Consider the following 914,507-nt stretch of genomic DNA (forward strand, 5'->3'; position numbering starts at 1 on the left):
ATATATATACACACATATATAAAATATATATAACATATACATATTTTCTTTTTGCTAAGGAAGATTTGTCCTGAGCTAACATCTGTCACCATCTTCCTCTTTTTGCTTGAGGAAGATTTGCCCTGAGCTAACATCTGTGCCAATTTTCCTCTATTTTGTATGTAGGTTTCCACCACAGCATGGCCACCCATGAGCAGTGTAGGTCTGCACCTGGGAATCATATCTGGGCCACTGAAGTGGAGCACACTGAACTCAACCACTAGGCCATGGGGCAGGCCCCCTGCAACATATGTTCCTTTAAGTAGAAAGGATAAAGAATTATTGAGCATTCAAGGAGAAGATAGAAAGACTCTCTGTTTAAAACAGAAATACATCCTCTTCCCCCTTCCTCATCCTTCACACTGCTGACTCTCTTAAATCTGCCCTAAATTTTTCACCTTTTCAATATATTTACCATCTTCTAGTATTGTAATTTACTCATTAATTTGTTTTGAGATTATTTTCTGTGTCTTCCCAAGTCACTGTAATGTAGTCTCAGATGGGCAGGAAATTTTTATCTGTTTTGTTTTTTCATCAAGACCCAACACCTACAGCAGTGCTTGGAACATAGCAGCTTTGTGGAATCTGTGGAAGACACATTATATCACTTTCGGCTGCAGTGATTGACTTGTTTCCTGGCTCTTAAATTTCCCAAAACTTCAAACTTGACAAGAACAGTGCTCAAAGATTTGGATGTCAGGTCACTATGTTCATTTAAAATACTTTTTTGGAAATTGAACTGAATCCAGCTCTTGCAACACCGATAAAAGAATCTCTCATTACTGAAGCAGGGGAAAAGAAAAATAACACTCAAGGAAGATTCTGGTCAAAGATCACCATGACAACTGCCAGCTGTTTCTGTTCTAGGAAGAAACACGCCCTGACTGGGTAAGAAGCTCCAGTTAGCCTAATTTTGCTATAAATTGGATGGTTGACTTCTACACTGCATGCTTTCAACACTCATTTTACAGCCTTATATGTTACAGCTGAGCCAGAAATCTCAATGAAACGAAGACAATGTTTCAGACCCCTCAGACATCCCAACTTTTCTTGCAAAGGAGAACGACTATGAATTTCAATAAAAAAGACTAAATACTACTGATATTTTTACTTTTAACAATTAAAAATGTTTACCCTAGATAAATACCTAAGTTACAATGGTGTTAGTTTAGGCACACTATATTCAAAACCCTGACGGAAAAGAATGTTTAATACAATGTGGTGTTTTCTGCTCTTATTTTCATATATCTTGAATTGTTCATGTTTTCACCACTAGTTCACTACTACAATTGAGACAAGTGTAATAAACATTATCAATAAAAAACTATTTTTGGGCTTTCTATAATCTGAAACACATGGATTTCTAATAACCTCTAAATTCCCTACTACATAACACAGAAGAAAAAGTTCACCAGATTTTATTAAGAACTGTCTTAGTTCAGTAGGGAATGATTTGAAAGTCTTCACTCTCTCGATAGACTCTAAAGATGCTTATCTTTAGGTTCTTAAAATGAATAGAATTATAGTTAGTTGAAGGTCCAAAACATGGGTCATCATGATTCCATTTGTAAAAACATTTTAATACATAATATTTTCAGAGCCATCCCATTTTAGTTGTTTTTTTAATTGAGAATATCTCCAAATGCACTTATGGGCTTAAAAGTGAATTTTTGTCTAACAGGAATGATTTGGCAATCCTTTGATCCTGGATTTCCCCACATTTCTGTTTGTTACACTATAATCAGAAATTATATTATGAAACTCATGAAACTTAATAAGACATTCATTTGAAACACAACATAATTAAGAAAAACAAAACTGGAGCCAAAGTACCATATTTTAAAATTAGGTAAAAGCAGCATCTGCTCTTGGGAGGCAGGAGGAAGTACCAGGGGAGTGTGTGGGTGGATGGTGATGTCCGTCTCTTCATCCACTGCTGTTCAGTTTGTGACTATTCACCAAACTGAACCCTCAAGATATGTGCCCTTTTCCGTACGTAAATAATACAATTAAAATTTTAAAAATTAAGTAAAACCGGATATCTATGAAAGTATAGTTAAAGAAGTCAATGAATATGGCATTTTCTCTATGACTTTTCAGTGAGCCCAAATTGTGCCTTTACCAGGTGCACTAAGAGAGTTTGAGGCAAGGGTTCCCAAACTCTTCCCCCAGACTCTAGCCTCACAATCAGGCTCATTCTTTGGTTAACCGGTTGTTTTAAATGTCAAGTTAAAAAATGTCACAAGATGTCCTCTGATAAAAACCTGACAAATGAAGAAATACGGAAAAATCCCCCTCCAAATGATGCCAAATCATTTCCAAATCATTCTACTTTACTTGTTATTGAGCCCCAAATTGATCAACAAATATTCAAAGAATACCTACTGTGTGCGGGTGTCATGTGGAAGAAATAGGACCCAGACCACAGACGTCTCTACCATTTGGTTGGACAGACAGAACATACACAGACGAAAAGACAACAAACTTCTTAGGTGACACGCAGTAGGTACCAAATACGGATGCAACTCTAGGCTTGCTGTGGGCTGCAGAAGTCAGGCTTTCGAGACCAACACACTAGAATTTAGCTACACATTGATAAACACAATAAAATTAACACACAATAAAATTAAAGTGCCTGAGGAAATTTGGGCTGGGTTTATAGGAAAATAATTTGGGTAACATTCTTGTGTGTTATTTAGCAATATTTAGCTACGAACTTTTTTGACCTAGTTATAAAATGATGGTACACTGACGTTGAAGAGCATATGTAGAAAGGAGAGTATTCTACAAAAAATCTAAAATAATACAAGTCTGTTAAGTACACATCCACTAAGTGTGTTCATGTGGTTTAAAAGCAAGCATGGGATCAAATGCTATATTATTTATTGAAAGCTTGGTATATTTTTAACAGTTTAACAGGCTACTTGAAAATGCTTAGACTCCAAAAAGGCAACAAAACATTTTTAAATTAATTACAAAGTAATAGTGAAACCTTATATTTTTAAACTAATTATGAAAGAATAGTAAATTCATATAAGGAAAATTATGTCTTATTGGGAAATTTAAAATTTGATATTTAATAGAGAGATATTAAACATTCTTGAATATACAAACTAAACAGTGGGAAAATTCATTTTCTTCTTCAGAGTTACAGTTTTTATAAAATTCCAACAAACATGTTAATGGTTATAAAATGTATATAGAAAATTAATAAATAAGAACATAAATGAACACGTTGAAAGTAAAAGGGGCGACCTAAGGTTTTTGAGTCTTACTTAAAATAAACGAGACCAACTAGAATGGAAAGAAAAACAAAGAAACCTGCATAGATTCAAACTGCATAAAACTTTCTCAGTTCCAAAAAATGACGCTATCCAACAGAGAAAAAAATCCTAGAGTTCCAAACAACCTGGTATATATGTCCACTAATTTTGTAGCAGTGCTAAACAAAATACCTTTTCCCTGCACGAAAGGATAGTGTCTAAAACAACATTCCAGCCAATTTCATTGACAACGAATAGGATCTTGTCTTCAAACCTTCCTCTTAGATCTATGAATGCTATGAGCACACATGGAGAGAGATGTAGAGATATGTATGTACTATGTTATATATATGTTATATATCTATATACTATATACCTGCATACATATATACTATATATACAGTCATGTGTTGCTTAATGGCGGGGATATGTTCTGAGAAATGGGTCCTTGAGCAATTTACTCATTGTGTAAACATCATAGAATCTACTTACACAAAAAAAGATGGTATAGCCTACTATACACCTTGGCTATATGCTACTAATCTTATGGGGTCACCGTCATATTTGCAGTCTGTCACTGACTGAAATGTCATTATGCAGTTCCTAACTGTATATTATATTAAATCTTTATAAAATCTGAGGCAAACCATGATAATGACAACAGTGATGATGTCTAGGTTGTGGACACTGGGTAAATTTTGATTCACTTGGTTAGATGTTTTTGTTATTCTCCAAACTCTCTAAATATTGAAAGTTATTCGGGGAAAATGTTTTATTACTATTCAATTTTTGGATGCCACAAAAATACAAATTTGTAAAAATATGCACATGGAAGGGAATTTAAAAATATTAATAGAAGATATTTTGGGGAAGTGGGACTTAGAAAGTTATTGATTTCTTGCTCAATTCTTTTCTTCTTAAACATGCTGTAATAAGCCTATATCCTCTTTGGAATAGTAAAGTTAAGATTTATTATTAAAACTAATATTTAGTGGGAGGGGAATACGAGCAAAGAAGGTTCCAGAAGATTGGGGCATCCTGACCACACTAGACCTAGAAGCTCATTATCCTACAGAAAGGCTCGTAACAGACTCAACTACCTATGAGGAACTGAGGACAGCAAAGTTCCAACACAAACGAGGGGAAAATAACCATCTAAGAAGCTTGGTTGAGATATTTAGCAGCATTTTGCAAGGAAAAAATAGAAGAAGAAAGGGGAAGCTGAAGCTGGTATGACAGGAGCTGCCAAAGAAAACGTCAGAAGGATGAATGGGTTAAATACTAAACTAAAACACTCAATTATAAAAAAAGTCAAAGCAGAAAATAGAATTGACTATTTAAGAGATTATGAACAAACAGGTTTTTAGCTTTGATGTATTAGGGAAAGTCTAAAGGAAAAGCTTATCACATCAAAATACACAGATGCAAAATCTCTGTACAAGTATTAAAAACAGCAAAATATTGTGAAAATATTTACATCAAAATTCTGATAAACATTAATATGTCATATAGAGTTTATTCAAAATTATAAAAACTTAGGACAGGCAAATAAGGGAAGTTATAAATAAAAATTAGCAGAAGATAAAATTAGGAGTATCAAAATATGCAGAAAGAAGTAAATTCTTATTTGTAAACAAGCAATAAATTTAATTTGAGATACTGCTTTACAACTACAAAAGCAGCCAAAATAAATTTTAAGAGATAAAATGCTGCAGGAATGTGGAGAACTTGTACACTCCATTTCTAACCGCACACGTTTAGAACTCATTTTGAAAGCAATACGGCAACAGGTAGCAAGAGGGACAAGGCTATTCATCCCCTTCAGCTCAGACGTTGCGTCTATGGAATTTATGTTGAACATATCATTCCTGAGAAATAAGAGAGCTGCACAAAAATTTTGATACGTTCCATTATAACAAAAAAAAGGAAATGATCATGTTAAATAAACATATGAAAATTAATACAGATGTGTGAGAATTACTTAGAAATAGGGAAAATGCTTATTGTATAATAATAAGTGAACACAAAAATATGCCATAGTATATATGATGTATTTTTCAATTATGTAGAAAATAGAGATGATAAAATGCAAAATATGAAAATAATTGATGTGTTAAAGTATAGTAAAAACATGAATGTTTCCTAGTTTAAAAATGTTCGAACCCAACTGTGTCCGATAGTTGGCATAAGGATGTAAAAAAATAGGTTAAAAATCTATGGTTTTATAAAATAAGGAACAATTTTTTTCATGAATAAAGCAGTTAGTGAAAAATAAGCTTACAGTCGGAGTATCTACTGCGTGTGTGGAATGGAAGAACCCCTGGCTCTGGCTCTCCCGGCTTCTCTTCAGAAGTACAGATATACGCGATCACACGCGTTCTGCTTTCCTCATGCTCATCGTGAAGTCAAGGAAACAGCAGGTGTGACAACACCTATCCTAGTACACGCCTGCCTGGCACATTCTAGGTGCTCAGACATGTTCTTTCAATGCAAAAGGGAAATGATACCAAGGATTCGTTAAATTGTGATATTAGTAAGTGCAGTGCAAATGCTCTTTCTCATCTGTGAAATGAGGGGACTAGAACTGAGCATTTGGGGAGGCCCCACCAAATCTGAGGTTTCAGGAATCTGTAAGATTCTGCGGGACAAGTGGAACAAGAAGAAAGGCAGAAATCACTAAAGAAGTATTACGAGAAGATTATAATTGTGCAGATCTCCTCAAAAAGAATATATTAAAGAAAAGCTTTAAAATTAACATGTGTGTGTATATAATAAGCTGTATTTAAACAAAATAAAGCACAAACACACCTGCTCCTGCTACAGTCTTGGTTTCACAGCATACACAGAAGGAAATGATAGTCTCGGACCCAGGTAGACAAAATCCAGTTCTACACTTGACATGTCGTGCTGTTTATCTGGAGTGATGGACAATGCTTCTGACATAGGGGTGAGCTATCTATTTGAGAAAAAAATATTTGCCCCCTTTTTCCTCCTCTATGCTTAACACATAGCACAGACAAAAATTCCCACCCACAAAATCTGCTTGTTGGAGGACAAAACTGCTGTGCAGCCTGTTAAATCTGTCAGGGTGCGGGCTTTGCCATAAAGCCACGTCTGGCTGAGCTGGCAAATTCCAGAGTCTCTAGGTTACGAGCAGCTCCCGCGCTCCCATACCAGATGCCATCCTCCACACCTGGGAACGCTGGGATCCCTGAGTCCTAAATGCTTCTCTGCCCCGAAACGTACCTGCTTCTTCTGAGTCCTGAGCGGCACGCTTATTCCTGCTTCTTTGACTGGAGTTGCCTTCTCCTACAGCTGGTGGTGCAAAGATCCCCTAAGAAAAGAAAAACCCCAAGTTATGGCAAAGACATCTGAGGTGGGGGAGCCAGCAGTGCGGGAAGGCTCGTGCCTGAGCTTCAGCTGCGCGAACTCACTTTCAGCGCGGAGGTGGCAGCTGGCGCCCGCCACACAGCTGGCCCCCGGGCCGCCGCTCCCGCCTGGCGAGGGCCCTGCAGCTGCTCAGCTTGGTGCTCCTGCAGTTCCGCCCGGAGGCTCCCCAGCTCCGCTTGCAGGGTGGCCACCCGGCAGAAAGACACCACCGTGAGGCAGCAGGACAGCAGGGCAAGCAGCAGGGTCACGGCCAGCAGCTTTCCATCTTTGGAGAGTCGGACAGAGGGGCTTTCCTTCTGGGGGAGGATGGAGACAGTCTCCTTCAGTTTCATTTCTTCTCTTCTCTTAAGGCAAGAAGAAAGGCGTGACTGCTCCCCTTGTGTGGAGTCATCCATTTCACTCCTTGAACTTTGAAGGTTCGGGCCTTTAGAATAAGTGACCACAGGGAATGGATCATTTCCTGTTATCTGTGTTTGTTGATGTCCTACATTGACTACATCGCCCAGCTTGGCTGTCGCCCTCAGGAGAGTTCTCCTGAATTTTCTTCTCTCTGCCCCACTGCATCTCTGCCCTACTGTATGCTAGGTCTTCCTGGCATTCGCCCTTCTATTCGATTGCTCAATCAGCCTTCCTCATTTCACTTTCAGTTTTTGTAAGAATTTTAATGACATCTCAAAACACTCATACACAGACGGGCCCCTTAAACCTACTGATCTGATGGAAACTTGGGTTGGATTAGCACTCTTGAGAACACTTTCCAGCCAGGCGGCGTTTACAGAGCTCCCCCTTAGGCACTCTGAGAAAACTGGGTCTGCTTGGGGCCATGTGGCTTCGCGGGGAAGAGAAGAACAGTGAAGTTCCCGCTGGTGTAATAAAAATAATGAACGTGAAGGTCAGATAAGCTAAGTGCTTCAGCGTTGAACTGTACTCAGTTGGAAAGTGATTTATTACCAGCCTTTTAAGTAGGAAATAAAATCAAGTGTCCTCATAGGAGGCATGGACGTCCGCCGGGGAGTCTTCTCTTTATTATCTTAGCAATGTAATTAAAAGCATGCGGCTCAATTTTGGAGACCTATTTAGGTTAGATACGGAGAGCCTCTTCTCTGTGAGGGAATGCATTTTCAAAGGAAATTTCCTAGTCATTTCCTTCTAAGACTCACTGCTGGGCAGTCGTCACCCACAGGACACCCCGCCCTGAGGAGCTGTCCCACCTCTGCTGTTCCCACTTCTGGACCTTCAAGTGCCCGCTCAGTCTGCCGCTGCTTTAAGGCAGATCGGCCTTATCTCCAGCTCCAAATGTCTCAGTCCCACCACTTACTGCTCTTCCCTAAAGTGGCTTATCTACTAGTCCACAGTAGGTTGACTCTGCCCCACTCGAACAGTATGCAGAAACACCTGACTCAACCCGGAGTCACTAATTTTCAAATCTCTATTGTTGGACTTGGTGTTGCTGCATGGACACCAGTCTGCCTTGTCTTGATGGCTGGCTCCTGGAAATTTCCCAGTTTCTGGTTGCTTGGCCCCCAGCACCTGCATATTTTGTGAGGAGCTCACACTTCAATGTTACTGAGGACTTGCCAAATTCTAGCTAAGCACGACTCCCCTGCGGGCTAAGACTGCAGAGCATTAGCTCCACCTGCCCCGCATTTCTATGCCATCTTCAAAAGAAAGTTACAGAAATAATCTAAGTAAGGGTAAGGGCTCCGGGGAGCGAATCCTGGCTCCCCCACTTACTCTCCTTGGGCAAAGTACTCTAACTCTCTGTGACTCAGTTTCCTCATCTGTTAAATGAGATGATAACTGTCCCTGAGAGTTGTAAAGAGGCATACAGGAAAGTAGAACAAACTGCATTTAAGATGCTTCCATTTTTCATTCATTATGTGAAATATATTTCATTCATTACTTATATGAGTGAGATGTTTCATTCATTCATTACATGAAGTATTTTTCATTATTAAAAACAGTGCCACAATAGACATCTTTGTACATGCTTGTTGTAACATCTGCAAGGGTTTTCCCAGCAGACAGTTGCTGGAGAGCAGGCAGGTGGCCACCTCTACCAGGTGTCACCGAGTCACCCTCCAATGAGTACCCATTTCCTCATTGTCTCACTAAGCATGATGTCATCAGACTTATTCATTTTTACCTATTTGGATTGTTATGTTTTTCCTTTGTGTCTGCAAGTTCCAAGACCTTTTTAAATGACTTTTAAAAAACTTGAAAAAACTTTAAAAAAATTTTAATGATTACCTTGGTCCCCCAAATTAACTGTTCTCTAATCTCTCAGTTGGAAATCTTCTGTGAGTGAGTGTGCAAACTGTTTTGAGTCAGACATCACCTGCTACAAGTGTTTTGTCACAGCCCTTCTTTCCAGGTCAATCAGGGTGACATATACCCAATAACATTTCAATAAAAAAAAAGAATTAGTTTGGGGATTGTATTAAACCCTTCTGATTCAAAATAAATGAAACGCACTCAGACTGAGTGTATATTAATATTATCTAAGTACACATGGAAATAAACATTCAGTGCTAAAAACCAATTACTCTCTTCTTTCACCTGTGACCTGCAACCACTGCTTCTTTCTGTAAGTCAACATCCTGCTACTTCCGATGGGCCGCTCATCTCTGTGTACCGCTGTAAAGGCTCTGGAGAGAGAGGGAATCATTTCATTGTTTTAGTGAATTGACTCTGTCTTGGTTGCTCTATTGGGCAGAGACTTCATGCCCAACCAACTCAAGAGAGGGCCACTGCCCATCCTACATGCAGAGCACTTTAAAACAAGTACCCATTCTGGATCAAGCAGTGGGCAACCCTGAGCATAGAGGGCTGGGGCTTCCTCCACATAAGGCAGCAGGGCAGCTTTGGCCCGACCCAGACCTGGGGCAGCCACTCATTGCCTTTCATTCGTCCTCCACAGCCATCACACAGTTAAATTTCTCTGAAGACAGGTAGAAAACTAAGCGGCATTCACGAGCTCTTGGATTTCTCATTAGAGGAACACAAGGAAGTTATTACTCCATAAATCAAAGATCTGTTTCCTGCAGAGGAAATGGTTTGACAATAATTTAACTGAAATTCTGTTAAACAAACAGCATGTTCATATTCATGGAATAGCACACCACTCAAGTTTATTCGGGGAGAAGCTAGCAGACCACAGAGGGTTTTCTGTCAGTATGTAGCTGCTTTTTACCCACTTCTTTTTCTCAACTGGAGTGTCAAACCCTCTCCTGTAACACAGCTATACTAAATTTAATAAACACATTGAGGTGTCATGTTCCTGCCCCTTCCGCTCAGGACTGGGCAGATAGGAACATGTGAGGGTATATTGGAAAAGCAATGAAGTGATGCGTTTATTCAAAGGGACTGAACCACAGCATCAAGCAAACATCCTCTCTGTGACCATTTGCTTCTTATGTTGACAACCTCAAAAATATTCAAAAAGCTTACGTATAAACTTCTGGCTTAACAGTACTATGACGAATTAGCCAGTTTGGGGAATCTCTCCTATACCCCTTTCTTTGAGGAAAAAGGAATCTTTTGTAGGGATTTAGACCACTCGGGAATGGAGACAACAGCTCTTCCGTATATGCAGATGTGCTGAAAAATAAATCTAGGTACAACTGGCTTCCTAACGTGCTCAGAATATGGAAAATAGTTGGATACAAATAATTATTAAATTTCAGAAATAATTCGTGCTGTTTTCTGGCAGAAATAGAAATGCAGTCAGTTGCTATTATAGTTATAGTGAAATTTTATTTGGAAGGTTAAGTGCTAATTATGGTGGAATTAACTGTGAAATAATATGTGTTTAAAATTAGACAACTCTGGTCATTCCTTATACAAAAAATAATGTCAGTGTCTGGCAATGCTGACTTCTCTTTCTTAATAGTTATATTAAAAAGAAGAGTGTGGGAGCCGTCCCGTGGCCGAGTGGTTAAACTTCTGTGTGCTCTGCTTCAGCAGCCTGGGTTCCTGGGTTCGGATCCTGGACCTGGACCTGCTCCACTCATCAGCCATGCTGTGGAGGCATCTCACATACAAAGTAGAGGAAGATTGGCACAGATGTTAGCTCAGGACTAATCTTCCTCAAGCAAAAAAAAGAAAAGAAGAAGATTGGCAATGGATGTCAGCTCAGGGTGAATCTTCCTCACAAAAGAAAGAGTGTGTGTGCATTTACCGGAGCTTGATTTTTGTCACTGTTGGAAAAAAGATCCACTTTTTTAAGAACGCAGTTGCATTTGTGAATATGTCCTCAATTGGTTGTGCAACTCGTTTCAGATTTAATGCTCTTGAATAAAGAAATTTCTGTTTACTTCAATACTATTTTCAATGAGTGCAATTTAGTTTGTCATTCCTTTATAATCCCTACATGATAATATTTTCATTGGTATTAAGATGGATGTGTGTCAGTCAATGCAATCGTCTACATATTTCATGTACGTGAATGAATTTTTCTATTTTAGATACACAGACACACAGAACATACATTGACACACAGGGACACTCAAATAGCACCTGGTCAGATTCGACCACCTCAGAAACGTTGGGAGCACTGATAATGTAATTCTACCCATGCAGGAAATATTACTTATGAAACTCTCTGCCTTTAATGAAGCAGAGTTTGAAAACATTTTTAATGACTTATTTGAATTTTTGTCTACTAAACGTGAGAGGTAAAATGATGGAAGTTAGGAATAGAGGCTCTGAAGTCAGACATACCTATATGCCCAATTTTGCTTCACCATCTTAGCAGAGTCTTTGCTGCCCCAAATCTAGAAACTGGTTTTGTTGAGCTATCCCTCTTTATGGGATGCTGACCAAATGCACGTTAAAGTCCTCAGCTCGCAGTTCCGTCCTGGTGACTCCATCCACAACGCTGCTGATTGCTGAGAGTGGACCGATTAGCGAGGTTTCGAACAGTCACATGTGAAAGGTGGTCTCTTGGGGGGCCCATGAGAAAGAGTTCGTCAGCTTTAAAGAGAAACAATAAGACCCTTTTCTTCTTGCTCTGTCACATGTCTACAGATGACAACCTAGAACTGTGCCAACTGCTGTGATACCCAGGCTGAGAGGCTGAGGGTCGGAGAGGAACATGGAAGATACCTGGGTCTCTCGTGTCTCTATTGTGCTGCTGGATTAATCAGCTCTTCGTGTTCCCTATCTGGGGACTTCTTCTGTTGAGTAATACTTCTTCCCTGTTCTTTAGGCCAATTCGAGACAAGATTAGATGTTAATGCACGCAAAGACATCCTAACTAATTCTGCTAGCTTCAGGATATTTATATTCCCACAACCAAAGAATTTATACAGAACAGTTTCGAATGTCTTTTCAGAATTTGTCCAAATGTCCACATTTTTAAAACTACAGTGTAAAGAAAACAGGTCAGCATCTATTGCTAGAAAAAAGAATTCTTTTATTAAGAAGAATATTACTTTCAGTTCTACGATAAACTTATTTATTTTATTTTATATTTTTGCTGAGGAAGATTAGCCCTGAGCTAACATCTGTGCCAATCTTCCTGTATTTTGTATGTCGGTCGCCTCCTCAGCATGGCTGACAGTGGTGTGTAGGTCCGCACCTCATCCAAACCTGCAAACCCGGCCGTGGAAGTGGAGCCCGATGAACGTAACCACTATATCATGGGCCAGCCCTGAAAGTTATTTTTTGATAACTTCAGTTACTTAGTAGTGTTAGCAAACTTAAGAAAACAACGTCTTTAAAAGTGCTATTGTGTGGATATGTAATTAACGGATCTGTCTTTTCTGTGTGGAACCAGAATAAATTGTCACCTCTTCCAGAAAAGAAAATATGAAATCATAATTGTGGGTCTCCCTGTAAGGAGAAAATCACCTCAAATGAAAGAAAAACCAAGGCGGGAGCCCAGGGCATTCTAAGAAAGGTGCAGTGTGAATGCATCTTTCCTCTCTTTCCTACCAGCTCTGAGTTACCCACTTTTCTGACCCAAACTGTAGCGGAGCTGGAGACAGCTGCCTGTTAGGGAGATCTTGGGCTCTACCTGGCCCAAGACAGAGAAAAGCGAGGTGAAGCTTTTTCCTCCAAAGTGAGGATGTACAGTATTGTACCTGAGACCCGAGTCTCGGTGGACCTTGGAATGAATGGGAGAACAGAAATCGGGGGACCCGGGCGGCGGTTACCAGGAGCCCCACGTGAGGTGCGGTGTCTCCTCGGCGTCTGAGAGCGCGCAGGGCACCAGATGGGTAGAGCTGGTCCTCCGTCTCTGAGGCTGGGAGAATAGAGGGGATGAGGGGAAACGGAAGCCTCCGGGATGCCTCCTCAGTACACGGCAAGTTCTCCCCCGGGTACAAAGCATGCTTATCGCTTAGAGAGGACCTGAGGCCAGCTGGGATCAAGCAGCACACGCCAAGCCCTTAAAGAAAACTGCCGAGGGCGGGGCCGGTGGCGCAGTGGTTAAGTTCCCGCGCTCCGCTCTGGCGGCCTGGGGTTAGCAGGTTCGGATCCTGGGCACAGACATACACACTGCTCATCAAACCATGCTGTGGCAGGTGTCCCACATATAACAGAAGAAGATTGGCACAAATGTTAGCTCAGGGCCAATCTTCCTTACCAAAACAAAAAAACAAAAAGGAAACTGCTGAGAGAGACGTTTAGGGGAGGTAAGGAGTCACAGAAAGACAGGGAACACGGAAAGCCCCCTGCACATACACGAAACAGAGGTGACAGACAACTTGACATTTAAAAATTAATAGAGGACTTAAGAAGATTCAGTGATGGGAAACTCTGGGGGAACTAAAAAAGATTCCCATAATTTTCCAATCTAACAGTTTAATAGATGAACTGAAGGAAAGGATGGTCACTTTTGAGCTCTGAATGACTCGCCTGCAAGCTCAAGTGGAAGTAAAACCTCAAAACACAAGAGTGGAGCCCTAACATGCCAGAGGTAGAAGACATGGGGGGGGGGCAAGATTTAAAGAGAGAGTGATTTTAAAGCATGTAGGAAAATAGAAAACACCCACCTTTCTTAATCTATGAAAGATCTGAAACTACAGTTGGAAAGTGCTTGACTAGTCTCAGGTGGAAACTCTGAGAAAAGCAGAGCCAAGCAAGGCCCGAAGAAATTCCTGAACATAGCAAAATTTGTGAGATATGTGGAAAATAAAGCATATCGAAACTTGTGAGATGGAGCTAAGGCTATTTTTACAAGGACAATGACAACTTCAATTGCATATTTTAGAAAAGAAGAATGGAAAGCAATGAGCTGAGCATATGGTTCACAATGTCCTAAAAAATTAAAGGAGCAAACGCAAACTAAGCTTAAAGATAAAATGAATATAAAAAGAGGAGAATAAATTAATAAAGTAGATGGCGAGCAACCGCACAATAGAAAGGATAAAATATTTGGTTATTTGAAATGGCAGATAAAATAACTTGTAGAAAAACAAAAGAAAAAATGAAAGTACAAATTTACAGTAACAGAAACGAAAAATGGGACATTTTTAGAGCTATTACAGATCCTAAAATAATACTAAGAGAGTGTTAGGAACAAATTTTTGCAGTAATAATAAGGGGAAATGGGAGTATACATACATTTCTTTTTTGTATAAGAAAAATGAAATAATGAAGCAGGGAAAAAATTGTCAGATGAAAGATATTCACCATTCATTCCTTCAATAACATTCTAGGTGCTAGGGATACAAAAGAAAAAAGGAGAGAAAAACTGAAAACTCCTGCTTAATGTGTTGATTCTATTGTGTAAGATCATCCATTTCAAGCAATTTCAGTTTTTCTTTTCTTTCTTTCTTTCTTTCTTCTTCTTCTTTTTTTTTTTTTTGCTGAGGAAGATTAGCCCTAAGCTAACATCTTCCTCTACTTTATGTGTGGGTTGTCACCACAGCATGGCTGACAAGTGGTGCAGGTCTGCACCCAGGATCTAAATCTGCAAACTCAGGCCACTGAAGTGGAACGCACTGACCTTAACCACTGTGCCATGGGCGGCCCTATGAAGCAATTTCAAATTTTATTTGATAGATTTATGCAAAATAATTTCTTGTCTAGTTTTCTATTTCTTTTGTATCTGTGGCTGTCTTTGCTTTCTAATTGTCTACCTGTGATTCTTTTCTTTATTTCACAAAAGAATAGCTAAAATTTATCTGTTTTGTTATTGCTGTCCAAGTAGTCAGCAGATGGTTTCACTTATTCTCTTTATGATTTGCTTTATTCGAACTGTTTGTTTTGTTGTTGTTTATTCTAACTTCGTCAGTTGAATGTTTAAGCACTCATATCCTTTCTATTTTATATAAAAATATAGGTTATCAAATTTCCTATGAGATTCTTTGTGAAATTCAATCATATTCGATATATAATGTATTTATTATTAATAGCTTTTTAAAAATCTGACAGATTAATTTGGATTTCTATTTTGACTTGAAAGTTATTTTAAGAGATAGTGGTTACTTTGTTTTAATGTTTGGGCATTTTTTCCATTTTTCTTACTCTTTCTACTTTATTGTATTGCTTTATAATTTTCTCTTACTGTTTGTATTTATAAAATTTAATTTGAGTTTTTTTGTGGATTTGTAATATTGTATTTTGTGTAAATGTAACACAGGTACTTAAAAAGAGGTACATTCTTACTAATTTTATTATTTGTCTGCAATATCCTTATTTTTTCTTTATATAACCTGTCACAGACTAACGGATTAAAGTCTCTATCGTTGTTTCTGTGTATTTCCAGTTGTTTTTCCTGTGGTTTTAGCTTTATGATTACTGATGTTATATTATTTAGCATTATATTATCTGGTGGAAAGCTATTCAAAAACGAGAGGAAGATAATGACATGTCTATCAAAAAGAGATTTTTTTCCAAAGGTACAAGGAATGCTTACAAACTTTAATCAACATTAACAACTCAAAAAAATAGTTTTTACAGGCTCCTGTGATGCATAGTTTGTGAAGATGTGAGAACGAACCCTCTGGTGGAAGCCCATTTGCAATGTGACTTTGTAGCTCTTCCTATCAAAAGCTTTCTCTATTTTCTTCCCCTTGAATCTGAGCTGACCTCGTGACTTGCTTTGGCCAGTAGAATGTGTCAGAGATGACCCAGTTTCAGCTTTTCCCTTTTGGACTGCTTCCCTGAGCCCACCGTGTAAGAAAGTCAGTCTAACCTGCTGGAGGATGGGAAGACATGGAGAAGCACCAGAGTGTCCGAGCTGAGAGCCAGCAGCCACTGACGAACGTGGCAGTGAGGCCACCTTGAGCTGTCCAGTCCCACATGGCTGCCAGAGGCACGCAGCCACAAGAGAGAACTGGGGTGGGACCAGCAGAAGAACCTCCCGGAAAACCCACAGAATCACAAAATAATAAATCACCACAGCCATAAGCCACTAAATTAGTAGTGTGTTACTCAGCAATAGATAACTGAAACGTCACATTCACTGTTTAAAATTTAGCAGAAGTAGAAATCATTACGAATAGATGATCAAAGAGTTGTTTACTTGAAAATGTAAAAATAGATTCACAGATAAAGTTTGAATTAAAGAGGGAGGCAAAACTGAAGTTAGAAATTTCCTAGAGAGCAAGAGAAGGAGAACACTTCATACTAAAACATGTGGGCCGCAGCAAAGGCAATACTCACCAAGGGAATTCCAGCGTTGAAAACAAAGCTTTAGACAAAACACAGTGATATTCACAAGAATTAAATGCTCATCTGAAGAAATTAGAAAAGCAATAAAATAAGCCAAAATAATCCAGAAAATGAAAATTAATAAAGATACTAGACATTGATGATTAATTGTTAATTATGTATTGCTAGATATGATGGGAGCAAAGCATACTGTTTTAAAAATGTAAAATAGTAAAGTTGTTTTTGAAATCAATCTGATAATACCTAGTAACATTGAAAACACATACACAATTCAAGTCAATAATCTTACTACAGAGAATCTATCCATGGGAACAGAATAAAGTAGAAAAAGACATATATATGGTCTCAAGTGAAGTTAAATTTTATTATGTTTAGTCCTCTATCGGGAATCTGTGACCTCTTGTGTTTTCTTGCTAGTTGAAATATAAAGCTAGAGATTCTCCAGCTCTCAAATTGTTTCATTACCAAGTCTGAATGCCCAAGAGAAATGCAAATTTTATATGAAAATTTGTAAATCTGTGATAACTGTGGACAGTTATAAAACATGTCTAACATGTAAGAATTCATAAATTGTACTTAATTGCTTCTGATTGAAATTAACTCACTCATTTTTTGTCTATTCCTCTTAAATATAAGCCTCTTTGTTCTACCACTGGTATTAAAAAAAATAGAGAGGGCGATTTCCAGAATTCTAACCAAAAGCACAATCTGTTATCTCATGGCTACAGCTGTTTACATAGTTTAAACTGAATAATGAGCCTCTAATAGTTTCAGAAATTAAACACAATCCAGACCCACACTCAGGAGAAGCAATCAGCATGCAGGGCAAAAAGCATGTGAAATTTTCATTATTGCTTATCAACCAGCAATAATTAACCAAGGGTAACAAGTTTAACCAAATAAATGAAGTACTGTAAACTGTAGTCTGCTAGCGACTGTGAAAACCTTTCACCATTTCGGGATACTAATCTTAAATCATTAACTGTAGACATTTTTGGACTTTTTGAAAAATTGCATTAAAATATTCATAATATAAAATTTGCCACTTTACCCTTTTTTAAGTCACTCTTCCATTTCTCTTTAATATGGTTGACTTTTGAATTTATAATGCTCACTCCATCCCAGACAAGGAAACCTATTTGATTTTGGGAGCCCTCCGCGTGTCCCGGGTTTTGCAGCGTATGGAGGATGTGCACACCATCGCAGGCCTCAGAAGGCAGCAGGGCGTGTGGAACAAAATTGCAGCCAGCACTCAGAAAACCCCCGTGCTGGGTACAGTTGAGTGACTAGTTTGGTCACTCCCCTCTTGGGTTTCATCTTATTTTCTGTAGAAATTTAAGGTCTCCTCTACTCTAATCAGTGCAGAGCAAGGCATTTTAATTCCCAGGACCGTCCTTTGCCTGCAATGCCTCCTCTGGCCCTAGATTTGTTTTTTTTAATTGTGGTAAAAAACACATAACATAAAATTTACCGCTTTCAAGTGCACAATTCAGTGAGGTTAAGTACATTTACATGGTTGTTGAACCATTACTTACTACCATCCATCTCCAGAACTTTTTCATCTTGCAAAACTGAACCTCTCTCTCATTGAACTAACAATTCCCCTTCCTTGACCCTATTCCCTGGTCACACCATTCTACTTTCTGTCTCTATGATTTTGACTACTCTAGAGACTCATATAAGTGGAATCACACAGGACCTGTTCTTGTGACTGGCTTCTTCTACTTAGCATAATGTCCTCAAAGTTCATCCATATTGTGACACGTGTCAGAACTTCCTTCCTTTTCAAAGCTGAATAATATTCCATGTTTTGTATGGGTGCCTGCAATTAATGTAGGTTCCCTGAGTCCCAATCCACTGAAGGGCTGAATAAAACAAAGAGGCTGACGTTCCCCTGAGTAAGAGGGAAATCCTCCTGCCCGACTGTTGAGCTGAGACATAGGTGATCCTGCCTTCAGACTTGAACTGAAATATTGGCCCTTCTGGGGTTTTGAGCCTGCCAACTTTCAGACTGGAACTTACACCATCAGCTCTCCTGGTTCTCAGGCCTTCAGACCTGTATTGGAATATGTACTTGTGTGTGTGTGCGCGCGTGTGTGTGTGTGTGTCCTGTTGGCTCTGTTTCTCTGGAGAATCCTGACTAATACAATACCACATTTTGTTTATTCATTCATCTGTCAATCATAGATGATGATCAACTTAGGTTGCTCAATGAAGAACTTAGGTTGCTGCCATGTTTCAGCCATTGTGAATAATGCTGCTATGAGTATAAGGGTGCAAACATCTCTTTGAGATTCTGCTTTCAATTCTTTTGGATACATACGTACAAGTGGAATTACTGAATCATATAGTAATTCTATTTTTAATTTTTTGAGGAACCTCCATACTGTTTTCCATAGTGGCTGTACCATTTTACCATCACACCAACAGTGTTCAAGAGTTCCAATTTCTCCACATCCCTGCCAACACTTGTTATTATCTAGGTTTTGACAGCAGCCATCCTAATGGATATAAGTGATATGTCATTGTGGGTTTGATTTCTGTTTCCTCCATTAGTGATGAGTAATGAACATTTTTTTAAACCTCTTTAAAAAATTACTTAAAAAAATAACACTAGAGCCAGTCTTGATGGCCTAGCAATTAAAATTTGGCACACTCCACTTTGGCAGCCCGGGATTGGTTCCCGGGTGCAGAACGACACTACTCATCCATCAGTAGCCATGCTGTGGCAGCGGCTCACATAGAAGAAGTAGAAGAATTTACAACTATATGTGACTATGTACTAGGGCTTAGGGGGGAAAAGGGAAGAAAAAGTAGGAAGATTGGCAACAGATGTTAGCTTAGGGTGAATCTTCCCCTGCAAAATAACATTAATAATAATAACACTAATGCTAACTTATTTACAATGTGAAATAAAGCTACAGATAGACAGATAGTTCTTGTTCATTGATTGGCAAATTTTCACAAATAACCTCAGTCTTTCTCCTATGTATCTCTTTTACTCTCACACTCACAACACTTCTGACAACAGAAATGTGAGAGTTTTCCCCGATCAGCAATTCTCTGTGAAACCAGGTGAGTGTGCTGTAATTCAATTCAATTCTGACATGATATACCTGGAGACAGTGTCAGATTCCACAGGTTAAGGACTCAGTCCCACGACACTGCCCCTACCCCACTTCAGATAACAATCACAAGTCCAGCTTGCCTCCTGTGCTTCTGAGGGATTGACTATAAATCAGAGGTCCTCACAACCACCTCCTAGGGTTCAATTAATTTGCTAGAGCAGCTCCCAGAACTCAGGAAAACACTGTTTACCAGTACTGTTCACAGTTTGTTATAGAAGGATATGATAAAACATACATAGGAGCATCCAGATGGAAGAGATGCATAGGGCAATGTACATGGGAAGGCACGCAGAGTTTCCACGCCCTCTCCAGGAACACCACTCTCTCTGTATCTCCATGCATTCACCAACCAAGAAGCTCTCCATACCCTATAATTTTTATGAAAACTTCATTAGGCATGATCAATCATTAACTCCATTTCCCAGCCCCTCTCCCCTCTCTGGAGAATGGGAGGTGGAGCTGAAATTTCCAACTTTTAATCGTGGTTTGGCCTTCTTGGTGACCAGCCCCCATCCAGAAGCCCACCAAGGGTCACTTCATTAGAACAAAAGACACTGCTAGCACCTAGAATATTCCAAGGAATTTAGGAACTGTGTGTCAGGAACCAGGGTCAAAACCCAACATATATATTTTCTGAATAAGTTTTTAAAAAATAACACACACACTAACATTAACAAGGTGAAATAAAACTGTAGATAGACATTTCTTGTTCATTGATCAGCAAGTTTTCTCAAATCTGGTGATTCATGTGCAAATACACTAGTGAAGAAAAATTAGAAGCACAAGGTTGCTGAGTTCATCAGGGGATTTAGTTGCATTAATTTCGTAGTTACTGTTACCAACACATGTTAGTACAATAAACCTACATTCTCTGCAAGGACATGTCTGCTTTGACACCCACACTCTCTAGGTCACTGTCTCCTTGCTCACATTTGAGACTTACTGCCAACGTGACTTCCATTTTCTAAGCCCCCATTCCTGATCACTCCTCTCTCTAACAGATCATAGCTTTTCCTTTGGGTTTGTTAGTCTTGTCTCACGGACCATTCTCCTTCTTAAGGTGATTTAGAATATGTTTAATCAATTACAATTTGTTCTATAATATAAAACATAAAAATCAAGTACCATGTACAACCAGATGAAGATCCAGGTTAAAAAAAAATAGGTTTAAACATATTTGGGGATAAATTGAGGAGAGTTGAATATGGATTGGCTACTTTGGTGTTAAGGGTCTTAGGCATAATATGATATTGTGCTTGTGTAGGAGAATGTCCTTCTTCTTAGGTGATGCAAACTGAAGTATTTAGGGGTAAAATGTCATCATACCTGCAACTTACTTTGAAATAATTTAACATAAAATAATAGATTCATGATGGATATAACAGATTGACAGTTAAGTGGAGCAAATATGGAGGAAAACATAAGCAAACTCTGAATCTAAGTGACAAAAGAACGGTTACTCATTTTGCTGTTACTTCAACATCTCCGTATGCACAGCATTTTGTAATTCCCCAAAATGGAACAGAAGGTCAATCACCTTTTCTATTTATAAGTTCTGTGGAAAGCAAATGTTGGAGGTGGCATCTCAGTGTTTCGTCCATGTACATAACAATCCTTTTTCTAAAAATTAAAATAATGACACAAAGTTGGGGTAAAAAGTAGCTTTTTGATTTAGCCACCGTTTCTTGTTTATAGCACTGCATTTGAAATTGCGTTTTTGGTGTGAAAATAGTCCAGCTAAACAACTGTGCCAGCTTTAATGACATTCTCTTGCTTCTGCCCTTTTTTCCAGAAGGCAAGTCAGCTTGCTTTTACTCTTATCCTTCAGAGTCTGTGCCCACCGCATGCAGTGTTGATTCTGGATTTTTTGAATCATACAGCATCTCTGTCAGATTCCAACAGAAAGGCACCGAGGACAAAGACTGGAAAGACAAAAGGCATGTCTTCTGCCAAGGAGGGGAACCCGTATCTGCTATCATGTAGGACCTCTGATGGGGGTGTCTGTGTGGGTACTAAAGACAAATGGTGTCCTTAAAAGCCAAGGAAAATGAACTCATGGCTGAGTCTGGTATGGAAGAAATGATATTTCCTTAAAACTAACTCTGGATTAGAATGGCCCAATACAGGCTTAAAGAGCAAGCATTTCAACAGTCGTCATAAAATATTGAAAATCAGAATCACTGCTCCCACTGAAGTCAAGTGGCTCTTGAACCATTCCAAGGAAGAGATTAGGGTACCCTGACTTCAGAACCATCCTCCACTTCATCACAATGATTGACAATCCAGCCAGAAAGGTCAGTGGGGGCTGAATAAGATTTAATCTGATTTAGAAAAACAAGGAAACTTGATGCTTCCTGTTCCCAAGTGTAAGGGAGTCATTCTCTTTCAGAGAAATCTATTCTTTCCAAGTATAACACTATTGTCTATTTGTTTTGCATGTGCATACATTTATTTGCCTGTTAATTGTTTATCTCCCCAAACTCCATGAAGGTAGAAGCTGTGAACCAAAATATAGCACAGTGACAGATGTACTGTAGATGCTCCATTCACTGAAAGAATTAATGCAATAAATAGTATCCAATGCATAGGCTACATGTGCTTATATATTGCCATATTTATATAATAAACAATTTAGGTTAGTTTATCCAAATGTGCACTTGTCTATTTATGAAGATGATATATACATATATACAATATTTCCACTACTTTGTCATATTGCTCATTATTTCAACATTCTTCCATATCAAAATCTTATTAGTAGGTCTTAGACTGATAGCATGTTAGATTTCTGGTAATTTAATTTGTTATACTTCAGGATGGCAAATATGATGTATGTGAATTAATTGGAATTAATTAAGATTGGTTAATTATTTTATAGAGTTACCTTGTCTGTATTACATCGTAGGTTTTGTAAGAACCAAAAAGATTGTCAGAAATGATCTTTAATTGGCAAAATCAGTGAACTTCAAGATATCTGTTAGTGAGGAGTGATGTGAAAGGACCCACTGCCTCTGCACATGCAAGGACAAGAAGCTGGTAAGCCCAACCATCCGTGATGCCCTGAAAGGATGGATCCTGTTAACTCTATGTCTCTTATTTCAAGGGAGATCCTGCTATCCTAGCAGCTAATTCATGAAGCATGCAGATCCCTTCTCAAAAACATTATCGAATAACATTGGATTGAGCCATTGATACAAGTGCTAGATGTACCAGTGGGCAGAGAAAGGCACCTCTCCCCTCTGTCCACTGTAGCCACCCTTGCTTGCTAATTAGAGTCTGTACACTTGGAGGCATTAGATTGAAGACTTGTTCTCATTGTAACATCCCATCTGGTTGCTAGGTGGTGGGGGTGGGTCTCACACATTTCTGCCTCTAACATCTAGAAAATATAGATATTCACAAATGTAAGCAGATACTTGCTACAGCTGACGATCTAGCAAATAAACTTTACAGATCTGTTAAAAGGACTTGAAATTTGAAGTTCAATATGAGCTTTCGGGTTTTTCAATTAAGTTTAGATACTTAAAATCTCAACAATGGATTATTTTATAGATATATATGTACGTGTATACATAATGACTGCTGTTTAAATGGCAATTTACAACTGAACTATTTTAAATAACTTTTCTTTATTAGGCAAATTTACAAGCTGATCCACAACACCCCCACTTCTAATATCATATCATTAGAAGAGATTTCTTCTATGAGCTAGGGGAGGCGAAAATTATTAAAGCAATCACACAGAAAAAGCCGCCCTCAACTTGACCTTTTCAATGTTAAGTACAACAAAACCCACATTGTTTCCCAAAGCTCCTTTTGATCGAAAATTATGTCACTTATATTTTGGGTCAAGATAATATATACTAATTATAATAAGCAAATAATTTTGAGTTTTTTACTGACTAATGATCTCTTCCTTCTTTCTCCTCCCTACAGAAGTCTCTTTCCCTGATATGTAACCAATATCAACAGATTGATGTATGCACTGTGTATATTATGTATACAGTCAGATAACATGTACAGACAAATTTTATGCCAACACCTCTCTTTCCTCTTTCTCTCCCTCTCTCTCTATGTGTGTGTATATAAATATATATACCATATATACATATGTTTTTATATTTTTATATTTTCTCTCTAATGGACTAATATTATTAACATTGCACTGTAACAGATTTTCTTCAATATAATATATCAGGATGTTTATCATGGATATTTTTTTGAGATCAAAAAATATACATTTAATTCCCTCTATAATTTATTCTATTATTTCCCACTTATGGAGCTTCAAGCTGTTTTACAAGTGTTTTGTTTGTTTGTTTTGGCTACTACAAAAAAATGCTACATCAAACTATAATTTTACCGGTGTCCTCATCTAATTATATTTCTAGGATAGACTCCCCAAAGTGAAAACACTGGATTAAAAGTGATAAAACAAATCTTAAATTTTCATAGATATATGCAATTTGGTCTCCAAATGTTGTAACAATTCACAAACCTGCTGGCAACACTTCCTTGTACCCTTGGCAGCATAGGATCTTATCAACCATTTAAATTTTGTTTCTGTTGATCTTGAAAAACAAAACAAAGTCTTGTTCATACACTGACACCAAATTAAGTTGTTATTCCAGCTATCTCTGGAGTGAAATGTCCTACCTACTTCTATACTAATTTTGCTAAAAATTAAATTCTTATGGTTTTAAAATATAATCACCAACAAATCTTCCTAGAACTCATATATTCCAAAAGAAATATACTTGCACTAAAAATGTTCATTGTGTCCTCCTCCCTTTCTCACATCCCCTTTTTGGACCATCTGCCCCACGAATAGCCCAGTATCTGAGTAACAGAGCTGAGGGCATTTTTGGTGGCACCAATTTTGGGCTAAACCCAAGGAGAGCAGAAGTCGTTCTGCTAAGAGAGAGCAGAAGAGGTGTGAGACCATGTGACTCATGACTCCAGAGCAAGACAGACAGAAGCCTCATTCATCGGCTCTTTGGTCAAATGGTCATGGTAGGTCCTGCTTCCGTTGGCATTTTACAAAATTCAACACTCTTTCATGATAACAACACTCAATAAACTAGGAATAAAAAGAAATTACCTCAACGTAATAAAAGCATGCATTATAAGCCCACAGATAATGTCATACTCGATGAAAAACTGAAAGCTTTCCCTCTACGATTGGTAACAAGGCTGGAATGCCCATTCTTGACACTTGTATTCAAAATAGTACTGAAAGACTTAGCCAGAGCAATTAGGCAAGACGAAGAAATAAAAGGCATCCAAACTGGAAAGAAAAAAGTAAAATTGTCTCTGTTTACAGATGATACAATCTTATATATAGAAAACCCGAAGATTCCGCCAAAAAACCTATTAGAAATAATAAATAATTTCAGGAAATTTGCAAGATACAAATCAACACACAAATATCAGTTATGTTTCTGTAGAATAACAATGAACAATCTGAAAAGGAAATTAAGGCTACAATCTCATCTACAATAGCATTAAAAAGAATAAAATAATTAGGAATAAATTTAACCAAGTAGGCAAAAGACTTGCACACTGAAAACTCTGAAACATTGCTGAAAGTAACAAAACAAGACAAAGGCAAATAAAAAGATATTCCAAGTTTGTGGATTGGAGGACTTAACATTGTTAAAACGCCCGTAATGCCCGGAGTACAGACTCAATGCGACCCCTGCCAAAACATCAATGGCATTGTTTGCAGAAAATAGAAATAATCATCCTAAAATTCATATGGAATCTCAAAGGATTCTGGATCGCTAAAACAGTCTTAAGATAAAATAAAAACAAAACTAGAGTCTTCAGACTTCCTGATTTTAAAACATGGTACAACATTACAATAATCAAAACTATACGGTGCTGGCATTCAAACAGACATATAGACCAATGGAACAGTATAGAGAGACCAGAAATAAACTCTCATGTATAAGGCCAAATGATCTTTGACAAAGTTGCCAGGGCTACACAATGGGGAAAGGACAGTCTCTTCAACAAATGTTGCTGGAAAAACCAGACATCCAATACCAAAAAGTGAAGTGGGACCCTTATATTACAACATATACAAAAATTAACTCAAAATAGATTAAAGGTGCTAGCTTCATGGCCTAGTGGTTAAGTTTGGTGTGCTCCACTTAGGTGGCCTGGGTTTAGTTCCAGGGCATGGACCTATGCCGCTCATCAGCGGCCATGCTGTAGCAGTGACCCACATACAAAATAGAGGAAGACTGGAACAGATGTTAGCTCAGGGCAAATCTTCCTCAGCAAAAAAATAAAAATAATAAAGTAATAAAATATATTAAAGACCTAAATGTAAGACCTGAAACAGTAAACTCCTAGAATAAAGCATACAAGAAAAACTCCATGACATTCGGCTTGACAATTATTTCTTAGATCTGACAACAAAAGAATAGGTATAGAAAGCAAAAATAGACAAACGGGACTATATTATACTTAAAAACTTTTGCACAGCAAAGGAAACAATCAGCAAAATGAAAAGACAACCTATAGAATGGGAGAAAATATTACAAACCATGTATCTGATAAGGAATTAATATCCAGGATATATAAAGAACTACAACTCAACAACAACAACAAAACCCTAAATAACTATTTTTTTTAAGTGGGCAAAGGACTTGAATAGACATTTCTCCAAAGAAGATATACAAATTACCAAGATACACATGAAACACACATGAAAAAGATGCTCCACATTACTAGTTATCAGGGAAATGGAAATCAAAACCACAATAAGATATCACCTCACACGTTTTGGGATGGTCACTATAAAAAACAAAAAAACAGAAAATAAAGTGTTGGCAAGGATGCGGAGCGAGTGCTAACCTTGTGCTCTGTAGGTGGGAATGTAAAAATGGCTCAGCTGCTATGAAAAACAGTATAAAATTCCTCAAAAAATTAAAAATAGAAGTACCATATGCTCCAGCAAATCTCACTTCCTAGTATTTCTCCAAAAGAATTAAAAACAGGATCTCAAAGAAATCTTTGCCTACCTATGTTCATTGAAGCATTATTCACAATAGCCAAGAGGTGGAAGCAACCTAAATGCCCACTGACTGATGATCAGCTAAAGAAAATGTGGTGTACAAATACAGAGGAATACTATTCAGCCTTAAAACAGAAGATAAGCACGTCATATGCTGCACCATGGATGAACCTTGAGGACACTACACTAAGTGAAATGTCAGTCACAAAAAGACAAATACTGCATGATTCCACTTATATGAGGTATTAAAAGTAGTCAAATTCATAGAAACAGAAAGTAGAATGATAGTTGCCAAAGGAAGGAGGAGGGGGAAAAGAGGAGTAGTTAACAGGTGGAGAGTTTCAGTTCTGTGAGGTGAAAAAGTTCAAGGGTTTTTTTGCACAAAAAGATGCATAGAGCTAACGCTAACGTACTGTACACTTACACGTGATTCAGACGGTAAATTTTATGTTATGTGATTTTCACCACAATTGAAAGAGAAGATAACTGACTGATGACAAAATAATGACAACAGTGAAATTTATAACATACATAGAAGCAAAATATGAGACCTAAATAGCACAAAGGCAAGAAGGGGAAAAACATAAGTACATCATTTAAAGGTTCTTAAATTGTATGTGAAGAGGTATAATATTATTTGAATATAAACTGAAAATTAAAAAAGGATTGTGTGAGAACTTAAAGAAAGCCTCAAGATGAATATTTTTAAGATATTAATTCGACTGAAATTAATAAATAGTTCATCAGTTTGTAGGGTTTTTTTAAGAAAGTAACTTGCTGATTTGAATATTTGTATGAAAATGCAAATGACTTAGAATACTCAAAAATCATTAAAAAAGAATAAATGTTGAGTATACTAAGTGATTTCAAAATTTTCTCTGAAGCTTCAATAAGCAAGAATGATACTGAAATGGAGAAGTCAATGGAACAGAATAAAAAGGCCAGAAACAGTCTCTCTTTCTCAATCTCTGTCTGTCTGTCTGTCTGTCTGTCTCTGTCTCTCTCTCTTGGCTGGTATAATGGCAGGAGAGGCTACTACAAAGGCTGTAGTAACTGCCTTGATCTTCTGCTCTTGGTTGGTGAGTGCCTATAATTCCAACTCTAAAAATTTTAAAGTAACAGAAAGTCTAAATGTAAATGCCATCATCTCTCTCTTCTACTCTTTATCATACATTCACTTCTGCCACCGCTATGTATTGAGCAAAGGAAGAAAAGAAAACATAAGAACTAACTTTGTCACCATTCTTATTGTCAGCCTAGAGAGTTGACATTATTAAGCAAATAAAGGTGTGATAATCCAATAGTAATGAAGGTTGTTGATAATGACCCAAATTCATGAATAAATCTCATTTAACAGAGAAGCAATAAATTGAATTAAAGTGTATGTCGGGAACATGATTGTAGGTTAAGATTGTTAACAAAAGTGTTTCAGAAAATGGCACTTGGTTATTGTTACACGCAGAGTAAACATTACTGGGTTGAGCCTCCTTACCCCATTAATTCCTATGGACTCTGCACTGTAATAAAAGGAGCTGTTCTTAAAAGGAACCATTTTTTGCCATGACATCAATTTTCTAATCTTTTTCATCATGATACTATATACCAAATTTTATAACCCATGTGTATTTACATAAGCAACTAACCCTCAGCAAGCTCAGGAGCTCTCTAGTTGAAGATTAAGCTCATGCATTCACTCAAATTTTGAACAAGCCTGCAAGTGTCTCATTCTCTTTCTCCCTAGGGTCACCTTCTCTCATTCTCCTACCCTTTAAATGTTCAAATTTCTCAGGCTAGGTCCTAGGTTCTCCTTTCCTTTTAGACTCTTGCCTTAGACATTCTCATTTTTTTTATTGTGGTAAAATATGCATAACATAAAGTTTTCCATTTTATCCATTTTTAATATATAGTTCAGTGCATTAAGTACATTCACGTTGTTGTGCACATTCTTGTGGTATCACTGATGGCTACTCAAATGCCTATCTTTAGCCCAGATCACTTTCCCAAAACCTGATGGCCTTTCAGCATCTCCCATTGGATATTATATCATCCAGGTTTCTCTTAGGCACAAGCAACATAAACCATCTCCAGCTAATTAACTAAAAATGGATTTTATTGAAAGGATTGAGAGTAACTCCCAGAATCTTTGGAAAGAATTAGAGAATTATGCTCATAGAATATATATATCTCCTCTCCCAATCACAATGCAGTATCCGGGCCATAAAAATACCACTGCTGTTACCACTGGGAACAAATCCTTAGTTCGTACCACCATTTGCATTTATGCATCCGGGAACCTACTGCTAGAACCATAGGTGCTGGAGGCTCTGAACTCTGCCTCTGGCTTCTGCCGCTGCTCACTGCTACGCCCCACATTAGCATGGATTTTATATGGCCTTCCTATTCCATGTCACCAGCCTCCAAGTCTGGAGCTAGTGTGTCCTTCTGATTGACAAAGTCTGGGTCATTTATAGACCTTGCATCTCAGCTGTGAGAGGAGCATCCCGTACAGAGAGACTGGCTCTGACTGATCAGATGAGGAACTGCCAAAGCAAAGGGCAGGTGTTGGACAGCCGAAAAGAATGAAAAATGTTCATTACTTTGTTTTATAGGCACTTAAAACTCATTATGAACTAATTTGAACTCCTGGCATTTCTCCCCAAAACTTTTTGTGTCCTCCCAAGGTATTAAAGGCAGAGAGAGAGAGGTATTCATTCTATATTCTCCTGCACTCCTCTTCATCAGTTACATCCTGAGTATATCTTGAATCTATCCACTTCTCTCCAGATCCACTACCATCATTTGAATCCAAGAGTTTTTTCTTAGACTATTCCTGAATTCTCACCCATTATAACAGCTTTATTGAGATATAATTTACATGCAATACTATTCATTCACCCATTTAAAGGTACAATTCAATGATTTTCAGTATTTTCGCAAAGTCATGATATAGATTGGTCACGACAATCTATCCTGGGAAATTTTCATGACCCCCAAAAGAAAACCTGTATCCATTAGCAATCACTTTTGATTTCCCCGCAATGCTCCTAAATTTAGGCAACTACTCATTTACTTTCTTATTTTTGGACATTTGGAGTTGCTTATTTTGGACATTGCAAATGAATGGAAACATACAGGAAATAGTCTTTCGTGACTGGCTTCTTTCACTTTGCACTATGTTTTCAAGGTTCATCCATGTTGTAGCATTTATCACTATTTCATTTCTTTCATTGCTGAGTAACATTATTCTATGGATGCTTCACACTTTATTTATTCAATCATCACTTAATGGACATTTGGATTGTTTTCACTTTTTTGCTATTATGAATAATTCTTCTATGAACAATCATGTACAAGTTTTTGTGTAAACGTGGTTTTCAATTCTCTTGGATATATACTTAGGAGTGGAAATCCTGGATCATATGCTAACTCCATTTTTAACATTTTAAGGACTGGTAGACTGTTTTCCAAAGTGGCTACTCCATTTCATATCCCCACCAGCAATCTGAGTGTTCAAAACTTCTCCACATCCTTGCTGGCACTTGTTGATGTCTGTCTTTTTGATTATATCCATCCTAGTGGATGTGAAGTACTCTCTCATTGTGGTTTTGATTTGCATTCCCTTTACTACTGTCATTGAGCATCTTCTTATGTGCTTATTGGCCACCTGTATATCTCCTTTGGAGAATGTCTATTCAAATCCTTTGCTCATTTTTATTTTATTTATTTGTTTATTTTTAATTGCAGTAACATTGGATTATAACATTAGATAGCTTTCAGATGTACATTGTAATATATTTCGAATTCTGTGTAGATTACATCATGTTCACCTCCCAAAAACTAATTATAGCCCATCCCCTCACATGTGAGCCTAATCACCCCTTTTGCCCTCCCCCCCTTCCCCTGTGGTAACCACCAATCCAATCTCTGCTGCTATGTGTTTGCTTGTCGTTGTTTTTATCTTCTACTTATGAGTGAGATCATACAGTATTTGACTTTCTCCCTCTGACTAATTTCACTCAGCATAATACCCTCAAGGACCTTCCATGTTGTCACAAATGGCTGGATTTCACCATTTCTTACGGCTGAGTAGTACTCCATCGTGTATAAATACCACATCTTCTTTATCCATTCGTCCCTTGATGGGCACCTAGGTTGCTTCCAAGTCTTGGCTATTGTGTATAACACTGCAATGAACATAGGGGTGAAGGTATCTTTATGCCTTTGCGTTTTCAAGTTCTTTGGATAAATACCAAGCAGTGGGATAGCTGGGTCATATGGTAGATCTATCCTTAATTTTCTGAGGATACTCCAAACTGCTTTCCATAGTGGCTGCACCAGTTTGCACTCCCACCAGCAGTGTACAAGGGTTCCCTTCTCTCCACATTCTCTCCAACATTTGTTGTTTCCTGTCTTGTTAATTATAGCCATTCTGACCAGAGTGAGGTGATACCTCACTGTAGTTTTGATTTGAATTTCCCTGATAGCTAATGATGTTGAGCATCTTTTCATATGTCTGTTGGCCACCTGTATATCTTCTTTGGAGAAATCTCTGTTCAGATCTTTTGCCCATTTTTAAAGTGGGTTGTTTGTCTTTATATTGTTGAATTGTAAGTGTTCTTTATATATTCTAGAAACAAGTCCCTTATCAGACGTGTGATTTACAAACATTTTCTATCATTCTATAGGTTTTTTTCACTTTCTTGACAGTGTTCTTTGAGGAACAATCCAAAAAATTTTTATCAAGCCAAATTTATCTATTTTTTCTTTTGTCACTTGTACTTTTGGTGTCATACCTAAGAAATCATTGACTAATCCAAGGTCACAAAGATTGTGACTACATTTTCGTCTAGGTTGTTGCCCCATTTTGAGTTAAGTTTTTATATGGTGTGATGTAGGAGTCCAAATTCATTCATTTGTATGTGTATATCCAGTTGATGCATCACCATTTGTTGAAAAGACTATCCTTTCAATAATGAACTATCTTGGCACTTTTGTCAAAAACCAATTGACTGTAAATATATATGTGTCATAAATAAGTAATATGTAAACTTATATATATACATACACGTTTATTTATGGACTCTCAATTCTAGGCCATTGATTTATATGTCTATCCTTATGCCTGTAGGTCTTGATTACAGTAGCTTTGCAGTAAGTTTTGAAATCAGGGTATATGACAGCTCTGACTTTGTTGTTCTTTTTAAAAATTGTTCTGGCTATTCTGGATCCCTTGCATTTACATATGAATTTTAGGACAGCTTGTCAATTTCTGCAAAAAAATCAAAAAACAAAACATTTGCTAGAAAGTGTTTGATGTGTTGATCAATTTGGAGAGTACTGCCACCTTCACAATATTGTCCTCCGATCCATAAACATGTGACGTATTTCCATTTATTTAGGTATCCTTTTATTTCTCTCAAATATGTTACGTAGGTTTTCAGAGAGCACATTTTGCCTTTTTTGCTAAATATATGCCTAAGTATTTCATTATTTTGGGTACTAGTGTAAATGGAATTGTTTTTACTGTATTAGGGCTGCCATAACAAAGAGCCATAAACTAGGTGACTTAACCAAAAAAAAATCATTCTCTCACAGTTCCGAATGAGAGAACCTGAAGTCAATGTGTCAGCAGGACGAGGCTCTCTCCTCACTTCTGACAGCTGATAGAAATCCTTGGCATTCCTTGGCTTGCAGCTGCATAACTCCAACCTCTGCCTCCCATTGTCACATGATGATCTTCCCTCTGCGTGTCTGTGTCTTTACTCACTAGTCTACGTGTCTGTCCCTATGTCTTTTCTCTTCTTATTATAAGGACACCAGCCTGTTGCATTAAAGGCCAACTCTATCCCAGTAACCTCATGTGAATATACATATTAATTATATATGCCAAGACCCTATTTGCAAGTAAGCTTACATTAACAGGTACCAGGGGTTAGGACTTCAATAGTTATTTTTGGGGCACTCATTCCTATCCTCAACACTTACTATCATGTTTGGATGGCTTATTGATAGTGTATAGATATAAAATTGAATTTTGTATATTGATCTTGAATCCTGAAACCTTGCCAAATCCGTGTATTAGTTCTGATATTTTTTAGCCGATTCCTTAGGATTTTCTACATACAAGATCATGTCATCTGTTAACAGAGTTTTACTTCTTCCTTTCCAATCTGGATGCTTTTTATTTTCTTGCCTAATTGTCCCGAACAGAACCACTGGTGCAATGTTGAACAGAAGTGGGAAGAGTAGGCATTCTTGTCTTGTTCCATGTCCACACCCAGGATCCAAACCGGGCCACCAAAGCGGAACATGCGCACTTAACTACCGCACCACCTGGCCAGCCCCCCAATTAAGTAAATTTTTAATCTCCACTTGCAGGAGGCCATTTCAAGTCTGTCATACACTTCCTATCATCCAGTGGACACTTACCAAGCACTGAAAGTTTCATGTCAGGGAAAGCAAGCTACCGACCCCCACAGGCTGAATGAACATCAGGCCATTTTTAATCATTCTGAACCATTAATTCAACGCTAATGGGAGGGGGAAAAAACCCAGAATTTTGTGAAAAGGCACTTTATGAAATCTGAAGACACCGTAACTATGAACAGTTAACATACATTCTTTTCTACATTCATTCGCTTTGGGGCCTCGTTCACCAGCGGATATATAGAAAATATTTAATATAGCCTAAATTAAACGTATGTGGGAGGATAATGTGAGGGAATGGAATATAAACTTCTGCTTTTTATCCACACCATTACTATGATAAAAATTAATTTCAGTACAAATTCAGGAATTTTATTTAACCATTAAGGAAATTTTAATATCCTACCATATAATTTAGCTTAATAGAAAATTTAAAAAAAAAGACTGAATACAAACTATCTTAAGACATTAATCAAACTTTTAATGTATCAATTTATTGCATATGTCAGTACAGAAAAATAGAAAGTATATTTTAAAAGAAATTTATTGTAAAAAAACAAACGTAAATGTTTGCTTTCCATGTTAGCACATAATGCACTGTAACATTCAAACTGGAGTTATAAAATTTTATTACTGCTTCAAATAAAATATGGCAAATAACAAAAATATGATTTACATTATGAAACTGGATTAACTTATTTTATCCTGGAATGTACTTAAATATGTTAAAAACAACTTGAATTTTCAGTATATGCTGTACTGACAGAAATTGCCATAAATTATGTTAAACAACACACACTCATCCCTGTTACATATGTATATATGGCACTTTTTGTAAAAAAGTGTCTCTTACACATAGTCCTATCTTTAAACTACATTTTTAAGATACAAAATATAAATGGAGGTATATTTGCGCCATTTGGCAAAAATGTGTTGACTACTATTCGGATGAATGCATTTATTTCACCATTCAAATGAATATATTATTTCTGATTAGCTAAGATGATGTGCATATATGGTCATATAAATAAACAGAAGTGCTTTCATTTTCTATACTATTGATTTAAAAAATAGATGTCTGTGCTCTGCCATTTCCAACTTTACCTGAGTGATACGAAAATACATAAAATTAAGTGGATAATCCAAAAGCATTATGACTAATTTTTTTCATTTTTTTGCCTCCATAATTGTTGTCAAATATAATAGGAAAAACGAGAGGGGAGAGGTCAGTGGAAGATTTCAATATATTTCAATCATGACCTAATTTAAAAAGTGACTTCTGTGACATCCTTTTTGGAAGTTTACCTTATTTACTCCTAACCTCAAGAAAGGGACGCAATAATGAAAGCTACAGTTCAGCTGAGCTTGCAAGATAATTTATATAAAAGTGAATATGGCCTTCATTCTTTAATTCCACCAAACAAATCTAGTCCCACTTCAAATCAAATCTTACAAAAATAAAAGATGAATATGAAAGCATCAGGTGGTACGAATTCTCAACAAGAAGTGTTACAATACAATCAGTCCGGTGACTCATTAATAAAGCCGGCAGGTGGGGGATTATCAAGTGTCTACAGCTCATCACGAAAAAGTAAATTTAAGCTGCCCTGTCACAAAATTAAGAATACCATTTTAATGAAAATATTAATTTTACAAAGTATTTGCAAAGACTTTGGGTACCTGCAAGGTCAGGTGCTCCAGTCACATTCTTGGTTAGAAATGCCTTCAAGTGTTTCCTTCTGCACTGGGGCTTCCTTTACACCAACCTCATCAGTTAATTATTTCCTAGATCTACATTTAAGAACTATGTCACATTTCCCTTTCCAGTTGTTTCCATCCACTTAGTAGTCTTTATTCTGTTACAAAGTTTCTTCCCATCTTTTGCAATATCTTATTCTTTTTGCCATTTTCCCATAATCCCTTTTAAAATAATGGATTTTGACCTAAATGAATTCTATCTTGCCATACATCTAGGATTTCCAAATTTCAGTAGCTTAATAACTTAAAATTCATTCATAAATTCCTATAGCTGCTCTTGCATAAATGAGCCAGAAATTAATACACAAGGCAGACACATTTCTACTCCCACTAAGAGATGGGTCCAAATGAAGGAGGGACTCATGAAGAAATGATGTTTTATTAGGACCAATCACTTTGGCAACAAAATAAGACATATTTTAAAAAAATGATGCCATGGGCTCCAGGGACCCTTGATAATAAAGAGCTTGTTTTCTACCCTCTTCTCATCTAAGGAAACGGTCTCACACACCGAAACTAGGAAAGTACTACGACTTGATATGCAGCCTCTTCCCTGTGCTGCAGGACAAAAGGTTCCTTACCCCCAAGAAGAGAATGAAGGTAGGGATGGGCACAAGTACTCTACAACTTCTGAAGTCTTGGCTTAAAAAAAAGAAGATTGTTTATAAACCTGGAGTATAGAAAAAAAGCAGCCTAAGGACAAAAACCGATGAAGAAAAAGCTTCTACACTTCATCAGCGTAATATTTACAACTGAAGTTGACAAATTCCTCTGCAGCGTAGTAGACAAAATGATTACACGAAACCTAAGAAGGTACTTTGTAAACTTTAAAGAATGGTACAAGTCTAAGGTGTGCCACGTAAGCTCATTTCTAAATACATTACATTTTGTTGTATTAACTTTTTGCTTTTTAATACATCACTATCTAGGATAGTCATTCTACATAGCAATGATTGACAAGATGAAAAGTGTCCTTTAACTGTGGTGAATTTATACATACAAAATACACCTTCCATAATACCCATTACCAACTTTAAAAAAAAAAAATGATTTTTTACAATAATTTATAAAAAAAATCCTTTAGAAATCATACTTGCTATAATTTATTCTTTTCTAAATACTGACACAAAGTGAATGACAAGAAGGTTATTTGGCAAAAGTATTTCTAGCCCTATCTCCATGGAAAGAGTTTTAAATTAAGGTCAAGATTACTGACCCATTATTTCTCTGCTCTAGTTGCTTGCACAAAGCCAATAAATACAGCTAAAATATCCAAACGATTTTATGTTAAAGCTGACATAACGTACAGAGCTCAATTACATCTAATTTTTGAGGACTGCTTAAAACAACTTAGCACAATTATGCCTCATAGTTTTGTTTTTTTTTTTTAAGGTAAATCCTGCAAGTTTTAAGGGACTCTTTTTTTTCAAGATTTTTCTCACTCTTCTATATGTCTAAATACTACTTTCCACTTACAGCCATTTAATTGTTAAATGTGGTAATAGGTTCTGTTGAGAAAAAGCTCTAGAGTGCCTTCATTCCACATTCCTAACGTGTAGAAAATAAATAAATAAGACTCCATAAAACTGTCTCTTGATGTAGGAATTCTTCTATTTCATAGCAACTGAAACATTAAACCAAAAAGAACATAGTTTTTTTACTTTTGTTTTTGTAATTTTTATTTTCAGAAAGTCCAATAGATAATATCCTGGCTTTAGTTGGGTGAGATATACCTAGATACTGGGACTTAAAAATCAGAGGTGGGAATTTTTCTAACACAGTATATACAATCATGTAATGGTAAGACTTCCTAATCTAATTCTTAAACAAGTTCTAACCTTTATTATGACGGCTATTAGTGGTTCAGCTGTAGACTTACAAAATTGACAGAAGCTAAAATTCTCTTTGCCACCAAAATTACAAATGTTAAAAAGTTCAAATATGCACATCAAAGCTGCAGTAAAATTCTAAATTTCTATTTTTACATGCCATGATCCAGACTGTACCTAACAAAACAGGGTACGTTAATATTGGAAAATGGGGTCCCATTTATTTGTAAGAAAAAGCTGGATCTCAGCATTCACCAGAGCAAAATTTAATGGCAACCTGCACACAGGCCTCAATTTCACCTCTTGCCAAAAACAAAATAGAGTTTACATAAAAATAGATATAACCCAAGTTACCATATACATCGGTATTTACATTAAAAACATTGCATTGCATAATTTAAGGAATAAAATACTATCATGCATTTCATTTCAACTTTTAAGGTGAAAAATGCACTTACAGAACTAAATTTGTTTACCATGATTGTCCCAACATTTACTAAAGAAATAATACTCAAAGGTTTCTTGTTCACATGTCTCCTTCTATATCCCACCATTAATCTAAGTGTCACAGAGATTACACCACTTTTGCAACAAGAAACTTTTGAATGTGCTATGGTACTGGCACATTAAACTAAAGATATGGATACATAACCACAGTGAAAGACTTGACGAAAACGTATGAAATAATCTCAAGAATTACAGTTCTTCAAATGTAAAAAACTATTTGGATTATATCTTAAAAGAGCACTGAAGTCCTTTCAAAGTTTAATGTCACTCTTCAGACAAGTACAGACATAACACACTTCTAGCAAGGAACATTCTTTATCATTCTGCACACATTAAAATACAGTGCATTAATCAAAAAGAAAAACATTATATAATCGTTACATTGGATGAAGTTTTTGCCATTTCTTCAGGAGAATGACTCTTTATTACTTCCTTGATGAACTGTTCAAGAGCAGTGAAGTAACCCTGGCACTGCCATGTATCATTATGAGTTCCATCAGGAAAAATGGCTAATCTTTTAGTCCGAGATGGAGAGAGTTCATAAAGTTGCTTCATCATTACTGGTGGAATTAACTGGTCAGAGAGTCCAGAGATGAAAAGAGAAGGCATTCTGCACTGGGAGATTTTTCTGTAGGACAAAAATTTATTTTTGTAGCACCATAAAGGAAGGTAACGCATTGGGAAAAACGAAAATAAAGTGCTGGCCATGTGTGGTATGCTTAAAAATGTGTTCTCCACCATAATGGCTGAAATCCTATGTGAATTTTCAGAAGCCAAATGAATAGCCACTGCTCCTCCCAAGGAACGACCAAAAAGAAAAATTTTTGTTTTGTCAAGGTCAGGCCTAGTCATTACGTAGTCTAACACAGCTTCAGAATCTAAGTAGAGTCCTTCTTCACTTGCTTCTCCTTCACTTTTTCCATATCCTCGATAATCAACAAGCAAAAGATTAACTTTGAGGTTAACCAACATAAGCAATGCATTTGGTAACCTGTGACCTATGTTGCCTGCATTCCCGTGAAAATAAATTATAGTTGGGGAATAGGGCGAATTGTCTCCAGTGTATCTTATCAAAATCAGATTTAGACGCACTCCATCTTTGGTTCTGATGAAAATGTTCTCATGTGGAATACCAGTGGGCATGGGAACATAAAGGCGTGAAGAAGATGGCTGTTCTGGAAAATAAAGCAACACATCCTGGAATTTATACAGAATACCTGCTATTGATATAAAGATTAACAAAAGTAAGATAATGCCTCCATAGAGATGAAAAGTCACTATTAAAGGTAAAAGAGAAATACGGCAGAGAGCCCAAGACCACGAAGCCAAGGCTATTAGCCATCTTTCAACAAAGTTCCACAGCATCCAGGACTTTTCCATTGTAGCTCTCTGTAAGTATCCTAAAAAGAAAGAGAGAGAATCCGTAATTCAACATATATCTATTATTTTAAAAGTTAGATCCATGACATCATAAATTATGGTACTAGCTGAATCCTTGGAAGCCTACATCCATCCATCCACAAACCACCTGCTCATTTTTTTAAAAAGTGCTTATTTATTGCCAGGTACTTCATTCACGTATTCTCCTTGATGTGACGGAAAAATAAGTTGATGCCATGTTCCCAATACTTTATATGAGGGAGCAGAGGCTCAGGGGCATAAGTGGACTGGCTGTGGTCTCAGTTCTGTAGGGAGAAGAGCCCAGAGGCCAATAAGCATGATTCCAAAGATCCTGGTGTGCCCACTGGTAAGCTAGGTAGGTTGAGGGCAATGTTTTTTTTATTGAGGTATAACTGGCACATAATATTATATTATTTTCAGGTGTACAATATAATCTGATATTTGTATATACTGCAAAATGATCACCACAATAAGTCTAGTTAATGGCTGTCACCATACATACTTAACAAAATTTTTTTCCTGTGATGAGAACTTTTAAGATCAACACTCTTAGCAACATTTTTTTTTTTTTTTGAGGAAGATTAGCTCTGAGCTAACATCTGCTGCCAATCCTCCTCTTTTTGCTGAGAAAGACTGGCCCTGAGCTAACATCCTTGCCCATCTTCCTCTATTTTATATGTAGGACGCCTACCACAGCATGGCTTGCCAAGCGGTGCCACGTCTACACCCGGGATCCAAACTGGCGAACCCCAGACCACTGAAGTGGAACATATGAACTTAACTGCTGTGCCACTGGGCCAGCCCCTTAGCAGCTTTTAAATATGCAATATAGTATTAGTAACTATAGTCACCAGATTGTACATTACATCTTCATGACTTATTTATTTTACAACTAGAAGTTTGCACTTTTTGATCCCTTTCACCCATTTCGCCCACTCTGCCCCCCTCTTCTGCCAACCAGGAATCTGTTCTCTGCATCTTTAATCTTGGGTTTTTGTGTGTGTGTGTTTTTTAAAGATTCCACATACAAGCGAGATCACATAGTGTCTTTTTCTGTAAGACTTACTTCATTTAGCATAACTAGCATTTTAACAATATTAATTATTCTAATCCATAAGCATAGAATATCTTTCCATTTATTTGTGTCATTTTCAATTTCTTTCATTAACGTCTTATAGTTTTCAGTGTACAGGTCATTCACCTCCTTGGTTAAATTTATTTCTAGATATTTTATTCTTTTTTTTTTGGTGAGGAACATTGTCCCAGAGCTAACATCTGTTGCCAATCTTCCCCTTTTTGCTTGAGGAAGACTGTCCCTGAGCTAACACCTATGCCAATCTTTCTCTATTTTGTATGTGGGATGCCACCACAGCATGGCTTGATGAGGGGTGTGTAAGTCTGTGCCCAGGATCTGAACCCGAGAACCCTGGCCTGCCAAAGCCGAGCATGTGAACTTAACCACTATGCCACCAGACTGGTCCCTATTTTACTCTTTTTGGTGGAATTGTAAATGGGATTGTTTTAATAATTTCTCTTTCTGATAATTCATTACTAATGTATAGAAACAGAACAGATTTTTGTGTATCAATTTTGTATCCTGTGACTTTCTGAGCTAGGCAGACTGAGGGCAAATTTTATTAACGAGGTGGTTACCAAAGTCTAACCTATCAAGACCAACCCGATATAATTTGCCAATTTTCTCCTTCAGATGATAGAAAAAAATTATAATTAAACTAGGACAAGAAAGAATAAAATGTTTTCCCTTCTACCTGGAGGTTTTCATAGCTAAACTTAAAAAAATAATTTATTTAAATTAACCACTGAGGGGCCGGCCTGGTGATGCAGCAGTGAAGTGCGCACGTTCCGCTTCGCTGGCCCGGGGTTCGCCGGTTCAGATCCCGGGTGTGGACATGGCACCGCTTGGCACCCCATGCTGTGGCAGGAGTCCCATATATAAAGTAGAGGAAGATGGGCACAGATGTTAGCTCAGGGCCAGACTTCCTCAGCAAAAAGACGAGGATTGGCAGATGTTAGCTCAGGGCTAATGTTCCTAAAAAAAATCAAATTAACCACTGAATTCTAATATTGTATTATTTTAAGAAAAAGTTTAATCACTTTCTTTCACATGTGATAAAAAGAAATTTCAGATTGCTAGCACCATGAAATATGCAAAATCTTTTATACAGTCCTTATTGCAATTTCATACGAGTGAGTCCACACAGATTGCTGCGCTATACTGATAAGGCCATAAACACTTGGAGGATAAGTGTGATACAAAGATACAGAAATTGTATTTGAGAACCAGAGACAAATGAAGAAAACGACTTGTTGGAGAAAAAAGTTTTTAAAATGTTGCTCAAAAATATAACTGAAATAAAGAAAATACAGAAGAAAAGCTATCAAAAATCAATTTTTTGTTACCAAATAAAAAAGTTTATGCATGTTGTCTTAAAAAGGCAAAAGAGGTGAGATATGTTACAAGTTTTCTTATGTAGTAATCTACTTATATATTTACCAAGTCTTAAAAAATATTAAGCTCTCTTTTACCCACTAACAAAACTACTAAACTAATAAAGAAGTTATTCTTAAATTTAACAAATAATTTTTAATGACTGATTTTTAAAATTTTACGGTGTCATAAGCCAACAAAGGTGACATTTCAGTTCATCAATTAGAATTAAACACTGAAAAAAATCATAGAATCAAGTTAAGATTGGTAATAAAGACAACGCGTTATTAATACATTTGATTTTTCACTGTTATTTCAAGAAACACTATATTTCGCTGAACACTTTCATATTTGAATTCTTGTTCAAATGACTCTCTTTGAACATAAACCAACAGCATAGCATTTTTCTGAAGTTTCTCAGAAATCAACACTGCCACCCAGTTGTAGCAACTTTCATTACAATGAGCACTATGTTAAACTAGAGAAAAGCAAGTATGCACAGTAAAACAAAAGCCCAAACTTAAAAACTACAGAAGCAGTTCCTGAGCACTAGGTGTGAGACCCGGTTAAAAACAGGACTGAAGGAGGCTGAGCTACAGCAGCCAAAGGCGGCAACCGCGCTCAACGCTGAACAGCTGCCCCAGGGTGAGCACCACCCTTTCCTACCGGGGACTGCCCTTCATCAATAGCTTAAACTAGACAGCGCTGCTCTGCGTTCCTTTGTTGTGGTGGGTACATCTCAACAACACATCTGGTCACCTAGACTTTTCCTCTAACGTTTACTTAACTTTATTTTTATTTATTTTTTTAAATATAAGTGTATCTGAATGATTTTCATTTGTATTCAGAGGCTGTATCAGGAAATTTAAAAACACACTGGCATCAACCTTATATATCAAAATAAAATAATTTTTGTGTAATGATTAGGATTAACAAGGTTTGGGATATAAAATGCAAATATACTAAAGCACTGCATTTTCTGGAAAAGAAGATACCATTTAAGATACTTCCTTAGCGAAAATTTTAATTTTTTTCCATAGTCAAGCCAATTATTTACGACAGAGGAAACAGAGAGATAAGGAATTCAAACATCATTTATTTGGCTATGTAGTAGAAAAAACACTAAAATTCCATCACCCTTCAAGTCTGCTCTACCATACATTTGCTGAATAATCTTGGGTTTATCACTTATTTCCAGCCTGAATTTCCTTTTCAGTAGAATAAGAATTTAAAAAAATGCCTACATATAACACTAGTCAGTAATATTAAATGAAATTAATTAAAAAAGCATTTACAAATTGCTATAGATATACTAACTTTATTTGCCTTTGTGACTAGTATTTCTGGCTGTAATGGTACATTCTTAACCGTGTTCTGCTCAAATTAACACCAACATCAGAACTTAGCAAGCACCTATAAGACAAAAAAAAAAAAAATCTAGAAATTTGATAGGCATATGGCAAAGCACTCCTATAACCTAGATAATTAGGAGAGAACTGACTCAACTTTCAAATCAAACAAAGCTCTTATAAAAAACGACTACAACACTAGATAAAATATGAAGCTCCTAATACACGCACGAGGCATATTTTGAAATTCAAACCATACATATATATATATACACACACGCACACACACCTGTATAGATCAAATCTACAGAATTAAAAGTTTCAATTATTCAAACTTTGAAAAACTATCTTTTTTTTAAAAGTAGCCTCTTTAATTTCTAATTTCGACACACAATACTGAATTTACATCTATAAGGCCAGGTACTGTGTTTCTCTTTTTCACTACTGAATCTCTACCGGACAGTATACCACTTTACATACAGTCAGGACTAAAATGTTTTTAAAGTAACAATCCAGCAAGATATCTGGATTATTAGACTTCTAAGAAAGCATAAGCACTGGGCACACATGTTTAAGACTGGACATCAGAAAATGGCATATTTAAGTCTACTATCAGTGAGGAATAATAGGGATTAAACTTACAGTTTTCCACAAAGCATTCCTGAAAATTCACCGTAACGAAATGACTTTGTGATAAACAAACATAATCTTATAACAGATTGTTAAACTGTAGAAGTCACAATAAAAGTCAATTTCTTTTGCGGAATATCAAATACGTCAATTTTAAGACCAGGTTAACAGAAGCTGCCCTGGAGTGTGTGTGCATGACTTCTCTTTAATACTTCCTAAAATATCTGTGGTTTAGAATGAGACCTCCACTCACCAACTGCCTTATTTTTACCTAACCCAATTTGCCAATAATTTCTGCTCCCTAGTCTGTATCCTACGACCACACTCTTAAAAGAACTGGAACAAGCAAACTTACCACAGGAAGAATTTTTTATGTACTAAATTTGCTGAAACTATCAGCAAAGTAAAATTACTAGAGCCATCTGCTGACATGCAAAAACAACTTCACATAGACCCAGATGTTGAGAGTCAATGAGAATGAACACTCCCTCTAAAACATTCCACTGCATAGATCTTACAGCTAGCAGTCTAACAGTTTTTCAATTATTTTGTCAATAAATTAATGTGAGCAAAAGGTTAACAAAACCTAAACCTTTTCTCCTCCATGAAAAAAAAATGACCTCTGGTTAACCTTCTAGCACTGTTTCCCTGGAAACCTCCTAAAGGTGGGTTATCAGATGTTTCTAAGCAACATTTTGTTGTAAACTTGACCCCCACTGGTGAGCTAAATCTGGATTAAGCAGACAGTGAGCAGGGCTACACAGCCCGTGGGAAGTATAAAGAGGGGCTTCTCTGAGTGGGATATGACTTATAACTGGTGTGTCGTTTGCTGAGTCCTGGAGGCCATGCCCACGGACTGTTAGAAAAGATCCTGTTTCCTGTGGAGCATGAAGCAGCTGAGTGGCGCCTGCTCCCACTCACGCGTCATCTTTCACTTAGGAACAATACACCTGATGCTGGCATGCTGGGTTTTCTATCCCATCTCTTTCAAGAAAGTGGAGAGAGGGTGGTGCCAGGGTTGGTCTATGGGGTCTTGTGAGTGTGAATGCCTAGCTGAACTCAAGACCACTGCTGCTGGGCGTGCAGACTAAGGGCGGCCATTAGTTATTCCTTAAAGTATGTTCAAGGGCCAAAGATTTTATGAAATGTGTTGCCAGAAGAGATGGGCTATTTGCTGGGTTCTTCTGCATGCTGAAATGTGTTTGCTGATAACATCTGAGCATGGTAAACAATCACGAGAACTGGTGAGTTTAACATACTCAAAGTTAAATCAAAGTTTACAATAGCAGAAGGGCTGTTAGAGGGAAAGAACATTAGACCTGTAGAGCACAGAAACTTAGTCACCCAGTATCTTCTCATCTTCCATGCTTCTTATACCTTAGTATGTTTTAAACCTGATGCCTACAACTTAAATATCTGACATTTGCTTTTCTCAGTTCTGCCTTTGCTATGCTATCACACCAGCTCTCACATGCCAAATGTCTCTAAAACCTGTATATCTGTGGCTTGAACCAACTCTCAGTAACTCCTTAGCTACTATCTGAGAATCTGATGCATGAGCTCTCATAATGATCTCTCTTAAAAAGCAAACCTCACTTGCTAATAAACTCAATGCATTTTTTTTCAATCCACACTGCAACACATATCCCCGAGTGGTTCTAAAAGATGCCTCTTCCTCAGCTTCAAGTATACTCAAATCCCTGTGTTTCTCCCTCTGACCAACCCCTAAATGGAGGCATCGTCCAAGTTCCTGTCCACTTAGCTGCTTTCTCAGTGACTTCATTCTTTCTCATGCCTTCAACTATCACACCTGTGTACAAATTATTTCCATCATCTGTCTACTCCATCTACAATCTCAATTTATCTGTTCCTTGAGTACCCGATGCTTTATTAACATTTCAAACTTATCCAAAATTAAACACACTCTCCTCCTCACCTAACGTTTTGCATGCTTCGTATTAATTATGGACAAAAAAGCATGACTTGTAAACAAATACAATTTTTAAAAACACAGGTTTGATTCCGGGGCTCAATGTGTAACAATACACAAACTGAAATTTAATTATGCGTTACTGTATCAAAATAGACACATTAGTATAACATGCACAGGTCTTGTATTTAAAATAGTCAACCTTAAAAATAATTTTTGCGGGCACCGGCCTGGTGGTGTAGTGGTTAAGACTGCACACTCTCCTTCAGCAGCCTGGGGTTCAAAGGTTTGGATCCAGGCTGCGGACCTAGCACTGCTCCTCAAGCCACACTGTGGCAGCACCCCACACAAAACAGAGGAAGATCGGCAACAGATGTTAGCTCAGGGACAAGGTTCCTCACACACACAAAATTGTGTGCTTTTTAAAAATGAAGTGGTTAGAGGTGTCACACTGATATTAGTAAGCACTTCTCATAAAATAATCTATTGAAAGCATGATTAATTTTTATTATAATGTATAGACAAAGTAAATGATAGTTTTCCTCTGAATAGAATAGTTTTGAACTATTAGCAACATCTTGATATACTACATAAGGACTTTGATCATATAAACGCAATCTGATCTTCACAGGTCTGGTGACGAACATCTTGCAAATTTTATGGTCCTTGTTAACAATTATATTGTTCACCTTTACTGCTCCATTTGCGTCTTGTCTTTTTTTTTTTCCCCTCCTGAGCAAGATTAGCCCTGAGCTAACTACTGCCAGTCCTCCTCTTTTTGCTGAGGAAGCCTGGCCCTGAGCTAACATCCGCGCCCATCTTCCTCTACTTTATATGTGGGATGCCTACCACAGCATGGCGTGCCAAGCGGTGCCATGATGTCTGCACCCGGGATCTGAACCGGCGAACCACGGGCCGCTGAGAAGCGGAACGTGCGCACTTAACCGCTGTGCCGGCCCCTGGTTCTTGTCTTTAAATATTAACCCATTATGATAATAACCAATTTAAGACTAAAAATAAAAACAATTTAAATCTGTGAAGCTGTCAGAACCACCCATGCTGGCTACAGTGTTGGCTGACTGCTAAGATAACTGAGTGAGAGATGGACACACACTGATCTCCACTACTCACCGCGTGGGCTCCCTCATACATGTAGGACTTGAAGGATCACAAACGGTTCCATTTCTAAGGACAAATATTTAAATAACTATTCTATAAGCTGAAGGTTAAAAGAAATAGAGATCAATACTGAAGTTATGCCTCCCCTCAATGATATGACTCCTCAGACTACAACCACAAGGCCCCAGTGGAGCTCTCAAACCCAGCGTGGACCACTGACCAAAACAGTCCCACGGTTGGTTTCCCAGCCTCCTCAGCTCTCACTGCATTCTGCCATGCTATTTAAACATTAAAGACAATGCTACACATATGTGCAAACACCTACTATGTGAATCATAGTGCTCAGGCACTATAGACCATTTAAAAACTATAAATATATGGTCCTTGTTCTCAAGAAGCTCAAGACCTACTCAGAAAACAGATGTGGACATAGATAACTTGACATGTTTAACATAAGTTCATTTAATTTTAGAAGAGACAAAGAAAATCAAAGAAAGATCACAACTGTCCTTAAACATAGCAAACGGAAAACAAAACCTTAACTATATGTCCTTCACAACATAATTTTAGTAATCTCTGGATTTTATCATGCTTGATTACTTATAGAAAACAAGTGGAATTTTAGGCAAACTTTTTAAAAACAGGAAAAAGCACAACTTTAGGGTTAAGAATTTCTCCTATTTTCCATCAAACAGCTGTCTATGCCACTTATTTTTATTCATTTAGCACAATTATTCACAGGAACTGGAAGTATTCAAGCATAATCTAAATAAACACTTGGCAAGGATCACGTAGAGGAAATTGGAGCAGTTGAACCGGATGAACTTGAAGGTCCCTATTAAACCTGAGATCTTTCCATGTCAGTGGTTCTCAAAAGGTGTCTGCAGACTCCTGAGGGTCCCCAGAACTCTTTCAAGGGGTCTTCAAGATCAGTAATCTAGTTACACTAAAACACATTTGCACTAATGGTACAAAACCAATTACGGGTAAAATTGCTGGTGCCTTACCAAGAATCAAGGCAGTGGCAGCAAAATGTAGGAGAGGTCGTATTCTTTATTACCATCAACACCAGGAAAAGGGGGAAAGGTCGGTTTTACTTAAGAATGTCATTGAAGAAGCAGTAAAATTTACTAATTTAATTATATCTTAACCAATGAGTACATAACTTTTTAACATTTTGTGTGACAAAATGGGGAGGGCATATAAAGCACTGGTGCTGTGTACTGAAATACATTTGAGCTGTGAGCTGAACTAGCTGCTGTTTCTAGGTGGCACCATTTTTACTTAAAAAGACAACTGACAAACCACAGTTATTCAGACTTAGGTGTCTGACAGACATTTCCGGAAAATGAATGAAGTTGCCAATAATTTCCCATGACTTAAGAGACTTTTCTGATGGCATCAGGGTGGTGATGATATTAACAAATGTAATTTTTGATAACCTGTTAAATGTGTCACCATTTGGAAGAATCTGCCAAACACAAACACAGCAAACCAGTGTCTTCCAAATGACCAATGAACGATATCACAAAAATCAAGCATGAGTAAAAAATTCACTATTAGATAAATCAATGGAGTTTAATGTAACAGAGATGAAAAGTTCTTTGATTTGTGTTTCATATTCCATGTTGTAACTGACCTTTAAGAAACCACTACCAGTATTGGAAAAGTATCAAAGAATAATCACAATTATCTGAAAAGACTATTAAAATACTCCTCCAGTATTTACAACCACGTTTGCGTGGGCCTGATTTTCTCCATATGTTTCACCTAAAACAACCTACTGTATGAGAAGGAATGCAGAAACATGATAATCTGCCTGTCTTCTATTAAGCAGACATCAAAGATATTTACAAAAGTGTAAAACAATGTCATAGTCCTCGTTAATTCTTTTTGCAAAGACAGTTGTTTTGCATAAAAATGTTATTAATGTGTAATGGATTTTTTATTCTTACTTTTAGATGATAAAGTTATACACAGATCTTCCTGAACTTACGATGGGGTTGTGTCCCAATAAACCCATTAGAAGTTGAAAATATCATAAGCTGAAATGTATTTAATATTCTTAACCTACCAAACATCACGTTAGCCTGGCCTACCTTAAACACGCTCAGAACACTTACATTAGCCTACTGTTAGACACAATCATCTAACACAGAGCCTATTTTATAATAAACAGTTGAATATCTCCTGAAATTTACTGCATACTGTGCTGAAAGTCAAAAACAGAACGGCTGTACGGGTAAAAACGGTTCTAAGTGTATGGGTCGTTTACCTTCGTGATCACACGGCTGACTGGGAGCTGCAGCTCCCTGCTGCTGCCCAGCATCACGAGGGTATCACAGTGCATACTGCCAGCCTGGGAAACATCAAAACTCAAAATTTGAAGCATAGTTTCTGGTGAATGTGTATCGCTTTTACACCATCATACAGTCGAAAAATCCTAAATTGAATCAATTTCAGTTGGGGACCATACGCATTTTATAAACTCTCAGTTTTAATTTCTAACACAATAAATATCTCTATATAGTCCACATATACAACAACTCTTTGGAATCCTCAATAATTTTTAAAAATGTAGGGGCCATCCTCTTGGTCGTTAAGTTCACGTGCTTGGCTTCGGTGCCCCAGGGTTTCAGTGGTTCGGATCCTGGACGCGGACATGGTGTGGCTCATCAGGCCAGGCTGAGGTGGCGTCCCACATGGCACAACCAGAGGCACTGACAATCAGAATATACAACTACGTACTGGGGGTGTTTGGGGAGAAGAATTAAAAAAAAAAAAGACTGGCAACAGTTTAGCTCAGGTGCCAATCTTTGGGGGAAAAAAAAGTAAAGGGATTCTGAGACCAAAAAGTTGAGAACCACTGTGGTACACCGCCTGACTATATAAATTCATTCCTTTCTTTCCCCAGAGATTTGTCTCCTTCAAATGAAGAATGATGTACTACATTGAAATCTTTGTACATTATAATATATACAGGGTACTAAAGCTTGCCAGATGCTGGAAGAGAATTATCTTTAATAAAAACACCTGACATTCTTCAGGTTCCCAAGGATCATAAACATACAACAAGCTTTGGAGAGATGACCTTTCAGCCCGGGCTGGGGCCCAGGATCACCTTGAGTCGGGATTTCACCCTGTGGGTGCTGCTTTGCACACCCTCAGATCACTAGACAAGTCCACAGTTCAATGTGGGGACCCCTTTTCTTATCACCTTTTTACTTTGCATCTGAGTTTCCTCATTTGTAAAAGGTAGCAGTTACCTGAATAATCCCTAAGGTCTCACAAATTCTGTTTTACAAGAGAAAAATTTTTACAGAGAAAAATGAAAAGCAGAGTTGGAAAACAGGCAGTAGATTATAAATAATACTGTCTTGACTAACTTCTATTATACTAGAAGGTTGGAGACCCTGATTATTTGACTTCTGACAGTAACTGAAGTTAGTAAGAGAGGTAAGCATGCACCCAAGATTAGAAATAGGTCTCTAGAAATCTCAGATGTGCAGCTGTAGTGATTTTCTATTTCAACTGAGGTCTGTAAAATGTGTTACTCATACATTTTCAGTCTCCTTCCCAGAACACCATAGTCAAAGTAACCTATTTTTAAAGACCACACAGGTAAAGTTGTAGAAAATAACTCTGGCCAAACAATCTTTACATAGAACAACAGACACAATATATTTCAGGAATGTGTAATTAATGGGAGGGGAGAAAGAAAAGCTAGAAATAAATATACAAGGAAACGTCATGAGCTTCCATAAACTCTAGTGCTTTTTCTTTGTGTTGTTAATGGAACTCAGGTTATTTTCTCCAACAAAAACTAATGTAAATGATGGCAAGCAGTACATTAAAGATTCATCCCAAGTCCAGAGGAACAACCACCTCAACCTCCTCCTCACCAAAGAATATTACTGCTCTCCCTCTGAAGTTGGTAATCTATTTAAATGAGGTCTTTACCCAGCAGGATTTATTGAAAAATTAAAAATAAATAAAAAGTTACTATTTAAATATATCAAGAACTAAAACTCAAACTATGGGAATGGATACATTTGAATTATTATCAGCCCAATAACTAGCAGAGTAAATTGGACAAATATGTTATTTTTCAATCACAGATAAAATTATATGTCAATGAAGGTAAGAACGGTCTCACAGGAAAATATTAAATGATAATATTCTAAAGCTTTTTAACTGCAGAAGCCGATGCTGTATTGCAGTGTATACTGATTTACTAATTCTGTGAATAGTAAAATGCTTTTGAAAACTATAAGAGATGTTCTACCTATACGTGAATTAAACATGAATTCTCCAAAAACAATGTAACTAAAGGTTAACCAATTATAAATTTAAAAAGTCGTAAGTCATAAATGTACCATTATTTTTAAAGGCCCCAAGTCCATCTCAAACTGATAATTTTAGGAAAAGCTTGCTTAAAAATAAAAGCTGCTCATACATTAAAAAATATACCTACAAGTGACAGAACAATGTGTCAGTTCAAGAGAAAACTGTAAGAAGTGGAAAAATTCACGTGTCCTTGCTAACATCTACATCACAGGGGAAGAATGAGGATCCCTTGGTGCTCATTAAGCACTCTGGGAGAATTCATAGCTTCCAATTACATTTCAAGTAATACAGAACTCAGATTCAGCCTTCCTGCAATATATCTCCTTTTCTGCGGGACATTGGGAAGTTAAGAAACCATGCCAGCTGCACAGCTGAAATGGAAACACAAATAGCTGCTATCAGTGTGTTGGAGACACCACAGAATGAATTATCTATTTCCCTAATGGTTACCCACATGTCATCAATAATGAAAAAGCGTGTATTAATAGTCCTATGGGACAAATGAACAGTAACTGCCTATGGAGATGGTGGATAGCAACTGAATAGCTCAGACAGCATTTTAAACGGAGCTTTAAATCTGCTTGAGCAGTGATCTCAAACATTATACTAAGCAGCAACATGGTAGCATTTTTGTGCTTTCCCCTTCATTTGAAGCTTGGAAGACTTGGCAAATAGTCAACTCTGACAGAACAAAGATGACAGATTATTGTCACTATGGAAGCCAATCAGAATTTGTTCTGAGATTACAAATATCTGTGAGAAAGAAAATGGTTAAAAGAAAAAGAAGAAAAAAGGGATCTACAAGGCTAAAAATGCAAATAATAATGTCAGACTTAAGACTGATGATAAAATCCAGGGAGTTTCCACTTCTGAGGGAGTAATGTTCTAAATACTTCACTATAAATTAGATGGATGAAACTGAGAATTTATTTTCTTATAAAATCAATGTTACAATGTTCTCAGGCTAGCTCATAAATGCATACAGTTCATGTGCTGGAAATACTGCACCCTTGCAATTCCAGTAGAACATACTGCTGTTGGAATTTAGACCTATAAGAGACGGTAACACAAACGTAGTAATTTATCATGAAGTCTATCATTTGAGGGCAAAAAGTCTTAATTAGAAGAACTAGAACCTTTTTAGGTCTATTCTTAAAAGGGTATATAACAGCCTCAGATATTCCTGAGGTGAGTAAAACAGAAAGATTTTAGAATCTGAGTAGTAACTGAGTTCCAAATTAATGAAAAACAGAACAACAGAAATAGATTCCCCTGAGATAGGTGACAAGAGAGGGGAGATCATAGAAAAATGTTAGGTTGGACAGTTTCCCTTACCCATCACTAAGTCATATTGTTAACCCAGGACAATCTCGTTAGTGAATTCTCTCATTTGGATGACAAGGAGATTGAGGCAGGCCTGAGAAGGAAGGTGATGTGCCAAGATCTGTCCCTACAGATATTCCTAAACTGGCTCACCTTCCTCACTCCAAATTAACCATCCATGGGAGGCAGTGTGGTGCAGGGGAAAGGAGTGTTTTCAGGCTTGGTCTGTTAATAGCTGGGTAGCTTTTGCCAACTCGTAGCCTCCCTAAATATATGTTTCCTCATATGTAAAACGGGCAGCAAACACATAATTGAAAAACTGCTGAGATCAAACATCATACACAGTGTTAATAAATGCAGCTCCTTCTATGAGCCAAAATTGAAAGCATTTTATCATCTACTAGAGCAGAGTAAGTGAAAGGAAGTACAACTAGAAGTTCTGCTAGACTTGGATTAAATGGATAAGACTCACTGGAGAACACCTGAGTACTTGCAAACAGGAAATAATTAGGGCAATGCCTTAACTTCTGTCAAAACCCAGCTCAGGTAGCAACTCCTTCAGACCGTCCTTGGACCTCTGCTTCCTACTGCCAACCATGCCATATTCTGTAGTCTGTACAAATTTATGCGGTGGTACTTACTATTATAGTGTAATTCACGTGCTGTACACACACTGTGAGGTCCCTGATGACAGTGACTTCGTCTTACTCAACTCTGTATTTTCAGTAGACTGGCACACAGTAAGTCTCTTAGCAATGACTGAACTGAGGAGCAGTCTACGTCTTAGGTAGGATAATTATGACATCACACTAGACGAACAATCACCAATTCTTATTTACTGGAATAAAATTTAACCTTTTAGCGAAACATGCGTGATGAATCCAAGCATGCACAAAAATAAGTACTAATCCACGCTAAAAGAAACCAGGAGGGGATCAACGAAGCTCAAACGTCACAACTTAAAAGCCGATATCCTCTTGCGTCTTTCTATTCGGCTACTATGACACAGTAAACATGCAAAAGAGCTGCTGAAGAAAGACCTCTTGGCTGTGATACCTGGAGTACGAACACCAGCTCGTGCATTTTGCAGAAAATAAATGTTCATGAGAAACTACAGTAACACCGACTTCGAGTGTATGGAGCGCTCTGCGTTGCTTCTGCAACACCCCAAACTTCCTGCCACGGAATTCGCAGGTCTTGACCTGTCAGGGACGTGAAGGGATCAGGACCGCCCCACGCGTCCCTAGGACCCGGAGCCGAGATTGTTGTTGCACTTTTCCCCCGTGCGTGGGAGGGCGGGGGCGGGGAGGCGGATTTCTAAGCATCGGCTCGCACGCTTTACTGGAAATACCCCCGACTGAGCATTCTGAGATCTGGTCCAGGTCCCTGTCCGGGCACGGCACCAGGGGGCCTACGGCGAGCCGCGCGCCTCAGTTTCCCCGTTGTGGGCGAGGCTGCGGACGGGGCTTCGTCCGGGCGCCGCCGGCGGGCGCGCAGCCCCCCACGCCCGGTGCGGCGGTCCGGGGAGGCCCCGCCGGCCGCCCCCGCGAACCCCGGAGGGAGCGGACCCGGCGGCGCCCCCCCGCACTTACTTAGACCTGCTCGCAGGCTGCGCAGTCGGCCGCGGACACGGAACCCGGCGCCGCGCAGCAGCTTCCCCCCGCGCCGCTTCCGTCGTTCCTCATCGTCCTCCTCCAGCCCAGGGGCCGCCGCCGTCGCCACGGTCTGACCCGGAGCTCCTGCGGCGCCGCTGTCTGCTCCTCCACTTCCGGCCCACGCTTGGTGTCGCCGGCAAATACCCCCGCCGACTCCCACATCACCTGCTCTCCGCCTTCCTCCCGGGAGTGGGAACCCTGCCCGCCCTTCTGGGCATGCGCAGAAACCGAGGCCCGGGGAGTCCCCCACGCGACGGTGGCCCGCACGGACAAGATACCTTGGCGCTGGGCCGCTGGCTCGCGTGTACTCGCCGAGCGCCCAACCAGCTGAGTCGAGGTGGGCTGCCCCGCGGTTTCTCCGCCCACGGAGCATCGGGAGGCCTCCCGCCCCGCAGCCGAGGCCCGGGAGTGAGAGCTCGGAGGCCACCAGATCTGTGGATCGCAGTTCTTACAGAAGAAAGTGCGTCTGCTTGATAGGGTTGTTAACGGTATAGGAGTGAGTTCCAGTACTTAAAGCGCTTCCGTAACTATTTTTCTCTTTTGGTCTTCTCCGGACCTAGCCCTCTCCTACCTCTTATCAGAGTGGGCCCTCACGGGCGGATGCAGGTCTTGTGAGGCCCGAACCTTAGAGGATTTAGAGGGCCCTTTTAAAGAAAAAGAATGCAAATTTGTCTTATTTTTGCAAGTTTTTCCAAAGCACAAGACCACGGGAACGTCATTAGGATCTCCCCTTCGTCCCCCGCAACCAGGGCCTTGGAAGTGGCCATGCAAATGGGCCTCTGAAGTTTGAGCTTCGTTAGCTTCACTGTCATCTCCCCTGGGCACTAAGTTGTATTGAATTGTTTATATTCAGATGTCTGTTCCCCTCCCTTGGTCATTCCCTATTCCCTGTATCCTATTTTATATATACAGAGAACATTTCATAATTTTTTAAAAAAAATCGTATCCTGCTATAAGATGGAGAACTCCAGGTCAAAGCAGGGCACTTGATAATTGCTCCCCGTTCTTGATCACCTAATAAGTGCCATGGAGTAAGATAAACCACTTACACAAATAAACTAATACAGCAACTCTAGCAGATACTTAATGAAAAGCTCTTGGTTCTTTTTGAACCAGGCGTTAGAATGGCTAAAATAACATGGTAAATTGGAGACTGGGATTGGAATCAACTTGGAGTTTGTCTAGTTTCATAATTCATGGTTCTTCTCTTATGTCACTAATACAAAATGTAGTATCTGATATTTTAGGAGCTCGGATGTTGAACAAGGTACAAATGTGCACAGGCAAGTGCCCTCTCATAAGATGGGCGTGTGGTGGGGGGGAGGTTCCTCTAACTTAACCTTGTTGGGTGCGCCTCCAAAGTAAATTCATAATTAAGTTGAATAGGAGGTAGAGAAATTACTCACAATACAGTATCATGTCACTTCACAGCTGCATAAGTGATTTCAGAGAAATATGTAGAAAACTTAGGTGAGCTCGACATAGAAAGAAATTAATTGAATGTCGTTGGGCTAGAGGGAACCCTAAGTCTAGCTCTACTGCAAACTTGTGCTGTGAATTAAATGTATCAGTTTATAAAATGACGTTTTTGATTAGACAACCCCTAAGGACACTTAACAGCTCTAAAGTGTTTTCTCAGCCTGTGGCAGCAAAATTTCACTTTCATTTTAAGGCAACAATATTTTATGGCAAAGGAAATAATTCTAAAAGTTGTGCCCCTCCCCCCCTTTATGAATAATTCCTCAATTCTCCTTGGAGGAAGTGGAAAAACTGTAACAAAATACTGGTAGAAATCAACAGCTCCTAGAACATAGGGACTGGGCTTGTTGTTTCTCAGTCCTGCATACCTAGCACAGTTACTGTATCATAGTAGTTGGTCAAGAAATGTTTGTTGAGTAGCTTCTTTTGGATCCTTGAATAGATCCTAGAAGAGTTCATAGTTGATTTCTGGGCATGCAACTGTTTCTTTATGTATTGTGAATTACAAATTATATATTATGTATTATTATGAGTTATGTATTATTTTTGCATTGAGACAAAAACTCACATCAAAGTTGCACCATCATGAAAACAAGTAGGAAAGGACAGCCTTAGACAATTTTGCAAAATCTTATATTCCCATTTAAATGAAATAGCAGGCGTTTGGGGAGAGATGTCCTCATCTCCCCTGGGCGCTTTCATAACTAATTGGCAAGATGAGTGTGGGTACCCCTGTTTACATACTGGGAACACCACTGTGAGAGGCTGTCACTTGCTAAGGAGCGGGCCAAGCAGAAAGGGCTCAGGCTCGTGGTCCCCATAAGGAGCCAGTGCACAAAGTGTTCTTGCGTCTCAGCGACGAAATACACTCTTGTGGGTCAGATGCTTGCAATGAGCACCTGCTGCTGAGGCTAACGGGAATAATGCTAGTAGTCACACTGTAACCAGGGCAACCTCGGGTCCTCTGCAGCCGCGCAAAGTGGGCACTCCTCGCAGGGCCCATCCCGCCCGCCACTGCGCGTGCGCACATTATCACCGTGCCGTCACGGCCTCGCCCGCCCGCAGGTGGCGCCTGCGCCTGCGCCAGGAGCAGCTAGCGGAACCGGCTCCTCGGGTTCGGGCTTCCGGTTTGGTGCGGGAGCCCGGGGCTTCGCGTCAGCTGGCAGGTGTGTGCCGAGGCTCCGCCGAGGAGGGGCCTGATGGTCCCCGGAGCGAGCGGAGGTGAGGTATGGGCCGGCGGGCGCTGGGCAGGGTGAGCAAAGCAGGAGGGGGCCGCCTCGCGTCTTCTCGGTCCCGCAAACTCCTGTGGTGTGAAAAGTTGGTTTTCTTCTTACTCCTGGACTGAAAGTGCTGCAGCTCCCCGCCCCCGGCTTCGCAGGTCGGGGCGCGGACTCCTCGGCGACCGCGCTGCCTCGGACCCCGGGTGCTTGTTCGGGGCTCTTGATGTAGACCCCCAGCCCTGGGACGTGGGGCGAGGGGACTGTAGTTTCTGCCGCGTTTGACTCTCGAGAACGGTGGGGGCTGCCTTCATTGCATACGTTGTGGTTGTGACGACCACCCGGCCGCTGGGGACGAGAGGTAAGGCCGCGTGTCCAAGGCTCGGGATTCAGCTGGCCTCTGTTGAGGGTTTGGGGGCAGAGGAGTGGTGAGGACCCCTCCAGTGACTTTACAGGAGTGAACGGGTGGAGTTGGAGGGAATTACTTTATTTCTGTTCTACCCTTTGTCTTTCATTAACTTCCCGGATCCCACAGCCTTCTGGCAGTTTTTCACCGCTAATTTCTTTCTGCCGGGATTCTCCCAAAACGTCACCAAGTGTGGTGAAAGGTAGGCTGCTGTGAACCCTACGTCTTGTCAAGGGTTGCACGAAGGAAGCTTCGATAGTACCAGTCACTTTCTCTCCAATGAAATAGCAGTGAATCATCTCCCGTATTCACTTAATGCAACCTTGCTAGTGTGTTTGGTTGTGCAGGCGGCAGCCGAATGGCTGATGAGTCATTATTGTGTACTGATTACTTGTATTCATTCTCTTGAAAGCTTTGCTTATCATTATCAAAAAGCGAAGCGTCCCCCCCCTTCCTATTTGCTTAGTATTTTGTAATATTTATATTTTAAATGTTGCTTAGGTCAACAAGCATTATAGTATTAAAATTGATCAAGGGCTCCCTAAATGCCAGGGAATGTCTTAAGCACCTTCTGTAAATTATCAGATGTCATTCTAATTTCTGCCTGGTTATTAACTCCATTTTACACTTGAAGAAACTGAAGCTTAATCGTTGCCCCATATCACAGAGCTGTTAAACGTTAGAGTCCACAGTTGAACTCAGATTTATTGGACTCCAAAGCCTGGGCCCTAACCACTGACTTCTCTGTTTTGTTTTTTTGCAAATTGAAAACATCAGAATCCAGAAAATAAAAATAGAGAGCATATACAAAGCAGTGGAAATCCTAAAATTTGACTTTTTATGCAATTTTAATAAGTAAAAATATTTAAGCCTATTCATTTTATACTAATTTTAGAATCCTTGTTATCTATATAACAGTTTTATGATGCATGTATATCCACGTTGTTACCTGGATTTCAACATGATTATAAAGTGATCTGAGTCTTTGCCTGGGACCTGTTGAGGGAAACTTTGACTTTGGGACCGTACAGAATCTACAGATAGATCAGAAACTATACTAATCTTGAACATTCAAAGAAGTATTTCTTAACATACTTCACTTTATATGCGTTATGTATAAATTGTAAATATAATGTTATATGCTATAATGTACTGGCTTGAGGGAGCATGTTTTGAGAGGTAGGACGTTGAACATAGTTAACCAGGTGGTGTAGTCAGTTATGCAGAGGAGACACAGTGAGGGGAAGCGGGTACCATATTCAGAGATAAAAGTCTCAGGAACGGGGTCTGTCATGGGTTTATCTTTTGGTCTAACCAACTCAGCAGAAGTTGGGTTTCCTTTGTCAGGAGTCAGACTGAGAAGTGCAGCTTTATTCCCTGTAGGCCACCAAAATGGTTGTGGTGAAACTTGCCCAGTGCAGTTGTAGCTGCTGAGTTGTTTGTAATCAAACTGAATCCCACCAGGCGTTTGGGGAGCGTGTTTGTGAAACCAGCTCCTAGCTTTCCTTAGTGTGATTTTCCAGGAACTCAGCTCCAGGAATTCATGCAGCAAGCAAACCTCCTACGTGCCAGGTGCTGTTGGCACATTATGAGACAGTTTCTGACCTCCGGAGACTCGCGGTTTAGTAAACCCAGTAACTGTAATTAGCCCTTCGAGTTCTTGTGCTGCATGTTAGATAATGTAGCCTTGTGCGGATGGTGTGTGTGATTGTCTTTTGTTTGCTGGAGTAGGGGCATCTCCTGCTCTCTACGCTATGTGGTGCCCACTCCCTGTGAAGCTGCTCTGGGCATGTGTCGGGAGGTGTCTGACACCACAAGATAAGACATGGTTTATATTACTGGAGCACACATTTTTGCTTGAAGTCTTTTTTGGAAAAGTTAGTTCATTTTAGTGTTACATAGTTTAAACCATATTAAAATAGCTCTGATATCTAATAGATTCTAATAGAACCTGCATGAATATTTAAAACTGCAAAGAAATTTCCTACTCGTGGTGACCACTTTAGGAAGTACTCTAGGCCGTAGCCCAGCTAGGTACCCATTGTTTCCTCTCTGAGTTTGGAAGATGCTTCAGTGAAAAGCTCCATCTCATGACGTTTTACTTTTGTTTTATTTTTGTTAAAGCCCTTAACATTTTATAACTAGTCCCCATGACGTCCCTTTGTCTTTACGGAGTGTCTGCTTTCTCAAGGCAGAAACAGACAGCCTGTGCCCATAGCCTGGTGCCTTGCTCATGTGTAGACAGCGAATGGTTGGGGCATAACCGGCCTGGGAGTATGAACAAAAAAAGTGTGCGAATGAGTTTCAGTTTATAAAACTGTAAGTAACTGCGATAAAATAGAGTTAAAAGAGAGAGATCAGGTGCGGACTTCATGGGGTGGGTGTTTTGGGTTGGGTTTTGGATGCTGGAGTCATTTGGCACAGCGAGTGATGGTGAAGTGCCAGTAAGCATAGTTGTCGGCTTGTTTGACTGGAAGAAGAGGACACCAGGTTTTTTTGTGAAGGGCCCTGTCTATGTAGGAGTTGAAGCTTCCTAGAAAGCCAGATTTCAATTCAGTGGGCTAGAGATTTGTTAAAAGCATCTGTGTCAAAAAGTTTTGTTTCTGGTGCTGTGTGGTAGTGTGACAGAAAAAGAGGAGATCTGTAAGGAGAGGCCTTACCTCAGAAGCCCAGAAATGGAGGGAATTGAGCCTGATTTGTTTTTCTGTTAGCACAGCAATATCCTTTTGCATTATGTGCTAAATAATTAAGGAATGGAATAATTACTTCAGTGAAAGTTGGAATTTAAGGAGAAAGGTAATTAAAATGATTAATTTCAGTATTGTAAATAAAGGGAATGGGGCTGGTGATACTTTTGATAATAAACACTAAATAGGATCGGAGTAAAATAGGTGATTTTCATTAAATGTAGAGGTTGCAAAGAGACACCATTTATAGCATTGATCTGTTTTCATTTAGCAAACATTAATAACCATTTATCTTGAACCAAGCACTCTCCGTAAGGTCTTTACAGATTTAGTTGAATTTTACCTTTTACTTAAAGTTATTCTCTTTTTGCTTTATTAGTTAAACCGGAAGATTCCCCGTCGCTTCCATGGCTGCCTCACAAACTTCGCAAACTGTTGCATCCCACGTTCCTTTTGCAGATTTGTGTTCAACTTTAGAACGAATACAGAAAAGTAAAGGACGTGCAGAAAAAATCAGACACTTTAAAGAATTTTTAGATTCTTGGAGAAAATTTCATGATGCTCTTCATAAGAACCAAAAAGATGTCACAGACTCTTTTTATCCAGCAATGAGACTGATTCTTCCTCAGCTAGAAAGAGAGAGAATGGCCTATGGAATCAAAGAAACGATGCTTGCTAAGCTTTATATTGAATTGCTTAATTTACCTAGAGATGGAAAAGATGCCCTTAAACTTTTAAATTACAGAACACCTACTGGAACTCGTGGAGATACTGGAGACTTTGCAACGATTGCATACTTTGTGTTGAAACCAAGATCTTTACCGAAAGGAAGTTTAACCATACAGCAAGTAAACGACATTTTAGACTCAGTTGCCAGCAATAATTCTGCCAAAAGAAAGGACCTAATAAAGAAGAGTCTTCTTCAGCTTATCACTCAGAGTTCAGCACTTGAACAAAAGTGGCTCATACGGATGATTGTAAAGGACCTAAAGCTTGGTGTTAGTGAGCAAACTGTATTTTCTGCTTTTCACAATGATGCTGCTGAGTTGCATAATGTCACCACAGATCTGGAGAAAGTTTGTAGGCAACTGCATGATCCTTTGATAGGACTCAGTGATATTTCTATCACTTTATTCTCGGCTTTTAAACCAATGCTAGCTGCTATCGCAAATATTGAGCGAATTGAGAAGGACATGAAACACCAGAGTTTCTACATTGAAACCAAGCTAGATGGCGAGCGTATGCAAATGCACAAGCATGGGGATGTATACCAGTACTTCTCCCGAAATGGCTATGACTATACGGATCAGTTTGGTGATTCTCCACAGGAAGGTTCTCTTACACCATTCATTCATAATGCATTCCAACCAGATATACAAATCTGTATTCTTGATGGTGAGATGATGGCCTACAACCCTAATACACAAACTTTTATGCAAAAGGGGAATAAGTTTGATATTAAAAGAATGGTAGAAGATTCTGATCTGCAGACTTGTTATTGTGTCTTTGATGTGTTGATGGTTAATAATAAAAAGCTAGGACGTGAGACCCTAAGAAAGAGGTATGAAATTCTTAGTAGTATTTTTATGCCGATACCAGGTAGAATAGAAATAATACAAAAAATGCAAGCTCATACAAAGCAAGAAGTAATTGATGCTTTGAATGAAGCAATAGATAAAAGAGAAGAGGGAATCATGATAAAACATCCTCTATCCATTTATAAGCCAGACAAAAGAGGTGAAGGATGGTTGAAAATTAAACCAGAGTATGTAAATGGACTGACAGATGAACTGGACATCCTAATTGTCGGAGGCTATTGGGGTAAAGGCTCTCGGGGTGGAATGATGTCTCATTTTTTGTGTGCTGTAGCAGAGAAACCCCCTGCTGGTGAAAAACCATCAGTGTTTCATACCCTGTGTCGTGTTGGCTCAGGTTACACCATGAAAGAACTGTATGATCTGGGTTTGAAATTGGCCCAACATTGGAAGCCTTTTCATAAAAAAGCTCCACCAAGTAGCATTTTATGTGGGATAGAGAAGCCTGAAGTGTACATTGAGCCTTGTAATTCTGTCATTGTTCAGATTAAGGCAACAGAGATTGTTTCCAGTGATATGTATAAAACTGGCTGCACGTTGCGTTTTCCACGAATTGAGAAGATAAGAGAAGACAAAGAGTGGCATGAATGCCTGACTCTGGATGACTTGGAACAGCTTCGAGGGAAGGCATCTGGAAAGCTGGCGTCCAAACACCTTTATGTAGGTGGTGATGAAGAACCACAAGAAAAGAAGCGGAAATCTGCCCCAAAGATTAAGAAAGTTATTGGAATTATCGAGCACTTAAAAGCACCTAACCTTTCTAACATAAACAAAGTTTCTAATGTGTTTGAAGATGTGGAGTTTTGTGTTATGAGTGGAATAGACAACCATCCAAAGCCTGATCTGGAGAATAGAATTGCAGAATTTGGTGGTTATATAGTACAAAATCCTGGCCCTGACACATACTGTGTGATCGCAGGATCTGAGAACATCAGAGTGAAAAACATCATTTCTTCAAATAAGCATGATGTTGTCAAGCCTGAGTGGCTGTTAGAGTGTTTTAAGACCAAAAGCTGTGTGCCATGGCAGCCTCGCTTTATGATTCATATGTGCCCATCAACAAAAGAACATTTTGCCCGTGAATATGATTGCTATGGTGATAGTTACTTTGTTGATACAGACGTGAACCAACTGAAGGAAGTGTTCTCGGGAATCAAAAATTGTAGTGAACAGACTCCTAACGAGATGGCTTCTGTGATTGCTGATTTAGAATATCGATATTCCTGGGACCACTCTCCTCTCAGTATGTTTCGACACCACACCATTTATTTGGACTTGTATACTGTTATTAGTGACTTGAGTACCAAAATCGAAGGAACAAGATTAGCTGTTACAGCCTTGGAGCTTCGATTTCATGGAGCAAAAGTAGTTTCTCGTTTAGCTGAGGGTGTGTCTCATGTAATCATTGGGGAGGATCATAGTCGTGTTGCAGCTTTTAAAGCTTTTCGAAGGACTCTTAAGAGAAAGTTTAAAATCCTGCAAGAAGGTTGGGTAACTGATTCAATAGACAAGTGTGAGTTACAGGAGGAATATCAATATTTGGTTTAAAGCCAGCTGTTCTAGTGAGGAAAGCCTCTGATCTGGCCAGCTCATTGCAACAGGTGGTAATGATAAAATATTAAACTACATTTTATTCTCTCTTAAAATTTATGCTTAAACAGTATTATTAGATATAGGAACATGATAATTTTAACTTTAGAGATAGAAAAGACAATGGCTCAAAGCCAAGAAAGAAAAAATTCTTTTAGCAGCGTAGTATTTGATGATTTTTATAACCAAGATCAAATAAACAGTTTAAAGAAGAGGTATTTATATAATATCTCTATAGAAATCTAGAATTTTGACTGAAATATTAATAAGATATATTTAGAAGCTTTTAAAGTCATTAAAAGTATTGACCTAAACAGGATTTTCTGAGGTCAAATAGAAAATTTAATAATAGTTTTTATCTAATAAAAGCATTGCAAGAAAAAGCAGAGTTGTTAGAACTGGACTTGCAAAAATGTGTCTTTTAGATTGAATACTAAAAATTTTTCTTTTAAGTGTGAAATGTTGTAAACAAATTTACTTTTTAAGGTGCAGTTCAAGTTCATGAGTAAGACTTTATTAATGATGTCATTAGCTAAATTGGGGAAGTTGGATGGAACTTAATGATCTAAAAACTTGAAAGTAGTTTGATTTTAAAAAAACCTTGCAATTTTAAATTATTTTTCTAAAATAGAGCATGTTTTAAAGAAAGTATTTTTATGTGAATTCATACTCCAGTATAAATAGAATTCATAAGGTGTGAATTTCCTAGATATGATCCATTGAGTAGGTGTCAAAATGGCAAGTGTATTATAACTTTCATTATAGAGAAGTAAATTGCTTTGCCTATTTAAAATGATTTTATCCTTAGGTCATTTAAAGTCAGTATATAGAGTATATATTGCATCTGGACTTATATGCCAAATTTTGGAATACAGCCTATGCATTTTGAAAACTATGTTTACATGACACCACTGAAATACTTGAAATTTGATACCTGAGGAACTGTGTGTAGATTATTTGTAAGTAATTTGAAATTTTATCCAAACAGTGGAAAAAATGTATGTAATTTTGTTTTATTCCTTAATTTAAATAAAATATTTAATATACTATTACAATAATTTCTTATAGTGTATTTAATTTAAAACAATTCCTAGTAGTTATTTCAGTCAGATAGATGTTAGGGTATCAATATAATTTTTGACTGATTCAAATCAGGTTCCTATTTAAGGTTCTTTGTATGTCATATTACTGAATGAATTTTATTAAAAATTTTAAACTTGTATATTTTTATAGTGTTTATTGAGAAAAGTTACAAAATAAGTGTAGTGGGGGGAAGGATACATAATTTTGCCACCAAAGATAATATTTACTATTTTAAGTTATTGATAGTAAGGAAAGTGCAAAATACATATTTACAGTGTTAACAAATAAGTATAAACCAAACTATAATGCTTTATTTGATTAGCTTTTCTCAATACGTTGTGAAAATATTTACAGGTCACTAAAATATACCTACATCATTTGTCATTGCTGCCCAATGTTCTGTTGAATGTGCTGTCGTGTATCCACCTAGCCCATTACTGTTCAACTTTTAGGTTATTTCACCACCACCCCTGTTTTCTTTTCCTATGGGGCATTATAGTACATCTTTTACATAGTCTGTGTACACTAGTCCTATTTGTTTCAGATAAATTCCTGGAAATGGAATTGCTGATTCAACGTTACGTATTTTTTAGTGACTTGCTATGCATTGGAAAATCCTGGCAAAAATACCTTTTAGATTCCTGTCATCTTTCTCATCTCTAAATGTTGGAGAGTTCAGTTTCTTAGTACTGGAGACTGTTCTCTCTTTTCACTCACTCCACATATGGTCTCATCCTGTCTCATGACTTAAAATATGCTGATAACTTCCACATATTTTTAGCTCTGATTTCTTTGCTAACCTCTAGTTCACATATCTAACTAGCTACATAACATCTCCACATGAAGTCTAATGGGCCTCTCTTACATAATGTGTCTAACTATAACTATTTTTAAAATTTGTATCATAGAAAAAATTTAAAATGCAAAAAAGAGAATAGTGTAATGAACCGGCGTGGACACATCACCCAATCTCAACAATTATCAGTGGTCAATCTTTTTTCATATCTACAGACCTCTGGATTATTTTGAAGTAATCTTAGATCACATAAGTTCATCTACAAATATTCCATGTGGAACTCTTGATTTCTTAAACACACTTATGATCTCTCCCAGTGTTCCGGTCCTCACTAAATGGTGCATGAATTCACCCAGCTGCTCAAGCCAAAAACCATAGAGTCGTCTTGGACCCATCTATTCTCATGCCTCCAATACAAAGCAATCTTGTTGGCTAGAACTTCCAAGTATGTTCGGAATATGACCTCTCACCACTCTTACCAGTGACCACAGTCTGCGTCCCTATTACTGGACTTCAGTGACCTCCTCCTTGGCCTTCCTCCCTGTACTCTTGCTTAACTACTGCCTGTTCTCCAGAACAAAGTTTTTACTTTTGAAGGTGCAAGCCAGATCATGTTATTCCCCTGGTCACTGCCACTGAACCCCCATCACTCGTAACTCCCGAAGTCTTTAACGTGGTCTGTTGGACATGGTCCTGCATTGCTGGCTTCAGTTAGCTCACTGTCTTCATTTCGTGCCAGTTACCTCCCTTGCCCGCCATATTCTGATCTTTTTGCTTTTCCTTTGAACCTCATTCAGCTCTCATGTTTCCCCCATCCACGCCCCCAACACTCTATTTTTTTCCAAGGCACTGTATTTCCACCTCTTTATTTCCTACCACTAGTCTATAACTCCAAGAATGAAGACACGGGTTTTGTTTTGTGCACTGTTGTAATCAGTCATTCGATAAATAGTGGAATAAATCCTCTGAAGCTGACTGAAAAACCTACTTTGTTCCTATTCTCCAAGGCCATGGTTTCTTGTCAGAAGGCAGGACAAGATAATTACTGTTCAAGAACTCCTCCACCTTTTTCTGCAGCCCTGATGACTTAGAAATGTCCTGAAAAAGTTCATTCGTACTTTCTCTGAAAGTCAGATGGCTGGACCAGCTACCGCGTAGCCATGTGCTTTGCCTGGAATCGGCTCCTACAAGCCTGCTTTGGCCCCTTGGAATTTTCACTGTTGGGGAAATAGGTTGAGTGTAGCTTTAAAGCGTCTAATATGGAATTCTTTCAGCATGAAGGCTATTCTGAAAACAACTGCTACCATTCACTTTCAACCAAGATATGGTAAGTTCTTACTCTCTTTGGTAGTCATTTGGGTGAAAAGAATAAGGCAGTCTCTGCCCTCTAGGAGTTCACAGTGTACCAGAAGATAAAGATAACTGGAATCCAAAAGACAAGTGTTTTCCTGGTTAAAGGCTTGATGGGTTGCCCTGGTAAGCCATATACTGTAGTGAAAAGAATACAGACTAGAATCTAGTCATCTGGGTCTCAATTCCAGTTCTGCCACCAATTATCTGTATTATTTTGAGCAAAAAACAAAAAAATCTGTGTTATTTTGAGCAAATCACAACCTCTTTGAACCTTAGTTTCTGAACTTTCCAATGGAAGCAGCACCTATCTCACCCAGAATGTTTGAGGATAGAATTATAGCACCCAGCATGTAGGAGGGACTTTCCAGCTTTTATCTGTTGCACTTACCCAGGACTCCCCAGTGGAGGTCAACTAATCCTATGGGGATTAATAAGTGAGTGGATTCCGGAAAGATAAGAATTTCATCAAGCACAGTGGTCTAGGAGGTTTTCCTGGCAGAGGGAAAATTCTAAGTAAAGCCCTGGGGAGTACAAAAGTGTGGGGGATATTTGTAAAATGGTCAGATTTAGGTGTGAGGGGGGGATTAGGTAAATAGGATAGCTTTTGAAGGATCTTAAATGCCACACTACAGAATATGGATTGTACCTGGTGCTCAAGATAAGTGAAGAATTTTAAACGATGTTTTAGGCTCCTGGCTAAGGCTAATTTCTTGATTCCCCCTGGGTTAGTTTGAGCTGAAATTATGAAAATACCATCCACCGGGAAGCTTCCATCCCAGACAAACATACCATCCCACAACAAAAATTTATTTCTCAAGGTTCTAGAAGTTGGCAGTCCAAGATCACGGTGCCAGCAAGGTTGGGCTCCTGGTTTACAGATGGCTGCCTGGCTGTATCTTCACGTGGTGGAGGAAAGATGGAGCTCTAGTCTCTTTATCTTCCAATAAGGGCTCATCTAAGCCTAATCACCTCCCGAAGACCCCACCTGCAACATCGTCACATTAAGCATGAGGGCTTCAACATACGGATTCTGGGAGGGCACAGACGTTCAATCCATGGCACCCCCTTGCCTCTTTTATTTGTTCACAAATATGTCTTCTAAGCTGCCAGGACTGTTCCAGTTCCTGGGCAAATAGCAATAAACAAAATGAGCAGAAACTCCTGTCTTCATTTAATTTAGATTTTAGTGGGGAAGCGGAGAAGGAGAATAATCAGCGATTCCTTCTTTCTCTGGTTTCCTGGTTCTCTAGAGACTGTTTCCCTCAGCCTTGAAACAACCCTGTATTCTCTCACTGATTGTCCGTTTCACACACGGGCAGTTTTAAAGAATTGTCTAAACTGCTAGTTTCATTTCCTGGCTTTTCACTCTTAAAATTACATATATAATTTTCTTATAAAGTCTTTGACCTCTCTCTTGCTACATCCCATCAATTTTAAGAGCTTGTTGGAGATTCTGTTAAGGGAGCACAGACACACAGCTTCCATCCAGAAGAAAAGATAATCATTTTGTGGGGAGATGTACTTGGAGCATTGAAGAAAGAAAGGAACACCCACCTCGTGAGCCAGCTTAACCAAATAAACCCTGGTGATTCCTGAGTGACATGTCCTGGGGGATTGCCTTTAAAAGAACAGATAATTCCTTTGATACTTGAAACGTTTTGGACCACAGAAAAAAACGTGGAAGTTTACCCAAATCATTTCTTAGGGTTTCATAACCTTGATACTGACACCTAACAACAAAAGCACAGAATTTGGAGCAAACAGAATTTTCATAAATTCTTAGTGGGAGCATAAAATGGTGCCACTTTGAAAAAATGGTGATTTTAAAATAAAGTTATATACCTACTCTGTGACTCAGAAAATCCACCCTAAGATATCTACATGAGGGAAAGGAAAATACTATGTTTACAAAATGAGTTGTGTTAGAATGTTCAAAACTTTATTCATAATAGCGAAACTGGAGACAACCCATGTGTCTATCAGCAGAAGAATGGATAAATAAATTATGGTATATTCATACAGTGGAACTCTACTCCTCATCAACAACAAAAAAGAACAACCACTGTGCACACAATTGCATGTATGGATCCCCATTATTGAGTGAAAGAAGCCAGATATCAGTGAGTACACATTGTATGACTCCATTTATCTGAAGTTCAGGAACGGACAAAACTCATCTATGGTAACAGAAATCAGAACAGAGTTGCCTCTGGGGAAGGTGTTGATCACACAGATATATATATTTGTTAAAAATCTTGAACTTATGATTTGCACATTTTACTCTGTGTAAATTCTATTTAGATAAAATTGCTTAAATATTAAAAACTATTGACGACATAGTTAGAGGCAAACCATCCCGATAACATTTTTTAAATGTTAAATATTGCAAAGAGAAGAGCAATAAAATATTTCCAAGTGGTCTTCAATTTTCACAAAGTGAGGATGATCTTATATTAAAAAATATATTAGATCATGCAACTATATTAATAGACTAAAAAATTGATATATGAAATTCAACAGCATTCTGCCTTAAAGAGATAAAACTAAGTAAAATAAAAATAAGAGACTGCTTAAATGTGATAAGAGACTGCTTCAGAAAAGCCAGTAGCTTTTGGAATGTGGGGATGATGGTGGCAGTGGCACCATAGTGTTTCAGTCTCTGCAAATTCCCACATAAAAATCAGACAGAGCAACTAGACAGTAACTCAAAACCCACGGACAGCATTTACAACAGAACCAGTGGTGATGTACCCCCATGAGTCCAGGCCTGCAAGAGGTGAGCATGAACACGTGAGCTACAAGACTTGCGTGGGACCAGTGTTTGTGTGAGGAAAACAGAGGGATTATATGGGCCTCGGAGGGGCCTGAGGAAACCAGAAACTACGTAACTAGGTGGCAGGTACTTGCTGGAAAGCACAGTGGGCCAGGCAGAACCCCCACTGAAACTGGGAGAGATTTTGTCCAACCCATTCGCAGGTGAGAGAAAGGAGCCCTAACTGAATGAGAAGGGCCTGGCACAGTCTAGACCCTATGAATTCTCAAAACTGAGCCACCATCACCTGTTCTTCCCAGGACAGAAGATAAACTACTGGGAGTGGAATAAAAAGTGGGCAACACAGATACAATAGATCATCCAGATAAAGGTGTGGGGCGGGGGGAGAAAGAGAAACAACATTTTCAGAAGCAAAACCACCATATTTTGGAAAAGTAACAGTTCTGTGAAGTTAGAAAAGTTACTGTTAACTATATTTTCCTCTAAATGTTCAGGAAATTAATCTCACCTAAAAATGAGCAACCAGAAAGTATTGAGGCTAAATGTACAAAGATATGATGTGAATAAAAGAGAATAATTTGGAGAACATTTCCACAGAGAATTAAAGTATGCAACAAAGAAATGGCCCTAAGACAGATCAACATTGTAACCTGCTATTTCAAAAAAACCTAGATGTTAAGAAAATGATACGAGATATGAAAGAACAACAGATATCAGAGTTAGAAGAACTCAGAAATAAGGTAACAGATCTCAGGAATTAGATATAAAAGAAAAAAAACGATGTGACTGGAAACCTAAACTCAGGGGAGAAGTTGTTAGGTTTAACTTCATATAATATTAAACTTTTATCAGCAAAGACACCACAACCAGGGGAAAAAGGGATGTTCAAGACAATTGCCTCCCTCACTTCTTTATCATCTTTACATCTTTATCATCTTTGTCATAGGGTTTTCTTTTTACTCTTGTTCCTTTTTAATTTTTTTAAACATTATTTTATCTATATCTGAAATGTTGTTCTGTTTTGTCTTCTTCTTTTCATGCTATGTTCTCTTGCCTGAGTGATCCATCCACTCTTAGAGCTTCATATCTTCTATATTACGAACTCTTCGCATGAGACCCATAGACTTCCAGAGATCCAGGGTGTCCCTGGAGATTCTACTTACATCCTGATATTTGATAGCAGGATCTCTGAAGCAAGACGGCCTGGGTTGGAATCTCTCCTCTAGGTGGGCAAGGTCCTGCATTCCTTCATTTGTAAAATGGAGAGACCCTCCCCACAGAGTCCTTGGGAGGACTAAATGAGTTAAAATACCTAAAGCATTTAGAATAGAGACTGGCACATGGCAGGCCCTATAAAAGTGTTAGCCCTTTTTACTTAATGAGGAGTATATCTTTACTTTTATCTCCATCATTGTGACTGTCATCGCTACTACCTAATTCAGATTCTAATAACCTAAAATACTGCTGTAGCTTTCTATCTGTTCTTCCTGAGTCTAATTTTCCTCACTGGTAAGGTTAATGAAGTTCAACAGAGCTGTGTGGAAGAACCAGTTAACTCCTCAATAGCTAAAAAGGACAACACAGACACAGGAGATGAGAGGGGCAGAAAAGAGAAAGGACCCATGCAAGAGATGATTTGTTGAGAAAGTAAGAGAAACAAAGCAGAGAGAAGAAAAACTGAATAGATGTGGAAAAACTGAAGAGAGAAAAAATGAAGCAGCGTGGTGCAGTGGAAATTGTGTTGATTCAGCAATAAGAGTTGCATTCTAGCCCCAGATCTGACCCTTTGAAAGGCCACATAACCTCCTGCACCTTTGTTGTTCAGGAGAACATAAACATGATGATCTCTGAGATCCCTTCCAGCTCTAACATTCTGGTATGTCCAAGAGCCGTTTCCTGCTAACCTAGGCCTCATGCATTAGTGTGCCTCTTATTCTCATGATGGGAAGTTGAGCCAGGATGATGATTTGGTTGGTAGATGGAATGGGTGGGCAGCTGGTGGGGACATCCACGGGACAATCATGACATTTGATCTAGCAGTGACTTTTCCAAGGAATTGCTTCTCATTTCCAAAAACATTTTGATTTAGGCATATGAGAGTTCTCTATTTTATGTAAATAAAATGATCTTTCATAGACTTGACATTTTTCTTAATCTCTAACGTCAATGAAAGTATGAACAAACTAATGCTAAAGAAATGCACTTCAAGAGAAATCATCTTGTGGTTCTTGCAACAATACAAACATGCTTCCTGTCAGATTGCCTTCTCTGAGGCCCCTCTTATAGAGAAAGTTCTGTGTAGAAATTCAGGAGCAGCCACTTCAATTCCAGCAACTCCTATCAAAGGCAGCACAGCATAGTGATTAAAAGCCAAACCTTAATATAACCCTGGAAGAGGGTTGTTGCTCAAATAATAGTAGATTTTTTTTTTAATGTCAGTGTTAGTATACTTTTTATTATGGGATAAGACCAATAACCGAGCCCAAACTCATGAATTCTTGAGACTTTCAGTTAGTTGAAATTTTGTTATTCACGTTTTCTGTTGTTGTTTTCGGTTTTATCTCATGATTATAAAATTGCCAAAGGTCCTGATAGTCGTAATGGATAGCACTACTGTTTCTTAGATTTTTCTACTTGCTGATTAAGGAATCTGGCAGCTACTCCTAAATTTAAGGGATACCCTTTCAAAGAATAAAAGTAAATTGAATTCAGCAAATAATATAGGCCTTCAAATTCTACAAAATATGTATCATAATATTTCAGGGCAAAAATACCATTCAGCACTATGCGTTCCCTATATGTCGTGCTTTCTATAGTTTAAGTGGGTGAGATACGTCCTTTTCCTTGGGCTACTGATAATGGCTGTTCCAATTATTGGAACTAGAGTTTGGGGAGGTTACAGTCCCAAAAGAAAAGCGGGAGTAATTGTGCTAATTTTTTCTCTCCTTTTCCTTCTGTAAATTACTTCCTTTTTCCCCGAAATTTGGTATTCTTAATAGCTGTGGATGGTGCTGTGAGCCACGTGATTCAGTCTGAAGTGAGGACCGGCGATCTGCAATGTGCTTGGCGTTAGGGTAGACCATCAGTTTTCAATTGATAGTTTGGGGAACTCAACGGTTTACAAAGATGTTTCCGTCTAAAGTTAGTAATTGTTTTAATATCTTTGGCTTTTTATGTGCACGGATAAATAACATAATTAATTGTCCTTTGAAAATGGAGAAATCTGAAATTCTCTGAGTGGAAATTAACCAATCACTTAAGCTGAATGCTCCTTGCTGATGTGGAGGTTAGGGTCATTATTCAGTTTCAAATTTTTTGTATTCTTAGTCACGTATAACTTCATTTTTCTCACAATGTATCTTTAGATAAAGGAGGAAAAATAAGGCACATTAACTAAAATAAAACAAATTAATGAAAAGCATTAGAAGTAATATTACATGTCATATCAAGATGATTATCATCAGATTAATAAATTGGATTTATCAGATCAAAATTTTTGTATATCAAGTTCCAAAATTCTAGCCGTTCCCAAACAATGTTAAAGGAAAGATAAGCTGTATTGACAATCATTTCCGATTTGCCCTTTATTTATCATTACTAGAGCACTATTCATAACCCCAGTGTATTTATTTGTAGAGTAGTGCTTGCAAATAACATTTGCAAATAACTTCCAGTCATTCTTTCTCTAACTACTAGGAGAAAAAAAACCCACAACCATTTAAAAGAAATAATCCACTTGATTTAGCTGAAGTACAATTTACAAAAATTAAAAATCAGAAAATGGAAGTGTTTTTATGTGTTCTTGGTGCTGCAACAGTTAATTTTTAGCATATATTTTAAATTACAATAGGTTCCCAAATGTGTTATGGTATGCTATTTTAAAATTTCTGCCAATTACTTTCATAATTTATTTAAAGAAAATTGAAATGAATTTACTTATTAAAAAAACAAAAATTTGACTTATATATTATGAATATTGTTCCAGTTACTATTGCCTCAGAGCGATCTTAGCAGGAGGCCAAAGTAGAGAAAGTCTTATCTTGCGAAGATCTGTTGTGTGGCTTTTGTCCAGTGGAATGAACCCCATTGAAATCCTCAGGAGACCCACAAGGTTCTTGAGAAAATTATTTCAGCAGAAACACTGCCAGCTTGGACTGAAAGGAACAGAGAGTATACACTGAAAAGAGACTGAGGGAAAACCACCAAAATTCTACTGGCAGGAAGCAGTCTCAAGACTATTCAGCTGCAAACATATGCCTTCTTTCGTTAAAAAAGGATGACTCAGAGGGCAGAACTATGAGTCCAGAGAGTGGAGCCAAAAGGCACAGAGAATTATTCCCAAACTTTGGAAGATAATCCAGGAACTCCCAACATGCACTTGGCTGGATTTCAGAGCTTCTATGGATGGAGGCTCCTTTCTCCCTTCTGTTGCCCTCCCTTTTGAAGGGGAGTGTCCACAGCTGTCATCTACTGTCTCTCCCACCGTTGCATGTTGGGTGTGTTGGGGGCAGATGATTTGCATTTTCAGTTATGCACGTCCATAAATGGAGAGCTGTACTTAACAGTTTACACCAGGACCCTCATCTGCACCTGAACCTAATTTAGATGATGAGTTTTGTGCTTTGCTGATACCATAATGGGACGAGACTCAAGAACCTTGGGATGGGACAAATGTATTTTGCATATGGGAGGGAAGTGAATCATTGAGAGTCAGAGGATGGACTATGGTGTACAGACTTTAAGCTTGTCCCCATGATCCCTGCCTCCTGGTGTTCATATCCTTGTAGAATCTCTTTCATTTGATTGTGTGCAGGACCTGTGGTTTGCTTCTTATCAATAGAATATGACAAAGCTGATGGATGGCACTCCGTGATTACATTACACTGTAAAAGTCTTCATCTTACTAGCAGACTTGCCCAACTTCTCTCTCTCTCTGTTTCCTCTCTGACTTTCATAGAAGTAAGCTGTCATGGATCCCATAGCTGCAAGAAACTGAGTGTTGCCAAAACCATGAGAACAGGGAAACAGATGCTTTCCCAATTTAGCCTCCAGATAAGAACACAGCAATTAATACCTAACACACATTTCATCATGCTCTCCTCTCTCTGAAACCCTTCAATGATTAAATAAGGTAATGTATGTCAGAGTGCTCAGCAGTGTTCAGTCCTTCTTCATTTTCTCTATAAGCCCTGCTGGAAAAAATCCAAATTGATTGTAATACATTTATAACCTGACCTCAAACTAATTTTTCAATCTTATCTCTCTCTGCTTAGCCGATTCAAGCCAAACTGACTTACTATGCTTGTCCCTTTCGACTGCAATGAATATCCTGCCTCCTCTTCTGAAATGCCCTCTCTGGGGTCATCTGCTATGACGATCCTCAAATTTTTAATCCTATTCGTCTCTAAAGTCGCAGCTCATGCGCTATTTTTATCATATGATCTGCCCCAGTTCCCTAGTCATGGTGGATCTTCTTCTCCCTACCACCCAGGAATTTAGAAATTTTGTGTTGCTTATAATTTTCTGCCTCATAATCTACTTATCTGACATTATCTTTTGGATTAGCTCTTTGAGGATATGAGTAATGCTGTGTAACTCATTACTGCTTCACTGTGTCTTGTGTTTGTTGAAAGACTCATAAATGTGTTTGGACTATAGCCTCACCTCTTTCTTTTTTGAGCCGTTCTTCTTTCTTTATCCATAGTGTCACTGCTGTTTTTAGAGATTTTGTACTGGCACATATGAAATTAACAGTGTCAGCTGCTAAAACACTTTCTGCTGGAAAAAACATACCTATAGGTATAGCTCAGTAGTTAAGAGCATTGACCCTGGAACCAAAGTGCCCAAGTTTGAATCCAGACTTCTCTACTTGGGCAAGTTAAGTAACTATTCTGTGCCTTAGTTTCCTCTTGAATAAAATAGAGTAATAATGGTACCTACTTTATCAGGTTGTTTTGAGGACTATATGTGTGTGTGTGAGCGCATGCACGTGTGGGTGCATATTAGAACACTCTATCCTATAAGTTATTATTTTTGTACGTGATGTGAGGAGGGAAAATCATAGGTGCAGAGGTTCTGTGATACACAGTCATCACAGAATATGAATTGGAGAAAAGAGCTGCATTTGTAAGGAAAAAACCTTGTGACAGGCATTGGCAATCTTTTTTGCCCTTTCTTCCACACAATGGTTCACACCTTGGGATGATTTTTGCCCCCCAGTGGGGTTTGGCAACATCTGGAGACTTTTTGGTTCCCAAGACTGGGGTGGTATGACTGGTATCCAGTGGGTAGAGGCCGGGGATGCTGTTAAATATCCTACAATGAACAGAAAAGCTGCCCAGAACAAGTGATTATCCAGACCAAAATGTCATTAGTGCTGAGGTTGAGAAAATTTGTTCTAAAATCATCTGAAATGTAATGAGAAAAGACATTGCACTACTTGTGAGTAACTCCTTTAGACCATGCATAATCACAGCTTTATTGCAAGTCAGTTTTTCATTGATAAAACGAATGCTAATTCCTGCTTACTTCCTTTAAAAGGGTTAGTATGTGGGTTAATTAGTGTTTGCAAGGTCCTTTGAAGATGCAAAGTCCTATGTAAATACTATTTATTATTAATTACCATTCTGGAAGGCCTATGCTGTTAGCCTACGGTTCACTAGTAAAGCCAAGCCTCAAAGACCTGAGCAATACTGAATTATTTTTGATAAGTTGGAACGTTTATAATGAGAAAGATAGGCATCAGGGACCTAAGCCAATTTTAGATAGCTGGGATATGACTGTATATAAATTAGCTCATTAAGATCAAGAAAACTATAGGTTTTGCTTTGGGATATGTTTGCCAAATTAGAGTAAATTTCTTCCAATTTTGCAACACTATGTATAGCAAGAGAGAGTGGTGGCAAGAATCCATAATGTGACTTTAATGATAATGAAGAATCAGAAATAATTCATAGAAATAAATTTGTAATATTTATATTTATATAGCGATTTTCTTTGGCCAATGAGTCATCGTGTGATTTGGACTGTGTATAATAAAATTAAGACAATAAAATGATTTTTAAAAACCTAAAGAAACCAAGATACTGAGTATAACATATGATGCTTTTTTCTCTAGGTATGAAGTGTAAATCATGTCCCATAAACATAATTTTATACTTTGTCAGTATAAATGTCTCTATGTTTCAGCTCTGGAGCTTCCCTAATGTGCCATTTTCCCATTAAGGCACAGAGTCTAACATCTAGACTTATATAACAATGTTATCTTTAACTCAGCATCAATCTAGATAAAGTATTTGTTGGTGACACGCTGGGGTAAATCTGGATTGGCTACCTTTTTTGAGACATAAATTCAAGCTGTGGGATTTGGCTTTGTCAAATTCTGATGGAATGCATCTGCAGGAATGAATCTGCTTCGCATCCATTGACAACATCCATTCCTGGGTACCTCATTTGGGGAATGAAACTTAGAAACAGGGAACAATGAGAGAAGAATTACCAGGGAAGCTTGGAGTTTGACCAGGAAAATATTCAGCGTGTTTGACCACTGTTTTCAAATCCAGAAGAACTGACATGAGAAGTGGGAATGTTTTCTCTCCTGATGTCTTCAGGGGGAGAATAGGAAGACTGAAATTGGAAGCAGAAAGGAAGAGCAGACCGAACATGGAATGAGCTACCTCTGGAGCTGAGTTTTTTGTTGTACTGGAAGCCTAGCCGAGGTGGCTGTTTCCACTGAGTTCTGTGGAGCATGCCAAAAATCAGTGGGAGGATGGAACGCATGTCCTTCAAGGTCTTGTCTGTCTATGAGAACTTTACTATAATCTGGTTGCATTGTGCTTTTCTTTACTCACTTTCAGCATCTCCCTAATTAGACCAGGCTCTCTTGACAAGTCAAAGAGTCTTACTGTGGAAACTTTTGATTTTCTAAACTCCATGGTCAGTTTCTGACAGGTTCTTGATCTGTTATATCTCCTTGGCTTCTTTGCACTGCTTATAGTGTTATGATGTGATCCCCCTTTCATTCATGAATTAATTCGGCACAGGTTTGTTTTTTGTTTTTTCTGCTTTATTTCCCAAACCCCCCTGATACATAGTTGTATATCTTAGTTGCAGGTCCTTCTAGTTGTGGGATGTGGGACGCTGCCTCGATGTGGCCTGACGAGTGGTGCCATGTGCGCGCCCAGGATCCGAACCCTGGGCCACCTCAGCGGAGCGCGCAAACTTCACCACTCAGCCATGGAGCCAGCCCCTCGGCACAGGTTTACTATAACCTATGTGTAAAAGCATGATACTTGGTACAGGTTCAAATACTGTAAAATTCCTACCCGTAGGAGGTTATAATGTAGAAGGGGAGATGTGATGACTGTAGTAGGTAGTGTATTAAAGTAATCAGACTAATAGAAAATGTGACAAATGTTCGTATTTGAAAGAGATCTTTCCTAATTGAGATGACCTGGGGAAGAAAGTAGCATTTAAGTTGGTAGCTTAAGGATGGAGAGGAATTGGTTAAAAAGGATCAGAAAGGGGCCTCTTGCTGCAGCATTGGGTCATTTCAATATTTTCATCAGAGGTGGTATAAGTATTATAGAGAGATTCATATTGTTATTGCATATTCTCACTTTCTCTGGAAAAATACTCTTTTTGGTAATTGGTAAAATGTGTTTTGGTTCTAATGGGTTAACTTTATTCAACTGAACATGATATCCTTAATCCTTTCTCTTTTTCTGTTGTTAAATATATAATCTCTATTTAGTTCTCTATTAGAGCTATATTGAAATAGACAACGCCTTACTTTTTTTAATCTCCCTAGCTTTTATTTTGATGTAATAGTTTTTTTTTTTTTAAGATTTTATTTTTTCCTTTTTCTCCCCAAAGCCCCCCCGGTACATAGTTGTATATTCTTTGTTGTGGGTCCTTCTAGTTGTGGCATGTGGGACGCTGCCCCAGCGTGGTTTGATGAGCAGTGCCATGTCCGCGCCCAGGATTCGAACCGACGAAACACTGGGCCGCCTGCAGCGGAGCGCACGAGCTTAACCACTCCGCCACGGGGCCAGCCCCTTGATGTAATAGTTCTTACTCTCAGTTAACACCTAAAAGGCAACATGAAGCATAATATCCTTTCCATATATCCTCCCCCATCTCCTCCCATTCTTTACGGTTGTAGTGCATCTATCATTATGTACTTTTCTATCATTCTTATCTCTGTATTTTAAAATGTTTCAACAGTCATTATTTTGTCAAAGCTTCTACAATCATTTTTTTCAATTATTTTATTCAGGTTATGTTGGTTTATAACTGTGTGATTTCAGGTATATGTTATTATTTATCAGTTTCTGTAATGACTGCATCATACTCACCACCAATAGTCTAATTTTTATCCGTCACCATATGTATGTGCCCCTTTACCTCTTTCTCCTGCCCCACCACCCCCTTCCCCTCTGGTAACCACTAATCTGTTCTCTTTATCCATGTGTTTGCTTATCTTCCACACATGAGTGATGTCGTACGGTGTTGCTCTCTCTCTGTCTGCTTATTTTGCTTAACATAATACCCTCAAGGTCCATCCATGTTGTTGCAAATGGGAAGATTTTGTCTTTTTTTATAGCTGAGTAGTATTCCATTGTATATATATACCACATCTTCTTTATCCATTCATCAGTTGATGGGCACTTGGGTTGCTTGCATGTCTTGGCTATTGTGAATAATGCTGCAGTGAACGTAGGGGTGCATAAATCTCTTACAATCATTTCTTGATGGTTTGAAACTTGTTCTCTATAGACTCATCAGGTAGAGTTTATGGAAACGATATTCCTAAATTCTTGCATTTCTGTAATAGCTTGCCTGTGATCATTATATTTACAGTTTAGGTAAGTGGAAATAAAATTGCAGGCTCACATTTTCTTTCCCTAAGTATCTTAATATATTATTCCATTGTATTCTGGCCTAAAACATTGATGTCAAAAAGTCTAATACTGAGCCAGCCCTGATGGCCTAGTGGTTAGAGTTCGGCATTCACTACTTGGGCTGTCCAGGTTTGCATCTGGGTCGTGGAACCACACTACCCATCTGTCAGTTGCCATACTGTGATGGTGGCTCACATAGAAGAACTAGAACGACTTACAACTAAGATATACAACCATGCACTGGGGCCTTGGGGGAGGGGAAAAAAAAGAGGAAGATTGGCAACAGACGTTAGTTCAGGGTGAATTTTTCCCTGCCAAAAAAAGAGTCTGATGTCTTTCAGATTATCTTTCTTTTTAGGAGGCTTTGTCTGGATGCCAAAAGAAATTATTTTAAAAATGTTCCAGATGTTTTCCTACAATATTTCTTGCAGTTGAGAATTCAGTTAGTTCTTCCAGATGTGCAGTATGCCCTTCCAAAATGTAAGTTCAAGTCTTTTGTTATTTAAAGTATTTTCTTGTATTATGGTCTTGCCTGCTAAGTTATTCTGCTGTTAAATACTGCTGTGTTGCTTTCGTTTTCCCCCTGAGACTCCTATTCTACATATGTTGGTTATTTTTATCTTCTATTTCTCTAGTTTTTACGGAAACCTTTCTCTTTCTTCATTTTTGCATTATATATTTGTTCAAAATGTTCTTTTCTATTCCCTATTTTCTTTACAATAATTTCTGTGATTTCTATTCTCTCTTAAGTTCCTCTCAGTTTAGACTCAATTTCTGAAACAACGTTCTCTTTCATTTCGAATTCTTTTCTGAGCAAGCTCAGCTCTCCATGTTTTTCTGTTGTTTAGACATCCCAGTACTGGTGTTTTCTAATTTTGATGTACATTGCTTTTCCTCCATAGATTCTATTGTTTTATTAATTTACTATAGCATGCTTTGAAATATTAGATTACATCTTTTTCTCTCTTTTGTGGCTATCTTCTTTAGTGTTTGCACTTTCTGCAGAATGCTATTCAGATTTTCTTTTTTACTCCACGTTTCTTAGAACATCTTGGTATGGGCTTTGGCTCTAGACCTTTTATGTTGCTAGCATTTAAATAAATTTGTTTTCCTATACTTTTAGGACAAAGTTTCTATTTAGGAGATGGATTTGGGCCAAGATAACTTTTCTAATTTTACGTATGTGAGATTCCATCTTTGTTGTTTCTACAAAGTACTATAAATATGATCTTTTCATATAGCCATCTCTCTAATATGTTATGCTGTCTGCTCCCTCTTTCCCCCTCCATCACCAACATTTGAGATTTCTTTACTGCCAGTATTCCTGGCCAAATCAATGTAGATTGTATTCTCCCACAGATCTTCCTCAGTATGCGGCTCTGTCCTTTACTCACTTCAGAGATCCCTAATGCCTAGGCTTCTTCAACCCAGCCCCTTCGACTCCACAGAAACTCAAGCTTTCTAATCCTTCTAATGTCAAACATTGTTTTCAGATGCTGCACCCCAAGTGGGAACTCCTTTTTGGAGGTTGGTGATTTCTGGATTTCTCAGCTATGAGAACCATCAGAAGTCCCCTTGTCATCTCTCTTCTTTGTCTGGCACAGCTGCTATTGCCGCACGGCTCTTGCTGATGTGATTGGTTTAATCCTGTCCCTTTATATTCTGGGGTGAGCAGGGATACCTTCCTCCTAGTTTTACTGTTTGTTTTATTTGTTTTGTTGGCTATTCTAGTAGCTCTATCTGTTTTTGTGAAAGATGCAAATAAGATTTCAAAGCTACGCCTCTTCTGTTGTTGTGTCTATCTTGTATTTCCAGGAGAGACCTCTGGATTCTTGCCTTCGACAGATTTGTTCTCTAATATTTCTGAACCAAAGGACATTTTCTATTGAATTGGAAATTCACCCTTTCCTGAAAAAAGTTATTGGCTGTAAGTTTCCAAAGAGTTTTAAGAAGGAAACTATTTCTCTTCCTTTTTAAACATTTACAAAGCAGTAAGTTTAAATTGTTCTTAGAGGCCCTTTACAATACTGTAGGAGATCAATTTACAGTATGAGGATATTTTATTATAATTAGGGCAATCATGATGAGATGCTATCTACTTTACAATATCTTGCTTTCAGGAGTACTGCAACATTCAAGAATGTCCACTGTGTATGAGCTCTGTGTTTCAGCATTTCTAGAGGCAGTGAGGCAGGGAAGCAGAGGCATAATCTGGATTTCTGCGTTTTCTCCCTGTTCCTGTCAAAGTTCTAATATCTGGCACTCACAAATAGTAGTGAATTGTTTGGCATCAAACACACATGTGATTTTAGGTACAATTATGTTCCCTATTTTGAGGAGTAACCTAAGATTTATAACCTAAGCTAATAAACTGCCAAATTCCTAACTGATCTTCTTTCCTTCCAAATCATTTTTCAATTGCCATCAGATTTTTCCTTTTAAAATACAAATATCTGTATTGTCTATAAAATTTTGTCCAAAATCTTTAACATGGCATAACAATCCACATAAAGAGCCACTGTTCATTGACTGATTATTGTATAAGTGCTGTCCTAAATGCTTTACGCATGTTACTATTTCACCTAATCCTCACAACAAAGTGGAAGGAAGGGGAAATAGAGGCACAGATGAGTTAAATAACTTGCTCAGTTTCAGACAGCTGGTAATGTGTGGGTCCAGGATTTTAACTCAGACATGTGCTTCTCCATTTCAATATTCACCACTGTGTAAACACACTCAATATTTCCATCAGTTTATGCTCTGTCCTGATCCTAGATTCCAGTATTTTTCATGCAAAATGTCGTAGCCTGAGTTTCTCTAATAAAACTGTCCCTTAAATATTTTAGTTAAATTGTATCTCTTTTTTTATTGTTTTTGTAAATTTTCTGAACTGAAAATTAAATATGTGTCACTAACCTTGGTCCTTGCTAAATACTACCAGTGTTCATCCCATCAAAACCTGTTGTCTTAGCTCAACTGCTATAATAAAATATCACAAACTTGGTGGCTTAAACGACATAAATTTGTTGCTCGTAGTTCTGGAGGCTGGAATTCTGAGATCAGGGTGCCAGCATGGTCCTGTTCTGGTGAGGACTCTCATTCTGGTTTGCAGTTGGCTGCGTTCTTGCTGTGTCTTCACATGGCACAGAGAGAGGGAGCAATCTCTCTCCTGTCTCCTCTTAGAAGGGCACCACTCTCATCATTTGGTCCCCACCCCCATGGCCTCATCTAAATCTAATTACTTCCCAAAGGCCCCACCTCCAAATACCATCACAGTGGGGATAAGGCCTTCCACATATGAGTTTGGGGAGGACAGAAACATTCAGTCCATAGCACCTGTTACCTAAAAATGTTATTTTTATGTTCACCCATGGTAACATGGTAAAGGGCTTGAGAGTTATAAAGAACTCTGCCTCCTGAACATTTACATTCAATGAGATACAAAAATATGAGCTGAAATTAAAGGAAAAGAAATGCATATTAGATGAAAGCAGCAATAATTTCCTTACCTAAGAGTTGCCTCCAGTCTTTAAAGAGGAAGAACTGGAAGTTAATTTTCAGAATTTTTTTTTTTTTTTTTTGGTGAGGAAGATTGGCCCTGAGCTAACATCTGTTGCCAAACTCCTTTTTTTTCTCAAAAAGATTGTCCCTGAGCTAACATTCATGGCAATCTTCCTCCATTTTGTATGTGAGACTCTGCCACAGCATGGTTTGACAAGTGGTGTGTAAATCCGCAACCGGAATCAGAACCCACAAACCCCAGGCTGCTGAAGCAGAGCATGCAAACTTAGCCACTACACCACTTGGCCAGCCCTATCATGTGATATCCTTAGAATTGTTCTCTCTGTATGTTTTATGGTTTCTACATAGTGAAGTGTGGGCCTAGATCATATTCCAGGTTGCTTCTGTTCTCTTCATAAAGCTTCAACTGAAATCAATTAACTATTGTTATATACATACATCTCCTCTGGCTCAGTCCTTACTTGACCACCAAAGTCTAGATTATGTTGTCCCAGTAAGTAAATCCAGATAAGCAGCATACTTTATTGCCTGACTGCATGCTACTTTACTATGATATAGTTCTCTGGATATGCTGTGTATCATTTATACTAATTATTATCGCATCCTCCAAATGATGTCTATGTTGGTATCTGTTTATTTCATTAGACTGTAAGCCCCTGGATGGCAGAGATGCATCCTGCTATAACCATATTCCTCCCCAACCGTAACAAATAGTATAATGTCAGAAAAAAGAGACATAAAAATAATGCTAGATTTTTTTTAATCTAGAAAATAGGATTCAAAATATTCCTTGGAAAATATTGAGAAATAACATTAAAAAATAGTATGAAAGGCAAGATTATACACAGAATATAAAAACTGAGTATCACTAATAACAGTACATGATAGTAAAAAGTCCTATAAAGCTGTAGTAATGAAATGGTGTGGTCTTGGTACATGACTAAACAGGCAGATCAAGGACCTAGAAAGTCCAGACACAAACTCAATTACATGTGACTTCAGTATATAATAAAGGTGATGTTTCACGTCAATGGAGGGAAACCTGGATTATTTAATAATAGTTTGGTGACAACTGTGTAATCATCTAGAAAATACAGGGTCAATTTAGAACTCTCTCTCATTGCTTAAAACAAAAATATTTCAGACAAACCAAATATTTAAAAGTAGGAAAACAAAGCCATACAAATAATAGAAGCCATACAAATCATATAAATTTAGGGGAAGGCTATTTTAAGCATTGAAAACAAAAGCAGAAGCCAGAGAGGAAAAGACTGCTAAATTTTATTTATAAAACTATATTTATATTTAAATTTTGTTTATAAAAGTTTTAAAAATATTTTGCAGTAAACACCATAAATAAGTCAAAGGAGGTGACATGGTAGGAAAAATATTCATAATGAAATAGCGGAAAAATGACTTTTTTCTTTATTATATAAAGAGCTCCTGTAAGAAAGGCTATCAACTAGATAATAAATATCAAATACAACTATACATAAACATATTCAAAAACATAAAAAGATAGGTTAAAGAAAACAGCTATTAAACTTGTAAAAATACATGTTCTTCAACCTAGTAAAAACAAAACTACATTTGTATTTTTCTTTTTGCTATATTTCTTTTTTGTATTTTATTTTTAAAGTTGTACTTATCAAATTTGAAAAACAAAACTTTTATCATGTTTTGTGTTGATAAGAATATAAGAAAATAGATAGTTTTGTGCTTTATTGATGCAAATATTTATATTATGTATGTATTGATTTTCTGTGGGGCAAATGGCAATACCTATCAAAATGTAAAATGCGTTTATACTCTGGCCAACTTATTTAATTGCCAGAGATTTATCCTACAGATGTTATTACACATACACAAAAAGATATATTTATGAGGATAATTACTGTAAAATTACACTATGATGAAGGAGAAGTAAATGTTAACAGAAGTTTGGCTGGATAAACGACGGTGTATTGGCCCATGATAACATGAAACTATTAGAAAGAACAAGGCATTTCTATGTATACCAGGAGGGAAGTATCTTTGAGATACATTAAGTGGGGGACAGAAAGGAAGCTGGAGGACACTGTGTAGAGTGCTCTACCATCTATATTGTTTTGAAGGGAAATCTGTGCTAGTGTGCTTGTTGTGCTATCACGTGCCTCAGGACTGCACAGGCGCTGTCGAAGGTCTCCTTCAGAGAAGGAAACTGAGGGCTAAGGACACAGGGGTGAGAAAGGGAAGTTCTCTTTCTTTGCACTCATTTGTACTTTCTAAATTCTGTAGTATGTTTATGTATTATCTATTGACAACAAGGAAGGACCAACAATGAAATATCTATTCACATAATATCGATAATCGACATTGTCCTTAGCATTTTTCAATATTTATGCCCTGTCACCTCTCAAGGTTGTAAGAAATGTTATTGCCTTGCCTATGTGACTGTGCAGATCCATCTTTCTTGTAGACAAACTTAAACATGATTTTTGTATTGGTTTTGGTATTGAAAACCTGTATCATATTTGGTTATTCAGTACATAGAAAAAAAATATTTTAAAATAAAAATGTTTTTGTTTATTGAAAGAGATGCAAATGAGCAATGCCACTTTAATCACATACAAATTTTGTTGGAATTAAGGGATGTTGTCTCATTGAAACAGCCTGGATTAAAAAGCCTTAATTATCTTCTTCATACATTTTTGTAATGATTAAATTTACCTGCTGTTCATGTCTGGCAGGAGAGCCAAGCTAAATTCAAACTATGTTTTGTGTTTTTCAAGAATAAGTACTAATTTTAACAACTTCTCTAATCCCAACAGACGCCCATCGCTCTCTTTCCTTGTTGTTCTTGTGCTGACAGTGAACACACTTGGATCTTGGTCCTTTTGTGTAAATACAGATAAAAAGATAAGATTGGAATGTCCGAAATGGATACTCTAATAGATTAAGCATGAGATGGAAGATTAAAGAGCAAGGTACTTGCCAAATGAATTCAGTCTCCACTCAGCAGTCCTGTCTTTCTCTGACCAACACCACCAGAGGAAAACCCTAGGGAAGAAAGTTTCCTCCTCCATAGAGCATCTCACAGTGGCTGTTCTCCAGAGCATCCTGGGTCTTTAAGGTAACTTTATTAATTGAAGGAATTTCCTCTTTTATATAGGAAATCTCAATGTAAAAATCAGCTGAAATTTTTCAGTGGAGAAATTTGGTGATATATTTCTTAAAATATTTTCTCCAATAAGTAAGTTCATTAGAAGGTAATAAGCAAAATACTTTTTCAGACAATCTGTTAATAGCCAGGCACAAATGCCTGCCTTGGTAGTCGCAGCTGCCAGACTCATGATTCACTGAACAGGACAATAAATTTCAACCTTATTTGATTTTGTTAATTAGTGTAAATGAGATCACTGTAGGAGCAGTTGCTAATTATCAGTTACCCATCAAATACCTGATGGGAGAGGTGGAGATGATATGCATAATTTTAATCTTATTCATTTATTTGAACATAGTAAGAATGAGGGAGTTACATTTTTCATGATCTAGTTCATGGTTAGCATCACTCTTTAAAATGAAATTCCATACATATATGGAAAGACGTATGTGCAAGGATGCTCATCACAGTATTATTTGCAATAGAAAAAATTGGGAACAATCTAAATGGCTAAGTAAAATAGAGTACCTCATACAATGTTATGATAGACAGCCATTAAATTATTGAGGAAGGAAATTTAATAATATGCAATGCATGAAAAATGATATATACAGCATGCAATTTTTAAAAAGCATACTTTAAATGCGTAGAAAAAAACAGCCTTATAGATCGTATATCAAAATATGAACACCAATTACATGTTACGTGCAGTAATTATGAGTGTCTTTTTTTCGTTGTGTTTTTCTGAGTTTTTCTGTACTGAGGGAAAAGTTCCAGTAAAATGAAATTAGTGTGAACTTAATGAGACACTGGACACTGAAATCAGAAAACTTATTTTTCTCTCCTAGTAGAATTCATAAGATATGTCCATTTTTTTTCTTGGCTAATTTAGTTTTTCAGATATCTATTCCTTTCTAAGGATGCACTCATTTATTTCACAATGTTTTACTAATGGGAAAACAGGAGTTATGTTTTATTCTAATTGTTAAGTTGTTAGATATCATCTAATTCTAATTCATTGATGGTCTTATTGACACCAAATATGGACAGGAGTATCATAGCCCCTGTGCTCCAGTCCTTCTTGTCCTTGCTGCTGTGAAGTCTAACGTGAAATGACGACTGAGCCAGGCTACTGAATAGAATACTAGGAGAATGAGCCTCACTTACCCATTTTTTCCTACTTTCTTGAAATGAGGAACTGATTTTGTAGTACTAGATATCAGAATAAACTATGATAAGAAGTAAAAATTCACCAGGCGTCCTTTGTATAAGTGATAGGAACTATAAATTATGAAGCTACCAACATATATCCAATGCATTGTAACTGCATCATATGATCCTTGGTTTCTTCAATCCTCTCTCAGGGACTTTTAGAATGAGTTTAATGACAAGGTGCAGTTTAGCATTCCTGTGTAAATATAGCTGGCAGATTATGCCTATTAAGGACAACAAATAAAAATTAGAAGAGAGAGAAATTAGGAAAAATAATGGCTTGGAACTGAGAAACCATACAATGTCATTTCCTGGTCATGGAAGATACCCCTCTGTTCATCAATAATCTCCATCACCCATTCACCATTGCCTCCTCTCCGACACTCAAATTCTTCTTCCATTTCTCAACATGAAACCTTTGTTCTAATCAACAGGCTTACCACTAGCCCATTACTCTATCATAAACTATTTCTGGAAGAAAGACAGGAAATATATATATATATATATATATATATATATAGTTATTATTTATCCCCTTGCCTATATTCACAGATTTTGGAGTACCCTTGACCCATCTCTCTGCCTATAAATGACCATCATGTTTTACGTGGCTCATCCCAGTTCTTACCTGCTCCACACACCTTCCTCTCACCTTCCCTTTCTCTGAACTCTTACTGTGTTTTTAGCCTATACCAAATAATTTGGTACTTAATCATTCTCTTTTTTATCTATGATTATAGTACTCTTAATGGTTCTTTCAGGAAAATTCAATCTCTTACCTACATTTTTAGGGGATTTATCCCAATTCAATTATAATTTATAGGGGTATATAGTAAGTGCCTATTGGTTAATTGATTAAATATTACAGTAAAAATTTTATATTTATACCTGTATTTTTATCCGAGTAGTGTTTCAATAAAAAACAATAATAGTGCCCAAAACTTGGTAAGTAAATATTGTTCCGTAAGATTGGTGATAAACAATTTATGGAACTGATCATTTGTAATGGATATTTAGAAAAAATAGAAACTCTAGGGTAGAGCAATGATGTCTAATTTCAAGGGAAAAAAAAATCTGGGCTAACAAGGAATTGGCAGAAGGAGAAACTAAAGTTAATATCCAAAAACGAGCTGCAGAAATGAGATGGTTTAGCACATGTTTGGGGTGGAGCCTGGAGATCGTTAATAGCAGGAAGCACCTGCTATCAATTTTAAGTTGTGTTAGTGTCGTGGTTGCATGCTTGGATCCTGGAGCCTGGATGCCTGGGTCTAATATCGCCGGCTGGATGACTTTGTGCTGTTAGTTTACTAAAAAAGTTGTATGACTTGGGCTGTTAACTGGGTAGCTCTGAGCTTAAGTACACTTCTAGGTAAAATTGTGATAATATAGGGCCAGCCTCACAGGATTGTGGTGAAGATTAAATGGGTTAATATCTGTAAAGGACTTAAAATAATTGCTTGGCCCCAGGGACAGATAAAGTCTTGTGAGGCCTGAAGCTTGTAAAATTTTCTGGCTCTTGTATAAGAAAATCAGAAAACAAATTAAGAATATAAAATTAGATACGAGATCAAGTGATGTCATTGGGAAAGGCAGAGAAAAGACCTCAAAAATCCTCCCTCCATAAAAGCAACAAGAATACCAGCAAACTTGTCAAAATCAACTTTTTATTAGCATTCTAGTAATTAACTAAAGGCTTGCAAAAATTCAAGGGATGTTTATTAAAGAAAAACAGACAAATTTTGGAAAGAGTGGCTAGCTTTGTGGTATTTTGACCTGCCCTGTCCACATTACCTCTCCCTAATTCCATGGAACCCTTGAAAACCAGAGTCCTTCAGTGACAGTGAAAACCCACATCTCAAAGTGACAGTGAACACCAACATCCCACAGCCACGGGCAGGGTCAGAAAGGGTTGGAACTCTTTAAAGCTCCTTTCTCAGCTTGTCATTATTTGACCTACCTGGCAGTTCCCTGAAAACCCAACTGTAAGGCTGTTTTAATTTTATTAGGCTCAGAGATGGTCCTGGCGAAGCAGCTTTTTCCCTGGGGGCATTGATGGGGACAATCAGGGGCAATCGTTTGACATCATACCTGCCTGAGCTGAGATAACTTTGGAACACACTGTCAGCTAACTAGAAAACTTAAAAGGAATAGCAGGGAAAGAAAATGTCCATAAAGGCTCTTGAAAAGCTCCTACGTGTTCCTGGGAGTCTGGAAGGACGTGTCCATACTCAGGACTGTGCACATGCACAGGAAGAACCTGAGAAGGTCTCAAGTTCCCACCTGCAGCTGACCGTGAGGTTCGGAACAGGCAGGAAGTGAAGGCTAAGGCAGACTTGTCAATGCCTGGCTGAGTGTTGAAGGCGTGTTCCAACACACACACACACACACACACACACACACACACAAAGCCCCAACTCATAAGAGACCTCTCAAAATAAAACGCTCTCAATTCCAGCTTCATCCTCGACCCTCTTGGTTTCTTTGAAAGCATTTCTTCCCTTTGGTTTATCAACAGAAACTTGACTCACACAGATATGTCGGACAAAGGTAATACTGAGGAAGATGAGAGAACTCCATGTATTGGGCATTCCCCTATATTCCAGGCATGCTACATTTCATACAAGTAAAATAGGAAAATAAAGTATGATGAAAAATTATTTGTTACTTATTGTTTTCCAGTGTTTTAAATAGAAGTGACCATAAGATTTACCAGGGAGAGTATAGGAGACTTTTGTACCCTTGAAGACTGTCGTAAGTGATTGGTGTTATGATTCAAAATTTCCTCAGCTAAGAAGATGAGGAGAGATATTGAAGGGGATGGAGTCTGAAATTGGAGGCTGCAGGCTCATGGGGAATGGAATAGAGGAGAGAATCTTAGAAGACACACGTTGGCTTTGGAACTGGAGAGTGAAATACATGGGAATATGCAACTTCCTTGTCCTGCTCAAGGTGGCTGTAGATGAGAGTAGATACTGCCCCAGGCCCATCAGTAGAATGAAAACATCATTTTGTAGAATTGCTTCCAAAACTATTTGAGGTAGTTTTGTCCATATTCTACAACAGAAAGACACTGAAGTTCAGAGTGGTTGAAATCTTGCCTTACTGTATGGAAAGGGGGCAAAAAGTAATGTTATGGTGGAGAAACCCAATAGGCACTACCTCAGCCAGGCAATCAAGGTCAATATCCCCAGTGATGAGCCTTGTTGATAGCACGTACCCTTGAGATGTGATGAGAATAGCACTTTCTTCTATGTTCTTTCTCCCCAAAACCCATAACCCAAGTCTTACCCTGAGAAAAACATAAGCAAATCCCAGTAGAGGGACATTCTACAGAATACCTGGCCAATCCTCCTCAAAGCTTTCAAGTTCATCAAAAACAACGAAAGTCTGAGAAACTGTCACAGCCAAGAGGAGCCTAAGGAGACCTGATGACTAAATGTCATGTGGAGTCCTGGATGGGACCCTGGAACAGAAAAAGCATTTTAGGTAAAAACCAAGGAAATTCAAATAAAGTATGGACTTCAGTTAATAGTAATGTATCAACAGTTGTTCATTAATTGTGACAAATGGGCCATACAAACATAAGATGTTAATAGGAGGGGAAACTGGTTTTTGGGTTTATAGGAACTCTGTACTGCCTTTGCATCTTTTCTGTAAATCCAGAACTATCCTAAAACAAAAAAGTTTATTTAAAAAACATGCCTTAGAGAACATTGTTAGTCTGTGGTGGAATTGGGATTAAACCTCACAATCTTTGCATTATACAAAGGTTCTATATGAGTTTTCTCAGGCTGCCATAACAAATACCACAGACTGAGTGTTTTAAACATCAGAAATTTATTCTCTCACAGTTCCGGGAGCTGGGAGCCCAATATCAAGGCGTCGGCAGGTTTGGTTTCCCTTGAGGCCTCTCTCTTTGGCTTGTAGATGCCCGCCTTCTCCCTGTGTCCTCACATGGTCTCCCCTCTGTGCATGTAGCCCTGGTGTCTCTCTGTGTGTCCAGATTTCCTCTAAATCTGGCCACATCCTGAGGTACAGGAAGTTAGGTTTCAGCATAGGAATTTGGGGGGGCCTCAATTCAGGTCGTAACAAACACTTTCCAAATTTTGGGATAAAACCATGTGTATTTAAGAACTATCTTAAGTATGTTTCCATTTTACATTGAAAAAAGGATGCACGATACCTTCGGCAGATGCGCTGTGTGAAAATCTTGGTTGGCACCGCAAGTCCCTACGTTCCAGGAGCCTTTGCGTTTCCCGTAAACACCTGCAGCCACTGGCTGGCATTGGCTGCTCAGCCCCAAATCTTCAGACCCCATATTTTCTCCTTTCCTTCTTCACATGGGCTTTTCTCGCCCTGCCATGCCCTCTCTCATTTTGTCTTTCATTCTCATCTGGTGTGTCCTGTGCTGCACCTAGTGCATCTGAAGGTGTTCATTTCTCCTAATTCCAGCCCTCTTTTTTTTTTACAGCCTAAGTAACAACTTTTTTTTTACTCCCTTTAAAAGTCAGTATGTACCGGTAGTTTTACAGAACCATCTAGAAATTTCCATGACATTTTTATGATAATATAAACCCTTTTTTCCCCTCTCTATTCTATGTCTGAATGCCAATCTAAAGATTCCCTATCACTCATTTTTAGTGTGGGCTAGAGGTAGTAGTAAATGGGTGCGATATTTTTATGCTCTAAATTTTTAGAAATTATAGCTGCAAAAGAATGTTTTATAGGAAACATAAAAAGGTCAAAAGATTTAAAATAGTCAATAATAATTTGAACTGAGGAATGTTTTTGTTAAGCTTGAAAATTATGTTATATAAATAAATTATATGGGCTTGAATGAGCTGTAAGCTTTCCCTAAACATCTAAAGGATTTTCAAAGAGGGAGGATGTCTATAATTAAAGTGGTAAATCTTTAAATAAGCAGTAGTTAAATTATGCAGAAGCTCTTGAAGAACTTGCTGGAAATCAAGATGAGGCAGAGAGGGTATAAATAGGTAATTATATATATATTTAATTATATATATATGAAAGTTCATATATATATACTTTTTTGTTTCAATTGGCATACTTTTGAGACATTAAATATATTAAATATTTTTAAAAACTACAAATATATTACACATATGATTACAAAATAGATTAAATATCTTAGAATCACAGAGTTCTAAGGGGGCTTAGCAATCAGTAAGTTTTTACTCTTAATTTAACAATAAAAAGACTGAGACCTAGAGAGATTGTATAAATTTCTAAATACTAACAAACATATTTGCAAACCTAAGTGTGTTCTATCTTATGAGTACAATTGTCAAGTGAAGTGACGAGAGATGCAAATAAATTCAAATTGAACTTACGACTAATTTTATAGAGGAAAAATTCAGTATAAATATTTCAGTCCTTCCTACCCCTCCACACAGATACACAGCTGTGCACTGATTCCATGATGTTGATTTGCTCTTTGATGTTACCTGACTGTGGGAAATTCAAGATGGTTGCTTATTCCTTGATACTCCTCCTGTCCGCAGCAAGAGTCTGTTTCTCCTTCCCTGGAAACTTGGCTGCCCTGTGATGGCTTTGACTAATAGAGTATGGTGGAAGTGATGCCATGACAGGTTGTGTGTCTAGCTTTTAAGCAGGCTGGCAGCTTCTGCCTTGATCTTGAAACCTGAAACATCATGTAAGATGACCAGTTGCCCTGCTGAATGGGCCATCCAGAGAGGCCCTGAAACCATGGAATGGGAGAGGGGTCCAGAGGAGCTCAGCCTTCTAGCCACTGCTCTGTAGGCACCAGACATAACTGAAGGCACGTGGACGCTCAAGACCAGACTAGCTGCCAGATGAATACTGCTAGTGACTTCAGGCAATGGCTGCTTCAATTCCTGGTCCACAAGATTGTGAGATGGAATGAAATTGCTCTTGTTTGAAGTCAGTAGAATTTTGGGACAGTTTGTTATGCAACAATAGAAAACTAGAATATTATACTTTGGATTAATTTAGAAAGACATGAAACATTTTTCAGGAAATGACTGTTTTTACAAAATATAATCAACATAACTCAGCTAAGTATATTAAGATAAGTCAAAATACAATTAAGAAATACTCAAACCCTTAAGATTCAACCAGAGGCCATCAGATACCTATTAATGGGCACAGGTTATTCTTGTCCTTAAAGTCCTGGAAATAATTGTGCTCTAGATCCTTGCTGCAAAAATTGTGCTCCATGGTCCAGCACCAGGAGATTTGCCTGGGAGCTTGTTAGAAATGCAGGGTCTCTAGCGCCACCGCCCGCCCCCCCGCCAAACCCCTCACCAACCCCCCACTCCCACTGAGTCGGAAACTGCATTTTAACAAGATTTCCTGCAGTTAGCAAGAGTGATTCATATGCACTGTAAACATTGTAAGCACTAGTCCAAATAGTTTTATTAGAAGGGATGGAAGCTTGTATAAATAAACGTGGGGGGAACATTCTTTCCTAATTTTATTGCACAGTGTTCCCTCTTCTAGAATGTTTGGACTGTGGTACATTCGTTTCCCTCTTCGTTGTTCAAGAGTGATGGTTTCCAGTTTTGGATAACATTATTTTCCTCCAATATTGGGTGGTTGTTATAGGCAAAATTTCTTCAAACCACAACTATTCAGGAACAGGAAGGCATACTTTCAAATTGGGGCATGTATCATATATGTATTTAAGTTATAGCTTAATTAGATAAGTAAAACGTATAAACTCTTTTATCAGTTCCTTGAAAATAAATATTTTACAAATTAGGCTGGTGGGAGAACAGATCCAGCAGAAATATTACAATTTGAATAATTAAACCAGTTTAGGTTTCTGGTGCTAGAAAAAGGTGCAGCAAATCTGGAAGGCATCTAGAGCCAAATAACTAAATTTACTAATGTAATAAGGTGAATTCCTCTGGCAAAGCTGGTAGCCCAATTGCATGCCCCACACCAAAGCTGTCCAGGTCAGGTCCCAGGGTCATTCTTTTGACATCTTGATGCTGTATTTTCTTCTGTTGTTCTTGCTGTTTTAATATTCATTGATTTGTAAGTTTGTCTTTCAATAATTCAGCAAATATGAATTAAGGGTGTGTTATACACGGGCACTAGTGATACAACAATAAGATATTGTGCTCACCTCAAGGAGTTCATAGTTGTGTTGAATAAAAAGTCAAAACCAGGCCTTGACATCCAAGGGAGATACACAGCCTGAAAAGGAGTGCACAGGAGAGACATCTAGTCCAGCCTTGGAGATCGGGGAAGAATTTTCGAAAAGAGTACAAAGAAATGCTTCAAATTTGGGGTCCTGGAGTGAAAAGGCCTGGCATGGAAGTCCCACTGGTCACTTTGGGGAAAATGCTTAGCCTCTCTCGGACTCAACTTCCTGATCCATAGAATAGGGATACTAGGAACACCCACCTCCAAGGGCTGTTGGGAGGAAGAAGAAAGAAAATGCAAGTAAAGGTCTTAGAAATGTTCCTAGTCAGTAGGAAGTGATCAAAAAATGTCAAATGTTAGCCTTGTTCAATAATATCCTTCCAGGCTCAGGGCATAAAATGTCAGCAGTTTAAAAGTATACACACTAGTTTTGCCACACCGTGAAGGAATGCGTGAGCAGACACGGTTTGCCCGAGATAATCCCCGTAACGGGAGTTGAAGAGTTTGTTCATCTGGCCAGCATGCCCTGCTTTACCGCTGTCGGACTGGCTGATTCCTTTTCTAGAGCAGGCTTTTGGTTTTTGTTTTGTTTTTCACCATTTTTTCCTTGCCTTTGTGCACAGACTAAATATTTCTCTCTGTTTTCTTTCTTCCTGAAGCAGACGTTCTGAACTCACTCTGATTTCACCTCATGTTATCTGGATTCTGGATATCTCATTGCCTGGATGCTGTCCTGAGTAACTGACATTAAAAACATATATATATATATATTTACATTATATATATGTATACATGCTGCCTGTTATAGACCTTCTGGTTCAGAAAAAGCTTTATCGTTCTTTATTCCACTTCCTAACTTGTGCGTTCTCTAAATTGCTTCCAGTCTCTTTCGGTATTTCATATTCCCTCATCACACTGCAGTTCCCCAACTCTGTGTAGCTGTAGAATGCAATTTATCTAGTACTTGTTACCTGTTTAAAACACCAGTTTATCTTTGTTGCTTGGACTCCGCCTTGTGTTTTACTGGGTTACAGTAAATTCCTGGGTGAACTACTGGGCGTAGGAGGGACCCTTCTCTGTTTCCTTGATTCTTTTCCAATAACCAGAAGGTAACTGGAGTATGAATGAATATTCCTGTTTGCCAAATGTTGTTTCTTTCATTTGTAAAGAAGTTTATTGCAACTTTGAGGGTTTCTGCTTATTCAATTTCAGACTTAGAGGGTGAGGTCAGAATTGCCAGGTGGAGAATTATTAGAAGCTCTGCCTTAGTTTTCTCTGTGGAGGTAATGTGCCCATCTTTAAATACTGATAGAGCGTTTGAAGTCTTACTCATGAAGCTACTAGAATAGCTTCATCTTCATACCTAGGTAGCAACTTGCATTTTAGTGGAGACCTTCCTCATCTTCTTTTTTGTGAGCGCTTGATGTGCTCACATGGGAACAGATGAGACCCGTAAGAAATAACAGCTGGACTCCATAGTTAACTCTCTTCGACTGGAGGATAAAAAGCAGCCCAGAGTCTCATACAGTTTCTTGGTGGGCAGTAAACTCCCCTGAGGGAGGGAGGAGGGTGTTGGATGGACCCTGGGATACAGGTTGGTCTTCTGCTATGGGGAGATGCTTCCGGAAGGCCCACTGGGAGGTCATCCAGCCCCAGGCCACTCAAGGTTCTTTACGAGAAGGGACCATAGAGAAGAGCAGAACCAAGGCCACCCTGAGTGGATCTGCAAAGCTCTCCCTACCCCAGTGAGAACAGCAAGTTCTCACTGCTCTATCCCAGGTTCTACGGGAACAGGGAGCAGGCTTACTTTGCTCATGCTGCTTTCCCAGCAGCCAGCCTGGTGACTGACACAGAGCTCAACAAATGTTTGGTGACTGACTGAATAGCAGGAGGAATGGGACTCACCACATAATAAGGACATGGAAACCAGGAGCAAGATGGCAGACTAGTGGTGGAGTCAAGCCAACAGGAGCAGCAGCAACAGCACCAGTGGCAACACTGGGACAGGGAAGGCTGTCCTCGACCAAGGAGGGGCTGGCACCCACGGAGAGAACAAGAGACTTTCAGTTCTTGAGATCAGATTCCGCTGGCCTGGCCGCCTCTGCTTGTTTTCCAAGGATTGGGAGGGTCTTCCAGGGTGAGGAAGCAGTGTTTGCCTTGCCGTCTTTTGTTGTTCTCTTGGGATTGGTGTGGCCTGGGGAAACCCAAGTTACGATTTAACTGAATTTCTACCATGTCACGTGATACATTATTATTTCCAGCAACACCTGTAATCACCCAAAATGAAATTTATGTTTGATCCCTTTTTCTAAGCCCAACTGAAGTGCCGTTTCACTCTATGAATACACAGTAATTATAAGGAGTAGATTTTACTCTTTGTTACATTTCCATGTGTTGATGACTGATATAATCAGTTCTTATTTGTGTGTAAAAAGAAACTCACAGAGGAAAAAATAACTGAAATCTGTAAAAGCATGGGTAATATAACTTGTATAAATTGAGGTGTAAATCTGTTGATCAAGCCATATTATGGTTTGTAGACAACACTCCAAGGAGGTTCCAGTGTGAATCACAGAAAGGATTTTTAAAAAGAGGTTTTCTTCTTAATTAAAGGTGAGTGATACATATTGTTCAACAAATATTTATTAAACACCAACTGTCTACCAGGCACTGTGTAGCTGCTGGGGATTAAACAGTGATCAAGATGAGAATGCTAGCCTTCGTTGCTCTTACAGACTTACAGGAGAACACAGGAAAATAAGCAGAGAAGCTGCAATAAAGTCTGAAAGTGTTTGGACTGGGAAAACAGAGTTGGGAAAAGGCTTCTCAGAGGAAGTGGTACCTGAGGAGGGGAATGGTGATTCATGTGAGTGGGACTTGAGGGGGAGACGGAGGGCCTTGGGCGAAGGGAACAGCATCAGCTGATATTGTGGAAGATCTTACTTTTATCCTAAGGGCAATGGGAAGTCAATGAGAGATTTTAAAATGGAAATGATACAGTCAGTCTGGCTTGCAAACAATTCTCTCTGACGCCAGTGTGGAGAATACATTGGAAAGGAGTGAGGATGGAGACAGGGTTCCCTCTTTGAAGGCTGTTTGTTGTTTGTCTGTCAGGATTAAAATGGGCATGCCCCAGGAGCCTGAAGCCTCGGTATATGGCATCACCTGTCTGTAATTACTGTCTGTTTTCCCTACACATTAACACACAGTTTTCTTTCCATTATATTCCAATAATTGAACATTTTTCCTTTTTTCTAACCTTCATTGGCCTTTAATGAAAACAACCATATCTAACATTGGTTAAGCCTCAAGATGTGCAAAGTACTGTGTGTTCTTATTTGATATTCACAACAATCCTTGGGAGCCGGTGATTTGCATGCACAATGAAGTTTGAGAAGCACTGTTCTAAATCTTTCAAAATCCTTAGCAATGATCCGCAATCCTATGACCCAACTGCATCACAGTCGTCTGGTGTGCTAGTTAAATAAAATGCAAATCCCCAGCCTCCACAAAAACCATACTGAATGAGAAACTCTGAACATAGGACCTAGATTCTGTCCTTTTAGAAATTTGCCACATAATTCTGATGCACAGCCAGATTTTGACCCCGTCATATAGGGAAAGGGGAAATTCCAGTGTCTGCTTTAGTTTCTGTGTTATTGTTTGCGTACCAACAAAACTGTCCTTCTCACAGAATATTTGGAGTGAAAATATTGCATAATTAGGTCCCATTTTATGTCTGAATATATTTGACGTGCCATTCAAATATGATATTAAGAATATTTTGCAAGTATTTAAGAACATTCTAAAATTTCTCCAGTAAGGTACATCGCATAGGATGTTTTGTGTAATAAATATCTGTCTTTAGACTATTCACTTGGCCTTCAGAACTTGTAGCTATTCATATACAAATGGGGGAAAGCTCTGGGGCCCATTCAAATTCACAGTGTGCCTGACTTTTTATGGTAGTATTTAATTGTGGAGTTTCACAACGTGCAGATACTCAATTCAATTTGTGGAAATTCAGTTTTTAAAAAAATTCCGTTTCTATTAAACCATCATATCTGAGGTTTTTTACATCAACAAATGAAAATAAGTAAAAAATGCACAAAGGCAAACAAAATGTGCTCCTGTTTGTTACTAGTGTCAGAGCTGGATATTTCAGTACGAGACCATTATTCTGCCGCCTTTTGTAGGATAGGGGCCATGATACTTTGGTTCCCTGCACTGGGGTGTTTGCACACGGGCCTGGGTGCTAGCGTTCTCAGAGGCCACATTTGTTTCCCATTCAGGGCTCACAATGCTACTTGCCTCCCACTCTCATCACAGGGAATTACATACTCATTAGAATTGAGCCATATTTGTAATAAAAGGGGTATTTTCTTTGGCATCTAAAGTGTCTGTGTTAATATTCAAATCTTTAGTATTACATTGTGGGTACACCAGTTGCTCCTGTAAGAAACTAAGGTGATTCTATTGTAGGGAGTTATTTAGATGGAGACGATGTTAGCTTTTATTAGCCTGTTCACTCTTATGCTCAAACTGCATAGCATGGATATCAATTTGGAATGCTTCATACACAGTTTTGAGGATCTGCTATTTCAAGCAACATGATTTGATACACAACTGGACGTCAGTCTTGCAGAATTTCAGAGGATTTCTGACATTCCCATCACCACTCCTTCCTACCTGCTTAGTAATAAATCTAATTGCCCTTTGGGGTCCATGTTCTGATTTTGGATAAGCGTGAGACCTCCACTAGGTAGGAAAGGCAGTGAGCGTTAGGAGTCATTTGTAGCTTGCTGGGAACGAAGTGTCCAGGGGTAAGTTTTCCTCAATGGTAAGCGCGTGTAGTGTGGCAGGATAGCTGGCTGTACCGCAGTTCATGTTCTCCAACCACAGGGCACTGTCCTAGCTGGGAGGCAGGTGCCCACCCACGGTCTGCACTTCCCAGCCCCTTGGGATGAAGGTGTGGTCACGTCACTAGTTCTCCAGTAGAGCGTGAGTGCAAGTGATGTGCACCATTTCAGAACCAAGGCTTCTAGAAGTACACCCTCCCCCTTCACTTGCTCTTCCCTCCTGTTCGCTAGAGCAGCCACAGATGGAAGGAACCCAGATCCTGAATGAACACAAGGAGGAAAGACGCCTGGTGACTGGGAACGGTCATCTTGGACTGTTTTTGTGATTGAGAAATAAACTTCTATTGTGCTGAGCGATTGTCCTTTGGGGACTAGTAGTTATCACAGTTTAGTGTCTCTTTATTAAAATGGAGAGAGTGAATTGGAGAGAAATGAAAGCACTGCAGGCGAGTGACTCTGCTTGGAGGGAAAATGTGAGAGTGGAGATACCAAAGGTAGACTCCCCCTCAGTCCACACATTTATCTGAGGCTAGTCCTCACTTTCAGGAGGTGCTATCATGTTTTGTTTAGATATTATGTCATTTTGGTCCAAAGTGTAAATAGTAAACTAATTTGCTTACTTATCCATTTATTCAGTAATAAAATATTTACTGAGTCCTATGTGCCAGATCAACATATTCAGAGGGATAGGGGAGAAGGCAGACAAGAAAAGCCCAGCCTCTAGCCCACAAGACCCGTATGACCTAGGCTTGGGCCAAAGGAGTTGATGAAAGGAAGAGAGGTGGGCAAAACACGTGATCACACTAGAACATCGTACGAATTCTAACCGAGATGTGACCAGAACACTGTGAAAGCCTGAGGATGCGTGGTTCTACCTGAAGGTAATGGGATGATTCACCCACTGCCGAGTTTCAGTGCTTAGGATGAATAAACCAGGTAGTTTCAGGACTCGGGATGTTTTTACCAAGCAGTAAAATTAAAAATAATTGCAACAAGTGGATAAAATTAAAATACTTGGAAATATTTTATAAATTGAACATCAGAAAGTACACAGTACAGAAGGAGGCAATCAGCTGTGTAGAGATTAAATGATTAGACTTAAATAGGACACTGGAGAAGGACATGCCCATGTGGTGGGTTTCTTTCCGCTACTGACCAATAGAAGTTATACAAGTAAATAACAGAAATGCACAGAAATGAAATTCTTTTTCTTTGGTGTCATGGGTTTTTATTAGCTTGCTTCTTCTGTTATCTTCCTAACTATACTGTCTAAACATCTGTTTGTCACGTTTCATACTAGATTTTGAGGCTCTACCAAGATGTCATGCATGGGGAGAAGTCAGCTGCCTAACTTGCATAATTTCTGAAAGCTCACTGATATTCCAATTACTATCTAAAAAAAGTATTATCTAACAAAAATTCTACCTAAATATTTATTTAATAGGATATTCAGTGATAAATTTTTAAAAATTGAACTTTCCCAAGTAAAATTCTGTGATGCTATTACATAAAATTGGATGTCTCATCACCAAATTATATGTATCCAATATTAATAAAATGAAGGTACTGATAAAACAGTCAAGATTTTATAGAAATATTATCTGTTAACTCAATTTCTTGTGTACTCTTTTTGCTGATCGACATGTACAAGAGAATGTAAACCGTTAACTAATGCTTACAAAAAAGGAAGAAAGGAGAGAAAAATACAAAGGGATATAAAGTAGTTACACATGTGCATGTGAAAGCTTTATTATATGTTAGTAATTCTGAATTTAGAAGTTTTATTAAAAAGTCAATGCAATACTGACACTTTATGAGTAAACCCAGGCTAGATATGATGAAACAGATAATAAAGACCTGAAATTTCAAACTAAGGACACTTTCATTTTAGTCCCATTTAAGGGTCACTTCTCTGGAAATTCTGATTTTGTCATCTCAACTCTAATAAACACAAATATACAGACTAAAGGGCAAGAAGGGAGTGCATTGTTAGGGACATCTTGAGTATGGAGCCCAAGAATGTGCAAGGAAGATTGCCACCCCATAGCCCGGTAAGCCAGAGAAAGGAATCCCCCTGTAGAGGGCAGGTAATTTGGAGAGGAATGAAATATTTTTGTTGAGTTCCTACGCCATGTTGCATGGTACCCAAGAGATTCTCCCACACTGTATCATTTAATTCTCTTGTGGCTCTGCAGGGCACACTGCATTACCCACTCCAACTCAAACCCCTGTTCTCCGACTCCAAAGGACATGCTCTTTCTGCTGTAGTGCATGCACTGCAGGGGGGCGACTCCCAGAAGGCAGAGAATTAATGGTACATATTGCAACACCCACATCCTCTAGGACTAGTGACATTCATGGCATTTTAAGGCTGAAGGACAATTTAGAGATTTTTTAATTCAATACTGTCACCTTACATTTATCCATCCATTAGAAAATCGTGGCAGCAATACCTTAGAAATATATACCAAATCCCCTCCAATCTCCACTGAGACCACAATTTTGAGCAGCCATTATTTCTGCTTGGACTACTGAAATAGCATCTAATTGTTTTCCCTCTTACACTCTTGGCTCTTTAATGTCAATTCTTCACACACCATCCATAATGATGTTTGCCAAAGGTAAGTCTGATTGTTCTCCTCTGATCAAAATTGTCCAGTGGTTTTCCATCATACGCAGGGTAAAACAGAAGATAAAATACAAATTCTTGCTGTGACCTCTAAGACTCTCCATAGGAAGCGTCAGGGCACCCCTGTGATCTCGTTCCTTACTTTCCCTGCACTCACTGCTCCAGCCTTTTTACTGTTACACAGACATGAAAAGCATTGTTCCCAACTTAGAGCCTTTGCAGATGTGAGACAGATGAGAAAAAAAGATAAGCCAAAGATCATTCTCAGATTTTTTTTCACAGTGACTGAGTTAGCGGTTGTGCCCTTTATTCAGATGGTGAAGAGGTAGTTTCCTTTTAAAATTTCATTAGGGAAAAATGTAAACATAACCAAAATTAGAAAGGGTAGTAATGCAAAAACCCAGACACTCATTACCCAGCTGTAGCAACCATCAACTCACCAAGATCCTTGTTTCATCTGTACCTTAATTCCGCCATCTCCTACACCACCACGACCACTGGCCTATTTAAGTAAACCCGAGACTTTACATCACTTATTCTTGTTATTTATTTCATATCATTTATTATTCATACCCTAAGAAATCTTTTTTGAACAACCACAATACTATTATCATCCCTAAGAAATGGAAAATAATTTCCTAATATTATCAAATATTCATCCAATGTTCAAATTCAGAAAGGTAGTTTTGATAAGTCATGAGAATTAAAAATTTTGCCTTAGATATATTGAGTTTTAAATGATTATTGGAAACTGAAAAAGAGATGTTGAGTAAGGAGGTGATCATATGAATTTGGAGTTTGGGAAGAGATTGCAGTAAAAGATATGAATTTTTGGAGTCAGCAACATGTATATGCAAGGCAGTATTTAAAATTATGATTTTGGAGGAGATTCCAAGGGGAATGAGTGTTCAGGGGTTGGGTCTGGAGGCATGCCAACACTTAGGGGATGCGAAGAGAAAAGAAAAATAAATTTTCAAATGAAAAAGTGAAGCCCAGAAAAGACATGTTTTGGACAAGGCCACACAGCTGTGTTCACCGAGGCTAGAAGTTGAATGCAGAGCTTTTATTCTTCTTTGAGTCATTTCTCCAATTTTATGATAGAAATTAAGGAACATATATTTCATTTTTCAAGTATCTGCTTGACTTTAAAGTGGATTATTCGAAATATCAATCTATTTCCGTATTGTTATTAATTTTATTACATACCTTGTTTGTCATGGACGAGAACACTTGTGTAGTCACAGAAAATGTGTCCCTGTCTAGAGTCTGCTTGCAAAGGGATCAGTTTCCTTTTAGGTGGGAAGTCAGGTAAGATTATAAGGCTATCATTGCCCAGAACTGTGAGTCTCCAGATAGGAAGCAGTGACTTCCAGATGGTGTTAGAGGGTGGCTCAGCTCAAAAGAGCACAACCCTTGCTGAACCTCTTGAGAGATCATAATGTCTCCCAAACACCCCGTAAGTTAGGACCGATGTAGAAAACCATCAATTCCTCTGCTTCTTGTCTTCCGTCTTGGGAAAGTGACACTGTTAATGCTCATGCAATCAATTCAAAGCAAGGTTTTGTTAACAAGTAGAAACTCGTTATTTATAACCAAAACCTGAAGGCAAGAGGGACTCAGAATAATTCAATGTCGGTTGTGCTAGCATGGATGCCTTTGGGATCTCACAATATTTGTTTTTTACTAATTTGAATTTTAAGGTCGTGTCATCTCACGAATTGTGTCTTTTGAGGCAGAAAAGATAGATGTATAAACTTCCGGTTCTGTTTGGATTTGTAGCCGTGAAGGCAAAGGACAGAAGACTGGCCAGTATGACCCTTACATGGGCCCTTAAGTCTGCGGAGCGGGAAGCTGGCAGACATAGAGAGAAGGCTCACACGGAAATGACAAGCTTCACTAGTATCAGAGACCTATTTCAATGAAGTCATTGAAAGCATAAGTTATTCAGACATTACAAACCTGGAAATGAGTTACGATATTGTAGTAGCTAAGAACATTCATGATTAGCATGAACGAGTTAAAAAAGAAATTAAGTCATTTGGTGGTTTAGCACATGTTTTTCTGAAAATATGTACTAAAAAATGGGAAGTAAGCCCAAGGATAGTGTCTGACAGAAAAACAAATCCAGCAAATTTATTGGAAGAAATCAACCTATTTGATATTTATGTAACATCTTCCTTCTGACAAATTCGGGTTAGTTGGCTAATAATGTTAGATCTATTCTTCAGTTAAGTTAAAATGTTGATGGATTAAAAAAAGAGTAGAGCTTCATACTATCCTCAGGGTTTCAGCTATGTGGCCATGAGCATGGACATAATATAGGCGGCTATTGGTGCCAGACATACCCAGACGACTGGCTGGCCCTTGAGGAGGATATTAAACCCTCTGAGGCCTGTTTCCTCCCTGCGATGCTGCCCTTGCAGGGTTGTTGTCGGACTTACAGTTAAAATGTATGCAAATCTACATACATACATATCTCACATAAGAGTCTGACATATTGAAGGTGATTCAGTAATGAATAAGTTTGGTCACATTTTGCACTCATTTGTCAGCTATGCCTCCTGAATGCTCGGGGTATGTACCTGCCGGGAAGAGCAGCCCCTGCCTGTCCTGGTTCTCCTTGACTCTCGGTGCACGCTTCTTCATGATGAGCCAAATTACCTGAGAAAGGATGTGGCTCCGGACTTGAGGACCCAAATACAAGGAAAGAAAAACACTTTCATATGGTAGAATTTGACAGTCAGGCTCTCACTCTGTAGCCTGGAAATAAACCAAAAAAGGACATAAACACACAAATGCATTGTGGATTCACAGAGACCACTAACAGGAAGTTAACAGTAAATCAGGGCCACTTCTTGTAGGATGAGGCTGTGAAGGATAAGAAGCACAAAGCATTACTTAGTGGTTCAGACAAAATAGAAACGTGAGTGGGACAGGCCTACTTCTGATCAGCGTGTGCCCTCTGTGTTTCAATCCCACCATTGTGCAGAGGCACAGGTGCCACCTGCTATGTGTTGGGTGGAAGGGCTGAAGCTTCCTGATGGTACAAAGCACAGTCTTTCAGTGTGGGTGCCTGCATCGCAAGCCAGCATCTGGAGAGCAAAGAACAGGGAAATACACACAACCATTTAAAGTTACTTTGCTCTTCCAGCTTCCTAATTCCAGGAAATTGTAGATTCTCCTTTTACATACTGGTATTACTCAGGGTTCTCCAGAATACAGATGTATATAGATATATACTATATATAAAAGAGCTTTGTTATCATGATTATATACATGATTGTGGAGGCTAACAACTCCTAGGTTCTGATGTCAGCAAGCTGGAGACCCACCAGAGCCACCGGCGTAAGTTCCAGTCCAAGTCTGAGTCCAAAGGCAGTTGAAGACCAATGTCCTAGCTCAAAGACAGTCAGGCAGAGCGAAATTACCTCTGGCCCAGGCTTTCTGTTCTATTCAGGCCTCCAATGGATTGGATGGGGCTCACCCACATGAGAGAGGGCAATGTGCCTTACTCAGTCTACTGATTCAAATGTTAGTCTTATCCAAGAACACCCTCACAGACACACCCAGACATGTGTGACCAAATGTCTGGGCATCCTGTGGTCCAGTCAGGTTGACACATAAAATTAGCCATCACAATGCCCCACTCCTTGCTGTGACACATTAGACTAAATTTACTACTTAGACTTTAGTATTCGAAAGTTCCTTACATGTGATACAGTTGTGGAGTCTTTACCCTTATGGGGTCCAAGAAAGAGATTCAGGGGTCTGGCAATGTGTGTGTGTGTGTGAGAGAGAGAGAGAGAGAGATGGATTTGAAAACTTTCTTAGCTTTCATATGACTTTTACTCGTGTTCTTGACATCCAACCTGTTAACCACGAGGTGGTACAATACCACAGGATACAAAGTAGGATCCTGGGTCGGGCAGAGGTGTGCCCAGATGCACAGACCTCTTCAGCAGGAAACCTGGGAAAGGAGCTGTCACATTTTCTCACCTGGTGTTCTTGATCCTGACCCCTCTCCTAGACAGAGAATCCAGTATTTAATGAGTTAGTGATTATTACGGGATATGGGATAATTCACTAATATAACTCTTAGAAACGTGCCCCAACACTCTACTACTTGGCATTTATTCATTACCTTTAAATGCTCTTGTTATGAGTGATCTCACATGTTCTAAGATTCTGTGTGGGGTTAAGTAATTTTAAATCATGAGGAGTTATATTTTCTAAGCTTTACTTACGAAATTCTCCCATATTCTTTTCTGGGCTTTCACATGGATTTATCTCTCACTTTGGCTCAAAACTTAACAGTAGCATATAACAAAAATATGGTTCCCATTACAGAACCCTAGACTCTGTGACAAAAATCTGGTAACTAGTGGGAACTAACGGAAGGATTTTAAAAATATATTTTATATTTTCCTTAGTATTCTGACTAGAGATTATTGATTTTTTATATCAGTGTCTCCTATTTGTTTAATCATTTTCTTCATTTTATACTAAAGTATTTCTAAATAACGAGGAAAACTGTTTCATGATGTCAATAATTTAAATTCCTTTTAATTTAAAAATACAATCTTTCAAATGTCACATTTATCTCGCATTCTGCTTTTCATTACAATATTCCCTGAAGTGTGGATTTTATAAGTAAGAGAACCTTTGTAGTCATTATCATAAATGTGAGGATGCTCATAATCACATTGACGTGGTCTTTTTACAGATTACACAGCTTTTCAGAGCGTTTTAAGATCACGTTTAGTTATTCATAAAACCTCCCAGTGAGAGCAATTGCTCAGATGAATATTAGTTGAGTGCATGTTTTGAGTAATATATTTTACTTTCTTTATTTTGTGTAAGTGTGAAAGGACATCAAACAACATAGCAAGGTTCATCACGACCTCGCGCGACAGGAACAATTCCTAATAGTTCCAGCAGGTGGCAGCATATAATATCGCAAAAGCACGGAATAGCCTCTGACAAAATCTAAGTCCCAACATACCCTTCTCTCTCTTTTTAATGTGAAAACAACATGTATGAAAATGCTAACAATGAAAATAACTCTCCAGTATGGAGATATATCATGCTAAGGACAATAACAATAAAAATAGCTAAAATTTATGGAGGGCTGAATCTGTGCTTCCCACTGTTCTAAGCACTTCATTACGTATCAATTGTTTAGTACTCACAACAACATTCCTATTAGCATTATTATCATGTCTGTGTTACAGACCACAGAACTGAGGCAGGGACTTTGCCCAAGTTCTCATGGCTCCTTTGTGGAGGAGGCAAGATTTTGAACCAGGCAGAGTGGCCCCAGTGACCAGTTGTTTTCACCACTATATCATGTTGCTTAATTGTGGAAAATGTAATAACTGATTAAAATTAAAGGTATTAGGAAAAATATGATGGGTTTTCATAAAAGAAACCTGAATATTTAAGATAATTTTTAAACAATGGAGAAATTACTAGATCCTTAAGGAGCTATCCAGTAAGAAATAAAGAAATTGATGAATAAAACTAGAAGTCATTCAAGTAGGAAAGAAAGTGGCATTTCAAGAGTCCACGAGTTAAATGGTATGAATCAGAGCAGCCTGATATAGGGCAAGAAAGGTGGCATGCAAGGGCAGAAGCAACAAGAGAACTTCGTGTGGGCTCACCAAGTCTCACAGAGGTGTGCAGGGCTGCTGGGAAGGCGCTGGATCTGGAGCATTATTGAGGGAATCAGTCTTTATTGTGTCCCTGTGCTTCACCAACTCCATCTAATTCCAAGGAGATTTCTTCGTCCTAGCTTGATCTGTGCTGTAACTAGATCACATAATCCCACAATATGGGAACAGGACTCAGCTTGCAGGATATTTGTACTTAGACTTTTTTTCTTGTGTAAACATTAGGAAGAGTACACAATTTACAGACAACCTTTGATTTATTGTTTTCATGTAATTATTTACTGACATATCTCCTACTGTCTTCTCTCCCTGACACCTTGTTCTTAACCTGGAGTCCTGGCTATTCTCTGAAGACATCCTTCACTTTTGTTTCTCTGTGTATTTACCTTGTTTTCTAAAACCTAGAGGGAGCCGCTCTCTACCAGGCCCCTTCCAATAATTGTTATTGAACTAATGTCAATATTGACCAAAGGAGAGGCAGAATGTATGAGTTGGAGAAATAGGGCAGGAGGATGTCAGAGAGGCTAGAGTAAATAGCAGCTCACATTTTAAAGGCAGAGCCACAAAAAGCCTTCTCTTGGCCTTGCCAACTCTGATTTAACAGTTATTTCCACAGCATGATTGTAAATTCCTTTGAGAGATGAGGCCGTGTTTTATTTAACTTTGAGTCCCTCCCAACCTTACCCACTAATACCTCACGCAGTACTTTGCGCCCAGTAGGAATTCAGTGACTGGCTGTACAGGGTGAGTGGCGCAAAGTCCAGCACGTATGGCGCCTGATTTATCTTGGCTGGACCTGAGCACCACTTACCCAGGTTTCTTAGCAGCTGTGGGCCAACACGGAGGCTGGCCAAGCTGAAATCAAGCAGAGATCCTTTTTCTAATCTTGGGGAGAGAGTAAACTGCTACAAGATATGGCTGCAAAGAGAACAGACAGGTGGTGTAAGTCACAGAATAAAGAATATGGTCAGGAAGGTCCTGCCGACCCCTGTCAAAACCAGGAGGTATACACTTTCACTCACAGACTGAAAAGAAGAAAAAAAAATTAAAGACCCCCCAGGCGTGAGAGATCGGTCCACATGGAGCACAGCCTCTGTCTGGGGCTGGAATGGGAGACTGAGGTAGGAACATCAGCCTCTTGGAGAAAGGCTGGCGAAGCTGAGCAGGACTCAGGAGAACCCAGCTGTGGACTAATACCATCACACTGGGGGCCAGGATCTCAACATATGAATTTGGGGAAGACACGAACATTCAGTCCATAACACTCACAGAGGGTAGCACCACCCTTAGAGAGCCACTGCTCAACTGTGTGATGCCAGGGTCAGATGATTTGTGGACATTCATTTACTAACCCTGTTAAATGTGTCTTATTCTTTTCTTTCTACTCATGTATTCTTCCATGGCAGATACTGTTTCTCTAACAGCACTTGAATATTCTGAGGTGAATTTATTTGTCCTTTAAAACTGAATAAAAATGCATTATGAACAAAAGTAAAATACACTAAGAAAAATGAAGAAGATAGAAATCACCAGTGATATCACCTAAAGATAGCCACGGTGATTGTATGTGAGTTACAAATTGACCATATAGCATGTCTTTGACAATGTCTTTTTCACTTACAATTGTTTTGTGCTGACAACACCTGGGCCTACTGATCAATATAAAACATCATTAAGAGTAGGATAATAAAAACCTATCTGAATACTCTGAAGGATTTTTGTCAAAAACTTGAGTATCATCAAACCTCTCTAACTTTCGATTTACGGGACACAGGAGTGTTAGAGGAACAAGTTAAATGACTAGAATGCAATCAGAAAAATTGAGAATATAGGAAATTCTACATGAAAAAATACTTTTTTATTATAAATGAAAATGATGTAAAATAGAGAGGAGATTGTTATAGATGAAAAGACACATCAACAAAATGCAGTGTCTGGACCGCATTTGCGTCCAAATTCAGGAGATCTTTTTTTTAGACATTTGGGAAGATTTGAACATAGACTTGATCTTATGTTATACTAAGTAATTACTGTTTTTTTTGATAACAGACATGTTAGATTAATGAAACATATATAATATCTGCTAGTAATACATATACAGACAAAAAACTACAGTAACTGAGGTTTGCTTTAAAATGTTCCAGCAGATACTTCAGTTTCCAGCTATGATAGACTATATTGCAGCAAAGCAAAACTTCTGTATCCTCCAAAATTAGCAAAGCAACATGTAAAACAACCCTTCTCACCTAACTCCCCAAACCCCCCCCCCCCCCCCAAGAATCTGTTCAGAGACATAAGAAAGCAGCTGGGCTGGGCTGTCAAAATTTGAGAGTCCCAGATCACTGAGAGAAGAGAAAGTCACCGAGTTGAGCCTGACATTCTGTGCTGCATTTCCCCTGAGGCATTTGGTGATATGGAAAATGAGCTGGACGAGGGGCTGAGAAACCAAGGAGACATCTGAGCAGAGAGCAGTGATTGCACTGCTATCAACAACACAGAGAGACTGAAATCGAAATTCAGGCTACCAGACCAGCAGGATGTGGGAGACCAAGTCCAAAAGAGAGGGAAAGCAGAGAAAAGTGAGTTTGGCGGTCGGAGTCATTTTCCACTTGAGGGATTTACTGACTACTAAGAGGCTGAGAGAAGGAAGATAAAACATGGAAGCTAGGAGGCTGAGGAGTAAACTGGGCTTTTGTAAATTTCATCAGCCTGGAGAAATGAACTCGAGTGTCGGGGCTGCCTAGGAGGAGGCGCCCCATTAGCCATCCCAAACTCTTCGCTGGGATGCTGCAATGCCTGAAGGACTGCATCCTAAGAAAACGTAAACCAGAATTTGACCATGACTTTTAAAGTCTGAAACTCAAAACCGGCCTCAAAACCGGAAGGTAGATACTCTTGCAGCTGCACATTGGAGAGAAAACGAAATCATAGCCAGGTAGGAGACATAGATGCCTCTGCTGCTGCCTGAATTTGGAGGATCTTTCTCTGTTCCGACTACTTGTCGAAAGCTAAGTGTTCACATAGATCCTCCACAATTATTTATACTAAATATCCAACATTTAATCAATAATCACCATGTGTATCAAGAAGCAGAGAAAAGAAAGAACCAACAATAGATGCGGAACTACAGGTGATCCAGATCCTGGACTTATTAGACACAGCTCTTAGGATAGCTGTGATTCTTAGAATCAAGAAAATAGATGACCACATGGAGAATTTCACCAGAGTATTGAGTACATTACAGAATTTAAGGGAAATCTTCAATTGAAAAATATGGTACCTGGTTTGAACTGCAGATCATAGTCAGCTTAAGGAAGATCTGCCAGTAGAACTACCCAAAGAAAAATGATGTAAAACACAGAAAAGTGCATGAGAGACATAAGATATGATGAAAAGTCCTCATATGTAATTGAAGTCAGGAAGGGACGGAAAGAGAATAGAGCAGAAATAATATTTGAAGAGATAAAGGAGAAACAATATTTGAAGAGATAATGTAAGATAAACCTTAAAAACGAATGTAAGACAGTATATGACAGATTAAAATATACCCCAAATCTAAGCAGAATAAATTCAAAGAGTACCACGCCTAGGCAGGTGGTAGTGAAACTGCTGAAGTAAAGTAAAAAGCCAAAGAGAAAAATCTTACAGGTAGCAGAAGCTAAGACATGTTACCTTCATACAGACAATAGCACTTCTCGTTGCTCTCTCCACAGAAATTGCAGAATTTAGAAGATAATCGGGTGACATCTTTGAAGTGTGGAGGGAAAATCGCTGCTGTTAAGAATTCTATACTCCGTGAAATGATCATTCAAAAAATGATGATAAAACAAAGACATTTCCAGAAAAACCAATATTGAGATCATTTATTACCTGTGGAACTTTACTAAAGGAAATGCTAAGATGGGTTCATCAGGTACAAGGACAATGATCACATGCATAAGGAAATTATCCCATACAGAAGAATACATGTCCAGGAAAAAAGGAAAAACAACAAATTGAGTAAATATATGAATAAGTTGAAATGAATATTGATTGTACCAAATAATAATAGTAACATCCATGGAATTTAAAATATGTGTAAAATTAAAACACAGACAACAATTACACAAATGGCCAAAAAAAGGGACTATGTGAGGAGTTACAGTGCTCTGAGTTCTGGGAATTGGTGAAAGTCCTCATTTTTACTAGCCATTTTATAGCCATTAGACTCATTTTAATAAGTCAAGTGTGTATATTGTAATTTCTAGAATGATCACTAATAAAGGGCAATAGAAGGTATATTGGAGAAAGAAAAGAAAGGCAGATATGAAATGGTAAAAATGTTTGATTAATTGCCCCCCCCCCAAAAAAAGAATAGGACAGGTGGGATAAATACAAAACCAACAGTAGTACAGTATATTTAAACCCAAATAAGTCATAAATTAAAGACAATATTGTTAAGATGGCAATATGCCCCAAATTGATAGACAGATTCAACCTAATTCCTATCAGAACTCCAGCTGCCATTTTTGCAGAAATTGACAAACCGATCCTAAAATTGTTATGAAAAAGCAAGAGACCCAGAAGAGCTAAATAAATTGTATTCTTTATTTTTCAAAAATAGTTTAGTATATTTATTATATAGGTCTTATATCTTTCTTGTTAAGTTTATTCCTGAGACTTTATAATTTTGTCCAAATTGTCAGTGATATTTTTTCTTGCTGTGCCCATTTATAGATGCTTGTTGATCAAATATACAAAAGCAATTGATTTTTCTTGCTTTATTGTAAATAGCCTTCTTCTCAAGTTCTTATTAATTCTAGTTGTTTCATACTAAAGTCTTGGATTTTTTAACTATGCAATCATGTCACCACTGAAAGAATATAGTTTAATCAATTAATATAAACTATCACATCAACAAGCTAAGGAAGAAAAATACTATGATCCTATCAATTGAGGCAGAAAAAAGCACTTGAAAAACTCCCAGACTGATTCATGATAAATACTCTCAGTAAATTAGAAATAGAGGGGAACTTCCTACACTTGATAAAGAACATTTACAAAAAACCCACAGCTTAAATAATATTCAATGAAAAGCAATGAGACCTCCCTACACACCTATTAGAATGGTTAATATCCAAAAAACTGACCACACCAGAGATGAGGAGCCTCTTCGTGGCTTAGAAAGCTTCCTTCTTTCTGTGGGCTCACAGGGCCTTTCCTCGGCTCCTGTGCTGGAGAGAGGAAAAGCGCTGGTGCTTCTTCCTATTCTCATAAGGGCACTAATCCCATTGTGGGGATGCCACCCTCAAGGCCTCATCTAAACCTAATTGCCTTCCAAAGGCCCTGCCTCCAAATACCATCACACTGGGGATTAGGACTTCAACATATGGATTTTAAGGATGCACAAATATTCAGTCTGTAACAGTGCATTTGCAAAATGAGAAGTAGCTCATAATTATTATTGCATAAATTGTAGATGGAGAAGAGAGAAAGTAGATGAAGATTAAAAATTGGGCAATACTGTACCTTAAAAGCTTTTACTAAGGAACTTAGATTCTATTATATAAGTTGTGGGAAGCTATTGAAGACTTACACGGAATAGTATCACAATTGGAACAATGTTTTAGGTTTATTCAGGTAGTAGTATTGTAGATGGATGTTAGAAAAGGAATAGTGTCAAGGAGACCTTTGAAAACTATACAATGGGAGCCCAAACCAAGGCAGTGTTTGGCAGTGGGGATGGAGGGGGAGAAAACAGTTGTGAGATGCACAAAGCAAAATCTGCGGGACTTGGAGAAAACTTAGATACAGGAGAGAAAAGAGATGGAGGATGGACAGTGACGCCAATCTTGGACAGCGGTACGACCGACTCAACCTGGAAAGAGAAATAAGAGCAAGAGAAGAAAATTTGCTCATACGGGAGATTGAGCTGATTGAGCGGCAGACATTTGGATTTGTTGAGTAGGCATTTAAATGTATATATTTGGATTTGGAAGATGGCATTTTTAAGAAGAACATCAGATTGTGTCAAATTCCAGAGGAGAGTTGGATAATATAGGGACAAAACATTAACCATTCAATTTAGTAACTGCATAGTGCAATAAACTGGGATGCACAAGGTCCTTGCCAAAGTTAATATTATTTTAAAACACATTCTAATTCACAGCCATGGAAAAAGTTCAATATATTTATCCAGGAGTGTATTATCTAGGGAATAATTGACTGAAAAGTAAACTGACTTCTCTCTACTCAGAAAGAGTAATGACTTAGGTAACACGAAAGAGGCTAGTTAAGTGATCTTAGACTCACTAGTGTATGCCTCAAGTAAAAAATTTTAAGGACTTGGATGTAGTTCAGTTTATCTTTCCATTATTTTAGCTTTCAACTCCTTAGCTAGTCTCATCCCAGAATAGAAGGAACCAATGTACCTTCTAAAGGTCATGGCTAATATCTATGTGAAATCTTTAAACTAGTATAAAATTAATGTATTTCCCATCTAAGCTGCTTTTCTGTCTCCTTTGAAAAAAATAAAAGTAATAAAATTGAAGTTAATTTAAGTATTTTCTTGTTGAGCCTTTCTGAGTGTTTTTATTAAAACTCCAAATGAATATCTTTGATTTTTCTTGGAAAATACTTTTCAATTGCCAATTCCCCTACTGGCTCACTGTGCATTAACAAACAGTGACCAATGGGACCTCTGAGTAATTTAATATCAAGGTGCCAAGCAATTTGAGATGCCAGAGCCCCCTACAGGAATGCAATTACTTCCTCTGAGGATTTCATCATTCTCAAACTGGGATGAAATCTGGACAAGTAGAATTGCCCTTTCCTTAGGAAAATATAACTTTTTTTGCTGTTAATATTCTAGGTACTTAGATTCAATTGGAGGGGAAAAAATTCTGTTTTGTCTGATCTGAAAACATTTTTGCTAAAAATTACTCGTGGTTTGTATGGAAAAATAACATTCATCCATATTCACTTTATTCAGCTTTTTGTGTGTGTGTGTGTGAGGAAGATTGTCGCTGAGCTAATGTCTGTGCCAATGTTCCTCTATTTTATGTGGGACACTGCCACAGCATGGCTTGATGAGCAGTGCTAGATTCATGCCTGGGATCCAAACCCATGAAACCTAGGCCACCAAAGTGGAGTGTGCAAACTTAACCACTATGCCACCCGTCCATCCCCTACTTTATTCAGTTTTGAGAGATTTCAGGGCACAAGGGAGTGAAGTGAAGTGCTGGTAGCTTTGGCTTGCTTTATGCACACTCTGCTTTCGTTTTTCTTTAAGCATCTATGTTCCTCAGGGTAGGTGTGGTCAGCAGTCTAAGATGAGAAGGAGTTTTACGCAATCCTCCCCTCAAAATCTTAGGTTGCGTGTGGGCAAAATCAGTGATTATTATCTATAAAGCTCATTACAATATGTAAGTGCACATCCAAGTGGTGTTTAACAGTATCATTTGGATTACAATCTTGGAATTTATCCCTAAGTGAACATATTGCTCCTTTACGATTTAGCGGCCAGGATCACAGACTCAGGTGTCAGGATACCTACGTGTGAATCTGGGCTGTGTGCTCACTAGCTGAGTGAATCTGGACAGGTTACCTAGCCTCTCTGTGCCTGTCTCTTCAGTGTCAATATACGAACCTCATGGCCATATTGCAATTGCTTAGAACAGTTCCTAGAAAATTATACTCGCCCAATGTTTGGTATTCTTCTTTCTTCTCTCTTTGTCCTCCTTTTTACTCTTCATATTGTTTCTATGATTATTATGTTTTAACATCTGCTTTATTAATGTTTAAAATATACTTAGGAAAAGTGTTGCAATCTTAACGTATATAGAAATACCAGAGATATTTCCATTTTACTTGGAAGGGACTGCGCTTTTGAAGGTTGAAAAGTAACTGCCTTTGTTTTTGCCACCACTTTTCTCCTACAAGGTAGTTTATTTCCTGGAAGAAAAGAACGTATGGTTTTAGTTTTCTCATCATCTTTGCTGAGCAGCAACACTGGTATTTTGTTCCTGGTTTATTTATGTTTGTTATTTATTTATGTATGTATGTTTTTTCTTCTCACCTCCAACTTCCTTTTTGGCTCTAATTTCCTTGTTCAGGCTCAATAACATAAGAGGCTTAAAAGCCTGTTTGTCGAGATGAGAGGCTGTTTATCCAGCTGGATAGATACCAAGCATTTGTTGAGGGTACACTGAGCGCATGATACTGGTTAACCTCTAAGAACAAAAATTTGAATAAAATGGTTTGTCTTCAAGAAGCTCCTGGTCCAAGTGGGCAGAGGGTTGAAATAAGCACAATTAACCACATGGTAAATCCTTTGAGGTAGGAATGCATAAAGAACTGTGGGTAAGACAGAGAAAGTCGTTCCAAGTTGAGAGAGCGTGGGCTGAGGTAGGCATGAACATGTCACAGCTCCCTTTGGGTGTTGTCAAAGCAAAAATTGCATCATAAAAAGTAGATAGGCAAGGAAGACTTTATTCAAGGCTATGGCAATAAGGGAGAAAGCCTAGGACCCAGTCTCAGCTCAACTTGACTGGAAGGAAGAGCAGGGGGTTTTTTAAGCACTGAATGAGAGGGAGAACACAGGCCATCCATGTTTGCTGATCGGCTTCACCCACAGGAGAAGTAAGCCTTCTTGTCTCCTCATGACAGGAGGTAGTTTCACAACTTGGAGCAAAGTGTCCACCAAAGTTGGGCTTCTACCCTCCAACAGAAACTGGGCGAGGGAAGCAGATCCCCCTGAAGGTTTCCACTTTAAAGAGACTGCTCCCAGGTCCTTGAGAAAGATAGTCCTGGGTTGTAAAACTTGCAAGAGGCTTTCAAAAGATTTGCATACCTCACAAAGAGGCAGAGAACGAATTCACAAGTTTTCTAAAGTAAATGCTCTAAAAGGGAGGTCAGAGTCTAGAGCAGGAAGAAGCCTGACTAAAGTTTAGTTATGCAAAGGGAACATTCAGGTCACCTAGGACAGGATCCACAACCTGGAGCACATGACAAGAAAGGATGGCCAAGCAACAGGAGGAGAAAATGTGGTCCAGGGCCAGATCATGGATATTCATGAGAGTCCTGATGTGGAGTTCGGGCTTCATTCTTTAGGAACAAATAATCATAGGAAGATTGTAAGCTTGGAAATGAAATGATCAAACTTATAAATTTAAAATGTGCATATTTTTGTGAAAGAAGAATTGAAGAGGGAAGACAGGAAGAATAAAAGAACTTAAAAGGAATTATCTTGCTTAGCGCTCAAAACTCTGTGATGTGGGTGTTTATTATTCCCACTTTCACATGATAAATTGGAGCCCAAAGTGTTTAAGCAACTTTTCCAAATGTTATATATTTAGTAAACGTGGGTAGTTTTAAACCCGGTGTGTTTCCCAACGAGCCCAAGAGCTTCCTACTTGGCAGTGGGACCGCTGAACCAGAGACCATCAAATAGAAAATGTGGTGAGTTTGCTTTGTGAGATATGGGGTGATATGTGAATGGTGGGGTACAGTAGTTCTGGGTTTATGGCACTTGCATGTTTATGGAGGACCGCAAAGTGAATCAATATCAAAGTCTGATGAATTGAGATGGAAGTCAACTCTTTCAAAAGCATACTCCTGGGATCTTGGCCATCATAAGCTTCTTTTGGTTCCCTAGATTGAATAAGATAATACACATAAAACAGCTTTACAAACTGTGAAATCCTCAGAGATGAAGGCTTTTACTTTCATGTTCAAAGAATATAAATTGTATTTAAGTCAGTTTCTGTCTTAAGTGCGCTGGGGTGGATTACATTCAGCAGAGTCCCATCATGAATTATTTATGAAGGAAGGAATTACTTCCCGTTGCATTACTGTGGATTTTCACTTTTTTTAGGCTGTCTGTGGATGACTTTAAAATCCTCCTTGTAATCCAAAAAATTGCCTTGATAAAATATCTATTTAAATTTGCATTGTTTGGAATGTCTTGTGTTGCAAGTTTTGGAGAACTCAACTCAAGCTATTCTAAACAACAAAGTTAATTTACTGGGGCTGAGACTGAAAATCTGGCATCAGGAGGGCCTCTATGTAACGACTCAGGCAACGGCCCCAGGGCCGTGTTTCTTTCCGAATTCCCTGTGTTTCACTCAATGTTGGTTTCGTACTCGCCCCACAGGGGCTACACAGCCTCCCACCTCTCTCCCTTCCAGTTAGTAGTCATGTAACGCAAAACAGCTTCAACAATTCTGGACTTTAATTCTCACATCACATAGTTCAGAAGAGGAGAAAGTGTCTCTCCCAGTATCTTCTGTGGAAAGAAGAGGAAACTTCTCTTTCTCAGAAGACCTCAGCAAATATCCCCTCACATCTCCTTGCTCTCCTTTGGCTACTGGATCTTCCCTGAACCCACCACTGTGACCAGGGAATCAACTTTGTTGGCTGACATAAGGCAATCAGACCCCCGCCCCTTACCCTAACAGCTGGGGTTGGCTCAGTCCTGCCCCAACCACATGGGCACGGTGGTTCCTGAAGGATGGCTAACTGTGCTAGGAAGCTGACAATGGACATTTCCTGGAAATCCCATTGTAAACTGCCTTTGTGGTCGGCTTGCTGTGTTCTATTGGAAATAGCCAAACTTAAATTCAGCCAGTTTCACCAAACAGATCAATTTCCTTTGGGATTTTAAAAAATTTACTTTGAAGTTCATTGGATCCTCCCCCAATAGGTTTGTTAAAGATTCACTTAAATTTTCTTCAAATTATTCTATGATTTAATCAATTGATTAGTGTTTTGTTTAGTTGAATCTGGATTTTTTTCTGGGATCTGTTTTGGTATAATGTGAAGTGAGGATCCAAGAAGACTTTTTCTTAGCCAAATTGTTCAAAGTTGTTATTATCCTCTACGGAAAAGATTTCCCTTTCTGTTGCGCTCTCTCTTCATTGTGTCTTCTTGGGTATCTATGTCCTTTTATTTATTTACTGACAATTCTCTTGCCATAACTAAAATTTTGCTTACCTTTTAATCAATTTTTAAAGATTTTTAACTTGCTGTTCTTTGAAATATACATCAAGATATTTTCATGGTGATTTTTCAATCAAGGGTATATAAGATAAAATCTTCCTTCTGTACCTGAAAACCCCTCAACTCATTCCCCAAAGATGACAATTTATTTCCTCTAGAAACATTCAATGTCTCCATTCATACATATGTGTAAAAATACACCAAGAAGAATTTACCCTGCATACTTTTCTAAGCCATGATCTTTATAGTAAGCAATATCTGCAAACTATTTCCATATTATGAAGTGCAAATCAACTTTATTCTTTATAATAGCTACAGGGTGTATGAATTTACAGAGATGCCATTGATTATTTAACTGGCGCTCTTTAAATGCACATTTAGTTTATTTATTTATTGCTCATGCCTTTTATGTATTTTCACTCATGTGCAAGTAAATTAATAGGAAGGATCCTACAAGTGGATATCTGGGGCTAAGGATATGAATAGTTTAAATTTTGGAGAGCTAAATTGCCTTCAGAAGAGATCGCACTACCACACTCTTTCAATGAGAAGGCATGGCAGTGCGGTGCCTTACACTCTCCCCAACATCTCAAGTCAAGAGTTTTAACCTTGTGAACATGAGGGTAAAATATAGTAACTTACCTTTTAAAATTTGCATCTGTGTAATTATATGTTTATAATAATATGATATTTTCGTATGTTTCATATGTTTATAGGCCATTTGTCTTCCTTCTACAAATTTTCCATTTGTATTTTTCCCTTTAAAAAGAATGGGATGTTGGTTTTTTCCCACAGATTTGTAAGTACTGTATACATTTTGATATTATCCTTTGGCCTGGTCTATGTGTTGAAAATAAATATGTTTCCCTAATTTGTGTTTCCCTTTTGAACTTGTTTATAGTAGGGTTTGCCTTTTGATAGTTTTTTAATTTTTATGAGCTCAAGTTCTTTAGTATTTTCCTTCATGCCTTCTGTATCAGTGTCTGTTTTCTTGAGCTGCTCTAACTATGTCGCTCTCCTGATGGTTGCTGCATTATAATATGTTTGAAAATCTTGCCTCTCATTATTATTTATTTTTCAAAGTTCTTGTAGCTATTTTGGCCAGTTTACTTTTCCCTGCATACTTTGGAATCAGAATGCTTATCTCCCTCCCAAATTTAGTTGTTATTTTTGTTGAGAATTTTTAAAAGCGTAAACCTATAAAAGAGAAAGAGAGAGAACAGAAGAAAGTAAAATATTGGCAAAATTTTGGCAGCTGGAAAGCAGACGTATAGTTGTAACTAATGTTGCATGGGTGAGAAACATTAATCCTAAACTAGAAATAAGAAAAGCCAAGAAGCAACCTGAGTCACACAGCTAACCTGCCAAAGGCTCGGGATTGGAGGAGCAAGATAGTCTCAAAGTGGGAGATCGGAGGTTACAACAGGGAGAACTGGTACTCACTTCTGTAAGATGCCATAGTCCCTTCTCTATCCTGTTTGAAAATACCCTCAGAATAAGGTGAAACAGAGATTTGCTTGATGGGTCAAACCAGGCACAACTGAGTCTCAGAAGGAGCCAAAGCTAATATTTTAAAAAATACCTTGATAACTGTCTGCCACCACCCCCCCCCCCCCCCCCACACACTCGTTTTAAAAACCTTTTCAACAAAGCCCTCACCCAGCTCTATCATAGCGGATTGTTGGAGAGATGCAGGCTTTCTGGGGCCTGAAGCTTATAAAATTTGGAGACCCCTACTATACACTGAATGTTGTGTCTACCCAAAATTCATGCTGTAGCCCTAATTCCCAATGTGACAGCATTTGGAGGTGGGACTTTTGGGAGCTAATTGGGGTTTTGGGAAATCATGAGGCTGGTGCCCTCGTGATGGAATTAACGCTCTTACAGAAAGAGGCAGCGATAGGAGAACTCTATCGGGAACTGCAAGAAAAAACATTCTTTGTTTAAGCCCCCAGTCTACAGTGTTTGCTGTAGCAGCCTGCTCTAAGACGTCTCTCTTCACAACAGTGAATACAAGATTGACACATTTTCAAAATCAGAGAGCCATGTGAACACATTGCTAGGGCGCCACCCAGGGCCTGGAAGGGCCCTGCACTCCAGGAGAGGAGCTGTGTTAGCTTCCATGGGTCCCTGTCTGCACAACAGATCCTGCCATATCTTCTTCAGGTTTACTAAATTATTTTCACTGTACTCACTAATTTAAGCCCAATTGAATCTAGTTTTAAAAGGCCAGGGCTTATTTTCATAACCGAATTTTGTTATTTGTATTCTTTTATTCCCACACCATTGGAAAAAATCAAATACAACTCTGACCAGCAAGCTCTCTACACTATTCAAGATGGAATCTGTGACAGTTATTTTTAATTTCTTATCTAACTCTGGGCATTGAAGTGTCGGTGTTGCAATCCAATGTACTCATCAGGATAGATGCAGAGAGGGCTGATGGCCATTCTGAGTTTATTATAACCAGCATTTCAATATATACATAGCTTACAGCTGTTAAACATACACAGGTGTTCTGGATGAAGTAATTAGCGAATGACAAGAATTCTTAGTGATTTCTCAAGGAGCCCTCCCTTGGCCTCTGTTTTGATATTATCATGTTATTGCTGTGCTCCTATATTTTTATCTCAGAGCAGGCAAGGTCTCTTAGGCAACGGTCCCTCCTGCTCCCGATATCGATATCGTTTCTCCATCTGTGCCCTCGGGCGGCCGCCGCCTGGCTTAGGTTGCCCCCCCAGGGGGTCTTACCCGTCATTGGCTAACCGGCCTTCTCACCTCCGGGTCACAGTTTGTTGGCAAGCTTTTTCCAGTGATTATTAACCCTTCCTGTGTCAGGGGCGGCTACAGGAAGGAAAGTTTTTCAGGTAAAATTATATTAATGTCTTCAGAATAAAAAGAGATTTAGGAAAATATGTACAAGGTAAGATTGTTCTAAAAGAAAAGAAAGAACCATAATCCTTTTTTGGGTAACAATCAGCTCTTCTTAAAAGTGTTATTAGCTCAGAATTGCTTTTTAACAACCAGAGTTCTTTTCCCATAATATACTTTGCTTTCCAAAAAATGTCAGGATGACAATTTGAATACTGTTTAGTTCTTTGTGATTTCATTTTAAAGAAGCTTGCAAACCTCTGATCTAATTGCCTATTGATATCTTTGGATAAATTGATAAATTTTGAGGAAAAGGGAATTTATAAATCATTCCTTTACTTAAAAACGTCATGCGCCTCTCATTTTAATGAAAGATTTGTGTATACATATCGTATATATGCATTGTATGTAGACTCTTGGTATGAATACACACCTATCACCTTTAATAAGTATGTATAGAACCCATAATGATTTTCTGCTCATGAAGCAATTCTTGATTCTTTTATATTACTTAAAATTATTCTTCTATTACTTCTCTTTTGTTGAACTTTCATTTTGACTTTCTCTCTGCTTATCCACTTTTTCCTGTTTTAGGATCATATCTGGAAGTACTGAGTTAGTAGGATGAGAAAGTTCATTGTAGGTTCAGAAAAAGGGGAAGCCCCAGCTGAGTGGGTGAGGAAGAAGCAAGCAGTACAGCGGGACGGGACTGGCTGCTGGCGGTGGACAGGCAGGGCTGCCGTCGCCTGGAAGGAAACAGCCAGGGACACCACGGTGGGAGTAGCGTGATCACTGCCCTTCTAATTTTGTTTGATTATGGACAGTGTAATCATTCTTTTCTCTTTTTTTTCTTAGGAATTAGACTAAAGTATTCAGAGTCTCTTCCAGGTATAAAACTAACAATAAAATTGCCTTCTATTTTAACAGTTGGATTTTTTAAATGATCTATAGTAACAATAGCAATTTCTGTCCTGAGAAGTTTTACATGTGTAATTTCATCTAATCTTTTCAAAAATCCTATAAATACTATTATTAGGTCCATTTAATAGATGAGGAAAAGAGGCTCAGAGAGTTTGAATATGTATTCCAAGATTCACACAGCAGCAGAGCGTGTACTCTGACCGAGGTCTTCTGATTCCAAATCACTTTCTCTTAATAACTCTGCTCTGTTGCAAACATTCTGTTTAACAGCAAAACTTTATAAATTACTAAGAAATCAAGCAATGTCCATTTGAATTAGCATAATACTTCAATAATAGAATATTTTAAAAAGAATGGAATCAAGTTGTGAAAGCTGGTCAACAAAGCATCATCAGGTAGTTATTTTTAGGGTACTTGCTTTATTGAAATGTTAGAGTGAAATTAAATTAGCAACAATGTGTCTGAAATATTTATATAAATACTACTCCCTTATTTTCATTTTATTGTTTAATTCACTATACATATATGAATTGGTTATTTATATGTTAATATTGCAATTAGCTTAATGGGTTTTCTTTTTTCATATATATGTGTATTCTATATCTTCCACAAGGGGTTCTATCTTGACCTAATTTGGCTATTTTACTGCTGATTCTCTATAACCTGAAGTTATATAAAGGAATTTATCTTGGAAGACAGATATATAGCACTTGGTTCAGGGCCACACACAGAGGCGCCTTTGAGGCATAATGATAGTCTTTTACTAAATTAACAATTTATAGCCAGCATACTGGGCACTACACCTTGCTCTTGATTGTGGGAATATTTCAAACCAACCTACCATAATGTGTGTAAGTATCAAAAACTGGACCCAACTTGATAAAGTATTGTAGGAATTTGAGAATGTTTGCTTTCTTGAGCTAGAAGTCACAGATACTAATTGTGTAATGAACTTCTATAGGCTACTGTTCAAGAATGCTCTGTATTATGTAAAGATTCCACTGAAAGCTTGGAGTCACAGGTAAAATCGTTTCTGAGGACCAAGATATGAACAAACTGCTTCCCCAAACACCACATATTTTTGGCCTTGAAACTTAATAAATGCCTTTGTATTTGGGATATCAAACTGATGAGGGATTTTAATAAAATTAAATCATCAACAATAGTTTTCCTTTGAGCAGTAAGCATTCTCCTTGACAAGCTCATGTGAGACCTAATCTGAAGTGTGCTTTTGAGGGTGGGGTCTGCCAATTGGCAGCTTCCAGGAAATATGTCCTTGAAGAGCAAAGTGAGTAAAAATTATACAATGAGAGATACCAAGAGTGAAAGCAATCTTGTGTCTGATTAATAACCTAATTATCACTTTATTATTGAGAAAAGTATATTTTCATCATAGTGGATTCTCTGCAAACGAATTTGGAGTTCTATAAATTCCATTTTATTCACTTACAAGAAAGCAGATAGGATCCTGTAGTGTTAAATAAGAGACAACACATGAATAACCTGTGTTGTCAATGGGTCATCTGCTTTCGTGACTTAGTTCCAACCTTTTCTAACATCTTTTCTCTTTATGATCTCACTCATCATTTCACTTGATTATCATTATTTTAAATATTTCTTTTTAAGGGACATTTTTTCCCCTGACTGTGTGACCATTTCTGTTAAATAGACTTTGTGTCATTCCTTAGCTCAGGTGTCTTCCCTCAAGTACATACACATTTGATTTGATTTACAGATGCTCTGTAGTTTATCCTTGCTCTTTCTCCACGAGATTATACTATTTTAGAGATGGGACCATGTGTTCCCAAAGCTCCAAATTTGCTGTTATTTATATCCAATAGGCATCCAACAAATAAACTCTAATAAGTGGGAAACTGAATTTCATATGGCTAACATATTAAGTCCTAAAGTGACATGGCATTAAAAATAGGAGGAATAATAGATAAATGTCAATGATCACACTTTTCCTAAAATATTAACAGGCCTTTAATCTTGTCATTATCGAGGACTTTTTGCCCTTTCTAGGGTGAATTAAGCTTGTTCTTTATCACAAGATTTAACTAAAACTTTAATTATTGATATAATACAACCTTATTATAACATAGCTCATTACTCAAGTCAGCTCTGCTAATATATATTAAACACCCATTTTCCATTGGAATTATGCAAGGTGCTTTGGGGACACAAATTAGAAACAAAAGACAAAATGTCACAATCTTTGGGTTTTTTATTGTATCCAGATATATAGCAGCCCAAAGATTACCCCTTGAAATATTATCATCACACATTGAAAAAGTCGGAAATGACATGGAGAGCTTATAACCTAATGCAGGAGATAGATGCACAGATATTTTAATATTGTATAGTTTTTTCTCAGTTGGTGACCTGCTCAGGTGATATGGAATGGCACTCAACTAGGGTTTAGGAAGACATCCCTGACCAAGTGATGCCGTATCTGCATCTTGAGAGAGTTTGTATAAGCAGTGAAAGTTTGGAAGACTTTCAGGGAAAAAGGCCACGTGAGCAAGAGGGATGTGTGGATGCAGAACTGCAATTGTGTGATATAGGAGGAGGGTGAAATGGCTGTAGATGAGGCTGGAAAGCTGAGGATTACCTTACGTGTATTCACTGACTTCAATTAGGCTTTGTTGTGGTCAAAACTTCTAAATATTGGTCACTTAACCCGCTACAAGTTGATTTCTTGGTCAGGTGAAGTTGGCTAGATACTGAGGCAGATCACCGGCATTGTTACAGAATGCCAACATCACGCTGTGATCTAGATCCATAAGCAAAGGCTAGACACCAGGACACAGCACCTTGAGAAGGAGAGAGATGTTCTCACTGAAACTCACCCTCACGCGAGAGCACCCGTCCAGGACACACAGGTTGAACCTCATGCTGGACCGAAAGAGAGGCCGGTTCCCAAGCCTGTCACAAGGGATCGCTGTGAGAAGGCTTAGAAAGCGCGAATCCCTCCTCTCCTCCACACTCCACCCCCAATTCCCAGTGAGATCGAAGGCAGTCGGCCTTAGAGATTTGAGGCGGATTTTAAGTCAAGTTAACTTGAATTTCAAAGGACATCTGCTTACCATTAACACAACACAGACTTGACGGATGGTCTTCATGAGCGTTAGTTTCCCCTTACCCCTACCCAACTATGGTTGGAGAAGAGAACACTCAGTAGCTGGCAAACTAAAATGACAGTGACTTTAAGGCACAAGCAAGCTGTGCATCTGATAGTCTAGGTTTTAGGGAATGGTGTAGCGTTGAATGCATTACGTATCAGCCTGAAGTGATATTTTTCCTTTTAGAGAGGACTGCAACAATTTTTATTCTTAAAATTCATTGAGCAACTAATCATATGTATACTATTAACATCAACTGTTTATATACTTCATACTTAGGGCTCATATTTTACTGTGTCGTTTCTAACCTTAGTTATAACTTTCTCAAATCCAAGAGCCATATTTTATATTCATATCTTTGCCGTAACGTAAAGATGCTAATAATACTCTGTAAAGCTTTGAGTATGGTGATGATGACATGTCAACAAGAGTCTTGTTTTGCCTTATTTACCATTTTAGGTGCTATAATTGTTTTCCTGTTCATCTTAGACACAGTTTTGGATTATCTTTAGAACTCTCCTTGAAATTAAGACTGTCTGGGAAGGTATGTGAGTTTAGCTTCTGGTCTGAGCTATAAGAGAGTGGGACACAGTTCAGCTGTATTTTAATATCATCGTGTGCTAAAAAGATACTTAGCAAAAAAAACAAGCAGGAAATTTTTAGCCTAATCATAAATGGCCCTTAATCAGAACCCTACCCTGGCAGGATGTTAACAGGTAGATGGAACAGACAATGCAAATACAGACCTCGACCTCATTAGAGAATAAAAGCAAAGGAAATGATGTCAGTAGCAAACTGTGGGGTGTAGGATGAGAAAGCTCATGAAAATGAAGCTGGATGAGGGAATATTGAGAAAAAGGGCACATAAGCGAGGCCTCTCAGCAGGACAAGATCTAACAGAATGAAGAAAGTGCCTTGATTTCAGCTGCCTCCCCAGATGCGCTGATTGATTTAGGAGGCTTCCGGTTTCACGAAATGGAAGTCAATGCAAATTAAAGAACGTTTAACCAGGGATAATTAAGGGTTTAATAATAATGTTAAATGGGTTAAGAATTTGGTTCTTTTCCAGATGCACAGACTGAACATTTGTAACCATCTCGTATCTTTCAGCTTGGGAATATAATGAACATTTAACTTCTTAATGTTTTAGGCATAGCTTGATAGTGAAGTGAAGTACTCATTAGTTTCCCTAAACGCATGATAAACTTTCACATTTCTGCTCTCACGCAGGTTGTTCTTCCTGCCTGCTGTGTCTTCCCTCTAAGTCTCAGTTCAAATGTCACAGCTCGTCTGCATCTTTCTTTGATCCGCCCAGAGAGCATGAGGAACCCATTCTTTTTATTCATAGGTCTATGCATGTCTGTACTATGGTCCTTATAAAGCAAGCCTGGAGTTAGTAATGTATGCTTCCTTTTCCTGTGAGGCCCACTAGGGTGGGAATGATGTTTTGTGGTGGTTTTGACTCCGCAGTGGTTAGTATGGTTAGTAAACGAAGAGCGTAGGAAAACATAAGGTGAGAAACACACAAGTGAGAAAGCCAAGGTCTTGAACATCAGAGGCCTTCAAGTCAGAGCCACAGTGGATCAGTGTTATTTTACTGACTCTTGGTTGTCTGCTGATTGGACTGATGGATCCCAGGTGTGATTTAACCCTTTCAGCCCCCTTTCCCAGATTGGAAAGGAGGGTAACCTAAGTGTGGGCTCAGAAACTCAGGTCTTGTGATGAGGGCAGTGAATAGAGAGATTTGGGTTGTCCATAGAGGTGGAGGGGAAGAGGTTTAGGCACAGAGAAAACCTACTCTTTATTTGAATCTATTCCCTCTTCGTCCCTTTTCTGACAATCCCTTCTGGTTTCTCTGTCTGAATGGTTATGATCACAGCCCAAGGCACTGTGGCATAAAATAGATGTTGGTTCCATTATGAATAAAGAATAAGAACCACAAATAAAACACAGACAGCAAATAAAACCAAACAATTGGCAAAATAAGGAAATATTTTAAACAATAACTGATAACATTTCAGTATGTCAGAGAATTGGGACAGCCTTATTATATATATTTATGTAATATGCTTTTCCTATGATTGCTCCAACAGGAGCAAAATACTTTTATTATTCGTCCACATCAGCCACTGTCTGCTTCCTCGGCGTTAACACGTATAATGAATGTTTGTGATCTTTCAAGGCTTAAATGAGACTTTGCTAAAACCAACAATGTGCTCTAGTCACAGTTAACTTTCCTTCATGTCACAAACTTCTGGGGCTGCAGGAAAATTCCTTTTTGAAGCCAGGTTATATTTCACATAAAATATTGAAAATGTAAACACAGAAAAGATACAATTGCCAGGTGGACTTCTTCGTGGTGCTGGTAAGGTTATCTGTTCTGTTGAATTTGCACTTATCTACATCCTAAATTTAATAAATATCTGAATGCCATTGATTGATCAGATGCAAGACTACTCACTTTATGATTCCATTTATATGTCATTCTAGAAAAGGCAAAACTCTAGTGACAGAAATCAGAACAATAGTTCCCAAAAGCCAGAATTGGCTACAAAGGGGCTCGAAGGAACTTCTGGATGTGATGGAAATGTTCAATATCTCATGGTGGCCATAGTTAAGTGACTATACACATTTGGAAAATTCATCCAAATTGTACATTTAAAATTGGTCACTTTCAATTGTAGGTCAATTATACTTTAATAAAGCTGGTAACATTTATTGACCAAGGTGTGTGCAATATAACCTATGATTTTTCTAAGTCATCTCTGCAATTATCTTACATTTCGGCATTATGTTCTGAAGAAATTTAGAAAATTCACTTTCTCCCTCTGTTACAGACCATCTTATGGGCTACAATTGGGCTAAAATAAAATCAGTTTATAGATTAAGTAATTGAAGATGGGAAAGCATAGAGGAAATGAAGGGAGTGAGAATGAGTACAATCCTGGCCTCATCTTCTGGGTACCAGTTGATGGTATCATTAGTGCATTACCCTCTGGCGGTTACTGACTTCCAAAGCTTTGCTTGTTACATTGATTGATTCATTCTTATTCAGTCATGGGCTCTGTGTGTGTGTATGTACATGTGCACACACTCAAGCATTGTGGTGTAGCAGAAAAAACATCAAAACTAGAGTTCCAGTTCCATTACTTACTAGCTGTGCAACCTTGGGCAAATCATTTACTATTTCTGAGTCTCTTCTGAAAATGAGCATAAAGGAATTAAAAATAAAATCCTAACACCCAATATTGTAAGAGGTTCAAACGATATTGTTACTTTTACTATCAAAAGTAATAATGCAATGGGGGCTGGTCTAGTGGCGTAGTGGTTAAGTTCACGTGCTCTGCTTCGGTGCCTGGGGTTTGCCAGTTCGGGTTCTGGGCATGGACCTTTGCACCGCTTATCAAACCATGCTGTGGCAGGTGTCCCACATATAAAATAGAGGAAGATGGGCATGGATATTAGCTCAAGGCCAATCTTCCTCAGCAAAAAGAGGAGGATTGCCAGCAGATGTTAGCTCAGGGCTAATCAAAAAAAAAGAAAGTTGTAATGAAATGAACCAAATCCTATGAGGGTTTATGACCTTGACATAGAGGTAGCTGTTGAAGGGTTTGCATGTTCATTGTCTCCGACCCTCATTAGAACAGGCGGGAGTTACACCCATGTGGTGACATCGATATTGTCTGTCTTACTGTTTTCACAGCTTGTGACACATTTTAATAATCTGTTCAATGACTTCATGTGTCGATCTCTGTAAATTTATACCTCTGTCACTCTAGTTCTCTTCAAATAAACAATAAGCGTTATGAAGGATTATTAAAGAATGTGCCAGTTTTGAACTCACATGGACAGAATCACCAACACAAAAATCTTTATTTCTCAGAGGTTAGTACTTCAGTTTGCAGAGTAAACACAGATATAAGAATGACTATAAATATAAAATGTATATACTTTTCTATTTCTCAATCTAATACCACAATACATTTTGATGTCTTGCTCTGTCCTCCTTCCATTTGAAATGGCTGATGTTTCGGATAACTTACTGAAATTACTATTTCTCATCCTTGTCCTTGTTTTTTGGCCTAGAAATTTCCTTCATCACATGAATTTCTAGTGGACAAAAGCTTACACAACCTCAAGCCCAACACTCGCTAAACTTCTGGTTTGGGTAATCGTAATAAATTGATTTGACTCTTTACTCCTATGCGCTTATTTATACCTCTATTTATAGCCTTTTCATTGCTTTCTTGTGTCTTATGTTTACTTGTGAACATTGCCTCTAATCCGGAGGTAAAATTTGTTACACCTTACTTTTTGCTAGGCACTTTACACGGATTACTCCATGAGTCCTCTGTATGAATAACTCCATGAGGTAGATAGCATTGTTACCCTAATTTTATACATAAGGAAATTGAAAGAAACAGATATTGTGTTTTTTCAATGTCTCACAGTTAGTAAATGAAGAAAAGATTCGAAGGATCAAACTGATATCCTTTTAGTACACGTATTTGTTGAAATATCTGTGCCCTTAGGCAGACTCTGATCCCTCAAAAGGCAAAAGATGCTTCTTCCTTATGTCACAAATGCTTAGCATAAGACTTTGCACATAATAAGCTCTTGATAAGTATTTGTTGAATGACTGAACGGAGATATATATTTACAAATTTTGGCAGCCAAAATTTATTACTTTTAATAAAATAAGTAGAGAGTATATTTGTACAGCAAATCAACAATGGATGATTAACAGGAAAAGGAAATTTAGAGATTTTCAAAAGAAGTGCCTTGAAAAGTAAGTGTAAAAAATCTTCATCATAAATTAAAAATGAAAACATCAATTTTCAAATTTTACTTATAAATTACAAATAAGATCATGCTGGTAGACTATCCTCTCACAAATGCCTGGCTTTGTAAACCAAAGTATCGTACCTGAGCGGTTGAGAACACAGACTCTGAAGCCAGGCTGACAAGTGTTAAGACCCAGCTCTGTAACTTGCTGTTCACATCTCTGGGCCTCAAGGTCCTCATCTGTAAAATGGGGTGTGATTGTGCTTTCTTCATAGGGTAGTTGAGAGAATTAAGTGAGTTGATATTTATGAAGCTTTCATAACATTGACTGGCACAAAGTATGTTATATTAATGCTTGTTAAACAAGCAATTTTTTCAGGAAAGACAACACGGACTCTCATGATTGTTGACTGCCAAGAATGTTCTGGGTACACCACATATGTTTACTTTATGTCATCTTCACAGCTCTGAGGCAGGTACTGTAAGCCCCTTTTTACAGATGATGAAACCACCAAACAAGAGGCCAATGATTCACCTGGGACCCCAAGTTCAGAGAACGAAGTAATGTGACTCATAACCTCACACACTAACATGGCACTCTCCTTCAATTGGCTGTAAGCTTCCTAAAATTAGAAACCTGAAAATTTACTTTAGATTCCATCCTACACATCATATAGTAATTCATCAATGGTAATTTCTAGTAATCATTGAAGGAACACATATGGATTAAGTACCTAAAATAAACTTCTGATTTTAAGAAACTTACAATGTACTTGGATAAATGTGATAGTTCAGCATAAAGCTAATGGTATAAATAAATTTGGCATAGGTGCCAGTTAAATGAGAAGTGCTTTTAGGATTTCAGAGACTGTCCCTTGCATGCTTATTTAATACTTAATAGATTTCTATAAAAGGTAACTTACTTCAATATCTATTTTCTTCTTTCCATCTCTGAGATACTGCAATTTGCTGTATGGACTTCCTTTTGTTATGCTTTTCCAGGATGCTTTTCAGTGGCTTACAACATTTTCAGTGTTTCTTTCTCTGCGTAGGTGAAAATAATGTTGATAATATGGCCTTAAAAACATCCACTTTTTTTTACTTCTTTAAAAAATATCTCATGATATTAGACTCCAGCAGGATATGTGACACATGAGGTAAGACAAAACTCCCTTTTGTCTTCTAAGTGTTAGAAGATATGGTCACTACTAAGCAGTCTGTTATCAATTAGGAGGAGACAACAAGGAGGTAGATGAGATTCTGGTCACCACTTACTCTCAAAGTTGATGCGGCTCAATTTGAAAAACTGTAGTGATGGAAAAGCTGAACACAGGACAAAGACAGTGACAGCACCAACAGGTCATGTCTCCCTGATTACGAATAGAGAGAGCACATTTGTAACATCCAAACTGCGGGCTGGGAGGAGACCCAAGGACCCTGCAGCTTGCTCAGGGTGATTCTCTGTTAGGGGATCATCCTTGGCATTGAGGTCAGGGAGGAATGCATAGTTTATTCTTCGCAAAAGTGTTCCAAACGCAGCACAAGCTCAGGATTTTAGAACCGAAGGGAATTATAGATCCTCATTTTTCAGAAGAAAACTGGAGACCCCAAGAAGTAAACAGATGTTCTTAAAGTCTATAGTTAGGTAATGCCAGATCTGGAGCTGAGATATAAAACAGGACAATAATGATTAAAATCGTATTTTTATTCTGGATTCTGCACTGTCCCTACCAAACATTATGCTAGGCATAGGGTTGTTTTAATGATTTTTTTCCCCTCCTCTTATCCTCCATTCACTTGGTCTGCTGCTCCTCCCCTCCTCCTCCCCTCCCCTTCCTCATTTCCTCTTCTTGTATTGCCATTGGCTGAAGATGGTTGATGAGATAATCCTGGAATTTAATGTGGGGCTTTAGAGACTGAAAACTCTCCTGTACGCAACGACTGGAGCTATGATTTGAAGTGACAAGGTGTGGGCTTGTTATTTTAGAGACGCAAAGGGCAGCACTGTCACCTGCAGGTCTGTGAAAGGTGGACAGAATACCTAATTTACTGGGTACCTTAGTTGAGCAGATTTCCGACCAGGGTGTTGCAAGTGTTACCTGGTTGCTCCTGCTGCTTATTAAAAAATGCGAGAGGACAGGAATACATAAAGGAAGGGCTGTTCAACAAAAATAAATCATGGCTTGCTTGGTTTGGAAGGCTCCCAGCTCTCCAGATGCCAAACAACACTAAAATTAAAAGTGGTTTCAGAGCAAATATCTAATCCAGAGCACCAGCAGGAAAGCTAGGGTAGAGATGAAGATGAGAATGTCACTGAGAAATGCTTAGTTACCCCCTGGAAAGATTAACTTTCCATCAGACCAAGGGCCCTCTAAGGCAACGAGGAGTGTGCCTCGCCAACCTCAAAATCAAACATTGAATTTCTAGGAAATTTAGGGAGGTTTTCCCTCAGACCACTCAGCAGAAGCCCAAGGACTTATTTTTTATGCAATCTGGGTGAAGTGTTGCAGGATTCAGTGATTTGGTTCCTAGCAAGGGTGTTAGTCAAGGTGTTAAATTGCGCAGACTCCTCAGCAGCACTGGAATGGATTTCTCTCTCTTCTAGAGACTGAGCAGAGAGAAGACAGAGCCTGAAGGAAGTTAGTCCCCTGGCTCATTCTGTAAATGTTCTCCCTACGTTTTTCTTTTTTTCCTCCCAGCAGACTCAGGGGAACTCAGCCACTTCATCCCCCTCCAGAAGCCAGTACCTTCTATTTCTTCTTCTTTTTTGTTGTTTAATCTCCTCCATGCTTGGTGTAGGATGGATCCCTACCTTCCCAGTTCTCATTTATGACCTAGAAAAGAAGCCCAGGGAGCTCTTTACTTGTCAAGATTTTACTGCCAACTGTCTGGAGAAAGAGGCAGAGAAAACAAACAAACAAAAGAAACATGGGACAGTTACAAAAGCTACTAAATTTTACACATTTGTGTCTACAGATAGACTCCTCTCAGCGTCTGATAACCAGAAGGCCCTAAGCAGCACGTCTTAAGGAGTATTCTAGGACTTATGAAAACTCTGGGTTAAAGTTGATTTCTAGTAACATGTCAGAGATTTTATAGGCAAAAGTTCATAGTGTGTTTACTTTTAAAAAGTTAAAACAGCATGTTAGTTTGAAAGAATACATATACATAAATTCTTCTTAAGAATACCATAAGCATTTATAAAAATTGTGGTTAAATCCCAAGACAAGTATTAACAAACAAATACCAAATAAAGTAACCGGTACCATACATTCTCCGACCCAATGCAATTTTATTGGAAATAAATGAAAGATAAACAAAGGAAGACCTCGTAAGTTTCTAAGTTTAAATATAGCCCTCAGCAATATGGACTTACACTCCACAAAGCTGAACTGATGACAACACGGCTGAGGGCCCACTCTACCAAAGCATGGACTGACTCTGAGCCCCTGAGATGGCACCGTTCCCTTGGAGACACAAGCTCCTTGATGGCAAGTTAACCCCACTGGCCCATTTCCCTTACAGTGGGGCCCCAATCCTTACTTTGAATATGGATTTGACTTCCATGCTTGCTATATCTCTTCCAGGACTACCACTGTAAACTTATTGAACACCTTATTCTCTTTCATAGTATTCCATATAACATTATTTCTGATCGAGTATCTCTCTCCTTTTTCTTTTTTAATGGCAAAATACAGAAGGCAATAGACTCATATCATGGCATTCATTCATGTTATGCACCCAATTATCAGATGCAGCCGATTTACTAACAATCGAGATGCAGCATCAGCTCGGAGACAATACCTTGTGAGTGTGGGATATTGTCCTATAGGATGTAGTGAATGCATTGACAGATCAGTGAAGAAATAATGCTGTCTCCTTCACATCAGGAACATTGGATTGGGGAACCCAAGGGTGAAAGAAGCAATAGGACCTGTCGCTCTTACACCTAAGGGCCCATATGTATATTATATGTTACCACTATGAATTTGGGCTCTGCTCTGTCCGAAGTCTAGGACCTAAGGGAGAGGATTCACCACATGACGTAACAGTGTTTCCACTGAGACTGTGGACTTGCCATTTTGGGTTCCTCATGCCATCAATCAAATAGGCCTCAAAATCTTCTGTCACCTCGGCTTGTTAATCCTGACCAGCATGGATAAATTGGGTTGCTGCTGCCAATGTGGGAGAGAATGAATGTGTTAGAATCCTAGTGAATCTTTTGGGATACATCATTTCATTGTCATGTCCAGTGGCAAAAGTTCCTGGAAAACTTCAGCAAGTCCATACAGGAAAGACCATTAGGGCTCAGACCCTGTGGAAATAGATTTAGGTCTCCCACCCCAAACCTCCCCCCAGATAAAGAACTCATACCACTAAGATGCCTACTGTGGCAATGGAAACATGAAATGGGTGGACAGAGAACACGTTTTAAGTGTCAATCATGGTCTCTTGATAAATTGCAGAAACTAAGACTCCAGTAACCACTGCTATTTTCATCTTTCCTTTGCTAAGCATATATTTGTAAAAATTAAACAATTTCCTTTTCCCTTTTATACAGCATAATTAAAAGGACTGTTGATGGAGGTTGGCTGTTTAGTTAAGACCTTAGGTTACAGCATAGTAAGATGGGATTGCGACTGACCTGGAAGAGGGAAGGATGCCATCCAGAGATGTGTACAGCGGTTGATGGGACTAGATTTCGCTTTGAAGGAGTGAGGGAGTGTAAACGAGGAAGACACTGTTTGAAAGGGCAAATGTCCGTGGAAGAGCATGTATGGATGTGGAGGAGCTGGAGGACTGGCCCTCAGCACACCTTCTTCTAGTGAGTTTTTGCAGAGGCTTGAAAGCTAAAATCTGCATTTCCCAGCCTCTCTCACAGATAGGGTTCTGAAAGTGAATTAAGTTCTTCCAGTTGGATAAACTTATATGAGATCTGGAAGACGCAAGTTAGGTGGAAGCTGCACTCCTGGAGGTTTTGGAAAGCCATGTCAAGATATGTATATATTTTCCTGGATGAATGGTCAAGAGTCCACTACTGCAACATTCTCAAATACTTTATCAGTACTCAACACTCTGTATTAACTAATTTTATACTTAAAATAGTTGGAGTGGTTCCATTTCCTGTAGGTGAACCCTTACAGGCACAATTTTTAATGAAGAAATGTTAGAAGCATTCCCGTTAAAATAAGAAAGGAGACAAAAATGGCTGTTCTTAGCGGAGCAAGACAAGAAAAAGAAATAAGATTTATAAGAATTGGAAAAGAAGAAATAAAACTCATATACTGCTGATAGGAGAGAAAATTGGAAATACATATTATTGACCATGAGAATGTCTTTTCCTAGGGCTATCCCCGATAAATTCTCATTCATGGATCCTGATGTCCCTGACGTTTTTGTTTGCAATAACACAGAATTGATTTTTAAAGTCATAGATATCACTGAGTTGAGAATTCTAATTTCTTTTTTACCCATTAATATATTGAATAATATATTTCACCAATGGCCATGTTTTATCACAGTGTACATTTTGCACATGACATACCATTTTATTTTTGTAGGGGCAGCTCCATGTCTAGAGAAAAGGGAATGGTCCTTGTATTCAGACAGAGTATGAACTCCTTCCGATTTCACGTTATTGGCACCAGTTCCAACCTCACAGATTCTAGATTCAGTCCCTCTTCTACATTTAAAAAGTGCCATAATGATTCATGTTTTTCTCTTTTCTGGCTAATAATAGCCCTGCATTTATATAGCATAGTTTGAAGTTATCTTGAATTCTGGCTATTAATCTCCATCTAATAGATCATGTGTCTTTTTTCACCTTAATGTTTATGCTGAGAACTTAACACGATATTTTTGGTGTGCACCTGGCAGTTCAAAAATAGTGTATTGATCACATATTTTATTCTAGATAATACGTTTCTATTAATTTACCTTATTAATGCTGATTAGGGTTGAATAGCCTATAGTAGCCATGTTGCCTTGTGACCCTATATTCCACTTTTATCTTCTCTAACCTCACTCTGATAGAGGACCTTGCTAAAACAGCCAATAAAATTAGAATCACCACTTTGATCTGTGAGAAGAGATTTAATCTTGCTGTTTAAGGTTGGCATCACTTGTTCTTAGTGGGGATTTTCCCTCGTTCTCCACTACCCTATATCCGTATACACCCACTGACCACCTATTCTCAATATCTCATGCTATAATTTCCCAGCCCAGTAACTGACTTCCCCAGACCCTGATTTGCACTCTTGTACCTGACTGGAGATGGGACTCCCGCTAACTTATTTGGTTGTGGCTCTAATAACCTGTCCATCCTTTGCTAATCTCTTTCTCCATGTGGCCTGGAGTATGACAGGATTGCAGACCCTGTCAGGATCCTAGTTAATACCCCTGGGAGTACATGAAACTAGGAAATTTTACCTGTCTGACTGATACACCTTAACACCTCAATCAGCCTCCTTGTATAGTGACACTGTTTGAGGACACATCTTCTGTGGTCTGGTGGACACTGCAATTTTTCTTCTTCATCTTGCTTCCCATGGAGGAATCCTGCTTCCCAGCGGAAGAATAGAGCTCCATGGATAGTTACTGCTCCCAAATGAATCACCTTACTCCTGAGTTCCCATCCTTTTTCTGTTCCTAGTCATTTTTCCTTTGCATATACATACCTGTTTATATCTTCACTCATTAGAGAACAGCCTGTGCAACTACATAAGCCTCTTCAAATAGATAATACTCTTTTCCTTAGTCAGCTCATGCGTTAGTGTATCTTCACAATTCCATTGTGACAGCCTCCCGTCATTCTGGAGTCATTTCCCTTCTTAAAGTCTCCTGCTGTTGGAACAGAACTACATTTACTCTTTGAAGTTCAGAGAGACCCTGAATCTTTCAATCCATTTGTTCCCACAAAATTGATGTTAATACATAAATGAATAAAACACTGTGCCTTTGAAGACTCATGCCTAGTTAGGATAACAGGCAAAGTAAGACAGTGCCTCACAATGTGAACTGGTAAGGGCTCGATAGACGGTCTTAGCAAGTATGTGAGAGCACAGAGGAAAGAAAAGGGCAGTCTGAGGGGGTAGGAATTTGCCAGCTACAAGAAAACAATGGAGCATTTATGACAAACAGGGCAGCATACGTAAAAGCTCTGCTATGTGAAAGGGCCTATGTGTCAGGAGAGCAGGGAAGAAAGACACAGTTACGGCTGAAAGATGGTGAATGACAGGGGGAGGATTAGGATGGCAGTAGGAGCAAGATTATGAAGAATTTCAGTTTTCCTGCTAGAGTATGAATCTCATCAGGTAGTAAGAAGGATCCACATAAGATTTTTCAACAAGGAAATGCTAAAATATGTGTTCTTGAAAAACAAACCCTCTAAGATATTATAATAAGTTTGGCGGGAGTTTAATATTTCACTTTTATAGGATAGGTAGATTGAAACAACTCCTTTTTGGAAAGCACCTAAATTCACTGCAGTGGTGGGTGGGCAATACTCACACCTGTTGCGAGTCCCAGTTCATATGGTTCACGAGTGTCCTACCCCTCCTTTAGCATTTCCCGTGACCATATTCACATCCAACTTCAGTCACAGGTAGCAGTTTGATGCACAGCAGCTGAAACTGCATTTTAAAACTTATTTTGGATCCAGGGGAGAGATTGGGTTGAACATTTTCTTAACTTTGTAAGAAGTCTCTAGATGATCCCAGCTTATCCTCCTATGTTCCTTAGATCCTACACAAACACAAGACGTGTTGTTGGTAAGTAAGGTTTGAACGTAGGAGCTACTTGTTCACTGTTGAATCACAAAGAGCTGTCACAGGGCCTAGAAACTAGTAAGCATTCAATAACACTTCTTACATGAATGAAAGAAACGAACAAAACAGTCTCATTGAACCATACCACATCCTTGGCAAGCAGCTGGTGAGAAGTCAAATATGGAACTGTGGAAGTGATATAAGATTCTAACAGGCTTGTGTCAGGGTGGTATGTGGTAGAGCCCTGAGTCATCCCCAAAACCTGATCTTGAAATACACATCTCTTCCTTCTTGCACGTACTGTCAGAGACGAGGGGGACTAGCATTTAAGAGAGAGAAATGGTCTAAATCCGTGAACTAATTTAAAGTCCAAACACAAGTCTAAAGATTCCAAAAGGTTTTAGGAAAAAGTGACTTTCTATTATTTATGCTTTTCATTCTTTCCTTCTTGGTTACATTTTGCTTTGTGTATATACATATATTCTCTATATCTCCTAACTTACGGAATGCATAAATACTTACAATGACTGAGGCTATAAAATAAAAGAATAGCCTGTCTATAAACAATACGCAGTACAGGATGTAAGGACAACAAGTATTTACTTGTCGCTGGATGTCTCCTTGCTTTCTGAGTCTGATCCACCTCTGGAATAGTTAGCATTCAATCCCTTTTTCTTTTATTTATATACTCAGCATGAATTTAGCATCTGATATTTGCCATAAACTATGCTTGGGGTCGAATGAAGTTAGTCTTCTTCTTATGTGTATATTTATCTTTCAAAATTTTGGTCTCCCAGCGCACCCAATACCTTGCCTCATCTTAATTGTCATATGATAATTTTTTTACTGATTGTTTCTGTTACAGGGCAATAGAAAATGTACAGGGAATGACAAAGGCAAGATTCAGTCATTTTTCCACTGGTGGCTATAGTATTGTGTCAACTCAAGAGCAATGCCTTCACCTACCTTGTATAAAAGGCATGAGCACTCTACATATCCTTCAGAGACTAGGAACTCAGACAAAACTAGATAATGATATAATTTTACATCTAGAAGGGCACTTAAAGAATGTGTAGGCTTATTCTATGTTTTAATTATGAGAAACAAAGATAGAGAGAAATTATAGTGATGTACCCCAAATCACAGATAGAGTTGATATCAAAGTCAAGACAAGAATGCATGTTATCTTGTTAATTCAGTGTTCTTTTTGCAATAGTTTGTGATGGGTAATGTTATATTGGATAATAATGTGCAGAACATATGTTTTCTATGGCATATGCCATCATGGAATAGTAATTAATCATGTTATTTCAAGCATTAATAACTATAGCTGCCATTTATTAGTTACTTTTCATTTGTAGTGTACTTTATACTCATATCTGGCCTAATCTTCATGGCAACGTCATATGATAGATATTATCATTTTTATTTTATAGATAAGAATAATGAGGCTTAGGAAGGTTAATATCTTACCCCTGGCCATGCTACAGTTAATCATGAAACTAACACCTTACCCTAAGTTTCGTGTAACAAAACTTCCTATGCTCCTAATGACTAAGCTAAGCCTGAGTGAGGCTCAGTTCTGAAGATTAGCCCATGTCTAAGGTTCCTTCCTACTTCAATAATCAATGATTTCATTCCAGATACCACTATGGTAGTTTGTGTGTTAAAAACCAATCATTAACTATAAATTAAAAATATTAGGAATTCAGTGTTCTTAAAAGGTTTACTTACTTCCCCCCACTCCACAAACTACGGTGAACGGATCTCAAAGCTCCTAGGCATCAAATACATCTTTCTAGTCATCACTTAGAGAAGAGAGAACTGCTCTAATGAGAACGGCCTACAAGTTGAACCCTGCTCATTTGTCCATTAACATTTTTCCCTGGTTTTAATTGAAAGGATGGTACACCTACAATTTTCCTTTTAAATCATACAAGTATCATACTGACAAACATTGATCTTTTCCAAAACACCAGAAATGTATAACTTTAAAAAGTATTCTTCCTTCTTCTTGTTTTAGACGGACAGCCAGATCTCTTTGCAGGCGAGCAGGTCATCTGCTTGGTTTGCTTTCCACGCCCTGGTGTTTCTCTGTCTCCGTCTTCTTCTGTTCTCTTTGAAAATGTTGTGTTCATTAGCATCACCACTGCACACCAAGGGAAGGCAGAACGGGGAGAGATTATTTTCTCCTGCCTGCTTCAAAGCAGCTGAGTAGATAAATAAGATAACTAAAACGAGGATCTGAGAGAGTGTCTGATGTTCCCACATATTTATACCACTTCTCATCTACATCAGTTTTAGAAATCTCTAGTTGAATATTTAGCTTTATTTCTGCAGATTATATTTTCTGGAAGAAAATCAGAGCATAGCAGTATATAACAGGATTATTTAAAACCTTGATGAAGTATTTAGCTTCTTCCATTAGTTTCCTAGTTTTAAATTTCCCAATAAAAGAAATATGTTCTGAGTATTCACTTACAAAACAATCCTGATATTTTTGTTAGCTATTATGCTCAGAATCCATATTTCTCCAAGTGTGATGCAAAATCCCCTACTAACCAGGAAACTTTCTTAGAGGCCTTCAGTTTGTCTGTATTTTCACATTAAGTGTTTTGACTGTATCTTTAATTAAACATTCAATATAAGTATAATCTGGATCATCTGCATGACTGCTTAGCTCAAGTAGTCAAGCTTTAAAGTTATTAATATTTTATAAAATATACCAATGCAAATAAGCATTTCCTATATTAGTATATTTTATTTAACTTGGGAAAAAATGTCAAAATAGAAATAGACAGGGCAAAATCTTTCTTATTATTAAATCATATTCTTTAATATTAAAATCAGCATTTAATTTAATTTCAACAAAATAATTTAGTTGAATATTATTGATTTGAAATAAATTTCTTTTTCTAGTTTTGTTTTCATTTATTTTATAATTTCTTTTAATTTTATAGGTGCATTGGACTGTTAGAAGTAAGGAATTATTGCCAGGTCATTCAGATTTAAGTCACTATATGATCAAAGGACCAGGAGACTTTTACTTGAATAGAGACTGTACATGATAAAAGTCTGAGAATATTCTGTTATATGCTTTATAAATGGTAACCACTGGTAGAAAACTCTCAATATATTGAAATCCCAGAACTGGAAGAGAGCCTAGAATCATCTACTCTAATTCCCTTGTTTAGGCAAAATGTGGACTCAGGTAGTTAGAACACTTGCCCAAGATCATATAGCAAGTTAATCACTCAATCAAGTAATATTTCTGAGCACTTAACTCCTAGGTGCTAAGAATATAATGTACACACATAGTTAACGGCAGAGCCCCATCTAGAACCTACACCTTTTATGATCAAGTACAGTCTGTTTTTATTTCCCCATGGGGTCTGTCTAAGCCTGCATACCAGCCAAGATGAAGCCCAATGTCTTATGCAGGAATCAAAGGAATCATAGCTGCCTCTTCCATTATGGGTTCTACATCCATTAATATCACAATTTATTTTGAAGTTAATTGAGGAGGCTGAGATTTTAGTCTTAATTATAGAGAAGGAGAAGCAAGGGAATAAGTTAAAAAAATATTGACCTCAGGCTAGCCATGCAAAATGAACTGTGGCTCTTTCTTAATTAAAGACCACATTTTATTATTTTGACATGGGGGGTCAAGGCTTCATTATCCTCTATTGGTCTCTGCAACTATGATGACAAATGACTAATTAGTATGGAAATTTTGCAAATTATTGAAGGTATCCACGTTGTTTATGTGCTCAGTCACTGGGACAACAATTACAAGGTGAACTTGTTGTGTCATAGGGAGTGGGGTATAAATGTCAAACTGCATTTACTATCGGTTCTCCATGCTCTATTCTCACTCGTGCATCTCCAGTATAATCCTAAGTCCCTAGGACTTGGGCCCAAGAGGCCTTGAACATGTTGGGTATTTCCTTTCCCCCATTTCACAGTTAATTGGATAAATGGAAAGTTCAAAGTCCCTGTGTGTAATATTATGATGGTTTTTCTGAAGAAGATTCAGGCTCATTTTCATTCAAGGACCTCTGAGTCAGCGTGAGAGTCAGGTAAGAAGTTATGACTTCCAGCTGGTCCAGTGAGGAAGGTCGTTTGTAGTTGATACTAATACTCTTCACCAAATATTTCCAATTCTTCTTCCTCCAAGCGTGGGGTAGGATGGCTCTCTGTGATCCCTCGAGGGTCTGAACCCGCAGTCGACTCTCTCATGCTAAATTTCATAGTAGTTTTCTTCAATTAAAATCTAGAGAACCAACTCTGATTAACTTAAGGAAGAAAGGCACTTACTGGAAGGATGGTGAGTAGCTCAAAGAATTAAAAGAAGGCTGGATGAGCAGCCTTGGGGAGGACGAGAACACAACCTCTCAGACGTCAGCAGCAAAACCCGTGAGTATTAGCCAGCTAGCTGGTTTTGAACCGGGAATGAACCCTGGCTGCACAGTAGACTCATCTGCAGAACTTTCAAAAGGCACTAATGCAAAAGCTATGGAGAAAAACCTTGGGGTGTCAGGTTAAGGACCCCATGGATGAAATCACTTGACAGATAGCAATACAAAGAAAGTATTCTCAAGTACGAATCTGGAAACTAATATCCAAATGTGCAATGAATTCCTTGAATTAACAATGAATCAAACGCAACACTGATATAAAAATAAGTGCATGCTATGAAAGGATGATCTTGCTAAAAAAAAAATCCTAAAGCTAACAGACTCCTGAAGAGATACTCAGAATCACTGATAAATACCGGAATGAAAAATAGAACAATAACATCTTCTTTGAAGTTTTGGATTGAAAAAAATTAACAAGTCGGATGTTGCCAAGGGTTAGTGAGGATGTGAGAATATATATAAAACATTATGCCTTGCTATTGGGAGTGTGGACTGGTGCAGCCATTTATAAGAGCAATCTGTCATTTAACCAAATTATGCATATAGCACAGTAATTCCATTCTTAGCTATACACCCTAAAGAAATTCTCTCATAGGTTCCTAAGGGAGCATGTTCAAGAATATTTATTGCAGTGTTATCTGTGTTACAGTGAGTTGGTTTCAAGTTGGCTTTCCATCACTGGGAGATAGGAAAGTTAAACTTGATAGATATACACCAAGGAGTCTTATACAGCAGTTACAAGAGGCAGTTAGAGGTGATGGATTTGATGTATACACAGCAACACGGATGGATCTTAAAAGCATTTGCTTAGTGAAGAAAGAAACAATATAACATATTTAGCACAATACCATTAAGAGAACTTAAAATGCATGCATACCAAATAAAAAATACTTACTTTTTCAAGAATAAATTAAACATCTACCATAGAGTAAGAAAAAATAATTAGAATGTATTATGAAAATAAAAATATGGAAAATAAAAATGGAAAATAAAACCTACTGGCTGTGCTTCCCCCCAGAGAAATTATATTAGAATTTCACTACTGACTCTTCTGTCTCTTGCTAATCTCTAATATCTATCTCTCTCTCTTTTTCTACTTATTTTTGGATAACTTCATTAGAGGTGATTACAATGTACAGTAAGAACCACTTACTGAACAGAATGTAAAATTTTTAAAAAGAATAAAGTCTCCAATGGCCTTTACCTCTTATGAATGTCTTTGCCCAAGATTCCAATTCCCGTGTGAGATAACTGATCACCCTAGTATAGGTAATGTCTGAGCCCTTGGGTTCCTCAGCTCAGAGCTCCACCTGACTGCCTGTAGATTGAGAGGAGCTTTTTCCCAGAAAGAAGGGTGCTGGGCAGTCCAAAACTCTAGTTGGCCCTACAGAACCCAATACTAATTTGAATAGATGTTTGGAAGTTTCTGACTGCCAAAAGATGTTTAAGACAAGACCTTTGATTCCAGGATGATAAAGATGAATTAATGTATTGACAATTAATCCCCATAAATTCAGGATTCAATTTATTTCACCTAAAGAAATAACTGAGTATAATCGAGTGCTTAATTTTTACTATACTAAGTGCAGGGGATAAGAAATAAATATATTTTAGATCTTGCCATAAGAAATTCCAGGTTAGATGAATTTCCCTCTGTCACTAGTGCTACATAATGTCTTAGAATGAGAAATTTATCAGATTTTTATAAATCATTAGGAAAAACTGCCTAAGGGAACGTTTTTTATGGGGATTTTAGGCAAAACCCCCAACATTTGTACTAAACTTTCTTGGTAATCATCTTGAATTTCCAACGCTGGATGGGACTCAGTTTCCTATGTCCTCCTCTGGTACTTATGCAGGCAACATTTATTAATCATGACTTTGTGCAAAGCTCCATTTTAATTACTGTGCATGTGTTCAAGCAATAGAAATATCTTTAGATCTGGAGTGATCTTTGATTCTTATTATCTACATTTTTAGTTTTATATAAAAAACAAAACTAAAGTCCAAAGAAATGTAGTCACCGTAGCCAGAAGGTGGGGGAGCCAGGGTCTCATTTCAAGCTTTCACTCTGATGTCAGGACAGTTTCATGGTTCTCCCCAGACTTGTCTTATCCAGTGAATGATGTCTTTCTGGTGCATCCATAGTAGGTGATATCTAATGGTCCAGAGTCTTGATATCTGCACAACTGATACTAAAATGCTCTGTCACTTTCTTTTCACAGCTTATTTGTTTAAAACTTGATGTACTAGTGATCTAATGTTTTCAATCCTAAGTAACAACATTAAATGCATTTGTTCCAATTTGCTTCGTTTTATGTATGTGTGTATATATCTACGTGTATATTGCCACAAATACATGTAAATATGTTTTACATGTATGTATGTATGTGTGTGGATATCTATGTATATATATATATATGTAAGCTTCCATGTCCAAGGCACCATTCTAGACATAGAGAATACCATGATGGAAAAAACATATACAATTCATGCCCTCAAAGAGTTTTGGTTCAGGGGAGATAATTTCTATCAAAACAAGCAAACAAAGCAGACCCTAATTCAGAACTTGACGTGGCCTAGGTGTTGCAGTGTTTCAGGCTCATACTCATGTGCGTGTGTGTGTGTGTGTGATTGAAGGAGGTAATGTGGAGTGGGAAGTGGGATAAAAGAAGTTATGTATTTCTTTTAAAATGGCCTTAGAAATCTGAAGTAAATTATATTTGGGTGGATTTCCATGAATATTTTTATATGGATACCTCTCACCTGCTGAAAATTGTGCTCCTGCTTGGGCTGACTATGCAGGGGCTGTCTTTTTCTTTTCCTTTCCAACATTTCTCACTCTACTCTAGAGCATGATTTACCTACAGTTTCTACTCACTTTGTCTTTTATGAGCTTCTACTCTTTCAGTTTTCATATGAAAATATTTTCCCAATCTTTTCTAAAGGTGTGAGTGCTTTATGTGTAAGCACAGGGAGTTTGGGTAAAACACAGCTTTCTGATTATAATATATTCTTTAGTGCACCTTAAACTCTACAAACAGGAACCTGATTGCCTAGTTGATTTCCTCTCTGGACTTCTCCCCAAGTTGTCCTCAAATCTGTTCTCCATTGTTCCCTGAAATGACACATCCCCATGACTCCAAACAGCCCTTTATGCAAATTATTCCAACTTCCAAATCCTAAACCTTGGACCATTTTCTGAGCGTGAGTCTCATTTTTCAGGGAGGCTAACAAACATTTCCAGCAGGCTATCGCGTAGCAATATACTAATTTTCCCGAGAGATAAACTGCCCTGACTTCTTTACTTATATTGATGAGATAGCATTCTTTTAGTCATTTAGGCTTAAGAACTTAAAATCATCTGAACTCATCTTGCACTTTTACTTCTCATATCCACTCAGCCACCAAATACTTATTCTTTCTTTGCAATCCTTCCTCTCGATGTGGAAAAAGAATCGGGAAGTAAATTTATAGTGGTACACTAGGAAGGGGCTGGTAAGTTGGGAGATGTGGATGGGAACTAGCTCTGGGAAAGATTTTGGTTGGGAGCACCTGCACATGAGAAGATTTCACATGTTTTGCTTTTGTTATGATTTAGCGGCCTAGGATGGCAACTTCACTTGCTTTTATTTGATCTTCTGAAAAATATTTTTGAAATTCCAAACATATACATGTGTTTTGGGGATACTTTGCTATGAATTAGCTATTACTTGTAGCAAATCTCTAGAAACCATTTATTTGAACTTCCTCTCAGCAGGCAGAGGTCAGCTCTCTCCCTCCATTGGTGTGATTGACGCCACTGTTGCAGGCAAGGGTACCCACCTTGATGATCTGCTCCCACATACGAGCCTGGAATGCTGCTCGTACCTGTGGCCAGGCTGTGATGCTCAGGAGCCTTGTAACGCTGGTGCAAATTCCCTGTTCACTTAATAAGTTTGCAGAGACAAGAGACGAGAGAAATCTATTTCATTACTCTCATCCCTCAGCTCAGAGAGCATTTCCTTTATTAGTCCAGCTGCTGCCTGATTCGATGAGCTCACAATGCCACTCTATCTCCCTCATCCGCAGCGCTGGCAAAGTAATGCCTGCCGCAAAAATGCTCTAAAATCTGCTTTACTGTCTCCTCTTTGGGCACATAGAGGCTTATTATTCGAAGACTGCAGATTTGAACATCACATATACTAGCTCTCTTTGCCCTCACTTACGCTTTCAGCCTTGAGTTGCATATTGTTTGATGTGAACATGGCATCTGGGGCTTTCTTTTCATTTTCATTTCCATTTGCTCAGTGTGCCCTTGAAATGCACGTGCTTTAAACTTTTTCTGTCACTTTGTTTTGTGGGGCTTTTGTAAATAATAGAGAGCTATTGTTTCTAACAGAGTTTGATACTCCTTGTGTGTGATATGACATTTTAACCCATTGACATTTAAGTGGTAATGTTATTCTAAATCTTTATGTTGCACGTATACTTAATAATATTTTATAGTTTTAGTTTCTCTTCTTTTGCCCTTTCTTTATTTTCATGACTGGGATCATTTTCTTTTTTTCCTGTGAAGTTGGAGTTTCCAGTATGCTTTCTAAAACTTCTTCATATTTCATAAAAACATATCAATACTAAATAATTTTTGCATGCCCCCCACATTTACTTGCCATCGCCTCCCTGCTCCAAGATGAAATCTTAAGAACACTTTGAATTCCCCATCTCCTCTTTTCTCTGAAAGTCTAAAATTATTTGTCTCCAGAATGTTATTAAACTCACTCTTATCATACGTCTCTTTTGCTTTAAGAAGCATTACATATCAATAATTTTTCAAATTCTCATTTTCATTATCATCATCCGATTAATGTTTAATAATCTTTTGCAAGATTCATCATTCCCCTAGTCCTTCTTTCTCTTAGTGTTCCCTGAACTATCTGCTCTGATTTGATGGTCATTTCCTAGAACACTCAGGATACTGATAGATGGCATACACGGACAATGTATCAGGGTCTTACCAGTGAAGTAGCATCCATGTGAGGCAGTTCAGTAGTTGAGGGACCAATCACAGGAAACTAGTGACAAAGGTGCAGGAAGACACGAGGCAGCCTACTGATCAGCAATAACAAGAAGCAGCTATTTCCCCTAGGGCTGGAGGGATCAGAGGACCAGGTGGTATTGCTAGGACCATGGTGGGAGCTGGAACCATAGAAGAGACAGTCAGTGGTAGTCCGGGATGCAACCTGACGCAGAGTGGTGGAAGAAAGATGCCAGTTTCTCCTTTCCTCCCAGTTGCCTGCCTCCTATCAGGACCTCCTATTACTGGAAGCTTTTGAGAAGCCAGCTGGCAAGGGGGCCTGGGAAGCTTGGTTTGAGGACAGAGACCCTGGGAAAGGACAACAAATGGGCTTAGAGCCAACAAGCCAAGACCAGCCCAGGGAGAATACTTCCAGAACTTTGCAATTCCAAGACTATCTTTATTTTCACAAGCAGATGGTTGCTACCTTGGCTTGCCACAGTATTGTTGGTTCCAGGCCTGGTCTTTCCAAGCTTACAATACTGTTCCAACTGCCATCTAGCTACCAGGCTTTTCCATAAAGAATTGGATTTCATTTTTATTCTTTCATTTTATTTTCCCATCACAAAGTATGTGCTATATTTTCTTTCTTCTTGGAATTCAGGAATTACACCAGATAGGCCCCAAAATTATCCTGGGATTTTTGGATGCCTTCCACATTACAGAGTCAAGCTGTTTTTTCTATATTATTTGGTCTTTTCCTCCCATGTAGGATTCTCAGTACTCATGAGTTATCTCTCCAGTATCTTTCATCCAAGTCTCTTTCATCCTTTCCCTCACAATTGCCATTACATTTTTGCATTAGAAATGTTTTCCACTTGTTTCTCAAAACAAGTAATAGACTTTCTAGCCTAGGCTTTCTCTGAGGTCATGGTGTCTTTATATATCCAAACACAGTGTTCAGCTGATAGCAGGTGCTTAGTAAATATTTGTGGATAAAAGAGTGTATAAATTAGTCAATCATATAATTATTTTCTGTTTAGAGATTACAGAATATGTGGATATAGATACAGAGGTATAGAGATGTGGGTATATATGTGGATGACTGTTCAAATATCAAAACAACGCTGTTCACATAAACATTTGGATTTCTAAGAGTTACCACAGAATATACAAACTAAATAGGACTCTTTTGCATAAAGGAAATCAAGAAATAATGCACAAGCAAATACAGGCTTTTCAGTGGACTTTACTTCTAATTTCTGACTTTTTAAAATTCAAAACAAGAAGTAATGGTACGTACAAATTTCTTGAACATTGTACTTGTAAAAATATATGTGCTTCATCCCTCAAGTAACAGTAGAACTAGACCTTTTGAGTTCTATTTTTTTATTAAATCATTTAAAGGGTAGCTCACTTTGTTTCTCAACTGGGAATGAATATAATAATGCTATTCTAAGGAACAATTTTTTAAATTACATGCTGGAGACTAGAATTTTAAAAGAGGTCTATATAATATTTTAACTATATTAATATTAAAGTCACTTTTATAAAGGATTAGCCACAATATACCGACTTACAATCAATAAAGAAAATGGAAGAAATTGCCTACATATTGCAGACACATTATTTGATTTATAAATGCATGTGGTATGGGATTCTTAATCTTTTATCTATTAACTTGAATTTAGAAATAAAAAATATCAAAAGAAACTACTGTGTGTCTCTTCCTCCTGAATTTTCTCTTTCATTTTATTGAATGCTAGAATGTGATATAGAACACTTGAAAGACTGATTATAAATTACATCTTACTATTGCAGACAGTTTAATTGAGTCACTGAGGTATTTCTATGAAGTGGTTTATTTGTTTAACTATTTATGTATTTATTTACTTAAGATTTATATGTACTATAAAGTGCAGACCTTAAGCATTCATATTGGTGAGGTTTTTTTGTTTTCTGGGATTTTTTGAGGAAGGTTAGCCCTGAGCTAACATCAGCTATCAATCCTCCTCTTTTTGCTGAGGAAGACTGGCCCTGAGCTAACATCTGTGCCAATCTTCCTCTACTTTATATGTGGGACACCTGCCACAGCATGGCTTGACAAATGGTGTGTAGGTCTGCACCAGGGATCCAAGCCAGCAAACCCCAGGATGCTGAAGCAGAACATACAAACTTAACCGCTGCGCCACTGGGCCAGCCCCAGTTTGGTGAGTTTTGACCTGAGTAACCATTACCTAAAACAAGATGTAGGACAGTTCCATCACCCCGTGAAGATTTCTTAGAGAATCCCCAAATGCTGTGCTTTAGTTATTCTTGGGGACGGCAGTGCCCTTCTGGGTTTTGGTCTGTCCAGCATCCCTTTATTTGGCAAACAATCCTCCCACCCCAGTCTGTGGAACTCTGACCTCAGTGTGGAGACGTTGCCCACACTAATGTAAAAAGATTCTCTCACATGGGAGTCTGAGTCCTGTGCCAAGACCCAGAAGGAGTTAAGGCTGTGGGGGATTTTCACTCTGATCACCATGCCAGAAAATGGTAGTTCTTCACTCTGGCTTCACATTAGAATGACCTGGGAGCTCTCAAAAAGACCTTTCTCCCCAGACAGCCTTCAGACCTCAGGCTCTTTGATGTTTCAGTTTATGAGCAATTCCCCCAAGAGAGAAAATAATCAGGCCCCAACTTGCTGGAATCGGAAGGGAAAGGGAAGCAATAATAGCACCATAAATACCATTTATCAAAACTTTTAAAATGCTCCTTGCACCGTGCCAAGGAGTTTAAGGGCATTATTCCATTCACAAGCACCTTTCAAGGTAAATATTATTGTTATCATCCCTATTTGACATAAAAGAAAATTGAATCTTAAAGATGTTAAGTAACGTGCTGAGACATTATTTACCAACTAGTGGGAAATAAGATTGAACTCGGTTCTGTTTGAAACAAAATTTCATGTTCTCAACTACTCTACTGTACTGCCACTCATAACGTTACAATGGATTTACACAATAATGCCATATTTATTCTAACAGTTCTCACTTCATCTTGACAGAGAGAAAATTGAACTTGAAATATGTTTTTCTCTTATAAAAAGACTAGATTACACATTTAATTTTATGCAAAATAAAAGTGTAATTAAAAACACAAATATTTTGGAACTGGCCCGGCGGCACAAAGGTTAAGTTCCCACGTTCCACTTTGGCAGCTGGGGGTCCGATGGTTCAGATCCCGGGTGTGGACATGGCACCGCTTGACAAGCCGTGCTGAGGCAGGCATCCCACATATATAGTTGAGGAAGATGGGCACGGATGTTAGCTCAGGGTTAATCTTCCTAAAAAGAAAGCAAAAACAAAAAAAACAAAAAAACTCAAACATTTTGTTGATGTATTTGAAACCTTGGATTGTATAATTTCTCTTTAAACGCATTAGATTTCTAAATATAGCCTCCATAAAATAGGCTGGCTTCCAACAACAACATTTGTATTAATACAAATTAATTTTAAAATTTAATACAAATTGTATTAAACAAATGTTGTTGTTTAATATGAATATGGATCATTATGTTTAATTTCCAAGTTTGAATTTCTCTCATTGGCCGCATTATCCCTAATGTCAATAGTAACATTCACAGCAAACAACAGCAAACAAGCATTGGTTTTATGTCAGGCATTGTTCTGAGCAAGCCACACTGAAATCTCAGTCTCTGTGTATTATTCACAAGCCCCAGATAATAAACAGCAGTGTGTGTGTGCGTATTACTGTTTGAGTTCAAGCTTATGAAGGTTAGGAAATGAGCTTCAGAAGCACACCTGGAAAGCCAGCGTTGGAGCAGGCAGTGAAATCCATGGAACTCCCCACGTTACTGTCTCTAGATTTTCCTCCTCAGAAGGGATGAGGAACTAAAGCACATGGGAGGTCTCCAGGGGACGATGCAGCCTTGATTTGTTTCCTCTTGGAGGCCTTCCAGAAGCCCAGTAACAGGCAGGTGCCTGCGGAAGGCGGAAGCGCACTGGCCCAACGCGCACCTTTTACTGACCCCTGGGCCTCAGTCCCTGCCCCGTGCCCGCCGGCTCCCCAACTCCCAGACAGTCCTCCCTTCCCTTTGGGGGAACAAGATTGTCAAAATTGTACAATCATTGCCTCTTTATCAATTTTGCATTATTGCCACATCCAAAAATTGTATTAACCAGGATATATTCTCCTTAAAAGACTCACTCATTTTGTCTACTTCTATTGATTCATATAATTTCTCCTAACAAATCTCAATAAATAAAATATTTCCTAATATGCATTAACACATACAGAATTTTTTAAAACAGGATTTCCCACATGTAAATTTAACCTTTTAACATTTATGATAAGACAACAATTGTCCTCCTGATTAGAATTTTCCATCAAAATCTACGCTTTATTCTGGGCAAATGCTATTCACATCAAGTCTTATAGGAGATATTTTACTTTTCCATAATGATTTGTATTTTGGTCTCTAAATGTTGATCCAGTTCTCACTTTTTGTCCAACCTGACAATCTCTATGCTCCTTTCTGCATCTTCAAACAAGAAACACTCAATGTGTTGCCTTCACTAAATTATTCCAGTAGAGTGGTGGCAAAATCATTCCTGCTTAAAGTCCACATAACTGATGACATATGTGTGGCATGAAGAAACCAAAAAAACCTGTCTTTTGAGAGCAATCTAACTCATAATGACTGACATTTATTCTAAGCAGCTCTAGAACTCATTTCCTGAGTCACAATTCCCAGGCCATCCATGCCCTCAAAGACATCCATTAAACTGATTAATAAGAGCCATGAGTGGGCGATCCATTTGCTCAGTCTATAAAAACATAAAAAGCATCCTTTAAATTTTTAAAAAGTACTGTTCCTGATTAAACAGGCCTACAACTGGCAGCATGAGAATCAGACAGATATTTGGAAAATGTAATAATGATTGGAAAATGACATGACAGCTAATGAATGGCACAGAAGAACCCATTTACACTGAACTTTTGTCATGCTTTTTAACTAATTCTAGATTTTCTTCTGGTGACTGAATTATTAAAGTCTAAGAATGTCACCAAATCTCATAGAACTCTGAAAACAAACATCACTATGATAGTTAATGAGGAATTGATTATAGTCTTAATTTTCAACTTATATCTCCTCATTTTCAGGCAGTAAATCAGAATGAGCCTGTCACTTGTGGTGAGCTGTGAGACTAGAACAGTCTGACATAAGCCAGGAAAAATGAGGCCTACTTGGGGGCTTTCCCCAAGATTAAAATAAAATGATACATTTGAACTTTGATTATATTATAGATTCATTTTTTATAATTGAAATTTATTAAAAATAGTTTACTTGGGGTCGTTTTTCTGTGTTGGAATGAATTCCTGTGAACAAAGAACAGATTAATTTGTTATCATTGGTGATCTCTGCAGTTTATCTGCAGAAAAATACTGATCTATGAAAACTTCCTGGGTTAGTCGAAGATCTTTGGCGCATGAAAATCTAATCACATCATAAACTGGAATATTTTAATTTAAAAGCACAGGTGGACATTAGAAATGTAATAATGTTTGGGGCCAGCCCCATGGGCGAGTGGTTACAGTTTCATGCACTCTGCTTTGGCAGCCAGGGGTCCGTGGGTTCAGATCCCGGGCACAGACCTACTCCACTCATCAAGCCATGCTGTGGAGGCTTCCCACATATAAAATGGAGGAAGACTGGCACTGATGTTAGCTCAGGGCTAATCTTTCTCATGTAAAAAAAGAGGAGGATTGGCAGCAGAGGTTAGCTCAGGGTGAATCTTCCTCACACACACACACAAAAGTAATAATATTTACTCTTTTAAATATTCTTTTGTAAGTGACTTTGCCATGTGTAATGCCAATAAAAAGAGAACGAGATAAGGCCAGTCTATACTGAGGCTATTCAGAAACCAACTCTTCTGAGGATCATGGATCTAAATGAGTGAATATCAAATAGGAGCTACCACTCTGAAGGGTCTTCGAATTACTTACGGAAAATTTTAAATGGGCGTAAGTTTACATAAAAAGCAGAAAATAGGAAATAAGGGCATAAAAAATAAATTTTCTCTGGCTTTACCTTTTATATGTCCAAATCCTTATGACCTGTGAAAACTGGATTAGAGGCTTTCAAATTCTTCTTGTTTAAAACACTGAAAACAGCATTCTGCATAGAGGTTCCTAGCAAGCAAGATCTTTGTGTGGTTCTGGGGCTGCTCAGAGCATTGCCACTGAGGGACCCATTTGTGGATGGAAGGCCAGGCCAAAGGGAGAAATGAGACTTGCAGCCAAGAAACAGAGATGGAGTTTAAGACGTGGAAAAGTTGCCTGTTAGTAGAGTTGACTAGATACACAAAGTGGAGCTAAGGACATGATTTACTGAGACCCACAGCAAGCAACCCAAGCTTGGAGTAAAGTTCAGTTAGGGATAAAGAGATGGGACAGGAAGCTACTGGGGTTAGATTGACCAGGCAGCTACAAGATCTCGCTTTTCAGGCACAGTCCAACTTTCCTTCACTGGAAAGGAAATGTATATTAATTTGGGCAATTGATTGCCCAATAGATTGACAACTACTATAGGCTTTTATACTTAAGAAATATATGCTTAATCTCCAAAGTAGATATCAGCTGTGAGAAGAAATAGCAGCAACAGTCCATGTAAAACCAAGCTTTCCCATTCCATGGAAACATTGACTTCAGTCAATTTCCTCAACACGTAGTAAAACATTCTGTTAGGCACACCGATTTGCTTTAAAATACAAAAGAGTTTGGGAGAATATTTACTAACATGTTGCTCATAAAAATAGACCTCCAAATTTTGTATATATATTCCCAGTGGGAATCTAATAGGGCTGCTCAAATATTGTGTCGGAAATAATGTGAGATCTCTAAAGCACTATATAATATAAATTACTATTTCTATAATTACAGTAGAGAAAAGTCACTTGTTTTTCAGGTTTTATTTTAATGTGCACTTTTAAAGTAGTGTCATCTTCCTATTGACCCATTCTTCTCTATTCCTTTTTATTTTTTTCAAGAAAATCTCAATGTCAGCATCCTCCAAAAAGCACTCCCTGATTTCTCTAGCCCCAACTAGTTTCTTCCTATGCCTAGTTCTTTTTCACTATGTCCAGTATTACATAGTGTGGTATGTAATCGCTGAGGCATCGTTCATATACATCTTCTTTTAGACTAGAAGTTTTTGAGGACTGTGAGCGTGATGGTTAATTTTATATGTCAACTTTACTGGCCACAAGGTGCCCAGATTAAACATTATTTCTGTGTGTGTCAGTGAGGGTGTTTCCAGACAATATTAGCATTTCAATCAGTGACTCAGGAAGGCAGTTGGCCTTCTACAATGTAGGTGGGTATCATCCAATCCCTGGAGGGCCAGATTAGAACAAAAGGCAGAAAAAGGGATTCACCCCTTTTGCTTCCTGCCTGACTGCTTGAGTTGGACCATCTCTTCTTATCTTCTCTGTCCCTGAGACTGGGATTTATCCCATAGGCTCCCTGGTTTTCAGGCCTTCAGGCTCAGACTGAATAACACCACCAGCTTTCCTGGCTTTCCAGCTTGCAGATGGCAGATCACGGGACTTCTCAACCTCCATAATCACATGAACCGATTCCTCACAAGAAATCTCCGATATCCTGCTGATTCTGTTTCTCTGCGAACCCTGACTAGTAGAGACTGAGAGCAGGCTTTTAATAATCAGCAAATCTCTCAGAGAATGGCCATAGAAGATTCACTACAAATATGGAACTTGAAATTGACGTTTGGGAAAAGGTGACTTCTGGAAGAAACGTGGCGACATAGGTCACATTTTGCCCTTTCTCCTGAGAACAATACAAAAGCAAAAAGGAAAAGGAAAGAAAAACAGATTTCCATTTCTGTTAAAAACACAGATTCCAAAAGAAGAGCTTGTTGAAGAGCTGCTAAAAGCAGCTAAGATTGGGTAGAAGCCACGTGGAAACGGATTAAAAGAGAAAGAGCAGAGAAGGGAAAGAGAGTACAGTAATATTGATATCTGATCTCGGAAAGTTTGACCAAAACATTTCCTGAAGCCTAAGGCCTCTCCTGAAGTCAAAATACTATGCTGCTTCTTTACAATACTGAGAATCAAACCTGAAATGAGCAGTACTATGAGAAAAGCTTCTCCTAAACCGAGTTTAATTCAGGGATGCTGGGGAAATGGACTACACTAAGACTCACCCAGATAAACCATGGTTGCTAGAAGCAACTGTTTTGAAAGAGCTATTTCAGCACCATGACTCCCAGTGATAGCCCTTCCCCAGTGATCTACAGGAGCGCCCAAGAGTAAGGCGGGGCCAAGGGTGTTTTTTAGGGAGTCACTACCACTTGAACAAGGAACAATGACTGTCTCCCACCAATCAAATAACTCACTCAAACTCCTTGAAAAGGAGGGCAGTGGGACAAGAGGTCTGGAAGTCTTAGGGGAAATACTTTCACTTGGAAACCAAAGCAGAGGGAAATTATCAACCTTTATAACAATAATCATCATTATTCTTACTTTACCATGTTGTTTTATTGGCATTAAAACGGACTGTTTAAGAAGTGAATTTTTTCTTAAATGATGGAATAAAGGCAATTACTATGTTTTGAATACCTACTAAAATAAAAATACTTTCGTTTAATTTTCATCCTGACCCATCTATATTATGAAAAACTTAGTTTTAGACAAGTTTTATCTACAAAAATTATAGAGTAATCAACAGCTAATGACAAGAATTGAACCTATGATGTCTGCCTTTGTAATATTCTATTCATCATATTTTTCTGTTTCCTTCTACATTGTGGGAATTAATGGGGGACTTCCCTTATTTCAGAGAAACTGAGATGCCCTCAGTTAAAAATTACACTATTGTGCACTAGGAAAGAAAATGCACTGCCAAGTAAACTATGATATGCATCAATGATAGGATGTATCTGATTATTAGAGATGTTAAAATATGAAAAAATGTATTAGAATTGATGAATATCTGATATATTTAAGCTAAGGGAAACTTCAAACTTGAAAAATAAATCTCACAACTTTATACGTGAGAGAAATGATTGAATTTGGATTAAATTTGATTTGTAAAAATATTGTGAATCAGTCTAGCCTTTTGATGATAATCACCCAAGGAACGGTTGATTGCTGATTGCTAATATACAGTGTGACTCAATTTCAGGAACGCTGGAAAATAGTTGAGTCATTTTTATTTGTGTATAACAGGAATGAAATAAAAGTTAAACATATAAATAAAATCCTCCTCTCCTATCAATTACACACTTCTGGGTATAGAATGGTTCTTGTTGCTGGATCTTCACTTTCAATCAACATATTTTGAGAATTTTCCATATTGACACTTTACTTAGTCAACTACTTTTAAGTTTCTTTCTGACGACTAAATTAATTTCACAGGGTTTTCTTAAAAAGCTTAAGACATTGCATTGGCTGGAGAAGTTGTGTCATGTTAACTATGTTAAATATATGTTAAATGCAACTTCAGAGAGTCAGTTTCCTGCAGAGAATACTATGAGAGAATAAGATGATAGGAGTGTAGATAGATGCTGAAGTCAAATTCTTTCTAGCCATTGTGATCTCTATCTAGTATAAGGAATTTTGTTGAATGCAGTCCTGGAGGTATGTGTGGGTCATCATAATGACACCTCCTCTCCATCATTTCTCAGCAGAGTGAAGTCAGCCTTAAACTGTAATGCATCTTTTCTAGAGCTGAAACAATTACGGAAGAATATGTAAATCCTCAAGTTATTGTCATAGTCAGTAAGACATTGTACATTTACGATTTAAAACCACTTTAAGTGAATTTAATGCTTGTGAAAGTTGCTGACGTAGTAAAGACTGTGTGTTTTTCTTTATTTGCAGATCAGTAAAGAGAGCATCAGACTCTGTCTTCTAACAATTTACTTCGTCCATAAAGGAGCTGACTCCTTTAGCTCCAAGAAAATTATTCCTTATTTGTGCCAACAAAATAATTTATATAATTCTTCTCACACAGAGCTCAAAATGCTCTTAACTAATTCACTAATATGACATAGCCATAGAAAATGTGTACTGTCTCATGGACAGAACTTTTTAGGCTCGGAGAGTTGATTCAAATGCATTATCATCATATTTTAAGGAAGTAACCAAGTGGACATTCTCCCTAGAGTGAGTTCTCTTCTCAAGTCATCTTAGTACATGTTCCCTCTATTTCAGTTGCCCTTAAGTGGCTTTCAAGTATACAGATTTTTAAAAAAATATATATCCCTATTAATAAAAATGACTGAGGCCTTTCTTCAGTCATGCTATATCATGCAAATTACTGAATTTAAAACTTCTTTACTAATTTTTTAAAAATATACATTGGTTCAGTCTATGTTCCTTACAGAATGGGATTTTATATCCAGAGCATATCCTAGAGACCATCTGGCTCCAGTTCAGGACCCTGAGTGATCAGCCAGACCTTCTGCTAGGTTTAGACATTCTGCTCACCATACTACATGGGCTCTGAACCAGACTATGCCCAGAAGTAAAGACAAATTTCCAAGATGCTGTCTCACTGAGAAGACTCTAGAAAACATCAACAGTATTTTGCAATAGCATTAGGAGTCAGAAAAGCTATAAAACATTAAACCGCCACTGTTGGTTACCTTTTTGTAGGGGAGGAAGACATTTCCTCTACCCACTCTGGGTCCTTTTGGCAGGACAGCAAATTAAATTCACACGAGACAATAACAGGAGAAAATCAAACAAGGCTTTATAACATGTATACATAGGACAGAGTCAGCCGAACTGAGCAACTCGCCAAAATGGTGGAAGCCCTCATCTTAAACACCATCGTGGGCTAAAGACAAAGGAGGATGTTGGGGTTTGGGGGAGTCAGTTATGGGAGATTACCAGAAAAGCACAGTAAACAAGAGTAAGACTATTAAGCAGATTTAAGTCCTTGCCTTCTGCACTGATAAGAGTTTCTAGAGATAATGTCATCCCCCTTCTTCCTTGTACAGAGAAGGAGACACCTTTACAGATGGAGATTTCCTTTACAAATGTAATTGTCTCTTAACAAAGGGTAACTTCTACTTCTGAGAATTCCTCCCTTGTCTACAGTTTTTTTTTTAAAGGTAGCTAGCCCAAAATAATCCTCATGCCAAAGAGAAGTATCTTGGGGTGGTCAGTTCCAGTCCCCTGCATTGTCCTTCCAAGAAAAACAGAAATGCTGTTGAGAGGATTTTTGAGTATCCTCTGAGGGCACCTGATATCTGGAACCAGCCTATGGAAGCCCTTGCCTGAAACCCTTCTGCCGGAGTGCCAGCCAGGCCCAGAGTTAGCATCCAGAAAGATAAACTCTAAGGATATTGTTCTCTCCAAACCCAGGAGGATGTTAAATGCCGTAGGGCAGACTCAAACCATTCAGCAGAAAGGCTTTTTTATACAAATTCTGAACAGTAGGAGTCCAGGATAGAATAATCCATTAAGGTGTTGAAAATCAGAGAAAAATATCTGGACCTTGACTACTGAGTAGACTTTGTCTATTAGGGGGACTAAGCAGGAAGCACTCTGCTACTTCAGTTAAAAGCTGTCATGTCTGTTTTGCAGACAAGAACACTGAACCGTACAGTGGTTCAGGATGCTCCAGGGGATAGTCCAGGGGAGTCAAGCTAATACAAGATAGTACACTTGTCTATAAGACCCTTAAACGGCAATATTAACAGATGAGAATATTAAAAACTACAAAAATGGTAGAATTTGTCAAAACATGTACATACAAGTATTTCTGGCTATTCTTGCTGAGACCCTAGAACAGAGATAATTAAGATCACATTGTAAGGCTGGCATCAGAATGACAGAGATTGTTAAAAAGAAACAGAGCTGATATAAATTGAAGATGGGAGTAGAGGAGATTAGGATCGAGTGGCTGAGATAAAGGGCTTGAACACTCAACATATGTGCCCCGCTCTTGATCGTCACTGTTCTTTTCCAGGGCCTATGCTGAAGGCAGCGTGCTCCAGCAGGCTCCTCAGAGATTAGGTTGTAGCAGCCAGTGGTGGCTACAGATCAGGGAGGCCACAGGTTCTATCTTCCTCCAACCTCATACCCCTTTGGGTAACAAATCAATCACTTCTTGTGTAGAACTCAAGCCACGTGGCTTAGATAGCTCCGACTCTTCTCCCAGTCTTGTGCCGGAGTTGGACATAACTGGGAACTGTTCACAAAAGTCCTGTATCCAGTTGGTGTACAGTCATTATCAAATGGTTTAGCATTTGACCCAAGCCAGGCTGATCAGAATCCTCCAAGGTCATCTGCTGGCACAATCAGGAGTGATGTGATTTTGATTTCCCTGCGCTTGTTAGCCAGGAGGATGAGGTAAGCAGGAACTTCCTGTCTCCATCTTGGCCACCACATCATGGCAGCCTGCCAGAGAATGAGATTATTTTAACCTCTGGGTACAACAGAGCTCTAGGACTGGCCTGTTGCATGCCAATCAATTCTTTTCACTTTTTTAAGGCTAATTTCTCTTGGGTTTATGTCGCCTGAAACTAAAGGAGCCCTAACACAGAAAATAAGAACAAACACAATGACTCCATAACCTTGATATTCACTTTTGCGTCCTAAATTTTGTGCAAATTTCTCTTCTTAAACTGGTTTATTATAGATTTTGATGATGGATTTCTACTTTGCTCCTATTATCTTGCTGTGTTGTAAACATTGACCCTGTCCTATATTTTATATCTAAATCTGTATATCAAGTGTCTTGAGTTTTCTTAATGAAAGGAAATGGACTAATACTTTATGATGCCAATTAATTAACATACTAAAGAGAAATCTATATGATCACTCTCACTCTTCAAAGTGGTTATCCCTACATATCATGACTACACAGCATACACATGGCATTTACACTTGTTAACTCCCTTTATGAAAGAATGTATAAGTGTGTTGTAAGTAACATTAACAAGAAGGGAAATCAAGGGAGTACCCTAACATTATTTTATAAAAGCACAATGAATTGCAGGAATGCTATCTAAGCAGAAAACAACAACTTTCCTCAGTTTCAATCTAATGGAAACATGTTTTAAAACAAAGGAATACAATAAGTATGAGGACACAGAAAAAACAGACTTTTGTATTTTCAGCACATTTAAAATTAGGGGAAAAGGCAGGAATATCTTCAAACATGACTATAATAATCAAAATGTAATATAATGAGAATACAAGCTTATTTTTCACTCAGGAGTGGTTGTCTTCTCATTTTAGAAACATTAAATAACAGATGATGACACAACCTTGTTAGAGATATGAGATAATGTAGAATGAAGCCACCCAACTTCAAAAATAACCTCTTGGGAGAACTAGACACCAGGAAACTGAATTAACCCAAGCCAACTGATGAAGCCTGGCTCATGAGCTACATGGCAGCAATTTCCTCTGGCTTATTCTACCATAGGTTTGCAACAAATCATTTGTAAATCATGATGCCTTTACCATAATTATTCCTAGTCACTATATCTAGTCTCTATCCTGGAACCTCATTGGGCATAATTTATAGCTCATTATTTTGAGTAATATTTATGGTGAATCTGTGTGGGACCTTCAGAGCTTCGTTAAGACTGCCACGATTAGAGATTTTAGAGTAAGGGAAAAAGTGCATAATGGTATTTTTTTGGATGTTTCTTTTTGTCTTCGGCAAACTCAAGTCTACAAACACAAACATATTTGTCACTTTGCAAAGACATTGCATTAGCTGCATCTTACAGACGTTAACAATAGATAGCTTTTATTTACAAGAAGTCTGTGATTTAATTGAGAGGGAGACATACATTCTAAAGCAGACCGTTATCAAATATTTTATATCTATCTCACCCATTGTTTAAAGAACACCCCGGACCAATATTTCAATATTGTGAGTTTCTGTATAAATCTGAGTTTGCCAGTTCTCTTGATTCCCATTACAAAGGATGCTCAGCATCAACTCAGAAATCCTGAGTATTCAGGACGCATAGCCCCTCACTCACAGAGTCTTACAGGCCCCAGAGTGAATACTACTGGGCTTTGCTGCATTTCTATGACAAGAATGAGGAGCCGATAATAATCATTTAAGGGATTTGAATGAGTTTATGTAATTCAAGGTAATGGGACAAAAGCATATCAAACCTCTTATTGATCCTTTGATTTATTTCCACTTGTTTTCTGTGTTAGACACACAGAGTAAATCTCAAAATATAGGAGTTCAAAATATTACCCTGGAATTATTAAGGGGGTAAATTTATGATTTTTCCCACAATTAAATATGTGCGTGTGTGTGTGTGTACCAATCGCCTTGGATATAGGTGATCACCCATGATAATTGTAAAAGTATTAGGTTAAAGTAGTTGGGCGGTCTCCATTGATAACTGTAACATAGAAAGAAATGGCTAAGATTAAAACAACATACTATTATTTTGTCCAAGTGACACTACTGCTCAAGTTAGCGAGCAGGAATATATATCATTACATAGTTGTGACCTTATTTCCAGGTTCAATAAAATAACAACATTAATTGGAGGTACTAAACTGTCACATCCTTTTAAGTTTTCAAGAACCACCCCTAGCATTCTCCATCGCAACGGAAGCCATGCTACTTAACTAGCTTTACCAAGCCTCTTTGACTTAACTCATTTTGCCAAGCGCCTTGGACTAGAACGGCAATTTGTTCATGACATCTGGATATCGGTCTTTTCCATCTTTGGTACCTACCTCTTAACACAACACTCTGATATAAGCATTTGCAAATGATTAACTATTTTGAAATTAATTTTCACTAAGGAAATTAATGGACCAATTAAAAAGCCCCTTTCATTGAATCTTGTCTTTTTGTCTACTAATCAGCCCTATGAAAAATGCTCTATGTCTTGAAAAATGCAATATATACGGTGTTAATTTGGCAACTCACTGTCCTGGGGTCTTTTGAAATTCAGGTAACAATTAACTGAAAGTAGTCCTGCCACGCATAAATTGCCACTGTAAATTAAGAATATTTCAATCTACTTTCAAATGACTTATCATTGAAGTTCTTCTCCGGCATGATTTACAGTCATGAGCCACACAACGACCGATTTTTCGGTCAACAAAACCACAGAGACTACCTCATGAGCACTGGTTTTAAATAATTCTTGCAAATATCTCTTTCGAACACACTCACAATATGTACAAACACAAACCCACAGATACACACACACACACACCACATTTTCCTCATAGATATAGATGCTGTTGTAATTATAGCAAAAATACTTATTTAAAATAGTATTGAATTAGTAGTACAGCTTTATCGTTGCATGTCTTTTCAACTAACAACTTGCATCACTGACACCTGCTAACATTTTGGTCACATTTGGAATGTTTTAACAAAAAAAAGTTTCCATTTGAACTGAAAAGTCAGAAGAGAACTCTCTATCCACAGACAATTGAGCTTATCCTCAATCCTGCAGGAGATTCTTGACTACGTTTCCACAGGGGTGTTTGCAGGTCCTTAGGTAAGGACACCAGGAGCCTGCATGGCCCAGGGGAGAGTTAAGTCAGTATTTTCTTCCTCTGTGCTCTCAGAATAGCCGGTTCACATCTTTATGCTAATATTTACCACATTAGATTGTACATTTATTGTTATTACTTGTGGATTGTGAGTTCCCCAGGGTAGGGACTAGTTTCTATTTGCTTCTGGATCCCCAGTGCCTAGAACAAATTAGATAAGCCCGTATTTTCATTTTGAGCTAGTTCAGAACATAAGAGAATTGCTGTAACCATAATGTATCTAAACCACACCAAAAATTTGACAAGATTTTTCACTAGATCCCTGTGGCATAATGGGAAATATACTCCTTATAATAGCTTGTGCGTGTACACACACACACACACAGACACACATATACACACAGTGTTAAATCCTGTATGAAATCCCTCAACCAGCATTTTCAAGGATTAAGATAAAGCGAGCTTCTTGCATAACAGGGGCTGTTTGATTCCTCCTCCCTGGCCACCACAGGGTGTCTGGCATTTGGAAGACAGGACTGGCCTTCCCTGCCTCTCTAGCCTGCATCCCACTGGGGTTCCTCAGGCCATTCTGTACTACTTGCACTCACCATTGAACCTTTTCTGCTTTTGCATGCACCATCTCCTCTGCCCTTCTCCCCCATTCCTGGTAGCTCCCTCCCATTCATTCTTCCAAATTCAGATTAAGCATCCCTTCTCTGTGAAGACTTCCCTCTCTCTCCTGTCCTCTTGCCTAATGCTCCTTGTTTGTCCTGTCATTGCACTTTGCACACTGTGCTTTAAATCTTGATTTACTTGTCTCTCTCACTAGATACAATTATCTTTGAAAGCAGAGGCTGTGTTTTATTTGACTCTGTGTCACCAGCACTTATTTTAGTTCCTAGCAGCAATATTTGTAGAATTAATGAATTATTTATGAGTGAATAAAGGCAAGTAAGAAATACATTTGACTTAGAAATCTCTTGCTCCAGTGTCTGGGAGGATAATAATAAGATTAAGATAGGATAAGTGGGTGTAGAAACAGGCTTTGAGAAGAAAAACTGAATTCAGTTCAGGCTGTGTTGAACAGGAGTAAACTGTGGAACACCTAGGCAGATAGGTAATGACATTCAACAAATATTTATTCAGAACCTACTAATTGCCAGGCACAACACTATCCGTTAAAAGAGGAGTCACCTTGCTCAGGGGTTATGCCCTCAAACCCTCTCTCAGGCAACCAGTTGGTCAACAACCAGAAGACGAGGGGTTCAGATGGAGGGGTTCTGAAGGCTAGACAGCCTGTAGGATAACTCCCGGAGCAAGTCCTGCTCCAGAGCTCCCCTGGGATCAAACCCAGGCCAGTTTGCAGGTAAGGATGGATTCTTGCTTAGCTCTTTTTAACAGCAAAGAGAGCTCTTTCCAGCTCTTCCCTATAATCCTGAGCACAGCTGCAACTGCTATTGGGTTTTTTCTTTTGATTTACATATTTTTCTGCATCCAAATTTTATACACACAACTATTTTAAGAACCATTGTAAAAAGTTTGCAAAAAGGAAAGCAAAATGCCTACTATCCTTCAGAAGTTTATATTCTAAACACACACACACACCATAAAATACATGGATCATAAAACTCCATAAACATATTTGTCCAGAATGAGCTGAGCACAAATTCTGTTTAATGTTGAAAGACAAGGGACATTCTTGTATATTTCAACGTTCTTTGAAGAATGTCGTTTAGGATTATGATGGCAATTCATCATATGTAATATGCTTCATATTTTCACATTTATTATTATCTGCTGATAAATGCAAATGTGATTATTAAACAACTCTGTTACTTGTTCTATATTACCTAAACAAATAAACAATTGCACTTTGTTTATTGAGATACATGAAGGGAATTATAAGACTCATTACATTCTCCTCTAAGTGACCCTTACTCCTTTGTCACCAACCTGATTTTCCATTTACCACAACATGAATTTCCTACTCAAATTTGTGGATTTTCCCCTTTTTTTCACATTTCATGTACTATTATCCTTCTCTCTTGGAAGAACATTCTTTTCACCCATTATAGAATAAATTTAAGAATTATCTCAGGAGACAATATTCGTGATATTCTCTTAAATATTCATATGAGAAAGAAGGAATATTTCTATAGATATCTTTGTCACCTACTCTTTTGTTAGATTTATGAGCCAATTAATGGAAAGGAAATGTATTATTTTGATATGTAATATTCTTTAACATTTAAGAGTTTAGTAATACACCAAATAATATATTTTCATCTTGAACATTCTATATTATTTAAATAGTAAAATCTTTAACGTAGCTTGGAAATACAAGCAAAACTTTTGCTAGTCTTGAACGGTATAAATACTTATGAATGAACATAGAATAAACTGTATCAACAGTTTTGATGATATATATTTTTTAGAGAATATGAAGACACTCCACTGGAGACATTTAAAAATGTGATAACCTAATAAATCAGTATTCTTTCCTCTGTCCCTCCCTTCTCTCTCCCTCTGCTGTATCGAGCTCATGGAGTAGACATTAGCAGAATGCATGTACTACTAGAGAGATCAGTGAAGTGAATTTCTACTTTTTTAAAAGCAAAGACTTAGGTGGTTTATTTTAACTCTGCATTTATTTAGCACATTTACAAAAATAAGTTCACATGGAAACATTAGGAATAAAATTCACAAGTTTACAGGAAGAGAAGGAAGATTCTTCCTTTTTTTCTCTAAAGGTCTCAGTAATTAGATTGTTTTTCTCATTTTATCTAGTTCCATTGCTGAATAGTTTTATTTAAAGTAGTATTAAATAGTGATGATTTGTGGTAATATAATGACTCACGTATATCTCTGTTTTGACTCATAAATGTATTGATGACAGCTAATTTTGTTTTGCTCATATATAATTTTTATTATGATTTTAATATAATTTTGATATGAGACAAAATAGAAAAAAGACATAATTTTATCACCCTTACACAAACATTGTTAACATGTTTTTAATTATAGGAACAAATACACTCTTTTTTATTGATTTGGTCTTATGTAAATATTTTACCTATGGTTATATCATGATTATATCTTCTTAACTATCTTAACTATCATTTTAAATCATTTTAAATAAAATCCTAATTAACAGAGATAATCTCCTTTACTATTTCATATTATTGAACAATCTTTTTGTTTCTGATTGTTAATTATGTTAAAAATGGTATTAAACCTTTCTGCATTTGTGCATTTTTCATATTTAATAATGTTTCTTTTGAATAGATTACAGGATATGGCGTACTAAACAGCACAAAAATTGTAATGTCTTTAAGTATGTATAGTTTTAGCATTTTAAATGATCGATATGATTTTATAACATTTTTTAGCAAACTCTGAGACAACCAGAGTCGCTACCATTCTGTAGACATTAGGCATTTAAACTTTCACAGATGCTTTGTCAATATGTCAAAAGTTTTCAATTCAATTATAATTTACGTGTCTCTTATTAATGAAGTTAAGTATTTTTCCATATATATGTTTAGTTATTGTTTTTCCATTTATGTAAGTCATATCCTCATGAATTTTATGAATTAATTTTCTGAAGTTATATTAGAATTTCTTCTCAATTTAGAAAATCTTCCTTTGGATTTAAATTTCTAGTTTTTTTCATAGTGGTTTCCTATTTTCTATTTCCTATAATTTTAAAAATCTATGGGCCAAATTTATATCCTTTCTTCCATTGTGGTCTCTTCTATAGATTCTAAATTTTAGAGTCTTTTCTAGTGAACAGGCAGGAACATAGTATGCATTCCTTTTGTCAATTCCCTATTTAATGTTTTCAGTTTTATTTTTTCTAATTGTTTAATGGTGATACTTTCATATTGACTCAAAAAATAAGACATTCTAATTTTGAATTCATGAATATAGAAATATTTTAAATTAATTTAAGAATGTTTGGTCATTTCATTTGTAATCATTGTATCATCTTTATCTAAAGGTACACCAGCAGTCTTTAAATAAAAATCCATGAACATTTCAATATATATGTGTGTGTGTGTGTGTTAATTCCGTTAGGAAATATTTTTAGTCCTTGACATGAGTAAACAAAAATTGAAACAAAGATGTCTCAAGGAAAACAAAATGTTCCATAAATATATGGATAATTTAACTTAAAAGTTTGTATTCTTAATATAAGTCTAAGATTCACATGGCCAACTCAGTCTCTGCACTGCAACACGGATTTTATGAGGCACGGGTTTCCCCAACTGGATAGTCTACTTAAAGGTTTTCCCTCCACTCAGAGTTTGTTGTTGTTTATTACGGAATATTAAAGTGAAAGTAAAAACAGAGAGAGAAACTTAGAAAAATTTTATATGAAGAGATAGCCGGCCAAATGTCAACTTACATGTTAAAAGAACTAGGGGATATGGTGGTATATCCCAGCAAGAGGAGAGCTCTCCTAGGAGATACAGTGTAGTGAACATTATTAAAAATATCTTCACCTGAGGAGGAAGATCCAAGATGGCGCTGTGAGTAGTCCTCTTTGTCTCTCCCCCTTCGAGTCTACAATTATTTGGACACTTATCGCTTGACAAAGGATATCCAGACAGCATCTCAGGACGTCTGAGATACCCACGCGACTATACATCGGAAGGCAGACGGACTTTCCTCCAGGAGGATGTGGAAATAGGTGGAAACTCTCCGACCCCGACCGAGCAGCCTAGTACCCGCAAGCGGCTTTCTTCCAACGGATGCCCCCAGAGGATCTACACACATCTAGGGCAGGAGCGAGCACACAACAGAGGAGCGACGGTGGAAACAGGTGACCAGAACCCTACCTAAACCCCCTGCAATTACTCCTAAACGCAGAGGGAATCTTTGGAGTTGCACACCTGAGCCCGTGGGGAGAGTCTCTCCCCGCCATTGGCGGGGAGACCCCGCCTGGTGTTCGCGGCACCCGGAGGGTCCCAGAGAGAGTTGCTGAGGGTGAGGAGGTCTCCCAGCTGCCGTTGCCCGCCCCGTGGGAGTAGGGATTGCCGGAGATCTCGGAGAGGACCGGGGCTGGGGGAAGTTTCAAAGGCCGGCTCTGCAACCCGGAGGGGAAGCTCCAGAGTTCCGCCCAGGCAGCAGACAAAACTTTCTGTCTGCCATTAGCAGAGGGGCCACGCCCAGCATTCACGGCTCCGGGAGAGGCCCGGAGAGAATCCCAGAGGGCGGGGCGACACCCAGCTGCCGTTGCCCGCCCTGTGGGAGTAGGGATTGCCAGAGATCTCGGAGAGGACTGGGGCTGGGGGAAGTTCCATAGGCCTGCTCTGCGCCCCGGAGGGGACGTTACAGAATTCTGCCCGGGCAGCAGACAAAACTGTCTGTCTGCCATTAGCAAAGGGGCCACGCCCAGCACTCAACTCCGGGAAAGCCCTGGAGAGAATCCCAGAGGGCAGGGCGACCCCTAGCTGCCATTGCCCGCCCCGTGGGACTAGGGATAGCCGGAGATCTCGGAGAGGACTGGGGCTGGGGGGAGTTCCAGAGACCCAGCTCCATAGCCTAGGGGGAAACCCTACAGGCTCACAGCAGCCTTAGGGAAAGCCTTTGCACAGCACCAGTAGAAGGCACCCAGCCAGCAGCCACAAGGCTGGAAGACCCCAGGGCAAAAGCAGCATAGCTAGGTGAACTAACCACAGACTGTAGAAGATGCCAATAGCTCTCCTGTGACCCATAGAGGACAAGTGAGATTTTGTGGGTGCCGACAGGAACGGAGGGACAAATATAAGTGATCCCACCCCTGGCCGCTGGAAAAGCCCATAACACCATTGCAGACCCCAAGGAGGGAGCACATCTAGGTGGGCTGCAACAGTAGGCACCAGCAGCCTGAAGCCCCCCTGTGACGGCCCCCACGGCAGAGGAGGGAATCCAAAGGACCACTGTGGCTATGAGGAGGGGCCCAGGCCCAGTTAGCAACTGCGGACAGGGTTCCTGGTTGGTGCAGTATAAACAGCTGCTCCCCCACCGCAGCAGCTGAAACAAGTGAAAGGAGCAACTAAACTCTGTCTCCATGCGGAGGCACAAATCAACAACATCAAGCAATATGAAAAAATACATTAAATCTCCAGAACAGAAAGAAAGTAACAAATACACAGAAAACAATCCCAAAGAAAATGAGATATATAACCTAAATGATGATGACTTCAAAACAGCCATCATTAAAATACTCAATGAGTTAAGAGAAAATTCTGACCGACAACTCAACGAGTTCAGGAGCTATGTCACAAAAGAGTTTGATACGATAAAGAAGAACCAAACAGAAATATTGGAAATGAAGAACACAATAGAGGAGATTAAGAAAAATCTAGATGCTCTGAACAGTAGGGCCGATAATATGGAGGAAAGAATTAGCAATTTGGAAGATGGCAATATAGAATTGCTGCAGGCAGAGGAGGAGAGAGAAGCAAGACTAAAAAGAAATGAAGAAACTCTCCGAGAATTATCAGACACAATTAGGAGATGCAACGTAAGGATTATAGGTATACCAGAGGGAGAAGAGAAGGAGAAAGGGGCAGAAAGCCTATTCAAAGAAATAATGGCTGAGAACTTCCCAAATCTGGTGAGAGAGATGGACCTTCAGGTGACAGAAGCCAATAGATCTCCAAACTTTATCAATGCAAGAAGACCAACTCCACGGCATATAGTAGTGAAGCTAGCAAAAGTCAATGACAAGGAGAAAATATTAAGGACAGCCAGGCAAAAGAAACTAAGCTACAAAGGAACCCCCATCAGGCTATCAGCAGATTTCTCAGCAGAAACTTTACAGGCTAGAAGAGAGTGGAATGATATATTCAAAAATCTGAAGTACAAAAATCTACAGCCGAGAATTCTCTACCCAGCGAAAATATCCTTCAAATACGATGGAGAAATAAAAACTTTCCAAGATAAACAAAAATTAAGGGAGTTCATTGCCACAAAACCTCCTCTACAGGAAATCCTCAGGAAAACCCTCATTCCTGAAAAATCCAAAAAAGGAAAGGGGCTACAAAACAAAGAGCAGAGGAGATAAGTAGAAGGACAACAACAGAGAGTAGAAGCTCTACATCAGAACAGATTAAACCATGGGACGAGAAACAAAGGAAATTGAAGAAAACCGGAAAACAAGACACAAAATGGTAGTGGTAGGCCCCCACATCTCAATAATCACTCTAAATGTAAATGGATTGAACTCCCCAATCAAAAGACACAGAGTGGCAGGATGGATCAAAGAACAAGATCCAACAATATGCTGCCTCCAGGAAACACACCTCAGCCCCAAAGACAAACACAGACTCAGAGTGAAGGGATGGAGAACAATACTCCAAGCTAATAATGAACAAAAGAAAGCAGGTGTTACTATACTAATACCAGACAAGGTAGATTTCAAAGCAAAACAGATAAAGAAAGATAAAGAGGGACAGTATATAATGATAAAAGGGACTCTCCACCAAGAAGACATAACACTTATAAATATATACGCACCCAACACAGGAGCACCAAAATTTGTAAAGCAACTCTTAATAGAACTAAAAGAAGACATCAACAACAATACAATAATAGTAGGGGACCTCAACACACCATTAACACCAATGGACAGAACATCCAGACAGAAAATCAACAAGGAAATAATAGAATTAAATGAAAAATTAGACCAGATGGACTTAATAGATATATATAGAACACTTCATCCAAAAACAGCAGGTTACACATTCTTCTCAAGTGCACATGGAACATTCTCAAGGATTGACCATATTTTGGGAACCAAAGCAAACATCAATAAATACAAGAGAGTTGAAATAATATCAAGCATCTTTTCTGATCATAATGCTATTAAACTAGAAATCAACTACAAGAAAAAAGCAGAGAAAGGTGCAAAAATGTGGAGACTAAACAACACACTTCTCAACAAACAATGGATCATTGAAGAAATTAAAGAAGAAATCAAATTTTATCTGGAGACTAATGAAAATGAGAACACAACATACCAAATCATTTGGGATGCAGCAAAAGCAGTCCTAAGAGGGAAATTCATCGCAATACAGGCTCACCTCACTAAACAAGAAAAAGCTCACATAAGCAACCTCAAACGACACCTAACAGAACTAGAAAAAGAAGAACAAACAAAGCCCAGAGTCAGTAGAAGGAGGGAAATAATAAAAATAAGAGCAGAAATAAACGATATTGAAACAAAAAAGACAATAGAAAGGATCAATGAAACAAAGAGTTGGTTCTTCGAAAGAATTAACAAAATTGACAAACCCCTAGCCAGACTCACCAAGAAAAGAAGAGAGAAATCGCAAATTAATAAAATTAGGAATGACAGAGGAGAAATCACAACAGATACCAATGAAATACAAGAGATCATAAGAGAATACTATGAAAAACTATATGCCAACAAATTGAACAACCTGGAAGAAATGGACAAATTCCTAGACTCCTACAATCTCCCCAAACTGAATCAGGAAGAAATGGAGAATCTGAATAGGCCAATCACAAGTAAGGAAATAGAAACGGTAATCAAAAACCTCCCCAAAAATAAGAGTCCAGGACCAGACGGCTTCTCTGGAGAATTCTACCAAACATTCAAAGAAGACTTAATACCTATTCTCCTCAAACTGTTCCAGAAAATTGAGAAAGATGGAGAACTCCCTAACACATTCTATGAAGCCAACATCACTCTGATCCCCAAACCTGACAAGGACAACACAAAGAAGGAGAACTACAGGCCGATATCACTGATGAACATAGATGCAAAAATCCTCAACAAAATTTTGGCAAACCAAATACAGCAATACATCAAAAAGATTATACACCATGATCAAGTGGGATTTATACCTGGGACACAGGGATGGTTCAACATCCACAAGTCAATCAACATGATACACTTCATCAACAAAATGAAAAACAAAAACCACATGATCATCTCAATAGACGCAGAGAAAGCATTCGACAAGATCCAACACCCATTTATGATAAAAACCCTCAGTAAAATGGGTATAGAAGGAAAGTACCTCAACATAATAAAGGCCATATATGATAGACCCACAGCCAACATCATACTCAATGGACAAAAACTGAAAGCCATCCCTCTGAGGACAGGAACAAGACAAGGGTGCCCACTTTCACCACTCCTATTCAACATAGTACTGGAGGTGCTGGCCAGAGCAATTTGGCAGGAAAAAGAAATAAAAGGAATCCAAATAGGTAACGAAGAATTAAAACTCTCGCTGTTTGCAGACAACATGATCTTATATATAGAAAACCCCAAAGAATCCATAGAAAAACTATTAGAAATAATCAACAACTACAGCAAAGTAGCAGGGTATAAAATTAACGTGCATAAATCAGTAGCATTTCTATACACTAACAATGAACTAACAGAAAAAGAACTCAAGAACTCAATCCCATTCACAATCGCGACGAAAAGAATAAAATACCTTGGGATAAACTTAACCAAGGAAGTGAAGGATCTATACAATGAAAACTACAAGACTTTCTTGAAAGAAATTGACGATGACATAAAGAGATGGAAAGACATTCCTTGCACATGGATTGGAAGAATAAACATAGTTAAAATGTCCATACTACCTAAAGCAATATACAGATTCAATGCTATCCCAATCAGAATCCCAAGAACATTCTTCACAGAAATTGAACAAACAATCCTAAAATTCATATGGGGCAACAAAAGACCGCGAATTGCTAAAGCAATCCTGAGCAAAAACAAAGCCAGCGGAATCACAATCCCCGATTTCAAAACATACTACAAAGCTACAGTGATCAAAACAGCATGGTACTGGTACAAAAACAGGTCCACAGATCAATGGAACAGAATTGAAAGCCCAGAGATAAAACCACACATCTACGGACAGCTAATCTTCGACAAAGGAGCAGAGGGCCTACAGTGGAGAAAAGAAAGTCTCTTCAACAAATGGTGCTGGGAAAACTGGACAGCCACATGCAAAAGATTGAAAATTGACCATTCTTTTTCACCACACACCAAAATAAACTCAAAATGGATCAAAGACCTAAAGATTAGGCCTGAGACAATAAGTCTTTTGGAAGAGAATATAGGCAGTACACTCTTTGACATCAGTTTCAAAAGAATCTTTTCGGACACTGTAACTCCTCAGTTGAGGGAAACAATAGAAAGAATAAACAAATGGGATTTCATCAGACTAAAGAGCTTCTTCAAGGCAAGGGAAAACAGGATTGAAACAAAAAAACAGCTCACTAATTGGGAAAAAATATTTACAAGCCACTTATCTGACAAAGGGTTAATCTCCATAATATACAAAGAACTCACACTGCTTAGCAACAAAAAAACAAACAACCCGATCAAAAAATGGGCAGAGGACATGAACAGACATTTCTCAAAAGACGATATGAATATGGCCAATAGACACATGAAAAGATGTTCATCATCGCTAATCATCAGGGAAATGCAAATCAAAACTACACTAAGATATCACCTTACACCCGTTAGATTGGCAAAAACATCCAAAACCAAGAGTGACAAATGTTGGAGAGGATGTGGAGAAAAAGGAACCCTCATACACTGTTGGTGGGAATGCAAACTGGTACAGCCACTATGGAAAACAGTATGGAGATTTCTCAAAAAGTTAAAAATAGAAATACCCTATGACCCAGCCATCCCACTACTGGGTATCTATCCTAAGAACCTGATATCAGAAATCTCAAGAGTCCATTGCACCCCTGTGTTCATCGCAGCATTATTTACAATAGCCAAGACGTGGAACCAGCCTACATGCCCAGAAACTGATGATTGGATAAAGAAGATGTGGTATATATACACAATGGAACACTACTCAGCCATAAAAAAGACAAAATTGGCCCATTCACAACAACGTGGATGGACCTCGAGGGTATTATGTTAAACGAAATAAGCCAGTCAGAGAAAGACGAACTCTATATGACTCCACTCATAGGTGGAAGTTAGTATATTGATAAGGAGATCTGATCGGTGGTTACCAGGGAAAAGGGGGGGTGGGGGGAGGGCACAGAGGGGGAAGTGGTGTACCCACAACATGACTAACAAAAATGTACAACTGAAATCTCACAAAGTTGTAATCTATCATAACATTAATAAAAAAAAAAAAAGAGGAAATGAAAAGAAAAAAAAAAAAATATCTTCACCTGAGGAGGATTGAACCTGGAAAACCCTAAAAGCAGTAGAATCTCTATTCAAGTGTAGTCAAATATTTAAATATAAAAAAAATGGGAAATTAATTTCAGAAATAATTTTTTAAAAAATATTTAACCCACTTCATTTCTAGAGTAACTTCAATTTCACACTAGGAGAAATGTTAGTAAAATAAGCATTACTAAAGACATTTATATATTACATATTTTATATATATATTTTTTATATACAATAAAATGCAAAGCTTTTAACTATACAATTTGATGAGTTTTGATCAAAATATACACCTACATCACTATTACCCAACTCAAATGCTCCCATTCCCATTTTTCAGTTGGGTTATTTGTCTTTTTATTATTGAGTTATAGGACTTTTAAAAATATGTTCTGGACACAAGTCTTTTGTCACATATATGTACACAGTAAGTCTTTTCTCCTTATGCGTGGCTTGCCCTTTAATTTTCCTAACTGTCTTTTGATGAAAATTTTCAATTTTGAAGTCTAATTTATCATTTTTTTTCTTTTATGGTTGGTGTTATTTGAATCTTAAGAAATCTTTGCCTACCACAAAGCCACATTCTTTCAAGATTGTTTTTCGGTCTACTATGTGTTTAGAAATTTTTTTGTTTGATATTTGAGTTTCTTTCTTTTTCCCTTTCTCCCTTCCTTCCTTTTTTTGTGTGTATGGATATCAGTTCTTACTATTTGTTGAGGTTTCCTCATTGAAGTACTTTGGAATCTTTGTCAAAAAAATGGGCCATATAATTGTGGGTATATTCCTAGACTTTCAATTCTTTTCTTCTTTTCCATTGGCATCCACCCTTTTTTAAAAAAGATTGGCCCTGAGCTAACATCTGTTGCAATCTTCCTCTTTTTTTTCCTTTCCTTTCTCCCCAAAGCCCCCCAGTACATAGTTGTATGTGATAGTTGTAGGTCCTTCTAGTTCTTCTATGTGGGACGCTGCCTCAGCACGGCCTGATGAGCAGTGCTAGGTCCATGCCCAGAATCCATCCTGGTGAACCCTGGGCCACTGAAGCAGAGCATGTGAAGTGAAACCACTCAGCCACGAGGCCAGCCCTGACATCTGTCCTTATACTAATATCATAAATCCTGGTTACTGCATCTTTACAGTAAATTGTGAAATCAGATATTCTTTTCTACATTTTCATGATTTTTTGACTATTCTAGTCCTTTGCAGTTCCATATATATTTTAGAATCACCTTCAATTTCTACAAAAAAAAAAAAAACCCAAATGATATTAGATTGGGATTGCTTTGAATCTATAAATTAATTTAGTGAGATTTATTTTTATTGCCTATGTATGTATATATGTAGGTATGTATTTTTGGTGCCTTATCACCTTGGCTAGGACCTAATGTATGATGTGGAATGGAAGTGGTTAGAGTGGACAGTCTTGCCTTGTTCCTGACCTTATGGGAAATTATTGAATATTTCATGGGTAATTATGACTTCAGTTGTAGGTTTTCATAAATATCCTTTAACAGATTTAGGACATTCCATTTAATTTGTAGTTTCCTTAGGGTATTCTAAAAAATATTTTATCAGAAAAGGTTGTTTCATTTTGTCCAATACTTTTTCTGCATCTTTAGGTGATTATTTTCATTGTTCTCTTAATTTGATCAGTTACATTGATTAATATTTGAATGTTAAAGCATTATTTCAGGATTTGTTTCAGCTCTACGTGCAAAGATCTTGAAATACTGTCCATACAACAAGAAAAACAGTTAAAGAAAAAAAAACCAATGTCTTCTCTTGGCCCATCAGAGAACTGAGGTCACAGTGAGAATAGCCACCTCAAAATCTGGAGAGATAGGCAAATACAGGGAATCAGAGCTGAGATCAGCTTTCCTGGAGCAGAGCCTGTTGGAGCCATCAACTGGTAAGAACACTTAAAAGGTAACTTTGACCAAATGCTGGCAGTGAAGAATAGGCTAGCGTGAATGAGAGAGACCTTGGAGGCTACATTCCTGGAGGACCCCCACACTTTCCCGGGTTTTACGTCCAGAAATTCCACCAGTGGTATATCATATATATGGTAGATTATCAGTCCAAGTATATCAATATTCACTTTAAGTGTAAACAGTCTAAATACACGAGTTAAAAGGCAAAGATTGTCAAAGTGGATTTAAAAAAAACCAGAATAAACGTGACCCAACAATATGTTGTCTACAAGAAACCCACTTAAAATTTAAAGACAAAAATCAGTTAAAAGCAAAGGGATGGAGAAAGACACTATGCTAAGACTAATAAAAGAAGGCTGATATAGCTATTGTAACTGCAGACAAACACTTCAGAACAGAGAAAATTGTCAGGGATAAAGAAGGGGGCATTCCATAATGACAAAGGGGTAGATTCTCCAAGAAGACATAACAGTCCTTAATGTGGATGCACCTAGTAAAAGAACGTCAAAATGTGTGTCCAAAATGTGAAAACTTTGCTATCTCAGCAAGTATTTTGAGACCCACAAAAATGGTTTATTTTCTTTTTCAAAAATGTGATCATCTCATGTGACAACGTCTCCTTTTCCTTTGGATTCCCTAATTCTGTTTTCCACAAATCAACTCAACATGGCTACTTAAAAGGAGAACAATGACAGCAAAATCCAAGGGCCTCACTTTTGGGGGTGGGGTAATTTTAGAAATATTTTCACTTCAACCTCTGAGATATAATAACTTTAAATTATATTTTAATTAAGGACATATTAATTATAAAAAATAAGAAATTTGCAATATAAGATTAAAATCATTGCAAATATGTAAGACACCAAGAGAAGTTTGTAAGCTCGTGATGCCATCAAAGCTTTTGTTTCTGCTGAGGGACATTTAAAGAATCACAACCTATGCCAGAGACCCTTGATTTTGTAGTAAAAATAACAGTCAGTGTAGAATGTGTCAATTTTATTTTCATGAAAATGTAAACGTGACTTAACATCATAAACCACTCAAAAGTATACAAATTTTGAAGGAAAATTACCAGAATTGTTTTCAAATAATAAGAAAGAAATTTTTAAATTAAGAACAAAATTCAAGCAAGATGTTTTTGAAAACTCCTTAAAGGTTATTTTCAGAATAACCTTAGAAAATGAATCTCAAATATCAGGGGAACTTTTGGGAGGGCCAGTGCTCTTGATATGTCCCAATTTATTTGATAAGGACACAGGATAAGTCAATTGAAATGGGATCTGAGCTTCAACTGCATCAAAGGACGCATTTTAATGGCTCAAAAGAAAACAAATGGTTAACCAACCTGGAATTTAAAATTACAGTTAAATCTAAGTACTGGCCTCAATAATTACACCATTATATTGGATTTTGTTACTATATTTCTAGCTGGGTCTCTGAAGACCTTAGTTTTACACAATTTTTAATAACATGGTTTAATTTAACGGCCTGTTCTAATATGTGGATATAAGCTATTCCAAGAAATTTCCTTGTCTATTGCATTATGATTGAGAGCATTTGAAAACTGGGAAGCATTGCAAATATGGAGAGGTATGATACAATGAAGATTATCTACATTCCATGATATTTTACATGCAACTGAAAATTTATTATCATGACATTTTATTATCAAAAGTTTAAAACTGATTTTTGGAGCAGATCTGAGTTTTAGAAATGTTTGTAGAAATGTATACAGTTCAACTTCAGACTACCTCATAAGGAAAATACACACTCCTGTTTTTGTGTCTTAGTTTCTGTGCAACATAAATTCTTGGTATCATTCTGGTCGTTGCACACAAGGAATAGTGTGAGGGAGCTGTGAGTCATGCCTATTAAAGAGTTCGTGGCAATGTTACCTGGAATTTTGGCAGGCATGATAATGGTTAAAAGGCATTTGGGGCTTAAACATTTTAGCAAAATCTTCTAATGTAACTCCTTTTGATATGTTGAAGCTAGAATTCATGGTTGTATGCTTCCTTTTCAAAAAACTAAGTACCAAAAATGAAATCAAGCTCTGGAAATGGGCTTCATGTTTAGTGGTCTTGAGGTAGTATATAAAATCAATGTGCTTTTCGCTTAACATCTATTCCAAATCCTCCTCATTCTTTAGAAAATGGAAACATGAAGTACAAAACTTCCACTGTAATTACTACAGATAATAGAAAAGGCTCTTCCGACCTGTTTTTTTGTGAGTGGGCTGCTAAAAAAAGCTTGTCTCTAAACCCAGTGTGGGGAAAGACCCACCAAGAGCTATCCCACTGGATACAATACAGATAGTTTCCTTTATCCTCCCAATTATCCGGTGATGGGCAGGGTGGGCTCAGTCACTTACTCTGTAGAATCTAGTGTTTCAGGATGATTCTCTGTTAAATTTGGTGTATGAAAAATAAGGGAAAGTAACTTATTTCTGTAGTTATTCCTGTTTTATTGGGACTTTTTGATATAACAAGTCATTGCAACTCTAATTTCTAGCATACACTCACAAAATTTGTCGTTAATAATAACTGTGTGAGGATAGGACAAAACATAATTGCGTGGAAATATCACCCTATTCACAATTAATGAGTTATTAACTCTACTATTTTTCTCCCTCCAAATAATGACACTATGACGAGAAAAAAGATGTATCCAGGCCCTAATGTGCTAAGAAAGTACCAAGAAATTTTAAGTAGCTTATCCCTAAAGTCAAAGTTCAACCCATTATCACCCTACTTTTTCACTGGACACATTTGCTTTAAGTTATAGACAAGATGCTGGGTCTCAGAGTGAAGAACCATTTAAGGGAAGAAGTCAAATAAATGAGGTTAAATTGGTCTCCTATTTATTCTAAACCACATTATTACAGAACAATAAATCTAGGGAAAATGTGGCATTGCTCTGTGCCCGTATGTCCAAACACGTGGAAATTCACAAAGACTTGGAAATTTGACTGAGTGCTTTCTAGGTACCAGGCACTATTTCCCAAACACTATCTTCTCCCAAAAGGTTTACGAAGTAAATTTCATCATGCTGAACCTGAATAATGAGGAAACAGGCACAGAATGGTTAATTGTCCAAGGCCTTGAACACTACCTTTCTACCCCTGAGCACAAACGGCTAACCACCATGCTATGTTACCTCCCCATGACGAAGATGATTAGAATTTAAGACATTATGAGAGAACAAAGTAAATTCTTTACAAGTTTTGGTATCTTAAGAAGGAAAATGCCAAATATTCTCACCAGGAGGAGGGAGCTAGGGAGAAGTGAAATAAAAGCCAGAATTACTTTTTCTAAAACAGCAAAATGGCTGGGCAGTTATTTGTTAGTTAAAGTCCTATTGAAGCTTTTATTTAATTGAACTTGTCCTGAGCACACAAAATTGCCTGCATAAATTCAAGCCAAAGAACCATCTGTTTCCTTCCTGTTTAATGACTTTGCCAGCGTGTGTTCTTCCAACATTTGTGCAGAATTCCTGAGAGCCTTGAAGAGACATGCTAAGGAATGCCATGGATTACATTTGGAACACCAGGTAATATTTCATGTTCTGATTACTGTGAAGAAAGCAAGAGGGTTTTTAATGGTGTTAGAAGAAAGGAAGATAAATATAAAAAATCAGCATAAGTTTTTGGAGTCTCATGTAAATTCAAGTTTATTTGACCTGACACGCTCTAAAATTCGGTGGAAACATAAAGTCTTGCAATCTTTGGTTTTAACTACCAGAAAAACATCACACAAAAGGACTTGGTATTTTCATAAAATTTTCCTTGGGAAATTCATAATACTCTGTCAGATAAGCTGGTTTCTGTGATTTAGTCTGTCTTTGACCTACTTCTTATGGCATTCATCAAACTCTCCTTATTCTCAGAAATGTGCATTAGAAATATGGCAGGACTTTCAAAGTTTATTATAAGGAAGGGTTCTCGGTTATTTGGATTAAACCTGATTATATATTCATGGAAATTTATACACAGATACATAAAAATAAATTATACTTGGAGTCATGTTTTACTTTACTATCTTTATATTTTGGTGTTTGTGTGTCTACACAGCACTATGAAGCAAACAAATGTAAGAAGAGTTTGGCTTGAGGTAAGAAAATAGAATCACGTAACAATGGAAGACAATCTGGGACTTATGCCTGTGCTTGAGGCCATCAGGAGTACGTTCAGCCCTCAGTTAGGGCCACCTGCCCTCTTGTTGGCTCTGATAGAAATTACATAAGCAAGCCCAACTTTTACAGTGTGTATGCATGGATACATTTGCCTTGGTGTTTATAAATATACTTCACATAAACCCAGCCATTTATATATAAATGGGTGAGCAATCATTTCTACTGTATCCCCTATGATATAATCAACTTCCATGGCTGTGAGTAAATGCATTTATACACAATGTAGGCAATGTGTTAAGTTTAACATTGTCTACATGCTATTTAATATTTTAGAATATAAAGATGGTGCCACAGTGTCAGAAAAAATGGATTGAAAGAATTCAGTCTGCATGGAATCAGGCGTAAAATGCATATTATAGAGCTATCTGTCATGAGGATGCTTTTCCTGGCTTGAGAAAAGCTACCCTCCAAAGAAAGTGACGGCCAGGGTTGAATCAGACTTTGTCCTCTCACACTTGGAGAGGTAAGGGTTAAGAGTGTGGGTGCTGGAGCTGGACTACTGGGTTCCAATCCAGCCTCTGCGTCTTTTAGGGCAAGCTACGAATGTCTCTGTGCATCAATTCCTTCTTGCAGAAAATGGGTTAATAATAGTCACCTACAGCCTTCTGGCTTACTGCTTCTCATTAAATAAATATTTTAGCACTTCACTCATTGTATTCTCTCCTGTATTAATTTTGATGTTTTCAATATCCATGTAGATAAATCCCTGTAGCATCCCAGTCTCTTATTTTCTTGTCCTTCCTATTTCAATTAAGCACTTGCATGTTTGGAAATATAAATACATGTTATGCTTTGTTTGTAAAAATAGAATACACTAAGCCACTAGAAGTGTACGAAAAGACTCATTCAGCAAGATACTGTTAGACACAAGAATGATACAATAATGATAGAAAAGAATGTATTATACAGTTTTTATATTTCTGCAACCACAAGAGAGGAAAGAATTGAGGCGCAGTTTGGGAAGATTTACACGTAGGAAAATCCTGAAATAATCAGGAAATCGTTGGTATGGCAGATGAACAGGAATGTATTGAACTTGAAGATTACTCAAGATCATCTTGGGCACTGCTCATGCTGGTTATTCCTCTTGCTACATGATCTCAGTAGAGAGATCAGTGCAAAAAACCCAAATATCTGTGCATTACATTGGCTCTGTTTTTCTCTCTATTGCATGCTGCTGTTGCCTGGAAAGATGCTCTAGGGAGTAGGGTAGGAGACTCAACCATCAAAATAGATTTCTTTTTGTATTGTTGACTAAGCAGAGAAAAATCCATTTGAGATGTATGGAAAAATATTGCCACAAAAGGAAATGAAAGTATTTGCCAAGAACACAGGAGAAATGCAGATTTCTGAAACAGATTTTTTGAAAACCCAAAATTACAATTTAGCTTCTTCATGTTCTCAATAAGAGAAATTATATATGATAAAAGTACAGGTCATTACAGAGACAGTAAAAGCAAACTTGAGAATAGCTGGAATGGAAAATGTTAGCAAAGCTTAAAAAAAGCAAAAAACCAAATGAGATGCTTTAAAGAACAGATTTTATATAACAGAAATTGAATTAGTGATTTAAAGAACACATTTGTGGACCAATCACAGAGATGAGAGAAGGGTAAGTAGATGAAAGTTATAAGATAAGATACAAGATAGTTGATACATGATCTATCCTTATACAATATACAGTCATGTACCACATAATGATGTTTTGTTAACAATGGACCACCAATATGGTGTTGGTTCCATAAGATTAGTACCATATAGCCCAGGTCTGTAGTAGGCTATAGCGTTTAGGTTTGTGTAATTACTGTAAGGGAGAAAGAAATTTTACTCTACCATTCTAGGTTATTCTGGCTGGTCTAAGAATTAAGTTGACATGAGACAGATTAACAGGAGAAAAACAAACAAAAGTTTAATAACATGTATACATGGAAGAAACCAGAAAAACAGAGTAACTTGCCAAAAAGGCTGAAGCCCTTGCCTTAAATACCATCCTCAGCTAAAGACAAAAGAAGATGTTGGAGTGGGAGAATCAAGGACTTCAGAGGAAAGGAAGGCAATTCACAGATAGGTGAAAAGGAGCAAATGTTTGGAAAACAAGTGTTTGGCCACACAGAAACAGAAGAAAACAGAGGGTAGCCCAACAAACAGGCTTTTCTTGCTTCTTCCCTGTCTACCACCAAGCTCATGTTATGCCAAGCTGATAGCTCACTGTCTGAGACAGGCTTTTTTATATGAATTCTTTTAGGCAGTTAAGGGGGCAGTAACAAGAAAAGCTTTCTGAGTCTTTTATTTCTTAAAAGTAATCAGCCTAGGGGCTGGCCCAGTGGCACAGTGGTTAAGTTCTCATGCTCTACTTTGGCAGCCTGGGGTTCATGGGTTCAGATCCTGGGTGCAGACATATGCACCACTCATCAAGCCATGCTGTGACAGTGTCCCACATACAAAATAGAGGGAGACTGGTGCAGATGTTAGCTCAGGGCCGATCTTCCTCACCAAGAAAAAAAAAAAAAATCAGCCTAATAGCCAAGACATGGAAGCAACTCAAGTGCCCATTAACTGATGATTGGATAAAGAAGATGTGGTATATACATACAAGGGAATACTATTCAGCCATAAAAAAGACAAAATCATCCCATTTGCAACAACATGGGTGGACCTTGAGGGTATTATGTAAGCGAAACAACCCAGACAAAGACAAACACCATATGATCTCACTCACATGTGGAAGATAAACAAACACATGGACAAAGAGAACAGATTAGCCCTTAAAGAAGGGGAAGGGGGTTGGGGGTGGCAAAAGGAGTAAAGGGGCACATATATATGGTGATGGATAAAAACTACACTATTGGTGGTGAGCACAATGCAGTCTATACAGAAACTGATAAATAATAATGTGCACCTGAAATTTCACAGTTATAAGCCATTATGACCACAATAAAATAATAAAATAAGTAAATAAATAAAAATCAAAGAAAAATAATTAGTCTAATATCATCCTCACGTTAAAAGTCACATTTCGCGGTGACAAATTTTGTTCCCACTTAGTACACTCTGTGATGTTTGCACAATGATGAAATCTCCTAACGACGCATTTCTCAGAATGGACCCCCATCATTAAGTAACGCTTGACTGTATAGGGAAAAAAAAGAACAACTGAAGGAAAAGATGCGATCAAATATAGAGAGGAATAAAAGATTGTATGGTGAGAAAAACATTATTATCTGATTTTGTAGAAGACAACTTACCAAGATTGAAGATCAAAGAAAGAAAAGATTCACACCTGGTCATAATCGGGTGACCACTCTCCTGGCATTCACATTTTTAAAAATCAAATTACGGTTATTTACAAAATAGCGCAAACAAAGTGACAGCATGTTTCTTCATAGTTATTTAACAAACCGGAAAAATAATGACATGATATCTATACACGCTGAGTGGAAACATTTTTGAACCAATACTTTCATGCCCATCACAGGTATCTAACTCATTAAACTTAGCTTCTATTTGCAGTTCCTGAAAATATCATTTGAAGTCTGAGTCACTGAGAAATAAATCAAAATTACTAAAATAATAGTAGAAAACAGACCTGGAAATCACATAAAAATCAAAGTTTTACTTGCCAGTATGATGGAAAAATTGAATGCTAAAGAGTAACACTCTTTAAAAGAATCATTCATGTTGTTATCAAAGTGATACAGTTTACAATTCTAGACAAAACCAATAAATGCCATTTTAGGTGAAGGTTTAAGAAATAGAAGTGGAACAAGAATGTGTTTATTTTTACTCTCCTCCCTGTAATTCACTTGGCTTCTTGAATCTGTGGATTTCTTTCAAAATTCTGGAAAGTTCTCACTTTTGCTTTCAAATATTTCCACTTAACCATTTGTCTTTTTTTCCCCTTCCTTCTGAAATTCTGGTTTGATATTTTTTTGATGTTCTCACTCCTTCCTCCACATCTCTAACCTTTTTTTTAAGAGTGATCAAAATATTTATTCAGCCTTCTCTATTTTAAATGAGTCTTTTAGCCTAATCTCTCTTTTATATTTTCCATCTCTTTATCTGTTCTGTATTGTAGATCATTTATTCAGATCCATTCTCCAATACATTAACTTTCTCTGTTTAATTTGTTTTGTTTTGATTCCTGTTATTGTTGAACATTGTTCCATTCAAGCAAACAAAACCCAGCACTTTGTAAAAATAAGCTTTTACTTTTGTTTATTTAATCATCTTTAAAATGAACTGTGTCATTCACGCTACTAGAAATACCTCCTCACTCCCACTCCCTCCCTTGCTAAAATATTGAAATAGTTGGAATATGATTTTATTTGTTTTTGTAATTTTTGGTTTTTACTTTACAAGGATACTCTCCATCCCTGTACACAATAAAGTCAGAATAGGACAAAAGAACATTTCAAAACTTTGGGTTTCTGAGATCACTTAAAAATTACTGACCTTCTAATAATAGGTAAAATAAAATTTAAAAATATATGGAGTTTTCCATTTAAAATATTGTTAAGGAGAAAAACACAGAAACTCAGTATTATGGGTTGATTGTGTCCCCCTAAAAATATATGTGGAAGTCCCAACCCCCAGTATCTCAGAAGGTGACCTTATTGGGAAATAGGGTATGTACATAGGTCATCAAGTTAAAATGAGGTCATTAGGGTAGGACCTAATCCAGTATGACTGGTATCCTTACAAAAAGAGAAATTTCAAACAGTGACAGACACGTGGAGAGGGAAGATGACGTGAAGACATGCAGGCAAAGAAGATAGTCATGTTACTGGAGTGACACATCTGCAAGCCAACGATTGCCATCCAACAGAAAGCAGAAGAAGCGAGGGAAGAATCCTCTGCTGGAGCCCTCAGAGAGAGCATGGCCCTGTCAATACCTTGATTCCAGACATCTGGCCTCCAGAACTGTGAGACACTAAATTCCCACTGTTTTAAGCCACCTGGCTTTTGGTACATTGTGACAGCAGTCGTAATTAGAGGACGAATACACTTAGAAATTTAGATTCTTTCCCTCTCCACCACTGGAAATTCTCTGCATGGTGTTTTGACTATGGACAATTTTGTGTGTCATACCATCTTCAGGAGTGGTGTTACCTTGATGGGCAGAATTTTCTATTCAAAATGACCATGTTTAGAATATGAGAAAGGAACCCAAGAGAGATAGTATTTACTTTTACTTCTTTACGTAATTCACTTTTTCCTTCTGGCAGTGTGCTCATCTTCACTCGTTTTGTTTTTCTTTTCTAGGTCATTATCCACGTCATCTTCACGTGCGCATGTCTCCTCTCTTCCTTCTCTTCATTGTCAGCTTCCCGCCTTCTCCTTTCTTCCCTGGAGTTCCTATCAGCCTGGGTGGTAGAGGAGGTGTGTGTGGTGTGACTGAAGCAGAGAGAGAGAGAGTGAGGGACAACAGGACAGGCAGTGGGGCCTGATTCTCCCTTCAGTGTATCCAACCCGCCACTAAATCCATCACTTTAGTCTTTAATTTTACTTATTCTATTTTAAGTTTCTACGAAAAGTTCTATGTTAATATTTTTCACATCTGCCAGTTAATTCTTTATAGTTGCTTTGTCCATGTGTTTTCAAGGTTCGTTTTAGTTCATTAAGTACAGAGAACATAGCTATTTTATACTCTACCTCTGATAAATCAAACATCTTGTTATTTAATTTTCTCTCTATTTAATCACAAGGCTTTGCTTATGGAGTCTCTTTTCTTTGTGTTTAGTAATTTTTGTGTCTGGGTTGCGTGTTTTCCTTGATGTTTTGTTTGTGGGAGTATTTGGGGACCAGGAAGGAGAATGCAATTTTCAGGGAGGGTCTTCATTTGCATCTGTCAGGCAACTGGGTGACAGGGAAGGCCAGGACCACTCCAGATAGTGTTCTAGGCTTCATTCAGCATGGCCCTGGACTGCAAACCCACAGGAAGGCGCCTTGTTGTTATATATTCTTAGAAGCAAGTTTTCACCTCTGCGTAGTGCAGACAGGTCATTTCTCTGCACTCCTGGGCGTGAGGGGGGGTTTGTGATGAACGGTAATTTATGTTTATATTTACTCTGAGGACGTAGCCCTTCAGGGTCCCAATTAATGGGAGAAAAATCTCCTATTAGATCCCTCACCTGGTGGGCCCTGGGTTAATCTGAACCCAGCACACTGTGAATCTGAAAAACCTTTACCACAAGTTTCTCGAGTGGGCAAATGCTTTCAGGGGAAAATCAGTTCCTGAGCTCAGGCTACCTCTCTGGGGTCCCACGTTCACCTAGTTTGTTGAATTGACCAATCCCACTTTCCATTCAGGATGAGGACTGATTGGAGCACCCAGCCCACCACGTTATTTGTATCAGAAACACTGTCTTCTTTTGGACAACCGAGTACTTTCGCGGGTGCAGTATTTTCTCTGGAAGAAAGAGGTCCAGTGGGTCAGTGTTACCAGGTAAAATGAGTACCATCAAATCAGATGATCAGAACAGAGTTTAACTGTCATTCATCTGTAAACAGACACTTAGATTGTTTCCATATCTTGGTATTGTAAATAAAGCTTCAATGAACATGAGAGTGCAGATATCTACTCAAGATACTATTTTTACTCTTTTTAGCAACTTGAACGAGATAAGGATGTAGCGCCTCAAGGAGAGCTCCCATACAGCATGAGCAACAAGTAATATTAATTGAACCAGGTTGGAGGTGAGGTGTAAATCCCTTTACATAGCTTCCTCAAACACTTCCCCACCCCGCATGGTAGCCAGTTGTATCCTTCCTCTCTATCCTCTCAGATCCTCCTCCTGCTGTACATTCTTAAAGGGATATCTGAAATTCCAGCCCTCTCAATGTTTTCTCTTCTGGGCTCTCTGATTGTGTAAGGTTATGTTTATTCCTGCTCAAGCGCAAAGTAAAGAACCACATGCCTTCTCCAGTCCCTCCAGTCCTGTGGTAGAATGTTCCAAAGAATGAAATGTTCAGTGTTCTAACCCAGTGTTTCTTCAAGGAACCTGACCGACATTTGGATGCAATGATTCTTTGCATCCATGGCACCACTAGATGCCAACCGTGTTCTGGGGCCATTGTTACAATTAAAAACTAAAAAACAGACATAAAGATTTCCAAGTGCCCTTTGGGCCAATACCATCCCCAGTTGAGAATGGCTGTGGTAAAAGGTATCAAAATCAGTTTAATTAGGGAGTGTCATTTCCTAATTCAAGGAGTGGTTATTATGTGTGTTTGTATACCAGTCTGGTGATCTGAAGAGTGGGTAAGTCATTTGGGGGAGAAAAGAGGAACTATGAAGAAGCAATTTATGCTTGTATGACATGCGGTCAAAGTTATTGTGTTCCTACTGTAGGAAACACACAGATAAGATACAAAGCCTTCTCATATCCCTTCCGCATCTCAAGCTTGTAAGGGGTAAGAGCTCTACGTAGACGTGGAGGAACGGGGCGGGAGGCTAGAGACAGGACATACAAGAGAAGGTAGAACACCTAACGTGAGGTTCAGGAAGTGGTTATAGCAAGTAGAAGAGTTTTGGAGATTCGAGAGGTGAGTGTGGAAGAGTGTCAGGAACACCTGCTGTCCCTGGGAAGATGGTGAGCTGGGCAGCAAAAGAAGAGAAGATTTAAATATTTCCCAGCAGCAAGCATGTACCCCTCCCTCCTCCACTGCCTTTTATAGAGAAATTAAATAAAAGATTGAAATGCTTTTAATTTCCTTTTGAGTGATGTGTGTGATTTGATGTATGTATTTAGAGGTGACGGGAAAAAAACTGCACCAAGACTCAGCTGCAAGGATATTTGTTAAGCAAGCCATTGTTATTAAGAACACTAATGCTACTTTCATCAGCATTAATTATATTTTTGAAGACATGTCTTTGAAATTTAGGAAACCTCATATTAAGGCCATGACTTTTTTTTTACTGGATGTCCATTCAGACAAAGATGTAACAGGAAAAATTTCATTTGAGCATTTTCTATACAGACAATGTAATGTATCCTTTTGGCAGGATAATTATTATTATTATTGAAACCTATGAAAATGACTTTGAAGCTGACTTGACCGTTTCAGAAAAATGACTATTTGAATTTCCTGAAATAAAAGCAGGTGCTAGCACTTTAATTATATGCTTTATTTCTACATAATATACCATGAAGAAATATTTCACTTATCTGGTATAAAATTAAATATTTAAAATTATGATGTGGTATTTAGTAAGATATAAGTAGGCATTGTATTAACATAAAATATTCAGAAATATTGCTTGGCACATGCCTTGGTATTTTATGAATATTAAAATATTCATTTTATTTTGCATATTAAAGTTCTAGCTTTTGTCTCTCACTATATGCATTGTTGTGATTGATTTAGTAATATGCATAGAAATAGCACTAATAAGTCCCTTAGTATAATACAAGGTAGTTTTAGAACGATGATCAGAATATGTTGTATTGTGTGGCATTTAGAATGAGAATGGTTTAGCTGGATTATATTGAAAATTAACCTATTAGTTTACAAACTGGTTGATATTAAGAAGCCCTATCTGTATTTTGGTTACATTATTGAAATTAGTTCAAAATGTATACACTCCAAGGCTGAGCTTCATCATCCTTTACCCAAATACACTGAAGGGGGCCTGTGATAACACATGCACCACTTCTCAAACATTGAGCCTTTAGATATTATGCTCAGTAGTAAGGTGGTTCATGTTTGCTTATAAATATAAATATAGCAACAAATATATTGAGCTCTAAGGAAGAAAGTGTTCGTCTTTTAATTTGTCTAACACTTCTGGGCTCTGTCTAGGAGAAAATCAACAGCTCTTTGGAGGGCAACGGCCTCCCTGGTCAGGCTCACACCCTGTCAGAGCGGGTCTGTTAAATCACTGGACAGCACTGCTCAGGAGGAGGAAGTGGCAGCAGCATGCTGTGTTTTCACAACATTGAAATTCCATCTTTTCTCTACATTTTCATGACAGATTCTGGCAGGGGTGATACAGAACGAAGCACAGTATTTGCCTACAGCCAGTGAAAAGAGCTTAAGAGAAAAAACGGGAAACAACTTTAAAACAGTATCAATTCCAGAAAACAGAAAGAGGACTTTGGGGCCATGCACGTCCATTGTCTGCTCACGCGTGGGCAACCAGGGACAACCTGCAAAAGGAGACACAGTCAGGGAAGGAACAGTGGCAGGCGGGACCTCCTTAGACAGCAAGGAAGATGCGAAATGAACAAGCTGCCCACAGCGCTGTTTGTAGTCACCTATTCAGGCAATCAAGACTTAGGATAACCCTGTGCTTTGGCAGGTATACACTTACCGTCAGGGTAAAAGTGAATTCTAAAAGACTGCCTCTGGAAGAACGAAAATAAATTAGATAGTCTGGAAAGCACTTTCAAATCTGGTGAATATATTCTCCTTCAACTTACTTAGCTTTTCTCCTAACCTAAATAAATGACTCCCAAATTTCGACTTTATTGATACAACCCATCCTAAAAGGTACATGTCATATACCAAGACACTAATTAAAGACTACCCACAGTTGTATTTTGAGAAGTAAAATTAATGATACATTTTCTGGGGTCAAAATTGCACACTGAATTTAGGCTAAATGACATAGTTATGATGACTCTTAAGCTCCAGGACTTTTTGTGTAGTAAAATATATACAAATATTTTCCTAAGGTTTATTTCCGTAAAGTTTAAATCCAGTCTTAAAGATAATTGTAAAACAAACTCCTATTGAATGATTTGCTATTGACAAAGGCATGAAATTCATAGCATTTTACCCAGCTTCTATTTTACAGATGAAGAAATGGAGATTTATTGCTACAGAGGAGAAAAAAGGAGTGAAGGAGGAAGCTGAAGGACATCGTGGGGAGAAAATAATTAAAATCGGAATAAAAGGTAAAAAGGGAAATTGATCAGATTGGAATAGGTGATCTAAGAAGAGCTCTGGCACAAGATTTAGGAATAAAACGCCATCAAAAACCAGCTTCAGGACTTACCCAAAGTTCAGGGTAGCCTTCACATATTGATGTTGAAAAAAATTAGATTTCCAGAGCCTGGAAAGGGGATTGGAAATATATCAACAGGGAAGAAAAATGATTTAATGCAGTGTGAAAAGATAGGTAGTTTATCCTTTTAAGTGGAGTAATTTTTTTTTTTGCCAAAAGCATGATTTTACCACTTATCCCAGTTCTCATGAGGCAATCGTTGCCAAGGACACCACCTTCAGTACCAATCTGCTCCATTTGTGGTGGGTCTGATAGTTACCCACTCCGAGGGATCCTTTCCTCACTGGGCTGACGGTCCTGCACGGAAGAGCTGCTGAGATAAATACACTGTCAGAGCCGACTTTGACCTGACACCCTGTGTGCCCCAGCCCTCTCCATATCCAGGTCATATGGTGTTGCTTTAGACAACTTGCGCAAAATCTAGGGCAGAAAGTGTTCTAAATGTGGAGAATGGATTCATTGACTTGTTGGTTTTACTTCTACTCACTCACAGCACTAGAGACCTGTGTCTCTAGCTAAAGTCCCAGAGAATTAGAGACGGTCTTTTCTTAATGCTGTCGTGGGCTACGGAGTCTTTAGAATTGCATGAATCGCTTGTGGATTTCTCAGTCATTGTTTTTGTAATGAACTGTTACACGAGTCATGATTTAAAAATCAAGCCTCTAAAGATGCCTGAGGGAAATCAGTTGGTGGGTTTCAAGAATGCCAATACTATATGATCATAAACGCTGTAAAACCTAAGTTTCAGTTGACAAAGAATGGGGATTATTTGGTTAAAATGTTGTGCATTGTCAAGTGAGACATCTTAAACTAACACCGTTTTTTCTTCATTTCAATATTAGGAACAACTATGGGATTTTTCTTCCTTTATACACTTTCTTTATACACTTTTCTCTGTTATAAATGCTTCAAAATTAAATAACATTAAATAGGAAACTCTTAATTATTAAAATTAAAATAAAGCAATGGTGACAAATACTATAATAAAACAAATGCAATCTCAGGCCCTGAAATCTCATGTGGTTCTCAGAAACACGTTAGAAACCCAGATGAGTACTTTTTAATGATCATTGAAATGACAGTAAAAAGTAAATAAATTTTCATAAACCATTGATGTTGTTGAAGGAATGTAGTCAGGGAAACATTTACCTAAAGGTGTCGCAAACTTCTCATATCAGAGATTTCTTTTTCAATGTTTGTTTCAGGATAATACATACAACTGAAGAACATGATAGATGATGGAGTTAAATAATTTTTACTGGCTTTTATAATTCCAATAATCTAGGATATAGAGAATGGATACACTTTTGATGACTTATATACAAACAACAGAATTTTGAGGATTGCCTGCACAAAAAGTGAAGGCATTCTACCAGGCCAGGGAGGGGACAGGAGAGATGGTTCTGCATGCCCTGAGAGCCTGGAAGCAGCTGCCTGAGCCTCACAGACACGGAGAGGAAACGGGTCACCAGGAAGAAATGCCTGTGTGTATGTCCAGGGACCCTCCCACGGTGCCTCACCAGAAGTCTCTTGTGGCCCCAAAACACAGAGAGCTGGCCTGGCTGCCTGATCAGACCTTACCGCCAGCTCTTGGCTCAACTGAGAACTACATGGTCTCACTGTCCTATGTTGGCATGACATAAGACCTTTGGACTGTGCCCCAATCCTGTGGGGCAGGGACCAGGAACAATTGAAGCTGGAATCAGATATTAACTTGAATTATAGAAAACAAAGTCATGTAAGTCATAGACATGATGTTAATTAACATAATGCTATCTAAGTATTCTCCTTAGAATAGAAAGGAGTTTGGATGAATGGGCGGCCCACTGGGGTAACACAGACTCACTTCCGTGAATTAGTAAATTAGAATATACTCATTTATTTCTGGGAAAATAAACGTGCGTCATCTCATAATCCTCTTCCTCTGGATCCCCAAGTTCAGAGTCCTAGCTTTCACTATTCCTTAAGGTAAACGTATTGTCCAGATGGTATCCATTTCAGGTAACATTTCATTGTTGTTTCCTTTTTTAAAACCCAATATAATATCAGGATTATATTATTGTGAGAAATGTATTTTGTGTAAGAAAAAAAGTTGATTATCCATCTGCTGTCCACAGTCTGAGAAAAAGTCTATCTGCTGATCTTTATAACATCTACTAACATAACTGCCCAAGGAATAGGGAGTGTCATTGGAACCAGTTTGTTTTGAAAGAGATTACTGGAAAAAATTATGTCTTTTTAGTGTCAATAAGGAAAACTGAATATAACTGTGATATGTTTATGTTTAAAGGTTGTTTTAACTGATAAGCTTTCAGCTTAGGGGCCTTGACGTCTGTATTATTAAGGATAAAGTCAAGAAAACAGGAACCCCAACAGTTTTTTTTTATGAGAGATAATTTCATACAGGATATCAGATAAACAGGCTTTGAAGGCCTGGAAGACAAAGAGGAACTGGCAAGGTGCCACAGTCAGGGGCACCCTAACGGCTGGTGATAAGAGGCTGAAGTTTGGAGTTATCAGAGTCTGGAACATCGGTTGAGAAGCCCAGTGAACAGAGACCTGGATGTCTGAGCTGAGCAGGGGAATTGCCTAATTGGTGCTGGCACTTCATGAGCTTGAGCAAGGCTTTGCTGAGCTGGGACCCAGAATTCTAAGGAAAGGGTGCTGGCAGACAGCTGTTGGAACCTCAAAATCCCAGACAGGAGCTCAGAGAACTGGGACCCAGGAGAGGGAGGTACCTCTAGGCTGGTGCTAGCATTTCTGGAAGGCATGATGAAGCTGTTTCGGCAGTGAGGGAAATATCTGGGAATATTTGGAACCCACAAATGCTGCCAAAGGGAAGAGCCATGATTGGGAGAAAACTGGCAAGACAAATAAAACCTAGGAAGTAGCAGGTCCCTCTACCTCCTCCTGCCTTCCCTTCTTCCTCTAGCAGCCCCTGTCGACATAAGCTAACAGAAAAGTAGCTGGCAAAGCAGTGCAGTTTGCAGTTTATCTCAGGTGTCCTAGAGCAGAGAGTGAGAGATGGTTTGCAGAAGGATAAAGCATAGCTCCCTGCACAATCCACCATGTTGGATACTCAGCATCCATGCACAACCGTCCACATGCATTTGCAATTCCACACAGTAATGATAATTGTATTACTGTTGGTCTAATAAGCTGAAAGTTTCCTTTATACAAATGAAGACCTCTTGGCCTCTCTCAAAAACGTGGAGAGACAAAACAAAGCAGGAGTCTATGAAATCTGTATCCCTTGAACAATTACGTTAAAAGAAATCATGAGGTATTGATTGCTGCTATACAATGTGGGCAGAGAGGAATCTGTCTAGGATCCAGGGATTCTCTGGGGCATCTCTTAAGCCACTGAGTCATGTAGTAAAAGTTAATGGAAAACTACAGCAACCAAAGCAAGTCAGGGCCTCAGAGGTTCAGGCCCTTCAAGAATGAAGGTTCCAGTCAATCCATTAGTGAAAGAAACCCACTAGCTAAGGTTCCAGGAGAGGGTAAGGGGCACATGAGATGGGAAATGGAAGGACAGTAGAAGCACCCAGTTACAGAAACCAGGACAGTGGCAGCTACTCTGAATCATTTCTCTCTTGTTTGTTTGATACAAATGTGTTTATGTGTCTACCATGATCTTGATTGTTATCTCTTTATGTATATGTGTGGGTATATATGGGTGCTTATCATCCGTCTATGTATCTATTACTAACCTGTCATCTATATACTAATATTTTCTTCTCTTCTTCCCTCATATTAATTTGCATAAGGGTTGCAGGTGGTAGGTAACTTTACAATTTAGTCTTTAAATTATAGAATATTCAGTTGGGACCATGACTGAATTTAAGACATAATTAACATTACCCCACTGACAGATACACTGGATATTAATATAATGAACCAATTAATATATGTGTATTGAGAGATGAAACCCTAAATCCCCATGAATTCGACTATTAGTTAGGAATAAAAATGACAACACAGATGAATATTTATTGGTGTTAAAAGTTATTTGTGATATATTGTTGAGTGATTTTTTTTTTTTTAGTACACAAAACCTCATGTAAGATTTCCATTTCATTCCATGATGGTGGCAGATTTGCTTTTTCACTGTAAACTGGAAAAACTGGGCATGATGTGAAACAACCAACTTTTCAGACACTGGAAAACAGGCAGAAAGGAGAGAGAGGATGGGAGTCCCACAGTTGCCCTGATTTTTGTCTGGAGGAACATTCTGAACTCAGTGCAGGAGTGGAAAGCAAGCAGAGCACAGTGGGCTCCCTGGGCTGGTGAGGCAGGGATGACCCAGAAGGATAAGCAGCTGGAGTTATTGAGAGCGAGTACCAGACAGGAGGGGGACACAGGGAGAAAGAACACCAGAAATTTACATACGGTTTCTTTTAAGACTTTGAAAATTCAGCTGTTCCTGTATTGTTGAAACTCTATGAGGTTGGGAGAGCAACAATTACTGTCGTTCAGCTGTAGCTGGACAATTCCCAGAGCTCTGAAGAGGCAGACTGAAGAAACCTTGCTGATCACTGGGGTATTCAGCATTCCCACGTAAGGGCTGCTCTTGGCCCAGGCTTGTAAGCTCACAGCAAGGCTCACCTCCTTTCTTCTGAAGACATCGTGATGTCGGGGCATTTACCATCGCTTGACACTTACTCTGGGCATTAAAGTGGTTTAAGCCCCTCACATATATTAACCATCCTACCCTCAAAACAGCTCAATGAGTTAGCCACTATTATAATCTCATTTCCCCAACAGGGAAACGAAGGCACAAATAAGGAGTCACAAATGGAGCCAGAATTTGTAGGCTGATACCAACGTCCTCCCTCCCAGAATCTGTTTCTCCCCTGCCTGGAAGTAGCCAGACCAGGATATTAGCAATGATCATTTCATTGTGATGGGATGATGGCTATTTTAAAATTTTCTGTATTTTCCTTCTATGTACTTTTAAATGGTTTAAAAATGAAACATGCTCTGATTTTGCAACAAAAACATTTATTTTTAGCTAAGAATATAACAATAGTTGTCAAGAATGTATATAGGTGCAATCTTTTTAGACAGCAATTTAGCAGTACGAATCTGTTACATGTTATTTACATGTAAATAACAGAAATAAAATAAGTTTTAAATCTTATACCTTACTAATAGGGTAACAAAAATAAGACTGTTCCTATCTTAGGTAAAGTGGGGTACCAGTTTTTAAAAAATGCATGGTGTATATCAATTTAAAAACTGAGATGAGGATAGGATAATGAATAATTTTCATTATTTTAATTTTACTTTCCGAGCATTTAACAGATATTTTGTAAGGAAAATATATTTATATTAATATTAATTTTAACCAGGGAAAATGGTATCTTTTAAGTTCCCATTATTTAGCTAGTGAGCTCACTTGTAGAAATTTTTAGTAACAGATTTTTAGGACACTATTGTTTGTGATAACAAAACCTCATAAGTAATTGAGATTAATTAACTAAACAATAACATGTTATGCAATAGAATATTATGAAGAAATTAAATAATTTAAATATTTAATTAAATAGAATATTATGAAGAAATTAAATAATCATATTTTTGAAGGATGTTTAACTATTTGGAAAATAATTCAGCTCTTCCCTCATTTTATTTCAGACAAAACCAGTCACTGATTGCTTTCTCCAGAGCTAGAAACACTTGATTGGCAGAAATACCTATTACTTGAACACAAGATAAGACAGTAAAATTCCTAAGCGATAAAAGCACGTTTTATTTAGAATGATAGAAACTGAAATCTTGAAAATCTGAAAATGCCTTGTGTTTGAATTATCTGAGAAATGAAACAATCATGACTTTTGTGATTTTGATAGACTATCAGAAGTTTCTAAGATAATCCCAGGCCAACATTTTTAATAAATACGTGTGATTAGTCGAGTTCTCGTCTGCATTGTTAGCTAAGGTAGAGTGTGTAGCAATGTAACATTCTCGAGATTGCTGTCACACTGGTGCAAACTAGCAAATGCTTCACCAGCGAAAGTGTGCAAATAGGCTCTGTAGATAGTTTCTAAGTAGCACGAAACATCTACTCAATTCCAATGTTTTTTTTTTCTTTTAAATAATAAAAAAGTGAATTCTGTGGGAGTAAGAATCAACACTGTTGTATCCCCAGCACGCAGTAGGATCTCTGACGGCTGGTGGGCTCCCAGTGGTAGACAGTGAATAGAAATGAATGCGGCACCACTTTAAAGAAACACAATTTAGGCTGTGTCTACATGATGCCACTGTTTCTCAGGAAATTGATTTTTCCTGTTTTTATCAAAGCTCTTAGATTTAAGAAAAGACTACCTAAGTACGTTTCCCTGGAATTTTTGAATTTTGGTAAATTGAGCTTCCATATTCTATTTTTACATGTAAATAACAGAAATAAAATAAGTTTTAAATCTTATACCTTACTAATAGGGTAAATGAACATACAAACATATGACACCTATGGATAAGGTGTCTATAGTTTTTCAAACCAAGATTTAGATTATCTGATCTCACATTTGTATGTTCTTTATGGGGAAACAAAGTATTTGAAATAATGGTTACCTCTGAAAAGCAAGGTTTCTTCTGTCATACTTATAAGTGGTTTCTCTTTTGCATTTGCATTAATTTTTACCTCATGCAAATTTGATATTGTAGCAGAAAAGGTAAGAAAATCTTGTTAAGTAATGCTGTATGTAACATGCAGTATAGACACCCTCAGCAGGCTGAGACAATTCAGTACTCAGCAGCTGCAAAACGGGAATGTCAAAACAGAAAAACTCCAAAGAATTTCAGGGACTAAAAATTTTTTTTGTTTAGTTTAGTTTTTTTATTGTAGTAACATTGTATTATAACATTATATAGCTTTCAGATGTACATAGTAATATATTTCGAATTCTATGTAGATTACATCATGTTCACCACCCAAAAACTGATTATAGTCCATCACCTCTCATGTGAGCCTAATCACCCCTTTTGCCCTCTCCCCTACCCCCTTCCCCTATAGTAACCACCAATCCAATCTCCATTGCTATGTGCTTGTTTGTCCTTGTTTTTATCTTCTACTTATGAGTGAGACCATACGGTATTTGACTTTCCCTTGTGGTTTGGTGGCTTTCTTTAGTGATATGTTTGATTTATTTTGTCTTACATATTTGCTTACTTATTATAGGTTTCTGGTTTGTGATTACTATGAGGATCCTATATAATATTCTATGTATATAACAGTCTATATTGAGTTGATAGACTCTTCAGCTTGATCTCTTTCTAAAAGCTCTACTTTTTCATTCCCCTCCTCCCACATTTTATGTTTTTAAAATCATATCAAATCTCTTGTTTTGTGTGTGTCTGTCCATTATCCTCTTATCACTGAAATATGTAATTTTAGTACTTTTGTCTTTCAACCTTCATATTATCTTCAAAGATGGTTCATCTGCTACTCTTACTATATTTTTACCTTTACCAGTGATTTTATTGCCTGGTTTTGGGAGTTTTTTTTTTTTTGATAATTTGTTTATCCCTATTTGTGGTCACTGCTTTCCCACTTAAATAAGTCCCTTCAGCAATTCTTATAGAACTGGTTTCTTGGTGATAAACTCCTTTAATTTTTGCTTGTCTGGGAAGCTCTTTATGTCTCCTTCCATTCTGAATGACAACCTTGATGGATAGAGTATTCTTGGCTGTAGGTTTTTCCTTTCAGCACTTTAAACATGTCATGTCATTCTCTTCTTGCCTGCAGGGTTTGGGCTAAGAAGTCCGCTGATAGCCTTATGGGCTTTCCTTTGTATGTCACTTGTTGCCTTTCTCTTGCTGCTTTTAGGATTCTTTCTCTTTAATTTTGGACATTTTAATTATAATCTGTCTTGGTGTGGGCTTCTTTGGGCTTATCTTGTTTGGACCTGTCTGTGCTTCCTGTACGTGGATGTCTGTTTCCTTCCTTAGGCTAGGAAAATTTTCAGCTATTATTTCTTCGAATAAATATTCTGTCCCTTTGTCTCTCTCTTTTCCTTCTGGGACGCCTATAATACAAATGGTAGTGCACTTGATATTGTCCTAGAGTTCCCTTAGACTGTTCTCATTCTGTCTAATTCTTTTTCCTTTCTCCTGTTCAGCTTGGGTGATTTCCTCTAGTCTTTCATCTAGCTCACTGATCCATTCTTCTGCATCCTCTACTCTGCTGTTGAGTCCCTCTAAAGAATTTTTCATTTCCAGCATTGTATTCTTCATTTCTGATTGGTTCTTTTTTATATTTTCCGCTTCTTTGGCAATGAGCTCACTGTGTTCATCCAGTCTTCTGCCAATATCCGTGAGCATCCTTATGAGATTTTGTTTGAACTCTTTGTCAAGTAGATCGCTTATTTCTGTTTCATTTAGTCCTTTTTCTGGGGTTTTGTCCTGTTCCCTTGCTTGGAATCTATTCCTTTGTCTCCTCATTACGCCTCTTTCTCAGTGCTTGTATCTATGTGTTAGGTGAGTCGGCTATGTCTCCTGATCTTGGAGAAGTGGCCTTATGAGATGCCTTATGAGGCCCAGCAGTGTGCTTCCCTCTCGTCACCAGTCCAAATGATCCAGGAGTGACCCCTTTGTGGGCTACTTGCGTCCGTCTGCTGTGTCAGGGTTGCTCTTAATGCAGGTACCCAGGGAGTCTAGTCTTTCCCTCCCTGGCCAGCTGTTCGTAAATCAGGTTTGAGGAGCCTCAGCATCATTGGATACAAAGTCTATCAGCACACTCCTGTTGCCATTTTCCTGTTAATTGGGTAGGTACCCAGTGTAGCTGGTTCCTAGGCTCAGGGGCTTACAGTTGCTATAGGCCTCAGGCCTACAGGGCTGTTGTCAGTTCTCTTAGGAGTGCAGCTGAGTGAGGCTGGCCCTAGGCATGGGAGCACTCAATTGTTTCAGGCTTTGGAAGCTGGGGCTGATCCTTTTTATGGCTATTTGTGAAGCACAGGTCTTCTGCTGCTGATGAGCCTCACCCCCCCACAGGACCACACACACCATCAACACAGGTCTGGTCCATGCACACTTCCCAACCCCCTGGAGCATACCCCGACGCCCCACTGCCAAGGCCCCCACCTCTCCACCAATGCCCTCCACAGTTCACCTGGTCCTCACACAGGCCCTGCCCCAGAGAGGCAGACATACTCCTCTGCCTGTAGAGGAATCAAGGCACCCAGTCAATGCAGGCCAACAAGTAGCCGGAGGGCTTGCTTTTGGGCGGGACCAGCCCTAGGGGAGGCTGCCTTCCCTGGCTGAACTGGATTAAATCTGTGCGCTAGTGGGTGTGGAAGACCCCTGGGCTAACAGGCCAGGAGAAGAACCTCAATGGTGTCTGCTGGAGTCTGTGTCAGCACGCCTGGACCAGGGCACAACAACGCCCACCACCAATGTCTCAGTCTCCAGAGAGGTCTCTCCTCTCACGGAGACACACCCAGAGCCCACCAGGTGAGTCTCTTTTCACCAAAGGACTGTCAACCTTCTCTCCGGCGATTTTAGTTTGCTGAGATGGGTGAGTTTGTGCGTGGGCCCTTTAAGACCTGGGTCTTTTCGGCTTTCCTCCAATAGGTTTTCTGGCTGTATCCCTGCTGCAGTTGACAGCTAGTAAAGCCAGATAGTAAGACCCTCGTGTCAGTTGTGCTGAGTCTGAAGGATGCTTATAGCAGTATCAGCCCCCACATACCTTAGGGTAACTCTCACCTGGCCGGCTGCAAAACTTCGCTGCTCCTGAAGGTGGCTTTTTTTCTCTCCAGAAGGAATGTCTACCTCTTCTGCCTGACAAATAAAAATGGCAAGTAATAGGATATATTGGAATATATGAGGAAGCCATTTGGTGTAAACCTAATTCGGCCTGACCTTGTCTTTCCAAAAGGGCCTGACCGAGGCTATTGAGCATGTCTGCTTTAGAGATTCCCTATGACAAGAGCAAAGGCCCTTGAGATAAAGGTGCAACTTCCGTGCCCCTCCCAACATTGGCATCTCCTTAAGGATTAAGTATCTTTCCTTAGGCTAGAAGCTGATTGCTGTGCTCACCTGTGACCGCCCAGGTGGAGACAATAGACTTGCATCTTATCCCACCAAGATAGCAGACCCACTACCTGCTGTGTCCATCAAGTGCTGTGCCGACAGGGCAATCTTGTGACTATTGTGGGAGGGACATTTCAATCATATGTGAAACACCCTCTTTGAGGGTATACAACCACCCTTATACCCCCACTTCTTTGGAGCGCTCTGTTCCTTTGTGGAAAGACTCTCCCGGGTTATAATCCTCAGATTTAAGCTCAGAATAAACTCACCCAAATTTTCATTTATAGATTGGTTATGGACTATTTTCGTCAACATGCCTTAGTCAGGACTGTCCCTTGCTGTGGGGGTTCTTTTTTTCCAGTTTGCAGTTTTCTATCCAGGGTAATTTTTCCAAAAATAGTTGTAACCTGGTTGTGTTTGTGGGAGGAGATGAGTTCAGAGTCTGCCTACACCACCATGTTGACGAGATCTCCCACTGGGACTACACATTTTTAAGGAGGCAATCAGGTAAAGAAGGGATTCTGCTTAGGTGGTAGCAATGATGAGAAATCTGATCTCATGGACTCATCATTTGGTGATCTCTATTGGATAGATTTTGGATAGCCATTCTCTGTTGAGTGAGAGAAGGCAATGAATTCAGTTTGTCAATTTTTTGGGTTTTGTCTACTTGTGAGTTTTCTTAATCAATTAAGATTTTTGTGTCCACTGGGAAGGGGGATAACTCTTTTCGATCTGATGAAATTGTCTTTCTGTAGCTTTCTTTTCACTGCTAGCTGAGGTTGTTGAACTGAAGTTAAACTCTCTACATGTCTGTAGGTCTGCATGTCCGTATTTCAGAACTAGCTCTCATATGATTGTCAAGTATTTTCCTAATTTCAGAGAACATGAAAAAATCTGATGCAATATCTCTTGAATTAAAGATGTTTTCTTTGGTTGGTTTACACAATTTTTTTTTGAAGATTTTTATTTTTTTCATTTTTCTCTCCAAAGCCCCCCAGTACACAGTTGCACATTCTTAGTTGTGGGTCCTTCTAGCTTTGGCATGTGGGATACCACCCCAGCATGGTTTGATGAGCAGTGCCATGTCCATGCCCAGGATTTGAACCGATGAAACACTGGGCTGCCTGCAGCAGAGCACATGAACCTAACCACTCACCCACGGGGCCAGCCCCGGGTTACACAATTTTTAAGTGCATTTATAAATCTAACTGTCCCCAAATTCACAGAAAATAAAAAAACTGATACCTTACATGTGCTAGACTTTTAAGAAAAGCAAAATTCTGCTAGCTCAGAAATATTTGAAGAATACAAGGCAAATAATTAAGGTGAATCTTTAAGTAAATAAGACCAGCTTAATAATTTTTGTTTAAGGAAAACATCTTCTCTTTGATTTATTCCTAAGTATAATGCAGATATACATTTGATTTTAAACATAAGTTCTGGGTTTATTTTCTCATTAAAAAAACTAATAATCTGGGCTTCTTAAACTTTTCTTATTTGTTCACTGATCAAATAAATTAACATCACCACTACATAATATTTAAGATTACAAAAATACATTTTTCAGTTCAACTACATTGAATCATTACTTTGGCAGTTTTTGATATCAGTAGTAATTATGATGTGTAGTATGTCAGCTTGAACATAGTTTGAAAGATTCTTGGATAACTTATAAACTTGGCTTTATAATAAATTGAGTAGATTAACGAATAATCCTTGGATACTTAATTTCTGAGTAAGTTTGAGTACTAAAACATTGATTATTAAGCATTATTTGGTATTTGTATACTTTTGCTTTTTAAATTTTCATGTGCTATACAGTGGCTCTATCTTTGGGTCATAGACTAAACATGGTGTAAATGTAATATCCATGGGTGTAAAAAGTTGTGCAACGTGTCATAAACTTTGCTAATCTGTACAATGATAGTATATTACAGAGAGTTCTCAATGCTATAACTCCCAGTTTTATTTTGTGAAATATAAGTGAGTTGCTTTGGCTAAAAGTTATAATTAATACAGATGATTGAGACTACACTGGGAATTAGAGGGACACACATGCCGCTCTGTATGCAAGATATTAACATGAGGTTTTGTTGTTCAGGAAAGAAAAAGAGTACTTTTGTTATAAAGTGTGGTTTTCCCAGAATAAAAGAGGATAGTGACAGACAAAAACTGATGGACAGAGAAAGTTGTAGAAGATATGCAGAAAGAAAACTTTTTTCTTTAATTTATAATAACTGCAAATGATTCTGAAAAGATGAAATGAAATGTGTTAAAATTTTGCCAAAATTGGCTATTATTCATAAGAAATAAAATATTTCTCAAATTTTACAAGTATTTGGTAATGTAAAACCACATTTTAGCTTTCTCTCTGTTAAAACTATAAGCTGGGCTTAGAGTTATTAACAATGTGTAATAAAGATTATTAATTACCTTCTATGTAATCTTCCTAGGTAGCAGAGATTCCATATCTCACTAGAATAATTTATCCTTTAGTATTGATTTACCGTATCATTGATTATTAAAAAGAAAAAAATATATAACTCCCTCACTTTTGAATGGCTCGACGAGTGGTGCCAGGTCCACACCTGGGATGTGAATCTGCAAACGCCAGGCTGCTGAAGCAGAGTGTGTGAACTTAACCACTAGGCCACCAGGCCAGCCCCAAAGACTATTAGTTTTTCAAATTTCACCTTAGATAAAGAGAGATGCCAGAAATAGTTGGGTTCATTTGGATATGGATATGGATACTGAATTGTTCCCATATCATTTATTGCAAAGACATCAAAAGACAACAAGAACTGTTGATTAGGATGTGGAAAAATTCTAAAACTTGTGCATTGCTAGTGGGAATGTAAAATGGCACAGTCACTGTGGAAAACAGTATGAGAGTTCTCAAAAATATTAAACATAGAATCACCATATGATCCTGCAATTCCACTTTTGGCATATGCTTAAAAGAATTGAAAGGAAGTACCAGAACAGATATTTGCACACCCATGAAGGTGGATGAATCTTGAAGACACTAGACTAAATGAGATAAGCCTGACAAACAAGGCCAAATATTGCATGATTATACTTATACGAGGTACTTAGAATAGTCAAATTCACAGAGACGGAAAGGTAGAATGGTGGTTGCCAAGGGCTGGCTGGAGGAGGAAATGGAGAGTTATTATTTAATGGGTGCAGTTTCAGTTTTGGATAATGAAAAAGTTATAGAGCTAGATGGTGGTGATGGCTGCACAAGGTGAATAACGTCACTGAACGGTACACTTAAAAATGGTTAAAAGGTTAAAAAAAAAAACACCTCTTTTCTCTTTGTGCTTCATTTTAGATAGTTTCAATTGCTACCTATTATGTTCTCTAATTCATTTGTTTACTATGTCTAATTTGCCTTTAATATGATGTGATTTGTATCTCACACGTTGTAGTTTGCCGAACTACAATGCAGAACATTGTAGTTTGACTTAGTTCTCTTATTTTTTCTGTCTCTACTTAACTTTTATAACATAGGAAATACAGTTATGATAGCTGCTTTAATGTCTGTTAATTTTCACATCTGTCAATTGACAGACTTTCTTCCCATTTGGGCCCCATTTTCCTGCTTCTTTGCATCTCCAGTAATTTTTTACTGGTTCCCAGACAGTACGCATTTTACGTTATTCAGTGCTGAATAGTTTTATATCCCTGCAGGTACTATTGATCTGTGTTCCAGGACATAGTTAAGTTACTCGAAAAATCCTTTCAGGTATTGGTTTTAAGCTGTTAGGCAGGACCAGAGCAGTGACGAGTCTAGGACCAAATCTTGCCCAGTACGGAGGCAGGAACCTCTGCACACTCTGCCCATTGCCTCATGAATCCTGGGGATATGCAGTCTGGCTGGTGCCAACAGGCCCCATTCATGGCCCTGTGGAAGATCAGGACACTATGACCCCTACACTCTTTTGGTGGTTTTTCCCTTGACCACGTGTCTTTTCTCATACGCATTTGCTGGTCAGCTGGCTGCTGAAGGGGGACCCTCTACAGGTCTCAAGTGTTCTCTCTCACTGTTGAGCTCTTTCTTCTTTATCATCCTTTTCTCTGAACCCCAGACCCAGCCTGGAAGCTTCTCTCTTGGGGAATCACAGTACTCCTTTTGTTTGTGTCCTGTCTCTCAGGGTTAATGTCCTTTTTTGCCTGCTGTCCAATGTGTAGAAAATTGTTACTCTATCTTGACCTGAAGTGGGATTCTTGTTAAGTTCTTCCTTTAAGCTCTTGAAAAGCAGCAGAAGAACCAGCAGATCTCTAGCCACTGTTTTTCAAAGTTTATTTATTCATTCTCCTTCCCTCCCTTCCTTCTTTTCTTTCTTTAGTTACTATCACCCAATGTTCGACTTGCCAAATATTTCTAAACAATTTAAGATTCTGCAAATATCACAAAATAATTGAACATAACTCCCTGGAAAATACAAATGCTGTGAAGCTAACAGTAACAGGAAATTGCAATGTCAAGTTTTCTGCTTGCCACATCAATATACCTTTTTTTTTTTTGAGGAAGATTAGACCTGAGCTAACATCTGCCACCAATCCTCCTCTTTTTGCTGAGGAAGACTGGTCCTGACCTAACATCCATGCCCATCTTCCTGTACTTTATATGTGGGATGCCTACCACAGCATGGCTTGCCAAGCGGTGCCATGTCCTCACCCGGGATCTGAACCTGTGAACCCCAGGCTGCCGAAGTGAAACGTGGGAACTTAACCACTGCACCACCGGGTCAGCCCCTCTATATAACTTTTCAAGTATGGTATATTTTAACATTTCCGGTTAATCTCTGAAAATCCTTTAGAATAATAACAAAGTTGAATTTATTACTTATTTTGTCAACATGGGAAAATAAATAATAATCAAACAACAATTTTCAGAAGTGAAAAGGAAACCAGCTACCTGGATTCATTTTCCATGGTAACACCCAAAGTTGTGGGCAACTATTTTATTTTCATGTTTCTCTAACGCACACAACTCTGAAAATACATTTTAAAATATTTAGGATCTTTTAGTTTATTAAATCAGGAAAAAAGTCCATCATCAACAGAAGTCAATTAGAGGCTCTAAAGTGAATGGCATTTTACCAAATTTATAATTCATCTGCTCCCCGGGATTTGATCTTGTTAAAGTGCAATGTATGAAACATGGCAGAACACTTTAGCACAGTTTATCTTTCCTGAAAAGATCAGTTATGTTTAATTCACAAATCTAAAACTCTAGTGATTTTAGGAGACGAGGAAAGTAAATGAATGTTTTCTGGAAGGACTCACAATAAAACTAGAAATACTTCAAGGGCAGAGTGCCTGGGGTCCCGGTTGGTAGCAGGCATCTGATGTTTCACATATTATTTGGGAGGCTCAGTTTTTACCTGAGGAATATTTCTTTCAACTGCCATTCATACTTCAAAGCCCCTATATTTTAATGCATGTGAAAAAAGTAGGTGTAGACTTATATAAATAAAATACGCAAGGGGATTTTCTTTTTTTTTTAATATATGAGAAATAAAATACAAATAGTTGCCTACTGAGTTTTAAAAGGGACCCCTGCTGAGCATGTCAGCAATCTGTAATTTGGATTTGAATATCAACTTAAATTTGTAGCAGCTCTTACATGTTAGGGGAGTTAAGCCTGGATTCAATTATGGAAAACTGTTAGTTTGGGTACTATCTAGTACACAACTTACAAGCTTTGAATTTGAAATAAATAATTCTCAATTAAATGTAATGTCACCTTTTCCTTGAAAAATAAAAGTTAAAAAATACTATTTAAAAATCCTTTCATTTTAGAATTGTTTTAGATTTACAGAAAGGTTGCAAAGATAGTAGCAAGAGCTCCCATGTACGCTCTCTCAGTTTCACCCATTATTAACATCTTTCGTTAGTATGATACATTTGTCACAATTAATAAATCAATATTGATGCATTATTATAATTATCAGTTACTAATTATTATTATTATTTTAATCAGGCATTAAGATAGTTATTTTTGAAACACATTTTACACAGTACATTAAATACTTACTTAACTCTTCTTTAGAATATGGGGTCATATTCTTGTTTAACAAACTGAACCTAGAAATGTTAGCCATCTTTCTGGTGTCATATTCTGAAGGCTGGCTTGCAGCAGGCAGCATGGTGAGGTTTATTACATCACATCAAATCTCCAGTGTCATGACTCTCCTTGGAATTTATCTCTACTCCTTGGTCCTTTTAGCATTCACTCAAATAAAGCATCAGTTTCTTTTCCTGGAGGAAAGTTTGAAACAGGAAAAAGCAAGAAAAAGTGTCCATCCATAACTTTGAGAGAATATTGCAAATTTTCCTCACCATCCCATCCCAACTCATTTAATGATTCCCTGGGCTGATGGAAGAGAGAGAATCAGAGGCCTATGGGAAGTGTGTAGTCTTGGTGAAGCTGGGAGGAAGGGAGCCTTGAAATGGGGGGACAGGGGAAACTAAAACGGACAGAAAGGTTTGTGGAATCCGAGAGTGGAGGGCATGCATATCCAATGTCCCAGGCGGGGCCCTGGGAGGCAGCAAGCACACAGAGGAATACCTTTGGGTGTGTCTGGAAAGATGTATCTAAAGCAGCCCTACAACATTCCTCCTCACTCCAGTGGTTCAAGGGAAACACAATAACTTTCATGGATCTAAAGTAGAACTGAGTAAGTTAAGGGTCATAGGGAGGTTGACAGAATTCCCTGGGGTTGCAGTGTGGCATGGAAAATCATCCCTCTCTCCTCAAAAACAGAAAGAGTCATAGGTCCTCTAGCGACCCTAGAGGCAAATCTCAAGTGATAAACGACCAAAGACTAAAAGAGGCCAGTGGATAGCTCAACAGAAGCCAACTGGGACATATGACATCGAGGACAAGAAACTGCTTCCATGTTTACCTGTACCTTGTACTTGCATTGGCTACCACCCACCACCAGCTTATATTCAATCCTTTGGGGGAATAAAACGTTAATTTCCACTGACAAAGATTTCATTTAGAAATTTAGTTGTAGAACTGTGGGCTGAGTTTTATTTTATTTTATATGCTTAAGACTTCACTGAGTATTTTATTTACAAATAGAAATTAAGGATTTTGTGTGTGTGCATCCTTGTGATTGTCTATATTCAGACACCATGTTCTTTTTTTTTTTTTTTTTTTAAAGATTTTATTTTTTTCTTTTTCTCCCCAAAGCCCCCCGGTACATAGTTGTGTATTCTTCGTTGTGGGTTCCTCTAGTTGTGGCATGTGGGACGCTGCCTCAGCGTGGTCTGACGAGCAGTGCCATGTCCGCGCCCAGGATTCGAACCGACGAAACACTGGGCCGCCTGCAGCAGAGCGCGCGAACTTAACCGCTCGGCCACGGGGCCAGCCCCCACCATGTTCTTTTTATTCTTCTTTTGTTTATCTTTTATCACTTTCAAAGGCGTGGAGTATTTAAAGAAGTGTTTAAATTTATCTTGGAACCATTTTTAGATGTAAAAATGTTCTGATTGCTAATGTGATTTCTCGCTCTGCTTAAACAACAGCTGTGCACTTAATGTCTCATATTTTCCTTTTGTATTTTACTAGTTTGAGCTACATCCTGAGAAAATGACAGTACTCTTATTGCTGTGTTATGTTATTGATGAAAACAACTGTAAATGAAGGTTTGAAATTAGGTTAATTTGGTATCAATTTTCCCATATGTATAAAGAATGAAATTGGCAATTAAATGACCCATGCTACAGCTCACAGAGAAGTGGCCAGACTTGTAAAAACAAGTGTATAGAGACAACTCTCTAGATCAATGAAACAGAGACTTTTTTCTATGAGTCCTCATGAGTGCTTTGTTCTGGAATTATATAAAGTGTGTAGACAACTTTTAATAACCCCATCGTTTTCTCTATTTCCTAAGGATATAGGTGATGCAGTGCCTGGAAAATTGCCTTTCACTCACAGGAGCTTAAAAGCAGCGGGTTATAATGTAGCTAACAATAACTGAGGAGTTACGATGTGCCAGATGCCATGATAAGCATTTTCATGTATCAAAATATTTAATATTTGCAATAAACTGTTGTTTTTAATATTCTTCTTTGTTAATTCTGTCCTAAACACACTCACAAGGGTTTTGGATCAGAGGGAGACTTCCTATGTCTCACCTCATAGCAAACCACATGTGACCTAGTCTTATTTCTGGGCCATTGTGATGAGAACCAGGGCAAATGTCTCACACAAACGAGGTGTATTGTAGGTAAGGAACAGAGTGGAACGAGTGTTCCTGCTTAGAATGTGGAAGGAGACCACTGTCTCCCTCTCTCCACTGTCTAATCCTCGGGGATGTAAATAAATCTCCCCAGAGAAGTAACAAGCCGGTGTTTCCAGTTTACGACATAAGGATGTCACCGTGGTCCTGGAATTTCAATGTGGGACTCAAGAGCTAGGTAAATCTCTGGAGTTCCAACGGTTTATAAGAATAGAAAATTACTTCTGAAGCTTGCTTTCAGCTCAGGCCCAAGTTTGAGTAAAATTTGCTTAGAAAGCCCTAACTGTGCAGAAACATAAAGATCTTTACTCACAAGGCCACACACACCCTGTGTTATTTTTAAGACGAGGCAATTTAACTTAGAGAAGTTAACCTGCGCTCAGTCATATTTTAAGTTCCCAATAAAGCCAGGATTTTGACCCCATGTAACTCTAAAGCCCAAACTCTTAAACATTACAGTGTCTTGTTTATCTACTGGTTGGATAAATGAACGAATGCACAAAATGGCCATTCCTAATTGCAACAAATCAACTTTCACTTGACTCTTTTTCAAACTTGTCCCATAATAACGTAGAAAAGTGCTTGTAGAAAAGTGCAATTTACAATCTAGTTTAATATCATTTATCAATTTATGAGAATAAATTCTGGACTAGAGAGAAAAAATGAGTGAGGGCATATAGGGATCATTAAATAGAGGAAAGAATCAAGTACAAAGTTCAGTAAATCTATATAGGTGCAATATAGGTGGAAAAGTGATATTTTCTGATCCCTCAATGGGATACAGAATCTAATAAATAAACTGACAAGCATTGTACATCAAACAGCATAGACGCCTGTAATTAATAAATGAATGAAAAATTAATACAAGAATGACATTTGTTTATAACATCTAGGCACACATGATCATCATAAAATGAGTAAATAAACTTTTATAGGAGAACTTTTGTTATATAAAATCAATTATTCATTTAAATGTAATATTTGGTTTTGTCATCTAACTTTACTCCTTTTTGCTTAAAATTTATCTTGAGTAAAAGATATTTAAAAATGAAATATTTAAGGTGTTTACATTTATTATGCAATTTCTAGGCATCAGTACATTTCTCTTAGAATAACTGACATTTAGAGTGAAGAGTTACCTTAACATCGGGCCATTGGTGATAGGCTGGGATAATTTTTACCTTTTTTTCACTTTGGTTGGTTTCTGTAGAGGTTAAAACACACTGTGGGAGGAGGGTAGGAGATGGAGAGACTCACCTCAGAGCCTCTCAGTGGTTCACATTGAACCACCATTCCCACATCTTGCCAGAACTACAATAATTTCTGGAGAGGAAAGAGAATTTGTGATTTCAGTGCAATCCTAAAACCATATCACCGTTTGCTCTTCAAATTTGGACATAATATGTGGGTTTTAATGCAACTAATATGAGGAAATACCTACTAAAAGAATAACAAATATTGATAGCATAATATTACTATTGTTATTATTATGGACAATTTAATTAATGCCAGGCACTTAGCAAGGTTCCCAAAAATATGTCTTCGGGAATATTTTGGTTAATCAAGGAGAGTAATTATACAGGTCAGAGAAGGGTAAGGGTTCCATGGGGAAGAAGGAATATCTGTAGGAGACAGTAATTTGGGGGGTGGTCCACTAAAATTAAAATCATAACACCTTGAAGATAGAGCAATATATCCAAGGAGATGATTTATCATCTAGATAGAGACAATACTGTAACTTCCCACCTGGTGTCCAAGGAGGGAAGGAAGGCAAAGGGGCCAATGAAGTTGAAATTATTCCTATTTTATAAATGAGAAATTAAAATCATTGAAGTTAAGTACCTTGTTCAGGATTAAGTAAATAGCAGAGCAAGGATTTAATATATTTACAATGTATATTTTTCCTATCACACCAAACTAACTCCAAGAAATAATTCTGCACTTATTATTTGGCTAATCAGTCCTATTTTAAGTCCTCATGGTTATGGAAACAATAACTCAATGTTACTAATAGATATCCTATTGCCATTCTCTCCTAAATGTAACTGTATGTAAGAATTTATAATTTATATTACATCTGACAAAACAGATGTATCAGTGAAAGTCTCAAGAATCAGGACTACTGAAACCATCAATACTGCACTAGAGAATTAGAGATGGCCCTAAAGATAAAAATCAGTAAATGGAGAAATGTGGTTAGAAAATGTTGATTGTTCACAAGGAAGAAAATGAAATATCTGGTTTCCAGAAGAATGGAGCATAATATATGGGAATTTACTGAAACTTCCTCCAAGATTCTTTAAATTGCAGTTAGAGAAGAACAAAGCTGTATATAGCATTCCGGGCTATTCATTCCTCAGGAAACTTTCCACCATTGCGTACAATCGCACGTGTTTAGATTAGTGCGCGAGGAAACAGCCTCAGCACCCCAAACTTTTATCGTAGGAAGGTTTAATGCATCCCCTTGACTGCAACTAAAGTGTTAGGAAACAATTGTATGAAATCAGAGAACTATACTAACATACTGTTTATTCTAACTAATGCAGGATTTTCTTTCCATTTTCTTTGCTAAATCCTTTGCCTGCTACCTGAATCTGTCACATGCCGACATAAAAACCATGGAACACTAAATCTATTAAGACCAAAAATACGCAAAGGGGCCATGAAGTCAGATGCCTGAGATGATTTCTTTGTTATTTATCGATAGAGCATTGAAGGGGAAAAAAGGAGGCTAGAGGAGAGAAGCAAATGAAGTATAATTCCAAGAATGGTATAAATTAACAACTTGACGTGCTTTATATAGCTTGCATCAGGGAAGGTTAATATCTTCATAATTTGCAATACACTTTTGATTGATAACATTGTTTTCGAAGGACAGAAAGTTGGATAAAAACGTATTTAACTGATACTAGAGATAGATCCAAGTTTTACAGGGCCTGAAGCCTGTATAATCCGGACAGACAAGTTTAAGAAAACATGCAGAGCCAGAAATAAAAACACAAGTATAGGGACTTAGAGGAAACCTGTGTAAGTGTGGGAGCTTGAAGCTTGAATACATTCACCTCGGACTGAGACACACATAAAATTTTTTGAGATTATGTTTTACCCTAAAAGGAACCTTTAAAAAAATTTTAATAGGGAATTTAGTAGTAAAGGTCCTAGAAGCAACTAGATTCTCTCGGTCAAGGGCAATTTACCTAATTTTGTCTGCAATCTATGTTGCTCTAGGATATCACTCAGGTTTAACGAACTGGAGTAATCACTGCTCTGACGTCATGAGTAAAATCTCCAATTTGTCACCTGTGGATGATGGCACCTATTGAATGATAATTTGACATTTCTGGTTTGACATGGAATGAAATGCCATGTATCAAAACAAAACTATGATGCTAAGGATATGTTACACATAATAATTTATTAATCATCTTCAGAATGGTTGACATAATATAATTTCAATAAATAAAAAATGTACCTAACTTGAAATGTTAGTGGCGTTTTAATTCATTTTTTACATTTTTATGCATTTTTCATTTTTACTTTTAATTCTAACTTCATTAATTTTTCATATTTTCTAAATTTTCTCCAAAAAGCAGGTAATTATTATTTTATAACATATTATTATTATTTATTTTATAAATAAAATATTCTTTAACATTTAAACCACAGTGAAATGTGAGATAAATGTTAATCCATTAACTAAAAATCAGTGAATAATAATTATTCTAGTGAAATGGTGTAAGTGGAAAGTCTGTTGAATCAACAGTGCATTGCACTTTCAAAGAAAATTTGTAATATTGTGTCTTCTGAACAAGTAAAATGTGTGGTAAGATATGTTAAAGCATTCACAATTTTCTTGGTGTGAAAAAAACTTCCAATTTGCCCTATTTTTATTGCTTTTTCTATGCAATAAAAATACAACTTTTTGGGGCCAGCCCAGTGGTGTAGTGGTTAAGTTTGTGCACTCTGCTTTGGCAGCCTGGAGTTCGCAGGTTCAGATCCGGGGTGTGGACCTACACACCACTCATCAAGCCATGCTGTGGTAGCCTCCCACATACAAAATACAGGAAGACTGCTACACATGTTAGCTCAGAGGCAATCTTTCTCACACACACACACACATACACACATATATATATATAATATAATATTATATTATATATAACTTTTCCTTAACTGGCATACATACATAAATTTACTCTATGTTAGAAAAGAGAGATTAAATCAGAATCCATTCTGCTTTCATCTTATATAGTTTCAGTCAGCTGTCATGCTCCCACAGAAAAAGACTTCTAATCACTTTGTAAGTTTGAAATTACCCTTCTTTTTAACACAATATAACCTGAATTTAGCACTCAGCAATCTGGTACACACGAGTTTCTAGCTTACACAGTGGTTTAATTGTAGAACAGTAAAGCCATGTGTTGTTTTTGATATCCAATATATTCCAATGAGTAAATAATTGTCAAGAAGACATTATAGGGAGTTAATAAACATTAGATATCCATATCATAGTTTTATTGTTGCATCTAAAACTCTAACAGGTTATTAATAGATTTGGTAAAAGGCCACAGGTGCAAATAATGTTAAAGTGAATAAATGAAGTCCATTTTTCTAATAATAAAAAGAAAAAGAAGTCATCTGAAAAGTATGGCATCTATTAAATATTAAATATTAAAATATGGAAAAACTAAGTTTTAGAATATATATGGTTAGGGAAAAATAGGGAAGTACTATTCAAGATATTCTCTCTCTCACTCTACTTGTTAAATTTATTATGAAAGCATGAACGCTTATCAAAGTTTATTGAGAAAATTCTAAAAAGAAGACATATCTATGCATAAAATTTGTCAATATCACTCCAACTTCTTTCAAAAGATGAAATAGAATAGATGACCAAAAACTAAATGTAAATAAGTACAATTTAGACGATAAACTGTTAATTTCTATAATATGGAAAGTGCTCTCTCATAATTACAAGAAAAACAATAGATAGAAAATTAGATAAAGATCTAAATCTGCAAGGTCCACTATGATAACCAGTGGACATGTGCGCTCATTTAAATTTAAATTAATTAAAATTAAACAAATTAAAAAATTCAGTTTCTCAGTCACATTGCTACATTTCAAGAGACTACTTCTACTTTATCAGAAAATTCTTTTGAAGGGTGCTGCTTTAAATTGTCAGTATACAGAAGAGCAAATACAAATGCCAACTTGCAAACAAAAAGTCCCAAATTCACTAGCATAAGGGGACAGTGATTAATGTAGCAGAGTATCACTTTACACTCACCACCCAAGCAAAACTTCAAAAGAAGAATATTCTCTTCACCTGGGATTAATTTATTTTCACCATAACAATAGAACTATGACTCAGCATACTATTTTTAAAAGTGAAACAGTGTTTATTTAACAACATATTTTATAACATATATATGTATGTATATGTATAACATATATGTACGTATAAGCTACGCATAAATCCCTTGACGGTAGTATCATTCCTGACAATCTCTCCCATAGAAATAAAAGTCCAAGTACAAATGACATATGTATGAGAGTGTTTATGGAAGTCTTGCTTGTAATGGCCAAACACAAACAAAAATAAAACCTAAAAAGAAAGAATTGCTCATCAATTAAAAAACAGCTTTATATATTACGTTATACTCACATCTTGGAATACTCTGCAGACATTGAAAACAATAAGTTAAAACATTGCAAGTTGACTTGGAGTGATGCCCACAAAGAGCTATGAGTGAAAAATGAAAGATTTAGGAAAACGTGCATGATATGAACGCAATTTTTGCAAAGCAAAAATGACAAATACATACATTCATGCACATATATGCATATACATATATGACAACATATGCATATACACATATGATTATCTGAGTATGGAAAAATATGAAGAATATACATTAGACTTCACTTTGCTAATACGTTGTAGAGATCAGGAAGGAGAATCTGATGTGGGAAAAAGGACAGTAAAGCATAAGAGCACTTAAAAAGATATGATTAGATTATTCATGCAATCATGTACAATTATATATGCTTATATATATGTAAAGACATTAAAACAATTTAAAAGAAAATTCATGCTTTCTAAATCCAGGGAAAATTTGAATTATTCAGATTGAATTTTAATGTACATTTCTTTTCCAAAACACCCAGATAAGATTTTTCTTGCAGCATATTGCTTAATTGCTTTATTTAGGTGTCAGTTATGGTTTTTCTTGTTTACATAAAGATGTATCTAACACATCTCAGGAAAAGCATAATTTTATTTAAGTAACCATGATTAGAAGGATTAAAATACTAGTGTAATACTGTCCAATAGAAATACAAGGCAAGTTGTAAGTGAAAGCCAATGTGGAATTTAAAATTTTCTGATTGCCAAATTAAAAAAGTAAAAGGAAACAGGTGAAGTTAATTTTAGTAATATGGTTTTTTAAAATTTTTTTTAAAGATTTCATTTTTTTTCTTTTTCTTCCCAAAGCCCCCTGGCACATAGTTGCATATTCTTCGTTGTGGGTCCTTCTAGTTGTGGCATGTGGGACGTCGCCTCAGCGTGGCCCGATGAGCAGCGCCACGTCGGTGCCCAGGACTCAAACCAACAAAACACTGTGCCGCCTGCAGCCAAGCGCGCGAAGCTAACCACTCGGCCACGAGGCCAGCCCTAGTAATATGTTTTATTTAACTCCAGAAATCCAAAACATTATCCTGTCAACAGGTAGTTAATGTAAAAATTATTGAAACATTCCGTATTACTTTTTCACATTACGCCTTTGAAACTGCGTGTCTTTGACATTTTCAGCACTTCTCAGTTTGCTTGGCCACATTCTAGTGCTCACAGCTGACGTATTGGACAGAACAGTACGAGACAACCGGAAAACAGAGGGGACTGATTCAGAAAGGCTGCAATAGTAAGAAATTCGCTCATGAAACAGAGTCATTGAGAACTATCTGGTCTTTTTTCTGTTCATTGACAAAACACATATAAGTCCTATACAGCATCTCCAGAATAAAAATGGTGCCCAATGCTTCACAAATGTTTTCCTGTCTTCTCCCAGCTTTAATGAGATGTTACTGACATACAGCACTGAATAAAGTTAAGGTGTACAGGATAATGATTTGACTTACATATATTGTGAAATGACTACTGCAATAAGCTAACATCCATCATCGCATATAGTTTAAAAAAAAAAAAAGAAAATGTTTCTTTCCTTGTGATGAGAACTCTTGGGATCCACTCCCTCCACTTTCAAATATATCATAGAGCAGTGTTAACTACAGTCATCATGTAAAACTGTTTCTAAGGATCCATGAGGCCATTTTTCCTTGGTATCTGCGAAAGCTGCGCTTCTCTCAAACAAATGGTAATTTTAGAAGTTGGAGTGTCATGGAGAAATGTGTGTGTGTGTCAATGTGTGTGAGTGTGTGTGCACGTGTGTATGTGCTTCTTGTAGACTGTGAACTTTCTCCTTTAACTAAGCAATTCATTACATTCATCTGCAGAATTTCTCTTAAAGTGCAGAATCTTGTGCCCATTCAAACTCACAGAATGAGAATTCCCAGTGGGGAGGTGAGTCCCTATGGTCTGATTTAATAAAAATACTTACCTCCGGATTCTGAGGCAATAATCTAAAGACTGGTTTTTGATAAACCCTGTTTTAGAGGTTCTGCTTCCATTTTTGGCCTGCAGACATCTCAGCACCCAGATTATAAAGACATTTCTCCTGTGTTTCAGTTTATCCCACTGTCATTTCCCTTCACCTTGAACATGAACTTTCCTAACCTGATGCTGACCCACAGCAAATTTTCAATATAAGTTATTCAACAGAGAAAAAAAATGATAATATGCATTAATGTGTCTTTGTGAAATGTCTTTACCAAAGTTCGAATTTAGGCCTTCTCGCCTCAGGCAGTTCATTTGCCTGCAGAGAAAATTATTAAGGTTACAGAAGGAATACAAATAAAAGGTTTCTGCTGTGAAAAATAGAATTGTGCAGCAAAACAATTTGCTGTGCAAGTACATTTACTGTGTGGCTAAAGACTGCCATTTTTCTTTCCCTTTTCATTAGCTTTATTCTCAACAACTAAACCTAGTGCTCTATGCCCTTAGAATTCTCCCACAGTGTAGAAAGCATGAGTGTGCTTCTGCCTGTGATGTACAGAAGTAGGGGGTGTGACACGGATGGAATAAAAGAAAAGTTGAGGGGCCTTGGAAAGGAATCAGAGAGGAAGGAGGTGGAGGCACTTGGTTTCCTGATGCCCAGAGGGGAGGATATGTTCAATAATTGAGGGCAACACTGAGATCTCCCTCTTAGGATTCTGGACAGCAGCTTCTTCTGAGGCCACCACATACCAACCTAGGGAACAATGTTTACAAGGAACATGAGGCCCTGCAATGTGGGCAAGTAGCAGGAGACTTGGGGTATGTGTTTCCATACTGCCCCTAGTTCCATGTGATATGTACTGTGTCTGGCCAGGTGGACTAGAGAGGATGCTTAGAGAGAGAGCAAGGTGACCATAGGGAGGGACAGAGCCTGTGCTGCTTGGACAGGGAGAGAGTGGGAATCAGAGCCAGAACTCAGAGAACTGTACAGTGCCTGTGCAAGGTGAGACGTGGGCCATGGCAGCCAATGGGCAGCTCCTGGAGTGTCCTCAAAGCTGAGAGGAGCCAGGTGATGACCTGCAGCAAGCATAAATGTTGATCACCGCTGAGTGAGCAACAATGGGAGACAGGCGGGGAAGGGTGCAAGAACTGTGCTCAGTGACCAAAGCTTAACAACATAACACTGTCTTAAGGGAGACAATCAGAGGACTAAAGATGTTCATCCAACAGAGACTGAGAACTGCCTAAATGTCAGATTAGAATATACTTTAAACCAGATGTGACATATAATTATTTGCCTGCTCAGAAGAAAGGCCAGATTACTTAAATAAAAATTTAAATTAGTCTTTCTGCCTTTCCATTTTGTACCGAGAGTTAATTTTTGACTTCAACAAATAGTTAAAGGAATGAATAATTTAATGAAATCATCATCATCATATGGATATTTGAACTGTGATGAAGGAATCACAGGCACCGCAAAGCAAGAATTTTTAAGGCAAAATGCCCTTTTCTGCAAATTTAAATGAAACAAAAAAAACCCACTTAGTAAATACAAGGTATGAAATAAAATATAATTATGGGAAATCAAGTGTGACAGTTTCCACAGAATACTGTTACTAGTCAAAATATACCCAGGAAAAATAAAATACAGAACCACTCACTGGGCTTTATTAAGATACACTTCACTGTGTCTCTTAGCAGCTCAACCCAGGTCCAGAGAGACTCCTTACCTGCCTACTTAAAACAGGACTTCCTCTGCATAACATTCAAAATAGCGTTTGGTAATGTACTTCTCATTCTCCTCTTCTACTAAGTTTAAGGATACTTATTGCCCCAGGAGAAAAGATGATTTTAGTCTTTTTTCTAAGTTGTACAAATGGTATTTCCATTAAAAACGTATATCTAATTGATAATGACATCATTGTCTTGTAATTCTTTGAGTATGAAACCACAGATCTATTTTTCAGAGATTAATCTTGGATAATTACAATTCATTTTCTTTTGCTATATGTTTTATATTCAGGACTTTTCTAATTTGTATATAAAAGTTCATTTTCGTTCAGCGTTTTTAGCTGCTCAAAATGTTCTTTATCTTCATCAATAAACATTTACTAAGGACTCTGCCAGGTACCATGCTAGTCAACGAACAGCCTGAAAAGTGATTCACACTAAAATAAACTCAAAAAGAATTCAATTTCGCATATTCCAAAGCATGGACTTGTAGTATTTCAGAAAAATTATTTTATCTGTAACAAAATTTTATGGAAAATTTCAAATTTATTTCAAAAATAAGAAAGACTAGCACAAGAAAACCCTACGTACTCATCAACAATTATTTCACGGCCACTCTGCTTTCATTCTCACTCCACCACTTCTCCCACTCCCAGATAATTTTGAAGCAAATCCCAGACTTCATATTATTTCATCTAGTAAAGATTTTTGTTCTGGGAGGTGCATTAAAAGCAGAAGATTTAGCATCCACAATTATGATTATTAACCTTCATGACTGGAGGAGAAAGGCTTTAAAGGAATTTATTCTGGAACTATAGTGGGCTAAATTCCAGAAAACCCACATACTGCATCATTCCATTTATATAACATTCTTGCAATGATAAAATTACAGAAATTGAGAAAAGATTAGTGGTTGTCATGGCTTAATGATGGGTTGGGGGCAAGCAGGAATTGGATGTGGCTATAAAAGAGCAAAATGAAGAAGTAATCTGTTGATGGAAACGTTCTGTGTCATGACTGCATCAATGCCAAGACTTCGTTGTGACATTGTACTATAGTTTTACAAGATGTCACCATTAGGGAAAATTAAGTAAAGGATACGTAGGATCTTTCTGTATTATTTCTTACAAGTGAATGTGAATCTACAATGAGTTCAGATTTAAACAATCAAGAAAACAAAAAAAACCACTAACCACACTTGAGAAAAGAAATCTGCTGTACATGGAACTGTACAAAGTTTAATATCTTTGATTACTACAATCATTAAAGAAAAAAATAAACAAGCTAGTAGAAAAATGTGAAAAGATATAAATAACCATTTGGCCATCTCAAGAGTAAAATCACATGACCATTTTTTAAATATTTAATTTCAATAATACAAAATATGCAAAATAGATACATAATTTCATATCCACCAAATTAGTATATTAAAAGAAATGTTTTGAAACTTATTGTTTGTGGGCATATGGAATAAATGGAACTCTGTTTCTGAGATTGTATATTGGTTCTTCCACTTTGTAATTTATTTGGCATTTATGTGTGATTAAAGTTGTGCATATTCTATGACCCAGCAATTCCAATCATATGCATATTCACCTAAGAACTGCTACAGATATGTACAAGACAACATATACTACTAGAATGTTCTCAGCAGCATGGTTTATAGTAAAAAAATAAAAAGGAAACCACTTAAATGTTCATAGATGGAGAATGAATAAATTACATCTTCAGATAGAACAATATGGCAATGAAAATAGATACAGCATTTCCATCACTTAAAAACAGATCAAAGTGGACAATATAAACTTTAGGGATTAAATATTCAGTGAAATACAACAGAAAACAAAGAAATGACTAAAACGAAACTGAGTGTTGGTTACATCTGAGTGAAGGAAGTGTGATACAGCTTCAGAGAAGAATTCAGGAGGCTTCAGAATTACTGCTGATTTTTAATTTCTTAACTGAGTGGTAGGCACAAATATATTAAATATTATTTTTAACTGTGTGTATGTATGTGAGTATATACATTATACATGTATACATTATATACATGCCAAATACATACGGCATATATATGTATGACATTTTATAAATATATATATTTTAAAAGTATGGCATTTTAAAAAATAAATTAAAAAATTAAGATTATAAGCTTTGCATTATTACAAGTCTGAGTTTGAATTTCAACTCAGCCACATTCCAGATATGTGATCTTGAGCACTTGTTAACCATCATAACCACTTTTTCCAAATTTCTAAAATGGGAAAGATCCTTAATTTAAATGGAAATAGTCAAGCAAAACATTTTTTGTTTCTAATATTCCCATTTGCTTAAAAATCTTTTTAACATGAAAAAAGTGAGGCTCGGCAGTACACTGATAAAAGTCCTGCAGGTTGGGTTCACTTCCTCCCTGCATGGTAGATTCATGAACAGCACTGAACAGCTGAATCGGGGGTGGGCTCTGCTGTCAAATATTGGCTCTACTTCTAAAATAGCTCTCCCAAAGACTTTGTAATCAACTGTTGTCCCCTTTGCAGTAATTTAAGCTTTGTTGTTATTGGTCTTGTGAAGGGGATTCAATTTAGATGGAAATTTAGTCTTTGGAGCAGTTTGCCTTAGATTGGCAGCTAAATTAAGGTCTAAAGACCTTAGAAGTCTTTTTAAGTCTAAACTGAACTCCTTAATATTTCCACCACACGTCTCAGCAATCTGTTCTTTAAATGCTTGAAATAAAATTAAATAGTTAGATGCACAGCCTCTCCAAAGTGAAACTTTAAACATTAGATTCTGTTCACTTACAAAATCTACATAGAATATTGCTTCAAAGATTAGCATGTAAGTGGGACAAACACAAGTCTGTGTGATTCACTAGATATTAAATTGCTCTTCTTTCACAAGAAAATGGATTTATTCTTAATTTCTGTGATTTTCACTTTCTTCTTTTCCTCTTCTACAGTTCCTCATGTGGGACGTTTTATGATGTGGCCATAACTCTTGCATCTCTCAGTCCACACTAAGTGAATATGCAGCTAGAATTCCGCCCACTGGGGAGGTTTCAGGGACATTCCAGAGAGGGCCGTACCCATGCAGCAGTCCACTTCCCATTGGGTGCTCACGATTCACATTTTCACTCCTCAGTCAACTCTTCTTAGGGAATTCCCCATGAGGCACTGGCCTTCATTCAAGCCACCAGTTCATGCAAACTTATTTGGACCTTCCAGACCTACTTAAGCCTGATCTCTTAAACATCATTTTTACATCGTTATGGATTGCTGTTGAGCACAACCAGCCTTACCGTGTCGGGGTCTGAGAGCATCAGTTTATGATGGGCCAAGGTTATGTAACGTTTGATGACAGATGCATTGAATCTCTACCAGATCTCAGAAGTTAACTAGAAAGTTTCCTTAAAGGAGCATAAGGTGTATGTGCAATAGGAGATAACTTTTCCCCAAACATTTAGAGGTCTGCGCTGGTACCATCCCATTGAAGCTTGCGAGAGGCAAGTTCATTTGCCATAAACACTTCAATTATCTTTGGATATTCTGGGTTTTAAGGCTTAAATATCAGAGCTTTCACCAGCCTGGGCCTGATGCAGAGCCTTCTCTTGTTCTATGCCTCACAGAAAATAGCAGTGGAATGGGATATATGGCAAATAGGTCAGACGAGCCCCATAAATGTGCTATACGTTGACTACAAAGATAAAGACATACATATATAAAATGCCACATTTTAGTAACAGGAGGTGCAATGTGCAGCATCTTATCTACCACTGTGGAGGGGTAGATAAACATTCTCCATATCCTGGACACTTAGAAATTTCCATGAGCTGGTGGGCTTCTGAATTTTCATGGGGTTTATCCCACACAACTCTGGCATTCACCTTTGCTACTAAGGCATTTTAGTCTTTGCTACTCCCTGATCATTATGTTCAATTAACATGACATCACCAGTGAAGTGGAGCAGTGAGATGTCCCATCGAGAAAATTTATACAGACTAAATTACGGTTGTGTCAGTGGGTCCCTGCAAAGTAGGAGAAAGAAAAGAGTATTTTTCACATCAAAGTCAGGGTTAAAGGACTTATGTTCATTTGCTATGTTGATTAGAGAATGAGCAGTAAAATTAAGCAAAGGAGATCAGAATAAAAGAATGCATAAAGACAAAATGTAATGAGTTAGAAAAGAGAGACCAAGGAGAGTAATAAATAAACCCAAAAGCTTGGTTTTTGAAAATTAATACACAAAATACGTAACTTTTTATCTAAGAGAAGAAAAAATTAAAAAGCTCAGATTTTGAAAAAGAATGAAGTAAAAAAAGTAAGGATGGCAAGAAATAAAATAACTTAAAAGAATCATAAAGAAACAACTTTCTTAATATGTTACTAATATATGTTTTAATCTGGGTGGAATAAATGCTTTATTGGAAAAATAAAATTTTCTAAAATGACTCTAGAAATAATAGGAAACATAAGGAGCACAATTTTTATAAGGTAAGTAGGAGAAAATTTCAATGTTTTACTTAAATACAAAGCATCAGATTGCATGCGTAGTGGCCAAACAATGTTAAATAGTACATATTTAGCCTTTTCTTCATGTGTTCAGTGTTCCCAATTAAATTTGATACTGTTTCTTTTGTTTTCATTGTATTAAAAGTATACCAGTCTATTGCTATTTTATCATTATACATTTTTATCAAAACAGATTTTGAATCTTTTGTTTGTTTTTAAAAGATTTTATTTTTTTCCTTTTTCTCCCCAAAGCCCCCCAGTACATAGCTGTATACTCTTCGTTGTGGGTCCTTCTAGTTGTGGCATGCGGGACGCTGCCTCAGCGTGGTTTGATGAGCAGTGCCATGTCTGCGCCCAGGATTCGAACCAATGAAACACTGGGCTGCCTGTAGTAGAGCGCACAAACTTAACCACTCAGCCATGGGGCCAGCCCCCAGATTTTGAATCTTAAAATACTATTCCAGTATTAACGGAGATCTTTTACTTTTCACTTTAGATCTATGAACACGATAAATTATATTAACACATTTCTTAATTCTAAAAAAATCTTGCATTCTTGGATTCACCCCAATTTAGTCAAGTTCTATCATTCTTTTAAGGTGTTGTTGGATTCTATATATTAACATTTAGGATTTTTGTTTATTATTTATAAACGAATTAGTCTGAAAATACCTTTTTGGACAAATGTTTTTCATTTTTATTTTACTATTTTTTTTTTCAAATAAGTTAGCAGCTTTTGTTCCCTTATATAATCTGGAATAGTGCTGCCTACCTCTTTTAAGCCATGCTTCAGTAAAATCCTTGGTTGCATTAGGTACACTCTCATCTTATTCACGAAAAATGTTAATGTGATTTCTTTAAATCACATAGTCATAGAATTTGACCTCAATCTTTCAACAAAAATAGTACATTCAGGATTGGCTACAAAATTTGTAAGACCCAGTGCAAAATAAAAAAGTGGGGCCCCTTGGTTAAAAATTATTAGAAATTTTAAGATGACAACAGTAGAGCACTACACTAAGCACAGGGCCCTGTAGGATTGCCCACGTCACACACCCATGAAGCCGGCCCTGGCGACCCTACACATCTCTTTCCGAAAACCACAAGATTCAGAGCCAGAAGGGACCTGGAAATTGTGTCTTAATTTCACAGAAACCTGAAATAAGCAGGTTATCTTAAGTTATACTTTCAGAAAGTCTTGCTTTGTTACATTAGTGGGGGTGGGAGGTAAGGGTGGGGCATGGTGGACAGCAGTCCTAAGCCTTCTAGACCCAATTTCTGAGCTTTACTCCATGTCTAATTTTGGTTTTGCCAGGTATATCCTCGTTCTCAGTTTGCAAGAGATCGCTGATTGAATCACTTACATATTGGGGAAGATTGTTCAACAGCCACTCTGTTCTCGATGCTATGCTAACTTAGGAGATATTTATATTCTCTTCTCCACTGGCATCGTTTATACCATCGATCACTAAGTTGTTTTCACATCACACGGATCTCAGTTTTGGTACTAGCGATCTCTTTAAAAATGACGACCACATAGATTTCTGAAGAAACAGAGTAACAATACCAATTCTGCCCTCTGAATTTTTGTCGGGAACGTCAACAGTTAAAGCCAGCTCATGTAAAAAGGCAGGTGTGAGGGTTTTAAGGGCAAGCTTAATAACAGTTCTTAACTCATGATCTACAGAATGGAAGCCACTCCAAAAATAGCAAAATGAGGTTGTTAGTTTCAGCAAAGATGGCTGGTCCTGATAGGCCTTTTATAAAGAATATGGTGGTTTATTACAAGCAAGCAAGATTTTTGTTAACTAAGTTGTGCTTTCTGATTATTATGCAGAATTAAGGCATTGAACTGCAAGTCAAGATTTGTGTCAATGAAGAATATTTACTTTAAACCCCTCCATCTAACAATTCTAAGCCCTCTGAAGGAACTAAGCCCTCACTTTTACTTTAAGTGGTGTTAGGACATTTTGTCCTTGATGAGTTATTGTCATTTGGATTCTAAAATGATTTTAAATTACTAAACATATGAAACTGTCCATAAGAAATAACTAGCAATTACTCTTCCATTGAGAAAGATGAGAAATTATGGTATAAATCCCTTAAACCCTCCACCGAATTTCAAACCAAGCACTAACATTCTAAAGTACCACACAGGTCTTTTAATCTGCAAGAGAAGTTATCTATGATATTTTAAAGATTTGCATCAGTTTAGTTTTTAACTTTTTTTTTTTCGCTGACAAAGATAGGACCTGAGCTAATATGTGTTGGAATCTTCTTCTTTTTGCTTGAGGAAGTTTGTCCTGGAGCTAACATGTGGGCCAATCTTCCTCTGCTTTGTATGTGGGATGCTGCCACAGCATCACCTGACCAGTGGCATGCAGGCCTGCACCCAGGATCCAAACCGGCGAACCCCAGTATGCCAAACGGAGCACTTGAACTTAACCACTACACCACTTGGGCCGGCCCTTGAGTTAACTTTTAAAACTACATTGTCTAAACTTTTTTGCATATATAAGGATCACAAAATATTATCATAAAATTATCTTTCTTCATGGTTACAGAACTCAATTTGGACTAAATAATCGAGAGAAATATATATACTTTTCAAAATGGAGACAAGATTTTCAGCTTAGGTTTGTACGATATTAGTACAAGTACACACATTTCTTGTATCTATAGGTTACTGGACTGGTGAACCTAAGAAACTAACTAGAGCAACCTCCTCATTTTACAGTTAGGGAAACTGAGGCCCTAAAAATAAAGGGACTTCCTCAAGAGATGCAATGGTGCCTGGAGAAGCACTAAGACTTCTGACTTTAACTCAGTGCTGTCTATGACTTAGTCTGCCTTGATAAAATGCAAAGAAAAATAAATCAACCTAACATTTTTTGGTGTGTGTAAAGAAACTTGTTCAAATTCTTCCCTGATTGATCAGGAGTCACATTAATGAGATTTAACTCCCTGGTTGCTTTAACCATAATACAGATAGAGTCTCAAATATCAGACAGACTAGGTTATAGCTGAAAATTAAAAAAAAAAAAACATGAAAAGAAAAGTGCTCACAACATTCTAATAATGGTGTTGAATTCTGGAGACAGAAATAGGTATGTTTTTCTTTTCTGACTTTCTGAAGCATCTTGCTATCATTTTTTACAATTTCTTAGGGGCTGGGAAGGCAAAAGCACCTGGCAGAGCTTCTTGCCACAGGTGAGTTGCAGGGAAGAGGAACAGGGGTCCCTTTCTGCACTGGTGATGTGGAAATATGGGCTGTCATAGCTGAATGACGATTAGAGAGGAGGCAGCAAAACTCCAGATGGCCAGGTGATCCATCTCTATCTCCCCAAGTCTTCACGGAAGTTATTAAATTCATGAAAGCATGAGTGTGACAGAACTTTCAGCATGGTAAAATAGTAAAGGAACCCAGATCTGCATATCAATCAGCATAAAGCTGAATTAAAACAGCGCACACAGAGGCAGAAGTGGAGACGAAGACCGAGAAACTAGAAGAAATGTGAGGGGAGGATGCTGAAGTCACAAATGCCAGGAAATTGAGCATTTACCTATCACTCCAGAGCAGGCTGCCTCAAATTGAACCTGGGTTATAATTTGGGGTCAAGAGAGAGGAAAACTTGGAGGTATGTTGGAGGGGCTAGTGAGTGACTCTGAGGAGGCAGGACTGGTCCTTGGAATGCTATCCCCAAATCACAGGTAGGATGTGGAAACCATGAGGTTGGCATCACTGGTTCTGAGAAGACGTGCTGTTCAGGCACGGTTATCTCAGGCAAAGGGCCTCATACGGACTTACTAGAGAGAGGGAATCTACTAGGAAGGAAAGAGAGACGGGAGAAACGTAAGAAGGAATGTAAGGGTTCTTATCATGCTCATTTGCAAGTAAGGGAATGGGAATACTCAGAGGGTGAGCCACCTCCTCAAGGTCTCACTACTGGTGTGTGGTGAAGTAGAAGTGGAATCCAGAGCCCATGTGCTTCGGCATTAAGCTCTTCCGGATGGCAAGAAGGGAATGTGGAAGTCAGAGAGTGTCACAGCTTGGCTGACAGGCACGTGTACCTAGAGAGAGATGGGATGGGGGAACTATGGTCCAGGCCAATGCGACTCAACCCCCGAGAATGCAGAGACTGCAGTTTCCAGTGATTCCTGTAGCAAAACCACATTTTCTACACTGAGTATTTATTGCTCAAAAAAGAAAGAAATGAGAAATACAGCGTGTTTATTTTTTAAAAACATACATGTATGGCACATTAATTCATGTGGACATTAACTTGTGAATTTTCTCTTTGAGTTTTTTCCTCCCTTCTGCCACATATGCAGCCAGGACCTTTCGTTCCCTCTTGTCTCAGGTATATTAGAAAAGTAATATGTGCTTATAAGCACTGAGCAATCCAAAAATGAAATTAAGAATAAATTTCCATTCGCAACAGCATTAGAAAAAGAACATTTATGAATCATTTTAATTAAAAAAAGTGAAGACATAAACTAAAAAACATATAACTTTGCTGAGAGAAATTAAAGAAGATATAAACAAACAGAGATCTATTTCATGCTCGTGAGTTGAAAGACTCAATCTTGTTAAAAGAGCAATTCTCCTCAAATTGATCTGTAGTTTCAATTTAATAACTATCAAAAATTCCAGCAGGTTTTTTAAATTGTAGAAATTAACAAGCAAATTCAAAAATTTATATGAAGGGGCTGGCCTGGTGGTGTAGTGGTTAAGTTCACACACTCCACTTCAGCAGCCCAGGGTTCAACAGTTCAGATCCTGGGTGCAGACCTACACACTGCTCATCAAGTCACGCTGTGGTGGCGTCCCACATAGAACAAGAAGGACTTCCAACTAGGATATATGACTATGTACTGGGGCTTTGGGGAGAGAAAAAAAAAGAGGAAGATTGGCAAGAGATTTTAGCTCAGGGCCAATCTTCCTCACCCAAAAAAAGTATACCTTTAAAAGAAAAAGAGGGGCTGGTCCTGTGGCTGAGTGGTTAAGTTTGCACGCTCTGCTTCGGTGGCCCAGGGTTTCACTGGTTCAGATCCTGGGCACAGATATGGCACTGCTCATCAGGCCATGCTGAGGCGGTATCCCACATACCACAACCAGAGGCACTCACAAGTAGAACATATAACTATATACTGGGGGGCTTTGGGGAGAGGAAGGAGGAAAAAAAAGAAGATTAGCAACAGTTGTTAGATCAGGTGCTAATCTTTAATTAAAACAAAAAGAAGTTAACAAGCTTAAAAAAAAATTTATACGGAGGGGCCAGCCCAGGGGTGTAGTGGTTAAATTTGTGCACTCCACTTCAGTGGCCCAGGGTTCATGGGTTCAGACCCTAGGCGTGGACCTACACACTGCTCATCAAGCCATGCTGTGGTGGTGCTGCACACATAAAATAGAGGAAGATTGGCACAGATATTAGCTCAGGGACAATCTTCCTCAAGCAAAAAGAGGAAGATTGGAAACAGATGTTAGCTCAGGGCCAATATTCCTCATCAAAAAAAAAATCATCTTAAAAGTTTATATGGAGAGGCAAAACACATGAAATTGTCAAAACAATTTAGAAAAAGATAAAGTCGGAGAACATTCACTTACCGATTTCAAAAGTTAGTATAAACCCCCAGTTATCAAGATAGTAAAGATAGACATATGGACAAATTGAACAGAACTGAGAATCTAGAAATAAATATTTATATTTATAGTCAATTTATTTTTGATAGTGCCAAGAATATTCCTTGGGCAAAGGAGAGTCTGTTCAACAAATGGTGCTCGGATAACTTGATATCCATATGCAAAAAGATGAACTTAGAGCTGTACCTCACACCACCCACAAAATTGACTCAAAATGGATCACAGACCTAAATTAAATAAGTAAAACAATGAAACTCACAAAGGAAAATGTAGAGAAAATCATACAGACCTTGGGTTAGGCAAAGATTTCTTAGCTTTGACATTAAAAACACAGTCCATAGGAAAAAAATGATAAACTGAACCTCACCAAAATTCAAAATTCAAAAGTTTCATTTCGAGTCACCAATAATACACATCTATTAGAATGGCCAAAATTTAAAACACTGATAATATTAAATGCTAGAGAGGATGTGGAGCAGCAGAAATTCTCATACACTGCTGATCAGAATGCAAAATGGTACAGATGCTTTGGAAGACATTTTCGTTGTGTTTTACAAAACTAAACATACTCTTGCCATACAATCCAGCATTGGCATGCTCCTTGGCACTTACCCAAAGGATCTGAAAACTTACATCTATTCAAAAACCTGCACACAGATGTTTACAGCAGCTTTGTTCATAATCGTCAAAATCTGGAAGCAACCAAGATGTCCTTCAGTAGGTGAATGGACAAATAAACAAACAGTGGTACATCCAGACACTGGAATATTACTCAGCACTAAAAAGAAATGAGTTATCAAGCCATGAAAAGACATGGAAGAACCTTAAGTGAATAAATACTAAGTGAAAGAAGCCAATCTGAAAAGGCCACATATTGTATGATTCCAACTATATGCCATTCTGGAAAAGGAAAACTATGGAGGCAGTAAAAAGCTCAGTGGTTGCGAAGGGGTTAGAGAGAAGGGAGGGATGGATAGGTGGAGCACAGAGGACTTTTAGGACAGTGAAAACACTGTATGATAACTATGATGGTGGATGTATGTCATTATACATTTGTCCAAACCCGTAGAATGTAAAACACTAAGAGTGGTCTCTGCTGTAAACTATAGACTTTGGGTGACTATGATGTGTCAGTGTATGTGCAGCAATTGTCCCAAATGTACCACTGTGGTCAGGATGTCAATAATGGGGGAGGCTGTGCATATGTAGGGACAGGGAGTATATGGACTATCTCTGTACCTTCCCCTCGATTTTGCTGTGAACTTAAAACTGCTCTGAAAAAATAAAGACATTAAAGAAAATCACCATTAAAAAAATGAGAAGTCAAGCAACAAATTGGGAGAAAATATTTGTAAAACATTTATCTGATAAAGGACTGATAGCCAGAATGTGCAAAGAACTTACAACTCAATAAGAAGATAAATAAACCAATCAAGAAATGGACAAAGATATGAACAGATATACAGAAGAAGGTATATGAATAGCTAGTAAGCATATGAAAAGATGTTCAACACCATTAATCATTAGGAAAACGCAAACTAAAACCACAATGAGATACTATTTCACATCTAGAAGAAGGGCTATATTAAATAAGAGAGCCAAAAACAAAAGTTGGCAGGGATGTAAAGAAATGAACACCCTCATGCATTTATCGTGGAAATGTAAAATGGTGCACCCACTTTGGAAAATACTGTAGCAATTCCTCAGAAAGATAAATATAAAACTACCATATGACCCAGCAATTCCACTGCTAGGTATTTACCAAAGAGAAATAAAAATATATGTCCACGTTAAGGCTTGCATGTAAATGCACATAGCAGCATTATTTATAATAGCCCCAAACTGGAAATAACCTAAATGCTCACCAACTGGGAATGGAGAGAGAAAATATAGTACATTTATACAGTGGAATATTATTCAGCAATAAGAAAACAACAAACTAGTGACATATGCTACATCATGGATAAACCTCGAAAACATTATGCTAAGTAAAAAAAGCCATATGCAAGAGAACGCAAGTTGTATGATTCCATTTATATGAAATGTGCAGAAGAGATAAATTTATAGAGATGAAAAATAGATTAGCCATTGCCAGGGCTCAGGGTGGTACTGGGGATTTACTGTAAACGGGTATGAGGGATGTTATCAGGGTGATGAAAACATTCTAAAACTGATTTTTGATGATGGTTGCACCACTTGCTAAAGTTACTAAAAATCATTGGATTGTATACCTCAAGTGAGTGAATTTTATGATATACAAAATACACCTCAAAAAAGTTGCCAAGAAAAGTAAGATAATCATGGCAGATGAATTAATTTGGATATTGTTCTGTCTCTCGATAGACAGACAGATAGATAGAAAGAAACAGAAGTCAACAGGTTCTGCATGCAACAAATTATGAGTGTGATTGGATGTTTAGCAGAAAATAGTAAAGGAACACAGATTTGCATATCAATCAGCACAAAGCTCATATATTGGAACACACTTCATTTGTAAAATTTCACATCCTTTGTATTTAATATTTTTAATAACGAGATTATTCCTTTACTCAGTAATACTGATATCAAAATGCTAAACCAATGAAAAATTACGCCATTTAAGATCATTTCTGAATTATTGTTTAATATATTATTACTATATATTAAATATACCTAAAAATAATGATAGTTAATTTTCAAGTCATTTATGTCCGCTTTTTTCTTTTACCTCATGGAATTCTGAATTTATTTTAGTTATCCTTTCTGCCTAGGAAGAATTTAATAATTTGTCAATAGTAAATAAATTAAAAACTGTATTTAATATTTATCTCTCACTTTCAAGTAAGACTATGAATAAAGGGAAGAGTTTGTCCATCATAAAGTAAAAAAGAGAAGGGATTATCGGTAAGTGAAAATGCTAGATCCAACAGTGATGAAATAAAGAATATGGTGAATCAAACTATGATGGTACAGCTGGCTTCATGGGCACAGAACCGTGTGGTCACACAGGCCCCTACTCAAAAGGGCCCACACTTGGTTTAATGCTCTGCTGTTGCCATCTTGGTATTCTTTATCCTTTGTGAGCAAGGGGCCCCACATTTTTATTTTGCACTGGGCTCAGCAAATCAAGCAGCCAGTTCTGCATGAAAAAAACAGGAATGTGAAGGAAGGTGGCACTTTACCATATTAGCTCTGCTTTAATTGTCCTCATATGTTGAAATGTTTCCTCTCTGTAGGCTTAGAGTTAAATAGAAATAAAAATGTGTGCCTTTCTTCAGCTGCACTCAAAGAGCTGAAAGAATTCATGCAACCTTCTAACTCAGAATCATCACCTTGTTCACTTTATTTCTTTGCAGACATTACAGTATAGTAATCAATTTCTTATTAAAAGACTTAGAGAAGGTCAGACTGTGGTACCCACCCAGCACTACATCTGTTTTCCCAGCAAGCTCACGGGAGCGACACACCACCAGTGTCTTTGCTGAGTGGGAGAGGAAGAACAGCTGTCCAGAGGTCTCATTGCTGGAGGCTACTCCACTCACAGTTGACACTGTGACAGAGAAGTAGGAGGAGGAAGAGGTGCCAGACAGGATAAATAGGACTTATTTTGAAACTAAAATCCATAAATTCTTCTCTATTAAACACACTTGTGAAAGCAAGCTGGTGTCATCTGCTAATGATGGCTTAGCTGCTGAGAATTACATGAAGGCTATCAAAAGCTCTTTGTAAATGAGAAGACATTCTGGAGAGCATATATTTTCTAGGAAGCAAAAACTTATTTTCTCTCATCTTCTTATGAAACGATGCTCTTTTTCCCATCTTTTCTCATTCTTGAAATCCTTACTCATTCCATCTTTTTCAGTCCTTCGGAAGGACACTACCATTGTGAGACCTCCACAGTCCCTTTTTACTAACACACGCACACATGCACACACTCATGTCACCCCTGATTAACTGATAGTGGCTGCCTCAGTGCTAAGATGAGGACTCTTAGCTGCATCCTCGTTGACAGGAAAGTGAGTTGTGATTGAATAGTGATGTCTCAGGAGAGGGAGTGATGCTGAGATGATGGGCCTGGGGACACAGGGAAGGGAGGTTAAGGGAACGTGTGTGTTTATGTACTTGCTGATCTTAAAGGAGGATCTGTTCTACTGCTACCAACCAGTCAAGTCCTTAATGCTTGCAATTCCTTTACATTTTTTGCAGAAGCTTGCATTTGAGAAACACCGATTTGATTAAGATGTCGATATTTTATATTCACTTGCAGCTTGTCTGATGTTACAGAGGATGAGAGGTGGAAATGAAACCGGAACCTAGACTGCAAGCTTGAGTGGCGCAGAGAGTGTGCCCGAAGCATAAGGTCACCTGGATGAATATTGAGGACTCTGTATTATTTTTCATGATTTTTTTCCTCTAGAATGCCCTTATTCATGGAATAATTGCATTCATTCTTAAAATGTAGCTCAGAAGTCATCTTCTCCAGAAAGTTATCCCGCCTTTTCCAACTCAGGTCACTGCACTCTTATCTTGTTTTTATTTTTGCTCTTTGCATTGTCAATAATAATGTCCTATTTTCAAGACTGGCTTCTATTCTAAACAGTGAGCCTCACTGAGAGGAACTAAACAAAGTTCAAGAAAACTTACTTCTCAAAAGACCTGTTAGAGAATGACCTGGAATCTGGCCTCTCAATGTGAACCCCAAAGGCCTTTTATACTGAGTTATCGGTATGATTTTATTTTACTTAACAGGGTATTAACAAGAACTGTTCACAAGGTGTCAGCAGGGCCATGCTCCCTCTGAAACCTGTGGGGGACAATCCTTTCTTGTCTCTTCCTAGCTTCTGGTGGTTTATGAGCCACCTTTGACATTCCTTGGCTTGCAGATACATCACTCCAATCTTCGGTCTTCACATGACTGACATTTTACAAGGATACAGTCATATTGGATTAGGGACCCACTCTACTCCAGTATGACCTCACCTTAATGCCATAAATTATATCTGCAAGATCCTATTTCCAAGTAAGGTCACATTCAGAGGTAGCGAAGGTTAGGATTTCACCATATATTTGGTGGGACACAATTTAACCCATAATGGACTTATTTATTCTTCAGTGATTTTATTAATATTAATCTATACATATAATATTTCTAAAATACTTCCTACTTACAGCAAGAATACCCTAAATTCCAAATTTAAGATTTTTTAACACTGATTAAAAACTCTAACTTGATTGCATGAGTTAACTATAGAAAATTATTGGGTTTTTTTCCCTGATTTTAAAACATAGCTGGACTTTACTAAGATTTAATAAATGTTAACATGCATGTTTACAAATAAGAATAATTTAGTGTACATTTCCAATAATTAAACATTGTTTTCAATTTTTTCTGACAGAGTAAATCAAGGTTTGCTGATGTCACTAGCAGATGTAGTTTGGGCAACATTCAAGCATCATGTAATGAACAAATCATGAAACATTCCATAGGATGTTAATAAAATAAAAATGAACGTTTTGAATAATTTAGAATCTACTCATGAGTAGTATTTCAATCATTTTGATACAGCATCACTTTGCCTTTATTACCTAAATAATTACTTCAGTTTTCTACTTTATATTTTGCATAGTTTTAGCACATTTTTCTCCAAAAAAATGCTAGTAGAAAACAATACCTTTTAGCATTCCTTTCTCCATTTTTGCAAGACTTTTAAGCATATGAAATGCTAAAAGTCAGAGCAGTCTTCAGCAAAACAGCTGTATCATATTAACTTGAATGACGCTGTGATTAATAGCCATGTTGGCAATCACTGAAGCCTAGATACTCAGATAAAAATCAATGGAAGGGCTCATGATAACGTGCCATTCATTCTGTGACCAAGACATAAATGAAAAATGTGACAGCCAAACTGTCCCATACAGTATAGCATCTATGCAATTCTGCTAGGTTCATTAGGAAAAATGTGTGAGTTGTAATTTAAGACTAGAGAAACTGACTCTAACAACGGAAGCAGGTGTGACCACTGACAACTTGAGTCTTAGACCTGGGCACAGCCTCTGTGCTAGCACATTCATTAGTAAGGAAGAACAAAGTGCAAATCAAGGCCCCAGTGTAAGCATGAATCAAGAGGAGTTACCATCCATTTCACAAACAGTACTTCAATTCAGTGTATAAAGTTTGCTTAAAGTGTGTTTTAAGTAGTAATATGTTGTTATGCCTTTTTCTTCAAGATTTGAATTGAAAAGGCCTGCAGTAGTCATCATCATTAAATTTTAATCATGGTGACAATGATGATAGCTAACACTTGGTGGGTTCCAGTGTTAGTTATATTAGACCAGAAGCTGAAAGTTTCATCACTTCTATTTCAAATGCTACAGAATGCAAACAAACCCTCTTTCTAAATGCTACTATGTTTTGTTTCACATGAATCTGGCCAAAAATGGTTGGACAAAGATAACCACCTACCCAAACAAAAGAGCTACAAGATAATCATTGCTCCACAAGCTACCCCAGAAAACACATACCTAATAAGGTACTCAGTACTTGATGGAGACTGGCTGATCCAATCAAAGGCTCATCCCAAAAAGAGTTTCAATCTGGAGGAAATGGAAACACTTGGTAGTGGCCAGAAGACCAGAGCTAATAAAAAACAAATACAGAGAGTAACAGATTTGACATTCGGCAGGGCACTAGGGTGGAAGCAGGAGACAACTTCTTTGCCCCATCATGGCCATGCATGCATTGTGTCTGAAGCAATTCTGTTTCATTGAGGCTTGTCTGTGCCACTATCAATGTGGTTTCCTATCCTCTATTTATTCTTCATGTGGCCTTAAAATAGATTCCAAAAACTGAAGTCACTTCAGTGTGCTGCTGGTCTTTAAAACTGATACCTGATGGTACAGTTTACAGAAGTTGCATCATCTCACCATCATCACTAACACTGGCATAGCACACTCCATTTGAGTATGGAGGAAGTGAATTTCAAGAAACCTGCCAGAAAGTATTCTCCTACTTTTGGTGTTTGTATTTATCTTTGCCACTACAGCATTGGTCTTTAAAAGTTCTAATACATGTGGTAGTAAGAAAGAAAAATTACTGAAAAAAATTCTGAAAAGATCATGTCCATTTCTAAATAAAGATTTGACTACAAATGCATAACTGAGTAATTACAGGGAAAATAAGTTCAGAATCTATTTGGCAAAATTTTATTTCTATTTAAAAAAACTTTATCAAAATTTTATTTGTTTTTAAAAAATACACATTGTCTTTATGTATTGAGTCTTTGGCTATATATTTTCTATATAAGATTATCTCAAGTATGTCATCACTAGCATAGGGATTATTTTCCCAAACACTTTATAATGTAAAATGACACCATTTGACTTACCTAATTCTTAGGCCCCAAACAATTAATAGATCACCCAATATTTAGGGCTTACTATATAGTGGTTGAAAATGTACTGAATAGCTCATAAGAGATGGATTCTAATTTTTGCTTACCAAAATTTGTTGTAGGGTTTTGGTTAAGTTACTAAACGAAAAATGAAGAACCTGAAGTCTCAGGGTTGTTAAACAACTTTGATTAGATTACCACTAAAATTCCTAACAGTATTTAAAGCCTCTGATTCTATGATATAAACTGGTCTACTATAACATCAAATAGTACTCTCACTTTTATTAGTTTATTGTTTGACTAGGATTTACTGCTTCATCATCCAAGCAAAACATAATTAATCTACAAAAATGCAAGGCAATGGATTCTGAAATGTAATCACAGACTACAAGGTGAAGCCTCATCATCGTTCTTTGATACAAGCATGATTTTAATGAGCCTCATAAGATTTTAGAGTCATCTGCTGTGCTGTGTGCTATGGCTGCCATAGATGTATTACGGTATTGTTCTTCATGTCTATCCCTTTTAAATACAATAATAGGTACGGTACAGTCTCTGGAGACTGTGAAGTACCTATGGCAGGTGTGTTACTAGGGTGTACCTGTTCAGAACATCCTGGTAACGTCTTAGTATTCATTCCATTTTAAGTGAAAATAATAACTTGCTCACATGCAATTTAAAATCTGGATCTCATTAGTAACATTAACACCTCACGTAGCACCACCTTTGTCTTTATGTACCATACACCCCCTTATGGTGTATAACTGCTCATCTCCCATTGCTTATACACTTTCTCATCTGAAGTGTTTTATAAATGATTCAGGTAATTACAGCTTGTTTAGTGATTTGGTGAAGTCACTAGCAATGAGAAGAACTGAAATTGTTTTATGTTTAAATAAATTTGGTATGATTTTAAAATAAACTCACCAAAAATTCCATCCTTTACCATTCAAACTGAGCAATGCTGCTTTGTTTTCTATAACTGCAGTTCCCTGAAGAGGTCTGGGGACTAGAAGGTGTTCGGGAGACACCATCCGGCCCTGAGAGGAAAATGTGCCTTACAGAATAAGGATCCTGGGCTGGAATCCCTTAACATGCTGTGAGGTTTGAAGGATTTATTCTCTCATTCTCAGCTATAAAATAAGGACAAAAAAAATACAGAAAACAATTTATTAGATTCAAGCAACTTTGAAAAATATGGGAATGAGATGCACGTTCAAAGATCAAGGACAGACATACAGAGTAAAGATCAGATGCCAATATGATTTTCAGAGGTACATTCAGAAATAAAAATACTTTATTGAGGATGAGATTGAGCAAACATTCCAAAATAAAGTGAATACTTAAAACATTGGCTTATATTACTGTTTGTATCATTAATATTACTGGTTATATTTGGAGATCTTGAAAGTAAGTTCAATGATTTTCAGAAACTCATGTGATCAAGATTGATAGAGTTCTTGGTACCAGGCCACATTGTTTATGACATAATCATAATTCAATGACTCATACAGGAGTAAATTTGGTGTGTAGGATGCTGTTTCTGCTTTTCATGTATCAGCATTCAACCATAACATGTGCTTAAAGATTAAATTTTAGGTTAAGACCTACAAGGGAAAATTATATCATCTTTCAATATTGAATATATATATTTTCCCAATCATAGAAAGGGGATTAATTACACCCAGTCCGTCTTTTAGACAAAGTAATATTGCTGTCAGATCCTCACTGCTCCACTGCCAAGAGTATGTTGTGCATATATCATGAGGCCCACCTGATACTTGCAATGATCCCTGCATCCATGCTGATAGAGGGTCTACATCCAAGGAGTAGGGAGGGGAATATTATGGATTCAGTACCTGCAGTAATGTTCCAAGTGTGAGGGCAGTACTATGATCACAGATGATGTAAACTTGTACAGATCGGGGTGGGAGAGTAAAAACAGGAGCAATCCTTGGAACTAGCCAAAGAACTTTTTTGTTGGGATCTTATATTTGGTCCAACCATACCATGACTAGACCTCTTGACATTCTGTCATCTTCTCCCTTCAATTTTAATATGAATTACGCTTTATAATTGGGTCTTGTCAGAACTGTTTCCTAATATACTGCACTAAAGTCCAAAAAGTACAAAAGTACACACCTCAGAGCTGTTAATTAAAAGGGCCTGCTGGTATAAATAAACACATATGCTGCTGATTAGCCACCCTTTAGGGGTCAACAGTGGGGAACTCCTGCTGGGCTTCTGTTAATTGTTGTCCAAAATCTTAACAGGAGCTGTCTAATGATCTCGTATGGCTTTGGCCATCTGGCCATCTGAGTTCACTTGCCAGTGAATAGCCAGACTTTAGAGAAAGAGAGAAATATCTCTTACAGAGGAATATCTTATAAGCTACAAGCTAGCCATCCACTTGTGTGCATAAGGATTGATTTACCTTAATTCACTAATTAAGTCCTATACACCTAATTTAAATTGGCCTTTAGATTTATTCTGATATCATCTGCTTTAATACTAGCTAAAAGCTGCGTGTTTTTGCTTCTCTTACATAAGCAGCATTAGATGTAATCAGGAGTTGTTAGTATTGCATATTATATTTATGGTCATAAACAATGAAAAAATGCTCCTAATAATAAATACTTCTGAATCGTACCTGACAGTGTTAAGTGGCGGTGCATCTATTCCTTCCAGTGAGGTACTGTGGAAGTGATGACCAGGTGCAAAACCTAGTTTCATTTATTCTAAAATCGACTTAGGATTTTGGTTGGTATTAGTTCATTAAACATTACAAAGCTACACTATTAGCTGGTTTTTCACTATATCATCCCTCCTGTTTTTAGTTGAATGTTACATAACAGAATTAACCGATTTAAAGAAGCTAAAAAGAAAAGAGTGTTCATTCATAGTAAGATATTGTTTTGGAAAATCTGTTTTGGTTGTCTCATTTTGAACAGATGAAAAGTCTGGATATAGGGGAAGAGATCCTTCCTCTCAAGGTGCATATTATTTTTGAGATAATCATGTGTGGAAGAGAAGAATATAACTGGCCACATTTACTCTCATATGTTTAACCTACTAATTCACTTTGAAAAGACATCTGGCAGTACTCTAAAATTTATCTAAGCAATGCAGATGGAAGTTATTAGGGTAATGTTTTTCGTTTGTATTTTACCTTACTGGTGTCTTGCCTTGTCAAATAGATCGTTTTCTTTCCAAATTTTCAAACTACTCTTCTTCCCAAATGATCCATTTTTCACCTAGAGCTTTGCTTGATTGGTAAGTATTATTTAAAAGAAACTAAGCACAGACAGGCAATATTCATGGAAATGTTCATGTTGACATATGACTGGTCAGTGAAACAGCATGGATGGTGAAACCCAGTCAGCCCGAGACTGTCAACTGTAAGAGATATCATGATTGCTTCTTAGCTATGTTGCCCTGATTCTGAAAAAAAAAAAACCTGAAAACAATTTCTTTTGCAAGTTTTACAGACAAAGTTCACATAAGGAACAGAATGTCAACCTCTTTCAGGTTTTGCGTTTTATTCTACCATTCTTTCTTCCATGACACCTGCTACCAGAGCTGACAGTTGGACAGGAAATGAAGAATCAACTAAACTAACCACCAAATTTTCCTAGAACTCCCTTCATCCAAAAAATTTCCTTCAGAACACTTTCTAATTGTAAAGTCAAGCATTTGTTTCTAGATATGATTAAAAATCAAAGAGAGGCCGGCTCGGTGGCATAGTGGATAAGTTTGCACACTTCACTTCAGCAGTCTGGGTTTCATGGGTTCGGATCCTGGGCGCTGACCTACACACCACTCATCAAGCCATGCTGTGGAGTCCCACATACAAAATAGAGGAAGACTGGCACAGATGATAGCTCAGCGACAATCTTCCTCAAGCAAAAAGAGGAAGATTAACAACAGATGTGAACTCAAGGTCTATCTTCCTCACACACACACACACACATAAAAATCAATCAATCAATCAATCAATCAATCAATCAAAGAAACAAACCGAAGAACTCTTGGATGATTAGGAACCTCTAACTTCTGCATCCCTCCAGAACCTAGAATCCAGGTTGCCTGCTATCCTACCTGTTTTGCTGTCCTACCAAATCCTGGTTGCATTACTCGTAATCTCCTTGGAAAATCAATGAATCTTGTCATATTCTTTTTTTCCACACATTTCTGAGACTCATTGTGTCCAGGGTCTCTCTTCAGTGTCACTTAAATACTTACTGTTTTTTTGATTTATCTTTTCTCCTAGAAATTTTGCCCTCGTCAACAGCATAGAAAAAAAAAATTCACTTTTTAGGGTGTAGATCTCTTATCACGTTTAATCTTTTTTAAAAAAATGTCGCTTAGGGGTTTCTATGAAAAAAACGATCAACTAAACTCACAAAAAGTTACTTATTACTGAAGTTAGAGTTTAATAAATGTATTCAAAAAACATGAAAACTGAAGTTATTTGTCAATAATAGAATGATTGTTCACTTCAATAGGCTAAAAAAGATATGGTAATTACTTATATTAATATTAATTAATATTGCATTTCCATTGATGTCCAAAAATAAGTAAATTGTACTGAGTAGAAAGAAATAGAGATTTAGATGATATAGGAAATCACTTCAAGTTAGTATTAATAGAGAAATCATTAACATGATTTGTGAGGACCTCCATTGAACCTTGAATTTTTTTTTTAAATTGAGATAAAAGTCACATAACGTAAAATTCACCATTTAAACCATTTTGAAGCGTACAACTGAGTGGCTTTTGGTATAGTCACAATGCTGTGCAACAACTGCCACTGATTTCATAACATTTCCATCACTTCACAAAGAAACCTTTTATCCATTAAGCAGCCACAACCCATTAACTGCCCTACCTTCAGCTCCTGGCAATTGGTAACTTATTTTCTCTCTCTATGGATTTCCTTATTCCAGACATCTCATACAAATGGAATCACACAATATATATGTTTCTTCTTTCATTGAGCACATTGTTTCCAAGATTCATCCATGTTGGAGCATGCATCAGAGCATGCATTCACTCTTCTTTATAGTCAAATCACATTCAGTTGTATGAATATACCACTTTTTGTATATCCATTCATCACATGATGGACATGGGAGTTGCCCCCACTTTTTAGATACTATAAATAATACTGCTATGAACATTCAAGTACAAGTTTTTATAATTGTTTTCAATTCTTTTGGGTATATAACTAAAAGTAGAATTGCTGGGTCACATAGTTAACATTTTGAGGAAGCACAAAACTATTTTCCATAGTGGGTTCACTGTTTTACATTTCTACCAGCAATATATGGTGGTTCTACTTTCTCCACATCTTTGCCAACACTTGTTATTTTTTTTTTCTTTATTATAGACATCCTAGTGGGAGTGAAGTGTTATCTCACTGTGCTTTTGATTTCATTTTCCATAATGACTAATGATGTTGAGATATTTTTACGTGCTTATTGGCCACATGTATATCTTCTTTGGGAAAGTATTTATTCAAGTTATTTGCTCACTTTTCAATTGGGTTATTTGTCTTTTGTTGTTGAGTTGTAAAATTCTTTATATATTCTAGATATTTCACTTCTAGCACATGTATGATCTGCAAATATTTTCTCCTATTCTGTGAGTTGTCTTTTGACTTTCCTAATAGTAACTTTTGAAGCACAAAAAATTTATAATTTTGATGATATCCAATGTATCTGTTTTTCTAATTTTTGCTTGTGCTTTTGGTGTCATATTTAAGAAATTTTTGCTTACTGAAAGGTCACAAAGATTTAAACCTATGTTTTCTTCTAAGGGTTTGATAGTTTTAGCTCTTACATTTAGATCTTTGATCCATTTTGAATTACCTTTTTATATGGTGTGAGGTAGGGTTCCAAATTCATTATTTCCCATTTGGTTATCAAGTTGTCCTAGCACCATTTATAGAAAAAGACTATTCTTTCTCCATTGAATGGTCTTAGCATTTCAACTGTTTTTTCAATTCTTTTTATTTCTGCGTAGTCAGTAGTAACATCCAGTTTAAGTTCTGATTTTAGTCATTTGAGCCTTCTCTCTTTTTTTGTGGGTCTATCTACTTAAAGATTTGTCAATATTGACCTTTCCAAAGAAGAAACTTTTCATAATGTTGACTCTATTGTTCTTCTATTCTCTATTTTGGTATCTCCACTCTAATCTCTATATCGGCCCTGAGCTAACATCTGTTGCAAATCTTTTTGTTTTCTTTTTCCTTCCTAAAGCCCCAGTACATAGTTGTATATCCTAGCTGTAAGCCATTCTAGATCTTCTATGTGGGATGCTGCCACAGTATGGCTTGATGAGTGATGTGTAGGTCGGTGCCCAGGTTCTGAACCAGTGAACCCTGGGCCACTAAAGCAGGGCACATGAACTTAACCACTCGACCATAGGGCTGGCCCTGAATTCATTCTACTTTTTAATGTAGGTGTTTACTGCTCTAAATTTCTCTCTCAGCACTCATTTTGTTGTTTCTCATTTATTTCATTATGTTGTATTTTATTTTCATTCATTTTACAGTATTTTCTAATTTGTTTAATTTCCTCATATTTGTGAAATTCCATACTTTCTTATGTTAAGGATTTCTAATTTCATTCCATTGTGATTGGAAAAGATACTTTCTGTGATTTCAATGTTTTTACATTTATTGAGATTTGTTTCGTGACCTAAGATAGGACTTATCTTGGAGAATGTTCCATGTGAACTTGAGGAAAATGTGTACCTTGCTGTTGTTAGTTGGATCGTTCTGTATGTATCCGTTAGGTCTAGTTGATTCATAGTGTAGTCAAGGCCTCCAGTTCCTTGTTAATCTTCTGTCTAGTTGTTCTATTTTTACTGAAAAAGAGATAATTCATTATCGTAAGATGATAATAGTTGGATACTTCAATGTTGAAGGTATCCAAGTGTCCCAACTATTATTGTCAAATTATCTATTTGTCCCTTCAATTCCATCAATATCTACTTCATATATTTTGGATCTCTGTTGTTTGGTACACATATGTCTACAATTGTTATATTTTATTGATGAACTGACTTTTATCAATGTATAATATCCTTCTTTGTCTCTTGTAACAATTTTTGACTTAAAAGCTTTTTATATAATATTAATATAGCCACCCTAGCTCTCTACTGGTTACTATTTGCATGGTATCTCTTTTTCCATCCTTCCATTTTCAGTTGATTTGTGTTTCTAGATTAAAGTGAGTTTCTTGTAGAGAGCATATATTTGGACCATTTTTTTCATTCATTTTGACAATCTCTGCCTTTTAATTGGAGAGTTTAATCCATTTACACTGAATGTAACTTCTGATAATGAAGGACTTACTTATGTCATTTCAATGTTTCTTTTCTATATTTCTTTTATCTTTTGTTCCTCATTTTCTACATTACTGCCTTCTTTTGTACACAATTGATTTTTTTAGTGTAACATTTCCATTCCTTTCTCATTTCTTTTTCTGTTTTGTTTTTTAGTTATTTTTCTTAGTGGCTACCCTGGGGGTTACAACTGATATCTCAACCTTACAACAAACTAGTTTGAATAATAACCTAGCTTCAATAATATACAAAATTTCTGCCCCTATACAGCTCCATCCCTCCCCCTTTATGTTGTTAGTGTCACATACTGCATCTTCATACACTGTATGCATATTAACACAGATTTCTAATTATTGTTGTATGCATTTAAGAAAATAATTGTTATTATCCCAAGAATTGTGTCTCCTATCAAAGATACTTGTGATGTGGCTTTATTTGGAAATAGGGTTTTCACACATGTAATCAAGTTAAGATGAAGTCATTAGGGTGGGTCCTTATCCAATATGACTGGTGACCTTATAAGAGAGGAAGATGGCCATATGAAGACACAGACACACAGAGGAAATGCCATGTGACAACTGAGGAAGAGATTAAAATGCTGCAGCTACAAGCCAAGGAATGTCAAAATTCTCGAGAATAACACCAGGAGTTAGGAAGAAGTTTGAAAGGATTCTCTCCTACAGGTTTCAGAGGAAGCAAGCCCTGCAGACACATTGATTTCAGATTTCCAGCCTCAAAAATTGAGAGACAATAAATCTCTTTATCTGGTATATATATAAAACCTACAAAGTACCAGACACTGTCAAGATTTGTCTTAACATTTACAGATTTTACCCTCAACTTGAGTAGGAATTACTATGAAAACATCCAGGCAAAATGACATTTTTATTGGACATAAATTATGTCATGTGTGCAGGAGGAGAAGAGGAGAAGGATGAACCAAACTGCTGATCGAGTCAGAAAAATCTTGACAGTGGAGAAAACATTTTGGTTAGGACTGAAATGGTGACAAGTGGTTAACCAGGCTGAGAAACAAGGGGAAAGAGTTCTAGATGAGAGGACTTGCATCAAACCATGGAAGTGCGAGACGACATGAGTTGTTTTGGAAAGCATAAGAAGTTCAATATTGAAAGATATTAATGTTTGAGATGCAGATGGGAGGATGCATTAATAATGATCAACAGTTAAAAAGATGAAAAAACTCGCCTCAACTGAATTTAGGGGGAAATGGAGGAGTACTTGTATTCATATACCTTCAAAGAATGTGGTTCCTGGCATACTGATATCCAGGGATTCAAATCACATCATCTGGACTCTCCTTTTGTTTCCATCCCTTGTCTTTCTTCTGTGTTGGGTCCATTCTCAGTGAACTGACAAACACAGTAGCCAAAGCTGGTGATTCCCACCCATCAGCTTAGCTACCCTAGAGGATAAGAATTTTTGTTGCTGTTGTTATTGTCATTCAGGTTTTCCCAATTCTATAGTAAAAGTTCTACGTAGGAGGCAGAATGGATTGGCTCATTTGGGGTCATTTTCTGTTTCCTGAATTAATTACACTTGCCAAAAGTATGGTATGCTCTGAGTTACTGAGTTTGATCCCCTATGCCTACCTATGGAGCAGGACAGAGGGTAGGTAGCACCCACATCCTACTAACATATAATATGAAGAGAATTATTGCAAAATAATATAGGGGGATAACATCCAAAATGGATTATGAGCAGAGGAAGAAAATATGGAAACATAATTTTAAAAGCCCCAAAACCAAACAAACAAATACCAACTCCTGAGGAAATAGAAAATGAGTATTATACATGGGCAGAACCAGACACGATATTATGAAAAGGAAATATGCCTTATTCTGTAGGAAAGGAAGAGACATTGAAAAAAATCGGAAAGTGCAGTGACACAATAGCATCTTCATGTTAGAAAAAGAACTCTTAGAACTGCATGGAAGACATGTTGGAGATGGGTGTGACTGAGGCACTCTGGCCCCTGCCAAATAATGCACTTCAAGTACAGACTTACTTTCTTATCTGGTTGCATTTTCCTAATATTTTTCATATTCTTCAGAGGCCTTGATACATGCCACAAAAATACTGGGCCATATTTAGGCCAGCTATTCAAATATGATTCAACTGTGAAATATAAATGATATATAAAATATACATATAATATTATATAATATTGGTTTTGTTCTTTAGAGACTGCATTTTAGAAAAATGCTAATGCTTTCCTTCTGAATTGAGTATTTCTGTCTCTAAAAAATTTCCTGTACACATTCATGTGTTTATGCATATATAATGAAAACTGTACTATTTTGGTATACACACTTTTTATGTAAGCATTGTATATTCTAAAGAAGATATTTTGAATAGTCAAAGCAATAGCCTTCTGAAATGATATGGTTTAGACAGGGTAAAATCAACCAGAATAACAGTGAATATTCATTACAATTCAACATTTGTTAATATCATATATCACTTTTTAAATCTAATTTCTTGGTTATTTTTCCTTCCTTTAGTGTGTATCAAATACTAGCGGACAGTGCTAGCTGCTACTCTTTACATAATGAAAGATTTCCTAAATTCCAGCAGGGTCTCACAAATATTTATATTTATTTCAGATCAGTAATCACATGCGAGTTTTGTGTAAAAATACATCACAGCATAAAACTAAAATAGCTTCCAACCCAGACATCTTGTAGCAGAGTACAAACATGAAGACCAACACTTCGAAATTCCTTTGTAAACAGAAAGACTTGTATTCTCTGAACCACAAAATATGTCAAGAGAGTGTGTTTGCTTATTTACTTTTCTGATGCATATTAGATTGGGCCTTTTTCCTAAGTTTGTATTTGCACAGTGTTAGGCATGCAGACAAAGGAGTGTGTCTATTTGCATTTTTAACATTCAATATCCTTGGCACAAATTCCTCATATTCCCTCAATACATTTCTTGTCATGAAAATATCTCTCCAGTGACTCACCAGCGTGGTGTGTAGAAGAAGCCAGAATATTACTGAGACATTCTTCATATATCAGTTAAAAGTTTAGGCACTTGGTTAAATCTACATCTCAAATGTAATTTTGAAAACGTGATGAGCCTTAGTCCAGCACTCCTTCCCTAGAGACCACTATCCACCACTTCCAACCATTTCATGTGTTTGTTGATAGAAACCTCTCCCTGACTCAAATATCTGTTTCTAACCATGAGAAATGATGTCACTTGGAATCTTACAGTAGGTCAATAATACACTGATTCATTTAAACTAATCTCCTAAGGCACAGAGCACTCGGAATGCCAACAGGAGAAACAAACAAATAACAGTGGTACGTTCTGAAAATAGAAGCCAGAACTGAATGTGAAGGTACAATTCATATATGCATTACATAAAGACAGCAAGATATAAAGGCTTCACATACAGAACAGTGGGCTTACATCTCAGCTTTGATGCTAATTCATCAGATGAATTTTTGTCAATTTCTAATTTATTTTTTCATTTTCCAGCCACAAATCATTTATTCAATAACTATTTAAAACAGCCTATACTGAAGCAGGAATTTACCTACTCGAATCTCATGTTATTACACCTATCCCATATCTTTGTTTTTAATATTGTATTAAAAGTAATATATGTGAAGTAATTCGCAAAACGCATGGGACACTGTGGGAGATTCAATACATATTTGTTGAATGAGTGAATGGATTAAATAGCATTAACTAAACATGAAAATTATTCTAAAATAAAAGAACAACTTTCTTAGTTTATGAAACAATCTTTTTAGCTAAGAACACATTAGATTGCTTAGAGCTATTTAGAAGTTCAAAGAGAAACCAAACAAGTAATGTTTGCCATTTTTCCACCACTCCCAATAGTTTAATTGTGTATACTCTGGTTTCCAAAATAATTGTGTGCCTCAGGTTTACAAGCACTATCGTATTATCACTACTTTGACAACTTTATATAATTTTTTGTTAGTGTATTTAAAATATCAAAAACCAGGGCACAAACTCATCAAATCCATCATAGGTTAAAAAACTGCATGTTGTCTCAGGATAGAATAACAAAGCATGTCCTCTCATGTAATTTTTTGGTTATTGGCAATGATGAAAATTTTTCTCTAGCATGTACTTTGGTATTTATGAAAATATGTATGTTGACATCCATTAACCAGAGAAATTTCAACAACTGTAAAAATTATTTGGTTTTAAAAATGTTGGGAAATATATTGTGCATAAAAATGTGTATGACAAATATGTAAATTAAAGAAAAATAATAAAATGAACCCCACCAATCAATGCTTCACTAAAGTAAACATGTTAGTACTTTGGAGCATCTTGTGAGCCACTCCTGAATTTTGCTCCCATCATTCTCTTACAACACTATCACTCTATTGAATTTGGTGGTAACCATTTCCTCATATTTCTTTGTAGATTTATCACAATAGCAGATATCCCTGCAAAATACATACACGTTTTCATTTTGCTTGTTTGTCTGCTTTATTCAAATGGACTGGTACTCTATTTATTCTTCTTTGACTATGCTTTTTATCTCTCAGCATTGTTTTTAGATTCACCCAGGATGATTTGTGTAGCCCTATTTCAATCATCATTGAAACTTTTGGTCTCAGGACTCGTTTTTCTTCTCTCCTTAACAGATAGTAAAATTATTTTCCCTGCCAATTTCAGTGTAGCATTGTTCATATCATCCCCCCAACAAAATGAGCATGCTTTCCAGTTCTCATACTCATGGTCTCTTTCTCCATTCTTGCATGCTCCACCCCTCCTCAGCTGATGTATGATAAACACATCTAGAACTTTGGATCTAAATTGCTAAGTATATATGTCTGTTGTTTGCTTTTTTGTTTTATTCTGTTCCTTGCTTTGTGAGGAAACATTAAATTTTACTAAGTTACGTGAAACCATTACTCCCATTGGCTCTTACTGTCCTCCATGATGCTGCTTTCTTCTTACTCAAGTACTTTCTTCCCCCAGACTCTCTATGAATAGATCTTGGTAGGTAAACCATCTGATGCCTTGAAAGGATAAAAATTTCTATAATTATTAATCCAGTGATAATTGAGCTGAATATAAAACTACAGTTTTAAAATCATTTACTTAAAATACTTGAAAATACTACTCACTTTCCTTTTCCATCAAAATCACTGTAGATAATTTGAGGTTGATCTGATGTAATTTGTTTTCTGTCCAGGGAAGATTTCTTTCCTATCTGGAGGTTTTGAAATACATTTCTTTGTCTTTCATTTGCTTAAATTTCACAAAAACGTTTCTAGGTGTGATGCTTTGAGGACTCTCAAGCTTTTCAATCAGCTAGCAATGTTTTTCCTCTTATCCTTGGAAATTCTAAGATAACATCCTTTTCTTAATTTTTTTCCAGTCCTTGAGTACTGCTTTTGTTGATGTTGATGCATTTTTTTCTGTCTTCAATATTTCTAAACTTCTTTTTGCATTATCCACTTTATCTCTTCCTGACACCTTCCAAGAACCTAACACAATCTGAACTTGGAGTTCACTGATTTGTCTTTAAATTTATTCTACACTTCCCCAATCTTAGTTACTTAATCCTCAGTGTTAATTAAGTAACTACTTAATAATAAAAATAAAATAATACAATACTGACCCTTGGTTATCCTTTTAACATCATGTTCCCTTATCTCCTTGAGAAAACTTAATGGGACAACTTTAAATTCTTCGATGATGTGTTCCATTAATTTTACTTTGCCTGGTATAAGTGATTCTGTTTTTTTGTTTTTGTTTTTTTTTGGGGGGGGGGGCAGTGAGGAAGTTTGGTCTGAGCTAACAGCCGTTGCCAATCCTCCTCTTTTTGCTTGAGGAAGATTGTCCCTGAGCTAACATCTGTGCCCACCTTCCTCTATTTTATATGTGGGACGCCTGCCACAGCATGGCTTGATAAGCTGTGCGTAGGTCCACACGCAGGATCTGAACCTGCAAACACCAGGCTGCTGAAGTAGAGCGCACAAACTTAACCACTACACCACCTGGATGGCCCTAATTTCCTCTTTTTTCCATTTTTTTCTCAGTGCTAATTTAAGTTTTCTTGACGGTGTACAGCTTATGTGATTTTATAATTATTAGTATCTCATTTGATCCCCTGCCCCCATCATTCCTCCCCTTAGTCAAAGAAAGAAAGTTAGGTTCAGGGTCTTACCCAAATTCATATAGGTCATATTAGTGGAATCTCTCAGTTTTGAAGGCATAATGTGTGCCCTTCTACTGAGCAATGTCAAAATTTTAAACTCAGAAGAACACTGCATATAATTATACACTTTTACAAATGTGCCATCAAAGTTTACAAATAGGACACGTAGGGCAACATGGTGTTCCATGTATTTGACATTCTGGAAAAGGCAAAGGAATAGGAACCTAAAACACATGTTAGGAGAAACAAACTCTCTTGAACCTTGATTTTTACGTGTGCAAAACTTCCTTCCACCACCTTAGGATCCTTTTTAGTAAGAACTGGGGAAGAAGCACACGGGCCACGACAGGTCTTCCTTGGAATTCAGTGTGAAGTCAGAAAACGCCCTCCAGGGCTACACCTGCCCTCATGCCATTCACATAACCCGTGAGAAAGTGATAGGGTCCCGAAGCGCATCTTTGAGTTGACACAGAGCTTGGGGTAGCTGTGGTCTGCAACAGAAGGCTGCATCTAAAGATCTCTTAAGTGGGATTTATCCCAATCCCTGGGCATCAAGCATGTCCTTCCGGAGCCAGTCTGGAGGCCATTTCCAGCTCTTAAATTTCCCATCTCCGTTGCGCCTGCTCGCTGGGAAACAAGTTTAAAATGTAATGCCTGTCCCACTCTGGAATTTTCTCTGATGCGACCCCAAGTGATTGAGGTGAAGCATTGAGAGAACCCAGAACTCATGTCATGAGCACAGGCCCCTGGGACACAATAATCTCCGATGTCGCCTAAAGCGCTCTGCATCAACAAGCACAGTTTCACGATAGTCTCTAAACCACCAATAGTGTCAAAGAGCGACTCCGCACTTGTCCCAGCCTCAGGAGTCCCTCAGGCGCCCACTGTCCCGCCATCACCCTCCCTGCCTTCTCAGCACATTACCCCCAGGTCTCAGCAGCACATGCGCTCACCACGCCCGGCTCCCCCACCTCAGAGCCTGGTCCAGAGCAGTTTGGAGACGGTCGCCTACCCTATTCTGGAACAGGACCCACCCTGCATACCTCCACTCCGTACATAGTCTGTGGAAAACGGCGAGCTTGGTCAGGCCCTCCGCAGCACCACGGTGCCCTCCTTCACGTGACTCCCAGAATGCAACGCGCACCGCCTCCAAAGGAAGTGGCGGGAAACTGAGAAGTCCCACCTTCCCTGCAGTGCGCAGGCGCAGGAGGTGGACCCGCCTCTTCGGCCCGAGGCCCCGCCCACTGCTTCTGGAGGGAAGAGGCAGAAATGAGTAGCCGCGCTCACGACCTAAAGCAGCTTCCAGTGCTTTCCTGGGTGGCTGGGTGGTCTCTGTGTGGCTGGAACCGTGGGGCGTGAGGTCCCGAGGCCTCCGTCCTCCCCGTCCGGGGATGTTGAGAGCAGCAGCCCTTCAGGCCCTGAGGACGACCCCGCCGGGCAGAACGGCGCGGAGTCTGGCCTCGGTGAGACCTCAGGGTTCTGGGGTCCGACCTAGGGCACCGCCGCCGAGGACCTGGCGGCTGGGTGAGGACGACAAACCTGGGTGCCCTCTCTGTGAGCAGCTGCGCTCTGAAAACGCCTCCCCGCTGTCCGCGTTGGCCCCTGGGCCCTCGGCTGCGCTGCGCTGCGAGGGTCGCGCCCCTGCCGGGCTCAGGCTCCGGGGAGGGACTGAGCACCCGGGGGCGTGTTGCAAGACAGGAGTTCTCTGGCTTTGCACCACTGCATCACCGTCTTGCGCTGCTGCTTTTCAAAGGTGGTCCTCAGTTGTCATCGTCTTGCCCCTGAGGCGTGGAAAGAGATTTAGGATGGAGTTGATGCCCAAAGGTCTGCCAGGTAATTTGTGCCTGTTGATTACTTCTCTCCACGCCAAGCGCCACGCTCATGTGATGCGGCCAGCGGCCTGCCAGCAGCAGGAAAGAGCGCGCCAGAAACTCTGTCCCCCGGGTACTCCCCTCCCTGGTCCTAGCCTTCCTGCACTGTGGTCTGCAGCCTCCTCCGCATGCCATCAACGGAGCTGTTTCTCTGCCTCCTACACTGCTCACGGGCCTCTTGTTAGTTGGCAAATCCATCACTCTCCCTCCAGCTCTTGGCATGGGTGTGGGAGTCCCTGCTGCTTCACCATTCTCAGAAACATCAAGCCCACTGCTTGATGAACTTGAGATAAGTGACTTTGTGCCTTTGACATCCCGGTCTCAGTGACTGATGGATGAAGAGGGGAAGTTAGGTTGGTAATGCTCCCACGCTCTTTTCTTTGGTAACTATTTTTATTTTACGACAGTGGTAATAAGATGTCTGCATGCCATTCATCCAGCGTGTTAGATGATCAGACAACTGAGGCAGGAGATGATCCCATCTCCAGTAGCAAAGTGGTACTAGATAAAACCCTCCAGACACAGGGAAATCATTTAGGGACACTGCACAGCATTGTGCCATCCAGCAAGAGACCTGAGAGGATTTGGCCAGAAATCAGATTGATACACAGCCACAGGCATGCATTTGGTAAAGGAAGGTTTTTATTTACGAGGATAATCAATAGATAACTCCAACAAGAGATTTATAAAAGTATATATATATTTTTTTTTCTTCTGGTGAGGAAGATTGGCCCTGAGCTAACTTCTGTTGCCAATCTTCCTCTTTTTCCTTGAGGAAGATTGTCGCTGAGCTAACAACTGTGCCAGTCTTCCTCTATTTTGTATGTGGGATGCCGCCACAGCATGGCTTGATGAATGGTGTGTAAGGTCTGCACGCTGGATCTGAACCTGCAAACCTGGGCTGCCAAAGCAGACTGCACGAATTTAACCTCTATGCCACTGGGCTGGCCCTAAGATTATATTTTTTTTTTTAAGAAGAGAAAAATAACATTGCCCTGAAAGCTCAGATAAGTAGTTCAAAATTTGTTCCTTTAGGAATTGAAAAATGTAATTAAGAATGAGTGTAGGAACCAATTGAAGAGATCCTAGAGCTGAGGTAAGTTCCCAGGTGACCAAGCTTGGCTCAAAGGATGTTCCGTTTCTGGAGAAACTGTCTACCCTCAAACGGGTTTCACACTCTTGGATCAGAGGCCCAATGATAAGGAGACCAGCACAATAGCCAGAGGCCAAAGACCTTCCAGACCTTCTGGAATGATAGAAATTTGAGGTACCTCTGATAAAGAGACTTGATAGGTAACCCTGAAAACTACACTTCTGTACAACGTTGAGGAGAGGGCTCTTAAGGCAGAGTTGATTTGATTGCATAAGTTAAAAAGTGGCATTTCTTATTCTTTAAGTGCTGTAGAGAAATCTAGACCTGACACACATGCACACTTTTAAAAGATCATAAGACAAAAGTATCAAAAATACCAAATGTTCAAAACAATGCTTCTCTCTTATTAGTGAGAATAAGGGAAGCAATTATTTTCTTCTTACTTTTATGCGTTTTCTACAATGAGCAATTATTACATTTGTTATTGGAAAAATACTGTTTTTAACAGGAAGCATGGAAACTAGCCTATAATCATTCTTTCTACTTTCCTGCAAAGCTGTTGGAAAAAGCCTGCCATGATTTCTGCTGAATGTAATATTCTTTCTTTTATTAAGGCTAATGTTCAAAATGAACTATATTGGTAGTATGGATGTTAATTTGCAATAAAGGAAAGAAGAACAGAGAGAGGATGTACCACAGTGTAAGGGCCATGTGTTTGGTAGAACACGGCACTGGGCCATTTCTGGTACACAGTAAACCTAGCCCAATCTTTGATCTGTTCTTTTGCCAGTGCTCCAATCCAATGATCCAGTAGATTTTGACGTCCTTGGCGTTCAGTTTAGCAGCTTCTCCTGCAGACATGACCCTGAATTTTACGTATTTGCCATTCCAGCAGTAATCATGTAACAGAAATATCTCAGGGCAATGTGCTGCCCAATTTGTTTAAACTGTGAACAGACAGCCATGAAGAATGAACACAAAACAATAAAGTTTGGGTATACATATTTCGCTCTTATTCAAACCATCATATGAAAAACAATGTAGTAATTCATCCAACAATTGTTAACAGTTAATTGTTAATAATTTTATGTGACACAAACTCTTCCAGGTACTGGACCATCGGAAAATGTCCCTGACCTTGCAGAGCTAACATCCTAGGGGCAGAGGCAGATAGCAAGCAAGCGTACAAATAGGCATCCTCAATCATGATTACATGAATGACACCTAAGGACATGTCCTCTAGCACCTAAACACATCATGAGGACTGCAAGGTAAGTCCAACAGTTGACAACCCCAGAATGTTATGTAGAAATGGAAATCTTATCACTTTGACAGAATCAAGCCTCATTTTGTTTTTAACCTTTTTTCCGTTTAAACTTTGAGCCAAAACTGTTTAATCCCCAGACACATACACATTCAAGGATAAACACTCAAGATATTTAGCTTTTTATTCTGTCCTTCTCTTTGCTTCCACAGGTTTTGGTCCCAGGGGCATAACTTAAACATCATTTATGCTAAACTGTCACAGACTATGCTTCTCAGGAAACTCAAACGGCAACACACAAGAAATTAGGTTCTGGAAACAGACTGGTCCTTCATAGTTGTCTTGAGTTGGAGAAGATGGCCAGGGCTTTGTAGTCTCACGTCAAACTGTCTTTGGATATGGGTCTCCTAGGAAGGGGCATTGGCCTCGGGCAGCTCCCTTCTGGATGCAGCCTACTAACTCAGGCATCCTTACCCTTGGCTGATGTCCCTTTCCTCTTCCTCCTCCCAAGGAGATAGTGCCCATAGGGTTGAAACTTTAGTCTGTGGGGTTGCTGCAGGAGGGAAAGAGGTGAATCCACAGGAAGATGGGCAAGACTTTTGGTGAGAGAACACTCCCTGAATGTCTCTTGAACTGTGAAACCCTCTGGGTTATGTTCATGGAGGAAAAGAAGGATGTAAAGGAAGAGTACAACCACGCCCATAGCCCATCCTGACCCCATCACAAAATGATTTACAAACGTGTTCACTAGTATGACCTCGGAGAAGAAGGGACTTTTAGTCCTCCCAAAATGATCATGTCCATCTTCATGTAGTGAACTTCTTTCTTTTATTATAAAGTTAAAGATTAAGATACAATCATTAAAGTGGATATTTCACATGCAAGTAAAAATGAGTTTAAGTAAACATTGCCAATTTATCAAATTCTTCCCTGTTTTGAAATAGGCAGGGTTTCTGAGGATGGCATTGATGACTAGAAGAAAAGATAAAATGTAAGAGAAAAGCAAGTACTATTAAAAACATGGTTGTTTTTTTAGCCGATCTTCATTTTTAAGGGACTGCTTTAAAAAAAAAGCTGAAATAAAGTTAACATGCATTTCCTGAATCTATACTTCTAATAAGATACTGTTTAAGAATACAAAGACGTGATGTTGTAAGGGAGAGAGACTACCTACCCTCATGACTTCAGACCTGGATAAATCAAGAGTCTATTCTTAATTATTTTACCTTTTAAGATTGTTACTTATGGGCATCTTTGAAGGAAACCTTAACTTTTTTGGGGTACAAAGTGGTGTATAAATTTAAAAACACAAAGAATGAACAAATATTCATAATATAACTTGGAATTAAAAGTGCCATAAGAGTTCAGTGCACCATGACAGGTGATCCAATAAGCTACAGTGATAGGATGTTTGTGATGAAGTTTAAGGAATGAAATAACCCTGACACTTGTGGAGAGTAGGAGAGTTTTACCTTCCAGAGCCAATGCATTGGAAGGCAAGAAAGACTGGAATATGTCCAGGGTTAAGAGTTTGATTTGATTGGAAAATGCAGCATATGTTCTAATAGAGTGGCAGGTAAGTCTGCAAGGCTAGTTTGAGGACCATATTTCAGAAAGCTTAGAAGGCAATATGGTATGCATGCTGACTTTGAGCCAGGGGCTAGTATTCTCAGAACTATGCTTTATCAACATTAATGTAGGATCAAAGTTTGGGGTGAATTTAGGTGGTTAGAAGATAGGAGGTTGACTGAATTGTGAGGATAAGTAAAATGAGCATTGGAATGGGCATGGAACTACACGGTGGCTCCCTGATTTGTACCTTATGTGACTCTGGCCAAGTTTCTTAGCTAGTCTCATTCTTAATTCTCTAATGTCTATAAAGGGAAACAGACAATCTGCTTCACAAAAGTTCATTTAAGCAAACAATATGACAAGATTTGTAAAATATCTGAGTGTATGTTCCCAATAATTTCTAGTTCTGTCTGTTCATATCAATCAACCATCTAGGATTCTGTCCCGTATAGTGTCCTGTGAGTAAAGATATTCTGGAGAGCGTTAGTGGTGAGGATGACCAGGGGAAAAAGAACACTTAAATAGCCTGCATCTGTGATAGTGCCCCCAATGGAAAATGATTCTTTAAAATAAACGGCAATTGTCAAATTGTGGCAAATCATCCCAGAACTTCTTTTTCACTGAAAGTTATTAGTAGAATAGAGAAGCCATGATGCTTTCATAAATGAGTGATTAAAAACCTTTACTATCTCATGCGTTTCACCTTGTCATTTTGTCATCATGGAAAATTTGTGGCCAAAGCAATTGTATATATGGAGTTTGATGATCTGAATTGATGCCAAACTTAGGGCTCAAAATGAGTTCCGAGAATCGTGGGTAAATTTGGTGATTCTGAAGACATTTTGGCCATGCATCAAATGGATAATCAGAATTCAAGGAGTCATTACCAGGGGAATTCTGTCCTTTCTTTGTAAACAGCATTGGTCGTTGGTTATGAAATGTACCAAGTTTAAACTATTGCAAGAAAGGAGATTGTTTTTAAGCTGTCTTATTTCATTTGTCAGTGTTTTCACACATAAGAAACAAATTACCTCCTCCACTTCTTCCTTGCGATGTACCCAAGGGCTTACAAAAAGAGAGAGAAGAAAGCAGTAAAAAGAGCAAAGTAACTTCAAAACCACATGGTAGAATTATGTAAGAGAATAAAAAATAATGTAAATGTTTATTCATATTTATTTATATAGATCCATAAGGTCATAGTATATTATCTTATTATACATAAATATCAAACAATAAATGTATATAGCTCTCAAAATTTTGAAGTATTGTTACACAGCCATGTAGAAACACACACACACATACATACATATATGTGTGTATGTACATGGTCGTGTAAGAATATTGCAAAAATGTTATTTGATATATATACATACATATATACACATACATATATATGTGTATGCATGTGTCTGTGTAAGAATATTGCACAAATATTATTTGAGTCCATACTTAGGACAGAGGACCAACAGGCCTAGCAGTACCAAAGGCATAAAAGGATAATAAATAACAACTTCCTAGAATTATGTGGGCCAAACAACTTTTTATTTTACTTTAAAAATAATGTATTTTAAAAAATTAAAAATATGAACTAAAACAAGGACAATATACTGTTACTCAATGATAATCACTTAAGTATTGTGATGTGTCTGTTTTCTTTGAATATATATGTAGATTCTTAAGATAGTAGTATATTAATTATATGTATATAAAATTTTACCTTTATGATTTAACATTATATCACCAAAAAAGCCATATTTTAGTATCTGTTTTAGAGAAAATGTTTTGTAGTTTCTTCATAATACTCTGTTTAGAGACTATATCAACAATTTCTCCGTACTTAGATATTATGATTGCTTCCAAATTGTGACTGTTATAAACAATACTTCACATAATCATATTTGTTCCAAAAATAATTAATGGAACTTTTAAATGAATGTGCTAAGCTACCAAAAGTGGCACTTTTTTAATAACAGAAAACTAGAGAGATCAAGCTCCTTTATGTGGGCCTCAGTTTGCAAAGGGAAGCAGAGTGTGTGGCTGCTGCTTATACTCAGAGCAGTTAGTGGGTAAAGGAAATCTGTGCATAAAGAAGAATGAGTTAGCCTGGGTTACTGCAAAAAGGCTTTGCAGTGGTGTTTCACATAATATTATTACTTAGCATTAATTGAGTAGTTAACATGTGCCAGGCAGTATTCTAAGCTCTTTATATGTAAAAACTTATTTAATCTTCACGTTAACTCTCTGGGAGGTACTATCATGTACCCTCATTTTATAGGCTTGGAAAATGAGGCACAAAAATATTACATAACTTACCTAAGAACACTCGGCTGCCAAGCAGAAGTGTCAGATATAGATCAGTTTGCCTGAGAGCTTTATTCAAGACCAGGTTCCTATCCTGCAGTGGTGTCAGGCTATTTAGTACTGACTGTGCTTCAACAGATTGATCATGAATTACATCATCAGAATTCTTATTTGTTATCTTGAAAGCTAGAAGGCAGTGGAACAATGTTTACAGATAATTCAGTTACAGAACTGCCATCCAAGATTATACACCCAAGACAGCAATCATGTGTAAGGGCAAAAGAAGGATGTAATCTCAGGGTGCAGATGCTTAGTAGGAGTACCGTCCAGGGTAGATTCTGAAGGGACTGACCAAGTCAGTTCTTTAACCAAAAGGAAATGGCATCAAAGCAAGATTGAAAGGTAAAAACAGACAGCATGTGTAAGAAAAAGATGTGTCCAAGGATTTTTATGTTCTTAGCTAAATTTAAATGGATAGAAATTTGCTCCTAGCCATGTTGGAGTGACAAGGACTGGACTTAACCTACTGTCATAACTAATTAGAAAAGTGGGAAAAATACATGAAACAACTGTTTCCAGACACTGGATAACAAGGAGCCACTTGCTGATCTTTGAAAGAAAGCAAACAAATGACGTGTGTCCTATGATTGTTATCCACCGTTTTGCCTGGAGGCAATTTTTGGACCAGGAGCAATAAGGAGGGGGCATGGAGACAGAGTCCAGCATTCTCACTGGGTTGAGGAGAAGGACATAGGAAATTAGAGAGGCTGTGGAAGCTGGAAGTTGTGGGACAGAGCAGTAGAGGAAGGAGTCTCAAGGTGAAAGAGCACCAGAGATTGGTACAGGAGCATCTTCTTGATCACAGCGTTGCTGAGTGCTAGGCCACACCTGGGAAAGGTGGACCTCGAAAAGGCTGGGTAAAACATGACCGAGGGATGGTAAACTGAACACTTCCCAGAGCTGGTAAAAGGTAAGAACACATTCAAATTACAGCCAGACCAGTCAGGATTCTCAATGATTCATTGAAGCATTTAGCAGAAACCCCAGAACAGTCACTATTTGTAGAAGAGCAGAACTTTGTCTGGAGTGAAGGCTACTCCATACCATACTAGCAAAGCATGAGAGTAGACTGCAAATGAAACAATTTTTTCAGCAGGAATTTTTTACGGCAAATGAATTTTTAAAAAATGTTCCATCCAGTTCTTTACACAATTTTGGAAAAAATAAGTGAAATTACCTTCATACGTTAAAAACAGGTATATGAAGTAGTATATAATTTATAAAGAAATATTTACGTATTGGGTTCATGCTTAAAATTTTACTGGAAACACTGTGCAATCTGAAAAGTTGTAGACTAATTGTTCATAATGTCAAAGAGTAGGATTTAATCTAAGGGTCCAAAAATGGGCCATTTAAAGAAATTAGGTGTATCTATTTAATAGATTACTATAAAGCCATTAAATTAACCATTTAATTACATGGAAAAAGAATTGTATTTCACAGTAAGTGAAGAAAACTTAAGAAAGCCTATATAAATATAATACAAATGTTCAATGTATATTTATATTTTCATATGAGTTACAAAATGGAAGGTTATATAATACAAGGAATACAATTTTAATTCTGTGTATGTATGTATATACTTTATTTTTTACCTTTTTCTATGTCATTTTTCTACAGTACCTGTAAGTACATGAAATACTTTTGTAGTTAAAAAAGATAGAAGCATTTAAAAGGCCATGTCATATTCAGATTTATGACCTGCACATTCTCTAGAATACTGTTAGCATTTAGTTAATATTTAATGAATCCATATATGGATAAATGAATTAATAAAATTTTTATTATTCTAAAAAGTTATTTCTCAGAGATAAATACATTATTTGTTTTTCTAATTAAGCAACAATATATTAAGTATTCAAAAGTTATAATTTAAAATTCTGAGTAGTCATCTTTTGTTCTTTGCTTAGATATTTTAAAAGATATTGATTGTGGGGGCCCATCCAATGGTGCAGCAGTTAAGTTTGCACACTCCACTTTGGCACCCTGGGCTTCTCCAGTTTGGATCCCAGGCGCAGAGCTAAGCACTGCTCATCACGCCATGCCATGGCAGGCGTCCTACATATAAAATAGAGGAAGATGGGCACAGATGTTACCTCAGGGCCAGTCTTCCTCAGCAAAAAGAGGAGGATTGGCCGCAGATGTTAGCTCAGGGCTAATCTTCCTCAAAAAAAAAAAAAAAAATATTGATCTTGTGCTCAGCTCTTTCTCCTTGCACAAAATTTTAAAAGAATCTGATGATCCTCCCTTGGTTCATTAGAATTGAAGGCCTCAGCAGTGTTAATTGATTGTTTGAGGACCAAAATTTGATCCTGAGCATGGACTGAGTATTGATGATGCTTTAGTTTCTCTTCTGTTACTACAATTTTCATGACATTATCTTTATAAAATGGAATTGGTAAGTGTGATGGACTTCATGACTCAATAAGTTACTGGTGAGTGTAGGGGAGGAGAGGCAAGAAGACAAGGGACAACAGACTGTATAAACCCTAGATTCATCTCGGATCAACAATGTGAAGGAAGGGGCTGGCCCCGTGGCCGAGTGGTTAAGTTCGCGCGCTCCGCTGCAGGCGGCCCAGTGTTTCGTTGGTTCGAATCCTGGGCGCGGACATGGCACCGCTCATCAAACCACGCTGAGGCAGCGTCCCACAACGAAGAATATACAACTATGTACTGGCAGGCTTTGGAGAGAAAAAGGAAAAAAATAAAATCTTAAAAAAAAAAAGAATGTGAAGGAAAAGAAAGTAAGGAATGAGGAGTGGAAGGAAAAATGGGTATAGGGAGAACACTACAGTCAGAAAAAACAAATTATGTTAATCAGAGTTGTAAGCTATTTTCATTCAGACCCGCCATGTTTCATGGTATCAAAATTCAGTGAAGCCTCACTCATGACTTCCAGCCCACTTCATCTAATACAGTTTATCAAACCTGAGAACTGATTACAGAACCATCCAGAAAAATACACAGTTGTGCAGGGATACCAGCAAGATTTGCAATATAGAAAGAATACTTTGTGGGAAGAAATCTTTATAACTAAAATAGGTTAATATTTCTACATAATTACTATTAATTAATAAACTCTATATTTATTTTTAAGATATTTCTGGTATTCATTTTTGGGCTTATATAATTAATATGTCAGAGAAGTGTAAACTAGAGAATGTACATAACATAAAGTTTTAGTTGTAAAGTTGACCACCACAACAAAATTACAAAAATTCCAAATAATAAGAAAAACGTACACGCTAACACACAAACACAGGCAATCTGTTAAAAAATAATAAGAAAAATGAAAACAGCATTACATAAAATATTAATGCAAAACCAAGAACAGCCACATTTATATCAAGAAACTTTGATTTGTTTCAACTCATCTATTAAAATAAAAACACTCCCAAATGTAATTACAGAATAAAATGCAGTGACTCAAAAATACTGAGAATAGTCAGATGTTTAAAGCATGCCAGGTACAAATTGAAAGCAGTAGTGGTGATATCAGTCAGTGTTAAATTTAGAGTTATTAAACACTATAGGACACAAAGAAGGGCAAATTGTATTCATTGTGTGAAATCTACAACAAAAAATCTAACAGTTATTATGCATGTAATAAAATGTCAAACATTCATGAAATAATAACAAGAGGCAACTCAAGGAGAAATAGAAACAATGCAGTAGGCATTTTGACGCATACCTTTCTTGTGGCACAGGGCGTGTACAAAATATTGATAAAGGTGACCTAGATAATTTGATGAACAAAAAGTTCTACTTGCTATAATGTATTCTGTATCTTGAAAACAGAGAATATGCCTTTTTGTCAAGTGACCATATGCTCATCCACAAGCCCAAGGAAACTATAGGTCATCTGAGGCATTTTAAACATGACTCTTGTAGCTGTCTGGAAAATTGTCCCTTGTCCTAGTTTTCAGACACTAAATTCATGAATTGACTCTGGCCAGATTGTACAGCCTGAGTCAGTGAGTGATGGATGAGAGCTTCTTTAGATCTGAGGGCACTATTACCATGAAGTGATGAATTGCACAGGATACCTCAGAGACTGATGAAGCACACCTAGCCCAGGTAAGATGTTCTCTGGCATGGGATTCAGATTTGACTGTTAGTAGGATTTCTAAAGCCTAATATACCAAGTTGGAACCAGGAGAAACTCTGAAGCTCTGAGGAGTTCTAGAGTGCAATAAGGATGAATGAATAAAAATGAGAAAATAAAATACCCTACTACCTAGAATTTGAATACTCTTTTCAACGACTTTTGGCTAAGGCTGGAGTGGGTAGAGGTGATGGCAGGGAGAAAAAAACATTATTGCAGAATATCTCCAAAATAATTATACTAAAATATTACAGTTTGATCTTTGAAGGAAAAAAAATGCACAATAAATTATACAAATAGTTCTCTCTTTCCAGGAAAAAGGGAGGAGAGGCATAGCACAACTATTGAAAACTACATACCATAAGGAGAACTAACCAGACAGGAAATTTAGATTCATGCAACTTTTTCATTCACTGCTAAGCAAATGATTTTGAAAATGTGGGTGAGATGCATTATTTCTTAGAAAACTAGAAATAACCAAAACTGGTCGTTGAAGATATAGAAATTGTAAACAGATCTATTGTCTTCGAAGAATTAGGGAAAGTTGTCAAACAGCAAAAACCTGAAAGGGGTTAGTCCCAGGTGCTTTTGCTAGCAGAGAGCTGTGAAGTCAACGCAAGTAAAATACCTTGATTATTAATATTTTCCGGTGTAGAAATGAAAAGGACTTTGATGAAAAAGCCTTTTTTTCTGACATCTAATTCTGGGTATTCTAAGTCTTGCATTCAAAACCTTATAAAAAATACCAATTAAATAAATGAGTTGCTGGTGAGAAGCAGGAAGTCTGCTGTGAATTCTCTAAAAGAATAGGATTCCTGGGCTTGGAACAAATGAGTTGCAGCCCAGTAAATGTTTTTAATGAATGAGGTGACACATTTAAATGGAAATCGCATCACAGTAGGCATCTGGAGAGTTGGGCTATGCACTAGTTCCATTACCCAATGAGCATTTGACCTCAAACAAGTCATTTAACTTTTTTTTGTGAATTTCATTTTCTTCATTTGTACAAATGGAAGATATTTGGGTTTTTTTTAAGGGGCATTTTTGGTATATTAATTGGTTTCCCACCAGTGTTTGAAGGATACTTAAACAGTAATAAGTTGAAGTATTAAAATAATAGAGAAAATTTAATGTCTTGCACACATAACTGGAGGGACTAAGATTGGTACCACTCCTGTGTGGGAACCTTGCCTTGGATTGCTAAAAATATATTATGGCAAGGTCATGGCTTTATCAATACCATACTTAAATGTGCAAAGTAAACTTAACTTCTTTCCTTATTTCTTATTTGAAGTAGATTCCTTTCCCTTATAGCTCCTTTCCTTCTGGGAAGTGGGAAAATAGAATTTAACCCCAATGTATTAAACTCAGTCCCATGGGATAATTCAAACAGTCCTTTGAGGAATCACTCAGTGCACTTAGGAAAACATATTCAGTCTCTAGTATTACCGCATCCTCATTCCTCTGCCCAAGATGATGCCCAGGCGTACGAGAAGGCTTGCTCTTTCACATGGCAGGAGAAGAGTAAGTGTCTTCCATTCACCATTGTGTTCTGTGGTTTCTTACTGATCTTCTCTATGAAGTAATCAGTTAAGGCCACTCCCTGGGCATTCTGCTGGAATTTCTGCTAAAGACATGTAGCCCATTTCCTTTTAGATTGACGAAAGCTGGTCACTTTCCAACACTGACTTTTCACAGCTGGATACTCTCGCAGTTACCTCCACTTCCACTTTCCATCTCCTGGCCAGGCTATCAATGGGACAAAATTGACTGTGAAGTCATTCTTACCTTCAAGAGTTCACACCCCACAAGCAGACCTTAACCTTACTACCGACCTTGTAAGGAGATCCAAGAACTTCTGGGATAGTCACCATCATTCAGGAAAAACAGGATGACTTGGGAAAGCTAAAATCTAGCCCAAGGGAAGAAACAATTACATGTATAGCCAAGTTTGCTTTATTTTGTGAATCTCCTAAATTGGTGTGGGGTGAAGAAAAGCAAATCCAAAATGCCCTAGAGGCTCATTTCTTCCTCCTTTTCAGGAGTCCATCAGAATCTGGCTCAATGTGTACAAGTTGATTCAATGGAAGAATAACTCCAGAAACTTTTATTTTCAAACAAGGTTATTTCCTCACCAGGAGGCTCCCATTGTTATGTAGTAGATTTCATGTCCTCGGTGCTCCTTTCTCTATGTTACACGGAATGATGGGGAGGATCATATCTTTTCATTAGTACACTTCTTTGGTATGGTCAGCTCTGCCCAACACAAGCTGCCTCTACAGAATGGCAAGAGAATATGGAAACATTGCACTTTGCTACTTCTCTGCCTCTACTTTTTCTCAAAAAACCCTAGTTTTACAGATAAAAGACACAGCAAGCGTGTTGCTATGTGTCTGTGCTATGGTCGTACAATGAGAGGAAGACTGCACACCTCCTTACTCAGGCCGAGAGGAGCCATTTTAGAGAACCTGGCAACATATCCCTGGCTCACTGTAATCTAAGGCAAAACTACAGCTCCAGTATACACTGGTGTGCTGGAGCTGACTCCTGCCTTCATAACAGATGATTGTTAAAGTTTTAATGCAGCCTTTATTGCAAATTAAATTATATAAACTTGAATTATATTGAAACAAAAATAATAAATACTCAAGACTCATAACTTATTGCCTATTTTACTACTATCTGTGCTCTTGAGATTATTTACATCTATTTTATCTCTATCTTGGAACTACTACATCTCAGTGTGTGACTGCACATTTCTTCCCAACTCTGCATTCAGTGACATTGTGCTGTCAGCTTGAAATTGGTCATGGTAGGAGTATTTACACAGTGGAAAGTGGCAAACACTAAAAACACGGGCTTTATTTTTTTTCTCTTGGAAAGTCGATTGTTAAATATTTGACAGCACACTACTGATATACCTTTCCCCAAATGGAGACCATTGTTTGTTGATGAGGAGGAACCAAGAACAGAGAACGCTTAACATGGCTGCCAGATTCTGACAATTAAGCTTCCAGCAAACTCTTTCTCCTGAGCAGGAAACATAGAAGACTGTTGCAATACAGAATTGCAATTTAGCCTTTCTTCAAGATATGTAATCAAAGCTCAGTTATATACACAAACAAGAACTAACCATAAGAAAAAAATATGTAATCATTTCAATGTGATTTTGTAATCCATTACTTAACTTATTTGGCAAAGTATTTACCTTTTCACATGTGTTTAGTTTAACTCAATCGAGTATTAACCATCAGAGCAAATACCCTTTGATTGAAGGGCTCTGCAACCTTTCCTGGGAAAAAGGAAAATAGCCTGATTAACATGTTTTGCCACAAGTAATACATTCAAGATTTATAAAGTTGTTTGAAGTTAACTATTCTTTAGTTTCTATGCTTTTTTATTCTTTTATAAAAATCTTAATTTCTCCTTTTATCCAAAAGACACTTGAAAAGAATGATGGGGGTTCAAGGATGAATAAGGAGTGGTCTCTGCTCTCAAGGATATCATAGTCTAGTTGGAGTAGACAGCCAGACAAACAGGAAGTATCCAACAACAAATTTAATGCAGTGATATAAATGAAGGCTGGTTCGTGGGAGCACATGTGTGGATAAATGTCTTTTCAAGTATGTAAACATAGTATGGCCTCCTTCCCTCCCTTCTTTCTTTCTTTTTCTTCCTCTCTTTCTCTCTTCCTCTTTCGCTCTTTCTTTCTTTCTTACCTCTCTTCCCTTTCTGGTGTACCCTCAATGTTCCTGCTGGGTAAACCCGTCTGAAATGTATGGTGATATCCCTCATCCCCAGTTGCTGCGTGTGGTACTGTGAAAACAAAACCAATTTTAGCATCAAAAGATATTTTCAAGTATTTTTCTTCACTAGGCAAGCTGTAAAAATCTTCAGCTGTTTTGTTGCCATGGTGAGTGGAGTTGAAGCGATATTTCTAGTCAGAGAGGAAAATCTAGAAAATGAACGCTAATATAAAATAAACTAACAGCCATTATCCTTTAATGCAGTAAAGTTTAAACACAAGAGTCAACACCTCCTCTCAGACCTGCAGAGAAGTGTGTATGGTACATGAAGCCTGGGGGTAAGAGCTGCCAATTTTCTCCTCTTTTCAAATTCAGTTTTGAATATATCTAAAGTTGTAAATTGTACTTTGTTTCAAGTAATGGACTTAAAATTTGATTGTATGAGATGATAATTTTTTATGGGGACGGAAGAACTAGGTTTCAGTCAGTCTTCCAGAAATGACCTCATATTTTACCCGGGGAAATTCATAATCACAGGAATTCAGTTTCTTCACCTACAAAAGGGAGAAAAAAAAAAAAGAAAGGAAAGAAAAAGGAAAACTTATAATCTTTGTCTTCAGAGAATTATTTTAGTGGTAAATAATATAATGTATCCTAAAAGACTTGTAAACTTAGGCACCAGACATTTAATTTTAGTGTTCTCATGTGGCAGTATAACACACAAAAAGTGTATTATTGGTCACAATACCTGATGCAGTAAATACAGAGTTCTAGCTGGTCCATGGAATTCCCTCACCATTTCAGATAACCTATTCTGTGCCTTTCTTTACACAGTTTGTGACATAGGTGGTTATTTTTTGGACTTCAGTAGGTAAAACTATATTCAGGAGACCAGACAGGTTTTTTGCCCATTGTTCTTGTGAAGGTTTTATCTTCTTCTTATTTAGTTGTAAGAGTTGGTTATATCTTCTGGATGTAAGTCCTGTCCTGTTTGAACACTATACAAAAAAGACATAGAGGTGGCCAATAAGCTCAAGAACAGGTGCTCAAATGCATTAGTGGTTAGAGAAATGCAGATTAAAGCCATAAAGACATACTATTTCACAACCACTAGAGTGAATACAATTAAAAAGAGTATTGGCCAGAATATGAAACAACTAGAAATCTCATATTTTGCTAATAGTCAAGAAAAATGATACTTTGGTGAATGTTATTGCATTTTCTTTAAAGTTAACTATGCACTTATCATACAAACCAAAAATTTCATTCCTGGATATTTTTCCAAAGGAAATAAAAATATAAGTCCAAAACTACTTATATAGACTTATAATACTTTGTTTATAATAGACCCAAATGGAAATAATCCAGATATCCTTCCACAAGTGAATGAATACATAATCTATAGTTTATCTTAAAAGGGAATACTACTCATCAGTAAAAAGTAATGAAATGCTGATTTACACAACATTGATGAATCTCAAGAACATCATGCTATGTGAAAGAAGCTAGACACAAAAGAGCACATACTTGATGATTCCATTTATGTGAACTTCCAGCACGGGGAAAATAATATATAGTGATATAAATCAGACGAATTGTTTTGGTGAAAAGTAGGCTAGGATTTAATTTGAGGGAGTGCAAAGAACTTTCTGGAATGATGGAAATATTTCTTACCTTGAATGATGTGTTAGTTACGTAGGTGTATACATTCGTCAGTATTGATCTGATTATATACTTAGAATTTGTCCACTTTATGTAAAGTATAATTTATAAAGTTAACCTTAGATAATGAAGGTAAAATAAAAAATTTTCAGATAAATAAATACTGAGAAAATTTGTTGACACTGATCTCACCATAAAAAATGCTAAAGGAAATCCTTCAGGCTGAAAAGAAACACTGCCAGACAAAAACTCAGGTCTCCCTGAAAACTTTTATATTTAGTCTTCATCTTTTAAAGCTGTTTTACTGATAATGGAATTTTGTGTTAGTTTCATCACTTTAAAGATGTCATCATTAACTTTGTGTTTCCAATGTTTCTGATGAGATGGCAGCTGTCATTCTTATTGCACTTCCATGAATGTGAAAAGTTCTTTTTCCTTGTTGCTTGTATAATTGTCTCCTCCATTTTCAGTATTTAGAATTTGACTATGATAGACATAGATATGATTCTAAATGTTTTTATCCTTCTTGTGGTTTGCAGAACTTCTTAGATTTGTGGGTTGATATATTTTAGCAGTTTTAATAAACCTTGCCCAATATCTTTTCTGGATTTTTCCTCTTCATTCTCTTTCTCCCCTCCTTCTAGAAATCCAGTTTCATGTCTGGTAAGTGTATTTGATTTCCTAAGGCCTCTGACACTATATTTTATTTCTTTTTATTTTCTTTATTTTGATGTTTTATGATTTGAATGTTTCCCATTTACCTTACTCAAGTTCACTGATCATTTCTTCTGCTATGTCAAATGTGTTGTTAGTCATCCAATAAATATTTTACTTCACATTTTTTATCTTTTATTCTACAATGTCTATTTAGTTTTAGTTTAGAGCCTTCATTTTTCTGCTGATGTCTTCATCTATTCACACATTCTAACCATTTTTCCCTTGAAATTAATAATCCATGTCTCTATTAGTCCTTTTATGTAGTTATTTAGTCTTTAATGATTTTTATTTTAGTCTTCAATTCTTGCTTCTTAATTCCTCTATCTAGGATAGTCTTTGTTCTGATTCTATGAACTATTTTGTTTTCCTGGTTGCGAATGACAATTCCCTGTGTATTTACGTCTCCTGTCATTATAGTATGCTAGACATTTTGTGTAAAGACTCAGCAGAGACTAAGATAGATCATTTTATTTTGTTTCTGTCCACTGGAAAAACATAATTTCCCTTGTCAGGAGCCTAAGTGGTGTGGCCAACACCATGAGTCAAACTGAACTTGGGTTGGACAGCTGCAAATTTAGTTAGTTTTACTTTACCTCAGGTTTCAGATAAGATAACAGGAAGTGTCTTTGCCTTTTTTTCCCAATCCTCAACTTATCACCTTGATAGAGGGACTGTTCTCTTTGATCTTTCGTATGTTACCTAGGACCGAGTTGGTTTGCAGCTTAAGTTATGTTCAGCTTAGCTTTGAATTCAACTCCACTGGTGCTCTGTTTTCCAGCTCTGCTCAGCCTCAGGTAATAGTAGAATTCTGGTAGAGGAGAACTATCAAGCCAAGATACTCATTTTTTGTGTTTGAGACTCTTCCAATTACCAACCAGCGTTTCCAAGCAACAATGTTAATAAAAGCTTGACTGCTTTCTCCTTTTCCTGGAAAAGTCTCTCCAGTTTCAGCAGTCATGTCCTTTTACTTAGCCATACCTAGTTTAGGTGACTGGCCCATGCATAACAGCAGCCGTCTCTCTTTGCTCACCAGTGAAGGGCTCATCCTATCTAGAATGTATTTAATTTAGACTTGTTTGCATACATTGCTCTTTGATGGCATTAAAGAGAAGTATACTTTTATTTTATCCAGTGTTTTCTCATTTCAGTGGGAGCAAGGGACTTGCACATACTCAGTGAAACTCAATTACTGTGTTTATTTTGCAGTTTGCCTTTTTTCTTTAACAGTATGCATTTTCCACTTATCTTCCTGAAGGGGACAGCTCTCTGAATTAGTCCATGTAACTCTGCTTCATTATTTCCAATGGCTGAATGATATATTGTGACAATACTAAAATGTATCCAAATAATCTATTAATGGCTATTACAGTTTCAAATAATCATGGGATGAATAGCCTTGCATATGTGAGACATATGCTTATCTCATACCTTTGTGTGCTTGTTTCCTTTTGGTAAATTCCTAAGATTGGAGTTGTTAACTCAAAAGGAACATTTATTTTAACTGGTCACAAATATTATTAGATTATATTTACGAATAAGTATTAGCAATAAATGCTTCAAAATTTTGTAAATACTACTTGCTGAAACCCCTACCCTTTTCACCACTGTTTATCTCTTTCTTTCAAATTTCTGCCAAATTGATGGGAGCAAATTTCTTCCACCACTCTTTTCTTTTGATATTTTGTTTTCTTGTTTGCTAGTGAATTTCCTCTTTACTAGTAACTATTAAAGCTTGATCTTTGAAGACCATTTATATTTGCCCATAGGCTTTGCCATTGCGACCTTCTTCTATCCCTATTGATTTTGAAGAACTCTTTGAATATTGTGGATTTATAAACATACTTATTATTAGCTATTTCTGTGTCTGTAACCTTACTAGGGCGGGAGTTCCTTGACATTAAGTACAAAGTCATATTAACCTTTCTATATCCAGGAAAATTACAGTTGTGAATTGAGCACATTTTCCTTACTAGAATGAAAATTCCTAAGTGAATCCTACGTAATGTCTACCAAGCAAAATTTCTTGCATATTCAGTGCTCAACAAGGGTCAATGAGCAATATTTTCTTCAAAAAAAATTCTAGAAAGATGGTGAACAAGGTGGGGCAGTCACCTGAAATAGCAAGGCCAACAGACCTACTCACTTCTCACGATTTTTACCCCAGCACAGAGGGTAGGTGGAAGCTTTAGTAATGGAGGTGTAGCAGGAGGAAAGAGCCTGGGAGTTGGAGGAAGGCTGTGCGCTGCTTCCTGGAATCCAGGAAACTTTTACTTATTCGTGAACGTACAATATCCAAAGTATGGTTGTGGAAAGGACACGTTGATTGAGACCTGCATAGATGGAGCAGAAATGTAACCATGGCACAGACATAGAAACAGAGTAGATACGAAAATAAGATTGTTTTCTTACTACAATAAAGGAAAAAAGATTGAGGGCTTCAGAGAAACTCTAGAGACAGCTTGGATTTTTAAACTTATGGAAGAGGTGCTATGAGCTAAATTTTTCCCGATGTTTAAGTGTCTAGGAGCCTTCAGTGACATGTATTTTTTCACGTCAGATTTTTGTACTAGTATGAAATATTTAGATGTGTTTTAGACGAAACCATCCCTTAGAATTGAATCAGGAATGAACTCTCACCATGCCTGTTAAGTCCTTGGATGTGAGATGATCAGAAGTTGAGACAGATCCAGCAGGACCTGTGGTGATCCTTGACATACCACCTCAAAGTCAGTGACATTATGAAAATGTCTCTGAGATCTTAATCAGAACTTGTGTGAGTGGTATATTTCAGGACTCACTGTTACAGGTGGCGAACGAGGCCCTGGAGCCGTGTGTGAGTTTATAAGAAAGGCTAAAAACAAAAAACCACGTGATGAGACGAACTGTGGAAATTGAAGTGTAATCCACTTTGTGAATGAAAACTTTTCAAGAAATTGGAGTTGTCCAGCCACGGGAAAGGATGTCAGCAGAGGCCGCATGTGGTGTGATGAAAGCCCTTTTTCCTCACTCAGGAGCCCCTTTAAGCTGGTTAGCTGCTGTGAGATTGGCTCTCAAGCACAATTCTGAACTCCCGATGTTACCAGAATCCGGAAACATTTGTAGGGATTACAGTGCCAGAAACAAGAGTGGAGAATTTTGAGTTGGCGTTACAATATGTCACTGAAATTTTTGAGAAATGACAAGTCTCAGACAGGAGAAGTGACAGATATAAATGGAAAGTTTGCAGGGCCTGGCATTAAGAATTATATCTGCTCTCACACCCTCAAATTCATCCATGTCTAAACTGATGCACAATACACTTGAACTGGTATGAAGTGATGTCGAGAGTTCCCAGAATTTTGGTGTCAATCTTCTTTCGTAGCAAAAACTGCAGAAAATACCTCTGCTTATAATGCAGAGTTTAGAAAACCAGCCCTGGTTAGATAGAACTGCTGTGGAAGCAAAGTCTCTATATATTGAATGATGTATTTGAAAAAATAAAAGAGACTTCCATGAGAGATTAAGGAATACCTCTAAATCTCCTGTAATTGTTGAAGCTAATTCAGGAGAAAGAAGAGTGGAAGGCAGCATGGAAAGTAGAAAACAAGATTCGACAGTGATGTTGGCATCAGCAGCATCAGCTTTGGGATGCAGAAGCAGGGGTTGATGCAGGTGGGACTCAGCCCCAGTGGAAATCCTGGAGGTAATGGAAGGCTTTCTGCGGCTGCTTGCCCTGCACAGGACTGGTTGGAGACTAGCTATTTGTTTCTGATGTAGGGAGCTGGTCCCAAAAAGGCAGACTTCAGCCCATTTGAACCTACCATCTGACTCCTAAAAAAATGTCAGTAACAGTGGGATAAATCCTAGAAATAAAGAACTCCCTATGGGGTCTTTTGAAGAAGATCCTTGTCCTATACTGTATCTAATTTTTGTCTTTTAAATCCTGTGTAACGACCCAAAGCTCTGCTCAACTTTTTAGCCTCTCAGCTGTCATTTTTGAGTTAACTAAGTCTCTCAGCTGCACATTTTAAATTAGCAATATTCTGGTGGAAAAAATGACACCACATATCAATCTTACTTTCCTGGATTTTCCTTTTTTTAAAAGAAAATATTTTGGGATATATCCAACAGGAGGACGTTTTTAAAACAACCTAGCACATTAATTCAGGAAGCCAGCTTTCTGGGTTGTGTTATTTTATGGGTGCATTTCTACTTCACTTGAGTATTTAGGTCTTGTTTCATATTTTTCCCATTTCACTATTTTCATGTGGATTTTTAAAAATTGTTAAATTTAATGAGTTTTGATGTATAATATACCTTTCTATCTCCATTCAAGATATAAATCATACTAGGAAGTTCCATTTTCTCCCATTTAATTACTCTTACCCTCCATATATAACCACTGTTCTTATTTCTATCTCCATAGATTAGTTGTTTTTTGTTGTTGTTTTTCTTGAACTTTATATAAATGGAATGATTTAATGTGTACCCTTTTGTGTATGGGTCATTACAATTTTTGTTGCATTCATCTATGTTGATGCATAATCAGTAGTTTCATCTTATTGGCAGGAAGCATTTTGTTGGATAAATATGACATAATTTGTTTATTCATTCTCCTATCTATCCTTTCTCCACTCTGTTGTTTTAGTGCCATCTGTTGAAAATTGTTTCTTTTCCACTTGGAAAGCTCTGTTCTGTTCTGCCAATCTACTACTTTATCCTTTTCTCCATTCCACAATATCTTTGATTACTAATAGCTTTATAGTAAGTTTTAAAATCAGGTATGTAAATTCTTCAAATAGATTTACAATCTGCTTTTGGCTATTCTAGATCCTCTTCATTTCCTTTTTCATTTTAGAATTAAATAGTCGATACCTTTTAAAAAGCTTATGGGGATTTTCGTTGGGGTTGCATCGAATCTATAGATAGATTTGAAGGCATTTGACATCTTAACAATTTTGAGTCTTCCAATCCATGAACATGTTACATTTCTCCATTTATTTAGATCTTCTTTAATCTCTCTCAACCATGTTTCTTGGATTTTTTCAGTGTACAAAAGTTGCACACTCTTTGTTAAATTTATTCCTGAATAGTTTATGTCTTTATGCTACTGTAACTGGAATTTTTGAACTTTATTTTCCAATTGTTTGCTGCTAGTATATAGAAATACAATTGAGTACTTTATAATGACTTTTATCCTGTAAGCTTGCTAAATTTCCTTTTTAGTTTTAGAAACTTTTTTATGTATTATGGAGTTTTCTACATAGATAATCATGTTGTATGCAAGTAAAAATAGTTTTAATTCATCCTTTTTGTGCCTTTTATTTTCTTGCATTATTGTACTGTTTCCAACCTCCAGTTAAATTGCTGAGTAGCAGCGGGGATTTCAGGTAACTTTTCATTGTTCTTTATCTTAGGGGGAAAGTGTCCAATAGTTTTTCATTAAGTATGCTGCTAGCTGTAGGATTTTCAGAAATGATCGGTACTAGTATCTTATGGCTGCCTTAACGTATTATCAGAAACCGGGTGGCCTAAACAACAGGAATTTATTATCTCACAATTAGGATGCCGAAAGTCTGAAATCAAAGTTTCTGCAGGGCCATGCTCCATCTGGAGACTCAAGGGTAGATTCTGTTCCTTGCCTCTTCCTGCTTCTGGTCGCTCCAGGCGTTACTTGGCTTGTGGCTGCATCACTCCAATCTCTGTCTCCGTGATTGTACTGCCTCCTTCTCTTCCTTGTATTATGTGTTTCTCTTCTTTGTGTCTTTTAAAATGACACGTCTTGGATTTTGGGGCCCACTTCTTACATCCCAACTGTAAGAGAAATTTAATCCAGCATGATCTTATATTAACTTAATTATATCTGTAAAAATTCATTTTCCATATAAGGTGACATTCCCAGGTTCTGGGGGTTAAAAAGCGCAAATATTTTTTTTGGGGGGGGTCCCAATTCGATCTACTACATACCCTTAATCAGGTTGAGGAGGTCCCCTTATGTCCTAGTTTGCTGAGAGTCTCTATTATGAATGGGTATCAAATTTTGTCAAATGCTTTTTCTGAATTTGTTGAGATATTTCTATGCTTTTTATCCTTCATTCTGTTAACGTGTTGGATTACATTTATTGATTTTCAGTTGTTAAATGAACCTTGCACTTCAGGGATAAATCTGCTTAGTCATCATGGATTATGCTTTTGATGTATTGCATGATTAGATTTTCTAATATTTTGTTATTTTCATGAGGGGTCTTGGTCTGCAGTTTGATTTTGTTTTACTTGTAATATCATTGTCAGGTTTTTGTAACCGTTACGCCTGGCTTATAAGATAAGGACGTAGTGTTCCTTCTCTATATTGCTAAAAACATTTTGTAATATTGTTATTATTCTTTCCGTACATGTTTGGTAGAATTCAATGCTGAAACCATCTGGGACCAGAATTTTCTTTTCGGAAAATTTTCTGATGGTGAATTAAATGTCTTTAACAGATATGAGGCTTTTCAGACTTTCTATTTCTTACTCTGTTAGTTTGGGTAAGTTTTGTGTTCCAAGGAATTTGTCAATTTTACCTAACTTGTCACGTTTATTGTCATAACATTTTTCATAAGTTGTCATGTTATTCTCTAACGAGTGTAGAATTAGTAATGATATCCAATCTTTCCTTGTTGATATTAGTAGTGTTTAGTAGTAATAGTTAACATTTATTTTGTGCCAAGACCTTTCCAAAGTATTATTCTCTAACAGTAAAAGTAAATAATTATTGGACGATTATTAAGTGTAAAGCACTGTTCTAAGCACTCTTATCATCAGCAGTACTCTGAGTTTGTTGCTATCATTATCCCAACTTTACAGATGAGAACATCGAAGCACCAATATGCTCAAGGCCTCACGGCTGGTAGACACACAGCTAGGATCTGAACTCGCGCTGATTGGCCCAGAACAGGCGCTTTTAAGCACTTCCCTACAAGCTTCTGCGTGTCCTTATTTAGTCTTCACAACAACTTTAGGATCAAACACTGTTTGCATCGGTTTTACAGATGAGGGTATTGTCTTTCAATTAACTTGGGTTGAATAACTTGCAATGAGTCAAAATGTAGTGATCTCTGAAGACAGACTTAACCCTAAGTGTGACATCCAAACCTCTGCTACGTGCGGTTTGTGTCCACTATGCAGCAAGGTGGTAAAGGAAGGGAAGGTAATGGTGGCATACTATGCCATGATCTCTAAAGACACAGTCCCACATCTGACACTTCTCAGCTCTACTTTACTCTCGCTGGGTCTCCTGTCACACAGTTTTTCTTCTTGCTGTGGCAATACGGCCACCAGCGGATCAATGCTTAAGGACTGTTTTTCCCTTCCCAGAAGTTCTAAAGATCCTAAGGTCAAACCTTGTTGGTTCTTTTGGGTTCAGGTCTATCTATTAAACAATCACTCTCTTAAACAAATGTGATATTGATTGAGAAGGCCTGGGCTCTAAGCTCACTCCTGGAGGATGTGAGAAAGTTTATGTCGGATTGAGAATGAAGGGTGAGCAGCCCGCTACCTCCTTTCCTACTGGAGGTAACCATTCTCTAGTTGTCATATTTCTGCATAGATACACCTATCTGCATCCCTGAACAATATGCTGGGCCTTTGCGTGGTTTTGAATTTTATATAAATGGAATCAAATAGCAGACAATATTTTAACTGACTTCTTTAGCTCAATGTTATACTTGTGAGATTCATGCAGTCTTGATTGAGTTGTGGTTTATTCACTGTCGTTGATGTATTATATTCCAAATAGCCCGCACTTTATTTATCCACTATGGTGTAGGTGGGACTTTTTTTTGTAGTTTCCAGTCTGAGGCAACTTTAAAAAACAAAAGTGTGGTGATCACATTCCTATATCCTATATGAAAAACATTCTCTAGAACGTATACTTAGAACTGTGTTTCTGGGTCATAGATATGCATGTTTTTACGTTTAGAAGATAAGGCCAGACTGTTGTCTAAAGTATTTGTATCATTGTAACTTCCTACTAGAAATGTCTAAGAATTCCTGTTGCTTTACAGTTTCACTCAATATTGTCAGATCTTTTAAAAAGTTTTTGTCAATCTGTTGACATATAATTGTATCCATTTATCATTGTCCTTGATATTTCTCAGATTAATGAAGTTAAGCACCTTATCACATGTTTATTAACCGTGTGAATTTTTTCTGAAGTACCTCTTTACTCTTTTGCACATTTTTGTTGGGTTTTATGTCTTTCTCATCTACATACTGCCCCTTTCCTCTCTCTTTACAGATTTAAGTAATTTTTATATATTATGATACTAATTCATTGATGCTTAAATAATATAAATTATAGGTAGTATTTCTTGGATCTTGCTTAAATAATTATTTTCTATCTTTAAGTAAGGAAATTATTTTTCTATGTTCTTAGTTTTATAATTTTTCCTTTTTACAGTTGATTTTAATCAACCTGAAGTTGACTTTTTGTAAGGTTAGAGTCAACCTTCACTTTTACCATATGTTAATACAATTATCCCATGACTATTTATTGATATCAATTATTGAAATGTTTATTGAAAGAGTTTCCACTGCCTTGCATGGTTATGTCTCTCATAAACCAAGCATCCATAAAAGAAGGATCTCTTTCTGCTTCTGCACTTTCCATTCTGTCCATTGGTCTTTATGAATATCATCCAGTACTACACCATATTACTTACCATAGCTTAATAATTAAGGTAATCATATAATTTATTTTCCAAACTGGGGCAGTTATGAGAGTGAAAGAAGTCACCCAAAAATAAAATTACATGAATTTTAGAAACAATTATTTATTCATGTGTAACTTAATTTTGTTATATTGGTGAACCTATGGAAAGTTCTATTCAAAATGTTTTTTAAAAATAAAATCACTTCTGAAAACTAAGATGACATGTTTATATAATGTATACATTCTCTTAACCTGTTCCAGCTCCTATAAAAAAAATACATAGACTGAGTGGCTTATAAACAACAAAAATTTATTTCTCACGGTTCTAGAGTCTAGGAAGTCCAAGCTCAGGGCACCAGCAGATTCAGAGTCTGGTGAGGGCCCACTTCCTGGCTCATAGATGGTGCCTTCTCACTGTGCCCTCACATAGTGGAAGATATGAGAGAGCCCTCTGGGTCTCTTTTATAAGGGCATTAATCCCATCATGAGGACTGCACCCACTTTGCTTAAGCACCACTCAAAGGCCCCACCTTCTAATACCATGGCATTGGAGATTAGGTTTCAGCATGTGAATGTTAGGGGAAGCACAAACCTTCAGGGTATAGCAACATTATACATGTTAAAGTAGATATTTAAAATCTTTCATGGACTCAGCATTAAAAGATAACAAAAACAGAATAATTAATCTGGGTAATATCCGCAAAATCATTTCTTATCTACATCTATTTGTAATAGCCTGTCACTGGTACTTTTCAGAAATAAAGTTATTTTTTTCAATCTGATTTTATCACTTATAATTGGTTATAAAATTTACTGTAATCTTCAAAATTTTAATTTATCATTAATAATTTTATATTTGTTGAGAGCTTTATTGATTTTTCTCTGTATACCCTAATATTTTTGAGAGAATGCTCCTTTCATGTATATATTTTTTTTGATATTTATGAAATATTAAATGTGTAATTATTTTACCAAAATATTTTCCAGGTACTGTCTTTTAGCCTCTATTCAGATCATTATTCTTTGAAAAAAACTTTTCACAAGAAAAAATTTCTTTAAATCAGTCAATTCTATTCATGATTCTTTTGAGTGTTTTACCAAATTTATATGCTGGAAAATCATAGGCCTTCTCTGTTTCATTCTGTCCCAGTCAGAGCATAAATTTATCCAATTAAAATAGGAACTTCATCAAAAATTCTTCTCACAATCCAAGATATTCCAAATCACACTTATAGAAGTTCGAAATTAAATTCTGTACACCATCTGAGCTCTCACTCTTTGATTTGTTCACTTCCTCCCTTGCTTTTGTCAGGATAATGTTCAGTGTCTTCTTGCTTGCAAGGTCTATTTTCAATAATTACAGTTCACCCAGTTATTCAAAAGCTGAAGTTTCTATTCACTGAATACTTGGATGAAAGATTTCCAACCAATTTTGAACAAATTGGGACCAATTTTTTAAGAACTCATTTACAAAATAATTCAGTAATACGTTATAGGTTTGATTTCGCCACATCATTTCTGAACTTTGATAGTTTTGATTTGTTGTTTCAAAGCTTTGATTGTTTCCTTCATCTTCTAGATCAATATGAAATATTAAACTACAATTCTATCCACTTTGTGGCCACATTTTTCTGATGTGTTTCCACTATCTGTCAAAATGTTAATAAGATTATTTTTATCTTTCTCCTTGTAATTCTCCTAGTAACACTTATATGGATCAAAATATATTTTCTTTTTGTCATCCCATTGCATGAGATGATGGGATGGGGTTGGATTAGGGAGCTTTTCTCTGTTTCCAGGCTGGCTTGTGGGCTCCTCACTCTGTTATTTTCCTGAGGGATTCAAAATATGGCCTCACCTCTCTGAGGTAGCTGTTCCTCGGTCTCTCGAAATGAGATCTCTCTCAGGGTGATTTCCTTTCTTCTGCCTCATCGCTGGGCTCTTGCATCATGCTTTCTCTTGCTTCCCAGTACTTCTTGCACCTGCTTCTGGGTGTCTCCCCTTCCGGCCATCTCAACCTTCTCTCACTCTCACCTCCAGTGTTCCTTCTCTGCTCGATTTGGATCTTGTCTCTCAAGGATGAGCCTCTAGTCTTCTGGAGGAGAGTATTTGTAGATATTTCGGAGGCTCTCAGGAGCTCCTTCTGCCATGGCAGTGTTTGAAGCCCTGCCTCCTGGCTTCTTGTGCTTGCCAGCAACTTGGAGGCCGTGAGGGTTTCCAGTCGTGCCTGTGACTCTTAGCCCTCCCAGGCTTCCAAACTCAAGAATGGCTCTCCTCTTTGGAGGCAAGTAGAGGTTGACAGTACATTGGTGTCTGCAGGGTTTATAGGTTGTGGATTAGTCCTTTTCACATACGGCCATTCCCACCCCACCAATACTGATTTGTACTGGTTTGACCTCATCCAAACATTTCCTAGGGTCTTTGGAGACTTTTTGTCGTCTAGTTTGGTGGAATATGCCATCATCATTTTTCCTTTCACTATCCTAATTTATTTATTTGTTTTTTCAGCAAGAATAGTTTGGATATTAAAGAATTATGCCGCCAAAATGATCACATCACTTTACTTACCAGTGAATTTTAATTAAATGACATAAAGTAAAAGTTCCACTTTGCCTTTCAATCCCATCCCCCAGAGATAACAACTATTAAGCTTTGACTGGATTTTTTCATATTTTTTATAAACTTAAACAGATTCATACTAGTTCCTATGGGCTGAATTGTGTCACTTCAAACCACATGTTGAAGACATAACTAACAAAGTGATGGTTGTAGGAGGTGGGGCTTTTGGGAATTAAATAGGGTTAGGATGAGGTCCTGATGGGGGGCGTCCTCAGGATGACGTTAATGACCTTCTAACAAGAAACTCCGGAGAACTTGCTTCTTCTCTTTTTCTCTACCATGTGAGGACAGAGAGGGAAGGCCATCGTCTGCAAGCCAGGAAGAGAACTCTCGATGGAAAACTGAATCAACATGTTGATCTTGGACGTTCGAACCTCCAGAACTGTGAGAAATAAATTCCTGTTGTTTAAGTCACCCAGTCTATGATGTTTTGTTGTGGCAGCCCGAGCTGACTAATACATCAGTGCACTCATGTTCTTATTCTGTTCAATCACAGACATGCCCTTTTTTTACAAAAAAAATCTATTTTTTTAAATGTAGATTTTTGGAGATTACTAATGGATATGAGAATTTTTAATTTTAATTAATACTGTTAACTTACTTTGCAAAACAATTGTATCAACTGACTTTCGAATTAATAGTGAGTTTACTAGGAATGACTTCACTTCATACATTGCCTCTAGTGCTGAATTCAATTAATCAGAGATATACAATGCCAATAATTGTGTATTTAGATGCAGCCTGAAGGTATTATTTGAACTAGAATAGTAATATTGTGTCAAATATATAGTGTCATGTGTTCTGAACTTTTCTTCAACTTGTGTTGGTTCATCAGCTGTTATGTTTCTGACCCTTAGTAACTACTTCTAGTCCAGGAAGAAACGTGGGCAAAGGAAAAAAACCAAACCTCAGAATTCCAGTTAACTGGAAAAATAGATAAAATGTGTAAAATAGGTAGTAAAGCACATCTTGTGAATATTGAGACTTAGGACATATACCTTGGAGGGCAAGCATTGAAAATTTAGTAGGAAAAAATCAGGATGTTATGGTGTACAGGAAGGAAGAAGTGCCAAGATGAGGTTGACAGTAGCCTGTCTGACAACAGTGACAACTCTACTTTCAGGCTGTGATTGGAAAGTTGTAGACATATAATAGTTGGGACCTTGCATGGTTAGAAAAGCCAAATCGCCAGTCCTAAGCTAATTTAGAGAAAACACAGTCAAGGAGGGTAAACGTTTAGATGTATCCTAGAACCTGAGAGAATCCTGATTCTCAAGGCCGATCCTCAGCACCTCCTGTTGTTCATTTCTGCCAGACAAGGGGCCCTTTACCCTCATTGTCAAGATGGTGCTGGAATGTAGCTCAGGGTTGAGAGGAAGATCTATGCCCTTACCTCATTCCATCCATTCAAATTACCTTGAGGCTTAAGCTAAATTAGAGTTCTCTAATTCAAGGGCCTGAATGTAGATGCTTAATGAATAAAGACATGAACATTCAAAGTCCAGATTCTAAATTCAGAGATAATATAACTGAGAAACATTTCCGGCTTTGGTCAGTATCCCATGGTCAGAAGCCCCTCATTCCCATAATGACCAGAAAAACACAAGCCTGTTTTTAATGTATATATTTGCTATTATGTAGTAGTTACTCTATATATTACAATGTGCATCTATTACTTCTACTTTTACAATTTTGGTCACAGAATTTCTGTTTGATTCAATTTTGGAGTTTCTGGTTCTCTGATAAAATTTTTCGTCATGTTATCTAATGTCTTTAACATGTCGATTAAACATTGTTTTAAATTCCATACCTTACACTCCACTTTTGGGATCTCTTGTAGATCTGTTTCTAATATTTGATTTTTCTCCTGAAATTCTGTCATAATATTTTCTGATATCCTTTGTCATTTTTTATTACATTTCAAATATTGGTATGAACCATTGTAGACATGATTTGAGACTCTGGCTGATGTTAGATTTCTCACAATGGGTTTGCTTTTGCACCAGGTAGGCAGTCAACGTAGGCACAGGGCCCCTCAATCTAATCAAAGATTGAGCTGCTTCAAATTTGGGCTTCAGACCCTATGAGGGCTTGCTTTTTTCTGGTCCTCTTTCTTATTTACAGTGTGTAAATGATTGAGGCTCCTATCTGTCTTGGGTAGATATCCCAAGATATCTACCAGGGTCTCTCTTTAGTAGATGCTGAATGACCTGCCCTACCTTCACTCCCAGTGATAAGAGAGCTGAAATCTTGCTCAGTCACTCAACCACTCAGTTGCTCCTTTCACTTTAGTTTTCAAGGCTCTCCCTTATTGCTTTTGAATTGACAAATTCCTGAAGATCAACTTGGAATGTTGGACTTACTGTATTTCATCATCACCGCCACACAAGTATATTTCATATTTTATTCTGCTTTCCTAGCTGTAAAAAAGCTTATCCTGCAAAAATAGAAGTGGAAATCTTTCCTCATTTATTAAAAGAAATGCTAGTTCACTTCCCACAGTGCTGTTCTGGGCGTGTTTGGGAGTGATTAGGCACATTGTTTGTATGAGCAGTCAGGCCTATTTACTTGTATATCCACACTTGCCAGGCCTTCAGAAGCCACATCTATTTCTGACATTATAACATATTGGTCAGAGATCTCAGACTTGGAGTCAGATGTGGGAAATAAATGGGAGAGTAGGTTATATTTTTTGAATAATTATTGTTTTTTCTGCTCGGTATCCACTTTCTTCTTGAAGTCATAGTACTTTGACTTTATTTGGGGAATCTCTCCTCAGCCCACATGGTTTTACCCCTGGATCCTTAAATATGAGACATTCTCCAGACTAAGTCCTTCAGCATGCTCCATCCTCTTGGCCATAGTAGTTGGTTCAAGGATGGTCTCCAAGATTGAGACATGTAGAGCAGGAGCAAGAAATCTCAAAAATTTAAGGGGACTTTCATTTAACCTTTTGAACTCCCAGAGGCCACAGTGTTGACTCTCAGAATGAAGCCAGCACAGTGGAAGGAAGAGCCCCAAAAACAGAGAGGCCAAGTCTTACTTACATTGGTTGACTGAATACAGATGCGTATGAAGCCAGCTCTGTTCTTAGACATTTGGTAATGAAAACCAATATATTCCTTTTTCTTTTCTTAAGTTAGTTTTAGGTGGATTTTCTATGACTTGCAAATAAAACAGACCACACTGATGGAGGTGGTCTCTGTTTAGAGAGGGGGGAGAGCAGCTTATGTAGATGTGTATTTTGAAGGTATATGGATGGGAAGGAAGATATGTGGGTGTTTGGGAACAACAGTACACACTCTGATTTTCCTGGAGTGTTCGGCATTCATTCACCCTAGTCCCAAGGAAAAGCCTCAGATTTTCATTTGCAGATCAACTAGTCTTACTTTCAGTGCAGGTGGCTGGGTTGAGGATCAACCCCACCTCCAGATGTGGATCATGTGAGGCCATAGTGATTGTGTCAGGAGTGAGCACATGACTTATGTCTCTCCAATCACAACAAATCTCAGGACTTTTATGAGAGCTACTGGAAGAGATCAGTCATTTTTGGTGGTTTTGGACTTTGAAGCACATGAGATGGTGGCTGCTGACACAATCCTCCCCTGTGAGTGAAGCACCTGCTTGTGGGCAGAGCCAACAAATTAGAAGTCAGAGCAAAGACTTGGACAGTAAAATTGTCCAGGAAGTCAGTGTTCAACCCCAAGGATCCATCTATGCCTGAAAAAAGGCTTACCCTTGGACTGTTCAATTACATAAGCCAATAAAGTGATTTTTATTTAAGCTTATTTTTGATTTTTGTTTTCCCTGTCACTTTCAACAGAAGGAATCCTAAATGATGCTGCGTGTGATTAGTTGTCTCTGGTATAATTGCATTTTATAGGCATAAACATCTTCCATGGAGTATGTATTAGAGGAAAAGATATTGAGATCCTGCTGAATTATTCTTTACACATATCCACTTTCACTCAATAAATATTAATATGTGCTGTTACTCTCTTAGCTGTGCTAAGTGTTAAAAGACATTTTGACTAAGAGGAGGTTACAGGTCTTTTGGTTTTTGGTTGTTTTAAATGGCAAATGTATAAACAAACACAGGCAATACTTATGGGCTCACGCCAGGATAGGAAGGTCTACAGCAGGTGGTGTTGACCTGATACGAATGACCTGTGATGGAATTTCAGGAAGTCTGTGAACTGTGCCAAATTTTAGGCAAAATATTGAGTGTATGAGCATATAAACCTATTTTGGGGAGAATGTGCAGAGCTTTCATCAGAGTATCAAAGAGCTACTTCACCCCAAAACTAGTTGAGTCACTGCTGTGTGGATTACTGTGGAAACTCCAAAAAGAGAAGTAGTCAATAGCAAAATTGCAACTACATTCAGAACATGTTGAGGACATAATCACATTTATATTCCTAGAAAAGCAAATAGTAGATACTCAATATATATTGGTTAAATGGATTAATGGATGAGTAATTAGCTCTGTTGGGAATAGTCAAGGAAGGCAGCAGGATAAAGTCATGGGTGAGCTAAGACTTAATGAATAAATAGGAATTCAGAAAGTAGACAGGATTGGTGACACACTTACTCTTTTGTGATGAATTTACATAAATGAAAAGCCCTTAAAAGTAAAGTATAAAAATACCTACCTATAATTCTATGCTGTAAGCACCATGAATTCAAAGAAATATGTCTACAATATTGACCCTTGAGTCAAGGAGACTAAGAACTTTACCTCAAGTTTAGTGATTGTCCAGTAAATAATGCTTCATAACTGAATGGATGAGTGAATACACATCACACAGTTTTTTAAGAACTCAAACCCTTTATGTGTGTAAGCTTGTGGAGAAAGTGTGTCTCAGTATCAGGGAATGGATCAGTAATATTCATACAACATCCTTGAATAGACGAAAGTTTATTTTCCTTTTAGTTATAGCTATAAATTTTCGACAAATAAAACTTGATTTCATGAAGTTAAATCTCATACTTTCTCATGTGATTTTTCCATTGGTTTCAAGCCTTCCTCCATACATTTTTTTTCACTTTTTAAGTTTATTATTTTCATATTTAATTACTTAACATGTCTGGAAATTATGATAGAGAAGTAAATATCTAAGTGAACCCATATCCAAATATCTAACCCATTGTCCCCAAACCACTTATTGTGTAATATTTTCCCTAGTCCTTTATCATATGCATTCTTTATAGATCTTGTCTCTGTGTTTCTATTTTCCCACACGCTTTGCCTATTCTTGGGCCACTTACACATTAATTTAATTATTAGGTCTTTAAAATACGTTTTAGCACCTGGTGGGTTTATCACCCTCTCTACTTTTATTTATTTATTCACTTTAAAATTTACCTGCATTAGAATGCTCCCAAACTGGGTGGACACTCCCTTTGTGCACAGATCTCTCAGATGTATTCTACCTCCTCTCCTTTTACAGCTAATTTTCCCCTGACCTCTGTCACCACCACCCCTGTTGATTTTAAAGTCTGAGAAGTAGTGAGAGAAATGCATCACAATCTGCTCTTTTATGGATATCTCTGATCTCACTTTATGAAGAAATCTGTAGCTAGTGTCACAACTGTATTCTCTGTATGATATAATGGGAACAAAGGCCAGCATTGTACTATCTGGAAATAACCAGCCTGGGGCGAGGTGTGGCACTCTGGTGTCTGTCCCTCTGTTCTCATCCATGCTCTGGCTGGAGATCCTCTGAACACTGGAGAGAGATGAGGGCGCCGAGGCTGGATCCTGCCTCAAACGTTCATGGAAGGAAAAGTCACCATTGAAATCCCCTGCCTTGTGTGCTTTACTTAAGAGCCTATTGAGTCCTGTGATGGAGAGCCACGAAGGCCAGCTGAAGGTGGAGGCAGACGTTCCAATGACGGCTGCAAGATGTCACAGGAACACGCTCAAGGAGGCTCTATTCTAATGTCTACTCTTGATTCCATATAATCTTTATAACTTGTTAGGTCCTACAAGAAATTCCTGTTTTAAGTGAAATTATATTAAACAAACCATATTTGAGCCTGAATATAAGGCAAACCCAAATATAATATGTCTAAAGCCCATTCCTTTTGATGAATCACAAGCTTACCCAGAAAGGCTCCTATAAGTTTGTACTTATCAAATTTAAGGATGAAAATGAAATTTAAATAGTAAATGTCTACTCATTACATTTATGTATTGATTTGAATATACTTTTACTTAAAGTAACACATAAAGTAATATATTCATTTTGAAACACCTTTTTTCTATTCTTACATGCCATGGAAACAATACTACTCAAACTCTCCACTTGCATATTTGATATTAGAACCTGCATCACCACTAAAGACACTAACTGTCACCATCAACTTCACTCTGTCTCTGCTTGACCAGCAGCAATTGAATGGTTCTATGGGAATGGCAGTGGGAGATTTTGCACCAAACCGGAGAATCCAATGGTATAGTGGTGAGACTGTTCTTTTCTCTTTAAAAAAAAAAAAAAAAACCTGAAAATGTATTCTTAACCACTGAACATTTATTATATTGTTTTCCACTGTGATCTTTAAAATCCTTATTTAAAATGACATCTAATACTTGCTATTGTGGAATCATTACTACATTTACCTCCTTTAAAAAAATTTCCTTTGTTACCTTAACAACTCCATCAGGTAACCTCTATAAGCATTTAAAACTAACACTGGTAGATATTGTTTTAGAGGAATATGTCTTCCCCAAAACAAGTCTGAAATAAAATAGAGAGAGGCTCCTATAATGTGAGAGATTTTGTAAGGATTCAAACATAAGGTGGCTCCCTCTTTTATGATGGATAATTTCTTTCCAAAAAAGTAATCTGACCTTGTTTTCAGGCATATTTAAATGAATTTGGGGAGGTTTTCCATCTTTATTATAATCCTCTTCCTGTTTAGACAGAGGCAGATTTTCCCTACTGTTCAGATCTTCTCTTATATCTCTCAGTAACTTCTGTTCATGTCTCCATATGGACCTTGCTCTGTGTATCTTGAAGGAAGTGTTTTCCCTTTGTCACTTTTTTACTTGCAAAACTGTGTGTGAGTGTTTACACACATGCAAAGAACAGTATTTGGCAAATAATAAGTAATTCCTTTGAGGAGGAGGAGGACGTAGATTTCTAATGTGTGTGGTGCACTATATTTGCATTCCATGGAAAGTATTCATGAACTAACTCTATATGTGCTCTCTCTTAATCACGAATAATATTATTTAACACTACATACTCCAACAGATGAATCTTACTATTGGTTTAGAATTTAGAGCGCATAGCCTAATCTGACTAACACTGGCCACTGTCTCCAGCGGGGCCATCACCATGGATAGAAGAGTTCATTGGTTATACAAAGTTACCAAGAGGGATTTGTTAAAAGTGCAGTTTCCCTGGACCTCATTTTAGTCCTACTGAAACAGGTCCTCTGGGGAGGGGCCCAAGTTTGCTAAATCACTTGATTCTCTGCCCAGCAGGATTTGAAAACCACTGAACTAGAGCACGCTGGAAGTGTACAGATAGAGAGCAAGTTCCAGTTCTGTCCAATTAGCCATTCAAGTCAAGGACAAACAAGGTTACAGAGAGACTCCGGCACGTTTGCCATCATAGGTAATTATCCAGAGCACTCAGGTGCCTGATGGTGCTAGAACCTGCTTCTACCTATAAAGAGAGGTTATATTAGCAAACTATAGTGGGTTTAAAAGCTAAAGGTTTAATCTTATTTTCTTTATAAATAATCTTAGGATGCTCTTATTAGCTCTTTATGCTTAATTTGTTTATAAAAATATAGATATGCTGGCCAAGAATTTACACATTATCTGTGAATTCTGAAAGTACAAAATTCCTTTTCTATATTAATAGTTATATAAGAACATAATCTATTTTCACTTTTATGTGGGATGTGACCAGTATATAATAACAAAGAGGGTGTGCCTGTTTTGTGCATCCAGAAGACATTTAAACTGAAAAAAGAAAATATCTCAGGATTATTATATATTTGATTTATGGAGTGAATGTATTAAAGTAATGGTTTTCACTAGAAAATCACTTCTTCTTGATTTGAGTTTTCTATGGTAAAATTATTTTGGAGATGTTAACTCTAAGGGATAAGAGAAAATGTTTGAGAAAACAACAAACATATTATTATTTTTATAAAATAACAGCAAAGTAAGAAAACCATCTCCCTTCTAATGCATAATGAATTTAGCCATTTAAATAGGAAAAAAAGTACACATTTCTATGAAAATAAGTATAATCAGATAAGAACTTTAAGAACTTTGGATTCTTTGAAGGATATAAGCAAAAATGACACCTCGAACAGTAAACAGGGAGCTATGATATACATGTACATCATTTCTGCAATGTTCTCTTGTAAAAAGCACATCCCATTGCCAGATCTCTCAATATAATGTATTTGCAACTATGTACTATTCAGCAGCCTTCTGAAATGTGCCTGTGCTATTAAACTATTCTATGACATTAGTCACACTCTTAGGTAAAACCTACGTGGGAGTTTCTAGACTCCACAGCCTGCTTTTTCTGATAAATGAAACCTACATTCCAGCCAAGCTCTTTGCTCTTCTTTTCCATTGTGCTACATTTGACTTGATAAGCGAACAAGAATCAGCATTTACTAATCTTGTTAACACCTTCTCCAAGCATATTTCTCATTTTGGTTTTGGTGAACAGTGATGTTAATGAAAACGAACTTTCAAACCACTGTCTAAATTTCCTCAATGAATGCCATCCACTTTCAGGAGAAGAACCAATTCAATTATCATATATGATGGAGCCCCAGCCTTTCTCTCTAGTCTCTTTCTTGCCAGTTTTCCACGTGTGCCCACACTCCAGCACAGCCCACTCACTCATAGATCCTCCAGTGCTCTGGGCTTCTTTAAGCACCGGCATCCTTGAACATTGAGAGTCTTCTTCAAGAATTTTTCCTAATGTCAATTAATGCCCCCAATACCTTTCTATCCTGGCCCTCTCAAAATTAGATTGGCGTTCCCCTCTCCTTTGAGGTCTACCAAATCACTAAACCTCGAGCCTTCCCCATTGTATTGAGTTTGCTGGCTCAGTTGCTTTCTTTACCCCTTCACTAAGCTTCAAGAGGCCAGACACGGTCTTTTATCTTGGTCTCCCCAGGGTTCACTCTGGAACCAAGATAGAGCAAGCAAAGGTGGGATTGGTTGTTGACAGTTTACTTTCAGAGGGCCTGTACCCTTAAAGCGGTCTTATTTTAAAACATTCTAATTCATCGGAACTATTAGAGGAAGGCAAGGCCCACATTACTTAAAAACAAAGAATTAACTATAGTAAATTGTAGAAAGTGTTATTATGCCAATTATTAAAAAACCAGATAAAGCTCTGTTATTTCAATGCAGTATATCAGATTTTTACTTAGCATCATTGAAATGTTTTGTGAGACATAATTTGACTAGATATGAATAATAATAAGATAAAAATAATGGAGCCCGGCTTTCCTTCTTCCCCTTGTTTGAGAGTAATGGACCTTTAATGTTGTATATTGTTCATTTCTTTTATTTTCCCCCTTCCTAGTCCTCTTCCTGATTTAATCACACACTCGGAGAAAGAGAGAGATGGTAATGTTCTGAGACACCACTAGAATTTGTGTGTCTCTGATTAAAATTAACAATGCAATACTGAAGGGAAAATTGCATTATTATCTAACAAATGTGGATATATATGCTATCATACTTTCTACTTCAATCCTTAAAAAAATTTGGTTTAGTGAATGTCATAAAACAGGGCATTTATAATATAAAATAAATGTTAGAGAGATACTACCAAATGAAATGGTGACTACATCTAGGTGTTCAGATTACTTATGACTTTTTAAATTGCTAATTTGTTTTTTATAATTTTTCTACAATGTTCATACCTTACTTGCCTAGTAATAATTATATATGTGTATATATGTATATACTCACACACACATGTATTTCGTTTAATTTATGGTATATTGTGGCTGAAGGTCCATGTATAAAGTACAAACCGACAGTTGCCTGATTAATGAACAATCTGGTTAATAAGTATATTTTCATCTGAATTATGGAGAAAAATTCTGACATTAATCAGATTTAAATGATAATTGTCAATTATGCCCTTAACTCTGTATTGGGTAGAGAAGTTAAGGGAGTTTCAATATTTTTAGTCTTTTAAAAATAAAATATTCTGTAGCAAGAGATGTATGATGAGGTGGTGATTCTAGGTGAAGAGTTCTTAGAACATAAGCTCCCTGAATATAAAGAAAAAGTTATAGCTTCACCTCTGATGCCAGAATGTCTCCCATGAAGATATGAATTAATTAATTGCTACTTTGATATGTTTCTAGAGCAGTGGTTCTTGACGGGGTCCGATTTTGCTCCAAGGAGACCTTTGACAGTGCTTGGAGACATTTTTGTTGCCAGAACTGGGGAGAGGTGGGTGTGCTCCTGGTGTCTTGTGAGTAGAGGCTGGGGAGGCTGCTGAACCTGGTATGAAGTATAAGACAGCCCCTTACAGCAAAGAATTATATGACCCAGAATGTCAGCAGAGGACATGCTGAGAAATACTCTCAAAAGTAATTGTAAGTAGTTTGATCTCAATAGCCCTGTTGTTTCTTAGCTTTAAAAATCCATTCCCTAGGAGTCATAATGAGTCTATCTGTCAATACCAGGGACACTCAACGAAGAGTGCAGTCTGGGCTAGTGGACATGAAAATTGAAGCTGAAAATAAACATGGAATGGTGGGGTTGGGGAAGAGAGTTAGTAAAAAGTTATAGTATACTGCACCTGGGAAAAGAAAGATAGAATATATATTTTAAGAACAAATATGGTCATTCATTTCAGCAGAATGTCTGCCACTTTTTTCTCGGAAGAGGAACTCAAGGTCTTCTTTATATTCAACCTAGGTGCCATTAATCACTTCTTTATATTCAGCCGAGGTGAGCAAGAGCAAGGCTGACCTCAGCTGAAAGTCCAAACTGCCAGGTTTGGAGGTGAGCAAAGGAAGCTGGGTTGGATAGTGGTGGGGGGGGGGGGGGGGGCAGGGGGGGGGGGTCCTCTGTTTAGGTATTTAGCCTTGGGACCCTTAGACCAGTTGCTTTGCTCGCCTTTGGGGTAGCAGAAGGACTTGGTGGTTATTCCCTTTTCATGTTAAGAAGCTGGTCTCTCTCAGATGATCCTTGTGTTGTGAAACTTGGTCTAGTCTGCCTGTGAGCTTTCTGTGTGAGCTTCCCAGCTCAGACACATCCTGTGGGCCTTTCTGGTCATGGATTTTCTAAACTTTCTCTCTTGCAAGGGAGAAATGAAGAAAAACATAAACCTGCCCAGGGAGCATCTTCAAGTTAGGAAGAAACAGAGTAAAGAAGAGTAAAGGGGTGGATCAAAGAAAGAAGAAATTTTAAATTAAATCTTGTAACCCAGGTATTAACTAAATGAGAGAGAGAGAACAGAGATAAGCAAGAAAAAAATTCTTTTAAAAATTAAAGAAAAATTCTCACCCTGAGTTTATAAAAAGAAAGGCCTTGGATTATTGCATTTCATCTGTATTTTATCATAAAGGACCAATAGGTTCAAAACAAAAGGGAGAGAGAATAATTTCAGGATTTAGAATATATGTTTACTTTCATGTCCTACAAAGTCTTTTATCAAGAAATAGAAATGCAGACTTCTGGTGTTATCTTCCACATGTATATATGTATACAATAGAAAATGCCAGACCCTATATTGAGTTATGTCTACAAGCAGACTTCATATTGATTAAATGTGATTTGGCTTAAGAGGGCTGAAGTTTTAAATTTAAGAAGAATAATTATGATAAGAGGATGGAAGACAAAATTAAATGCTTTCAAAAAATTTAAGGAATTTTTCCGAAGGATATCTTTATCCACATCACTAGTTGAGAAAAGAATATTTTATTCAATGTTAAAATAATTTAAACAATCAAAAGAGAGAAAAATTGGAAGGCTGTCTCAGCTTAAGCTGGGTTCAGATACAAAATTTCGGAAAAAATGTTTTTATTTCACGTTTAATTTTCAACAGAACCTCAGTTTTTTTGCTTATTTAAAGATGCTTTAAGGTAAGGATAAACTTGCCATAGAAAGTATATGTTAGTTTCTAGGATTTTTATGTATTTAAAAAATGTAACACATTGCAATCCAAAGTGTCAGAATGGTATACTTACAGAAATGGTCTTAAAAGATTACGTGACACTTACAGATAATGAGCAGTCAAACTAAACCAAGCTTTGATGGTCACTACATATAGTTTTTAGAAACTTACAATTTACCTGGGTAAAATTTAGCATATACTTCATTATGCGGCGGAAAAGAAAGCATTGGTTGGTCGAATCCTGCCCATTATGTTTTGCAACCTGCTATTTTAAAAATACCTGCTTCTCTCGAATCCTAACACCCACAGCGCCTCTAAAAGGAAAATGAATACGGATGACCTATCCCTTTGGTTTCTCAAGATATTTACTTAGAAGGATGGCATCCTAATAGTGCCCACGTGAATATGCACCCGATAGAGTATGAGAGTCATTCGAAGGCAAGGGAAGAAGGTTATCACAGTGAGTGCCATATGGAGCAAATTGCTGTCCTAGGCGACCGCCAGAGAGAGCTCAGGACAGCGCAGCGCTCTGGGTGCGCGCAAAAGAGGCGCCTGGCACTAGCGCAGCCTCCTGCTCCGGCCGTTCAGGTGGGAATGAGGGGCGGAGTGGGCAGGGTCCTTAGACAAAACGAAACTGATGTTTGCCCACAGCGTCGACCGGAGCTGGGATCCAGGGAACCCCGGATTTTCCCAGCGCGTCTGTGGTTTTCTCGGAACTCTGAGAGCCAACGCTAAGGGGCACCAGAGGCTCGGACTGCAGCGCTTCCACCCGGGCAGCCCGATGGCTCGCTGCTGCGGAAGTCCTGGGAGACAGCAAAGCCCAACTCGGTGGGGGCTGGGGCGCAGGCTGTCGAAGTGGGTTTCACCGGAGCTTGGGATACTCCAGGTTGGAGGAAGAATCCTCCGAAATCAAGACTTTGAATGCGCAGCGGAGGGCTAGGCGGTGACCCCTGGTAGGCGAGGTCTTACTGTTTTGTTCCTAAGACTCTATGAGGCCGCTTCTAATCTGCTTTTACTTCCGAATACGAATTACGTCGCTGTAATGTATACAGCTACATATATAGATATGGATGCACACACACGATCCCTTCCGTATACTAAGATCATTTGACAAAATAATTTAATGCACTGGTAGCTGCTGATCTCTAGTTGTCTAGAGATCCCGAGGCACATGCAAAGAGACCAAATGTCACCTCCTCTCTCCTCTAGCCAATTCGTGTTTACTTCCCTGTCCCCCAACCTTTCAATTAAAGTCGATCATTGCTTAGTAAAGAAGGCGATCCCCAGACCCCCGCCCCACTGGAAAGAAACCTCTAACTGCCTGCCTGCAACTCGGACTTTTTCCGGAGGCAGAGGGGAGCGGGAGATGCTGAAGAAATTAGCCAGCATCCTCAGCCATGCAGTCCGCCTTCTGACTTTTATCAATCATAATAGAAGGAAAAAAACGAAACATGGGGAGAGGGAATGGAGAGGAAGGAGCGAGCTCCAGAGCCCAGAAACCCAGGCGGTGCGGGCGGGCACAGCCGGCCCCCACCCCCGCCAGCCCCCGCGCGTCCTCGCCCTCCTCCTCCGCCCGGGCCGAGGCCGGTGCCAATGCGCCAGGATGGAGAGCTCTCGGCGCGGGAGGAGATGACGCAAAAGCCAGCGCTCCCCCCAAAAAAGTGTTTCTCCAGGATGAAGATGGCGGCAACTTAGCCGTGGAATGAAGATGACTGTGGCTCTCGGGAGGCCCAGCCCAGGCGATTCGGCCCCGAGGTCCGGGGGAGGCGGCGTCAGCAGTCAGAGCCCGGCGACGGCGGCGCCCGCGGGCAGACCTGCGGCAGCGGCGGCGGCGGCGGCAGTTAGAGCGCGGGGTGGGGGGTGGGGGGGAGGGAGAGCCCTGCCGGCGGCGGCTGCCCAGGCTCCGGACTCGGGGAGAGAGAGCGAGAACTAGGAGCAGGAGGAGGAGGAGAAAAAAGAGAAGGAAAGGAAGGAGGAGGAAGAGGAGGAGGAGGAGGAGGAGAGGAGCTGGGGAGGCGCTCTGGTCGCCGTCAGCGGGCAGCGGAGACGCGGCATGCCCCTGGCAGGGGAGAGCGGGCTGTCCTCAACAGAGCCATGGGGACCCGTGCTCTGACAATGCCTGGGTGAGAGGAGCAGCGCCAGCCACCCCGCCACCTCCACCATCACCTCCTGCACTCAGCTCACCACCGGCCACCAGCCCCAGACTCCTCCGACTGCCTCCCTCTCTCTCTCTCTCTCTTCCTCTCTCTCTCTCTCTCTCTCTCTCTCTCTCTCTGCATTGTTGTTTCCCACTCTACAGAGGATGGGGTCGGCTGATGATTAGGTCGGAAGCAAGTCAGATCTTCCTCCAAAGCCTGGTAATATTTATGTAGGCAAAAAGAGAGAGAGAGCAAAGAGAGGGAGAGAGAGGGAGAGAGGGAGAGAGAGAGAGAAGAAACGGGAGGAGGGGATAAGGAAATTAAACCCTTTAAGTCAATGCATATTGTGGTGACACCGGCACAGGAGCCCTCACGGTGGAGTCGGCCAGGGCTGTGCGTTCCCAAAATATGACCAGGGGTGCTTGGATGTGTCGGCAGTATGACGACGGCTTAAAAATCTGGTTGGCAGCACCCCGGGAGAACGAGAAACCGTTCATCGATTCAGAGAGGGCTCAGAAATGGCGACTGTCTCTGGCATCTCTCTTGTTTTTCACAGTCCTGCTCTCTGATCACTTGTGGTTCTGCGCCGAGGCCAAGCTGACCCGGACCCGGGACAAGGAGCAGCAGCAGCAGCAGCAGCAGCAGCAGCAGCGGCAACAGCAGCAGCGACAGCGGCAGCAGCAGCAGCAGCAGCAGCGGCAGCGGCAGCAGGAGCCCTCCTGGCCCGCGCTCCTGGCGAGCATGGGGGAGTCCTCGCCCGCCGCCCAGGCACACAGACTCCTCTCCGCCTCCTCGTCCCCCACCCTGCCCCCCTCCCCGGGAGACGGCGGTGGCGGCAAAGGCAACCGAGGCAAAAACAACCGGAGCAAGTCTCTTTTTCTAGGAAACTCTGCCAAACCCGTGTGGCGCCTGGAGACTTGTTACCCCCAGGGCGCCTCCTCGGGCCAGTGCTTCACGGTGGAGAGCGCGGACGCCGTGTGCGCCAGGAACTGGAGTCGGGGGGCGGCGGCCGGGGGGGAGGAGCAGCCGGTGAGGGGGACGCACCCAACTCCCCTCTGGAACTTGTCGGATTTTTACCTTTCGTTTTGTAATTCCTACACACTTTGGGAGTTGTTCTCGGGGTTGTCCAGTCCCAACACTTTGAACTGTAGTCTGGATGTGGTGCTCAAGGAGGGCGGCGAGATGACCACTTGCAGGCAGTGCGTCGAGGCTTACCAAGACTACGACCACCACGCTCAGGAGAAATACGAAGAGTTTGAAAGTGTGCTCCATAAGTATTTACAATCGGAGGAGTACTCGGTGAAATCGTGTCCTGAGGACTGTAAGGTAGGAACAGTGGATTCCCCCACGCCTTCTTGTGCTTTTTTATCTGTTTGTTTGGTTGGGGTGACTTCTAGAGTTTTGAAATAATGTTTTGACTCTGATTTTGTTACCTCAATCATTGTTTTTGTGGTAATAAGAGCTTGACTTGCTGCTTGAGTTGGAAATACCTTGTGGATTGCTGGTGGACTGGTGTCTTCATCTGGGAATCCTTGGAAGATCAGGGAAGACCCTGGTCTTCTGCGATAATAAAGCTGGTACTTAAACTAGCTCTCACAGCTGTGTGATTGGTTCGAATTCTGTTACCTTAAAAAAAAAAATGGAATTTGAATGCAGCTTGTTAGGAAGACAGCTATGGGACTGCATACTGATGACCCCAGCTAAAATCAGGAGTCAAAGACAGGCGTGTATTGTTTGGCTTATGGACCTGCACACATGAGCTCTGATAGTTACATCATTAAGTTGGTTGACCAGAGGACAAGAGAAAATGTTTCCAGTTGTTTATGTAGGAAGAACAAAAAAGCATTTTACTGGTTTAACAGGAGTGGTTCTGGTTATTTGGAAAGTCTGGAGGCCTACATAAGCATATTTATTTACCATAAGTTTCTTGTTTTCTCTTAGACATTTGTACTATTGTTGATCTGAGACTCACTATGAGTGGAAAGGTTTAATTAAGTATCTGGTGATCGATGATCAATGTTAGGTTATTTATCAGACACCTTATGTAATTAGCTTGAATTTTCAGGATGCTATCCAGAAGTACTAAATGACAAATGCTTGATGCTATGATGGAAATACACTGAACTCTTTAATAATGTGTATTATATTCTAGCTCTTATTGTTTAATATACTAGTGGATATAACCTTTGTTGATTGACAAGGGAAAAGTGTCTGCAAGTTTCTTAAGAAATGGCCCGGGCAACCTTGGGTGAGCATCGAAGTAGAAGTGTCACTGTCCGTGGTGCTGAAATAAGATTTGCCCAAGAGCTTTGTTAAAGATGAAGATACTGCAGTGACCTTTTAGTAGGCAAGAAACGATGACAGAATCTCAGTAAGCCTTAGTGTTTTGTTCCGAGAGTAATTTCTTAAACAACACAATAGAATAGTATTTCTTTTCAAAAGAAATAATACACTACATTCTCTCTCTTCCTTTCTCTTCACTACTCCCCCGGTCCCTTCAGGAATAGAACGATTGTCCATCTTTTCCTCACTTGCTTTGTATTGGGGAAATGTGATCAAAGGCACTATGGATCAAAAGGTTTTGTGACGCTTTGACTAGAGAACTGGGGTAAGGGATACCTATTTAAATCGAACGTTGTTCAAGGGCTATATTTTACTTTGGATTGATTAGTTGTGCTTTTGACAGTTTAGCTAAACTTAGAGTAACTTGCTTTGTCAACTTCTTTAAGACTAGAAACAGAATTTTGCAAATGGTAATATTGAGTTTACAAAATTAATTTAGAATGATACTTCTCTACATAAATGGATCTTAAACTTTCCTACATATTTTTCTTAACAATACCACTATATTCATGACTGGAGATTAAACTTATTCTTAATGTGAGAAGTTAATAATGAATGGCTAGGGTATTTATTACATAGTTCTTTATTTTGACAAAATATGTTGCATCAAAATTGTAAAGATAAGGAAACTCATGAGTCTGCTAATTCTACTACTAATAAAAAGGTTGCAAATATTTCAGTATATTTTTGTTTAAAAGTGGTACCTTGTAATAATTTGAATTTGCCTGCTTCTCTGGATGTAAACTCATATAGAAATTTCTAGTAATTACAATTTGCATAGGTTTCAGTAAAAGACAGTCTGCATTGACAATAGATTTCAGCATATTTTCAAATAACTGCATCAAATGTATCTTTATTCAAATATCCAAATTTTAAATATATGTAAATATTTATTTTCCTCTTGACCTGAAATAATTCTCAACTTTATATTTATGTCATCATAGCTGTAGGATAGTGTAGGTTGAACTAATTTGTAATGTTATGGACTACTTCTGGATTGTGTTTTTGTATAAAGTAGTAGTTGTTAACTGTATACAGAAAAGCACATTATAAAATTCTTAACTTCTTTTTAGAAACATTTCTTCTTCACATTGAAAAGTAAACACAGGCATTTGAGTTTCTCACCACCACAACACAGAATTTGTTACTTGTGATGTTTTGTAGTTATTTCTCGGTTGTGTGATTCTTGTTTGTCAATTTGAAACATTTGTTCTGGAATAACTGTTTTCAAAAATTACAGTTTCAAATTTAAAGTGCTGGTGTTCTTGATTGATAACTCACAAACCAATTGGTTAGTTCTTCAGTTTAATATGTAATTTCCTAATGATTCTGAAAAAGCCACAAACACATCCATATACAAATTTTATTGCATGGCTTAAAATGGTACTTGTAGTCTTTAAAGAATGTGTCTGAGTTTCTTTCTAAACACTTTTACTTATTTCAAACATACTTATATTTATGAAATGATGACTATGGTTAGGGGATTTGTTCAAGATATACATTCTATGCAAAATTTTCCATATTTTAAGGTAACCACAAAGCCCTAGCCTACATTAAAAGTAAATGCATTATATTTCTGGAATTGGTAATACATTCATTAAAAAATTCAATTTTAATATTTTATTAATATATTTATAAAATTATAGACAGGAGAACACATGTAATCATATTAGTTATAAAAATTATTAGAATTTATATTTTACGAGAAATATATTAGCTTTACTGTGCTAATATATAATTAAATGATTAATGCATTAGATTTCTAACTTTTAAAAGTTAGGACATATTATTACCTTTGACCCATTATGCTGAAAAAAGAAAACAACTCTTAATATTGATCTAATACAATCAGAGTGTTTTGAGTCCATAGTAATTGGAGATCAAATTCAGCTTGGCTTTACTTTAGTAAACCTTTGTATTGCAACATATAGTAGAAATCATTTGCACCCAAAAATATTTTTTAATATTCTGAGAAAGAGCTCATTTAACTATTTTTTAAAAGTAAATATAAATATTAATCTGGGAAGTAATTTATGAAAAAATAAAGAGCAAGGACTATTGCATATACCATTTATACTTTAGCATTCAAGCTGCTACATTATGTAAATCAAGTAGCAAAAATTACGACAGTAACTCTTCGTTGTAGTTTGCAGTGTTATTCAAAATGATGTTTTTGATATATAATAACTATCTGACAAATTTGTAAAAATCTTAAAGTTGGCTAGTCATATTAAAAAATACAATATTCTGCACTTCAAAATTACATATGTATATTATTAACATGCTTGATTTTTTATCTAAAAAAAGATTTTCTCTTAAATATGCCATTCTTTAGCTTCTGTGCACTCTTGAATTATATATTACAAAACTGGGATAGTTAGGGAATATAAACTTCTATGTTACAGGTAAACTCTTGTTACTGATACCTTTATTTACTTACTATACCTTAAACTAGATGGTGTGTGAAAGTGGGCTTGAGATTAGATTCTAACACAAATCACTGCATCATCTGTCTTTTATAGTTCTTTCAGAATAAATTCTAACCTCTATACTCTCAAGATGTATGCCTTCTCATATTTTTATTTTATAATCTCATATGCAAGCAGACTCTGTTGCTTATTTTTATTTAACAGACCCTGACCAAAAGGATACTCTGCCAGTGTTAGGCATACATAACAATTGTGATATCTGAGGCTTTCTGTATTGCTTGCGGGAACCACTCACAAACATTAACCAATTTGAGAACATAGAATTTGGGTTACATAATGTACAATTTGGAAAAAAAGGCATTTCTTCAGTTCTTATTATTTGTGTCATGCACTATAGAGTCTTGAAAAAGTTTAAGAAAATCACATCTCTAACAATGCTTTCCACTTAAATATTGAATCTAAAATACTATTTTGCTGTTGATTAAGTGCTATGGTATATATTATGACAGTCTAGAAGTGTGGAATACATCTGCAAATAGGTCTTTTATATTCTACCACTTTATTATTTTCAAATCTATTATTTTCAAACTATTTTTATAGTTGAATTGCTTCTCTGCAGAATCAAACAGTCTAGCCTTGCAGATGATCACCTTAACCATTAATAAAGCCATTTATAAGGTCAAAGCCACTATCAGAACCATTTTTATGACCCATATTTTTGTTTTTCATATTTTTGCTCATATACAACTACTGATTTATGATCTGTTTTATATTTATAGAAAAAATACCCAAATTTTATCTTAATATTAGATGCCTGTTGTTTTATACACTAAAGAATGAATATTTTTACTTTGGACTTGTAACTGGGTCAAATTAGTAGTTATATAGGGCATAATCACAAAGTTTTAATAATTGCTGTTATCCATTGACTTTAATAACTTTAATTAGATGAGGTTGGTGTCTGCATATGCAAGGTGAATTAAAATATGAAGGAAAGAAATCAAATAATGCTGTCAGTCTCATGCTTCCCCACATATTAAGATATTTTTTCTTGCTAGATTGAATATACAAGAACAAATATACACGTAACTATTTTAAACAAAATAATATTTTGGTTTGAGTTGTCTGACCTATTGCTTTAACTTTAATTCCCAATTTCCTTTTTAATATTCATCTTCTGTGTTGACCTCACATTGACCAGGCACCAAACATTTTGTTGTATACTTTATATTTATTTATGCTGCAAAGATGTTTCTTCAATATCAATAAACATTTACTCTAGATCAGTTGTCCTTGGGGGTCACATTGGAATATCCTAGGGATATTCGAAAATGCCCTAGCCTGAAGAGATTTTGATTTCCTTGGTCTGACTTGTGTCATGAGCTTGGGATCTTCCAGTTTCCCTGGTACTGTGTGGCCAAGGTTGGGAACCACTCTTCTAGTTGACAGTGACAACTAAAGTGTAAGACTTTTTACCTCCTATGCCTCAGTAGTACATTATAATCTCATTTGCTCAACTGATGAGAGTAGAACTCAGGGAGATATTTTTAAAAAGTGATAAAAGCAATAGGGCATGGCCAGAGGGCAGGGTATCAGAAATGTAGGGGCTGGGCTGAGGAAGTCCATGAGAAGTGAAACAACTGGGTGAAAGGGTTAGAGGATGTGCCAGAAGAGAACACAGACAGAAAGAGGAGGGTGCGTAGAGGACCAGAGTATTGAATGCATAAAGATGGGCCTATTGGCTTTGGATTTTCTGTCTTTTAGCTGAAACTGAGTCATTTTACTCGTGTTCAATAATAGGCTGAGCACGTGAGTGCAGAAATTGAATGACTGTCTTTGTGAGACTGATCACCTATTTGATTAGAGGAGCCCCGGCCTCATTATTTTTGTCTCTAATTTTAGCCTATACAAATGGGTAAAATTTAGACTTTTTCAAAAGTATATAGTTGGTTTTGAAAGAAAAACCTGTTGAGTTTCATAATATTTCTCATGGTTCAAGTCTATTCTTTCTTCATCTATTCACTTTATTAAACCTAAGGAATTACAAATGCTTTTTCACTTTTTTTCAGTGTAATGACAAGCCATGTTTTCCTATTTACTTATATAGATAATACTGGCATAACTAGTTGACATTCATATAGTTTTTTGAAGGTACAAACTGCTAAGTAAGTCACAGATTACTACCAAGCTTAATGTAGGAATTAGTTTTAAGAGGATCTTATCATTGTTCCATTTTGAAGTGATTGTAATATCAGTCATATTTTAGATTACAAGATGCTTTTAAACACAAAATCTAAGTTTTGTCTAATAAGAAATTAAGTATTGGGGCCAGCCCTGTAGCGTAATTGTTAAAGTCCAGCACACTACACTTCGGCAGCCTGGGTTTGTGGATTCAGATCCTGGGCACAGAGCTACACCACTCATCAAGCCATGCTGTGGTGGTGACCCACATGCAAAATAGAAGAAGATTGGCACAGATGTTAGCTCAGGGCTAATCTTCCTCAAGCAAAAAAAGAGGAAGATGGGCAACAGATATTAGCAAAGAGCAAATCCTCCTCACCAAAACAAACAAAATTAAATATTATTGCAATCCAAATAATGGGATGTCTTTAATGAAATGTTCTAATTTACTCTAATTCTTTAAAACTGCAAACAAGAAATCGTTAGCATTTGCCTTTCTTTGGTAATAATTAGTGAATGATTTATGCTACATATTGTACTGAAATATATGAAAATATTTAATTTTTGAATATTTAAAGTGTTAAAAGGTAATGGTTGACTTTTTTTTCCTCCTTGGTAGTCCAGTCTGTTTCTACATTCACTCATTTATAAACAAAACATTGTAGAAGCTACCACAGGTGGTAAGAAACAGCCTGCAAAAAGTGGGAAGTTTAATATCTGTTTAACTACTGTTATTGATCTTAGCAGTAGCAGTGGTATATTCACGCGTACGTATGATGGGTGAATGCAGTAATCACGTCTGTGGAAATACAAGCGGATTTTTTTGTCAGCTGCTCCACCCTGCACAAGAGGGAAGAAGGGAGCTCGTCAAAACTGTCTTCACCCCTCAGTTTCCTCTCCTTCCTGTCAGCGTGCCTTCTGGCTACCACCTGGCTGAGTCCTCTTTTGGCACCTGGAAGCTGCGTTTCCAGGGCCTGCGTCCCATGGGAAACTCAAAGTTCAGGAGTCTTTCTTCTCTGTATCTCCACTGCCATCAAAAATGATCAGTCTTTTTCTTACTGAACTATCACTGACTTAGTTTATTGAAAAGAAATTGAACTAAGATGTAAATGGATGATCATGTCAATGTATTAGCTCTCTCAGAGAATGATTTGAATCATTCAGAAATTTAAGCGCTGGAACAAGCTTCAATACTTGCTAACAAGCTTTAGAGCTTATTAGAAGTCAGAAACTAGTCTAATTCATTTAACCTGCACGTCATCTCTATGAGGTAAGTATTATCACAGATTTTACAGATGAGTGAAGTGAGGACATGGAGTTAACTATTCCAAGATCAAACTTGTGTTAAAAATCAACACACTCTCTCGATCACTTTAGTGTATTTTCTTTTTCCCTTTCACTATAAGCTCTTATAAACATATCAAAGAATGAAGGGATTAGTTTAATAAGTCCCTATATGCTTGGCACATAGATTTAACACCTGGTAAAAATCTTATCATATTTACTTCCTTTTTTTGTTTTTGATTTATCATTAAAAACATTTTGCAGATAATATGGCAAGCTAAGATGACAGAAATTTGGGAGTTGTGGACAGCTGGGATGGATGGCCAGGAATCTAGTTTCCTCATTTCAAAGGCTTAGGAGGAGATATGAATATGACTAAATGGTATGATGATCAGCAGAACACCTAAGTTTCAGATTTCTGTTTTAGAGCTGAGCAGAGAAAGGATGTGTGTAAGGTTTTGGTGGGAGGGAAGTAAAGGTCTGTCATAGTTCTTACACTGAACTTATAAGTTAAATAAAATACAACTACTTCCTGTTTGTGATCTTTAATCAACAGTCCCATTTTAACCTTATTGTTTTAAAAGATGTTTGAGTTTATTAGTTGAGAATTGTCTGTATATTGCCTGACATCTGTAACACTTAGAAATCTTAATTTTAGTCTAACCTTTATTAGTTCCTTATAGGCCTTGTCTCCAAACACCGTCACATTGGGGCTCAAGCTTCAACATACAAATTTGGGGGGAAACAATTCCATTCATCACACTAAGATATGCATTAAGAGCTGTAGGAAATGCCTCTGGGGAGGTGTCAATGCTCGGTTGTGAAGGACCATGTATCCCCTGCTAAGGCTTTTGAATTTCATTCTCTGTATGAGAAAATATCAGAGAGGAATTTTAATCAAGGTATTCAGTTGGGATCATTTGTTTTCTCAAAAATTAGCTCTGACAGCAATGTGATAATAGGTTGAAACAGGGTGAAGTGATGTCAGAGACACCAATTCAGAATCTGCTGTCTTCCTTAGGAGTAATATGATGGCTCTAAGTCAGCACTCTTCAACAAAACTTTCTGTGATAATGGAAATGTTTTATACTTCACTCTGTCCATTAAGGTAGCCACTAGCCATGTGTAACTATCGGGTACTTGAAATGTGGCTAGGGTAAGGAAGAACTAAATTTTAAATTTTATTTAATTTCAATTTGTTTAAATCTAAATAACCATGGGCCGGCCCTGTGGCACAGTGGGTAAGTGCACACGTTCTGCTTCTCGGTGGCCTGGGGTTCGCCGGTTCTGATCCTGGGTGCGGACATGGCACCGCTTAGCAAAAGCCATGCTGTGGTAGGCATCCCATGTATAAAGTAGAGGAAGATGGGCATGGATGTTAGCTCAGAGCCAGTCTTCCTTATCAAAAAGAGGAGAATTGGCAGTAGCTAGCTTGGAGCTAATCTTCCTCAAAAAAAAAAAAAGACGCATGTGGCTGGCAACTACCATGTTGGACAGAAAATTTTATGTGACCAAAGTGGCTGTGGAAGTGGAGAAGAAAGGCAAGATTCAGGAGACTTTCCTGAGTTCAAATTTACCAATTGCTATGTAGAGGAAGGATACAATTCACGCTTTATAAAAGATAAGACTCTGGATGTTGATACCATTTAATGAGATATGAAATATAGGAGGAAGAACGAGTTGGAATTAAAATTGGTGAAAGAAACAAGGGGTTAATTTTTGGAGATAATGATACCAGGAGATGTCCAGTAGGTAGCATACCATGTTAGTAAGGAGTTTGGGTGTGAAGTTCACTCTCTCCATGTAGATTTGACTTGGGAAGCTGTGGGCAGAGATTAGATGACTTAATGGAAACAGATTATGTGGAGAGGATGCCAAAGATGAATCCCAAGGATAAACAACATTTAAGGATTTGGGCAGAAAAGGAACCAGGGAAAGAGACTGAGAAGAAACAAGCAATGAGAGTGAAAATGAGAGCTAAAAGGAGAACAGGAGAGAGAGATCAAGAGAGGAGGGGAGAGGGAGAGGCAGAGGCAGAGGTAAAGGAGAGAAAGAATCATGAGAATGTGAGCATCTAAAAGGTGTTGGGAAGGATTTTAAGAAAGATTCAGAATTAGTCAAGGGCATCTTGTGTTGTGGAAATGACATGTGTAAAATAAAGCCTAGAAATAGGTCACTGAATTTGGTAATTAAGTCTTGTTGACCTTACAAGAATAGGTTCAATAAATTGGGAGGAAGAGATGTCAAATTGTGATGGATTAAGGAATGAGCTGGAGTGAAGGAAATGAAGACCAGTCCAAACTACTCTTCATTAAGTTCGGCAGTGAAAAGAAAAACAGAACGGAATAGGTGGGAAGATATGAATATAAGGAAATAAAGATTTTATGATGAAAAACACTTTGGAATATTTGTAGCCTTTGATCTAAGACCTAGTTTGGAGTATGAGATTGAATGTTTCAGATTCAGAAATAATTAGTGACGGCACCAGCTTCCTAAGAAGAAGTGATGGGCTCCTGTCTCTTGCTAGCCTTGGGGAGGAGGAGAGGTTGCACCTGTACATTCTGCTGTACATCTAAGATCCTTTGTTTTCTTGTTCATATTTTAAATGGGAGCAATGCATTCATTTCAGGATTTCAGAAAATAAACACAATTATTAACTCGAATATGCTTAAATGAAGTATAAAACTCATTTTCATATAATATAAAATAACCAACATAGTACTCATTACTATAAATTACTTTCTTGAGGAATGTGTTGCCCTGGGATTCAATGGTATATTTAGAGAATACACTGAATTAAATATGTCTATCTCTTTATAGATTTTCTTAAAAAATATTTTATACGTTTGATAGAAAGTTCTAAATAGAAATTAATTTTAACCCTAATAGAGATGTATAGTAAAATGGTTAAAAGACCAATTGAGCATAGACTGAGTTCAACTCTCAGTTTCACCCTTTATTAGTTATATGATGTCATACAAGTTCCTTAAAATGGGAATTCTAGTATCTCTTTCATAGGATGGTTATGGGGGAGAAATTAAGAGACTTGTCATGCACATGAAAGTGCTTAACCAAGGGCTTGATGATACCCAATAAATGGTAGCAATTCAATAAAACCCACGGGGCAATAGCCATGGGAAACATCAGTAAAATTAATTTAGTCTTCACTTGAGATCTCATATAAATTTTCTGATAGACAACACTCATTTACAAGAATTTTATATGCAGACGTTGCATTTTGCATGGTAAAATTCTCTGCTTTATTACATTTACATTCATTCTACTTCTCTAAATTATTGAACAATGCTAGAATAAAACAAAAAACAAAAGTTCAGCTGGACTGAAGATGTTCTGTTAATGAAGCTTGAATTTTTTCTCTGTTATTTCAGATTAAAATTAAAATGTGCTGGGTTTTAGACTGAGTGGATCCTCTTAGATTACTCCAAAGGGACTTGAGCACTTTTGTTCACAAACCTCCCTGGGAGGACAAGTGGAAAAACCATTGTAATGGTCTTCCATGTTCTGGTAACTGATGGGTAAAATAACCTCGGGGAAGGTTCTGTGTTATATAGTTTGTCAGGCATGGCAAAGTCACGTGCCTCCAAATTCCATTTTAAAAGATGGAGCCCTTTGCCCTGTACTCTAGCTACTTGGCTTTGTGTTTGTTTTTGTCATCCTTGTTATTTTCTGCTCTGCCCCACATTTGCCCACGCTGCCATACTTAGTATTATTATGATTGGGGAGGAAGAGGAAGTAGGATATTGCCTTGGCATTGAGCTAGAGCTAGCAAACAAGGCAAATGTAGCAGGTGCCAAGATACAGAAGACAGAACATGGTAGAATCAAAGACTTTAGGCTGTGCTCCATGAATCGGAAGATGATTGCCCCGAGAAAGAGAAGACACAGGGAGACACAGCCAGGTTCCTTAACTTGATAAAAATTGTCAGGTGGAAGTGGAATCTTAGTATCCAGTACTATGTATGACTCTAGGGGTGAGAAAGAGGCTCTGTGTATAGATGTTTTAGGACTATCTCTACTCCATATAGGAAAGAGTGTTCTGTTAAAGGATGCAATGGAAAAGGTTTCCTGAAGAAATCAGAGCATGTTGCTATGGAAGATGTACAAATGGGACAGGAGCTATCTGCCATGACCCTAGAGGGCATCTTGCCTATGTGTTGAGGTTGACCAGATGATTTTGAATATTCCGTTTGGCATCTTTAGGCATAAAATGAGGCACCCAGAAGTGATAACTTTGCATAGTGAGATTTTACTTATTGCCCGTTCCTGTCAAAGAAAACAATTCCTTACACATAAAACATAACTATTAGCTTAACATCTTGCTCTTAGTAATTAGTATTTTGCTTTTAAAAAGGTAAGTCTTGACAACTCCAACTTTAAATTATTTCTCTGGTTCCTATTCATGCTGTTATCAGTCTGAATAATTTTTAAAAAGAATGGATCAACTAGATGTGTTTATCCTGAAGATAGGAACTGAGTTAGACTAATCTATAAGTAAACTTTTTTTAATTGCTGATATGAAGAATAAGCAGTCATTCTTCTCTTCTGAACACAAACACTTCAATCACTATTATAAACTCTCAAATAACCCTCTTGAACAAAGCAGGACTCAACAAACATGGTCACCCTAGGAAAGAAAAGGTGGGTATGACCTTCCTCCATGGTTTTGCAGCACTTCTTTTCACATATTAATTCATCCCCACATCCATTTCTTTGGGGATATTATCACTAGGAACAAAGTCACTGTATAAAATTCCTCCCTTTTGCGGAGTTTTACCCTTTATTAAGTTTTTACAATAAACAGGTCCTATACTGATAACTTTAGCATCCTTATTTATTTCCCACAACAATCCAATATCATGGGCAGAATTTGCTTTCTTCAGCAAATGGGGTGACTGAGGCTTAGAGAAGTTAAGAAATGTGCTGGAGTTCTCCCACGTAAACATGACATAGCCAGAATTCAAACCCAGTCATATCTGCTCTTAATCTCATGGGCTGGACAACTGTTATTTTGTACTGTCCACTCTATCACAAATCATTGCTCATGTCTACATTGTTTTTAGGGAGGAGAACGTGGGTGGATGACAGTAGGCGTGGATGACAGTAGGCGTGGATAGAATATAAAGTTCTTTGGCGCATGAAAGAAAATATCACTTACTTCATCTGAATTTTTTTGTTGTTGCAGCGGCTTGGAGTAGGGTATGAGCATGGTCCTAAAGTCAGAAAGGCGTAGATTCAAATGGCTGTTCCAACAAGTCCTATAAAATGGGGGTACTCATATCCAGTTTGAGGAGTCACTGAGAGAAGGAACAGAGCAGATGTATAATATGTAGCTGGTGAGTTGTGGTCTCTCAGTGGAAGCTACTAAGAAGAGACAATCGCTTCACACCACACGGCAACAACATTCTGCTCTCTCTACTCTTAGACACTGAGCTGGTGGGAAACACTGGCAAGTTTGATCCTCTAATCCAGGAACTGGTTTCTAATTAAAGCGCTCCTTGTAGTCTAGACCAACTGCGCGGCAGAGATCTTGAACTTAGTTTCCATGGAGGCATTTTTAAAAGGCACTGGTGATGTATTTAACCTTGGGAATCACAATGACCCTTGATAAGCTGTGAGAGTCTGTCTAAAGAGAAACAACTGTTTTCAAAAAGGTCAGTCTGAATCTTAAACCATTTGAAAGGAGAAGTTCTCCTTCCCTCTAGTGAAAATTAGACTTGTTGCTATGGGTTGTTAGGCAGGACCTTGTGGGACACCTGTGCTTTCTGAGGCCATGGCTTCGTGCCAAAGTCTAAGAGAAGTAATGGAAAAAAAGAAAGACCACATGCAAAGGCAAATGATCTTGCTGTCCATGGAACCGTGAGTCTTTACCTCTGATCTGCCTTGTGGTTGGTTGGCAAATTATGACAAGTTTCAGGTACATTCTGTTTACTTCATGAAGTTTCTAAATATACATTGAAATTTTAGAAGTCATTTATGAAAAAAAAGAATCCTTTCATATAATTTCAGTTTAGACTTTTGAAACTAAATGTTCATTTTTATTCAATGTATCTGCAAATTCCAGTCCAGAGGAGGGAGTTCAAGTCTGAGTGAACAAAAGCCTTGTCAGCGTAGTTTGGCTTGATTGATGAATATAGATTATTTGGTTTTTCAGCTGTCACGATTGTCAACCATTCAACCATGGACTTGATTTCTCCAATTAATTGGCTCTTTAAGATTGTTAAAATAATTGATCCAATCTTTAGGTATTTTGGTATTTTTTTGTTCTTAGGACTTAATGGATAAAACAGGCTAATCATCTATACGCTATTTCACGTACAAGGAGTCAAAGATGCTATTTAACTATTATTTGGCAAAAGCAGTCATACTAAAAGAGTACCTACACTCTTTTTTTATTTGTTTATTTACTCTTTGACAAATTTCTCTTTTCCAAATAACTTCAAAATCTGGGGGAAGTTAACAAACTCCTTGATATTTATAAGTCTGAAATTTTTAGTTTTACACTTTATATATGATGTTAAGAACTTGATCTTTTCCATAATGAAAGTCTAAAATGTTTCCTTAAAGCTATAGGGATTAATTTTTGTATTCCTCAGTTATTTCATAAAGTTAGAGACTTTTTAAAAGGCCCTAGTTGCAGGGGAAATTCTTAACATCAACAAAGGGGTCAGGCTTTGCCCTAGTCACACAGTCCAGACCAGCAGCCCCATCAGTGTGTTTGCCGAAGAGCTCACGGTCATTCCGTTCCACTGCTCTTGAGTATTAGTGCTTTTCCTAACTCCCATTTTGGCCATTTCGCATGGGAAAAGAAAGGTAAGACCAATAAACAACTACAATTGAGGCAAATATAAATTTACAAAGAATTGAAACACTTTTGTTAATCAACTTTTTTGGCTAATAGTCTTGGTCAGAAATATGATGCATCACTGTTGAGGAAGTGATGTTCACTTTTCCAACATTGCACTTGAATTGGATGGATGTCTAGTTTTCTCACAGTAGTCACTTTAAACAGATAAATGCAAAAGCTAAGCGGTGTAAATTTGCATTTCTTTAACAGTTTGATGATAATCATAATAATACTAAAATAGTATAGTGAAAGACATGCTGCAGCACTCAATAATTTCCTTTTTTTTCAAGTCAAGACTAGAGTTGGTGGATTGTAGAAAAGTTAACTCGTGATAGATACAGGTTAGGGGGAAAATCATGTCTCATCTAAATATATTAATTTATCTTAGTGGCCTGACATTTGAAATACGTGAAACAAGATGAAGTAGCTGAATGGTTGCTGCAAATGGACCAAAAAAACGCAAAATGGTGTTTGAGAGTTCCCATTTCCTATCTTTGACTGATTATCACAGTTTACTCTTGTCCATGTAATGCTGTCTCCATTCTGGGCTATTTTGTATGGCCCTGAGCCTATTCCTTTTCTACTTTAAAAAAAAATTACCATAACAATATTTGATGCATTTAATGTGGTAAATTATTAAAGAGAATTTCCCGAGTGACTATTCAACCACTTTTCTCTGACTTCTCCAGTTAATGGTGAAGGGCTGTCCTTCAGGGCTGCTCATGCTTGTGGGGGAATGAGCAAGTGAATCAGAGACCAAATAAGTGTCAGCACTGAAGAGAATGAATACATTTTCTCAGAATGACCACAGTGATTATTTGCAAATGATGTGATAATTGTCGCCCAGAAGCCTTAAAGGATGCTGCTTGTAAAGAACATTTGAATAACTTAATTTATAATCATTGCCTCAGGCAATGCATTTCATCATACAGCTTTTGTGCACTGTATAGGATAAAACATGATATAGGGACAAGTGAATATTGCTTTTTAAAAATAAGTCTTCGGTGGAAACTGTTCTTGGATAATTTGAGCACTATTATTATATGACAGTAGTAATTTAGTCACTCAGAAGATATCCCACAGTGCACCTAGTTAAAAAAATAATAAATAGTCAGACATTTTAGCATATGTGACTCATACATGGCCATGAAAGAAATGTATATATAAATAGAGTGGTTATTAAAGTGAGGGAAGGAAGGAATATGAGGGAAAATGGGAGAATACTTGCTTTTCTTTTTCTAGGTACATGTTAATGAGAACAAGATTAAAAGACTTGTAAATCTCTTAATCCAAAACTTGTTGTGTTCATAATCTGTTACTGAAAAAAAATCTCAATAACAAATTTTCCTTTTCAAATGGTCCCACTCTCAACCTAAGTGAAAATTAGATTTTACTCAGAGCTTTGAAATCAGGACAGGGCTGCAATTTCAACCTGAAGTTGTTCCTTCTAACTTGCTTATGAAAAGTTCATTGTTTCCTTCTTAAAATACAGTAGGCTTTAAGTCAGATAATTACAAAATACCAATTTTATAAAATATGGTGTTTGATATCTCTGTTGCTGAACAACAGAGCTTTTTATATTGGAAATATAAACGTAGTATTTTATTTGTACATGCTTCTTTATGGGTAATTATGGGTTTGAAAAGTAATAAACAACAGTATAATTACTCCATGGCTTGCAGTAGGGATATGTGTTTCCTTAATCCAGCCACTTAAAGAAAGAAATAACTATTCATCTCTGAACTTTTCCAGAGAAGTATTTTTTTAATTCAATATTGTTTTCCAAATTTAGAAGACTTTATCACTGGTTCTGCTGATTAGTTTGTGAATTTTAAGAAACTGGAAAGATACTATAACTTTATCGTGTTGTGGACCAAAATCAGAAAGAGACTGAAAGAGAGAAATATCCACTTAGAAAAAAACAACAGAGACTATTTGACAGTATAATAGAAACTTTTTGACTAATCCAACCATTGGGATAAAAGCTATAGGTATTTTTTTTCTTTACTGCAAGATCCTATTCAGGGGCGGGCCCCGTGGCCGAGTGGTTAAGTTCTTGCGCTCCGCTTTGGCGGCCCAGGGTTTCACCGGTTGGGATCCTCGGCGAGGACATGGCACCACTCATCAGGCCATGCTGAGACGGCATCCCACATGCCACAACTAGAAGGACCCACAACTAAAAATATACAACTATGTGCTGGAGGAATTTGGGGAGAAAAAGCAAAAAAAAAAAAAGTAGATTGGCAACAATTGTTAGCTCAGGTGCCAATCTTTGAAAAACAAAAAGATCCTATTCAAATAACTAACTATGATGTCCAGAGCAGCAAAATTACTATATCATCTGAGAACCCAACTGGACAGGTCAAATAGTTCCAAAAGTTCAAATTACTCACAGGGAAATGTTTTAAAACATCACTTTCCAAATATTGTTCCTTATTATTTCACATTATGGAATAAGCTAGAGTGTTGGCAATAAAACAAGAGAGAAACTGAATCCCTAATGGCCATTCAGAGGATTTTTGTGGAAAGTCTGTTACTTATATAGAAACAAATATAAATAAATACTGTGACTGCTTTGGTCTTCTGATTTAAAGTAAGTTTTTTATCGTCAACAGCCCAAGTATATGGAAAATAATTGATATACATCTATTTCTCTGTCTTTGTAAATATAAATTTTACTTTTTTATTTTAACTTGATTCATGAATAAGCTGCAAAGTTATGAGCAAAGGTGGAAGGCAGTTTTCTTCCTTATTAAGATAGTAATAGTTAATAATTAGCACCTACTAGTGGTGCTGGACCAATTTTTTTAATTCTATGAAGCAGGTCTGATAATTATCCCCATTTTGCAGCTGAATAAACAAAGACCCAGGGTATAGGACTCTTAACTAAAGCTTTTAACAAGTATTTTATGTTTGTTTTCTATCACATTGCTATGGTATAGAAGCAGTCCTGTATTCAAGGATTACAGATTATTGAAAAGGAAGAAAATAAGAAATCACTGAAAACAATAGCTTGAAGACAGTTTCTAGCAACATGTCAATGATTTACATGATAAGTCTATAAAATGAATTCCCTACATAGGTACTAATCCATTTGTTTCTCCTATTAGATTTTAAGAATATTATTAAAGCTAGGAGTTATGTCTTATTCATTTTTTCTCTAATCACTTGTAAAGAGGAAAATAAAAAACAGGAACTTGTGATAGTTATAAAACATTGGGCAGATTCTTTGACACTCCTCCAACCCAAGGGGTGTAAGCATGACCTCTCTCTGAATCTGGGCGTGCCTGTGACTGCTTCATCCAAAAGCCTAGGGCAGAAGTGATGCTCTCTGACTTCCAAGGAAGATGATAAAAGGACATGCAGTTTCAGCCCTGTTTTCTGGGACATGCATTCTTGAAGCTTTGAACTGTCATGTAAGACATTCAATTAACCCAAGACCACCACACTGTAAGGAAGCCCAAATCCCATAGAGAGGCCATGAATGGGCTTTCTTGTAGATAGTCTCAGTTGAGCCCAGCCTTTGAGTCAACTCAGAACAGGTGCCGCATATGTGAGTGAAACCTCTGATGAGCCCTATGTCCAGCCAGTAAGTCACCCTGAGCCCTTCAAATCTTCTCAAAGCACCAGATATTTTAGAAGAGAGAAAAACTGGCCCCATTATGCGATGTCTGATTTCCTGATCCACAGAATCCTAGACTGTAATAAAATGGTCTTTGTTTTAAACTACATTTTGGTGATTTGTTATGCAGCAATAGATAACTAGGGTGATGTCCAATAATAGTTTGTTGAATGATTCTCCTTTATGTGAGAGGTTCCCTTAAGTAAAACTAATGAAAATTGAAATTAAAGAAACCTATGTGGCCTCATATATTTTATTGAATTCTTTTCTTCTCTGATTAGTAATGTTGGTAAGTAGTTTCTTGACACTGTTATTACGATGTTTTCTCTTGCCTGTTCATTAATTCATTTAATAGCAAATATTCATGCATTGACTCTTGTGCACAATTCATTATCTGAGGAAGTATGTCATATTTGATGTTAAGATACAATGCCTACGAGCAGGTTGTGTATAATATAACTGAAAAGATACAGTTTGCAGCTGCATATGAATAGTGCCATCCTCTGGGAATTTAGGACAGACAACCTTCTTACTTCTTTTACTAGATTATACCAATATGTTTCACTGTGTCTCTGTGTGTGGCAAGTAAAATGGAAGTTAATGTAACTGTCTAAATAATTAAAGTATCAAAATACATCCGCTGATATTTTTGAGGGAAGAGTAATTTTAAGGCTGCATTATCTGGAATATTCGATTGAAATACCCATATTTTGATTTTTTTAAAAATTAAGGAACCATAGTAAACTAGTCCACTTGAAATTGAATCATTTACTGTGCATGTATAACAAGCATTTTCAAGTGGGTGATTATTATCATATTCTCTCTTAGTCGTAGAGTTTTTACTCTTCTTGAGGAGAAAGTAGTTACAATTTCATGCATATGTTAAAATAATCATCTCTTTGATGGTGCACCTACTAGCTATGTCTTTGGAATATTACAAACAGCATTTTCACATTCAATTTATCTGAAATATTTTGGGAAGAATTATTGGCTGCTATTCATAGAAATCAAGAAAGAAAACTGGGTATGGTATAATCAGGAGCAAGCAGCGTTATCTGACCATTGGGTAGAATATGGAGAGGCAAACAGTTGTGATGAAAGAAAGCACCAGTCAGTTTTCTGAGTGACTTACTAGACTTTTAATCCAACAGAATGGTCACCAATTTTCATGGATAATTCCAAAGATGAGATAATATTACATTTGACTTCTTTTTAAAGTTTAGGTTGAAGTTAAGCAGCTTGAGTTAATTTTTCTTGCTTTGCAAAAAAGAAGAAAAAGTAGTGAATTCCATTGTATAAGTTATCTATTGCTCTGTAACAAATAACAGGAAACTCAGAGATCTAAAACAATGCGTGTTTACTGTTTCACAATATCTGTGGGTCAGAAGTCTTGGCACAGTTTAGATGCATTCTCAGCAAGGCTACAGTCAAGGTGTGGGCCAGGGCTGCGGTCTCATCTGAGACTCTACCAGGGAAGGGATCAGATGGTTGTTGGCAGAATTCACGCTTTGCAGACCATGGCACTGAGGACCTCAGATACTTGCTGCCTATTGGCTGGGTGCTGCCCTTGGTTCTTTGCCATGTGGTCCTTCCTAGGGTAGCTCAGAACCTGGTAGCTTGTTTCTTTAAAGCCAGCAGGGGGGAGGGTTTCTCAGCAAGACAGACGTTACAGTCTTCTGTCATATCATGATAATAACTTGTCTCATCTTTGCTCTATGCTGCTCTTTGGAAGCAAGTCCTGCCCACACTCAAGGGGAGGAGGCTACCCAAGGACATGAGGACCAGGAAGGGGAATCTTAGAGACTATTTGCACATCCATTACTTTTAAAGGTCCCTCAAAGACATTATTTTTAGATAAGCAGAGACAACTTCACGTATTTTTAAATCATCTCAGGTGAAATAACTGTTTATTTTTTTTTGTCACTGAGTGAAGAAATATTTGATATTTAACTATAAATGTAGGATACCATCAGCATCATTAAGTGCAAATGTGTTTTATTGCAGGTACGCAGGTAAGTAAAAATTTACGAGGCATGATTCTGCACAGGGAAAATGGAATTTTAATTAAAGAAATTGAAAATGGTTATTTTCAAGCCTTCTTATTTCTTCCAAAATTGTTTCTGTGTAAAGTTCTGAAGTTTACCTTGAAATCTTTTTAAAATTTAAGAAATTTGCTATAATTATAGAATAGTAAATGTCACATAAGTGCTTTAGAAGAATACAATCTGTTTCCTACGATGTATTTTAGGCTAAATTAATGAATTTTTGGAATCTGTGGTTTCCAAGTGGTGACCTATAATTCTCATAATAAGATTGACTTATTTAGGCCAATAGAGTAACCACACATATACCTTTTTAGTCATTCATATAGATCTCATTTGTCTGGAATGCTGCTCATAATTCTAAATTGAGATTAAAGTTTTCAGCAATGGGATTTGAAATAAACATGAAGGTACTGTAGGGCAACTGCCCGTATGAATATAGGTCTGGAAATCATCTCTCTTCAACTATTTTGACCCAACCAGAAGAATTATTTCTTTTCACCAATTCTGGAATGCCAGATATTCTTCTAGGAGCTGCATCCTGTGTCTTTAGTCCTTGATCCTCATTAAAGTACAAATTCTACATAGCTAATACTATTATACATTTACTCGAGTAAAATGATTTCCCAATTTATTGCTTACTGCATGGTTTTGTTAGGGAGAGGAAAAATACCCCTGGGGTAGGAATGAAGGTATTGGGGGCAGGCTTGTGGAGGGAGGGGGACGGCCAGAAGGCTCTATCGACCAGGGTGCATCAGGTGGTTGTAAATCAATTAACATCCTCAAATCTCAGTTGCGTAAAACAATGACACCTGCAAAAGGTTTCTTACTAAAATTATATGCCTTTTGTTGATTGGCAGTGCGTCTGTTATACATTTTCTCTCCAGAATCCAGTCTGACAGAACATTCTCTGTCTAAAAACAATCTACCAGAGAAGACATATCTTTATATTTCAGGGTCTTGTTTATGATTGGTGCTGGGTTTTTTCCTAGAAGAAAAATGTTTATCTATCTACCTTTCTATCTCTCTCTCTCTCTCTATATATATATATTTTTTTTTAAATTTTGGATTAAATCCAACTCTACCATTATCTTCCAAATTTAAAGGTAAGTTCTCTTAGGAAAGTGTTCCAAACAAGACTTTATTATTGGCATTCTTTTGGATAGTATGATAATTGAGCTAAAATTGATATAACTGATAGATGAGACTTTTCCATATGTAATACTAAAATGTCATTAGTTTGAAAGCAAATTCTAACTTTCTGGGGAGGGGAGAAGCGAGTGGGCATATGTATATAGTAACATTTTGCAGTCCTCCCCCACAAGCACAGAGGTTAAAGAATCCCACTGTTTAAAAGGGTATTCTCAATCCCTTCTACCCCTATATATTACTGTGGTTTTATGAATTTAAATTATCCGAATAGGTGGGAAGTAACAGAATGCTTAGTATTGAAAATGGGAAGTAAGGTTTGGGGATAACATTCTAATTTTCAGATTGGTATGTTGGGCAAACAGGGTAAGGCTAGCATCGACACTTTCCTGCCCACCTCAGCTTCCATTTATTCTTTGTCACCAGGTAGCTCTATTCCATACCACAGGCTGGACCATATGGTTGTTTAAGGAAGTTGAGATGGATTACTGCAAATACATCATTACTATTTGAAAATGATTCCAAGCGCATGCCGCCCAATAGCATCATCTTGGTATTCAAAGGAGAAAACGGAATTAGCAATCTTTCATCTGGATTTGGGTCATGCTAAAGTGTTAAAAGAAACTCGTGCAAAATTTTAAGATTTTAAAAATATTTCTGGATTTTCCTTTTTGCCATAAATAGAATTGTCTTCCTGGACATTCTGAACTGATTATTAAGCTGTGTGTATGTTGTTCTTTTTTTCCTATGCATAATTACGGGTTTAGAATTAATGTGCTACATAAAACTAGCTCCAGGACTCTATTATTTATCCTTGCACTATATTTGGTACATAATTGTTCCCTAAATATTTGTTGAATAGATATTATTCATTTGGAGAAAATCTTGTTTTAATTTCATAAACATAAAAAAAAATGTCGGGTAGCAAAACCTTCTGTGACTCTCAGAAACACTTGTCCTTAAGCAATACTCTTGAGGAAATCAGGCACAATTCAGCTATGGTCTTTTTCCGCATAGTTTTTAGGTAAAGTCATGCTGGATCACAATGTCAAAATCTTGTTTGAATTAGGGAAAAAGACGTTAAACAAACCCATCTCTTCATTTGAAAATATATTCATTCCATTGTCAAACTATCAGCAATTGTTGGATTTCTTCAAATCAAAGCATGATTCATATAATTACTGTATTATGATTAGCTTTATTAAAGGACTGAAGGTATTTTAATGGTTTGTGACAAATGAAAAGAAGATGAAGTATGAAGAACTTGTCTGCAGTGAGAACTGCTCAATATTGAATTCAGTTATAGTTATGGTTGGATATTCTTTTAATAAGATTGAATCCAGAGGCAAGACATTTTGTTCCTTAAAACCTCATTGAAGTATATTTTAAGAATGACCTACATAATAATGAATTTTCAAATTCTTATTAACATCTTGCAAAAGAAAAAAGAGAACTCTGGCATAATGACTTGGCTTTTCAGTTTAAATTCATAGTTACTATTATCAGTTTTCTTTTGGTCATTTCATAAGAGTCTCTTGCATAGTTATTGATTTTCTAGATTTTCTTTAAATCTATATTTTATTTATGGCTGCTTACAACTTTCTACTCTGCAGACTGTACTTATATCTAGTCATAAATATTAGAGGAGGGAAATTTAAGTTATTTTAATTAACTAGTTTTAGAACCCTTCAAAAAGGAGATTCCCTTAGAAATTTGATAAGAGGAGAGTATTGATGTCCATTATTTACTGATCCACATCAGATTTAATCATGCAGAAAGGAAAGACCAGGCAAGTTTTGATGCTTCAGTAGTTGTGTGGAAAATAAAAAACATACTTTTACAACACTTTGTCTTTTTAGAAGCAAAAGCCTTTGATGTTAGAGGCAATGTCTGTTTTATAAAATAGGATTTTTGATCATAAGTTAACATGTATTTTCTCTCCAAACATCTTTAAAGTGCTGTTAAGTTTATTCTCTATTTTTTGGCTTGATTCCATTCGCAGATGGCTTTTGTGTCCTCTCCTGGCTCTCCTTGGCGGGTTTTTGGTCAATCTGGCCCTATCCCAGGGAAGGCAGCACAGGGGTCTTGTGTCTGCACTTTTGAAGTTTTAGAATGTATTTGATGGAAAACAAAGATGAAACAAGGAATTGGAGTGATTAGGTTCATTCACTTGTGCATGGAATTTACCTTTACCAGATAACCGCTTTGGGATCTTATTAAAATGAAAAGCCTGATTGGTAGGTGTGGGGTGGAGCGTGAACTTCTGTTTTTCCAACAAGTTTCCAGGTCATAGCCATGGTACGGGTACGCGGAATGGACATGTTTTGTGTTGCAGTTGTGTGGGGTTTGAGATAGTTATACCAATGAGACTTGCTTACACCCCGCTTGCCTTTGTTCTAGCAGACTCTCAGTATTTATGATTTAACATCTACAGTTTGAAAGTCCATTGCCTGTAGGCTTAATTTGTAGTATTACTGAGGTACAGTTTTGAATTGTACACTATGAGAATGTCATTCATCAATTAAACAAATATGTGCTGATATCCTGCTATGTGCTAGGCATTCTCTTAGGTGCTGAGTGACAAAGGCAAACAAGTAAATGGATAATTGCAATACAGTGTAGTTATTGCTACACTAAGGGATATCTTGGTACTGTGCGAAGCTTTGGGGAGCCTTCTCAGAGGACCTGATGTCTCAGCTGAAACCTGAAACCAGCAGTGGTATGTGTGGGAAAGGGCAGAGAGAAGCCTCCTGGATTCCCTGATGCTCAGTGTGTTCCATAGATCAACATCGTGGATGTGACTGGAAAGCTTGTTAGAAATAGTCTTGGGACCCACCCCAGACCTCCTGCATCCCTAAATCAGAATCTGCATTTTAACAAGATCCCCACATGATTCATGTGCACATTAACAAGATCCCCAGGTAACTCAGTCAAGGAAACACTGTAGGTAAGAGAGAGCAGGTGCATTCAGTAGACTCCAAGAAATTTATTTCAGTGGAGGAGACAGCTGGGCAAACATCAGAGAGCTGGTACCTTGAGGGCCAGTGGGTGAAAGAGGTTATTCTTGAGTTTGTCAGTTCATCACAGAGTATGCATTTTTTGTATTATTTTTAATTAACTGATACAAACATCTGGAAATGCTGGGTACAAAGCCCATTATTTGCTTGGAGCTCTACCACCTTCAGAGCTGGGGCTTATAATGACCAGGGTTGGTCCTTTCTGGCTTCAAGTGATTAACTACAGTCCCTGTACTAGATCATCAGGGAACAATCTCTGCTTGAAAAACTAAAGGGTTATGCCAGCCATAAAGAATATTGCTTTGGCCAGTCTACTCTAAACGAATGTTTTTCTTAAAGACCTTCACTCGTTTTCAACATGCTACACTTCATGTGGGGCTTCATTTCCAGTGAGGCAGCTCTCACTGTGGCGCTCCCTGACAGATGCTCCTGTTTCTTAAGCTGTCCAACAGAAGAGCCTGGGATCTCAGGAATATAAGGGTCCACATGTAAAAGCACAAAACAGACATGGTCTTCCTAAAATCGGCCATGTTTATTGGCTGCCTACTGCAAAGATACTTATTTGCTTGAAGTTATACTTACCTTTCATAAATCTGTCCAGTTTACCTTTGATAAAAATTTACTTTTCATAAATCTTATTTACTTTTCATAAATCTATCCAATGCCTTTTAATTATAATTGTTATGTTCAAGGATACTGTTCTTCATCAGACTCGTTGGATAGTTTATATTTAATGCATGATCTATCAAAAGCAAATAAAATGAAGTGGATAGAAACTTGAACATAAGAAGAAAGTAAATTTGATATACTGTGAGATCCATAGTTAAAAATGTATTTTAAAAGTTACTGAGTTTTTTTTTATAGAGATTTTTATTTTTTTCCTTTTTCTCCCCAAAGCCCCCCAGTACATAGTTGTATATTCGTTGTGGGTCCTTCTAGTTGTGGCATGTGGGACGCTGCCTCAGCGTGGTTTGATGAGCAGTGCCATGTCCGCGCCCAGGATTCAAACCAACGAAACACTGGGCCGCCTGCAGCGGAGCGCGCGAACTTAATCACTCGGCCACGGGGCCAGCCCATAAGTTACTGAGTTTTTACTTTCAATGTTAACCTCCTGGGCATTTTGTTTTTAATTAATTCATTTAAAAATATTCTTTACATTTAGCCTGGGGAATAGTAAACTATTGTTTTTTTTTTACCTGATGCTATTTAAGAAATATATCTTATCCCACTTAGATGTATAACTTTTTTTTTCTGTGACCTGGCATGTCAGTTATTACCGTAATTTTGGAATATTTCAATGTCAGAAGCCTCATTTGTTTAAAGAATTATCCATAATTTATAAAATTTTTCAAGCTCTGTTGATTTGTTTGGATAAATGTCCATATTTTAGATGGGGGCTCTCCTAAAAATAGTCAGATTTAGACTTAGAGATTGTTCATTTGTCATCACAATAATGTGAAAGACCATAATGTGCCTGACATTTTGCATTTTAACCTAGGGCTTCCTACAATGGTTTGGAGTATTTTAGGTTCATTGAACACAGTGTGCTTGATTTCCAACGTGGAAATCTGAAAGATGTGAATCGTGGCTCTGATATGGTAGTGGGCCAGACTGGGATGTCTGGAGAGAATTTTGGACTTGGACTTGGGTCAAGGTAGCTTTTGCTCTTCAGTATCAGAGAACAAGCAGTGAGAAGATATATATAAGGTGGAAGCACAGGAGGATTGTCAAGAGAGCGGATTTTTCGTGTGCCCTTGTAGATACAAGAAACGTGTTTGGAGACACAGCCACTTACCTGTGGTCTTGCTACCTCTTCTACCTCCAGTCACATCAGCACGGATAATTTCTACTCTCATATACTATCATATAAGTAGGATATTCTGGGCCTTAAAGTGTGACTAGTGCAAGCACAATAGCCACCTCTCCTTACCTGCCCTATGCTTTCGCCTAGGAGATTTCTATTTCCATCCACTTGGGACTTTCCATGAGCAGGCCTGGCCACAGCCTACTGCTAGTATAGTATTAATTTATGGATCAAGGAGATTACTGATACAACTCAGAGCTATTGTAAGAGAAAAAGAGAGTGAAATCAGTCAAATGAGGCTCAGAATAACAGTTACAAAATTAGAAAACTACATGCATGTGGGCAATTATTCAGGCATTTTCAAAAAACAGCAAGTAGAAGTTGAAAACAATATCAACACTTTCATTTTTAAACCGAGTTTCAGAATTTAAATAGTTTCCCAAAATTGCCACTTTTATAATCTTCAGGTATTATTATATTTTTATCTTAAATGTAAAATAGTCCCTCAAAAGTTATATGAAAGAGACCAAGAATTGTTTAATCACAGTGAGGTTATCCTGTCCTTTATTTTGCAGAGGAAGTTACAGGTGCTTAGCTATGTTTTACCTGAGGTCATTCAAGAGCAGTGCTGCTCAACAGATGCTTCCAGGGTAACAGAAATCTTTGATATCTGTGCTGTCCACTACAGTAGGCACTAGACACATGTCGCTATGGAGCACTAGGAAAACTGAGGAGCTGAATCTTTAGTTTTATCTAAATTTAATTAGATTAAAATTTAATTTAAGTAGCCACATGTGGCTGGTGGCTACCATATTGAACAGCACAATTTTGGAGAATAAGAGCAATTTCATAAATATCTGTTGACTGAATGGCTTTTTATATCTCCATGGCAGTATCAAGATAACTTGTATGTGACCTGTACTCAGCTAATGATTAATAAGCTGAGGTGTAATTAAAATTCACTGTGTACCAGCCCTTACTAAAAAGTCATTTTTATCCACATGAAAGTCAGAATCTATAACCTTCAATGAGATGCTCTCAGGTGATTGTCACTTCCTTGATACAGCCAAATGAGTTTGCTCCAATATTTATAAGATCAATATTATAAGATCCACTATTACGTGGTGCTATACACCACAAATAGAAAGACTTGACCATTGATAAACTGAGTTTTGAGGAGCTCCTGGCACATAACAACATCTTTGGTAGGGCAAAGATCCGAGGGCTGATTCTCCAAGTGGTGCCTAAGCTCTGAAGACAGACTATCTATATTCAAATTTTGTCTCTGCGGTTTATAAGTGGTGTGGCTCAGAGCCATTTGCTTAACTTTTCTGACTCTTACTTTCTTCATCTGTAATAAGAGGATGATAACTCTGGGGTTATTATAAAGATTAAATAAATCTAGATTACCAAAGCATTTAGAATAGTGTCTGGCACGTTGTCAGTGCTGGAGAAGTATTTGTTAGATAAATAAAATATACTTGGCCTGTAAAACATAGCAGTCAGCCATCAGTCACCATTGATGTTATGCTAAATGTGGTTATTAAATGTTACATGTATTTCTACCACCTAGGAAAGTATCAGTGGCCTGGATAACATGCACATGGCCTTTGGAGCCTGAGCTCTTCCATGGCTTGTCCAAGAATATCTAGGTGATGTTTGTATTGAAGAGAACACGTAGAAGCTGATTGGGGTGTGGAGGGAGGGTCCTAGTGATACCTAAATAAAAAGCTGGGCATAAATATCATACTGGCAGATGTCTTCTTCCCAGAGACTTGCCGAAACTGGATTAAATCACTGTCAAGTTTCCCCAAAGAGTGTATTGGGGAATGGCTAATTGCACACGAGGTTAAGAGAGGTTGAAGATAAAGGATTTTGTGCTCAAGTATGTGTGAGAATTCATAGCTTAAAAATTGTTAGTTGTATTTTTTTATGGCAGGTCTGCTCAGAATCTTTCCTATATCACTGTGTCTTAAGAATCTCCAAACTCATTTCACCATGAAGAACTCTTTTTTAAGAGGCATCATGAGGGACTTGCCTCTAGTACGGTTTGAGACACATAAGATAAATCGAACAACACTAAAGGGAATTTAAACGAGTGCTATTATTTACTGGTAAATTTACAAACTTCTACCTTTAGCCTTTATATGTAACGTACTTTGAATCTACATATTTGATTTTCAAAGCAATTCTAATTTTATGCGTCATAATTATTACCACCACTTAATGAATTTTAAAAGGCAGTGTACCAAATATCTGGTGTAGATACATTGTTTCTTTGTGACCTTGCACAAGTAGTTTAATCTATCTCCATTTCGATTTTCTTATCTATAAATGAGGCTCTCCTGATTTGCGTAGAATTAAATGATGGACTAGGTCAGTTTTTATGTTTCTTTCAATTCTCATATCTATGAGTATATGAATTTTGGATCATGTTTACTTTAATGATATATTGGGTGTTTTAAAGAAAACAGTTATCTATTATTTGTCTTACCTTAGTAACTTAGAAGTCAACTTGGCTTAAATGTTTCAAAATGAAATCAAAATTTTAAAAAATATCACATATGTATGAAAAGAATATGATATTTCACCAAGTTTTCAATAAGAAAGATTTCATAAATATAAGCAGAAAGAAATGTATTTTCATTCTTAATATATAACTATTGATTAATATTTGTGTGTACTTCTAAAATGACAAAAATTTAAATACAGATGCGAATTTCTACATATGGTTTGTGAAAAGCATTCTTTTGCAAGAATATTTGAGATTTCAGTGATGCTTCAAGCACGCAGGAAATATTTTAAAAAGTGAAGCAGGCGTACAATCGACTTCTTTCCCAGAACTTATTCAAACAACAAGCTTCCCCCGTGGCAGTGTAAAAACAGTCTTTGTGAAATGTGGTGTGTAAAAAACAACACAAAACAAAAAAATGAAAACATTTTTATTTTTTCTAGTTTGGGGCTTTTAAAAAATGTTAACAGAGATTCCAGGTTTTCTTTCTATTTCTGTTTTGTACGGGCAATAAAAGCTCTGAGTCATTTTCATAGAGAAGAACCAAGAACTAAAAAGAGAGAATGTCTGTGACCTGTAATACTTATGAAGACCATTTTGGTGCCAGGGATTTCCCAGGTTTTCCCTCAAGCATGTTACTATTATTTTTCTATTTAAATGAAAATACTCCTGAACAGCACGTCTTAATGTCATCAACTGTGTTCAATGGTAGTCTTCTCTTTGACCAGCTCTCTCCCCTTTAGGATAGTACCCTGAGGGCATTCATAAGCATTGTTTTCCTCCATGGCTAGGTCCTTGGGCAGTATTTTTGGCAGTGACAGATGGTAGCACAGGCATTCCCAGATTGCCTCGACCCCTCATTGGATTGTAAAACCTCCAGTGCTGTTAACATTTTATTATTTGAAATCTACTTAAGTGTAATGGCACAGTTTAACAAATATTTATTGAATATCTTCCATATGCAAAACATGGGAGGGAGATGCCCATAATAATCACTCCATTCATGTTTGTTGAATGCATGCATGAATAAATACACTGATAACCCCAGTCCCCCAAACCATATAATTTAATGGGAGAAATAGAGTTGCTAAAAACTATTTGTATTCCAAGCCAGGATGCTGTGTCACTAGGAAAAGGTCAAGTTCAACAGGGAAGGATTAGGAAAGACTTTATTTAGGAAGTAGTATTTAAATTGAACCATAGGGATGAGTAAGATCATGAATTACAGAGAAATAGTCATTCTCTCTTTACTGTTTTCTTATAGAACCCCAGAATCCTGAACTCAGCCGCAGTTATGTGGGGCCATGTGACAAAGTACTAGCAAATAAAATGTATGCAGAAACTCAGCGCAGTCCTTCAGTGGGGTCATCTTACAGGGAAAGGGCGTTTCTTTACCTTTTCTCTCTCCGTTTCCCACCTGGAATGCAGGTGTGATGTTCTTGAGCTCCAGCAGGCATCATGGACCTTGATGAAGGACGTCTGTTGTTTAAGGATAGTGCAGTGTGGCCAGGCAACCTGATGAGCATTTGGAGTCACTAAACCAATGTGGACCACCCAGTGCCAAACTTCTTCCTTTTTAAAGTAAGAAATAAACTACCTGCTTGAAACTACTATTTGAGATTTTACTTTATAGGTAGCTTGCATGAGTAAATGACCAAAAAAAAATATATATAGCAGTGACATGGCTAAAGAGCCACTAACTGTGCTCATTTCTTTTAGTTTCTTTATACTTAGATCTTAGGATATTTATAGGATCGATTTGTAGTTCTCATTTTATCTGTGCAAGAACATAGGAAGTCCCTAGTATATATGTATTTGCAGAGTCTTTGTGCTTTTGTCTTTGTCTTTGCATGTTAATGGGAGGGGGATAATATACTGCATCATTTTACCGCTTTAAATTGTGCACAGAATAGTCTTAAAGTTACACCACAAGGCATTCAAAATAATGGGCTTTCACCATCTTTATTTATTTTCTCCATTTATTCCTTGTCTTCAAAATTGATTCCTTGTCCTCCAAATTTTTTATGGGTCATGAAGATCCCTTATCTAAAATGTCAGTAATATTTAAGAGATATTTTTGTCTTAAACATGTACACCTTTTTCCTCTATGGGCCCAGAGTTGGAAATCCAACTCTGCCGCTTTCTAGCTGTGTGACCTTGGGTGAGTTTCTTAATCTTTCTCTCTTTTAGTTTCCTCACGGGTAAAATGGGCAATAATAGAACTTACCTCAGAGACTGAACTGAGTTAAATGTGGAAAGTGCTTGTGCGGAGCTTGGCGCCAATAAACACTATCAAGTGAAGAACAGTTATTGTAGTGGGGAGCCTTTCACGATAAGTTATAGAGTTTAGACTTCATCCATGTACAAAATTGCAAACAATTTAAATTGGAAGTAGAAGCAAATTAGATGAGGAAACTGGGATTTTATGTACCTTAAGGGCTTGGAGTCTGGAAGATGGATTGACACAAGGATAAAACAGAGGATACAATGGATAGAATATCATTTAAGTACCAGCTAAGCTCTCACACAAGGTGACCAGGGGAAGAGTAGGAAAATTGCTTTCATCTGCATGGCATAAGGATTGGTCTAAGCACTAAACTAGCTAGGCCAAGTAATGTTTTATTACAAAGCAGGTATATTTCTCTCATGAGGATGGCAGTTAGGAATTCATTTTGGGGTAGTGGAGGTCGTCATGAAGCCTCGCTCTCTGAGAGGGCGAGACCCAGAATCCAACACAGAACCAGAATCTGAATTTTGCAGACGAAGATAAGGCACCTGCAGATTCGTGTGGGGGAAGCATCTGGTGTGATCTCTTTCTGCAAGGCAGTACTGTTAATTCTTCACTTGCAAGAACATAATAATTACTCACCAATAAAATGTAACAGCAGAGGATTTGTTTTCGTGTAATGACTTTCGTACTCAAAACATCCCCAAACTCCTTGCAGATGAGTGATTGAGGAGCTCTGCGTCACCCTCCCACCTGCTCAGGAATAACTGGAACTTCTAACTGCATGTATTTTTTTTTAAGCCAAGTGAGCTCACAAGGGGGGAAGACTAGAGTGGAGGTGTGTTTGGCATGAGTTTAAATGATAGCTTGAATAAAACACGTCTCTAAAGCACTTTTTACTCTCTTGCTGTCTTCCTTGTTTCTGCTAAGAACTTTTTAATCAATGATATAGCCTGGATTATATTCACGCACGCGTGCTTCCCACAAGTTAGTTGTTACGTGCAAGGCAATTTGAAATGCCTTTAATAAATGTGTTCCCAGACCCCCTTTGAATAGGAACAATAAAATGATTTCCAAATGTTGGATAATCTGTACAGTGTAAGTAATTACTGAAAAAAAATACTGGAGGTGAAAAGGAAAAATAAAAGCATTCAATGTCATTTTGCTTTATTGCTTACGGCAAAAGTACTCCGTGGTGGTGCTTCTCAAACTGTATTGTGTATGTGAATTACCTGGGGATCCTGTTAAAATGCAGATTCCAATTTGGTAGATGGGGTAGGGTCTGACAGGGCATTTCTATGACAAGCTCCCAGGTGACAGTGATGGACGCTGGGGTTTTGGCTACACTCAGAGTAGCAAGGATCTATGGCATGGCGGCAGGACTTGTTAGTTGATGTGAGAAAGGGTCAAAGACAAGCTCTTCAGAACCATATTCTTTCATGAATGGTTCTTATGCTTGGTTTACTGAGCTTTAGCATTTGGAAGTTCAACCTAAACAGAAGTCGCAGCTGCTTCTACTCACATTCTGAGCACCTAATATAAAAATCAATCACAGCACATTTGTAAAGCATCATAGATTTAGCATGAGTTTTTGGACCTATGTTTTTAAAAATCTGGATAATCTAATGATGGAGACTTCTTTTTCAATTACTTATGACTGCTTTCTCACAGAGAAGCTTCCATGAGATGATCTTTGAGGTTTTCAGGCCATCTTTTTTGCAGAAAGAACTGGTAAAGTATCAGTTCCATCCATCATCCTCATCAAATGTCTCTTTCTGAAACCAAGTGGGCACTGTGAAGCTACAAAGTGCTATATCCAGGAAGTGAAAGACCTATCATGCTGATTCCTGAGAGAGTCTGTGTAGCTGGTGGGGCATTCAGGGTCCTGAGCCCCTCCCCTAGATTGTTTCAGGTCATCTGTATCACTCAAGCTTTGATATCTCTCTGCATTCTCAGCATCTATTTCTAGGACCCATTCTATGCAACATCCTCTGTGCTTACAGAACTCACCCCAAATCCCTCTAAAAATGAGATGCCTGAGGAAACTTGTGGAGGTGCATTGATGGTTATTGTTACGAAGGCTTACCACTATATCCATGTATTTTTTCATTCAGTAAATCAGAACTTGGAGCTTTGAGAATGTGTCTGCTGCGCTCTGTCTTACCCTCTCTCGGCACCAACCCCTTAGTGTTTCCACATGGTAGATGCTCTTTGAGATTGAGATGAGGTTATAAAAAGGGTTGTGAATAACATCTCTTAGTGTTAGTAACATCTATAGGGTGCTTTACCATTTATGAAGCTTTTCACATAAATTATCTCAACAATGAATGTAGGGCAACTCAACTGAGGTCACTTGGCTAGTGGGGATTTTAAAGGAGTTCTGAAGCCAGGTCAGGATTTTCATTGCTAGAAAAATGAAGTTAAGTACCCTTCAAATATACAGTAATATTTAACACAGAATATTATGGAATCCTGATTTTCTTCTTTCTATGTTTTGATATGTTTCTATTATTTTCTTAATGAAGACTCTAATATTTTGAAATTTAAAAGAATTCCAATTCGTGAGCACATGAGCTAATCCATTTTTCAGAGAGAAACTTCTTATTCTTGATGATGTCCTTATTGGCATATTTAACAAGAAAATAACACTATATAAATGTTAATCTTCACCTACCTTTATTTCAAGGTATATTATACTCTTTTAAGTGCATCTTGTATCAAACACAAAAAATTTAAGACAGTTTTGCAAGCAAAATGTTTCCTAAAATTTACATAAAATTGCTTCTGTATTGTGCTTAAAGTCAGGCTGACTCTCTGTGCCACTGCCTGCGTTGAAATTGTTGCAATGATTAAAATAAGAATGTAAAGCACGCAGCCTGGTAGAGAGTAAGCATGGGTGAATGCTGGCTCTTTTAATCAATATCGTCATTTCACGTGTTTTATGTCGCGTAATTTATGTACTTCAAAAATGTTATTAATAACGAGTCACTGGTTTGCACGTGATCTTGTGCCTGCTCTTAAGTTTGCTTCTACGGGCTAACTAGACAGTTTTATGCTGTCCATTGCCTCAAAATTGGTGTCACGAAAGACTCAGCAACAAATGTCCCTGGTTCCTTCATTCTCAGGGCAGAATCAGCTGAGTGGGGCAGTCCCAAAGTCAGGGTTTATTCCTTCTGTTTTCAGGGGGAGTGAGTGGGTGAAGAAAATGGCCGTTTTATTAATTAATGTAAATCATGCTCATTTGTAAGAGCTTTCACAGTGCAGAAAGTTAGGAGGGGAAATGTGAGGTCAGTCTATCAGCTGTCAAGGGGGAAAAGGGCTGATGACGTGTGTATACAGATTCTAAGGCTTTTAATTCTCTTTGTATCTAGGAATAGAAGAATGTTTCTAGGAGCCATTTTACCTGTGAACTTGTGCTCATGTGTGCTTCCATGACCTCCATTTTTAACCTGACAATATATCTTGATAACCATCTTTAAATAAATACTGTGCTACATCAAAAGGAAAAATTAGTAATTAACTGGTAATTAACCCTGTAACAAACATCGTGGATGATGTATGATCACTGATTTCCACGAAAGAAAGAAACAGAAGAAAAAGGAAAGTACTGTATATGACTGCTGTGTTGTTCCAAAATCAGTCCTTAAACACTATCATTTATAGCATTTCTCCTATAAATTATCTTCCCTTTCTTCTTCCGTGTTATTTGCTGTCATATTAAACCTGGAATTAGTTTGGTGTTCTTGTCCTGTTTCCTTAGGAACCTTTCTGAGTGATTTCTTATATAGGAAATTATCATCCCACAGTTAAGAAAGTAACATTGCAGATGAATAATGTTTTGACAGAATTTTCAGAATTAAATTACATACCATACCTTAGCAGAGTTGAAATGTCTTAATGTATATGTTCCTGAGAGAGGTATCTTTATCATCCAAATAGGGCACATGAGAATGAAAAATTATTCCATTTTTCTTATCAAAAATTGGAGAGTAGAGCTTTTCTCCAGGCAAATGATCCAGCTGTCTTGGGTAACATTTAGACATGAGATTCAGAATCTTTTTAATTACACTCATTAATTGTTTACCCAGTTATTGCATCATTAATTGCCACTCTTGTTGGGCCGGTACCCTGATGACTACCATCTCACAGCTTGGCTGATAAGTAGGGGATGATTCATTGCATTTCTCTCTACTCTCTTGACATCAATGGTAAGAGCTTTACTGTTATTAAAAACAAGTATGGAAAAAATTCAGTCTCATGTTGTCTGACTCAAATATAAAACAAAAATGGTCTAATGTAATATTATGCTTAAAGTTCTTCCTCAAAATTGCCAGAGTTAACATATATATTAGTGAAAGGCACTGTTAAAAGTAGCTTATCCTAATTATATAAAGTACTGAACATGTAAATATTATAATGAGAAGAAAGTAAAATGGAGTCATAGAACAATATTTTTTTATGGGAAGCCTTATGATGGTATTGGATAATAATAGGGGTCAGAAAACTTGGTTTTCTTTTTTCTCATTTTTTTGTGGTAAGAACACTTAACATGAGATCTACCCTCTTAACAAAATTTTAAGTGCACGATGTAGTATTATTAATTATAAGCACTATGTTCACAGTACAGCAGCTCTCCAGAACTTATTCATCTGTGTAACTGAAGCTTTCCATCTGTTGAACAGAAGCTGTCCATTTCTTCCTTTCTCTAGCCCCTGGTAGCCACCCTTCTACTCTGTTTGTGCGACTTTGACTCCTTCAGATACCTCGTTCGGTGGAGTCGTGCAGTGTTTGTTCTTCTGCGTCTGGCTTATTTCACTTCACATAATGTCCTCCAGGTTCATCCATATTGTTGCATATGGCAGGATTTGCTTCTGTTTTAAGGCTGAATAATATTCCATTGTGTGTATATATCACAGTTTCTTTATCCATTCATTCATCAGTGAACATTTAGGTTACAGAAATCTTGGCTTTCATTTCAGCACTTTCACTAATTGGCTGAGAAATTTTTGATGCATTACTTAACGTTATGATCCTCCATTGCTTTCCTATGAAAAGTATCTTATTTTTAACGTCTTTCTGCCTGAGATGATTGTGAAGGTGAGTGGTGACTATTGAACATGGGGAAAAACTAAAGTTAAACATGGCACACAAAAAAGCTAAATACATTGAATTGTTCATTATGGTTGGGAGATTGGAATATAGAGGACTAGTTTAACAAAAGTAACCAATGTAATAAGAGAACTAGCAAGGATAGTTTTACAAAAAAAATTCTTTAAGTGGGGAAAAAAGAGGCAGGAGGTGACTCTTCATCCAACTAACACGCAGTGTACAGCAGAGAGCTTATTTTCAACCTGATATAAAATGATACCAATAACATTCATATTTGTATTCAAAAAAAGTATCTGTGTTCTATAGCCAAAAATATCAAATTCATAGAGACAGAAAGTAGAATGATGGTTGCCAGGGCCTGGAGGGAGGGGGAAATGAGGACTTTTTGTTTAATGGGTATGGAGTTTCAGTTTGGGAAGACAGATATTTTGGTCTGCACATTGTAAACTATCCATTTTACCAATTTGCAGACCACACGCTGAGTCAGACTGCTTTGCACATACTATAAGAAGTGGTAGAAAGGCGAATGGGCCCTAGGCAGGTGGATCAAAGTGGTGTCAATGTAGTTTTCCTACTTATTTGATGAGGGTTCCCAAGGGTAGTGATGGTGTTCTTGGGATCACGTAATGAAGTCATCTGTGGGTTAGGATTGGCATACGTTGTCAAGCTATCATGTTACTCCTTCATGCTAAGCCTCACTGTGACTTCATGTCCTTCTGAGCATGGTGACATTCTGAATGGATTGAAAACTATGCATCATCTCTGTTATAGATAATGATTGCATAAGGAGAAATGGCTTATATTTGTAATCCAATATACCTTCTGTTACAACACAAATCTTACATAATATAGTGAATTAGTGATTTCAAAACGTATATCCTTGTAAATTTCACTGATGAAGAAAAACACGTAAATCTATTAGAATTTATCTTACTAGAACGTGTTCAGACATGAGTAAGCTCATGATCTTTTTTATATAATTTATTCTGATAGATGGACAATGCTTTGGTTCACAATTAATATAGTTTCCTTACATTTTATTATAATTATTATAATATCAAAATGCAAAAAGGAGATTCTGTTGATAACATGACCCCTTAAGTGTCAATGCTTTTGTCTGAAAGTACTTGAAGACTTGGTTTTATGCAACCACTGTTAAGAAAACAAATGACTTGGCTTATAAAAGTTATTTCCTTTCTATTATTGGCACATATTATGTCAATATTGAAATGTAACGTTCACCATTGTATTTTTGGTCTAGCAAATTTCTGAAGTATGCATGTGGTTTTGATGGCAAATGTGGATTACTTTATCAGAGCCACAGATTTTGTCTAACTAACTGATGCTATTACAAGGAGATAAGTCATTACTCAATATTGTGTTTTCTAGCTGAGTGTGGAGCAAATATTTAAGCAAGATGTAGGGGTAGGTATTTTTCTTTCACCTCCATGTCATTCTGACATCCACCAGAGACCTCTTCCCTTTGCTTGGAATAAGCAATGATGGAAAATCTCTATGGCATATAGGCCTTACATCCTTAGATTTGCCTTATCACTTTTGTTCATTTGGCCAGCTACAGTCTCACCTGCAGCAAAAGAGTGGGCATCTTCATGCTCCAGCCATCTCTGAAAACTCTCCCAAGTTGAAACAATGGGTATGGGTTGTATTGAACCTTGGGCCAGAAAAAACCAGCGCACATAATCTAACTGCTTAGAGAAATGTCTTTGTTCAGGTAATGATACACCTGTAACCAAAATGGTGAAACTGGGACTGTCCCTCCAAGATGATCTGAAACCACGTCCCTGTTCATTTAGATTGAGTTGCTCGTTATCAAGTGAAAATATGAAATCACATCTGTCTTGTATGGATTCTGAATAGGCGACCAATTGTTAAGCCATTACTCTTTTATCTGCTTCTCCAAGCAGAAATAAACCTTCTCTGAAAAGACATATTGGATTGGAATACACCAGAAATGGAAATCACATTTGTTGTCAAGGGAGATTATGTCCATGTGTGTGAGTGTGTGTGTTCTGATTAATTTAATATGATCACTACATATTCTGAATTTCCTCATACTATTCTTCGGTTTGGGAATAAAAGATCTCTGTGGTCCAACTCTCAAAGAAACACTTTACTTGCTGAGTGATTTGATTCAATCAAGTTAAGATGGGTTATAGAAAAGTGTGCAGCTCACACTGATGCGGGCAGGTGCCTGAATTGAGGCCTTTTCACTTCCTGTGCTCGCTGCAGTGACTGCAGAATAGAGCCACACACAATGACATGAATAGGAGCCATGTAATAATAACAAAATTGGGAATGCAGACCGGTACTAAGGGAAGCCTTAATTCTAATTACTCATAAAAACCTTTTCAAAAAGAAAGATAAGATTTCACAGTTTAATAAAAGTGCTATCAGCATTTTAAGACTAAGCTGAAAATTACCCAAATGAGAAATAACGTGAAATCTAATTCCCAGATCCCTTCTGTTTGCTTGGACACGCTAAGGTCTCTATCATCTGCTGAGCACCTAGCACTGTGAATACATGCTGGCGTGGCGAGCTAAATGGCAGCAAGGAGGTTCTCACTGAGGACGGAATGCTTCCTCATGCCGTCGGCGGCAGTTTTTCTCAAATAAATACATGAGCATCCATATTCCCAGAAGAGTTTATCTTTTCTGTGCTCAAAGACACATTTTTCTTTCTGAAATTTACCCAGTTCAGTTTTCTTAAAACTGTAATCAGTAATTATATTTTTTTAAATTTACTACTGACTAAGAAAAAAAATTTTGATTTGTCCCATTTTTATGTGTCTGTGGAAAATAAAGCAGAGTGTTTACAAATAGAACGTTTTTTAAAACATGTTTGTTGAGTAAAATTAGACTATTGATTTGCAGGGCGCCATAGACTGCATGTTTCTGTTTCCCCAAAATCCATATGTTGAAACCTAACCCCAAAGGTGATGGCCTGAGGAGGTGGGGCCTTGGGAGGTGATTGGGTCATGAGGGCAGAACCCCCATGAATGGGATTAGTGCTCTTATAAAAAAGGCCCCAGGGAGCTCCCTCTCTCCTTTTGTCATGTGAGGACACAGAGAGAGATGGGCATCTATGAACCAGGAAGTGGGCTCCTGCCAGACTCCAGATCTAAGGGCACCTTCATCTTGGACTTCCCAGGCTCTAGAACTGTGAGAAATAAATTTCTGTTTTTTATAAGACACTCAGTCTATGGTAGTTTATTACAGCAGGCTGAATGGACTACGAGACAGGGCAAAGATTCAGCAAATAAATACAGAAGTAAACAAAAATGTGGACAGGAGTTAATTAAAAGCAAATGGATTGAATTGGCCTAGAGGTGGCATAACATTTGCTGGCCTGAGAAGGTGGAATTCTAATGCTTCCTAATACCAGGGATCCTTGTGGGAAGACACTGGGTTTGGTTCCTAGGAATAGGTCTGTTCTCAATGATGCTGCAGCAAACTGACTCGGACAAAGATTATTCCGGGGTGCCTGGGTGGAACCATTCTAAAGGAAAGGTATAGCTCATTAACAAGGAATCATGAATGCTCCCTCAGCTCAGACAGACTCAGCTAGCTGAAATGCAAAGAGAACAGAAGAAAAATAATGCAAAGTAAGTCTACAAATGCAGTTAAGACTACTAGGAATGGCCCTTTATTCGTTAGGAAAATACCTTAATTCTTGAATAGATACTCCACAAATATTTACTTTTGTATCTCTGAGTCAAATAATATTTGACTTGATTGGTTAAAACAGGTATATTGCTATATTTGTAGTTTGAGGAGCCCATATTAATAAATCCTAGGGGGCAATGTCAGAGATTCTCCTCAGTGTCAGGCTTAGCTCCAGAATGTGTTACGTACTAAATCTTGTAAATAAATGGATTTACGTGGATAAGTAGTCTGAGGCATTCTGATGTAATTTGATATGCTAACTTGCTTTCTCTCCCTTATAATTTTCTACCACGTGTAAGGTCTTGCTTTTCTCGAAGACTTAAGAAGATGGAGCACCCACTGTGTGTCAGGCAAGGTGCAAAGCCCACTACACTTTTTTAACAACGTTTTGAGACCTCTGATGCCAGTTATTCCAATGAGAAAACCGAGGCTGGGAGGGTTGTATGTTTTCCCAAAGTCACATAACTAATGAGGTGGAGCAGAATTTTAACTGAAATTTTTCTGAATCCGAAGGCCAGCTCCTGTCCACAGGGAAATGTCCTTTTCTCTGTGAGCTGACTATGGTCATCTCCACTAGTCTCGTATACCTTTTATGCAGGCAGTTGCTCTGACACTACCAGTTGTCATGCTAAAAGGACTTTCCTACCTTTGCTGAAAAGTGTTTATAAGCTGCCTTCTCTTTTTATGAAAGATTCTTTTTCTGCTTCGCGCTTTCAGCCTGGAGCCCCCTTGGCGTCTCCTTGTTCACACTGGGCCATTACAGATGATGCTTCTTTTCTGCTTTTTCTAGGGCATGTTCGTCTGTTTTAAGCATGCAAATATTATTCCTGCCTTCTCTGTTGTGCGTGGTCTTCATACTGTGTTTGACACCTTTTCCAATGCTGGCGTTCCCTGAGGCACCATGCTCTCAGGTTGTGTTGTTGGCTGAGTGACTTTCCATTATGGTAGGGGCTACATACACATCTACACACACACACACACACACGCGCACACACACACGCACACGCAGAATAAATTTGGCACCTGCAGAGAAATGGACTAGTGCAGAAAGGCTGTGTTTAAGGACCTCAGGGGAGCCTTCTCTCTCTCCCTCCCTCTCTAGTCTGCTCAGTCTAAAACATTCTACTCCAGTCTCCAGCAAAGTGGCTATACTTAAAAGACAACGAGCTGGATGCTTTTATTATTTAACAGGTTATACTAGACGTAGACAGAATACAGATACATTATTGGACTTTGCTGGAATGTTAAATGCTCATTTAAAAAGTTTATGAAGTTTCTCTTCTTTTCATAGTTTTGCATGGGTGAAGAGCTGCTTATATAAGTGATAGGGGTAGTCAATTATTTTCTACAAGTATGTGAATTTATTTACTATTAATTATCCCCTTAGTTTTGAATATTAAATAATATTTTCAGGTATACTAAATTAATTCTCTCTTTTAATTGTGTTTTTAACATGGGACATAAGGAGTGAGATCTAACTATGGATCAAGCTGGGAGTTCAGATGAAGGAAAATATTCTGATGAAAGATCATATATCTAAAATTTTTTTAGAATTTAAGGAGCATCAACTTTTTTTTGATGTCATAATGCATTTAATGTTGAAAAATAGCATTTCACAGTTAAATAGCATGCTTTTTTTAGGTTAGGTTAGAGACAATAAATTATATAGAGAGACAGAGACAAGAAATTATATTTATAAAGCCTTTTAATAATCACTGGTCATCATTCAAGTAGACCAATGCCCTCAGTTTACAGCTGAGGGGAGGTCTAGAAGGTAGTTTTTAGGTGACTTATCACAAAACAGCAAAGCTAGTTAGTAACATAAGCCAGAGATCCTAACTCTCCCAGGATGTCCCTGTTACTCCCTAGGAACCGAAAGCTGTGTTTTACTTGTGAGAATGATAAGTTTACTATTCTCAGTATTACCCTTCCTTTCGAAACATCCGAAATACTTCTGGAATCTAAACGAACAAGAAAATAAATAACAAGAGCAACTTAACTACTAGATCTGGGGGTTTTGATTATGCCCTAGTATTCAGGAGAAGTGGAAAAGCAATTTATTACTTTATCTTCTACTTTCACATTTCTGACATTGGCCACTGAAGTGGGAAACAGAAATTCATAAGAGCAATGGTGCAAAGCAAGCATGGTTCATGACTACAGAAGGATGGAAATGCTGGATACATATGCTGCAAAACACGTGCCCTCACACACGTATCAGCCTCTCATCAGAAGTGAACTGCAGTTATGGTTGTGCCTTCTCTTCCCAGAGCCCTCTGAGTCCCTATATTTATGTATGAAGAATGGAGGAATCTACACATGCAGGATGGGGTTGAGAGACAAGCAATTTCTGTTTGAATCAGTTATTTTAATCCTTTAATCTGGATTAGTTTAGCCCAGAATTTCCTGTCCAGAACATCAGACTCTGGCTTCTAGTCTTGCCTTTATCTTACTTGTGTTCTCAGATCTGAAGAATGTTTCCCCAGGCTTTGTATTAGTGAAGAATGAATTCCTTTACAGACTTTTCAGTCCAATGAAGCGTCACCCAAAAGGCAAGTAGTTAAGAAAATTATGGGAAAAAATGGCTTAAAGACAATCAATTCACGCTTTGTTTTCATTTATTTCCTAATTTGGTCACTCATTCAATAAATATTTACTCTGTGTCTGGCTCTGTTAGGACTGGAGTCAAAGCAGATGACTTTGATACAGTCCCTACTATTAGCAGTCAGACAATCTAGTGGAAAAACAGAATTATGTACTTATAATAATTACCTTAATAGGTGCTAAATATAACAATAGAAATGGTCATTTGTTTATTCAACAAATATTTATTGAAAGCCAGCCATGTACCATTAACGTGTTACACAAGGCAAGAAAACAGAAACTATTCTTGCTTTTGAGGAGTGTTTATGGGGTATAATAAAAAGAGCAATAATCACAATAATAATACTGAGCATTTTCTAGATGACAGCACTACAAGAAACACATTATGTTATTAACTCATTGATTCCTCACAATCCTTATGAAATAAGTATTGCTATTATTCCTATTTTATAGAAGACAGAACTGAGAACAGGGAGGTTAAATAACTTGCCCAGCATCACTCCGCTAGTAAGCTAGTACACTAGTAAGCATAACCAATATTCAAACCCTGGTTTTCCAGCTCCAAAATCTACATACTAATCATACAAACTTATGAAAATTGCACTGAAGGAAGAGCACAGAAGGTCTCTGGAAGGTCATGGAAGGCATCTCTGAAGACTTAACTTTTGAAGGACATGTAGGACGTGACTTGGGGAAGAAAGGAGAAAGAGCATCCCAGGCAGATGTACAGATGCCCTCTGGAGAGGGTGCATAGGCCGTAGGAAATGCCACAAAGCCGGCAGGTCTAAAACACAGTGGAGGACGAGACAGGAGGTGCGGGCCTCTTGGCTATGGTGAGGAGGTATGTTTTCAACCTCAGAACAGTGGAAAACCAAGGAGTTTCCATGACTATGTATCAGGAACCATTGGAGCTGGACATAGGGGCTCCTGGAAGAGAATTTAGGTGATTATTGCACTAATCCAGGTGTGAGATGATGGTAGTGTGGACAAGAGTGATGGGAGTGAAGTCAAAAGTTTGCCAACTGCCTAGGAAGGAGTTTTTAATTGTAGTTGAGTCTCTGTTAAAGAAAGCCCCAACAGAGAAATAACAGCCATACTGGGCCTGAAGGTCCAAGGATTTCCCAGACAGACAAAGAGAGTAACTGGCCATTCTAAAGAGAGGAAAGAGATAGATATTGATAGAGGAAATTTGGGTAATTGAACTGTCACAGTAAAACCAAACAAATGCTCTTGACAACAGCATTTCCCTTGGTCAGCTGTGTCCAGTACATTACACAGATTCTCGTTCCCAGCCGACTGCAAGAGTGCTCGATTATTTGTTATGCCCACTGGCAAACACTTTATTAAAACCCAATTTGAAGAGAGAACAGACTTCCTCAGAAAGATGAACGCACACAATAAATTTTGGGCTTAACTATAGCAGTTTAACTGACTATTTCAATCTTTGGGTTAATCTTTTTAAGCCAGAATTTTTCCTTGTTCTTTTTATATTTAACAGTTTCCCTAAGTCTTAATATCTTTCCAGAATGTTAATGCTATCTCTCTCTTTCACTATAGTACCAAAACTTAGGACATATTCAATCACCTTAGTGCTAAAATATAAAGGAAAAAGTGAATCAGATTATAAAAAGAAGGAGCTCAGGGCTTTAACAATATTCATGACTTGCCAGCTGCAATGGCAAGACTGCATTGCTGACTACTGTGATGCCGCAAAAGCGTTTTCACATTAAATTGCTTTTAATGGTGAAGCAGTGGCTTTCATATTTGGGCATGTTGTGGAACCACCTGTAAGATTAGTTAGAACACCGATTGCTGTGTTTAACCTGGAGAATTTTTGATTCAGTATGTCTTATGTTTGCATTTTGAAAGAGTTCTTAGGTGATGCTGATGCTGCTAGTATAGAGACCACACTTTGAGAACCACCGGTTGAAAGAAAAGGTGATCTTAAAACACTTTTGAATGACACTGAGCAACTGCATAGGCTGAGGGGGAGCAGAGATCCACAACACACATGCATTTCCATGGAAATGAATAGAAGGCAAAGGGGGCTTTGTTGTTGTTGTTGCAGAAGGTGAGCTGATGGCCCCGATTCCTAGGTGCCCTGGCACTTTTATAGCAAGGGGCTTTGCTAACAGTAAAAAGTTGGCCAGCCTTCTAGTATGCACAAATGACATCGTTGCATACTTTCTAAAAACGATACACATTTGCAATTAATTTTTGTGTGCTTGAGGTAGCATAAATGGTATGACAAAATAAAATGTGTTCATGAATCACCGTTGTCCACATCTACTGTGATATTAGAGTTCTTTTGAAGATTATATTGTGCTATGGCCAACTGATTCATATAGTCCTTTTAGAGTATTCTCAAATATAAAGATGCATCATGAGATGATAGAGAGATGTTGTATAAAGGTTTAAGGAAGGATAAGGAGAATGATGGAATATTTTCACAAATAAATTAAATCCAGTGGTTGATTTAAACTCTTATTTCCTTTTTTTGCTAATGTGGGTAATGATATCACTTTATTTGGATTTAACCAGTTACTACGGTAATGGCCGTTTTCTGTTCAAGGATCAAATCCAATCCAAGCTACCATGTGGCATTTAGTTATCGCATCTCCCTAGTCCTCGCTGCTCTGTGGCATTTTCTCCATACTTCTTTGCTTTTCATGAAAGGGACTGTTTGCAGAGCATTGGTTAGGCATCCTGTAGAATGTCCCCAAGCTGGATTTTTCTGTATTTTTCTTAAGATTAGACTGGGGTTGTGATGTTTTGGAAAGAATGTCACAGAGAAGAAATGCCCTCATCACATCATATCAGAGGGCGCCTGATATCAACACGACATCACAGCATCATCTATTTTTAGATTTATGCCTGTGTTTACAGAACTACAGGTTTAATTACTGATGCTAAGTGGTAATAAATGCATAATAGTAAATGATTGAGCAAATTCATTTCAGTAGTTGGAGGATATCAAGTTGTAAGCCATCAGCAAATCAGGTAGGAAATTCTCTTTCTTGTAAATATCACCATAAATTGATAAACTGTCAGTAAAACTACAAATAAACAAGTTAAAAAGTCACAGTTAAGCACAGAAATAATTTTAGTCCTTAAAGAAATGTTTGTTTTCAGCTGCAGGGACGTATTTTACATTAGAGAACAGAGACAGTGATGCACATGTGCGTATAGTGACTGTGGTTTGTGCTTACATTCCATTTTTTGTGAGATACTAAGGGGAAGGAGTATGCAAAATAAATAGCTATGCTACCCAGGTTCATGAGAGTGCAGGTGACACAGGAGGATTCTTTCCAATTCTGGGAGTAAATATATGGCAGGAACAGTTTGCTGCCAGGTTTCTAACGTTGATTATGGACTACATCATGAAATAATATCATATTTTGCCAAGTCAGTATCTCCTGTGTTTATTAGGCTACAGACTAGAACTGGAAGATCTCTGTTAGCAGCAGGCACTGTGACGGAAATACCAATGTCATGAGGGCTGGGAAATATTATTTTCCATTAAAATGTGAAGCCCTTGGGTGGGAAGGGAAAGATTTGTATGGTAGATAAGGGGAAATGAACTCTCCCAATATTTGTTTGGAAATTGTCATTTAGGCTTTTGGACTCCCTACACACCATAAGCTTCTGCCTGGCAGGTTTCAAAAACATAAGTTTGTATGTCAGCACCTTGACAAGGTAGATAGGGAGCTGTGGGTAACAAGGCTGAGGGCAATTTTAGGCTGCTTGTGTGATGCACTAGGAAGAGTCTGGAATAACCCATTCAAAGTAAATGTCAGATCTGTATGTGCATTCAATTTTAAAAATATAAGTGTGATTCAGGCAATTGGAATCAGTCATACTCATGAAAATATATGGTTAGAAATGAGTCCAATTGACTATAAAATTTCTTTGGGAGAATAGGAAATTCTTACATTCACAAAGCATCACACAGTGCATAATTCACAAAACATGTATTAATTGAGCTCTTACCTTGTGTAGAACACTGTGTGTGGCACTGTAGATGATACCAATGATATATGAGACAAAGAATCTGCTCCCAAGAAATATATGAGTTAGAACTTAGGTGCCTCAATGTCTTTCTGAACGAGAAAGGGTACATAGGGGTCTACGAAGCTGGGTTCCATGAAACAGGCCTGAGTAATGGAATAGGAAGTGCTGAATTCCAGATCTGGGAAAGAAGTCTGTAATCTGCATTTCAAAGATTTAGCTACTAGATTCCCTGTGAATGAGTCTATTCCTGGAGAAGAAACTGGTAATAAGCTAGAACTAGGATAGACAACTATATAAACAAATGGCTGCAAATCAGGAACTCTACAAAATAGAAAGTGGCTGGGGCCCCAAGGAGGTATAGATTATGAAATACATTTGAGAGAGGGAAGAGAAGGAAGGATGAAAAGGAGGAAAAAAGAAAGTGAGAGAGAGAATTTCCAGATGGCTACTGTGGCTCATCTGGTGGGAATGTGATGTCAGAGAACAGGTAATGAACTCCTAAAGTCATTTAAATCTAGACCTTACTCGCTCGTCAGTGGGACGTGATTAATATTTGTAAGCAGTAGAGGAACATAAACAGAATTGTGCTTTAGGAAGGTCGATTCAGCCAAGTTCATAAAATAGATTTTAGGTGGGTAGAGCACTGGGCATACTATCTAAGTAGCATGTGCAAAAGATGATGATGTCCTAAGCTCAGAAAATGCAGGAAACACTGTTGAGGTGGAATCTGACAAATGATAACTATTTGTAGAATCATTCACTTATTTAGAGGTATTTATTGAGTACCTATTCTTTTTTTGTTGTTGAGATAAATCGACATGCAACATTATAGCAGTTTCAGGTGCACAACATAATGATTTGATATTTCTATATATTGCAAAATGATCACCACAATAAGGCTAGTTAACATCCGTCACCGTGCATAGTTACAGAATTTTTTTTCTTGTGATGAGAACTTTTGAGATCAACTCTCTTAGCAACTTTCAAACATGTAATAAAGTATTATTAACTATAGTCACCATGCTGGACATCACATCCTCGTGACTTATGTATTTGACAACTGGAAGTTTGTACCTTTGATTGAGTGCCTATTTCTTTATGTGCTAGTCATTTGTTAACATTGGAACTTCAGAGTAAACAAGGTAAATATGGTCCCTGACCTCATATTACCTACAGTCTAATGGGAAAAAGAGACATTCACTTAAGTGATTACAGATCATTCATTCATCTATTCAGAAGATACTTGTTGAGAACTTACTATCTACAAGACACCATACTGAGTTCAGGAGATAGAGCAATCAACCACACAATTACAGTCAATGTTACAAAAGTAACAGCGTGTAATGGGAGTATGCATCAATGAGAGTATACCTAGTCCAAGGGAAACAGAAGGAAAATAATTGAGTGTGACTTTCAGGAGGTAAGCCTTCATTTTCATAATTTCTCAGCATTCTCTTCCTGTAAGAACATCACTGGGTGTTTTCACCCTTAACATTGGAAGTCTCAAACTTGCTCAGTTGGATTTCTAGGACCAAGCCTGACCTCAGGTGGAAAACATTGGCACCTCTAACTCTACAATCTCCAACTCAGCACCAAGTAATCCATGTTGCCTGATTAGACGCTTTCTGGGAACGGGACTCATCCTTCACACACCTCCTTCCAGCAGGAGGAGCTACGCCTGGATTCTGCTTCTTCCATTGTCTCCAGGACCCTCATTCAAATAGACAAAATTTACTGAGTACTTGCTGTTCCTAGCAACCCCCGTGAACAGGTGGCCTTGAGCTAGGTTTACCTGACACACAGGCTCAGAGTGTTTTGCTGTCTCTCCCCACTTCCATGCCCCCCACCCCTTAAGAAGAGAGAGCAACAGGTGGGCTGAGTCCTTCTTCTGGATTACTACCCCTCAATGTGTCCACGTGAATAAGAATGAGCTTACCTCCTCCAAGATGCCCCCAGGAGATTAATGCACCCCTGACTCTGGCCAGGGAATGCGTGTTGATGTTCCTCAGAGGCCATGATGTACTAGAGAAGATAGCTTTACCAGAAAGGCAGCACTGATCACCATACGACTTACAGAGAGAATTCAAAAAGGATAGGAATTGATCTTTTGTTGCGTGTCTGTCTCTAACCCCAAACAGCTCCTTGAGAGGAGTTTCCTTTATACATCTCTATATTTACACCACTTAGAGCACCTGACAATTAACAAATATTTGTCTTATGGATGGATATAGGAAGCAAGAGCCTTTGGGTGTATACTACAGTTCAAAAGATGTAAATGGAAGCTAGATTACAAGGGATGCTGTGTTGAGGAAGTGTAAGACTCACAAATACAGTGCCCTTTTAAGAAGTTTGTCAGTGATGTGGAGAGGGACGGAGTACAATAGAAGCACTGTGGAGTCAAAGGGGTGAGAGAAGCCATTTAGAATTAGGAGACTTGAGAATGACTGCAGACTCCTGGGATGTCCTCTATGATTGGCAAGAGATTGAAAACACATTTAAAAATGAGGAGAAATGGCAAAGATGATGAATTATCTTAAAAAGGAAGAGAGCTTTCTTTAAGAGGAGGGAATTAGGGAGAGAAGATAGAAGAGATTTACAGGGATAAATATTCCCATACTCTTCAGTGAAGTTTTTAAAGATAAGAACATTTCTGAAGATACCACAGTATGTTTCTTTATATAGCTCTTGTGGTGTGTCATTAACCTGTTTGTACTTCTGATATCACAGATCTTTGTTTTTAAGTCTAGAAATCGTTTTAGAAACATCATTCTAAATAACATTTACAAAGATACCAGGGCTATAATGTGTCATTTTGCACCATCACAATTTCAAATGCATTGCATTTCATGACAATCTATTAAATGATAATGTTTTCCATTTTTAGTTGTGAGATATGTTTTAGATGATCTTATATGAAGAACGTAGTATTTATTTACCTATTTAGTTACATTTTAGTCATATATTTACTTCATTTATTGATATTGATATTCGTGTTTCATATAAAGCTCTCTCTTTCTCTCTTCAACCCGAGAATAAAGTACTGAAGAAATTAAAAAATTAGAAAAACATTTGTATTACATTCCCTGAAGAGAAGTCCATATGCATAACAGAATATGGAAAGGTGCAAACCTAAAATGAGATTGGAAATGCCGCTCGTGATTGTATTTGCTTGACTAGCTGACCCACATTTTCTGCTTTTCAATGGCCCTGGCTACTTTACACTGGGGAGACAGAAAACTAATTGTATGTATGAGGTGGGCACACCCCATTCTTCATAAAGAAAAAATTCAATGTTTTCTATTGTACATTGAATTTAAGTGGTTTTTATTTTATTTAACACTAAATAGGTCAACAAGACTTATCATACAATCATATATGCCTTGCTGTCAATAAAAATATATTTTATAAGAACTTTATTGTTATAGAATTCTTATATTATCCAATTCAAAAATAAGAACTTTATTGTTATAGAATTCTTATATTATCCAATTCACCCTTTTAAAGTGTACATTCCAATGGTGAAAACTATATTCACAAAGTTGTGCTACCCTCACCACAATCAATTTTAGTATATTCTTCACTCTCAAAAGAAGCCGTAGCTCTATTAGCAGACACTCTCTTTCCCCTCAATGCCGCCAGCACTAGGCAACTACTAATCTACTCTCTGTCTCTATAGACTGACTTATTTTAAATTTTTATGTAAATGAAATCATACAACCCATGGTCCTTTGTGACTGGATTCTTTCACTTAGCATTTGTTGTCAAGGTCCATCATGTTGTAGTTTGTATCAGTGTTACATTCATTTTTATTGCCAAATAATATTCCATAGTGTGGATAATGTTTTTATCCATTCACCACTTGATGGACATTTGGATTGTTTACACAAACAGTACATATGTATATTTATTATGTATAATTATTATAATAAACAAATATATTATATAATAAATATATTATATATATGTTATATGCAATATGCATTACATGTAATAAAAAGCACCTAATATAAATCCAGTCTTATGAAAAAATGTCAAACCACGTAAATAAAAAAAATTACTACAAGTTTAAGTTTCCCAAGATTTATTTTATGAGCTTTCCAAAATGAAATTGTTACAGGAGGAGTTAAATGCTTTGGTTTTCTCTGGGTAGGTTCATATGCTTCATGTGCTGTTTATTTGTGCAATAAGCTTGTGTTTCTAAATCAGCCAACTTTAAGACCTATAGTGCTGTTGCAGAATATAATAGTCATTTTTTATCAACTTAATTATAGCTTTGGTTTCTTTGTTCATTGTGATAATTTGCTGTGGGCAAATGATACATACAAACAAGCAAATTTATTCAAAGCTCACAATTCACAATTTATGAAAAATTTGACCAAGCCTGTGCCACAAAGATTGTTCATTAAGAAATTTACTAATAGTATCCCCTTAGGGCCAAGGCAGAATAAGCTTTCTAAAATCTCATGATATCATGGCTAGAAATAATGTAACATTATTTAGAAATTTCTATGACATTTTACTCCTTGAAAACAGAAGATCCGGCTTGGGAAAAATAAAAATAAATTATAACTACTTAGAATCATGAGAAGTTTTACATGCCATATTAAATAATTGTATAAAGCTCTAGATGGATCCATGGGTGCTAAATATACATCAATAAGTAGAAGTTTCAATATTAGTATTATAACACAAACTTTGTAGCCATTATCAGAAATGGTTTTTCACTGACCTGACTAAAAACTCACGTTGCTCAGTAGACCGAGGATGAGATAGCCAGTGTTGCATATTCTCTGTGACTTAATGAAGTGAACCCGTTTCAGGTGATTTTTTTCACTAATCGAAATGAGCAGTCTCCAAGCACCTTAGTGGTGTTCACTTGACTAGTCAACAAATACTATTATAATAGGAACATTTAATTCATTAAAACAGGTCAACAGTGTTTATGCTCGCAAAATATGGTTGGTAGTTATATTTACTTAATGAAAATAAAACTGCATTTATACTGGGTATTATAACATCTATTTTACATATAGACTTTTCATTAATTTAGTATATATCTAGCTGAAGTGAGTGCAATTTTATTCTTTCATTCAACTTAAGTTTTTATCAAGTTTTTAAATCCTGCTATTAATAATTCTGTATAAATATTAAATACTATATAGTATCCAACATTAATATATTTTATATCTCTCAGGCCTTATGAAAATATTGAATAGAGAAAATTTTCAACAGCTATGGATTAATTTTCTTAGATGTCAGTGAAAATGATGTAAGGTGTAAATATGCAAAAATGGAAAGGGATTTAAATTTTGCCTGAGCAAAATGTATGTTTTAGATATTAGGGGGCTATAAAGATTAATAAAATGCTTTTCCTGTCCTCTGTGAACTCATAATTTAGTAGAGGGGATATATATGCCTTATGTATAAGATGTCAATCAACATGAAATATAAAATTGTAACATAAGGACTAAAAGGTGTATAATTAGAGTGAAAGGAACAATTATTTCTGATTCAAGAATCAGGGACAGTTACAGACCATGGCATTTAAGTTGGTGTTTGATGGGTTGGTAGAATTTCTTAAATGGACAAAAAAGAAATAGCATTCCTTGAGGAAATAGCATGAGTAAGAGCAAGTATGAAATTGCACACCATGTTTCAGTAGCAATTAATTTTCCAGTGACCCTGAAGCTTAGGTGATATTCTCTAGGGGGATGGATGTTGATTTAAGAAAATGAACAGTCTGAAAAGCTCATCTAACAGAAGGCCTGAATTTCATAAGGAGGATTTTGTATTCTACTCTATAGGTGAATATTTATAAGTAAAGGTGGAATGTGTCACTACATATCACAGGCTACATTTGCTCATTGGTTTATATGTTAGATTATATATGGATAATACATGATTACACATCAACAATATATATGGAGGACTGTGCAAAAGTTAATCTGGCTGTAGAGTGGATAGAATGGAGAGGCAGAAGGTTGAAGGACAATTGGTCACAATGCTAATGCGACATCCCTATCCAGAGACACTGAAGATATAGATCACAGAATGACATTCAGATGCAAAAGGAAAAAGAGGATGGGAGAGATGTTGTACTAGGAATTGATAGGAATTGTTGACTGACTAAATGCAGTGAATGTGGGAAGAAAAGCAATCTTAGACAACGTAAAGGCTTGGCTCAAATTAGGGAAAGAATGATGGTGGCAATGACCAAGATAATGATGGAAGAACTTGTGGTTATTGTTGGAAAATGATAAATTTGTTTAATCTCTATGCAGTTTGAGATGTTATCAGGATATCCAAGCATACATGCACAAGAAGCTATTGGAAAAATGGATATAGAATTCAGTAAAGAGATCAGGGCCAAGATATAGATATGGCGATCATCTGCACAGTTGTGATTAAATTAAGCTGTGAAAGTGAATATAAAAAGCATAAGAGAAGAGGAATCACGTCAGAAGTCTAGGAGAGATTCTCTTTAATTTGGCTGAGCATAGAGTGAGGAATAAAGTGACTCTGAGATGAATGGTTAGTGACGTAGAAAGAAAAGCAGTTCTGAATCATCATAAATGGGCAAGGAAGGACACAATTCCATGATTGGTCAAAAGTGTCAAAAGCTGTGGAGATGTTGAGTAACATGCAGACTATGGATTTGCCATTGGGAAGTGGTTGATGACCTTGGAGAAAACAATTTCTGCAGAAATGGAGAAATGGAGAATAAAACAGTTTGATCATATTCAGGAAAGAGGAAATGGTACGGAAGCGGAGGTAGTAAATGTAAATGACTTTCTAGAAAACTTTGTCAGTGAAGGCAGTGCGCTGGAATAATAGTATGATGTGGACCTCAGACGGAGCAACAAGGACAGGCCTAAGCAAGGAGAAGGTGTGGTAAGAGGAAATGATGGACAGAAGGTCAAAAGTATGACGGAGTGATTTGCCTTGAAGAGGAGTAGAGTGATTTCCTCTTTGAGACAGAATGAAAATGATGAATGAGGATAAATGAAAAATTTGAGGTGTAACTGAGAAATACGGAGACACTTACATGAATATGAATTCATGTAAAAGAAAGCAATGATTGCACAGGAAGAGAGGTTATGCGGATTGGGAAGAAAAATTGTTTACATGGCCTTGTCCATGCCTAGTTAAAAACATCATTTTATGTTCTGTTAGGAAATTCATAGTCTGATTTACAGCAGTGTTAAGAGTGAATTTGGGATTGGGGTTCTGTTTCTTTGCAAACTACGCGATTAAGAGAAATGCTGAATGTTGAATCCAAAAGTCCCAGTCTGAAGTTCTGCACCTTGTTTTGCCGCTGAGGCTGATTCCCGTTGGCCAGGCTCAGACTCCCAGAGTCAATTGTTTCTTTCTCACTGGTGGGATTTTTCACCGCAAATGTTGCATGGTCTATGATTTCACAAGTCAAGCTTTCTTAGCCCTGTTCTTGACGTTAATCAGTAAAAGCAGGCTTACACATCCACAGACCTGTTAGTCACCCACTTCCAGCTCTGGGAGTGGGTCCTGAACAGGACAATCTGGTCACAAAGATCTTTGATTTGGACCTGGCTTACGAGATTTCTTGACCTTTCTCCCAATTATGTCTAATATTGTGAGCAGAAGCAGGGAGATAAATTTTGAGATCTCAGGAAGTTACCTTCCAAATGCCTTTCCTTTTACTACATAGTTTTCTACATTGTTCTCCTAATCTATCCAAGGAGTACTTTTTATCCGTATAGTGGAAATTCTGTCACAACTAGAAGTGAGAATGGAAATAGGAAAGACCACGCCTTCTATCTGCTAAGCTTTTTTTCTCATGAATCATGTGTATTTCTCTAAGAGCCTCTATTCATGGTTGACCTTCGTACCAAGGATATCTGTTGAAGCCAAAACAGCTCTCTTGTTTAGGAAGCCAGGAGAAAGAGAAAGACAGACTTAAACAAGCCCAAAGCAAAACAGTTTTAGAAGAAATTTTCAAAAACCTAAGTGAAATTTATATTATCCAGGAAAAAAAAAATCATTGGGAGGGATTCCTTTAGTATGGAAAAATCTAAATAAATATCATAAACATTTCATCATAAATATTGTTTGGTGCAATCATTTACGTGGTAGTCCCTACAAGGTAGTCCCCACGGGTATAGATCTAGGCTGCAAAATCCCTTAGATCCCCAAGCACCCTTGCAGATTAGGGATCATTGTGATCCCCTTTGATAAGTAAACTAAATGAGGCCTGACGGGGGAAAATGTCGTTTTCCTAAACCAGACAGCCTGTTAGTGAGAGAGAGGCCTAGAACTCACTAGATAAAATTGGCTTCCTGCATAAATTGTTGTTTGTAGAAGGAAGCACATTGAAATCTCTGTGTTTATTTGTCACTGATACATTTACTATTTGATCACAATATGCAAACACTGCAGTGTGGAAGGAAGAATATAAAGCCTACAAGTGCTGCTTTAGTGGGAACCATCTGCTGGCTCTTAGCAATTTTTCTTTTCGATGAAAATTGATGCTCCTCAGTTTTGAAAATGTTCATACCTCTGTGTGGCATTTTAGATGTTTGTGGATCATTTATGTGAGGTGTTAAACCTTTTGTTTTTACTTATTTGATATTTGATTTTAGGCAGAATCAGCCAGGAGGGGTAATATTATTCAGTAACTTATCATAGTGCATACTTATGGATGGTGATAAGTTGTATTCTGGATGCACATAGTATACACTAGATGTTGAGAATAAAATTTTTTAGTAATCCAAAGTGTTTTGTGAAGCTGGATAAGCAAACTGTCATATTAATGAAATCATACTTATCTATTGAATATTTTATAACTGAATTTATAAAGAAGAAGTTATGAAGGGATTAATGGTAGAAGAAGCTAAATACACTATAATGTTCTTTTACAAGTACATGTTGGTATTAGGTATTTCCATAAGTGTCCACTGGCTCGGCTTGATATTTAGAGTTTTAAACACATATTAGAATTCACTGAAATAAGAAATAAAAGGATCCTGCCAAAAATTGTTTTAACTTTGAAAAGGAATTATAGAATGTCGACTAGCAAAGTAATATAATTTGTAAGAATGATTTTGAAAGGAAAGAAAGACATAGTACCTCTGAGTCAGGAGTTTTTAAGCGTGTGTTATTGGTTTCTTGCATTTAAACTCTTAGGATTGAAAAAAAGAGGCTCTTTAAAAAAATCTTTGTTTTCAATGACTTGTAGTTGGTTGGAGACATATATAGAAAGAAAATGCAGACATTTCAGCATCATTGGAAACTATCATAATGGTAGGCTGGAGATTAAGAAATGACTTTTGTAACAAATATTCTCCAAGTGAATTTCACATTTTCTCATCTTCTTGTTATACTGAATCAACCCCACATAAAGACCTTATTGCTGTTCTGACAAATGTTGTATTTTTATACCATATTTAATGATAAATGAACAGTCCATTGCTTTATAAAACTTGTAAAATTATATAGTCTTATCATTTAAAAGTTTTATGAAATGATATTGAGATGGACACCTACATAACTACTTACAAAAAAAACTGGTGTGCCTCAAGATTTATTCCCTTGTTTTGATTTTCTTCTGAGATAATTTCTTTAATTTGATCTAGAATGTTTTAACATTTCAGTGTCTTAACATTATCACAGGTGGTGAAACACGATATATTCCATTTCATTTTCGCACAAGTAAAAAGGTCATTATGAAGGCACATTCTCGGTGACTGCATTGAGGAAACACCTAAAGGCATGGAGAACGTTAAAGCTGTCAGTAACAGAACCTGGAGCACAGCGGAATATTTAGTATTAGAAACTAGGTCATGCCTGTACAAATGCATGTACCCTCCTTTTCTGTCTAGGTCACTTTGAGGTTTATATGCTTAGTTCAAAATACTTGCCATCTGAAACAGTTACAAAACGGGGGAGCTTTCTGAATGTTTCTCCATGTTTCTTTCTATATAATTCTACACAATCTATTTAGAAGATTGAATAACAGTAAAGATGTATTTTAAGTCAATCAATCTGTTTTCACTTTATTATTTTAAATCTACAGGTATTTGGATGGCCTTTTAATTTGGTGCATGAAACTTTTACTATGGTTTTATGATCAGCAGCCCTATCTGCATCAAGAATCTGGGCCAGAAGAAGCCACAGGCAGTTAAACTGAAAGTTCGCACTGACAGGAGTTAGAACTGTTACCAATCCATTAAGAAGATACTTGCAAAATGTTTATCCAAGACCTCCAAGACTATAAAAAAATATTTTGTGTGTAAATTTGCTCCTGTGATCACCAGTCTTGAAGCTTGATTGCACATAGGATGAAATAAATTATACCATTTCTCAACTAAATGTGTATTTTACTCAAGGAGTATAATTTAGAAATTTGCAACCATGCATTTTTTCTTTCCTGCGGGGAAGTAAAGAAAGGGTCAGAAGAAGGTAGATAGACTCTGCGGCCTATTAGAGCTTCTCCCACCTGCATTTCCTTGGTTAGTATAAAATCCCCCCATGAGGGTGGAGAATAAAGGTATTTATTTTATAATTATCAAGGAGTAAAGGTATCTTGGATAGCCTAAAATATATCTAAGCCTATGGCATAAAGCATACAAGTGAAACAATGTAGTGAGAAATGTGCTTGAAACTTCAGGGGCTAATAACACTGATGGGTTTGACTCACTTGAGGGGGAGGTCGATGGTGATATGTGTACGTTTAAGAAGACTGCATATAATATATAGAGTAAGCTCTTAGAAATCTTTAGAAAGTGGTGCAGTGACCTATGGAATTTGCTTACAGTCTCATGCAGTTAATGCCGTCTCAAATGTTACAAAATTGGACCCACAAACTAAGCATAATTAGAATTCACTAAACGTATTTCAATTACTGCTTTTGGCTGCCTGACTCCAGGGTGATTATTTGATGTCAGTTGTCGAGGGTTACCCAACAAGTCAGTGATACATTCAATGATTTAAATTATACTGTATTTATGTTACATACATTATGGTGTAAATTTTGTTCTTCCATGTAATTGTACTTAATTCCTTAAGTCCTTAAAATGTAATTTAAAGCAAAAGAATTATGATTGAATATATAAGGCACAATATCATATGTATTTGTTTATGTTGCCAGGTAAATATTTTAATTTCTATTTATTTCTTGTTCAAGGCAATAAATCCTGCATGCACATACTTTTTAGACAACTAACTGAACACATGTGAGAGACAATGAGACAGTTCGTTACACCTTAATTTTTCATTGTAAGTTAAATGCTTGGACTTATAATATATGTACTTTATTATCTTTAAAAATGACCGGTGTGTATAGATATTCAAAGTGCTGTCTCACTGAGAACAGCACAATAGTGCAGCAATAGTCTTCCGTGGTGAGAAAATCGATTCAGTTCAACACATACATACTGAGTGCCCCCTGCATGGGGGGCTTTGTGAGGGGATGAGATGGGTAGTCTTTTTCTTCGAGGAGCTCTCCTGCTCACTGGGGACATTCCACTGCAGATGATGAAGGCCGTGCGTGAGGAGGATATGAAATGGGTTTGTACTGGGGCAAGGAATGGAGAAGACTTCTCAGAGAAAGGAAATGTCCTTTAAGCTCCACCTGAAGGACAGGGAAGTGGGAAGGAATGAGAATAGAACCTGCCATTCTTTTTAGTCCTGCCTCCCAGTGCTAGTGTGTTGGCTTACTTGATGCTGAAGACATTTATAAATGAATGACTAAAGGAGCATGCCAGACAGAAGATGGGTATGTGCCAAGTCTTGAAGACAAAGAGTGCTCTGAGTATTTCTGGAGGAGCACTTGCTCACACCAAGATGGGAAGGCAAGAGAAAATCCATGACATAGGGGACAGGAACTCGAGGGCTGTATTGTAATCTGTGCTATGTTTAGCTTCAGAGCAGGGCCTTATAAGAGGGGATTTGCATGATTGCATTTCTTTTCTAAGAAACATAATCCTGGGAAAGTAGAGGAAAGATCACAATTGTGATATATTGGGGTGGGCAATGGACAGAACTTGGAGATTCCTTGTGATGCTGGCATTGAGATGAGGGAAAAGTCAATGAAATCATCAGTTTTCTGGCTTAGGCAATTCACTAAGACTGGAACCAGGCCAAATGAGCCAGCTCACTTTGAAAATAATGGAAAAGGAGGAAAATATTGGATTTTACCCCATATCTGAATCAATGATTTCAGGAGGAAAATGTTCACCATGGAGGGTATGCGAAGTTTTTTCTGCAGAAAAGTAAGTGTGCAAACCAAAGCAGATCCCATTACTTGGTATAGGCAACTTGCCTATCTGCCTTTGCTTGTGTCAGTGGCTCCTGAATTCTTAGTTTGAGGAGTCTGTGGTCCTAGATCTGCACCACGTGTAACTTCTCTCTATATAAGGGTAAAGGATATCAAAAGACTATGGCCTGGGTAACAAAACACAATCAACTTAGGAAGGTTTAGTGCTATTCTTGGTCTAGAAAAGCCAAACCACCTCTAAAGAGAGCTCCCAAAGCCAAGAAAGACCATTACTCATTATTAGTAAGATCTGGTGCCTAGTCTTCAGTAGAGTGAGATAACAGGCAGGTGAACCCCTCCTTAAAGGAAAGCAAATGAACTTCATGCCCAAATGCTTCCATCTATATGTTGTCCATGTGTTTCCATTCTTATTCAGCAAACAGAAACCAAGTTACTAGACCTATCTAGCTGATCTTTGTGGCAATGCATTCCTGAGCTGTGTAGTGACAGCATGCACAAGGAGAGAAGCAAAAAATGATTGTTCTTTTGGAGGGCTCACAGAACAAATGACAGAGGAAAAGAAACATTTACAGTTGGTGAGAAAAAAACTAAGCAAACGTTAGCCATACTACAACTCTGTAGTCTAAATTATTTGCAGAAACCATCACATTCAAGGTACCTCTGTCTAGTCCCCTTGGATCCCTTTCCCTCTGCTAGGACCTAAGACATAACACTTTGAGACACATTCTGAGCTTGCGGTATGGCCATGATGTATTTGAAATGTTTTTCCTCTGGCAAAGTTTTACATTCATTTGAAACAGAGCTGAGCCATCCTTTACCAATGTTTCTGAGGCAACAAGTTTTGAAACGTCATGCTCTTTCACTCCTTCTCCCTGGCCATTTCTGTCAAATTCTCTTCCTCTGTATTCCAAATTCCCTCACCTCAGTTCAAATCCTTATTATACCACATGCCACACAAATCTAAAATGATCAGTCCCGAGCCTAAATTATTCCCAACACTGTTGCTTTGGGAAACATACAAGAAATACCAAAACACTCCTCACTCAACCAGGTATTAGAAAACCTCAGCTGTTAGGACCAAAACCATAAACTTCTAGAAGGGCCTCTATGATGACAAAGACCATAGTGGATGAAAGTGCCTAGTATATAGTGGTGCTCATTAAAAGCTTGCTAAATGTATTGTTTTGAGGTGATTTTATTTCTAGTTAGTTTAACAAATCAAAACCATAAACACAAATAAAGGCCCCATAACTTTTCTAAGGGAACTTTTAGTTCAAAGGGCTCAGCAATTGTCGGGAGAATGTATCGCTCCATGCTGGAAAGCATTATAAGTGGAGGAGTCAGAGCGCACTGATTTGGGGGTGAGCACTTTGTGCGTTAGATTTAGGAAGTTTGGTTGTGTGTCCCAGGAACCATTACTTGAGTTTAATTATAGAATCAGCCCCATGGGGCATGGAAAGAGCCCTGACTGACATTGGGGCCAGTATTTGCATCTGGTTCTGCCATTTTTACCTGTGTGTACTTGGGCAACGTGCTGCCCCCTTGAGTCCATCATGTGTCATTATGAGCATTAAATTAATGCAGATAAAAGTGCGCAGTATATAATGGTGCTCGTGAAAGGCTTGGTAAATTTGTGGTTTTGAGGTATTTTTTAGTTTAACAAATCAAAACCCTAAACACAAATAAAACTTTCATAACTTTTCTAATGGAGCTTGGTTCAAAGAGCTCAGCAATTGTCTGGAGAATGTATCACTCCATGCTGGAAATCATTATAAAAATGCATGCAGAAAAAGGACAGCAAAGTTCAAATGTCATATTTTCAAAATAAATATTCAGATAATGCAAAGTTTTCATCAAATATTTCTTAATGGTTTTTATCCTGAATAATACTAAGCTATTTTTAGAGGTCTTAATTTAGATTAGACCATAAAATAATAGTTTGACTTCATAAAGTTGTCACCTACTTTTGAACAAGTTGCCAGTTAGTTCTCATTGTCATTTCCTGGAAACCAACTAGGATTTTAAGAGAAATACTGACCAAAGTTGTGTTAATTTTGGAAATGTTAAATGTAGAAATTTGATGTCATTAAATTATTGCCATTTCCCCTTGAATTCATACCAACATAATTTACAAATTGAATGCAGTCTCCTCTGGTTTTCTGGGCTGTTCATTTGCTTATTTTGAATAACAGGCACAATCCACGTACCTTTTTCTAATCTGAGAGGGCAAGGCCAATTTCTTTCACGTCTGTGAGGGTTTTCCCATAGTACAGCACAATGCCTGCACTTAGGAAGGGCTTAGTAAATATTTTTGAATAACGGTATGCATGATTGAATTACCCCAAATTAGAGATTTTCCAGGCAGTTTTCCTCTTACTCCGTGTGAGAAATCTTTCCATTTCTACAAGAAGGGTGCTGACGGAGGCTTGAGTGTCTAGTGCAACTAAGTTTACTGGTCTTTGAATAACTGTTCATTTGAACCCAACTTTCTACTAAGGTTTTTCCTTTTGCTCTATCTGGCAAATGATCATCCCCAATCATAAAGCCAAGCATCTGAACTAATGAAATTTCTAGTAGTGGGGATGGTAGAAAAATGGCTTTTCCCTTTTTATTCTATCTAGCACATTCAGCAACCTTCCTTTTATTCATTCATGCATGCACACCCTAAAATTTATTGAATATATGCTCTCTGCTAAGCGTTGTGTTAGGTACTGCAATTGATATACAAAAATCATGGTCCCTTTCCTCAAGAAACCTGTGTTTTGTGCATCTCTTTTCCATTCTGGGAAAAGGATGTCTATAATGTTATGTACTTGAGTAAATTTTAGATGATTGTAGAAAAAAGAAAGCAGCAAAAGGGTTAGTGTAAAAAAATAAAATATTTTATATTTTACTTGCTCTAAGATTTATAGAATCATCCACAAATTATGATTAGAAAATCTGCATACAATATATTCATGAGGATATATTTTGTGTATTGTAAGATTATGGTATTGTTTGTGAAAATTTATTGATCAGGTTGAAAATTTGAAACAGACCCTTCAATGTTGGTTTCAAATCCTCTGCAAAACGCATATGGTGGATGGCCGGAAGGGCCTCTCAGAAATGCTGATTGTGCATTGCATGAGAACTCTAAGGGTCAGAGGCCTGCCACTACGCACTGGGTGGATGGACCCTAGCACTCTCCAAACCCACATCTGAGACGGAATTTTCCACCGCTGAGAGACAGAGCCTGAGAAGGCACTGTCAGAGGCTTCTGTGATAGGAGATGAGAAGCCATCTGCGGGGTGATTTCTGCAGCCTGGAAAGAATAAAAAACTAATAAAATAAAGACAAAGAAGCAAACAAAAAAATCTGTATTTATTTTTAACAATCTGTAGTAGATAGGGATAAATTATGTATATATACACGCACAGATAAATTAGATGTAGACTGTAAAAGAAAAAATGATAGTACCCCAAAGACATGTTTTGGGAAGACTGATTTTTGTCATTTCTCTTTGTGGTAATAAAATATTTTTCTTGCAATATCTAGAAAGCACACATTTATAATATGCTAAGTGAATAATAAATTTACTCAAGTGCCAAAAGAAAGATAGAGCCTTACAAATTGGAACAAAACAATTATAAAACTTATGACATAAAAAACTGGTGACCTATATTGATCTTTGATAAAAATATCTTTTGTTTATCTGTGAGAGGAGACACCTAGCATCTCCCTTCTTGATAAGAGAGCTAAAGATATTTCCAGTGAAGAGTTTTTCGTCTTGAGGTGTTTACATAAAACAGGTTTCATGCAAATTTCCATTTTTTAAAAGTTTCTAAACAGTATTCCCACCTAAAAACATGGCCAAACAAGAGGGCTCCCCAAACTGCTGATATGCAAGTAGTCACAGACTTCAGCCAATGTAATGTGCAAAAGGCTGGGGGTAATTCACAGTTGGTTCGTTCAGCCAGTGCGGTGAAGGGTGTGGGATGAGGAAAGACACAAAAAAGCAGGCAGCTAAGAGGGCTGAATGTGTGTATATATTCACAGCTTGTTTTAGAGCTCTGACTGACCAGATTTGGTTCATCCTGGTGAAACATTTTTGAAATTGCTCTCTATCAGTGTTAATTAGGATATGAAATTAAAATCTGTTCACATCCAACTGAATATTATGTCAACAATATAGGGCACATATTTAGTTGGCCCCTGACAGGATTTTAATTTTCTGCAGTCAGTTTCTAGAAAAATCTTGTAAGGAATGCAATGTACTGATCTATATTTTCTATTGACAGCTGCCAAGGTCCTGCCCAAACCATCTGTCTTATTCTTATTACTTGTACTGGATTTCCTTGGAATTCCTTATACATATGAGAAGAACCGTGCCCAAGCGTTATCCATGATGGCATTATAATTGTACCCCCCCCCTTAGTAATTGCTTATCTATCCAAACCTTTCTTGCCAATATTTTAAATCGACATCCTCCTAGTGTACCAATTAATCTACTCTTCTGAAATGCCTGGGAGATGTCTTATTGCTATGCTTTGTGTGCATGGATACCTAGGAAAGAAAATTCGCTAAGGAGGCAGTGGAGAATATTTTAGTGAAATAGTAATCACCCAGAATCTCTGGATTTCTGTGACAGCAAACAACACTATTATAGTTCTAAGTGCTTTTCCAACAAATATATTAATATTATGCTACATAGCGTAACTTTAATATTTGTATTAATGTGTGGAAAAGATTGCAGGATTAGTCAAGCCAAATGAGAGCAAGTGTTATTTAAGGATGTTTAAATAGTTTAACTGACAAAATGTGGAGAATCTGCAGCAAGATAAATTACGCAAACCAATTTTCTTAAAATGTGATTGAGGAACTGGAGTTAGTATAAGATAGCTTGTTGATAACCCTAATGTTCTTCTGTGGGATAAAAGGTGATTCCAGGTGCTGGTCTGTGGCCAAGTGATTAAGTTCCTGTGCTCTGCTTCAGTGGCTCGGGGTTCATTGATTCGGATCCTGGGCGTGGACCTACACATTGCTCGTTGGGCCATGCCGTGGTGTCATCCCACGTAGACGAACTACAATTACCTGCAACTAGCACATACAACTATGTACTAGGGCTTTGGGGAGGAAAAAAAAGAGAAAGATTGGCAACAGATGTTAGCTCAGGGCCAATCTTCCTTACTAAGGAAAAAAAAGATAATTCTAGAGCAACCATTAGTGCTTTGCTCCAAATATTTATAGTTTATTATTTTAGGAAAGAAACATAATCTTATAACTCAATCCAAGTGACGCTAAGAGGAAGAGTTGAATGTTATTTCATTTGTAATTTTGAAATTTCTTTGACTAATTTTTAACTCATATTATTTAATTGCATGAATGGAAGTCATGAGAGAACCTCTGGAAAATAATATGAAGAATACTAATAACACAATAAGCTAACTCAAAAGTATTTTTTAGTAAAATATCAAATTTGAAAGTGAAGGGTCTTGAACATTCTACTTCCCTCAGGCGTTAATTTCCTCACCCACAAAGGTTAGGCAACGGATAACTCTAAATGACAGCCAAGAGAAAATTTCAGGCTGCAATCTACTGCCTCTTTCTTTTTATCTTTCTCTTATTCTCTCTTTCCTAGTTCTACACTTCACTCAACCAGCAAATGTTAACAATAGGCTCTTTAAGTGTGGGGATGGCCAAAGGAGTGTTGGGCATGGTTTGGTTCTTCAACACAATTGTCTCCCTTCCTTCCTTTCTTTACTGTCTCTCTCCCTTTTTTTCCTTTCTTCCCTTCTTACTCTTTCCTTCTGTCTCCCTATAATTTTCTTTTTCTGACTGTCTTCAATTTACATTGCTTTCTCCTGTCTCTAATAATTAGGCAAAAACGATGTAACTAAAATTCCAGAGATCCTTTACCTATTGATGTTTTTCCTTCTTTCATAAAGTAAAGGGAATCTGAACAGTATTTGGACTCTCAGCCTTATTATATTGCTTTCATACACTGATCTAATCATAATTCAGTTTTCAAATTTTCAGCATTATTTTGACACCATTTTAATGCGTGTTAATTCTTCTTCTTCTTCTTCTTCTTTTATCGCAAGGGAGATTGGTCCTGAGCTAATGTCTATTGCCAATCTTCCTCTTTTTGCTTGAGGAAGAGTGGTCCTGAGCTAACATCTGTGGCAATCTTCCTCTATTTTGTATGTGGGACACTGCCACATCATGGCTTGATGAGCAGTGCATACATCTGCACCTGAGATCTGAACTCACGGACCCCAGGAACCTAAGCAGAGCATGCAAACTTAACCACTATGCCACCAGAGGCCAGCCTCCATTAATTCCACTTTTAAAAGCACCTAAGAATTAGTCCATAGATCCTTCTACTCTAAGATTTAAAATTATAAGCAAAACAAGCCCTGTTAATTATAAGAGTCACTTGTAAAAATAAATAAAGAGTCCAAACTTTCTAACCATAATGGTCGTTGGGATTGTAGCAAATCTGATAAAAATAAAACTCCTTCCATTGCTTTCATCATTCGCATGTTTGCATATGTAAGTGAAAGGAAGATTAAAAGGGGGTTCAGGAAAACTAGTGTTTACAGAGCCTATACCATAGCCCTGGCACTGTGGTGAGCATTGCACACACATTGCGTTACTCTGAGGCATGCGCCATTCACATCAGCACCAACTAGGACCCTCTCCAGAGCCAGACTCACAGAAGAGTCTGTAAATAGGGCATAATGAGAGGAGGCTGGTGGCAGCACCAAGATAATTTGCTCATGATCTTGCAGTGCATGCTTTCCTATCCCAAAGAGAGGTGTTTCAGTTACTGCAGCAAATGGCTAATGCCGCGGTCATTTTTGCAAGGTTTCCCAATGGGTCTGCAGGGATTATGCAGCAAGCAGCAGGCGTGGGGACCCTGGGGAGGGGCACAGGCTTCACAGAGAAATGAGACCAGTGAACCACAGTCTGCTCTTTTCTGGTTGAGGGAGCTTGAACACCTTAGGCTCTCCGAGGCTGGCTTTCTCTGTAGAATGAGGCTACTTATAAGAGACTTGTTGTGAGTTTAGAGGAGAAAATGTAAAGTTCTTGGCATATGTAAGTGCTCAAAAAGCTGTAATTTATGTTTTTATTATTATTACTAATTTGACAAACACTGCATTTTATTTTACGATATTTTGGGGCAGATTGTTTGTCTTTATTGTCAGGACTTTATAGACTATGGACTGCATTCAAAGTCGACCAGCCAGAAAGACATAGTTTGGAAAAGACATGTTTTATCTCAAAATAGCAAACTCTATTTAGAAATGCTTAAAATGAAGCTATAAAACCACTCCAAACTGAAAGAATTTCCACTCTGAATACATGGTTTCTAATAATTTAAATTACACAATCACTTGGCTCATCTCTTTCTTGAGTGTATTTCAAAATTCAAAAGAAAAGACAAGAGTAACACAAATGAAAGAAATAAGGAATAAATATGATGATGAGAGAAGGAAGAGACTAATAGTCATGGTGCTCTCTCAAACGACCATTATAGTATAGAATTTTGCAACTTCACTTTCAGGAATTTTTGTTCATATATCAGGAAAATTGTGTTATTAATTTTAATAAAAGTAGTGTCTCAATTCTGAATAAAAAATATCTTAACCTCTTGAGAGAAGATGTTAGCATACTCAGTTGTAAGCCTATATTTCATGTGTATTTTATTTTATTAATTGTCCCCTCCAAAAAGTAATTTTGTACACAAAGGACAAGAAAATACATAAAACTAAAATTGATTACCATCCACTAATTGTTCGTGAATGGACAGATGCCAAAGTGTCCCATATTCATCAGGGTAAAAGCAGGGAAGCATAAATCATGGGAAAAACTGAGTATCATTTCCTACAGATCCACATGTCTCTGTGGCCAAGAATATTGTTCTCCAAAGCATAGTGATATGCCTTGCTTTTGAAAGATTTCCACAGAATCTACTGTAACCCCAGCTGGGAAAGAATGAGTATGCTATTTAAATTGCTGAAAATTGCTTTCAAATTTTTTAAATATGAAAAAAATAGCCATTTGCAGCCATTTCTATTAAAATGTATTTCATTTGGTCTGTCGAAAATACTTTTTTGTTGTTGTTTTAAAGATTGGCACCGAAGCTAACATCTGTTGCCAATCTTCTCTGTTTTTCTTCTTCTTCTCCCCAAAGCCCCCCAGTACATAGTTGTATGTTCTACTTGTAGGTCCTTCTGGGTGTGCTATGTGGGATGCCATCTCAGCATGGCGTGATGGGCGGTGCTATGTCTGCGCTCAGGATCCAACCCAGCAAACCCTGGGCCACTGAAGCAGAGCACACGAACCTACCACTCAGCCAGGGGGCCAGCCCCCTGAAAATACTTTTGAGTGCAGAACAGGAAAAGAACATAGGAAATGTGGTGCACTACCAAGCTGGAAGAGTATGCATGTGTCAGAGGTTTGCATTTGCTGCTAAGGAACTTCTCTTCATTCTATAATTAGAGAGGGGTCATTGAAAAATAACAGTCAAGTAAATGGTAAGTCAGAATGGTATTTTAGAATGATAGAATGGTTTTTATAGCATCTTGGAGAATAAATTCAGATTGGGACCATTGGGAAGACACAGAGGATATTTTATGATTGATGCTCGGGGAGAGACTGCACTAGGAGCATAGAGAAGTAACACCAGCACTTAGAGAAGCTCAAAGAACAACAAAGATCAATTAAAAAAGAGTAGAGATTAACACATTCAGAAATTATTAATAATTATTGGAAGAAATACAAGTTTCACAGGAAATTTAGATGGAGTTGGAAAAGCAACATATCTTGACCTGTGAAAACTAAGGTTAAACACATCTCAGGCGTTTGTTCATATCAAATAGAAAGAGAAGATTTGGAAAATGGTCATGTCAAAGACACTCCCTTAAATACAAGCAAGATACTAAAAAAACATTATATTAGGCTAGAAAAAAATTCAATTTAAGAGATATAACTGCAATCCCAGAACAGGGAAAAATGACTGTTGACAAATTGGTGCTATTTGATGTGACCACAAACGACACTGAATTTATTACAGTGCTCAAAAAGTTAAAAGAAACAAAGGACATAAATAAAAGGAAATCCAATAATTATGACTTTAAATTTTAAGAGGGAAATATATTCAAGGAAAATTCTTAGTCTATACATTTGCCACATACAAAGATTACCTTACATTAAAACATATTTTGAAGTAAAAAATGATTTAACTATCAATATTTGATGTTTTTTAAAAATGGTGGCTTACAAATAGAATAAGACACCAATATCTACATTTATATACTTTTAATCCAGCAAAATCCATCTGGTATGAAATTTAACAGGTAAGAAACAAGACGGCTTTTAAGACTACAGAAGAAGAGGAAAGAGGAAGAGGCAGGGGGAAGGAGGAGGAAAGAAAGGGGAAATATTTCTACAATGTAGGAGAATCACATTTGGAGAATTTTTCCTCACTTGTATTAACACAGCACAAGACTACTGACATAAGAGTCACGGAGGAAAAACGCCTATTTTATTCCAGGATGCTATAGTCAGTGGAATACTGCAAATGCATGTTAAATTCTTCTTGTTAACCTGTGATAATTTGGATTTACAAATTGCAAAATGTAAAGTTCTGTATGAACTATAGTATTATTAGGAATAATAAACATGGTAATCATTGTGTGTCCAGCATTATGCTAAGATAAAGGGATATATTGAAATCATAAAAGAACAGAGCCTTCTACCTTCTGAACGTGGAGTTCGAGGAGAACAGCTTTCTACAGAAAGCCCTAAGGGCCCTTCCAGTATTTTAAACTTCAGCTTGTTAAAAAGCTAGAGAAACATGGCCCTAGAGGGGAACTTTAGGCTAGAGAGGGATGGGCTAGTCTCCAGTAGACTTTCCATCTGTTTGTGGATTGTCAGTGGTGTCTATGGGAGGATGGATGCCTCGCTGTGTAAGTGGCATGTGAATGACTAGTCTTATTAAAGCTTTTCTCTCCTTCTCTAGATCAGTGGCTTTTTGCCCCTCTTCCACAAGTTGTGTACTGATTTTTTTGGCCTGAGAATGAGGAAATTAGATTGACCTAAATATTACTTGACTGTAGTTTATTTTATCCAGAAACACAGGCATGGTTTCTAATTACCCTTGTGTTCCGAATAAAAATTGCAAATGCATGGTTCTAACATTACCTTAGCTAATTGTTGCCTGTTTTGCTTACTGTGCACTCTTTTTTCCCCAATTATTTGTATATGCAAAGAAACGCCTTGTGGAATTAGTGTGCACGTTCACTTTGCCTCTATTACTTTGTTTTTTTGTCTTGTTCTCCTTGTTGCACTCTCAATCAATAAGGTGACTGGGAATAAATGAATCCAAAGATTTTCTTGTCTCCTCAATGCTAGAAGTTATTTGGACAGATTTTTTTCCTATTGTTTAGGAAATTAAACCAATTATTTGGTTCAATTTAACCATAGCTTTAGGCATGAATATATTGTACAAGCACTCAAAATAAAACACAGAGCATAAGTAAAAGTAATTATTCAGTGCTTCCTTTGTGGCAGAAATTTGCCTTAGAGTATCTTAAATTCTTATAATGATCCTGTAATGGAGTCACCATTATTCTTAATGTCTCATAGGTAGAAAGTAGGAATAGTGAGAATTTTTTTTACCCAATTATGCAGATTCCAAAAATACTTGGGGAATCTGGCAATCCATGTCAGATTTTAGATGGCATTTTTTTTTTATTGGTGGATAAGGGAAGTTTTAAAAAAATGTTCTTACAATATATTGACATAGTTTGTGTTAAGCATTTAACATTGGCAAAAAAAAAAACCCACAAAAAAAACAAAAAACAAACTTCATGCTACTCTGAATAGAGAACAAAGGACTTTTCCCATCATAATCAGCATTATCAGATCCGGTGTGTCCCTGTCCAGTTCAGGAGTCTAACCATTAAAATAGTACTGGGAAAAGAAGGACAGGGCAATCGTTCAAGACAGGAGAGGTCGAAAGCTCACAGGAAGACAACCAAGGTTTAGACTGGGAAAAAAAAATCCAAACAAGTGACGTAACCAAGAGCTTTCAATTGAATGAAAGAGTAAACAGCGGCTGCTCTCTGTTTCCAAGGGCTGAGACCAAGAGACAGGGGTTAGCTGTACCGTGGTCGGTTTAGGGTGAAGATAAACTGGCTGTAGGTTAACTATAAAACGGCTGTGAGGATAATTTACCTGAGGAAGACATTAACTCTTTTTCCTGGATATTCTCTTACCTGTTTGGCATGATTTAGGTATTAGTTACCATACTTAAAAATAGCAGTGAAGAGGATGAGTTAATGAAATTCATATTCAAGCTCATCTTTTCTTTTCAGACAATTTCAAGCAACTTTTAAAGACTGAAATTTAAAAAAGAAAAAACCTAGAATGATTTTTTTTCAATTTAGAGGTTAAAGAAAGTAGTTAAGCTGAAGTGGGTTTATTTGTGTCTGGATACCAGAATTTATAATAGGCTAGGTAGGTGGGAGAGACTTTGTAACCTGAAACTGCAGTAGAAATTGATTCAGAATAACTAAGTCTGATTCAAACTTATGGTTAATTAGTGGCAGAAACTTTGAAGGTGAGATTAAAAAAATACTAATACTAAAATTTTGACCTAAAATTACATCTTAATAGAAGCACAATCAAGTTTTACTTGCTTTGTGCTTGATGTCAATTAATGTAGTCTGGGAAAATTATAAAAATGGATTAAGTAAAACATTAAGGATAGCATTCTGCATTGTATTAGGTGGAACCATTTTATTTGCTAGATACCTTAAGATAGTGTTGACTAAGCCTAAATTCACACCCTAACTCATATGTTAGAACAGTTCTTAGATAACAATCACTTCTAGTGTTGATGGTGCCAAGTTTCCATTGATATTGTAAAGAGTGCTTATACACACACAAACACACGCACCATTTCTTCCTTTTATTTCACTGTGTTTCCTAACTGTTATTTCTAACTTGGGTCCAGTTCAGATGAGATTTCGATTCACTCCATTGACAACCCAAGGGAGCAATTAACTTGGACCATGAGCTCCCTCTGCCACCCTGAGTTTCCTCATTCCAGTCAGAATACTATTTGTGGCAGACGCTTAGGATTCTTTTCAATCTAATGAAGGTTCCATTAACTTAACTAGGCTATTCATGTTTTCTTTCCATTTTAATCAAACTTCAGACCAGCGCTTTCAATAATTATCATATATTTCTGAATTTTCTTCACAAAGTTTCCAATTGCCCTCTCTTTCAAAAACTTGACAAAACGCTCCTCTTAGAAAAAAACATCAAAAATGCCTGTAATCAAATTGCTTTCATTGATTGGCAAATACGTCTCAGTCACTCAATTAGATGCTCAGGTCCCCAAGATAAGCCCCTGCTTTCTGGAGCTCGCCTTGTCATGTAGATCAAAGTTGAGTAATGTGTTACCATGTAGAACTGTACTCCAAGTACTGTGGAATCTCATAAGAGGGACAACTGACACAACCTGTGCAATTGTGGAAGACTCACTGGAAGAGGGGAGGACTACAGTGAATGTGGAAGTTCAAGGAGGGATTGCCATGTAAAGAAAGAGTAGGGGGCTATTTCAGGAAGGAAGGTAGTGATTATAATACATTCAGAGAAGTGCATTCTTTCTAAAGACTCACCCTGTGGTTATTAACAGAGGAAGAACAGAGAGAGATGGGGCAAGATCACAAATTGTCCCAGGGGAAGGATTGAAAACGGAAAAGATCATGATCAAGTTGGCATTTAAGAACTAGCATTCAGACCGAAATATGGATAATAGATTGGTGAGGGACGAATTAGCAGCCAAGATAATAATGAGGAGACTGTTGCAGTGATCCAGTTGAGAAACAATGAGGATTCGCTAAGACAATGATGATGGAATGGAGGAGAACTGAAACTAAAAACAAGGAGGTAGAATTCACAGGATTCAGATGTGGAGGGTGGAGAAGATTTAAATGCTAAAGATGACACCCAAAATTCAGATTTACCCAAAAGTTTAATGGTGGTTCCCCAGGGCGAGCTATACCAGTAGGGAAGTAGACTCATGGACATATTGGCTTTGAAATGGCCATGGGATAATTAGTGATCACAGTTGGTTAGCAGATGCACACCTAATCTGGAGATAAGGATATAAATATGAGTTAAAGTTTCATGCATCACAGGGCTGGATGAAACCACTAGGGTCTAAAACAATGAATTATATCACCTAGGAAGATTTGATTAGCAGATACACATTAATAACTTAAGCACATATAATATGGTGTTCAGAGAAGAGCAGTTTTGTTACTTAATCTACGAGCTATATATATTACTTTGCAAGAGGATTCAGACTGGTGGTAATTTTTTTCCTAAAGAAACAACTTTGGAAATACTTTATTTTACTTAGCAACTTACTGAAATTAATAATACACTACTTATAGGAATGTCGCCAGATCAGGTAGCTCTCAATCCCATTCCCTAAAATTCATGAGAAGAGATACAAACATTGGCAAGAGCTTTTAATTCCTTTACCATGACCCATTGCATAGGTCTGGTATCATTTTTTTTAAATAAAATTAAAGATATATAAACGGTGAATCACAAAGAGAACAAGGGCATAATCAGGACTCTACTCATGTGAATTTGCAATGTCTTTGAGCTTCTAATGAAGTTTGTGTCTTTGAATAAGCCCACTTACATAGACATTCTCATCCACATATTTGTGATGGTAATATTTTCTGCCATATGCAGCTATTATTGGAAAAATTAAGGCTAAAGCTTAAGATTGATCAAAATAATTGGTGTGTATACATATGTATGGATTTCTTATCAGTATAAGAATATTTTCTCTTATGGCTATGCAGCAGAATTGCTTAAAAGAATTTTTAAAATCCTCAGTAATAAATAGTAATGACAATTTAATATAGTAATAAAGAAGTAATATTAGATGTATGTAATAGTTTAAGGTCTGGTAGATTTTCAGTGTATGTCAATAGCAAGCATAGAATGGGAGACAGAATAATTGTGTGAAATGATTATATTAAGGTTCTAGGGTATCTCTCTACTAAATAGGCTTATTAACCTCTCTGGAGTTCAGTGTTCCTGTCTCTGAAATGAAGATGTCAGATATACAGACGTCTGTTTGTCCCCCCAGATCCTCTCTCCACCATTGTCCACTATGCCCTGGGATTTGGAGACATCTACTTGAAGGTTTATTTGAATGAAGTCCTTAACCACTTGGGTCAGGCAAATGGTGGCCTCAGGAGAAGATGAGAGTGAGGGAGGATCTGTGGTTAGGATCATTCCTTGCTTCCCTTCCTGTGGTGTTGCCTTGTCCTGGCTGGGTCCTCAACAGACCTTTGACCTTTCATAGGAGATCCTTCTGGAAATTTCTCTCCTTGTCACCCTCTCCTTCCTCTTGTCTTTTTGGGTGTGGGTTGTGGGACAAGCTAAGATCCTGCTAGCCCCTGGTTTTTACACTACCCCTTATGGTATCCCTACGTCTTGCCCACAACTGTCACTTTGTAAATAAAGCCTCCTCACACTATGTCCTGTCAGTTCATGATTGATATAGTAGTCTCTAGAATTCTTTCCAGGAAAATTAGTCTTTGTCTTCTTAGGTTTTGAGAACCACTATCATCAGAGTAAAGCCATTAGCAATTTTTTTCAGGAGAACAGTTAATACAGGCACTTCTTTGCATCTCAATGGAGCAACACCTCTTAATTAATTTCATTTTAAATATTGATCAGAGCAGGCTTTAAATGGTTCATCTGTGTCACTTTTATACAGTCTGAGAAGTTTTCCATTCTAGATGAAGAAAAAAAGAGTCAATGATTTACAAGGGAAGAATCTTCATGAACTGACACCTGGGGACTCCTGTTGTTTGTGCTGCTTTTGTATAACAGCACAGGGCAATCGCTGTTTCAGTGGTTACTAGCATTATGCAATGTCCATATCTCTACCCTCTGTTTTGGTTGCTCAAAATCACAATTTCTATCTGAGATACCTCACTCAAATTAAGCACGGCAATAGTTATGTTGGCCTTGTCTTCATGGGAAGCTACTTTTCTAAAACAAACAAATATGTGTAGAGCCTAATGTGTACAAGTTTTCCTGATATCCCTTGTAGCTTGTCATCTCATACACAATCTGCAGCTGTCACCTGTGTATGACTTTTGCGAAGCTGCTGATCCTAACTGAGGGGAGCAGTAGCACAGAATTGGTTCTCTGTAACCCAAGCAGGACCTGCTGGCCTCCTAGAAGTTCAGCTCTGTCAATGCGCTGTGTAGAAGAAGGAGTGAGTTCATCTCTAACAATTAAATGGTTTGCATAAGATTTTCTTGTAAAATTGGTCCACAGAAACGTAAGTTGGCCATCTTTACAATTTTCATTGTCTGCTAGGGAGGAAAAAACAAACAAGCAAAACTCAATGTTTGGTTCATAGTAAGTCACTTTTGTGCAGAAAAATAATCACAAATATGACCACAGATTAGTCAATTTGTTCACTTATTAATTCAATAAATTTTACTGAGCTAGGCAGTGAGTATATTATAATGATCAAAACATACATACTGGGGCCCGCCCCATGGCGTGGCAGTTAAGCTCGCGTGCTCTGCTTCGGCGGCCCCGGGGTTCGCCGGTTCAGATCCAAGCAGAGAGCTACGCACCGCTTAGCAAGCCGTGCTATGGCGGGCGCCCACGTAGACAGTAGAGGACGATGGACACAGATGTTAGCTCACTGCTAATCTGCCACAAAACAAAACAAAACATCCATACTTATTGTCCACATAATGACTACAGTAACTATAGGCAATATTCAATTAAATAAATAATTAAAATCAAAGAATAGAGCTTTCAGAGGCATCTAAGAGAGTCATGACTCAAAATTAGGTTCCCAAATAAAGTGCCACAAAGAAGAGCTGAAGGATGTGTAATGCTTCTGACATGATGTTGTCAACGGGAAACTTTGTGCCCCTGTCAATTAGTGGGAGCTGCTGATAAATTTTAAGTGATCAGACCGAACATCACACTCTTAAAACACAGTGCAAACATGTAATATTATCAGTGCGGGAGGAACAGATGTGGCTACACTCAAGCGGCTCCTGGAGTCAGAAAAAGAACAGAGTTTACAAGCGGAGGTTAGGGCGAGCTGAATGAAAGATTCGTACAGCTCCAAAATGTTGATCAGATTAAGGAGAACATGAATAAAGTCCCCAGGCTGTTCCTTCACCTGGATGTTGGTTTTTAAGTCTCTTAAGGCTAATGCTGCCTCTGCTCCAGCTGGATATCCTCTCATGTGGCATCCTGTTTTGCCTTAGAATGATTAATGTGGGAAAGATTCATTGAATTAAAAATGAACTTTCTTTTTTGTAGAGACATCTCTGGTTCCAAAAATAAACAAGTGAAATTAGATCTTTTGCATAATAATATTAGCATAGACAATATTGGTTGTTTTTCCTCTTGCATTAGAAGAAATTTGCAGTTGTATCACAAGTAAAAAATGAGCTGCAAATCCACTGTAAATTTAATAAATATGTGACATTTCTGCTATGTTCTAGTTTATGCAACTGATAAAATATTTAGCAGATATTGATTAACTAACTCAATAAATGAGCATGTAAATTGTTACGGGAAATATGCCAAATGCTAGGAATATAAAGATGAATAAAATCCTGGTCTCCATCCTCCAAGAGCTCACATCCTATCATAGAAGGCATTACAAAAGAGATATTCTTTTTCTAGCTTTATTGAGATATAACTGAATATAACATTGTGTAAGTTTAAGGTGTACAATGTAATGATTTGACATACCCATATACTGCAAAATGATTACACAATAAGGCTAGTTAAAGTTCTTCACCTTATATAATTACCATTTTTTTTGTCCTTATGGTAAGAACATTTAAGATCTACTCACTTCACAATTTTCAAGTATACAGTAAAATGCAGTTAAACTATAGTCACTATGCTGTACGTTAGATCTCCAGAGCTTATTTGTCTTGTAACTGGAAGTTTGTATCCTTTGACCAACATCTCATTTCTCTGACCCACCAGCCCCTGCAACCACCAATCTACTCTCTGTTTCTGTGAGTTTGACTTTTTTAGATCCCACATATAAGTGAGGTTATATCATATTTGCCTTTCATTTTCTGACATATTTCATTTAGCACAATGCATCAATGTTGCTGCAAATGGCAGGATTTCTTACAGCTGAATAACATTCCATTGTGTGTATAAACCACATGTTCTTTATCTAATTATCTGTCGATGGACACCGGTTGTTTCCATGTCTTGCTTATTGTGAATAAGGCTGCAATGAACATGGGGGTGTGGCTATCTCTACAAAATAGTGATTTCATTTCCTTCAGGTAAATATGCAGAAGTAGAATTGCTGGATCATCTGGTGGTTCTATTTTTAATTTTTTGAGGAATATTTATACTGTTTTCCATAGCGGCTGTACTCATTTACATTCCCACCAACAGTGCACAAATGTTCTCTTTTCTCCGCATCTTCACCAGTATTTGATATCTCTTGTCTTTTTGATAATAGCCGTCATAACAAGTGTATTTGTATGTCTGTTCAGGTCCTTTGCCCATTTTTTTAATTGGATTATTTGGTTCTTTGCTATTGAGTTGTATGAGTTCTTTGCAAGTTTTGGATATTAACCCCTTATCAGATATATGGTTTGCAAATAATTTCTCTCATTCCCTAGGTTGCCTTTTCAATCTGTTGGTTGTTTCTTTTGCTGTGCAGGAGCTTTTTATTTGACATAGCCCCACTTGTTGATTTTTGCTTTTGGTGTCATAACCAAGAAATCATTACCAAGACCAATGTCAAGGAACTTTTCCCAATACTTTCTTCTAGGAGTTTTACGGTTTCAGATCTTATGTTTAAGTCTTTAATCCATGTTCAGGTAATTTTGTGATTGGTATAAGATAGGGGTCCAATTTCATTTTTCTGCATGTGAGTATCTGGTTTTCTCAACACCATTTATCAAAGAGACTATCCCTTCTTCATTGAGTATTCTTGATTCCCTTGTCAAATATTAATTGGTTGTATTTACATGGGTTTATTTCTGAGCTCTCAATTCTATTCCATTAATCTATGTATCTGTTTCCATCTCAGTGCCGTACTGTTTTGATTAATGTAGCTTTGTAAAACAGTCTGAAATGAGGAAGTGTGTTGCCGCCAGCTTGTACTTTCTCCAATTGTGCTTTGGCTATTTGATCTTTTGTGGTTCCAAACAAATTTAAGATTGTTATATTTCTGTGAGAAATACCATTGGAATTTTGACAGGGATTGTAGCATTTAATCTATGGATGCCTTGAGAAAGTATGGCCAGTTTAAGAATATTAACTCTTTCAATCCACAAACACAGAATATCTTTCTGCAGGAGGGTTTTAATGCCCGTTTGGGGCCCATGTAAAATGGTTACATAGTAATAGACTTCATTGCCTAGCACAGAACAGAAATTAAAACTCTTTTCAAATACATTAGCTCATTTGATACTTTCCACACCTCTGAGAAATGACTATCCTTTTTTATCACTCTCATATTATAGATCAGGAAGCTGAAATTGAAAGGAGACAGGACATTCCTCTAAAGCAGAGAAAAATTGTGCTAGATGTTAGTGTTGGATGTAAGCAAAAACTTTGAATAAGAGGAGAAACTTGAAGAAAAGTTAAAATATGTATATAGGTGGGGAGTAAGAGATATGGAAATTAAGAGGAAAAATGAAGAAAGAAAGCAAAATACAAATAGTTAAAAGATTATTGTTATAAGTAGTAAGCAAAGTTTGAGACTGGCTAACTGGCAGGAATTTTCAAATTTAAGAGCAATTTGTGTAGAGGATTGACAAGGACAAAATGCTGCTCCAATGACAACAGCAACAACAAAACAACAAAGCTGTAAATTCAGGGGAAAAAATATGTTTTGGATATAGAGAACAAATTAATAATAGCACATTTTGCAGGAAAATAAAAAATAATTCTGCATTAACTTCAATAAGTACAACTTTGTTTTCCAAAGGGCTTAAGACCATGAATCATGCTTTAAATTTTACAGCAGAAGGTGTCAAGATTCAAGGTCCCAGCATGAAATGGAAAAAAAGTATTGAAAGTATTGAATTGTTAATATCTGCTTCCTAAATAAAAGGAAGTTGCTTGAGGTTTTAGGGGAAGGTGGAAAGAGCAGAGAAGTAATTCAAAATGCAGCTTGAAAGGATTAATGCAATCGTTCAAATATGGAGAGATCTCAGCTTCATGTATGAAACTGTCAACATGAAACCTGTTGTAAAAGTCAGAATGGGAAAGAAGTGGGTTTTGACTTACTGGGAATCAGTGTTCTTTTATCAGCCGTGAATGGTTTGGTTAAGAGGGACTGTGAGAAGGGAAGAACATCTCAAGGGAAGACATAGGGTAAGTCTTCTTCACTCTTTTCATTATAAGCAGAAAGGCACTGGAAACATATCAATCTTGGAAAGCCACTGGATATGATTTTGAAACAATATTATCATGTGCATGAATCAGACAATATGAAGTATCTAATCTGTAACTGTATTTTCCCTCAATGAAATATGGAAATAAAAACTACTTAAAGACATACGCTTCCACATATAGTAATAAAGGTGGTATTAAAGATGGACTTTTCTGGTTCAGAGCAAACTTTGGCAAGGTTGTAATAGCCTGAGAATAACTCATAAACTCAAATATTTGAATTAATTCTATAACAATGCAGGTGTGAAGATGTTCATCCTTGTTTAGATCAATATGATAAGATGATGGAATATACAGCAAAAAAATGAAAGAAGGCCAGTGAGATTTATATATGAAAAAGCATAGAGGTGTGAAAATATTGCATCTCTCTGCAATAATTCAGCCAAAATATTCCAAATATGAAATAATGCAGTTCATATAAATCTTACTGACCTAAAAAAGAAAGAAGCAGCAGATATACATACTGTCCATAAAGACTGTAACATTAAGGACAGCTAAATAGTAATACTTTTTTCTTTTTCTTTTCAGTAAAATAATTGGTACTGGAAAAATGCACAGTTTGTGGCTAAAAATATAGATTTAGGAGGTGACAGTTGGATAGTGAGAGCTGAAGCTCTTGAGAGCCATTGACTGTTTAAAAAGAATCCCCGAGAACAGGATGCTGGGCAGAGCCCTTCTTGATCCTAAAGAATGAGTTGAGAGAAGGAAGAGGATTCAGCAAGAGCCCGGAGGGATTTTAGAGTTTATAGCCTCAATCTCTCGTCTGTACGGAAAACTTGTGCTTGACCCTAGTAGAAATAGAGAGTTCACTCCTCCACTAAAATATTCCATTCCTGTCTTAACCCTGGCCTGAAATCTGCCTTCATCAAAGTGCAGTTGTTGATTCTGGTCTGCTGTCAAGTGTCATACCAGTTCCAATTCCTCTTCTACATTCGTGTCTTTACAATGTAAATTCAGCAGTCATATTCCTTGTTGAGTATTCAGTCCAACAAGTCCAACATTCCACGTTCCTTTAACCACTCCTCACATAATATCACTTTAACGTTCCACTCTCCTGATTATCCTCCTCTGGGCACACTCTAATTAAGATCCTTCTTAAAATGTGATGCCCAGATTTAAGCATGATGCTCCAAATACGTTCCGCACACCAAGGAATAGAAAGAGACAAGTGCTTCCTTTGTTCTGAATCCTGTGTTTCTGCTCATGCTGCCTAAGTTTGCAGGAGAGTTTTGGCAGCCAGGTCTCTCTGTTCCCTCCCGTTAAATAGGTGGTCACTCTAAAAGCCCTGAGTGTCTTTAACAAGTTCTTTTATTTATCCAGGTCTCCTTCATCTTGGGATTGGAGTCAATGATTTGAGACTTAAAATGTGCAATTTAAGTCTATTTTATTAAACTTTATTTTTAATTCCTCAGCAGATAAATTAGCATAGAATTTGAACAAGACGAAAAGTATGTGCAGTGTCATATCACAGAGCCGTAGGAAGAAAGTATCTCGGAACATGTTGGGAAAATAGGTTTACCAATATTTTAACCATATACATTATTTAAAATCTATATACGATGTTAAGAGCCTTTTAAAGTTTATTTTCCCCAATTTATTTAATATCTCTCTTTTGCTTCCTTTCCTATAACTTACCTAAAATTAAATCTCTGGCCTTGAAGGTATTGGTGGGTGCATCTCTCTTTCTTTGCAGCTCTTCCCCATAGAGCGACAGAGCTCAACAACCAAACTTGTAGCTATACCGCTTACTAGCTGTGTGTCTAGTGAAAATTTTAAATTTTCTCCTAACCTTAGTTCCCTTACCTTTAAAATGGAGACAATAATAATATCTTCCTCATAAGGATACTGTGACAATCGTACAAGATACCTTATGTAATGTATCAGACAAATTGCCAGATACAGAAAAGCATCAGTAAATATTAGCTATTTTTATTGGACCACCACTGAATCTGGAAACATTTTATATTTCAGCGCTTAAATCAAAGCACATTTCAAGTAAATGTTTACATTTTTGTCTGTCCACAAAATCTATCGTGTCCTTAAGCAAACTGTTTCCTGGTAAGTTTGTATCCTTAAGATCTTGTCATGGTTTCTGGCACACAGTAGGTGGTCAATAAATGCTTGTGAAATTAATGTAGTAGATGAGTTGATAAATGAAGGTATGGTACAGTCTAAGAGCTCGTGAGTCAAGCCTGACAATTGTTTGGTGGTAGTGCTCATCATGATATAATGCTGGTATAAGCCATGAACTGTGTTAATGACTATATTGCTGAAAGCTTACTATGTGCCAAAACTGTTTATGTACAATTTCTCATTTAATCCTCATCACACCCTATGAGATAGGTTCAATCACTAGCCTCTTTTTACAGATGAGGAAACTGAGGAACAGTGAGGGTAAGACTCTTACCCAAGGTCACTCAGCTGGTGAGTGATGGCGATGGGATTAGGACCCATGCTATCTGACTCCAGAGCTGAGACAATCCATCACTGCCCTCTGTTGCCTACCATTCGGCTGAGTTGCTCAAGTTTAATGTTTCTAATGATAACAATGATTAAAAAAAATAAAAGACTTTGCCCAAGATTTAGGTCAATTTGTACATTTGCTGTGTTCTCTCCTGACTGCTTTCAGGAGCTGTAGCTGTTGGGCTATGGCATTTCCCTCTTCCTTCTGGCTGCCAAGGCCAGCAAGTCATACAGCTGACATGTGAGAAAAACAAGATCAACCACCACTTTAGGACAATTTTATTGTGTCACTGTCACTAAGATATCACCATTGAGCCGTTATAGGCCAAGTGTGCAAGAGCCAACCTGCTATGGCAGCCTAGCTCAGTCATTTCCTAACTAACCTCAGAGATATTATTCATCCTCTACAAACCTCAGTGTCCTTATCTTTGAAATGGTGAATATACTTCTCATACTGTTGTAAGGAATAAATGAAATAACATGTGAGAGCATCTAAAATGTTGTCTAGAGTAGAACTTTGCATTTTTCACCCAAATTGACAAGCCGATAGGAGACATAGGAATTCACATCAATGACTGTAGTATGATGCAGTCTCTGAGATAGATTGTGCTAGACATAAACATAATGTAATATATATGTAATATGTATTAATATGTATAGAGATATGAGGGAGGAAAGAGCCCTCTTGACTCTGAAATGAGGGAGAAAGGTCCATAAAAGTTGTGATTTCTGGCTTGTCCTTGAAGAAAATTCCCAGCTGAGGTCTGTTCCCGTAGATGCCATGAGGGCAAAGATAAGCATGGTTTTGCGAACGCTCTGTCCTCAGTGCCCAGCAGCAACTCCTCACATACAATAGGAATTCAATAAATATCTGCTGAATGAATTAGTAAACAGCAGGGATGTAATAACTGAAGTGATAGACTGCGTGTTAGGTCAGAATATCTTCAACTGCATTTCACTCACAAAAAATTTAGGCTCAGAAAGGTTGTAATTTGACCAAAATAGGTCATCTAGTCAGGAAAAGAGAAAGGCGTGTAGAGTTTCTTACTGTAAAATCTGTGACGATAGTTTCTTAGAGGTTTTGTCCTTTTAGTTGGGAGAGAAATGCCAGAATAAAATAAAGTATTCATATTGCTTTTGGAATGCAGTGGTGATTGCATGTGGACTTCATTTTCCTCTCTGACTTAAAAGTCTATTGACTCTGTTGAGAGTCTCTTAAAAGGACAGGAGCTGGCACTAATATTTGCAAACCATTCAGCAAAATGTATGACGTGACATACAAAATTAGCGCATTGTAACACATGTATGCGCATAAACATAAATACACGCATTTAACTTGACTCAGAATTACTGCCACATAATGAGCCTTCTTAAATACACTGGAAATGTCAAGAGAAATGATTGAAGTGACTGCTCTTCTCGCACTCATTAAGGGGTAAATATTCCAGTTCAGTGTCTGTAGCATAGTAGACAATTAATGGTAGATGAATAGAAGTGTAACAGGCTGACTTAATTAAGTAATTAATTTAATAAGGAACTGTTTAAAATATGTGAAATGGATCATTTAAGGGGAAAAAACTGTCTTTAGTAGGGTTGAAAACATAAAATGACCTTTACAGCCTAGTTGATCTTAATCTCATACAAAATAGTGACACATTGTTATTATTAAATGATAAGGAGGTCAAAACTTAAAACACAAACATGTTTCTATTAACTACAAGAGAAATGTCTTGAAGGATAATTTTTGTTTTGTTTTGCTTTAGAAAATGTATTGAGAAATGGAGGGTATAAATATGACAAGAACAAAAAGTCACTCCCTTGAGATTATTCTATAAAATTTTTAGTTTGCTCACCTCATGGCAAAGTAATCACAAGAGTATTTTATTAAAAACTGCAAGGTATAGCCATATAGTAGCTTTAAATAAAGATATTTGTCTGTAGTCAGCATTATTTTTAAGCTAGCTTATTGTATGAGTGTGAGTTATAATCTTGAGCTATGATTTATCATGTATGTCAAGATAGTTTCACGTTTTCTAGTGCTATCTTTGTTTCACCTCATGTTTCTGATGAGAATATTGAAAATAATCCATCAAGGTGGAATATGAACAAGCTGGAATATGTCAAAGCCTGAGAATAAAATACAGATCATAAGTCAAATAGTTTCTGCAGACTCATGGCCAATATACTATTTGCTTTAATTAAGAACTAGTACTTTCATTTTATCCCTTGATGAAATCGTGCTCTTTAAAAGTAAGAACTGTGAATTATTCATATCGAATTACTTGTGCTTAGCAAAGTACATTCTAGATACTCAGATACTCATTTAACGTTCATTAAATAAAGCAAATATAAGACATAAGAAAGCTTTTTTTTAAGATTTTATTTTTTTCTTTTTTTCTCCCCAAAGCCCCCCGGTACATAGTTTTATATTCTTTGTTGTGGGTCCTTCTAGTTGTGGCATGTGGGACGCTGCCTCAGCGTGGTTTGATGAGCAGTGCCATGTCCGCGCCCAGGATTTGAACCAAGGAAACACTGGGCTGCCTGCTGCGGAGCGTGCGAACTTAACCACTCGGCCATGGGGCCAGCCCCTGTAAGAAAGCTTTTTTTTTAATGTAATAGGTAAAAAAGATCAATCCTGAAATTTTCCATTCCATAAAATGTAAACATTAAATTTTAACTGGGAACAATCTCAAATAGTAGAGATTTTGTATATAATTTTTATATATCACATTTTAAAAAAAATGTGTTCCATGGAATACTGCTTTCAGAGGTGGTTAACAGGTGTTTCTCTCACATGGGAACCCTAGCTCTCAGAACTTTTGTTAAAATAGGCTAATATGCAAGGCCATGACCCAAGAGGAGATACAATTACCGTGTTCCCCACAATTATTTCACCACAGGTTTCTTATTTTAGGAAAGGCTGCTGTAAATGATGCTGCAAATTTCAGATTATTTATGCTTTGCTTACATATTTCCTACATTGTTAATAAGGCATTTTTTTCACATAACATTTCGTATAACTCCTCAAAGCCCTCACTGAATTTGTTTCAGATTGAAGTTATCTCAGAAAATGGAGGTATACTGGCTGCATTCTTTGTGTCAGGACAGGACTTTTTTCCACATAACGTATGGACACTCTCCAGAATGTGTAACTGGATCAGCCAAACGGTCCACCCACCTCAATATTCTTCTACATTCAGTACTAACATATAGAAATATATTTTATATATATATATATATGCCTTTAAAGAAAACAGCTATTACATATTTATGTGTATGTATATATTTATATATATAATAGCCTCCAATTTACTTGATAGCCATTAAATATGTTATATATTAAGATTATAATCATAGAACTTCTAAAATCTGTTTATATGCTCAATTGCAGAACATTTTAAAAATAAAAATCCAAGTTCTTATCATAAACTAACAAAAACTTTATATTAGCAGATAATCTCAAACCAATCTAGAAATTTGGCATTTGGAACATACAGAAAGTCAAATGAAAAGTTGTGTTAATTTTATGTTTCGGTTAGATTTTTTTTAACTTTAATAACTAAATGCAAACCTAAACTGCAAGATAAAACATTACATATCTTATAAGTACATTTTCAAATGAAATCATTTTATGCGCCTTTGAAAAAAACATACACATCAAGTGATTTTATTTAGGGTGCAAAATGCCAACTCTCTCGTTCCTCAAAAGGAAGATGACAAATGACTACAAGTACTGCTAAAGGTCAGAGAGAATTTAGGCCAAAACCAAGAATGCAACAAAAGAATTGCTGGAAGCAAGGAAGACAGGGGAAAAAGCAAGTCAGCAAGTTCTTTAAAAGGGGGAAGAGAAAAATGAAAGTTTAGGTCATTAAAGATTTAATTGACTAGCCAAAGTCAGAGAGAACAAAGCCATCAAGTGAACTTTTACAATGATCCCTTGAGATTTCACCCTGGCCATTAACATGTCTTGCTAATTACACTGGCAACTCTCAGGCAGGCTGTTGATAAACCCTGCACTTCTGAGAAACATAATTGGATGATGGCTTGAAAGTTATTAGAAGGATCATTGGATAAGAGTCTGTATTTTTACTTGTGAAACCACGGTACTTTGAAATCTCTTGCAGAATTTAAAGCCCAGTTATAGATGCTTATGAAAAATGTCTTTCCTTAAGATACAGAACTCTTCTTGAATAGCGAACCTGAGTTACTGTTCTATGTATCTATGATCATTTACAACGCATAAATAATATTAAACAGCTTTCACATTTAAAACTTCAGGCATAAGAAAACCTCTGTCACATATAGAGTTGACTTCGACCCCACATCAATTCTTACAATGCAAGACTAAATGGATTATGAGACATAAACAACTTCCCCTGAATTTTAGTTAGCTCCAAACAGAAATACTGCAACGAATGTCTTAGATAACAGTGCCTATCATAGCTTATCAGAGCCATAATTTTATAAATAAACTATATCCATTACTGAGTGCTTACTATAGGCTAGATACTGTTCAAAGAAATGTAGATGTAATGTCTAATTTCTCTCTGAGACTGTGAGGAATGCATCATTGGCTCAATTTTCAGTTATGGAAACTGAGACTCAAATAAGTGAAATAACTTGTTCAAAGACCCAGCACTCTTTAGTGACGGACGAAGCTGAGACGCTTTCAGATTGGTCTGTCTCCCTCCTCACTGCTTTTGCCCTCTCTGTGGATTAAGTCCCTTGGAGTGTTCTCTCCAACGACTGCCCAGCACGGTGATTCCTGGGGGCCCTTGCTTTCTCTATGTCTCTGTCCTTTATACATGACTACCACTCTTTAAACACATCTCTTACATAAAAACATGAAAATAAATAAAGCACTCTGTAAAGATTTAGTAATGCCTTAAAGTATATACTAGAGCAAGGTATGCTATCGTATGTACACAGAGGAAAATTCTGTTATAACCAGGGCGTGATGGGGTTCTTATATATATAAATACACATGCACACACACACATACACACATAATATGCTGTACAGGAAATGACCTTTAGCAGCACCAGTACAACTCTTACATGAAAGCACATGATACAGTAGGTAACATTCTCCCTACCTTTAATGTGATTCCAGGATACTTCTCAGAAGAATGTAATTGTCCCCTAGTTTATATATAGATATATGACCTTGTAGGATATTCTGATATGGACCATGAAACTAAATCCTTGTAAGCCTTTATAGAGCATTTTAGGACACTGGAATAGCATTTATTAACCAGCTGTTGTTACAGAACACTAATGCAGGGCTAGAATCCACCTCTGCTGCCTAATTATACTTGAATGTACAACAGAAAGAGGGAATCCTGGGCCCCAGACTTCATTTCATCTGGCCCTGGAGGCAAGTAACAGGAAGTTACAAGCCATTTATGCATCCAGTCACAAAGCACAATGTAACTTTAACTTTAGAGAAACTGCTATAGAAGCTCAAGTGGTGTGGATTTCCATCTTGTTAATTTGTTTCTGTGCACATGACATTCATTTTGTTTCTATGTGAGAGAAACACATTGTGGGGTATTTCTGCTTTATTTTCTGCAGGTGAATCTCTGTATCTATCATTTCTTTCTCTTCTGCTGCATTTTCACTCTGACTCTCTTACTGCCACCCCACCCCCCACGACCCATTTCTAATTCTTTGTTGTCAGTTGCCTGCTTCCTTAAAATAAAATCATAAAAAATAACTCTGAGTTGCTTTTGGGATGTTTCTGTAATATGAAAATAAAAATTAATTTGCTTTTATTTCTGTAGCTATCAGTTGATTCTTTTTATGGATCAAGCGCCATTCAAAGTTCAGTCTGTGCCTTTACACGAACTGTTTTGAATCAGATGCATGAAATAAACATATGATAATCTGCAATTCAGAAGTTCTGTTACATTCAATTTATTTTAATAGAATTTGTCTTGTATTTTACATTGAATCAGCACTCTTTGAATGTTGCTTTAACGCAAAAATATCAATATATTTATAATCTGAGAGGAGATTTTCCTCATATTTTACATATACAGATATAAATCCTCTCATAGACTGATAACAATTCTAAAATATCCTGTCTGACACTTAACCCACCTGCTTAAATCTGTATTGATTATACATATCATTAACCCAGCCAGTATTTGAGACAGCAAATTCACTACAGATTTCACTAGCTATTTCTCTTGTCATTATTAATGCTAATAGATGTGCATGTCAATTTGTTTTGTAATAAAATTTCACCTGAAAGAAAATTAATTTTGGTGACCTAATCATACATTTTCTCTGTCTGATTTTCACTTGGCTTGGAAAGGCAATGTTTTGGTGAGCACATTGTTATCTACGACTTACCCTTTTGCAAAGCAGCCTTTCTAACACATCTGTTCAGCCATTGTTTGCTTTAGTTTGGTGTCTGATATAAAAGCTGTGTATTTTATTTACTTGATCACTAGGGATGATTCAGATTCATCCGGCTAACCCTGCCCTCAGTGAGATTTGCTAAGGTTCTCAGGTGGCCATTAGCCACAGTCCCCCTGTGGTGTGAGGGGAATCTGCAATTACACCCACCTCCCAACTCAACATGAAGGATAATCATCCAATGTAAACAGTGGTGGCCTCTGATGGAGCTGTTATGGATGATCCTTCTCTTCTTTGTGGTTTTTATTTTTAAAATGAGCAAAAAAAAAAATACCATCTAAAACATAGCTATTTTTAAAAAAGAGAGCAATGTGACCTAGATAAAGAGGAATGTAAAACAGCTAGTTGATTAGACTCTGAAGGATGTGATTTGTCATAGACATCATATGTTCCTCAAATATTTATAAAGGTTGAATATTAGGTACTCCCTAAATATTTCACTCCTTTTCAAAACCTCAAAATCTAGGTAATATTTATCAGTTTAAATATTTGTTAATTTAATAGGCTTAAATAAGCTAAGATAATATATCAGGACTATTCAGTGAGACCAGGTTTATAAATGAGGCAAGCAAGGTATCTATTTTTATTTGTTATGAATATAGAATGAATGGGCAGGAACTCTATTTACTATATGGTCTTATGAAAGACCATTCAATTTCATTTTTAAATCTATCCTCATGTTAAAATCTGTTCTTGAATACACACATATATACATTTATATACATACACACATAATTGGAACTAAATAAGTAGGTATTATGTAAGCGGGCTTGCAAGTTTCTGTGCTAAGCTCTAATAACTAATCAAGATAAGATGGCACTTCAGTATTCCATTACTTCAATAACCAAACTATACTGTCCCAGCCACATTCACCTGATACTGAGCCTTTGAGTTTTGTTGTTGCATAAGCAAATATTTTAAGGAAAAAATTAGCAAACCCATTGGATTGGATTCATTCAGAACAGATTCTGACGATACCCAACTCTTTGGAAATGGGTATTTATGGCTTGTTGAACATTTCTGGTACAATGAAAATCTGTAAATTGTAATTAATGCCACAAAGCTGAAAAAATGAAGAAGGTGTAAGATTTCAGCATCTCTTCTTCTGAGTTGTTTGTGTGTGTGGTTGTGGGGATTTCCGTGGTATTCTAATCCTGGCAACATATTTTCTTTCCATTCAGTTGTAACTCTCACTTAGAGAAGTAGCAAATGTATCTACCAGTGGCTAAGGAACAGCTCTTGTTTTAAAGAGCTCTTATTATGGATGCAGTAATTTATACTGACTTGAAAAGAAAAGACTGGATGTCCTCCGTGCGCAAGCTACTCCTGAGTTGTAAGATAAATCACTTTATAATCTGTATCGGTTCTTTCCGGTCAATGGCTGGAAAATTACTAATCAAACATAGCTCTCTAAAGGGCCTGACTTGAGATCGTATTATTGATCTCAGCACAGAGGATATTTTGATGGAGAAATTGTAAACTCCACTAAAGTAAGTCCCAGTCCCTCACTGGGTAGTGTGCACTGTTTTCACTGATTTTACGGATCTGGGTCATCTGATGCATATTTTTGTGATAGAAGAGGCTTCTCAGTATTAACTATTATGCTTTACACGTGTGACAACACAGTACGACCATTTTGACATAGTCGCAGTAACTTTTAGGTGCTAGTTTTAAGAAGTCAAATGTACTTGGTTTCCCTTTTCTTGATTTTTCTTATATTACTGTTTCCTAGGTGAGACAGTCTCTTTATTAGAACGCTTTACCAGATATTGATGTCAAGGTCTCTCAGTCTCTGAGTCTCTTTCTGTCTCTGTCTGTCCATCTCTCTTTAGACAGAGAGATTGATACAGATATAGACATAGACAGAAATATGTAGATATATTTATATCTATTCTTAATATATTATATATAATATGGTATATATTATGTCAATTACAGAATAGATGTCAATGACAGAAATCATGAGCTATTTCTAAGTTTTTTAGTAATATCTATTTTCTGCTTTTATGTTAATGTTGTTTGTTTCAGACAAGCAGAAACAGGCCCCAGAGCTTAAGAAATATTTTTAAAGGAAACTTAAAATGGAAACAATCCTATCTACTATTTTTCTCCCCAGAGAACTGGGAAGGCCTGCTTTTTTTTTTTTAGTATGAAAAACTTCGTATAGATCCCAGATGTTCTGAAAGTACATAATTTGTGAACCAGTGATTTAATCTGAAGAAAATAATAACAAGACAACTAAATAACTATTTTAAGTCTATAAGTGGACAGTATATGGATGATGGCATTTGTGATACTTAATTTTCTGGAGTTGCTATTTTTACCCATTGGGGTCTGATTGGTGACTAATTCTTAGAGGAGGGGAAGGTTTAAGAGCAGTTTAGCTGGTTCTCTCTTATTTGTGTAGAAACTGATTTTCTCACTGTTATCATTTCTTTTGTATTATGTCTAGATTTTACAAATTATATGAAATGGTTTTAATGATTTGTTAGATGCCAGAAAAAAAGATGAATTCATTTTCTTTCTTTAAGCTAAAATTTAAGAACTATTAGAAAAAGAAGTATCAAAATGAATGTGCTCATTGTTATTCCTTGCAGCATCCACTAAAGCTGACATCCAGAGGTTGGGAAATCTGCAATGATTTTGCTTGTGTCATTTCTCTCTGTGAAAATTTCATGACAGTTTCTCCTTCCCCCTTAGGTAAAATCAAAACTCCTTAAGAAAATTTTTGACTTTATTTTTTTAAATAATTATTTGATTTTTAATTGTGGTGAAAAACACACTTAAAATTTACCTTCTTTGCCATCTTCAAGTGTACAGTTCAGCAGTGGGAAGTGTATCCACATTGTTGTGCAACAGATCTCCAGAACTTTTTCAAAATTTCCTTGCAAAATTGAAACTCTGTACCCTTTAGACAACAACTCCCCACACCCCCTCTCCCCCAGCCCCTGACAACCACATTCTACAAGGCTTTCTTGATCTGGCTTCCGCCCATGCTGTTTGATTTTCCTCTGACCCATCTCAAAACCTGCTCTATAGACATACACAAAGTCTTCCATCTTCCCATTCCCCATTCAGGCTCGTGTTTCATGGCCTTCGTCCACATTCTTCCCATTGATTGAAAGTTAAGCGTATGGTTAACTTCTAACTCAACTTTCAGATATAGACTTAACTAGGCTCTCCTAGAGTGGGAGGTGTACACCTACTATGTGCCCTTATAGGTACCTTATATTTCCAACTATCACAATAATTAGCTTTTAATTTTTTTCTGATAGAATGTGAGTCCTTTGAAACTAAAACCAATAGCTTACATAAATAAGAACATCCAATCTCACCCATCATTGTATTTCTGGCACTAGAACATACACTAAATAAATACTTGTTGACTGAATAAATGGGTCTGTGCTCAAAATACCTAAATTCAAATCTTGTTACCTACTGGTTGCATGCCCTTGGGTACATAAAGTTGATGATAACAATAATAATAATGATGATCAAACAGTTACGACAGTGGTAGCAAGCAGCTATCACTGCATTTACAGAGAACTTATTATGTACTAGGCATTTTTAACCCTTACTTATATTAACTCATTTAATCTTCATAATAACTCTATGCAGTAGGTATTGATTATGCCTATTGTCAGATGAGTAAAGAGGATAGGGATGTTAGGTGATTTGTCCAAGCTCAAAAGAATGGAACTGTCCTTGGAATCAGGCACTTTGAATCTAAAGTCATGTTCAGAAATATTATTGCTTGACGTGTTGGGCCCCGTTTCCTTATTTGTAATAAGGGTCATTATAACCATTTTAAATATAAGTGATGAGCATTAAATGTTCTAATCTATGCAAGCTCCTTAGCACAGTGGCTGGTATGTTGTGAAAACTCAGCAAATGACAGCCATTACTGTCATAATATATGTCAAGTGCCTTGCTCAGTGCTTACAATGATGTAGGCTTTCAATAAACATTAGCTCCTTTTTTCCTCTCTCTTCCTCTTAATTAGAGCAAGTCAGAGGCAACTACTAGTGCAAAAGAATTAGGTCAGGAGTATGTTGCAATGGCCACCAAGAAAATGAGTTATAATTGCTACAAGCTGCAGAAGAATAACACATATTTAAGAAGAAAACAGCATCCTATAACTGAGTGCTAATACATTACACTCAGAAAGAAGAAACGTGATAGAAACGTCTGGCATTTGAATAGTACTTATAACTTCGAAGTCATGTTCACATTTCTAATGTGACTTTTTATTTCAAAGAGCAGTTTGGGTACAAAGAGGAACTAGAAATTGTATTTCTAAATTAGTTGTTCTGTAAAACTATAATTCATCATCCAACCAGGATGTTTTTGAGAGTGAAAGGAGAGATTTAACAATTAAGTTAGTATAAAAGGCATAAACTGGAACTCCCCAGGGCCAAACAGGAGGTATGGTGCCCCTTCCTTCTGCTTGTATTCTTCCTCATCTTGTTCACCGTTTCTTTCCTCTTGCCCAAGAAACACGACGCTGATTTAAAATATTCCTCTTCCTTGATCTTCAGAGGATGAGTTAGTCCTCCTTTTCAGAGCTTCCATAGTTCCATTTGCTATGTACATGTAAATGTGTGAAAATCAAATGTATCTAATTGAAAAAAATGAGGTTTGCTTTGATGCAATGACTATGTATACATAGATGTATATGCATACATTTATATGCATATATATTTGAGATAGAGGCTGAAAGGCTGGCGTTCTTGATATGGTTTGCTTCTATAACCGAACTATCCTTTGCTCTATTGAACCACCCTTTATCAACTGTTTAAAATTATGTATTAATCTTCTCATGATGCTGTAAGAAAGTGCCACAGACTAGACGGCTAAAAACAACCGAAATGTATTGTCTCACAGCCCTAAAGCCTAGAAGTCCAAAATCAAGTTGTTTGCAGGGTTGATTCTGTCTGAGGCTCTGCGGGAGAAGCTGTTCAGTCTCTCTCCCAGCTCCTGCTAGCCCACGTATTCCTGGGCTGCAGATGCATCACTCAGTCTTCACACGGCATTCTCCCTGTGGATCTGTGTCTTTATACGGCTAGCTTCTACAGTCATATTGGAGTAGGGACCCATCCTACTCCAGTATGACCTCATCTTGACAGTACATTTACAATGACCCTATTTCCAAATAAGGTCAAATTCTGAGGGATTGGCAGTGAAGATTTCAACATGTCTTTTTGTGGAGGGGGATAATTCAACCCATAACAAATAGTAACACCAGTCAAATCCAATTATGCTATAGAAGGATTTGCAGATGTTGCACGGTCAGTATAGATCTGTCTTTCGTGTTAATTTGTGTTTTAGTAAAGCAAGAAAATATAAGAATTAATTGTGTCTGCTGAAGATATAACCTCATAATGACTCTCCCTTTTTGTGGATGGAAAATGGTGATGGGATTCAATTTTATAGACAGGAATTATAAACAGAGTTAGTATAAAGTGAATATTTTGCTTAAATTATTTTCTCCACTTGCTCTGTTTAAAAAAATATGAAAATTATGTCCCTTTTAAGTTTATAAAATTATATCAGTATTTTACTGATAATTTTATGTTGATTGTATTCATTTTATATTTCTATCTTAATCATGAATAGTTGTGGTTGGAATGGGAAGTAATTTGGCATTTTAGTAGAATTATAGTTTATTACTAAATAGACACTTCACACTCTAGAATGTTGAATATGACAAAGAAGTTATTATTGTAACCTGCTCTGGTTTCACATAAACTAAGTCGTGTAGTGGTATCTGGATGGAATCTTAATTCCCAGCAGAACACAGCTGGAGGAAAGCGACAATAGGACTGAGCAAAAACATTCTGATAAGAATGATAGATCTTCGGAGAAGAGATCAGCAATTGCAAACAATTAAGTCCCAAAGAGAGGGGCAAAGTAAATGCCATGTGAAGGTAGCTAATTGAGGCTCCAGAGAGGATGGATAGAGACGCTGAGCAGGTAGGGCAGAGAAAACACAGGTAGAATGCTGGCTAACGGATTCTGTAAAACTTCAAGTCCTGGGATTAGCAGCTAATCTGGACGTGCACTGGGTAGATCATGCAGTTCCCTTGGACTAGTCAGAATATGGGTCTGCACTCATGAGAACCAGATTCATGTGCAAGAGATCTGAGGCACACATAGACCCATTTCCTCTACCCATTTCCACCAAGGTAAAGAGATATCCTTTAAAGACTGCTGCAGCTAATGTTCCTGACCTTGCATTTTGCCATTTCTTCTTAAGCCACTGACTCCTCGACGTAAGAGGACAGTCTATTATGAAACCCACAAGCACTTTTCATACCACTGCTCTGAGATCTCAATGGTCCCCACCAGGCCACTGACATCATTGGTATAGGTCATTGTCATCCTCTCTTAGGCTAGATAATCTAGCATGGCTTCATAGATTCTCACAATTTGCATGTGGGGTTTTGGGTTTTGTTGGTTCTTTTGAAATCTGTTTTGAGATCCTGAATAAAACAATTCCATACCTAAACTTTTTTCTCTTATGCGTAAGAAGTTATTTTGAACATCGTTTTCGGGGAAAACCAAAAGTAAGGCAAGTATAGCATGCTTTTTATTGACTCAGCTAATGAGTTGCAATAAGATAACGAATGTGCTTTTATATAAAACTTAAAACTGAATTGTTTGATACATTTGATGGTTTTAGATTTATGAATAGGATAATGTTAACACATCAATGGAAAAATATTTATTCTGGAGATTTTCAGTTTTTTCAGCATAAACCACACATTTAATCATAGTAGCGGAGGGAGGAATAACATAGATAAGCAGGTGCGCTTGAAAGAGAAATCCAATCTGAATTCTTTTGATCCTTTTTTGTTTGTTTGTTTCTTCTTCTTCCCAAAGCGCCCCCAGTATATAGTTGTATATTGTAGTCGTAGGTGCTTCTGGTTGTGCTATGTGGGACGCCTCCTCAACATGACCTGATGGGTGGTGCCATGTCCGCGCCCAGGATCCGAACAGGCGAAACCCTGGGCCGCCAAAGCAGAGAGCGCGAACTTAACCACTCGGCCACGGGGCCGGCCCCTTTTGATCTTTTTAACCCATTTCTCAATCAGATATTTTGCTTGCATTGCCTAAATAACATAAGAGAGTGACTGCATCTTGATGTTACTTCTTGTCATTTTTGCAAGGTGGTCATGGGGACTATCAGTTGGATATATAAATAAAATAACCAAACGAAGAGATAAGTTATCTATCTCCTTAATCAGCCTCAGAACAGTTGATAGTGGAAAATAATTTAATACCATTTGTAATCTTCACAATTCGGAGGTTATTCATGAGCTGTTATCATTAAGGATGACATATCACAAACTCAAGATGATTTTAAATAATTTTTCAAATTGTTTAAATCATTTAAGCATCCAATTTGGAAAAAAATTCAAAATAGTCAAGTGATTCATTTGATAGATGCTTTATTTTACTGATTGGCAAATAAAACTCCTAAAAGTTCATCTTAAGGTCTTAGAACAGTTCCATCCGTCAGTGACAAATCAAGGATTTAATCAATTACCTAAGGGGAAAATCTGTGTGTGTGTGTGTGTGTGTGTGTGTGTGTGTGCATAAACATATTTTTACCCAGGTTTTCAAAATAATTGAAAAAGGTCCTTTGGGAATAATGATAATGATATACACAGTTCTTTATATCTACAATGACTCCTTACCATCCATTAGACAAAATTAAAAGTTTTTCACAGTGCAGACAGAGCCTGTATTTTTACAGATCTCTAGCTCCTTACTGTTCAAATAGACTTTAAATAGTATTCATTGAATGAACAAAAACCAAGGCCAATGCTGTTAGCCGGAATGTGAGGCTATCTACAATGTTCCTCTTCATCTCCCCCAAATTGCTATTTCTCCCAAATGAAGCCTCTCTTACAGTTATGTCCATCTTCTCGGCAAATCTCGCCCTTCCTCCCACTGCAATAACATTCATGGCATGTCTTCCTTCCTTGCTGCTCATACAGAGGTGATCTCACATATCAGCTGGATCATGTGGATTTCAAACCCTCCTGCGTTTATCTCTAATTGCTCTATACTGACACATATTGCCTCATCCTGGCTTTGTTCCTTGTTTAAAGGCTCAGACCATGTCTGAATCACTTCAAAGCTTATATAGGGCAAGCCCTCTGTCTTAACATAAATCTTTACTCTGGAGTCACATCTGCATATAATTTTTCCTCTACAAAGTATCTTTGAATATTTATAATGAGGGACAACTGGAAATTAAGACATACATGTCTTCTTGTAGCCTTTAATATGAACTTATTAACTGAAATTTATGACAATAATGCATCAAAGAATTCATGAGACTAATTGTGAGGATTTGTGTGACGAGTATATCTGTCACTACAACAAAATCACATCCCTAAACCTCTTTATGTGACTGAACAATTAATTTCACAACACAGTGAGTCCTCTGTCCTTGTTTATTGTGTGAAAGAGAAAGTGCAGATCTTCTTTCTGAGGCTAATTGTGACTTTCGCTACTCACACACCCCCTTTTCTTGCACCCTTTTAGGATTGCCTCTGACCCATGACGTACTTGGGAAAATTGATATTCACGGTCTATGGGCCACAAGGAATAGTTTAAATGGTGACAACTCCCTGGAGATGTTCAATATAGCTAAGCATGCATGTTGAATAAACAATAAACATTTTAAAATGACAGTTTGAGGATGCAAAAGCTGTGTCAAGCCTTCCTGCACTAACATTTATTTTATTTTATGTTAAAATGTGGGGCTTCCGTTATGATTATGTATTTATGTTTTATATGCATTTCTGTATTAATGCTATATGCATTAACATTGAACTAATTTAATATTTGGTTATGATGAGCTCAAATGTGAGTCTACAATCTACATTTTTCCTCCTCAAAGCGTAGTTCATGGACCGGCAACATTGGCATCACCTGAGAGAGCTTGTTGAAAAGTACAGTGTTCAGGTGCCACCCTAAACTGCTAAGTCAACACTGACTTTTAACGAGGACTCCCTTCCCAATGTTTCTTATGCACATCGAACTTTGAGCTCTGTTCTACAATCTCTAGGAAATGTAATCTTGGTAGGCATGAATTAGTATTTGGTTTCAAAACATTGCCATTGTTTTTTGGAATTTAGAGCCCCTAGGAAAAATAATTTAATATTTTTCATGAAAAAGTGTTCTCTTCTGCCTCCTACCTAGCAGATGATTTTAGTCAGGAGTCACACAAGTGAAACATTACGAAGAAACATTGGACACTATGTCTTTAGTAAAGTAAAGACTAAGATTTCATTAGACATTCTGTGTATAACAGGCCAAAATAACATTGAAAGTGATATTTCTCATTAGTGACCCATTTGTCCTTAGTTGTCCCATATATATAGATTTATATAGAAATCTATAGGACTGTAATAGAATTGTATATAAATAAAAATTTTGGCCAACTGAATTTGCTGGATCTGATTTCCATTGCCCCTTATGGAAGAGCGCTCCTGGTGTTACTGCTCAAGATTTTACGTTCTGAGACAAATGCTACCAGCTGAAACTCTGCGTCAATTGTAAGTCTGCAGTAGATTGTAACTTTCCCCTACATGTGTATACATATGGGTGCAAACATGCACACTCAAGCGTATTTGGAATTAATTTTGAGCAGCTCTAATAGTTTTGTCTATCAACCTAAGTTCATTATAGGATCTGTGGCAGTGACAGAGATAAGCAGAGAACAATGCCTGCCTCCTGGGCATGTATAATCTAGTATGCAAAATAAATTGAACAGAAATCGCTTGGTATGAAATGCAACAAAAGAGTTCCAGATTACTTTTGGATGGAGTAATCAAAAAGACATTTTTTGATAAACTGGTATTTAATTGAACCTTAAAAGATACATGGCACTTCAGCAGGTAGAAAAAAGTAAGCGTATTTTAACTGGAAGGGAGAGTGTGGACAAAGACAAGGAAACCAAAAATGGTGAGGCATGGAGAGAAAATGAAAAGAACCACAGAAACAAAATTTTAAAAGTTAAAAGAATACCAAAAATTGAAGAAAGAGAACTCTGCTTGCTACTACTCCACATTATGTACAACTTCTCACCTTTCTACTAGCTTAGGTTTATTAAGGCGTTATTCTTGTTAATATTGGTAGATGAAAATACTCAAGTGAATTTAGAAGACAAATGTGAAAAGATACTTCTCAAAATAGTGAACTACAAAATCATGTGATCTCAGAATGAAAACATCTTTGAGAGCTGTGTTCTCCAACTTTCATATAGAGGAACGTAAATACTTTCTATCTTCTTTCTGGTTTTTATTCAGGTTTTGTTTAAATTCACTTATTGACAGATTTCTTCACTGAAATTTTCAAGACAGCTTTTGGAAAGCTCTTTTTTCTTGAGATGGTGTTCAGAGGAAAACCATCCAGTGATCTACTTGTTTGTCCATCCCCGACCCCAAGTTAGGAAACTGGGAACACATTCTTTCCTTCTGCTTACACCTTTGGAATTTTTCTGAGTTAAACACACTCAGATTCTTCAAATGTTCCATATGCAATTATATATATATATACAGACATACATGTGTCTGTGTGTTTTTGTCTGTGTGTGTGTGAGTATAAAATTTCTAAGCACCCTGGTTCCTTTTTTGGGGCTTGTTTCCAGGCTTTTGATTTTAATGGACCAGTAAATTCAAACCAGATCAAAGGTTTGTCAAATAATTGCATTTAAAAAAATCACTATCATGTATCTAATTTTACCTTTATTGAGCAGATAAAAATAGGAATTGCACTTAAAAGGTAGGAAGAAAATAATCCCAGAATAAAACAGCCCCTAACAACAACTTAGTTTTATCATACGTAGCAAAACTATGAACAATACAGTCCTTATTTTTCTCACTTTTTCCCATAGACTAGAGAAAAATCTCTCCATGGTCAGCAGACCAACAGTTTGAAGGTTATCTTCTATGTAAACTCTATTTTGTCAATATCTCTTTTTAAAATGTATCAGAATCAAACACAGTGCTCTCAGATGTACTCTTCTCCTGTGTACACGTGCTCCCTGTGTTAGGTGCAGCCAAATACTGCACCAGGTATTTTTATCAGCCTTATCATTCTGTCTGCTCCTCTTGCACTCAAAGGAAACTCTTAGACATGGCACTCCACGTCTTTATTTGTGCAATTAACTTTTTGAGCCTAAAGACAACACTTGGTGCTTATCCTTGTTCAACTATATCTTGTTGCTTTTGGTCCAGTATTGCATCCTGCTGAGAACTTTAAAAATAATGGTGATGTGTAACTATAAAGTTTACTTCCAATGTCTTCAGGCTGTCAAAATAAAAGAACAAGAAAATTATATAAAACTCCTCACAGGATATATTCTGTGTATCAATAGTATTTCATATTTCTTTTGCCTTGACATAAATAAAAATTCTATCAGTTTTATGTACTTTTAAAATTCCACCAGGTTGAAGTTTTGACAAATACAGCTTTGTATTTTTTCCTCTTCTCAACATTTTTTTATAATGAGTTTGTAAAAATAAAAATGTATATATTTAATATGTACAATGTGATGATTTGAGTACCTATACATAGTGAAATGCTTACTACAGTCAAGCTAATTAACATATCATATCCTCACAGTTACCATTTTTTTGGTGTGTGATGAGTGCACCTGAAATCTACTCTCTTAGCTGGTTTCCAGCGTTCCGTACAGTATTTAGTCATCTTGCCTGTACGTTAGATCTCTAGACTTATTCATCCTACACAACTGAGAATTTGTACTCTTTGACCAACATCTCCCATTCCTCCCCCTCATCCAGTCCTTGGTAACCACTTCTCCTATGGGTTCTTCTATGACTTTGACTTTTTAAAAAAAAATTTCACGTTAAGTGAGATCATACAGTATTTGTCTTTCTCTATCTGACTTATTACACTCAGCAGAATGTCCCCCAGCTTCATCCATGTTGTTGAACATGGAAGTGCAGATGTCTCTTTGAGATACTGATTTCTTTCCCTTTGGATATATACTCAAAGTGGGATTGCTGGATCATATGCTAGTTCTTTTTAAAATTTTTTGAGGATTTTCCATACCGTTTTCCATAAGGGCTGTATCAATTTATGTTACCCACGATAGTCTACCAGGTTTTCTTTTCTTTGAATCATCACCAACGTTTGTTATCTTTTGTCTTTTTTATAATAGCCATCCTAACAGATATGAGGTGATATCTCATTGTGGTTTTGATTTACAATTCTCTGATAAATATTGATGTTGAGCACCTTTTCAAATATCTGGTGACCTTTTGTATATATTCTTTTGAGAAATGTCTATGCAGGTCCTTTCCCCATTTGTTAATCAGGTTGTTTGTTTTCTTGCTTTTAATTTGTTTGAGTTCCTTTTATCTTTTAGATATTAATCCCTTATCAGATGTATGATTTGCAAATATTTTCTCCCATTCTGTAGGTTGTCTCTTCACTCTGTTGACTGTTACTTTTGCTGTGCAGAAGCTTGATGCAACACCATTTGTCTAATTTTGTTTTGTTGCCCATGCTATTGGTGTTATATCCAAAAAGTCATTGCCCAAACCAATGTCAAGAAGATTTTCCCTGTGTTTCCTTCTAATAGTTTTAGGTTCTACATTAAAGTCTTTAATCCATTTTGCGTTGACTTTTGTATGTAGAGTGAGATAAGGGTCCAATTTCATTCTTCTGCATGTGAAAAACCAATTTCCCCAACGTTATTTATTGAAGAGACTGTCTGTCCCCTGTTGTGAGTACTTGGCCCCCTTTGTTGAAGATCAGTTGGCCATAAATACATGAATTTTTGAAGTAGTGGCAAATACAGCTTTGTATTTCTTCATGATCTGCTCACCATTTTCAAGAAATGGGTGCATTATTTTTGTCATGATCAAACACATCGTTTAAATTAAAACCACAACATGAAAGAAGATTTCTTATTCTGCTGCCAAGAAATTCAACAACTAATCTGGGGTCAGGAAGAACCAGGGGCGAAGGTTCATTGGTAATCTCAGAAAATCTGAATGGATTGAAGCTCTACTGCAAAACGAATCAAAGAACCTCTAAGAGCAAGCACGTTGACAACAAGAACAATGGCTGTAAACGCTTGGAAAAGTAAGCACTTGAAGAAGTTCAAAATATGTCAAGATCCTAGGACAGACCTTGGATAAGAGGACAAGTATCCAAAGCAAAGGGCAAATGGCCAGACAGAGACCCAGGGCTACAGGGAGCATTAGGGAAGAAAGCAATTTTGTTCTTGTTTTGACTGTTTACTTAAAAGGCGATGAGTTGTCCTTGGACAAATGGTGAACAGTCTGAAATCTCTTTGGAAAGATTTAGAACATAAACTAATTGACTTCAAGAAAGCAACTATGAATCTCCTAAAAATCTATTTTTATCTTATTAACCATAATACCTATGTTATGGACAAAGTCTAAATGTTGGCTAATATAATGGTGAAAGACAATTCAAAAATTAACGGACTGGCAATCTGTTGTAGAAGAAAGGAAAAAGATAGTGTTGTGTAATTTGCGTAATAGATATAGCATTGGGCAGGTAGTCAAAACATCTGATGCACTGTTAATTACTAAATTTAACTCATAAATATTATTTTTCTTTTTATGCCAGACAACGATTGAATCTTTCCCACATATATTAGTGTTTTTAAAAAATCTGGCCATTTGGTAAAATAGAATAAAGTGGATATACTTTGCAAAATTTATATTTTTATTGTAATATGTAAAAATTCCAAGTGCCTTGATTATACAAATTCCATTTGATGTTATTTTACATTACAAATGTAATATATATAAATATAGGTATATAATATGTAAATATATGCAATATAGATGTATAATGTGCTTGTAGTCAATAATAAAGCATTGATTAAGTTTGTGTTTGTTTTAAGTGTAGTTTTGGGCTGGGAAGCCACTTATAGAGTATAATATCTGTGAATTTCTGCAGTATATTCCTCATCGTGATTTAACATTTGAGACATAACTATATTACAGAGTAATGTCTTAATAGAACTTACATTTGTATGTATTCAGTACCATTCAGCAGGAGATATATGCAGTCAAAAATTCTGTTAAAATTAATTGTCTGTCTTAAAGAATAATTATTTATTTTAGTTCAATACACTATGCATGTATGAGATGAATGGATCTAACCTTGTAATTGACAAATAAATAGATGTTTTAAAAGCAAAATATTCAAGCCAGTTAGTTCTTTGTGTTTAATCCAAAGATCAGTTATTTGGCACCATATAGCTATTATTTTTTAATCTAAATAATGTTCTCCAATTCCGTACAAAACAGAGATATTCTTCAAGGTCAGTCTCCCATGATCTTTGACCTGAAAGAAGGCCTCCGTAGCATACAAATGCAGCTTCTCTCTTACCTCTACCTTGGGCAAGGCAACGTGAAATGTTATTGGAACCTACTCTGCTGTTTTGCTACGAGTCTTACAGTAATTTACCCACTCCAGAAAGGTTGAGGCATGTCATCCAGCTGAAACGGCCTAAGCCTACAAAAGAGATTATTTTCTGGTAAAGCAGCTTTCCTTTCTAAGTATGCTTTGCCCTGGAGGAAATGATGTTGCCACTTTAGAATGCTTAATGGCATATTCCACTCAGCGTTGTAGCTCACAGAGATTAATCAGTTTCTGATGTGTTTTATCACTCAGTCCAGAAGCTTCCAAGTTAAGGTTGCCACCTGTCAGACTTTCACCTGTGCACTCTAGGATGTAGTCTTTTTTTTTTTTTTTTAAAGATTTTACTTTTCCTTTTTCTCCCCAAAGCCCCCTGGTACATAGTTGTGTATTGTTAGTTATGGGTCCTTCTAGTTGTGGCATGTGGGACGCCTCCTCAGCCTGGCTTGATGAGCAGTGCCATGTCCGTGCCCAGGATTCGAGCTGGTGAAACCCTGGGCCGTCGAAGCAGAGTGTGTGAACTTAACCACTGGGCCATGGGGCCAGCCCCTAGGGTGTAGTCTTTAAAGAAGCCTTCTATGTTGCATTTTTTTTTTGGTTGTCCTGCATTATAGAACAGATTAAAAAAATAGTTCAAATTTAACACTTCTTAGCTTTCCAAATAAAAAAATTCTTTAAAGAAGTTTACGTTCTAAGTTTTAATATTTTATTTTATGACATTTTAGTGTAAAGGACTTCCATGGTCACATTTCAGAAAGCATCATTTGGGATCTGTGATTCCCTACTAGAACTGTCAAATAGGTGAGGATAGTATAGTTATTATTTTAGTGGAAAGCTAATATCTACTTAACAGTGTTGTTACCTGTTACTGTAACATTGGTATTTGTGGGTTGTTTTATTTTTTTCTTTTCTTTCCCTTTCTTTTTTTTTTTCTTCTTTCATGTTAAAGAGATCCAAAATAATATTATACTGGCTAGGAATTTGCCCCAAGGAATAATTTTTATTTCTTTCTTTTCCCCCTTTTTCTTTCCTTTCCTTTTCCATAAAGGTAGGAATTGATATTACCAGTTTCATTCTAAAACACATCCAGATATAAAAAGTAAATAGATTAAATTTATAATGAGACTTTTAAAAATGTGGTGTAACTCAATTTAGTATGAGTTAAATATTGGCTCAATAATTTCCTACATCCTTTTCTTGAGAAATTTGGTTCCCATGGTTACTTTATGGAAGACCAGCGTAGACCCTCCTGTTGGACAGCATGAAATTCTTCTTATATTTCTAGTCTAGATGCTGTCGTTGTCATGAGCTGGCTGCATCTTCACGCAGATGATGAACTGAGCCTGCAGGCTATGCTCTTCAGTATGGCAGCCACTGGCCACATGTGGGTGTGAAACACTTGGAATGGGGTCAACGAGACTGAGGGAGTGCTTTTTTATAATTTTATTTAATTTCAATCAATTTAAATTTAAAAACTGATGCAGTGTAAATAAATTTACATTAAGCATATCTTTATTGTTTTGCTGACTATATTTGACCTTTGAAATTTTAGCATCTGATTAAGATGTGCTGCAAAGGTAAATACTCACAGGATTTTGAAGATATACTATGAAAAAAGGAAGTAGAATATCTCAGAAATAATTTTTATTTCGATTACATGTTGAAATGGTAAGATTTTGGATATGTTATGTTAAATAAAATCTCTTGTTAAAACTAATTTTACTTTTTTTCTTTTTACTTTTTTTGATGTGGCTACAAGGGTAGTTAAAATTGATTGCATCATTTGCATTACATTTCTGTTATGCGGTGCGGCTCTGGCAGTTCAGAGAGAGAGAGAGAGGTAGCTGTCTACGTAGGGGTGAATGTGGCAGTCAGTTCCCACACAACATTTTCTCCATCATTCCCAATTCTTTTCTTCTTAATTTATTAAGGGAAAATCATCTTAAAACACAGATTTCTCAAAACATGTTATTGACGATGTTAAAAAGCTTTCTTAGGGTTTTAATATGCCATGTGCTGTATATGCCATGTGCCACATATAAATATTATACCCTAAGGCATTTCCCAAATTAATGTCCAAGGAGTATCTCTCAAGAACAGCATTTTATGGATCAGAGGATCAGATCTTGGGAAGTATAATAATGATTATGTGACTAACTGTGTTGGCCATCTTTTATTCAGTGTCACAAATGGCAGTACCTCACATAGCATCCCACATGTATATACATATATATTTTATGTTATTTGACTCTCTCCCAGTGGCTAAATGGCCTTTTCCATGTGGTTGACTTTAGATCCCCCACATTCTTTCTCTCATTCTTTCCCTCATTCTCAGATTCATCCTTTGTGGGTATAAGAACAAATAACATATGTAAATCAGATAATGTGTGTGAAATCCCTACCCCAGTGTTAGCGCATTAATGTTCATACCCTAAACATTTCTAATTCTTATCACTAGCTTCAATTAAACATTCAAAACCTTAAGTTAAATACCAGAGGGCATTCAATGCTACTGATTCAAAAATTATTCATAACTAATGAGTATTAATTAGTTCTCAGGTCAGTTAACAAATATTTATTGAGTTTATATTGTGCAGGGAAGTGTGGTGTAGACAGTGAGATTCAGCAGTAATAGACACGCATGGAATTTAATAATCGGACTTCATGGAGAATAATTGTATCAGCAAATAAATGTCATATATTTAGCAAAAACATCCAAAGCTGGTTAGAATAAAGAGTTGTTCATTTATTATTTTGAGATTTCCTTTTTGCTCCCTATGTTAAACAAGATGTGGAACTTGTTAAACAAGTTATGTGGAACTGCGAAGCAACCATTTGCACGTAATAAATGTAAAATAAAAGTGAGTTTTTGGTGTTATAAATCACAAACTGCATTTGAGATATTTTTATATGCTTCAAATTAATAAAGAATATAAAATTACTTACTGGGAAAGCAGATGGACCATTACTTTCCCTGCTTTTCATTTTCTTGTGTTTTTCCTCTTTTTAGAGTCATTTAACATGAAATATCCCTTTGACCCCCCAGAAGGAAGTAGGGGATCTGGGGTTGTCTGTCACTGGGCCGTGAAAGATCAGTTAAGTTACTGTAGTTGGAATTCAACTTTGTCATTTTGTTACAATTGAAACCATTACTCAGAGAAATAACATGAGCTTTTTCAATTGATAACTGATTCACTTAAGATGTTCTTCATCAGTGATTAGAACAGGAAAGGTATTTGGTGAGACATATACTGCTGGTGTGAATATATTGCTGATTGTGTGCAATGATAATCAGTAATAATTAAATTTAGAATTAAATATTTTGCCTTAAATATTTTTTTTAATTTTAATTTTTAATAATCCCAGTAGGGAGTCATATACACATTTTAACAGTGAGTCATTAGATGAAAAAAAAAAAGTCCAAAACTCTTCTTGAAGAAGCACAACTCTCTCCTGAAGAGTTATTTTCCAGACGAAGGGACTATTACATGACAGAATTTTAGTTATCTATGTCTAAGAGAAGTGAAAGACATAACAAGTGTGGATTATAGAATATGGGCATAGAAGGCTCTCCACTAGTTCCCAAGACTGCCTTTCAAATAGTAGATTTACGCCAGAATTTGGCCATCTTGCAAACTTATGAACCCATCAGAAAAACATTTATTGAGGTAGGTGTTTAAGGCAATAGTGGAATAAGAGTGGATAGAATTTGGGGATGTATTGCTTTGGATAAGCCAGCCCTGGTGGTCTAGTGGTTAAGGTTCTGCACTCGCACCCAAGGTCCAGGTTCGTTTCTCAGTCAGGGAACGACACTACCTGTGTGTCGGTTGTCACGCTGTGGCAGCTGCATGTTGCTGTGATGCTGAAAGCTATGCCACCCATATTTCAAATACCAGCATGGTCACCCATGGTGGACAGGTTTCAGTGGAACTTCCGGACTAAGACACACTAGAAAGACAGACCTGGCCACCTACTTCCAGAAAACCTGGACATGAAAACCCTGTGAATTGCAGCAGAGCATTGTCTGGTAGAGCCACGGAAGGTGAGAGGATGGCACAAATGTTGTACGTTTGGGTTTGGATCTTGGTATAGATGTTTTCAAACGTTTTGATAGAAAGTAAAAGCCACAGTAGTCTTTCAGCTACATTTACTGGAATAGCACTTCGTTTTCTCTCAGAATGATAGCCAAATGCCTGCGTGAAGAACAGAACATTTAATCTTCATTCAGTTTGATTTTTGGAAAATGTGTGAATGCTTGCATGAAAGGCCCTATGTTTAAAGAGTTATTACACCAAATATTGAGAAGAAGCTTCAAAATTTTAGTGCATCTGCAGCAAAGATGTAGAAAATAACTACTTAAGAATCAGATTTTTGATAGTAAAATTCCTGGGCAAGCGGAGAATAGGTCTGCTAATGTGCAGTCACGGATGAATCGAAGAGCAATCCATCCCCAAAAAGTCCATGTTAAACAAAGTGCTAAACAGAGAAAAATCAAGTTGTATAAAAGAACGTTTCCTGTAAAGTCCTGAAAGGAAACCTGATCCGACCACCCTACCCCCGCGCCTCCCCGCCCCCTCCCCGCCCCCCCCCCCCAACAGAATATCTATTTCCTTTAGGCGCAGATTGAGTCATCAATGTTTATTAAGCGCCTGCGGGGGAGCCCGGGGTCTGAGTTGTTGCTCTGCCTTGCTGGCTATAATAAATAATAAATATTGGTTCTGTGTTTGAGAACAGGAATTCTGTGGTTCTTTTCAATAAGAAAAATAGACATAGGTATGCACCTGTCAGCCTTTTGCCCTCCTTTCTTTAATAATTAATTCCAGGCTGATAAACCACACCCCTCTTCTGATTGCTAAATTCTTTATTTTGGCATTAGTATCTTTGGTTACGTTTTGGTCTTGGGGATATCATTTTTTTAAAGACTTTGCTGACTTTATGCTTTGACAACAGCGACAATTACTGCCATCAATTAATCGCAGGCCTAATATTCTTCAGGCACTCTGTTAGACTTTAAATGCATTATCTGCTTCAAGCCTCACAATCCTATGGGGTATGTCTTCTTTCTGTTTTTGCAAATGAATATGTTCACATCTCAGAGCCTGCAAGATCTCACACTGGATTAAACCCAAGTCTGTCTGACTCAAGCCTTCTCTGTGCTTCATTTTTATAGTCATGTCCTTGCCTTAGGCTGCACCTAATATATACCTCTGTCTTTTCTTTTCCATTTCCTTTATTGTAACCTTAATTCTGGGCATCATTATCTGCTACATAGAATACTGGACAAGCCTTCTACAAGGATTTCACAACTCCCTTTTCCAATTCTAATCTATTTGACACAGTTAAAAGATCGTTTTTCCTGGGGCTGGCCCCGTGGCCGAGTGGTTGGGTTCGCGCGCTCCGCTGCAGGCGCCCCAGTGTTTCGTTGGTTCGAATCCTGGGCGCGGACATGGCACTGCTCATCGGACCACGCTGAGGCAGCGTCCCACATGCCACAACTAGAAGAACCCACAACGAAGAATACACAACTATGTACCGGGGGGCTTTGGGGAGAAAAAGGAAAAAATAAAATCTTTAAAAAAAAAATAAAATAAAATAAAAGATCGTTTTTCCTAAGGCACATTCTGATTGTCACTTACCCTTTAAAAAAATCATTGAGGTTCCCCATTGTCTGTAGGAAATACTCACAATTCTTGGTCAGACATTCAGTGCACTCCATGTCTGGCCTCTGAGTCTCTTTCCAACCCATCCTCATACTCACCCCTTTCACCCAGCTGATGGTCTAGTCAAAGGGAAACACATGCTCTGCTCTCCATACAAATCTGCTGTGTGACTTCTATGTTTCTCATTCCTTTCACTCTATTAGGAAAATCTTCAATTTCTTCATGTCTATATCCTTACCATCACTCCTGACTTAACTCAAGTGAGGTTTAACCTACAGCAATTGGACTTGGTATATAATCCATGGTTCTTTTCTTCTTTAAATGTCATCTCAACTGATTCTTCTAGATACGGTCCCTCCCGTGACTTTCCATAGCACTTGATCTTAACTTACATTATGACCTCTATTACCTTTAATATTATGCTAGAGTGATTTTAGTGTGCCTTTTCCTACCAGAATGCAAGTGTCTTGTCCCAGAAGTCAAGATTGAAACAAGGATTTGAGTGCAAGTAATTCATTTTGGAGTTGATTTTAAGAAGCTCTTATAGGAGAATAGGAGAGGGGAGACAGGGAAGGGAAGGATGTGTATTAATGAGCATCTTAAGGCTCTGGGAAACTGAGACTCAGTCCTCTGGGAATCTGTAAGATCTTGTAGTGTGTCCTGGCTGGCTGCGGAGGAAGAAGCTGGGGTATTTATATGCTAAGATCCCTCTGGCATAGGCTGAGGGCCACTCCCAGGTAAAGTTAGCCCCCCAGGTCTCCCAGCCTTGCCAGGGCAGACTGAACCAGTCAAGCAACCAGGGAAAGCACTCAGAGAGAGAACTGCATAGTGTGCCTGGGAAAAGTGTATGCTGAGGGAAATCTGTGGGCAGGACGCACAGTGTCTGCCCTACGCCTGCACGGCAAAACCTTGTGGATTTATCTCTACATTCTCCTTGGTGTCCATAACTCTTAACATGATGCCGTTCATTCATTTAAAACTGTGTCTAGTGTCTATTAGATGCCAGGCCTTGTGCCAGGGGCTGTGGATGTCTCCACGAACAAGATAGGTATGAGTGCCGCTCACATAGAGTTTACACACTATGTGAGAAAGGGGCAGTAAACAAGTAAGGGAATAAACAGAGGGATGTCCTCTGTACATGCTGCTTCAGGGTCACCTGTAAGCAAAATTTTGTTTGCCCACGGCTAAGTTAAAGAAGAAAAAACTACATCAAGGGCATTGTTTTAAATCCAGGTAGTATGGCTAACGGATTGAGAAATGTGCCAGTGGGCATGATGTAATATGGCAGTCTTCTTATATTTAAAAAAAAATTGTCCCAGGTTATTTACTTAAGGCATTTTTTTCAATTAAATAATGTTGTAGGTAATATGAAATCAATAAGATTGCCTCTCAAGAAGACTGTATAAAAGCAGTTAAGATAGGTGCTCAATAGCTGTTTCTTATTAATGATGAAAGCATTTATCTTTTCTCTTATCTTCACTTTATCCACAAAACAATACTTAAATTAATAATAAATTGATCATTTCCTTGATCAGTTTGCTTTTGCAAATATTTTTCTTAGGAGGAATTAAATTATTTCCCATTGTATAATTACTATTTAGTAAGGTTTCCCTGTAAAATGGGTACAAAGTATTCTTTGCTATATTTGCTATTTAGGAAACTAACACTCAGAGAAAGACACAATAGTTAGTGGAAATCCAACATACAATTAGCACCATAATCTAATGTAAATAATAGATCTTGGAACTGTATGTCAAATACAGTATTAATGAGTGCATAGCTATTGTCAAGAATTAATTTTCTTAATATTGATTTGATTTTGTTGTATTATAACTAAGAAAGTGCTACTCAGACAGGAGAGTCAATGTTATGCCTGTCATATAGTGGCAGCGCATTAATGTGTATTGAATGAATGAATGAGCATCATGATCGTTGCCACTCTAGCTCTTGAATTTAATGATATCTGAAGATGTGCTCCACTGCCTTCATGTCCACCCCCACCCCCCTGCTTTCACCTTTTAACTCACAGAAATAGTTTACCTTCTCTTCTTTACCTTCCAAAGCATATACTTTATCCCTCACTGTGAAGGGTCCAATGTGATTTTGTTTTCTGATTCCCAGGAAAATTGGCAGGAATTGGAAGAGTATTCCATCTGTTTGGCAAACCATTCTTGGACCAGTGTTGCATGCAAAATATTGGCTATTTATAAAATGATCGTGTGGACGAAGTGTGTACATTCACTAGTATCCGGGAGTCCCCTAGGTTATTAATAATTTCATTTATGGAAGAATAAGTGACACTAATATGCAAACCTTTTTTAGCTTTATAATTATATGTGTTAATTTTACACTTTGGGCATGAATCTGAACAGTCAATCGATTCATAATCCAATGATAGATGCTATGCAATTTCAAGAAAGTCAATGTAAATTACATTTAATTGATTTTTACACAGTTCTACACTAAGTCCTCCAAACCGAAAATAATAATTTGAAATGTCCATCCTTTAACCTCCGAAGATGAAGAGAGTGGACATAGTATTAACAACAGATACCTCATGGATTGTATCTATGCTGATTCTGTCCTGTGGTTTAGTTCCTATTCTTAATGGGATGTTCTCATTCTGTATGTATCATTTCCAATGGGAAAATGCATAGTTTTTTTATATTCATGGATGATTATTTTCTACCTGAGATTTGTAAAAATATTATTTCTGGAATATAAATTGCGCAAAACATGTATGAAGTCATACTGATTTGAATGCACTGTCGAATTTAGTTCCTCTGGGCCTTATGAATAACACGGTTAACAGGACATTGTACGATCAGGAAGGCATTAGTCCAATGATACATTAGAGATATATTTGTCACCATATGTTCTTGATGATTCCATGAGGTTAGTATCAGCAGGTGAGACAGTTTGTCCGATGTACGACCAGAAAACCCCTGCAGCCAGATTTTTGAGCAAACACATTCTTTGATGACAAAATTTTACTTCAGTTTTCTCTTTACAAAGTATACAAGCTCTTTTAAAAAATGATTGACATCATTTCTAACTGCCTTTTTATTTACCCATTCTCAAGTTGTAGAGGAAAATCTCAATCTATTGTTATTGAGCAAAGCAGTATTGTTACTTCCTTGTGTATTCTCAAGTTAGTATGTATTTGACCCAAGTCGACTGCTAGAAGGATGAGAAAGAGTTTCGGGACAGGGAAGGGGAAGAAGAAGGGAGATTGGGCAAAGAGCAGGCCTATGATTAGAACCATGTAAGACTCATATAGTTACTGGGCAATTGGTCAGATGGAGGCCACCCAACAAGGTAATGAGTCTATAGAACTTAGTAAAGCCAATCAGAACAGAAAATGGTGACCTCTTATCCAGAGCAAACTTTTCATATGTAGAAATAAATATAAACTGGAGAATAGTCTGGAAAGTGTTACAGTATTGTTTTCTGTGGCTGGACATAAATGAGATGTATATGCTGTTAACAATTTTAATGAGAATTTTCAAAAATATCACCAAGTTACTCCTGGCAACCAACACTTGAATAAGATGGATGATAAGTAAGTGGTGGTGACTTACATTCTCATTTTGTTGCCTTTCCACAGTAAAACGGTGCTGAATGCAGAGACCTATATTTTTAAAGGTTTTGTTGTTGTGCCTTAGTATCAAACTGACTGCATTAGACCCATTTTTACTGCTTCTTGTATGTCTGTATTTATGACTGCAGAAATTTTATATTATCCAAATGACTTCACATGTTTCAATACCCCTCTGCCCAAATTGTACGTGGATGCATTTTGTTTTCTTCAGAAAGAATATTCTGACGTCTACATTAGAAGAGAAGGAAATTGCTGCCATTAGGCATACAGACTCCCAGACAGCAGTGTATTCCACAGTACGATAGTTCATTTTGCAATAGTTTTATGGGTAATTGGTATCTTCACACAAAATATAAAAAGAAATCTACAAATAATTAGGAAATTAGTTTCTACTCTAGTTCCTTCATTTCCTCTAGAATTTATTTATGCAAGAGTATACAGTAAAACTAAATAAAATGTAGCACTCTATTTTGGCTCCTTTTTCCAGAAACCAGCAAATATTTTTAGGGTTAAGAAAAAATAATGATTTCTTATGGCTGAGTAGTATTCCATAGTGTATAAATACCACATCTTCTTTGTCCATTCGTCCCTTGATGGACACCTAGGTTGCTTCCAAGTCTTGGCTATTGAGTATAATGCTGCAATGAACATAGGGGTGCAGGTATCTTTATGCCTTTGCGTTATCAAGTTCTTTGTATAAATACCCAGCAGAGGAATAGCTGGATCATATGGTAGATCTATTCTTAATTTTCTGAGGAAACGCCATACTGCTTTTTCATAGTGGCTGCACCAGTTTGCACTCCCACCAGCAGTGTACGAGGGTTCCCTTCTCTCCACATCCTCTCCAACATTTGTTGTTTCCTGTCTTGTTAATTATAGCCCTTCTGACCGGAGTGAGGTGATATCTCATTGTAGTTTTGATTTGCATTTCCCTGATAGCTAATGATGTTGAGCATCTTTTCATATGTCTGTTGGCCATCTGTATATCTTCTTTGGAGAAATCTCTGTTCAGATATTTTGCCCATTTTTTAATTCCATTTGTGACAACATGGATGGACCTTGAGGGTATTATGCTGAGCGAAATAAGTCAGAGGGAGAAAGTCTAATACTGTATGATCTCACTCATAAGTAGAAGATAAAAACAATGACAATCAAACACATAGCAACGGAGAATGGATTGGTGGTTACTACGTGGGGGGAGGGCAAAAGGGGTGATTAGGTTCACATGTGAGGGGATGGAGTATAATTAGTTTTTGGGTAGTGATCATGGTGTAATCTACACAGAATTCAGAATATATTATGATGTACATCCGAAAGCTATATAATGTTATAATCCAATGTTACTACAATTAAAAAAATTTAAAAAAAAGAAAAAAATTATTATAATGTAGAATATATAAATGGCTAATAAACATGGAAAATGTTCACCTATCATTATCAAAGTTATGCAAATTTTAATAATAATGATCTTCTAATTTTCCCCATCAATAGTTTAAAAAATCAATTAGTTTTAAAATGAGAATATCTGGTGCTATTTAGTATTCAGTGAATGGGAATTCTGCATCACACTGGAGCGCTGATAAAACCTATTTCAAAAATAATTTGGCTCAATAAGCTTAAAAATATTTACCACTTTTGACCTAGGAATTTCATTTATTGGTAGCTATACTATAAAAGCAACAAAAATAAACTGCTGAGAAATGGTCTCATGAAATCATTAATAATAATCATGAAACTGGAAATTATGTCATGGCTAATAGAGAGGTTACTGGTGCTTTTGTATGATATACTCTTATGCAGCTATTAACAGTGTTATTTACAAAGACTTAATAATAATGTTTCAATATTCAGAATAAAGGAAGATCATGGAAAAGTTGATGTGGTTCTCAGCTGGCTTCCAAACTGGTTGAACAGAGAAAACACGAAGTTATAATTTATGGAAATATGTGTAATTAGAGGTGCAGACCTGCTCTGATGGTTGGCAGGCCATTAGGATTTCCTCACTGCCTGGGAATACCCTGCCAAATTAGTCTAGGAAAAATGACGTTAATATGGTGGAGTGACCTTCATTCTGTTTTGTTTGAAATTTTGGAGAAGGGTGTTGCTGGCCTCTACTCTGGCATTTCTTTCTTAGCCTGTTATTAGCTGTTAGTCAAAATCAGCGAGTCCTTGATTCACTCTGGCTTTTTTCATAACCTGTTAACTAAAAGCAGTGACTTCAATGACTGGAATTTATAGGCAGCAGGAATGAGCTGAAAAAAAAAAAAAAAATGAGAGAGACCACTTAAAACTCCTAACATTTGAATGTTCATTTAACACCCAAATGGAACAGTGGGTGTGTCAAATGCAACCTGGGCTGTGCTCTGTACTTTGGAGTTCTTTTTTTTTTTTCCTGCTTTATCTCCCCAAATCCCCCCTGGTATATAGTTGTATATCCTAGCTGCAGGTCCTTCTAGTTGTGGGATGTGGGACGCCACCTCAATGTGGCCTGATGAGCGGTGCCATCTCCGCGCCCAGGATCTGAACCCTGGGCCGCCGCAGCAGAGCGCGCAAACTTAACCACTCGGCCAGGGGGCCAGCCCCCTGTACTTTGGAGTTCTTTAGAGAACTAAGAGTAGGCACATTTTAAAAATATTCATAACGAAGCACAAAGAAATGGGTAGGTTTGCTGCTTATTTGTGTGATTTTATTCCCACCTGTGAATTGCAGCATCTTATTTTCAGGGAAACCTAGTAGCAGCAGCAGTAGCAGGGGTGTGATCAACCTGCGTGAACAATTTGATAAGCGAACTCCAGCAAGGAAATATTACAAGACCTCAGAAACGTGCCGCTGCTGCACTCTGAGGCATGTGTCCAAATTTCTTACAAACACAGTACAACTGGTTAGACACAGCCAGTTAGATGTGTGAGTGTGTGCATGTCTTGGTGCGATTGTCAGAGAAGGCATAAAATACCATCTTTGTTCTTTTACATTCCATTGGGCTGAAAGGCACGTCGTATAACCAGTGGGCACACAGTTATTGTCAATATGGCAGGATCGTCCCTGCTCCCAGGGACTTTATAGTCTAGTTGGGAACATAAGATTAACATAAAAATTACTTCAATACAAGAAAAAATGAGATAAATGCCATGAGAGGGGCATAAAAGTCAGAGTACAGAACAGCACTCAACAGTCTTAGGAATTCGAGAATGTACATTTCTCATTCATAGACGAGGCCACATTAAATACTTTATCTATTAGCTGCGATGATGCACTTCTCAGAGTCCAGGGCCTGTTGCATTCCAGCATTATCCACATCCCACACACTGTTTGTGGGTAAGAGGATGCTGGAAGAGAAGCCTGTCTTCTCTGCACAATAATCTGTTAATGATGTGAATTCAGACCTAGAAGGCTACAGCTATTTGTCCAATATCTACTGTTTCTACTGATATTGTAAGATATTTTAGTCAAAAAAAAAATGATTTTATGATCACAGCTTCTCTAGGGTTCTGTTTGAGCCAGTGCAGGTAATCCATGTTTTCTTTCCTCCTCTGCCACTCACCCCTCTCCCAGCTTAATCTAAGAGTAAAGAAAAATTAAATATATGTACGTTCAGATGGGGACTTTGGAGAGGCAAGCTGTTCCTGGATACAGCAGGCTAGTCAGCATTCTAAAGCCAGGAGAGAAAGGCAAGCTGCCAAGACTCAAATATTGGCTGAAAACATTTGGCCATTCTTTACAAATTAATTATTTTATTCATCCAACCGTGTTATATTCCTGATCACTTGGAATCTAGAAATGCCCATTATTTAGTCTGCCACAAAGCATATTGGCTCAGTATGCCTTTATTGCATAGGTCTAGTTGTCATATGTGAAGCTAAAACTTAATAAGACCGAAATGTATTATTACAATCCTCTTTCTCTGGGACTGTGATGAGAATATGAGGTCTGGGTTACTATTTCTCATCAGGGGCCAATGCCACTAGATCAAGTCTTTATCAATGTTTCTGAGCTCTCAACCCACCAGGTTTGCTGGTGGATAATTGTTTTCATGATGGGCAGGCAGCCTCTCCTGCCTGCATCTGTAATTTTTTCCCCCAAGACTGGTACCCTTTGATCCCATAGACACCCAGATGGGCTTTAGTTCACCAGTCAGCTACTGTCTTACTTCCTCATATAGAGGGGAATTCGCAGCACTGTCTAAACTTTGGCCTGTAATGGTGCCTGGAGTGTAGTCGGGCAGGGGAAGCAGAAGGAAACTATCATTTGGAGGATCTAATGTAAAAGTATTTATAACAATTGCTGGCAGGCAGTGAGAGTATTATCAATAGTAGGTCTCATCATCATTATTAGTAATGTGAGCACATTATATCTTACTTTATTTCATCCTAATCATATTCTTACGAGAGAAAAATTGTTTTCCATGTTATATGAATGAGAAAACTGAGGCTCAAAGAGATCAGCATCTTATCCACGTCACCCATCTATTGGCAGGAAGAGCCAGAACTGTGTCTTTCTGGATCCAAGGCTTGTTTCCATTAGGCCACAGATTTTACTATGTACCACAGCTTTAAAAAAATTATAAGGATCTTTTTAAGACCACTGGTATTGCAGCAGAAAAGTAAATAAAATTTCACTCTCCTGCAGCTAGCTCTTGACTCTTTCCTTAATTCCATTGTGAATGCTTTTTAGGCACAAAAAGATACATGTGTTTTCTCTTGCCTCATCGTGCAACAGCATAGATGCTCCCTCGGGATGACCTTCCCCAAAGTTAAATGGTAGGAGTCATCAGTGGCTGATACTGCTCTATATACTAGCATAATTAAGGGATGCGGTAGCAAGACTAAGTTCCTCTTCATATATCTTCTGTTCTTTTGCCTCCTTCTTCTAGGAGGTAAGTATGAATTATACCTAGGAATAACTTTGATGTAACATGCTATCTAAAGGTAACTATATAAATAAAGCTTCACTGATGACTCTAGTGGCTTTTAACGTCATGATATTTGTACTAGTTTTTCTCATGTCATTGATTTTTTTTCAGTAGGTAGATGGGGAATTAGTAGAACTTCTTTCCTTAGTTTTAAGTTAACACAAATATGTCCCTATTTAGGCTAATACTAATATATGCCTTTGCTTTTTAAAAAAGCAGTAGATGTAAGATGTATTACTGCTTATTTACGTAATTTTGCTTTTTAAAGACACATATGGGTAAACTAAAATATATAATCTTCCATGAGACTGAAATTCTGTCACTGCCTGTAGAAATTCAATAAGATGACAAAACAACTAAGATTTAAGCCATTCTGAATAAACAAAGTCCTTCAAAGTTGTTATAGTCTGAATGTACTCACTTAAATACGGTGATCCAGGAGTATCTGCAGTAAACCATAGATGCGTTCTGGGAGGCAGATGACGGGAAAGTGGTTTTCAATGTGCTGCTGTAACTTCTGCAACACACCCTGAGTCACTTGGCTAGATAGAGATTAGACATCTGTCTAATTTAAGAAATTGCCATAAGGCATGAATGACTAATGGATTAGTGCTCCAGGCCTTTTTGTATTCTAATTGAAGAGCTTATTAACCCAAAGAAATGCCCAATATTTCTAGAGGATTTGAGTGAAGGTGCTTTTGATCCAGGAGTACCTTCTCTTCTCCAGGGGCCTGCCTTGCTTCATGAATTTCCATGTTAACCCATTAAATTAGCACAATGTATTTTCAAGCAATGGTGCCCTCATTCCCCACTCCTTACATTTCTCTGATCTCTAAAAATAACTTGGGTAAAACCAAGTTTCTACTGAATGGGTGAGCTATATACGAATTTGCACACACATATTTTTATGGAGGAAGGGAGAAAGATGAAGTGAAGATTCAGTGGTTAGGACCTGTTGCATATGTTATCCTATGTGTTTACATGTTTTCTGTTATAGATTTATATTACTTTGCTTACCTACTTATCCTGACAATGAAAGTAGGCAAAAGATGAGGGAAAGCCTCAATTCTCACTATTGAGAAAAGTAGGTTAGAATACACAAATACCAGGAGGCACAGATTCGCCTCTCTTCTCTAGTCCTATAAAAGACTTAAGAGAAGCCGCTTGCACTTTTGTGAAGGATATGCCCCAGATATGTGGTGAATAGTCAGGTGGCAATCTTCTGAGGAAACGAGCGGAGAGTAGACCTATTCAGTAGCAGTTGGAGCACCGGCCTCGCTCTCGCACAGAAGAGAAGGAGACAGGAATGCCAATTCTAAATCCTGGCAGAAGGACTTCCTGTGGGGCTGCCCCAGCTGCTGGATGGTTTGCCTTTTAGGTAGCCAATACATCTTTTCAAGTGCCCACAGTGTTCAAAGCACTGCCAGCAAATGAAAAACTCTGTGTGTACCGCACACAATATAGACATAAAATCAAATGGAATTGATAGTGCAAACCATCTATGTGTATGCATATATATTATACATAGATACCATGTGTATACTGTTATATATGTGTATTCAGATTTATAGTGTATATAGTATAATACATATAGTACAGTGTTTAAAATCAAGTGAAAAGAATCCAGAAAAACTTCATGAAGAGGGATGAGTGAAGTTGCTCCCCAGGGAGCTAGGAAAGAGTTAAGAGCTGCTAGAAATATGAGAGGGCACTTGTGAGGAGTTAACCGAGAAGGAATCAGTCAGTTTACAGCAGCAGTAAATTTCTAATTCTTATTTTTCCTTGTTTGTTTGTTTTTCCTTATCATCCAGATTTTTACAGTTTCAAATCTAGATAGCTCTATGGAGAATTCTTTAGGACAAAGGAAGCAGGAGAATGGGATTTTTAGGAACTTTAAAATTTTCAACTTTAGCGTAAATTAAAATGTGGACCTTCGAGTACACTTTTCTCAACTATTACCCCCAAGGCATAGCATTTTATTGAGAATTCACATAGAATATCAAGGCTGCTAATGAGGATGAATCATGATATTGTTGTATTAACTTAGGAATAAAAAATCATTATGGTGCACAGGGGTTTAATTAAAATCATCTCCTTGTGAAGATACAGGATGCCTTCTACACCTTTGTTCAAAGACTCCTCCCACAGTTTGTTTTCTGGAAAGCTAGTCAGCATATTAACTTCCTAAGAAAGACAACAGTAAAAATAATATTATGTAATGATCTATTGATTCTCGTGCCTGTAGTTTATACTATAGGAATAGCTCTCAGGATCTCCCAACATTTTGGGCATGCAAGTCCTTTTCTCAGCTTGGCATTCTATTAGCATACAGGTGCTGTGTGATGCTGGGCACTTCATCACAGGTCTGAGGTCGAAAATCCAGAGGTAATTTACCGTGTTTGTACGCTGCAGTGTCCGTAATTGTGCACAGACTCTGAAACCAGGCATTTCAGTGCAAGTTAGCCTACAGAGAGGAATGCTGCTTGGTTCCTGCAGTATCACGAGCACCTATTTTAGACTATAGTACTCATTTAACGACTTGAATAAAAGTTAAATAAACAGTAGTGTCGTTCTGTCAGAGTCATTCTGAGATGGTTACCTGATTTTATGGAATAACATCAGGTACCCCAAAACATTAAAGAAACATGACATTTTTATTGAAAAACACATTGAAAATGATTTTCATATGACATTTTTTAAATTGTTTCTGAGATATCATACATTAGTACAAGGTAAAACTGAATGCTTTTAAGGAAAGCAAGTACTAGATTGAAACACTAGGAATTATTAGAGACTTGCTTTCAACTCCAGCCAATGGATTAAATCCATGAAAACAGAAATACTGGGAAAATGAAATCAAAGTCCCAAGTTGAATTTACGTGGTGGCTAAAGGTGAAAAACAAAACTCAGCAGCTAATGTCAGTCACAACAAACACAAAAGCAAATTCAGGAACCAGAGTCCTGATTAATTTTCATGTTCTAGAGGATATGGCTCAGGCATTAGGTAGAAGAGTGTTGATTGAGCCTGAATCCCTCTGTGGTATGCAAAATGTGTGAAAAGCATTCCTGTATCAGAAACATTTTCAGTAACTCATTTGTGCTGACTTATGGGAAAAGAAATCACTTTACTTAAAGTAAAATAATAATGAGAAGGAGAAGATTCTTGACAGCAAGTCTGTTTGTGGAAACTTACTTTATGAATGAGCTTTCTCAATTTCCTGGAATAAACAGGTCTTCGATCTCTCCTGATCTTTTCACAAATTTACTAGTAGACTTACAAAATAGATGCTGTAGAGATTATGTTATTAATAGTCACCTGAAATGGCTTGTGCTATATTGACCAAGAGTTTTATAGATCCAGGAAGTTTAATATATTTTGACCACATCGCATAGAATAGACACTCAATAAACACTTGTGGTACACTGAATCCGTTCTTCCAGACAGGCTCCCAAAGTCCGTCCAGTATACAACTATACGTAGCCAAAGGGAGCTGCACAATTTCAGTTAGTTTGATCCATTTTAAACTAATTTGTAAAATTAAAAATGCATTAATACCTAACACGTTAAGAGCATCTTCATACATTACATTTCCATATCATATTTATTTTTTCTCAGTAGCAATAGGATTTGTTACAAATAGTAGCATCTCAATAGGATGAGGCAGAAAAAGAGATTTATGATTGGCCAAATAAAGGGCTTAGGTTAAGGACTGGCAGGCTCTTTTGTAAAGGGCAAGATAGTAAAGGTTTTAGGAGTTAGGCTTCACAGTCAATGTGTAGTCTCCGTCACACATGCTTCTTTGTGTTATTTTTTAAAAAACCATTTAAAAATGTAAAAGTATTCTTAGATCATCACAGTACAAACAGATGCATTTGGATATGGGGCTGTAGTTTGTCAGCTCAGTCAAATTCAGTATGTAGTTGCTGACCCAAAGAGTAAATGCCTTCTTTTCAACGGCTATTTAGTACCCCTAAAGAGGAGTCATTTAAATTAGTATTCTCTGCCGTGTTGAACAAATATATCTTATATACGTCATTTTTAATCTTGAGAAATTATGCAGAATATCTTCCAACCATTGCATGTCCATATGTTTTTCTCTTATTGTAGCCTGTTCAATGGATGTCTTTGATCCATTAGTCATAATCCTTTCCCTTGACCTTGGACCTGACATCTCTGCTATGCCTCCTTCTGAAGAAGAGACTGGTTTCCCATTTTCAAGCCAGGTTGTGCAGTTCAAAGAGGAAAAACTCTTCTGTCGTTTCCTCACAGCTGGATTCTTCTTCCTCTCCAGGTTCAGAAGCTGAAGAAATTGCAGGAACTAGTGCTGGAAGCAAGGACTGTAATAGATGCCTACTGCTGGACTCATGGAAGCTTTTGTCTCTCCCTGTTATCAGGGATGCTCCTAGGACCACAGAGTACTGGAGTGTGATGTCATGCAGGTCCTAAAGGATAGAAATTCCCAAGTTCTGAAAACTCTCAGCCTATGGAACTCTCATGAGAAGTGCCACAAGACTCAGAATTCTCTTCATGGAGAGTTTTTGGAACAACTCATAGGAAGTCAAATAGAGATAGGGAAATAATGCATCTACTCATTTTAATCTTTTCAGATGAGGTTTTTACAAGATTATTTTAATTTTTTTCTTTATTCATATTTTCACTTTTTTTTTTCGTGCAAAGCTGTGCCTCTGTCCTCCTTTTTAGCAAAAGACACACTGGTCTCAAGTCTGTGGCTCAAAACATGCCATTTCCTTTGCTATCATAGGCAGTCTCTTGTATCATTTCTGATCTTTTTTTCCCCTTTTCGTCAGTTTTCTGCTCTGTCATGCTTTACAGAATGCCAGAGAATCTGAGGAAGAAGTAGGGGTATTCCTTATATTCCTGGGCCTCTGTTTTTACTAAAGTCTAAAATCTGTCTCTCTCTATTCTTTAGGGAGTTATAACTGCACAGAATGCATTCAGAATAAGTTGCCTTTCCTTAATATGGGATCCAGATAAATATGAAAGGCACTGCTTCCTCAAAACTTTAAAATCTTCTCTACCTACTTGAAGGCAACTGTATTTCTTTACAAAATATGGCTTCATGTTGAAATTGAGCACTTTAATATCATCTGGTATGAACTGGTTTATTTAAATATCAGGATGTTTTATGTTTGGTTTTGTGAGACAGCTTAACATACTTTTCTTGGCTTCAAGGACACAAAAAATCTTAGATTAAGAAAGAAGGGAAGAGACACTGAAACACAAATGCTTTGCTACATATTTGGCTGGCATATTGGGTGAATATGAAAGATCCCATTTCTGTAGTCACTCTTGGTAAAATAGAAATCATGAGCGAGCTGCATTTTTGTACATCAAGGCCATAAAGATGAAAGAAAAGATAAATAGAATGAAATGAAAAATGTCAATCTTTTTGTCTTCATGCTTTATGTATTTAGTAACACTAATATTGAATAAGAAGCAATAAAATGTAGATGGATGATAGATTGGTAGATGACAGATAGATGGGTAGATATAGACGGATATAGATATAGATATGTGTAAATATACACTTGCGTCCATCCTGATATGTGAGTGTACCAAATGGCACATGGAAAGTGCTAAATGCCTGGTTTATTGTCACTGCTGTCTCTTTAACATCAAAATCTTTATGATCAAAGAACAGCTTAGCTGAATGGGTTTCCCAAGTGACACCCAGCAATATGAAAAAACAGTTACAAAATCAAGTGTTCAATTTACCCCCAATCTGGAATTTTATAATCACTATTATCAGGTTAAACAAAAAGTGTACCAATTGCTTTCTTTTTACTTAATAATTCTGCTGAATAAGGATTGCAGTTCTGGGGGCCCTGGCTGCAATACACTAATGGGCGGTTGTGAGTTGAGATGAGGGTGTTTGCTTCACTTTTTCTACTCTTAACAAATATCCTCTTGGCAAGAGTAAAAATATTGACGTTTCTCTCATAATTCAAAGCATATCATAGCCACTTCTAATTTTTAGGCAATTAGAAACTAAAACAACAGAAAAACCATCTGTGGGTTATAATGCAGTCCACAAAACATGAATGTGTTTAGGGAATGGATCCTGAAAGTAAAAATTTCTCTAAAGAGAGAAATATACAAGCAGCAGTTTGGAGGATGTATGTATTGCATTATTGACTGAATTGTACTGTGTACAAAAATAAAGCTGACTGTTGTGAGGCCAAGGAAACAATTATTTTAAAAGTGAAATATTTTTAAAATTTTATTTTTACTTGTTTTCATCCAAATACAAAAATTTACAAAACTATCACCAATAAATTATCTAGGGGCCAGCCCGGTGGCGCAGTGGTTAAGTGCACACGTTCCACTTCAGCGGCCTGGTGTTCACCGGTTCAGATCCAGGGTGCGGACGTGGCACCCCTTGGCACGCCATGCTGTGGTAGGCGTCCCACATATAAAGTAGAGGAAGATGGGCACGGACATTAGCTCAGGGCCAGTCTTCCTCAGCAGAAAGTGGAGGATTGGCAGCAGATGTTAGCTCAGGGCTAATCTTCTTCAAAATAAATAAATAAATAAAAATAAATAATCTATTACCTTCCATTTCTGGATGCTTTCTTAAGAGTGAACAGTTTAAACCTAGAATGAGAAGGGTCAACAAAATAAACTTCTGAATTATATTGTAAATAGAGTTGGAAAAGACCTTCCTAGAAAATACAAGTTTTGTGTGAATGTTTTTTCTTTTTGATCACAGTCTTGAAGCTGGAAAACTGAGAAGCTAATACCCCTTCACAAATGAAAAATACTCAGTTTTATCAAGATACTGGCTACAGAAAAAAGAAATAAAAATCAAGATTGTGTATTTTCCTTTTGGAAGATGACTTCATTTTTTGTATTAAGGGAAATTTCAGGAATGTGTAGTTTATACCATGAAACAGGCATGAATCCCAAACTTGGAAAAATAAAAATGAAGAATTGATAAAAGCACAAAATGCCAAACCTCAATAGTAACAGCTTTTGGAGAAGAAAAGCAACTGAGGCAGAAATCTTTGGAAATTGGGGATACAAAATAGTCTTAAGTTCCTCCTTAAAAAAAAGAATACATGAGGCAGACCTCACATATTCATCTTCAATTTTCTGTGAGCATTTTCTTTGTAAGCAATAGTGTGTCTTTGCAAATTAATTTGCAACCATCTGTTCTCCTATGAAAAAAGAACCCCTTATTTTTCAACTTAAAATATTCTGCTTAAAAATTTAGCTTTGAATATCTTTATCAATATAAAATTCAAATGGACCAGTAAGGAGTATTGATAAATACGACAACATGTAAGAGCATTTGACTCTTTATACAGTCTTTCATATTAACGTTAGATAATACAGTAAAAATTGTGACTAGGGAACATGTATCAAAGATAAAATATGAAAAAAGACAGGAGGAATTTCTGGTCGAGGTAACATATATATATATATATATGTATATGCCTTTCTGAAGCCCAGTGAACATGGCAGTCTACTGAGGGAAACAAAAGAAAAATCACGGCCCAGATGAGGTTCCGCTACATTTGAAAGAATCTTCTGTGCAGGCAGGTTGGATATTTGGAATTGTTTTATGGGTAATTCAATAAATCAAGCCACTAAACTAATTCCACTTAGTGCCTGATTGCTTCAGGTGGAATTTTCTATCTTGAAATTACACGATTGACATTCTTTACAGTTTCACTCCGCTTTCTTAACCAACCTTCTTATACCTGTGTTGGGCAACTTTTTTGTTTCTTCTCCTCACCTCTACTCTATCTTTATGTGAGCCTCAAGGGTCCATTTAAAAAAAAAATTTCATTGGGCCCTATTGATTTTAAGTTTGAATGTATTTACCCTCCCTGCCTTTGTGGCTAATGTGTAATTAAAAATGCATTTCTGTTAGGTAGTGAAAGCTTCAACCTTTGGATAATCTATAAGAAATTAGCAAGACACATTATTATATTGTATGTATTTTATATGATAAATAATAATACAGTAAATTATATAGCTTATATTTACATATAATATGTATTCATATGGTATATTATTTAATGTATATAAACTGCAGCCATGTGTCATATGTAGATATATTATATATTTATACATTATTTTCACATATACTATATGTAATACATATTTAACTGTACTAATTTAAATTAGTAAAAAATTGTTAGGTACTAATTATTTAGTTTAATTTTAAAAATGATGCACTCAACTCCAGTGGCACAGTGTGTCTCTGCAGGTTTCACAGATGATAAGTACAAAATTCGATTTGCAAAACTTCCTAGATTTTCTGAAGAAAATCCTATAAAGTAGACATTGTATATCTCTGTTGCCATTCTGTTCTTGCTTCCCCACTCTCTCACCCATCTCTTTTTTTCCTGAAGAAGATTCACCTTGCCCTAACATCTGTTGCCAATCTTCCTCTTTTTGCTTGAGGAAGATTTGCCCTGAGCTAACATCTGTGCCAATCTTCTTCTATTTTGTATGTGGGTCGCTGCCACAGCATGGCCACCAATGAGTGGTGTAGGTCTGCACCTGGGAACTGAACCCAGGCTGCTGAAGCAGAGCGCGCGGAACTTAACTACTAGGCCACGGGGCCAGTCCCTCATCCATCTCTTTTTTGACTGTCCACTGAGTGTCATTTTTCAAGATTTGGCTGAAAAGGGTTAACACTAGGGTGTTTCTATTCCAGTGGAGAACTCTTGCCATGCATACAAATTAAACAGATAGTGGTGAGACTGTGGCAGTTCTGAGCAGATGGGCCCATGCAGTTCTCCAACAGATCTTAAATTAATGTGGCTTTTGACTCCACCTCATATACATATCCTCACAGTCAGAGATAGGGGACATCAAAGGCAAGGCATTTCAGTCTTACCTGTAGAGAACAGTAAGAATCCAATTAATTGGTAACTTCATACTTCCCAAACAACAGAGGAACTTTTTAACATAAGCTGATTTTATGGAAGAGAGCTTAATTTGATACAAATGCAAATTAAATATAATTTTTGGCCATGGTTTTAAACAAAACCAATATAAAGATATATTATCTTATGTATGTTGTTCTATTTTCTCTAATTTAACCACACCAAATTGGGACTTGTTTAAGAAAAGTAAATTAAGACCAAGCCCCCCCCCAAAATTCACACAGGATGCTTGTAGTATATAACTATGAGAATTGAACCAACACATTAAATGTAAGTTAACTGCAACTTGACTATGTACATAATGGTATAGCCATCATGTAAGAGAGATTTTGCTCTGCTTTGAATGCCTAACATCAAATTTTAATGTATGTGCGTGTTAAAAATCCTTAATTAATTGCTGCTTTCCTAATAACCAAGAAACACATTATATTAGGAATATATTGACATTACACAATTTAAAATGAATTTTTGGAATGTGGGGGTAAGTATGGCGGGAAGAGAAACACAATGTAACTTTGGCATCATTGCCTGTATCTTCTATATTTAATGGACATTATCATTCAATTATAACACTGATTAATTGAGAGTTTTTTTGGTTTGAGATCTAATGAGCCAATGGTGTGGAGCTGAGAATTTTAAGTCCCCACTTTAGAGCCCTAAGATAAGACATCAGAAGAATGATGCAGGCCAACATTCTACGGCTTTAGGTGGTAGATACATCAGTAGAATATCTGGTGGTGGTGGATACCGCTAGAAGTTTCACTCTCTATTGGAAATCATATTTTGTAAACCTATGGCTTCTAAACCTGATCAGCTCCAGCTCTAACCTACAGATAGAACATAATTCTGTAATTCTCCGGTATTCAGGGCAGCTAGTGGTTACTCAGCTCTCTACCGATTAGAAATATCCACTACAAGAATTTGGGGATAGAGCACATTGGTAAGGACAGTTAGGATAAGAAAGATGATCCTAAATTTCAATTCTAAAATAGATGACATTTATTACTTTTTAATTAGTTAATCAAGTAATTAATTAGCTATTTCTGATATGTGCATGAGCTTCAGGGAAGAGAAAGTTGGGGAGGCATTTCATGACAGGAACCAATGAAATGATGAAAGATGGATACTTGAATTCAGAAATGCACTTCAGAGTTCAGACCTCAAGCTTGATAGCTGAAAGTCTCTTTTTCGGAAGTAAGAGAGTTGAAATGCTTTGCGAATTTAAAAGGGCAGCAGGTGCCCTGTTGAATAAATAGCAGTAGGAATCTTTACCTTTCAGATGTGATCTCCTTCTATGCTTTCAATAGGGCTATCTCCCTTTCAAGTCGCAATCCAGTCTACAATGCTGACTGTCATATGTAATCCCTAGAGAAAATTCTAGAGTTTTCCATTTGGTAAACAAAGAAAATGTGCTTTTTGTTTCAACTGTTGATTCAATAACTCAAGGAAATGCATTTCCTGCCTCATATATTTGCATGTTTGGCTTGTGTTTTATTGTGCAATTAAGATCCAGCAAGCTCAAAGTTTGCCCAGCCCAGTCCAACTCATATTCTTATATTTTTCTCATGTAACCATTTATTCTTATCACAAAATTTTTGTGTATATTGATATGTGTGTGTGTGTATGTACACAGAGTTCAGAGACTGTGTCTCTTCTACTTGTTACATATTAGGTATTCATTAATTATTTGCTGAATGAATGAAAGGTCTTGATATTTAAAGACTGTTTTAAACCAAGTGTAGGGGGTTACCATACTGAACTTGGGGACTAAAGAGGAAGGAAAAGAAGGTGAGAAAGAAACTCACTAAGAGAAAACACCAAGGTCAAAAGCTGCTGTGCCACATAGAAGACCAAGAAGAAGTGGTACTCACTTCACAGTTCAAAATTGGTTTTTTGGTAGGCTTAAGTTCATCTTAACTCTTATCCTGCCACCAGGTCACATATTATTTGTTTTGATTTATACATGATCTCCATTCGGAAAGGTTTCCAAGCAGGTCATTGAAGGTTGGTTTCGTCGAGCAGGGAGCATATTCCAGTGGCCTGTATCCCCACAGCTGCCAACAGAACACCTTGCACATAGGAGCTGTACAGGATCCCTTAAGTTTTGTGGTTCCATCTTTCACAGCTACATTCTTTCCAGCTTTGAGGTCATGTCTAAGGAATGTAATGTTTAATATATTTTAAGAGCTTACAGAACAATGGATTTTTTGAGATACTATACTAAACTGAGTTTTCAGGGTCTGGAGGATACCTACACATTGAGCAATGGGAATTGCAGGACAAAACATGTCCGGAATAGTCAGGGACCACAAAAGCAACCAGGCATTCTGGTACCGGGACATCCATAAAGGGGTAACTGGGGAGTCAAATGCCTAATTTCACATTTTTCGTCTTCTTGGGCACCCCAAAAATTGAGTCAATATTGTGAATGAGTGCAAAAATTGATCAGGGTTATTGCACAAGGAATTCCAGCTTTGAGTGTGAATTCTAACTAGATGGTTTGTAAGATTTCTTTCTTTTTTTTTCAATTTTGAAAAAAAAAAACACTATGATGCACGCATGCGCAGAAAATCCTAAATCGCGTGATTGTCGTAATAGCCACTCTCTAGGGTGGGCCCCAGGCGCATGCTCAGAGAAAACATGTCTAGCGATGCGGTTTTCCATGGGAGAAAGTACAGGCTGAAATCTATCCTAAATTGCTACAATCTGACCTGACTAGGCTGAATGCTTTAAATGCGATATTTGAATTTGTTATAGCAAACCTGGAAGTGGCATTTTCTTAACTTCCGTTTTACAGATGAAAATACGGATTAGTGAGATTTAGCGACCTGCTGGGGAGATGTGGCTACATATACCCGGCGTTTCTCAGGACCGTCTGGATGCAGAGCCTTTCTTTCACGCTCTGCTGCTACAGCTATAGGCAGACATGTTAAGGGAAATAGCCGTGTTGTAAGGGAACTGCAGGAACGATCCACAGGAAAAGGCTCCATCGAGGAGCAGACTCGCGCTTCAGTCCTGAGTCAGGCGGCGCCACTTCCACCCCTCCGGTTCTGGAATACTGAAGTCAAGCAGCCAGAGCAAGAAAGGATGCGGCTGAGTTTACTCCTAAATTTCTGTTACACGAACCATCAAATCATCCGGTTTCAGAGACTGTTTCTCCTTGTTTCCCTCAGTTTGGGACCCAGAAAGGATCTGGGTACCACACTTGGCTTTATGACAGGACCGTGTAATGAGTTCTTTAATGTTCTCTCTCTCTTCCTCCTCGCCCTCCTTTCCTCTCTCTGTCTCCCTCTGTTTCTGTCTCTCTCTAAGTCATAGTCTACATGTAATTCCACCAGGAAGTCTTTCTTTCTTAACCTACTGAAAGCTTCCTTTTGAGTTTATAATGGCCTTAAATCTCAAAGGCTTAAAAAATCCCTTGATGATGACTTCTTTAATTTATCATTCCCCAGAGGGTGTGCATAAACAGAGCATGCCAAGATCCTTGTGAACGCATATGTGGTTGAGAAAGCTTAAAAATATTCCGGAGACAATGATAGGGTTGTGTATGAGAGCTCGGCGGTTACCAGAACGCCTCGCCCACTGCGGTTCCCCTCTCTTACGGGAGAGAACAGGGAGCATTTTATATATTCTGCTTGCCAGCGCGAGGCAGTAAGATTGCTATAATGAGAAGCAAAAATGCAGATTGAGGCTATCCCAGGCATCCATCACTCCCCGGGAGTTAGGTATTTGGATTCTGCCAGAGAAACAGGCAGCGGACAGAGCCCAGAAGTGGGAAATCCCTTCCCAGGGGATGGATGAGCCGGCCTGCAATTTCCTGCAGCATGGGGCCATGTGGGGACCTGCTGGTGATTTCTTCTGTATGTGTGGAGAGAGAAAAAGGCGAATTTGCACCACCCTAGAAAGAGCTATATTCTGCACATTTTTTCAAGAACACTAGAACTTGAAATATTAAACCTGCTCTATTTGAAATGCAGTCTAGCATTGAAAATTAGGAAGTCTGTAAGTGTGGACTCGGCCCGTCTGCACTGCTTATTTCTCTAAATGTGAAACAGTTTGTGTTTTCACTGCATCCCCGGAGCCCTGTCAGGGCCTCTGGACTAGATTGTGGAGGGTTGTATTTTTCTTTAGTCCTGGGTGCTGGTGGAAGATCATGAGGGTCCAGCTCATTTGTTGAGGTGGCACGAGAAACAAAAGTGTCAGCAAAGCCGTCTTCACAGTATACAGCATCCTCCGAGAAGCTATCATTTTCACGTGTGTTAACTTTATTTCACACAATTTGGTGCATGATATTCAGAGCATTTATTATCCTGCCCTTGATATCTATTCCCCAAAGGAAAATTATGATTATTTTATTATATGTTCTTTTATATATATTGAGATCCAATGACAAACCAGTCTTAAATTAACAGGGTTTCAGAGTAAATAATGTAATTCTCAAATTCCAACATAACATCCACATTATATACGTGAAAAGTCCACAAGGAGCACTAACATTCGTATGAATACAAATGGATTTAGAAAGAATTGTCGCCTGTTATCTCAGTGTTCATTTCAGATTTGACTGTAAACAAATAGAATTTTGCTGGGTTATTCTCCCAGTATGAAAAAAAAGCATATAGGCAACCTTTGGTGGAAACAGATGTGTTTTCAACCTGTGTCCCAACAGAAGGTGGAGGGACTCGCTACCCCCGACTCAGCGTGACTTTGCTCTGAAGTGATCAGTCGTTAAAAGGACATGGATTAGAAATGCAGTGCAGGCAGATGGGTAATGCTTTGGAAAATAAACTCTCTCCGGTTCCCCAGCCAGATTTCTTCCACCATTTGATTTGGCTAATTTCCTGTGGCAATCTTTTAGGTGGTCAAATGCAGAGCTTAAAAATTCTATTCCACAGGCATCACTGGATCATAATACTCATAGGCATTATGCTTGGAGCTGTGGTTGTTATAGGATCGAGCAGAGCACATGATTGTCTTCAAGGAGATGTAATAAGGCAGATAAGCTATGCACAGGCCTAACAAGTGGCAAGTTCACAGCGGGGAGGTGATCAGAGTGCTACAGGATAAACATGATGTCTTCCTGGAGGTGAGCAGGAGCAACTCCATGTACATAGTGACAAATGAGAGAAGCCACAAAGGTGGGATGAGCTTGGGGCCAGGACATAGTGGGTGGGGATAGGGAAGGCCTTCCAAACAAGGTGACAGACGTGAGCACAGGGAGTGGGTAGAAGGCGATTACTGTGGGGGAGCAGGAGAGCAACGATGCCACTGTGTTCAGGGAAATCAGTCGTGCAGCCATATTTGCAGTAACTTTGAGCAAAGGAAGCCCAGGAACGTCCCCATAGAGAGTGTTTGTAGTAGAGGCTGGGTTAGGGGTGATGAAGGGCTGAGTAGGGCAGAAGTACACAAACAACTGTTAGGAAAAGGAGGAAAAAAAGTACAGGCCCACCTCGTTTTATTGCACTTTGCTTTATTACACTTCTCAGAGATTGCGATTTCTATAAATTGAAGGTTTGTGGCAACCCTGCGTCAAACAAGTCTGTTGGCACCATTATTCCAACAGCATTTGTTCATTTGTGTCTCTATGGCACATTTTGGTAATTCTCACAATACTTCAAACTTCTTCATTATTGTTATATCTATTATGGTGATCTGTGATCAGAGGTCTTTGATGTTACTGTTGTCATTGTTTTGGGACACCACAAACAGCACCCTTATAAGGTGGTGAACTTAACTGATGAGTGTTGTGTATGTTCTGACTGCTCCACCGGCTGGCTGTTCCCCATTTCTCTCCCTCTCCTCAGGTCTCCCTATTCCCTGAGATACAGCAATATTGAAATTAGGCCAATTAATGATCCTACAACAGCCTCTAAGTGTTTGAGCAAAAGAAAGAGTCGCACGTCTCTCATTTTAAATCCAAAGCTAGTGAGGAAGATACGCTGAAAGCTAGGCTTCTTGCACCGGTTAGCCATTGCGAATGCAAAGGAAAAGTTCTTGAAGGAAATTAAAAGTGCTACTCCAGTGAACACAGGAGTGATAAGAAAGTGAAACAGCCTCATTGCTGATGTGGAGACAGTTGTAGTGGTCTGGACAGAAGATCAAACCAGCCACAACACCCCCTCAAGGCAGAGCCTAGTCTAGAGCAAGGACCTAACTCTTTTCAATTCTGTGAAGGCTGAGAGACAGGAGGAGGCTGCAGAAGAAAAGTTTGAAGCTAGCAGAGGCTGCTTCATGAGGTTTAAGGAAAGAAGCTGTCTCCGTAACATAAATGTAAGGTGAAGCAGCAAGTGCTGATTGAGAAGCTGCAGTAAGATATCCGGAAGATCTCGCTAAGAGAATCAATGAAGGTGGCTACACTAAAGAACAGATTTTCCGTGTAGATGAAACAGCTGTATACTGGAAGAAGATGCCATCTAGGACTTTCGTAGCTAGAGAGGAGAAGTCAATGCCTGGCTTCAAAGCTTCAAAGGATGGGCTGGCTCTCTTGTTGGGGCTAATGCAGGTGAAGCCAATACTCATTTACCATTTTTGAAAATCCTAAGGCTCTTATGAATTATGCTAAATATACTCTGCCTGTGCTCCATAAATGAAATAACAAAGCCTGGATGATAGTACATCTGTTTACAACATGGCAAATTGATTATTTTAAACCCACTGTTGAGACCTACTGCTCAGAAGAAAAGATTCCTTTGAAAGTATTGCTGCTCACTGACAGTGCACCTGGTCACCCAAGAGCTCTGATGGAGATGCACAATGACATTAATGTTGTTTTCATGCCTGCTAACACACCATCCATTCTGCACCCATGGATCAAGGACTAACTTCAACTTTCAAGTCTTATTATTTAAGAAATACATTTTGTATGGCTGTAGCTTCCATACGTAGTGATTCCTCTGCTGTATCTGGGCAGTCAACTGCAGACCTTCTGGAAAGGATTCACCATTCCAGATACCTTTAAGAACATTTTTGATTCACGGGAAGAAGTCAAAATATGAACATTAACAGTTTGGTGGAAGCTGATTCCACCTCTTACGTACGACTTTGAGGGCTTCAAGACTTCAGTGGAGGAAGTAACTGCAGATGTGGGGGAACAGCAAGAGAGCTAGGATTAGAAGTGGAGCCTGAAGATGTGACTGAATTGCTTCAATCTTATGATAAAATTTTAATGGATGAAGAGTTGCTTCCTATGGATGTGCAAAGAAAGTGGTTTCTTGAGATGGAATCCACTCCTAGTGAAGATGCTGTGAAGACTGTTGAAATGATAACAAAGGATTTAGAATATTACATAAACTTAGTTGATAAAACAGTAGCAGAGTTTGAGAAGATTGACTCCAATTTTGAAAGAAGTTCTACTGTGGGTAAAATGCTATCCAACAGCATCACATGCTACAGAGAAATCGTTCATGAAAGGAAGAGCCAATGCAGCAAACTTCATTGTCGTCTTATTTTAAGATATTCCCACAGCCAACCCAGCCAACCCAGCCTTCAGCAACCACCACTCTGATCAGTGAGCAGCCATCAACATCGAGGCAAGACCCTCTACTAGCAGAAATATTATGACTGACTGCAGGCTCAGATAATGGTTAGCATTTTTTAGCAATATTTTTTAATTAAGATATATACATTGTTCTTTTAGATATGATACCATTGCACACTCGATAGACTACAGTATAGTGTAAATATAGCTTTTACATGCACTGCGAAACCAAAAACTTCATGTGACTCACTTGATTGTGATATTCACTTTATTGTGAAGGTCTGGAACCGAACCTGCAATATCTCCAAGTTATGCTTGTAAAATAGATCTACGGCCTTTGAATTCTGGATCTCCAGAAAACATTCCATTACCAGTGATGGAATATTCAGAAGAAGGGAATTTAGATGGAGGTGAGAGGAGAAGGTTAGGAGCTGGATTTTAATTATGTTAGTTTGCATTTGCTGGAACATCTAATACAAATGTCTAGTAGGCAGGTGACAATGTGGAATTGGAGCTGAGAAAAAGATCAGGATATGATAAATAGACTTTGGAAATTTTTTTAAAAAGTGATTGTCAAAGTGGTAAGCATGGTCATCACTGAAAAAGAGGATAACTGTAAAAGGAAGCGTGGTGAATATTTACCTACATGGGGAAATAAAAAAAAAAGAGACTTTAGACGTACTGTACAGGTGCAATTATGGGAGCAGTGGGAAAACAAGACAAGATCTTGTTGAAACAGCTAAGAGAATATTTTGCAGAGATGAAAGGGCTCAGAAGATCAAAATTAGAAAATTCAAGGAACTCCGCTAAGTTGAAAACTGAGGTTATTGATAACATCTCTAGACAGTCACTAGATTTCAAGTAATTACAGAGAGTAGATAGGAGAAAATAGAAATAGTGCTTTCAAAATGTTTTTGTTGGAAAAATAAGGAAAATTGGTAACCTTAAGAGTGATTACGATAACACCATTTACTGAGCATCTACTAGGGACTGGGCACTATATGTAACTTACCTCATTTAATTCAAATGCCAGCAGTCATGACTGGTGATTTTGGGTGGAGAAGAGGAGATGAAGGCATGGAGGGTATCACTTCATCCTCCCCCTGCTCTCAGCAATTTGAAACATGATAAAAGCAGAAGATAGAACTTTGTTTTCTTCTTGAGAATCAGTCTTTTTCTGTCTGGATTCGGCCCCACCCATCCTTGTCACTTCTTGCTTATAACTGCAGTGGCCTGGACGCGGGACATAGCTTCCTATTCAATGTCTCCCAGCGACCTCAATGAACACATTGTGCTGCCTCTTGCTTCTACATCCCATAGGTTTCCCAGTTTCTCCTCTCCTTCCTTTTAAGAATGTTCTAGCTCAGTTGTTCTCAAATCCTAGTGTGCATCAGAATCACCTGGAGAGCTTTTTAAACATGTGCTTGCCGGGCTCCAGCTCCAGCATTTCTGACTCAGTGGGTTTATGGTAAGAGCTGAGATTTTGCATTTCTAGTGAGTTGCAAGGTGATGCTTATACTGCTGGTCAGGGCACAGCACTTGGGGAATTTTGGAGGTTAGGAATCTATTGGATTAACTCTGGAGAGCATGGTAGACTGCTTTGAATATCTATCTGCTTGTCAGGTAGAAGAGGGATTTTGTTGATGTTTGGTCCCAGTGGGTACAACTAGAATTAATGAGCAGAGGGTACAGGAAAATCTTACTGGCATAACATAAGGAAGAAGTGAGCTTGAAGAGAGGGTGCATCGACGTGGTAGACGTGGGCGATGTGGATGAGCTTTGAGGACTGCAGCAGTTTCCAACATGGATATGCAGTTGGAGTAGATGATCTTTAAGCTTCCTCCTGACTCTGAGATTCAATGGTTTTTATTCTATGAAGGTCAACATTTTTATTGAGACTTGCCTGGGCCCTCTTGCCTTTCCAGAATCCCCTCCCCTTCCCCCATTAAAGCAAACAATCAAAAAAGGCATAAAAATGAGGTTCATTTTTTATAACTCCACTCTTCCACCCACCGCTGTCAGTAATAGAGTTGATATCTGAACTGTCTCCCTACCAAACTCAACATTCACCCACTCTGTGATGGGGCGTGTGACCCGTGTAATGTATTATCAACCATTCAAGAAATTTCATCTGAAAACAAATCTGTGTTTAAATATAGTCACATCTCCTGTCTCCAGCTAAGCTGTCCACTGCATATCCACTTTTGGGAAGGAGGCATTTTCAGTATAATGTCCTGTAAAGGCTTTAAAATGTGTCACCTGTGTGTACTGGAAGTGAAGAGAAAGTGGGTTGCCCAAACAACTTGTCTGTAATTAAATGCAGAGTTTCTCACCACACTGTGACCCTGGGTGTACTGAGAGTGAGATCAGCAGGGGAAACTCATCAAGCTGTCCTCTCTCCTTGTGCTCAGCACTGAAAATTGATAATGCTTTTACAGTGAGGGCAAAGGAGGAAACTATGTTGCAGCGAAATAGAATATGCTGTGGCCCTTGCCCTGCGGGAATTTTACACCTGGCTAAAATCAGGGAGCCCTGTTCTGGAGTGATTGCAAGTTCTCTTTTCCGAATGCAAAGACTCCAGCAAATTTTGAACCTTTCAGCACTCTCTTATCCTTGGTAATAACTCCAGCTAAGAAGTGCAAATGAGTCTGATGCCTTTGAGAACATCTGAATGGTCTTGATGGAAGTGAACTGGGATATTAATGTTGCCTTGAAGGGTGACACAAATGGGTTTGAATTACTGCCTGAGATGAACAACCTAATTTTTACAGGTATCTTCAGTCTTTTAGTTCCTCAAAGTTAACTGTATTCCATGCATTGAACTTGGCAAACTTTGATAAAGAAAAGTCAGAAAAAACAGCTAGCACGCCATATCCTTTATACATGCATTTAATTCCTTTTCTTTGGAGCAGTCCTTTCGCTACAGGAAAAAAAATCTGTCCCTTTACAGGAAGCCCTGCATCCTAGGGCTTTTGAGCTTTTGTTTTCGTTTAAAAAGTTCAAAGAAGATCACTCACTGCTAATCTAGCCAACTGTGGAGAAACACAGGGGCCAGCAAAAGATACAAGAGGGCTCCATGGCAGAAATGCATGCTATAGAGCTGGGCTTTGCAAACTCTCTGCTGAAGGACTCGCTTTTTAATTTGTATCATAAGCCGTAGTGGTCTCCTGCATGAGAGCTTCGTACAAAGCTCACGCCACATGAGGCCTATCACTGAGTTCCAAGACACCCCAACTAGGCAATACCCTGTTCAACAAGGTGACTCCCCTCATCGTGCACAGAAATGCCATGGCATTATCAAATTGTCATAAAACTGATTCAAAATACTCTCACTTTCTGTACTTACCTTGCTGTGGCCCATAATTAATTGTTGATGGCCATGCTTGGAGTAGCACTGATGTTTATCAAAGAACCTGGTTAATTTTGAGACATTTCCTAATATGAAACATTCAGGCACAAAAACCATGGATGAAGAATGTTGCCATGAACACCATCTCTGGATTCTTGGAATTTAAAGCAGGAAATGATATTGGTACAGACACGTCTATATCAAACTCACAGGAGGTAAACTCAGAATATCGAAGCAGAACACGACTACACAAAGAGAGAAATGTTCTGTTCAGATTACGGAGCTGCCCAAATTTGTGAGGAAGGAATAACTGAGGGCAATTTCAGGGTGTCTGCTCTCATCAGGGGAAGAAGCTGGAAGAAGGAGCCAGCTAGAAGGTCCTGAAGGACAGTCTTGGACTTTGTTGATTCCAAGCTTTACACAGATTTACTCATCATCCTATCTCATCATCAATGATAAATGGAAAGTTGGCCATGAAATGGATTCTTTACATTAAAATTTGTAATCACTGAATTAAAAGCTACAAGAGACTTTAGCGGTTATCTAGTTTTGTATGGCAAAGTCAACTTAAATCCGTAGAGTTGAAGTAACTTGTATCAGGCCCCACTGGGAGCAAAAGCTAAAAGCAGAACCCTTGTCTCAGGCGTCAGACTCCAAATAGGAGATCTTTTTCCGTATCGTGTTCTGTCTCTCTCTCCATCTTGATTTTTATTCTTTTCACTTAATTGTTTAAAAATACTTCTCTCCTTTAGTCTATACAGAATCCTGCTCATTATGCAATCGTTGTTTTCAGTTTCAACAATCTTGTTTCTTGCTCTGCAGGAAGGATTAGGTTCTTGGGTCATGCTGTTATTTACCCTTTCTTTCAAAACACAGGTACATAAAAATTACCAATAAATACATAATACCTATGTTGTATATTCTGGTTGATTTAAACTCTCCATTTTATCATGCCCTTGCCTCCATGCTGTATTGTTTATTAAGTAACTAGGGACTAAGCTGACCAATTGAGGTAATATTATGGTAGCACAAAGATAAGAACACCAGCTTATATGGCCATTCTTAAATCTAGTGGTGTGACCTCAGATGACATATTTAATCTCTTCAACCCTCCCTTGCCTCATCTATAGAATGGAGATAATAATAATTTCCACTGTACAATGCCATTGTGAGCATTATACAGGGTCATTCATTAAGGTACTTGTCACAGTGCCTAACATACAGTACACAAGCAATCAACATCACCTATGTCATTACAAATTCATATCAATATATTCAATAGAAAAAATATCAGAGTCCTTAAAAGGGACTAGAGAGGGAAAATATCATATAATGAATTAAGAAAGGAACAATGCCCAGTTATACTGTTGTGCTCTCATAGAGTAAAAACCATTTGTTTGCATTCATTTCCTTCAAAGGGTAATCAATATTTGAAATGCTCTGCTCACTGAAGGAACAGGAAAATTAGAAGAATACAATCAAATTAAAAATATATTTGAGTGCCATTTCGAGGGAACATTAGATGCTGCCTTGCAGTGGCTGTCCCTTTTGTGTCCACGGCCTGACCAGCAGATTTGGGTCAAGAAGGTGTTCCTACAGCTGCAGGGGTGCTGCAGCTCTGAGTGCCCTGCTCCTGCTCGGGGCAGAGGGCAAGGACTCACGCCTCAGCGCAGGTCAACGCATCAGAGACGGCCCATCTCCAGATGGAAGCGACGCCTGGCAGACCTTGAGACTCCGAGTCTGTTTGGTTTGTGGGTTAGCAAGTCAGCTTCCGTCTTTGATAGCATACAAGAGAAAGTCTTTTGAATTTAAGGAATCAAACCACTGCAGCTGTTATGAGACAACAATTTGAAAAGCTTTTGTAGACTGTCTGCTGAAAGACAGCTCTGTACCTTTTCATACAAGCCTTTCACACTGCGTGACATTTTCAGTGCTTTCATTTTTTTTTTTATCCTTCTAGCACATGCCACAGTAAAATTACAAGTGTAACAGTCCACCATCTGGCAAGACTCATTCTCCCTGAAACGAAGCCGGGGCTGTGGAAGGCGCTCCGTATTTTATGTTTCTGCTTTCCTACATCTGTATCACTCTGTGTTGTCTCTTCTACTTGTTAATCAAATCTTGAGAAAGAACCTTCAAAATTAATTTCTATGGCTCTCAAGGCCTCAGTGCGTCATCCTGGATCTCAGCTTAATTCAGGATCTCAGAACTTAGTTTATGTTTATGCCTCATGTCTGAAATATTTTTAGGCTGTGTGTTGCTCTGGCCTCTGTTTTTATTGCTGTTATTGCCATCTGTTTGTTTGTTTAGGGTTCATTCCTTCTGGTTTTTGAATCCTTTTTGGGAATGTCACTGCTTATAACTATCTCTTCTAGGGGAGAGCAGAAAAAGGAAGAATACAGGCATCGATAATTCTATAAATTCAAATGTAAGTGACTTTAATGAAGCCACCAGTTCATTTGAACATTTTTTTTTAGATCCTTATTACCAAATTTAGGCAGAATTTATAGCATGTGTGTTTGTTGTGGGATTAGAAGACAATTTAATCAAGACATGTATGGATTAAGGTAATTTAATTAAGGTGAAAATTCAAAGGGCTTTTTCTTTTTGGTACGGAAGGGATTGATATAATTAGGGTCTTCTACGTGTGTTCTGGCTGCAGACTTTTTTATGTGACTTTAGGCAATCCATATAAAAACCTGGTTCTCTTACTCTGAAAACAATCTAAATTTACCTCATGTCAATACATTTTTATTTCAAGGAGCAGACGTAAAGTATTGTTTTCATTAGAACTATTCTGTTGTTACCAAGCACATGTTTCCTATTAACTGGGATAAAGAAACAAGATCACTAGTTGGAGCAAAAACACGATCTGTTAGCCTGTCTCCCTGTCTCTTTCTTAGGAGGCAGTATTTAGAGGGACGCTTGAGGATGCTGTTTGAAATTCCTGCTGAACACACTGGAGTTTCTCATAGATTAATAAGATCTCTCTTCTTTTTATAAAAGACACTATACAAACCCTTATGGAACAGAGATATCCCCAAGATGATAAAGAAAATATTTGTGACATATTCGTGGATATTTTCCTGTTAACTTATACGGCTGACTGCTTTTTCCTTCGTGAATGCATATACTTCACACCAGGTTAGAGGGAACCTGATAAAAGAAGGATTATGAGTTTGGGATAGTATCACAATATATACACAATATGTAATTCAATTTCATAAACATTTCTGGAATATCTACTGAGAGAAGGGCACGCTTTAGTCCTTGGAGGTAACACAATGATGTGCAAGATACAGCCTTTTCTCTCAAGTTGCTTATAATGTAGTCTGGAAATAGGGTAAATATATAACTATCATGACATATGTCTGGGAATGGTAAGTTACTAAGCATTTCAGAAGAAAGAGAAATCACATTATTTGGAGAGATAAAGAAAGGATAGAATAAATAACTGTTATTTGAGGTGGTCTTTCATAAAATATTTACTAGTATCTAGATTTAATCATTCCCGAGCAAATAAGACCCACAAAGATATAAGAACTATTCCACATGAGATAGATGCCAGAGGGAAGTATCTCTGCTGATTTTTATAGAAGCATATTGATGCCGTAAAGTTTAATTTTATGTCAAAAAAAATCAAATGTAGGCTGTCTGCAGAGCATCTTGGGATAACTGATATCCTACCCTTCTCCTTTCCATTGGATGCCTGTGACTTCCAAATTTGAGCAAATTATCAAATCCCAATGAAGCTGTCATCACAGGAATAGGTGTCACATTAATGATGAAGACTTCATATGCATTTATAAATGTCTCTTCCATATTTTTATATAAAACCAAATGGAATTAATTCATAGGGAAAAAACTCATTACTTGTTCATTTTCTGATGGTAATATTACAATTGTTTCATCATGAAAAGAAATTTATAAAATAAGTGTATTGTTTTTATCCTAAACAGCATTATGTTGAAAGAGAGGAAAATAGTATAATGAGAAATATTTTGGGACCCACTCTTCTTAACAATAGTCCACTAAATCTGCATTGTCCAATACAGCAGCCATTAGCTGTGTTTGGCTATTTATATTTCAACTTAAATTAGAATTAAATAAATTAAAATTTCATTTTCTAAGTTGCACTAGCCACATTTCAAGTGCTCTAAAGCCACGTGTGGGTAGCGGCGTCCATACTGGACAGTACAAATACAGAACATTTCCAACATTGCAGGAAGTTCTATTGGGCAGCACTGCACGTAAGTTCATTTGAGGGCAGAGCTATCGTTTTTCACTACTTATACAAATAAATAAATATTTTTTGAATAAGTAGTTGAAAGAGGACCTTAATCCAGAACTTTTGGTCTCCTGGGGTACAATTTGGGCTTTGAAAATCTCTATCTTTAGTTAAATATAAACAGTAAGCTATGATGACTATGGGTGGGAGTGATCTTGGTGGTGATAATGATCAAAAGATAATGATGATGGGGTTTTTGATGATGATAATCAAAGAAGACTTTCTTACCATGAGTGAGCCAATCTGGGGGTTTTGAATTTTTATTTGTTATCTAATGGACAGTTGTTGCCAACTCTTCGAGACGGGAGCAGAGACTTAGACGTTTGGTACGTCTGTGACCTGGATACAGATGCTTCTACTTACATTGAGTCTTTTTCAATCATACTCTGAGGTGTGGTGAAATCTTTTGCTAGAAATGTTCTATATTTGTGTTGATACAAATAATCAATAATCAATGTATTACATAATAGAGCTATTTAATGAGCTAATGTGAGCACTAGCCCAGGAGCATTGCCTTATGCAGGGAATAAAGCAGCCTGGGGAAGTGTGGTTTACAGCACGGTTATATACCACTTCAGAACAAAGAACATACAGCAAGTGTGACAGGAATGCAATTTTTTCCCCAAAATCACAGAGATGTTTTGCCATAGTTTAGCACATACATAGCAGGTCAACTTGACCTTGGTTGTCTGGGAAGAGAACCTTATTTTCAAAGACGTCTTGGCATCAGAGAAAGGGACACATTCATCCTTATCTTTAAAGAGTGCATTTTTTGCTTTGGGAAAATGTTTGAGGCAGATGGACCATAAGTCAGGCTGCTCTTGGAAAAACGTGCTTTAGGTTGAATCAGATTTAAACCAGAGTGGCCTCAATTTAAAACTCAATATGTGAAAACATTATTATTATTATTATTTTCATCATTTGCGACCGAGCCGTATGACGCAGACATTGAATGTGTCGAAATGTGCCATGGTATACTGCGATACATAGTTGGGTATTCGTATGCTGTAATTATTTTGAATAGCGGAGGGAAAGTGTTGTTGGATGTTTAGTCCAAGCTTCTTAAAAGGTGAAATGGCTTAGAAGAGTTTCTAAAATCCACATGCCTGTAACACTTCTATCCAGTTCTAGTTGCTGACTAATGGAAACCAATTTCGAAAGAGACTGATGGATAAACCAGGATTTTCAAAAGGATTTTACACTAAAGGAGATATCTTCTCAGTGGCTACAGTGACATATTTGCAGTCTGGACTGTCTCCTTCCCGGAGTGTTACCTTGGGAAGCGCACTTGTAGTCAGACTGCCGCTTGGTTAGCACACAGTCCGAGTTGAAGGCTTTCAGACTCATTTGATCTAGAGGCCTGACCGAGAATGTCATGAATTATCTCCATTCTCACTGCAGAGCACACCTTGCCTGGTAACCAGACAGCCTGCCCAGCTCCCACAGTGCTGGATGCACATGAATGAATTCCTGTGCCTCATCTCTCCTTCTGCCATGTAAACGTCACTCATACCAACCTGTTTTATGTCATGATATACGCAAGTGTATGTCTTGATGGAATTTAGTTGACATGCTACTCCAAATATAAATGACACTGAGTCTCTGGAAGTGGTATTTGTAGACTCTACACTACTTTATTTTTCATATTTCATAAAGCAAAAGAGAGACTTCTCTTTCGGTAAAGCTGAAACAGATCATCTAAAGTGTTACAGGGCTTTTTGAGTTTTGGTTTAGTTATTTTTTTCACTTTAAAGTGTCATTGATATATTCTTATTCCTGTTATGTGGTTTTTGTGCACATTTTATTTTTATGTTGCCTCCAAAATTCTGTTTGTTATACACTTCTGGTAAATATAAATGAAAAAAAGCGTTCGTTGTTGATAAATTTATTTTATTTTTAAAATGAAAAATTTTCTAAAATGAGGAACAAGAGAAAGGGGTATAAACTAATTGATCGATGGTAAAATTGTTGAATTGGATTGGTGTCTGGAACTGTTTCAATGACAGCACATTTCTAAACCAACTCTTTATCTATAGTCGTATCCTTCTGTGAGTCCCCCAAACAGTGAGAACTTCTGTTGTTAAACCACAATGACACTGGGCATATATGTCTCTTAAGATAACTAAAGCTTTTCTTTTATTCCAATTATTTAGTATTAATCTTACCCTCGAGATTATACTGTCAGGTTCTTGAAGATGAAGACCATGACTTAGTTGCCTTTCCTCCCCTTCAAGAGCTTATATGGTGTCTATTATAGCCAATGTTCTTGACTGTGCGTATGTTAGGGACAGAAACTATTTCAGGAGATCGTAGAAGTAACTGAGGGAATATCCATAAAAGAGATTTTCAGCCAAAAAGAAAGACAGTGACTTCAAGGGGTAGTTGTGGTCTCAAAGAAGACTCGCTCTTTTTCCTTAGCAAGCATATCCTGATTCCAGATCTAATGGAGAAAAATGAGAGCAATATATTTTTACCTGAGGGTAGACTATTCACCAGAAGCAAATTTTATCATGACTTTCAAAGGTCCCCATTATAATCTTAATATAAAAACGTTATATGTGCATTTTCTGGATGGCAGCAAATTGACTCTATTCATCCTTTCTTTGCTGCTATCCAGAAAACACATACACCTATCCATGCAAACAATTTGGGAACAATTACAATTATTTGTGTGATAATAACATGCATTTCCCAAATCAGAGATCATTGCTTGTCTCCTTGGTCTAGAAGTCCCAAAACTGAAAATTTAGAGCAAATAGAAAACAGAGAGTGTCCATCAGAGTTCTTATTTGTAAGCAACTGACACTGGCCAGTTGTGTGGCCAATTTAAGCATAAAAGTACATTGCATTTAAGGATACTAGGTAGCTAACAGAAACTCCAAGAAAACCAGTTAACCAGCTTGAAAGCTATACAGCTATGAACAATGCAACCTATCTTCCAAATATTAACCAGATAAAGATGGCATCATAACCATCTCAGGGACTCTGGACCCTGCTGTTGCTGCAGACTGTCATCTGAACTAGTTCTGTGCATTGCCTCCCGCTTTGCATCATTAACTTCCTGTTCAAAGTAGGAAGTGAGTGCTTGTGGTTGGCAGCCGATAAGTCCCATGCCTGCACCCTAACCGTAGGGCAGGAGGGGAAAGTGAGTATCTAGAATTTTCAATTCAGTGGTGAGAGTGAGCTCTGGCACAAGAGCTAGGGGATTTCCTGAACATGGAAAGGGGGTTCCAAAATGAAGCAACCACGAATAACAAATAAGTCCTATTATACGTAAAATCTGGTTAAATCTCTGTATCACTGACGTCAGATGCATCATTTCTATGACTCAAGAAAGCAAGGAAATTAAATTTTGCCTGATTATTAGATTTACTTCAGCCTACCTGAATGGCCAAGTGACAGAATATTCATATGAATACACAATCTAAAAACGGGCCAGCAGAGCCAGCCCTGATGGCCTAGTGGTTAAAGCTTGGTGCTCACTGCTTCGGCAACCCGGGTTCATTTTCTGGGTCCCAGAACCACACCACCTGTCTGTCAGTTGCCATGCTGTGGCAGTGGCTCACATAGAAGAACTAGAAGGATCTACAACTAAGATATCCAGCCACACACTGAAGCTTTGGGATGGGGCGGGGGAAGAGGAAGATTGGCAACAGATGTTAGCTCAGGGCGAATCTTTCCACACACAAAAATCCCCTAAAAACTGCCTGACAAAATTATCTCCCTGCATATGATAAACAGTTAAGCAGTTGCATTCAACTACTAATGAGCTTAAAACTATTGAGAAAGAAAGATTTTCTTGCTGTTGTCTTAGGGTGGAATACAGGAAGTTTAAGGGTAAAGAGCTGAAGACCATCATCATATCCAGTCACGGAACCAGCCTGAGGACACACACTCGTTCTAGTACAACCTGCTCCGTGGGAGTGGGAGTAGGGGTTATATTCTCTCCGTTTCAAATATATATAATTTTTTTTTTTGGTCAGATAACACTGTTTTGCTCAGGACTAATCCTGCTTTCCAGTTACCAAATACAATAGGCCGCATTAAATGCTAAATTTAAATTTGCATTGAGAAAAGCTCTTGGGGGGCAGGGAGCAGAATAGGCTGAAAGAAATAGACGTGACAATGAAATCTTTTCAATATAAAACTCATCCACTTCAAAGGAATGCACTTGAGAATTCTAAGTACAATGTGAACATGTATTCGACTTAATGAAGTAACTGCCAATATAATCAGTCTTGCAAACCTGCTGTCCTTGTGCTCTACACACCATGTATTCCTAGCAAAAGAAGTATAGGATGAAGGAAGAAATTTATGATGTCTGGAATGGGGAAGCATTCTGGCTACATTTCTGCCTAATAATTTGACTTTCTATCCCGTGTAGAGAGTCGAGAGAAAACATTTTTCAAGCATTTTATTGCCACTGAAGATTGAATCCTATTGTTCTAGAATACTGCAGGCATCCAGCTTTCTCTTTCTCTGCAGTTTAGCAGGATATTGAAAATGTGTCCTTAAACTGAATAACTTGTCATGTATCCAGATGTCTATGTTATAGTCATTGGTGTTGCTGGAGTTAAAACTCAGACTCCCTGTTGAGTCGAGCTTTTTGACAGCTCCTCCAGTGTTTCAGCCACTGCAGCGCTAAACAGCTGCCCCCCTTCCCATGCATATGTGCAGAGTGTATCTGCTGGAACAGCAACCGGCCAACTCCTTTCTTACTGCTACAAGTCCAATACCAAATATTGGCTCTCAATGGAAAAATAATAAAACAAAGCCTTGCAAGTTTTGCACAAACGTTTTCACTAAAGCGTCTGTTTGTTTTCTTATGCTGAAAGGCGTCTTTGTTTCTGTTTGCCCTCAGCAGAGGTTGGTAGCTAATTTGTTTTTTATGTTAGAGCCTTGGCTTTGAAATTAATCATAAGGACAATTATATTACTTTCTCGCTTTGTTTCTTTCTAAGCCAGCATTTTGCTTATGTTTGATAATGCTCTTATTATGATCAATGCCAAATTCTGCATTGTTTCATAATTATGCATCCCTGTGTAAATACAGTCCAATTTGGATTACAAATATACACATACAGACGTGCACACACACACATGTATAGTTATGAGCTGCATAACGACGTTTCAGTGATGAACTGCGTACGTAACGGTGGTCCTATAAGATTAGTACCATATAGCCTAGGTGTGTAGTAGGCTATACCATCTAGGTTTGTGTAAGTATACTCTACAATGTTCGCACGACAACGAAATCGCCTAACAACACAGTTCTCAGAAAATGTATCCCTGTCATTAAGCAATGCATGACTGAATATACACACACTACTATCTTCTTGTAGACTTGACATATGAACTCTCTGCAACTCACTGCCTTAGGCCACCTAATCTGCCAACATTGCGAAAGTGAGTGCATTCTCCTATGTCGCATGCCCAGCTCACAGGTACTTTCCTGAGGCTGACTGCGGTAAATGGTTTGAATTTATTTAAATTCAGATTTCTTTAAAAAAAAAAAAAACAGCAGCAATGACTGCAACAAGTCCTGGGAGCCTGCAACGGCAAGGCACAAGTGCTCTACATCCTTGTGAGGGAGGTGGTACTGCATAGAGGTCAGTAGCATGAACTTCCTAGTTGGGTAAAGCTGGGTTTGAGTCTCACCACCACCATGGTATAGTGTCTTGACCTTGGGAATACCTCTTTCCTTGCTTATAAAAGGGAGTAACATGTGTACATCTCTCAAATGGCTGGTATAAAGTTTAAATGAGAGAATGTCTTTAAAGCCAGGCACATGACATAGACATGGAGATCAGAACACGGCAGAACTAATTTCTGTGTGTTATATAGGCCAAGTGTGAGGCTGATAATAGGAAGACTGGTTGAAAGTCTGTTTGCCCATGAGTTAGACCCACAAGTAGGGACCTAAACATTCAGCGAACATTCTACCTCCTCTTCTTAGGTTTATTCTGTGGGGTAAGTGAGCCAGAGAAACTGGGACTCAGGGCATCTCAATTCTAGGGTGAAGTTTAGAAATAAAAACTCAATGAGTGTATCACATTCTACACACTGAAAGGTGGGGTTCCCTGACCTCTTATCATTTTACCTGAGAATGCCTGTGGGCATGCAAATTTTCCCGAGAGCTAGAGATTATAAAATTCTTCTTTGGATAAACCTAATAATCCCAAACAAAAGAGCTAATGATGTTAAAATCTGGGAGCCCACAACAAATACAAGTGGCTCAAGATAAATGCTGCTGTATTATGAGATAAGAACAGGAAAGTATCTAAAGTAAATGTCAGAGAACTGAAAAAGAACTCTTGGAAATTAGGAATATAATCGCTGAAAAACATTACAGAAGAATTCTACTCTAGATTTGAGAGAATTTCCCAAAAAATAGAATGAAAGAACATAGATAGACAGTAGCACAGAAAAGATTAGTAAATGAGACAAAATAATCCAGGAAGTCTTAGATCTAACTATTTGGAATTTCAGAAAAGGGAAAACAAAGGGAAATAACCGAAAAATTATCAAAAAGGAAATAATTCAATAATATATTCCAGTATTGGAAAACACCAATCTTCAGATTAAAAAGACTACCATGCAATCAGGACAATGGATGGGGGAAAGACTCTCATTAAGGTACACAGCCATGCAGTTTCAGACTATCAAACATAATATTGAGAACCAACAATGCCTGAAAAAGAAAAAAGTTTTGTGCAAGTGCATCCAATTAAATAAAGCATTTTAAGAGCAACGCTGGAAGCTAGAAGACAGAGAACAATGTTTTTCAATTTCTAAAGGAAAAATATTTTTTACTGGAATTACACAGCCAGCCAAAGTATTAATAAGAGTGAGAAAAAAAATAAAGACATTTTTGGACATATAAAATTCTCATTTTGGACATATAAAATTTTACCTCCCTTTCAATGTTCATCATGAAGCTACAGAGGCTGTACTTTACCAAAACAATGGAGTCAATTGTGAAAGAAAAAGCGTGAGATCTAGCAAACAGGAGATTTAATAGAGAAGAAAGGAAAGAAAGATTCCCTATGGGAGGGGACTAGAAAAGTTCCCAGGTAAAGGACTCCAGGGAAAAAAAAGGAAAAGGAAAGAAAATAGAATTTATAGGTCATCTGATGCATTTGAAAATAAGTAGTAGATTCATAGCGCTTTTACAGGTGTCTTTGTGAAGTTTTCACAATGGATATGTAAAAAAAATAGGCAAATGAAGAGAGAGAAGCCATTTGTTAACTGTAGGAAAAACAAAATTTGTGCAGAGAATAAGTACATATTACAATCTTTGGGTCCAGCAGGCAAGAATATTTAAATAGTCATAAAATATAAGCTAATTATTAATTTAACTAAGACACTGCTTGAGAAGGCAGAATATCCATCCACCATAATGCAAAATGAGTAGAAAATTTCTAAAATGTGTAATTCAAGAATTAATGTTTTAAGAGCTCTTTTTTAAAGAAATATAATTTTAAATATTTAAAGAAACAACTAAAATGGGTGATAGTGATTGCTTCCGAGAAGCAAGACTGGTGAGTCAGAGGAGTGGTTAGGAGACACAATAAGCTTTGTAACAGAAGTTGGTATTTTAAACTTTCCGTTGCCTGTATTAATTACAGTAGTTGCTATTCACATCATTACCTCTACAGAATGGAACTAAAAGTCAAGAAAATTTAGTAAGTGTGCTGTTGTCATTCAGATAGGGAGTGAAAGAATCATAATTTAAATCAAATCTGTCTGACTCCCAAATCCCGTACTCGCAATATTAACACAGTGTCGTCTCCAATTCCATGCATGTATGGCTACACTTCCTCCCTCCCTGCTTTAGTAAATGATGCAGCGTGATTTGCTTTCAAACAAACACACTTATTCAGTAGAGTTGGTCAATATGTGCCTTTATTATAGTTTATGGCCAGTTGTGATTTTCTTATCTGTTTGCTCCAGATGGCTGCATGGTTTTAGGAGCCCTCTCCTTGTCAGTCAGCGCAGGTCTATTGAAAAGAGCACATTTTAACACCTGTTTTAATTGGATATAAGAAAACAATGACTTTCCTAATGTGCCTTCACCCTGTTTTCCCTCCCCTTGTACTCGGATAAGATATTTACGTGGTCCGTGGGAGTCCTTGCTTAGCATGAGTATGGCGGGAGAGGATCATGACCTTTCGGTTGCTTGCTTTAGTGAAGGTGTCTGTGAACAGAAAAATATCCAAGGTAATCCAGAATAATTGAGTATTATACTATGGAATACCCATCTTCTAATAAAGGTTCAGCCTCTTGTAATGTTTTTTCCCTTCTCCATCAAAACAGAATCCAATTCTCAGTAATGCACCTTCTCCAAGCAGCTCCTCTTTCTTTTTGACACTGAGTGTAATAGCAGATTTATTTAAAGATGTTTCCATTATTATTGGCTTAGAAAGACAAAAACCAGTCATACCTCAAACCAAAAAGGTCACATTAACATTGCCTCCATAAAATATTTACCATAATTCTTGACTTCCTAATTGAATGAAAAATTTGTTGCCTCTGTGTATGCTTAGGAAGGCATAGTCACTATAATGTAGGTTCAGCTGTGAATGGCGGAAACATGAAATGACAAACACTTTAAAAAGATAGAATTATTTTTTATCTCTTGTCAAAGTCCAAGCTCTTAAGGCAACTCCGCCCCATGAGGTCACGAAGGTCCTGGACTCCTGTCTTGTTGCTCTGCCGTCTCAATGGCTTATGGTCCCAGATGTTCACCACCGCTGTGTCAGCATTGCGGTTGGCAGGAAGGAGGAGGATACCCTCCCTTTGCAGGCAAGACCCAGAAGCTGGCCACAGTTGGGTCATAACTCGTTAGACTCAGGGCCACTCTGAGCTATAAAGAGAGCTAGGGAATGTAGTCCTTATTCTCTGTGCTCCTGGGCCCGCCTAACATTCCTAATCACTCTGGATGAGGGGAGACAACTTGCGGCCCCGAGCTCAGAGAACGATATTTTGTATTTTTGAAAAGATTTTAATCATGAAGCAAATAAGTAAACAATTAGTGGGGAGTATGGGCTGGCTTTTAAAATATATTTCCTTTAGATACCGTAATGGTTTCTATGAGAGCAGGTAGGAGAAAGTTGTGGGTAGAAGAAACAACCTTTGAAAACAGAAAAATGACACTGGTTAGTACTATGGTGAGCAGCTAGAGAATTTTCCCCGGCTGAGCCAGGAAGCACAAGATGAGGGTAGAGGAATGAAGGGCAGGTTGTAATTGCTGTTGGATGTATAAACCCCTTTGGAAGGTAATTTGGCAGTATCTCCTGAATTTATATGATATATATACCTGACCAACAATTTGGACATACCAGCACGTTTGAGAAATTATCTATGTCTAAGGATATTTATTACATTACCCTTTTTTGGGTAATAAGGAGAGATAGGAAACAACCTAAATTTCTATCATCAGAAGACTGGTTAAATAAATTATGATATATCTTTATAATGGAATGGTAGCTGCTATAAATAAAAAGAATGAGGATGGTCTTTATGAATCGATTTGAAGAGATTTCCAAAAGAAATTATTAAGAAAAACAAACAAATAAACAAAACCGAGAAATAAAATTCAGAACAGTGTGTGTGTGGTGTTGGTACTATTTGCATAAAAAGGATGGAGATTGTATATATAATTGGCTTGCATGTGTATTAGACACTGGAAACTGGCAAATAGGTGGATGGGTTCAGAATGGTGAGGATTTTCCTCTGTATGTTTTACATTTTGAGATTTTGAATGTGCTATTATGCAAAAGACAGTTTAGAGAAGAGTGGAGTTGTTTGCTAAGGGAAAGTTCAAATAGTGTAAGTCACTAAGTGTTAGAGTGAAGAATAAAGTGCAACCAAAGGAAAACAAGATTTCAGTTCAAATTCTTCTTCAATTTGTAACAATTTGTAGCTAACGATTCTTTTTACTTTGTATTTATATACAGATATTGTGAAAAAATTGAAACCCCCTCATTCCTCCTCAATAAACATTTTGCTGAGAGTTTACTTGATAAATTAAAGGCATTTAAAACCAATAAAATGTTCAGGACAAGGCAGAAGCAGCCAATTTTTAATTAAAAATATTTTACTAAAGCCTGAAAAATGGATATACTCAAGGTAGGAAGGTAATTATAGGGGAAAACCATGGCCCAATATTGAACAATAGGAATAAACTTTCACTGCGTTAGTGTTTAAAGTTCAAAATCAAATTATCGGTCTTAAGCTATGAATGCAAGATTAAAAATTAATATTTCTGGTTAAAGTTCATTACGAGTCATTAATGCCAGTTCTTGGAGTTCTTTTTTATTCCATTTAAATGAGATACTTGGTAGATCAGTATCTTCACATAAGATATTCTTCATAAATTTAGTGCTATTAAGAATTATTTAATAGCCTCAAATAAAATATTCCAGAAGCCTTTTATAAATATTGTCCTGGGGATAGTCATCCCATTGAAGTGTTAGATACTAATATGAGTTCTTACTTTTCCAATTTTAGTTTCCATAGCCTTGATATGTGGCTTTGGACAAGTAACTTACATTATATGTAATCATCATTTAGAAATACTGTAAAACTCACCAAAATTGCCTCGGTATACCAAATTCTTTGTCCCTTCTTTCTCTTTGTTATTGATCATTAATCAATAATGATCATACTAGCTTCATACTAGCTTCTTGTCCGTAAAAATAGAGAAAATAAAAAAGTAATCGTAGAGGAAAGAAACATAATAGAGGAGGCAAAGGATAAGGAAGAGAGAGCAACATGGAGGAAGCAAGTAGAGATAGGACACAGGCAGGGACACAATATATAAAGTATAAAAACCAGGCCAATTAGAAAAATACAAAAATAATTTCAAATATAAACACTATGTAACTTAGAAAAATTAAATAATAGCTGCTATTTATTGAGGATTTTTGTATAATACTATGGGCTATTTTATATATATAGCATCTAATTTAAATTCCAAAACATTGCTATGAAATATTATTAATTCTGATATTTCAGTTGTATATATGTGTATATATATTCACACACATATATATATAGACATATACACACATATATATATAACATTATATATATGTGTGTGTATATATATATACACGTATATTTTAGAGACACACATATATACATATACACATACAACGACACACACACACACACAAGCTTGAAGACCTGGAGATGTGAGGTACTTTGCCTACATACCCTTACTACTAAGTAGGCAGTAGAGCTGGTATTTAAATTGAGTGTTTCTGACTCCTAAGTCCTTTATACTGCCTTCTTTTGTCTGTGTTCATTCTGCTTTCCATTTGTGTGAGGTTCTCAGTTGTAAAATGGAAATCACATTGTGAATCACCCGTTATCAAATGGATGTCCACCATGATTAACATTTGCAAGGTGCTGAACATTTTGAAATGTAAATTATACAGAGCATAGCTTTCACCAGAGCCACTCTTGTGCTTCCTACTGTTTTAAATCTCACAGACTCAAAGATGACTAATAAAGGCTTGTACTAAGAAGAATTCATGGATAAGCAAATGTATCTCATATTTTCCCCCATAAAATTGCACTAATTCATACAACAAGAATTTATTGAACCAAGCAGTGTGTTGAAAATTGCATCTTATTTATGCTTTTGATAAAGGCATGCCTAATTGGATAGGCTTCCTTAATAAAACAATATATCAGGAGGGTGCTGGAATAATAAACCGACGATATGTGGTGTAATAGAAAGCTAACTCAACCAGAAACTAGGAGAACTCCATTATTTGCTCATTGTCTACCTGTGTTATTTTTAGTCTCCAAGAACCCCAGTTCTTTCATCTATAAAATGAGATAAATTAAAATCTCTGTATTTAAAGTAAGAGTTTATTCTGGGCTTTGAGTAAGCACAAACAAATTAAATTAGACAGGAATGTTAGTAGGAAGGAATAAGCAAAATTATTTGGGTATAGAACCATGAATCAACCGCTGAAGTGATATTTTAACTTGTTGAGAAAATATGTGAGAGGAGAATCACTGAGTGTTTTCTTGTGCCAAGGTGACCCTCACCTGCTAGGTTGGTTTGTTTTAATGCCTGTGGTTTCTACAAAGCTAAAGCAATGGTATAAAAAGTGTCCTGACCTTACTTACACATCCAGATTCATGGTGACTCTTTCTTGCCAACAATCTAGGACATGCTTGTTTTTCTCTGACTTTAAGACTTGGTAGGTGCTTTCGTGTTTTCATTTCTCTGCATCTTAAAGGTAGTTATTATTCGTCCTGTGTCATATGTGAGAAAAATTGAGACTTGTGGGGTAAGGAACTTCAGTTCAAGTCAGTTGGGGAGCCGTGATCTATTACCAGAACCAACTCCTAAATAATCTCATAGAAGCAGGGAATTTGCAGAAGAAAGAAAATAACTCTACTTTAAACTAATGTTTCATTATATGGCATTTGGGTTTTTTGGTTTTTTTTTTTTGCTGAAGAAATCAAGAATGACTTGATGTAATTAAAATAGAGTCTGAAAGAAAATTCCAAAAATTAACCAAATGTGTCACAAACATGAATAAATCATTAGTAATTTGGTTTGTTGGTGGGTCTCAGTCTCTGTTACATCAGATCTTCCCCCATGCCCAAAAGAAAATAAAATGTATCAGAATTCTCAGGAATTCATTCCCATGCAAACCAATCATTGCTTTCACAATTGGTTTTGACTTTTCAGTGAGACAGATGACTACTAAATAGATAGATAGATAGATAGATAGATAGATAGAGAGATGGAGAGATAGACAGACAGATAGACAGATGGAAGGATAGAGAGAGAGAGAAAGAGAGAGAGAAATAAATGAGATTGGAAGTAAATGCAATCTGCCTTTCCTTAATTTATCAAGTCATCAAGTTAAAAATAAAATAGAGAGCCAGAAAAGAGTGAATTCATAAAGTAGGTAGAAGAGTAGGGAGCATGTGGAGAAAGCAGAAAGTGAAGGACAACTTGACAATCGATTTTAAAAGGAGGATTGAGACCGAGAAGTTCAATTCCTGAGCTCATAGGATTTAAGATGGTATCTCCTGCTTCTCCTAATCCTTCCCAGCTTCAACATCTGTTTGAAAAAGCCCCTATCTGTGTTTTTTAACAAGCACTGCTCCCTGCTGCAGGTTATTACATAGAGTAATTCTTTGTTGTTAGTGCCATGGAGTGGATTGTGACTCCTGGTGACCCTGTGTACAGCAGAGCAGAACTCTGCCTGGTCTTTTTTGCGCCAACCTTTCACCTTTCAGCTCTGTCAGATGATGCTCCACGGTCCTTCTTCCTAGCCTGTTGTTGTCTTAAAACCTATCCACCGTGGGTGACCCTGCTGGTATTTGAAATACTGTTGGCACAGCTTTCAGCATCACAGCAATATGCAGCCACCACAGTATGACAACTGCCAGACAGATGGTGTGGTTCCCTGACTGGGAAACAAACCCAAGCTACAGCGGTGAGAGCAAGAATCTTAACCACTAGATCACCAGAGTTGGCAGCGTAATTCTCCCCACAGCATAAAGTTTTTCTCCATCTGGTTCCGTCTTTTAATGAGGAAGTACAATGAAGTCAGACAGTGTGATAAAGTGGTGGCTTGCAACATCACCACTACTTCTGTGACCTTATGTATGTGATTTAATCATTCTGCTCTTCAGTTTCCTCATGTGTAAAGGGGAAAATTTTTACCTAATGAGATCTTGCAAGCACCCGTGAGGCAAATGTGTGTGATAGCTAGTCCAGTACTTAGAAAAGACCATGGCTCTTGAATCTGACAGTAACGTTTTAGCATTTCTGAAATTGAATTGTCATATATTTCATGTGTACATTTATGCAATCTTTTCTTGGGGGAAATGTATATTATCTTCATATGGTCAAAGTCGGTGGCAATTAGAAAGACAACGTGGCATAAAATATTCAGAAAGCAATAATTATTTATCCATGAACTAGGTACAACTAATATTTCCTTTACCACCATTATAAGGAAAAAGAAGAAAAATGATTTTCTAAAGGAACTTAGCCTCACATTATAAAATAATGGTGATTCCAATGGAACTCTTGCTGAAAAATCTCTCCCGTTTTATTTATTCTAGATATGTATCATTCTTTTCTATATAAACTTGGAAATGTTGTTCAAGTTCATTTAAGAACTGCTACTGTTTTTTTAGTTATTTAAGCACATAGTTATTTAGGCACATACCTGTAGAATGGGTAGATTTCTAGTCATCCATCTATACTAAATAGACCTTGTTAGTTTGGAATAGCCATAAATATATGTCAAATTAAGAAGACTATTTTCAAATATGTCAGCTGCACAGTTCTTTCTTGAGGTCTGTGAAAAAATTTATACTTCTAATGGATAATTTGGCTTTAGACTTACCACATTTTTATTTGATTTTGATTGAGACTTCAGAAGAAACTATTAAGAATCACGTAATCTGAGTTTCTTTAGCAGCAAGTGGCCATATAGCCAGAATTAAAGTGATTTCTAGATTACTTGAGACTGAGCCAGATTTGTAAAATACAAAACCAATCTAGATTTGATTTCTCAAGAAAATTGAGATTTCAAATGAAAAACAGTTTGTGTTTCGCTACATCGTTCATTTGTATCAAAATGTAATACTCAATATATTATTTTAACAAATTCGTTTTTTACACAATACCAATATTTGGAAAAAATTATTATTACATTTTATATGTAATAAATTCAAGTATCCCATATGGATGTGAGTCAAAGGGAGGAAATGGAAAATTGGCATTGACTGCAACCCATTCTCACTAGAGTCTACTTTAAGGAGGAAAAATTAAGCTTTTTATCTACTTTTGAACTTTCCATAGATCAAAATCATCAGGAGAATGATTTTAAGTAAAGTGATTATGTATAAATTTCAATATATCTCCACTCTTCTTTTTTATGTAATCATCTTTTAATGTTGTTATATGATGATTTATCTGTAAGATTTTATTTTGCTTCATTTGTTTATTTACAGACATGGGAAACATTTATTGAACATGTACAATGTGCTAAAAACTATGCTTGTAAGTGAAGATAAAAAAGAGAGATATGACATAGGCCTGTTCTCAATTTGTCCACAAAATAATGGGGGGACGTTAGAGTATTGTGGTTTCAATTTTTTTAAGAAACATAGGTAAATATGAAATCTTGTTCAAACTCTCTTTGTCTATGTTCGTTTATTCATAGCATGGTTTTTGTTATTTTCATATTTGTGGAATATATCACAAAACATCCAACAAAGCATGACATGCACACGCAATATTTGAGAATATATTGTGCGGTATAAATAGATTTCAGATGTTTGTGTTTTTCAATATTCAATTGTTAACTTGTTGCTGAATATTTTTTTACTTTGAAAAAATTGTTATTAAGAAAAACAAGTCCTTTCCACATGAGACAGAAGGTGAGCTCTTCATTTTACTTTGATTCTAACCTCAAATGGAGAGTGTGTGTGGGTCACACTTTTATGATCTGATGCAGTCCATGTGTAAAACCAGATGAGAAATGCATCCTTGGATACTTTATGGGTCTGCTAGGGCAGCCGTAACAAAGTACGCCAAACTGGGTGGTGTAAATAACAGAAACTATGTCACAGTTCTGGAGCTTAGAAGTCCAAGATCATGGTGTCAGCATGGTTGGTTTCTTCTGAGCCAAGAGGGAGAATCTGTTCCAGGCCTCTGCCTCAGCTTCTGATGGTTGCTGGCAATCTGTGGCATTCCTTGGCTTCTCCAGCACCACCTCCAATCTCTGCCTTCATCTTCCCATGGCATTCTCCCTATGTACATGTGTCCAAATTTCCCCTTTTTATAAGGACACCAGTAATATTGAATTAGGGGCCAATCTTAATGATCTCATCTTAACTTGACTAATTGCATTAGCAAGGATTGTATTTCCACATAAGGGCACATTTCTGAGGTACTTGGTGTTAGGACTTCAACATATGAATTATGGGAGAATATAATTCAACCCTCATGAGACAGTGAATTCTTGGCTAGATTTACATAAAACTAAATGGAGTTTCCAAATCTCTGCAAGGATGCGTGTGACCTACATTCTTACCGCCATCTTGTTGGTGTACCTTCTTCGTGATTGTTTGAAATTCTCCACAAGTGTTTATAGCATGAATAATTAAATTTCTACCTCTAGTGTTTCTTCAACCTTCCATCTGCAGCGTTCGATCCTTTGGTTGAAATGCCATTTTGAGCAGCTTCAATCACCCATCCTCCTGTATTTCTGCAGTGTTGGTTCTGACTATATTTGATAGACTAGACCAAAAGATTTTTTTTCCCCACTACCACTCTACTCTAGTCTGAGGCAGTCAATGCCAATTTTCCATTTCCTCCCTTTGACCCACAGCCATATGGGATACCTGAATTTATTACATATAAAATGTAACGATAATTTTTTCCAAACATTGGTGTTATGCAAATTATTCTCTATTTAGTTTTTATTTCCTAAATTTTAAGATGAGTATTCTCAGTGTAAACAGTTGGTCTGTTCTACTTAATCAAAATGTCTTTAATTTTGAATGCTTTCTTTAGTTCAAATCACTCACTAATTCCCCAGGAGACAATGCAAAAACCACTTAGCTTCTCAGAACAAATGCACTTAAAAGCTATCATTCTGAATGTCCTACATTGAATTCTCCAAGGAAAAGTCAAGTCCTGGAAACTTGTAGATGCTGTTGAACCTGTGAACTGCATGTTAAGAATATGATGCTCCCTAATTTACATCCTTTCCCTCTTGATGAAGCACTGTATTTCTTTTTCTCGCATTGCAAGCATTCTCATTTGAAACTTTGATTTCATTAATCCTTAAAGCATAATAGAATGGGCCGAGTATAGACTTTGGACTGTAGTGAACTGAATCTGGATATCAGTTCAGTTTCTTCTTATTCTTACCCCTGAAACAGTTCCTTAAACTCCCCTATGCTCACATTCTTCATCTGTAAAATCGGGACAGTAAGACTTAACTTTTAAGGTTTACCAGGAGTACTAAATCAGCTAGCACTTAACAGCAAAAGGCAATTAATATATGTTTAGTTCTTTTCTTAAACTTTCCTTTGCACAATTTTTTCACTTACTTTTACTACTCAAATGCTAAATTTAAATAATAATTGCTTCAAAAAGAATTCAAGTAGGGCTGGCCTGGTGGCGTAGTGGTTAAGTTTGTGTGCTCTACTTCGGTGGCCCTGAGTTCACAAGTTGGATCCACGGGCATGGACCTATGGACTGCTGATCAAGCCATGCTGTGGCAGGTGTCCCACATACAAAATAGAGGAACATAGGCACAGATGTTAGCTCAGGGCCAATCTTCCTCAGCAAAAAGAGGAGGATTGGCAAAGGATGTTAGCTCAGGGCTAATCTTCCTCACTAGAAAAAACAAATGAATTCAAGTTAAGATTTACTTATAAGTTTTATGTTGTTTATTTACTTAAATGATAAAATGTATACCATTTGAGATGTGACCTTTGATAGTGTCTTCAATTTGCAAAAGGGAATGGAGGCAAATAAATAAAACCAAGTTAAGGGGCAGGTCTGGAGTGTTTTCAGAGTTGCCATAAGTTATTTGATCAAACATATCAAGAACCTGAGGACTTTTTCTAGAAGAAACGATATGTTTCTTTCCACTACTATTGCATTCCTAGATTTGCATGGAGAATTCAAAAATCCCCAAAATAAATCCATTTTCAAAATTATCTATTATGACTCTTCAATGTCTGATTTTTTAAATTGAATCTTTCAATATTATTATTTTTAGAGTTCCGATTTAGGCTCAAATCACCATCCCTTGAAACTCTATTTTGGCAAAAGTCCATAGGACTAAGGTATGTTCCTTTTATTCGCCAACCTATCACCAAAATAGTTTTAATTTCATTTATCAGAAAGATACTGCAAAAATTCAACCCTAGTGTGATTTTTATTTACTGAGATCCTAAAACAAAGAATAGTCAAAGATTATGGATTATATTATGTCAGTTATAAAACATTGTCATCATAGAAAGAAAGCAGCAGGAAGGAGTAAGACAGAGGAGAGTAGAGAAAGGAGAAAGAGGAGAAGGCAAGATAGCTGGAAGGGGGAGGGCAGACCAGAGGCAGAAGACGAGGTGAGACAGAGCTGGCTGGGGTGGGGGCAGGGGGTGTGAATTGAAAACCTGACTCCTGGAGAGCACAGGCAGATGTCCCGCATTGCTGTGAATCTTGGCAGGGTGACTTCTCTCTGGATGTTTTCAAGGGGACTACAGAGAAAGTATCCCCAGGGAGGCAAGCTGTCTGATCAACCTTCCTGCTCAGTCCAATGACAACAAAATTCTAGGCTTTTCGGGCTGAGTCCTTTTGTTCTGTGTCACTTTGTCCTTCTATTCCATTCAAAATGTGACTCCCTGTTTCTCATTACCATCTCCTCGCCGACGACCTCCATCGAGACTCTTGTCTGCCTCACCTTGGTGACATTTTCATTAGATAATGCAGTTATGTGACCAGACCCAGGAGGCACATTCTGCCAGCCTCTGCCTCTGCCCTCTGCACCCTCAAAGTAGATTCCCCCCAGGCGGCAGGTCCATGGCCTTGGGAGCTGGGCTTGCTTGGTCAGGAGCTGTAGAATGACCCAGAGAAATGCCGCCTTTGATGCTGCCCCTGGTTTTTCCCTGGAAAATCTTTTTTATGTAGAAAAAAGAGGTCTGGTTTCGTTTTATTTGAATAGCAACCTTAGAATTGTCATCCTTCATCGTTTTTTTTTTCCTTTACGTTCTAAAAGCGGTTGATGAACGCTTTGCCATGCATGTCTAAGGCATTTTATCCTGTTCAAGACATAGTCATACCCTTTCCATCACTGGTATTTCTATGATTATTTACCACTCACATAAGTTAATAGAAATAGCATAGAATTTAAATTTGCTAATGTTAAGCTTGTCAGGACGTGCAGTAAAATCCTACCTTATGCTTGCGTGAAAGGGTTCCAAACTCTCAGCAACGCTGGCTGGGAACAGTGGGAACAGAACTGACGCCTGGCCTGTGACGCTTGGTGCCCCTGCTTCATATCCCACCAGCCTTGGGGGTGAATGAACTGCCTGAGCCTCAGTTTTCACAGCCATAAGTTGCACTGTTATCAGAGCCTGTATCTTTAGATTTTAATGAAAATGATATGAGAATGTGGTTAAGACATTTAGCACAGAATTTTCCCCGTAGAAAGCCATCCAAAATTGTCAGCCGTTATTATTATTGTTGTCGTTAGTAGGAGTGTTTAGAATTGTCATATTAGTATACTATATTATATTTTATTTTTAATATATTAAAATGCTACACCAGAGGTCTTCAGAGGAAGATTATTTTTTAAATTGTATTTCTTTCTTGCTTAACTTCTGGCCTGGTTATGTCAGGTGTTCTTCCCAGTGGTATCCAATAGCCCTCACTGCAACAATGGAACTGCCCTCGATCCACATGCTACGTGTGGCTACTGAGCACTTGACATGTGACTAGTGCAGTCAACAATCTAATTTCTAATTATATCTAATGTTACAGTTTTAATTTTGATAGCCTAGAGTGGCTAGATGTGGCAAATAAAAATACAGGACTTCCAGTTCCATTTTAACTTCAGACCTTTTTAGTATAAGTATGTCCCAATATTGCACGGGACATACTTCTACTAAGTATTTTACCTGCAAATATAAAATAGCTACATGTCACTAGGGCTTACCGTATTGGACAGTGTGGTTCTAGGCAGCACATTTTTTTTTAAGTAGATAAAATTACCATCCTCATCTAACAAGAACATATAGGACATATCACTATAACTAATTTCCTCACCTCATTTTGTGACTCATTATCTAGAATCAAAATACATAGTTTCCTGATGATATTATGGGAAGATTCAGAGACTTTAAACAATGTTAAATTGAACCTTATTGCTTTATAGTTTATTGTAAAAGAGAAACCAAATGAATGAAATAGTGGTTAACTTCAGGAAATTACTTTCTTTAGGGGCTGGCCCAGTGGCGCAGTGGTTAAGTGCGCACGTTCCGCTTTGGTGGCCCGGGGTCCGCCGGTTCAGATGCCGGGTGCGGACATGGCACCATGTGGCAAGCCATGCTGTGGTAGTGGTAGGCATCCCACATATAAAGTAGAGGAAGATGGGCACGGATGTTAGCTCAGGGCCAGTCTTCCTCAGAAAAAAGAGGAAGATTGGCGGATGTTAGCTCAGGGCTAATCTTCCTCGAAAAAAAGAATAAAAATAAAGAAATTACTTTCTTTCTTTGAAGCAGGTAGAATAACGTATGGGACTTAAATAGCACATAGTGATGTGGACCACAGAGTGATAGCAAGAGCAGGGCTGTGAGATAGAGACTGAAGAAGCAGGGGTTACATGTTTAAATAAAGTAATATTAGTTTCTTAAATGTCTTCATGTATAAGTTCCAAGCATAGGAAATTTGAAATGCCTAGAAACATTTGCCCTCAACCGAAAGTGCAGTAGTGCCTTGAAACAAAAGTAAAGGGAAGAAGAGATGGTGTATTTTTCCCACTCTTTTCTCTAAAATATCTTTTGTAATTTCTCAGTTTTTAGAGAAAAATCATTGAATGTCCATAATATCATGAACAAATTCATAACTATTTGAGGTCTAATACATTCTATGTTCTGAGACTACAAAATTATTTAAAATCCTTTTTCTTGCTAAATTATTAAAACTATTACTAAGACAAGGGAAGTTTGCATTATCATGGAACAGGCAAACTGCAGGGGATGACCGAGAAATGGGAATAATAAAACTGCCTCATAGGACGATCATGAAGACTAAAGAGTAAATGCATTTTGTAAATGTCCACCCTGACACAGATGTGAGATGTATTTATGATATCCATATATTCATGATTCTAGTACACATCCTTCATACCTCGTGTTTCCTTGTCCCTCACTCTAAGTCAAGCAGCCGTCCTCTCAAAGCTCCTTGCCTTCTTGCTGCCTCCACATCTGTCCAAACCATGGCCATATCCCCTCTGGGTTCCCGTAAGGCTGCTGTGTTTGCCCTGCTTTCGTCATTATGATCTTAGAGAATCTCTTACACACGACAGTCAGAGCGAACTTTGTAAACGCATCGCTGCTTTCATCCCCACTCATATGGCCCCATTGTGGTTAAATGAAAATCCTCCCCTGGCCTCCAGGGAGGTGACCTTCTCCTCTCCACTCCACCCGGTATCACTCTCCACTTTCCCCACTCCTACCCAGTCCCACTGGCCCTCTTGCAGTGTCTCGTACACACCAAGTGTGCTTTTACCATGCAACCTCCCACAGTCTGTTCTGGAATGTTCTATACACACATTCCCGCAGCTTTTCATGCAATTCTCAGATCAAATCTCACTATTTTAAGAGGCCTTCCCTCACCGCCCCACCTCATCATGGCCCAGCTTCTTCACTCTGCCTTGTCATTATTTCACACATCGGCCTCTTCTATGTTCTTGGTGCTCAATGGTTACTGATATTTGTGATTTATTTGTTTGTTATCTCTAACCCGCCGCATCAACTAGGATGTAAGTCTATGAAAGAGGATCCTTGTTGAATATTCACTATTGAATAACGAGAACTCAGAATAGGGCTGGCAGAAACTAGGTGCTCCACATATCCTGACTAAATGAATCCATAGACTGACTTCATCATTCACTTTTTTGTACTTTGCTTCCACATATCATCCTTTTTCCTCCTATGCTCTTGTCCTTTATTTGCTGTGAATGTGGTATATATAGAGAAATCCATTGACCTGTTAAAGATTTAGGGGGATGTTGTTCAAACGAAATTTAGCTTCAGTTAAGACTAAATTTTTCCCTTAAAAATATAATATATTTCATGTCATACAAGAATAGAACATGGTTAAAGTAATTTGTACAATTTTTTATTAACCTCCACTTATGATAAGAATGTGCTTTTGGAAAATAATATAGTGTCATGTCTTTTCCCTCTTTCTCCCTTCAAACTTCACATCTAAACACATTAATCCATTATTTATTGCAAGTTGCTGTCATTCTATGCTTAAATTCTAGCATTTATTTTTCTATGTAGTTAATTTTGATCAATTTTTAAAAATAATTTAAGGTACAACAAACTTCATCATCCTCTTTCCCTACCATTGGTAATTTTGGGGAAACCAAAGTGCTAAAGTGAGGTTTGTGTTTTTGAGGAGTTTTTTGACCTGGGGAAAGATGAGTTGTGCCACAAATAACCACAGTAGACAGCATGCTCCCCAGACTCCCATGAACCTGGGGATTGAAGGCCTGGTTGGCAATGGGAAGGAAAGAGAGCGCGGTGGCAACAAAGGAATCATGGGCCTTTGGGGACATTCAAGATTAAGGTCCACTATCACCAGCGAGCCAAAGAGAGGTATAATGTTATTTTATTTATAGACTTTGTACCAAATTGAAGATACCTGCCATATCTGTGCTCATTGATACGTGCTCAATGATCTGTGCTCATCAGTACTGAGTATCCCTCATCCTTGGCAGCTAAATAATTCACTAGAGATAAATAAACTGAAATTACACAGCTTTTCCTACCTTGCCAATTAAAAGAGTTGCACCAGTCAGAGGAGCTGTTGACTATATTCTGTTTTAGGAAACTGTGTCTGACAGTTAAAGCTGGGATGGAAGGAACACCAGGCAGACAGATGTCCACTTCTCTGGCCCCACACGCCCCCAGAAGTCCTCCAGACTTCTTTCTTCCCTGAATCCCCTCTGACACCACTTGGGACTCATCCATCCTTGACGAATACTGTGTACCTGGAATTGTTGAGAACTACAATGTAGTGTCATATCTTGCCTTCAAAGCATTGTAACAAAATATTAGACTGGGAGTCTTCCACCTTCAGATCGCTAAGGCGTCAAGATCAGGTACCAAGCACTAAGGTGAGGTTGATGTAAGCACATGCACGTTCTGCGAGTTGACACAGGAAATGACCTCAAAAACGCTTCCAAGACTCAGACCTTAGCTAGGTCAAGGATAAGAAAAAAGATTCAGAGAGGTGTAAGGTGCCCCTCACCAAGTGAATTCACGCATAGGGGCTACTAATTCCTACCACAAACATAATGGGGTGGGGGGAGGGTATGGTAAAACACACAGAGACCTGTGCCGTGTGCTCCCTGAACTTGGGAGGCTCAGAGAGCAGGTGGCTCCGTCTTCCCCAAGAAAGTTGAGGAGGCTGTGGCCTGGGGCCTGAGTCCCCTGGTCCACCCAGGCGGGGGCCAGATGGTTGGCAGGATTCTTTGGAGGTGGCTCCAGGATTGACCTGTTTGGAGGAAGGACATATCAGTGCTTTTCGAGCGAGTAATGTGGCCACAGAGGCGAGGGCCAGTGTTGAGTTGACGTGGGGCCTATCATCCAGATGTCCAGGAGACCCCCATAGGATGCCTTCAGCTGGGAACCCAGACGCTGAGGAAGAATCACAAGTGAGCACCCAGAGCAGAAACGTGCCTGTGCAGAACGAGAGGCAAGGAGAGAGGGCCAGCAGGAAACCCCTGAAGAGGCCTTGCCGGTGTTCCCAGTAAAGACAGGCAGCTTCCATCATGCTCAGGTCTCTCTGGGAATCCAGCATTCTCTCTCCACCAGCTGCAAGAGCACAAGACCACGCAGCCACGTGGAGCGAAAGGACTGCGGTCTGCTTCCCCACTGCAGGCTTCCTGCCAGAGCTGTGGACAAAGGGAAGACCTAGTGCTGGTTAATGCTGGACTTCCAATAACACCTGTAACTATAGATTCTAATCACAGAATTAAGATTGTTTTGCAACATAAAATAACGCTAAGCCTGTCTCTTGACTTTGCATGAAATGGCACAGAGACTCAGCTAGAGATCTCATCAGTGGGAAGAAAAGATTACTCCACCAAGTATATTTTAAAGACATAGTAGAAAGTCAAAATAAAATCGTGCTTTTTTACATTAATGGATATGTTTATTCACCTTGCTGTTTACATATGGTAGCAATTTCAAAAATTTGAATAGAAAGAAGAATATTTGTTACCAAAATTAACTTGAAATATAATTTAATTTTGAACTTATAATTTGAAGAAAAATTATGCTTTTGAAATAGTTTGGGGCCGTGCACGCTGCAGTGGTGTACTGGAAAGCACACTGGGCTGGAAGAAGACCATCTTCCTCCTGAGCCTCAGACTTTCTTATCCATGTGCTGTTGCAGCACATACTCACGGGGACCTCCACTAAACAGTTGTGCCGAAGGGACAAGGCAAACAGGGTCAGACCCTTTCAGAGCTCATAGTCCAGTGTGAGTGGCAGATAGTAAATAAATAAATGTATCATGACTCAAAAGATTACAAGGTTTTTACAAAACTGTTGAAAAAGAGAATCACAAGGAGCCTCTAGAAAGAGTGCAGCCTGTTTGGGCCAGGAGGTCCTGGGGCCTCGGTAGGGCCGCAGTATTGGAGCTGAGCACCCCTGGGGCACAGGTAGGCACGGCATGTTGGTCAGAGCTCAGTCCTCGCAGACGGAGCAGCATGTGTGAGGCGCTGAGGCAGGAGGGGAAAGACGTGGCCTGTCCTGGGAACAGAGGAAGGGCAGCAGGACAAGGGCAGGGAGGGCAGGGCCCTGGGACCCCAGATGGGCCAGGGAGGCAGATGGGAGATCCCACCCTGACGAGGATGTCAAAATCACACTTGATAGCTGTTGTTTGGCTTCTTAAAGCGCATTTTACTATTGGCCTTTCCTTTCATCTTCAAAATAAGAGGCAAGAATACCTTGTCTCCATCAGGGAATTGTTGGCAGGTTAAGGAATAAATGCACGCATATAGAGGGGTTTGCACAAAGCTGGGATGTGACAGAGACTCCTTGGATATCAGTTGAATCTGAGTCCCTGTGGAGTTTTTGAAAATTTGAGAGGAACATTTACAAACCCTATAACATATCCTGAAGTTGTCTTTTTCAATGTGTTTCAGGTGCATTATTAATTTATGTCTGTCAGTGAAACGGCCAGGGGATGCTCTGTGGTTGTAGGGTTTCAACAAGAGTCCAGGATATGCAAACTCCAGGACAAACAATGATGGAAACAGACTTGAGTGTTTATTTGGGGGTCCCAGAGAGGAGGAGTGAATCACTCAGGCCACTCCTTTCTTCTGCTGCTTCTGAGGTCCCTAGATCTATAAATAGTCCAAGCTTCTTGGATAAGTAGCATCAGGGTTGACAACAGAAGAAACAGGGGAGATTTGCAGCATTTTGGGCTCCCTGGAGGAGATGGCCTCCCGTAGGCGCCATGGTGGACAGGGTGGCGCAGGAGTCAGGAGGCAACATTCAGTGTCACAAGATTGGATCATGCATTCCCGCATTTCCTCTGGCTCAGCCTACCTTACTCGGCCCAGGGGCCGTCCTGGCTCTCCCTCATGTCTTCAGGATGGTATTTGATCATAGTCTTAGAGCTTAGCAGGGCATTGAGGTTGTGTAATATAGTGATTTTTCCTCCCAACTTTTCTCCCTGAAACCATAGCGTTCCTGAATGAACCCCAGGGCCTTTTAGGAAGCAAAGGGTTAGATCTGGCAGCCTGTCCTCCAAACCCAGGCTCAACCAAATCAGGGTCCCGCTGATCTCATTCATATATTAGACGTTGCCCATGTATTTCATTTGAAGTCAGTATGGCCAATCTTATAAATATATACATACATACTTGGATAAGTAGGATGAATGAATGAGTGAACGAATAAACAAACAAATAAATGTGGTTTTGGACCCCTGACCTAGACAACTGCTTTATTTTACTAGTAAAGAAACATGACTTGAAAGACACATTTCCGGTGTTAGAGTGACAGGTCTCTTGGGCACTGTGTGTGTACTTCCAATTATTTTGCTAAGTAACATAGGATCAAGCACTGATACAGGAAAAGATACATTAAAAGGTAATAATGTTATTGATAGTGACAGTTTAAAAATAATCCTGTAAACATTTATTCATCTGTAATTAAATTTAGAGTATGTGTTTCCAAGAAACATATGATAAACTGAAAATTGAACCAACACTGTATACATGCGCATGTATATGCACACATGCACACACATGCACACGAGTTAGCATCAGAGAAAGAACACTGAAGTCCTCCCGGGACCCAGGAAACTGTTGTCCTGTGCGCCCTACAGTGCTGAAGCTTCCTCAGGACTAACTCCTCATCTGCTTCTCATCATAGTCATCGCAGACATTCGTACAGAGAGAACATTTCCTCTCTGTGAAAGGACAACAGCAAATTCTTGGAAGAGCTTGGCTTAACAACAGCGGTCCCTCTTGGCCGTGCTGCTGAACCCCAAAGGGAGGACCAGGCTGGCACCCGGTAGCCTCGGAGAGCCCCTGGGAGCACCGAGCCTTGGAAGGCTCTCCCACCATCTCCGATGGCCGCTGGGGAAATGCAGCATTCAGATTACTGTGTCCCCCCAAGTGAGAGAAGTAAGCCTCCTCCTCAAAGAAAGGCAGCAAAAGCAGAGGAGTGAACAACGTGCCCTTGCTTCGCAGAGACGGAACTGCGTGTAGTCATGATATTCAAACACATCCCAGCGCAGAGCATTGAGGCTTTGCTTAAGAAATCTAGTTCTTAGTTACACTGAGGTACCTTGTGAGTTCTGCTAACAGTGAGCTGGGTGTAGCTTCATTGTGAAAATCCGTCTTTGCACTTGGAGGATCTTCAGTGCTATAAAAACTAACAGACACCAGGTAGAACCAGGATACCTGAGGGGTACAAAACCACGTGGTTGCTGCGGGCTGTGGAGCTCTGGTGTAAGCAGGGAAGAGCCTGCCAGAGGCTTTGACGAGGTTCTAAGGGGCAGGGACACACATTCTATTCGCCCACTCGAGGGGGTCATCTGCTCTCAAGAGTTGCACCCTATAAAGTTTATCCTATTTCTAACCAGCTCTCACTGCATAACAGGTTAAGGTAAGGGTGAAAGTCGCTGGTGCGGTGAGCTCTGGCTCTGTAACTTAACTTGCTTCCACCCGTCCCATGTTCTGCTGTCCCTCAGCAGGGCACAGACATTCATTCCTTCAACGAATATTCATTGAGCGACTATTATACACTAAGCCTTAGGTACACCTAAGGGGGATTAATAAAGGAAAAAACACCTTGGGTCCTCTCCTAGGATCCTTTATGAACTCCAAATAAAACTTAAGAGAGCACAGTCTGACAAAGGCCTATTTTTCTGGTATAAATTTATTTATGTGAAAAGACTAACATGCTTGAGAAAAAATCAAATATAAAATTCTTCATCTAATAAATTAACATTTCTGAACATATTTAAAACTATAGGAAACTGAGACTATCCCAGAATATATAAAATGTACGGACCCAGAGGAAAAAGTCACATAAATGGAGTAGGAGTGAAAGCCACAGCTCACACCATCATTTCTGCAGCCAGAAAGACCTTCCCAGAAAGGGGAACAAATATGTATCAAACACCAATTATTTGCCATATACTTTGCTAATTGCCTCATGAGGTGCGACAGATGAAACCAATGTTCAAAGAGGTTGGTGACTTGCTTGAAGTCACAGAATTTGGCTTTTCCCCAGGACAGTGTAGGACAGGGCACTATTTTAGGAAACGTCCCTGCCTACTTCTCGGGAACTGTGGAAACATTTATATAAAGTGAATGGATCATTCTAGAATGTTTTGTGCAGTTGAAACCTGGAGATTTCCTGCCCACATTCCCGCCCTCTCCCCTGCAGTCGCCATGCCTCCCCACATCCCCAGCAGCTGAATGCTGGGCCCACAGTTATCTCTGGCATTCAGAATGTCCTCTAGTGTGTCAAGTTCCCTGTGAGGAAGAGAAAGCTGTTTAACGTGCACACTGAACGGGTAAACCCTATGGCTCTGTTAGTGCTTCAAGGCAGGTCACTGTTTTCAAAAATAGTCTAGCCAGGATTATTTTTCATTTTGACACACACAAAAAACTCAACATTGTGGTTTCTGTAATTGTTTATGGCCTGGTTATTAAGAAATCCGAAAATTCAGGATTCCACTGAAAAAATAGCCAGGCAATTGATGAGCATAGATATTTTTCACAATTTACTGTGGCAGAAACATACATAAAGTTTACAAAATAAGAAAAGAAGTGGTCCCTATAAACCCACACAGGTAAAGTGTTCTAGAAAGTTCAGTTCAAACTTCCTTAAGATATCTGAGTCAAGGTCTCTACTATTTGTTTTTTTGCTTGATTGCTTTTGCTTCCACCGTCTCATATTCCACATTTTAATTCTTTACCATTAAAATCAGAGACTTGAACATGTTGATGAATAACATGATTAAAAGTAGTAGGTGGATAACTTTATTAAAAAAGGCTTTTAAGCAATATTTTCATAATTTATATTGTTTTGTGCCTTGCATTTTTCACTTGACAGTTTATTATCATATCTTTACATATTCTTCTAAGAACTAGTTTTAATATCTATGCAATATTCCATTATGTGAATTTATCACGAAGTATTTACTGTTCCCCTGTTGTTGAACATTAAATTTGGTTTTGATTTTTAAATACTATAAATAATACTATTGCTAACATAGTTGATTATGCATCTTTGTACTTGTCTGGTTATTTTCTATGACACAATTTTAAGAAGAGAGTTACAAAATAAAGTGTTTAACCTTTTAAAGGATCTTGATAAATATCGCTACATTTCCCTTGATTATGTTTATATCAATTTACACATCCCTGGGCTCAGAAGTTCAATTTACTGCATCCAGTCATATGGGATTCTGACCCCAAGTTAGACGCAGGCTCTCGTCATCTGTAGGGTGTTTCAACAGGTAAATATTTTATATCCTGTAGGAATTTTTTTCATTTTACTATTTTATTATTCCCCCTTTTTGCTTTATTAATTTACATGATTTTAAAAGTCAAATAATTTTGTAACCTTATAAACAAAAATGAAAATAAGTACTGTTTCATACGCTTTTAAAAAATTTATGTGTATATATGTATACATTTGAATGTGAGGTATATATTTGACATGTACATGTGTATGTACATATATATATTTGACATATTTGTCAGAATGGTATACATATTTATTTATATAATTTACGTTTGGAATATGTGTATACCGAATGTAAATTTTTGCCTTTAGTTCTTTCTTTAAACTGTAGCTAGAATTGCATGCTTGAAAGATAGATAATCTTTTAACTCCTCTCCTTTAAAAATGCTGTAGTGACAACACCTTGTCGACACAACCAAGGGCAGGGTCTCTAAAGCGGCCTGATGGCCTTTCTAAGCAAACCCCAGCCCATCTAGTCCGCCTGGACAGATCTTTTTCCGTTTTCCAAATATCCAACATATTTTTATATTGTCTACTATGCCTAAAGTAAGCATGCCCTGGATCTTTTCTTCCCACTGTTCTGGAGTTGAATATGTGAGACTATCTAAAGGTTGACTCTTGAAGAAAGAATTCCCAGATGCTGTCTGCCCATCTCCATCTTCAGACACTGGATCCTGTTCAGTCTCTATGACTCTGTGGGTTGAATAATACTATTTTTAATCCACATCTACTGGGCAGATTGTAAATGCTGGAGTGGTCGTTTAATCTTAGTGTATTTGTTTAATGTGATTACACGCTTTCAAGAGAGGGAAGGAATAGATAATATAGACCACTGAGCAGTCTGAGTGTTCCTCCAGGGCTCCTGTGTTAGGACGTGAAATTCCAGGAAGGCCTTGGTGACTTTGGGGACAGAAGGGTCACTGGATGCGGGTGGCCCACTTGGAGCTCTACAGGCTCTGAAATTCTACTGCAGCTGGCAGTTTCTAATTAGATCTTTTAGAAATCTGATAGTGGGAGGCTGCTCATTCTGGGAAGGAAAGTCCTGACTTCCTCCTATGCCAGACCACCTGCAATTAGTGGCAGGAAGAGGGTGGAGGAAGTGAGCTAGTTTCTAAATCTCTGTATATGAGTGACATTCCTGGCTTCATTTGGAATTGGTTCTTTAATAGTGACCTTGGGTATTACTAGTTTCCTTGTAATAGTAACATGAATCTGTGCCAGTACGAGGGTTGACATGAGTTACTGTGCCCATTTTAGGTCCAACATTGGCAACAGCTTAAATTAAATAAGTCCTGTCTTTGTCATGATCACATTGGCTGGTATATTCATCTGATTGAACTATTTTGACATTAAATGTACAGCAACAAATATACTTTCAGAGTATATTCAGCACAATTACCCAACTCTTGACAACCAAAGACAAGGGCTGCATATTTTGTGGTATGTGATTAGGTGCATGAGGAGCTGGTAGACAGAAACTTACAACCCAATTTGAAATGTAAGTCCACAGGAGCGACCCTGGCATTCTTACTGGAGCTAGAGAGTGCGCTCCTGAGAGCACCTGTGCTGGATTCTAAGACTTGGTCACAAGTGCAGACAGTGCAGTTGCTCAGCCCAGCTTGCGTCCTCGCTCTCCCATTCTCTATTCTGTGACCTTGGGAAACCACTTAAATCTCTAAATCTCATTTTCTTTGTAAGAAGGAAATGAAATCTACTTCTTTGGATTAGTGAGGATTGAATGAGAGCATGATTGTATTTGCCACAAAATATGTACGATATTATTTTATTTAACGAATAGGAGTTATCCAGGTTGGGGAATAAGGTGCACATCCCAGGTGGAGAAACCAGGAACTATATACATCTCAACCTTCTGAGGCCTGCAATGCAAGCAGAGTGAGGAAGGGATGGAAATAAAGTGAGAGCTGAGGAGAGACTCAGAGAGGCAAGGCCTGGAGGCGGATAATTAGGAGAAACCAATGTGCAGTTGACGTTGAAGCCGTGGAACTGGGTGTGATGAGCCCAGGGCGTGGAAAGAATGACACAAAATGGAAACAGAAACAGAGATCCTGTGAAAATTCCATCACTACTTAACGGAAACCAAGTATCGGCAGTCAGAGAGATAGAAAAACCAGACAAAGGGCTGTTAAAACGTATTTCTTTTTCAACACAGTAGACTCAGCATATCTAATGCCAGCGTGATATCGAATAAACTATTTAACGAGACAAAAATGTTAATTAAGAAATGTAATGTTTGTCTTGTTCAGATAACGCCAGGCGAGAGTTCAATGAAAAATTTAGTGCCCAAATAATAATAAGCAATGAGTTTTATTTTTTCAAAACAACTGACTGTTCTAGAGTCATCGAGGGCGTTTCCTTACGTATATCTCATTTCTTTCACAAACATTTCCTAATATGAAATGGAACATTATGTTATTTTAACTTCCAAACCTACTGGGTATTTTTGCCTAAAAGGATTTACAACAAAGACTATAGGTTGATTCAGATGACCCCTTCCATATGCTATATAGTGAGTGGTTATATTTGCACTAATAAGAATTCTGATACTGGATGCATAGGCAACTGAAATCCTTCTGAAAAGTAGATTTCTGGATTTAGAAACAGACATACTGATAAGAGGCCTGACTCAGAAAGGTATGCTCCGCCCCTATGCTCTCTGCGTGTGTTTGCTTCCGGAAGGGAGCCCTGGGGGTGTCTGGCTTCCCTCTGGCAGTTGTTAGCGTCATTCCCAGGTCACAGCCCTTGTTGTCAAGGAGTTTGTCTTTTCAATAGTCTCTGGATTACATAACTGATGATGACACGGAAGTTTCTTGCTGGCCACTGCTGCATTTGTGCATGAATCGCTCAGTGGCCGTGCGGTTGTCTCCAGCCTGTATGAGAGCCGCTTGTTCAGGACAGAGACCCTTATCCTTAAACGTATTATGCACCCTGGACAGATTATTTAGGTTAGATCACTAGTCGTAAAGGGTTACCTTTTGAGAGAGAAGGAAGTGAGGATTCTGCAGGTACATATATAACGTGATTGCTAAAACTGTTGGAGCCTTTTCTTCAGTTTGAGAAATTTCCCATTAGTACTATTTTAACTTCGAAAACCCTTTTTGGCTTGGGCAGAATGCTGTGGTCAGCACTTATTTTACATCTTCAATATGATTAATGATACACTTTCACATTTCTAGAGATTCCTGAAAAAGCAACAAAGGATGAAGAAGTTGTAATGCAGTATGATAAAGATGCTTTTAGCATTTTTAACAGACACATAAAGATACTTTTTCCCCACAGAAAAGCCACTGGAAGGACTCTAGTCATGTTTACTCAGCAAGTGTCTGTTGGGTAAGGACTCTGTCTATGAGCAGGTGCTATGGGGGCTGCAGGGATGCAGGGATGTGTACCCCAGTAGGGCGAGCTAACACTGATCTACTGATAATGCACGGGGACCAAGGTCAGAGCAGAGGAAGCACATTGCCATGGAAATAGTGCACAGAATGCCAGTTTTCTTTTGGAAGGGGAAGTTTAACGTGAAAGGTGATATTTGATTGAGCCTTTTAAAAAAAGTGTAGACATGTCTCCCTGGTCCCAACTTCCACAGCCCCTTGGCCACTGCTGGTCTGCTGCACCTCTCTCTCTTGCCCACGCACTGCCGAGGACCTCTGACTGGCCTCCCTGGGGGCTGGACTCCACACTTTGTAACAAACCCCATCATGACTCCTGGTCTCCTCTTGCCCATCCCCTTCTCAGCTTGGCAAAAACTAATCCTCAGAGTTGAGCTCCAAGCTTCCACTAAGATCTTACTTTTGAGTAGCTGAGGAGAGAGAGAAGGTAGCAAGATAAACCACTAGTTTGATGGCATTTTTTCCCACCACTTGGCTGTCACTCCTGCCACTCTGGTCCCTAAACCAGAAAGCCCTTCACTCTCCTATATTTTTGAACGTCTTGTTTCATGGTCTTATGTATATTTAGAACGAAATTTTTCATCATCCCCCCAGGCCTCTGCCGTATTTGATTATGCATGCATTGTAGCACATATCATGGAACTGTAATTGTTTTCTTTATCAGTCTCTCCCCAGTCTACAGTCTGAGCCCCTTGAAGGCAGGCACAGAGCCCACCACATTGGGTGATGAGTAGACTGGACCAAATAAGTGCTGTTGGGGAATAAAAAAGAACCCATGAATATATGCTGATTATTCTAATAGGACTAAATTTGAAAGAAGGGCATAAAGTTCACAGGGAACAACGTGAACAAAAGCTTCCAGTTATGAAAGTACAACATAAATAATAGGATATGCTCGGGACGAAACAGATAATGAGGCTGGGATGTTTGCATGGATGAAGAGGGTTGACAGCGTGCTTGTGTTTCTGTGAAGAGAATTTGCCATAATGCAGATTTTGGAAGAGGGAAGCGGCACGCCCTCTTCTGTTTGTAGGTCATGTCCAGATTGTGGTGCAGAGTAAAGGAACAGCAGAGAGTGGAGGCAAGGCATCTTCAGGTTTTTGGTTTTTGTTCTTTATTTTCAAATTGTCCCATTGGTCAGGCAAGGCCTAAGGGCCAGGCGATGCCAGGAAAACAGATTAGCTACTCAGCTCCATGCTGAAACTGGAATTGATCATAAAGTGATGGATTAGTGTCGCCTCTTGTCCATGGGCCACAATCACGAGAACTGTAGACACACTTTGGATGACATTGACTAGCTGCTGCCCAGCGCACGAGGTGCTGGCCCCAGTGTGGGGAGAACACGTGTTGTCTCTGTGCCCCCTGCTCCCCCACCGTGGCTCAGCCTCACCAGTACGCCAGAATGGCCTCTTCTGCGGCCCCTGTCTCATTGTCTCCTGCAGTATTTCTGTTTATGTTACTTGACAAACACGGGATCTTATGCTCACAGATCCCCTTCCCCCACTTGGCCAAAGTCCTCTACGTCCTCGATCCTCAGAGAACAGGAGCAGCATAATGCGATTAGGATAGACAATCAGCACACTTCTCCTGTGGTCTAACCACTGCCCCTCCACTTTCTGGAGGACAGAACAGGACCCATTGCCAGGGACGGGCTCCACTGCTGGTCACAAAAGGGATGAGGTGAAATGGGCTACTTTTATATGTTTTTGCCTTTTAATTTTGTTAAAATATTTACCCTGAGAACTCACATCCATTAAAAACAGAGAAGAAGGAAAAGGAGCAGAGCAGGAAGCCTAATAATGAGGCCGTTGAGTCTCTAGCAGATCTGAGAAAGTCCGAACAGGCGGCAGCACTGATGCCAAAACGAGAAGGAAGCGTTAAGTGGCACTGGGGCTGAGACTACAGGCATCTCCGAGGTCAGATGTGGATGCGGAGCTGCTGTTAGCATTATTAGGTTAGACATGACAATCTAGGTTTTGCAGAATGAATATGTCTCCACGTGACAGGACACAGGAAGAACCAACGAAGGAAAAGGGAGAGATGAAGGGCAGAGGGAGAGGAAAGGGGACGGTGAGGTGGTGAAGGATGTCAGCCCCTGGAGGGTAACAGTGTACAATTGGCAGGTCAGTGGTGACCTTGGAGAAAGGTTTTCCATGGGGAATTTTATAGCAGCTGTAGCTTTGCCAGAGTTCAGTTAGTGAGTTTGTGGGGAAGGAGGGCAAGTATTCACAGAACTACTCTTCTGATATCACTGGGAGTGGATATAAGAAAAAAAGTACAGATTTTTGAAGTGACGATACAAAGAATAATGTAAACAAACCATAGATTTTAAAAAGTCAATAATTTCCATCCTCTTAGGGGTTATGTCAAATATAAGCGTGTGTTCTGGCGGAGCAGCCGTGGCTCTCGTCTTGACAGGTGTCTCTCTGGTCATCTGTTTCCCTTTCTACAAAATGGTAATAAGAATGACCCCGGCCTCACAGCGGTTGATATTAGGACCACATTTTCACTCGACGTGTCTGTACTGAGCATGCACTCCATGTCATGCCCTGTGCTGGATGCTGCGGGCGAGCCCTGGACCAGAGATACCTTCCAGGATAACGCATGTCAAATTATTTTCTAAAAGGAAAAGGCCTGGACAAATATGTAAAATGTGCAAGTAGATTGAAAGTATAATAACTGTATTAATAAATCTTCTATTTTAGAAGTTATTTGGGAGAGTCTCATGACACCCTTATGGACGTATTGGAGAAAGGACTGGATAACATATTTAAAGAGGACTCATAGCTGGTTAGCAGACTCAAGAGTGTCCTTCGATGAGTGCACGGCCAGTGGAGACGGGAGCCTTAAGGAAGACGGAGAAGAGTTCACTTATCCGAATGTCTCCTCTGCCGGGCTCTGTGTTTGGCGGCTTCACAGGCTTGATTTGATTTTAATTCTTACAAATCTCGCAGGTTGATGTTTTCAATGCAGCTTTACCCTAGAAAGAGAAGCAGGGTATTTTTTTCTTTTTATTATAAAAAATAATTTATATTTTTGAAAAATTAAAGCTCAGAAAATTATTATTTTTTAAAGATTTTATTTTTTTCCTTTTTCTCCCCAAAGCCCCCCAGTACATAGCTGTACATTCTTCGCTGTCGGTCCCTCCAGCTGTGGCATGTGGGATGCCGCCTCAGCGAGGTTCGATGAGCAGTGCCATGTCCGCGCCCAGGACCCGAATCAACGAAACACTGGGCCACCTGTAGCGGAGCGCCAGAGAGCTTAACCACTCGGCCACAGGGCCAGCCCCAGCTCAGAAAATTATAAGAAAAAACAAAAAAGATTTCCCATCACACAGCAATAAATACTATTAAGGTTTCGGTGCATATACTTCTAGGCAAAGGACTATCTTCTAGACAGGAAGGATTGCATCATATTAGTTTCTATTCTTTGATTATTGAAGAACTTATGCACATTTTTCATTTATTGGTCACTTGTTGTTTAACTTTCGTCGGTTTTTCTTAGTAAGTCTAAGATTACTGAAGGTAATTAGCCAGTATGCATAAAGGAAAATCCATTATATGGAAGGATGGACTGAGACAGACATCAACAAGGCAAATTTAAATAAAATTCTGAAATGTACCAAAAAAGACCATGGTCTTCATTACTAGTAAAATACTCGTATCTCCCCAACAACAACAGAGCAGCCAGGTTCTAACTAGTCCCCATTAGAAGCTCCTACTATGCAGCAGGAGCAATGCTGGGCACTTTATCTACTTCACTCATTTAACATCTAACAGCCCCACCAGGAAGACAGCATGACCCCTATTTACATTAAGACACAGAGGCTCCAAGAGGTTGAGTTGTGGCCCCACCTTTCTTAGACACCTCACTTCAGTCCCTTGCCTTGGGCTCATGTACAGTATCTGGAAAATGATGGGATAAATGAGAGACTCTGACCATTCTTATGTTCTTGTGAGCATGTGTGCCTGTGTGCATATGTGTACATGTGTGTGAGCATGTGTGCCTGTGCGAGCTTGCATGTGTGAGTGTATGCATGTGCGTGAGAGTCAGCATGTCTGTGCACCTGTGTGGAGCATGTGTGCCTCTGTGTATGTGTGTACATGCTATGGGAGTGTGCCTGTGTGTATGTGTGCGCATGCTGTGGGGGCGTGTGTGTGTGTGAGCATGTGACTATATGTGTGTATGAGAGAGAGAGAGAGAATATTTTAGGGATATGCTGTCTCAGTGCATCCCTCTATATAATGGATTCACCTTTATGCCCACCAGCTAATTATCTTCAGATGGTCTTAGATTTACTAAACTTTAAGAGCAATTTTAATAAGTGACTGCAAACTGGAAGCATAAACTTAGCACTCTGCACCAATGGTGAAGTCGGAAGGATTCATTTCCTAAAAGAGGATTTAAAAGCCACTATTTTGCATTTTCTGTGAATCATTAAAAATCATAGGGTGAGACCAAGTAATTCCAAACATCATTTAAGTTGAGTCAAGCTTTCATCACAGAATTTGCAGCATCATTATCCGCACAATTTTGCGACCTAGAGGGAATAATAAAACTGTGCAGGACCAGCAAGTGGGAGGATGGATGCTGAAACGGGACTCTGGAATTGTACCTGGGCTTGTTCTGAATTGCGTTATATCCCAAAGCACTTTTACTTTTCCTCACTAGCTTTTCTCCAAAAAAGAACCAACAATCACTTTCTTAATTTTTGGTTTCTACACTGAGTGCATGAACGTTAACAGAAAAGCCCGCTGAAGTGAGGGAGACGAATAGGCAGCCATGCGATTCCTCTCTGAGAACCGCGGCTGTGTTGGTAAACCTTTGTGATGAGCTCACACAAGCTCTGCTTGCAAACCTGTTGTAAATAACAGATGTTCGATTGTTCGTGCAGCAGCTCCGTGCTCCTTCAGGGAGCCCCATGCTTTCCGCAGGGCCCAGCAGCGACTCATTGCCCTGCTGTGGGTTTGCTCAATGCATTAATGCCGTGTGTTTGCATCTCGTGTTCCTGTTTGTATTTATTTGGATTAAAATTGGGACTTGAGTAAATAGGTATAAAGGAGTTTCAAAGTAACATTCAAAGTTTGACATTTTGTAATTTCAAGCATTTTCTATGATATAACCTTTTCTGCACAGGCCTTTAAACAGTGACTGTTATTACTGGTTATTACTCAAAAGAGTAATAAGTAAATGCAAATAAAAATGCAAAATCATGCATAAGAAAAGGTATCACTAGCATTTCCCATTTATATTGAGCATCTCCTGAAAACTAGAGTCGGCTCTTTCCTTTCCTTCCTCCTGGATCTCGGGCCTAGGATAGTGCTCATATGTGCTAGGGTCTCACAAAGTGTTTCTTGATCGTATAAATGAATACGTGATTACAAACAGAAGAAAAGTACAAGCTTAACATCAATGCCACATAATTGAGTTTTCCAAAAAGTATTTTAGTGTATAAATATGAAAAGGAAAGTATAAAATCAAGGATTTTATAGTTTAGTGATTCCTGATTTTGAAGCTATTAGAGCTTTAAAAAAAATTCGCTATATAAAAGTGAAAACTCAGGAGATCGTTCCAATATTTAGTGCACTATTTATGGGCTGTCTGTCTTCCAAGCAGCTCATGGTATCCTCTAGACCCAGTCTCATTAAATTTCATGGTATTCCTCTCAGGCGGGTGATGAGCCATGGCTAAATTATAAATGAAAAGCTGTTCGATTTATAATAGAGCATTTCGTGCGTGGAGTCTCAGAGGGCAGCGATGCTCGCACTCTCCATGAGCGCATCTCAGAGGTCACAGGGCAGACTTGCTCTTGATTCGAGTGTCCTCAGTTGTGTGAGTCCCGGGGTGGGGAAGAGAGGAATAATTGCTGCCACTTACTCAGGAAGCCCTACCAAATGTAATCACTCCTCATGGATGTTCAGACTCCATTTTGCAAATGAAAACAAACCACAAAGACAGATTTAGTTATCAGGGTTTAAGACACACAGAACCAACTAGATTCCAGAGGTAGGAGGGCCCACCTCACAGCAGCCCCAGCTCCTCTCCAGCCCCCATCCCCACTCACCCTGACAGCAGCAGCAAGACTGCCCAGGAGCTGGGCCTCATGATGTAAGAGGGGGAGAAAAAACTCAGGAACTTTCCAAATCTTAGGGATGACTTAGTGGTTGAGATGGAAGGCACAGCTAAACAGAGGATTATGCACTATTTTCTTTTCTTTAAACCTTGCATGTTTATTCTTTGGGTAGACAAAATGAAATGTCTGTTTTTATTTAGTGGATGGTTCAGCAGTATATGCTGTACCTTCTCCAGTAGCTTTAGAAAGGGTGACTTCAAAATAAACTGGAAACTATTTGAATTACGAATATAAGTTTTCGATGAAATATGTGATTCACCGTTTCTACTTAAAAGATAATCATTGATACAAATTTCCATAAGGCCATCTATTTTTATAATTTTAAAGATTTTAGTTAAATTGTACATATGAATATGTGATATAAATACAAATGTGTAATAAAAAAGTAGTTAGTTCTGTCATCATAAAAGGTGAGAAATATATTTTTTGTTATATAGAGAGGAGATTTTTCAAAATTTCAATTTCTCTTCCAGGATTTTATAGTGGTTTGATGAGGTGACTCTTGCCATCAAATAATTATAGTCCCCCCATTTTCTGTAAAGATCTTATTTCTGACATCTATAGACGTTACAAGGATTAATTTTGTTTCTGGTGGATAGACACCTGGCTTTTTTCTAAAAGGAAAATTTCAAGAATTTAATTTTTAAAAATTAACTTTGAGCACTAAATTTTGCTTGAAAACTTACATCGTATGTTGAACCAAGCATATTAATATTTCTCTTTTCTTTATACTGCTTCTCTGCCTCCACATAGGCTTCAAGAATCTTAGAAAGCTTCTGGCTTAAATCCTTGTATAATCAATGAGGAAACTGAGGTTCAAATTGTTAAGTGACATAAATGATGAAACGAAAAACAAATCTCTCTCTTATTTTAAATAACCAATAACCAGCATTGATGTTGGAGCTTCTTTTCCCTTTGACTCACACTTAAACTTGGAGAGAAAACATCTTTCAATAACATGAAAGGAAGCTTCTTTGGGGAGGGGAGGATGATAGGATCTACTCCTATAGCATGATTTTGTGAATTAAGGGATACTGATATTATCGGGGCTTACTGATATTTAATTTTGCGTGTGTGTGTGGGGGAGGGTCTCATAAAATTAATTTTCTCAAATTAAAAATATCCTTTATGGTAACTAAATGCAAAGTTAAATGCAAGTAAATTGTTGGTTATCCTTTAACTAGCTGAAATGCATTTATTGAGCAATTAGTACAAATCCAGGAAGAACTGAGATCAAGACGATACTATAGAAATCTGAAAAAAAATTCATAAGTACGATTGCCTTATCTATTTAAAATGATTTAATTTTTTATCTTATTCTATGGCTCTTTACGTATTTTTCTTCTCAGTATTTTAAAAAACATTTAAGGCAATCCATAAAACACAAACAACATGACAAGATAAGTAAATACAAATAAATATTATAAACAACATAGGAGAACAAAATATTTCCACCAATAAGTGAGTTATTCAACTGTAGTTTACATTTAGAACTTAGAGCTGAGCAGAGAGGGAAAAAAATATGTTTTTTGAAGAATTAGCATGCTATGAATTACTTTATAGTTCAAGATCCAAAAATATGTCTTTAAGTTTTATTGCAGGCAAAGCGGATATGGAAACCTGTCACTTACAATATTTATAGTTCCCATTTTGTAAAAAACAACTCTTGTTCAAGAAAAAGAACTGTCATGATACTAATAATATATGCCTTTAGTTGTCTGTCTTTAGAAATATCCTCCACAATGATACATTTCACTAATTGTTTTTATGATAATTCTCTTTTTATATTATGTGTAGAAAATTGGTTCTAAGTATGGGAGGAGGGGATGCTTGGAGTACAGATGTGTCTTCTACAGTCAAATAATTAGAATTACATAACTAGTCAAATTTCTCCTTTACAATCATCAGGGAGCTAAGATCTAAATTTATTATCTCATCACAGAACAGTCAAGTTCTGAGCACTATATTGCCCACTGGAATTTTTGACGTCTCTTTTCACTTTCTGTTTCACTTGCCCACTATTCCATTTTGTCCTGAATTGTCAGTGTGGTCAGCTGGTGAAATCAAAGGGCCAATGGAGGATGTGAAGAAAGGGGAAAAAAATCACCTGAGGAGAGAGACTTCAAATTCAAGATGCCCTTGGGAAACTGCAACAGCGCTTACAGAAAAATGTGCTAGGGTCAATTTAAATAAGGACAAGTACAGAATACCACACTGGATTAAAAGAATACAGTGCAGAAAATAAGAAAGTGTGGGTCCCACAACTCCATCTAACGCATCCAGGGGAACCATTTTCTTGTGTTTGTATTTGTAGCAAAAGTATTAAAAAACCCCATAAATTAGAGTCAAGTGGAGTAGCAGAGAAGAGTGATAGGAAAGAAGTTCATAGATTTGGGGTTGGGGAGTGGTGGAAATGCAGATCAGGTGAGGCCTTGCAGATCGTCATGATGGTGTTGGCTTCTCCTCAAAAAAAAGCGAGAAAAAAACAGAGGGTTTTGTTCAGAAGAGGGACGTGATCTGACTTCTATTGACTACTGTGCTGAAAATAGACTTCGGGGAGGGTGGCAGGAGTGCAAGTGGAGATCAGTTAGGAGGCTAATGTGATGACCCCAGTGAGACATGAGAGGGACTTGGACAAGATGGGAAAGGGGGTGAGAGGTGGTTGCATTGTGAGCATAATTGGAAGGTGGAACCAACATTGCAGATATGTGGACTGATGGGATATGTGTGAGAGAAGGGACGAGAATGGAGGTCTGTCCTGAACACTGGAAGAATGGCTCCCCACTAACTGTGATGGAGAAGACTTTGCGGGTGCGGATGCCATTACGACATGCTTTTCCCAGATGCCTTTTAGGCATGAAGTCGGCAGCTGCATTTACGGGCTTAGGCTTCAGTGGAAATTTCTGAGCTAGAGATGTACGTTTGGGAGTCATCAGCTACAGAAGACATTTAAAGCCATGGCATTAGATGGGATCACAAAAGAGTGAGTGTAGAGAAAGGGGCGGTCTGAGGATGAAGCCCTGGGCCACCTCAACACTAAGTTTGGGAGTTGAGGAGAAACCAGAAATAGAGAATGAGATGGAGTGCTGGACAGTGTGGCGTCCAAGAGGCCAAATGAAGAAAGTGTTTGAGGGAAAGATGGATCAGTTGTGCACATGCTGAGAGCTCCAATAAGATAATTCAGAATTTATATTAAATTTAGTAATGTGCAGATTATTGATGACATTGTCGCAAATCATTTTTATACAAAAATGAGGGCAAAAGGCTGACTAGAATGTTAAGTATTTTTTCAAAAAAGCCTTTAGGTTTTCTAAAATAAAATATTGTATTGCTTTCCAAATGTCAAACAAATTATAATGTATTTCCTGAGCTAGTGATACTGAGAATTTAATATGCACAACTATAGTTAAACTGTGGTATGAGTTATTAAGTTCCATATTAACAAAAATGTATACTTTTAAAAAAAATTTTTTTAAAGATTGGCCCTGAGCTAACATCTGTTGCCAATCTTCCTCTTTTTTTGATTTCTTCTCCCCAAAGGCCCCCAGTACACAGTTGTATATTCTAGTTGAAGGTCCTTCTGGCTTTGCTATGTGGGATGCCACCTCAGCATGGCTTGATGAGCAGTGCTAGGTCCAAGCCCGGGATCTGAACCGGCAAAACCCTGGGCTGCTGAAGTGGAGTGTGCGAACTTAACTCTCGGCCACAGAGCCGACCCCAAAGAGACTATTATCTTGACAGTTAGCTGTCTTTGGAGTTTTCTGCTTTGAAGATCCTTAAAAATTGACCAGGTTCTCAATTGCTGAAGCTGGCTTAGTGTGTTTTTCCTACAGTAAGTGGCGTCCACTGCCTATCTACTGTAGGTCTTTTTTGGGGGTAAGATAAAACAATTTTACTTCGTCAGTTTTCTATTCAGAGCTATTACCTTTGGACAGAGAAAGGAAAATTTTTTCCCTAAGGAACTGGTGAATGAATTTTCTGTGCTAAGTTATGAAAAGAATCACTAGAACTTATCACCTCCAAACACAGTTGAACATTCTTCTTCACGTATGAGATATCACAGCACGTTTCAGTGTCAGGGCTTATTACTATGAGACTGTGAGAGCATACCTGTATAACTCCAGCATAATTTTTTTTTCAGTGGAAAGGGATCATTCAAATGGAATATTTAGGGTCCCGGTAAGTGGGAGAGTAATATATATGTTGTTAATTTGGATGAACTGATTTATTTAAGCCTTATAGTTAGACATATTAAAGTGACTAATGTGCAAATATCAAAAAATTTAAAAATTAAATTAGAATTCTGAATTAATTTTAAATAACTAGTTTAAGTTCATTTTAATTCCAAAAATCTTTAAAATAGACTTCTCCTGAAAAAGCATAGTCTTCATTTAATTGAGCTAAATCTACTTTCTGTTTTATACATGATCATTGAGCCCCTGACAAATGAAAGTATGTTTTTACAAGTAATAATAGTATTTATTATCATTGAATTAGAATATGTTCATAAATGTGGAGTCCTTTTTCTTTTATTTCTTAAAAATAAAATCTTACATAAGAATACGTTGCATAACAATTTTCTTGTTAATTTGCTAATTCAACTTTTTACAATCTTTAAAATCATAGAAGGTAATAAAAAGGAGAATTAAGTGACATTAATTCTATTTTCAAATTATTTTTAATGGACAAGGTGTGTGAGAACTGTGTGAAACACATTCGTAGGAAATGATATTGCGATGGCTAAAAACAAACCCAATTTTAAAGAAAGATTATTCCCATATATTTCCTATGGTATGTTTTTTTTTGCATGGTTGCTATCAGAGTTAATTTTCCCTATTTAAGGAACTATTATTAATGCTCTCAATATTTTTAAAAGTCTGCTAAACAAAATGTGGAGGTTTAGTAGATGACATACTTTATTTGCTGCTCTATTCTATCACAGAGACATTTCCTAGAAATAAGTTTCACTGCCAGCTGGTTGAATCCAGTGCCCAGGATACCACATGGATGTTTTCTGGTTTAACTTGAGACCGTGGTTACCTCCAGCAGGTTCGTCTCTAGCCCTGACCAGGCTATAATACCAGGCCATGGGACATAGAGAGAATGAGAAGTGTTATGCCATATAGGAGGGGAGACACAACATAAATCAGAAAACTTCCTTGCCCAAAACTATCAAGAGAAAGGATTTAACCTTAATGGAATGATAGTAGCTTTTGTTCCATAACTCCACTACCATTCCTTTTTAACCTAATCAGGATTCTTGGATTTAGCCCTCTTGGAAGAGAAATAGATGTTAAGAACTTCTTCATACAATTTTTTGAAAGACTGTAGTCATAGAAGTAATCTACAAAACCATAAAATTATAGATTACATTGAAGAATTGAGAAAATTTAAGGAATCTATGTAGATTTCTTGTTTGCCTTTTTTTATTGTCTTTTTTTCTTCTGGATAAGGCTGTAACAGGTCTAAGTATCAGGCTTAAAATATGTATAAAATTAGTGCTGTAGAATATATTTATTCCTTGACGTTTCTTATTAGCTAGGCATAATTACCTCAATGTAGATTGGGTTGGGGAATCCATGATTTTCCCAATGATGATGGATGACAGGATGTTATCTCACACTGTGAGGTGAGAGATAATTCAGTTCTCACAGAACATTTATGTAATGCTAATTGAATTAATTCTTGGTTATGTGGCATGTCTTGTTTAAGGTCTTATATGCCTGGTGCATTTCTTTGTTAGGAAGCTTCTCCATCATGCATTTCCTGTTTAGGTATCTGTAGCCCTACTTCGACCGGTCGCTTGCAGAAGACGTGACTGCAGTTTGGTTGTAGGGCATCATATGAGTCACTCTTCTTTACTTCCTTGGATATGTCATGAACAGCAGATGAAAATTAAAAACAAATTATAAAACTGCTTTCCCAAGCTATCAAAAAGTGTATACTTTACAGATCAAACTGAAAGGATCTGATGGAGCCGGAATGAATATACTTGCTAATAGTGACAGAATTTTACTATAAGATTTGGAGGGAGGAGGGTGTGGGATGGGACTGGAGGCAGATGAGAAATCTCAAAAATCAAATCCACAGAAAGGTGCTCAATATATGTCTTCTGATGATGGTGCCAACTTTAAAAATATTCCTGGGATTTAGAAACTCATAGTACTGAGCAAGTTTTGTTTGAGAAGTGCTCTAATTCACCTCCTGGCAAAATAATTAGACCTAGTTCTGAATGCCTACAATAAGTGCTATAGGAGAGAGGAGGGCGGAGGGTTCCTAGGAATAAGTTAAATATTGATAGTTTGAGGGGGAAGAAGGATGGTCTTTCTAGATATTCAGTCATTTGACTTTTTCTTTTAATGCTAACAATGTGGAAGACACTCTACTGGATATGAGAGACCGGAAGATAAAAGACAATCCCTACTGATAAGGCATGGGCAGTCTAGTGGGGAAGAAAGATAAATACAATAGATTACTTGTAAATTATAGGCCACACGTGTAAGTGGGATGGTATGTAGCACAAGGAAATGAGTCTTGATTCACCCTGGGTGGTGTGGTTGGTTTTCCAGGGGGAAGTGACACTTCTGTGGATTCTTAATGATGAATAGGAGTTAAGTAGGAGGAAAAATGTGTATGTGTATATGTCTGTGCATGTGGGTGCACGTGCACACATGCATGTGAGTGGTGAGTTGTGGTTAGTTGGGGAGAGTATTCCAAATAGGATACTTAACGTGAAAAGACACAGGGAAATGGAAAGGTAATGGTGCATATGGGTAACTACAAACAGTTCAGTTTGCACAGACATGGAATATTACACAGCACATGTCCACATGAGTTGGAGATGTGTTAGATTGTTAAGGGCCTCCTTGCATTTTGTGATAAATAGAAATCTATTCAATAAACAATTTAAGGAGGGAATGACAATCACATTTTTGTTACAGAAATATCATTTTAGTGGCAGTAAGGCAGAATTGAGGAGTGATTCACAGCAGGGGGGTTGTTTTAATAATACTGGTAAGAAATGAGAAGTGTGGGCAAGTGTGAGCAAACTTCCATGAGGTTGAAGGGCTGGTCCAGTGGGAGCGAGGGAATTTGAGTCTAGAATAATGCAAGGCTGTGGGCAGGGTGAGAATTCAGAGTTTGATATTTCAGAAATAGAACAATTTCAAGTAATGACAAGAAGCAGGGTTTGAAAACGGTGCTAGCTTTTTGACAAGTCATAGTGACTGTGGTAAAGGGGCAGATCCATTTTGTTTAGAGGTTGAGGTGTAAATGCAATACTTAACACGAAGTACAGTTTGAGGAACAGAGTTTTGATAAATGATATGAAGTGAACTGAAAATTGTAGATACTATTAAGAAAGGTGATAGAGGGCCATAAAGATTAAACAGCAGGCAAAGAGACAAAGTATATGAAAAAGAGATCAAGAGCCATGCATGTTAGACAGATAAGGCCCTTGAATAAGCTAATGAAATTTGCTCAAGAGAGAAGAGATAATTGGCAGAAGGCAAAATTAAGATAGATGAGAATTTTGCAGAATCAATAAAATCCACCAATCCTCATATTCAAGAGGCTCACCAATTCCCAGCAAAGGCAAGTAAAAAGATATTCATACCTAAAGACATCATAATAAATCTTCAAAACAGTGAGAAAATTCTTTCAAGTAACCTCTAATGGAATCACTGTCAGACTAACATTTGGCATCTTAAAGCATCAGTAGAAACCAGGAGACAAAGTGCTCAGGAAAAATTACTAACATTTTAGAAGTGTGCAGCCAGTCAAATTCTCTTTCAAGAAGGGGGGCACTATAAAGATATTTTCAGTCCAACAAAAATAGAGAGTTTACCACCACAATTCTTGCTAAAGGAACGAAATTCTAGAAGATGACATTCTTGCAAGTCTGAAGTGCCAGATGGCATGGTGAGGCAGGAATTGATCTATAGGTGGGAAATCTACACAAAGGTACATGTGGTGGTAATTTTTGAGGTGTTGGCATAGGATGACATTTAAGCACATACTTTAGAAAAACAAAACGGATAGCCATCCTTAGATGGAATCAGAGAGGGTAAGAGGTTCTCGTTTAAGAGCACATACCTCAGAGTACTTAGTCATAGTCAGTGGGCAGTGATAAACGTAGAACACAACCATGAAGACTCGTAAAAACTATGTACCCACAGCATTACAATCATAGCCAATGAAATGAAGCCTTCTCTCCACGACTCTCATGGCAAACTTTCTCTTCTCACTAGGATCATTGATCAGTCCCCATGCCTCCCAAACACACACACATATGTGTGCATGTACACACACGGACACATCCATACAACACACACACACAAAATACCAGCAAAAAAACCAAAAAAAAGGCAACCAAAGTATCTTCTAAAGAGCTCCTATGTGGTGGTGGTGGTGGTGGTTATACAAGGTATGGGAAAGGAGTGATTGGTTTAGTTTGGGAAAATATTTGCAGCATTTGTAGAATTTCACAATGGATATTCACGTAAAATAATTGGATACATTTGTCTGGACCCCAAAGCAAAGTTTGAAACTGAAGATGTAAATTTACGATGGCATTTTTCCTAATTAATGATAAACACACAAAAAATGAGTATGATGCAATAGATTCACATATATAATTAACCAAATAATAATCAAATTACTTGTTCTTGATTGAGAGAAATCAATGGACCGAGTTTGCTTGCAACTGTTTATTTAGCACTATTCTAAGTTCACTTGTAACATAAACAAAGGGATATGTTGAAGTTTAACGATAAAAATAAGCACGTGTTTTGACATTTCAAAGAAACAAAATATTGGTGGTGATAATTGAGTTGAGCATAGTCTTTCCTCTATTCAATTTCTTCTTTTTCTCTTCATTTTCCTTCTTCTTTTCTTCTTGCTCTTTTTAATCTACGGAAATACGGTATAGAAGTCAAAGCAAAAAGCCACTTGATTTTTAATTACCTAATATTCCACCAATAATTATTAATTTTTTTTTGCTCTATCTGTAAAATTGCTTTGCCAGCCCTCTCCAAAGTGGTTTTATACCTATTTAACTTGTAAGCAATATTTTAATTCCTAAGGAATTGTTCAATTACAGCTGAATGCCTGGCCCTCTGCTGGATGTTGTGATGGACACAGTAAGGAGCAAGACATGCTGCTTATTTTGAAGAGCTCACAATTCACATAATAGAGAAAACATGATATTCAATTTACACTGCTTCTACAAATAAACCACATGCCATTTCTACAAAACTGGAAATTTGGTGGGGAAATATATATTCTAACAGATGACTGAAATGGTTTGGTCGGATTACTCTCTGTCAACAAGATACACAGTCAGCTACCAACAAAAGGAACCACCTGAAGAGCTGCTGTGTTGGGGGAGAGAATGCTTTGGCTACAGAAAATTCATGCAAGAATTTGATAAAATAATAGTTGTGTTTATAATATGTAGAGCACAAACATATTTCACTAAATCACAGTGTTAGTGCCATGTATACACAAAATCCCAAGAGGCTATTCACCTTTTCGTTTGTGTGTGTAGGCCACATGTAGACACAGTCATTTAATAACACCAGTGAGATAGTGTGCCCTGTATGGTTTTGCCAAACACAAGGAAATAAATAACCCCTATGTCTGGAGTTTGAGCCCATTCTAAGAAGAGCGCTGCACAACCTCCAAGTACCATGGTTGTTTTGTGCAAGAGAGGGACAGATGGTAGTTTTCAGACTAATGTTATACGTTTAGTTTCACTTTTTGCTTGGTGCTCAGGAGGGATAATAATGCTGCTTTCTGAGTTGAAAATAAAAGAAGAGGTTGTTGAGAACCACGTTGACATATTCCTCCTTCCTCACCTTTGTTACATGGGATTTGTTCTCCTTCATTTGGGATCTCAACATACCTCTTCCTTGTCTGAAAGACCTACTAATCACTCACTGTGTAGTCCCTGCTAGCTGTCAGCCCATGATTTTCATTCCCTTTGCACACTTTGAAATACATACGCACAGGGGTCAGGTCAAGGTACAGGCTACCCATCAAACTTGACCCTCGAAGGTGGAATGACCTTATTTTCCTTACTGTCTTGCCCTGAGACTGCTCTCCCTACCTGCCACAGACAGATAACTAAACTGGGCAGCTGCTATCTGCAGGCCACTCATGGTACCTTGCACCCCGAAGTGGAAAGATACTGTCACTGTCAGGTCTTCCTCACTTTCAGATGCAAGAGCAAGGAGAAAATGGGCTCGTCATGTTTAAAATGGGCACTCATACTTTCACTTGCTTGAAATTTTTTTTTTATTTACAATTTCCCTCCTTCAATGTGTTTGTACACGTGTGTGCATGTGTGTGAGGGGTGGGTAAAATACCTCCAGGATTGTTTCCAGTTGAGCAGCTGTGGTGTTTCTTGTGGAGGTCATTTCTCATAGATTCCAGGTCCTGTGTGTACTTTGGGTGGAAGTAGATAGAATATGTTCTACTCCAGGAGGGCCTGTATATAGGAAAAGCTCAAAACGCATTGGAAGGAAAAAATGGAGCTAGTGACTTAGTTGACAGATTCCAACATTTCCACACCTTAATTTGTAACATAAAAAAAGAGAAAATCACTTAATGTTAACAACCATGGCTTGATTTTATTTATCAGTGTTAAATAACGAGGGACTGAAATAAACCATGCCCCAATGTAAAAGTAGGTAGATGATTGGTAGATAATTCCTCCCACCGTCTAATTCACTAATTTTCTCTTTCAATAGTTAGGAAACTTTCAGTGAAATGGGTTACCAGTTGGATAAATCCCAGTTACCTTCTTCCCCTCATAAAAAAGAAAAAAATAGGAACAGAGTGGGATAAGTTAGTTATTGGGCTAACATTAAAATACCTAACTCAATATACATAATTTGTACATTTAATTCAAATGTTGAAAAATAAAACACAATTTTTCTTGAAGTGTAATCTTCTTACAAATGCTTAAATATGTCTATTTTTCTTTATTCTCACAAAGGACATTGGCTCCTTAAAGACACCCATGATGAATTTTTTGCAAATCAAAACCATTTTATGTAATGCAAAATCCCTAACTCATCCTTTTGTGCACATATCTGATTGATTTTATCCACTTATGCATCCTTTCAACAAATACTGACTGAGGCTCGATAATCAGTGTTGTGTGCAATTGGTCTTCTGTAAGTGGGAGGCACAGTAGTGAGTAAGTGGATATAGTCTTCTCCTCTCTAATGGTTAGTCAATGGGCAAAGTAAATAATTAACTAAGCAATAATATAAAGACTAATATGTGTTATGGTAGAAGAAACCCCAGCATCATAGAATCCTTAATTTGACAGCATATGGAAAAGTTTTAAGTTGCAGGATGCGAGCAGCAGGTACATTAGAAAATCCAAAAAGGAAGAGATTTGGGGTGATTCATTTCTGTTAACTAAAATATATTTGCTGATTCCTATTTAAATTTTAATATTTTCTTTATAGCAGAGTACATATATTTTATATAGAACAAACTGTCATCATAAAATAATCATCAATATTATTGTTTATTTATAGCAATACTTATCCCTTTTAAAATGTATTTACTAACTCCAGCATCTATGTGTCTCCAAATATTACATTGCCACTAGCATCCTCATGTTTGTGGTAAAAGTGGAAATGAAAATAGAAAGTTATAGGGCTGCTATATATAGGCAATAATTTTGCAATTTAAATAAACTTAACTGGTGTAATCTAAGAGATACTGCGCAAATGAAATGCTATCTTGGAATAGCTTCGGTCCTCTGAGTAGATATTCAAATTGCGCAGTGTACCTAAGTAAGCTTCATTTATTTAAAAGACTCATGTAAAATCAGCTCGATTTTTCACATTATTATGTTTCAAAAAATTAATGATTGGCATTAAGACATTCTTATGGAGCAGTTTAACAAAATAAGTGAAGTAAGAACATATTGTACTTGACGTTTCAGGGCTCTTTCACTTTGACATTATTTAGTATGCTTATATATTTAAGTTAATGTTTTAATTTCTGCAAATGATGTTTGAATCATAATCAACATCATAATTTTCATTTTAACATTAACAAAATTAGCCTTGACCAAATAATGACATTTCAATCATACTACACGTTGTCTATTTGATTTTTACCAATCTTCTTTGTTCTTATTTCCATTTTCTTATGTCTATCTTACTCCCTTTGACAGCCTGTCTTTTGCTAGCATTTGATGTTAGAAATTTCCTCTCAGTAATTTCATCATTGCATCTTTGGGTTGAAGTATTTACAGCAATGAATATTGCATTGATTTTTCATAACCTGTACCTTTCTCTTGCTACTCTGATCCCTACCACACATGAGACTTCCACACAAGCATACATGACAATAGCAGAATAAATGAACACCTAGCCTATGCCAGGAGTGCTCTGAAATATATGCAAAGTTTTCTGTACATTAAAAAAATCCTTATTTCACCAAGCAGTCTGGTTTTCAGAGAGATGGCAACTGAAAATTAGGAGATAAAGGTTACCAAAATTATATGGTGTTAGTATTGAATTCAGAGAAATACTGATTCTTTTTCTGTATTTTTCTTATCCTGCAAAGTCAGGAGCATAGACGCATTTTATTATGTCTTACATTAGCTTCAGGGAAAAAAAACTACAAAATGAAACTAAAACCATTAAAAAATAATTTGTACATTATTCTGATTTTTTCTAACCTCTTATAATTCGTGTGATTGGTTGGCTGATGAAAATTATCAGATTGGCTGAGAGGATTAGATGATTAGAGGACGGTGATGAAATCAAAGCCAGTGAAGGCTACATTTACCACTCAAATAGATCCAAATTATTTTATATCAATCTATTTTCTCCCAAGTAACAGAGCTCCTTTATTATTATTAAGGATAAATGAAATTTTCTAATGCCATTCTTTTTCAAGGAAAGACTTTTGTTTTAATGAGATTGAATTTCATCCAGCATATTTGCTTCTAGAAATTACACAAAATAATTATTAACAATGTAGAAAAATCACAGTACAAGAATATCTAAATGTGAAGAAAAAAAGTTTTTGGAGGGGTTTCCACCAGCATAACCAACTGAGTTTTAGGGATTTCCTGACGGGACTTAAGGTGTTTTTTAATCAATGTGTAATTTTTATTGGGTTTTCTAGAGTAGAGTGTTACCAAGCTTGACTGTTAGATTTTAATGTTCCTTTTCCTACTATGAGACAGTTGAAAATTTCTCTTTCTTTTCATTTAATTCTTTCAACAATAGCAATGATATCCAAGACCCAGTTGGGAACGCAGAACCAAAAACATGGCTCAAGAATTCTTTATCTATTCCAATTGTTTATTTTTTGAGTTTCTATAACAACAAAAGGAGATGCAATACAGTGATTCTGTTGAATAATCTTGTGGAGGCAAACAGTAGAGGTGAACTGAATTCCCAAAGCTAGAAATGCTACTCGAAACAATCCAAGAAAACTTTACCATTTTTTCTGCCATTGTTTCAGCAAGGTTCACATCACTGAAAAAATGCTTTTGTATCAGAATTTTGTTTCCCGACAAGTAGGGGGGATGTTGTAGTTATTTCCAATCTGGAACCCTTAGAGAATGAAGTTTCCTCTGGCCCTCTTTTGTCTCTGTTGAAACATGATTGGGAGAAGTCATGGAGGAAAAAAAGAAAAAGACTGAACTCAGTGGACATAGAGCAAGCTGTGGATAAATTCAGGATTCGAAGATCTGAAGCATCAAATGGTATACTGCTTCCAGTCATCGGTGTTTCCCATGTTATGAAAACGGACTAACCAATAAAGTGATTCCAAGGATGAAGTCCTTTACTGACAGTGCAAGGAAGATAGGGACAGGCTGAAAAGTGGAAGAGGAATAGTACTCCTGGAATGTCCCAAGGCATATGACCTCAAAGTTCCAACATTTAAAAATACGATAAAAAGGAAAAATGTCTTATATACATATATTCCCTGCTCACACATATGCTTTCTGGGAAGAGTTTAAAAATTCCAAATGCACTAATCAATTTAATGATATGAACAAATATGGCCATTATTTTCATATTTGATATCTTGTTTCTTATTTATTTTTAAATTTTTTTACTCTTACCTGCTCCATGGCATTAGATTGCAAAATACTTTGAACCCAAGTAAGATCTTGTTTTAACTAGTAGATTACCCAGACTGAAGATGAAGTAAATAACAAGCAATACAGTATTCTGCATCATAGCTCAAAGATTTTTTCAGCAAAACATATTAAAGCTATTTATAGTGTTGATCATACCTATATCTATAGAGATGTTTTTAAAAATCAAATTATGTCTTCTTCTTGTTTATGATCTCACACATTCATTAAAATGGAAAACTTCCAAATTTGAAATTAGCTTTGATATATTTGCGGAGGGCAATATCCATAGTCCTGGTTGAACATCTAAACATCAGAATGGAAAGAAGCATCCTTCATCCTTTCTATCCTTCATTCTCCTCCAAATCTTGTTTCAGTTAGACTAGATCTCAATACTTGAGATTTAGTAATCTGCAAGCGTCTATTATTGAAAACTCAGGATTGTGAAGCAGTTCTTTAGGAACCTCATGTAATAAGCTGATGCTTCAGTTGTGTTCAGAGACAGTTGGAAGTGTTAGAGGATGAAGGGGGACTTGTGCTTCCTCTACCTGAGAAGAGATAAGCAAGCCAAAATGTCTATTCCATTTCAAAGGTAATTAATATGTTGTTCCATTGAGCAGGCTGGTTTTCAATCTCCGTTTAATACTTGGATCCACTGAGTTTTTCATTATCACAACTGGAGGTAGAATCTCAATACTTTCATATGCAGGTTTTGTTTGTTTCATGGATTTTCCTCATTCCCACACAGCGCAGCAAATCAAGTCTCTAAGACTTCAAAATACTGATGAAAATCTCGGATATTCATTCAAATGAGATAATACAAAATTGAGCTGGGTGACTCAACATTTTGGCATTGAACAGTTAGAATAGTGAAATGTTTTAAAGCAACCCTGACATGATCTGTTGCTGTTGCTTCCCAATTATTGCTCTGTGCAAATAAAAAAACAAGAAGAAAAGGACCCCTGGACCACATGTCTGGAGCCAAAGGTAATGCACTGTATGTCCCCGGGCAAGTCCCTTACTCTCTCTCTCCATATTTAAAGTTGGGACAGTAACTCATTTTTCTCCTATCCAAGTTTTTAGGATCAAATAAGATAATGGACTTATAATTTTTTCCATAAGTGGATATCGCTATCCAAATGCAGTATTTGCCAAGAATCATTTGATTTTATTAGAGGAGACTCTAAATTACTACCACTAGGTGGTGCACCCTCATTGCACTCTCCTGCTGAGCCAGTTTTAGACTGCCAGACCATTGGTCCTTTCAGATGGGGAGACTTTGCTGACTTCATTGAAACTAAAAGGCCCTTCCTTTGCATCTGCTATTATTAACTTGAGAGGCATCTGTGTCAGCTTCATATTATCGGATAAAGAGTATATTATTAATAACTGTGCAGGATATGCCCAAGTGGCCAAAACTCCTCCAATTCTAGATTTAACAGGCAACTTCAAAAATTCATCTGAAGGATGGAGGGAGATTCAAGGATAAATTTGCAGAGCAAATTTAATCTGTATTTCTCCTTTTAAGTTCCATAACTCATAGGCCAAAGTAACACATAAGTATCAGCAACAGTCTGCATAGAATTGTACTTTTAAGTGACAAGCTGAACTTTAGGAGCTAGGGCCTGACTTGTGCCTCTTCCACTGTGCTTAGGACCATCTTTTTCGTACGGACTCCAGGACACAGCCCACCGCAAAATACAAAGTTTCCAAAAAGGTAGTCTGTTTTATAAAAAGTTGGATCTCCTCTGGTATCTCAGCTATGTTATAGCTTTCCTTTTAACTAATATTTAACATAGCATGACTTTTTTAAAAAAAATACTTCTCCCAGATATGTTTTATTTTCTCCAGTGATCAATTTCTTATGTGAAAAGTTTTATTTATACTTAAAGAGGATTGGAGAAGGGTCAATACATACAGTGTTCAGTAAATATACCTCATGGGAAAAGTGATTTAGATGAAACAATTAACTCCGTAACCCAGGACTCAAATGTAAATGCTTGGCAAAGGACATATCTGATTTAATCATTTTAAACAAAAATATAACTTGGAAAAAACACAGCTGCAGTGTCACTACATTACAAAAAACCTATTTATGTAAATTTTTTTGTATAACATATAAGACCAAAGAATAATCTTTAAGAACGTTTTTGGTGTAAACAGAACGCAGCTCTGTATATTCATATGTTTCTTGAGGGTTTAATCTCCAGATTCAAGATATCAAAGTCTCTATATGAGAATCTGAATATCTAAGTAAACAATGAAAATTGAAAGTTCCCATGTAGTGGGGTGAAAGGAAAACAACAAAGTTAATTCACAGTATACCTGATAATATTTTTAACATTTTAAAACAGTGTTACTAAGAGAGTGAAAAAAAAACAAGGCATAGATCAGGAGAAATATTTACAAAAGACATATCTGATAAAGGATTTGTATCCAAAATATACAAAGAACTCTAAGAAAACAAACAACCCTATTAAAAAATGGGCAAAAAGTTCTGAGTAGGCTCTTGAGCAAGAAAGACATTCGGAGGGCAAATAAGCATGTGAAAAGTCGCTCAACATTGCATGGCATTAAAGAATTGCAAATTAAAACAAGATACCCCTACATATCTATTAGAATGGCCAAAGTCCAAAACACTGACAACCCCAAATGCTGACAAGGATGTGGAAAACAAAAATTCTCTTTACTGGTGGGAATACAAAATGGTACAGGTACTTTGGAAGACAGCTTGGCAGTCTTACAGACTGAATATACATTTACCATATGATCCAGCAGTCACTTTCCTTGGTATTTACGTAAATGAATTGAAAACATAACCACACAAAAACCTGCAGCCTAATGTTTATAGCAGGCTTATTCATAATCGACAAAACTTGGAAGCAACCAAAATGTCCTACAATAGGTCAATGAATAAACAACCTTTGTTACAGTGGGATATTATTTAGTGCTAAAAAGAAATGAGCTACCAAACCACAAAAAGACATGGGGCAGCATTAAATACGTATTGCTAAGTGAAAGAAGCCAGTCTGAAAATGCTATATACTGTATGATTCCAACTATATGACATTACAAAAAGGCAAAACTATGGAGACAGTAAAAAGATCAGTGGTTGCCAAGGGCTTTTTGGGGCGGAGGTTGGTGGGGAAGAATAGGTGGACCACAGGGGATGTTTAGGGCAGTGAAATTATTCTGTAGGATACTGTAATGGTGGATACGTCATTATACGTTTATAAAAACCTATAGAATGTACAGAGAGTGAACCCTAACATAAACTGCAGACTTTTTTTAAAATTTAAAAATTTTTTTTTTTGAGGAAGTTTAGCCCTGAGCTAACTACTGCCTATCCTCCTCTTTTTGCTGAGGAAGCCTGGCCCTGAGTTAACATCTATGCCCATCTTCCTCTACTTTATATGTGGGATGCCTACCACAGCATGGCTTGCCAAGGGGTGCCATGTCCACACCCAGGATCTGAACCGGAGAACCACGGGCCACTAAGAAGCGGAACATGCGAAATTAACCAACCACTGCGCCACCTGGCCAGCCCCTAAACTGCAGACTTTAATTATAATGTATCATATTCATCAATTGCAGCAAATATACTAGTGCAATATGTTAATAACAGGGCACTCTTTGGTGAGAGAGTCCTACGGGACTCTCTACGCTCCACTCAATTTTTCAGTAAACCTAAAACTTCTCTAAAAAGTAGTTTATTAATTAAAATAAAACCCCAATGCTAATCATTTTTATTATTTGTATTAGACCCATAATATAGAAAACAAATTGTTATATTCCATAAGCATCAAGTAAATTTTACAGTAGCTTGTTTTATTTGCCAAGCTCAGTTTTAAAAATTAATTTCGGGGCAGGTCCTGCAGCCGAGTGGTTAAGTCCACGAGCTCCACTTTAGTGTCCCAGGGTTTCCGGGGCTCTGGATCCCGGGAGCCAAAATGGCGCCAACTCATCAGGCCATGCTGGGGCTGCGACCCACATAGCACAACTGGAGGCACTAACAATTAGAACATACGACTATGTACTGGGGGCTTTGGGGAGAAGAAAAAGAAGAAGAAAAGCTTAATTCCTAGATAGATGTTTCAAAATAATGTTATTTTTCCATTTTTAACATGTGATGAAGCTCAATGACTTAAAATTTGGAGAATATAATATTTAATGCCATCGTTTGCATTATGTAACACTTGCTACACATCCATAATATAAATATCCCTAGGTCCGATTTAAAGTAATCTCTTTCTTTATTTTTTCTCTCTAACTTATTTCTGACCAATTTAACTCAGAGTCAGCAGTAAGTTGCTCCGGACAGATAAGTTGTCACAGGGGGAAACTTCTGACCCGGAAGCCCATGTTTCTGCTGTAATCAAATGTGGTTTGTTTTAAACAGTGTCTCATTTATGTTATTAAGTTATTAAGGCTTTCATGGGGGAATGTGTTAAGTTGGCAGTTCTGCTTTTGCAGAAGCAATCTGTATGTCCATTAGCAGGGGAATGTTTAATGAGCATTTTTTAAAAATAGAATGTTATGCAGCAATTTGAAAGGAATGAACCGAGATGCATGAATTCTACTTTAATTCAATAGGATTGTTTTTAGTGAAAAGGTAGTCGACGGTAAAAAAGAAAAAAATAGTATTGAAGAGCACGTGGTAAAGATTGGGCAGGCATGTGGGAGATTCATCACAGTTTCTTGTATACTTTTCCGGGGAGCATCCTAATTCTTTCATTCCTTTCTTTTTATTTGTTTTCATTTACCAATAGCTTTTAGTGATTGTTTGTATTATCACATATCAAATTACCTTGATCTTCACAGTGATTCACTGAATACATTTAACATAATTTAACTAGTCCCTATTAATGGGTCTTTAGGATGTTTCCCAACTTCTGGTTTATTAATAAAGGTTCAATAAGCATTCTAGTATATATGCCTTTGTCCACATGAGCAAATATATCTGCAGAGTAAATTCCTGTAAGTGGGATCGCTTGGTCAACATTTGAGTGCCTTTAGATTTTTGATAGATGTTGCCAAATCTTTAAAGAGATTACGTAAACGTACCATTGGCCTCAGAAGAATAAAAAAGTCACTATACAATTTTTTTTTTTAACCACAGAGGCCAGTCAGATTCAAACCAATGAATTCATGAATGAACATCACGAATTTTACTGACAAGAGCTTAAAGGTATCCATGAATGTAAAACGATTTATATTATATGATGGTTAAATAAAGCTAAATATAGGAATCTCATCAAATTGATTGGTATGTATACAGGATTACTTTATATTGGGAATCCAATACGTATTGCATTAATCCAGAAATAATTCACGTAAAAATATTTTACTCAGTAATTATGTGTAAGGAAATAATCTAAATCATCTGATCAACAAGTCACTGGAAGATATACTAACTGTGGAGAATATAGTACAGGACGAAAAGCAATAGAATAGAAGAGGTAAGAGCCTGTCAAAGAATTTACTTTAAGGGAATAGCTTTTCAAAGTGTGGTAAAGACTGCCATCCTATCTTGTGCTGTTTTCTTTTCCTACATCCCTAGGAAAATATTCCTCTATTGTTTTAGAATTTAGAAAGGTTCTTAACCATCTACACCTTTTTGGTTGCTTTCTTTTCTCCCAAAGTAGCTGGCAGTTATCCAGGCAGTATGTGTGAAAGAGGACAAGGCAGGGAATGTTAATGTTTTCTAATCTAAAATAAATTATTGCCCTAGTTGTGATGGGACAGCTTGTAGTTGACCAATGCGCCTACCGAGAACAACTAGAAAAGTCAGTTAAAATTTGTAAAACTTTCTTGAGTATCAGACAGCTGCTGAAGCAGTCAAAACTGGAAGAGACATTACCAAGAGAGAAGGGAAGACGTTGAGGTGAGCCTGACTTGCTGCATTCCATTTTCCAGTAGTGGCTTTTGCTGATTGCTGCTGCAAGGCAAGAGATCTAGAACTCAGGTTGAGAGCAGCTGCTGAGAGGCAGAGAAAGCGCTACAGCTTTCGGCAACCTTTTGGAGCTTGGGAGACAAAACTTGGAGTTGAATTTTGCCGTGAGACTCAGGAATGAGGAACCCAGAGAGAAGAGGCACAAAGAAATGTTAGGCACCGACTCTTGTGTCTCAACTCTCTCTCATTTGCCCCGGGCAGCAGCATCTTCCCACTTTGGTCTTGGTGATCTGTGTCCTCACACATGCCTCCTTGATGTCTCCTTTCACAGAAACCATCCACATTTCAGAAATAAATAAGCATATAGGGATTCATCTAGGACAAATCGCATTCATATTTTCAGGAGATACATGCTGATATTCATAGATAAATATTTGGAGCTGATTGTAGTGAAAGCACAAAACAGATGAATTTCAGCTCAACAACATGCAGTGTGCATAAAGATCACTATCTAATATCCTGAGCATGTGAAGAGTATTTACTTATTGCAAACTGAAACTCTCCAATGTCTAGTACAGTGCTGGACACATAGTATTGACTTAATCAACATGTGTTGGATAAATGCGTAAATGCTGACTTCAATGCAGCTGTTTTCATATTATGAAGAGATAGCCAATGTTTTAGCTTGGTTAACTGGATCATGGAGAAGTAAATGAAACTCACCCTTTACTTATGGTGAAAATACAACTCGATGAGTTACAGCAGTCACTTCCTGCCAGCTCCAATATGCATTTAAATAAATGCTTCTCAGCTTTCACTGTGCCTAAAAACCAGCTGGGCGTTTTGTTAGGATGCAAGTTCTGATCCAATAGTTCTGAAGGGTTCTGCATTTCTAACAAGCTCCCAGGCAATGTTGGTGCCACTGGTCCGAGGACCTCACTTGGTCTCAACACTGTGTTTGTCACATGGGGCTGCACAGTGGAATCACCTGGGAAGCTAGAAAAGCTACTGATACTGAATTCCACACCTGAGATATTTGGATTTAACTGGTGTGGCGTGAGAACTGGGTATTGATTTTCTAGGTCCCCCAGGTAGTTCTAATATACAGAAATTTGAGAAGCACTGTATACAGAGAACAAGTCCGTAATCCTCTCCTAGACTGTTCATTCCCCCTAGCCCTGCTGAGTAGGCCCCAACCTATGTCCAGGATGTGATGGCTCATGGAGTACTGTCATCTATGGACTTGTAAGGTTGGGACTTTGTGACCCTGATCATTGCCTAATGCAGACTGAAGAGTGAGGTAAATCTGGGTGGCTGGCTATTTTCTGACACTTCAGAAATAGAAGCATCTGTCTGCGTAGAGATTGAAGAGTGAAACCAAACAAGTAAGAATGGAGGAGGTCTTGAGGCCCTGGGCTTCAGGTCTTCTCTTTTGAGATTCAGCTACACTTACTGCCTTTAGCTGCCATGAAATATTTCTGCATCTTCGAAAGAAACTCCCCTTTGGGGGTTAGCTAGTTTTTCTCTAGCTGCTATCAAATGATTCTTAACTTGGATAATAACCAATCAACTTAGCAACAGGGTTTGAAAGTTCCACTGATTATTAAATAATAAATGAACACATATCCTCACATATTCTTTATAGAAATGTACTGCCAAAATAACATCTTTGCTGAAAAAAATAGGAAAGCAAATGCACATAGGAGGAAGGATGCTGAGGAAAGGGGAAGCCGCATGCTTCCTGTTGAGATCTGACCATTGTTTGCCTCCAACTGCAGTGGATGAGTCTCAGCTTTTGTTGGAGGCTCACAGAAGAGAAACTGTAAGTGTAGATAAAAGTTGTAAGAAGACCTAGGGAGGAGTTTATAAACCCTGTATTTCAACTTCATTTGGTCCTCTTCATTCTCATGCTGGGAGGGGATTTTCATGAACAGATTTCCCTAAGGAAGTCTGTTCATGCCACAGTAGCACCAGATACCTGGAAAATTTAAACTGTGAACCATGAGAGTTAATGCTATGGATGAATTATTAAATAATTACGTACTTATGTTCTTACCACTATGATACAAATTTACAGAGGCAAAAATGCTATATATTCATGGTCCCCATCCTTGAGGAGTTTCCAATACGGTTTCTATACCTGGGCATCATTCTAAGAGTGCTGATGCCATGGACAGGAGCTCAGGATTTAGAACCGGTGCATCTGCATTCAAATTAGAGCTCTGCCACTTTCCGTTGTGTGACTCTGGGCTTCCACTTCTGTATCTGTGAGAAGGGAATAATAAAGATGTCTACCTCAGATGGATATTGACAAGATTAAATGATTTCAGGTCAAGGACTTAGAATAGTTCCCTACCTGTGGTGGTAAGTAATCAATAGTTTTTAGCCATTATTACTGTTATTGCTCTCACTGTTATTTTTATCCCCAAATCTGTATTTTTCCCCCCAACTAGAATGCTGACTCTTTAAAGATAGGCATTATGCTTTAATAATAGGTTTTCACACGTTATCACAGGGCCTCATACTGGCCTCAAGGTCTGGGAGTAGCACAATGTTTGTTGTTAATTCCTTAGCACTTTTAGGGTTCATTCATTATTATTGTTCTCAGGGCCTCACACAGAATGGTGTAACATGCATGTAAAATGTATTGCTTTCTCTAAAGCATTATTCTTAGCAAAATATTCATGCAATTGAAGTCTTCAGGAATAAATGTCTTATAGGAGTATTTTCACAAATACTGTTTCCTTGCTGACAAACATTTCCATGAAGTGATATATCAAAGCCAACTCTGAACGCCGTCTGATCTATAGATTATTGTTTCACCTTCGTATTTATTAATCTTGAATCTTACAAAGTACAACTGATGTGAAATTAATTAAAGATTGTGAGAAGGCTGCCAGGAAAGTTGGCTAAAATAGTTTGAATGTCTTCTTATTTTATTGTAGAAGTATTATATTAAAATGAAACAAAACCAAGTAAGCTGATAATACAGGAATATTTCATTTTAAACTATATTCTAAGATTCCCTGCTTGACTTTGTAAGTACTAAAAATATTTGCACTACTGCATAAACAAGCCGTGTTCTCATCAGTTTAGCTGTAGGCTGTGTCGTCTGGGGCAGGTTATAATTTTTATTTTGTTCCTCTGACTAATGCCGTGGTACTTAGTGGTTGAGACCTAGAATTTGTTTATAACCTTCAACACCATGTAAACTCGTTTCATTCTTCTTTAGCAGAAGAACTTTCTAATTATAATTTTAAACGATTTCCTTTGCACTCACCGAAGCAATGCTATAATAGCAAGAAGGTAAGATAAATTATAAATATTTAAAGTATTAAATGATTCTAATCCTTCTGAATATGAGATTTTCCATTCCCTTATCATGTATTTACTTGGATGATGTTTGATTATAAAGATTGTTTCAAAACAACCATAATATAAAATAAGTTGAATGATACTTCTCAAACATTTATGTGTTCAACAAATACTTATTGTATGCCAGCTACCTTTCTCAGGTATTGGGCATACCAACATAAGTAGAACACATCCCCATTCATAATAAATCTTTCTAGATTGCTACCGATAGAAAAAAAATACCGTAAGTGCAATGAGAACATGAAGCTGAGGATGTTCATTTCCACTTGAGGTGTGAGGCATGGCGTCAAAGAGTAGATACGTTTGATCCGAGTCAAGAACATTCAATAGTCCTATAACTATTGATCACCTCATCTATGTCAAGATTTGTCCCTAGGTGCTAGGGATACAAAGATTTATATGCTCAAAACCTGTGTCCTGAGGAACATGTGATTTGGTGAGGAGAATCTACATTCCTCAACAAACCATGATGTAAAAATAAGCACAAGCTACAAAGAAGACAGGAGAAAGGAGACAATGAGTACAGGTTGGGTAGTTAGGGAAGTTTCTTAGATGAAATGTCACTTAAGCTGATTTTGTAAAGCATGAATTGGAGGCATAGGGTAAGGAGGACACTCCAGATAGAGTAAATACTATGAGCAAACACAGAGATGACATGGGATGTCTGCAGGACTATAAATTTTATTTGTCTGCACCATTAGGAGAGAAAGGAAGGTGATTTTGTTGAGAGATATGTTTGAAAAGGTAGGCAAAGGTCTTGTGTTCCAGGTCAAGGTGGGCAGGCTGTATTCTATGGAAGAGCAGAGGCGGACGGCATTACTTTGCCTTGCAAGTCAGTCTGGCTGCCTTAGAGGATGGATTAGAAGTAATCCATTCAGCCTCCAGCAAAATAAATAGCTTATATTAGGTAAATTATCTCCTCCATGGGAACAGCTATCTTTTTCATTATTTCTCCCAGGAGAACAATTTGCTTTTACTGGGAATGCACTGCAATCAATCAGCTGTTCCAACAATAATCAATCAGCAACTGTTTATTGAGCTCCTGGTAATGAAAAGCATTTTACATGTTATGTGTGTATATAGAAGCCAGATGTCAGCCAGGTGAGTGTCCCTCATTCTTTCATCCCTGTGGGGCCTGGTCCCTCTTGTGTCTATGAATTCATTACTGATGCCTTTCTCCGTAGCTCACTCTTCTGCAGTCTCACCAGCCTTCCTTCCTGTTTCTATCAAATCAGTCTCCATCCTGCCCCAGGGCCCTTGCCCATTCCCTCTGCCTGGAGAGTTTTTCTCCCAAATCTTCAAATGGTTGGCTCACATTCATTCAGCTTGTTGCTCTTCAGAGAGATCTTCCCTGACTATGCCATAGAAACTCCCTCAGCTACCCCTTATTTCATCACCCTCTTTTCTTTTCTCTCCTTTGAAGCTTGCATCATTCTCTGAAATCGTCTTATTCAGTGATGATTTCATTTTTTTATTACCTGGTGCCCCCTTCATCCTCTGTCCTCTCCCAGGTTATAAGACTCATTAAAACAAGGACCTCCTCCGCATCATTCACTGCTGTATCCCCAACGCTTTGAGCAGGCTCTGGCACACGGCAAGCATTCAATAAATATTTGTTGAGTGAATGGGAATGAGAGAATTCTCATGAGAATATAACAAAATCAAATTAATGGGTCAGGTTTACTTCGTATATTATGTATTTGTAAGTATGAGAAAATGATATTTATGAATATTGGGAAGTATTAAGAAAAACTGAAAATAATTTTAGTATACAAAACAAAAGACACATTGAGACTACTAAGTTATAAAATTAAGACTGATTTAAAGACTACTATAACGTCCTACTTTAACATGTTTTTTCCCTTACCATACAAACCTATGTAAGAAGAATTTTTTTTTTTAAAGATTTTATCTTTTCCTTTTTCTCCCCAAAGCCCCCCGGTACATAGTTGTATATTCTTCGTTGTGGGTCCTTCTAGTTGTGGTATGTGGAACGCCACCTCAGCGTGGCCTGATAAGCAGTGTCATGTCCGTGCCCAGGATTCGAACCAACGAAACACTGGGCCGCCTGCAGCGGAGCACGTGAACTTAACCACTCGGCCACGGGGCCAGCCCCTAAGAAGAACTTTTTAAAAAGAAGCCATCATACTTCCAAAAGCTAAACAAAATGATGCATGATAACAAACAAACAAAATTATCACTGGGTTATAAAGGCATTTCATTCTGTTAGAGTTACAAATAAAGAAAAGGTTTGTCCTTTAGCATTTATTTTCTTGAAAATAAATAGTTAAATGTTTAGTTTTCTTGATTAACCTCTATCTTGAACAACCACAAATCAACATTTTAGCTGGCCCAGTGGTGTAGTGGCTAAGTTGTGCGTTCTGCTTCAGGAGCCCAAGATTCACAGGTTTGGATCCTGAGCGTGGACATACACACCACTCATGAAGCCATGCTGTGGCGGTGTCCTACATACAAAATAGAGGAAGATGTTAGCTCAGTGAAAATTTTCCTCAAGCCAAAAAAAAAAGAGGAAGATTGGTAACAGATGTTAGCTCAGGGCCAATCTTCCTCACACACCACAAATCAACATTTTAAATAATATGCAATGAAGAAATGTTTTGGTTCATCTTGCAAGTTCTATAGAATTGGCACCAGACAATTCCAAACAATTATGTGTTTGTTTAAAAGCTTTCAGCGGATGGATGCATGAGCAAACTCATCCATTTTTCATTCCAGTTTATTTCTTGTTTGGCAACTTTGATTTTTGGATCACGTAGTGCTGGTTAATGGATTCAATAATTCTACTGTTTGGTGTAGTGACAGTTTGTGCTTCTCAGCCATGCGGGAGGAACTCAGTTGACCTCCTGCTTTATGCTTCCTTTGGTGCAGATTCAAACTGCACTAATTAGAGCTCTCATTCTTTGAATTGATAGTCTCCTACATGTGTTCCCTTCCATACCTCCAAAAAATGTTTTCATTTACGTCTCATTTATGTGGTTTTTCTCCCTAAACATCATGCAATCAGATGCAGGTTTACAGGTTTAATAACTGAGTAAGCTAGAGGGAGAACCAGATCGTACTTGTAAATTTGACAATAGGCTTTTGTTTCCTATTCAAGCCACTTACTTAACTGGTTAACTAACAGGTTTTGCTTTGATTTTGGCTGCTATTAACACTTATAACTAACATTAGGTAGCAGTCGTGTGCTATTCGTGGGGTTAAGTGTTCTCTAAGCACTGTTATATTCATTTCTTCAAACAAACTTATGAGGTCGTTACTGTTATTGCCATTCTCATTTTATGAATGAGGGAATTGAAATTTAGAATGGCTAAGTGAGTTTTCCAAGAAAAAGCAGCCGATGAGTACTGAAGTGAAGACAGAGAACGTGTTAGAAACTTGCATTAGCCTCAAATAGTAATCATCACAAAGTGAAGGAATTTGAGTATGTAAGAGTGTAAAAGTCAATAGCCCCACGGTTTGTAGAAGGAACTCTAGTTGTTAAGACATTCATATATTCATGTTTGGCCAAAACATTTCATTTTAATTATCGCTTACATGTAATAATATTTGTGATTTCGATAAATATGAAGTAGAAAACAAAAGTTAATTTACAAATATACCAGTCAATCTTTGTTTGTATAACTATAATCTTATACCCCTTACAGGCCTTGCTGCTAGCACTTTCCTGAAACAGTTGTCTTTAAAGTGAACTGTCACTCTCTTGCTCTATCTTATGTCCATTGCTAACCTTTTTCTCCTCAATGCTACTGCAGCATTTGGCGCAGGTGCTATAAGACACTGAATATCTTCCCTTCGGTCTCCCTCTTGCCTTGATGAGAATCATTGACTTTTTGATTCTCTCAACGTTCTTCAGTATGAGTCTGCCTCTGTCTTCTACCAAACTTCTTTCCCTAGAAAGAAAGAAAGAAAAGAACTGCCTCTGGGTCTCTTCTCATATCATTTTCCTACCTGTGTATTCTTTCTTCTCCTCTCTGCTTATCTAAATCTTTCACAATGTAGCTGAAGTCCCACCTTCAAAAATAAGTCTTTTATGTAGCTCCTAGCTCTACAGTTTTCTCCTTTCTCTAAACTTCTGTTGCAACACCACGTTTTAGAAACAAATTTGTTCTCTGATTTGTTCACATATATTAATGACATTCCAGGTGGGATATAAATATGTTTAAGAGAAGGGAAAGTAAATTAGCATTTTAGTTACTCAATGCCTCCCCACCATCCTTACCTCTTTTCCCAGAGGTCATTCACTAAATACCTTGTATGGATAGCGTAGGGGAGGAAGACATTTCCTCTACCAATTCTGGGTTCTTCTGGCTGGAGAACAAATTAAATTCACATAAGACAGAATAACAGGAGAAAGTTAAACAAAGTTTTGTAACATGCATACATGGGAGAGGCTCAGGTAACCTGAGCAACTCACCAAAATGGCTGAAGCCACTACCTTAAATATCATCTTCAGCTAAAGACAAAGGAGGATGTTGGGGGTGGGGGGTGTGGATCATGGGAGATTACCAGACAAGTACAGTAAACAACAGTCAGGTTATTATGCAGACTTGAGCCCTTGCCTTCCACAATGATGAGAGTTTCTAGAGATAAGGTCATCCCCCCTTCTTCCTGGTACAGAGAGGGAGATACTTTTACAGATGGAGATTTCCTTTACAATGTAAATGTCTCTTAACAAAGGCTAAGTAAATTCTACTTTTCAGAGTTTCTTTCCTGTCTGCAGTTTTTAAAAGTAACCAGCCCAAAATAATCCTCATGCCAAAGAGACAAATCTTGGGGTGGCCAATTCCAGTCCCCCACAATAGTAAATGCTTGTTAATTAACCAGTCCTATAATTCCACACAATTTCATAAAGGACTAAAGAGCTGGTACTTAGTATATCTTGATTTTTAAAAAATATTGTTAAAACCGATATAACTTTCTGAGAGGTAAAGTATCTAGAATAAGAATATGAGACCAATTTTGTAATATATATATATATAATATATGAAAAATAAATATATATAAACAATAAAACGTTGTGCACATATATGGTAGACTTTAAGGAAAATGTTCTGGATTTGTTTTTACACTATTAATCAATGTCTAAATAAGGAGGAAAGAAAAGAGAAAAGAGGTTTAGGAAGGTGGTAACGTGACACTTGTGAAGTTCCGACAGTAACGCATCACAAAGATCAGGGGACAGAATGAATGGTTTGGATGGAAGTAAAACTAGTGATAGGCTAATGTTTCAGCATTAACAGCACAGAATGATCATTTCACAGGCTGCTCTATAAAATGATGCTTTGTGATAGAATGATGGAGTTTGACATGACCTCAGAAATGATCCATCCAGTCCTGCTATTCAGATGCTAGATGTGATGACTGAGGAGTAGAGTGATATGTGATTTGCTCAGTGACAGTATGGTTCTTATGAGTTCTTGAGTGTCCTGATCCAATTTTCTTTACATTTTACATTATGGTTTCCAGAGTCTCTTGTATCTGTATTTTATATGTGTTTTATATACATGGAGAGCTTTAAACGTTTATTTTTGAAATGTTACTAACTTCAGAAATTGTCTGCCTTTGTATCAAACTATGCACGCCCATACATCTGAATATAATGTTTGACCATTCTTTCACTTATAAGCAAAGCCTACTTTAAAAAAAGATTAAAGCAGAGTATGAGTTTAGAATCACCAGATCAATTATTCTCCCTTTCTAAAAATAGGTGCATGCCTTATTTTGCATGCCACTGTTCACTGAAAACAGGTGCTAATTTTAAAAAGAGCTGCACAAATTGAAATCTGTCAATGAAATGTATACACCTGCACTTTCATGGTTTTTTTGGTGATGCTTGTTATAAAAGTTTCTGCTTTCATTTCCATTTTTCTGGGCTTTTCTTCTTTAGAGAACACATGATACAATACTCATGTACTATTTATTCCCTTATTCATTTTGAATATAATGCTTATGCTCATTTTGTCTTAAAATCATTGACGTATATATCTGTATAGATGCATTTGCATTATAATCTACTTAAATATAAACTTCTATCAAATGTAGCCTGTAAGACTTCTGCATGGAAGCAGCAAAAAGCGAATTTTCTTTTCACCCTCTGTTCTTGGGTTTCGTGAGGGAATTAGGTGCAAGTGACATTAGCCTGGAGAGGCAGTTGAAGGCTTGGTGAAGAAGATGTCATTAAAAGTTGGAAAAGAAAGCGAGTGAAAGTAAGAGACATCTGTGATCTTGCAGCACCCCCATCTGTGGAAAACTACAGAAGTTGCAAGTGTTATTAGGAAGGTGGGTTCCCAGGGAAGGGGAGAGAGAAGGAGAGGACAGAAGAGAGTAAAGAAGACACAGACAGGGGTCTTCTGCAGATGTCAGTTAAGGCCAGGCCTTCCACCCCACTCTCGTGTATACTTCCTCCCGCAGGGACCGCAATCCAGAAGGGCCACTCAGAAATCAAGTGTGTCTGTGTGTGTGTGTAAGTGAATGGGTAGATGGAAATAGATAAACATGTAGATACGTAGAGAAAGATAGACATAGCATTTGTCTATAGAGATATAGCTATGTCTTTAGATATAAATATAGCATTTGTCACCAGAGCATTGAAAATACATATGTCCTATTACAGACACTTATAATACCCTAATGTGGCACATAAGACTCAGTTTGAATTAAATGGTGTATGCACAGATGTCTTGTCAACCACAGGTGCTATACAATGAGAACTATCAGTTATTGTTATTAATATATAACATAAATTTTACACCCATAATATGAAATATGGAAGACTAAGACATGGGTTAATGTCATTTCTGAGGCCTGTAGGAGCACCACCTTTTCTAAAGCTTTGAAGGGGAAATCGAATCGAAGAGGAGAAAGAGGAAAAAAAGAGAGAGGTGAGACTGCTGTCACGTGGCTGAACTGATGTTTTCCTGGGTTGCCTTTGAAAAATAAAAAGGAATTCGTGAAATATTTCTAATATTCTGGCTATATATAATCTGTATCGGATGAGATGAGTTGTCCTTCAATTTGATGTCAGCAAGGATATGTGGGAGCTTATCATAAAGAAAACAAATCATCTGCTCCTTACAGTCCTGGCAAGTCTGTGCACGACTAAAGTCAGGACAATCCAACAGCCAAGTGGCTTTCAGGCATGAATCCTGCTGTGCGCTCTGCTTGCTCAGAGCCTGCCGTCCGGAATAGGCAACTCGGAAGACAACCTCCAGTCTGAATTCTAGGCATGCCATAACCTCAGTGGCATTGTTTCTGCTATGTTTGCCAAATTTCAAAAGTGATTTTCTCATATTTTAACTAACTAAAAATCAAAATTAAGATGATTATTCAGCTGTTTTCTTAAAAGAGAATTTTTCCCTCACTTAATTTTTTTTTTTCCTCATAATTAAAGTATTATGTGCTCAGATTCTGGTCCTCATTTATGAAATGACGGGGCAATACCTCCACGAAGGAGGGAGGAGTGGGCATGCTCAGTCCCTGACGCAGGAGCACAGGGCAGGCACTGTATTTTGGCAGGTTTTATTCTCACATGCTCAGTAAAGAATACTTGAAAGTACAGCATCAGAAAAAAATGTAAGCCATTTTGTCAACGTAAGATAATTTCCAGAACAGCCTTATATTTAAATATTCAGGTCTATAGATATGAAAAGCTGGGAGGTTAGAGTTGAGTTACCGAGGTAATGGCTGCAGCTGCCTGTTGGACGATCATGAGTCCTCATCTTTCCTGTTCAATAATTGATCTGTCAATCACCCCAGAGATGAGAATATTAAAAATAGGTCATAATATAACAAACCGTACATGTTTTAGAAATTGTATCTCAGAAATCCTTTTTGTCTTGAAACATGTGTCTTTTTATGCCAGACTTAGGTCATACTTATATATGCAAAACACAATCTAAACCATGTAATTAGTAATTATAACAAAAAATATAATTTTTTCTGAATTATTCATTCAATAAATATATATTGAGAGCTTACTCTATGGCAGAGACAGCAGGTAGAAGATGATAAAGAACATATCCCTATTTTGGGGGGCTCAGGTGGATGAGAATGATATAATTAACTTTGCACAATGATGGTTTTCGAGTACTCTGAGAAATGCCTGTAGTTTAATGCTACTTTGCGGACAGAGGATGACATTTGAGTTTCTTTCTAGTCATACATGGATGTTGAAGCATTTTAGGAAGAAAAATGAACTCAAGAAGGGGCCCTAAATTCAGAGAATTCGTGGTATATGGAGGATGATGAGTAACTCAAAGAGGGAATAGATAAAGAAGAGAGAGGCCAGACAGCTTAGCAAAACTTAACATACCTCTTATATAAGAGAATGGGCTTAATCCATTTAGGCAAAGGGGATTCATCAAAGGCATAGATAGATAAAAAGATAAATAATAAATATTTTGGAAAATATATCTTGAGTGTTAGTTGAAGAGAGAATATTGTGGAAGCAAAGATATTAGTTAGGAAGCTACTGTACGAATCGAGAGAGTAATGATGTGATTTTCACTGAAAACAGAAAAAAATTACATGAGAATGAACACACACACACACTGATGTAGGTATCTATATCTAGATGTCTGAAGTAGAATTCACAGGAGTTGGTGATCAGATGCAGTAAAGGAAAAGGAGTTGTTGAGAATGACTCCAAAGTTGGTAGCTGAGCGACAAGATGAATGATTGATCATTAATCCAGATAGGGAGACAGAGCAACTGGGAGAATGAGGGGAAATGCCGAGTTTTGGACTGATTTTGGCAAAGCAAGTCCATTCACCAAGAAGCAGTATCTGGTAGACAATCAACAAATGTGGCTCTGAAGCTCAAGAGAAAGATCAGAGTTGAAGCCTGATGTGAATATATGAATCAAAAGATTATTTTAGTTGAAATTGCATAATTGCCAAAAATCTCAATCACAGTTTTCAGTGATATGATTTCATGCCTTAGAGGACAACGTTATAAATTCCTTAGAGATAATTGCAAAAATATATTTCAAAGATTTTGTTTGTTTATGTTGACCTGAACAAATATATGTATAATGGGTAGGAGTAGAATGATATATTAGTGATTACAATTGAATTAGTATTGTTTTAAAAAATAGTATCCTGGAGTCAATAGTCAAATAAAGTCAATTATGACCATTGATATAAACTTGAGAATTTCGTAAAGTTGACTTGGCTTTTGATTACACATCTAGAAACTTTTCTTCTTTAGGACACATTAGTCTTTATGGATTTAATTCAGTTCCATGTTCAGTGTATGAGAGATAGATAACAAAGAGGAAAACACAACTTCTCTCAAGTAAATTCTTATGAAGTAGAGGGCAGACTATAAGTCCACTGTTGCTTATGATAACAGAAGAAAGTACAAGGAATGTCTTAAGAGATATGAAATTTAATCAGGAGCCGTTAGGGAACGAAAAGAGTCACAGAGAAAGAGGAAAGAGGGCAGTAACATCACTTCTTAACCCAAGGTTAAATATGTTTGTCAACATGGCACTTTGATGTCTCAGTGCCCTGATTATAAAAAAGTGCCCAAGATTTTTATGAATTATTTTGAAGTAAAAACCTCAATAATAATTTTTAAAAACATATCCCATTTGGCACTGGTTGCGAAAGCTACTCAGGGTTTTGTTTGTTTGGTTAGTTTTTATTAAGGAACATTTACAAGTTGGCGGTATCACTTTAGACAAGGGCTTCTGTCCCGAATAAGAAAAAAAAATTATGACTGAAAGAATGTTCAGGATATTACTTAAAATTCTGATAGTCTCACATCTTAAGAGCATTGAGAATTACCTCAAGCAACTGAAAACGCGTTACCTTTTGATATGCAAAATGCTTGAGCAAACTTATTTTAGCTAATTATCTTTTCCATTTGCTATATAGTTGTAAGCACATTGAATCAATATACCTTTTAATAACGTGAAACGTGTTATGAAATGTAAAGACAGTCAAGCGTTTCTGGGACATTTCTACAACACAAAAAGAGAGGAAACAGAGGGCAGTTTGCCTTGAATGAAAACCTGTTCACTAACAATTTTGCCAGTGGCCTCAGTTTCTAATTGAGGCTCATTAAACTGCAAGAGATCAATTAGTTTACTCACTTGCCATTCTGCTCGGAAAAAAACAATGACAGAAAGGGATAGCCTGGGGAAAGGAACGTGGGGCTGGAGATGTATAATGTCCAGTTCATGGAAAAGGCTTTGGATTTTGCCTTAAATCACCTAAAATGCACGGTAAATAATGCAAAGTGAAGCAGTCAGAACCGTCTGTTGATTTCTAACACCAAATGACCAGAGCATGAATCTTGGCTGTCTCTTTAAATGAAACGCCTCTCTTTGGGAAGACGTCAAGCATCTGTTACAAGGGTAGCAGGCCTTCACGATGGCTTATTAAAAAACAAACAATCACATGGGTGAGGAAGGTGTCCATGCCACTGGAGAAGTATAAATCTGATAAATGTGATAGCTTTTACTTTTTCAGATTTATGAGTGAATAATTTCATCTTCATAACATTTATAGATTCCGTATAGACATTACTGAGAAATGAAACTAGAATTACTATTCATTGGTCATTTTTTTCTTTTACTTTTCTACTTTCAAGGCAGTAAAAAACCTTTAAAACTGCATTCCTAATGTCCAAATGAGCTGGTTTCAGGACAACGCCAAGATGATAAGTACCCTCCAGTTTAAGGCAAATTAAGCAATCTTATGACGGGGTTTCACATTGAATGCATGCAAATTTGCACTTCCTCTCTGGGAAGCAGGATGTTTTTAGAACTAAGCATAGAATCAATAATAAGAGACAGAGGGAAGAAAACAAAGTCATAGCAAACAGTTCTTTCTCCATAGTGGCATTTCATTTGATTCTTTGTTCCAAGTTGCTTTCTGAGGGGCGTTTTTCTTTAAACCTTCTCTGTAGGCTTTTAAATACAAGTTTTATAGGAAATTGCGCTCCTAAGCTTATAGAGAAGAATGCGTCCCGGTTGCTGACGTTTGGGCAGCTTTCATGTAGAGAAAATATAGGTACAAAAGGGATTCCTTCATTATGGTTTCACTGGCACATGTTACAAGACAACTTCCCCCTCACCCACGCTAAATGACACTGAAAGGAATATGACTTTCTGTTAAATCACAAACTCCATTATAGGCTTTTCTCATAACAATCTTAAGGAGAAAAAAGCCTCAAGAAATCTTTTCATTTTAATAATACAGGGTCTGATAAATTACTATGATGGAATCAAGCTGGTGCTGCGCTTAATCTCACAAGGTACTCATTTCCTTTCAAAAGTTTCTTGAAAATCACTCTCTAATTCCCATATCCCAGGGGAAATAATAATATATTTTCTAGGTAATTAAAACTTCCCCAAATACACTGGTACTTAGAGCCGTGACTCAGTCAATTGGATGAGAAATATTTCAACAGGGGACAAAAAAACCCTTCTCTAGGTTTTGATTCCATTTTTAGCGTGCTGTGCCATCTTGAAATTGACTCAACTTTTAGAATTGCTCCTTATAGGATGTTGTGGGGAAGACTGAGGAACAATATGTCACTCTGAATTGACTCAGCATCTGGAATTCGTCCTTGCAGTGTGTGGCAGAGAAGAATGAGAAATACAATGTGCCTTCGTTTATTTAACCACTTTCTTATTGTAGATCTTCTTGATTGCTTCCACTTTCTAGGTACAAATAATAATTCAAGGAGCACCTTTGCATATAACTCCTTCACAGTGTCTGTGATTGTGATAGATTTATAAAAATGGGAGCTCAGTGTATTTTCTGAAGATTTTGACATATCTGTCATATCATTAGTTATTAACGAAATCTATTAAAAAGCCATTGCCATTATTTTCCAATTTCATGTAGTGCATAAGATTATCAAGTTGAAAAAAAAGTCTTTTATAATCTACTTATTCAATACTTTTTAAATAGGTGTTATTGAACCAAATAAATACTCTGAACGTTGAGTGAACAACTGTACAATTTTTCTGCTTTGAATATGGAACCGCTCATGCATCATTCATGCACTAAATTGACTAAGCTGGTGTCTACATTGTTAAAACAGCCTGTCATTTCAGAGAAAATAATCAGTCAAAACAGTTATTTGGTGTCAGGTAGGAATGAATTTTCCCTTTTCAATAGGGTTTTGTTGGTGTCATGTAGCTCAGACTAGAAAGCACATTTGTTCCAGAAATATTATCCTTCCTTGGAAACCATAACATTCTCCTGGCCTGGAAGACAGATGAAAGGCCATATGAGGGAATGATGAAGAGGAAACGAACATTAGGATTAAATGGAGCAAAAGAGACCCGGTTATTTTTTTTTCAGCACGTAATTTATAAACTTTGATTTTCCAGAAACACTTGGTGTCGACAGCCAGTGCCTCACATCTAAGTATGTAGAAATGAAACATGGGAGAGTATGGTGTTTCACAATATCCCTAAGGTACTTTTAAACATGTTCCGATATACAACACCTTAAATAACAACTTTTACATTAAGTGAATTGTTTAATCACTTAAGATGTGGCTAATTATTTGGAGGGGTTGTTCATAACTGTGTGCTGTTTTCTGCTAAATGCAAGAAAGTCTACATCTTTTTCTGAATCATTAGGATGCTCTCCATTTAACCCTTTTTATCAAAAGCATTGAACCATGTTTTTTTTTTTTCAAGTTACATTGCCTCTGGGTGGAGATAAATCTAATGCTGTATCTACATAAAGCCGCAAGTAAGGGTAGGTTAGGATCAAATTATCAGGCGCTAGTGGAAATTTAATGTTTAAAGGCAAGAAAAAGTGATACCCTATGTGGGAGTTCTGTGCCTGCACCATGATCATTGGTATTCCCTCAGCATAAACGACTCTCAGGCTCTGATAGGCAAAAGGAATCATATGCATATAGTTAGATGAACGCATGCTGGGAAAAGCTGGGAGTTATGCAGAAGAAACCTACCTGTTAAACATAGAGATTTGTGGGCCTGGCCCCATAGCCAAGTGGTTAAAGTTCCATGCACTCCACTTCAGCGGCCCTGGTTCACGGGTTCAGATCCTGGGCTTGGACCTACTCCACTCAGCAGCCATGCTGTGGCATTGTCCCACATACAAAAAAATAGAGGAGGATTGGCACAGATGTTAGCTCAGGGCTAATCTCCTCAAGCAAAAAAAAGAGGAGGATTGGCAGCAGAGGTTAGCTCAGTGAGAATCTCCCTAAAAAAAAAAAAAAAAGATTTGTAAATGTCTATGGTTTAGTGCATTTGAATGTGTTGCTTTTAACCTTGGCCTAAAAATATAACCTAGGATTTACTTTGAAAATTTGGAGCTTGAGCATCTTTTTCTCATCCTACTTTCCTCTCCCTTCTTCCTTTACTGAGAAGATAAGGAGGATATGGGTGATGGTGAGCAGCCGAAAAGCAGGATGACAAAGAGGAACTGAGGGAGGGTTGGGAGCTAAAGGTTGAAGGCCATAGATATGGGTAAATCCAACTTCACAATTTAACTATGTCCGTTTCACAATTCACCATTCAAGAGTTTTACAGCAAAGATTAGTACCTGTCTGTAAACATCTGCACATTGAAATACTCTGCAGCTGTACCAAAAAAGGGGGAAATTCTGTATATATTGATTATACAATATCAGAGGATAGCTTAAATTCTAAAACAGTGCAGAGTTATGTGTCTAGTATGCTACCTTTTATGTAATAAAGAGGGAATTAAATATGAGTGTGTGTGTGTGTGCATGTTCACGTGTGTCTGTGTGTACAAAACAGTCTGGAGGGGTACACACTATGACAATGTGCTACTGTGGCCAAGGACATGCTCATAAGTGCAGTGGGTTCTGCTCCAAGCTTGACTCACAATGGCTTGAGTCACCTGGGCCTATAATTCCCTCATCAGAATGCAAAATAGCATAAATTAAAAAATATCCACACATAGTCAAGCCCGTATCACCTGTGATAAGTCTTTCTTTCAAGTTCCTGTTAGTTTAAGTTAGAAGCTTTATAAATCTTCCGCAGTTTTAATATGTCCTATGATGACTTCTCTTTTATTTAGTCTGTACTCAAAGAAACAAACCTATAGCAATTTTTTCTTTATATGCATTTTTTCAGGAAAATATTGTTTTCATGCAAGATCACATTGTTTAGGTTGAAGGCCTACCTCACTCAGAAGGGAAACTTTTTTGAGCTTTGGGGCAGAGTAAAGAAATTAGAAACTAAGTTAACTCCCCTTGAACTTGTCGGGGAACAAAATTTGCCACCCCAAAATATCTCTTTGGCATGAGGAAGTTTTTCTTTTACCTCCCCTCTAACAGCCGAAAAGAATTCAGACAAAGGGCCTCTTCTAGGCAGAAGAGCTATCACCAGAAGTGTCTACAAAGAATGCGAGCTAGGCGTGGCCCACAGGGGAAAAGCAGCAGGGCCTGTGTGATCAGAGTCCTCTCTGGGTCCCATTGTTTCCAGAGGGCCCAGCAAACATTTGTTTACCAAACATTTACTCTTTTCATTCTTCCTGTGAATTTCCTTCCTTCCCTTTGAAATCCCCATCCCTTGCCCCTTCTCCTTAAATCAGGACAGCATAAAAAACTCAACTGCCTGACTGTTGGGGAATCTCATATCTTGGGGGTTCTCATCTATATGAAATTAAAGTTGATTTTCTCCTGTTAATCTGTCTCACATCAGTTTATTTCTTAGACCAGCCAGAAGAACTTAGAAGGGTAGAGGAAAAAGTTTTCCTGCTCGACAAGTCATATCTCTAAAGTTATTCTCAGAAACGTTTTGAATGCTTAAGAATTTTAAATGCAAAAGTACTCCAAAGTCTTCAGTGTAAAGTAAGCAAATGTAGTATCTACACCATTGCTTCTTTCTGTTGTATGCATAGTTCAAGTCAACACACAGAGGCTCCATAAAACTGCGGAAATAGAGCAGGCTTGGTGTGAAATAGGGAGGCTGAGGTGGGCTGATTTTCTCTGCTCCCCCAACGTCTTTTGAGAATTCTAAATCATGGTAAATGGTCATAAGTATGTATTCATTAATTAAACACATGGAATGGCCTCATATAGATGACGCTATTAACTAGGAAAGACTTTTTGGACTAGATAACATTTAATCAGGGAATAGAAGGAAGAAAATTGGTTTGGCCCAAAGGATGAGGAAGTATTTTCTTGATAGAGGGAAAAGTTCTTTTTATTTTTAATTTAAAAACAATATTTAAATTTTTTTCTAGCTTTGTTGAGATATAATTGACATAATATTATGTGAGTTTAAGGTATACAATGTATTGATTTGGTACACTTAAATATTGCAAAATGATTACCATCATAGTGTTAGCTAACATCTTTATCACATCACATAATTACTATTTCTTTTTTGTGGTGAGAACATTTAAGATTTACTCTCCTAGCAACTTTCAAGTATACAATACAGTATTAATAACTATAGGCACCATGCTGTACCTTAGATCCCCAGAACTTACTCATCTTATAATTGGGAGTTTGTACCCTTTGAACAACATCTCCGCACTCCCCTGACCTGGCAACATTCTACTCTGTTTCTATGAGTTCAGCATTTTTAGATTCCACAAATAAGTGATATAAAACAGTATTTGTCTTTCATATATGGGCATACTGTGTATTTTGCTGGTCAAATCAGGTTGATTTGATGATCTCTACAATTTTGCATGGTTCAGTAAATGTTTCCCAGAGATACCAGAGATGGTGTTAAAAAACAAAATTCAGGGGCCAACACAATGGTGTAGTGGTTAAGTTCACACACTTCACTTTGGTGGCCTGGGGTTTGCAGGTTTGGATCCCCGGTGTGGACCTGCACACTGCTCATCAAGCCATGCTGTGGCGGCATCCCCTACACAAAGTAGAGAAAGATTGGCATGGATGTTAGCTCAGGGCCAGTCTTCCTCACACACACTCACAAAGAATTCATCTGAGTAAATTTGAAGATTTAATCGCCTTTATTACATGATTTATGAATTAGACATCCTCTTATCTGGCAAGCAGAGAGATACTCTGAGGGGTTACACAACATGGAAGGCTTTTATAGTAAGGAGGGCAAGACAAGGAAAGAAAGTCATCAGCAAGGAAGAAATAAAAGTTCATTGGAGGAAAGAAACGATCAGGTGACAACAGCTTCTTATTAGCTGAGCTATTGCGTTTTCCATTGGCTGGGCTTGTTGCTGGGCGTGAAGGAAGTCTTCCTTTTTCCTGGAAGTTGCATTTCCTGTTTGAGAGTACAAGTATGTCTCTTCCTGTTGGAGTCAGTAACTAACACTTCTTCTTGGGATCAGTAAGTGACATCTTCCTGTTGGGGTCTGTAATTGGCTTCAGAGTCGTAGGACATGAGAGCTCCTTTGCAGGCCTTCTCGACTTCAATTTTAGTAGCGATTTCCTTTATTCATTGTAACCATGGTCTCATAGCAAGGTATTTTTCTCACTTTGACAGAAAACCACTGTAGATGCTATCAATCACTCCTAATTCCACTGCTATGGCTAGTATCTGTAATGGTTTTGGAAAACCATTCCCTGTAGGGTACACTGCCTAAAGGAAGCAAGAAAGTGAAAATAAAAAAATTAAAAAATCAGTAACTTAACCTGAGCTGGATCTGAAATGGAATGATTTTTGCTCCTGAATAGTGATTTGTTTGTTGACTAACCATTGGCATTCCACCTGGGCAGATTGATTTGTAAATCCCCAGGGTGAAAGCAACCTCAGTGTTTTGTATAGTATGTTTTTCTCTGCTCAGTAGCTTATGTCTGAGGTAAGCAGGGGAAATTCGTCAGAGACAAAGGATCAGTGGAATAGAGTAATCGTTCTTGGAAAAACTCTCTCCTGGGCATATTTCAGATATCATTCCATGAATCACAGCAGAGTCTCCATGTAAAGGATTTTCGTTCCCAGTTACCGATGGCAGAACTGACTCTTGGAGCAAAGGGAGATAGAGGCTTGGGCAACTCAATCACCCATGAAATGCCTGGATCAGAACCCAGGGGATTGGATTCCAGGGCGGTTTTTGCTGAGGAGGTCAGAGCCTCATCCAGGCCTTCATTGCAGCCTCAGTGGAGCAGTGTGCCTCAATTATTCTCACGGATTTTGAATGTTTTGTATTTGAGTAGTGGTGACAGGTTGTCTAGCCAGGCATTACATTCAGGCACACCCAGGTAAATGTATATTGTTCCTGAGAAACAAGAATACCTCGTAGCAGAAAGTACTATCTATAATAGAGGAAAAAACAACACAACCATTAAAGCGTGTTAGCAGTAGTACGTTATAGGAGAGGGAGCAGCAGGCGTGAGAAACTGGATCACCCTCTGCTAGGTCTGTGCTTCTGATAACTCAACAATCCTTTCTCTGTAATTTTCCTTCTGTCTAATTTAACTTAAAAGTTCACCACACAGGATTCTTTTACCGTCTTGTTTCTCGTGGTTCACAGCTTCTTGATAGAGATTAGAAAGTTTAACATCATCACTAATAAAAGATATGTGCCCTCATCGTTCTACAACTCTTTTGACCTCAAGGAACCTTAATAATACTAGAAAATATTTATCGAATCAAAAATATAATAAGAAAATATTGTCTTTGACCTTAAAATATGCAAACTACCTAATAGTGGGCTGCTGCACTAACACTGTGATTTAGAACAGGAAGCATTTGATGAAATTGCAGGGAGCGTTAAGACGGTCAAATGTAATTACTAACTTGAAGAGCAACCAGAACACCACATGCCATCCATGGTGGGCTGGGTCAGCAGCAAAACTTTCAAGATCCTGAGTTGGTCTGATCTTAATCAGATGTTCTACTTGGAAGAACGATGCTCCTTGGGACTATCAGTCACGTGTACACTGTATTTGAGCTCCCAGTAAGCTAGGTACCATGAAAGCTATGAAGAGGTGAATGGCACGAGTCCTTCCTACTGAAGTTAAAACAGAGAGAGAGAGAGAAAGAAGAAAGAGAGAAAGGGTGTGAGCAGGAGAGAGAAAGGATTCCTCCAAGTACTGGGGACTAAAGTGTCTCTTTGAATAAACTAAAGACATTTTGGAAAACGTAGAAACGTGCAGGAGTAGTGATTAATTGGGATGAGGAGAAGCTTTGAGTTAGTGACAGACAACTTCTATCATGCCCTGCCTGCACACATAGCTCCAGATTTCTCTACAATGTGGTCCTTTGCGAATGGAATATCAAAGGAAGAGTATGGATAATTTGGAAATACACTTAATATTTAGGACCCTACACATCTGGTGCGATTTGTTGGTTAGATATCACTGTGACTAATTACATTGATTGCCATTTTATACCCTAATTGGCCAAAGAATGAATAGTAAAAAAGAGAACATGTGCACCAGGGTCCTAACTGCTGTGATAGAGTCATTTTATGCAACAGCATTAGAAACCTCTGCCCATCCATCAGGCACCACACAGATGGGGAAGACAGCCTGTGGTTGGTAAAGGTGAGAAATGCGGCAGATAAAGGTTCTAGCGGGTAAATCTTTATTGGGATTTGTGAACGTTTTGTTATAGAATTTCAAGGCTTGAGCCTTTGTTGGAATGAGACAGGATGATCTCTAATTCTATGTGTCCTCTGGAAATTCTGTGAGCCTTTTCTGTTCCTCACAGAATTTCCAGAGGACACATAGAATTAGAGATCACCCTGTCTCATTCCAACAATAGCACATCATCCCCACATAGACTGTCTCTATTAGTGTATGTTGGCTCTTTGTGGCTCAGGTATTGATAGCTTTAAATATCAAGGGTATTTCCCACTTGACCAAATCATCATCATTCTTTTGAAATCCCTTCTCTGGCTCACCATCAAACTGTGGTTCCAATGTGGACTTTGGACTTCAATGATAAGCTTTCTGGCTAAGGATTGGCAGCTTTTTTCCTTTTTATTCTGTCCTAAAGGAGGTTTTTTTTTTTTAGAACAGGTTTCAAACATCACAATTAAGGATTACTTAGTTTTAAAGGCCCTATAAAAGCCAATTGCAAAATGTCATGAAAAAAATGTTCAATTGATATGTGCCAGATTACTTAATAATGAACACACAAAAAGGAGGACACCTATTTCTTTCCAATCCCTTAATCTATTTGTGATATGGGAAATTTGACAGGAAAACAAAATGTCCGGGCATTAGAGCCTCTGAAATTTTTATATTAGCCTCCTCTGGAGAAAAAAAAGCTTTGCCTGCTATTGTTTTTGTTAAGTCTTGTCATATAACATGGTTGCATTGGAAGCCTAAATGATACACGTTAAGGATAAGGAGCCTGCATTCTTGTCCCAGTTCTGCTGGTACATTCCTTCCAGAATCCCCTCTGACTACAGGGTTCACCGGGGACATGGTTTTGCCGTGAGGCAATAAGAAACTTGATGATGGAGTACTGCTCCTGGAGTCGTTGCAGATGTCAGATGAGAAGGGTCTTCTGGAATAGCAATACTAGGAACAAAGAGGAGGGCACAGAAGTAAGAAACATGTAGAAACAAATCAGCAAGCCTCTGCAACCATTGCCACGTCTCAGCCCATCTCCAATCTGTCAATCTTGTTTCCTTCCTGCCCCATACACTCTAACCCTCAAACTTCTCCCCCACAAGCCTGACGCCTGTGAAGTCCACCAACCAGTCCTCGAAAATGCATCTCAAATCCAGCCACTCATCGCTCTCCGCTACCAGCATCCCAGGGCTGCCACCATCATCTCTCAACTGAGTGGCTGCAAAAGCATTCAAAATGGTCACTTGTCTTCCACTCTTGTCCCAATTGTTGTTCAGTTCCCACGCAATGGCCAAGTGATCTTTGTAAAGTATAAGTTAGAATATATCACACTTCCATTTAAAACTCAAGGGTCTTCCCTTTGTACGTATGACAAACTATAACCCTATGGCCCTACAACCCGGTGGCCCATAGTCCTCCAGCCCCTCCCTTCCTTTGCCTTCTCTGGGAAAGTTTTGCCCACACTGTGAATGGCTAGTTTCTTCTGGCTTTGTCCAATGTCAGCAGAAATCTTTCTTTGAAGAGGCTTTTTCTGACCATCTTACTTTAGACTTTCCTGTACTTTCTATCTCAGCATCCTCTTTATATGCTTCCTAGCATTTAGCACAACCTGTAAGTAGCTTCTCATGTATTTGTGTTCCTTTTTCTTTCTTTCTTTCTTTTTTTTTTTTTGGTGAGGAAGACTTGACGTGAGCTAACATTCATTGACAATCTTCCTCTTTTTTTTTTTTTTGCTTGAGGAAGATTAGCCCAGAGCTAACATCTGTGCAGATCTTCCTCTATTTTGTATGTGGGTTGCCTCCACAGCATAGCTGATGACTGGAGTAGGTCCACACCTGGGTTCCAAACTCATGAACCTGGGCTGCTGAAGCAGAGCACGTGGAACACATGGGGCTGGCCCTTATTGTGTTCCTTTTTTATTGTTTGCTTGATGAGAGCAGGGATCATGCTTGTCTTGTTCATTGTGGAATACTCTTATAAATACAGGTTGAATGAATGAATAAATAAATGAGTAAAATGCACTTACCACTTTAGTCACCTGTACCAAGAACTTGTAAGAATGACATCCAGCAAAATTTCAACACAGGAAGGTGATCACAAAATGTTGGGAGCAGGTAAGTTATTCAGAGTGGTAAATGATGAGCAATCAGGGGCAGGGTGCTATAGGAATGAGGAAAAGAGAAGCAAAGGGAAAGATGGCAGCAATACCAGGACACCTAAAACAAGCCCCTCAGCGTAGTGTTGCTTTTCCCGTGATCTTTCTATTCGTCATTTCTGTGCTGCTTTATCTACCAGACTTTCCTGCCTCAACTTATTTTTTCCTTCAATTTGTGGCCCTTCACTTAATTTTTTGCCCTCTCTAACATAGTGATGTCCCCAGGCTCCTTCTTAGTGGCTCATCTTGAGTGGAGCTCTCTTTGACTGGCCATTCACCACCCACTGCAGTGATGGTCAGACTATGGTTATTCTTGAGTATCGTGTTTTCGTATCTCACATACAGGTACGTAAAACCAAAATGTTCATTATGTTCTTCCTCATCGACTTGAAAAGGAGAACTAGGCAATCCTTTCACAGAATGATTATACCTATCGCTTCTCTGGTAAGACAGTTGAATGGAATCAGTAGATGGTAAATTAAGTGACTCCTTTCCTCTGACATTAAAAAAGGGGTTCTGTATGGTAGAGTATATCTGGATCGCTTCCTCAAATGGAAATCAGGATTTTTCAAATTTTCATGGTTAAATTTAGAGGGACATAAATTTGTTCAAATTTAAAGACTCAAGATTTAAAATGTAAAATACCTAATTTCTTCTATTTGGATTATTAAATCCCATGACAAATTGAATGTATCTGCCGTGATTCAGCTTGCTAAATGTGCACTTATTTATATGTACTAGAGAATCCCATTTTGTATATACCCTGGCATTTTTATATTAAAAATAATTCTTAAGAATGATAAAGTTTCATGGAAAAATCAGTAATTGCTCTATAAGAGCTTTTTAGTTTTCCATACCTAGATGTTTTATTTCTGTTTCTATCCTCTGGTGGCATCTGACTGCAAATACAGTTTCAGTGCAGTTCAGGAAGAGGTGAATATGGCAAAGCGCTGTTGGAATTGTTTTTTACCGGTCATGCTCAGTCGCTGTAGTGGGGGCGTTCCTGGCAGCATGGGCACTGGCTCGTCCTTTTATTTCCATCACTGTTCATCATGACCCTGGAGCACCGTGAGTCTTCTCGCATGTCAGCTTGTCTGGCATTTGTTCTGCAAAGGATGGATGAAATAGCAGCTACTGACATTTGCTTTGGACTAAAGGAGGGAAGAGTAAGCATCTTATTATTGGAGTTCAGTCTTGTACCAGGTAGGTTTTCAGAAGGCCTCCCTGAATTCTGCTTCAAAACCAAATTTGTACTTTGTTTTCAGTTTTAACATTTTCCATCAAAAAAAGAGAAGGCGATCAATGGCTTAGCGCTCGTTGAACTACAGCCGGCAAATGATCTTGGACTATTACTGAGTGTGATGGCATCAATGCGACTGGGAGACAAAGAAGAGGCAAATCCTTAAGCACATGGACAGAAATCAGATACTAGAGGTCAGGCGCCCACTTTAAACCTGAGCACCATGTGTGTGTGCGTGTGTGTCTGTGTGTGTGCACGCCCATGTGTGTGTATATTTTCTGGAGTTTTAATCTTAACATTCAAATTTTCATTTTCTATTCTTATAAACTGTTATTTTAAACTTTTAAACATATTTTTATTTTCCAAGAAGTTTATATTTTGATGATATAGGTATTAACTCTCACATCTCCTTTATCTTCATCAGCAACATAGAAATCACGTAAGAAGGCAACTGTCATTTATTGAGCATCTACTGTATGACAGGCATTTTAAATGCATTTGCTAGTTTAATCCTCACAACAATCCTGTGTGGAGTGTATTATTATACCCTCTTTATGGATCAGGACTTTACGAACTGGGCATTATGAAAGTCCAAGGGATCCTGGAGCTTTACGATGGCAAAGCTGGGATTATAAACCCAGGCCATGGGAGACCAGATTTGAGAACTGGACTCTGCTAAGCAGCTACCGTATGTATGGCCTTCTGCTAGACAAAGAGGATAGAAGACATGGTGTTCATCAGTCTTGGAAGGGTTTTTCATTTAACTGGGCAGGATGCACATCTATGTTAAAAGGAAAGCAATTCAAGATAAATCATTTCTAAGCATAGATACCTAGTATGGACCAGTGCTCCCCAACTTTTTCATATTAGGGCAGACAGAGAATCGATGAGGCTTGTTCAGAAGGAAGTGACTACCCCATGGGCTCCAGCACCTCATGGCTATGCTCCATTGTCCTAAAGGTGGAGAGGGCCAATATCTTACCACCCTTTTGATCTATTTCGTGACTAACGGCTGACAACATCATATTATAGACCATAGATGCCACAGGAATCGAGAGAGGGAGGACTGTAAGGAACAAAGGAGTTTTCATGATGCAGGTGGGGTTTATGAAATAATGGTGGCATTTGGACCAGAAGATAGTCGTGGGGAGAATAATTAGGCAGGAGGAATAGTAAGAGCAAGCGTAAGCAGGTAAACCTGTGAACAATGTACCCAGGGTACACAGAATAGGAAAGGGAGGGTAATCTTTACCGAGTACTTAGTGTAGACAAAGTACTGTGTGACTGTGGAGAAAACAGATACATTCAGAGGAATGATTTTTATCCTTTGATAGGAAAAAAAGTACAGTGTTAGTTGAATTGAGGGAGGAAGGTAAAGTGATCAAATTTATGCAGGCTGCTTTTTGAGAACGTGGCTTCTTATTTAGGTGTTGGTGGTCAGAAACAAAAAGAAATATGGAATTGAAATTAAGGAAAGTTTCAAAAAGAGGAGCCTGCACTCCAAAATGTCAGAGGAGCAAGAGAGTATATGCGGCCGGTGGACAAACTGCCATCTTTCTGCAGAGAATAGAGAGTACATTTGTTTACTTAATGAATATTTAAATAACAGTTTTCTATTTTCCTGTCATGCTTTTAAGTGCCTTATCAGTAGTGATTCATCAAATCCTCAAAACTTTCTCCAGGGGAGGTTGCATCCCATTCTTTTTTTTTTTTTTTGGTGGTAAAAAAACACATAACATACTGGGGCCAGGCAAGTGGTGCAGCAGTTAAGTTCACACGTCCTGCTTCAGCGGCCCGTGGTTCACCAGTTTGGGTCCTGGGTACAGACCTATGCACCACTTGGCAAGCCGTGCTGTGGTAGGCGTCCTACGTATAAAGCAGAGGAAGATGGGCACGGATGTTAGCTCAGGGCCAGTCTTCCTCAAAAACAAAACAAACAAAACACATTACACTCTGTATTAGTCAGGTTCTCTGGAGAAGCAGAACCAATAGACAATTATTTACATATAATGCATATATAGAGAGAGAGGGAGATTTATTACAGGGATTTGGCTCACACAATTATGGAGGCTGACAAGTCCCAAGATCTGCACTTGGCAGGCGGGAGACCAGGAGAGCCAGTGGTGTAGCTCCACTCTGAGTCCGAAGGCCCGAGATCCAGGAGGGCCTCTGGTCTAATTTCCCATCCAAAAGCCAGCAGGCTGGAGACCCAGGAAGAGCCGATGTTGCAGCCTGAGTCTGAAAGCCAGAAAAGACCAATTTCCCAGCTCATTCAGGCGAGAGGAGTGTCCTCTTACTCAGACTTTTGCTCTACTCAGGGCTCAGGAGCCTGGATGAAGCCCACCCACGTTACGGGAGGGCAGCATGCTTTACTCAGTCCACTGATTCAAATGGGAATCTCAACCAAATCGCCTCACAGACACACTCAGAATCGCGTGTGACCAAATCTCTGGGCACCCCTTGACCCAGTTAAGTTGGCATATAAAATTAGCTATCCCACCCTCTGCACAATTATTAGGTATTGTTAACTGTATGCACATTGTTGTACAAGAGATCCCTAGAACTTTCCCATCTCGCATGACTAAAAGTCTACACTCGTGAAACAATAATTCCCTGTTTCCCTCTCCCCTTAGCCTCTGGTGACCATCATTCTACTTTCTGTTTCTATGAGTTCGATTAGTTTAGATACCTCCTGTGAGTGCAACCATCAAGTTTTTGTCTTTTTGTTGTTGACTTATATCACTTAGCATAGTGTTCTCAAGTTTCATCTCTGTTCTCACATATGACAGAATTTCCTTCTTGTTTAAGGCTAAGTAATATTCCATTGTATGGATACACCACATTTTCTTTTGCCATTTATCTGTTGAGTTTCTTCCGCATCTTGGCAATTGTGATTAATGCTGCAAAGAACATGGATGTGCAAATATCTCTTCGACATCTTGTTTTCAATTCTTTTCATTATATACCCAGAAGTGAGGTTGCTGGATCATATGATAGTTTTATTTTTTAATTTTTTGAGGAAACTCCATACTGTTTCCATGGTGGCTGCACCATTTATAATCCCACCAACAAAGGCTGCACTCTTTTTAAAACTCGGACTAAAACACCTATCTTTGTTTTCCCTTAGCACAGCTGAGACAGATTGACATTTAAAAAAGAACTACTAAATACCATGGGAGAAGAAAAAATGAAAATAATTTTACAAAGGGAAACATAAAAATAGTTAAACCTAAAAGGGGAGTTTCTACTCTTAAGATATGTACATTCTACTCCCAAAGAGTGGACTCAGTTTTCTTTGCACCCTGCTTTGGTCCTTTCACTCCACCTTCCTGTTAGTCTACACATGGCAGGCAGCCCAAGTTCCAGTCAGAAGAGGGAGCTTTCCTTGACACCTCATTCCTTTGCAAGCAGTGCCAACATAATTCTCAAGCCTACCTAGTGTCAGCTCACTTAGTTCCTGCTCCCCAACTGATGGAAAGCCGTCCTCTGTGGTGGCTCCTTCTCTCCTCAAATATTGTTTATAGAATAAGGGAACATTGACAGCTGGACGTAATGGTTGGCATCACCCATACATGGGCTCATGTATCCCTTTCCGACTGCCCAGAGATTGTTTTGTTTCATTTCCACTTGAAAGAAATAATATTTGATTCCAAGTCTTTTAATATAACTTAACTGTAACAATGCAAGTAAACTTCAAGTCCTCTTAAGTCACTGTTGACAACCCACAGGCAACCACCATCATGAGTTTGACTCTGGTACAATTTTGAAGCATTTGCATACATATATTTGGAAACAACAAATATCACGGTTTCAAGTCTATTTAAACTTTATAAATGGCGAAATTGTGTATCATACTGTATTTTTTTCACTTACAATTGTATTTTTGAGATATTTTCATTGATATAATATTTCTTTTAAGCTTTCTCATCTTCTTATTCATCCACTTAGTTGTATGGATATTTAGGCTGTTTCTGAATGTTCTCTTTTTATAAACAATGGTGCAAAGGACACATATAAATTTCCAATCTCATTGTACAATATGAGCATTTCTTTATTATGTACTCCCGCAAGGAGAACTGATAGGTTGTACATATGGTGCATACATCTTCAGCTATCCTAGATACTGCCAAGTTGCTCATCGAAGTAGCTGTACCAATTTGCTCTTCACTAACAATACCTGTGAGTTCCTTTTCCCCCATATCTTCATCAATATTTGATTTTTCAGACTATTTATATTTGTGTAAATCTGAGAGAAGAGAGCGTTCCACTGTAGTTTTCATTTGCATTTACTTCATTACTTCTGAAGTTGATTCTCTCTCTATCGTAGCTCCTTCTTTAATTATCATTATTTATCTTTTTTCTGCTATTTGGGTTTTCACTTCTGTTTTTCTCTGCTAATTTTTTTCCCTTTTTCCTTTCCCTTTTTTATTTTTAGGAATACTAACATACATATGTCTATCAGTTTACATACTACATAGATATATCCTGGATAATTGTTGTTACATAGATGGAAATATTCTTTCCAAATGTGTTGCTTTGCTTTTAAATGTGTGATGCTTTTGACAACAGTTTGCTAGGATTTTTTTAAAGGAACGGGAATTTTATCAAATTTTTTTTCCTAAATCAATTGACATGATCATATGATTTTTCTCTTTTAATTTTTAAATGTGATTAATTACATCTGATATATATTAAATACAGGATAAACTTTGCTTGCATTTCTAGAATTAGCTGTATATCACCAAGTACAGCTTACCCCCACCACCCAGTCACAAACCTATTCGTACATGTTTCAGGTTTTCTGATATGGCAACATGTCACTTTTAGTAACAAAATCTGTTCTGAATGTATTGCTGTGTACCAAGCCACGTGGAGCTTAATTTGCAACAATATTATTCGTTTTATCCTAAATCCGCAAGTTGTCTAGGGCTTTGTGGGTTCAGTTCATCTCTATTCCACTTGGTATTAGCTGAAGGGGCCTGAAGGGAGCCTGGAATCATCTGGCTATTCTTCCATCTGCATATCTGGTAATTGATACTGGCTGGTGGTAGCAACCTTAGCTGGAGCTGTGGGCTGGAACACTATTGCATGGCCTTTCCATGTGGCCTGGGCTTCCTCCAAAATGGAATCTGATATAATATAATTCTTTTCATTATCTCAGAAGTCTTTTTTTTTTTTGAATAACATGTAATGATGTGTTAAATTATTAACACAATGGGGCAAATATGTGTATCATATTAATAATGTTAAACCATCATTTACATGAAAAAATGCACTCATAACCTTTCACAATATGGTGGCTGGGTCCCAAGGGCAAGAATCCCAAGAGAAAGCCTGTGGAAGCTGTACCACCTTTTATGGTCTAATCTCAGAAGTTGTGCAGCCTCATTTCCAACACATTCTCTTCATCAGAACAAGATGATAAGGTCGGTCCATACTTAGAGGGAAAGAAACTACACTTAACCTTTGGATGGGAGAAATGTCAAAGAGTTTGTAAACATGTTTTAAAACAATATGAGATGGGCATTACAAAGAGCAGTAGTCCAATGTTTCAGCGTAAACATAAGGTTCGTGGAAAAACTCCCATCTTTCTGTAAGGAGAAATTAGGGAATTTTACTTATTGACTAAATATGTTTTCTGTGTACAGGTATGGGTCTAACCAGTTTACAAATTTTGTTCACCACATCCTCATAAAAACCTACGAGTTAGGTTCTACGATTGTTCCCATTTTAAAGATGTGGAAAGTGAGACAGGGATAGTAAAGTAAGCTGTCAAGGGTTACACAGCTAGTAAGTGAGAGAACCAGGACTCAGACACATGTGGTCTGACTCCAGAATCCAGGCCTTAAGCACATCATTATTTTGCCTCTGCGACAGAGACAGACTGCAGCACTTGAGGAGTAGGAAGGGAGTAGGAGGGCTAAGTGGTTGTCCTTAAGTGAGCCAATGGAGTCAAAGGAACCACCTCTGTTCATTTTTTATTTTAGATTTCTTTCTCTTTAAAAAAAAGACAAATTATCCTCGTCTGAAGTTTTGCCATTTCACTACTAGTTTCAAAGAATCAGCCTCTGGTTTTGTTGAAAATCTCTTCTACTCTTGCTGATTCATTAAATCTACATTCTTTTCATTATTCATTTCTTTCTTTTTTCTTTGGGTTATTCATAGGCTTATTTTCCAGACTTTTGAATTGAATGCTTAGCTTCTTTATTTATAACCTTTGTTATATTCTACAAGTCCATTCAAGTTTATAAATTTCTAAGACCAGTGTAGTTGAATTCCTAATGTCTTAAAACGCAGTGTTCTTGTTGTTGTGCATGTCTAAAGATTTTATAAGTTCATCATGGTTTCCTCTTGGCTCTTTTTTGTTGATACACTTTGAAAACCTCCAGCTTCCCTGAGATTAGTCCTTACACATTATAAACCCTCAGAGAATTTTCTAGAAACTCCTCCGTAACTATAGACAAAATATAATAAGAATTAGCCTTCAGAGTAACAGAAAGGGAATTTCTTCTGGTTACAAATGGACTGGCGCACAGCAAAGTACAAATAGTGTCCTTGTTAACTGAGCAAAGTTAGATTGCTATGAAATAAAAACAAGTGAAGCCTAATAAATTATTTCACTTATCAGAATGGATAAAATTTATTTTAAAAAGTTCAAGTCACTAGTGCCTCGGAGACACATCATAGCGGAGAAAAGATGGAACCAACAAACTGACTGTTTAGCTTGGAAATAAGATTTGTGTTAAGAAACTAACAATTTTAACTTGAATTTTGTTTTTATTTGTTACTAAATATACTTTGAATGTTTCTTCCCAAAAGATGTTAAGAAATACAGAATTGATAGGAAGATAGAGAATGTTTTCTTTGGGAGTGGTAGGTCCACATCTCCTGCTTAGTTTGGTCCTTGTGAACACTAGTGCCATTGTCATAGTTATAATTATAGCAAAGATTACCAAATGCTCATTTGGGGACTTTTTAATGTACATGTGAGTTTAAGCAGTAGAAAACACATTTTTCTCAAACTGTGCATTTTGCCTGCAGTGTAGATATAAATGAAAAATTATGTTCTTTAGGGTATGTCAGGAAATCTGTTGGAGATTGAGTACTGTGGACTATTCAGTACTAAAATTCAAATATCCCCAGGTTTGTGTTCCGTGATGGATTATGATTTGAGTGATACGGTCTGGCTGGGGCTACATGTGTTTTTGGAAGGAATTAACTGGTGCATAAGAGGTAAGGCATTAGCTTCTCAGCATGGAGCAGGCTGTCTGCTAGGAAATGTTTCAACAAATGTTTTCTTCAACTAATATGTTTCACTGTGTGGAGGGGATATTTCCCAGCAGCAATGACTCCATCTTGCTCGCCTTAATCAGAAACACCCTTGTCTAACTCTCTAAAAATACACCATATGGGAAAATAAACCATATTTTCAGCCCATAGAACATCACAGTGTCATATGCACATGGATGGAAATTTCTAGGAAGGACCAAGTTAGGATTCTTCCTTTCCTAGGAATAGAATCTTATTTTCTTTAACAAATCATTTTTTTGATGAAACCCGTAAATAATACCCATAGCAAAAGCTAAAAGATGGAAATACTGAAAACAAAAGCCTGATAACATACAATTAAGTAAATAGGCCTGATAATGAAGTTATTGTTGAATTTGTTGTAAATCTGCACAAGGAAATCCTCAATCAGTTGACAGGGACGTTGGAGGATGGCTTTCCTTCTTCGAGGACCAGTTGGCTATGACGCCTGGTAAAGCTGGAAAGGGAGGAGGAGGATGTGTTACATATTTAATGCTGTGAACAGTAACAGCTTTAACTATTCAACTGGAAGAGAAGCACATCAAGTTCTTAGAATTTTGACTTAAGAAAAACACAGGATGCTATTAAAAGTGATTATGTGAAATGATATCCTTGTTGCAAATGGAAGTCATACTTTGAGCAACACTTTCTTTAAATTCTCCTTTTGATGGTAGCAGGGCAAAGCAGTTTAGAGCTGATCTCTGGAGCCATCTCTGGTGTGATCAGACTCTGACACCCAATTGTCTTGTTACCTTGTGCAAATTATGAAACTTCTAATTCTCAGTTTTTTCATCTGTAAACAGAAACAATGTTCTACTTTAGAGCGTACTTTCAAAGAAAAGAGGCTGCGTGTAAAGTACTTAGCATAGTGTCTGGCACGCAGTAAGCACTCGGAAAGTTAAAGCTGCCATCATTATTATGTGTAGCATTGTTACCACCTCATGGCTAACAGGACGTTTGAAGAAGGAAATGCCAGTGTCTGCTCCATACCGGAGTTCAGCCCTGGTTTAAGGACACAGCAACTTCAAGACATTCCTACCATTGTTCACGTCCCCAGGTAGCTTAGAAGTAGCACAGAAACGTCCTAAATAAATTTCACACTGAGGATTTAAATTTCTAAAATCAAAATATTATGGAATATTAATGAGGCAATTTGCCATATTCTGCCTCTTTTCTCATACCGTGTTTTACTCTCTAGCCCTCATTAGAGAGAATAATTTTTTTGTCTTTTCCACCAAGTCTTCCAAAAGAATATCAAATGTGTAACCCTGCATGTATCCTAGACTTTTCTGAAATCAGCAATGTTTTGTTCAGATGTGTTTCCCAAGAAGTGAAAAATCCACTAATTCAGGTTGGAATTACATTGAGTATTTTCATTTCTATTTTGAGTCTTCTAAAATGTCTAATCATACAAATGAGAAAAATTATTTCTCAATTCCTTAGAAAGGAGAAAAAACTACTGAAATCTAAAGGTGGATGGAAAAGATGCACAAATAATTATTTGAATTAAGGGCCAACAATTTTAAAGGCAGCCCCTCAATTTCCCTAGATACCAAGAAAACAATTTTAGTGTGCTTACATTTTGGGAGTGAAGATGACGATGATGATTATTGGCAAGAATACAATTATCAGAGTACAATCATTTCTGATCTAAAGGTCACTGAATTAGAAAGTGTTTGCGGGAGGAGTGGTATTAGTATTTTAATTTCTGCCTGCTTGGATGCTTTTCTAATGGCTTAGACATTTTAGCTACATGATTCATGTTTGTCTTCAAATATGGTTAGAGGACAAATTATTTCTGGAAGATCTGTAATAGAGAATGACTTATCCTCAATTAAAACTAAAATCTTTGAGTTAAAACACAGCCTCCTGCGTGTGGCCCCTGTCTGTCACGTTTTCTACATTCCTCCAGCTCTGGGGCAGAATAATGGAACAACCTCCTGGGGCTCAGTTTATGAAATGTAAGTCATCAGAGTGCCAAGATGTGCAAAAAGCATGGCATTTTCAAAATAGATAACTGTATTCACCAGAACCCTGTTGGCATTTGGAGTAACAGATGGAAACGTAGAAAATGGAGCAGCACACACAGACACCATGGTTCAGTGGTCAGCTCCACCCTAGTCAAAGGATTTCATTGTTATTGTTGCTGTCTTCTTCAATTTAGTTTTTATTGTCAGAATTTAAATTGACTCTTTGTTAACGTGTTCATTACTAATCTGTTATTAAAAGGAAATGAGTGTACCTTTTATATGTTATTGTCTAGTTCACTTTTCTCTTTTATTTTTAACACATGTTGGCATATTAAAAAATAACCCTATATCATTGATTTCAGACTGTGACATTTGCATGATTGATGACTTTAGTCTTTTAAAAACAGCAATAGCAACTGATTACTACTTCAAAATTATAAAAAAACCCCCCCATATTTGGCCAACTTTTCTGATTTACCTGACAGTAGGTTCTTATATTTGAGCATTTTCTGATAGAACATGGCAATCTTTCTTTTTGAGAAATGAACCGGTGCCTCTATAGATTTTTGTCTAACAGGAAATGGAGTCATGAGTCCATAAGTCACCTGGAAAATGTGAATAGAAAGTGCATTTTAATTAGGAATGCTTTGGCAATACCATTTCATTAGCATTTAAATTTCACATCTAATCATTAAGTTGCACATAAGTGCAAGAACAAAGGAAAATGGTCACTTGGACCAATTTTAACATTGTTTTATAAAACAACTAAGGAATTTGCTTTTTTTAAAAAAAAGAAATCTCAGTAGGAACAGTTTTGAATTTACCAATATTTCTTTTTGTAGACATGACTGTAATCAGAGAATCTATATTAAGAGATCTGCAAAAACTATCCTGTCCCTTCTCCCTCTAAATAGATCTCTTTGCCATATCATTTCTGCAGAATGAGTTTTGCCAAATAATTACTAAAGGACATGTTATGAAATATGTATCTGTCATTATATCTCCAATGAAAAATGAACACAGAGACTTATATGCTCTTGTATGTTTATGCTTTTTGGTCCTGCAAAGTTATGAGTGGCATTGGTGAGATGGATAGATCCATATGAAAACTTGCCAAGTATAAGCATATAGTATATAAGCATATAAAAGCCAAAGAATTAAGTTAATGAATTCAACCTTTTATACCATCAAACTAAATATTAAGTTAAATCTTTACATTGTCCTCAAATATTTAAAGGTAAACTAGAATACAGCTCAAAATCTGTTGTATTACATTTAAGGAAAATAAGAAAGTATTAATAAATAAGCCTTGTCACCATGATATAAATGGCTGCATAATAGATCATTATAGTTTCTTATCTGATCTGCCTAAAAAAATATTTGAGATAGAGAAAATGGGTTTGTCATTATTCCTTTAAGGGATAAGAAAACACCACTTCATCACTTCAGGGAGGGTAAATAACCTGGACAAGTTAATAGTGGCAGAGGCACATAGAGATAGCTCTTGGAGCTGATTCTAGTCTAGCGTGCCTTAGAAGGTAGCAGACTATGCCTTCTCTCTAAAAACTTAATCCGTTCTCAGCCTTTTTCCAATGATAATGCTTACAAAGCCTTCCCTCTTGTGACTTGAGCATATAGATTTCAGATTCAATTCTCTTGGCTTCATAGATGATTAGAACTGAATGATGTATAGATCTTCTTGTCCAACCTTGTAATTTAATACATAAGCCCATTAGGACCCTAGGAGTTTAAATGACTTGCTCAAAAACATAGAGCTTCTGAGCGGCAGAGCTGGCATTCATGCAAAGTTTATTGCATGCAGTTCAGAAGACTTTCTATATAATTAAACCCTATAAACCTTACTTTTGAAGGAATTGTCCAAATTGTTGACCTATAAGAAAAATTGTTTAAGGAAACAATGAGAGAAGCTTGTCCCATCAATAAAAAAAAAAAAAAAAAAAAAGGAGGGAGGGGAGAAGGAAGGAAAGAAGGAAGGCAGTCAAGCAAGCAAGCCTCAATAATTTCAGTCTGACTGCGTAAAAGTGGCATTGGTTTTATGTCACACTGTGATTGACTCATAGCTAAGCATTTGCCTATATGAAGAAGCACCTTTGTTTCTACCTTTCCCAGGCAAAGGTGATCCTTTTTCTTTGTTTTTGTTGTTGTTTAGTGTTTGTGTATGTGTGTGGGCACATGTTTTGTTTTGTTTTTATCTTGGAAGCTCCAAAACAGTACTTAAGAAAAAAGAAAATGCCTTAAACTAGTTGTGGATGAGATACTACCTTAGTTCTTCAGAAAGTGTGGTCAAGATAGTGACTTTCATGGCCGGCCTGGTGCCACAGCGGTTAAGTGCGCACATTCTGCTTCTCTGCGGCCCGGGGTTCCCTGGTGCAGATCCTGGGTGTGGACATGACACCACTTGGCAAGCCATGGTGTGGTAGGCGTCCCACATGGAAAGTAGAGGGAGATGGGCATGGATGTTAGCTCAGGGCCACTCTTCCTCAAGTGAAAAGGGGAGGATTGGCAGCAGTTAGCTCAGGGCTAATCTTCCTAAAAAAAAAAAAACAAAGATATTGACTTTCTGGGCCAGGCCCCTGGCTGAGTGGTTAAATTCACACGCTCTGTTTCGGCGGCCCAGGGTTTTGCCAGTTCAAATCCTGGGTGCGGACATGGCATCGCTCATCAAGCCATGCTGAGGTGGTGTCTGGCGTGTCACAACTAGAAGGACCCACAACTAAAAGATACATGACTATGTACTGGGGGTCTTTGGGGAGAAAAAGGAAAAGTAAAATCTGAGAAAAAAAAGATATTGACTTTCTTAGCATTTTCATACACATTACAAAATTATAGTCAGGAGGTATGCTAATAGTTCAGTTAACAACAAACAAACAAACAAAGCCTTTTAATTAAAAAAATGTAAATGCTGACTGCATTGGAGTTCATCAAGGAAGAGAGCTCCAGAGGCAGCTAAATAATTCTTTCCGGAAGGGCGCAGAGACACAGTGTTGGAAGGGAAGTTGGATGTATAACTTTAGGAAAGTCACTCCATCTGTCTGAGCCTCACTTCCTCAACTGAAAATGAAAAAGCTGATAAAATAATCTATGAGATTATTTCAAGTTCTCAAATTCACATTTCTGTATTGTAGAGGGAATTCTTACGTTGGAATCTATCTTCCCTCTCTCCATCATGGTTAGCACCATGCCAGCTCAGCTCACCATTCTCTCCAACCTTGAATAGAGCGTTAGCCTCCTCTGGGGTCTTTTCAGTCTTGAGGAAGAGTGTTTGCGTGGGGAGGTGGGGGGGACAGCATTGTGCAATCCAGTCCATTTCCTAGATGGAAACTAGAGCAGTCTTTCTAAATGGGCAATCGGACCTTGTCAATCCCCAACTGACAATTTATCATTGGCTGTTTATTTTTTTTAGGCTAAAGGCCAAAATCTTTTGCACAATCAGGAAAACCTATGTCATCTGTAGCCCCTCCTTAATCTCTGCCTTCATTTATCAGCGCTCTGTCTTTTAAGGTCTTTACCCAGCATCTCCCCCAGCACTTCCCCCACTCTGCGCTTGGCTGAGACAGCTTCTAGTCATCCTTCAAGTCCCTGCATACACAACATTTTGCCATTTTTTCAACAAATACCTTTGAGTTCGAATTGTATATCAGGAATATTTCAAAGTACTGGTGATATATCAATCAATCATTGTCCTAGCGAATCTTACATTGTTTTATATATTTCTTACCTTTTGTTTACCTGTATTTTCCTGAAGTCAAGGTCCGTGTTTAATTTTGGGAGGTCTATTTCTATGAACTTTCTGTCCAATTAGCTTTCCTTGTGGGATGAAAATCTTAAAAGTCATTCTATCAAGAAAAATTGATAACCTGACAGAGGCGTTGAAAAGTTAACATTGTTCTGTCTTTGCTTGTTACCTGTTGTATATCTATGAGTATTATATAGGAAACTATCACATTATCTAGGAAAACTTAATTAATTAAGTTTGGTTGCTGGGTACCTGACTTCTAATTGTCATTGTAGCACATAATCTTCAACCTTGAACTTCAACCTTGAATGTCACAGTAATTTTCTTATCTATAATATTTCTTAGAGAGATAAATTTCCTACACCTGCTTAACCAAAGACAAGAATTTGATTTGCTATAATTAACCACTAGATTCGCAATTGAGACATTTGTCTACAGTTTTTGCGATTATATGTCATAAGATATGATGGTCTTATTTGAGTAATAGTATCATCTTATATTGGAGGTAGGTTGTAAAATGGGAAAATGTTTAAAGTTGTTTAAATTTGCTTATTTGCACACAATAAGATATTTTTTTTATCATCTATTTAATTAGCCAGGAACTTAGCAACTGCCTTCAGGTATGTAGGTGTCATTACTCTATCCTACCTTATACAGCTTACTTAAATAAAGAAACCAAGTCATATTTCTTCTTTGGATTTCTTTTTAATAATTAGCGTTTCTTAGCTGCCTGTCCCATTGTACTAGTTAAAATTGACATATAAAGATAGACTGGATAGCAAAAAAGCAAAAACAAGAGCACATAAAATAATGTTCAACTTCACTAATAATTTGCAAATGAATTTAAAGTAAAAGTAAACAATAAAATGGCATTTTATAGTCATTAGATTTACAAAAATGTAAATATCTGGCAATGACTAGTGTTGGCTGGGATGTGAAAAAGTGGAAAGGCAGACTGTTGGAGGGGGTGAAAAATTATCTGCTTTGGGGAGAATTTGACAATATTTTAAAAAGATGACAGTGTATACACAACACCCTAATACTGGCTTTCTAGGTATATTCCTAGAGATGCTCTCGCACATGCTCAGAATCATGCCTAACGACATTCTTTGAGGTATTTTCATCGTGAAAATCTGTAAACAACATACATGTTCATCAGTAAAATAAACTGTGACAAAGTTACACAATGGGATACCATAATAAATAAAAATATTTGATTTCTTAATTCTAAAAATGTTGATTGTGCATCCTACTCTTCTAGTCTCCGAGGAAAGAGTAGCAACGAACAAACAAACAACAAAATGTCCCAAATGCCATTTGGCTTTGCAATCGTGGAAGACAAATTTTGTCAAATCATGATAAGTGGGAAGAAAAATAAGTAATGGCAAGTAAATAATGGTAATGGAAGTAGAAGGTCGCTCTCTCAGGCAGAGTGATCAAGTAAGGCCTCTCCATAAAGTGATATTTGGTCAGAGATCTGAATTAAGTAAGGGAGCAAACCCTGCAGTTATGTGGAAGAAGAAGATTTTGTGCAGAAGGACTGGTAAATTCCACAGCACGGATGTCGAAGGAGTAATAGATTGCAATTTCTGGCCAGAGAAAGTGAAATAACGGGATTTCCATTTTGCTTATATGGACAAGACTGAGGAAGGAGAATTCTGGGGATGAGAAGAATAAAAAAATGTGGTTTTTAAAAAAATGTGCCTTAAATTGGATATGCACATCAGGCATCCAATAAAAGATGTTGTCTTGGCAACTGGATAGATGAAACAGGTGCTCAAGGGGAAAGTTCAGGATTGGAAGGATATATTTGGGAAACTTCAGTCTACACATTTATTTAAATCCGTGAGACTGGCTTTGATTACCTAAAAGGTGAGGATAGACACCTAAGAACTGAGCCTTGGGTTACTTAAATATTTAGAGATTGGAAGATAAGAGGATTCAACAAGAGAATAGGAAATTGTTACAAAGATGAAGGCAGAAAACCAAGAGTCATTTGTGCCCACTATACAAATTTAAATAAAAAAGAAATCACACATCTATGAAAAATTAGGGGGCTGTGTGTTCATAAAGGAATATCTGGAAAGATAGCAAAATATTAACAATAGTTATCATCATCTAGGTGAGAGCACATAGGATTTTGGATACATTTTACTTTAAATTTTATTCTTTATTGTATTCATTGGTTTTTACAAATAATTATGTATTATCTTTACAATTAGCAACAAAAGTTCTTTTCCTTAAAAAAATCAGGCAGGCTTTCATAGTCTCAGTCTCAGGGTAAATTTCTACTCTCATTTACCATTGTATTGAACTACCTAACATTGACTATTTTTCTTTTGTAAGCTTTTGTATTTTTTTTGCTAGAAACAAGCCATTTGTACAGTTCAATGCCCTTTATGTTACCTCTATTATTTATAAGAACAAAAGCCCTGGAAAGAAAGAATCTTCATGAGTCCGAGATTGATAGTCTCAGCTGGACCTCAAGGTACACACCAAGATTCATGCATTTTCGCTGTCTCTATTATATGACTGAAAGTTTTGGAATGAATGCTGAGGGAGGCGAGGTGCTAGATAAGAGAACCTCCTATAGAAGTGTCCTAAATCTTGAACCAAAAGCATAATTTAAACCACTTTTTCCTTAATGCACCTTGTCTACATGTGCAGGAGTACCGTGTGTGTGTGTGTGTGCATTAGTTACACAAGTCACAAAGCATTAAGGCAATCGTATCCTGCTTTATGCTAATATCTTTGATAATAAGCAGAATTTTTCAAGAATCAACCTGATGAATCTTTGTTCACCTTATCTATAAGAGCACTTCTGATATTCTTAGAGAGCAAATATGAAAAGCAGCCCCCTCAATACCTGCAAAATATAATTTAAGCTTTAGCTCAATTTAAATATAGATCGAAATATCTCAAGCAAATGCCAAATTGAAGCAGGGCAAATAGTGACAAACTAGAAGAGCAATCATCATTGTTACTTTATTTTTTTTTATTTATTTATTTTTTTTATTAATGTTATGATGGATTACAAGCTTGTGAAATTTCAGTTGTACATTTTTGTTAGTCATGTTGTGGGTACACCACTTCCCCCTCCGTACCCTCCCCCCACCCCCCCTTTTCCCTGGTAACCACCGATCAGATCTCCTTCTCAATATACTAATTTCCACCTATGAGTGGAGTCATATAGAGTTCGTCTTTCTCTGACTGACTTATTTCGCTTAACATAATGCCCTCGAGGTCCATCCACATTGTTGTGAATGGGCCAATTTCGTCTTTTTTTATGGCTGAGTAGTATTCCATTGTGTATATATACCACATCTTCTTTATCCAATCATCAGTTTCTGGGCATGTAGGCTGGTTCCACGTCTTGGCTATTGTAAATAATGCTGCGATGAACATAGGGGTGCAACGGACTCTTGAGATATCTGATATCAGGTTCTTAGGATAGATACCCAGTAATGGGATGGCTGGGTCATAGGGTATTTCTATTTTTAACTTTTTGAGAAATCTCCATACTGTTTTCCATAGTGGCTGTACCAGTTTGCATTCCCACCAACAGTGTATGAGGGTTCCTCTTTCTCCACAACCTCTCCAACATTTGTCGTTCTTGGTTTTGGATGTTTTTGCCAATCTAACGGGGGTAAGGTGATATCTTAGTGTAGTTTTGATTTGCATTTCCCTGATGATTAGCGATGATGAACATCTTTTCATGTGTCTATTGGCCATATTCATATCTTCTTTTGAGAAATGTCTGTTCATGTCCTCTGCCCATTTTTTGATCGGGTTGTTTGTTTTTTTGTTGTTAAGCAGTGTGAGTTCTTTGTATATTATGGAGATTAACCCTTTGTCGGATAAGTGGCTTGTAAATATTTTTTCCCAATTAGTGAGCTGTTTTTTTGTTTCAATTCTTGCCTTGAAGAAGCTCTTTAGTCTGATGAAGTCCCATTTGTTTATTCTTTCTATTGTTTCCCTCAACTGAGGAGTTACAGTGTCCGAAAAGATTCTTTTGAAACTGATGTCAAAGAGTGTACTGCCTATATTCTCTTCCAAAAGACTTATTGTCTCAGGCCTAATCTTTAGGTCTTTGATCCATTTTGAGTTTATTTTGGTGTGTGGTGAAAAAGAATGGTCGATTTTCAATCTTTTGCATGTGGCTGTCCAGTTTTCCCAGCACCATTTGTTGAAGAGACTTTCTTTTCTCCATTGTAGGCCCTCTGCTCCTTTGTCGAAGATTAGCTGTCCATAGATGTGTGGTTTTATCTCTGGGCTTTCAATTCTGTTCCATTGATCTGTGGACCTGTTTTTGTACCAGTACCATGCTGTTTTGATCACTGTAGCTTTGTAGTATGTTTTGAAATCGGGGATTGTGATTCCGCTGGCTTTGTTTTTGCTCAGGATTGCTTTAGCAATTCGCGGTCTTTTGTTGCCCCATATGAATTTTAGGATTGTTTGTTCAATTTCTGTGAAGAATGTTCTTGGGATTCTGATTGGGATAGCATTGAATCTGTATATTGCTTTGGGTAGTATGGACATTTTAACTATGTTTATTCTTCCAATCCATGTGCAAGGAATGTTTTTCCATCTCTTTATGTCATCGCCTATTTCTTTCAAGAAAGTCTTGTAGTTTTCATTGTATAGATTCTTCACTTCCTTGGTTAAGTTTATCCCAAGGTATTTTATTCTTTTCGTTGCGATTGTGAATGGGATAGAGTTCTTGAGTTCTTTTTCTGTTAGTTTATTGTTAGTGTATAGAAATGCTACTGATTTATGCACGTTAATTTTATACCCTGCTACTTTGCTGTAGTTGTTGATTATTTCTAATAGTTTTTCTGTGGATTCTTTGGGGTTTTCTATGTATAAGATCATGTCGTCTGCAAACAACGCGAGTTTTACTTCTTCGTTACCTATTTGGATTCCTTTTATTTTTTTTTCCTGCCGAATTGCTCTGGCCAGCACCTCCAGTACTATGTTGAATAGGAGTGGTGAAAGTGGGCATCCTTGTCTTGTTCCTGTCCTCAGAGGGATGGCTTTCAGCTTTTGTCCATTGAGTATGATGTTGGCTGTGGGTCTATCATATATGGCCTTTATTATGTTGAGGTACTTTCCTTCTATACCCATTTTACTGAGGGTTTTTATCATAAATGGGTGTTGGATCTTGTCGAATGCTTTCTCTGCGTCTATTGAGATGATCATGTGGTTTTTGTTTTTCATTTTGTTGATGTAGTGTATCACGTTGATTGACTTGCGGATGTTGAACCATCACTGTGTCCCTGGTATAAATCCCACTTGATCATGGTGTATAATCTTTTTGATGTATTGCTGTAATCGGTTTGCCAAAATTTTGTTGAGGATTTTTGCATCTATGTTCATCAGTGATATCGGCCTGTAGTTCTCCTTCTTTGTGTTGTCCTTGTCAGGTTTGGGGATCAGAGTGATGTTGGCTTCATAGAATGTGTTAGGGAGTTCTCCATCTTTCTCAATTTTCTGGAACAGTTTGAGGAGAATAGGTATTAAGTCTTCTTTGAATGTTTGGTAGAATTCTCCAGAGAAGCCGTCTGGTCCTGGACTCTTGTTTTTGGGGAGGTTTTTGATTACCGTTTCTATTTCCTTACTTGTGATTGGTCTATTCAGATTCTCCATTTCTTCCTGATTCAGTTTGGGGAGATTGTAGGAGTCTAGGAATTTGTCCATTTCTTCCAAGTTGTTCAATTTGTTGGCATATAGTTTTTCATAGTATTCTCTTATGATCTCTTGTATTTCATTGGTATCTGTTGTGATTTCTCCTCTGCCATTCCTGATTTTATTAATTTGCGCTTTCTCTCTTCTTTTCTTGGTGAGTCTGGCTAGGGGTTTGTCAATTTTGTTAATTCTTTCGAAGAACCAACTCTTTGTTTCATTGATTCTTTCTATTGTCTTTTTTGTTTCAATATCGTTTATTTCTGCTCTTATTTTTATTATTTCCCTCCTTCTACTGACTCTGGGCTTTGTTTGTTCTTCTTTTTCTAGTTCTGTTAGGTGTCGTTTGAGGTTGCTTATGTGAGCTTTTTCTTGTTTAGTGAGGTGAGCCTGTATTGCAATGAATTTCCCTCTTAGGACTGCTTTTGCTGCATCCCAAATGATTTGGTATGTCGTGTTCTCATTTTCATTTGTCTCCAGATAATATTTGATTTCTTCTTTAATTTCTTCAATGATCCATTGTTTGTTGAGAAGCGTGTTGTTTAGTCTCCACATTTTTGCACCTTTCTCTGCTTTTTTCTTGTAGTTGATTTCTAGTTTAATAGCGTTATGATCAGAAAAGATGCTTGATATTATTTCAACTCTCTTGTATTTATTGATGTTTGCTTTGGTTCCCAAAATATGGTCAATCCTTGAGAATGTTCCATGTGCACTTGAGAAGAATGTGTAACCTGCTGTTTTTGGATGAAGTGTTCTATATATATCTATTAAGTCCATCTGGTCTAATTTTTCATTTAATTCTATTATTTCCTTGTTGATTTTCTGTCTGGATGTTACTTTAAATGACGTGTGATAAAGTCAAAACGTTCAGCCACTTGAGAGAGCTGGCATGATGTTTCCATAACATAAGTATAACATTGAGCATATTGCCAATTTGAAAAAAATAACATGGACAGGAAAGAAAGTTGCCTTTTCTTCTGAGAAGGCACTTAAACTTCTTTAGAAGATTTGACGTAGCATGGCTCTCCTCCAGATGAGATGGACAGAGACGTTACTGTTGACAGGCAGACATCTCCTGTCTTCTATTGGCCCAGATTCTTTCTCCCTTAGAGTGCTCCTCCTCCATGAAGATTTCTTACTGCCATCACAGCCTGATCCCTTACACACACACCCACACACATGCGAGTGCATGCATGCAGACACACACACACACATACACACAGACTGGGTTTTAGCCATTTCCACCCACAGTCTTTTAAATTGTTCTTTTTGTTTATTATCTCAGTAGCTAATGGCTAAATACCTAAACTAAAGCCCGAGAAATATCCAAAAAATAAGCAGAAAAGCCAAATGATGCACTGTACCAGTAAGGGGAGATTTTCAGAAAATGGTGGCAGACAGATCATGTGACTGTCTGTAGAGTAGGGCCTTCCTAGTCTTTGTGTTAAAATATGTTAAGTTCTTTAAGCCCTAATCTTCCAGTTATTTGGAATTGTTCTGCATTTTCTCTCACACAAGATTCATGGTCGTGGATGATGCATGTGAGAGCTACCTCAGACTGGACGTGTGAATCAGAGCTTTGCATTTACCTTCTTAAAAAGTGACTATCTGGGGGCCAGCCCGGTTAAGTTCACATGTTCCGATTCTCGGCAGCCAGGGGTTCACAGGTTCAGATCCTGGGTGTGGACATGGCACTGCTTGGCACGCCATGCTGTGGTAGGCGTCCCATGTATAAAGTAGAGGAACATGGGCACAGATGTTAGCTCAGGGCCAGGCTTCCTCAGGAAAAAGAGGACTGGCAGTAGTTAGCTCAGGGCTAATCTTCCTCAAAAAAAAAAACAAAAAGTGACTATCTGGGTGCTGGCCCAGTAGTGTAGTGGTTAAGTTTCCATGCTCCACTTCAGCAGCCTGGGGTTTGCGCCCAGATCCCGGGCGAGACCTACACACCTCTCATCAAGCCATGCTGTGGCGGTGTTACACATATAAAATACAGGAAGATTGGCACAGATGTTAGCTCAGGGCCAATCTTCCTCATTTAAAAAAACAAAAGTGAATATCTGGAAAACATGGCAATTAGAAATAAGTCTATTCTTTTTTGTATGAAAATAAAATCTGCGGTGGAACTGCACTTACTTAGTACCAACTATTTTGGATTGTTATGAAATGGAGTCAGTGAAGATGGTTAACACAGAAAGCATAAATATCCAGGCAATAATAGAAAATCTTCCTTTAGCGATCTATACCATAGCTATTTTTAGTACGATCAATAGAAAATATGAGAAACTTCCTTCAAACAATTTCAATGTACTAAAGTTTGTGGACAAGAGAAGAGATGCTCTGAATTTGTTCTTATTGTTTAGAACGTTCTTTGCAAGAATAATTTCTCTTAGGGCTACATTATGTTCTCATTATGTCCTAGATTCAATGTACTCCAATTAAAAGGAAAAATTTTTCCCTGGTTTTGAGCAATTGACGATTGTGAAACAGCTAGGGTGCACTTTTGATTTAAAAAGGCTGAAGGATTTCTGTTCCCTTTACTCTGGCCCAAAAACACATCAGGAACAAAGGTGGCTGCATGTTCCTGGAACGTTTTCTGTATGTGCGTGTGCGCATGTTAAAATGATAACAAATTAACTAGTTTCTAGAACATCTAACATTTGAAATTATATCATTGTAAAAGATAACAGACTACTGGCCTAAGAGTGTGTGGAAAGTTCAGTGCATACAAGTTTTTTGCTAAGATTGTCTAACTTTTAACAGAGTTCTCATTGGGAAAGCATCATTTCAACATGTTCTTTAAAAAGGAAAACAATATTAATTTACTTGGTTTTTCTTTTCTTTCTTTTTTTTTTTCCTGAGGAAGATTGGCCCTGAGCTAACATCTGTGCCCATCTTCCTCTATTTTATCTGTGGGATGCCTACCACAGCATGGCTTGATGAGCGGTGTGTACGTTCGCACCTAGGATCCGAACTAGCGAACCCCAGGCCACCAAAACAGAGAGTGTGAACTTAACTGCTACACCACTGGCCGGCCCCAATATTAATTTATTTTTATTTTTCATCTTATAGGGATATTTGTCATAGTTGAATTTTGGGTCACTCAAATACTATTCTAAGTGTTTTATATAGAAAGTTATGCTTTAAACATAAACTTATATGTATAAATGAAACTATTTTGGTTACTGTGATTTTCATTTTCTGCCCACGTAAATTAAACTCTAATGGGTAGAATTTTTTTAGGACTATTTTAAGAGCAGTAAATGTAGAATAACATGCCAAACTGATCAACTTAGCAGACACACACATGCAGAAAGAAAAAAGAGGAAGAGTGGGCAGCAGAGGGAGAGAGCTTGGTAGTATTAATGACACAAAGTGAGTGACTATCTATTTCACTGCTTAAATTCATGCAAATAATTCATTTGTTCATTATTCATAAATTAACTCAGCAAATATTTTATTGTGTGCCTAATTTACCAAGCAGTAAAGTAAGAAATAGAGTGTTCAGAAGAGACTTGAAATAATAAGACTTGGCGCTTTTGCTCTGTCATGCTGACCAGCCGTGTGGAAGACGGCACAGAACCAGAATCTGGAGACTGTTTAGATGCAATGAAAGATGAAGAGGTTCATGGGAGTTGGGATGGTGAGGAAAGGATGGTCTTTAGAAATGTTTAGGAATAAGCAATTGATTGGATATTGAAAGAGATGAAGTCAATGTTGATTCATATTTCTAGGATAGTTGACTTTGTAATACCGCTAAAAAGAGAAAGTTCAGGAACAGATACTGAGTCCCCGATTGACATATTGTGCGTGAGATGTGACTTGGCAGTTACATATGACATCAAAACCTCACAACCTCAGAGGGCTGGTCTGAAGATAGTGATGTGGTGGTATCAACTTGCAGGTGAGAACTGAAATTAGGAGAGTACATGAGATCTTCAGGGAAAGCGTAAACTAAGCAAAGTAGTGGAAGAAGAGTGGAATGCTACAGAAAAAGGACATTTAGGGGGCATGTAGAGGAAGAGTGAGCACTGTCAATCCAGGGGGAAAAATCAGTTCTGATCAAAGGCCAGATTGGTATTGCCTCTGGTATGTTTCCACCAGGAAAGGATGAGAAAAGAGAACTTGCATTTGTAGGAACATATAGTGGAAGAACCAACCATCCAGAAAGATAAAAGCAGAATATAGTGAACTGAAGGCAAATGTGTCAAGAAAGGCAAGTGGGTAGCAAATTTCAAGATCGATAACGTCAAATGTAGAAGACAGGTGACTTAAAATCAAAACTGTACAGTGTCCATTAAAAGTGTCCATTTCAGTAGGATAGTGGACCCAAGAGCCCCCTTTCTACCCAATTTCAGTGAATTGGAGAGTAAAGGGAAGGACTCCATTTAACTGACAGTTTTGAGAAATTTGGATATGAAGACAGGGAGATGGGTGAATGGATCGCTATCTAGAAGGCTGAGATGAAGTCAATGTCTCGGTCTGTTTGGGCTGCTATAGCAAAATACCACTCACTGGGTGGTTTATAGACAACAGAAACATATTTCTCACAATGTTGGAGGCTGGAAGTCCAAGATCAAGGTGCCAGCATGGTCAAGTGGGAGGTCTCTTCCAGGTTGCAGACCTGTTGTGTCCTCAGATGGCAAAAGGAGTGAGGGAGCACTCTGGGGTCTCTTTCATAATGGCACTAATCTCATTCATGAGAGCTCCGCCCTCACGAGCTGAACACTTTTCAAAGGCCCTACCTCCTAATACCATCACTTTCTGAAGTTAGAATTTCAACATATGAATTCTGGGGCACACAAACATTCAGAACACAGCAGTTATTTTTTAGAATAAGAAAGTTTTACTTAGATCTAAATTTGCCATATTATCTGAGGGTCTGAAGCTCAGTATTCTTGAGCCTGCCATGCATTCTCTAAATATTGTTGTAATGATTAAACATGTTCTAAAAGACTTTATATAGTACCTGAGCCATGATAGTCTCTAAACAATTCAGTTTCCCCTTTCTGTTTTCTTCCTGGTGGAAACATATCAAAGGCAATCCAAATCTGGTCTTTGGTCATAACTGATCTTTTTTTTCTTGATGTGTGGTGATGACATTAAACAGTCATTTTGCTGTTATTCAAGGTATTGTGGCATGTGTGACCTCACGCTAATGATGTATGTTCCCCAAGCATCCCACTCATCGTCATTGCATCTCAGTGTTGGTATTTGCCAAATGGTATAAAGGACAACGTGGTGGGAGTTGGTCTTAGGTCTCTCAGCTCTCAAATCAGATGTGTTTATAACTTTTCATTTAAGCTTATCATCTACTAATTGAATTTCTTAAAAACTGTTTTACATCTATGGGAAGTTGTAGTGACTAGTAGGAGTTGTAGTGATTCTATGTAAAATTTAATTCAGGGAATATTTTTCAATACATACTATGTCTCAAACATTAAAATAAATTTGGGGATTAAAAAGTAACCATAAAAATAATAGACGCCATGAAATATGAAATAAGATGTTTCAGAATATGATATACAGCTTTAAGTGTTCTTAAAATTTAACTTCCTAGGTTAATGATCCTAAATGTGTTGAAAGTATTTCTTTATTTGGAATCTATTGTTTAGATAATTAATGAAAACAATTAGCAAAATATGTACTTTATCAAGGATGCATAGGACTGTGTTAATTCTTAACATTACCCTCTTATACATTTAGAAGCATATATATTAAAAGATCACATTTCGTGAAGATCTCAATGGTGTTAACTAAAGACTATTTTTACACATCTATAAAAGACAAACAGTTGCTTTTATTTATTTAGGCTGTTACCCAAATGCTAACAATATTAAAAACTTTTAAGTTGGGAAAAAGAAAATAAAAAATATATATGGATGGCATGTAAGGACAAATGGCTTGGATCCTGGAGGGTTTCATGTCTTATATATATTTTTTAGAATTTACCAGTAACTACAAATACTGTTAAAAGTCATACAAAGGAGATTCTTTAGGAGTGTGTGAAATATCTGCCTGGACCTCTGTACCTACTGATTTTCAGAGCTTGATGATGCTAACTTAAAAATTAGTATATATTTTCTATATAAAATTTTAATTCCAAACAAATCAAGATGAGCCTTAGTCAAATCAAATCAAGACGTCCTATTATTTTTGCTATGAAGTGCAGTTAACCGTATGCTTTTCATTCTGCTAATAGACCTTACTGGTTGTACATGGTATGGCAACCTCATTCCACTTCTTCCTTTCTTCTTAGAATTAAATAAATTATGATTTTTAGTAATAATTATGTAAATAATATCAAAGGACAACTTATATGTTTTGTGAAACTGTGGCCCAACATATTAAAAATAGAATAATATTTTTAAACATTTTAAAAAATGAATTCTTGTAGCTCGAAAAAAGTACAAATTCACAAGATGATAATTAAAAACTTACGAATAAGATTTTCAATGTGTCTGTAGATTAACTAGTTTTGCCATTATTCCATCTTTTCTTTCTTAGTCCTGATAGCAAATGTAAAACTTTGAAGTAGATTAAAAATAATTTAAATGCTTTCAGTGAGATTTTAGCAATTTATTATTATATTGTTATCTATCTCCATTTATAGAGACAGATTAAAAAGCTTGGCAATAGTTACAATACTTTTATTTGGCCTTTTCCAAAAAAGATATTTTTGTTGTTTGGATGCATACACATACAAATATTCTCTTTTTTTCCTTGCCAGAAAGAAATGGGGTCAAAGGATAGTACGTTTGCAAGAAATATTGAATAAAAGAACTAGAAAGTAAAATCTTTGCATTTGATTAAGTAAACATTTGAAATTCAGGGCAGATGTTGTCAGTTATCTACCTGAGTGTCCCAAGGTCAGTAGAATCTTCATCCATCTTTAGTAGTATCAGAAACAACAGTCCTGCTCATAGAGGGTGACTGCTGGGGAAAAATGTTCGGACTAAGTTTAATTTTTAGAAACTGTTTTACCAAATGCTTTGATTCGTTTAAATTTATCTACATATTTGGGAAAAAATATACTTGAGTCACTCAAGAAGTTTTTTCATACCTAGTTTCTCTCAAAATGAAGCAAATGGTTATCTACAATCATAAAAATCCAAATAGTTGAAGAAAAGAAAAATAGCTTTCTTCTTTCCATTGAACTAGTGGGAAGTAAGAACAAATTAAACCTAAATTCAGTTATGCTTCACTCATTTAGAAGTAAAGTCTCCCTTGCAATAAAAATTAAAATAAAATGAATATGAATTACTTCTTGTGTTGCATCTGGCATTTAACTGACATGTATAATAAATTAAGTGAAACTGCTCTAATCAAATTTTCTATTTGTGTACTGTCATTCATCTAAAAGGTAGGCTCTGATATATGCAAATGTTTGCATCAGTCTTTGAAGAAATTTAAAACAATGCTGATTGCTCTAAGCCTATTGTGTCACAGAGTAGATATTAAACTTCATCACTCAAATGAGAACTGTTGCTCTTATGTCGCTGTATCTATTCAAGCTGTGGGAGGGAGGAGCTCTCTGGAATATTTCCACCCATACTCCATCTCATACTCATTTCCATCTTCTCGTCTCTTGACAGTTTCCTTTGCGTATTCAGTGCTAAGCATAGGATGCCTATGGAAATATATTTTTGTTATATAAAAAATACTTGAGAACCACGAAACATCAAATTATCTTGGTGGGAATTCTGTTGTTACTCTCATTCGTATTAATCCCATTTGGCATTTGGCCCACTGGTTGGTCTTTTTCCTCTTAGCTGCCTCTCAATTTCACATTTACATGTTCTTTCTGTCAGTAAGTTCTATAATGGTCTTTATAAGCTCTATAATAGAGTTTGTAATAGTTTTATAATTGTATGCTTAGAAAGTAGTCACACAAAACCTATGAATTCATAGTTTATCAATCAACTATAGCTAATGCACAGGGGCTTCCAGGTGTCTATAAGATAAAGGCATATTACAGAAGGAGGCAGTGGAAGGTGGGGGCTGTGATGGACAAGGGGAATTATCCAAACTGCACATGAAGAAGGTACTTGAGTTCTTACTATGACAAGACAGACATGGCCTAAGTTCTTACTCATATAACAATTTAAAGTGATACCCATTTACTGCTTCCAAAAGACAGCTTAGAGAAATTCACAAGTGATAGAAGTGTAAATGGATAAAGAAAGGAGTTAGGAATGGTTGAGGATTGTTATTAACATCTGAGAAGGACTCTGCCTATTTTAGATAATGATTTTTTCTTCATTCAAAATATTTCTTGATGTCACCAAATACACAAAATATTCAGTTGTATGGTGCAGTGTTGTAAACCAGAAAGATATTTCTTATTCTTACGATTAATAGAAATGAAAGTGGCTTATTCATTACATAATTAGTAGTCTACAATTCAAGCAACTTTATTTTCTTTCAACCAATGAACAGACTTTTTCAATATGTGGTATTTAAGGCAATAAAATGCCACACAATGCAATAATTATCCTGACTGTCACACGTTACACTGCTTTTTCCTAAACTACTCTAAAATATTTTGAAAATCGAGAGTTTAATGAACTCATTTCTGTTTCCTAGAACAAATCATACAAGTATAATTCCCACCTTATGAGCCAGATGTTGAATGTTATATTCATGAAATTGTTATCATTCATTTAAAAAGTTTGAATCACTTCATTCATCTCTACCTGACAAATAAAGATTAAACATTTTCTAACTATATGATAGTAATTTTCACGAAAAGAATGTTAGTCAGAAGAGTACTTGCGACCAATATGATTATAATCTTGATGTATCTCTATTGTCTTTTTTGCCAGCTGAGGACAGGAATAGAAAGAAAACTTAATTCCATCCAAGTAAAAACTAAAGAATATCAGCTTGTTAACTAATAGAAGCAGCAGAAATGCCTAGGAGCCTCCCACTACATCCTTGCAGCTCAGATGCCAATGATCCAGCTGGTGTGGAGATGTGATCCACTTGGTCAGCCTGCCTGATGTCAGATGCTTTAGCACAGCTTACAAGCCCAATCATAGTGCATAATCACCTCCTCAGGGGAATTTCCAAAAATCCAGCAATCAAAGATGAAACTAGTTTACTAGATAATCTACCTCCTTAATCAGTATCTAATTACACATGAATTGTGTTTTGGAAATATTATACTTTAATGTTTCATTTCACAATTACAGCCTAATTACACAGAACTTAGGGAAATTTATATGAAAACTAAGTAATAGCAGATGTACTCTAATAACATTAACTTAATGTTTAGGAGCAAATACCAAGTATTCTCTATTTTACAGGGAAAAAAATTTTGGAGAGATCATTTACCTTCAAGCCATTGATTATTGCCTTAATATTAAAGTAAATTCATAAAATAAAAAGTTTAAATTTCTAAAAACTTAACTAAATATCCCATTGATTCAATGCACTGGTAATGTCACAAAATGTTTCAGGAACTATTTCCCTAAATGACTTTATTACAGTAGAAAGTATTTTATTTGCTAGTTAGTAAAAAGCTACCAAAATTCAGACAGTTGGATTTTGCTTTTGGCTTCTCTTGTAATCTGGAAAAGTAACCAAAATTTCAATGGTGGTGAAAATTATTGCATGTAAATTTATCTTTGTCTTGATTCTCCTAACCACTCCCAGTGAGCCAATATTCATAAAAATGTCAAAAGCCAGAAAAAGGAAAAACACAAATAAACAATTTGGATAATTCACAAACTGACATTTGATTCTTGACTTCTTGAGAATTCATTATATACAGTAAAATGAGAAAAGCCATGACCAAAAATAGTGGTCCAAAATATCTTGGCAGTAACCTGTCTGCTATTTTCTGTCCTGAATATTTTAGGCGAATTTTCAGTTAAAATGGATTGTAATTAAATTATTTTGGGCAGAAATGTGCCTTAGCCTTTGATTAAGTTGATCATTTCAGCATTTTTAAATGCTTCATCTGTTTCTTAAAATGACATCAAGTTGTGATACTGCCATTTATGGAGGTTCACATGCTCTCAATGCATTTAAAGATTTGGCTCTCTTTCTCTTTTTTCATTGCTCCTGGAAAATATGATTGATTCAGTTTTTTATACATGCAGAATGCCATTAACATGGTGCCAAATATCCCTTATTCTGAAAAAAACAAAAATTAAAAGGACATTTCTTTTCCTGCTGCAGCCAGAATTATGCAGATGTAGAAATTAAAAATCCTAAGACTACACGCCAGAAATTGTTTGAGAAAAATTTATTTATGTTGTTTTTCCTTTTCCATTCACAAATAACAGATTTATAAATACCAAAACAGCCTTCATCAAAACAGTATTATGGGCAAAGTGGCTCTTTGATGACTCCTTTCTGTCTTCTTTCTACCTATGCCCAAAGCATCATATCTCAGGTCCCTTTTTCATGCCCAATTATTTGGGACTGTCTTTTTTTTCCAGATGTGCATAATTATCGGTTCAGTTATCGAAGGCTTTCCTTATGGCCTCTAGACCTCTAAAGCTGTTGTGGCCATGTTTCTCAACTTACTCTTTACGAACCTTGCAATGTATCGTGTTCTGTCATATGTCATATTGCACCAAATCAGAGATTCAAAATTACCTAAAGTGAAATGGGCCGTTAACTTACTTGGTAAATTAATTTCTGTTAAGGTTCTTTGGACCCTAATTCTCAGCTAAAATGTGTGTATGTCAAGAGTGGCCCACCACCGACACTCTGCTCTTGGAACCTCTTGGATGATATCACCATGAGAGAATAAAAGAGGCTGTTTATGATGTACCCGCTTCATGTGGGCATTGTGGAAACAGCTCTTGATGAGTGGACTATGGCAGCTTAATTAAATAAGTTTCTGGGAATAAAGTCTCTTATTAAAGCAAGAAAATCTTTACAAGCCGTCGAATCATTCGCTCATCCATTCGTTCATTTATTCAACACATCTTGTTCTACAGGCCCTGAAGATACAGAAGAGAGGTCTAAGGCCTAGCAGGGATTCACTCAGGTGACAGAAATCTACGCACGGTGCCTATTGGACTCACCCCCAGCCAAGTTAAAAGTAAAAATTGGGACAGCAATAATGCTGATAGCAATAATGACAGCAATCACTCCTTGAGCATTGACTAGGAGCCCTACGCATCCCTCTCGTTCATCCCTAGGCAAAGCTGTGAAGAGTTCTGAAGCTCAGACTGCCATTTTATTCAGCTTTTACCAGCTTGGTGGTCCCGTGCCCTCGTATCACACGCAAACGCATGACTTTTTCAGATCCACTTATAAAGCCACCTGCTTTCTTATCCATTCTGACTCTCTCCTTTCTTCCCATTCCCCCTCTGCCCAGGTGCCACAGATTGAATTGAGCTTTAGGCCACAATTACCATCTCAAAAGCAACATCTATATTGGACATCTTATTTTCTCTACAGAGAAACAAGGATTAAAAAACAAAACACAATTGAGATAGGAATGGGTTATCCTGAAAGATACAAATCAGACGTATGTATATTTTGTAAGTTGGTAACTGATCTCCTAAGAGACTTGTTTCTGACTTTTGCATTGTGTAGTTTTCGAGACCCTTGCTTCTCAGGTATCAACATATGGCTGAGCAAAGCACCTCAATTCGCAGATAGAAATGTTGATCAGTCTTGTTGAACGTCTGCGTCTCCCTCACACTCCTCCTGCCCTCTCAAACCTCGGAGCTTTGGGAGAAGCAGGTTAACTTTCAGTAGCTTCAATGATCCGGACATTACATAACACTCTGGGTACAGTTCTAAGCAGTGCTGACATTCACATCCAGGAGCAAGAAGCAGATACTCACGAGCATATGTCCTAAAATGAGGGATGTGTTTAAGACGTCTTTCAAGAGAATCGTTTCATGAGATTTATCCCTGCTTCCACTAATTCACGGCTTTGTAGCAGTGTCTTAGGGTAAAAGACAAATCATGGCCAATGTAAGAAGCTTCATGTTTCTCCTTCTCCCATGACACCTTAATTTTTTCTGTTTAATTCTCATCCATTTCTCTTCTCTGTACATAAATCTTAGAAGCCAAAGGTAACCAAGGCAGACTATTGAGAATAGTAGAATGTAAAAGTGGTAGTGTTTTGGTGATGTGGTAGTCCCTTAAACAATACTCCTTACATCTGTCTATGCTGTTTGCTCTAATGCATTTTATAAACTCATTCCTAGCAAAAACCTACTTAGGAGAACTCATAATAAAGGCATGATCTCTGAATGATTGCTTTCTGAAAGTATATTCCTGAAATACTAGTTAAATAACCTGCTCCCCATAAATAGATAAGTTCTACTGTTTATTTAAATAACAACAAAGTAATTTGAAACAGACCCATAACATACTGGTGTCCTAGGAGCATGCTGGAGCCATGGCATTCAGTGTTTGGAGCCACAGGGAATCGAAGGCCCCTGTGATATCCACAATTTAGACGCGTATGTCTTTAAGCCACACCGACCACCGGAATTCTCATTAGCGAAGGAGAGTGAGGCTACGTCTTTCAGTGCTTTCCTGTCTTAAGAACCACTCTGTGAAGCTACAAGGATGGTTACTGATCCCACTTTATCAATGAGGAAAGCCAGGTTGAGATTCCAGGAAACTGCAAGTTCAAACGAGTTCTTCCACGCAGCGCTTTTTCCAGAGCACCACAACTTCACCAGGTTCCCTCAGTTTCCTTTCTTGTCCTTTCTTCCTTCCTTCTCATGTGGCCTTCTATACTCGGTAAGTGTAAAATGAATGTCACTGCTTGACTACATTTTGTCACCTGCTGAGGTGACAGGCGTTCTTCCAGAGCTTAAGTTTTCGCGTTAGATGACTTAGCGTCCTAACTTTGAATCCTATCTCTATCATTCGCAAATGTTCCAGTGCTAAACATATGGCCCAAAGTAATTAAATACACACTTTGTGTGAAGTTTTAAAGAACTGATATTTTTCCCCCAACAGAAAGGATTTTGTGAAACGAGTGATTAAATTAATGAAATACCATACAGTGTGTTTATGAGATCGGTATGTGGTAACGGCAGAAAAAATAAACACTAAGAGCGTTGCTTTGTTGTTCCGAGGTATTTATTGTCCCTGACTATGATCCAAGAACAGATGGCAGAGGCTGTCAGCTAGGTTGTGAGGCCCCAGCAAGCAGGAAGTAGGTGGAGATAAATGATGGGTAATTTCCCATAGTGGAGCAACTGTATGGAGGCTCTGCTGAAATGAACAGATGCTGTGCTAACATACTATCTATGGAATCTTGTCCAATGCATTTTTTCTTTAAGAAAAGAAAATGGAGAAGTCTTGCCCTTTGCCTTTGTGAAATTATCTTCATAAAATGGACAATAATTTGTTTGCTCCTGAAATAACGTTATTGGCCTTATCTAAAAGGTGAAACCTTATGTTTCTTGCAAAATTAATTGGATATTTCTTTCCCTCTGTAAGCACTCGAGTTCACCAAATAATCTACTCCTTGTTTGCCCGCCTTTGCTGTGCCGCCTTGATTGGTTTCTCCCGTGGGTTAAAGGTTTAATCCAGCAATTGCTCAAATATCTGTGGCACTTTTCAGGTAAAGGAAGGGATGAGATTCTTTATTTGATTTGTTCAAACAATTGCTTATTATGAATCTATTTTGAAAGGAGATTGGTGCCTAATATAATAGAAAAGTTAAGTCTCTGAAATCAGAATAAGTCTGAATTGTACCAGCACATTCTATGTGTGCATCTGTCATCAACTTTATCTTTCTGGGCTTCTGTTAATCAAATGCAAAGTGAAAAAATCTCTCCCAAGGCTATTGTGAGGATACGTTATTTTTAATTATTTAAGGAAGCCAGCACTATATAGTAGCTAATAGGCATTTAAGAAGTGGAAGTCTGATATTAAGTAGCAGTGTTAGCTGTGGTAATGATAATGATAATGTCGATAATACAATGTAGTGGAAGAGGCGCCAAATCAGGTGGAATGTGAGAACCACCCAGCCTGTGGGATTCAAATGGAGTGAGGCATGATGACCTTCCTTCCATCTGAGCAGCTGCGAAAATGATAGTGAGACTACCTACTACCACAAATGACCCTCTCCATTTGTCACAAGTGAAGAGTACAAACACGGTAAAAAGGTGCGGCAGTTCAGTTAATATTTCTGTTTGGTCTAATATTATTTACTGCAGTGATAAAGATACTTGATATCAAGTAAAGACATTTGATACTTGACATGACTTCAAGAAGCAATAATTTAAAAGCCTCTTCTAACTGTTGTCTGTGTTTGACATATCAATCACTGCTTCTTTGAGGTTTAATTTATGATGTTAAACGCAGGTATGAATGAATAAACTGCAGAAAAAAATGAGTTCTTCAAATCCAAGATTTAGAAGAAAATAGCTCATTTCCTTAAATAGCCATGCATTAAAATTCTTTCAATGATTCTCCTTTGTAATCTTGCTTATAAGTGATAGCTTTAGACTGTCTGATATTCCAAATCGTAGTTCCTATTAAATCTCCCATGTAACTCTGGTATATGTCTAATTTCCTTACGTATGTGATTCTTGTTAATCTTGTGTTCATTTGACTGACTCCTTATCCCTATGTGTCGTTAATTCAATAAAATACATCTATTCCTTTCAGAAACGAGAAAGGGAGAGTTGTTTATTGGAGAGCCTATAGGTTATTGCACCTCTTTAAACAATTTTCCCTAAATTAAAACCATAGGTTCTATGGTCCCAGGGACCTTTCAGAATGTAACCTGTGTCCTGTATGGTCCTTACACCTCATTGCTGTGCACTCTGTTATGACAGATAATGGAAAATAAAGAGAAACTTTTTTTGTTATTAGGATTGGGGTAGAGTAAACCTCTCTCCATCACTGGGAATCAGAGGAGGAGATAATGAGGGAAGGAGAGAAATACCCAGAAGCAGGGAAAAGGCCAAATAAGCGAGCAGGCGGAGGGAGAGTTTGCAATGTGTTTTGGTGGATAGTAATTCTTAGGGACACACTGCTTTGAAAATATGATGAAAGCCAGATATTTGAGCCACTGTAAATGTATATACACGCAAATTTCTGCATACAATTTCTAGAATTTTGAGTACTTCCTAAAATTTGATCATTGATGTCAGATTAAGAACCCTGAGTCTTGTCAGGTATACATGCTAATCTCATGGATTTTTAATATCACACCGAGGGCTCAAACAATTCATTTATTCCCAAGGTGCATGTTTTGAAACTAAACTTAAAATCACAGTGGACCTTGAGGGTATTATGTTAAGCTAAATAAGCCAGACAGAGAAAGACAAACACGGCATGATTTCACTCATATGTGGAAGATAAGCAGTCACATGGATAAAGAGTAAACAGATTAGTGGTTACCAGAGGGGAAGGGGGTTGGGGGGTGTGAGCAAAAGAGGTAAAGGGGCACATATGTATGGTACGGATAAAAAATAGACTACTTGTAGTGAGCACGATGCGGTCCATACAGAAACTGATAAATAATAATGTTTTCCTGAAATGTTATAAACCATTTTGACTTCAGTAAAATAATTGAAAAAAAAAATGATCATTTTAATGGATCACTTTTGCTGTGTTTTATCATCACTGGCCACAAAACCAATAGATGGCAAGTTTTTATTATACGGAGACTGAGATCATGTAAGTTTTACCAAATTGCACTTCATAATTTATAATTGATCTGAAATAAAATATCTTAGGGAAGAAGTTTTACTTATTTGCTGACAAAAATTACTAATAAAATTATTTGAAAACTTATTCGTCTGATAAAATATATGAATAGATCCTAAAGATTGAGAAGTATATCACTAAAGTGATTTTTGTAACTATACATTGTATTTTATAAATATTACACGTATGTAGGTTTTATCTGTCAAATTCAGACATCTATTTCCTTCTATATCAAATGACTTGATGATTCAGGAAAAGAGACAGAGAAAAGAGGGATGAAATCATAATGAAACAGTTCAAGAAATTCCTGGAAATGACCAAAATAGTCCCATCCCTAGATGTATTATTGGGAAACTTAAAACCATTAATGATGAAAGGAAGATTCTAGAATCTTCCAGAGAGGGGAAAGAAGTGATATACAAAGAACCAGGGATCAGAACTGCTTTGGGTTTCTCAAGAGCAAAACCATGGTGAGAGAATAATGCATGAATGTAGAAGTGTAGACACACTCAGGCTACATGTAGATGACAGATGAAAAATGTGAAACAGTCAAGATTATACATAAACATTTTTTTCCACTTACGGGAGGAAAATCATAATTATAATATTGTTCTTATAGTTCTTTATTCTTAAATATGAACTTTTCCATGTTTTGGGTACAAACATTTGCTTACATGTAAAAGAAACATTTTATGTATGTAACCTGAAGTTTACTTTAAGTCTTTTCCTAATGAAAATTTAAGAAAAGAAATAATTTATAACTATAGGTTGAAGTTGAAACAATCTTCTATAAATTCTAACCCAATAACAAGCATGCTTCCTGCTCCAAATTTAACTGACACTTCACCATGCTGGACCTTCAACATTCCCTTAATTTATCTCGGTCTGGAATGACTTGACAAGGCCTCTCTTTTTGCCCTGGAATATTTTCAGTCTTTGAGATCAGACTCAGTTGTGAACTGGCTGTGAAACTTTTACTGCTTTTCTGAAAATGCAGAAACTTTATTGGTGCTTTTGTAACAATTGCATTTCCACTGTTATGATCATTTTTGTTATTCTCTCCAGAATTTGTGTCTTTCCACATTAGTCTCATCCTACTGTTGGAGCAGATTCCATGTCTCCTCCAGGCTTGTATCCCTGGTTTCTTTCTTTGTGCTTGTTCATAGTAGTTCTTAATGACTATTTAAAACATGAATCTATTTCTTAGGTGTTCATGTTATTCATTTTTAGACACCATGAAGTCAACAAAATTATCATTCCCATTACTTTTTAAAAATCTCGTATGTAATACACATGATTTTTACCATGTCCAGGGCTTTTTTTTTTTCTTTACACAAGCAACCTATGGCACAGGAGACTTCAGTGACAATGTAGAATGAAATATAAAAATTGTTAGAAGAAAGCCTATAATTCTGCAGCAAATGAGTTCTATGAGAAGTAAGTGTCCAAAGGGATCCAATGAGAGAATGGCCGCCATGGGATGGAGTTGTGAGGAACGAGAACAGTAATCGTTATTACGGACATAGAAGATCCTGGATGAGGACAGTGTCACGGGAAGTAGGAGACTATTTCATGTGAACTTTCGAGGGTCTGAACTGGTGTTGGGGAAGAAAGATGCAATTTGCCTATGAAGGAAGAGTCTATAAGACTCAGGCACTTACTTGCAAGGTTACATGTATTGTCTAGACATTTACTGGAATATACTTTCATTAAAACTTTACTCCAGCTAGAACTAGAATGATTTGTTTACTTTCTTCATAGTTCTGTAACCTCTCTCATTACTCAATTTTCCTGTACTACACAAGATTTTATGTGTTAGTTTTTAGCTAAATTAGCAAGACTATTGATTTTTGAAAGCTCGTTGATAGCCTATGATGCTTCACTCTAGACAGAATGGACACTTCATTAAACTTTTTATATATAATAACTAAGTGCTAAGCAGAAAACTCAGAAGATTTGAGTCATGTATATGTGTGTATATATGTATGTATGCGTGTGTATATATATATAGGGCACCAAGCTACCAAGCTTTGCTCTGGTGACTCTGTCCCTCTTTTTGGGCCCTTAATGGGTTTTTTTTTAACATGAAAAAATACCACACATTCACATTCAAGTACAGGAGTCCCCCCTTATCTGCAGTTTCACTTTCCCTAGTTTCAGTTACTCACAGTCTACCATGGTCTGAAAATATTAAATGGAAAATTCCATAAATAAAAAATTCATAAATTTTAAATTACAAGCAATTCTGAGTAGCATGAAGAAATCTCACACCATCCAGCTCCTTTCTCCAAGGGACATAATCACCTCTTTGTCCAGCGGATCCACACTGCATATGCCACCTGCCCGCTAGTCCATTAGGTTTGTTGTCACATCAAATTGCCGTATCGCAGTTCTCGTGTTCGAGTTACCCGAATTTTACTTAATAATGGCTCCCAATGCAAAAGTAGTGCTATTGGCAATTCAGATATGCCAAAGAGAAGCCAGAAAGTGCTTCCTTTAAGTGAAAAGTTCAAAGTTCTCCACTTAATGATTAAAAAAATCATATTCTGAGGTTGCTGAGATCTACAGTAACTTTTATTATAGTACATTGTTATAATTGTTCTATTTTATTGTTAGTTATTGTTGTTCATCTCTTACTGTGCCTAATTTACAAATTAAACTTTATCTAGATTTGCATGGATAAGAAAATGCATAGTATATGTAGGGCTGGATACTATCTGCATCTCAGGCATCCACTGGAGGTCTTGGAACATGCCCCCTGAAGATAAGGGGGGACGACTGTAATACCAAGAAGAAACAATAACACAACAGTTACCTGGCCTTTGACAAAGATGTCCTGAATCAGGAGTTAGCTTGCCTTAGCCTAATCCGAATGCCTCCAAGCAACAGACAATGCAAACAAAACAGGAGAAGTAACTCTATTTTTCATGAAAAAAATCACTCCAAGTCTTAGTTTTCACTGCCAGAGCCTTTTACTTAGCTCTTATCTGGATTCACCGTGTTTTGAATGTTTTCCTCTGGTCTCCGCTCACTTAATACTTCTCTTGGCTCCTGTTCAGACGGCACAGTGAAGGGCAGTTCTTCTATTGTTACAGTGAATTCCTCTTTCCTCTTGTTCCTCAGATGCTTTTTCTTAGAGTCCTGAATCGCCACCAAGCCACTAGTCCTCGCAGTCAAAGTCTGTCATCCTCTCCCCCTTCTGTTAAGATGTTCAGTTATCATTCAGAAAGAGGAGAAAATCTGTGCATTAAACATGATTCCGCAGAGGTTTAAGTTTCTCCCTCCAAACTCAGGAAGAATATATGCTTATAGTTTTATTTATTAGACAAATATTGATTGATTGCCTTCTATGTTCTAGGCACAGTTCTAGGACCAAGAAATAGAGCAATGAGAAAGAAAAAGTCCCTTCTTTCATGAAACATATTCTTATGGGAAGACATAAAAATTGAATAAACAATAATATAATTTGAGAGAGTGGAAAGGACCGTGAAAAAAGGAAAGAGCATCATGTAATGCAGACACCTGCAGAAGTGCTACTTTTGAACAATCAGGGCAGACCTCTCAAAGAGGTGCCATTTGAGTTGAGACATGAATGATAGAAAGGATCCATTGTACACAGAATGGAGCCAGAGCGTTCCAGGAAATGAGAAAAACAGGTGCAAAAGCCCTTGGGTAGGAACTAGGCAAAAATGTTAAGGAGCAAAGAGAAGATGTACTGGTACATGGTATTCAAAAAGAAAAGTAAATACTGAATGGAGATTCATTAAGAAAATGAATATTGAACTAGAAATGTGACAGGATGTGGATTATAAGGGTCTCAACATGGAAGCTTGGTGACAAATTAGTAAATTATTGTAGTCATTCAGACAAGACACAAAGATGGCTTGGATCAAAGTGGTAGCAGTTGAGAGAAGCGCAGTAGAAATGGCAGGAGTGACTAATGAATTAGATGTGGAAGATGGGGGAAAGAGAAAAATCCAAGATGAGGCCAGTTTTTGCTTGGAGGCTCTAAAGTGTTCAAATATAGCAGCCTATTTAATAAATGAAGTAAAAATTAGCTAAAACAATAATAAGACTATTAACAGATAGTATACACCTGAATATCTGCACATATGGTTCCATCTCCCAGACTTCAGGTGCTACTTACATAATTAGCAAGTGTTTATTCTGTATATACTAAGGATAACTCATTTCACTATGTAGTATGGAACACAGAAAGATAAAAATAAATATGATTTATTTCACAATGAGATAAAAATTATGTTGATAAGTAATATATATGATTTTCATTTATTAAAAGTAACAAGACAATATATAATAAGTATCAATTAAATGCCAGAATGTTCACCTGGGCTGAGATTGTTGTGGAAGAGGCCATTGAAAAGTTTTGAGATAGACTTCAAAGCTAAAATTTCAAAAATTTATGTTCCATTCAAATAAGCATAAGAAAGGGAAGCATACTAGATAGACAAAAGGATCGTAAGGAAGGATGAAAAATTACTTTATTAGAGTGTCAAGTGGAATGGATGACAGGAATCAAAGAGACTAGTTTGAAATTAGTAAGTTTAACTAAACAAGGCATGACTGATGTCAAAGAAACCAGTTGGGAGACTGTCAGATGAGAGGGAACAGAGTACTGTGCAAGAGTAGAAACTAGAAGAGATGCAAGTTGACTGATTTAGGACTTATTTGAAAGGAAAAGTTGGCAGAATTTGTCAACAAATTGGATGATAAGAGCAAATGAGTGGAGGGAGTCAGAGACTCAGATTTTAAGTTCCAGTGACTGCAGAATGGACACCCAACGAGTAAAAAAAGGAGGCAAGAATTGGGAGAGAGGATAGCATCAACTCAGTTTTGGGCCCATGGAATTTTAGGTCTTGGTGAAATCTGAAGGAGGTATTTTTAAATAAGTAGAGATTCAAAGAGTTTTAGGCTGGGGTTATGCATCTAAAGACAAAGTATTAGAAGTGACACCTGATGATGAAAAGAAGGATGATACTAAATAAAAGATGAATATCTTCTAACAAGATGGTCAAGAACAAAAGACAAACTCAAGGCTGGGAGAGGAGGAACAAGAAAGGACACAGAGAGGTAGGAGTGGAACTTGAAGAGATTTGGGCTAATACAACATTCATGAAGCTAATGGGGTTGAGTGGGAGAGTTTCAGGAACATGGTGGTCTCTATAACATCAGAGGCCACAGAAAATATGAGGGACAGAAAATGTGACAAAAGGCCAAATCAACCCATTCATCTAATAGGGGGAACTTTACAATAGAAGCAAGAAGATTTAAGTAAATTCTCTAAATCATAGAGCTAATAAATTGAGTGAAGAGGAATATGGTATGTCCCTTAACTTTGCAAGAGAATTATGACTATATCACAGAATACCTACTTTGGAAGTGTTGTGACTTTAATAGTTTGAAGTATTGCAAGTGGCTAGTTCTCTCTCAAATCCATTTCCACTTCCTTCCTGGGTCTGCAGCTGGCCAACTAGAATATACATCCCACTCTCCTATCAGCTAGGTGTGACCTTGTGGTTTGCCAGCCAGTTTTCCCACTCCCAGCCTCTTACATGAGAGAGAAACACACATTTATATTACTTAGACCATAGAATAATAGGCACTTTTTTGGTATGAAAGCTTTGCCTATCCTCTAATTTATATAAGGAAATAGGTCCAAGGTTCAGGTAACTCCTCTCTATGTAGGGCTGGCTACTATATACTCACTCTCATGAGAACGCAAGTCCACAGAAGATTTCAACAGACTATAAACAACTGTTAAGTCAATCCAACTGAGACTGGGAAATATTTATTTTCTATACTTTTGTCCTTCCAAACTCCTAGTCATTTGTCATTTTGAATACACAACATACCATTTCATACTTCCCTACTATTGAACAGGCTGTCCTCTCTTCCTAGAATGATCTTTCCCATTCTTTGCTTGGCTTAGTGCACCCAATTCGGTAAGATCCAGATCATGAAACCTTCCCTGAATTAACCAGAAAACTAATTGTTCTCTTCTTTGACCTCTATATAGATGACCCATGTGTAGGACTCTGTCTGCAGTGTCCCTGTAGCATGTCACATTGTGTGGTAATTCTCTTTTTACATTAGACTCCTCTACTAGACTAGGAACTCTGTGTTGAGTACATAGTATGATTTATTCATGTTTGTTTTCTCACCTTCATCCTTTAGAGTTTCTGACACATAGAAGGCTTTAAACTTAGTCCAAACACAGAATTCTCAGGAAAATACAGAAAGACAAATCTTCTCTCCTTTGGGATAATAATTGTTTCACTATTAGGAATTTTAGATCCAGAAAGGAAAGATGTTAGTGAGTATGTACAAATTACTAATTCAATGGTTATTTTCTGAAATGGTACATTTTAGTTCATTTAAATCTGGTCTAACAGGAACTGAATCATTACGTACAATAGGACCTGTCAGAGAGATTCCCTTTCATCATTAAATAAAAAGTTATAGAGGATAGTAGATTCCACTCTCATTTCCTGGATCCAGTAGGACAGAAAATTTAATCAGGTCTGATCCTGTCACTGTTTTGTTTACACCCTTGCTCTCTTGATCAGGAGTCAGATACTAAATGTATTAAACCTGCATAAACATACATGCACATATGCACAAATATGCACACACACACGCATGCATGTACACACAAACATATCTTCCCAAACATACCTTTGTAGGGGAGGAAGACATTTCCTCTACCCACTCTAGGTCCTTCTGGCTGGATTGTGAATTAAATTCACATGATACAGAATAACAGGAGAAAATCAAACAAAGCTTTATAACATGTATACATAGGAGAGACTCAGGCAAACTGAGCTGAGCAACTCATCAAAATGGCAGAAGCTCTCACCTTAAATACCATCCTCAGCTAAAGACAAAGGAGGATGTTGGGGGTTGGGGGAGTCAGTTATGGGAGATTATCAGAAACACACAGTAAACAAGAGTAAGGTTATTATGCAGATTTAAGTCCTTGCTTTCCACATTGATAAGAGTTTCTAGAGATAAGGTCACCTCCCTTCTTCCTGGTACAGAGAGCAGGGAGACACCTTTACAGATGGAGATTTCCTTTACAAATGTAAATGTCTGTTAACAAAGAGTAACTTCTGCTTTTCAGATTTTCTCTCATGTCTGCAGTTTTTAAAAGTAACCAGTCCAAGATAATCCTCATGCCAAAGAGACACATGTTGGGGTGGCCAATTCCAACCCCCCACACCTTCATGCACTTTGTTTTATACCCAGAATATCAACCTCAAACTGGGCTTCAGGGTCTAAGGTTTGTATTACATGAAAAAATATAATCACCTTAAATGCTATGATTTTGGCAACACTAAAAAGTCTGATATTTTCATAAATATTCCCCAAACATAGGCAGATGGCTGAAAATGAGTGTCAGGTGTCCATATTTAACTAAAGGAAAAAAGAGAGAAAAGGATCCTAAGGCATTCAAAATGGGGTGGAAGAACCAGACCATTTCCATGAGGGAACACGGCATAACATGGATGACAACAGCAAATTGTTTATATCGAGACATATAAACCACAGCTTGCCATTTGCCAGCATCATCAACTATGCTCGGAGACTCTCATTGTGCTATTGGCCTTAGTATTTTGAGGTGACTTTTCTGTCCTGGATGTACAGAAGAACTAGGTAGAGCATCAGGGAATCTATGCTGAACTTACTTTGTAGAATGGAGCTCGTGGGATGTGCCATGGAGAGGTGAACCATCCTTGACTGGGTACTGGTCCTGTTTCTTCCTTGACCTGATTAGCCTTGGGCTACTCACTCCATCTTTTTGCACCTCAATCTTCTCAAATGCAAAATGAATGCATTCCACCAGATAGATGGTCTTGAAGTTGCTTTGAGTCTAAGATTTTGGCTCTTCTTTTCCCTGGACTCTACTAAATTTTTTTAATCTAAAAAATTCACCAGAGTCTAAAGGTTCCATTCTATTACAAATAATTTTTTTATACTATGTCCAAATAACTTTCTATTGCTAGTGGAAAATAGAATTTCACAGGGGGCCTTGTCCACTTTGGTCTCAGATTTTTGGTTACTCCTAATACAGCAAGAAGGGTTAGACCTCGTTTCTAAGTCTCAATAAAAACTTTTTGGCATGCATCTAGGAAATTTGTAGCTGAGGACAGTATTCACAAAGTATAAATGTAAGACACGTCAAGTGTAAGAATAATTCTTAGTCACTTTACTGTCCCTGAGTTGTCAAGAATTTCTCAGGCGCCTACCCTAGATGGGACCAACTTTCTTTCCCAACCCTCTGTTCTACTTGGAGTACAAGCTGCCATTTGTAATTCAAAAATAACATCTTTGCTAAAGATGGGCTGGTCGTTCATATGCAGATTGAGAATCAGTAAATCCTTCAGGAGTTTTGAGCCATGGAATCAACCACAGGCCTACAGAATAATAGAGCCTTTTACATTGTGAGACTTTGATATGCTACCAAGGAGTCAGGAATTTTTATCTGTGAGCCTCAGTTAACATGAAAAAGCAAAGCATGATCTCCAGTAAGTGATTCTAATGCAGAATATGATCTTGGCTCAAATGAAAGTCTTTATCTGTTCATAGCACAACATCAATTGTAAAAATTCAATGACTGATTCATTTGCGCACATATTCAACAAATTTTTATTGAGTGCTTGTTTTTGTTGGTGCTGGGAATAGACAAGTCATCAAGAAAGAGCCACTCTTCTCTTGGAGCTTATATTCTAGTTGGGGTGAGGAGGCAAGAATCAGACAACACTCAAAGAAACAAATGATAAAGACATCATGACAGGTGATGATACGTGACAGAAGAAAAATGGTGTAGGATGAAGGAACAGAGAAGGACGGAGCTAGGTGAAAGGATTCTGTTTGCCAATTACATTTTTCTATTTGATCAAATCTCTTTGAGCGCTGCATCATTTAGGATCATATTTTGATGTATAAGGCAAAAACTCCAAAATAATACTGTCTTAAACAGGACCAAAATTTGTTTCTCTCTCATGTAAGAGAAGTCCAGAGGCAGGCAGTCTGGAGTGGTGATGGAGGCACCTAAGTGACTTACATACTCGTGGTCTTCTATCTTTATGGTCTACCATGCCAGCAAGTAACTTCTGTCCTCACAGTCATCTTATTGATCAGGGAGCTCAAGCCATCATGCCCACATTTCAGGCAACAAGGAGGATAAAAGGCTAGTTAAACGCTCTCTGAACAGCATTCCTGGACATCACCTCCAGTTCTGTTTATACCTCATTGACCAAAACTTAGTCACATTTCCACATCTGGATGCAAAAGTGACTGGGGGCTGGAGACTTTTAGCTGAGGACATTGATAAAAATAGGAGAAGTATATTTAGAGCAGAAAGTCCTTGGCTCAGACACCAATTCTGTACTCAATACTGTGGATATTCTGGTTACCCAGGTCAGTTATTTCTACTCTCCTGCATCTTAGCAAGATAAGAATTATAAAGAAAGCCAAGTTTGGGTTACAATGTAAGAGAAATCTACACAAAAATGCAACAAATAAGAGAAATTAGATAAGTAAGAGCAGAACCACGTTGGGAAGATGGTGAAATTATTTGATCTATGTGTTATCATATGAAGCAATTCTGTTTCAATGGTTCCATAGCTACATCTTGCTGTGGTTGTCAGGTCCACAGCAACACTAGAGGCACAGGCAGAAAAATGAGGAGGCAGTGGGCATTGTGTGTCTGAGGAACTGCAAGGAGGCCAATGTGGCTGCAGACTGAGCAAAGAGGAGCATGGCTCATGAGGATTTCAGAGAAGTAACAGGAGACCAGATCCTGAAGGGTCTTGTAAGCTATGGGTAGCACATTGGCTGCTTCTCTGAATGGGATGGAGAAACCACCGGCATGCTTTGAAAAGGAGAGAGACATAATTTGGCCGATGTTTTAGAAGAATAACATTTCTGATATAAATTATTTCTTAAAAGATATAAATTGAAATAAAAATGAATGATGAATTTGGATCCCAGACATAGGCATACCATTTTGTAAATTACCTTTTTCTAGGGACTTAAAAAGTGGCTTTTGTCTCTCATAAATCAAGAGTTTATTTGCTGATTAGTTTACTCGATGTAGGGCTAATGAAATCGTATATTACTCAAGAACTATGAAGGGCCTAAGATTTTAGCATACTTGCAAGCTTGCAAGTTAGCCTGACACAGCTTCATGGCTACTGGGAGAAGTCATGGGAATCCTGAATCAGAACAAAGGGAAGTTTGTTATGGAATAGCAATAGCCAGACCAGCATCACTTTTGTCCCAGTTGCTGAGCCCCAGTCCCCACAGGGCAACACAGAGAGGACCAGATGACACCTATCCACCCAGTGGGCTGCATTACAAGAGGGGAACCCTGAGCTTAGGGAAAACAAATCTTTTTATTTTTTTGAGGAAGATTAGCCCTGAGCTAACTACTGCCAACCTTTCTCTTTTTGCTGAGGAAGACTGGCCCTGAGCTAACATCCATGCCCATCTTCCTCTACTTTATATGTGGGACGCCTACCACAGCATGGCTTTTGCCAAATGGTGCCATGTCCGCACCCGGGATCCGATCCAGGGAACCCTGGGGTGCCAGAAGCAGAATGTGTGAACTTAACCACTGCACCACCAGGCCGGCCCCAAACCAAATCTTTGTTAATGGGCAGTAGGAGTGTGTGCCCTTTGCTTTATGGAGAGACACTTTCTCTATCTTCCAAGGCTGTTCACCATACAAACGTCCTTGGAAAATAGACCAGACAAAAAGGAGTCAGTACCTCCTCACAAGATATGTAGAAATGCAGATGCCTCATGGAAAATTGTTTTCCAAAAACACAATTTTAGTAGTATCATTTGAAAGTATTTGTGCAAGATATGCCAATTTCATTATTTATAAATGATCATTTTAGTGAATTATGTTTTTTTGAATATCACTTTAGAATAAATTTGAACTGCCATTTATACTGATAATTGGAATGTTAAGATACCTTAGAAGCACTGAAAATTCTCTGTAATAAGCCAAACAATTTTCACAATATTTTTCCTACAAATCAATGCTTTGCAACACTTTGGATTTTAAAAAAGGCAATTTTCATTTCTTATCTTACACATCGATATTTGTAAAAGTGTTTTTATGTCATATGTTTTCCCATCTATTTCAGCTGTAATTTTAGGGTTATGTTACCATAGCAACTCATGGGAACTAAAATATACAAATATCACTTAAGAATCTTAAGATTTTTCTGTCTTTTTTCTTTTGAACATATAATTGAGGTACTTCTAATTATTTTTGTAGATTCCTACAAAAACTTAATTCAAAAGACAGTTGTTTTCACTTTAAATAAAATGCATATTAAAATATAAAGCAAATTCTGATTTTATTGGAAGTCTCTATTACTTAATATTAAAGATACTGGGTATTTCCTCTGTGAAATATATCAGATTATAATTTTTAAAAATATCTCATGTACCTGGTGATATACTTTCTTTGCTTTTAAAAGTAAACATGGACTAAGTGGAATTTATTCCAAGTATTCTAAACTGTTTCAATAGTTGAAAACCAAACTATGTACCCTCTATATCCACAGGTTAAAGAGAAAAATCATATGATCAATTAATTTACACAGGAAGCGCATTTGACAAAATTCAGTATCCATTTGGTATCCAAGTGGTAGAAACACTTAGTATGGTAGGAATTGAAAGGAACTTTCTGAGCCTCATAAAGAGCATCTATAAAAAACCTATAGCTAATATCATACTTAATGGTGAAAGACTAAATTATTTCTCTCTAAGATCAGAAACAAGGTGAAGATGCCTGCTTTCATCATTATTATTTAATAAATTATTGGCAGTTCTTGTCACTGTAGTAAGTCAAGAAAAAAATTAAAGGCATATAATTAGGAAAAGAAGAACTAAAGTTTTCTCTATTTTGATGACATAATTGTCTACATAGAAAACAGCAATGAATCTTCTAAATAGAAAATGAACATTCTAGAATTAACAAGTGAGTTCAGTAAGGTCACAAGATACAAGGTCACAGAGAAAATCAATTGCATTTCCATATACTAACAAGGAATAAATGGAAACAGAAATCAAAATTGCATCACCTTTTACACTTCCTCCGAGGAAAGTAAAATGTGTGTAGGAGCTATATGATGAAATCAAAGAAGACCTAAACAATTGGAGGGACATACCATGTTCATGGATTGGAAGACTAATATACTAAATGTTGGTTCTCACCAAATTGATATACAGGTTTAATGCAATTCCTATCAAAATCTCAGCAAGGTTCTTTGTAGACAGCTTATTCTGAAGCTTATTCTAAAATTTGCACAGAAAGATAAAGGTCCTAGAATAATCAAGACGATTTTGAAAAAGAAGAATTAAATAGGAGGAATCACTCTTCTTGATTTTAAGTCTTCCTATATAGCTGCAGTAATCAAGACAGTGTGGTACTAGCAGAAGGACAGAGACATAGATCAATGGAACAGAATAGAGAATCCAGAAATGGACTCATACAAACATGCCAAAACTGAATTTTTCAAAAAGCAAAAGCAATTCAGTGGAAGAAGGGTAGTATTTTCAATAAAAGGTGATAGAGCAATTGGATACCTATAAACAAAAACCTAGACCTAAACCTCACACCTTAATTAAATATAGATTATAAGCTTAAATTTAAAATATAAAACTTCTAGAAAAGAACATAGGAAAAAAATCTTTGGGACCCAAGAATAGTCAAAGATTTCTTAGATTGGACACCACATGCATGATCCATAAGAGGAAAATTTCATAAATTAAACTTTATCAAAATAAATTTAGAAAAAAACTCTGCAAAAGACTCTATTAAAGAAAAAAAGAAAATCACAGACTAGGAGAAAATATTTGCACATTGCATATCTAATAATGATCCTATATCAAGAATATATAAAGAACTCTCAAACTCAACATTAAAAAAAATCCAATTAGAAAATGTGCAAAATACATGCACAGACATTTCACTGAAGAGGATAGTAAATAGGCACATGAAAAGATGTTCAATATCATTATCCATTAGAGAAATGCACGTTAAAACTACAATGAGAGGGGCGAGCCTGGTAGCATAGTGGTTAAGTTCACGCACTCTGCTTGGGCAGCCCAGGGTTCACGGGTTCATCTTCTGGGCGTGGAACTACACACTGCTCACTCAAGCCATGCTGAGGTGGTGTCCCACATACAAAATAGAGGAAGATTGGCACAGATGTTAGCTTCCCCTCCAAAAAAACCAAAAAACCCCTACATACCTATCAGAATGACCACAATAATAAGTGATGATGACATCAAAGGCTGGTGCGGATGTGGAAAACTGGATCACTCATACATTCCTGGTGGGTGTAAAAAATGGCACCGCCATTCTAAAAATAGTTTGATAGTTCCTTTCAAAACTGAAAAGGGACTTACCAAAGGACCCAATAATTGCCCCCTTGGGCAGTTATCCGAGATAACGATGACTTATTTTCATGCAAGAACTTGTACATGAATGTTCATAGCTTGCTTTACTTGTAATAACCAAACACTGGAAACTACCCAAATGTCCTTCAGTGGGTGCATGGGTATGCACCCTGTGGTACATCCAAGGCATGAGATACTACTCAGCAATAGAAAGGAACAAAGTATTGACATACACAACTTGGATGGATCTCAAGGAAATCACGTGAGTGATAAAAGCCTGTCTCAAATCTTCATGCTGCATGATTCCATTATGTAGCTTTCCTGAACTCACGTAATCATGGAGATGGAGAAGAGATTAGTGGTTGTCAGGAGTGAGGGGCTGCAGGATGGGTGGATGTGGCTATAATGTGGTGACTTCAGGGAGATTCATGCTGATGCTTCTGTTGAATATGTTGATTGTGGTGGTGGTTACACAAAAGCTCCACATGTAACGTCGCATGAGCTACACACAAACACGCACAGATAACTGCATGTATACGGTGAAATCTGAATACGTTGTTCGGGTTTTAGCAATGCTAATTTCTTGGTTTTGATGTTTTTACCTTTGTTGTATAAGATTTTCACACTGGGGTCACTGGGGAAAGGTATGGGGGGTTTCTCTGTATAGTTCTTTATAACCTTGTGCATATCTATAATTATTTCAAAGTAAAAAGGTAAAAAAAAAGTGGGTGTCATTTCAAGTAGAGTATCAATCCAATCAATGTGTGTTGGACCTAATTCTAATTACTTCCTGACTTTGGGTTCTAATAACTCTTTTATTTTTTAAAAAAGGCTAAAGTTATTATTAACATTACCTGGAATTTTTATAAGTTTGACACGATTTAAAGTTTGGTATTAAATGTATTTTTCTTTTTTTGCTGAGGAAGATTCGTCGTGAGCTAACACCTGTGCCAATCTTACTCTATTTTGTATGTGCGACGTGGCCACAGCATGGCTGATGAGTCCTGTGGGTCTGTGCCCAGGATCTGAACCCGTGAACTTGGGCCACCAAAGCAGAGTGTGCTGAACTTAACCACTAGGCAACAGGGCCAGCCCCTCAAATGTATATTGATAAGTATTGGGAAAAATATGCATGTAGTGTGTGTGCTTATAAAAGAGACATATATATGACACATTTTGATTTTTAGAGCAAGCATGTATATACGTACATATATATATGTAATGCAGTTTTTAAAAATAATCTTAACAAGATGTTTGTATATTTATGGACAAAATTGGAAGATGTACATTAAACTGTTGAAGATAGTTATTTCAGGGGTATAGGGTATGGGTTTTGGTGTGTTTTTTTTTGCTTTCTACAACATGGATTTCTTTACTATTTGACGTTTGTATACCTTAGTAATATTCTTTTAACCAGAAAAAGATAAAAATAAAATAGGAGAAAAGAAAATGAAGTCTGGCATCTAGCCATACATCAAAACATTGGTACATTTTTTTAAAATAAAAAGATTCAAAATGTACTCATAATCCCCATGCTGAGGTCAGCTGGCCCAGCCAGCAGCTGCTTGGGGCGCTGCCTCTGAGGTCTCCTGGACTTGGAAAGTGGAGCTGGCCCCCAAAGTGAAATTCCCTCTGCTCACACGGCTCCCTTTTAGATTACCTAATGGTAACCTATTAAATTGGAACTTCTAAAAATTATGACAGGGGCCGGCCTGGTGGCACAGCGGTTAAGTGTGTACATTCCGCTTCAGCGGCCCAGGGTTCGGCAGCCCGGATCCTGGGTGCGGACATGGCACTGCTTGGCAGGACATGCTGTGGCAGGTGTCCCACATATAACATAGAGGAAGAAGGGCACGGATGTTAGCTCAGGGCCAGTCTTCCTCAGCCAAAAGAGGAGAATTGGCAGCAGATGTTAGCTCAGGGCTAATCTTCCTCAAAAAAAAAATTATGACAAAATAATTTATTAGGACCAACAGCACTTATGGAATGAATACAAATGAAAGACATACATACACATGAGATTATATGAAATGTATAGAAATGTACACAATGAAAGAAACAACTTATGTGTAAAGCAAGCTCTGAAGACATCCACGACACACCACCACGTGAGCTGGCGGCCTAGCCTGCCCGCTTTGGGCAAAGCCATGAGACTGTTGGGCAGGGCTGTGCAGGGCGTTCCCATCTGCTCCTGTTTCCCATCACACTGGGCTGCATGGCCTCTGCACGGCTTCCCCGTCTCTGGACCCAAACAGCTTCTGGCTGTCTCAGCTCAAACTCCAGAGGCCTTGCACCTCTGTGATTGCTCCCGGTGCAGTCATTAAAGTTCAGAGAGATTCGGCTGTGACTACAGAGACTCCTCACCTCTGTTTCTGGTACGGAAGCTGTTTATGCTCATATTTGTTCCTGCACAGGTCTGCAGAGTGGGAGATGCCCTGCTGCACCTCCCTCCCAACAGAATGTGCTCTGCTCAAGCCTCCTGGAAAACACTCCTTGCCTGTAAAATTGTGAATATCTTTTGTGAAATGCCTCTCACAAAATCTTCCCCATCTCAGTGAATGGGGTGAATGCTTTTCTAGCAATTCTTCAGGTGAGAAAAGAATATCTTCTCAGCTTAATGTTGCTGAGGAAAACTCCCTATCACTTGGACGTTCTCCCTGTAACCAACACCTCTCAATAGGAGAGACCATTTGGGCCTACATTGGAGTCAGTTACAATCCATGTAGGTTAGGATATAAGTATATTCTTTTACTCTATCTGGAAAAATGCAGTTATCTTTTACCTGAAAACTTAGGCCCTACTCATATGTTAGGTTACTTCTCAAATGGAGAAAAAATTGTATCTGTTTCAAAAAGTTGAAAGTTCGAAATCTTTTCCTGTGAGAGGCTGCTAGAGGTCACTAGTAAAACCCATTGCAGAGTTTCATAGGGAAATCTGAATTTTTGCCTGGGCAAAGTATTATAGGCTTATCAATTTCAAAAACAATCAGATTAAGGAGAAAAGGTCAACTCTTCTCGTAATGGAAGAAATAGAAGCCTAGAGAGGTTATAAGTTACAGGAAAAAAAATCAGGCTGTCTCCTGGTGCTGATACGTACACACACACACATGCATGCACACACATGCACACATGTGCACACATATGCACATTATTTAGCACCATGATAACTGTCTCATTTTACAGATGAAGAACTCGAAGGCTACTGTGAATAATTACCTGCTCGAGTCACAGAACGAATTTGTGGCAGATTTAGGCCTAGAAATGTTTTCCAACTTTTAGGAATGCTTTCTTTTCAAACGCTCTTTATGCCTCTTCTCTAGTCCACTTTAACTAGGGAGTCTGTTTTGTTCTGTTTTCATTTGAACATTGCTTCCTTCTTGGTAAATTTTGTGTATCACATTCTTAGAGTTCCTATTGTATTATGCCCCTTCAATTCAATGATTCCCTATTTTCGGCCATTTTTCTGTTTCCTCTGGTAATCACTGGATTTCTGTTTCTTCTTCTTATGTGATGTGACACTGTTTTCACCGTCTGTTGGTTGCGTGTTCTTAGTTTTGCTCCTTTTCCTTTTCCGTTTCCTTCCCTTCTGAGGCACGCTGGTTTTCCCCAGTTACTATCCCTTGTTTCCCCACATTTCTGTGTTTATACACCATTCTTTGCTCCTGGCTTCCCCTCCCTCCTGCCCAGATTGCCAGTGGCCGTGATGCGTCTGTATGTTTTCCTCGGTTCTATTTTGTTCGTTCTGTTTCTGCCTCCGCCTCTTCTATTTGTTCTCCTGCTGCATCACATGACACGTTTCCTTGTCATATGTTTTCTCCCAACGTAACCAGTTTCACCTTCCTGTTCTTCCCTGAATGAGACATGACTCCATGTAAACTGAAAACCAAGGAAAATGTTATTTTGTAGGCATTCGCATTCATGTTTCATTGCATTGGCCAATGTAAAAGCTAAAATTATATTTATGCTTTTATATATAATTCTGATTCCAAAGTACCTCTGTGATGTTCCTTTAGATTTGGAACATACAGGAATTCTTGTGGTGAGTTGTCATGCGTGATCCTAACAGAAGCACCATCAACTCTGCCTTCTAAGCTTTGGAACAGCCTTACCTGTGTCGGGGATTTGGGTTCAGAATTCTAGCGGCTCTGTCTTTTTTTATTTTCTTAAATAACATTTATTATTGTTGCAAAGAAGTCTTTGTCATGAGAACAGTTCTAATGTTATTGAAAGCTATATCAGTTATGTTATAGAAGCAAATGTCACTGAGGGGCTATGGATGAAGGATGCCAGACGAGACTCTTAATTCAGCAATCGAATGTTCACAATGTGTTGGCTGCCGTTTAGCTATTATCCAAACATGCCCTTTTTTTAAAAAAGACATGCCTGCACTGGGTGGAAAAACAAACACCAAGGGCTCGCTCAAAAGGAGAAGCCTAAAAAAGATAAAATTCCCGCGGGGCTGGCCCCGTGGCTGAGTGGTTAAGTTCGCGCGCTCCGCTGCAGGCGGCCCAGTGTTTCGTTGGTTCAAATCCTGGGCGCGGACATGGCACTGCTCATCAGACCACGCTGAGGCAGCGTCTCACATGCCACAACTAGAAGGACCCACAACGAAGAATATACAACTATGTACCCGGGGGGCTTTGGAGAGAAAAAGGAAAAAAATAAAATCTTAAAAAAAAAAAAATTCCCGTGGCACTTCCGTTCAACTGCAGTCCATGAGTGCAGGAATAGTGTCGTGTGGGGGAACGGGATGCCCAGTGGTTAGTGGCTCTGTCTGTGATGAAAGGATAAAGAGATCCTGCTACTGCTAGCCAGACTGTGGATTAGGAAAATGGACCAAAATCGAAGGCTTGACCCCTTGCCCCAAAACCCCTCCAATCCTAGAGCAGGAGAAGCTTTAGGGTCATTCAGAGCCAGTGGTCCCCTCTAGGACAGAGGGAGGAAAGACCTGTGGAGCCCTGGCAAATCGCAGTTTCAAGTGGCTTTAGATGTGGAGTGTTTATCCGAGCTACTCTGAAAGGAAGCAGGGTCCAGCCTCCAGGAATAAAGTTCCAAGAACCAGGTGCCTGGACCCTAGGATTAGTCTGTACTCCCCTGGGAATGAGAACAAGCAAGCAGAGTGAACTCAGAAAGGCCCAGTCACATGGAACAATCTCACTGTCGAAAGGACGTGGTTTAATTTTCATTCCAGGACACGGTCAGAAGGCAGAGAGGGACCTGGAAGGGTGACTGGCAACGGTTCCTCTTTCATGAAGATTCTCAATCTGAGGAAGCAAGACTGTTTTGATGAATCAGTCTCTCTCTCTCTGCCCGGCCCCTACACACATACTCATATGTTCACAACTGCATTATGTTATAATATGCACTTCTGAGACCTTTGAAATCAAACAAAAAAAATAAATTTAGAATCATTGGATTTTAGGGCTAACAAGGCCTCACAATTGATTAGTTGCAGATTTAAATTTGAGAAATGAGCCTTTGGATTGCAGAAATAGAGGAAATCTCTTTACCCCAACCTCCATTAGGATGGGCATTATCTCTATCCTTTCAATAGCTGCTTCTTTCCGGACATCTTTCCCCATATATCCCATATATTCCAAACATGCTAAGAACTGTGAAAGTTTAGAAAATACCATCCTGCTGAACAATAATGGGTCAAATGTGAGACATACAATAGATGTTTAGAAATCTTTGGAAAGGTATTTTGATAAGGTTATAAATTATTTGTAAATCACATTTAATTCTCTCATATTCTAAAATGGTTATCTTCCTGACATATTCATAGTGGATTAATTTATGCTTTTTATTTGGCCCCGGATGGATAAACTAAATAGAATTAGAATTATACAAGTAAATGTTATTTCAACCCTCCAGTAGCAGGAAATAGCTTTATAACAAAATTACATAACAGCTGGTGCTGCCGCCAGTGACCAGAATGGCAATGTTTTCTTTTGATTCCCTTGCAAGTGCACAGGGCTATTTAGCTGCACTGTCTTCAAAGACTTTCAGCAAAGAAGGGCACAGCTAAGGGACACAAGGGCTTTATAGGAATAAATAAATAATATGTTGGAATATAAAGTGCAATCTTTTCTCCTCAAATGAAATCAACTTTGCAAATTTATGTCACTGCTTTAAATGTAAATAAAAGAATAACATTGCTACATCGTGCGTCTCAAATATTAGCGTGCATCCAAGTCCCCTAAGAAACATGTTAAAATGCAGATTCTGATTCCAAGTTTGGGCCAGGGCCTGAGATTCTGCTTTTCTATCCAGCTCTCAAATGAGGTTGATGATCTTTGAACTGTTCTTCCAGAAGCAGAGTCCACACCACGGATTGTGTTTGTCAAAACGGATCAGTGCCAGCCGGCCTGTCCTGAGGCCCACAGATCTGGGAGGGCTGATTTTTGAGGTGGGGGCCTGTGGTTTTAATCAGCAGCTGAAGTTCACATAAAGTTGCCATCATCAAGCATACACTAGAGTCACCTTGAGTCAAGGACTGTGTTGCATTCAGCGTTTTCACTCCTTAAATGCCAAGGAATGTACCTTAAACCAACTTTGTGCTCAGTAAATGTTCTTTTTAAGTCAGAGTTTAACGAAGAATTGTTAAAACTCATTAAATGTATTTTCACTCACGTTAGCCCATTTGTTTGAAGAAGGCTTCCACACTCTGAATTCAAAAAGCTTCCCCTTCTGAGTTCTCAGTAGGGCCAGCTCCAGAATTTCAGAAGTTGGCATTGGCAGTTCTGAGGTGGAGCAGAAGGGCAGCTAGACATGGAAACAGTGAAGGCTTTAGTTGGCTGAGAGGTAAAATTGTCTTTCAAATGAAAAAGAGAACTCAAAGCACACATTCCTGTTCCATCAGATTATTGCATAGTCCTCCTTCAGGGCAGGGACCAATTAACTTATCCTTGTACCCTCCTCCAGCCTGGAGCACAGTGGATGGTCAAAGAATGTCCCCGGATCAAGTTCATACGGTCTTGGAAACAAATGGCATTCAGATTCTGAGCTTCACATTTGTAGCCTGATGATAGAGAGTCTACAAAGGAGATTATGATTTGAAAGATCCACCAGATCCATATCACTTATCAACTGATTTTTTCAGGGCAAAATAAAATGGAAACGTTTGGATTTATATTAGATATCTTCACAAAGCCTGGTGCTGGGGCTGCTGTGGGACGCATGCAAAGCAGAAGAGGCGCAGCAGGGTGGAATCTGTGCGAGTACTGGGACTGGGAAGTTTACAATCTCCTATCTTCTAGAACAGTCACACAGCCAGAAATTGAGTGGCAGATAAGGGTAGAATACACAGATTACAAATACGCCTCTGACTGTCATTTCTCTTAGAAATCAAACTGCACAGATGCTGGCAGAAGGACTCATTCAAAATAGCCTGTGTTGCAGAATGACAAGGAAGGTGAAATCCATGCCAAAATATACTATTTTCACAGGTTTTATACCATTCTGAGAAAGTGTATACATGTCTTCAAACCATACAGTGCAGTGGGACCTGAAGTCAAAGACAGCACTTTTCATTTCCAAGATCTCAAGGCAAAGTCAAAATAGCAAAATCTCTTCTTTGTTTTCTGATAGACTATTAGGCAGTCGTTGTTAGATTCTACAGATATGATTTTATTGAATATGCTTAAATTCAAGGATTACAAAATGGGCTCCATTTGCATCTTGTCTTGTCAATCTAAAATGGCAAACCTTGGAGGATTTCTTTCAATATCACGTAAGTTCCTTAATAATAATATAACTAATTTGCAAGATTGGGAAATGTTTCGTGCTTGCAATATATTGTCCTTGCTTTTGAAGAGTCAATAGAAGGAGGAGACAGTTACATAAACACTTACTTATAATGTGCCCTGCAGGAGGAGCATGCACAGGCTTGGCTGGAAGCACAGAAGAAACATAATTGGTTATGTTCTGGGAATGGTGAAAATTTCATACAGAAAATATGGTAATCTTGAAAAATAATGTGTAGGAATTTACAAACTAAAGATCTGGCAAGGAGTAGACTATTTGCATGTTCTCAAAGTTTCTCCCTACAGATTGCTTATCAGTTAAAGAGGAAGTATTAGCCAACACGTTGAAGGATAATTCAAGACTAACTTCGCCAATGGGGGTAGAGAGACAACGGGTGCCTTCAAATACAATACCCCGAGAATCGCAGTTATGTATTATTCTGGTGGGGATACAGCAGACAAACCCAAAGTGGGGAACAGTCTATAAAATTACTTGCCTTTGGTCTTCAAAATGTGAATGTCATGAAAGACTAAGTAAGCTGAGGAACTGTTCCAAGTTAAAAGGAGGCTAAAGAGATGCGGCAACTAAGTACAATATGTGATCTTAGACTGAATTCTGTATCAGAACAGGGCAATGTTATTAAGGACATCATTGGGACATCAGTAGGTTTGTCAAAATTGCAATATGGAATGCATATGAGCTGAAACTATCGTATCAATGTTACACTTACTGACTTTGATAATTGCACTGTTAACACGTAAGAGAATATACCTCTTCTTAGGAAATAAGAACCTAAATGAGTCTTAAGGGGTAAAGGGACATGATATGTATAACTCCTCAAATGTTCAGAAAATAAAACTGGCAAGGCCTTTCAACATTTGGAACACACATGTAATGACACAAAATAATGAACTGACGTTAAAGTATTAAAAAAAATGCTGTTTCAAAACTGTGGGGAGTGGTGTGTGGTGTTAGGCATTAAGGCTAGAAAAAAGTATGTTGAGAACAAGTAGTTAACATTCTTTTCAATCATAATGGGGAGTTTATCCTGTATAGGTAGCGCTCGCAGTGAAGATTTTCAAACTATATTTTTAAAAAATTGTTTCTGTGCCTTATAGAAGCATTATAAAGATATGAGCATTTAAAAATGACTGGCGCTGGCAGAGCAACAGTAGATAACTAGGGTAGCACAGAGTGCATGTACCTCTGTGAGTGTGTGTGAGCGTGTAAGTGGACATGTATGTGTGAGTTTGAGGCTGTGAGTGAGTGAATGTGTGTAAATTTACTGTTATGAAGACATGAGCAGAAAGAATGTACTAATAATCACATAGTTTTGGGAAATTGCTCTCTATTTAAAATAACAAAGTCTAACCCTACTTCATACCATATTAAAAAAGGCATTTCAGATCTTTTTAAAGACTAAATTTAAAAAGTAAAAAAAGTACTGAAAAAAATCCATAAAATATATTTAATCTTGGAGTGAAGAAGGCCCTTTTAAGTAATATAGAATATAATGCCAGTATCTATTTTGCTTTCTTATTTGCAATGTCCTTGAAAGGAAATCATCAGACATTGAGTGCTGCTTCTCTTCAGAGATTTCTCTTTCCTCTCTCAGGATCCCCAAACCTCCCACTGCCACGCAGGCCCCAGCAGCCCTGCCCTGTCTACCCTGCAGTAGACTCCTTCTCCTCTCCTTTCCCGTCCTGAATCCACATTTGGCCTAAGCCGGCAGATTCCTCTGGATAAGGAGGAAACCAAATTCCAAATACATGTTCCTAGAAGCCTGCTCGAAAATTCTCCTGGCTTTTCAAACTCAGCACGTCCAAGCCAACTTGTTTTGCCCTTTCTCTACTTGCCGTTAATTCCAAATAATGTGGTCATTTCCCTGGCGTTCCTCATCTGGCTTTATGGGATCCCATTATTTATTGTTACAGAGGAAAACCTTGGAAGGATCTGACTTGCTGCCTTCCTCCTCTAATTCCACATTAATCGCCATTGATTCCATTTCTACAATCTCTCTCCTTTTCTTTCACCAATATTGATCTATTTCAAATCATTATTATCCTTTTCCCTTGTAGAGAAGATTTATGTTAATTTTAGATTTTAAATTAAAAAGTCACTATTAGTAAACATTGAAGAATGATGCAAATAGCAGACCTATAGATTTTGTTATTCTTTTTTGCATAGATCTAATGTTGAGCATATAGTTCATTGCATGACTTTTTTATCCCCTGTGAGGAGAATCTTCATCATGATGAGGAGCTGTTCCTCCCCTGAAAAACTTAACAATGTCCACAGACAGTGTATACCCCTCTACAGACACTGCCACTCCCAAGGCTGATAATGTCTCCTTCCTTCCTTGGGATGTGGAAGGCTCAGATAAAAACAAATAATGTATTATCGGATTTTTACTTTTCTCTTGATTTCATCTTATTTCTCTTGCACATGTTTTCATGTACCCACTGTTTCTTTGACTCTTCTTAATTTTATTATGCTCTTTGTATCTTTGTCAGCTTCCTTAAGTTGTTTTGTTTTAATGAGGCAAAATCCTTAAGCAATTAAAGAGTTATTCCTCACCTGGACTGTTCTCCCTGTCCAGTCTCGTTCATACTATGCGAGCTTTGGGGCTTACTCACTAAAGCCTTTTCCACCACCCTTGCCTGAACAATACGGGCTGTTCCTTAAACACACTTTAGCCTCTTTGCTTCTCTGCATTTGCTTCTGCAGTTTTCTTCCCACTGGACATCTCCTCCACATGGGGTATCTTCTGTCACCTCTACTTCTCCCAACCAAATTCCAATTCAAGTCATACTTTCAACCAATGGCAAGAGTAGGAAATGATTAAGTTATGCTCTCACTGTGAAAATAAGCATAAACAACCGCAATTGTTCTTAGCATTTTATTTATGTAATCATATTAGTATTTTCTTTCAAGAAATGTGGAATGCCGTATTGAGAGGTAAATTTAGCATATTGGAATGCTGTCCTAGAACAGAAGAGACCTAAGTTTCAGTGACAGCTTTACCGCTAATTTTCTGCAATATTTGGGAGTGATTGATTTCTCCCTCCTGAACCCATCTTCATCACTATTTGAATAACCTTCTGTTCCTGGAAGATTCTCAGGGGAAGCTCTCAGAGTTGTTCAGTCAGGAACCTACCTGAGTGTATCGACAGGGATATGTTTTGGGTTTGGGTTCTCTTTCATCTCTTCAGTCTTTCTGAATGCCAGAGCCTTTCCAATGTGAATGACCACTGTGGCCATGACATGTCCCCCAAAAATACAAACCCACAGCTCTAGAGCACAGATATAAGCCTGACAGCAGGCACTTCTGATAAAATTTTAAACATTTTTTTTTTTAAATAAAGTTAGAGTCACTATAGAATCTCTTTTCTGTTCATTCTGTTTGCATTTTCTGACACAGTGTGGTAAGGTAGAAAGCGTATTGAAATGGGATTTTGGAACAATAGATTTTGTGTCTTAGGAAAAGCACTTAAACTTTCCGTGCCCAAGTGTTCTGCTCTACAAAATATGTTTTCTTCCATCTTGAAAAGGCCATGCTTCTGAGAAACCAAGATAATTAAAAGAGGAATAACCATCATCCATTTTCCAGGGCAGCAGTGACAGTGGAGCAGGGAGCTGCCTCATCATGTGGTGCAGCAGCACAAACGAAGCATGCAGAGTCCCTTCTGGTGGCAGCAGTGTCCTCGGTTAGTTCTGCAGTGTGATTTGGGTACTGTGTGGCAGTGATTTGGGCCATATTGCACATATTGCATCCCATTTACCAAGTCTTGTTCTCAAGGTTTTTAGGCAGTTTCAAAACATTTGTCTTCTGCAATCAATGCCAAAACCCATTTCTGTTGCTTTGAAAGCTAGAACTCTGCCTGATGCAGTCAATTGATATGTTCAACAATCTATAGCAAAAATTTAGAAGAAAATTAGACCAAGAATGATGGAACATTTCATGTTTGAAACTGCAAAAAAATCTCAGAATCTATAGATAATAATACAATATTACTACTGCTAACAAAAATAGCTTTATTGAGAACTTATTTTATGTCAGGAGCTTTTACATAAGCATTATTTCCTGTAATTCATGGAAGATATAGGAATTCAGATCTAGTAAAATGAGCCAGATGGAAAGACATGGCATACAGTTTAGTGAATGATGATGATGATGCTGCTGCTGCTGCTGGTGATGAGGATGATGATGTTTGGAGTGAGAAGAGTTGGGCTCAAAGCCCATATATTATTGAGCTCGTCTGAAGTGCACAAGACCTATTGAGTCTGTTGGCAATAACTCCAACTCCTCATAAATTTCCTTCATGTTCATAAGGAAAGACAGGATTTAAATGACTATTGATTGTAGTGATAACCTCTATGTCTCCTGGAATTAGCCTCAATTTAGTAGTAAGCATGCCCCTTGGCAAATCCTTCAGTTTTGTGGTTCTAATGAATTTAGTTATGAAGCTGTTCATCTCTACCAGCAGGCCGATGTTTAGGTCAAAAGGACACCAGCATGGCCTTTGAGGGTTTACCCACTGCGAGGAAAGGCATCCATGGTCACTTTTTAGTCCAAAGAGTAGCTGGCCAACTGGCCCAATTTCAGTAAGTTCTTTTTTCTATTGAAAAGAACAAAACTAGCTTACTTTTAATAGGCTGGTAAAATGAGTAAACAACAACGTAGAATAAAAGGCAAGCAAAGAAATATGTCAAATAAAAGCTTTGCTAAAATAAACACTAACAACCTATCAAGATCCTTTGTTTGAATTAAAGAATATTAGAAGGTCTCAGGGTTAAAGAAAAATAAAATATTCCCTGTTAAGCTTGAAGTGGGGAGGTGTGTGTTGGGCAATTATTTATTGCACACCCCAGAGGGGAACGGGTAAGAGGAGGTGTAACCAGCAAAGAGCAGGTTCTGCCTCTTCCACCAGCTGCATGGAAACCTTTAACAGCCCTCTCCCCACATACCCACCCCAAAGTTTCCATCTTTTCCTGATTTGGTTCAGCCGTGTGAAATTCTCACTACACTGTCCAGTATGCCCCTAGAAGAGTTAGAGAACTCCGTACAGACTGTGCTTGCTTGCATGTTTGCTGTGTTTGTGGTGGCAGCCCCTGAGCTTAGAAGAATTCCAGGGCATAGTGAGCGCTCAATTTAGGTGAATGAATGAATGTACGAATGCTCTTAAAAAAATTGGCAAAGCAACATTCTTGTTAAGAAGCAAGCCTCTGGCCATAAAAAAGATTAAAGAACAGATATTACCTTTTTGGCAATATTTAAAAATCTAATTAAACTGTTTCACTATTTTGGAGGGGTAAACTGCTGTACACTGAACCATAACCCAACACACAGGGCATGTCGGAGGCTGGAAATTTGTAGTACGCAAATTGTGTTGGTATTGAATGTACTGCTTCTCTTCTGTCTGTTAGCAGAGTTTTCCTCCACCTTCCTCTCCCTGCTTCGCCCTCTCCCTCCCTCCCTTTCTCCCCCCTTCCTCTTTATCCTCCTCTTTCTCCTCCTCTTCCTTCTTCTATCAAGTACTGGCAGATAAGCAGAGCCTAATCTGAAAGAGCTGTTGAACAACAAAACAGATATGAATTCGCTATGGTTCTATAAAGCCTCTTGAGTTTTAATGCTAAAGAAAAAAAATGAAAAGAAGTCCTAATTCAAATATTCCCCAAGCTTTCTCTACCAACATGCAAAAAAAAAAAAAAAAAAAAAAAAAAAACTGTTGGCATATTTTTGAAAATCAGCAAAAAGAACTATTAGCAGTCCCACATCTGTAGCCAACGTTATCTTTCCTCTCCCTCGCTCCTGCCCTGCGTGTCCCACTCCTCTCGTTAGTCAATTGGTATGTCTCCAACAGACCTTATATAAGAATTCAGTTCAATTCCCTTCAGCTAAAATAAATTTAGCTTAAATATAAGACCAGAATAACCTTCAAGAGAAGAATATATCTTACTTTTTTTGAAAATATAATACACTCAAACTAAACTTAAATAAAACTTTATTGAGTTAGAGTTTGAGAATATTCAATAATAATTTGAGTAAAGAAGTCATTTAAAAATATTCTTGCACTAAATTATTTTGAGTAACATCAGGGTACTTGTTTTGATTTCAACAATATTCTAAACACATAACATTCTTAGTCGTTAAAAAAGACTGGCATAACTGTTGGTGGGAATGTTTATTAGTACAGCCGCTGTGCAAAATGATATAGAAATTCCTCCACCAGATTAAGATGATCCATATGATCCAGTAATCCTGCTTCTGGGTAAATATTTAGAGGAACTGAAATCAGGATCTCGAAGAGATGCTGCACCTCCACATTCTTTGCAGCATGATTCACAACAGCCGAGATACAGAAACAACCTCAGCGCCCGCTGACAGGTGAGTGATAAAGAAGCTTGGTGTATACATACCATGGAGTATCATTCAGCCTTAAAAAAGATGGAAATCCTGCCAAATGCTACAACATGGATGAACTTGGAGGACATTATCTAAAGGGAAATAAGCCAGCCACAAGATGACAAATACTGCATGATTCCACCACTTATATGAGTTATCTAAAGTAGTCAAAGGCACTGAAGTGGAAAGTGGAATGGTCCTTGTCAAAGGCTGAGAGAGGGGGTAACAGAGCTGTTGTTTAATGGGTCTAAAGTTTCAGTAATGCACGATGAAAAGGTTCTAGAGATCTGTTGTACAACTTTGTGGCCATAGCCAACAATACTGTAGCGCACACTTAAAAATGTGTTAAAGGGGGTAGATCTCATGTTATGTGTTTTTTTTTTGCCACAATAAAACAAACAGAAAGAGATCTGCATTGATTGTAGCTGTATAATATATTTTGCTAGCTACTTTTATATCACCTTATAAGCTTGCAAGTGGTAAAACTGAATTTATCCTAAAATTATTCAGTAATGCCTACTTTTTCCTAATTTAAATAGGCTTCCCCTAGTTATTCACAATTAATTTTCATCGTTCTTAGGGAGAATACCTCATGAAAGATGCACTAATTCACAATAAGCCAGTTTGAGTAAGCAGAGAAAAGTTAGTGATTGTTATCCAAAGTGAATTTGGGTTTCTAGAGAGCTTCCCAAATTTGTTTTACTACAATCACATGTTTTCTCCTCTCACAAAATAAACTTTGAGTGGCAATTTGCATGAAGATATTTGTATTATCCCGTTCCAGAGCTCTATTCTAGTGGCTGGGGCCGTGAACCACGGTATCATGAAGCAGCCTGCTAAATGCTCGATTGCATGATTTTGGTTGCTGCCAACTGGAATAATTAGAGAATTGCAATAATCACTCAAATTAAGCTGATTGTTTTACAGCTCAACTTGTCTTTTTTACCTGCAATATTTAGGAGAGAGAAAACATCTTTCAATGGCAGCCTCCCCGGGTAGTTTGGGCTCACAGCCTTTTCTGCACTGCTGTTCTCCCCCCTACCCCCCCAACTCCAGTCCTTGTCATGCTCTCTGCAGAGTTGGAGGGATGCTTGACATCTCTCCTGCCTGCATGCACTAGTTCCTCCCTGCTTAAACATTCTCCCCACTCCTCTGTCAGCATGCCGCTGGCCTTCCAGCCCTGCGAGGCAGCCTGATTGTGCATTCTGCAAAGGGGAAGACCTTTCCTCCACTGAAGGAACGGCGATATTTATCATTGTGCCTTAGTGGCAGCTGGAGAGGGAGAGAGACTCACACAGACACAATATAAAACTGTGGGCAGCGAATATGAATGGTGAGCCACTGTTAAAGAGGAAGAGCGCCTTTGAAACTCTGAAGTCAAAATGTGCGTAAATAATATATCCAATTTGACAGGGGCATGGTCGGCTTTGACAACTCCTTACCAACTCCCATACCTTGGCTTCTGCTCCCTGTGAGCGTCCCTTGGCCTCACTGCTACTGCCGCCTGAGCACTGTATGAGGATGTGTCACATCTACCAAGGGGGCAGCCTCCCCAGATTCCCAAGCCACAAAGGCTTGCGATGACTAATTGCACAGCCTGCCCTCAGGTCTCCCTTGGCTGGAGGCACTCCGTGTTCAGTGCAGGATTGATCAACTCTGTGGTGACTTTCTTAACCCACTCTTTGAAGCAGCAAACCCTCTGACTCAGGACTCACAAAATCTGTCCCTAGAAGGGTATTTTTATCTTTTCCTTGTAGCCTTTCCCCTGGGACCTCTGGCCTCCATCATGGAATCGGACAGAAGAACAGACAGAGTTTTGTCCTCCCAATTAATCTACGCAAAGCTGAAAATAAAGCTTCCTGCAAAGAGGAACCCAGGGCTCCTCCAACTGCACCTTCTCACACAGCCTGGCTCTGGCTCTGAATTCAGTTCTGGGTTCAGCTCAGACCCTCTGCCATACATCAGGGGACCCTGCACGGTGCCAGCTGATTTCCACAGGGTCGCCCACCCATTCGCACAACTGCATGAGGTCACAGGCTTCCCTCCACTTGCAGAGGAGGAAACAGAGGTCCACAGAGTCTGATCAGCTTCATGGCACGTAGCAGACGAGGACAAAGTGAGTGGGGATGCTGAGACTCGAACTGTTGCCTTCCTGGCTCTGTCTGTTCACAAATGTGCTCTTTAGGGAAGCATGGATTCCCCTGGGCACTTGCTTCCCTGATGCTGAATCCCATCTACCATTAGGACTAACGTGAGCTCGAAGAACAGGGCAGGGATGCAGGCAGCATGTTGACTCTTCAAGGCTGTGAGGCCCTCAGGTCCTGCCTTCTTATGATTCAAACAGAGTCCAGAGAGCCTCTATTTGGCATAACTTTGGTGTCTTACTCATTATTTGCTCAATCAATAAGGTATGTATAAATTAATGAAGCTTAATTAACTCATTCATATTAATTTAAATGTCAAATAAATCAATGACCATTTTGATTGGTGAGGTTTTATTGATTTCGCAATTCAGCTAACTTTAAGAACAGAAAAGCATCTTAATTTATAGATAAATTTCAAATAAGAGTAAACGATAATGCTAACTTCAGAAGCAATTGCAAGGTTTTTTTGAAGATTGTATTATGCATGTAAAGGGTCTCATAATTTATACTTTAAATATTTTATAAAATAAATACTTTATAAATATTGTATTTAAAATGTAGTTATATTCTTAGTACACTGCAACTCCCACCGCGTGCTGTCAGGAGTGGTGAGTAACACGTACGGAGTCCATGAGCTTGGGCACGTCATGGGGCAAGATTATCGATGTTGGCCCAAGGTGATGTTATTTTTTTGAAAAGTGAAGTGCGTTCATTACAATGGGTTTTCTTACATGTTAAAAAACAGTTTTATGAAAACATTTAATAATGAGTTCGAGCTTTTATAGGGCCTGTGAACACATCTTCTCTTAAACATTAGGTAAAATTTTCTCTCAGAACCATTTCTGTCCTTTTACTTCACCTGTGTTGCTTTCCATTTACTAAAAATTAATGCTGTGGAAGATTCATCTATTTGTATTTATGAGAACTGAGCCTCTAAACCTTTTACAATGAAATGAGGGTCACTGAATATTTGGTTTTAATTCATTGATTTACTAAAGAACAATTCAGAGTGCTTAAGTGGAAATTGATTGAATGGGTGATATCCTTTATGCTCTATTTAATATTAGTGTGCACCACATTTTGATATTATATAAATAGAAGTAAGTCATTGGTAAAGCATACATCTTTTAACTCCTAAAAACGTAATGGAACTCTATAAACGCATTGTAAATGCGCTAAGATCAAAGTAAAATCTAAGAACTTGAACTGCTCAATGCAAAATTATGGTTATTCATTTGTTGTATGTTCTTTCCTTTTGTGGGACAATCAGTATCATTATGAACATTGCAATAGTTCCCTGAATGTGCTACAGCAGAGTGGGGCTGAAACTCAGAAAGACTGAAGTTGTGAGTGTTTTTGTGGTACCTGTAAGAGGTGTCCCCAGCATCTTCCGTTTACAAGAAAGCAATATGCACTCATGAGCCCCATTTATGTCTGTAACCTCATGGTTCCCTTATCTTTTGGAGAACCATTTAAAATCACTAAATTCTCCCCTGCAAAGGAGGAAATTTTATTAAAACATCCGTATGTTTTCCTGATATAATTTAATTTGCTAATACATAATTTGCCCAATGCCTTAATTTAATTAAATAACTATATAGGCATATTTCTAGTCTCACAAACATCAATAACTGCACAGCACACTTAGTGCTACAGATAGTGTGTTATAGAACTAAAATAGGAACAGGGAAAATAGAGGAGTCAGGAGGGGTGTTGGCAGACACCTCCAAGGGAGTGAGGTACCTGATGGACAGTGGAGGAGGAAGAAGCATTAGGTTGGCCATCAAGATGGGGAAGGGGTTTCTAGACAGTGCCAACAATGGCGAGGATTGGCCATCTGCTTCTTCCTCTTTCCTAATAGAGCTCATTCTATTCAATAGTCACTTGTTCTACTGCAGGTGGTCTCGTGGACACAGCTCTTCTCTTTAGATTTTTTAGATATTGCTTTGTTTCATGAATGGTCTTATGGATTTTAGGCTAGATCAATACATTTCAATTTAATACAAGTGTGTATTTACCACTCCATTGAAGTCTGTGTTAGCCCTCGATGAAATTGCACCAATGTGGTCCCCAGTGTTGAACACTTAGGGTGATCTATAGAGAAGAAAAATGTGGGTCAGAAACATGGCCTGCACTTTAGAACTGGTTCTGCCATTCGCCACCTGTATCACGTTGGCAAATCACGCCTCAGTTACCTCACCTGTAAATTGGAGATAACCACAGCAGCCTCCTTAGAGAGCTGTAGTGAGGTTTAATTAATCTATGTAAAGTACTTTGCACAGTACCTGGCCAATGGTAAACACACAATAATCATTAGCTATATTGTTATTGAACAACTTATAAAAAATTAATTTGGTAACCCATGGATGGTATTTACTGTAGACTCTCTTAAATTCCAAAATAAGTGAAATTTCTGTTATTCTAGTAAGTATTGTAAAACCTGGGATTCTGTAACAGAATTCAACTTTTCTTGATTTCAGTTATAATAGAGCATTTCTTTTTAGGGAAAAATGCAACCTCTCCTCTCCAAGTCACATAAGTATTGTAAGCCATATTGTTATACATATGAGTCACTCTTCTGATGCCACAAAAAGCGCAATTTACAACATACATTCTGTTGATAAATTGTGGTTATTATTAATAACTGCCATTTATTGAACACTCTCCAAGTGTCAGGCACTAAGCAAAGAGGTCTACAAATATTTTATCATTTAATTTTCTAACAAAAATATGAGGCGGTTGTTATTATACTACTTGCAAATGAGGAGCCTAAAATGATAAGGAAGAAGTGACTTAGTGACTGTCACACAGCTAATGTTCCAGTTGGATTTAGAAAACCAGGCCTGCCAACGTTTTTCTGCAAATCCTTCAACCATATTTCCTTCCTATACGATAAATCCTTCCACCATTTTTCCTTCCTATGTAGTAAATTCTTCTACCATGTTTCCTGCTAATACAGTAAAATGGCAAATATTACATTAGGTACCCAATTACCCTGAGTGCTGTGTAGAGTGCTACTTGGATGAATAAAGCAATATAGATATAGATATAATGTAGATATGAAGATATATGTATATCCATATTTATATCTGTCAATTTTTGTATACACATATATTTTATATATATAGTATATATCTTGGCTATCATCTATCACCATTCTATTCTTTTTTCTTACAGTAGTATTAATATATTTGACATTTCTATTCTTTACTAAAAGGTAATTTTATTTATATGCTTTATCAGTGGGATTTTGTTTATCTATTTTTTTAAATTCAACATTGGTCCTCAGAGTGTCATTTAGACATTGTGAGGCTAGGTGGCTAGGTTGAAGAAAGTTAGCCAAGAAAAAGGGAGAAACAACAATATAATTAACCTTGCCTCACAGTGAAGCATTATTGATTTGTATTTGTAGTGCTGCGGGTTGCAGCTGGAGCTCTTTTGCCCCCTGGAAGTGCAAATAAAAAGGTCAATATAGAATGTGAATCTACAAATGAATGCAGTGTGTAGGAGAGCTGGTCCTAGTTTAAAATGAAATGATTTGGGCCATTATATTCTGGACGCTTATCACCCATGAGGTCAATTAAGAAGAAACGTGAGACATTTTCCGGTCAAACTGTCCGTGGCAAGATGTGTTTGTGCTCTCCATTGATTCCTCTTGCCTTGAGGACAAACGCAGTAGGTATCTGTTAAGAGCACTAAGTTCAAGTGGCAACTTTCCCTCCTTACGTAAGGCTGCCTGCAGAGCAGCTGCAGGGATAAATCCCAATGGCTTCACTGGCACAGTGGCCCCAGGGCGCCAGAGGCCAAGTAGGAGTTTGCAAGCATTACTGGGCTGTTGGCTGTAACTCCCCAGGAAGAAGGAAGGCCCAGCAGCTTCAGGCTGTCTGTGGAGGACTCTGGGGAAAGCTAAAAATGTTCTCAGATGCTTGACCTGGAGACAGTGAACTGTCTAATGTCAAGGAAGCTCCTGTTTTTATTTGCTGAACAGAAGCTTGCAAAAATGCAACATCATTCTTTCTAGAAAGGTGTTTGCTATTGGGAAGAAGCCATGCGATAGAGGCAAACTAGTTATTAGGGATATTTGTTTGTCCCAAGTCTAGAAGCATTCCAGGCTGTTTACAGGAGGGGAGGGCTGCATATAGAATGTGTCTCCTGCTTAGGCATGAGCGTGCTCCCTGGGTTTCTTCCTCAGTCCCTGAGGCCTTTATGGTCTTGTGCTGCCTGCCTGCCTCATTGTCCACACTGACTGCATTGTCTCAGGTGCCGTCCTCACCCGCCTCATCTCAGGTGGAATGTGTCAGACATCTTGTTTCCTCAGGCCTTCACACCACACTGGTCCCTGCCTGGAAGCACACCTTATCCTCCCACTCTAGTAACTGCTCTGACCTCACTCATCCTTCAGATGTCAAGCTCCAACTTCACTTCTTCAGAGAAGTCTTTGCTGACCTCCTCCTTCCCCCTGTCTGAGATAAGCTCCCATATATCACTGCTATACTCTCTCATAACACATTAATTTCCTGGGGCTGCTGTAACAAAGCACCACAAAGGGGTTACTTAGAACACCAGGAACTTATTCTTTCAGTTCTGGAGCCTGGCAGTCTGAAATCATGGTGTCAGCAAGGCCATGTTCTCTCCGAAGGCTCCAGGGGAGAATCTGTTCCTTGCCTCACCTAGCTTGTGGTGGTGTGGGCAATTCTTGGCATTCCTTGGCTTATAGAAACATCATTCCAGTCTCTTCCTCCGTCATCACACAGCCTTCTCCGTATGTCTCTTCACATCTTCTCCCCTGTGTGCAAATCTGTTTCTGTGTCTCTTCTCTTCTTTCAAGGACACCAGTCATACTGGATTAGAGTCTACCCTAATGAGCTCGTCTTCACTCGAGCAGACCTGCAAAGACCTATTTCCAAATGACCTTATTGGGGGATAAGACTTCAACATATCTTTTGCGAGACACATTTCAACCCATAACATATAGCAACCTGTATTTTCCCTTTAGAGCACCCACTATAGTCTGCCATTGTATGTTTATTGTGTGATTGTTAATTGTTTCAAGTCTGTCACCTCTAGCTCTGTCTGGTTTCTCATGCAGTGATTGGAACATAGTTGATGCTCAAAAATTTTTTTGAATGGATCTCTTTTTTACTCCTCATTTTATGTGCAAAATTTTTCCCACCTTTTTCCCTAAGGCCAGTGTCAATAATAGGCTCCTCCCTGCATCTGAAGGGAAAAAAAAGCTTCTACATAGAGGCAATTATAGAGGTAGAGGTCACATACTGGTCATTGCTTTTGAAAACTCATGCTGGCATTCCGGCCAGTTAAAAAGACATTTTGTTAGACTCTAGACTTGTCTATGTTTAGCGGCAAAATGGCTTAGAAGATACTGGAATTCTAACTTTTGAAATTGCTCATACTTCTATTTTGCCTTTGAGACATTTTTGTTTATTGTAATGGAAATATTGAGGAAAATTGCTATTTTTCTTCATTTTGGATAGTTAAGACGTCTTGTCTCATCTATAGCTAGACTCGTCTGAAGTAAAGAAGTCTCTGAATTTGGAATATAGAGTATATTAAAATAACATCACAAACACCCAGTCTTTCTAACTAAATGATTTGGTAAAGTCTAAATGTTACCCTCTGGGGCCAGCCCCATGGCCAAGACGTTGAGTTCGCGTGCTCCGCTTCTGCAGCCCAGGGTTTTGCCGGTTCGGATCCTGGGCACAGACATGGCATCGTTCATCAAGCCATGCTCAGGCGTCATCCTAATTGCCACAACCAGTAGGATCTACAACTGGAATATACAATTATGTGCTGGGGCGCTTTGGGGAGAAGAAGGAGAAAAAAAAGAGAAGATTGGCAACAGATGTTAGCTCAGGTGCCAATCTTTAAAAAAACAAAAACAGAAATGTTACCCGCCTTGGATGTCTCAGAGGCTGTGCTTGAAGATTCGAGGCCTCTTATCTAAAGCACGTCAGCCCACCTCCTCTATGTTAGCAAATTGTTATTAGATAGTTTTCTTAGAATGGTTTCTCATAATGTAAATTGCTTTACATATAGCTTGTTATTATCACGTCTGCACACTTCCATTATGTGACTAATTCTAGCCAAAGGGGGCGTTCTGATGCGTTTGAGTATCAAGGTACTTTGTTTTTATTCTGACTTTGTAGATTGTTTTTCTCTAACTGGAAACATCACCCACTGTTAGATTTAAAACAAAAAATATTTGTTTATGTATGTTGACGATGAAAATATTTTATCACCCATAGATATTTTAGCAATTTGAATTGCCGCTATATTCCCATTATTTACTTCTAGTTTTCTCTGCAACTCTGAAATGCTATTCAGGTTGAGAATTCTAAAACTTGCCACATATATGACAGATGGTTTTTTTCTGTGGGATGATACCTAGTAAGTGAAAGTCTGATGGCTGACTAAAGGAATTATTCCTGCCTTTTCATATAAAAGATTCAGGGCATACTTGGGTCATTTTCCCCATGAGTAGGCCTGCATAGCATCTTAAAGTTATTACGCTTGAATTCATGACATGTGGTTTTGTGGTTGTTGCCAATTTAAATAAAGTGGGCTGAAATCCAATCATAACACATGATGTAGCATTAGTTTCAGGTTTTCATGCTAACCATACCTCGAGTTATATTTATTCAAGTTTGGTATCTGATATAGGAACTATGTATTCTGAATTTAGGAACAGAATTTGCCCTGAGAAATAAGAATGTTTGTTGTGTGTCTCAAAGCATAGAAGTTTAGTGATAGTCCTGTTTAATGTGAATACTGTAGCTACACAATAGTTAAATATAGTTCTAGTGCGCAAGTCATTTTTTCAAAAGAAAATAATTTGACTTTTAAACTAATATTCGGGAAGACTATGAAATAGTTTTGATCAGAGTGTATGTGGGGTGATTTCAACTGACATCTATAACTGGGTGAGTTATCACGACTCTCTGGAAGACAGAGGTGAGAATCTTCACAACAAAAATGCTTGCCAAGGTGATGGGTAGACCAGTGACTACCGCAAATTGTGAGGAGAAGGGGGCTCATGAGAGAGGATGAAATTAAGAGGGTTTATACAAATAATCATGGAACATAAGATATCTGAATGCCCTGGCTTCTAAAGTTTTCTAAACATGAATTAAAATGATAAATGATAGCATTATTTTAATAGTCTAAATTTACAATATTTTAACATATTTTCTTGAGAAAGTTTGAAGTGAATAATTTGAATTTATGCTTAATCTTTTGAAAAGCTGTGTAGAATTATCAGTATATTTTCTAGCAACAATATGTATAGAATAACTTATGTTCTGATTTTATTTTGCTTCCAAGTAATGTGGTATACTGATGAAAATCTATGGCCTTGAACTTCATAATAAACCACGTGTTAAGTAAGTAAATAGAGTTGGTTGAGTGGAAATATTGATATTGAAGTGTGTTTCTTTTCAAAAGTGAAAACACTTTTGGACCAAATCTAATTCAACTAATTTTCTTTGTAGAAACCAGCTTTAAAGAGATACAATTCACATACCCTATAATTCACGCATTTAAAGTGTACAATCTATGGGTTTTAGCGTATCCATAGATATGTGCAGTCATCACCACGGTTAATTTTAGAACATTTTCATCACCACAAAGAGAAACCTGTACCCTGTAGCTATTACCTTTTTATCCCACCATTTCCAACTCCCCCCACAGCCCTAAGTAACCACAACATTACTTTCTGTGTCTATAGATTTTGTCTATTCTAGATATTTTATATGAGTGGAATTATAAAACATTAAAGATGTTTTAATCATAAAACATAAAAGACTGGCTTCCTATACTTAGCATAATGTTTTCAAGGTTCACCCGTATTATCATATGTAATACTTCATTCCTTTCCATTGCTGAATGATATCCCATAACATGGATAAAGGACAGTTTGTTTTTCCATTCAACTTTTGATGGACATTTGGGTTGTTTCCACCTTTCCACTATTGTGAATAGTGCTGCCAAAGACCTTTGTGTACAAGTTTTTGTTTATGCATCTATTTTCAATTTTTTGGCATATATACCTAAGAGAAGAATTGCTAGTTCATGTGGCAACTCTGTGTTTAAACAGTTGAGGAGCTGAAAAACTGTTTTCCAAAGTGGCTGTGCTGTTTTACGTGCCCGTCAGCAGTGCAGGAGTTTTCAATTTCTCCACATCCTCACTGATATTTATTATCTGACTTTTCAGTTTCTAGCCATTTTAGGAAGTGTGAGGTGTTGTCTCATTGTGAATTTGACTTTCATTTCCCTGATGACCAATAACGTCAAGCATCTTTTTATGTGCTTACTGGCCATTTGTATATATTCTTTGGAGAAATATCTATCCAGATCCTTTGCACATTTATTAATAGGGTTATTCAACTTACTTTTAACCTTGGTGATTTTAACTCTTGCCCATGACTTCATATCTCAATGCCAAGACTTTTTCTATCAAAGAAAATTCTCCTCCATCTTGTGTCTGCTACTTGCTCTCTCCTTTCTTTCACAGCCTCCACATGCCCACCTCTATTCGCATCCCTCTGGTCTCAGTTCGTCTGTCACCTCCACAGGGAAACTTTCCCTGATTCCTCCAAACTCCGGTGGGGAGCCCCATCATGTGCTCCATGGAAGGGTGTGCTTGTCTTTGCAGCATTGAAAGCTGACATGTATTCAACACTGCATGTCAGGTGTGTCTCCGACTGCTCTGTGTGTGCTTTCTTATCAACCCTTATGTAACTGGGAGGCTAAGGAACTTGCCCAAGACCTCACAGCTGTCAAGGGATGATCCAGGATTCAAGCCCTGATATCTGATTCCAGAGTTCAACCTCTTAATCTGTACTGGTTCATTTGGCTCATTTTTACTGCATTTAATTATTGTAAGTAATCAACTTAATGTAACCCTCAACACTGGAAACTCAGGAGGGCAGACAACGGGCGCCTGCTCCCCACGGCATCTCTAACCCTTGTCACAGAGCAGGTGCTGGTAAAGTCTTCTCTCCCAGACTGCAGAATCCCTGCACCCCTCACTTTCTTTGCTTGTCTCAACCTCGTTCATCTTTCAAAAAACAGATCAGATATAATCTCCTCTGGAGGCTGACCCTCTGAAACCAGATCACGTGACCTTGTGAGTAAGGAGGAAAGCACCTACGCTTCCCTAAACCATAGCATTTATCACGCTGTATTTTAACTCTTGCTTTGAATGATTCTCACAGTAAACTGTGAGTTCCTTGGGAGCAGACACTACAGAGAGGAGTAAACTGTTTGTGCCTGTGGTAGACCCCACAGTACACATTTGTTAAATGAATGAATGGACTTGTCTGGGTTCTGTATATCTCATTCATGGCATAGCTATATATCCACTAATATCTGTAGTTACATTAAAGAAAACATTTGAAACTTAGCAATATAGAATTAATAAACCGTTATGAAGCATTTGCTAAGAATCAGGCTCTTTGGGTTTTAAATAATGTACTAGCTGCTAATGCAGTGGGGTTCCTAATTCATTTCCACAGAGGCAAAACTCCATATGTTGCAGCCATAAAGGTGACAGATAAAGCTTCCTTCTCATTCTCCTGGGAGGAGAAACCAAGTTCATGTCAATTTATGCTGCCCGGATCCAAAAATTTGGTAAATGACAAAGGATTGATGACACAAGGCCATCCCTAAAGTTTTCTTTCATGTTAATTTGAATTCTTTTGTTCCTTCTGCATTCAAACACATATATGTGCTAAGGAAATAAAAACACTTGCTATACAGAAATTTATTTTATAGCCACTTTTCTGGAGTGTCCCTATTCTTAGTTATCAAGGGATCCTTCTTATTTCTTGCTAAGATATAAGGAACACTGCAGAGTGGCCACACACTTAGTTTTTTGAGCTACTCTACCTTAAAATCTCCTTGGGGCAAGGAAAGAGGTTTAGGGAATGAGTAGAGCGTAGTCCACTACTTTTCTTCATCCTGGGAAAACGTTTAACATTTTCCCCTTTCTTTATCTGTTGTTTCATGTTTATTTCGGAAGACTGCCATGTTACTACTATGGAAGGCTGTTGGCTGGAGTTTGGAGACACTCTCCCTCTTAAGAACTCTTCACTGTGCGGCCATTCATTTTAATAAGATTACCTTTGTTCTACCTAGTCTTTATCTGTAACCTTCATACCTATTGCTTCAAATTATGTACATATCCCTGAAATAAAAGTGAAGTCATAGTTATGGTTTTAAGCTATAGATAATGGAAGGGCAGGGCTATGCTGTGGTCCACAGTTGGGAGGAAACTTGTTCTCTGTCTCTTTCTATGTGCCAAGAGATTGGTCATTCAGACGTCCTGAGTTTGGAATTAAAGCTATTCCCTTTGCCTGCTTAAACGTTCCTTTTGACCTAGAAAATGAAGGAAGAGAAAGGGTACTTCTGCAGATGCAGCCATGCTAGGTTGATATCCTGAAGCCATACAGAGTTACAGGACAGTGGACCGTTGAGCTGTGGCAGCCTCTTCAAGAGCAAGACTAGAACAGCAGCTCCAGCAACAGCCTCATCTCTGAAATAGCAAGACCTTCTTCAAACATGCATATAATGATCCTGGCGTTTTACTCTTTGACAGTTGAATAATTAATTGCAATGAATTTGTAAGATTATTAAAAGCTTTGGATTGGATGGAGAAAAGTAAGGAGCATAAGTCTTGCTTTTCATTTTTTGTTTATTACAAGCGACTGTCAGGGCTGTTTTTAATTCATTTAATATTCTTGTTAATAACAAGTCTAATTAAGAAATCCATTAGAAGTCTGTAAAGTTAATTTAACAGGGGGAAATCCTAATGGAGTGTTATTGGAACCGTCTTTATGAAAAGAATGCCATGCGCTTTCATGGATTCTTAATCAGAATCCCTTATCATCGAAATTAGTTCATGTATTCAAACTTGCATATTTTTAGATTTTTGTTGTTTTAGATTTTTGTTGCACGTCTCAAAATGTCTTTGGTATATGATGTATCTGTCACCCAGTAGGCATATCTCCTGGACATTAATGGTTCCTATGTTGTCAGGAGTTTGGGAAATGGATGACTCTAGTTTATATAAAGTGTTCTGAGTGTGAAAGAAGATCGAATTATTTTTACCCCTAATGAATTCAGCATCTGAAAATTCAATGACCAGCAATCACTGTGGAAATTGACACCAGAGCTTTCAATCAATCCTGCATTACAACAGCAAATTGTTCACTTCTCTAGAAGGTCTGTATTTTCTACCCCCCATCAGCATTTATACTCACATATAAAATATTCCTTTTAGAAAATCAAGAATGTAACTTTAGGATACGTGATGCTATCTTTTGATCATGATAGAGAAATTAGAATTTCCAATGTCATTTGTGTAGGAGTATACTGAGAAGAGGTTAAATCAAAACTCAGAGGCAGTCTCTACGGGTTTGCCAAATTTCACAATACATTTATATGTTAAGTATTTTCAGTTTTAGCTGGAAAGGCTGAAGAATTGAGAGTTAAATTTCTTTTCAATGGGCTAGATAGAGCCTTACTGTGAGGAACAGGGGTCCATGTAAAATCCAGTCTCTGCTATACTTAAGAAGAATGCCATTCACGCCCACCTAAGGTCTAAAGGGCATCCCTCGACCATGACAAAGAATGACTTAGCAGTGTCATTCTGCTGAGAATTGCCTAGAGAATCATAGCGCTTTTAGAAATTGCCTGTGATTATTATCGTATAACTTAGGAATACTTTAAATTATCATTGGGCTATCAAAAGCTGATGGCTATCTGTTTTTGTCTTCTTTGGGTTTTGTTGATTTTTAATGATATTTTAAGAAACCATTCATTAACTAGAACAATCCTGAAACTTATGCTATCGTTAGGAACTTAAAAAAAAGACTTCACAAGTTTATACACCTAAGTAATGTAGAGCAAGACCCATGTATGCTAGTTAAGAATATCTGCTCTGGAGTCAGAAGGAACTGGGTTTGAGTCTCAGCTTCACTGATTATGATGTGGAAACAAAGTCACAACCAGAGCAGTTTTAAACGTATGTGTCATATGATTTAGAATGTCAAAGAGCCATAAAAATGAAATAGACTATACAAAGAGAAAGTAGGGGATGCATTTATTAAATGGCTTAATTGGGACATAATCAGTCAGATGTACAAAACAGATAGATTGAGAGTCAGCTGTGGTCTTGAGACATATTTGTGTAACCCTGGCTTGCCTCATTCATTCGTATCACCTGGCTGGTCCGTCCAGGCTTTTGAGCTGGACATCCCGATGTGGGATGCCAATAATATCATCTTTAACATGAATCTATAAAATATTGTGGAGATGATGAAGTGAAAAACAATCTCCCGGTATTGTAGAAACCAGATGTTAAGAGAATGCTAGTTCCATTAAAATCCTCAAGTGGAATGGTGAAAAATGTGTTCCAATCACTAAGTAAACGAGTCATGATAAGGAAGCCAAAGAAAAATCAAATACTACATCTCAGCTATAAAACAAATCACATGTGTAAGGGGAATACATGTTCAAGTTAGTTTCCAAATTGGGTTAACTCATTACACATAAAGCACTCCTATAGAAAGCCTCATTTGGATGTCTAAAGGCCCTGAGGTCAATAATCAGAAGAAGAGGCAAAAATTCTGAAGTAAACATGTTTGTGGTTCTCAAACTTGAGGGTTCGTCGGAATCACTGGAGACCTTGTTAAAATGCAGGTGTGGAGGCCCCAGTGTAGAGTTTCTGATTCCACACAACTGGGCAGGACATGGGAATTTGTATTTCCTACAAGTTTTCGAGAGCTGTTGACACTGCTGGTCCAAGGACCACATTTTCAAAACCATTACTCTAGATCCCCTCTCCCACTCCCTTTCTCTCCCCCTCTCCATTCTCTGTCTCCTTTGTGAAAAGTTCTTCCTTCTGCTGCTCATTGTCTTGCAGGATATTTAGTTCCTTGGTTCTCTCCGGGCGACAATAGATCTCTTTATTTCTCTCCTCCCCATCGTCCCATAAAATTAACTCATGTCATCAAACAATCCGAAGAACGGAATTTACTTCATGTTATCCAATGACATATGGAGACACTCTTTAAAGATGTTGAACTTTTAATAAGTCATTAATCAAAGTCATGATCTCCAGTTGTGCCCTTCCAGGCACCGTAGAGCCACGTGCAACACAGGGGGAATTTGGATGTTTGTTTCATTTGGTGAGTGTTTTGTTTTTTTTCCAAACGAAGGCCTTTCTAATACTCCCTTAAGTTCTGATTAAAAATATAGCTGAATACATATTAAAGAAACTGTGCTATAGTCATAAATTTACCATTATGCATTTCAAAAGTATAAACTTCTATGAAGATTTCTAATATAACTTTATAATCAAAATATGTAGAAAGAAAGAAAAAAGAGATTGACAAAACTGAGCCTCTTTAAATGTTATGGTTATAACTATTTTAGTGGAAATATTTATATTTGGGTAAAATGGTTAAAAGCTTTAATTCAAATAACAGGCAACAAGTGGAGCTAGTCAAAGCAATCTAGTTTCTAAAATTTATTTTAAATTTCAGCTTAGTATTTATAGTTAATTTATTTTCATATCACTTTTAGTATTTCATAGCTATTTTTTTAATTTAGCTTTCCTAATAGTTCTGCTACTAACATTGATATAATTTTTGAAGCCTATCTAGGGGCCGAAATTTTGTCTCTGGTTGATATAATTGCAATTTTATCTTAGAAACCAGTACAACAATAAGATTATATTCCTAAATTAATTTCTAAATTGCTGTCTTTTCAGGGATTCATATTTTCTCTAAATTGAAGATATTGAGAATTTCATTAATATCCAAGGCTAGTCATATAAGTGGATTAGGTCTATGAGACAGAAAAATCAAAATTGGAATAATATCTAGGAAAAATAATCAAATGTTTTAGATAACTCTTGTCAAAAGATTTGGGTATATAAAAACTTCATGTAATGCATTTTGATTAATTTTCTGGTATTTTACAAAGTGTGAATTTGGACAAGATCACACTGAAAGCCTGATGTTTCACAATCCTGAACTCTCAGTATTTAATAAGATAAATTTAACGTTTATTGGTGAGGATGCACACGCCACTGGAATGAAGACTTCTTGGAAAAACGTTGTAGCAAAAAGAAAATACTAGCAATGGTGTTTACTTATCAAGAAAGTGTGGCAAAATAGTCCCGAATGACAGACCATCTTAAGGAAATAAAAATCGTTGAAAATTCTAAAAGAATTCTTCAAGACTTACCCTTAATAGGAACATCTCACAGTGAGGGGGTTCACAGTATTTCAAAGGTTCAGATGCTATTTTACTTTAAAAATTTGTCTTTTTCCACTTGTAGTTTTTCAGATTCTATCTTCTGTTCAGTTTCTCCTATTTCTCTTTCATTTTTTTCATGGTTGACTACAAGAAACTTTCAGACCAGAGCACCCGAAAGGACTTAGTGTATGATAAAGTGGCTTGTAGGAAATAAAGTATGTTTCAATCAATGCTTCTTGGCTAACTAGCTAACTATTTGAGAGAAAAAATTTTAAGTTAGATCAGTACACTAAATCAGCTGGATTAAAGACCTAATCAAGAAAAATGATGCCTAGAAAACAAGTACATGAATATCTGCTTCAAGATGATAGAGAACTTTGTAAGCATAAAAGTAATGGAAAAAGTTCAAAGGAGAATATCAATAAATAAATCTTCACAAAACACAAAACTTTGGCATGTCTGACACCACCATCAAATTAAAATGCAAGTGAAAACCTGGAAAAATTATTTGTAACAATATGCCTGTAAAATTCAGAACAAGATGAGCATGATGATAGAATAATGCAAAAAATGTGTATAAACAGATAAATCATAAAAGAAAAAAATGATCAATGTTTGTTTAACTAAAAAGTACCATTTTTTGCTATTGAATTGAAATAAATGGGGGAAATTGATGATGAGGGTCAGTGATCAAAAACTCTCTCTTTCTAGAGGGCTACAATAAAATATATATATATATATAAATCCATGCTCTTTGATTCAGTAATTCTTCTTGTAGGAATGTACCTTGAGATAATATCTCAGATGCAGACAAATATTTGTGAATGAGAATGTTCAGCAGAAGATGGTTTCTCTAAGAGTGCAGAGGACAGAGGTTTATCTCTTTAAAAGTTTTTACACAACTAAAATTTCTTCAATAAAGATTGCAATAAAAATAGAGAATATTCTTTGCACAGGGCCAGATAATTTCTGGCATTCTGCTGTTTTCCATAGTATTTCTGAAATTTTATTGACAGAATCGGGGAACCAGTTCATAGTGTACATTGCTTAGAAATGCTTGTTTTCCTTTGTGTGGTATCAGCTGCTTTTCATAGATGATTAGCTTCCGTGTTCTGGAAGGATTCCAGTTTATACAATTGTAATGTAATTGATATTATGTTTTCCCCATAGCTTTGGTGATTTGCAATATTGTTTTGCTTCCTGTTTGTCATTTCATAGTTGATTGGTGGCCCCAACAGGCTGCGTCTGTGCCCTGACATTTTTGCGGGGATGTGTTTATACACGTATGCACATGCTATGGCCATACTAAAAGAATCGCACCAAATACTTTTAACCTTATGCCATTTCTTTCAACTTCAGAAATTTAAATAAGAGTAATTTTTTGGACTCTGCTTATTTCTATGTGGACATTTCATTCATTTAAAAATTCTTTACTGAGCATTTATGATGTACCAGGTCCTTCCTAGTTTGCAAGCTAGAGGGGGATACCTGCAGAAAATAGGAAGACAAGCATAGAAATAGTTATGGAACAGAATATACGCTATGAAGTGAACAAAGGGAGAGTGCCTTCCTGGGATGGAGGGTTTTACTCTAGATGGAGTTGTCGGACTCTTCAAGTAGATGACCAAGATGTACAGAGCGGAATTGAGCCAGCCGTGTACTGAGTACGGGAAGAGAGGTCCAGGGTGAAGAAAAAGAGGGTGAAACCCTCAAGGCTTGGAGCTTGAGAGGTTGGAGGGAGGTCAGGGCGCCCAGTGCAGCTGATGAGGGTGAGCTGTGGGAAACTGGTGTGGGGTGACAGTCAGGACACTCACTTTTTACCTGTGGCTATTGACATTCTCATCTTCTTGATAGATGAGACTACTGGGTTAGGCAAACTATAAGTTTACCTTGGTTCTTTATGAAAAGTTACCTTCAACCTCATGGCCACTAGAAGAGGGGATATCAAGCTAAGAGATCAGCCAATTGCATCCCTACTATGGATAATTTCTCAGATTCTGTCGCTGTCAGAATCTACTGAGACACTATCCTCTCCTTCAGGTGGTGCCTGCTCATCTCTCACATGGGTATCAGCACTTGATTCCATTTCTGAATAAAATGAATCTTACAATCATTGCAATGCAGGCAAAGCTGGCAAATGTCTGGCTGGGGCCATCCTGGAAGAGCTGGAAGCCAGAATTCCTTATCTTTTGTCTGAAAGTCAAAATTAGACCAATGAGCTATACTTTAAGGGTCTCAGTGTACATAGTGTAAAAATATGGGGTTGTATGAAAAGTCAAAAGCACAAAGTTTGAAGGCCATCTAAATTTCCTGAATCATTATTTATTCCATGAATACACCTTGCTCCCTTATGTCTCCCTGTTTCTGAATTCTCTTTTCCCTTTCTGGAATGTTCTTTTTTCCTGACTGCCTACTCAATTTCTAGTCGCCTTTTTTAATTTTAAGGTTGAGAGGGGTTAAGTGACTTCTCAGAGCCACAGAGCTTGTTGATGCCAGAACCACAATCTCATTTTTCTGCTATTTACTCATCCCTCCAAATGTGAAGTGTCTGCTAGCCAGGTGCTGTGCACTGAGAAAGCCCCTAACATTAGGCTGCTCACTGTCCCTTGGGGAGGCCTTGTTGAGCAAGTAAAATGGAATGGATGTGAATGAATATGGCGCTGCAGGAGGAGAATGGTGGGGCTGAGCAACCCAGTAGGAAAGGGTTGTAGAATTCATACTTTGCCTGAACAATAATTAGGGGTTAGCCAGGAAGAGGAAAAGGTTTGATGGGCCAGGGCCACACACAGAAGTTCACCATTTTTTATTCACTAAAACATTCAACTAAGCTTTGATTTCTTCAATTATTAAGTTGTTTCCTCAAATTTTGAATGACACAGAAGTAGAAGTTTGATTAAAAGAGATCAATGCTTGGTCCTTCACTGTACGTTCTCATGAATCTCATCTGTATTATGAGAATGTCATAGATGATTTCCTGGATAAGTCAGTGACAGCTGACAGCTTTTGTTAGGAAGGCATGTCATTTGTCGTCCTCATCAGATGGGGTCATTCCTCAGGGCCTGGTGTGTTCTCCATTTAGACCCAAACTCCTCCTCAACATCTCCTCACACCTGGAGAACAGGACTGTGCCCTGAGATGCTTCCAGAATGCTGATGCCTTTGAAAGTGGGCACTCATCCTGGAGGCTTGTTGAGAGCAGATTTTGGAGCCTCAGATAATTCCATTAATTTCCTAGGATGAAAAAGAAACAAAGGTTCCAAGGAGTCAGGTAGTAAATCCCTAATTAATTGCATATTTTTTAATTAAAAAAAATATGATTCCATTAAAGATTGCACGTAACTAGTATGTCACACTTTAGAATATATTTATATACTTTTTCTTACCCAGAGTGTATGGTTTTAATTTATTTTTATTATGACATAAACACAAAGTTTCTATTTACTTTATTATGTACATGAGCAAATTGGCCCCAATGCGAACACTATTCTTTTCTAATCAGTAAAATGTGTTGATCTTTTTAATTGCTACTACCAACATGCAAATTATTGTATTATTGTCTAGATTAATTGCAGAGAATAATTTTGAGCTATCTTTATCACATAATTTGCTGGTAATTTAAGAATATTTATGTTCATATTCACCCCCATTTTTCAATTAGTGGATGTTCTTTTAATTATATTAGTAATAACCTTATTCATTTTAAAGTATCAGTTGTGTTTATATTCTGCTGTAGTAAACTAAATACTTTTGAAATATAAGAAATCTTACTTTTGGGGGCTGGCCCGGTGGCACAGTGGTTAAGTGCACATGTTCTGCTTCGGTGGCCCAGGGTTCACCGGTTCAGATCCTGGGTGGGGACATGGCACCGCTTGGCAAGCCATGCTGTGGTACGCATCCCACGTACAAAGTAGAGGAAGGTGGGCACAGATGTTAGCTCAGGGCCAGTCTTCCTCAGCAAAAAGAGGAGGATTGGCAGCACTTAGCTCAGGGCTAATCTTCCTCAAAAAAAAAGAAAAAAAGCTTACCTTTTAAGAAAGAAAACTCTGAGCAGGCTTAAGCTGCCCAGAGTTTTTCAAATTGAGGCAAAAAATTAGGCAGTTAATTATCAGCTGTGAAAAATTTGCGTGTGTATGCGTGCATGGACGTACACATGCATGTCTGTGCATGTGTGTGATTAAAAGTAATACTTACTGTTTGAAAATTAAAGATTTATACTTCCCAGTTGGAACATATCCATGGAGACCTCAGAGTATTATTTTTTTTCCTGAATCATCAGAGTTCGTCTGTTCATCTTCTCGTAGATGTCTCCTGAACTTTTTGCAAATGTTAACAATTTAACACAAAGGAGCCAAGCTAAGCATGGAGGTGTACCAGCACAAATCCATTCATCCTTCCACACATCAAAGTGATCGCCAATGACAGCGGGTCAGCAGCTGCAATTCTCCAAGTAAAGATCAGCACATCATAGTCCTACCTGACACCTTTTTTTTTCCTTACCACTTAAGGCAATAGAAAAATCATGTTTGAAATTTCACTGGGGTTAATTAGAAAACTCCAAGAGACACATTGCAAGTATTGTGGCTTACAGGAATCATGCTTGTCCTAATTTCTTAGTGTATGTTATTCAAGAGTCTCAGTGGATCTTTAGCAGATCAATTGGGTCATAACTAGGTTAGACTATACTTGTTAATTTAATTTCATCTTGTCATTTAGCAGGCAAACACTTTCCAAGCTGTCTCACCTTTGAAAGTGATTCCTTGACTCATTTTTTTCTGAGCAGCAGATGCTGTTTCTTAGTCATAAAGGATCTTTAAAGTTGAATAGATTTCCATTGATTTTGAGTGTCTTGCATTTAACGCTCTCTAAATACAGAAGCATGAGATAAATCTCTTCACAGGGTTAATTCCAAGCCTGTATTTTCAGATTATCTTCTTTTGTTTTGACCTTTAAATCATACCAATTATATTGATAACACAGCAATTCCTATCACTCTTTTAGGATCCCCTTGCTAATTGATAATTTTCTGCTATTTATCCTACTACAATAATCTTATTCGTGGTTGGAATGTAACTCAATCTTCAAAAATTGTCAGGCTTACTACATTGCCTTGGAAAATAATACATGGGATGAATAATAAGTATTAAATTATTCATACTAATAACCACCCTGTATAAGAACTCCCTGTTTTCCCTGCTAGGGGATACACAGATAACATACAACAATCAATTGAAACAGAGTTAAGAGATAAAGGCATGAGAAAGCAGAACATCGGTTGCTGCCAGGAAAAGCTTTCAGTAGATGAACACTTACAGAAGAGATGAGCTCAGAGACATTGTTTTAAGTATAGATAGCTAAAAGGTCAAATTATTTTAATAACATCAGTTTATCTGGATACATAGATGCTCAAGGAAACAAATGGAGGCAGAGAATAAGTAGCTCTAGAAAGAAAACTAAATGAAAAATGACATAAAAAAAGAAAAGAAATTTAAAACTTTTGCTCTGTGAATGACAGTTAAAGAATGAAAAGATAAACTATGAACTGGGTGGAGGGGCGGTATTTGCAAAGCAGAACTTGTGTTGAAAGTATACAAAGAACACTCAAAATCAACAGTCAAAAAAGCTAGCAATCCAATTAAGAAGTGGGAAGAAAACATGTTTGGGCACTTTACCAAAGAGGATATATGGACAGTAAATAAGGACATGACAAGATGTTCAACATCATGAACCATTAGGGAAATGCAAATTAAAACCACTATAGGACACCACAACCTCTTAGAATAACTGATGTTAAATATACATCCATATATGTGTGCAGATATATGCGTATGTGACTATATTGACAACATCAAGTGCTGGTGAGTATGCAGAACAACTGGATCTCTTGTTCACTGCTGAAGCAAAATAGTGCAAAAAAATAGAGACGCTCTGGAAATCACTGTATCAGCTTCTTATAAAAATAAATGTATACTTACCATATGACCCAGAAACCTCACTCTTTTCTTTTGAAAGAATCCTGGGTATTTACCCAGGTAAAAATATAAACATATGTTCACACAAGTTTGTACATACATATTTATAGAGACTGTGTTCATGATGGCCAAAACCTGGAATCAACTCAAATGTCTTTCAGTGAGTGAATGGATGAATGAACCATGGTACTTCCATATCATGGAATACTACTCTGCAATGAAATATTGATACATGCAACAAGACTGAAGCATCTCTGAGGCATTATGGTGAATGAAAGAAGTCAGTCTTGAAAGGTTACATACTGTACAATCCTGATTATATTACATTTTGGAAAAGACAAACTCTCTAGAGATGGAGAACATGTTAGTGCTTGCCAGGGGCTAGGAGTGAGGAGGTTGTGTGATTTTAGAGGAATAGTATGGGAGGTTTGGGGGGAGATGAGACTCTTCCATACCCTAATTGTGATGGACATTACATAAATCTACACGTGTCAAAATGCTAGAACTGTACAAACAAAAAAAATTTTAAGTGTATGTTAATTTAAATGTAAACTCTTTGAAAAGGGGGGTTCACATAGTCTCTTGAAATGTTCAAGATTCGCTGACTCATCCTCAGGTGAACCTCTCCACAGCCCCATGTGGAAAACAAAGTCAGAGATGGTGGGTGAACCTGTGAAGCTTGGGGACTCTCAGTGTCTTCTGGGATTTTTGTTTTCTGAGAACAAGTTCCTCAGCTGTTATACTGAAATGTTTAAATTCATAGCTTTTAAACTGCAGCTGCTGAACTATGACTCTGGAAATCATCTGAAATTGAGAATGTGTAAATATTATATGTACAGTAATTTAGAAGAGAGTCAACATTTCCTTTCTTAACCCCAGGTTTTGAGTTCTCGAAATTGCCAAGGTTGAGTAAACTTTTAGACTATCCATCTTATTTCTTTTTATCCAAGTTCTCCTATTAAATTACTCTCTCTGTACCCAGGGTATTCTAAAATTCAAATGATTAGACTGCAAAGTGCTTTGAGACTTTGGGATACAGAATGATTCAAGTGCTAATTATTATTATGTGGTGTTCTGAAAAAGTTTCGTCTACCTCGCCTTCTGTTGCATTGCTCTCTTCTTCTCCTGCTACTTCACTGGCGATTTCTGTTTAGCTTTTTCTGTAGATCTCCTCCTTTCTCCCACCCTCCAAATGCTGACATTTTGTTAGGATAGAAACTTGGATCTATCAATTTTCTTGCCTTACATACTTTTTCCTCCTTTTTTCTTTTCTTTTTTTCTTGAGGTAACATTGCTTTATAACATTATATAAATTTCAGGCATACATCATTATATTTCAGTTTCTATGCAGACTACATCATGCTCACCATCCAAAGACTAATTACCATCCATCGCCATACACACCTGCCCACTCACCCCTCCTTCCCACCTCCCTCCCCGTTTCCCTTCTGGTAACCACCAATCTAATCTCTGTATCTATGTGTTTGTTTGTTATTGTCGTTATTATCTTCTACTTATGAGTGAAATCATACAGTATTTGACTTTCTCCATCTGACTTATTTTGCTTAGCATAATACCCTCAAAGCCCATCCACGTTGTCACAAATGGCAAGATTTCATCTTTTTTATGGCTAACATTCCATTGTGTATATATATCACATCTTCTTTATCCATTAATCCATTGATGGGCACTTAGGTTATTTCCTTTTTTCTTTCAAAATTGGCATTAATTATCATGACTTATTCTAGTAAATAACCATGGAAATAGCTTCCAAACAAACACTTTCGCTCTGGCCTCTTTACTGAACTCCAGACAGCCACTCTGATCAGTTTGAGTCTTCTCTACTGGACTTTTCCAACAACGCGTCAGTCTTTCTGTATTTGAAAAATCCCATTACTGCCGAAGATTGGAATGGAAATTCTCTTGTGTTATTGATGGGAATTTAAAGTGGAAGACATTTTGATGTGCAGGTTGTCAAAAGGTACTCAAAGTTTTATACTATAGCATACAACTGCTTCTTTTTAATATTGATTTTCCTTGGCTTCATCAGATATTATGTTTATAATCAGAAGAAAAAAATCTCTCCTCATTTAGGGGATAAAATTAAACAAAAAGTAATTTATTGCTTTCATCTTACATACTCATCATTCTGATTTGCCTTTACACTGATAGGAATCACCAATCCTCTTGACACTCAGACTTGAAAACTAAGAGCAGTGACCCTAAGATGACAATCTCTCCTGCTCCAGCTTTCACACCATTGACAAGTCTTGGCACCTGGAGCTCTGCTACAGTGATTCTCAAGAGAGGCTGGGGATGGATCTGTATATAAAAATCTCCATTGTGGGAAAGTGTATAACGTCACTTTTGCCACAGAGATGCTGAAATATCCATGAACTTCTCACATGTGCCACCTTGATAATCATTCTGTGCATTGAAGGATATAACTGACAGCAGTATTTTGTCATCTGTGAATGGCCCACGGTAATAACACATGTTGAGAACCACAGCTCTGAATTCCATCCTTCCTCATCATTCCAATTCTGTACTTTTCCCTGGATAGTTTTAAGAATAACCTCATTGGTTTCCCTCCTTTTCTTTCTGACATCCACCTCTCTTTCCAACCTCCACCCACTTTTATCCACTCTTCTGTGATCAGTATTACCAAACCACAGTTTGAAATAGGGAAACAGATGATGCATTCAGTGTTTGACATGCTGAGATTATGACATCATTTTCCTAATTATTCCAACTTGTCGTCATCTCAGAACTTCTTTTGAAAGAATTTGGATCCTGAAAATCTCTTAGTGAAATGAACATCATTCAGTTTCTCTCAACAGGAAGATGTGAACTGAAAAAGAATGTTTATCTAAAACTAAACCCAGTAGGTGCTCTAGAAAGAGAAACTCCAAATAAAATGCTGTAAATAAATAAATATTGTAAGAGATAAAGCCAAATCTTTATCACTGAAGCTTTAGGAATGGGTGAAATCTTTCAAGGGTGGAAGTAGAGACAGAATATAAGAGAACTAGGCTAGAATGAAGAGAAACACTGACTTTAAGAGGCAACATAGCATGAGGAATCTGTAAGAAGAGGCAGAGTCCAAAGAGTAAAAGGAAAAGAAATGAGGATTATTTTGTTTCAGTGTGTGGGAGAGAGAGTATGGAATTCAAGAAAGAGATCCAATAGGATTAAGAAAGAAAATAAGGCCCTACTCTTGGAAATTAGGTTTATATGTTGTCATCTGATAAATCGATTATTTTCTCCTTCAATGGCAAAAAGATTTGTGATGCAATCAGTAGAGGATTTGCTTCCTTCTCACTTGTACCAATATTTCTAGTTGTCTCTTTCTTTTGTACCCTGGGAGTTTGTATCCCTTGAGAAAGGCACACTGTGAGATTCAGAGTATGTGTGAGATGTGTCCCTTTTCTGTATGTACCGAGCGGAAGAAGAATGAGTGTGAAAAGGGACGTGGAAAGAACAGTCAGTCTCTCTCTAGCAAGTTCTGTGACAGATAGATTTTTCCAAGATTAGAAGCGATCTATGGCTATGTATTTTGTAAAACTCGTTCTTGTACTCCTAGATATGCATTCGCCATTTTCACGGTTGGCTACTTTTAACTTTGCGGCCCATAGATAGCAGCCTGCTAACCAGCAGATGAAAGCAAGCCTGGGGTGAATAATACGCTCAAAGAACACTTCCTTTCTTCCTGCTGCTGCATCTTAGCCAAAGCTGAAACTTCCAGCTACAGATTCTGGGTTCTGGGAATATATCTGTGAACAAAACATACAAAATCCCTGTCTTTGTGAAGCTTAATTAATTAGTACCTAATAATTATATTGATAATAATAATAATTTAAGACTTATTTATAAACTTAATATGTGAAAGCACATGTGCTATGAAATAATATCTCAGGGTAATGTAAATTTGGGATGGCAGCAATTCACAATTTAAATTGGGTGGTCAGGGTAGGATTCAAGGAGAAGGTGATGATATTTGAACAAAGATCTGAGATAGCTAAGGATTCACTCCCTCATTAAGGCATCTGAAGGAAAACCCAGGCAGCGCCACCCTGTCCCAGCCTCCGCTGAGCAGGCCGATTTCCCAGTAAGTGGCTTTTTTGGGTGTCTCCAGCCGCTGCCTGCTGCAGTGTGTGGACTGGCAGGTTTGAACCCCAATGCCCATGTTGTGGTCTGATAAAAGCTGTAGTTTTAGTTTCAAAGCTTTTGTCTCTCTATAGTTTTAGAGCCTTGTTTCAAGCCCCCTGCTCAGCCATGCATTTAATTTTTAAAAAATTTTTTTAAAAAGCTGGCATGTTTGGTAGTGCTGTCCTGGGAGGGATTTTTAGGACGTCTGCTCCCTGGGCTTACAGGCTGACTCTGCAGCCTGGCAGCCTGTTTGAGCCCCAGCTCTATTACTTTCTGGTTGGGGAATTCTTGGCAGTTATTTAACCTCTTTGTGCCTCAGTTTTCTCACTTGTGAATGGAGATAATAGTGGGATCTCTCCTGGAGGTTTGAGAGAGGTAGCATACCCGGGGGACTTGCCTCAGTGCCTCAGACACCGTGTTAGTATTAGCTTTGAGGACAATCACAGCTTTATTACCTGCTGCAATGGATACACATCCCCACACATCTCTAATCACATGGGACATGGTGGTACCAACCCCAGATCCTGCAGGAGAGAGATCACGTCCTTCTCGCTCTGGCAGGCAGGGGTTTACAGCTGGGGTTGGTGCTGCCTCGGCCATGAATTTAGAAATATGTGAAGAGGCATATCTGGATATCAAGCAGGGCCAGGGAGCCCTACCAGTACTCAAGGGTAATGGTGCCAATCACTTTGCAATGCATAGGGCGGATGCACACAGTGAAGAATTGTTCCACCAAATGACAAAACCAGCCTTGTGTAGAATCACTGTGTACAGAGCTTTGCACATAGTAAGGGTTTGATAAGTTAGTTGATTGAGTGAATAAACTTCATGCCTGAGGAATTGAATGTAAAATGCTTCTTTGGGTACCAAGCACCATGTAACTCTTTGATAAGTGTTAGCTACCGTCGTGACTACATTATGAAATATTTCCCTGCTTTCAGATTTAGGTCAAAAGCCATTTCACAATCTCGGAGCTCATTTTCTCCAGGTCTATCTCAGATCTCTCCCTCTTTCTATTGTGATAATCTTTCTTCTTTCACATTTTCTTTCTGGTTATTCAATGTGAAAAGACATTGAATGAAGAAATGTCAATTACGTGGTGAGTCCTGAAACTCATTCATATTCTTTTAAGCATGATTTTAGAATAGGAAATCTTCATCTGTGTGAAAACCAGTGAGACTGACAGCTTTAACAACTGACTGGGTTTTTTTTCACGTACATTTTTGTTTACATATGTATGAAAACAGTTATATTCATTTGACCCCCAAAACACAATTTCAAAGGCATGACTTGGGCCAGTACAAATACAGTCCAATTTCCCATAATTTCTTCCTGTACAACCAGCAGTTGATAGTTATATGCTGACCCCAAGGACTATAAGATACTGAAGATCTTCCCAAGCCGTTGAAAAATAAAGCCTAATCATTATAGGGTTCACTTAATATCTTGATATCTTCTTTTCAGACTGTGTTCCATGTGAATTAATGCACATTATTGGCAACTTTAACCACAGATTAATCTAACCTCCATTTATTAAAATGTCCATTCTCTAACTCTAGTTAGAGATAATTACTATTTCTAGAATTAACTGATAGTTGATTTTAACTGAATAAAACCTGCAGATTGTTCCTTAAACGACTTTTTCTCTCTCTCCCGAGGTTTCCTGGTAATATCATGACACAACAGCAGTGAAAGAAAAGCATTACTTTGGCTGGAAAGTATTGTTCATTGTATTAGGTCACATAGATTTAATTTCATTTAATGTTTTAATGTTAAATATGTCTATTTAGAGACTTCAGTTGCTGTGGCTTAGAAGGAGTTAAAATGGGATCCTTCTGCAATTTTCTATGTCCCAGCAGAAAGCAGCAACTGCATAACAACTTAGATTGCCTTCCTCATAATGGACAAATGGCCAGCCCTTGGTAAGCCTTACACCAGGTGTTGTGAACATCCTAAAAGGATCCCTACGGAGCCATCACCCCAGGAGACACCATTCTTATAACACAAGTTCCTCTGTAAGTTATAACTTACAGTTATCCTGGCTTCAGCTGTTACACACTTTAATGAATATTCTTTGAAATGTTCTCTTTTCGTCCTCACATTTCTGATAATGGTGTCACGTAAGAATTCTCTTTACCTGTATCATGAATATAATACAATTTTATTGTTCAATAACTCCCAAGAAATTGGAAGTAAGTGCCCAAAGAAGTTTTCATCTCTTTTTGAGAATCTCAGATCTAAAATTCTGATTGGAGACCCTTGCAAACAATAATTATATTTTGTCTGTAGTTTGTGATTGGTTATAAACACAAATCATAAGCCATTACCTAAATGATTTTTACCAGATATTAACCACAGCTCTCCAGAAGGCACCGGGTAGATTCTGCACATTAAAATTCCTATCATCATCTGATGCTGGTCCCCTTGTGTGTTTCCTTCTTTTTACTTTCAACCTCATCCTAATTTGCTTTCCCACGGGGGTCGCTGTGGCCTTGTTTTGCAACTTGGCACTCTAATCCTACTTTCATTTCCCCCATGAATCACTCTGGCCTTGTTATCTTGTAGGGTTCCACTTCAAATTCACTTTCCCAAATAAATCACCATGATGTTGAAATGTTCTCAAATTCGTTTAGGATGTTCCATCCGAAAATCATCATGCTTGTTGAAGAACACCAGAAAGAAGTAAATGTGCGATTTCCGGCTATGCACAGACATCCTCTTTTATTCTTTGTTAGCATAAAGTGTTAGCAGGAGCCTATCTTACCTCTGATCTGCTTCCCGGAGCCTTCACATGGCTATCCCTGCGCCAGTGCTCGCTGGCTCCTCACCGGCCCTTTTAAGTTTTTCTCCTAAAGCAGTTCTGACCTCTAATATAGCCACTCACTTGTCGTGTTTATATGGACCTGCTGCCTTTCCCCGCTAGAATGTCAGCTCCAGCGGAACAGCTAACTTTGTTTTGTAATTTGAAGTACCCCAAGTGCCTAGGAAACTGACTGACACAAAATGCAGCCAATAAATTTTGGTCCAGTGAATGAAAAAAATGTGTGAGTGAAAAAATACGTATTTGCACGTGAGAGAGAAACTTAAAATTGAGAAAATTACATGCATGGTCTATTATATTTTCTCCAATTGGGAAACAAAATTGCTATTTAATTTTTATATGTGTCCCACCAAAGTAGTACTTATGAACTGCTGAGATATGTGATGTATATGTTTCATTCCCCATTCATTTCACTCAGGCTGTCCTGGGGCTGTTGTCCTCCTGTTATTGACAGACGCTGTAGAACCACAATCTTTATTCATGCTGTTTTCCAGTAATTTAGAGAGCTCCTCTCTGTGAAGCTAAGTGTATACGAGCACCTCGAATTTCATTTCACCGATTTCACAGCAACTGCTCTCGCTCCTCCAACTCCTAGACACCCCCAAATTCCAACATTTGAATTTACTTCATAGAGACTATGTAAATTATTAAATGAAACCAAAACCATGTGGAGAACCATAAAAATTAGCTACTTTATAGTTCATCATTTGGGGGAAATATTTAATCTTATCTATTCTGTTTCTCTTCTGTCCTCTTCTTTCTACGCCAACATTTAATGCTTTGACTTGAAAATAAGCAGCAAAAAATAAGATATTTTTACAGGAGAGAGAAAATAAAACAACTATTTTTCTCATGTTTGACAAAATCATTTTATTGTTCAGTTCTTCCTATCATTAAGCCTCTTTTATTCTGATGCATCAGATCTTCTCAGCTTTGTCTTTCTTTCTGCTTTCAGTACAGGGTTCATGGGTGGGTCCTGTCTGTGTTATATTCTGTCTTACTCCAAACTGCTTTTTTTTCCTTTTTTTTTTTTTTCTGAGGAAGATTAGCCCTGAGCTAACATCTGCTGCCAATCCTCCTCTTTTTGCTGAGGAAGACTGGCCCTGAGCTAACATCTGTGCCCATCTCCCTCTACTTTATATGTTGGATGCCTGCCACAGCACGGCTTGATGAGCGATGAGTGCGTAGGTCCACACCGGGGATCAGAACGGGCGAACCCTGGGCCACTGGAGAGGAGTGCACAAGCTTAACTGCTGTGTCCCCAGGCTGACCCCTCCAAAGTGCTTTTTTGAACTTATGTTAAGTTTTAATTACCTTTTTTTCTACTTTTAAAAAAATTCCCATTAAATTGTGGGAACAAGTTAACCCTGGGTAGTGTTTGCCAATATTGCCAATATTTTACTTTCTTTTCCTTTAGTTTTTCAATTATAATCTCCTTATTTTATAAAAACTTCTGATCTTTTTTTTTTTTTGGCTTGTTGAATTAGTTTTTTTTTTTTTATTAATGTTATGATAGATTACAACCTTGTAAAAACTTCTGATCTTTTCAATGCTACTTTCAATATGTTGAAAGTATGTGCTTAAAATAGGACAGATTCTTTTTCTAAACATTATCAAAGTCTAGTGGGAGTGGGAGCCAAGATACACACACACACACACTCAGCTTTACTTAAATTGAGATAATGAACAGTCAGGAAGAAATGGAAGAATAACGAGGAATATGGGCTAGTTAATACAATGGAAACAGTGTTTCAGACTACAGCTGGGCACCGTCTTGCACCTTCATCCATGAATGCCAGCATGGTAACACTTTTATTTATCCAAGCTAAGATTATCCAAAATATTGAAATTTAGAAGCTTTGGGATCTGATGTTTATTAAAGAACCCATGTCCATTTTTGCAAATTGACAAAACACAAACTTGCTTGTATATTTTGGAAAATTTCAGTGAACGTTTCAATATTTAGTAAAACTCTCATTAGCTGTTGGGAAATTTCAGTGAATGGTGCTTCAGAACAGTTCCCTGTGGTGTGTAATTAAAAAGTGGGCATAGGCTTCTTCTCACAGTTCCTACATGCTGAATCCAATTGGCTCTTTCTAATGGAGACCATGCAAGACTAGTCATCACCATGGAAAGTCTTTTTTTCTAAATGTGATTGCTAACCACTACAAGATTGCTTAAATTACTTTATTATTTTACACAGGATCTGAAGGCTGACAATAAGTTGTATACATTAATAAAACTGGGGAAAACAAAATTAAATTTAGTTGTCAAATTAGATAAAATTCCTCTCCTCATCTTGTGGCACGTACTTCTGTTTAAAGACAGTTTCTCTATACTTAAGGTGATGGTAGTTACTTTTTAATGCAATATGTTTAACGGGCATGGAACAGCAAGCAAATCACATGTACTCTTTTCTTTCCCACCCATCTTCTTGCCACGTTAATGGGTTAGCTCGTATTGTCTTTATTCTGGAGTCTGCCCTTTCGTTCTCCACTTCTGACCCCTCAAACCAAGACTTTGCTCATTGTCATCTTTGTCTCCTGTCATTTTAGAAAACTGGATGGGAACCCTTTATTTCTTGTGGATCAAATGTCAGTCTTTTTCTTTTTAAAACCCTACAGGTCATGCCCAATTGCTTCAACCAGCAGAATGAATGTTTTCAGAACCACTGAGTTAGGCCATCCTGGAAATATGTCTCTCTTCTCACGTTTGACTTAGCTCTGAATAGTCAATTCACCCTCTTCTTTGTGAGGGCTTCTCAGTTCCTTTCATGCCCTAGTCAATGCCTGAGATGCAATTTCCTTCTAAATCAGTGGAGCGACCTATTCTCCCATCGTCCAAGACCTGAAATTATTCCTTCTTCCTCAAATCTGTCTTTATACAGTGAGTAAAATAGGGTCCTTCCACGCCAGCTCAACCCCAGAAATGAGTCTGACAGAGGAGTGATCCCAGAGTCTGGGGTGCGGGAAGCATGCAGTCCACGGGGCTGTGAAGAAGGCAATGAGGAGAATGTGGGATAACTAGCTTCAACTCATGGTTTAGATGGTTGTGTTACAGCACGCTTATGTAACAGTACTGGTTGTTATTAATAATAATGGTAATGGATAAGAATAAAGGCTTTGTGGCTCAACTGGACAGAGTTGTTTTCAAACCAGTGTTTGTTGTTATGAAGCTGTCTGATTCAGGACAAATCTCTCTCATTTATTAATAAGTCTGTTTCATTTCCTGTTTCTTGGGGATGATGACAATACAAGGATGAAATGGGTTAAATGATGGAAAAGGCTTTGCATGGTGTCTGACACAGGGGAAACACTCGGTATACTGATATTTAATACTCAATATACTATAAACCTAAATTTTTAAAGAAAAAAAATTCTGGTAATCTTTAACTTTTCTCTCTTTCTCCCAAAGCATCTCCCACCCTTAACCTTTCCACTCTTAGTGTCAACACAAAGGTTCTGGCACCAGTACCACTCAGTTGTTTGCAGGGATCATACTTTCTCAATCTGGAGCAGCCTTTATATTATAATGATTACAGTGCACCTTGACACTTTGATCCCCAAAGCTTCCATTTCGTTCAGATTTCAAAGGAAAAAAAAAGCCAGGATGCTCTGGTCGTAAACAACTGCCTCTTCTTTTCCCACGATGCAAACCTCCTCTGAAGCAGGCAAATACAGAAATCTCACAAAGGGCTTGGAAAGGGAGAGTGAAAAAGATTTGTGGCAGAAAACTATTATTTGGGCAACTTTTCTGTAGGTTTGAATATTTTCAGAATGAAAAATGTTGAAAAAATAACAACTTCTTTGTCTTAACCAAATTAATATTTTAGTAAATTATTTTGCCACAAAGCACCTAGAAAAGTGATAAATGGTTAAGTGTGCCATAATCAGAAACTCCCTTGTCTGCCCAAAATCAAGGAGAGGCTTATTTTTCCCAAAAATTATCCCTCAAAAAAAATAGCATTTCTTGCATTTGAGTCCTTATGAAGTCCTTCATTCTATGATGTATTCTTTTAAATATTTATTTTGAAAGTACTGTTATGGGAAGACATAGCCTTGAAGTAAATTCAAGTATCACTGTTTTGGTGCCTTTTATAGGTCACCTAATGGTATTTACAAATCAAAGCCATTCAATACAGGTCTAACATTTCCCCCTTGGGGTGATCCCACGGTGGTAAGCCTTACATAGTGAAGTACGCAAGCTTTTTGCAAAGATCGCTTTGGAAGTCAGTGCAGCATGTGGTTCAGATACATAAGTCCAGAGGGAAACAGAAACCAAGTATTAACTTTATACAGATGTTTCTGTGGCCTGCCACTTCCAGAAAAGTCATCTAGGAGAGTCAAAACTACTGCCTTTCAAATATTTGGGATGTGAAGGTGCTGTGCTTTGGGTAACTACTTTTAGATATTCAGAAATGAGACATGGATGGAAACTGTAATGCTTGTAAAATGACTACGTATATTATTTTATCTGGTTTCCAGTAGATGGAACAAAACCCACAAATTAAATCTTATAAGGAGATATTCAATTGTTTTGTCTATTGTTCTAAAGTCTGAATCCTGGCATGGATTTACCAGCTGCATGAGGGCTGACCCAAGATATTTAACTTCTCCGTGTCTCAATTTCTCCATTTATAAAATCTCGATAAAACAGTTATATGACTCATGGTGGTGTTATGAGAAAAATGTGTTAATCCTTGTAAGACACTTAAGACTGTGCTCAGTGTCATAGACTTGTTGCCTCATGGTTATGTTGGAATTGGTGAGTATTCGGGCACTTATGGTGTTATTATAACATTTCTCCCCCTTTCCCGCCTCTGGACATTTGTAAGTGCGTTCACGTCCTCGATGAACTTTGTTTGCCAGCTCCTTCCACCAGCTCTATGGGATTTTCTTTCTCCTCTGATTGTAAATCTATATTTGAGTTTCTTATGACTCCAATCACATGCCATATATTCTAATTTTATCTATGACAAATCTTGGGCCACAATATGTAGTCACAACAAGGTGCAGACAATACAAGACAAAAATTTGAGAACTGCTTCTGCTAATTAAAATATTTATCGCCTGATGAAGTCACTGAAAACTCCCTGAGTTTTACTACGTCAGTGCCCTCCAGCAGTGGGGGCATTGAAGACCACCATAAACACACCTGTAACTAATCAAGTTAGATCATTACTTGTTGCCATGAGAGAGAACACACCGTGGGGACTCCTGGGGTGTCTCAGCAGGAGGTTGTTAGAAAGGCCTTATTATAGCCCTCAGGTTTATGTTAGGCAGTTGGTGGGGGGAGAGACTTAAGAAGAGGTGTCTTGCTATGGCTGCTGTCAAGAAGCAGGTTGCAGGAAGGGGACAGGGGATTCTATGATAGGAGACCTCTGTAAATCTTGTCTAGAAAGAGAGAAGACTAGTGTGAGCCTAAAGCTGTAACTTGCAAGAAAGTGCATTCGCTCATATTAGCCAGGCTGGGGGCGTGTTTGCCCATCTGAGGTTTGCACACGGTTCGTGTTTTGTCTGTGGAGACATGACTGCGGAGTGCTCTGGATCTGTCATGGTCACAGAGTGGCCTTGTCTGATGTTGATGTTCTAGGAAATTGTGTTCAACAGCAGAGTGCCAAGTCCGGGTTGTGAGTGATGGACAAACCCTAGGACGCCAGAAGTGCCTTCTCTCTTTCTCAACTGTTTTGTCATCTGTGAATTGGGCGTAACGATATTGATGTTGCAGCATTATATCAAGGACTAAATTAAGTAGGTTTTAAAGTGTTTAACATAGTGTCTGAAAAATAATGAGTACTTGATAAAATTTAGTTTTATTTCAGTGTCACCTTAGAAATCTCCAGGACACAAAGCACGATCAACCTCTGTTGAGATTCTGTCCTTGATTTTTCCATTGAAAAACAGTGAAATAAAACCCTCTGTTGTAGGCCCACATGGGAGAACATTCTTCTTCTGTTCTGCTCACAACTTCCATTGGGTGGCTGCCCTTGAGAATCATGGCACCAACCAAGTTTAAGTGCTGATTCTCCCAGGTGTCAATGAGAGGAAGGCTTGGGAATCAGGTGTGAAAACATCAGTGAAACTGAATGTTCTCTCTTAAATAGCACTATCATCATTGCAAACATATTTGAGCTTTGAGTAGGTGTCATGCAGGAATATGGATTTCATCAAGGGAAAACAATAGTAAGCTTAAATTTTAGTTAAACTGATTGTTTTTTAAAGAATTTCAAAGGAGAGTCAATTTAAAGCTATTTTTGCCTGGTGGTTATAAGGAAAACTTTTGAAGTGGCTAATGATTAATTGTTGCCAACTTATTCCTTAATGTATTACTTTCCCACCCTTTTTCATAGTGGCTAAAAGGATGAGATGAAACTGCACCTAATAATACATCGTGAAATTTTGAAAAAAAACAAAAAATGAAAGTAACATTGAAAAGTAACATTGTGGGAAGTGCAGAGGGCTCAGGGACAGCCCAACAAGCATTGTGTCTTTCGAGTGTGAATATTCCAACAATGAAGGAACGTCCTAATGTTGTTCTGACTCCCATAGATCAATCTTAAATCTGTTCCTCAGAAGTCTTTTCCTGCTGAAATTTTGATTGTGAGGGTTTAATGATAGTAAACTTAGCCAACACTTCCCTGGTTATTAATTTGCTTTTTGTTATTTAGATTTCCTGGAGTTAAAGCACTAAAATAGTAAAAAGTAGTCAATTCAATCTGATAAACGTGGAATAAGATCCCCAAGAGTGCCTAGTGTGTTTGTGTGTGCCTGTGTGTGTATGTGTACAATATTATAAAGCCCTGTGTAATTCGTAGATACACCACTACTCAATATAAACATATACACACTAATGGTATAGTCTGACAAATCAGTTCCACAGAAACATTAGGCTGAATTTGTCTATTTTGTCCATTTTCAAACAGTTACTGTTTGAAAGAATCTGATCAAAAATCTTTTTTAATATATATTAATTTTTAATCGCATTTACTAACTATGGGAGCTTTGTTAAAATATGATTTTCAAATAATAATTTATTTTGACGTTAGGCTTATTTTCATGGCAAATAATCATAGTGTACTCTAACAAGAAACAAATAAAAGTCTCCCAAATACAGATTTTAAATTTATTAAGCACAGAAAGTGCCTTATTCTCTTGCTTGTTTGTTTGCTTTTTAACAAGTAAGTTTGTTAGTTCTGCTCTCCGTTGATGAGCAATTTGGTTGACTTTGTGATTTTGCATCAGTTATGAGATGGGACTTGTCTTCCTGTAGTTGAAACCTGTTATAATACACAGCTAGACTCCTCCTTCAGACGTTTATTTTTGGTGTTGCTTTTCAGCAATCTGCTCACAGAAAAACCAGAATGAGTTTGAAAGATGATGGTGAAGTCAGAATACCTAGAACTGCATTTTACTGTCAATGTTTGAAAGCTACTTTACTCCCCGCTATATTAAAGATGAAAATGCAGAGTTTAAGAGAGATTAAATGACTTGCTCAAGATTCACACTTGGTTGGTTAGATAGCTTCTACCAAGCAAGCAGCTCAGCTCTCATTTTATCATCAAAATTCCTTATCTTTGTTAGTATTATTGATCAATGGTTGCAATGACCATATATCAATCTAATGTATATACAATATATACAATTATGTATTATATAATATGGAATCTATTGATATAATTAATATACCTATATATTAAGATATATTCCTTAAGTTCCTTATGTTACTTATTTGACTAAAACATTTATGATTGACCTCAGAAATACAAATGTTTGAACTACACAAGGTAAGATAAAGAGCTGAATCAAAGGTATCAAGATTTCATCGATCAAGCAGAATTTCCACGAATGCTTATTTACCTCAAGCATTATAAAGCAACAATAATGAATAACTCTTTTCATGCTTATATTAAGAGCCAAATATTCCTATGAATATTTCCAATTGTCAGAAGTCATGATAGATACATTTTTCAATAGAATGGAGCAGTATAAGTTATTACCATTTTTTCTAATTAATGAGTCCAGTACATTTTTATGCAGAAGGTTGAGTTTCAGAGGAGAAGGTGCCAGCAAGAATGTGTGGGTGGGAGAAGTCTCAGAGATGGCAGTCCAGCCATCCCATTCTGAGGGCATCCAGTTAACTGAGAAATTTATCAAGGCCATAGACAGATCCCTCACCTCTCAAAGTTCCCTCCCACCTCCTTATTATTATTATTGTGTGTATGTGTGTGTGTGTGTGTGTCAAGAACGTTTAACATAAGATCTACCCTGTTAGGAAATTTAAGTATACAATACAGTATGGTTAGCCATAGGCACTATGCTCTATAGTAGATGTCCAGAACTTACATGAGCATCCTTGCATTCTTCCTGATCTTAAAGGAAAAGCTTTCAGTTTTTCTCTGTTGAGTATGACGTTGGCTGTGGGTTGTCATATAAGGCCTTTGTTATACTGAGGTGAAATCTAGTGTTGTTTTTTTCTTTTTAAAGATTGGCACCTGAGCTAACATCTGTTGCCAATCTTCTTTTTTTCTTCTTCCTCTTAACCCCAAAGCCCCCCAGTCCATAGTTGTATATTCTAGTTGTTGGTCCTTCTGGTTGCGCTATGTGGGACACCACCTCAGCACGGCCTGATGAGCAGTGCCACATGCGCGCAGGATCCAAACTGGTGAAACCTCGGGCTGCCGAAGAAGAGCACTCGAACTTAACCATTCAGCCATGGGGCCGACCCCAAAGCTAGTGCATTTAAAAAAAAACATGTTATTGAAAGAAAAAAAGTAGAAGCAGGAATAGATACAGAGTGGTTTGTCTTCAGGGAAAAATAATTAAATATGACTACGTTTTCTTAAATTAATGCTACTTAAAGGCCTTTCTGGCCTAAGTTGAATCTTTAATTTCTCACATATTCTGATGTTGCAAATTAACAACAATAACAACAAAACTTCTCCAAGTGTGAGAATTGGCATGTTAAGATGTTTTACATAATAATTGTTAGCACATAATGTCAGTACGACAACACTGAACACACTTGAAAGACTTTAGGATTGGTTTTAGAACAACATTTTTATATATCAAACCACCTATAAAGAAAATTTTATTATTGTAAGTTCAACCAGTATCTATTGTGCCTTCACTATATTTCCAATTGCATTTAGATATCACTATGCAAACAACTCATGAGATGATATTCGCTCTCCAGAGAGTTTTCAATATGGTAGGAAAACAAATTTATCTATATATAATTGAGATACTAAGATTTAAAAAAACTCACAATAATGTGGATATATCAAAGTTGATAACTCCCAAATTTATATGCTCAGCTCTAAATGTGAGACTCGTACACCCAATGACTTACTAAAAATCTCTCTTGGCGATCTCCATTGGATACACAAGAGACACCTCAGGCTTCGGATGTACCCAATGGAACTCTTAATGTCTACTTCCACAAAACTCACTCTTCTCTCAGTGTTCTCCAATTCTTCCTCATTACCAACTGTCGGGTCTCACACATGGAAGGCTAATGTGACTTTCTCTTTCTTTCCCTCCCACCTCCAATCCAGTCCATCAGCCAATCTGCCACCTTACCTTCACATAAACGGGACCCTGACCAGCTCTCACCTTCTGCCTGGCTGCTGTCCTCTCTCACCTGGACCACTGCCAGGAGTCATCTCTGAATGCCCTGATTCTGCTGTGAGACTCCTGCACAGCAGCTGGAAGGATCCTTTTTAACAACAAATCAGATCATGTGATTCCCTCTTCAGTCCTCAGCTTTCTCCACACTTAGGATCAAATGGACTCCTCTTTGCCGTGCAGACCACCTCCGCTGAACTCACCGCACTTTGGCCTCTCTAACGCCCTCCACATGCCCCACAAATGCTCCGTTCTCTCCACACTTCTTTTGAACTTGCTGTAATGTCTGCCTGGAACATTCTTCCACATATTCGCATGATGCTGTCCTCACCCAGGCATTCCTCTGCTCCCTCACTGCCACCTGCACAGAGCTCTGTCTGAGCTCCAGTCATCCTCTGTCCCCTGGCACATGTAATTCTTCTCCATAGTTCTTACAGCTTCCTGCAGTCATGTCAAATACACACCAGTTTATCCACGCATTGTGTGTTTCCCCTGCTATAGCCTAGCCTCTGTGAAAGCAGGGACTTCCGTCTGTTTTGTTCAACACTGAATCTCTGGGGCCTACAGCAGGGCCTGGCATATGTAGGCATTCGATAAGCATTTGTTGAATGGACAGAGGTATAGGGAGGGGGTAACTAGACGTGGGGCTCCAAGCAGCTTTACCCAGGATGACCTTTCTCCCTAGACATGAAGAATGATGGGAGAGGGCCAGTTACGATGGTGCCAGATGTAGTGAGGAAGGCAAAACAGGGAGAAAGGCCTGAGTGAAAAGCTATGTTGTACTCGATAAAAATATGAGTTTTGGGGTGAGGTTAGTGCATAGTATAAAATTGAGAAACTAAGTTAAGGTCAGATTTTGGAGAGGACTTAAATATCGCTATCAGGAACTTTGGACTTTAGGTTATAAACAACATGCAAATCCTTTCAGGAATGTGAGAGTGAATAGTGACGTAATTAGGCCTTTTTGATAATCAATTAGTTGTCTTTTAAAAACTTTGCGATGAATAATAACAGCCACTCAGGGTCAACTAAAATATTGGTCTATTTTGCCTTATCACATCTGCCATCTGCCTCTGAGGATGAACCATGCAGGAAAACTAAATGGATGAGCTGGCCTGGCCGAGGGCAGCCTGTGGACGAGGCCGAGAGAGAGGGCTTGCCCCACCTGAAGGCGTTACATTCAGTTTTATTTTTTTATACTTGGAGTCAAACAGCACCAGCGTGCAGCAGGATTCACCTGAGGTCTCTGAGCCTGCAACGATATTCTCCAGGTTCAAGTCAACTAACTCGGGGGCCAACCCCCGGGCTGGATGCGCCTCCGAGCACGTGCCTCCAAGCACGCGCCTCCGAGCGCGGGCTGTGCTCAATGCATCTACTACCTGTCAGCCACTAAATGCGTATTTTCACAAATACAGAAGTGAGCAAGCTGCATCTCCATGTTTATAGATACCTTTGAAAAGCAAAAATAGCCAAGTAACAATATCAATTTTAATTCATCTGTATTTTTCTGAAAGCATTAGGAAGTCAAATTTCACCAAAAATCCCCGTAAATATAGGAGAGGAGAAATCTAAATTTAACTATGTATCTCCTTTCACTTTTATCTCATGTCTGAAAAGATTTGTAACATTCTAGAATTTATTGTTTAAATGGTTATAAGAAGCATGACGTCCTACAGAGATTTTAAAAAGGAGAGGAGCTGGGGCAGTCCCAAGAGGTGGGCTGAGGAGCTCCGGGCCCCGGGAAGTGACCTGTGGTAATGGAGTCAGGTGGGAACAGGTGGGCTCCCACAGAGGCCAGTTCTTATCAAGGCCATTGCATTCCTTATTTTATGATCTTAGATGAATACCTTCTATGCAGCTCACTCTTCTAAATTAATAACAACTGAGCTGTGCAATAACCCATCCCTTTAAATCAAAATCTCCCAGGGGACTTAACTTAGAAAAGCGTAAAGGAGATTTAAATGTATTTGCTAAAGGGTGGGTGCTGGACAGATGAAGGGGAGCCTGGAAGACTCAGACCACTCTTCAAGGCCTTTTCTAAAAAACAAAAATGATATTGACTGTATTTTTCTAATTTTCACACTATCAATACGAGGCATTCTCAGAGTGTTTTTCTCCCATTTATATTTTCATAAGGATCTCTAAAATATTAAAAAAGAAGGAAGTCTTAATATTTGTCACTAGAGATTATGTGTCCTTTGCACTCTTGACCTTACGAGGCAGGTACTCAGAGTAGAAATAGATTGCTCTCCTAACAGTTTGGGCCTAGAAATAATCTGTCTTGTTCTAGGTCAAATAGAGTCTGCAAATGACAAAAGATTTATGCAGTCCTTTTACATTCCAGGGGATTCTTACTGCCTCCTCCCAAAGAGAGCCCCAAACCATGATCGTTTTGCATTTATTCATGCGAAAAGCAATGAAATGCCCTTCAGAAGTTCCATCTTTTCAGTTGGATAGATCAATTGTTAGTTGTTCCTATTTTACATCAAAAAGATTTCTTCACATTAAGGAGTGCCTGAAATCATGTATTTCATAAGATGGAAGGACGCAAAAAAAAAAAAATCCTTTCTCTCCTGTTTTCTAGTAAATCACTGCTTCACTTATCCTCCTTAAACCATCACATTCAACAGAAAGTAGAAGTCTGTTCCCATCAGTGGTCAGCTTAAATAATTCACACACCTTTGCTTAAAATTGTGTGAGGAAACTGAGTTGGTAAATGCATGAAGTCACGTCTACCTAATATGTTTGACATTCTGAAAATGGAGCTTCTCTGTAAACTTTAGTTTATTGAGTCACTGGACAAAATATTTGCTATTACAGCAGCTCAGTGCTTAGCAGACATCTTCATGCCGAGAGAAATGACACAATGGAAATTATAAAAAACTAACACAACGGAAAAAATCAGAGTCACAGCAAAGCGATCTTAGGCGTACAATGACATTTAAGATGTAGTTTTTACAACCACAAAAACAAAGTAGTGGGGTATTTTTGTATCCCTGTTCACTGTAGAATTTATTTATGTGAAACTGTTAAACCTTCTTTACTCTTGCTGACAAGCTCTATTGTAAACCTCTAGCCTTATACGTAATAATTGATACAGTTGACCTATAAACTGTGTGTGATCTGTTTTGATAGTATAGATAATTTTGATGCTATTTTTATATCTGACCTTTTAAATGCAATGTTAGGATGAGTTTTAAAGATAATGAGTTGCCTCAGAGAAACAATAGAGTTGTCTATCAATGTCGAATTTGAAAATAAAAAATAAAAATTGTACTAGATGAGGTAGATATAGGGTTAAAAAAGTCCAAAGTCAGTTACATCTCAACAAAAAGAGGAAGTGTACACCCATAAAAGAAATTCAGAATAATTAGAGAAGAACATGTCAAATTAGGAAGAACAGAAAAGACAAACCAAGGCACAAAGAAATAATTGTTCCGTTATTTTTTCCTCTGGTTTCTAAATCTCAGTCTTCTTTACAGTGTTCTCAATTTTCGGAATGATCCTGTCAAAATCACACATTATGAAGATAGCATGAAACAGTGATGTAAGCAAGAGCATGCGTGTGGCACATAACCCAAAATTTCCAAACGAAAATTACAACTCCCACTGCTTCTGAAAAAAAGTGACTTGGAAAAGACTGTATCATAGATAATCTTTAGGTATAAGACAGTGATTTAATCCTAATAGTTTGTGAACTCTGTGGCTCTATAATTCTCGAAATGTTTGAGAAAAAACTACTTTCAGTGTTCAAAGAATTTTCCTTTAACTGGTCTATATTAATGAGTTTTATGAAGTGATGGCGTATGAGGTTTTCTTTTTCCTTCTGGCATTAATTTATGGACTAAAATAAGTAAGATAACTACAGATCAGGCATCATCTCAGTTTTACCTCCAAGTGTGTTGGTCTTTTTTCTTTGCTGAAGTATAATTGTCGTTAGGGCTGCAACAAGGTCAGGTGTGTGTGTGATAGGTATGTACACACCTGCATACATATGTGATGCACCCTGATAATATTTTAAAAGTTCATTGCTACTACTCTTCCTACATATACCCATTCTCATTCAGTTGTTCTGAATGAAGACCGCTCTAACTGTTCTCCCACAGATGTTTTTGGATTCACCTGAAAGAACCTCTTCCAGCTTTGACTGTCTGGCAATTGTCAGGATCAATGCTTTTATTTTTCTTGTTGAAAAAACTTAGTTTCATTGTTAAAATAATAATAGCAGCAAGAACAAAAAACAAATTCCTGTCTAATTTTTTCATAATCTATGTGTGTTCACTCATTTTCCCTTCCTTCATAATTGAGATAGTCTCATTTGCGAGGCGTCTCTAGGTCTGAACTTACTTCTCGATTCCACGTTCTTCTCCTAATGTCTTCTTCCCACCATTTTCTCTTCTTAAATTGCAGCAATAAATCTTACCCTTTGATCATTAGTCATCATCTTCCCATCTCTCTTTCTGCACAAAACTTGCTTACCTTCCAAAAGCACTGCCCAAATTCAATTGACTTTTAGAAACCTGAAGCCATTTTTAACAATGATCAGGAAGCAGACGTCTCCAGGGCTTTCTTGTTTTCCCCAACATAAATTGTTCCTATTCTCCCACACTTCTCTCCCAAGCCCTTCAAATTCTTCTGTAGTTCTTGTCATGAGTGCAACAATGGGAATCTTCCTTTGAGTTTTCTACTGTCTAACACATTTTACCTGCCTGACTCCTCTTAATATGTAATTAATATTTTCCCCGCTCCTTTCTTCGGATATAGGAATAATTCCATCACCAGAAACACCTTTCTTCATTCTTCTTTGTTGTTTACGCATAGATTCTGTGTACAGGATTTGTTTTATGTGATATCTCTTTAATTAGATATTAAATATCTTGTCCATTCTAACATCAGATCAATAAAGTAAACTATCAGATCTGATTGGGTTCCTCTTATTTCTTTGGGATAGCAGTCAGGACTTGGGAGGCAGCCAAACAAGACGATTACGTTTCATAAAATAGTATTCTTTTCTTACAAATGCAAAGATTCTGATGATCAGGAAACAGATAAAGTTTATAATTACTGACTTTATCTGCATGCATGTGGTAGATCTGCTGATTCATGATTTAGTTGTTTTGTTCTATTTAATTGTCAGATACAATAAAGACACATTTAATCATCATTAATTAAAGGCCTCCACCTACAGGAGGTGTTGTAAGCATGTGAAGATACGTGAGGCTGGGCTCCTGACCCTGCACTGTCTATTGTTGATGAGGAAGATTTGCATACACACAAGCATCTAGTATACCAATCAAATTACAGGAAAGCTATATCCAAAGTGCTGTGGGGACACTGAGGATTATTAATTTTGATTGCTCTGATTGCAATAAAGGCAAAAACCTTTGTTGATGGAGTAGCATTGAATATAGCTCTGAAATCATCTAGAAAGATATAATTGCAGGAAAGTGTACATTAAGGGAGGGGGTCACTGACACAGCCTTGATGATCAGAATGACCACCTTTGTGGGGAGACCAGCTAGGATACAGCTATCACAGACAAAATGGAAACATGACAGCATTATAGATAATCAATAATCATACACATGTTATTGCTTTAACAAAATTATGAAACATTGGTGGTTTATTAGAAATGACATTATTCTGTATTATTAACTTTTCTGTTATAAGAATTTGAATATTTAATATTTAAATAAAACAAAGGCACTAATTAACAGTGTCAATAGTAATTAAATAGTAGGACTAATTAATCAAATATGTATGATAAAATATAGCAGTATTCTTATAATATTTCTTTCTGTTCTTAGATATAGCTATTTATTTTAACGGTTTAAACTCTCCAGTGAATGTTTAAAATTCATAGGCTATATTATAGTGCATTCTCTTTCTCTCTCTTTTTTTTTGTGAGGAAGATTTGCCCTGAGCTGACATCTGTGCCAATTCTCCTCGATTTTGTACGTGGGTTGCTGACGAGTGGTAGGTCTGTGCCTGGGATCCCAACACGTGAACCTGGGCTGCTGAAGCAGAGTACCCTGAACTTAACCACTAGGCCACAGGGCCAGCCCTCATAGTGTATTCTTAACGTTGATAAATATAAGAATTTTAGAAAAGAAAATATATAAAAATAGGACTAATTATACCTATATTTAATAAAAATTAATAGTGACATGTTGCTTTCTGTTCCATGGTACAGTAGGATATTTTAATCTTTGTTTTCTTTTCCAGTAATGCTTCTCTGGGCTGCCTGCAGCTGTCAGGGCATCCTCCTCTTCTCTGTGTGGTGGTAAATTGAATACACTCAAACATAAATTTCACTTTGACTTGCAGCTCTGCTCTTATTAGACTCGCATGACACTGATTCCTGGTGTCAGTTCTGTGTGATGACATTAAGCTAAATATCCTCTCAACGATGACTTTGGAGCACGAGATGCTTAGGATTTTACTTACTAACAACAGCAACAGCAGGTCTTAGACTTGTAGGAATTAACTTCCAGCTCTCTGAAAATGTCCATCTACTCTGTATCTGCAGGCTTGTTTTGGAAGGCCAGCTGTTTGTCAGTTAGGTCCTTTGCATATATAAATTCATCATACCGGCTATCTATGCCTAAAATCTGACATTGTTAAACACTCTAAAGCACATTGGATGGCATCAGAGGCTAAACAGCTCTTTTTTCAGGGAACATACTTTTGAAGCACGAGGGTAATTTGAACTTATGAAATTAAAGTTGGTTTCCAAATGCGTTACGATTTTAGTAAAGAAATTGAGAGAAGACTGTTTAATTTGTTTGCTCTTTTCTGGTAATTGTTTTTTAATTCTTAAGCAGTCTTGTTTCAAAAAACTAAGTCATTTTTTTGCTGTTGAGTTTTCATCACAGCCTACACAGAGCTTTGAACAACTCAGGTGTAGTCAGTTTATCCCTTTCCAGGCTCCTTCTGGCCTCTTCAGAGGGCATCAAACAGTTTTGGAGGAGCAGCATACACACTTCTGTTTTACTGTAATCATTTTCTCCATTCCCATTCCCAGTGTACTTCCGAATTAGTGAAAGATCTCCTTGTTTCTCACACTTTGAAAGTATAATCTTACAGCAGGTCAACATTTTAGCATCTTTCCTATGGCTGACAATAATAATAACCATCTCGTCTATGGGTGCCCTCTCGTTCCATAGCTGTGAATCCAAAATATCTCATTAAATACTTCTTCATGTTTTGGGGTGACTGCACAGTGACCAAAACTTTCACTATGAAAACCTCAGCGTCACAGGGAAGCAAATCGCAGCCCATTTAGCAGTGTTGTATGCAAGGTGCACAGGACATTTGAAAGGTAATTTTTTGTGGGGGAGAAGGAGGGGTATACCATTTATAGTCTGAATGGAGTTTGCCAAAATTTATATTTTGCTTTCTGCCACATATGAAGATAGATGAGCAAAGTCTAGTTTGCTTTTGAACAAGGTATGAACAAGCAACAATTTTTGTTTTATGTTTTCTGCACTTTCATTAAAATCATCATGGAAATCAAGATGACAATTTCAAACTACTTTTCAGAGCAAAGTTCCTGTGAGCTACAAAAACCATTTTTGACATTTTCATTGCTGTGGTTAAACACATCGTCTGAAATACTACAGAAAGCATGACTATTAGTAAGATCTGACAAAATCAGTTCTGTGTTGTAAGAACCAACACATCTGTTGTCACAATCTTCCCTTTTGTTCAACCACGGAACATTTTAGTTGCAACATCTGATTCAGGAAACATAACTTTACTGAGTTTTATTGAACCATCAAGAGAATGATATGATAATATATGTTCATTTGTGCAGTACGCACAAACTAATTCCATGACTGCTATGTTTCCCTGAGTATTAGTGTCCTTGGGGTAAACAAATCTTTTGGTTGATTTAGAAACATTTGTCTATCTTATGCAGATTTGGTTTCCATATGCACTTTCACGCCACCTTCTCTCCCTCGCGCAAACCCAAATTCTTTCCCGTGTGTTGTGAACTATGGTCTTTTTTGGTTATTTACCTCCCTAATCCAGCTGTGTGTGTCCTTCCATCTGCCATTAAAATAACATCATCATTTAGTCTTCTTTTTCAGTGATATCTGGGTCACGCTGCCTTGGTGTGATCATTCTTGATTTCACTATGTAAACTCTTAGGAAACATGGGCATAATACTCATCATGTTAAAAATTAAACCAGTACCATCTTGATACAAAGCACAATCGTTAAGCCATGGTGAAAACAGGCAGACTGTTGAAACTCATGATCTATGCACTTAGGTTGCATCAGTCAGAGTGGAGCAGTAACGGATGATCCAACACTGCGAACCACAGATCATGGAAGTCAACATCAGCAATCCAGGAGAAAGAGCAGCGCCGACCGGGGAAGACAAAGCATCTACACCACATACACTTGAAACCGAAAACAGTGCTGCCTTCAGCCCTTATTTTGGGGCTGACATTGAAGTTCTGTACTTTCCTCCAGCCTTCAGCACTCGTTGCCTATGATTGACTTCTTGAGTTTCACATCCTGGGAGGCGTTTCCTGGGATCCAAGACTTTCCCAGGCAGAGTAGGATGCTTGGCTTGGTCAACCTGACAATTTCTGCATCTTGATTGCTTGGCAGTAGGAAGCTACACTAACAGTTTGAAATCCCACAAAAAGACACTGGTTCTTTTAGCTTAAGTCTTTGCTGTCTGCTAGAAGGCAGGTATCACAAAGAGATGTGAAATGTGAAGATTGCCTTATCATGAATGAGTTTGCAAGAGAATGAAGCATGAGATTGAAGGAGCCCTTTGAGTGAAGTGGTTTATGGGATGAGTTGAGCAAATCATCCATAATTCTAGAAGGGGGATCTGGGAGTATGATGGACAAACTTTCCTACCTCAAAATGTTGCCTATGGTTCTTTTCCTTCTAAGGCACCTTGATATCTTCTGGGTTTTTTTTTTTCTTTAGAAGCAAATTTTAGCATAAAGAGGAGAATATGGAATCTCCAGCTAAAAAGCAGCTGGCCTTAGGAATGAGGATGAACTCACTTAAAGTCAATTCAACCTGAAGATTAGAGTAAATTCCAGCTCCTGTACTAGTCAGGGATGACTAGCACAAAGTCCAAAATTAAGATTTGGTTTTTGTCCTTATAAAGGGGAAGCAAATATTAGTCAAAGAACTACACACAGAACATTAAAAATCCAGCTGTAATAAGTATTCCAGAGGACAAGTGCATGGTTTTGTGAGGGTGTAATACAGGGCAATTGATCTGGTCAGAAAGACCAAGAAAGGCTTATCTGGGAAGAAGACCACTGAGCTGATAGCTGAAGAAAGATTAGAAGTTACTTAGGCTAGAGGATTCAAGTTAGGCAAAAAGAACATCATGTGCAAAGGCCCTGAGGTGGAGAGCATTATACTGTTTTTGAGGAACTGAAAAAAGTCCAGTGTGGCAATAGTGATAGAGAAGGTGGGCCTGGTACAAATAGAAGCTAGTGGCTTGGCAGAGGTTATTCCTCTGTGCTTAGTTGAAATTTTGGGTATGTCGCTTTATTCTGTTTCTTTTTTTCCCTTTATCAAGAAAGTCAACAGGCTCCTCCTTACATCAAGTCATTTCTATCTGGAGCTACTAAAGAGAATAATAATGCCTCTACTTTTCTCTCTCTCTGCCTGTTGATGCTAGCTACCCTAGCCATGAAATCAATCTGTCCTTTTACTGCCAAAAATAGATCATTCTCTCTATGCAGATTCTTGTAATCGCTTTCTCCCATCAGTTCAACCATGGCAAGGGGTAAACACTGGTCCTATATGAATATTCTTTTGATTATGCATCATATTCACCTCTTTTTATCAATATATTAAATATTAAATGCCAAATCATATCAACTTTCAGAACCGCACTCAATCGTTAGACTTATTTATGGATGAGCAAAATAGTTAAATACTGACGAAACCAACCAATAAATCTTCTACATAGTCCATAGTTTCCTCCAGCATTTTTGTTTTATTTTTATCTGCTTTTACCCCCAACCCCTCGGAACACTTCTATTTCTTTATTTCTAAATGTTCCTAACTGTATTTTGCGGCAGTCTCTGCACAGGTGGAATAAACACACCAGTTTCTGCTGTAAAAACTAGCTGATGCCCTTCCACCCACCGAGACTCCAAACCAGACTGTAAGATGGCCGCAGAGCCAGGCAAGTCTGACCCACCTGCTTCTAAGACTCCACAGAATACAAGTAAAAGGCTCAAAACAAATTTTACTCTGCCTCATTTCTTTCCTGGCGCAAATGGTTCCAAATAACGCTTTGTCCTGCCCATTCCTTGCCATTTTCAGCTCACCGGACAGAACTGAGCCTTCACTTAGGATAGCCTCTTTACCACCCTGAGTTTTTTTCCTCATACATAAAATGGAAATGATAATAATCTTTCCTGAATATCGGGGCTATCATGAGAGGATATAACCAAAAAGATAAAATAATGGTTATGAAAGCACTTCGAACAATTCTAAAGATTACAAAATGGTGGCTCATCCTCTATTACATAAAATTCCAGTGATAAATTCCAATTCAGCCATACTTGTTCTTAATAACAGATTGCTCCATTTTTCATAATTATGCTACATATTAATAACACTGTGAAGTCATTTCAACAGCTGTCTCTTTTTGGTTGCAGATGTTTTATCCTCAAAGAAAATGAAATTGTGTATTTTTTTTCTCTTGGAGTTTTAATTGAACTGGTTTTGAAACTAAATAACTACAGAAATATCTATTGTCGCCTGTCCGTGAAGTACATCCATTAGCAAGATCTTCTAAGTTCATCTTTTTTAACACACTTTGTTCCTTTGATATCTAAGAAAACATGCTACTTGCAGACAGTAAGGAACAGGTAGAAAAGTGGGAGGGAAACAGCCAATTATAAAAATTCTGTGAATTGCAGTCCTGGTGTTATGGATAGGCTATTATAACAAGCCATTGGGGAGGACACGCAGGCCTCTTTGAGGAGGTGACCCAGGCAGTGAGGTTTTATAGAAGAGAAATGTGAGGAGGCAATGGTGCAGAGGAAAGCCCAAGAAAACCTGCAGAGGCAAGAGTAGATAATTGAGTCTTCAGACCATCAATCGAGTACTATTTCTGGTACCATCAATCCTCTGTGTCAGGGTAAGTTTAAGACAGGCCAGTAAGAATAAGGCCAAAATACATTTGGAGACTACCAGAGGCCTTAAAGGGTGTATGAGCCCAGACATAATTACAATAATTATTATCACTTGAAATAATTGATCCTATCATTCCTTCACTTTGGCTCATTTTATCTGTTGTCTTGAGCTCCTTTCCTTTCTACAGTAGTGTTTATAAGAATGAATTAAATGCGTGCTACAACTGGCAAACTATTTCATGTTTACTGAAAACTTAGGGAGTTTTCTAAGGAGAGGGTTTGTGTGTCTAGGTGGCAGGAGTAAGTGGGAATGTGGAGCAGTTAAACAGAAAATTACGTATGGGGTAAACTGCAGGCAGGTGAGACGGATCAGCAGTATTTCTGATGTGGTTATTTTGATGACTTCCAAATTCCAGTTATTATTTCTGCCTCTTCCGGTTGCATCTTTAATTTAGTCTTTGCAGGAGTAGAAGGATAGGGCCACGCTAACTCACCGGGACCTTTTTGGAACTGGACCAAGGATGCCCTTCTGGTGGGCTCAGCCCTGGGTGGTGGACTACCTCTTGCTCTCTTGGCAGCAAACCCTAGGCCCTCCAAAATGGTAAATTCAACTATGAATGCGGAATTCTGTTCTCCTCTGGAAACCATGCCTTCTCTGCAGATATCATTCATTTTTCCTTTCATTCTCAGACTTGGAGTTAATCACCTAGACAGATCTCTTGCAATGTCTGTCATTCCTTATAACTGACAAAGTCATTTGTATGTGACCCTCAAGGGAGAAGCGGAGAAACTCATCAAGCCTCCAAAACGTTCTGAATCGCAGTTCCCAGTCCGCCATCTCCACTCTACAAAGCGTCCTTTTCGGTAGTTCTGTCTTGATTAGGTGTTCTGCTGTGCTGTGAATCGGCTCAGGATATTTTCTCTGCCACAGTGTTCTTTTTTATTTCTTCTTAAAACAAACATCTCCAGTAATCCACTGGCTTGTTGGACTCAGAAGGCATGTATTATATAAGCCTTTGAGGTAGAGAGTTGTATTGCCTTTTTAAGTTGAGTATGTAAGACAGATGGCTCAATTTTGCTGAGGTGAAACATAAGCTGGGGTGGGGACATGGGTGCCCTGGTTCTTGGAAACTTCGGGTCTAGTCAACACTGGAAGGTTTCTTTACAGAATATACAGGAGTTGGATTGAATTGATTATATGTTTTTATTAGTCTCTCAAGTACATTATATTACCATTTACCATTTTGTTATGCTGCAGTGTATTTCTACATAATCAGCTTGGCAAGTAAACCCCAAGTGAGTGATGCGCACATAAATAATGGTACCCTTTTTTAAATGTGACATCTTGTGCAGAAATAATAAAATGGTCCACAGAGTTTATCAAATGGATATACATTTCCAACACTGTGGATCTGCCACACGGCATAAATGTGTGCTAAATGAATGAAATTGTTCTTTAAGTACAGAAACTTTTCACACTCTTGATCATAAATCCCCTATTTTTTCACCAAGGCCTTCTATTTATTTGTAGGTACCTTATCAACAGTGTGTTCACTGTCCAAAAGAATAAGACATATCCAGATACCTGGAAACCTGCTTCTCAGGTCTGTCTGTCCGGAGTTGTGTGGAAAATTACCTGAGGTGTGTTCACTCCTAGTCACGCCAGATAATTTTCCATCACTAGTATTGTCCATCCAGAATTGGAAGTCTATACATTTAAAAATAAGCCATTTTTTGAGTTGCTACAAACATTTTGGGGGCTGTGTGTGTGACAGTAGGTAGAACGTGATGCCCGTCACCTATAGATGGTCTCAAACTAACCGAATAATGTTGAGAATAGTCTTCATTCTGGGCCTCAGGAACACATGGAGAATCCCCCACAAGGTTACTGTGCTTGAGGAATTTATGTTGTATCTTCCCATTATTTTCTACTTATCTATAATCACCTCTCTCCTTATAAGTTGGTACAGGCCTCATGAAAATTAGGATTCAGGGGGCTGGCCCAGTGATGTAGTGGTTAAGTTTGCATGCTCTGCTTCTGCGGCCTGGGGTTCGCAAGTTCAGATCCCAAGCGCAGACCCAGCACTGCCTGTCAAGAGGCCCTGTGGCAGCATCCCATGTAAAACACAGGAACATTGGCACAGAGGTTAGCTCAGGGCCAATCTTCCTCAAGCAAAAAGAGGAAGATTGGCAACAAATGTTAGCTCAGGGTCAAATCTTCCTTAGGAAAAAAATAAATAAAATAAAGCAAAAAATAAAATTAAGATTCAGAATCTTTATGAATAGATTATTTTTAGGCCTGTAGTGTCAAGTTTACTCTTTATACAGAGCATATTAAGGAAACAGTTGTAATAGATCTCAAAAAGTTTAACTATCTCTAAGAAAACATGATAAAAAATCGACCTCCTTGGGCATCCAAAGACGCAGAGTTGAGATATAGTGTGATAATGAGGGAATGAAGGGGAGGAAGAAAATCCTGTGTTCATTTTCTTCCCCCTCAGGAAAATTCCGATTGGACAGAGGAGGTGAGAAAGTAAAAAGGAAACCTCCTTGTGTGTACCTTCTGTGCCTGGGCTTCCCCTGCGATTTTCACTGAGACCGGGGCCCTCTTCCCCAGGTCACCAGTAAGAGCAGCCTAATTTACGAGCACAAGGCCAGGAAACACCTCAAGACATAGGCAAGAGTTGTCTTTTCGCTCCCGTGAGTCCAGCCTGCTCCCCGCTCTGAGAGACCTGGGCATTGAGCGAATGGGAAGGTTTTGATTATGGCTTAATAAGCAAGCTTCTTCTTTGTAGACTCTTGTGCCCCTGGTCTCCTTCCTATGGCTCCTCCTATAATCTTTGCCCCAATAATTCCTCTCTGCTGCTATTACCTTTAATCTGTGGTTTAACAACTGAAAACTACTCATTCTTTTCTCTGCATCAGTTTTTAATTATCAGATGAGTCTAGATAACTAGTCCATTCAGATCAAGTCTAAAGAAAAGGCTCATTTGTGAATCAGCTTAGCTCCCTTACAATCCATGTGGGCAGAGGGTCATTCTCACATGTCTGAAGTTTGGGCCTTCTGACAATTGGTAAATATTTTGGGTGCTCAGCTTTGTGCCTGAGGTTGAGCTAGATTCTAGAGACAAGCTGGGGATTAAATACATGGGAGCTGCAGGATTTGGCAGGGTCAGGGGTAGAGGAGGAGATACACGTAGGACAGGACAAGCAAGTTCACAAATGTGTGAACCATTATACCTGTTTTCGGTGCTGTGAGAGCATGTAACAGGGAAGTCTGTCGTGGTCTTCAAGGATGTAATTATCTTGGAGTCAGCTATAAGAGACGATGGGAAGGCAGAGCGAGATCATTTGTATGTGCAAAGCTCCCCCTCACCCCGATTCCCTTCCAGAGGGAGCATGGTGTTTTGGGAGCTGAGAACAGGCCTCATAGCCAAAGATCCTGAATGCATGTAAAAGGTTTCAGGGTTCAGTTAAATTTTAGGTAAACATCATACTAAATGGTTACAGCAGTTGTGTACAGAGGCATCTATATTTCTACTAGAGCAATTGTTCATTTGTGTATTCGGTAAATAGTTAACTGAAAATTCTCTGCAAACTTGTCTCTCTCCTGGGTACTAGGAATGTAAAAGTGGATGAGGCCCAACCTCTGCTTCTTCCCAAGCTGTTAAGTCCCTAAAGTATTTATAATTCCATCATTGAAGATCTGACAGTAAATAAGATGTGTGAAATGTACTACAGTTAATGTGGAGGAAGGTGGAGTCCTCATCTAAAAGGTAATGAGACCCATTCAGATGTTTGCCCTGCAATGAACTGCCCTGCACTGGTGGGTCCTTCTTACAAAGCAAGAGGACCGATGTCACTGCAGACTCTGGAGCTTTAGAATGCTGGAAAACGTGAAAGGAGCTCGTGGGATCCAAGTACTCAGCTTGCTGCAGCTCTAGCAGAAGTGCCAGTAAGTGTCTAATTAATTTTTACTAATTGGCAATCACTGAGAGAGGCAGCAGTGAAATGCCTGCCCTCCTCTCCAAAAGGAACGCAGACACACACAGTACAACTGGCAAAGCCTTCATTACTGGGAGGGTAACAATTACCCATGAAACCCTGCTTCGTAACCCTCATATCATAGCTGCACGTTTAGGAGATTTGCTGAAAAATATTATCTTTTTCAAGCTCTATGTGAGTTAACCAGAGTTTATGAGGCTAGCAAGTCCTGCGAGGGTATAAACAGAAGCAGATTTTGATATCCCATCATGTTCCACTGGTCAAGTACTTTGATCACTGCGAACACCCTACAGACAAATACTCTGCAACCGTGATTCCTCCGAGAGGCTTTCAAACTAAAATGGATTGTTATGTGTGTGAACTCCAGTTTCGCTGCAGACTTCCTCTGCTTGCATGTCCGTGGAGTTCTGATTCGAAAAATAGCTGTTGCCTTCTGCTGCTCGTAAGAGAGCTGTTCCTAGCACTTCCTGGCACCCTTCTACGGTTTAGAACTCTGCACAAACATCAAAATGTCTTAGGAATTTCTCCCCTCTTCGTCTTTTCCCGCCACCTGCTAAGTGTGCTATATTGCATGCAGGAAGTTAATGAGAGCTGTCAGTGGATTAGAAACATTTATTTGTAGGGGCATCATTCATTCAACAAATATCTATGAGCTGGCGTGAGAAATCTGAAGCTGGGTCAAAAGAAGCCTTGTTAGAGCTTTGCTGTTTCTTCATTTATCCTTGATGAGGGAGAAGAAAAAAGGAGAAAGAAGATGGAAGTCCCTCTCAGTCCACAGCACCTGCTCTTCCTCTTCCAAACCGGTTCTCCTTGCCAAGGGCTTATGAGGATTTCAAAATACGGAAGAATAATTTAAAATCCAGACATCTAATGTGTTCTTATGATTGAAAATATGGCCATTCCCTAAAGCAATTTTCCAGAAAGTGTTTATAAAGCGAGAGAGTCACAAATGGACGCAAAACGAGTTCAATTTGATATTGAATATAGAATATGCAGGAAAAAATAGAGAATTTATTTTTTCTAGAACTGCTGTAATATATAGGGATATTGGACACATATTTCTTTACTACAATTACCTTTCTACTGTCAGCGAGCCATAATGAATGATGATTTTTATTCCTTTTGGCGCTCTGACACTGTGCTATAATGGTCTGAGGGAAAAAGAAGGAGATTTTAGAGGTAAGAAATTAGCATTTAATGTTGGCTTTTCCATTTACTTGTTATGAAACTGTGGATAAAGCATTTAATCTCCAAAATTGTGAAAAGAGTGAATATTAATAATAATAATAATACCGATAGTACCTATTGCTTAGAATTTTTGTGAGAATCTTATGATTATATATATACATACATGTATATATTCTTAAAAAAACTTTTTCTAAACACTAAAGATTTCTTAGCTACTATATTTATACTTCTAAAATTGCTGTTCTTTTTAATATTACAGTGTTGTAATGTCACAAGTGTAAGAGCTTAAAAATTAGATTCCAGGGGCCAGTCCGGTGGCGCAGCAGTTACGTTTGCACATTCCACTTCGGTGGCTTGTGGTTTTCCGGTTTGGATCATGGGTGCAGACATATTCACTGCTTGTCACGCCATGCTGTGGCAGGTGTCCCACATATAAAGTAGAGGAAGATGGGCACGGATGTTAGCTCAGGGCCAGTTTTTCTCAGCAAAAAAAAAGAGGAGGATTGTCAGCAGATGTTAGCTCAGGGCTAACCTTCCTCAAAAAAAAAAAATTATATTCCAAGTTGAAGCTCCAATTCCTTTCTATGTAAATGTCATTCTCACCTAATGTAATAATAATCATTGGTTCAAAGCACTTTGAATACAAATTGCATGGTTTAAAAAATTATTCGATTCCTAAAATAATCTGAAGTTTATTTTGTCCTGTGGGCCTCCTTTGAACACCTAGATTTGTGTTTGTAGATAAAAAAGGTAAAAAATCTCCTTTATAATCATTGCTTAATTGCTTTAATAAGTCAGATTTCTATGTTACAGGTGGAAATCTTATTAATGAAAATCAAACATACATTGCATTTCATCAAACCAAATATACTATTAATTACAAGACTAAGAAAAAAAACAGAACATGAAAATATGACAAGCTATTGATTTTATTACATGACTAGAGTACAGAAATGTTAAGATGCAGTAAGTAAAGTAGTCTTAGAATCAAAGAAGTTTGGGATGTGAAATGAGATTTATGTGCATTTAATCTAAGTTAGCTAAAGCATTCATTATTGCTGATTAAACAGTGTTCATCCATTCACTAACTGATAGACATTGAATAAGCTTGCTATGTGCAGGCATGGTGCTAAGCACAGACAAAATCAGAGTCACATACGGGCTCTATGAATCTATGCTGAGCCCAGGTGCTGTTTGAGCAGTAGACACCAATCTGATAATCCCACCAATAAATGTAAAGGCCCCCACTCCTAAGTATATCTGAAATGCTTGGTTCTAGGAGGGCATTTAGTATGACCCCCAGCATAGAATCAGAGACAGCCCCTCCTGGAGAGTTACGTGGAACTGAAGATGACAAAATGCTCATTGAGAAAGGGAAGAAGGAGATGGTGATTTATATTTTTACATGACTCTTCATAATGAACTTTGCCACTGTGGCTAGGGAACTGCCGTGGGAGTGGTTTCATTCATGTTCTTTCTCTCCTTGCCTGTCTAAGTTCCACAGTTTCTCTTCCATGTAGGATGACTGTTCCTCATGTTGATCTGGGTCAGAATATACCTCTGTTTTCCCAGGACAATTATTCTAGGCCACTTCCTAAGCTCTTGCTGAAAATTCATCTAATCTATAGTTTTTATTAGTTATTCTGCTTAAAAGCCTTGTTTATTTCTATGTTTTGCAAAACATAACTGCCTTCTTTACTTAAAATGAAATGATGTAGTTTCCCTCTCTTTATGTCTTCCCTTTTCCTTACTCAAGTGCTCTCTGTCCTATATTTGAATTCTCTGCTACACTGGAGACATAGAAGGATATTATAAAACTTCTTTTGCCGAAAAGTAACATCCTCATTGGAATCCCTGACTCTGTGTTAGTCAGAGTTCTCTAGAAAAGAATCTATCTATCTATCTATCTATCCATCTATATATATCTATATACAGAGAGAGAGAGAGAGGAGGTAGAGAAAGAGAGATTTATTTTAAGGAATTGGCTCACGTAATTGTGGAGGCTGGCAAGTCCAAAATCTGCAGGGCATGTGGCAGGCTGGAGACGAGGGAAGAGTTGGCGTTGCAATCTGGAGTCCAAAGACGGTCTACTGGCAGAATGCTCTCTTCCTTGAGATATCTCAGTCTTTCTCGAAGACCTTCAACTGGTTGGATGAGGCCTCCCCACGTTATGGAAGATCATCTGCTTTGCCCAAAGTCTACTGAGTCAGAGTTAATGTCATGTAACAAATACCTTCACAGCAACATCTGGATTGGTGTTTGACCGAGTATCTGGGCACAGCAGCCTTGACAATGTAACACGCAAAATTAACTACCACACATGGAGATCATCAATTTCATGCAGATGGCAGAAATAAAGATAATTGAACTCTTTTTGCATGTAAACTCAACAATCTCTGCTTCCACTGAAGCTCACGGTGTTGCTGTGACTTGACCAGGTAGGACCACTTAAAAATCAACGTCATGGAGCAGAGGGCTCTTTTAAAGCTCCAGATCCTCCAGGGCCCCCATCAAATATCACCTTTTCCAAGAAGCATTGCTTCCACTATTAATCAGACCCATCCAGTCCTTCCTTTAAGACCCCATTAGTTCTTCCCACATTCTTCCCCTCCCACTGTCACTCATCCTGCTTCACCAGAGACTCTTAGATTGAGGGCAGTGTGTCTTTTTCATCTTTTGTCCTCCTAGTGCCATAATTTTCACCTTATAGGTGCTTAATAGATGATTTTTAATCAAATTGCAAAATCAACTAAAAAGTCAAATTCAGTATATCTGTTTACATGCCTTGGAGGAAAGTAACATAAACTACAATAGGTTCAGTATGATTGTTTTTATATGATAATTAACTATTTTTAATAGAAAATATCGCTTTCTTTTCCTGTTAGGGCTTGAAAGGACAGCAGGAAAGACTTTTAGACTGTTAAATCATTTCAGATATACCATTGTGACAAAGATTTATTTGTGGCAAACCATTTGAAGATAGTATTTCAATTTTAGATATGGGCAATTTTCATTCTTGGACAGAAGTTTCATGATATGAAATCTGTTCAACTATGTATGGAACGAACACATTTCCTTCTCTTGAAGTGGCTTGCTCTTGATCTCAATGACATTATAATGCAATTGCTCTCTAATTGAACTAATCAAATTTTTAGCAATCAATCCAAAGGTTATATGTTTGTCAGATTGGTTTAAAAGTAATTAATAAAAGAGAAGATCTTCAACCTCAGAGAACCAGATGCTGCCTCCGAACCTCTTTGGATGTCAAAAGAACCGCTATATTCAGATCTTGATCTTCTTCAGCAACATCAACAGGGTACTTCAGTATCAAGTAATCAAAGCATTTTTCCCCCTTGTTTGTTTTACTTTGGAATATTTTTAAAGAATATAGTAGAATTAGTATATATATTAACCAAAGGATATGAGAAACGTTTTCATCAGAGTATTTGGTTTAAAATTAGAGATTTAACAGAAATCCTGATTTTAGTGAATGCTGGGGGATCTAGAGTCTACCTTATCTCGTGTAATCTTTATCCAGGTTCTAAAATAGTTCATTTTAGACCAGAATAAACAGCACAGTAGGCTTCTACTATAAACAATAACTGCTCTCTAGAGACCCTAAAGATTCATGAAATGTAGCGATTTGGAATTTTAATGAAGGACAAATTTGAGGCTAAATACTGCAAGGCAGATATGCTAGAATAATTTAGCTACTGAATGACTTAGCAAATGAATGACTTAGCAAATGAATGATTTAGCTAATGAGTAAGCTTAACCTCCAGAGACGCAAAATTAGCGTTGTTATTAAAATAGGGCCTCCGAAGTCAGCATGCCTGGTTTCAACCTCAGCTCCTCCCCCACTAGCAATGTGTCATTGGCCCATCTACTTAACCTCACTGTCCACCACTGTAAAGTGGGACAACATCAGCAGAAAGACTGCCAAAAGAAGTGAGCTTTCAATAACCCAATTTGGATTTGAGTTTTATCTCAATACTATGAGTACAGTAATTCCTCTCTACTGATTAATATGTTTGTTTTTTTATGAAAATTGGACCCTTTGAAACATATTACTTTTTCCCTGCCAGACATCAAGCCAGAAATTCTTTAAATGGGTCATCTTCCCAAGCTTCAATCTCTTACTTGTGTTTTACAGCATTATTCATGAAGGTAGAGCTTAGAGAGAGAGAGAGAAATGAATGGAAATAATTGTGTATGACTTTCAAAAGACGATTTACTCTTCCACAATATTAATTCTCTCCTGTGTTCTTGAAAAATAATTCACTTTGACTTAGGAAAAAAATTACCAACTTTCAAATACAGGAAAATCACATTTCATGTGTCCAAAATATTGTCTTACAATAGGCTAAAACTGTGGGAGCATTACATCCTCCTTGAAAGTCTGGATGTTAATTAGTGATGTATATAATTAAAAAGGAAGCATTATCGACTCCGCTTTCCAGTTTTTATTATTTTCTGGAGCAGATCTCACTTAAAACCTCATGTAGCACTTTAATTCAGTTTAGAAATTAACTATTTAACTATTCTAATCACTAAAGAGCAAGTAGTCACAATTATGAAAGTGGACACATGTAGAATATAGGCCAGTGACAAATGTATGTATAAAAAAATGCTAGCGTGGAGGAAGGCAGAACTGGAATGGGTCTCCTTTGACAAATATGTTAAAGTGATGAAACTACAGTAGCCCCCCTTATCTGAGGTTTCGCTTTCCAGTTTCAGTTACCCGAGGTCAACCTCAGTCCAAAAATATTAAATGGAAAATTTCATAAATAAACAATTCATAAGTTTTAAATCATGGGCCATTCTGAGTAGCACGATGAAATCTTGTGCTGTCCCACTCTGTCCTGCCAGGGATGTGAACCATTCCTTTGCCCAGTGGATCCACGCTGCGCACACTACCCACCCATTAGTCACTTAGCAGCCCACTCTATTATCAGATCGACTGTTGGGTATCTCATTGTTTATGTTCAAGTAACCCTTATTTTACCTATTAGTGACCCCAAAGTGCAAGAGCAGTTATGCTAGTGATTCAGATATGCCAAAGAGAAACCATAAAATGCTTCTTTTAAGTGAAAAAGTGAAAGTTCTTGACTTAATAAAGAAAGAAAAAAATCATATGCTAGGCTTGCTAAGACCTTTGGTAACTTTTATTGCAGTATATTGTTATAATTGTTCTATTTTATTATTAGTCATTGTTGTTACTCTCTGACAGTGCCCAATTTATAAATTAAACTTCATCATAAGTATGCATGCATAGGAAAAAACATAGTATATATATATAGGGTTCAGTGCTATCTGTGGTTTTAGGCATCCACTGAGGGTCTTGGAAAGTACCCCTTACAGATAAGGAGGGACCACTATATTTCACAATACAGGAGATGCTTATAATATTGGTATTTCTTTAGTGTGACTCTAAAAGTAAAACAAATGGGGATATTATGAAGCAAAATTATTCATAAGAGACTAATAGTGGTGGTGTCAGGAGTTGTGAAATTCCCAAAAGACAGATGTTGATTATACATTAGATATCTTGAGGAGTTTGCATTGCCAGTTTAGATAGTTAAATATCTAGGATTCTTTGAAACACTAGCGGGCCTAGCCAGGGAGGGAGGAAAAGGACCAGGAAGTCGGGTGGCTGGTCCTTACTTGGCTTAATGGACTGGCTTGAACAGCATCTTCTACCAAAAGCTGGAACTGACAGTGCAAGCAATTCTTTTGGCACTCAGAAATCACTTGAATAAAAAAGTGACTTGGATTTCACTTTTTAATTCTCCTGGTTTGCCGGGTACTCTATGTGATGAAAATCTAGAGAAACTTTTGAACTGTAACTTTCATGAAAAGTTAAAAATTATTTTAGTAGTATTATTTAGTATTTAGTATCTGGAGCAGGCACAGTTGTTTCTAAAGATCCTGTATATTAATCAAATATGTATTTTTAATACTTAATACAACTGTATAATATACTTATATAACAGTGAGTTTTTTGTGATCTGCCACTTATTATATATTCAATAAATGATGGCAAATATTATTACCTATAATCTCACATAGGTGTGCGTTACCCTGAATGTTACATTATCTTGCATTTGTCTCTAATTTTGTTTGAAGCATAATGTGTTTTGAATCACTTTCAAATATTTATTTATCAAACTGCATAATTAGTTAGATTTTGTTGAATTCCCTGAGGGGGAAAAAATCAGGCCCACTTAAAAATCAAAATCATATCTAGGAATCTTAACATTCACTTCAATAATCATGTTTTGAGTTTTGCATTGAACTCAAGAATGTTTGAATGGTGCATTAAAAATATGCATTTTTTGTATGTGAGAAAGTGAATGTTGACCGTTAACTCCTTGAAAGACCATGCCAAAGCAAAAGTTGCACCTGACGATGATAAACAGGCCAGGATGGCTTATTCAAGTCTGCTGCAATAGCAGAGAGAGGCCAGAACACAATGTGAGCTCAACTTTGCTGAATCAAAGGGCTGAAGAGTTCTGTGACATTAGGTACTGTTAGGACTTGTAGCTAGACCCTGCTGGAGTTAGCCCTTTCTCTTTCCAAGGAGACTTGGAGGACTGGCACTATCTCCCTTGATAATTACATTTCAAAGGGAGAGCCCCTGGTCCTTGTGGAAGACATTCGTAGGTTTTCAGAAGTAGCAAGAGGCTTTTACAAAGATTTACATCTCAAAGGGGTGAAGAAAGTATTTACAATTACAAGTTTTCTGAAGTGAATGTTCTAAGAAAAGGGAAGTCAGGGCTCTAGAAATAGGAAGAATCCTGTCTAAAGTTTCACCATGGGAGGGGAACATTAAGACTATGTTTGTCAACCACAAGAGTAACCTGTTGATCAAGTAAAGCTCATTCCATTATCCCCACGGTGGGAGAACACATGAGAACGCCTCTCAATGGCTTCAGAAAGGGGACCTGTGGATGGATGTTGATGGGCTTTTGAGGTCTGGACCCAAGGGATTTAAGATGAGACTTTCAAGGCAGGGATCTCATTGGGATTGGGCCAACTTCATGATACCGTAGTTTAGGATTGGTGGACCCAGAAAGTTGAGGGTTTTGAAGCAGGTTTTTATAAATAGACAGTTGTTTGATTAGAGAAGGGGACTGTTTGAGCAGTCTGTTGGTTGGGAGAAAGTTCTAAACTTGCTGGAACAAATAATAAAGTCATGTTGACGTGGAAGGCCTTAATCTCGGTCCTGGTAATTGACTGTGGCATGCCTTGAGATCTTACTTCTCCATGGTTAATTGAACATTCAACTGTACACATATTCTTTTAGAAGTTGAAAGAGAAGACTAAGATGGTTTCATTTCACTCGGATTTATTTCTTGACTCAGTTTCCCTGACTACAAATGCCATTATAGTGAGGCTTTCAAGCATCACGTGAAAATACTTTATAAGGTCACATTAATATGATTTGTATTTTTAAAGTAATTGCTGTCCACTTAAATGCTCCACATACTCTCCTAAATTGTTTGTTGACTTACAAGTTAATTGATCCCTGAATGTCTAATACCTCTTGGCTCATTACAGGAACACTTGTATTAATTTACCCAGCAGAGGGTCTCTGTGGTTGTCTCTGCTGCCAGAGAATTTCTGCCAGGTGAGTCCATTTAGGGATTCCAATATAAATCTACAATCCTGACGCAATGAGATCAAGTGTAGGAACCTCAACTCCATGTATTTAAAAACAGAATTAATAAAATGACCAAAAGTAATCTATACTTTATTCACTGCTATATAAAAGATTAAATGTTTTGGATGGCTTGATACTTGTCCAAATATCAAAAGAATATTTTAGAGTTCTCACTATTAGAATGATTATCAATTTGCTTATAATATATTAAAAATGATTAGGTGAATTTAACATTGTCACCGTTTTTTTAAAGGCAGGATTGTATACTTTTGCAGCCAAAATTTAGTTTAACTTAATTTCCTCCTATGTTTTATGCATGAGAAAAAACAGGCTCAAATACTTAAGGATACAGTCAGATCGTGGGTATGGGAAATTCTAAACCTATGTATCATAGCTCTTTATACCACAAAGATTGCTAGTTCAGAATATCTCATTTTACTATCACTCACTTTGAAGAGTTGTTCATATTTCAAAATTCAGAGCTCAAACAGGTAATTTTTGGCCATACAATATCAAATCAGACTTAAAGAGGCTGGCTGCCTGCAAGGACAGAACTTTCTTTGTAACTCAAGGATGCCACTTCCAAAAGTAATTCTATTATTCCTAAAAGCTTTCATTTTTGAAATATTTATTTCTTCCATAAACTCAATGTGTAGACTGAGTACTGATTCATTTCCGAAAGAATGTGTTTGTCTGCAGACCTAGAATCTCCTCGATGAGTCTGTCCCCAGAGGCACCCTGTGCCAGTGATTTATAGATGGCTTTCTGTCTCGTTCCTCCTAGCATTTCTTCTTCTCCTTTGTCTGTTAAAAAAAAATACTGGGGAAAATTGTATTTTGCGCTAGGGGAAGTCCTTTGGTATGTGTTTCTCCATCTGTGAGTTCCTACATACTATGGGTTGAACAACTCTCAGTAAAGAGCTTCTGTGAGAAATAACTTCTCCCTCAAGCCCCATTACTTTCTCATTTAATTGTGTCCATTTCATTGAACTGAAAGAGGCAATAATTTCCCCGAGAAATTCTTTAGCAGTTTCTAAAATAAAATTAGGTTATAATTATAGTTATTTTCATAAGTTTATTACGTGGCTCTCAAAGGCATCTTTAAAACATTGATTTGAAGATTCTTACTGTAAGAATCTCCATTAAACCCATTGTTAAGAACATCAGACATTTGGTCACATTACGGTAATTAACACCTTATGTATGAAAACAAAATGCTATATGTGGAACCGAAGAGAGTAGTAGCTTCCACATGGATTCAACAAACGGTAGCTGAGTTGGAATGCCAGGTTCAGTGAGCTGTGGGCCATCATCTTATTTGCCTCTCTCATGTTTCAGCTCTTCTAGTTTCCTCTCTCAAAATTTAGTGCCCCTCCTAGCTCTCTAATAAGGATCTTTGTCCGGTTTTTCCGGATGGTACCAATCTTAAATATTGTGCCTAAAAAGCCATTAGTTTGTCTGTCAGCATCTCCAAGTAGGATGGATATAGCTTTATCAGCAGGGCTTGGGGAAGAGAGGCTTAATGTCAAAATGTGATAATCTACCATGCTTCGTATAGTTCTTGAAGAAGAGTTTTCTATCTATGTAAATTATTTTTCCTGTTTGGTTATAAACTGTTTATTTTCATCTTCATTTTCAAATTGCAAAAGCAATATATACTCTGCAAAAACTCTATCAATATAAAACATATAAACTATATAGTGAAAGTTGCCCCTCAAATTATCCAGGATAACTATTATTAATGATTTGATATTATCCTTTTGTGTGTTTACAAATATGTATATATATATATGTCTTATAAATAATGTTATGATAAAAAATCTCTCTCTCTCTCTCTCTTTTTTTTATTTTTCCCTGAGGAAGAGTTACCCTGAGCTAACATCCATGCCAATCTTCCTCTATTTTTAATATGTGGGTCACCACCATAGCATGGCTGACAAGTGGTTTAATTCCATGCCTAGGATCCAAATCCACAAACCCAGACTGTCAAAGCAGAGTGCATGGAACTTTAACCACTATGCCACAGGCCTGGCCCCCAAAAATGTTTTTTGAATCAAAAATATTTCAAGGGGGTGCCAGCCTGGTGACACAGTGGTTAAGTTCGCACATTCTGCTTCAGCATCCAGGAGTTCACCAGTTTGGATCCCAGGTGTGGACCCATTCAATGCCAATGCTTGGCAAGCCATGCTGTGGCAGGCATCCCACATATAAAGTAGAGGAAGATGGGCATAGATGTTAGCTCATGGCCAATCTTCCTCAGCAAAAAGAGGAGGATTGGTGGCAGATGTTAGCTCAGGGCTAATCTTCCTCAAAAAAAAAAAACAAATTTCACGGGCATCTTCTACATCAGTTTATACAGAATTATTTTAATATTTTTCATGTCTTCATCATACTCCATGATATACATGTAAAATAATTCATTTAATCATTGACTATTAAGGGGTCTTTAGGTTTTTCCTGCTTCCTCAGTTTTACATTTAAGGCTTCAATAAATATTTGTGTATATTGTGTTTGTCAGCTCGGGTTGCTATAAGAAAATACGGTCAACTGGGTGGCTTAAACAATAGGCATTTATTTCCACAGTCTCGGAGGCTGGGAGATCAAGATGCCAGCAGATTTGGTTCCTGGTGAGGTCCCTCTTCCTGGTTGCCTTCTTGCTGTGTCTTCACACGACAGGAGAGAAACCGAGACAGAGAGACAGAGATAGAGAGAGAGAGGGCAAGTGAGCTCTCTGGTCTCTTCCTATAAGGACACTAATCTCATATGAGGGCCCCACCTCATGACTTCACCTACCTACTTACCTCCCAAAGGCCCCACTCCAAATGCCATCACATTGCGGGTCAGGGCCTCAACATGCGAATCTGGGGAAGGACACAACTCCGTAGACAGCATACATATATACCTGTGCATGTGCATGACTATTTCTGAAGGATAGCTTCCTAGAAAGGAAATTTTTAGTCAAATGTCCTGACCATTTAGAAAATGTCCTGGCTTCCCTGAGGTTTACAGCATATCACTGTTAACAAATATTTATGACCATCTCTAGCCCAGAATAGCATTTTGCTCTACTATCAGCAATGGACAAATGAGACTATATTCTATCTGAGAGATAAAATAGAGTTTCAGTTTCCTTCCTCACAGAAATATGTGAAAATAGTTGACCTAAAGCATTGAAAGTTTCAAACTTTTCTATGCTACCTAAATAAACCATCAAATCAATAAAAAAAATAGTTTAGGAATAACTATATAAAAAAATTAGAAAGAGATTGAGTTAGGGACTATTCGATTCTCCAAGCTGAGACTCAATGATTCTATCTTGTTTTAAAATCATTTCTTTTATTTTTTGATAATTACCATGAGATCTAAAACAGCCATAAATATTGATTTTTACTCTGTAAGATATATGCCATAAATTCATTTTGGTTAAAAAGATATATTTTACATCCACATAGTAGACACTTCCAACTTTTTCTGTTACCATGGTTAGACTTATAGAAATCACGTGTCTTGTTTTTATAAGCTTAAAAAGTGAGACTTGGAGCATCGTGTATAGGAAGGATCATCTATAAATAACATCATCTTTTACTTCTCTCTTAAAGAATATATTCAAAGACTTTGTATGTAGCTCAGGATGGAAAGCAATAAATGTTCTCTAAAGTAGAATATCTTGTTGAGAAGGAAGAACTTATAAAACTTTCTTCATCCTGTGATTTTTAAATATGGAGTACATTTTTAAATCACATTTTTTTTAAAAAAAGTAGGTGTATCTGTGAAAATAAGCCCTCAGTAACTTTGGCAGAAATCAAGGTTCATATTTTATGATAAAATTCTATTGAGGAACCGAGCTCAAAATTCAGCAAGACATGCCGTATTTTATATACTTTTAACCATAATCACACTTTTGTATCTTTATTAAAGAATCATCAAATAGATTTACTTCAATGGCTAATTGTGCCTGTAGTGTGTGTATTTTAACTCCTTATCATACACATATACCTATAAGATAACTATTTCCTGTCACTATTAGTATATTTTCTCTTTGTTTCCAAAGTACGTTGTTCGTATCCGCATTCTTAAACTTACCCGTGGCTACAATCCCGTGTTTACACTTTGATTCCTCCCTCACTATTCCATAAGCTCAGTTATCCGTTACAAGGTGTCTGTGATGCGTTTACTTTGTCCGGAAGTTCTGGGTGCTCTGTATCTGGAGTTTTAAAAACATATCTGGTCATCCCAATTGCTGAAAATGGACATCTACTCACATCTTATTTCTTTTTTTCTTCATATTTTTCTTATAATGGCTAGTGTTAAAATGAGGAAACAGGCTCAAAATTTTAAGTGGATTGACAGCTCCTGACCAGTGGGACAGGTAATGAGTTGTGGCCATACACATTTACAGCAGCGCATTCTCAGCACTTGTTTTCTTCTGCCGTGTACTAGAACTAAGGGTTGCTGTCTCTTTCTTCTCCACATGTTGAGGTTTATGAGGGTAGAGACACAGACAGCTCTTCTTCTTGGCATCTGTAAATATTTGTTGAATGGAATCAAATTTTTTGGCATAGTGGCCTCCATTTCCCCTCAGGTAATTGCAAGTAAATTTTAATAAGTTAGCATTGGATTAAATTAAAACGAAAATCACTACAGCTCACCGGAGTGTTTAGCGCTTTTCTTTTTTGAATTGTAAAACACAAACACGTCAGCAATTTGTTTCTGATTTGCATTAATCAGGTGCATTGCCATGGTATAACACAGAGGTAAGGGACAGTCATGTGACTCTTCTTAGCGTGATAGTTACTGACTTTAATAGTTCCAGAACACTGATTGCTAAATCATGTAAAATTTTACTGATGGTTCAGTGTTTGACTTTTCAGTGATCTTCTTTGCTTCCCATATAGCTATTTCCCCTGCTAAATGCAATATTAATAATAAAAACTTCTTAATTGATACTTCATTTTCATTAATCATGAAAAATTATGCCATAAGAATTAAGAGAAGGCAATGGAATTTTTATTGTGGATTTCAGTAGCTTGATTTTATAGTATCACTCAAGAACAGCAAGTCGGACTGAATACACTGCTCTCCCTTGGTAAACGGATTGTGAAAATTTTAACACATTTTACACAGAAATGGGAGAATATATTAATAGTTCTTTTAGAAAACTGTAGACATATTTTTCACCTTAGTCTTTCAGTAATGGAAGTATCTATCTATGCCAGGTGCCAAAATTATACAGATTTAACTCAAAAGTTATCATTTCTATTTGTAATAGAAGTGTTGCCAGTATTCACCACTTCTATGTCAGTGTGAAATGATGTGACCTGCTCTTTAAATTCAAATGGCTGAGAATGTATACTATATACAAAGAATTTATGCATATGTTTAAAGAGCACATTGAAATAATAGATGAAAAGAATAACAGACATTTCTAAGAAAGGGAAAGTAGTCAAAAATGACATGTGAAGTTTCGGTGGGAGAGGGAGTCAAATCTGTAAGTAATTACTATGCAGCGTCATCAGTTAACTGTAATACAACATATATGCGCATAAATGGAAAACTTGGAATAAATAAAGTGAGAGAGCAATTTGAGAGAAGCAGGGAGCAGATTTCCATATCACCACCCCATCTGCACATTGCCCAAACAATCCAAAAATAGAGGAAAAAATTGAGAAAACACCCTGAAAGGAATTTTTAAAAAGTTACAAGAAGTTCTGGAAAACCTGATGATGCAGAGATTTTCCCCAACTCAAACTCTGCTGCCCGTTTAACTGCGCATTTCAGCCTGTCTCATCTCAAGGCATACACCTTTGAACCATCAAATAAACGCTCTTATCCCCTGATTCTGCCTGCAGTCAAATGGACCAGAAGACTAAAAACCTGAAGGTGTTATAAGCTGTGCATATACTCCAGGCCAGAAGGCGGAGGCAATTGTTGGACTACCTGGAAGCAAGAAATTTCTTTCCTCATTTGCTCTAGACCCGACTTCTGAGATCCTTGGCAACCGTCCCCTGGGTTTGTCTCCTGAGCCCTCCATCTCCTTCTACTCTTCTCTCCGCCGCAGCAATTCGACCCTATTACCTTGTGCATTATGTTCTGGAACCGGCCCCCCAGTATTCCATCTAATCAACAGCCGCGGCACGATTGTAGGCATGGAGTAGGACCATTCCAGGTTCTGGTGGATGAAAACAAACTGGAGCTCTTGCCATAAAGAATGCTTGAGCCCAGGAGGTGCACCAGTGCGAGCAGAGACCAACAGATCTCCTCTCGGTGGCTTTGTTCATCCCAGTCTTCTGTGACAGAGGTGCCCACAGAGCACGGGTGACCAGGAAGATGCTAAAATCTGCATAAGAGCTTGAACTGGGGAGGAAAGGAAGATTCAAGGAACAACTGGAAAACTTTAAGGTTTACAAAGGATGCTAAGAAAAAAGTAAACAAACATTTAAATAGCTATATCATTTAATTACTAATATACATTAACAAAATGGAAATATTCAGTAAACCAAGAATACCAAGACATATTTAATAAACCAAGATGCCACATGTCTTTTCCTTTTGTATTAAAAACTGTCTAAATTGAGTGGCCGGCCCAGTGGCGCAGCGTTTAAGTTCGCATGTTCTGCATCAGCGGCCCGGGGTTTGCCGGTTTGGATCCCGAGTGTGGACATGGCACCGCTTGGCAAGGCATGCTGTGGTAGGCATCCCACATATAAAGTAGAGGAAGATGGGCACGGATGTTAGCTCAGGGCCAGTCTTCCTCAGCAAAAAGAGGAGGATTGGCAGCAGATGTTAGCTTAGGGCTAATCATCTCCCCCTCCAAAAAAATAAATGGGGACCAGTCCCGTGGCTGAATGTTAAGTTCGTGCACTCCCCTGCTGCGGCCCAGGATTCAGATCCTGGGCACGGACATGGCACTGCTCATCAGGTCACGTTGAGGGAGCGTCCCACATACCACAGGTAGAAGGACCTGCAACTAGGATATGCAACTATGTACGGAGAGGGGGTTTGGGAAGATAAAGCAGAAAAAAAAAAAAAGATTGCCACAGTTGTTAGCTCAGGTGCCAGCCAATCTTTAAAAAAAAAAATAAATTAAATAAATTGAAAACTGTGATTTTACCAAAGTTTCCAGTACTTTGAATGATAGAAGCTATAAATTTTTTAAAAATCATAAATCAGACTTGCTGATTTTATGCTATAAATAGAAGCATAAACATTAAAAGTAAAAGCAATATACCAAAATGTAAATTTAATAAAACGGGCAAAGTGTGACCTGTAGGGTCAACCCTCTGTGAAAAATAAAATAAAAGGCCACCTTATAATGACAATGGAAGAGAGTAGAGGAGCTAATTCTTGAATTGTCTTAGTCATTTAAAGTTTCATATTGCATTTATTTAAACTGTGGTGTGATTTCTTACATTTACAACATAAAAATTCAAAGTCAGTCTCATAAGAATTCAGAGCTCACAGCTGATGCATTCTTCCAGCCCCCTAGTTTTGCCAATTCGGTGTCACTTCCTCCTTCTAATAGCATTTACCATCCAGTCCATTGTAAATAGTTCTCATTTAAATTTCGTTCATTTTCATGTGCTATAGCAGTAATGGCCAAATGTCACTTAGGGATTGTTGTGTATCAGTCACTATAATATGTCAGTTTTTGTGAGTTGGTAAATAAAAGTATCTCTATTTTACAGATGAACAAAATAGACACGTATAGGATTTTGGCCACTTGTCCAAGGTGGCATGGCTTAGGAAGCTGTAGAGTGGGAATCTAAGCCACCTGATTGGATGTGAACAGGGATCCCACAGGTGGGGTGGAACCTAGGAAGACTGTCTTGCCTTTCTAAGCCTAATCAGTACCTTCTGTTTCCAAAGTTTATAGCCCTTTGACCGTAGCTCTTTTTTCTTATAATGATCTATGATTGATGTGATTTGCCTGCACAGCAATTTTTCACAAGTAGATTATGAGCATCCCAAGGGCAAGAAACTGAGCCTTATCACGATGCCAGCAACAAGCACAGATTCTGGTTTGGTATTCGGGCTCATCAACTACTTTTCTGCTTTTGTGGAATTCCTTTTCCTTTTCTTTTCCCCTTGCCTGTATAAATACGGTCCAATCTTCTTCCCTTCTCTACTGAATGTCCCTTAACCTATGAAAGCTCTCTGCTCTCCACAACCCCCCTCCCCCTTTTCAAACCTCCACAACCCTGCGTTTGTCATGTATGGTAAGTACCTTATTTTCAATTGCATGATATAATGATACCTGTACATCTATTTTATCTTTCACTCTCCATTTATGCTTCTCAGTTGGTAAACGTTTTAAAGGCAAAAACAAAAAGATCTTTCTCTTTCACCTTATTCAATGTACCTGTATCACCTACAGAGTAAACTTCAAAATTCGACGTTCAAGCTATTCCGTCCAGCACCACGCTCTTCTCTCACTCTGTTCTGGACCCTCTCCCAGGTATTTACAGTTTCCTTAGCATATTGTGTAGAATGATGCCTCCATACCCCTTGGATTGTGAACAAATCCGACTTTGTAGTCTAACACACTTATCTTGGAATCTCACATGCATTCCTTCTACATGTTTTTCTCATTAGTAAAATCAAGATGATAATTCCTACATCAAGAGACACTATGAAGATTGAATGAAATAATTTATGTAAAGTCACGAAGCAACATTTCTGGGATGAGTAGATACTCAAAAATGAGAGTCCCCTTCTTTTGCTCTTCAAGATTCAGGTCACACATCTCCTTCTGTCTGAAGTCATCCTTGAATCTCCAGCGAGAACTCTCTCTCCTTTTGTGCTTTCTTCTAGCCATGCGGATACCCATGTCAGGAGTCCTCAAGACCCTCAGTTTGATGACTCACTAGCAGGACTCTCAGGTCTCAGAAAAGCTGTTATTCCCGTGGGCATGCTTTCGTACAGCAAAAGGATACAGATTAAAATCAGAGAAGGGAAAAGGTGCATTGGGTGAGGCGCAGGAGAAACCAGGCACCAGCTTCCAGGTGTCCCCTCCCAGTGAACTTCCACAGACATTCCTAATTCCCCCAGCAATGATGAGATGGCACCTGTGAAGTGGTGCCAATCAGGGAAGCTCAGGAGCCTTGGGATTCGGGGTTTTATTGGCAGCTAGTCACATAGGCATGTAGTGCTGAAGTAACAGACCTTAGCAACCCATTCTCCAGCCCCCATGAGGTCAAACCACTGACACTGTGGCCCAGGGCCTCAGAGATACCCAACACTGTTATCAGGCAGGGTCTTCTAAGGACTGAAAAAGATTGGTCAAGGGCCAGTCGTCCTGAAACACACCTTCTTCTGGAATGTGCAGGGCTTGGACCACCTGGGCCTGCTTCATTAACCCTTCACTGCACACTGTGTTTTATTACAATAGTTTCACATGCCTGTTTCTTCTATCTTTCCACTACTTAGCATTTCATAGTCAATCAATCTTTGTTGAGTGGTCGAATAAATACATAAATGCATTTCTGAAACTCCTAACGTGACCTAACATTTCTTTACGTATCTGTAATATTCATTATTTATTTATAGGTTCATAATTGATAATAATAATTGAGAAATAAGTTCCTTTTGTTTTAGGGAACCAGCCAAAACATGAACTTTGTATTTGTCACACTTCAAATTTTGCATTTTGCATTTCTTTGAATTATGCGAGAGCCCTTCAAAGATTATTTGTGATTTGCAGTGAGTAGAAAGCAAAGAAACTCAACATTGATCTTTACTTTAACTTGGAGTACCCAAAATGGCAAAAGGCACACATTTATGGGTAAACAGAGAAAACTTTCTTTGGAAGGGTTCAACCTCAGTAGAAACACTGGAAAGATGAGGATCAGAACCGATGTTTGCAAAACCAAGGAAAACATCTAAATGTTAAGTAAGTAATTGCCTAGGAATATGAAGGAGACTAACCTACTCCCCTTTTTTTCAGCTCAGTGTGGTTGGAAAGGGCTGGGATCTGAGTCCGGGGCAAAAAGAGGAAGAAGAACAAGCCCATGCTTCTTCACTCTGTTCAATTTAGTATTTCACTGGATCTTAAAAGCATCATGCAAAAAACATGTTTTGAAAACTTGTAGAGTAGACAATGAATGAGGCACTGAAATGGGTAAATAAAAAGAAAGAAAAGCAGATATAATTTCTTAAAAATGTTTCTGACCTAGTCGGAGACAAAATATGCAAGAAAAGACACATTTCTTGCTCTTCCAACTTCACGGTCCAGAGCAGGCGTTTAGAGTGTTTTCATGTAGAACACGGGGTTTTGGAAGTTCAAGAAAGAGATAAAGGAATGTTTCTAAAACATCTTTTAACATCTCATTTTCTTTAACAGGACAATGAATCTAATATTCCTTCCAGCTATTTGGTTCATAAATGAAATTACATGTGAATGTTCAGGCAAATTATAGCATGACTTCACCCAATTTTACTTAGTGTTAATGATAATTTTCATTAATACAGGGCATTTACAACGAATATTTAAGTTTTTTCTATTCAATAATGACTGTAATTTTTTCAAAAATAATTTTATTGATTTAATTTTTTAAAGGGATATAAATTATTTCTATTAAAAAAATGTTAGTGATAATCCTGAAACTTTGGGGCCTAATCCATAGCTTTTGCCTTTATTTAGCCTTCAAGCTTTTGTGTTATGGGCCCTTTTAATAAAGTAATCCTCTGAACTTTGGTCTTTTAGGTAGTCAGTTAAAATCAAGGTCGTATACTCTGATTTTATTCTCTATATTTTATAAGGTGACCTTAAGTCCCACATTAAATATTAAAAGATGTGTCATCACTTGCCAACTGATTCCTTTTAAAAAATAGGATTATGTTGAAGACAACCTCAATGTCATATACTTTCTTCTGATACGCTTGATTAGATTATACTGCCATTAATCAAAGGTCTCCTTATATTTAAAGGCTAAATTTGATACAGTCTGTAAAGAATCCTCAGAAGAAAAATAATTTTTATAGTAATTTTGCCTTGAGAAACATGAGTTGAGAGAAAAGCAAAGTCAAAAGACCCTATGGTAACTTTTTATTGTCGTTATACATAGTCTGGTATATATAATGCCAAATGCAACTATAATATCTGTAAGCTTTACACCTACAATGTGCGCCACCTTGCATAGGATAGCTCCGTGTCGAAATCTATCGTGAGATTTGTCAGGTGCAAAACGGATCAATGCTTTACTTAACCACAGAATTCTGTGCACCTTTCGCAGAATTGAATTTGATGCCCAGGAACATTTTTATAGAACAAAAGGTCTAGAAAAAAGTAAGCATATTAGGACAGAGCACACCTACTCCGAGCACAGAATAATACCCTGAATGTCAGTTGTTAGTTCATAATATTAGAGGTAGGTGCCAAGTCTCAGAACTTTTGAGATGTGTGTTAAATTAGAAAAATAATTGGATGTTATGTAAAGAGTCAATAACCCTGGTTGCTGAGCTCCTGTCTACAGCCCTCTGAGCACAGAGTCTGGTTGGAGGGACGCACAGCTGTGGTGCTTGGGGATAAATGTGGGGGCTGTGCATCCCTGGAGAGGCCCAGGCTTCTGGCTTTTTAGTTTCTCATCTTGTCACCTCCCACTCTTGCCTCTTTGGGGTTGAGATGAAACAAGTGAGATATAAAGGAATATTCATTTCACTTTTTAATTAAACATTTGGTTTGGTTCCAAAAGACAAGACTTCAGTTCACATGCACAGAAAAGATGTCAGAAAACTGGTAAAAAAAAAAAAAAAAAAAAAAAAGTTAGGCCTAGAAAGGATATTCCTACTCATGAGGGACTTTTACTTACTTTTGCTTCAGCAGAAAAAGCTGGGCCTTTCAGAGCCCAGACGGCGTTCATGTATCACAGTCTTGGGAGGAGAAGATTTCTCGAACTCTGTCAGTGAAAATAAGTGCAATGTACCGTAAAAATACACAATATTATTGTAGTTAATTTTGTGTGCTCTGCTTCAGTGGCTGGGTGTTCACAGATTTGAATCCTGGGTGCAGACCTACACACCTCTCATCAAGCCTTGCTGTGGCAGCATCCCACATACAAAATAGAAGAAGAGTGGCAAAGATGTTAGCTCAGGGCCAATCTTCCTCACCAAAAAAAGAACATTTTCTATTTTCACATTTATGCAGTGAAAGTTATCAATCTGTTGCTTTACTGTGTCTCCTTTTATATTTAGGCTGAGAACAGCTTTTCTAATTGCATGTTAACAAAACAGCTCTTTTATTTACTTTCATGTTGTGCTTTAAAAGGTTTTCTTAGTTTACAATTTATTAGCTCCATGGTGGGAAGTGAAAACATCTATCCTAAAAATAGTTTAAACTTATTTTCCATCTGTATGTCTTCTTTGGTGAAGTGTCTGTTCAGATCTTTTGCCCAGCTGTTAACTGGGTTTGTTGTTTTCTTTTTGTTGACTTTTATGCCCTCTTTGCATATTTTGGATACCAGTCCTTTTTCAGATGTGTGATTTGGAAGTAGATTCTCCCAGTCCACAGCTCATCTTTTCATTCTCTTAACAGTGTCTTCACAGAGCAGAAGTTTTTCATTTTAATGAAGTCCAACTTACTAATTTTTTCATTCCTAGATTATACTTTTATTGTTGCATCTAAACCGCTCTTAAAAATAGTCTATTAATTAAAATATTAGGCTAGCAACAAATATTAAACAATCCCTCTCTTTACATTGAAGATCCATATTTGTCATAGGCCAAAAATGAAAATTAATCCTGGGTTTCCTACTGTCTATCTCCTTGTGTCTATTTTTGCCCCATTGGTATACTATTTGGAAATTTTAAATATAAACCGTTTGAATAAGGGGTAAATCAAAGCAGTTTTCCTTTATTAGCCCCTCAAATATCTTGAACTTCAAGGAAGTTTTTCAAAACTTTGAATATCCTTCTGGTTAACTTCACTTTGGGCTTGCTTCCTCCCCTGTCTGTCCTTTCCCATCGTAACCCCGGGGACTAGCTGAACTCATCGTGCGCGAGCACTTCTTGGGCGGGAGCAGCGTCCTGCCTCCATTCTCACCTCGTTAGGTCACTCCTGTGTGTACTCCCGACACTCTCAACTACTCCAAAGTTCGAGGCAGCCAATGACTCAGCATGTGCACACACTCTTCCTTCTGCCTGGACTGCTTATTGCTGCTGCTGTTTCTTTTTTTGCTGTTTTTCATCATTTATTATTTTACATTTAATTTTTTGACCTATGAAACACTGCACATAATTAATGTATACAATTTGATGAGTTTGGAGATAAGTGTACACTTGTGAGACCACCACCATAATCTATGCCATAAACCTATCCATCACTTCCAAAAGTGTCTTCTTACCCTCTTATTTATTTATTTATTTATTTTTGTGATAAGAAAACTAGGACACTTAACATATAATCTACCCTCTTAGCAAAATTTTAAGATTACAATACAGCATCATTAACTATAGGCACTGTGCTGTCCATCAGATGTCTAGGACTCATTCATCAGGTATGACTAAAATTTTGCACCCTTTGACTTATTAGTCACCTCCCCATTTTCTCTGTCCCTAGCCCCTGGCACCCACCATTCTACTCTCTGCTTCGAGAAGTTCAACTATTTTAGATTCATCACGTAACTGGAATTATGCAATATTTGTCCTTCTGTGATTGGCCTATTTTACTTGGCATAATGACCTCCAGGTTTATCCCTGTTATTGCAAATGCAAGATTTCTTTTTTTCAGGCTGATTAACATTTCATTGTATGTATATTCCACATTTTCTTTATCCATTAACAACTGATGGACATTTAAATTGCTTCTATGTCTTGGCTATTGTGAATAATGCCACAATGAACACGGGCTTGCAGGTATCTATTTGAGATGTTGATTTCAATTCCTTTGGATAAATACCAAGAAGTAGAATTGCTGGATCATATGGTGCTTCTACTTTTAGGTTTTTGAGGAGCCTCCATACTGTTTTCCACAGTGGCTGCACCAATTTACATTCCCATTAACAGCACACAAGGCTTCCCTTTTTCCACATCCACACCAGCATTTATCTTTTATTTTTATTTTTTTGCTGAGGAAGATTCACCCTGAGCTAACATCCACAGCCAATCTTCCTCTTTTTGTATATGAGCCACCAATATGCATGGCCACTAATAGATGAGTGGTCTAAGTCCACACTTCGGAACTGAACCCAGGCTGCTGAAGCAGAGCGCTCTGAACTTAACCACCAAGCCACTGGGGCTGGCCCCCGTTTTTTTTTTTTTTTGATAAAAGCCATCCTAACAGGTGCAAATGGCCAAGAGAAATATGAAAAGGTGTTCAACATCACTAATCATCAAAGTCACGTGAATCTAAACCACAATGAGATGTTGCTTCTTTCGATCACTCTTGAAAGTGAAGACCTAGTTCCAGTATTATTTCTGCCAGAAGATTTCTCTTGTCCCTTTCACCCAATAAAACATCCTTTATCTCTCCTGCTATAGTGGCTCTGTGACACTCATTATGCCACATGTGAAGGCTAGTCACTGATCTATCTGTTTTCCCCCCCAAAACGACCGTTCTTCTGCCATAGGATACACGTTTTCTTTGTTTTCCTAGTATTGTGTCTAGCATGAAATCAGCATCAAGTAGGTGCTTTTCGAACCGAAAAACAAATGAACAAATGCATAAATGCAGAATGTTTCCCTCTGTACTATTTTCTTCCTGCTGCTTTGGCTTTTGAGAGTAGGAAAAGGATAAGAGTATAGAGCATGAGAGACTAAGCTAGTGCTACAGAGTATTTGTCAGTTAAACAACGTGGTCTGAACAATGCAAAAAAGAATTAACAACACAGAAATAAATAGGCAAGGTGGAAACAACATCTGTGTTTGCGACTGGAAATGTCTTCTAAGACTGCCACAGTTCACAGTTGCACAAGTGGAAAAATAAATTTGAGCAGAGATTGCCAAAAATAAATAAATAAAACCATAGTAGCATGCTTGGAAAGGGTTTATTTGTTGGGGTTTCTTGACTCAAACAAATGTTAGGACATTTGTTTAAAGACTTAGATTTCTGTTCAAATCTGTTCTTCAATTGACCATTTAGCCTTGAGAAATAAATAGATCATCGAGTGTTCAAAAACATGTATATGCTTTTATTTTATCTCAGCTTATAAAGATGTAGTCACCGGTTCACCAAATGAAATAGTAAGCATCCTCTTAATAAGGTTTTATTCTAGTAAGTGTTCCAACTTATGGGATAGAATCTCTTCCCGCTTCTCTCCTGCCTGCTACAAAGTCTTGGGCCTCAGCACAGTGTGTGTAGATGTAAATTCACTCTGAGAAATTAGCTCATGAATTAGATCAATGCCAATATTAGTTCTGCATGTCTGAAAGTCTCCATGTTCTTTCACAGTCTCCTGCTTTCCTCTGCAGTGCTTTACCCTGGGTAAACCACCTCACCATCAGCCCTTTTAGACTCGTCGCCAGCAAAATGAGGAATTTAGATCAAATGTCTTCAATGTCCCTCTCAATACTAATCTTTCATGGATATGTTTACGTGTCTTTACCTCAGGGAGAGATTTTACTTTAAATCATACCATAACCTGTTGGAATGGAGACTTCTTTAGCAGTGAAGCAGGATTTATTCAACTTTACTGGAAAAATTAAGTAAGGAAATGCTCCTTCCAGTGAATGATCATTGAATTTGAGAGCATAAGTCCTTCCGATAGTAGCCTTTTGCTCTCAAATCAACAGATGCCATAAAAACGTTATCATTTTGAACTCCTGAACTAAACAAAGATAGTAGTTTATACAACTTCTCAGTGGTGATGGGGAACCTGTTACAGCATCTGTGGGAGCAAGTTCACATCTATCAAATTTCATCTCTTTAATGAGATGATACCATTTCCGAGAGCTTATTGTGATTTTTAAATATCATTTTTTGGAAAATATCATATCAGCCATCCATATAGACTTTTCCTCAAGTTAAACAACTCCTGAGTATAGAAAAGTTCTGTTTCATTTTTCTGAAATAAAGCCAGTAAGAAATTTGGACTGCAGAGCGAGATTAGAGTTCTCAAGACACTATATATCATCACTGAAAATAAAGCCCCTGCTGTGAAACCACAAATGGTAGAAAGAGTTCCCCCATTTGTACGCTAAGCAGTGAAAGCCTGACATGGAGCCAGGAAACATTGTTTAGAGTCCCTAAATATTTTATTAAACCGAACAGGCCAGGTAGAGTTTATTTAGACGTGGTATGATTTATTTGGGTTATTCCTACTGGTTCTTCAGTTGTTAGACAAGAGATTATTCACATACAAAATCAATTCTGAAAAATTAATGATAAATGTTATGGATGACATAAATCTTGGAACAGTGTGTTCTGAATTCACCATTGCTTTAACTTTTATGTGTTGCATTTAGCAGAAAAATATCTTGTGTTTTAGCTCGAAATTAAATAGGGACTGTTGTGTCAGGTGAGAGAAAGCTCCAACTCTTGAGAAATTCCAATTCTAGGCTGCCCTTCCATCCTGTGATGTGGATTTTTTTACCGTCTGTAGCATTGAAGGTCCCCAGAGCTCTCCTACCCGACTCCCTTGCCTTTTGACAATCCTACCATCAAAGAGAGAGCGCTGAAAAACATTATACATTTGTCAAAAGCCGACAGAATGTACAACACTAAGAGTGAACTATAAGGTAAACTATGGACATTGGGTGATAATGATGTGCCAGTGAAGGGTCATCCTTTGTAAGAAATGTACCACTGTGGTTTGGGATCTTGATAACGGGGGAGGCTCTGCATGTGTGGGGTAGAGGATACACAGGAAATTTCTGTACTTCCTACTCAATTTTGCTGTGAACTTAAAACTGCTCTAAAAGCAATTTTTTAAAAAAAATTTTTAAAAACTATTTTTTTAAAAAAGGCAATAGTTATGTTAAATTATAGAATTTTTGAGATGTCTGATGTTACTTATGATTCTTAATAAACTAACATTTAAGTACTTAATTTAACTAGGAGACAATATATTGCTCAGTAAAACAAAAATTATTATAAAAAACACTTCTATTTCACTTATTTAATTTAATACAAAATTTCATTAGTCAGACTTAACATATTACTAATAATACATAAGTCTTTTTTATCTGACTAATGGCAAAAAAGGTTTAACTTCTAGCAAACAACACCACAATAACAACAAAAGTAGTTGTGAGAAAGGGTCTTCGGGGGCAGGAAAGAATGGTGAACAGCCTCCAGGAGGGACCTCTGGAGTGAGCCGTGGAGCTCATGTTCCATCCAGAAGGATGCTCTTCAGCTGGTTGTCAGGTAGTACTATGTACAGAGTTTTCAAGTTTTCAGTAGAAGCCAGAGTGTAAAAACCTCCCAATTTAAGAATCATGCCCTAATGTTAAGTAACTCCTGGCAGACCACAACAAGCGCATCTGCAAAACCACTGTGGCCTGTGGATCAGCACTATTTTACCTTCTAGAGCAAGAGAAATGGGCTCGAGAAAGACTATTGAGGACTCCTGGGCTAACAGCAAAGAGCTGAGTTAGGAAAAGTGGGAGGAGAAAGAAGGGGAGGAGGAGGCAGTAATTAGGCAAAAGAGATAAAATGCATCAATGCATGATAGATATGCCAGATAGGAGAGAGAGAGAGAAGAAAGGAGAAAATCGTGTCAAATCAGGGCCAGCAATAAAGCAGAGGGCAAGCAAGCAAGCAGGATAGGGTGAAATCCATACCCTGTTTCTGGAATTCACATCTCAAAAGATAAGGCTGAAAATAGTCCATGGGTCTTGGCCAGTAAGCTTACCTTTGATCTTTGACATTATGATATTAGTTGACCATTAGAGATATAAATGCCACTTAGGGAGAGGAAGAGACAAAGATGGTGGAAAATTGGGAGGAATTATGCAGAATATATCTATTTAAGAAGCCTGATAGTTAAAGGAAATAAGTGTATTGGAAACCAGAGAGATACAGTAAAGAGAGAAATAATTTCTCTGGGTAAGGGAGATCTGGTCAAGGGTAAAGCAAAAGTGAGAAAACCAGCGAGGAGGACAGTGAATCAAAATGCTGGAGGAAAAGAAGGAAGGGGCTGAAATATTTCCAGCATTTATTCAACTATGCTCCTTACTGTACCTATTTTTAAAATGGCACTGTAACCTGTCATTCTGTAAGTACATATTATTTCATACACTCATGGCTTCATAAGTGCTGTTTGTTCGGGCGATTGTAACCCCTAAGTGATCAGGGCACAATAAGTTATTATAAAGCTTTAAATTTATCTAATCTAGCACATGTGCTTCAGAAGAAAATACCTTTAGATGCCCACAATATAACAAATAGGGGCGGACCTAATTAACCCACAGACCTACCGGACCCCCTCCCCCAGTTGATGAGTCTACACGGTTACATAAATCTTACGGATGGGTCTTTATATCTGGCATCTGCATTCTGGCGTAAGAGAAGCAGACGTTTCCGCCTGTCGGCGCGCTGGCAGGATCCTGCCATCCCTGGTGTCCTGCCACAGAGCTCTGACCCAGCCTGTGTTCGGTGCTCACAGTGCGCGCAGCGGAGCAGTGTCGTCCTAACCGCCTCCCTCTGGGCTTTCATTTCATCTACAGGGCAACCGGTTTCAGAGGGTCCACATCCTTTGTGGAAGCAGCATAATATGAAATCCAGTGTTATTTCCTGTGCTGTGACTCACACCCCATCTGGCACAGCCAGGGACTGAAACATCCTCTCCAGGGTACAAAGTATTTAAAATTTAGCTCATCGGTTGAGGGTTTCACAGCCAATTCAAAGCCTATATTTTCTATTAGTTAAATATTTAGTATTGGCAACACGAATTTGGATTCTTTCATCTTCTTGCAAATTATCTGTTTATAACTATTAGCGATGCCTGAAGAGATTAGCAACAAATGGAGTTCCTCTCCAGTGCCCAGCCCCACCTCACTTCTCAATTTGAGGCCACAGAGCCCGGGGAGTTCACCCCGGCAACCCTAAGAAGCCTTACACAGGACAGCCTTTCTTCCCTCTAGTCCCTTCTCGCCGCATTAAAAATAGTTCTGTCTCCTAATCATTCCCGCATCCCAAATTGCTTTGGGAAGCAGCCTAAACTTAGTGCTTCCGTTTTCTCATCTTACTCCCGTACTTCATCCCCGTGCAGTCGGGTTTCCTGAATCGTGCCAGAAATGGATCTATTAAAATCTCAGTCTTCAAGCTCATCCACTCTTCCAAAGGGCTCTGTTCACTTTTCTTAGTCCTTCCCACGCACCTCTCCCGTCTCCCTCCCACAAGCCGCCGCCGTCTCCTCCCAGGCCCTTCCAGTCCCCAGGGCGCTGGGATGGCACTTTCTTGTCTCCCCACATCCCTTCTGAGTATTCCTTCTGTCTTTCTCATTCGCTCTTTGCTTTATCCAGTCCTTCAAATGCAGGTCTTCTTTGATGTTTGTCTTCTGGCTGTACTGTCCCCTTGGCGATGTCATCTATCACATTAGATCTTAGATTTAACTCTTAGACCTAACTCTTACGTCTATCTCCTATTTAGAGCACTAACAGGACTGCAGCACTGGGCTAGAGTTCCAGGGGAGACAAAGGGCAGAAGAAAAAAATGTCAAATGTCCTTTTTTATGTCATCTTTTAAGCTCTTTTTGCCTTATTTATGTCACCCTTCCATCACCATCTCTCAACCTCCACCTCCTCTGGGACAAGCAGTTGGACAAAAACTGCTGGTGCCAACATTGGCCAATGTGCCCTCGTGAAGGAGAGCGTGGTGGTGGGCAGCAGTCTGCTCCACCCACTGACTAGCTGTGGAACTCTAAGTCAGGCATCCAACCTTTGCGTGCCTCTGCTTCCTTCCCTGTAAAATGTGGAACCTAAATGAGACCTACCGCATAGGTGGTTGTCATGATAAAATGTGTCTACAGGACTGAGAATAGAGTCTGACATATTAAGAGCTGTGTGGATGTTGGCTATTATTATGAAACACAGCTTTGCTCGTCAACCTACATTTCTAGCACAATCTCTCTCTCTGCTAAGCTGCAGGGCCAGATCGATGTCTCCACCTCCATGTTCACCAACCTTCTGAAAACAAGTTCAAAATTAGGTTTTTTTTACCGACTTCTACAAACCTGCCTCAGCATTATCTTCCTAGACACTTTTTTAAAGTCATTGTTATATCTTACCAGTCTTCTTGCTTGAAACTCTTCAGTCTCTTTTAATTCCTTTGTCTCTTTTGCCCTCCAGATACATCTTTTACAATGTTACCTCTTCCTTTTTCATCCATTTCATTCTTTATACTTCTGTTGTCAGTGATCTGGGTCATGCTTTCTTCCCTGGATTGGACAATGAGGAAGTCTCCCAACCAGTTCTTGTTCCAGTTTCACACGCCACCCAACCCATCCTCTGGGTGCTGCCCACTGCAGCCAAAGTGATGTTCTGACAGCACAGCTCTGTGCTGCAGGTAGTTGCGCGACATTCAGAGGACAGCCAGGAAAAGCCCTTCGGCTCCTATCACATCAGCTTGAGAAAAGCAATGCCTACGTGAATCATAACTAGGACATGATAATATCGTTATTTCCATGGGACTCTAACGTATAAATCTACTGCACTACTTTCAGACACTTAACTTCCAAAAGCAATTCCAGGCAGCTTGGATGCACAAGTTTGGGTCCATTATAGAGTCTTAAATGTCTTGTCACCTGAAACTGCTCCTGGCAGGTAATAGGCACTCACTGTATGTTTCCCCACTGGTTGAATGAATCACTAATGCATGCAAAATTACGTACAGAAAATGCAAATGTGTGCACATGCATGCAACCACCAACCTGGGACATGATCCATCTTAGACACTATCCCTCCCATTCTTCCATGTAAATATTATATAAATATCCTATTTCTCCACTTCCAGGGACAAGGCCAACTCTGTGGTAAGGTAAGGTGCAATGATCCAAGGTGCCAGCCTGTCAAAACTTGTCTCCTCTACTTCCATCCCATGTGACTAAAATTCCTATTACTGGGATTTCTCCTTGAAGTATTAGAAACAGAAGACGACTCTTAAAAATTCAAATTATCTCTTTAAAATATCCGCATGATTTTTTGCTTTCTTGGTCAAATTAGCTCCAATCATTGTCACACAGTGAATGGGCACTGGTTGGCAGAGACATGGCCTGCGGCCAAGACAGAGCCAGTTATGTGCAACATGGGGCCAAGACACATGGCTACTGTACAACTCAGGAAAGAGCAGGAAGGCGGACTGTGGGTGAGGAGCTGGACTGAGGAACATAAAATGAGAGATGACTGAGAAAAGTCAAGCCTAGGGGGACTGGCAGGAGGTAAGGAGAAGGCAAAAGAGTCAAAATTGCCCTGTATTTGAAGGAGCAGCCATCAGTTCCCCAGAACCAAGAGCTCGATAAGAGGCCTTTTAAATGGTTCTGGCTGCAGCCAGAATACATAAATGTCTCCTAAGTGTAGCCCAGCCAAGGCCAAGTGCAGAGAGCCCGCTGCCCTCCAGCAGTGGCTGGGATCGTCACGTCCTGATGCTGCAGGCTCTGTGGCTCCTGTAGGAGAACGAAGTAGCTGTGAGCTCTGACACCACATGACTGGCTGCAAATGCAGACAGAGCCAATGGTGGATGCTGCCCCCCGGGTGAGCACACAGCAGGCACAATACAGGGTCTATTCCTTATTAGATGATGGACACATGGCCTTTTACTTTGATTCTCTGTGCCTCAATTTCTTCCTCTGTAAAATGGGAAAAAGAAAAAGTATTCCCCGAGAGAGCTATAAAAATAAACAGACAACATAACACCTGTAAGCAGCTCAGAATGGTGCCCAGCATATTGCTAAAGCTCATAAAGCCAGCTCTCATTAATGCTATTTATAGCGCAGAAACTTGAATGTGTCTAGTACATCTGTCACTTAGTAGAAATAAGCTTCCCAGAGTGACTGGACTCAGGATGGTAAGTTTTGAGAAGGAGAGGAGAGATGGAATTGAGTCTGAAGCCACCTTTAGATACCGTTTGGGTGAATTCTGGAGATGGAGGAGCGAGGCAGCTTGAGGGCAACAAGAGTCTGCAAAGATGTTGCTGAGGAAATAATAATAATAAAAAGAAGAACAATAATAATAATAATAATGAGGTAACTTGGAAAGTAAAATGTTGCTACTTCATAACCTAGCTACCAGCCACTGCTGACTTAACCAGCTTAGCAAACCAGGAAAAGGGATGCAGGAAACATTCCTGCTCAAGGAAGGGCACGTGGAAGGGCTGAGCACTTACTCTGTGAAGCGCAAACACCTATGCAGTAGCTCATTCATTCATTAGCCAAATATTTATGTTACATCTACTATCTGCCAAGCGCTCAGCTAGGTGCTAAGTGCACAATGGTGAGGAGGAGAGTGGCTATTTCTGCTCCCATGGAGCCAACATGTCTATTGGCTCAGTATGAGTCATATGGTTCTTTCAGACATTGCCAGACTTCTTAGTGCATAAATGTCTGCACACAGACTGACTCCACAGTCATTTAGCAGTGTTCTATATTTTTCATCTGGAGGACAGAAATAATAATAAAAACATTTTTAAAAATGAATCCTTTATTTGCAAAAGACTTGTATAAACACTGTATTACTCTTGTCTTAGAAAATAATTAAGAAAAAGAGCAACTTCTTGTGCAAAGTGGGACAATCCGTATAAGTCAAGACAAAGCTCTAATTTAGCCCATTAAAAAAACCAAGAAATTTAAGGATCATGTGAATTTATTCAAGGTTTATTCTAGGCCCTAATTTTTTCCTTTTATTTTTCATTAGCAGAATTTTTTTCTACATTATTCCAATTTTCCTCTTTTATTTGGAGAATATAAGTATACTAAAATATAAGAATATTAAGATTGATTCTGGTTTGCTGGGCTCATAATTGCCACTTCCCCTCCCCTCAGAAAAGCTAACACAATCTCCAGATATTTGTGGGCAATAGAAATTGACCGCATCAAATTACAAGCTCACATCCATCAATCAATTTAAATCTGCTAAAGGGTAAAGAGACCAAGTCATAGACTGCTCTACCTAGAATTTTTTTCTTTCCAAATAACCCAAGTCATTCTGAAAATCCGTATTAGCATTACATAAAATAATATTACTAGGTTAAAATGCCAAGTTAAAAGAAAATGCCAAGTAAATGTCTTTTTCTTTATTTTAGCATAATAAGCAGAAAATTTTCATTAACATTCTTAGCAAAAGACTTTGGTGGGTATTCTATGAGTAAAGTGAATCCTCATTTTATAATCGACTTTTAACTTATACATATCGAAGTACTCAAGTATATGCAAGAAAAACTGGGAAAACATAATTCCAAGAAAGCCAAAACTAAAAAGAAAATAACTTAGTAAGTTAATACGAATACCAAAAATGAAATGCCTCACTTCGCTAATAAAATTGGAGATGCAAATTTAAATATATTACCAGAAGGACGGCTCAGATTATGCGAAGTGCATTTGCAAACAAATTAAATATCACTGTCTCAATATTTCTCTAGGACGTTTTCAGAGAATTTTGTAACACAAGACTTCTACCAAGGATTTACGTAAAACGTGGTCTCTGAACACCTACTGTGCGCTGCCCCTGCGTGATCACAAGTATTCTAGATTGCATTTCATAGACACGTCCATTTGGAAATGGGTGACTCCAAAACATTTACCAATAGCTAAACATAACTGCAAATAAATAAAATTAGCTTAAAAAGAAGATTTTCTCTGTATTTGGACTTACTTATAAATGAGAATTTTTCTCACAAATAGGCATTAATATTTAAATTTACGTATGTGATGTTTCCAGGGTTGTAATGAATTTTTCTTTTCTGAAGTGCATTTACTAACGTTCTTTCATACTTTAACACTGGAGAGGCTGACTTTTTATGTAAATTATTATATGCATCAGTAAAACTTATTTTTAAACTTCATTATTTCACTATCTTTCTTGTGTTGTCTACGTACTACTCCAATAAATTATGTTTCTATGCTTGATTTTTAAACACAGTATTTAAGAATATCCTCTTTTGCATCACGTGAATCTACGTTGTCAGTTTGCTGTTTCAGCTGAAACTTTAGCCATTATCTCAACTTGGATTTGCCATTTTCTTTTGGTTTTTTACATTTGACTTATTTTTTAAGAATTGTGACATTAAAACATTTTAATGTGACTCAAAGCTTTATTTTAAATGGTTAAAATATTAGTTTGTTTAACATCTCCCCTAAAAATTAAAGAATGAAACATTTTATTTTATTCAAAGGCCTTTTACGAGAACAGACAATTATGAGAAAGTACCAAGCGACATTATGATTTTGACCCTGGTCACATCCAATGCCGGGTATCTTTGTCTTTTAATTCTCTTCCATTACTCTTCTGCTCCATTAGATGCAGTCACAAGAACCTATTTGCTCGTGTGAAAAATTTACAGAGATTCGCAGGAGGTGGACTAGACAAAGGAGGGATATGCTCACGACTAGAGAACCTAATATATAGACACAGCTGGTCCTTCTTTTGCTTTCATTTTCTTAGCTTATTGATACAAAAAACATTTATAGAACAACTATGTATTTAGATGCTAGCTATATAGCAGTGAACCAAATAGACAGAATTCTTGTCTTCATTCTAAATTATTTCTGCCCCAAACCAAATCTTGCTAGGTGCTCTTGGCCCCAAGAGAGCAAGGCTCATATTCTCTCAATCTCTCTCTGTCTCTCCTGGTTTGTCAGGCATTACTGTATTCCTGCCTTACTTTCTTCCTGAAATGCTCACCATCTGCTTAAAGGCTCCATTTCAAATCTCATCTTCCAGAAATATTCCCAAGATAGCACTTTTGGGGGGAAGTTCATTCCATTTCAGCTTTCCTAAGTGATCCCTTGATCTTTAATAATTTAACTTTGAGTGCTTACTTACTTTAATTGCTATTTTTCTCAATGTATTTATAGCTTTTTCATTTCCTTAGCCTTCTTCATGCTTTCCTTCATCACGATATTTCTTCTTACCCATTAATTTATATTATCAAACCTACAAATTTGATGTTCAACTAAAGAAGCCATCTCAGATTGATCCTACTGGGACGCTGGATAGCGTGCCAAGTCGCTTCTGTTCTCCTTGCATATACATCTACCTTCTGGGGACACTGAATGGACTAACCTCTCTCCTGTTGCCCTCTGCATTTCTCCCGTTCCAGTGTCTACCTGCCTGTTGACTATTCCTTCCTGAATGCCCCGTTGGAATCTTACATTCAGTAAATACTAAAGTGAATTCATTAGCGTTACTTCTCTTCTGCTTCCCTGAAATGCCTGGAATTTCCACTTGTGTACTTGGCAATACTTGTGTTCCCATTCACCTTCACAAGTACTGAATCTTTGGCTTCTTTCCCTTGCTCCATTTTCCTTTCATGGCCCATTATTCTCTCTTCTTCAACGTCTCTTGCACCAGCTCATCCTCTCCATCATCTTATCTAAAAGCCTAGATCCTGCCATTATTGTCTGAACTACCAGAGCAGTCTGCCCACAGATTTCTTTGCTTCCCTTTATCCATCATACCCAACACTGTGAGGGTAATCTACTGGAAAACTTAGACCTTTATATTTTTTCCCTCTCTTACTACAGTAATGAATTTCCCCCTTAAGCTCTAGGGCTCCCCCCATTCATCTTGCTCTCTGCACTGGAACATAAATGATCTCAGAACAGGAAGCATGTTTTCCCCATGGTTTTTGCCCTTGTGCACATTATGCATTCAGTAAATATTAACTGAGAGAATTAATTGATGTCCATTCACCAAGATAGCATTTGAAAATGTAGGTTTCCCTTCACTCCAAATGAAGATTTTCTGATTTTAAAGTCATTATAAATAACCCTCTGAATTTCAGTTTTATTCTGAGGTAGTGCACAAACGATATGGCATAATTTCTCAATCTTTTTCACTAGCATTTTAAGTATTGAGGGCAAACTTTCAAAATTATTTTAGCTAGAAAATAAACTTACAACAAAAATTGTCACATTCTTTTATAATTATGCTTTTCTATAATTATGCAATAAGATTTTCTGTAACACCTTTGTTGTTCACATTCTTGAGTCACTGTCTTACCTATCTTTATCCAGCACTGAGGCTACCAAAATGAATGATAAACAAAGAGGATGAGAGCTGCACAGAACTTTTAGAAACATAAAAAAACCCATTTAAATAGCATCAGTTCAACTCATGGAGCAATTTAAGATTTTAAAAGCTTGTTGCTAATGAGGAATAACACTCTTAAAATATAAAAAATCTCAAAGAAACATTTAAGCAGCATCCTTTCAAGGAAAAGAAATAAACGCTGAAGAATATACTCATTTGAATACCTATTTTTAAGAATTAGTTTGGTCGGTTCTCATCTTTGTGTGTACATAATAAATTACAGCCAAATAAAAATTATGGATGCTTCCATTCGGGATCATCTGTTTTCATGACTGAGGGGACTTTCCTGAGTTGCAGTAATTTGGGTTGGTTACGTACTCATGAATTAACCCTTTTCCCTCTAACTGTATACCAGACACCAAGATCACGGCTCTCCCTGGATCATAGTTCATTTTTGCCTATTTTGAAATTTCTGAACTTTTGTTTTGTATCTGGTATATTGGGTCCAAGGCTGTACCGTTTTCAATGATACATTTTTGGAGAGCTTGCCTATACTACTGTACATTTTAACTACTTGCTAGGTGATGTTCTTGCTACTTCATTTAATCCCTAGTCAGAAGAAGGACAGAATATGGAATTGCCTTTTTCCATAAGATAGTCTCTCAGTTGACAGCCATTAAAACATTTTCACATAATATGAAACAAAATATATTGTTTGGCATCCTATTGACCAAAATGGTTGGAATTCTTCTTGCCACTTTCCTAGAATGTAGATAACAGTAATGAGGGAATTTTATTGGGTGTTTATTAAAATATCTGTATGGTGAACACATTTGTTGTATCATTTAGTCCTCATAACAATCTGAGAATAGAGTATGAACCCTCCTTTACAGGTGAGAAACCTGAGCTTTACAGGTGCCGTACAGCTAGCAAACTGCCCTGCAACAGACCTGGGCCTGAGTGAGGCTAAGATTGTTCCACCTTGATCCACAGTTGAGTGTCATAAGATAAAGAGGATTTGGGAAAGATTACTACTTAGGCGAGCAAGTCTTGATGCCTTAATTTCAAAATAAAAAAAATTGGTAGGAAACTTATCAAGAGGGCCGAGGGATCTTTGGGTGAAGAGGCAATGAGGGTGAGTTAAGAAATGGTTGAGGCGCCGGAGGAGGAAAGGCGATGAAGGGTGGATGTGAAGGTTTCCGTGGTGACAATGTCAACAGGATTTGACAACCAATTTTTTCTAGTCCTCCAAAAAATAGAAATAGAATTGGGTGTCATGGATAAGGACTCTTTAGTGCCGAGGGAAATGGAAAAATTACTAACATCTACGTTTCTGCTCTCTTCATTCCTGCTTCCTGCTTTTCAAACCGAATGTGCTGTGTGCTCCAGTGGCTGCCTTGTGGTTTCTGTACAAAGCTGTAGCTGGGGCTCTTACAGTGGCAGAAAGTGACTCAGAGGAAGGTTTGTGTCTGTCCTAAGGACTGAGCCCCAATCCTCTGCTGGCTCCCCCATTCACACAGTCAAGGTGTGACTTTCTCTTTCTTGTATGACATTGTGTTGAGCAATGTGCATAGGAGACAAGGTACATTAGAACTATATTTGGTTATAATGTTTTGTGCCTTTTTCTTCTAGGATTGGTCAGTGCATATGTAGCTTCCTCTAACCAGAGAAATAAAGAACAAATCTAGAAAACAGAGAATGCTTACCCATCTTCGTCTAGGCAGGATCACACACTATAGCATTTCCATACACATACGTGGATACATTGGAACATTTTTTTTTTTTTTTGAGGAAGATTAGCCCTGAGGTAACTACTGCCAATCCTCCTCTTTTTCCTGAGGAAGACTGGCCCTGAGCTAACATTCATGCCCATCTTCCTCTACTTTATACGTGGGACACCTGCCACAGCATGGCTTTTGCAAAGCAGTGCCATGTCCGCACCCGGGACCCAGACTGGCGAACCCCAGGCCACCAAGAAGCGGAACATGCGAACTTAACCTCTGCACCACTGGGCCGGCCCCTGAAACATATTTTTGATCAGCGATTTTTAAATGTCTTTTGGTAGTGGTTTTCTTCCTTCAAATAAATCTTAAACTGAAGCTCAAGAATTAAAACAGATAAAAATCAGAGCTGATGATTTAGATATAAATGAAACTGGGCAAAGAATGATAATTTCAAACAGAAAAAAACGTCAGGTGAATGGGAAAATGGGTTTCCTCAATTAGGCCTGGACCCAGAACTGTCCCCAAATTACTCAGGCGAGCCCGTCATGGCCTTTCTGGGAACCTGGAGATATAGCCCCCCTACTATTAGTTAAACTAGAGATAACATCAGCATACGGTTAGTTACAGCACAGTAGAGAGTTTCACAATTGCCTCTGAGAAATGCCTCCCAGACCAGTAAAACTTTATTTTTACCAAATTGAAATATTAGTGTATTTCAAAAATGAAAGTGCTAATTAGAAGAAAGATTGATCAGCCAGGAAACAGTAAAATGAGAGACACAGAAAAAAAACATTGGCGGTATCTGTAAGAACGTGGCCAGGACAGAACTGACTGGAATTAGGAAACTCTAAGATTAACAAGAACAACCAACATATTATTACTATGTGCCAGATTTTGTACTAGGTATTTTATGCATATTAATTCATTTAAACCTCCTGACAACCCTATGGAGTAGATTATTATCCCCACTGCACACATGAGGAAACTGAGGCAAAGAGAAGTTAGGTCAGTCTTTCTGGGTGACACAGGAGTGGAGCCAGAATTTCAAGACAGGTAATCTGATCCAAGGTCTATGCTCTACCTGAGCAAGATGAACTCACCAGGCAGTCTCACCTGGTGCCACAAATATTGCCATCCTTGCAACCAACTTTACTTACTCAAAGTTCAAAATGCAACCTTCTAATTATGATAAACCTTACCATACAGTTCTGCCTGCACAGGTTATGTTGTCCAATCTTATTGATAGCTTTACTTCTAAAGCTAAAATGTTAAATCGGCATTTTGGTTTTAGTCACCAATCTTTCTGAATGGAATCACTCTAAACCATTCCCTCTTGATTTCCTGAAAGGTGTAGTTTGTAGACCCTCAAAGCTGAAGATCAAGCCTGAGCCATGGTCCAACCCAGCGTCGCTGGTGCCTTGAGTGGGCAGGCCAATCGGGCGCTTTGCTACTTGCCTTCTTGCTTCCGTTTGCTCACGTTAGGAGACCAGTTCCAGAATGCAAGGGCCTCTGGCTGTACAGCCTGCAGCTCAGTAGTCAACACCAATGGTACTCCTAAGTGCCCTGAAGGAGTAAAACCCTAGCTGGGCCTTGTGGAAATCAGCTCCTGGACTGAAAAGGAAAGAAAGCAGCCCTGCGGTGAATCCACCTGGGAACACACTCAGATCAAGCTGCAAAAGGAACAGGAAATGCTGGGTCTCCCGAGGTCCTGCAGGGCTAAAAATTGCCGCAATGACCCCCTTTCTTACCAACAAGGCCCCATGCCCACTTTGCTGTTCTCATCTATGCAACTGTCGAACAGCCCTAGCTCCATGATGGCACCCAGTCCCTGTTCATTCCTGCTTCCCCCAGGGCTGCCTGAGAAGCAGCAACAATCCTAAACTGATCCCGTTTCCCTCAGACCTGCTCTGAGTCCTTCACCTGAAGTCTGAACCCTGCAACAGGTGAGTTGCTTCTCGCCTTGCAATCATGGAGTGGCATTCATGGTTCTGGAGCGGCCTCCCTCCTTGCATCGTCAGTAAATCCAATTTTGTCAAACTGCAGGCTCGTACCTGGTGGCTGTGGGCTTTAAGAGTCCCTAGCCCTTGTCACCTTGTCGAGAGCCAACACCTGGGCTCTGAGGCTCCCAGTTTGGTTCAATTCCCATGGCCTCAACTCGCCATTCTTTAAACCAGTCTGTGCTTGCCGATCTTCAAGAGGCGATCTCCGGCTCATCTGCCAGCTCACCAGTCCCTTCTCTCTTCTGAAATACCCATTTTTTGCAAAGGCCAATAATGCGTTATATGTAGAGAAAGTGGTCAGTATTCCCACAAGCCTGGTTATAAGATTGACTATGTGAGCTTGGACATGTTACTTAAAATCTCAGAGCCTCAGTTTCCTCTTTGAAAAAATGAGAATAAAATCTATCCCATCAAGTGATGTTGTGAAGATTAAATAATGAAATTGTAGACTGTGTCTTAAAAATAATAGTTTTTAAAAATGTTTATTCCTTCCCTTGATACTGCTTACTCTTCTGGCCCCAAACTACTGACTCCCACTGCTGCCCAGTTACAACCACGGTCTTTGTCTTGTTAATAATAATAATAATAATAAACAATAGTACTGATGTGATAGTTGGCACTTCGTGACTCTTGCTAGGTGTTAGGCAATATTCCAAGCAGCTCAAATTCGTTTAATGTTTCCAATACGTATAAAGTAGATCCATTAAAAAACTTCACTTTATAGATGAGAAAGCACAGGCACAGAGAGGTTAAGTTGCCCAAGGTCATACAGCTTGGTAGAGGAGGGGTTTAAGCCAAGGAAGTCTCCTTCTGGGCCCAGTGTACCTCACCTATTCCAGATATTGACTGTAAGGGGAGCTTTTATTGTGGAGATTACAAAGCATTCTAAACGCTGAATCTCACCCATGGGGACGTAATGTTGGGTCATAGTAGTGCTTTAAAAAGATGACTTAGTGGACAATATTTTTAAAAATCTAAAAATTTTATATAAAACTTCAGATTCCTAGCTCCTTTGGAAAAAGTGAAGACTGTGGCAACACCTGGCCTGAATTCCCACATGGCAAAGCTAGATGGGGTGTGGCCTCCAGGTGGGCCACCGCTCTCTCCCATTGGCCACCGGGCTGCTTTGCTCCTCTAGGGAGACACCCCATCCCTAGGATCACTGGAGTTCTGGACCCCTGTTTGAATAACATAGGACCGTCTTTTTAGATAAGAGATGCAGTCTGGTGGTGTGAGGAGAAAGAGGTTTTTCAGCATCTGAAACCTAAGCATTGGCATAGAGTGGAACTCTTTATTGTTATTTTTGCTTAGCTTTCAGAATTAAATTACAGGCTGTACTAAATTAATAGTGTTTTTGCTCATTCCAGTGCTGGACTTCCTTTCTATGATTGGTTTTTAATCATTTGAACTCACGCATCAAGAGAAAAAACTGATTAATGTCAATTATATTGCTCATTTTCAGAAAACAATGTGATCTGTTTTAGTCATATGTTCTGAGGGAAATAGGCATTTATATTTGAAAGTTTATTTTTAAATTTTAGGTATATTTTGATTACTGTAAGCAAAATAAATAAATCTTTCCCAACTACCCCTAAAGAATCTTTTGAGAAGAAAAGATAAGCACATTTTGAAGAAAAATGAATAGCATAGATAGGAACAAAGTCATAGCTAGGAAGAGATTGATTGGCCCTGAGCTCACATCTGTTGCCAATCTTCCTCTCTTTGCCTGAGGAAGACGTTGATGAGCAAACATCTGTGCTGATCTTCCTCTATTTTGTATTTGGGACGCTGTCACAGGATGGATCGATGAACGGTGCATCAGTCCACGCCTGGGATCCAAACCCACGAACCCTGGGCTGCCGAAGCAGAAGGCATAAACTAACCACCACACCACGGGCCGGCCCCTGATCTGATCATCTCGCTTTCTGTTGGTTGAACTAATGATAAAATACATCAGTATCATCAGATATCAAACACTGTTACAGTTTTCTGCCTCTGACAGAAGTGGTATCTGAAGCAAGAGGTGCAATGAGTCTCATAGGCTTTAACAGACTGGATTTCCTGGGATTTGGTCAAAATGGCAAATTATATAGAACTAGATACTTGAAGGGAGTTCTAACAGACTCCCCAGCACAATTTTTAAGAACACTGATTTGGGGATTGGGGAGGGACTCTTTAGGTGACATCTACCCGAGGTTACATGACATGCTACAATCTGGTGATCTGGTTGCTTTGGTTGAACAGAGAGGCAGCCTTTTGTTTATTTTGTACAAGAACAGTCGACAACATTATAAGTGAAATGCTTGTCTGGGATTTAGATAAGGTTGTGTCTGAAAGAATTCCTCGAAGAACAACACGGCACCAGAGTTATGAAACAAGTTCAACGTGATGACAGAAATTGGCTTAAACACGTAGATTTTAAATTTATAGAATTTGGTTAGTTCACTGAAATCCAATTTCAAGCAAGATTCTGTGTTATCTTTCTCACAAATAGGAACAAATTGCAATAAATATGCAGACTCAACACTGCTCCATTCCAACTGTTTACTCCTTCACACAGTATGCTCAGCAGCGGACCGACTGGTAGTTCACAGAACACACTATCCTCTTCTCTTTCTCTCAACGCTCAGTCCAAACACTGTCACTGACTTTTAAAACATGGTTTTCGCTGCTCTAAAGCACTTGGAACAGTGTATATAGTAGGTGCTAAATAAGCATTTGTCGAGTAAGTGAAGAAATAGGGCACATTCTTTGACTTCTAGCTCACTTAGTTGTGCCACCTATACTAAACTTCAACACACTCCAGTTAAGGCAACTATAGTGAATTGATATTTTGATGTGTCAACTGTTATGTTCCTCTCATCCCCCACCGCTCTCACATTTTTATATATTCCACAAAAGCCCTTCCTCAACTCAGATAGCTAGGGAAACCCACAGTTATCGACAGAGGGTAGAATTTTAATGCAAAAATACATAGAAGTAGAAACTAGTGAACATCTCGTAGAGTTTCAAACATATTTCTAAAGCCTCTTCTGCTACTGAAGGGTGTTGAACTGGAAGATCTCTTGCATCTCTCCTTTGGCTGATTCTCTGATTCTGCACAATCTGCAACAATAATGGATAGAGTCAGACGTCCTGAAATATTCAGTGGAAGCGTTTGATTTTAAAGGTTCAGATATTAAAACACATCTGTAATTAAAGCACATATAATTTTTCCTCTTAAATTGTCAATGATTTGTCATTTACTTTGCAATTTCAATCACAGTTGAAGAATACTACAGTCAAGGGTAAGATGTTTTTCTTTCTCTCTCATCTGCTCCATCTCCTCTCCCCTGCCCAGAATCATCTGAGAGTATTTCCAGGGAAACTCATTTACTCTGGCAGCAAAAAACTAATCTCACTATGAAGGTATCCTATGGAACATAGATTCAGAGGACAAAGAGATATCGAAACCATGAAGTGATTCAGTACAGAAACACCGAAACTCCGGAAGTGGAGCAGCTCTGGTTTAACTCCATCCAGCGGAAGGCATAGTTCCCTATCAAGTTTGAGAGTTGTGGGGGTTAGTGCCTATAGAGAGTGAGATAATTAGAGGAGAGCAATACACAAGAGAAAGAATGTGGAAAGGGAGTGAGACACATTGCTGTTGAGAGGGGAGACCTTATCCAGGCATGTAAGTTGTCTTTTCTTCTAAAGGGCACAATCCAAGGGCAAGTGAAGTTTCCTTTCAATACCTGGAAAATAATGTCTTTTTCTACTGTGAAGAACCTGCCTGGCATATCAATACCAGCAGCAGGAGAATGAGAACAGGGTCAAGAACTGAGTCCTGGTGAAAACCACCCGTAAAGGGGAAGACCAAAGAAGGTTTGTTAGTGCTGGTCCATTAACTCTGAATGTTCTCATTCTTTTCCTTCTGAGAAACTGGTATGTATTTTCCTTCAGATGCTGTAATTCTCCTATCAGCCACATGGGCATGATATTATGCTGAGTGCTCAGGGTGAAAATCACAGAATATGACAAAATGTGGTTTCCATCTTCAGCCTCTTGATACTAAATTAAGATGTAAGGCTATGTCAGGATAAGGGCACTGATTACCCAGCACTGTGGTTGCTAAGCATTAAATATGCTTGATATAAAAGTTCAAATATTTATGAATTTTTTAAAAAAGATGCTCACATTTTAGCTTATAGGTTGTGTGAACTCAACTCATTAATAATGGATGGCATCTATGAATTTAAATACAAATACCAGAGACGTAACAATATGCCTTAAAATGAATGACTACGGCATGTATAAGATTATGTTGCTGGTATACATTAATAAGTAGTCTTTCTTAAAAAACAAACACGGGTACCCATTATGCTGTTCTTAAATTCTACTTTGCAAATTTGGAACAGCCCAAGTTAGATTGTAACCTAAGAGAAAATTTTTCTGTCTACTTCTATTTCTAAAACAACATTAGCCAGCATTGTAGAAAGCAAAAAATTTGTTGTTAGTATATAAAAACAAAATTGATTTTTGCTTACTAACTGTGTATCTTGTATGAATTCTAATTGTTGTTTTATAAATTCCATTGGATTTTCTACATAAACAATCTGGTTCTCTGCAAATGAAGACAGTTTTTCTTCTTCCTTTCTGAACTTCATGCTTGTTTATTTTCCTGCTTTATTGGTCTAGCTAGGACCTCTACTACAGTGCTGAATAACAGTGATGAGAATGTACATCTTTGCTTCATTCTTGATCTTAGGGGGAAAACGTTCAATATTTAACCATTAACCGTGAAGTTAGTTTTTCATAGATGCTCATTATCAGATAAGGAAGTTCTCTTTTATTCTTTGTTTTCTGACCGTTTTTATCATGAATAAGTATTGAATTTTATCAAATGCTTTTTGCATTGATTAAAATGATTTTGCAAGGTGGTGGTTGTTATTTTCACAGTACGATAAATGACATGGATTTATTTGCAAATATTAAAGGAGTCATGTTGTCTGAGAAATCCCCACTTGGTCATGATGGATTATCCTTCTTATACATTGCTGGATTCTACCTTTTAAAAACATTTCTAGATTCAAGGACATGTATTTTTAACTGTTTGCTTTCCTTTTTTTTTCGACAAAGAAAATTTCTACTTGGATAATGTTCTGAGCTATTAACTGTTAACTGCAAGAACTATTTCTGAAAACATATTCAAGCAGTTATTTTAAAATGTATTAGGAAGACATTATAAATTGCAGAACAAATATGTTAATAAATGCACAAAGTTTCATCGGCCAAAATTGCTTTGTTTACTGTTATCATTTGCATTTCTTGCCCTCTAAGATGAAATTTTGACTTTGTGATTTTAGAAAGATGGTGCTGCTAACCCATGAACTCCTGACTCACTTTTGTTTGTATGTGACAAAAAATCCAGCAGCTCTGTGGTGTTGGGCCAAGTTCTACAGCATTAACCAGCTGCTTGTGGTCATCACAGTGAGGAGATAGCAGTAGAGACGTTAAGGAGGCTCCAGTGGGTCTTCCTAGGAACCATGGGGCCCTGCACTCCGTGGGCAAAGCTCTCAGAAAAGAAGTGACCATTCCGTCGTCAGATAGCTGCTCTGTTTACATCATCTCTCTCCTCTCTCCCTTTTCCTCTCTCCCTCTCTCCCTTCTTGCCACCCCCCACTCGCACTCTCTTTCTTCAGTTACACTGTGAAGATGTGAATATTTAGCAAAGGCTCCCGTATCTCAGACCTCAGATTGTTACCCATCTCACATCATTCCTTCTCATCTTTAAGAACACTGTACCACCAGCCTGTGTGAACAGGGGAAAAAAGCTCAAGTACTTTTGCAATTTTCTTCAGGGAGTAAACAGCTGGGTTAATAGCTACGTTGAAACTGCTAGATTTGTCAGCAAATTAACACAAAATGCAATCATTTTGTGCATAGAAAATAAGCCTTTATATTCCTATATAATCATGCAGAAGACATTTAAGAAACGAATAGATTCGTCACTCAGAAAAGCAGGTAAAACTGCTGTTTGCGTTTACTAATTAAATGAAGGAAAACACCTCAAATGGGTCTGTGAACATCATTTTAAGCTAACTTGACTTTTGATTGTTTTTTCTAATCAACCTCTAAGGTGCTATTATTTTTAATATCATTTCAGCTCCATAGCTGGGAAATACTTTCAGCAGCCCGTAGAGCATCTCAATAGTCTGTGTCAGAGCCCAAATTAGGGGACTGTGTCTATTTTGTTGTTTTCGAGTGACTGGGATTTCCCTTGAGACCTTGGACTTTTTATCCGCATATTCCTTTTTTTAATTAATTTTTTATTGAGGTAACATTGTTTTATAACATTATATAAATTTCAAGCATCCATCATTATATTTTGACCTCTGTATAGAGTACATGGTGTTCGCCACCCAAATTCTAGTTGCCATTTGTTACTGTACACGTGCTCTTTGATCCCTTTTGCACTCCCCCTTCCCCCCTTCCCCTCTAGTAACCACCAATCTATCCTGTGTTTGTGTGTTTGTTTGTTGTTGTTGTTGTTTTATCTTCCACATATGAGTGAAATCATCTGGTATTTGGGTTTCTTTATCTGACTTATTTTTCTTAGCATAATACCCTCAAAATCCATCCATATTGTTGCAAAAGGCAAAATTTTATCTTTTTTATGGCTAAGTAGTATTCCATTTTGTATATATACCACATCTTCTTTATGCATTCATCTGTTGATGGGCACTTAGGCTGTTTCTAAGTCTTGGCTATTGTGAATAATGCTGCAGTGAACGTAGGGGTACATAAATCTTTTGATTTTGAAGATTTGTTTGACTCCCAACTTATTGTTCTCAAATGCTGAATGCTGCCTTCCTGAGTAGCTCTGCTCCCATGAGTTAGGTCCAATGACGCAAGTTGTATTATATCTGTGAAGTCTTATTATTGTTTATTTTTCAAAAAGCAGTAATCATTTTGAGATTCCAGAGCCGATTGGCAGAAAGGTATAGGAGGGCTGAGCTGGCAAAATGAATGGAGAGAAAAATCTAACCAAATAGCTTCATATGAATTGTATGGACTCTTTTTACAACTCTGGTTTGTGTGAATTTCATCATCTTTGTGATGATGGATCTTCATGAATAGGTAGAGAGAGATCCCATTTCTCTTTACCTACTGAGAAAGGAGTAAAAATGAGCATTAGCTTTAAGTGTCAATAGGAAATCAGCCTGCAATAAATTGGTATAAAGTTTCTAATTTCATAAATACAGAAATTGAAACACTGAAGTGGACTTCTCTAGATGTCTTTGCATATTAACAAAATAATCTTCAACTCAGTATAGAATGGAATTATACAACACTGAAACCAGACCTCTTATTCAGAAAATGACATAGTTCTGGAATTCTAAAATTGAATATGCAGTTGGTCAGTTTACTTTGCATTTCAGTATTTTAGCAGTGCAGGGATTTCAGGCCCTTGATATTTTCTTAAAGTTCTAGTTCATCCTCCTTGTTCAGTGGACAACTGATTTGCTCACCTTTCCTAGTGGCCTATAGTCATCAGTGGACAAGGCTTGTTGGTGGGGAGATCATATGTCCTCCTCACCTGCATCGAGATCTGCCAGCTCCCAAGTGCTTATCTCCACATCAGCTGGCTCATTGGCTACCTGTGTGTTTCTTGAGATGTGTCTCTATTTCAGCAGAGCATCTGGGAGTCTATTTAACCTTGTACGCTAAACAGAAAATGATCTCTAGGGAAATCTTCTCCTTTAACTTCTCTAAAAATTTTTGATAGTGTGTAATCAGTGATCATAGTGCTTCTATCATGACACAAAAGGAGCCATTTTTAACTGAAGAAATGGGAAGTGTTCTTCCACAAAAAAAGAGAACTAATTATCTCTTTAATCTCCTTTACATAATCTGTAACTCTAGCAGCAGACTAATTTGGGATAGAACAGACAAATTACCCTCAAAACCAAGTCTGTGACCAGTTAAAAAGATGTAGCTCAGATAATTTAAGATAATTATATTTGTAGAAGAAATGCTTAATGTAACCTTAGAATAGTATCTGTCAATATTAAGTAGCAACTGGTCTCTTTTCCAGCCTAAAGTTATTATAATGTACAATAATAAAATAAATTTATTCCATTTTTCATTTATTTAGTAGGCATAACAAAATGATTGCTTTATCATATTAGCTACTGCTTTGACAATTCTTCTTAGAGTCAGGCTATTTTTGAGAAATACCTACAGAATTTGCTTAAAAATGAAGGTAGGACACTGAGAAACAGACGCCTGCTTGTGTCTAGAACAACAAGGTAATAGCCACATTTTTCTGTAAGATCAAACATCAAAGTTAATTTTGAGATGGAAATGAAAAAAAGTTCAAGAGGTGAGTGAGGGGATGGAGGTGAGAGTGAGTAGGAGAGGGTGAGCCTGCGGGCCTCACAGGATGACATGCAGCGCCTTTGTGATGGGATAAGCTAAGAATACTTTAGGAGACAGATGCGTAATTTCTAATCATAAGGTGTTTGCCTCCATAAATGTAAATTCCTCCTCCATCACCCAAGATAATAAATAAAGCCAATCATAACTTGAAATGATTTGAGTGGACAAATTATCGAAATCCTAAAGAAAAACTGAAAACAGCACAAGTAGATGATGGAAGCTGGAAGCAGATGTGATCATGAGAACACAAGGCCCCAAGGATGTTGAAGTATCTTGCTGAGGGTTTTGAATTTACAAGGGCAAGGAATTTTCGATCCATAGCCACTCTATCTGGAGGTATAAGGTTAGGGTGCAGCTAACAACTGGCTTCCTCATATATGCATTTATTCCTAGAAGTAATTCTCAAGCTTGACTGCATATTGGAATATACTTGGGGAACATTTAATGCCTGCTAATGCAGGCCCCTACCTCAGAGAGTCTGAGTTGTTTGGTGGAACCCGAATGCTATTTTATTTTAAAGCTCCTCAGATACTTCTAGCATGCCTACAAGATAGAGAAGCACTGAACTTTGTGACAACGGAGAATATAATGCTGAAAATGTCATACAACCAAGGAATTTGGAACAATCCACTTTCTCAAATGAGATTCCTCATTTGAACCACGGAACATCCAAAGTTATTTTAGTAACTACTTTTTTTAGTTTCTCTGAGGAGTCCTATAACTACTGCTGTCCTAAATGCGTATGGCGATCTTAGGGCATTGAGGCTTAATTCTCTCACAGAAACCCAGTTAAGGAAATCTGGTAGACAGAAGAGGTGGGGATATTACAGGGAGAGAAAACTGCATGTATAGAGGCATAAATATTGGGAGTGCATTACAAAATAGTCTTGAGTGCCCATTAAGGACATGGCCAAGTATTCATGGCTCTCTTGCAAGTTGAGCTAAGTCTTAACACGCAAACCTATTTAACATTTGCTCCTATTAGCAGCAAACACCCGATCGATTTAATTTATGTTATGCACGGAAACGTAATGGCATCGTGGTGCTAGTCAAAGTGACCAAATTATTCATTATCCACTGGCATAGTGTGTGCATGTGAGAGTTCAGGAGACACCATTGATGGCTAAGCTGAAATGTCAGCTGGGACCTCCTCAAGCACACCAAGACGCAGATGTATCCTAGTGCTAGACAGTAAGAGTGTTATTGGGAGGGAGGTTCACTCGACCAGCACACAGAGGGCCACCTTCTGAAGAGCAAAGTAGTGATGTGACTGAAGTATGTGGTCTGGAGTCAGACAGACTGTGTTTGATTGTGAACTTCAGCATCTGTTAGCTCTGTGGCCGTATTACATCCAAGGCTGGTTATTTGAATTACCTGTCTTAACCAATACTACATTCCAATTTCCTACTATGCAATAGCTTTTCAATAAGTATGTTTGAATGTGTGGACAAGCAAATGAATAAATAGAGTCCAGAATCTCTCTCATTTGATTGGCCGTGCTGTGAATGCATTATGTAGAAATTGATGTCTCTCTTCCTGTTAGGGCTCAGACCTGGACAACGAAATCCAGCTATAATCTTCCAGCTTTTGTATAGAAAAGTTAAGTGGTCTAATATTGGATGCATTTGTTGAACAGCTCTATCAAATGTTGTTCTTATTAGGCTGGGCATATAAAAACCCCCAGGTCTTTGTACATCAAATTGTTTTAATAATACCTCCAAAACGCTACATCGATAGATTGAATTTGAGGGATTGAATTTAGAATTTTCACTTTCATCCCTGTCAAATTTATCTCAGGTATTTTAGTTCTACTTTTCCCCTACATTTGATTGCTTTAAATTTTGATTCTATCTTAACCATTTTATTGTTTCTTACCAGTTTGTAAGCACTGCAAATTAGTAAGTAGTCTTAAGTCATTGGTAACAATATTGCACAGGAAGGGGAGAAGGGAAGAATGCAGTGCCCTCCATTATAGTCTCTTGTCTCCTTTGACATTATTTGGTTTATGAACACTAGGGAGTACGGTTCTCCAGTTAGTGACAAATCACCCCAACAGTGCTATCACCCCACGTTGATTTTTTTACACTATCTAAACAAAACGTTAGAGCAGCATTAGGTGCCCTTTGCATTCTCCCTCAATTATTTTAGTGATTGGCACTCTATTTAGAAAAGATATTAACTCGCTATTGGCAGGAAGCATAATAACCACATGGAAAGCATTTTGACGACTTTATAATCCTTTTCTTTAAAAGATCTGAACAATCCAGACTGCAAGCATTTCAAAGACATGGTTATATGGTTAGAGCCCAATGTAACACTTCGCTCATATTAAGCACTCAATAACCACGCTGAAGAATTTGTCTTTAAATGTCTGATGATTTTCTTAAGCCCTTATAAAGAGAGTTCTTTAAATAGTAAAAAGTTTGGAGGATTTTTTATTAGCAAAAGAGATGTTAAGTTGCAACAAAACATACATAGTTTGTCAAAATGAGAGACTGAGAGTACACCATAAGCAATTAATTTACAATGAAATATTGGGCTTAAAAATCCCTCAAAAGCATTGAAGTTGGAGCAACTAGAGGAAAATGGTGTTTTCTTCCAAATATTCGCTTAGGCATCTGAGAATCCAGAATTTAAGAATATACCACTGTCATTCTCCATTCCAATGTTTCCCATTATTTTGCTGCTTAGTGCCTTTTCTTGAGCTGTTTCCTGATTCTGGGAGGTTCTATCCTCAGAATTTTAGAGCTGGGAAAGAGCCTAAAAATAATCCATTCTCATATACCTCTGTAATTTTAGGTGATAAAAATGAGATCCAGAAAATCACTTTGGACATGAAGCTGTCAGTAGTCTACATTTCCTTATTTCCAGCTCAGAAGGCAGCATTGGTAGTAGTAAAGATTCAATATCCTGGCTCCAGACTGCCAGAGTTCCAATCCTGGTTAAGTCATTTACAGAACCTGTGAGATCTCGACCAAATTACTTAGATCTCATGAACCTCAGTTCCCTTATCTCTAAAATGGGGTAATACTATCCCTGACTCCATAGGGCTGTTACAAGGATTAGCTTAGTTAATAGATGTGAAAGACTCAGATGAGGGCTCAGCTCATGGGGTGCTCTATGGATTAGCTAGAGTCTGCTCGACTTATTAATATTACTCTATGACACTCCTTTAAGGATCAACGCACGCACTCCCTCGTTTAAGGAGTCTCTCCAACCGGTTTCAACTGTTTCTTCCCCAGTAATCCTGTTTTCCCAGTTACTTCATTCTGCTCTAGACAACTGTGTGTCTTTCTCCCTAAGTGAGGTTGTGTGTCCTATAGGCCCAATAGAATATTTCAAATTAAATACATGCTTGTTGGGTTGAAGTACCTTTTTCTTTAGGATACTAAATGTTAGAGATAGCTTTATCTTTTTTCCATCCTTAATAGTATTTACATGGAGAATTCATATTCCTGAAATGGAACTCTAACGAGCTTATGAACAACCCCTGTTAGCCGCTGGAGAGAGGAGGAAGCTCCTTAATTGGCTCTGAGAAGGAAACCTGTGCCGGGTGCCCGATGGCCCCAGCTCGCAGCAAGCCCCAGAGGAAGCAGGAGGCAGGGGGTTTGTTTATTTTGTTTTTTTAATTAAAGCGAGCAAGGATGTCACAAAAACCTTTCTTGAAATCTCTCTTTCTCTTTTCTTTTTGCTACCATTTCTTTTTTTTTCTTCCTTCCCATCCAAAGTTGACTGATTTGAAGTGTTATTTAAGAACTTATTATCTAAAGCTGACAGCTCTGCTCCAGTTCCCTGAATACTTCTTCTGTTTCTTAAGAAGTTCATATTTTAGGAGGGGAAATTCAAAGAAATGTGTATTTTTATACTTCAAGTAGTATGTCTCTTGGAAAAATAAAATAAAGTTCTCCAAATAGTCAAAATGACTATGATAATCCCTTGCCAAGTCATAGACTGCTTTTTAAAATTTAAAATAAAGTATTCTGCTGTTACACACTGGCACTAAAAAATATTTTGGAGGAAATTTAGTAAGAGTATAAAAAAGGTGAACAAAAACACAAGTATCTAAGATTATTTTAAAAACAATGGGAACATAGTATAATTATACATATGAAATGGAATAAAATAATTATTTAATGAAGAAATTTCAACTCCCTCATTTGTGTGTATTTATCTGAAATGTCAACATCCTTATTCTTAAAATTGTAATAAAATTATGCATTAACACATCATCCTGACATCATTGTACAATTTTAGTTTTGCATATTAATTTCTTTTAAATGTAAATTTAGAATATATAATAATAATGGAAGTAATTAGCTAAGATTATTTAGGTTATACTTGTTTCATGTAATATGCAAGATATTATCTTAGTTTTCTAGTCCTTATAATTATCAGTTTTAATAATTCTATTATTATATTTTATTATGTTATATGAAGTGTCTAAAATTTGAATTATTTTATGACTCAAGGTCGCATGTTATCATTGAGCAAGTTTTTCCAAGAAGCGACCTTCTGTAGGGTAAAGAAAGAGAAACAATGTTTCTGGAAGCAATCTGATGAAACTCTTTGGTCTATGTGTTTGAAGATAGTGCTTATTTGGTTGGAAAAATCTAGAAATTCTAAAGCTGCATTACCACTTTGAAGATAGAACCAAGTTATACAGAAGCTGTTATGGAGGCCCACACTCCACTTTCTCTCAAAAGCACACCTGATTGGACCTTTTACAGGTTCCTCATTTTTTTTGAATTTCTGTATATTCAATGATTCACTGTGAAAATATGAGAAAAAGAAAATCATCCCTAACACACTTCTGCATTTCAAAGATGGAGGAACCTGAGCTTTCATATGTGGTCAACATACCATGGGCTCTTGTCTGTCAGGTGAAGATTCAAGTATATGTTCTGTCTGTGGATTTCTTAAACTTTCTAAAATGTTTACCACATTTCTTCATTTATTCCACAATTCCTGGTATCTTGGAGCTTATGGTAGAACATGGGTGACAGATATTAATCAAGTACTGATGCCAGGGAGGGTACAAGGAGAGAAACCCATTCTACAATGGCAGGTAATAAAGACCCTTACCTGGTGTGAGGAGTCAAGGGAGCCTTCCCTGAGGGAGTGATCTTGAAATGTGAGTGAAGAAGGAGAAAAGTTGGGGGTCTGGGATGGAAACAACACATTGGGGAGCATTTCGTACTGAAGAAACAGAGAGCATCCATTTCCTGGGATAGGGGAGAATGCCTCTTCCAAAAAAAAGCAGTAGGCTGTGTGGTTGACAGGATCAAGCCAAAGACTGAGTGGGGAAAAAGTCTGAAAGAGCTCCTGGTACAGAGAGAGTCAATGCATTCTTTTAAAGAATAGTAACTAAATAAAAATCTGAGTTAATAGAAAGTCAAACTTTTTCTGGTAATTATTCCTAACTCAGCCATTCTCTTTTCTTCTCCTTCTATACTTTTCCCATCAAATATATGCTCTCTCTATGTTATTTTGGAAATACTTTTATAATATTATAGGCTGGATTCACCAATACGGTTTTTCTCTTTGGAAACGTACCCAGTTTATGGCAAATTACTAACAAACAGGAAAGATGTATCTACATTTCACCCACATTTGATTGTGGTTGTACATGTTGCTTCATCCAGTATAGCTCCAAAGTTCTCTGCCTTTGATAAAAAACATTCTTTTCTCAAAATTTACCTTTGACTGCCAGTTTGGACTTTGTTCCAATCAGGTTTCTTTCTGAATGTTTCCAGCAGGGGAAATTAGAAGCGAACTGCCATTTTTATTTGCTAGACGGTTTGGTTTCCCTAACAGAGAAGGTCTGAGAGCACAGACTTCTCCTTCACCCAACAGGAAGAATGAGGAACTTTGTGACTAGCAAGTAAAAGGATGTATATTTTACATGTTTCATTTATAGAGAAATACTAAGGAATAGAGAGAGATGTACTTAGAGAAGTCTCATTTCTTCACACAGAATACCAAAACACTTGTAAGTGAACATTTTACTGACCTACCAGCTCATTACTTGAGAAATCTTAAAATTCCCTGAAAAGAGTTCTGGAAATCAAGTGACCTTTTACGAAGTGACCAAAGTTGAGATAAATAGGACTTGAACAGAAAGATGGCATATTATCAATGGTACATGTCTAAGTAAAATCTGGAATGTTATAACGTTTTTCCCCAACAATGATATTAATTATTTTACACAAACTATTTTTTTCAAGTGGGATGAGATAGATAAATTAGCTTTTATAGGATCATCAACAGTCACTTAATTAAAATACTATTCCATTAATCATATGTGAAAGCAATCTACAAGCACGTGGTACATCAGAACTGCCTCTATGTGTGTCAGAAATAAGGCAGCTTATTTCCAGATGGAGGAGTGAATCTCAGATCACTTGGGAAAGTTATCCAAGAGTCAGCTGTACCAGTTCACTTGATGTGTGGCTAGTGTTGGATGAGATCTGATAATAAAAGAGTGCATTTGAAAAAATGGAAATTTGAAGAAGTGAAAGAATTCTATTAGAATTAGACACAGTATTTCTAGATCCTAGATCTAGATGAATGCTGATAGATATAAATGATCCTGTTCAATTAATAACTTAATGTTTTTTAAAAATAACTTGCTAAATTACATGGCATGTATGCCTTCATCTAAGATCGACAGCCTCAGGAAATTGGCAAACAAAGAAAGTTTGCTGTGAGCTTCTGGAGGCGTCTGTGTATTTGTGTGTTTGTGATTGTTTCATGGCTATTGAGGTTGTCCAGTTCTGGTTCTGGAATCCAGGAAGATCAAGTGTTTCTCTCTCTAGCTTATTAATCCTTTGTTTTTATTAATCCTGATAAACTTTCAAGGAAAATGTTTATTAGTCAGCATAGCAAAATGATCACAAACAGATTTTGGAGTAAGTAAGTCTGAGATCAAGTCCTGGCGTGACCACTTAAATGTACCTAGCACTTTGGGAAAATTTTCTCAGAGCTTCAAGATGCAGCTTATTTGCGGAGTGGAGACAATCTCAGTCCGCTTTTCAATGGCTGGATGTGCATATTCACTACCCGCACAGTCTGTTGTTGGTAACTGCTCAATAAATCGTTAGGTACTGTTTTTATGAAAAAAATGAAGACGTGAGAAAGCTCTTTTCAGCCCTTTTGTGATATTTTTAGCATTTTGTATAGGTGAAAAGCTGTTCTTACATACTTGATGACAATACTTGAAAGCCTGCAGGGTCTGCCTCCCCCACTGCTTGGAATGCTCATGGTGGAGGCAGTGTGGATTGCGGTAAGGAGGTGGGCTCTGGAATCAGGTTGCTTTGACTTTTATGACCTGCAATACCTTACCTAGGTTACTAAAACCATTTTGCCTCGTCATCCTTGTCTTTACAGTGGGGACGGTATGTGCCTAACTCATACTGTGGTTGGGAGGTTTAAATGAAATACTGTGCGTACAGCCATGAGTGTATCCATGGTATAGTGGGCCTTCAGTACCTGTTAGCTATTATTATCTGCAAGGAAAAGCATCTGTCAGACAAGAGAGAAAAGGCCACCAGGGCTCCTGCTTGAATGTGGGTGGGGATGAGTGAATACTATTATCCCAGTGACATAAGCCTGTGGAGGGTATCTCAATTCACTGGAAAGACATAGGTGATTTCAAATTCGTTTTTCCCTTGAAGGGAGGATTTTTCTTTTGTTCATCTGTAGTAAAAGACAAAGAGAATTTAATCTGTGCTAACATTTTGTATCTGAAGTATTAAGAAGGGACCATAGGAAGCTGAAAGAAAGGAGATGGGTAGATTGCTTGGGAGAAGGTAGATAAATAGGACCAGTGATGCTGCAGTTATGTGAGTAGTGGATGATAAAGCCCAATGTTTCCCCAGTGCTTGTTTGACATTAGTCAGGATTCTCAACTAGGAAATTGGAATGTGTCCGTTTTCCAAGTGGCTCTATGGCTCTCCTTCTTATTCCTCTTTTTCTTCTGCTTCTCTTTCTTGTCCTTCTTCTCATGTATCATCTTTGAGCATCTTCTTCATTGTTCTCATGGTTTGTAACAGCAGAAGGAGGTATACATCTGGCTACTATGTTTGGAAGTAGAAATGCCAACATCTCCATCACCCTGACCCGTGACTCATACAAGGATTTTAAGGGGTATTAATAGCTGTGTCTTGTTCATTACAGTAAAATTAAAGTTAGTAAATACAGGAGGGATGACTGAAATAGAAAACCACCATTTAGCAAACATCTCAGTAATAATTAATTCAGACAATTCACATAAATGAATTCAAAATCTACTAGCCTACAGTATGATGAGAAAGAGATAGTTGCATAGTCTAAAGCTATCTTTCCATAAGATAGTTATCAATTACAAAGGAGAAAATAATAACCTTGCAGTAGAGAAACCTGGCAGACATCACATTAACCAAGTGATCAAAGGGAGCATCAGCAGCAATGGGACACGTCAGCATCAAGCATCCCCGGATATGATGCAAAGAGAAGGCACTGCACCATTTCCGTGGTGATATTGCCCAAAACAACCAGACTCTGAATTTCATCTTGGCGAGGCATTAGACATACTCCAATTGAGGGACATTCTAAAAGCAAAAATAATTGTCCTGGGGCCTACTTAAACAAATCATCCTGAACATCTAATACAATCTTGCTTTGCAGTAAAAACATCTTGCAAATAAATAATTTGAAGATTTATATCCAGCATATGGAATTATTCTAAAGCTTTTGGCAGATATACAGGATTATCCATATGTCTTACCTAAATTCATAATAATAATTTGCCTTTCCAGAGTTATTTCAAAGCTAGGAATATTATTAGGGCTCCAAGATTTATTTTATTTTTCACATGAACTGAAGATATTTAATACAGGAATATTATAGAATTTTCAGTCAAAAGCAACTGAAGTATACCACGAAAGCTTAATGTAGGATTTATTTGCACATTTTCTCTCTCTTGTCTTTTTCCTCTTCTATCATTTGAGAAGAAAATAAGAAAAATGTGCTTTCTTCAAGTTGTTTTTCTCTTTTTGAAATAATGTTTGCTGTTTGTGAAAGAGGCTTCTCTTTTGGAGCATTGGTTTTCCCCACCTTTGAAGATGGAATATTCCACAAAGAACTACCAGTGGCAACAGCCAGGGATGCAGAAAATGAGCAGACAGCAGTCTCGGCACAGAGCTCCCTTTCCTACTTCCGGCTCATTGGTCCACTAACTACAACTTGGACTTTCTAGATTTAGGAACGTTTGCTCCAAAATATCTGTTCCTTCTTATCTTTCCTGACGTTCTTGAACTCTGCTAGTTGGAGTCCACTCTCAAATAAGTATGTTACTGGTTCCAAATTGGATTTCCCTTATTAAGCCAATAGTCAAAAGAGATGCATCTGATGTTGTTCCCTCCCAAGGTAGGAGTGGATATATTCATATTCTGGATGTGAACCAAACTGACGTATTCCAGAGTCAGTACATCATCACTGTATTAGTTTCCTATTACTGCTGTAACAAATCACCACTAATTCGGAAGCTTAAAGCAACACAACTTAATATCTTACAGTTCGGGAGATCAGAAGACTAAAACAGGCTTCAGTAGGCCAAAATCAAGACATTGATAGGATTTTATTCCTTCTGGAGGCTCTGGGGTAGTATTCGTTTCCTTCCTTTTCCTGCTTCTAGAGGCTGCCCTAATTCCTTGGTTCCTGGTCCCTAGCCAGCAATCACTGCACTCTGACCTCAGCTTCCATTGTCACATGTCCTCTAACACTCCTGCCTCTCTCCTTTCCTTATAAGGATCTTTGTGATTACATGTGAGTCCACCCAGACAGTCCAGACTAATCTCCATCTCAAGAGTCCTAATTTACACATAGCTGCAAAGCCCCTTTTGCCAGGTAAGATAATATATTCGTAGGTTCTGGGTATTAGGAATTGGACATTTTGGACAATGTCCAAATGCAAATTAACAATCTCATCAGTACTGAATAGTAAACTCCTAATGAGAAGAAAAACATGAGTTTAAATTTTTGGTATAATGCCTGGCACAGTCTCGTATAGAGAGGAAATTTGACAAATGCTTTTCATAAGAGTAATTCTAACCATGATGATGAATGGGAACAGTGGTACTTCCTGTAAGAGGTAACCTATAAAGTGCATGGGATACATTTCATGGACAAGAATCTAAAAGTGACACAGAGAGAACCATTACCTTCCAAGAACAGGCTACCAAAGGAGAATTCATGCCTTATTGACTGCCACCTTCAGAAAACACAATTCACATTGCTCTGCTTCTAAATCCCCAATATTGTCACTTTATCTTTCCGAAGTAGTGTATGAGTCTGGGCTTTTGGTGTAGATTAGGTTTTTACAACCCAGGAACATGCTTTCAACATTTACAGAAAAGGGAGAAGGCTCCTGAATGAACAGGGCAAGTTTGTGGTGATGCTTGTAAGCATTTTCCTCAGCCTTCATCCAGGTCTACTGAGGCGGCATCATTGACCTCACCTGGCTGCATTTGGATATCTATCAGGGTGATAGAGCTCGAGGAAGCATCACTACAAAAATGGTATAGCTAATCTATCTTTCAGGCTTTTTATGTTTCTGTAATGAAGTAAGACGCACTTGGCACACTTTGTTTTCTCCCTCATTTATAATTTACTGTGTTCTGAATCAGAGTTACAATGCCCTCTTTTACTGAGGAGCTATTTTATATCCCTGAATAGCACAACATACCCCCGGTAAACAAATATAAAACTATGACTGTCTGGCAAGTAACACATACTGGGACAGTTAAAGTTCTTCTTTTTAATGAGAAGTGGGATATAAATCAGAACTCTGAGAAGACTACTGTTTAAAATCTCAACACCAATCTTGAGGTTATGTGAAATTGTTGTAGCTTCCCTTTTCCAGTCTTGGAGTTGACAACATGCAATGCCGAACGGTGGGTATTTGGGGATAAAAGTGGTATATCCTTCCATGTTTAAAGTCACTTTAGCATTGTGTGTCAGTGAGATAAAACCAATCACAACTCTTCTTTATGACTTCATTTGCATTGTTTAGTAAATGTAGTTAAGGCAACCCTTAAAGTAAAATAAAAAGGAAACAACAACAGGGGGATATTGGATGGCATGCTTAGAGAAATGCACAAACACAAAAGTAGGAAGTTATAAATATTTCCCAGCTAATGATAAATAAGGCACAAAAGGGGCCGGCCCGGTGGCACAGCGGTTAAGTTCGCACGTTCCACTTCTCGGTGGCCTGGGGTTCGATGGTTCGGATCCCGGGTGCGGACATGGCACCACTTGGCACACCATGCTGTGGTAGGCGTCCCATGTATAAAGTAGACGAAGATGAGCACGATGTTAGCTCAAGGGTAGGCTTCCTCAGCCAAAAAGAGGAGGACTGGCAGTAGTTAGCTCAGGGCTAATCTTCCTCAAAAAAAAAATAGTAAAATAATAAGGCACAAAAATGCAAATGTGTCTATGTGTGCCTGTATATGTGGCTGACTCTTGCTAGAGTAAGGTATTGAATGGATTCCATTAGAAACTCTAAGGAGGGGTGCCAGCCTTGTGGCTGAGTAATTAAGTTCACCTGTTCTGCTTTGGCAGCCCAGGGCTTCACTGGTTCAGATCCTGGGGGCGGATATAGCTCTGCTCATCAAGCCATGCTGAGATGACATCCCACATAGCAGAACTAGAAGGCCCTACAACTAGAATATACAACTATGTACTGAGGGGCTTTGGGGAGAAGAAGAAGGAAAAAAACAAAAAGATTGGCAACAGATGTTAGCTCAGGGCCAATCTTTCAAACAAAAAAAAAAAAGAAAGAAACTCTAAGGAGGAGACAGTGTCAAGATGGCACCATAGGAGGCAGAATCTGAACTCACCTCCTCCCACAGACACAACAAATTTACAGCTACTCTTGGATCGATTATGCCTGAGAGAGAACTGAAAACTGGATAAACAGAACGGCCACAACAAGGGACAGTGCTGACTGAGGTGGAAGAGGCAGAAATTCCTTGGTGAATTCTACCAAACGTTCAAAGACTTAATACCTATCCTTCTCAAACTCTTCCAAAAAACTGAAGAGGAGGGGAAGCTTCCTAGCTCATTCTTCAAAACCAAAATGACCCTGATCCCAAAACCAGAGAAGAACAACACAGAAAATGAAATTTACAGGCCAGTATCACTGATCAACATCGACGCAAAAATCCTCAACAAAATACTAGTAAATCAAATACAACAATACATTAAAAAGATCATGCTCCATGATCCAGTGGGATTTATTCCAGGGATGCAGGGATGGTTCAACATCCACAAATCAATCAACGTCATACACCACATTAACAAAATGAAGAATAAAAATCACCTGATCATCTCAATAGATGCAGAGAAAGCATTTGACAAGATACAGCATACATTTATGATAAAAACTCTGAATAAAATGGGTATAGAAGGAAAGTACTTCGATATAATATAGGCCATCTATGGCAAACCCACAGCTAATATCATTCTCAATGGAGAAAAATTTAAAGCTATCCCTCTAAGAACAAGAACCAGACAAGGATGCCCACTTTCACCACTCTTATTTAGCATAGTATTGGAAGTCATAGCCAGAGCAATCAGGCAAGAAGAGAAATATAGAAGGGATCCAAATTGTAAAGGAAGAAGTGAAACTGTCACTATTTGAAGATGACATGATTTTATATATGGAAAATTATAAAGGATTCAGAAAAAAACTTTTAGAATTAATAAATGAATATGGCAAAGTTGCAGGATACAAAATCAACGTACAAAAATCAGTTGTATTTCTCCACACTAACAGCGAAGTAGCAGAAAGAGAAATTAAGAATACAATCCCATTTAAAATTGCAACAAGAAGACTAAAATACCTAGGAATAAATTTAACCAAAGACGTGAAAGACCTGTACACTGAAAATTATAAAACATTGTGGAAAGAAATTGAAAAAGATGCAAAGAAATGGAAAGATATTCCGTGCTCTTGGATTGGAAGAATTAACATAGTTAAAATGTCCATACTTTCTAAAGCAATCTACAGATTCAATGCAGTCCCTATCAAAGTTGTACTGACATTTTTCAAAGGAATAGAACAAAGAGTCCTAAAATTTGTATGGAACAATAGAAGACTCCAAATAGCCAAAGGAACCCTAAGAAAAAAGAACAAAGCTGGAGGTATCACACTCCCTGCTTTCAAAATATACTACAAAGCTATAGTAATAAAAATAGCATGGTGCTGGCACAAAAACAGACACACTGATCAATGGAACAGAATCAAGAGCCCAGAAATAATCCCACACATCTATGGAGAGCTAATTCTAGACAAAGGAGCCAGGAACATACAGTGGAGAAACGAAAGTCTCTTCAATAAATGGTGTGGGGAAAACTGGACAGTCACAGGCAAAAGAATGAAGGTAGACCATTATTTTATACCATACACAAAAATTAACTCAAGATAGATTAAAAACTAGAATTTAAGACCTGAAACCATGAAACTTCTAGTAGAAAACAGGCAGTATGCTCTTCACCATTGGTCTTAGCAGCATATGTTCAAGTACCATCTCTGAATGGGCAAGGGAAACAGAAAAAATAAACAAATGGGACTACATCAAACTAAAATCTTCTGCATAGCAAAGGAAACCATCAAGAAAACAAAAAGACAACCTAACAATTGGGAAAAGATATTTGAAAACCATGTATCTGGAAAGAGGTTAATATCCAAAATATATAAAGAACTCATATATCATATAAAAAACTAAGGACCCAATTAAAAATGGGCAAAAGATCTGAACAGACAATTCTCCAAAGAATATATCAGGTGGCCAACAGGCACATGAAAAGATGCTCAACATCACCAGCTATCAGGGAAGCGCAAATCAAAACTAGAATGAAATATCACCTTGCTCCTGTCAGAATGGCTATAATTATCAAGACAGGAAATAAATTTGGGAGAGAATGTGGAAAAAAGGGAACTCTCATACCCTGCTGGTGGGAGTGCTAACTGGTGCAGCTACTGTGGAAAGCAGTATGGAGATTCCTGGAAAAATTAAGTATAGAACTACCACATGATCCAGCTATTTCACTGCTGGATATTTATCTAAAGAACATGAAAACACAGATGGTAAAGATATATGCACCCCTGTGTTCATTGCAGCATTATTCACAATAGCCAAGACTTGGAAGCAACATAGATGCCCATCAAAGGACAAATGGATAAAAAAGATGTGGTATATATACGTAATGGAATACTACTCAGCCATAAGAAATGATGAAATCTGGCCATTTGTGATAACACGGATAGACTGTGAGGACATTATGCTAAGCGAAATAAGTCAGAGGGAGAAAGTCAAGTACCATATGATCTCACTCATAAATAGAAGATAAAAACAACAATAAGCCAACTTGGTGGTTACCAGAGGGGAAGGTGGGAGGGAGGAGGGCAAAAGAGGTTATTAGGCACACGTGTGTGGTGATGGACTGTGATTAGTCTTTGGGTGGTGAACATGATGTAATCTACACAGAAATAGAAATATAAAGATGTACACTGAAAATTTATATAATGTTATAAACCAATGTTACTGCAATAAAAAAAAACCTCTAAGGAGACAGTATTATTTCTGAACAGAAAGCCATACATGTAGTTAACATCTCTTTTAAGTGATTGCCACTAAGTTCTCATTTGTCAGCTGCAACTTCACTAGGAATCCTGTCAAAGACACATGAGCTTCAACAGAATTAATTAAATTAAAGTTTAACTAATTAATTAAAAGGTAGAGATGGATAATATCTGACAATAAAAAATTAGAACGTGTAATTTTTTGTTTTCCCTAGTATATAAGTACTATTTTCTTAACTTTCCTCAAGAAAAGAAGGAATACATTTTTTCTAATGTTATCAGTGTATGAAAAATTTATATTAAGGAAACAAAATAAGTATGGCTTTAAAACAATTCATTGATTGCATTCACCTTTTCTTCAAGGTTGAAAAAATCTTTATCACCTTTGCTAATTATAGAAACATGCAGGCAATTTAAAGCAATGTATATTGGAAACAGAATCCATCTTTTAATTCACTTTGAGGAACACTGAAATTGAATTCTGTAACTATAGTGTCCTAATAGCATTTGCAAATGAATAGAGATACTAACAGGCCAAATGCCTTTCTAGGGTATTAACTCAGACTCACTTCCATTTCTTTACTTTTCTTTTCAATGTTTTGCAAGTATAATTGCAGCTGGTCCTCAAGAGTACCAGACATGTAACATGTAAGTAAATTGTGATCCCAACGCTCCATAGCAAATTAACTTCTGAATTTTCTCAAACATTTTTAGAATTAACTAAAGAGCAACTGTTCTTGAAAGACTAAACAAAGAAATTAAAAGTATTGCACCATTTAGTTATTTCATTAGATTTGTAGTTTTTAAAGTTGGAAGGGATCTCAAAGTGCAGTCACCCAGTGGGGCTTCCTCCTGTGCCCCAGTATCACCACCTCGCAGTTTTCCTGCCTATGCTCGAAGCTCGTCTAGGATTTGAAACCTACTGCCTCTTACAAGAGTTGGTTCCCTTTGTGTTCAACTCTATTCTTTCTTGTACGAAACTTAAATCTCTTTTTCTGTACACCCCAGGATGAACTTTATAGCAATATTGCTCATGGCCGGTAAGCAGGAAACTGCTTGATTGTAGATATGGGCACGTGTGATATACTCATTAACTGATATTATGTTAGAGCATTTTCATTCTCAAACATAGCTTCAAAATCCTAGAACTTTTTAGAAATAGTGTAACTTTGTTTCTGTTTGATTAATTTTTAATTGGAGAATTACTTTTCAACAAATCATATGCAATTCTACAAACCAAAGTTAGAAAGAACCATCAACAACTATATGCAGTTTAATGAATGAGCACTTTGCTTGTGGGGCCAATTAACCTTATCTCCAAAAGATAAGAAATTCTACTGATGCACTCATATTATTTATGCATTGGATTTCAGTAGAATCACCATTTTATATATTCAGCTTGATCCAAAGTGCCACTCTTACTATTTTTCTCCCCCATATAAGTCAGTAGAAGACAAAATTTAGTATCTGTCAAACAGTCATTTGGAAAAAAGTTAAGAATTCTGATACTAGATACTTATTTTTCAGTTCTAGATTATATATAAATGATCTTTATTTCAGTGGTATTATATGTACATGTTTGAAAACAAGATTGTACTAGTTATCTCTTGCTGCATATAGATTACCCTCAAATTTAACAACTGAGAAAAACAGATATTTATTATCTCACGGTTTCTGTGGGTCAGGAATTCAGGAACAGCTTAGCTGGTGGTCCTGGCTCAAGGTCTCCCTGATGGCTGCAATTGTGACTTTGTCGTGTGCCTGGGTTTGCAGTCATCAAGCCTCCACAGTAAAATATGTGCTTCCAGGCTCACATGGGCCTTTCCATTTGGCTCCCTCCTGATTTTCCCCAGAAGCAAGGGATCTCAGAGAGAGAGGGGCAACCCAAGCCACAAGCCTCAATCTTTGTGTTCTTTTTGAGGAAGATTAGTCCTGAGCCAACATCCACAGCCAATCCTCCTGTTTTTGCTGAGAAAGATTGGCCCTAAGCTAACATCAGTACCCCCCTTCCTCTATTTTAGATGCGGGATGCCTGCCGCAGCGCGGTACCGCTAAGTGGTGCTCAGGTCTGCGCCAGGATCCCAGTGGGTGAACCTGGAGCCACCAAAGTGGAACGTGCAAACTTAACTGCTGCGCCACTGGCCAGCCCCAAGCCTCAATCGTTTTATAATCTAATCTTGGAAGTGACATCCCATCACTTCTGCCATATTCTCCTCCTTGGAAAGGAGTCAATAAGCCCCGCCCATACCCAAAGGGAGGAGATTACACAGGGGCATGAGCGCCCGGAGGCAGGAGTCATCAGCGACTGTCTCTCAGGCTGCCTCCCACAGGAATCTTCTCCAAAGAACCTGGAAAGCTCAGATGACTGGAGACTCTAGCTTATTGTTACCGCGCCAGACTAAGACAGAACTTGTAGTGCCATTATGAATGGAAAAACTTTTTTCATTTATTTAAGCCCATGTAATCTCAAAAGTAATAAAGAAGTGGTAGCCAGAGGGCCATATTTGAATTCTTTAAAATTATATTGCTTTTTTAACATCTTGGAGACATTACAAGAGAGGAATTGGGAAGGACAGCAAGACCGGGGTGGAGTTGTGATAGCCACACATATATCACGGCATTAGCTGGGAATAAGTGGAGCGTGCTCCCTCATAGATCTTGCAATCCAGTCAGGAAGACACAAACACAAAGGGTTAGATAAGTATATTGAAGTATCCAATTAAATATTAAAATCATTCTGTGCAAATGATAAATATTGCAGGAATTCAGATATAATGAAATGGTTAGCTACACTTGATCTTGTCTAGACAAATTTGGGGGTTGTCAGATGGAGATGGTAGGTGTTTACTTTTATGAGGGCCTGAGATGCCTCTTGGGAAGTCTGATGAGGTTGATACCCGGTGTTCAAACAAGATCAATACCTGAGAGACAGGAAAAGAACTCACCCCGAGAAATGAGAATCAGTGTTCAAAGCACAGACGGTAGTTAGGCGTGCAGCACAAGGATGATTTTGAGTATAACATGGGGCAGGTTATTCAGAACATCTTCCAGCCAGTCCCGGGAAATAAATTCTGCATTAGTAGGGAGGATGACCAAAAGAAAGAAAGGTGCTTTAAAAAAAGGCTTAAATAATCAAAGTATTATATCACAGATCCATTGTTAGGAATTGAGTGAATAATGTAGCTGTGATGGAAGGCGTTGAGGATGGGAGGTAAGTTTCCCCACACTGGCCAGGTGAGTGCTGGGGCCAGCTGCAGCCATGAACGCCAGTGTGATGGGAACCCAAGAGTCCTGGGCAGTGGGGTCAGTTCAACAACAGGTCCTCATAGGCAGGGGGTGACAACTGATTTCCTTCAAGAGTGTGTTGAACAAAGTCAAGTTGAGACAGAACAATGCAAATGTGAGAAAGAGTGTAAGTAAAGAAGCAAACACTGGCATGAAGAACGTGCTTTGGGGAGGGTGTTCAAGTGCAAAGTAGCTGCAGAAAACTGGGAAGTCCAGCTTTAACTTCAAGTAGGTGTGTGATGTCAGATGATAAATCTCACCTACGCTCTAGAGTTTCTGTGCCCAGGCAGGATTTCTCAGTGTTGTAGTTAGGAACTGAAAAATCTACTAAGGTGGCAGGTCGTATTGGAACACATAATTTGGATATATCCTTCAAAAAATATTACAGATGATTTCAAATGGAAAGTAAAATGCAAAAGTAGATGACCTAATTTCCTCTACATTTACAGTTAGAGGAAAGATAAACTATGGTGCCCCATGATGCAATTATGCAACTTGATTTTCCACATATTCAGAGTGAAGTGTCTGTTATGGCAGCAATAATTAATTTGGGTGAAATGTCATAAATATATTATTTTTCTAATGCTTTGGAAAATTTCAAGGCTTTTTTTTTCTTCGGGATAATGAAATCTGCTCTGCTATGTTGTCAGCAAGATTCATGTGAAGGAAAACTTGCCAGTTTTCGCCCACCACTAATCCTAAATCTGCTTCAATCAAGGCAGCACAGTGTGTACTGTTGTTTCCGAGCAGAGTAGCTTTTGTTTTGCACAGAAAAAAACTCTCTCATTTTGGCCCTCATTTTTTTCCTTATGATGTTATGCTTTTTTGAAGTGAACATAAAATCCAGTAACATTTTACTATCTTAGAGTTAATCTATTCCTTGATTAATCTTTTTATTCTTTTAACTTACTGCTCCCTCACCTCACAAATAAAAAAAAATTGAGACAGTTGTTGTTTATGAAGATAGGATATATACTGGGCAGAGAGAATTCCGTAGATATATTTCCTGTATGCAAATTTGTAGTAAAATCAATTAACTTTATGTCTCAGTTTATCAATCTGTAATATGTTTTAAAAATAAGTTTACTGGGGCTGGCCCCGTGGCCCAGTGGTTAAGTTCGCATGTACCACTGCGGCAGCCCAGGGTTTCGTTGGTTCGGATCCTGGGCACAGACATGGCATCGCTGGTCAGGCCACATGCCACAACTAGAAGGACCTGCAACTAAGATATACAACTATGTACCGGGGGGATTTGGGGAGATAAAGTAGGAAAAAAAAAAAAAAAGATTGGCAACAGTTGTTAACTCAGGTGCCAATCTTAAAAAAGAAAAAATAAGCTTACAAAATTAAATTCAAAGAATTATCTCAAGTTATACTTAGCAAAATGTCCTACAAAGTTTATTTTTAAAATGTCAATATTACTAGGCTATCATTTTTCTTACGTGGGCTTCATTTTCAGTTAAACATCATAATTCATTGCTTGGATTTTTATGTGGCAATGAGAATTTGATTTTATCCTTATATATGCTGAAGTTATGAAACACTTACCTAGAATATGGAGCAAGGGTAAAAACATCTGCAGCTATTAATTAAAATGAAAATTTAGGATAAGATTATTTTTAAAATATTATTTTAATAGCCTAATTATTTATGATTTCCACTTCTAAAAATTAGCCAAAAAACCCCAAAACAAAACAAGTACATACATAGAACCATGATTTGACACAAACACTTATGGTCATTGAAAATTAAGATTTACATTAATAATCTGTATGTTAAAAAATACATAAAAATTTAGTTCACTGGGAACAGTGCATTGGAGGAGATTTGGCACCATTCTTTTTAATTGGAAAGAAGAAAAAAGTATCATTATTTAGGGATGATATGACTTTTACCCTTGGAAAACTCAAGGTAACAATGAAAATCTAGTTAAAAAAATAGAATGGTCAGTGAGGCGATTGACTACATAATTAATATATAAAATATGTAATATATATATATATATATATATATATACACCAGTTACTGAAAATAATGAAAGAAAAATGGCTTACAAATTTAATTTACAAACAATAACAATCACTCATAAAATACATAGGTATAAATTTAACAAGAAATATCCAGACTCTATAAAATGAAAGCTATATAACCACTGGGGCAAATAAAGGGGAAAGAATAAATGCAGGAACATTACCTTCTTAATGGGAAGCTCAATGCTACAAAATCACTGATTAATCTTAAATCTAACTCATACATTAGACTTATACTCAGTCTAAATCCTACAAACCCTTTATGTTTCCAACCCCAGAAAATGCTTCTGAATTGTATATCACACAGAAAATCTCTCCACAAAGGTGGTAGAGAAGGAAAACACTTTTATTATTGAATAAGCATTAAACCAGAAAGTGGGGAGGCTGAGCAACAGAGAGGGGAGGAGTCTGCGAAAGGAAAGACGAGGAAGACTGCCCACAGACCCAGTGCCCTGGGCCCTGGGTCCACAGAGCTCTCTCAGGACCCGTCTCCAAGAAAGACAGCTTCAGTAAATGGTCAATTAACTGAATCAGTCCTTCAGCAAATTTATCCTGCAATGAGCTGGGTTTTGGCAATGTCGTCTTTAGCGTGCATTCTAGAATGAGAGCGATATTGGCACAGGAGTGGGCAGCCAGGTCATGGAACAGAATAGAGAGCTCATAAAAACTGTCATACACATAAGTGGAATTTCAAATAAATAAAGAAATATTGATTGCTTAATAAATGCAGTTGGGATGATGCAGTAGCCATTTGAAATAAAAATTCAAAGAAGAAAAGAAAGTGGGAGAAGAAAAGGAATGAAGAAAGGATAGAAGGAAGAAATCTGGATTATACGTCAAACTTTTTACCAACTTAATGTTAATATTTAAATGTTAAAAAGTGAGATCATAAAAGTATAATAAGTATACCTATAGGGTTTTTAAAAAATAATTTTCAGTAAGGGAAGACTTTTTAAGATATATCATTGTTACAAGAAATTGTTATCGTGTAATTTTGACTACACGAAATTTTTAAAACAAAATATTAAAAATATTTTTGTGTAACAAAATTCCCATTTAAATGAATGAAAGTTGAATGAAAACCTGATAAAAAAGTTTTTGCAATATTTATGACAAAATCTTTATATTTTAATATGGATTCATAATATACGATCAACATGAAGAAAAAAGAACCCCAAAGTAGAACCATGAGTAAAATACATACATAAAGAGTTGATTCACTAAAGGAGAAAAATAAATGGTCAATAAATGTATGGGGTAGTCACCTTTTTAGTTATCATGTAATTTTACGTCCATTAACTAGTATATGCAATTCAATTATATCGTTTCTATTTTTAAACACATATAACCTAAAAATCGTACAGAGACTATTTAAGAAGATTGGTGAGTTTGCTACTGCCATTTTCCTCTTTACTTATCATGTGGCTGGAATATGCAAATAGGCGTTGATAATGGATGAGATTCAAATATAGAAATTTTGTTTCTTGTGCTCAAAGTATAACTGAAGATTATTAGCAGTTAACCTTTCTATCATTGTAAATAGCATTCACTTAGAATTATGTGGTAATTAATTATTCTTTTCAAGTTTATTCAAAATTATTTCCTAAAATATGATATTAATACATAAACATAAATCATGCAATAATAAATGTTAAGTGTTTCCCATAAAAGCCAAAAGCTTCTTTTCAATTTGGTAGATAGAAATGGGATTATTCGTTTTTTACTTTGTATTCCTTTCTAACTTGTTCTGGAAAAGACGTTTCTCCTTTCGGCAAGAAGACCACTCAGTATATTCAACAAATCCAGGCTAAGTTTTTAAAAATCTGGGGCTGGCCCAGTGGCGCAGTGGCTAAGTTCGCACATTCCGCTCCTTGGCGGCCCAGGGTTCGCCAGTTCGGGTCCCCGGTGTTGACATGGCATCACTTGTCAAGCCATACCGTGGCAGGCATCCCACATATAAAGTAGAGGAAGATGGGCACAGATGTTAGCTCAGGGCCGGGCTTCCTCAGAAAAAAGAGGAGGATTGGCAGTAGTTAGCTCAGGGCTAATCTTCCTGGGGAAAAAAAAAAAAAAAAACTCCTTTGGTTTTCATCGATCACACACAATGGAAAATTCTCCTCGTAATATTTCCTTATTGAGAAAAATGGATATTTTTGCAGAAAACAAAGTGATACTCTACCCCTATGAAAGCATATTTCTTTTACTATTAAAAAGGAAGATTCTGGGGCAAACCCGGTGGCACAATGGTTAAGTTCACATATTTCACTTCGGTGGCCTGAGGTTCACCAGTTCTCATCCCTGGTGCAGACTTATACACCGCTAGTCAAGCCATGCTGTGGCAGGCGTCCCACATATAAAATAGAGGAAGATGGGCATGGATGTTAGCTCAGGGCCGGTCTTCCTCAGCAAAAAAGAGGATTGGTGGCAGATGTTAGCTCAGGGCTAATCTTCCTCAAAAAAAAAAAAAAAAAAACCTGAAGATTTGCGAGTTCAAATAGTGTGAAATGCATTCCTCCCTTTTTAGGACGACTTTGTTATGCCAGATGCTCTCTGTGGTAAAGCTAGACCTTACCAGTGTCTTGCATTCGTTAATATGTTAATGGATGACTCTGCATTTTCTTGATATTACAGTTTTGTAAATATTCTCAAGGCAACATCTGACTGAACAATTGTCTTTTGCTATGTTGCAGCCATAACGTTATGTGACAGTGACGTGCAAAACACATTAAATGCAATACGAACCCAGCAATTGTGGCTTACTGCAGGGAACAGAAGCATAGCGAGCAATAGCCTCCTGCTGTCCTTTATGACATACACGGCGCCGGTGAAGCTAGCATAGCTGGCAAGTGATGAGTTCAATACTGATACTGCAGTGGCAGCCACAGCAAGTCAGTATGACAATACTGCTGCCCCAGACGCAGCAGGTGTAGTGCACAACAAAACAGGGTGATCATTTTACTAATTTTTCTCAACTTGGGCACTTTTTTTTCGTATCACTAATATTTAAATTTTTATCCACTAAAAGAAAATAATAATAGTACCTGATCCATAGCATTAAGGTCAGGATGAAATGAGACGATTTTTGTGATGTCTTCAGCATGGCACTTGATATAAATAAATCTTCGATAAGTGTTACCCATTATTATTGTTGTTTCAGAGAAAACTGAGGTTCACCTGGGAAACTGTTATTTAAGTATATGGACATCTGGACCTTATGGTGTTTCTGTCTCCGTCATTTGGAGCCACAGCTCATTTAGCTGTGAAATTGTGAGTTGAACAGATTCTAGTAATCTGTGGATTGTCTGGTTTTTTAAAAGTGCAGATCAGATCGTGTCAGTGGGTTCTCATTGTTCTTAGGATAAAATAGAAAAGAGAGGCAGACCTTTGTCACCCTGCCGGCCTCAACTCCAGCTGCTCCCTTCGCCACACCACTATCCTCCCCTGGCCCCCATTCCGCAGAGGAGTTCTGAACTTCTTGCCCGAATTCTGTTGCTTTTTGCCTGGACCATCTCCCCTGCTGTCCTCTCGGCCTGGCACGGCCCCTCCTTTCCAGTCCCATTTGCCACGCTAGCTGTTCTCATGCTTTAAGTGTCTTCTGGAAAGTTACCCCCATGCCCTCCCCGTTTTAGGATAGCAGTGCAGTGCTTAAGGCAGTCATGCGTGAGGAGGCAAGTGAGGGTGGGCGCTCATAGCTCACTAAGGGCAAACATAGCTGTTCTTCCTTTCTTTCCATCCCCTAATATCCTGCTCTTCTTGGCAACTCTTATGTTCCTGTGATCACTTGTCCAAAATCAGCCTTCCCTGCTGCAGTGAAGTGGTGAAGTGGGGTGCCGATGGCGGCTCTCCCCCACTCCATGGCAGAGCCTAGCACAACACGTGGCCTGCAGGGAGAGTTAACTCCTGAATGCCTGAATGACGAATAAATCCATGATCTCAAGTCAACTTCAAATTTTATATTTTACCTTCAGCTTGGGGCAGGATTGCAACAAAGCATTCCCAGAAGAGATGGGTTGTGAGCCCTGCAACAAAGCAAAATCCACAGCCTTCCTTGACTGTCCTTCCATTTCCTTGAATTTCACATTCCTTTCCAGAGACTTAGCTCAAACCATCCCTGGAGTCTTAAAAGCTGAGATGTAACCTTGCTGTTAAAGGAAATACATTTCTTTCACATTCTAAAAATGCTGCCTAAAGAAATTTGATGCCCAGTGCCAAGCATTTCTGTTGGTAGTTTTTTGTTTTTTTTTTTTTTTGAGGAAGATTAGCCCTGAGCTAACATCAGCCACAATCCTCCTCTTTTTGCTAAGGAAGATTGGCCCTGAGCCCTGAGCTAAGATCTGTGCCCATCTTCCTCTGTTTTATATGTGGGACACCTGCCACAGCATGGCTTGATGAGCGATGTGTATGTCTGTGCCCGGAGTCCGAACTTGCGAACCCTGGGCCACCGAATCAGAGTGCACAAACTTACCACCACACCACCGGGCTGGCCCCTCTGGTAGTTTTCTGACTCTCAATTTGCTGTGCCGCCTTCCCCCTCCAAGTCTTACTATTATTGAAAATCTGGTGACCGTGGAGTCCTTTGGACTGGGGAAAGTCTCTTCTAGAACAAATGTCTTCAATACCAGCAGAAGTCGTAGCTCTGCATAGATATTTTTCAGAATATGTACAGAATTGCCATATTTAACCTACGCCTTCTGCACCCCCTCCCTTTATAATCTCAAGTAAGAAATATGGGGCACGGCTGAAGTAAATATTCGGAAGCTGATTGACACAAAAGCCAGGTTGTGGGCATCTGAGTGCCATGCAGAGTTGGTTTACTGCTCCTTCCGAGACATTTGGAGTCTGTCATCCTAGTTCTGTGCCCAGAAAACATTTCAAGTGTTTCAACAGCTTTAATTGTTATTTCTTGTTTTGTGTGTTTGTTTTTTGATTTCTTGATCCTTTCCAAATGTAACTGTTCCAATTCATAAGAGCCTGGCAGTAGGAAATGACCATTCAGGGCAGTTGGACGTTGCCGACGTCTTCCCAGCAGAGCGTGTGTGGTGCTGGTCTGACAGACCTCTGTGTACGAGTCAGTCTCAGCTTGCATCATATTTGTCGGTTGATTCTTCTAGTAGATTTTGTTCAGATATGCTTTTCTATTTTTCACTCTTATACTTTGGGGAAAGAAAGTGCTGGAAATCAGAAAATAACAGGAAAATTTGCATATTTAGCAATGCTAATCCTGAAAGTATATCATGAAAAATGAGACTTTTTGAATATTGTATTGGCTGTTCAGTTAGAAATGGTAATCATTAAATTTGTATCATTCCTCTCTCCCTGAATTCTGTGCTCTCCGTTTATCCCGGCCTATCCCTCATTAGGGCTTACTCCAATTTCTTTCTATAGAGACAACACTGAATATTTCAGCTTCCTGTATCTCTTTCTTCTCTCAACTTCTAATTAAACTTTTCACATTTAATCATAAATTGCTTCTCATCATTTTTTTTTGCCAATTTTATTTTGTGTCTAGTTTTCCTAATGAATAGAAAAGCAATGTGAGTTAAGAGTTCAGGTTTTGCACTCAGATAGGGCTGAGCTGAAATGTATCCGTTCGTTCTGTAAATATTTATTGCATACTCATTATGTGCCAGGCACATGTTCTGTTCCAGACAATGGGGCACGACAGTGAATAAATCAGGCAAAATTCCCCCTCTCAAAGCATTGATGTTCTAATGGGTGGAGACATGGTATGAATAATCACGCAAATAAGTACCATAATATTAGGTATTACTATGGATAGGAAGGGAAAAAAATCCAAGGGATAAAGAATGAAAAAATTGGGAGAGTACTGCTCCTTTGGATAGTGTGGACAGGAAAGACCTCTCTGATGACAGAGGAGTAATCACCAGGGTAGATGGAGAGAACATTTCAGGAAGAGGAAACAGTAAGTGAGAAGACCTGAAGGCAAGAGAGTGCTTGGTACGCTACAGGAACAGCACAGCAGTCAGAGCGCCTGGGGCAGAGTGATGGAAGCAAGGAGCCAAGCACTGTGCTGGGAGAGAGGGCCAGGGACAGTGGTTGCGCGGGCCTCGCGCATCGGGACAGGGATTCTGGATCACAGTGCTGGAAGCTGTGGGAGGTTTGGACAGGGCAGTGACGAGCTCGCACTTGCATTACAGAAGGATTTCTCAGGGCACTCTGTGGATAAAAGATTTCAGGGCAGTGCCCTTCAAATGTTTTGACCATTAGCCACTGTAATAAATTCCTTTTAGATTACAGCTCAGTATAAATATGTGTAAGTATAATGTGTGTGTTTATATCAGGAATAATAGTTTCATGAAATAATCCTTTACAAAGTGCAACATACTTTATATTTCCAATTCTGCTCCAGTTTTTCTTTCTCTCTCTCTCTCTCTCTCTCTCTCTCTTTTTTTTTTTTTTTTGGTAAAGAAGATTGGCCCCAAGCTAGCATCTGTTGCTCATCTTCCTCTTTTTGCTTGAGGAAGAGTGGTCCTGAGCTAACATCTGTGCCAATCTTCCTCTATTTATGTATGTCAGTTGCCACCACAGCTTGGCTTGATGAGTGGTGTAGGTCCACACCTGAGACTGGAACTCGTGACCCTCAGGCCACCGAAGTAGAGTGTGCTGAACTTAACTACTATGCCACCGGGCCAGCCCCTCTTTTTCTCTTTTTTTATAATTATTTTATTGAGGTCATAATGGTTTATAACATTGTAAAATTTCAGGTGTATGTTATTATTTATTAGCTTCTGTATAGACTGCATTGTGCTCACTGCCAATAGTCTAATTTTTATCCATCACCATATATATGTGTCCCTTTACCCCTTTTGCCCACTCCCAACCCCCTTTCTCTTTGGTAACCACTAATCTGTTCTCTTTGTCCATGTGTTTATTTATCTTCCACAGGAGTCAAATCATGAGGTATTTGTCATTCTCTGTGTAGCATTTTGCTTAACATGATACCCTCAAGGTCCACCCATGTTGTTGCAAACAGGTCGATTTTGTCTTTTTTTTATGGCTGAATAGTATTCCATACCTTCTTCATCAACTCATCAGTTGATGGGCACTTGGGTTGCTTCCACATCTTAGTTATTGTCAGTAATGCTGCAATGAACATAGAGGTGCATAAATCTCTTTCTATTGTTGATTTCATGTTCTTTGGATTAATACTCAGTAGTGGGATAGTTGGATCATATGGTATTTCTATTTTTAATGTTTTGAGGAATCTCCATACTGTTTTCCCTGGTGGCTGCACAAATTTGCACTCCCACCAGCAGTGTATGAGGATTCCCTTTTCTCCACACCCTCTCCAACGCTTATTTTCTGTCTTATTAATTGTAGCCATTCTGATGGGCATGAGGTGATATCTCATTGTAGTTTTGATTTGCATTTCCCTGATAGTTAGTGATATTGAACATCTTTTCATATGCCTGTTGGCCATCTGTATCTCTTCTTTGGAGAAACATCTGTTGAGATCTTTTGTCTGCTTTTTAATTGGGTTATTAGGTTTTTGGTGTTGAGATGTATGAGTTCTTTATATATTTTGTGTATCATCCCTTATCTGATATATGGTTTGCAGATATCTCCCCTGCATTGTTAAGTTGTCTTTTCATTTTGGTGATGGTTTCCTTTGCTGTGCAGAAGCTTTTTAGTTTGATATGGTCCCATTTGTTTATTTTTTCTACTGTGTCTCTTGCCAGATCAGACATAGTACTCGAAAATATGCTGCTAAGCCCCATATTGAAGAACATACTACCTATATTTTCTTCTAGGAGTTTTAGGGTTTCAGGTCTTACACTCAAGTCTTTAATCCATTTTGAGTTAATTTTTGTGTGTGGTGTAAGATAATGGTCTACTTTCATTCTTTTGCATGTGGCTGTCCAATTTTCCCAAGACCATTTATTGAAGAGACTTTCCTTCCTCCGCTATATGTTCTTGGCTCCTCTGTCGAAGATTAACTGTCCATAAATGTGTGGGTTTATTTCTGGGCTTTCAATTTTGTTCCCCCAATCTGTGTGTCTGTTTTGGTGCCAGTACCTAGCTGTTTTGATTACTATAGCTTTGTAGTATATTTTGAAGTCGACTATTGTGACACCTCCAGCTTTGTTCTTTTTTCTTAGGATTGCTTTGGCTATTAGAGGTCTTTTGTTATTCCACATAAATTTTATGATTCTTTGTTCTATTTCCGTAAAGAATGTCATTGGGATTCTGATTGAGGTTTCATTGAATCTATAGATTGCTTTAGGTATTATAGACATTTTAACTATGTTTATTCTTCCAATCCATGAGCATGGGGTATCTTTCCATTTTTTTATATCTTCTTGAATTTATTTCAATAATGTCTTATGGTTTTCAGTGTATAGGTCTTTCACCTCTTTGGTTAAATTTATTCCTAGATATTTTATTTGTTTTGCTGTGACTGTGAATGAGATTGTGTTCTTGACTTCCCTTTCTGCTAGTTCATCATTAGTGTATAGAAATGAAACTGATTTTTTAAGGTGATTTTGTACCCTGCAATTTGCTGTAGTTGTTGATCATTTCTAATAGTTTTCTGATGGATCCTGTAGGGTTTTCTGTATATAGAATCATGTCATCTGCAAACAGTGAGAGTTTCATTTCTTCCTTTCCAATCTGGATTCTTTTTATTTCTCTTTCTTGTCTAATTGTTCTGGCCAAAACCTCCAGTACTATGTTGAAAAAGAGTGGCAAGAGTGGGCACCCTTTCTTTTTCTCTTATTTTAAGAAGTGACCACAACACACAAAATACATTTTCCCACCCCATTCTGAAATGCACTACTGTAGTATATCAAGAATAAAAATCAAAGATGCCTCTCAGGAGTAGAAGTAGAGTTTCGGGTAAGAGATGATGCTGCCTTAGCTAAGGTGGGTGCACTGCAGGTGTTTGGGGTTTTCTAGTGGATTGGATGTTTGGGTGAGAGAAACAAGGGAGTTGTGAGTGATTTTTGCTTTTATTGTTCCCCTGAGCAATCTAAAGACTAGGCCTGTTCAAGAAGACACAGAGGATTAAAGGAGGAAAACGTTTGGAGAAGAGAACTAGTAGTTCAGTTTTGGACATGTTCAGTTTAAAGTTCCCATTAGACTTCCAAGTAGCAATATCACTAGACATCCAGAGGCTCAAGTCTGGAGTTCAGGGAAGAGGAGGAGACGAGAGATACTATATTGAGGGCTCATCAGTCAAAAGCCATGGGCCTGGGTGAGATCACAATGTGAGTGAATGAAAAGAGAAGAGAGAAAACGTGTTCAGAGATATTGGACACACCAACAGGAAGATGAGGAGACACACAGAGAAACTGAGGAAATGAAAGAAAACCAGCAGAGCATGACATCCTGGAAGTCAAGTGAAAAAGGTCTTTAATGAAGAAGAATCACCTGCCACAGATAATTTGATGAGCTGAGCAATGAGAATTGATCTTCATGGTTCCATCATCCCAACTTAAAAAAAAAGCTCTTTGGAATCCATCTATATTTTAAATATTTACCACTTTTTGAGCAAGCTCCAAACATTATTTTTAACATATATAGCAATAGAGTATTTTTATAAATTTGTTATAAAAAGCGCCTTTGAAACCTCATGTATCCTTTCAGGTTCCAGTATTTTGGCATTTATAGAAATTTACATATACCTTTTATTATTGCATATACTTCCATTAAATCCCCTTTCCTCATCGGCTATTATGGTGTGTCTCATTCCCAACATCTGATGATGCAAATTAAAAAGCTATTACACTCTGGGATAATCAATAGACAGGAAAAGGTGGCTGGCCCCTTGGCAATGGTTGGGTTTGTTCTGGAGAAATCATGTAAGGCAGCAAAAGAGGCAGTAGTGAGCCACGGATGAGAGTATGGGTGGAAAGTCCCCAGTCCAATGGTGTGATGTGTTTATGTAATTCATACTAATTGATGTTATTAGGTCAAGATCTGTAGTTTACTTTCTGGGTAACTGTAGATAAGTTGCTTAAACTTTCTGTAGGCCTTTGCTTACACGTATGTATGATGAGAACCATATTAAAACCAATTTCATTAGTTGTTGTGATTGTTAAATGAGACAATATGCAAATCTCATTGGGTAGGTCCACTTCCCTAATCCAATTTACCACCACTGATGTCCTTTTAGTTCCTTGAATGCACCCGAATCATCTCTCACTCTGAGACTTTGGCACTCTGTTCTTTTGAGCCTCAATGTCCCTCACTGATCAATATCCATTCATCTCTCATGGTAGAGCCCAAGCAATAGTTCTCAGGAGAATCTTCCTGATTGCTGCAGGCAGGGCAGGTCTTCCACTCACTCTTCACACCTTTCCCTCTATCTTTCCTTTCCTTCTCACAGTTTGCAATTTTACATTATTTATGTGGTGATTTGATTAACTTCTTCCCAAGATCTAAGCTCAGTGAGAGATCATTTCTGTTTTGTGCATCATTGTGTCTCCGACATCTAGCCCAGAGCCTGGCATTCCATCAATATTTCTTGAATGAATATGACCACTATTTTATTGCAGTGCTCGTTGGGTGGTAGGTCCTTTTTAAGAACCTGTTAAACTGAGCCGAGATCTGACATCTACCACTTTGGGCCCAGCCAGTAGCTAACGCTCCTGTCCCTGAAAACTCCTTTCAATATAGAGCTGACAGCCTATTGGTGTTGGATTTTATTTGTTGATTCATCTTTTTAAACTCCTTATTTTGACCTTGCTCGCTTTTATTTTGCTATTCTGCATACAATCCACAGGACTCATTTTTCAGTAAACTTATAATTCCTACCAAAGTACACACAGTGGAAGGTAATAGAATATTTATTGACTTTCTAGCATCGTCTCTGACATCCCTATTTAGTATTGGGTACTGAAATCCGTTCTCTAAACGTTTCACGAGTGCTTACTGCATGCTTTTTCAAGAATTGTCTTCTAAGGAACTGAATTGTTCGGTCTTCAGAATTTGCTCTCGATTAATCAATTTAACCTTCAAATTTTTTAATACTCTGCTTGACTATTACAATAATTGGCAAAATATTTATTTTTCTTTTTTCAAAAGTAAGCCATGTTCTCTCAGTGGGCAAATTCTTTGAAGCCATCATTAATTCAGAGAAGTTAGCAAGGTGCTGCTGAAGGCCTGTTTACTTTAGAATTGCCCCTATTCTGGAATGGTTAGTGCAGGTTCCTCGAGTTGTTTTTACCTCCAAGTTGCAAATTGCGCACTGACAGAATCTCAGTCAAATAATTTTTAAGAATTAAATTTTGGTTAGGAGAAAAAGGCTCTACTCTGGGGTGAAGTAAGGAGTGGGAGAGGTTATTTTGATTCTATAACTCTTTCAAAAAAGTAGAATTTAGAGTGGATTTAAGGTGGAATTTAAGGCTACCTTTATTAGGACAACGATATACTTTCATATCTGTATCGTATAAAAGACCTGTAAATATGCCATTATCTTTTTCAAGTTTTTATTGATTGCACCCTGATTCATGAAAATCTAAGTAAGAACTGTTAACGCTGACAAAGCTTCAGCCTTATTTTATGTTATTCCATTCAAAAGGTTAAGGTGTAATAGTAACTCTTTTCTTTTATTCCCTTCCATGGACCAAAACAATCTTATGACTACTTTTTCAATAACATAAGATTATGGTTACATGAGGTAAAAAGAAGTGAGCTATCGTTTCTCTCTGATCTTTTGGAGGAAAGAAGGTATTGGATTTCCTTATGGAAGAACTCTCCTTCAGTGCTTAGCTTTTATTAAAACTATTGGCCACTTTTCCCCCCTACTTTACAGGATTGATTTAGCAACTTGCTTAAGTATTACACTGGGCATGTCATATAAGCTATGAAAAATGCATTCTTTTTCATCTTCAGAGCACATTTACAATGTTGAATTATGCATTTTCAAGACCAAATGAACAGAGTAATGGAGTAGGCTGACATCTAATCACTTCAGACTTGCTATTTTTTTCCCAGCCCAGATTCTTCTGCAGAGCAGCTCTTTAATCAGTGGGGTTCCCTCCAGATGCATGTATGCTCTGTTAGAGCAAGTACATTCCTTACACAGGAAAGTTAGAGAGCAAGTCATAGAAAAATAGCTGAAGAGAATTTTTAAGTACAAGGATTAGAAACTTTACTTTGAATCATTTCCGTGGTCGCCCTTCTCTGCATCCAAACCATAAGGGATTATGGAAACAGGGAAGACAGAGCAAGAGAAAAAGCACAGGTAGAAGCAAAGTCTGGGGTCAGACATGGAGCACCAGCCCCCTGTGCACCACGAAGCTGCAATCCATCAGTCAGAGTTACATCGTCAGGCCTGCAGGGACCCAACCTGGACATCTTCATGGTGAGAAAACTCCGACCTCCGGAAGGACACTTCTTCCACAGGTTTTGCTGAAGCCTGACAGCTGGATCAATATGTTGCACTGAAAAGGTGATGTGTTGGTGTGGCAGTATGGCAGAGTGGCCAGAAATAAGGAAAACTCTTAAAAGTCATGGATTATAATGTTTTCTTTAGGACTTTAATGGTGGTAATTCCAGATAACCTGTTAAGTGAACATGCAGTCACTTCATATATTCCTAAGTAAGAACAATACAACCCCTTTTAGAGACAAGGAAACTAAGGCCAAGGGAGGGTACATTCTTTGCACAAACATGGATTTCACCTTCAGCTCTGTCTGACTTCAAAGCTTGTACTTTTCTGTGTCTTTCAATGAAAATGTGGTTGAAGCACAAGGATACGTCTAGTTGACACATTTGTGAGCAAAATCCTTTGAGAATTTATATAACCCAAAGGAAACCAGACTATACTGTCAAGAATTGTATTAGTTATCTACTGCTGTATCATGAATTGCTGCAAAGTTAGCGACTTAAAACGGCACATATTTATGATCTCACAGTGTCCTCTCCAACATGGCTGCTTGCTTCATCAAAGCCAGCAAAGGAGAGAGTCTGTTAGCAAGGGGGAAGTCACTGCCTTGTGGAATCTAAGCATGGAAGGGACATCCCGTCAGCCTGGCTGGGCCTGCCCACACTCAGGAGCGGGGGATTACATGTGGGGGTGAGCGTCAGGAGGTGAGGGTCATTGAGGGCCGTTTTAGACTGCTCTCAACGGATATGAAGATTAAAATGCCCTTTTATAAGAAGTGATTAGGGTATAATCTGACTACACAGCTTGATACTAAAGTAAGTAAACAAATTAATTTGAAAACAATTAAAAAGTCAAATTGTGTAAAAAGTCCTTGTTAACTCCAAGCTGTCCTGTGCGGTTTGATGATGACTTTATGCTATCCTAAACGCATTATGCAGTCATACATCTCAAGTCGCATGCCATTAGGGCTGATTGACAATTGTTACAGCAAGGAAAGAAATCGAACACCATTTTTTGAAGTAATGATTCTTTCAGTTGGCTGAGCATAATTTAAAAATGGTCTGTTTATTTTAGAGATGCACAATATTTGTTTTCCTTTGACATGGAAATGAGCAACTCTAGAGAAAAGCCTGTCAGAAAATAGTTGACAAAATAATAATTTGCTTTAATTTATGTCCAGTACTTGTTGTGTTAAAGATGCTTCAGATTAGATTTTAAAAGAGAGAGCATCATGCCAGTGGACTACTGGACAAGAAAAGTATATCCTTTCAGCATTGCAGGTGTGACCTTCAGTCCTCTGTGATCAACGAGGATTCACACGTTGGCCAAATCAGAATACGCACATAACTAAGATTCATTCATTCTGCGGAGTTCCAGGAGCCCATCTCAGTTGAGTTGGGTTAATCAGGCATCTACATAATTTCACTGGGGAAGGAGTGTCTACGTGGAGTCTTCTCAGTCAATTACTCTTGAGCGCAGTGATACATCACGGTTTGCTTTATAAACTGTGTCATTAGAAAAGACTATAAGAAATTCCTACACATAAAAACATAGGATTGATTAAGTGTTAAGGCAAGTTAATAAAAGTGAATTTAAATTTGTATTATTTTTCACTAGAGTTCTAAGAGAGGACAATTCAGAGAGAAGATAAAACACTTTTAAGTGAAATTGGATCCACTAGATAATTTGTTGACCAACTGGAGACAATTTTGAGAATGAAAGAGCATGTTAGAACTACGTAATCAAAAGAAATATGTAAGTATTGGCCAACAAATTGGTTTGGGCAGAATTTTTCATTATATACAAAAATTATTTTTTATGAAATTCCTTTCCAAAGTAAAATTCATGCATATTAAACAAAACAAATCCTCCCCAAAACCTTATATTAATTATTTGAACATCAAATAGTAACACACACAGAATAATTATTTTTGATAAATTTTGACATATTTTAATTGGTATATTAGCCACTTCTCTCCCAAATACTATGCCCTTGGTATTTTCCTGAAGAATAACTTTTAAAATCTGGCCTTAGTTTTTCAAAATGTGATTGCCTGCAATCATCAAAGATGTGTTAACATTTTCTTGTTTCATGTTCACAGAATTTGAAAATATCAAGTTTCAATTAACTCTGACCATGCTATGCTGTTTCTAATTGAGGAAAAATGTCTTTACAGGTAGTGAGGTATCTGGAAGACTCAGAAATTTTTACTAATTGGAGCTTATTGTCAATAGAACATTTTAAATATATACGTATTTATTATTTTTATTTTTACTTTTTGCTGAGGAAGATTCACCCTGAGCTAACATCTGTTGCCAATCTTCCTTTTTCTGTATGCAAGCCACTGCCACAGCATGGCCACTGACAAGTGGTGTAGGTCTGTGCCAGGAAATGAAGCCGGGCCACTGAAATGGAGCATGGCAAATTTAACCACTAGGCCACCAGGGCTGGCCCCTTTTTTACATTTAAATAGATAAATATTTGAGTGCAAACATTATCACGTGTTTTTTGCTGTTGTTGTTGCTTTGGTTCAAGTCACACTATTTTGTCTGGAAAATATTTTTGTGGCAAAACAACAATTTTTCTTTGTTAATTATTATTTTAAATATTTTGCTCATTTTAGATGCTTCAAAACTACAGGCTTTCCAAATTTCATGCAATTCTGGTATAGAGTATAAATTTACCCAATTAAAAATAGAAGTTTCTTCAAAAGATTCTTCCCATGAGTTGAGATATTGCAAGGCTCTATAGCAGAATATTAAGTCTTGAACACTGTTTGAACTCTTACCACATAATTAGAACATTAATTTGCTCTGTTACTTACTTGCTTTTACAAAGATATACTTCTAGTTTTCCTTTTTTACACATTTTGTTTTCAATTGTTAAAAGCACTGAAAGCACCAAAAAATGTAAAAGCTAAAGTATTTTGGTGCTTATTTATTGAGTATTTTGATTAAAAGTTTCCACTTTATTTTAAACAAATATAGCAAAAATTTACAGGCTTTATTTTCAAAAACTGTTCACTAACAATTAGTAGTATATTGGGAATAATTTACAAAGTAGTTCTTCAAAAGTTAAAACATTTCTAAAATCTGATCTATAGATAACTTTGAAGAAAGTACCTAAAACTTGGAATTGAAAACGGAATTTAATTTAAAAGAACAGGAATAACAGATGTTTCGCTATGAACAGAGTTGATTTCCAAAAGCTTTACTCTGATTTCATGAATTGGTTGGAAAAAATCAAACTATTACTGGAATTAACTGATTTTTAATTTGAAACATCTGATGATACTGGACCTGTTATCTGCATTTATAAATGTTAACTGCCAGTGATCTATACCTTGGAATTTCTGTGTTAGCAATTACCCTGGGCGTAACCTTGGCCTAAAGCAGTTCTCAGAATGTGGGCCCCAGAACAGCCACATCAGTATCAACTAGAAACTTGTTAGAAAAGCAGTTTCTTAGGCTCCAACACAGACATCCTGTCAGGAGCTTAGCAATCAGTGTAATTACAAGCCTTCCAGATGCTTCTAATGCATGCTGAAGCTTCAGAACCACTGCCAAAAACCATAATTGAAGACCCTCTCCTCCCTGTTGCATTTATTTTATAAATGCAAATTTTTCTTAATGTTTACCTAACATAAGCGTAATCATACAGAAAAAAAACCATCAAATAAATTGTTTACTATTAAAAAAAAATTTACCTACTCTATTGCATAATCCACACCTAAATTTGCATTACTAATTGATAATACGCTAAATTCCTATATGTTAATTGCCTAATTATGTTTGAAAAGCTAGAAAATTAGATGATTTGTGAATCCTCTATTAAATAATTACATGCAGGAGCCATAGCATGCAATTCTGAGGCAGAGGTATAAAGTAAATGAGATATTAAGTGAATGTCATGGCAGACAATTAGCAAAATTTTAATCCTAGTAGTATTTTTGTTGTACATTATGGTCTCATAAAATTATTTAAAATGAAACATTACAGTCTTTTAAAAGGAGCATCATTATGCAATGACTTTAGTTGGTATATCATTTTATGTAAATAATTCACCCCTGCAAAATAGTGTACACAGAACAATATAATTATTGCATACCTTATTGTTCTCTTCTGCTTCAATGTTTGTTTTTGTTAGGCCTTTTTTATGACATGTATATAAAGGACACATCAAAGCAGTTCCACAGATATTTTAGCAGAAGTCAAAGCCAGGATCTAGGGCATTCCGCTGCTTCTGCTCTTCCGGGTAATGCGTCTCAGGGGATCCCTATCACTTTAAACTCGGAAGGGGCTGGTGGGCTGTGAGGAAGAGCTGAACTCTTTCAAGAAGTGGGAAGCCAGGGAATCTGGACTAGCCAGAGCTCTACAGGCAAAAGACTCAAGGAGGCTGTATCGTGATGGTGACCTGGGGCCGGGCTGCGGAGTTTTGAGGAGCTCCGGGGCTGAGCAGGCAGGAGAGAAGTGCCTTTCTCTCATCAGCTGGACTGATTTATTCTCACTTAGGCGTTTTGTGTGTGTGTGCGCGCGTGAGTATTTTGTTTTGTTTTATTTTATTTATTTTTTTTTTTGAGGAAGATTAGCCCTGAGCTAACATCCGTGCCCATCTCCTCTACTTTATATGTGGGACGCCTACCGTGGCATGGCCTTGCCAAGAGGTGCCATGTCCGCACCCGGGATCTGAACCAGCGAACCCCAGGCCGCCAAAGCGGAACGTGCACACTTAACTGCTGCACCACCGGCCTGCCCCCTGTTTTGTTTTAATTTTGAATTATTTATTTTAGGGAAGTACAATGAACATTGAACATCTCACTATATTGTGGGTGTTCCGTTGTGTATGCCAACATAAAAGCTCATTGATATGGAGGCATGCACACACCTATAGGCACACACAAAAGCACACACACATGTGAACACACTCATAGACATTCAAACACACATGCACGTACACACACATGTATTTATATTTTTTTACATGTGTGTGTATCTTCATACAAATGAGCACTTACCTCATATAAGTATATATAATACTACATATTAAAATATATAATATATATTGTATTTAATTATATGTTTTGTATACAGGACCCTACCTATTTTTTCCCATTAAACAAATAGTAAGAGAGCTGCTTCTGAAACTTTTATTGTCTCCCCCATCTCTGTCAAGCCAAGTCACTGAGTCTGCATCTTCTCTAGTGAGTATGATGGATGCAGTCTATAGCTGTATTGGTTTTAGGAGGGTTAGGGTTGAAAGAGCTCTACTTCTTATAACCTATGACCATAGCACTCACTACGATCGTCATTTTTAGCACCAATGTGACATTCTGCTCTAAATGGGAGCTTCCTGCCACCCCCTGGATGCAGCCTTCCTCACATTTGGAAATACTCAGGGTCAACAGCGAGGTCATCACTTTCTAGTTGGTAAAAAATTTGAAAAGAAAGATTTTGTTTCTCTCATCTCTTGAAGTTGGAATTATGTATCACTTATGTTTTTCTAACCATCAATTCATTCCTTTATTCATATACAAATATGTGTTAAGTACCAACTGTGTACTGGACATTGTTATGTGTTGAGGAATAAATATGTCAGTGATCAAGACATGTATGGGTATCAAGTTATTTACTCTGTATTAACAAGTCAAGTTGGCTTGTCAACAGTAACATGTGGATGTAATTGGTATCAGAAACAGCACAAATAAAGAAAAATAAATGAATTTTCAACCTAGAAAAATCTGCTATAATATTTATTCCACACAAGAAGAATAACAGTAAGAACTATCATTTTTCTAAAGGTTTTTTTTTGGTAAAGATTGGCACCTGAGCTAACATCTGTTGCTAATCTTCTTTTTCGTGTTTTATTTTTCTTCTTCGTCTCCCCAAAGCCCCCTAGTACGTAATTGTGTATTCTAGCTACAGGTCCCTCTGGTTGTGCTATGTGGGATGCCGCCTCAACATGGCCTGATGAGCAGTGCCATGTCCGTGCCCAGGATCCGAACTGGTGAAACCCTGGGCTGCCAAAGGAGAGCGTGGGAATTTAACCACTCCACCACGGGGCCAGCCCCAGAACCACCATTTTAAGATGCTTTCACTGAGTTTCGAGAAGTATCCACAAGAGTGAATAAATGTTCTTAAACATTACCATTCACGTTGTCCATATATTCTCCATTGTTTGGATTTTTTTTGGATGTTTGTTTATGAATGAGTTGGACACAACTGCCAACATTTAAGATTCTATGTCCCTTCTCTTGGGTTGAATATAAAATCTCCCTCTTCTGAATCCATTGGATAACTGGGAGAAATCTGAATCTTACCAATGTTAAACTTTTGTGGTTATTGTTCTAGATAGCCAAAATAATAAGAAAATATGTAAAAGATAATCATTCTGCAAAGATCTTCATTCCACACTTCTTCCTTCAATGTGGATTTTTAAAGGTGGGAATTGTAAACTTTACCACGGAGTTTAGAGAAAAAATTACAAAATTCTTTTGTTTTGAAAAGGACAATCAGGATGAAATATGAATTTCCCATTATTTCTCTTCTTCTGGAGCATTGTCAAGCTGGTGGAGAGAAAATGAATAAATGTCAGTCAAGTTCATCTGTAACTGGATCAATTATGTAACAGTGTATTAGCCACTCCAATTTTAACCACTTTTCAGGATGGCCATCATTTATATCATAAGCCTTATATGCCAATCTCTAGGTTATTTTTAGGGTGTTGGAATTTTCTATGTATAGGAAGACGTATTAATATTAAACACCAAAGTAACTTTTTGATTCCTCTCCTTTCCATGAGCACTAATTAAATAGACTAGAGCCAGGGATTAGATTCCTAGGGCCTAAAATTGGAAACTGTCATAGGTTATTCTACTTGAAAAATATGGAGAAAAAGGATGAACCCAAGGCCATGTCTTTGGGGAAATCTAAAAATCAAAGTGTAGGAAGTCAAATGTTAATACCAAGTAATGTTTAAATATAGACAGAAATTTGGGCAGACTGAGAAATAGGTTGACACAATGAGAGTACAATCCTGGGTGATTGCCTCCAACGACATAGGACGGCCTGGGAATCATTTTTGTTGGTTACCATGTACATGTGATTAATGGGCATGCCTGTCGAAGTTAGAAGTACCAGTTGGTGCAATGAGTTTACAAAGCATTTCAAAGTCCTCAACAAGGTTCCCTGGCATTCCACAGCAGAGAGTTTTACCTTATTATCAGGAAGACTCAAAACAAAGGTAGAGTCCTGGAACATCTGTAAGTTTTCCTTCTATCGTCATCTCTCAGACCTAGAGAAGAGAAAGGAAATATAAGGGACAGGAAGAAGGCAACCAGCTATGGGTACTGCATGAAGTTAACAAGGGAAGCAGACACCTATGGATGGTCTCTGGAAAAGCAGACTTCAGAAATGGCCCTCATGGTGGCCCTTGAGGTAGTTTCCCTACTGGGATGGCTGGCCTGGTTCCTGGAGCCAGTCAGCTGATGTGTGTGGTGTAAGGGACAACGCAAACCAGAACCTTGACCTGTAGTCCCAGGTGTTAGACCTTCCACAAAGGGTAGTGTTCCATTCTCCAACTATGCCCCAGGTCACCTTGTTTCCTTTAGCCTCTGCCATTATCTTAGGTGATTTTGTATATATTTATATGAACACACAATCAGTCAATTAATACTTGTAATTTCCTGCTTTATAATCTCTATCTAGAAGTCATGTTTCACAGACACACACACAAATTCCACCGCACTGAAATGAAAGGATGAGCAGGCTAGACTCTGCTGAGAAACCCTTCTCCACTACAGTGTAAGAGAACTGCACTACCTGTTTTGCTGTTATATAACTGAAATTGACGAGGATGGCACTAGAGCCTTTTATTCCAGTTCTTTCATTAAATGCTAATGATGAGATTTTTCAGAATATTTTCTGTGAGTGTCTCCTCTTTGCCATTCTCTGTTATTGCTCTCCTGCAGTTCAGCCTCCTTAAGTGCTTTAAGCACTGGAATGGGCTATTCAGATGTTCTCCTGATTGAAAAGAGCCTTGTACGCGTTCTTCTTGGTAGCACAGCTGTGCCTACTGGGGCACTACTGTTGGGGAGCTTCCCTGAGTATTTTCTCTTGCACTCCTCCAAAACTGGATGTGGAAGTGGCCACAGAAAAATCTTTTGATAACACAAAAATGTTTCCATTTTGCGTTGCTCTGTGTCCTCACTCCCCAAATTTGGATGTTGAATCCTGCTGTGGACTGAACCATGTCTCCCCGAATTCATATGTTGAAGCTCCCACCCTCAATATGACTGTGTTTGGAGATAGGGAGTCTGAGGAGGTGATAAAGGTTAAATGAGGTCGTAAGAGTGGAGCCCTAAAAGGACAGGGGCGGTGTCCTTAGAAGAAGAGGAAGAGAAACCAGCTCTCTTTTTACGTATGTACCACATGAGCACGCAAGATAGCTATTTGCAACCTAAGGGGGGAGTTTTCACCAGACACCACACCTGCTGGACCCTTGCTCTTGGACTTCTAGTCTCCAGAACTGCAAAAAGATAAATTTCAGTTGCTTAAGCCACCCAGTATAAGGTATTTTTTATGGCATCTGAGCTCACTAAGACAGTCTTCACCCCCGGGACCTCAGAATGTGACTATATTTGGAGATAGGGTCTTTAAAGAGGTAATTAAGTTAAAATGAGCTCCTTAGGATGGGCCCTAATCCAATATGCTTAGTGTCCTTATAAGGAGATGAAATTTGGAAACAGAGAGACATAGAGGAAAGACCACGAGAAGACACAGTGAGAGGTGGCCATTTACAAGCCTTGGAGAGAGGCCTCAGAAAAAACTAACCCTGCTGACACTTTGCTCTCCTATTTCTAGGGTCCAGAACTGAGACAATAAATTCCTGTTGTTTAAGCCGTCCGTTTAAGTACTTTGTTATGGCAGCCCTAGCAAGCTGGGGCAGCTTTAGAGAAAATCACAAACTTGCTGACTGACAGAAGCAGCAAAAACATGAAGAGAAAAACCACAGAAAGATATGCCTGTGAGATCACGGTGACAGATCTCAAGGGCTCAGCCTCGCAGTCTTTGGAGCCTCAAAGGTACCTGGAGGGAGGTGCTGATCCGCCTGCACTCCCGGGGAGTTCTGAGCGTTTACTGGGAGGTTTCCATGGCCTTCAGTCTGTGACCTTCGGGGAGACTTATTATGGACTTCAGTGTTGGGAAGGTCTTGTCTTTTCCTGGCGTCACCCCAAAGCTGGCCAAGTGAGGATGAGGATGGCCGTCTGTCCGTCAACTCAACAACCACCACAGGAAGTAAGAGGGTAACCGGTGGAATCAGTTCATTTAGTGTGATTAATAAGAACATCTTGATTTAAAAAATGATTTTCAACTGACTGCTGCCATGAACACAAAGGCAATCAACCTGACTTAATTAGATTCGTTTTTCTTGTCTTATAAAAGCTGGTCTTCTTTGAAAACATAGCATTCTCATTTTTCATATGGCTCTGCTGTAGCCTATTAATTTTATCAGAAAGGGGAGCTAGGTCTTATTTTTTCATATCTCGCCTAGCACCTAGTACATAATGAGAGCTCAAAAACATGTTGTCTGATTTAATGAAGCAGAACGTCATTGGATGTCCCCATTGGAATGGCCCACTTGTCCCAATTCCTGCCGCTTTACTGGCTGTAAGGAAAATCTTGGAAATATTGCTAGCATTTGTTTTGCTCTCTCCTTCATCTTCCCCTCTTTCTTGCTTTTCTTTCTGCTCGCATTGTCTCTTCCAGGCCACCTTTTGGCTGCCGACATTCATCCAGTATGGCCCACATGTTTCTTTGATGCATAATTATCTTACTGCTTTCTTCTCCTATGGAAATCTCACATTATCTTAGGTATTTTCATGGCAAAAAGTTTCTGGTAATGGAATTTGCCCAGAAGTTTCACTGTTAACAATGTATTATATCTTTGCAGGTACATTTTTATTTCAAAAACAGATCCTTAAAGAAACACTGTCCTAATGAAATTAGTCTATGAGGTAAAACCAAGCTCGCTATCTGGTATCAGATAGGTTGTGTATCCGACAGCCTCAGTTTACACTTTTGTCTCAGCTTAACTATTAATAGCTCTTCCTTTCACTCTCAACATTGTCCATTTTGAAAGACGTACTACGTGGTCAGACCACACACAGTCTACACATTCACTAGGATGGTTTTGACACCAAAAAACACGGTATTTTAAGGACTCGTTTATTTTAGTTACTGGAATTTTCTCAAGTACATTAGTTCTTCACTGCCAGAGTTAGTCTGAAAGCTGTAGAAATATTTCCCAGTCTAATTTTAATGAGTTACCGAACTGGTGACTTCTAGTAAAATGAACAGTACTATTTTTAATTAATACCTTCATGTGAGCATCCACTAAGATAGTAACTCATTAAATTGACTTCTACTAAGGAAAAGGGTGATACAATTTACTAAAGTACTTGGTACAAATCCGAGAAGTATCTTTGGTGTGACGTTATTATCACAAGGTCTTCTCCAGTCAGGGATGTAATTACTCAATTCCTAGACTTTTTCTTTTTAAATATTGTTACCTGAGCTAACATCTGTTGCCAATCTTTTGTATTTTTTCTTCTTCTCCCTAAAGCCCCCAGTACATTGTTGTATATTCTACTCGTGAGTGCCTCTGGTTGTGCTATGCAGGACGCCACCTCATCATGGCCTAGATGAGCATTTCACGAGAACTTAATCACTCAACCACAGGGCCAGCCCATCCTAGCCACTTTAATACTGTTTTCTCAGCTGTCAATCTCTACATCTCTTATTTAGCATTTTACTCTTTATTATTTTTGTCAAATATCTTGGACAGTGCCTCTTCTTCATTTCTTTGTCATCTGTGATACCCAAAATTCTAGATCTTCTTCTTTCCCATATAACTCTTTATGGCAACTAAAATATCAGAGCAAACCTTAAACCTCTTTAATGATTATTAAGTTAGCATGAATAACAGAATTTTACAGTGTACTTTCTTTCCCTTCCTCCCTTTATTTCTTCCTTTCTTTTTTCCTCTGGACTTTGCTACACTCTGGCACACACTGAAATTCTTTAAGTTCCTAAAATGAGCCATTATTTGTCCCCTCAGTACTGCCCTCCACCATAGCTCCCTCCCAGGGCCCTGACTCCTCCGTGGATTGCTCAGCTGCTCACTGTAGCCAGATCCTTCTTGCAATCTCATTATAATAGGATGTTAAAATGGAACTATTTTACTCTGGATTCTTCCAAGGCCCAAGACAATAGGTCCTGGCTTCCAAACTGAGCCTGTAGATTGTGCAGATGTAGAGACATAGAGAAACACCAGTATCTGCTTGGAAACGCCAAGGAAAACACTCCCTGGAAAATCAGAACAGTGAGAGCCTTTGTGGCCACCTCTGAAAACAGAGCCAAGAAAAATTGCTACATGAAGGAGCTGTTTCCATCTGATATTCATCCTGTCAAATATCAGAACTTGATGGAAAAAGGATGTGTGAATGTTTAGCATCGGGCTGGTACAAGAGACAGCAAGCATGGGATTACTTTAGAGCCTGTCAAATAGAGCAGCCGAAGGGACACTGGTGTGGTGCAAAGAAGCTGGAGGTACTGCCAGATGCCTGGAGGCAGAGGAGCGACCCACAGCCAACCTGCTAGACTGATAATGCACTGGGCCAGGAGCAAGGCACTCCAGGGTGAGTCTCCAGGGACCAGAAGGGGAAGAGTATCGAAAGGCTCCACCAAAGCCCCCCATGAAAGAAAGCACCCCAGCCTGCTGACTGAAGAGTGCAGATGCTAGCGGTCAGCAAGAGGGAAGACAAGAAAGGGAGAAGAAAGCAATGACAAGAGGCATGCAAGCAGTCAATTCCAAAGTCTGGAAATTGTTATTATCACACTTGACTGGGTACTTCAATTCCTGACCTGAGACTGTCGCTCGAAGTGACAGCATCTGGAGTACTTTGTTCTCATCTGAGAATGAAGAGACACTTCCTGGAACGGATCCTGACTTCATCGGTGGATGTGAGAAGAAGCTGCCCACATAGAGGCGATTTGAATGGACTGTGAAGAGAAAGAAATGAGCCACTTTTCCATGACACCCTCAAACATCCTACTTGTTCAGGGCAGTGGTTATATCAGCTTCAATATTCCTTCCTCCACATTTTGTTCCCTAAACAGGTTGTTAGTAGGTGGGCATGCAAGAAAGCATAAAGTAGTAAATAGTTAAATAGATTAGATAGTGCATTAAATTAGATAGTGTGTTAGTTTGGGGGGAGGGAGCTGCCATAAGAAAGTACCACAGTCTGGGTGACTTAAACAATGGAAAATTATTATCTCACAGTTTGGAGGCTAAAAGTATGAAATCAGGGTGTGGGCAGGATTGGTTCCCTCTGAAGGCTGTGTGAGAGAATCTGTTCCAGGCCACCCTCCTTGGCTTGTAGAGGGCCGTCTTGTCCCCGTGTCTTCACATGGACTTCCCTCTAGACATATGTCCAAATTTCCCCTCTTTTATAAGGACACCAACCATATTGGATTAGGGTCCACCATAATGACCTCATTTTAATTTGATCACCTCTGTAAAGACTCTGTCTCCAAATAAGGTCCCATTCTGAGCTACTGGGTGTTGGGACTCCACCATATCTTTTTCAGGGGGACACAATTCAACCCCCAAGGTGTGTTGAAGGTGTTAGAAGGTGGTAAGTACTTTGGACAAGAACCCGGAGTGTGGACGTGAACCACGAGGCTGTCTGAAGAGGAAGCTGCCTTGTAAGGTGGTAAATGACAAGGCACTGTCTGTCACAGCTCCCTACTGCTGCAGCCTGTCTCCCAATGTCAAGTATCAGTGAAGCCAGGACCTTCCACAGAAGGGCGAGAGTGACCGTCACAGTGTGGCAAAGACTCAGCTATGGGACCATCTCCCTCCCTGAAGTTGGAGAATTGCATTATCCTGGCACTTCCCTATATCAGGGAACTGCGATGCTTTAGAGATATTTACAGTTCTAATGAGTTTCAAAAGAGTCTACATGAATGTTTAATGTAACACATAGAATATTCTTGCTTTTCTTGCTGCACGGCAGTTCTTGAGATGTCTTCTCCTTAGACTGGAACGATCTTGCTACCCCTGCACTATTGTTTCCTGGATTGCGGCAGTTATAGGCTCCGAGGCTTGGGCTTCTTGCTTTCTTCCACAACATGCTACGTGCACCAGGACAAAGGTGTGAAGAAGCAGGCACCATTCCCTCCTATTACATTTTGCTTGATGGAGTGCATTTTATTTAAAAGGAGTTCATTGTAAAGTCTGCCGTGTCTTTATCCAGGGAAGAGTTTCTCCCTTAGGTTGTAAAACCTTGTGTCACACTATAGCTGATTTGTTTTTCGTGGCAGTAAGGTCTGTTTATTATGAGATCTTTACTTTCCCAGATTTTAGAGTCATTCTTTCCAATTCCCTTAAGTATTTGAAAAGAGGTAGTGTCAGAAGAAACATATGAATAAGAATATAACAGATTTATGCATGAGCATAGCATCTTAGTCCGCTGTAGTTTTACAGTTTTCAAAATGTTTGAGAATAAAGCCTTTAGCATAGAGCTTTTGAAAAACAGAGATACCTACACTTTCGTATCTTGGTACAGTACCCTGGTCAATAGATGTAAAGTATTCTGGGTAATAGAATATACATGTCGGTTTTCCCTTGCACGAGATCAGCGTTGAAAAAAAATTTATTTTGAGTAGATTTCAAATGATCTATGTTGTGAATGATTAAGCACTATAAGAGAAATTCCGCGAGCTTTACATTATACCTCTGATTCTTTAATTACTAGCCCAAAGATTAGCAATCTGTTTATTTCTGAGAGTATGTAAGTGGGGACAGAGGCTGGTGCTGCTAACATGCTACAGGCATTGACAGAAAGGAAGAGACAGCAAGAGAAAGTGTGCGGTGAGGGGGACACAGTAGATGTACCAAAAAACACTTTTTAAGTGAGTGCCAAGGAAGAGAGACGAGAAAAAGACAGACACTAAGAGAGAGAAGCTATGGTGAGAAGATCAATGAAGATACCTCCACCATGACCTGGGGCACCGACACCTCTGTTTTAATCATGCTGAAGAATGACTTAGCACTAAAAAATAGTTTAAATACCCGTGAGTTTCAGCCAATCTTATACAAAATTCAGGCTGCCTCCTAACCAATTGTTAACTTCACAGGCTCACAAATTTGGCACCTTTTGTCCTGCACACTTTCTGAGTCTGTAGTTCTGCTGCCAGTTTTGGGGAGGCCTTGGCCTCTGATGACACTGGAGTTCCAGAAATCTCATCTCAGATCAGAATCGATCCTTGAAATTGTCTCGCATCCGGCGGGGAGCAAGGAGGGAGGTTCACGTTTCCTAACACAGAGCAGATCCTGTGTATGATCCTAGAAAGTTTCCTTTTAATCTAGCAGTGGGCTTTCAATTGAACGAGACAGCGCTAGACAGGCAAGCAGCGAAACCCAATCAGCCGGGGTTGACAGTAGCCCATTAAAGGTGTGAAGATAAGTCAGGCCTCGTTCGGAAGACTCCAGCTCTGGGAGGTAACGAAGGGACCTGCGGCTCAGCATTGCCTGATGAGGGTGAACCTGGGACAGAAGCTCTCTGTCAAATATCATCCCGCCTGTGGTCACGGAACTAGACAAATCAATTCAAACAAGGAGTAATTCAGATTTCTGAAATGTCTCTGAGTTCTGAGAGTTCAATTTGGATCACTTTCAGAAAATAACTTAATTTCTGTCAGATTTGTCCAAATCTCTAAGACATTTTAAATGGCAGAAATGCTCTTTATCAAGCGTCTTTCTTCTCTCTACCCAGGGATGTGCCTATCTATCATTGTCCTCTTTATTTGAAGCAGCAGCTACTGATACTGCTGCTAAAGGTGGTTATTTTTGGAAGGGGAGGGGTAGAATTTAATACATGAACTGAAGTCTTTCCAGATGGAGACACTGTGTCATCCGTTGCTCTGTGATGCCAGCTACTACATGAGAAGTCTCTTTGCAGCTCTCGTTTTAACGTGTCACTTTTACTTAAAAGATAACTTTCTTCTTATCCCTTCCCTGGAATGTCCGTCATCTTCCATTACTTTCCTTTGACCTACAAGCTCTCCGAGTGGAAACCTGACCACTTTTTGAAGTACAGGTGAGAGCACTTGAATGAAACACCTCCGATAACTTTAGGGAGTGGCCAGTGAAAAATTTGTGTCCATATTTGCAACAGAATCATCAGAACTTCACCCCAATATCAAAACTTTGAGATCATCAAGCCATTTCCCTCATTTCACAGAATTCCGATGATTGTCAAGGATCACACAGTTAGACTATAAACAAGGGCAAAGACTGGAGGACTTATGTCAAAATCAAGAGATAATTAAATTTAGGGATTCAGAAAAATCTTCCTAGCGCAGGTGATAATTCAGTGGCAATATAGAGAATGAATAGTTAGGAGAGTGTTATGGACTGAAAGTTTGTGTTTCCCCCCAAATTGGTCTGTTGAAATCCTAACCTCCAATGTGACGGTGTTAGGGGGTTAGGGCCTTTGGGAGGTGACTAGGTCATGAAGGTAGAGACCTCATGATAGGATTAGTGCCCTTACAGAAGGGACATCAGAGAGATCCCTGGCCCCTTCTGCCACATGAGGTCGCAGTGAGAAGTCAACAGTCTGCAACCAAGAAGAGGAAGAATTCACCAGAACCCAACCGTGCTGGCACCCTGATCTTGGCTTTGCATTCTCCACAACCATGAAAAATAAACATCTGTTGTTTACAAGCCACCCAGTCTCCGGTACTTTGTTATAGAAGCCAAAATGGATTAAGAATTGGCATATGCAGATTGTAAACTATTGAACAAAATACAATCTAGCCCTCCAAGTAGCATGAGAACCTGGTATTTTAAGAGCCTCCCAGTGCAATTAATTTCCAAGAACTTAAATCATTGTCTTTACCTCTCTTCATCATAGACATGCTTTTGAGTTAAATAAAAAAATTCCTTATTTAGAAAAGGAAAAAAAAAACAAGGGAGGGGGAGATACTTGTTTTATCTTCAACTGAACATGAAAAAATTATTTTTGTTAACTTTAGAGATTTTTGAAATCATAGTGATGAGAATAATAACTCATATTTAATTACCCCTTCATATGTACCAGACCTATGCTAACCACTTTACTTTGATTATATAATTTAATTTTTATGACCATATAAGGTAGGTATGGCTATTATCATCTGCTTTCTACAGACGGACAAACAGATTTACAGGGAATAATTTGCTTGTCTGAAGTCCCACAGCAGTGTGTAGACCTAAGATTCAAACCCAAGTAGCCTGACTCCCAGTCCTAAAGGCGAAATAAACTACTTGTCACATGGTGCTTTAGAAAGTGAAACTAATGTATTTCCCATATGAAATTCGTTATTAATTTATACGGCTTATTTTCAGTTTTTAATCATATAGATGAAGACAGATATTTCTCAGCCTTTTCTTTCACCGCTCTCATTCTGCTTGTTTTCTTTTTAGTATACTTACACTCAGAGGGAGGGAAGTTGATTGAAAAAAATCACTGTAGGATACTAACAAACAAAGGTTCATATGTTATCTATGTCTGATTAAAAAAATATATGCTTTGCTTGGTTTTACTTATTTAAATTATAATTGATTCACTTCTAATTTGGGGAGAAATGTGATTTCATTTTAGTCACTATAGAGGGATATAAATTATAGGGGCAAAAATAACAAATTGTTCCCACTTCAAATAAAATTTTAGAAGAGTAAAGTGCTTCTTTGAAAATGTAGTAGTTATTTAATGACTCTGATACTGAATTGCCAGGCTTCCCGAAAAGAAAGATGAGAGCCCAAATCTAGTCTTCTGTAGAGGCACGTGGATACTTGAGGAATAGGTGTATTTGGTTTAATACAGCACTTTTAGTTTTTAAACTGCATTTAGCTTGAATTTATAAGACGAACAATACCTACTTGTACTGTGAGAGTGCATTAAAAATGAACCAGCCGTTTATCTTCAGATAGGTAAATAATTTATTTGCAATTTTTAGAATTGCTTCTTTTATTTTTCCAAGTTACACATTTTTCAAAGGCTTTTTTCCCGCATTTCTTAAAATTTGCTATACTTAAATAGCAGGGATTTGTTATTGTCTCAGGAAAAAAGAGCAAATATTGTCAGGTATATTGTTCCTTTAGTGCAAGAGAATGGGAATTTTATCCCCAAAATATGATTGTTATCCTCTGCAAAATATTTTTAATCAGAACACGGGGATAAACATTGATTATTACCCACAAGAAAACAGAGAACTTTCTTTTGAAATGTGTAGAGCTTTGGAACATGCTGAACTTCAAAGGTTGATATTTTAGGAGAATTAAAAGAAAGATCAAAAGTAAATTAATCTTAAATGTTAAATATGCAGAGCGAATATGTACACAGAGACTGATGTTTATGTAAATTGAATAAGGACTTGAAATTCTAACCAGGTTAGTAGAACACCACCAGATGGGGTTTTTGTTTGCAAATGAGGTGAAATCATATCACAGGCACTAATAATAGGCTAGATTGGACGAGCTCAATTGCACGTTAATAAAAGCAATGACTATATTTTCAGAAGAAAAGGGTCACAAAATTATTTTGCCATTTTATCCCAAAAGTAGTGTGTTAAATAGCAGGAATCACATAATACCCTCAGTAATTATTTCTTATTATTGAGGTAGATTTATTTTTTGAAGCTGCAGTCATCTTGCAGACAAGTGCTAAAAAGAATCCTTACAGTTTAATGAGGTCACAAAATGTTCAAAATGTACCCAACTACTAAGTTTCAGTATTCAAACACTTAGGAAATCCGTGAAGAGCTTAGATGTCCCATATATCAAGCCTGGTGTTGTCTTTCGCTTCTCACTGCTGGCTACAGCTCGGAGCTCCAGGGCTGCTGTCTCTGGGTATCTTGTAATCACTTCTTGATGCTGTCCCGGCTCTCTGCTGTCTGTTTCACACCCATGTTTATTTCCTGAAGCAGAACTAACACTAGCCACTTAGTCAAAAGCTGATGAATCATGTACTGGTAGAACAGTTGAGGGGAAAAAAAGATTGAACTCAACATCAGACGGCACAGCTCTTGGTGTCCACTGGCAAACTGGAGGACATTTCACAAACAACTGACTAGTCCTCTCCCAAAGTGTCAAGGTTGTGAAGATGAGGAAAGACAGAGGAATGGTCACAGGTTGGAGGACACTAAGGAGGCAGGACAAGTAAAACGATGTGGGACAAAGAATTTGTTCCAGACATAACAAAGACATTGGGGGGAAAGGAATGATTGTTGTCTAGTTAATAGCATTATATGATGTTAACTTCTTAGTTCTGAGAATTACACCGTGATTACATAAGATGCTAACATTAGGAGAAGCTGGGGGAAAAGTATATGGGAATTGTTTGCACTATTTTTGCAACTCTTCTGTAAGTCTAAAATTATTTCAAAGTGAAAAGTATAAAAAATTAAGAAGTAAAACACGTCAAAGAAGATAGGGTCATATGATTCCAGAGTATTAGTAAGTGTTATAGACTGAGTATTTGTACCTCAAGCGAGGCTTTTAGGGGGTGCTTAAGTCATGAGGGTAGGGCCTTCATAAATGGGATTAGTGCCCTTATTTATAAAAGAGACCCAAGAGAGCTCCCTCAGCCCTTCTGCCATATGAGGACACAGGGAGAAGACTGCCATCTATCAACCAAAATGTGGGCTCCCATTAGGCCCTGAATTAGCCAGTGTCTTGATCTTGGACTTCCCAGCCTGCACAACTGTGAGAAATAAATTTCTGTTGTTTATAAACCACTTAGTCTATGGTATTCTGTTATACCAGCCCAGATGGATTAGGACAATAAGAATATTTGGCCAAATCCCTCTTTTCTACTGGGTTGTTAAAACAAGTATTCAAACATGATTTTTACTTTTAAGCCATCACTTATATACCACTGTATGCTGCCATACCTGTACCTTGCATCTATCATGTACCTATCATGCACATGCCATGTACATGTGCATATTCCCTGTACATATCATTTATATACAGCTATGTGTATACCAAGTAGGTCATCATTTTACAATGGCTTCACACTTGTGCACATTAAATGTCATAAATTTAAAAATCTTTTTTAGTAAGTATCACATTTCAAATCCATGATCCTCTTCCTTTCTCTGGGAACATGTAGCCTAAAGAATTTTTGAGCAATAGTCAACACAGTAGAACATTTCTAAGTTCATCTAACATACGTAATGAATACCTCATTTCTCACATCATTAGCTAATTTTTTCAAGAACCCAAGATTATAAACCATTAATTACAAATTATAGACAGTGACAATATCATTGTTAAATGATTTTATTTTAGTGGTATGAAGTAGTATTGGACATTATTGTTTTATGACTCTCACTAATTTACTAAACTTTTAGCCAAACAAAATGCTATTTTGAATACAATAGTTAAGTTACAGTTTTATTCATTAAATTACTTTTTTCAAATTATTGTAAAATTCTCATTGTACAATTCATTTGACCGAGTTCCATTTTTTTAATCTCTAATTATTCTGATAGACTTTGAATTAGGATGAACAATTTGTATGTCGTCATTCGATTTATTTTTCCATCACGGACCGTGGTTGGCCAGATGGGAAATAGTTCTCGTGTCAAGGGGAAGAGCAGAGGCTCCTGAACATGCCTGGAGGCACCAAGCCACTATTTTGCTTTTATTCGTTGGCCCAGCAGCTATCTGGGGCACGTTTACTTTGTTCCAGACACCGTTGTAGATTCTGAGTATGCACTTAGAAAAAGATAAGGTTCCTGCCCTTAAGGATCTTATATTCCAATTGGTGAGATAGACAATTAATAAGTAAACAGCTAAATATCCAATGTAACTTCAAGGAGAGATAAGAACTAAGAAATAAAGTAGGGTCAGAAGTCAGATGTGAAGAGAGGCAGGCCATTTTAAGTGCAGTGGCAAAGAAGCCCTCTTTGAAGAAATGGCGTTTGCATAAAGATCTAAATGTAAAAATAATTTTTGGTGGTGAGAAAGGCAAGCAGAATGGCCTTGAGAAAGGAAGGAATAGGTTGGAATATTTGAGAACTAACAAGAAAACCAATGTGGCTACAGGTGAATGAGCAAGGCAGAGATTAGTTGGAAATGATGTTGAAGAATCAGGAAGGCTCTAGATTATTAGGGCCTTGTAACCTTTGATCAGGAAGTTGCATTTAATTCTGAAAGCAGCGAAAGTCACTGGAGGGTATTAGGACACGGCGTAAGGTGATCCGATTGAAGTATGTTGTGGACAGTTCACTTGGGCTGCTTTGGAAAGAAAATACTCTAGATAGAATAGAGTGGACACACGGAATTGAGTGAGGAGGCAATACAGAAGCTCAGCAAGGGGTGGTGGTGACTTGAGCTGGGTTGATAGCAGTACAATGGTGAGAAGCCAGAATAATTTGTTAATGGATTAGGTGAGAAGTAGACGAAAAGAGAGAAAGCAGGGATCACTCCTATATTTTTTCACCCATGCAATAGGGTGAATGGTGGTGCCATTTTCTGAGAGAGAAAATGCCAGAGGAGGAGCTGCAGTCAATGGTGATGAGTGGAGGTGAAGCTGGGAATACAATTGAAATGGTAGCAGCGGAGATTGGGGGAGAGTTCAGGCTTGGGGATTTAAGGCGTTCTTGTCCTCCAGAGATGGCTAGTGGGTAGAGAGGCAGTATTGAGCATAGGCACCAGAAGGGACTAAGCCCTAGGAAGAGAATAATGACCATTCTCCTGAGCTTTCAGGATCAGGGGTCATCAGCAGGAACTGGGCTGAGAGATAGCCTGTGAAAGCCCCCTACTCTCAGATAGTCCATAAACTATTTAGGGGTCCCCAATATCTGTCAGTCCCAACCCTTCCGCTCAGAACTTGGGCTTGGAGAGGGAGAAAGAGCTAAGATCCCATTTCTTCTTTATCTGTTTTCTTTTTTCAGTCTCGTTACCCTCAGTAACAAAACCTTTTTAAAGTATGTATATGTGAAATGAAAGCAAACCAGGACTACTAAAATGTGTCCACTTTTTAATCTCCATCTTTTGACAAAATTCTTTGTCTTTTCCTCAGAAACGAAATATTCTCTGTTTCCTTTTTCTATTTCTGGAAAATACCTCCTCAAGAAAATAACAACTCATGTCTCTTGTGCTGGAAGGGTTATGGGAGGAATTTCAGGGGAGAAGATCAGAATGGTGTATCCTATTTGATGTCTCAGAACTGCCTTAAATTAACACTTGTATGTCTCCCTGCCACACAAATATGCACCCAAGTTTTACATTTCATTGGTTAAAGCTGCCAAACTCCTCCTTACTCCATCATCTTATAAGATTATTCTCTTAAGACAATTTGTTTATGTAGTTTTAAGTTTTCTTTGTGTCTATATTTTCTTGTTTTTGTAATCACTATCACAAAAATAAAGGTTTTTTAAAAATACAACTATAAAGGAAACATAGTTTTCAAGTATGCCAAAATCTGGTAAAGGCTGGGAAATTTGGAATTTTTCAGGCTATAATGACCTAAATTGCAGAACTGGGAACATTAAAAATACTAATGCATTTTTGTAAATTGTTATTTCAGTAGGTATATTCAGCTAATGACTCAGAAATGCCACAAATAATGACAGAACCAATTAGTACTGGTATATAATAACTATCAAAGAATCCGTTACTTTCTCAGTAGCATACAGGAAAAAACTGTCATATCTGCCATTAAAAGAAATTTTGGCATGTGTATAACTTTGCTTTCTTGAAACTTAAAAGGAATTTGTAATAAATTCACAGGTAACCGTGGGTCTTCAGAACAGAGCATTTATTCACCTCGGTATTGACATTTTTGGCATCTCCCTGTCCTATTGATTTAATAGACTTTTCATCTCAGCCTTGAGTATAAACCCATATGATCTACTGGGTCCATCATTCCTCTCTAAACAAAAGCATATTCTATGACAGGTTGTCTTAGGGCGTGTCATTTGTCTGAAGCTTGATTAGTTCAGAGCAGGTGTGGAATAAAGTACTCAGGCTGCAGTGTGGGTTAATCAGACAAGGTTTCTTGGATGAGGAGTGGTGGAGAGGAAAGAGAGAATTCTCCAGGTGGGTTGCAGCGAGTCTTGAGTGAAAATGAAGTCCAGACGGTGAGGCTGCACTGGCGGTGGCCTGTGCTCTGAAGCCAGGCGCTCCTGATGATGGTGCTGTGTGTATGCAGCCCCATTGCCTCTGCTTTCTACGCCCTTTGCTCTCTCATCATGCTCCTCAGACCTGAAATTCTTAGAGCGTTCCGCGAACTCTAAAATACATTCAGAGTGGGAAATATCATATCAGGAAATTATCGTTTTGGCTTCGTGGAAACATAGAAATTCTAGATCGTTTTGAGAAGCTAGTGGAGAGTTACTATAGCAATAACCAAATCAGGCCCCGCTTGAGACTAGGACATTTAAAGTCATTGTGATTTGTTTTTGGCCGTTTCCTTGGTGATAAGAGAAGCTATAATTAATTAACATCCTACTACTATGGTTATTTCTGGGTTATCACCGAACAGAACATAAAGTGATTTTTTTTGAGCTACATAAGAAATGGAACCTTCCAACTCTATTTAAAATAATTTCTAACATGCAAGGTGGTCTATAAAGATAAAATAACTCCTCTTTGGAAGAGGCTCTGTAAGTTACCTAGCAAAGTAATTATTCTTTCTTGATACCATAAGGAGTTGTGTTGGCAATGACTTATCAACCCACAGTGGCAGTCATTACTTTGATCAAAATGCTACTAAGAATAAAGGCACCCTAAATTAATGTGATCTTAATTTTATTTTTCATTTAAAATATCAAGTCCTGATTTTTCTATGAAAGATAATCAATGTACCATTTATTTTTCTGTTAAAGAAACTTCATTAAAAAGAAAAGTAAATGCCTGGATAGCTTATTTTTTTAACAATAATATTAAATATTTTGGGAAAAATCTGTTGTATTATGTAAGCTTTCTTGCAGGGTTAATTATATATTTTGTATTCCTTTATTACCTATATTTTTCAACATGAGCACTGATGATAATTCAAATGAATTTCCATGATTTTAAATACTCAGCTAAATGTTTTACCACTTTGAACCAGAATTTGTGCTAATTTCTCATAGTGTTGATGGCTAGAACATGTGAAACAATCCTCAGATAAAGTTTATTCTTGGAGCACATTTAGAAATAGATTTTCTTTTAGAATATTCAAAAGCACTTGATGAGCTATGTCCATGTGTGTTTAATCTGAACATGGAGTTACCCATCAAAATTGGCCATGTTACAAGCATATATATGTTTATATATCTCCAAATTATTAGCTTGCTAAGGAGCAGATATATAGTAATAACCACCATTACACTATTCATGTATATATCTCAAGGATATAAATGCATTACTTCTCAGCATTGTTCATCTATGTAAGAACCTCTTGGGAGAAAAATTGTTTTTATTGTTCTCTCTAGCATTGTAGAGAATGTAAAACAAAGACTGTTATAACTCTGAACTTTCAGAAAACTCCTGCACATGGCAGCCCAGAATTTATTGTCTGTTACATTTGAAATTCCAAGTCTATTTAAACTCTGGAGGTGGCCACAAAAGAAAAGCAGGAAGAGTGAGGAGATGATTTTAAACAAAGAAATCATATCTGACAAAAGCTAGAACAGAGAGGAGAACAAAGAGGAAGAAGAAAAGGCTGTTTTGGGAAAGCAATATTAACATACATAAAGTGCGTCTGTTAGCTGCATTCAGTTCTCACTTAAATTTGGAATTAGAAGTGGTTTATTTATTATTATTACAAAATTAGTCCAATCTGCTAGATTATTTTGAAAATGCACAGGTCCTTTTATGCTTTGTCGTGTAAATTGGAGGAATAACTGAATAAGGGCAGGGCCCCGGCCTTGAGTTAGAAGAGACCTCGGCATTCTCCCAGTCTCTTTCTGTCTCCTCCTTTCTTGTCTTTGTGAACTTCTGAAATTCCTTTTATTTCTATGACCTACTGATGAGACCTGTCAAGTGAAGAAGCAAAATGCATTCCGTCAGTTTCTCCATCATCGCTCTTTTAGGAAGCGGGCACAGGGCTGAGTGACAGTGTGACTCAGGAGGAAACTGGGTTACTGAGCCTCTCCCCAGGGCCAGATACAGTCTGTCTCCTCGTTGTCCTTGAATCCATGACTTCTCTATCCCACACCAGCTCGAGGGTCACCTAACAGTACCAGCCCTGGCCCCTGAGAAGCCCTAGGACCCCAGGAGGAGGGAGGAGGACGGACACAAGTGCCGGGCAGGGCTCTTCCCCATCAGAGGGGAGACCGATGCAGGGGCTTCCTGCAGGAGGGGTGAGTTGCCCTCTGTGGGTTTTGTCTTCTTTGCTGAATAGGAGGCAAAGTGCCCAGTCATCTGGGAGGGAGGACAGAGAGACTGGCTGGTGTTAAGTGGCTGGGAGAGTTGACAGCCATCACTGTGCCGAACAGGAGGGAGTTGACAAGAGAAGCACAGGACAACTGCTGGGCATTGGTTGGCCCCGGCTGAGGTCAGTGACCACGGATTTACAGTGCAATCAATCTTTTTGGTTATGCAATACTCTCCACTTTTGTCTAGACCAAATGTGATAAAGTGGACAAATTTTCATCCTCCTTTCCACTGGGGCTGGTGTGGGTTACAGCCCTGTCATTGGTAAATGGACTCTCTTTTTTAGAGTTTTGAAACATTTGATGTATCTATAGCCCACCTTATTGTAGATCAGGACTAAAGTATTTTCGAAATATTTGACGTAATTTGTGGACTTCGTTTCATTACCGTCTTCGGCGGCTCCCTGAAGAGAGAAGGGGACTGGTTATAGTAGGATCTTCCAGTCATTTTCATAAGGGACCAGCAGCATACTTTTAATTGAAAACAATTACTCATTGAGTTTATTCAACAAGCAATTATTCAGAACCTATTACGTGCCAGGTAGCTCTCCAGGCATAGGGGTACAGAGGTAATAAACAAGACAGGCAGAGTTGCTGCTTTCGTGATGCTTGCTCAAACTCATGCTTATTGTCTAAAAACAATAGAAAATATTAAGAAGAGAAAGTGAAAGTTCTTCTGTGGTGGGGGCTCAGGAGGGTGTGAATGTCCGGAGAGAAATCACTGGGGCCATCTTGGAGCCTGGCCACGACACCCTTTCCCACTTCCCCAATTCCACTCCTTACCCCAGTTTGGTATATGCTTTCTGGACCTTCTCTAGAGCATTCTTTTTTTTTTTTTTCTTTTTTTGCTGTGTTTGTTTATCAGGGTAAGGGAGTAACGTTCTATGTCAACTCTTTCCTCAAACTGGGAGCTCCTTTTTCATTTTAATCTTTCTTTTCTTTCTAGAATTTTTGTGTTATTTTACAAATTATTAAAATGTTAAACTATTAAAAAATTCAAAATTGGGGGCTGGCCCCGTGGCCGAGTGGTTAAGTTCGCGCACTCCGCAGCAGGCGGCCCAGTGTTTCGTTGGTTCGAATCCTGGGCGCGGACATGGCACTGCTCATCGGACCACGCTGAGGCAGCGTCCCACGTGCCGCAACTGGAAGAACCCACAACGAAGAATACACAACTATGTTCCGGGGGGCTTTGGGGAGAAAAAGGAAAAAATAAAATCTTTAAAAAAAAAAAAAAAAAATTCAAAATTGGAGCTGAAATCATTTTGCATATATTCTATTGTTCTATAATTTTTTCTCAGTTGATCATGGAAAATACACAATGTGAAGCAGTTAATCATGGAAGTTGGACAAAGCACAAAGACAGATATTTCCCAGTTATCTGCATGATAGATATTTTATGGAATGCTTTTTCTTTTGTAATATACATTTTCATAAATAATGATTTTTTTTTTGGAATTTGACCAAGTGTTTCCCAGAGAGTTACTTTTTGAAAATGTGAGAAATGCTAAAAGAATTTCCAATTTGTCTTCATTGGTTTAGTCGAAAAGAAAATGTCAAGTGCAGCTTTCACATATTCTATGAATATGATTAGATAAGACGAATGTGTTTTTGAAAGTACATACTTAAAAGTTAAACCCACAAATGCACGCACATACATGCACATACACACATGATACCACAGCCCATGCCATTTATATGCTTTACTCAGTTTTATTCTTTGAATCATAATTGTTAAAATTCTAAATTTGCTACATTTGTGCTATCAAAATTATTGCAGTTGGATTTATCCACATACTGATTTTCCTGTAAAATTAGAGAAAACATAATTGAGACATTTCTATAGTTAGAAACTATATGAAGGTGAATTTTTAAAAACCAATGGAGGGTAAAAGTGTGCCTCTTTGCCAAGCTTACATAAAAATGAGATGACATTTCTCATTTCATCAAAATGAGTTGTCAGTCAAATTGTCTCAGAGGATAAGTGAGCAAATCTTTAGAAAAGGAATTCTCTTTCTCTGTTCCCTACTGACCGTCTGAGACTAGGGCAGAGTCTCAGCTTCTGCGTCCAAATGATAGGAATAAGTCTCAGCATCTCACTCAGTATTTCTGCAAGCAATTCTGTGATGATTACTCAATGCTTTTCTCAGGTGAAGCTGCTTAATGATATTTAAGTTGTAGGGGTTTTTTACAGTTTAGCCTGCAATATAAAACCTGAAACCTTAAGAAATAAATTATATTCCAGAATTTGATAGGCAATCTACTTATTGATCTGTTGGATTGAAAGCTAGCCCACGAAAAATGGTCTGATGTAGTCATGTGCTGAATCAGAGTAGACAGATTCTTCTCTGAAAATAATTCCATTCTCTTGATGGTGAACTGTTCCACACAGAATGTGCAGGTGCCACAGAGGGACGGTTCAAGCAAAAGTATGATGGGCGATTGCGCAAAGATAAGCAGTTCAGGTTGACTAAGCAGAGAAGGATTTTCATAGGAAAGCAGGGAAACAGGAGGCATTGAGGGATTTTTGTAATGTACGTTCTTTATAATTATAAAATAACATGATTTGCTAATTAAAGAAATACTAGAAAGGTTAAAATTTTAATATAACAATAATTTTCATTAAGAAGAATACATCCCAAATGTATTTTTTTAGGTGGTAAGAGGAAAAACAGTATTTCACTTTAAGAAATATTAAGTATGATGTTAAAATGTTAGTCATCGTGTACAATTTATTTTTCATAAATATTTTTTAAATGAGTGAAAATTGTTATCAATAAGGTAGATTGCTTTGAGTGACAATCATAACCTTCTATCATGCTCAGCCAGATTTCTTTGGCTTTTATAAATGAAGCCATATCCTTTTGCGTGGTGAATCAGACTAAATCTTAGTTCCAAAAAAACCCGAAAAGATGATAGTGTTGCCCTCTCGTGGCTGTTTCAAAGACCACGGTGATGCTTAGAAACGCCTGAAATGAGAAGTGTCTTGTAGTTTGATGAGTTAGCCCTGGAAATTTGGGGAGCCTCTTTTATTCGGTCTGGTTCAGGAATGCCCCTGGACCAGTGAGTTAGAACCCAGCTGAGAGTCCATCCTCCAGCAGCTGCAGGAGCTGCAGTGTATAGCCGAGCGAGGCGAGGGCTCGGGATTAGGACCCCAGTGCTCACTGTAATCTTGATTACGTCACTAAACAGTCTCTCAAGGTGAGACTCTTTAAAATTGGGATTTCAATTCATTGACTCAAATCTATTGCATTGTGGATCTTTGGTCTGCCCTGGGGTCGGCTTCCCTGCTTGAGGTCCCCATCATCTCTTATTCAAAGTGAGAGCACCTGTATTCTCTTTCCCAAGGACGCAGAGCTGAATGTCAAGAATGCTGAGTGCTGCTCTCAGGTCTGCTTTCAACTTGTGATCCTTAGAGACTCACTTTCCTATTGGGTCTTTTTCCTCTTAATAAAGAAGAATAGGAAGAGAAAAGAGGAACCCCCAATATTTGAGCTCCTGGCAAAGAACTAGATTCTCCGTGTGTGAATGCATCATTACTCATATAATGATGATGTAACTCAGGTAATTATAGGAACTAATCCCAGAGAAACCAAACAGAGGATGCATTATTATCCCCAGGTTACAGATAAGTCGAGGCCCAGAGAGGTTAAATGACTTCATTAAGTTAACAGAGGCTGGGGTTAGGATCCAATCCAGAGGTGGTTGACGCTATAGTAGCAGGTATTACTCACAGTGAGAGAGTTAGATCAGTGGTCACTTATGTTTGAGAAATGTGAGCTGAACAAAGTTAAGCAGATTTTCTTCACTTTCTTGTGGCCTTTGACATCTAAATGTCTGCGCTTAGACACACTGTCACACCTTTCCAAACACCTTTGATCACAGATTAGTGCTCTATAGGGCACGTTTTGAAAGCACTAATCTATGTCCACAGATTGTTTTCCAATATCTCATCTAATCAAGGATCTTCCCTGAGTATCTGCTTCATCTCTAAGGCTTTTGTTCTAATTTGTGTTTCTTTCTATGAGTGTCTCTAATGATATTTATCATGTAATTTATTTTAGTGTTGTATTTTCATCAAATATTTCTTCTCTGCTAAATTTCAAACTCCTAAAGGGTGGAAATTAGTTTAGAGATAAATACAGTGCCTTTCAATGACTAGGCACTCAGTAAATAATTCTGGAATATGAGAATAAGATGACGTGGTGAAGCAAATTATAATTCATACTCAAGTTGCCTGGGATGTCCATGGCTGGCCTGTCATATGTCCCTGACAAGTTCTTATTGTTTCAACAAAGGCATGCATGACATGTCTTACCCAGAAGATTGTCTAAAATAGAAATTGCAGGCATTGCGACACTGTCAGAGAAGGATTTGATGGAAAGAAGATTTCAAGGCCCTTTAAATCACATGCGCGTTGTTAAAACCTTAGCATCAGAAGGGATTATATGAGTCTGAAAGATGAAAGAAATAGGAACTTTAGTTCATCCATAATGATATATTCTTCCGACATCTCGCCTGCTCTGTGGCTGCACATGCAGCTGAGACTTCCCCCAGCTTTGCGGAGCTCTGAAGCAGGAGTTCACACAACCGTCCCCGATTCAGCTCAAAGAACGAATACACAGTCAGAATTTTCAGGCTGGAAGAGCTCTTAGAGGTCATCTTAGCAGGTTATTTTCACACTGTGTAGAATCCTAGAACTGGGGAGGTCGGGGGGAAGATTGATTAAATTTTATTTCACAAGATATGTTTAAATATTTCTAGAACAATAAAATTTTAACACATCAGATACTGCTTTTCCTTTGACCAATGCTGCAAGTTTTTGACTTCTGCCATTTCTACCTGATTAAAGAATATCCTGGACTGGAGGGGTACTTACTATTTTTTTTATCATGATTTCTCAGGGTCAGTACAATCACAAGAAAATAAATTAGGTATTAAGACCCATATAAAAATTGCAACCCTCAATCACAACTATTGATTTCAAAATGATGTCTTTGTTCTGGTTGATGGACATTCTCGTGATAAAAGTTTTAAGGACAATCTCATGAACTATACCTATTCTAGCGAAGTACTGCCATTGCTGTTCTCTGTCTTAGGTTTTTCCTGTGATGGTGTCTCAAAGCTCTTGGTTCAGAACTTCCCCCTAGGCTTGCAGTGGAGGAAACTCTGCTCCAGGGAATAAAAACTAAAATCCACCTCTCCTCACTCCAAGTTGGCTGTTCTGCTTTCCAATACACTCAGATACGTTTTTGTTTAACGCCAAACCCTAGCAGGGTAGTGAGTGAGGAGGAGGTGAGTAGCTAAATGAAAGAGAAATTAAAAATTATAAAGCTTTCATTTTTTCTCTTCATATGAAGGTACTTTTACATCCGTATGCAGAATAGCCTAAATCTGACCGATTGAAGTCTGTGCCCATCTGAGTTCACTGTGACCACCACGGATAGATTTTGGCTCTACACTATCTACTGATTTGGCCTTTGTGGGTCTTTGAGATTCCTCATTCTGAGGACACAGGATAACAGACCAACCTTTGCAAGAGCATGTTTGAGTTTTCCTTAGGAATTCAGGAAACCCTAGCTTCTTTCAGAGTGAAGTCAGAAGCTGACTATTCTGGGGAGGAAGATGTGTGCCTCCCAGCCAGGGCTGACTCATCTCTCTGTGTGTGGTGTTCACCGGGTATGGATTACTCAGTGATGGCTCCCAGGCAAGTCTTTGCAGGAAAACTAACCTACCCCCAAACTATAATTTGGAAAGCAGAAAGTGAAAGTGGGGTTTTCATTCTTTGTCGTGTTCACAGACTTGCACTTTCTGTGCCTCACGCCAATAGACATTTAACTTTTTGAAAGTAAAATTTATATGTTTCAGGAGAATGGCATTCTGTCTACAAGCTTTCCATGATCACTTGTTCTGCAGGGCAATTTGCGTTAATTTGAATTCATAAAAAATAAAAATTCATGATAGCTTGTTCATCTTCTCTTCCACTTTTGGTTTAGTAATGAATGAACAGGACATTTTATAATAAGACCACGATTACTGTCATCTCACATTTGCCCTAAGACCATCTTTGAAAGGCACTGAAGTTAAGAGTGTGGGGAAAACATACCAAATGTATTTTATTTTAGAACATCATAAAGAAGAGATAACTTCAAGAATAAATTATTTTCATAATATCCACTACTCAGAATTTCTTCTATTTCTCTTCTTAAAAACTGTATTTGACTTGGAGAGTAATTAAACCCCTTTGATAAGATCTTAAAAATAAATATTTAGGAACCCAAACAGAGGCCCATGTTTAGGTCAAAGTAATGACTTCTCCAAACCTTTATTCCCTGACCATGTTAGCTCTCTCTAGGTAGTTGTTTTTAATTCTTTGATTTATCAATTCATTAATTTATTCACCAATATTTGTTAAGTGTATACTATGATTCATGAGGACAATACATGCACAGAATGTTTTGATTTTAGTGACTTTATCTACCCACAAATATGTACACACAATGAAAAATATGTTAACAGTAGAAAGATATACATCAATTAGATGTTGCCTGTTTTTATCTCTTAATGGTATTTTTACAGGTAATTCTAATTATTTTTAGCTTATTTAACTAATCTAAATTTACTTGTAATAAGAAAAAGTTATTGAAAAACATTATGGAACACCTAGGAAAAACTACCATATTCCAGGTATTGAAACATAAATACGAAGATGAATTTTGGCCTTCTCTGGTAGAAGAACCACAATCAGATGAGTGCTTTGTGAAAATGTATTAGAACGCATCATGATGAGTGCTAATGTAGATGTGCGCCAGGTGCTATGGAAGTTCGGAGGCAGAGCATTATACTTCCCTTGGAAGAGAGGGACTTGAAGGCTATAACTGAGAATTTGAGCAGGTAATGAGGAAGAGATCACAAGTTGGGCAAGAAGGGAGCTACATTTCATGCAGAGAGACTAGAATGTGCAAATGCACAAAGCTGTGTGAACAGCTCACATATTTGCTAATGGTGAGTAGATAGGTCAGAATATAATGCACTGGGGTCCATTGCAGAAGATAAAGTTAAAACGTTCACAGAGAGCCACACCACAAAGGATGCAGTGGGCTGAACGGTGGCCCCAGGAAGATATATCTTCTCTAATCCTGGGAACCTGTTAATGTTACCTTATTTGGAAAAAGGGCCTTTATAAATATAATTAAGGATCTTGATATGAAGAAACCATTCTAGATTATCTGGATGAGCCCTAAATCCAGTTGCAAGTGTCCTTACAGGAGATACATAGACAGAAGAGAAGACGCAGAGGAGAAGGCCATGGGGAGACAGAGTCAGAGATTAGAGTGCAGTGGCTACAAGCCAAGGAATGACAAAGATTGCCTCTGGTCACCAGAAGCTAGAAGAGGCAAAGAGCAGAGTCTCTCCTAGAGCCGCTGTAAGGGGCACAGCCCGGTCAACGTGTCCATTTCGGACTTCTGGCCTCCAGAAGTATTAGAGAATGTATTTCTGTCGTTTTAAGCCACCAGGTTTATGGTAATTTGTTATGGCAGCCACAGGAATCTAATACAAAAGGCATTATATGCCGCGTAGTTAAGAGCTTACTATGACTTTAGAAGGGAGTAAAGCCATCACATCTGTGTTACAACTCTAAGTAGAGGAAAATAAACCTCAGAGGCCTAGATGCAAGAACTCATTTTTTTCTAAGAATTATAATGAGGCATAATGAGCCAATTTATGTCTGTTGATGAATGTACCTCAACATAAGTACACAGAACCACATATTTTATATACATAAGATTAAAATGCTCAATCATATAGCACTTTTCATAGGGAACCACAGTGCTCGGTATAATGGGTGCACTGAAATAAAAGAAGTATTCAAAAAGATATCCCTTTTAAAATAAATGTTATCTATATAATTATTTTTTTTTTCTATAGTGAAATAGTCTACCTGAGTTCCTTAGGCCGATCCTGATTTGAGCAATTTTCTTAGCCTGTCCAAACATTTGCCTAACAGTTTGTCAAAGGATAATGATATTTTCCCTCTTTGCCTCTCAGGATAGTTATATCAAAATGAAATGCTGTATTATTTTGTGCAAGGGGGTGTGAAACTGGATGTGAGAATGTGTGTTGCCATGGGGACACTCCTGTCCATGCTAATGATGTGGCGTTATGGAAATGTGCTAGATCACTTGTTCTGTGGACCACAAGGCTCCTAATGAAGCCACGGGCTTCGTGGGTATCCTCCTCCATGTGGAGCAAAATTCAGGACACCTTTGTAATAAACTCCTCCCCAAGCGTGGTTTGCTTCTGGCAGCTGGGAGAGATGCCAATCGAGCAGGACATGTGATAAATACACCCAAACAGAAAATGAGGGCAAGACGTTGTCCTCCAGCTTCTTAGCCTGAAATAAGAGGTCAGGACATTGTAAATTCTAGAACAATATTCAGGTCAGTCTCATTCAGGACTGAACAACTGCACACTTAATGAGCACCAACTGATGAGGCACAGGCCTGGTTTACGGGATGGAATGATCGATGGTTCTAAGAGGTTAGCTTTACAACTCTGTCTTTTGTCATTATAATTCATCTCCAGTTGCATTTTTATGGTGGAGCTAGAGTGTGTGGTAAGAAGAATTATCCCTCATGTTTTTAAGCAGAATTCCCCAATTTAAGTACATACAACGTAATTGTAGTGTTTCTTTTTTTGACTTCACTTTCACCCTTCAGTAAGAGACTAGTTTTACTGTCCCCAGTATTTCTTCTTCTCTTCCCCTGGAGGGTAGCCGTGCCCAGGGACTCTCAAAATAAAGACTTCGTTTCTCACTGACAAAGTTCTGGCCAGTGGGATATGAAGAGAAATGATTTCTGGAATATCCAGGAGGTGCCATAAAGGGAGGTCCATGTTTCTGCATTCTTCCTCTCTGCAGGCTCCAGTGTCTACATGATGCCTTGATATGGAAACTGTAGATTGAGAGCAACAGATCAGCAAGGGAAAAAGAGTCGGGGTCCCTGATGATGAGTCCTCTGACCTGCGCTGGATTGCTTACAATTAATTGACAGATATATAAAAGCCACTGTTATTTTGGATTTTCTATACCACAGCTTAATCTCTCTTCTAAAGCAAAAATCAGTTTGCGGAGTCGAAGCTGTGGCCCAAATTAGCCATATTGACAATGTGTCATTGAAAGAACAAAATGGAGGAGAAACAATGGCTACCATGCAAATTTCTTGCCTCAAAAATAAGTTGGCCTGAGACCTTTCATTGGCATATTCCTTGCGAACTTACTCATTTCGCATATGCAGACTTTTTTGATTGTAGGTTTAGAGTAGGCTTTGCGTTAGAGAACTTAGTAGTGTGCAGAGACTAAAAGAGGAAGGAGGGGGAAATACTGCAGAAAGTCCAAATGATTATAATTTCCCACCAAGTTCAAATACTTGAAATCATTTTTCATCACAGGGCACGATGAATCTCTGTGTATAACCTAACTTTCTTTTGTATTAAAATGATAGTACATTAAGCACTTTCTGCTTCACAGTTCTATAGATACAAATCCATGTTTTATAGCAACCATTAGTCCTAGACAACTTCTTCATGAATGAGGCTGTTCCACCAACTCTCCTGGTTTGAGCCTCTGCACGTGCTAAGGTTGCCTTTCATGTTTCTATCAAAATAAATCGTGATTGATTATTACTTTAGGCGTCTCCATGTGCTTTAGGATGGTTTCCAGGTTTGTTGTGTAACCCACTTTGTTGCATTCAGCACAGGGAAACGTAGCAGAGCGTCACACCAGGCTTTCTAATCTCACTGTTGCTTGATCATTGAACTTCCAGTTTTATCGTATTGTAGCCAGATAGCAAGCTCCCCATGTGTAGAGAGCACAAACACGGTCTGGGGGCATTACAACACTGAATAGTGAACAAGAGTAGGAAAAAATACATCCAAATGCCTAGTTTGGGGGTTATTTGGTAAGCCAATGAGGTTGTAGTTCAGGGGAGCTAGTAAATTAGTGATATTTCTAGAGGAGGATCTCTCTGCTTGTATTTAAACAGCTCTTTTACTCTCTGAGCCCACAAATGAGGCCACAGGAATATGTCATTCTCTGTGCTAGTCAGAATGCCTCTGCAGGAGGAGGTCACCCTTTCTAGCAACCTGACTAAAGCCCCAGGCATCTATAAGCACCATCAGAACAATGAAAGACCATCAATATGCTGTCCATGCATCCATTGTTCTTTTCTGCTGCTCTACTTTTTGTCACATTTCCTCAGGTCCAAAAGTCTGGGGAGAAAGCCCTAAAGTGGAAGATAGCGTGGAGAGATGTGTCTGGGTGGTGCAAAGTTCCTTTGTACAGCTGCCAGAGGAAAAGTTTAGAGGCTAGAGAGTTTCGAGAGAATAATTCTGAACTTCGGAGAATAATTAAGGTTCTTTGGCAAGAGGAAAGCAGCGAACCACCAACACAGGTTTGCTCTAACACCTGGTAAAGTCCTCGTAGCTTGCAGTGAAGTACTTTTTACAGCTATGATTTTTCTGTGCATTTTCAAATTTGGTCTGAATTAAACATATTACCATGTTTTATCACAGTAAAACCACGTCACAATAAAACCATGTCCATTATAACATATGTTGGTGAGCATTTTCAAGTCAACTTGTAGTATTTTTTTCTTGAGGGAAAGATAGAAGAAAAAAAATCTTCGCATATTCAGACATAGACCTAAATGGTGAAAAGTACCATCTTTTTATCTCAGTGTCAAAATCTCATTGTCCTGGGTCAGGCTGTCAGACTATTAGGAACAGGTGTATATGAACTTGTGACTGATGCTTGTGTCTGAATCTGTTTCCACATTTACGCTAAAACCCCTGACTACTTCTAAGATGAAGTGGAAGGAAAGTGTTGACTCCCTTGCTTAGACCTCATTTTACTGTCTGATCGCTCGTTCCTTTGTTCAACAATATACAGTACATTGAATCTATACAGAAGTCACTGTGCTGTGTACTGAGAACAGAGCAGCCTGGCATTTCAAGGAGCCTGTCCTCAAGGAGAGTAAGAGCAGAACCCAATCCTCTGCTCTGGATGGTGTGGCCACCAAAATGAGGGTGGGCAGATGAGAGTCCACATGTTTGCCACTGGGTGTTTGGCAGTGCTGTTTAAGTTACTACTAACATTTTCACTTTTTATGCGTTACACATGTAGACAGGTTTAGGCTCGATATAACACCAAACCTTGTGTTTCACATCAACACAACTATGGCTCTCTATCTTCTGTGCTTTTTAAAGGTTCTAAAAAATGAAGTCGTTTGCACTTTCCATCCAAGATTAGTAATAAATACTTCTATTGGAGACAATTCGACCTCTCTGTCAAAATTACTTCGAATGCCCAAAGGGACACACTATACAATTTTTTAAGCATTGTAAGATACATCAGCTGTTTAATAAGCCAAGATACTTTAAAATAGTACTATTTCTTAGTACTAAGAAGGTTTTGTTTCTCAGTGAAAAGAGAAACATCCCAAATATGATGCTATGAATGGTACTCAAAACTTGTTACTAAAGACTCATTAGAATGTTCAGAAAGTACAATGACAAAAACCAGCCTACCTAGTTTTCATTTATGCCTATTTCTACTCTTACTCAAGTACACAGTCTCATTGAAAGAATCCACCTGTCAATCAGATTCCCAGGTTACCTCTGGTCATACCCTGACCGGAGAAGACCGAGAAACACAACCTCAACTAGATTTCACTGAATCTTCTCTTTGAAATAAAATACACTGTTTTACGATTTTATTTATAAAGACCAGTGAGGAAATTCTGATCCAAGAAGTATTTAGGCCCAATTTATTTCTAATACTGAAGTCAATTTTAGTACAAATCAAAACGTCTCTCATTGTTGATCTTAAACATAGCAAGCCGAAAATGAAATCATGTATTATTCTGAGCAAATTGATGAACCGTATTTATCAATCTCACCCAAGACAAGCAGTCTTCTGAATAAGATTGCATGCACTTCTTTTTGACCATTTGTAAAGTGGTAAGATTAGTACTTGGTAGGAATACTAAGATTTTTAGAGGAATATCTGACTATCTGATGGTTTCAATAGGAATGGACAAATAAATAAAATCCTTGACAAGGATTTTGAAACAAGCACAGTGCTAAAGGATTTAATTATTCTAGGAGAAGTTCAAGTGTTATGCCTGTGTTCTATTGTTTTCTGAATAAGATCTATTTTTTTCGCTTTATGATTTCAATTGATATGTGATAAGCCTTTGAATATTTGGAACATCGTGGTTCTGTGAAAAACGATATGATAGAGCTTTTGCCTGTATCGTGAACATTAAAGATATGTATAGAAAACAAAAACACTCCGCCTACTGTAGATATACCAAAGACTGCGATTCAATGTGGTTACCCCATGTGTGCGTGCCTGCGTGGACTGCGCATGAACACTCATGGGGAACTCTAACAGAACACATGGTGCTTTGCAGGGGTATAGGAACTCCACATCCCTCCAAAAACTGTTATTTTGGGTTTCATTGTGTCCCCTAAACAAGACATTTTGAAGTTCTAACCACCAGAACCTGAGAAAATGACCTGACTTGGAAATAAGGTCTTTGCAGATGTAATCAAGTCAAGATGAAATCATTAGAGTTGATCTTAATCCAGTGTAACCAGTGACCTTATAAGAAGAAAACATCATATGAAGACAGACACACAACAGAGATAATGCCATGTGATGACAGAGACAGAGATCGGAGCGATGCGGCTGCAAACCAAGGAATGCCAAGGATGGCCGGCCCCGATCAGGAGCTGGGAAGAGGCCAGGAAGGCTTCTCCCCTACACGTTTCAGAGGGATCACGACGCTGACAACATCTTGGTTTCTGACTCTTAGACTCCAGGACTGCGAGACAATAAATTTCTATTGTTTTAAGTCAACGAGTTGCTGGTACTTTGTTACGGCAGCCCTAGAAAATGAATACAGCTATTCTTTCTTCTTTACATGAATATCATAATCAAAGCCATCCCCTGACCCAGTTTTTCCACACCATCAGGTAGCCTTGTATCATTTGTTGTGTCAGTCAATGTAGGATAGATTATACTGTAGTAATAAGCAACTTCAAAATGTCAGTGGCTTAACAAAATAAGAGTTTAATTCTTTCTTCCTTACACGTAGAATACAAGTCAGCAGTGGGAATTCTGTTTATCACTGTTTTTTGGGGACCCGGCTTAGACTGTGTCATCTCAAAACAAGGATTCAGGATTTTCCTAGACAGGAGAAGACGGCATGGAAAATCATGCTCTGACTTTTAAATGCTTCAAGCCAGATTGGTATCTTTTCTTTCACTCATATTTCATTGCCCCAAAGCAATCTTTTGGTCTTGCCTAATTTCTAGGAGATGAGAAAGTAAGCCCAGAAGCGGAGAAGAGCAAAATGCAGTGGTGACCACCGGTCACGTCTACCACATTTGCAAATTGCTCACTTCATTCGCTCACTTACAAGTGGGGATCTCAATAGTTATCCTACTTGGTTGTTGTGAGATTTAAATAAAGGCTTGTAAACTCACAACAGATATTAATTCTTTCCCTTTTCACATTATTCTGATATTCTTATAAAGCTTGCCTCTGCTGCACCATCCTCTGATTTTAACATTTTCCTCTTGTGCTCTCAGTGATTTTTCCTGTCCTATTCTTCTCTAGATCTTCTGATTCATCTACTCAGGCCTTATGTTTTCTCTAGACTCATCTTCCTCTGCAAATAATCCAGGCTTTTTCCGATATCTTTTTTCCCACTGGCTTTTTCCTTGAGTGGTCTCCTCCACATCTATTCCTGCGTCTCCTGTCTTTATGTAGATGTCGCTGGTCTTTAAGTGTCCCTGAACAACAGAGCCACATTTCCAGATACCCGCAACTGACAGTTTCCTAAGCCAGTCATGTTCCTTGTTTATTCCACAGACTCTTTGCAGCAGCCTCCACCAGAAGGCTTCAAGACTTTCATCAAAAGTCACGTCCTGTCATAAGTATTGCCTGAATTCCTCCAGCCTGCTTATATACGATATTGAAGTAATCAGTATTTTTTGTTTAGCTAAGGACATTCTCATGATAAGAGAGGGCTGGCCAATGAATTGGTAAGTGAAGAAAGCAAGTTATTAGTTGCTGATCCATTGCTGATCTACAAAATAAAATATTTATGTGATTGTAAGTAAGACTTGACTGAAAAAAATAGAACCTGAAACTGGTCAACCTATAGATTTAACTAACAATTTATAGAAACATGGGAGAAAAAACATGTTGAACAATATCACTGAGATACCATCAGTGAATTGAGACTTTAGGGAACTCTAGAGAAAATAATGGCATAGTTTATTAACTAAAAATATTGTAAGAGAAAAAAGAAAGGAAAAGAAAGAGAAAGAGAAGAGATAGCTATAGATCAGAAAACACTTTAAAAATCAACCTATTACAATTGTTGCATTCTGATTTTAAGAAACTTAAAAATCATGAAGTAACGAGAAATTTTGTTACATTAAGACATTATTCTAGTCTTTCCATTTGATAATTAGTGATACTAAGGTTATATTTTTAAAAATATAACTGGCATATGTTTTTAAAAATAAAATATATTAATATAATGTCTAATATTTACTTCAAAATAATCCAGAGTATGAAAAAGTAGGTGGGGATATAGGTCAAATAACATTGGGTGTGAGTTGAAGCCAAGTAGTAGTATGTGACAGTTCATTTATTATTCTCTTTTATATGTTTGAAAATTTTCATAATTAAAAAAGTAATTGGCCAAACTTGATAAATAACAACTAAGTCTCCACCAATTTCCATGATGTGAGAAGGGTGAGATATCTCATTAGCAGTTCAGCTCCAAATGGATTTGATGATTCCAATGGGTTTTGATATGGAGGTGAAGAGGAAAGACAATTTGGGGTCTGAATTTTTTGGGGATCTGAGCATCATAGCTCAGTGGAGATTGTGCTGCAATTCAAATCAAGTTTAGGCTCTAATACACTACAGAGTCAGAAATAACTAGCAACTCTACATTAACTTCCTTCGGCTCTGATTCATTTTATTTCCAGAGCAATTTGTTGACTTATGAATGCATACAAGTGCCTACTTTTATTGTCTCTTTATTAGTGCCATAGCAGCCATCATCAAAGTAATTATTTCTATTGCTATGCATTTAATTTTGACTTGTCTCTTGCATGTTGCTACAAGCCATTTGCAAACTCGCACGTCTATGCAATAGCCTAAACACATTTGTGGCTGTCAACTTTAAAAATCAATTTCTCCCTTGTGCCCATAGTGAAAATGATTACAGGTTATATAAATACAAGTTTTATCATGACAGTGGAGCAGAACTGGTGTGGCATACTAATGTATTCATTAAAGTGCACACGGACAAATTACAGTCGAAGGTAGTTGCGTAGTTTCCTTCTGCTGCTGTTGTCTGGGAATGCACGCTCCATTCAGATGAGAGACGGACAAAGACAAATCTTTGGAGCCCTAGAGGGCTCTTTGATTTCGACCCCACTTAAAAAGTAATTAAAATGCCACACTCTAGGGGTGGCAACAATTGTTATTTGGTTCCTAAAGCAGAGAGATATTGCCATTGGGAGAGACGAAGGGAAGAAGGAAGGAAGAAAGCAAAGAGAGAAGGAAGGAAGCAAGGGAGGAAGGAAGGAAGGAAGGAAGGAAGGAAGGAAGGAAGGAAAAGGGGAAAAACCACTTTAGGGAGTAGAAGTTCATAATTTTTATCAACATGACGCTCAATACTTCTTTAATATTTATTAACTTGGCCACTTCCAAAGGCATATTCCGTCTGTGTCTTTTATAAAGTGAGATCACAGCACTTATTCAACAACTTTTTAGTATAAATCTAACTAGATCATGCATTATTCCCATTGTAAACACTGAGGGGTGGGAAGGCAAAGCCCATACTAACTCAGCCCTTAGGAGTCAAGTGGAGGAGGCAGGACAATTACAAAATACATCAATTAGCAATACACAGCAAATCAATGGAACAAGATAATAATGTTATGGTGGGAGATGTTCACGGTGGGTTTGAGTGTCCAGGGAGAAACCCCTGCAAGAGAAAGGGAACCAAGAGAGGGAAATCGGAATCATTTGATTTGGGAGAAGAGAGAATGAATTATAAGAATGAGAGCAATGAAGTCAGTTCCAGGGAAGGGAATGTCAGAGCATTTTTGGGGTTAGTGGACCAGCCTGGCTGAAGTAGATAAGGTTCCATTAAAGGGAGATGCAGCAAAATTGCTCAGGATCTCCAATACTGTCCAGAGCTGTAAGCAGCTTTTAAAACAAGGAATTCGCACAAAGTGACACTTTAAACACGTGCTCTTGTGGTTGACGTGCTGATAGAAAGTAGCTGCCAACCGTGAACATTCTGTTCATGCTGCTTTCTTTCACTCAGTCCCAAAGAAACCTGTGTGTAAATAGAAGAAAATGCGTGTTACTCGTCAAAATCAATGTTTCAATTATGCATATTGTCATGGTTTTCAAGCTGGTACATTAGCATAGATCCCACTTTGGGATGTTGACTAAATTCGCTTGCATAATATATTGTGTTCAATGGTGCAGGAGTCACACATATGCTTTATTCTCCTAATTTCCAACACTGTTTCTTTGGATGTTTCGAAAAGACATGCTTCTGGAAGTTTCTTCTTCAGACCCCTTTAAACAAGGAGACCTCGTTTTCCAAACAGTTTGATTAACTTTCCTTATCTCTTAGAGTGTCGCTGACATGACTACATAGGCAATAACCAGGGCTGAAAATATTTGGGGGGTCTGTTTCCCAGTGTGTACTGAGTGCCTTGCACTGCAAAGCGTTTCTCATCTATATCTCACTGAAGCTCAGATACTTCATATGGCAGTGACCTTATTCTCTTCTCTCGACAGCTGGGGAAACTAAAGCTCAGAAAAGTTAGGTAATTTCTGAAGGTAATATAGCAAGCAAACAATGAAGCCAGGAGTCAAATCCAAGTTGTCTGCTCCAGAGAGCACATTCATAACAGCACAATCACATGTATAATTGTTAATTTAATCATAATATTTATGAAATCATGATAAATTTGATTAAATAATATAATATTAAGTACATAAAATAAGTAGGTGTGTATATATAGAAACATGTTTATACGGATACACATACATACATGTAGATGTGTACGTATATTCATGATATATAATTCATCTGTTTATTTTTTCTTTATTTACTTATTGCACATGCATTTTTTTGTGCACAGTCCAAACGGCCTGCTGAAATCTTTATCTAACCAAACTCAATGGCACTGTCCATGCAAATGACAGGTCCCGGAGAGCTTCACAGTGACCCCTAGATGGTCAGTGAGCTGTGCTGACCTGTTTGTTTGAAAATGCCTCAAGAAATGAGCCATTAAACTAAGTTCTCTAATTTGCGCTCATATGTTACTGCATTGCTCTGCAAGGAAAATATGAAACTGTCATCATTATCTCCAGATTATGTCTCAGGACTTTGATAGTAATGTTGTTTTTTGGAGGAGTGAATGAAATACTGTGGAGGAAATAAAAGGGATCCTCCTTGAAATGCCCTCTGTCTCCATTCGTCTGTCCAAATGCTTCAGCCATATTTCCTCCGTGATGTTTTCCCTGGTTCCTCAACCAGAAGTAATCTCTCTCTCTCCAAAGACTGCCATAACACTGTTCACAACATCTCTCTTCCATCTATGTTGTGCTTCTCTTACTTTCTTTGTTACATTTCAGGCCACTTTAGGTTTGATTCACTTCCCATCTCTCATTGTGTGCAAGGCACTATATGAATAGGGCACTATAGTATTCACCCAGTATTTGTCTGAACAGTGGGATTGTAACATAGAAAAAGCCCCAGTAAAGCAGAATTGGTGAATTTTGCATGGTTGACATTTGTTTTTCAAATTGTTGATCAAAGGCCAACGAAAATTTCTTGCAGTGAGTTTGACAATTCAATTTAAATTTGTTGGCCCTGATCGATTTGACCTCAGAACATGTCCCTGTCCAGCATTAACAAAAGAACTTTAACACGAGTTAAACTCTCTCTAACCAGAGGATTTTATTTTAACAGAGTTTTATTTACTTTTGTGTTTTGTTTAATCATGAACTTTTAAAAACACAGATACTAGTTATTATGAGCAGTTGTTTAATTTCTAAAGCTTTGTCCTGGTGGGGAAAATTGCACTATCTGTGTGTTGATATAGACTCTCCTGATCACGAGGGCTAAGCCACGAGGGAGGGCAGGGGGTGAGTAGCGAATCAGCAGGCTGCAGAACAATGCATACTTACTAGAAAAATAAGGTAAATGGATTGCATTAATTCTGAAATGATAACAACTACTCGAATGGTAGTCTTGCTTTTCCAAGCAATTCCTTGGTAGGCACATATTAATCTAAAAGAATCAAAGTCTTAGGAAACCACTTTGGCACTGAGCTCACTAGAGACCTAAATTCCTATTTTGTTGTAACTCTTGACATTTTGCAAACTTAATTAACGGAGCATCCCTGTGGTGTCGTAGAGTTTATATTTTCATTAAATCTACCCCTGCCTAAAATATCGAACGTAGCTTATCTTTGAGAACTAAATTGCAAGCATAAACCAGTACTAAAATACAGTTACTTTGAGAGCAGCGGTCACATCTATGGAGCTTCACAGAAAATCCATGAAGTTTCTGAGGTTTTGAACTCTGCTCCCTCACCTGTGTCAGGAACGTGGCATCCGCTTGTGTTTGTTAAAGGAGCGGGCACCAAGGATCCCATGTCACAGGCTTTCAGAAAGGGATATTTGTCACAGTGAAGAGGGCTTTTAATTAGATAAAGGGCACGTAGCCACCAAACCTAGATTTTCACTGAATTTTTTAGGGGCAGGAACCTTAACAATGATTGAAAGCACTAACATGTCTTGCTTGAAAAACGATGTCCTACAATATTAAAATCTTTAATCTTTTATTTTTATTAATTTCCAGTCAGCATTTTCTGCTCAGGCAATTTCTTGGGAGAAATCCAGAATAAACATATTCCAGAATCTGTCATCACATTGCCAAAATTAGTGATTGCCAAGACCAATATTTCTCAGGCTGAGGTTAGAGACTGGTCCCATACATAGCCTTGCTTGGAATACTTTGCAACTTAATTTATTCCCCTCTTCTTGTTCCGTTTTTTCCCTTCTGCTTCAAAAACTCTCTTTCTGTGCATAATTATTCTTTGTCCCCTAAGATGGCATACCAATAAGTTTGAGTTTACAAACCTAGTTATGCAGGGGCTATTTTCTGTGATACCTGTTACCTGACTGTAAACTACTGTCTCCAGATGGACAATGGCACCTTAGCCATCCACAGACACAGAAAACTAAGAACAAAGGTTGGCATCACCCAGATGCCTGCGGGGCCTCCCTGTCACACAGATTGGCTTAAGTTTCTCAGTTCCACGGCCTGCTGAAATCCTGTGTCCTCTCCAACCCTCTGTGAAACCCTGGGGGTGGAGCTCTTGGGTGGGGTGGGTGAGTGTGTCCTCTTATCTTCTGTATTCTGGAATCTTCTTTCTCCATCAGAGTTGCTGTTGTGCCTGATGTCATTACAGATGTGAAGCTGAGACTCTTCAATGGCTTTCATGCAGGCAGAAACCCACTCTCACGAACCCTCATAAATACAGGAGACTCTACTGAAGAGCCAAGGGCCTTATGAAGGGGCCATAGGAAAAGAAGGTCAAATCTCAGTGTCTGTAGTCCTTCTGAGCCACTTCCCTCCAAAAGTAGACCCCTGTTGGCCACCACCACCCAGGTCCCATATTTCTTAGTTTTCTCTCTCGCTCTCCATCATCACTTTTCTACTCTTCTCTCCTTCCTCCCTCATGGCCAGGGGGCCCAATAACACTTCCCTCATAATATGCGGAGCAAGTCTACCCTCTCTGGCTCTTACTCTCAATTCTGCCAAAGCCCTGACTGGGTCAGAAGTCATTGCTGGCTCAGCTGTGCTCTCTGCCAGGGATGTCACAGGCTGAAATGCAGGTTTGGGCTGGTTCTTACCAGGAGGCTCCAGGAAGACTGCCAGCCAGGCAAACTCAGGCTCTGAGAGCAGCCAGCTCCTCGGGGTTGTGCGACTGAGGTCCCTGTTTCCTTGCTGGTTGTCTTAGCTCCTAGAAGATTCTGTGCAATCCTTACACGTGGGCCCTATATCTCAGAGCCAGAAACAATACCTCTAATTCTGCTCACTCCTTGAGTCCCTCTGACTTTCTCTTATGCTACATTTTCTGCCTCCAGAGGAAGAGAGTTCTCTGATTGTAAGGACACATGTGATTACATTGGGACCAGTCGGATAATCTAAAATAATCTCCCTGTTTTAAGTGTCATCTTACATCTGCAAAGTCGTTTTTCCCATACGATGTTACACATTCGTAGGTTCCAGTGAAGAGGGTGTGAACATATTTGTGGAAGCATTATTCTGCTGACTACACACTAAATAACTTTTTTTCAAAAACAAATAATATACAAGTTAGAGAAAAATTGAGAGAACCAGTAGCTGAATGTCATGTGATACCATTACCACTTACTACACTCCGATAAATCACATTTGCATGATCCCTGTTCTCTCTCTGAGCCTGGGTGGATAGGAATGTTGAATTCTTCCTCAAACATTTCCTGTCACCACAGCCCTCGAGAGTCTAGGTGTTTGCTATGATGTGTCAATCTTCCAGATTGCTTAGCATGGAACATTCTTCTCAGTAAAGTTTCCCAACTTTATATTCTTCTTTTTCTGCATTTATTGCTCGACACTCAGGCTTCCCAGTCCTTGCCGACAGTTTCACATTGAGGAAAGTCGAGCCTCTTTCCTAGGAGTCTTTCAGTTCATCACAGTATTTCCCCTGTTCTGTTTGGCTTAGAGGGAGAATGGACCATCACGGCCTCAACTCGGGGGATGTCTGCAGTCTCCCTGCTCTATTGCAACGCCCTGTTCCAACTCATGAAGAATTTTCAGTTAGCAGATAGCTTGTTGTGTTGTTAATTTCTGCAGTGTCCAAACCTTGATAAATCTCTACTCTGTGCTCTGAAGTTTTAAAGTTTTATAGCAAACAGATCTTTATCTTCTTCTGACCATTTAAACGTTATTCTGAACAGAGCACATGTACTTAAAAGGCAAAACAGAACAAAACTGCGTGGGTGATGCTTTTCCATAGATAAGCCAGCAGATAGCTTTTGAACTAGAGAGCTTGGCCAGCCTCTGAGGTGGCAATATGGTGACCAGTCGTGTCTCAGAAAACAATTGCCGTCACTGCTGCCTCCTTAACAATCTCTCCATAGGCTCTTAGAGTCAGCATGAAGGAAGGTTTACTGGCTACAGGTGGCTGCTTCAGCCACAGTGGAGAGCTTGGTGGTTACAGATATCTTGGAGTTTGAGAATGCCAAGAATGTCAGGATCACTTAACACAATACAGATGAGCAGAGGGTCAAGCTGGTGACATCAGCTCCTCAGTGGTTGGCATAGCCCAGTGGTCTCACAGAGTGCTCCCGGGACCACAGCATCAGTGACTTGCTGTCACTTGGGATATTGTTAGAAATACAACTTTTGAGGCCTCCACCCCAGGCTAGGAATCAGCAAGTCTGGGGGTGGAGGCCGGTAATCTGTGCCTTATCAAGCTTTCTGGGTGATTCAGATGTATTTTGAGAACCACTGCAATAGCCTAAAGATTGCCGCTTGAAATAATGCTCCTACAAAGGAAGTATTTAGGGGAGGGCCTGGTGGCATAGCTGTTAAGATTACGTGCTCTACTTTGGCGGCCCGGTGTTCGCTGTTTCCGATCCTGGGCGTGAACCGACATGCTGCTCATCAAGCCATGCGGTGGTGGCATCCCACATAGAAGTAGAAGGATTTACAACTAGGATATACAACTATGTACTGGGGCTTTGGGGAGATGAAAAAGAAGAAGATTAGCAAACAGATGTTAGCTCAGGGGCAATCTTCCTCATAAAAGAAAAAGAAATATTAAGAAAGAAGAAAAAATATAAACACGTACATATTAGAATTACTCTACCTCAAGGAAAATGTATCTAAAACATATGATCTAAAATATGCATTAATGTATAATCAGATAAATACATCTTCACTTTTCCCTGCCGTGTAACAGAACAGCATGGGCCGTCAATACTTGAGTGTAGGTTCTTTCACTGTTTTCTAGCTGTGGAATATTGAACTAGCATTTAACCTCCCCTCAGCTTCACTGACTGTTGCAAGTCTCTCTTTTGTGAATGGAAAGATGACTGACACACAGCTTAGTTATCAAGTGAGGGGCTATTTTTTTAACTCTAAAAAATCGTATTGCTTTCTTGTGAGCCACTTAAAATATGCCTGTCATGGGTTTTCCTATGAGGTTCAGTAGTTTTCATATGCAAAGGTTTTTTTCCACAGGAACTCATAGTTAGAATATTGCACACTTAGGTTTATGAAAATGTACTTGAGTTTTAGGAAATGGATTTGTCTTGATTTCACAACACTGTTTTATCACAAAATGGAGAATGTACAAGGCAACGCACACTAAACCTGAATCTTGGGTAGGTCAGAGGGTCTGCTTCTGGGTGTTTGGGAAGAAGAAGGAACCAAATTAGCTAGCTCAGTTTTCTTATCTCTTCCTTCAGGCCTGTCTTGCACAGAATGTTTACCCTCCTGTGGGACATGCCAGGGCACTGAGGGCTGTTTCATTCTACAAGGGGCATTAGTGTCTTCTATTTAAGAGCTGCAGAGACAGGCCACAGGGCCAGAAGCCAAGGCTTGAGCAATCGGAATCCATTTGATATGTTTCTGATTAGCTCAGCAGACGAAACTTGAGGGGAAGTGGGGTGGAGAATGAAGCAATTTTTCTCTTTTGAAATATCTGAAAATTCACAGACTAGAAAATATAAGATAGAATCAGGTTAATGGGGATGTCCCTAGGAATTCCTACTTCACAATTATGATTCACAGACGTCCCCGAATGCTAAGTGTGTGTGTGCATGTGACCCGTATGTGATAAACGTAGGCATACTGTGGGTATGCTGTATGTGGCCAGGGTCCGCCACACCCAGCATGCGGTATTCCAGTGGCCATTTGTACTGCACAACCTGCTGTTTCATCTGGCAAAGAGCAGCAAACACATTCTTAAAGAAAAGATGCGGTCTCGGCCCAAGCATCTTTGCTCCCTATTGCTTACACAGGAAGAGTTAGCATCTGAAACGGAGAAGTTTAAAAATAAGAAAATAGAAATGAACAAGATATGCAGGGTAAATTGTAGCAGATTTCACTGATTTTTATCCTCATTTTTTAAATGATCTAGAAACATCATCCCACACATATTCCAAAAACCCATCATTAAAATATTAAATGCCTGCTTCCTCTGAAAATATATGACTTGTCACCAAATGAAACAAGTAAACACTCTCCATTGATGATTAAGAAAAGGATGTTTATTATATGCACTTTAAATTTCCCCAAATGATTTGACACGTTTATTGATGTCTGTTCAAGTGTTAAAGTTGCTTCTGAGTAAATTTACCCTTTTAATGCCAAGGAAATGCTTCTTTTAAAAAGTCTGATAATTCATAATTTATATGAACTCAATTAAATTATTTGATCCATAAAATGCACAAGTAATATTACTCTTAATTTTCTTCTGAAAATACTCCTGGCAAATCAATGAACCAAACATTGAGAAGCTTTTTTATACTTTCTACAGAAGTGAAATAGAAGAAGCAACATTGAAAGCTAGCTCTAGACAGTCTAAAACAATTGAGAAATGTTTCTAGATAATTAAGTGCAACCGATAGAATAAGCAGAATATTCTGAAATGGGCAACACTTCTTAGAATCAGAAGAGGTGGTGATGTTTTTCCTCCTGCTCTGAGGTATAAAAACAAGACCAAATGCAGCCGGGGGAGAGTAACTGCTGGTTTGGGGAGTCTGCTTGCTGCAGCATTTGCGTCATAACAACTGTGCATCTTAAAACCTTAGAACATTTCGTGGGCAACCGACAATCAACTCTTATCACGGCAACGCGCTCAGCGGACGGCGTTGAAGTTTCAGTTTGTACGTTGTTATTAGCGTAAGTAGAATATTTGCAGCCACTTAGAGAGGTGTGGTTAACAATTAGAAAGTCTTTTCCTTTTCATTTGACTCAAACACAGACTTTTCTATTTGCACTCTGTATTATTAAACAAGAGTCCAGAAATAAGGGCAGGCCCATCAATTCAAGGTTGGGCATTTTGTGCTCATCGTTATTCGACTTGGCTGGACAGTCTGCCCATGAAAGAGAAGATGATAGAACTTTAAAGTAGATTGCGTTATATTTGGATAAATAGAACTGGTCACAGGCTTGTAATAATTACAAAGGCTATTTTGTGCACTTTGTTTGATAATTCAAAATGTAGCTGGATGTGTTTGCTCTGTTGTGTAGGCATAGTGTTTAGATGAGTCCGCTTGAAATTTCAGGTGCCAAAGGATATCTAATTTAACAGGTAGAGCAGGGTATAGAAAGGAAAGAGCATCAGATGGTTGGTGGTCCTCTAGGTGAGCACACAGCACCTGATGTTTAGCAAAGAGTGATGGGGTGACTCCAGCGGCACATGGAGCAGGCTGAACACAGAAGTCAAGGCCATTAGCAGCCCTGAAGTTTGAGAGCCGGGGCCACAGCCTAGCTGTCAGTAGAGGCTCCCTGGAAAAGAGTCTGGCAAAAATAAAGGAATGTGCCCATCCCAAGACCACAATATGGCTTTTGTGGGCCCTTCCTCCAGAAAAAAATATGGAAAACTATGCTTTATGACTGTGTTAGTGGAAGATGAATGGAATCCATGCTGGAGTGAATTCACCTTTTTTTTCTGATTGAAAAATAAACTGTGGAGGACCTTCCTGGTGGCGTAGCAGTTAAGCCTGCACACTCCACTTCGGTGGCCCAGGATTCACAGGTTCAGATCGTGGGCACAGACCTACACACGGTTCATCAAGCGATGCTGTGGAGGCAGCCCATATACAAAATTGGTGAAGACTGTCACAGATGTTAGCTCAGGGACAATCTTCCTCACCCAAAAAAAATAAATAAATTGTGGGCCTCTAGTTGAAAAGGGTTTAAGAATCCAATTACCTAATCCTGAACTCTTGAACATAAGTATAGTTTGAAAGATCCCATTCGTAAAATTGTGATTGCCTCCCCAAATTCCTGGAAGGGAGAAAAATAGGCAATTGACCCAAATTACATAATCTATAATACCGAATTGACTGCATTGTTTCTCAAATTTTGTCATAGTCCTAAATCTGTGACACTGCAAAGACCAGGGGTTGTTCCTCAAGATTAACACTTTCAGAGAAAAACCATCAACATTAGGCATTTTTACTCTGCCTTAATATACCAGATTTTTGCCAACTTCCTTTCTGTATGGTTTATTTTTTCCCAAGCAGTTATATATCACTGCAAAAATAGGAACAGCACTGTCAACTTCCATTTCACTTGTAAAGCCTAAGTCCATATGTACTGCATACCATTTATATTTTATTTTGTTTAACAAACACATATAGTGCTTACATGGTGACAGCTCCGGCTAAGCCTTTTGCAAATGCCGAACCTCGTTTAATCTTCATAACCACTCATTATAGGTTGAATTGTGTCTCCCAAAAAAATATGTTAAGGTCCTAACCCTCACTTCCTGTGAATGTGACCTTATTTGGAAATAAGGTCTTTGCAGATGTAATCAAGTTAAGATGAAGTCATACTGGAGGCATGTGGGCCCTAAGACCAATATGGCTGATGTCCTTATAAAAAGAGGATGTATTATGTTTGTTGCCACAATCAATATAACCCTCAAATACTTTGTAACTAACCAGTAAAGAGATGGATCTATTGCCCACAGTCACACGAGGAAAATTTTATTCCTTCTTGATTAAACAACAGACAGAGAATTTGAAAAGTACAGAATGTCACATCCCAATGAAAGACTGCACAGAGACTGGGCTATGATATAGACTGTGAAATTGAAAGATCCAGAGCAGCAGCTAGGGGAAGGCCTTCCTTCAAGGTGAGCAATTAACCCCTGTGCACAATCAAGCCTTGTCAACCCAGCCTGCACTGAGGGGGACTGTTTTTCTGGATTCTCAGCAAAAAATTTTGAAGTGTGAAGATAGGGTCTTCCAAGTATCTATCTGTAATGGTGTCCAAAGATGGCCTTCAGCCAGATCTTAACAAAAAAAAAAAAAACTTTACTTGAAAAATGACTAAATTCCCAATCTCAAGTGAAAAATATTCATGTAGGCAGTAAAGGAGAGTGGTCAAAGCACAGACTCAGAAGCCCTGAATTCCAGCTCTACTGCTCATCGGTTGTGGGAGCTTGGGCAGGCCATCTACCTCTCAAAGCCTCAGGTTCCTCTCTCTGGTTCTCTCGGGAGATACTAACAGCACCTGTATCTGTTTTCTAGGGCTGCCACGACAAAAGACCACAACTGGGGCTTGACACCACAGAAATTTATTCTCTCACAATGCAGGAGGCCAAAATTCTAAAACTAGGGTTGGTGCCTTCTCAGAGGGAGCACCTGTTTCAAGCTTCTATGCTAACGTCTGGTGGATACCCAGAATCCTTGGCGCTTCCTGGTTTGTAGTTGCATCACTCCCATCTCTGCCTCCATCATCATATCGATGTCTTCCCTCTGTGTGTCTTTGTCTCTGTGCTATACGTATGATTATATATATTCGAAAAATAAGAGAAAAAGCAGTACCCATGAATTGTGGTGAGGATTATAGAGCTAGTATATATCATACACATTTAAGTGATTGGTTTGTTTCTCTCTACATATACATACATACATATGTATATATGCAGGTGCTCCAGGAAAGGAGGTATTAGGAGAAAGAAAAGTTGGGCAGTAACAGAACTTTTCCTGAATCTTTCCAACTGACTTTCATTCCGTAAATCAACTAGAGTTCTGCAAAGCCAAAACCTGTCACCAAAGTCTCTTCCCTGGTCTGCAGGACTGTGACTGAGTGGTTTGTCCAATCCTCATAGACACAACGGTTCAGGAGCTCTTTTGCAGTCCGTGAAGAGGCAGAACTATGTGTTTAAAATGACGTCCTGTTGAAATTGAATTTATGAGGAAATAAATCAGAAATATAAAGAAAATATTAAAACACTGAAACTGAAAATGGACAAAATGTGCACTTCCAGTGACCACAGTGGAAGTGGAAAGGAGACACCTGAGTTGTCGCGTCTGCGTGGCCGTTGGCACCCTTGAAACACAATCAGGTCCATTTGTATTCAGCTGTCAGTGAAATGCACAATTCCTCTCTTTTCACAAATGCTCTCTCTCTTTCACGCTTTAGTTTCTAGCTTCATAAAATAAAAAGGAAAGAAAAGAGTAAACGGGAATCATTTAAAAGAATGCACATGACAAGACACAAGTGGAAGAGGGAGAAAGAAACAGATCGGGCCTGGTAATGGCGATATCTGAAGACACAGATCTCTGAGGAAGTCCTGAAGGCTTTGAAATGGATAGGTCAGGAGTGACTTTCAACAATGTTTACACGGCAAATGGAAAACTGTGTTTTCATGTTGTCCAGCCTCAAAAGGCAGGTAGAATTACCCACGAATAGGAAATTATAATGAAAGAATTGAAAAGGAAAGTGTTTTTAAGAGAAAAATTACAGGGGAACACAATTAGGAAATGTGCACACACACAGGCACTCTTGATGAACCAGATCTGGAGAAGAGCGTTTCTATTGATTCCATTACGTGCACAGGAGAAAAGCACACTACGTTCGGACTGGAGTGCACATTTAGTCCGAGATGAAGGAGAAAGTAAATGGCTTATTTTTTAAAATTGGTGTTTACCTTGGCTGAGAAGTGTTCTGCTGTTACTGGGAAGTATAGTATAAAATATCTCATTTTAAGAAAATAAGTGATATGGCTTGTCCGATGCTGTTAAACCCTCTAGTTCCTCAAAATGTATATGTGTGACTCTAGGTTTTTACTATGGAAATCACATATTTCTTTGTTTTGGGGGCGTGTGATTTTTATGCAGCATTTCTGTGAAGTCCTGGGCCAGTGCTTCTCAGAGAGTGGTCCATGAACCAGCAACATCTGTATCACCCGAGACTTGCTGAAAACGCAGATTCCCAAGACCCCACCTCAGACCCACCAAATCAGAATGGGGTGGGGGCAGGGATGTGTATTTTGACAAACCCTCCAGGTGACGTGTCTGCTTATTAAGCTTTGAGAAGCGCTGGCAATGAGGTAAATGTGATTATTTGACAGCTTATCATCTTTGCCTTCCCCCTGAGCACCTAGTGAGAATTTACCGTATTTTATATAAACCCAATACGTAAACCTCTCAGCCAACGAAAAAACAAGCAAAAATAACAAGATAAACAAATCAACGTGAAATAAATTATAACTTATTTCATTATGGTTACCAGATACCTTGTGAATTTAAGACATGGCTTTATTCCTTAGTCTGTTTTATACACGCATCTTTGGGAAAGGCGTGGAGTAAATAGGCCCAACACTATGCACCAGCAGATATTTCTAAACCAACTCTCCTTTAAACCTCAGAACTGTATTAAAGAATAATAATAATAGTAGCTAATCTTAACCAGTGCTCTGTAGGTGACAGGCACTTTTCTAGGAGCTTTGCAATATTTAACTAACCTAATTCTCACAGCTTATCCATGAAGTGTTGTTCAATGATTAGCTCCATTTTGCAGACGGGAAAATCAAGACTCAGGTGAGATCAATGGCCAAGGTATGACCATGTTGTAAGTAACAAAGCCAGTAATCAGAGGCAGGCAGCCTAGCTCCAGACGTCACCTCTTCACCGCTAAGTATGCTGACTTTATTGTAAACATATTTACGTTATTTCACTGCTGAGAAAGGCGAAGGTTAAATGCTTTCCTAAGGTCACACAGTTGGTAATTGGCAACCCAGTTCTACCCCAAGTTCCCAATTTGTATTCAATCTCCTATTCCAGCTTCCTCCATAAGTACCAACCACATAAAATGGACTTCACCTCTTACATAAAGGGATCCTACCCCAGAGGCATTGTTAAAAGAATTAAGCTAAAAAAATCCAGTGGTCAGCACACAGTAAAAACTCAACTGTAACAAAGATTGTTCATTATTATATTAAGTAGACAACGATTACACTGTATTTCATAGAATTTAAGAAGTTTTTATAGCTAAGAAACATCTCCATCTTAGAGATGTGAAAATACATGCATCTTATAATGGATGAAATATGACACTATGCACAATTAGGTTTTCAATCAGTGCTAAATGTTGGATTGTCCCAGCATAACCACATCTGCAACAAATTTCTTAAGTTGTTGTTATGTGTGTAACAGGGTGGTAGGTATGTATATTTATTTTTAATTTCCTCAGCAATCTGCTAAGGCATTCTTATTATGTCATTGCACAGATAAGACCACTGAGACTTAGAGAAATTAAGCAACTCATTCAAAATCACACCAGTAAGTGGTAAAGTCAGGATGGATATTCAGTCCCTCTGATCCCATGTCCTTGACTGTACCACACTAGGATGCATCAACGATCCCTAATCCCTGGATACTTTCCTTAACTCTTTTCTATGTGCAAACCTTTCAGCTCTTGAATGTTGACTTTTTCACAGAGGAAATAGCTGTAACAATGGCCTCAAAGAGCTTTCTCAGGATCAAGGGAGAGAAAGGACATGAACATTAAGAGATGGAGTATCAGGCATGATACAAAGGCAAGGTATCCCTCTCTTCTTCTTGATCAGTATTAATTGCACTCAGGAACTACATTACACATCAACAAACTTCAGCAATTAAGTGAGGAGTCCCAAAATACATCTCAACTCCCTTAAAAATTCAAAGAGGCACAATAAACTAAAAAGAAAGAGGTTGCACTTGAAAGCAGTAGGTTTTAGTCTTTAAATATTTTCACAGTAAATTTTGTTCTGTTGCAAAGTAATCATCTTATTATTACATTTAAAGAAATAATAGAATTATGAATTTCCATTTTTCCCTGTGGTCTGAGATGGGTACATCAATACTCGGCGTTTTGAAGGACCAGTCCTAGGCTTTCAGGTCTAACAGGACAAACATCTGCCTACTCAGATACTTAAATTGTCCAGGGAATAGCCCACACCCTGAGAGGTGTCGTGCCCAGAACAGGCTCTTTTCTTCTAACATGTTTTCATAGTTAACAAAAGGAAATCTTTCATTTTCAGAATCACTTGATATTTGTGGGAAAAAAAGAACAACACTGGTTTCTTTTCCTTTAATTGATCATTATGCATGAACACATTAATATTGATTAGCAACAACCACTCCAAAAGGTGTTCTTTTCTATCTTTATCCTGTTGTCACCGTAGAATAGAGTGAAGGGAAACAAAACGACCTGGAGACACTTCAAATCAAACTCAATTATAAACCTAAATCTATTCTTTCCATTCAGAAGGGTCCTGCTTGAATTAGACTATTAGAAAAAAAATGTGAACTTGTTCAACAATAGATTATTTTCAGGGTAATTTCATAATAAGGAAAAAAACCTAGTACTCCTGATAATGGGCTTTACTCAGAGTTTCATGCTACATGAAATTAATGTTCAAGGACGTTAATACAGAAGAGAAAATTGAGACCTGGTAGGCTGATAGTGTGTGAGTCCTCCCACCTTGTCTTCCTGACAATTTGTTAGAACGCAGAGACTGTGCTCTTCTCTAGGCAACTTCAGCAAATGACTTTACAGCCTCTGTGGCTTACACGAGTAGCAACCAACAAATTAGCAGACGTAAGAATTCAATTATCGTAATATTTGCACTGAGAAGATTCTGGAATACAATTTTCCCACTCATAAATTTGTTAGTAGAGTTTAAATATTAATAAGATACTAACTTTGCAAGAAAGACGAAGACCATATCACCACTCCCCAACCTTTTCACCACCATTATATAGTTCTCTCCCACACTAGCTTAGTGGCTCAAACGAAAGACTCATTTTCTAAAACCAAAAAAAAGAATTAATTAAAATTGGGAAAGGTGCAATCTACAAAGCTGAAAAAAGGAGCTAGTTAAAATTTGAAAGTTATATCTCTATTAATAAAGGGAAAACAGGTATATTATAGTTGGTTGGAAGGATAAAAAATGAGTATGATTTGTTTGAGGTTAAAAGAAATGCAATCAACTATCTTTCTAAATGGCTCTAGATTTTGAGAGAGCCATGAAGAAGTCACAAACACGCCTCATGGTTGGGATTTTAAAATTACTTTTAAAGTGGTGGAAAATTAGAAGGAGATGTTCAATTGTAGATGAAAGAAAGGAAAGTGTCATTTCTCTGTGAGATTTAATAGGAGGTCTTAAACATGCTTCCTCTAGAACTTCCTGAAGACTGGTGAAGATTGGTTATAACTTCCAAACACCTATCAGTTTTGTTTGTCGTACACATAAGAAGGGAGGTTCAGGAGCCACTGCTTCAGTGACAGTGCCCAAAGAAGTCATCAGGCATCATTTAATGCAAAGTCCTGAGGAACTGGATATCTTCGTATAGCCTAGGCCAGTAATTTTAATTTCCCGGAGATTTAAGATGAGATCATGGAAATTACTCAGTTCCATCTTATTCTTTCTCTTTAACAGCAGACAGCCTCTCCTGCTTTCTGTGTTGAGCACATTGATGCTGTTTGGGGCAGACGTGGGGAGAGCAGCATTCTCTCCAAATCCGTGCCTCCTCCTGACTCTGCCACGGAGGAGATTTACAAGGACTCAGGAAAGCGAGCCCTTTAGATTTCCCGTCTTCTCCTCATCTTTGACAGCCACTCTCAAAATCTCAAAACCAAAGCCATAAAAACACCACCACCACTGATAATCAGCAGGAATAGAAGCTTCCATCACTAATTCTGCCTGATCCTGGGAACATTGCTTTTCGTTCAGCCAAACAAAACCCCACAAAACTGATAGGCTCAACAACTTAGTAAACAAACCTAGCCTTTTGTTCCTCAGTCCTAAGTTTAGGTAGCTTCATTATTTTTCCCCCCAAATAGAACAAGGGTAATTGCTTTCAATTTGTGTAGAGAGCCATTCAAGAATTTTTTTAAAAGATACACATAGCCCTCAAGGTAAATAAAAGCTCCATTTCTGGTAAGAACTGCAAATTTTAAATACAATTTTTTCCCTGCCTGCAATTTTCAATGTTAAAAACATAATCTTGACTCTGGTGACCTCCTGAAGTCTTTCATTCAGGGGATGACAGAGCCTTCTGGAAGAATGTGTAAATCAAGGGAGGTGTAAAGGAACTTTCTAGAAAATCAGAGCTCATTTGCCAGAGTGCTTATGAAGGAAACATTGGAAAAGGCTCTGAATTCAAAGGCGAGGATGGATCTGAGGAGTTGAGTCTTGGTCCTATAGGTCACGTGTTCTCAACTGAAAGGTCAAATCAGGTGATCAGATTCACCGATGAAGCATTTTTTAAAATACACATATTCTGGAATTTCTATTTTTGGAAGATCTCCCCCAGGTAATAAGGATGTCTCTCTATGCAAATCCTAGACGATAGTGCTATGTTAAATAAAAGTTTGTTCAAAATTGGTTTCGTTGAATTTGATCTGCCATCACATTAATTAAAATATAACAAGAATATTTAGTTAATGTTCAGTTTTGTTTACAATGCGGATTTTTAAAGTTTGCTGACAGCATTTCTTAACTTCTAAACATAACTTCATGAATGAAACAGTGACACGAAGGAACAGAATACAGTCCCTTTATTTAAGGGAAACTCAAAAGAGAATAAATATACAAAAATAAAGATACATCCTTTTCTCTGAATTATTCATCAGTGAGGAGTTCTGAAACTTGCAAATCACAGTAAGTTCTTGAATAGCTGGGGAAACACAACCCAATTCACCCAACAGAAGCAATGCCTTCGACAGGTTGGAAGCGTTCACTGTCCTCTGGGGACAAGAAGGGAGGGGCAGTCTGTCACTTCCAGTTTGACCTCCACTTGCTCTGCATTTTAGCACACTGTACATTAGTAAGCATTTTACAGAGCGAACCTTTTAGACTATCTCAAGTGTTTGAGTATTTGGTGTACTTTCCCAGGTTCCGCCTGTCTTAATTGTTCGTTAATTCTGCATTTGCGCATTCACCTACTTGCTAAAATTAATTTGTGACCCCCTAAATCAATACTCAGGGTACAGTCATGGTCATCCTAGGGCCTGCACAGAGCAGTGAAAAGTTGTCACCCAACAGGCACGTCCCCAGCAGAAGTCACACAGAGGGACTCTGCCTTCTCGTTTCAGCTCGAAGACTGTAAACAAGCACTCTTTTCCTGGTCTATTTACTGCCATTTTTGTTTGCATTTTTTTGTGCTTTCTGTTATTGATTTCACCAACAGGCCCCAAGCGCAGTGCTGAAGTGCTGTCTACTGTTCCGCAGCACAAGAAGGCTGTGGTGTGCCTCATGGAGAAAATACAGCTGTTAGATGAGCTTCATTCAGGCACTAGTTACAGTGCTGTGGGTCATGAGTTCAACGTTAACGAATCCGCATTATGTATTAAATAAGGTGTCTTTAAACAGGAACACACAGAAAACAAGGTTATATATTGATTGGTTGATGAAAATGTGACCAGAAGCTTGTAGGCAGCCAGCCCTGTGTGTGCCCTAAGATCAATGGTTCAGTATTGGCTAATTCAGTGGTCACGGCATCTATATAGAACAAAACCACCGAGAGAGTCACAAAAAAAAAAACACTGTAAGTTTTTCACTATTTATTTGAAATTTTTATCTTATGTAGAATCACATTAATCTTTCATTGTTTTAAAATCATTTCTGGAGCCAGCCCTGATGGCCTAGAGGTTAAAGTTTGGCACACTCCACTTCAGGGGCCCAGGTTCGGTTCCCAGGGGCAGAAAGACACCACTCGTCTGTCACTAGCCACCCGTGGCAGTGGTTCACATAGAAGAACTAGAAGGGCCTATAACTAGAATATAACAGCTGTGTGCTGGGGCTGCGGGGAGGAAAAAGTAAAAGAGGAAGATTGGCAACAGATGTTAGCTCAGGGCTAATCTTTCCCAGCAAAAAATAAAACAAATAAATAAAATCAATTTTGAATGCTGATAGGAATCCAGTTTTGGTAGTGGGTTTCCGTGGAAATGTGTTCCATCCTGGCTGGTCTGCAGCGTGTGACCATGAGTGGAAGAATCAGTACCATGTTCTGGTCATCTGCCCCGCAGCTCTGGTGATGACAGGGGCTTTGCTCCTCTGTGAGTTCCGAGGAAGGCCGTCTGTCCCTGTGGGTGGAAAGGATACCTCTATGTTTCTGACTCCTGCTGCTCTTCTGAAGAATTGTTTTTCCACTGTTTGAACGGTTTTGATCTCCTTCCCTTCCATATTTAAATCCTCTATCTGTATGCCCGGTGGCACTGTGGTTAAATATAAGTGTTTTTGTCCCTTCTGCAAACTGGGTAATTTGTACGGGATGGGAAGGGTCATTCCAGAGCTGTTATGGAACCAATAAATGAATGTTTGAAAATAGGCTGTTTATTGCTACCTTAACAAAATCTATGTATTCAAAAGCACTTTGTTTTATGTACAGAAGGTGATTATTTGCAGAGGCCCAATTCCAGGAACTAAGCATTAATATCTATATCTAGGAATTGCTCTTTTACTGAAATTCAATTTAAATTTACTGGCAATTTTCTTTGGAAAGGAAATATTTTACAAGTAATTCTCTTTTGAAATAGACAATAGAAATAGGATGCTTAATGAGTTTTGCCCTTGCATTTTCATAGGCTATTCTGGTGTCCTTTGCAACGTGTTCTTCATCCTAAGAGTTACTATTCGAGGACATATGAAATTGAAATGTCATATGAAAACATTTGTAAACATTTGATTTTCTTTTCTAAATGTCTGACCCTTTCTGAATCTTTAATATATGTATTCTAATTTCCTCTAATTATTAGATGAAAGAACACCGTATCTATTATGTAAAAATTGCTTCATGTTCTAATGAAAAATTATCTGAAAGTTACTGTAATATTATGACACAGTTTAGAGGAAGAGCCTGGAATAACCAGCAGGAGCAGGAGTACAGTATTATAGTAGTCACTCTGCAACTAGTTCACTATATAAACTTCTACAAGTGATTGGATTTTTCTGGGCCTCAGTTTCACCAAATGTGAAATGAGAGGTTGAGATTGGCTTTCCTCTGTGATTCACGTCATCTGGGGAAAAATGTGACCATATGTACACGGTATACATTAATCATCCCACAAGAACTTTGCCTTTATATGTTACACCATTTTTATTATTTATGAGCAAATCATTTCTCAGTCTTCACAAACGATTGTTATACTATCTTCAAAATATCACATTACTGAGAAAGGTATCAGGAAAAAAGTTAGGTTTGAAATTCCTCTGAAGGCTAACAAAAATAAGACAAATATACAGATATTTTTGTTCAATATTATAAAGCTAAAGTTTCCAGATTGGCATTACCGTTATTATGCAAACCTGACTTGAAACACTTTAGAAAAAGTGAATATTTGAAACTATTAGTGTCTTGTCTTCTTTTACCATCTTATTATGTATCTTTGCAATTACTCCAGATTTTATGTAAGTTCTGGGCCATCTGACATTTCTGTATTTCATGATACAGCGTATAGTCAGCCATTAAAAAGATTCACTATATAAGTAGAGAAAGGATATATGTAGAAGTGAAAAAGGCTTTGGCACAAGGGGATAAGTTGATGGAAACATTTCCATGTATTTGAAAGAATTTTGTTAGCATAAATTCTTGTTTGGAACATTTTATGATGTTCTTCATGACAGAGTTTGAATTAGACTGATCACATTTGAAATTGAAAAATGCAGTTCAGCTGTTTGTACACAAATATGAAACAATTATTGCTGGAAGCACATTTATTCCGATATCCCCATGTAACCATGGCGACACAGCCCCACGGCTTGAAAAATCGCACAGGACTTGCGTCTGTGGAAAAGCCTCACGCTGTAATTCTGGATTTGAGAGATCAGCTGAGAGGAGAGGGTGGAAGTACAGTATACTTAAACCCCAGAATATGCAGTGCCTTTTATTTTATGCTTTCTCATTTGGGGTTATAAATATAAACTGCTCCTTTCATAGTTACCACAATATATTTTTCACCCCAAGTGAGAATAAAATGAGAATTGGTTTGACTCAGGATGTTATTCTCTACAATTTCATCTATTTCATCATAATGCCGAGGGTATACATAAAAAGTGAAATACTATTATGTTGCTATTTATAGACACTAGATATCAGGCATCACGGAGATAATGTGTCAATATATTTGTGGACATCTTTTTCTTTTGACATCAAGTAGACTAAGTCTCAAATTCTTTCTCATTAGAGTGTGAATAACCAGACCAGCTCCTCTTACTTCCGGGCTGAAAGTCTCTTGGGTTTGTATTGTGAGGTGCATTCCAGTCAGATATCCCGTAGTTTTGACAAGGGCTACTGCCTGGAAGTGGCTGCCTAGGATTTTGGTCAGTGTAGCTAATAAATACAGCCGACTTCAAGCCCCCTTACTCCCACCCCACCCCAGGAAGCCTGGGCCTGGATCCCGGGCTGGGCAGGAGCACCAGGATGCGTCTCACCACCAAGCTTCTTCTAGAGTTCTACAGAGTCAAAGACGCCTCTCAAGGGAACATCTTATTCCCAGTCTTCACTTTCCCAACTTCTAGGACCTTGTCTTAGTCACCTCAGGTTGCTATAACAAAATACCACAGACTGGAGGGCTTAAACAACGGACGTTTATTTCTTACGGTCCTGGAGTCTGAAGGTCTGAGATCAGGCTGCTGGCGTGGTCGGTTCTGGCGAGAGCCCTCTTTCTGGTTTACAGGCAGTCGCCTTCTTACTTTATCCTCACATAGTAGGGAAAGAGAGAGAGAGGAAGCAAACTCTCTGGGGTCTCTTCCTGAGGTCCTCCCCATCATGAGCTCATCTGACCCTAAGGCCTGACCTCCTCATACTATCACATTGAGGGATATGAATTTGGGGAGGACACAAACATTCAGTCCATAATAGACTTGAAATGAAAGGAGGGAAGAAAGAAATGGCCTAAAATTTCAAAAGGTGAAGTTAGGGAATAAGACCTGTGGGGACAATTTCTTTCTCTCAAAAAGTAAATTAAAAGATTCAAGCCAGACTTTCTTAGGAGAGTAGCTATTAGATAGTTGAAAATTAGGTTTGTTGGAAAACACGTACCTAGGTCAGGACATGGTGTTTCCTGGATACTTGACATCAGATTGCATTTAGTAAAGTGAAATGCTCCTTTCCACTCCATTTGGTTATTAAATCGCTACATGGATTTCCGGAAAATTGTTTCAGATTTCCTTGCATTGAAAATGAAATCTCTTTTATCAAAGCAAACTTTAACGTTTACCAAGATTTCCTTCTTAAATTGAGCTTTTCTAAATTCCACGAGGCATATTTTGAGTTTGTAACTAATTTTATGTTTGAAACAATATTTTAAGGAAACGCAGTCACTTTATATTTATGGTCTTGAATATTACATATCTCATGATCCTGATAATCTAGCTCTATTGAGAAGCCCTGCCTCATTTATAAAAGTAATGTTACAAGTCACACTGGTGAGATATCTCTAATTTTACATCTCTAATTTAAAACCTAGTTAACAATATTTTTTGTAGCCATGGCGACTTAGAGTGTTTGTCCCTAAAACGCTTTTAATTTGCACTAGAATTGTGTTGGCTTGAGATTCCCCAAAAGAGGTAAATTTCTGATGGGTTAGACAACCAGTACATGGTGAGCCCAGCAAACATGAGTGCTTCTCATTTTTTTTCCCACTGTGCACGTAGAGGATGCGGCTGTGGAGTGCACATTTATCCCTCTATTTCTTCCTTTAAAAAATTATGTTAGAAAATTGTTTTCCTAGACTATGGGTAAAAATATTTATGAGTCATTATGCTGTTCATTTGCAAATATATTTTGTTCCCCCAAACACTTGTGTATCTGTAGAAGCAAGAGAGGTGAGCAGAAAAACCTAAGATTGTGTCAAAGCCATTCCTTTAAAGCACCCTATAACAACTGATTGACAGAAAGAAAAGGCTTTATTTGAGGCCTTCTGATATCAGGTTGGACTCTTGAGTTTAGGTTGAGATAAATTAGATAATTATAAAAAGCCAATTTGAACGAACTTCAAGAAAAGTTGGTTTCAGCACCTAAAGCATGCCAGGCACTGGGAGTCGAGTGTGACAAGTCCCGGGAGGAGAATCTCAAGTTGCTAGGAGAGAATATTACTGTGAGAGCTGCACCAAAATGTGAGTGTGTGCGTACGTGTTTGTGCGCGTTGGAGGGGATGGGGAGTTGTAAGAAGGAGAAGGGTTTTTAAGGAGAAAATTACGTCAGGCTAGGATCTGGAGGGTGACCTGGAGGTGGGTGAAAGGATAGCACGCTATCAGGATGGGATGACAGGGACAGAGGTGCGCACCCAGTAACCTGTATAGTCTCCAGCCACATAAAATTAACCATCACACCCTTAGCATCTGATGGCTGTTGAAGCTAATTGCCAAGGACTTAAGAAGGAATTATGAGCCATCCGAACGCTGGTGTGGCAACCCCAAATATGTAAATAGAAGAGAAAGTGAAATGGTCACCCACAGTGAGACGCATTTGAGGTCTGGTGGTTCAAGCCAGTGACAATTTTAAAAGCATTGCTATCATCATGTTTCATCAACCTGAAATTATTCACAAGCCTGATATATTACCATATCTAGGACATTCAGTGACATTTGATTAAGTGGTAATTATACCAAAAGCTTGATAATAGGAAATAATGTATTAAAATATGTGAATGACAACCTATTAAAATATTACACATTACAGAATAGTTTGGACATGGCGATCTCATTCATATTGCATTTGTTTCATAAAATGATTTCTCTTGAAAAGAAGGTAGTTGAAAAGCCCTCTGGGTTGAACAGAAGGCAGCATCCAATACTTCCCTTCTTACAAGTCGGCGGACCAGGCCACACCATAGAGAGCGGGAAAGTAAGTGGCCAGGAAAACTGTAGCCAGCAAACCTAGGACAGTGGTTAGACTCCTGGGGTGCTAGATTTTGTAGCTTCAAGTATTAGAGATGGGCAAGCGCTGTCAGTCTCCATTTTTGTAACTTTTCTATCAGGTAGAATATTACAGTGGGATCAAATTTCTCTCTAAAAACAAATACTTATTAGCAACCTGGCGTAAAAAAAGAGCCATACCATCTGGTCTGTAAGCTCAGTCAAGCCCCAGCTCTCTGGCCTTGTCCTCATTGGTGGTGGAAACCTTCAATGCAGGCTTTTCACGGAGCCGGTGTTCTGGTGGCAGGATTCGACTAACCCGGTTGGATGATGTGAGTGAATCCTCTGACTAAGGCCACACCCAGGACCTGATGGGGGCTCCAGGCCTGGGACACCATGCCGAAAAGCACGAATTTTATGCTTGCTAGTCTCTTACATCCTGTTCCTACAGGGTCTGAAGCCCCTGTGCAGTATTCTACAGCCCATCCACACACTTCAACACTCCTTTTAATAGGAAAATCACTACAATACCCATAAAGCCACTGAATCCTTTGGGTGTGGTCTGAGACAAAGAATTTGAGTCCAAATCCAGACTTTCCACTTGCTAAGAATAGGCCGATTCCTTAACCCCAGTCTCAGTTTTCATTTCTGCAAAATGAGCAAAATAGAGAGCTGTTCTAAGAAGTAATTGAAATAATGCATATAAATCACTTAACACAATGCCTTGTATAAGAGAAACATTAATAATTAATAAAAGTCCTAACACCTACGGTGGGCAGTGTTCTCAAGAGCCAGGAATGCCTGTTCAGGTCAGCCAGGCTTGGATAGTCTCGTTGATCTGAAGGAGAATGGTAAGCAGGGCTAACCCATATTAAACTTTTGCTTCCGAGACACTAAGAAATGATTTATGCTAATTTTCCCAGATGTTCCATTACTTAGATAAGGCTTGAACCCCAGCCTCCTGATTCCTGCTTCCCAGATTTTCAGCCTTCAAAATTATTTCTATTATCACAAATTTTTTAAAAGTTGTTTGAAAATTTGCATATTCTCCTTTTCTGATGACTTGGTGCTAGTGAAACAATTTGACAAGAAATAGGATTATTTTCTTAAAAACTAGCATTTACTATAGAATAGAACATTAGAAGTCGAAGGAAAGAAATTAATCTGTTTTTGGCTCTGGAACTAACTGACAGATTTTAGACAAGTCATTGTTTCCCATGAATTTCTTTTCTTTGGTGAGATCAGGACTATAAAATATATCTCACAGAATTGTCTAGAAGGTTAATTAAGAAGTAGATGTGTAAGAACTTTGAAAACATAAATACGTTTTTCATTATTATGCATTCTATTATTAGGCCATTATAATATTACATTATTTGTATTATATTTTTTATTTTGTATTTATATTGTGTTATATTATCTCACGTATTCTAATATGCACACTATGCTTTTCAAATTATAGAGTACTCGTTAAGTGTCATGAAAAATTTCAGAACGTGAAAAATAAATCATGCTAACAGAGTACTTCCATATTTTTAAAGAAGCCACTGACAGTTTCAAGACAGCATTTGATTGAACAGACTATCTTTGGCAGGGTGGAGTGGATTGCAATAGTCACCGTTACAATTGATTCAATTGCTTTAGTAAATCCATTTTGTGGCAATAGACATGAATCATTTAAGATGGTTAAAGTGAGCAAACTGACTCCTCCAGGTTTTGTTAATGTCATCGTGCAGAAATGGTCTCATGTGTCATTGAATAATATTTCTTGAGTTATTGACAGTAGATGCTTTGGCGTAACTGTCCTGGATCAATACATTTAGCTTTAACTTTTCTGCAATAAATAACGATTTCGTTAGAAGTAATATAAACTATTGAAAAGTGGAAAATATTTCAGGAAGATTTGGCCAATGTTTCATGCGATTACATGTACGTCTAACACGCACACCCACTCCAAACTCACACATAATATACACGAGTTAATGTATACGTTTGGTGAAGAAATGGAAGGCTTTGATTAACTGACAGTTACATCTTTATGCAATTTTATTACATAGCATAAGGATACTTTCTTGGAATTCAGTAATCTTCTTAGAAATTTGTCTCTGAATATGCACACATGCCCTGAAAACTGTTTAAAACAGAGGGTTTTTTTTGTGAGAAATGTAGTACTTTAATCCACCAACCAGAAAGTTAACTACAAGGTCAGCACTTTAAAAGAGACCTCAGAAATGCAAATTGGAAATTGTCTCTGGTGAGTCTAGGTAAGCATAGTAAACCTAGAGGGAGGAAAAGGTAAAATGGATTTTAAAAAGCTTTTCATGGATAAAAAGCAAAATGTTTTAAAATGATAGACATGTGAAATATATCTTTGACTAAAAGTCTGAGATACCATGAATTAGAAAAATAATAGGAAGTCCTTGGAAGTATTTGTCAAAATGTTAGGACACTCATAAAAATGAACCTTACTTAAGAAAGCCCCTTTTGTCTCTCTTACTGGTGAAAAAATTCCATACAGGATATAAAGAGCAGATATACCCTAACAGTCTCTCTGGTAAATTCAAAATGAACACAAAAAATTAAGGAAAAAAAAGTAAGGATAAACAAAGGATGAAGGAAAAATATAATGATATGTTTTTATAATTCAATCATTGTGCATTTATTCATTCTACAAATATTTATGCAGGCCTACCATAGGGCAAGCATCTAGTGGGCTCTGGGGCTATGAAGAGTAGCTCTTCACCTGTTATCGTCTGATGTGGGGGGAGAAAGGAGTAATTAGGAGCCATTGGTGGATTTCAATTGAGGTACTCATGGTTAAATTTGCATTTTAGAAAGATCTCTCCAAGGACAAGCTAGCAAAACCATTGGAAGGGGCAAAATCAGAATCTAATTCACAGGCTGGTAAAATAACGCTTTCCGACCTCCCAGAAGAGTAACAGAGCTCTGTTGATCTGAAGATGAAAGTCCCAAACGAAGCAAGATCGTTTAAGTGTCCTAAAATCAGAGTGGAGCTCTTAAAGCTACTCAGCGGCCCCTGGGGATTTATAGCATAAGATTCTTTAATCGAATTCTCTTAAAGCTGATCAAAAGTTGTCTAGCACGGGGGCTGGCCCCGTAGCCGAGTGGTTAAGTTCGCGCGCTCCGCTGCAGGCGGCCCAGTGTTTCGTTGGTTCGAATCCTGGGCGCGGACATGGCACTGCTCATCAAACCACGCTGAGGCGGCGTCCCGCATTCCACAACTAGAAGGACCCACAACAAAGAATATACAACTATGTACTGGGGGGCTTTGGGGAGAAAGAGGAAAAAATAAAATCTTTAAAAAAAAAAAAAAGTTGTCTAGCACGGAGGTGTTTGCAGTTTTGTTGGGAGAGAGACCTGAATCCTGCTGCTGGAAGTTTGGGAAGTGAGGGACCACGGTGCAGCAATGGCCTCTGCAGAAGTCGATGCTCGTCTATACTCATCTCAGGTGTGGATAAAGGGATAAAAACTCTTCATGACCAGACGACTGCCCTGAAAACAGAGAGACAGCTCATTGTAATGTTAGGTGAAAAGAGCAAGTGAAGTCAATGGTGGAAACTCAGTCTTGGTGTTTATTCAGAAACCAGGGATCAGGGTGGAGGTGCAAGAAAATTACAGATGGAATACTTTTCTAAAATTCGAGAGGAGGATAAAAGGAATTTGAGAACAGATAGCATAATCCTGACCCTTAGTTTGTTCCTCAGATGGCGTGATAGGCTCATGGTTACTTAAGCAACAGGAAGTCATCACGAGACGCCCAAATTAGTTTATCCAGTCTGATGCCAAAGATTATGTATTATCTAGGGAGCCTTTATTGTTTGTAATGAGGCATTTAACAAAATGTCTTATGACAGCCTTTTAGATAACATGTAGCTAGGTAAGTTTATTCACGTTACATGTAGGCGAGTTTATAGCTGTTGGATATTCTTTCTGGAGAATGTTGTTTAATGGGAAAATACCCGTCTGAAGGGAATAAGGGACTGCAGGGCTTACCCAAAGTAAGGCTGGATCAGCAAGGCCAGCCAACGGAAAGAACAGTGCTCTACAGTCAAATACAGAGATCATGTTAACGTTCAAACGAAATCTGCACAGATACAGGGAGACCTGCTTCAACACAAACTCTGTGTTCAGTTTAAGCCAAGAGGGTGGGTGGCATGGCCACCAAAAGCAGCAATAATAACATATCAGTTTCTATCAATAAAGAAAAAAGGTAAAAATCTCACTCTAAGATGACTGAATATGTCAGAATATATATTTTTTTAAGTTTTGGAAGTCACATTTTAAACGGGAATATTGACAGAAGTATCACCAGAAAAGTGTAAATAAGTAGAGAGTCTGTAGATGCACCTGAAAGGGGGCATTTTGAAGAAATCACGGACGGGGCCTGTGCAGTTCTAGGCGCAGGACCAGGAACAACCCACAGAAATTATTGGAACCCAGAGTTCGGTTCCAGATGAGGACAACCTTTTACCGTTTAGAGTTGTCGGAAAACGGAATGAGCTGCTTTCCCAAAGAGAGGAAGCTGGCGAATGCCCTGGTCCTCTGAAAGTCATCTCACTAATTATTCCTGAAATCAGCATTTAAACACTTGGAGGAGACTTGCTAAATGGAGTTTCTCCTCAATTCACAAAGCAAATTTGTTGTTTCCAGTGGAGTTCGAGATGTTCTTCTAGCGGCGAGAATTGCACAAGCTGCAGGGAAAATGATTAATACTCATTATCAATCGCTTGCAATGTTCTCATATTTTTGCCTCAATATTCAGAAAAATAAAATTGCTTGTTCTGTTCTTGTAGCCAGCCTGTTCCCTTCAACTCATTAATTTATCTCGGAAACTCCACTTTTCAAATTTAAAGGCCCATAATTAGAATGTTTAATACTGATGGAAAAAGTAAAATGAGTACACTACCAACAAAAATAAAAACATTTCCCATGCTTTTGAATAAACATCCTCTAGATTTGCTTCATGGACTGTAACTTTTGCTATTTATCTTAAAATCCAGTGTGCAACAATATCGTCAGTTTCTCCAAGTTTTAAACATCCTTAGCCTATAAAGTCACGTAAAATCTTTTATGCAAATATCGATAGGAAATAATATTCTTAAAGATATAATAGCTCCTGTTGGGACAATGTCATCAATAAAAATTCATAAAGTTCACAACCAGAAGAAACATTTGAGATCATACAACCTAACCTTGTGTTCTAAGATGAAAACGTGCAATCAATAAAGGTGACAGAAAGCTTGTCATGTCACCAATCGGGTTCCCAGCATATAGAACTTAGTAAATGTTCATTAAGCCTTAGTTCCTTACTCAAAGGAACTATGATTCTCACAATATTAAACAATTATTTATTAACATTTGAAGGCTTGTAGAGAGAATTCCCAATTGTCCAGATTTATTCTGCAGGACTGGTTTTATTTTACCCATCACAGACAGTGCGTGATTAACAATGTCACTGTTTCGTTCTCTTGGCTTCATTCTCTGTAACTAGAGAGTCATGTGGGGAAGTAGGGAAATGTCTCAAAGATTTGGGGGTCATGGTTTCCCTGACTAGCAGCGGGTGGGTGGGGAAAAGGGGATTTTGTTTGTTTGGTCAGTTTTGTTTGTCTCGTCTTTCATGGACAGGAAGAACTAGGGAAAAAATTCCAAAGGAAAGGCCCCTGATGGGCTGTTGGGTGTTTTTCTCCTCAACTATACAGTTTTCAGATTTATTTTAAAGGACTAAAATGGCTATATTTTCCTCCTGCAAGTCAATATCTGTTTATTTTACATGCATATACTAGAACTTATCCTACAGAAGTTCATGCATAACATTACACACAACAAGCCAGAAGTCTTGGATCCCTAGTCCTAGGAAACCACATCTATGCACACGTCTTCATATACAACGTGTTTGCCAATGAGGCTTGAAATTTATTCTGGAGCTCTGTTCTCTTCGATAAACTCCTGCTACATGTCTCACCTTGGATGCATTTGAGCAGATACTTCAAATTTAAACTCTTTAAATTGGCCTCCTGCTCTCACCATTCAATCCAGCTTCCCCTCTATTTTCAATACCAGATTAGTGGTAGTGCTTTTCATCCATTCAACCAAATTGGAAAGCTGACGTCATCTTAGCAGCTCGGAGTCATTAAGGAAGCATGAGTGGAAGAATGTAGTGGTTAAGCGCACACACAATGGTGTTAGACTGCCTTGGTTTGTAATTCTGGGCCCACCATTTACTGACTGCATGACCTTGGACAAGGTATTCAAATCTAACAATACTATTTATTCATCTGTGAAATGAAGATGAGAATATTTGAACCTACCTTATATAGATGTTATGAGAGCTTACTGAATTAATGTTATTTAATATTTTGTATTTCTATTATTTTATACTTATACACCTCTAAGAACAATGCATGACACACCATAAGCACTTTTCCCTCACATCTAATAGTCAATTGTTATCAAGTATACTCCTTCAATTTCTTCTTTGTCCAGTCCATCCTGTCTGTCCTGGCAGCTATTGCTTGAATTCAGGGCCTGTCATCTCTCCATGAAGCACCCCAAGTGTCATTTTATTAATCTTCCCACCTTTGGTTTTGCTTTGAAATTATGCTCCTGGCAGATTACATAAATTTAATTATCACAGAATTTTGTTCAGTTTTCATCAGTTCAATATTCTTCTATGACTCATCATTTTAACACCTAAACCCCTTAGTGTTTTTGATGATACTGTTCATGAATGACAAGCCTACCAGTTGGTCTGGCCTGTCTCTTGGCACTTTCTCTGTCACATCTTTTAATCAATACTGATCAATACCCTGTCTCTGTCTTCTAGCATCTTGTTAAGCTGTTAGGATGGGGACGGTTTAGCACACTGAACTCTCTGAACTAGGCTGCTTAATCTCTTTCTTCTGGACAAATGTAAGTCTATGTAGGAATACATATGTATGTGTCTTGGAAATACTCATTCATTTACTTTAATAACGTCCATACAAATGGTAGCAATTGTATGTACACCGTGCCTCACCTTGCTGTTGTAATTTAATAGTACCTTGTGAACATTGTTCCATATGTCGTACATATAGAGCTAACCTCTTTTAATTGTTTTTGAATTTCATTTAAACCGTTCTCCAATAATGAACCTTTGGTTTGACCCCATGTTTTTGCTCCGTAACAATGTATCCATGAACATCCTTGTGCCTAGTCTTTGCTGACATGTTCAAGAATATCAGTGGGAAAATTACTAGAAGTAGCATTAAGTGAAAGGGTGTGAACATTTAAAATTTTTATTAATATTTCCAAGTTGCACTTCAGGAGGTTGCCCCGATTTTCACTCCCAAGACAACACATGGGAGTTCCCCTTACTCTGCTCTTCCCTCAAAGCATACGGTAGTTCCCCCTTATTTCCTGAGAATATGTTCCAAGACTCCCATTGGATGCCTGGGACGTCAGAGAGTACCAAGCCCTATATATACTATGTTTTTTCCTATACACACACATACTTGTGATAAAGTTTAATTTACAAATTAGGCACAGTAAGAGATGAACAACAATAACTAATAATAAAATAGAACAGTTATAAGAGTATACTGTAATAAAAGTTACTGTAGATCTTAGCAACCTCAGTATGATTTTTTTCTTTCCTTATGGCCCATAATTTTCACCCTTTCACTTAAAGGAAGTACTTTATAGGTTCTCTTTGGCATATCTGAATTGTCAGCATCACTACTTTTGTGCTTTGGGGCCGTTATTAAGTAAAACAAGGGTTACTTGAGCATAAGCACTGAGATGCTCCACAGGCGATGCAATAGCCCAGACGGCTGCTAAGTGACTAGCAGGTGGATGGTATGTACAGTGTTGAGCCTCTGGACAAAGGGATGATTCACAGCCTGAGCGGGATGGAGTGGGATAGCAAGAGATTTCATCAAGCTACTCAGGACTCAAAATTTTTAATTTATGAATTGTTTATTTCTGGAATTTTCCATTTAATATTGTCAGATTTGGTTGACTTCAGGTAACTGAATCCACAAAAGTTGAAACCGTAGATAAAGGGGGACTACTGTATAGCCTTTTTCATTTAATCTGTATAAATCTAAATGCCCATTTGAAAGCTATGCTTGATAAATACTGCCTCTCTCCTCATAGTGTTTTTTAGGGTTGAAAAAGTGGTAGCCATACTATGGTTCAACATAGAATGAATTACAGTTTTTGCAATTTGTGTCATTCAACAGTAACTTAAAGAGCCTTGTTAAAGCAGTGACAAGTTCCCTGCAAAAAAAATACAAATATGAATTCTAACTTTTATTCTTTAAATAAGCAGGAGTTTTACAGATGATAACAAAAAGGGTGAAAAACTCCAAAAAGTTTTGTTTATTATGTGCTAGTTGATTCACATATTTTGTCAGAAAACCGTAATTCATAGAGAAGGTAAATATTTTCCTAATGAAATGAAATGAAAGTTAGCAGAAAAAGGGTTACTTGCTTCCTCTACTTTTTCCTGGCAGAGTTGCTATGCACGGTCTTATCTCCTCATCATATTTGCACGCCTCTTATAGAATGCAGCACCAGAAAAGTACTAGAATCCTCAGCGATTGTTCCTTCTGTCAGTTCTGTTAACCCATGCTATTGGATTTTACATGCTTGCTAAACACTTTTCATTCCAAATGTTCAACGTTTTTTATGCTCCATTCAACTCTTTTGTTAGTCTTCACTTCTTTTCTGTTATTACCTTGAAGAGTTTCTGTGATCTTTTTATTTTAAAAAACATTCTAAGGTTAATATTTTAGTGGTTTATTTTATCTAATTTTTATTTCTTTATTTTATCTCAGTTCTTGTAGATTAGCTTTATGATATGGAGATTGCAGTTTAACACAATTATTGGTTAAAGGTTCAAAAAACATTCATTGTTTCCTGTTTTTAACAGGTTATTCTCCGCATATTATAAATATGCATGTATTTCATACAGCAGTCTACTGTATACTCTTAATATTGATAATGTGTAAATCAAACTAGAAATCCAATCTGTTCTGCACATGATGTGTCTTACGTCTTCCAAACTAAAATTAAACTTTGTGGTTTTGATAAGAGAGCTTAGAAACTGGATTAATTTTGAACTTAAACTTGATTCCCAGGTTTCTACAATTTTTTCCAAACCCTTAATTTGTTTAAGTCTCATATATGTATAATTGTTATCAATATCGTAAAGAAAATGAATAAAAATTCATCTCTCTGTTCCTGGGATCTTAGAATGGTTTTGGTAAAACTCAATAATTGGCATTCACATATACTTTAATTATATTTGTTAGAAATATATTAAAATATATACTTAAATAGGCAAGTGTTCACATCTCGGTGAAGGAGATTATGCGTGGGCTGGCTAACTCCAGAAAAGAGTTATGCTATCTTAACTATTAACTTATCTCCAAATAACCACACTCTACTTCCAAATAATCTTTTATTTTACTGAATAAGCTTTGTCATAGATGATAAATAATGTAATGTAAAACTAAGTAGTGTTCTAATTGCAAAATCAGAATTACAGTGTTGGTTGCTAATGTTTCTACTATAATGTTAGGTAAGCTCCATATCTACAAAACAGCGATCTGCTTTCTCTCTTCCTAGAAAATATCTTTTATTTACATTTCTAAAAATAAAATTAAAAACTAAGGTGTTCACTTTTGTTAATGTTTCAGCACCTCTCACTTATCCCTTGTGGGGATGGTTGCAATGATGACCTAATTAAAGATTTCGGTGCTATTTTTTTAGAGAATAAAAAAAAAACTTTGACAAAAATAGAAACTCAAGCTGAACATATGAAAAGAGCTGCAAAAATTTTCATAGTTAGCTTTAGATAAGTTTGGAAGACCTGGAAGAATTGAATTTCAATTTCTAAAATAGAAAATTCTTATTCAAAAGTAAATCTGGAATAAAACCAAGTACATTGGAAATTGTATTTGCTCAATGCCAGTGTGAAATTGCCTATTATGTTTTATTCTACGTTACATGACAGAGTCAGTAACCAAGAGAAGGCATCAAGGTGAGATCATGGAACACTTTTCAAGACAGACAGAAGAAGCTACACATGCAACAAGAAACATTATAAACTTCTCAGCATAAAAAATGCTCAGTGGAAAACAGTGTTTTCACGAAGTGAGTTTGTCAGCATCGTTCATCCCAGGTACTTGAATGAGTGATGAAGGTAGCAAACAGCACAGAGAGCTGGCTTAGAGGGACAGTCATGGAGCTGGGTAAATCTGAGAGAGATTTCTGGGAAAACATGAAGAACTTATCACTGAGTGTCTTATACAAATGAAAAACAGCGGCATTCCTGAATTATTTCACATTTTAAATTTTGATACAGAAAAAGGGTATGAGGAAAGAGCCAATTTAAAGGAAAAGATCATATTTTTAGTTTGTTCAAGTTGAATGTAAGGTGAGGGCAGGGAATTCTCAGGGAAGTGTCCAAGTCACTATTGGAGAGAGTATGGCAATCCACAGGATGACCACATCAAGAATATTTGGGTTGACGTTGTCATGGAAAAATGGAGGAGCATGGTGAAAGTATTTTCAGATTGGTTACCTTACTCCATCAGTTGGCAATTGTGTTGTTTTGATTCCATTATTGGAATTTCATGAGCTGTTTTTCATTTGTTTCTTAATTCAACAAATAACTTTGAGTGCCTATTAAGTGTTTTTGCATTGTGCTATGAACTAGAGATGTTAAAGAAAAATAAACAGATTTCCTTCTGGGGTTGACAGTCGATTGGGAAATACAAACAAGTAAAAGACAATAAGAACCCAATGGGGTAAGTTCAGTGTCAACCAAGATGGGGCAGGGGGGAGATCTTCAAGAAAAATGGTATTAATGCTGAAATAATTAGAATCAGACTAGTGAAGGGAAGATCATGCGTGAAGGGACGAGAGTGGGAAAGGAGAAAACTGTTCAGTGTAGGACCTAATGGAAATTCAGTCTTTCTGGAGAATTAACATGAGGGTGTAACCAGGAAGAGAGAAACGGAGTTTAGAGAGTAATGCAAAATAAAGCTAAACAGTGTTCAATAGGGGGACATCCTGCAGAGTCTCGTTAAGGAATTAGTACGCTATTCAGAGGCATTGAGGAGATGAAAGGGCTTGCATTTATAGAAGATATTCACATCATCAGGTGGAAAGTGGTTTCCAGGAGGCCAGCTGGAGGCCCAAAGCCTAATTAGAAGGAAATGATAGTGTCCTAGGACAGGAATGATGACAGCTCTTCCTGGAGTAATGGCGGTGGGGCTCCAGAGAAAGTGAGATTTCAGAGTTGTTTAGAAGTTGGTCAGACTTACTCAGTAATGTGCAGGTGTACTTTTTTGCTCTAGTTATGTTTTAGAGTTAATTTAGGTAGTGATTATAATTAGTCTTTCAATCTGGAAACACATACTTTAAGTCCTGGAAAATACATTTATGTTACTTTAAAAAAAATTCCTGTCCCTTATCTACATCATCTATTTTGGGGGCTTTCATTAGTTGCTTATTTAATGACTGTTCTCAATCCTGCTCTTGCCATTTCTCTGTTTCCTTTCTTTTAGTTTTTTTTTGTGACTTTCTAAAGATTTTTTCATTTTACCTTTCAAAGATTTATTACTTTTTTTCCCAGTGATTATATCTTAAATTTCCAAGAGATCTTTCTTCTTGTCCAGTTTCTATTCACAGTACTTAGCCCATATATCGTGAATGCAATTTTTTTCTTTTATCTCTATGAAAATATATTTTTTTTGTAGTATTGGCATTTTCTTCTGCTTTCTCTTTTATGACAGTTTTTCTGAGTTTTCCCTTTTGATTTGTTTTGGTTTGAGTCTTTTTAAGTAAGAAGCTTTTCTCAGATATCTTATCATATTTATTTTATTTTTTCATAATTAACAGTGAGAAAAAAAAGCTCACCGGATCATCTCTTACCGGCAGATGGGAATTTCAGAGTCATTTCAGTGTTTTCTGTGCTAATTGTCCATTCCGGGCACTTGAGGTTCAGCTCTCTTACTCTGCCAGGTCGGCTACCACTTCTCCACTTGTTTTCATTTTTTTATGGATTGCGATCATGGGTTTTAGATGTCTCTGAGTTTCATAAAAGATTGTCTTTCTGAGGTGACTAGGCACATATGTGTGGTGATGGATTGTAATTAGTCTTTGGGTGGTAAACACCATGTAACCCACACAGAATTTGAACTATATTACAATGACACTTGAAATTTATAAAATGTTATAAACCAATGTTACTGCAATAAAAAAAGAAGAAAAATAATTTAAAAATAAAATACATATAATTCAAAATAAATGAATAAATAAAATTTTTTAAAAGATCGTCTTTCTGCTTTGATTCTCCTTGATTTTATTTTATGATTTCTAAGCACAGAAAGTGGTTTTTAAAATGTCTAAATTTGCCATATTAAAACCAGAAGTCTGCCATTTAATTATTTTTAAGTTTTTATTTAGCGCTTTTTAGGAAACTGAATTGTGATGAATTTGCTCAGAGATTATCATACAATTTAATGAAGAATTACATACTGTTCAGTCTTAAGAAAACTCTTTTTTGACGTGCCCCCACGTAACACTTTGCCACAGTGTTCACATCTAAGCCGGTAAACCGAATGAATGCCAAATAAAAAGATGTTCTATTAATTAGAAAGTTTATAAGTTCTGAGATACATGTTTTAAGATCTGACAGTTTTCAGGTTACAGAAGCAACATCGATCCTTTTGCTCTTCATATGATTCTTGTAAAAATTGTCATATGGTTTAACTTACAGTTTAAGCTTGGATAGTAGACATGTTTATCTTTGAAAGAAGCATGCTGGGCGCTAACAGGAATTATCTTTCTCTACTAGACTTCTTTTACTGCTTCTTTTCTCACTTAGACTGTAGATGAAATACCTTCAAGCAAAAATAATAGAAACAGAAAAAAAATAATACAAACAGTACTGATAGTGGAGATGGGAACAGGTGAAGAACGATCTCATGTCATAGAAAAAAATGTGTTATAAAAGTCATTCAGGATATTTGCCTGACGCTGAGTTGTTTTCTTATCAGACTGATACCTTATATTTTTTTTCCTTAGGCCACATTTTATAATTTCTCACCAGTCTTCTCACTCATTTATGCTATTTAATAATCACAGACAATTTTATTGTGTTTTATGATAAGGTGATTGATATATTTACATAATTCCATATAAAAGTAAAATCAAGGTTTTGCGTTGTCATTATTTCAACTTTCTTTTCACGTCAGGAGAGCTACTTTTCCCCTTTGTGTTTGCTGAAATGAAATTCATGCTGATCCTTTGATATAAAGAAACATTACTGGTGAGAAGAAAAGAAAATCTATTTCCCTTTTCAATGTTCTAGGAGAAATCATATCTTGATACCTGAAGCACCAAGACCTTAAAAGCAAAAACACAAAAACAAAGAATCACACACAAAAACAGAATAAAACCTACCCCTGCGTTTGCATCCCAACTTGCTGGTAGCTCCTGAATCAAAGCGCTATGTGGAATTGCCATCTGGAATGTTTGAGATAATCTGTCAGGGCACTCTGCTCTTAAAATGAAGAAGCAAAGTGGCTGTAAGTGTTAAGAGGAATCCTCTCTACTGTAAAACTCAGAGAAAGAATACAATTGTGAAAGAAAACCACTGTCCCCCAATGACTATGAGGTTGAACTTTGGGCCACATGCTAACCAAATCTGTTAAATAAGAAATGTGCTTTTAGGAACAAGTAATATTTTTCAGCTATGTGATAGACAGTGCCTGGTGAGCAAAATGTTAACTGAGACTCAGAATTGGGGATGATCACAGACGAAGGGGCTGATTCTTTCTACCCAAAACCAACCTCCACATTAAGTTTAAGCAGCATTGCTTGATAATTGAACATGTTCTCCAGATTTACCTTTCTTGCACCATCTTACTATGGATTTGTGTGTTGACCTCTTATCAGGGTGATGCCAGTTCATTAATGTCAGCTCACACTGTTCTAAAGTCAAATAAACTCTGCCTCCTCTTGTCAACCTCTGGGTCTTATTTGCCTCGGGATTTCTCCCAGAATTTTGAAAAACATAAAATGATAGTGATCATGCTCTTTGGCATTTGGAAGCAGGAATATTTCTGAGCATTCAAGTGTAAAGAACTCTGGATGCCAATGAGTGCAAGATGAAAATTTAGAAGGGTTGGAAGACATCATTCTGGAAGCCACTTTTTGTTTGTCTGTTGTTTCTAACCTTTTCTGTACACAGAGAAAGCATTGCACCAAAGACAGGAGTTCCTTTTGCTTATCATTGTATTGTTTATTCACTCATCAACATTTTGATGAAACCACAAAGTTTCAGGCAAATACGAAAATGAATGAGATGACGTCTTCACTATTAATGAACTCCCTGATTAGTTAAGAAGAGAGTTCAATAAATAGACACGTTTCTGTTGGAATGGTGCTCTTGTGAAAGATAGTTACATAAACAGACAAGACATATTTGGTCTACACCCTCAATGCTTTAAACTGAATCAGAAACCAAATAAATTCAGCATTTCAGAAATCTATGGGAAGCGAAAAATGGATAGAAAATGTAGAATTCAAGCATGAAGAGGCTGGTGGCTAAGGTAGGGAGGAGAAGGAATTATGGATATCCATGAATGGGTATTGGCTCGAGGAAAACAGCCTAGGGGTCATCCCTGTTCTAGCACATCACTTTTTTGCTAATACGAGCAATTTTTTTGTAATAAATCTGTTGGTTAATAAATATTTTTCATATTTAGGACTAAGTTTTTTTAGGAGAGACTTCCAAAAATAGAATTAGTGGATCCACATTGTGAGCATTGAAGTTCCCTAATATATATTGTAAATTATCTTCCAAAAGAGTGTACCAGTTTTCAACTCATGCCCACAACATCTGAGAGCGCCAGTTTCACCAGTACTATGTTGGGACTGATTTATTTATTTTTTGTAGAGGGAAAGATACCTGGATTTGATTTAAAAGCAATTGAGGTTGAATATTTTCTCAGTCATTAGATGACTGCATGCTTGTATTTCCTTTGCTCCAAATTATCAGTTCATATCCCGTGCCCATCAACTTTTGGAAACTTAGAGAGTCTCTTCATTTGTAATTCATGGGAAACTATTAATATCTCATATTGTGACAAATACCTCTGTTTCTTTTTTTAATTTTGGTTATGATTACTATGGACAGTAAAGGAATAAAGTGTAAAAGGGCATAGATACAAAGTAGAGGAAAAATAGAGGAAAAGTGATGCAGAAATCTAAGATTCCTAGTGACTTCCTGGGTAAAAATAAGGTAGAAATACAATGTCATTAGCAGCACAAATACTGTATTTACTCTCCCACTCACACATCCACCCCCAACACACGTTAGTATTATACTAAAGGTGTAACATGACATATTTCATGGTATTAATTGTTCCTTAGAAGATAATCATAAGATCATTAATGATAGTTATAAATTGCATCATAGGTTACAATCTAATATATCACTTCTAAATAAGTAACCACCTACAATCATGAATCACAGCAAGTTTATATGTCCACTTAAAATATTAGTATAAATTGGATGAAGATTTCTCTTTTCTAAATGTCTCATGAGTACTCTTTGGCAGTTGGACATAAAATCATTCCATTTGTGTTAAAGAATACCTAATTCCCTTAATTGTCCAACGGTGAATCGGCTATCTATAGTGCCGCATAGAATGATAAAGACAGTGAGGGCTCCGAGGCTTGATTCAATTTACTTGCTTAATTTTCTGTCATCAAATTAAATGTCTGCCATTAAAGGTCCAATAACTTTTTCTTTTAATAAAAAAATCATGTAAATTTTATCCAAGTGAATCAATCAAATTAATTAGGAAAAAAGATCTTCCCTTGAAGTGACTATGCTGTACCCAGTTCAAGGATGCTATCCTAATGTTAGCGCCCAGGCAGAAGCAAGTGAACCCCAACTTGCCACTTCCTCTCTCTGTCCTCTCATTTCTGTTCCAAGAAGTGTGCATCTTCTTAATGTAAGTAATGATTTTGCTATCATGGCAAACAGAACAGGAAACAAAACATTCTTTCTTGTTGGTAAGGGGAAAAGTGAGCTCAAAACACAACAGAAACTCTAAGCCACTGGTTCTGCAACTTGGCTGCATATTGAGAGAGTCTAGGAGGTTTAATAACTCCTCCTGGGGGCCCACCCCCAGAGGCTCTGATTTAATAGGTGCATCCTGGGCCCTGAGATTTCTAAGCTCGCCAGGTGATTCTCACAGCAGTAAAGGCTGAGAACAACTGGGATGAGACCTGCACCTCCTCAGAGGTGTGCACGCTGTCAATTAAAGCGAACAAGTGGCCCAGAGGCAGTAAGGCTTTCATCAGGGGAGTGGGCCATACACTTTAGAAGGAAATAGACATGAATATGAAAAAGATGTAACTTTGTTCAGGAAAGATGTCAAGTCAGAACTATCAGGTAAGATTTGACATAGCAAAGATGTAGTATTTTTAAAATAGAAATTTTTCTTAATTCTTATGGTAAAAATACCAGATAAGAAGGTTTTTCCAATCAGTTCTTGGTTAAAAGTAAAATATCCATTTTTGTGATGGTGTCCACTCTTGTTGAGATCAGAAAAATATTCATTGTTTTGGTGGTGACTGTGGTCGCTCTTGTTGAGATCAGGATCAGAGCCTCTTCCCTTAGCCCCCGAAACTGTGAATGATAATCCATTCAATGCTCAGTGTTTGCAAATCATCGAAATTCTAAATTTCATCATTGATGCAAATCATCATTGATACTACATGATAGCAAAATCCTTGCCCAAATTCACACATAAGCTGACCGTGGAACTTAGAGGTGGGCTTGGACTTTGATTCCACTGTTGCTATATGAGTGTGGTACGCCTGCTACAACTGGAAAGTGGAGACCATCTGTGCGATTCACTTCTGTAACATGGTCCAGTATCGATCTTATGTCAATGTTACTTTTTGTCTGTCTAGTGGCTTTTTTTAATTTTTGAAGAAGTTAATAAAAAAAGAACTTTTTTCAGCAGAATGAATGATTATTTGGGGATAATTTTTTAATTTTTAATTTTATTTAATTTTTAATTAGATAAATACTTTTAAATGATTTTTAAAATAATTTTTAACATAAAATTTTAATTTATAGCCTTTTAATTTTTAATTTTGGAAAACTTTAAACATATACAAAGAAATAAGAGTAGACTAATGAATGTCCACATACCATGTCACCCAGCCTCAACAGTTTTCCCATGCTTATTTCATCTATATCTCTACCCACTCCCCACCCCTCCACTTGATCTGTTACTGTTTTCACAGTTTTTAAGGTAAAAATTACAGGCATTGAAATGCATACATTGTAGCAGTACAATTTCGACAAATGGATATACCTGTGTAACCTACACATTCTCACAGCATAGAATATTTTCTCTTCCAAAATGTTTCCTTTTTATTACTCCCCAGTCCACCCCCAACCTCCAGAGACAACTGCTGTTCTTATGTTTTTCACCTTTGATTATTTTTGGTTTTTCTAGAATTTCAGATATAAGGAAATATGCAGTGTATATTCTTTTGTCTGACTTATTTTGCTCAACATAAATTCTGTAAGATTCATCCATGTTGCTCCTTGTAATTTCCAAAATATATAAAGACCTCATACAACTCAACAACAAAATGAACAACCCAATCAAAAAATGGGCAGAGCACATGAATAGACATTTTTCCAAAAAAGATATACGGATGGGCAACAGGCACATGAAAAGATGCTCAACATCACTAATCACTAGGGAAATGCAAGTCAAAACTACAATGAGATATCACCTCACACCAGTCAGAATGGCCATAATTAACAAGACAAGAAATAGCAAGTACTGGAGAAGATGTGGAGAAAAGGGAAGCCTCATATACTCCTTGTGGGAATGCAAACTGGTACAGCCACTATGGGGAGCAGTATGGAGATTTCTCAAAAAATTAAAAATAGAAATACCATACAGAACAGCTATTCTACTACTGGGTACTGATCCATCAGTATTTCATTGCTTTTCATTGCTGTGTAGTATTCAATGAGCGCATATTGGTTGGTTTGGCAACTCAGTGATGTTATCAAGGATCCAGGCTCCTTTCTGTCAACTTCACTATGTCTGAGTGAGGACAAGCTCTGTCCTCTCATGACAACATCTAAAGCATGAGAAAGAAATAAGTTTAAAAGAGTTTGGAATTTTTAAACTTACCCGAATAAATAATTTTATTCATTTATTTGGATATTTGTATAAATAAATGAAGGATGTGGATATAATGATGTCACTTGTTTTAGAAATCCATTAACCTGTAGGCAACCAGCTTTTTAATTTTACTTTTATATGAAAACAATACTCTGACGTTCTTTCTAGATATGGAACAGATAAATACGTGATTTTATGATTTGTTATGTTGTTTTCTTAATACAAGTAACCTAAAGACAGTAAAGAAAAAAAAATCGTTATGCTTCTCTTTTGGTCTCTAAAGCAAAGTGCCATACACATTGCAGAGACACAATAAGTGTTTTTCACTTGGCTGTAAGAGATAGTATGATTTGCTGACTTATGACCAGCTAATTGGTGAGTATAAGGCTACGATTTGGAGGAGTGCGCATAGAATTGAATGGGAGTGTTGATTTTGTCCAACCGACTATTAGTTTGAAAACGACTGGTCGCATTCCTTTTAATGGCTTATTATCACCGTGCATGCTCAAGGACCTCATTTGAGTTCTCATCATTCTGTATTCAGAAAAAGACTACAATAAGACTGTGGAAGACTTCTGCACTTATTTCCCAGGAGTTAGGCTGTGCTCATAATTACCTAACGGTCTTTAGTGCATTCATGGAATAATAACAACAGTGATAAATACGGGCTAACATTTGCATGGAGCTACAAAGGCGACAAAGCCCTGACCTCTCTCTGGCGATTGACATTCTTTTCACCGCCATCTCGTTGACACTGGCTTCCCTTGGCTTACTAGCGTGTTGCGGATCTCCTTTCTCACTCCACGCTGTCTTATTTAATTGGATTTTCCTCCTGCTCTTGGGTATAATTATTCTTCAAGGTTCTTAAGGAGCAGTGGACCAGGAATGAGAAAATAAGTAATCTAGTCTTAGATCCACATTTTAAACATTTATAGTGGATGACATTCAACTTCTCAAACTGCAGTTTCTTCAGCTATAAAATGGGCATTTTCATATTTTCTTTGTTAATTCTGGGGGTTTTCGCTACCATCACTTGAGATAACATGTGTCCAACACTCTTAAAGTTCTGTAAAGTACAGTGCAAATTTAAGGCAATGCAGTTACTATGCTCTCTGTTTAGCCTCAGCAAATTCATCTCTTTCCACAGCTCCATCTCTCATCTATTTATTGATGACTCCCAAATTCAAAACTATATTTTTCTATTTTTGACGTAAATTTTAATTTTTTATTTCCAAAGTTTGTATCTTAATGTTTATTAGTACCTCAAATTCAGTGTTGAGGGACAAGTTGTAATAGTCAAAGCGTATGAAGGTGCCAGACATGAACATAACAGAAAGTAGCTGCTATATTTTTAAGCTGCTTTTTTCCAAATTCAGTTGTTCAGGATGAAAACAGCTTATTGAAGAGAACAGCTAATGCTTCTTGAATTGTGAACATCAAGAACGGATTAGGGTAGTCATGGGCTATGTAGCAGAAATGGAGACCTTGGAAAAAGAAAGTATATTTCTTTGCAGTTTGCAATAACTAAGAGAGGGAATAGTATTGAGTTCAAGAGTATCGTGACTTTTAGGAACTTGGGAAATTTGATTTAAACAATTCATACATTTGCATTCTCTCTATATAATAACAAGTATCCCAAAAATGAAAAAAAACTGGGGGGGCAGGGAATCAAGATAATTCCACATGTGGCACAAACATCCTAATATTTTTATTATTGACCTCTACATTTTTAGTTGAAGTATAATATGCTTACAGTAAAGTCCATAAAACATACATGTGCAGGTTGATGAGTTTTCTATCTTGGTTTTTAGTTGTTTGACCTTGTCAAGTCATTTTTGTTTGAATTTTATGCTAAGGATTCAATATCCGGAATACTACATAGAGAAATCCTACGACTCAACAAGAAGACAAACAAAAATGAGCAAAGGGTTTGAATAGACATTTCTGCAAAAATGATATACAAATGGCAACAAGCACATGGAAAAATGCTCCACAACATCAGTCATTAGGGAATGCAAATCTAGCCACAACGCAGTCCCACTTCACGCTCACTAGGACGGCTGTAATAAACACGACAAGGAGCAAAATGGGAAAGCATGAGTGTTGCCAGGGATGTGAAGAATGTTATGTAAGTTCCATTCACTATAAAAAAAGAAGAAGAAGATTACTTGAGACTTTAGATCAGAAGTTGGCAAATTATAGTCTGTAGCCCTAATCTGACTCAAAGCACCACTTTGCCAGTTATCGCTCAGTTTATCCACTACGCCACAGTTTCTAATTCAGCAAATGCTTTAAGGCCAAAATGGACAAGAAAGGAAAACTTTTAAATAAAGGGCCCACCTCTGTACCTCCCATCTTTCTAAGATTTGGGGCCCTCAAATCCTCACATCCTTGGTAACTCTAATAACATAAATAGATTTTCCTCCTAGCTTTTCTAGCTGTTTTTGGCTCTAAGCTGATACCTTACAAGCTAGTCCACAGCTGGTAGGATGTGAAGTCCCAGGGTTTTCCTTTTTGTTGTTGTATTTTTTAATTTTTACTATGCAAATATGTAAGAGTAATACTAAATTAGACTACAAGAATAGTGACCTGAAAGCTTAGTTCATGAACGAACTAGAGAACAAAAATGCTATAAAATAACTTGGAGGAAATAACTTCATTCTAAGAAGTAATTCTATAGGATAAGTATATACAATAAGTTCATAAAAACATAATCCCATATAGTATTCTCACTTTCAGAGGAGGAAAAATGCAGGCAAGAAGGTAAGTGACCTTTTTACTTTCACATAATAAGCAATATCAGAGGCAGATCCAGAGCAGCAATGTTTTTTTTCTTTTACAGCACTTTCTTTTTTTGGCCATTTTTTGGAGGATACTATTGATGTTATAGATTATGTCATATTTCAGTAATTTTTACATTTGTTTATATCTCCTACTAGATTGAAAGCTATTGCCTTATATTTTTTAACTTCTCACTTTTTAAATTTTCACATCACAGCACTCAGTGGTCCCTGTCTTGTTAGATGAGTCAGTGAATAAGCAAATACCAAATGCGTGGATGAGTGTGGAATGGGTTGGACCAGGGAGGGAGCAGCAAAGGGAATAACCACAAAAGTGAGTTCAGGAGTTAGGGCAGGAAACTAAGCCTCAGCAGTCTTGGTTAAATTTTATAGCGAAATCTGTATATACGGAAAAAATAATTTACAATACAACATACATAAAAAAGAAAACAGTAATTCCAAACTCTGAATGCTGACATCTCATCTTATAATATGTTAACCTGTATGATGTACAAATGCGTAGAAAGATTTGTTACGTAATGTCAATTTGAGGTATTTAACATGCACCTGAATTTTGGCTGCTTTAGATATTTATCCTCCAAGTGTTGGAGGATTTGTTGAATATGTGAACACTTGAACAGTTAATCCATTCCTCTTGTTAAGACCATATTTTAACTAATACACTTTAAAACGCCCAGTAGAAGGTAAACCATCACAAATGTGAGACATTTAAACAAGATATCTATTAAGTCAATTGAATTGTTTTTCATTGCCATTTAGATGGACTACTTTCATATTTCATTCCGTGATCTGTCAGTGAGGCACAGACAACCATTAAAATACTCAAATAGCATGAAATTTTAGCTTACAGTTGAAACTTAAGATGAAAATAATATTTTTCTATTTTTATCATAACCAATGAAGTGTAGATATTTTGAAGATGGTAAAAAATAAAGGAAGTATACTTGTAAGTTATACTCATTTCCTCTCATTTAGAAATAATGCAAATATTAATATGAATCATTCTAATTGTCCAAATGGGCTTAATTAAAGCAACAGTGTGAATGATAACTCACCTTGTTTAGTGAAGCACATCTGATTAAAATTGGTCCTGAGGCTGCAAATGCAGAGAATATATTCATAACATGTCATTATCCTGGATTAGAATTTTCTAGATCAGTTTTAAAGCTGGCTTTCTAACTGGGTGGAGATGCAAAGATAGGCTATAGTATGAGCAATTATCAGAGCAGGAACCTTGGATAATCGGTATTTTTAATTATTTAGAGCTGTAGCCTTTAATAACACAGCCTCGGGTCCTCCAACCGTGCCAGGCAATGGGTACAAATGGACACAATTGGCATTTGTGTCCAAATTTTGGGAACTCATAACCCCATACCTTCCAAGCAGGGCCTCCGGTCGCCTGCAAATCTTTTAGGGGCATTTGTTAGTGGGTATCTTATGCGGAGTAAGAAACAAAGCTTTTGCCTGTTATGGGCAATCCTCCTCCCAACATGGCTGCTACCATGAGGGTCCCCTGAGCCTTTGGGCACAACTGGGACTGCTCTGCACTTTCAGCATAAAAAAACACAAGAATTTAAGGAAAAACTTAAAAAAAAAAATATGTAGCCCTTCTTTCCCTCATAGAGAACTTAAGAGGAATGGATTCATGTTATGGCTCCCATTCTGGAATCAGACTTCTCATTTCCCTCCAATAACTGAAGTATTTTTAAATTAGGCTAAGAGAATGTGCCTGACTTCTGTTCAAGTTTCCATAGCAGAGGCTTCAGTCTTCTCTCTGCTCCCCGCCCCTCCCACACATACAGGGAAACACGCACACGCACCTGCATACCTACAGTGTTCTGTCTAAACTCCTGTAGCAGATAAAGAAGTCATTTTCCCCTGAAATCTTTTCAGTCCCAATGAAGCTAGGTTTTAGTGTGAGGCTTGTGTTACTTTGTCTGAACTGCCCAACATGCCTAAATCTGTTAGGCCCCACTGAAACTTCCATTACACAGACGTAAAACGCTCTCGGTTCTCAAAGCAAATAGCATACTCATTACTATTTAATTAATCTAATACTAACTCAAAATACAGTCAGTATCTAATTTGTGAGAAGTTTTGTTTTACAGGGTTTTGGTAAATGAGTTGTTTTTAAATGTAACTTCCCACATTTTCAATTTTTAATCGTAGTCCCTTTCTAAATACCATTCTCTAAGAACAGGAACGAGGGCTCTTGAGAGAAATGGCTGACTCGAGGGCTGGGAAGAAAACATGAAAGAGCCTGAACTTCGGACAGAGCATCATTTCTGTGTGGGTCTTTCCCAATGTCAATTTAAGCATGAGACAATATCAGACAAGCCCAAAATGAGAGACATTCGACAAAATGACCAGTACTAGTCAAAAGTATCAAGATCATGAAAGATGAGGAAGAAATGAAAACTGTCATTTCTCCTGAAGGAAAATAAGAAGAGACCATAACTGAACACAGTATGGGATGCTGGACTGGATCCTGGAGCAAGAAAAGGGTGATAGGAAAAACTGGTAAAATTCGAATAAGCTCTAATATTTATGTAAGAGTGTTATACCAAAGTTAATTACCTGGTTTTAATTGTACTATAGTTATCACAAGCTGTTGTCATTAGGGAAAGCTGGGTGAATAATACATGGGAAATGTCTTGTACTATTTTTGTAATTTTCCTGTAAGTCTAAAATTCTTTCAAAGGAAAAAATAAATATATGTGTATGTGTGTGTGTGTGTGTGTGTGTATTTTCTTGACTCGTTATAATCAAGACCTGATCTATTAAATTTGTGCGTAACTACAGAAAAGATTTTGACTACAGTTTGGGAGCTATTTGGGTAGATAACAGACGGCTTTTACTGTAATAAGTGCTCCCTATAATTGTTCAAGAATTTCTCATAGAATTGGATAACATTATTTGACCTGTGTGGATCCACAGAGATATTTATAAGTATGTCCTGTTTCTCATTTTGCTCCTAATATATGCACCGTTCATATCCATGTGGCTATAATCTATTCAGCATTAAGGCTGCTCCATGTGTCCATCTGTTAAACAACTTTAAAAGTCATTATTAAAATATAAAAATAAGCCTGCATAGGAAATTAAGCAGTAAATGGGTTTAACTCGAGTTAAAATTATATCTGCCACCCTGGACCTGCTCTTGAATTTTTCGTTGGTTGCTCTGACAATCATTGCCTTTCTCCAGAAGTTCTGAGATCCTTTGATTGTCTTTTCTTCCTTTCTTCTTGTGAGCTACATTTTCCAAAATCTGGTCTTTGGGGAATGACTGGCTGCCTGCTTGGGTACAGTGTTCAGATGAAGTTGCCCGCTCCTTTTAGTATCCTGTGGTCAGATATGCTCCTTTGTAAGTTTTAGACCTGGGAGTAATGTTAGTGACATACCTCATTTTAGAGAGAAAGCAATGAGACTCAGATAGATGGATGAATTGTGTAAAATGTCAATGATTTTACTGTTAAATTGAGAAAAAATGCTGGTTATTTTCATTATCAAAGTAGTCACTAAAACATTCAGCAAGCATTCACTTTGTGCTTACTGGGTCCTCAACACTGGAGGTAAAAATAATGAAAAGACATGATTTTTTTTTCCCCCACAGAGCCTCCCATTTAGTGAGAAATGGTGGAAAATCAACAATTATAATAGAGCTCAGAAGGAGATAAAATCAGGGAGGAGAGACCCATTATGCAGACTGAGAAGGTCAGAGATGCTCAACATGAATTTCATTTGTATTGTCTATTATCGCTCTATTAATCAATGAAAAAGATAATACTCTGGTCCCTGTGGGTCCGAGTGGTGGCTAGTGATCTGCATTAATTTTCTAACTTTTTCCAGGTGTGTAAACAGGATGACGCCTCCCCCAGTCACTTGAGTGGGTGGCTCCTCCCTGACACTGGAGCACAGCCCGGGCTCTAGGGACCCACCCTACCCTGGAACCACCCTTTAAGCAGTCAATCGCATCCCCTTGTATTGATTAGCTCTTGCCGCTCTCTAAGATCATATTTTTATTCACTTTTTACCCAGTAATTTTCCTCTGTAAGGACCTTGACATTTGTACACTCTAACGTAGAAGATTTCCTGATGGGTCATTCTTTAGCAAATGTTTGTTAAAAGAGTGAAATCTATTGCTTGTCAATTTAAAGTGAACTATTTTCTTTTAAAAAGTTCCTCAGTGTAGCTAAAACCAACAACTTGAAGTAAGAGCTTCCGTGAAACGATTTAGCTCCCATGTTGGCGACTCAACCTCCTTCATCTCTGCTTTCCCGCCTCTCCTAATCGTCCTCAAGGCGGCATATCATACTTTCGTGGATTTTTGGCTTCACTGATGAATATTCCCTAGATATTCTTTTAAAAGAGCACCACAAAAATAAGCTATGAACAAATTTACCCGGAACTATTTTTAACAGCATTAGGTTATTGTGTCTTCCAGCTATTCTTCTGATAGATGCAAAGAAAATTAAAAAATAAACACTATAATGGGTTACAATTGAAAATGCTGTTGGATGCATTACAAGTACTTGTTTGGCAGTGTTTTTGCGGAGAGAAAATATAGTTTGGGGGACCTCTGTTAATTTGATGATATTGTGCAATTTTTTTTTTGTTCTTTTCATTTATTCATGTCTCATGAAATTAGATAAGGAAATATATATGAAATTAGAAATACAGCCAAATTGGCAATTGTTTAAAAATGTTTTGAATTTTCCCTGTATCTTGCCTAATAATTTTCAGAATGTACTTTGGCAAGCTTTTCTCTTCAGTTTTTTAAGCTCCTGCATTTTAACGGAATTCAGTCAGCCTGTTTCAGCATTTACGATGATAGTTCAAAATACCAACCTAAAGAAGAACTGAGATAACCAGTAGTTTCTGTGAGTATTTTTGAGAAACCTTTAAGACAGTGTTTCCTTAAATAATCAGCTTTTGACAGATAAGGGTGAATTTCATCCCCATAGAGTTTGGTTCTAAAATAATAAAAGTTGACTGAGAAGATCAATAGTTTAGGGTCCGTCCTGGTGGCACAGTGGTTAAGTTCTCACATTCCACTTCGGTGGCCCGGGCTTCAGCAGCGCGGATCCTGGGTGCAGACGTGGCACTGCTCATCAAGCCATGCTGTGGCAGGCGTCCCACATATAAAGGAGAGGAAGATGGGCACAGATGTTAGGTCAGGGCCAGTCTTCATCAGCAAAAAGAGGAGGATTAGCAGCAGATGTTAGTTTAGGGCTTATCTTCCTCAAAAAAAACCCCACAATAGTTTAGTTCAAAAATCAAAGTAATTCAATGCTTCTGTTTCGAAGCCAAGAGGTGGTGGTTATCCCTCTCCCCTCCTCCTCCTCTCACCCTTCTCCCTCCTCCCCTCCTGCCTCTCCTCCTCCCCTCCTGCCTCTCCTCCTCCCCTCCTGCTCCTCCTTCTCTTTTCACGATTTGGGAGAGGACGTAAGCAGTAGAAAGCAGGAGAGCCGTGACAGCATGGAGAAGGATCTCCGGGGCCTGTCACTCAGGGTCGGAAGACGGCGGGCTATTTGCCAGGACGGACACCGCGCCGGGGAAGGTAAGTGACTGCTCACCTCCAGGCGGCGGGAGGATCCGAGGAGCAGTCTTGAAAGAAATGCAGCCCAGGGATGGCAGCGATGGCGGTGCTGACACACCAGAGCTGAGGACAAGGCTGCCCTGAATACTCTCCTCTTCTCAGTAAATTGCGCATCGTCTCGTCTCAGTCCTCACAGTTGCCATATGAGTAGGATATTTAACTAACACCCACAACTTTAGGGGGCTTAGGTACCCTGAGAAGCAGTATAAAGGAATGCTTAGGAGCTTGGCAGAGACATGATAGAGGCTTGCATTCTCAGCTGTGTCACTGCCCAGCTTTCTGACCATTGACACATTTCTAGAACTCTCACCGCCTCAGTTTCCACAGCTGTAAGTTGGGGATGGTGACAGTGCCATCCTGACAGCACTGTTGAGGATTATGTGAGTTGGGGCGTGGAAAGTGCTCAAAAGAGTACCTGGCACATGTTAGGCACTAAATAAATATTTGTGAAATGAATGAATTTTTCAGTAAATTTAAGCTGTTCTTTTTCTCCTTGTTGTTGTTATTATTAAGCAGCTTCTCCACAGTTTCACAGCTGGTATGTGATGAATGTCTGAGCCTGAACCTTGAATCTGATATTTTGTAACATGTGATCATGGGCAAGTCACCTGGAATAAGGTTCAGTTTGGCCATAACGAATGGGAAAAACGACACTACCCTTCAAAGACTACAGGGATTAAATAAAATAATGAACGTCTGAAGAAAGAAACAGTGCCTGAGATCCAGCATGTTCTGTCTGTAAGGTCTGCGGCATGGCTTTCTCCTTTGCCCCCTCCTTCTCTGGGTTCCGTGACTCGACGTCCCTGAAGGGGTGAGATTGGCAGTGGAAGTTTCTTGGCTTAGCTAGACGGCACATACAACTGAGCAGCCGTCTGCAGACACCCTGAGACTGCTTTTCAAACATATCCGCTGATTTTACCCCACATTAAAAGAAAGCTCTTGGCACCTAAGGCTGTAGCTTAAGTGATGAGCCTAAATCCTCTTGTTTTCCCTTTAAAGTGTAGGCTAACCTTGCTTCCAACGCCATGAAATATCTGTGCTTATTTTTATATAAAATAATAAGGTCTTTTTCTCTAAGTCTTTAAAGAAAACTGCCTTTCCAGTAAGATGCTTTATATTTTCTGGTTTTGTTTGGGTTTATTTCCCCTGAAGTCTAGTTTCACTAAAAAATCTTGGGTGCTTCTCTTACAAATGCATATTCCTGGACTCCCCTACAGAAATTCTGAGGGCCCAGGAATTCCCACTGTTCACAAAGGTCTGAGGAATGCTGAGCGGGCCCTAAGTGAGGATGACCCAGTATTAATTCCCACTGGATGTGAAAGCTGAGCTTTTTCTTCCCAAAGCCTTTTGCTGGCTGCTATGATCGAGATCATTCGAATTCTAGTGAGTGAGAAGCAGGGCCACAAGGCCTGGAGGCTCCCGGAAAGTTTTCCACGAACAGTGGTTTACGGTGAAATCGTATAAAATAACAAATCTAATGCTTACTTTTCAAAGAATCACACTCCAGTAGGAGCAGAGTGGCTATCACGAGGGACCATGTTTCGTTTCTACATTCCAGGATTCTCACTGCTCATGTAAGAAGTTAAAATGTTTCACGACTGTGTTCTGCTCGGAAATTAAACCAATTTAGAATGTGTTCTAATTGTTAAAGTAAAATATCTGAAATATTTTGTGGAGATGAAATATTTCTTTGAAAAATATTTCTCTTACTTCTGGTTAAAAATAATTTCTAGATACCACAAGGGCTAATTTTAAATCTCTGGTTTTGAAGGTAGCTTCAGTTTATCCTTTATCAATATAAACCACACGAGGGAGTTTTCTTTCTTATTATCACTTAGTGCTTAAAATCATGACGTAGAAAACACTAAATGAGAGCATAATTTGTCATTTGTTGTTCACATGAACATAGCAAATGGGTAACAAAGTGGCTTCTAAAATAAAGTTATACATTTGGGAAAATGATTTCACATATTTGATTATATACATCAACTAGTTATTAAGCATAATCAAACTACAAAATATGACCTACTAGACAGTGTGCCTGAGGAGAGCCAGACGATAGGAGAACAGTATAGTTAAGAGCGAGCTGTCGTCAGCGAGGAGCAACTTAAAGCCTTTTTCCTGAAATTTCTCTCATGATCTCAAGTGGGGACCCCAGGACACCCTACCCTTTTGATTGATAACTCTTTTCTGAGTGTGTCAGTTGAGAGTGAACTATTCTTTCTTTTATTCAAATTTCATGCAAATTTGAAGATAAACTCGGAAATCTATGCCAGCCTATAAAAAACTATAGACAATATGTACATAAATATATATAAGTATATATATACTTATATAATATACATAAATATATACATATAAATATATACATAAAAATAAATATTAAAAATGTAAATATATACATAAAAATATACATAAATATATATAAGTATACATATACATAACATATACATATACATAAAGGTATGCCTTCACATCAGTTTGTTTACTTAGGTTGCAGTAAATTCACGTTAAAATAAAGTATTGATACAAGAAATACATCTTTTTCTTTTATCCCTATTTTTAAGGGAGGAGAGAATTACACCGGTTCCTTAAATCACTAAAGTAAGTTTCGTGGTATGAAGTCATCCACCATAATTTGTACTACAACGTGTTTGAGTTTCCTGCTGCTGTGGGGGAATTTGGGTGGTGAGGAGGTTTCTGAGACAGGAGATCTTAGCAAATTGAAAAGCTTAACAAAGGAAGTCTCCCAATGACGTCTACTGAAGTCCAAGCACCCTCTGAGTACAGGATGCTTCTGCATTACCCTGTCAAAACATGGGAATGCCAATATCCTTATACCTGCCACCTCGTTCTCCTGAACGTTCCTGGACAAGATCACAGCCAACCCTTTCCCACATCCGAATAAGCTCATTACTGTGACTGTGGGTCCTAGGAAATGGCTTGTCTTTTAAATGCATTTATTCTTCATACCTATTCATTTACACTTTGTGACTCATAGGGATGACCATATTTTTTTAATGTTCTTTTAGTCTTTGAAACTCCTATATTCCGAGCTATTCTGGTAGAGTGTTGGTGACGAATTCATCCAGGAAATAGCTTGCTTTATCCCCTAATGGCTCTCAGCTGGATGACTGCAGATGGAGACTGAGGGATTTGGATGTGTACACTCAGATGTCTACACTCCCTGAAAGGATCAGCAAATTTGGATCTGATTATCCTCTAGTTCACTGGTGTCTAAACCATGAGTAAACAGTTTTGAATACACCTCCCTGTGTGTGTATACATATATGTTGTATATCATATCATAACATATACATCTTATAAAAGCATACCATGGTATACCTCTATAGTGTACTACTTACATAATAAAACACAAAGAAACAAACAATTGAGTATTTCAGAGAAGTCATTTATCAACTCTTTCTGTGAGTACTAATTGAGCACCTATTTTGTAGCACGTGCCACTCTAAGGGATGGGGATTCAGCAAGAACAGGACAAACTTGGATACTTTGTGGGGCATGTATTTTAGTGGGAAGGTAAACAATAAATACGTTAAGTATATAATATAGTGCCAGTGATAAGTATTTTGAGGAAAAAGTGTGGTATGTTGTTCAGAGGTGATGGGAAGTGAACGGGTATTGTTCTAGCTAGGGCATCTGGAACTCTTGGGCAAAGACCTCAATAAGGAAAAGGAGTGAAGGAAAGTATCTGAAGCAGAGGGAAAGGGAAGAAAAAGAGCCATGCCCTGAGACAACGGTAATGGGATGAAGATAAAATAAACAGAATTTGTTTATTAAGGAGAACTTTGTTTATTAAGCTGTTAAGGAGAACGAGGGCATATATATATACATATTTCACATAGTCTTTTTAATACTTGTAAATTTTTTCAAGCTAACTGCTTGTCTTATCTGAGTTTGTATTATTTTAACTTCAAAATGTAGCTAACAGAGAACTTGTACCAGGAATAAGAGAGAGTATCAGCTGTGCAACTGTTTTCTTTTATCACACACAAAAAATGTTTTCAGATCATATGTATTTCCTACCAAGACACAAGACTAGTCTGCTATTAAATATGATTTGTGCTGGTCAATTGAGGTATGACTTCAAATCTTTTTAATAACAGCCATGAATTTTGATTAGATAGGATTATTTTATGATAAAACCATAGAGTTAGTTATTAAAATTTTATGTTTGGTATTTTATTATCCAATATTAACAGAGAAAGATGTAGAAAGCAAGGATCAAGTCTTTTGACGTATCTGTATGTCACAGTGTAAAACATAGAACCAGAAACACACAAGGGCTTAAATTTGTTAATAATAACCTTGTACGATTTAAGCAAATTTCAGAAAATCATTTATACCAGGATACAAATCTCATATTAGGTGATCAGAATTCCATGTAATATAACAAACTTGTCTTCAAAACAATCCTCTGTGAATTCTCGAAGAAATCAGAATTGCTTCCTGCTTATTTGACCTATTTAGAGTATCAAAGAGACCCTAACAAATTAAAAATAACCCAAGCTTCCAAGACAGCAATCGAGAAGCACAGTAAACATTGCTTACACTACGTGTGATTTGTGTATGTTATTGCGGAATGGGAAAAATCTGAACTAGAAAGTATTTGTACAGCACACTCACAAATAGAGAGGCCCAGATTGATCGCTAGGTGGTGTATTTGCTGTAATGTTCCTCTGACAAAGTCTGGATCTGTAGATACAAGAACCGTTTTCCAAACAGTGTATGTTGATGGATGATAGTAGAGATGGAGTGAGGACTACAGCTACCGTAGGTTTTTAGTCACTGACAGCTCTTATCAATTCTTTAACAAGGTAATGCCTGCATACCTTCCTAAGAATATGGCTCATGTGTCTATTTTTAAAACAATACATTGAAATGAAATTCACGTAACATAAAATAAACTGTTTTAAAGTGAACAATTACTTCAGTGGCCCTTAGTACATTCACAATGCTGTACAACCACCACCTCTATCTAGTTCCAAGATATTTTCATCACTCCAGTGTAACACTCTTCACACATTAATCAGTTTCTCCCCATTCTCTCTCCCCACAACAATTGCCAATCTGTGTTCTGTCTCTATGGATTTATCTATTCTGGATATTTTATATTGATAGAATCATATGACATGTTATCTTTTGTGTCTGGCATCTTTCTTTGAGCATAATGTTTTCAAGGATCATCCATGTTGTAATATGTATGAGTACTTTATTCTTTTTTATGACTGAATAATATTCCATTGTGTATACAATAATTTGTTTATCCATTCATCAATTCATGGTCATTTGGGCTCTTTCCTCCTTTTGGTTATTTTCAACAGTACTACTATGAATGTGTGTGTACATGTGTTTGTTTGAATTCCTGTTTTCAGTTGTTTGATTGTGGGGTCATATGGTAATTTTATATCTAACTTTTAGAGGAACTGCCAAAATGTTTTCCACAGCAGCTAAACATTTTACATTCCCACTAACAATGTATGAAATTCTCTCTGTGTCTTTGTCTTTCAACAATTTGGTTATAAAACATCTCAGTGTGGATCTCTTGAGTTTATTCTATTTGGAATTCTTAGAGCTTTTGGATGCATAGATTCATTTATGTCAACAAATTTGGGAATTTTTTGGCCATTATTTCTTCAAATATTCTTTCTGTCCTTTTCTTTCCCTTCTCTCCTTCTGGTACTCCCATTAATGTATATTTTGGTTAACTTTATAGTTTCCTATAAATCTCTTAGGTTCTGTTCACTCTGTTCATTCTTTTTTCTTTCCACTCCTCAGGCTGGAGACTTTCAATTGTCTGATCTTGAAAGTTGCTGATTATGTCTTTTTTCTGTTCAAACCTAATGTTGAACGTTTCTAAAGAATTTTCTAGTTCAGTTATTGTACTTTTCAGCTCCGGAATTTCTATTTGGTTCCTGTTTTAGTCAGTTTGGGCTGCCACAACAAAATACTTTAGACTGAGTGGCTTAAACAACAGAAATTTTATTTCTTACACTTTTGGAGGCTGGAAGTCCAAGACCAAGGTGTCAGAAAGATAGGTTCATTCTGCAGCCTCTTCTCTTGGCTTGTGGGTGGCGCTCTCTCTCTGAGGGCTGGCACAACCTCTGCTGTGTATGTGCATGGAGAGAAAGAGAAGGTGCTTTGGTGTCTCTTCCTATAAGGGCACTAATCCCACCGAGAGGCCAGAATCACTAAAGGGCATCTTGGAGGCCGGCTACCACATCATGTATCTGATCAGTCAAGAAGTTTACCAGTTCTACCCCTCCCGTTTATGCTCCGCAGTCCATTCTCTCTGTTATAACCCTAATCCAGGCCTTACTTAAGTGAAAGCATTACATATTTTACTTAAAGCACATAGCAGAACCAGATGGCATCAGTAGCACGAACTCAGTAATTTCTATTATTCACTTCATTTTTTGCCATATGATTTAAGCCTAGCTTCAAAAGGCTTGTCTGGATGGAATATTGGCATTCATGCACAACTTGGAGCTTGGACAGGGTTGCTCAAATCAGCAGTGTCAGGTTCATATCATACCAGATAAGGTTACAACCGAGAGTCTGCACTTCCCTGATTCCTACCTCTTCTTCCACTGAGGTGTACCAGCTCAGATGACAATGCCATCAGTGCAGAGTGAAAGTCTTCTGGGTTGGGTTCGAGGAAGTCAGAACTGCAGACCCACTGCCTTCATACACTCCAGCTGGGAAAGATACCTCATCACCACTCAAGTGTTTAATTACTATCACTCTTGGCAATCCTTGCTGCACCTGTGCGTTCTATTTCTTTCTGCATCATCAGGCCTATAGCAGAATCATGGATACTCTAAAATATCCTCTTCGCCTCTTCTCATTTTATTTCCTCTAGTTGAAATACTTTTCCCTCACGTCCAAGTTATATCAATTGTAAAAGGATCAGCTCAAGTTCCACATTTTCTGTGATACCTTTCCTGCTCCTTCTTGCTGTGGAAAGAACCTCATTATTTCAAGAACTCCCATGGCATTTCATCTGTAATGCTCTATGGAACATATCACTGTCAACCTTGTACCAGAGTTGTTTGCGCATCTTTTTTATGTTCCCTATTATATTGGGAGTCCCTTAAGAGCAGGGTTTTTGTCTAATTCATCTTTATATCCCCAAAGCACCCAGCAGAACTTTGCATGAAGCAGGCACTCAATAGATATTTTTGGAATCAATTAAAATATTCAGCAATATTTGGCCCAGTGGCCAAGTGGTTAAGTTCACGCACTCCACTTCGGTGGTCCAGGATTTCGCTGGTTCGAATCCTGGGCGTGGACATGGCACTGCTCATCAGGCCTTGCTGAGGCAGTGTTCCACATAGCACAACCAGAGGCACTCACAACTGGAATATACAACTATGTACTGGGGGGTTTTGGGGAGAAGAAGAAGAAAAAAATATATTCAGCAATGAATCTATGTAGGGGTACAGCCCCAATATAGATAGAGATCTTTATATTTGCATGTGTATGGGGATATAAAAAGATGACCATGCATCATGTAACATTTCATAGAAAATAGTAAATTAAGCAAATATAAAGCACTGTTATGCCAAACTATCAATGCAAAGTGCTAGAATATTCTCTTTCTGACCACATGCCTTTTCTTAGTCAGAAAAACTAGGGACATTGTTTCTCATTGTGAGATTTTCCATTTGGAACATGAGTTCATGCTCTCATGGTTTCCGTAGACAAGCGGCACAAAAAGCAAGCATACAAACTACTCTTTTTTATCAGCGTTTGCCCTTTAGTTTGAGCTGACTAGCCATAATTTTCCTAAAGGTGACAATTCAGAGAATAAAGCCTCTTAAAGTTCTCTAGTTTGTATCAAAATAAAGGCATACTGGAGCTAATTTGAACAAATTTTATGTAAAGAATAGTTTGCCATCAAGCATAAAGGCATTTAAACTATGGGTAACATTCTGGTTGTACCTTCTGTGATTACATTTTGGAAGTTAATCAATCAACAAATGTTTGCATTTGTCATTCAGCCAGTCAGCAAATTCTTCATGGTTAAACATGGGCATTCCTTGGTATTTTATGGGATTCAATTATCACACTATTGGTGCAAAGATAAAAAGATATATAAAGCTTACCAGTCCTCATGCAGTTGACTCTATAAGTGAGATGTAGCATTTACACAAGTAACTCATAACATATTCAAAGTTCTTTAAGGAGGTAAAACTAAGAGCCTTAAAATTTCAGAGTAATGAGATCATTTTCAGAGGAAAAGCATTTGAGCTGGGCCTTGTGTGGTAAAGAGGGAAATTTAACAGTTGGAGATTGTCAGTGGCAGAATTCCAAGGTTCAGAGGCATAAAGTGCAGTATTGATCGTGTAATAGTTCAGTCCGTCTAGAGAAAATTGTAAAGGAATAAACTAGTTCAGGTGCTGTAGAAGAGAGCAGAATAAGAACTGAGAAAATGCCATCTTAATTGGCATTTAAAAGGTAACTGCTGGCCTTGGGATGCAGTCATTTCTATTAAATTGTGGGAATAGATTGCAAGTCATTACTGAGCAGGTGGAGAGGAAATGAAGGGAGCAAGTGGAGATTGTGGGGCTTGATGATAAAAAAAGGGAGAGAGATAAGCCTGAATGTTGCAAAGAAGCAAGATTGAGGGTAGGATTTTTTAGAACAAGGAAGCATTTTGTAGGCCAAATTGAGTGGATAGAGATGGAGAGATTAAGGCCAGAGAGATAATGAGATAATTGATGGTGCAAGGTCTAGGAAGAGAAGATTTCAAGAGCATCTCCGGAGGATTTTACACTAGAAGGGGTTGAGGAATGAGGCACTCATTTCTTCCTCTGTGGCTGGGGGAAGTAGAGAGTTGATGAATGTTTTGAGAAAAAGAGGAAGAAAATTGAGAAAGCTCAAAACAAGATGGCCTTGAGCTCAGTGTAGTTAGAGCCTGAGGTAGAATTGAGAGGTTGATAGAGTGCAGATGATTTGTAAAAAAATGTTCTGAAAAAACAAATAGGCAGATGAACAGTTGAGAACAGATGACATTCATTTACCTTGAATCCAATCAGCATTATTTTCTGACTTTCTCTGGTAACCATGCTGCAATGTGGAAAGGGGAATTTTGTGTAACACGGGAAGTTTAGCAGAATATTTAAAACAGGTAAATGCCAGCGTACTCTGGAAAACGCTATTCTAAATATTCAGAAGCTAATGGTCTTCTTTTGGCTCTTCTGCCTCATAACCAGTCATTTGTAGCCTAATAGGATCAGAGAAAAGTACTATCAACCTCAGATTTTTTTCTTAAAAAAAAAAACAGTGTAGGGGAGAAAGACATTTCCTCTACCTTCTCTGGTTTCGTCTGACCGGAGAAAGAATTAAATTCACATGAGACAGAATAGCAGGAGAAAATTAAACAAAGCTTTATGAGGACCATGGCCTGGGGCCTTTCTTCGTGAAGGAAGAAGGGGCACCGAAGAAGTGAGGTATACAGAGTAGTTATATACCCCCAAACAGGATATTTCACATATGATTGAAATGTCCCTCCCACAATAGTCACAAGATTGCCCTGTCAGCACAGTGCTTGATGGACACAGCAGGTAGTGGGTCTGATATCTCAGAGGGTATAGCAGGAGGCAAGTCTATTGTCTGGAGCTGGGTGGTCACAGGTGAGTTCACCAATCAGTTCCTAGCCTAAGGAAAGATGCTTAATCCTTAAAGAAATGCCAACGTTGGGAGGAGGAGGGAAGTCAATTACAGGAGGGTACCAGACAAGCACAATAAACAAATGCAGATTTAAGTCCTTGCCTTCCCCATTGATTAAGAGTTTCTAGAGAGAAGGTCATCTCCTTTCTGCTTCCTGGTACAGAGAGGGAGGCACCTTTACAGATGGAGATTTCCCTTACAAATGTAAATGTCTCCTAACAAAGGGCAAGCAAGTTCCACCCCTCAGAGCCTCCTTCCCTGTCCCAGTTTATCAAAAGCAACCAGCCCAATAATCCTCATGCCAAAGAGACATATCTTGGTGTGGCCAAGACCAGTCCCCTACAACAGTAACACATCTTGTAACTAGCTGGTAAGTGGTTTCATTTTATATAAACAAGCTACCTTCTTGGGCATCCACAATTAGCCAATACGTTCAGAATATATGGCATTCTTTTTTGCTTTAGGCTCTTAGATTATGAGAAACACGATACATTCATCCACATATTCATTCATTCATTATTCATCACATTGGTGATGCTATTGAGTGTCAGGGAATACGATAGCCAGGTCAGAGAGACAGAGAAGGAAAAAAACCCACACAATCTCTAATTCCATGGAGTTTACTGTCTGATGTCTTATGTTATCTTTTTAAGTATATGCTGCATGAACAAATATCAAATAACATGGACTTATTAGGAGTGATTCTGATTTTTTAAAAAATCTGCTTTGGCAGATGATAAGTGGAAGAACATTAGACCACGAGTTTAGGAAAGGCAAGATCAACATTGAGTCCAGATCTATTTTGAGTATGAATGGGGCTAAAAAATATATAAAACAACCCAGTTAGCAACTGACTCTTCCCTCTACTAAATACCCTCAAAACCACAAATGTACCTTAACGGTGATATGACCATGAATGTGGCCTATGATTAACTGGGTAAGTGATATTTTGTGACATTTTTAAACATCTTGTAAAAACTATTGCTCTTGCTCATATCACATGGTATAAAATGGAAACACATTGGCTGCTTTTGGCCAATTTTTCCCCTCAATTATTGAATCAACAGAGTCAAAGGCATAGAGATAGTAATAATATATAGGAAAAATTTCATTTCCTGTAAATAGGACAAACAACGTGTACTTGAAAGGATTCGTAGGAGGGTCATGTGCATGTAAAATTCGTACCCAGGGCCCATCTCATTCTTTCCGTTTGTTAAACTCTTATCAGCCTTATTCTCTTAGTCATTTTAATTTGATGCTTACAGTTAAGAATCATTTCCATAAACTCTCTCACTGCTTCTTTGTGAAATAACAAATGAGTAGAAGAAATGCCAGGAATTGGTTGATAATATGCAGGTAGAGACAGAAGTAGAAGTTAGGGACAGGAAAAGGAGAGAGCAGGAAATAGGAAACATTGTTACGTCTTTTAGGCACTGGCTTTAAAAGCCCATTTCATTAGTAGGATGAGTGACTTCAAGTAGCCATTTTCCAATGCAATGCTAATGAGAACCTGACAGCCAAGATCCAAATTTAGATACTGTGAATGGCTCTTCTTGGCCTGTAGATAAGTTAAAACAGCTCAATCTTGACGGAGGGAGGGAAGGGAAAGCTTCCCTTCTGGGTAGTTGAGTTTTTAGAGGAAATTGCTTAAAGTAGAAATGAATATGTCATTCTTTCCTTCCTGAGAGAAGGAAATTGAGGCAAAGCTAAGAATAGTACCTATTACTGACTCTTAAAGTTGTATGGTGTTTGCTAACTGAAATTACAGCTTTATTAATAACTAGGATAATTATTCACAAAAAGAGACTTGCACAAATAACTAAGACATTTCTTATCTATACTATTCAAAATGCTTCTCAGACATGAAGAAAAAAAAGACTTTATAATTTTAAATTAGTATATTGCAAGTTTTCTGGCAGATACCCACTATACCTTATTCCTAAATCACAGTTGAGGAAAACAATTGTTTTAAATTACTACAAAGATTAAATAATTTCCTAGAACCCAGTGAAAAACTAGAATGTGAATACAATGTTCTGTATCTTGCATAACTTATTTAGGAGAAAGATAATTTAACTTGGAAATGTTTCTTGAGGAATTTTCTTTCATATTTTTCTCATCCTTAATTGTTTTTTGATTAAAATATATTTGTCAGGGTCAAGAAAATAGACATCAACATTTTTAGTAAAAAAGAATTAAGAATTAAAGTTCTTATATATGTGGCTAGCTAAGTTAAAAGATGGCTTTCCAATTACAGAATGTTTTTAATTTTAAACATAAATGCATAATTTTTTTTAAGATTTTATTTTTTTCCTTTTTCTCCCAAAGACCCCTGGTACACAGTTGTGGGTCCTTCTAGTTGTGGCATGTGGGACGCCGCCTCAGCATGGCTTGATGAGCAGTGCCATGTCCATGCCCAGGATTCGAACTGGCGAGACCCTGGGCTGCCGCAGCAGAGCACATGAACTTAACCACTCAGCCACGGGGCTGGCCCCATAAATGCATAATTTTTGTTTCTTTCATCATACCATTTTTCTTTTTTCTGGGCCCTGTCACTTTGCACCCCAAAAGACAGTAAACATGTTAGGTGTCCCAACTCCATATTTGCAATACCCAAATTGAATGTCAATCTTAATAACATTATATATTCATTTGTCAGGTGCAAAACAAAAACTTTGTATGATGTGGAAATAAATCCTTCCTAGATGGGCAGGTAAATGTGTCAGTGGCTTCTTTTTTCTTATCTAGTGAGTAAAAATATGGAGACAAAAGATAAGATTATTCAATCTAATTTTTATTTTTGTGTGGTGCTGTAAGACTGATTTATTGGTCCAACAGTGGAAGTTTTATGGTAAATCTAATAACCAGAGCTGCATAAATAAAAAGACACTTTAAGTCTATTGGAAATAAGTATATTGTATTTATTTACAAAGTTATTTCCACTCATTAATTAATGCTTTCTTTCCAGTCATCAGTGCATCGGTGTTAGCAGGTCCTGATATTCTATTAGTCAGAATTAGGTTTGGCTGCAAGTTGCAAAGACCTAAACCAAAGTGCCTTAAGCAAAACAGGAATTTATTCCTCTCAGTTAAATCCAGTGGATATAGGCAAGCAGGACTGGGAGGGCAACTTTATGGTATCAGAGACCCCAGCTTCCCCTGTATAACGGGGGCCCCATATGTGGCTTCCAAGATGTTGATGTTCCAAGATGGCCCTAGTAGCTCCAGCTATCATATCCACCTGCAAAGCAGCTGGAAGAAGGTAAAGGCAAAGAAGGCACACCCTGTTCCCACCAGGACACTTCACTTTCCTGCCTATTTCTCATTTAGAAAAACTTCCATCCATGGTATATCTAGCTGCAAGGAGTGACAGGGAATGTAATCTTTTAGATGGAAGAGAATGTACCCAGTTAAAATTTGATGATACCCTACACATATTATATACATGAGTGTAATTATTATTTATTTAACATCTGTATCTTAAGTTCAACCTTATAGATTTTTAAAAAAAAATATTTCTTGACTGAGGAAAAGAAATGCAGCTGAAGCAATGATCTACTGAAAGAGATATTCCTGATGGGCGCGTGTGTGTGTTCAACAAATTCATAAATATTTTTCAGAAGAAAAAGGTTAGAAACACAACTTAGCCAATAAAAGGTTTAGTAAAATGCAAGGGATGCAATATCCCCAGGAGCTTACACAGAATACAACAGCTGTGGCTGCAAGTGACCAGGCAAACCATATCTGAACTCAATGCTGAATTGATCATAATTAAATCTAATTCTAAATTAATGTAAAATCAGGGTATATTCCCCATTTACGAGAAAACATGCTCTTAGAAAAGGCACGTGTTTTACACACTGATGATTTGAAATCCTAAACTAAAGCTTTTATTCATAATGCTGAAATACAATTTGTTAACACTGCACTCAGTTAAGAAAGCATTCTGATACCTAATATATCACAAAATTAAATTAGCCCAATGAAATAAGCAAGCACTTTCTGATCCTTGGTACAGCATATTGAAAATTTGGTCAAAACTTTAGATTTAATATGTTTAGAGTAGAGATGGCCGTAATTTTAAAAACCAGATAAGACAGAAAGTTCCGTTTTGTTATCTACGAAATCAATTAGTGCAAAGAAGAAATGAAGAGCCTCCCTAAAAAGGCACATCCTACCAAATCAAGACTTTCTTTGTGGCTCAGTTATTCTCAGGTGGTACAATACCATGTGGGGAGTTGTAAGTGCCACTATGGTAGGTTTGCAAAGTTAGTTCTCCGAGACAAACTGCCGTAGAAAGAAATTGTTCTGGCTCAGAATAACTCATGTTGTGTTGTGCTGTCTTGTGTTATGTTGCATTGCATTGCGTTTCGTTGTGTTGTGTTGTGAAAGTCAATTACCATTTTCTGGCCTATGGATATGCCTGCTGTTGGCAGAGATTGCTGTGCTTTCATTTCATCACTTTTGTCTCCCAGGATGCTCAATGCCCTTCTCGAGAACAGTATTCCATTTGTGATTACTGCCTGCCAATTTGTTCTTTAAAATGCTATGTAGCCAAATAATCTACAGAAATGCAGCATTTTTCTAACTGTATCTCATTGTGCTCATATGTCTTCAACCTACTTTTTCTGCAGACACAACAGTCCTTCTCACAATGTGAAGGCAGCTCCTTATACCTTCTGTTTAGTGTCTAGTCGATAACGTTTCTCTCATCCATCTACCTCTCTGTTATATATGCTATAGACAGTTCTATTTAAAATGCTTATTCAATCATCAGGAACAACTCTAAGAAAAGCGCATGCTGAGAATTTCTTCTGGGATGAGCTCTCGTGATGGTCTTCTGATTCTTAGCATAGTGCCTGATCATCCTTGGCCATCACTTAAAAGGAAATTAAATTTGAGACTATAATAAAATGACTATAACATAGAGAGCACTATGCGTAAACAATCCAAACCTTCTTGAGGAAATGTTATATGACGCTGTGAACTCATAACTTTACATTCAGTGTGAAGGCATGCTAGTGCCGTGTACTTTCTCATTGATGAAAGTATACATACACTTTCCTGATTATTGTTCAATTCTTATATTGTAGCTAATACAGTATGCTGTGTGTATTACTTGGTTATCTTATGTAGCACTGTTAATTTTCATCTCTGAATTGATGACAGTCTTTCTTTATTGGCTGTAATAGGGTTTCCTTATTTTAGGCAGCCACGTGACTTCAGCTTTCCTTAGTTTTAACGGTACTATAGATGTGTTGACATTTCAAAGCAACCAATAATTTATAACATTTGTTTCTTCACCTGAAAGTTTTCTCAATGGCTTTTGATGATTTTGATAGTCTATGAAATGGATATATCTCTTGGAGAACTGAAAATATACCTTAATACTGATTTATAGTTTCCAGATGAGCCTTCAATATTGGTGCATGAATTGTATTACACAAAAAAGAAGTTATTAAGGAAGGTAAATTCATTACAGTTTTAAAAATATTTCCAGAATTGTACAGAATAGATAGCCTCCCCCAAAATACTGACAATTAGTTTATTTTTCTTGGAAATTTCTTGGGTCTGCTTAGTTGTGTCAGCCAACATATTAATTACATATATGTGTGTACATTTGTGTGCATACATGTTATATATATTTATGAATATTATTATATTGAAAATTCATGTTTCTGCATGTGCGTTCATACTTATTTAATTACAAGGGGTTTGCAACTGTCTGGCAGTTGTTCTTTAAAACCCAAGCACTGAGTTAGAAAGTAGGAGAGCTGCCTAAACGTGAGTCCTGGAAATCTCATTTCCCTTCTTATTTATAAAGCATAGACAGTTATCTCTGTTCTCCTGTGTTCCTCTTAGTTCACGTCTGAGAAGTTTCATTGATAAAGCATAACTTGCATGAAGCTTAGGTTTGACACTTGAGTGTGCTGAGCATATGCTTTATGAAATAACAAAATAATGGCCCAGCAGCGGGAGAGGGGAAGGAAATGCACGTGTTCAGCACTCACTTGTGCAGGCACAGGGCAAGGGAAGGCTTTTCCTTTGTCATCTCAGATCATCTTGAAAACTACATCTTCATTTTCAGTTGCTGACTAGCAGATGACACACACTTGGCTGCTGAAAACGACACCCGTCTACTATCTGACACTTCCCGTAGATTAGGACCCAAGCACAGTGGGGCCGGGTTCTCTGCTAAGGATCTCACAAGGTTCCAATGAGTTTGAACTCATGCAGGTTGCTGAACAAATTCGATGCCTCACGGCTATTTCCCTCTAGACCGTCAGCCGAGGGCTGCCTCAGTTTCTGGAGGCCTCTCACAGTCCTTGCCACGTGGCCGTGTTTATACAACCATAGAACTGTCAACAAAATCTCCAGGTTTCCTTATTTCCCCCTTTCTAAAATATCATGGAAAATTCATTGCACCAAAATAATTTTATGTTTAAACTTACACTTAAATATGAACTTCCATATTTACACTTAAAAACATGCCAAAATGTTTTTTTAAATCAAGACTTTGAGCCATTCTTTCATTCTCTGGAAGAAGCAGGAGTGAGGTGTAGGAACGACTTTAGCAGTTAAGGAACTGAAAGAAGGTCAGAATGCCTGAAGAGTGGTCAGCAAGGGTGAGAGTGGGAAGAAAGAATTAGAAGTGATGGACAGGGGCCATGTTAGTGGACTTCTCTGATCATGATGACAAATCATGGCTTATTTCTTTGTGGCTAGTTTATAAATCATAAAGTATGTGTAGTTGCATATATAGTGATTAGTAATATCTTCTCTCTAATTATTTAAAAGCTCATAATAACAGAAGTGATGGCTTTGGGTGAACTTTTATCAAAATATATGCAATATTTTCCTGTATTAAAAATATATAATTTTTCTGTTTTGAGCCATACTTAAGAAATTAGCACAGAATATAGTGCATGTATTGCCTCAAGAAATGAAATTGCAATCCAAGTGGCCTTTGAAGACCCTTCTAGTTGAAGGAATGACCAAAAGTTTGAGATAGAAAACATTTTTTCAATAATCTGAAAAAAGCTTGATTTTTCCTGGAATAGGAACTTTTAAATTTTTATGACATCACATAGCCAGTCTGTTTCAAATAATCATACATGATTCACAATTAAAATTGATATTTTAAGAAACATTCTTCCTCATATAATAAAAAACTAGAATGGCTAGTGATGTCAGAACTGCACTGCACCTTCCCTCACTCTGCAGATGTCCCTTCTCTCCTGTACCTGTCGCCTGACATAAACCCACATGCCACCTGCTCTTACATCTTTGAGCCATGTGCTATTACCTGCCTAGGACACTACATAGTGAAAAAGAAAAAAGGAGACACTTAGTTCTTATGTGTCCAAACGTGACTCTGAGAACTATGGAAGGACTTCCTACACAGGAATTCACCTACAGAAATAAAAAACATTCGAACTTCTATGCAGAGACTTATTTAAAAATATTGTCAGCATGCTCACCTCCAAACTCTTTCCAAAATTGATCTTGCTATCTGACCCCTTGACCCTGGCCTTTTTTTCAGGGTGATTCTGGCTTTAGTAAATAACATTCCTATCCGTTCATCAAGACACAAATTTATCCAATCAATTACCAGATCCACTTCTCTTACTTCCAAAATAACCCTAGTCCGTCCATTTTCTTCATCCATATTGCCATCATTTTACTTGGTACTCCTGGTCTTTCTTCGCCATTGCTGTAGCTTCTAAAGGATCTCTCCTCACTCACTGTCTCTCCAATTTCTAATCTAATCTCCACTCTACAGCCAGAGTTATAATAGGAAAACATTCATCTAATCCATACCTCTCTTCTTCTTAAAAAAGATTACCCTGAGAGAAAAGTAAAGAATAATACTTACTGTGGTTTAAATGCCCTAAAACATCTGGCCCCTCTCTTACTCTTGAAACTCACATTGAGACAATCCCTCTTGCTCTCTCTGCTTTAGCCAGACTGGTCCTTACTTCCTGTCTCCAACCTGTTGAACTTTCCTGCCTCGGGCCTTGGAACACACAGCTTCTTTTGTTTGGAATTCCATCCTCTTGGCCCCTACTTCTGCTCATCCACCTAATGTGTGTTCTGGGTCTTCATTCAAATATGACTTCTTTAAGAAGATTGTCTGATTCATCAGTCTAAATTAGTCAACACCCCCATTTTTTATTGAACTCTGTATTGAGATAATTGTAGATCACATGCAGTTGTAAAAGTAATACAGAGAGCTCCCATGTGCCCTTTACTCAGTTTTCCCCAATGGTATTGTCTTGCAAAGCTAAAGTACAATATCACAACCAAAATATTGGCAATGATACAATCCATCAGTCCTACTCATGTTTCTCCGGTTACTTGTACTCATTTGTGTGTGCACGTGTGTTTATTTGTACACAATTTTGTGCCCTGTGTGCGTTTGTGTATATACCACCACAAACAAAACACATTTCCTTCACCACAAGAATCCCTCATGTGGCCTTTTACAGCCATGCGCACCTCCCTCCTGCTCCCTCTTTAACCCCTGGCAGCCACTCATGCAGTTCCCCTTTTTATTCCCTCCTTTATCAGCTGGTACTTCCTGCATCACTTTGCATGGCTGTATCTTAATTGGCAACTTTTCATTGGTATCTACACTCCCAGCTAGACCGTAAGCTCTCTGTTGACCTCTGTATTTCTACCCTCTATCACATTGCTTGGCACAGAGTAGGTGATCAATAGTATTTATTGACTGACTGATGGATTCTAAGGGAAAACAAAATAAACAAAGCATAGTGGAGGGAGCCTTGGCCAGAAGACAAGTGACTTCGGGAAAACCTGGATTCTAGGACCGGCCTCACAGTGAAATCCTTCACCTACAGTCCTCAGGCATCCCTTGTGCAAAATGAGGCAGGACAGGGCTTGCAGCAGCGCTTGTTCAGTGAACACCCCGGCGCAGGAAGCTGAACTGGTTGAGCTCTACGCTGTCCACCAGCTGGGCTGTTCCACACACATCATGTCAGAAACGGTGGAGCCGATGCTGCAGCCGGGTGTCTCCCTGGGAGACAATGTTTGGAGTTTAAGTGCGGTGCTAGAATCTAACCTGAAGAAAAAAATATGCCCTCACTGAGCAAGAGAAGGGAATTTTGTTAAGAATTCACATAGCTGATTTTGCGTGTAATCATGTTCCATGTTCCATATTTTTTTTGTACACTTGGAAATTGCATTGTGCTGTACTGTGACTTTGGTCAGCTTCTGTGATGTGCTCTTCCCAAGACTCTGTACTTCCGTATTCATAGTTTAAAAGTACACATATAAAGTCACACGTATCGAATTCTTCACAGTTGAAAGCCAAACACAAGAAGGTGGGAAACTTGCAGGATGGGAGAAACAACCTGAGTAAGAAGAAATCAATGCCAACAAGGAAAGCAGAAGTTTGCACAAGAGTGTGAAATCTTGTTAACCTGCAATACAGTAGCCATTATCTACTTGCCAGCATTGCTGTAGGCAAAGAGCTATGTTAACTGACAAGGAACAACCTTGTATCCTTCTGTACAATAAAAAGGTAATTTCTTTAATTTTAGGAGAATAAAATAATAGGGACAGTTTCTCACTTAAATAAAAAACACGAAACATAGTGTCTTTTTTTTTTTTTTTTTTGAGAAAGATTAGCCCTGAGCTAACATCTGCTGGCCAATCATCCTCTTTTTACTGAGGAAGATTGGCCCTGAGCTAAACTGTGTGCCCATCTTCCTCTGTTTTATATGTGGGACGCCTGGCACAGCACGGCTTGATGAGCGGTGCGTAGGTCTGCACCCAGGATCCAGATCTGCCATCCTCGGGCTGCTGAAGCAGAGCACAAGAACTTAGCTCTACACCACTGGGCTGGCCCCCATGCTGAGTGTTTTATACCCATGGCAAAGTCACCAGGGACTAACCAGGTGGCTAATTTCTGTCAATGGGTTAGAAAGGAATGCATTTACCGGGAAAAAGGAAGATTTATACCATATTTTCAGCTTGCTTATAAAATGTGTATGTTACTTTGCCTAGGTCACTGAACCTTTGTTTTTGCTTTGCGAAGACTGCTTTGCAAGAGTGTTTAACCTTTGTCTCATTTGCTTGTCTCAGAAATAGATTATAACTCTTGATACTACTTCCGGGAAGCTTGAGAGCACAAACGAGAGACGATCAGAACTAATGGTCTCCAGCACCTTAGAGAAAACACAGATGTTATCCATTCTATAGTTTTATCATTCCCTGCACTGAAGCTGCTGCACTGCTGATTTCTTTCTTAAGATATACTTTGGAAATCCTTAAATTACTTAGCCTATGGTTATATCATTTCCTTTTGAAAAAGTGACAACATGTCTAAGATGTTAATTACATGAGAAAAAATAACCTTATATTCATAGACCAAAGTAATTGTGATAATTTCCCTAAATATGATTCATTTTAGAAAATGTAAGATTTATGATATGCCTTAAAATTAATGTTTAAAGTGAATTTTGACATTTAGCAGTTGAATTAAGGCTCTAAAAGCTACAGTGAACTAAAGAGAATCAAGCAATGTGTTAATATTAATTAACAACCAAATTCAGTAATGTGGCTAGATGGAGAATAATATACAAAGAAATTCAACAAATCAGTGAGTAGAAGACAAGCAACTGAACAGAAATCTGGAGAAAGGTGTGTGCAGGCAGTTCATAGAAGAAAAGCACTAGGTCAAAAATAGAAGATATTTAACCTCATTATAATCAGAGAAACATATAATATAGCCAGAATCAAATCACTTTTTTTAATCAAGCAATTGGCGAAATAAAAAAGGTAGGTGTTATCCAGCTGTCATAAAGGTGTGTTTGACAGCATTTCTCACAAGGTAAAATACCTTCTCACCTGGTAGGCAATCTTTAATCTCTCCCATAGATATAAGAGTCTCTCCCATAGAAATACTTCTCAAAACACACAAAAACTTACATGCTTGGCTATTTAGTGCAACAGTTTGAAAGAGTAAAAGATGAGAGACTATCTAAATGCCTGGTAATCAGGAAATAGTTAATTAAATTACAAAGCATGCATACAGCCATTCAAATGAGCATTATATGATCACATTAATCTCTGACAGCATTAATCAAAAAGTCAAATTGAACAATAGAATGGTAACACACAATGTGATTCTATTTATATATTAAAAAATGATAATTGCAAAGTATTTCAGTAGCCACACAGATGCACACAAATATAAATGCATAGAAAAACAGCAGGAAAATAAACATCAAACTAGTCACAGTTGTTCGTTTTACAGCAGGGCACAGGAATGGATCTTGGGTTCAGGTAGAAGCCGTTGCAAAGGGCATTTTTGTGCTTTTCTTTAAATCACATATACCTCCACATTTATAAAAATATTTTAAAATGAAGGTGGCATCATGTACTATTCGTGTAGTTAACAAAGAAAAGAAAGCTACATTGGTTCAATTGGTGATAAAGTGTATGAAGCTTGCGATAGCACTAGTGATGGTCAAGAGCAAAACTAAACACAAAATATATCCCCATTTCTCTGCTTGGTAAGTTGCCTCCCTGGGGTGACATCAGCCCTTAGTTGGATCTAAATAGGCTAACTAGTTTATAAACAAAATTAAGATAATGATTTCAATTTAGTCAAAAAACCATATGCTTTTCTTACGGGTTTCTTACCAAAACCAGCTAAATGAATTCAGTCTTTAAACTGTGAGAAACAAATCATTTGTGTATATAAACCTATGATTATAAACCAGTTTTTTGGATTACTCATTTATCTAAAATGGTCCTAAGAATTATTAAGAAATTGGCAACATAGTTGATGAAAAAATTAATATTAATTCACAGCAACTGCGAAAAGTCTAAACATTACAGAAAATAAAGATTATAACATTTCTAAAAATTGGCGTGTTTCTCACATTTGGGGGTTTGAATATCATGAATGGAAAAAAAATTTAAATACAAATTAAATCTGGCCCAACTCCTTAAGGAATGGCCAACCATCTTCTTAACTCAACCAAATGATTTGCATCAGCTACTGCTGTGAGGTGGCTGTGAGTGTGTTAGGCATAAAGGGAAGCTTTGAGCCCTGCCCACATGGTTCCAATCTATGGAAAGGCCTAGAATAATTTTCATAGTAGAGAGATATAAGAGGATGGATTTTATGGACCATTAACAAATAAATGGAACGTAGCAGCCATAAAAATATGTGGTGGTCTGCGTGCTCAGGAACTTCAGTGAATCAAGATGGTTTTGTAATAATCAAGCAAAGATTCACAGACACATTTGCTATGGGTGCATTGATGTGTGTGTGTGTGTGTGTGTACACATGAGTATATATGTATAGACGTATATATATCTATATATATGCATGTGAATGTGTGGGTGCTGTTATTGTCATTTTGTGGTGTGTTGGGAGCCTATATGTTTACATGCAGAATATACAGCTTAGCTGCTGGATTAAGAAAAGCCTCCCAAGAGTGACCAGCCATCCTGGTCCTCCAGGAATGGTTTTCTGGGAGATGAAACTTTCCTAAAGGACCTGGCAAGCCCAGATGGTTGGTCGCCCTAGCCCTCCCCGGCCTTTCCTCACCTTTGCTACCCACTTAAGGTTGTTGCTGTGATGTTAACATTTGATGGAAGAGCCTTGCATCATCTCCATATAAGCATCAAGTCTGTAATTCTCTTTATTTTGCCCAAATTTTCATACATTGAGCACCACATGCAGACAGTCCACTTATGGCAGTTATCTTAAAGTGACTTGTCACTTTGATTTTCATGGTATATTGAGGTCACCCACATACAATGAAGTGATCTTGCCCAAAAGTGAGAGAATATTCCGGGGCTATGCAACTTGGTAGAGTCCTATGGTATGTTTTTTGCCCTGACAATATTGGAAATATCTGAGAGTCAGGAGCATCCATCCAGTCAGGCAGCCTAAGTGACACAGTTTTATAAACAGTACTTATTTTTATCATATTATAAAATTTCAGAATGTGAAGAAATCAGGTTTGCTGGGGGGAAACGATTATTTTCTGTGCTTATATCAAATACCTTTTAGAAGTGGATACATTCTTCAGGGGAAACAGATCCCATGGAAGAGACTTGCTGTTCCAGTTTGACGTATAGAGTAAGCATTGTCTGAAAGAAATACTACAGCTTTCATATGTTCCTTGTGATAGCTTGCTTTATTTGTTATAACAATACATAGAAGCTTGCTCAATTTCATTTCTTTCTTTCTTTTTTTTTTTTATTAATGTTATGATAGATTACAACCTTGTGAGATTTCAGTTGTACATTTTTGTTAGTCATGTTGTGGGTACACCACTTCCCCCTCTGTGCCCTCCCCCCACCCCCCCCTTTTCCCTGGTAACCACCGATCAGATCTCCTTATCAATATACTAACTTCCACCTATGAGTGGAGTCATATAGAGTTCGTCTTTCTCTGACTGGCTTATTTCGCTTAACATAATACCCTCGAGGTCCATCCACGTTGCTGTGAATGGGCCAATTTTGTCTTTTTTTATGGCTGAGTAGTATCATTTATTTATTTCTTAATGTGAGTCCTTAGCACGTAAACAAATAAGGAAATAAATCAATAAATGTGATTTGTTGTTAGGTCACATTATTAGCGCATTGAAGTAAACAAATGTTACTTTTTGTTTTATTTTAAAATTCATTTATAAAATGCAAATCCAGATCTGATACAGAGAGTATAAAATGAGTTAAGTGCAATATGATGTTGACCTCTGGGGAGCATTAGTCTAGGTTTCAGAAGTTAATGATGCAGCTGTCGACAAATGATTCCAGAAGTGCTTTGGAAAAATACATGTGGCCTAGATAGGTTTCCGTGCCTGGATACTTTGTTGAAATGGAGAGGAGAAAGAGGAAAGTCCTTATGCCTATAAAACTATGCCTTGAAATTTCCATTTGAAACTGTAACAGTCGAGATATTTTTCCTTTGATATACTTATTAACTTTTTGTTAAATAATAAGGGATTTGTTTACTCAAGAAACTGGAAATCTAGAGGTAGTTCATCTCTGAGGTCAACTTAATCCAATGCTCCTGCCCCTATCCTCTGCATTCTTTGTCATTGTCTTGGCTGTGACCTCCATGTGCGTCGGCACAGGGATGCCTTGTTGCTTTCCTGGATTCTGGGTTCCCTCCTCCCATTCTCTTGGCCCTTCTAGCTCTAGTTCTTAACATTGACTTTTAACATCTGACCGCCTCTGTTTCATCCTTGCTTTGTCCTCCTCTTCTCCCAGTCTCTGTTTTTGTTGTTGTTTGTTTATTTGGCAACCTTCCTTTTGTGGCTTCCTGATCTCAACTTTTTGGGTTAGAACCCACTTCTCTTGCTATGATGATCTTTGGGTCTTGACATGTGAGGAGGATTTTACAGAATTACTGACTTGATATTTGGAAGGGGACTAAAGGCTTTCTAGTTCAAGTCTTGAAGTTCTAATTTCCTCTGCAAAATGATCATCTAGTTTCTGCCTAAGTCCTTTTAAAGACGGAGAGCTCAGAGCCGAGTTCAGCAGCCCTTTCTACTTCAGAGAGCTTTCCCTTAAGTTCTTCTTCAACTTTAAGCTGAAAGTTAATTCTATGAAAGGAGCACCTGGTCATTTTAATTTCGTATTATGGAGCCACATGCCCTGTTTCACCATGAATGTCCTTCAAATACTGAAAAACAGCTTAAAGCTCTTTCTGTGTCTGTGCCATCTAAATATCCTTGATTCTGTAAGCTGCTCATAAATATATTTCCTTTTATAGACCATTCATCATTTTGGTCTCCTTGCTGTTGGAAGCTTTTCACTTTGTCAATATAAGATAAGAACTGAACACAACATTCTTTGTGTGGCATCACTAGTGCAGAATAAATCTGTAGAATTATCTTCTCCTGCTAATGTCCCCTTCTCCGAGACCTGAATCACATGACTGTGCAGAAAGGCTGGCTTCAGGGGCTGCAGGGATGGCAAAGGGGGGTGAGGGGTGATGCGACACTGTGAAGAGCTTCAGAGCCCTCCCTACAGCCTCTGGAAATCTTTCTCCCACCAGGACTGGAATAAGAGAGAGACCTCAGCTCTAAGTAACTCAAGCCCGCATGTCATCCTGCCGGATCGCATCAAGCTTCCGTAATTAATTAGCTGTGGATAAATCTCGCCTCAATCACACCTGTGTAATCACACCCCACACACTTAGGTTTTAGACTTGGGAAAGGGCTTTACATTTATCTTAGTTAAATTTCACCATTGAAGATTTGACCAATCTTTTAAGTTAATAATAATCTTTTGACTCATGGGCTGTTAGCTCTCTCTTTAGCTAGAGGAATGAGACACAGAAACATAAAACATTTTGCTTTTCCTTGGATTTCAAATGTTGGGGCAAGCAACGAGAGCGAGATTCTGCCTTGTGAAACCAAAACAAACAGAAACAATGTTCATCTTGCTTAACATACTGATTTAGCAACCCAAAATAAAAAAATAACATAGAAGATAACATTCAAATTTAATTCACTAGAAGCTACTAAATTATCATTTAATTTCTATACATTTTACCTAAGATCAGAACCAAATTTTCTTCACAGTCTTTTGCTATTACCAAATGACACGCCAGGTTATTTCACAAAAGTGTTTTCTTATGGGAAGAAAATCATCTTAAAAACTTCTCTGGTTCAAAATGAACTATACTAGACTCATTTAAATATTTACTGTATATATACATGCATGTATACACATGTGTATATATAGGAGCTGTGCCCCTTCACTCTTTATTGATTGCTACGGAAGTATATTTCCCTTTGAAAGGGAGCTCTGTAACTTGCTAAATGCTTCCAGCAAAGCTTGAGTTACTTCTAGCCAAGTTCTCCCTCCTATTCGAGTCCTGGGGGGAGAAAGATTTCCAGAGGCTGTAGGGAGGGCTCTGAAGCTCTTCACAGTGTTGCATTACCCCTCACCCACCCTCACCATCCCTGCAGCCCCTGAAGCCAGCCTGTCTGCACAGCCACATGACTCAGCTGCAAAGATCCCATCTGCAGAGATGGCTGCCCATGCCTCTGGCCACCTCAGGGCACCAAGTGGTGGGAAATAGGTCACTGGCCTCTTCACAGATGGGAGAGTCCCTGCTGCGATTTCTCAAGATCAAAGAGAAAAATCCATCTCACTGATGCTCTGAGGCTCTTCGTAACTATCCCAGTGGTTTCTGCTAGAGCCTGTATGAGATTAAATCTGAATCAAGAAGAAAATGTGGAAAGAATGATTTTGAAGTTTCATGAATGTTCATGATAGGTTTTTACACGCTGATACTTTATCCAAACATGAAGCATATATTAGATGAACCAAGTATTACAAATTTCCTATCATTAGTTGAACGATTCTATGCTCCATGAGAGGTGAGATCATGACTGTCTTACTTACTGCCATACCCTGTGGTGTACTGGTAAATGGCCAACAACAGACTCAAGAGGTATGCGTGGGTGTACATACCTAAGTTTATAAAACATTTTACTGACATAGAGGATGTGTGGCACACAGTTTACAAAATAGAAATGTGCAATACTCTTTGTTGTAAATTCTACTTAGCCAATTGATTCTCATAGAATAGTTTTGCTGATTTTTGAAAACTCTTGTATGTGTAGCCAAACTATAGTTGCAACTGACGAGCAAGTGTAATGCTAACATGAATATGGGTTGACAATTTTAGTTACACTAACTCTAAGACGAAAGTGATACAGTGAAGACATATTAAAACCACTCATTTGTCAAAGCAGTGATGTGAGAGCAACTTCTTTCCTGGATCAGATGATAATTTTTGAACACAAAAAGACTATTTCCTTAATTTTTGTGCTACTCACAATGTGTTAACACTTACACCAAGCACTTTTAAGTTCAGTTTGATTTATTAACATTTTCTTCATCACTTTCTTAAGACTAGACAATCAGCGAAACAACAAATCAAGACATGGTTTGTATTGGTTACCTGCTTCTGTGGTGTAAACTATTCCATCAAGGCCAATCTCAAGCTACCAACACGACATCTCTGAACGCAGAGTTGAGAAGAGATGCACAGTGGTGCTCCATTATGCAGTATTTCCACCATTCAGATACACTCAATGTAAATAACCTCAAGAATGCAGATGATACAGATGGCAACTAGACTTTTGGTGGTGAACCCAATGCAGTCTATACAGAAGTCGAATATATATTGATGCACTATAATGATGTACACTGAAGTTTACACACTGTTATAAACCAATGTAACCTCAAAAAGTAAATAAATAAACAGCAAAAGAACACAGATAATAGTAAAATGTAGTCAAATAATTAAGAAGTAATGCGTTTTGAGTATTTACCACCTTTGTTTCTCATATAATTTAATTGTAAATTTATATAACAATTTTTAATGTCTGTTTTGACAATTAGTTTGCAAAAATTATATTTAATTTTTAACAATATACATATCTTTAATATTTAACAATGGGCTTTCTCAAGCCAGTGTTAACCAGCTCCACTCACCACTGAACATCCCTGTTGTCTGATGAGCACATTTTGGCCGTGAGCACACACTGTCAAATAATGTTGGTTATTACTTCCTATGCCAATATCTGATTGCTGAATTTCTTAATGTCATGATAATAGCTTCCTATATTAAGTGGCCACTAAATAAGTTGATCAATTCATAAGATTCTACTTCTTTATTTGAAGGCAATAAAGACAAGTGACTAAAGGAATCGCTTCAGAGACAGACAAACTGTGTTTAAATCTTGGGTCTGTCACTTACCAGGCGTGCAGAAATAAAGAAATGACCCAAGTTGCTTCAAACTATAAAATGGTGGTAACAGCAATAACAACATTCCAGGCTGCTGTGAGCATTAAGTCAGACATTGTGTATAGTATATGTGCTTGGCATATATTAAGAAGTTGAAAAATGTTAATTGCTGTACATTTTGGATTAGTCCTCCCAATACGTTTATATAGCAGTTGAATTTCTATACCTACAAAATAGAGTTGATCATTCCTGCCTTTCCCACATCTTTTAAGGATGTCAGGCAATGACTCAATAAGGTTTGCATATTACTGTTACTCAGAGAGAGCACGGTCCATCCATGGATTCCAGCCTATTTTGTGCCGCACCCACTGCCGCTGCGGAGAAGTGACTAACCCACACTCAGACTAAAAGTTATTTCTCTATTAGGAAATATTAAAACATAAAGGGATGAACAGAAAAAGAAACATGAAAGATCTTTCTTGGTGAGAATGAGGAAAGACAGAAACTTTTTGCCAATAAAAGAGCAAAGATGTAGGAAAGGATGAAAGAGTTCTTTGTGTTTTCTGCCAGAATGCCATGATTCAGGGAGAGAATATGCAATCTTTGAAAGGTTTGTCTATTTTTTCTGCTTGAAAATAGGAATTGCAGGTCTATGAATGAAGTAGACAGCTATTCCCCATGCACTGCTTATCATCCTCTTCCCTGTGGGATGAAAGATCGTAAAGGGTACTTGTGAAATGTCTGTGAATGAGAAAATTAAAATAAACTGAGTATGTCCTGAGTTTATAGCAATCTTATATTTTTTTTAAGAAATAAACTAATTTTGAAAAGGAAAGATTCAGGAAATATAAACTTCCATAGGTCCAATGAAACTTGTTAACTACTACTGTGTGTTTTCCTTGAGTTAACATAATTAAACTGAACATTTTAGAGTTTTGAGTCAATATGCTAATAATAATAACTGGAATTATAGTATTTGTTTGATTGAATTACACACGACTGAAATATAATTTTCCCAAAATTCTAAATGCATCGGGAAGGTTGAAATCAATACTGATAATAAAATAATAGTTTCTGTCAGTGAGGACTAGAATCTAAAACAAGTCTCATCAGGCAGGTTATGTCACGTCACTTCCCTTAGATGGCAGACTCACTTAAGGACAAGTCTTCTAGAGAAGGCAGTAGTGGCTACGGACTCACTATTCCCCACTCTGATAATAACTTTTATGTTATAACAGTCTTAGAAACTTTCACGAAGCCTTTTCCACCACATACTTTCCTGCCCTTTGACACTCTCCCTATCTTGTAACGTGGTTGCTCTCCTCCAGTTCCTCTGTCTGTCCAGTTTCTACTTCATATTCAACAGCCACCAGAAGTCTTATTTCTCACCTGACATTTTTCAGTATAGCATGAGGCTAAAAGTGAGCTTTCAATGGAAGGACCTGAGTTCAGATTCTGAGTCTGTTGATCTCCGGCTGTGTTCTCTTGACCTGCTAATGTGTCCTATCTCTGTTGCTAAAATGAGGATGACAACAACCTCTTCCTCATAGGTGTACTGTGGGGACTAAATGGTTGGACCCATCAAGTGTCCCAGATGTTGCCTGTGTACACTTGACTTTCAGTGATTGTTAACTCATCTCATTCTTGCCAAGCTCCTGTGTGCTTACAATTCAGATGAACACATTAATACTTATTCATGAAACGTCTGTTATATGCAGATAGTATTGGGCATTGGGAAGACAGTGGTGAATGAGAAAAAGTCCTCGCCATCGTAAAGCTGGTGTTCTACTGGGAGAGACACACAATAAACAAGTAAATGCATGAATATATAATGTGAAGGCAGGTGATATAAGTAAGCTATGAAGGATATAGAGAGGTGTGGGGCATTGGGAGGGAAGGGTCCTCCGAAGAGGTGTCTTTTGAGAAGAAAGTTAAATGACGTACGAAGATCTTGCAGAGGAAATGATGAGGTGAAGAGAGTTGCATGCACAAAGGTATTGAATCAGGAACGTGCTTGCTATGTTCAGAGGTGCAGAAAGACCTGTGTGGCTGTAGAGAAATAATCAAGATAGTGAGAGGAGATTAGGTTTTAGAAATAGGCAGGAATCAGACTAAGGAGTTCATGTTTCATAAGTTAGTTTAGAAGTCATGCTATAGAATTAGTGTTCTAGAATGTCATGATCTGGTTACACCATGTAAACAAGCATTAGAGATGCTGAGAACACAAACTCTGAGTTGGAAAAGGGTAGGATGAAAGGATTTCCCCTACTTCAGCGTGGAATTTAGGAACTCACTGAAGCAAGTGAGGTGGCTTCCTGCTGGTGTGGGTGATTCCTGTGGGGGAGATGTGAGCATCTGCAGAACAGTCCCTCTCGTGCCTGCCATCCGGAGGAGCACTACCCATCAGTCACTTAGTGTCTCTTGATTTATGGGCAAATGCCTTTAGAAACAACTTGCTGGGTGTCTAACTTGTTGCTAAATAGAAGTGCTTCAGTGCTCCAAAAACAAAGTTATCACTCGATAAATGGAAATAAATAATTCTGAAAGAAAAATCAAACAAGGGGAGAAGGGATTGGTACAAAAAGAGCTCAAAAGACTCATAATTTCAAAGGTCTTAGCAAATACGAATTTGTTCAAATCTGCCTTTAAAAATTACATGTACTGGTTTTGAAAAATCATACAGTAATAGAATTAAGATATTTCCAGGAAATCAAAACCTTCGTATTCTAAACATCATTCTTTAATAGACATACACAATCTCACTTTTCTCTCAAAATACAACTATGCAACCCCCAGAGAAACGTGTCTAGAAAGAGTCCCTCTTGGTAGCAGAATACAAATAAATCAATAAATCCTCCCAACATATCTTAACAAACATTGCGTCCATTACCCCACCTTCTTTGGCTTTTTTGTAATTAAATTCCAGTGCTCTCCTACCTGCAGTTTACAGTTCTCTTTGAAGACATATTAAAGTTTGTAACCTCTTATTCCGGAGTGAGTCCTGAGGCCGCCTCCCATTGGCTGTAGCTGCAGGCGGGTGCTTATCTGTCTGCTGAGAGCACTTCATCATAATTGGGCACTACTGCCAGGCTACCTCAGCTGTGGGCAGAAGCAAAATCTTCTGTTTCACTTTTCCAAATTTACGTCTTTTAAAACTGAGGCAAAATGGAGACCAGCATCTTGTATTATTCTTTTAATTGTATGACTTCTTTTCTGCTCAGCCAGAAATATGACTTTCTTGAACTTTCTGGGTTTGCTGCTTTCAGATCTTACTCCATCTAATGAGGTTGAAATGGAGGCATTCACTGGAGAACAAATTCAGCTGAGCTGCACAATGTGCCCAGACTAATGAACATTGGTGTTTTACATTTTCCTATCCTCTCTGAAAATTACAGCACAAGATGCTGGTGAAAATAAGAATGCGTAATATTTCTACCGGGTACGTCCACCAAGTCTAATGCTACTGCTGTCCAAAGTGCCAGGAAGGTCACCCATGAGATAAGACATAGTTATCCTCAGTCTTTTGGCATTCTCTTCTCTAACTCCCTTGTTTTCAAAAAAAGCATTTTAAAATTTGTGTTGCTATCGGTTAGGGTCATATTTTGAATTCTTTTTGCTGATATGAATACACTAAATACCTTTTCTGTTTGGTTAATAACAGAAAACAGTTTTTAGCTAATTTCAATTATGTAAGTATACTTTTCCTCTGACATTTTTCTCTCTGTGATAACATCTCTTAAATAAATAGTTTTTTTTCCTGACGTATACCAGAATTGCATGTTATTATAATTTAGGGTCCCAGTAATAGTGAAGAATTGGTCTCATCTATACTTCTCAACCCTGGCTACACAGTAATACTAACCAGGGAGCTGAAAAAAAAAATATCAATGTTCCAGCTAACCCAGAGAGGATCTGTTATAATTGTTCTGATCAGGAGACAAAGGGTTTTTCTATTTTAAAACTCCCCCAACTGATGTTAATGAGCATCTAGGGCTGAGAAGCAGTGATTTATAACTGAAGGAATGTGCCTTAAAACCAGGAGTGTTTGTAAGGCGATTCATTGATGCACGTTTTGTTAGTTCACATGAAAACCAAAAGTGTTACGATTAAGTTAATAAACGCAATTCCGAAAGCAAAGCTCTTATAAAACAAAAACTTTTAGACAAAAACTAAAGGACAACATGATTTGCTAACCATATGTTTTTGAAAGGGTAGATGCTAAAGGGAGGGAGGGTGAGGAAGGGAGGAAGGAAAGAAAGAAAGGGAAAGAAGGAAGATGATCAGAATACAAAATAAAAGTATTATTTATCTATGGCATAATACAAATTATAGTTTTGGTCATGTCCCAACATTTATATTCAAAATTGATATAGTTTGCTTTTTCTGAATCTGAGAGTAAAAGCAAAGCATTTTGTACGTGAAAAGCTACTTGAGAAGGAGTCTGTCTACCCTTCAGGATGTGTCTTAGCACCTGAGCTCATTGTATATAAACCCATCCAACTGCAGTCACTCAATAAATATCTTTCACTCTCCAAAGTTGGTATTTTCATTAGAATAAGAGCATTAACTGGAATAGACTCAATTTCCCAGCATTCTCCAGTGCAATTTTATTTGTCTGAATTTGAGAGAGCATTTGGGGTGTGTTTTTTTTTTAACAACCCTTTTTTTTGTATTTCTCTAGATCTATTCCTCAGTGAGAAAATAAGATTCTCAATTAACTCTATTTAATCTAGATTTCCTTGCCATAAATCATCACAACAATATCTGCCTATAAACTTGTAGCTGAAAATAAAATTATGTCCCTACCATATCTTTATCACTAAAATCCCAAAAGATAAATTTTGCTTTGATAGCAACCTGACTAGTTTTCTGGCTTTTTGTGCCAGTGATATCAATATAGTAGAAATCTTACTCTGAAGAGGCTGAAGACCAAGGGGAAAATGCAAATTCGGGAATCAGAACATTTTCCGACATGTTCCAACTTGCAACGTGTAAAACAACATGTAAATGTTGTTTTAAAAATATATGTTTTGCTTTTAAAAATATATGTTTATGTGACCAGGTAAATAAGACACATTTCTGTGTTTTATATTTGTCATCTTAAATCAGCCTTCCAGAAAGATTTAAAGAAAAAATTTGGGCTTGTTACAATGTCTTCATGCATGTTCATCAATGTAAATGTCATTCACTTAGAAATTGCCTATTTTTGCACTCTCTGTTGTGAGAATAACAGACTATACGTTATTCTGTGCACTCAAAGTTCCCATGTTATCAAAATGTTCCACTAAACTCTAGAACAGTACTTGTCCAGCAAAACTTTCTGTGAGGATAGAAATGTTCTATACATATGCTGTCCAATATGAACACTGTAAAGAACTTGAAATGTAGTTAGTGCAACTGAAAAGCTGGATTAAATTTTATAAATTTTAATTAATTTAAATTTTAAAGGGCCAGTCCTGGTGACCTAGTGGTTAAGTTTAGCATGCTCTGCTTCAGTGGCCCAGGTTTGGTTCCCGACTCTGGACCTATACCATTCACCTGTCAGTGGCCATGCTATGGTGGCAGCTCACACAAAAAAAAGAGGAAGATTGGCAACAGATGTTAGCTCAGGGTGAATCTTCCTCAGAAAAAGAAAAAAAAATTTTAAAGCTATCTGTGGCCAATGGCTACCATATTGGATAGTATAACTCAGGAAAAAAAATAGAAAAGTTAGATTTTAACTTAAGTTTTACTGTTAACTTTTCCTTAGGCTACAGGGAATTTTGAAATTTTGACTTGCTAAGTTTTTGCAAGAATTTAAGCTTGTGAATAGATTACTTTCAATGGTTGTCTACAATACCTAAGAGTAAGCCATAATCAGTTGGATAACGAAACCAGCAAGACCTCAGCAGGAAATGATAGGTTGTAGCCTGAATGCTAAGCCTGGTGTTCCTGCTACAGAGAGCACCTGGGTATTGTACAGTAAGAGCTTTTACTGTATAAAAAGCATAAAATTTCCTTCCAGATTTTGCTGAATACTTGGGTCTTTTTTCCTTTGATGCATGCCCTTTTGTTTTTTGACAGCCTCTCCCGCTCCCTTGTGAAGAGCCCACATTCTTCTGTCTTCATGTCTTTTTTTTATCTTTTTCTTTCTAAATGGTTTTCCTCACCCATTCATTGTTGCTGCAGCAAAGGGTGGCATCATTAAGAATGTTAATGTGCTTGGTAGGGCACCATTTTATCTCAGACGCCTAAAGCTTTGCTGTCAAAGCGAATATCCCCCAAGATGCTTGATAATTTTTAGGGCGCTTCACTATTCCTTCCACTTCTTCCCTGAGCTATTGCTGTGTGCTAGACTGGAGCAAAATGCCCAAGTGTGACCTCTTCAGAGGCTGCATAATGACACTCTGATTTATAGTCCTCACGTTTCTGTTACAGAAGTCAGACAGATTGAGCCAATGGAGAGTTTTTGTGGTTGGTTTGTTTCTGCCTTTGTGAATTTAAACTCTATTCTAATCTCATCCCATCTTCATTACTTTTTGTTTCCCACATTGAGTTGATTAAATGCCCTTTCAGTCAAAATAACGGAGATCCCCATGTCTCCCTTCAGAAGTAGAGAGCTCCTTCAAGTATATGCGATTCCGCTGTACATTTAACTTGTGATCTTAGTGTGTAATATCCTTTTCTTTCCTACAATTTGAGGCAGGTCTTTCTTTTTTTCCTATCAAACATCTTTTCACCAGGATTTTTAAAAGTTGCTTTTATATCGAATTTAAAAATAAGCAAATTTTATTGTCTTTTTCTCATTAGCTTTGATTGCTTATGAAAATCAAATTTATTAGGGAATATATCATGAAGAACATTGATAATCCATGCCTGTCGAGATAATGCACATACAGTCATGCTCCACATAAGGACATTTTGATCCATGATAGACTACATATACGATGGTGGTTCCATAAGTTTGGTACTGTATAGCCGAGGTGTGTAGTAGGCTGTCCCATCTAGGTTTGTGCAAGTGCACTATGATATTCCCACAAGGACGAAATTGCCTAAGGACGCATTTCTCAGAACATGTCCCCATCATTAAGTGACACATGACTGTAAACAGATTTTGTCTGCCACAATCTTGCCAGGAATTTTATTTCAATGGCTGACACTAGATAAAATCTGAAGATAAATGGAGTATTCATTCTTGATTCTTTGCTTCTGTCAATAATAAAGAAGAAGAAGTTATCACATATTTAGGAGTGACATATAACATTTTGCCATTATGTGTCTCAACCAATAGAACATTGGTAACATTAATCTAGAGTCACTGTAGCATTTCCAACTGTTTCCTTTCTCTCCTTCATGTTAATCCAAGGAGATAAAAAGGCCAAACTAATTAAAATTTAAATTGAGTGAGAAGAAATTATTCCCTGGCCAGGAAATGTTCAGTTGTAACTCTAAGTAAATTTTTACAGATGAGAAATAAATCCTTACAAGTAGGTCTCATAATGGAAACACTAGAATTCTTAAATGAAAGTACTCAAATGCAAACTGTCATAAATTTGTGTGACTGTTATAGAAATGTACTTTTTAATTCAGAAAGTTACCATTTAATTAGTTGTTTATTATAATTTTGGGAAATATTGAAAGATGAAACTTTCTCCTTTCTTCTTTCCCACATCCAAATATAAACATGATATTTGGTAATTTATCATAAGAAATAATCTCCAAAGTAGCATTTTCTTCCAGAACAAATATATAAATCATAATTCTCCATGTTTAGTCTTCTTTGGCTTTCATATTTTTGGTGGCAAAAGACTCTGGCAGAACCATTCTGAATGGAGAAATGTTGTTTGGTCAGATATTATAATCTTCAGCAGATACTCATGAGGAATCAAAACACATAAATGTGATTGAACAGTCTTTTTGAAAGTCATACCCTTTGCCCCAGGAGAATTCTATGTGACTTTCCACGGTGCTGTGAAAAACAAAGCAAGTATTTAAAAAAAAAAACTTGATCTTTGAGAAAGAGAGCAAAGAAGATGAAAGAATAAAAAATACCCTACATTTCCTAACAAGATTTCAATCTTTAGTATTTGATATACAAGCAGGATTCTAAGTCTGACGCTTTGTACTCCAAAGAAAAAAAAATTAAATATAATAAAATCACAACCTAATGTATAAGGCAAAAAAATGGTTCTATGATATGGTCTGAAGATAAGCCAGGAAAAAGTAGGCCTTGAAGGGTGAAGAGAAGGGATTTTGTCTTTGTGGTTGTAAGGAATACTCACACCTGAAAATCAGCAAGAAAAATATTTTATACCGCTTGAAGCATGTCTTCAAATGAGTTTTTTTAAAATGCGCAGATGAAAAGTATTCCAAGTGCTCTGGCTTTAGGAGAATATTGCTGTTTGTGCAGAGTGAGAGAAAGGCTCGTGGATGGAGTGAGGGGAGACACTCCAGCTGCCAGCAAAGGCAGCAGAGTTGAGGGGAAGAGATGCTGGTTTGCAGAGGAAGGTGTGAATTCTTACATGTGCTGAGTTCAAACTGGAGGCAACACTTGCTCCCCCAGGAGGGAATGCCTATGTGGGGCCAAACCTCAGGAGAGGGGCAGTCCTAGGCACAGACGCACAGATTTGGGAGTTATCCACATGGAAACGCCAAGTGTCTGAACAGACGGAGGGACTTAATTTGGGCTGAATGTCCAAGAAAGAATGTCCTTCTTTGGCACTTTTGAGAGGGAATTATTTTAGAAAAAATATTGAAAATACGATTTCTTCCTTCATGGTTGATCAGCCAAGAGGTTTTTTTTCTCTTTGATGTAATTTCAGCCTCTTATGGCAAATATTTCCAGGAAAAAAAAATTACGAAAGAGAAAAACAGCCAAAGAGTGTATAAGGTGTAAATCCATAAAATAGTTAAAGTGATCTTCTTAGGATTTATTTTACAGTAAGGATATATTGTTAGACAAAACTATTATTAAAATGTATTGTCTTAGAAATCAGACGTATTTCTTGGTGAGAATGACTCACCTAAATGCAGACAAAAAGTATGATCCAGGGCACACGAATTTCTTGTGTATAACTTTTAAAACAATTAATGAAATAAAACTTTAATCTGGGTTTTCACTCTATACTAGACACATAAATTTTAAAACTTCAACAAAATCATGACTTGCTACTGATCAACGTGAAACCCATGTTTTTCTTTTTGTAAGAAACTCAGGTAAAAAATAACTGTTTCTCTTGTCATACATACTGCTAACATGCAGCTTTTTATAACTAGACTTTTAATGTTACAAAGCCGTAATGAAGAGCAAAATTATCCCATGTCGACATCTTCGACGTATCTCTCTGATTCTCTTACCTCAAAATTAAAGAGCTATCTGCAGCTATTGTAGGAGCTACTTTATAAAGTAAAGTTAGTGTTATATTGCAAAACGACCATGTCTTCACTCAGCTTACACAATATAAAGTACAAATGGCCCTTAGCAAGGCCATTGGATCTTAGGTTTATAAGTAATAGGAAGGGCATGCTTATCTGCTTGCTCTCTGCTCATCATCAATCAGCATTGGATGGTAAACCTTAGCATGTAGTTAAGTAACTCAGCAGGCACTGAAGTACACAAATTTGGTAGGCAAAGACCATTCTTTCCTTTGACTTTATAACAACAATAGCTTACATTTGGAAATAGTTTTTTCATTGGTTTCCCATATACTATTTTTTAGTATTTTTGTTACAACAATACTAGGAGATAGGCAAGGAGACGTTATTTTCCTCCATGAGGATTTTGTTTGAGTCAACTACGCAAATAGAGCTGCTCAGACTGAAGGAAGGGGAAATGAGAGAGAAATCTCAAAAGATGTGTGAGAACAGATCGTGGAAGTTCCCAAAACACTGGCTGTGCTTGACCGTTGACATGAAGAATCCATGTCAGAGGAATAAACACATCAAACCATGAAGAAAAGCAAATCAGTCATCTTAAGACTAAAATTCATATTCACCTTTTCTTGTCTTTCAGAGGAAAAATGAATCTACTCTTATAAGATGCTAGGTCACTAATGATAAATCTCATATAGCATTTAAATAATCAATAGGCAGTGGCATGAATACACAACGCTTGAAAGTGACAGCACATTCTATATGGATTGTGTACTTCTTTGACGATCAGAAATTACAAGAAGCATCTTTTCCTCAGCACAATTGCCATAGCAATTAATATTTATTTTATAAACACTAGACGTTGTTCTGACTCAGGTTTTTGCAATGTCATTGCACAGAGTCAATATGAACAGTGGAATAATTTATTGCAGGATTTGAAATGACTTCCTGTTGAGGGAAAATTGTATAGCAAATTTTGACACAAAATGATGCACAGATTGTTGCAAAGTCCTTTATATGCCTTTTAATTGATGAGTTGAATACAAAAGGCAACTTTCTTATAGTCCACAAGGCTAACCTGATTTTGGTGACTTCAGGAGTCTTTGGCACTGCTTTATCCAGTATTTTTCCTCAGTGATTTGATTAGGGAAGGAGGGGAGGTGGGGAGGGGGACAAATGGGAAATCCTCTTTGACCACACAGCATTTCTTTGGCAAAATTGAATGCCTCACAGAGCCCACAGCATGGAACTCAAGTGGGAATATTACATCTCTTTATCTCGCTTCCAGCTGCCTCCTGGAGCCACAACAGAGACTATCCTTCAGTTTACTGATCCCTGACTGTCAGCCCGGCTCACATGTACAGCACTGACTATTCGTCTAATACTATTGGTAAAAGAAATAAAAACAAGGCTTTAAAACAATTAAGGAGACTGGAAGGGAAGGTGGCATTAAATGTCTGAAGACCCTACTCTAGCTCCTTCTGTGCATACGGATGCCTGGCTTATTCATTTGTCCATTCATTTCTTTAAAAATATTTAGGGAGTGCTACCACCATCCAAACATTATGAAGACAGATACGGTCCTTGACTGATGCGTAAGTCTTAGAGGCCTAGGGTTTGGATGGGGATACACGGTAATCAAGCACATGGAGGCATAACCAACACACATTATGACAAATATTATCAAGGAAACGAGGTTGGGGTGTGAGAGGAAACAATGAGACTGAGGGTTGGGCCCACGTAAAATTAATCCAGTGGTCTGGGCAGTGGTGGGGGGCTCTCTCTGAGCAGATGGCATTTAAACTGAAATCTGAAGAAAGAGAAGAAAGTAGGTGGCATTCCAGCACATAAAACTTATAAGACACAGAAAAAGCTCATCCTACTTGAAGATACAAAACAAATACAAAGTTGCAGATTGAGGGAGTAAGACCCAAGAAAATGGCACAGAGCCAGGTCAACGTCTTAGAGGTGAGACATTGGTTGTAATTCCTGGTGCAATGAGAAGGCAGCGAAGGCTTGCAAGGAAGGAGAGAAGAAATTTAGGTCACACTCCTGGCCTGCTTGTGAAGATAGATTGCTTTGGGGCCAGAATATAAGTGGCTGGCTAGGAGGGAAGGTGGCTCCGCGCAAAGCTGGCAATGGAAATGGAGGGAAGGGACAACCTGGAGATATTCTAGATAGTCTTTGGAGGTATGATTGATGATGGATAAGAATATTAGTCTATTTGCTAATAGAGCAAAAAGTTAGAACATAGTTGGGAGATCATCTGTCCAACAAATTCAGTTTATCTAGGGAAGGCCCAGGGAGTTTATTTAACTTACTTGAGTCTCGCATCTGAAGAGTGACGAAACCTATAAACCAAGTCTTCTTCCTGTGGTCCTGTTTCCACAGTACCAAACTGCACAATGGATCTCTAGAGAAATAATGTGCACACTTTGAATTATTTATGAATTCTGTGTTAATTAATGTTGATAAATTAATTAAAATAAATGTAAATTAACGCAAAACATATCATTCATAATGTGTTCAAATATTATAAAAGAAAAGTAATTTACCACTGGCAAAAAATCAACATGCTGCTTTATTCTGTAGAATAACTAAAAGAAAACTCCTTGTACCAAACATGTCTAGCAGTCCCTCCATATTTCCCTTTCATCCCTCCTTGCTGTCATAGCCTGACAGCTCCTGCCAGGCGCTCACCTGGAGCAGAGCAAGGAAAAGGAAGACGGAAGGACCTTCTCAGCAAGGGTTCTGTTTGCCTTACACAACTTCAGTCACCTCCACATTGAGGACACTAGGTCGTCCATAGGAATGAGTAGAGAAGGGAGAGAAAGAGGAAGGCCAAGTCCATGCTTAGAGCCAGTAAGTCTTTGATCAAGGATCATTCACTGGTCTTGCAAGACCCTCTTTGAAGATATGTTTATATACTTTTCTGAGCTGGGAATCTAAGCTAGGAAATGGACTCTAAAGGCCAATCTGAACCAATTTAAAAAGTAGGGGTGAGTGACTAAATGTTCTGTTCATCCCAGGGTCTAAGCATTTGGAGGTTTCTCAATAGCAAGAGCATGGCTAATTGGAAATAAGATTTCCCAAGATCTGCCAGAGTCAGCAGGTCCTCCCAGATGTCCTAGCCAAGGTAGTTTTCTTGATATGCTTTACTGTACCTGCCAGGGCCTTGGGAAGAGTCACATGTGGTGAGTCTTCTGGAAAAAGGAAGGGAAGCACTCTGCGCCAACTCTACTAATCACTGTTGGACAGCACTTCACACTTCTGGCTTTCATATTACCAATTTCAATAAAACCTATGAGATAGGTAGTCCCATTTTTCAGGCAAAGAAACTGACTGTCAGAATAATTAAATGACTTATAGGATCATACATACAGTAACAGAGCATGGGTTTGTGTCAGTTTTCCAAACAACAATAAAAGAGACGCTTATTGCACGCCAGACACTGTTTTAAGAACTTTTCTTGTATTATTCATTACATCCTCAGAACAACCAATGAGGTAAGTCTCATTAATAGCCCATTTTTACACGTGGGAAGAAATGGAAGCATGGAGGGGCTCAGTAACACGCTCATGGTTACGGAGTTAACGGGTAGCTAAGCCAGGAGCTGAAGAGAAATCATGTTCTTATTGAGTAGGCTTCACTACATTTATTAAAATTGCAGGTAATTATTTCAAACCAATATCAAATATTCCATCTTCCACTATTATCTCATCCCAATCTGTTGGGGAAGCTGTGACTGGATGGTGATCAGCCAGGACACCAATGACATTTTTCAGTCCAGCTGATCTTCACATCTGATACCAAAAACATTGAAAATGACCATGGTTTATGATAACTATGCTTTTGGCTCTGCTGACAGCATATTTCAATCAACCATAGAATATCAAAGTTGGAAGAATCTCAAGGCAGCAGGACAAGTGTTATCTTTGTTTTTGGTGCAGGCAATTTAGGTCTCAATGGGTTAAACAATGTGTTCAATCTCAAATGGAGAGTAAACGCAAATGATGAGACCCTTTCACCCTTGACCTCTAACCCTGCTGTTCTCCAATGCCAAGCCCCTTCCAGCTCTAGACTTTTGTAACCTGTGGTATCCATAGGAGAAAATCAAAAACGATATCAGGGTCATTTGGTACAATACCATGACGGTATGGAGGAGGAACGATGTTGAAGTACCATGGTAGTCCAACTAAATTCTAAGGAAATTGGGTTGGCCCTATAAAGTTACCCTGAAAATTTATTTAGCTACCATTTATGTTATGTTTATTCTTAAGCTTCAAGGTAAAAGGCATAGCCCCTCTTCTTTTTTTTTTCTTTTTGGCATTTTTGTAGTTTGCATCTTCTCTACAAGAATTTGTAACAAGACCGCCATCATTATAAATAAATATTCAGGTTATATATATGAGCAGATTTTATCCCTTACTGAGAGGATTAAAACCTATAGTTCCACTCTCAATTAGCAATAGATTATCTGTTCATACTTATTGAGTAAATTTAGATTGATAATTTTATAGTTGATAAAATAAAGGGCAATCTATGAAGAATTTCTGTCTTGAGTAAAAGTCAGGGGTAGGTCAGGAGGTGACAAATAAAGGAAGATGGAGAAGGTGGGAAAAGAAAACCCAAGAGCCCAGAAGAGTGATTCACGTGGGAATAGTCTCCTGGTAGCTTCATCAGCAGAGGGAGATTTGGGAAAGATAGAATTTCCATTAACCGTCTGAGACATACCTCTTAGGTTATGATGGCATTACTTCTGAAACTCTCCCTTTCCATTTGAATTCAGTCTAAAACAATAGGTGAAGCAAAGGATACTTTTAGTTAGACAAAGAATTTCCTCTTTGAATGACGTGTTAACACTTTAAACTTTGAAACCACACTCTAACATACTAACCAAAAAAATTCTATTCTCACAGAGTTCTTAAAAATGGGCTCTGACACAGAAATGTCCTACAGATTCCCACCTCAGATGTGGTCGGTTCTCTTTGTGTGTTTTCTAAAGCACATATGATTGTTAGGAGCCGTGTGTGGTCAGAATAAAGTGCCCTTATCTTTCTATATCTCAGTTTCCCCTTTGTAAACAGATGGTGGTAGATAAACACATGCTAAATATATGCCGGAAAGGCATGAACTCCTTTAAACATAACAACCCACAATTATTATTGTTGTCTCCGTATTATAGTCTAGGAAACTGAGATAGAGATAAATAAAGTAACCTGTCCAAGGTCATATACACAGTAAGTGGCACAGCGGGTCTATGAACCCAGGAAGCTGGCACTCTTAAGCACCATGATTGCCACAAAACCTCTTAGTGGTGGGAGGATGAAATGAAACAATGGATGAAAAACACACAGCAATATGCCTAGACACATAACCACAGTTCTCCATTGTGTATCCCAATACTTTAAACAATTATGACACTTGTAAATAATTTGTGTAATATCTATTTTCCCGATATACTGTTAAATGAAATATATGTTATACTTCACGAAGGTAGAGCTATATCCCCTACTATGTAGCATACAGTAGGAACTCAAGAAATAATTATGGCATGAATGAATGTAAGTTTCATTCTCTTGAAATTGCTCTTTTAATATATTATTTAATTTCCACCTACAGCGGGCATGATTTTTGTTAATTTTTTTGTAGAAACCGTTTGTACTGGTTTGCCAGGGCTGTCGTAACAAAGTACCACAGACTGGGGGGCTTAAACAACAGGAATTTATTTTCTCACAGTTCTGGGAGCTAGAAGTCCAGGATCAAGGTGTCAGCAGGGTTAGTTTCTTTTCGGCCTCTCTTCTTGACTTATAGTTGGCCATCCGCAGCCTGTATCTTCACATGGTCTTCCCTCTGTCTCTGTCTAAGTCCTAATTTCCTTGTCTCATGAGAACACCAGTCCTAACGGGTTAGTGCCTACCCTATTGACCTCATTTTAACTTAATTACCTATGTAAAGGTCCTATCTCCAAGTACAATCAGATTCTGAAGTCCTGGGCGTTAGAGCTTCAACACAGCGATTTTGAGGAGACGCAATTCAGCCCATAAAACCACTGTTACATTAACACTTCATTTTTACTTAGAGTGACTTCTAAGTTACATTTTCCAGAAACAGAAATTAACTTTAATACCAGATTTGCCTTAAGAGAGCTCTCAAATTCAGAAACTTAGAAATCTCCTGACCCCTCTGACCTCCATGATGCCCCCCTCATGGCTGTCTTCTCATGACCATTCTCCATCAGATGTTTCTTCCTGCTTCATAGGCACTTGTTTCCCAAAGGCATGTGCTAATGTTCTTCTTCCCCTTCATGCCTCCTTGGAAAATGCATACATTTGTGTGTGTTGACAGCTTCTAGATTTATATCTTAAGCCCCAATCTCTCTCTTGATCTCTAGACCAGGGTGTCCAATGACCCGTTAACTCTTTTCACCCAGTATGACCTACTAAACTTATCCCCTTCCTCCTAAAACTATGTGTTAATATTCTCCTACAATAAAACGGCACTAACTTAACCAAACTAGAAATATAATACTTGTATAGGTTGAATTGTGCCCCCTAAAAAGATATGTCCTAAGTACTTGCGAATGTGACTTTATCTGAAAACAGGGTCTTTGTAGATATAATCAAGTTAAGACGAAGTCATTAGGGTGGCACCTAATTCAATACGACTGGTGTCCCCATAAGAAGAGGAAAATGCCGTGTGAGGACACAGACATACAGAGAGAAGACCATGTGATGACAGAGGCAGAGAGTGGAGTGATGCAGCTGCCAGCATCACCAGTATTTAGGAGAGAGACATGGAACAGTCTCCCTCAGAGCCTTCCAGAAAGCATGACCCTGCCAACACCTTGATCTTGGAGTTCAGTCTCCAGATGTGCAGGAGAACATATTCTTGTTGTTTTAGCCCATCTAGCTTGTGGTACTTTATTACAGCAGCCCCAGGAAATGGATACAGTACTCAGTCTAAAATCCTTTTCTTTTTCTTTTGTCTTCCACATTCAATCAATCACTTCTTGTCCTGTGTTTTATCCTACAAATTCTCAAACTCATCTCCTCCTTTCCATTCCAATGCCACCGCCCTAGTTCAAGCCTTAATCATTTCTTTTTTTGAATATTGCATATTACTTATTTCTCTCTTTCTATAATCTTGCCCCATTTAAATCTATCCTCCATATAGTCCTTATAATAATCTAACTAAAATATCTCTGTATAAGGTTCCCCCTTTCTTAAAATCCTGTATTATTCTGTCACTTACCTTCAAATATACAATAAAGTCCAAAGTTTCTTGCAATGACTTACAAGACCCTGTTTCCATGTCTGATTTTTGGGTTTCATCGAACCCACTGCCTGCTCTGCAATTTGCAAGAACAGCAAATTGCTTGATATTCTGCCCACACGAAAGCACATCATTCCATGACTCTTTATTGTTGCTCTTGTACCGTCTGTCTGGAAAACCCTTTCCTTCTTCGTTCCCTGGGCTAACACCTGTTTATCATCCCAGATTCAGCTCAGGAGCCATCCCCTCCACGAAGGCACATTGAACTTGCCCACACCTGGCCACGTGTCTTCCCACAGCTCCTTATTCTGAGATAGTTATGGTCCTGGTCTCACTCCCCAGTGGACTGAAAGCTCCTTGATGGCAAGAGCCATCCTCAGCCAGCAGAGTGCCTGCAGAGCTGGTGGGGCTCCGTGCAACTGTGCTTACCTGAACTGACTCCTTACCTGCAAATGTCTTGGTGGCCCATTTTAGAAAAAAGCCACGGCACCCATGTCCTTCTGATCTTTCAAACAGCATTTACTGAGCGGACACTACTCGAAGTGCCCTATGTCTAATTCTGACAGGAGGATGAAGTTTTGAGTTAAGTGACTTGTCCAAACCCACAGGGTTGATAAGGAATGATTTCCGCCCCTACACATGTTGCACTGGACCACACTGGCTCTATGTGTTGTGATTTTGACCCCTGCAACAAATTACATCTACTCAACAGGCAGTGTCCCTCTTGTATATAGTTCAGCTCCATCCTGGAAAAAAAAGTCTTATTTTATATTGCTAGCCTGTTCTTTTTATAATCCTCCAGACAAGAGATAATAAATTTGTTCATCATATTTATGTGTCTCCTATGGAGATTTTATACACACACACACACGCACATACACACACACAATGTGCATGCGTGTGTGTGTGCGTGTGTGTGTGTCTGATGGCTTCTGGATTTACATCTTAAACTCCAATCTCTCTCTTGACTCTAGACCAGGATGTTGAACTGCCCATTAGCTCTTTTCATCCAATATGACATATATAATATATATTTATTGTACATGAATCATATGCATCATTTATTAATCATATATGTCTTTTGGGGATATAATTAAGACAATTGCAACAAAGTTATGGCACTGAATACTTCCAAATATTTTTATATTTATTTTCACACTTAGAACTTTAATGTTCCATCTGCTTATATTCTAAATGTGTATTCTAGAACTCACTATTCACACAGTTTAACTTTCTTCATATTTTCATTGTTAAATAAATATTTCTAGTTCTGTAATTTCAAATTAATGAAGTTACTAGTCTAAATTATTTATAATTTATAAATTCTATATTTTGTGTGTGCTTATAACAATGTTCCACAAAACAATCAAGGACAGAAAAATAACAGAGAAGGAAGAAATATTATATATTATTTATATATATAAAATATATAATATGTCCCAGGAATATAATTGGCCAATTATATTGCTCAAATATAATTAAATCACTGAACAGAGAGATGAGATTTACAGTTTTTGTTCCACTAATTTCAAGTGTAGCATTGAAAAACACCCCCCTTCATATCTGTGCTCCAGTTTTCTAAGTTCTGGGAACTCTCTCACCTGGGAGTTTACAGCTCTGCTATCACCGGGCTTGCCAGGGAAAGGAGCCATCTGTCTCCTCCCTTTGATCCTGACAAGAGCCTTGCATGTTATCAGAAGAGCCTGACCTCTGGTCCAGGGCAGCTCCCCCTGGAACATTGGAAACTCACAGCTCTGAAGAGGAAATGGAGGCTCTGCTTTGTAAGCCCGAGACATTCTGATACTTCACTGGACTTGTTGTCCCCATCCTGCACCCCTTCTCCCTGTCCTTTTGCAGACGGCATGTCTGAGACGAGACAGAATGCTGTGACCTGGTACGAACCCCAATGCGAAGTAGAGAGAATCACACAGCAGCAGGCCATGGGGACTCTGGTCTGTGCTTCCACCAGCCTTTCCCACCATGTTGGGCAGACAGGACTGGGCAGAGATCAGAAGAGAAGGAGGCCTGAGACACGGTTACCTATTAAAAACTGCTCCAAGCACTATTAAGAGATAGTGAGCGATGGAATTCATATATGAGATATGTGCTTTTCTTTTGGAATGTTTTCTCTTTGTAAAATGACATCATTCTCCATCATGGTATTTACAAGTGAAGAAAACTCGTTCACATGTCTTCAAAACATGGAAGATGATAATAGTAACCAATGCCTTTCAGAAGGTCATAGACCCACAATAAGTGTTAATTGAATTGAATAGAATAATGTCAATCTCTACCATTCATGATTTCAAATAATTCTGCTATATTTTTTTGAAAAATGTTTGATTAAAAGTATTCTTGAAAGTGGTATTTCTTTTAATCATAAAAACAAACAAATTACTTTGCAGTTGATGCAATGGCTTTTTTTCTCTTTTTTTTGAGGAAGTTTAACCCTGAGCTAACATCTGCTGCCAATCCTCCTCTTTTTGCTAAGGAAGACTGGCCCTGAGCTAACATCTGTGCCCATCTTCTTGTACTTTATATGTGGGATGCCTACCACAACATGGCGTGCCAAGCGGTGTGTAGGTCTGCACCTGGGATCCAGGCCTTCGAACTCCAGGCCAAAGAAGCAGAACGTGGAAACTCAACTGCTGCAGGGCTGGCCGCTGCACTGGCTTTTTCAAAAAGTATGTGCTCACAAACTTAGATTATTTGTATGTTACTGTTTTAGGCAGCAAAGAATTTTAATAGGCTGGAATTACTAGCAAATAGGTAAAAATTAACTAACTACTTTCAGGAATCATTTGAATAATAGGAAGGCAGTATACTTTGATAATGAACATTACTTGTTTTACTGATTTCTAGTAAGATTTCTAATAAGTTATGAAATTATTAATGGCATCATGGTGTATGAGTCAATTAAAGTAGTTAAAGACAGAATTACATAGAAAAAGAATGTGAAAAATAAAAGGTGGATGTTATGTAGATTTTCAGACTTCCACATTCAGAGGAAGGCTAAGTGGGAATTAATTCGATATGAGAATCATTAGGATGAAGGAAGTGGAAACAAAGTGGGTGCGGGAGCTGCACTGTGGCTCGTTAGCATTCAAGAAAGCAGAGCGTTAGGATTATCATGTCATCAAGGCTGTCTGAAGTCTAAGGAAGGGATTCTAGGTGTCAATCAGTCAAACAGTAATTACCCAAAATAGAGATGTCATAGACCAGTTCTTAAGAATAATCATGTTGGAAGGCATTTTAAATTTTTAAAGCATAGGAGAAGAGCTTAATATCTTCCATTTTTTTGCTGAGCTTATGCCTGGATCCAATCATAGGGCCTTGAGGGAAGTCAGTTGTGCCTGCTGTTAGCAAGACCAAATAGCCCTTGGTGAAGGAGAACAGATGACATTGGAGGAGCCTGTCGGGCTGCTTTTCCTCATGACCCAAAATGCTTCCGAGCCCGGGGCCAGCTGACGGAACCTCTGAGCCCTGCCGGGGCTGGCTGTCCAACCTGTCTTTGATGTTTATAAAAATGGCATCCTCATTAAAGCAGAGAGCACAAAATCCTGCCACCTCAAGGACACGTTACCCTTTGTGAAAGGATAATCAGGTCAACGTTGGCACAGACTCCACCATGCAGGTGGTGTCTTGTGCCTGAAGATACAGACAGAGCCACCAGGAAGTTCCCTGGCCAACGACCGGGCTCACCAAAGCTCTGGGAAAAGTCTCTGTTTCCATCCGATTTCAATAGGACACAAATTTGCTGTATTTAAAAATATAAGGAGGAAAGAGAGAAAATGTTTGGAAGAACATGTCGATCTATCTTTAAAAATGAAACACAAGAAGATCTCCACTTAATTGTGCTGGCTACGTTTAAAACATAATATTGGCCCTAATGTTATGGGCCTGAATACTGAATAGTGGAAACCATAGTCTGCACTGCTGGAAAATCAAAGATTTTTCAGCAGTAGACTTCTTTATTTCCATTGCTGTTCCATTTCTCATATAATTTATGTAGTAATGTACTAATTCAAATAACAATGTAATGAAAGGAATGGAATAATAAAATAAGATCATATGGTGTAATAAGATAATAGTATTACATCAACTATAACTCTAATTCTTCATTTTACAAACAGACTGTAGATGTTCTTAATCATAGTATATTTTTTCATCTAGTTTGAAAATGGATAATAATTTTAAAAAACAATTTGTTAGTTGTCATGCCTATTTCATGAATTATATTCTTTGCAGTTATGATTATTTGACTTTCATTTTGAAATACCTATATAGTCAATTTCCCCTTGACTTTAAAAAGGTATGCATTTTTAAATAACAAATAAGTTTAAACAAAGACTTTCAAGAAAAAAGATACAGAAGAAATGATTCTTTCATTAGGTAGAAAGTTGGATAATTTCTAAAATGAAGGCTATGATTCTATAATTTCATTTCAAGAATAAAGTATTTTTTAAATATAAGGGGACGTAATTATTGTTTACTTCATTATTTGGTGATTTATATTGGGAATAACAAGCACTTTGTACGTGTGTTATTTTAAGCTCTCCCCTCCCCCCGCCCCCTCTGGCCTTGTGTGGGAAATGTAGTTGTCCAGGCACTGAATTCAATTTAGCCGGTATTGACTGTTGTTCTGCTCTTCCTGCCTGAGATCTGCTTATGTAACATGTAGCAGAGCCAGAGAGAAGTACGTCTTTGTGACTCTGGAGGCAAATCACTTAAAGGGTATTTTTGTCCTGTTTTATGCCCACAAATTATGTCTGCAATTGTCTGTTGGGGGAGTTTTCCACTCAGATATCTATTTCAATGCCCAAGAAAGTTTCTTTAACTCAAGGTTTTGTGGGGACTAAAATGGATTGAGAGAAGGCCGTACCTTCACAGCTTCTCCTAAATGGTTAGTGGTTTTCAGATATAGCAACTACACATGCTTCTTGTTTTAACTTGCAATCTTCTCTCACTAGAAAAAGACAATGCCACCAGCTATAGGTGACTATGAAACTCTCCTGCCGTGGTCTCTTAGCTGCGTCCCGCCTTCGTCATTGAGTATCACCTTTCCCTGTGTGGTATTTCCACATTTCTTCCCGGTCTATGCCGTTTCCTGATACAAGCATTCAAAATACAATATGGAGAGGAATCTCTGTCTTTACATTTGCACTTGTTCAAAGTGTAAAATTCAAGCAAATCTCTTTTAAAAACTATTGTAGTTGGTTTATGTCACTTCTTAATGGCATAGAACCAAAAGCTTCCCTTTGAACTTAAAACACTGCAAAAGAGAAGCGGTATATTGTAGCACAGAAGAACGTGGGTTCTGAAGCTAGCCTGTTTGGGTTCAAAATCTTGCTCTGACACCAACTACCTGTGTGATCTTGGGCAAGTTACTTCACTTCTCTGAATCTCAGTTCCTGCATCTGTAAATATGGGGCTACGACAGTACCTGCCACATGGAATTATTTGGAGGATGATATAAATCACAGCATATAAAGCATCTGGAACAACAACTGAAAAAGAGTAAGTGATCAAAAAATGTAGGCTCTTTTTTTCGTCGGTTTTATTAGTTTCCCAGGAACTATGCACAGTCTTTTTGCACAGGGCTTTAGCTCTGTGTCTCAGGACTCTGCATCCATCTCAATCATCCTTTCAGCCTAGATCACTGATGAAGTGAGAAATACTATAAAAATAATGTAATTTCCTAGATTGCAAGCACACATCTAGCGATCTGAGCTTATCAAATTGGTAGGTATTGTGGCCCTTTTCCAAAGATGGTGGGTAAGGTCAATGGGATTAGGATGATGCGTTCAGCTGATTTCTAGGTGTGTCAGTGAGGCTAGGGGAGACAGTTTAGAACCTCAGAGAGAGAAGGAATCTGTAAGATTGCATCACTGTTTCCCTGTTCTCCCATATTGAGATCTCTGGTACTCTCTGTAACGTCAATGACGCTATCAAGATATCCAGATGACTACTCTCTGGGGCAGTCTTTCCATTATCAGACAGCCTTACTGACCAACTCCATTGTTCCTCCTATTTTCTTCTTCCTCTAATGTCCACGCCAGGCACCATGGTAGGAATAATAGGGCATGCCCTCACCCACCTAATTATCTTGACTTCATTTCCAAGTGCTTGCGTAAATGGTGACTGCAAAGGAGGAAATGGCCGTGATTTGTAGGACTGACGTACATATCTCTCCATTCTTCCCAGACCTTATTTGTAAATGCTTAAATTTAGATCAAAGTGCTTGATTGAACTTGCTTATTATAAGTGCCCTAACTTTCATAGTTGTACTGACACACTTCTTTATACCCAGCCATTTCGAACTCTATTATTAGAAAATGAAAAAAAAAAGAGTAAAATTGTTTAAAAAGGTTAGACTACTTTCACATGAGCTGAAACATCAAAACTTTGTTGCTGCCAGGGATGCTGTCTGCTGTCATCAGTTAAGCAGAACATTTAAAAGATTTTTGAAGGGCATCTAATATTTTCAGTTCTCCTTTCCCTTTCCCTGGATGGCATAGCACGTGGTTCTGTGTTGCTCTTTTAAATGCACAGATCAGTTTTGGTACTCAAAAATCACAAAAAAATTAACAGCTCCCTCTTAAGGGAAAAGAACTTTTTGCATGCTCTAAAACTGCTTTTTTGTATATCATAATCAGAAGACCTTAAAGAACAACTACCAATAAAACCAACTGTCATTGGTTGACAGCACTGCTGAGAAGCAAAGAGGTGAAAAATATAGGGCATCGATTTTTTTTATGTGGAGCTTTTCCATGTAAAGGCAGTGTTTTTCTCGTCTGAAATTAATGCAACTTCAAATGTTCACAATTATTCCCAGCACAGGAAGAAGAAAGAACCACCGATTGTATGAACCATTAAGAAAATCACAATCTGGCAGACTTTATTCTCCAATAAATTATACCTGTGTAATGTTTAAAATCATTAGTATCGTGGAAGACATTTGAGACAACACAGACAAAAATATGCAAACAACTGAGGGAGGTGAAGCTTTTTATTTAAAGATTTTTGTGTCATGTGGACAGTCTTGGATCTCATATTCATTCTTCTAATCCCCTCTTGACTCTGCTCTGGGCAAATATTTTTATAAAAACTGTATTTGCCAATTTTCCATTTCAAATACATGCTACTGAGCTTTCATTTGGTAAATTGCAAACCCTTGAATCTAGACTCGCCCACAGCTCTCCCTGGTATTTCAATACCTAAGACACCCTTGGTGGTTCATTTCTGCACAGCCTTGCCTGGCTGGGGGCCTTTCTCTTTTACTTTTTCCTCTCTAGCTCTCTCTGTTTCCCTTCCATTTTTCTTCATCATGTCCTCTTTGTATTCCTCACAATACCTACTGGGCAAGCAATAAATATTTATTATCTTGAAGTTTGTAATTTTCCTACTTAATTCGACTATTTTTTATAAGTTGAAGGGCAAAAAAAAAAAAGCGAAACACCCAAACCCAAAGAGAAGACATATAGACATACGGAAGTAAACACAATACTGTCAACATATTCACACAAAAAAAGACTTAAAGGCTTTTTCACCCCAAAGGGCAGCCAAAAATAAAGTCGCTGACCTTATTCTGTGCTTCTAGTCCATGTGCATAGATATAGAAATGCTTTTGAAATTCAAGGACATATAGAGATGAAGGAGAGAAAAATCAAGAATGTAAATTTTGTGAGTAGATTGTATCTTTTCTTATCATAAAATCGAGCATTTCTAGAGTTTTTTTAGATTGAATCATACGAAATGGGCATTTTTGTATATCAAAATGGTTGAATATCAGGAATTCCTCAACCTAATAAAGTTAATACGCTCGTGAAATAATTTTAATTCAAAAGTGTTCCTATCCATAGAGATAGAAGGCTGTGTCTCCGTGACAAGTTAACTGCGGGCAGTCAGCAGCAACTGACACATTAGTTCACCGCAATCCTAATTATCTTCCTTCTCAAGGGCAAAATCACACGAGGAAGGACTTCCCTATAAAGTGCCAAATCTTCCCTCACAGAACGGAACAGTGTTTCTTTGCTCTTCCTTTTTTCTTGTGTTCACTTGAAGCTTAGCTTGGAATCTGAGGCAAGAAAAATAGTTTTGCTGAGGCAGCAATGGGAAGATAAGTGAACCTGGAAAACCCCTACCTGGCAAATGAGCTTTCTTGAGCCCAGGGTGACTTTAATTAATGTTAATGGAGAAACCTCCTTCAAAACCCAATTAAGCATGTAAATGTGTTCTTAATGATCTCTGCTCCCTGAGTCAGGGTGTAGAGAGGGGAATTGATTTAACACCAGGAATAAAAATATAAATGTTCATGGGGCTGGTGTGCTGCCTTTTCTGTGGAGGCTGTGCTTTCACTTGGTAACAAGCCTTCCTCCAGGTTTCTCACAAGCCCTGAGTCTCCGTGGACGCCTCCCCCCGCTCTCTTGAACTATGCCATGAAAAGGTTAGCAGCTGAGCCAAAGGCATCCCTTGATGCATAATAACAGTTCTATAAAGCACTTTTAAAATACAAACAGACTTTGAGTACCTAATTATGCCGCAGGTGTTGCTCGTCCCCCAGCATGAGGAATGAGCCTGACTCTCTATCACAGGGCTGACAGAATGAAAATTCCCCGTCCTCAGAGAGAGAACGCCTTTCTCCAGCAGCACTGGGTCCCCATCATCATGATTGGTATTGATTTTGGATTAGCGTGTATTTCCCATGATATATTTCCTCACAAAAATTTTTTAAATGAAATCCAAGATGAATATGTTCACCGAGGTTTACTATTACTTCAAAATAGTTGTGTACGTGTGTCTAAAATTTGGTTTATATTTTATCTGAGATATCTCTGATTCAGATAGGATTATGCTGGGAGCTAAAGGCAAGACGATATTATAAAATACTATAAAACATTCACATGACACAACTTTTATGACGCTGATTGGCTTGAACCATAGAAGATAATCGATCTCCAGAAGAGAACCTTAATAATTGAAATGGAGGGTTTTTCACACAGACAAGCAGAAGCATCATCAACCAAGCCTCCAAAACGTTTCAACTTGTATATTACCCTCTGTGTTTGATGTTGTTCCAAATAACAATATAAACAATTCAGAAGGACTGAACTCTTTTAGGCATATGTTTGAGACAAATGTGACAACAGAGCATACTGAGTGGTTTAGGTCAGAGCTTCATCCCCAAGCAGAGCTATACATTGAGCTTCTGGGCCTCTTTCCCCTGTGATGATGGGAAAGCCTTTTCCTGCCTGCTTTCTCTACTCTTCTAAACTGAATTCTTCCCACCCTTCTACCTCTTTGAGATGCAAGATCTTCTAAGATCATGTATGTTTGACAGTCTGATTTCACTTAATTAGACTGTCATCTTGGCAATAAAGAGCCCATTTCAGTACAAGGATAGGAGCTATGTTCACAATTTCATGCTACCTCACTACCTTTTATTACATATTTTTTAAACAGACTATAACAGATTGTAGCTGCCATTGACCTTCATTGAGATTAACCTTATTGATATCACTGTTTATCTAAATTAACCAAAAAATACAGATTGATCAATAATGGTACCACTCCCTTTAGCAATGTATCTGGCATATGCTCTTCACATAATAGATACTTAGTAAATGTTGGTGGAATAAGTTAGTAACAAAAGGCAATTCGTTAGTTCTACCAGTATATATTACACATAAAGAGTTTACATCCTGAAATATGGGTCTTTGTCCACACATACATTAGCAAAGTCTTATTAGACTTGATTATATTTTATTTTTCCTTACATGTATATGGTAATTTTATCCTTCCTAAAATCCTATAAGGTTGGTATTACTAACTGAAGCTCAAATAAGCTAAGTGCAAATAAACGCACGTTAACACATCTCCAGTCATAAATGCCACTGCTCACAGCTTCCCAGGGATCTTCCTCACTTGAAGGACTCATCTCGCCATTCTGTATTCTTTTCCCTTTCACTGTCAATCTCATCGTATAAAACTGGCATGTATCAGGGAGGTCTGATTGTTTTAACCATACTTGCTTGTCTATCAAGTCATGAACATTGCCAGTGCCATGCAGTCTTGAATTGTGAAATGGAAAAGACGTCTCAGAAAAGCAGTTGCTAGAAATTTAACTTAAAGTAATTGCCAAGAACATTTGATCAGAAGGTCTGAATTCATTCTTAATCACTGTTTTAATGTTTAAAAGCCATCTACACGCATGGTGTTTACCAAACCTTTTCCCTGGAAGGAGTTTTACACACCTTGTGTCTTGAACATCTTTAGCAGCTTGCAATAATCAGACCCATTCAACAACTCTTCAGAGGTCATGGCACAGGGCTAGACACTGAAGGCTCTCTAGAAGGATCCGACAGAGTGTTGTCCTAATGAAGAGTCTAGTAGGTGAAACACTGCCTTAACACGACCGTTTTCAACGGAGAAATGAAGCCAACCACAAAGCAGGTATCGCGTGGCTGACAACCCAAGTCAGAACTGCAGGATGCAGAGGCATCTGTGCTGCTTGGCTGAGGGTAACTGAAGAAGGCCCACTCTCTTTCTACAAAAAATATTAGGAAAACTTTTGCACACAAGTCAAAGTCTTTGTAGAAGTACACAGTCTATGTTTAGTAAAGTGGAAGATATATAGAGAGATCGGAGCTCTGACAAATAGGAAGAGAACTGTTGGAGATGAACTGTGTATAGCCTCAAAGAACTTTCTAGGCTGCTCTGACAGTGTGCTGAATTGCTCAGCCTATACTTTTAATCTGTTTGGCCAAAAAGAAATCTCCCTACATGATGCAGCACGAGAATGTCTACATACAATATGAACCATGACAAACCAACCACACTTTTGTGCAGGTAAAATATCTAGCAGCCGTCATCTACGTGGTGCAGCTGCATGGCCGGGTGCGTAGGATCTGGAGACAGACGGCCTGGGGTTTCAATTCTGGCTCCTCCACTCAGCTTGGTGACTTCGGTCAGGGATTTTAACTTTCCGGGCCTCATTTTTCACATCCGTAAAGAAAGGAGAAATCTTGCTATCTACCTCAGAGCTACTGCGTGTGATTCTTCCTGCAACAGCTTCTGGCATACAGCAAGCGCTATGGACGTGTTAGTGGTTATCTTTGCTTTTGCTCATCATGTTGGCTTTGTAAGATCTGAAATCACTGATTTGCTATAATCATCAATATAGTGCTTCAGATTGATAGTGATTATGAAGTCAGAAATTGATGTTAAAATGCTTTAGATTAGAGGTCTGTGAAATTCAAACATCAGGATCTTATGTGGGGTTTTTCCACGGTGAATGAGAGCCCCTTTAGAATGAGCTCTTAGATACTATGAGAAAGAAACAGATTATTGGCTAATTTTTCACTGTAAAAGAAGCCATTTCCATCTGAGTGTTTACACATTCTAATAAATATGCAATTAACATTATTTTGCTATTGCAATAGAAAATGTAAAAGACATTTTCTGGCTAAAACTGATTTTAAATTATGAAGAGCATCTTAAATTCTAAGGAATATAATCAAACCATATTTTTGCCAGGATTTTCTGATTCCTTTACTTGATGCCATAAAAACGGCACCCCTTTCTGATGGCTCAGACGCAGAGGCTTCCCTCCCATCAGTTCTCTGGATGCTCTGTTATTTCCACAGTGGTGTCTGTTTACATTCAGGCACTTGCTGGAGGGAAGTCGCTTCCTTCCAGCTCACTGACCCTGAAGAAAACAATCTTTATGAAGGGGACTAAATTCTGTAAAGACTATCAGAGTCGGAGTTCTACCCAGGAAAAAAAAATGTAAGAAATGTTCACAAACGTGGAAAGTACTTAGGTGTTTTTATTTTTTAACTTATAAGGAATAGCTCAGTTTCAGTTCCACTGTAAGAACAACAGAGAGAGGCTGTTTTTTCCTTGATGTGATAATGGAATTTGGCCAACTGTAAAGAAAATGTATGTGTGTGTGTGGTGAAAGTATGGAGAAAGTGATGGTTCTGTGATGTGTGTTTTTATAGCTGTATGCAATGAGGCTGACATAGTGAAATAGTGAAGGCTCGAACAAAGCATCGTTTTATGTTAAAAACGTATTTCTGACGGCATGCTAGGCTTGGGGTAAAATCATGTGGGCTAAGAGTGACATGCCTGCCACAAATGACTCGGCAGTATCTGTTTGTGCGGAAGGAGGAGTGGAAGGTCTTCCTCCTGTCCTTGAGTTTTATGCTCTGAAGCCCAGCATTTGCAGGGGTGGGTTGAAAGAGTCAAATAGCGCATATTTACATCCTTAACTCTGTAAGTAGTATGACAGTCATTTTTCTCTAAGATATACACAACATACTTGGAGAATAGGCAATGCATTATATTTTACTAACTTCATATTACAAATTACATTAACATATATAAATGCATGACATTTTTACTACGGAAAGTAAATGGAACACAAGGACCACCCGATTAAAAACTGTCTTAGGAAGTGTTTTAGGAAGTAATTTGAAAGTCCTACCTCTCAAATTAACTGTTTGTCTTAATTTGAATTACGAAGGCTTTGTACATGAATGAATCTATTTCTGTTTTACCTGAAACATCTTAATTTTATCACTTGAAAACATGTGTTTTCTGATTTCTTAGACAATAACATGACCTACAGTGTTCAAAGAATACATTTGGCTTCATCTCAGTGTTTACTGAGGAAATAGAAAAACCTGGAAAAATTCAGGAAGAAAAATGTTTCCCTGGGCCAGCCCCGGTGGCCGAGTGGTTAAGTTGGGCATGCTCCACCTCAGTTGCCCAGGTTTGGCTCCCGGGTGTGGACCTAACCACTCATCAATGGCCATGCTGTGGTGGCAGTCCACCTACAAAATAGAGGAAGATTGGCAACAAATGGCAGCTCAGGGCAAATCTTCCTAAAGCAAAAGGAGGAAGATTGATGCCAGATTTTAACTCAGGGCAAATCTCCCTCAGCAAAAAACAAAACAAAAACAACTTTCCCACTTCTGCTGTCCCAAAAGTTGGCAAAACATTTAAGAATGCAGAAAGGAGTTATTAACAATGTATCTTGATTGAATTCAACAAATGATTTAATTTTCTTAATTTTCACAATATGCCAATAAAATTAGTATCAGCTGTGACATATTTGTCTAACCTACTAAGTCTGCTAAGTTATACTAACCAAAACAAAGAAATAGTAGTGTTTTCTACTGTTATTGCTACTAAAAGTCAGCATCAAGACATCCAAAATTGTACTCATTAGCCCAGCTTCTACTGTTGCCTTTAAAAAAGTGCATCAGAGAAAATGGATGCCATTAGTTTCTAGATTTAAAAAATATATAATAATAATAATAAAACGTTGGTCAAGAAAATAAACTCTACTAAACAAGAGGGGTTCCCATATGCCTGCTTCACTTGCCGTGGCCATATGGACTCACTTTCAGCCTGTGTATTCATGCTCTCGTTAATTCATTCAAGAAGTAATAACTGAGTCCTGCCAAAGGCCAGGCCCCCCACTAGTGGAGTATTCATCGATGAGTAAAGATAGACAAGTTCTTGCCCTCATTATGATTTTTGTTTTTTGTCTAGTTGGTTAGATAAAATTCATTAAAATTTTCTTGAACATTTCAAGCAAGTGTTCAGTTTTAAATGTCTGTGCAATATAATTTCACAATTTACATGATTTTTTCCATACTTATAAAGTTTACAATTTCCTTTTAACTTATCTAGGCTTCTCATAAGTAGGGTGTACACACCCAGGGCATATGCAAGTTGACCCACTGGAATGTGACAAGAAAATATTTAAAAAATTCTATTTATAGTTATCATTTATTGTTTATGTTTTGTGTATGTTTTGCAAAGTGCACCTTATAAAATAGTTCATGTGTAAATTTTATAAATAAATATTTATGTAAGGGAAATATGCTAAAGTTGTAAATGGATGGAGTGAAAAGTGTTTAGCAAGTACTGTTCAAAAGATATACAATTTAGTGTCAGTTCTGTATAGTTGAACAGGTGAATAAATTTTCATGTGAGAAATAATCAGGCAGACAGAAAGAGAGAGAGAGAGAGAAGGAGAGAGAGAGAAGGAGAGAGGGGAAGAGAGAGAGTGGAGGATTTAGGACCGGCTAGGAAAAGAAGCTTCCTCATTGGTGGTAGCTGTTACTTCTAGTGATAAGCAATTTTTTTCAGACACAATTTTGGTTCTTTCTTCATTAACAATAGTATTACTCATGTCACCAGTGCTTGGAGTTTCAAGCACCTGTGAATACAACCACAAACACTGTGATCCTTTGCTGTATTGAAAATCTTTCACTGATGAGTAAAATGCTTAACAGTTGCTGAAATATCTTATTGAGATATGAAACAAAATACAAAGTGTTGAAAACGTGTGACTCTCCTAAGCTTACCCTCCGAAGAGATGTTTCTCTCAACCCAGGAACAACTCTACGTGAACTCTCAGGACTGTTTATTTAGACTCGACTATGCGCACAGTAACACACATTTAGATATGGGGTGGGGCTGCGGGGTAAATGACCAAAGATCTAAGCCTGACTCTGCTCTTCTCTGCTGTGGGACCTTGGCCAAAGCGCCGAAGTTCTCTGCGTCGTAGTTTCCACCTTCATCAAACTGGAAGCCCACACACACCCGACGTAAATCACACATTGAAGACATCTGGCCAAATAAGCGTGTAGAGCAGATACGTAATTATCCGCTTCCTTCCTGCGGTCTCCCTGCTGCCCTTTGCCCCTCCTTCTCTTTCCTGTCACAGGCACGTGAATCTCCACCCCATTCCTCCCTCTGCCAGCCGTGTCGCTCCGTCTCAAGGACTGTCCCCTTCTCTTCTCATCACTGATTTCTGCTTTCCCCAAACCAAAGCGCCCTCCCAGCAACACACGGCCCAGCGCATCTCGCTTGTCTCCTTTAATTTGAGGATACTGCTGTTGATGACAGGAAAAATGTCTTATAAGGAAATTTTTAATCTGTCCTCCACTCCTACTCCCAAGAGCACTTGTCTACTACCAGGCCCACAGCAGGCTCTCAATCAATAACTTAGGATTACGAGACAGATCGAATGATACCTTGGAAGCCAAGTTCTTAGAAATCACTTAGCTGCTTCCGTTTTATAACACGCTACAACTCTGTATCCTAATCAGACTTTTGAAGTGTACACCCTGTGACTTTTTAAAGCTATAAATTCTAAAGGATCAACGGCACATTTCTGTCTGTCAATACAGACGACATTTAAATAAATAGCATGTTTCAAGGGCCGTGTGACACGTGACACTGCTGCATTCCCAGGGTGATGATTTGTTCCTAGGCTACAGAAGGAGCTGTCATCTCTTCCTGTTCCTGCTCCTCGCCAGCAGGACACAAGATAAAGCAGAAAATCGTAATGATGGCATGGTATTAGCCGCTAATTGTTGAGTATCAACTCTGTGATGACCAGTCAGAAGTGCTCACATCCGTGGGAGAAATCAAGAATGTAAAGAGCTACTCAACCAAGGGGCAGCAGCACCTTCTTTGAGCAAAGACACACTATTGTTGTTTTAATTGACAACTGTTTTGAATTTGATATTGGCAAAGCCAGGTTGCAGTCATGCATTGCTGATACAAAAAGGTCCTGACCAGATTAAAAAGAAGCGGAAAATTTAGATATATACCCAACGCATTTCATATTCCAGTTCTAAAGGTATATGGCTATATAAAACGATCAGTTGTTAGTTAATTAATTTTATTTTATTATTGGAAATATTCCATATTTTACTTCGGGTTCTGTGACGAAGCTATGCCCTAACTTCTTTAGACCTTTTTTTGTGTGTTTCTGTTAAGTGAGGCAGTTATAGTATGTCCAATTCTGTTTAGTTTTATGACATCTGCATTTTTTACTGAATGTACTGATTACTTATTATAATTTTACTGAATGCGTTGGTATTTTCTAAATATAGTCTAGATTCCAGATTATAACACTCATTCATTTATTAATCATCAAGCGCTCCTTGAATTCCTATGAGTGCTGCAAAATAAAGGCAGTCTACCATATTCACTCCTCTCCTTTCCTTGGTGAATATATTATCCCTTTATATGCTTAAAACTAGGTTCAGATTTATCTACAAACTCACTTCCATTTCTCTTCAAAATGTTGATTTCCCACTTTTTAAACTCTTTTCAGTATCCTTAACTTGCTTAAGGTATGAAGCCCCAAACTGAATTAATGTTGAAGCATTCACGTGCTGTCTTTTTAAAGCTCTAGTTTCTAACAGGATCATTGGCCCTTTTACATTAGGGAGTAACGGACCAGCTTAAATACGTGGTATATTTAAAGGACCGGGTGACATCTGACTGCTACATTCTCCAGGTATTGGTTAGCTGATAGTCTACAAAAGAAGTTGTCATTTATTCCTGCTCCTTTCCAACTTGAGAAAGGGCTGTTGAGAAAACAGCAGTGATGTCGCCCCATGGCCACACTCAGAAGTAGTCTCCTGAAGGAACCTCCTTCTTTCTAACGCCCACTTGCAGAGCTCCCACCATCTTTGTCACCAACATGATAATCTGTGAAGGCAGCTCATTAAAAGAGATCTTTCTTGACACTATTAATAAACAAAAATTAAACTGAGTGAGTTTAAAGATCTAATTGGCTTTATTCAATGATTCATGAATCAGCGAGTCTCCTCCAGCAAGCAGAGAGATAGTCCTGGGAGTTACACAAAATGCAGAGTTTTTCTAGGAAGGCGGATAGGGCAAGGAAGTTATTAGCAAAAGAAAAGACAGGATTACTTGGGGCCAGGACATCTCTTTGGCAGGAAGAGACAGATAAGGATTTTATCATGCAGATTGTTACTTCTCCCTGGGGTGTGGTGAGGGGGCGCGCTGCGGGCTGCAAGATGCAGTGGGCCGGCATGACAGATAACCTCCTTGGTACTGACCTATTCCAGACTGGTTGATTAAATTACATTTCTGGGGAAGGTCAAAACTGTAGTTAGGTTAGGTATTAAATCTAGGCTCGGAATCATGGGCTTTAGTGCAAGTGTCACCATTTTGGGCTTGTGGTTTTCTCTTTAAGAATGCCAAAAGAAACGGTTGTTTACTGTGAGCTTAATACACCTATTACTATCATATTCGTTTCTGATGTACAGTAGGACTTTTTTAGAAAGGTATCAGTTAGTGTGATCTGTCTGCCAGACCCTTTTTGCCCTAATCCCAGCCATAGCAGCTTGTCCTTTCAAATAATAAGTTCCGAACAAGTTGGAGCTCTGAGGGCCTTCCACGAGCCCTATGCATGAAACCACATCCTGCCTCCTTTTTTGCAGAAATCCTTCTCTGCTTGCAACCCAACCCCATACTGTGCCTCAACACCCTAACCATGGCATCTGTTTGGAAAGAGAGGTTCAACTCATGAAGTGGGCTTTTAAAATTTTATTTCCTTTGGATTTATTTGGCCTCCAATAAAAAAGTTAGCTGATCACTTCAAAAGGGATCCATGGGATTTAGTATTTTAGAAGCTCATCAAGTTTCATGGTTTGAGTCTCTGCTCTGTGGGGATCTCAGAGCCAGGGGGACTGGCTCACACTAACCAAATCACAAAGCAGTGCTGTGCAGACGTGAAGGCCATGGTATGAATTATCCAGTGAGAATTCCATGGAAGTTAAATTTCTCCCAGGTACATCAAGGGCACTGGGAATACCAAGTGCATAAGGCCCCTTTACAGGAGCCTAGAAGGGGAGGCATATGAGGAAAGAGTGTTGCATTTAGTGTAAGTCCGTAAGAAGTGTCCATTTCAGAGTCTTGAGAGGCGAGCATGTCGGGGAAGGCTTACAGATGAGTCACCCAGGATGGGTAGGAATCAACCAGACTAAGGGATCTGAGAAGGAAGTGGAAGCAAGAGCATGGGTGGAGGGCCATGGAAGGCATGGCACGTTTAGTGACCCTGCTTGTCACTCTTCATGGTAGAAGAGCACAGGGTAAGTGTGGGAGGGGAGAGAAACGAGGCTGCAGTGCTAAGCAGGACAAGGTCGCAAAGCTCTGAATCTAGCCAGCAGTTTAAATTTTTTCCTGAGTGCCGTGGAGAGGTCCTGAGTGAGTTAAACTGGAGTGGTGAAAAAAATCAAGTTAATTTTACAAAGATTACTCTAACTGCAGTGAGAGAACAGCAGAGAGGAGGAGTTCACCATGAAGGCACCAAGATAGGTCCATAGGTGCATCTATGTAGTCACTAGGGAGTGATGGCAATGGCGGGAACCATGAGACTTTCCAAAGAAATCAAGAGCTTTGAACAGGTACTAGAGATATTTAGGAGGTAGCCTCACCAGGTAGGGAGTGGTGATTAAACAGTTGTGGGAGAGAGCAGAAGGAGGCATCAGCGATGACTCCCAGATTTCTGACATCTTGCTTTGCCCTAAAGAGAAGATGCCGAATTCCACTCTGGACTTGTGGAGATGGAGATGTCAAAGGGCACTGAAACAGATGGAGGAGACAGTTTATAGGTAGATCAGAGGATCGAGAGAGAAAGAGAAAGGTGCACTGGAAATAAAGATTTAGGCTTCACTACTTTAAAGATGATAATTGAATCATGAGAGCAGATGATTTTCCTGAAAGAATGTGTACAAGAAAGTTTAGAGCCTAAGGGATACCAACATTTCGGGGAGTGACAGAAAACAAATGAACGACAATAATAAAACAGTAAGTGAAGAGTGAGGAGTGGTCAGAGGAGTAGAAGGAAAACCAGGATAAATGGCGTTCCGATATCCGGGTCCCAGCATTTCAAGAAGGAATTTAATCAAGAGGGCTCAATGCTGCCAAGAAGGTCAAAGAAGAAAATATCCAATTTTAGCAGCTGGGTTTATCAGCAGAGAGGCCAAGTTGTCTAGAAAGGATAGTTTCTGTGGAGTGGTTCGGGCTGATGCCAACTCATAGAGAGATGAGGAGGGAAAGGAAGACAACACAAGGAAGGCATTGAGAACAGACGATGCAAGATGTGTGTTAATAAGGAAGAGAGAGAAAGAAGCTCAGGTGGCTTTGTGCCCCTCAGATAATGCTGGGGACACACTGACAAATTCTTCTCTGGTTTCCCTTTTTCTGAGCCTCTTGCATCCCTCTTGGATGGGAACATTCTCTATTCAAGAAAGCTCAGTCATGTTGCTTTGCTCTTCATTATCGTTACCATGATGTGTCTGTGGCTCTCCATGATACCACATCTGACTACAGACTGGGAGCGGGCTGGCCCTGCCTTTTTCAGACCGATTTCCTCTCCTTAGTGGATGGACCCTGGGGCTCTGGCCCGGCAGTGAGAATGGTTTGGGTGGACTTGAAAATGTAGGGCAGCACCAGGAAGCTTGGGGAGTTCTGAAGTTCAGGGGATCAGACCAAGTGTTATAACAGGATCCCGAAGTGGGTCAGCAAACAGAAAATAGGAGGACATTTGCATTTTCTTCAGGAAATGGAGCCAAGACGTAGCCCTGGAGCACAAGGTGTACTGACATAAGTCTTTGGTGGATCAAGGAGGCTGGTTCTCAGTACACAGTCCGTCTCTTAATATTCGTCCACAGATGCCTTAGCTCATCCATAGGCAGAGACTTTTTTCTTGTTTCCCTCTTAGAATCTATCAGTATTTCCAATTCCGGGTGCAATGCGCTTTAACCAGACGCTGACACAGATATAGAAAAAAGACGACATTCAGATATATGAATGTGAAATTTATTTTGACTTCCACCTCCACTTATAATTGTAACAACATGCGTTCTGCATCAAAGTGCATTAGCCTGAGGCAGTTGCTGTAGCAGACTATTGCTTACATAACCAATTGTTTCACCTCCACACGCTAAAAACTCAGGCCACAAATGCATTAGAGCTGCCAGAAAAGGATCTAATAAAATGTATCAACATGTTGTAAATGTAAAAGGAGTCTGTCCTCACTAATAATTGGGGGAAAAGGGAAAGTAACCTTCTAATATGAAGATGACAACCATCTTCAATACCTGACACATTTCTTAAGAATAAAAACTTGCAACCAAGATGAGACTTTTTCAACAGGTTAACATTTATTTGCAGTATAGACCCGCTACCTGGTGCTAAAACATAGATACAGATTTGGGGGAAGGAGGCAATTGAAAAGGAATGAGAATCTCAGCTTCTATTGGGAAAATATTAATCTTAGGCATTTTGTGAATGGCTCTCTGCAGGATTAGCCATAGTCATATGGAATGTCCAGAACCAAGAGAGGTGATGAGAACCTGACATGCTGGCGGTCATTTATTACGGCAATCCTGTTACCTATGATTATTCAGGGCACCAGGTATAACTTCTAATGACTAATATGGTGACTGTCTAAGGCTCATCCTTGTGTCACATAAAGCATTCTCTTCCAGAGTTCCATAGCTGAGCATCGCCTCCCAGAGTCAGGCAGCAGGCAAAGGACCTTCTCTCCATCTCCTGAGGGTTTCACCTCAGCCATGCTCGCATCATTGGAACAAAAATTTTCCTGAACACTGAGAATTATCTTTAAAAAATATTGTCTTCATCAAGAGTCTGGAAATGAGGTCGGCAGACCACAGCTCCCTGGGATTGCCCCTCCTGTCCCCACCCTTTGTTGTCCTCGCCCACATCTTCAGATAGGCCTGCGTAACCAGGGAGGCAGGGCAGAGAAGTCAGCCCGAGGGGCATGGCGGTGGACCTTGCAGCCTGCTGTGCGGAATCACAAGTGAAAGTTTGGAAAGCGCAGTTCGGAAGTGAAGGCACTTGCAAAAAAAGAGGCTATGTCGGAAATGAGTGATACTCAGGTCATGCCTTCCAAATAACGGGGTGCCTTATTGAGACAACGGCCTGGGGGCCAGCGATTTGGCATTGCCATCGACTGTGACCTTTCCAGGCCCCAATTCCCACTTTAACATGAGACGCCTGCCTGGATGATCTCGAGGAACTTTTCTACTCCGGACCACCGTGCCCTCAGAGACCCAGACTTCTTCACGTTGTCATCAGTTTCCACGTCCTCTGAGAGTTCCACTTACCAGAGTTCCCAGCGAGAAAAGCTCTGGCCTGGCTGTTGAGACCTGAATTCTACTCGTTGACTACTGTAATCTCTCTGTAACTCAGTTTCTTTCTTTGTCAAGTATTTCCCAAACACCTCGCAAGGATGACGTGGGGGAAAAAATAGCAAATGAGAAAATGCTTTGGTAGAAAAAGAGAAAATCATTTTCCAAATATTAAGTAAAAATGACTTTCTTGTTTAGGCCATTTTGATAATTTCGTCTGTCCCTTTCTAGGCTGTAAGTTGAGAGTATTTCCTTTGTAACTGTGGGATGGGCAGCAGTCAAGCAGAGTTTTTTTCGTACAGACAGTAGTCATCTCCAAGGGCCACAGAGTGGAGGTGAGAGTGGGAGAATGGTTCATTTGAGTTGTCCTTCATGAGTACAATTACCCGGTGAACATAACTGCTTCTACAAAGAAAAGGGCACAAGCCCTTATGAGGGGTGTGGGTGCATGTAGTGTAGCCATTAATTTGTCACCAGAGGCCTGACACATATTTTTGTCCCTTCCCAAAATTATTGTTCAGCATCATATAATCATTTACAGTATTTAGTGACACCTAGAAAAGCGATTACCTAATATTTCTCTATGTAGGAGAAGGCTAAGCCATCATAAAAAAGATTTCTGACCTCCCCTACACCATGGAGTTCTTAGGAAAGAAGACAAGTATATTCATTTTTCATTATGTGCTTTTGTTTGAAAATCCTTCAGTACCTTTAAACATTAATCTTCTTTCTTTAGCTTTATGCCACTGCAAAACATCTAACTTTTTCAACTTCCCTCCCTCAAAAGATCCTACCAGGATATTGAAAAATGTCTGAGAGCCATTTATTTCTCCCACTTTCCTAACACGAGAATCTTCTGCATAGCGTATTGGCAAGAATTATCTTAACTCTATATGAGTTTTTCCAGTTACAGAGAAGTTAGTACCTCACAAGACAGCCCATTTCATTTTCTGTACATCTCTTCTGGCAAGAAAGCTCTTCTTCCTACCATGCCAATATTTACCTGTCTGTTTTCTCTCTTGTCTTTATCCTCTGATTTCACATTCAAAAAAGCTATTGGCATCAGCACATAGCAGCAATTGCCTCAGATATGGAGGACGACAGTAAGGACCTCATCTTTCTTTTTCTGCCCACGAAGTTTCCCCTGATTGCTTTCTGACATATTGCATCCCAAGAACTAAAATTTTAGAAAGTGTTTAAGACTCAAGTAAGGAATATTCCATTGCATTTCAAACATCCAGGACTTACATCATAAGAATTGGTGATGCACTGAAACGGCCAAAGAGGCCCTTAGCGCCACACGAAGATCCAGAATTCTGCTGGCAGCCATGCAAATTATGACCAGTCTTCTTCATAACTGTTACGTGATATCTATAACGAATGCTTTGAAGACTTATTAGCTTTTTAAGTAAAAAATCTCCAAAGGAAACATAGCTGAAATAGTATTTAAGGAACCAGAATAAAAATGGGTCAATTCCAATGGGGTGATGCTATGGAGGTTGGGTGTATATCCCAGGAGACTTTAACATGCGACGCCCCGTTGCCTGTGAGAGAGGAGAGGTTGTTTCTTCAGATAGGGTTTACAGGTACAGGATGTGACTTGCTTTTCAGAAATCATTTTAATTTGAGTAATTGTCCAAAAACAAACTAGGAGGAGAAACAGCACAGTTTGGCCCATAAAAATATGTGCAATTCTCTGGAATTGCACAGGAGATAAGGGAAATTTTTGGCTGTTAGAACTGTATGTGTAAACAGACTCAATTTCCTCTAGTACCCGAAAAAGGAAATCAAAACCAGAAATTACAAAAAAGAATGGTCTACTGGCCATTCTTAGCTCACAGCTCAGTTTACAGCATAAATGTCGTATATCGTATTACATATTATGCTATATTACACAAAGACCAATGGCATTTTGGCAAACATCGACAGCTTCCCCAAAGTGTGGCTGGGAAAGCATTCCACTTTTCATTCTTCTGAAACTGATGCTTTTAGTCTCTTTCTGGTGGCATGATGGCACTCCCACACCCTCCACCTCTGTCAGGGGGCCCTCATCCACTCGCCTCACCTCATTTCCATGTTGAAATTTAAGAAATCTTCAGAGTTTCCTCGGCTATTGTAGTATTTTTTCTAGCAATTTCCAATGCACACTTTTATTTTAAGACTGTTCAAAAGACCTGTAAAAATTCTAATTAGTTGTATATTTTCCTATCAAGTTGTATGGTGATTATGAACCATTGGTGATAGCAAATAAAATTACTTTTAGCTATCTAAAATTATATCTGAATTTCACATGTATCCCATTTTACCGCCACTGAGGCACCTTTGATCAAAGAATAAAGTTTCATTTTGATCAAACTAATAAAAAGTTATGAATAAAAATTCAATACAATCTCCCTTATGCCAAATGGGCGTTGACCAGTCACTCGAAATTTCAGTGCTGATTTCAGATTAATACACAAATTCCCTTGTAATTTCAGAAGTTCTTCTAAAAAAGAAGTTTTCAGATTAAACATAACGTAACTATGAACAGTACAGGATTTGGAATCCTACAGAACATGGGTCTGAATTCTGGATTTTCGACTACTTCCATTATTAATTGTTATTCTTATGCAAAGCATGACTAATAGTTACTTTCTAAGTGTGTGCTGAGAATTATATGGGGAAAAAATGCATACAACACACTTAGAATAGAGTACGAAGTTGATAAATATTCGCTATTGTTCTTGCTATGATTGTCAAGTATCTATGACCTCCTAGTGTTCGTTTAACTGTAAACCATTCAATTTTCTATGTAGGACATAGTGGACAAAATCTTATCTGAATAGCATTAACCCTAGAAACAGCTAAACAGAAGCCATCAGTGCCCAGGGTCTGGGAAGTACCTTACTCACGGGGGTCTAGACAGTTGTTGGGTACTTTTGTCATTGTTTTAGTTGGATTCAGGTTCAGCTTGTTTCCTTATATTAGAAAAAGGTGTTTTTTTAATATTTATTTTCCTAAATAGCTATCAAAAACAAAAGAGATAAATGAAATCATAATCCTTTTACGTTTTATTCAATCAAGTAAGTACTTAATAAATATTCATGTGGATCACACAGCATCTCGAAGGTCCAAGGTGTGGTTCTGGTGAGGTTTCCTTTCTCGGCCTCCTAATGACACCACGGCGTGTTATGTCTGATCTGGGTGGGTGTTTGCGGGCTTTCAGTTGACAAGATATTTAATTCATTTGATGTGAGTCACAAATTTAAATGCTCACTGCCACTTGTTCTCTGCCTTTGGAGTTCAAGCTCTAACTGGCGGGCATTGTCTGCCCTCCTGCTGGGCCATCGTTGTAAAGGACTCAGCGCCATCTAGTGCCCATTGAAAGCACAGCCTGGAGCTCCCTGCTCAGGGAACTGACTCACCTTGCACCCTGCAGGAAGTAACCACAGTGTGTCACAGTCAATAATTTCTTTTACTTACCCTACCTCTGGATTTTGAAAACTTCAGATCCTGAATAACGCTGCTGTTTTTCAAATGAGCCACGTCAAATCAAACGCTACATTTCCTTTTGCATTCTCTTAGGGGCTCAATCAAATAATGTTTTGCTCTGTTGCAAAGACTTGTGTTGCTACGTTTTTATCACTTGCATCTGGCAATGTGTAAAGATGTTTTCTCAAAATGAGAATTTTCTTATGATCCGCTTGAAACCACAGCATGCTTCTCACAGTACAGCATGTCCTTTATTGGAGTCAGAACTGTTGTCATCCCTCCCTATTTTTGATTCTTGTCTTTTTTTTTTCAGATTGTCTACAAAGCCTGGCTGTGTTCCCAGTACTTTGAAGTCGCACAGTTTAACTGCAGAAAGACAATTCCTTGCAAGCAATACTGTTTGGAGGTTCAGACGAGGTGTCCGTTCATATTGCCCGACAACGATGAAGTCATCTACGGGGGACTCTCCAGTTTCATCTGTACAGGTACAGCGCAGGCCAGGGTTGTCACCAGCTTCTCCTGCTGGCCCTGCTTTCTTATGTGCTGTCGATTTCCTTTGTTGTTTCCTTCCACTGATGTCACCTTGAAGATACAGCTGGTAGTTTTCCACGCTTTCCTTCACAGAAGCCCTGAGACGACTTGACTTGGAAACGCCACGTTACTATAGTCTGCCTGTGACCACAACCATTAACTTTGTAAAAAGATAATTCCCAGGGCAAAATATTGGCAATCATTGGATATGCTTAAACTTGACTTAGAGTAGCTTGGGCTCTGCCTGCATTCTCTTTGCATTACCTAAGAACAGATCATGTGATAAGGCTAGTAAAATTAGGTTTCTTTTTCAAATTGTAACACATTTATGTCCCTAAGTCTATTTTCTGAGAAGTGTTCTGTTACTTTACCTTAAACAAGTATCAAGAGCATAAAGAAATGTCTATCTATTTGTGTGTGTGTAGGGGGTGGTATTAGAGACACACAATAAAGGCCAGATACAATTTTATCTTCTATTTCCCATTAACAAAGTTTACTTCTTTCAGTAAATGACTCAGACTAGGCAAAACACTGGTATTAGCTTTCAATGTCTGGATATTTATCAGCATTACAAAGTTTAGACACAGAATAACAGGTAGAGGAGAAGAGTAGATTGTTATTGAAAATAAGTGATGAGAAGACAAGTGAAAACAAGACATTTTGCCATGGAGGTGCCATAAGCAGAGTTGTTCTGCATTCTCTCTCAGTAAAAAAGTCCATGCAATATCCTTGTAACTGTGTGGTTTGCACAGTAGCATGTTTAGTTTTCAAGCTTAAGGATAAAACACCATCATAAGCGTGGAGAAACATGAAAACCCTCTTCTTATATCAAGCTTTGTGAAACTCTATTGAGATCCTCAACATGAGAATTTATCAGCTTCTTTCTAGATCACTTATTTGCACGCCTGTCCACTAGCCGTACTGTCCTAAGCCTAAGTGATAAGCTATCAAGAGACAGTCCGCCAAAGTTCTCCAGTAAGAAGCTGGCTAAGAACTGGATGAGTCTTTCTTACGCCGCCCAGCCTCGCGGGAAGAACATCTGCCTGAAGGTTAGGAGACATGGGCTTTCGTCCTATTTCTGTTATGCATTCTCTCTGCGCTGCCATTTCCTCCTTAGTAAGTTAGTAATAGCAATACCCTCATGCATCCTCGCTATGAGGATTACTGATAAGGGAGATGCACAAGGTATGTCGTCAATAGGCTATAATAGCTATTGTGCAACGGAAAGTGATTTGGGGAATGTAACACTATTTGCCAATCATTTTTGTTACTCCCCTGATTGGATGCTGCAATCATTTTTCATCTAGCTCCTCTCTGCTGGGAAGACAGAGTGAGAGCAAGAGGGAGAGAGAAAGACAGAGAATGAAACAAAGGGAAAGGAAGGAAGGACAGAAAGAAATTAATCTTCTTCCTTTGAATCTGAGCCCAAATACACCAGGCACAGGCTATTAATTTACTTGATTTTCACATAAAACTTTTAATAAATGGTTGTCAAGAAAAGGCATTCAACTCTTTACTCTGGGTTCAATAAGGTGTCCATAATTTTAGGACCTGCAAAAACATATGGTATTTTAAATAAAGCTTGCATGTTTGTTCATTCACGTGCATACAGATTTTTTCCCTAGAGAAGGTCAGCAGCTTTCTCTAGGTTCTCAAAGCAGACAACAACCTCAAATGGAGGGTGAGGTGTTTATCTTTATCTCCTCCCGTTTCCTGGTCTTTTATCTGTATGTATGAATCCGAAATATAGGTTTGAATGGCCGTCCCCTTCTTGGTACACTTTCAAGGCCGTCAGAAAACTAACGATGGGACTTAATCTCTTTCTGCACAACATGAGCAGCAAGTCCACCTTATATTTTTAACTGTCTTCGAGTTTTGTAAAATCAGCTTTTTCATAGCCAAATCTTCACCGTTAAGGAGAAGAGACAGCAAAAGGGAGATTTGTCATTGGGTCCAGAGAAAAATGCCATTAATCTTAGCAGGTCTCTGGGAAAATCTCGTCACTGAATATTTGGGAATTTAACTCTTGTTTCACCACTGTCAGTTGGGTTCATGTTCCTTTTATTACTAAACTTCTCAAAATGTGCAGAATAAATTCTGAAGGCATTTTACTCTGAAGTTCTGTGAATTTTTTTTAACAAAACAGGTACTAATTTTCAGATTGATCCTCTTTTCTATGGTGTGACACTGGCCTTCTTGAAGAATTCTTATCTATCTTGATGACTAGCAGCCGCCACTTTCCTCCTCAGGTCACAGAGGTCTCTTGAGTTTTGCTGCCGTACCTGAACAAGAGAGATGTTTCTACTGAAGCTAATCACTTGCTGCCTGTTCCAAACGCAGCCCCCAGAACAGTTTCCTTCTGGGAATAAGTCAGCACAGAGAACAGCTCCTAGGGTCCATTGGTCACATCTATGGAGCCAAGTGGCTTCTCACACTTCCAGGGAAACTAGCAAGACTTTTATATATAGCATTTGTTCCCAACCATTGTCACAATTTTTAGAGGCTCATCTCTTACAGATAGACATGAAGATCCAGATAGCCCACCTTTTAGATAAGTTTAGAGTGAACGTGAGTTATCTCAGATGACTTTATGCATTTTGAATGAAATATCTTCTGTACCCAGGTACAATTAGACTAAATATAGTAGAGAAGGTAGAGTATTTTTACTAGCTTCCCAGTTGGCTGCATACAACCCAAGGCCACCTGGGATGGCAGGCTCATAGCAACTTTTCATGTTCACAAGTAACATCAGGTCTATCGGACTTCTTCCTCATTGAAACAGGTATGAGGACAATCACTAAACACCATTCTATTAAAAGCAACTGACAAGCAGGTTGGTCTTAATATTGCCTCCAGTAAGCCCTCTTTATAAAAAAAAAAATTATAAGTAGTTTATTTCCATTCTATGTGCAGAAACTATAATCATTTATCATCAAGAGTTGAAGAAATAGATGGAGTTTCCTTCAAATTCAACATATTTAATTATACTGGTTTCCTTGCTCTTCGAAATACATCCAAGTCACTGCTTCCAGAAGGATAGAGAGCCGTCTTAGAATCAGCCTCGAGCAAGTGTTCAGTAAGCACATAACTACATGTGGCTCATTGCCAGACGTGGTCCAAGTGAGGACCAATTTTGTTCAAGGTGCTTCTCCACGGTGACAAACCAGTGGCGTGGTGAAGATTTTTCCTTAGAGTCCTCTGCATCTAGCCTTCCAGAGCTGTGGAATTACAGGGCCCCCTCATTCTTCCTCTACATCTAGGCTTAGTCAATATTTACTGATTCTTAAGATTCCTGTCATCCGAAAAACAGTGCATCTCAGGGGCCAGCCCAGTGGCGCAGCAGTTAAGTGCACATGTTCTGCTTCAGCAGCCCGGGGTTTGCTGGTTCGGATCCCGGGTGCGGACGTGGCACCTCTTAGCACGCCATGCTGTAGCAGGCGCCTCACATATAAAGTAGAGGAAGATGGGCACAGATGTTAGCTCAGGGCCAGTCTTCCTCAGCCAAAAGAAGAGGATTGGCAGCAGATGTTAGCTCAAGGCTAATCTTCCTCAATAATAATAATAATAATAATAATAATAATAATAATAATAAAAGTGCATCTCATACCTCAGGTTCAGTGAACCATTTAGAAGGTTCAGAACACATGCAATGTCTTTAAATAATCAGGAATTACTTATAACTTTGGTAAGAGTTATTAGATTCGATATTTGGTGCATCATTTCTTTATGATGCTTGCACTACTTACTGATGTCCTAAATTTGAATGTTTTAAATTTTTATATTTTGATCAGCTACTTCTTGTGTGTATGATCCCTGGTAACCCCATAACTTATGAAAAAACCTGAAATATCTGAGAATCCATGTCTATTGCTATACACTGTCTTTGAGGATGTTACAAAAGGTCATGACCAAATGTTCTGACCCCAAACCTAGATGACAAGAAGAGCGCCTCCTTGTATGTTTCAGGAGACAAAGGAAAGACACTTTGCCTGAGATCTCTCTTGGCTTTTCTGTTAAAGAATAAAACTGACACCTTACTGAAGGAGTGTTTGAAATATTAATTAGGGAGAAATTCTGAGGCACTTTCCGGGTGAAGCCCGTCGTTTAATGTTAGGCATTATTGAGCTGACATCTTTCAAGGTAGATTCTGTTCTCACGCTCAGTTCTCATAATGCGCTGCTATTTTAGAAACTCAGTTTCTTCATCTTTCAAGTGAGGGGGTGGAGTGGTTTGTGGATTCTGGATGTCAACCCATCATCATGGTAATTATTCGGGTTTCCCCTCTGCACACTCCCTCGCCTTATTCGAGATCCCCAGGAGAAATCCCTGATTGCTTACCTGTGTCAGCGAGCCAACATTGAGAAAACAGAAGTAGCAGAGGATCACAGGCGCGGGTGCTATGGTAACAAACACGAAAATTGCCATTTGATTGATAGGTAAAATAGACTCGACTTGATCCGTTGTTATATTTTTTCATAGAGAAACTATTGAAAGAAAAAATGTAAAAGTTGGTTTGCTGGGGGTTACTGACAATGGAGATAAAACATATTTTGAGAATTCCGCATTTCATTTTTTAGCTATGACAAGAATCAGGTTCTGTTTCTGCCTCTTGGGGAAATACTGTGGGAGGTTGTTGTCGGTTGAAGTGACACCTGATCCTGATGTGCTGGAGGAGGGGGACTCCTGGTGGCGAGGCTGTGCTACTGCAGGGGATCTGAAGGAGATTCCGGCCTGCAGGCAAGAGAAGTAAATAATCCGTAGAGAGGAAAAGATGGGAGAAAATACTTTGATATGCATATTGATCAAATTAGAAAGGAATTTTTTTTAATGTGTTGTGTCTTATAATTCACATGAAAGAGTTCACAACTGTGAAAGATCATTTCCAAAATCCAGTTCTGACATGACTAGGGAATTGATAAACATTTTAAAGAAATAATATAACATAAAAGACTTTCTCATTAAAGGAGTGTTTTACTAGAAAAATCTGCTACCCATAGATTTTAATTTGGACGTCTGTGATATTTTCAATTTCTATATTTTCCCCAATGTGTGAATAGGTTTCTTTATTTTCTGAAATGCAGGGATTTTTTCTGAAAAAAGAATAATGAAATATCACTTTAGCTGAAGTACCATTTGATGTCTTAAAAAATGTTTTAATAAATATATCAAATATTTAGGCCAAAAGAGAAATGTGAAAGGAGATGGTATGACCAGAACAAAATAAAGAAATTTTAAAATAGGTTATAAGAAAACTGTTAAGTAGAAAGTAGCTACTTCATGTGTTTGGGATCTCTTCTTCCATTAAAACACTGTCCTCTTTGGGGTTTATTCTAATTTATATATTTGGATCTGAGTTCACATCATCATACCTAAGATCGTCCTCCCTGACTTCTACCCCATATGTATTATCAACAGTTCAAGTTCGCCTGGGGCAAAGGGGACTAGCTCAGGGAAAGAGCTCTGGAGTAGAAACGAGGATTCTGCCGGTAGCAGTGAATCTTGGAGCATCACACCATCTAGGTTTCCGTTTCAAAAAGTGGCTCACAGGGCTGGGCCTCTGGGATACTCAGTCCACCGGGTGGTTGAGAGCAGAATCCTGAGTTAGGTGGGCCCTCCTCCGGTCCAGCAGGCCGATACCTGTGGAAGGGCCAAGCGCCGTCACTCCAGAGGAGGGTGCAGATTCCCTGCTCGTGTGCGTTGGGAGAGAAAGACATCCGGGTCCATGTCAACCTGGAGGCTCCTTGCTACAGAGCCGGGAAGAACTTATGGATAAACTTGTCTACCTCCAGGTTTGCTGATAAAGCTGACCCTACCTGCACAAGATTGCACACCTAGGCAGACTTCAGGGAAAATCTAACATAGCCCAAGCTGTCTTTCTGCATTTCATCTCTATGCCTTGCCTGATCCGAGAGGAGAAATGAAAGGGATTAGACCATGGAGAGTTGAGGAAACTAGGCCTGGAGCATTTGCATGGCCTGGAGTTGGGTCAGTCCCAGGCAGTGTCCAGTCGTGACTGCCGTGAGCCCTGAGCTTGGTGCTCCAGGGAGCCCTGAAGGGCCAGGCCCAGGCCATTTGCTGGCCGGTCCCCATGTAAGTGAGCGCTGCAGGTGGACTGAGCAGAAAGCTGTCCTCCATGATGCCGCCTAGGGAGGGTCTGAGTGACATCTGTCCACAATGCCCTGTTAACCCGCAGCAGGAGTGACACTTACCGCGTCTGGCAGATGTGTCTGGTCCTTTCTGAGCCAGCTAGGATGGACCGCCATCCTTCACTCAAGCCGGAAATATTGAACGCTACCCTAACAGGGGGGCAGTGCTGGGTACCTGGACAGTGAGTCGGTTAGTCTGTGCTTAGGTAGAAGTTGAATCAAAATGTTAGAGATCTTCGTTTGGAGCAAGGAGGAAGATAAAATATACATCGTTATACATGTTTCCCAGAACACTGCGTGACGGGTAAGACTCGGAAGTGCTTACGACTGACATGGTAGCAGCTGAAGCCAGAAGCTAAAGGAAGAATTCAATTCTGGAATTTCAGTTTACAAAGCATAGCTTTGGACAAAGAGGGATTTCCCAGAACAGGTGAAATCTTATTCAGTGAAGGTGTTTACCTGCTTTCTCTGCAATTACACGTCTCTGTGAAGCATTTGTCCCCACCTTGTAGCTGTTCTGGAGACTGAAGTGCTTTGGACATTACAATTCTCTCTCATGATTATAAATTCAGTCAGTTTTAGAACAAACTCAAATCACAGAAGCCATCCAGTCGGATGTTGCTCTTACATAGGATTAAACAGAGCCGACCCTCACCCTCTAACCTGTTATTCCAGAAACAAATATAGCTCCATGTTTCCTGGCTGTTTGTCCGGAGTTTGTATCACTAGTGGACTGGAAATGACCAGTCTGTCCATCCTGAAATTGGCCTGGAAGCAGTTTTCTTACTGCAGGACAGCAGGAGAAAGTCTGCCAGCGCATGAAGGAGCAGATCTGTCCACGGCTTGAAGTCTGTGCCACACCGTTTTCAATAGTTCCACAAATGTGTCCCGGTTTCGTGACATCACCTATCACACTGAAGATGAACATTACAAGTGCCTACCTGGACCATTTTTTTCTGATGAAAGAAAGGAGAACTGTCTGGCTCACTGTCCTCTGGAAAATTTTGTGCTTACGTGGCTGACTTTTTCCGTCAGATTAGTTAGCAGGTTTTTAGGTTACATCCATACAAGCAAATGAATATATTAGTGTGAAGGGTAAAGACAAAGATCCAAAGCCTCTGAAGTGCTGGTGTAAATAGTTGTGAATCTAAAGGGCCTTCCACTTTGCGTTTGGTGTGTTTGTGTCCCAGGAGGAAATAATGCATTAGACAAATTCTAAAGTGGAAAATGAACCAATTTTTCTCAGTTTTGAGATCTTGTCTTTGTGGTAATTTGGCTTGAAATTACCAGAGGAGATGGTTATTGTTAGTCATAATTTCTAATTTATCAGATGATCATAATGTCTACTCTTTGTATTAAATGCAGAGTTTTCTTCAAATTAGTGAAATTTAGAAGGTCAGTTTTTATACTCAAGATGCAGTCATATTTCAAAATGATTTTTAAAATTTTCTTTGGAAATAATTTTTATATTGTGCAACATTCTCTTTGTGCTTTGGGAGATTTATCTGAATGTGTGTGTGCACGCACACAGATATATGGCCATATATAAAATATATTGTATATAATTAATTTATATATGAGATTCACATATATACACATGTAATTATGCACATGTAATTAAAATAGCTAAATTTTACAAGTAATGGAGGTGATTATAAGAGGAAATGTTTTAGGCTTAAAAATTGAAAATTGAAAAAATTGAAAATTGAATATCAGTTTTTAATCATGGCTTTAAATTAACTTTAAAGGCAATTCCAAAAAAAAAAGGGCTGAGTCCAATTGGAAAGGCAGCACAGACAGAATAAATGTGTAACTTTCCAAAATGAAAGCTTGGAAATACAAAGCCCAGTGGAGAATAGAATTTCTAGAATGCCATTACAAGACAACAGTTTTATTATCTTTATTACCGTATTGCTTGTATTGCCTTTCAGCCCCAAATGTGATATACTTTCTCTTTATTTATCAGTTTATGTTGTCAAAAGGGTCATCAAATGCGGCAGAGAAAATCTGGAAACTCTGGCTTCACCACAGATGCTCATTCCAACTAGTAAGGGCAGGGCTCGTGGGAAGTCCACTATATTCCCTCCTTTACTGAACATTTCATTATCAGAGGGGGAAAGCAAGCTTTCCTGGAGTTGACTTGGGAGCATTTGCCATGATTGAGTCTTTCTCGGAAAGCCCCAGGAAGTCCAACTTCCTCCTTCCAACTTCAGGAACAAACATCGCAAGGGAAATTAAAATAGTTCCAATCACAAGGAAAAAAGTTGTCCTGAGATAGGATCTGTTACTTGTAATTCTTACAGAGACCATTCTAAAATGTGGAGTCCCGTTCTGAACGCTGCAGAGACAGACTGTTACGTCTGATCTCTCCTAAGGCCGATTGTATGTGCAGGCAAATAAAGTCAACATTTTTACTAAAAATATCGTATCTTAAAGGCCACTTTTCAGGAACTGGATGCAAAACCTAAGTAGTTCTCAGCAGCTCTCTTTTCTCTTGCAATGTAATGTCTACCAACTGCCCCGTGGATGTTTCACGGCTTGAGCATTCATGTGACTGTGTCCCCACCCCCTACCCCCACTGCTCTTCCATTTCTTAAAGTGAATATAGAATTGCCACTGACTTCGTATATGAATAGGAGATAAATCATGTGACCACACTAATGTCACTGACTAAAGTGGCTGATATCCGCAACACTTGAAATAAATTGTATTTACTTATTTTTGAATTGGTAATCATGCACATGACACAAAATTTAAAAGATGTTAAAGAGTGAAAATTAAACCAACTTCTTCCCACTCCACAGTTATTGGTTAGCGATTTATCACAATTTATTTAATCAGTTTCTGATTAAATGGTCATTTAAGTGATTTCTAATCTTTTGTTATTCAATCCAGTTCAGCAAGGATCATTTCCTACACTTGTGGGGTATCTGTAAGATAAATACTGTACCAAGCAGTGGAAGTGGACTTGCCAGATCAAAGATCCGTGCGTTAAGCATTTGGAAGATACTTGCCATGCAGCACATTCTGGGCACCAATCATGCCCCTCTTTCAAAGTCCTCATGTCCCTAGGATGGTCCCGATGCTCCTTCACGGGGCTGGATTTGACCCTGTTGCCCCACCATGCCCCCCACAGGGCTCGCCTATCATCACTTCCTCTTTGGAATCCAGCACTCAAAAAGCCAGACAATATGTCAGTTCCCTCTGCCCGGCACATTCTCCCCTCAAGTCTTCACTTGGCTAATCCTTCAGCGTCTGTCATTCCATTAGGAGGCCTTCCGGGATGCCCCAAGTCTGAGTTGGGGCATCTTGTGCTTCCCACTTCATAGCACTTGATCACATGGCAGCTGGCCTGTCTCTTTCCTGTCCCACAGTGAATTGGATTAAGGGAAAACTTACATTGCCTATGGCTGTATCTCCAGTGGCCACAAAAGCGTCTGACACATAGTTTGTGCTCAATAAACGAATATTGAATGAATCAGTTAATGGGTAACAACCCAAAGGAATCTGAGGCGGTCTCTGTTGTGAGCGAGGAGAGGCCTTCCAAGGTGGGGAGAAGCCTCAGGAAGGCAGGATGGTGTAAGCAATGCCCTGCAGAGCCCACAGCTGCCTTCTGCCTCTAGCCATCTGCAGGAGGTATTATGAGGAGTCTCACAAAGGGGGCTGCCAGCTGGGTGCACTTTAATAAAATGTTCCCTTTTCAGAGTCAAAAAGAGTATCAGTATTTCATTCGAAAGCCACTTTGTCCCTCACAGTCCATCCTTCCATCATGTGCAGTAGAAAAACTGGAGCTGAATCAAATTCAGAGCCTCATCATGCACCGTGCTTACTCACATGAGATACTGGGACTTTAAAAAAAGCCTCATAAATTATGTGACATCTCACCTCTGGGAATTTACGTTTTAAATGAATCCCCCAAACTGAGTGTCTAGGGCTGAATTGTGTCCCCTGCTCCCCAAATTCATGCACTCAAGTCCTAACCCCCAGTATTGCAGAATGTGACCTTATTTGAAAATAGGGTCTTTATGGAGGTAATGTAGTTAAAATGAGGTTATTAGTTTGGGCCCAAATCCAATACTGATTAGTGTATGTATTAATTTGCTAGGCTGCCATAACCAGGCACCGTGAACTGGGTGGTTTAAACAACAGAAATTTGCTGCCTCACAGCTCTGGAGGCCAGAAGTCCAAGATCAAGTGGCTGGCAGGCCTTGTTTCTCCATAGGCCCCTCTCCTGGTACCATTCTCTTGCTGTGGCTTCACATGGTTGTCCCCTTGTGTGTGCACCCTTGGTGTCTCCCTGTGTGCCCATATTTCCTCTTCCTGTAAAGACATCAGTCAGATGGGCCCACACTAAAGACATCATTTTAACTTAGTCACCTCTTTGAAGGCCTTCTCTCCAAATACGGTCACGTTTTGAGGTACAGGAAGTTAGGGCTCCAACATATCCATTTTAGAGGACAAAATCCATCTCATGACAGTATACTTATAAAAAGAGGAAATGTGGACACACAGACACACACAGAGGGAAAACGGTGTGAAGAGACATGGAGAAGGTGGCCATTTATGAACCAAGCCTGCTAACACCCTGATCTTGGACTTCCAGCCTCCAGAAACACAAGACCATAAATTTTTGTTGTTTAAGCCAGCCAGTGTGTGGTACTTTGTCACAGTGGCTCTGAGCAATGCCTAGTAATTTTGGAATAAAACAGATGCATTCAATATTGTTTGTTCAAGAATAGAATAATGCCTGACTCTTCTATGAAGACAAATTTTGCATACTTCAAAAGTTCTAGAGGATTAGAGACGAGGAAGCAATAAAAAGGAGTTATAAAGGCACCCAGAGAGCTCAGCCAAGAGGATTTAGAGGATAATAATTATGTAGAGAGAGTAATAATGAAGAAGAAGTAGTATTAACCGTTACAGTTCATTTTTAACTATAAAATAAAACTGTTTTTGTAAATTTCATGAATCTCCTTTTGAAGGAATTTAGAACCTCAATCAATTTGCAATGTGGGTGTTTGTGCTGTGTCCAAGCTTTCATGGTTCAATAAGTAGAACATTTTAAACCGGAGTCAAAAACCCTTAATCTCAGGAAACTGCAGTTAGTGACTTTTTATTCTGGAAAATCCAGCCACTCTCTGTACTTTCTGCTCAATATTGCTGTGAATCTAAACCTGCTTTAAAAAGTAAAGTCAATTGAGAGGAAGAAATCTAGCCAAATAAACTTTCTATCTCTAAATACCTGTCTTCCATTTGGAAATGGGTTCAGTGTAATCACTTCTAGTCTGCTTTTGTGGTGTCAGAAGGAAATACAAACTAATAGCTTTATATAGCAGTTTTATGAGATTTGTGGAAAGCCTTCAAATTCCAAATTTTAATCGTTACAAAAAGAATGGTTTATATCTCTGTCCATTTCTATTATTCTTTCCACAGAGAGAACTTTTAAAAAGCATGGAGACACTTTCATTAGGAAAAACATCAAATTTATTAAGAAAACCACGAGCTCCATCAGTTAGCACAAAAGAAAGAAACATGAACGTAAAATTAGGGAAACTCCATATGTAAAGTCATGAAGTTTTAGAGCTGAAAAGATGCAAGTTGTTATCAAGCTCTTGCCGAGTGGGTTTCTTGTTATTTCTGCGGTCTGCTGGGTCTGGACTGTTAAGGAGAATTGAGATGTCTTGGACTGGCTCGTTGAGAAGGGATACGATGATCACTTAGAAATGTCTGCAAGAGTGAAGAAACAGGCATGGGATTTCTTGACTTATATTTGTCCAGCTTGATAGTTCAACGATTAAATCCAGCAGGTCAGAAAACTAAAGAGTAGAGAAATTACTTTCCCCAAGTTCACACAGAAGTCAGCAGTAGAAGCCGATGCATCTGAATTCCTGTCTAGCAGAGTCCCTTGCTTTTCTGTGCTCATCCTTTTCACCAGAACTTTACTTGTAATTGGAGTAGCCGACTTTCTCATAATTGTGACTTTCTCACTACAAGCTTGACTCCAGAGGGTCATAAACTCTTTCTGCTTTTATCATAAAATGCCTGCTGTCCTAGAAAGAAATGTCTAGGAATAAATGTGATGGATGTATATAAAATTGTATTCTTTCTCCTCCATATTTTTCCTCCTAGGAAATGTGTTCTGTATTTTCTCTTGCATTTTTACTCATTCAACAGAAATTTGCTAAAGATCCATTGCATCAGTTTTCCATTGCTCCGTTAACAAGTTGCCGCAAACTTAGTGGCTTAAAACAACACAAATGTATTATCTCACAGTTCTGTAAGTCAGAAGTTGGACATGGATCCCACTGGGCTGAAATCAAGGTGTCTGAAGGCTGGATTCCTTCTGAGGCTCCAGGAAAAGATCTGATTCCTGATCATTGAGATTATTGGCAGAATTCAGTTCCTCATTGTTGTAGGACCGAGGTCCCTGTTTTCTTGCTGGATGTCCACCAAGGATTGTTCCCACCTGTAGAAGCCACCCACATTCCTTGGCTTGTGGTTCTTTCTCCACATCCAACATCAGCAATTGCGGAGCGAGTTCTTCACCCACCACATCTCTCTTCCCCACGATTCAGCTTCTCTCTTCCCTTTTTAAGAGTTTCTGTGATTAAATTAGTCTCACTTGAATAATCCACGATAATCTCTCTATTTTAAGCTCAGCTAAATAATCCACAATAATCTCTCTATTTTAAGCTCAGCTAATAAGCAGCCTGAATTCCATCTGTATCCTAAATTCCTTTTTTGCCATGTTACAAGATATTTATGGCTTCTGGGGATTAGAATGTAATCTGACATCTTGTGGGGGACCAACTTTTTGCCTACCACATCTGTTACGCACCAGGCGTTGTGCTAGATGCTGGTGATAGAAAGAGGATTAATAGATGTGGTTAATAATCTAAGAAACACATGTTCATTTGCAGAAGTAAACAAATTAAATAAATGCTAGACTGGAGGCATTACAAGTAATGTATTAACAAAGTGTATAAGAGGAAGGGAACAGTTCACCGTATCTCCATAACTTCTCTGGGATGTAAGTATGGAGAGTGTTACCATCATTAGTTTACAGATATGGAAAGGGAATACAGAGAAACTGTGTTTCCCCAGGTTTAAACAAGTTATTTCCCAAGCAAAAATAAAATCCACAGTGAAGATTTAATTCATAGCTTCCAGGCTACCTTACCATGTATATAAGTCACTATCACTACTATTATAACTAATCCCAGCATTATTACTGGCTACTAATTGTGAGTGCTTAGTATGTACAAGATGTTCAGCCAAACACTTAAGGCACACCATCTCATTAAATCCTCACCATGTCTCTGGGAGGAGAGTGTGTCTGTTGATGGGGACTCTAGCAAGTTGCAGAAACCTAACTAAAACTGACTTAAGCAAAAAGAGAATTCGTTGGTTCATATAACTGAAAAGTCCAGAGATAAATATCAGGGTATATTATTCATTAGATAGAGAGGGAGAGAGAGAGAGAGACAGAGACAGAGAGAGATAAAGATAGACATGTTGACATCTATAGATACGATTATAGATATCCATGGACATAGTAGATATGTTGACATCTATGGATATATTGATCCATAGATGCCCATGGGAAGATTAGTCATACATATGGGCATATCTCTTCTCTAGCTCTATCTCCAACTCCAGCTTTAGGTCTCTTTCTCCCCATCTCTGAGCTCTGTTTTTGTCTTTGTTGGTTGATTTCACCAGCAGCTACAGATTTATAACTTCTCAGTTTAGAAACTGAAACCAGAAGAGATCACCTCATTCCCAATAATTTTCATGGAAGTCCTGCATGGGAGCTGCACAGTGTTGGCTTCAGTCGGGTGCCCACGTTTGAGCTATGGCTGCAGCAGGGGGCACGGAATGCTGTGCACAGTAAGGTTAGTCAGGGCCCTCCTGCATGTGGAGGGGCTGGATCAGCGCCACCTGCACTGTATCCATCAGGTGGAGGAGGACAAGTCCCCCCCGCATCTCTTTGAAAATCTAACCATTTTGGTGAAGTATCTTAAAAACTCACATCCTTTCTGTAAAGTAATATTTATGTTATATTTATCCTAGAAGATGTATGCTTAATTATTTTAAAACATTAGGCAAGTGCACATAAGCAAAAAGAAGACCCTAGGAAAAACCATAATCTACCACCAAGAGGAGAACAACATTTTCTACCATGAATACTGCTTTGAATTATTAAATATGCTTCCATAGCATAATTTAAGGTTTGCATAATAATACAGTATGAGTATATTGTAAATTGCTTGTGTCTTACTAATTAGAGGATATTTTTCATTTTCATTTTTTGCTATGTAAAAAATGCTACTATGAACATACATGTGTACTTATTTCCAAGCACTTCTCATTTATTTCCTTACACTCATTCAATTAGACTTGGTAGGTGAAAGGGCACAAAACAACTTTAAGCTTTTGATATTTATTGCCCTAAACTCAGAAAGTTTATAACAACATAGATTCTTTCCTGCAGTGTATTATACTGCACATTTCCCACTCCTTTGTGGACATAGGATATTATAATGAGTATTTCTCAATGTTACAAAATATCGACATTGTTACTTTTTCAATTCTTTTAACACTTGTATTTGAACTTTTTCACATTGGTCCTTTTAATTTGTCTTTTATATTGCCTCTTAATTCTGTCTAATTCTTAATTTAATACATAATCTCTTCTTTCTTCCTTTATTTCTCTCTGTCTTTCTTTCTGCCATCACCCATGTACGTTTTCCTTTCCCTGGGTCTGTTTCTTGTAGGGAGCACAGAATTTTTAAGAATGCTGTTTTGCTCACAAGCAATAGAACGGTTGGCATAACAAATATGGTGAATGTCAAGTGGTGGGGACCCAAGGAGCCCAACTTCTCAGCACACTAGTTTATATTGTATTATCTCTGGGAAACATACACCTCAAAAACTTACTTTTACTATTATTCAGATTTTCTCAGTTTAATAGATCTCCCTACCTTTATATTTATATATGTATTTAAATGCAATCAGCAGAAAGACAGTAGATATGCAAACTATTGAAATAATGACAGGTTTTTCATTATAAAGAATAGTTACTCTAACCTCTGAAATAAAACTTGTAACTTAGTGTTAAATCCTGTTGTTTTTCAAAAAAAAGAGAATAATTTCCTGATATCGTGACTCTATTACTTTAAATTCATTCTTTGACTAATTGGTGATCATTATCAGACACCCTCCCATTGTGTTAAGACTAGAATCTTGTTTCTTCTTGGCACGTGTAAGCCAATGACCCCAGAGGGCAACAAATGGGAAGCAAACCAGAAATAATTCAAGGTGCCATTGGATGAAATGAATCAAATTATGCCGCTCTATCTGGCATTGTAACTAGGGAAATAAACAATTAACATGCTGCTGCCTGAGACATTCTCTTTTACAACTGACATGCCAGAATCTCCCTCAGTGGAAAATACGTGTGACTATAAGATACAGCTTTATTTTTAATGGAAATATGCATTCTAATGAGTGATATCTTTGTCAAATGGACCTATACTCCATCCCTCCAAACCCTGCTTGCCATCAATGCCCCTGCTTCTGATTGTCACCACCTACAAACATAGTTTCTTTACCTGCCACAGAAGAGGGGCCAAATAAAAACTTGAACACCAGGCTTACGGCAAGGAAAGGGTTTTTATTTGGGATGATATCAGCTGGGAGATGAGAGTGAGCCCTCAAATTTGTCTCATTTCATCTTGTCTCCCCAAAAGAGAGGAGGCCTGGGTTTTTAAAGGATTGTGAGGAATGTGGCTGCTTGTAGAGAAGGCAGGGGAGTCAGCAGCCTTGCTGGTCAGAGCTTTCCCACTAGCCTGCCTTCAGCCTTGTAAGGTTGTTTGAAGGGAGGAGGGGGAGATGATAAGGAACCCAGGTGGGCGACCTTGGCTGTTTGCCTCCATGGCGAATAGTGAATTCTGGAACCAGGGAGCCAGGGAGCAAGCAGGGAAAGAGTTCTTTGGTTTTAACCCCATATATGCTGGGTTTAATGTAGGGGAACTGATATCAGGGCTGGCATCAATTCCCCTCTATATGATGTTCACTTCTCACTCTTGAGGGATTTGGGGCAATGACCAATCTAGCTACTTCCTGCTGAATCAAGGCATAGATTGTTTCATCTCACTGAACCAGTTTTTTAATAAGGCAGTGATGCAGGTGGGCTCCCAAAGTTAGGCCTGTATTATGTAAGTAAGTAACCAGGTATTTAATAAGAAGTACTTCTAGAGAAACAAAAAGAAAAAACAAGGTTAATTGTTGTAACAAATTATAAATCAGCTTCTGAGCCCAGGGGGCAGCCAGTCAAGATTCCTATAAGTCAGGGTGAGAGTCTCTTGCAATTTGAATGTCTCTGATGGTGTAATCGGGCACTCAGGTATTTTTCTGAGTGGCTTACACAGCAGCAGGCATGAATTTTTCTTAAGTTTACATCAAGTCCTCCAACTTCAGTTTTCAGGAAAAAGGGTAGGTTCAGTTATCAATGGTTTCAAATGAAAATGATGGAAACAAAATGGAAGACGTTAGTTTGGAGATTTGTAGCCAGATATTTCAGGAGGCTAGAAGAATTTAAGATCTAATTAAGTTTACAGATATAAAACAAAAACCTCAAAGACAATTGACAGAACCCAAATCCAATCTTTATAAATGTGTGTTATTGTTTTTATTGAAACATAATTTTTTTCTATAAAATCACCCTTAATTTTACCAAACACAGCCAAATTAAGACTAATAGGGTTGTAAAATAAGTTTAGTTTGAATAAATTTGTCCCAAGTATTTACATGAGTACAGTAAGAATAGTAATTGATTACATAGGCTCTTTTAAATCTGCTTTGCTGGAACTTTTTATAAGGAATCTCAGATTGAACTTTAAAGGCCTCTCAAGGATAAGAAAGCCAGACCAAGAACTTGTCATCAGATTCTGCCTGCAATACCTACAGATTTAGGTGACTTCCTCTCTTTGAGAGGTTTCCCAAAATATCCTGGGGTTCCTTGTACCTGCCAGAGGGAGTGACATTCTTTACTCAAGCTTACCAGGTTTTTGGAACCCATAAGCAAGGTACTAGACCAATATTTCCAAGTGCCTTTATTGCAGAAAGTCAGCCTTCATTCCTTAAAAGCTGTCTTGTCCATATCCAAGCCTGTATGTTTTTCTCAAATATGACATTCCAGTCAAAGCCTTGGTAATATAACCAGTGATTCCAATTGTGGCCTGTTGTAAGAAGAACAGATTCTTATTGAACTTATACAAACAATTATATAACCATGAAAATAAGAATACTTACTGATCAAGAGTTTCCAAATTCTGGAGGGATCAGATAGGGGGAAAAAGATAAATGCTTCAATTTTGTTTTCAAATGTATGATTTTATCAAATTGCTATAAGTCATCATTAGCATAAGAGAAAAGAAGAAAAGATTTTCTTAAATCTGAGGAAACAAAACAGAACATTAAAAAAATAAGCAATATTTTAAACAAGAAGTCATAAAAATTATAATCATCCTTATTCGTTTATTTAGTCCTGTGTGATAGATTCTTGACCTTAACCTTGTTAATAGTTTCATGAAGTCATTGATTTCTCTGTTAGAGTGCTGCAATTTCTTACCCAGTTTAGTTTTACCATCTGAAAGTTTATTATCAACCTGTATTCTAGAGTAAGCACCAGAGTCCTTTTCATGAATTTCTCTGAAGATGAAACAGATTTGTAAAAACATCAGAGTAAAACAACTGTCTGTAAATAATAAAATATTTTAAATTGGCAATTGACAAAGACATTTGACCATTTCTATGATATACAACATTTTGAGATAATAACCAGAATTATGGCTGACAATCAGAATAGGTCAGAATTTTAGTAATGTTATACAATTTTAAAACATTTATATCAATAACATTTACCCATATAATATTATAGGTCCCCATGAAGCAAGATTTAATTATCCCTTTAGTAATGGTTACAGTTAAAGCATTTTAAGTAAATGTGGAGAATTAAATAGCTGTAAGAAAAACCTTAGCATCTGTGATTAAGGACCTGATGAAAACAACATAGGGAATTTATTTTGATAAAACATAAAAACTTTATTCTTTCGGTAGACTACTCAAAGAAAAAAGCCTTTTGTAATTTTTTTTTTTGTCAAGAGTAGACAAAAAGTTTAGGAAAATTATCTTTTTAAGAAAGAGGAGACCAAGTTTTAATTTTGTACCAGTTTACTTTTGACATTAAAACTTATTTACTTAATTGGATTTACTTTAATCTTAGCCAACTTGACCAGGCATAAAATTCTTCAGGGTTTTACTTTTGTAAAACTTTGTCACTTACTTTTTTACACTTAGAATTTGTCCCGGGTTTCCTTTCTTTCCTTCTAGTACTTTAGGACAAATTAATGTTTTTTTAACCCAACAAGCAAAAATACTTTTATTTTTTACACCTTTTTACTGAAAACATTATTTTCCTTGTATACAGAGACTTTTTCTTATGAATTTTTAATACCTTTAATTACATATATTAATTAGAATTTTTAACTCTTAGAAACCTTAATTTCTAAGTAAAAACCATGTAAGCAATTATAAACTTTTCTTTACATTAGCATTCTGTGGCTTGACAAATTTGCAAATACTTTCTATAATTTTTAGAAATGTTACTTTATAGTAATAAAACAAGAAGTGTGTATATTAACAGATGCAAACACTTTTTAGTTTCTCTGTAATAAGAAGCCAAAAGTAGATAAACTTAGACATGCTCAGCAATAACGTTTCAATGTTCCATTCTATCTGAAAATGACCCAGATACTCAACAGATTTTGTAATTTAACTTAACTTAGTAAAAACTCTAAAGTTTTAAGTTGTCAAAAAGATTTTGGGAGCTGTTTTTTTAAGTACACAAACCATAAAACATAATTATTGTACTTAAAACGTCTTACCCAGTTTTAACAATTATGTGTTAATTACTTTTAAAAACTTCATGTGACATTAAAGCAGTTGGCCATCATCTTAAGTTGAGTACAGACATCATAACACATAATTATTGTTGAAAGATTTCTCTAAGAACGTTTATCCTTTTACATTTATTTAGTTTATCTGTTTCTCAACAATTGTATTTAGATCGTCTATAGAAACCTCATGAGACATTAAACAAAATCAGCTGTTATACTGAGTTATTAGTTTTGCTGATAAATCTTGTAACTGAGATAACATGAGCTCATTTGACCGGGAAACCCAGGCTGTATGTCTGCATCGTATCCACTGCTGATAATGCCGAGGATGTGTCTATTTTAAATCAAAACAGCAAACATAAACAGGCTTTTATTTACCAAGGATCATTTTATATCATGTTAAATAACTTTGCCTTTTAGAAGATTTTGCATATGAATCAAAGACTGTATTTCCTTATGAGAGATTTTAAATCCCCTCTTTTAAGGGTGACCACTGAGGTGGACTCATCTGACACAGAGCTTCCCCAGAATGGCCATTAGAATTCCAAATTGTCTCAAAGGTTTACTTATTTTCCCTTGTTTAATTTTACATCAGGAATTTCGGGGGAGTTGAAGTGGCGAATCTTAGGGAGAGAAGAGAGAGAAGCAGATTTGGCTTCGGTAGCTGGCATGTTTAATTATTTAATCATTTTTTTCTTAAAGAGGCAGTAAAGTATTTCTGATTTTATTAGAAGCCTCAAAAGATTAAAACAGGCTTCCTGTTGTTGTAGCTGGCTTTTTCCAATTGCATACATCAGTTTGGGTGAACTGAAATTGCCCTGTTTGGGCCATTATAAAGTGAGATCTCCTTTTGCACATTTAACAACACAGCCTGAAGGGTGGATTTATATGCTCTTACAATATCAGGCAGGTCAAAGATTCCCAAATGAGGCATAATGTTTATTCCCATGACATAATCTATAATACAATCAGGCAAAAGAGATGTAATTATTTTACATAAAGTCCATTTAAATATACGAATTTTTACAAAGCTTTATCTTAATTTTACCAACTCTTCTATTTCCAATGATAACTTATACTAGAATTCCATTAAGAAGTTTTGGTATTACAGCATCGTGCAGGGGAAGCATCCCCAGGTAGACATAACATCTATTCCCAAAGAAAACATCCAGGCAAAGTTGACATAACCTCTTCATATAATATTAGCTTAAATACTCTAATCTTTATAGTTTTATGAACCTGAGTAGCCTAACTGCTGCCCCGAACAATTGTTGGTCAGGTTTCTCCCTGTGATTTCTGCTTCTTGACTTTTTAAATTTTTCAAACTGGGGTGAATAGAACAGGTTTGTCTGATGTCCTTTAATGTTGGGGGGCCAATAAGGGGCTCCTTTTAACCCATTTAGCCTTAGACAGTATTTTATTAAAACCTTTGTTTTAACTTTATTTATATCTGTTCTATTTATCCCATTTTCCTTTTTAATAACTAGTTAAAGATTTTCATCCTGTTGGGATGAGTCCTGTGACTCTTCTCTTTCTGATTTCTCTTTGTTAACTCAATGTTTTCATTAGCATCTGTCAAACCACAAGAAGAAGCTGAGACCCCAAGTTTGATTAAGTTTTTAAGACTAGTCATTGTATTTTCCTTTTAATTTAGTCTTTTCATAGGTACCAATAAAACAGCTGTTTATGATGAGAGCTCCCTGAAAATTTTCCAACTTACAGATCCATTGTTTGGCCATTTTCTCTCCGGAGTTTAAAGAATATTGTGGCCATATGGTGTTACAAAAGAAAATCATCCCTTATTAGACATTGGCTTATGATTGTAATTAGACCATTTACTCAGAATTAACCCCAATGGGCTCTGCTTGGGGACAGACAGCATGCTTCCCATTCCAATACACAGAGACAGACAGACACACAGACCCAGACACAGAAAAGCCAGACACCAGTGAACTGGTTCCCAGATTTAGCGTAGAAAGTCCTACAACTGTTCCCACTCTGAATGTGTGCAGATGGGCCCTCTGCGAATGGGAAGGACCCCAGATGGTGCCTCCATGAATGGAAGGGACCCCAGAGGAGGGGAAGGAAGTTCACAGGCGTCCTCGAGGCGACTTACTCTATTTTAGGGTCTGTCAACTCCCCAGAACGAAGAACAAACAAACAAACAAATCTAGAATCTGTTCCTTGCCAAAAATGTGCCTAGAGTCAGCAGTGCCGAGCCAGACGCAAAAGAACTGGAGACAGTCCCTAGGGCAAGCCACCTAGGCAGCTGCCAGACTGCTTCCCGAGAAATCCCAGTTTGCCCGGGGCCGCAGAGCCATGGGCAAGAGCCTCCTGGCTGGCTCGCCAGATTGCTACCACCTACAAACATAGGTTCTTTACCTGCCACACAAGAGGGGCCAAATAAAAACTGGAATGCTAGGCTTATGGCAAGGAAAGTGTTTTTATTTCAGATGACATCAGCTGGAAGACAAGAGTGAGCCCCCACATTTGTCTCATTTCATCTCTTCTCTCTGAAAGAGGGGAGGTGAGGGGTTTTGAAGGTTTGTGAGGAATGTGTCTGCTTGTAGAGAGGCGGAGGGAGTCAGTGGCCTTGCTGGTCAGAGCTTTCCCACCAGCCTGCGTTCGGCCTTGGGGCACTGTTAGCAGGGAGGAGGAAATAATAAGGAACCCAGGTGGGTGACCTTGGCCAGTTGTGTCCATGGCAGATAGTGGATTCTGGAGCCAGGGAGCCAGGGAGTAAACAGGGAAAGAGAGCTTTGGTTTTAATCCCATATATGCTGGGTTTAATGTAGGGGAACTGATATCAGGGCCGGCATCACAATATCTTTGTAATTCCCTTCTGAAAATTGTTGATTTGGTTTTTTAATTTGAATGTTCTACTTTAAATATGGAAACTACTGGAAATCAATTGAATTCAAATCGGACAAACATGGTGGCAAATAATTCTAATTAATATTATTTTGTTAAATTTAACACTGATTCTAAAATATTGAGACTGATTTTCTTATCTGGTCCACAAACTGTTCTAATATATTTGCTTTTCTTTAGAGTCAGAGTATTACCAACTTAAGTTTTGTCATTTGTTTTGAGTAAAAACATTTTGATTAAAATCACAACTGTTTCTGTTCACTTTTAATGTTTCAAAAACTGCTGCATCAAATTAGGAAAATAATTTTCCCCTAACTCATTGAAAAGAAAGCACATTTTTGAAGTCAGGGTCTACTTATGAGGTGTTTACATGCCTTGAAGCCATTAACGCGTGTCTGTGTATGCATGAGGGTACACAGACTTTGGGGTAGGTTTGAACATATTCTGTGATTACAGAGAAAGTCTAATTTCTCTTTTGGAAAGAAAAGCAGGAAATATTCATACTCTAAGTACATTGATGGATCAAAGCATTAGCAAAACTGTCTCTTCAATTACAACTCATGGTTGGAGATATAACAGCCATGGAATTATTTATATAGTTTCCTGTTTTCAAGGATATTTCTTTCGCAGAGTCATAGTTACCAAGGATTTCCAAATTAGAAATGACACTGATTTACAATATGTGAGCCCCATTGTGCCACCTCACAGAGAAAAATAGCAAAAATAAATAGAAGTAGAACATAATAGGTAATGTTCCTAACAAGGATCATACAATTTTCTTCATATGGCTTCTTGGGCAATGATGCTGAACTAACTAGCGCTCAATGTGAAGTCACAGAAACATGCATAAGAATCCAATTTTTTCACATCCTCCTGTAATGTAGATTCACATGACACACTTAAACAAATGTCTCTGAATTCTTGAAATGTACTTCATGAAATTCCTTAAACACTCCTCCCATCTGTGACAGCAATCCAACCAGAAATGTGAGAGCATCTTGAAACAATGACTGATCCATGGTGGAAGAGAAGGAGTTGAGATCTCTATTCCTTTCTCAGATGACTCTTATAAGCTCCACTCGGAGGTCCTGGTACTTGGTAACTTATCAGAGTAAGAGAGAGGAACAGGAGTCTTTCTGTCCCAAAAGTACCCACTTCCTTGAACCCTGAACTGCTTTCATGCTTTGCACAGATGCAAACAGCTGCACTACAGTGCACTGACTTCTCCTCCAGGAATCCCTATGGCTTTTCTCCCCGCCATACTGTAATGTCTTCATGAAGACAACCATATTTGGTGAGAATGTATTTTCTTTGTCCATTAATTTTTTTTCTATTTTCTTAGAATAAATTTTTCATAATTAAAAAAATCACTGCAACCATTTTGGGGAAAATAACAATGTGAGATGTGATATTTGACAGCATGTGTTAAGTTTCTGCTTAGGCTGTATTCTCTCTGGCTGCAGACAGTCTTTGTTCTTCTAGTAAAATCCTGGACGACTTTAGGACCCATCGTGGAGGAAATTTTCTGCTTAACTTTAAGACATTTCAAATGCCCAATTTATCCCTCAACTTAGCTTATGGCCTTGATGAATGAGTGAATTCTCTGTAGAAGGTCTCTGCCATTTTAATATGGGCCTTTGTTTTCATTTCATTTAGTATCCTTTTCAGTTTTTAGAGCAATCTACGTTCCATCTAATGTGCAGTTAGCTTTCAGCTCTGATTGGTCTTTACATAACCAGATATTTGTATGGCCCATTCTTGAGAGTGTCTGTATCAATTTTCTTCCTGATACATGTACTTATATTTCACTATTAGGTTACATCTGTGTGTTTTGTCATCTAATACATTTAATTCATTGAAACATTCTCTTACAGATCAAAGTATTAGTGCATTATTCCTTGGTTCCCTCCACTCATCAAACAAATACTTATTGTTCTTTTGGAGACAACCTGGTAGGTGTTTAAAGTACCAGGATGGAGTGGAGGTAACTAGAAGAAAAGTTATATGCTACTACTAACCTTAGTTAGATGCAAGAGTGATGCTAGCGTTTATTCATCATACAGATCTGATATATCTACCTCTCGGAAAAAACTGATCTTTTTCAAACATATACCTTAATTACTTAAAATTTACCCTTGCTTTAAAAAGGTACTATAGAAATTATAAATATATAGACATTCATAAGTTTAATTCTTTTTGCAGATGGTCACTATGATTTGGACTTTTTTTCTGGATTTCTTAGCTTGACTTATCACTTTATATTGTTTTATCAGCCCAATTATAAAATAACCCTAGAAAATTAGCAAAGTCTCTAGAGATCATTTATTTTATTATTTGTACCTTAAAAAAAAGTGGACACTATTTGCATACCAGTGCTGAATTTGTATTTTTTTGTAGGTTATTTCTACATGAATTCTAGGTTATATTCATGTGAAATCACTATTGTAGCAAATGTAGAATGAAGAGATATTAAAGGTGAAACACTGATTTCAAAAACTATTTTATGCAACACTAAAGAGTTACATGATGGCAAAAGTTGTCTGGGTAATGAGAAAACTATTGCATTTAAGTATGGTGTGAATTCTGGTTCAAGCTGGCAAGCTGAAGCCAAAAAATTTTACTTCCCCTCTGTCTCTAAATCTTATTGAAATTTAAGTAAAAACTACAAAATGAGATACATTCATAGAAGCAATAAAACCTAGAAAGTGGGACACTACTAAAATGGAGACTTAAAAATGTATTTATAGAAGAGAAAAGTCAAATGCAGGACTTTAGACCAGAATTGGGAGAGCCTTCAGAGCAGGGTCTAAGACCACAGTGGGAGTGGGAACCATACCCCCAACAGAACCTTCTGATGATCGTGGTTTGTTTTCAGGCTGCAAGGAGAGCAGGAGAACAAAACCACCAGCAATTCCCTGGTGGGTTAAAGACTGTCAGCAGACATCGAGCCAACTGGCTATCACCATTCCTATCTATGCAATGGTGGCGTTTGCCCACAAAAAACAGAATCCACTTTCTAAAGACATTGAATGAGCTACCGAGATGGATGTGAGGAAGACTTCTTATTTATTAGTGACTTTTGGGAGTAGGGGAAGGGAGCCACAATTTGTCTACTTCATCTCCATTCACTCACCCTAAGGAGAATGCTACCTCTTGAAGAGACTTGACAATTGGAGGCAACAAGAGATAAAAATGTTACAGGGAAGGACCAGGATCCACCCAATATAAGATTTTTGGAGAAAACCAAACAAAACAAGCATACAAAGATGAAAGAGGGGAGAGGAATTGATTATCAAAGTAATGCTCTAAGGAATTTCTCCAGAGTGGAAGAAAACCATAGTTTCAGATTGAAAGGGCTCAACAGAAGAAACTATAAAGAAATCACACGTAGACATATCTTCTTGAAGTTTTACAATATGGGAGATACAAGGAATATCCAAAGAGATTTCATAGAAGAGAATGCACCCAAGCTTTCAGTGAAATGAGAAGAATGTTAACATCAGTGCAGCAGGCAGGATTTTGGCTTCCATGATTTCTCCCTGGATATTATGCCTGTGAACAAGCTACAATAAAAGGCAAAAGGACTTTGCACATGGAATTAAGATTTCCAATCAGCTGACCTTAAATTAGGGAGATTATCCTGGATTACTCAGGTGGGCCCAATGTAATCACAGAAGGGTTGTCCAGAAAGATGAGGCTGAGGAGAGATCATGGAAATGGGAAGGATTTCGTGGGAAGGATTCAACCTACTATTGCTAGAAGAAAAAGGCCATGAGCCAGAGGCAGTAGGTGGCCTCTAGAAGCTGAGAATTTGCAGTCAACAGCCAGCAAGAAAACAGGGATCTCAGTACTACAGCCACAAAAAACTGAATTCTGCTAACCTCCTAAATCAGCCCAGATAATCAAGGCCAACACCTTGATTTCTGCCTCATGAAACCCAGAGTAGAGAAACCAGTCAAACCAACCCAGGCTTCTGATGTACACAACTGTGAGATAATAAACGCATGCCATTTTAAGCCACTATGTCTCCAACCAGTTTTTACAGCAACAAAGAAAAACAAATACAGATTTTGGTACTAGAAGAGGGGTGCTGCTGTAACAGTACCTAAAAATGTGGAAGTGACTGTGGAACCAGACAGTGGTGGAAATTGGAAGAATTTTGAGGAGCAGGATAGAAAAAGACCAGATAGCCTTGAACAGGATGTTAGTAGAGTTACGGGCATTAAAGACTGCGAGGAGGGTTCAGAAAGGAATGAGGAACCTGTCGATGAAAATTGGAAACATGTTATATGGTATCAGAAAGCTTAGCAGAATTGTGTCCTGCAGTTAGAGGAAAGGCGGAGATTTTAAGTGATTACGTTTGCTCTATCGCTGCAGAGATTTCCCAGCCAAGTGTTCAACATGTAACCTGTTCTTTTCTTGCTGCTTACAGTAAAATTCAAAAGGAGAGAGAGAAATTGAGAGAAGAAATGTTAAACAACAAGAATCCAGGATTTGATGATTTGGGAAAATCTTACTCTTCCAAGATGGCAAAAGATAAAAAATTTGCTGTCAGGAGAGAGTACTCTAGAGAAAATACAACAGAACAGAACTGAGGGTGTGACTGTGCAACCATTGCTAACACCTCCGAAAGTTTGATAGGTCAGAGTATTAAGTTATTACACAAACGACTCTTTGAGGAGATTAAACTTGTGACTCGTAGATTCCCTCAGCCATGGAGCAGTAGCCAAAAAATTGAGAGGAGATTATCTAGGAAAGATCTGTGGAGGAGCTTCTTGTCTAATGGAGTGAATCCTTGTGACGTAGACAAGAATTTTACAAAGTTGTTGAGAATGTTATATCAGCAAAAACCCTGCCAGCTTGGATTGAAAGGACAGAGGCAGGATGAAATGAAGACCTTTGTTCCCTCAAATTTTACTGGCAGGAAACATGCTCATATGAAATTCCTCAGCTGCAAATACATGCTAATTTTCATTAAGAAAGAAGGATAAGTCAGCAGGTGGAGCTGAGACCCACAGAGGATCATTCCCAGGAAACCAAATGGAGTTTGTGCAGCTGGACTTTACGATTGATTCAGACCAGTTACCGTTTTTTCCCTTCCATTTTCTCCCTTTTTGAAGCAGAATGTCTGCAACTATTAGCCTATATCTGTCTCACTGTTGTATGTTGAGAGCAGCTAACTTGCTTTCTAGTTTCACAGAGGGAGAGGAACTTTGTTCTGGGATGGATTATGCCCAGAGTCACATCCATACCTCATTTAGGTGATTTAGAGAATGAGATTTGGGGATTTTGAACTGATGAGATTTAGAGATTTCTGCATTTGGAGTTGGTGCTGTATAGGATGGAGACTTTTGGAACTTGGGATGGGGGAGTGTGTTTTGCATGAGGCATGGATGTGAATCTTTGGGAGCCAGAGGGCGGAGGAGTGTGGTAGACTGAATGATGCCCCCCCTCCCTAACATGCTCATGACTCAATTCCCAGAACCTGTGAATGCATTGCATGGCAAAAGGGATTTTGCAGCTATGATTAAGGTTATGGACATTGAGATGCAGAGATTATCCTGAATTATCAGAGTGAGCCCATTCTAATCACATGAGCCCTGTAAAGCACAGAAAACGGGAGAGGCTTGTCAGAGAGATATACTATAAGAAGTAGTAAAGATGAGACAGAAGGAGTGGTCAGAGAGATTAGATGAATGAGAAAGACTCTATGTGCCATTTTTGCTGGCTTTGAAGATGGAGAAAAGGGCCATGAGCCAAGGAGTGGGAACGAACAGCCTCTAGAAGCTAAGAGCTAGCCAGCCAACAGGATGCAAAGAAATCAGGATCTCAGTCCTATAAGCACAGAGAACCAAATTCCGCAAACAAACTGAATGGATTTAGAAGTGAATTCTTCCCTAGAGGCTCTGGAAAGGAGCTCAGTTCTGCTAACATCTTGATTTTGGCCTTGTGAACACAAAGCAAAGAAACCAGTAACCCTCCTAGACTTCTCACTTACAGAGCTGCCAGTAAATAAATGAGTGATGTTTTAGGCTGCTAAATTTATGGTAATTTGTTACAACATCAACAGGAAACAAATACAATCAGAATTTTCACCCACAACACCGTACATTAGGACATGATAAAGTAATGCCTCCAAAGTTATTAGAATAAAAAGATTGTGAATCTAGGGTCCTACACCTGGGCAAAGTATCTTTCCAATGGGAGAATGAAGTTTGTTTGTTTAAATTAAATATGTACACTCTTGAAAGTTTACCTTCCACATATCCTATCTGAAAAATTATTTAAAGTTTTACTTTAGTAGAAAAAAGAATAATCCAAGAAAAAGGCCAATATAGACTCTCAATGTTGGTGGTAGATTGAAAATAAATCATAGGATAACATCTGCGTCACAAAAAGTAATGTGTTCATACTAGAACATTGAAATTGATATGATTATGAAATTGGATGAGTTAGTGACATAAGGATGAAGATGTAATATTTTTTCCAACTATATAAAAAATAACAGACTACTGGAATCTCAGAAAAAAAATGTGCAAGAGAATCATGAGACAAACAGAAAACGACCTAAAATTTTCATGATTTTTATGAATTGATGAAGTATAAAAAATGATCATCTATTTTCTGTAATGTTTAAAATATTTTGAAAATATTCCTGTAATGAAATGGGATTAAATGACTCTAAGGATTTTTTTTTTTACTTTCAATTTTCAAAATTAACATACAGAATAAAAATACATAGGAAAATGTAACTATAGATTTTGAACGGAAGCAATGGCTGGCCAAATTGGGGGATTAATGGGATAGGAGAAAATTATAGTCATATAAATGTACTCAGCTTTCTCAGTTGAGAATAATTAGATATGATTTAAAATCACTACATTAAGAAATAGATGTATGAATATGTTGTTTAGAGTTGTAAAGGTAATCACTCCCAACATAAAAACAAGCAAACAAAAAAGCAAAACAGAAACCATCAAAAAATTGTATTGGCTTGTGCCCTCCCCCAACGACCTCATCTAAGCTTGATTAAGCCTCTTAAGACCCTATTTTCAAATAAAGTCACTTTCTGAGGTGCTAGGACTAAGGTCTTTAATATATCTTTTGGGGGGGGGGACTCAACTCAACCTTTCACACACAGAAAATGAAAAATGGGGTCTAATAAAATATACCTTACATGAAAGAAGGAAAACAGAGTTTAAGAGGCAGAATGAAAGCATGTATTTGAGAAAAGTTACTACAAGGGTAATTTTAGACAGCATCTGTTCTCAATAAAATTCAAGGACATTTAGACCTTTTAAAACAACGGGAAGAGTGAAAAGGGAATTTGGCTGGAAAGCAGGTAAACACAACGTTAGATTTGGATTAAAAAAAATGAGAAAGAAAATATTAGGGCCAGCCAGGTGGCACAGCAGTAAAGTTCGCATCCTCCCCTTCAGTGGTCCAGGGTTCGCCGGTTCAGATTCCTCGAGCGGACCTACACAGCACTTATCAAGACATGCTGTGGCAGGCATCCCACATATAAAACAGAGGAAGAGGGGCATAGATGTCAACTTAGGGCCAATCTTTCTTATCAAAAAGAGGAGGATTGACAGCGGATGTTAGCTCAGGGCTAATCTTCCTCAAAAAAAAAAAAAAATATTCCAGGCAACAAAAACAATTTACAGATAGGCAACAACAAAAAAATTGCAGATATGTTATATATGTTTGGTATCAACCATAGAGAGATGGGAATAAGCCAGAGGACAAACTTGAAGAATGCAGGGGCAAAGTTCACGGTGAAGACCAAGAACAAAAATATTGAGGAATGTGATAAATTGAAAACATATGAAATTGAAGAAAGAAATAATAGGAAATATCTTTCTTGAGCTTAGCGGCACTCTTGTTGATAAATTAAAGTGATTCTTCCCATTCTGGCAAAATTAAGGAAATTAGATTAAATCCCAAACATTCTTGAATTTTGAGAATGAAGTAAATATCCTACAAGCTTCAAGGGGGAAAATATGATACTTGACTAGGAATAAAAAGACTGAAGTCACATTTCTCTTTCAAAAAGAGTGGACTAACATGCGCATCTATGTTTGTTATATGGGAATCTTTCTCTAGCATGGCTGGGTGGACCGGCATGGATGAGCAAAACACGCCAAGTAGATTTGCTTCCCCAGGAGTGTGCCACTGGAACCCAGCAATCTCTGTCAGTCTCTGATGGTGTTGAACTGAGAGAGGAAAATGGGGAAGTCATGTATGCCCATAGGCAGGAAAAGGCAGCAAAGCCTTGCCTGCAAGAGAGAGAGAGAAATGAGAGAGGTGTGCAGCAGAAAACAGATTATAGTGCTGTCTCTCCACCCAGATGGAGAGCACACCCGATTCTGATGGCCCCACAGTCCCGAAGTTCTGTTCTTCATGTTGCCCGGTGTGCTCTCGGCCTTCCGTTTCATGAAATAGGCTTGAATTTTTCTAATATTCCTCCCACCATCTGTTCTTGGTCTTTTGTTTGTTGGTTGGTTGGTTTTCACTTAAATTAGCTCCAGTGGATTTTTCTTAACTGCAACCAAGTAATCCTTGAAAAAAGTAGGTATAAAACAATATACAAATATTATTAATCATTACTGGGAGGTAAGATATAAAATGTTAGTAATTTGACAATAAATGAGTTTAAAACATTGATTGTAGCCAAAAAATGATGCAGGATAAGGAGTTGATGGAAGTAAAATTTTGTTACTTTTATCATTAATGTTCCTAATAATTAGACAAATTTGGTTCAAGTGTGTGTAATTTTTTAAATGATAAGTTCTAGTAGAATAAAGAGCATGCATTTAACAAATTATGGAAAAATATGTGTTGAAATATGCTCACACTGCAAATCACAAAAAACAAATGATAAACATTTTTAAATGTTGTAAATGCTATATAATTATGAAAGCAAGACCCAGCATTACAGATCCGACAATAAATATAAATAGATTAAACTCCCCTTTTCAATCACTGTGAAACTCTTAGATGTAGAAAATAGCACAAAGCAAGGTATAAAGAGAACAAGAAAAATTAAAATAATGGACAAAGATACATCAGACAAATGTGCTAATGTATTTAGAGATTATATTAATACCAAACAAAATATATTCAAAACCACAACAGGAACAAAACCAACAACAAAGTGTCACCAAAAGAAACAAAAATTAGTACTTTATAAGAACAAAGGGTGTCATGTTTTCTGATTAATAATAAAAGCCCAGGGAAAATCTGAAGATTTATGCATTTTCTCTATCTATTGACATAACAGCCAAATACATAAAACAAAATCATTAGAAATAGTTGTAGAAGATGCATTTTCAGTTGATGACATTCTAAATAGGCAAAAATATGTAAACATAAAAACAGCATTGTTAGCTAATGTTAGCAAAAAATAATATAATAATTTTATATAACACAAAGAAAACAATTGGGGAAAATCAACTTTTTAAAGACCACATTCTTGAACATAATGTAAATAAAACTTAAAATTAATGATGAAAGCACTTTTGAAAATATATCAATTGAAATTAAAAGAAAATAAAGCAATAAAACACTCTAAGTCATTTAGATAAAACAGGAAATATAAACTGTAATTATGAAATATGTAAAATTTCTATATATGAACACACCAGAAAATTGGCTAAAGCTATTCTCAGATGGTAATTTAGAGCAATAAATGGTTTACTTACTAAGGAAAAAATGAATTTAAGTGAGTAAAGTGGTATTCAATTCAATATAGTTAGAAGGAGAATAATAAAAGAAAATTAAACAAAAGATGAAGAAAGAATTAACATAAATGAAGAAATCAATGCCTTAGCAAACAGAATAATCAAACAGAACAGTATTGACATGTTCAAGAGCTACATCTTTGATAATGCAAATAAAAATGGGAAAAAAACCCTTGCAAGTTTTGTCAAGGACAAAAAAGATGAAATAGAAATAAAATATTAACAATGAAGAAGAGGATATAGAAAGATTAAATCTTAAAATGAGACAATATTATGTAACTCTACATTAATAAATGTAAGACCCTCAATAAAAGAGGCTATTTTTAGAGAAATATGAATGATCAAAATTGACAAAAATGACAAAATTGAAAGAAATTGTAAAATTATACGAATTACCTTAAAGAAAGAAATTATATCCAGAAAGCTTTATAAATTCCAAGCTGTATAAATTGTTCCAGAGAGTTTCTGAAACTCTATAACTATATGTATAATATACATGCATATTATATTCATATTACATATATAATCTCACTTGGTAATATATACGCAAAATTGAAAATAAATACTACCAAATCAAGTAAAGAATAACAATGTAAAGTACAATCTCACATACTAAATATAATTTTATATATGAAATCTATGAATTATATGTACACAGGGTATGTGTATGAATGTGCATCTGTATTAATAAAAAAGTTTGGAAAAATGAATTCCAGCAATTTCCTCTTCTTTCTTTTTTCATCCTAATAAAGTCAGATTTTGGGTGGTTTTCCCCGTTCTTTTTACTTTACTATTTTCCAAACTTTTGTATTCAGAAAGATATTGTAAAGTATATTACTTACTAGTTCAAATATTTGAAAAATTACTCTCATATATTCCTGGACTTAAAGATAGCAAAAGATAAATTAGTGAGATAATGAAGGATTATATTTAAATAATATCATGTGTTTATTTTAAGGATTTCCTTAGAATATTTGATTTTCCTGTACTTAGGTAATCTTTATAATGACTGTACCAGAATAATTGTTTTGAGCTATGAAAAATAAAGTTTTTCTGTGAGTGGCTTAAATTAATTGAAAACAGAAAATGAATTTGAAATAAATATTCTTTACAGCTTTTCCTAATAATTAAATTCTAATTCTACTACTTATTGCAACTTATAATAGGAATAATTAATATTATGTGAGATTTTACTATCTGCCAGGCACTGTTCTAAACAGTTTCTGTGTGTTAGTCAATCCTCAAAAACATACTCCATGAGGTTGGTACTATAAGATAGAATGATAATTGCTATTATTATTATTATTCAATGTCAAATACCAGGTAATGATTCATTCAATGATTCATTAGAAATTGCAAATAGAACATTTTGTAAGCAAAATGTATCAGAAAAATATTTCATTAACAGAAAATGCTTTTTTCCTTTCCTAACTCCAATCACTTATATGTTTGTGCAATGAGGTTATTGTTTGAGAAATTCTTTATTGTCATTTGGGAATCTGTTCTTACAGTTCTCTCGAATGATAAGGAAGAGTTAACCGGCAAAGGTGGGCTTCCCCAGGAGGCCTGTCTGTGTGCGGTGGTCTATGGGGAAGGACTCTGGGTCCACCTGTGAGGGAGTCAGGGCAGGAGGCTTCCGCAGAGGGGAAATATCTGGAGCTGAGATGGCCCTTCCCAGATGCCCTCATTATTGGAGGCGGCTGCCTAAGGGCAGAGAAACCTTGGGCAAGACGGCTCTCTCCAGCCTCGGGAAGCTTCTGGGGAAACACTGAGGCAGGATCCACCTGCAGGCAGCCTTACTAGCTGGAGGAGCGAGTCAGAGATCAGGGCAGAGCGGAGTGGTGTAGAGAAAAGCACAGTACAGTTTTCTAGGGAGACCCAACAGAAAAGAAATTGTTTTTAGACATAAATCCAAAAGGATAGAAGAATGGATAAGGAGACAATAAACAAAACCTTTTATAAACTGTAAAAAAAAAATTGGTGCACACCAAAGGATTTATGGAAACCTAGAAAAATGAATGCTAAAGCAGCAGAGAGGAAATCAAGTGTCAGCCAGATCTACATCCAAGACTCTCTCCAGACTCAGGAATTGAGAGCATAAGGTACTTTGGAGGAGGCCTCAAAATAAGCAGGACTGGGTGGAAAACTGTCCAAGAAACAGTGAGAGCTCCACAGCCCCTCCTTCCTTCTCCAATCTAGCAATTTCCTCTCCCTCCCCCAGGGATAGTTGTTGGCATATTTCTTTGTGGGAAGGGGACTATTTTTTGGAGATGGTTGGAGAAAGTTGTTGGACTGGGTGACACGAGGAGGAGTTAAGGTAGGGGGACCAAAACAGGGATTAAACGAACGTATGCACACTGAAGACTGAGACACCGCCAGGCACAGCCCCTTCTCCCGTGCAGCTCTCAGAAAACTGGCTGCCAGCCTTTGCCCGACAGATGGACTGGATATTTTCTGGGAAATCTGATCAACCTAAAGGAAGGAATTTTAAGTTTCTCCATCCAAACAGTTCAGACAGGTCATCCTACAGTGCAGCTCACAGCCCGCAACCCTCCTTAGGCGCCCAGATTCCAATACTTTTTAATACGCACAGACAATCAAGAATGTGCAGGCTTCCCACGTAAAAAATAAGAGACAAACAAACAAAGAAGAAACAAATGATTTGGAGAAAACAGCGTCTATGCAGAGAGGAAATAAAACACGACAAAGAGAAGTGCTGCAAATATCTCAGAGCGAAAAATGAAGATATTGCAACTACGTAATGAGAACAGTCACTTCAAAAAAACCCATCATTCAGAGGATGTAAAAGAATTCCTGGAAATTAAAATGTGATAGAAAGGAAAGAAAAACTCAATAAAACAAATCCTCCAGAAAGCAAAGCAAAGGGATGAAGTGATATAAAGCAGCAGAGGTGAGATGAGAAAATTAGAGGACGGGTCCAGTGGCCCAACAACTAAATGTGGGCGTGATGCTCAAATAAATCTGAAGGACGAGAATTTATAAACTAGAATTCCACACTCAGCCAGAGAATCAATTAAATATCAGGTAGAACAAACACATTTTTAGGCATACAGCATCTCGGAAATTCACTCCCATGAGCTTTTCTGTATGAAGATACTAGATGTTGTGGTCCAGCAAGATGAGAAAGGACGCATAGGATACAGGAAACAGGAAATGCACAGGAGTGAGGCAGCAAGCATCCCCAAGAGGATGGTTCATTGGGGTTTTCAGGCTGGTAGCTGGGCGACAGGCATAAAAGCAACTAGTCCAGACGGTGAAAGACTCCAGGAGATGTTTCTTTGGGAAGATAAAACTGACAGAACTCCTGATTCCACCGAAACAACTAGCAAAGTATTTGGGGCTGAATTAGTAAGTACGTAGAAAACCATAAGGGAATTATTAGCTCTTGGAAAAACAGAGCAGGACAAGAACAGAAAACTACAGTTTACTGCATGTCTCAATTAAGAACTGTTCTTACAACATCCTAATAAAGGGAACGCTGAGTATTGAACTTACAAGCATGGAAGAGTTGGGGAGGTGGGAGGGGGGCGGGAGAAGGAGAACAATGGGTTTTTTATCGTCTCATGTCCAAGGGGGAAGTCTATAGATGATGATAAAAAATGAAAAATCAAGAAAAGTGGAAAACATTTCTTACAGAAATGGAGCTGAATACAGAAACAGCTAAAAGAGGTTTAAGTGTTTGTTTCTGAGAAAGAAAAATTGGGGATGGGGCAGGTGGAGGAATTTTGTTTTGTTTTGTAAAATATCCTGTGGAATTATTTGATTGTTAATAGACATGCATGTATAACTCTGAATAAAAACTCTTATTAACGAGAAGGACAAGGGAAAAAGAAGGAGTATTAATTTTGTCAGTCAAAAAGAAGAGTGCATTTACTGGCCTGAATGAACTGCCTTATTCCTTCTGAAATGACTTTAGTTACAAATCAGCAAGATAGCTGCTGAGCACCTTGGGAAGAGCTTCTTGTTCGAGTGACATCGTTGCACATATTCTATTAACATTCTAAAATGTTGACGTAAATGACTTTTAGATTTCTATTCTTATAATATTAACTATAAACTCTCTTCTTTGTAGAATACAATTTTGGAAAACATATACTTCAATAAATGATTAGTCTTCCAGTGAGGTATCTTTTATAAAAAAAAGAAAATATCTTACAGTAAAAATGTCGGAGCTGCAGACCTCATTAATTCAGTTTTTTTTCATATTCTACCTAGGCGAAGGTGAAGTTTACCTTTGAATGCCTAAGAAGAAATGAATATTGTAAGCATCATTATAAGGATATCTTGGTTACTTCTTTAAAAGAAACTGAAGATTGCAGTGTATAATATATTATTTAAGAGATTCTTTTTTATTAAACAAATATATATTGAGTTTGTTCATGTAATAAATGCTTGCTAAGTATCTATTTTGTTCAGGCTTTCTGCTACAAATTGGGAATGCAAAGCTGAAAATATATAGTTCTTGCTTTTAAGGTGACAGGTGAGTAAGGAAATTGACACGAAAATGAGCAATTGTGATTAAAAGAAAAGATGGTAATTGCTCTATTGAAGAGTTACACAAAATGCAGCGGCAGCCCAGAAGAGTGAGTATAGACAGACTTCACACAGGGAATTTCATGTGAGCTGAACTTGAAGGATAAATGGGAGTTAGGTCTATGAGTTGATAGAGAAAATTCCAGGAAGGAAAAGCTTGGGGTAGTGGTACAGATGTGGGTGAAAGTATCGCATGATCTGGGAAGAGACAGTTATTCAGGATGGCTGGAGCACTGAGGAATGAGTCTGGAGAGGGAGGAAAGTATATTTTAGATTTTATTATTTAGGTAGAGGCAACGAAACACTATTAACAGCTATTGTCATTAACAGTAGCCAAATTTTTCAAGTTATTTCTCTGTGCTAGACACTGAGCCTAGCACTTTATATACAAAATCGTATTTAATCCTTACCACTACTCCATCCCTATTTTTAAGTTTTTTCAAGCTTGAAAATAACATAACAAAAAGTGTGTAGAAACTACATTCTAACACTTGTGAGCAAATGTTTCAGTCAAGTAGAAAAAAAGGTACAAAATGGCTTATGCAACTACATAAAACATTATATATAATATAGCAAGATAAAAGGTTGGAAAGATTATAAATAGCCAGTTGTGTTATACTTTTTACCATGTTGAAAGTTGCCAAAATATCCATTTATCAATTTTAAAATAAGAACAATAGGTATTTTTAGAGGAAGAAGGGATAAAGAGAAAAGATTCTGTGAGGAGAGAAGAAACAGAAAAGAGAATCAGAGAGAGCGAGATAGACAGCTGGTACTGAAAGGCACTGCTAGAGAACAGGGTGGAAGGGGAGAAGACCAAGAACAGAGAGACTCCTCCTGCAGAGGTCCAGACAAAAGATGCTAAAGGCTTCCATTCAGATAGCCATCAATAGAATAGCCAATGGAAGAATAAGAAAAATATGTAGAAACTAAATCAATGCAAGTAGTTATGCCTACTCACCAACAAAGGGAGATATGAGACCTGGTGAGGTCTGCTAAAGGTAGTGACTTGTAAACACGGTTCCGATAGCTACGATATTATGATTGGTTGGTTATTTTGCTTAGCAGAACTAGTTAATGTTACTTGATGCATGAATTAATCACATTCTTGTTTAAGAAGAAGGATGGTTGAATGTCCTTGGTCACCAAGTTGATCCAGAACCTCAGGTTCTGATTTCGGCCTGATGAAATTTCTTAGTCTGTAGTCATCACAACCCAGAACATTCATGGTATGACCACCAGGAATAGAAAAAGAACACATTAAGGAAATTAAAAGTTCTGGTTTGAGAGCATGGTTGACTACTGATTCAAATTGTATTGACTTGACTTTCCTTTACGAAATGTTTAGTTGCTTGTAACAACTTGTGGCTCAGGGTGTTCAAGTAGCAGCCTCACTCTACTATGAGCTCCACCCCCGGGGTCTTCCTCTCCTTTTAATGGTTCACTTTCTTCGTCCTACAGGGCTCTACGAAACCTTTCTAACCAATGATGAACCAGAATGCTGTGATGTCAGGAGAGAGGAGCAATCAAACAACCCATCCAAAGGGACGGTGGAAAAAAGTGGCTCCTGTCACAGGACGTCGCTCACAGTTTCATCAGCAACAAGACTGTGCAACAGCAGACTCAAACTCTGTGTTCTCGTACTGATTCTCTTACATACAGTTCTCACGGCCTCGGCAGCACAGAACACGACGGCGCTGAGCTTCGGCGGCATCAACACGCTGGACGAAGGCTCGACTAACGAGGACTAGCGGGAGGACAAAGCGTCCCGGGGCGCAGCTGGCCCACCATGACGACGCAGCTGCTGTCAGATGCACAGAGACGGGGTGCCTTTACCCTCCAGTCGCTTCTTGCAAGGCCTTTAGGGTAAAATTTAAAAAGATGGGCCTGAATCCAAACGAGGACACAAACACAGCTTTTTATTGACTAAAAGGCTGTAAAGTGACTTAAATTTCTCACACCATTTTATACACTGTGTTTTAATGTTTGGAGGTTTTATTTGCTTTCCTTTTGATTTGGGTTTACTTGTTTGTTTATTTTTTGCACTTGTTACTACAGGATTTATTTTTGGGGATGGTTTCTCAGAGGTAAACTAAGTCTTTTCACTGTCTCTCTCTCTATATTTCTAGTCATTGTGTGTGTTCATCAGATAGTGCTGTCTCTACGTCCTGTCAGTTTCTATTAGAGGAATGACTGCTATGACCTCACGGTATAGCAAAAAACAACAACAACAAAAAAATCATAAAAGAGAAAAAAGACAAAAAAAAGAAAACAACAGAAAACGAAAACAAAAAAATTCCCTAACTCTCCTCCTCCCTATGGAACCGACGCCCTCCCGGCCCCTCCTCCCCGGCCCTCATCTCTCCCCTCAGCAGACAACATCGCTTGCTTCTGTCTGTGTAGCCACAGTGAATGGGTGTGCACGCTCTGGGGGCCTCTGAGCCGCTGTTGCACAAACCCGCAACGGAGCCGAACGAGGGGGGTCCGTTTTAGCTGAACAAGTGCTCTCCATAATAGATGGAATCAGACAGTTAACACATTTTTATGTTGAAGACAAAATAAAAGCAAAGAAAACTACCATGAACTATGTTGCTCCGGCTCCCATTCCCCCAGGCCCAGTCCTTTCTCGCTGGTCAGGTGGCTCGGAGCGAACGCCCAGCCTCAGGATGTGAAGAGGTAGGCAGTCCTTGCTGGGAGACTGCAGCTGGCTCTCATTGCATTTTAGTTCTGTTGCAGTAATGCAGGAGCACATTTTGGCCACTGTAATGGGAACAAAGAGACTGAGGACACAGATCTGGATTTCTTTTGCCTCCTTTATTGTTGTGGAGATCGTAGAGATGCTCAAACACCTACCCTATACAGAATATATACAGTTTCACCCCAGTAATTCCCCAACATATTGTTTTAAATTATTCCAGGTATAAAATGTATGCAATTCTGCATTATCACAAGAGAAGAACTTCTTTAAAAAAAAAAATAGATTAGCCATTTTCATTCAAGTGCAAAAACTTTATCACTCTAACATGCTCTAGATAGTTGAAGAAAAGAGGAGAAATCTGAGCGCTCTGTTTGTATGTTTTCTTTTTGTGGAAACATTTCACCTGCTGAGTGTCTATGAATTTGCTTTCTAAAAAAGGCTTTTATGAGTTTACAGTAGAATCAGTGGAAGGAAGAGTTAATAAGGGCTGTTTTTAAAAAAACAAACAACAAAATGAATAATTAAAAAAAATCACTTTACATTCCTTCCTATTCTCTAACTACACTGGGAAGTGCACTTCAGAGATGTTTGTTGTGTAGCTGGGAGATGAAGGAAAACCATAGAAAAGGTCCTCTTAGCGAACAAAATTTAGTTATTAACTTTATAGCTATGAAATTCCCCCAGGCATTCATTTTTGTTCAAACAAACTTTAATCTCTGCATCATACTTAACCCTGCGACATGCGTACAGTATGCATATTTTGTTTTGAATAAAAAAATGTTTTGTTCCAGTCTGTTAAGAATATTCAAAAAATAATAAAGGTATTGCTTAATAAAATTGCTAGAATTGTTTAGCAGTACATGCACAAATATTTTACTAGATTCTTTGTTTTAATAGTGTTTTGTTGAGACTGAAAATCCTAAAATGGTCTGCGCAAATACAAAAAACCACCAAAAATGCAAAATTCTCCAGTTTTTGTTCTTTTTCTAAATTTTTTTCATGCAAACGCAAACACACGTCCACACTTGTCTGTGTGCACACACACGCACCTAGTAGTTTTATGGAAATCCAATGCTATCTTGGGGGGCACGAGCGGGTGGGGAGTGGCTCAGGGGTGCTGAATTGCTGCAATTGTTAAGCACTGGTAGAGATGAGCATTTTTAAAACCTAACTAGTGTGGAGTGTAGATTTCAGCAGAGTGGCGGGGATGAAAGAAGTAGGGGACATTGACTGGAGGGTGGGAGGTGGGTGATGACTCAGGAGGAACAAGGTAGTAGGCGAGCTCTTATTCAACCAACCTCTCAATGACTTTAAGACAGATGTCCAGGAAAAAGTTTGTTACGACCTTTATCGACCTCCGCTGTGCAAAGGCCATTCCACTGTCCATTTCTTCAGTGTTCCTGCTGCTACTGTTCATGCCAGAGGCATTTCCATTCTTTCGGACAATGACACATCAACACGGTTGCAAGTTCCACCCACTCTGACTGGTATGACAAAAAGTTACTATTTCTAGACAATGGGCAAAGTGATGAAAAACAGGATCCCTCAACAAATAGGGTTTCGTTTTCTCTTCGTATCTTTTGCAACTTGTTCAAGCTCTTTTCCAGTCTGAGGGTTGGACGGTTCCACTTGCCCATGGTTCAGCTTTAGTTTGAAGAGGATGGCCGCCAAAAGAGGGAAAACAAAAGCCACCACTACTTTACATGAGAGGTAAGCCCTCCAAAAGACAATTTCACGAATTGGGAGAAACAATGCAGTCTTAGTTGTAAACAGGAAACTGTAATTTAGGTGAGGAAGGGAAGAGGAGTGAGTTCTTTCTCTCCAACAAGTCAACCAGCGTTGGAAAAGTCTGTAATTTTTTCTTGCCATATACATTTATTCTTATTATATGAGAATGATCTCAGTATTTATTATTGTAAGTGTGTAACTACTTCCCTATGATATTTCCACTGACACAGTGAAATAAAGAGCTTTTCCTCGATCAGCTAATGGATCCAGATAGGCAATGACTCCTTTACAAAGCCAGGGATCAGCCAGTGAGAATGCAAATCTCACTATACCCACTGATCCTTTGTAATGGTTTTCGTACTTGGTCAACGTGCTGGATATTGTGCCTGTATTAATTCTGACAGGAAAAATCCAGACCCTGCTCCTTGGAAATCATCATCTTGTTCCATTTTTCTTGTAGTGGCTATCCATTGCATAGTGGATAGTGAATTACAATGTTAAAAGAATTATTTCTGAAAGCAAATTGAAAACCAAGAAGATAATATTTTCCACAAATGTATGGAACAGATTTCCCTATGTTTATTATTGTCTTTTTTCTGCAATAGAGAAATTCAAGCTTGTGGAATATATCGGTACTGAAAACCAATGTCAAATAATATAAGTGGAATTATGTGCTATTCCTCATTGCATTGACATTTGGTGATAAATTATATTGACTTTCTTTCATTAAAAAGATAGTATTGTTTCCCTCTCCCATAGACAGTAAGTGAAAGTTGTTCTTTTAAGTGACATCGTTACAAAAAAAGGAATTTAGTTTCTTACTGATGAATTGGTACCATTAAGTACTAGAACTCGTAGTCATTAAAATAAAAGAAGATAGGCAGACAGTAAGAGAAAAAGGAAGACAGAAAGAAAGATGGAAAGAAGGAAGGAAGACAAAAATGGGTTTTTATACGAATGAATAAGAACGTATTTTTGCCAGGAAAAAAAAATAAATGAAAGATTTAGTTGGGTTTCAGGTCCATGTGCCAAATATCTGAATTGGCAGGTGACATTTCGTATCTCGACAACATTAAAATATTGATCAGTTTGAGGGTTTTTTTCTATGTAACAATTAAATTTACAGTCTTCTTGCTACTGGAAGCCTTCAGTCAACACAGAAATGAAAGATGCCTCTTGTTTTTACTAGAACTGCAGACATGTATTTGATTATAAACACATGCATATGTATATATAAGGAGAAAGGGTTTTATATCTGTGGCATATCTCTGTGGTGATATACAGATATTTAATATATACGTATATACACTGCTTATAAGCAAAACTTTAAAAATTGTTCAGGCCATTACAACACACACACATAACATTATGATGAATGATTCCTATTACTTTTGCTAAAGTCTAAGCAGCATACTCATTTAAAAACCATACCTACTTTGATGTGGAAAACAGACTCTTAAACCGTCTCCGTCAATGAAGGAATAACTATTTTTAAATGACCAAAATCTTCTCCATCTTCCAGGCATTAATGATGTTTAGAACAAATTGAACATGACATGTAGGTATTGAGCAATAGTCAACAACAAGCCTTTAACTCAGAGGAAGGAAAAAACTGAGTGGAGCATAAAACACTATCTCCACAGCATTTGCAAAAAATATTAAACTGCTTAGAATTCTGGAAATTCTCCAAATAGTGATAAAATGTATAGACAATCCTCTCAGCCTTGGAATAAAACTTAAGGCATGAAGCAAAATATGAAATACATTCTTCTGTCTTGAGATACTTCAGGGCTGTGTCTACCTGACAGAAAACGTTCAGATTAGAGTTAAACATAGTCAGTCACCTGGTTAATTTATCCAAGGTCACACAGGTAAGTAGTATAAAGATGGAATCAGAACGACATCTGATTGCAAATTCCAAACACTGGCTCCGGAGCACAGTGAGATCCCTAGGTCTCAAACATACTTTGGGAACATCATTTATTTTCTCTAAATTCTAAGATACTTATAAAATCATTAAGTCCAGAAACTATAAAAAGAGCTATCCAATGTCATAGGACATGTTTGCCCACAATTTCATCTGGCTCCACTCCTTTGCTGTTCTTCTAGCTGATATTTTGGAAGGAAAGGAGAAGGGGTGAGGCAGGAACATCTTGATGAAACACCTAGCTAAGAAGTGGTGGTATTATGGGTTTTCAAATTTCTTTTTCACTGTAGATAAGAGGCACAAGATCTTAGGGGCAAAGCCATGGTTTGAGTACCAGCTGTGACACCTCTTATGTGGCCCAGGGAAGCCGATGATATATTTGAACGTGATATCTTATGAAGGGAAAACACCTCTTGGGACAAACTTGAGGCTTTAATGAGATAAATAATATCGATGTGCCTAGACACAATGGGTGCTCAGGAACAGTTACTTGTGATCATTACTAATTCACAGGGTGAAACTGTATCTGCTTGCTTATGGGGCCTGCTCCTGCAGTCTTTCAGAGAGGCTGGATTGCATTGGGTTATCTCGTAATAACATATTTTTAGAAACACTTCGCATCTTTAATCTAGCAAACTGACCATCGAAGAACTTTCAACACAGTTTGAAAAGGCTTACATATATTACAGAATTAAAGTGAGCACTAAGGATTTTGAATGCAGACAGGATTTGTTTCCTTATATGTCTCTGCCCGAAAAAACACTGACGAAAAGCAAAAGTTAAAGAAGTCCATACAAATTGAGAGCTGCTTCCATATACAAGTGTGACTCGATCTAAAGTGGTCGTGGACATGATGATGCAAACTCAAAGTGGTTTCTAAAATACTCATGGATTTAAAAAAATAACTGTAAATCTTTAACGCCTCTGGATTTCGTAAACTAAAACACGCCAGTAAATTTAAACTTATTCAGCATGAATATGTCTAAACTGAATTCATATCTCTTCTGTCTTCAATTAATACTGTCATTTCCATGGAATGAAATCACAGTGAAAAACATTAGGAAGCCTGAGAAGTTTGTGATAAAGTCTAAGTAAATGGATTAAGCAGGACTCTGATTAACCTTATTTCACTAACTCTTCTCTCTCTTCCCATTCCATCTACCTCTCGCCCATCGCATGGTATTTTAATGTATTTGCATATATTTTACCCACTCCATATTTCTGAGTATAACATCTTCAAATGCTTTCAATTTACAACCTTAGTTAAAAGCCACCCTTTGGACATTGATCTACAGATCTAGGCTGCTGATCTGTGGCTATCGAGAGTGACTGTTTCTCCTAAAATCTCCAGCCCACTGCAGCAGGGGCTGCTTCAAGATTCCCGCTGTCTGAGTGCAAGCCAACCAGAAGGCCGTTTGTTCTGAAAAGCAAATTTCAACTCCTGTTCATTTCTCATTGACTATTTCACTGCAAAATAGATAATATAATGGAAGTGAAATTAAAGCAAAAGTTAAAGTTCTATGTGGATGTTAGAAAAAGTCTGAAATGAAGATTTTCTCCTTTTACTTATTCTCTATACTCTTCTCCTTTTCCTCTACATGACTTTTATTTCCATATCATGATAACCATGCTAATGTTTGCTTATCAAACATTGCTTATGAAACAATGTATCATATTTCCATTTTTCTTAGACTTGTTGATGGTGTGATATATTGAAAATAGAGTCAACTATATAAATACAC

At 37.9% G+C, this 914,507-nt stretch overlaps 4 protein-coding genes across 6 annotated transcripts in view; 2 read left to right on the top strand and 2 right to left on the bottom strand.

The window, feature by feature from the left end:
* The window catches only part of TNFSF13B (TNF superfamily member 13b), a 34,466-nt gene extending 25,149 nt beyond the window's left edge, over positions 1-9,317 (bottom strand). For both annotated transcript variants that reach the window (XM_046663804.1, XM_046663803.1), the window contains exons 1-3: positions 9,252-9,317; positions 6,737-7,116; positions 6,549-6,636 (exon numbers count right to left, since the gene is read on the bottom strand). In XM_046663804.1, the coding sequence (XP_046519760.1) occupies positions 6,549-6,636; positions 6,737-7,116; positions 9,252-9,291 (508 nt within the window). In that variant the 5' untranslated portion in view covers positions 9,292-9,317. The remainder of the gene's footprint in view (positions 1-6,548; positions 6,637-6,736; positions 7,117-9,251) is intronic.
* Positions 9,318-33,354: 24,037 nt separating this feature from the next.
* On the bottom strand, positions 33,355-53,385 carry ABHD13 (abhydrolase domain containing 13). The gene is made up of 2 exons (XM_046664652.1): positions 53,129-53,385; positions 33,355-38,388 (listed from the first exon to the last, which is right to left on the bottom strand). The coding sequence occupies exon 2, from the start codon at positions 38,366-38,368 to the stop codon at positions 37,355-37,357; it is 1,014 nt and encodes a 337-aa protein (XP_046520608.1). The 5' UTR covers positions 38,369-38,388; positions 53,129-53,385; the 3' UTR covers positions 33,355-37,354.
* A 2,384-nt stretch (positions 53,386-55,769) lies between these two features.
* LIG4 (DNA ligase 4) lies at positions 55,770-63,211 on the top strand. Of its 2 annotated transcripts, none has more exons than XM_046665025.1 (2): positions 55,770-55,891; positions 59,360-63,211. In XM_046665025.1, the coding sequence occupies exon 2, from the start codon at positions 59,388-59,390 to the stop codon at positions 62,121-62,123; it is 2,736 nt and encodes a 911-aa protein (XP_046520981.1). In that variant the 5' UTR covers positions 55,770-55,891; positions 59,360-59,387; the 3' UTR covers positions 62,124-63,211. The 2 variants fall into 2 exon arrangements, with proteins under 2 accessions (XP_046520981.1, XP_046520980.1); XM_046665024.1 differs by having other exon boundaries at positions 55,793-56,248.
* Positions 63,212-292,009: 228,798 nt separating this feature from the next.
* Positions 292,010-908,163, top strand: NALF1 (NALCN channel auxiliary factor 1). Its single transcript, XM_046663971.1, has 3 exons — positions 292,010-292,927; positions 869,919-870,090; positions 907,874-908,163. Exons 1-3 carry the CDS (start codon positions 292,010-292,012, stop codon positions 908,161-908,163), a joined length of 1,380 nt encoding a protein of 459 aa, XP_046519927.1.
* Positions 908,164-914,507: the final 6,344 nt, after the last annotated feature.

This window comes from Equus quagga, chromosome 6 (genome assembly GCF_021613505.1).
Source record: "Equus quagga isolate Etosha38 chromosome 6, UCLA_HA_Equagga_1.0, whole genome shotgun sequence".
In the NCBI taxonomy this organism is placed as follows: domain Eukaryota; kingdom Metazoa; phylum Chordata; class Mammalia; order Perissodactyla; family Equidae; genus Equus; species Equus quagga.

Bases quoted from the DNA above. Each gene is read 5' to 3' on its own strand.
- ABHD13 (XM_046664652.1), bottom strand. From the start codon at position 38,368: ATGGAAAAGTCCTGGATGCTGTGGAACTTTGTTGAAAGATGGCTAATA.
- LIG4 (XM_046665025.1), top strand. From the start codon at position 59,388: ATGGCTGCCTCACAAACTTCGCAAACTGTTGCATCCCACGTTCCTTTT.
- NALF1 (XM_046663971.1), top strand. From the start codon at position 292,010: ATGACCAGGGGTGCTTGGATGTGTCGGCAGTATGACGACGGCTTAAAA. The intron at 292,928-869,918 runs GTAGGAACAGTG...TTTTTTTTTCAG, and splicing joins CGTGTCCTGAGGACTGTAAG to ATTGTCTACAAAGCCTGGCT. The intron at 870,091-907,873 runs GTACAGCGCAGG...TTCGTCCTACAG, and splicing joins CTCCAGTTTCATCTGTACAG to GGCTCTACGAAACCTTTCTA.